General features: G+C 46.6%; 7 protein-coding genes, 10 long non-coding RNA genes, 1 other non-coding gene and 2 pseudogenes across 36 annotated transcripts; 6 read left to right on the top strand and 14 right to left on the bottom strand.

Moving 5' to 3' along the window:
- Positions 1-5,790: 5,790 nt before the first annotated feature.
- On the top strand, positions 5,791-11,620 carry LOC126545215 (uncharacterized). Its single transcript, XM_072289580.1, has 2 exons — positions 5,791-6,038; positions 7,608-11,620. The coding sequence occupies exon 2, from the start codon at positions 7,801-7,803 to the stop codon at positions 9,019-9,021; it is 1,221 nt and encodes a 406-aa protein (XP_072145681.1). The 5' UTR covers positions 5,791-6,038; positions 7,608-7,800; the 3' UTR covers positions 9,022-11,620.
- Positions 11,621-17,032: 5,412 nt separating this feature from the next.
- Positions 17,033-23,479, bottom strand: LOC129383058 (uncharacterized). Its single transcript, XR_011895930.1, has 3 exons — positions 23,192-23,479; positions 22,957-23,124; positions 17,033-17,198 (listed from the first exon to the last, which is right to left on the bottom strand). It is a non-coding gene; the product is annotated as an uncharacterized lncRNA (long non-coding RNA).
- A 2,081-nt stretch (positions 23,480-25,560) lies between these two features.
- On the top strand, positions 25,561-27,528 carry LOC140219980 (uncharacterized). 2 transcript variants are annotated; one of them, XR_011896214.1, is made up of 3 exons: positions 25,561-25,647; positions 26,419-27,337; positions 27,406-27,528. It is a non-coding gene; the product is annotated as an uncharacterized lncRNA (long non-coding RNA). The 2 variants fall into 2 exon arrangements; XR_011896213.1 differs by lacking the exon at positions 25,561-25,647 and having other exon boundaries at positions 26,342-27,337.
- A 109,017-nt stretch (positions 27,529-136,545) lies between these two features.
- Positions 136,546-217,398, top strand: Vps20 (vacuolar protein sorting 20). Its single transcript, XM_050174559.3, has 7 exons — positions 136,546-136,770; positions 141,135-141,244; positions 141,299-141,386; positions 141,451-141,537; positions 193,481-193,546; positions 194,606-194,783; positions 217,196-217,398. Exons 1-7 carry the CDS (start codon positions 136,705-136,707, stop codon positions 217,249-217,251), a joined length of 651 nt encoding a protein of 216 aa, XP_050030516.1. The 5' UTR covers positions 136,546-136,704; the 3' UTR covers positions 217,252-217,398.
- A 1,611-nt stretch (positions 217,399-219,009) lies between these two features.
- On the bottom strand, positions 219,010-221,996 carry LOC140219979 (uncharacterized). Of its 2 annotated transcripts, XR_011896212.1 has the most exons (4): positions 220,958-221,996; positions 220,696-220,896; positions 220,424-220,628; positions 219,010-220,317 (listed from the first exon to the last, which is right to left on the bottom strand). It is a non-coding gene; the product is annotated as an uncharacterized lncRNA (long non-coding RNA). The 2 variants fall into 2 exon arrangements; XR_011896211.1 differs by having other exon boundaries at positions 220,696-221,990.
- Positions 221,997-274,968: 52,972 nt separating this feature from the next.
- Positions 274,969-280,442, bottom strand: LOC129387083 (uncharacterized). The gene is made up of 9 exons (XM_072289579.1): positions 280,399-280,442; positions 279,347-279,391; positions 279,109-279,156; positions 278,506-278,699; positions 278,287-278,446; positions 277,734-277,845; positions 276,754-277,073; positions 276,225-276,288; positions 274,969-275,173 (listed from the first exon to the last, which is right to left on the bottom strand). The coding sequence occupies exons 4-7, from the start codon at positions 278,671-278,673 to the stop codon at positions 277,013-277,015; spliced, it is 501 nt and encodes a 166-aa protein (XP_072145680.1). The 5' UTR covers positions 278,674-278,699; positions 279,109-279,156; positions 279,347-279,391; positions 280,399-280,442; the 3' UTR covers positions 274,969-275,173; positions 276,225-276,288; positions 276,754-277,012.
- Positions 280,443-280,519: 77 nt separating this feature from the next.
- LOC140219965 (uncharacterized) lies at positions 280,520-283,321 on the bottom strand. The gene is made up of 14 exons (XM_072290135.1): positions 283,222-283,321; positions 282,361-282,450; positions 282,264-282,284; positions 282,108-282,146; positions 281,839-281,880; positions 281,648-281,689; positions 281,514-281,546; positions 281,384-281,422; positions 281,272-281,304; positions 281,127-281,165; positions 281,012-281,044; positions 280,867-280,911; positions 280,669-280,710; positions 280,520-280,587 (listed from the first exon to the last, which is right to left on the bottom strand). Exons 1-14 carry the CDS (start codon positions 283,319-283,321, stop codon positions 280,520-280,522), a joined length of 666 nt encoding a protein of 221 aa, XP_072146236.1.
- Positions 283,322-292,220: 8,899 nt separating this feature from the next.
- LOC140219964 (uncharacterized) lies at positions 292,221-293,469 on the bottom strand (annotated as a pseudogene).
- Positions 293,470-300,395: 6,926 nt separating this feature from the next.
- Positions 300,396-302,496, bottom strand: LOC140219978 (uncharacterized). Its single transcript, XR_011896210.1, has 2 exons — positions 301,151-302,496; positions 300,396-300,518 (listed from the first exon to the last, which is right to left on the bottom strand). It is a non-coding gene; the product is annotated as an uncharacterized lncRNA (long non-coding RNA).
- A 4,022-nt stretch (positions 302,497-306,518) lies between these two features.
- Positions 306,519-315,013, bottom strand: LOC140219762 (uncharacterized). Its single transcript, XR_011895928.1, has 3 exons — positions 314,127-315,013; positions 307,197-310,058; positions 306,519-307,138 (listed from the first exon to the last, which is right to left on the bottom strand). It is a non-coding gene; the product is annotated as an uncharacterized lncRNA (long non-coding RNA).
- A 14,318-nt stretch (positions 315,014-329,331) lies between these two features.
- Positions 329,332-331,938, top strand: LOC140219761 (uncharacterized). Of its 3 annotated transcripts, XR_011895926.1 has the most exons (4): positions 329,332-329,424; positions 329,556-329,805; positions 330,572-331,489; positions 331,558-331,938. It is a non-coding gene; the product is annotated as an uncharacterized lncRNA (long non-coding RNA). The 3 variants fall into 3 exon arrangements; XR_011895927.1 differs by lacking the exon at positions 329,556-329,805 and having other exon boundaries at positions 329,343-329,424; XR_011895925.1 differs by lacking the exons at positions 329,332-329,424; positions 329,556-329,805 and having other exon boundaries at positions 330,168-331,489.
- Positions 331,939-343,080: 11,142 nt separating this feature from the next.
- LOC126526693 (nuclear distribution protein nudE-like 1) lies at positions 343,081-806,583 on the bottom strand. Of its 5 annotated transcripts, none has more exons than XM_050174552.3 (10): positions 806,354-806,580; positions 730,653-730,822; positions 709,442-709,595; positions 654,052-654,200; positions 580,424-580,469; positions 514,247-514,337; positions 495,912-496,112; positions 481,635-481,765; positions 364,146-364,243; positions 343,081-343,790 (listed from the first exon to the last, which is right to left on the bottom strand). In XM_050174552.3, exons 2-10 carry the CDS (start codon positions 730,742-730,744, stop codon positions 343,727-343,729), a joined length of 1,026 nt encoding a protein of 341 aa, XP_050030509.1. In that variant the 5' UTR covers positions 730,745-730,822; positions 806,354-806,580; the 3' UTR covers positions 343,081-343,726. The 5 variants fall into 5 exon arrangements, with proteins under 5 accessions (XP_050030509.1, XP_050030511.1, XP_054924328.1 ...); XM_050174554.3 differs by having other exon boundaries at positions 481,635-481,762; positions 806,354-806,579; XM_055068353.2 differs by lacking the exons at positions 343,081-343,790; positions 364,146-364,243 and adding an exon at positions 373,922-374,385 and having other exon boundaries at positions 806,354-806,582.
- On the bottom strand, positions 417,036-417,110 carry TRNAS-GGA (transfer RNA serine (anticodon GGA)). The gene has a single exon. It is a non-coding gene; the product is annotated as a tRNA-Ser (tRNA).
- Positions 470,515-473,665, top strand: LOC140219926 (tigger transposable element-derived protein 6-like). The gene is made up of 2 exons (XM_072290110.1): positions 470,515-470,590; positions 472,722-473,665. The coding sequence occupies exons 1-2, from the start codon at positions 470,515-470,517 to the stop codon at positions 473,663-473,665; spliced, it is 1,020 nt and encodes a 339-aa protein (XP_072146211.1).
- Positions 636,883-639,649, top strand: LOC140219977 (uncharacterized). Its single transcript, XM_072290143.1, has 2 exons — positions 636,883-637,019; positions 637,260-639,649. Exon 2 carries the CDS (start codon positions 637,813-637,815, stop codon positions 639,085-639,087), a length of 1,275 nt encoding a protein of 424 aa, XP_072146244.1. The 5' UTR covers positions 636,883-637,019; positions 637,260-637,812; the 3' UTR covers positions 639,088-639,649.
- Positions 672,217-681,080, bottom strand: LOC140219759 (uncharacterized; annotated as a pseudogene).
- Positions 806,584-825,711: 19,128 nt separating the features above from the next.
- LOC126526750 (uncharacterized) lies at positions 825,712-831,635 on the bottom strand. Of its 11 annotated transcripts, XR_011896205.1 has the most exons (7): positions 831,589-831,635; positions 830,536-830,580; positions 830,298-830,345; positions 827,265-828,410; positions 827,138-827,196; positions 827,006-827,069; positions 825,712-825,907 (listed from the first exon to the last, which is right to left on the bottom strand). It is a non-coding gene; the product is annotated as an uncharacterized lncRNA (long non-coding RNA). The 11 variants fall into 11 exon arrangements; XR_011896202.1 differs by lacking the exons at positions 830,298-830,345; positions 830,536-830,580; positions 831,589-831,635 and having other exon boundaries at positions 827,265-827,593; positions 827,662-827,720; positions 827,789-829,657; XR_011896203.1 differs by lacking the exons at positions 830,298-830,345; positions 830,536-830,580; positions 831,589-831,635 and having other exon boundaries at positions 827,265-828,116; positions 828,185-828,250; positions 828,316-829,657.
- An 828-nt stretch (positions 831,636-832,463) lies between these two features.
- Positions 832,464-832,836, bottom strand: LOC140219976 (uncharacterized). The gene is made up of 3 exons (XR_011896198.1): positions 832,702-832,836; positions 832,572-832,610; positions 832,464-832,492 (listed from the first exon to the last, which is right to left on the bottom strand). It is a non-coding gene; the product is annotated as an uncharacterized lncRNA (long non-coding RNA).
- On the bottom strand, positions 832,835-835,070 carry LOC140219975 (uncharacterized). Its single transcript, XR_011896197.1, has 10 exons — positions 834,410-835,070; positions 834,161-834,232; positions 834,000-834,105; positions 833,911-833,942; positions 833,670-833,705; positions 833,548-833,589; positions 833,451-833,471; positions 833,295-833,333; positions 833,026-833,067; positions 832,835-832,877 (listed from the first exon to the last, which is right to left on the bottom strand). It is a non-coding gene; the product is annotated as an uncharacterized lncRNA (long non-coding RNA).
- A 46,039-nt stretch (positions 835,071-881,109) lies between these two features.
- LOC129383629 (uncharacterized) lies at positions 881,110-884,376 on the bottom strand. Its single transcript, XR_008611492.2, has 2 exons — positions 883,096-884,376; positions 881,110-881,233 (listed from the first exon to the last, which is right to left on the bottom strand). It is a non-coding gene; the product is annotated as an uncharacterized lncRNA (long non-coding RNA).
- Between the last annotated feature and the right edge of the window lie 143,024 nt (positions 884,377-1,027,400).

Genomic DNA, 1,027,400 nt, shown 5'->3' with positions numbered 1-1,027,400 from the left:
CCAGTGACAGTGGGCCCTTTTCACTTTTAGTATGCTTCACCGCAGTACATTGCTTAGGCTTCACCGCGACATAATAGTGTATTGCGAGAAAGATAATCGTAAATGGCCTAATTATGCAACGTTTCTTTTGTAGCTTGCTACACCGCAATACAGGGTTGTAAATAAGAATCGTGCAGTAAAGCATACTAAGAGTGGAAAGGGCACATAGGTTTACACTGTGCTCATTATTTTCAATTGTGACATAATTTGCAAGTGCATCTGTGCTCGTGGTAAGCTTCATTGACAATTCTTTGTATATTACAAATTCATATTGCAGGGAAGCTTACTAAAGCACATTCGCCATTACGGTACGTGTTATTCACCTTCAATGCAGGAGCACAATGCGGATTCTTGCCCCTGCTTTTGGCTGGACTGCACATGCTCTTTGAGAATTGATTCATTGTTCATAAGCGCACTGGTACTTTACTCTAAACTGGAGGGCTCAAGTTGATATGAAAGCACAATTTTTATTAAGGGGACAAGATGTTGCCAAGATGGTTGCAGCACAGCTTCTTTTTTCTACCAGGCACCTTTTCTACTTGAAGCTTCCATTGCAGTGTTTCGAACATAATTGAACCAGCACATAGTGCATATAAATATTGGACACTGATTGGGAACATCACCTAAGTTCATGCCCATATATAGTAAAAAGATGTAGCACGACCAGACAAAATAAAAGAAAGGGGTGGGCAGTAGCAATACTAAGTGTTAAATGGTGCTTTATCCTTTTCCTTGAGTTTTCTGTTTTTGTGCTTTTTATGAATCCTCCGCAGTAACCATGCGAGTGCTGAGCTTGAGCTTGTTGGTTTCAAGTCTCATGGTTGTTGCTAACAGAACAGTGTGATAAACGAACAAGGGCTTGGAGGCATCCATTCACCTTGCTTGCCTCATGGTGCTGCTTCATAAGCACTGTGAGCATCCAGGCCAACTAGGAAGGGAGGTTTGTTGCAGTTGCTTCTGAACTTTATTGCCACCAAACCAACAGTGCTCTCAATGACAGCTTTTGGACAGTAGAATGCTTGCACCAAGCAAAGTCTTAAGAAGGAGGAATTCAGGATGTGCAAAATAGGCTTTTGAAGCTGGCAGCATTACTGAAGGGGCTTTGCCCATCTGCCCTCTTTATGGATACACAAAGATGATTTCCTCTTTAAGAGGGATTGTTTCAGAGGTCGTTACATGGCAACAGTGTTGGGTGTTTAGTAGCTTGTCTTTGCCCACTGTTAATAACCTGTTCCTTCTGCAGTGCCCCTGTGAAGTGCCTACTTTTTGGACACAATGTGCTCTCCGTGCATTCATGCATTTTTAGCTTGTAAAGACGTCTATTACCCCTTGCCTCAAGCTGGTCTTTGCTGATGTCACCCAAGAAGGCATTGGGGAGTATGGCAATGTACGCTTACAAAACACTGTCGATACCAGTGAAACTAAATTAATGGAGCTGCTGTTCTTTTTTTGTCCACTCCATCCTTGTTAGTTACAATGAGCAATGTCCGAACAGAAGGCATATGTAGTTGGTCGTGCATAGCCTGCGCACTAAGACTTGTTGGCATGTTATGACCTCAGCACAGTGTTAATATGTAAAAACCTTCTGATGTGTTGATGACTTCCTTCTCTTTATCATGCTTTGCCTGGTGGAGCCAGCAAGTGGGTCAACCAGATGTTCAACAGGCTTCCCACTAGTTTTCCCAGAGTCTCCTTACCAGGGTGCTGCTCATAGATATCTGTTTTCTTGACCTTGCACTGCACTTCAACCATGGCCACACCTGCTAAACCTATAGCATGCGATCAAAAAAGTGCTATACATCATGTTGCTCCAAACTCGTAACATGTGCTACAAGGCCTTGAGGAACACCCGCATTTATTTACGCCCTCATCATACTGTATGAAGCTTCGCATGATAAGTGCGACAATTAACATCTGCTGGTTTCTCAGTGTTATTCCTGTCCAGCTTACTGAAAGCTATCCTGAGTGTTTCAAAAAGCAAACGACCGCTGCTAGACAAGAAGTGCTTAAAACAAGGGTCGCTATAACCACATATGTCACACGAAATGAAGGCCACTGAGTATACAGGCGGTTTACTTCATCTCCGACAAGCTTGGTTCTCCCTTTGCTAGTGAGTGAACTCAACTTGCCCCGAATACATGGCCTGTGACAAACTATGTGCCAGATGCTGTGTCCCCTGCAAAGCTGAAGATGTGTATGAGATCCTGACACCCTGCAGCGGCTTCTACACTGGGCAAACAGGCTACTATAAAAACGACTGCCTTTACTAATATGCTAATAACATGAAAACGGGCAGAAATTTGGCTATTCATTGGACCCAACTGCAGGTGCAAGCCACCCTTCCACCAAATGTGTGTTGTTCACAGAAACTGGAGCTATACAAATGCAGATAAAAACAATGATGTTTGAAAGTAGTAGAGCTGCACTATATTCTGCACAAGCAGTGCTATCTGCAGCGCTGGTTCTCTATAGCCACAATTCATGGCTGCACCACCATGCAAAGGCACTATTCTTGAATTATTAACTTCTATTATATTTATGGTGGCCATATATTGCAATTACATATCCACATTGTGTGCAATATGGTTAAATGTCAATTATGATAGCCATTCCTGATCTGAAATGCAACAAAAGAGCAAATATAGGCAACAAATTGCAATTCAAAGACACAAAAGACAACCAGTGCACAGGATAAGTGATAGACTTCCTTTTATTGAAAAAGAAACGTGACATGTGTCATGCCACCAGCAGTGGGTAGCAATCTTTCAAGCTTGGGTGACAGAGGCAAAACTTAGCAAAATGCTACAATCACGCTGTGAAACGGCCTTGGACACAAAAAACCTACATCATATTGTACAGGATGAAAGGGCAAGACTCCATCTAACAACAGTCTGTGGCACCACATATTTGACATGGTGTGAAAAATGTTGACATGCCCTACCCATAAAGAAAAAGCAACAAACACAAAACACGCCTTAAAATGCAATGAGCAGAGTCTGAAACCAAGAAAAAACAACCCGAAAAAGGTTTCGCTAAGTCTTTCAATGATTAAAATTGTCAAACTGTATCATCACTTCTTAATGAACCTGCACAGCTGAAAAGGAAGGAAGGAAAGCCCAATAGCAGGGCTGCAGAAAATGTCACCGAATAAATATACTTTGCTTACCAACGATACCCGTGGTTTAGTTGTGGTCTGTGTATAAACTAATTGTGTATAAACTTTTCTTGTTTAGAATGGTTTAGCGGATAGGGAAAAAATGACCATAAGAGCACCAGGTGTATGCATAGTCTACGCACAAAAAGCCACTGCTTTCTTACTTTATTTTCTCTGTACTACTATTCATGAGTATTTAAGTGCCTTAATAGCACTGCTAACATCCTACTGCAAAACACAAAATTGGGCAAGTTGTGGCATAAAGAAAATTGCAGTTTCACTCATAATGTGAAACAATGATGCAGCAGCTGGTGAAATATGCGCAGGAAGCTTACTTCATGCAGTGTTTGTTGAAGTGAACACTTGCCAATGCAAGTCGGTAATCTCCTTAAAAAAGTAAAATAAGTAAGAGTCGTATTTATTTGTTGGAGTTGTGCCTCAGTGTTGAAGTGGAAATACTTGGCTTTTCTTCCTCCTCTTTCATATACGGACTTAGCCACTGATCCACACCAAAACAACCCTTTAGCTTCTTACTGCTGAATTCGTTTTGGTTTTCTCAAATCTATATTTTGGCTACCCATTGCTAGGCCTCTCGCTTTGCTTGAGGAAAACAAGACACCAACAGCTCCATCCAGTAAATGTGAGAAGCCAAGCACTAGAAGAAGATTAATGAAGCAGATGCACTCAATCATTGTCATCACATGCAAGAAGAAAACTTAACATAGGACTGCCTTCATAAGTGGGAAGGTCATGTGTAAGAACTTGAAGGTGTGGATGCCAGCTCTATATACACTACGCAGACATTGAGCAGGTGTTAGCCAATCTAGGCACCTGTTGGCTATATCATGCTCTCCGGTATCAGTATTCACCACGATTGTACCTTCAGCAGAGTGGCTGAAATGTAGAATTGTGGACTTCCACTCTTTTGATCGTATGTTTGAATCCTCGCAGCACAATGAGAACTTTATTTGCAATATTCTAGCAAGAAATTCGGGAATTCCAGTGACAACACCAGTAGACATCGGAACAACCAGGGGAGTTAGCCCATAGCAGCTATTGCTGTAAAAAAGAAGACTGGCATAAGCACAAGAATTGAGATGGGCATACTACATGCCTTTGTTCTGGTAGTGGTCCACTACTTTGGTGCTACAGTTAATGATCTCCACTGTCACTGGACATAATAAGACTTCTTAAATTATACACTCGCGCACCCGCCGCCTCTGAGGTCGCCTAAGTGGACATACTATGCTGGCTGATAGCGGCCCCCTCCCACTTTTAGTATGCTTCGCCGCACAACTAAGCTGTACTGCGGCGAAGAGGCCGTACATTTGTATTGAGTGAATAAACAAATGGTTTTTACAACAGTACAGAAATAAACGCGCACCATGCATCATTCTACCACACGAAAGAGCGCGCATCGCAACATATGGTAGCTGATTAACACAGGCCGTGTAGCCCACTTATCAGTCGTAAAGGGCATTATGGGTATTTTCAAAATTTCAGACACACATATGTGTTTATGTTTACGTTCGCACTCCTTGCGTAATAAGACTCCCAGAACTTCCACAATAGAAAGTAATTTACAACACACAAACGCAAAGAACAGTATATGTCTCGTTTTCAACTCGGCCGTCATGCAAATGACATATAGCGCGGAAAAACGTGAACACGCTGTGTGTTAGCGTCGTAAACTTCATACTAGGCAAGGAGCTAGCACACCACAATCCCGCGACAACCACTAATGAGACCAAGACGGGAGCACGTGTCTGTGAACGCGTAAACCCTAAGCCACTCTGCTCCTGCCACCCCCGCTGCACGGCTGCATCAATCGTTTCATGCACAGCACACCAAACACACATTCAGCGCTGAACAGTGGGCGGTCGACGCAGTTGCATTTACATGACTTGCAGCGAGCAGCACATGCCTCGATGTCCGTTAAGCAAAGTCGGACACTGCGACGCCACATCGCGGTTCGCAGAACTTCGCTGCCGAGGCGCTAGGCCACTTCGATATTTCAATTGTCACCACCGCCGGGTTCTCAAGAAAGCACGGGTCACACAACGCAGATTCTGGAGTGCCAGAGCTCATCGAGGCCAAAGCCGCATTGCCGGACCGCCACTACTCACGGCTTTCCGCTAAGTAACACAGAACCTACAACCAACACACAAGCAACGCACGCACGATTACATGAGCAATGTTGAACAACGCGCGGTCCAGAGAACGATCACGCCGAGGACGAACACGCCACGGCGTCGCTCGGCGCCAGCATCGCGTCTTCTCAAAAATCCTTAAATGATGCTGTCCCTAGGCACCTAGGATCAGGTCACGTGAGGGATTTTTGTACGACAAATAGACGCACGCGACGCGCGTCCCTGTACATGCGTTTCCCCGCAGGCCGGCTGAGGCCGGTGAACAATAGAAGGCAGCATCCACGTGACCCTGCGTTCCCGGATGTTAGTTCCCTAAGTTGGTTTCCAACTGTCTCTATGGGGCCACTGAATACCTAGTGTGTCACGTGATTGGGGAGGTTTCTTCCCTGTATTGTTGCCGGATTATACAACAACCCTAGTGTCGGAATGGTGCAATGTCGGAATGGTGCACGTCTGTGATCGAGCTGGCGATGACGATCGTCGCTGCGAATTCTGCAGCAAACTATTCATACAGAGGAAGAACATGCTGCAACACATCAGGAACGTTCACAAAATGGCCGTGGATGTCAAGAAATTGATGAAATGCGACGTATGTGGCACTTCCCTGCCTACAATGGAGAAGTATTCGGTGCACCAGATCGCTGCGCACAACTTCGAGGCTGATTACGTGCACCTGGTGTTCCGGAACAATAAGGGTGAGGAACAGTTTTATTAAGTTTATTCTCAGTCATCGTGAGCAGATGACGTTTAAACGCAATATTATATCTTGGACTTTTTTATAATTTCTTGTTGCGCAGTGTGCCTCCAAAACGGCAGTTGTTTATGCTTTGCGGGCCTTTGTTTTCTTTTTCTCTATCTGTTTCGCGAAGAGCAGCTTTTGCGCAGGTGCCTAATTTATTTCCTTGGGGTATTTTGAAGTTTGTATCCTCGTTAAATATAATTTGTTTGTTTATCCATCTATAGTATAGTCATGTGTGCGCGCTCCCAGCGATGCGCTACATGACGTACGTTTGGCATTGTCTGCTTTCCTGCACAGCAAGTGGAGTGAAATTTGACGTTTGTACATCATCTTATTTTTTTAAGCGACAGGAGTAAGCTGTTCTGCGTTCTGACGTTGCTCTGTGCCACATACGTGCGTGGCCTAGTCTTCGCCTCAGTGCACGTTGCAATGCGGCAGAGACGCAGAACCGGTACCATACATGAATTTGCGGATGTCGCCGGGATGGTTTCACAGCGTATTGTGGGCAAACGCTTTAGCAGTACATTTCATAGAATAGAGCGAAATGTGACGCTCGCGCAACCCCCCCCCCCCCTTTTTTTTTTACTTAAACGAGAGGAGGGATTTGCTCTGCGTTCTGACGTTGCTCTGCGCTACTTGCGTGCGTGGTGTAGTCTTCGCCTCAGTGCAGGCCGCAATAGGTCCGAATGCAGGCCGACGTAGGTGCACGACCACACTTGCAATTGCGACTGTCAGCGGCTTGGTCTGCCGGCGTACTTTGGGAAAATTCTTTAGTAGTGCCACAGTCCCTCAATAGAAGGACTCTGGTTGTAGATTTCATAAAGTAGAGCGAAATTTGACGCACGCGCAATCCTTTTTTCTTTAAGAAGAGTGTGTTAGGAGGCTACTTGGTAAGACATCTTTTTGTGAACTTAAACTGCGCTTGAGAAAAGACACCAACGTAGAAGAAGACAGGACGAACTCAGACTAGCAACTGGTTTATTGAAATCACACATAATGCTGCCTCTTCGAACCAGGTGCATGCCCAAGCCAGATCATAACCGCGTGACGATGGAACACTCCCTCGCCAAGCCCCTATCTACAGTAAAAAATCAAGCTCTTCTTGAAAAGAAGGAGCTTTTCAAGAAGAAACTGAGAGAAGGGATTCACACTGTTCTGGGGCGTAGCTTGCACCAGTTCGTCTTTGTCTTATCGTAACAGCATTGCTATGAATGTACAGTCTGATTCAATATTGAGGAAGGAGTGAGCATAGATCATGCTTAAGTTTCATATTTGTTTCTTATTAAAACAAAACTAATATGATAAATTTTTTGAAGTTATGGCGCATTGCATTTGAAATTCAATTTTAACATAAATTTGAGCAATATCAAGGGTGACCTCATGACACAGTCGAGTTGAAGGTGAGGGAGTAAAATAAATGCTACATTAGCCCGTGTCCAAAGCCTTCAGAGTGATTATTTTTGTTTGCATCTCTCTCCCAATAGTACTTGTCACTATCTAATGCTATTTTGTGCTTTTATTACAGAATTTCATGAATGGAAAGCAGAAGAAGAGGGTAGCCAAAACTGCTGGTTCATTTTGCCCAGGGACCCCAAAAAGCTGGCCAGTGGAGAAACAAGGATCCACTATTACTGTAATAGATCAGGCGAGGCAAGGAAAAAGGAAGGCCATAGTGACCGTCGGGAGAAAAGTCAGGGGAGCTGTAGGTCTGGTAAGATATGTCTTTCATTTATTACCGTCACAATTACCGTCCGACACCTGAAGGCACCACCATAAAAGTCAGGTATCAAAGAAACCATTACGGTCATAAACCAGAAATTCAGCACTTGAGAATGAGTGACAAGGAAAAGGCCAGCGTAGCAGAGAACCTAGAAAGGGGTGTGCCCATGAAAACCATTCTAAAGCGAGTAAGAACATCTGTGGCATCCAAGCTGAGGCTCGTGCACTTGGCAGAGTGCTCAACCCTGCATAACATCAAACAGCAGTTTAACATTGCTGCTCCTGAACATTGTCACACTAATGACGCTATCAGTGTAGACATGTGGGTGCTTGTGATGAAAGAAAAAGGTGAAACACTTGTCCGCCTGTACAAGGCACAAGGTGCAGTGGACCCAAGTGGTACATTTCCTTCAGCAGACTTTGCTCTTGTTCTGATGGCAGAGTCTCAGAAGGAGCTACTAGAAAAATTGGGCCCTGCAGGTACTGTATGTCTTGACTCCACACATGGAACTACAGAGTACCAGTTTGAGCTGACCACTCTTCTGGTGCTAGATAAAATAGGATCAGGTGTAGCTATAGCTTATTTCATCTGCAACCGGATGAACGAGCAAACTTTGACAGCATTCTTCAAATATCTGGAGTCGGCCATGGCCAAAAAAGTGGCTGCTAAGACGTTGATATCTGGTGATGCGTCGCAATTCTACAAAGCATGGTCCATGGTCATGGGTGCCGCAAAACAGAAACTTCTCAGTGCCTGGCATGTGGATAACAATTGGCGTAAGAAGATACTCGAGTGTGTAGAGAAACAGCTAAGGCCACATGTTTACCATAGTGTGTGGCTACTCTTAGAGTTCCTCGCGGAAAAGGCATTTGAAGATTATTTTAAGCAATTCCTTTCTAGTGAGGAAGAAAAACTGAGGGACTTCCTGAAGTACTTCAATGACCACTATGCAGTTAGGCCGCAAAAGTGGGCCTATTGCTTTAGGACTAGAGCAGCTGTCAACACTAACATGCACCTTGAGAGCAAGCGCAGGACGTTAAAGCATACTATGCTGGAGAGAAAACAGAATAAGCATGGTGACAAACTTATTTCTGCCCTCATGGACTTGACAAATCATTTTTTAATGAAAAGGGCTATCCAGATGATGAAAGGGGCAAAGGGTAAGAAGCTGAGCAGAATTCAGAAGAACCACAGGTCTGGCAGTGAAATGGCAGCTTGAGCCAAATTAAATGAAGATGGCATATAGACTGTGCCATCTCAGTCTATTAAAGGGCTCTCATATAAAGTGTCAAAATTGGGAGATGGTGCTTGCTGTCCTTTGAGGTGTAAGGAATGTGCAGTGTGTGTGCATACTTACATGTGCACTTGCTATGACCATCTTATACACTTTACAGTGTGCAAGCACATTCACTGTGTGGTCATCGCTAATCCAACTAGCAGCAACAAGGCCCATGAGAGCTCACCCGAAGAAGCATGTGAGGCAAGTCGGGCATTGCACATTGTACAGAGTATAACAAAGCTGGAAGCAGCCAAAGCAGTGTAAAGCTCAGCACTCTTAAGAGCAAAAATGGACTCGGTCAGACAGGCAATATCAGATGGTGAAGTCTCTGAGGGTGTGGCTGAGAAGGCAAACAATTTGTTTGAGCCAGTTTTCATGCTTGTTGAAAGTGAAAGTGACCCAAAAAGAAAGATGCCAGACCATTCCAATGAACCAGCCAACAAAAAAGTTGTGCACCTGTTAAGATTTCACTCTACAAAAAACCCTAGATTGTCGCAGCCATCATCTAGCCTTTCAAGGCCCACTGAAGCTCAAAAGGAAGTCCTTAAATAACAGCTTATGGACAGCAACATAGAAACAAGAGATAACCATGTCAGCAGGGCACGATTACTGGTAACAAGCCTCCAGTGCAGTTAGGAAGAGAGAAGTAGTGCTGTGCTGTGCTGTCATGCCTTATTGAAGCAGGTTGAGGGCTCGCATGTTAACAAATCATGACATGTGGTCTCTGATGATTAGCCCGTCTGTTTTTGTCTGTGGTGTGCAGCCATATGTCACAGCTGGATGGTATGTGTGTTAGAGCACGAGAGATGCCTCCATGCTTGTTGTATGAGCTGCTGGTAAGTGTTCTGTGAAGATAGGTACAGACCCAGTGGTCATCTCTGGTATGTGGCAGCTGTTGGATGGTAGTGTGTTAGAGCACGCCTCCATGCTTGTCATATGAGCCGCTGGTAAGTATGTCTGTACATAGATGTAAGGAAGTGCATTGGATGGTGTGTAGTGTTTCAGTGTGCAAAAGCCTCCAATGTGTTTTGCTACTTATAAATTTGTGTAAACACTCAGTAGCGCAGTAGTTATGATGTTGCACTATTGAGCACGAGCTTGCGGGTTCAATCCCAGCAAAGGTGGCTGCATTTCAGTGGTGGTGAAATGAAAAAAAAAAGTGTGTAGTTGAATTTAAGTGCACATCACAAAACCTGAGGTGGTCAAAAATATTACTGAGTCCCGCACTGTGGCATGCCTCATAATTCGATCTAGATTTTGTGTTCCATGTGATGTTCTTATTGCCCATTTGAATAAACTTTTATTTTTCAGATTACCAAAATAGAGGGCATATGCAGTGGTATTGTGTGCAGTCTGGATAAGTTGCTCTGGTCATGAGCACTCAATTAAACCTTCTGCATATTTGGCTGCAGCAGACAGTGTCATAATGATTGTAGAGACTATGCAGAAAGCTTTAGGCCACTCTACATATCAGATCAGTTTTATATTGCATCCCTTATGGTGCATCTCTTACTTGAGTAGGCATAATAACAATTGGCAATGCTTCCTTACACATTTAATATTTTTCTCTTTTTCTTTTGGAAGAGTAGCCTTCGAAGAATAATCTACAACAGTGCTCCTACCTTCTCTTTCACTGTCTCCCCGTTTCTTTTCTACACTTCAACTTCATTCTACGCACTTTCTTATTCTCCTCTTCATCCTACATTGAGGGTGTGGGAAAGTGAGCTAAGCGTGCATAAAGATTGCTGTGCCGAACTTAATTGCGGCACTGACGAAAACAAATCTTTGCCAAAAGGTTCACTCCAGCTACATTCCCCCTCCAAACACTGTTTATCACTTCAAGCCTTCATATTCCTGTGAGCTTTTGTCTTGTTTAACAGTTGTAACAGTCATACTATTTATTACTATCAATAGCCAGCATACATTTAGCACTGCAAAGGGCTGTTTAGAAGATGTGCGAGTTTCTACTTCCCTTATGATAAATACTCCAGACATTCAGTCTCTATTTTATGAAAATCTTTCAAACATTGCCAGTGATGACCACCATATAGGTTAATGTCGGCATGGGATTGAGGCTTTCCCGCAAAAAGAACAGTTATGTTGTGCTCATATCATGTGACTGGCAGTTTCTGCTGTAATTTTTGCACTTGTCAACTGCACTGTGAAGAGTTCATTTCTGTGAATATGTGCTGGCCTGATTCTTCTTGTTCACGCATTTCAGATATTGTGCTATGAGATGAGGAGGTGTAAAATAAAAACACCGTGTAGATTTCACAATGCCTTTAAGAAACCACACGAAGCTTGGAGATGAAGCATTACATGCACCTTGAACCAAGTGTCTGGACACAGCGAGTGAAAGTTGTTTTGTCATGAGCGAGGGTGTCGGTGTTACTTGTAACTACCTTTAACTAAAGGTTTGTTTCAAAACAGTGGCTCAACTCTGTGTTTCCCCCAGTAAAAAACACAACCATTGGGATTTTCATGAGCGAGGGTGTCGGTGTTACTTGTAACTACCTTTAAATAAAAGTTTGTTTCAAAACAGTGGCTCAACTCTGTGTTCCCCTGGTAAAAAACAAAACCATTGGGATTTACAATTTGCTTTTTAAACATAATTGAACAACATGAATAAAAAAAACTTGATGAATCAAGATATAAGCTTGCCATAGCATGGAAACACTTGAAACTCCTTTTGAGAAGCTTACTCATACACGAACACACTATAGCAATTATTTTCAATCGTATACCCACAATTTGCCGTGTCACCATGTCAAGTTTCAAGGCAGATTTTTTTTAGACTCCAGGAAGCTTTGCATTTGATTTTCTATAACAAATAAAATTGAATTCTCCATTGATTGCGCCGACGCTCACATTATAATTATATGCTATTATTATTGACTAGTCATATATTTTCTTGGCGGGTGGGGGCTGCACTGGTGGCGTTCTACGAATTTGCGCCGCGTGTTTGTGCGGGTAAGCTTAAGTGCAGAATTTTTTTTGCGCGTTATGAAAAAAATGCACTGCAGGTATTTTAATTAATGCAACGAGCTGTATGAAATATCGGTCAAGGGGTTGGAAACGTCGTTATAGAGAATCCCGACGATTTTTCTTTTGCGTGTGTGTATTTGGAGTTGATTCACAGTTTTATTTGTTTATTTTGGCTACATTGCGCCAATTGCGCTTCCATAGAATAAAGAAACGCGCTTCCACGCGCTTGCCGACTCGATCGCAAGGGGACAGCCTGATCAACATCAATATCAGCAGCAATGGCGGATTATGCGCTTGCCATGGCGCTTGCAACGTTTTCAATAGTTTTCGACTATTAAGTGATGCTTTTGCTATTTTAACGTGTGGAGGTTCATTGTACGTCTGTTTTTTCAAGTTTGGCATGTGTTTTAACACATGTGAAGGTGTAGTCTTTTCTTCTTCAGCAGATATTTGTACAAGACCCCGTTCACCGTCTATCAGGTAAGATGTGTACGTATGCTACACGCAATCGTAGTGCTTCACTAAGCCACAGTGCACTACAAAGTTAAGCATGAGCGGTACACAAAATTCACAAGTTCTTAGTATTGCCAAGAACAACCATTGCTTGGTGAAGTTCTCACAGGCCTTGTAGAAGTTGTTGGGCGCGGCAGTGCTGAACGTAGCGTTAGCGGCTTAAGTCGTGTCTTTTACTAGTAACAACGTGTCACTATTTCATATTATTGGCGGCGTCTCCAGGACACCAAATCGGTAACGGGGACACCAGAGCTAGAACGCGGACTGGTCCATGGGTTGGGGCTCGCCGAGGCCTGCGCGTGCTAGTAGTATATCTTGATGTCTGTAGGCTGTGTGTAAGTCGTACTTTCCGAATTTTCTGACGCATTTTAAGATCAGCAGCTGTCCGCTTTCGCGGACAAGGCTGGAGTCAGGGTGGTCCGTGAGTTGGGGCAACATAACCTGCTTCCAGTTTGGGACCGCCCTGCTTCCAGTTTTGATCCCTCCGCTGCCCCTTGGGTACCCTGCCGCCTCCTTGATTATAATCTAATGCTCTCCTGAGGCCTCTGTTTGCCGGTTACATGTGCCCTCCTGGAGCCTTACTTGTAAATGAATCCGATCTATCGTCGCAACGAAAAAAGCGCCCCGCGACTTCTACAACACCAGTCAGAACCTTGCCCATTGGTTTACATATGTGTGGCTGCAAATATCTGAAACTTAATGCCAGTTCAACAGGTTTGTTGGCAAGGGTGTCAGGTCGTTGCTTTGTGTTGAATCGGCCTTTTCTCAATTCTTAAGAATTTAATTGGAATGCACCTGACCAGTGCTGCTTTGTGGTGCTTGCCACCAGTCCCTTGGACAGGGAAGACGTATGAGAATCCCTGTGCATACACTTTATACGCAGTGGTGTGACCGCTTCCTTTGGGAAACTACCACGTTAGCGATATTGTGAGCGCAATGTGAGTTTCCGTCATCTTCCTCATCCGTACGTAGTGTGTGTCGCTTCTTCCTCGCCATAGCTCTAGCTCGGCAAGAATAAAGCGGTTCCTTAGAAGTGGTGGAGGTGCTGGGGTTCTGCATACCAAGGACGTATAAGGTAACAGTGTTTGTGCCTTTAATATGTCTCATTCGATCATTTTGAGACGTGGTGGTGTTCATGCGTTAGCACAGTGCAAGGACATCCACAATGTAAGAGGTACATGATTCTCGAATTGTATACTCTCTCTGGGCTTTTCTCACGATTTCAGCACAAGTAGTGGGAGCATCAAAAAACTGACAAAGCTGGTGCATGAATGTTGCCCAGTGTTGGTGTTCCTTGGTGTTGAAATTATCCTTCCTTTCTCTAAATCCAAGGGCGAGATCTTGCATTCTGAATGTTTGCTTGCGCTCTCATTATTCGCCTTCACCATGCTTTCGTCAGCGGTCGTCTGCTTGGTGAAGTGGGAGCGCCTATTGAACACTGCCTACTCACTGATGTAGAAGGTGAAGCAAACAGTCGGAAAGCTAGAAGCTTGCCCAATCTCATCCCAGGTTTTTAATCCAGTTTGACATTGAAGCATCCTGGTAGTATTAAAGTACTTTAGAAAGAGGTTCCAGAAGCATTGCCAAGTTTGCCACTTGGTGAAATTTGTAGTTTGGAAACAATTTAGGCTCTTAGCAAGATTAGTAGTGAACAGAGGTTTTCACATGGCGATTGGTGTTGTCCAAATGCATGAAGAGGTCACAGTACGAGTACTTAAGCTGATAGTGTCGGGTAACCATAAGCACCAGCAGGGGCCCCGTAACAGTGTCCCCTTTAACTTCAGATATGCTTCACTGCATGATGCTAAATATGCTTCGCCGCAAAACACGACTCTGCTGCAGTGAAGGTGACTTAAACCGACAACAGCCGAGAAGGTGCAAACAGCACTGCGCTGCCTGGTTCTTGCTGTTGGCCTTTTCTTCTTTTCACAGTGTCCTTACTGTAAGTGCACTCCAGAGTTACAATGCAGGAATATGCATGTGTGCATAAGCTTTCATGCAAGAGTAACTCATGATCATAAGTTACGTCATCATGGTTTCGTACCATGTCACGGCATCATAAGTGAGACATAATAAAGAAGCCCTCAAAGTCTGCGGGAGAGACTAACCTTTTGTGCGAGATTGTGCTATCCTTGCTGCACGCAGTGCAATATTATATGACTCTCATGTCTATGGTGGCATTGTCGATTATGAATGTTTCCTTACTGCGTTAAAAAAATGTGAGTGCATCTTTCAGATAATAATGGCATTATAGCTTCAGAGTTGTTCAAGTTTGGGGTACTTGTTCACTAAAAGTACATTATCAGAAAAGCTTTAGAATGTCTAGGTCATAATTGCATTTGAAGAACTAAGTCTTCCTACACATAGCAATTGGTAGCTTACTGTGTAATGTTGAAGGTGGTTTTTGTTCATAGGCCCTACGCAGAGAGCAGCAACACAATGCCTGGCATGTGACCAGGGTTCATCACAGTGTTTGCATTTCCAGTGCTCGTAACTGATTCCAAGCATAAATTTGCTTTATGAATTCTTTGTAGACAGAAGGTGCTTGAATATTGGTTGCATGAAATGCTCCAATGCACACTGTCAGGGTGTCTTTTATTACCATACAGATTTTCTTGTTTTAAAGTTATGAGCGCAGCAAATGTGGCATTCTTGCAGAGGAATTCCTCTATTTTGGAACTCCACAAATTTGGAGGCAGTCACATTTTATGGCACTCTCATTTCTTACAAATCTTGAAAGTTGCACCTAATTCAAGATATTCATCATTGAATTTCACTGGTAAATCGAGGCAATATTGGAACCGAGTGTGCTGGGAGCGCAGAAAAGAATGTCCCGCTACCTCATCAGATGGAAACACCCCCGACAACAGGCTCGAGAAAGTCTGAAACAACATCTTGGCCAGTCATTGTAGCAGCTGATACGACACACTTTGCCTGGCAAGCATGTGCATCAGTGTGCCGTGTCAGGCTATCATTTAAGCTTTGTCCCACCCTTCTTGACAGGGCACTGCCGCCTGATGTGGAGCAGGATGCACCAAGTTTTGATTGTACTCAATTGAGCGCGATAATGAATATATCAAAATAAGTGCAGTTTTCGAGATTTCGAAAAAGAAAGGGTGTGCGTTCACATGTGACTGCCTCCAAATATGCCATTTAGAAGGCTGCCGCCAAGTTACTAATAAAAAAGTGACTGAATTTTTCAAAATTAATTTTCTGAAACTCGCATTAGCAGCAAAGTGTGTCCTCACCTAGAAACTCCTTTGCAAGAACGACAGGCTCTCTGTGCTCAAAATTTTTTGCTAAATATCTGCATGGTTAAAAAAAAAAACTAGATATGCATAATTGTTAATGTATGAAAATCGTACACTATCACTTTTCAAAATTTTTGTCCTATGCAACACCAGAAAAATTGGAAATAGAAGCTTCAGGTGACCTATCTGATGTGCAAGTTGCATGGCCATATTATTGTTTTAATTTTTCGCTATTACCTTTTACTGTGATGTCGCCACTGCAGCAGCTCGATGGCTGTGGCTTTTCATTCCAGGTCACAAAGCTGCACCCAGGTAGAGGCAGAATCCAAAAATGCTTGTGTACTTAAGTATATCTGCACATTACAGAATCCGAGGCCCTCAAGATTTATCCGTAGCCCTTGTGTAGCCCACAAGTTCCATATTTTTTATTGGGATTGAAGAGTAACGTTTGTGCTGTATCCTATTTCAGACTAAATAATGTGCATGCAAAATTATATCTTCATTACTTTACACCATTGCACCAATGTCTGTTGTGCGTTGATTTTCTGATGTCCTTGCATTTGCTATAACAAGGATTTCTAAAAATCAGCCACAAAAGAAAAAATAAATGGTCAAGGAACGAAGTGGTGTGTAGCAGCTCCCTTTTTTTTAATCGGCAGCAAGTTTTGCACTCGTGTGTTAGCAACACTGTTTCGCCAGTTGCGTACTTCAAAAGAAGTGTTACCTTTCTGCTTTGGAACTTTGTGGTTTTGTTCTGCCAGCTGCTTGACCAACACAAGCAAAATGTACTTTGGATATTCCACAAATTCATTCTGTATGCATTTGGTACAATAAAATTTGTTTCAAGAATGGACAAATGCAGTGATGGTTAATTGAAAACTGCAACATGCTGAGTTTCATGCTTCATTAATTTTCTCAGCCCCAAAGAAAGCATGCGAGGTTTGAAGATGTATCATGTGACATTAGTGCACTCGGTCTAGAGAACTGATTAATGCTGCACATACATTGAACATGATGGCCATGACCACCCCTCATGAATTGGCATTCCCTGCCTAAACCACCTCACCAAGACAGCTTGTTAACAGCAAGAAAGCTGACGGGGCTTCCAAGAATTTCTATGCACTATTTATTACTATCGCCCTACTGAAATTGCTCCATTGCTTTGCTGACAATTGTCTTGACAAAAGTGGAAGCCGAATCGGTTGAGGTCGATCAGTTTTATTTACATACAACCTATTATAAAGTGGACCTTTCTTCGCCTCTTCAACTGTTCCCACAGCTGCTGCTGCCATCTTGCACGCCACATCGAGGAGGAGGGCAATGTACATGGCAGGTGCATGGGAGGATTTTCCAAGGAACTCTGGAAAGCTGTAATCAGATTGTGGGCAAAGTTAAAAACTTCAATACAAAAAGGGTGTAGAGTATTGTAACCTTGTACATGTTGATCACACCACATGTTTCAGCTACAGCTATAAGTGCCTTGTCTCATCAAGCAAGCTACAGTTCTTGCAATGTTACACTTTGTGATACTCAGTATGAATTGATAAGACTAGCTGCTATTCTAGTGGTTGTGCAGGCCACAAGGGAACAGTGCCTGGCCTTTGTGCTTGTATGTGTCAATTTCTCTCTTTCAGTCTCGCCCAAGCCACACCAAAATGTTATCCGCAAGTGTCGTGCCAAAATGGCCTGGCGACATTTCGTATTAAGCCGTTTGACCCATTTATTGCACTGATGCACACAGTGCAACCAAATGAAGGAAATGACATCGCCTAGGTGATTATTAAATTACCCTTCTGAAATACCACAAGAGGAATTTTGCTGTGGCCAGAGCCTTAGCAAAACCATAAGAGAGACAAAAATGAAGGAAAACCGACACCTTCAAGTTCCCGCACCGACTCACCATGAGAAGCACGAATTTTGGCAGTGTCTGCTTGAGCTTAGTTATTTGGAGATACATGCAGTTGAATGCTTTTACAGGCATTGAGATGCCCCACTATGCTAGCTTGCCTTTTATGGCTATAGAAAGTTGTATACTGCCACAAGTCTGCCTATTCTTCCGATTGGAATCTATATTGAAGCTGCTTTGAGCAACGGGCGGTATTCTATTTCAGCGCTAATGATACATTGACAGTAGTGAGCCTGGAAGGAATAGAAAAAAGCATTGCAGAAGCTGCAGCACTTTGTGCTTGCTGAATGATCATACGAGAAGGTAAAGATGCCATCAGAAAGCATCCTTCGTATAGAGTCTCTTTAAAAGAAAAATACTACATCTAGACATGGTGACAGTTGTAGTGGCAAACTAAAAATATTATAATGATAGTTCAAGGTGTGGTATGGCATGTTTATGCTATTTCTGAAAAAATAAACACGGCAAGTGTGTCCATGCCAACAATTGAGACAGGATGTGCAGATGCAAAGCTGCAATACAGCACCACGGCATCAAAAGGACAGTATGCAAGTGGTGGTCCAGCATCAAAACTTCAATGTCCCTACACTACAACACTGGGAGGCCATGCTGCATGACAGAAGCCTGTGTGGCCAGCAGGCGCTGCTCTGTCGGGCACAGGACGTGGCAGCAACTATTTCTCCTAAGGATTCAATAAACGGATTTCTCTACCTCACCCGCCATGCGATGCGCCGTGTGAGGGAATGACAGTGCCACTACTCTCACAGGATATGGATGGTGCACAGCACCACCTTGAGCATCGGAGCGCACGTCTGCCTATGAGCTCTGTGTACTACGAACACAAGTGGTGCATGCGAGGTAACATTTAACATATCACTGCCAAATGCCATCAATGAACACAAGCAGCAAAGAAAGCTGCTTACATAATTTTCAGTGTGTCGGATCTGCATATTTTTTACATCCTGTCTGCATGCCGCATTGTTCATTTGTTCGTCACTGCTATAAAAAGTGCATAGTTGCATGGTACTTTTTTCGATTTTGTGCACTTTCTTTTGTCCTGAAAAAATAACCACAGCAGCTATTTTCATAAAAATAAAGCAGTTAGATGTTTCTCAATGAGCCGCAAGTATTAAAGTTGCTCAACAGGGTAGTCTACTGAATTGATTGTATTTGAGTACTGCAGGCCTAGTTGTTTCTTTGTGCCTCGGCACTAGTTAGCTGAAACACCCTGTATACTGGACGGCTTGCCTGGCTGCCCGCACCGCCGAGGCGGAGCATCTAACGTTTTCGTGGCGCACTTGTTGCCGTCTCGTGGCACCGGTCGTCCATCCTTATCGCGCAGCACACGCCAGCGTCGTCTGGTGTTCTGATTGGCCGCGGCAAATCGGACAGCTCTGGCGGGCGGGAAAAGTGGTCCGCAAGCGATCGGGCTTAACGCCTCGTTTAACGCCTACTTTTATCCCCTGGTCAAGAGCTTTGCCCGGTTTAGCCGCTCCGTCTTTGGTGTGAACGTGCCTTTAGAGTAAAAAATCAACAGCTTACGCTTCCACATTTTTTGCTTGGTAGCTGCATTCAATTTGCTTGCTCCTGATCTTTTAGATGTCTAGGCTCCCCACATTTTAACATGGCTGAATAGTGCACAAATAAGAAAAACGAGTTTCTGTGGCCTAGCCTTCTCACACTTGCAAGGATACCAGCCAAAGTTGACCTATTTTTCTTATGGGGTGCCCACTGATTATGAGGATGCTGACATCGAAGGATCTCAAGTGGTTCTCTAGCATTTTGGTGACAGAATACAGTAATGCCGAGCTACAACGGACTTGATATCTGTCAGCACCAATGAACGCAGTAGTTAGTAGTCTCACTAAATTGAGAGTTCAGCCCAACAGCAGATGGACACCAGTGGTTTGAATCCCCATGTTGGGATATTTAACTGGCTGAAATCAAGCATCTAAAAGACACGCACTTGTGAGCATAATGAATCTGTGAGCATAATGAAGATCAAAGGTCAGGTTATGTGGCTGCAGCACCTTCTGTTTATGCAGCATACCTTTACTTTTCTTTACCAAGACACTTAGCATGCACATACCTTGTGTGCAAGCCACATCTATTTACAACAGAAACAGCGCTTTCCAATCGTGAGCAATAGTTTGGAGGTAAAATATGGTAGAATTTTTTGTCCAGCCAACGCATGCACGCTGAAATCCAAGTGGTACAGCCAATATGTGCCTGTTCAATCACTGCAATGCATTGAGACACTTCGAACAACGCACGGCTGTACCAGAAAAAGTTTAGATGTTTTTCACTAATGCAAGCTTTCGAGTAGCTCGAACGTAAAGTGGCCTGTGTGTTATTGCTATTCAGCCGGAGTGAAATAGGAGCCAGTCAAATTGGTAAAACATGAAGTCAATGTGCACACAAAGACTACGTGTACCCTTGCACGACTTTGTGCCACAGGTAGCTAACAGCTTCCAATTCACAGTCCTTGTAATATGCTTGTGGCCGCCATCTACAGTGATCTATTTGATTTAACGGGGATGTGTATGTTGGCTGAAAACAAGAAAATATGCTAGAAAATATATTAACACCGATGGATGCAATATGTCCTTTCCGGTAGTTTCGCAAGGGGGAAACTAATTCGAACTTCATGGCAGCGTGCACCGCACAACTGCACCTCATTTTATATCCTCGCGCATGCGTCAGTGTTGCCGCAGCTGTCTGTAGTGACACCCTCGCGTGCATTTCTTGTTCAAGCTTTGTTGAAGGGTTTGAAGAAATGAAGGCAGTACGGTGTTGCTCATTTCTCCTTTTAGTATCCTGCTGCTTGCGGAGCATAGTAGCGCCTGCAACTCAGTTCTCAATGCGACCTTTGAATAGTGTGTGCATCTTAACCCTTTAATAGACGCAAGCAGAGAACAGGCCGCTTTGTGTCCGAGACATTACAAGTGCTTTTTTTTATTAAGCTTTGAGATTTTACGTTATGTAAAAAATGCTTATGTAACGAAGAAGAGTAGCCGCCTGCGCCACAGCACCATCGCCACCGGCATGAGCTCGTGGTTGCTGTCTTTCGCCGAACGCTTGTGACAGCTACCCGTTCGCGCCCGTTGCTAATAAATCTCTTAGCAAGTGGTGGACGTGCTGTGTTTCGACCACCCTGGAACTTTGGAGTCGCACTCTACCCCCGATCATGCCCGACGACGCACGCACTCCTCCAGCTCCTCCAACGGCGCCGGCCACCTTGGTTTGTGCCGGTGCCTTGCGTCAGCGAGATCCCCCTATCTTCTCCGGCACAGATGACAAAGACGTTGAAGATTGGATCTCGTCTTATGAGCGAGTGAGTGCCCATAACCAGTGGGACGACGTTACCAAGTTGAGAAACGTCGCATTTTATCTTACGGATGTTGCGAAATTATGGTTTCTAAACCATGAAGCCGACCTCACTTCGTGGTTGGTCTTCAAGACCAACTTTACCCAAGTTTTCGGTCGGCCTGCAGTAAGAAAGCTTCGTGCAGAACAACGTTTGCGCGCACGAGCCCAAGAGGCCGGAGAAAACTTCACAAGCTACATTGAGGACATTGTCGACCTTTGCAAACGGGTGAATGCGTCGATGTCAGAGGAGGAGAAGATAAAACATATAATGAAGGGTATTCAGGACGACGCATTTCAAATGTTATTATCGAAGAGTCCTCACACTGTCGCTGAAGTGATAGAATTGTGCCAGAGTTACGACGAGTTGCGCAGGCAACGGCTTCACACCCGACGTCCCACCCCACCCGCCGACTCACTATCAAGCCTTGGAGTCGACGACAACCATGCTGCTCTCTTCGTAAAAATCCAGGAATTCGTTCGCGCAGAGGTCGCCCGCCAGCTATCTTTGATATCTTCTGTCCAGGAACCACCCCCTGCTTTGCATCCTACGATCCGCGACTTCATTCAAGAACAAGTCTCTCAAGCCGTTCCTTCAGCCTTTGAGCAGACACCAGTCACGGCTCCTCTCACTTACGCTGAAGCAGTTTCCCGATCTCGTCCACAAACGCCCCTGCCGCCCTCTATGCATCGACCACCGACATTTTTGCCGCCATCTATGCCGCTTCACGACCGCCGGCATTTTCCTCCTATGCCGCTTCCCGACCGACAGCATTTTCCGAATCCTCAACCGCGACTCGGACCTTACCCCGCACCTCCACCACTTGCTAAGAGATTTATTAGCAACGGGCGCGAACGGGTAGCTGTCACAAGCGTTCGGCGAAAGACAGCAACCACAAGCTCATGCCGGTGGCGATGGTGCTGTGGCGCAGGCGGCTACTCTTCTTCGTTCCATAAGCATTTTTTACATAATGTAAAATCTCAAAGCTGACTACGATTCAGTAATAGCGAAAAGTGGGAATATTACGTCCCACTATACAGCCTCAAGGCCCGTTTCTACCTACTCGTGGTCACCTGTAATGTGATTAGAAGCAGCCAGAGTACCCAGTACATTATACATTGTTTGTGCATGTTTTCATTATACTTACTGAGCATGCTTTGTATGAGAATCCTCAATCAGGGCTTTCCAATATCGCAAGGGTTCTTAGAAAAAAGATGCTTCTTGAAAATTCTTTAGGGCTCATATGTAGGAATGCGCATATGTAGGAATGCGATTTGTTCGCGATGCTAATAATTTGATCAACTGTTTTGGTAGCTGTGGGTACGAGAAATTTAGACACCTAACCGCACCAAAATTCAGCTATTATGAAAACGCGGAATTTCGATAAAAAAAGTCCATTTGCCGCTGTGGTGGTTTGAAGGAAGGCGACAGAATAAACTAAACATTGTAGAAAGGGAAGTAAACAATCTGCGCAATCGCTCTATCGCGTTGTTTGACAAAGAAATGGACGAAAAAATGTGCTTAACGTGATTCAGAAACACATCTACACAGGAATGTTCAATGGTAGAAATTACACTTCACCGCTACATAATAGCGAAGTAACCCTGAAAAGTGGGGCCAATATTTTCCGACCGCCCAACAAAGGGTGAAATGCGCACAGTATGTACGGCAACACTTGCTTTATTCACCGCAGTAATGCCACCCTGTAATGGAGACAACTACGACAAACGGTCCGCATTTCTTCCGCAGCGAGAAGCGAGAAAAAGTGAAACATTTTTTACCGAGTCAGAAATAAGCCAAGCGTGTTCCTGACGGTATGTAACGGCATGCCGCTGGAAAAAGGGGGTCCATACCTCGGGGTTCAAATTCCGCAGACACGGCATGCGCTTCAGCGTAGCCGTCAATTTGCGGTTGAGCAAGCGACGTTTTTGCATTTTCTATCCGCATCAGCATCTTCTAGGCAGCGAGGGAGCACCTTGAAAACCAGCACGACGGGGGCCGTCTCGTTGAACAATCAAGGCCTAAAATTTAAAAGAAAACAACTATTAGCGCTTATTGTTTCAAATTTTGTGATTTCAGTAGACTTACCTTGATGTTGTCGCACATTTCTTGTGGATCCATGTTGCTTTCAAGGTCGTTAACGCCAACATAAAAAACGGCGAAATCGACACGCTCGAAGCGCATCGTGGAGACAGCTCACGCCAGCCGCACTGCATTGTAGCTAGCAAAACTGAATGTGCAGGCTTTTATAGACTCAATTAGGCGCAGGCGCGACCTATTTAAGAATTTAACCTGACTCACCGACAATCACGCCGCGCAAGGACGGCATGACTGAACACGATCCAGCTAGGCGTAATAAGACCACGCGAACGAACCTACGTGAGCCGGCAATGGCCGCATGTGGCTGGCACACGGAGGAAGGAAACTAATAGCGTCCTCGATCACCTCGCCCCGGGGTTGCCCCGAAACCAGAATGGTGCGCCTTGCACCGCCGTGGTGGCGCACTGCGGAGGGTCAACATCGAGGACAAAACTGCACCCATTGCAGGGTGCTTGCATGCAGCGCTACTTTGCCCCTGGCGCGCAAGACGTGCGCGAAAACGCGCGCGCGCACATTTTGTTGTTTGCAGGTGCTGAGCATCTGCGGCAAGCGCTCGAACCTTGACAAACTGCGTGCTCCGACATACCTGGTTGCAAGCAAACACCAATACATTTTATCATTAATCCTGACGACCCGTTCCTGACGACCCGTTCAACGAACCTGTCCACTTTCGGCCGCTCTTCACCACATTGTTTTTGGACGAGGTCGATCAGCATGTCGTCTTCGCTGTCAAACGAACTTGCAAAAAGCTCATCGATTGCGGCAACTAGCAGCGCTTCCTTTCTCATTGCCGACATCTCCATTAGCTAACTCCGTGAACTCCGTTGCAACCGCAGCTATCGGGCCAGAGCGTCCGCGCTCTGCAGTCGGCAGTGCGAGCGCGCGTCCCGCATTGCTTGCTGGGATTGCACCCCGGCGCACCGCCGATTTTCTCGGTGCGAGACGGGGCAACAGAAAACCGCTCCAGCACGGTGCGCTTCCGGTGATCGAGGATGGTCGGTGCGCACCGGTGCGGTTGATCGAGGATAAAAGTGCGCACCAAGGCGCCCCGGTGCGCACCGGTGCGGGTGATCGAGGACGCTATAAGGAGAGGCCCTGACGTCACTCTTTGTGAAGCAAAAGTGAAGCCGGAATTTGGCGTTGCTCATGGCGATGCTCCGCCTTTTGGGCCACCCTCCTCTCTTGTTTACATCTTTCGCGAAACCACGCCGCGCTGCGCGTGATGTCGCGCGCGGAGCGCGCGCGCTCGCGCAACATCTGGCAGAGCACGGTGCAGGTAACACAGCGCAACAAGACACGGTGACTAACGCAAACCCGCCCACTCAGCGCCTTTGCCACGGCCCGAAACCTACCAGAGCAACACGTGTGAGCGCTCAAAACCATAACAACGCCGCCATTGTGGCCCAAAAGGCGTGGCCATACAACAAAAAAAATAAAAAAGCAGCAAAAAAATGAGAACCAACTACGTCATTTCCGCCACACTTTTCTCCTAGCGCGCGGAGGGGGTAGGGCCTCTCCTTAGTTTCCTTCCTCCGTGGGCTGGCAGAAACCACAGGGATTTAGCAGCAGCACCTAGCAGCGTCTTTTCCTAGGCGTACAAGTACCTATCTGGGGGCAGGGAGTACGCCACTGGCACACGTCACATCCGGTTTGCCTCCAAACCGGGTACAGCCAGCCTGCGGGGATACGCATGGTACGCTTCTGTCCCTGTTGCTACTGGTCAATGTGGCCAGCGCAATTACTATTTAAAGAGCTGAAAACAAGTACAGGTCACCGTATGCTTTGTCATCTAAAAACGCATACCTGAGGTTTTATGAAAGTGGTGGGTTAATATTAAGTTTACAGAAAGCGATCACTAAGTCCGTGACTTATGTAAATCACGAACTACGCATTCATTTAATAAAGGATGACGCGAATTTCGGTTTCGAATCTGTTTTTTGGACGCGTAATGGTTTCGTACAGTTTAGGTTTGACATGCGATCGCGCGTCGACATCGGACGCTATGGCACACTCGTGCCTTCTGTGCCACCGAAGCCCCGAAGTGCCCAGGCATATACCTTCACATGTAAGTAAACGAATGTATCTCCTTGTTGAGAATATCACGCGAGTAGGCAGCTCTTGTGGGGCATCACAATCGTTTGAGAAGCGTCACAGTAGAGCATTTTTCTACATGCGGAGCGGCGTTTTTATTTGCAGGTTTCCCTTCAGTAGGAAATTGCTGGACAGGCGGACCAGCGCACCGGAATTGTACTGGCGAAGCCACAAGCAACTCAAAGAATCTGTTTAATTGTTACACTTTGAACAAACATGCTTCTACAAAGGCCACAGCAGAAAAAGCCTGATGCCGAGTATTTCTGTGCCACGAAGTAATCAAGAGGCGAGTGCCTAATGTGGACGAAACCGAGTGCATCGAGACTTTGAACGACAGAAAGCTGAGCTAGTTGGTAAGGATTCATTATGCAAAACAGAGGTGAGGCGTGCAGACAGGACACAAGAGTAGAGAAGTGGGCGGCGCTCGTGTTGTTTGCTTGTAAATACTATATATTCTTGTGTCCTGTCTGCACGCCTCACCTCCGTTTTGCATAACGAGTGTATCAACCCACATATTAATAGCGTAGGCGTTTTATTAACTGTGCAATATTTTCAACACTTCCTTGCATGCCATTTCATGTGGAATATCTTTTTTGGTCACAAATTTGTGCAGCGAATCTATTTGCATGATCGACTTCGGGCCTGTAAGTCCGTTCACTTGCACTTGATGCTGAGTCTATTACATGTATCCATAAACTGCAGATATGCACATCAGATCCCTGCGAGCATTTTCAAAATTCAGTTATTTTAGACAACAGGCACATATGCAATACTGACATAATCTCAAATACCACTAAGCAGCTGGGACACATTTTTGTTGACCATACTCGCAGGTAAAATAAGTAGATTATGTGGACAGCTCCAGCTCATTTTCCTTAAATCAGTGTGTACAAGGGGTATGCAAAAATAATTTTTTTTCTCGCGCACCGATTCTTTTGCTGTATAAGCAAGATCTAGAACCCACCACGTTAGTGTAACGTATCTTGTACATCACACTAATAAGTGCTTTAATTTACCAAGTGAGATGAGTTACTTTTATGCATCATTCAGTCATATCACACTGCAAGCTGCATTCATCAATCTTCAATTGGATTTCGCATGAAACATGTTTCCCTTTTATGCAGATATGCAATGGCAAGCCCTTCCGTGTGTTCCAAAGGTAAAATTTAAGCTCGAAATTAAAGAAGACATTTCTAGTTAGAAACAAGCAAAAATGGTGAATGCAGAGTATCAGAAGCCCAAGGTACAGAAATTATGAGAAGTGTCGAATGATTTTAAGGAAAGAATGGTATTTGAAGATGCAAGATTCTTTAGTGGAAATCAAGCAAGTCAGTATAGGTAGAATACTCTGAGAAATTATGCGAATAATGCGATAGCACACAATGGGTCAGGAAATGCGTTGTTTTTCTGAAAAACTAAAGCTGATGACTGTCATATCATGAGTCACTTTAGCATCATGAGACTGCTGTTTGATAAATTCAGAAGCAAACCAAAAAGCAAGCCATGCAAGAATAAAAAAAAACTATTTAATGATGCTCTCTCCACACTGGGATAAATAATAAGAAACGGATCACGTCTAATGTGGACATATCAGACACCTTGTGAAACACTAAAGGAAAAATTCAGTTTCGAGCTATGGCACTTGCCGCATAGATGTGGGGGCCTTGCACCAATAGTAATAGTTACCACTGCATCTAGAAATTTAAAGCATTCATGCAGACAAGGATGATTCTTTATATTTTTGGCTACCACTTCAAATGCCTCCACTAAGTGTTACAATGCTGCACGTAGCCATACTAAGGATCTCACAGCAACACTTGCAGGTAAACAGCAAAAGCAGTCAAAGTGCTGGTGTATTCTGGACACTGCCTTTGAAAACTTTTAGGCAAGAACAGTGCAAGAAACAGACATAAGAACTGCATTTATTTCTATAATTCCCCATTTGAATGGCCTTTTCTTTTTCCTTCGACAATGCCTTCGCCTAGCCACAGCAGCTCCCTCATACAGACTCCGCAAGCCAAGAGGCCGTGGAGGCAAATGCAGGTAAGAGGCAAGAAGCAATAGCACTGGTATCGACATTCATCTAATTTCTTTCTTTTTCTTTCGTTTAGACAGCCAGCACACCTCGAACAGCCACCTTAACTGCGGGTGTGTTAGTAGATTCCTGTTGTACATATGCTCATAATAAACTTCAGTAAACTTGAACTTGATAATAAACTTGAAGGCAAATGGGACATTGATGCATTGTCTTTTTGAACATTTATTGTACACATACAATATATGTTATACTTTGCAGTGCTACAGAGCGTATTTTGAAGCTTCCCCCTATATTTTGCACCTTTAATTACGTATGTGTTGTGTGCCCCTCAATTCAGTTCATGTTGTAGCAGATGTTTTGTCTGTGTATCGCACATTGGCTTAAGCTCGTGATATCCACATACTTCTCTCACATATACAAAATAAAGTTCTATGTAGTCCTCAGTGTTACAACAAAAAATGAAAGTAAACAATCCGATCGTGGAAATGTGTTTATTACAGTCATTCCTATGACAGTTACTGACAAGTTGACAACTTGAACTGGTCAATCCGTCCATAGCCTCCTCTATTTTTCAAAAATAAAGGAGGCTATGATCCATCATGGCAAGGAATTGTATGTATACATAAAAAAAAGGGGGGGGGGGGGGTATGTGTGTGTTTGTAGGGGGGGTATAACAGGATTAGGGCGGTACGAAAAAAATGTACGAACACCGTCCTCTAGACCCATTCCGTTAAGGTACCGTAACAAAGCGCATTAATATGATGAAGTTCATACAACCAACTCTGATATTACTACACACGCCAGGCGACGCGAGCTACATTTGCCATGACGCATTCGCGACTGCACCGGATGCCCTCCATATTATTCTCATTATTCGTGCTAACTGCACCGAGGCAAAAGAAAGATCATGGGCGCAGGTGCCTTTAAAGTATCTCGACCTTGCGAGGCACTGCTGCGCGTGCCAGGGGAGCTGTCCGTGCGAACACTCCCTGGCACACACCTGCCTCGGCGGCCCCAACCTACGTACCGTTCTGCTTCGAGCTTTGATCCCCCCACTGTCCCTTGGGTGCCCTGGAGTTCCTGTGCCGCCTGCTTTATTAAAATCTCAGGTGCTCTCCTGAGACTTCCGTTTGTCGGCTACATGTGCCCTACAGCTGGATCAGTACTTTTAATAATAAAGAAACCCGATCTATCGTCGCTACGATAGATCGCGAAAGCGGCTTTTGCAACAAACCGCGCCCGTGCGAAGAGAATTACGGAACGCCAACGAAGAATCTGACCACAGCTTCGAGCTCGTAACCTCGTCGAGTACGTGACACTCCTGCAACAGGCATGACCGCTGAAAACCGCATACCGCCGGAAACTTCAACAGGATCATCCCTCGGTTGCATAACTGCCACCTGTACGGCCAACATGGACCACACCCACACCGTCCCGCAACATAGAATAAAGAACCAACTTATAAAGCCCAAACACACGGCTGCACGCACACATCACGACACTACTAGCGAGGCGCCATGCTGCTACGCTGCTACGGTTGCCGGATTAAAACTGACTACTGTCACCAAGTCTAGCAAGCGTCTCAGGAGCTGGCAACCTCGGCGCGTAGCAACATGGCGGCGCTCTTGCGGTTCCCGATTTCAATGCATGGGCCCTATGGGTAGCTTGTCCTCTAGAGTCAGTATAGTAACTCTATGGGAACGTGGACGCGACGCGAATAAATGGCGCTGATGGCCCATTTTGCTACCAAGGGTAACTTTGGTAGCATATACAATAACTCTTGCAATACAATTGCAATTGGTCGCAATACAATAACCATTCACACTATCAATCAGGTGATAGAGAAATGTGCGGAATATAACCAACCCTTATATATAGCCTTCATTGATAACGAAAAAGCATTTGATTCAGTCGAAACCTCAGCAGTCATGAAGGCACTGCGGAATCAGGGTGTAGATGAGCCATATGTAAAGATACTGGAAGATATGTATAGCGGTTCCACAGCCACCGTAGTCCTCCACAAAGAAAGCAACGAAATTCCAATAATGAAAGTCGTCAGACAGGGAGACACGATCTCTTCAATGCTATTCACAGCATATTTACAGGAGATATTCAGAGACCTGGAGTGGGAAGAATTGGGGATAAAAGTTGATGGAGAATACCTTGGGAACTTGCGATTCGCTGATGATATTGCCTTGTTTAGTAACTCAGGAGACCAATTGCAATGCATGCTCACTGACCTGGAGAGGCAAAGCAGAAGGGTGGGTCTGAAAATTAATCTACACGAAACTAAAGTAATGTTTAACAGTCTCGGAAAAGAACAGGAGTTTACGATAGGTAGCGAGGCGCTGGAAGTGGTAAGGGAATACATCTACTTAGGGCAGGTAGTGACCACGGATCCGGATCATGAGACTGAAATAACCAGAACAATAAGAATGGGCTGGGGTGCGTTTGGCAGGCATTCTCAAATCATGAACAGCAGGTTGCCACTATCCCTCAAGAGGAAAGTGTATAACAGCTGTGTCTTACCAGTACTGACGTATGGGGCAGAAACCTGGAGGCTTACGAAAAGGGTTCTGCTGAAATTGAGGACGACGCAACGAGCTATGGAAAGAAGAATGATAGGTGTAACGTTAAGGGATAAGAAAAGAGCAGATTGGGTGAGGGAACAAACGCGGGTAAATGACATCTTAGTTGAAATCAAGAAAAAGAAATGGGCATGGGCAGGACACGTAATGAGGAGGGAAGGTAACCGATGGTCATTAAGAGTTACGGAATGGATTCCAAGGGAAGGAAAGCGTAGCAGAGGGCGGCAGAAAGTTAGGTGGGCGGATGAGATTAAGAAGTTTGCAGGGACAACATGGCCACAATTAGTACATGACGCGTGCGTCTATTTGTCGTACAAAAATCCCTCACGTGACATGATCCTAGGTGCCTAGGGACAGCATCGTTTAGGGATTTTTGAGAAGGCGCGATGCTGGCGCCGAGCGACGCCGTGGCGTGTTCGTCCTCGGCGTGATCGTTCTCTGCACCGCGCGAGAGTTCCGTCGTGGCAGCGGAGGAGTGCGAACGTGCGCCGCATGCGCTCCGCAGTTTTCGACCGACCCATGCCATCAAGACCCACGGGGCCAGCAAAAGCTTTTAGGACCGGATACATCTCACAAGCTGGACCACGCGGATACCAGTTTCAAGGCGGTAGGCCCAATTTTCGGCGTTTTACCGGACTTTGAACCTCCCACGTCGCCGTGGAGCTAAGCCGAACGCTAGGCTAGGAACGCACGAGCACGACGCTCGAGGGAGACCAGGCCGCGTCGACGACACCGACGCGGGCCGAAATGGACTCCCGCCGACCGAGTCTACCGAACCCCAAGCTTTTCATGAGCGGCCCTGCCCAAAAACCGCTCGAATCTCAAGATATGGAGGACGATCGCTACAGCAGCTCCTCCGGCACCGAGGCCACCGGAGACGGAGAGCTCACAGCCACCGCCATGCAGCAAGACCAGCCCAGTACCTCAGGTATGCAAAATTTCGACGACCACTGGCAGATTTACTACTCTAAACGCCAGAAGAAACTACAGAAGAGCGGATCCCGGAACGCCGCCACTTTGAATCAGAAAGAAGCCCCGAGCGTGCTGAGCAAGATGGCAAGATGCGTCGAATAGCAAGATGGCGTCGTCCACCTCGGCAGAGGGTGGCACGAACGCGAAGACAGCTGGAGCAGCAGCTGCGAGCAAAGGTCAACGGCAGCCGAGACAAAGGTTACCGCCGCTCCCCAAGGACGACGCGAAGATTATAATACGCCCGAGGAACGGCCTACCAATCAGAGAGCTAAAAGCGACCGAGGTTGCAAGAGCTATCGTAAAGGCATGCAACGGCAAGTTTAAAGAAGACGACGTCACCGTCAGACTAAGAACGGGATCCAACATCATCATCGCAAGTACCTCAAACGAGGAAGCAGCGAAGACGATGCTGGGGATGACTAATCTACAATTTAGAGGCCATACCTACGAAATCAACAAGTACGTGGCTCTACCGGAAGACGTCAAGCGAGGCGTTATACATGGCATCGACGCAGGGACCTCGTCGGAAGAGCTCAAAGCAAGAATCAAAGTACGCACTCAAGGAGTCACAGTACTCACGGCAAGAATGCTAGGAGAATCAGCAACGGCGGTTATCACTTTCGACGGCCCCACCACACCCAAGTACGTGCTTTTCGCCGGAGGGGAATTCAGATGCTACCCGTACAGACCGACGAGGCAGGTGTGTTACATTTGCTGTCAGCAAGGCCACCGGTCCGACGTCTGCCCTGCGCCCAGCACAAAGGCGTGCAGGGCGTGCGGTATGCAGAACCCGCCGGAGAACCACCAATGTCAAGCCAAGTGCCTGATCTGCGGAGGCGATCACGCCACGGGATCCAGGGACTGCAAGGACCGACTCAAGAAAGCAAAAGAGCTGCGAGGCCGGCAACAGCAGCAACTACACCAGCAACGGAATGGAACGGCACGGGAACGGAGACCAAGGTGGTTTAGCTCGGAGGGAGGACAAGACAGGTCACGGAGCCGCTCGCGGAACCAGTCGTGGGACCGCTCGCAGAGCCGCTCGCGGAGCCGCTCACGGAGCCGCTCACGCAGCTGCTCCAGATCATCCCCGCCATTGGTGCCCCCGGCCACCAAGGACAAGGGCCAGCAGCAGCAGAAGATGGCCAAGAAGAAGCCCAACGGCGGCACAAAGGTGAGCTGGGAAGCAGGCCCTCCCAAATCCCTTTTTCCGCACTCGGGCAATCAAAATCAAAACATTATAAGCAATAGGGAAAAACAACTAGAGGAGGAAAATAAGGTCCTCAAAAGAAAACTCGAAGAGCAGGACGCGAAAATTAATAGACTAATGCAAGAGATGCAGGAGCTAAGATCAGGTAGCCCCCCTAGATCGCTCACGACACCAAACCCCCCACCTAGCCAACCTGAGATAACAAACCAACCGGACTTTGCCCAATTCATGGCAGAAGTGCAAAAAGCAATGCAAGAAATGAAACAGCAAATTATGATGCAGGGTACGGAAATCCGCACCATGCGCAAACAGAAAATTACGGAGGGAGCCAAAGACAAGTTTAATCAGAGACGCCCAATGCTAGAAAACTACAGTACGAGAGACGACTCCGAAATATAATCATGGATAGTCGAGCCAAAAGAGAGAAAAAAGAAGAAAAACTAGAAATATGGCAGTGGAACTGTAGAGGTTACAAAAGAAAACAAGGACTACTACAACAATACATTAACAAGCGATTAATACCTCCGGACATAATTGCGCTACAAGAAACAAACGTAGAACCAAAATTACAAGGCTACACGTGCTACGAAAGTCCGGACGAAGAACGGAAAAGGACAGCGATCCTAGTTAGCAAAAGCCTCACGGCCATACAACGCGACAGGATAGCTGACACGGACGTAGAACATGTAATAGTCGAAATAATTCCGAAAAAGAAAAGGGCAGGAGGAAGCATATTCATAGTCAATGTATATAGTTCTCCTAAGCAAAAGAAGGCCAAATTTGAAGAGCTATTTAGAGGAGCAAACAAAATCGCAAAAGGAAATGCGCTGGTTATATTAGGCGACTTCAATGCCAGAGAGGAAAGTTGGGGGTACAAGACATCAGAAATAAAAGGTAGGGCAGTAGCCGACGCGGCAGATAACACGGGGTGCGAGCTAATCCCCGACGCCGAAAACCCGACAAGAACCGGGAACAGCGTAACCGAAGATACCTGCCCAGACCTCACCTTCGTCCTGCGAACAAAACAAGCAGAGTGGGAAAACCTAATGGAAAACCTAGGAAGCGACCACTATATAATAAGAACACAAATCACGACATCAGATAAAATCAGACGGCAAATAGGCAAAGCCAGAATCACGGATTGGAGAGCCTTCAGAGAGTCGGACAGCGATACGACAAGAGGGGAAATCCAGTCGATATCCGAATGGGGAGAAAACCTCAAAGAACAAGTAAGGAAGTTCACGAAAGAAGTCGAACGCACGCAGCAAACACCGGACGTGCACTCTAGGCTGCTCAGACTGTGGGAAGCAAGAAAAGGACTCACGAAGAGGTGGAAGAGGCAGAAATTTAACAGAAAGCTCAAAATAAAAATAGCAGAGATCACAAGGAAAGCGGAGGAGTATGCGGAGCAGCTTGCGAGACAAAACTGGCAGCAGTTCAGCAATTCACTGAACGGGACCTTGAACACAGCAAAGACGTGGAGCATACTCAAAGCCCTACTAGACCCGACCAAAACCACGTCAGAGAATAACAAAGCCATCCATCGACTGGTTCACCAGTATGAAGGGACGAATGAAGAACTGCTAGAAAAAGTACGCAAGAAATGCTTTGGCGACAGCAACCCGGCCGCTTACACAGAAGGATATAAAGGGGAAGAAAACGAAGCATTGGACAGGCCCATAAGTAAGGAAGAAGTTTATGCGGCAATAAGAAGAGCAACAAGAAACACGGCAGCGGGTGCGGACAAAATCAACAACGCACTTATCCGCAACCTCAATGACGAGTTAGTCGAAAAATTAACCGACTACCTCAACAATCACTGGGGAGCGGAAACAGTTCCAGAAGAATGGAAACACGCTGAAATCATCATGATTCCAAAGCCAGGAAAGAAACTCCAAGTAGAGAACCTCAGACCAATCTCTCTCACATCATGCTTGGGCAAGATATACGAGAGAGTGGTTACGAAGAGACTTCAAGACTACATGGACGATAACGAATTATACCCGCACAGCATGTTCGGCTTCAGAGCCAAGCTGTCGACGCAAGACGTGCTGCTGCAGATAAAAGAAGAAATACTCAGCGAAATCCCACGCTACGGAGAAAATATCATCATGGCACTCGACATCAAAGGCGCCTTTGACAATGTCAGTCACGAAGCCATACTAACGGGCCTAGACAACCTGAACTGCGGCAGAAAAACACACGGCTATGTCAAAGCATTCCTGTCGGGCAGAACAGCGACCATCGGGCTAGGAGAGCTAAGATCAGACAAGTTCAGCACTCCAAACAAAGGCACACCGCAAGGGTCAGTTATCTCGCCCATCCTTTTCAACGTGGCAATGATAGGACTGGCCAAACAATTAGAGGAAATTGGGGGTATACGTCATGCGATGTACGCCGACGATATCACCATCTGGGCGCAAAGAGCTCCGCTAGGATACCAAGAACTCAAGTTGCAAGAGGCCGCAGCATGCGTAGAAACATATGCCAGGCCAAGAGGACTCGCATGCTCAACGGAGAAATCTGAGCTCCTGAGAGTACGCCGGAGACGCAAGGCCAGCGACGCGGCCGAGCCCCTGAAAATCTACCTGGAGGGACACCAGATCCCGGAAGTGACGCAATGCAGAATACTGGGGATGTGGGTGCAAACAAACCAGCGTTGCACATACGCCCTGGCACTAACCAAGACTGCAGTCAACCAAGTGGCCAGAATGATAAACCGGGTCTCGAAAAGAAGATATGGCATGAAGGAGGCAGACACACTCAAGCTGATAAAAAGCCTAGTAGTCAGCAGAGTGGTGTACAGCCTACCGTACTACAACTGTGTCAAAAGCGAAATCCAGCAAATCGATACCATCCTAAGGAAAGCACTCAAGACGGCGCTTCAAATACCCCAAACAGCGTCGACGGAGAAGCTGCTAGCCCTAGGGCTGCACAACAGCTTTGAGGAACTGCAAGAAGCCCAAAGGATCGCACAATTCCAAAGACTACAGCAAACTGAAACCGGTAGAAGACTTCTAGTCAGGTACGGCGGCGAATCAACCCTACGAGAAGTACAAGATAACATGACGATCCCGGACGAGTACCGCAGTACCATCAGGGTAGCACCAATACCCAGAAATATGGACCCGAACCTGCACAAGGCACGCAGGGAGGCGAGGGCAGAGTACGTGCAAAGGACACTGGCCACCCGGAACGAAACGGTGTATGTTGACGCCGCAACATACGCCGGCAAAGGAGAAGGCAATAAGCATAAAGTGGCGAGGGTGATTGGCCCGGACCTCAGGGAAATCACCAGCGCGTCAATACGAAACTGCACGGTAGTTGAAGCCGAGGAAGCGGCCGTAGCTCTAGCGGCAGTGGAGGGCTATCGACTAGGCAAATCCCTAACGATTCTAACAGACTCGCAAACAGCATGCCGGAATTACATGAATGGCAGGATCAGCCGCAAAGCGCTGAACATTCTCCGCTCTAACGGCCGACCCACAGACAAGCAAAGCAAACACGCGATAGTTTGGATACCGGGACACATGAGTGTCGAGGGAAATCTGGAGGCAGATAGGATAGCTCGAGGGTACGCAACAAACCGGGCGTCCAAGAACACTGCCGCCATAGAGGACCCAGAACCGGTAGGCCAAACATACGCTGACACGCTAAACTACTTCAGGGGCGCCAGAATGAGATACCCGGCACCAGACAAACAACTCAACAGAGAAGAAGCCGTAATCTGGCGGCAACTACAAACGGGCACATACCCGAACTTATACATTCTAAATAAAATTTACCCTACCCAATATGAGAACACATGCCCCTGGTGCGGGGACAAGCCCACGCTATATCATATCACGTGGGCCTGCCAAAAAGCAAAAGAAATAACCATAATAGAAAACCCGAGTGCGGAGCAGTGGGAGAGGATGCTTTCCAGCGACATCCTGAAAGTCCAGCAAGGGCTAGTAAGGCGTGCTCGCACGGCAGCTGCCCTCAGTGGGGCCCTGGACTAGGGGCACCAACCCTGCAAATCAAGATGGAAGAAGCCATCTGAAGAACCGATAACTCCATATGTAAATAGAGCAAATAAACGTTTTTCACCACCACCATCTGCACCGCGCGTTGTTCAACATTGCTGATGTGATTGTACACGTGCGTTGCTTGTGTGTTGGTTGTAGGTTCTGTGTTACTTGGCGGAAAGCCGTGAGTAGTAGCGGTGCGGCACTGCGGCTTTGGCCTCGGTGAGTACAGAATCTGCGTTGTGTGACCCGTGCTTTCTTGAGAACCCGGCGGTGGTGACAATTGAAATATCAAAGTGGCCTAGCGCCTCGGCAGCGAAGTTCTGCGAACCGCGATGTGGCGTCGCCGTGTCCGACTTTGCTTAACGGACATCGAGGGATGTGCTGCTCGTTGCAAGTCATGTAAATGCAACAGCGTCGACCGCCCACTGTTAGCGCTGAATGTGTGTTTGGTGTACTGTGCTTGAAACTAAAGCCCCTTTACTTGAAACGAGTGGTGCAGCCGTGCAGCGGGGGTGGCGGAGGAGCAGAGTGGCTCCGTTTGCGCGTTCACAGACATGCGCTCCCGTCTTCGTCTCATTAGCGGCTGTCGCGGGATTGTGGTGTGCTAGCTCCTTGCCTAGTATGAAGTGTACGACGCTAAGACACAGCATGTTCACGTTTTTCCGCGCTATATGTCGTTTGCATGACGGCCAAGTTGAAAACAGACATATGTCTGTGTTCTTTGCGTTTGTGTGTTGTAAATTACTTTCTATTGTGGGACTTTTGGGAGTCTTATTACGCAAGGAGTGCAAACGTAAACATAAACACATATGTGTGTCTGAAATTTTGAATTACCCATAATACTCTTTACGACTAATAAGTTGGCTACAGGGCCTGTGTGAATCAGCTACCGTATGTTGCGACGTTCTTCCGTGTGGTAGACTGATGCATCGTGCGCGTTTATTTCTGTACTGTTGTAAAAACCATTTGTTTATTCATTCAATACAAATGTACGGCTTCTTCGCCGAGTACATTTTAGTTACGTGGTGAAGCATATTAAAAGGGGGAGGGGGCCGCTATCGGCCAGCATAGTATGTCCACTTAGGTGACCCGAGAGGTGAAGGGTTGCGCGAGTGTATAATTAAAGAACTGTTATTATGTCCAGTGACAGTGGCCCCTTTTCACTTTTAGTATGCTTCACCGCAGTACATTGCTTAGGCTTCACCGCGAAATATTAGTGTATTGCGAGAAAGATAATCCTAAAAAGCCTAATTATGCAAAGTTTCTTTTATAGCTTGCTACACCGCAATACAGGGGTGTAAATAAGCATCGTGCAGTAAAGCATACTAAGTGTGGAAAGGGCACATAGGTTTACACTATGCTCATTATATTCAATTGTGACAATTTACAAGTGCATCTGTGCTCATGGTAAGCTTCATTGACAATTCTTTGTACATTACAAATTCATATTGCAGGGAAGCTTACTAAAGCACATTCGCCATTATGGTACGTGTTATTCACCTTCAATGCAGCAGCACAATGCGGATTCTTGCCCCTGCTTTTGGCTGGACTGCACATGCTCTTTGAGAATTGATTCATTTCATTGATTCATTCTTTGATTAAGCGCGAGACCTAGCAATGGGTAGCCCAAATATAGATTTGAGAAAACCAAAACGAATTCAGCAGTAAGAAGCTAAAGGGCTTTGGACCAGTGGCCAAGCCTGGATATGAAAGAGGAGGAAGAAAAGATGAGTCTTTCCACTTCAACACAAGAGTCGTGCAAAGTCTGCCCGACTCTTGGCCAATCCCCGTGAGTGGGTAAGCGCCAAACTAATCAAGGACATCATCGTCAACACTGGGAGGCACAACTCCCACAAATAAATACGACTCTTATTTTACTTTTTTAAGGAGATTACCGACTTGCATTGGCAAGTGTTCACTTCAACAAACACTGCATGAAGTAATTTTCCTGTGCATATTTCACCAGCTACTGCATCATTGTTTCACATTATGAGTGAAACTGCAATTTTCTTTATGCCACAACTTGCCTAATTTTGTGTTTTGCAGTAGGACGTTAGCAGTGCTATTAAGGCATTAAATACTCGTGAATAGTAGTAGAGAGAAAAAAAAAATAAAATTAAGAAAGCAGAGGCTTTTTGTGCGTAGACTATGCATAGACCTGGTGCTCTTATGGTCATTTTTTCCCTATCCGCTAAACTATTCTAAATAGGAAAAGTTTATACACAGACCACAACTAAACCACAGGTATCGTTGGTAAGTAAAGTATATTTATTCGGTGACATTTTCTGCAGCCCTGCTATTGGGCTTTCCTTCTTTCCGTTTCAGCTGTGCAGGTTCATTAAGAGGTGATGAGACAGTTTGACAATTTTAATCATTGAAAGACTTAGCGAAACCTTTTTCGGGTTGTTTTTTTTGGTTTCAGACTCTGCTCATTGCATTTTAAGGCGTGTTTTGTGTTTGTTGCTTTTTCTTTATGGGTAGGGCATGTCAACATTTTTCACACCATGTCAAATATGTGGTGCCACAGACTGTTGTTAGATGGAGTCTTGCCCTTTCATCCTGTACAATATGATGTAGGTTTTTTGTGTCCAAGGCCGTTTCACAGCGTGATTGTAGCATTTTGCTAAGTTTTGCCTCTGTCACCCAAGCTTGAAAGATTGCTACCCACTGCTGGTGGCATGACACATGTCACGTTTCTTTTTCAATAAAAGGAAGTCTATCACTTATCCTGTGCACTGGTTGTCTTTTGTGTCTTTGAATTGCAATTTGTTGCCTATATTTGCTATTTTGTTGCATTTCAGATCAGGAATGGCTATCATAATTGACATTTAACCATATTGCACACAATGTGGATATGTAATTGCAATATATGGCCACCATAAATATAATAGAAGTTAATAATTCAAGAATAGTGCCTTTGCATGGTGGTGCAGCCATGAATTGTGGCTATAGAGAACCAGCGCTGCAGATAGCACTGCTTGTGCAGAATATAGTGCAGCTCTACTACTTTCAAACATCATTGTTTTTATCTGCATTTGTATAGCTCCAGTTTCTGTGAACAACACACATTTGGTGGAAGGGTGGCTTGCACCTGCAGTTGGGTCCAATGAATAGCCAAATTTCTGCCCGTTTTCATGTTATTAGCATATTAGTAAAGGCAGTCGTTTTTATAGTAGCCTGTTTGCCCAGTGTAGAAGCCGCTGCAGGGTGTCAGGATCTCATACACATCTTCAGCTTTGCAGGGGACACAGCATCTGGCACATAGTTTGTCACAGGCCATGTATTCGGGGCAAGTTGAGTTCACTCACTAGCAAAGGGAGAACCAAGCTTGTCGGAGATGAAGTAAACCGCCTGTATACTCAGTGGCCTTCATTTCGTGTGACATATGTGGTTATAGCGACCCTTGTTTTAAGCACTTCTTGTCTAGCAGCGGTCGTTTGCTTTTTGAAACACTCAGGATAGCTTTCAGTAAGCTGGACAGGAATAACACTGAGAAACCAGCAGATGTTAATTGTCGCACTTATCATGCGAAGCTTCATACAGTATGATGAGGGCGTAAATAAATGCGGGTGTTCCTCAAGGCCTTGTAGCACATGTTACGAGTTTGGAGCAACATGATGTATAGCACTTTTTTGATCGCATGCTATAGGTTTAGCAGGTGTGGCCATGGTTGAAGTGCAGTGCAAGGTCAAGAAAACAGATATCTATGAGCAGCACCCTGGTAAGGAGACTCTGGGAAAACTAGTGGGAAGCCTGTTGAACATCTGGTTGACCCACTTGCTGGCTCCACCAGGCAAAGCATGATAAAGAGAAGGAAGTCATCAACACATCAGAAGGTTTTTACATATTAACACTGTGCTGAGGTCATAACATGCCAACAAGTCTTAGTGCGCAGGCTATGCACGACCAACTACATATGCCTACTGTTCGGACATTGCTCATTGTAACTAACAAGGATGGAGTGGACAAAAAAAGAACAGCAGCTCCATTAATTTAGTTTCACTGGTATCGACAGTGTTCTGTAAGCGTACATTGCCATACTCCCCAATGCCTTCTTGGGTGACATCAGCAAAGACCAGCTTGAGGCAAGGGGTAATAGACGTCTTTACAAGCTAAAAATGCATGAATGCACGGAGAGCACATTGTGTCCAAAAAGTAGGCACTTCACAGGGGCACTGGAGAAGGAACAGGTTATTAACAGTGGGCAAAGACAAGCTACTAAACACCCAACACTGTTGCCATGTAACGACCTCTGAAACAATCCCTCTTAAAGAGGAAATCATCTTTGTGTATCCATAAAGAGGGAAGATGGGCAAAGCCCCTTCAGTAATGCTGCCAGCTTCAAAAGCCTATTTTGCACATCCTGAATTCCTCCTTCTTAAGACTTTGCTGGGTGCAAGCATTCTACTGTCCAAAAGCTGTCATTGAGAGCACTGTTGGTTTGGTGGCAATAAAGTTCAGAAGCAACTGCAACAAACCTCCCTTCCTAGTTGGCCTGGATGCTCACGGTGCTTATGAAGCAGCACCATGAGGCAAGCAAGGTGAATGGATGCCTCCAAGCCCTTGTTCGTTTATCACACTGTTCTGTTAGCAACAACCATGAGACTTGAAACCAACAAGCTCAAGCTCAGCACTCGCATGGTTACTGCGGAGGATTCATAAAAAGCACAAAAACAGAAAACTCAAGGAAAAGGATAAAGCACCATTTAACACTTAGTATTGCTACTGCCCACCCCTTTCTTTTATTTTGTCTGGTCGTGCTACATCTTTTTACTTTTATATCTTTTACTACATCTTTTTACTTTTTTTTTACTTTTACTTTATATTTTTTTTATTTTTTACTTTTACATCTTTTACTATATATGGGCATGAACTTAGGTGATGTTCCCAATCAGTGTCCAATATTTATATGCACTATGTGCTGGTTCAATTATGTTCGAAACACTGCAATGGAAGCTTCAAGTAGAAAAGGTGCCTGGTAGAAAAAAGAAGCTGTGCTGCAACCATCTTGGCAACATCTTGTCCCCTTAATAAAAATTGTGCTTTCATATCAACTTGAGCCCTCCAGTTTAGAGTAAAGTACCAGTGCGCTTATGAACAATGAATCAATTCTCAAAGAGCATGTGCAGTCCAGCCAAAAGCAGGGGCAAGAATCCGCATTGTGCTCCTGCATTGAAGGTGAATAACACGTACCGTAATGGCGAATGTGCTTTAGTAAGCTTCCCTGCAATATGAATTTGTAATATACAAAGAATTGTCAATGAAGCTTACCACGAGCACAGATGCACTTGCAAATTATGTCACAATTGAAAATAATGAGCACAGTGTAAACTTATGTGCCCTTTCCACACTTAGTATGCTTTACTGCACGAAGCTTATTTACACCCCTGTATTGCGGTGTAGCAAGCTATAAAAGAAACTGCATAATTAGGCTTCTTGGGCTTTTTTTTTTTTAGGCGTCCGCAGCTCGTAATAAAGTGCCTAAATTCGTCAGCACAATCAATGCCTGAACATTTATGTTTCTCTTAAGTGAAAATACGGTTAGTTTTCCCGGTGCCGTTAGTAGCGATGAGTAAACAGGTCAGTCAGGCGAGCCGCCTCGTATACAGACGATTGCCGGCGCGTCTGCGCTTACCGCGTCCGAGCAGAAATCACGCCAACGATTTACTATTTCGCACAACGTTTTATAACTCGCACTCTTTCGAGGTCACTTTATTCTAGAAGTTATTTCGTGTCAGAAACAAATTGTAGCCCATTTATGTGCCGCCGTGAGCGGCAAAAGAGGCCCGCGTTTCGACCAGGGAGAGAAAAAAAACAGACATGATCGGAGCGGCGGGAGCGGCGAGGCGCCCGCTCGCAGGCCCCGCCCCGCCGGGGTCGCGCATATTCGCTCGCCTGTGCATGGATGGATGGATGGATGGATGGATGGATGTTATGAGCGTCCCCTTTGGAACGGGGCGGTGGCTTGCGCCACCAAGCTCTTACTACTATGCTGCCTAATATCCTACCTAGGTTCACCAATGAAAAAAAAAAAAAACCACTATGAACTGCCACGTTTAAATTTTCTGATACCCTATTGCGAACTGTGCTTTTGTACGTCTCCGTCTTTTGTCATTTCCCTACTTTTCTTCCACCAATCCTCCAATCGCTTCTTACTGATGTCTATTGCGGACCTGTTTGCTTTACCACTGCTCCCGCTGAACCCAAGGTACAGTGTACTAGAACATTTTGGGTAGTGGAAAGAGCGCGCGGCGCGGCGTACGAGAGAGCTGTTGCCATTTCTGTTAACCGCCGCGCGTGGCGCTGGCGTCTAAAAACCGGCTTTGGCGGAGGCTTTACACGAGATGGCATCCACTTTAATGGAAGGCTAGGAGCCGAGATCGGCTGGCGCCTGGCAGGTCGGGCAGTAGCTTTTTTAGGGGGTCCGCGGCGCCTCAGGGCGTAGGGGTAGGTAGAAATAGTGTAGAAAGTGCAATAGAGGCTGACGCCAATAAAATGGCCACTTGGAGGTCCAGGAAGAAAACTACAAATAAATTTAACACCAGGATCAGGTACATAAACATGCAAGGCGGTAGAAGAGAGCGAGGTGGTTAGAAATAGAACAGCAGTTAAAGGACGAAGAAGTAGGTGTAACGCGCTATGCGAAACACACCTCAGGGATCTAGAAGACCCACCGCTTATTGAAGGCTACGTCTGGGAAGGGAGCAATAGGACAACAACGGAGAGGAAGGGAGGAGGAGTAGGTATGCTCATACACCAAGGAACAAATTGGCAAAGAATAAAGTTAACTTGCAAATAACATGTCTGGGTATCAGGTACAATTGCCGGTAAAAAGGCATGGCTAGGAGTAGTTTATTTAGGGACAGGGGACAAATACAGGCAAGAGAACAAAGATCTAGTGAAGTGTCTCGATGACGATATAAAGCAGTTTGGAGAAGGTGCCGATATTTGTCTGCTGGGTGACATGAATGGCCACATCGAGGATCTGGATGGATACACAGATTGTAATGGGAAGTTGATGCTAGACTTCTGTGAACGACACAACCTAGTTATAGTAAATAGAGAAACTAAGTGTGAGGGACAAATCACGTGGGAGTCCCGTAACAGACAAACGACCATTGACTACTGCTTAATGTCGCAGGGATTGTATAGTAAGCTAGCAATAATGGAAATAGACGAAGAGGGGAAGTACAGCCTCGGAAGTGATCATAAGCGTATTAGTCTACAGTTGGGAGCCCTACTCAAAAGAGAAATACAGGGAAGCCAAAAAGAGTACGCAAAATTAAATGACACGCAAATAGCGCAAATAGCGGCGGGCATAGAGGAAGCAATAATGAAACATCCCATGGAAAGGTGGGATTATAATCAGTTAGAACTACTCATTAGTACAAAAATAAAAGAGGTAAAAGGAGTAAACCGCTGGAGAGGAAAGGGGAAGCCACGAAGTTGGTGGAATAAGGAAATTAGAGAGGCCATCGAACAACGACGGTGGGCATCTCGGGAACACAGAGAAGCAAAGAGGGCGCAGTTATCTGAAGAGGAAATAGGCCAAAAATGGGAATATTATCGACAAAAGAAACAACAAGTGCAGGTCCTCGTCCAGGCTAAAATAAAGCAGACCTCTGATCGCTGGCTGGCTGAAGCTCGCGATGCAACTAAAGGGGGGTCAAGAAAATTCTGGAACCATATAAGCTGGCTGGGGAAAGCTAATCACAGAAAAGAGGAACAGATCCACGACGCCGAAGGAAATTGTTTAGAGGGAGATGACGCTGTGAACTACATTGGTTCAGTTATAGCAGAGTCATTTAGGAAAGACGATAGGGTAATCGCCCCAAGTGAGGGAGCAACACAGAATAGCATAATAGAAAACAGCTTAGAATTGACCAATCTTAACTGGAAAAAGGCGGAGGCAAATGTTCCAAAATGCACGTCCGCGGGGATAGACGAAATTCCAATCAAGTTAATTAATGAACTTGGCCCAAGAAGCAAGGAAACGCTGATAAAAGCATTGGAGGCAGTCATAAGAAATAAGCAAATTCCGCACAGCTGGAAACAGAGTAAAATGAATTTGATTTATAAAGGAAAAGGTGATAAGAAGAACATAAAATCTTTCCGACCAATTACGATAACATCAGTTATATACAGGCTGGCGATGCAGGCGGTGAAATTAAAAATGCAGTCATGGGTAGAAAGTAATAGAATACTTGGAGAACTTCAGAACGGGTTCAGAAGTGGTAGGCGCTTAGATGATAGCCTGTTCGTGCTTACCCAGTGCATAGAAATAGCTAAGACGGAAAATAGACTTCTGTATTTAGCCTTCCTGGACATAAGTGGTGCATACGACAATGTGAACAGGGAACTCCTGTGGAACATATTAAAAGCTGAAGGTATCGGTAATGAGGTAATTGATTTTCTACAGGAACTACATCGAGAAAATAATGTTGAAATAACATGGGAAGGAATCAAGAGTACGACAACTGTCGAGGTTCACAAAGGATTAAGGCAAGGTTGTCCTCTATCACCGCTGCTGTTCATGCTTTATATGATAAGCATGGAAAGAAGGTTACAACGAAGCAATGTAGGGTATAATCTGTCGTACAGATTAGGCGAAAAGGTTGTTGAGCAACGACTACCGGGTTTAATGTATGCGGACGATATTGTACTGTTCGCAGATAGCCAGGAAGATTTGCAAACTCTGGTTAATTACTGTGGGGACGAAGGAGACAGTTAAGGTTTAAGTTTTAGTGCAGCTAAGTCCGGTGGGATGTTTTTCAACGATACAACTGATCAGGAGCTTACAATACAAGGCCACGAAATACCCGGAGTGGCCGAATACAAGTATCTCGGGGTATGGATAAACAAAGGGCAGATGTACACGGAAAAGCACGAACAGTCTCTAATAGCAAAAGGGCGAAGAGATGCCGGGATAATGAAACATAAGGCATTGTGGGGTTACAACAGGTATGAGGTACTGAGAGGCATTTGGAAGGGAGTAATGGTGCCGGGGCTTACTTTCGGGAATGCGGTCCTGTGTTTAAGGGCAGAGGTTCAGTCGAGACTAGAGGTAAATCAGAGAGCTGTGGGAAGGTTAGCACTAGGTGCCCACGGGAAAACCACAAATGAAGCAGTACAGGGAGATATGGGCTGGGCGTCATTCGAAGCACGGGAAGCTCAGAGTAAAATCCTATACGAAAAACGTCTGAGGAAATTGGATGATAACAGGTGGGCAGCTAAGGTGTTTAAATACCTATACAGAAAGAGCGTTGACTCACAATGGCGGAAAAGAACTAGAAAGCTAACCAGTAAGTATACCAGACACGAGGACGAAAAAGGACAGAGCATTAAACGACAGGTTAAAAATGCGGAAGGTAAAAATTGGATAAATTCAATGGGAAAGAAGCATAGTGTAGAACTATATCGATACTGGAAACAGCAGATCAGGAAGGAAGCGTTTTATGATAACTCAAGAGGCAGTGCCCTACTCATTGAAGCTAGATCAGGATGTCTTAGAACGCGGAGCTATAAAAAGAAATTTAACGAAGAAGAAGACACATGTACTGTGTGTGGTAAATATGTAGAAACAATGGAACACCTCATACTAAAATGTGATGGTATCAACCCCGATGTCGATGCGGCCACAGTCACCCTTCCTGAGGCCCTAGGGTTCAGAGATAATGATAGTCATGTAAATAAAGGTGCGGTGGAAATTAGCAAAAGGCGATTGGAGGATTGGTGGCTCAAAAGCAGAGAGGTGACATAAGGTTAAAAGGGTAGGAAGACGTACTTAAAGAAAATCGAGAAATTCAATAACACACAACACAGATAAAAATAAAAATTAAAGGCAAAATAAAAATCTGAGCATGGTGGCAACTGCCATCGCCCCGTTTCAAAGGGGACGCTCCTACCTTCCATCCATCCATCCATCGAGGAGATCGGCCGATCGGCGCCGCAGGTGGCCGCAGTAGCACGTGTAGGTTGCAGTCAATTAGGTTGTGCACGTACGCTGTTTCTGCTTCATTTACAGCGTTTCCGATACCTTGTAATTCCTTGCATTGCGTCGTACGCTCAAACAGTGGTTCGCATGTAGTCATGGAGAAGAAAACCAAAAGACCGGACACGCACTGCTACGCGCCAGGTTGTAAGACGGGTACCCCGGATTCCGTGAGTTCAATGGACGGACGTTGTCGTTGTTTAAAGCCCCGAAAGACGAAGCCCAACGAAAGCAGTGGGAGAGGAATTTGCACCGCAGCGACAAGCCACTCTCGGAAACGTCGGCGGTGTGCGAAAGTGTAGTATAGTGTCGCCCCCTGTCAGATCTCTGTGTCATCGTATATGTATGTTTTGTAGTTGTTTAGCTAGATGGCGCACCTCCCTTCTGTCATGTGACGAGCTTGTACCAATCGGGAGGTGTCATCTGGCATGTGAAGTCTTTTTAATAATAAACGGCCGCGGGTCGGCTGAGTCTTCGTTCCGGTTTCCATCGGGAGCAGTTAGCTCCGTGTCTCCTTCACTGCGCCGGCGCTAGCCGCGCGTTCGCCCGTCGGGGCCCCCCGCTTGCCTGCCGCTGCCGACACAACATCTTTTGGCGACGAGGATGGGATTCCCGCATCGGTTCCGACCGAAGCCCCGGGAAACCAACGAGCTTCGTAAGTGAAGCGACCCTTCCTGTGTCCGCACGGCAGGCAAACGCCGCCGACGCACTTGGCGTCGCGAGGCTTCCGAGCCTAGGCCTTCTCGCCCCCTTTGTTCTTCCTTGCCCATTCCTGCTGCGAGCTCCGGCTTGCCTCCTGCACTGTCTCCTGCACGCTACCGGGCATGGCTTCTTTTACGGCGAACCTTCCAGTCTTTCTTGAAGTGCCCGGGCCACCGTTAATTCCATGGTATCGATGGAAAAAAATTTTTCAGGCCCACCTCGAAGCGGCCGGCGGTGGCGACTGGACGGACGCACGACGAGCGTCCGCGCTCGTCAGCGCTCTCGGGCGTGAGGGACAACGGAAGTACTTTGCAGACGAGGAGCAGGAAGCAGCAAGGCAGGTAACCAGCGCAGCGTCAGCTTCAAGCGAAGCAGCAAGGCAGTCGACCGGCGCAGCGTCAACGTGAAGTGATGCGGTCCCGCCAGCGTCAGAGTTTCCGAGACTCTTGCAGCGGCTTGACCGGCTGTTCGCCGCGTCAACAAATGTCCTGGCGGAACGGCACGAATTCACCAGTCGGAAGCAGTTCGAGGGAGAAGGATTCCTGGAATTCGTGACCGCATTGAAGGAGAAGGCGGTACAGTGCAACTTCGGCACAACCTATGACGAACGCGTCCGAGACCAAATCATACATGGGGTAGCGAACGTCAGCGTTCGCGAAAAGTTGCTGGCTCATGGCGAAACCCTGTCCCTGGACAAGGCAGAAGAAATTGGACGCTCATTAGAAGCCTTGCATCGAGCGAACCGCGCGTTCGGCTCCGAAAATGTACGAAGAATCGAGGCATCTCAACTTGGCGTTCCGTCGACGGGCCAAGATGGCAGACTTCTTCCGGGGAGCCGCCAAGATGGCCGACGTAGTCCGAGAGGCCATGAAAATGGCCAACTTCTTCCGAGAAGCCGCCAAGACGACCGACTTCTTCCGAGAAGCCGCCGAGACGACCAACTTCTTCCGAGAAGCCGCCGAGAGGGCAGACTTCTTCCGAGAAGCCGCCGAGAGGGCCGACATTTCGCACATGGCTCCTCCGGGAACCGTGGTGCATGCGATCGCTGTGGCAGCACGAAACATATTGCAACGTACAGGAATTGTCCAGCAAGAAACCGGCGGTGCAACGCCTGCCACACGTTAGCCCATTTTGCATCAGTATGCCGAAAAACCCGCACTGTTCAACACGTCTCTTCCGCAGAGACGCTGTCTTCAACTTCCGCAGGGCAGCCGTCCGCGTCTGTCTTGACGGTAAGCGCTTTTGAAACTAAAAAAGATTTGGAAGTTCCAGTCGTAGTGAACGGCGTCTCCATGCGACTGCCGGTGGATACGGGAGCGTCTGTCTCATTGATGACTGCCGAAGATTTTGGAAAGCACTTTGGTCGACAGCACAGACTGTCACAAACAGTGGACTTGAAAAATTTTTCCAAGCAACGCATCGACATTCAAGGCCTGTTTCAAGCCACTGTCCAGTTTTTCCAAAGGTCATGCTCCGTCACGTTCCACGTAACGACTACAGGAACATCACTGCTGGGTTTAGACGCCATCCAACGCTTGGGCATACAGATCGACGGTACGTCGCTGACATGTCGTCTACCATCGCTTCCTTCAGTACAGAGCCCCACAGGTGTGCCTCCGGATTTTGATCACCTTTCCAGTGACGAGTTGGGCATCGTCAACAACTTTCTGCACCGAATTCATCGGCAGCAAGATGCGAAACCAGTATCTTCAAAGTTGCGCCGACTACCCCTGGCCCTCCGTGACCAGGTCATACATGAATTGCGACGTCATCGAGCGCGTCGAGGCTACTGAGTGGGTGTCTCCACTCGTGGTGGTGCGCAAGAAGGATGGAACCATGCGGCTCTGTGTAGATCTACGGGAACAGGACAGTCTTGTGTCTCAAGTTCAAGAAAGGGTCTTGCAGAAACAGTGGCAGACTAAACAGTACGTAGACAAACGTAGAGGTGCTCAGGCAACTCGTATCATGGTGGGAGACACCGTCAGAATAAGATTTAACAGGAAGGGATTTTTTAAGTACAGTAAACCTCGTAAAGTCAAGGCCCAGATAGGACCATCTACTTTTCTACTCGGTGATGGGCAAACGTGGCATGTGTCTAAGTTAACCGTAGTGATGAAGGATCCAGCAGGTAGTACACTGTGTACAAGTGATAGAGACTTTTTGTACTCATATTCAAACTTGGTTAGTCATTCCGAAGACTTGTCTGTAGTGACAGCGTCTTCTCATAGTCATAAGCTTCAGTTAAGTTGTGCGTCTGACTGTATCACTTCCGAGTCTACACAGTCAGCAGTCGTCTCTGATTCCGTTGGGGAATTGGTAGCCTCCCAGGACTTGTTGGGACGTCGAGAGGGGCTTCCTGGGCAACCCTCTCCAGCTTTGAGCGACAACCACATTCAGTTTTCCAACCAGGGGGAGGTAAATAATAGTGGGACGACTGGGTCTTTAAAGTGGACCGATACGCGTCGCAACCCCGAAAGTTCTTCTGAGGTACGCACGCGTCCTCATCGTGACAGAAAACGGCCTCCGTGGCTCGATGATTTTGTTTCTGTAGTGTAGAGTGTATTTCCGTCTTCGAAATGCCACGGCTAAGGGCCTCGTTGTGACATTTAGCAGACAGTCCACATGTTTCATTAACACAGGTATAAAATGTTCTCCTTCTTGCGGTGCAGCTAGTTTTGTGCCGTGTTCCTTGTCAGACTTTGTTTGAGTGACTGCCTGTGTTTTGGTGCCCAAGACTGGTGCACGTGTATGTGAACTTGGGCAGGGACGGACTGAAATTGTTGTGGACTTAAGTGCGCGTCTTGTGTGCGCGTTTCACTGTATGCTTGCTTTGTTTCCAGAGGGGGATGATGTAGTATAGTGTCGCCCCCTGTCAGATCTCTGTGTCATCGTACATGTATGTTTTGTAGTTGTTTAGCTAGATGGCGCACCTCCCTTCTGTCATGTGACGAGCTTGTACCCATCGGGAGGTGTCATCTGGCATGTGAAGCCTTTTTAATAATAAACGACCGCGGGTCGGCTGAGTCTTCGTTCCGGTTTCCATCGGGAGCAGTTAGCTCCGTGTCTCCTTCACTGCGCCGGCGCTAGCCGCGCGTTCGCCCGTCGGGGCCCCCCGCTTGCCTGCCGCTGCCGACACAACAGAAAGACACTTCGAAGCGCCGTTCATCGTGCGGGATTATGTGCACAAAATCGACGATATAGAGGTGAGGATCCCTCGTGGCAAGCCTGCGCTGACCGCTGATGCGGTCCCAACCTTGCTGCCCGACTTGCCGGCCTACCTTTCCAAGCAAATTCAACAAAAACGACGAGAGAGAAAGCGTCCAGCTGCCTGTGCTGTGGCACCGACCAAGAAAGTGCGCTTGTCGCGGCGTGACTTACACGATTCCTGTCAACACTACACCAACGTGCAAGACGAGAGCGTGAGCCCAAATTTGAACGAGCCTAGTGAGCCTGCTTCATTGCAGAAAATCGCTGACAAACTCAGCCTTCCGAGCTCATGGACAAGACTTAATGTGCCCGATTTTGATGGAGTTGTGTGCGCTACAACTACCGTGATCAGAGATCCATTTCTTGTCGCGCACGAGAAGCTGCTGGTGTTTACTTCAGACGACAGGAAACGGGTCTTCGCTCGCCCTTGTTTTCATAGCAAAGAAGCGAAAGAAGTTGAAATCAAGTCCATGGTAGAAGCTCGAGATGTTCTTCACCAAACATACATTGCCATTGTTTGCAAAGGAGCGATGGACCGACAGCAGTACACCTGCGACTACGCTGAACACCTTACAGACCGGCTGAAGGCTTCTGTGCTCCTCGTACAAGATAGTGTGTTCAGCAAGTCTTGTACAGGGACTGTTACTGACAAAGGTAAGCAGCTAGATTTGGTGGTCGAGATAATATAGGCTGCAATGAAATTACTTTTAATCAGCAAGGAAGATCGTTGTAAAAACAATGTACATTAATGGAAGCTTATCATGCCGAAATTATATTTTTTGCTGTACTTTTATTATTACTTTTAATTATACTTTTTATGATCATATTTCTGGTTTTAAGGTTTCTTTTAGCTAATGCGCCTGTTAATTACTCCACCAAATGCCTGCATTACCACTCATTTACAGAAACTGCACTGTAGCAAAGATCACATAGTGCTAAGATTTTGTAAGTAGCATCTTTCACATCCTATGCTTTTGATTACAGGTACTGCCTGTCTGGCATGTCGCTACCTCAGGAAAGGGCTCCAGGCAAGAAGATTCCGAGTAAAAACGCAGAAACCAGTGAAAAGAAACCTTCGAAATTTGCTGAAGTTTTCCCGGCAAATACAAAGCACCTTCTCTCACGTCTGTGCACGCTGCGGCAGCATATTCTCAGAATGCAGGACCAGAACAGTCGCATTACTGAAGAAGTTTTCAAAACAAAGATAGAAAGCCTGCCACCTAAGCAAAAGCAAGCAGCCTAACACATTTTTGCAGCAGCAAAGCGTAAAAGCATAAAAGGTATGGTTTACTCGAAGGAGTGGATGCTGGAATGCATCATTATGAAAATGAAAGGGCCAAAGGTGTATGAACATATGCGCAAGCAGCAGATCCTTGTTCTACCATCAAAAGTCACCCTACGCAATTACACTAGGGAATACAGGTCAGGATTTGGATTCAGCAGAAAGGTTTTCAGTGTGCTAAAGGAGAAGACAAGCTCAATGGATGTCTTCAAGAAACATGGAGGACTCTTGGTCGACGAAATGAAACTTTCAGAGAACCTTTCTGTGATGCCTGGTGGCCACATTGATGGGTTCGTTGATTTGGGCGCTTTTACCCCAGACAGTGACAAACATGCAGTGTGTGACCACGGGATGGTAATTGTCTTTGTGCCTTTTGTTGGCAGTTGGACACAAATTGCCGTCTTTGCTACACACAGCAATGTGAAAGGAAACCTACTAGCAAAAATCATGACAGAGGCTGTAATCCTTGTTGAGCAAGCAGGCCTATTTGTTGATTTTGTTACCAGCGATGGCGCTGCATGGAATAGGAGGATGTGGGTGCTCATGGGCATTCGGCCAACTCCAACTTTCACTAGGAACAAGGTGCAGCATCCAGTGGATCCCAGCCGCTCACTCCATTTTGTATCCGACTTCCCTCATCTGGTAAAATGCCTTAGGAATGGACTCCTGAAGTCGAGCTTCAACACCCCAGCAGGCGAGGTAATAGCAGCTTTCCATTTTGTTCTTTTTGTAAGGGCTCGGAGCAAGCAGCATTGAGCCATACGTGTAGTCATGTGGATGGTATTTGTCAATAAAAATATATCTTTTATGTGTATTACAGGTGTCGCTTCGGTCTGTGCGAGAAGCCTTGAAGCTCGATGGAACTAATGTTACTGTTCAAGCTATGCCCGGGATCAGAAGCTGCCACGTCAACCCGAATAATTTTGAAAAAATGAGGGTCAGTTATGCATTTCAGCTGTTCGGTGATACGGTCCTCAATGGCCTCCGCCTCTACAAGACCGAGCTTGAAGCAAGCTGGGGAAGCCTAGAACCAGTGCTCACATTTTTTGGGTAAGTCCTTTTCTCGATGAACTTGTTTTCTAAACAAGAAAGCCATTTTTGGTCGACTGTAACCAAAGAGAATACAGTGCCTGTTTAGTATAACAACAAATTATTACCTTCAGTATTTTAAATATGTTTTTATCATACATTTGTACTGCAGAATGATTCGGGACTTGATAGAAATTATGACGTCCCGTTTCCCTGCCAAAGCCCTGCCGCCTGGATCTGTTGCTGAGGACCAGTTGCTATCTTTCCTGGCCTACCTCACAGAGTGGGAACTTCATGCTGGGGGACAAGGGGGCTTCCTGTCCACATCTACAGCAGTGGGGCTTCGAGTTACTGTGTCTAGTGTTTTATCCATACTTGATTATTTGTTAAAACATGTTGGCTACAAGTATGTAATGACATCGAAGCTGAGTCAAGACCCCGTCGAAAACTTCTTTGGGATCGTAAGACAATCATCGGGGTGCAACAGTCATCCCACACCGCAACAGTTCCTAATAACTGTTAGCTGCCTAAACTTCTACGGGCTAGCCAAGTCTGTGTCAAATGGAAATGCGGAGCCAGGTGTACTGACGTCCCTCCTAAAGCCATGCGGAGTAGGCCCTAGTAAGCAGAGCAAGCAGGACCTCATTGAACGGTTGATTGAAGATGGCAACCTAACTGGTGCAGAGCAACACATCAAAGACCTCAGTAATGTTGTTCCAGATCATGGCCCATGCGTTGTTGCAAAGAGTGATGCAAGGTTAATTTTTTACATCTGTGGATATGTAGCAAGGAAGTTTATTCTCAAAACAAACTGTGAAGAGTGACACACATTACTCCTTACAAGCAAGGAGAGTGTAGAGTTGCTGGGTGCTGCTGACTACACGAGGCTGAAGGACAAACGTGGTCTCCTGTACCCTCATGGTCGCCTGTTCCGGTTCATCTGTAAACTGGAAGACCTCTTCACTAGTTGCTTCAGCTTACATGAGCTTCATCATGACAGTGTCATGGACATTGTTAATATGATAAAGAAAAGGCAGCAAGAAAGCGTTGGATGTGTTAATCATTCCGAGTCGCTGACAGCGCAAATGGTAGCCTTCTATGTGACCACACGTCTACACTTCTTTGTAAGGGCTCTAATCACGCCAGGTGCCAGAAACGGGAAACCGCTACCTACCTAAAGCTAAGCCGCTGCACATGAGCGTGTTTGCTTGTTTATTTAGGGAACCTTATTTCGTTACTTTATGCTTTCGTGTGAACAGTTTTCAAACACCAGCTTTGAGCAAATTGTATTGTCATTATACCTGCTGCACTGGTCTTGAACAAATGATTTTAAATAAACATTTGGTGTGTAAAAGTGTTTTTTCTTCAATTCTGACTTTATCTGCTTCAGTACTAAATAAAATGATAGCTTCATCCTGTGTGTTTGAGAAAGAAGACAATAACAACACCAGAGGAGAGGTCGGCGACCCCAGGGACCGGATACTCCAGAACAAGAAAACGCGCAGAACACCTGGCATTGACCGTAGATCAGTAACATATAATAGCTGCAGTTAACATTGGCGCAATTCCGATGTTTTCACTGCATTATTGGCGATGCTGTCTGCTAGTGCCGCAGAGGCGAGCGCGTGTGATAAGAGAACTGGCGCGAGTGCGAAGTGCCCAGAACGTGCTGTTTGCCTCTCGCAGGAGCTGCTCGTACTAGTTAACCCGCGAGTAAAATTACAGACGTCACCGCTCAGCGCAAATCATGACTGTTTATTGAAGTAAACGCGAAGATTCACGCATTTCGGGCCTTGCGCTGTCTGCTCAGCTGAGGTAATCTGACGAAAACTTAGCCCTGCTGAAGTCATATTACTGGGAATAATTCGCTCATAAACAAATAAGAACATTTGCACCGGGAGTACTACGCATACATGCGGCAATAATAAAAGAAAACTTCCGTGCTTGTTGCTGCCTGGCTACTGTCGGTTTCTTGCTGGTGCTCGGTTACGCGCCGCTAGCGCCACCTGGTAGTGTTAACATAGAGTGCCTCACGCGCTGACCGCGGCTCTTTCCACTACCCAAAGTATTCTAGTACACTGTACCCAAGGGCTTCAAGGAGGCCAGTGGTGCCTAAATCGACCGCTGGGTAGACGTCTTCACATTCTAATAAAATATGCTCCGTCGTTTCCCTAGCTTTACCGCAGCAAGCACAGGTTTCTTCTTCCTTCTTATATCTCGCTTTATAGGTGCGTGTTCTAAGGCATCCCGATCTCGCTTCGAAAAGTAATGAGCTTCCCTTTGAGTTATCATAAATGGTTTCTTTCCTAATTTCGTTTTTTCCCCTTAAGTAGTTACTCATGGCAGGTTTCTTTTCCATTGCCGCCACCCATGAGATTAATTCAGCCTCTCTGACTTTCCGCTTGACCTTCTTTGTTGCTGTGTTGCCCACCCCACAGGCCGCATACTTGCTGGTAAGCTTCCTAGTTCTTTTCCTCCACTGTGAATCAATGTTTTGCCTGTACAGATACCTGAACACTCTCCCAGCCCATTTATTTTCCTCCATATTCCTCAGCCGTTCTTCATACTCAATTTTACTGCGGGCTTCCCTCACTTCAAAACTAGTCCAGCCCATATCCCCTTGCACAGCTTCATTTGTAGTCTTCCCGTGAGCGCCCAATGCGAGGCGACCCACTGACCTTTGGTTCCCGTCGAGTCCTGATTGTACCCCTGATTTAAAGCAAACAACCGAATTTCCAAAAGTAAGTCCTGGAACCATTACCCCTTTCCACATACCTCGGAGGACCTCGTACCTATTGTATCCCCATAGCGCTTTGTGCTTCATTATGGCTGCATTTCTCTTCCCCTTGACTGTTATGGTTTTTTCCTGTGTTTCCATATATCCGTTGCCTTCGTTTATCCATATACCAAGGTATTTATATTCTGTTACCCGAGGTATTTCTTGGCCCTGTATCTCCACTGTCTGTTCACTGTTTTCATTGATTTCATTGATAGCAGCCGGTCGACTGCAGCGCCGCCCCCGCGGCACCAACGGGAACTGTATATCTAGGTAACTTTTCGCCCTAGGGGAGCGTAGGTCCTCAGTCGTCGTGTAAAAAACGCGCCTAGCTCCTGAAATGCCCTAGTCCCCATGCGCGCGCAGGGTTTGTGCCAACTCGCCGGAGCAGACAATCAACAGGGTGGGAGGTTCATTGCGCGTGCACGCAAGCAGCACGACCACGAACGAAACGATACAAGGTGGAACAGCGGGTTTTACGGCAATCGACGCTGTGTGTGTGTGTGACGCGCTTGGTGTGTGCAAAGAGCAATTATGTTGCGTGTGTGACGAATGTGTATGCGCAAAATAGCACGACCACGAACGAAGGTGGAACATCGCGTTTTGGCGTTTGGTGTGCGCAGAGCAATCGAGTTGCGTGTGTGACGCGTTTGTTCGCGCAAACAGCACGACCACGAACGAAGCGATGCAAGGTGGAACAGCGCGTGTTGCACAATCGAGTTGTGTGTGTGCGTGTGTGTGACGCGTTTGTGATGCGCAAACAGCACGACGACGATCGTCTTCTAAAACTGCGCCAGAGCAAACCGATTGTTGAGTACTACATACGTATTGCGCGGGCGTTAAAACTAGAGAAACACGGGATTGCGACGCGACCAGCCGCAGTGTATAGGACTGTACGTACGTACGTACGTTTTTGTAATGTGGTCAATCTTCAAAGGACGATGGCATTCCTGCACCGGCGGAGAAGTGGGAAATCGTGATTAAATTTGGCCGATCATTGTCAAAAGCAAAGGCTTACCCTTAATTAAAGGTTATCCCCTACCTTCTACTGAAACTGCAGCCTCTAGTAGTCTTCATGCACTATTGTAATCATGACACCATACGACGATACCCTCTGACGTGGGGCCCAGACTACTGGAGAGCTGGTTGATCAAGCTTGCTCAATAAACTTGACCTTTTGTTCTTTGATTATGCTACAGTGCTAGAGCGTAGTTTCTTGCTATTAGTGAACAGGCACGACAACAAAGCATTGCTACTCTACTCCTGTTGTGGCTCTCCAGTCAATGACACTAGAGGGGAAAGGAATCGAGATCCAAGCCACGGGGCAAATTGTGTTTAGCCAGTCTTAAACACCCTTAACTCAATGTTTTAAATGCCTGTGTGGTTGATACCTTGTCTAGTGGAACTTCTTGCCATCCCCAATATGTGCATAGCACCAGAGGTATAGTTTGACTGCTGTAAGCAGTGCAATTAAGGAAGTGCAGTACCTGTATTGCAGCTTTACACCGGCTAAGATATTGAAGCTTGGGAGTATGTTCATATTTCTCATCTATAGTGTGGCAAGAACTTGTAATCTGCCCTCAAGTTCTGCTGGAGCACAAGCTACTGCGCGTTGCTCTTTTGTGCAGCTAGTGTCAGCAGACAAGCTTGCAGTATTGCTAGGTAGAAAAGCACTTCGGCTTCACGACCATCCAAGTCATAAATGAATAAGTGCATGGCTAGAAGTTGTAAATTGCAAGAAACAGTTCAAATGCCATTGAGCATAGTTGCACTATTGCAATGTATCCTTCGGAGCATTGTACGAGCCATGGTAGTTCCCACATTGTGTTGAAGTGCCACACCAGTGACATATGATAATGATGCTAGTGTGATCCAGTGTGGCTGTACTTTGTTCTATAAAAACTTTTCATGTGTTTTAGATTATATTTAGTGCAGTATCTGAAAGGTTATGCGCAGAAGATGATAGTTGACCTTACAGCCATCTTTTCTATACAGTCCTTCACTTTCCATCAAGTTCAGCAAATCATTGAAGCCCCAAAATAACACGTTTAATATTGGTACTCAGATTGAACAGTTTCAGTTCTAGTGTATGTTTCAGAGAACTGGACCAAACATCAAGAATGAAAATTTAGCTACCTATTGATGCTGTAGCTTTAGGCTCTGCAGGAACCATTTATCTGCAGCACCCAACTTATCCCGTATTTGACGGATCATGATAGATGTGTGAAGAAGCACGAGTGTTATGCAGAACAGTTTTCAAGAGGTAATGAACCTCTACCATATAATTCATAAATAACTGGAAGGCTTCTCCTAAGGAAATGTTCGTGCTCTGCACTGTAACATTGACAAGTCCCTCCCTAAGATAAGGTGATAAAGAGAGCTGGTTTTATGAATCTGTTGTATTTCCACAATTTTAACATGGTATAAGTGAGGCCCAAGGCATAAATGGGACTGCGTGCTGTTCTGTATGCGTGCTACAGATCAATAGTAGCCAATCAATAGCCATTTTATTGAAGATGCAAACTGGATCATATCCTAGGGCCAACTCACTGTCAATGAAAACTGTGATACTGGCTTCACTGTTTATCGATAATGGACTTCTATTTGAGGTGCGATTGAAGTCCCTCAATATCTTAAACTATGAATTGCAGCTGGGAGAACGTGTCCATTCATTAGGACCACACTTTTTGTATTTAGCTCTCATCATTGTAAACAGCTTCATAATGAGAGGAACCTCAGACGAAATGCTTATTTTTTCCTGGCATCCTTCTTCTGCCTTCTTTGTAAGCACTAACTATGGACATGTAAACCAGGTAATCTTGCATTTATCCTGCCTACAAGTGCCTCTTTTGACATTCATGCCTGTATTGCCTTTTCAGTGCCACTGAAAAGGCAATACTGGCCACTGAACAGTAATGAATCTGAACAGTAATGACGAAAGCATTGTGCGGAAATATGCAAGGTAATCACGAAATGTAAAATGAGTCATACACCCGACTGTAGCAAACTGTTACAAAGAAAACCCATGCAGGTTTCTCGGAAAGTCTTCACAAACCTACCACATGCTTCAGACTGCTCCTGCGATTCAGATGTCTGCCATAAGATGTAAAAGTAGGTTTTCACGGGCCCATCTATTCTCTAGTTCATGAAGTCTTCATTCCAGAGAGCCTCACCATGCCGTAACACGAACCCCCGTATTCATAAATGCATCTTAACTTGAAGCCCATGCTTGACTCGATTTAAATGACGCCTGTCGTGAACACACCAAAAGAAACGCAATGAGCATCTTGGGCGCGTTCACACCATGTGTCATTTATATCAAGTCAAGCATGAGCTTCAAGATGTATTGCTGAATACGGCGGTAAGACTTGATAAAGGTTGCTGTTAATTATTTGTCCAATGTTTCAGTTTTCACATCAAGAATATCTAGCTTTTTCTGAATGCTACCAATTTTTGCTTCATTCTCCTTTTCACCACATATGCTTCATGGCAATCTCTTTCATCTTTCCATCCCTTCTCCTTTCCCATGCTATTGGCCAACGTGCAAGTGTCATCTATGTGCTAGACAGTTACGATGTGGTCAGCAGGCTTTGGATTTCTCTGTCAACCAATTTCTCTCTTTGCTTTTGTGATCAAGTCCACCTGACCCTTAGATTACTGTATACAATGAAAACAAAGCCTTTTTTTTCATGAAATGGGCAAGCACTTGCATCTCTTGCAAAGGATCTTCCAGTAAAGTTTCTCGTTCCTGCAATCACACTGAACATGCACGTCCATCATAATTTTTATGTATCTAAAACGCACCGCCAGAAAGAGTAACGAAAAGCAGCTATATTTTCAGATAACACTTGTGGCTAAGAAAGCAAACCAAGACCAATTATGGATGGTCTCCATTTTTTTTTTTCAACATGCAAGGAGCATTGTGCACACACCCCTCAAGCATAAAGGCAGCACGTATGAGCCATGATGCCTCAATGGCTCCCGTGTCTGATCACCCAAAAGAAGGCAGGCCAAACATAAAATTTGTTTTTTGGAAATTCCGTTTATTATAGCTAAAATTTTATCTTGAAAACACAAAAAGTAGTCTTCATTTCAAGACCGTGCAACCTCTGGCTGTATTTTGCAGAGCATGAAAACATGAAAATATAATAAATTGAAATGGCAACAGCAAAGAAACACTGGCTTCCATCTTCTGGAATGCAGAAGAGAGTGACACTGTACATGGTAATCCAAAGTATGGACCCAACTTGGTCGTAGCATACATGCTCTGTGCTGATGTAACTTTAATTAGAACTGAAGTGTGGCATCCACTACTCGCCTGTGTCGTCAAAGGCCATTTGATGTTGCCACACATTCTTTATCCGCTACCTGAAAAGATTACATTACACCATGAAGATGACAAAGCTCACATGCATTAAAGGAAAATTGGTTGGCTATCTTGTCTCCCATACAACTCTGCCAAATACCTGCAATTAGTGTAAGTATGCTAGTTCCTTGCACTGTTTGCCATAACATCTTTGTTGAAGGTACTGGGTAACAATATCTCAATCACTTCACAAACTGTGGAGATTATTGTTAATTTTTAAAGCGAACAGCTTTATTTGCCTCTCGACAGCACATGGCATAATTTGTTTAATGTAGAAGGTTGAAGCAATTCATCGGCATGTGCTTCGCCATGTGCCTTGCAAAGATTCCTCATTAACAAATATACTGTTTCAAGAGTTTTCATTTCAGTTTACTGACACAATGACAAGAGACAGGAGGGAATCTATGAAGCTGCTTGTCTCTCCACACCAAAAGCCAGCACCTATAGACTCTGCTAAAGATGTACTTCTCAAAATCTGGCTACTCCTTGACCAATCTGTGCAAAAATGTTAAATACGTGAGTCAGAAGTTATGTCAATCAGGCTGCTGCCACTCAAAGGGCAAAGCTCCTTGAAACAGCAAAGCTCAAAAAAGAAGGAAAGAAGAGCACCTGTGAATGTTTCATGCTTTATAATGTAGAATAAAGATTTCACCAACGCCAGGAATGCCACGCATCAGTGCCAGCGGGAACATCGTCTTGAGAATGGCTCCTTGATTCGGATTACATATTTCGACTAACAATTCTGCTGTATTGATTTACAGGTTGTATTTATGAAATCAGCAGCAATTCTGCTCGTACAGTTTGAGAAATACGCCAAAATTGATGCATGTTTCTTTCACATAAAAATTTGAAGGATAAATTCTAGGAAGCGTTACAAAGGCAGAAACAGTGTTCGAAGGTGTCAGAATGAGGGCCATGAAATGAGGTCCTTGACTAACCGAACAGTGCCGCTGCTGCAGACATTTTAAGCATGAAATGCTTTTAGCTCCTGTTGTCAGCCACCTTCAATGAACCAAAAGCCAGAGCCATTATCCTGGCACTCAAACCAGCTCATCCGGGCAAACAGTCAAGACTGCAATACATATGCTAGTTACTTCCCAAACATGTTACAAAAAATATTGCTTCTGAGTTCTAAATATTTGCTCACAATATCACTCAAGTTGTAACTTCTAATACGCTGAAGTGTTATTTCTCACTTCTAATAGCGACGTTCAGAGGCAGATACAAGGCACTGTACACTTGATTATCATTTTTTGGCACTGAGACACAGTTGCTTGTGCTCTTTTCAATGCCAGCAGTCCGCGAGGTCCACGGCACATATGGTGGACCGAGACGAGACTTGCGATGGGGTTCTGTCTTTGACAGGAAATTTGCTTACATATGGACCAGTGTACAGTTGCGTGATGCAGTGGGGTGGGGTGTGCCGTTGCGAATGTGCGCTACACCCATTTTAAGATTGTGGCTAGTACCATCTACAATCAATCTGCTTTGTCGGCAGCCATTTCATGCTTACATCTACTCTCGATTACAGGAGAGCCAGTATTTTTTAGTGTCACCAGAACAGCCTCAAAATGCTCATACAAAATTCTCCAAAGAGTGCAAGCGCTTCCGAGCTTTTTTAGTCTGTACATTCCAGCTATCTGAAATGAATCCATGAAAGTAGTGGATGTTAAGGATATGATCATAGAGCTATGGCATATTACTTCGAGGTCGATGAAGTTCAGTTCAGTTTTTCAGTTCAGTTTTATTTCCTTAAAGACCCCTGTGCTAGGGGTATTACATAAGGGGTGGGTACAGTTGATAATGCAAATATAAACACAGGTATACAGAAAAAATTGTACATGGAAGCTACATTTTCGCAAGTGCATAAAAACAAATAATAACACGTGAAAAAAGCAGGTTATTGATTAGCCAACAAGGACACATCTTCAAGAAACGATGTCGGGCAAGTGATAGCAGCTACGTGGTGGGGAAGGGCGTTCCAATCTGATGCTGTGCGGGAAAAAAAAGACGAGGAAAAAGTAGTTGTCTGGGAGCGTGGGCGTAAGACTTGTAATGGGTGCCTAGTTCGTGGCGATATGCGTGCGGGTGGTGTGATATATGGCTCGTGAAATAAGGAACTGTAAAAAAACTTATGAAAGAGGCAAAGGCTAGCAGTAGCGCGGCGACGTGCAAGGGGCTGTAGATCAGATTTTGCTCTTAAGGATGATACGCTTACGTCGTATGAGTAGGATGAATGGATGTATCTGACGACGCGGTTTTGAAAGGACTCGAGCTCATTAACTAGATAGACTTGATATGGATTCCAGATGGGTGATGCGTATTCAACTTTCGGTCTGATAAGGGATTTGAAAGCTAGGAGTTTTACGTTCTGCGGGGCGTCACGCAAGTGTCGTCTCATGAAGCCAAAAGTTCGGTTAGCTGATGAAAGTATGTTAGAAATATGCGTACTCCAACTGAGATCACGAGAAAGTGTGACGCCCAAGTACTTAAACGATTCTACTGATTCTAAGGGAACGTTTACTATAGTATAAGAGGACAGGAAAGGGTTACGGCGACGGGTAAAAGATATATGTTTACATTTGTTGGGATTAAGAGTCATCAGCCAATTTTCACTCCAAGACTGCACGTTGTTAAGATTTTGTTGTAAGGTGTTTTCGTCAGTAGCATTAGAAACTGGATGGTAAATCACGCAGTCATCGGCGAAAATTCGTATCTTACAAGATACGTGTTGGGGTAAATCATTAATGTAAATTAAAAAAAGAAGAGGACCGAGAACTGATCCCTGAGGGACTCCAGAAGTTACAGGGAGAAGAGTGGATGATTTGTCATTTACAGAAACGAATTGGTAGCGATCAGTAAGGAATGCTTCGAGCCATTGGAGTACGTCACTGTGTAAGTTCAAAGAAGAAAGCTTTAGTAGTAAGTGGCGGTGAGAAACTTTGTCAAAAGCCTTTTCATAGTCCAGAAAAATAGCGTCAGTTTGTTGGTTAGAGTCAAGGTTTACATGTAAGTCGTGTAGAAACAGAGCTAGTTGCGTTTCGGTAGAGAAACCTTTGCGGAACCCGTGCAGTGCCGAATGAAAAAATTGATTTGCGTCCAAATGATTTATGATCAGGGAGTAGATGACGTGTTCCATGATTTTGCAAGGAAGACTAGTTAGAGAAATGGGTCGATAATTTAGCGGTGTGTTCTTATTACCAGACTTGTAGATGGGAATGACCTTCCCCACCTTCCAGTCGTGAGGCATGGAACCTGTAGAAAGTGACTGCGAGAATATAAGACACAAAAATGATGAAGAAATATATTTTGTATTTTTTAGCAGTTTAGAGTTTATACCATCTATACCTGCTGAGGATGAAAGTTTAAGGTTTTCAATTATGCGCAAAACACCATCAGGATAAAACACCACGCTCGGCATGCTAGAAACTATGTTGCAGGGGACATTAGTCAATGGAACGTTATTATCATTAGAAAATACTGACGAAAATGCGTTGTTAAATATGAGTGCGGACTCAGTTTCAGGCACGATTTCACCCATATCATCAACAAGAGTTACAGTGCGTGTGTTACTTGGGTTGATAACTTTCCAAAATTTCTTGGGGTTGTCTGTTAACATTTTAGGTAAGTCATTATTGAAAAAAGACCATTTGGCATTGCGGACAGCACGTAAGTATTCACTCTCAGCGGCGTAATATTTATCCCATGAAGTTGGGCTTGGTTTCAACTTGGCACTACGAAAAAGTCTTTTTTTCTTATTTTCCAACCTCTTTAAATTGTTATTGAACCAGGGATTCTGATGATTCGCACGGAATGTTAGGTTCGGAATATACTGGTTTGCTAGTTCATTCATTTTATTTCTAAACAGTTCCCAGTTGTCTTGAACAGACCGTTCATTGAATGAGGTTTCAAAGACTGCAAAAAAAGTGCATAATTCTTCATTTATAGCTTCAAAATTTGCTTTTTCATACAGGTTGATAGTTTTGCTGGAAAGAACACGGGGTGCTGGGGCAAAGTCAAATGTGGCATGAATTACACTGTGGTCGCTGATAGGACGAAGGTAGGTAACCGATGATAATGTCTCTGGATGGTCAGTAAGTATAAGGTCCAAAATGTTTGCGCAATCGCGCGTTACACGTGTCGGCTCTGAGATAAGCTGTGTTAAGTTGAAATTCAAACAGATGTCGATGAAATCCTTCGCCTCAGTGTTATTTATTGTGGAAGTTAGGTTATTCCAATCAATAATGGGAAAATTGAAATCACCGAACAGAAGGATATGGGCGTTAGGATGGCTTACTGTAATCTGGCATAAAGTACTGTTAAGTTCTGGTGAGAAGTTTGGATTACTGGTAGGTGGCCTGTAGCACACACCTAGAAGGACATATCGAGGGGAAGAGCGAATAAGAAGCCATAGTATTTCTAAGTTCGAAGAGATAATAATGGGTGTACAGGATAATTCACGACTACAAGCAATAAGAACGCCCCCCCCGCGTGCCTCTTGACGGTCGCAGCGATAAACATCGAAGTTTGGCAAGTCTTGGACTACTTCATCGTCCCTAATTTCACTTGTGAGCCACGTTTCTGTTATAACTAGCAAGTTGCTGTTAGATGACGTCACGAGATTTGATATTGCGTCACGTTTGGGAATGAAACTGCGGGCATTAGTGTAAACGATAGATAGGGAAAGGTTTTTCTTAGCGGCGGAAGGGCGGTTATTAACTGCATGAGTTTTGTGCAATGACTGCTACTGAATATTTTTAACTGATTTCGTCGAATCATCATATTCATAGCGCTGGGAACCTATAACGAGCGTTTTGAAACGCATGGAAAAAGGCAGAGATTGACTTTTGGCGTAGGCGATAAGATGTTTTCGGGCGTTCCGAACTGCGGGTGAAAAATCTTCGCTCACGCTATAATTTGTGCCTTTCAGTTTGCGGCCGTTAGACAGGACAGATTCTTTCGTTTTATATGACGCGAATTTGATAATGATGGGACGGTGCCGGTTAGGTGAATAGCGTCCAAGGCGATGAGCACGTTCAATATCTTTGGACTCAAGGTTTACATTCATGATATCCGTGATTTCATCAATGATCAGCTTTTCTGATTCTGCAAAGGTTTCTTTGGGGTTAGTATCAGGAAGGCCATAGAAAATTAGATTATTCCTTCGGGACCGGTTGTCTGCATCGTCTAGGCGATTTACGAGGCCGGATATCACGCTGGCAGTTTGAGCAGCGGCATATTTGACAGCTTCTAATTCATTTTGAAGTGGTATCATGGCCTGGTAATGATGTTCCAGTTCGGTCATTCGTTTGTTCAAGTCCATTAGAATCTTATCAGTATTTAAAATCTGACTTTTTAAGCCTTGAACTTCACTGATTAGTGTATTCTGACTGGCTGAAATCTTCTGCAATTCTTTCAACACAACGTTCGTGTCGGGGCCCGGGTTAGTTTCGACGTCGCCAGAGAGTATTAGTAAGCGGTGAATCCCTTCCACACATTCACCCATAAGAGCAAGGCAGCAATGGGGGCTCGGAAGCTGCACCAGACAATAGTCGCTACACCTCTTAGCAAAAAGGCTGTGCCTTGTACCAACCTGCATGGCGAAAACCAGTGGGTTAGACGACAGTGTCGTGGCGCAGCCACCGAGCCCACAGGGGGGCCGCAGTGGTAGGCTGTCTTTTATAGTAGACGAGCTGGAGAGCGTCGATGTCGATGCAGGAACCCACGATGAATCGAGCATCCATTGCTGCGCTGGCAGTACGTAGGTAACCGGAAAGGCGCAGTCATGTGCGGCGCCTCGCTGATTCAAAAACCGGTCACAAAATGGCGCATGCTCCGAGGGGGTCCGGGAACAAGCAGCCGCCAGTGCGGGCAGCAGCACGTGCGAAAGGGCAGCGGCGATCATCTGCATGGCGAAAACCAGTGGGTTAGACGACAGTGTCGTGGCGCAGCCACCGAGCCCACAGGGGGGCCGCAGTGGTAGGCTGTCTTTTATAGTAGACGAGCTGGAGAGCGTCGATGTCGATGCAGGAACCCACGATGAATCGAGCATCCATTGCTGCGCTGGCAGTACGTAGGTAACCGGAAAGGCGCAGTCATGTGCGGCGCCTCGCTGATTCAAAAACCGGTCACAAAATGGCGCATGCTCCGAGGGGGTCCGGGAACAAGCAGCCGCCAGTGCGGGCAGCAGCACGTGCGAAAGGGCAGCGGCGATCATCTGCATGGCGAAAACCAGTGGGTTAGACGACAGTGTCGTGGCGCAGCCACCGAGCCCAAGTGGTACACGAAGGTGTCCTGTGTATTCTATTTCAGTGATAACATCATAGTGAACTGTTGGATAGTGTTCAGGAGAGATGCCGCGCCAGTGCGGCCAGCATCAAGTGCAATCAAAACGTGGCTTTGCTGTTGTTCAAAGCAGATATTGCATTCGCCCTACAGTAGAAAGGAAACGAAGCAACACTTTCAAGAAGGCAGTCCCCAAACAGCGAAAAAAAAAAGGTTGGAGGACACTTAAGCTGCGCCTTTAAGAGTGGAACACGATAGCACTAAAAGAGCCCTGGCTGCTTCTCACGCTTCCGGGCAGCTGCAGCTTATGCTTCTGTAATGTTTCCCTGGAAATGCTGGTGGCAAACGAAGGCGAGCTTTATGGAGCGTGCCACTCCTAAGACAGACCTGAAATGGCAGCTGGGGAAGGGGTTTGTGTTTGAGTTTCCGCGCAACAGAATTATGTTTTCTCGCATATTCAAATTACAATCCAACGCTATCATGTCTCAAAGTTGTGTGCAAGTCACACTGTATGAATTTTTGACACATCCTACTTTGAGAATTTTAATTAGTTCAGTAACGCCTATATGCCACGTGGAAGGCCTGCATGAATCGGGATGCATGGTTCGGGATTAATTTTCTCATATGGAAAAGGTCACCAACACCACTGCTGGATTTTCAGCGACACGGGGCCCTGAACGCTATGGCTGGTAATACTATTGTGAATCAGTTCCAGGCCAACAGCACATGTGCCATGCACCAAAAAAAAAAGCAGATGCACGTGGGCACTGGCCAAAAATTTTTTTACAATAAAGGCAGAGGAAAAACCTTCGCTGCTAAGGCATCAGATGAGTAATGTGTAAAACATGCAATATAAAGCTTAATTGTACACCCGACAACGACTACATTGTAACGTAGATTGGAGACACAGTCTTGCAAAATATACGCTTCTCTTTAACGGCGGGCCAGAACAAGAGCGTGCAGCTTACGCACTTCATCGTCTTTAGTGGCACCGACCTTTGCGCGCGCCGTCCTGCGGTGCGGGAGCTCCACATCTTTGTGTCAATTGCCTCCCATCAGAAGAGCGACCGTCTCGGTTGCGTCAAAAATTTCTTTCAGCTACATAAGAAATGGAGCTCCTCAGGTGCATCTCAGCATTCAGGTATGCGCATAGTATGGTTTCATGCGCACTACACGAACAGCTTCAGCGGGAGGACGACGACGGAGTGAACTGGGTTCAGAACTACAGGGGACCACTTCGTAGGTCACGTCACTGAGGCGGCGTGTAACCTTGTAGGGACCAAAATACCGGCGGATCAACTTTTCGAAGAGTCCACAGTGGCGGACGGGCGTGCAGACCCACACGCAGCCGCCGGTATTGTAATGGATGTCGCGTCGACCCTGGTTGTATCGAAGGGTGGCGGTATGCTGTTGGCTCCGGATACGATGCCAAGCAAGCTGGCGTGCCTCTTCGGCTCTTTGTACGAACTCTTCTACGTGTTCGCTGGTCGGGCTATTATCAGCCATAGGTAGCATGGCGTCAAGTGTTGACCTGACGTGGCACCCATATACAAGTTCGAACAGCGTAAACTGTGTAGTCTCCTGTACAGCAGCGTTATACCCGAAATTCACATAGGGTAAGATCGCGTCCCACGTCTTGTGCTCTACGTCGACATGCGTGGAGAGCATATCAGCCAGTGTTCTGTTCAGACGTTCCATTAATCCATTGGTTTGAGGGTGATATGCAGTGTTCTTGCGGTGAGATCTATGCATCAGCTGGAGAACATCCTGCATAAGTTCCACTGTAAATGCTGTACCGCGGTCAATGATGAGAACAGACGGTGCACCATGTCGTAGGACGATGTGGCGTGCAAAGAACTTGGCCACTTCATATAAATTTACTTGCGAAATAGCTTCGGTTTCGGCGTACCAGGTTAAGTAGTCGGTAGCGACGACTATCCATGTGTTGCGCGAAGAGGTCACTGGGAATGGCCCAAGTAGATCCATTCCTATTTGTTGGAACGGTGCTTGAGGAAGGTCCACAGGATGGAGAAAGCCAGTCGGTTTAACTGGTGCTTTCTTGCGGCGCTGACAATCATGGCAGGTCTTCATGTACTGTTGCACAGAAGAATAAAGCCGGCGCCAGTAATACTTCTGTCGTATCCTTGCCTAAAGTCTTGGCGAATCCCAGATGTCCCACGCATGGCTCATGATGGCAGGCTCGCAAAATGTCGTGGCGTAGCGCCGATGGCACGACAAGGAAGTACGTATTGGGGCCGCTTCCGCCATTTTTCCTGTAAAGGACGTTGTTGTGCAAGTAGTATGATGATAAGCCGCGCATGAGCAAGCAGGGTAAAACACCTTCAACTCCTTGGAGGTGTTCGATCCGCAGCAGCAGCTCAGCGTCAGTGCGCTGGTGCTCAGCCATCTTTATGGCGTCGATAACTAATGCGGCGACAAATGGCAAGTCATGGTCAGCGTCCAATGAGGTCGTAGGGAGTGGTGCACAGGACAAACAGTCAGCGTCACTGTGCTTCCTGTCAGATCGGTAGACAACTGTAATATCATACTCTTGTAAGCGAAGGCTCCAATGGGCTAGTTTGCCTGAAGGATCCTTGAGGTTGGCAAGCCAGCACAGGGCGTGGTTGATCGCTGACAGCGTTAAAGGGTCTACCGTACAAGTAGGGTCGGAATTTACCAATTGCCCACACAACCGCTAAGCATTCTTTTTCATGTGGTTGAGTAGTTTTTCTCAGCCTTGGTGAGACTGCGGCTTGCATAAGCAACGGGCGTTCCGCACCAGCTTGCCACTGCACAAGCGCCGAGACTCGCATTGCTGGCATCAGTATGAATTTCAGTGTCAGCGTCTGTTGAAATGAGCAAGTATCGGGGCCTCTTGCAAATGTTTGCGCAATTCATTGAACGACTGCTGCTGCTCGTCCGCCCAAATGAAAGGCACATCATCGCATGTAAGCCCTGTCAGAGGCTCAGCAATTCTCGAGAAGCCCTTGACGAAGCGCCCATAATATGCGCACAAACTAAGGAAGCGTTGGACAGCCTTCTTGTCTGTGGGTGGTGAAAACTCAGCGACGGCAGCTAACTTGTCGGGGTCTGGTTGGACGCCTTGAGGACCAACGACATGGCCAAAAAATTTGAGCTCTTGGAAGCCGAAGTAGCATTTTTCAGGCTTGATGGTGAGGCCGGCAGTATGGATCGCAGTGAGGACACCCACGAGTAATGCGAAATGTTCGTCAAACGTGCTCGAGAACACAATGACATCGTCCAAGTATACGAGGCAGGTTTGCCATTTGAGTTCAGCAAGCACGGTATCCATCGTCCGCTGAAAGGTGGCAGGTGCGGAACAGAGACCGAAAGGGAGAACTTTGAACTTATAAAGCCCATCAGGTGTCACAAATGCTGTTTTTTCACGACCCTGTTCATCAACTTCGATTTGCCAATATCCTGATTTTAGATCCAACGAAGAAAAAAACTTGGCATGTTGTAGACGATCCAATGCGTCGTCGATGTGTGGCAATGAATAAACATCACGCTTGGTGACACGGTTCAACTTTCTGTAATCTCCACAGAAGCATAGTGTGTTGTCTTTCTTTCTAACACTACAGGGGAGGCCCACGGGCTTGTGGATGGCTGGATCACGTCGTCTTGGAGCATCTCTTTTACCTGATGCTTGATCGCTTCCCTTTCCACTGGAGACCCTCTGTAAGGATGCTGATGGACAGGACGTGCAGACTCGTCAGTAATAATGCGGTGCTTTGTGATGGACTTGCACCGCACTTTGGATGACGTTGAAAAACAGTCCACAAATTCATTCGCGAGACTCAGTAGACGGTCTTTCTGATGGTCTGGCAGAGCGGCGTTAACGTGAATCCGTTCTTTTAGGCTGGGGAACCCAGATTGCTGAGACGATGCGGTTTCCAATGTGGCAATGTCAGTAACGTTAGTGATTTCGTGAAGAAATGAGCTCAGTTCAGCCATGTCGTTCCTCGCGGTACATGCCGATACTCGTTGCTAAAGTTTGTTAGTAAAACAACTGAACATTTGTTTTGCACCTGAAGAAGCCCTCTGGCTATACAAATGTGGTGCTCAAGAAGCAGAGGCATGTTTGCCTCAGCAATTCCTTCGGCGGCGTCCTCCATGTCGCATTGGACAAGGGTAAGCACGCTACTCTTGGGTGGCAACATGATGTGATCGTCAGTTACGCGAAGCGCGATGTCACGGTCGTTGTCATTACTGTTCACTATGGCTTGCGTAGTAGTGAAGCTGACTCTAGACTCTTGCAGGTCGATAATGGCACCGTCTGCCTGAAGGAAATCCATGCCTAGTATAAGGTCCTTTGAACATTCAGGAAGATTGACGAATTCGCCGATGTACGTGAAGCCCCGAATGTTGACTCGTGCCGTGCACCGGCCCATTCGAGTTATGAGATGCCCTCCTGCAGTACGAATCTGAGTTTCAGTACATTGCGTTGAAATTTTGTTCAGTATACGCGCGAGATTCTGGCTCACAACAGACGTGTCCGCACCCGTGTCGATTACGCCGTGACTTCGTGGTCATCTATGGTAACTGGTACGTCGCAAGATACTGACACCGAACTACACTGCTTTCTTTGCGTCTCAGTTACGTCATCTTGCGGTCGTCTTAGTGGAGGATCTTCAGCGTTCGCAACGTCAGCGACCTCACCTCCGCAGGTCGCTGGACTCAGTTTTCCCGGGAGGCTGGGCTGAGTGAGCGACGTCTTGTTGCTCTCAGCTCGAATAGGGGCTGGAAGACCTGTTTCGGGCGGGTGACGGTGACCGGGGTTCACGGAATCGTGGGGCAAACGAGGTCCAGGCATCCGCGAGGTATGCTTCAATCTCCAGGGCGCATTCACCATTGCGCGAGCACGGCGCATTCAGTGAAAATTCACGGAGCCCAGCTCGTTGGTAGGGACACGCCCTGTAGAGGTGATCGGCTTCACCGCAATGAAAACACAAGGGCCTCCGGTCTGCGGAGCGCCACACGTCGCTCTTGCGAGGTGGGTGTGTTTCAGCCATGAATGGCGTGCAATGAGGCGAGTGGCTTGTTCAACGGCGCGCACACCAAGAAGGTTCAGGACGTCGCTCACATCGCGAAAAATCGGGGACAACGAACTTCGTGCAGCTTCCGTATACGACATGCGAGGTTGTGGCTTCCGTACCTTGTGCTGTGGTGTCTCACTTCGCTCTGGGACTTGGACTGCCTGCCTGATTTCCTCCCGGACGACCTCAGCCAGAGCAGGTCGCTGTACTGATGCTGGAGCCACCTGAAGCTTTTGAAGCTCTTCCCGAACGATAAGCCTAATGAGCTCCCACAAGGCACTGATATTGTCCAGGGATATAGCGAGAGAGTCACGCGATAGGGTCGACACGTCGCGGTTCTGCCTTGTTCGCTGCTGCAGTGCCTTTTCCATCGATACGGCTTCCGCGAGAAACTCTGCAACAATATTTGGTGGGTTGCGTATTAGGGCACCGAATAACTCTTGCTCGACACTGCGCATCAAATTCCTTAGCTTCTTTTCTTCCGGCATGGACGGATCCGCGCGTCGGAAAAGTCGGCACATATCTTTGAGAAATATTGCGACGCTTTCGTTCGGCCTCTGTACTCTCGCCTGAATTGCAGATTCAGCTCACTCCTTGCGATCGAGGCTGGCGTATGTGCCGATTAGCTGCCGTCGGAATTCGTCCCATGTCTAGGGCCCTGCCTCATGGTTCTCAATCTAGGTCCGTGCATAGTCCTTGAGGGCAAAGTAGGCGTTGCGTAGCTTGCGCTCTGTAGTCCAACCGTTGAATTCTGCGACACGCTCAAGGTGATCGAGCCAGTCCTCTACATCCTCAAAGGTGTCCCCATGGAAGGACGTGGGGATTCGCGGCTGGTTCAGGACGACCTCGGTCGGGGCGGTAGAGAAAGAAGATGGAACCAACGTATTCATCCATCTGACTTGATTGCGTAGAGGCTCGTGCTCAGGCGGCAGTCCTTGAAGTCGGCAGCTTTCCGTACCTGCACAGGAGTCAACTCGACCGGACTTCGTACTGGGCTTGTAGACGGTGTTCGATCTGGGAGTGGTAGCACGTACCCCACACCTCCACCAAAAAAATGTAACGTAGATTGGAGACGGAGTCTTGCAAAATGTATGCTTCTCTTTAATGACGGGGCAGAACAAGAGCGTGCAGCTTCATCATCTTTCGTGGCACCGACCTTTGCGCGCGCTGTTCTGCAATGCAGGAGCCCCACACCTTTGTGTCAATATGCACAAATTGCACGCAGAATTGACGTCGACTTGGGGTGAAGGTCGCTTTCCGAGTTCTGCTTGGTGTTGTCTACAGGCAACAAACGCATTGGTGAAGAAGCTTACACAAACATTTTTCGTTGTCCTTCACTGTCTTTAGTTTCTGTGTATTTTCTACATATCCACCAAACCTAAATGTTTTCCTTAGGGTTTTTCATGTTTCATCCCTAACAGTTAGTGCCCATTACAGTGTTGAAGATGTTTGCATGCTTTTTTCTTCTACGCATAGCACTTAAAGAAGAGCCATCCTGTCAGCCACCTAGGTCTACTCCTTTTGCTCAACTACATTTTTTAGCCCAATGATGAGAAAGACTTCTCTAGCATACCTGAAGGTCATGAAGAAGTAGAACAGGATTACCGGCTGCGTGAGATATTTGAAGACATACTAATGATTTTTTTTTCAGACAAGATTCGAAACATGAGTTCCAAATTTATTAGCTTTCTTTTACCATTTTTTATAAGGCTATTGAGTAAAACGATCTTCATCCTCAATTACTGACTGAATTCATCTTTGATAGCAGCAACATTCTTGTATCATATAGCGTGTGTTGATGTTGGGCAGTGCTTCCACAATAACAGCCTTTAGGGAGTTTTTATCTATGTGTAGCTGTTCGTTAAGTCTCCTTCCCAGTAACCCCCACTATACATAGTGGCATGCAGATTGAAGTATTTGGAATTAGGGATGCTACATCGAGGTTGATGTGGCTTCAGAAATTTACCACCGGACACTCGTGAGCCATGCAGATGTTGTGGAAGCAAATAAATTATATAGGGTGGTGCCTAATGACATTGTGCCCAAAAAGCTTTACTATGTCACCTGGGGCTGCTTGGCTAAGGCCATAATTGGCTTTTGAGGGTTCTCACTCATATCACCCCCTACCTCCTGGAGGAACTCAACCACTTGAATGGCACCTTGCCACAGGCATCAGTTATTTCTTTTTGTCACAGATGATAATTAGACACGATTTCTTGTCTCACCCTGAAAACAATGTGGTTCGTGACATTTCGAGAAGGTGGTGACCTCCAAGTTACTGTGGTCAGTGTGTAAGGCGACTAGCACAACATAATCTTCCATCTCGTGCATCAGGCAGAATGCTGCTATTTCCAAATAAATTCGCTAAATAGGTCACAGAGGTGATTGTGAAGCTGAAGTCGAGTGCTTAGACAGATTGAGAATGTTAATGGTTTTGCAGATTCAAAGCCGCATCCTCAAATACTTTGTGCAGCTTGCATGACAATGTTGAAACTGGAGCCTGTGTCCTGTGCACTAATATTTCACCGTTTTGTATGGCTACCTTTATAGAAGACGAAAGCCAAACTTCTCCAGGTTTAAGACTGATTTTACGACAGCTATGACAGAGCCAACTCCTTGGTGCACGCTTATGGTAGTGGTGACGAAGCCATCAGGAGCACTCCACACTTTTATGGATTACACAAAAACTGAACAAGCAAGCCCTATGAGCATCATATCCAATTCCTTGCAGTAGAGCATACCCTTCAGATACTACGAGTCACAGCTTGGTGTATGAAAAATTGATGCCCAAATTCAGGGTTTTGGCAAATCCCTAAGAAATTACAGAAAGTTCTTGACCACCTTTACAGCACCGTTCCGTTGGTTTCGCTTTAACTGCTCATGCGATTTGGTATCTGGTGTGCCCCAGATCAAACACAATGGTATATGAATGATATTCATCCAGAACTTATATGTGTTGCTTGCCATATGGTCGAGGTTATCAGTTGGTGCTCAACTAAACAGCAACACAACGAACTCTGCAGTACATTTGAGGGCACCCACTGTGCAAGAGCTGCCATCCACAAAGAGAAATGTAAGTTTGGCATCGCAATAATATCCTACTTGGGGCACATGAACGAAAACAAGCTCAAAGCTGTCACAGACATGCCAAGACCATCCTCCAGAACTACTGCTGCTAATGGGCATGACCACCTATCTAGGTTTATTCGCTCCTAGCATGGCAAACACTACACCCATTGTCCAGCATGCTGTTTTCAAAGCATGGTTTGTCTGGAACCCACACAGGTTCCAGAATTCTCAATATGGAAAGAAATACTTTCTTCAGATCCAGTGCTTGGCTGGTGCTCCTCAAAATGAGAGACCAGCTGCTAATCACAGCTGATGCTTTGTGCTGTGGTGTAGTTGCAGTGCTCAGCCAAAAGCAAGACGATGGGCAACATGTTACTAGATGCGCCTCAATATATTTAGCAGAGACAGAATGCCTGGCTATGCCCAGATATAGAAAGAAGTGCTTTCTTCCTTGCAAGCTTGAGATAAATTCTATAAATGGGGCAACAATCTGTTTCCCAATTTATAAAGTGTGCACATGATTGATGCATTATGAGGCATAATGTACATCTTAGGCAAAGACTTTCCCGCAGCTGATACACTGTGAAGTTCTCATGTGAAGGAGAATAACAGGGACCACAAGGGCCTACCAAGATTGAAGGCTTGGCATGCTGCCTCTCCCCACCTTCTTTACAAGAACTGAAGAAAGAACAAGTGCTAGATTAATGCTGCTGCCAACTTTGCATTTTCACTCGAAAGAGCTGGACAAGGTGTTGCAAACTCTGAAAGAATTCTGGCTTTACAAGGACAATGTAGTCCAAGACATGTTGATATTTTGGCAATAAAACCATCGCGCCCAAGAAGCTACAGGAGCTTACCCACCCAGCACTTCTCACTTGAAGGCCACTTTGGAATCAATAAATGCCTAGCAAGACGACAAAGTACTGCATCATAAATACATACAAACAGCAAATGTCTTCAAGTCATGTCGTACATGCTAGCACCACAGGGCTAAGATAAGGGTGACACTCCTGCAATTGGGATTCTGAGAAAAGCTGTTACAGAAGTTCACTATGGACATGTTTTCTATTGGATGGGTGTGGTGGCTCATCGTCACAAAATACTAGTAAGGGTATCCTGAGCTAGTACTGGCTAGTTTGACAGGACCTGTGGTTGCGACTCAATGCCTCTTTGTTTTCACAAGGCGTGCAATAGTGTAGTGGTCGTGAACCGCAACAAACTGTAGCTTGCAAAAGGGCGCAGCTCACTGTTTGCAGAATTCATAAGAATTCCAACAAATGGCGTGCAGTCCACGCTACCAACAGCTCAATGATCTCACAGAAGCCACCGTAAGCTTATCCAACAACTCCCTTGAGACGTCAGGTGATGCCTACAAGACACACGATTATAGACTGAGCCTTCTGAAAAATAGCTCCTCGCTAGTGCAAATGCTTACGAGCCAAAGGCTTAGGACTACACTTCGAGCTACTGCAGACAGCTTCTTTCCACAACTCCCGGACCAGAGGAAAATGAAAGTGCATGAGCAAAAGTGCTGGCAGAAACAGAAAACTTACTCTGATGTTGGGCATGGCATACAAGATCTACCCAATTTGTATCCAGACATTAATGTCCGAGTAGTTGACCTGGAAAATGCAGGCACACTTCAGCAGCCAGGAGATAAGCCCAGGTGATAGTGGATAGACACGGACAAAAAGACCAGTCATCTCAAACAGGACATGAGTGCCACTGCCTCTGGCTGCATAATCAAGGATTCGATGAAAGTTTGGCCTGTCAGGCATGGAAACGAAAAAAAAACGTGATCTAAGAAATAATAGTCACACGACTATTATTTGCCGAGCATGCGCAGGAACATAGTCACAAGATTGACTGGGACAATGCCACTGTTGTTGCCAAAGAAAAGAACATGTCATCCTGGCGGCTGCTAGAATCGCTAATCGTTCAATTGACGTCAGCTACGATGAACCAGACACCAGGGACTATGCCTGCCATTTACGCATGTTCATTACGTCACATGCTGGCTACATAGGTGATGACGATTTCCTGTCCAACTCAGTGAACGAGGAACCCGTGTGTAGTTCCGAGACGTCGGGTTATACATGAGACTTGGTCAGTGACCGTGAACCCCCCTTCATGCCTCTGGCTAGGGGAGAAGAACACAAGCAGCCACACGACTGTAGCAAAGAGGTTCCGTTTTGTAGAGATCCTGGGCATCAACACCATAGAAGTGGACAATGCATAACATCAGCTGAGCAGTAAGCAACATGACCCTTTTTATACAGGGAAGGATGTGCTACAAAGATGCTCGTACTACTGTAACGCTAATGTGCATGCTTGTAGAAAATGATCACCATAAAAAATTCACCTCTTGCCTTGCGCTCAATGTTGAGGCTACCATTCTGAATCACAATTACTTTATCCCACCTAGCTAACAGTTTGTCAAATCTCAACGAGGTTTTAATAAGAATCTTGTCTCGACTACCCGAAACGCCAGTCTGTGTAGTAGTGTTACACAGTGTTGGGTTCAAATCTGCCATAATCATGAATCCGAATGAACTTGCCCACATTTCAGTTATTCTGCAAAAGTATTTGGGATCACTTCGTTGCTTCTATATGCACTGAGGCAATCACACTGTGAAACACATTTAGGTCGTACTGAAGATGTCAAAGACCATGTAACATATGTGCTGAAAGGAGCAATGACAACTTACGACATTGACAGATGCCATTCAGATGAGCGTTGCTGTGTCAGTCGAAATTGCTGCTTTGACAATAGCTAAACTTGAGACAGAATACCATGAGGCAAAGTGAAAAGAGAACAAAGGTGCATTTTTCAGCTACATTATCTCATGGCTCCAATGCCCATGCATTTGATAATTCATTCATACAATGCGACGGCCTAGGCAAAGCCACGTTTGGATGAACCAATGTCTGCTTTTAAACATCACAAAATTCCACTTTTTCACGCACTAACGAACAACTGGCAGGTTTGAAGATTTACGAGTGTCAAGAAATATTGAATCTGTCATTCATGTGTTTACACTTTGTCTCATTATCTTCGTATGATCAAGTGTCTGCTTGAAAGCGCAGACACTACTGCTGGCTTGCTAGCTAAACGCACTTTCAAGTGGCAGCTGGTGATAGAAATCTTCGAGCATTTGTCTATAAAAACGCTCGCGTAGATTTCGCGGTATGCTCATGCGCTTTCAGTGCAACGCACTGCGTGACACCTGCCTGTCAGGCCGAGCAGGAGAGCGCCAAGGGACGAAACACCAAATTGTTCATTTGGCACTGTAAATACGTATGTCTCTATTATAGTCTGCCTGTATATACACTTCGACGACGGCAATGATGCCACCGCTTGCAACAGTCGGCCAATATAAAGAACGTGTCGCAGCGTTCGCTTTCCATGTGTACAATCTAACACGGCTAGTCTCTTTTTTCATGCGGAAGCAGCCTTCTGGATCTAAAAACATTGATATCGCGAGCGCAACAGAACAAACGGGCGGTAGTGCGCATGAGTTTAAAATCGTAGTCCGCAAAATATGGGCTATAAATAACGGCTCAAACACGTTACAGATGGGTGTCAATTTAAAGCGTGCAGTGCATTTAAAGCGTACTTTCAGCGAGAACTTCAGGCGGCGTGAAAAATGATGCCTAAGGATGCATAAATTACACAAAAAAATTATGTACGTCCCAGATGAGTTGAAAGTGGTCGCGAACAGCTAGCTTACCTGTCCATGTGAATGACAGGTGCAGCCTCTGAGCTTCTATACGATCCCTATTCGGTATTGTATTGGGTACAAGAAAGAGTTATTACGCGGAAATATAAAGAACAGCTGGGGATAACCAAAAAAGCTGAGATGTACCATTGAAGCTCCCATGCTACGCAGGTATATTTCTATGGCCGTGTCTGCTGTGCCCGGGGCACAGCAGACGAAAGGTGCCCGAAATGTCTACGTTCACCCATGACGTCACGTCCGCTATAACCCATGATGTCACATCCGCTCATTTTCATGGCGGCCGTCTTACGGAGCCGGCGGCGCTGCGAAACGGTCCGTATTCCGTGCCCACTTAGAGCGTGAGTAATTCATCTTTCCACGCTATATGCGTGTAATAAAGGATTGGGGCTGTGAGCAGTTTGATGCGTTACCATTAGGTACCTTGTGCGCATATTTTGCCTCCTGGCCGCGTCGAATTGCAGCTGGCATGTGGAATGGGCCGTGGCATGACGAGCTGTTCCGTCAGATCGCGTTACATCGCGCTTTCTTTTAAGACCATCTCGCTCGAGCGAGAGGATCTTAGAACAGCATTACTACTGCTTTTTCACAGCTTTGCTGCGGCTCATTTAATCATCACCTGCATTCTTGTAATAATACAAATGACATCGCTGCGCGGAAGAGCGTCTCTTGAAGTTTCCAAACAAGAGCCAATGCTGCCGTCCCTGCTGCATACACGCTTGCCTTTCCTAACGCAGTTAAGACGCGGCACTAGCTCTGCTACTGCGTGATACAGGGTCACTGTGATAAGAAAATTAAAAAGAACAAACGAAATTAAGGCAGAAAATGTCAAACGTTGCCAAGCGTGATAAACGGACCTGCCTCGCTAGATGAGTTGAAGAAGTCGGCGTCCTGAAGTCAGCTTCGCCGCAGTATACTAGTGTTACGCGCTGAAGCATGTCAGAACTGAAGAGTGACCGCTTTCACCGACATAAATAATATGTGTTCCTTAATGATGCACTCGTGCACCTGCCGTCTCCTGTTACATTACGCGCGCCGAGGCGCCTAAGTGTACTGGCCGGCCTTCAGCGCTATTTCGGACGTGGCTGTGATGCTTTGAACCGTTGGTTTGTCGACCTCGTAAGCCAGTTAATGTTTACACGGCCATTTTTTTCTGAGCTGTTGATTTCTTCCATAATAGCTACGTAATTTCGTAGTTTCCTGTTCAACTGCTTTGGTCATATGCGAGTCAAGGTTGTTCTCTTTAGCCGAGCGCAGTTTTCGAAAGCGAAACGACGCTTTTGCATCAGCATATAGTGCCGTCGCCCATTTACAACACAGTCAATCAATGTAATTTTGTATGTCACTGGGAAACCGCCGAACACAGGGAACTCACTCGCATGCGGGGAACTGCATAACTAGCCACGGGATTACCGTGCCTCTTGGGAAGTTGCTTTGCATCAAAGGCCAGGTACCCTTGCTATGATTCACCGCAACATATTTTGTATGTCTAACCGCTTAACATATTTGTATTGCGGTGAAGCTAACCTTACGGAACCGAATTTCGCAACGCTTTTTAGACTCATGCATCTCTACCAGCCACTACCAAACGCTTGTCGGTACGTCTCTTGGCAAAGGTCCAGGTAAATCTCCCCTGTTGGGAGTTGGGGGGACTCGCGTATATGAAAACTGCCAAGGAAAGCAGTTGCCCTGATGAAGGCACGCTCCCCTGTCGAAACATTTGCACCAGCCTGTTCGACCACCGTTATCATCGCAACATATTTGTGTGTTGCGGTGAAGCATGTCGATATTGGGAAAGATGTACGTGAATCTGGAATGTATGGTTTCTGTCAGCGACTAACCTAATGTTCTACTCTCATGGCAGGATGCATGATGTCTTGAGAACTTTTGTTGGCTAAAGCCATACGTGCCAGGTTAGCTCTTGTCACAATAATACGCTTTACCGCAATACACAAGAGGCCCCGCTGCAGGACACGCCCGCCGTAGTTAGCCAAAACCTTATGTGATGGTTCACTGCAAAACACCTCCTGTATTGCGGTGAATCGTAATAAAGCACATTTGTCAGTTTAGAATGTAAAGACCCTTGCCCTTCGCTTTTGTAATAATATCACTCACTTTAATGAGAACATGTATTCACTGCTAAAAACATCCACATTGAAATGGAGATATGAACACTGATGGCAGCCTGTGTGATGTTTTATCCCTTTACTTTTTTGTGTACCTGTCACGCTGCCATTATTAAATTTTCCTGTACTTCGTTAGGTGCTGACGTACATAACATTACATCACAAAGAGCCACTGTGTAATTAGTGTTCAAGGACCAGTGTGATGGCTTTACTCAAGAAAGGTTTGGGTTATGTTGTTGTGAAGGTTTTTTTTGACAGGTAGCTTTCTGAGAAGAAATCAGATGTCAGGAAATAGATCTCAATGGCACAGTAATCTTGGCTGCCTTTTGCTCAAACGTGCCCTAGACATAATTGAGTGATTTGCACTTGCAACTGGACAGCAGCCGTAGCTTGGGAGACCAGTGATATGGCATATTTTATCAAACTAGGGGACACATAGCATTACCAGTCCGAATAGAGACCTGTTTAAATGTTTGTCACCTTTACCACCTAGATTTTCGACCGTGAATTCGGAAAAATCTGTAGCACATTTAGAACCTAGATTTTAAATGCTGTATAAGTTGGCTTCTTGTTCACTGCAGCTGTGCTCGGCTTCTGTCCAAACGAGAGAGCACTTCTGCACAGCTTATTAGGGAATATTCTTATTTACATACCTTCTTTTTATTTATCTCGCCTACAATCACAATCAAATGTTTATGCACTGTGCATGAATCTAACTTACAGTGCCATGTTCAACAGCACAGTGCATGTAGCTTGTGTTGGTTCATTCAAGCTAAGCATTGCTACAGCCTTTAACTGTAGGTATCATGGTATGAGAGCAGAGAAATGGATATGCAAAGACAGTTGGGCACAATGAGACAACATCTTTGTTGTGTGTGAAAAGGTGACAGATACACAATATGGGGAGAACGCATGCACTTTCATATTTTCTCGCGCACAAAAAAAGCCGGAGGAATAAGGTTTCTTCACTGTGCCATAGAAACTATATGTTTGCTCTCAAAGGTAATTCTGATTCATTGGATATGTTCCTGTGCTGTGTTTATTTTCTTGAGTGTGCTTTAGTTTTTTCACGTTAATGTTTCAAACTCGTTTTTATTTTCACAGACTGAACATCCCACGTCTTGGCTTGACTTCCTGGTACAGGATACTTGCACTTAGCATGGAGTGATGAAGCACAGCAGTGTACTTCTATTAAATGTGCAGATTTTAGCAGTATAACAGCAGTTCACTAAAAACATGTGTGCAATGAAGTGTTCTTACCCACATTACTCGTCTATTTATTTATTTATTAATACTGTCAACTCTCATAGAGGGTCATAACAGAGAGGACAATACAATTACATAAATCAAATATGGACAATGTCAATGTACGTAAAGTTGCTTAACACTTGTCAATTCACAGTTAATAAGATGTTCACTTGAATGCTGTTCAGCACACTTCTGACATTTATCAAAATACGTACAATGAATATCAAGTCGCACATATCACTTGGCACTTCAAAACTACATCGAAAACTCCCATAAATATGCCTCAGCAGCATTTTCAAAGTCGGTGACATCTTTTAGGCTAACAATAGCGTTTGGCAATTGGTTCCACATTTCTATCGCATCCAGGAAAAATGAGTATCGATATGTATCACTGTTGGTATGGTCCGGCTTTATGACGTAGTCGTGGTTAGTTCGCGGGTATCTTTTGCCTGGAGCATGTAGATATTTGAGCTTATCAATCTTAAGTTGATCCTGCATTATTTGATAAAGCACCTTCAGCCTATATTTTTTCCTACGTACCTTAAGAAGATCGAAGTTGCAACGCTGTAACATAAGCGTGACCGATTCCTTCCTTCGGTATGTCGAACAAATAAAACGCGCCGCCAGACTCTTTCCAACTTCTTCTTAAGCGTCACTTGATGGGGACTCCAAACAACGCTGAATATTCTAGTATCATCCTAATGAAGGCGGTGTATGCAATAAGTTTTACATTACGCGATGCACGTTCCAGTTTTTTTTTTCTAAGAAAATATAACTTTTGATAGGCAGTTATGCAGACCTTATCTATATGTTGGTTCCATGTCAATTTTGCTCATATTCCTGTATTCTCTTCAGCAAAACCACTTATATGGGGAACTGATCATGATAAGTGCTCATGAGCATTTTAAAGAACAGCCTTGAACCCTACTCATGCACTGGTAAAATGTATAGATGCAGTGAAATTGAAACAGAAGGCAAAATAGCAAACATGATGCAGTATTTGTCAGACAATTATGTCGGCAATTCTTGCATAAAACGATTTACTTAGAGCATACTAGCACTACAAAGCACCCATCTTTTTTGTTAGGCACACATTACTACAAGGTCTTTAAAGGTGGCCACAAGAGAGATGCTGGCTTTAATGAGGAACTATAGAGGTTAAAGGCAGCCATGGAAATGTATTAAGAAATTATGCAATGCATAGCATTTACTCAGTTCATAGAGCTTCCAAAGTTGCCATAAGGCCTTGATAGCTGTGGATGAGGGAACAGTTGTAGCCCTATTTGGAGCATGAGAAATGAACATTAAGATCGAAACATAAGTAACAACTCGTAATGCAATTAAAAAATCTTGCTATACTTTTAAAAAGACAGTGAAATGAAATTAGTAACACAGTTTCCTTGTCTTTTTACTTCATTTAGGTTCAATATACTTATTTTAGTAACACAAAAAAGCAGAGTGGTGAAGCACATAAAAAAAATGCTAGTCTGTTTTTATATTCTGTTTTCTCTAAATTCAAAGTTCAGTAAAGTTAACTTAGAAAGCTACGGTGAAGCCATTGCTTGAGCCTGTATGGTGCATAACAGCAGCAATCGCCAGCCTAACTGCTTGGGTTTACAGTGCCTTATTTGTATTGTATACCTTTTAAGTGCTGAGCTACTGGAAGATTGATTAAGGTGACCAACATGCTGAACCAGTAGTTTACTGAGTAAAATACATGGAGAAGGGTGGAAAGATAGGTCAGAGAACAGGGGATGTATTCTGTGTCCACCTAGTGGAAATGTCCATTTCATCCGCTCCTGAAGTTCTGATTGGCTGGGCTGGCGTATGCATGAGAAGGAGACATGCTCCCCCAGCTACTTTGCACTTCAGCAGAAGAGGATATGGACATGTCCACTAGATGAATACCTACAAAGCTATTTAATAAAGTACTTCTGTAACCAACATGCCTGCTATGCCATCCTTGCTTTCAATGTCTGTCTTAGTAAAAGTGTGAAAGAGCCAGGTTTGTGCATGAAAAGTTTTCCTGAGGGTGTGTGCCTTGAAGCCCGTAGTGGTAATCACAGGAAACGGGGGTGGATCCAGAGTAGCACCAAAGGGCAAGCCTTCATCGAAACAAATATGGAGGGAAGTGACTGCATGCTCAAACTTGTCAGCTCACAAGTTTGCCAAGACCAAGTGATATCAGAAGTTGATGAAGCCTACATAGTTAATGTATAACCGCTTAGGCCAAAATTATTTAGATACTTTTTATGAGGACTACATATTTACTGGAAATCTCAAAATAATTATGTTAGTGCAGAATACCTTCCACTAGTTGTGACGTCCTTAAAAGAATGAAAATGTTTGAGTTGTACTTGTGTGGTGCATGAAGTTACTTTAAAAAACAACAACTCGGCAATGAAAACAAAATGCAAAGAGTAGTATTCGAAATAAATTGCCACCTCTTTAGGGCTAGATGAATTCAAATAATAATAATAAGCAAATGAAGATTGGGCATACAAGATAGATGTTTCGGCTCCCACTTGAAAGCATTGTTCACAAAGATTGTGAACAAAGCTCCAGTTGAACCAGTTCTTATTTTTCATTTTTATGGTTGGCATCTAATTTTAAACTATTTACCGTGCCTCTTTTGACCAAACCAGACAGGCTGCCATCAAACTCTTCGCTACTTCAATGCAAATAATTGGAGGTTGGCAAATACATTTTTTCTAATAGGAATAGTAGGTAACGAATAGTCAAACACTGATGCATACAGTTACAGCAGGCATATTTACCTTGGAATTAAGCACCATGCTTATGTTGTCTAGTAAAAAAAGGACAGCTATCAAGGAAGATTAGGATTATTTTTAAGCAAAAGTAATTATACCTCATATACTTGAAGCAGATGTAGTGCTTCTGAAGAATCAGGTCCAAACTGCACACACTAAAACATTAGGCTGGGATATTCAAAAAGACAAGTACATGTTTTGCTCGCCAAATGACTTTTAGTGTGCTCAATTATATAAAGTGTGCTATTATATGATTAATGTAATTTGCTAATGTAAAGAAAGAACAAGCCAGGATCTCTTGCTTCATATATATGCGCTGAATCAAGAAGGTAATTAAGGAAGAAGAACACCAGAAATAAACACGAATGTTTGTGTGCTTTCTGGCATAAAATAATTATCATGTAAGCCACATAACATGCTTTCCAAAGCATCCCCTACCTTAACTTACAGCTGCATCACGCGAAGGCACTTTCTAAGAACACACATGCTTCATGATCATTCACTGTGTTAGTGACTCCCACTGAAGTAGACTGAGAACATATCTGGGCATTGCATTCAATAGCTGATGTAAAGTGAAAAGACTGCTGCTTGTAGGTATGAATGAACCAAGTGAATAAGAAATATAGGTTCTCAAACTTCTAGTAGTAAGTGTGGCAGCACTTAAGAAAAACATATTGCAACTAAAAATTGCAACACATGATGAAATAACTGAAATAGCTAGGGAGAGTTTAATAGACCAATAAACAGGAAACTGCAAATTCCCAACATTTCTGAATACTTTTCTTCACATGTACTCACCTCATAAGTATGACTTCCTTTAATGCTCGAGCCTCTGCCTTAATTTCATAATTCCCCATTCTCACTGCTTCGCTCATGCTGATTGACATCTAGCACAAAGGTTGGCGAAAGTAGCTGAGCATGTGCATGTGTTGTGAGGCAAGCTGCCCACATCTGGTAGCCGCATGCCAATTTCTCAGAGTAGATGAAAGGGAAGCCTTGAGGGTAAACCATAGAGAAGACGGATACCTTGGTTCAATGATAACTGAAAACACCAACATGGAAATTTTGGACAGCCCACAGAATCAGCAGAATTGGCATAGTTTGGAAAAACTGAAAAGATGCATTATGATATTTATGTTACACAGGTTCCAGTCAAGTTGAAGATTTTCACTGTCTAATAAACTTATAAGACAATACATGACCAGCAATACTGTATGGAACCTAAACAAGTTTAATAAAGTCACCTAGAAGTCAGGATGGAGAAGTGACTGAATTGAGGATGCTAAAATGGATGAGGTGGAGGCAGATTGTGAAGACAGGTCTTAAAAAATTAACATTCAACACACACTTAAGTTGGCAAAGATTGGACTCAATGTTCAAGAAGAAATTGACTAAGATAATTTATTGAGAGTTTCAATGAATCCGAGAGTTTCAATGATTATTTAGCATCTGTGTTCACAGAAGACAACGGGATTATGCCGAGTATTGAAACTCCATCTGACAGGCCGCCTATTGCTGACGTTGAGATTTCTGAACAAGGTGTGCTCAACCTTTTGCTTCGTTTGAACATAAAGAAAAACCCTGGACCCGATGGCATCCCTAACGAGTTTCTTTATCGCTATGCCGAATGGAATTCTAAATATCTTGCATTAATTTTTCGGTCTTCACTTCATAGCGGTTTTTTACCAAAGGTGTGGAAGCAAGCTAAAGTGATTCCTGTCCTTAAAGCGGCGGTGCTGATAATTTAGCAAATTATCGCCCTATATCAATCACTAGTACCTGTTCAAAGATGCTTGAACATATCGTCTCGAACCATCTGTTAACTTATATTAATGAATATAATTTGTTATCTATCCACCAACATGGCTTTCGTCAAGGCCTATCCACAATATCTCAGCTCATCGAATTAGCCCATGATCTTTCAGAAACTATTAACTCTCGGGGACAGGCGGATATGATCTTCATGGACTTTGCGAAGGCATTTGATAAAGTGTCTCACCTTAAACTACTAAGAAAAATTGATGTTATGTTCAAAAATGCTGCTATTACTCAATGGTTCTCATCCTATTTTCTTTCTCGTGAGCAATATGTCGAAAGTCTCAGATTTCATGTGTTAAGTCGGGAGTTCCCCAAGGCAGTGTTTTGGGCCCCCTTTTATTCCTCTTATTTATAAACGACCTCCCGAATGAAATAGACGTTTCCATCAGGCTCTTTGCAGATGACTGCATTATATACAATAAAATTGATGTGGTAGGAGACCAGGCAAAATTACAAGCAAATTTACAGAAAATAAAGAAATGGTGTGATGAATGGCAAATGGTGCTAAATCCGTTAAAAACTGTAGTTATGACAGTCTCTAGAAAGTTAAATTTCTTAAACTATTCTTATTTTATTAATAATCATGAACTGATAAGAGTTGATCAGCATAAGTATCTTGGCATGATTTTCACAAGTGATCTTCGCTGGAACCACCATATAGATTATGTGTGTGCCAAGGCCAACAAGGCACTCTGGTGTCTGAGGCGAAATTTGCCATTCGCAACTCAAGAAACAACACTTCTAGCCTATAAAACATTAGTTAGACCTATAATTGAATATGCTAAGGTGGTCTGGGACCCTTACACTGCTATAAATATATCAAAAATCGAACGAATACAGCGTCTGGCAGTCAGATTTATATTCAATAAATATCGGCGGACGGACTCCCCTTCTCAACTTTGTGTACAGGCAGACCTACCGACATTCCAGGCTAGATCTAGATATGAAAGACTTAAATATCTTTACCTAATCATTCATCATCATGTTCATATAAAGCATACAGACTTTTTTGAAATTCTTTCTAGTGAAACCACTAGACATCGTCATTCAATGTTTATTCGTCCCCCTGTTATACATACCGGTTGTTTCAAGTACAGCTTTTTTCCAAGAGCTATCAAAGAATGGAACTCTCTGTCGGAAGAAGCCGTTTCATCCTCATCAATTTATTTTTTCGCAAAACGCATTGAAAATATCCTAGTTTGTAAATAATATACTTAACTTTGTGTCCTTGTTATCTTCAGCGGTTTACGCTGTTACCTCTTGGTGTTATTAATCTTAATTTATTGTCCCTTTTTGTGTTTCAATGTACAATTTTCCATGTACAAAATATGTGATTTATAATTGTTCGTATTCCTCTCCTGCTATAGCCCTGTGTAAGGGCTGGCAGTATCTGTAAATAAATAAATAATAAATAAAAAATTGGTATACGTACATGAGAGAGCAGCAACAATACAGCAGAGATAACTGTCATGCAAGAGGAAAGGACGTCAGTCTAAAAATTAACATTTGATCAGAAGAATGATTATGCATGGGCTCAGGCTCACGTACAATTCTGTATGGTACGCATGATGTCAGAGCTGCATAGCATAAGGAACTGTGGCCTTAGATGCCTCGATTATGAAATGATGTGGGCCAAGAGTGCAACAAGGGTAGCATCAAAAGGGGGCCTCCTCCAAAAGGAGAACCGTAGGTAAACGGGGTGAGAGGGGTTTCCTACGCAACAGATACAGAGTCATATGAGTCATAGTCATAGAAACCATGACCCAAGGAGCTGCACAACAAGGTATATAAATTCAAGTCTCTATACAGTTAAACCTCAATATAACGAAATTCTCGATATAACGAAGAATTTAACTTTTCATAACCTCTTCTCCATAAAACACCATGCATTTAGAGCCTCAATACAAAGAAGTGTGTTTGTGTGCAACTTCAATATAACGAAATTTCGCTTCTGCCGCAGAGGAGTGCCAATTGAGACAATTAATGGTAACTTCCGCGGACGCAGATAGTCAAATGACTGAATTACAAGCGGCTGCTTGCAAACGCACCTCTCAAACTGCGTGCAGCGCGACAAGAACAGCAGCTTGGAGCCGCATCATGTTCCGTATAAATTAAGTCCAAGTGCGATCAGATCCTATCGCGCCCCGCGCACTTGTGCTTTAGGTGCGAGTGAAAGTGTGCGAGGGTGAGACAAGAAAGATGGTGGCTTCATAAGTGCGGCCTTCCCACGCGAGCAATGGCAAAGTGGGGAAGGAAAGCGAGCTCGAGGTAACGCGATCAAGCGCGCGCGAGGGGGCGGAGTGGGGGGGGGGGGTAAGTTGGCGCGCGTCTCGGCCATGACTGGCCGAGACGCGGCTGAGCGCGGCTGTAAGCGCGGCTGAGTGCATACGCAGCCGCGCACCCTGCTCTAGAGGTAATCTGCTACGTGTGGAAAGAGCGGGCATGTCAAGACGGCGTGGCACCATGTAAGCTGTTTTCCCGCACGTTTAATATTTAAGGTTGCGCAATCTCGAGTTTTGATGACCCGTTGGAACGAGAAGCAGACGAAGAATTCGCTCCCAGCTGCCGGCGCTTTTCATGATAGCGTCGTCGCGCAGTGCGACCGGGCGACGCTTTGGGGGCGGAGTGCACGCGAAAGCATGGCGTCACTCAATTCGTACCGCTGATGTAAAGATATCAACGTGGCATGAAACCGTATCATTCATCGCTGACTCCTATATTCGTCAAAATAAGATGTTTTCTCATTCAAACTTGCCTTTTTTTATTGCCCAATAATTCGGAAAATTGCATGGCCCCTTTCCGTGCAACAAAAACGATCGGCGACTGTACTGACATTTGCATAACAGATCGAATTTCAATACAAGAAAATTTCTATATAACGAAGCGAATTGCCGATTTTACCTACTTTGTTATATCAAGGTTTAAGTGTATAAAGAAATTTCCTGTTCTCTACACGGGGGTGGCAATGTGGGCTTGTTCGTTGATCATCATGGAATGGCATGTAGTGTAGCGCAACAAAAACAAGAACACAAGAAGAAATGAAACACAGACACAAGCGCCTAATTACGTCTGTGTTTTCCTTTTTCTTGTGTCCTTGTTTTCGTTGCATTACACTACATGACATTCAATACTTTCACTGTCACATTCATGAGCTCTGAAAACCTAGAATCAACTAATATCTTGCCTGATTTGTCATAATTAAAAAGAAAAATGTGGGTATAGTAGGTCTAATTGAGTTCTGGGGATTTTAGTATCACTGACATATAGCTTTTAAGAATGTTTAATCGTTTCTTCCGTTAAGGCAGAGTACATGCTCAACTGCTACAACAAGTGTGAACGTAGGCAAAAACGACATTTTTGGCCCTTGCATCAATTTTATGGCATGTTGCGTGATCTAATCAAGTGGTTTCAATTTGACAAGGTTCTCGATTTAACATAATAAAACCTCACATCCCAATAACATTTATTAACTAGACTTACTGTACTTTATAACCAAAGTACTGTATAACCATAAGCAGCTACAGCCGCCATGAGTGGCAAGCAGAATTGAAATGAAATTGCTTTAGTCGAAACACGCCGAGCGCTGCTGCTAAAGTATGTGCCACATGCATTGGGCAACTGCGGGAACCGCGGTACCACACGCAGTTATTCAAAGCAGCACATAAAAGTGCCGTGGACTCAAATTGGTTAGTAAATGCATTCGGAACCAGTCTTTCGATTACTTAGTTAATATATCAGCCACACACTCGCATAGCACGGCCACGTGGCAAACGCGGCCATGCGGACGCTTCACTATGCGCGGATCGGCTGGTTGCAATATTGGGGCGCTCTATGGGTGCATGTTTAAAGCACAGCGTTTTTTGCCTATCGCATCATCGTTGCGGGTGCTCCATGGCTGAGTGTATTGCATGGTACAGAATTGGCCCCAGTACCAAAAGTACACAGGTAGGGCGGTCCGTGCAGATGAAGCGTGAACGCGAGCTCAACATAACCACGTCATCATTATTCTGTAGCGATTATTTATGCGAAAGCGTCAAATGGCCCATTGAGTAAAAAAGCCGGCGTCTGTCGTCTCAGCGAAACAGCGCCTCAAATCCCATTGGCTGCGACCACGTCACGAGAGCGCCTCGACGAAACAGAGCGGGTGAAAGGGTACACCTGCTGTCGCTATAGTGCACCAGGTGTTGCGTGAGGGGAGAGGGCATCGCCGCGATGCCACGTCATCCTTGCTCTCGCAAGCCGCCGCCCGGTCCGTATCTCCCCCCTCCACTGGGCTTAGCTGCTGCGCGTGCCTGCCGACCTTGGTGGCCACTGCTGTTTCCTGGTCTCTGGTCGTGCAGCACGTCGGTGGCATGCGGTGTTGGCACCGCAGGCTGCTGCTGCTTGCTATCTCGGGCCCAATGTAGCTCTAGGGTGCATCACTTGCAGCGTAAAACTCGAAGGACTGCTCAGTGGCGTTCAATTGGGCATTAATGCTTTCGCAATCACAACTCAGATAAGACATGCTTAGCTGTCCTCATATGTTTTTCTTTAGTTGCCAAGTGGACGCATCATTGTTCACCATTCACAGTCTTCAATCTGTCGTCATCATTGCATTGTCATTTCAAATTAGTTGTAATATCACGCCGTTGGATGCTGCCGCCTTCACGCTGTGTAGTAGATACGCAGTCATTGCCATGCATGCACTCATCATCCCAAAGTCGTTATGCCTCAATCGTGATGACTCTAGAATTGTCATCCCATCGTCGATCATGCAATCGTTGTCACCGCATCGGCATCATACTGTTGTCGGCATTCGACAGATGCGTTACACAGATTAGCATTACCTTTTCAGCTTCTAGAACAGAATGCACGTGGTGATCTGCCGCAGTAATATTATGAGAGACACTTGGGCGGAACAATTGCTGGCCTCAATCGCCAAGCCTCCCTAACATCATTTATTTCAATCTCCATAATAATCCTAAATTGTGTCACAAAACTTCTACAACAAATGTCAACATAGTTGCCATAAGACCTTGTCGCGCATGAAAAACATAACTATATTGTCATGTTCACTAACTTGATCTCCTCCATTGAACTTAGTTCTTGCGTTGAATGGATGCTTCTAGTGTTTTAAATTCTGCTACTTTGTGCCACTGCCTCCTTCTCCTGAATAAGCTAACTTAATATTGATCCACATGCAATTACTAAAATTCACTGAATGCTTTCTTCATGACTAAACAGAATTTGTATGTTAACAACTCCAATTCACAAATCTCTTTTGTCACTTCTGGCATGCCACAATGCTGAGTGTTTAGGCCCTTGATTTTTCTCATTTTAGATCTCGCAAAGAACTTAACGTAGAAAACTAAACTTTCTGTTGATGACTGTGTGTTTTGTCGCGAAACAACCAAACTCTGGCAGGTCCGTTTCTGTTCAAACAGACTAAACAAATGGCCCACTGAGTAAAAAAGCCAGCGTCTGTCGTCTCAGCGAAATGGAACCTCAAATCCCATTGGTTGTGACCACATTGCGAGCGTGCCTCTACGGAGCAGAGCGGGTGAAAGGGTACATCTGCCATCACTCTAGTGCGCCAGGTGTTGCGTGAGGGGAGAGGGCGCCGCCGCAATGCCACGTCATCCTTGCTCTCGCAAGCCGGCGCCCAGTCCATATCCCCCCCCCCCACTGGGCTTAGCTGCTGCACGTGCCCAGTGGGGCATGTCTCCACTAATGTCTCTTTGGAGTGCCATCACTAGTTTAAAACCTAATATCAGTACCCTAGCAAAAAAAACTGATAGAAATTTCTACAAGTCTCTTAGGAATATGTATAGGTTGTATGGGTACTTCTAAGAGTGATATATATTCCTCCCTGGCCCATAGAACTCTTCACCAGACTGGCAGCTAGGCAGCAGATAGATCTCACTGTGCTGCCTACAAGACCAAATAGCATGATGTATCAGTCTTTTAAACCCAGGTAGAGATCATCATATGACATACAGGAATCTGATTGAGGCACTGATAAAGCATGTTAGAAATAGCACACATGCCGGTGCCCACACACCTGAAGAGACGTTTTTAAAATGAACTGAATATACAACCCTGAATGCATTGCCTGCCACGTGAACAGATTAACAAACACAGTTGGGATATTAGAGTATCAAATAAAAATGAAGCGTGTAAACTGTGCAATTATCAAAACTTTTTACAGCTTGTATGCACATATATTATCCTAAACATGTTTCAACATAAATTAAAGCACACGTTTTCAAAGCACAGCAGCGTTACTTAGCCTGTGAAACTACATTGGGGAAGTTGCATGAGAAAAGTATCAGTCCATCTTTGTAGCAGGTGTGCTCCAGTTCTTTTATACAAAATTACATTTACAAATATTGCGAGACGGATGTGCAACATTTAATGCATATCCAAAACAGGATTACTGTCATCATCATCATCATCATATTTATGTCCACTGCAGGACGAAAGCCTCTCCCTTCGATCTCTAATTACCTCTGTCCTGCGCCAACCGATTCCAACTAGCACCCGCAAATTTCCTAATTTTGGTGCACCATCTAGACTTCTGCCATCCTCTACTGCACTTCCCTTCTCTTGGTACCCATTCTGTCACCCTAATGGTCCAACTGTTATCTAATCTGCGCATTACATGACCTGCCCAGCGCCATTTTTTTCTCTTAATGTCTATTAGAATATCATCTATACCCGTTTGCTCTCTTGTCCAAACTGCTCTCTTTCTGTCTCTTAAAGTTATACTTAGCATTATTCGTTCCATCACTCTTTGCATGGTCCTTAACTTGTTCTCAAGCTTCTTTGTCAGTCTCCAAATCTCTGCGCCATATGTCAGCACCCGTAAAATGCACTGATTGTATACTTTCCTTTTCAATGATAATGGTAAGCTCCCAGTCAGGAGCTCACAATGTCTGCCGTATGCGATCCAGCCCATTTTTATTCTTCTGTGAATTTCCTTCTCATGGTCAGGATTTCATGTGATTAGTTGACCTGGGTAGACGTGCACCTTCGCAGACTCTAGAGGCTGACTAGCGATCTGGAACTCTTGTTCCTTTGCCCGGTTATTTATCCTTATCTTTGTCTTCTGCATATTAATCTTCAGCCCCACTCTTATACTCTCCCTGTTAAGGTCCTCAATCATTTGTTGTAACTCGTCCGCAGTGTTGCTGAATAGAACAATGTCATCGGCAAACCGAATGTTGCTGAGGTGTTCGCCGTCGATCCCTACTCCTAAACCTTCCCAGTTTAATAGCTTGAATACTTCTTCCAAGCACGCAGTGAATAGCATTGCAGAGATTGTGTCTACTTGTCTGACTCCTTTCTTCATAGGTATCTTCCTACTGCTGTAATAAAGTTTATTTACAAAAGCAAAACAAAGCACTTTCAAGACTGTGAATACTAACTGTAGCTCTAACATGTCAGGCTGAGTTTGTGAATGCCATTAATTAGACACTACCAACGTGATTTCATTAAAGCTACTTTCTGGGCTAGTTGGTGCATACTTGATTTGAAAATTATGACAACGCTAATGCATCCATCCACAAAGGAACAAGGACAAGACACAAGCAACATGACTACAAACATGACTAGGGTTTATTTTACACTCCATTATCTAAAGAATAAGCAAGCAACTTTAGCCACATTTAAACAAGCACATAAGAGGAAGAACACCGACTGAAGTACCAACTTCACCATGCCCATTTGTGCTCACAGATGCTGGATAGAACACCAGGTCTAATTGGCACATGCTTTTATCATATTACAACTTCATATGAAGCTATTTTCTTTAGACTATGCACTTTTGCATTCATCCCAAAAGTGTTGTGATATGCGACAGAACACAAGTGAGCGTGTGCAAAAAGAACAAACTGGCATGACACACTGACAGGAAGCAAGGAAACAGGACAAGCATCGCTATTGGTACAAGATCTACAGCAATATATCAGAACATGACAATACAGCAATATTATTTAAGCAAAAGTGAGTACAGATCTGAGAATTTATTCAAGTAAGAACATGGATTTACCATTTTTAAGACCACATATTCATGAACAAAAACAGCTAAACATCAGTGCACATATTGCAAAATCAGAAGACACAATTCTTCACTGGGTGCTAGTTCAACCACCGCACGTCGAAATGTGTAAAAGTAGTTTAACCTGTGTAGCTTTCAGCACGCGACAGCAAAGAAGTCTATCAGAACAGGCTTCATATATAGTGTTTGGAGTCTTTGATTCAAACCGTAATACACTGTTAAAATAAGATTTCAGAGTTTGCTTGTTTCATTCAGAAAAAAGATAGTGTCTTAGTCATGCCGCCACAGTTAACGGATTAACTTGCACCAGCTACATTGAGTCAAAGGAGAAAAAAAGTGAGGAAGACAGATGCATGGTGTGAAAATGTTGCTGTTGTATCAAGTAGCATAACTGCTCACTTAACATTCAGCTGCTTTCTATGCCTCTGCATACAGACTGAGAAGCTTTACCTCTTCACCATCTGCTAGTGAAGCACTGTTTGTTCACTGTGATCACCCACTTAAGGCAGTCACGTGGTTAAGTAGAGCCCTTCGCTACATGTAAGGACACCGACCCGAAACTGTGCATAAGTCCTGTAAAATATTGTCATGTTTTGGCTACTGCAACTGTTCATCAGCAGCTGCATCACTACTGCCAACATGCAGACCATGCAATTCCCCAAGCACTTTTCCCCAAGCACGTTTCTTGCATTTCAGAATTATACAAGAATTCGCTCCAGTAAGAATTCTACAAATGAGAGAAAACGCACCTGAGAAGCTGACAAATGCACTGTTTTTAGTCTTTATAGTTCAAGTGTACTGGAGAGAGTGGAATGTTTGTTGGTTGATGACCATTCGGTAATATTCAGTGACACTTGTTGAGTCACCGCCACAGTTGTGGACTACAGCCTGTTTTTCACTTTCATCCATGTTCAAGAACAGCTTTCCAGTGCCTAACAAAACTGTCTGCTGACCAGCTCTCCTCTCCTGTACACCAAAAAAACTCACTGCTTCTGGTGAAAGATTTAAACTAGCTTTAGCTGCCTGTAACTTTCGAGCAAGTACATAACATTCCAATATTTGTAAAGGAACATCATTAGCTCCGCGTACCAATTTCACAAGAAGTTCATTTCCGCCTTCAAATACAAATGAAGAATGCGACCAATGAGGTCCTAGTTTAGCCGCACTTTTAAGAAGCTGCAGGATTTGGTGTACATTGTATGTCATTGCACCCAATCCATACAAAGACTGCTCTCACAACGAACTCCGAGAGAAGATCAGATGATCTCATTATGGTCATCTGAAGTGACGGTGTTCAGTAGAAGTATATAGACACCCTCCACAAGCAAACTGGAATGTCTGACATACTTATCCGGCAAAAAGCCATGAAGGCATGGTAATGAATAATGAAGAACCCACCACTTCCATTCACTAGCTTTCCAGATTGTGAAGTCTGATAATCTTCATAGTGTACGTGTGAATCAATTCGGTGGCTTGACTGCCAATAACCTCCTGTTTAAAGAGGCTAAACTTTGTTGTGAACCAATGTAAACATTTTTTCTCTTTTAAATGTGATCACATTTTTATTCTTTTTAAGCTGTTGTATGGTGTATAGTTGTTCCAACAATCCTTCCTTTCTGAATCCTGGGCTTCATATTTGATTTGTATGTATTGTCTTTTGTGATAATATAAATGCATTATTTCTGACTCATTTTTTGGGCAAATGAGGAAGCTTGCTTCTCCTTGAAGCACATTACACCTATACAACACATATAGATACTGATAGACTATAGATCTGGCAAACTAATATGAATACATTATTACACTAATAAAAAGAATACACTAATAGACTGGTACAAGCAGAATAGCACAAATACGTCCAGAATAGAACTAAAAGTAATTTTATCAGTGTATCAGTTGTATCGTTTCATAATGAAATAGAAAAAAACTGATATAATTTTTATTAGGTTGCCCTATCAGATTTTTTGCTAGTGATCTTTCAGTGTAAATGCATATCAACTTTTTGACTAATGCTAATAACTGAACACATGGCTTTTTGTGCTGCAAGTTTTCTTGGACTCCTGCTTCCCTTAAACTTATACTGTATAATATGCTTGCAAGATCAAAACTGGAGTATGCTTCATCAATCCGGGATACACCGACAAAAAACACAACTCTCATATTTAGTTGAAGCCATACAAAACCAACCTGTAAATTTTATTGTAGCTGCTTATTTCCATACCGCAAACATATCAACAATTAAAACTTGCCTTGATTGGCCAGGCTTGTCAACAAAAAAACTTACCCATTTATTTCACAAATTCTCAATTGAAACATATGTTATTACCTCCTTGTATCTCATTGAGAATGAACTACAACCTCAAGGTACAGGTGCCAACTTGCCAAACCAATCTTTACTATTCCTGTAAAAGGCAGCCTCAGAACACACACACGCACACACATGCACACACGTATATATCAATGAGCTACAAGGAGGTAATAAAACATGTTTCAATTTAGAATTTGTGAAATAAACAGGTAAGTTTTCTTGTTGCCTAGCCAATCAAGGCAACTTTTAATTGTTGATATGCTTGCGGTATGGGAATAAGCAGCTACAATAAAATGTAATCGCCTTACTGACACTACTCTCAGGACAGACCCTGTACATGCACCTTGAAAGTAAGTATGTGGAAAGCATTTCAACCTATGCTTGCTTTTCTGGCATGGAATAAAATGGCCTTTTGTCTCTAAACCACTTACTTTTAAACTATTCCATTTGGTTAATTTTTCTAACTTCTGCAGAGTTGCATTCACAACTTTCATAGTTAACCGGCTCCGTTTCCATTCTTGCTTCCTAAAATATGCCCTCCTGTCATGCATAATTTGGAAGGCCTTCTGTTAGCAATGGGTAGTGTATTTCAAGACTATCAGTGCAATGTTGCATGAAGAAACCTATTCTTGGAGTGAATTATTGTTCAGCTTGATATCATGATACTGCTGCATGGTTATTTAACTCTGCATGAGAATGGTCCTGCCATCCTACCAAGAGTGCATTTCATGGGTATTACTCTCTTTCTTTTGACATAAGTTTATGAGGCTCACAGATATGTATCTGTGTCAACAATAACACCTGACATCTAATTTTGTGCAACATGCACTACATTTAATCAGATAAAAGTTGCATGTTTTGTCTCTTGGACCAGTCTGCTCAGTGGTAGGAGGTCGAGACCACAAATGAGAATGGCTGGCCAAGATCTGTGGTGTATGTCCCGTGTTATGCATCTGACAAGATTTCATGGTGGCAAGAAGACATGTCAGACATGATGCGATCTTTCTAGTTATTGTGCACAGAGTTATCAGCATGATAATATCCTTAATGCTATAAAGAGTACCTCTAGCAAGCAGTCTATATGCTTATGCCTTTTTGTTGCTTATGGCAACAAAATCCAACATCCTTTGAAACATGCTCACTTGCTGTCTGATGCACAAAATGAAGAACGCTGCCTTCTCTAATTTATTAGCAACAAGAAAGCCACTCTGGAAGCAATTATATACATACACAGCAACACACACTAAAACCTACAAATGGGAGAAAAAACACAAACTAGGCTAACAATAAAAGAAACCTGACACCCAAGAAGTGTTACATGTTACTCAAGTATGCACATTCAACCTTAGTTAGAGAGATAGATGGTCGACTCCCGCACTCCTGTGCATGCATGTGGATATGTTAAGCCTCAGCTACTCTTTCTATATAACTATCCCCATGTTTGTGAAATCTGGTGTACAACCGCAAGAACAATGATGGCTTGACAGGTGGTTCACCTTTCAATGAGTTCTATAAGGAGGATGCATCAACTCTTCCAGCCAATGTACACATTACCACATGAAAGCAGCAGCTTATAAACAGCACAAATTATATATTTGCCACGTGTTATTAAACTTACATCATTAAAGTACATTAGAATTGGTGCTAAGGCTGGTGCACAATATATGCATATACTTTAAACAATCATAAATAATGCAGGAGCTTGGAATATGATTGACTATTCTCGGAACTGCTTTGATAATACAAAAGTCAAGGCTTTGTTTTTGGCATCACCCACTCCAATTCGTTTTCTATTTTTTTTTTCCAATTGAAGCATTGGCAAGGTTTGTGCCATGCGCTTCGACTGTGACTCTTCCTTGTTTGCGCACGGCCATGATCATAATACAAGAAAATCGCCCCAGTAACGCAGTGGTCCCTGCCTACTTTTTCATACACTTTACCGCAATACATTACGTATGCTTCACCGCATAACATGACTGTACTGCGGCAAAGCTGATTTTATGGAACTGACATTATGTAACGGATCTTTTGTCCTTCTGCTGCTCGCATGAGCATAAGCTCGAAAAACCACAAAATACAGACTTGGTTGCTGCTGGTTGATTTCTAGTTGGTAGTTTCTAGCTGGTAGTTTCTAGTTAACATTTCGAGACGTCCACGTTGTTTACAAAAAATTCGGTGAAGTTTCTCGCGCTCGGACGCGCTTCAAAAGGCAGCGTGACCACCTATAATTAAGGCAGTCATAAGCGCCAACGAAATCCACACAAGGTACATCAACTTCCACAAAGCTACTGCGCAACGCCATCAACAACTGGCACAGGGGCCACCCAGGAGCTGGCAAACGCTGCGATGACATCCACACAAACCACGTCGCTTTCCACAAAGCTATTGGGCAACACGATCAGTCACAGGCACAGGTGAAGTCCGCAAAACACTACATGAGCAGAACTACTACGGCCATACTCAATGACTTCGCCACAAGCTCTCACATTTAACGACATCAAACAGCTAAAATCACTTCTCCACAGCCACGGACACAAGGGAAGACCACACCATACCGCACGGGTAGAACGGAAGCACCGATTCAAGGCTCTCGTCGCGTTCATCGCTTTAGCGCCACCTATTTACGGCCCTTGAAGACGCGCTTGGCAAGTACCGTTCCGTCTGTCACAATAATTCATTTTCTACTAGAACAGCACGTGAAAAGCTGTTTTGGCTTTATTATTACGCGAAAACATGTTTTGTTTAACTATGAGAACTTGTTATTGTGTGTACGACTACATGTTACGTAAAAAGTATCAGCGGGCCGCTAAAGTTGGAGGACAGACGACAAGGTTCGCGCTCGCTTTGAAACAGTTGGTCGTCTGTTCTTGATTTTCTTCGCTTGCTCATGCATCGTGGCTGAGTAAAGATGTAATATGCGTGAATGGAAACATTTTATGAAGATTTTACTTTAAAAACGGCCGGCGTTGCGCGTACCCGGTGGTTCGAACGGGTGCGTAGCGTTCACCCAAATAGCCAACTAATACTGATTTGGCTTGGCTCCCGTTGGATTTTTAAAAGGCAGCGGTAGTGCGCTTTGGACATTTCTTGGGTTTCTTGTGAGCGACTGTGAAACAGCGTGTAACCTTTCTCTGTGGTGAAACCTTTACGAGATGTTTCTGCGTTGTATTTTCGATTTAAGTGGTCTTCACTGCCGTGGTTAGTTTGTTTGGCTGGTTAGTAAGTGTGCAAACGCTCGTTTGTGATGTTCTGGAGTTGTGGAAGGTCGTCGCCCCTATTGCAAGTACTTGCGTTGTCGCGACATCATTCGAACACTATACAATCAGAGCAGAAACAAGTGCTATAACCTACCCCGGTGGTCGTGTAGGCGTCAGCTCTCGAAGTATTGGGCAATGCACGGTGGGAGCCCGTTTTATCTGCGGGTGCGTGCTTGCACCAACTCTGACGAAACTCTGATCATTCGGGACCTATGAAAGCAGTGCTGTGTTGTTTTTGTTCCCTGCTTAGTTCGCCTGTTTACATACTCGCTTGAATGTGTGCTATTGTGATTTGTAAGTTTTCCCCCGTCGGTCTGTACCAGATACCTCGCATTCAGCTGCTTGTCACCTGTGGTCGTTTTATAACTTTGCTGCAAAATTTTGTCCTTAAGTCGAATAAACTTGGGAAGGAAATCGTGAAGCTTTACTCCCGGAAAGCGCTTGTACGTCCATAGAATTTACAGTTCAAATGCAGCACATATCCTCATTCAAATTTTAGAAGAATTTACGATTTCAGTAAATTGAACTTGCAGTTAAACAGAATTCAATAACTTGAAGATTTCTATATGCACACCAAATAAGTTCTGCAAAGTAAAACGGTTTGTTACATTAAAGTTCAATATATGGAGGTCTAATTGTGAAAAATTGATTGATATAGGGGTTGATTGGATACAGGGTGTGCATATTCACACGCCTTCTCCCTTAGTCAGTCGTTACGTGCCGGTCTACTTGGGCAATAAACCAAGCAAGAATGTTAATGTTTTCGAACTGTTCATATATCGGGAGCACACCAAGAAGGTGATCTAAAACCTCCAGGCATATGGTGACTTTCTGTTCCAAAAGAAAAAAAAGTAATAGTAATAATGTGTACAGTGGCATAGCAGAGTAAACAAACAAAAAAGCTGTCTTTTTAAGGCAATGCTACATTTTTTTTTCCCAATTACAGCAGCCGCGCAAGGTGTTCTAGATCAGTTACAATGTTTGAAAATTCATTGTGATTGGCCAGTCTGTTTCCCTTAGTGTTATAATGGCCTCATATTCTTGTGAAGTTAATCATATTACTCCTGTATCCTTACCACATTGAACTCCTGAAATGTTTTATTCTGGCCACGCCTCCTCATCCACCATGCTTCTTCTGCTTAATAGTTCTCAAGGCAATTATATTGCCCTCCTCTCCCTATTATTAAGGCAAAGAAACAGATCCACATGGCCATCACAAACTAATTTTCACTTGCACATGCCCTGACGTTCAAAACATTGCAGTTGAGCTAGAAGCTAGAGGGAAGCTAGAATTAGCACTAGTGAAATGTGAAGGTTGTTAGCAAAGGTGCCCACAGTGTGTGAGGCCACAGTTTATGCGAAGATAAAAGTTTTGAGAAAAATTATATAAATTTTGCAGTAGATATTGTCATTTTATTAATGCTGCTCTTGCTTTATCTTTTTTTTTTTGTCACCATATGTGTTAAATGTCACAGCATTTGATATTATGGCATTGACATATATCAGTGGGGGGGGTCCTCATCTGGATAGTTCATTTCTAATGCATACACTTTGCATGGCTTGTTCGCGTTGCCAACACCTACTGTATTACTTTGCAATTAAAACCTTCACAATTGCTTTTCACACAAAAATAAAACAAGCAGTCTAGAAATGTTCCTTTGTATCATGCAATATAGCGCTCCTCTCACCTAAAGCTGTATGTTCTCGAGACGCAAGTAAACAGCTACATGTTAGCTGCAAAACCTCTTAAATTTGCAACAATATCGAATATATTGAGACAAAAAAAATACCTTGGTGAACATATTGCTGCAGATGCTGACCAGCACATGAGTAGTGCTTCTTTTATTACAAACATTTAATCACCTTGCAGAGAGTGTCTACCACTTAAATCACAATCATTTTATTGAGATATTTTTGTGTCATTTGCATGTGGCAGAAGCGAGAAATAGTAAGCTGACTCTGCCTTAAAGCAAACATATGCATGAGAGAGCGCTTAAAGCATTACTTGTTCAAACCGAGGCTTTGGTGTCTAGACTTCACGACGAAGAGAGTAAAATGTGAGGTCACTTGCCCTGTATTCTGAAACCATCTATGACTGGAAGCTTCATTCCACTGAGCTGAGCGCAGTGCCACCCCTCGACTGAAGCCGACGCTGTGTTTCACAGTAATTGACATGAAGTTTAATTAAAGCTAAGCAACCACCTCTGTCAAGGAGCTGTGCATTTGAATCCAGGTGGAGTGGTGAGTGGAGAATACGGGAGTTAGTCATCTTTACCTATCCTCGAGCCTCTTAAGAGGTTTCCTACAACATTTAAGCTCAGCCTTTCTGTTTTCTTACAGCATGGTTATTACAGGTGGTACAAAAACATTCCATTGTACAGTTTCTATAATTCTTTGGGAAAACATCCATCACCTCACTAAACAGGAATAGGCTCAATAGGTTCACTGGTATCATCTATAGTGTCTCCATCCAAGACCTATTGCTATTACAAGGCATTGCAGACATTCAGTGACGTAGCCAGAAATTTATTTCAGGGAAGGATTCTCCACTGGCCATTAACACTCCCCCATCACCTCTCTCTCTCGCACTATATAAATGTGTGGAGAGTTTTACATCACACCAAGACAAACTCCTAGCACTCCCCGGACAGGAATGCTTTAGCAATGAGGATGCACATTTTTACGCTGCCAAAACAACTTTGCTTAACTTCTGACAAAAGTTTTTCATTGCTAAGGCATGCAGCCACTATGCTTAAAATTATGCTATCATCCTTGTGCTGATTTTAAAAATGATTATATTAAAAATAACATTTTGTTTACGAATTGATGTACTTATATAATGTATATTATGACCTAGTTGGTACATTACTTAGGAAAGCGAACTGTGCTAAAAACATGACAGCGCTCTGTCTTGTGTCTTCTTGTTTGCAGCCCAGACTTGTTGCAGCCCAAGTAACAGTGGAGGTCAGCGTTGTTTTCTTACCAGGTTTTCTAGTGAGTGGTTCAGCCATGGCTGTGTATGGAAGAGAGCGGGCACTATTTTGCAAGTCGCCTATTACTTAATTGCAGGCATTAGGGGCATGCTGCCCTGACACCTGGCTATTCTAAAGACTGCAGAGCAGCAAGCACAGCACATGCTTTGACAGGGTAGGCGAATCTCGGCTAAGGCAACTGGCCACGGCCATCTGGTGTTGAGCGATTGAGCAGTGATGAGACAATCCCCCTATGTTCCATAATTTTTCACTTAACTTCATTCTTGACTCCCTTAATACGCATCACCACCCAGCCCCCTTACTTTATCCACCTCCCACTCCCTGGAGCTCTCTGAAACTCTTTTCAGCTAATCACTGTCGCACTTTTCAACATTCACGGGGTTGTTGAATGACACAGCATTCTGTAACATTCCTATATTTATATTTCTGTGTGGACATCGAAGCCATTCACCTAGCTCCCCTAGTTTGTTGTGGCGGCTTCTTAGCTTCCCTGGTCCAGCACCCCATCCTTGATATAAATTGCCACGCGCAAATCAATATTCTGTAGGCCTTTCTTTCTTGTCCCGTTTTCTCTCCATTTTTTCATTCTTAGCAGTGTGTACAAACTAGCCTGAGAGCAAGCTCTTCTGAAGTAATTAACATACTGAAAGTCAGAGTCAATGGAAAGTAAAAGAAGAAAAAAAAGGGGGGGGGAGTATTTTTTATGAGTTTTCTAAACAAGCAAGTTGTAATATAAGTAAGTTGTATAATAGCAAGCGCAAAGTATGAAAGAATAAAAAACACATTTGCACTTCTCGTCTGACGAAATTTACTGTGCTTTTACAGAAATGAAAATCATTGAAAAGGAAGTAAGTGTTCACGTTGAGATATGAGCACGTAATCTGTAAGCCTTGTAAGCTTATGTCAAGTAAAACAACATGAAATCCTGAGAGATTGAGCTTCTTAAGTACACGTGTTATAATAGGAACACCAACCTTCTTCAGGATGATAAAAGCACTGTAGATCAAGGTTCTTCGCGTAGTGGAAACACTGTTAAATCTGTTAAGATGTGAATGTGGGCAAGTTGGTAACAATTTCTAACTTGCTAAAGCACATTACTGTCCTCATCGAACTAATAACTATAGTTTCTTGTACATGTGTCTTGATCACATTCAGCACAACATTATGCATTTTTATCTTTCTTTAATACATTCTGTAGCCCCTCAATGGATTCAAGATGCTAGAAATTTATGTTGAACCACAAAGTGCTTGCCATTAGAAAAGACAAGAAGTCAGTTCCTGTGTTAGAAATATGTATTAGTTAGAGAAAGGCTAAAATTTAGTATGAACATTAGCCATGTTTTGAAGTTTTCATCCTACTCATTTTACAGTTGAAGCTAGCTTGCTTCTCAGGTTACTTGTGCTTCGAATTAAAGCACAACAAACAGATGAATGGCTTGCCGGGGTGTTATCCACAGGAAGTGGTCACTTTTCTCACTCTCACTGTAGTGTTTGGGCTACTGCTGGTACTGTTTGCCGCATAGCAGCCAGTGCAGTGCCACTGAGTGTCGTGTGCCGATGTGCCAGTTTTTCTTAGCATGTGGACACTTCTCCCACGAGTTTCTTCGATGTTGTCTTGACGAGGGCCGAACAGTGAATCAGCCAGTTCATCTTGAAATTTTATAATTGGCGTAGAGTTTCCTTCAAGCATGCCACGAATGTTCCACGCATTTATGATGGCACTTCCAACAAGCAACTGAACAGCTACCTTTCTGTACCACTTGAGTCCTTTTCTAAGGCAGTTGTGGTATAACGTCATTTGTTCACTATAGTCGACGCCCTTTTTTGCTGCATTGCAATCGAGACCGGCCTGATGTTTCATGATTGGTGCGCCGTCCCTTGTTTTCTTCCCACTGTCCACCAAAGTTGCTTCATATTTGGCGACAGATGTGAGTATCAGAACAGACCTCTTGTCCATCCACTTCAGTGCCTTCACTCCATTTTTGGACTGAAGTCCGGTAACACTGCCATTTGCAACCTTTACTTCAGTGAGATCTTTTGGTAGCCCTTTCCTCATCGGCATTTCCTCGGCTCCCGCAATTTTCCAAAGAAAACTTGATACCATACTATCTGGGTTACCTGGCGTTCAGGCTTACTTGGATGACGTTCTAGTCGCGGAAGGGGTTGAAGACTGCGGAGCTCGATTGCAAATGGTGTTAGAACGGTTCAGAGAACACGGTGTGAAGCTCAGATACGATAAGTGTAAATTTAGCCAGCCATCTGTCGCTTATCTTGGGCATCGTATTGATCGTACCGGCCTTCACCCAACTGAGAAGAATGTAGATGCTATCATGAATGCCCCTAGTCCCCAAAACCTAAGTGAGCTACGTTCGTTCCTTGGTATGATCTCGTTCTATTCAAAGTTTTTGCCGAATATGTCAGATACATTGTTCCCATTGTACCAGTTGCTAGAAAAAAACGCACGCTGGCAGTGGAAGTTATCACAGGAATCTGCATTTCGGAAGGCAAAGCAGCATCTTAAGGACGCCGAGGTCCTTGTGCATTTTGATCCATCGAGGAAACTGAAGTTGGAATGTGACGCATCCGCTCGTGGTATAGGCGCTGTTCTTTTTCACACAATTGGAAGCACCAACAGACCAGTCGGGTTCCGTTCCCGAACCCTGACAAAAGCCGAAAGAAATTATTCTCAATTAGAACGTGAAGCACTGGCACTTGTTTTTGGGGTGACTAAGTTCCGGGATTACCTTTTAGGTCGAGAGTTCGTCCTCGTTAGCGACCACCAGCCACTTCTAGGACTGCTGAGGCCCGACCGCCAGACGCCTGCCATGGCTGCAGCTCGCATCCAACGCTGGGCCCTCTACCTGGGAGGCTACCGTTACAAGCTCGAATATGCTCCGGGAAGGCTGCTACTGAATGCGGATGCACTGAGCAGACTGCCGCTGCAGGGCTCCGATCTCGTCACGGAACCTGACCCTGAAGAGTACGTATTTTGTTTGAAAAGCCTGGATGAAGGGATAGTCACAACACGTGAGCTGAAGCAGCTGACCGCCAATGACTCAACCTTAGCTCGCGTAAAGCAAAACGTGTTACACGGGTGGCCGAAAGGCGCAGAACGACTTGACCCTTCTTTGGCCCCCTTTGCTGATCGCAAGTTGGAGCTATCTCTGGCACACGATCTCGTCTATTGGGGACACCGTGTCGTCATACCTGTCGCAGCGCGTAAGCGCTTGCTACAATTATTGCATGAAACGCATCAGGGGTCCTCGGCAATGAAAACAGTTGCGCGGTCCTTGTTTTGGTGGCCAGGACTAGACCGCGAAGTAGAGCTCACGGCAGCTCAGTGCGAGAACTGCATTGCCAATTTGCCTATGCCACCAGCGGCCCCGCCGTTAAATTGGCCTCAAACGCAGGAGAAATGGTCGCGGGTTCACGTCGACTTTGCAGGACCAATAGAAGGTAAAATGGTTCTCGTGGTAGTAGATTCCCACACTAAGTGGATAGAAGCAGTGCCGCTGAACCAGGCTACTTCGGCAACCACCATTGACTGCCTACGGGATATATTTAGCCATTTCGGGGTACCAAGAACCCTCGTATCCGACAATGGAACTCAGTTCACCAGCCAGGAATTTGCAACGTTTGCTGACAGGAACAACATTACACACCTAAGAACCGCCCCCTATCACCCGCAATCAAACGGAGCGGCGGAGAGGGCAGTACGGACAATCAAGGATGGTCTCCGGAAGATGCAACGCGGAAAGCTGGAGCATAACCTTACACGTTTTTTGCTTAATTACAGAAGGACTCCCCAGAAAACCGGAAAGTCGCCATCGGAAATGCTGCTGGGGTACCAGATACGATCGCGCCTGGACACCTGCTTCCCTGCGGCGACTGTGTCTAATTCTAAAAAGGAAAACGACGAGTGGTTGCCTCCAACGGACTGTAGTGTACATGTCCGCTACTACGGGTCAAATGGTAAATGGATACCAGGACGGGTAACAGCGACATCGGGAGGACGGATGGTCACAGTGGAGACTCCTCAAGCAATCGTGCGGCGTCACATCGACCAAGTGCGCACCCGCACTGAATCTTCTCCAGATGAACCACCAGGAACCGACCCAGGCTCGATCAGCAGAGACCGTACTCGGAGCGCACCGCCACTCGGCCAAGAGCCATCCGCGAGCCCCGACGACGCGGGAGAATCTTCACCCCAAGAAGCGTTTCGAGACCTGGACCACCAGATACCTGTTCCAACACTCGTGGCATCCGGGGCAGACCAAGTACCCATGCAACCTGTCCGACGCTCCACAAGATCCCGCAAACCAGTGCAGCGTTTTTAAGAGGGAAGAAATGTTGTAAAATGTGGTATCAAACCGCCGCGTCATGTGCGCGCTGTCAATGCGCAGGCGCCAAGTTCTTTTTCTATGTTCACTCCTCCTTTTCCCTTTCCCCTTTGCTTTATATATACGTGCATTAAACACTTGTGCGTTGTTCTCGGCTAACCACTGGGTCGTCAACGTTTCCCTTCTTACATGACGGCAGCTACGCTGCCGCTGCTATGTTACAATAGTCGACGCCCTTTTTTGCTGCATTGCAATCGAGACCGGCCTGATGTTTCATGATTGGTGCGCCGTCCCTTGTTTTCTTCCCACTGTCCACCAAAGTTGCTTCATATTTGGCGACAGATGTGAGTATCAGAACAGACCTCTTGTCCATCCACTTCAGTGCCTTCACTCCATTTTTGGACTGAAGTCCGGTAACACTGCCATTTGCAACCTTTACTTCAGTGAGATCTTTTGGTAGCCCTTTCCTCACTGAGCGAACTGTGCCACGAATGAAAGTGTCTTCCTTTAGAAGGCGAAGAGTGAGCGGCAAGCTCATGTAGAAGTTGTCTACGTACAGCGGGCACACGACTTCCTTGTAATTTTGCAGAAGTTTCAAGCATACATCTTCGGCATGTCCGATGCCAACTGTTCAGTCACACTTTCCGGCATATATATCAACCTTTAGCCTGTAACCGTCTTTGGTACATGCCTTGAACAGCCTGACTCTGTAAGAACGAAAGTCTGCCACGCCATGGCACTATTGTTTCATCTATCACAACCTCCTTTCCCGGCCCAAGCACAGTGGCAAAAATTTTGGTTCAATTTCTCTACCAGAGGATGGATCTTAAAGACATGATCCTGCAACTCTGCAACCACTTAATTGTCCGCAAATGCCGGAACCTCAAAAGTAGGGAAAAGGCGGCCACGGCTCATATTTTGACGAATGAGTTCAACACCATACAGGTTACTTTTTGCCCAGTAGTGACTCAGATAGGAAGATGGACGAGATTAATACAAATTCGTATTCCAACAAATGCTTTCGTTTGTTGGAGATTGGTTTCCATCCAATTTTTCAACTTTGATTTAGATTTGGGACTAGGAAGACAGAGGAGACCAATACAAATCAGTATTCGAATAAATGCTTTAATTTCTTGGGCATTGGTTGCCGTCCAATTTTTCAACCGTGATTTAGATTTAGGAGTAGTTGACTTCAACACTTGTGTGAACCTGTTTGTTTCATTGACCATCATTTGCCAAATGTCATCCGTAATAAACAGTGAACATAAAGATGTGGCATAACGGCTAGATGGCAACTGAATGATAGTGGGCGGCCTAGAGTGCGGTGTCACACACTAGGCGAAGTGGTTGTTGCCGGTGTCCATTTCTCTAGAGATGGGCTGAGGGAAATGAGAGCATCGTATCCTGAATCATTCACCTCAGAATCATCAGTCAGGTCTGACTCTCCATTCGACATGCTGGCTGAGGTCTGTGATGGTTCGTAAACATTATCTTTGTCACTGATTTCACTGTCTGTCCACTGCTGAACATCTGACACTGAAGCACTTGACTCATCCGCTGGTGATCGCGAAGTTGCTGGTGCATTCTTCTGGCCCAAAACTAAGTTTATTTGTTTCCTCTGCATTGTGATTTTTTTTTTCTTTTGCATCCGTAAGGGGCATGAGGATCTATCTATTAGACACGCTGAAAAGTTTGGGAGTAGTAAGAAAAATGCAGGTACTTATTCCAACGGCACGTATTTCAAAAACTGCGGCGAAAGTTTGCAAGAAACCCACCTGAGAAATGCGCCGTCACTCGACTCTCCGAAACAAACTGCCACCCCGTGTCCAATGCAATAAAAATATATGTTAGTTGCAATTTCAAACCTCAGATGGCAACACAAGAGCGAGAATTCTTGCGTGTGGGTCACTGGAGAGTCACGCCGCACACAGCATAAAAACGTTTTCATTGAGTGCATCGTGGATTGCCAGTGGGTCATAGCATTTAACATCAGACAAGTAGTCTACTGGCTACCTATAACCTCACACAACAAAAATCGTACCTCTGAGTTCAAGTGCCATAATGTTATCGCAACAGCAAGCAGATGAATGCCCATAACTTTGCTGCTGCGTAGGAGCATAGGCTGTGCTGTGATGTCATTCAGAGTGACACGTGACTTAGATTCAAGGCAGCATCAGTTATTTGTTGAATCTGTTGCTTCAGGGGACTAATTAAAGTTTAGAGAAATAATGAAAAATACAACCCGAATGTCTGGGTGCTTTTGTTTTACTTCGCACTGTAGCAATATGAATTTCCGTTTCGTCTCCTTTTTCCGACGTTTGCACGCGCGCAGAGAACGAAACTATACGTCATTGTCTACTGTGTTCCAGCATTATGATCATGCTCTTTCATCCTCTCGCGTTTGCCTCAGTGCTGGGGCACTGACTTATACCGCTAATCACGTGTTCTCGTGTAGAGCGCGCATTATCGTCCGCTACAGGAAACGAGACAAGCGCAAGAGCTCGCGCGACACCGTCACCGGATGTGTGCCGGTGACGGTGAAAAAAAGAAGACGGCAGGGTATACCCGCCGCGCGACCCCTCGGCTCCGGTATGGGAGAACGCAGTCAAGGAAATTCGCTTACACAGGCGAAACGGGGAAAGTCGAGAGAGTGCTTATATAGGCGGCGACGCTTGCCTCCTGAAATCATGTGTTCGCGGCACTTCAATAATTCTCTCTCTGCTGTTAATGAACCAATTTGAAAAATGCTTGCGGTAGAACACTTCTTAGAGGGCACGTAACAACTTTCAGCGTATAACCAAAATTTGTTATGTAGCCTGTGAGGGGCCCTTTAAAACAAACGCGGTAAAAATCGGGTGTACCGTGGGATGTTGTTACAGTTGCGTCGAGCTTCACAGCATTGCTGTGAAGCCTGTGGCAGAAATAGAGTTTTATTAAATCAAAGGACTGCATAGAGCGCGCTCTCGTGTTGTGCTACGTGAATTAAATCATTCGTTTCCTGCCTGCACAAACGTCTGCATCTCGAGTGGATTTCGAGCACACCGTATAATAATGTGCAGTTCCGTCGTGCTTCGCAGCACTATACACAAGCACTGCCGTAAAGCTAGTGGCAAAAGTACGATGTCATGAAACCAGATCAATGCATATACCACGCTCTTTTGATGCGCTGCGTGAATGGAAACATTGCTTGCCTGCCTGCACAAACGTTTGCATCTCGAGTTAATATCAAACAAACCATATAATATATGTGCAGTTTTGTCGAGCGCTTCACCGCACTGCATGCAAGCATTGCCGTAAAGCCTGTAGTATAAATAGGGTTTCATGAAGTCAAATGAATGCGCAAACCTCGCACTTGTGGTGTACAAGGTAAACAAAGAATTCGTTGCCATGTCTCCACAGTAGTTGGTCACGTTGATTTGTGTGAGCATATAGGTTCATGTGCCCCATCTACCTCTGTGATGAGAAAATAAGCAAGAATATCAGCTGCTATGTGTCGCATATGCTTTTTATATTACAAGGTGTAGGAGCAGTACATATCTTACTGCATGAGTAAACCACTCATGGAAACAGTACGTTCCTTGAACATTGTAGCTATTTAATAGCCTAGGAAGCGCGCTATATTGGAAGTTGCAATTTTTTTTCTGTTCGCAAAATTCAATAACTCAGTGCTTTTTCTAAGCAAATTTCGCAATTATACGTGTGCTGCGTCAGTAAGTTAAGTAGGCAGCACATAATTAGGCTAAACCAGAGGAATATCTGCAGGTAGGGATTTATACAAATGTACAGAGTATTCTTTTTTAAATGTTTTCTCAAATGTTTTCAGTGTTGATCCAGTTGCATATGCGCCCAGCGCTGATTTTGTTGAACCTTGATGTAACAAAGACGTAACACTCAGCACTCTACTTTGTTACATCAAACATTTTTTTTACAATGGAACACTGCATTCTACTATACGTGCCGCTCATGCGCCCCAAAATTTTGGCCCCTCTAAGGAAGTCACTGTTTTAAGTCACTGTTCTCTAAGTTTCGTCCGAAACTTGAATAACGCTACTTCCAACACTCGTGAAACCAGCAGCCACGTCGGCTTGCCGCCTTTACACCGGCCGCAAATTACTTTTTAAAAAATGTGGCACAAGCGGGCCGTGTATGCACTCTGCTGCGCGCGGACAGCCGTATGCACGGGCACGGCCGGGCGACTTCGCGCGCTCTCCTACCCTAGCGCGCGCTTGATCACGGGACGTGGACAGCGCGCATAAAGCTGCCATCCTTCTCGGCTCACCCTCGCACCCTTTCATTCGCAATTAACCCCAGCACGTGGGATGCAACGGGGCACTATAATTTTTGTCACACTTGGACTTTAAACCAAACATCAGGGCGATGGCGAAAATTCGCTTAGGGTGTCCAAAAATTGCTATCGCAATAATACACTATGGAGAAAGGTATTATGGAAATTATCTGTGGATGGGTCGAAACCCCCTAATTTCCCAAACACGCACCCATCCACTGGCACGCTGCACACCACGGATCCCGCGCGGCACGCTGCATCATTAAGGCGTATCGTTCTTCTCTAGCTCTATGATCATTTCTGCAGTTGTCACTTCGCGAGAAGCTTAATTTCCAACCTATGCGCAAGTGTCGTACCTGAATTTCGAAAGTACACAGACCATATATATATGTTGGCAAAATAATCGGAACTCACTATTTAGACTCGCAAAAATTATACTTAGCTGCTCACTTGAACTCATAAGAATATACTACTCAGCCGAGCCCACTCGGGCTCAAACTCGCCAAAATACTGCTCAGCTGGGCTCACTCTGACTCATGGGATGATCTGAGGGAGTTGACTCATCAGTGAGTTTGCCAGCGTATGATGTGTGCATGCTGAACCACAAACCTGGCTTTCTTGAATAAAAACAGTTGGTCGCTGCAGCATATGGATGCACATAAGTGTAATTCAGAGAGCATGGCATTGTAAAGGCTGCCACAGTTACCATGCCATGCTGCAGCTCATTTCAATCATGTCAAATGCAATACCCCTGCCAGCTTTTAGTCAGTCGATCAAATGTGATTGCTATTTATCTCATCACAACACCTCATTTTCCTACCTAAGGCTTTGGGTGAATTTTCCTTGGCATCCATTTTGTTACTCTAACAGGTTACCAGTTATCTGTTGCCTATACGAAATTTGAAGTTGTGCACATTTCATGTGGACTCTATGCCAAACTTGTAGTACTGCATGCGTTTTTGCAGTTAGGTCTAGAGTTACAGAATCGCATGTGGGAGTTACTTTAGTTAGCAACTGTAGCTTTGGAACAAACATGTGCATGAGAGGGTGCTTAAGTGTTACCTGTCAAGACTGGGAGCACCAAGGCAACTTGTGCAGTAAAGGCATGGGCAGTACGAGCCCACAGATTTTTTAAGTGTGGCTGAGGTGATGCGTCTAGACTTCACTATGAAGAGAGCCAAATAAAAGGTTGCCTATCCATCATACCTATTCTGGAGCCTTTTCTTGAGCTTTTCTAAAACATTAAGCTCAGCGTGTATTATTGGAGGGACTCCAATCTACATTAAGTACAGTGCAATCGGCGCCAGTACCAGTGGTCGCTCAATGTGTGGTTTGGAATTTACGCCAGTGCAATAATCAGTACCATCTTCAATCACGCACTGACTGGACAGCGTTATGTGAACGAAATCCTTGAAGGAGTGGTTGATGAGTTTCTCAGCAAAGTCCCGCTGTCACATTTTCCACTTCTGCTGTATCAGCAAGATGGGCCACCTGCATGCAGCAGCAGCCGAGCACGAAACTGGTTGGGTGCTACTTTTCAAATAGATTGGAAGGCACGAGCCTGTAAAGAGGCCGGCTAGGTCACGTGACCTCTCCGTTAAGTTTCTTTCTTTGGGGTTATGTGAAAGATTGTGCCGGACGTCACATTAGTTCAAGGTAAGGATAACGGATGTCTGCCATAGAATTCCGGCATCGGTCATCAAGAAAGCCACTAAAGGTGTGATAAAATAGACAGTACTGCGTAGCTGCAAAAGGAGACCTATTTGAACACGTCCTCTAGGCTGATGTTCAACGCAGCTTACGAATTAATAGATAGTAAGAGCACACAGTTTTTTTTTTTTTGTCTGTGTGTGTGTGTGTGCGCGCCGACATTCTGATTGCCAGTGCGGCTCATAGAAGTGGTATATTTAATTTCGTGAACGCATTGGTTTTGCCTTTTCTCTACAAGTTGGTCACGTTCCAGTGTGTTTATTTCGCTTTTATTTGTTGACACAAACCTGTTTTTGCAGCACGTGTACACTTTCATGAAAAATAAAACGCCCACTTTATATTGGCTTTGGTCCGAAGCAAGTTTCTGGTGCGAAATATAACTTCGCCCGCACTCTTTCGATGCGGTGCGAGCAAAGTGGATTTTGAAACATTCTGTGCCTATTGCATTGCTCTTCACATTTCGTGTGTGGTCAGAGCTGCACTTTGGCTGCGTTATCAAGGTGCTTTTGTTATCATTTATCAATCGGCCTTGAGAGAGGGATAATAAGTGTGACGTAGAGAGAAAGGAGAAGCTGCGAAACCTGCTGTTGGGGCTCCTTCCATACCATTATCAAGGTGGTGCGCTGTCTCTTCGGGTTTGCGATAGGCAATGCAGTTACTTTCAATCAGCTTATTTGAGGGCACTGCTTTATGATGCGGGTGAGAGTTCACTCACATGGTATTTTTCATAGTTCGTGAGGTTATTTTCCAGTCGGTAAAATTGTACGCAATTAGTATGTCGCTGAAAACACTGCAGTTAGATGTCATTTTGAGATGCCAACAAATGCCTCCTTGACACTTTGAAAATTATGAGAGTACTTCATGAGTTGGATAATTGTAATTACCAAATTAAATCTCAGTAACGAAAGAATTACTGGCTACTACTCCACTTTACTGGAAACAATATGCACTAGGTTTTCTTCGAGTAACGGAACTGTTTTTTTTTTTTTAATCTTAGTGCATGATAGCTGTGGAACACTCTCTCTCTTCATCCCTATACCCCGTTTTCCAGTGCAGGGTATAAAAACGGACATGCGTCTGGTTAACCTCTCTGCCTTTCCTCTCTTCTATTTCTCTCTCTCTATAATTCACTCGGTAACCATAATGAGGCCAAGCCAGATTCACTCGAAATCCGAATCAACAGCAGTCATGTGCGGCAGCACTTATGCTCGGACTAGCAAAAAAAAAAAAGAGGCTGCAGTTTTGCAGAAAGGCGAAGCAGTGTTAGTGATAGCCAAGTATGCGACAATTACACGAAGGAAGATTACACCAGCAAGGGGACTCAGGCTGTGAAATTGAACTGTCTCCTACTATGAGGTCTTGTATATACTTAGCGCCGTTACTTCAGTGCTCAAGTCTTCGAGGTCAAACGAAGTTTCTTGAAGTGCAAGAAATATATATATATATATATGTATCGTAAGGAACCGCTTTATTCCAGCCAAGCTCGGACTACTACCTCGAGGATTAAACTGTGCTGCTAGTGATGATATATGCAGATGAAAAAGATGTGCAGATGATGAAGTTGAAAGTCAGGCATGTGTTGTGCCCATGCTAATTCTCTCTCGCTGTGGAAGCGGCCGCCTGGCTGCGCGTAAGTACTATAAAATGCGTCAAGTATTTGGTTTTAAGTGGGAGACATGCACTATCTCTGTGCCACAGCAACGGGAATCGGGTGGCGTTCTAACAAGCGAGACATGGTAATTGACAGGTGATGTCTGCTCAACGACCGTGGAAAGTCGAATAAAACACCAGAAATTTTTTGCATAAGCCAGGAACGCACACAGGAGTGCAAAGAACTTCGTCACCAGGAGAAAAAGTCACAGCACAGTGGGTCGAGTCGTAACGAAATTGGCGAGCGTCCTGGGAGATGCCTGTGTTAAGCGGGGCGAGGCGACTGCACTCCGCGAGGCGAGACACAAACTGTTTCAAGAAAGGAACTGATGGGGGTACAGGAGTCTAAAGGAATGATACATCAAGAATGAAACTTGGTGAACAGCCATAAATGAAGAAAAAATGTTAAAAGCCAGTAGTACGTTGCGTAGCCATGTTATAGGCGAATGTCATGAACGGCAGGATTGCATCCCTGTTCGTGTGGCCAGGGCGGATGTACATCGCAATCATGTCAGAGAGGGTATGGTGAAAACACTCCGTCAAGCTGTTGGTCTGCGGATGGTAACTGGAAGTTGTCTTGCGAATTGTGTTAGAGGCGCACAGAACTTCGGTAAGGATAGAAGAGAGGAAGACTGCTGCGGTCACTGAGGAGAACGCGCGGAGCGCTGCGGTGTAAGATAATGTTGTGTAGAAAGAAATCGGCGACTTCAGCAGCAGTCCCGGATTGTAGAGATGCTGTCTCCGCATAGCGTGTTGGATGGTCTATGGCCGTTATAATCCAACGATTGCCATGTAAGGTCGTGGGAAGAGGACCGTACAAGTCTATTCCAACTACTTCAAGAGGCGAAGCGGGACAAGGCAGAGGTTGTAAAGAGCCAGAAGGAGCTGTTGGTCGTTTGCGGCTTTGACAATTAACGCAGGGTGCAACATACTTCGCAACGGCTGAAGATGGGCCAGGCCAGGAGCAGCGACTTCATATTCTGTTGTAAGTCTTGTGGTAGCCTAGATGACCAGTCGTCGCATGATCGTGAAAGGCTTCAAGCACCTCACATTGCAGAGAACATGGTATGACCGCGACCCATTTGTTGCCATCGATGTTATAAATGTTGCGATGTAAAACCTCATTGTGCAGCTTGAATTGATTAAGTTGTTGACGAAGTCAGGCGTTTGGAGGTGACGAAGAATCTTCCATGCGTTGGAGAATAGTTCAGCAGTATGGGTCGATGCGTTGGTGGGACACAAGGACAGATGGGCTGTCGTGTCTTAGCCATTCGAGGGTTACAATGGGTAAAGCCGATTAAGAGGACTCAGGACGTACACAATCACGGAGAGGTTATGGTGAATCGTCATGATTCTTCAGAGGGTAGCAAGAGAGAGCATTGGTGTCTTGATGCTTCTTTGCAGCCCTGTAGGTGACATTGAAATCGTACTCCTGTAGGTGAAGCACACAGCAACCCAGGTGACCTGATAAATTCTTTAGCAATGAAAGCCAGCACAGTGTGTTATGGTCGGTAACGACTGTGAAATGGCGGCCATGAAGATATGGGCGAAATTTTTGCACTGCCCAACAGCAAGGCACTCCTGCTTGGTTATGGTGTAGTAATTCTCTGCACAGGTTAGTGCACGACTAGCATAAGTAATTACTCGTTCGCGGAATGTGTTGTCACGTTGCAGTAGAATGGCACCGAGACTGACTGCTAGCGTCGGTGTGAAAGATGGTGGGCGCGGTCGGATCAAAGTGGCACAGTACTGGGTCTGACGTCGGGGCATGTTGCAAAAGCAGGAAAGCATGTTCACATTCGTCGGACGAAACAAAGGGCGCATTACTGGCGAGGAGTTGATGGAGCGGGGACGTAAGCGTAGCGAAGTTGCATATGAAGTGCCGGAAGAAGCAAGTCCAAGAAAACTGTGCATGTCTTTTTGACGCAGTGGACACAAAATTCGAGGATGGCAGTAAGCTTCTCGGGGTCCGGTCGAATACCTTCTTTGCTGACTATGTGCCCCAGAACTTTGATGGCCTTGCTGGCGAAACTGCATTTGTGTGTGTGTGTGTGTGTGTGTGTGTGTGTGTGTGTGTGTGTGTGGGTGTGTGGGTGTGTGTGCGTGCGTGCGTGCGTGCGTGTGTGTGTGTTGAGCTGCAAACCAGCATTTGCAAGAGAGGCAAGGACTTCATCAAGACGTTGCAAATGTTGTGAGAACATGGTTGAAAACACAATGTCGTCGAGATAGCACAGGCAGGTTTTCCATTTCAAGCCACACAAGACTTATCGATCATGCGTTCGAATGTGGCAGGCACATTGCAGAGTCCAAAAGGCATCGCACTGAACTCGTAGAGCCCATCAGGGGTAGCAAATGTCGTTTTTTCTTTGTCGGATTTGGACATCGGTATTTGCCAGTAGCCTGGTCTAAAGTCAAGGCTAGAAAATTATTCAGCACCGTGGAGTGAATCTAGTGCATCATCCATCCATGACACGGGGTAGACATCTTTGCGCACAATTTTGTTCAGCGCACGGTAATAGACGCAAGAACACACTGAGCTGTCTTCGTGACAATTGCAACGACATGAGTGTCAACAGCTCAAGTGACAGTTGATCCACGAGGCAACAGTTGGGGTTCGAGAGTTTGGTTTATTGCAGTAAGCAATGCAGACCCCTCAGAGAAGCGAATAAGGCCAGGGATAATCAGAATTGCTCGAGATAGGGTATGGTCATAGGGTAGAATGAGTACACTGCCATCCACAATGTTACAGGAGTTGACACCTATAACCTCTTCTCTAGGTGGCCAAAGAACGTAATCGGAAGAGGTGACGAGACGAATGCGTTCTTCGTGGTTAGGAAAAGAATTGCCAGTGGCATCCAGTTGTGTGAGGCGCTGACGACAAGAGATAGAAGCAGACGCCAAAGAAGTCCCACCCCAAGATGAGTTCATGGGTCACTCACGAAATATCGCAAAAACAATGTGGTGAAGAATTTAGTCTATGGACACACGAACAGTACACAGTGCGATTGGACGAATAATAACGTTGGCTGCTGCACAAAGAGAAAGGCCGGAGTAAGGCAATTCATGTGTTTTATAGAGTCCCGAACAGTCACATGGCAATAATCGCCAAGCGTCTTGTAACATGGAGCCACCTCATAGTTGCACCAAACAAAGATGATGGATGCAGCCAGTCTTGCCAGATAACTACATTTTGACTATTCTGTATTGTTTGCATTTATTGTGCAAAAGGAATTCTCGCAGAGTTTTATCTTCAGTGGCCTTCAGTTGACGTCATCTGCTACAACTAGCACATAAGTTAACTCCATAGCACCACTAGGATGGAGACATTGTGTCGTGGGATGCTTCCTTAAAAGTGGACAAGAAGATTCTAAAGGAAAAGTGTGAGATGGTCACAGTAATAACCGAGGCATTTGGCATGGGAATGACCCAGCTATGAAGGTATTATCAGATGTGGACAAGCATATAATACTAAATGGCGCCTTGCACGAGTCCCAAGTGTCAAATGTAATGAGTATTGTGCATTGAAAGGGCCAAAAATGTTTTGTACATGCAAGGGAACACTATGGGCATTTGATAGCAGTTGCTTAGATGTACTACATTAAAAGGAACCAAACGAATTCCCTTAGACATAAGCATGCAGCAAATTCAAGGACTAGATGAAGCGTCAAAGAAACTGCATTTCATGTAGGATAGGTGTGAATGACCTTTGTGCATGAGATCAGTGACAAAAACACTAAATGAATGCAGTACAGTGTCTGTATCATATCTTGTGCAGACCAAACTAGCCTGGAGTTTCAGCATTCCTTGTCAGTACATTTAAATAGGCACTACATTGTTCAAAGTGTTGTTCAAAGAACACAGTAGCAATACTGTGTACGAGAAAACTAACTTTTATTGGGCGAACTTGTGCCCACAAAACAGCCTACACTTATAGCACAACGAAAGCGGCGAACACAGTCGGCGATCGTCGAAAATCTGATCAGCGGGTCAAGCGCGTCGGCTTTTATACAGGATCGTCGAATGTTCCAGACTAATCGTTGGGACCCGCGTGCCTTCCACAAAGTTCTACACCATTCGAGTCAGGCGAATAAATCAGATAACAGAAGGTTCGTCGACAACAGACTGTGGATAGAAGCATCGATAACTTTCCAGAAACTTCGGATACATGCAAGCGCGTCCCGCGCTGTGCGATAAGATTTGTTAGGCGGCGAAACGTGGTCGCCCGATAAATATAAGTACACGTGTCAATACCCCCCTCTTAAAAAGCATCGTCCCGATGCTACAAATATAAGAGAGCGACACACAAAAGGACACTTAAACATAAGTAACAAAACAACGAAAAGAAATCAAGTCTAAAAGTCAGTTACGCGAAGTCCCAAAGTTCGTCAACGCTGGTGGTACGGCTTGAGTCGCACAACGTGGACAATTTCAGGTCGTGAGCGACGCCGCTGTGACAGCGAAATGCCGTCTGGCACGACCTCATAGTCCAGTACGCCAATACGTCGGATGATCTTGTACGGTCCGAAATAGCGACGCAAGAGCTTCTCGCTCAGTCCTCGTCGGCGTATAGGGGTCCAAACCCAAACACGGTCACCGGGCTGGTACTCGATAAAGCGTCGTCGGAGGTTGTAGCGTCGGCTGTCGGTCCTCTGCTGGCTCTTGATCCGGAGGCGGGCGAGCTGTCGGGCTTCTTCGGCGCGCTGGAGATAGCTAGCGACGTCAACATTCTCTTCGTCAATGACGTGGGGCAGCATGGCGTCGAGCGTGGTCGTCGGGTTCCTGCCGTAAACCAGCTTAAACGGCGTGATCTGTGTTGTTTCTTGCACCGCCGTGTTGTAAGCGAAGGTTACATACGGCAGGACCGCGTCCCACGTCTTGTGCTCAACGTCGACGTACATCGCTAGCATGTCGGCGAGGGTCTTATTCAGGCGCTCCGTGAGACCATTAGTTTGCGGATGGTAGGCAGTTGTCCTCCTGTGGCTTGTCTGGCTATATTGCAGAATGGCTTGGGTGAGCTCTGCTGTAAAAGCCGTTCCTCTGTCGGTGATGAGGACTTCTGGGGCGCCATGTCGCAGCAGGATGTTCTCGACGAAAAATTTCGCCACCTCGGCTGCGCTGCCTTTCGGTAGAGCTTTTGTTTCAGCGAATCGGGTGAGATAGTCCGTCGCTACGACGATCCACTTATTCCCGGATGTTGACGTCGGAAACGGCCCCAACAAATCCATCCCAATCTGCTCGAATGGTCGACGAGGAGGTTCAATCGGCTGTAGTAACCCTGCTGGCCTTGTCGGTGGTGTCTTGCGTCGTTGACAGTCTCGGCATGTCTTGACGTAACGGGCGACGTCGGCGGTAAGACGCGGCCAGTAATACCTTTCATGTATCCTCGACAGCGTCCGGGAGAATCCGAGGTGCCCAGCAGTGGGATCGTCGTGTAAGGCGTGCAGTACTTCTGGACGCAGCGCCGACGGAACAACAAGAAGGTAGTTGGCGCGGACTGGTGAAAAGTTTTTCTTCACGAGTAGGTTGTTTTGAAGCGTGAACGAAGATAATCCACGCTTAAATGCCCTAGGGACAACGTCGGTGTGCCCTTCCAAATACTCGACAAGGGCTTTTAGCTCCGGGTCCCCTCGTTGTTGATCAGCGAAGTCTTCCGCGCTTATTATTCCAAGGAAGGCGTCGTCGTCCTCGTTATCTTGCGGCGGCGGGTCAATGGGGGCGCGTGATAGGCAATCGGCATCTGAGTGTTTTCGACCGGACTTGTATGTTACAGTGATGTCGTATTCTTGTAGTCTGAGGCTCCACCGTGCCAGCCGTCCTGAAGGGTCCTTTAAGTTAGCTAGCCAACACAACGCGTGATGGTCGCTGACCACTCTGAATGGCCTGCCATATAGGTAGGGGCGAAATTTCGCTGTAGCCCAAACGATGGCTAGGCATTCCTTTTCCGTTGTGGAATAATTGCCTTCCGCTTTTGACAACGACCGGCTAGCGTAAGCTATCACGTGTTCATGTCCATCTTTTCTCTGGACTAGGACGGCACCGAGGCCTAGGCTACTGGCATCAGTGTGGATTTCGGTATCGGCGAGCTCGTCGAAGTGCGCAAGTACGGGCGGCGACTGCATGCGTCGTTTGAGTTCTTCAAATGCGTCGGCCTGCGGCGTTTCCCACTTGAACTCGATGTCACATTTAGTTAGCTGTGTCAGCGGCTCAGCGATGCGTGAAAAGTCCTTGACAAATCGCCTGTAGTAGGCACACATGCCAAGAAATCTACGCACTGCCTTTTTGTCGGTGGGCTGTGGGAACTTTGCGATGGCAGCTGTCTTCTGCGGGTCGGGGCGGACTCCAGACTTGCTGATGACGTGGCCTAGGAACAGAAGCTCATCGTAGGCGAAGCGGCACTTTTCTGGCTTCAGAGTGAGCCCTGATGACTTGATGGCCTCGAGTACTGTTGCGAGCCGCCTAAGGTGTTCGTCGAAATTTTCGGCGAAGACAACGACGTCATCCAAGTAAACGAGACAGGTCTGCCACTTCAATCCTGCTAAAACCGTGTCCATCACGCGCTGGAACGTTGCAGGCGCCGAGCACAGTCCAAATGGCATAACCTTGAACTCGTAGAGGCCGTCTGGGGTGATGAAGGCGGTCTTTTCGCGATCTCTTTCGTCGAGTTCAATTTGCCAATAGCCAGACTTGAGGTCCATCGACGAGAAGTATTTAGCGTTGCAGAGCCGATCTAATGCGTCGTCTATCCGTGGGAGGGGGTATACATCCTTCTTCGTGATCTTGTTCAGTCGACGATAATCGACACAGAAACGTAGGGTTCCGTCCTTTTTCTTTACCAGGACAACAGGGGATGCCCACGGGCTTTTCGACGGCTGGATGATGTCGTCGCGCAGCATTTCGTCGACTTGTTCTCTTATAGCTTCACGTTCCCGCGTCGAAACTCGGTAAGGGCTCTGGCGTAGTGGTCGAGCGCATTCTTCGGTTATTATGCGATGCTTTGCGACTGGTGTTTGTCGAATCCTCGATGACGTCGAAAAGCAGCCTTTGTATCGTCGAAGCAGACTTCTGAGCTGTTGCTGCTTAATCACGGGGAGACTTGGACTTATGTCGAAGTCTGGCTCGGGAACTACGGTTGTCGGGGTAGATGCGATAGAATCCGAGAGGACAAAGGCATCGCTGGTTTCCACAATTTCCTCGATGTATGCGATCGTCGTGCCCTTGTTGATGTGCTTGAACTCCTTGCTGAAGTTTGTCAGCAACACTTTCGTGTTTCCTCCGTGCAGTCGAGCGATCCCTCTTGCGACGCAAATTTCACGGTCGAGCAGTAGACGTTGCTCGCCTTCGATGACGCCTTCTACGTCAGCGGGTGTTTCGGTGCCGACCAAAATAACAATGCTGGAGCGAGGCGGGATGCTCACTTGATCTTCAAGCACACTCAAGGCGTGGTGACTACGAGGGCTCTCCGGCGGTATTGCATGATCTTCCGACAGCGTTATTGACTTCGACTTCAGGTCGATGACTGCGCCGTGTTGGTTGAGGAAGTCCATGCCGAGAATGACGTCTCGTGAACACTGTTGGAGGATAACGAAGGTGACAGGGTAAGTCCGGTCGTGAATGGTAATTCTTGCCGTGCACATTCCTGTCGGCGTAATCAGGTGTCCTCCAGCGGTCCGAATTTGAGGGCCTTCCCATGCAGTCTTAACCTTCTTCAACTGGACGGCGATGTGTCCACTCATTACGGAGTAATCGGCCCCTGTGTCGACTAAGGCAGTGACTGCGTGGCCGTCGAGAAGCACGTCGAGGTCGGTGGTTCTTTGCCTGGCGTTGCAGTTGGGTCTTGGCGTCGGATCACGGCTGCGTCGTGTTGATCTGAAGCTGGAACGTCGCGTCGTCAAGTCGTCTTTCGTCGGTGTAGTCTTGGCTTCCAGACTTCGTCGTGACGGCGGCGTGTCGTTATGTCGTCGAGATGGTCTCTTCGTCGTCTTCGTCGGCGGCGGAGGATCTTCGTCAGTTCGACGAACAGCAACCGCACCTCCATCGGTTGCTGCTTTTAGTTTTCCGGGTATGGGCTTGCAGAGCGGCCCCGGGCTGGGCCAGTGTATGGACGGCGCTGCGGCGACAGGTAGCGGCCTGGTGACGGCGAACGGGACGGTCGTCGAGAGTTCCACTGAGTGCCGGCTAGGTAATCGGCAATGTCACGTGGGCGCTCCCCAAGCTGTGGACGCGGCGCGTTGACGGCGAACCCTCTCAGTCCCATGTCGCGGTATGGGCATCGGCGGTACACATGGCCGGCTTCTCCGCAGTGATAGCAGAGCGGGCGGTGGTCGGGGGCTCGCCAAATGTCCGTCTTCCTCGCATAGGTGCGCTGGGCGACGGGTGGGCGCGCTGGCGGCGGCGGCGGCGGCGGACGACGGAATTGAGGTACTGGGATCGATACCCAGCACCTCCACCAGATGTCACGTGGTGGTGACGTAGAAGAACACAGTAGCAATACTGTGTACGAGAAAACTAACTTTTATTGGGCGAACTTGTGCCCACAAAACAGCCTACACTTATAGCACAACGAAAGCGGCGAACACAGTCGGCGATCGTCGAAAATCTGATCAGCGGGTCAAGCGCGTCGGCTTTTATACAGGATCGTCGAATGTTCCAGACTAATCGTTGGGACCCGCGTGCCTTCCACAAAGTTCTACACCATTCGAGTCAGGCGAATAAATCAGATAACAGAAGGTTCGTCGACAACAGACTGTGGATAGAAGCATCGATAACTTTCCAGAAACTTCGGATACATGCAAGCGCGTCCCGCGCTGTGCGATAAGATTTGTTAGGCGGCGAAACGTGGTCGCCCGATAAATATAAGTACACGTGTCAATATTGTTCTACAACACATAATATGCAAGATGTAGCATGCTAACCCTCGTGGCTCAACAACTACTGAACCGAAACCTCAATGAGCAGTGAAGCGTCCTTGTAATTTTCATCGTAACCATACTTTTGCTCTTGAAAGTGAACCTCTTTAGTGAATTAGCTTGTGTATTAATTTTTCTTTAGGCAAGTATTTTTTATACATGTTAATTTCTCAATCCTGATTTCTCTTTCCGGAGCTAAAACAAAATGCTTCTTATTTCAATTTGATCTTTTGACCTAGGAAGCCATCATCTGGTGCTGTGTACAGCAAGCACATGCTTCGGGCAAGGAGGGAGCCAGCACCATATCTACATCAGCAAGAACCTCGGAGCTCAAAATAAACATTTTCTGTGCAAATACCTGTCTTTTTATACTTCCAGCATGAATTAATAAGTTTTTTTTGCCTTCACATGCAGGAAGGTTTATAGGAATAAATAGTGACTGTTGAATGCCCAGGAAAAGCCTTGAAGCCATTCTACTTGTACAGTGATAAAGTACATGTGTACTTGAACTTGATAGTACAGAAACGAAAGGCAAAGTAACAGGCAAAATGCTCGGGGCAGCAGTCGTATAAATGGTAGATGAACACAGCTAATTGTGCTGTCCAGTTTCATTCAGTTTGACCAAGTGTTGCAAGAATTGCCTTCAATATGAATCATTCAGTTTAGCCAGCTAAAGTCGAACTCGTACAAACTTTGGAATGTCTGCTGAGAATTTTAGCATACATAGTATGTGTGCATCCTTCAGCAGCACTACAAGCCCAATAAGGTTATTGCGTTACTGTCCCCCCTCCCTTGGGGTTATTGCAGTGTCTACTTCAAGTGCTTGAGGGTATAATGGAGAATGACTCCAATCTGCTATAAATATGTGCAGTGTTGATGCAGAAATGAGAAGGCTATATAAATATGCAGGACAAGAGCTGGTAGGCCTGGTTATAAGCATGAATTAGAAATTTATAGATCAAAGGCAATATGAATACAATATGTTAAATGACATCCATATGTGGGAAGTGCCCACATGAAAGGAAAGAAAGTGCAATGCTTGCAACCTACCAACACAAACATCAGTCGGGAAGGATTCTGTGAGGATCCACTAAGTGGACTATTTCAGCACACACTGATTAGGAAGAGCTCTAAGCTGGTAGAGCAAGCGGCAATCGTCACCGTGAGCTCTCGTGCTCTATTCATTCAGCGTGTACTGGAATGGACAGTCCACTTAGTCAACACTTACAGACTAGCCCCCTAGGGCTGTGGAAGCATGCAGTATATTAAGCTTAAGTCTGTGTGGCATGCTACCTCCTGCTTATGTGGCAAGTCCTCCTGTTTACCTGTTCCTTTCAACTGAGAGCTGAGCACCGCCTAGGTTAAGTCAGAAAAAGCAACCTGGAATATTGGGATTTCCCATCAATTTTGCCCTTCCTACATCACATAGTGAACAACCTGAAAACTTAACACTGTTGCGCAGAGCGATGAAGGGTCAGGATTTGAGCGAGAAAACAACACGACACCTGAGCGCAAACTACAAACTGGTTTATTTTTCTGCAAGTGAAGCGTACATAAAGCCTACACGCATGCACAGGAGTCCTCTTCCCGGTCTACCTACACCCTCTATTGTCAGCGATTATGCTAATCTCTTTATTGCTGAGTGAAATAGACGGCGGGCTGACACATGAGCCCTGTGGGTCCACCTTGAGGTTGTATGCTTCCACGACTTCTCTTTTCCTTTGGTTCCTACTTTTCAGCAGAATCATTGTCTTGTGATAATCACCAGTTGATAGTTTGTGCACAGGTGTCGTGTGTTGTTCCTCACTCAAGTCCTGTCCCTTCGTCACTCCGCACAACAGTGTTAAGTATGTCGAACCAACTAGCCCACTGCACATTTTTCCTGAACTTGAAAACAATTGTAAAATAAAGTTCGTGAGAAACGAAGTGTTCTGTCACGACATACAGATTTATGCATGATCACTTTGCAATATAAAGATACAATTTTAGCCAATGTTAACGAAGAGCTTCACTTTTGGAGTTCACTTAAATAATGTCTGTGATGCATTGTGACAGTACGAGGTCCTGGAGATGCTACTGTGGAGATATGTCAACATTGAGCCTATTCCTGTTTAATGTATGGATAGATGCCTTCACGAAGAGTTGGAGAAACTGCACAATACAATGTTTCATATCACATGTAATAATTATGCTGTGATAAAGTGTACACGCTGAGCTTAATGTTTTAGAAAAGCTCAAGACAAGGCTCCAGAATAGGTATGATGGATAGGCAACCGTTTATTTGGCTCTCTTCATAGTGAAGTCTAGACGCATCACCTCAGCCACACTTAAAAAATTTGTGGGCTCGTACTGCCCATGCCTTTACTGCACAAGTTGCCTTGGTGCTCCCAGTCTTGACAGGTAACACTTAAGCACCCTCTCATGCACATGTTTGTTCCAAAGCTACAGTTGCTAACTAAAGTAACTCCCACATGCGATTCTGTAACTCTAGACCTAACTGCAAAAACGCATGCAGTACTACAAGTTTGGCATAGAGTCCACATGAAATGTGCACAACTTCAAATTTCGTATAGGCAACAGATAACTGGTAACCTGTTAGAGTAACAAAATGGATGCCAAGGAAAATTCACCCAAAGCCTTAGGCAGGAAAATGAGGTGTTGTGATGAGATAAATAGCAATCACATTTGATCGACTGACTAAAAGCTGGCAGGGGTATTGCATTTGACATGATTGAAATGAGCTGCAGCATGGCATGGTAACTGTGGCAGCCTTTACAATGCCATGCTCTCTGAATTACACTTATGTGCATCCATATGGTGCAGCAACCAACTGTTTTTATTCAAGAAAGCCAGGTTTGTGGTTCAGCACACATCATACGCTGGCAAACTCACTGATGAGTCAACTCCCTCAGATCATCCCATGAGTCTGAGTGAGCCCAGCTGAGCAGTATTTTGGCGAGTTTGAGCCCGAGTGAGCTCGGCTGAGTAGTATATTCTTATGAGTTCAAGTGAGCAGCTATATATAATTTTGGCGAGTCTAAATAGTGAGTTCCGATTATTTTGCCAACATATATATGGTCCGTGTACTTTCGAAATTCAGGTACGACACTTGTGCATAGGTTGGAAATTAAGCTTCTCGCCAAGTGACTACTGCAGAAATGATCATAGAGCTAGAGAAGAACGATACGCCTTAATGATGTAGCGTGCCACGCGGGATCCGTGGTGTGCAGCGTGCCAGTGGATGGGTGCGTGTTTGGGAAATTAGGGGGTTTCGACCCATCCACAGATAATTTCCATAATACCTTTCTCCATAGTGTATTATTGCGATAGCAATTTTTGGACACCCTAAGTGAATTTTCGCCATCGCCCTGATGTTTGGTTTAAAGTCCAAGTGTGACAAAAATTATAGTGCCCCGTTGCATCCCACGTGCTGAGGTTAATTGCGAATGAAAGGGTGCGAGGGTGAGCCGAGAAGGATGGCAGCTTTATGCGCACTGTCCACGTCCCGTGATCAAGCGCGCGCTAGGGTAGGAGAGCGCGCGACGTCTCTTGCCCGGCCGTGCCCGTGCATACGGCTGTCCGCGCGCAGCAGAGTGCATATACACGGCCCGCGCGTGCCACATTTTTTAAAAGTAATTTGCGGCCGGTGTAAAGGCGGCAAGCCGACGTGGCTGCTGGTTTAGTTTCGGACGAAACTTAGAGAACAGTGACTTAAAACAGTGACTTCCTTAAAGGGGCCACAATTTTGGGGCGCATGAGCGGCACGTATAGTAGAATGCAGTGTTCCATTGTAAAAAAAATTTTGATGTAACAAAGTAGAGTGCTGAGTGTTACGTCTTTGTTACATCAAGGTTCAACAAAAATTAAGCGCTGGAAATCAGCGCTGGACGCATATGCAACTGGATCCACACTGAAAACATTTGAGAAAACATTTTTTTTTTTAAATACTCTGTACATTTGTATAAATCCCTACCTGCAGATATTCCTCTGGTTTAGCCTAATTATGTGCTGCCTACTTAACTTACTGACGCAGCACCCCGTATCATTGCGAAATTTGCTTTTAGAAAAAGCAATATTGAATTTTGCGAACAGAAAAAAAATTGCAACTTCCAATATAGCGCGCTTCCTAGGCTATTAAATAGCTACAATGTTCAAGGAACGTACTGTTTCCATGAGTGGTTTACTCATGCAGTAAGATGTACTGCTCCTACACCTTATGTAATAAAAAGCATATGCATCGACACATAGCAGCTGATATTCTTGCTTATTTTCTCATCACAGAGGTAGATGGGGCACATGAACCTATATGCTCACACAAATCAACGTGACCAACTACTGTGGAGACATGGCAACGAATTCTTTGTTTACCTTGTACACCACAAGTGCGAGGTTTGCGCATTCATTTGACTTCATGAAACCCTATTTATGCTACAGGCTTTACGGCAATGCTTGCATGCAGTGCGGTGAAGCGCTCGACAAAACTGCACATATGGTTTGTTTGATATTAACTCGAGATGCAAACGTTTGTGTAGGCAGGCAAGCAATGTTTCCATTCACGCAGCGCACCAAAAGAGCGTGCTATATGCATTGATCTGGTTTCATGACATCCTACTTTTGCCACTAGCTTTACGGCAGTGCTTGTGTATAGTGCTGCGAAGCACGACGGAACTGCACATTATTATACGGTGTGCTCGAAATCCACTCGAGATGCAGACGTTTGTGCAGGCAGGAAACGAATGATTTAATTCACGTAGCACAACACGAGAGCGCGCTCTACGCAGTCCTTTGATTTAATAAAACTCTATTTCTGCCACACAGGCTTCACAGCAATGCTTGTGTAGGGGGCTGTGAAGCTCGACGCAGCTGTAACAACATCCCACGGTACACCCGATTTTTACCACGTTTGTTTTAAAGGGCCCCTCACAGGCTACATAACAAATTTTGGTTATACGCTGAAATTTGTTACGTGCCCTCTAAGAAGTGTTCTACCGCAAGCATTTTTCAAATTGGTTCATTAACAGCAGAGAGAGAATTATTGAAGTGCCGCGAACACATGATTTCAGGAGGCAAGCGTCGCCGCCTATATAAACACTCTCTCGACTTTCCCCGTTTCGCCTGTGTAAGCGAATTTCCTTCACTGCGTTCTCCCATACCGGAGCCGAGGGGTCGCGCGGCGGGTATACCCTGCCGTCTTCTTTTTTTCACCGTCACCGGCACACATCCGGTGACGGTGTCGCGCGAGCTCTTGCGCTTGTCTCGTTTCCTGTAGCGGACGATAATGCGCGCTCTACACGAGAACACGTGATTAGCGGTATAAGTCAGTGCCCCAGCACTGAGGCAAACGCGAGGGGATGAAGGAGCATGATCGCAATGCTGGAACACAGTAGACAATGACGTATAGTTTCGTTCTCTGCGCGCGTGCAAACGTCGGAAAAAGGAGACGAAATGGAAATTCATATTGCTACAGTGCGAAGTAAAACAAAAGCACCCAGACATTCGGGTTGTATTTTTCATTATTTCTCTAAACTTTAATTAGTCCACTGAAGCAACGTACAGATTCAACAAATAACTGATGCTGCCTTGAATCTAAGTCACGTGTCACTCTGAATGACATCACAGCACAGCCTGTGCTCCTACGCAGCAGCAAAGTTATGGGCATTCATCTGCTTGCTGCTGCGATAACGTTATGACACTTGAACTCAGAGGTACGATTTTTGTTGTGTGAGGTTATAGATAGCCAGTAGACTACTTGTCTGATGTTAAATGCTATGACCCACTGGCAATCCACGATGCATTCAATGAAAACGTTTTTATGCTGTGTGCGGCATGACTCTCCAGTGACCCACACGCAAGAATTCTCGCTCTTGTGTTGCCATCTGAGGTTTGAAATTGCAACTAACATATATTTTTATTGCATTGGACACGGGGTGGCAGTTTGTTTCGGAGAGTCGAGTGATGGCGCATTTCTCAGGTGGGTTTCTTGCAAACTTTCGCCGCAGTTTCTGAAATACGTGCCGTTGGAATAAGTACCTGCCTTTTTCTTGCTACTCCCAAACTTTTCAGCGTGTCTAATAGATAGATCCTCATGCCCCTTCCGGATGCAAAAAAAAAAAAGCACAATGCAGAGAAAACAAATAAACTTAGTTTTGGGCCAGAAGAATGCACCAGCAACTTCGCGATCACCAGCGGATGAGTCAAGTGCTTCAGTGTCAGATGTTCAGCAGTGGACAGACAGTGAAATCAGTGACAACGATAGTGTTTACGAACCATCACAGACCTCAGCCAGCATGTCGAATGGAGAGTCAGACCTGACTGATGATTCTGAGGTGAATGATTCAGGATACGATGCTCTCATTTCCCTCAGCCCATCTCTAGAGAAATGGACACCGGCAACAACCACTTCGCCTAGTGTGACACCGCACTCTAGGCCGCCCACTATCATTCAGTTGCCATCTAGCCGTTATGCCCCATCTTTATGTTCACTGTTTATTACGGATGACATTTGGCAAATGATGGTCAATGAGACAAACAGGTTCACACAACAAGTGTTGAAGTCAACTACTCCTAAATCTAAATCACGGTTGAAAAATTGGACGGAAACCAATGCCCAAGAAATTAAAGCCTTTATTCGAATACTGATTTGTATTGGTGTCCTCTGTCTTCCTACTCCCAAATCTAAATCACGGTTGAAAAATTGGACGGAAACCAATGCCCAAGAAATTAAAGCATTTATTCGAATACTGATTTGTATTGGTCTCCTCTGTCTTCCTAGTCCCAAATCTAAATCAAAGTTAACAAATTGGATGGAAACCAATCTCCAACAAATGAAAGCATTTGTTGGAATACCAATTTGTATTAATCTTGTCCATCTTCCTATCTGAGTCACTACTGGGCAAAAAGTAACCTGTATGGTGTTGAACTCATTCGTCAAAATATGAGCCGTGGCCGCCTTTTCCCTACTTTTGAGGTTCCGGCATTTTGCGGACAATTAACTGGTTGCAGAGTTGCAGGATCATGTCTTTAAGATCCATCTTCTGGTAGAGAAATTGAACCAAAATTTTTGCCACTGTGCTTGAGCCGGGATAGGAGGTTGTGATAGATGAAACAATAGTGCCATGGCGAGGCAGACTTTCGTTCTTACAGAGTCAGGCTGTTCAAGGCATGTACCAAAGACGGTTACAGGCTAAAGGTTGATGTATATGCCGGAAAGTGTGACTGAACAGTTGGCATCGGACATGCCGAAGATGTATGCTTGAAACTCCTGCAAAATTACAAGGAAGTCGTGTGCCCGCTGTACGTAGACAACTTCTACATGAGCTTGCCACTCACTGTTCGCCTTCTAAAGGAAGACACTTTCATTCGTGGCACAGTTCGCTCAGTGAGGAAAGGGCTGCCAAAAGATCTCACTGAAGTAAAGGTTGCAAATGGCAGTGCTACCGGACTTCAGTCCAAAAATGGAATGAAGGCACTGAAGTGGATGGACAAGAGGCCTGTTCTGATACTCACATCTGTCGCCAAATATGAAGCAACTTTGGTGGACAGTGGGAAGAAAACAAGGGACGGCGCACCAATCATGAAACATCAGGCCGGTCTCGATTGCAATGCAGCAAAAAAGGGCGTCGACTATAGTGAACAAATGACGTTATACCACAACTGCCTTAGAAAAGGACTCAAGTGGTACAGAAAGGTAGCTGTTGAGTTGCTCATTGGAAGTGCCATCATAAATGCGTGGAACATTCGTAGCATGCTTGAAGGAAACTCTACGCCAATTACAAAATTTCAAGATGAACTAGCTGGCTCATTCACTGTCCGGCCCTCGTCAAAACAACAACGAAGAAACTCGTGGGAGGAATGTCCACATGCTAAGAAAAACTGGCACGTCGGCACACTCAGTGGCACTGCACTGGCTGCTATGCGGCCAACAGTACCAGCAGTAGCCCAAACACTACGGTGAGAGTGAGAAAAGTGACCACTTTCTGTGGATAATCCCCTGGCAAGCCATTCATCTGTTTGTTGTGCTTTAATTATAAGCACAAGTAACCTGAGAAGCAAGCTAGCTTCAACCGTAAAATGAGTAGGATGAAAACTTCAAAACATGGTTAATGTTCCTACTAAATTTTAGCCTTTCTCTAACCAATAAATATTTCTAACACAGGAACTGACTTCTTGTCTTTTCTAGTGGCAAGCACTTTGTAGTTCAACATAGGTTTCTAGCACCTTGAATTCATTGAAGGGCTACAGCATGTATTAAAGAAAGATAAAAAGGCATAATGTTGTGCTGAACGTGATCAAGGCACATGTACAAGAAACTATAGTTATTTGTTCAATGAGGACAGTAATGTGCTTTAGCAAGTTAGAAATTTGTTACGAACTTGCCCACATTCACATCTTAACAGATTTAGCAATGTTTCCACTACGTAGAGAACCTTGATCTACAGTGCTTTTATCACCCTGAAGAAGGTTGGTGTTCCTATTATAAAATGTGTACTTAAAAAGCTCAATCTCTAAGGATTTTATGTTGTTTTACTTGACATAAGCTTACGAGGCTTACAGATTACGTGCTCATATCTCAACCTAAATACCCACTTCCTTTTCAATGATTTTCATTTCTGTAAAAGCTCAGTAAATTTCGTCAGACGAGAAGTGCAAATGCGTTTTTTATTCTTTCATACTTGGTGCTTGCTAGCCTGCTGCGATAGTGAAGTACAGCTTCAAGAGGAGAGCTGCCTGAATAGTTTGCTTTTCTGTATGCATGCAGTATTACACTTGAATGCAAGCCTTTTTGAGCTTCGAAAATTTTTTAATGGTCTTGTTCTGTTGGGTTATTAATAGAAAATGTTGAAACCTTACTGTACATAAAATTTATTCTATAGCCTGTTTATTTTTACAATAGTGATTGTTCTACAAGTTATCAACATCAGCTAAACAAGGGAGGCCTCTGCCTGCAGCCAGTGTTTCAACAAGAGGACTAGTTGACAAAGATGAGTTTGTCACGTTGGCTCCAGCCCAAAACATTCCTTATTCGACTTGTATTTACATCTTCCTGTGAATCTGTTTGTTGCTCCAACTCCAATACACAAAGATGAGTGGAATGCATAAGCTTACTTGTAGAGCTGCTCAATGAACTGCTGCATAAGTTCAACTCAACTGCAACGTTTTGAACATCAGGACATGTGTAAGTGAAAATTAGTTTGTGATGGCCATGTGGGTCTGTTTTTCTGCCTGAATAATAGGGAGAGGAGAGCAAGATAATTGCTTTGAGAACTTTTAAGCAGAAAAAGCATGGTGGATAAGGAGCAGTGGCCGGGATAAAACATTTCAGGAGTTCAATGTAGTAAGGAAACAGGAGTAATATGATTAACTTTGCAAGAATATGAGACCATTATAACACTAGGGGAAACAGACTGGCCAATCACAATGAATTTTCAAATATTGTAACTGATCTAGAACACCTTGCACGGCTGCTGTAATTAGGAAAAAAAATGTAGCACTGTCTTAAAAAGACAGCTTTTTTGTTTGTTTACTCTGCTATGCCACTGTACACATTATTACTATTACTTTTTTTTTTCTTTTGGAACAGATAGTCACCATATGCCTGGAGGTTTTAGATCAGCTTCTTGGTGTGCTCCCGATATATGAACAGTTCAAAAACATTAACATTGTTGCTTGGTTTATTGCCCAAATAGACCGGCACGTAACGACTGACTAAGGAAGCAGGCGTGTGAATATGCACATCCTGTATCCAATCAAACCCTATATCAATCAATATTGTACAATTAGACCTCCATATATTGAACTTTAATGTAACAAACCGTTTCACTTTGCAGAACTTATTTGGGGTGCATATAGAAACCTTCAATTTATTGAATTCTGTTTATCTGCAATTTAAATTTAATGAAATCATATTCTTCTAAAATTTAAATGAGGATATGTGTTGCATTTGAACTGTAAATTCTATGGACGTACAAGCGCTTTTCGGGAGTAAAGCTTCACGATTTCCTTCCCTAGTTTATTCGACTTAAGGACAAATTCTGCAGCAAAGTTATAAAACGACCACAGGCGATAAGCAGCTGAATGCGAGGTATCTGGTACAGACCGACGGCGGAAAACATACAAATCACAACAGCACACATTCGGGCGAGTATGTAAACAGGCGAACTAAGCAGGGAACAAAAACAATACAGCACTGCTTTTATAGGTCCCGAATGATCAGAGTTTTGTCAAAGTTGGTGCAAGCACACATCCGCAAATAAAACTGGCTCCCTCTGTGCATTGCCCAATACTTCAAGAGCTGACGCCTACACGACCACCAGGGGAGGTTATAGCACTTGTTTCTGCTCTGATCATATAGTCATTCTTTCTCTATGGTATGGTGTTCGAATGATGTCGCGACAACGCAAGTACATCAAATAGGGGCGACGACCTTCCACAACTCCAGAACATCACAGTCATAGGCAAAGACCGTTTGCACATGTACTAACCAGCCAAACAAACTAACCACGGCAGCGAAGACCACTTAAATCGAAGATACAACGCAGAAACACGTCGAAAAGGTTTCACCATAGAGAAAGGTTACACCCTGTTTCACAGACGCTCACAAGAAATGTCCAAAGCATGTGCAAAGCGCACTACCGCCGCCTTTTAAAAATCCAACGGGAGCCAAGTTAAATCAGCTATAGTTGGCTATTTGGGTGAACGCAGCGAGGGCGTTACAGCAACCCGGTGAACGCAACGCACCCGTTCGAACCACCGGGTACGCGCAACGCCGGCCAAAAACGCGTTATTTGCGTAGCCATATCCACGTTTTAGACGAAGCCTCTTACAACACCAGCCAACACGAGCCTCGCAGACACATATACCGTCATTCCCATGACGGCACGGTGCGGCACGGTGCCCCCTTAAGAAACTCCCATAGACGGTGGCGCCAGATTACCCTCTAGGTGTTATAGTGAGAAACTCTATGGGTGCAACCACGACCTACTGGAACTCCAGACCTGCACAGATATCCGGCTTCTATGGGAGCAGCTTGCGCCCACTTTCGTTCAACCGACGGCCGTAGGTGGCGTTTTTATAACCTGTTCGTCCGGTGGGATGTTTTTCAACGATACAACTGATCAGGAGCTTACAATACAAGGCCACGAAATACCCCGAGTGGCCGAATACAAGTATCTCGGGGTATGGATAGACAAAGGGCAGATGTACACGGAAAAGCACGAACAGTCTCTAATAGCAAAAGGGCGAAGAGATGCCGGGATAATGAAACATAAGGCATTGTGGGGTTACAACAGGTATGAGGTACTGAGAGGCATTTGGAAGGGAGTAATGGTGCCGGGGCTTACTTTCGGGAATGCGGTCCTGTGTTTCAGGGCAGAGGTTCAGTCGAGACTAGAGGTAAATCAGAGAGCTGTGGGAAGGTTAGCACTAGGTGCCCACGGGAAAACCACAAACGAAGCAGTACAGGGAGATATTGGCTGGGCGTCATTCGAAGCTCGGGAAGCTCAGAGTAAAATCCTATACGAAAAACGTCTGAGGAAATTGGATGATAACAGGTGGGCAGCTAAGGTGTTTAAATACCTATACAGAAAGAGCGTTGACTCACAATGGCGGAAAAGAACTAGAAAGCTAACCAGTAAGTATGCCAGACACGAGGACGAAAAAGGACAGAGCATTAAACGACAGGTTAAAAATGCGGAAGGTAAAAATTGGATAAATTCAATGGGAAAGAAGCATAGTGTAGAACTATATCGATACTGGAAACAGCAGATCAGGAAGGAAGCGTTTTATGATAACTCAAGAGGCAGTGCCCTACTCTTTGAAGCTAGATCAGGATGTCTTAGAACGCGGAGCTATAAAAAGAAATTTAACGAAGAAGAAGACACATGTACTGTGTGTGGTAAATATGTAGAAACAATGGAACACCTCATACTAAAATGTGATGGTATCAACATAGAATAAAGAACGTATCAACCCCGATGTCGATGCGGCCACAGTCACCCTTCCTGAGGCCCTAGGGTTCAGAGATAATGATAGTCATGTAAATAAAGGTGCGGTGGAAATTAGCAAAAGGCGATTGGAGGATTGGTGGCTCGAAAGCAGAGAGGTGACATAAGGTTAAAAGGGTAGGAAGACGTATTTAAAGAAAATCGAGAAATTCAATAACACACAACACAGATAAAAATAAAAATTAAAGGCAAAATAAAAATCTGAGCATGGTGGCAACTGCCATCGCCCCGTTTCAAAGGGGACGCTCCTACCTTCCATCCATCCATCCATCGTCTGCTACGCGGTGGGCGGCTGTGCGGCGTTGTAATTAGTACGGCAGCTGTTGCGTTGTGACGAACTGCTTGTCTAGTTGATGATTTTTGCTAACACAGTGACAGTGATGTCACAAGGCTTTGATCGGTCACTTGGCTTCAAAAGTTGACTGCCCGAACCTACAAAATGTCGGAGCGTGTAGTCCGCTGCTCTCTGAAATAGCGTTAAATAGCCGCTCCTATTGCCTTTTTCAAGCATACTATTATAAATCACATTGCTTATAGAGTTCGTAAAGTACACAACAGTTTCATTGTATACGTTGTAAAATTCGTTTCTGCGCTCTTTAGAAACTTGAAGCCACCGTAATGTTCGACGACAGAACGATTACCACTCATTTTAACTCTTAAAAGTTGTCCGTGAATGCGTCGTTAGTTCAAAAAGTGAATTACGCACACAGCTTCACTGCGTACGTATCTTAAGCACCACCATTACGCTGCCACCTTACCACGCAGGAAACCTAGCTTTACAGTTTGAAAAGAGTTCCGTGGCGCGACTTAAGGCCTGCAGTGCAGCACGTTTTAAAGCAATGGGATCATTTTTGCAAGCTTTCTACTGAGCTAGACATCTGACGACATTAAAAATAAGAAATGCTCACGTACCTTTCCTTGAAACAGAATCGATCAACCTATTGCACATATCGGGCGGAGGAAGCTTACTGAATACTTTTACTATACTTTTACCAGATCATCTTCCTTTCACTACGGCGCACAGCAGTAAATCCTAATGTCATCTACGACATTAGGCTGTCTGTAATCAACTAAAAAAGCTAGATTATCCCATGAATCTTCTTTAACAATTTTTCCAGTCTCTTAAGGAGGCTAGGAAAGGAAAATTTATGCCGTCGATCTAGCATTGCAGCGGCCACCTATGCTCGTTGTTTACATTTCTTGCACCGCTCATCCTCTTCTAGTTTCACTATTCAAACGCAAAGCATTCGGAAATATGTATTTTTTTGTATATCTGTGAATTTATTCATTTACCGCCCATACAAGCGCTTTGTGCCTGCCGAAATGGCATGACAAGCACTGAACAGATCGCAGAAGCAGACGACAGCGAACAGGTTATAACTAGCGCCACTCTGCTCGTACGTTCTTTTCCTAGCGGCAAAAGGGGCGAACTAGACCAGGCGTGCTGGAGGAGGGAGGTCTGTGCAGGTCTGTAGTTCGGTAGGTCGTGGGTGCAACCACGGCCGCTCAATGGGAACGCACTTCAAGTGCGTTTTCATTGAGCGGCCGTGGTGCAGCTAAGGGAGCAGTCACGCTGCACGTCGCAGAGGTGTTGACATGTGAGGCGCGCGCATAAACTGAACTTTCTCGTCCAGAAAAACAAATGGGTGTCCTATTTGGGAAGCACAAGAAAGTCAGCCGCGTGACGGAGCAAGACAAGGCCATCCTGGTAAGCTGCGTGGCCGGGATCTTCGAACGACATAGTGCTGTAGATAGAGCTGAGCCCATAGGTCGGCACAAGTGGATACTACACTCATTCAGCAATATTTTTTTCGCGCTCACACTCGTCGACATTCACTAGCGCCCATCCTTCAAGCTCACTCACCTTCGTACTCGTGTCCACTGAAACTCGCTGTCAGTGACTTTCATTGACAGAGCTCCATTTCAACTCACGTGCACTCACTCGCTCATCCCCCGTCTGTGATGTGGAGAGAGTATGACGACCTATGGCTGCGCTGCATAGCTTTTTCGTTATTCATGCTGTAGCATAAGGAGTGTCAAAGTAGTAAGAAGGACAAGGTTCTGACTGGTGGTGTCGCGGGGCGCAAGTTAGCGGCGGGGCGTTGATACAATGCTTCAGTCGTGTTTCTTTTCTTTTTTTTTTGCTAGTTGTGGCGCGGGTCATTATTTCGTATTATTGACGGCGTCTCAGCAGGACACCAAAGCGGCAACGGGGACACTAAATCTAGAAACCGGACTGGTCCGTGGGTTGGGGCTCACCGAGGCCTGTGCGTGCCAGGCAATATATAGTGAAAAACTCCATGGCTGAAACCACGCGCTGTAGCGAATGGCAGGGTGTAGCACCTCGTGAACTGGTTCAGATGGTGCAGGCGAATCGAACGTGCCTAGAGTTTTATATACACTCCCTGGCGAGCTACGGCCGCAGCGGCCCCAACTCACGAACCACCCTGCACCCAGCTTTGATACCCCCCGCTGCCCCTTGGCTGCCCTGGAGATCATATGCCGTCTGCTTTATTATAATCTCGGGTGCACTCCTGAGGCGTCCGTTTGCCGGTTGCATGTTCCGTTCTGGAGCTTGTACTTGTAAAAATTCATATCTCTAATCGCGACGAAAAAGCACGCAGCAACGTAAAAAAGCGCGCCGCAACTTATACAACACCAGTCAGAACCTTCCCGAAAAAAAGTGTATGGGTGTCAAGTGTGGAAAGCCAGTAATGTGGTAGAGGTTTATATGGGTCTGTTCGATTCGCCTGCACCACTGTGAACCAGTTCACGGCAGATCACGAGAAGTTCAAAAACTGTGCAGCTCGATTCCGGAGGTGCAGGCCCAGCGAAACACTCGAAACGAATGCCAAGGTGCAGACGCGGTGTAAATGTTATGCTATGTCAGACTAATGTGCACGGAGTGCGTAAGTTTGAGAGGTCCTGAACTGCAGGTATGATCGGTTTCTGGGGCGTAAATACACACTACAGTTGCGTAGACACATCACACGTGTGTAAGCGGGCTTTTTACGGTGCTCGCGCCCGTGTGCTGCGTCGTCTGCTGCTTCGCACCTGTATGCCTGCACCAAGTCGGCACCGACAGTGGAGCGGGTGCAGCAAAATCATGAACCAGCCCTGCACCTTTCCTGCACCTTTTGAAACGAACGTCGTGGTTCTGCAGCCGCCATTGCTGCACCGCTGAAACGAATGGCAGGGTGCAGCACCTCGTGAACTGGTTCAAGTGGTGCAGGCGAATCGAACGTACCCTATATATCCCAGCCTGCTCACAACCAATGTTGCGCTTTCCTCAGTCGAGTAACCGGATCTGTGGTGATGTCAGTTTTTCCCTCTCTTAAATATAGTTCAAGCTGTGACGCAGAACTTATGCGAATTCGTCCAAATAAATGTGTTCATGACATTCTTTTAACATCTGCTTGTTGAGCGCCTCATTTCCGAAAAGAATGCAAATTGCAAAAGTGACTGTGCTGTTGTGCTGTTAAAAAATGGGGATGCGAATGACATGGCTAATTATTGACCAATTTCTGTACTACCCATATTCTCTAAGGGATTAGAAAAAGTTATCCATATTTGAATGTCCAGCTTCCTTGATAAACACAATTTAATCTCACCTGCCCAGTTTGGATTCAGCAAAAAACAAATTTACGGAAATGGCATTACTTGAACAAAAGGAATTTATTTTATCACATTTTGAAAAACAAATGTTAGTACTGGGTATTTATGTGGATTTCTCTAGAGCCTTTGACTGTATTCATTACTATACACTACTTAAAGAATTTGAAATGTATGGAATCCGCAGACATTTTCTGCAACTAATTCAGTCATACCTTAGTCACCGGCAACAGTTTGTAAAAATTGAATCATATCAATCTGACCTAAAATCTATTGTTAGAGGTGTTCCCCAAGGGAGCATTCTAAGTCCACTGCTCTTTAATATTTATATCAACGACCTTACAAATATCTGTACAGAACCAAAATATATTTTATATGCGGATGACGCCAGTATTTTTATAACAGCTCCAGATTGTAATCAACTGGTAAGTGCAGCAAACTCCCTCCTTATAAACCTGAAAAAATGGTCAATAGCAAACCAGCTGAAAAAAAAATTTTCATAAAACAAAAGCTGTTATATTTAGGCCAAAATCGAAACAGTTTAATGCTCCAGTAAACTTAACGTGTGGGGGCGAACCACTGGATATAACTGATCACATTAAAATTCTTGGCATAACATTTTCCAATAATATGCTTTGGGATAACCACACAGACACTGTTTTGACAAGGTTAACTCGTGTAGTTGGCGTCTTATCTCACCTAAGAACATATCTGCCATTCAAGGTGAAACTTCTTTAATTCGCTTTTTTACTCTAATCTAAATTACTGTTTATTGGTTTGGGGCACAACTATTCAAACTAGTTTACAAAAACTTTTTGTGCTCCAGAAAAAATTTGTCAGACTGCTTTATGACTTACCATATAACAGCCATACACACATTTTTTTTTTTCAGAAAACAAACACTATACCAGTAAAAAGTCTTTATAGCTATAAGCTAACACTAGCCTTCGAACGCGAAGTACTTGAAAATAGAATGTTTCTGCATGACTTATCATCACTAAGAGAACATTTCCATACAAATTAACCATCGCAAAGAAAAATGGAATGTTCCAACCCCCGAGCTCACTACTCTAAAGAAAAACTGTCCTTCACCCTGCCCTCTCTCCTGAATAATTACAGCAAAAGTACCACTGACATTTTAAAAATAACTAATGCTGAAATACGGCAACACTATGTATAAGGTATGTAGTCTTTCTCATTGGATGATTTTTGTGTTCATTCCTTGTGCCCATTTCGGTGCCTATGTATGTCTTTGGCATTCCTTCCTGTAACCTTTTTTACTGCCGCCTTGTAGAGCGGGCTACGGGCCCCTCTCAAGCTGCCGTTTGTTTGTGCAGCTTTTACCTGCAGCCTCCTCCATCTTTCTTGATGGGAAATAAGCATTATTATTATTATTATTATTATTATTATTATTATTATTATTATTATTATTATTATATACAGGGTGTCCCAGCTAATTTTAGCCAGAGTTTCAAAATGTGCCGATGCACTCTAAGACGCCACGACCAAATGCATGTAGTTGACTATTTACGGAGTTACGGCGTAAGTCACTATTTTTGTATTCTGCTTAATTACATAATTAGTCAAGAATAATTAACCAACTTCGGAAGCAATGGAGTTAGGCAAAAAATTGTAATTAAAAAGTTGTAGAGCGCTTTGCAAAGCGTCCAATCAGTTTCTAACTTGCTATCTACTAGGCATTAGTGTTTTTTCCGCTTACTGCAGATGCCTGCAAAATAAAAAATACCACGTGACATGCCCACTAGCGCATCGGGTTTGCAGTGCTCCCAATGCTCCGCGTACGAACGAACATAGCATTTAGCCGGGTGTGCTGCCACTGTGCCTGCTTATCACTGTCATGAACCACCGTGAGGGAAGCACATCGGTCGCGTAAATCGCACAGCCAACGCCAGCATCACTACAGTGTCGCCTTTTAAGTGGCAGCGCACCCTGCTAGATGCTATGTTCGTTTGTACAAGAAACGTTTGGGAGCGCTGCAATCACGACATGCAAGCGGGCATGTCACATGGTATTTCTTTTGTATTTCGCAGGCATCTGAAGTTAGCGGAAAAGCACTAATTCCTAATAGATAGAAGGTTAGAAACTGTACAGTCGGACGTTTTGCAAAGTGCTCTACAGCTTTCCATTTGGAATTTTTGTCTAACTTCATTGCTTCTGAAGTTGGTTAATTAATCTTGACTAATTATGCAATTAAGCTAGTGCAAGTGACGGTGGTCTGTTCCGGACTACCGTCAGTTGCACTTCACTTCTCCAAGGGGCAGACCATGTATTGAGTGAGCTCCTGAGCAACACTTTGCTATGTGATGAATATGGTTTGAGTCATGGATCCAGGAGCTCAGAGGTGCAACGTAATGCTCACGCATTTCCCTCACATTTACTGCTGAAGTCCCACTGGATTTTTTTATTAACAGTGCTGAATTCTTGTGGTTTTTCTTTCAGCAACTGAAGCAGCAAAGGGATAAGATCAAACAGTACCAGAAGAAAATCTTCAGTACTTTGGAGAATGAGCGCCAACTTGCCCGAAAGCTCCTCCATGAAGGTCGGAAAGAGTGAGTCACTCGGCTTCTTTACTGCACACTGGTTAACCTTTCATTGTCCGCCAGGAAAGCAATGCTACTCCTCAAGAAGAAGCGGTTCATGGAACAAATGCTGGAGAAAACTGACGGGCAGCTGACCAACCTGGAGAGAATGGTCAGTGATGCTGGCTCTTTTGACACATGTGAGTGTGTTCTTTCCAACATATTCTTTCCAACAGGTCCATGACATTGAGTATGCCCAAATTGAAATCCAAGTTGTTGAGGGCCTCAAGGTTGGCAATGAGTCGTTGAAGAAGCTCCATGAGGCAAGTATTGATTTTGGTGATTCTAACGTTTAGGCATGGCATGCCAAGCTATGATGGAGAAGTGCTTGCTTGAAAATTGGTGAGCTCTCATTTTGGCACCACAAAACTTACAGAAAAATGTTTTGTAATGTTGCTAGCTTGGCTAGAAGAGTGTGAAGGTAGCTGTTTAACAGAAAGAGAAGTCACACTTGAGTGACGTTCTCCAACAGGCGGCTACGTATAAGCCTAGTGGTTTATTTGGCTTGTATTATTGCACTTTCTATACACCACATGGGGTTTCGCTGTATCCTTGAAAGCTGTTGAAAGTCATTGCATCCCAGCAGTACTCACCTGTTATCCAACAAAGAAGCTTGAACTGTTGAAGATTGTGTAGTGAATGCTAGAATGGGAGAAGTGTATTTCCTAAAGATGGGGGAGTTGGTTGGACATAGTGTCATTTCCAGTGCAAAGATACCTGTCATGTCTTGACCCATTTTGCACAGAAAATGACACATCTCTAGTTGTAACATTAAACAACAGCCACGTGTTGATTGATTGATTGATTGATTCTCTATTGGTTTATCACAATACATGTGATAGGAGGCGAAGGGAAAAGCTATTCTTGCTTGAGGGAGTCCTTCGCCCCCACACTGGCAAGGACAGCAGCAGAGGCACACACATTTTGTTTACATTGTCGTATACCTGGACAAAACCATCATGTGAAACACAACATTGTTATACACTTTGACGAAACCTTAAAATTAAACACATTGTTAGTTACTGCCCAGTTAATTACATAGGGTGTCATGCGTTAGCATACATCACTTCACATCAGCATAAAACGGCAGCACCACATTTCATAACTATGTACGCAGAGTAACAGTGGAATTAAACAATACAATTAAATACAAATTATAAACAGCTCTAGAAGTAAATTTTAGGCTATAAAGAATGCGTACAAGTGAGATAATTTTACTTCCTGAATATTGATTTCTTTGTTATTATAGTCATTTAGTGAATGTGGAAGTTTGTCATGAAGCATTTGCCTACCATAGCCATTGCGACAATGCGGAACATTTCATATTTGTGTTCTTGTGTTGTGTGATACTTCCTTCGGATGGAGATTTAGTGAGCCCCTAAAGATAGTATTATGACAGTCATAATTAAGGCGATATTTATGCAACAATTTATACTCATGTGTGTCTTGTGCTCTAACTATTCTAAATTTTTTAAATAGCTCCGCAGTAGAATGCTGAATTGGCACATACTCGATTATTCGCAAAACTCTTTTTTGCATTACTAGTAACCACAAAAGGTTCAATTACGTTGTAGTCCCCCAGACCAAATGACAGTAGTTTAGATACGAAGCGAAGAGGGCATTATAAATCTGCAATTTTGTTGACTTCGGAATTAAGCAGCAGTTTTGCTTCAAAATTCCCGTTATCGCACCTAATTTTTGTAATATCGCATTGTCATGCTTATCCCACTGCAGTGATTCTGAAAAAGGCACACCAAGTACCCTAATATACTAGCTAACTAGCTCTATCTCTGAGCAGCAAAAAACAAGGTTACCTATTACAGAAGCCTGCCTACCTATATTATAGAATGAAAAACCACTGCCTTAGCTTTCTTTTTTTTGTATGTATCTTTAATTGGTTATTATCTGTCTACATGCTTGATTCCTCTAAAACGGCATTACCAGTACGAAGAAGATTGGCATTTGATGAATACAAAACAAATATGCTGGCGTCGTCAGCACAAATTTCAAAATTAACTTCGGAAGATACGTGGATTATGTCATTCATGTATAAATTAACGATTAAAGGCCCGAGAATGCCACCCTGCGGTACTCCTGAGATTATTTGCTTTCTGTCAGATACTATTTCATTCATTGACACAAACTGACATTTTTCTGAAAGATAAATTTTGAGTAGCATCAGGGGAAGCCTATGGATGCCATAGTGACTTAATTTGTCAAATAAAATTTTATGATTTATATAATCAAAAGCTTGCATAAAATCAACAAAAATTCCAAGAACAATTCACTAGAGTTGAGGATTGGGCAAGTTGGTATTGCATTCTAAAGCTGGTACAGCACAACTTAGAAAGGAAGAAATAAAATTGTTGCACTGTACCAGCTTTAGAATTCAAAAACAAATTGTTAGTTTTTTTTCAAATTTCACCAATATATATTCTTTCTGGTCGAGAGGAGCTAGTTCTGTAGATTTATATTTTATAAATCCGTACTGACATTTCATTATTACGTGCTTGTTGCAGAAAGCATAGAGTTGAGTATAGGTTTTTCTCTCAGAACCTTTAGAAAACACTGGCAACATTGACACTGGTCTACAATTCGAGACGTCTTTCTTGTCTCCTTTCATATATAAAGCCATTACACGAGCTACTTGCATTTTGGATGGAAAAACACCCATTGAAATACATAGGTTAAATATGTCTGTCAGCACCAGAGCAATTTTATTATCTATTTGACTGGCCTTACTTGCAGCTCATCAGCATCGCAGCTACGGCTGTTCTTGAGAGGCCCAACAAAACAGCACAAGCTTCATGTTCTGCTGTTCTAAAAATAACATGTTTATGGGGACCAAGAGTTGTGTAGGATGCACGTGGTGTAGCTTTAAAATCTTGGACGAGTTCTCTTGTGTAACTGCTGATTACACAACATAGTCATTAAACATGTTGACCATAAGATCACCACTGACTGTTTCCCCACCATTTAAGACTTCCTTTGTGTCGCTCCGTCCCATAAGTGAATTCAGCTTGTTCCATAATACATTTGTTTTTTTAGAACAGGAACAAAATAGATGAAAGTAATCCATTTCCTTTGATTTTTTAAGTTCCTTATCTAAAGCATTTTGAAACTGCTTAAATGCAATTAGATCTACTTCTTTGCATGTACGCATAAGCTTCTGAAATAAACTATCGTTTTCATCAATCTTGTGCAAAAGCTCGCACGTCATCCATGGCTTTCGACAGCCTTTCACCCTTTCCAGACGTTTATAAATGAAGTTTTTTTTTTTTTGTACACTGCCGAGAAACAACTAGAGAATGTATCATAAGCCACATTAGCATCAGTAGAATGTAAAATATTGTCCGAACACATGTTACTTATATCAAAATAGAAAGCATCCAGAGCCGTTTGCGAGACACGCTGGAAACCAGAAGCAATGCCAGTGTACACTCTAGGACTGTTGGTCCTAATACAAGAGTAGATTGGCCTATGATCGCTGATAGGGTACGAAAGAACTCCCGTTGTAACCAAGGACTTATAATAATTTGTTATAAACAAATCAATAATAGTCTGCGAGCACATGGTAACCCTTGTAGGAATATTTACGTTTGCACAGTTATGACATGAAAGGAGATTTTCGAACTCAAATTTTTTGCATTATCTCAGTTTATATACTGCAGTCTCCGCCAATGACAACATTATATTGATTTTCATTCATAAATGTAAGCAAGTTATCTAAGAAAAACAAGAAAAGCATGCATGTTGCCATCTGGAGGATGATAACAGGAAACGGGGATTACATTGCTAAAAAAGAACACAGACCGCTTCATAATCGGCAGTTTCATAAGAGAACTTGTCAAGTATTACTGCTTTAAAGGAATTATTTACTAACAAAGAGATGCCTCTACCTCATCGGGTTAGCCTATGCACGAAGAATGTTTTCATGTCAGGAATTTCAAAAAAAAAAAAAAATCCAACTCGTTTGATTGCCAGGTTTCTGTGAATATAATAATATCAAAGCAGTAATTCATCCTCTTAAAAAGACATTCACGTTCCTTGATCGTGTTTCCAATGGACTGCACATTTAAATGAAAGCACCGAAGGAAACCACTGTGCTTGTTATCAAATTCTCAGACTAATTCAGTGAGTGTAATACGCCCTAAGGAATCCATTGCAAGTCTTATAATACGTCACGCAAGCAGATACGCTGACAAAATAGAAAGTCAGTCACACAGGGCAGTCAAGTCGTCCTCACCCCTGATGACTGCAGCTGGTTGCCCGTTCTTTCTGTGCACCAGGACTTTCTCGTTCGAGTGCTGTGCGTAATCACACCCAATCCTGTAGCCCATGCTCTTGCTGTCCCAAGGGGAATCCTTGCATGCTTAGTCATGTTCGCTGTTACTCCCTCACTAGACTGCCGGAGTGCCTTCCTTCTTCTCTAGCCAGATGGGACGTGTGTCCTGATGCACAAATTGAATTATCATGCCCTGTATCCTGCCCGACTTGGATGCCATCCTGTGAAGGGCAGAAATGTCTGCACGAACCAGTTTACGGACACCCAACTTTGTAGTGACATCATTGGCTTTAGCTAGAAGGTCCTCTTCCTCAGGTATTCTGTGGATTGCAATATTCAAGCGCCTGCTGCGATGCCCGTCAACATCAAGCTGTCGCTGGGCAAGACATTTAGCATTACAAGCTTTCTCGTCCACGAATGCATTTTATCTCATGTTCGTTTAGGTACTCCTGAATGTTATCAAATTTATCAGAGAGCAATTGAGCTAGCCTTACCACTTGGACTTTTTCGGTCAAAGGGAGGAGAGAGGTTGTCTTCTTGTTGTGTCTGCTATCACGAGTTGGACGTCTCCCAACAGATCTACAGTCGCTGTGTTGCTCGTTGTACCGCCCGGCCTGCAACCTCACAGTTCTTCTTAATATCGCGGTTGGTCGCAAATGCTTCTTCAGTCATGCCCGAACAGACCATGCCATGAAAGCTAAATTCACAAATGCTGCATGTAATAACATTCTTGTCATCATTCACTGCAGCTGGGGACTTAGGCATGCTTGCAACTCAAAGCATCAGCAGAACAACACCATCAGTGGCAGTGGCGACAGTAAAAAAATGAAAACTCAAAAAGCGTGCATATATAGTACACGAGAGTTGCCAACCTGTAATGCACAAGAAGAATGGTCAGGCATGCTGGCTGCACCTTTGCTGCTGCCAAAATGCGAGCTGCGTGCCTTATGGTACGCCCCCGATGCGAAGCGCAGATCAGTCGCAGTGTCGCTTGTTGATAAACGGCGCATCGCAAGACGATTTTCTTCTTGGTAAAGAGCAGGCGAAGCACGGGAGATTCAATGTTCGGGCAGTATATGGCCGGCACAGTTGCTGGTTAAAATCCAATGAAGCTTTGAACACAGCGCCTGTAATGTACAAGAAGAATGGTCAGACGCTGATATATTCTACTTGAGATAAGAGTGGGCACTTTGTGTACTGCACATAGCTGCTACACACCACTGTGGCAATGGCATGCCTATTCCTACTCGCGGCAGTTCCATACCCATGGAATGCAGAGGCACTTATGTAAGTAGCTAAATCAGCGCATCCCACATTTCATTTTTATTTTATTTTATTTAATAATACTGTCAGCCCATGAAGGAGTGTAAGATATAAACACATACAAGAATACAATATGACAACAAAAAGCAAGTAAATGAACAACTGCAGACGTCTCAGCAGGGATGCGAATCGGTTTAGGTTCTATGCACCTTACAAATTCTCCCCCAAAATAAGAAACAATAATGAACAGATACACCTTTGGCAAAGTTATGATATACATATTAGTTAGCGGCAAAAAGAATAACGTGTACACATGGTAAAAATTCTTCAACGCATGAGGCTGACATGACACAGTCGGGCAGCGCATTCCATTCTGTAATACCTCTCAGGATAAAGCTATACTTAAGACAGTCATTTCTGACTTGAGGGGGTGTGATTTGCTGGCTATGACGATGTCTGGACATTTCATTTATAGAGATGTTGAAGTACTTGTGTTTGTCGACAAGCAAGTGACCATTAATGATAAGGTAAATGATACATAACTGTTACATAAAAAGCCGATCAATGAGTTAGCGGTAAGAGGGAAAATAGAGGAATTCCAGATCAAGCTACAGAACCACTATTCGGCTTTTACTCAGGAAGAGGACCTTAGTGTTTAAGCAGTGAACGACAATGTTGTGGGCATCATTAAGGAGTGTGCAATAGAAGTCAATGGTAACTTCGTTAGACAGGATACCAGTAAGCTATTGCAGGAGACGAAAGATCTGATTAAGAAATGCCAATGTATGAAAGCCTCCAACTCTACAGCTAGACTAGAACTGGCAGAACTTTCCAAGTTAATCAACAAGCGTAAGGCAGCTGACATAAGGAAGTATAATATGGATCGAATTGAACATGCTCTCAGGAACGGAAAAAGCCTGAAAGAAGTGAAGAAGAAATTGGGAATAGGCAAGAATCAGATGTATGCGTTAAGAGACAAAGCCGGCAATATCATTACTTATATGGATGAGATAGTTCAAGTGGCTGAGGAGTTCTATAGAGATTTATACAGTACCAGTAGCACCCATGATGATAATGGAAGAGAGAATAGTCTAGAGGAATTTCAAATCCCACAAGTAATGCCGGAAGAAGTAAAGAAAGCCTTGGGAGCTATGCAAAGGGGGAAGGCAGCTGGGGAGGATCAGGTAACAGTAGATTTGTTGAAGGATGGTGGGCAGATTGTTCTTGAAAAACAGGCCACCCTGTATACACAATGCCTCATGACTTCGAGCGTACCGGTATCTTGGAAGAACGCTAACATAAGCCTAATCCATAAGAAAGGGGACGCCAAAGACTTCAAAAATTATAGACCAATCAGCTTACTGTCCATTGCCTAAAAAGTATTTACTACAGTAATCGCAAATAGAATCAGGAACACCTTACACTTCTGTCAACCAAAGGACCAGGCAGGATTCTGTAAAGGCTACTCAACAATTGACCATATTCACACTGTCAATCATGTGATAGAGAAATGTGTGGAATACAACCAACCCTTTCATTGATTACAAGAAAGCATTTGATTCAGTCGAAACCTCAGCAGTCATAGCGGCATTACGGAATCGGGGTGCAGCCGAGCCGTATGTAAAATTACTGAAAGATATAGTGGCTCCACAGCCACCATAGTCCTCCATAAAGAAAGCAACAAAATTCCAATAAAGAAAGGCGTCAGGCAGGGAGATACGATCTCTCCAATGCTATTCACAGCGTGTTTACAGGAGGTATTCAGAGACCTGGATTGGGATGAATTGGGGATAAGAGTTAATGGAGAATACCTTAGTAACTTTCGATTCGCTGATGATATTGCCATGCTTAGTAACTCAGGGGACCAATTGCAATGCATGCTCACTGACCTGGAGAGGCAAAGCAGAGGAGTGGGTCTGAAAATTAATTTGCAGAAAACTAAAGTAATGTTTAGCAGTCTCAGAAGAGAACAGCAGTTTATGATAGGTAACGAGACACTGGAACTGGTAACGGAATACATCTACTTGGGACAGGTAGCGGCTGTGGGATCCGGATCATGAGACTGAAATAATCAGAAGAATAAGAATTGGCTGGGGTGCATTTGGCAGGCATTCTCAGATCATGAACAGCAGGATGCCATTATCTCTCGAGAGAAAAGCGTATAATAGCTGTGTTTTACCAGTACTCACCTACGGGGCAGAAACCTGGAGGCTTACGAAAAGGGTTCTCCTTAAATTGACGACGACGCAACGAGCTATGGAAAGAAGTATGATGGGTGTAACGTTAAGGGTTAAGAAAAGAGCAGATTGGGTGAGCGAACAAACGTGAGTTATCATGAAAAAGAAATGGGCATGGGCAGAACATGTAATGGGAAGGGAAGATAACTGATGGTCAGTAAGGGTTACGGACTGGATTCCAAGGGAAGGGAAGCGTAGCAGGGAGCGGCAGAAAGTTAGGTGGGCAGATGATATTAAGAAGTTGCAGGGACGACATGGCCAAAATTAGTACATGACTGGGGTAGTTGGAGAAGTATGGGAGAGGCCTTAGCCCTGCAGTGGGCGTAGCCAGGCTGATGTTGATGTTGAAATATGTTTCAGTTGCTCATACCAGGTACGCAAATCTAGTGGAGATAATTCGGCATGCTTACAAAGTTGCACAGTTGCAACGTTGCTTACATATGAACCTTGATGCTAACCTCTGGATTCTATCAATTTTTGTTGGTTGGACTTAGTGTACGGATCCCATACAGTTTTAGCATACTCCGTGATAGGACGTGTTAAGAATTTATAGGCTGAAATTTTTACCTCAGGTGTCGACGCACTTATATTCCGCCTTAGGCTCCAGAGCGCTTAATGTGTTGATTCCATCTGAGGTCAGAAGTGAACATTATTCCTATATACTTACGTTTATCAACTCTGCTAATAGTTATACTACTTATATTGTAAAGATAATGCAATTTTTTTTCTTTCTCGCCATGGACATAAGATTTAAATGCGTTTTGTTCCATCTGCTAGTCGTCACACCATTTTTAAATTTTTTGCAGACTAGACTGTAAATTGGCCTGATCATTACTATCTCGAATTTTATTATACATCACACAATCATCAGCAAACAGTGTGACAGGGACACTAATATTACTGGGCAAGTCATTTATAAAGACCAGAAATGAAGCAGGACCTAACACACTTCCATGCGGAACACCCGACACAACACGGGAAGGGTGTGATGTGCACCACGTGAAATCAACATATTGTCTAGAACTAGAAGAAAGGTAAGATGAAAACCACTGAGTGATTGTGGGGCTTTGAGATACGGAATTAATTTTTGTGATTAACTTCGGATGGGACACTTTGTCGAATGCTTTCGCTAAGTCGAGGAAGATTGTCTGTCTGAGCATAGGAGTTTTAACGTTTCCGAGAAGTCGTGTACAATTTCAATGAGTTGGGTGATTGTCGAGAGCTTTTTTCGGAAACCATGCTGTGCAGGAAAAATCAAGTTGTATTTGTCCAAGTAAGAAACTAATCATACTGAAAAGATTTTGCGCCAAAAAACAACACACACGAGAAAGACGATGACACCACGGGCGCTACTTCAACTGTTTAATGAGGGTGAAAGCACTCGACATATATAGCCCTCCAATACACCGCGCATGCGTACAAGGCAACATGGAGTACAAGGTTTTTATCAGAGTAGGCGCGATAGAAACTTCAGCTCAGCATCGTAAAGAAAAACCGACGTATCACTAACACAGTTCGGACCCGTTTTCTTGATGTAGAAGATGTAGATGTAGATGATGTAGAACTGTGTAGGTGTTGTGGAGGGCTATATATGTCGAGTGCTTTCACCCTCATTAAACAGTTGAAGTAGCGCCCGTGGTGTCGTCGCCTTTCTCGTGTGTGTTGTTTTTTGGCGCAAAATCTTTTCAGTATGCAAGATCACCAACTAGCCCAGCACTTAACTCTTCTAAAGAAACTAATTGTTTATAAATAATGTGCTCGAGGAGCTTAGAACACGCGCTTGTAATAGAAATTGGTCTATAATTTGCCGCTTCTGCAGTACTGCCAATTTTGTGCGTAGGTATGATTTTGTGCGTTTCCATGCTATCGGGAAGCAACCACTATCAACAGAGGACTGCAAAATTTTAGTTACGTATTTAGAGTTCCATTCTGCATATCTACGTAAAAACTCGTTTGGAATGTCGTCAGGACCAGGGCTCTTCTTAACATCAATATTCAGCAAGAGATTTAAAGCACCTTGTTCATTGATTTCAATGTTTGCAATAGGTGGTCTAGCGACTGTGTTGGCTACATGAGGTGCATGACCATTATCTTTAGTAAAAACGGATGCAAAGTAAGCAATAAAATTATCAGCTTGCATTGCAGTAGCACTGCAGGATTCTGAGGATAACGGTTTTGTGGATGGGTTGACATAATGCCAGAACTTCTGCAGTGCCTCTTTAAGGAACTTCGTAAGTGTCACATTATAAAACTTGTCTTTACATTCTTTTATAAGGTATTTCAGGTCTCGGCTTGTGTGTTGAATTGAGATCTTCTTATCGGGGGTTGGATACCTGAACAGTCCCCTCGTTTTCGCCTTAATCTTCTCTTTAGATGTATAACTTCCCTTGTAATAAAAGGGTTTTTCCTTTTAATTATTTTATAGCACTTTGGAATGTAATTTTTACTACAATCTATGACTGTTACAAAATAGACCCATAAATCATCTGTACTAGTATTCGACTCTACGAGATGAACAAAATGGTCAAATGAACACTCTAAAAAGTCTAACACACCAACATCATTAGCAGAGGAAAATTTCAAAAATGTTTTATTAAGGGGACATGGATAAGGTTCAGGTCCTAAGCTTAGAAATACTTGCACCATTTTATGGTCCGAAGGACTATCCTCTGTTTTGCATATTTCTGCATATGGTATTAAAGAATTTGACACAAAAATTAAATCAAGTATTGATGACTTAGTCTCACAGATTTTTGTATAATCTGTCACTACCTGGGTTAGGCCTAAACAGAAAGCTAGCTTCAAAAGCTGGTCACAACTCGAAACCTCAGTCTGTCCTGGTGAAAGTGTCAGCGAATCAATGCCGGCCAAGTTATAATCATCTTAAAGTATAATATTATTGCCTTAATGCATGTTAGACTCCATAAATTTTTTAAAATGAAAAATAACATCGACAGGTGAGTTAGGAGCCCTGTACAGTCGCCGACTGATTTTTCGGACTCCAAAAATTCGGACATGCTCGATTATTCGGTCTGCTTCGCGGTACTGCCATTCCCCCTATAGACCATAATGTATAACAACTTCCGAAAGTTCGGATACCGTACCTTGCAACCTCTCATCCGATTTTTTGGACACTCCTTGAGCCAACTTGATCGAGAGCACCATGCACAGACTCTGACCGGTGCATGGTTCGACTTGCTGAACGCCATTTTTGTTTTGAATGGAGCCTCCTTGTTGCCCCACAAAGTGGCGCTACTGCAAATCCCCGCTGATCATCATCATTTCTGCCTGTTTCGTGGCTACAGCAGTTTCAATCTCAGCTTAGTAAGCCATGTCAAGACAATCTAGCAGCTGATTGGTTTCTTTCTTCGGGCACGACGCTGCGAGAGGCAATGTTTTTCGTTTGTGCGACTGGTGTCGGCGTGATGGCACGCTGATGTTTGCTTTGTGTGCCATGTCGAGGTTGCGGTGATCCAGCATGGCATACGGAAACATCGCGTCAAGTGTCTAAGGGTGCCGACTGCGCCCGTGCAGACTGCGCTGGGGAATCATGGTAAGGGTTGTAACAGCACACCCAAGACAAGGACAACAGAAGGAACAAAAACGACGACACAGCGCTGTGTCGTCGTTTTTATTCTTTCTGTTGCCCTTGACTTGGGTGCGCTGTTACAACGCTTACCATGAATCCCAACCAACTGGCCCAACTTGCCGTTCTGATGCGCTGGGGAATGCTGGGAAGCGGGTGCTGGGAGGCCTAGGATCGGTCACCTTCCGATGTGCTCCCTACTGACGCCGAAAATGTTCTGCCGAGACCTGTGCAGGGATTGCATTACAATTCCAGACACCATCTCATTTGACAGTTTCACAGGTGCTGACACTGCTGTGCTGACATGCGCAGAACTCGACGACGGCGAGATCATTTGTCAGGTTTCTGCTGAACCGCCGGACGATGACTCCGATTCGAAAGATCACCCACCATGTGCTACTCTGCCGTCGCATGCGGAGCGTGTACAAGCAGTGACTGTGCTTTCAGCCGCCTATAGTGACCGTACGACCCTCTCCGAGGTTCAGGTTTATCTGATTGCGCGTAAACGGAACAGCGTGCAACAGCGCATTCACAATTTCTTCACGCCTACTGCCGAGCCCAAATAAGTGCGTGGAAATAAAGGAATTTTTTTTCTTAGTCTGCTTTTTCGGACACCTGTTTATTCGGACATTTTCGCAGTCCCTGTGAGGTCCGAATAAACAGTCGGCGACTGTAAATACAACCAATAAGGACTTGACGTTCACCCAACTTGGTTTTGATCCAGACCGTTTCCATCGCTCTCTCGGTCTCGTGAATAGCATACGGTACACTGTTCTTTATGAAGAATGCTATGCCACCACCTCGACCTTCCCGATCTCTTCTGACGATTGAATACCCAGAGGGTGTGACCTCTGCATCACTTGCATCCTTACGTAGCCATGTCTCTGTTATACCCATAACATCTGGTTCATGCTCCAACACAATGCTCTCTAGGGATTCCAACTTATTTAGGATGCTTCTGGCATTCGCATTAGTAATAATATTAAACTTTGCCTTTTTTGTTCGGGGTTGTCAGGTGTTTGTTGCGCGAAGTGGTTGCACAAGCTTGACCTTTTTATTTTTATCTTCATCCCAACCGAACATTACATTAATAACTTTCAATTTATCAAAGATGAATGCCACTTTTGCTCAACCTTTCCTATCTTCAGAACAAGAATTCCACAGCTTCTTTCGTAATTCAACAATCCTTTTAGAATAATCTTCGCTAAAACTAATCTGGATGCCTTTGAGCTTGAAACAATTGTTTAGCATTCTTATCCCTGAAATCTGCAAACTTTAGTATGATCAGGCGGTTCACACCAGGAATCCTCCTTCCAAGCCTGTGAATCCTCTTAGTAGAGCCCAACTTTAGTTTGAATATACCTTCGAATATGTCCTCGTTTACTTTATTCATTAGCACTTCCTCACTTTCTTGCTCGTCTTGTTGTTTCGTCAACTTTACGGTTGAGCACAGCCAAATTAGCATCATTCCTGATAACTAAATTCTCAATTTTAGTGAGTCTGTCGCGTGTTTCATCCAGAGGCAGCAATTTATTTTCTATCATTGAGAGCCTGTTTTCAACATGTTGTAAACTAGTATCAGAGGAAGCTTGCTTTTCTTGTATTTCATTAAGCTTAAGCAGGATTGTCTTCTGCATTTCAAGTAGTTCCTTGAGCATCTCGTCAGTGAGAGGACCAGGGTTTTCTTCAACGTCTCCGAATATTAACAGCAACATCCTCACCACAGACAATCGCATAAGCAATTCCAATGGATGTGTGGACATGGCAACACGACCAAACAGAGGTAATTGCTACTGAAACCAATTTTTTTTTACTAACCTGCACGAACAACGGTATGTCAGTCTACACAGTCATGGCCGAGTTGCCGTGTCCACTGAAGGAAGAAGCCAGTAAAGTTCCTCTTATAAGAGGGGGGCACGTGCTGACGTCAGAATCCATTGACGTCTTCGTGCACCCAAATGTTTCGCGGTAGCTGATGTACGCGTGCGGCGGTACCATCCAGGTATCAGGATGCGGGCGGGATGCGCCGTCTTCGCTTTCCAAAGCAGGGAAACACGGTGCATGAGCAGACGCAAACTCCTGCAGGCAGGAGCCATGGTCCACGCGATGTAGGTGATCAGCTGCAGTGAAGAGCACGCAGGCCGAAAATGTCAGTCGACATAGTCACGGCCGAGTTGCCGTGTCCACTCAACATGGTTGAAATGAATGTGGAGCATAGCCCACATGTTGACTTGGGGCATTAGACCTCACAGTTTCCGTGGGTATGTTGAAAGGGGTTTTGATGCACAAGTCTAGAGCCTGCACTCGTAACTAAATTGATTATTTATTTATTGCGGAAAGCTGGCAGCACTTTACAGGCATATTTGCTTGGAAAAGGAGATACTGGTTAAAAATAGAAACATGGAACCATCACTGTGTCCTTAAAATAGTGTAATAATAAATAATATAATAAATATAAGTAATAAATAGTGTATGTAATGATGCTATATGTGAATTCTTAGGAATATACAAACAATAAGTAATAAAAGAAAAAAAAATATTGAAAAGAACGGTAACCGAGGGGTCTGATTTTTTTAGTCCCTACCATATGAAGCCAACAGATATTGTAGCCAAGTAAAGCATAGGGGAAATTATTTGTAGTTTTGATTGAAGTTGTAAGCTCAATGAAAGTTGACAAAAAGAACAACTCGCCACCAGTGGGAGCTGAACCCACAACCTCCACATTATGCTCGAGTTGCACTAATAATTATGCTACGATTTCGGCTGCTCCCACATCCGCATTCATTCGTATATATGTATGCGAAATTGATATAACCCGGGGAGTGTTAGCCAGCGCCACTTAACAAAAAGAAAGGCATGCATGAGTTTCACATCTGGTAAGTACATGTGTATATGAGCTAGAGAACCTACAAAGTGCACCAAAGCAAGAATTCTTAAATTTCTAGATGTATGCCATTCCTTAATGTCTTGTGGCAGCTTATTCCACATTTTAAATGTATGTATAGAAAAAGAACTTTTAAACACATTTTTGAGGCAGAAGTACTTGCTAACCTTCTATCTCAACAGTCAGGTGCAGGAGGCAGTGGTTGCAGAAAAAGGTTTTCGTCTGTTCACTTTTTTTACTGGACCTGATATTAAAGAAAAGTTGAAGCTTTGTGTGTTCAATTTAGTTTCCCAGCTCTATTTAGGACCCACTGCTACGATAGTCATACTAATTTATGACAAAATGAATGGCTGTTATTTTCTGTCGAACTGTGCATGTATCTGCGTAGAGCACCAGGTTCCTGTGCCAGAGAACCCTGGTTTGAATTCCATCATTAGACACGAAAATTTTCTGTTGAGTAACAGCTCAGGTTAAACAAATTCTGACATCTGTGTGACACATGAACCTGATGCACCAACACATAAACGTTACATCTCGTCAAGAAACCCATGTCCAATCCTTGGAAGATAAGCAAAGAAAGCTTTGCTGGTGCAGCAATTGAGAACTTTGAAAACGCATGAAAGGGGCAACAGCTGCTTCAGTTTATTAATGGTCATGCGCAGTTACTCAATTTGTGGTCGTTCCAGTCAGGAGCCATTTTGTGCATTTGACACCATGCAGAAGCGCTCGGGTAAACGAAATCATCTTAAGTGATTCTTTTCTTTAGAAAGTTCATTGGCTCCCGAGGCTTTCAGCTGTACCTTAGCACTGTGTTGTAGTGCTCAAGGCACTCTCTTGGGTGAAGCCAGGGTTTGCACTGCAGGTCTTTAGGGTTTTCATAGTTGCTGTTTTCTAAAATGCTCTTATCTGAAGATGTTTGCTGACCATCTGAAGGCAAAATGTATTTATATACACAGCACTAAAATAACTTTCTGAGTCCTGGAATTTCATCTGTAAAAAGCACTCGCAGAAAATGCTGCCATCTTGTCGGCGCTTCCCAACACTGATCGCGCGGAAATGCTTTCAAGCATGGAGAAAGGAAAAAGAATGCTGACTGGAAACAATGAGAAGTACAATTATTACTGTAAAAAGTTCCCAAAATCTGCCACCACCCGACATCTGACCGGAATGGATATTTTCGCATGTCAGTTGGGGCCCGACACACGACTGCAAAGGGTTAACATGAAAGCAATGGCTAGTTTCAGGCCTGAACAGTGCTAAGGACGAGGACCAAGTAAGGGCTTGTAAAAGGATGTCACGCTATGCTGACTGACAATTTATTTGTTTTTGTGATTGGCAAACATTTTTATACACTGAAAAGCCTTGTCAAAGGCATTAAAAAAGGAAGCAAGGGGCACAGACAACCAACTATGCATGCACACAGGAAATGTGCGTGGTCACCAGTGTGCACTTAATGGAAGAAAGATAACCTTGAGCATGGGAACAGGTTTGTGGAATGTTTGGAAGGTGCAGTTTATGGAATCTCACTTTCATGTCGCAAAGCAGACAGTGTAAATGGGGCACTGTGTCAGGGAAAGAACATAAATACTACCACACGTGTAACAGTGGCAAGTTGCGCTGAACGTAACAATCACAAGGCACCTGTTCTTTACCGCCAGTACAGACCGCGGTCGACTCGCACAGCACCAACGATCGCCTGAAGTGGTGATCGAGTTACGGGATATGCGATCTGTGCTTTCATCTGTCATGCAGATTGGCCTTGCCATAGCCAACCTGCTATAAATATGTGAAAGTCCTGTATTCTTTTAGGGAAACTGGAGAGCAAAGCATGTTATGCAATAAAATATTGCCATAAAACACAGGTCCACTTTAAACTGAGAACCTCATTGGTATTCAGTACTACTCGATGTCGCTTATTCTTTAGTTAGCTTCAGGGAGAGAAGCTTATGCGGATCCCACTAGCTCTGAGTATCGATGCAAGCGAAGCTATCCATGCTGTTTATGTTGATTGAACATAATCGGCATTGATGTTTACTTTGAATGATTAAGCTCATTGGCATTTAGTGCAATACTAGAGTGGCGAGGTGGAGGATAAATCCCAACCGGGGAGTGGTTATGTTGCATCTGCCATCGCCGCCCATTGCTAATGTCGGTGAGTAACGGGGTGCTTGACAGACAGCGGTACATTTTTTTGCTCAAAACTCAAATATGTGGCCATGAGAAACCTAGCCAAGACAGAGTGGTGGATTCATTGACTGCTGCAGCTGCTTTTGGTTAAGTAGCCTGTACCATTCCAGCATCTCCCGACATCACATGGAAGTTGACTTCTCTGCTACTTGCAGTTTGTGCAAGTTTCGCGAACCAGCAAAACCAGTGCAGCACTACGTGATAACAAAACTACTGAAATGCGAAAGTGCAGGTGGTGTGTGAGTCGAGTGAAAACGAAACCTTTCAACTGACCGCATCATTGTCAAGGGTAATGTCGACAAGTTCTTTTTTCTAAAAATGAAGTATAGTTGAAACCCACGATAATAAAATCCTACATCAATGAAATTCTTGTGACAATGATACATTTTCATGTGCCTCGTGAACACCCATAGGATTTAATACATTTCGTACCTCCCGGCAACGAAATGTTGCTGTACTGCAATCCCGCATCAACGAAATTTGCCGGAACGTAACTCCGCATTTAACCTATCCGAGGCTAGGAGGCTCCAAAATGTGCACAAATGTGATTGTTTTGCACTAAAATTGCTTAACATGCCATCACAGTGCATGGCACGGCATCTGCACGTCACATGCCACCACTTGTGGGGGCGCCGCAATTTTGTTCACAAAAACAACCAAGCGCTGGAAGTGATCAGTGCGCTGGAAACACGGCATGGCCACCATCTTGTTTGTTGATTGTCTGTTTGAAGCGGCACGCGTGTTGCTACCAGCATGTGACGACATGTTTTGCACAGCTATTAGGCGAGATCGTAGATCGAAATGCATGTTCACTTCGCATTTCCCGCACCTGACGACTCAACGAGGGCTAGGCCAATCGCATGAGGGGAAACTGAATGCAAACTGAACACGCGTTCCGAACAACAATCGCCGATTGTGGCAGTGCACTGCGTAATGTGCACCTTGGTGAGAAAAATGCAGCAAGAACAAGGAAATCCACGTCTCGCCGACATGGAGATTATGGCCTTGAGATGGCAGTTGCAGCATATGGAGTGCCACGCATCGGGCCATAATTGAGTGATCGTCCGGGAATACGCATCCCTTGCTTCAAGAACGCTGGTTTTGGTGCCACCCGACAGGCATCGCGTGCGGATTCGGCGGCGGACGTAGATTTGTGCGAAAGGGCCATTATCTTGATCGTTTGCCCTCGGGTGCACGAGATAGGATCGGCACCCGCGGGCAACAGCATGCGCTGGAGAAATGCTGCTGCATGCGCTGTTGCCGAGTTACTCAAAATCTCGCAAAAGTGATCGCATCTCTGAAAGCAATTGACCGAGCATACTGCTCCATCACAGTACTGCCACTGCTGGTCAACGCATGGGTTGCACTTCGTGCTGCCGGCAATGCGGTTCTATATCCTCGAGCAAAGCTTGCCAAAGTAGGTCAACACAATTTTGACAGCAAATTTTTGTTCCGCGATGCATTACCTATCTGTGCTGTCTCTTTTCACAACAACGAAATTCTCGCGAAAGCGAATTTTTCCCCGTTCCTCGCCGATTTCGCTATAGCAAGGTTCAACTGTATAACTGAACAAGTAGCATTTTCTTTCGTCTTATAATGCAGTACAATGATGTTTTTATAATGAGTGGTTCAGTACTATTGACAGAATTTAAATGAGGATTACCTTCGTCATCGGGCAAGCACTTGAATGTCTTGGGGTAGTTTCTAATCATGTCCTGCATTTACCTAAATTCCTTTATTAATAAGGCTCTGTTTGTGATAGTATTCCCGCCTTAGAGATTCTCGAGCCCTAATCTATCACTGTGGCAATATTTGCCTTTAGTGTCTCTTAAGGCATTGTTGTGCACCATTGTTCATAGCCTGCGAGAAAGTTAGCTCTGTCATTGCCTCATACTATGCCACTTATCATGGCAGAAGTGAACTGTAATTAAATTACGGGGCGCTTTATGTGCCAAGCCCACAATCTGATTATGAGGCAGGCAGCAGTGCAGGACTCTGAATTAATTTTCACCACCTGGGATTCTTTAATGTGCACCTACATTCTTTAACGTTCATCTAAATTTGAGTACGCAAGCGTTTTTGCATTTTGTCCTCATGAAATGCGGCTGCCACAGTCGGGATCGAATGTTACAAACAATATAGCTGCAAAGCTACCACAGCAGGTATAGATTTGATGGGCGGCCACCTCCATAGTGCCGTCTAAGTTTTGCGATGCTTTAATGAGGCTTTGTGCCTGCATGCCCAACGTCAGTTGTCCGCTTGACAAATTTGCACAGTGTTTATTTTTCAGAAATAGTAGAAACATACTGCAGCGTAGCTTGAATTTAAATTTATCCAGCTCATCTGTAACTGCTGCCGTGTCTAGTAGTAACATTTCCTTGCCTTCTCACATTGTCTTCTCCTGCACTCCCCCCATATGCGAGCAAAGAGTGGCAAGGCTGTTCACTTGTTTTGTGACTGCGTTGGTTCTACCCCATTCTCTGCCTCCTCCCCCTACTTCTTTACCATTCTATGTACTTCCTCAGTGGACTGTTGCACGTTAGTCCAAAGGCTACATGCTGGAGTTCCTGCAACGCTTTTATGGCGGTTCATGGATAGTTACAGCAGTCGAGATGATGTTGCATTGACACCCAGGGAGCTCCAGAGGGCACTGTGGTGATTGAGGGCAAGCTTCACTACTGCAAAAGCTGGCGCTGCCATCGGCGTGACGTGTTATGAGGGATCGTGTGGGCACCGCAGCCACGTCGGCTGCTTCGGAAGCACCGAAGCAAGTTGAAAACGAAAGTTTAGAGTTCCACGTTGGCTGCGGTTCTGTTTAAGCGGGGAGGTTTTCCCACCGCGGGTGTATGCCTGACAACACTTGAAAGCACTATTATTGGTAGTGAAGGCGTCCAACATGGTAGGCTACTGCTCGGTACTGCAGTGCCAGACATGCAACGGAGCCCGGTGTCAGCCTTCACACATACCTACCGGACAAGAAGCTGCGTGAAGCTTGGATCGCGAAACTTAGAACTGGCAAGCAGCCATCGGCTACAACTTGGATGTGCAGCAAGCACTTCTGCGAGAAAGATTTCTGCTACGGCATCGGGGCTGTGATGTTCAGTGAGTAGCAGAAAGCGCGCTTTGAGATGCTCGCCCACGTGCACTGCCCAGCTAATGTCGTGAAGCTCTGGTCTATGAACTTGTTGATGCTAGATACTGGCAAGTTCACTGGAATGGAAAGGAATGGTAAGAAGCACATGTTTGTGTTAGCACCACACCACCAAATAATGAACGCACTTGATTAAGAAAAAGAAAGCAGCGGGAAATTCCTCACTGAGAACATCGATAAACATACAGTGCGATGCAACTTGAGAAATGATATTGAAACGTCCAAGAATTTAAAGAAAAGAAAAAAAAAGGTTGAATCGACTCGACGGCTTATCAAAAGTCGCCGCAGGCATCGTGAAGTCCCTAGTTGTATAGAAATTATTTTTCAACAGCTCTGATCGTATCCATGCAGGAATGGTTGCTTGTGTACGGTCAAATGCTCATATGCTGCAGCCTAAAGCTCACAGCACAGTGCAAAAATGTGCTCGCATCAAAAGCAAAGCATCGTGTGCGGACATGCATGCAGACACGCAGTCAGTTGCTGCGAACCCGTGCAATGGCTGCATTGAGGCTTCATTCTGTTATGCTCCATTTCATTACACAGACAGCCACTACAAGAACATATTTCACATAGTTTCCTCTCGGTGATTGCCTACCTTTCATGCAAGAAACCAGTTCAGGGTACTCTGTCGCAGCAACCGCACGCAGTGTGCGTTAACTGTACGTATTCGGTAAAGGGATAACGTCTGAAAACCATTCTGTGCTTTCTGTTTGCCCAAGATTATTATCTTGACAGTAAAGAACTTCTGTCATTTCGAGAGTACTTGCAGAAATGTCCAGGAGGGCTCCTGTATGGTGCTTATATTAAGCGCCAACAGCTAAACTTATGAGGAGTGAGTCGCATTATCCCTCATACTACACAAGCGAGGTGCTTCCGACAGATGGTGACTCCATAAATCCTCACCGACAATATGATGGAAAGGTCCGAACAAGTTGCTCACGTTGCCTTTCCTCTGCTGCACTCCTGCCATGTATATATACATGCTCTGAGCCACCTCCTGGCACAGCTTGCAAAACGGCAGCAGCAAAGAAAGGCAAAGAAAGCTTCGCTCTAAAAAGCGCTTGGTTCTTGTAGAGGTCGCCACCTGTGTATACAAGGTGGCGCTACAATCTGATATGACCTAGTATATATAAGGGGCTTTGGGGAGTGGGAATAAAGATTGTTTTGGTTTCCGCCTTGCCGGTAGTCCGCCTCATCCCTCGGCTCCTGTGCAGAACATGGTGTCAGAAGTGGGATCCTGCTGTTAACACCGACATGCCTGACACGAACTCCACCCCCGCCGAGACCACCGAAGCGAAAGTGCACATCGTTCACGCTGGCGTATCTGGTCTGCGCCCACCGGAGAACTTCACGTTTTCAAACCCGGGAGAATGGCCAACGTGGATTTCGACGTTCAAGGATTGCGCTGTCGTGGCCGGCCTCCATAGCACCGGCGACGAGGCCCAGGTACGGACGCTTCTTTACTGTATGGGACCGCAAGCCAGGACCATTCTTTCATCCTTGGGGGTGTCAACACCGGAAGCGCTTTCTTTCACTGCCGTCAAAGAAAAGTTGGATTCGCACTTCGTGCATCCAGTAAATGAGATATACGAAAGTGGTCGTTTCCACCGCCGCACCCAGCAGCCAGGCGAATCTGTGGATGACTTTCTTTCGGCATTACGCAACCTGGTAAAGCGGTGCAGCTATAACAGCCCGCTCGTCGAGGACTGCCTTGTTCGCGACAGATTCGTCGTAGGCATATGTGACGAGAAACTGTCTGATCAATTGTGCCGGTGCACAAAACTTACCGCTGAGGAAGCACTGTGCCAAGCCCGCACACACGAGGACGCAGAAAAAGAGTGGTTATCACGCGCTAGATTGACTATGGATAACGCTCTTGCCGAAACGCTAAATATCGACTCGGCTTGGCAAAATGATACGCCCACTTCTTCGCCACATTTCCGCAACCAGTCTGAGCACCCGGCTAGGTTATCGTGTGGCTTTTGTGGACGACAGCGTCACTCTCGAAAAGACTGCCCAGCCAGAAAATCGGTTTGCCACTACTGTAGAAAGCTGGGACATTTTGCTGAAGTGTGCATGAAGAAGAATGCAAATGAGCGACTGGGTTCCATCTAACTTCACAACGTGGATTCACGCCGAGCAAGGTACATAGACATACTAGTGAACAGGCACCCGGCCGAGTTTAAGATAGACTCTGGTGCGGAAGTCTCTGTTGTCTCGCCATCTTTCCCAGGCCGACCGCGGTTGCTGGATGAAGTTGAAGGAGAAGTCTTGGGCCCTGGCGAACAGAGTCTGCACGTTCTTGGTACCTTTAGTCCACAGTGCAGACCTTGTACGTGGTCTGCACTGGTCAGCGCACTCACCTGCTTGGGCTCCCTGCAATTGAAGCCCTCTGTGTGGTTCACTTACTGGATTCTGCCGAGTGCGTTCATTCACCCCCAGCCAAGATTTTCCAAGGGTTGGGAAAATTTCGGCAAGCTGAATATCGCATTCGCGTTAAACTCGGCGCTCGTCGATTTTCCCTGAGCGCTGCAAGGTGGATTCCAATTCCTTTAAATGACGTTGTCAAGAAAGAGCTAGACGACCTAGAGTTACAGGACGTCGTAAGGAAGGTAGCGACCCCAATTGAGTGGTGCTTCGGGCTTGTAGTCGTGCCCAAATCATCAGGCGGCTACAGAATCTGCGTCGATCTGACAAAGCTGAACAAAGTCATCGAAAGGGAGTGCTTCATCTTGCCGGCGGTGGAACAGATCCTCAGCCAGTTGGGTGTAGCGCGAGTATTCTCCAAGTTGGATGCGCGGTCTAGTTTCCATCAGGTGAAGCTTAGCGCCGACAGCCAGGAGCTCATGACGTTTATAACGCCATTTGGCCGGTACTGTTACAAGAGGCTTCCTTTTGGTATAGCCACTGCACCGGAGTATTTCCAGCAGTTAATGTCGAGACTTCTTGAGCGCTTGCCTGGAGTCGTGAACCTGATTGATGACATTCTAATCTTTGGGAAAGATCGCCAACAGCACGACGACCGTCTGGCTGCAGTCCTAGCTCGCCTTGAGGAGGAGGGTATCACCCTTAACAAAAAGAAGTGTGCGTTTCGGGTCAGTTCGGTCAAGTTCCTTGGAGTAGTGATTGGGGCGGACGGGATCTCGCTAGACCTGGACAAGGTGAAGGCTGTCAGAGATCTACCGCCACCGACCGACGTCAGCGGAGCACGACGATTCCTGGGAATGACCAATCACGTCGTTCGGTTCATACCTCACTTGTCCGACGTTACGGAGCCCATTCGTTCCCTCCTGAGCAAGAACAGCACCTGGACTTGGGGATCCAGTCAAGAAAAGGCCTTCTCACGCCTCAAGTTGCTGTTGAGCTCCGACACATGCATGGCAAAATACAATTCTTCCTACCACACTGTAGTATCAAAGGATGCCAGCTCCTATGGTCTGGGCGCTGTACTGCTACAGGACCAGCCTGAAGGTACTCGACGGGCTGTAGCGTATGCTTCAAGGGCGCTTACTCCGATGGAAGCACGTTATAGTCAAACAGAAGAAGGTCTCGCGGCGACTTGGGCCATTTCACGGTACGACCAATTCCTTTGCGGCCTAAGCTTCGAGGTAGAGACAGACCACCTTCCTCTGGTCACCCTTCTGGGTAACAAGGACCTAGAACTCGTGCCGCCTCGCATACAACGAATGCAGATAAAACTGATGCGATATCAGTACCTGGTGAAATATGTGCCTGGAAAGCACTTAGCTATGGCGGACACTTTGTCACGAGCTCCCTCTGATTTGCAAGCTACTCGCATGGTAGACAACCTGGAGTTGTTTGTCAGTGAAGTGTTCAAGAAATTACCGCCTCTTGTAGCAAGACGGCTAGAAGATGTCCGCATACACCAAGCCCAAGATCGAGTCTGCTCTGCGGTCATGAAGTATTGCACGAAAGGATGGCCAGACAAAAACAAGGTGCCACTGCAAATCGCTCCATTTTGGAAGGAGAGAGACAGATTGAGCATATACGACGGCATCCTTCTGCTCGACCGACGACTTGTCATTCCTTCAGCCTTGCGTCAAGACATTCTCGCCCTATTACATGAAGGGCATCTGGGAGTGTGCTGCTGCCAAGAACGGGTTAGAGAGTCTGTTTGGTGGCCTAACTGTAACATGCATGTTGAGCATATGGTGACCCAATGTGCCATATGCGCCGAAACTCGAGTTCAGCGTTCTGAGCCTATGTTGTCCACGGTGACACCCAACAGACCATGGTAGCACCTTGGCATTGATCTGTTTCAACTTAGAGGGCGCGAGTACGTCCTTATTGTTGATTATTATTGCAGGTTTCCTGAAGTAGTCTCCGTGGGGTCCACCACGGCACCAGCAGTCATCTCGGCGATCAAGAGCTGTATTGCCCATTTTGGCATACCAGACATCGTCCGGACCCACAACGGACCACAGTTTGTGTCCAACGAGTTCGCCGAGTTTGCGCAGTCATACGGCTTCCGTCACGAGACCAGCAGCCCGAGGTACCCCCAGAGCAACGGAGAGGCAGAGCGCATGATGCGCACAGTGAAAGACTTGCTCTTGAAAGGTCCTGATCACTATCTTGCCTTACTGTTGTACCGTGACACGCCCGGTCCCAACGGCATTTCCCCGGCTCAAGCCCTCATGGGAAGGAAATTACAAACTCGTCTCCCGAAATTACCGGAACTAATGCCGTCGTTACCATGCCACACAAGTTTCAGGGAAAAGGACTCGGGGGAACAAGGCACGGCAAGCGATGACCTACAATCGCCGTCATGCTTCAAGCCAATTGGCCCCTCTGAGTCCTAGAGACTGTGTATGGGTCATTGATGCACGCTGCAATGGTGAAGTACTCTCGCAGGCCCAGCGTCCGTGGTCCTACCTTGTTCAGACCCCCAGAGGCGTCCTTCAGCGTAATCGTCGACATCTGGTATTTCATTCATCGGAAACGACCCCAGCTCAACCGGCAGCTTATTTGCCTCTCAGCTTAAAACTCAAGTGCATGCCGATAAACAACGCTACTATGATGAATCGTTGCCAAGTTTCATAACCACGGCTCCAGAGAAATTTTTGCGCTCTATTTCTCCGACATCCAAGGAATGTGATGTATTTCATGTAGATAGTAAGGCAGTTCACGAAAGCAAAGAAATAGAGAATGCGTTTAACAAACACATTAAGTCCGTCTATACAAATGATAATGATGTAAAGCCACCTTTCGAAATGTCTGTGCCGCCTATACCCAATGTTCAAATAAGTGAACCATGTATACTAAACATGCTTTTACAACTGAACACTAAAAGATCTGGCCCAGACAACATTCCAAAAAAATTTTTAAAAAGGTATGCAGAAGGGACATCAAAGTACTTGCACGTTCTGTTCACAAGGTCATTGTGCGAGGAACAAGTATTGAGTGACTAGAGGACAGCGAGAGCAAAGCCACTACGTAAAACAGGAAAAAAGCACTGCATTCAAAACTACCGTCCAATTTCTTTAACATCTACGGTATGTAAACTTTTAGAACACATAATCCACAATCATATCTCAGAATTCTTGGAAAACAATAATATACTCACAAAGCATCAACATGGATTCAGAAAAGGCTGATCTGAAGTGAAGGCGCTAAAAAGACGATGGACGAAGAAGGAACACATACACACACAAGGCGCCCTTTCCAACAATGTTTAATCAGGAAAACTCCTCTGATTTATTCTGGGAGCGCAATCACAGTTTCTCAGTGCGCATTCGCGTTCAGCTAAAGCAGTTCTTTGCGTGATAGTGATATGGATGCAACACTTACGCAGTTATCACCTGCTTCAATGATTCTTTTGGCCTCAATTATTAGTGGAACCCATTTGTCATGGCTTCTGGCAAACACAACGCAGGCGTGGAAGTCTGGCTTACATTTGCAATTTCTACAATGAATTGCCAGGTGGCCCTCCTTCCCATTGTTGACTTTGTTATTGTGTTGCCTCAGCCTGTCATTCAGGCTCTTCTCTGTTTGGCCCACATACTTTCACCCACAGTCTAAAGGAATCTCATAAAGAACTCCTGCCTGACATTCTACGTATTTATCATGTTTTGGGACACAGGCCGGTGCCTTGCGGGAAAAGGGGTTAGTCATTCTGCATAGCTTAGAGAGCTTGCACGGGGCAGAAAACACAACATTTACATTGGCTCGCTTTGCAATCTTTTTCAAAATATGCGACATGTGGTGTATGTAGGGTATGACAGCTACCTTTTCTTTTTCGCGGGGTGACCCCTGGTCTGGTTGGCGAGTTCGCGACTTCTTGAGGTTTGTTTCCGCTACGGAAACTAAAACAGGTTGCAGGTAGCCTGCCTCTTCCAGTCGGTCAATCTGCTCAAGAAAACTCGCCGCAGCTCGATGTGGACAGGACTTCTTAAAATCATTCAGCAGGCACATGTTAGCAATGCTGCGTTTAACTAGCTTAGAGTGAGAGGAACTAAAAGGTAGCAGAGGTTTATTAGTCCGAGGTTCATACTGCCGACAGACGTGGTTACTTGCTAAAAACAATCTAAGATCTAAAAACCTGATGGAAGAATCTACCGAAAGTTGGTGGGTCACTTCAATGGGGGATAAAGTCTGCCTGAAGGTTGTCAATGTTTGACTAACGACCAAGTCGGCGTCACTGCAATTTTTATCTACCAAAATTAGGAAGTCGTCAACAAATCTAAAAACTTTGACTATGCCACTACCCTCGAGACTGTCTAGCACTGAGAAACTGATCGCGCTCCTAGTATAAATCAGTGGTGTTTTTCCTGATCAAACATTGTTCGAAGTGGCGCCCTGTGTGTGTATGTGTTCCTTCTTCGTCCATCGTCTTTTTAGCGCCTTCACTTCAGGCCATGCTTAACCAACACGCCCAACTATCCATCCTAACAGAAAAGGCTACTCTACAATTACCCAATTAGTTTTAACAGTGCACGACTTTGCGAAAGCAAATAACAATGGGAAACAAATAGATGCTATTTTCATGGACTTTTCAAAGGCTTTCGACATAGTCTCTCACGAAAAACTACAAATTGAGCAAGATGCTAAAAAACTCCAGACTAATTAATTGGCTCACAGCACAACTTGATGGCAGAGAACAATTTGTTGTTTTTAATAATCATTCTTCTCAACGACTTACGGTAGACTCTGATGTTCCCCAGGACTCGGTCCTTGGACCTCTCTGGTTCCTTTTATTCATTAATGATATGCTGCATGGTATTCCAGTGTGGTTAAGCTTTATGCCGATGACTGTGTATTTTACTCAGAAATAGGCAGTATTACTGACCAGGAGTTGCTGAACGATGCTTTTCGACATGAAGATGCTTTTCGACTGGTGCGATGCCTGGCAAATGTCGATTAATTTCAGGAAAACTGTTTTTATGTCCATTTCACGTAAGAAGCATAAACTAACATTTCCGTATGGTATTAATAACATAATTATTTCCAAAGTAACACATTATAAGTATCTTGGACTCTGGATCACAAATGACCTCACTTGGACTAAGGACCTTGAATATGTAGTAGGTAATGCTAACCGCAAGCTTTTTTTTTTAAAGAGGGCTTTGAAACTTTCTACTCCCACTGTACGCCTACTCGCATAAAAAGCTGTAATTCTGCCGATGCTAGACTATGCATGTGTAATTTGGGACCCTTTTACTAAAACTGGCACTAGCAAGATAGAAATGGTGCAAAAAAAAAACCCAGCTTGTTTAACCCTTTCGCTGTCACGGACGTACCGGTACGTCATCGCGCTTCCCCCCCACGGTGTCACTGACGTACCGGTACGTTCTCTATCGTGCGTTCAAAATTTCGCGCCTGAGCGCAAAGCAGGCGCTCCTGGATTGGCCACTCGATCTGTTGACTCTTTCTACAAGTTCGTATATTCGCCCCGACCTGTGTTAGTCCATGTATTGAAGAGTACGGTGCGACTGCCACTCCCCACTTTCTCTTTGCTGAGTGGCGCGGTGGCTCCGCGTTCGCTGGATCATGCGTCGCGCGCGTGTGGTTATGGATTCAAGGGTTGTTCTGTAATCTCCGCTGGTTTGAAGGGTTTTATTTTTCTTATGTTGGTGTGCCTGCTACGGCGCGTTAAGTTCAGGTGCACGTGCCGTTGCCTCTCCAAAAAGGGTGACTCGATTGCTGCTTTCGCTCTCTCGCCGCACCCTCGCTTCCGACCTGCAGCAGTAAACGTAAAGCCCTTCGAACTTTGTTTAGCCTTTTTCCATCTCCCTCTGTCTTCTTGATCACGCAACGTACCATTTCTCTCCGTCGCGCGGGCGACTGAAAGCGCATCCTCCCTGCGCGCGGTTACTTTCGGATGGCTCGGCGCGCGGGACCTTCGTCTGCTCATGGGAGCGGTGGCTGAATTCCGATTCAGAATACGAGCCGAGCTCGGATTGACTCGGACAAAGTCGCATGAGAGGAAGAGGGTTCCGCATCGTCAGATTCGGATGTTGAACGGATTTTATAGTCAGGCTGATGATGATGATGATGTTTACTAACAGCTGCAGAACACTGAAATGTGCATATTGCATTGACTATGTTATTTGTATACCAATCATAATCAAAAATAAATTGCTATGTTCATTCCCTGTTGTGCTCGTTCCCTGAAACCAAGCCGACACTGGGGGTGCGTCACGGCCAGAAACGTCCGACAGCGAAAGGGTTAATTTATAACAGTTTCGGACGCACTTCAGTGACAGACCTCTTAACAAAAGCAAAACGGCCACCATTAATGTAAAGAAACTGTATGTCACGACTAAAATTCCTTTTTCAAATTACTAACGGTCATCATCGTCAGCAGCAGCCTGGTTACGCCCACTCCAGGGCAAAGGCCTCTCCCATACTTCTCCAACTACCCCGGCCATGTGCTAATTGTGGCCATGTTGTCCCTGCAAACTTCTTAATCTCATCTGCCCGCCTAACTTTCTGCCGCCCCCTGCTACGCTTCCCTTCCCTTGGAATCCAGTCCGTAACCATTAATGACCACCGGTTATCTTCCCTCCTCATTACATGTCTTGCGCATGGCCATTTCTTTTTCTTGATTTCAACTAAGATGTCATTAACTAGCGTTTGTTCCCTCACCGAATCTGCTCTCTTCTTATCCCTTAACATTACGCCCATCATTCTTCTTTCCAAAGCTTGGTGTGTCGTCCTCAATTTAAGTAGAACCCTTTTCGTAAGCCCCCAGGTTTCTGCCCCATAGGTGTGTACTGGTAAAACACAGCTATTATACACTTTTCTCTTGAGGGATAATGGCAACCTGCTGTTCATGATCTGAGAATGCCTGCCAAATGCACCCCAGCCCATTCTTATTGTTCTGATTATTTCAGTCTCATGATCCGGATTCGCAGTCACTACCTGCCCTAAGTAGATGTATTCCCTTACCACTTCTAGTGCCTCGCTACCTATCGTAAACTGCTGTTCTCTTCCGAGACTGTTAAACATTAGTTTTCTACAGATTAATTTTTAGACCCACCCTTCTGCTTTGCCTCTCCAGGTCAGTGAGCATGCATTGCATTTGGTCCCCTGTGTTACTAAGCAAGGCAGTATCATCAGTGAATCTCAAGTTACTAAGGTATTCTTCACAAACTCTTTCCTCAATTCTTCCCAATCCAGGTCTCTGAATACCTCCTGTAAACATGCTGTGAATAGCATTGGAGAGATCGTATCTCCTTGCCTGACGCCTTTCTTTATTGGGATTTTGTTGCTTTCTTTATGGAGGACTACGATGGCTGTGGAGCCGCTATAGATATATTTCAGTATATTTACATACGGCTCGTCTACACTCTGATTTCGTAATGCCTCCATGACTGCTGAGGTTTCGACTGAATCAAACGCTTTCTCATAATCAATGAAAGCTATATATAAGGGTTGGTTATATCCTGCACGTTTCTCTATCACCTGATTGGTAGTGTGAATATGGTCTATTGTTGAGTAGCCTTTACGGAATCCTGCCTGGTCCTTTGGTTGACAGAAGTCTAAGGTATTCCTGATTCTATTTGCGATTACCTTGGTAAATACTTTGTAGGCAACGGATAGTAAGCTGATCGGTCTATAATTTTTCAAGTCTTTGGCGTCCCCTTTCTTATGGATTAGGATTCCGGTACGCTCGAGGTCATGAGGCATTGCGTATACAGGGTGGCCAGTTTCTCTAGAGCAATCTGCCCACCATCCTTCAACAAATCTGCTGTTACCTGGTCCTCCCCAGCTGCCTTCCCCCTTTGCATAGCTCCCAAGGCTTTCTTTACTTCTTTCACCGTTACTTGTGGGATTTCAAATTCCTCAAGACTATTCTCTCTTTCATTATCGTCGTGGGTGCCACTGGTACTGTATAAATCTCTATAGAACTTCAGCCACTTGAACTATCTCATCTATATTAGTAATGATATTGCCAGCTTTGTCTCTTAACGCATACATCTTATTCTTGCCTATTCTTCACTGCTTTTAGGCTTCCTCCGTTCCTGAGAGCATGTTCAATTCTATCCGTATTATACTTCCTTATCTCAGCTGTCTTACGCTTGTTGATTAACTTGGAAAGTGCTGCCTGTTCTAGTCTAGCCGTAGGGTTAGAGGCTTCCACACATTGCCATTTCTTAATCAGATCTTTGGTCTGCTGCCATAATACTGGTATCCTGTCTAACGGAGTTACCACCGACTTCTATTGCAGACTCCTTAATGAGGCCCATAAGATTGTCGTTCATTGCTTCAACACTACGGTCCTTATCCTGTGTTAAAGCCGAATACTTGTTCTGCAGCTTGATCCGAAATTCCTCTATTTTCCCTCTTGCCATTAACTCATTGATCGGCTTCTTATGTACCAGTTTCTTCCGTTCCCTCCTCAAGTCTAGGCTAATTCGAGTTCTTACCATCCTATGGTCCCTGCAGCGCACCTTGCCGACCACGTCCACAGCTTGTATGATGCCAGGCTTAGCGCAGAGTATTAAGTCTATTTTATTTCTAGTCTCGCCATTCAGGCTCCTCCACGTCCTCTTTCGGCTGTCCAGCTTGCGGAAGAAGGTACTCATTATCCGCATATCATTCTGTATTATTAACAGTCATTATAAGACAGATCTCAGGGGAATAATTACTTTTTCATCTGGTTATGCTACTAGGCAACAACATAGCCAAACAATAAGCCCATTTAGTACGCGTAATAATTGTTTTAGGTATTCCTTCTTTCCACAGACAATGGTTGAATGGAATCATCTAACCAAGGAATCATCTAACCAATGACCAAGTTTTAAAATCATCACTTTCGGGATTTGTTTCAAGTATTGAGTAAAAATTTGTTATCTTGCTGTGCCACTGCTATGCTCAAGCTCTGTTGACCTGATTTGTATTGTGTTCGTTGCCTACCGTAAAAACTACAATATAGGTCGAACCTTTTTTCAAAAAACCATTGCGAAAAGTCGACCCTCGTCTTATAAACCGGACATTTGCAGAAAAAACTACGGAAGTCTTGCACAATGGGCGGATGAAGTAAACAGCCGCCTTCGCCATTAGCAGCAGCACGGCATGGCGACATTGTGGCACCAGCATTTTGCATTGCCATTGTCACAAAGTTATATTGGTTAAAGGTTGCTTTTTCACATTTTGTTTCAAAATGAGCGGAAGCCAACGTCACTTCACCGTCGCCTTCAATAAAAAGGCGATTGAGTAAGCAGAAGCCCACGGCAACCCGGCAGCACAACGCGAACTTAGAGTATCCGAAAAGAGCATTCGGTAATGGCGGAGGCAAAAGCAATGCATTACAACTTGCAGCAACCAAAAGAAAACTTCATTTCGTGGGCGAATTGCAGCGGACCGCAGAACTGGAGGGCAAGGTTGTGGAGTTCGGCTACGTTCACACTTGGTCTCGGAGCACGCGGAAGCAGAAAGAACTTGACAAAATCCGCCCACCTAGGCGGAGAAACAGGCGAAAAACCAGGCGGCGAAGCGGGTAACGGTTCCGCTTCACCAGAAGCTGCACTAGCATGTAAACATCCGGTCGTAAAATTTAACATTTTCCTTCGTTCATTGTCTATTTTTAGAAAAAACAACTAGCTAAAGCTATCCAAACTATGTCTTGTTTATCTTCCATGGTAGACGAAAGCTAAAGATGACACGCGCAGTTGAGCGAAATTATAGCTTTCAGTAACTGATGGGTCAATGAATGGACGGATGTCTTGAAATAGTGTGCTGAACAGCACCACCACGCGGACAAACGTATGCAAACTAGATGAATGCGGGCGAAAGCGGCAGTGGTTTCCGCTGCAGTGGCGAAACAAATGTGAACACCTTCTACATGCGCGGAAAAGATTTTCCGGCCGCTTTGGCTTTTCCGCTCGCTTGCCGTTTCCCAAGTGTGAACGTAGCTGAATCGTCTGGGAGCTGCATGTAAGATCGCTGCCTGTGACTGCCGAATGCATGCGTTTGAAAGCGGTAGAGATCGCACGCGCCTCTGGACTGGGCAGCGAGAAGCACTCATCGTCCGACTCTAGTTCGGACGACTCTGATCAAAGGCGTTGCTCTGATTCGGAGTAACGCTTGCGCACTTCATGCTCTTTTGTGTACTGTACACCCTGCCAATTTTTAACAGTATCGCACGACCATCGACTCGCGTGTTCGTCAGCACCTTATCATCACGGCATGGAGCAGTGAAATAGCGAAAGTAAGCGCATATGTACACATGCGCGTGTCTCGTTTGTTTCGCCGCTCAGTGCCATTAATAAGATGCTGACCAGCACACAAATCGATGATCGCGCGAGACTGTTAAAAACTTGGCCAGGTGCACATGTGAGCAGCGGTTAAATAAATACTGTCACCATTGTGCAAATGGCTGAGTCGCATTTGTTTCAAGGTAAGGTTGTCTTTGGGTACTTTTGCCATTGAAAAAGATTTTTTTCATTTTAGAATTCGTTAGTTGGGGGATCGACTTATATTCCAGTCCGACCTATAGTCCGGTTTTTGCGGTGTGCTATAGTGTTCTTTACATATGTATTGTTTCCCACTCTGCTAAAATCCCCAGTGAGGATTGCAGTATTATAAATAAAATAATAAAGGAAAAAAATGAGACATTCACCCAATCATAACAATCGCTACGAAGGCGGATATGCGTAGCATTGTATGGCAGTTGGCATGGTGCAGAATCTGCCGTGTGTGGTTGCTCGTCGTTCACATTTTCTGTCATCATCTTCATTGTGCATAACTTCCTGTTGCTTCTCCTTAAGGCGTCCTCATCATTCACGTTGCTGTTCCATCTTTTGTCATTGTCTTTCCTTGTTCTGTCACCATTGTTTCTCTTACTGAGTGGTGCTTTCTTGGGCTGACCCATAATGGCTGATCTTTGCCTCGGTTTAACGCATCGTTTTGGGTCCCCTTCGATTCTCACTGGTCAAGTGTCTACCAGGACGTCCGATACTGCTTGCTATTCCCCTTTTAATATAGGCTTAGGCATTTCTGGCCTTTGGGGAATAGCGAAAGTGGACGAGCTCATAATGTTTTGCGCTGACACACCTTTTGTTATTGCGGACGATGGGTTGTTTGTCACTGTACTCCAGATGGCAGCTATCAATTGCGCACGCAATATGCTTAAACTGTGCATTCTTGCCTTGTATTGGGAAAGGGGTTGTCTGGCTTCACATGGAATTTTTTCACTGACTTTCCATTTAAAGCTACGCATCAAAACATTTTTCTAGACCTTCATATACTAGAACTGAGCTGTAATTAGTGCTTCTGTGCCACTTTGGAGTTGCATTTAATAAGAATATGCTCTATTGTGCGCATATCTTGATTTCTAGGTACCTAAGTTACTGATGGCTTACTACATTCTTGGTATGCAATGCAGCCAATTCTAGGAGACTCCCAAGCATGTGCAGCACTGTGTATTTTTGCCCCAGACTCATAAGCATTTAACTTGTTGATAAATTTTCCTATGTTTGATACTCAACTTTATATTTGCCTGTTTTTTCTACTGGAAATCTATTATTCAGGATTCGCACATCCTTATTCATTTTCAAATGCAAATACCAATAGATAATGTGTAATATTCAATTTTTATTCCTAAGTTGGAGTATTCGCCCAGCCTTAGTTAAATGTTTGTTTACTTCATGTCATACACACAAGTGATCCACAGCACAGCCTCTTATCGAAGGCTACTGCTGCAATTGTAGCATTTAGAGCATGTGGTTTTCCACGCTTGCATACAAGGGCCCAGGTAAGATGTTAGTGCCACTTGAATATTGTTATAGTATTTTAATCTTACAATGATTTCACGACATATATATTATTTTCATAGCTCACCTCACTTGTCATAGTTTTGATACATATTGTGAGCAATTTTGGCACACCCCATTGTTTTCACCTGTATATAATTCTCATGATCCCAGATCTTGGTGCGTTTCTTCGATCTCAATGCTGAACCCGCTTCCCGTTCTCCCTGGAGCTGCACTCAGGCTGCTAGGAGCACCGGCCCACAACCAGTATGTTGCACTTCTGCGGCTCTGGTTCCACTAACCCTGCCACTTCTGCAAGCCCAAAATGCTGGTTAGGACTGTGAGCATTCAGCACGATCTTTAGATTTTAGGAGGACTTGGTGGTGAGGACATTGAGGACTGGCTTGACAACTGTAACAAGTGCGATGTCCATCAAAAGTTGGTCAACGTAGTATTCTACCTCACCAACATTGCGAGAACATGGTTCCTCAGCCACGAAGAGGAAATCATTGAATGGGCTGCATTTACACAGAAGATCCCACAAATCTTCGGCACTACTGCTGGCTGATCTGTAGCCACCAAAAAGAATCTGGCTGACCGGTGTAAAAACAAAGGCGAGTCGTACACATTCACATTGAAGAAGTCTTGGTGCTTTGCCGACGCACCAGTAATAGCGTGACAGAGGCAGAACGCATTTACCACATCTTGAAGCAAACCAGCCTTGTCACCCATAACATCCCGCTGGATCAAAATTTCACCTTCGTTAGTGACATCAGTACTACATGCCAGCAGCTGGATGAGCTTCATTCCTTTCGTCTACCAATCCCCTATGACATTATGCAAATTCCCGGCAAGCTCGATCTTCGGGCTCTCATGTGCACCATCATACGTGAGGAACTTCATGGTCAGGATGCAGTGTGCCCATCTGTTGCTCCTCACCAGTACTTCCGTACTTCGTGAGGTCACCAGAGAAGAAGTAGGGTCGCTGTCATGTGCGGCACCTTCCCTCTCGCCACCAACTTGTCCCATATGCTGATGTCGCCTCACAGCTGCCACTGGAGTTGTCCCTTTCAACTGCTGTGCCTGCCTTCATCCAAGCTGCTAAGATGTGATTTGAGACACCCACCACCAAATAGTGAGCTGGTGTTTCCTTGCACCCAACTCTGCAGATTGCTCCTGCTTGGGATGATGTACCCAGCTCCAATGGCAACCCACGCCACCTCAGTGTCTTATACCCCCTGGCGCTAGTCCCGACCCACATGCTACTACTGTGGCTTTCATGAGCACATTTTTTGTCTCTGGTGTCAGTGTCAGCTGGACGAAAGTCAAGGTTATGCAACGTTTGAGTGTGAACCTGTTCGTCGCCTCGGCATTCGCTAGCCTCATGTCTACTCGGCTCCCTCACATTGCTCTCCATCCCCTCTGGACTCCGGGGATACACCGCAGCATTTTCATTCATTCCACTGCTGTTCTCCTTTACCCTACCGTCGCTTCGTGCTGCCATGCCACCTCTAGACCCCAACTAGGAAAACAAAAAGCCTCAGTTTCTGGAGGGGAAACTGCTTTTCGTCGAACTACACCAATTCTGGCTTAGAACATTTTCTTTGGCGAGTTCGTTCATAATTGAGAAGGAAAAAAAAAAGCACGAAAGAAACAAGTACGAGAGAAGTAACAGGAATGGTGCTTACTTCCAGCTGAGGTTTATTGAAAAAACATGATTTTTACACGTACAGCATGAGACCAGCATGGGGTATCGCATTCATGTTAAAGCAACTTAATATCAAAGGCACCAGGATCCTCCTAAAACCACATCATAGCCATGCACCATGACATAACTGTGCAGCCCAGTATACCAGATATGAACTGTTTAGCACAGTATACCCACTACGTGGCCTGGTGAATGGCCCTTTAAGAAACATGATGTCTAGTACACCTTTGTGTAGATTAATAGGACACTAAAGAAGATCACTTGCAGGGATGCCTATCCTGTGCCGAAAGCATATTTAGCACCAGCAAAAAAGGACAGAAGGGAGACGACACCACAATGCACTAACTGCAACAACTTGATTTTCAGGAAATAGTACACCTATATAACCCATGCACAGTGGCACCACCTCATCCCAATCTTAACCATCCAACACGCCCAACAAATGGCAATGCTGAAATTTATTCTATGCCTTGCACTGATGATGCTCCTGACAATTTGCAAAGTCAAAAATATATTGCAAAAATATTTTTTTTGTTCACTTTGCAAAAATGCTGAAAGCCCTTGGTCACGTCGTCAAAAAGGACAGAATTCAGCCCAACCCAGATAAGATTGCTGTCGTTCTCAAGTTTCCTCAATTGTGCTACCAGAATGAGCATCATAGTTTTGTTGGCCTTGCGTCTTACTTCCGGCAATTTGTATACGACTTTGTGACTGTTGCACTCTCTCTTTACAACCTTCTTACTTCAGCCCCACCCTTCATGTGGTCTGACGACTTCAATGCAACCTTTGACACTTTAAAGCATGCTCTCACCTCAAGCCCAACCCTGTGTCACTTTGATGAGACGGCCTCGACCATCCTTCACTCTGACACCAGTAGACACAGCATTGGCGCAGCTCTTCTGCAATGTAATGCCGTGTTGAAGAACAAATACCATCAAACCTTGATATAACTAAGTACATAAAGTCTGGAATTTGCTTTGTTATATCGAAATTTCGTTGTATTGAAGTTCGATCTTTTATGCAACTAAGTAGTCGCCGACCGGTTCTTATTGCACAGAAAGGGATAGAAGAATTTTCCCAATTATCGGGCAATTGAAAAAAGCAAGCTTGAATGAGAAAACAATTAATTTTGATGAATATAGGAGTCGGCGACAAATGATACGGTTTCATCCCACGTCGACGATATCTTCACATAGGCAGTACGAATTAAAAGAAGCCAGCCACGCTTTTGCATGCTCTCCGCCCCCGCAACTGATAGTGTCGCCCGGACTGGGGCGATGCCATCATGAAAAGCACTGGCAGCGAGGAGTGAATGCTTCGTCTGCCTCTCGCTCCAACGGGTCACCGAAACTCAAGATTACTCAACCTTCTGTACTAAATGCGCAGGAACAGCTTACATGATGCCATGCTGTCTCGGCACGCCCACTCTTTGCACACTCGGCAGATTACCTCTAAAGCAGGGCGTGCCTGCGTGTGCGCTCAGCCGCACTTGCAGCCACAACTGAGACTTGCGCCAGGAATCGCGAGGTGTGCCAACTTACCCCCAACTCTGATCCCTCACGTGTGCTTGATCGCATTACCGCGAGCGAGCTCCCCTCCCACTCTTTCCCTTTGCTCGCACGGGGAGGCAGCACTCACGCGTGAAGCCACCAACTTTCTTTCTCACCCTCGCACACTTTCACTCCCATCTGAAGCACAAAAGGTTCTTATCGCACTTGGGCTTTATACGGAACATGGTGTGGCAGTTGCTCTTGTCGTGCCACGCGCGATTTAAGATGTGCGTTTGCAAGCAGCCACTTGTAACTCATTCATTTGACCATCTGCATCCGCGGAAATTCCCATTTATTGTCTCGGCATTCCTTTGCTGTTGAAGTGAAATTTTGTTATATTGAAATCGCATACAAGTACACTTTGTTATATTATGGTTCTAAATACATGGTGTTCCAATTGAGGTTCTAATTATATGGACAAGAGGTTATGAAAAGTTAAATACTTGTTATATCGATAATATTGTTATATTGAAGTTCGTTATATCGAGGCTTAATTGTAGTAACAAACACAAGCCACACCCTTTCTTCTGCAGAATGAAATTACACAATAACTGAACAAGAATGTCCTACCATCGTTTGGTCCATTAAAACATTCCACTTATGCCTGTACGGCTGCCATTTCACCATTGTGACTGATCACCTCGCTCTGTATTGGCTGTCGTTAAACAACTTGACCGCTGTTTTCTGTTCCAGGAGTATTTATTCACTGCTACTTACAAGTCTGGAAAGAAATATCAAAATGTAGACTAGACACTCTGTCCAACTGTCCATTGTCGTAGCCTCTGTTATCTATGTCCGCAGCTTCTCCACTACTGCCTAGACAATGTGTCGCTACTCTGTATGGTAGTTTTTTGGCACCTATGGACGCCTTCCCTTCTTGTATGCCCAATGATTTCATCTCGTATAAGCGCAATGACTCGTATTGCCGTTCTCTTACAGAGCAGCTCACTGGCTCAAACATGCAATGTTTGCTTGCGGCACCAACTTGCCCGATTCAGGCTTCACAGTGGTGCCTTGTACCAGTACATTTATGATCAGACAGGTAATCATTGCGTCTGTTATTTCCTGTTGCCTTCGCCTCTATGTCTTAGGGGCATTTCATGACAATGCAGCTGCTGGGCAGCACTTTCACAAGACTTTTGACCATGTCGAGTGGTACTGCTTTTGGCTTAGCCTCTCTCCCAACGTCTCTAAATATTTCTCGCCTTGTGAACCCTGCCAGCATCGCAAATGTCTAACCACTTTTCCTGCAGGGCTGCTATAACCTATCCTGTGCTGGTCCACTCTATTTTTGTTCGTTGACATTGACTTGTATGGTCCACTACAGCAAACTCCCTCAGGCAACTGCTGGATTGTCACTGCTATCGACTATCGGACATGCTACGCCGAGACTGCATCTCTTCGTTCGTTCCATTGTTTTGTGGCAGGACGCTCCTTGTTTTCTTTGACATAATCATGGCAAAATGTTTCTCACATTCTCAATGAAGTGCTTTGAGCATCCAGCACTGTACACAGGTCGTCTCGTGTACTACCCTCAGATTACCTTCTTACCTTGCATTACCTTGTTTTCTGCTGTCCCGTGTAGCATGGCACCTCTTCTGGAGGATAGTAGGCTGGTGGGCTAGTTTGTTTGACATGATTATTGCAAAGGGTAGTGCAGAAGTGTTGCAGCAAAAAGGGGACCTATACAGGAAAGATGCTTACTTGCAACTAAGTATATTTTCAGAGACCACCAGGAATGTCATTGCGCATGCGCTGCCGTCGAGAATTGTGAAAAAATGTTTGATTTTTTTAAAATAAAAGATTGCCTAACATTGGGGCATACATCACTACATCAAAAATGGCAGCTAGTGTGGATGGGTGATAGTAGCAATGGCACGTGCAAGTGGCCTGACAGAAATCATTTCAGAAAAACGTTTGGGGCGGGGGAGACAGAGGAAACTTCATCCAAGGGCGAGGAATGTAAATGCCTTGTCCATCAGGTGCACTGATGGGGCACTAATACAAAGGTTAGCATGAGCATGACTCTGACCAGCCTCGACGATTTCCCTTTCGAGTCTGCCTTTGGACCTGCTTATAATCTTGGTTTTATCGAAAAGGGGTTTACAGCCACATGCCCTGCAGTGCGCAGGAAGGTGCATGGAGTTGACCGGGGGAGGGGGGGGGGACAGTTTGACACTTCGACCTCAAGTATCAGAAGAGCTCCGTCGGTTGGAAGAACAGGATGTCATAGAGAGAATTAATGCCTCGGAATGGGTGTTGCCCATCGTCGTGGTAAGGAAGAAGGATGGTGGCATTCGACTCTGTGTTGACCTCCTGGAACCTAACAAAGCAGTCATCGCCAACAGCTTCCCGCTTCCTCATACTGATGCTTGGTAGTAGAAGCTAGACACATATCAACATTCAGCGACACATGCGTCAGTAAACCTTCCATTTCATTATCCTCAAAAGAGCTCAATTATCTTTGTTCGCGCTGAACATGCATATGTGTGTGAATATGTGAGTAAAGAAACTGCATACCTGTGGTTCCCAGTTTATTTTTTGTTCATTTTTACCGAAATTTTACACATGTTTGACATTTTGAGGGTGTATATATAGCAACGAGAACGGCAAATAAATCTGTTCTTGAAAGTTAGCTTGAAAGAGCGTAGGTTAGGGCGTGTTGGTATTCCATAACTGAGGTTTTTTAGCGCACGAAAAGGAACGAGAGACAGAGGCAGGACGTGGACACAGCAAGCGCTGTGTTCGTGTCTTGCCTCTGTCTCTCGTTCCTTTTCGTGCTCTAAAAAACCTCAGTTATGAAAGTTAGCGCTGTGTGTGTCAGATGTGCCTTCCTGTTGTTCTTGTTCAGCTTGCGCTACAACAAAATAAGATATGCCGTACCAACAAGCCCCTATAGCTATCCTCATCACACTGAAGAGCTCCTGAACAGCTTCGTCGGTGCCTCTACCTTCTCCAACTACTACCAAGTCCTGCTGCATCCCGAGAGCCGAGACATGACAGCATTCATAACTCATGACGGACTGTTCCATTTCAAGCGGGTATTTTTTGGGCTGGCGTCTGCCCCTGCAGCCTTCCAGCAGTTGATGTCGCAGATTATCAAAGGGTTCTCTGGCGTTCTGTTCTACATTGACCATATCACTGTGTTCGGCAAGACTGAAGAAGAGCACCCAAGACCTTGGGCGCTGTTCTCCGCCGCATCAAGGCAGTTGGACTCGAGCTCAATCACAAGTGCATCTTTTGTGTCGAAGAATTGTCTTTCTTGTGCCAGAGGGTCACTGCCCAAGGCATCTCACCGCTGCCAGAGAAAATGGATTCTATCCTGAACGCTCCTGCTCCCGCTGACGCTGCTGGTTTGCGTTCGTTTCTCAGCCTAGTCGAGTACTATGCCAAGTTGGTTCCCTGCCTTGCTGGAGCCGTGGATCTGATACACACACTGCTCTACAAGAACCAACCCTTCATCTGGAGTGATGCTATCGATGCTAGTTTTTGGAAGGTCAAGTTCCTGTTGTCATACAACAAAGTACTTCAGATGTTTGATCGCACTCTACCGGTGGTTGTCTCCACGAAGTCTTCTGACTATGGCCTTGGCGCCGTTCTCGAAACAATGGATGGGTGCCAGCTAAGCAAAGTTGCCTTCACATCTTGCACATTCTCCACAGCAGAGAGAAAGTATGCAGTTGGTGAACGAGAAGCACTTGCATGCGTCTGGGCCTGCAAGCATTGGCACACATCTCTGGGGATGGTGCTTCACACTTCCTATGGACCACGAAGCTCAAGGGCCCTGGCGAGGCAGTAGTGCTCTTAGACAATTTTAGCATCTCGCATATTTATATAATGCATCATTCTTTCTTAATGCATTTTAGTGATCATAGTACATGTCATTAATCATTGCCATAATTTTATTACGGGTAGTTTTTATGCAATTTACACCAACTCATTTAGGCCCCTTTACAGCCACGTCACATTAAATTCACAGAACCCATCAGACCACTACAAATTCATTACCACTAGCATGGCGCTCTTTGGCCATACCTGGCCCTTGCACCATTAAACCTTAAACATCATCATCGGACCATGAAACCTTGGTCTCCTTTCTGACATCTCAAGGCTCAGGAAGACGCCCCCTTTGCATTGCACGCTGGTCAGCGCGTCTTCTGTGTTACAACTATACGGTGAGATACTGAAAGGAGTTGGAGAATCAAGTTGCAGATGCACTGTGCCACCTTCCAGTGTCTATTTCGCGGGAAGAATGCTTCGTTCAACGAAGAGGTCATGTCTCTCCTTGCTCCACTCTGCCTCACCGAAGAACAGTTCCAGCAGTCCCTGCATGACGATCCTACCTTGGAGCAAGTCAAGGCTTACGTCGCATCATCTTGGTCTTCCCATGTGTCCATCCCGAGTAAACTCCAGCCATTCTTTGCCGTGTGCGAAGAACTGTCAGTGGTCAATGACTTGCTTTTGCACGGGGAACAGCTCGTTCCTCCTTTCCTTGCCCTACAGGTCATTTCCACTGGGCACGAAGCTCACCCTAAGATAGCTCACACAGGGCGTGACTATGAGAGCGGTTTTAGTGGCCTTACATGGACAAGCAAGTGGAACAGAAGAACTTCAGTTTGGCCTAGTTGGTGTTCACTGCATATTGTCACGTGGTCGTGACTTCAAAGAACTCAGTAGCAATACTGTGAACGACTTAACTAACTTTTATTGGGCGAACCTGTACCCACAAAACAGGCTACACTTGCAGAACAACGATAGCGGCGAACACGGTCGGCGATCGTCGAAAATCTGACCAGCGGGTCATACGCGTCGGCTTTTATACATCAGTCGTCGAATGTTCCAGAGTAATCGCTGGGACCCGCGTGCCTTCCACAAAGTTCTACACTATTCGCGTCGCGCATACATGCAATGAGATTGCACAACGTTCGGTGACAGACAGCGGATGGAACCATCAATAACATTCCAGAAACTTTCGATACATGCAGGCGCGTCCTGCGTTGTGCGATAACATTTGTTAGGTGGTAAAACGTGTCGCCTGATAAAGACAAACAAGTACATGTGTCAATACCCCCCTCTTAAAAAGCATCGACCCGATGCTGCAAACAAACGAAAGTAATAAAAAAGCATTCGTAACAAAGAAAACTAGAAAATAAGGAAAGTTCGTCAGCGTCCGAAAAAGGGTTTAAGACGCACCAGGTGGACCACTTCAGATCCAGCGCGGTGCCGCTGTGAATGCTAAATGCCGTCTGGCACGACCTCATAGTCCAGTGCGCCAATATGTCGGATGACCTTGTAGGGTCCGAAATAGCGTCGCAATAGTTTCTCACTCAGTCCTTGTTGGCGTATCGGGGTCCATACCCAAACACGGTCGTCGGGCTGGTACTCGATGAAGCGTCGTCGGAGGTTGTAGTGTCGGCTGTCGGGCTTCTTCGGTGCTCTGGAGATAGGTAGCGACGTCAAGATTCTCCTCGTCAGTGATGTGCGGTAGCATGGCGTCGAGCGTCGTCGTCGAGTTCCTTGCATAAACCAACTTGAACGGCGTGATCTATGTTGTTTCTTGCACCGCCGTGTTGTAAGCGAAGGTTACATACGGCAGGACCGCGTCCCACGTCTTGTGCTCGATGTCGACTTTCATTGCTAGCATGTCGGCGAGGGTCTTGTTCAGGTGCTCCGTGAGACCATTCGTTTGCGGATGGTAGGCAGTTGTCCTCCTGTGGCTTGTCTGGCTATATTGCAGAATGGCTTGGGTGAGCCCTGCTGTAAAAGCCGTTCCTCTGTCGGTGATGAGGACTTCTGGGGCACCATGTCGCAGCAGGATGTTCTTGACGAAAAATTTCGTCACTTCGGCTGCGCTGCCTTTTGGTAGAGCTTTAGTTTCAGCGACGCGGGTGAGATAGTCCGTCGCCACGACGATCCACTTATTCTCGGATGTTGACGTCGGAAACGGCCTCAACAAATCCATCCCAATCTGCTGGAATGGTCGACGAGGAGGTTCGATCGGCTGTAGTAATCCTGCTGGCCTTGTCGGTGGTGTCTTGCGTCGTTGACAGTCTCGGCATGTCTTGACGTAACGGGCGACGTCAGCGGTCAGGCGTGGCCAATAGTACCTTTCCTGTATCCTCAACAGCGTCCGGGAGAATCCGAAGTGCCCAGCAGTTGCATCGTCGTGTAGGACGTGCAGTACTTCTGGACGCAGCGCTGATGGTACAAGAAGGTAGCTGGCGCGGACTGGTGAGTTCTTCTTCACGAGCAGGTTGTTTTGTAGCGTGAACGAAGACAACCCACGCTTAAATGCCCTAGGGACAACGTCGCTGTTCCCTTCCAAATACTCGACGAGGCCTTTTAGCTCCGGGTCTGCTCGCTGCTGTTTAGTGAAGTCTTCCACGCTTATTATTCCAAGGAAGGTGTCGTTGTCCTCGTCGTCTTGTGGCGGGGGATCGATGGGGGCGCGTGATAAGCAGTCGGCTTCAGAGTGTTTTCTTCCGGACTTGTATATTACGGTGACGTCATATTCTTGCAGTCTGAGGCTCCACCGCGCCAGCCGTCCTGAAGGGTCCTTTAAGTTAGCTAGCCAACACAATGCGTGATGGTCGCTGACGACTTTGAATAACCTGCCATAGAGGTAAGGGCGGAATTTTGCTGTAGCCCAAATGATGGCGAGGCATTCCTTTTCAGTCGTAGAATAATTGCCTTCCGCTTTTGACAGCGACCGGCTAGCATAAGATATCACCCTTTCAAGTCCGTCTTTCTTCTGGATTAGGACGGCACCGAGGCCTAGGCTTACTGGCGTCAGTGTGGATTTCGGTATCGGCGTCTTCGTCGAAATGTGCAAGTACCGGCGGTGACTGCATGCATCGTTTTAGTTCTTGAAATGCGTCGGCCTGTGGTGTTTGCCATTTGAACTCGACATCAGATTTGGTTAGATGCGTTAGCGGCTCAGCGATGCGTGAAAAGTCCTTGACAAAGCGCCTGTAGTAGGCACACATGCCAAGGTATCTACGCACTGCCTTCTTGTCGATGGGCTGCGGGAACTTTGCGATGGCAGCTGTTTTCTGCGGGTCGGGGCGTACTCCGGATTTGCTGATGACGTGGCCTAGGAAGAGAAGCTCATCGTAAGCGAAGCGACACTTTTCTGGCTTCAGAGTGAGCCCTGATGATTTGATGGCCTCTAGTACTGTCGCAAGCCGCCTAAGGTGATCATCGAAATTTTCGGCGAAGACGACGTCATCCAAGTAAACAAGACAGGTCTGCCACTTCAATCCTGCTAAAACCGTGTCCATCACACACTGGAACGTTGCAGGCGCTGAGCACAGTCCAAATGGCATAACCTTGAATTCATAGAGGCCGTCTGGCGTGATGAAGGCGGTCTTTTCGCGATACCTTTCGTCGACTTCTATTTGCCAGTACCCAGACTTGAGGTCCATCGATGAGAAGTATTTAGCATTGCAGAGCCGATCCAATGCGTCGTCTATCCGTGGGAAGGGGTATACGTCTTTCTTCGTGATTTTGTTCAGTCGACGATAATCGACGCAGACACATAGGGTTCCGTCCTTTTTCTTCACTAAAACAACTGGAGACGCCCACGGGCTTTTTGACGGCTGGATGATATCGTCGCGCAGCATTTCGTCGACTTGTCTTATAGCTGCCCGTTCTCGCGGCGAAACTCGGTAAGGGCTCTGGCGGAGTGGTCTAGCGCACTCCTCGGTGATTATGCGATGCTTGGCGACTGGTTTTTGTCGAATCCTCGATGACGCCGAAAAGCAGCCTTTGTATCGGCGAAGCAGACTTCTGAGCTGTTGCTGCTTAATCACGGGGAGACTTGGATTTATGGCGAAGTCTGGCTTGGGAACTACGGTCGTCGGGGTAGATGGGACAGAATCCGAGAGGACAAACACATTGCTGGTTTCCAGAATTTCCTCGATGTATGTGATCGTCGTGCCCTTGTTGATGTGCTTGAACTCCTGGCTGAAGTTTGTCAGCAACACTTCCGTGTTTCCTCCGTGCAGTCGAGCGATCCCTCTTGCGACGCAAATCTCACGGTCGAGCGGTAGACGTTGGTCGCCTTCGATCACGTCTTCTACGTCAGCAGGTGCTTCGGTGCCGACCGAAATAACAATGCTGGAGCGAGTGGGGAGGCTCAGTTGATCTTCGAGCACACTCAAGGCGTGGTGACTAGGAAGGCTCTCCGGTGGTATTGCTTGATCTTCTGACAGCGTTGTTGACTTTGACCTCAGGTCGATGATTGCGCCGTGTTGGTTCAGGAAGTCCATGCCGAGAATGACGTCTCGTGAACACTGTTGCAGGATCACGAAGGTGGCAGGGTAAGTCTGGTCATGAATGGTAGATCTTGCCGTGCAGATTCCAGTCGGTGTGATGAGGTGTCCTCCAGCTGTCCGAATTAATGGGCCTTCCCATGCAGTCTTAACTTTCTTCAACTGGGCTGCGATGGCTCCATTCATGACAGAGTAGTCGGCTCCTGTGTCTACTAAGGCGGTGACTGCGTGGCCGTCGAGAAGCACATCGAGGTCGGTGGTTCTTTGTCTTGCATTACAGTTAGGCCTTGGCATCGGATCACGGCTGCGTCGCGTTGACCTGTGGCTGCTACATGGTGTCGTCAGGTGGTCTTTCGTCGGCGTATTCTTTGCTTTCAGTCTTCGTCGGGACGGCGGCGTGTCGTTATGTCGTCGAGGCAGTCTCTTCGTAGTCTTCATAGGCGACGGAGGATCTTCGTCAGTTCAACGAACAGCAACCGCACCTCCATCGGTTGCTGCTTTTAGTTTTCCGGATATGGGCTGACGGACCGGCCTCGGGCTGGGCCAGTGTATGGTCGGCGCTGCGGCGACAGGTAGCGGCCTGGTGACGGCGAACGGGACGGTCGTCGAGGGCTCCACTTAGTAGCGGCGAGGTAGTCAGCGATGTCACGAGGGTGTTCACCTTCCCTCGGGCGCTGTGCATTGACGGTGAAACCTCGCAATCCCAGGTCGCGGTATGGGCATTGGTGGTACACATGGCCGGCTTCGCCGCAGTGGTAGCAGAGCGGGTGGTGGTCGGGGCGCGCCAAATGTCCGTCTTCCTCGCGTATGTGCGCTGGGTGACGGGTGGTCGTGCTGGTGGCGTCGGCGGCGGACAACGAAATTGCGGCGTTACAGGGCCCTGGCGCGGTCGCGGAGGGGCACCTTGACGGCGTGCGACGGCGGCGTAGGTTATTGCTTCTGGCTGGGGCTGCGGTAATTGAGGTTGCACCTCAGGAGCTCCCAGCGATCGCTGAATCTCATCTTTCACGATGTCAGCGATTGAGGCTACTTGAGGCTGCGACGAAGGCAAGACCTTGCGCAGTTCATCGCGCACAACGGCCCTGATGGTCTCCTGGACATCAACGGAGCCCAGCACTTGGATGGCGCATTGAGGCTTGAGCACTTGGCGGTTATATTGCCTAGTGCTTATTTCTATCCTTTTCTCAATTGTCGTAGCCTCTGTCACGAATTCAGCTACGTTCTTCGGTGGGTTTCGGATTAGTCCGGTGAAAAGTTCTTGCTTTACGCCTCGCATCAAGAAATGCACTTTTTTCTCTTCGGACATTTTTGGGTCGGCATGCCGGAAAAGACGGGTCATCTCTTCTGTGAAGGTGGCGATGGTCTCATTGGGTAGTTGGCCTCTGGTTTCCAGTAGAACTTCGGCCCTTTCTTTTTGGACAATGCTCGTGAACGTCCTCAGAATGTTACTGCGGAACAGGTCCCATGTTGCAAGGGTGGACTCCCGGTTCTCGAACCAAGTCCTCGCGGCATCTTCCAAAGAGAAGTACCCGTGTCGTAGCTTATCCTGAGAGGTCCAGTTATTGAAGATCGAGATCCTTTCGAAGGTTTCGAGCCAGGTTTCAGGATCCTCTGACGTAGCTCCATGGAAGGTAGGGGGCTCCCTGGGTTCTTGAAGTACGATGGTTGACACTGGGGCAGCCATTGTGGTTGTCTTGGGCACAATCTTCTTGGTCTTCACAGGTAGAAGTTCGTGCTCCGGGGGCAGCTGTTGTAGACGACGGCTTGCTCGATGGTCCAGGACTACGTTGGTGCTCTCTTTGCGATCCGGGCTTGGATCACGGCTTGTCGGGGGCGTCCGGTACATGGACGAAAAGCACCTCTACCAGATGTCACGTGGTCATGACTTCAAAGAACACAGTAGCAATACTGTGAATGACAAAACTAACTTTTATTGGGCGAACCTGTGCCCACAAAACAGGCTACACTTATAGCACAACGATAGCGGCGAACACGGTCGGCGATCGTCGGAAATCTGACCAGCGGGTCACGCGCGTCGGCTTTTATACATCAGTCGTCGAATGTTCCAGAGTAATCGCTGGGACCTGCGTGCCTTCCACAAAGTTCTACACTATTCGCGTTGCGCATACATGCAATGAGATTGCACAAGGTTCGGTGACAGACAGCGGATGGAACCATCAATAACATTCCAGAAACTTCCGATACATGCAGGCGCGCCCTGCGCTGTGCGATAACATTTGTTAGGCGGTAAAACGTGTCGCCCGATAAAGACAAACAAGTACATGTGTCAATATCATATTGACCGCAAATAAAGACGGGGACAGCCGAAGAGAACACATAAACGATACGGGCGGTATACATAACCAACACGGTACACATAAACGACACGGTTCCTGCCATGTCGTTTATGTGTTCTCTTCCGCTGTCCCCGTCTTTATTTGCGGTCAATATGATATGAAGCAAGTGGAAATTGCCAGCCACAGCTGCAAAGTCTGCTAGGCCATAAAGTGTGCCAAGGCTGCAGTAACTCCTCTGCAATCTGTGCCCCTGCCAGAGCGCCCATGGCAGAAGGTTGCCATCGACATCATTGGTCCCATGGAAAGAGCGCCACACGATTGCAGGTTCGTCATCAGCCTCGTAGACTACTTTTCCAAGTGGCCTGAAGTACAATGCAGTGAAGTACAATTGCAGTGAGGTGCCAATGCGCACAGAATCTTTCTGCTCTCAGTGAAGTACAATGCAGTGAAGTACAATTGCAGTGAGGTGCCAATGCGCACAGAATCTTTCTGCTCTCAGTATTTTCTCGATAGGGCTACTCCGACGAGACTGTGTGCGACTCGTGTGCAACAGGCCAATGGGCTTGTAGAACAATTCAACAACTTCGTGCAGACAACTTTGCTGGAACATCAACCACTCCACCCAGTGGTCATGGAGTACCTTGGCTTCTACCGTTGCTCACCACACGCGACCACGAGAGTCGCCCTGGCTCTGTTACTGCATAGAAGGCTGCCGAGAACATGCCTGGACATCGTCGGGCACCTGTCATCTTCCTTCTTCAAAAATCCAGATACCGAGCTCTGTCAGCTACGTCGTCGTATGAAGCATAAGCTGGAGAGCCGCAAGAAGCGGACAGATTTGATCGAGCCACAAAGAAGACTAACATTGCAGTTTGTGACTGTGTCTGGCTGATTAAACCGTCCATCACCTTCAAGGGAGACTTGTTTGGCAGTCCCCGCAAAGTGCTGGAGTAGCACGGACAGTCCTCTTTCCGCGACAGTGATGGCAGGACCTGTAATGCATCCAAGCTTGCCAAAGTCCCTTCGGGTCCCCATATTCTGCATCCAGAGGAAACCTGGAATGCGCAAGAGGCTAGCACACCGAGGTTCTCGTCGCTGGGGAACCCTGGCCGACCAATTGCTCGTGAGGCATCTGAAGTGATGGCTGCGTCTCTGCCTGCTCCTGTGGCCACCCGTGCTGCTCTCGACCCAGACACACCAGAGCCGCAAGCAGGTGCGCCTCTTCTTAATGTTGTTGCTGACCGGGCTGCTCCCGACACCCCCTTGAACCACAACCAAGCCTGGCTCCTGTTCACATGCAACCGCCACGGGCAAGACAACCTTCAAAATGTTATTATGGTGACTATGTGTGACAACTCTATTAGTTTTTCTTTTTTTTTGTTCTTCTCGTATAGTCTAAATTGTTTTGAACATTTTGCAGAGATAATTTTTTTTTTTTGTAGGGAGAGAATGGAGTTTTCATGTGTTTTCTATATAGAATTGGTAGTTGCTGCTGAGTGTACATGCATTAAATGATGTTCCTTTGTTGTTGACCGGTCACCGTTTTTCATTGCCTTATGTTTGCCTTATGAGCACGAGTTGCTAATGTACAAAGCACCTTGCAGTACTAACCCACTAACAGCCTACTAAGCCACTGAAAGATGTAAGGGGGGGGGGAATACATTGTGTTGTTGGTTTTGGTTTCGATATCCCGTCTGGCATCCCTTTGAACGACTGTGGTGCTGTTTTCCCCATGTATATAATTGGGTGTCACAAAATAAAGGGAGATTATTCGTTGTGTTATGGCTGGTCGGCTCTCTTCTTCATTGGGTTGTAGGTCGCGATACCACAAAAGCACTTCCTGTCTTTTTCACTGTACGCTAACATTTTGTCATGCTCCTCCTAAAATGGCAACAGTGCAGCGTCGTTTTTGGGACATCATTTAAACTGAGCAGTTTTATTTGAAATCCTCCTTTGTTCACAATGGCAACAACAAAAATTGTGACATCTTCTATTTTGTTGTAGCACAAGCTGAATAACAGGGACAACAGAGAGGCACCTTTGACAACCACGCAGCACTCAGCTCCTTTGTGTCCCATTGTGGACGAATGACGATTGAAACTGCACCCAAGACTGCTGTATAAGACTTGGGGTTACCTTTCCCCAGATGTATTTTTGACAAAAAATGTGGCCTATATTCAGTTTTTGTGGCAACTTGGTTAATATATCTCCCAACACCAAAAGAAAGCTTCGCACTGTTACAGCATATATACACTCGGGAAAGAAACAAGAGGAGCTTTTACTTTTAATGTCTTCTTTCTTGTGTACTAATCTTTTAAAGTGTGGTGCACTTGAAGTTGTCAGGCATTAGGTATTTTAGAGCCCAATATGTGTGCCACCTTTGGATGGATCGCCTCCATGGACTATTTCTGCCACTTTCGCTGGGGACATATTTTGTAAAGCTAGTCTAACCGCATCCCTCGATGTATGCATGATTCACATTTTTACTCTGTAGGTGCATTCAGTTGTGGTTGCATGGCTGTTTTGGTTGAGTATAGAATGTGCTCTGCTTCTGGCCTCTGCTGCCCCATTGAAGTTGCCAATGAAATTGCCCCAATTACTTTTTACTGTGTACATCTTGTTCCTGCAATGTGTTGCAGGCTGATGGTGGACTGAAATTAGCATTAGAAATGCGGCTTGAAATGCTGTGATGGACGAGAAGAAAGCGGGTTAAATGAGGGGCCCGATTTTTATTAATTGTGCCATAAGAAGCGAACAAGACACCAAAGACAACAGAGGGGAAATTACTGGTGCTTACTAATTGAATTTAGAAAAATGATAAATTGATGTAAATAAAAGTGGCTGAAAAAACAACTTTCCACACGTGGGGAACAATCCCACGTCTTCGCATTATGCATGCAGTTCTCTTACTAATTGAGCTACCGCGGCTCGTTTTCCAATCCACTTTCTAGGGTATTTATGTTTTACTACTAGAACTAACCCAGGGAGTGTTAACCACTGCCACCACTTCACAAACCTTGGCAGCGGATGTGGAACATCCTTTCTGTCGCAGGCGTCACGAGTATGTGATCTTTTTGGGTGAAGGCAACAGGTCAATAAACCCACGCATTTAATCTCTGATCCACACCACTCTCTTCCTGTCTCTTAATGTTACGCCAAACAAATTTCATTCCATTGCTTCTTGCTCAGTCTAACTTGTTCTCAAGCTTCTTTGTTAACCAACAAGTTTCTGCCCCATATGTTAGTACTTCTAGAATGCAACCTGAAGGCATCAGTTTTGCCGGATTCGAGACCCTCTTTATGTAGTGATTAAGAAGAAGGGGGGTTAGCCTGTACTGGCACTTCTTGCATTTCCCACCAGACTAAAGGGTGGCTTGCCTTTGAAGGACACTTTGTCATTTCTTCTTAACCTTTGTCGTTTCTTCTTAACGCCCACATTCTTCGGTAAAAAATTTTACAAAATTTACTACTACCTTTTATTCCAGAAAATTATTGCACATTACATTCAGATTGCAGCAGTGATTGAGGAGTTTAACTGAGAAAATGTAAGATTAGGGTTGAAGATTAATATGCAGAAGACAAAGGTAATGTTCAATAGCCTGACAAAGGAACAAGAATTCATGATCACCTGTCAGCCCCTAGACTATGTGCAGGAGCATGTTTATGGAGGTCAATTACTCGCAAGGGACCCTGATCATAAACTAAGTACACAAGAATAAAAATAGGTTGGAATGCATACAGTAGGCATTACCAATTCCTGACTGGGAGCCTACCATTGTCATTGATGAGAAAAGTGTACAACCATTGCATTCTAGAAATACTAACATATGGGGCAGAAACTTGTTGGTTAACAAAGAAGCTTGAGAACAAGTTAGACTGAGCAAAAAGCAATGGAATGAAATTTGTTTGGCGTAACATTAAGAGACAGGAAGAGAGTGGTGTGGATCAGAGATTAAATGTGGATAGTCGATATCCTAATTGGCATTAGGAGAAAGAAATGGAGCTGGGCAGGCCACGTGATGCGTAGGGCAGATAACTGGCGGACTAACAGAGTTACAGAATGGGTGCCAAAGGAAGGGAAGGGAAGCACAGTCAAGGACAGCAGAAAATTAGGTAGGGAGATAAAATTTGAAAGTTTACAGGTGCAAGTTGGAATCTACAATTGCAAGACAGGGGTAATTGGAGCTCGCTGGGCGAGGCATTCGTGCTGCAGTGGGCATAAGAATAGGCTGGTGATGACGATAAGATCTAGATTAGGAAAATATATATGCAGTTAATCTGCTGTAATTGCCAGAAATTTAAATGAAATAAGTCTTGCCTGAAAAAGAGACCTTCTCTCAGCACCCATGTAATGCTTTGATTGCAACTACCTGAGCAGAGGGATAATGAAAGGAATCAAGGAATGCGTTCAAGCTCAAAGCTGCAGAAGTTGCAGCTCGGGTGTGGTAGCTAAGGGGTGAAGCACAAGCTTGCATGTCTTGTCTCTACATTTCACTGTCAAGCATCTGGAGGGAGTTCAGCATAGCTCTTGCAAGTCTGTCTGAAGCACATCTTTTCTGAATGTTTCAGGTGCTGTCAGTGGAGGCCATAGAAAAATTAATCGATGAAACACAGGAGGGTATTGAGAAACAAAAGGTAAGTCTGCTTGATGCCATCCAGTGGCATGGCCTGTTGAGTTAGGAATTTTTGAAAAAAGGCAAACAGGTTAGCACAAGGGGGAGCCTCGTTCACAATTTTATTAAAGTAAGTTTGTCTGCTCTTTTCTGTTTGGTGGTTTTATTGTGTAATTAACATACTTTAATGAGTCAGTGGTGCAATCCTTTTTCCCAGGAGAGCTACTTGGACTTTTTGATAATCCATACAAGCAGTAAACAGAGTGCATTGTGGACAAAAGAAAGTGAAGAAGTGACTGGGCACACTTAAAAACAGTTTCTTTCAAAGCTTGTGACCATGTTTGTACACTGCAGAGGGGTTCACTGTGGACATCATGAAAAACAGCAAGAAAAAAGTTTAACTTTTCAGGATATTGACAGATTAACAATAATAGTTTCAATTCTTATTCCAGTGCTAACTCTAGCAGGCGAGGGAATTGATGCAGTGCTTTGAATTTGTTTTCTGTGTCTATAACCTCCAACGTATATAAGTGTATAACAGCTGTGTCTTAGCGGTACTCACGTATGGGGCAGAAACCTGGAGGCTTACGAAAAGGGTTCCACTTAAATTGAGGACGACGCAACGAGCTATGGAAAGAAGAATGAGGTGTAGCGTTAAGGGATAAGAGCAGATTGGGTGAGGGAACAAACGCGAGTTAATGACATCTTAGTCGAAATCAAGAAAAAGAAATGGGCATGGGCAGGACATGTAATGAGAAGGGAAGATAACCGATGGTCATTAAGGGTTACGGACTGGATTCCAAGGGAAGGGAAGTGTAGCAGGGGGTGGCAGAAAGTTAGGTGGGCAGATGAGATTAAGAAGTTTGTAGGGACAACATGGCCACAATTAGTACATGACCGGGGTAGTTGGAGAAGTATGGGAGAGGCCTTTGCCCTGCAGTGGGCGTAACCAGGTTGATGGTGAGGATGATGGTGATGAACTTCCAACGCTAACTGGTTTCAGCTTGTGAGAATTTCCGTGCAGTCACGTAGTTGACAGTCACACCGTGTGTAGCAAGCCATCTTGTGATAATCTTTTCAGGAGATTGATGACCTCCTCTCAGGCCAACTCACTGCCCAAGATGACGAGGCTGTGTTGGCCGAGTTAGAAGCTCTGGTGTCCGAAGAAGAAGCCCGAGCCGTTCTCGACCTGCCCAGCGTACCAGCGGAAAGCGGGGAGCTGCTCTTGCCCAATGTTCCAAGCATGGCGGAAGCAGCAGGTAATGCGGGGTCTACACACCTGCAGCGGGCCCTGTTCCAACTGCCATTCAAATAGGAATGCAACTGCTGCTGTTGTGGCCAAAGGGACGTCGCTGGCACTCTTTTGGCATAAGTGCCTCTGCTTTCGTTTGCCATCAGTGTGGGAGAAGCGGTGATAATACCGTATTTACTCGCATAATGATCGCACTTTTTTGTCAGAAAAATTGACGTGAAATCAGGGGTGCAATCATTACGCTGGTTAAATTTCCCGCGAAAAGAAAAAAAAAAACTTTTTTTGTCCCACATTTGCTGCGGGACACCAAAACAAAAATGGCGGCCGGCAGAGCAAGCTGAATGCGCCGAACACGATTTTTTTTTTCTTCTCATAAGGACGTTACGTGCATTGAAACAGTTTCTTTTGTATCAGTAATGAATAATATCGTTAATATCGGCAAGTTTGCGGCAATAACGTAGCTATGTCCACTTTGAGGGGAGAGAAACAGATGAGCGCGCTTAGCTACCAGTGACATAGAAACACATGGTCAGCATGCTGCGGAAACTGCGGGATTTGTCTTCACTACTATCCTAATACGGCACGTTTCCGCTAAGGGTGGGCGAATGTCTTAGCTGTGTTACAAGTGTCGGTGTATGAATAGGGTGCACTTTTAACGTATCAGTGTAAATGTGGCTACTATCGTTGCCGCTCGCGATTTGTTACGTGCCCACGAGTGCAGATGAGAAGAACTGAAAGGCGCCTTTTTTGTTCTTCTTCACCACAACCATTATACAGCCTACACATAATAAAGGCAAGTTTGGTTGCAGCTTTTCTTTAGTCATGGAAATGCGGAAAGTGATGAAAGTAATGAAATGAGGCATCTACTTAATGTTTGGTGCATGCAGACCGCCTGGTTTGTCTTGAAGAATAATTCGCGTAGCGTTCGACAGATGGTAAGCGCGATCATTATTAGCTAGACTTGGCACACGACATAATTCTGCGGCAAGTTCGGGGTGCGATCATTCCACAAGAAATAAAAAAAATCGAATGTTGATGACAGAATTCAGGGGTACGATCATTACGCGAGTGTGATCATTATGCGAGTAAATGCGGTATTTACTCGGCATAATGATCGCACTCGCGTAATGATCACACCCCTGAATTCTGTCATCAAAATTTGATTTCTCGAACGCTATGTCACTAGAGTGATATCATCTGCTAACAGAAGCCTTGGTTTCCTAAGATGTCATCTACGTCTAGCGCCACCAAACCTAAAATTGCTTGCATACAAGTCACTCGTACGCTCTAAGCTGGAATATGCCTCTGCCATCTGGAGCCCTAACCAAAAATATCTTACAAACTCTAGAATTAGTACAGAACCGTGCCACAAGATTCATTCATTCATGCTATTCATATAATGTCAGTATATCATCGTTTAAAGCAGAATCCGGCTTGAAAACCCTGGCTTGCCGGCGTCGTATCGCTACTATGTACTTATTTCATAGGTTTTTTTACAGCTCACCTCATCATCCACCCTACATCAGTCCTCCTGCACGCATTTCACTCCGCATTGGTCATCCCCTTCAAGTCGCCCGTCCACGTGCGCACGCTACCACTTTTGCCACATCATTCTTCCCACTTTCAGCCTCGGACTGGAACAGCCTTCCACACGACAACGCCTTAATCACCTGCCCATCCACGTTTTTGAACTGTATAATTAACATATTTACCAGTGAGCAAACTTGTACCTAAACGTCTTTTCCTTGTGTATTTACGGTAATTTCTTTTATTAGCTACCCACCCCTTATGTAATACCCCCAATCCCCGGGGCCCTTAAGGTAATAAAGTGAGGTCCCCGCCCAGACCACGATATTGCACAACACTCAGCGTGTCACTCTGTAAGACATCAATGTAGTAAAAGAAAGGAAAAAAGAAAAGAACAACAAAAATATTGCAGTACACTCAGCCTGTAATACGCGATACGTAAATATAATACTACAAAATAATACATAATGTAACACTAATACATCATGTAATACATAAATGCAGTGGAGAAAAAGAAAGAACTAAGCCGTGGTTTTAATAAGTGAACTAGAACGTACTTGATATTAACAGCTTATCGACAAGAAATTTTCTTGGCTGAATTTTGAGGCACAATACAGTTCTGGAAGAAAGTATACAATATAAGCAAGTCTTACATGGAAGAGAAAGAAAGAAGTGTCATGTTTGAAGTGCCATTAGATAAGCATGTATCTTTCTTTTGAAGATTGCTACTGATTGGCTTTCATTCACTATGCTCATGGCCGTCATGTTAGAGTTTAAAAATGAAAGAATAAGGTGTGTCAGTTTTTACTTGCCGTAGTTGGTTCGAATCCTTTCATTGTAATAGGTGGTTTTCCTAAGATTATATGTGTGTTTTCCGGGAGTAGGTATCCCGAAATATATCTGTGTTCAATTTAATTTGATTGTAGATGACTGTCGCTAGCTTTTCATAAAATATATTTTCGAATTTTAATATGCTGTGTTTATGGAAAAGTGGAGCAGAAGGCGTTCGGCGCAGAACATTTTGGATTATACGCAAGATTCTTTTTTGCAGCCTGTGAATACTATCTTTATTTGTTTTTGTTGTTGTGCCCCAGATTAATAGACAGTAATGTATGCACGAGTAAACTAAAGTGTAGTAAAGCTGCTTTGTCACCCAGAGGGGCAGTAAACATATTATTTTGCTAATTACGCCAATGGATCGCGATATGTGGGTGCGAAGATTATCTATGTGATTGGACCAACTCAATGTTTCGTGAAAGATAGCGCCTAGAAATTTTTGAGTCTGGACGCACTCAATCAAAACTCCTTGGAATGTAACCTGCGTATTGCGGAGAATACAATGGTTTCAAGGTTTAAAAATAATGTACTTTGTTTTCTTAAAGGGAAGCTGAAAGGTTTTCCAGAAAAAATGTGTGAACATCTGTACATAATGGTTTTCAACCCTCCGAATTCGAATATCGTATCGAAATTGAGCGAAAGAAAGCGCAAATATATTTTGTTTCGACGAAAAGTGCAGCAGCGGACATGCCCAGCTCGCGCGTCTCGTTTTCGCCTGTGATTGGTCGGGCGCCTCGTGACGTCAACACTAGTAACCGACCGCTGCCGCTACACATGAAGCGCGGTGCCAGGTAGTTTGGTGCTGTTTTTCTGAGACGGTAATGGAAAATTTAGAGAGACTGCGTTTTTCTGAGGAGTTCGGCGTTACTCCCTACATGTACGAGCCGATTGCGAAGAGCCGCCCTCTCAAAGAAGCAAACGATGCTGGTGCGAGCAGTGCTTTCGACGCGAACGAAAGCGAAGTCTTGGGATCTCCTCGTGTTGGAAATGCTCTTTGGTGAGTATGTTTTTTTGCAAAGCGATCTAGTGATCTCGCTGATCTAGTGAGCTCGTTTCCGGTCAAACAACTGTAGTGTGTTCCTGCATGCCTCCTCGTGGAACGTAAGTGGGGATGCGATCGTCGGCATTTGTGAGCTGTCCAAAGCTGTCGGCAATCTACAAAGACGGTTTAAACGCATGAATAGCTTCCCGGTTCATGCAGTACGTGTAGTGATCTTCATCTGTGCGCCATACGCACACTACTCCTAACCGAAGTCGTAAAGGCGGTGAATTCCGTCGGCTACGTGAGACGGTCGGTTTCTCGCTGTGCGCGAGAGAAGGGGGGAGCGTAGCGTCCTGGCGTGCGCCGACTTTCCAGCACATGCAAACTCTACATTTGCACTGCGGTATGGTAGCTGCATGCAGGCTGTTTTACAACACACGTGCAAATAGAAAATTCGCGGCGCTTTGCGACGAAACCTGCGTCAAGGGCGGGAGATAAACATGCACCTTCCGTTCAGCGTGCTAACACGAAGGAGCTCGTAGTAAATCAAAATCCAGGTTTGGGCGAGTTCATGTATTCATAAGGCCTTCCAACACCAGTTATCATCAGTCAGTCTGCACTCGTGCCGTCTTTGTTTTCGTTGCTCCGATCTTAGACGAGCCGACTTGACTGGCAAACCCAACGCACGTTTTAATAATAAATTCTGGTGATAATCATCGTCACGGAAGTGGTTGGAGCACAGCACTGTTGTTCTTGAGGGCTTGAAATTCTTTCGCTTCACAGCAGCCTCCCACTTCGTTAAAAGCTTCTTGTCTTGTGGGAAGTAATGGAAGACAACATCGTCGCGGCCGCTGGTGTTCGTGCAACCGTAGGCTGCACAGAAAGCCGGCATGATCGGCCCACCACTTCAGTTGATGCTGCGCACGTTGACTACGACTCTACATACACGCAGACGCACCAACAAAGGAATGCAGGGTCGATCGAAGCAGATTACGATGGCACGCACGCAGAAACAAGCACGGTCAGGCACGGTCGCGGAGGCTGCGAAGGAACGAAACACTAGTGTTGACGTCACAACACCACGGTTTCCGGTCTCCGCTCGCATCGTCAGCATCAGCAGCAGCGCTCGGCATTCGACGGGGGGCGGAGCTGCAGCGCAATTTTAACCGACGATTACGTCGCTCCTAATTGGAAAAAAACCCCCAACTTTTATACCTACATGGTTTATAAGGTTCCCGCATCCGTATATGAGCGTCTTATTGAATTCGACAGACTCTTCAGCTTCCCTTTAATGTTTAATTCCAGCTCATTTCTTCTCAGCCATAGCGACAAATTGCTAAGCCAAAGGTTCGCTTCTTGTACTAGAGTAGCCATATCCCAGCCCGAAAAAATGACGTTAGTGTCATCGGCATATAATATATCTGGTGTCAGAGGTATGTTTACAATGTCATTTATATAACATAGGAATAGAAGTGGCCCAAGTATAGAACCCTGTGGGACGCCATACTTGATCTTGCCCATTTGTGACTTCGAGTGCTGCATATCTGCACATTGATACCGATTAGTAAGATAACTTCTTATTAAATTAAGGGGCGTGCCTCTTATTGCATATTCATTTAGCTTTTGCAAAAGAATTTCATGCTTGATCGAGTCAAAAGCTTTTTTAAAGTCGAGAAATATTCCAATTGTGTGATGTTTTTGCTCAAAACGTTCAATAATTTAATCTTTAATAGATAATAAGGCCTTTTCTCAGTACACTTGTCCTTCTGAAATCCATATTGATGTTTGGTTATAATTTTTTTAAACTACAAAAGTTTGCAATTCGTACATATATGACACATTCTATAATTTTTGAAAAAAATGGGCAAAACAGAAATGGGCCTGTAGTTATTCATGTCATTTTCATTGCCACCTTTGTGAACAACAGATACTCTAGCAATTTTTAATGTCTCCGGGAACGTTCCAGTGCTCAAAATAAGGTTGCAAATGGTGCGCTAATGGGCTCTGAAACTTTTAGAGGTTCTGCCTTTATATTGTGAAAACCCACAGCACATTTGTTACTTAATTTCTGTATCAGCGAGGCTACTTCCGATTCATTCGTGGGAGCTAGGAAAATAGATTCTGAGACGTGTGCTTTAATACAGTGCAGTCCACTTACAACGATACCACATATAACGATATATCGGTTATAATGATGGCTCGGCATGAGAGTGTCATTTTATGCATTAGGTCTATGGGGAAAAAAAACATTTTTAATGATAGGTTATTCACCGCGTATCGGATATAAGCGTTTTCCGTGCCAAATAGTCATTCGTTTCAGGGAACTAAGCAATGCAAATGTTACGACACATTTGCATTGCTTAGTTCCCTGAAACGAACAATGTCGAGACGAGGCGATGTTTACCTCCGTAAGTTCGTATCTGCCGCCATTACCGCGCAGCACGTCCCGCCCCGGCCGCGCACCGGAGAGCACCTGAGTAGGCGCAGCGCGCCACAAGATGGTGCTAGCTGCTTCATGCGCGACGGCCACAGTCACTCCGAAAGAGAGAGAAAGAAGAAAAAAACAAGCGACAAGCAAAGTGGCGTGGTGGCGCCCGTCCCATGCATCTTTCTCTATATCCCGTGTCTCTCTCTCTCTCACGATAGCAGGCTGACGCCACCGAAGCAGCATGCAACCAACGGTTGAACCCAGTTCGAAGATGGCGCCGACAAAGCGCAAAGCTGTGTCGCTTGACACGAAGATGGATATTTTGCAGGACTTTCGATGCGGCTTCAAGGTGAGCACTCTTGTGAAGAAATATGAGCTCACCCAGTTAACGATATCAACCATCTTGAAAACTGGGATCACCGCGATTGTGAAGGCAGGAGCTATCAGCGGCCATGCCGATCAGCGGAGACCCTTTGTACGCCGATGTTGAAGAGGCGCTTTACCAGTGGTTCATCACCAATTGCTTCAAGAAGGTGGGCTTTGTGCGTAAGGACGAACTTCCCCAACCCACTGAGACCAACATGGTGGAAGCCGCTGACGTAACTGAGCTCTGGGAGCTCGTTCCTACTGGTGACAGGTGGTGCGTCGAAAGAGGAGTTTTTGACTGCAGACAGTGCTGCCTCGTTCTGCGATGAGGTCACCAATGAGGCAATCGCCGAAGATCTGCTGTCTCGACAGACGGCAAAGTTGTACGACGGTGGCGGCAGCAGCGACAGTGACGAGATTGACAGTGGCACCTTGACCCCGACCTCAATGTCCACGCAAAGTGCACTGTCGTCGATCGACTCCTTAATTGATTTTGTGCATGCTAAAGGATTGCCACCAGTGTTCGCGCAGCCGCTGGAATCCATACACACCGCGGTTGTGAAGCTGAAGCTGCCGTAAAAGCAAGTGCAGATTTCGGACTACGGTGTGCCTAACCCTTGACACGGTCATTGGTGCTAGAAATGAAGTTTGTTTTTCACAGCCTACTTTCTACATCATCTATTCTTTAGAGCAAGTAGAGAATTCGAGTTCGGAGCTGCAAAGGTATGTTGCGTTTTTAAATATAAAAAAAAAAAATTTTTTTAGAGAACTGCAGTCCAGCGATCATTGGTTATAACGATATTTTTCGTCTTTCTCGATATCGTTATAAGTGGACTGCACTGTATATGATTTGTAAGACTGGACAGCACCATTTGAAATATCAGAAGCTCCTGAACTCAAACAATGCTCATTGAACATATCAGCAAGTAATGTACCTGAACAAGATCTGCCCTCTATTTGAAGCTGAGAGATAGCCTTTGTATTTTTCTTCTGCAAAAGATTGTTCACAGCGTTCCAAATGGCTTTCTGATCAGTGAGTATGTTTGCAAACTTTTTTTCGTAGTAGCTAATTCGCGCCTTTTTAATATCAGATCCTATCTTATTTCTGACTTGCTTAAATTCAACCACGTAGTCTAAGCACTTTGTTTTTATGAATTCAGTGAACAGCTTATCTCTTGCTTTCTTCCTTTTCAAAAGTGAAGCATCTATCCATGGTTTTCTTGCCCTCTTGTTTATTTTATGTGCCACAATCGGAAAAGCTAAATTATAAAGGTCTGTTAACTTTGTTATGAATATGTCATAGGCATTCACAGGGTCAGTATTAATGAAAGTACAGCTCCAATCAGTTTCAGTGACAACATTCTGGAAATGCTTAATTGTTTCTTGGTTAATTTTTCTACTCTGCGTATGATTTGCTGGATTTCATTGTTTTACGCACCATGGAAAAGATGCAAAAATTGGCAGGTGATCACTGACCCCAGATGTTAGAACCCCTGTGCATATCTCATTTTTGTAGTTAGTGAAACATAAATCCAGGGCAGTTTCAGTCAACTATGTAATCCTTGTAGGTATATGAATTGTGTTTTCATAACCAAAAGAGAGCATTCTGTCAAGAAAACTTTGTTTGTTGTTGCTTGGCGATAGCATATCTATGTTGAAATCACCTGTAACAATTATGCGTGCGCTATTCTGTTCACAGTACTCAAGCATTTCATCCAGATCAAGTGCCTTAACAGTTATCTCTCGCTTAGACTGGCACATGTACCCGACTGACACGTGGTGATACCATTCCAGAGCTTGCACAGATGAGTTTTGTCTTTCTTTTTTTGCCTCAGTGCTCCCTTTAGTTGATAGTCGGCGTTCGTGTTGTCCACTTCTCTCTCTTGTGTCTCATCTGCACGCCTCACCTCTTTTTTGCATAAAGAACAGCCTAGGTTGTGTAAAATCACACTGACCATTACACATTTCATAACACTTTGTTGTCACATACACAGTTCAAGACGGGTTGCCAAAACTGATGGAAAAACCGTCTAGGCAAATCATTACACACACTGCATCTCATCAGCACTTTTGAAACATGCACAGTGCAGCTTGTACCTCCACTTGCCCATCCTTGCAGTCAATGGTATTTTGGGACTCTGAAGCAGGTTTTGCTTGCCACGCTGTGTAGTCCTGGCTGACTGCCCTCTGATGCAGCCTGAGCAAAAGTTGGACAGCACAACACGACAAGCTTAGAGTACATCTCGATGAAGCACCCAACAGCAATGTAGGAACTGTGGCCGCATGGGTGGCCGTGCAGAGGTTTTAGATAAGCTTCAAGTAGGCACTTTTTATGGTATTTCGATTTATTGATATATCAAACTATATTGCGATTCCCTTTGAGTTCAATACATCCGGGTTCAACGGTTTTCTCATTGGCTCTGGATGTTGAGCCGGTGGTCTTCTTTCACTTGTTTTGAACACGTCGTGTTTTCTTGCATCTAAACTTTGGTTGGCCTACTGCAATGCTGGTTGTCTTCGATATACCTCTGCCCTTAAACAGTGCAATCCACATCCTTACTGTGCTATAGGAGTGGGCATCCTTTCCCAATACATATCTGCACCATATCATGAGGGATACTGGCCAGAGTTAGCCATTTCAAGGACTGAAATCATCGCACGTGCTTTCAAGTTCTCCATTTTGACTTGGTTGCAAGCATCACCACCTGTCCATGCCTGACACCATCAAAATCCACACATGCTTCGTTCGGCTTCGGGTGCAGACTGACTCGACCAAAATCAATCTGCATGCTTTAAGATCATTAACCTCCATGCAAGGAGCGTACATAAAACAAGATAGCCTAGAAAGCATTGTAATAGAGCACGATCCAGATGCAATGGTAATAACAGAAACATGGCTGAACCCGGATGTGACTGATGTCGAATTAATTCCCCTCGGATATTCAATAATAAGAAAGGATCGGCGCACTAGAGGGGGCAGGGTAGCTATACTTCTGAAAAGCGACATTCCTATTATGGTACTTAATGATCCAAGCAGTCTCGAAACAGTCTGGATTAAAACTACCTTGAATGACCGTAATTTGCTAATCGGTGGTGTGTACCGGCCTCCCAACTCCCCTGTAGAAGTATTAGAAAATTTGAAAACCTTTAGGAACTTGCACGTGCATCTAGATGACATGTGCCTTGCGGGCGATTTTAATTTGGCTGGAATTCATTTTGGCTGGAATTTATGGAACCAAAGTACGGAGTTGTGATCAGTTATTAAATATTGCTTTTAATTATAACCTGACGTAAATTGTGTCTGACTTCACAAGAGTGGGCGTGGAAACTTCAGCGCTTTTAGATCTTGTTTTCGTCTCAAATCCTATGGACAGGCCGCCATTGGAATCTGAACCTGGCAATGTTTAATGCTAGAACGTTATCAGGTGAGAGGAATCTAGCAGTGCTATTGGAGGAATTAGCGGGCAGTAAATGGATTTATTAGGGTTCAGTAAGGTTAATAGGACAAAAGAAGCATATGCAGTGCTAAAAAACGGGCACGTCCTGTGCTACCGGGGCTTAGTGGAGAGAGGAGAACTAGGAGTCGGATTCCTGATTAATAAGAATATAGCTGGTAACATACAGGAATTTTATAGCATTAATGAGAGGGTGGCAGGTATTGTTGTGAAACGTAATAAGAGGTACAAATTGAAGGTCGTACAGGCCTACGTCCCTACGTTCAGTCATGATGACCAGGAAGTCAAAAGCTTTGATGACGACGTGGAATTGGCGATGGGTAAAGTCGAAACAAAATACACTATTCTGAGGAGCGGCTTCAATGCCAGGGCAGGCAAGAAGCAGGCTGGAGACAAGTCAGTGGGGAAATATGGCATAGGTTCTAGGAATAGCAGGGGAGAGGTATTAGTAGAGTTTGCAGAACGGAATAATATGCAGATAATGAATACTTTCTTCTGCGCGGGATAGCCGAAAGTGGACGTGGAGGAACCCGAATGGCGAGACTAGAAATGATATAGACTTCATACTCTGCGCTAACCCTGGCATCATACAAGATGTGGACGTGCTCGGTAAGGTGCGCTGCAGTGACCATAGGATGGTAAGAACTCGAATTAGCCTAGACCACGGAGTAAGACATATAGGAGGTGAAACTCCCGTCAGCGCGAGCGAGCGCGGGCGACCAGATAAAGTCACAATTGTTGCATGCGCCGACGCTACCCTATGCAGTGGCGGCACCATGCGGCGCGTCGTAGAAGCCGCAGCGGGAAAAAAAAAGCAGCGCCCGGCAGGCGGCTCTGGCAGCTCCGGCGCTCACTCCGGCGGCGCCCGCTCAAAGCAGACGACAAGCAGACGACACGGGATTCAGCGGGCACGCCGTAACCGAACTGCGTAGGTGCGCGCACTCAAGAAAACTGTTTTGTTGTGTGCCCATCAAAAAAAGCAACACGTGTGGCAAACTTCCGCTAATCTTCCTCTTATCGCCAAGCAGCTAGGGCAACTAGTTTTCGCGAGTCTTAAAAAAAAGAAAAGGAGTGGAAACACATGCACGGCGCCATCCTTCCTATGCGCACCCCTGTGAGCACTAGAGCGAGAAACAAGCGGTCGCCCTTTGAGCGATTAGGAACGAGATAGCCATCAGTTTCGCAAGCGCAAAAAGCCGAAAACCGCCCGCCACGGAGCAAGATAGCCCTGGCTACAACCAGAAGCTACGTATCATTTTATAGCTGTCATGGAAAACGCGTTTTATTTTTTACTGTGCTCGAATGGCTGAAGCGTAGCAGCAGTTGCTCTTCGGGCTACAAGCGGTAAAGAAGCGCGCGAGAGTGCCCTCAGTAGAAGTCAGGCGCGCGCAGCCGAACGGGAGCAACACGCTCGACCGGTTGCCCTGGCAACCGAAACGGCGGTAATTTCTTCCCATGCCGCCAGGTGCCGCCAGCATGAAAATATATCCGCGGGCTTGTGACCTTTTCTGGTCGCCGCAAACAGCGGAGTTTCCACTCCTAAATATTTCTTGCTCCGTGGCCTAGACCTGAGGAGGGAACAGAAGAAACTGGTACATAAGAAGCCGATCAATGAGTTAGCGGTAAGAGGGAAAATAGAGGAATTCCAGATCAAGCTGCAGAACCGCTCTTCGGCTTTTACTCGGGAAGAGGACCTTAGTGTTGAAGGAATGCACGACAATGTTGTGGGCATCATTAAGGAGTGTGCAATAGAAGTCAATGGTAACTTCGTTAGACAGGATACCAGTAAGCTATCGCAGGAGACGAAAGATCTGATTAACAAATGGCAATGTGTGGAAGCCTCTAACTGTACAGCTAGACTAGAACTGGCAGAACTTTCCAAGTTAATCAACAAGCGTAAGACAGCTGACATAAGGAAGTATAATATGGATCGAATTGAACATGCTCTCAGGAACAAAGAAAGCCTAAAAGCAGTGAAGAATAAACTAGGAATAGGCAAGAATCAGATGTATGCGTTAAGAGACAAAGCCAGCATTATCATTACTAATATGAATGAGATAGTTGAAGTGGCTGAGGAGTTTTATAGAGATTTATAGAGTACCATTGGCATCCACGACGATAATGGAAGAGAGAATAGTCTAGAGAAATTTCAAATCCTACAAGTAACGCCGGAAGAAGTAAAGAAAGCCTTGGGAGCTATCCAATGGGGGAAGGCAACTGGGAAGAATCAAGTAACAGCAGATTTGCTGAAGGATGGTGGGCAGATTGTTCTAGAAAAACTGGCCACCCTGTATACGCAATGCCTCATGACCTTAATGAGATCAGCATTCCGGGCAAGTTGGTAATCCATTACTCAATTGATATTGCGAAAAAAAAAAAAAAAAGGAAACGACACGGAGGTAAGCCGATCTCTAGATGGTTTCAAGTGTACCAGAATCTTGGAAGAACGCCAACATAATCTTAATCCATCAGAAAGGGGATGCCAAAGACTTGAAAAATTATAGACCGATCAGCTTACTGTCCATTGCCTACAAAGTATTTACGAAGGTAATTGCAAATAGAATCAAGAACACCTTAGACTTCTGTCAACCAAACGACCAGGCAGGATTTCGTAAAGGCTACTCAACAATAGACCATATTCACACTATCAATCAGGTGATAGAAAAATGTGCGGAATATAACCAACCCTTATATATAGCTTTCATTGATTATGAGAAAGCGTTTGATTCAGTCGAAACCTCAGCAGTCATGGAGGCATTACGGAATCAGGGTGTAGACGAGCCGTATGTAAAAATACTGAAAGATATCTATAGCGGCTCCACAGCCACCGTAGTCCTCCATAAAGAAAGCAACAAAATCCCAATAAAGAAAGGCATCAGGCAGGGAGAGAAGATCTCTCCAATACTATTCACAGCGTGTTTACAGGAGGTATTCAGAGACCTGAATTTGGAAGAATTGGGGATAAGAGTTGATGGAGAATACCTTAGTAACTTGCGATTCGCTGACGATATTGCCATGCTTAGTAACTCAGGGGACCAATTGGAATCCTTGCTCACTGACCTGGAGAGGCAAAGCAGAAGGGTGGGTCTAAAAATTAATCTGCAGGAAGCTAAAGTAATGTGTAACAGTCTCAGAAGAGAACAGCAGTTTACGATAGGTAGCGAGGCACTGGAAGTGGTAAGGGAATACATCTGCTTAGGGCAGGTAGTGACTGTGGATCCAAATCATGAGACTGAAATAATCAGATAAGAAGAGGATGGGGTGCATTTGGCAGGCATTCTCAGACCATGAACAGCAGGTTGCCATTATCCCTCAAGAGAAAGGTCTATAACAGCTGTGTCTTACCAGTACTCACGTACGGGGCAGAAACCTGGAGGCTTACGAAAAGTGTTCTACTTAAATTGAGGACAACGCAACGAGCTTTGGAAAGAAGAATGATGGGTGTAATGTTAAGGGATAAGAAGAGAGCAGATTCGGTGAGGGAACAAATGCTAGTTAATGACATCTTAGTCGAAATCAAGAATAAGAAATGGGCATGGGCAGGACATGTAATGAGGAGGGAAGATAACCGGTGGTCATTAATGGTTACGGACTGGATTCCAAGGGAAGGGAAGCGTAGCAGGGGGCGGCAGAAAGTTATGTGGGCGGATGAGATTAAGAAGTTTGCAGGGACGACATGGCCACAATTAGCACATGGCCGGGGTAGTTGGAGACGTATGGGAGTGGCCTTAGCCCTGCAGTGGACGTAACCAGGCTGATAATGATGATGATGTTCTTTATTATGAGCTGTGACATTGATGATGGTATTTCGGACCATAATATGGTAGTGACATCATTAAACTTGTCTGCGCAAACTCGTCCACGCATCAAAAATGCCGTTCTTGAATTTTACATTAGCCGATGATGTACCTATTTTAGATTACTTCAAAATCTCCTTAGATAAGTTCCTAGGTCTTGTCCACTGTGGCGCAAGCGTGGACGACCTATAGAGTTTCTTTTCAAACATGGTCGAGCACTGAGTGAAAAGCTTTGTCCCAAAATGTTTAAAAACAACTAAATGAAAAAATCCCTGGATAATCAGCGAGATAATTCATGCAAAAAGAAAGCTAAAACGGAAGCGAAAGGCGCCTTCAAAGAATCGCCAGCCAATCGACAAAAGCTGCATTTCTGGTATGAGTCGCGAGTTAGAAGGGCTAATCTTAAAATCTAAATGTAGGTTCTATAATGTCACATTACAATCTTTTCTGAAAAAGGCCCCTGGAAAATTTTGGCGTTATATTAACCCCCCAGCTGCTTCTCGTTCGCATGAAACTGGAGATAGCACTCTAAAGAAGGCACAGAATTTCAACTTTTTCTTGTCACTCTTCACACGTGATAATGGCTTCCTGCCCGATTTTACAGTTGAATCTGAAAGGCCGCCTTTTCAAGATATAAAAGTTGACAAACCTCTTATTTAACCGTATTTAACCTCTTACTCAACATGAATACTAAAAAAAGTATGGGGCCTGATTGAATCCCTAATTAATTTTTACAAAGCTTCGCAGAGTGGGTTCCTCAATTTCTGACTAATTTTTCAGGCATCTATTAACCTATGTTCCTTTCCCAGTGCATGGAAGCGTGCTAAAGTTATCCCAAATCATAAAGGTGGCAGCAAATCAGACGTTAAAAATTATTGGCCGAACCCCCTCACTAGCACTTGTTCGAAAGTGCTTGAACATATAATATCTAAGCAACTATTGGTCTACCTTGACAACTACCATAGCCTAAACAAATGCCAACACTGGTTCCGTCAGGGATTCTCTACAGTGACTCAACTAATAGAGACTGTTCATGATCTCGCATATACTATAAATAACCGAGGCCAAACAGACATAATATTCTTAGATCTGGCCAAGGCTTTTAATAAGGTGTCGCACCCAAAGTTGCTATTAAAAATTAAAACTACATTCAAAAACCCTCGCCTATCCTAATGGTTTTCGTCCTACCTAAGCCATAGAGACCAATTCGCCCCATGTGAGGAATACCGGTCTTCCTTTTTACCTGTAGAGTCTGGAGTACCCCAGGGAAGTGTATTGGGCCCCCCTGTTATTTTTATTATTTATCATGACATGCTGCACGACTTGTGAATAGCTGTGCACGAGCCCATCAATGACTGCATGGTGGTGTGATAAGAAATCCCAGCCAAGTGTCACATTGTGGGATCATGCCAAAAGGATGAAAAACTCGTACAGCACACCATTGATGGACCACATGGGCTCTGCGAACACTGTTGGATTGGCTAGCTAGCACTACATATGCGGTGTCACAACTTTTGTGAGCAAACGATAAAGCTTTCTATGAATGACTTTTTAGGAATGAATAAAGCTTTACGAATGATATGGTGGTTCCAGTATCAACAAGTGTAGTGTGTAGTTGTTTGGAAACCCTCAACATGACATCAATTATGTTTACATGGTCCTGAGAGTAGAATGGTCAAGGACTTGACCAGTTCCTGTGCTTGACTTGGCTTTGATTGTCTTCCACAGACCCACATGTGGCTTTGCACAGGCATGACAGTTTGTCGGGAGCTGAAAACATAATGCAGACATTCACCTTTTCTCTGATGCTTTTAAGCCTCTGCCTGTAGTCCGGTTTGCTGTGCTTGGCTTTCATGTTTTTAATGTCTTTCCCGAGACCTTCGAAGGCGGCCTGATCATCACGTGGTTCAGAAACCCTGCCTTGCTGAGGCGAGCCGCTTGTGCCATGAAGCTATGGGACACGAGATGGTGGCATGATTTTAATATAGTTACCATTCTTCGGGAACTTCACACACTTTAAGGGGACTTTCTATCTGTTTGTCTGCCATCTTGGGTCATTGGGCATGTACCACTGGATATGTGCCGCTCTTGGGCGTGAGCCTCCCCGATGTAAATTTGTGTCCTTAGGCCACTGGGTTCTGCCACAATTTTTCTTGGGTGCATTGAGAAGGACAGCTTTTGCTATGGCTCTTTTTATTAACTTTGAGTGAGCAGATGGAAATGGCCAAAGTGGCTTGTTGACCCATGGTTCGTATTGCCAGCACTTGCGATTGACCAGGAAGTGAATCCCGATGTCTAGCAATTTGATCAAGCCATTGTCAAGAAATTTGGGGGCAATTGCTTGGGGATTTAAACCTGTCCGAAAACTTCCTGTGTGTGTTCAAGGTTTTCGGATATGGTTTTCATGATGACCGGAAAGTCATCAACATACTGGAAATTGAGTACACCATTGCATTTTTCCAGTATGCACACCACTTTTCTGTCTAAGCTAGCCAGAAACAAATCACTCGGCACAGCCACAATGGAAGATCTGACACGAACACCCTCCCTTTCGAGAAATGCTTTTCCATCCCATGCAGTGAAGTGTCAATAGAAAGAAGTTCAAAAAGGTTAGTCACAGACCCCCCCTCCCCCCCCCCCCCCCTCTTCGTTCTTTAAAAGCCACTGTGCCAAATGAGTTGAGACATTCCCACATGCACAGTAATAATTGATCATTAGGCAGGAGGTAGTACAGATTCCTTGTGCCTATGAGTATCCCCCAAAGGCATTCTTGAGAGCAATTGCTGAAATAACATGCCAAATGTATTTAATTTTTTTCAGAAAAGGGTCCTCAATTTCAAGCAAATTTAGTTTCTGGTGCTGCTGCTGCAAAAAAAAATGAGGGTACCGAGACAATGACCCTCTGTGAGATGCTTGGATGTGCAAGCGGCGAGTAGGACACTCCTCAACTGCCTATGCCAATTTTTCAAGTCCAATCTGAGTGCAAAGCCTCTGGGCTTCTGATTTCAGAGACACAGCGTGCTGCTGTGCGAGTACGCTGTTTTGTTCTTGGATGCGTCGAGGGCCATAAGGAAGCACTCCCAGTGAGCTGTCATTTAGAAAATCTTTTAGGTGCTTTACACACTGATCACTGCTGCACACACATCTGCATCATGTGGTTCATCGTGCGACTTTATTTTGCAAGAAATTTGATTTAATATCCAGCACAGCTTGGTTTCCACAAAGTACATTTCATCTTTTAGAGGAATTGAATGACTCAGTCTGCCTAGAAATCGATAACATTGTAGATGTAGCATGCATGTGTTTACTGGATGCAATTACGTAAACGCAAGTAAACACAAGTAAGCACAGATCTACAACAGGAACTTAAATTGTATCCAAAACGTTGAGAGGCAAAAAGAGGCAGCAACTTCCGACGCTACTCGATGAGTGAATGCTACTCTTCTTCCAAGGTTGAAACTTGCTGAGATGCCATTAGAGGCACTGGCTGTAGTCAAGGGCACTGCGCGTGTTCGCTGTGAATATGGGGAAATGTGGACGGTGTCAGCAGTAGCTCTGTTGCCTCATCGGTGCTGCTACAACATCATTGTTGCTTTCTTTGTTGATTTATAGAATGTGTTTGGTAATGGATATTGATTACACATCAAAGTGTTTGATATGCATTTCATAGGCCCTCATCTTTTATTCTTTTGGAACTATTTTCACGAAAGACCTCACTGCGTGCATATAGTGCATTGGGTGGATAATGATGAACCCTGGAGTGTGCTCCAAGGTACTGGGGCCCCTTTCATTTAACATTTACATTAGTCTAAGTAAGTGCAGCATCATTCTTGTCTGCCTGCTTAAACCATTTTACTAGTTTAAATGGTGGTTCATTGATCACTACGAGTTGAAAGCATTTCATGCCAGTTTTAGCACCTTTGTTGACATGAGCGTTGCTTGGCCTGCATTGCTGAGGTGGAAGTGTACCGATTGTTTTAAGGTCTCACTTTGAGGCCCAAATAGCATACTGGTGTAACAATTGAAGTCCGTCACTTGGGAAGAGAGTCACTTGGGAAGAGAGACTTGGGAAGAGAGACACAGACAGTGTACAGGGAAGAGAGACATGTAAATTAGCACTCCTTGGGCATCCAAGGAAGATGAGTTCAGTTTTATTCCTTAAAGACCCTATTTGGAGGGGGGGGGGGGAGGTATATTACATAAGGGGCGGGATTTTATTTAGATTAACAACAAGCAGGGAAAATTGTTTTAGTAATTGAAGGTGACCACTATTGCAGTCTTGAAAAGCAGATGATGAAACGATGGTGATGATGCTCTGAGGCAGGCCGTTCCAGTCTGTTGCTCCTCGAAAAAAGAATGACGCAGTAAAAGCAGCAGTGTGCTATGATGGGCAGGTAACCTGAAGTGGATGACTAGTGCGGTGAGGTATGCATGCTGCGGCCGTCATATAAGGTGGCTGATTCAGAGAATATGAAATAATTTATGATAAAGGATGAGACTTGCAATGTGGCCACGAAAAGAAAGGGGCCGTAGGCCAGATTTCACTTTCAGAGATCAAATGCTGACGTCATATGAGTAGGAAGAGTGAATTAATCTATAGTAAGGTTTGTTACAGCGCAACACAAGACAGGGACAAAAGAAGGTATAAAATGACGACACTCTGGCCTTCTTTTGTCTTTATCTTGTGTTGCACTGTAACGAACCTTACTATAAATCCTTATCAACTGGCCCAACTTGCCGTCTTGATGAATGAATCTAGTGGCACGATCTTGGACTGATTCTAATGCATTGATTAAATATGCCTGCTGCGGGCTCCATATGGCAGATACATATTGTAGTATTGATCTAATAAGGGATTTATACGTGCATAATTTTACATTGGGGGGGACAACACAGAGATGGTGCTTGAGAAAACCGAGTGTTTTATTCCATGCTGAAACGATTACAATTAATTAAATTATAGGGTTTTACGTGCCAAAACCACGATCTGCTTATGAGGCATGTCGTAGTGGAGGACTCCCGAAATTTGGACCACCTGGGGTTCTTTAACGTGCACCTAAATCTAAGTACACAGGTGTTTTCGCATTTTGCTCCCATCGAAATGCGGCCGCCGTGGCCGGGATTCGATCCCGTGACCTCGTACTTAGTAGCCCAACGCTTTAGCCATAAGCAGCCAAGGTGGGTGCTGAAATTGTTACCCATATGGATACGCCACGACAAATAGTAAGACAAGGTTATTCCTATACATTTATAAGAAAGCACTAATTCATTTGGGGTTTGAATGGTCGAATATTTAGCCACGAGAGAAGGACACAGGTTTGCATTTAGTAGGATTGAGCGACATTAGCCAGTTCTTACACCAATTCAGCATGTTGTTAAGATTTACTTGGAGATTAAGTTGATCATGAAAGTTACTGATGGTGTGGTAAATGACGCAGTCATCAGCGGACATTCGAATACAGCAGCGAACATGCTTGGGTAAATCGTTAATATATACAGTCGAACCCACTTATAACGATACCGGTTTTAACAATGTATCGGTTATAACAATGAAGAGCTGCTACACTTTTGTATATTTTCCATGGTAAAATAACCCACTTACTACAATGCCCCGATGCCGCATTATCGCTTATCACCATAAAGTCTGGCTGTTGGGTGTCTAAGCCGAAAGGTAGGGAAATGCGAAATCCTTCAAAAGAAAAAAAAAAAAAACCAAGAAATTCGAGCCGCTGCATGATGGACTGCTGCTCCAACAGCTGCTGCGCGCTCATTTTCTAGCCATCTCTGCGCAGCTCTCTCCTGTCGCCCTTCCACCCCTCCGAACGCGAATAGGCTGCGCCCATAGCTCTATGCCGCCCCACCCTCCGAAACATAAACGGACCACACCAACTGCACCACAAGCAGATTAGGCAGATTGCTCGCATGTTGCTCGCTGGCTCCTCATTCAGTGCAGTTCTGCGAACAGCTTAATTGCTCGCATTCATTTTTGTTGGTTGGGTCGAAGTCGTTCCTGGCCACGCGGTTTCTCAAATTCGCTCGGCTCTCCGCCGAAATGGAAGATGGCTGATCCGCCCACTGATCAATGCGTGACGTTGCCAGTAAAAAGAAATCGCATGTCTATAGATTTGGAAACTAAGTGCTTCTAACCGATGAGACGATCATCGCGAACGTGCTTGCATCGGATGGTGACTGCGGCAGCTACGACGCGGTGACGTTGTCCTCACAGGAGGCCCGGCATGATTCAGTCCCTCCGGGGATTCGTTATCGCGAGGAACCTTGCGCTGCACTACGTGAAGCGCTTGGATACCTTGGAGAAGCTTGGTACCAAGCTTGGAGAAGCTTGGTAAGCTTGACGTAAAGCATGCAAGGCTGAGGGATGTACGGTTTTCTCGTGCAAGCCAGTGAGAAGTATGTGGCGAGATGCTTGTGGCGATCTCTCCTGAGCATTTCTTCTGGATTTCTCAAGCTGGCAGGCTGCCGCAGCAGCATTCTCACAATTTCTAAAAGGCTCCTTTGGGCGCCACCAAAGTGATGTCTCGGCGGTGCTTGCATATCGCTTGCCACCCGTGACACCTCTTTGCAGTTGTTATAGCAGTGCCATTCTTTAACGCTGACAGCTGCGGCTTGTTACACACGATAGGAGCGCCCAGGAAACAGTTAAATGACTGAACACAATCAGCAGGCAGGCGGAGGGAGGTGGTAGGGAGGGGCACTGGCCTCCCCGCCATTTTGTCAGATCAGCTCTGCCACTCCCCATTTTGATTTTTTGATGCAACCTAGGTATAACAGTTATCGGTTATAACAAAGGAATTTTCGTGGCACTTGAATATTGTTATAAGTAGGTTCGGCTGTATTAGGAATAGAAGAGGACCAAGTACAGATCCCTGCAGAACGCTTGATGGGACTGAGAGATTGTTAGACAGGGGACCATTAATAAAGACTGACTGAGAATGTTTAGTTAGAAACTGTTCAATCCATTGAAGAATATTAGGATGTAGGTTTAGTTGTGAAAGCTTTAGTAAAAGCAAGCAGTGACAACCTGTATCAGAAGCTTTCGTAAAGTCTAGGAAGATGACATCAATCTGCATGTTATGATCAAGGTTAGTGTGAAGGTTGTGAAGGAAGAGTGCTCATTGGGTTTCCCAGGAGAGGCCTTTACGAAACCCATGTTGTGAAGGATGGAATAAATGGCTTGAGTCCAAAAAACTTATAATGTGAGAGTAGGTGACTTGTCGATGAGTTGATGAAATGGGGCGGTAATTCAGGAGTGAGTCTCTGGTACCTGATTTAAAGAGTGGAACGATCTTCCCCACTTTCCACTCATCTGGAATGATACACGAGGAGAGCGACTGTGAAACGATAAAAGACAAATATGCTGCACAAATTGATGTAACATTTTTCAGAAGTTTTGAATTAATCGAGTCCATACTGGCTGATGAATAAGGTTTCATTTTATCAATTATGGGAGCAATGCCTTCATTGAAAAAGGTGATAGCTGGCATAAATAACTGGTAACTGTGAAGGTTCATCAAGTTCTTCAGTAAAGACAGATGCGAATGCGTTCAGTATTTCCCTGTACTCATGTTCAGTGACTGCCTCATGCGAGTCATTAGTAAGTGTAATCTCATGAGTGTATCTGGGGTTTAACACTTGCCGAAATTGGCGGCGATTACTGATTAATAGCTTTGGTAAGTCATTGTGATAAAATGAGTGCTTGGCGTTCTGTATCACAAGTATAACTTTCAGCTTCGAGGTATTTTTCCCAACTGGTCTGAGTGCCATTGCGTTTGGCTGAACGAAACAACCGTTTCTATTAGTTTTATTTTAGTCCTTTTTAGATATGAAGTAAACCACGGCTTATTGTGATACTATAGAAGGTTAGCCTTGGGATAAACGTGTCAGTAAGCAGATTTAATTTATTCTTGAATAATGACCAGTTTTCATGAATAGTGCGAGTGTGAAACATGAATTCGTACTGGAAAAAGAAAAGTATTAAAATTTTCCATTATTGCATTGTAGTTGCCCTTATCCTAAAGACAAATTTTTTTCACGGATGTGAGCCTGCCAATTTGGTGCTTTAACACTTATTTGCAATGCATTCTGTCTCTGGTGCCCAATGCACCACTGCAAGAACTATTCTCTGCGTTGGTAGTAGGCAGGCGCAGGAGAAGAGCAGCTTTTATTCTCAGCTTTGAATGTCGCTTCTTTGGCATTGTCTTGTCGGAGCATTATTTGTCAAAAGGCAGTATTTCTGCAGAAACCCGTAGGTATTCGGTCTCACTGCGTAACTTGAAAAAAAAAAAAAGAAATACAATGCAGCACCAAATGCAAAATCTTTTTTCAAGGTTGTTAAAATAGAAATGTCTGTCATCGTACACAGGGAACCAGCGTGTCATGCACTAACAGATCGATCTGTAGATAGTGATGTTGCATACATTTTTTCAAACTGCTTCCCCGAAACTGAGCTTTGGAACTGCTGGCCTACCTGATCTGGTTCGGCCATGGTTGATTCTATGTACACCAGTGCCTTGAAAATCTGATAAATAAGTGGCACACTTCCTTATATGACATTATTACCTCTTTGAATATGCTAACAAATGTTTGATAGGTGTCTAAATACGTTTGAACATTGTTATTAAATGCTTGCCATCCATAAATGACATGTACAGTCACATTCAATAGTATTTATTTATACGAGCTGAAACACGGTCAAGGTCAAAGGCGCCCCAAGAGTGCACGGTAGTGGTGACTTCCAATAACAATTATTTTAATAGTGCAAGTAAATTAGAATAGTGTTTAGTTCTCCTATGTTTCTCATGTTGGTGCCACTGTGCAGTTTCGGAGCTCCCTAAAACCACATGCCTTATGCAGCTCGTATTGAACATGACTGTATCTTGGCCAAATTTTGCAGCACTCCGTTAAGATGAGATGAAAGCTTAACTTGTTCATTTTTCAATGATTCTGCCAATGTGCTGTAAGCTGAGTACAAAAAGATGAGGTGAATGGCTCTTGTTTTATCTTTCGCAGGTCCACCTAAAAAAGTACGGAAAGAACAGAAGACAGAAGCACTCGTTGCGTCCTAATCCATGTCTATACTGCTGTAATACTTTTTTTAAACAGTACTGTACAGATATTTACATAAAGAGGCACCAACTGTCTATAATAATTATGTTTCTATTTTATTGCGTATTGAATAAATGTGTCAGCTTCAGCTGAAATGAAAATGTGAAGCTGTTGTGGAGCTCTTGCTGTGGCAGCACTGAGGCTCTCTCGGCCCAATATTCCAAGTTGACTGGCCGAAATCATGTGCTCGGAACACATTCGCCTGGTTCATTAGCGTTCTTGGAGGCGCTCACACCTTTCCCATCACCGAGATAGAACGTGACTACTCTGATTACTCTGGGCGCACGTTCACGTGAGGCAGGCTTTCTTTGGCTCCAATCAAGAGAGGGCTATGCATCGACCAAGTTGGAGCACCAGTGGATCAGGTGAGCTTTTGAAAGGTGCAGACAAGTGTGCACCACTGTCCTGGTTCCTGCTGCTTGGTGACGCTCGCATCATAGTCTGCCTGAGTCATCACAACTGACGCAATGGCAGTGATTTTGCATGAATTGTTGTTGCTGCTGCCATATCCAGTGAAATGTGGCCAGTTGCCTTTGCATTGATTCATGAATCCCTGCAGAAGCGGTTGAGATTCAGAGTGACTTGTGCTCAAGTAAGGACATTTTTTCAAGCTAGACAGCGATGCTGCTGGCATGGAAGGGCAGTATGCCATTAGTCAACTCGGCACTGATCTTTCAAGTGCCTGTATTTAGTTGTGAATTTTTTTTTTTTCACTTCGAAGTTTTAACCCGAGGATCTATCTAATAGCCAAGTTCAGCAAAAATGCATCCTGTTTTTCACATTCCGACGACATCAGGTCTTTAGTACCAGTCGTTGGCAGTGATTCAATATTCACGAGTGCAAGAGCATCAAAGAAATGTGTGTAAACGGCCCCCCTCCAGGCCCCAAAGCAAATTTCGATTATACGTTGGTAGTTGTTACGTGCCCTCTAGGAAGCGTTCTGCTGCAAGAATTTTTCAAATTGGTTCATTAATAGCCGAGATAGAAATATTTCAGTGCCGTGAACCCATGATTTCAGGAGGCGAGGGCCACTGCCAAGGGAGAAACTCTCTCCATTAGTCTAGCCTCCGCAAGCCACCCCTGCCCTCTCTCTTACCAGAGCGCAAGGATCGCGTGACGCATACGTCACAGGCCCCGCCTTCATTTTTTTTCCTCACTTGGCGCACTTCTGCTGACGACGTCGCACGCAAGCTGTGGCCTTTCTCTTGCTTCGCGCAGCACACAATTTTGCGCGCTGTGCACGAGAACACCCGACTAGCGGTATAAGTCAGTGCTATGCGAATACAGTACTGAGGCAGACACAAGTGGTTCATAGAGTGTGATCGTGTGCTGGAACACAGTATAAAACAGTGCAGCAACATCAATCCGGTTTTGCAGAAAAACCGGCTATCTGGTTATTCGATTTGCGGGTTATTTGAATTTGAAAGCCAGATAGCCGAAGTGGTTGGCTATTTAGGTAATAGTATCCGGATAGCCGGATATTTGTTCTGTACTTGTATCGAAATTACCTCCCTTTCTTCTTATATTTGTAGTTATTTTGGCAACCCCCTCTTGCAAACTTCGTGCTCCGGATCCCAATCTCCCTCCGGAGTTTTTCGGAGGCAGCAGAGCCCCCATCACTGCGGTGCGGAATTTTACTACCCCCCCCCCCCCCTACACACACATGCACCTAAAATGTCATTGCTAGAGTTTGTCACCCACATCATTTGAGGTTTCTTGTGGCTTTCCCCGGCCTTTTCAGTTAAAATTTTATTGTGGCTAATAGCTTACTGCATCGTTGATACGGACATGCACGGCATTTAATTCATACTTTCACTTTATTTCTGCAAGTACTGACAATAGCAGGACAAGCGCATTAGAAGCTCTAGCAGCGACTGCTTCATATGTATTTTCTCACATCAACATTGTTTTAAATTTCCACTTTAAACACCATTCACATCCACAATATATTTAAATATACAGTCAAGGTGGCCGCTTGAGGTGTGGTAGGTGCCCAAACGCAAGAAAAATAAATAAATTTAGTGAACGTCAACACCAGTGCGTTGCTTCTTGTCTCCTACCTGCACGTGCCTCCGGGCACCTTTCTTGCATGGCGAGGTGTAGGAGTCGTTTGAGAGAAAGGGTATCATTTACATGGAGAAGTGGCTGTTTTAATTGCCTGTGGATTTCCCTCAAAATGCTTCTTTGGTGACTTGGGTAACACAACCGCAGTCAACGTGGCTGCTTTAAGTGTGCTGGCTGCCTGAATGCAAGAAAAGGAAATTGGGTGAATGTCAACACCAGTGCCATTGCTTCTTGCCTCTTGTTCGTGCCTCCGTGGCATTTTTTTGGTGGAGTCTGCACATGTAAAATGGCATGGAGAGGTGCAGGAGTCATCCGAGAGAATGAGTATCATTTACATGGAGAAGTGGCTGTTTTAATTGGCTTTGAATTTTGCTCAAATGTTTCTTTGGTGATTTGGGTAACACACCTGCAGTCAAGGTGGCTGTTTGAGGTGTGCTGGCCGCCTGCATGCAAGAAAAAGAAATTGGGTGAATGTCAACACCAGTGCCACTGCTTCTTGCCTACTACCTGCACGTGCCTTCGCGGCATCATTTTTGGTGGAGTTTGCACAGGTAAAATGGCATGGCGAGGTGCAGGAGTCGTCTGAGAAACGGTATCATTTACACGGAGTAGTGGCTGTTTTATTTGGCTTTGGATTTCGCTCAAATGTTCCTTTGGCGATTTGGGTAACACACCCGCAGTCAAGGTGGCTGTTTGAGGTGTGGTAACTGCCTAAACACAAGAAAAATAAATAAATTTGGTGAATGTCTACACCAGTGCATTGCTTCTTGCCACCTACCTGCACATGCTGTCGTGGCATCTTATTTGGCACGGCGAGGTATAGGAGTCGTCTGAGAGAAATAGTATTGTTTACATTGAGAAGTGCCTGTTAGAGTTGCCTGTGGATCTCCTTCAAAATGCTTCTTTGGCAACTTGGATAACACACCCGCAGTCAAAGTGGCTGTTTGAGCTGTGCTGGCTCCCTAAATGTAAGAAAAAGAGAAATTCGGTGAATGTCAACACCAGTGCCTATAGTGTACTAGAATAATGTAGTACACTATACCAGTGCCATTGCTTCTTGCCTCCTACCTGCATGTGACTTGGTGGCATCTTTCTTGGTGGATTCTGCACAGGTGAAATGGCGTGGCGAGGTGTAGGAGCCGTCTGAGAGAAAGAGTCATCTATATGGAGAAGAGGCTGTTTTATTTGCCTGTAGATTCCCTTCAAAATGTTTCTTTGACTACTTCGGTAGCACACCCGCAGTCAAGGTGGGTGTTTGAGGTGTCCTGGCTGCCTAAATGTATAAAAAAGAAAGAGATTGGGTGAATGTCAACACCAATACATTGCTTCTTGCCTCTTACCCGCATATGCCCCCACAGCATCTTTTTTGGTGGAGTCTGCACAGGTTAAATGTCATGGCGAAGTGTAGGAGTCGAGAAAGAGTATTGTTTGCATGGCGAAGTGGCTGTTTTAATTCCCTGTGTACTTCCCTCAAAATGCCTCTTTGGTGACTTGGGTAACATACCCGCAGTCAAGGTGGCTGTTTGAGGTGTGCTGGCTGCCTAAATGTAAGAAAATGAAATTGGGTGAATGTTACCAGTGCCATTGCTTCTTGCCTCTTACCTGCATGTGCCTCCGCGGCATCAATTTTGGTAGAGTCTGCACTGGTGAAATAGGATGGCGATGTGTTGGTTTCGTCTGAGAAAAATATTATCCTTTACATTATGAAGCAGCTGTTTTCCTTGCCTGTGACTTTCGCTCAAATGCTTCGTTGGCGATTTGGGTTACATACCCGCAGTCAAGGTGGCTGTTTGAGGTGTGGTAGCTGCCTAAACTCAAAAAAAAGAAAAGTGAATGTCAACACCAGTGCATTGCTTCTCGCCTCCCCCGCAGGGGTGCCTGCGTCAGCAGACGTTTGGTGTGTTGCGACACCACGTACCCGAGCACACGAGGGTTGGACCCTCCCGTGTGTAGCTGTGCGCGGCTTAGCCGTGTCCGGGGAAAGGGCGATCCTGGGGGCTGGGCTGATGCTCGGGTGTTCGGACCATTAAGGCCCCCCGGCGGAGGCAACACACCCCTTTGGCCTGTGCTTCACGTAGACGGCACCCCCGGGCTGACCCACCCGATGGAAATTGGCAGTCGCCTCTTCCTGTCTCTCGCTCCTCAAACCTTCGTCTTTATCTCTCACTTTTTGATCTTTCCTGTCTTCTTCACGCTTCCATTTACTTCCTTTCTCCACGGCGGCAAGGGTTAACCTTGTGTGGCTTTCCTACCTTGGGTACACCATATTTGGTTATAGTGACGGCGTACGGCTGGCGTCGTGCAGGCTTGAACACAAGCTCTGCCGCGTTCCCTCGTTAGGCTCCGTGGTGGGCGGTCGGCGCTGCTGCCGAACAAACACATTTTCTTATGGCAGCGCAAACTTCTGTCTATGATCGGCGTCTGAAAAGATGCCGCACCGAAGCACCATTCCAGTTCTCCTTTCGGAGCAACGCGCCGTCATTTCCCAAATAATATGTCGTCCACAGTGACAATAACATACCAGTAAGAAAGCTTTCTCTCTTTCTGGTGGCCAAGTGTCTCAAAGACAAAATCGGAACTACATATAAAGCTTCAAAAATGTCTAGCGGGGACCTCCTCCTAGAACTAAATGACAAAGGTCAAGCGCAAAAGCTGTCGGAGCTTACCTGTATTGGCGACGCCACAGTGACAATTTCACCACATAGAACACTGAACACAACCCGGGGCGTGGTATCAGAGGAAGACTTTATTGGCCTGAGCGATGAGGAACTCCTTGAGGGTTTCCAGGAGCAAAACGTGAAAAAAGTACAAGGAATAGTAATCCGCAGAAATGACCAAGAGGTCCCAACAAAACATGTCATACTTACATTTGGAACAAGCGTAATGCCTACCTCTCTGGATGCAGGGTGCGTAAAAGTAAACGTCAGACCACATATCCCGAACCCAAGACGGTGTTTCAAGTGCCAAAGGTTCGGACATGCTTCACATGCATGCCGAGGCCAAACAACCTGTGCTAAATGCAGCTCAAATGGTCATCAATCTGAAAACTGCACTTCCCCATTTTGTGTTAACTGCAAAGGAGACCATCCAGCCTGCTCGCGGTCTTGCCCATGTTGGAAAACGGAAGTCATTGCACTAACTGTGAAATAAAAAATTTCGTTCTTTGAAGCCAGAAAGAGACTGTCGTACCTTCCCCGAAGAAGTTATGCCGATGTGATGCAGGCGGGGGCAGCGTCACAGAGGCCTCCGGAGTCCTCCGGGCCCACGCGCAGTGGTGCCGCAGTGACTCCTCCCGCCTCCGTGGTGGAAGCAGTCAGTACTGCTCCACCCTCTTCGACGGCCCTTGGACTTGGACGGAGCTTGGACGAATGAGGAGGTGTCATCTGGCGTGTGAAGTCTTTATTAGGAATAAACGGCCGCGGGTCGGCTGAGTCCTTTGTCCGGTTTTCATCAGGAGCAGTTGGCTCCGTGTCTCCCTCTCTGCGTCGGCGCTCGCCGCGCGTTCGCTGGGCGTGGGCCCCCACTTGCCTGCCGCTGCCGACACACATCTTTTGGCGACGAGGATGGGATTCTCGCAGCGGTTCCGACCGAAGCCCCGGGAAACCAACGAGCTTCGTAAGTGAAGCATCCCTTCCTGTGTCTGCACGGCAGGCAAACGCCGCCGACGCACTTGGCGTTGTGAGGCTTCCGAGCCTAGGCCTTCTCGACCCCTTTGTTCTTCCTTGCCCCATTCCTGCTGCGAGCTCCGGCTTGTTTTCTGCACTGTCCCCCGCACGCTACCGGGCATGGCTTCTTTTACGGCGAACCTTCCCGTTTTTCTTGAATTGTCCGGGCCACCGTTAATTCCATGGTATCGATGGAAAAAAATTTTTCAGGCCCACCTCGAAGCGGCCGGTGGTGGCGACTGGACGGACGCGCGACAAGCGTCCGCGCTTGTCAGCGCTCTCGGGCGTGAGGGACAACGAAAGTACTTTGCAGACGAGGAGCAGGAAGCAGCAAGGCAGTTAACCGGCGCAGCGTCAACGTCAAGTGATGCGGTCCCGCCAGCGTCAGAGTTCCAGAAACTCTTGCAGCGGCTTGACCGGCTGTTCGCCGCGTCAACAAATGTTCTGGCGGAGAGGCATGAATTCACCAGTCGAAGGCAGTTCGAGGGAGAAGGATTCCTGGAATTCGTGACCGCATTGAAGGAAAAGGCGGTACAGTGCAGCTTCGGCACAACCTACAACGAGCGCGTCCGAGACCAAATAATACATGGGGTAGCGAACGCCAGCGTTCGCGAAAAGTTGTTGGCTCATGGCGAAACCCTGTCCCTGGACAAGGCAGAAGAAATTGGACGCTCGTTAGAAGCCTTGCATCGAGCGAACCGAGTGTTCGGCTCCGAAAATGTACCAAGAATCGAGGCATCTCAACTTGGCGTTCCGTCGACGGGCCAAGATGGCCGACTTCTTCCGGGGAGCCGCCCAGATGGCCGACGTAGTCCGGCAGGCCATGAAGATGTCCGACTTCTTCTGAGAAGCCGCCAAGATGTCCGACTTCCGGGAGGCCGCCAAGGTGGCCGAATTCTTCCGAGAAACCGCCAAGATGTTCGACATTTCGCACATGGCTCCTCCGGAAACCGTGGTGCATGCGATCGGTGTGGCAGCAGGAACCATATCGCGTCTCACAGGAATTGTCCAGCAAGAAATCGGCGATGCAACGCCTGCCACACGTTGGGCCATTTCGCTTCGGTATGTCGAAAGACCCGAACAGCGGTGCAACACGTCTCTTCAGCAGAGACGCTGTCTTCAACTTCCGCAGGGCAGCCGTCCCCGTCTGTCTTGACGGTAAGCGCTTTTGAAACTAACGAAGATTTTGAAGTTCCGGTCGTAGTTAACGGCGTGTCCATGCGACTGCTGGTTGATACGGGAGCGTCTGTGTTATTCATGACGGCCGAAGATTTTAGGAATCACTTTGGTCGACAGCACAGGCTGGCACAAACAGTGGACTTGAGAAATCTCTCCAAGCAACGCATCGACATTCAAGGCCTGTTTCAAGCCACTGTCCAGTTTCTCCAAAGGTCATGCTCCGTCACGTTCCACGTAACGACTACAGGAACATCACTGCTGGGTTTAGACGCCATCCAACGCTTGGGCATACAGATCGACGGTACGTCGCTGACATGTCTACCATCGCTTCCTTCAGTACAGAGCCCCACAGGTGTGCCTCCGGGTTTTGACCACCTCTTCAGTGACTAGTTGGATCTCGTCAACAACTTTGTGCACCGGATTCATCGGCAGCAAGATGCGAAACCAGTATCTTCAAAGTTGCACCGACTACCCCTGGCTCTCCGTGACCAGGTCACAAATGAATTGCGACGTCTCGAGGACTGCGACGTCATCGAGCGCGTCGAGCCTTCTGAGTGGGTGTCTCTCCTCGTGCTGGTGCGCAAGAAGGATGGAACCTTGCGGCTCTGTGTAGATCTACGGGAACAGGACAGTCTTGGTGCATCAAGTTCAAGAAAGGGTCTTGCAGAAACAGTGGCAGACTAAACAGTACGTAGACAAACGTAGAGGTGCTGAGGCAACTCGTGTGAAGGTGGGAGACACCGTCAGAATTAGATTTAACAGGAAAGGATTTTTTAAGTACAGCAAACCTCGTAAAGTTAAGGCCCAGATTGGACCATCTACTTTTCTACTCAGTGATGGGAATACGTGGCATGTGTCTAAGTTAACCCTAGTGATAAAGGATTCAGCAGTGGACTTGGGTGATAGAAGTGTGTACAAGTGATAGAAACTTGTACTCATATTCAAACTTGGATAGTCATTCCGATGACTCGTCTGTAGTGACATCGTCTTCTCATAGTTATAAGCATCAGCTAAGTAGTTCGTCTGGCTGTATCACTTCCGAGTCTGCACAGTCAGCAGTCGTCTGATTCCGTGGGGGAATCGGTAGCCTCCCAGGACTTGTTGGGACTTCGACAGGAACTTCCTGGGCAACCCTCTCCAGCTTTGAGCGATAACCACATTCAATTGTCCAACCAGGGGGAGGGAAATAGTAGTGGGACGACTGGGTCTTCGAAGTCGACCGATACGCGTCGCAACCCCCAAAGTTCTTCTTCTGAGGTACGCACGCATCCTCATCGTGACAAAAAATGGCCTCCGTGGCTCGATGATTATGTCTCTTGAAGCTGAGCATATTGCCGTCTTCAAAATGCCACGGCTAGGGGCCTCGCTGTGACGTTTAGGAGACAGTTCAGTTTTCGTTCACACAGGTATAAAATGTGTTCCTTGTTGCGGTGCAGTGAGTCTTGTGCCGTGTTCTTTGTCGGATTTTGTTTTGACTGACTGCCTGTTTTTTGGTGCCCAAGACTGGTGCGCGTGTATGTGAACTTGGGCGGGGACGGACTGAATTTGTTGTGGACTTAATTGCGTGCCTTGTGTGCATCTGGTGCGCGTGTGTGTGAACGTGGGGGGAACGAACTGAATTTGTCTTTGGACTTAAGTGCGCGTCATGTGTACGCATTTCACTGCATGCTTACTTTGTTTCCAGGGGGGGATGATGTAGTATAGTGTCGCCCCCTGTCAGATCTCTGTGTTATCGTACATGTATGTTTTGTAGTTGTTTAGCTAGATGGCGCACCCCCCTTCTGTCATATGACGAGCTTGGACCAATGAGGAGGTGTCATCTGGCGTGTGAAGTCTTTATTAGGAATAAACGGCCACGGGTCGGCTGAGTCTTCGTTCCGGTTTTCATCGGGAGCAGTTTGCTCCGCGTCTCCTTCACTGCGTCGGCGCTCGCCGCGCGTTCGCTGGCCGGGGGCCCCCATTTGCCTGCCGCTGCCGACACAACAATTCCGTCACCTCATCATTCTCCGGTGACAATCTCCTTCATCCAGGCCGTCGTAGTCAAGAGTTGTCCAACGTCGGCCTGCAATCCATTCGTTCCATACGCTCGGAACCTCTTTCTCCACGCACGTCCCCACCGCGTTCTTCTTACTCCTCTTATAGATAGCGCAACCCCTCCGAATGGCGAACCGTGGACGACAAGCCGATCTGTTTTAACTGCCGATGCATTGGACATGTCGCTCGCCACTGCCGCAGCCGCTGGACTTCTCCGACACGCTATTCTCCTAATTAGCACTCTCGCCCCTCCAGTGCATCCTTTTCCTTCGCCCCTTCTATGCCCGCTCCATCATCTGACCCTGCGACACCTTTGACACGACCCCGCTACTCCCGCTCGCCTTCTCCCTCCCGTCGTCAATCTCGTTCGCCCCCGTCTCGCCGTGCTCCTTCTCCGACCTACTCGCCGCACCCCCGACCGGAAAACGAGACAGTGCAGCTTCTGGAGGTGAAGCTGCAATGACGACATTAGCACGAAATCCTCGCTTCACATTACCCACGAACAAGAATCTTTTGGACGTTCTCGTCGACAATGTTCCTGTGTGCGCGTTGATTGACACCGGGGCGCATGCTCTTCGCCGTCGGCTCAAGAAAGTTCTGACGCCCGCCCCGAACCGATTTGTACAAGTCGCCGACGGAGGGACTGTCGCTATTGTTGGCATGTGCTCTGCCCGTCTCACCATTGCTGAGAGACACACCGTCGTTCTCTTCACCGTCATCGAGCATTGCCCTCACGAACTCATTCTCGGTCTGGATTTCCTTGCCAATCATTCGGCCGTCATTGACTGTTCGGCCGGCTCACTTCGCCTTGACTTGCCTCTTCTTGCCGACCCTGTGGACCCGCCTCCAAGCCGTTTGAGCTGCATTGGTTTTATTCGTCTACCGCCTCAATCTGCGACGCACGTCGACTTGTCCTCACCAGCTGTACCTGACGGTATTTACGTGGTCGCAGCAATTCCGACAGTTAGACTTACACATGGTGTTACCGTGCCGCACACTGCTGACAATTACTGGCAACCGCACCTGCCTTCCCCTTGTCAATTTCGCGCTAACCGCGCAAGTTCTGCCTCAGGGGATTTAGTTGGCTATAATCAGCACTTTACAGGATGATGAGATCGAGCCAGTCACAGTGGAAGATCGTTACAGCTCAGCCCATATCGTGACGTCATCGCACCGTACTGACGTCGACATTGAGAAGATGGTTTCCTCTGACCTTACACCTGTTCAAGCTGAAGCCCTTTGCCGCGTTCTTGACGGCTATTGCGACATTTTTTACTTTGACAATCGACCCTTAGGTCAAACGTCCGTCGTGACCCATCGCATAAACACTGGCGATGCGAACCCTATTCACCGACGTCCATATCGTGTTTCTGCGTCCGAACGAGCTGTTATCCAACAGGAAATCAAAAAGATGCTTGCAAAGGACATTATCGAGCCTTCCTGTAGTCCCTGGGCTTCTCCCGTCGTACTTGTCAAAAAGAAGGATGGAACGTGGCGTTTTTGTGTAGATTATCGCCACCTGAACAAAATCACAAAAAGGACGTCTACCCTTTGCCACGTATTGATGACGCTCTAGACTGCTTGTACGGTGCCACCTATTTTTCTTCTATCGACTTACGGTCCGGCTACTGGCAGATATCCGTCGATGACATGGACCGAGAGAAGACTGCATTTATTACCCCTGACGGTCTTTATCAGTTAAAGGTGATGCCTTTCGGTCTCTGTAACGCGCCCGCCACCTTCGAACGAATGATGGACTCTTTGCTTCAGGGGTTCAAGTGGTCCACCTGTTTGTGCTATCTGGACGACGTCATCGTTTATTCGCCCACATTTGACACTCATTTAGACCGTCTTTCAGCGATTCTTGACGTGTTCCGCCGCGCCGGTCTCCAGTTGAGTTCGTCAAAATGTCACTTCTCTCGCCGCCAAATCACCGTCCTTGGACACCTCATGGACGCCAGAGGCGTGCGACCTGATCCGGACAAAATTCGCGCCGTTACGAACTTTCCTGTTCCGAAGTCTACCAAGGACGTTCGTAGTTTCCTACTGCTGTGCTCTTATTTCAGACGCTTTGTGAAGGATTTTGCGACCATCGCACGTCCTCTTACCGACCTCTTGAAGAAAGACGCCCCATTTTCTTGGGGACCTGACCATGCCGCATCTTTTTCGCAACTCACTACTCTCCTTACCACGCCTCCAATTCTGGCCCACTTTGACCAGTCTGCCTCAACGGAAGTTCGAACTGATGCCAGTGGTCACGGCATAGGAGCAGTGTTAGCACAACGCCAGCATGGACATGATCGCGTTATAGCCTATGCCAGCCGACTTCTATCACCCGCTGAGCGCAATTATTCAATCACAGAGCGCGAGTGCCTCGCTCTTGTGTGGGCTGTTGCAAAGTTTCGTCCATACTTGTACGGACGCCCCTTCTGTGTAATCACTGATCACCACGCGCTCTGCTGGCTATCCTTGCTCAAGGACCCCACAGGACGACTCACTCGCTGTGCGTTACGCCAGCAAGAATATACCTTCTCCGTGGTATATAAGACGGGACGCTTGCACCAGGATGCCGATTGTTTTTCCCGCTACCCCGTCGACGAACCGACTGATGCGGACGCCATCGCTTGCGTTTTCTCTGTGTCCCAGTTGCTTGAAATCGGCAACGAGCAACGCCGCGATCCTTCATTAAGAGCCCTCATCGACCATCTGGAGTCAACGCCTGGCGACGCCTCTCTCCGGATGTTTCTCCTTAAGGAGGGGACATTATTCCGCCGCACTCTCGATCCACACGGCCTTGACCTTCTGCTTACCCGCCGCGGTTGCTCAGTGGCTATGGTGTTGGGCTGTTGAGCACGAGGTCGCGGGATCGAATCCCGGCCACGGCGGCCGCATTTCGATGGGGGCGAAATGCGAAAACACCCGTGTACTTAGATTTAGGTGCACGTTAAAGAACCCCAGGTGGTCGAAATTTCCGGAGTCCTCCACTACGGCGTGCCTCATAATCAGAAAGTGGTTTTGGCACGTAAAACCCCATATATTATTATTATTATTGACCTTCTGCTTGTAATTCCATCACACCTGCGTTTGACTGTCCTCCAACAACTTCACGACGTTCCCTTGGCTAGACACTTGGACATCTCGCGCACATACGACCGTGTACGCCATCGATTTTTTGGCCGGGTCTTGCCCGCTTCGTGCGGCGCTACGTTGCCGCTTGTGAGCCCTGTCAGCGCCGGAAGAAGCCCTCCACACCTCCAGCTGGATGTCTCCAGCCGATCGACATCGCACCGGAACCCTTTTTCCGTGTTGGTCTAGACCTTCTTGGACCGTTTCCTCTCTCGGGCTCCGGAAATAAATGGGTCGCCGTCGCTACTGATTATGCTACGCGGCACGCAATCACCAGAGCCCTTCCGACAAGTTGTGCTACTGACGTGGCTGACTTTCTGCTCTATGACATCATTTTAGTGCACGGTGCTCCGCGCCAATTACTCACTGACCGTGGCTACAGCTTTCTGTCGGCAGTCGTCGAGGACATCCTCTTCTCCTGCTCGACAAAGCACAAGTTCAGCACGTCCTACCACCCACAGACCAACGGCCTCACGGAGCGCCTCAACCCGACCATCACCGACATGCTTTCAAAGTACATTGCGACCGACCACCACGACTGGGATCTTCACTTACCATATGTGACGTTCGCGTATAATTCATCGCGTCACGACACTGCCGGCTATTCACCATTCTATCTCCTATATGGCCGAGAACCCGCGTTGCCCTTGGACACTTTGTTCCCTCGGCCACGCGTTCAACCACTGAATACGCCCGCGACGCGATCGCACACGCCGACTACGCGCGCCAGCTCGCCCGCACCCGTCGCGAGGCCTCACAGGAGCATCAGAGACGCCACCATCGCGACGTGCACTTTACTCCGTTTCTCTGGTGCTTCTCTGGTCACCCATTCGACGTGTGGGCCTTTCTGAAAAGCTGCTGTCGCGCTACACTGGCCCATACCGTGTGGTGCGACAAGTGACCGATGTCACGTATGAAGTCATCCCTGCCGATCTGTCAGCACCATCGTCGGCTGCAAGTGACATTGTCACGTGGCGAGACTAAAGCCATACCAGACACCTTTCACTGCGGATGTGTAGATTAAGCACCGGGACGGTGCTTCTACTGCCGGGGGTGATGCTACGGAACAGCCGCCACAGTGAGGCTGCACTGAGGTACAGTGCACTAGAAAATATTGGGTAGTGGAAGAAGCGGCGGCCCGGGCGCGAGGCATGTTGTGTAGAAGCTCACCAGATGGCGCGCGCGCTCACATCCCGAGCACCGGCTGAGGGAGCATGCGGCAGAAAGCAGCAAGCGAGTGCGGCGGCACAGAGTTTCAGAATGCTGCGTTCATTTTTCCTCAAGCCAATTATGTAAATATGGTTTTATGTAAGCAACCACAAGATCTGTAGCATGGGATGGTAGGGCACGGCACGTACCTGCAATGCCTGTTATCGCGATACACGCACTTCGTGCCGCCCCCCCTCCCCCTGCAGCGGCAGAGTGCACTTCTAGCATTAAAATTTAACTTCTTTTTTTTTTACCCAGGTGCAGCAGTAACAAGTCCCGTTCGTAACATAGAAAATCTATTTGTGCTGAATGCATGCATACTGCTGCATTCTATCATGATGATTTAAGCAAGCGATGACCATGCGCATTTCAGAAGCATGAGCCTCCTGAAGACGGTTTATTTCAGTCGCAGTATCGGTGGGTAGGGGGAGGCATTTTCAAAAAACATACTGCAACAGAAGAGTTCCACGGTAGGGAGTACACAATACCATTTCACATACTTATGTATAGCGGCTCAACTTCAGATATCTTGAGGTCTCCTGACTCTTACCTTTGGAACGGTTTAAGGACTTCATAAAAAAGTGCAGCCGTGTGGTAACATACAAAGCTACAACCTTCACCGTCAATGATTCTGCATCGTTGGCGCACCCTATCCGGTCTTGGCGGCTTCTCTTAACAATTAAGAGCAATAACATTCATAACACTCTCGTGATGCAGCTCCTGTGTGCTGAATGTGGCTGTGAAAAGGTTTTCTGATCTTCGAATAAACCTCAAAAGCCATCCGGTTGGGTACAGTACGCCACCACTGTCTCGCAGCCTGGTGTACTGAGCGGCAGCAAGACGATGAACATCCTCCTTCTTTGTGAGAAGCAATTTGTGGCATTCATCATCATCATCATCATCATCAGCCTGGTTACGCCCACTGCAGGGCAAAGGCCTCTCCCATACGTCTCCAACTACCCCGGTCATGTGCTAATTGTGGCCATGTTGACCCTCCAAACTTCCTAATCTCATCTGCCCACCTAACTTTCTGTCGCCCCCTGCTACGCTTCCCTTCCCTCGGAATCCAGTCCGTAACCCTTAATGACCATCGGTTATCTTCCCTCCTCATTACATGTCCTGCCCATGCCCATTTCTTTTTCTTGATTTCAACTAAGATGTCATTAACGCGCGTTTGTTCCCTCACCCAATCTGCTCTTTTCTTATCCCTTAATGTTACACCTATCATTCTTCTTTCCATAGCCCGTTGCGTCGTCCTCAATTTAAGTAGAACCCTTTTCGTAAGCCTCCAGGTTTCTGCCCCGTACGTGAGTACTGGTAAGACACAGCTGTTATAAACTTTTCTCTTGAGGGATAATGGCAACCTGCTGTTCATGATCTCAGAATTCCTGCCAAACGCACCCCAGCCCATTCTTATTCTTCTGATTATTTCACTCTCATGATCCGGATCAGCAGTCACTACCTGTCCTAAGTAGATGTATTCCCTTACCACTTCCAGTGCCTCGCTACCTATCGTAAACTGCTGTTCCCTTCCGAGACTGTTAAACATTACCTTAGTTTTCTGCAGATTAATGTGGCATTCATCACACTCTAATTTCAACAGAAACTTCCTGGCAACATAACCACAAATGTAAAAAATGAGCCGGTCGTCACTTTTTGCTTGAGCACATGAGACATGGTCTGGTACAGGACTCTGCTTTTGATGCTCTGCAGTGGGAATGTCATCATCATCAAGAAGGCTTTGGATTAGGTCCCTTTTGCCAGGTTTTGGGCCTTCCATCATGTCTGGCTCAAGTAGGGCTGTAAGAACACCAGGCTCAGCATTCCCATTAGCAACAGATCTGGCAAGCCCATAAAAACTTAGGCAAGACACAGTAATGAGAAACTGTTGGGATGTTGGATGGGTATTGCAACCGCTTGACTGTCGTGCGATACCGAAGAGATTTTCAACTGGGTCCTGACTCAGCTTTGAGGTCATTAAGTATTTGTAGCTAAAATTCTTTGTCAGGTAGGTCAGCAACAACAGAACACTTGCAACTGTCACTCTCAGGCCAACAGCAGTAGATGCGGACAGGAATCCACCTCGACCACCTGCATGCAGCTCCCATTCGGTTAGGTACGTCAAAAACGAAAGAAGCTTTTCCACAGAAGCAGATTCTGGCCGCACGGCTTGGCTTGGAAATTACCGCACGGCTTGGCGGTAACTGTGTTTGCGCAGTCAGTCGTAAACATCAGCACTCTTTTGTGAAAAAGAGCAAATGGATTTTTTCTCACATTTGTCGTGGCAAACAGGACTCCATCGAAGTCTACCGCATCAAGTCGTGTCCACCTCTTCGGTACGGTCACACTGTTTACGAGCGTTTGAAGATCATGCTGAGGCACTGTCACATCCAGGCTGTCGTTGCCATCCGCACCATGATCTAGGGATGATGAATCATGAACGTCGCAATGAGACAAACGCACCTTCTTCGTACGTGCAGCTCGGCACACAGCAACGCGTTTTCTCTCTGGTCTTCTCTGGCGCATTTCCTTTGAGAGGTAGGATGGCAAATCGGGCAGGAGCGTGGGCACCGCGTCGTCGGTCAGCGCCGGTTTACCTCGAGGAATCTTTACTTCCTCACCGTTGATGAAATGAGCATAGTCGCGCAAAATAAAATGCGCTTCAAAGTGCCGCTATCACACACTTGAAGTCTCGGAGAGTGGCTTATCTTTGCGGTGAAGATTCCTCGCCCATTGTCTTTAGGCACTCCACAAAGAGAGAACGTGCGCCCATTTACTTTCCGAAAACCAGGATACCCGGCCGCTCTTGCATCCGGGCGCATAACAATGCGTATCGCTTTTTTTCTTCTTCTCTTCCATTATCCAAAAAGCAACAACAGGGCTGCATCGAACTGAGCAACAGTCACGCTCGGCACTCTCAGTAGCTTCACTAGCAAAAATGCGAAAAGCACGCTGGCTCGTAGCACTAAGAATGACGCGGTAAAGCGCACGTGGGCAACGCGAGCTCCAACCGGCACGGTCTCCTCGGGAAGAGCACACCAGCGCCCCTAGCGGGAGTCTTCGCTCTTGGCTTCACGCTGCCTGTGCGCCCAGCCCTCCGCTCTTTCCACTACCCAATACTTCTAGTTCACTGTAACTGAGGAGAAAGAAGACGACGTGGGCCCCGCTAGATATAGCGTCGCCATTTTGGTCTTTCGTTAGCTTCCCTGTAAATAAATTGTATACAGTATTGGGCTCCAGCTACACGTAACAATATGCCCGGCATTATTAAATAATCATCTCCTTTCCCTACAGTACCATTAAGATCACCCCGTTGGAAACTCCATCTAGCAGACTGGCCTCTCTTCAGCGAGAAGGCTAGTCTGCATGACATCAGATAATCAAACGATAGACGGAATGAATGAAAAGATTAACTCCATACTTGCTGCAGCAGAACAGACGATCACGCAATCCTCCGGCTTCTTAAGGAAAAAACTACAACCCTGGTGGACGAATGAATGTACTCAAACTAAAAAAGCACAAAACAAAGCGTGGGGTATCTTCCAACGATACCCAACACAAGATAACCTCCTGTATTTCAAAAAAGCAAAGGCGAAAGCCAGGTACACGCGTAGGCAAGCCGAAAGACAGTCTTGGCAAACGTGTGTATCCTCCATTAATAGCTCAATAACATCCAAAAGAATGTGGGATCAGCTTCGTAAGTTTAGAAGCGAGTACGCTCATGCGATCCCCATACTCTCACCTCCAGGTACACAAACGAATTTAAAAGAACAAGCAGACATATTAGGGCAGCATTTTCATAACATCAAGTTCAATAAACTATTCCACTGAATTCCAAAAATATAAACAATCAGCAGAAAAACAAAAGCTTCCGACAACAGGAAGTTCCGAGAGATCATATAATGCCCCCTTAACACTTCTGGAAATTAACAGAGTACTCGCTACTGGCAAAAAGACAGCGCCAGGCACGGACAGAGTACATTGCACAATGCTCGCACACCTATCTCCAAAAGCAGTTAAGACATTGCTCCGCTTTTTCAACATAATCTGGGAACCGGGAAAAATGCCGAATGAGTGGAAAAAAGCAATTATAATCCCTTTCTTGAAAGCTTGAAAGCATCCTACTACAGCTACCAGCTACCGACCTATAGCACTCAGAAGCTGTCTTGCCAAGTCCTATGAATCCATTATAAACATTAGATTGGCACACGTCCTCGAAACTGAGAACTTGCTCGATAATCATCAGTGTCGGTACAAGAAAGGCAGCTCTACAACAGATCATCTAGCTCGGTTAGAACACGAGATACGTGCAGCCTTTCTACACAAGCAATATTGTCTCACAGTTTTCTTTGATCTAGAAAAGGCGTACGATACAACATGGAGGTTTGGTATTTTAAGCGACTTAGCAGATTTAGGGATCCGCGGCAGAATGCTTAAATGTCTAGCTGATTTCATGTCCGATCGAACATTCCAAGTGCATTTATGAACGGTGCTGTCCCGCATATTTATTCAAGAAAACGGAGTACCTCAGGGATGCGTATTAAGCACAACATTGTTCGTGGTGAAGATGAACTCGCTCAATAGTGTAATTCCATCCTCTGTAATGCATTCACTACATTAGGTCGGATGCTCCTATCCAAAAACATGTAGCAGGAGAATTCATTTTTCTCGGCAACCACTGCATCAAATTTGACGAGGTTTGTTGCATCTAAAAAAAAAACTAAATTCTAGTGACTGTGTTTCGAATTTTCTATTTAGGTCGTCAATATTTTATCGAAAAGTGGCAAAATTCGAAAATTTTCAGAAAACGAAGCAATTAAGTTTACAACTCTGTAAATCAGCAATGAAAATTGATATCACAATGCTGTGAATTGCACATAATAGTACATCTACAGCGGACAAAATTGATATGTTACAAATGAGACTCAAAAAATTAAGTGTTATGCAAATACGGCTTTCGCAGAATCCTTGTACATAACATAACCTATTCACGTAAGATACAAATTGACATATAGAATTTGTCTTCTTTGAATGGTGTAATGGATGCCGTTTACAGAACCGCGATATCTGTTCTTGATGCAGAGCTATTAATTTGTAAACTTCGTGCTCCTATTTTTTTTTTTGAACTTTGGAATTTTTTGAAATATTTTAAACAGAGTTCAGGCCCTAAATCGAAATTCCGCTTCCAACAGACACTAGAATTTAACTTACTCTCCCAAATGCAACAAATTTCATTAAAAGCTATTCAGGAGTTATCTCAGAAAATCGTTTCTGCGTTTTACATGTATCCGTATAGCCCGCGTCGGAGTTGGGCCCGACCTAAAGCTTCCTCTTAAACAATTTGCCTAGGGATCAAATACACGAATAATAACTGCATTGCCATTGCCAAAGATACTGCAAACGAATTGTTGAACGCTAAGCACTGTCAATACAAGTAAACTATGTATTTTTTCATAAAAGAATAAGCTCGTATGTGCCAAACATTGTGCCCAACATAACTGATGTCAATGCTTCCATGTATTTTCTCTATTTAATGAGTAAAGAATATATAACACGAACTTCAGAACTACATCAGTTCGAAGCCAGCAAAGCAGTGCATGCCGCTGATATGAAAAATGTAAAGGCGACAGGTCTGAGCTGTGTGGCGGATGTTGCAGCGTTTCCCGCTTGAACTTTGCCAGTTTTGTATTAACCACATCAGCAACGTGGGAACGGGCATTGTCGTGGAACAAGATGACCCCATTCGTCAATTTTCCACGTAGTTTGTTCTTGATTGCGACACGCAGCCGATTCGGCGTTTCACAATATCGGAATCAATTGATAGTCTCTCAAGATTTAGCAAATTCTATCAGTAATGGCCCCTGACGATCGAAAAATAAAAGTCAACAGCACCTTTCTGGCGGAAATGACTGCCTTTGCTTTCTTTGGGGGAGGTGAATTTGAATGTTTCCATTGTAAGCTTTGCCGTCGTGTTTCAGGCTCGTAGTAGTGACATGATGGTTCGTCACCGATCACAATTGCAGACAAGAAATCGTCACCTTTATTGTGATACCGGATCAGATGAGTAAAGGCAGCGCCGATCTTCTCCTTATTCTGGCGGTGGTTCAATATCTTGCGCCTCCATTGCGCACACAAGAGCCGATAACCGAGATGTTCATGAATTATGGCGTGAACCAAACCGTGACTGATGTTCACACACTCTGCCAGTTTATCGATGCTTATCCTCCGTTCTTGTCTCATCAGCTCATCAACCTTTGCAATGTTGTTAGGGGTGCACGATGGCTTTGGTCCGGTCTGGGATCGTCTTTGCAACCTTCACGAACTTCTTTGAACCATTTGTTCCAACGCTTCACAGTGGCCAATGAAATGCAATGTTCCATGTACACGGCAGCCATACGGCGACTAATTTCTTTTTGGTAAACACCTTCAGCTGTCAAAAACCTGACGGCACCACGCTGCTCAACTTCTGGAGAGTCCATTACGGCACGCAACCATGTTCAACCTAGTGTATGAGAGCACTAAATAACATTTATCCTCACACCTGCGGGTCACTGTTGTTAATGAGAGATGCCTGTGTGCTACGCGCAGGCCTTGCAGATAATGAACAGAACCATAATTGCGCGGGGTGGGCAGGCTCACTTTAATTTGACTCGCCTTCGTACATTAGAATTGCGAATATACAATGGAATATACAAATGCGAAGATACAGCTTGATAAAGGGCAAAAAAGTGCCACTGGAAACGAAGTTCACTGCACGTATACACAAAATCTCGCAACACGACACTTAAACATACGTATAAGTCTCCAATAAATCTACGTATCTAAGAAAAAGTAACGGTATATAATGCGTCAAACAAGGCAAATAAACATGTTGCGCAATCACAGATTCACAGAATCCTAGATCCTGCCCCCATTCCATCCACTCCCCCCGATGTATCGCGCGCGACGGAAGGCGGCGTGCTTGCTCCTCACTTTTCTCCCTTGCGCACACAAGACCCACCCCCCACACGCTTTCACTCGCACATACAGCATGCGGCGTCACGATGTTATCGCACTTGGACTTTATGCGGAATATGAGGGCGACGGCAGGAATGCGCATAGAGCGTCCATATAATTGCTGTCGCAATAATATAATAAGAGTATCCGGCAGCTGAAGCGTCCCATGGCCCACTACTTTCCACAATAGAAGTAACAAAATACCACTTTCACCATGCGACAATTCGCTGCACTACCACAACGCTTCTTTTTTTCTTTTGTGGAGCGGGGGCACCGCAATCAACAAAAAAAAAAAACGCAGGGTATGTTGGTCACAATCGAATGCCTACTTTGGGCAACTAATATGGCTATTAAAGGAATATTGAAGAAAACACGAGACGCTTGGTCCTCCAAGAACCATGCGCGTACTGCTCGGTATCCTATACCGGCGAGACAAGACTTTCTGGAGAGGTTGTGCTCAAGCGAACGCGCTGCAATCCGTCGAGTCCCCACAGTGATGGTGGCTAGCGACCATTGTTTCTTTTTCTCGTCGGCTAGCTAGATAGCGTCCAAAGCTCTGCCGGCGAAAATGCACTCGGCCAGAGAAAACCGAACGCCCACCGATGTGCGCCGCGCGATGGTCGGGTCAACGCGAGAAAAACGCATGCGCTCTGGCTGGCTCTGGCAGCGCGCGGGTAGGGGAGCGAGAACAAAAAAATTCAAGAGGCTGAATGTGTCCTCGTGATTAAAAGTCAAAGTAGAAAAAATAAATAAGAACGTAGTTGCCTTGGCTGGCTTTAGTGTCATCACTGGATGCTTTGGCGCAGATGAAAAAAAATGTTGATATTTTTTTTATGTGACATGACGGCACGAATGAACCACCAGAACGCTTCGTCTCATCCGGCCTCGCTGCGGGCTCTGTCAACTTGTGTGATAGCGTGTTGATTTGGCTTGTCTCGTTGCATGGCCCGATGTGCGACTTTGGAAAAGTCAATGCACCTTTGGCGTCAAATATTTATGGGAGCATTAAACTTACAAAGTTCCGCGATTGAAAATCTAAAGCACACGTTTGGAAATGTCAATGCACCTTTCACATCAAAAGTTTATGAGAACTTTATACACATAAAGTTTCGGAATTGATATCCACGCGCTCCGTAAATTCCATGACAGAGTGTAGATTCCGCGGCCTCCGCTAGATGCCGCGGCGAGCCCGTTCGCCATGAAAACATCCTTGAAGCTTTGTGCTCGGATGGGGCTGCTTGCGTTATGTGACTCCCGGTGCATGGGTGTTGCCGCGAAATTCAGCCCAAGTTCGCAATTTTCCCGGTGAAATGGCTTTTCGAGCGCGAAAAAGACGCTCTAGACAAAATCTAGAATGATTTCCGGCACCGGGGGTTACTTTTGTCGGCGATGCATGGACAGCACGAAAAAATTTCGGGGGGGGGGGGCTGAAGCCCCATAAGCCCCCCCCCCCCCCCCCTGGCTACGCCCCTGCAGAGCGCTACTAACTTTTTCCTACATACTCAGAATCCGATCCTCACCACAGCACATATGCTACAACATTATAGAAAAGACGGGGAATGAGGGAGATGGAAATTCAAGACGATGAGCAAAACGTGAACAAGGTGAACAAGTGGACTTGTCTTCTTCAAGGCGACATATGCTTTCCTCGCCACAGTATATGTGGGGTTCTTCTAAAGGGGAGGGGGGTGTGAGGTGGGAGGACGCGGAAACGAGGGAAAATGTGTGCCCCAACCACTGGCACGCGCTGGAAAGCTTCGGCGCGCGCCGAAGGGTCAAATGCGTCAAAGCGTCGGTCGGGAACTCGGTGAAGCGGAACGTTCTTTATTCTATGGCGGAACGTCGCGCAGCGATTATGTCTTCTGCCGATGCTAGAAGTTTGCCGGCGCGCGGAGAAGCTGCGCCGGCGTGCACCAATGGGAGGCTGCGACGCCTCGCAGGCGTCAACCAATCGGAGGCTGCGGAGCCTTCGGCTGCTAGGCCTGTAATGGCCGACCGTGCGGAGACGCCGGCACTAACGATCGTCCGAGTTTTTTGGACGCACGACGCGCGCGACAGTGTTCCTGAAAGACAGTGTTGTAATAGTAGGCCGACAACGACACGATCAACCGACTGACGACCGTGGGTTGTGGCAGTGCGACGTGGATCCGAAGCGACTTCGAACGACGCCGACTAATCCAACCTGCCCACTGGGTTCCGCCGGGCTCGGTAAGATCGTCTGCTAAAACAGCCAACCGAATCACGATTGCCGCAACGTCTGTGCTTGTTGTATGTGCATATGGTTGTGCTCAAAACGAATGGAAACACGTTTACGAGCTCCGAAGTCTGGATAATCAACACTCGCCTATCGCCGATGTTGTTTACGTTACGCGTAGGCCTCGTGCGTCCATCGAGTTCGTAACTGGCGAGTGAACGAATTCACCTGAGAAACTCTGTCGAAGGAAATGAATTTTCAGGTCCGTTTGGTGCTGCAGTGATTTTAAATATGGCACTCTTGACTTCGTGTGACCTGTGATGTGGTGAATGAACCGTGTGGAAGTTGGCTTGGTCAACCGCGGCGTGTTTCGTGTGGTGTCGGTTGACTCAAGTTTAACGGGCAAGCTCTGCGCTGTTTCCAGTGGTAAAGATAACTTCCGAAAGCGAAATACACTAGTAGCCGAACTATTGGAAGTACTTACATAATCAGCCGTGCCGCCTGTTTCAGCTGACACTGCGCTCTTCTATTCGGCATGTGAATCCAGTTCAGTACAAGTTCACTGTACTCATTCACTCACTTCTTTCTAGTGCGTCCGTCTTTTGGGCTAGTTGGGCATAAATCGCTCGTGAAGCAATCAAGAACACTGACGCACTGAAGCATACGTGACAATGCAGTCATGTTTGAGTCAGTGTGTCGTATAGTTGAGCACTGCAAAAAGAAATTATCTGTTTGCAACGTGTGCCCTGTGTGCAGTGCATAGCAGGACCTGCATCATGCAAGACCGATGCATGTAGCAGCGTATACCTCGATTGCTTCGATGCCCGCTTCAGAAGCAGCAAGTACTGAGTCAATGAAACTGTAATTGATTTTTTATCTCACTTTTTGCTTATGGAAAGTGTAGATGGTGTGAGTGCATTGTGGGGAAGGTGAAAAGGTGTCATCAGTGTTTTGTGCAGTCAGTATGCTTAAACTGCTGGAATCCCTTCAGCCTCTACTAAAATGTTTCTTGCTGCGATACTATAAATTGTAGTCAGGACAAAGATCTACTCAAAACCAAGTTACTAATGCATCTGCGGAGAATGTGTTTGATTAACAAGTTAACGCTTCCACAACAACAATATGCCGATGCACAGCATATGTGCTTACAATAAATACATTCCGTAAAGGTGAACGACTGGGCCTACAATATCAAACTTTGTAGTAGCACTGTAAAAAGTGCTACCATGCGTATCAGCTACAACGAAACTGCTGCACATCCAACCTTCTTCCTTGGAAGCACTTCTATAAAGACTGTTCGGGCCCTTCCCGTTCTGGGTGTAGCATTTAGCTGTTCTCTCAACTTTTCCGCATATGTCACCAGCACTGTATGTAAGCACCGGCCCTTTCTTGGGTTTGTGTCCCGTGTCTCCCTTCCCTGATGACCTAAGGTTTTCCGAGCACTCTACACTTCTATCATTCTGTCATGACTTGAGTACTGCTCATCAGTATAGTTCCCGTACCAAACTCGCGACGCTAACAAGCTTAAGCTTGTTCAGCGCCGGACAATACACACCCTTTACTCCCGTCTTTTCGGTTGTCACAAGCTCATGCCAGCCTTCGAGGATTGCCTCAAACCCCTCAAGTAGCACACCCTGCAATACCAACGCAACATTGCACTAGTCTATACTGCAGGGTGTTTGACGTCTCTCTGGACAGCACTAATCTTTCTTCAGTTCGTCTGAACAAGTGGTCAGCACAGCCTGAGCCCTCATCACGCCTCTATGGCCCGACACCACAACTCCATGATTATATCTGGCATGCAGAGCTTTCTCTCCACCCCCCTGGCGATTTGGATTCTCCTTCCTTGGAACCAGACTGAATTGGCACTCCTGTGTGTTGTGCATCTGTCAAATGTGTGCGTGTGTGCGTGTGTGCCGTGCTGTGTTATTGAGCAAGTGTGTGTGCACGTGGAGGGGAAGGAAGTGTCTTCTGCATCCTGCAAATTCCTGCGTTGGATTTCTGGTTATCAGATGCTCTAACATACAGGCATCAGCCTTCTTTTTAGTCTAGTGTGCCAAGTTAGCACTAAGATTATTATTATTATTGTTATTATTATTATTATTATTATTATTATTATTAGAATCATCACTTTGACCACATTGATTGTGTTGAAGCCAGCGTGACACATAATTCAAAATATTTCTGGAGCTTTGTGGGCTCTCGCTTCTAAAAGGAGTGCCAAAGATGTACGTCTTCTTCATGAACATAGTGGTGTTGTCTCGAACACTGCTGATGCCTTTGCAGAACATTTCTGTTTGCTATATGGTGTGAAATATGCTTCAAGTAACCTTCCTTCTCAGTCTGGCGCAGTGTATGCTAACAGTCAATGAAAACCTCATTTCCAAGTATATGAAGTGCCTTAAACTTTGCCTTAAACTTTCCCTTTCTTGTGGTGTTGATGGTATTTCCTCCACAGAGCTTAACCCTTTGAGACGCTGTCTACACAATTGGACACAGCAGGAGCGTGCATCAATAGCAAAAGCACTGATGAAAGTAATGGTATTTAAAATGTGTTTCATACATATTGAAACACTTATTATTGGAACTGTGCTGCAATTTTGCATAACGTGCAGAATGTTTTAACAAAATGAGTGGGAAGGTAGACGGCTGGGTGTTGTTACTGTGTCAGTATGTTGTATGTAGTGGGTTCACTTCTTTCATTGTTTTTTACAATGTTGTGCACCAGGCATAATTGTCAAGTGGCTGGATAAGTGCTTTTCAAGCTTTTCAAAACACGAAATAGTACATGTTCTCATATCTTGTGTTCCTGTAGTGAGTTTTCACATGGAGTCGAAATTTTGTAAACTTGACAAGACTCGCTAAACAATTGAAAATTCTTAATATTTGCTACAGCTGTACATTTTCTACGATTCTGAGGATGCAAGAGATGTGGTGAAAACAACTTTTCAATCAACGGGATAAAGTGGTGTCTGAAAGGGTTAAGACGTATGGAAGCATACTTGTTCCTCGTTCTCACAAGCATCTTCAATAGCTCCCTAAAGTCTAGTACCTTTTCTAGCACTCGGAAGGTAGCATGAACATCGCCCATGCACAAATCAGGTGCTAGATGTGCAGTTACTAACTGCCGACCTATATTTATCCTCTTCAGTGCGTCAGGTGTTTGAATCGATATGGGATTCCTCGCTTTCTGTTAGTGCTAAGAGCATTTTAATAAATGAACAGCATGACTTTGTGTGCCGACATTTCAGACATTCAGACTATTTCAGACGGTCAATGGTGTTCACCACTGCATCGACTTCCAAAAAGACATTTTTTCACTCTCAAACTGGTGCAGAAGCAATAAGTACTCTTAAATGCTTCCAACACTATGGCATTAAGTTATATGCACAAAACGCACCATGTGAAATTTTGATATACCCTACGTGATGCTCCACTCCTTAGGGTCGATGAAATGAAAGATCTTGGTGTGTACTTCGACAAAATGCTAAGCTTCTCTTCACATAGATAATTACACAAGATGCCCTTCACGCTCTTGGAATTGCATGCCGTATATTGCATGATTTCCACTCACCTGTTGTGTTTCTGAAATTCTGCTGTGTGCCTCCAACTACTAGAGTATGCCTCTGTAGGAGGGGGGTGCAATGAGCAAATCTAATTCTAACCTCATTTAACGCATCCAGAATAAATTGATGTCTATCTTCAAGCACCACTTTTGCCATTCTGGCGACCACAGTTGAGCCTTCTCAAATATACTTCAACTCGCACCTCTTCTTCCTGTATAAGGTGGTCCATGACATTATACATTCCTTAAAGCTTCTTGATCATATGCATTTGTTTGTGCCGCAACAGTATACCAGGTAGCATTCCACATTCGTTGCCTGGGCTTGTTACAAGATTGTGCTAATAAGACTCGACTCCAAAACATACTTCAGAGTTCATTTCCTGTGTTTTGTGTATCTGTAGATAATCACGTAGGATTAACTCCCTTTTACTTTTCCGCGTTTCCTTTTTTCCCTATTTGTTTCTCTATCTTCCATTTTTTTGTCTACTACATTCATGTTTTCTCTACATTTTGTCTCACATAGTGCTCGTTAAGTGCACCGGTACAAAGGCTCTCTAGCTCTTCCTGGGCACTACAACAAAAATTTGAATGATTGATTATTATCGTAGTGTAAAATTGTGCTTTTTAAGTATGTACTAGTATACTATTTTAGTGCAGTAGCTTTCGTGCAATTAAAAAAAGGGCATAAATTAAGAAGAGAGAGAGAAAATGATAAATGAAAGGTAGGGAGGTTAACCAGGACTGAGCCCGGTTGGCTACCCTACACTGGGGAAAGGGAAAGGGGAACGGAAAGATTAAAAGAGAAAGTCCACTGGGGATATCAGTCGGTCACTCAGTCTGGATCATAGACGTTGACTCAATCCGGTATCTTTCAAATATCGCAGCAGCGCTTTTGTGGCCTTTTGTAGCTGCGATATGCGAGGCCATGGTCCCAAGATCTTGTTCAAGGTGAACGGCTTTCCATCTAGCTGATTGAGAGCTCTGCAGAGGTCTTGCCTTTCATCTTCAAAAGATGGGCAGTAGCACATTAGGTGTTCTATGGTTTCCTCGACACCGCAGGCATTGCACTCGGCGCTATCAGCCATTTCAATCAAAAATGCACATGCACTGGTGAATGCGACGCCCAAACGTAAGTGGCACAGCACTGTTTCCTCATTTCGCAGAAGACCTGGTAACAGCCGCAGTTGCATAGAGGGATCGAGGGAATGCAATCGATGTTGAGTGAATTCAGGTGTGTGCCACTTTTCCAATGTCAAAAGAGTGCGCTAGCTTGCCTAAGTGTTGGGCTACGTCAGTCCGCGATAAAGGTACAGAAACAAGGGTTGCTCCTTCGTGGGCTTTCCTAGCAGCTTCGTCAGCGAGGTCGTTGCCAGAGATACCGCAATGATCAGGCAGCCACTGAAACACGACGTCGTGTCCTTTCATGATCAGGTGATGGTGCATTTCTCGTATCTCCGACACGAGTTGTTCACATGACCCGCGACGAAGAGATGATAGAAGACATTGTAAGGCCGCCTTTGAATCGCAGAATATTGCCCACCGATTAGCCGGTTGGTTATTAATATAATCAACGGCACCTCGGAGGGCAACAAGCTCCCAACCGGTCGATGTTGTCAAGTGAGAAATCTTGTATTGGATGCTTAGTGATCATGATGGTATAACCACTGCGCTGGTGGAGGTGGTCTGAGTGGAAGAACCATCCGTATATATGTGGACTCGATCAAAGTAGAAAGTGTGCAAACAATCCAGAGCTGCTTGCTTCAAGGCCAAGGTAGGCAGGATGGTCTTCTTTCTTATCCCTGGAACCGTAAGACGCACTTGAGGTTGTTTTAAACACCACAAAGCTGAGGTTGAACGTGCTGAGGGTGTGAAGCCCGATGGTAAGGAGGCACGATGGATGCTGACCTTGTTGGAGAAGGACGCCTGTGGTCGTCGTTCTGGCATGAATTAAGAAAATGCAATAATATGCTATGTGCCTGATCATATGCATTGTGCTATTAATTTCTTCTGAGTTTTAATAATGGCTGGCTACTGTATGCAGTGTTGTGCAAAAAAATAATATGCCACAGCAATTATTGCGTGCCTCGCAGAACAAATTGAATATATCTTTCTCAGTCAAAACATCATAGCAGGCTGAAAACAATAAACTGCAATTTTTCTTTTTGTGGTGACGAAGTGTATAAATTGTGAAAATAACCTGTTTATATATTTCTTATACTATGCAAATGAGCTGCTCCCATACATTCGAATAAGTGCTTCAATAGTACGACTTGGCAAAGGGCAACGAAAGACTCCTATTAAAACCCTCTAATTCTCAAGCTTGTATTATCTGACGGTATGTCATTTCATTAATGTAAAGAAAGGCAAACTTGATATGTGGAAACCAGTTACAATAGAACGTGGCCCTTACACTGTGAAAATGTTTTGTAGCAATACACTCAATGTGAAGGCCTCCGGATGCGGTGTTGATGCATCAAAACAACCTAGAATAATAGAGTTGCTCCATGGGCTAGATTTGGCAGAATCAAGAATTGGGGGGGGGGAGACAAGATACGAATTACATACATTTTAGCTATTCTATTTTTCTTTTTTTGAGTGCTACAGGTGTTTCAATTCTGTTTTGCTGATTTTCTCAGAACCCACTTTTTCACGTTTCTCTCATGCACCAACAAGCATAATTATACTGACACGGATGCTTTATCTGTATCCGGTTACCGTATTTCACCGGATAAAAAACGTTAAACGTTATCGCTCGGTGCAGGATGCGCCTGAACGTATCGGAAGTTTCGCGAATGTTATCGATGGTCCTGTCTGTTGTCGACGAACCTTGCTAATCTGATTGCATACGCGACACGAATTGTGTTGTAGTTTCTGGAAGGCGCGCGGGCACCAGCGAATAGGCTGTAACTTTCGACGACTGCCGTATGCAAACCGACGCGCTTGACCCGCAGATGAGATTTTCTACGATTGCCGACATTGCTCGCCGCTATCGTTGCGATTGAGCCGGCACTATTTATTTACCGTCACTACTACGTGGCAATATTTCCAACACAGATTTTTTTCAGTTATACATTGCACGCCTAATTCTTACATAGTTGGCTGTGCAATAAGCTACCAAAAAATGAAATGGTGCAACAGTTTTTGATGTATGGCATCGTCGTGCAGGTGTTTGCAAAGCGATCTTGCAGACAGACGACGCGCGAGCGCTGATGTCGATATTTTGTACACTATTGTTACTTCAAAAATAAAAAAACTGTTGCGGCAGGTGTATGTTCATTATTCAAACGTGTTTTTTATATCTAAAAGCACATACAGATCACTAACTTATTGTTTCAAGCTTAGTGGCATGGCGAGGTATAGGAGTCGTCTGAGAGAAATAGTATCGTTTACATTCAGAAGTGGCTGTTTTCCTTGCCTGTGGCATTCGCTCAAATGCTTCATTGGCGACTTGGGTAACACACTTGCAGTCAAGGTGGCTGCTTGATATGTGGTAGCTGCCTAAATGAAAGAAAAATAAATAAATTTGGTGAATGTCAACACGAGTGCATTGCTTCTTGCCTCCTACCTTCACGTGCCTCCAGGGCATCTTTTTTACCATGGCGAGATATAGGAGTAGTCTGAGCGACAGAGCATCATTTACATGGAGAAGTGGCTGTTTTCATTGCCTGTGGATTTCTCTCAAATTACTTCTTTGGTGACTTGGGTGACACACCCATAGTGAAGGTGGCTGTTTGAGGTGTCCTGGCTGCCTAAATGTAAGAAAAAGAAATAAATTGGGTGAATGTGAATACCAGTGCCATTGCTTCTTGCCTCTTGCACGTGCCTCCTTGGCATCTTTTTTTGGTGGAGTCTGAAAGGGGGAAATGGGAGGCGAGGTGTAGGTGTCGTCTGAGAAAAATAGTATCATTTACATTTGAGAAGTGGCTCTTTGTGTTGCCTGAGGTGAGGCTTTCGCTCAAATGCTTCACTGGTGACTTCGGTAACACACCCGCAGTCAAGCTGGCTGTTTCAGGTGTGCTGGCTGCCTAAATGCAAGAAAAAGAAATTTGGTGAATTTTGATAGGCTTACTCTGGTGAAAAAACTTACGTATGGGATGACGAAAAGAAGGTAGTTGCTCCACTAAAAAGAAAAAAATGTTGCTTGCCTGAAAAAAAAAATAATAACACGGCACAACCTGATCGCCGTTTTAATAAACTGTAGAAGTGTAAAGGTACGGACACACTAGCGTCAAAACGCGCGCGGCACGCCGCCGGCGGCGCGCCGCGTGCCGCGAAACCTGCCGCGGAACCGGTTTGGTCTGCCGCGCAGAGGATGGGTCAAGGAGCCATTTTCGGCGGCTTGCCGCGTGCCGCGAACCAATGAGAGACGTCCGGGCTTTCTCCTAAGCGCCACCTCGTGGCTACTGCCCAAGTTAACTTCCAGCGGCGGCGGCGGAACCACGATCGACGACCGAGCACTCCGAGCCAGCCGCGACAAACAGCGCTAGTGCTTCGTCTGCGTGCCTTTTGCGCGCGCCGCCGTCGCAACAGCAGAGAACACACACTGACCAAAACGCTCATCGTCGTCAGAACATCGTCGTCTGCATCTGCCATTGCAGGAATCAACGCGATCAGCGCGGTATCTGCTAACCGAGCCAGGAAAAAGCGCGCGACAACCGCGATATCGCGCCTATGCTCGCGCAGTTCGAGACAAGGCGAGATCAGCGCTGGCACGTGACTCCGCGGCTGCCGCCGCGCGCACAACCGATGTGGCCTCTCTGCCGCGCGGCGTTCTTGCCACCGGCGGCGTGCCGCGCGCGTCTTGCCGCCAGTGTGTCCGTACCTTAATGAATAAGATGGAAGAATTGGCAGGACTAATTGAGACGGTGAGAGCTGACGTAGTTATTGGCACGGAATCATGGCTGAACCGTGATATCGGCGATAGTGAAGTCTTTCCGAGCGAATTTGTCGCGTATCGAGAGATAGGTCGAGCCATGGGGGCGGTGTATTTTTACTTGTGCGAAGTTCCCTGAAATCTGCCGCCTTAGACATCCCGTGTGATGTCGAATCTGTTTGGTGCTCAGTAACCCTAGATGATAATTCTTCGTTCGCCGTAGGTGCATTTTACCGACCACCGAACTCTGATTACAATACACTTCAATCGCTGAATGAAATTATCTCTGAAGTTTCAAGCAGACCATTCATTCTTGCTGGTGATTTTAACTTGCCAGACTTAGAATGGCGTGATGGAATGTGTGTAAGCAGCACTGGGTGCCGTGTAAACATAGAAATGAAAAATATTATTGACAATTTCGGTCTTACTCAATTTGTTACTTGCCCAACTCGAAATAATAACGTTCTAGACCTCGTGTTCTCGAATAACCCCAGTTTGGTGAATAATGTCAGTGTTATTCCAGGTATCAGTGACCACATGGCAGTTGTTGCAGAGATTAAAAAAGAGAGCAGAAGAACCTTAAGTTGTGCAACTAGAAAGGTTTTTCTATTCAGCAAGGGTGACTACTCAAGCATAGCTCAAAAGCTAGAAGATTATTTGCCCGTGTTTGAGTGCCTTGCTGAAACCGATGGTGTAAACGATTTATGGCTTAAGTTTAGGGATAAGGTGTTAGCCCTTGTGGATAAGTATATACTTGCGATGCAAGCAGGCAAGATTAATAAATTCAAGAAGCCATGGATGACGTCAGGTATTTTGAGAGAAATCAGGAGAAGGCGACGAGTTTTCCGTAAATTAAAGAAAACTGGAAGCAGTGAGCACGCGAAAGAATTACAAGCATTAACGGAGCAGTATAAAGCAAGTGTCGAAAAAGCAAAAGAGAGATATTTTGAGGGGCTCAATAATAAAATGAAAACTAATCCCAAGTCGTTCTGGCATTATATCAAGGAGTGCAGATCTGATAATATTGGAGTCAGCGAACTGAATTTTAATGATACGGTTACAGTCGATGAGGAAGCTAAAGCTACATGTTTAAATACGTATTTCCAATCCGTGTTTTTACCTAAGCATGACGCTCCTTCCCAACCGCACCCAAGCACGTTTCCACTGATGCCGCCGGTGGAACTGAGTGTTCGTGGTATACGTTCTCTTCTTGAAAGCCAAGACGAATCCAAAGCAGTTGGTCCTGATGGTATCTCTCCTCGTGTACTGAAGCGATGTGCTGCGCCCATTTCGCTTTACCTTTACATAATTTACACTAAGTCCCTTTCAACAGGCACTTTACCCTATGATTGGAAAATTTCCCATGTTGTTCCGGTTCATAAGGGTGGCTCAAAAAAAGATGTAACAAATTACCGGCCCATTTCATTAACATCGATATCATGTAAACTCTTTGAACATATCCTATTTAAGCACATATTGACCCATCTTACAGATAATAATGTTCTGATAAATGAGCAGCACGGTTTTCGCAAAGGATTTTCTTGTACCACGCAACTTGTAGAGTTTTTTCATGAGTTGGCTTCCAAACTTTAACGAGGGTGGGCAAACAGATGGTGTCTTCATAGATTTTCGAAAGGCCTTCGACACCGTGTCGCACTCCCTTCTCCTCGTCAAACTGCAGATTCTAAATTTTGACCAGAATGTACTAACTTGGATAACCAATTACTTGTTCGACAGGCGTCAATGCGTGCTTTTAAATGGGAGGTGTTCATCCTATGTTGGTGTATCGTCAGGCGTGCCACAAGGCTCCGTCCTTGGACCGCTCTTATTCCTCATTTTTGTTAACGATATTTCTGTGGGTATTTCATCGCGCATGCGTTTATTTGCCGACGATTGTGTTTTATATCGGCAGATTAGGGACGCAAGTGACGGCGTTTCTTTGCAGGACGATTTGGATCGTATTACAAGGTGGTGCCGGAAGTGGCAAATGACGTTGAACCCAAAAAAGTGTGTGCACATGCGTGTTTCCAAAAAAAAAAGAAACAAATTGAAACATCTTACAGCCTGAATATGTATGTGATTGCTACTGAACCGACATGCAAATATCTTGGTGTTGTTTTATCGCATGATTGCTCATGGAATGCTAATATTGATTATGTTGTTGGTAAAGCAGCAAGGGCTCTTAACTTTATCCAACGGAACCTAAGATGGGCACCCCAGAATTTAAAGAACACAGCCTACCTCACCTGTATTAGGCCGATTTTAGAGTACGCATGCCCTGTATGGGACCCGATGCAGGCCAGGTCTATAGATAAACTTGAAAAAATTCAGAATAGAGCTGCGCGGTTTGTTTTAGGGCGGTACCGCTATGAAAACGGAATTGGGTTGGGAATCGCTTTCTTTACGCAGAAAAAAACTGCGCTTGAAGTTTTTCTTTCGTATTTTTCATGGTAACACTGGAATTGCTTATAATAACTACTTTTATCAACCCAATTACATATCCAGTAGAAATGATCACCGACACAAAGTGAAAGAGTACCGTGGAAGGACAACTATGTTTTACAATTCCTTCTTTGTGATGACCATCAGAGATTGGAACCGGCTGCAAGAGACGCAAGTGTGCTGTATAGATGAAGAAGTGTTCTATTTAAGTCTGTAACCCCCCTGCTGTTACGCCTTTCTGGCAAAGCGGGGCACTCATTGAATAAAGAATAAATAAAGAATGTTAGCACCAGTGCATTGCTTCTTGCCTCCTACCTGCGCGCGCCTCGGCGGCATCTTTTTTGGTCGATTCTGCACAGCGAAATAGCACGGCGAGGTTTAGGAGTCATTTTGGATCCCTGGAGGGGCATCTGCGTCAGCAGGCGTTTGGTGCATTGCGACACCACATACCCGAGCACACGAGGGTTGGCCACTCCCGCGTGTAGCCTTGCGCGGCTTAGCCGTGTCTGGGGAAAGGGGGATCCTGGGGGTTGAGCCGATGCTTGGTGTTTGGACCTTTAAGGCCCCCCGGCAGAGGCAACACACATCTTCGGTCTCGGCTTCACATAGACGGCACCTCCAGACTGACCCACCTGGAGGAAATCGGCAGTCGCCTTTTCCTGCCTCTCTTCGCACACCTTCGTCTTTCCCTCTCACTTTTAGTCTTTCTTGTCTTCTTTTTTCTTTTTATAACTTCCAACATTCCTGGCGGCGAGGGTTAACCTGGTGTGCTATGACCTACCTTGGTTATAAAATATGTGGTTATAGCGACGATGTGCAGTTGGCATGGTAGGACTTGCTTCACCGCATACCCTGCCTTGTCCCCTTGTTGGGCTCAGTGGGGGGTGACGGGCACCGTCGCTGAATACTCAACACATTTCATGGAAACTTCCAACCCCTTCTGTACCGATCGTCCCTCTAAAAGGGGGCGCACCGATGCTACATTTCAGTTTTTTCTAAAAGGCACTCAGACTTTGCCGAAATTTCACGTTGTCCACAGTGATAAACCTGAGAAGATAGCAAGAACAATTTCACCATTTGTTGCGGCGAAGCATCTTGCAGAGACCATTGGAGGCGGCTATAATATCACCAAGCTGGCTAGTGGGGACCTATTACTAGAACTAAAAGACAAAGCACAACACGACAAGATAACGAACCTGTTACAACTTGGAGACATCTCTGTCAGTGTGACAGTACACCGAACCCTGAATATGGCCAAAGGCATAATTTCTGACATTGACTTAATGGACTTGACTGAAGAAGAACTCCTGGAAGGATGAAAACATAATAAGTGTACAAAGAATAAAGATCAGACGGGACAACAAGGAACTGCCAGCTAAGCACCTGATTGTTACCTTTGGCTCTAGCACATTACCAGAGACATTAGAAACTGGATATACGAAAATCAGAGTACGACCGTACATCCCAAACCCTCGAAGTTGTTTTAAATGCCAGAGGTTTGGTAATGCTTCCCAGGAGTGCCGAGGGCGGCTAACATGTGCGAAATGTGGCATCAATGATCACTCTGCAGATGACTGTAAGGCTGAACCGCGTTGTAGCGATTGTAATGGTGACCACCCTGCATATTCTCAATCATGCGCAGTCTAGAAAAAAGAAAAAAATAATTGCGACAAAGGTAAAAGAAAACAAGGGCCGTTTATTGTCCGACGTAATGCCCGCGCGCGGCCACATAACTTTCAGAGAACCAAGACAACGCATCTCACCAACATTTGCACAGAGTGCATTTTTCGCCGAAGCGGTACGTCAGGGGGCAGTACCACAACGGCACTTGGCGGACGCCAGCACCAAGCGTAGCGAGTGCGGCAACGCCACACGCCCCCATGGTGGGAGCAGCGAAGGCTGCCCTACCTCTCCCGAATTTGACCACAGTGGAGGCTTCTGCTAGTGCTGGCACCAGTCAGCCCAGCTCAGAGGTCAAGACAAACCCATCAACCACCCGGACAGTAGGCTCTAAGGCCTTGTCTTTCGAGACAAGGCCTTCACGGAAAACACACCGCTCGCAGGAGCGCGTGTCCAGTGCTTCTCAAGAGGCCATGGACACAACACCCAGTCAGAAGGCGCAGTTGACGCCTAAGGAGCGGCGCGATTTTGTCGACCACTCCAGAAGAGACAAAACTCCAATTACAGTGCCCTAAAAGGGCACTGTAAGCTAAACCAAGTTCATTCTCTTTGACACATAGCACAACATTTCTTTTGATATGGATACACTGATTATTCAATGGAATATCAGAGGCCTGCTTTGCAACCTAGATGATGTCCAAGAAATCCTTAATGAACTAACTCCAAAAGTGCTGTGTGTCCAAGAGACTCATTTGAAATCTAAACATAAACACTTCCTTCGTCACTATGTTATATTTCAGAAGGGTCGCGATGATGCCCTCGCATCATCTGGCGGCGTAGCCATCATAGCTGACAAATCTATAGCCTGTCAACACTTACGGCTACAAACACCCCTTGAGGCAGTGGCCGTTCGTGCTGTACTTTTAAATAAACTGATAACCATCTGCTCTTTATACACACCGCCGCATTTTCAGCTTCACAAACAAGAATTCCAAACATTAATAGATCAGTTACCTGAACCATATCTTGTGCTTGGAGATTTAAATGCACACATCAACTTATGGGGCGACTCGCGCTGTGACGCGAGAGGTCGCTTGATTGAACAGTTCCTTTTTTCTTCAGGTACATGTCTTTTGAATGAGAAGGAGCCCACGTACTATAATCTGGCAAACAAAACATACTCCTCAATAGATCTTAGCATTGCATCTCCTACTCTTCTTCCTTACTTTAAATAGAAAGTTATTAAAAACCCTTGCGGGAATGACCATTTCCCTGTAGTTCTATGCACACCAATGTCTAATGATTGTCCACCACAATTACCTCGCTGGAAAACTGACTCAGCTGACTGGGAAAAGTTCAAAAATCTTGCTTCTTTATCCTGGGACGACACGAGTGCTTTAAGCATAGATGCTGCGGTTAAATATTTTACGGCTTTTCTCCTTGACACCTCCTCCAAATGTATCCCTGTAACAAGTGGATTGTCCACAAAACGCCGTCTTCCGTGGTGGAACCATGAGTGTCGAATAGCGCGTAAGAAGCAGAACAAGGTTTAGTTCGGAATTCTCCGACAGCAGAAAATCTAGTCAATTTGAAGCAGGTCAAATCCCAGGGTCGGAGAACGCGGCAACAAGCTAGAAGAGAGAGTTGGAGAAAGCATATATCGGGCATTAACTCTTACACTGATGAAACAAAGGTTTGGAATAGAGTGAATAGAATAAAGGGTCGACAGCCTTACTCGCTGCCTTTGGCGAATACTCAAGGCGACAGCAAGGAAGATCAGGCGAACTTTCTTGGCGCACATTTCGAACAGATATCCAGCTCGTCGCACTACTCTGAAACATTCCAAAGGTACAAAAGGGAAATAGAAGGAAAACCACTAGAACGGAAAAGCACAAAATGCGAGGCATACAATAGACCTTTTTGCATGGCAGAGCTTCAGGCAGCCCTGAACAGCTGCAACAAATCTGCCCTCAGTTCTGACTGCATCCTATATGAAATGCTAAAACATCTGCCGTCTGAAACACAAGAAACCGTTATTTGTCTCTACAATTCTATATGGTCGTCCAGCCACATTCCCTCTGCTTGGAAAGAGGCCATCATAATTCCCATTTTGAAACCGGGTAAGGACCCTTCTTTGGCAAATAGTTATAGGCCTATAGTATTGACGAGCTGCTTATGCAAAGTTTTTGAGGACAGTCGCCTGGTACATTATCTAGAAATAAACAAGAAATTAGATCCATATCAATGTGGTTTCAGAGAAGGCAGATCGACGACAGATCAGCTTGTACTCATGGAAATGTACATCAGGGATGCGTTTGTCCACAAACAGCTTGTGTTATCAGTGTTTCTTGACATGGAGAAGGCGTATGATACTAAGTGGCGCTTCGGGATCTTTCTGCAATGGGCGTTGGCGGCAACCTGTTGAGAATAATTGAAAATTATATCTCTGACAGGACATTTCGTGTTAGAGTTGGCAACGTGCAGTCTCGACCATTTGTACAGGAGACAGGAGTACCGCAGAGTGGAGTACTGAGCTGTACGCTATTTATTGTTAAAATGAACTCCCTACAAACTATATTACCTCGCACACTCTTCTACTCCGTCTATGTGGACGATGTACAGATAGAGTTACGGTCGTGCAGCCACAGAACACCTGTACAAACTTAGAGGAGGGAAACTGTACCTTTCACAGTGCAACGGAAATAAGAGTAGCGGTGGCGTTGTGAACTAAAGTATGCGACCGAGGGTGGCGCTGGCAAAATCAAAACTAATATCATCATGATTATGTAGTGAGCAATATGGCTGCTATGGTAGCGGCTGGTGGGGTACGTTGCGCTGCTCATTAGCTGGTTTTGGGCGTTTTGCTACCGCCTTCGGAGCGGTGTTCGTGTGTAGGATACCCTAAAATGACTACCGATACCTTAGGTCTCCTCGATTTGGCTGCACTTTCTGCACTAGTTCAGGGAGTGCAGCACTCTAGCACTCGATTTTCCAGTGCAGCTAGCGCCACCTGCACTTCGTCACTCGATTTGACGTCGTGCTGCACGAGTTCATGTACACTTCGGCACTAGTCTCTCCGCAAGTTCTTTTCTCGTGCACGTAGTGCAAGGCTTTTGATAGCAGACGACACACGCGGCTCCGTGGCCGTGCGGGTGTTGGTAGACGGCGTCGACGGCGCCTGTTATTAGTAACGCAGCACGGACGCCGGTTTTCTTTAGGATGTGTACGCAGCATCTTGTTAAGGGCGCTTTCCGGTTTCAACTGCTGATAAGTGCACTGGAGGCCGGGATTTTTCCCTCAGGTCACAGTCGTTTGTATTATAGCGTCCTCGATCACCTTGCCCCGGAGTTGCCCCGAAACCAGAATGGTGCGATTTGCACCGCCGTGGTGGCGCACTGCGGAGGGTCAACATCGAGGACAAAACTGCACCCCGTGCAGGGTGCTTGCCTGCAGCGCTACATTGCCCCTGGCGCGAAAAACGTGCGCGAACAGGCGCGCGCGCACATTTTATTGTTTGCAGGTGCTGAGCATCTGCGGCAAGCGCTCGAACCTTGTCAAACTGCGTGCTCCGACATACCTGGTTGCAAGCAAACACCAATGGATTTTATAATTAATCCTGACGACCCGTTCCTGACGACCTGTTCAACGAACCTGTCTACTTTCGGCCGCTCTTCACCACATTGTTTTTGGACGAGGTCGCTCAGCATGTCGTCTTCGCTGTCAGACGAACTTGAAAAAAGCTCATCTATTGCAGCAACTAGGAGCGCTGCCTTTCTCATTGCCGACATCTCCACTAGCTAACTCCGTCAACTTCGTTGCAACCGCAGCTTGCGCAGCTATCGGGCCAGAGCGTCCGCGGTTCTGCAGTCGGCAGTGCGCGCGCGCGTCGCACGTCCCGCAGTGCTTGCTGGGATTGCACCCCGGCGCACCGCCGATTTTCTCGGTGCGAGACGGGGCAACGGGAAACCGCTCCAACAGGGTGCGCTTCCGGTGATCGAGGATGGTCGGTGCGCACCAGTGCGGTTGATCGAGGATGAAAGTGCGCACCAAGGCGCCCCGGTGCGCACCGGTGCGGGTGATCGAGGACGCTATTAATGTTTACGAGCTTACAGCTACCTCGACGTTAAGTTTGCGCCAAACCACATCGGTCAGTCTTTTGAACCGTTGTGCCATGCATTATTCAGAAAGGTGTGGAAACCGCGCTTGGTCATGCTTTCTGAATAATGATGCCGAAGTTGAACTAATTTCCATGTACTAATACATGAATTCTTTCCACAGGACCAAAAAGGCTATTGCGCACACGTTTACGCTCGCGGCACACACCAACAAAAGAAAAGCCACAGCCGCCCAGTCGCAGCAGACGAAGGCCTGTACGTTTCTGCACTTTTGTCCTCGATTTGACCGCTGCACCGCAAGCGCTAGTGTCGCGCTACACTCACACTTCAAGAACTGGCGCTGCACTGGCACGACACTTTTCTGAACTAGTTCAAAAAGTGCAGCCAAATCGAGGAGACCTCTTTATTATATCGCCAGGTGATCGAGAGGCCTCAACTGGCAAGAAAACACGTCAGACAAGTAAACTTACATTGTTTATTGTCAATCGTGAATGAAGCAGTACATGCCCACAATTTTCGTACAGGTCAGGTGGAGCTAATGCTGTCAGCAACTCAGTTTACAACATACAGAAACACAGATAGCAATCTTTTTGACATAATTGAAAGCTGAAATCGAGCGAAGTTTTCTCATCGTGTCTGGCGTGCCGCTAAAGCAAGACGATATTATGCTTGGCTACACTCGTACTTGTGTTGCGTACAGTGCTGTTTGACGTGTTTCATACTATACGTATGTTGTCTGCATTCGACGATTTCAGCTAGATTAAAAAAAAGGAACTTATGAAGTCCTCGGCAAAGATGTACTGTCAGTAAGGTAAGCTCAAGCTACAATATTAGTGTTTTCATAACACATTGACGATAGGCACGAAGTGTAGAGGAAAAAAAAAACACTATGCTAAATTTTAGATCACATATTGTGTATTTTGGATATTTCTGCTGCACATTTAGTGTTCAGGCGCAGCAGTAAAGGCTTTGACACAAGTGGAGTACTCTTAGGAAGGCGAGGAACGTTGCGGAGACGACAGCGCTTACAAGGTCCTCTGAAAATATTGGGTATAAACAAGAACACTAAATAAACATATAAGTATGCCCAATTATAATGCTCACAGATCCTTGTAAAATGCAATTTACGGTTTCATGTTGAAGAAACATCTCGATTTGCATGTTCAAACAATGCAGAAAGGTTACCAAGAGTTCGACACTTCAGTTGAGTAACAGAGGTGAGCAAGGGAAGCATCAGTCTGCAGCAATCAACAATCAAACATATTTGTGAGGGCCGTGACGAAGATAAGTTCCCATGCTGAGGCTTCCCTTGCTCGTCCACTGTTGATTGGATGAATGTTAAGCCAAACTTCAAGTATATTTCATAAACTTTTTTGTGAACACACTGTCCTCAGGTATGTCATCTGCTGTTTGAAGAGAAAGAAAATTTGATTTTATTGGTTTGTCATGTTTGAGAAGTGTGGAGTAGGCCAGCTGTGTGAAGTTGCCTGTTCTAGCCATCTCTTAGGGTGTAGGGCTAGCCAAGTTACTGATTTGATTCAAACTGTACATGAACCTTTTGTAGTTAACAAATAAAAACTGCGATATCCAGATCTAATTCTAATCCTTTCACTTACCATTTGTACAATGTTCACTTAGATTTCATGTCCTATAAATATATTGGTGTACACGTTACAAATAATTTAAGTTGCACCAATATGGAGTTTCATTAACAATGCTATTCAGCTGCTCGGGTACTTACAGTGCAACTTTTCCAAAGCACTGCCTACTTTAAAACTACACCTTTACAAGATGCTAATACGCTCAAAACTTGAATATGCATCTGCAGTACGGGATCCCAGTCGGTTAGTTCACTTATAGTTCACTTGTCGTCCTTCTGTGTGCCGTGCCACTGAGCTTGAGTACAGTCCGCAAAAGTTCAGCCGTGACCGCGGTTCCCCTTTCGGTTACGATGACCGCTGGAGCATCGTGCCTTAGGACGACGTTTTCGATGAAGAACTGTGCGGCCTCGGCTGCTGTGCTGCTAGGAAGTGCCTTGGCTTCAGCATATCGCGTGAGGTAATCTGTCGCGACTATGATCCACTTATTTCCGGTATCAGATATTGGGAACGGGCCAAAAAGGTCCATCCCAATTTATACAAACGGTGTTTCCGGCACTGGAACGGGATGTAATAGTCCGGCAGGTTTCGTAGGTGGCACTTTTCGACGCTGACTGTCAAGGCACGTTCGAACGTAGTGCTTCACCTGTGCTGCGAGCCGCGGCCAGTAATACTTCTCTTTGATCCGTGCTAATGTTCTTGTGTAGCCTAAGTGACCTGAGGTAGCTTCATCGGGACAGGCCTGCAAAATTTCATAGGGGAGAGTTTTTAGGGGCGACTCCCTGTTGAAGAGAAATTCCTCCTGCAAAGAACACTGTTGCGTAGGCAGAATGATGACAGGTGCCTTGAGAACAATCTGGGCTTGTTTGTGGTGCGGCCTTCTAAGAAATCAGTTTGTGAAATGACCTCCTGGTTCTCTTGCTGTTGTTGAGAGATGGTGGCTGCATCAGCAACTCCTAAAAAGCCTGCGGATCTCCGCCTGACGACTCGATCGGCTATCTGGAAAGTGCTGCCTTCCCAATTTATAGACCACCGTCATGTCGTACTCTTGAAGCCGTAGGCTCCAGCGTGCCAAACGTGTAGATGGATCTTTCATGTTGGTCAACCAACAGAGAGAATGGTGGTCAATTATAACTTGAAATGGGCGGCCGCATATGTACGGGCGGAACTTGGTAACTGCCCATACTAGCGCCAAGCATTCCTTCTCTGTGGTGGAGTAGTTCGACTCGGCACGTCACAATGTTCTACTCGCGTAAGCGATGACTCGCTCCGCGCCGTCTTGCCGCTGAACAAGGACGGCGCCAAGACCTACGTTGCTGGCATCGGTTTGGATCATTGTCGGCACATCTACGTCAAAGTGGGCAAGAATGGGCGGTGTTTGTAGACGGTGCTGCAACTCGTTAAATGCCGCCTCCTGCTCCGCGCCCCACACAAATGTGACATCTTCTCTAGTTAAGCAGGTGAGCGGTGGCGATGCGTGCAAAATGCGCAATAAATCGCCGGTAATATGCGCATAGGCCCAGGAAGCGTCTGACTGCCTTTTTGTCTGTAGGCCTTGAAAACTTTGCGATGGCTGAGATTTTCTCAGGATCCGGTCTGACACCTGTGCGATTTACTACGTGGCCCAAAAACTGTAGTTCTTCATAGCCGAAGTGGCACTTTTCAAGTTTTAAGGTAAGCCCAGCGGACCGTATGGCTTGAAGAACCGACCGTAGCCGTCTGAGATGTTCACCAAATGTGGCAGAATAAACAATGACATCGTCTAGGTAGACTAAACAAGTCTTCCACTTAAGGTCTGAGAGAACAGTATCCATTAGTCTTTGGAACGTGGCTGGGGCGGAACACAAACCAAAAGGGAGAACTTTGAATTCACAGAGCCCATCAGGCGCTACGAAAGCAGTGTTTTCGCGATCCCGCTCATCTAACTCTATTTGCCAGCATCCACTCTTTAAGTCCATCGATGAGAAGTACCGTGCATGCCGTAACCTGTCGAGGGAATTATCGATGCCTGGTAAGGGATTCACATCCTTTTTTGCAACGTGATTGAGGTAGCGATAATCGATACAAAACTGCAGGCTACCATCCTTCTTCTTAACGAGTACCACGGGTGATGCCCAAGGGCTTTTTCACGGCTGGATGACATCGTCTTCGAGCATTTTCTTGACTTGCTGCTGTATTGCTTCACGTTTTTTCTCAGCCACACGATAGGGATGCTGTCGGATGGGTATTGCTGTTTCCTCCGTAATGATGCGGTGTTTCATCAGTGGTGTTTGATGCACTCGGGACGTTGTAGAGACGCAGTCCTTAATATCGTCAAGCAGTTCCTTGAGACTTTGTTTCTGTTGCGGCGCTAGACCTGGGTCAACGTCGACGACGGGTGCATGTGGCATCGTATCGGTGGTCGATTCCTCTTTTACAGCAAAGCAGTATAGAACGTGGTCAATTTCATCAAAGTATGCCACAGCGGTGCCTTGACTGATGTGCCGGCGTTCATTGGTGAAATTTGTCAGAAGTACCTCTGTGCGACCACTGATCAGGCTGATGATACCACGAGCGATGGCAACACCTTGATGGAACAGAAGTGCAGTTAGTTCTTCGGCTACATCGTCCTTGTTAAACTGTTCTCCGCAACTCACGGAGACAAGACTGCATGATAGTGGTGGTATGCAGACGTCGTCGTCGGCGACACGTAATGATGTAGGTTGGCGCTCTTCGTCGTTGCTGGTCTCTGTACTAGTTGACAAGGTTATCTCGCCGTCCCGTATGTTAACCACGGCGCCGTACTCCCGCAAGAAGTCCATTCCAACGATGAGTGATCTGCAGCACTCTTAAAATCATAAAAGTGGCAACAAAAGCTGTATTTCCTACCTGGAGTCGTGCAGTACATTTTTCTGTAGGTGTCATTATCTGGCCCCCGGCATTTTGAATATAAGGGCCCACCCATTGCATTTTGACTTTCTTAAGCAGGTGCGCCAACTGCTCACTCATTATCGAAAAGTATGCGCCAGTATCAACTAAAGCTGTCCCTTCGTGCCCATCAATCGTTAAGAGTAGGTTAGCACTCACAAATTCGTCGGCGTTCCGTTTCTCCGCGTTGCTCTGCTCGTTTCTCTGTAATGTTGGTGGTTCCACAACTTGCAACCTTCCCCCCGGAGGTCGCCGATTTCAGTTTCCCCGCCGTGGGCTTAGAGAGCGGCCTCTCACCGCGTCGGCGAAACTGCGACGGTTCGGCGAAGAATAACGCAATGGAGACGGCGAGCGCGACCGAAGATTAGCTGAGATGCCTTGTTCCCGAGTGACACTGTCGTCGAAGCGTCGATAGAGTGTTTTAGTTGAGCGCCTTTACGGTACGCTCCGCTCCGAGCGGCCCCGCTAAGCCACAGCGGAGCGGCGGGCGATTTTCACGTTTTAGTTGCACGTTTAGCGTAGCGGAGCGGACCTTTCGTAGTTGCAGCGCCCCCTGGCTAAATTCGGGGTAATGAAAGAAAATAAAAACACTTTATGATCACTCTTATACCGTAAAACGTATATATGTATTATATAACTTGTTTCTCCATGAAGTATCTAGACGTGCGCTTGTAATGCGTTACCGGTCCATTTTATCCAATGGAAAATAAAGCGCCGTCTTGGGGAACGCCACGTGTTAGCCAGCGCGCTTGCTTTCGGCATCCAATCCAATCCGTTCGGACGCCAACGCTAGCCAAAGTGCTGCGCGGCACGCTCCGCTCAGGCAGCTTCTAAGCGGACCGTGTTCCTCGCTCCGCTATCCCGCTTACGGTTAAGCGGACGGCGCATGCGCATTCGCGCTTCCGCTCCGCTTAACTGCTTAGCGGAGCGTAAACACGCTCAACTAAAACACTCTGATATCTCTTTAAACTCGCGGAGGGGCAGGTGACATTTCCTGGATGCCACCCTGGCGATGAGAGCAAAAACGATGAATGTGCCCTGGTTCGCCACAATGAAAACACAATGGTCGGCGATCAGCAGTGCGCCACATGTCGGTCCTGCGAAGCTGGGGTTGCTTGAAATGCTCCCTCTGCATTCAGGCAGCAATAGGTGGCCGCTGGTGGTACTGCTTTACTGGCCCGGAAGAAAGCAGGCGACGAACAGTGTCGGCGTAGCTGTATGCGCGCGGCTCGAAGCGTGGTTCAGGACAGGGTTGAGAGTGGCTCAGGTGATGCAAATGCTTGCCGGATTTCTTGGCGGACAACTTCAGCGATCGAAGCAACATGGAACTCCTTCGGTGTCGCAGTTTGCTTCGAAATCTCCTCGCGCACAATCTCCCTTATTAGTTCACGCAGCGAGGTCTCGTTTGTCACTGTCAGTACTGCGGCTCCTGCAGGCGCATCGTTAATCACGTGTTCGTATTGCCGGCAACGCTGCTGCAGCGCCCGCTCGATTGCTGTGGCTTTCTCAATGAACTCTTCCACTCTTGTAGGCGGGTTACGCACGAGACCAGCGAATAGCTGTTCTTTGACGCCGCGCATGAGGTAGCTCAGCTTCTTCGAATCAGGCATGTTGGGATAGGCGCGGCGAAACAAACGAGACATGTCCTCGGCAAACATCGAAACACTTTCGTTGTGCTTCTGAATGCGCAACTCGAGACGGCGTAGTGCATTATGTCGGCGATCAGTGCTTCCGAAGGTGTCAAGTAGCCGACGGGAAATTCGTCCCACGTTGTCAAATGTGCCTCGCGATTTCGGAACCACGTCCTTGCGCTACCTTCAAGATCGAAGTACACATTGGAAAGCTTCTGGTCCGGACGCCACTGACTGACCTTAGCTACGCGTTTGTACTGGTCCAGCCAGTCTTCGGCGTCTTTATACGTGTCAACGTGGAAGCTAGTGGGTACTAGATTGTTTTGAACAGTCACCTGTGTTGGACTTGCAAGCGCCATTTCCTGAGTCGGTGAGGTCGCTGACAAAGCTCCTTGGAAGAGGCCGAATTCCGGGCACAGACCTTGCAGGCGGCGGCTTGCGCGGTGCACAGGTGTCTCGACGCGTGGATGATGTCTTGAAGGGCTGGATGCAGGGCTACTCGCAGTCCCTATGATTAGGTGATGATGCGAAACACAGCACGTCCACCAGTGTCACGGTTCACTAGAGACAAGAGCGGAGAGCGGTATTTAATTGAGAGACTTAGGGCAAGCGCTCAGACCAGGCTTCTTCTTCTGTGGCGCCTCGCTTGCACACACGAGGTCGTCGTCTGCATCGTCAACGTGGTTGGGCACAGATGGCGCCGCGGCAATTATATATATATATATTGTGGGCATTACTTAGTTATGGCAGAGGTATGAGTTGAGTATGCAGTCATTTCCACACAATATGAAACAAAGGTTTTCTCAACAAATAGATAGGCTTGAGAAGGCTAGTTATCCTCTACATTTATTATCACTAACCTGCGAAAAGCATTTAAAATGGGTAAAAAGCCCTGCTAAGAAATAAGAAAAAAAAAAGGATTAGCTGTGGTGCCCTATGTGCAGAGATTATCCCATGGTTTACGGAATGTCGCCAGTAGATATGACGTCGATACAGTTTTCTCGGCCCCCCGCAAGTTGTCTATCATGTGCCCTATGATAAATAGGAAACTTGAACAGGGTGGCAAAAAAGAAAAGATGATTACGGCGTTAGCCATGTGTCCCCTTTTGTGCCTTGTAACACTGGTATGCGGGAAGACTTACATTGGACAGAGCGGCAGGTGCATTAATATTAGACTAAAAGAACACAAACACTCACTTAACAACCCTAATTCTTCACATCTAGCGTCACATTGTTTCAATTGCGGTTGTAAACATTTGAAGAATTAAAAATTCATTTAAGACACAAGTGCCAAACCACACGAGAAATAATCGAGGCATTCCACATAAAAAGATTAGAAGAGACTTCTGCTAGCCATGCATCATTGTCTCTGTTAGAATGCCAATTTCAGTATCTCCACAACACGTGTGCTAATCTGAGGTAGTGTCTTTTTGTTGTTTCCTTTTTGACTTCCCTACTTCCAGATATGTTTAACTGATGTCTTCATACCTTGTCATGTTCTTATGCTGCGGTTTTTTTTTTCAATCAACCATATAATATGTTCTTCGTTTCAATAAAAATTTAGTTGAGAGTTAGCGCTTGTCCTGTATGCTTCTAGTCTGTGTCCGTGACACTTCGTGCTACAATCCAAAATCATGTTACCGTAAACTCGCCCAACTTTATATCTTTTTGTTCACATAGACACACTCAGACTTGTTCTTTCTTATGTGGCCGGTCATTTTTGTACTTTAAGATAAGACGCAGTGCTTTTCGAGTGAAAACATGTGATAGTTCGCAGTGAGGTTATTTTAAAAACTTTTCTGCTTAAAATTTCATTTAACAAGCCTGTGCCATTATTCGGTGCTTATGTTTTTGTATTGGTATGGTTTTACTCATAATCTTTCTTCTTACTTTTAAAATATGCAAACATTGTTACGTAACCATTTCTCTTTAATGAAATAATAAATACTTTTTTTCTGGAATTTCGTCAGAAGTTTTACAATGATTTTATTCAATTAGGTAACCGTAGACTAACTAATTGTTATCCTTGTAGCTTAACTTACAATACCTGTGGAATAGTCAGTGCAAGCACATGGTGAAAAATAAACTAAATTATCGGGTATAAGCAGGTTACTGGCAGTAAATGAAGCATACTTAAATTTCAGGAAATAGTGCATACTTATGTCTAAACAGCATGCACAGCTACACATGCAGTTTTGTTTGTAAATGCTGAAACATTTTTCTAAGTGGAAGTGCTTTGTTGCACTTTGTTCTTTGGCTTTCACTGCTACCTTTAAGTCATTATATATGTGAAGGTACTAATAGAAGCATCCCGTGGAGATAAATGACAACTTTGATGAATAGAGGTATCAAATATGAGCTTAAAACGGCAGAAAGCTACTTGAAGGGCGAACTTATGCTTCTGTAGTATTGCACTGATTGCCGTCACCAATCCATGCGTTGCTTGTGCTCTATTGCATTCAATATGAGCTACAACGAGCTGTGGTCTTTCCCTCCTGGTCAAGCTGGTGTTGCTGCGAAATGTTTTGACCAAGTGGAGGTTTTTATTTATTTCAGAAATGCATGTAGCATCATGCTAATGGTTGGTTGCTGTTTCCATGGAGTGATTACCACTGGTGCACCAAGGTGCATCAGATCCTGTGTCCTTAGTTCAGCGTGCTTTGTTATTGCGCTCTGCATCCTGCCGGCAGTGTACTATCACTGCGGAGGATGATGACGAAAAGTATAGGGTGTTTGCATTGCTGCGATCGTGAAATTTAAAATTTTTGCCTCAAAAGGTCGCACGTTACTACCACATGACAGACCAGAAGCACAATATGACGACGCCTCACACATTCGAGCTCATACAGAACAATGCAGTACCATAGCTAAGGCTAGGCAGCATTCACAACAGCTAGTCTGTCCATTAACTACATGGCTGTACTGAACCCTAAATTCCTTGCAGGAATAACACCTTTTTTGAAGGGTGTTGTCCATGCTACACCCATGTTGAAAAGGTGGTGTCTGTGTTACACCCACATAGGAAGGGTGTTGTTGGTTTACACGCATTGGCAAGATCACGTCATATTAACGTGCTTTCTTTGTTGGGTGTTAAATTACACCCCTTTGCTTTGGGTGTAGCAATACACCCATTAAAGGTGCCACTCATGGGACAAATCTGTTACACCCTTAAGGGTGCTAAAATGTTAAGAGTGTACGCAGTCAACCGTGAAGCTGAAAAGCTATAAGGCGTCTCAGCCTCGTCCGACCACGCTTAAAACGAGAAGTGGAAAGATTATAGTTTAAACTGGTCGCTGCTCCGGAAAGGTGACGAGACATGCGGTACGTCAATCTTGTGCTGCCTTGAAGGCGGAGACGAGGAGAACTCATATGCTCCTATTTCTTATACACATACGTTTATATACGCGAAAACTTTTGCTCTCGGACGAATTCGAATACTGCGAGACCGAACTTTCTAAGGCATGGAGCACCTAACTCTAATCGCAATTAAAGATAATAATAACATCAATAAGGTGCATCATGCGCTCGCTTTAACCACAAAGGAGGCGGATGCATTTCAGGTGGCACGCTCTCTGCTGCGCGATTAGGAAGCTCTACTGCCTTTTCCTAAATGCTACATGAATAAGAACTTCCTTGATTGACCATTCATAGATGACTTTAGTTGATCGTGATGGGTTACACAATGTAGAATAATTTCTAAATGGTTCTGTCCTTGTAGTCCCGAAATATCACTTAAGCAGTTATATCACTATCACTGAGCAGGGCATCTCAACCACCTCCGACCATGGTAAAAACGAGAAGTGGCAAGGTAATGGTTTAAATTGGTCGCTTCTCCGGAAAGGTGACGAGACATGTGGTACCTATATCTTGTGCTGCCTTGAAGGCGGAGCCGAGGAGAACTGATATACTGCTCTTTGTTACACACATACGTATATATAAGCGAAAACTTTTGCTCACGGACGAATCGGAACACGGCGACGCCGCTTTTCTATGACAGAGCTCCTAACTATAGTTAGGAGCTCTGTGTCATTTAAAATAAATTTGCATTTCAAAATAATAATAATCAATAATGAGCCTCATGCGCTCGCTTTAACCACAAAGGGGGCGCATGCACACTAAACATTTGAACACCCTTAAGTGTGTAAATCAGTTTGTTGCCAGACGAACACCCTAAGGGTGCGGTTGTATACACCCTACAGTTGGGGTGCAATTATAGCACCCTAGAGGAAGGGTGTCCAGCAAAATAAATTCAGGGTGTAAGGGTGCTAGTCCAAATTAACACCCATCTACGTAGGTGTTGGAAGGGTGTACACTCTTTTATTTCTAGTGTGTATGGAAGGCAGGTTCGGCAGTACACGCCTTCAATCACTACTATTACAGCGATCCACGCGTAACTCTCACGTGTGCCAGAATGTTCAAGTTCGGCTACCAAACTCACTGTTCAAAAGCCGGCCTTGAAGCTTCGATGGGCATACACAACACCTATACGTGTGGATCACATTGCGTATTAGCAATTCATGGTGTATATTGCAAAACCTGTCTTCGCTGCACAAATACAACCAAGCAAATTTGACACTTTTCAGCATGTATATATCAACACCAACAGTTCTCACGATTTCCAGGTCCACATAACATGCAACACAGACTGGTAAGATATATGCTGCATTTTCAAGAAAAATGTTAATATATTTATTGCATGCTGCAATACAGAGTACAATATATACATAAATCACATGAAATATAAACATGTACAATTCCCACAAAGGTATCTAAATATACGTATTGATGAAATCTGTTATTAGTGAAGAAACTATGTATAGCGGCACTCCCAGTGCTTTGGACCACATAAAGGAATAAATTTTCAGTATTAGGCTCCAATGAACGAAAATTCAAGTTTTGATGCCCTGAAAAAAAAAAGGAATATTGCAAACGTGAACTAGGGGAAGTAATTGAAATGCAGAGCAAACGCACAAGAAAGACACCTGTTATTCTGTACACTAATGTAATCGCAAAGCATTATGAAACGTTTGGAAAATCTATGTAAAGCATAACTGGCCAACATTTTTCAAACTGAAACAATACTTTCCAAGCAGAGACGTGTTTTATGTAAGGTTTAAGCAAGGAGCATTATTGCTAATTTTCTCTTTCCAACAAGATTGCTTGAGCACGAAAAATATGTAAAATTTTTTAGTGCCTACATAGTTTTTCCTCTTTTGTGAAATGAGAGTTCTCTAGGTTAAAGGTGCTGTGTAGCAGATTTTCTAACTACAATTCCACTTTCTATAAAATTTTGTTTTGTAACCCGAAGGCACTGGTATGGTATACAATATGTAGTTTGAAAATGGTTTATTTTCTTACTATAATACAAAAGAATGAATATTCCACTGTTACTACTGTTTGGCTGTAAAGTGCAGTAGGAGGCCTGATAAAAACAAACCACTGTTGATTAAACGATTTCGCTGAGCACAAAAGGTGGACAGTGTTTTAAGATACATAGTAAGTTTCAAAATTATTTGCACTTAGATGCAGTAATACAAGATTAGGGCTTGCTGTAGCATGTGAGTATGCAAATTAACAAATATGGTTTATTAAATCATCCATACTCTGGTTACTAAAAGAACACAACACAGGCAGTCATGCATAAGTTCAAGTTAAATATCACACTGTTAACATTTGTCAGCAAGAAATGGTCGTATCGAACATTATAAATATACTGAACAAGAATGGTTTTTTGGGATAGTTGGCAATTCATGATAAAAAATTACGTACAGCACGGAGGACAAGGACTGCGAGAGACGACATACACTGCGCTGACAATATTTTATTGCGTTGCCACATTTTGTATATCCATATACAAGAGCGCGCATGCGCAGAAAATGAAATGGAGTCACAAGGGATATCTAGCAGCAAGTCATTGTTCTAACAATAAGAACATGGTCACTTAAAAAAGAAAACATTACGATTTTTATCTGTTGAGATACAAGACTTGACTAAGGGTCAGCGCAACAGAGGGGGCACTAACGCCCACACTATTAAGCTTTCTGGTGAAATCAGCTTCTGTAATTTCCCAGATGAGCTGTGTCTCGCTAAAACTTTCGTATCTTTAAAAAGGGACACGCAGCCGCAGTCCCGCCAATGGATGCCCAAGTTGCCTTGAACAGTGTTATGGACATTCTTATAGTGTTCTCTTGAACGATCGGTTAAGCACCTGCCTGTCTGTCCAACAAATTTACTGCCGCAAAACAGGCTAATTTGGTAAACCACATTCGTTGCGCATGTCACAAAACGTTTTCTGTGCCTGACTGAGCAACAACTCTGACGTGATTTAGGCGTGTTTACACGCTTACAGAGCCTTGCCTGCTTTTCCGTCGCTGAGAAAACGACTGTGATTCCTGCATGTTGCCCAATCTTTCTTAGTCTATGGGAGACATCATGCACATACGGTAGAACTGCAAACCTTTGTCTTTCAACCGGCTGGTTAATTGACTGAGCGGGCTCATCACGTTTTGTGCACCTCAGAAGCTGTTCCGCTATAGCTGAAATTAAGGCCGAAGGGTAGCCAGCCCAAGAAAGGCGATCAACCTGTGCAGCAAGACTATGTTGCATCTCGTGTGAGATGCAACATAGTCTTGCTGCACAGGTTGATCGTGATTTGTTGAGGCTGTTATCGAGGCAACATTTTAATACCTCATTTAACGAGCTTTGGGTGTGCGGAGTTAAAGAGCAAGAGTGACTTTTTACTTCTCGGTTTGAAGCACCAGCACACATGTTTGTTTGCAAGGCACAGCCCAATATCTAGAAAGCGCAAGTAATCATCAATAGGGACCTCATGCATTAGTTCTAGAGGCTGCAGCTCTTTCTTAAAGATCTCCAAGACTCCCGAAGTAGCAGGCTCGAAAACGTGATCAGTGCGATCAATACCAGCTATAGTCGTCCCCAAACCTGCACACTTTGACAACAGGAGACACATCTAGGTGACCTTGAATATTGCGATCATGATGAGCTGGATAAATACCACTTAGTGCCGGCTCCAGGCATGATCCTATACAAACACCATTCCTTTGTGTATTGTATAGCATCATGCCTGGCGCTATCAAGATATTTATCAAGCTCATCATGATTGCAATATTTAAGGTCACCTAGACGCATCTCCTGTTGTCAAAGTTTGCAGGTTTGTGGACGACTACCTGGTATTTATTGCACTGATCACGCTTTTGAGCCTGCTGATTCGGGAGTCTTGGAGATCTTTAAGAGATGCAGCGTCTAGAACACACGAGGTCCCCAATGATGATTCCTTGCACTTTCTAGATCTCAGGGTGTGCCTTGCAGATAAACATTTTTGCTAGTGCTTCGAACCGAGAAGTAAGAAGTCACTCTGGCCCTTTAACTCTGCACATTCAAAGCTCGTTAAACGAGGTATTGTAAAGTTTTGCCTCGTTAACAGCCTCAATAAATCTTGCCCACACGAGATGCAACACAATCTTGCTGCGCAGTTTGATCACTTTTCTTGGGTTGGCTACCCTTTGGCCTTAATTTCAGCCATAGCGGAACAGCTTCTGAAGCGCACAATATGTCATGAGCCCACTCAGTCAAGGAACCAGATGGTTGAAAGACAGGTTTGCAGTACTACCGTACGTGCATGATGTCTCCATAGGCTCAAAAAGATAGGGCAACGTGCAGGAATCAGTCCTTTGCTTAGCCCCGGAAAAGCTGGTAAGGCTCTGTAAGCACGTAAAGGCGCCTAAATTGCGTCGGAGTTGTTGCTCTGTCGGGCACGAAAACGTTTTGTGAAATGTGCTATGAATTCGGTTTAACGAATTCCCATATTGAGGCAGTAAATATCTTGCACAGACAGGCAGGTGCCTAAATGATCTTTTAAGAGAGCACTATAACAACGTCCATAACACTGTTCAAGGCCACTTGGGCATCCATTGCCAGGACTGCGGCTGCATGCCCCTCTTTTAGGATACCAAAGTTTTAGCGAGACACAGCTCACCCGGTAAATTATTGAAGCTGATTTCACCAGAAAACTGGGCAATGTGTGTGTTAGTGCCCTCTCTTCACGCTGACCCCTAGTGAAGTCTTGTATCTCAACAGATAGAAATTGTGATGTTTATTTTTTTTTAAGTGACCATGTTCTTAGTACAATGAGTTGCTGTAAGAACACCCCTTGTGACTGCCTTTCATTTTCTGCGCATGGCCCCTCTTGCAAATATACACACGATGTGGTAACGCAATAAAATATTCTTGGAAGTCAGCACAGTGTATGTCGTCTCTCGCAGTCCTTCTCCTTCGTGCTGTACATCATTTTTTATCATACTGAACAGTGTATATTTATTGATTCAAAATTAGAAAAAATATGGTACACATTTGAGCTGCAAAAATGCAATTGATGCAGCAAATGGCATTTAGCATTCGAAAAGAAAAAAAGACTACTGTTCACGGTTAACAATGAGATGCAGGAACTCCATTCTCTGAGCATCTTGACCAATAAGTGCAACGCATGGCATCGCTGGAATCTTGCATCCTGCATTAGCAAAATAAGAGAATCATGAGAGTTCAGTCTGTGCAATTACGCATATACACTGCGGAAAATTTGATAAGGCAACAAGCTCCTTAAAGTAACAAACTTATTTAATGTGACGGCGCAATGCACAGCTCAGGCAACAGGGCAAGACAAGTGAAAGGTAGGAGAAATTTCTATTTTACAAACTTAGGAATTGCGTGTTACTGTGAACACTAAACCACTATGTCATGTGAATACAACATGGCACATACTGTAGCAAAAGCAAATTAATGTACAGTAGCCTTTTTACCATAGAAAATAATAGAATACAATTTAAAGACACTAACAATGACATCTCTCAACAACAGACATTTGTCCAGGAGAGTGTGTGTGACCTTAATATAAAATTGACATTATGAAATCTGCAATATATCTCTGCATTACACTTTATAAGTACTGCGCAGCTGACAACCTTACGGGATATGGCACATTAAGACTGAGCTGCACAAGACATTAAAAAATAACTGTTTTTACACATTATTAAACTAGGAGACAAAGCGTACTGTTTTACAGAGTACACACAGAATGAAAATGAGGAAACCTCCACTGGCATTCTCATTTGCCCTGCAATACGTGCATCCAGCCCAATGAGTGCCAACTCTCCAATGCAGTTTATTAGACCCTTTCTGTATCCTAAAGTTTATTGTGCATTTATTGTTTACTAATTTAGTAAGAATTGGCATTTCGGCATACTTTCTTGGAATATTTAGCACGTGTTGTCATCTATTTCCCTTGGAGCACGCCCCCTTCTTTCAATGGGTTAGCTTCGCACTACACTCACAAGTAGTATTCCCTTATTTAAACTTATGATCCTTCCTCATGCTCCCAATTTCTACTTCATGCTCTAAACTGTGATGCCCATCCTACCAAGTTTATGTTAATCTGCGACTATTTACATGGTCCTTCTTTCTGCAGCCTCTCAAATAGAGCCTGAAATTTCTTGTCTCCTAAAACAATAATTTTTCCGTCCGAAACATATTTCACGGTTACACCTCACAGGGGGGGGGGGGATTGGATATAGGTGTTCACATATTCAATGAACCTCAGAGCCACAACCATTTCTCATCCTGTGTTGCCACTACCCACGTGAGTCGCAATGGTTGTAAATTGGCTATTGGCTACCCGCCCTCTCTCGCTTAAAAGTACATTTTGCCAGATGGAAAATGACCACAAGCATTGCATTTGATTAAATGAGTGCTCCTGTGCATGTTTTTTTTTTTGTCTTCGCAATGGCTAGGTCCAACATGGTCAAGTTGTCCGAAAACTGTCAAGCCCCAACCAATACGTAGATTCAAAATTATGAAACATTCATTTTTCAAGACTTGTCCCAAATTAAGCGTTCGACAAATTTTCATGATGCAAAGGAGGAAAGGTTGTACTTAGAGACATTGATAGGCCTGCTATATCCTGCAAAACTGTGTGAAATAAAATATACTTGCAATTTTCATGAGCAGCTAGCTCAATACAAGAAATAGGTGCATTTCATGTGGAAAAGTTCTTTTAACGCCCACGACAGGTCCTGGTTTCTTGTAATTTCTTCAAATCCCTTGCAGTCTAGATTGCAATCCGGCACAGTTTGATTTTGATATTGTATTCAAAATAAAAACAGCTCAACTTTTATGGTTTTGAGAATTACATGGGAATAAATTAAAGGTAGAAGAGTGTAATGCAATGAGCAAATAACAAGTTCATTGCAGGGAGTAAACAAATATTCCTTTCCTGCAAATAAATTGATAGCAGGAAGGTCATACGAAATTAGCACTGAATGCACGATAAAGAATATGATGCTGCAATGCCCCATTCTGTAAATATTCTTGCACAAAGAAAATCATCATTATGAAAGGCCATCAAGAAAATGCAAGTGTATACTTTGAATCAGCAGTCATACCTGCAGTATGCACTGTACCATGGGCAATATTTAAAACCGCACACAACTGCACATGATATCGAACTTAGGCCACCAAGGAGCCTCAGAGTTTTAAATTATAACTTGACTTATTATATTACACTATACACCTATATCTACTTACAATGTTGTCTTCCAAACTGCTTCCAAGAAGACATCGAACATCTGTCTGAAGGCGATTGCAAGTGATTGCTCTTGATGGAGGGCGCTAAGGCTGGGCATTGTGAAACTGCTGCTATCGTCCACATGACCTGCGAGAAACGACGCTCTAAGTTCAAGATAAGCAAATGCTATTAGAACAAAAGACTATATCACTGGCAATGAGCCTCGTTTTGGTTTGCATGAGAAAAGCCAAAAATATGGACTTTGTGCTGCTTACTTAGCAAACGTCCATCCAGATGTTGCAGTCATGCATTAATATTGTCTCACAACTGCATGTTTTTAAGCTCATATGCTGCTGTTGCTACTATGCCAGCATGCATTGCATAGCTTATTATTTCAAGTTATATTGATTATTCTGTTGCCAATTTTTGGCAAACAGCACCAGCAAAAAAGTAGCTCATTTACACACATACTCCCTAGTGAGGAGCGAATTCACACACACGCACAAGCCTCTACCACAAGCGTGGTAGAGGCTTGTGTTGTGTGTGCGCACGCACACACAACACACACACACAAGCTTCTACCACATGAGCAGCTTCCCACGCTTGACACACTGCACTTTTTATCGTTTGACACTCCTGCTGCTAAGAGATAAAAAAACCTTTGTGTGACCAACCCCAAACTCCTCAACCTAAACTTCCAGCTTAAACACTTTCCCGAGAGCCAGGACAAGCCTTCTAGCTTCCCCAGTGCTCCAAACTGTAGTTACGAATTTTAATAGGGCTACAGGCGACAGCTCTCGATGGGCATGCAAACTACCCAGAGAGACCTAAAGCTTGTATATGATACCTCTAAAGCACAACACTTCAAATTTTCAAAATTCATTAATGCTTCTGAAGACAATTGCCATATACGTAGAACGTCTAGAATAACCTGCCATTACCAATTTCAGCGGTTGTTTGCATCAACAGAAATGTGGGCTAATGGGAAATCCACGCCTCTAAGATCAGAATTAGTGTAATGGCGAAACTCACTACCAGATTTCTTAATCATTTATTTATGCTCTGGATGTAACGTTCCTTTTACAATAACAATCAAGGATATCGATTCATCAGGGCATGGGAGGGAAAAAGGACGAAGCGTATACCCGACGCCTTCCCACTAGTCCTCCGGAGAAACGGCGCCTCATACAGCAGTTGTCTGGGGTGGCTTGAAACCAAACTCGGCTTTCAGGCGGGAACACTCGCTGAACCAAATTGGAAGTTTATTGCGAGTAAAACTCTACCCGCCCTATGCAATACATACGCACGCACACAAAACCCACGAAACACGGAAGCAGCTATTTGATGTCTAAAAGATGTCTTGAACGGCTAATTCAAAAGTCTAATAGCTGTCATGGTCAAGACCTTTTCTAGCCGTGGACGTCTACAGGTACTTCAGTAAGCCCTGCTAACGTTACGCTAAAAGTTGGCTAATAAACATCTCGGCTAGAACAACTTCAAGAATTGTATTAGATGTTCCCAGGATTGTGTAGTAGTGGCTTCGAAAGCATTATATATGCAGGCTTTTATAAACATCTTGACAAGAACAAAATTAGAATTTAATTAGACGTTCCCAGAATTGCGTTATAATTCGGAAACAATACGCAGGCTTTTATAGGTGTACTTACAGGAGCATATGTAAACGGTTATCCTGAATTGGCATGGTAAAAAGCAAAATTATGACACGGCATCTTAATATATAGAACTGAAAAATAAATTGAAGCATTACATTGTTTATAATAACCTGCATAAAATTTTGTAACATATGTAATAAATGGGATTTTCGTGCAATGACTCATCCAAAGCAAATGTGCACAACATGCAGCAAAAAAATGACCACCTGGTCTCATGACAAAGCGGCTTTATTGATTAATAAAATAAAGAACATGCAGACCTTACATAATTTAATAATACTATAGAAAAGGTGACCATATAAAATGATGATGTAGCTGCAGAATCCACAGCAATGGTCCCTTCCCTCTTGGATACCACTGCCTGCCCCTGCCCACAGATGTTTGCCCTGCTGCAGGCCTCACATGAAGGTTTGCTCTGCAATACAGCAGTGAAAAAGAAAGAAGCCACAAATTATTTACAATAAAGATGTGCAATTTGTATTTCGAATAGAAAAATATGTGCCGTTGTTTTGCTTCGGTCACATTTACTTTATAATTTTAAGCAATTGCTTCTCTCAAAATCCTATGCTACATGATGTTCAGCACTATTTTTCTGATATATCATGAAAAAGCAATTGTAGAGTGTAATTACACTGGCAAATGGTTTAATCCACACACAGACTTGCAGTACGTCATTAGCAGTGGTGATGGTGGGTTGTATAAGTTGAAGCAACGGGCGTACTCCAGCCTGGCAATCAAGGAGAGCAATTGCTCCTTTCAAGTGTCTCTTACAATTATTATTACGGTATTGTACCACATGTCTATAAAACCACTCTTCCCAAAGGGGCCCGGAAACACTTTTCTAACTAAATATAGAATGGCCGTACTATGAAAAGACGTCATCACATGGCGTAAACATTTTTCGAATACTGCAACTATAAGCAGAGTAATCGCACCAATACCCAACTTACTATTTTCGTGTCTACTGGTGTACTGGAAGCTACACAGTGGAGAAGCCAAGAGAGCACAGCAAAGGTGAGTGTCGTGGCACCCTGTTCTGACCCGTGATAGACTATGCAGCACGTTGCTGCCATCTCAGAGGCCACATGCAGACGATGCAGCTACGCCCAATGCAAAGATGAAATTATTCTCTTTTTGAGGATAGAGACATTTTTCATTTATTTAACTCAAATTAGGAATTATATATTACTGAGAATACTCTTGTGATCACGAAATTAGCCAATAGCATTGGTGGGCCAGCTGCTTTCAATGTGGCAACATTGCGGAAGCGAGAGGAAGCAATTTTTCGTTGTGTTTGACATGCGATTGTAAATTCCCTGCTTCATGTAGTGCAGTAATATTCGGTTCATATGTCCACAGCAGCCTCTACGACAGATCAGCATTGTTTTCTCACTATGTTCAAGAAGTGTTCCAGGGCTGCTTTTAAGAATGCAACAAGATGTGAAGCTTGGAACCATGCGACTTACCTCGACTAGACAAAAACAACTGCAGCCAGCACGCCCCGTGGTTCCCTGAGAGTAAACGGAAGAGCTGCATAGAAATTAAAAGTAGTCAGTCCACAAAACAGTCAAGCTCTGGCTTGGAACCACGCGGCTTACCTCGACTAGACAAAAACAACTGCAGCCAGCACGCCTCGTGGTTCCGTGAGAGTAAACATAAGAGCTGCATAGAAATTAAAAGTAGTCATTCCACAAAACAGTCAAGCTCTGGCTTGGAACCATGCGGCTTACCTCAACTAGACAAAAACAACTGCAGCCAGCAATGCCTCGTGGTTCCGTGAGAGTAAACATAAGAGCTGCGTAGAAATTAAAGGTAGTCAGTCCACAAAAGAGTCAAGCTCTGGCTTGGAACCACGCGGCTTACCTCGACTAGACAAAAACAACTGCAGCCAGCACGCCTCGTGGTTCCGTGAGAGTAAACATAAGAGCTGCATAGAAATTAAAAGTAGTCATTCCACAAAACAGTCAAGCTCTGGCTTGGAACCATGCGGCTTACCTAGACAAAAACAACTGCAGCCAGCACGCCTCGTGGTTCCGTGAGAGTAAACATAAGAGCTGCATAGAAATTAAAAGTAGTCAGTCCACAAAACAGTCAAGCTCTGGCTTGGAACCACGCGGCTTACCTAGACAAAAACAACTGCAGCCAGCACGCCTCGTGGTTCAGTGAGAGTAAACATAAGAGCTGCGTAGAAATTAAAAGTAGTCAGTCCACAAAACAGTCAAGCTCTGGCTTGGAACCATGCGGCTTACCTCGACTAGACAAAAACAATGGCAACCAGCAGGCCTTGTGGTGTCGTGAATGAGTAAACGTAACAGCTGCATCAAAATTAAAAGAAGACAGTAAAAAAATAGTCATTCCTAGCATGCTTCTATATGTTTACCTTAAGTTTGATTGGTGAGCACACAATTGCTTTAAAAATGTGGCTGCTTTGCCACCATTTAACTGTTTACTCATTGGTCCGTTTCAACATGTGCCCTACAGCAAGGTAAAAAAACTAATTTATAGCAAGATACAGACCTTGATAAGGATATATGGGCGACAAGAATGAGAAAATTACAATTCATGCCCTGCTTCACACTTCAGAAATGCTCAGCAGTCTGTAAAGTTGCAGCCTAATGTTTATTTTCCGTGTAATTAGGCACATTAATTTTTAACTGCACAAATCTTCATAATGCTATTGAACATATATCTGCTCTGGATATACAAAAGATGCGTCATGAAACACATTGTAATTATTGCATAAATTTCAGAACTGAAATGAATATGAAGGCATATTTAGGAATTTAGAAACTCCACTGTAGATTATTTCGTTTATTTTTCATGTCTGTATATCAGCCTATATTTCAAGAATGTCCTCGAGGTGAATATCAGCATTAGTGCCCTCGGGCCAGCACATACAGAAATAGTCTGACATGGACAAGCCTAAATTGAGGAGTTAAGAGATGTGAATTTTTAAAAATAATGGATCAGATTACCGCTTCATGGCTGCATCAAGACGGGCTTGTGCATTCTTTAGCCATGCCATGATACCTGTACGGATCTCTGCATCTGAAGCAGATGCTGTTGCTGCATTTTTTCGTACAGACTCTGTAAAAAGCACTAAGTTATACAATGGGCATTCAACAAAACCACACAGGTCTCCAAATAACCATCTTTTGTATATTAAGTGACTGAATTAACGTCCTGAAAACTTAGCTAGTTATCTAATTGCCGATTTGTTTTACATACCACAGCTACTGCCACATTATGAAATACTGTGGTGGAGGGCTGCATACATATGGTTGGTATTCAAGCATTTGACAATGCGTTCAGTTCAATGCCATAGCCAGTAGGCCACTGCCAGAAGTGACCTACCCAATGTGTTTAAACTGAGCTTGCATATGGCAAAACAATTTTTTAATGTTCCGTTACAGCTTACAGATCGCAAAATTACACATTGTGACTCGATGTGCAATTAAAGCAAGCCAATGCTGTAAATCTAGCATGCGACTTATTACAGTAGCTTGCAGACACTTGCACACCGCTTACCCAGAATTATGCGGCACAACTCTGTCTCAGCCAAGGCTCTTTTTCCTTTTTGCCCATGGAGACTGTACATGACAGCGACGGAATCGTGAAGTAAATATTTCAAGATGTTTGCAGTTGTTGAGCGCACTGTGTTGCCGCCAATGTGACCTAGGACTTTGCACTGTTGAAGAACAGCAAAATAATTATACTTATAAAACCAAGTTGTTGAATATTATTTACCAGTTGCCTGCGGGTGCTGCTGGAGCTTTTCAAATTACTTTCCAGATGGCCAATTTCATCAACCGTCCTTAGCGGGTATGTCTGTACAGGCTGCTCATCCATCTCGCACTCGCGGTTACTACCTAAGAGGTTCAAAATGGCCTCATTTTGCGTTTTTAAGACAGCCATGTCTTTCAAAATGCTGCGAGTAGCGGCTGAAATGTGAAGATGAAATGTGAAGACAAAAATACTACCTAATGGTTTACAAATGCATTAATGTAAGCACATTTCTCAGTCAATATAAGAAATTGTATTCCACTACCACAAAGGCTTTTTTATGGATGGGATTAAACAGATTCTGGCAACATCTTAATAAATGAAGATAAATTACCTAATTGGAAAACTCAAACAGTGTATTGAACCCATGCACAGAAAAGGCTGTAAGTGGCATGCAGATATGTGCATTCACGTGAGCAGTGATGCATTTATTAGCATGTAAAAAGGTGGGAAATACTAAATTTCTCATTTACCAAATCAACTAAATTCCTTAAGTGCAATACCTGTGTAATACCCTTATTGATGAGCAAACTGTATGCAAAATAAAATTTACCAAAATGTGCTTACATGAGATCTCCTTCCTGATTGAAGCCAGCAGACTTTGGTCAGCTTGTTCTGTAGATTGGAAATAAATGTACAAGGATTTAAGATGTCTTTTGTAAAATTTATACAGCGGACAACTTTGCACTATCTTACAAACTTTTGTGGCTATGTTCTAACTGTTCTGCAATCCAGTGTGAGATTAAACATTAATTAAAATCGTACAAAGGCAGGTAGGTGCAATAATCAAGTTCATTGTACACACCTTCTTGAATGGAGAAATCACTCTGAGAATGGCTGGGTGCTTCACCTGTAAAACAATACATCATTTTGCACACTTTCTTGAACTGCACAATCACTCTGTGAATGTCTGGAAACTGCACTTGTACAAAAAAGGTCTGGAGACTAAGAGCCACGAAGAATCAATTGCATTTACAGCAAAGCTCCGAGTATAACTAACATCCTCTGAAACCTCTTAAGCACCAGCTAGTTAATCTCCATGCAACACTCCCTAATTCAATGTAGGATTTGTTGTGGTTACATCAAACAAGAACAAGAGGCAAAAGAACAGGGACACATGCTGCACTATTGTTCCCAGTCTCTACCTTTTTCATCATTTCATTATTTACTGTGCACTTCTTACACCAAACAGTGCATTACCCACTCTTTGCCCAAACAGCTACACTTGTGAAATGATTGATGAGGCAAATTTCCTATAATGCTACAAATTACCCCTGCATTTCCAACTCTCCTCACGCATTACACCCCACACTAACACTTTTGTTTCTCCAATAACAGTGTGGGCACATTGGCCCACACATGGACACTTTGCAGCTTCAAGCTAGCACTTATGTTGTTCCATGATTCTAGATGCACTAACCTTGTAGAACAAAGAAAGGTTACATTGCTGTTGAGTGGTTCTCTTAGGACAAGAATAAAAGCTGCTACTAGTAGGAAGGAATACAACACTAGCAAAGAAGAGTAGCTCCTCCAAAGAAAGCGTGGTTGTCTACAGCTGCACATAAATGAAGGAGACACATACCTGGACACGAAATTCAAAGTTGGCATCTACAGACCATAGTTCCTGCAGTAATAATGCATAATTCTAGCAACACTCATTCTACTTTACTGAGCTAACTGGATTTTTTCAAGTACACCAGCACAAAGCTGCAACAACCATCAATCCTCAGCATTGTACAAACACCTTGTGAGTAAAATGTCATGTAAAATGTAATTTTGTACATTCGCAAAATGTACAAAATGAAGCTGTGCACTCTGTGCAGCTGTTGAGGTTAGTTCTGACAAATGAAGCCTTACCTTGGTGATGCAACTGTGACACTAACGCTGGACAGTGGCTGCCTAGAAAAACAAGCAAACCAGATGATCACTCAGCAATACAGCTGTATTTTAATTGTTGACATTGTAACCAATCATGTGTTCATGTACCACGATGTGACAAATAATACAACTTGCCTTGAGAACTAGAAGCAGGCCACCGCGGCAGTTCTGCAAAAAATGTAGAGGAAACGTTTTCCACATTTATAGTAGCATTCTAAATACTAATAGACACGTCGTGTTAAATATTACCTAGGTGACAAGACTGCGTGGCGAATTCTGCAAGTCCAATTCCTGAACAAGCAAGCGCAATTCCAAAATATACAATGGCATCAGTTAGTGCACATATATAAAGAAGCAAGGAATCCATGAATATTGCAAGATTCAGAAAAATAATGAATGAAATGTTATGAATGAAATGCTACAAGCTGAAAATCCCAGGAAACTTACCAGAATATGTCTGTGCAGCTGGTGCTTGTACTCCTAGACAACTTTCTGCAAAAAAGCAAAGCAAATTTGTTTTTTTTTTATAACTGGCTGTAATGACATTTTGAATGTATATATGAGCTAGAAAAGTGTACCCCGCACAATGCACCTTGTGAATGTTGTGCAATCCATTGTGGAGAGTCTGCAGAAAAAGCAGAGTAATGTGCAATTGTGCATCATTCAACTGCTACACACATAGGTTTCAATTTTCAAATCAAATTTACCTAAATGCAACTCTGGGAATGGTATTCCTGGAAGGTTTCCTGTGAAAAACCCGCAAAATTCTCAAAACATTATCTGCTAAATTACTAGCTCTATGTAGCGGTAATCATGCATGTATGGAGAGCAAAACTCAATTCCACAACAAACCTTGGGAGCTTGGTGCCATCCAAATTGGAGAGTCTGCAGAAAGTTAAAATTTACAAATATGGTAGTGTCTTAAAAAAAAAGCAGTAAAATTGCAGTGACAGATGAATTTCACCTGAACGAGACTGTGCAGCCGGTGCTCTCCGCCAGCCTCCTATAAAAAGAAGCGCAATATCTAAGAACGGGTCTCTCCTAGCTTGATCACACTTGTTGAGTTATGGAACACAGTCAATAGCAAAACGCACCTTGGGTACTGGAGATGGACCACTGTAATGGGCCTTGAGCAAATGCAGTGGAATAAATTAGGAAAATGATATGCATATATGCCAAAACATTACTTAGCAAGCCGACTGCCGAGGGTGCCAGCAAGGAAACTTACTTTCACGACGTGGCTGCAGAAATGGTGCCCTAGGCTGGTGTGCTAAAAAGAAACGAGCAATTTCACACAAGAACATGCATAACTATGCATGCATGTAGTAATCAGGAGCTGGCAACTCCCAGTGCAAAAAAGCAGAAAATATATTAAAATATGACATCACCTGGTTTTCTACTGTTATGAATGAAGCTTACCCGACTGAAATGACTGCACAGCACATTGAGCTTGCTGGCTGCCTGTCACAAAAAAGAAAGCACAAATGACTCAGTACTACAGCTCTAAACAAGCTCTACTCGTCAAATGGTCCTAGTATATTCATGCATGACCAAATCAGTATTTCATGACATGCACTATATATTTACTAAACCAAGTGCAATGAGTAAGCAACAAAGGTAATATGAAATCAAATTATGTTACTGCACTGTTGGCTGAGTGTAAGAAGACAACTTGCAACAAAATTTACCTGGGGCTTGTGATTCGTTTAAGATGTCATTTTCACTCTCTGTAAAGGACAAGTACACTTTCACTAAACGTTTGATACAGCGGCCTTGCTTAGCCACATTAGTTTCAGCACTGTTCATACATACATAAAACCCAACAACGCATATCCACTACAAACCTCTTTGTTCTTCCACCGAGGCTAGAAAAGGGAAAAAAAATTGAGTGAGCACATGCAGCAATGGCACATAGCTGCTTACTAGAAGAGAAAATCTTACATAGATGAGCTGTCTGCACAGATAAGTCTGCCTGCTGGGTTTGTGCAAAACAGAAATTTAATAAGTACCCAGGAGCAAAATTCAGCGGTGCTACAGTGCTTACGTAAAGACAAAAATCTTACTTTCAGAAGCTGTTTCAGTAAGCCTTTGTCTGGAAGCTGCAATCCAGTGCAAAATTTAATGCAGTGATACACATTCAAGCAATACCAGGAATTCAGCTTGCTGCTTATGGTGTAGTGCCTCAGTAAGTATGAATACCAGATTAAAGCTTACATTTGTTTAGCCCTCCCCAAGGTTTAGCTCACATTTATCACTTGCAATGCAAGCTGGTTCTACTGCTGACAAAAAGTAGCCATCACTTACTTGTTCTGCCATCATTACTGGCGCTTGAAGTGCTGCAACATGTGCACGGATTAGCATATTTTGAAAGAGTGCCTGGAAACAGCTACTACCTTTGAGAGAAGGGTGGTTCTGGAAGATTGAAATTGTCTTCCTCTTCCGAATCATCCGACGAGCTCAAAATGCGTGCGTATTTGCGCCGCTTACCACGTCCTTTTTCTGTAAATGTGTACTGTATAAGGATACTGAAAATGGAATTAGGAGACGCCCTTACCTTGATCTGTTGTGTCGACATTGTCTGAATTTTCCGCTTGTGGCAACTTCTGCCGAGCTTCATCGTATGTTGCTGAAAAAGAAATCGCATAGTATATTTATTTATCTGTGTTATTCATGCTGAACAGCTTTTTTTTCTGTATGCTTCCCCCAACTCCCTTATTCAACCACTGCACAGGCTGCCAATGGCTTTAAGAGTAACATCAATCTCAATATGATAAAACCAATTTGCAAAACACTGTTTCATACCTGTAGTTTTGATCACCTTCACCTTGAAGTTAGGCGTTGTAGAAGGATTGAGATGGGCACGTCGTTTGACAGCTTTCGTCAATTCATGGGTGCCCAGCATAGTCGGCCACAAACACATCTTTTTATTCTTCAACAACCAGTTAGTTGGGACAACAGCAACACTGTTGTCATCGACAAACCTCAAGACAGCATACATAACCTAGTATTGTGAGCATGGAGATCAAAAAGAGAGCAGAAAACTTCTGACAAGTGTACAGGTCAACCCAATAGGCACAGCTTTGGTCTAGGACACCACAGATGTAAAAAACAAAGGCATAAAAAATGCAATCCCCCAAAAAGGTAAAAATATTGAGGTGTGCTGTGTTTAAGCATTAAACTTTACACAAAATTTATTTGAGGAACAATTGTGTAGTAGAGGCATAATCTAGTGTTCAGTGATTGTCAGTATTATTGCATGGTGTGCATTATTTACAGGTTTACATGCAAACATTCAAGTTTACCACATCACATAAGGTGCAAATACACAGTATTTTATATACACTATCCTTGTATGAGTAGTTTATCATTCTACTTTTCAATATATATTAAGAACAAATGTTTGCAGACCAATGGCATGTCACTTTGCTGAGCCACCCAGTGGCCAGGCCATCTGGCATGCTGGCCACACTTGGGACATCCACTTAGGCTGTCAGACATGGTGATTTTACGAGTGGTAATGTGCAGTCCATTCATTTGTCAGGTGCAGTGTAACAAGTGTAGTAGCTACGCTTAAGTTTCTGTATGCTAACAAGTACTGCCATTGCCACTATGAGGAGATGTCATGTGCAATTTAGCTACTGATAGTGGCAGTTGGACAGTTCGCTGCAGCTGTTAACAGAGCCACATCTGCCAGTTCGAAATTAATGTCCCAAGCGCGACCTAGAAGCCAGATGGCTTAGTTGTAAGGTGGCTCAGCAAAGCTATTCAGCTTCATGAGGTCTATAGTGAAATAAAAATATCTGCAATTAACAAGCATGAACTATTCCACAGTTTCAGATTTTATATGTGCAGGGGGGGCAATACAGTTGAGTGGATTAGAGGCAACAGTGCATATTCGGAGGGGGAACACGCAAGAGGCAGCAGCACACACTTGGACATAACATCACAGAGCATCCTTGATGAAAGAGGACTGTCAACCTTTTTCACGATGACTATTCCAAGATGAGATGAAGGACAAGGTGTAGTGTAAAGGTCACCACAACATTCAAGGGCTTTCCCAATTAGCACTTTATTTCCCTGACTATCATGTGCAAAGTTTGATATCATGACAACAGTGGAATCTGCCATGGTACAGACATTGTTGCCTTCAGAAGTCCTTAAGGTAAATTGTGGAAAGCTAGCTATGTGGTACTGAGGCCCAATGCAACACTCTGCAAGTGGGCCACTGCTGTGAATCTGCGAACATTCTACTCCTTCCAAAGAAAGTTGTTTGATGACAAACAACGTACCCGAGGACAGTCGTTCTGCCATTCGGTTAACCAGCTGCTCTAGTGGTTTCTTTGAGTGCCTTACCAACTTCTTGAGGTGATGCATGAAATTTTCTGCTGGAAATGCACTGAAGCTGTCGAGAGGCCCGTATCTCAAGACATCATCAGCCAGATGAACCAATGAAGGAACATTATAGGAAAGAGTGTGCTTTCCATAAATGGACTGGAATGATGAAACAAAACAAACGAGAAGCTCCTTTGCATAGCTGCAGTACTCGCGACAGAGAGAAGGGCTCGAAAGTATGGTGATTGCTGTGTGAAGAATCAGAAAGTGATTGTACAGATTTTTCGACAAAATACCTCTCAGAACACACGGACCTAAATACAAAAGGAAGCAGCGAAGCTCAGTTGCTTTCCAACGATCAATCTCTCTGAGAGATCGTGGCCTCCTGGCGAACTCCTCACAATGTGTCCGTGCTAGCGCCAACAGCCATTTTGACATCCTTTCAATAGATGTTGAAGGCAAACGATGTGGCAATGGGCCTCTCAACCAAAGAAGTATCAACTTTTTAGTGACCCCGATACATACTAGGTGCATGTAGTCTAAGGGAAACTGTGAAACAAGGCCAATTGGTAGTGCTGAAAGTGGCGTTTCAGAAACATGGTGTTCTTCCTGCACTCTTTGATCAAAGTCAGCATCTGTTCGCAATGGCGCCTGCGTTTCTGGAAAAACAACCCTTCCTTCTGCATATTCACCTTTTTGTTTGCACTTTCCACAGCCATAGTAGCCAGAATGTAACTTTGTGCCTAAAATAAATGCACGTGCAGGTGCATCACAAATGAAACCTTTCACACTAATGGTAACTGGCTTGCCGTGAACCTGCAGTCCATTATCAAGAAGATGAAGCAAATCTTTGACTAGAGGGCCAAGGAAGTCAGCCAGAGAAGATGGTTTCTGATTTCCATGATAGCATCCAACCAAAAACACACCACTTCCTGGAATGTCAGATGTGCTGGCTAGAATTGGCCAAAACTGGCTTAGTGAGCTTTTACTGAGTGGAAGCCCATCAATATAAAAAAAACAGTGCAATGTTTTGCGACACTAGCGATAAATTCGTACTGTTCGCTAACATTGAATTAATGCTGTCTGCAATGCCAAAATGACAGTACGAGCCATTAGCACAGTCCTCAATCAAAGCCACTCGTGGAGTTCGAAGCAGCGTCCGTGCGTCAGATGGCAAGTCCGAAAAACAGGAGTGTGTTTTCAATACTCTGAGTAGTGCGGACACCGCCGTATGCGTAACATTTTGCTCGCACGCCCAATTCCTCAAGTGACGAGCCATCTCTGTCGAACCACGCTGTTCGGACGGACGAAACGCTGCCGCGCACTCAATTCGCTCACACGTATCACTTGGCAGCGATGTAGTAGAGCTTGAACTGTCCTGTTCGTCACGAAAAAACACAGCACTCGCTTCTTTGTCTCGCGCACCAATAGGTACTGACACAGTCTTCTCATGCGAGTCTCGCGACACTTCACTTGTAGAGCCGGAACTGTGCTCCGAGAGACCATCGTTTGACGCGACACTAACAGATGGAAAAGAAGCTGAATCCACTGTATGCACTTTGTCCGTATCGTCAGCTGAACGTGACTCTCGTTCGACACTTCCTGGCACGTGAAGATCGCAAACCAAGGGCTCGACTACAGCACTAAGTCGACGATATTTTTGCTGTCGAGATAAAGCCTCAAATGGCTTTTTCTTTCTTTCCATTGCCGTAGCTAGAATTTCTGGAATAATTCAACGAAATTATGTGAAATTTCAGCTTTGCCTCCCAGATCACAAGAGAACGTTCTACTACATAGGTGCATGCAAATGCATAAACGAGTCTAAACTTCACACCAGCACGTACGGGCGCGCCAAAACAAAAGTCGCGTGCAAGTTGAAGAAAGTAAACGTATACGTACCGTAAGAACTGCACCGCTTCTGCAGGCGCTGGTCAAGGCTTGAACGTGAGCAAAAGAACTATGAGCGGTGCACAAGCTAAAATATAAGCCCGATAGAACTTGGCAGGGGAACCATGAGCACCGGTGAGCGAAAGCTAAAGAATGAGCACGCGCCGAAATCAAAACTTTACCGAGAGACGTAGTCCCGAGGAAAGGAAAGATTGGCACTATCCACTGCTATCCACATGAAGTTATAGAGGGAGCGCGGCTCAACGACAATTACCTAAAGCCCGAAAGTGCCTAAATTTCCTCTGGATGTTCTAAAAGTAGCGAAAGGCTTTAATCGCGCTGCCGTACCGGCCGTGCTACGCGGTTGGTGATGTTGATGCTATGTGGCTATCTACCTTTGAATCGGGCGGCAACTTCAGCGCGCCCCCTGGTGCTGTACAGGAGCAGATAGCATTTCGCCGTTCTCAAACGGAGTGCACGTTTGCGACCGCGCGCGGCAGATCTGCCGTTGACGACAGCCGATGTCGCAATTGTGGATTCCTCACCGCTTGCTCACGCTAAGGGAAAGGAAGGCATGTGCTCTAGCTGATAGGGACGCTGAACGGGCGCGCATATGTGCGCCCGGCCGTTTTTGTTTTTTTTCTCTACACTGATTGTCGTTCGATCGCAGCTTATAACTATATATATATATATATATGCAGACTCACCTTCGATCGTGCTACGCGCCTGGTGGAGTGAACGTTGGTGGCCGCTCGGAAAACACGTAGTTGTGGCGATCGAGGAATAATATCGGAATGGCATCAAAGAACCCTTTCTTTGATGCCATTCTGATCGGTTCTTTCTTTTTATTTTTATTTCATTCTTGGCGAGTGCACGTTTTTTGGCACCACCTGAGGGAGGAGCAGGAGAAGCGGGTAGCACTGCAGGCGAAAGTTGAAAATTTCGTTAAGGTGGAGGCGGCCCAGGCCGCACAGTTAGTAAGGACTGTGGCCGAGCTTGAGGAAGCGATAGAAAGGAGCGCCGAACTGATCAAAAAAGCGGCTCGACGCTCTTGAGACTCGGGCAGCGCATAATGTCGGGTCAGGACGCCAAAGCGGTGGCGAAGTGGGAGGCAGGGAGCCAAAGCAAGCGGTCGCTAGCTCGCCGCCGGTGAATCGGCGTAGCTATAGTGAAGCAGCGCAACACGCCCCGAGTGAGGCGACGCTGCAGCCAGAGGAAGCTGGAAAGAGCGGCACCTACCTTGAGGCCACCATGCGGGAAAAGCAGGAGCCCAGGAGACAATGCCCTTTGTCGAGTCCGAATCAGGCGGAAAAGGACACCGGGAAGCAGGGAGAGGTAGGAGAGAGTGAAAGGGTGATTATCGCTGGCGACTCAAACATGGCTGGGTGCTCAAAAGCAATTGTGGAGAGGGTGAAAGGTGACAAAAGAGTGGCGGTAGGGACATTTCTAGGGCGGACACTGAGTTCTGTCATGGAGCGAGCAAAAGAAAAGCTCACGGAAAATGCACACGTGCGCAACCTTGTAGTAGTAGCAGGTGGGCTAAATGACGTCCTGAACAGGAAAGGGCCAGGACTAGCCCAGCGCTTGGCGAAGGGGGTGGACGACTTGAGCGAGCTATCCCCTCAGGTGCAGATCGTGGTGTGCACGGTGCCGGAGGTGCCTGTGCGTGACAGTCACGTACAAAGAGCCGTAATGGCTGCCAATGAGGCAATATGGAAAATGAGCCGAGAGAAAGGCTTCGAGGTTGTCGAAGTAAACAGGGAAGTGAGAAGTTGTGGTGGTTTTAAACGAGATGGGATCCACTTCAATTACAGGCTAGCACGAGAAGTGGGCTGGCGACTTGGGGGTCGCGCTGTTGCTTTTTTAGGGGGCCCGCGGGCGCTCAGGAGGTCAGAGTAGGTAGTAATAAAGAAGGTCCTCAAGGGGAACATCAGAAGAGCATCGCCGTCAATAACAGAAAAAGGAGGAAAGCAAGAAGAAGAGCTCGCCATGCAATAGGCTACATAAACATGCAGGGCGGCAGAAGAAAGGAAAAGTGGGCAGAGATTGAGGAGCAGTTACATAGAGAACAAATAGGGGTGTATGCGGTTACAGAAACGCACCTTAGAGACTCAGAAGAGCCGCCAGTTATTGAGAATTATGTATGGGAAGGGTGCAACAGAACTAAGTCGGAAAGAAAGGGAGGGGGAGTCGGAATGCTCATCGATCAAGGAGCCAAATGGAAAAGAGTAAATTCACAATGTCAAGAGCATCTTTGGTTATCAGGTACAATGAGTGGGAAAGAAACTTGGCTGGGAGTTACGTATTTGTGGACCGGAAAAAATTGCACAGAGAAGAATAAAGAGTTAGTGGAATGCATAAGCGCTGATATTAAGGGTTTCGGGAATGGTGCTGAGGTTGTCCTATTAGGTGACATGAATGCCCGCATACAGGATTTAGATGGCTATACCGACAATAACGGGAAGTCAATGCTAGACCTTTGCGAACAACATAACCTCGTGATCGTGAATACAGGGCCTAAGTGTGAAGGGCAGATCACGTGGGAAGTGGGAAACCGGCAATCAACCATTGATTACTGTCTGATGACAGAAGGAATTCATGATAAGTTGAGAGAAATGGTTATTGATGAGGAAGGGCATAGCAGCATAGGGAGTGACCATAAACGCATCATTTTAAAAATGGGATATGTAGTTGGGAAAGAGAGCAAGGAGAGCAAAATGGCCAGTCCAAATTCGAATGCTGAACAAATAGCAAATACAGTCACTAGAGTCGAGGAAGAACTTGGCAAATGGCCAAGTAAAGAGTGGGAATATGGTGAGCTTCTAAGTGTAATAACGACGGAAATACGGAAAGAGAAACAACATGTTCGTTGGAAAGGAAAAAAGAAACCGAAAAGCTGGTGGAACAAGGAGATACGAGAAGCGATCGCCGAACGACAGAAAGCATCTCGAGAGCACAGGCAGGCAAAGAAGGCTCAGTTGCCACAGGATGAAGTAACCAGTAAATGGGAAATATAGCGGGCGAAAAAGTCTATGGTTCAAATACTGGTGCAAGCAAAATTAAAAGGTGAAAGTGAACGTTGGTTGTCAGAAATACGTGAGAAAAAGAAGGCCGCACCTAGAATATTCTGGAATCACATAAAATTATTAGGCAGGAAGTCTACAACAATACAACAACATATCCTAGACGAAGACGAAAACAGACTGGAAGGAGAAGCGGCAATAAATTACAGCCGAAAAATAACAGCCGAATCTTTCCAAGCCAATGACGAGGTTGTATTTGAAGAAAAAAAAGAGCTTGAAAGAGACGCAAGTGGAAAAGGAGCTGGTGCTGACAAATTTCAACTGAAAGAAAGCGGAAGAGAAAATTCCTAAGCGCACAGCCACAGGGCTAGACGAGGTTCCCGTTAGGCTGATAAATGAACTGGGACCAAAAAGTAAGGAAGCTCTGGTGAAAGCAGTGGAAAAACCTTTAAAAGATAGACGAATACCAGACAGTTGGCGACAAAGTAGAATGAATTTAATTTATAAAGGTAAGGGGGAGAAAGACAGAATTCACTCGTATAGACCGTTGACCATTACATCGGTAATATACAGGCTAGCAATGCAGGCAATCAAATTAAAGCTTCAAGCATGGGCAGAAAATAATGGCATTTCGGGAGAGCTTCAGAATGGCTTTAGAATAGGTAGGCGTTTGGATGATAACTTGTTTGTTCTTACTCAGTGTATTGAAATATCAAAAGCAGAAAGCAGACCGTTGTATGTGGCCTTTTTGGACATTACAGGAGCCTACGACAACGTAGACCGCAACATTTTGTGGGATATTCTGGAAGGGGAAGGCTTAGGTAACGATTGTCTACAGCTTTTGAGAGAGATTTACCTAGAAAATACTGTTTGCGTTGAATGGGAAGGGATGAGGAGCGCGGAGAAAGTTCATATCAACAAGGGACTGAGGCAGGGGTGCCCTTTATCCCCACTGCTGTTTATGATGTACATGGTGAGAATGGAGAGGGCGCTAGAAGGAAGTAATATCGGGTTTAATCTCTCATACAAACAGGCAGGTACAGTAATAGAGCAGCAACTCCCAGGTTTATTTTATGCGGACGACATTGTGTTGCTCGCAAACAAGCAAAGTGATTTGCAACGTCTGGCTAATATCTGTGGACAGGAAGGCAATAATTTAGGTTTGAAATTTAGTGTTAGAAAATCAGGTGTTATTGTATTCAATGAAAACAGCGAACAGACAGTGGAGATACAGGGCCAAGAAATACCTCGGGTAACCGAATATAAATACCTTGGTATATGGATAAACGAAGGCAACGGATATATGGAAACACAGGAAAAAACCATAACAGTCAAGGGGAAGAGAAATGCAGCCATAATGAAGCACAGAGCGCTATGGGGATACAATAGGTACGAGGTCCTCCGAGGTATGTGGAAATGGGTAATGGTTCCAGGACTTACTTTTGGAAATGCGGTTGTTGCTTTAAATCAGGGGTACAATCAGGACTCGACGGGAACCAAAGGTCAGTGGGTCGCCTCGCATTGGGCGCTCACGGGAAGACTACAAATGAAGCTGTGCAAGGGGATATGGGCTGGACTAGTTTTGAAGTGAGGGAAGCGCGCAGTAAAATTGAGTATGAAGAACGGCTGAGGAATATGGAGGAAAATGAATGGGCTGGGAGAGTGTTCAGGTATCTGTACAGGCAAAACATTGATTCACAGTGGAGGAAAAGAACTAGGAAGCTTACCAGCAAGTATGCGGCCTGTGGGGTGGGAACACAGCAACAAAGAAGGTCAAGCGGAAAGTCAGAGAGGCTGAATTAATCTCATGGGTGGCGGCAATGGAAAAGAAACCTGCCATGAGTAACTACTTAAGAGGAAAAAACGAAATTAGGAAAGAAACCATTTATGATAACTCAAAGGGAAGCTCATTACTTTTCGAAGAGAGATCGGGATGCCTTAGAACACGCACCTATAAAGCGAGATATAAGAAGGAAGAAGAAGCATGTGCTTGCTGCGGTAAAGCTAGGGAAACGACGGAGCATATTTTATTAGAATGTGAAGGCGTGTACCCAGCGGTCGATTTACGCACCACTGGCTTCCTTGAAGCCCTTGGGTTCAGCGGGAGCAGTGGTAAAGCAAACAGGTCCGCAATAGACATCAGTAAGAGGCGATTGGAAGATTGGTAGAAGAAAAGTAGGGAAACGACAAAAGACGGAGACGTACAAAAGCACAGTTCGCCATAGGGGATCAGAAAATTTGGACGTGGTAGTTCATAGTGTTTTTTTTTCTTCATTGGTTAACCTAGGTAGGATATTAGGCAGCATAGTAGCAAGAGCTTGGTGGCGCAAGCCACCGCCCCGTTCCAAAGGGGACGCTCATAACATCCATCCATCCATCCATCCATCCATCCAGAGCAGACGACGCGACGCCGCCGCTTGCGCGCGCGCTCGTGGAGACAAGGTTGGCGTTCGTATTTGACATGGAATTATAAAATATAATCGCACGTTAAATTGATGTTCGTACACAATGTGCATTGGAAGTAAGCAACACAACATCTTGTGGAGAGCCAGCCCTTCATCAAAAAGCGCCGAACTGCATGAGGGTCTTTCCTGACAGCGGTTTCATTTCAAACACTTTAGCCATGTCGTGTTTGTCTGTCGCCTTCATTGCAAAATTTGTGAACATTGGGCGAAAAAACTTTGTCCACAACAGTTGCAGCAGGTTCTCTTGGTGTCCTGGCGTCGAGCACATCAAGGTTTTGTGCTCGCGGAGTATTACAGCGGCATTATTCACAGCCTCCTTCAAAGGCTGATTCATGTGCCTTCTTCTTGCGAGAAGAACGTCGATAAATTTATGTAATGCGTAGAGAACCGCTAAAGGTGGTCCAGATGGGTAGATGAGTCCACCGCGGTCTTGGTGCTTTATCAGCGAGTCCGAGGGCGCCGAGGCGTTTGGCTTTTTTAACAGGCTGACGCTCTCCTCGCAATTGATATTTTCTTGTACAGCTCTTGCCAAGTAGCCGCCGACCATAGCCAATGCTGCGACATCTGGAGTAGGAAGCAGAGGCTGTCCTCGCTTGAGTCGCTCTGTGAGCTCTCTACATGCATCTGCAGAGAATTTCTCGCTGGTTCCTTCCCGTGTGTTTTTCTGTTGCGGCAGCGTTGACAAGCAATCGCTGTTTTCTGCTGCCATTACGTTGCTCGTACCAGCCGCCGACGCGATGCCAGTCTTCAGAGTCTTCTCAATACCTGACAGAACAGCTCGGTCATCCGTTTGATCATTTGAACCTGCTGATTTCCTCAGCCAGCCAAAAAACGACTCGATTGGGTCAGACGACATTTTTCTCGTTAAAACAAAGTGAAAGCGCATCTCTTCAAGAAGATATCGAATGCACTCAACATTTGAACGAGTTGTCATCACCAGGCCTTCATAAGCCTCCTTGGTTAAGAAGTTCTTCGCCACTGGCTTTTGAGATCGCCAGGTAGTCGAGGAAGCTTGTTTCAAGCCAGATTAGCCGTTCATCGCTTGTAGATTCGAACTGCTTGCAATCGGCGTTGTTCTGGTGTATGTGCTGGGTACAATCGCTCACGTCCATGAGCATGAACCAGCGGTGCACGGTGTCCATGAATTCAACCGTCGATCCGACACCTGCGAAACTTGCGTCGCATGTGTGGCCCGCTTGCTCTTGCAGGAGCTTCAGTGCCGCTGTCACCGCAGGAGACAAAACTTGGATTGCTCTTTTCACGTTCATTTGTTCGATGTTTGTGGGGAACACGTGTTTTCTCGTTAGAAATCGAACTGGCTTTACAAGGCTGCCTTGCTGCATTTTGTAGAGGCTCTTCAAGTGGTTCGCCGTTATTTCGCCGCCTTTTCCAATGTCACGCGATAAAAACTGCGAGCGCACGTTTTTGACCAAGTGGCACTGACCGAATGCTAAGAAAAGATTCGGTGTTCCTGGGTGCTCAATGCAATGCGTGAGGCTTCCGTTGCATAGAAGTTGGAACGCTAAGACATTGATTTTGTGGTTGTCGGTGACAATGCGCACGACGAAAAATCCTATGTTTTCAACTTCATTCAGGACGTGTCGCATGAGCGTGTGCAGCTCGCGGCCAGTGCGATTTCTCGTGAAAAAGTATGCCACGGGTATTTTAAACGAAACTGAAAGGCCGTTGAGGACGAAGCACAGAAGTGAGTTGGCTAGCACAGGCTCATTTGTTGTTTCCTTAGGAAAGCTCCCACCATAGTCTACTTCACCGATGAAGGCGTCCCTTTGTTTATGGTAAAGTAGCCTCTGTTTCACGCGCATTTCGTCGACAATTAAAGAGCACGCTCTGGCTTGCGATGAGGGATGAGAAGCGAGCTCGGTTGACAGCCTCTGCTTCGCGAGTTCCGTCACGCCGACTTCGCCACGCCCATAACACGCTCCAGGGTGCTTCGACTGGGCAGCCGGAGAATGCCTGTAGTCCTTATGTGCTCGTATGCGCGAGTCGAGAGGTTACGTAAAACTACAGCATGGCGCACTGTCAGATCACCCCACGTTGGTTTCGTTTTCCCGAAATTCTTAACTTGTTCTACTAATACTGACGCAGCCAAGTCTTTCTCCTTCGCTTTCTCGACAACTTGGAGGAATGCATGAACAAAGCACTCTTCCTTGAGCTTTTGTATTTCTTGTTTATAATTGTCGACGGTATTCTTGAGCCGCTCAATATGCGCGTTTAAGTCTCGTTCTTTGCGTCTCCACTTTCGTTTGTCCACTGTCGAAACCGAGAATTGTGAGGACACCTGCACTGCTCTGTCCATCTGCAAAGTCGCGGTGATGCAGCGCTCGCTAGCGCCGTTTTTCACGGGTGGCAATTCGGTTCGGTAGCGGTGCAGTCCACAAGTGACAAATCTTCAAAGACAACGTGGACAACCGGCAATTCGTCGAGCGGATGCGGACACGACTCCATTTGGTTGTCATCAATGACTGCTCGTCGCTGGGTTGGCTAGCGCAGCAGCCTCGCGCTTTTTCACTGACGCGTAGCTTCTCTCTCTTTTTTTAGGAGGCTGCAAGTACGCCGGATATTCTTCGAAAATGCTGGGAATAGCGTCTTTCTTAAGTTTCCGAATTTTGCAACCTTCCTTGAAGTCAGAGGAACTGAAGTGTCGGCTGCATACAGTCGAATAGCACGACGTCGTATTCGGTACCCAGTTTTCACGAGAAATGACTTTCAGCCATTTTGCTTACAGTTCCGGATCGCTTGGTATTTCGTGGAACGATATGCCCGGCGTCGGTTGTTTACTGGATTACTTGCAGCGTGGCACACAGCAGTACGGCATCTTGTCGGGCGCAGGACACCACAACCGATTCCACACTGCAGATAGAGAACTGATTGGGTATAAAAAAGAAAGTAACGCAAGGAAACGATAAGAACTGTGCATCGTAAATCACTGATCTTATACTAGTAAAGCAATACACGTTGCAACAACGCCAACAACTAACACGCGGTCGCGGAAAATGTAGTAAACAAACGGTCGCTTCATTTGTGTACACTGCTTACAAGTTCGGTCATGCATCCCTGATATTTCAAGCATATATATATATTTATACTGATCACCACGTCCTTCCGCGCCATACAAGAGCGTTTCGAATTCATTGAACACACCCTCAAGCCCATAGTCCGCAGCCCCATCTTTTCAGCGGAATTCGCCAAACACCCATACCTCCAAGAACAGACGCAAGCCCCACCCTCGCCACAACTATGTCCCAAAACCAATCCACAATAGCATCGCTACCGGGCCTTACGGTCTGGCAGTGGAACTGCCACAGTTACAACAACAAGAAAGCAGTGCTGCAACAACATATTACCACAGTAAACAAGAAACCCGACATTATCCTGCTGCAAGAAACGGCGACGGTGACCCCCACCCTCCCTGGGTATCGCGCTCACGTTAGCCAGCCGGAGGGACGGGGCGCCTGCACGTTCGTCCGCAAAGGGCTCACGTTCATCGAGCACCAACTCAAACACGGCCGCAGCAGGGTGGAATACGCCTTCACCGAAATCATCCCAAGCAAACAACGGAAAGGCAGCCTGTTCATCGCCAACATCTACAGTAACCCCAAGCACCAAACACAGAAATTCAAGACCCTACTACACACAGCCAGCACCCAAGCCAGAGACAACACGTTGCTGATCGGAGGGGACTTCAACGCCGCCCATCGAGCGTGGGGTTATGTGAAGGACACGGCCAAGGGACGGGACTTATTACAGGATACCCTGGACCACAAATGTGTCCTAATCACGGACCCCGCGCATCCTACCCGCATCGGCAACTCCGTAGCACGAGACACCACACCAGACCTTACCTTCATAAAAATGACCACACGGGCAAAGTAACATGGCACAACACGGGCGTCGACCTGGGCAGTGACCACTACATCCTCGAAATTACGATACCCAACCAATCACGGAGAAATACCATTATACATAAGTGGACGGACTGGGACGAATTCCGTAAGGGGCGCCTCACCGCAGCACAAGACATCACAGATATCGAAACCTGGACGGCGGAACTCCGCAATGCAGTGCGCTCAGCCACAAAGACCATAGAAACAGACGAGGACGTCATCATCATGGACAGCCGCCTGGCCCATCTGATAGAGGCCAAACGTTCGATACAGGCGCGTTGGAAGCAGCACCGGCTGAATCGCAAATTGAGGAAGAAGGTGGCTGACTTAAATAGGGCCATTGAACAACATTGCAGGCTCCTGTGCCGTCAACAGTGGAACGAGATCTGCAACCGAGCTGACAGGGAATTGCATCGCAGTTGTACATGGAATCTATTTCGGCACCTCCTCGACGAAACAAAGACCAAGTCAAACCAGCGCGACCGCCTGGCCCGCCTCATGCACACCATCACACAACAACAAGGAAAAGACGCTGTTATCAGGAGCCTGGAAGCCAAGTATCTGCTAGACACGCCAACGGAAACCCACCCGCCGTACGGGGGGCTGCCCAACGCGTGGCTCGACCGAGACATTACCATATCAGAGGTACGGGTAGCGCTGCACGAGCTCAACACCCGCTCAGCAGCCGGCCCAGATCTCGTTACAAGCAAGATGCTACGCAACCTGGACGACGCTTCGATAGAGGCCCTAACCGACCTAACCGATTACTTCAATGAATGCTGGCATTCGGGCAAGCTCCCCCGACAGTGGAAAACAGCAAGAACGATCCTGATTCCGAAACCGGGCAAACCACTGGACATCGGCAACCTGCGTCCCATCTCGCTGACGTCCTGCGTGGGCAAGGTGCTGGAGCACGTGGTCGCCAACCGGTGGCAGGAATACCTAGAGAAGGAAGGCCTCTATCCTGACACGATGATCGGCTTCCGGCGCAGACTCAGCGCACAAGATGCCATGTTACAATTCAAACAAGAAATCGTCGACAACAAGACACAAGACAGCAAAGTAATTCTGGGTCTCGATTTACAAAGTGCATTCGACAGTCAAACACTCAGCCATATTAGGACAAGTATCAAGACTCAACATGGGGGTAACGAGCTACAATTATATTCAAGACTTCTTGACCAACCGCACGGTAGAACTGCACGCCGGAGACCTCAAGCTCCCCGAACACAAGCTCGGCAGTACGGGTACTACACAGGGTTCGGTCATATCGCCGTTGCTCTTTAACCTCGTCATGATGTGGGGTAGCGAGGGCAGTAACGGCGACCGGCGTCCGGCATACGATCTACGCCGACGACATTACCCTGTGGGCGGCCGGCGGCACCGACGCCAGTATCGAGCAACAGCTGCAAGCGGCGGTTACCGCCATCGAGCAGCACCTTGATGGCACAGGCCTAATGTGCTCGCCCGCCAAATCCGAGCTGTTCGTCGTCACACCGCTTCGATCGGGACGGAAGCGCGTTCCTCTTCGGGCGTGTGATCACATCAAAATTGTGACTGCATCGGGGCAACGCATCCCCGAAGTTCCCAAGATCAGGGTCCTGGGCCTGCTGCTCAACAAGAGCGGCCGCAACGACGAGACCATCAACAAGCTTACCACCAAGGCAATGGACGCCATCCGGCTCATACATCGAGTCTCTACACGACGGGCGGGCATGCGTGAAGACAGTCTCGTGCGCCTTGTCCAGTCGTTCGTGATCAGTCACATCGCCTACGTTACGCCCTACCTTAACTGGCACGTCACTGACAGGACCAAGATCAACACGCTGATCAGACGGGCTTACAAGACAGCGCTGGGTTTAATGGAGACCACGAGTACGGCTCGGCTCTTGCAGCTCGGCGTCCATAACAACCTAGAAGAAATAGCCGAGGCGCAGCTCACCGCGCAATTCGAGCGCCTCTCTACCACCAAGACGGGCCGCAGTATACTGACGTCCCTGGGTTACAACCCCCAAGCTCCCAGCCGGCAACCGTGCGAGATTACAGATGAGGCGCGGGCCCACATTTACGTGGACCCCATCCCGAAGAACATGCACCCAGAATACAACCAAGAACGGCGGCAGGCGCGGGCCACGGCCCTCACCGAGCAACACGCCTAAGACCCGCACGCCCGCTACGTGGACGCCGCGGAATACAAGCGGGAAGGCTTCACGGCAGTGGTCGTTGCGGCGGCTACCGGCACCCAGACAACGGCAGCAAGCGTGCGGTGCACGAACGCCACAGACGCCGAGGAGGTTACTATCGCTCTGGCGATCACCGAGGCCGAGTGTCGCACCGTGCTCAGCGACTCGAGGAATGCCGTGCGCAACTTTGCCAAGGGGCGAATATGCGCGCCGGCGGCCGCCATCATCGGCAAGCTCCAACTTCAAGACCGCGGCAGCACCGTCCGTATCAAGTGGTTCCCGGCGCACGCCGGCGAGTGTGCATCCTCACCGAACCACAACGAGACGGCCCATTCGGCGGCGCGAGCGTTTACCTTCCGCGCCCCCGAGAGTGACCGTTCCGTGTGGTGGTTCGAAACCAAGGACAGATTGACTAGTTATGCCGAAGTAACCAAGTGTTACCGCTTAGCTCGACGGACAATGCCGCCTCCCCACCCGGCACTCAGTCGGGAGGAGGGCGTAATCCTAAGACAAATACAGACCGCGTCACTCCTCGCCCCCGCAATGCTGCACGTGCTTCACCCAGAGCTCTATCCGAGTGGGCTGTGCGGTGTTTGTGCAGCGGGTCCGGCGGACCAATGGCACATCATGTGGGACTGTGCCAGGTTCCCGACGGCAGCTACCTCCAGGACTTACCCGCCAGAACTTCAAAGTGCACTGCAGTCAGCAGACAAGGACTCACAACTATGGGCCGTCCAGCAGGCCCGGGGTGCGCTCGAAAAGCACAAGCCTCATGACCCACTACAAACGGGCCCAACTGGGCTAGTGCAGAGTAGGGTATAACCCCGGTTCGACGCTTGGCCAGCGTTACGACTCGTTAAATCGTCGTTTGCCGGCACTTTATTAAAGTTATTCCTATCCTATATGTATAAACATGCTGCTGTTGCAAAACGCATACGCTTACCTGCAACCAACACGACGGAAACCGCACAACTCTTGCTTGACGGATCGGTTAGGGTGCTTCGATGGGCCTCGACGCGTAGCTCGGTCTGGCATGTGAGGGCAAGCATTTTAGGAAGTATTAGTGAGCAGAGTTGCGCATAGGTCCGCCGCCGTGATCCAGCTCTGCAGCGAAGCCACTCCTCGCGCGCGCAGGAGCCGAATGCCGCGCGGTGTTCCGCCTTTTTCTCTAGTGGTCGCGAGCTACAAGCGCCAATTGTTCGCAGGCACTTAGCAAAGGGCACTTCTTAATACAGGCTACGCTCGAACGAGTCATTCGTGCAGCCGGAGGGGGTGGGCTTCCAACCAACCAAAACTTTGTATGTACCTGTGTAAACACGCATATACAAACACACACACGAACGTACAAATAGGGGGTAGGACAGCCTTCGATTCCCCAAAATAAAATACTCCCGTGGCTCGAACAGCTCCAAAGTTCGCTCGCAAACGCGCAGTACGTTGCCACAAAAAGCGGTGCAATGATTTTAAGCATGCATATGAAGTTGTGTTATCATGGTCAGAAAGCAAGAAATGTTTTAAAGAGTGTTTAGAACTTCACACACGTAAGGTGGACACTTAGCGCATTTTGGCTGCCGAAACCAGCCGATTAATGACCGTCGCCAAGAGAGCTATCGTGCCTGCAGTTATGTCAGTGACCGTTAACAGAGCGCCATTTATGACTAACCATCGTTCACAACAGCTGCGCTTTTTCGATACATGCGGTGCAGACACAGATTTAAGCGCATTTCAAATGTTGACATGCGCACATTTTAATCAAAGCTTACTTTTATTTACTATTCCCAGGTGAAAATTTCCAACTGGGAATGCAACTGGTTCCAGTTCAACTGGTTTATGGAACAATTCCCAGTTGGTCCCCATTGCAACTGGTCCCAGTTGATCCCCGTTGCAACTGGTCCCAGTTGGTCCCCATTGCAACTGGTCCCAGTTGATTCCCATTGCAACTGGTCCCAGTTGGCCCCTTTGCAACTGGTCCCAGTTGGTCCACATCGGAGCAGGTTCCAGTTCCTATTGTAACTGGCATCGATTGTGCAACAGGGATAGTGAGCCATGGCCAGCAGGAACCACTGGTAAACGTTTACATACTGGGATTCAAGCTGGCCGTAGCTTGTATGCTTTTTGTGGTTGCCATCGCGTGTCGCAAAGAACCAGCCGGTTCAGTGAACTTTACGCAGCCAAAGCAGCTTGGTGTTGAAATTTGACATTTATTAGAACACTTGAGCTTGTGTTTAGCGATGAAACGTCTTGAATGCTCCCTTGATGACCTTGCACACGTTTACACATTTCGTAACTCTTGCACATCACCACCTGAAAGAAATATTTATATGCATTCCGTAAAAAGGCAACCACTTCATACAAGCAATTCTACTTATACATCATACAGACGTGTATCAGTAGTGTATGCGCTTCTTTTACACGTTAGGCAGAGCTACAGGTGCGCGCCAGTATACGCTTAATACTTCTATGAGCTATTCAAAGCACAAGCCTTGCACGACACTGGTTCGTATTGACACGTTAACTTTTCTCGGTAACTGCACTCACCCACTGACCACTTAAGTTTATCGCTCTGCGCAAGGCGCACCTGCATGGCTGTAACTTACTCGAATGTTATCGTTCATTCTATTTGTTGTACTGTATATATGTTATCGCCTAACCTAGAGTAATCAGATTGTATGCGCGACACGAATTGTGTAGTACTTTCTGGAAGTAATGCGGGCACCATCGTTTACGCCGGAACCTTCGACAAGTTATATGAAAAAAACAAAAAACCCTATTGACTCGGGCTCAAAAACAAGCACCAAGCTCGCAAGCATTGATGTGTACATGCAAACGTCACGTAGTAGAACACTCGAGTCAACGACAATGTACTGCATTATTGACACCTTTGTGATAAAGAACCACTTGCACTAGAAACATAAATAAGTTCAATATATAATTACCTCCAAATGGCAGAATCAAGAGCAGGGAAAAGTGCGCACGTCATTCCACACACGATGGGTCCACAAAGCCGCGTAGTCGGTGTTAAAAGCAGGTGCCATCCATTGGCCTGTAATCATGCCGTCTTCCAAGGGTGAAAATGTCCAACACTAATACTACTTAAATGAGGTTACGCAGGCAATGACACCACAGGTTCCTCTAGAAAAATCTTCACAACCGCGCACGCTTCGTTCCATGCCTCGCTCGAATAGCTCGCTGTTAATATGGCTGCCGAACTACGCCGTCACGTTTCCAGTTTCGTATTTGTGAAGTTTCTCGCTATTAATAAATAATACGCTATCTATGTGAGGTAACAATTTTATTTCACTTTTATTTGACATGATTTAAATTTCTTGCTATATCATTATTATTGTTTGAGCCATAGAGGTTTCAGCCGATCATGAGCAGATACGCAACTAAATTTTTTTTTTCAACATGGCGGTTGTTGTGGTCATGGTAGAGCACGGTCGGTGTAAGCATCATAATATGATAATATTCTTTCACCGTGTGGAAGAGTGTACTAGTCTAACCGTGGGACGCGTAGTAAGCGTGCGTTGTGTAGCTCTATGCGCTGCGGAGCATTTTCTTTTTTTTTTTCTTTTGTCGTAGGGAAGTAACTGCCGTGCTGCAAACACCAGTTGTTTCCACCAAATGCCATACAGCTCACTAGCGCTTAGCTAGGCAACGACGTCAGTGGCACAAAGTTGGTGCAACACTACAATAGCACCGCGGTGTCGGTCAGGCACGCAGCGGTCATGAGACGAACCAATATGCCTCTGTGGACAACTAAAGATTAGGGCCAACATTCACAAATTTAGTGCGCTGAAACTAAAGCACGCGTACGTGTCAAGGCAATGTGCTCCACATTTACGCAACAGGATCCTGCACGATTCAGTTATCCATATATATAAATCGTGTGTCGGTTAAAATCCATCTCAAATGTACCCCTCGTTGCAGCATTATATCGCTTAACTTTTTTATGTTAACAGTTGTACGAGTACAGATCCCAACTACTAGCAGTTGCTACTATACAACTGGTCAAAGTTCCAGTTGGAATCCAAATGGAACCACTTGCTTCCAGTACAGCTGGTTCAGGTTCCAGTTGGATCCCAACTGGGACCATTTGCTTCCAGTACAACTGGTAATGGTTCCAGTTGCGTTCCAGTTGCATCCCAACTGGGACCATTTGCTTCCAGTACAACTGGAGATGATTCCAGTTGGATCCCAACTGGAACCAGTTGCATCCCAGTTGGTTTCTAACTGGGACCAGTTGACCTGTAACTGGGACCAGTTGGTTTCCTACTGGAACCAGTTGGTCCCAATCAATACCAGTTGGAACCAGTTGGATTCCAGTTGAATATTTTCACCTGGGTTACTAATACTAGTAGTGCTTCCTATTTAGTAGCAGCAAATCTGCAAGTAGAAAAAGATTCAAGATGCAAGAGCTTCTAGCCATAGAGTTACTATACTGACTCTAGAGGACAAGCTACCCATAGTGCATAGCATAGAGTTTCCTACAAAATTCCTAGAGGGAACTCTGGCGCTGCAGTCGTTGTCCTACCCACGACCTACTGGAACTGCAGACCTGCACAGGTATTCAGTTTCTATGGGAGCAGCTTGCGCCCACTTTCGTTCAACCGACGGCCGTAGGTGGCGCTTTTATAACCTGTTCGTCTGCTACGCGGTGGGCGGCTTTGCGGCGTTGTAACTAGTACGGCAGCTGTTGTGTTGTGACGAACTGCTTGTCTAGTTGATGATTTTTGCTAACACAGTGACAGTGATGTCACAAGGCTTTGATCGGTCACTCGGCTCCAAAGGTTGACTGCCCGAACGTAAAACATGTCGGAGCGTGTAGCCCGCTGCTTTCTAAAATAGCGTTAAATAGCCGCTCCTATTGCCTTTTTCAAGCAGATTATTATAAATCACATTGTGTATAGAGTTCGCAACGTACACAACAGTTTCATTGTACACGTTGTAAGATTCGCTTCTGCGCTCTTTAGAAACTTGAAACCACCGTAATGTCCGACGACAGAACGATTACCACTCATTTTAACTCTTAAAAGTTGTCCGTGAATGGGTCGTGAGTTCAAAAAGTGAATTACACACACAGCTTCACTGCGTGCACCACCGTTATGCTGCCACCGTACCACGCAGAAAAGCTAGCTTTACAGTTTTAAAAGAGTTCCGTGACACGATTTAAGGCCTGCAGTGCAGCACGTTTTAAATCACTGGGATCGCTTAATTTTTGCAAGCTTTCTACTGAGCTAGACATCCAACGACATTAAAAACAATATATGCTCACCTTCCCTTGAAACAGAATCGATCAGCCTATTGCACATATCGGGCGGAGGACTTAGTCGTGAATACTTTTACTATACTTTTATCAGGTCATCTGCCTTTCACTACGGCACACAGCGGTAAATCCTAACGTCATCTACGACATTAGGCTATCTGTAATCAACTAAAAAAAGCTAGATTATCCTATGAATCTTTTTAAACAATTTTTCCATTCTCTTACGGAGGCTAGAAAAGGGAAATTTATGCCGTCGATCTAGCATTGCAGCTGCCACCTATCCTCGTTGTTTACATTTCTTGCACAGCTCCTCCTCTTCTAGTTTCACTATTCAAACGCAAAGCATTCGCACATATGTTTTCTTTTGTTTATTTGTGAATTTATTCATTTACCGCCAATACAAGCGCTTTGTACCTGCCGAAATCGCAAGACAAGCGCTGAACAGATCGCAGAAGCAGACGACAGCGAACAGGTTATAACTAGCGCCACTCTGCTCGTACGTTCTTTTCCAGCGGCGAAAGGGGGGAACTAGACCAGGCGTGCTGGAGGAGGGAGATCTGTGCAGGTCTGGAGTTCAGTAGGTCGTGGCCCTACCATGGGAATGACGGGAAGTACATGGATTTTTCTGATCTTCGTGCTTGTGAATTCAAACGTTCTTGTGGCTTTGTATATTACGCTATATAAATATTATTGTCGTATATTTCGGCGCAATCTATATTTTTCGAAGTGCAGAAGACGCCGGGAACGCGTAGTTTCTATTAATTGCAACGATTGAGCTTGTCCAGGTGGCCAAATCGCAACGCGCCAAGCGTCTCAAGGCACTGGCATGCCCGCGATAAATTCATAAGGGCGTTTCATTCGCTTGTCGATACGTGCGTCCGTGGCTTAATGGTTTCAATATCAGGCTTCTGTGCTAGAGTCCCTGTGTTCGAATCCTGCCGTCGGGCAATTTTAATGATGTTTATTTAATTATTTATTGCGCAATATACTGTTGTGACGAGTTAACAAAGTCACAATGCCGTTTGAAGCCAAAAGAACGAAGCAAATCCATGTACTTCCCATAATTCCCATGCTGGGGCAACCGCTCCCATTGCAGCTCCCATAGACACTAGCGCCAGAGTTCCCTCTAGCAATTCTTGTAGGAAACTCTATGACCCATAAGGCCCATGCGTGGCCCATGCATTGAAATCGGGAGCCGTAAGAGCGCCGCCATGTTGCTACGCGCCGAGGTTGCCAGCTCCTGAGACGCTTGCTAGACTTGGTGACAGTAGTCAGTTTTAATTCGGCAACCGTAGCAGCGTATAGCATGACGTCTCGCTTGTAGTTTCGTGATGTGTGCATGCAGCCGTGTGTCTGGGCTTTATAAGTTGGTTCTTTATTCTATGTTGCGGGACGGTGTGGGTGTGGTCCATGTTGGCCGTACAGGTGGCAGTTATGCAACTGAGGGGTGGATGATCCTGTTGAAGTTTCCGGCGGTATGCGGTTTTCAGCGGCCACGCCTGTTGCAGGAGTGTCACTCGACGAGGTTACGAGCTCGAAGCTGTGGTCAGATTCCTCGTTGGCGTTCCGTAATTCTCTTCGCACGGGCGCGGTATGTTGCAAAAGCCGCTTTCGCGATCAATGGTCGCGACGATAGATCGGGGTTTTTTATGCGAAGCATATTACTAGAGCTAAACCCAGCTCCTCAGGCGCGGCGGTGTCGCCTTCAATACCACGTGACACCGTGACGTCACGACAGAGGAGAAACGGGGCTCCAACTCGCGCCGTCGCTCACGGCGTCGCGGCGGTATATAAGCAGCTGCGCTTGTTTCTAGGTGGCTTTGGCTCAACTCTTGCAAGATGGGATGGGTGGGAATCGAACGAGGGTCTCCGGAGTGTGAGACGGAGACGCTACCACTGAGCCACGAGTACGATGCTTCAAAGCGGTACAAAAGCGCCTCTAGTGAATGCGGTGTTGCCTTAGAAACGAGCTGTTTCTAAGGCGCACATTTCGTTGCCGCGCCGAACGCTGCGTTGCTCGACGCTCACCGCGTCCAATGCGGGGCGCGTAGTCGCTGCGCCGTAGCCCATCGTCTTACACCCCTTGGCGGGTCGACGGGAACGCTGTCGCGTTCCACTCTTGAAGGCGAAGCAGAGTAACGAATGAGTTGTTTCTTCGTCTAGCCGAACCAAATATAGCGAAGCAACAGCAGTTCACCAGGCTAAACAGTGGTTCAACAACTAAAATAAAGGCTAGTATGCTTCGCATCCTGGGCTTAACCTTAGCTAAGCCACAGCCATTTTTTTATTATTATAAGTACTGATCCAACTGTATAGGGCACATGTAACTGACAAACGGAAGTCTCAGGAGAGCACCTGAGATTATGATAAAGCAGGCGGCACAGGAACTCCAGGGCACCCAAGGGACAATGAGGGGATCAAAGCTCGAAGCAGAACGGTACGTAGGTTGGGGCCGCCGAGGCAGGTGTGTGCCAGGGAGTGTTCGCACGGACAGCTCCCCTGGCACGCGCAGCAGTGCCTCGCAACGTCGAGATGCTTTAAAAGCACCTGCGCTCATGATCTTTCTTTTGCCTCGGTGCAGTGAGCACGATTAACGAGAATAATATGGAGGGCATCCAGTGCAGTCGCGAATGCGTCATGGCAAATGTAGCTCGCGTCGCCTGGCGTGTGTAGTAATATCAGAGTTGGTTGTATCAACTTTATGCATAATACGCTTTGTTACGGTACCTTAACGGAATGGGTCTAGAGGACGGTGTTGGTACATTTTTTCGTACCGCCCTAATCCTATACTCCCACTACAAACACACACACATATCCCCTCCCCCTTGTTTTTATGTATAAATACAATTCCTTGCCATGACGGATCATAGCCTCCTTTATTTTTGAAAAATAGAGGAGGCTATGGACGGATTGACCAGTTCAAGTTGTCAACTTGTCAGTAACCGTCATAGGAATCTCTGAAATAAGCACAATTCCACGACCGGATTGTTTACTTTCATTTTTGTTGTAACACTGAGGACTACATAGAACTTTTTTTGTATATGTGAGAGAAGTATGTGGATATCACGAGCTTAAGCCAATGTGCGATACACAGACAAAGCAGCTGCTACAACATGAACTGCATTGAGGGCCACACAACATATACGTAATTAAAGGTGCAAAATATAGGGGGAAGCTTCAAAATACGCTCTGTAGCACTGCAAAGCATAAGATATATTGTATGTGTACAATAAATGTTCAAAAAAACAATGCATCAATGTCCCATTTGCCTTCAAGTTTATTATCAAGTTCAAGTTTACTGAAGTTTATTATGAGCATATGCACAACAGGAATCTACTGACACACTCGCAGTCAAGGTTGCTGTTCGAGGTGTGCTGGCTGCCTCAGTGTAAGAAAAAGAAAGAAATTGGGTGTGAATATCGACACCAGTGCCACTGCTTCTTGCCTCTGACCTGCACGTGCCTCCGCGACCTCTTTGTTGGTGGAGTCTGCACAGGTGAGCTGGCGTGGCGAGGCGTAGGAGTCATCCGAGAGAAAGAGTATCGTTTACATGGAGAAGCGGCTGTTCACACTGCCTGTCTCTTTCCCTCAAATGTTTCCTTGGCAACTAGGGTGACACACCCGCAGTCAAGGTGGCCATTCGAGGTGTGCTGGCCGCCTAAACGAAAGAAATTAGATGAATGTCGATACCAGTGCTATTGCTTCTTGCCTCTTACCTGCATTTGTTTCCACGGCCTCTTGGCTTGCGGAGTCTGTATGAGGGAGCTGCTGTGGCTAGGCATAGGCATTGTCTAAGCAAAAAGAAAAGGCCATCAAATGGGGAATTATGGAAATAAATGCAGTTGTTATGCCTGCTTCTTGCACTCTTCTTGCCTAAAGTTTTCAAACATAGTGTCCAGTACATACCAGCACTTTGACTGCTTCTGCTTTTTACCTGCAGGTGTTGCTGCGAGATCCTTAGTATGCCTGCGTGCAGCATTGTAACACTTCGTGGAGGCATTTGAAGTGGTAGCCAAAAATATAAAGAATCATCCTTGTCTGCATGAATGCTTTCAATTTCTAAATGCAGTGGTAACTATCACTATTAGTGCAAGGCCCCCCACATCTATGGGGCAAGTGCCATAGCTCGAAACTGAATTTTTCCTTTAGTGTTTCACAAGGCGTCTGATATGTCCACATTAGATGTGATGTGTTTGTTTTTATTTATCCCAGTGGTGAGAGAGCATCATTAAATTGTTTTTTATTATTGCGTGTCTTGTTTTTTGGTTTATTTCTGAATATATCAAGCAGCAGTCTCATGAAGCTAAAGTGACTTATGCAATGGCAATCAGCTTTTGTTTTGCAGAAAACCAACGCATTTCCTGACCCATTGTTTGACATCCCCTCACTCGCATAATTTTGCAGAGTATTTTACCTATATTGACTTGCTTGACCTCCACTAAAGAGTCTTGAATTTTCATATACGACTCTTTCCTTAAGATCATTCGACACTTCTCATAATTTCTGTACCTTGGGCTTCTGATACTCTGCATTAACCATTTTTGCTTGTTTCTGACTAGGAATGTCTTCTTTAATTTAGAGCTTAAATTTTACCTTTGGAACACACGGAAGGGCTTGCCATTGCATGTATGCATAAAAGGGAAACATGTTTCATTAAAAATTTGCTATATCCAATTGAAGATTGATGAATGCAGCTTACAGTGTGATATGACTGAATGAACCATAAAAGTAACTCATCTCACTTGGTAAATTAAAGCACATATTAGTGTGATGTACAAGATACGTAACACTAACGTGGGGGGCTCTCTTGCTTATACAGCAAAATAATCGGTGCGCGAGAAAAAAATTATTTTTGCATACCCCTTGTACGCACTCATTTAAGGAAAATGAGCTGGAGCTATCCATATGATCTACTTATTTTACCTGCGAGTATGGTCAACAAAAATGTGTCCCAGCTGCTTAGTGGTATTTAAGATTATGTCAGTATTGCATAATCTATGTTGTCTATAAAATATTTGAATTTTGAAAATGCTCGCAGGGATCTGATGTGCATATCTGCAGTTTATGGATACATGTAAAAGACTCAGCATCAAGTGCAAGTGAATGGTCCCACAGGCCCGGAGTCGATCATGCAAATAGATTCGCTGCACAAATTTGTGTCCAGAAAAGATATTCCACATGAAATGGCATGAAAGGAAGTGTTGAAAATATTGCACAGTTAATAAAACGCCTACGCTATTAATATGTGGGTTGATGCACTCGTTATGCAAAACGGAGATGAAGCGTGCAGACAGGACACAAGGGTAGAGAATTTACAAGCAAACAACACGAGCGCCGCCCACTTCTCTACTCTTGTGTCCTGTATGCACGCCTCACCTCTGTTTTGCATAATGAATCCTTACCAACTAGCTCAGCCTTCTGTCGTTCTAAGTCTCGATGCACTCGATTTCGTCCGCATTAGGCACAAGCCTCTTGATTACTTCGTGGCACAGAAATACTCGGCATCAGGCAGTTTTTCTGCTGTGGCCTTTGTAGAAGCATGATTGTTCAAAATGCAACAATTAAACAGATTCTTTGGGTTGCTTGTGGCTTGGCCACTACAATTCCGGTGCGCTGGTCCACCTGTCCAGCGATTTCCTACTGAAGGGAAACCTGCACATAAAAGCACCGCACCGCATGTAGAAAAATGCTCTACTGTGACGCTTCTCAAACGATTGTGATGCACCACAAGAGCTGCCTACTCGCGTGATATTCTCAACAAGGAGATACATTCGTTTACTTACATGTGAAGGTATATGCCAGAGCACTTCGGGGCTTCGGCGGCACATAAGGCACGAGTGTGCCATAGCGTCTGATGTCGAGGCGCGATCGCATGTCAAACCTAAACTGTACGAAATTGCTACGCATCCAAAAAACAGATTCGAAACCGAAATTCGCGTCATCCTTTATTGCATGAATGCGTACATCGTGATTTACATAAGTCACGGACTTAGCGATCGCTTTCTGTAAACTTAATATTAACTCACCACCTTCGTAAAGCCACCAGGTATGCGTTTTTAGATGACAAAGCATAAGGTGACCTGTACTTGTTTTCAGCTCTTTCAATAGTAATTGCGCTGGCCACATTGACCAGTAGCAACAGGGCGGCGCCCTAGACTAGAGGTTCCCACTTTTCCGGCCCAGCTTTTCCTCTGGAGTTGTTCTACTAAGTCAGTATAGTAACTCTATGGCGTCTATGGCACTTGCCTATGCGGCAAGTGCCATAGCTCGAAACTGAATTTTTCCTTTAGTGTTTCACAAGGCATCTGATATGTCCACATTAGATGTGATGTGTTTGTTTTTATTTATCCCAGTGTGGAGAGAGCATCACTAAATTGTTTTTCTACTTTTGCGTCTTATTTCTTGGTTTATTTCTGAATTTATCAAGCAGCAGTCTCATGATGCTAAAGTGACTTATGTAATGGCAATCAGCTTTTGTTTTGCAGAAAACCAATGCATTTCCTCACCCATTGTTTGACATCCCCTCACTCGCATAATTTTGCTGAGTATTCTACCTATATTGACTTGCTTGACCTCCACTAAAGAGTCTTGAGAAAAGACGGGGAATCCGGGAGATGGCAATTCAAGGCGATGAGCAAAACGTGAACAAGGTGAATGCAGGAGCCAACGTTTCGACAAGTGGACTTGTCTTCTTCAAGGCGACATATGCTTTCCTCGCCACAGTATATATAGGTGGGGTTATTCTAAAGGGGAGGGGGTGTGAGGCGGGAGGGCGCGGAAACGAGGGAAAGTGTGTTAGCGTGTCGAATTAGTAAAGGAACGCTGTGTACAAGGTCAAAGCCAGGACCCCCCTCCCCTCACCCTAGTCTGTTAACCCACGCGCGTTAGCCGGCGTGTCAAAGGCGTCTGACACGCCAGCTGACGAAAGAAAAAAAAAAGAAAGAAAGAAAGAAAAAGAAAAAGAAGGGAAGAAAAAGGAAAAGGGGGGGATACGCCAAGAAATCAAACTAAGTGTTGTTGCCTATAGACCGTTTTTTCGTAGGCGCCGCCATATTGTGAACGCAGTGGCGCCGCCTATGAGCAGCGCCATACTGGCTTGGGTGAAAGCGGTCTTTTGCATGGCAGGTATACGCTCGGCGGCAGGTTCTGGCGTTTGTTTTCGCGGTCGTGCTTTCTGTTTATTATGACGCTCGTCTTCTACATGGTAAACGGTTCTGTGAGACTTGCTGAAGTGGTTTAAGGCGTCATGGCCGGAATTTCTGCTGGCGTTGAGGCGGACGGAACACGCAGCGCGATGTGTGCGCGCATATTTGAGCCTACAATCAGCCTCGGAGATCAATTGTGTATTTCTGAATGTTCCAATCAGTAATGTGACCTTATTACAGTATTATCCTCTATTTCTAAGCTGCGGTTTAGGAGCCATGAAACATACGCGACGATCGTAACAGCGTGGGTACCGTTCTGCTACGATAGGAGCTGTGCTATTATACTTTGACAAGCGTTCGAACTATTCGCTGCAGGTTACATTGCGTGACTACTTGGTTGGATGGATGAGGTTTCCACCCATGAATAAAATAGTTTTGGCTAGTAATAGCAGCATACCTTATACAGTCTGAACTAAGCTTGTCCACCAAAGCGACCGTTTACGGACTGCGCGAGCGTCCTAAGCAGTATTAGGTGCTGGATTACAGATATCTTTGTTCTATATAGCGCATGGTCCAAGCATACGGCATCAGCGGTTTTTTATTTATAAACGTTGTGAGACGTAAGCCCGTTTTCTCTTGCTTTTTAGAGAAAGAGGATGATAACCGATTTTTTTTTTTCGGTTGTGTTCGTTCAGTTCTCTACGACGTACTCACACGTATTACGGAAATTTTGCGCTCAAAAAATAGCCATCGCATTCTTTTTATGCGAACCCTTTCATATATTATGGCTGTATACAGGCCAAAAAGGCAATGCCGAAGCACACAGCTTATATATGTATCGTACTGGCTCACCAACCGCAGTGATCGCTGTGTTGAGCAGCGCCACGGGCCTCATGCAGCAAGGCTAGCGTAGACATATGGTAATTTCAAGCATACTACACTTGAAATGCGTGAGAACGATGCCAGTGTATCACAAATATTTGATAGCGCCTGCCGCTTAGATGTTTCATGCGCTCTTATGTTTTGTGTTTTACTCCCTACGCCGATCGATCAGACAGTGAGCTGATTTACCATTTAATGCTGCTAATACAGATATGCCGGTTTTCTTTGTTGAATTAAAATCTATATAAGCAAAATAGTAAACAACACATACATGCACCGCGATTGATAATGCGCGTACACCGCGGCTGATTATGCGAGTCACATTTTTGCGCCCCCAAGACATATTTCTGCCTAAAGTTGTTACCGATGCACCGAAAGGCTTCCCTGACAACCTTATATGAACGAACATGGCGTAAATTTCACAAAGTACGATCTAAAACATCTCGAAATCGTTCCGCAGCACGCGACAGCAATACTTTCGAGCAGCGCCGCGCCGGATCGCCCAAGCCAGAGAGGAGGAAAGGCTCTCCGCGCGCCCTATCCTCCTCGCCCGATGAAACGGTCTATAGCTTGAGGTTTAGCATAGCGAATAGATTCTAAAGCTCCCTTTGAAACGTTTATGCCTATTGGTTGCAATGTCTTGAACTTATTGATAAGGTATGATTCTCTGTATTTTCTTTCTCGTTCAGAACGGAAATTTGACTGTAAGATGTAGAGTTTAAGTTCATCAAAGTTATGACCTGGTTGGTTGAAATGCTCGGCGACGGCTTTGGGAAGCTTTTTAGCTGTGTCCGCGCGATGTCCGTTTAATCTGACGTTCATTGATTGTCCTGTTTTACCGATATATTGTTTCTTACAGAAGGAACATTCAAGCATATAAATCACATCCGAACTTGTGCAAGTGAAGCTGGATTTGACTTCATGTGTATAATTATTTGCGGTGCTTTTAATTTTAATGTCACTTTGAAGGTGCCTGCAGGTTTTGCATCTAGGGCGACAACATGCTTTTATTACGGGGGAATGCTGCTGGCTGACTTTTGCGTGCACTAACATGTCTTTAAAGTTCTTGTTTCGGCGATAGGTAACCCTGGGTACATCCGGGAACGCTTTTCGCAGACGCTCGTTACTTGATAATATTGGGTGGTATTTTCTTAGGATGTTGTTTATGTTTGCGAGTGCATTAGAATATTTTGTTATAAAGGCCGGTGGTCTGTCAGATTCTAATGTGGGCTGTCTCTTCGCCAATTCCGACTGTCTCTCCAATCTTGACGCGGTATCATAAGCTCTATCGAGAGCAACTTGGGGATAGTTCCTTTCTGCTAGCGTTGATCTAAGGTCATTTAGGTGGTGGATATAATCGTGGTCTTCACTGCAGATTCTTCTTATACGTTTCGCTTGTCCGACAAAAATTCCTTGCTTGCAATGTCGTGGGTGATGACTGTTGTAGCCTAAATATTGCTGGCTGTCTGTAGGCTTCCGGTAAAGTGTCGTTCTCAGTTTTCCGTTTTCTATGTAGACCGTCGTGTCCAGGAAGTTGACCTGACTAGGAGAGTGGTGAGCAGTAAATTTAATACTCGGTTGAAAGCGATTGAAATGGCTAATTAAGTCGGTTAAGGCGCTTGTACCGTGTTCCCATATTATGAATATGTCGTCAATGTAACGAAGATAGGTGTGGGGTTTTAAAGGGTAGGATTTCAGCAGGTCTGCTTCAAGCTGTCCCATGAAAATGTTCGCATACGTGGGAGCGAATGGCGTACCCATGCTAGTGCCGAAAATTTGCAGGTAGTGTGTAGAATCGAATTCGAAGTAGTTGAGCGTGAGAACTAACCTAAGGAGCGATAAGTAAACTTCAGGAGCGTGCGCTTGGGGATTGATTGCGAGGGATCTAGAAACGGCTTCAATTCCTTCACTCATGGGAATGTTGGTGTAAAGGGCAGAAACATCCAAAGTGACTAGAACAGCGCGGTCGGAAAGGATTTGGTTGGCGTTGATGCCGTCGATAATTCGAAGGAAGTGCGGCGTGTCTTGAACGAAAGATGGGAGGGTAGTGGGTATGTTTGACAGGTGGTGATTTAAGAATTTAGATAGTGACTCAGTAGGTGTGTTGTTATTAGACACAATAGGCCGACCTGGGATTTCTGCTGTAAATATTTCTTCGATCGGAACTTTATGTATTTTAGGAAGAAGATAAAAACGGCCTGCTGTTTTGTTTTTGGTTGAACAAGGTGAATGCAGGAGCCAACGTTTCGACAAGTGGACTTGTCTTCTTCAAGGCGACATATGCTTTCCTCGCCACAGTATATATAGGTGGGGTTATTCTAAAGGGGAGGGGGTGTGAGGCGGGAGGGCGCGGAAACAAGGGAAAGTGTGTTAGCGTGTCGGGTGAGGGGAGGGGGGGTCCTGGCTTTGACCTTGTACACAGCGTTCCTTTACTAATTCGACACGCTAACACACTTTCCCTCGTTTCCGCGCCCTCCCGCCTCACACCCCCTCCCCTTTAGAATAACCCCAGCTATATATACTGTGGCGAGGAAAGCATATGTCGCCTTGAAGAAGACAAGTCCACTTGTCGAAACGTTGGCTCCTGCATTCACCTTGTTCACGTTTTGCTCATCGCACTAAAGAGTCTTGCAGTTTCAAATACGACTCTTTCCTTAAAATCATTCGACACTTCTCATAATTTCTGTACCTTGGGCTTCTGATACTCTGCATTCACCATTTTTGCTTGTCTCTGACTAGAAATGTCTTCTTTAATTTAGAGCTTAAATTTTACCTTTGGAAGACACTGTAGGGCTTGCCATTGCATATCTGCATAGAATGGAAACATGTTTCATTAAACATTTGCAAAATCCAATTGAAGATTGATGAATGCAGCTTACAGTGTGATTTGACTGAATGAGCCATAAAAGTAACTCATCTCACTTGGTAAATTAAAGCACATATTAGTGTGATGTACAAGATACGTTACACTAACGTGGGGGGTTCTCTTGCTTATACAGCAAAATAATCGGTGCGCGAGAAAAAAATTATTTTTGCATACCCCTTGTACACACTGATTTAAGGAAAATGAGCTGGAGCTGTCCACATGATCTACTTATTTTACCTGCGAGTATGGTCAACAAAAATGTGTCCCAGCTGCTTATTGGTACATGAGATTATGTCAGTATTGCATATGTGCCTGTTGTCTAAAATAATTGAATTTTGAAAATGCTCGCAGGTATCTGATGTGCATATCTGCAGTTTATGGATACATGTAAAAGACTCAGCATCAAGTGCAAGTGAACGGTCCCACTGGCCCGGAGTCGATCATGCAAATAGATTCGCTGCACAAATTTGTGACCAGAAAAGATATGCCACATGAAATGGCATGCAAGGAAGTGTTGAAAATATTGCACAGTTAATAAAACGCCTACGCTATTAATATGTGGGTTGATGCACTCGTTATGCAAAACGGAGGTGAGGCGTGCAGACAGGACACAAGAGTACAAGTGGACAACACGAGCGCCGTCCACTTCTCTACTCTTGTGTCCTGTCTGCACGCCTCACCTCTGTTTTGCATAATGAATCCTCACCAACTAGCTCAGCTTTCTGTCGTTCTAAGTCTCGATGCACTCGATTTCGTCCGCATTAGGCACTCGCCTCTTGATTACTTCGTGGCACAGAAATACTCGGCATCAGGCTGTTTTTCTGCTGTAGCCTTTGTAGAAGCATGATTGTTCAAAGTGCAACAATTAAACAGATTCTATGAGTTGCTTGTGGCTTAGCCAATACAATTCCAGTGCGCTGGTCCGCCTGTCCAGCAATTTCCTACTGAAGGGAAACCTGTAAACACCGCTCCGCATGTAGAAAAATGCTCTACTGTGACGCTTCTCAAACGATTGTGATGCACCACAAGAGCTGCCTACTCGCGTGATATTCTCAGCAAGGAGATACATTCGTTTACTTACATGTGAAGGTATATGCCAGAGCACTTCGGGGCTTCGGTGACACATAAGGCACGAGTATGCCATAGCGTCCGATGTCGACGCGCGATCGCTTTCTGTAAACTTAATATTAGAGCACCATCTTCATAAAGCCGTCAGGTATGCGTTTTTATAGATGACAAAGCGTAAGGTGACCTGTACCTGTTTTCAGCTCTTTCAATAATAATTGCGCTGGCCACATTGACCAGTAGCAACAGGGCGGCGCCCTAGAGTATGTAGTGAGAAACTCTGTGCCCTAGAGGTTCCCACTTTTCCGGCCCAGCTTTTCCTCTAGAGTGGTTCTACTAACACTATGGGTCACGGGATAAACGTAAACATGTTACCAGCATGTCAGCGGCCGGTCTGGCCGACGCGCTCTCGGCGTAGTCGGTCCATGTGTCTACGCAACTGTAGTGTGTATTTACGCCCCAGAAACCGATCATACCTGCAGTTCAGGACCTTTCAAACTTACGCACTCCGTGCACATTAGTCTGACATAGCATAACATTTACACCGCGTCTGCACCTTGGCATTCGTTTCGAGTGTTTCGCTGGGCCTGCACCTCCGGAATCGAGCTGCACAGTTTTTGAACTTCTCGTGATCCGCCGTGAACTGGTTCACAGTGGTGCAGGCGAATCGAACAGACCCATATAAACCTCTACCACATTACTGGCTTTCCACACTTGACACCCATACACTTTTTTTCGGGAAGATTCTGACTGGTGTTGTATAAGTTGCGGCGCGCTTTTTTACGTTGCTGCGTGCTTTTTCGTCGCGATTAGAGATATGAATTTTTACAAGTACAAGCTCCAGAACGGAACATGCAACCGGCAAACGGACGCCTCAGGAGTGCACCCGAGATTATAATAAAGCAGACGGCATAGGATCTCCAGGGCAGCCAAGGGGCAGCGGGGGGTATCAAAGATGGGTGCAGGGTGGTTCGTGAGTTGGGGCCGCTGCGGCCGTAGCTCGCCAGGGAGTGTATATAAAACTCTAGGCACGTTCGATTCGCCTGCACCATCTGAACCAGTTCACGAGGTGCTACACCCTGCCATTCGCTACAGCGCGTGGTTTCAGCCATGGAGTTTTTCACTATATATTGCCTGGCACGCACAGGCCTCGGTGAGCCCCAACCCACGGACCAGTCCGGTTTCTAGATTTAGTGTCCCCGTTGCCGCTTTGGTGTCCTGCTGAGACGCCGTCAATAATACGAAATAATGACCCGCGCCACAACTAGCAAAAAAAAAAAGAAAAGAAACACGACTGAAGCAATGTATCAACGCCCCGCCGCTAACTTGCGCCCCGCGACACCACCAGTCAGAACCTTGTCCTTCTTACTACTTTGACACTCCTTATGCTACAGCATGAATAACGAAAAAGCTATGCAGCGCAGCCATAGGTCGTCATACTCTCTCCACATCACAGACGGGGGATGAGCGAGTGAGTGCACGTGAGTTGAAATGGAGCTCTGTCAATGAAAGTCACTGACAGCGAGTTTCAGTGGACACGAGTACGAAGGTGAGTGAGCTTGAAGGATGGGCGCTAGTGAATGTCGACGAGTGTGAGCGCGAAAAAAAATATTGCTGAATGAGTGTAGTATCCACTTGTGCCGACCTATGGGCTCAGCTCTATCTACAGCACTATGTCGTTCGAAGATCCCGGCCACGCAGCTTACCAGGATGGCCTTGTCTTGCTCCGTCACGCGGCTGACTTTCTTGTGCTTCCCAAATAGGACACCCATTTGTTTTTCTGGACGAGAAAGTTCAGTTTATGCGCGCGCCTCACATGTCAACACCTCCGCGACGTGCAGCGTAACTGCTCCCTTAGCTGCACCACGGCCGCTCAATGAAAACGCACTTGAAGTGCGTTCCCATTGAGCGGCCGTGGTTGCACCCACGACCTACCGAACTACAGACCTGCACAGACCTCCCTCCTCCAGCACGCCTGGTCTAGTTCGCCCCTTTTGCCGCTAGGAAAAGAACGTACGAGCAGAGTGGCGCTAGTTATAACCTGTTCGCTGTCGTCTGCTTCTGCGATCTGTTCAGTGCTTGTCATGCCATTTCGGCAGGCACAAAGCGCTTGTATGGGCGGTAAATGAATAAATTCACAGATATACAAAAAAATACATATTTCCGAATGCTTTGCGTTTGAATAGTGAAACTAGAAGAGGATGAGCGGTGCAAGAAATGTAAACAACGAGCATAGGTGGCCGCTGCAATGCTAGATCGACGGCATAAATTTTCCTTTCCTAGCCTCCTTAAGAGACTGGAAAAATTGTTAAAGAAGATTCATGGGATAATCTAGCTTTTTTAGTTGATTACAGACAGCCTAATGTCGTAGATGACATTAGGATTTACTGCTGTGTGCCGTAGTGAAAGGAAGATGATCTGGTAAAAGTATAGTAAAAGTATTCACGAGTAAGCTTCCTCCGCCCGATATGTGCAATAGGTTGATCGATTCTGTTTCAAGGAAAGGTACGTGAGCATTTCTTATTTTTAATGTCGTCGGATGTCTAGCTCACTAGAAAGCTTGCAAAAATGATCCCATTGCTTTAAAACGTGCTGCACTGCAGGCCTTAAATCGCGCCACGGAACTCTTTTCAAACTGTAAAGCTAGGTTTCCTGCGTGGTAAGGTGGCAGCGTAATGGTGGTGCTTAAGATACGTACGCAGTGAAGCTGTGTGCGTAATTCACTTTTTGAACTAACGACGCATTCACGGACAACTTTTAAGAGTTAAAATGAGTGGTAATCGTTCTGTCGTCGAACATTACGGTGGCTTCAAGTTTCTAAAGAGCGCAGAAACGAATTTTACAACGTATACAATGAAACTGTTGTGTACTTTACGAACTCTATAAGCAATGTGATTTATAATAGTATGCTTGAAAAAGGCAATAGGAGCGGCTATTTAACGCTATTTCAGAGAGCAGCGGACTACACGCTCCGACATTTTGTAGGTTCGGGCAGTCAACTTTTGAAGCCAAGTGACCGATCAAAGCCTTGTGACATCACTGTCACTGTGTTAGCAAAAATCATCAACTAGACAAGCAGTTCGTCACAACGCAACAGCTGCCGTACTAATTACAACGCCGCACAGCGGCCCACCGCGTAGCAGACGATGGATGGATGGATGGAAGGTAGGAGCGTCCCCTTTGAAACGGGGCGATGGCAGTTGCCACCATGCTCAGATTTTTATTTTGCCTATAATTTTTATTTTTATCTGTGTTGTGTGTTATTGAATTTCTCGATTTTCTTTAAATACGTCTTCCTACCCTTTTAACCTTATGTCACCTCTCTGCTTTTGAGCCACCAATCCTCCAATCGCCTTTTGCTAATTTCCACCGCACCTTTATTTACATGACTATCATTACCTCTGAACCCTAGGGCCTCAGGAAGGGTGACTGTGGCCGCATCGACATCGGGGTTGACACCATCACATTTTAGTATGAGGTGTTCCATTGTTTCTACATATTTACAACACACAGTACATGTGTCTTCTTCTTCGTTAAATTTCTTTTTATAGCTCCGCGTTCTAAGACATCCTGATCTAGCTTCAAAGAGTAGGGCACTGCCTCTTGAGTTATCATAAAACGCTTCCTTCCTGATCTGCTGTTTCCAGTATCGATATAGTTCTACACTATGCTTCTTTCCCATTGAATTTATCCAATTTTTACCTTCCGCATTTTTAACCTGTCGCTTAATGCTCTGTCCTTTTTCGTCCTCGTGTCTGGCATACTTACTGGTTAGCTTCCTAGTTCTTTTCCGCCATTGTGAGTCAACGCTCTTTCTGTATAGGTATTTAAACACCTTAGCTGCCCACCTGTTATCATCCAATTTCCTCAGACGTTTTTCGTATAGGATTTTACTCTGAGCTTCCCGTGCTTCGAATGACGCCCAGCCAATATCTCCCTGTACTGCTTCGTTTGTGGTTTTCCCGTGGGCACCTAGTGCTAACCTTCCCACAGCTCTCTGATTTACCTCTAGTCTCGACTGAGCCTCTGCCCTTAAACACAGGACCGCATTCCCGAAAGTAAGCCCCGGCACCATTACTCCCTTCCAAATGCCTCTCAGTACCTCATACCTGTTGTAACCCCACAATGCCTTATGTTTCATTATCCCGGCATCTCTTCGCCCTTTTGCTATTAGAGACTGTTCGTGCTTTTCCGTGTACATCTGCCCTTTGTCTATCCATACCCCGAGATACTTGTATTCGGCCACTCGGGGTATTTCGTGGCCTTGTATTGTAAGCTCCTGATCAGTTGTATCGTTGAAAAACATCCCACCGGACGAACAGGTTATAAAAACGCCACCTACGGCCGTCGGTTGAACGAAAGTGGGCGCAAGCTGCTCCCATAGAAGCCGGATATCTGTGCAGGTCTGGAGTTCCAGTAGGTCGTGGTTGCACCCATAGAGTTTCTCACTATAACACCTAGAGGGTAATCTGGCGCCACCGTCTATGGGAGTTTCTTAAGGGGGCACCGTGCCGCATAGAGTTAGTAGAACAACTCTAGAGGAAAAGCTGGGCCGGAAAAGTGGGAACCTCTAGGGCGCCGCCATAGAGTTACTATACTGACTCTAGAGGACAAGCTACCCATAGGGCCCATGCATTGAAATCGGGAACCGCAAGAGCGCCGCCATGTTGCTACGCGCCGAGGTTGCCAGCTCCTGAGACGCTTGCTAGACTTGGTGACAGTAGTAAGTTTTAATCCGGCAACCGTAGCAGCGTAGCAGCATGGCGCCTCGCTAGTAGTGTCGTGATGTGTGCGTGCAGCCGTGTGTTTGGGCTTTATAAGTTGGTTCTTTATTCTATGTTGCAGGACGGTGTGGGTGTGGTCCATGTTGGCCGTACAGGTGGCAGTTATGCAACCGAGGGATGATCCTGTTGAAGTTTCCGGCGGTATGCGGTTTTCAGCGGTCATGCCTGTTGCAGGAGTGTCACGTACTCGACGAGGTTACGAGCTCGAAGCTGTGGTCAGATTCTTCGTTGGCGTTCCGTAATTCTCTTCGCACGGGCGCGGTTTGTTGCAAAAGCCGCTTTCGCGATCTATCGTAGCGACGATAGATCGGGTTTCTTTATTATTATAAGTACTGATCCAGCTGTAGGGCACATGTAGCCGACAAACGGAAGTCTCAGGAGAGCACCTGAGATTTTAATAAAGCAGGCGGCACAGGAACTCCAGGGCACCCAAGGGACAGTGGGGGGATCAAAGCTCGAAGCAGAACGGTACGTAGGTTGGGGCCGCCGAGGCAGGTGTGTGCCAGGGAGTGTTCGCACGGACAGCTCCCCTGGCACGCGCAGCAGTGCCTCGCAAGGTCGAGATACTTTAAAGGCACCTGCGCCCATGATCTTTCTTTTGCCTCGGTGCAGTTAGCACGATTAATGAGAATAATATGGAGGGCATCCGGTGCAGTCGCGAATGCGTCATGGCAAATGTAGCTCGCGTCGCCTGGCGTGTGTAGTAATATCAGAGTTGGTTGTATGAACTTCATCATATTAATGCGCTTTGTTACGGTACCTTAACGGAATGGGTCTAGAGGACGGTGTTCGTACATTTTTTTCGTACCGCCCTAATCCTGTTATACCCCCTGTTAAGAATGGCCATACGGGGTGGCAACGTGCCAGCTTTCAGCCCGCTGCACGTGTTTCAAGCCCACCGGTTCGGAGAACTGCGAAGAGCCGACAGCCACGAGGCGCGTGATCAACTCCGGAAATTGGTACTTGGCCGCACCACCCGGGACAAAGCAGTTCCACGAGCCCCATCTCCGTTGTGACGAAACGGGTTCGACTGACGAACTATTGTACCCGAGGCTCCCGGCGCGAACCTGATTTCGCTACGCATGAGCAAGCCGCGGCGGGACAACGAGCTACTCAGGATGTCTCCGAGCTTCCCGGAACGACTCGCCTCTGTCGTCGGCTTCACTCCTTCGCAAACGATAGTGCGGGGCGGCGACAAGTTTACAATGCTTGGACGAATCTTCCCGACCATTCCTGCTCCGACCCACCTCATCCTCCAAGCCGGCACACCTCACCCTCCATTCCTGCTCCGTCCTCGTCCGAACGATGATGTCGAACTATGACGTCAAGCGGAGAGCTTATAAGCAGCGTTTGCCGGCTGCTAGGAGTGCTCGTGTCGTGATCGTTGTCGGGAGCTGAGTGCTCTGTCATGCTCGAAATGAACTAGTGAGCTGTGTGCTCGTAAACTGTTTGCTGTATGTTAGTTTTGCGGGCTCCATATGGGAGTCGCCCAAGTCTGCCAATGTATGTCCTGTTTTAAATGTTAATCCGGCAATTAAATCCTGCTCATCTAGCCCTGTCGTCCCAAGTTCATCTCTACAGCTACGACCGCCAAATCTTACAACTGGTGGCAGCGGTGGGATCGGCCTGCGGCTCGTAGATCGGCCTACGACTCGGAGACAGCAACGGCAGCTGACGGACGTTGGCACATGGTGACCGACCGGCATCCTGATCAAGTTGGAGGCGACTTGAGATTGACCACCTCTTGCAACTGACTGGATACGGCGGGGAAGGACTGGTGATATGGTGCTGCTTCAGTGGGTGAGCGTTTGGTTTTGGTTGTAAGATTTACCAGGCTTCAAGTTCTCTGTGTTTTTGATTTGATTCGCTGGGATCTTTTACTTGTGTTTTGATTTGCGTGGGTATCGCAACAAGTATTGTGTGACAGCAGAGCCAAAGCTTAAAGTAGCGACCATGGTCCTAATGTGTTTGACGAGAGCTGACCTGTTGTGGTTGTGTGAGGAGATCGAGGTAAACGTAGAGGAGGACTTGACGGAATCAGAAATTCGTAAGACAATTCTCGAAAGTGAGAATGATTTGAAATTCATAGAGCAAATGGGCAAACGAATTCTAAGTAAGAAACGAGAACAGGAAGCAATTAGGCAAGAACAGAAAGAATTTGAGCAAGAACAGGAAAAAGCTAGGCAGGAACTGAAAAGCATTACACAGGAAGAAGGCCTAACAGAAGTAACGAGGCGGTACATTGATGCATTGAACAAAGAGATTCAAGGTATTGAGCAGTCAATCGAGCGAAGTCAACAGCGGCTGGAGAAATCTGTAAGCTGGACGCAGCGAAAGTGGCAGGAAGTAAATAGCAGATTTTGTTCAAAAGCCAAGGAAAGTAGTAGTACCTGTGAGAGTAGCAGCACGTTCACAAGTGAACTCGAAGTGCTAGCAGCTAACGAAGCCTTAGTGGCAGCAGAGGCCGTTAAAGGCCAGAGTGAGAGCGACGAGGTGCTGTGCCAACAGATGACTGTAGAGACAGCTAGGCCAGCTACGAACAAATTGGCGCAGTTACCGCGCGTGTGCGTCGCATCTCATGGTAGCGAGGTCGTTAGCGAGGTACAGAATACTACGGACTTGACAGACGCGAGCACCCATGTCGAGTCAGATCTGCGTGCAGAAGTAATGTGCCAGCTGGACGATGCAGTTGAGAGTAGTTCTCGGGGTGGCGAGCTCCGTAGCTCACGAGAGAACAACTGCATTGTTCAGGGATCGGTGCGGCTCTCCGCCAGTCTAGATAGCCTAGATAGGGATGATTCAGTTGTTAATCATTCGGACTGTGCGCGTGAGACAGCGATCGATACCGACGGGCTGTGTGCAGATGCACAGCGTGAGCTGGGCAATGTAGTAGAGGGCAGTTCGCAAGAGTGCGAGTTGTCTAACTCGAGTAAAGCCTGCTGCATTGTTCCAGAGTCGGTTGAGCTGTCCGCCAGTCGAGGCAAAGTGAGAGTAGATTTAAATGTAAATCACTCAGACTGTGCGGGTAAGAGACCGATCCGGGCCGACGAAATGCGTACCGGCCAGCACGAGGCACGAGAAGGCGACATGAAAGGGAGTGTGAAGAGAAGGCGCCGTAAAAAGAAGCGCGGTAAAGACCGAAAGACGGTAACTAATGTAGCGCCGCCAAAGATGGCGAGAGACCCAAGAGGGCAGGGCGCGAGGAAAAAGGTGCGGTCGTCACTGACGATGTTGACGCATCGAAAACGTTCGAGCCACCGGTCAAAGGGAGACCGAGAAGCTTGTTCTGCACGGACGCGGACAAAGGGCACGGGGCAGTCAAATTCCTCGTCGTTCCGTCGTTCTCTTCGAAGCTCAGCGTGCAGTACAAAGAAGCGCAAGGTGGCAAGACGAGACCAGGTTGGGAGTAGCGACGCGGTCAGTCGAGGTCATGTTGAAAGCGGGGCGCGAGGACGCAAATTGGCAGGAGACCGTAAAGTCTTGGGGGAGCTGATAGTGAGTCAGCCCTTTTGTTGTTCCTCCATAGCCAGAGTAGCTTTTATACCGCGACCATCTCGGGTTCGGCTGAAAGTATGAGTCAGTCGTAAGCAATCGGGAACGGGAGGCCAGGAGAGCTTCCGTAGCAGGAAAACGTGTTGTTTTGTTTTATTTTTTGAACATTTGCAAATTTTCGCGATTTGAGACTAGGATTTCTTTCAATATGTAAGGTATGAGCTCTGTTTATGTTTTGTTTGAGAAGCTCGAGATTTGAAAGACGCGTTTAAAGTAAACCTGTAGTCTCGCGAGGTGTTCATTAATAAGTATATAGGCTTTCTTTTTTTTGTGTATGCGTGAGTAACCTGAAGGTCAAGGTTATCGTTGAGAGGCCTATCGTAACGCGCGTGTGTGTTATTTAACCTTCTTTCTTTTTAAGTGTTTTTGAATTTTCTAAGGTTAAGCGCGTAGATTTTCAGTAAGTGCGTAACTTGCACTGAGAAGAGCTCTTAAGTCCATTAGCGCGTGTCCTGTGTGGACGGAAAGAAGCAGATTTATGTCTGGGTTGCTCGTGTGTGTTGAAGGCAGCCGTATTCTGACTTCTCTAGTACGCGTGCGAAGAGCTACTTAGTAGAAGACACATTTGTTCGAAGGTTCCTCTGTGTTGCGTAAGTTACGCAAATTTGGTCGTTTATTTAAGGAACGTGTCCTGTGTGGACTAAAGGAACAAATGTGAGTCAGCGTGATGAAAACTTTGTATGATGCAAGCACGTGTTCGGAATAGGGACCTCAAACTTAGCGCGTCTGTGATGACGTACCTGTGGAGTTGGCCAGACGGTTCAGTGGCAGCAGTACATGAGATAAGTACGCCACTGTGATAGGGTAGGAACAGGCTGTTCGCGAAGTTATGCTGCTGAAGTTATGATTGAGTATTGGTGTTTGAAAGGCTTCGGTTTAATTCTGCGTAAACCTTTACTCTTGTGCAGCGCGACGGTCGGGTTTGGTCGGACTCAGGAGGAACGTGAACGCTCGCTTTGGCAGCACGAAATTTTGGGGCAAAATTTGGGATTCCCAGTTGAGTGACTTGCATGGAAATTGTGATAGGAGGCCTGGTTGGTTAGCAGCTAATTCCGGGCGTTTGAACGCTGAGCGGTATTGTGTTGCCGGGTCGACTCTTCTGTGCCAGTTGTTGTAAGATGGTTGAAGGCATTCCAAGTACGCAGGGGTTGCAGAGAGCAAAGCCATCGTCTTGCTCGCCAGCCATTCTCTTCCTGCCCAGCGGTTGCCTGCACTGGTCAGGCGAGATTTTCCGGGCCATGGAGGAGCTGTAAAGAATGGCCATACGGGGTGGCAACGTGCCAGCTTTCAGCCCGCTGCACGTGTTTCAAGCCCACCGGTTCGGAGAACTGCGAAGAGCCGACAGCCACGAGGCGCGTGATCAACTCCGGAAATTGGTACTTGGCCGCACCACCCGGGACAAAGCAGTTCCACGAGCCCCATCTCCGTTGTGACGACACGGGTTCGACTGACGAACTATTGTACCCGAGGCTCCCGGCGCGAACCTGATTTCGCTACGCATGAGCAAGCCGCGGCGGGACAACGAGCTACTCAGGATGTCTCCGAGCTTCCCGGAACGACTCGCCTCTGTCGTCGGCTTCACTCCTTCGCACCTGTGTGTTTGCGTGTGTTTGGGCGATAAACGATAGTGCGGGGCGGCGACAAGTTTACAATGCTTGGACGAACCTTCCCGACCATTCCTGCTGCGACCCACCTCATCCTCCAAGCCGGCACACCTCACCCTCCATTCCTGCTCCGTCCTCGTCCGAACGATGATGTCGAACTATGACGTCAAGCGGAGAGCTTATAAGCAGCGTTTGCCGGCTGCTAGGAGTGCTCGTGTCGTGATCGTTGTCGGGAGCTGAGTGCTCTGTCATGCTCGAGATGAACTAGTGAGCTGTGTGCTCGTAAACTGTTTGCTGTATGTTAGTTTTGCGGGCTCCATATGGGAGTCGCCCAAGTCTGCCAATGTATGTCCTGTTTTAAATGTTAATCCTGCAATTAAATCCTGCTCATCTAGCCCTGTCGTCCCAAGTTCATCTCTACAGCTACGACCGCCAAATCTTACACCCCCACTACAAACACACACATACCCCCCCCCCCTTTTTTATGTATACATACAATTCCTTGCCATGATAGATCATAGCCTCCTTTATTTTTGAAAAATAGAGGAGGCTATGGACGGATTGACCAGTTCAAGTTGTCAACTTGTCAGTAACTGTCATAGGAATGACTGTAATAAACACAATTCCACGATTGGATTGTTTACTTTCATTTTTTGTTGTAACACTGAGGACTACATAGAACTTTATTTTGTATATGTGAGAGAAGTATGTGGATATCACGAGCTTAAGCCAATGTGCGATACACAGACAAAACATCTGCTACAACATGAACTGAATTGAGGGGCACACAACACATACGTAATTAAAGGTGCAAAATATAGGGGGAAGCTTCAAAATACGTTCTGTAGCACTGCAAAGTATAACATATATTGTATGTGTACAATAAATGTTCAAAAAGACAATGCATCAATGTCCCATTTGCCTTCAAGTTTATTATCAAGTTCAAGTTTACTGAAGTTTATTATGAGCATATGTACAACAGGAATCTACTAACACACCCGCAGTTAAGGTGGCTGTTCGAGGTGTGCTGGCTGCCTCAGTGTAAGAAAAAGAAATTGGGCGAATGTCGACACCAGTGCCACTGCTTCTTGCCTCTGACCTGCACGTGCCTCCGCGGCATCTTTGTGCACAAGTGTGCTGGCGTGGCGAACGTAGGAGTCATCCGAGAGAAAGAGTATCGTTTACATGGAGAAGTGGCTGTTCACATTGCCTGTCGCTTTCCCTCAAATGTTTCCTTGGCGACTAGGGTGACACACCCGCAGTCAAGGTGGCTGTTCGAGGTGTGCTGGCTGTCTAAACGAAAGAAAAAGAAAGAAATTAGATGAATGTCGATACCAGTGCTATTGCTTCTTGCCTCTTACCTGCATTTGCCTCCACGGCCTCTTGGCTTGCGGAGTCTGTATGAGGGAGCTGCTGTGGCTAGGCGAAGGCATTGTCGAAGGAAAAAGAAAAGGCCATTCAAATGGGGAATAATAGAAATAAATGCAGTTCTTATGTCTGTTTCTTGCACTGTTCTTGCCTAAAAGTTTTCAAAGGCAGTGTCCAGAATACACCAGCACTTTGACTGCTTTTGCTGTTTACCTGCAAGTGTTGCTGTGAGATCCTTAGTATGGCTACGTGCAGCATTGTAACACTTAGTAGAGGCATTTGAAGTGGTAGCCAAAAATATAAAGAGTCATCCTTGTCTGCATGAATGCTTTAAATTTCTAGATGCAGTGGTAACTATTACTATTGGTGCAAGGCCCCCACATCTATGCGGCAAGTGCCATAGCTCGAAACTGAATTTTTCCTTTAGTGTTTCACAAGGTGTCTGATATGTCCACATTAGACGTGATCCGTTTCTTATTATTTATCCCAGTGTGGAGAGAGCATCATTAAATAGTTTTTTTTTATTCTTGCATGGCTTGCTTTTTGGTTTGTTTCTGAATTTATCAAACAGCAGTCTCATGATGCTAAAGTGGCTCATGATATGACAGTCATCAGCTTTAGTTTTTCAGAAAAACAACGCATTTCCTGGCCCATTGTGTGCTATCGCATTATTCGCATAATTTCTCAGAGTATTCTACCTATACTGACTTGCTTGATTTCCACTAAAGAATCTTGCATCTTCAAATACCATTCTTTCCTTAAAATCATTCGACACTTCTCATAATTTCTGTACCTTGGGCTTCTGATACTCTGCATTCACCATTTTTGCTTGTTTCTGACTAGAAATGTCTTCTTTAATTTCGAGCTTAAATTTTACCTTTGGAACACACGGAAGGGCTTGCCATTGCATATCTGCATAAAAGGGAAACATGTTTCATGCGAAATCCAATTGAAGATTGATGAATGCAGCTTGCAGTGTGATATGACTGAATGATCCATAAAAGTAACTCATCTCACTTGGTAAATTAAAGCACTTATTAGTGTGATGTACAAGATACGTTACACTAACGTGGTGGGTTCTCTTGCTTATACAGCAAAAGAATCGGTGCGCGAGAAAAAAATTATTTTTGCATACCCCTTGTACACACTGATTTAAGGAAAATGAGCTGGAGCTGTCCACATAATCTACTTATTTTACCTGCGAGTATGGTCAACAAAAATGTGTCCCAGCTGCTTAGTTGTACTTGAGATTATGTCAGTATTGCATATGTGCCTGTTGTCTAAAATAACTGAATTTTGAAAATGCTCGCAGGGATGTGATGTGCATATCTGCAGTTTATGGATACATGTAAAAGACTCAGCATCAAGTGCAAGTGAACGGACTTACAGGCCCGAAGTCGATCATGCAAATAGATTCGCTGCACAAATTTGTGACCAAAAAAGATATTCCACATGAAATGGCATGCAAGGAAGTGTTGAAAATATTGCACAGTTAATAAAACGCCTACGCTATTAATATGTAGGTTGATACACTCGTTATGCAAAACGGAGGTGAGGCGTGCAGACAGGACACAAGAATATATAGTATTTACAAGCAAACAACACGAGCGCCGCCGACTTCTCTACTCTTGTGTCCTGTCTGCACACCTCACCTCTGTTTTGCATAATGAATCCTTACCAACTAGCTCAGCTTTCTGTCGTTCAAAGTCTCGATGCACTCGGTTTCGTCCACATTAGGCACTCGCCTCTTCATTACTTCGTGGCACAGAAATACTCGGCATCAGGCTGTTTTTCTGCTGTGGCCTTTGTAGAAGCATGTTTGTTCAAAGTGCAACAATTAAACAGATTCTTTGAGTTGCTTATGGCTTCGCCAGTACAATTCCGGTGCGCTGGTCCGCCTGTCCAGCAATTTCCTACTGAAGGGAAACCTGCAAATAAAAACGCCGCTCCGCATGTAGAAAAATGCTCTACTGTGACGCTTCTCAAACGATTGTGATGCCCCACAAGAGCTGCCTACTCGCGTGATATTCTCAACAAGGAGATACATTCGTTTACCTACATGTGAAGGTATATGCCTGGGCACTTCGGGGCTTCGGTGGCACAGAAGGCACGAGTGTGCCATAGCGTCCGATGTCGACGCGCGATCGCATGTCAAACCTAAACTGTACGAAACTACTACGCGTCCAAAAAACAGATTCGAAACCAAAATTGGCGTCATCCTTTATTAAATAAATGTGTAGTTCGTGATTTGCATAAGTCACGGACTTAGTGATCGCTTTCTCTAAACTTAATATTAACCCACCACTTTCATAAAACCTCAGGTATACGTTTTTAGATGACAAAGCATACGGTGACCTGTACTTGTTTTCAGCTCTTTCAATAGTGATTGCGCTGGCCACATTGACCAGTATCAACAGGGCGGCGCCCATAGAGTTAGTAGAACAACTCTAGAGGAAAAGCTGGGCCGGAAAAGTCCGTGACTTATGTAAATCACGAACTACACATTTATTTAATAAAGGATGACGCGAATTTCGGTTTCGAATCTGTTTTTTGGACGCGTAGTAGTTTCGTACAGTTTAGGTTTGACTTGCGATCGCGCGTCGACATCGGACGCTATGGCACACTCGTGCCTTCTGTGCCACCGAAGCCCCGAAGTGCCCAGGCATATACCTTCACATGTAAGTAAACGAATGTATCTCCTTGTTGAGAATATCACGCGAGTAGGCAGCTCTTGTGGGGCATCACAATCGTTTGAGAAGCGTCACAGTAGAGCATTTTTCTGCATGCGGAGCGGCGTTTTTATTTGCAGGTTTCCCTTCAGTAGGAAATTGCTGGACAGGCGGACCAGCGCACCGGAATTGTACTGGCGAAGCCATAAGCAACTCAAAGAATCTGTTTAATTGTTGCACTTTGAACAAACATGCTTCTACAAAGGCCACAGCAGAAAAACAGCCTGATGCCGAGTATTTCTGTGCCACGAAGTAATGAAGAGGCGAGTGCCTAATGTGGACGAAACCGAGTGCATCGAGACTTTGAACGACAGAAAGCTGAGCTAGTTGGTAAGGATTCATTATGCAAAACAGAGGTGAGGTGTGCAGACAGGACACAAGAGTAGAGAAGTGGGCGGCGCTCGTGTTGTTTGCTTGTAAATACTATATATTCTTTTGTCCTGTCTGCACGCCTCACCTCCGTTTTGCATAACGAGTGTATCAACCTACATATTAATAGCGTAGGCGTTTTATTAACTGTGCAATATTTTCAACACTTCCTTGCATGCCATTTCATGTGGAATATCTTTTTTGGTCACAAATTTGTGCAGCGAATCTATTTGCATGATCGACTTCGGGCCTGTAAGTCCGTTCACTTGCACTTGATGCTGAGTCTTTTACATGTATCCATAAACTGCAGATATGCACATCAGATCCCTGCGAGCATTTTCAAAATTCAGTTATTTTAGACAACAGGCACATATGCAATATTGACATAATCTCAAGTACCACTAAGCAGCTGGGACACATTTTTGTTGACCATACTCGCAGGTAAAATAAGTAGATTATGTGGACAGCTCCAGCTCATTTTCCTTAAATCAGTGTGTACAAGGGGTATGCAAAAATAATTTTTTTCTCGCGCACCGATTCTTTTGCTGTATAAGCAAGAGAACCCACCACGTTAGTGTAACGTATCTTGTACATCACACTAATAAGTGCTTTAATTTACCAAGTGAGATGAGTTACTTTTATGGATCATTCAGTCATATCACACTGCAAGCTGCATTCATCAATCTTCAATTGGATTTCGCATGAAACATGTTTCCCTTTTATGCAGATATGCAATGGCAAGCCCTTCCGTGTGTTCCAAAGGTAAAATTTAAGCTCGAAATTAAAGAAGACATTTCTAGTCAGAAACAAGCAAAAATGGTGAATGCAGAGTATCAGAAGCCCAAGGTACAGAAATTATGAGAAGTGTCGAATGATTTTAAGGAAAGAATGGTATTTGAAGATGCAAGATTCTTTAGTGGAAATCAAGCAAGTCAGTATAGGTAGAATACTCTGAGAAATTATGCGAATAATGCGATAGCACACAATGGGCCAGGAAATGCGTTGTTTTTCTGAAAAACTAAAGCTGATGACTGTCATATCATGAGCCACTTTAGCATCATGAGACTGCTGTTTGATAAATTCAGAAACAAACCAAAAAGCAAGCCATGCAAGAATAAAAAAAACTATTTAATGATGCTCTCTCCACACTGGGATAAATAATAAGAAACGGATCACGTCTAATGTGGACATATCAGACACCTTGTGAAACACTAAAGGAAAAATTCAGTTTCGAGCTATGGCACTTGCCGCATAGATGTGGGGGCCTTGCACCAATAGTAATAGTTACCACTGCATCTAGAAATTTAAAGCATTCATGCAGACAAGGATGACTCTTTATATTTTTGGCTACCACTTCAAATGCCTCCACTAAGTGTTACAATGCTGCACGTAGCCATACTAAGGATCTCACAGCAACACTTGCAGGTAAACAGCAAAAGCAGTCAAAGTGCTGGTGTATTCTGGACACTGCCTTTGAAAACTTTTAGGCAAGAACAGTGCAAGAAACAGACATAAGAACTGCATTTATTTCTATTATTCCCCATTTGAATGGCCTTTTCTTTTTCCTTCGACAATGCCTTCGCCTAGCCACAGCAGCTCCCTCATACAGACTCCGCAAGCCAAGAGGCCGTGGAGGCAAATGCAGGTAAGAGGCAAGAAGCAATAGCACTGGTATCGACATTCATCTAATTTCTTTCTTTTTCTTTCGTTTAGACAGCCAGCACACCTCGAACAGCCACCTTGACTGCGGGTGTGTCACCCTAGTCGCCAAGGAAACATTTGAGGGAAAGCGACAGGCAATGTGAACAGCCACTTCTCCATGTAAACGATACTCTTTCTCTCGGATGACTCCTACGTTCGCCACGCCAGCACACTTGTGCACAAAGATGCCGCGGAGGCACGTGCAGGTCAGAGGCAAGAAGCAGTGGCACTGGTGTCGACATTCGCCCAATTTCTTTTTCTTACACTGAGGCAGCCAGCACACCTCGAACAGCCACCTTAACTGCGGGTGTGTTAGTAGATTCCTGTTGTACATATGCTCATAATAAACTTCAGTAAACTTGAACTTGATAATAAACTTGAAGGCAAATGGGACATTGATGCATTGTCTTTTTGAACATTTATTGTACACATACAATATATGTTATACTTTGCAGTGCTACAGAACGTATTTTGAAGCTTCCCCCTATATTTTGCACCTTTAATTACGTATGTGTTGTGTGCCCCTCAATTCAGTTCATGTTGTAGCAGATGTTTTGTCTGTGTATCGCACATTGGCTTAAGCTCGTGATATCCACATACTTCTCTCACATATACAAAATAAAGTTCTATGTAGTCCTCAGTGTTACAACAAAAAATGAAAGTAAACAATCCAATCGTGGAATTGTGTTTATTACAGTCATTCCTATGACAGTTACTGACAAGTTGACAACTTGAACTGGTCAATCCGTCCATAGCCTCCTCTATTTTTCAAAAATAAAGGAGGCTATGATCTATCATGGCAAGGAATTGTATGTATACATAAAAAAGGGGGGGGGGGTATGTGTGTGTTTGTAGTGGGGGTGTAAGATTTGGCGGTCGTAGCTGTAGAGATGAACTTGGGACGACAGGGCTAGATGAGCAGGATTTAATTGCAGGATTAACATTTAAAACAGGACATACATTGGCAGACTTGGGCGACTCCCATATGGAGCCCGCAAAACTAACATACAGCAAACAGTTTACGAGCACACAGCTCACTAGTTCATCTCGAGCATGACAGAGCACTCAGCTCCCGACAACGATCACGACACGAGCACTCCTAGCAGCCGGCAAACGCTGCTTATAAGCTCTCCGCTTGACGTCATAGTTCGACATCATCGTTCGGACGAGGACGGAGCAGGAATGGAGGGTGAGGTGTGCCGGCTTGGAGGATGAGGTGGGTCGCAGCAGGAATGGTCGGGAAGGTTCGTCCAAGCATTGTAAACTTGTCGCCGCCCCGCACTATCGTTTATCGCCCAAACACACGCAAACACACAGGTGCAAAGGAGTGAAGCCGACGACAGAGGCGAGTCGTTCCGGGAAGCTCGGAGACATCCTGAGTAGCTCGTTGTCCCGCCGCGGCTTGCTCATGCGTAGCGAAATCAGGTTCGCGCCGGGAGCCTCGGGTACAATAGTTCGTCAGTCGAACCCGTGTCGTCACAACGGAGATGGGGCTCGTGGAACTGCTTTGTCCCGGGTGGTGCGGCCAAGTACCAATTTCCGGAGTTGATCACGCGCCTCGTGGCTGTCGGCTCTTCGCAGTTCTCCGAACCGGTGGGCTTGAAACACGTGCAGCGGGCTGAAAGCTGGCACGTTGCCACCCCGTATGGCCATTCTTTACAGCTCCTCCATGGCCCGGAAAATCTCGCCTGACCAGTGCAGGCAACCGCTGGGCAGGAAGAGAATGGCTGGCGAGCAAGACGATGGCTTTGCTCTCTGCAACCCCTGCGTACTTGGAATGCCTTCAACCATCTTACAACAACTGGCACAGAAGAGTCGACCCGGCAACACAATACCGCTCAGCGTTCAAACGCCCGGAATTAGCTGCTAACCAACCAGGCCTCCTATCACAATTTCCATGCAAGTCACTCAACTGGGAATCCCAAATTTTGCCCCAAAATTTCGTGCTGCCAAAGCGAGCGTTCACGTTCCTCCTGAGTCCGACCAAACCCGACCGTCGCGCTGCACAAGAGTAAAGGTTTACGCAGAATTAAACCGAAGCCTTTCAAACACCAATACTCAATCATAACTTCAGCAGCATAACTTCGCGAACAGCCTGTTCCTACCCTATCACAGTGGCGTACTTATCTCATGTACTGCTGCCACTGAACCGTCTGGCCAACTCCACAGGTACGTCATCACAGACGCGCTAAGTTTGAGGTCCCTATTCCGAACACGTGCTTGCATCATACAAAGTTTTCATCACGCTGACTCACATTTGTTCCTTTAGTCCACACAGGACACGTTCCTTAAATAAACGACCAAATTTGCGTAACTTACGCAACACAGAGGAACCTTCGAACAAATGTGTCTTCTACTAAGTAGCTCTTCGCACGCGTACTAGAGAAGTCAGAATACGGCTGCCTTCAACACACACGAGCAACCCAGACATAAATCTGCTTCTTTCCGTCCACACAGGACACGCGCTAATGGACTTAAGAGCTCTTCTCAGTGCAAGTTACGCACTTACTGAAAATCTACGCGCTTAACCTTAGAAAATTCAAAAACACTTAAAAAGAAAGAAGGTTAAATAACACACACGCGCGTTACGATAGGCCTCTCAACGATAACCTTGACCTTCAGGTTACTCACGCATACACAAAAAAAAGAAAGCCTATATACTTATTAATGAACACCTCGCGAGACTACAGGTTTACTTTAAACGCGTCTTTCAAATCTCGAGCTTCTCAAACAAAACATAAACAGAGCTCATACCTTACATATTGAAAGAAATCCTAGTCTCAAATCGCGAAAATTTGCAAATGTTCAAAAAATAAAACAAAACAACACGTTTTCCTGCTACGGAAGCTCTCCTGGCCTCCCGTTCCCGATTGCTTACGACTGACTCATACTTTCAGCCGAACCCGAGATGGTCGCGGTATAAAAGCTACTCTGGCTATGGAGGAACAACAAAAGGGCTGACTCACTATCAGCTCCCCCAAGACTTTACGGTCTCCTGCCAATTTGCGTCCTCGCGCCCCGCTTTCAACATGACCTCGACTGACCGCGTCGCTACTCCCAACCTGGTCTCGTCTTGCCACCTTGCGCTTCTTTGTACTGCACGCTGAGCTTCGAAGAGAACGACGGAACGACGAGGAATTTGACTGCCCCGTGCCCTTTGTCCGCGTCCGTGCAGAACAAGCTTCTCGGTCTCCCTTTGACCGGTGGCTCGAACGTTTTCGATGCGTCAACATCGTCAGTGACGACCGCACCTTTTTCCTCGCGCCCTGCCCTCTTGGGTCTCTCGCCATCTTTGGCGGCGCTACATTAGTTACCGTCTTTCGGTCTTTACCGCGCTTCTTTTTACGGCGCCTTCTCTTCACACTCCCTTTCATGTCGCCTTCTCGTGCCTCGTGCTGGCCGGTACGCATTTCGTCGGCCCGGATCGGTCTCTTACCCGCACAGTCTGAGTGATTTACATTTAAATCTACTCTCACTTTGCCTCGACTGGCGGACAGCTCAACCGACTCTGGAACAATGCAGCAGGCTTTACTCGAGTTAGACAACTCGCACTCTTGCGAACTGCCCTCTACTACATTGCCCAGCTCACGCTGTGCATCTGCACACAGCCCGTCGGTATCGATCGCTGTCTCACGCGCACAGTCCGAATGATTAACAACTGAATCATCCCTATCTAGGCTATCTAGACTGGCGGAGAGCCGCACCGATCCCTGAACAATGCAGTTGTTCTCTCGTGAGCTACGGAGCTCGCCACCCCGAGAACTACTCTCAACTGCATCGTCCAGCTGGCACATTACTTCTGCACGCAGATCTGACTCGACATGGGTGCTCGCGTCTGTCAAGTCCGTAGTATTCTGTACCTCGCTAACGACCTCGCTACCATGAGATGCGACGCACACGCGCGGTAACTGCGCCAATTTGTTCGTAGCTGGCCTAGCTGTCTCTACAGTCATCTGTTGGCACAGCACCTCGTCGCTCTCACTCTGGCCTTTAACGGCCTCTGCTGCCACTAAGGCTTCGTTAGCTGCTAGCACTTCGAGTTCACTTGTGAACGTGCTGCTACTCTCACAGGTACTACTACTTTCCTTGGCTTTTGAACAAAATCTGCTATTTACTTCCTGCCACTTTCGCTGCGTCCAGCTTACAGATTTCTCCAGCCGCTGTTGACTTCGCTCGATTGACTGCTCAATACCTTGAATCTCTTTGTTCAATGCATCAATGTACCGCCTCGTTACTTCTGTTAGGCCTTCTTCCTGTGTAATGCTTTTCAGTTCCTGCCTAGCTTTTTCCTGTTCTTGCTCAAATTCTTTCTGTTCTTGCCTAATTGCTTCCTGTTCTCGTTTCTTACTTAGAATTCGTTTGCCCATTTGCTCTATGAATTTCAAATCATTCTCACTTTCGAGAATTGTCTTACGAATTTCTGATTCCGTCAAGTCCTCCTCTACGTTTACCTCGATCTCCTCACACAACCACAACAGGTCAGCTCTCGTCAAACACATTAGGACCATGGTCGCTACTTTAAGCTTTGGCTCTGCTGTCACACAATACTTGTTGCGATACCCACGCAAATCAAAACACAAGTAAAAGATCCCAGCGAATCAAATCAAAAACACAGAGAACTTGAAGCCTGGTAAATCTTACAACCAAAACCAAACGCTCACCCACTGAAGCAGCACCATATCACCAGTCCTTCCCCGCCGTATCCAGTCAGTTGCAAGAGGTGGTCAATCTCAAGTCGCCTCCAACTTGATCAGGATGCCGGTCGGTCACCATGTGCCAACGTCCGTCAGCTGCCGTTGCTGTCTCCGAGTCGTAGGCCGATCTACGAGCCGCAGGCCGATCCCACCGCTGCCACCAGTTGTAAGATTTGGCGGTCGTAGCTGTAGAGATGAACTTGGGACGACAGGGCTAGATGAGCAGGATTTAATTGCCGGATTAACATTTAAAACAGGACATACATTGGCAGACTTGGGCGACTCCCATATGGAGCCCGCAAAACTAACATACAGCAAACAGTTTACGAGCACACAGCTCACTAGTTCATTTCGAGCATGACAGAGCACTCAGCTCCCGACAACGATCACGACACGAGCACTCCTAGCAGCCGGCAAACGCTGCTTATAAGCTCTCCGCTTGACGTCATAGTTCGACATCATCGTTCGGACGAGGACGGAGCAGGAATGGAGGGTGAGGTGTGCCGGCTTGGAGGATGAGGTGGGTCGGAGCAGGAATGGTCGGGAAGATTCGTCCAAGCATTGTAAACTTGTCGCCGCCCCGCACTATCGTTTGCGAAGGAGTGAAGCCGACGACAGAGGCGAGTCGTTCCGGGAAGCTCGGAGACATCCTGAGTAGCTCGTTGTCCCGCCGCGGCTTGCTCATGCGTAGCGAAATCAGGTTCGCGCCGGGAGCCTCGGGTACAATAGTTCGTCAGTCGAACCCGTTTCGTCACAACGGAGATGGGGCTCGTGGAACTGCTTTGTCCCGGGTGGTGCGGCCAAGTACCAATTTCCGGAGTTGATCACGCGCCTCGTGGCTGTCGGCTCTTCGCAGTTCTCCGAACCGGTGGGCTTGAAACACGTGCAGCGGGCTGAAAGCTGGCACGTTGCCACCCCGTATGGCCATTCTTAACAGGGGGTATAACAGGATTAGGGCGGTACGAAAAAAATGTACGAACACCGTCCTCTAGACCCATTCCGTTAAGGTACCGTAACAAAGCGCATTAATATGATGAAGTTCATACAACCAACTCTGATATTACTACACACGCCAGGCGACGCGAGCTACATTTGCCATGACGCATTCGCGACTGCACCGGATGCCCTCCATATTATTCTCATTAATCGTGCTAACTGCACCGAGGCAAAAGAAAGATCATGGGCGCAGGTGCCTTTAAAGTATCTCGACCTTGCGAGGCACTGCTGCGCGTGCCAGGGGAGCTGTCCGTGCGAACACTCCCTGGCACACACCTGCCTCGGCGGCCCCAACCTACGTACCGTTCTGCTTCGAGCTTTGATCCCCCCACTGTCCCTTGGGTGCCCTGGAGTTCCTGTGCCGCCTGCTTTATTAAAATCTCAGGTGCTCTCCTGAGACTTCCGTTTGTCGGCTACATGTGCCTTATAGCTGGATCAGTACTTATAATAATAAAGAAACCCGATCTATCGTCGCTACGATAGATCGCGAAAGCGGCTTTTGCAACAAACCGCGCCCGTGCGAAGAGAATTACGGAACGCCAACGAAGAATCTGACCACAGCTTCGAGCTCGTAACCTCGTCGAGTACGTGACACTCCTGCAACAGGCATGACCGCTGAAAACCGCATACCGCCGGAAACTTCAACAGGATCATCCCTCGGTTGCATAACTGCCACCTGTACGGCCAACATGGACCACACCCACACCGTCCCGCAACATAGAATAAAGAACCAACTTATAAAGCCCAAACACACGGCTGCACGCACACATCACGACACTACTAGCGAGGCGCCATGCTGCTACGGTTGCCGGATTAAAACTTACTACTGTCACCAAGTCTAGCAAGCGTCTCAGGAGCTGGCAACCTCGGCGCGTAGCAACATGGCGGCGCTCTTGCGGTTCCCGATTTCAATGCATGGGCCCTATGGGTAGCTTGTCCTCTAGAGTAAGTATAGTAACTCTATGGGGGGAGGTGACGCCAGCGCCGGCATATCCGCCGAGAAAGCGCGATCCTCTCGTTCATGCGCTGCCGCAAAAGCCGCGGTGGCGCTGCGGTCAGCTTCGCGATGCAGTCGCGGTTGCGCGCGTGTGCAGGTTCCCGCGGTGTCTGGCCGGCGCGACAGCGTTCCTGTTTCTTCGCGGCTGCCAAAGTGTTCTCTCGTTTATGGCAATATGTGTTTCGCTGCTGGCATGTTAATGTGAGTGCCGGAATTCGCCGAACAGATGAATTCCAACGCAAAAAACGCGAGTCCGGCTATGTGTCGTCGAGGCAGCAGGGAGGGTCCTCTAAGTTGCATATTTCTTCAAGGTCGAACGTCTTTATTATGCGAAGCATATTACTAGAGCTCAACCCAGCTCCTCAGGCGCGGCGGTGTCGCCTTCAATACCACGTGACACCGTGACGTCACGACAGAGGAGAAACGGCGCTCCAACTCGCGCCGTCGCGGCGGTATATAAGCAGCTGCGCTTTTTCTAGGTGGCTTTGGCTCAACTCTTGCAAGATGGGCTGGGTGGGAATCGAACCAGGGTCTCCGGACTGTGAGACGGAGACGCTACCACTGAGCCACGAGTACGATGCTTCGAAGCGGTGCAAAAACGCCTCTAGTGAATGCGGTGTTGCCTTTGAAACTAGCTGTTTCTAAGGCTCAGGCGTGCGTCGCTTGCTCAGGCGCACATTTCGCTGCCGCGCCGAACGCTGCGTTGCTCGACGCTCACCGCGTCCAATGCGGGGCGCGTAGTCGCTGCGCCGTAGCCCATTGTCTTACACCCCTTGGCGGGTCGACGGGAACGCTGTCGCGTTCCACTCTTGAAGGCGAAGCAGAGTAACGCATGAGTTGTTTCTTCTACTAGCCGAACCAAATATAGCCAAGCAACAGCAGTTCACCAGGCTAAACAGTGGTTCAACAACTAAAATAAAGGCTAGTATGCTTCGCATCCTGGGCTTAACCTTAGCTAGCCACAGCCATTCTTTTATTTAGTAGAAAGTGATATCCTTGCCTCCCCATTTCTTAGTGGGTGTTCAATGTTTAATGTTTTTCTTTCAAATTACACAGAAGCATGTGTAAATGTGATATCTTGTATTTTGAAGTACCCTGAATGTATGATGTGCAGTGCTTTGCTATTACTACGATGTGCAATAAATTTTTGCTATGCTTTGTATTACCTGTTCTGAACCCCATTCACATTTTGAGGAGTAAGCTGACGCTTCATATTACTGAAACTTAAGGAGTTTTGGAAGGCACCGGCCAAAGAACAGCCAACCTGTCTTTCTCTCATTTAATACCCCTTTTAATTTCCTTTTTACGTATTTCTTTATGCCCTGAGGCAATAAACGTTATTAAAAAAATGCAATCGCACGTACCCGAAATATATTTCAATCCTAATTCTTTTGGTCTGTCTCCTACTGTCGTCATGTACTATCTTGACCACACGGGACTCATTCGGGCCCTTCAATTCCTGAAACTGAAAGGATTCGCGAATAACGCTTTAGATATGCCGATGTGTTACGCAGCAGATGTATTGCAGAGGCAACCACTCGATTTTAATGGTTTTGTTTGTGGGGTTTCACGTGCCAAAGTGACTCAGGCTATGAGAGATGCCGTAGTGGAGGCATGAAGGACTCTAGAAATTTCGACCACCTGGGGTTCTTTGACGTGTACTAACATCGCACAGCAAATGGGCGCCTTGTTTTTCGCCTCGGAAAGCGGCCGCCGCGGCCGGGATGCCATCCCTCATCCTTGGGCACAACAATCGGGGCCCTAACCACTGCACCACCACGGCGTAAAATTGCATTCTGTCAGCCGTAGTCACGTTCGACTAGCGTTTAATGAGCTAAACCATTGCTTGCAACAACATCACTGAAAGGCCGACGCGTTGCGTGCACGGCAGGCCTGCGTCCTTGCGTATGCTCAAAGCCAGCGGCGCGTACATGCATCGCATTACGGCCAATAGCGCCACCTACGCCCGGCTTGAAATGGAGGAGTGGCTTCCATCCGCCGTTGGCGTCACCTCTCCCTTCTAGCCACCATAACTATAGAACGTCTAACGGAGGGTACCTCGAGCCATTCTTTGTTAACGAACCTGGGCGGATTGACACACATTACTATTACACATCTTGTCACTATACTAATTAACATACTGGTGATTTTCAGATTGTTTTCCCTATAGTATGCTGTTTTGGGCCTTCAGCTGTTGCTCTTCTTTATGTTTCACTGTTATTTCTATTCTTCTAATTTTTTGCTCTATACGAGGCTAGTCAAATGCTTTAACATATGAGAACCCTGGTTTTACTTTATTGTCTCATAACGTCTTCTGTGTTATTTTACTGGAGACAGCGCAGAATTGCTGATCACCCAAGTGAAGTTTATCTTGGTTTTTGAGATAACTGTTCCTTTTTCAGCATTGCTTTTACTGTCTCATTCTATTGATCTTTTATTGAGCGTATGCTTAGCTACTATGCTTATGCGACATTTTTGTGTTGGTTTTAGCGATATGTGCTCATTCAGTCTTTTAGAAGTAAAGGCACAGAGTTGTATCTTTAGTGTCCACTTTACAAGAGACAGAGGCAGTCTTTCGTTACAGGCTCCCATTTAATTTGCCTGAAGTGTCTGGGGGCTAGAATATTATTGAATTATTTGATTGACTTGAATTGAGTTACAGATTATTGAATATGCACTTGCCAAAAGATCCTGGCAGCAATAAAAGATTTCACATTAAAGATGCTGGTGGTAACAAGTTTGGACTTTTCTAAGCTTAGTGATAGTGCACGTAGCAAGTCTCACCATATACTGGGTGTCCCAGCTATTGTTAGGCAAGCAGTCAAAAGAATAAAAAAGAATGTTCAGCTAGATGCAATTAAAAGGCCAGAGTGTTAAGTCATGCCCCGACTAGATCATATTTTGCACCATTCTTTTTTTAACAGCATGGCTAAGGTTAGCCAAGACAGCTATACACATTACAAAGGGTGTCCAGTGGGCACCAGGGCGGATATTCATTGCACAAACGACGTCCAATTGACGTCGGTGTGGATACCTATTGAATGTTGCGGCTACAACCAGACATAGTACAAAGGGCCCATCTTTCTGATGTCATTTGAATATATGAATATCTATCTATTTAGATGTAGTAAATATTTAACAGATGTCTATTAGATGTTACATATATCCAGTCTGGTTGCCCTCATAATGTAGAACTTGCATGTTCGAGATGCATTTCCGGTGACCCAATTTGCAAGTGCACACATTTTTTGGACCAGTCTGGATATCCAGTGGACGTGCTGAATGTTTACGTGTACCATATTATGCACAACTAGTGGATGTAACTGGCTACTTGAGCTGTTCCGTCTACCTGCACATGCACTTCTTATGGGTATTTGCCTTTACTGTGCAACTTAATAGATCGCATGAGATCACTTAATTGGCATGTGAAAATAAAAAATACCGACAAATGGAGGCCTCGGGACAGATAATGAAGCGGCCATATGCGTAGGAAGCACCAGAGAGCCCAGGAAAGAAGAACGGGACTGCTTTTTCAATTTGTGTTGTTCCGATGGTGCCTAGCACTGCCGCATTCGCCAGAGGTGATGGTCACGGCATTCTTTGCGCATGCGTTTGATGGAGTGCTATTCTTATCATGTGCATGCTTAATTTTGCATAAAAGAAGTGGACAAGCAATAAAGTTGTTAGGTGGACACTTGGTTATGTCTATTTCTTGTTGCCCCCCTGTGTCCAGTCTTATTTTCTGTGCCTTTTAAGAGAGTCTCGCAGCACGGTACACAAAGGGTTGACTGCTATACCACATATGTACAAAAGTAGAGTAGCTGCAACACGTTTATAGGATACCAATTACCTATGGAAGTGAATACACAGGACAGTTGGTCAGGTGGGTGCATAAATGACAGGATGCACAAGCGTGGCAATATAGTTTCCGGAGGCACACGCACCGATCTACCGTTACATTGTATACAATTTATGCATTTGCACTCCCCTCTTCAGTAATGTTTTCATGGTAGGGAAAACTAAGATGGAATAACAAATAGAAGCTTCTGCTACCTACAAATTCTTGACCCATACAAGTATGAGTGTGCCATCTGTGTTCTCGACAAGAACTACAGTTTCTAAACATAGTCTTTAGTAAGCATGGTTACCTGGAAGCGATCTGCAGTGCTGTCAGGCACACTCCATTTGGCCTCGGAGGACACTGCTTCCACGAAGTAAAGTCGGTTGCTATAGTCCAGCAGCCTACCTGTTTTTCGGGTTTTCATCTGGTCTGCTGGCATTCCACCATTCGCCATGTACCAACTCAACCAAGAAGCCATTCTTATGAACGTCCTTGCGCTGTGTCTTCAGAGTAAGCTGCTTGAGAAATGTACGTTAAACGTCCATTGTAGTTGCCATTAGCACCTGGCTACAAAATCATAGTTAGAAAATTGTACTAGGGCGGTTTGGGCTAGTTGGTAATTTCGTGATAAAAACGATGTATGTTGTTTCTCGCAGTCCTTGTCCTTCGCGCTGTACGTCATTGAAAATTGTACTGGAGTGTTATTGAAGTACACTGGCCATTTGAGTGTAGGGGCTGTCCACTTTCTGATTAAGGTAAAGTGTCGAGAGGAAAAACATTCTAGAATATGTGGGGTTTGGATCACTGCACACTGTTTGAAGCAAGAAAAACCTTGTCATAGCAAATATATAAGTACCAATTTTTATTCATTTTTATTACTTTTCATGCGTTAATATATGTGACATGCACTAGAAAATGAACGGAGTTGAGAGTTGTTTGCTCTTGTACTTTGGTGCAGAAGTAAGCGCCAGTTAACTGCCAGTGCATGCAAAGGAGAGGGCACGCAATGTGGATTCAGTGGCCGTTTATTGTCGTCAGTACATCACAAATTCAAATGCTCAAAACACTCAGTGCTAAGACCACTTAGCACATACTATATAAATACTTCATCATAATGCACCTGTACGTAACAAGCCCCATTTACCCTAGGGCAAAAATGAACAATAAAACGTGCTGGGTATAGGGTCCATTCAGACTTTTTTCGGCCACAGATAGACACGAGCTTTCAGATTTACAAAAAAAGGAAGAGGCGCGCCTTCTGTAAAAAATACTGTGCGAGTAGTCAAACATATCCTGCAAAGACTGCAAATTGCCACTGTGTACATTATTTACTCGTTATGCACTGGTTTAATCTCCTGCTAGCATTTTTAATGATGCACCTGATCAGTAAAGCACAATGAGTTTGAAACATAAATAAAATATGCTACTTTGCAGTGATGTTGCGTTACAGGGGGCGCCACAGCCCATAAATCGAGGTGCAGTTTGGAATGAAAGCTTTCTGCAACATGAAAACAGCTGCTCTGCCGGAAAAACCAGCTAGTTCTGTGCAACCCTCAAAAGTGCTTTTTATTTCCATGCGAGGAGCAGAGCTGCACAAAATGTGTCCTCTCGCCACTCCTCTGTCCCTTGCCCTGCATGTCGGCTGCAAGCTGGCTAGAATGCAAGTGGCACAAATTCTTGTGGACTGGACAATGCCCGCTGCTTTAAGTGGGCCCTCCTGGAAGAAAGCAATGCAGAGGTGGCCATTCTCACTGGTTGCAGGAATGCTCAGCACCATTCACATTGTTAGAAAAGTATTGCAAGGATTTTAAAGGGACAATAAAGGGAAATATTAGGTCAATCTAGATTAAATTTCTTCAATAACAATTTCATCCTTCATAGCGAGAACAGAGCTTTTATAAGCTAGAAAATTATGGAAATAGAAAAATTGGAGTGGCAACACGTGTTGTGGACAATGGTGCCTCCCATGCGACGTCAGCACAGCTGACTCACAGAGAGTGGCATAAAGGTAGGCCCAACGGCCAGTGGAGATTACATCAAGTTGTCCATGTTGGTGCAGGCCGTTCAAATCGAGAAGAGGCAGCCGAATCTTTGGTGGTAACACAACAAAGTGATATATTTGTTATGCAAAAAAGAAGTGAGGCGTGCAGACAGGACACAAGAGTAGAGAAGTGGACAACACGAACGTCAACTATCAACTGAAGGGAGCACTGAGGCGACAAAAAAGAAAGCAGACACAAAACTCATCTGCGCATGCTCAGGAATGGTAACACCACGTGTCAGTCGGGTACACGTGTCGGTCTACGTGAGAGATAGCTGTTAGGCACTTAATCTCTTCCTTATGTAAAGTAATTGAAGGCTGACTCACGCACGCACTTCCACCATTATAGATATGCCATGCCTCTACCATAAGACGCGTATCTTCATTCTTATGCCTGTACAATATCGCGCATTCATCTAACTCTGGCGTGCAGTTACAACCTCGGCAATGTAGTGAAAGATCGATCCACCGGTTAACAACCTTTTATGTTCCATTAGCCTCTGATTGATACACCGTCCCATTTGCCCTACATAGAACTGGCCACAGATAAGGGGAATTTTATAAACCACACCCATACGACAGTCAGTAAAACGGTTGTTTTCATTGTGCTTCACTGGACAAATATCTGCTCGTTTCTTGCCTTTTACCCGCTCCTTTTTATTCTGTACGGCAGCGCATATCTTACCTAGCTTATTGGAAGCAGTGAAAGCAACATTAACATCATATCTACTTGCAACTTTTTTAAGCCTGCGCGACACTGAATGAATATACGGAATAGCCACTACTCTTTCTTTGCTATTTCTACTTTCTGTAATCACGTCCGTCCCTCTCGAAACCGACTTCTTTAGGCGCTCAGCCACAGTGGCCACTGCTACACTAGGATAACCTGCTTCTAATAGGCGCCGGACCTGTGAATTAAAACTGGTGCTCATTTTGTGCATGCAGGACCTGGTGAGGGAAGACTTCAGACATGACATGGCAATTCCATTTTTTACTACTTTTGAATGCTTGGATTGAAAGTTTAGCAACGGCTTCGAAGATCTTGGGGAGTACTGCCAACAAACATGATTTTGTTCGAAGATCAAGGAAATGTCAAGAAACTGAATTACGCGTCGCTGAAGAAATTCCTTGGTAAACTTTAATCCTCCCCCATAAAGTTTAAATTGCTCACTTACTGAGGTAGCAGCGGAATCGAATTCTTCCCTATTGCAGAAAATCAGGTAATCATCAACGTAACAAAATATCTTGATAACGCTATCACCTAAGGCTTTCTCTAAGCGGTTGTCAACCTTACTCAGGTAAATGTTGCTATAGGGGCAACCTTTGAGCCAATACAAATGCCTGATTTCTGCAGAAAAACGCCATCTCTCCACCCAATCAGTGTCGACTTCAAGTACATTGAAAGAATATGAAAGAAGTACATTGAAAGAATTGAAAGTAAGTGAGCAATTTAAACTTTATGGGGGAGGATTAAAGTTTACCAAGCAATTTCCTCAGCGACGCGTAATTCAGTTTCTTGACATTTCCTTGACCTTCGAACAAAATCATGTTTGTTGGCAGTACTCCCCAAGATCTTCGAAGCCGTTGCTAAACTTTCAATCCAAGCATTCCAACGTAGTAAAAAACGGAAGTGCCATGTCGTGTCTTAAGTTTTCCCTCACCAGATCCTGCATGCACAAAATGAGCGCCAGTTTTAATTCGCAGGTCCGGCGCCTATTAGAAGCAGGTTATCCTAGTGTAGCAGTGGCCACTGTGGCTGAGCGCCTAAAGAAGTCGGTTTCGCGGGGGACGGACGTGATTACAGAAAGCAGTAATAGCAAAAGAAGAGTAGTGGCTATTCCGTATATTCATTCAGTGGCGCACAGGCTTAAAAAAGTTGCAAGTAGATATGATGTTAATGTTGCTTTCACTGCTCCCAATAAGCTAGGTAAGATATGCGCTGCCGTACAGAATAAAAAGGAGCGGGTAAAAGGCAAAAAACGAACAGATATTTGTCCAGTGAAGCACAATAAGAACAACAGTTTTACTGACGTTCGTATGGGTGTGGTTTATAAAATTCCCCTTAGCTGTGGCCAGTTCTACGTAGGGCAAACGGGACGGTGTTTCAATCAGAGGCTAATGGAACATAAAAGATTAGAAGGCGGTGGATCGCCTTCTAATCTTTCGCTACATTGCAGAGATTGTAACTGCACGCCAGAGTTAGATGAATGCGCGATATTGTACAGGCATAAGAATGAAGATACGCATCTTATGGTAGAGGCATGGCATATCTATAATGGTGGAAGTGTGTGCGTGAGTCAGCCTTCGATTACTTTACATAAGGAAGAGATTAAGTGCCTTAACAGCTATCTCTCACGTAGACCAGCACGTGCACCCAACTGACACGTGGTGTTACCATTCCTGAGCATGCGCAGATGAGTTTTGTGTCTTTTTTTTTTTCGCCTCAGTGCTCCTTTCAGTTGATAGTTGGCATTCGTGTTGTCCACTTCTCTACTCTTGTGTCCTGTCTGCACGCCTCACTTCTTTTTTGCATAACGAATCCTTACCAACTAGCTCAGCTTTCTGTCGTCCTAAAAATTATATATTTGCAGGCAAAAAGAGACTTCTAGACGAATAATCTATTAATCTAACTCAACTTAATATGTTCTTTTGTTTCTTAATATTGTTGCAGGAAGAAAGCATGCTCACGAGTGTAGAATAATGTGTATTTGTTTACAAGCAATATACATGGTGCTCAGGCAACGGCCAGAGCCTTCGTCTTCCCCTAGTTCGTGCCACCTCCTTCATTCTCTTCACCATAACATCACCCTCCCGGTGGGGTTAGCTCCATCCCGGTGCAGGTTATAGAGCCGCGCTTAATGTGGGCACATAGGGTTTGAGTCTGGCAACGCGAACAACATTGCTGGTGACTTTGGGAAGCACTGAAGGCTGACCTAATGGTGCGAGCAATGGGGGTCATAACGCTAGAGAACAAGGACAAGAGCGAGACAACAGGACAGGTAATGTATCTAACCAACTAGCCCAAAGAACCATACTTCTAAACTACTGGTGCAATTTTGTTAGTCACATCATACAAGACTGCGAGTCGGCCTAGTTGGAACAAATTCATCTTAAAACTTATTGTGCGCAACAAACAGGGACGAAGAATAGAAGAAACACAAGGACGAGCGCTTTCTTGTGTTTCCTTCCTTGTGAAAGTGCTCGTCCTTGTGTTTCTTCTATTCGTCGTCCCTGGTTGTTGCGCGCAATAAGTTTTAAGATCACATCATACAACTAACGTAAGATCATGTATGGGCCAGAATCACAGGAATGTAGTTTCTCCGACAAGCCGAAGCGCCATGAAGGCGTCCAGAGAAAGACAAGGGAACCAGGTGAAAAATAGTGTTCTGTTACCCTAGTGTGTGTTGAGCCGTTCGATGAGGCCGTTCGTTTGAGGCTTGTACCCGGAAGAAATCTTGTGTTCTATAGAACAGGAGCGGAGCAGATCATCGACGACCTTCGATAGAAAATAGCTGGCCTGATCTGTAATGGCAAGGGGCGTTGTGGTGCAGGATGACGTCATAAAGTAAGAAGTCTGCGACATCTGTAGTGCAGCTGGTTGGCATTGCTCGTATGATGGCATATCTCGTGGCATAATCTGTTGCCACAGCAATCCACTTGTTTCCTATGGCTCTGTAGGCACTTCGAAGAGTTTAGCTGAAGGCTAGCACTGTGAAACATGGAGAGGATGGTCGTGAGGTACTACAGGTGGCTCTCAAATGTCAGTGAAAACACAATCGCATTGTCCAAGTAACAGAGCCATGTTGACCACTTCAAGACGCACAGGACAGAGTCTGTCATGTGCTCGAATGTAGCTGGCGCATTGCATAATCCAAAGGGCATGACCTTGAATTGGCACAGACTGTTCGGTGTGACAAAGGCTATTTTCTTGCAGTCCATCTCATCTACGCTAATCTGCCAATAGCCGGAATGGAGGTCAATTGATGAAACATATTGGGATCCGCGAAGGCAGTCAAGAGCGTCGTCTATGTGAGGCAGTGAATAAACATCCCTTTTTATTACCTTGTTGATGTGATGGTAGTCAACGCAGAAGCACCACGAGTTGTCTTTTTTCTTTACCAAGAAGACCAGTGATGCCCACAGGCTACTGAAAGGATCAATGATGTCCTTGTACATCATCTTTTCAACTTCTTCCTGTATGATGTCCCTTTCTGTTGGGAAGACATAACATGGCTGCCTACGAATGGGGCTGGCATCACAGGTACTGATGTGATGCGTCACAAAAGTTGTCTGGCCAAGAGGATGGTCATCCAAATCAAAGATATCCCTATAAGACGATAAAAGGTGATGAAGAGCTGGTGTTTGCTTGGAAGGTAACATCATCTAACAAATGTCGTCCGCAGACATCGAGGGTGAAGGAGTAGGTGACAAAGGTCCGTTCTTCCAATTCTTCCAAAGGGGTGATCTGCATTATGGCGACACCGTGTGGAAGCACGTGCGTCGAAAATCCAAAATTGAGGATGAGCGTGCGAGTGCTGTTTTCGAAGATCAGGATTATAGTGCTCAGTAGGGCAATACTGCGTGACAAAATCATGTCAGTAAGCGGCAACATGACATACTTGCCATCAGGAATGGGAGAAGAGGGCATCAGAAGGACATTACAGCAGCTTGTGGAGACAGCTTTGCAAACTCAGCAGAACATAAGTGGTGTGAAGCACAGGTTGATGGCGTCGACAGGAAACGGCACATCCAACTGTACACCTGCGGAGCAGTCCCTGTGGCCAGAGTGCTTCGAAAGGAAGCCGAGGCCGAGAATTAGGTCATGTGCACAGTGCTCAAGAACGCTAAATAAAAACATGGTATAATGGCCCCCAATGCTCGCATGTGCTGTGCACATCCCAATAACAGGTGAAGTACTACCATCGGCGACTCGCACAGTGCACGGTGTGGCAGGCGTCAGAAAATTTTTGAGCCCTCAGTGGAATGCAGTGCTCATAACTGAAAGCTGCGCTCCTGTGTCAACTAGAGATGTAACAGGAACACTATAAACTTCGATGTCCAGTAGGTTTCCACGTGTTGGCAGGGTCAAGAGAGGATTTGTGGGCCGGGTTAGAGTCGCAGCTTCACCTCGGGGAGCTTCACCGCCTAGTCTCCAGAAGTCAAGCGACCGGTTGCAGATGGGGACGAAGAGTGGTGAATGATAGGTAAACGGGACCGATGATTCTTGTGGAGATGGGGAGCAGCTAGGCCTTGGCGAAGCACTGTCGGCGTTGACGTTCCTATCAGCGTGTACAGCGAGAAAGTGATTATCTGGCACTTGGCGGGAGTGACTCGGAGACGACCACCGAGGAGGCGACGACCAGCGGCTGCAGCAATGACAGGTGATGTTCCAATACTGGAACAACTAAAGTATATGGGTTTATCATGCGCTTTGCTTCTTCGTTATCAGCTTGGTTATGCCCACTGCAGGGCAAAGGTCTCTCCCATACTTCAACTACTTCGGTCATGGGTTAATTGTGGCCATGTTGCCCCTGCAAACTTCTTAATCTCATCCGCCCCACCTAACTTTCTGCTGCCCCCTGCTACGCTTCCCTTCCCTTGGAATCCAATCGTGGGTGCCACTGGTACTGTATAAATCTCTATAGGCGTGCCTCCTCAGCCACTTGAACTATCTCATCCATATTAGTAACGTATTGCTGGCTTTGTCTCTTAACGCATACATCTGATTCTTGCCTATTCCTAGTTCCTTCTTCACTGCTTTTAGGCTTCCTCCGTTCCTGAGAGAATGTTCAATTCTATCCTTATTATACTTCCTTATGTCAGCTGTCTTACGTTTGTTGATTAACTTGGAAAGTTCTGCAAGTTCTATTCTAGCTATAGGGTTAGAGGCCTTCATACATTGGCGTTTCTTAATCAGATCTTTCATCTCCTGCGATAGCTTACTGGTATCCTGTCTAACGAAATTACCACCGACATCTATTGCACACTCCTTAAATTTGGTAGGTGTTTGTATCGCGGACCGAGCAGAAAGATGAAATACCCAAACTCACTATTTCCTCCTGAACGATTGCTTGTATAAGCAAAATAGAGGGTGCACTGTCCTGGAAGTTGGAACAAACTGGGGCTGGAGCCACACCTCAAGCTCATGGCGAGCAATGTGCGTTATATCTTCCGGTTCCGTCAGCTATACAAACAGCGGCGGGTCTCCGCACGGAGATGTCACAGCAATATTGGGCGATCTGTTGAAAGTTTGAGTGGCGTGGCGGCCCTTTGCTTGTTCAAAGTGCCGACACACCTTTATAACTGCATCAACCGTGGCATATTCCTCACACATCACGAGACTGAAGGCATCGCCTGCAATACCTTTTAGTATGTGATGAATCTTTTCTGCATCAGTCATGTTTTTATCAGCCTTGCAACAGAGGGCTAGCACATCCTGTATTTACATGACAGGATTCTGTTAAAGTCTGAGCGCAGCACGCAAGTTTGAGGATGATTGTTGGCACAGACTGCTAAGGTGTCGATTGTGTTGGTTAATCTGCCATTGTGGCGGCAGGTAGGTGATGCCCGCTGCAAAGTTCCATGATAGTACCTCACAGCTCCACCAAAACATTGCAGGAATAAATCAGGCCCACGAGCGTAAAATTATGTATATTGTCGCAGCCTAGTAGAAGACGGGAAAGCCGGCGTAGAGGACGTATGGAAGCACTTTATCAGAGCAGTCAACGCGACGTCGTTGTCGTCTCTGTTTTTCCACTCGTGCGCTACTTCAGCGTCGTTCTCATCGCCCGGCACATACCCGCGGCGACCATATAGGATGTGGCATTTGCCCCCCCCCCCCCCCCCCCCCCCTTGAAAAAAAAGAGGCATCGTCCCGATGCACCAACGTCCGAAGGCTGTGCACAAACGGCGCCAAGTTGAGGTCATGAGGAAATGTATGGCTTCATACGAAGCACATGCACAACCTCGGGCAGATGCCGCCGGCATTTGGAGCAGTTATGGCTGTCGGGGACAACTTCATAATTAACATCGCTGATGTGGCGCAGAACTGTGTACGGGCCGAAGTATCTTCGCAGGAGCTTTTCAGACAGCCCCCACCGACGAATCGGAGTCCAGACCCACACCTGGTCACCGACGTTGTACGTGACGGGTCTGTGTCGAAAATTGTAGTGTCGGGCATCGTATTCCTGTTGTTCTTTGATTCGCAAACGTGCAAGCTGCCTGGCTTCCTCTGCGCGTTGCGTAAACTCCTCGGCACCAGTCTCGGCGTCACTGCACTCGTGCGGCAGCATTGCGTCCAACATTGTTGTCACTTCGCGTCCGTAAACGAGGTTGAAAGGCGTCACGCGTGTTGTTTCTTGGCGAGCCGTGTTATACGCAAACGTAACATATGGTAAAATCTCGTCCCAGTTCTTGTGGTCGACGTTGATGTACATACTCATCATGTTGGCCAGAGTCTTATTCATACGTTCTGTCAGCCCATTGGTTTGGGGATGATAAGCCGTGGTCTTTCGGTGAGTAGTACCACCTAGTCGCAACACGGTATCCAGAAGCGCAGCCGTGAATGCAGATCCTCTGTCTGTTATAACCACTGCGGGAGTGCCATGCCTGAGGACGACGGCTTCGACAAAAAATCGCGCTGCTTCGGCTGCTGTTCCACGTTGGATAGCACCTGTTTCGGCGTATCGCGTAAGGTAATCTGTGACGACGATTATCCATCTATTTCCGGCAGTAGACAGTGGAAACGAACCTAAAAGGTCCATGCCAATTTGTTCGAACGGCGCTTGCGGTATCTGAACAGGATGCAGCAGTCCAGCTGGCTTGCCGGGTAGGGCTTTGCGGCGCTGGCAATCCAGGCATGTCTGTGTGTAACGTTTCACGATCGACGCAAGTCTCGGCCAATAGTACTTTAGCCTAATTCTTGCCAATGTCCAAGTGTAGCCCAAGTGACCAGCGGTCGGCTCGTTGTGACAGGCATGTAGGACTTCGTCGCGAAGAGATGCAGGAATGACGAGTAGGTAGCTGCTGCCACTAGGTGAAAAGTTCTTTTTATACAGAACGTCGTGGCGTAAGCAGAATGAAGGCAGCCCTCTGGCGAATAACCTCGGCACGCTGCCTGTTCTTCCCTCTAAGTAATCAAAAAGAGGAGCCAGTTCTGCGTCCTCGCGTTGGTGGCGTGAAACGGCGACAGTATCTAGCACGCCTAGAAAAGCCGTGTCATCATCGTCGTGTACTGCAGTCTGAACAGGAGACCGAGAAAGGCAGTCGGCGTCAGTGTGTCGTTTCCCTGATTTGTAGACAACCGTGAAGTCGAACTCTTGGAGATGAAGACTCCAGCGCGCTAGCCGACCAGCTGGATCTTTTAAATTAGTCAGCCAGCAAAGTGCATGATGATCACTGACAACGGTGAAACACCGACCATACAAATATGGCCGAAACTTCAGGACGGCCCACACCAGTGCGAGACATTCTTTTTCTGTAGTGGAGTAGTTTGCCTCCGTCCTTGATAGCGTCCTGCTGGCGTAAGCAATCACTCTTTCGGCGCCGTCCAGCAGCTGTACAAGCACTGCGCCGAGGCCGACATTACTAGCGTCGGTATGAAGAATCGTAGGAGCGTCATCAAAGTGTGCGAGCACGGGAGGCGTCTGCAGCCGTTGCCGTAGATTGTGAAACGCCCGTTGCTGGTCGTCACCCCATACGAAGGGGACATCTCTGGTTAGATTCGTTAATGGCCATGCGATGCGCGAAAAGTCCGCAATAAAGCGTCGGTAGTAGGCGCAAAGGCCCAGAAAATGTTGCACGGCCTTTTTATCTGATGGCGTTGGGAAAGTAGCAACGGCAGAGATTTTATCAGGGTCAGGTCGGACACCTTCACGACTGACAACGTGACCGAGAAATTGAAGTTCTTCAAAGCCAAAATGGCACTTTTCAGGTTTCAAAGTTAGACCAGCTGAGCGTATTGCTTCAAAGACCGTCTTTAGTAGTCTCCGTAAGTGTTCCTCGAACGTGACGGAGAAAACAATCACGTCGTCGAGGTACAAATGACAGGTTTGCCATTTGAGGCCTGAGAGTACCGTGTCCATTAGTCGCTGAAACGTTGCTGGCGCAGAACACAAACCGAAGGGGAGCACCTGAAATTCATAAAGCCTGTTGGGCGTCACAAAAGCGGTCTTCTCACGGTCTCCCTTATCAACTTCTATTTGCCAGTAGCCGCTTTTCAAGTCCATCGACGAAAAGTAATGTGCGTTTCGTAGCCTGTCTAGTGAATCGTCGATACGCGGCAGCGGATAAACGTCTTTCTTTGTGATCTGGTTGAGTTTTCGATAGTCGACGCAGAAGCACAGGCTACCGTCCTTTTTCACCAACACGACAGGCGATGCCCAAGGACTATTATATGGCCGAATAACCCCGTCCTCAAGCATCGTCTTCACTTGCGTTTGTATCGCCTCGCGTTCTTTCGGTGCCACACGATAAGGATTCTGCCGAATTGGTCTGGCGTCGGCTTCGGTAACAATACGGTGCTTAGTGAGCGGCGTCTGGCTGACTTGTGACGTAGATGAAAAGCAGCTCTTAAACTCATCGATGAGCTCAAGAAGGCTGTTACGTTCGACGGGTGACAAGGTGGGACTAAATATCAACCACAGGGGCAGGCATGGCCACGGTGGCCGTCGCGTGCTCCACTGAGAGGCAGTCTTGTATTGAGGTAAATTCGTCGAAGTAAGCAACAGCCGTGCCTCTAACAACGTGTCGACGTTCCCTGGTAAAATTCGTCAGCAGGAGTTCAGCACGTCCGTCGTGTATGTGAATTACGGCCCTGGCGATGGATACGCCTTGACTTAGTACCAGTGCGTCGATGTGTTCAGCGACACCAGTCCCGGTGTTCAAGTTGTCGCAGATAACAGGTACGAGGGAACAGCTTCGTGGCGGAAGCGTGACGTCGTCGTCGGCGATACGTAAGCGGGGTCGCTAGTGCTCCGCGGGGTCGACGTCGTCCGAGCTCGTAGAAAATGTGACGACGAGATCACGGACATTAATCACTGCACCGTACTCTCTCAAGAAATCCATACCCAATATAAGTTCCTTGCAGCACTCAAAGAGAACGACGAGGGTGGCGACGAAGGTTTCACCGGCGATTACTATCCTGGCTGTGCATTTTCCGATCGGCGTCATCAACTGGCCGCCAGCAGTTCTGATGTTGGGCCCGGTCCACGGCGTCTTCACTTTTCTCAACCTGTCGGCCAGCTTTTGACTTATTATCAAAAAATGCGAACCAGTATCGACGAGAGTGGCCACTTGGTGGCCGTCAATGAAAACGACAAGATCGGCGCTGACGGCATCGGTTACAGGGGGTGCGGTTGGAGACGTCGAAGTTTTAGAGTCGTTGGTCGTCGGTGATGGGGGCTCTTGGAAAGCTAGACGATTCGCAACCTCACCCCCGGAGGTCGCTGCTTCTAGTTTCCCCGGCGCGGGCTAGGGGACCTGCCTCTAGAGGCGCCAGAAAAATCGCGACGGGTCGGTGGGGTATAACGAGCCGGAGAAGGCCAACGCGATTGAGGCGTCGCTGAACCTGCCGGCTGAAAGTTTGTAGAATTTTCGTCGCAGGTATGTGCAGCATCAAACACTGGGTAATAGCAGTTGGGAAACCTTGGATACCCGGCTGCGCGGTAGTGGCACGTGCGATAAACATGTCCTGCTTCGCCGAAATGAAAGCACAGCGGCCGGCGGTCAGCGGTGCGCCACAAATCGGTCTCTCGAAGCGGGTAGCCCACAGGGGATTCACCGCCAGACCGAGGCGCAGCGATCGGCTGACGGCAATACGGCATAGCTGGCGGCGGCTGTGACTGGCGAAAATATGGCGTCGGGGGTGGCGGTGCTGGCTGCGTCGTAGTGGTCGACGGTGTCAGCAGCATCGAAGCCGCGGGAGGTGAACGACAGACAGCTTCCGCGTAGGTCAGTCGTCACGGCACAGCCTGCCGGTCGGGGGACGAAAAGGCCTGTCGAACTTCCTCCCGAACGATATCAGCGACAGAAGCCACCGCTGGTGCCATAGGAGAAATCCCGAGCTGCCGGATCTCCTCTCGCACAATCTCCCGGATGACTTCACGCAGAGACGTGCCGTAGCTCTTAGGTAGAACTGAAGCATTCACCGGCGAGTTCGCGCGATCATATTGGCGGTACCGTTGCTTTAGTGCCCGTTCTATAGCTGTAGCCTCCTTGGTGAATTCGACCACTGTCGTCAGTGGGTTCCTCACGAGTCCGGCAAACAGTTCCTCCTTCACTCTGCGCAAGAGATGGCGTAACTTCTTTTCTTCGGCCATCTCAGGGTCTGCTCTGCGGAAAAGGCGGCTCATATCTTCTGCATACATGGCTACGCTCTCCTTTGGTTTTTGAATACGGGATTCGAGTAGGCGCTGCGCAGTGTCTCTTCTGTCGGTACTAGTGAACGTGTCTAGCAGCTGGGTGCGGAAGGCATCCCATGTGGTCAAACTTCTCTCCCGTTCACAAACCACGTCCGCGCACTGTCATGAAGCGCGAAATAGACATTAGACAGCTTTTGCTGAGAGCCCCAGTCATTATAACTGGCGACACGCTCAAATTGGTCCAGCCAATCTTGGACATCTTCAAAAGCGTCGCCATGGAAACTTTCTGGTATCTTAGGATTCTGTAGCGTCACCTGCGATGGAGTTGCAGTAGCTATGGCAGAAGTAGGTAGACGCGTTCCAGCAGGGTCCTGCAAAGGGTTGAACTCGGGCATCAGGCCTAGCAGGCGGCGACCGTACCGGTGAACAGGAGTTTCGACGAACGAAGGTGATTCCGTTTTTGAGGTATGGCTCCGCGAAGGGGTGCCGAGCATAAGGCAATCCTACCCCGCACCTCCACCAGTGTCGCAGCCTAGTAGAAGACGGGAAAGCCGGGGTAGAGGACGTATGGAAGCACTTTATAAGAGCAGTCAACGCGACGTCATTGTCGTCTCTGTTTTTCCACTCGCGCGCTACTTCAGCGTCGTTCTCATCGCCCGGCACATACCCGTGGCGAGCATATAGGATCTGGCAATATTTACAAGCGATATACATGGTGCTACAGCAATGGCCAGGGTCTTCCTCTTCCTCTAGTTTGTGTCACCTTCTTTGTTCTCTTAACTACAACAATATCAGTGATGCTACTGGCCCATGCCATTTCGGAGCAGCTTTTGGAGCAACCAAAAATGCATTCTGGAGCAGCAAAATGCCCTTTAGAAGCAGGTTTATGAAAGCGACTGCAAACTATACTATATTATATGAGGCTTTTACAGTGTGCAATGCATGAGAAAGTAAATGGTCACTGGTTTATAAATTCAATCCGAACACTAAAGATGACCCCCTTTATTTCCTCGCAGTCTTTATAGTGGACTGCGATGAAGTGGTGGTGTCCCAAGATGTGCTTAAAAGGACTTCAGTGGCTTAAAGCATCGACGCACTTGGACGTGATATGTGGAATTTGGAAGTGTTTTGAAAACTATGAACATAATCTCGATCTTATAAATGTATCCTTTAAAATGGAGCACCCTTAGGAAAAAGGAGAAAGGCGCCTTCAGCAGTATAAAAGAATAACTTTTTTTTCTGTGATTCACTCATAACCATCTACTTGAAATATTGCGATGGTCGACACTGCTGGTGCGGTTCACTTTCGCTCGTCGTGTAGCTCAATGTGCATTGCGCATTGTCGCAATGTACAGATATATGCACGTGACCTTTGACTGTGCACATGTAACACTGTCAGATTAGTTGTAATCAGTGAATTCAGTTTGGAGCTTTCCGTTTCTGCCAACACGTAAGCTTTTGCCATTCCATCCAGTAAGGCAAAAACAAACTTTGTTAACCATTTGAGGGCTTTTGCCGTACATGTATGGCAGCGGTTTTCTGTCCCGCAAGGTCTTTGCCGTACGGGTACGGTTTCGACCTTCCGTTTAAAATTTCGCGCCATAATGATGATGCGGGGTCACTGGGAGGTGCTGCCATCTCTTAAGACTTACAAGAAGCATTTGAAATTTGTGATACCTTCTTGGGGAGATAAAGAGAACTGATTTCTAGCTTCAGCGCGTCACGCAGATGTGGCAACACCCCTTTTGCGGTTTCGGTTTCGCCACGTGATCGTAACGGAGGCACGCGAAACGTCATTTTTCTCTTTGTCGGCAGTCTCTTGCAGGGCGGTGGAAGTTCATTTCTATCTTGATTGGCGCTGCTCTTAGCTTATTTATCACCACCCCTCATGAAGTATTCTCGCTCCCTGCGGCAACGCGCTTACGCGAGAGGGTGCCTCAGACCTCTGCCCAAGGCAGCCGCACACAGGGAAGATGTCATGTGTGCGCGAACACAACTTGTCGCTCCAAGAGGAGAACAGACACGCGTTTTAGATGTGCAGACTGCGATAAGGCGCTGTGCGTAGACCCGTTTTTCAAGGAGTACCACACTCTGAAATACTATTGAACATTTTGCAGTTCTGAGTGATGCCGACACCAAAATACTGTTCCTAATTTTTTTTACTATTTATTCCTGACTTTATACATTTTGTACATTGAAGATCCGCAATAAAGTAATTTGACCACCTGGGAAAGTTTTTTTTCAAAATAATTCAACCCTCAAAGGGTTAAAGCATTCGCGGTAGTCGCCGGCATGTCACCTGCAGACCCAATCTTGGCTTTCGACCACCAGTCTAGCCCTTGATCTCACGCCCAAATCACCGAAGTGTTTTAGTGGTCCGAACCTGCCCTCCACTGCGCCAGCTGGCAGCGAAATTTTGTCATGGCCGTACAATACAGCAAGGCTTGACCAGCGGCACTTTGTCGGTATCCAGTGGCGAAAGTTGCTGTTTGGTGCAGAGTTGATCAAAATATTAGGAGCGGCCACATACCATTCTTACACCATGAAATCGTCATGCCAAGAAAAGGGGGGAGGTGACAAATTGAATAGCAGAAAAATTGTTCACAGCCTCCAGGTCTGTGCCAATGTGCACACTATGTTCGAAAAATCGAGCGAAACACCATGCAGTGTCGGAAACTTCGGTCACCGTTTTGCAATGGTCACATAGGAGAGAAGCGCAGGGTCTGGTTAGTCTGGCTTGGCACCAGCGCGATAGCTCCCTGCCGCCTGAAAAGCGAGGTTGCCCCATTGCCTAAGGAAACTGCACGCGTCAAGGTGGAAGGTGTTGAATATAGACAGCAACCCATGCAAGAAACAAGCAATACAATCCAGACTTAATTAGAGAGGGCTGAATTGGTCCAGCGCGGAGCTAAAGCACTTGCCATGCCACTTTAGATGGTGCAGTAAAACGGTGCTTGAAGGCTTGGTTCCATTCCTGAAAGCCCGAGAAACCCTTTAGGCTCAGTGTGAGTGCAGATTTCTCATATTTTGCTGAAATGCAGCAGGATGTAGCAGAGTTCTGCTCTCGGCGCAGTTCGGCACAACTGGCACGGCGGTAGTAGCATCACTGCAATATATGTGTTTTTCTGAGTGTGAAAGAACCCCGCAAATACACGCAAAGTGCCTCGAGAGGCTATTTTGTGTGTATTCACGGGCCTCTTTCGCTCAGAAACACACGTTTATGTAGCACGTATTAAGCAATACAAAGCTGTATCAGGAGTTTTGCATGTTACTCTACAATTTTCTCATTGACACTTTTCACCTAATTATAATATTTGAGAAGTCCATTAATTAAGATTAATTATATAATTAGGTGCAATGTAAAAAATAATCTGAGTATCTCCAGATGACGGCAAACAGCGTTACCTTGGTTCTGTCCAGCTACGTGGCATTTGCATATTCTTAAATCTTGGTGCACGATAGTTGGGACACCCTGTATACACGCACGAGTGGGGTTTGGAAAGCTAGTTGAGCCTCCCTCCCGCCCCACCAGGAAAAATGAAAACTTTTCGCCTATGCTGATCATCATTATCATCCTCCACCAGTTATCTCAAGACATGCATTTACTTTTGAAGCTTGCCCTGCACACACCTAGCTCTTGTCGGATGCATATGAACTTTATTTAGATGTAGCACACAAGCAGCAGCAAACTTCATAGAACGCAGAATGACACGTCTTTTATATCACAGTGACCTTTCTAGCGATTCTGTCATTTCGCCAGCTTCAGGAACTTGTGCATAAACTTGTTCAATGCAAGTGTACCCCTCTGTTGTCCTTTTGCGATCACAAGACTTTCAACGAAAGGTTCAGAAATCATCAAGTTAAACTTTCTTGCAAATGAAATTGGTCTTTCATAAAACATCACAACCTTCATAAAATTGTAAAGCATAAATTCGTTAGCTATGAAAAATTAAAAAGAGTTGGCAGGTATGCATGTGCAGGAAATGTGGTTTACCAAATTTCACTGCCATGGAGTAAACATTATGTTGGCCGGACTGGCTGATGTGTAAATGACACATTTGGGGATTACAATAAAGTTACATGTTTTGCAGTTGCCTTCGGTCAGCTGCAAAACATGTGGTTGCTCACCCTTTACTTTTTAAAGACAGAACATATAAATACCAACAAAAGAAATGTTTATTTTCTACCGAAATATTCAAAAGACATAGAAAATAAGCATAATCAACAAAAAGAGAAAATATTTTGCAAACATTTTTTAAGCAATAGGGGGAAAAGGTGTGAATTATGAAGGAATGTCTATAATTGTGTCCAATTTAGACAAATTCATTCTAAGGCACTCTCTACTACACTGCAAGAAAGACTGGGTGCTCGGATGGTACTTCATGCATTTTCTTATGAGTCAGCATAGTTAGAAAGTAATTAATTATCCAACTATTGTTCAGGCAGTAATATTTTTACATTAAAAACTTGAATCACTGGCTTAAAGCACATGTAGAATTTCAATACTGACTGCATGCGTTACTGATTAAAAAGAAAGCTCGTGGCACATGGAACCTCCTGTCAAACAAGGTGGCCACCTCTAGCAGTACACTGGAAGTGAAATGGCACGTTGAGTGTGCAGGGGGTCAATGCACTTGACGTTCAATGTTTGCTGCTCTTGCTTAGCCACCACTCAACAAAGACAAGTTGCATCCACAGAGGTGGACACGTCGTCTAAAGCGGTTAAGGCGCATTCACACCGAAGGCGAGGCGGGCAGAGCAAGCAGGCGGAAAGCGAAAAGCGGCGAAAGCCTCCTAGCCGAGCGGGCAAAGCAGGTGGAAAAGGCGGCGGGCAGCCCGATCGCTCTCGGACCGATCTTTTCCGCCCTGCCGGAGCTTCCTGCTTTCTCGCAGCCAACCAGAGCTCGAGGAGACAAGCCGAATCAAAATGGCATCCGCCGAGACAGCTGAATTTTGCGCTGCACTTTTGATCGACACAATTAAATGTTGCCCGATGCTATGTGACAAGAGACACAATGTATACAAGGACACTCAATACAAGAATCAAAGCACTGGCATGACCCATTCATTCTCTCTCGTTCTTGCATGGCGGGGCGAACCTACCCGCGGCGTTGGCGGGCTGTCTTCCTTCGAGCTTTCTGCTGTTCGTCTTGAAAAGCTGCTAAAGAAGCGGAGAGTAGAATGCCAACTATTTTGTCTTCGTCCGAGCTGATCATTTTTCACAAGTGGTTAGGAAGCGAGAGCGGCTGACCAGACGACAGTGGCGCGCGCTTTGAGGACGGAGGACCGGTGCCAAGAGATGGCGACACGTGTGCCACGAAAATGCTAGATGCTCCGCCTTCCCTGCGCCACGGGGAAGGCGGAAGGCAGCGGAAACCAGCAAGCCGTCCGGTCTGAACAGGCGCGCGCGCTGACCGCCTCGCCGCGTTGAAAATCCGCTTGGCTGCTTAGATGCTCTGCTTTCGGTGTGAATGTGCCTTTAAGGTTGGCAAAAAGAGAGATAGAGAGAAAAGGCATAGGCTTCGGGTGGTGCTGTTAGTGACTGCAACTTGTCAGAAAGAAACTGCACCCAAAAGCAATCAGGGAGATTTCTTCATATTCTGAAGAACACAACTTGGAGTTGCCAAATGACAGTGATATTGCTGAGTTTCTTAATTTGAGCTCCGAATCCTCTGATGAAAATGACATCTCGCTAGGTAGGCAATGGACCAGTGCTCAACCCATTTGCAGAGTTCTGTGTATGTTTTTTCGAATACTAGTATGCATTTTGTCATTTTCTTTTTTCCAGAACATATAAACAAGGTTCTGCTGTATCCTTCACACATCAATAACTTGAACATTTTATTTTTGCCCAGACTAGAATCCAAAATTTCTAAGTTTACATGCAGATGTTTCCTCTTTCTTTTTATTCCTATCTCCATGTGGCATTCGAGCCTGTTTAGCATTTCTGTGCCCTCTCGATGCAGTACATCTAGCCTTAATTGCCTCTTCTTTTTCTTTATTCCACCAACTTGGCGGCTTTTTCCTGCTTTTCAGTGGATCTTGTTCTACTTTTGAATTTCTTTTTGTATTTATGGTTACTATATTTCTGTGTTCCCTATGCTTCAATGTCTTGCTACCTCATTCTCAATGTTTACCACTACATTTTTCACTTCTTGATTGTGGATACCCTCATAGGTTTTTTATTCCAGAATTCGCATGTTAAAATCTCTCACATGCGGTAAACATGCTCTCTTTTTTCAATCTGCTAGCTCTGCATTTATATATTTCCATTAAGCTCAATTTCCTGTATATTGTTTACATTGGCCTACTATGGTTCATGTGAAACTGCCTATCTCGAGATTCCCACTTCAACTGCCCATTTATAATTACTAGATTGCATCGCTTGCTGTGGCCTTGTGCCTTTTTATTGTTGAAGCCTGTGTATCCATTTAGATCTTCTTGCAACTTAATCATTAGCCTCATAGCCCTTCACATCTTTAAGAAGCCACTTTAGTGCCTTTAGTGCCGTGTATCACTGGTAGTTAATCAGATTCCATACAAGTGCAGGAAGGCTCACATTTGACATAGCAGCAGGTGCCTCAATATCAGACTAAAAGAACATAGACAATCACTTAACAACCCTAATGCTTCACATCTAGCGTGACAGTTGTAAACCTTTGTTTGAAGACACAAAAGTCCTTTCAAGATATAAATGCCAAACCACATGCGAAATAATTGAGGCATTTCACATTAAAAGATTAGGAGAGACTAGTGTTAGCCAAGCATCAATATCGGAAGCGAATATCAATATCTTCTCAGCATGTGTGTCAATCGCAAGTAGCGCCTTTTGTTGTTTGGTTTTTATGGCTTCCCTTCCTCTTGACACGTTTCACTGATAGCCTTTAGACCTTGCTCCACACTCCTTGAAATTATAGCTTTATAAAACACTAATACGCCCGAAATTAGAATATGCTACATCAGTCTGGGACTCTTATAACCTAAACTTAACACATTAGAATTCGCTCAGAATAACGCTGCTCGTTTTATTCTTTCGAATTATAACAGAACTGCCAGCGTAACAGCCATGAAAACTAGCCTTTCTCTTCCATCTCTTGCAGCTCGACATAAAGTCTCCCATTTATCATTATTTCACAAAATTTTTCACCACACAACACTGCGTGATTCATTCATCCATACTCCACACTACGTATCTCGTTGCATCGATCATTCTTACAAGGTTCATGTCTCTTCTTGCAGCACAAATACATTTTCCCAATCATTCCTACTTCGGACATCACTAGAGTGGAAACACCTTCCCGCAAGCATTGTATCCATCAGAGATAATCTTTTGTTTTGTGATGCCTTAACCAACATTACTTGCTAGAATGCTGTTTAATGTGCTTGCACATCTTGTCCTTTTTTGTAATAGCTTTTGTAATTGCTCATTGTATTCCTACTGAATTATTTGTCAAATTGTACTTGTATGTTGTACATTTTTCTTTTGTAAGACTTACTGTTTGAATTTACTTGTAACCCACTCCCCTCTGTAAAGCGTTCACAGGCCTTGTGGGTATAATAAATGAAATGAAATGTTCATATTTGCAATCACACATACAAGTTGATAGTTTCAATGAAGATTTAGTTAAGGGTTAGCGCTCATCCCATCTTCTTCTAGTCTGCATGTGCGTCACTTCGCGCTACAAACCAAGAATAAGAAACAAAGGCTTAATTCCTAAAGCAACTGCATACTAACCAATGCTCCCTGGACATATCTCTATATTTTATACTGCAGTCATAAACTAGACCCATACATCCCCACAGGCACAATGCATTAACACTGTATTTTCCACAAACAAACATGTATCAATATTCTTTTTTTCCCCATTACACTATAACAGGATAGAATTACTTAAATGAATTCAGGTTCTAAAGTTGCAATAAAATTATTTCTGTTTTTCATTTCTGCAGAGTTTGCTTCTTACCATGGTACATATTTGTTGCGCTCCCTGCTCGGACCATGTGTTCACAGTATTCAACAAATAAATAAATGAAAAACAAACAAACAAACAAACAAACAAAAGATGCACCATGCTCACAAATATCCAAGAGAATCCAGGAATTTTTTTTGTTTTTCATTTGAGTAAGGGAAGAGTTTGCACCAAAGGTTGACACTTGGAGATCATGCCACAGTATGAAATAAAGGGTGTGTTCCAATTATGGCCAACATCGGAGACAGTCTACACAGACAGCTAAGGGGACAGCTTCGAGCATAAGAAATTGAATGAATCTGGAACTGTCTGGAAGACATCTCTCCGATGTGACATCACCTTGTGTTGACAAAAAAAAAAAGCTAAAAAAAAAAGCAAACACTATCTGTATTTTAACACTTTGTGTATTTGAACCAATGAAAAACACAACAATGCTTGCATTAAGCACGCAAGAAAATGTGACTACATTTTCTTTTGAGCAGACGAAACAGTAAAGTTTCCAAGCATTATGCTCAGCTGCTATCTTTTTTAGACAGCAAAGTAGACTGCATCATTCCCGACTTGGATACTGCCTTTGTGAAACTGCCTTTTTAGCCCCCTTCATCAATATAGCTACAAGACTTAAGATAACTACTGTCCACTTAGCTGTCTATTTAGCAGTCTATGGCGAGTATTGCAACAGCCAAAAGTGAGATGCTCACCCCATAGCAGTGACCAGGCCTGCTGTTCCTCCGTCGGCTTCCTCCTTCTGGGGGCTCTTGACAAAATTGCGGCACGATGCCAGCTTGGACTCCAGGGTCTGCACAGTGGGAGGGGGTAGGGGGGAGGCAAGGGGGCAGGACAAAAGGGACGCACCAATGGGGAGAGGGGCACCCAGGCCGCTGTTGAGGTTATTTCTCCTGTGCTCGTTGTGAGTGGGCACAGTGTGACGAAGGACACCCCCAGTTGTGCACACACCAAGCATCAAGTGTGAGAATGTCTTAGAATGAACCGGACATTCCTTCCTACAAACATTAAATAAGTCTTTCTGAAGACGCTGTTGATGAGCAAAATTAAGGACAAGTAACGCATTGCAGAAATTAGATAGAGAAGGGAGGATGAAACAATAGGACAGAGCGCAGTACTTCTGAAAATTTAAGGTGCCCTTTAATAGCACTTTTTATCCTTTAGACAAAGTGCTCTATGTACACGTCTCTTATGTTTTTGTTCAATTTTGCCTACTATTGATGTATGCATTGACGGATGAAAATAATGATTAAAATTTTACTATTTGTTGCACTCACATTGTATTTCATTGTCTGGCTTACTGTTTACCGAGTAATTACTGCTAATCATTGATTTCGTTTAATATTTGTACATATTTCTTTTATTTCTCTTTTTTCCTCCTGCCCCTTATGTAATGTCCTGTAAAAAGCCCTCAAGCGTCAAATAAATGATGATCCTAACTACATAGCAGATTACTGGTGTAGAAGCTGCTGCACCGGCTCAACTATAGCACAGCACACAGCCACTCAAGCGGCCATCGTTTAGGGTTGCTTGGAAATGCGGCTCGTCAAAAAACTGTGCGTGCACATTCTTACCTTGAACAAAAGATGTGCTTAGTGTTACTCCTTATGTGCAGCACCAAAACAGTGCAAACTGTTGCATTTCAAGCAGTTACAGAAAGGGTTTCGAGCAATGCCACATTTTTGGCGTGTTGGTACGACATGATGAGGCTTGTAGCGCACGAAAGGACAAGGACACAGAGAGAAAGAGAGGGCTCTTTATTGGAAAAACAGAGAATTTTGCCGGCGCGTATATAACTGCTGGCATGCTACTCTGTATAGGGATGGGGAATGGGATTAAAAGATTCCAGAAAAGAGTTGGAGAAAAAAAGGATAAACGTAAATATGAAATGTCCGAGCGGACCTGATACTAATATTTACAGGTGACATGGCGGGTAAATTTAAGCTTTTGTATAGGAAGGATGCAATTTTTAAAGCTTTCCTATTTGACCAATTTCTGTCAGGTAATTGAACAATAAATCCAAAACCCGTCGCTGTTTTGAAGGGCCGGGCATTGGACCTAAGATGCTCGGTAACGTTAACGGTTCGTGGCAAATCATGTCCATTTGGTGCTCAAAAAATTGTCTCTCGTCGCGGTACGCGGGGCATTCTAGTAATATGTGCTCAATTGTCTCAAAGTTGCGACAGTTATCACAGTATGGGTTAGTGGTAAGTCCTATGCGGTACAGATAATTGTACACACAGAAAGACGTGGTACACACATGTGCTGTGTGTACCTGTGTGTACCACGTCTTTCTGTGTCCTTATCTTTTCGTGCACTATAAGCCTCATCATTTTGAGCAACACTTGAGGGCTTGAGAGCTATTTCGAGAACAAAAGTTGGAAGGCAACTCAACCTCCAGTTAAGTCGATGACAGGTAATGTCTTCCTCCCAAGTGAATTTGGGCAGAGAATGAGGTGGAGTCAGTGCGCACGCCCTTTGCAAGGAGGAGTGTCGGATTAAATAAATTTGAAATAATTTCCAAGGTGCCATGCCAAAACTGCGATTCAATTGAGAGGGCCGCCATATGGGGGAGGCATCTGTGGTGTGGTTACTGTATTGGGCTTCTGTGCTAGAGGCCCTTCGTTCGAATCCGGCCATCAGACAATTTTATTTATTTACTTATAGTGACATCATGGTTACCAGTGGCCCCAGGGGCATATACCCATGTATCCCGTTGCAAATACTGCCCCACATTTTTAGACAGCACTCCTAGACAGCACTTTTAGACAGATCTCCGGGATCGGCCCACGAAAGAGGCTAGAAACATCCCCGATAGAAAAGTGGGGGTAACTTGCCAAGAATATATTTAAAGAAATGCTGAATTAACATACCAGCACTTATTTCAGGCGCACACTGTTGGTGTGTAATGAGTGTACTTGCATAGTCACGATTTACTTGCCCATGGTATCACAGAAGGTTTCGTAGGGGATCGGATGTGCCAGCAATCCCACACCAAAGCCTGCTTGATGTGTGCACAGGACTGGGATGATGGTGACATAATGATGAATAGCATGCAAATGTGACTTCTAAGTCAAATTAATAAACTGCTACTTAGGCATGCTCCAAATGCAGCTGCACATATTTAGTAACCTTTCAACTGTCTTCTACAGCATGAGGAATGTTAGCAATGATGAAATTGTAAAAAAACAGCGCACATGACATAGTTTGTGCAAAGATTTCAGCAGGACAAAGGAGTACTTGGCAAAGCAACACACAGAAGATGTGCTGTTGAAAGGAGGTCATTGACGAGTGACAGCAAGGCAAAATAATGCTTTCACTCTAAGCATTAAAATGATAATGTATGTGGAAACACCACAATTTAAACAACTAAGAGTCTGTTGGTTCAGAAGCCCTTAGGGGACATGTTTAGTTATATATATTGACACGTGTACTTATCTTTATCAGGCGACCACGTTTTGCCGCCTAACAAATGTTATTTGTTAGGCGGCAGCGCGGGACACGCCTGCATGTATCCGAAGTTTCTGGAAAGTTATCGATGCTTCTATCTGCTGTCTGTTGTCGCCGATCCTTATGTTATCTCGTTTTATCGCCTGACGTGAATGGTGTAGAACTTTGTGGAAGGCACGCGGGTCCCAATGATTAGTCTGGAACGTTCGACGATTGATGTATAAAAGCCGACGCGCTTGACCCGTTGATCAGATTTTCGATGATCGCCGACTGTGTTCGCCGCTATCATTGTGCTTTAAGTGTAGCATGTCTTTGTGGGCACAGGTTCTCCCAATAAAGGCTAGTTTTGTCTTTCCCAGTATTGCTACTGTGTTCTTTAACGTCACTACCACGTGACAATATGCAAAGCAATATAGTCGGGTACAGTGCAGTATTGGATGCACGTTCTGCAATACGCACAGTCTTAGAGAGGACCACACTTCATGTGGGTCTCTTTTCAGGGCACTGCGAGCCCACAAAAGTGCCACAACGCAGAGGGTGCAGCTTGTCCTGAACACGGCTGCACAATTAAAACATTCTTGGGGTTAAATATTAATCAAATGCATTGGTAACACATTTGCGCTGTTTACTCGAATATTGTACAAGGGAATGAATAAAATGGAAACATGCAATTAAAACCGATGCACAGTAAGTGCAGACCTTGACTTTCAACTTTAGTTACTCACCAGTGCTGCTCAAGTTCAATATAACTAAAGACTGCAGTGCAAGTTCTTAAGCTTCAATAACAAACACCCTACAAACATGTGCTCGCATCTTGCACACTGTTGTAGTAGACAATACAGGCTGCGCAAGGTATTTGAGGACACAACTTCCAATCACAATAGATATGGATATATTCTTATTGTACCCGCCTAGATGCTCAAATTTGTTTTTACCAGCTCTTCTAGAACATTTACTACTGCAGGACCCCTATTCTGAAACGTCTGCCTTCTGCGAAACTATCACCTTGGCCATGCCTCCGCCGATGGCACGTGCTGATTGGCTGTTTTGGCAAAACCGGAAAATAACTAGTGCCCTCTAAACGAGAAGAAAGGGGGTTAACCGAGGGGCCCAATTTTTATTAGTCGTATCATAAGAAGCCAACAAACACCGACACCAAGGACAACATAGGGGAAATTACTTGTGCTTAATAAACGGAGTAATGAAACGATAAATTAATGGAAATTAAAGTGGATGAAAAAACAACTTGCCGCAGGTGGGAACCGAACCCACAACCTTCGCATTTCGCGGGTCTCGAATCCGGCTACATTGATGCCTTCAGGTAGCATATGTGGGTTTATTGACCAGTTGCCTTCACTCAAAAAGATCACGTTCTCGTGACGCCTGCGGCAAGAAGGACGTTCCACGTCCGCCGCCAAGGTCTGTGAGTGGTGGCGCTGGCTAACACTCCCAGGGTTCTATTAGGACACAAATACCCAAGATAGTGGATGGGGAAACAGCGCCGCGGTAGCTCAATTGGTAGAGCATCGCACGCGAAATGCGAAGGTTGTGGGTTCGGTTCCCACCTGCGGCAAGTTGTTTTTTCATCCACTTTAATTTCCATTAATTTATTGTTTCATTACTCCGTTTAATAAGCACAAGTAATTTCCCCTATGTTGTCCTTGGTGTCAGTGTTTGTTGGCTTCTTATGATAGTGCCCTCTAGTAGTTCCTGCCTACATCATTTTAATGTCACGGTGTTGTTGGGTACTCCAGACATATATTAAGTAAATAAACATGTCTTCTGGACTTTGGTTGCTGGTGGAGTCTAGTAGAGGCGAGAGAGGTGGTAGGTTATAGTAGTCGTTTTGGTGGCGTCTCACACTCGTTGTTTCGCAACAATATTTGTTGATTATTGATGGTGTCATTCTATAATATCACCTAAATTGTGCCTTGTAACCATGCGAACTGTAGGGCAATTTATTCATTAAAATAGAACATTTCACACTTACTTGTTCAATTTATTTTACCTAAAGAGGCCGTAGCCAACCGCAGTCAGTGCGCAGAACTCGTACTGCAGCCACTGCACTCAAAAACAACTCACCCGAACCGCTCTGCACTCACACAGTGTGCTCTCTCATGCAATGCGAAGTGTTCGAGAGTGCGTGTTGGTAGTGCACGCTGGTGTCATGGGTAAGCAGTCGCTTCATTTATCTAAAGTTACTATCACAGCGGCGAAACTATCGCGGAAGGCGAATGTTTCAGAATACGGCCCCAGGGTAGCAGCTTCCGGTCTGACACAAAATATGAAGCCACATGCAGTACTAGTCAGTTTCCAAGTGACCACAGTAGCTCTTCTCAACTGTGACAAAATTCTTGGTTTCCAAGGTGAGACAGAAGCTCGTATGTCCAAGTGAGAAAAAAAATGAGAAAGGAGCAAGTGTTGCAGTCTCCAGCACGTGCAGGCCATGATGAGTGAGAACGCTGAAAAGCCAATTATGACCAAAGCAGAGCAGCAGCTTCAAGTGGCAGATTCAGCAGCCAAGTCCTTCAAGGTAACAAATTTGCTTGCTCCCACAAGGCCTGCATCGCTCAAGAGTGGCTGGCTGTACCCTTCTGCAGCCACATCACCTTCAATGTGATGTCTCAGTTACAAACCTGCTGCGCTGTCGCTATGTGCATTTAGCAGCATCACTGAGCGGGAGACCTAACTCACTCTACTCCAAAAACTCTCTGCTACTGTGGAACCACTGCCCAATATCAACACACACACGATCCGATCTGAGCATGCAAGTGTTACTGAAGGATAATTTAGTCAATACTAACTCAAGCTCGCAATAGTTTTATTCAACAATGTAAAGAAGACTGGCATAAAAAAAAACAATGTTACAAATCTGAAAAAAAAAAATATTGACCCTCACCTGAAATATTGTCGCTACAGTCCAACCCCCTTATAACAATATCCAAGTGCCACGAAAATTCCATTGTTATAAGCGGGTTGCATGAAAAAATGAAAATAAGGGGATGACATTAAAGCTTTCTGGACGAATTGTTGCATACTTGATTTGAAAATTGTTACAGCGCCAACACATGCATCCACAAAGTAACAAGGGTGAGACACAGCGCCAGTGTCTCGTCCTTGTTACTTTGTGGATGCATGTGTTAGCGCTGTAACAATTTTCAAATCAAGGGGGATGGCAGAGGTGATATGAGAAAACTATACAGGCATGAAGGCCAGTGCCCCTCCCCATCACCCTCCCCCGCCCGGCTGCTGATTGTGTTCACTCTTTTGACTGCTTCCTGGGTGCTCCGATCGCATGTAACAAGCTCCGACTGTCGGCATTAAAGAATGGCACTGCTATAACAACTGCAAACAGGTGTCACGGGTGGCAAGCGATATGCGAGCACCGCCGAAGCATCACATTCGTGGTCCCAAGAGGGGCTTTTTAAAAATTGCGAGAAGGCTGCCAGAGCAGCCTGTCAGCTTGAGAAATTCAGAAGAAACGCTGAGAAGAGATTGCCACAAGCATCTCAGCACGTACTTATCACTGACTTGCACGAGAAAAGCCTATGTCCGTCAGCTATACATGCTTTACGCTAAGCTTGCCGATATCCTTCTCCAAGGCATCCAAGCACTCCACGTAGTGCAGCGGAAGGTTCCTCACGAAAACAAAGCCCCGGAGAGACTAAATCATGCCGGGCCTCCTGCGAGGACAACGTTGAGGCAGCCTGTCCTACCGCATCATCGCTGCCGTCATCACCGTCACTATCCAATGCGAGCACGTTCGCGACGATCGTCTCATCGGTTAGAAGCACTTAGTTTCCAAATCTATGGGCTCTCTTCAAAAGTCAGGCGGCGCAGCGATTGGCTCAGCCGTCAGCACCACCATGTCAGTTCCGCGAACGAGGTGGCCACTGCTACGGAGGCATGCTTTTGCGGCGCTTGTTTGAAAGGTGTCGGTCGTTCTAAAGTGCGGTTTTAAGGCAATTGAAAACATCGAGGCCCGTTTTGGACTATTAACACTTGAGAAAGGACATCAAATTTACGACTACAACCATGTATATCGTGCCAAAGAACTAAACAGCACGGACATCGCAATAAGGCGCTTAAATAAATTATGGGGTTTTAGGTGCCAGAACCATGATCTGATTATGAGGCGCGCCATAGTTAGGGACACCAGAATAATTTATACCACTTGGGATTCTTTAACGTGAACCTAAATCTAAGTACGTGGGTGTTTTCGCATTTCGAGGCCCATCGAAATTCGGCTGCCGTGGCCGGGATTTGATCCCGGGACCTTGTGCTTAGCAGTCGAGCACCATAACCACTAAGCAACCACCGTCGCTAAGTGTTTGTCACAACAAAGCAAGCATGCTAACGACGTAGAACTTGAAGTTCATTATTTTATGCCAGTTAAGTGAGCAAGTACGGCCGTGGACATTTTTCAACTGTCATTTGTAGCTTTATTACTTGGAGCATGCCTTGCAAGTCACAATTGTAGAGGTTTTGGCGAAATGGCAGGCAAGTGCGTTTTTCTCCGTTAACAAAGTGCCTCGAGCACATGCTAGTATTGCCGTTCGGGCTCAAATGTGAGAGGGCATTAGCGCTGAAGCATAACAGAGAGCTGAGACTAAACAACGTGAAGACTGAACAAATATGCGCCAGTGTGCGCGACAGAAATTCTAATTTTCAAATAATGTGTGCTGCGGTGTACTCCAACCTTAGTACTGTTGTTCTAAGCATGAAAAAACATCGGCAGGAATGAGCCCGGTTCCAGCAGCCGTGTTTTGATCTTGGCGCAGGAAGAAGCACAGTGCGTACAAAGCTCCAGAACGGAGCGCTTATGAAGCTAGATTTGACACGTAACAACCACTGCACGTTTGTTTTGGAGCAAAACGACCTAAACACCAATATAAACTAATTTACAACAGCTGGAATCGGTTCACGCATTTTTATGCAGTTGATGCTATATTGTGTGTTCTTACGGATGTCGCTGCTGGTTGTTTTTTTTCTTCTTGTTTTTGCGTTTACATCTTCTGTAGTTCGTTTAACAGACATTCGCAAGACCGACACGAACCGCGACCATCCACTTCAGCCACCAGGTTGCGTCCCCCGGTTCTGAAGGGAAGCGGTACAACTTGATGCCGACATCCCCTTCGCTGTTGTGACAATTATTAACGCAGCAGTACTCGCGCTTGTTCTTTTTGTTCAAACTTCTTACGGAGGAGCTGCCAAGAGGCCATGGTGAATCCATTAGAAAATTGGAAAAGCAGGTTCTCAGTAAGGCCTGAACGCACCCGGATATGGTGAAATGATGGTGAGGGCCTACTCGCAGGTGCTCACCGCCACTGCTTGGTGGCGCGACATGTACAGGCAAACTTCATTGCAGGGTGCCCATAGCTGTGCGCTTTCTTTTCACCGGCAACGGCATGCATTGCCGATGATCAGCGGGTGGATCAGCCATCTTTTGTTTCGACAGCGAATCAAGCGAAGTTGAGAAACCGCATGGCCGGGAACGACTTCGACACAACCAACAAAAACGAACGCGAGTGATTAAGCTGTTTGCAGAACTGCACTGAATGAGGAGCCAGCGAGCAACATGATGATGATGATAGTGATCTAAAGAAAGGAAAGACACTTGATTCTGCAACCCATGAGGGAGAACAACATGCGAGAGAGAAGTGGTTCTTGTGGGGAGAAAGGAGGAAAGGCCGGCACTATCATCTGCAACCCTTGTGGGAGCACACAAGACGTTCATTTGAGGGATCGCCAGCCCTTTCTGCATAGGCGCGAGTAAAGGCGGGCGTGAGAGAGAAAATCTGGGGGCTTTTGCTCCTTCAATGTATGATTTTTGCCTAGGCACTATGGAGGAGGTTTCTTTAGTGAGTGTTGTAGGCATTTGTCGCTAGGCATTCAGGCATTGCGCAGTGCGAGTTTGTTTACGCTCGGACACTGGCTGCCAGCACGGTAAAATAGATGAAGCAGCGAGCACTGAGGCCCAATTTGATGACCGCTGTGTCAGACAGACTGTCTCACACCTGCGGCACTCCATTCTAAGTTTGTCGCGGTGGATCATAGCTTGCGACCGTAGTAGAGCCTGGGCCGCATACGCTGAAAATCTAGAAGGCAAGAGCGCCTTACCAAGTCAGTCCGACGTACCTTCACAGTCAAAGTTCTGACTGGTGTTGCAGAAGTCGCGGGGCGCGGTAGTGCTGAACTTAGCATCACAAGTTGGCAGCTGGATGTAAATATATTTATTCAACTGTGCTTTTTACTAACTATAACAATTCGTCATTATTTTGCATTATTGGCGGCGCCTCCAGGACACCAAAGCGGCAACAGGGACACCAAAGCTAGAACCCAGAGTGATCCACAGGTTGGAGCTCGGTGAGGCCGAAGCGTGCCAGGGGTGTATAAGATTAGCTGTCCGCTATCGCGGACAGCCAATTTTTTTTCATACGAAATGAGCACCACGAAATCAACTCTTCCTGAGATTATTATTATCAACCTTACATTTCTTGCAGCATAAATGTGCATTATACACATCTTCACCACAGTAATGGCTGTCATACAAATTTGTCTTTTTATGCCAAAAACTCTCAACATTACTTAGGTGTTATAGTTTTATCACGGGGGAACTTCCCAACATTCTTGCAGCGTAAAGTGCCTTATACGCACAGTCTTCAATCCACGACAGCCACAGAGCTGTCTCGAGTCAGGCTCAGAGCTAATGAGCCACCCATCAGTGTTGTCCAAGGGGGCACACAGATGTTTGCATTTGCTTGTATTCAGTGAATTCTTATGCATGACGTGCATGTGCAAGTGTGCACCTCATCGTTGTCCTCCCAAGACGGGTACTCTACAGAACTACAGTGCAATTGTGTTCATAAACGTGCATTCATTTCCACCGTTTTTAAGTTGTATGCTTCTTTCTTTTAAAAATCGAGAAGCCAAAGATGTCTGCTAAAAAAAAAAAAGTCTGTGATAGGTACATGTACCTAAATTTTTTATTGTATAAAGATGCCATCACCAAACACTTCTGTTATGGTGCTTACATGTAAATCTCTGGTCTCATTTCAAGTTAATAACACATAGCATGTAGTGTGCCACATTTCCACTGCATTTATTTTCCATTTGGCCAAAGCCAACAAAATGTGTAACTGATACATGGTCATAAGTCAAACCTTCATTGTTTAACTGCTTACACTTCTGTGTTATTCTGCAACTCATGACTCTTGCTTTTGTTGCGAGGAGAGTGAGTGGCGCATTTTTTCTCAAGGGAGAGGTGATGTAATACCCTGTGTCGGTTTCCAGTTTGATTTCGGGTGGGAGGGCGGGTGGGTGGATGGATGGATATTACGAGCATCCCCTACGGAACGGGGCAGTGGGTTGCGCCACCAAGCTCTTGCTATTATACGGGGTGGTGCTGGCATCGCCGTCGAGAACGGGTGTCCAGTGTCCATTAGGCAGGGTTGTCCATTGTCACCTCTGTTGCTTATGCTGTACCTACAAGGATTAGAGGCCAAAATATAGCAAAGCAGACTCGGCTTCAACCTATCATTTTTCAAACAAAGAAAACTGAACAGTCATTACCAGGACTGATGTATGCGGGTGATATTGTATTAATGGCTGACAATACAGAAGATCTGCAGGGATTGATGGACATATGTGGTACAGAAGGAGACAGATTAGGCTTGAAGTTTAGCAAAGAAAAATCAGCAGTCATGATTTTTAATGATAACATTTATGGCGAGCATAGGATACAGGAGGCCATGCTTGAGATAGTCAATAAGTACAAATATCTTGGGGTGTGGATAAATAATAGAATTGAGTATTTGACAGAGTACGAAAAATATGCAACGACTAAAGGTAATAGAAGTGCAGCGATTGTGAAGAGTAGGGCACTGTGGAACTACAATAGGTACGAGGTGGTACGAGGGATATAGAAGGGGGTAATGGTTCCGGGCCTGACTTTTGCCAATGCAGTTCTATGTATGAGAGCAGAGACCCGGGCTCAGTTGGAAACTAGGCAACATGGTGTGGGTAGGCTCGCTCTGGGAGCACATGGCAAGACACCAATTCTTGGGGTGCAGAGGGATCTGGGATGGTCTTCTTTCGAGGGCAGAGAGGCTAGTAGCAAGATAGCATTTGAGGAGCGATTGAGAAAAATGGGGGAAATGCGGTGGGCTAGGAAGGTTTTCAGTTACTTATACACGAGGAAATCCGACACCAGGTGGAGGAAGCGAACAAGAAAATTGTCAAGCAAATACTTGGGCAGCAGTGGAGGGACAGGTAAGGAATCATCTGTCAAGAAAAAGGTTAAGGAGACAGAGAGGGGTATGTGGAAAACAGAGATGCAAAGTAAATTAGCATTAGAGACATACAGGACATTTAGGCAAGAAATAGCCAAAGAAAATATTTACGATAACTCTAAGGGAAGCTCATCGTTGTACAACGGACTAAAACGTACTGAGCCAGATGTCAGGAGATAGACTTGTTGTGCTGGGAATGTGGAGAGGAGGAGGAAACGGCTGAACACTTGATACTTTCTTGCAAAGGACTTCACCCTGCAGTTGAATGTAACGGGGAACTATTCAAAGCTTGGGGTTTTAAGGACAGTGAAGGTAAAATAGACTTTGAACAGGTATAAATAACTAACCGGAGGCTATCTGATTGGTGGATAATATCAACGCAAAAGTAAAGGAGTAAATACATAGGTATGCATGCATATGGTACCATTCAAGGCTAGGTGGCGCGCGCCACCGCCGCCTGGTTCAAAGGTTTGAGCCTCATCCATCCATCCATCCATCCATCCATCCATCCATCCATCCATCCAGAGCAGTTACACCTCACGTTGGATCTGCCAATTTTCGGCCCTCGTGCCGGTTCTTTTGGCCCTATCCGGATAGCTTCTTCAAGAGTGGGTGAAGCAAGTCGTCAGGATCATTTCTATACCAATCTTATCCCGATACTCGCCCGGGGTGACCCAGGAGAGTTTTGGGAAGCCTTGACCACGCCGTGCGCCGACCTAGGTCTATCCGGACTAGCTCGAGTGCGGCCGCCCGTCGTTACCTTGACGCCCATCTCCCGGCTGCCCACCGCCATGGAGAACACTGTCAAAGGACAGGAGGTGAACCCCGAAGAACTTCCGAACGCTTCCTGGCAGACGCCAGACCTCCGCGCTCAAGAGCAATGCCACGCAGCGTTGCACCTTGCTGCTGCTGATGCAGCTAAATTGGCGAGATCGAAGCAGGCATGTGCTTCGCCTCCTCAGCCCCGCCACCACGCTCCACTCCCTCGCCTTCCGGCCACCCCAAAACCCCCGTTGACTTCACCAAGCTCCAGCCTTGGCATTTATACACTGCCTTGCTAAGCAGCGCGCCTGCAAGACCTCCCGCCCGCATCTCATGATACGGTGCGGATCTACCCGGTCAGCAACACCTTTACGGTCAGTGTTGCGGAGTCGGCTCGCGCTCAAGCCTCCTCCGCATCACCTCCCTCACGGTGTCCGGCACCACCTTCACCATCCACCTCTACGCCCCATTGCCGGACGATGCCCTACGGGGCATACTCTACCACGCCTTCGACGATTTCACGGATGAAATCATCTTTGACGATCTCCAGGCAAGCAATCCTGCACTTTCCATTGTGAGTGGCCACCATATGGGCAGCATATATCCCCGCATCTTGGTCACCCTCACAGACCCCAAACTACCCCAGTAGGTCTACCATGGAGTACACCTTCGCCTCCTTCCTTTCCACAACAAGGTGGAGGCCTGTTTCAACTGCCGCTCGACTGGCCACCGGACCGACTTGTGCCCCAAGCCACAGCAGGACCCGTGCTGTCATTGTGGCGACACTCAGCCACCACCGCTCGAGGACTCCCCCCCTTCCTCACTTGCACCCCTCGCTGCATCGTCTGCAATGGGAATCACTCCACGCATAGCTCCAACTATAAGCACCGCTACGTGCAATGCCCTCATCCCCCGAAGCAAGCGGCACGCGGTCCTTCACTGCCTCCACCCTCCAAGTCGACCACCGACTTCCTGACCCTCGCCCTGGTGGTGCCCAAACCCGCCTCTAAGCCCACCCAGTCGGTGTGGTCCTGCAGCCCCCCCCCCCCCTCCCCCCCCCCCCGTGCTCCCTCGGCGTCCTCCTCACCGCAGGTCGTCGCACTGCAACAAGAAAATGCCTCCCTATGACAGCAACTCACTCCACAAACCACTCAACTTGCAGCACAGAAGACCAAAATTGACTCCTTCCAAGCCCAACTGTGAGCTCTTGAAGGGAAGCTCAAGGCAGTCATCACACTCCCATCCTGTCTGCCCTCTACAATCACCTCCTCCTCTGACATGGATGTTCAGACCTCCGAAGGAGGTACTAGCAAGCGCCGCAGACCCAACACACCCCTTGCATCTCTCCAATTTTCCGAAGAGGTCCAGGCAACCATCAAGATGGCCCTGGTGGACCTCGAAAAACGGCTGGAGAGCCGTTTCAACTCGTTCTACCAGCTTCTCACGGCACAACAAGGATCTCTCAATGCCATGCGCACGGACGTCGCTGCCTATCCCCCTGCCACGTCCTTCCAATCTTTTCAAGCGACGGTCGATAGCCTTCTAACTTACATGCTCGCAACCCTTCGAGCCAAGCCACCCCTCCGCACCCGTACCACCTCATTGTCTGCCGCCCGACCCTCGCAAGCACCGGCCGAAGCGACACCTTTCTCTTCCGCTATTAATCATGGCTGACCACTCCGTCGTCACCGTTCGGCAGTGGAACTGCCGTGGTTTTCGTCCCAAGCGTAACCACCTCCTTCTACACCTTCAACAACTGGATCCCTCGGTCTCTCCCGACGTCATCGCACTACAGAAGACTCGCCACCATTTCCCTGTCGGGTTACGTCGACCACGACCAAGTGGCTCATCATCCTCTGCCCCATCCCGTCACGGCCATCCTCACTCGGCAGACGCTCACGGACAATCGAGCCGATCTACCCTTCCCTATGGTCCACCTCAGCGACATGAAGACCCCTTTCTTTTTATTCTCAATGTTTACGCATTTAGGCTGGTTGGTTCATGATTACGAGCAATAAAAACAGCGCTAAACGACAGGACGAGTGAAGGGACACAGACAACAGCGCTGGCTAACAACCAAAGTGTCTTTATTCTTTCAGTCAGCATATATATGATCCGCCGCTATCTCAAACCACAGAATCAACAGAATTGGGCATGCACAGGGGGATTGCAATTAATGCGATAGGAAGGCAATCTCCTTCGGAAGGAGAGAAATACATAGACAGGAGGCTTGCACATACTTCACCACTAACGTGAATGTGGAAAGCTTCGGAAATAAGGCGTGCGCGGTCATTGCGGTATTTTGACAGGTAGGTCACACCTTCGAAAAATGGCTTGCAGCCGCATTCATTGCAATGCAGTGACAACTGACTATCTTTTGCTCGCTTTTGAAATTTGTTAGAGTGCTCGCGCATGCGGTCATTGATGCACCGTCCCGTTTGGCCGATATAAAAACGCTTGCATGAAAGGGGAATCTTATACACCACACAGTCACAACAGTCACCAACAAACCTCTGTCTGTGCTGCTTTTTACAACTTTTTTTGTTGTTCTTGCTTACCCGATTGACTTGGTGGCACAGGCTACCTAACTTGTTCTTGGCAGTGAACAGCAACCTGACGCCTGCCCTTCTGACAACCTTTTTGAGATTGTGCGCAACCTGGTGCACATATGGTATAACCGCAACCATTTGTCGTGAGCGATTCTCAGATAGAGCAGCTGCCGACTGCTTTCCTTTAAAGTTCGTTGCGAGGCTTTCAGCGATGCTGGTCAAAAGCGGTACCGGGAAACCTGCGAGCTTCAGCCTGGCTACTTGCTTTTCGAAGCTTACATCCACTTGGTGGTCACAAGACTGGATGAGCGCCGCCTTCATGCAGGATCTTGCTATACCGCGCTTGACTATCTCTGAGTGCGCGGACGAAAATGGGAGAAGGCTCTTATGAGACGGCGAAGCGTAACCCCAACATACATGATTGCTTGAAAACGTTAGCTCCAAGTCTAAGAAACGAAGCTTGTTGTCTGACGGATGCTCCGTTGTCAATTCAAAAGAATCTAAAACTATGCGGAACAAGTCAAATATTACTGCAGCAGCAGGCTGCGCGTCAGTAGTGTTAGTATTGTAAAAAATTAAAAAGTCATCGACGTAACGCATCACTTTTACAGTGCTTGTCTGGCTGAGCTTAGTTACAAGATTGCGGTCATAGCTGGCTAATAAAATGTCACCAAGAACAGGGGCTATACATGAACCGATGCACACACCTTTCTTCTGTATGAAAAGCTTATCCTCCATTGAAACGAAAGTGGAAAGCATATAAAACCTTAAAAGCTTTAAAATCTTGTCGACGTTGATACCACATGCATTCTGAAACCTAAGAACACCATATTTGTCAATGCGATGGCCGACTTCAATGCATACATCTTCTTGAGGCAAGGAGTAATACAAGTCCTTGATGTCCACGGTAAAGGCTCGGACAGCCTTTGGACATTCCTCACGGAGGAATGTGGAGACAGTACCTGGCGTCTTTATGAGGAAGGGGTCATCGATGTCGAGGAGGCACAGAAACCTTTGCAGGAACACTCCCACTTGTCGTTGCCAGGTTCTGCGCTCAGAAAGAATGGCCGGAAACGGGCACAGTTACTTGTGCGTCTTGGTGCTGAAAAACACAGACTGGTTCCATTGCAGGCCTTTATGGAGGAAGCCAGCTTGGAGAGTCCGGCTTTTTCGCAAAGCTGGACAGCCTTCGTTTTGACCTTCGCAGGAGCCACTCCATGCACTTCCTTGAAGTTGCCTAGAATGGCCGAATCTGCTTTGCTCGTGTACAAGCCACCAGGCATCACGACAAAACCAGCTTGTTTGTCGGATAGGAGCAGCTTGAGCCCCGCATTCCGAAGGACGGTCACTGCTGTGCGGAGCCGAACTGTGTTGCCTTTTTTAACCTGCTGGGGCAGGCAGTCAACACCTTCTCTGATGCATCTGTCAGCTTCATCTGTTCTTGCTTTACCGGCAGCTGTCCCGACGAGGCTGAGCAGTTCCGTCTTGTCCAGAGAAGGATGCTCACAAAATTTCGGACCAAGCTTGAGTAGATCAGCAACATTGTTCGGAATTGAGGCATCCCCGAATGTCATTACCTCTTGGCCTTGCCCCGGATTCCTACGTCCTCTCCTAGGCAGTCGAACCACCAGGTTGCCCCACAGGAAGTTTGCTGTCCGAGACGTCATTCGCAAATCTTGAAGAAACTTCTTCTGAACACTGTGGAAATGCAGCTCGTCTGGTGCACAACCTGCAAGCAGTCGGTGTAGAAGCGTACCTGTCGAAATGCCTCGGAGCGCAAAATTCGGCACATTCTCTTTATGTGGCCTTCCGAAGGCATCAGTCCCCTGAACAACACGGCGACAAATATGGTGTTCTCATGTGGTATCAACGTCGACAAGCTTTTAGAGCTTTTAAGGTTTTATATGCTTTCCACTTTTGTTTCAATGGAGGATAAGCTTTTCATACAGAAGAAAGGTGTGTGCATCGGTTCATGTATAGCCCCTGTTCTTGGTGACATTTTATTAGCCAGCTATGACCGCAATCTTGTAACTAAGCTCAGCCAGACAAGCACTGTAAAAGTGATGCGTTACGTCGATGACTTTTTAATTTTTTACAATACTAACACTACTGACGCGCAGCCTGCTGCTGCAGTAATATTTGACTTGTTCCGCATAGTTTTAGATTCTTTTGAATTGACAACGGAGCATCCGTCAGACAACAAGCTTCGTTTCTTAGACTTGGAGCTAACGTTTTCAAGCAATCATGTATGTTGGGGTTACGCTCCGCTGTCTCATAAGAGCCTTCTCCCATTTTCGTCCGCGCACTCAGAGATAGTCAAGCGCGGTATAGCAATATCCTGCATGAAGGCGGCCCTCATCCAGTCTTGTGACCACCAAGTGGATGTAAGCTTCGAAAAGCAAGTAGCCAGGCTGAAGCTCGCAGGTTTCCCGGTACCGCTTTTGACCAGCATCGCTGAAAGCCTAGCAACGAACCTTAAAGGAAAGCAGTCGGCAGCTGCTCTATCTGAGAATCGCTCACGACAAATGGTTGCGGTTATACCATATGTGCACCAGGTTGCACACAATCTCAAAAAGGTTGTCAGAAGGGCAGGCGTCAGGTTGCTGTTCACTGCCAAGAACAAGTTAGGTAGCCTGTGCCACCAAGTCAATCGGGTAAGCAAGAACAACAAAAAAAGTTGTAAAAAGCAGCACAGACGGAGGTTTGTTGGTGACTGTTGTGGCTGTGTGGTGTGTAAGATCCCCCTTTCATGCAAGCGTTTTTATATCGGCCAAACGGGACGGTGCATCAATGACCGCATGCGCGAGCACTCTAACAAATTTCAAAAGCGAGCAAAAGATAGTCAGTTGTCACTACACTGCAATGAATGCGGCTGCAAGCCATTTTTCGAAGGTGTGACCTACCTGTCAAAATACCGCGATGACCGCGCACGCCTTATTTCCGAAGCTTTCCACATTCACGTTAGTGGCGAAGCATGTGCAAGCCTCCTGTCTATGTATTTCTCTCCTTCCGAAGGAGATCGCCTTCCTATCGCATTAATTGCAATCCCCCTGCGCATGCCCAATTCTGTTGATTCTGTGGTTTGAGACAGCGGCGGAGCATATATATGCTGACTGAAAGAATAAAGACACTTTGGTTGTTAGTCAGCGCTGTTGTCTGTGTCCCTTCACTCGTCCTGTCGTTTAGCGCTGTTTTTATTGCTACTACGACCTTATCGATCTACCCACCTTCTCGGACACTAAGGCTCTCCTTAGCCTTGACCTTCACAAGGCGTTCGACCACGTCTCCCATTTGGCTATTCTTACCGAATTCGCCACCATCAACCGCTGCTCTCGCACCTACTAGTACATTCGCTCCTTCCTCACAGCCCACATGGCCGAACTCATTGTAGGAGATCTCTCGTCTACCACGTATGCGCTTGGATCTCGTGGTACCCCTCAGGGCGCCGTCTTGTCGCCTTTTATTTTCAATCACGCCCTTTGCTCACTTCCCAACGAGCTCGGCCGTATCCCCGATCTCAAACACACCCTGTATGTTGACGGCTTAACTCTTTGGGTCACGTCTGGCTCCGACGGGCACATTGAGCAGACATTGCAACGCGCAACTGACATCATCACGAGTCACGTGCACGTGGCTGGTCTCGCTTGCTCAGCAGCCAAATCGGCCCTCCTCTTCACGCGGCCCCCTGACCAGCATCGCCACAAGATGCCTCACCCCACCACCACGATTCATGCCAATTCCACTCCCGTTCCCGTCATCTCACAACTCCGCATGCTCGGGCTGATACTACAGTCCAACCACAGTAATGCTCACAATCAGCTCTCGCTTTCGGTTCAGTAAACTGTGCGCATGCTCGCTCGTGTCTGAGTGTGGCGCATGGGCATGCGTGAACACAATCTCCTCCACCTAGTCGACGTTCTATTTGTTTCCCGTCTCATGTACGGCCTTCCTTATAGTCGTCTTCTCAAATCGGAATGCAACAAGGTCGACATCCTCATTCACCGGGCATACAAGACTGCCCTTGGCCTTCCCCCCAACGCGTCCACGACGCGTCTCTTCCGCCTGAGAGTCCACAACACACTCGACGAACTGATGGAAGCTCATCGCACTGCTCAGGTGCAACGCCTTCATTGTTTGCCGACCGGTCGCTACATCCTCTCTCCCATCGGTCAAAACACATCCTCTCACCCGCCAGACCTGGTCTCACTACCGCATGCTCTTCGGGCAGCCTTCTCCATCAAGCTGCTACCCAAGAATATGCTCGCGGGATACCACAACGCCCGTCCCCAAGCCCATGCGGCCATGCTTCACGCCAAGTACGCCGACCACCCGTCCGTCACCTACATGGATGCGGTCTGATAGGTCTCGCCTGGGGATGCCTTTGCAGTCGTCTCTGTCTTGCCCTCCTCGGCACCCTCGGGGTCGACAATCAAGCTGCCACCATTCGAATGCCCTACGTTGTCAAAGCTGAATTGACCGCTGGGCAGATGTCTTCACATTCTAATAAAACATGCTCCATCGTTTCCCTAGCTTTACTGCAGCAAGCATATGCTTCTTCTTCCTTCTTGTATCTCATTTTATAGGTGAATATTCTCACCTATAAAGGCGAGGTCCCATGTCCAGCCGCCCCGTCGAAGCTACTACAGAAGGCCTCTCCTTGCTGGTTAGATGCACCCTCCTGGAGCAGTGTTTGTAAAAAATCCAATCTATCGTGGCGATGAAAAAAGCGACCCGCGCCTTATACAACACCAGTCACAACCTTGCCCTTCAGACACAGCGATCACCAAATGGGGTGTCCATGCCCACTGACTCACTGCGCGGGCAGCCAGCGGCGGAGCATAAATAAACTCGGCTGCACTCCGCAATGCCGGCATGTGTAGGGGACAAACGCATACAACACGCGTTAAGAGACCTCCTTCGTAGTGCCTAGGCAGACTCATATATTCAAGGAGCAAAAGCCCTGAGATTTTCTCTCTCACACCAGCTCTTACTCGCGCATGGCGCCCTCCACGGCTGACGATCCCTCCAGTGAACGTCTCGTCATAGTCTCGTGTGGGAGCACGGCTCAGCGCAATCTGCTTGCAGCGAAGTTGGCGCGATCCATTTGTGTTTCAGAGGGTAGGGCAGCGTAGAGCTATGGGCACAGCCCGTTTGTGTTCAGAGGGGTGGAAGGGTGACGGGAGAGAGCTCCTCGGAGACGGCTGGAAAATGAGCGCGTGGCAGCTGTTTGACCAGCGGCCCATTGTGCGGCAGCTCAAATTTCTTGTTTTCTTAATTTCTTTTCAAGAATTTCGCATTTCACTACCTTTCGGCTTGGACACCGAGCAGCCAGACTTCATTGTTATAACCGACAATGCAGCATCAGGGCATTGCAGTAAGCGGGCTATTGCACGATGGAAAACATGCAGAAGTCGACGGGGGAGCAGCTCCTCATTGCTATAACTGATGTATTGTTAAAACCCGTATCATTACAAGTGGGTTCAACTTTATTTTCGTTTTCAACATGTCCTCAAATACCTTGCACACCCTGTATATGTCTTTGTGACAAACGAAATGCTGCTGCCAATCCAAAGCCCCCCCACTTTCCAAGCACTACAGCAACAGCTTTTTCTACAAGTAATTCTATGGTGCAACCATTAAAATTAGGTGGTAGAAGTTTTATAATTTTCAGAACAAAAACAAACCAAAGCAATCTTGGTCACCTTTCACCAGTGACACATGAATCTCAAATTTAGTAAAGCAAGGGCCCTACCGAGTCAATAAAGAGGAGGTCACACAAGGACACCAATAGTCAAGGGTCAATAGCTGACCAATAACATTAAAAGAAAAGAAACCAAGACATTTTGGCTACTATACAGGGGCCTTGTTCATTATATGGGTGATGAGGGAAAAGTAACAGTGAACTTTAGTCACGATAAAATCAAGAGTTCGAAGAAAACTTGTCTGGTCAGGATTGCTCATAGACAAGGGTAAAAAGGCCGCCGACCAATAACACCAAAAAAAGAAAAAAAAAGGAAAGAAACCAAGACATTTCGGCTCCCATACGAGGGCCTTGTTCATTTAATTGGTGCCCTTGTTCAAGGACACCAATGCAGAGACAAGGCTGGGACAAGGTGCACATGATGCTGCTGGATTTTTTGCTGTGCACCAAAAGGAAGTGCTTACATACATTTTATAATATTAATAATAATAATAATAATAATAACAATAATAATACTACTAGTACTACTACTACAACTACAGTCGAACCCGGTTATACCAAACTTGCAATAAAATGACTACCATATTTACTCACATAATGATTGCACTTGTTTATAAAAAAAATTTACGAAAATTCAGGGCAGGGGTGCGATCATTAGGTGGGTTAATTCATCCCACATTTGCTGCGGGATGACAAGCAGGTAGCTGCCGCTGTCAGTGCGGAACACCAAAACAAAAATGGCGGCCGGCGGAGCAAGCCGAACTCGCTGAACGCGATTATTTTTCTTCTCGCGAGTACATTATGCGCATTGAAGCAGTTCCTTCCATATCAGTAATGAATAATATCGCTGATATTGACAAGTCTGTGACAATAATGTAGCCATGTCCTCTTTGAGGGAAAAGAAACAGAGATGGGCACGCTTAGCTGCCAGTGACAAATACATGGCAGGCATGCTGCAGAAACTGCGGCATTTGTCTTCATTGCTATCCTAATATGGCATGTTTCCACTAAGGGTGGGCGAATATCTTAGGTGCGTTACAAGCGTTGGCGTATGAATAGGGTACACTTCTAACGTATCAGTGTAAACGTGGTCACTATCGTTGCTGCTCGCTATTTGTTGTGTGCCCACGAATGCAGACGAGAAGAATTGAAACGCGCCCTTTATGTTGTTGCCCAAAACCATTGTGAAGCCTACAAATAATAAAGCCGAGGCAAGTTTGGTTGCAGCTTTTTTTTTTTTTTTTTTTCATGGAAGTGCGGAATGTAATGAAATGGGGCATCTGCTTAAGAATGCTGGGTGCAAGCAGACCACTTAGTATGTCTTCAAAAGTCGTTCGCATAGCATTCGACAGATGGTAAGTGTGATCATCATTAGCTAGCCTTGGCAAACAACATATAGCTGTGACAAGTTCAGGGTGTGATCATTACACGGGAGAGAAAAAAAATCGAATTTTGATGACAAAATTTAGGGGTGTAATCATTACGCGAGTGCGATCATTATGCGAGTAAATACTGTATCAGTTCGATATAGAGCATAATTCGATGGATGTCATAAAAGCACATCATCATCATCATCATCATCATCAGCCTGGTTACGCCCACTGCAGGGCAAAGGCCTCTCCCATACTTTTCCAACTGCCCCGGTCATGTACTAATTGTGGCCACGTTGACCCTCCAAACTTCCTAATCTCATCTGCCCACCTAACTTTCTGTCGCCCCCTGCTACGCTTCCCTTCCCTCGGAATCCACTCCGTAACCCTTAATGACCATCGGTTATCTTCCCTCCTCATTATATGTCCTGCCCACGCCCATTTCTATTTCTTGATTTCAACCAAGATGTCATTAACGCGCGTTTGTTCCCTCACCCAATCTGCTCTTTTCTTATCCCTTAATGTTATACCTATCATTCTTCTTTCCATAGCTCGTTGCATCGTCCACAATTTAAGTAGAACCCTTTTCGTAAGCCTCCAGGTTTCTGCCCCGTACGTGAGTACTGGTAAGACACAGCCGTTATAAACTTTTCTCTAGACGGATAATGGCAACCTGCTGTTCATGATCTCAGAATGCCTGCCAAATGCACCCCAGCCCATTCTTATTCTTCTGATTATTTCACTCTCATGATCCGGATCAGCAGTCACTACCTGTCCTAAGTAGATGTATTCCCTTACCACTTCCAGTGCCTCGCTACCTATCGTAAACTGCTGTTCCCTTCTGAGACTGTTAAACATTACTTTAGTTTTCTGCAGATTAATTTTCAGTCCCACCCTTCTGCTCTGCCTCTCCAGGTCAGTGAGCATGCATTGCAGTTGGTCCCCTGAGTTACTAAGCAAGGCAATATCATCAGCGAAGCGCAAGTTACTAAGGTATTCTCCATTTACTCTTATCCCCAATTCTTTTCAATCCAGGTCTCTGAATACCTCCTGTAAACATGCTGTGAATAGCACTGGAGAGATCGTATCTCCCTGCCTGACACCTTTCTTTATAGGGATATTGTTGCTTTCTTTATGGAGGACTACAGTGGCTGTGGAGCCGCTATAGATATCTTTCAGTATTTTTACGTACGGCTCGTCTACACCCTGATTTTGCAATGCCTCCATGACTGCTGAGGTTTCGACTGAATCAAACGCTTTCTCATAATCAATGAAAGCTATATATAATGGTTGGTTATATTCCGCACATTTTTCTATCACCTGATTGATAGTGTGAATATGATCTATTGTTGAGTAGCCCTTACGGAATCCTGCCTGGTCCTTTGGTTGATGGAAGTCTAAGGTGTTCCTGATTCTATTTGCAATTACCTTAGTAAATACTTTGTAGGCAATGGACAGTAAGCTGATCTGTCTATAATTTTTCAAGTCTTTGGCATCCCCTTTCTTATGGATTAGGATTATGTTAGCGTTCTTCCAAGATTCCGGTACGCTCGAGGTCATGAGGCATTGTGTATACAGGGTGGCCAGTTTTTCTAGAACAATCTGCCCACCGTCCTTCAACAAATCTGCTGTTACCTGATCCTCCCCAGCTGCCTTCCCCCTTTGCATAGCTCCCAAGGCTTTCCTTACATCTTCCGGCGTTACTTGTGGGATTTCGAATTCCTCTAGACTATTCTCTCTTCCATTATCATCGTGGGTTCCACTCGTAATGTGTGAATCTCTATAGAACTCCTCAGCAACTTGAACTATCTCATCCACATTAGTAATGATATTGCCGGCTTTGTCTCTTAATGCATACATCTGATTCTTGCCAATTCCTAGTTTCTTCTTCTCTGCTTTTAGGCTTCCTCCGTTCCTGAGAGCTTGTGCAATTCTATCCATATTATACTTCCTTATGTCAGCTGTCTTACGCTTGTTGATTAACTTCGAAAGTTCTGCCAGTTCTATTCTAGCTGTAGGGTTAGAGGCTTTCATACATTGGCGTTTCTTGATGAGATCTTTCGTCTCCTGCAATAGCTTACTGGTATCCTGTCTAACAGAGTTACCGCCGACTTCTATTGCACACTCCTTAATGAAAGCCACAAGATTGTCGTTCATTGCTTCAACACTAAGGTCCTCTTCCCGAGTTAAAGCCGAATACCTGTTCTGTAGCTTGATCTGGAATTCCTATATTTTCCCTCTTACCGCTAACTCATTGATCGGCTTCTTATGTACTAGTTTCTTCCGTTCCCTCCTCAAGTCTAGGCTAATTCGAGTTCTTACCATCCTGTGGTCACTGCAGCGCACCTTACCGAGCACGTCTACATCTTGTATGATGCCAGGGTTAGCGCAGAGTATGAAGTCTATTTCATTTCTAGCCTCACCGTTCGGGCTCCTCCACGTCCACTTTCGGCTATCCCGCTTGCGGAAGAAGGTATTCATTATCCGCATATTATTCTGTTCCGCAAACTCTACTAATAACTCTCCCCTGCTATTCCTAGTGCCATACACATAAAGCACATACCATTTATGAAATCACTTTATTGATGAAACTAGCTTAGTTTCACCTGAAATAATCCTGCATTTTCTCCTGCTTGGGCAATTTCGTTGCCTGCGATGCACACATTTCTCCACGTTGTCTAAGGAGACGGAGCAGCTGAGGCCTCAACCTAACCGCATTCGTGCAGAAGCACCGGATTAGTGCGGGCGCACCAATCACTTCGGAGGATGTGGGCAAAGGACCGTCGTTGCTTTCGTCATTGTGCCCACTTTCACTTGTGCTCGGTACAATGTCGGCAATGTAGTCTTCGCTTTCGGGCTCCCCTGTGGTCGCGACACCATCATTTGCACTCACAAGCTTGTCCACCGTTGATTCCTCAACAGCTTCCAGAAATTCTGACAGCTGGCTCCAAGTTTCGACAACACCTGCAACAGCTTCGTCGCATTCATCAGAATTTACAGTAATCACCGAGCACACGGAAGCCGGCACGGCTGAAGCAATTTCTGATGAACTACTCGTACACGGCCGTGCATACGCGTCGGGCACCACAGGCACTGAGTCGCGAGTTTGGCCGATTTAACCCTAATCTCCGCCTTATTCGTCAAGATTGTGCCGAGAGTGCTCCTTGGAATCTTGCATGCTGCGGGGACATCCGACTTCTCACCACGTTCGACCTGATTTCTGATTTCGAGCTTCACGACGAAAGGCGAATTCTGATGCTTCATCACGGCTACGCTGCAGCAGTGAGACAACTCGCACTTTGGCCATCTTGCTCGATGAGGGCACAAGAGCCTCTGATTGGCTGTCTGAGCAAGCACTGCGGGCGGGCGAGGATAATTTTTTGCAGGGGAGTGCCGACGGCTCGTCTGAGGCAGCATGGCCACGGTAGGGAGAGCAGTTGAATGGAGCCGCACCACCGGGTTTATCCAGCACCGCGAGAGAAAGCCAACTTTTGGAGGCACTTTCCCACCGCTTGACGTTCGATATATTGGGAGTCGCTGCTATTTTTGTTCGATGTAAGTAATTTTCGCTATATATATATTCATTGTAACTATACCGTGTCCAGAAATTGTTCGATATATAGAATAATTCGATGTAAACGGGTTCGATATAGTCGGGTTCGACTGTACTACTACTACTACTACTACTACTACTACTACTACTACTACTACTACTAATAATAATAATAATGTGCTCTGGAAATTAGTCTTTCATTGGCAGCTTAGAAGCACTGGTACCCGACCCATGTCTCATTAAGAGGTCGGGTTTGTATGTGGCAAAGATGCTTGGACAGAATGACGGCATTTAAATGGAGAGCCAGACCACTCATCTGCAAGAAGCTGCGAGTAAATTAAAATGTAAGGCCACATTTAGCAATGCCAACGTAAGTGCAAAGTAGTACAAATGCAACAAGCGTTGCTAGGGCAACATCTGGATCACATTCCTCTTTGGTACAAGAAGAAGTTGGAAATGTTGTAGATGTAGGAAGCAGAAGCTTTCCTTACGGATTTCAATATCGACTTCGCTTGCGTTTCAGACAGATCAGTGTCTAGAAGAATGGCAAAAACACAAAGGGCATCATGACTCAATACAGCACATGCGAAAGGTCCAGACATGACTGACAGCACAACTCTGCATGCCAAATTGAGAAAGGCGTCATGGTGAATTCATGGTGCAGGCAGGCCTGGGCTGACAGTTGGCACTCGATGGCATCGCAGCCTTCTTGTCAGTGACCTTGCCATACTATGCAATCTTAAATTTCACATATGTTGGTGTGTGTTTCAGCATTAAATACACGTCAGCATTCCTGTGGCACTTTCCTCTCCCCTTACTGCTCTATGCCCATTGCTGTTGGAAAGGCGTGGCTCCTGCCTGCTTAGCGTGCAGTGTACATGCTGAACAAGCATAAAATTGTGACGAAAAAAAGAAGATTGTGTGCATGAAATAACATGAACCCACAGTGTCACATCTATCAATATCTGTTAACGCTGCAAGTGAAGTGTCAAGGTGCGCAGAGCAAAAGACAAGTGTGCGGAGCAAAAGACAAGTAGAAAAGGACAGAAGGAGTGCCAAACTAGTTTTATTTATGATACAGGTACAAAGAGCAAAGTCCTATACCCAACCTAACACACTCTCATATCTAAAACCTCAAACTCACCATTCTGTAGTGAGACAGAAGGAACGTGCATGCATATTAAAAAAAAAGCTGTGGTGTTCCTGACACTGCACAATGGGTTATGAAATGAGGGATTAATGTTCACCACCTACTGGTGTTCCTTATCATGTACGCACTTAAATCTACATACCGAGCACTGTTACATTTCATCGGCATTAATACGCAACTGAATAAGCACTGCTTACACCAGCCTCTTTTGCTTCTTGGAGAGGCCGGCTCTTCGCAGTCTGCTTGTATATGTAGAGAGTAATGCCAAACTGCTAAGAAAAATGCAAGCTCTCGAAATTTTCCATTACTGTCTTGGCAAAACAACAGCACCAAACTACCTTGCACCATGCTTCATGTGTAGCGGCAGCAGTCAGTCCGGACGAACACCACTGTTGATGTCACGAGGCACCCGACTTGCCCCGAGTCTGCTGCTGTACTTTTCGTCGAAATAAAATCTGTTTGCACTTCCTTTCGCTTAATTTTGATGCAATATTCGAAGTCAGAGGGTTGAAAGCCATTACGTACAGCACATCACTCATATCTTCTGGGGAACTAGGGTGGTTGCTTGGGCTAGAGAACCTTTCAGCTTCCCTTTAAGTTGCCAATCAGTTTGGTCAATGCGTGCCTTCCAACAAGACAGAAGTATTTCATATAGTATCATGACCCAACACACAATATAGGATGCAGCAACTTGACTTAGTGTTGGAACACGGGCAAATACTCTGCACTTAACCAATGCAGAAAATATCACTGGCACACTATTCATATTTTGCAGCTTGTGGACAATCTTGCAAGGCATCACCTGTAGCCTTTTTTTCTTTTTGCATGAAGTTGTCCTTACTCAAACCTTTCAGCTAGGGCTGAGCATCGATTACAAATGTTCACCAGGGTAATCAGATTTTTGATTTACTTGCATAAGCCAACGAAATAAAGACTGATGAACTGTGTACATAAACTAATTGTGGAAATGCGCCAGGTGATATGCTTAAATGAAAACTGATTTTTTTTAGCTTATGATTTAGCTGATGTGAGGATGCCTTCTCTACTACACTCCTTCTCAGTGTGGCGGACACTGGGTGAGCTCGTAGCAGTCGCAGTTTGTTTGCTAAATAACTAAAATGTGTTAAATTTTCAGTTGAAGTTTAAGGTTTGATGGAAACCCATCTGGTCGGGCTAAATTATTGTGAAGGGCAGAAAAAAACTGGGGTACTACGCCGGCCAAAGCACATTTCGTAGAAAATGACCATTCGGCTCCCACACGGGGGCCTTGTTCACAGGTAAAAAAGAGGAAAAATGCATTTGGACAGTTTACCTAAACAAGCCTGAACACGTGATGCAGGTAGGGCACATACACTGATGGCAGATTGCCATTGCTCCTCTTCGAAGTGTGTGGTGCAGTCTGAACCTTGAGCCACTCAAAATAAAGGTGTTCCTTTTTCTCTGGAAGGCACACGTGCCTTCCCCAGTTGATTTCGAGTGAAAACATGTCATCCTCTCCTGGATGAGCAGAAGAGGAGGACTGTCTTGCTTATCGCAGCCACTAACCCTTCAGAGGCTCCAAAGCTCACGGGTGCCTCAAAAAACTAGGCAGCATTCAGCAACGAACGTGCCCCACAACTCTTGCATGGGAGCATGCATCATTTGCATTGAACCAATCGCCAACCAGTGACCACTGCCTGCCAACCACAAAAATTGGGCAAGAAAGGCAAAGAAAGCCATTCAAAAGGATAGACAGTTGGGCGAGTTGGTACAGTCTGTTGTGAAAAACTTTGTTGCATATTGTGCGGACATGACTTAGTAATGGCAGACCTAAGAGTTGAATAAGCTATCCCCTGTTTAACAAGTTTAGAATGGCAAGAAAAAAATTCAAGCAGTGGCTTCTTAGCCCTAGGCGAATAATGCCAACAGACATGCTCATCCTGGAACATTAAGCACAGATCTAAAAACTGTGATTTGTTGCCCTGGATAAGCTCAAGCGTGAAACGTAGGCCTCCACCACATTCCCTAAAAGCTTTTAAAATATTCGTAGCTTTCTTGGTGTAGTTATCGCGAGAACAAAACACCAGGTAGTCATCTACGTATCTAATCGCATGCACCGCCAATTCCTTCTATAATTCCACCTATAAAGGACCAGCAATCACCTCACACAATCTGTGGGCTCGGCATCTGTGCTACGGCACGGTTATCGAATCTGGCTCTCTTCATCATGCAGGTTGGTGAACCGGTCAGTCTATTTACTAAAAAATCCAGCAATTATTTCCTGATACAGCTGCCGAGCCTGAAGTGTTTGACCGCTATTTGTTCCGAATGTTGTCATAATGTACGGTCCTTATTACTCCCTGCTGGTGATGTTGAAACTAACCCCGGACCTGACAAATTGGATGTCGTTCTGGCTGAATTGAAAAAGCTGTCTGATGGCCAGGCAACACTAATCCCTGACCTGCAAGATATAAAAGGATGTATGCTTTCAATCGACAAAACAATATCCGATTTCAATACCCGCCTCACTGAACTTGAAGAATGTTTCCAGAATCTGTCTACAGTTACATCAGACGTTGAAATTCAGTCAACAGTTAGCCAGACAGCTCTTTTGGTTCAAGACTTGTAGCTTCGTCTTGACGATTCTGAAAACCGCTCCTGCAACGATGCGTCAGAGAAGCACAATAACCACAACAAGACGGCACACGCAGTGGTGCGAGCGCTAACCAACCGCGCCGCTGCAAACGACCGTCCAACGTGGTGTAGTGCCAAGGACCGCATGACGACGTTCAACGAACTTACACAGTTCCACCGCCTGGCTCGAAGGACTTTCCCACCCCTGCACCCGGGGCTGAGCCAAGCGGAGGCGGTGCTGTTCAGACAATTGCAAACTGGGTCCTTATCCACCCCAGTGTTAATGACTCATCTATACCCGAAATTATATGTGAGTGATGTGTGCCGCGTGTGCCAGCGGGAGAGGGCCACCCTGATGCACATCCTATGGGATTGCACCAAGTTCCCCGACGAAGCTTCGAGAAGTACGATTCCGCCGAGACTCGTGGCTGCGGCGGAATGCTACGACCATGAAAGCCAAAGCTGGGCCGTCCAGCAGGTCTCGGCGGCTCTTGAAAGACAAAGGCCGAGCGAAACCGACGGAACGTTGCCCCTCACGGCGACCAACCGCGGGAGTAACACGCGCTGGAGTTGAGTAGAGACCACCCGCAGAGAAGACGCTGAGAAGACCCGCGTCACGGCGCCATTTAGTCATGGTGTCGTTCTGCAGGCGACTACATGAAGTTGTTTCTCTCTCTCTCTCCCGCAGGAACAATCTATTTTTCTACGGTCTGCCTGATTCATCCCCCCGTGAAACATATGCCAAGTCAGAAAAAAATTATCGCTGATCATTGCTTAGAACGCCTGGAAATTGCCTTGGATCCCAAAGTTATAGAGCGTGCCCACCGGCTTGGCCGTCATACCCCAAACCATCTACGCCCTATCATTGTCAAATTCATATCATCCAAGACAAAAGAAACCATTCTATTTAAAGGGCCCAAATTTAAAGGAACGAAATTCAGTGTAGGCGAAGATTATACCCGCCGCGTCCAAAATATTCGAAAGCGCTTGGTTGCATTTGCAAAAGAAACAACTAATAAATTCTCGCTCCGCTATAAGACGCTTCATATCGGGCCTAAGCGCTACTTCTTCGACAAAATGACAAACACAGTAAAGGAAATCGCATAGCAGATAACTTTTCGGCGCCGGTCCCCACAATGCCCTCTCTCAGCTTGTCATCCTAGAACCAACTCCCGAACCACCCTTTGCCTTTCCGTCATTTGCACAAATATACTCAGCTTCCTGCCCAAACGAGACCTTGTATCTAACCTTGTATCGTCATTTGGAGGCAACATACTTGTACTAACAGAAACATGGCTCCAGGAAAACATCAGCGATTCTGAAGTTCTGCATGATTTGCCAAATTTTCGCAACGACCGCGAAGGTTCTCGAGGGGGCGGTGCTTTAGTCGCCGTTAATCGAGAACTACCATTCTCGCTTGTCAACATCACATCTCACCTTGAAATTATGTGGCTCATTTGCCGCACTGTGCCAATAACAACAATAATTGGTGTCTGCTATCGACCGCCACATAATAGCGCCGACTTCCCCCGTGAGTTTAACAGTGTTTTGCTACAATTAACAACTAGGTATCCAAGTGCACGAATTATTTTTTTCGGTGACTTTAACTACCCTTCTATAAACTGGCACCAACCTCACGCTACCGTTTCTGAAGAGCCTTGAGAATTTGTCGACATATGTCTCAATTTTAATCTTTCACAGCTAAGAACTGAGCCAGTTTGCATCACAGAGACTTCACAAAACACTCTTGATCTTATTCTAACTAGTCATCCTGAGACCTTAGCTTCTATTACTTACCTGAGGGAAATCAGTGATCATAAAGTTATTCACGCCTCATTTAACGTTACTCCCGTTCAAAGGAAAGTATCCAAAAAAACATTTAAAGCTTTACAATAAGGCCGACTACGTAGCAATAAATAATGAATTAAACTCCCTCTTATCCACTTTTGAACTTCACTTCCATCAGCATACAGTCGACGAAAACTGGTCAATCTTCAAATGCAAAATTAGTGATCTAACAAGCAGATACATTCCAAAGTGCACTATCAACTCCGATTCCCAAAATCCTTGGTTCAACAAAACGCTCAAAAGACTAAAAAATAAAAAGCAGCGGCTGTACCGTGCAGCTAAACTTAGACCCAGCTCTTCGGCATGGGAAAAATACTACAGCGCTGAAGATGCGTACTTGGCAGCAGTGAAAAGCGCAAAACGTTTCCTTCTTCACAAAGACCTACCCAAAGTGATAGCAACTAGCCAGAGAAAATTTTGGAACGTGATAAACCCCAGCAATCGCACGACATCACCCTTACTAATGATAATGGCGACTCTGTTAGTGATGCTCAGTGCACCGATACATTTAGTATTCACGAAAGAACCTGGAGATACATTCCTTTCGCTACCCTCTATTACTGAACTAGCAATGCCAGCCATAATTTTTCAACTAAATGGCATTTCATGCGCAATCGACAAATTGAAAATTTCATCGTCAGCCGGAACTGACGAAATTAACACAAAGTTTCTCAAAAACACTAAGAAAATTTCATCCAAGTTTTTATGCTTATTGTTTTCTCAGTCACTCGCCACAGGTATCATCTCAGAAGACTGGAAGATGGGGAAGGTCGTTCCTGTTTTCAAATCGGGCAACAGAGACTCTCCACTCAACTATCGCCCCATTTCCCTAACTAGCATCCTTTGTAAACTAATGGAACACGTCATCTACTCCCAGATAATGCAGCATCTATACTCTATAAATTTTTTCACTCCATCCCAACATGGATTTAGAAAAGGCTTATCATGTGAGACACAGCTTGCCATCTTTCTTCACGATCTTCATTCCAACCTCGATACTAACTTACAAACTGACGCCATCTTTTTGGACTTTGCCAAAGCATTCGATAAGGCACCTCATCAACGTCTACTCTTAAAACTTTTCAGACTAAACTTGCATCGAGAAATTATTGCATGGTTAAAAGAATTCCTCACACATCGTTCACGGTCCGTTACTATTAATAACTACTCCTCTAACCGTCTACCAGTAACACCAAGCGTTCCTCAGGGAACTGTCCATGGCCCTCTCATATTCTTAATTTATATTAATAATCTACCTCAAAATTTATCATGTCATGTCCGTCTGTTTGCCGACGATTGCGTTATTTATGCCCCAATTACTAATACTGCTGATCAAGAATCCCTTCTGGACAATCTTAACCGCATTCAATCATGGTGCAATCACTGGTTGATGACACTTAATGCCAATAAGTGCAAACTCATGTCTTTTCATCGTCGTCACAACCCGCATTTATTTACATACAAGATTTCCGATTCCCTTGTCCAACTCGTTTCGTCCTATACTTACCTTGGTATCACTATCAGCAATGACTTATCATGGCGCGAGCACGTAACAAAGCTAATATCATCTGCGAATAAAAAACTAGGCTTTCTTAAACGTCATCTTCACGACGCGCCTCAAAATGTAAAGCTACTTGCTTATAAATCATTAATCAGGCCAAAACTTGAGTATGCATCTGATATCTGGAATCTACAGCAAGCTTACCTCATTGACTCATTAGAAGCTGTGCAAAACAGAGCCGCCCGTTTCATTCACCGCTCATACTCATCCTATATTAGTGTTTCATCTCTCAACAGTCCCAATTATGCAGTCTTTCCCTCCGTCGCCGTATTTCTAGCCTGTGCCTATTTCACAAATTTTATTATTCCCAGCTCAAACAGCAGCCATACATCTGCGCACCGCCATCACGCACGTCTCGCCGAATTGGTCATCCGCTGAAAGTCTCACGCCAACGTGCCCGTACGACTACATTTTCCAAGTCATTTTTCCTCCGAACAGCAACCGACTGGAACGATCTTTCCCATGAAATTGCAGCCATCACCTGTCCATCAACCTTCCTAGAAAAAGTTACATCCCACGTGTCATCAAGAAAAAAAAAAGTTTTACTTTCTCATGTTAACCCCACCCCTAATGTAAAACCCCCTACAAGGGGGTCTTTAAGGAAATAAAAATGAAATGAAATGAAAGGGGTAAGACGAGATTTGAACAGCAGAATTGAAAAAACAAAGGACTAAGGAAGAAGGGTAGAAAAACCGGGGTACCATACAGGCAAAAGTATAATCTCAGGACAACATTCATTTGGGCTAGATGGTGCATACTTGAATTAGGAAGGAACAGCGCGAACTAAGACGATCACAGAAGGAGAACGACACAGGACGAGTGTGATTGTCTTAGTTGGCGCTGTTACTTCCTAATTAAAAGTATAGTCCTTTGTTTTTTCAGTTCAGTTGTTCAAAACTCGTCTTGGCTATGAAACAACTAGCTCGGTTAAAAACTATTCTAATCAAAAGGGCTTTTCTATTCATGTGTGACGAACATGCCCCCTTGCTTGTGTGCTTCGACACGAATTTTTCACAAGAAACTCTAGGCCCTGTCTGCATTGAGCTATAGTCATGGTATATGAAACACCTCTGATCCATGGCAAATCATACATAATCCAAACCGGCTGGTACATACCAGCCGAACAATGATTGGGCACAAAGCTGGGTCACACCTGAGCAGTGTGGCAATTTGGAAGAAGCTGTGACGTGATGGCACGCGAGCTGATGAAACCATTGTTTATCAAGAAAAAGGGTGACCAATGCATCCAGCCTTCCTTCTGTCTTAAAGGAGATTTTCAGATTTTAGACATGGCTACACAATAATGTGCAGTGTAGCTTGTGATGCTCTCTTCTCTGGACAGGCACATCCAGACAGAAACAAGTTGTGGGCCTGGCACTCTTTCTGTGCTCTTTTCGCTTACCTTTTGTGGCACACACTTTCAGTGATGCATGCCCCCCACTAGCCCCACATCATACTTTGCTAAACTTCAAGTACACAATACATATAAATAGATAAAATGTACTCAAGCAACTGCAAATGAGGCAAGTACCAAAACACAAATGCAAATGGACACTTGTGAGCTCACAAACGAATGGGCAACTACACATTATTGTTCAATAATAGTTTTTCATGACTGACGTTACAGCTAGACCAAACCCACTTTCCACATCATATTTTTCCTTTTTTGCAATTTGACGTCACTGGGCAAGAATTTTAAGAATCTTCCTACAGCACCATAACAAACGAGTGGGCATACAATTCAGCAAGCTGTCAGCAACACTAATAACACTGCCCGAGAGGAAATGCAGTGCATAGTGCGGGTCTGTGCAGTTCACGATGACAAAGTACAGGCACAAGGCAGCATGAAAGAGTGCAAAAGTTTTTCATGGCAACAGACCCACAGTGACACACAGTAGATGCTTGTCCAGATGACAAATGTTGCTTGTGAAAAGTATTCCAATTAAGAACACCTGTAAATCAGTTACGAGAAGCACTTAAAAAAAGGGGGTGGACTTTGTTGCATAAGCACATGTATCATTTTGCAACATACAATGCAGCTGATTGAAACAGTGTTTCTCAACTCACCGGTTGTGAAATGGCAAGACTGATTAATTGGGCGTTATGTCGTGAAGCAACATTGAGGCTATGAAAGGTGCTGTGGGGGCTGGATCAATTTTGCACACTTTAGTTTATCCTGTAAACTGCACTAGCAATTTCTGCCTGGGTTAGCTTGAAACTGCTAGCTTAATGCATTTTCCTTTCGAGGCCTTCGCTATTTGCTCTTTACAACTTCCATTCGTCGTAATTAAGCTGCTGCGTCTCAATTATGTAGGTTAATTCCGATGGTGGTTGTACGACGGGGCAACACAAGACGGACAGGAGCAGACATACGCAGCACTGTGAACTCCTCTCATGCTCGACATCTAATTATGTTTGATAAAAAAGGTAACAATCCCTGGAAGATATGGCCTTTGTAGTGGCAAGTAATTGTGCAAAACTCCGCCACATTTGTTTCAACATGCAGCAACTGCACAAACCTTGGGACCAATCCGCAGCCGAGCTTATCCTTGGCCGCTACATTCCAGTGACAGTAGCATGCACTCTTGTGCTCAAATTTAGGTACACATTGGAAACCCCTGTTGGCCGAAATCAGCCCCGACTATGGCCTCTCCAAGCCAACGCGTTGCCTTGGAACCCCAATGTTTCTTAACCCTTTCAGGGTCAATGACGTAAATATACGGTGCCGCGAACAACTCCAAAATGGTTGATGCCGTACATTTACGTTGCCGTCTGTACATTTTTAAAAGCGTGCCAATTTCCTAATTTTTTTCTTTCCTGGCATGTGCTGCTACTATGTGGGAATACAGGGAATTTTTTTCTTGTGCCTCCCTCTCGCGGGTTTCGTTGCATGGTTTGTTTTAGAGCTAGTTTGCTCCGGTGCGTCTATATACTACCACTCGTGCATTGGCGCTTGCGCTGGTGGGCAGTGGTTTGGGTTTTGTTCCATGGGCAGTTTCGACATGTTTCTCTATCGTTTAGTGCTCACAGGGATGCGCATAGGAAGGATGCCACCGTGCTTGCGTTTCCTTTTCTTTTCTGGGGAGACTCACGATAACTAAATGCCTCTGGTTGGCAATAAGATGAAGATTAGTGGAAGTTTGTCACACGTTTTCTTTTTTTGACGGGCACACAACCACACAGTTTTCTTGAATGCGCTCACCTACGCAGTTCGATTATGCTATGGACGTAAGTATTGGTGTAAGAGCAGGAACATTTCAGACTTGCGAAATATTCTCGTGTGCACATATGTTAAGCCTTGAACTATAACAATGCATTAAATTTTTAATTCTTGTAAGTTTATTTCCTTTTTTTATTGTTGTTATTCATGAATAAAGAGTACATATATACCAATGCAAAATATTTTTTTCTCACTTTACAGTCACCCCACACAAATTACGGCAAATTTTTTTCGAAATAGGTCCCTCAGAAGAATTGGAATATGCAATAAAAAAATTGACCCTGGGCTGGGCACAGCAGGCTGCGAAATCAGACACTGTGGTCTTCGAGATGGCACAGATGGCGCCAGTGCGTGGTAATGCTGAGAATTATTGCCTAGTTGCCCGCAGGCATTCACTGGGCAGTGCTAAATCATTGAACTCAGTGTGCTTGACAAAACTATGTGACGCCGGTTTGAATCTGGCCAGTGTCAGATAAATTTTAAGTACTTTTAAAATTGAGTATTGTAAACAGCACAGGTAGATGGATAAATAGATAGACACAAAGTGGCAGAAGTAGGCTAATAATGCTAACCATCTTAACCCTACGAGGGTAAATTGTTTATTGCAAATTTAAAATTTTCGGAGTGACCTATCTCGAAAGACATTTACCGCAATTTCTTTTTGAGTGACCGTAAAGCGACAAAAAATATTTTCTGCAAGTAAATGTGCCCTGCTTACTCATGAATACAGATGGGCTTGCATAAATACTTACAAGAATAAAAAAGTAGATACAGTAGAATAGACATATTCTGATTCGGCAGCAGTCCGCATCGAAGGAATCGCTGCTCGACTCGCAGAGGGGCAACCCGCACGCACATCTATAGTGCCCTTGAACCGTGTATGTGAGCGCATGCAAGAAAACTTGGTGTTTGTGTGCCTTTCAGAAAAACAAGTCAGTAACTTTTAGTAATCCTTCGTACCATCGCCAATGAAGGGCAATTGGCTTTTGCGAGTCTCAAGAAAAGAAGTGCAGGCATAGGAGCATCATTCGTATATGATGGCATTGTCGGCAATAGCAGCGTTCGCCTGTGAACAGATGTAATTGCACTCCTGTGAGCAATAAACGAGCAAGCATCTATCGATGATCCTTTGAGAGATTAGAAACCAGATAGACATCAGTTTTAGTGAGTGCGACAAATGAAAACAGCCTGCGAGACAAAACCAAAACTGACAAACCGTGTGCTTGCACACGCATGAGCATTCGCCGACATGCCACCGTAAACAAGCCGTACAATTAAAACCAAAAAGATTAGGGAGTGAAAAAAATGTATCCGCACAGGGTGGCAGCACTTGCTGGGCAACAGAGAGGTGAACAATTGGTGTGTTTTTCAAACATGGCATCGTAAACATACAGCACCAACCAACTTGTTTATGGCACTGATGCTTAAAGGGTTAACGTGCATCCCAGCCCCATCCCGATGCATAGCTCATTTCATTCTAGTAGTCTGTCGCCCACACCCCTGCTACGGCAATTTTTTCAGCTGACTGAGCTGCCAAGGACAGGAACAGCCTTCCTGACCGCATTGCCACCATCACCTGTCCAACAATTCTTTAAATCTGACTGCCCTATCTCTGTGCATGACGCTGCATGTTGAAATGTAGGTACGGACCCACCCTTTTTGCGAGAGTTGTTAATGTGTCAAAATGAAATCAACCCATTCAAAACAGACGCCCAGTGCAGTGCAGCTTTCAGCAAACTACAGAAAGCCTGTGGTGGCGCCGTGGAATCACAAACCACTGACGTCTGCACCAGTGGCATGTCTCACCAAGTTGCCAAAAGGTAAGCAAAGACTTTCTGCATACTGTAAATGCTATGCTGCAATCGCATGTGCTCATATTACCGAGGGGAGGCTGGGCCTTCAATGGGTGTTGCAAAACACCTTTAGCCCAATGTTCCTCGGTTTAGTGTATACTTTAAACCGAAAGGAAAAGCCTTCATTTGTTTGTTGGTATAATCATGCTTTAGAAAAACAGCCAACCTTTATATGATAAAGCTGTTGAATCCGGCTCTCCAACCATCAACACAGCACAAGAAAAAAATGAAAGCACCAGCGGATGAAATGAGTTTTTGTCTGCATCTTCCTGGCATCCATGGACAGAAGCATCCTTGATTTCTAACTCAGCGGCACCAGTTGCAGGGTGGTGTTGCATTATTCTCTCCTCTAGAAAGATTGTTGACTCAATGCTAAGAGAAGCAAACATACCACAAGGCATACACGTAGAGGCACATGCACACAAAAACACTTACCGACGTACACTCATAGAGCGCACAGTAGAGTCGCTGAGGCACTAAGTGATGGTCGACAACAAAAACAACGGAGCCCAAAAACCATGGCGCTTATGGAGTGCAGTATGGTTTTAGCAACACAATGTGCAGAGTCTCGGATGGTGGCTGTCAACATCGAGGTGGTTGGCTTCTGCCAGGAACAACTTTGACATCACTTATTTACCGCAACACTTTGCAAGGTCCAAAGTACCAGATGAAAAGTTTCTCGGCCAGGAACCTGATCACCTGATTGGTAATCAACTCGTCGATGGCAGTGCTTGCCGTTTCGTACGTCTATGCACTGTTGTTTGTTCTTCTTTGTACGAGTCAGTTTGAGCCTCGGCTGCGAGCCGAGTGCGAGTCTTGGCTGTGTTGCACGAATAGTCGTTGCATGGGGGCGTTGCTTCCAGCATTGCCTGAACTTCACGATTGTGAACAAACTAAAAATGGCGCTAAGCACGTGGTTGCTAGTGCAGCGGTGTTCTATCCAAACGCTACATACACTATCACCTCGTCGCGAGTCTCGTGCTGTCCGTCTACATTACACAAGCAGCATGTGAGTCATCGTTTTGTTGGGCCTCTCGGTCAGGCCATTTGTCTGTGGGTTATAGGCAGCCGTCTTTCAATACATTGTGTAATTGAGTTGGAAAACGTCTTCAATGAGCCTTGCGTGCCGTTCCTTGCTTTGTAATAACCCACAAGGAGGCGCCACAAGGCAATACAATGTTCTGTAAGAAAAATTGCACAACCTCGGAAGCAGTACCTTGAGACAGAGCCTTTGCTTCAGCAGAGCACGTTAAATAATCTGTGGCAATGATTATTGACTTGTTTCCCGCGAAGACGACAGACAGAGGAAACAGGCCCAAGAGATCCATGCCGACTTGCTAACAGGTCTTCAAGGCGAGTCAATGGGTTTCAGTAATCCCACAGGTGTCACAGCTGGTGACTTGGAGCGCTTGCACTTACGACAGGCTTGGTTATACCTTTTAACACAAGTGGAAAGTTTCGGCCAATTAGTAAGATTTTCACTTTAGCAAGGGTTCAGGTGTAGCCTAAGTGGCCAGACGGTGACTCGTCATTTTGTCACGGAGGTCTCCTGGCATATCCAAATGGTAGGTTTTGTTGCTGGCAGCCGAGTTCTTTTTACACAAGATGCCTTGTCATAAACAAAAGGATCACAGTTCGTGAGCTATTTAGCGGGGCAGAGCTGCATTGCAGCCTTCCGATTACAGGTCGTTATTCCTCATCTGTGACTGCAGCATGGCCAAATCTGTCAGCAACGCTACTGTCCTTAATGTCTTAATCGGCAGGTTCAACGGGTATGCGTACAACGTGTCAGCATATTCATGTGTGCGCCTGGACTTGTACAGTGCTCACGGATTGAAATAGGACACGGAGCATTTAGTAGAGCCCTACATATGTGCAAAGTACGCGAAAGCACCATGTCATGTCGCTAGGAATTTGGTCACCAAACGTGACGAGGACTCCGGTGTAAGCGTTCGCGCCAAAATTACGTCGATGTGACACGAACTGCAGCCGGTTGAAACAAAAGTATGCGCACTACTTAGCCCTAAATTGACGCATTTCATTCCGTGAGCACTGTACATGATAGTCACGTTATATTTCTGCAGGTGTAGGCTTCACCATACAAGCAGTCCACAAGGATTCCTTAAATTTTCCAGCTAGCATGAGTCGTCATCTGTCACAACATCGAATGGGTGGCTGTAAAGGTAAGCTCGAAACTTTGCAAGTACCCATCCATCGGTAAAGAGCCCAAAGAGCAATGGAACGAAAAATGTTAGGCGTAACGTTAAGAGATGGGAAGAGAGCGGTGTGGATCAGAGACCAAATCAAGATAGCCGATATTCTAATTGACACTAAGAGAAAAAAAGGGAGCTGGCCAGGCCATGTAATACATAGGATGGATAACCGGTGGACCAGTAGAGTTACATAATGGGTGCCAAGAGAAGGGAAGCACAGTCGAGGATGGCAGAAAACTAGGTGGGGTGATGAAATTCGGAAATTTGCAGGCACAAGTTGGAATCAGTTGGCGCAGGACAGGCGTAATCGGAGATAGCAGGGAGAGTCCTTCGTCCTGCAGTGGGCATAAAATGGGCTGATGATGATGATACAACAGTAAGGCACATCGTAGTGGCGTAGTTGGACTCTAGGTGTGATGGAGTGCAACTTGCAACAAGTCTTTCAATGCTCTCCTGCCATTGTACAAGACCCATGTTACTTGCATTTCAGTCTTGGCCTCCTGGCCAAGGATGGGCACCAGGCAGGGCTTCGTGAAAGCTGCTTCTTGTTCACAGCTCCAACTGAACGACATAATGTCATGGCCTAGTAGGAGATGAGTGAGCCGGTGTAGAGGACGTATAAAAGCACTTGATAAGAGCAGTCAACTCAACGTCGTTGTCGTCTGTTTTTCCACCCGCGTGCGAGTTCAGCATCGTTTTCATGGCCTCGCACATACCGGCGGCGGCCATATAGAATGTATCAATATCTTTTGTGAGATGAGTAACTGATTCAGCAATCTTTGAAAATTATTTACACAGTGCCGGTAGAATGCGCACAAACCCAGGAGTGTCGTACACTTTTCTTATCGGCAGAAGGTGAAAAAAAAGACCACAGCAACAGTCTTCCGAGGATAGGGATGAATGCCTTCTGCACTCACGACATGGCCAAGGAACTTCAGCTCTTTGTAGCCAAGGTGGCATATTTGAGACTTTAGTGTAAGGTTAGCCAATTGGTTTGCTTTGAGTACTTGCTGTGGTTGAATAAAATGCCCAGAAAAGCTGGCTGAGAAAATTACCATGTCATCTAGGTAGATGAGGCAGCTTTGCCACTTCAGGTCAGCCTGTAGAGCATCCATCCTCCGTTAAGAAGTGGCTGAAGAAGAGTAGAGACTGAACAGAAGCATCTGGAACTCGTAAAGACTGCCCGATGATTATATTCTTAGAAACCATAATTTGTAGAGAAACGGCACCGTTTTAAGCCAAGCCACGTTAAGAGACAAGCCTCACACTAATATAACATACCGGCATTCGCATGGTGGCTGAGCACCTATTACAAAACTTGCATAGACAGTGGTGCCAGATTGTAAGAAACACTGCAGTAATCGAGGCCAAATCTAAGCCTACATAAGAGAAATTATACGCAAAGCTTTGAATGCGCCACTACACCTTAAAAAAATGTTGCTTTGTAATTTGATAGAAGATGGAATGTTCTAACCCTAAATATGTCAATGCGCTACATATATATATATATATATATATATCTCCCTGCCTGACGCCCTATAAAGAAAGGCGTCAGGCAGGGAGATACGATCTCTCCAATGCTATTCACAGCATGTTTACAGGAGGTATTCAGAGACCTGGATTGGGAAGAATTGGGGATAAGAGTAAATGGAGAATACCTTAGAAACTTGCGCTTCGCTGATGATATTGCCTTGCTTAGTAACTCAGGGGACCAACTGCAATGCATGCTCACTGACCTGGAGAGGCAGAGCAGAAGGGTGGGACTAAAAATTAATCTGCAGAAAACTAAAGTAATGTTTAACAGTCTCGGAAGGGAACAGCAGTTTACGATAGGTAGCGAGGCACTGGAAGTGGTAAGGGAATACGCCTACTTAGGACAGGTAGTGACTGCTGATCCGGATCATGACAGTGAAATAATCAGAAGAATAAGAATGGGCTGGGGTGCGTTTGGCAGGCATTCTGAGATCATGAACAGCAGGTTGCCATTATCCCTCAAGAGAAAAGTTTATAACAGCTGTGTCTTACCAGTACTCACGTACGGGGCAGAAACCTGGAGGCTTACGAAAAGGGTTCTACTTAAATTGAGGACGACGCAACGAGCTATGGAAAGAAGAATGATAGGTGTAACGTTAAGGGATAAGAAAAGAGCAGATTGGGTGAGGGAACAAACGCGAGTTAATGATATCTTAGTTGAAATCAAGAAATAGAAATGGGCGTGGGCCGGACATGTAATGAGGAGGGAAGATAACCGATGGTCATTAAGGGTTACGGAGTGGATTCCGAGGGAAGGGAAGCGTAGCAGGGGGCGACAGAAAGTTAGGTGGGCAGATGAGATTAGGAAGTTTGGAGGGTCAACATGGCCACAATTAGTACATGACAGGGGCAGTTGGAGAAGTATGGGAGAGGCCTTTGCCCTGCAGTGGGCGTAACCAGGCTGATGATGATGATGTCAATGCGACATGTTGCATGTGCAACATGTCGCAAGTTACGGCTGCAAAGGTCAAGCTCACGGCGGGGAAGTGGAATCATGATGTGTGGAATACCAATAGCAAAGTGATGCCACCACATCAGCTAGAAAGGAAAGCATCATAGTGTTAACATTATACACTGAAGCAAGGTTTGGGTACAGGCTAGTTGGTATTCCATGGTATCAATTGTCACTTACAGCACATACATAGACAAGGGACAAAAAGGACGACAAAGACAAGCGCTGACTTCCAACTGATTTTTATTTTCAGAAACAAACGTATATATCCTGAGACACCAAGACAGCGGCAACCTGACAATGAGTATGCATTCAAAATTTATGACCTAAGATGAACGAGAGCGCATGTGCGATCTCAGAAAAACCAGTTCTTTGTCTGTTAATGCGATTGATGGCTTACTAACTGAGTCACCATCGGCAATCGCTGCTGCTTCAATGATAATTCTGGTACATTCAGTAGAATGCCTAGCTAAGATAGTGGTTTCTTCGAAAATCAGGACGCAGCCGCACTGTGCGCAATGAACACGTAGAAAGCCTTCTCGCCCTTTGCGCACTTTATTGCTGTGTTCTTGTAACCTAACGTTAAGACATCTACCTGTCTGTCCTATATAAGATCTACCGCATTTCAGAGGTATCTTATACACTACACCTTTCGAACAAACTGTATACTTTTTTCTATAATTAATGCTGCAAATACTACGTTTCTTAGCAGCAGGATTGGTTCTGAACAAAGCTGGGCAAGTTTTTTTGGAGCAGAGAAAACAACGTCGATACCTGTTCTTTGTCCTATTTTTTTTTAGTTTGTGGGATATTCCATGAATGTACAGGATAACAGCAGTTTTGTTTCTTCGTTCATGTATCTGAGGCTCAAAGCTGTGAGGATCGGTGCTAAACTTATTACGTAGGTTCTCCAAGACTGAGACAAGAAGGTTGCTCGGTACCCTGCAGCCCTCAACCGAGCTATCTGCGAACTGAAACTAGGTTCTATCAAATGATAACATGATTTTGTTAGTGCATTATGCAAGCAAGCCTGAACGATACCTCTCTTAACGAGTTTTGAATGGGTAGACGCATAGGAAAACAGAGGCTTGTTAGCCCGCCGCTCGCACATCCAGCATACATGTCGCCGGGTAAAAGATAACTTCAAATCTAAAAACCTGAGTGACCCATTCACCTGAAGCTCATGTGTGAGTGTGAGCGGAGATAAGCGTTCTTCGAACAGATCTGACGCTTGAAGAACAGAGGTCGCCACACAGCTGTCCTCACAATTAAACAGAACCAAAAAATCATCGACATAACGAAAGGCTTTTTAGATTTTTGTATTGCCCATCATGACATGACGTTCCTGTCTAGGTAAGCCAAAAATAAATCGCTCAACAAGGGAGCGATACATGACCCTATACATATCCCACTTTTTTGAAGGAAAACATTTCAATTCCATTCGGCGAAAGTTGAGGAAAGGTAAAGTGGAAGCAATTTGATAAAGTCTGAAACAGACACGCCACATTCATTCTGGAACGCAACGTCACCAAAACTACTAATGGCATCTTCGATAACAACCAGGAGCGCCTGATGCGGAATAGAATAAAACAATTCTTTTATATCTATGGACATAGCCTTAAATGGGAAGTCAGAATGTTGAGAAAGGTAGTGTATCACCTCGAAAGATCCTTTAACCAGAAACGGATCATTAACATTTAGCTTCTTAAGGTGACACTGAAGCCAACAGGAAAGAGAATATTGCCACATGCCTTTTTTCCGAAATAATGACACGGAAGGGCGTTTCCGGCTTGTGGGTGTTTGCGGAGAAAAACATCTGAAGGGCCAACCCTTCCTTGCTGTCTACAGATTGTGCAAGAGTGCCCAAATTCAATTCCAATAAAGTGTGTTTTGCAGCAATTTTACCCTCCTCAGATCAACACCAGTTCGCTTAATAAAGAGGGAATCAATGGAAGCGTTCGCCTTTTCCAAGAAATGCATAATCATGTCGGGTTGCCACTTTGTAGGTGGTGCTCTTGCCTTGGTGTCTCAGAATATATACGCTTGTTTCTGAAAATAAAAATCAGCTGGAAGTCGGCGCTTGTCTTCGTCGTCCTTTTTGTCCCTCGTCTATGTATGCGCTGTAAGTGACGATTGTTAAAGTTATGCCAGCTAGGTGCATTTTTCCCCTCGGCCAAACAGCTTGCATTCTCTGAACAAGTGCAGCTGGGTCAGCACGCGAGCTTCAAATGAAGCACTCATGAACGCATACAGGATGCCTTTTTTTTTTTTCTTGAAATCTTTTTTTTCTTTAATTTTTAGAAATTGCCTGTGGCACTCGGCACAAACATACTCCTTGAGCTGGATAACTTGAGGTAGATGGACATTATGATTAATGAATTCCACTAACCAACATTTGAAATTGATTACTTTAAAGAGCATAAGTTAGGGCGTGTTGGTATTCCATAACTGAGGTTTTTTAGTGCACGAAAAGGTACGAAAGACAGTGGCAAGATGGTAGCACTGTGTCCGCGTCTTGCCACTGTCTTTCGTCCCTTTTAGTGTGCTAAAAAACCTCAGTTATGATTACTTTAGTGCATATATTGCAATGCACAAACTTAACTGTAAGAGTACTGATAGTTAGCCGAGTTGGTAGCTATTCATTGTAAAATTGCAGCGCGCGCGCCACAAGAGACCCACAGGATCATTTGCCAGCTAGCACAACGAGCCGTCACAAAATTGAGCAGGTGAATGAAAACTTTTGCTCAGTATCTTGTTTGTTGTGCGTGCTGCAGTTTCATAATGAATAACAAACACAAATTGAAGCCAGTGATCTCACAAGGCACATCCACATAGAACGAATTTTGAAGCTAGCGGAGATTTCAAAATACGTCAAACTAGTGGAAAAAATGCACTGTTCTACTTATGTTCTTAAAACCCCTTTTTATGCACTGACAGTCAAAAATTACTGGAACACCAACGCATTTTGATGCAAACTTTGGGAATGTAATTCCCAAAACTCGTGTCATCCTCAAATGGCTGTGGAGCCGCTATAGATATCTCAGTATTTTTACATATGGCTCATCTACACCCTGATTTTGTAATGCCTCCATGACTGCAGAGGTTTCGACTGAATCAAACGCTTTCTCGTAATCAATGAAAGCTATATATAAGGGTTAGTTATATTCTGCACATTTCTCTGCATTTCCGCAGTTTTCTGCAGATTAATTTTTAGTCCCACCCTTCTGCTCTGCCTCTCCAGGTCAGTAAGCATGCATTGCAGTTGGTCCCCTGAGTTACTGAGCAAGGCAATATCATCAGCGAAGCGCAAGTTACTAAGGTATTCTCCATTTACTCTTATCCCCAATTGTTTTCAATCCAGGTCTCTGAATACCTCCTGTAAACATGCTGTGAATAGCATTGGAGAGATCGTATCTCCCTGCCTGACACCTTTCTTTATAGGCATATTGTTGCTTTCTTTATGGAGGACTACAGTGGCTGTGGAGCCGCTATAGATATCTTTCAGTATTTTTACGTACGGCTCGTCTACACCCTGATTTTGCAATGCCTCCATGACTGCTGAGGTTTCGACTGAATCAAACGCTTTCTCGTAATCAATGAAAGCTATATATAATGGTTGGTTATATTCCGCACATTTTTCTATCACCTGATTGATAGTGTGAATATGATCTATTGTTGAGTAGCCCTTACGGAATCCTGCCTGGTCCTTTGGTTGACGGAAGTCTAAGGTGTTCCTGATTCTATTTGCAATTACCTTAGTAAATACTTTGTAGGCAATGGACAGTAAGCTGATCGGTCTATAATTTTTCAAGTCTTTGGCATCCCCTTTCTTATGGATTAGGATTATGTTAGCGTTCTTCCAAGATTCCGGTACGCTCGAGGTCATGAGGCATTGTGTATACAGGGTGGCCAGTTTTTCTAGAACAATCTGCCCACCGTCCTTCAACAAATCTGCTGTTACCTGATCCTCCCCAGCTGCCTTCCCCCTTTGCATAGCTCCCAAGGCTTTCCTTACATCTTCCGGCGTTACTTGTGGGATTTCGAATTCCTCTAGACTATTCTCTCTTCCATTATCATCGTGGGTTCCACTCGTAATGTGTAAATCTCTATAGAACTCCTCAGCAACTTGAACTATCTCATCCACATTAGTAATGATATTGCCGGCTTTGTCTCTTAACGCATACATCTGATTCTTGCCAATTCCTAGTTTCTTCTTCTCTGCTTTTAGGCTTCCTCCGTTCCCGAGAGCTTGTTCAATTCTATCCATATTATACTTCCTTATGTCAGCTGTCTTACGCTTGTTGATTAACTTCGAAAGTTCTGCCAGTTCTATTCTAGCTGTAGGGTTAGAGGCTTTCATACATTGGCGTTTCTTGATGAGATCTTTCGTCTCCTGCAATAGCTTACTGGTATCCTATCCTGTCTAACGGAGTTACCACTGACTTCTATTGCACACTTCTTGATGATGCCCATAAGGTTGTCGTTCATTGCTTCGACACTAAGGTCCTCTTCCTGAGTTAAAGCCGAATACCTGTTGTGTAGCTTGATACGGAATTCCTCTATTTTCCCTCTTACCGCTAACTCATTGATCGGCTTCTTATGTACCAGTTTCTTCCGTTCCCTCTTCAAGTCTAGGCTAATTGAAGTTCTTACCATCCTATGGTCACTGCAGCGCACCTTGCCGAGCACATCCACATCTTGTATGATGCCAGGGTTAGCGCAGAGTATGAGGTCTATTTCATTTCTAGTCTTGCCATTCGGGCTCCTCCACGTCCACTTTCAGCTATCCCACTTGCGAAACAAGGCATTCAGTATCCCCATATTATTCTGTTCTGCAAATCCTACTAATAACTCTCCCCTGCTATTCCTAGAGCCTATGCCATATTCCCCCACTGACTTGTCTCTAGCCTGCTTCTTGCCTACCCTGGCATTGAAGTCGCTCATCAGTATAGTGTATTTTGGTAAACACACTCCTTCACAGACTCAAGAGGCTGACTAGCGGCCCTGAACTCTTGTTTATTTGCCTGGCTATTTATCCTTATCTTTGTCTTCTCCATATTAACCCTCAACCCCACTCTTACACTCTCTCTGTTAAGGTCCTCAATCATTTGTTGCAACTAGTCTGCAGTCTTGCTGAATAGAACAATGTCATCGGCAAATCAAAGGTTGTCAAGATATTTGCCGTTGATCCTTACTCCTAAGCCTTCTCAGTTTAAAAGCTTGAATACTTCTTCCAAGCATGCAGTGAATAGCACTGGAGAGATTAGCAATGGAGATTGTGTCTCCCTGTCTGACCCCTTTCTTTATAGGTATGTTCCTACTTCTCTTGGGTAGAATTAAGGTATCTGTGGAATCGCAGTAGATATTTTCCAAGGTATTTATGTAAGCGGTCTGTACTCCTTGATTATGTAATGCCTCTACAACTGCTGGTATCTCTACTGAATTAAATGCCTTTTCGTATTCTATGAAAGCCATATCGAGAGGTTTATTGTACTCTGCGGATTTCTCGATAACCTGGTTAATGACATAGATGTGATCCATTGTAGAGTATCTCTTCCTGACGCCAGCCTGCTCCCTTGGTTGACTAAATTCCAGTGTTGTCCTTATTCTATTAGAGATTATTTTGGTAAATATTTTATATAATACTGGGACTAAGCTAATGGGCCTATAATTTTTTAGTTCTTTAACGTCGCCTTTTTGTGGATAAGTATAATGTTTGCATTCTTCCACTTTTCTGGGACCCTTGCAGTCGATAGACACTTCGTATAAAGAGCCACCAGTTTTCCAAGCATTATGTTTCCTCTATCTTTGATTAAATCAACTGTTATTCCATCTTCTCCTGCTGCTCTTCCTCATTTCATGTCTTGCCAGGCCCTTCTGACCTCATCACTAGATGTAGGAGGAGTTTCTGTATCCTGTACATTACAGTTTCTAATGGAGGTATCCAGACTCCTAGGGCTACTGTACAGGTCAGTATAGAATTCTTCCACTGCTTTTACTACACCTTCAAGATTGCCGATGATTTTACCCTGCTCATCTTTCAGTGCATATATCTTGGTTTGTCCTATGCCAAGTTCCTTTCTCACTGATTTCAGGCTGCGTCCATTTTTTACGGCTTCTTCAGTCTTTCTCACGTTATAGTTTCAAATATCCCTTATTTTTGCCTTGTTGATCAGTTTTGACAGTTCGGCGAATTCTATCTTATCTCTTGAGTTGGGCACTTTCATTCTTTGTCGTTTCTTTATTAGGTGCTTTGTTACTTGGGAGAGCTTGCCAACTGGTTGCCTTGGTGCCTTGCCTCCCACTTCAATTGCTGGCTCTGAAGCCAGCCTAGTTACGGTTTGCTTCTTTTCCTCTATGTCATCTTCATCTCTCTGTTCTAAGGCTGCATCTGTGTTTGCCAGTACCAGGCTGAATTCGTCTGCTTTTACCCTTACTGCCTCTAGGTTGACCTGTTTCTTCTTGACCAATTTTACTCTTTCTCTCTTCAAATTGAGGTGAATCCTAGCCCTTACTAACCTATGATCACTGCACTTTACCTTACCTATCACTGCTACATCCTGCACTCTGCTGGGATCGGCAGAAAGTATGATATCAATTTCATTTCTTGTTCCACCATTAGGGCTGTTCCAAGTGCACTTTCTATTAATGCGCTTCCTGAAAAAGGTGTTCATTATTTGCAGCTTATTCCTTTCAGCGAATTCTACCAGCCTCTTGCCTCTAGCGTTTCTAGAGTCGACACCGTAGTTGCCAATTGCCTGTTCACCCACCTGCTTTTTCCCCACTTTTGCATTGAAGTCGCCCATTAGTACAGTATACTGAGTTTGCACTTTTTTCATCGCTAATTCAACACCTTCATAAAACTGATCTACTTCCTCATCATAGTGACTGGATGTTGGAGTATAGGCTTGCTACCCTCTTATTGATGCTGTAGAATTCGTCAATGTTGCCCGCTATGTCTTTATGGAATAGGAATCCTAACCCGTATTGCTTCTTATCCGGGAGACCTCTATAGCAGAGGACATGGCCGTTATTCAGCAATGTGTAAGCCTCACCAGTTCTAATCTCACTAATGCCGATAATATCCCAAACAACGTCCGATAGTTCCTCAAAGAGTCCTGCTAAGCTAACCTCACTCAAAGGGTTCGAGTGTTAAAGGTTGACAGAGCCAGTTTCCATTAATGGTATGGGCTGTGTGTGACAGAGAACCCGGTGGCGGAGTCTTCCGATTCGTTCGGGAAAGAAAGTTTCCGCGTATATATATATATATATATATATATATATATATATATATATATATATATACACATGTGTGTGTCACATACACACACATGTGTATGTGACAGTGCAGCTATCCACTCTCGACGAATCGGCTTTTCGACGCAGCACAAGATGAAAATACCCCGTGTCTCGTCGCCTTTCGGGTGAGAGGAGCAACAACTTCCACCATTATTTTGCCCCTTACTCATTTTAAGTGCTGTTCGAGGCTGTCGGAACGCTGGTATAGTTTGCCTTGCCGAGTTCACGACCGCCTGCGACGAGCTGTCTTTTATCATATCACATATTTTTTTTTATTAATGTGACTACCTTTAGAATCAAGACTTTACCAGTGAATTTTGGCCTCATTGGCTTTATGGGAATGTCATTGGTTTACCACAATTACTGTCTCAATAGTTATCTGTTTAAAAGATAAGATTAAAATTTTGTGCCAGTAATCTTTTCGGTAAAGAGTAAGAAGAGTAAGTGATGGCATAAACACACACACACACAAAAAGTCTGCCAAGATGAACTTAGCTATTATATAGCCATTGCAAACAAACGCAAAAGAGCACTGCAGTTACAACAGAGATGAACGTCCAGCTACATAAATAAGTCAAGCACTTGAAAGAAAAAAAAAAAAGAAAAGAAGAGAGGAATAAAACTAACAGAAGCAACATAGTAAACAAATCTAGAAGTGGCTCGAGCAAAAGAGACTGGAAAGACAGTCTTGAAATTCAATGATGTTGTGCTGATCACACTGTTCTGAAACATGGCAAAGAACATATTCCTGTACTATTGTAACATGCACGACAGCGTATAGTGAGTGTTGCAGCTCTGCTAGGTTTATTGTATATGCGTTTTTGAAGGCTCACATGTGTAGGCATGCATGACCAGAGCCTGTGCAAAGCCTCATTCTGCTGATCAAAGTGCTGATCAAATAATTACATGCTCATTTTCCAAAACTACTGCATCATTAGCACACATTCATTGTGCAAGCCATGACAAAAGACACATACTTGGCAAGCACACCATGCTAAGTGCACCACAACAAAAAATAAACTGTTTTACCAGAAAAAGATGTGAAAATTGTTTTTAAGAATATCACCCAATGGCAGCTGAACACATAAGTAGAAGATTCTCGATAACAAATGCCGAGTCACATATTTTTAAGAACACTGCCAGCGAGACGGATAGGTTTATAGGTACGTAAAACAGCATTAAGAGTGAGAAATTTATGCAGCAAATGATATACCATTGTACTTAAATCTGGCAGGTATGCAATCTGCGACCGTAACATTGCCAAACAATACACTGATGAGAATCAGCAATACTGACAGCTTCACTGGGTTGTGACTCATTGTGTGACAGCGTGAAAAAAAAAAGTAAACTGAAATTATGTCAGAGAGGCTTGGCGCAAATGTTCCTGAGCATGGATCATTTCAATGAAATATCCAACAGATTCTGACAAGGTGCAATAACATGAAGCCATTTGTGGCCACTAGCAATGCTGGGCAACATTTTCATAAAAGACTTCTGACATTTTTTGCCTCTAATTATATGAATACTTTGCATAACTCAGGCAAGAGTTCCGGTGTCCTGTCATTACACTGAGACGAATGCTTTCCCTAATCCTTGCACACAACGTTGGTATCTCAAATCATTAGGGCTCAAGAAAAGTTTACCTGATGTATCCAATTTTTGGCATGCAATGTATTTTTTTAAAGCTGCGATGGCATTTTGCAAGTTTTACGAGTTGCCCTTTAGTTTTTCATGAACTACAATGCTGTGCTTAAATAATGCCCTTCCTGTGAGCCAGCTGCTCAGGACGTCACGTCAGCCAACTCGCCCAGCTGTCCCTACTTTTGCAATAGCTTGAAATTTATTGAAACAAGAATTGTCTACAAATAGACAAGTGGTGGAAGAAATATTAGATGCACAGTCACTGATGTAACAATGGACCAAGTACGTACGTGGCAAGGACAGTAGATAGACGGTATAGATGAACTGTGTGTGGTTAGCTAGGAAGCTACGTATCTAGACGGACTTGCTGATGCTTTGATAATCAGAAGGACTGACGTGTGTGAAACCATATTCCATTTCAGAAGGCTGCTTCAATTATCCTTCAATGCATCGAGAGAAACATTTGCACAGAATAGGGGTGGTATTTACTGCCATCACTTTTGGAAATAGTTTCACTTTTGCGAGATTTTGCAAGAATTGGCACTGGATGCGTCGAAGTATATGGCCAACAGTGCTCTTGGCCCTGTGCAAAGATAGCGAGCATGGCAAAGTACTATAAATGCTGTTGGTTATATACGTGGGCTCGTTTGGCCTCGTGAAAGTGAAACATCTGCAAAAGTGGTTGCCCGAAAAAACCATTCCTAAAGCACACCATCAGAACAGTGAAATAAGGGTAAAGACTGGAAGAATACAACAGAAGCAAGGGGGTCTCTAGTTGTTGCAAGGCCGATCGGTGCGGGGTGATGCAAACAAGTTCTTGTTGGCAGACGTGTCACCCTGGCGTCGACGCGGTGTCGTGGCAGCCACCGTTACCATCGTCTGCAAGCAGAGGCGTCCAACGTGGCAGTCTACACTTCACCTTGAGCCGTGCCAAGAATGACGCCAGCATTTGTGTCTCAAACAGTGCACGTCCTTCTAAGGCCACGTAGTTGGGCTCAGAGTTTCCTACATAATCCAACCCAGTTAGAACCAACAAGCTTATACACAATAAATGGTGCAATATACCAAGTAATTCGATATGCCCGAACTAACTTATTAAACAAGCCTTTGTGACATATTTGTTTTACAGTCCAACTCGGATATATTGATTCAAAGAGGATTGCAATATAGTTCGATATATGGATAACTTGAAATATAAAATATGCCAATCTGAAATTTACCTGCTACCTCTGCAAGTTTAGGACAGTTTCTTGAGATCATAAACAGCTGAAATTTATCACTTTCCTACTCCAAGGCCACTTCGAATGCAAGAAGTTAACTTATTTTTCTGCACACGAATGCCGTATGTCCCAAGTCGCAGCAGCACACTTGTACTGCCACTCACTCATTAACGTACCAGGCCATACGTCTGTTACAATATACCTAAAATATGCCTTTTAAATGGCCGATTGTTATATGCGGGCAATGAGCCAGGCTGTTTTGGGTTTTGGAACAGACTTCCTGTTGGAACTAGTCGTCCTTGCTTCTCTACCACCCTAAAGAGTCAATGCATCTCTTGCGTGCTGATGAGCGCTCCAACGCCTCACACACTCGTTCTAAAAGTGGCCTTCAGCTTGCAGAACATTTCAATCCATTCCCACTGGAGCACAAATAAAATGCATTCAGCATGAGCCCCCAAACTGCACCGATGCCACAATGTCTTTCTGCGAAAGTGTAGATGGGGTGAGCAGTGATAGTTAAATTCAAATGTAAAGATCCACCTAAGTTAGCTTTGGGGTAGGATTCGCTTCGGCCACTTGTGGCATCTCCAGTTTGGCATCCTGTGCCTGGCCCTGCTTACTAAAAATCATCCACGCTTTTTGTAAAATTCGTATTGAACTTTGACGTATAGTTTTGCGGAAAACCGCAAGGTGGAGAGAAGTAATTAATAAGGGGAAAATCAGACATTCACCCGTTCATAGCAACTGTTACAAAGGAAACCCAAACGGGTTCCTCGAAATAAAAGCCTCAGAGTTGAAGAAAAATTTGTCCTGGTCCGGGACTCGAACCCGGGACCACCGCCTTTCCGGGGCAGCCGCTCTACCATCTGAGCTAACCAGGCGGCTAGCAGATGGCAGGGCGAAGTCGAATTTTTCGACAAAACACGAAGTAAAGGCAAGCGTTTGACGTATAGTTCTGCGGAAACCCGCAAGGTGGAGAGAAGTAATTAATAAAGGGAAAAACAGACATCCACCCGTTCGTAGCAATTGCTACAAAGGAAACCCATACGGGTTCCTCGAAATACAAGCCTCAGAGTTGAAGAAAAATTCGTCTTTAATAAAGGGAATCCTTAATAAAGGGATTTATTAATCGTATTGAACTGGGAGGTCGTTTGTGTTCTTGAAGCAGAGTGGAAATCTGCTCTTGCTGACAACGCATGCCCGCAGTTTGCACGAGCCATGGTATGCAGCCGGCAAAACTGAGAGCACCATGCTCAGTGCCCTCCAGATTCAATCTGCTGTTTAACAGCATCGAACAAAACAGCACCGTTTCAAATTCATCAGCATTAAATATTTCTGATGACGCGAAAGTGATCGCATCTTCCTTTGGAGAAGTGCAGTTTTCCGCCACATTGGATATATCGAATGTGGCAGCACAGGAGTTCGATATGAACGTAGTACATGGCTATACTTTTGCATGGGAATTGCAGGAGATTTTACAACTGCTCAATATGTACAATAATTTGATATATCCGAGTTTGATACATTTGCGACTGACTGTATATGAATTTGTCCTCTAGTGAAGAAATGAAGAAAACAATTCATTCATTGAAGACAAAACACTGTGCTGTAATAGTAGGTACTAATTTTTGACTGTGACTCGAAATGTTTTTCTACATCAGTAAGAATGGTGTTTCTTGATTGGCGAAATTGTGCAAACATTTTGTAGCCCACTTCCCTTTAGGACTTTAATTTTGTTGGCAGCGGACACCTCCAGTTCGATATAGCCTATGTGCAGCTCATTATGTAGGAGTTATATTACGCTAGTACCAGTCAGCAAATGTTGTGAAAAGAGAATAATTAACTTTATCCTGGTTTGTATTAACTCTGGTTTGACTGCACTACACACAGAAATCCACCATCATTTAAGTTGTATTAAAGACTTCCGTTATTACAGATGGAAGGCTCAGTTTGTCTTTAATGTGGTTTGACCAAAAATGCTTTCGCAGTAGCAGAGCTTTCTCGGAATCAAATATTTGTAACAATTCTTCGTTCTCACACAAAATACTCTACAGTTATGTTCGCTCGAAAACAATATGACACATATAGTGAGAGAATATAAATAGAAAATTAAAGTAGTTAGCAGTAAGTGCATGCTTTGTTTTTGTGTGGGTTTAGTAGGGGTGTGCGAATAGTAGTTTTTGAAACCGACTCAAGTATGAATCAAATAGCGCCAGAAGCGAGTCGAATTGAATATAGAATATTTTGGGAATAATATGCAGCCTCATCACCACCAATATAAAACAATTTTCATCTCGTGATTCTAACGACACTAGAAAGTTTCCGTCACTATGCTGCATGTTAAATGGCATGTTCTATTTTAGATGTTGTGTACCGATTCTGGCTGCCGAGTTCAGTGGATGACGTATCTTCATCCCTCATGATAACGTCACAAGTGGCTGTAGGTTTTAGACACGCCCCTTTGGAAAAATGCGTCTGGCTGTGGCGTCAGAGATAATGGAAAAGGTTTATCCCGAATCCACCTCCATCTGACACTGTGTGCCTTCGATTTTTACACTCACATCTATCTTGCTCTTTGCAGGTTTAGACACTTCATTGATAGCAGTAACTACCAAGTCGTCGCAGTATGAAAGTTTGTGCGAGGAGTGGTCTTGAATTGTTGCGTCTGGGGTTGGTCTTTGGCATTTCGACGTGGGCTAAGCTGCCTCCGGGACCGGCAGACCTTAGCAATGTGCCTAGTTTTTCCACATTTCCTGCACTGGGCACCACAGCTGGCGCAGGGGCCGCCCACCAATCTCTCTGTGTCCCATCGTTGAGCGGGGCTTGCACGTAACCAAAGAACATCTTCGGCGGTGTCTTGCTCGCCATCATCGCCAGTCGTCGTCCCTTGATGCACGGGCTCGAAACGCAGCGTGTTCGTTATTTGAAACGAGGGTAGGCTGGCTTCCCGGGCAGTGGCCTCAGCGGCGACTGCTTCCTCAACAGCACTGGTGAGTAGTCGCTGCTTCACCGTGTCATTTTGCATTCCGAACACGAATTGATCCCGTAGCATGGTGTCGATGTCGTTGAAGTTGCAGTGCTGTGCCGTTGTTCGAAGAGCAGCGAGGTAGGCGGTGGCAGACTCACTTGGTGCCTGGCCGCAGTGATGGAATTCATATCGTCTGGCAAGCTCTGGTGGTTTTGGCGCTAGGTGGCTGTGCAGAACGGCAAGGATTGTTTTGAACGGTGTATCCTTCAGCTGGGCCGTTGCCACGAGCGCCCTGGTTAATTGAAAAGTGGTAGGACCGCAGTGGCTGAGGAATGTCGATCTCTTCTTGCTGACATCCGTAACGTCCTGTGCCTCGAGGAAGAACTGAAGACGTCCTGCATAGTCCTCCCACTCTTCAGGGTGAGTGATGTCAAAAGGCTCAAGCCCCTCCGTTGTGGTGGCCATCATTGTGAACGAGTACATATTGGACGGAGCTTGCTTCCTATTGCGGTGATCTCATTCAATCCCACCCTCGTTACCAGAGTTATGTTGCTGCGTGGGTCATATCACGAGGAACCATCGCTACAAGGCGTATCGGCAATAACCTTTTATTGTCGTCACGAAACAAACACTGAACAGGGGAACTTGATACCAACTGGAATATATACACTCTTGGGGCCGGAAGAGGGCGCTCTTCAACACCAGGGTTGACTGGCGAAGATACGTCATCCGCTGAACCCACCATGAACAAAGCCTTGCAGCAGCACTCGTATCCGGTACCAGCTGTCAAACACCTGCTGGCATTCCTCTCTGGTGGAACTGTCTTTGCGAAGCTAGACTTAGCAAAGGCCTACAAACAGCTCCCAGCGACTGATGAATCTGCAGAGGCACAGACCATTGTGATGCATCGGGGTGCTTTCCGTGTTCAACAATTACAATTCGGTGTCAGCGTCGCACCTGGCATCTTCCAGAATTTAATGTAAAACCTACTATGCAGACTACCAAGCGTCGTTTCCTATTTTGATGTCATTTCAGGCGCATCGCACCAGGAATTGCTTAGTCGCCTTCGAGAGGTCCTTCAATGGTTCCAAGATGCAGGGCTTAATGTCAAAAAGGAGAAATGCCAGCTAGGAGTGACTCAAGTAGAATTTTTGGGTTTCCGAGTCGATGCTGAGGGAATCCACCCCACACTGGCCAAGACGCAAGCCATCCTTAATGCACCGCGGCCGTTGAACAGAGCCGAGCTGCAGGCCCTCGGTCTTCTCAATTTCTATCATGCATTCCTTCCCCACAAGGCCACTGTCGCTGAACCCCTGCACCGTTTGTTGGACAAGAAGGTCCCCTGGCTGTGGGGAAACCTACAACAAACTGCGTTCGACAATGTGAAGAAGCTACTGGCATCCAACAAGGTGCCGACACACTCCCACGAGAAGAAGCCGGTAATCCTTGCCTGTGATGCGTCCTCATATGGAATAGGAGCGGTGTATGTATACCAGCATTCCCTCCACCACCGACCAGGAAAACAGTTAGGCCGCGCAGATGGTCTCAGCAGAGTGCGTCAAGCATAACAGTGCCAGGATGAGTCTTCGCCAGCATAGGTCGCCATGCTTCTGGACGTACTTCCAGAATCTTCAGTCCATGCAGACAATGTGGCTAAGTACTCCGCCAAGGACGCTATCCTCTCCCATGTCCTCAAATGGGTGTGAAGGGGTGGCCAAGGTGTGCTCCGAGTTCCGAATTCACACTATTCGTGTCCAGGTAACATGAGCTTTCCGCCCACAAGGGATGCTTACTGTGGGTTGACTGTGTGGTGATTCCACAGAAGTGCCGTTTCCGGGTCCTCGAAGCTCTGCATATCGGACACCCCGGCATCATTAACGAGCGCTTTAGAGAACATGAGCGATCCATACCAACAGGCACAGGTTCCCATTTGGCTCAGCACTGTAAAATATGCAAGTGCAAACCCATGTTTCGTGATACCACGATTTTGAAAAAGAGCCATGACACCACCGCCCGAGAGTTATCGGAAGCATTTTTCATTCAGTCATTGGGGTCACAGTGCATTAGTGTGCCTTCCATAACCTTGTAAAGCGCTGAATTTGGTTTTTTGGATTCTGTCGCATGAGTGTGCTCTTGGGATCGGATGTTGGTGGCTCCACCACATGGTGCTCACTGCGCATGTTCCTCTAGTTTGAGCTGTCTATAAACGTGTGACGCAATAAAATGATGTCAGTTGAGAGTAGCGCCTTGTGCTGTCATCTTTCTTGTGTCTGTTGTTTTGCACTAAACAAAGTATTTATGGACCCAGTACTTGTACCTCACTACAGTTAGGGCCCACTGTGGGTATCTGCTGTGATTTCCTGAGCAACTGGCCTGATCTCTTATGAGGTGGCCATTCCGGATGGCCGTGTGTGTCGCCGGCACGTAGACCAGCTTCGTTGTCGGAGCAGCATTCCCATGAGGTTAGCTGAAACCGTATTTGAAGGAGGACAGCTTGAGGTCCGGCCTGCGTCAAGCCTGGCGGAGTGAGCAGCAGCATGACACCAGATCCCAGTGAACTCAAGAAGCAACCAAGAGTCATGCTACCACCTGAGGAGCAACCAATAGTCATGCTACCTTCGGACGACATAGCAGAACCTCAGCCAGCACCAACGGAGCACAGTGTCGGATTGCCGGGCCCACACCGTTCGCAGCATTTCCGGAAGACACCCCAACATCTTCGGGACTTTGTGCTGGCATTGGCTGACTGTTGAGTCCAAACTAAGGGGGAACTAGTGTTGTGTACCGATTCTGGCCGCTGAGTTCAGCGGCAACGGAATATGTGTTGAAGAGCGCCCTCTTCCGGCCTCGAGAGTGTATATATTCCAGTTGTTATCAAGTTCCCCTGTTCCGTGTTTGTTTCGTGACGGCAATAAAAGGTTATTGCCGATACGCCTTGTAGCGATGGTGCCTCACAATAAGACCCACGCAGCAACATAACAAGTACAAAGGGAGCCTTAAGAATAACTAAAAAGTTTGTTCGCAAACTCAGCGCTATTGTAAGTACATGTGGTCATGCATTGTCACATTCAGAAATGTAGCCTTTCCGTCCAAACAACATCGCCCTCACACCTAAACCAAAAATGCGAGTCATCTGCAGCGATGGCAGAACGAGCCCTCCTTCTCTATTTCGAACGGTCGTGGCAGAACTATCCTATCAAATAGGGTGCAATCAAACGCCTTCATATTTAACACGATGAAAGGATACATGTGCTATATATATATATATATATATATATATATATATATATATATATATATATATAGCACAATAGTCAGTCATCGAATTCTTTCAATATGGTTATATTATCAAACGGTTTTGTCAAATTAATCAACACGCCTACTAGGGTCGCGCCTCAAGGCCAGTCAACTCTGGATTTATTTATCACTAATTCCTTACAGTCAAACATTAAATCCAGAGTCTTATCTTGTTCTATCAGTGACCATTTGTCCGTGTTTGTGTGTTCTGAAATAAGCGGATTAAGAGGAAAAACATTCCCACCACTGTCATACCAATTAATTACAGACAACTCTGAAATCTTTTTGTGATACCCTTTTGACAGTAGATTGGGATGTGGTAACTAACCTAACAGATGCCAATTAGGCTTACAATATGTTCATTGATATATTGTCCCACCTATACCACCCCAGCTTTCCTTCCAGGACACGCAGAAAAAGTAGAAAAACCCGGAAACCATGGATTACACCTGATTTACGAGATGAAATAAAAACGAGGGACGAGCTATACCAACATTTCCTCCACACGTGATCAACAGATGACCTTGCTATATTTAAAAAGTATCGAGAAAGTTAACTAAGAAGTTACGGCATGCACGCACAGCATACTACTCATCTTTCCTGGACATAGAAAGCCATAAACACAGTCTAATATGGGTGAGGCTGAACCGACTTTTGAATCGTAGTGATTGCCACAAACCTTTATTGCAGTTACAAATTAATGGCAAAGAATTATCAGGTAATGAACTAGCTGATGCATTTAACATTTTTTTTCTATATTTTATGTCTAGTACTCGCGCTACGACCTGTCATACTAGTAAATATATTTGCACTAACAATGAGAACACAATATACCTTCAGCCCGTCATACCGAATGAAATTGTGTCAGTTATAAAAACTTTAAACAATAGCTGTAGTTGTGACATCGACGGTTTTCAAGTGTGCCCAATTAAACATGTAGTTGAAATCACTGCGCCAATACTCACCCATATTTTTTACGTGTTTGGAATCGGCAATTTTTCCAGTGAAGATGCAGCGTGCGAAAGTAACTGTTCTACATAAAAAAGGAGATCGTAATGATTTGGGAAATTACAGGCCGGTGTCTATTTTGCCAATCTTTTCGAAGGTGTTCGAAAAAATTTTGCATTCGAGGATGACAAATTTTATTGAAAAACAACCTGTTAACACCACACCAGTTTGGTTTTCGTAAGAAAAAGTCAGTCGAGTTAGCATTAGTGGAGCAAAAAGAATATATATTAACAGAGCTTGAAAACAAAGCTATAGTTGTTGGTATTTTCATAGACTTTTCTAAGGCCTTTGATTTAGTTGATCATAACATTTTATTGGAGAAATTAAACTATTATGGAATACGAGGACAGGCACTATTTCTTGTCAAATCCTGCTTATCTGACAGGACACAAATTGTGAAAATCGACACCTTTACTTCTAACGCTAGAGCTATCCATTGTGGAGTGCCACAGGGAAATATTTTAGGGCCTTTGCTTTTTAATGTATATCTGAATGATATCGTCAATACTAACTCTCAGGCAAGGTTTATTATCTACGTGGACGACACGAGTATTTTCTTCACTGGTAATAATATTCAAGTTCTTATATAACAATGCAACAATGCAATGAAATCCTTAGAGGAATGGTCAAGAGTGAATTTAGTGAAGATAAATGCAAACAAAACAAAAGCAGTTATATTCAGACCGAAAAACAAGCAAATACCTCCCCATCAAGACATTGTATTAAACTCAAGGACTATTGAAATAGTCGAGACTTTCAAATGTCTGGGTGTCTTCTTTTCAGCGAACATGTCTTGGGACAATCACATCAAACACGTTCTAAGCAAAATAAGTAGAATAACTGGTGTAGTAAGCTGTATGAGATACATTCTTTCCACGCAGATTAAACTCTTGCTGTACAATTCACTTTTCCAATCACATTTAAACTATTGCCAATTAGTATGGGGTAATGCAACATCCACCAATCTAGAACATATTCACCTGTTACAAAAGAAGCACTATCTCCGCCACGCATGTAACGCTTCCCACACAGCATCGACAATAACCTTCTTTAATAATTCTGGTGTGATCCCAGCTCACAATCTCTATAGATATCGTCTGAGTCATGTATATAAACTTGAAATCCATCAAAATATCAGTAACCTGCGTACTCTAGCCCAACTTCAGAGAAAATCTACAAATTACGTTACAAGACACTTTGAGGATTGGTTAGTACCAACACCACATTCAAACTATGGGAAACAATGCCTTAAATACATAATACCAACACTGTTAAATTACTATAATTCGGTCTGATTTGATCTTTTCACGTCATCATCCAAGGAACTGAAACTGATGTATACGATTTCGATGTAATATCTGGTAGCGTTATGTATCTGTGTTATTGCATTTCTTTGTTGACATGAAGCAAAGTGTGAGTGAGTAACATGTAACTGAAGCTATGTATACAGCTACATATATGTATGATGAAGAAATTGCGGCCACTGACCAAGTCAAGGTGAAAAAACACACAGAGACGTTTCGGGACCCGTACGGGTTCCTTGGTCACACTTTCACACCCGAAACGTCTCTGTGTGTTTTGTCACCTTGACTTGGTCAGTGGCCGCAATTTCTTCATCATCATGTTACCTGACCAGACGAACTTTCGTCGAACTCTTGACTACATATATGTATGTATATGTATGTGCGCATATGTTATGCTGCCTCCCTGCAGAAAACAGGGATTGTGGACACGTCAAGCTGTTGAAAGACAGCTTTTTATCTACAGTCCCTCCACCTGTAAATGTACAGGATGGCAAATAAACAATTTCATTTCATTTCATATATATATACATATATAGGGGTTTTCTTCAAAGTTCAGCACGCAGGACCCGACGTAACATACGCAGGAAAGAGACGACGAACTTTTTGGAAGACTTCTTTTACTTAACCTTTTCGGCTGGTGGACCAGCCTTCGTACTCCCTGTACTCTGACGAAGGCTGGTCCACCAGCCGAAAACGTTAAGTAAAAGAAGTCTTCCAAAAAGTTTGTCGTCTCTTTCCTGTGTGTGTGTGTGTGTGTGTGTGTGTGTGTGTGTGTGTGTGTGTGTGTGTGTGTGTGTGTGTGTGTGTGTGTATATAGTATCTGAACAACACCCACGGCCTAATGCCATGCCTAAACAATATTTTATTACAGTGACGCTGTTAGCCTCTAGTTGGTCGAGATTTTCCCTCAGGGAAAAAAAAAAAAAAACTCCGAAAGTACCTCTAAAAAAAAAGAAACCTCCAACGATTGAAGCAAAAAGTGCGTACATTCTTTGGTACCATGCGTACAACATTCAGCACAGCATTCGTTTCAATGAAGAACAAGCACAAAACAAGCATCTAAACTACATCTTTGATCATAACGTGCTTCATATAACAATGTGAAGCACGTAGCGTTCCCTGCATATGTTTCTCAGTGAAGATTACTGTTCTGCAAGCAGCTGCGGTGATGGCGGCAGCTTGCGACGTGGAGAATGATGTCACTAGCCTTTCATATATAAAAGAACCAGCCAAGCAACTTATTTTGTTGTTGCAGCACCGCTATGGGTAGGCTCCAGAGTGGTAGGGTAGGCACATAGTTGAGACTCTAGAGAAGCGTGAATACAAGAAGTGGCGAAGGGAAAAGAATTGGCAATACAACCAGCGGCGTTGTGCTGCCAAAATTACCATTACCACATTACTGTAAAGCAATAAAGCATTGCATATCCCCCTCAGAAGTTGTATTGGTGGTTTTCAAAGCATCGCTGGACATTCACTTTTGCAGGGCCATGATGGCAAATCAATTTTTTTTTATTCGTCATGACTTTACTGATGAAGGCCGACTACCTGAGTCACAGCATGCTGTGGTACAGTATCTCTGCTGTGCAGGAAATAAAAGTTATTGTATTTTTGCTCCAATTTTATGTTTGGTCACTCGAATCTTGCCTATTCGATTCGAGGACCAAATTGAATAGGAAAGTATTCGATTCGTAATTAGAATGTTTTGAATATTTGCACAACCCTAGGATCTGGTAACTGAGCAACCCAAGTGAGAGTGCTTGTGTTTCGACAATGAATTGCAACACATTAATGTAGCCAAAACAGCTGTCCTGGTTGCAGACCAAGCAGTGGCTTTCCGGAAAAGGTACCAACTCAAAGCATCCCCTTATCAGCATGCACACAACAGCAATGCTGCACCCCTTCTAAGAAAAAAACCGAGCGATTGGGGTGCAAAAAAAAAAAAAGGACAATGAAATGAAGGGAGACAATGCTTGTTGTGGAGTGCACCTTTGCAAAGCAACTTATTTAACCAGCTAGCTCAATGTCAATCTCTCACCTTTAAACAAAAGAACTGACGAAATGCAGGAATTGGAACAAACGGATGCACACCCCATGTGAGCCCCATTCCACTATGCAGAACAAGTATTCAGCACCGTTACACGAATGGCTTCCACCCACTCGGTCAAACAAAACAAGCTGTACAGGACAAGCATGTGCGTAAAAGTGGTTGGGCCTGCCAATTACAAGCACCAGAGAGTGTCAACGAACGGTGGCAATGAACGGCGTGAATGAGATGCCCAGCAGGCTGAATGCCCACCATGCAAAGCAGTTTCGAGCTGTCCGAGTATGCTCACGTGTTTAAGTGAATGCCAACATTTTCATGTAGTTTACTGCACTTATGCTCTCTGCTTGCACACTATCCTTGAAGACATTAAGGTGCTTTGTAGTAGCACAGCGTAGACTGCTTATGACGTAAGTCACCAAAGTCTCAAATATCTGTACTATAACTAAAGAAACATTTTTCAAAGGCTGTTTATGTGCAAAACGTGCAAACTAAGCAGCCATGTGCATCTCAGTATCGAAGGATGCGACCGGAATGTTTTCATTGACTTAAATTTGTGAGCTTTGAAAGGTTATTGCATGAGAAATCGTAGTCTTTGCACGAAATAGACAAAGTAAGACAGAAAAAAAAAAATGACAGAGGAAAGTAACCTGCTGTCCAAATTTTCAGACCGGCTCAATTACTCAAAATTCCACCATCAACTCAACAAAATTAATCTAGAACGGCAACGGAAATTTTGAATTGCACACATTGTCTCATTCAATTTCTCAGACTGATCCGCCTGCGTGCAATGCCAAAAACGTGGCGAACACAAACCAACTTGCCACCTTTCAAGCATTACCCGTGCCCCGCTCTTTCATTGTCAAGGTGGTTCCTTTCCAAGTACTGTACAGCCACTGCAAAGCACTTCATCGACTTTGGTACCGCAATTTTGGTAGCTGACGAGGCATGCCACTTGGGCCTAGCCGACAGCAATGTCGGATGGCGTGTAGGTACGGGCAACTCTCCCTTGATATGTTTGTAGCTGTAGAGGGTCACATAAAGATAGGGCATGCGATCATTCGCATGGGCCGAACTGGCAGCTGCGTCTGCAAAGCGGAGTTTGATTTCACTGGTGATCGGCCACGGCAACTACTGGGAACACCAAATTTGTATGTGTGTGTACTGGTAAAAGTGGCAGAAGCTCGCACGAGAACATAAGGACTCAAAAGTGCCGAACTAAATTTGCTTAAACAGACAGCAGTCAATGTTCCACATGCGATATCTGCACTTTACCACGATGCGCATACTGCGACAGGCGCACACAAGCCAAAGAGTGACTTGCACTCAGTGTAGAGGGTGCACCACTGATAAGCAACTGAGACTTGAAGGCCTTTCCATCGCCTAGATAACTCCCACATGTCCACATCACACTGCCACCATTTTTGCTTTGTGTACCTTGTTCGTTTGCTTCACATCTCCTCCTCACCCTACATTCCCATCAGCCAGTGAATCTCATTAAGAAGCGCGCTCGCTACTGCGCTAGTGTGCAGCATTTTCCCGTGGGACCTGCATTATAAATGGTATTTTTTCTCATGCAGTTGAGCTACAAGCATGCATATAGATGGAGTATTATGGGAGGATATATAGGAGTTAGAAAATACTACTGTCTTCAGTGTGTTTCTTGCTTTATACTTATATTAAAAGCATGCCGATGATATGTCAATCGGCTTTCCAGGGACGCCCACATAGAAACTGTCAAGTGTTTTTATTTGCAGAGACATGGTTGGTGCTCCTACGCCACACTGAACTGTGCAAGAAAGCTTGGCCTAGACCTAACTCTGTGCTCGACAATGTGCTGGCCGTCCTTGTCTAGGCGCACACGCAATACCACTATATGAAACTGGCAAAGGCAAGTCCAACAAATAAGGTCAAGCAAAGTTTCAATTATTGTCATTAAAGCAATGCACATGTTGCATGCATCCAGCATTATTTCCCACAGTTTACAGTGACCATGGCAATACAACATTGTCATGTGTTTTTCAATGTTCAGTGGGTGGGTGATTGTGTGTTGCCATGGTAGTGATTAAAGATTCAACCATTTGCAACACAATAAGTCATCAGAGGTTGACACAGCAAAGAAAAAAAGAAAACATAAAGCACATAATTTTGCGAGTATGGAAAGATGCAAGTGTTTGTCAAGTTTGTGAAGATGAGCGGGTGCAAAAATGCAAATTAATTAAAGTCCCAGCCATGGCGGAACCAGACAGAGTGAGACAAAAGCGGCACACAACAACGGCACGAGCATTCAGGTGTGAACCCAAGGGATGTGCAAATGCAGGAAAGGGGCGGGAAAAACAAAAGAAAGAAGCAGCGTTATGGCTTCATCGACACAGCAGAGAGCATTCAATAATCACTACGAAACCGTACAAGAATGCACAAAATACGTTTGTACACAAAGAGGCCAAGTGTGGTCACACAGGCTCTGTGGCATACAGCACAGGACTCATGCAAATCTAAGCTACACGACATCTAGAGAAAAAAGGCCACAAATTAAGTCGAGACTTTTAAAAAACAGCATCTTTGCTAGCTGCCTGGCATGCGATGCTGCAGCTTGGAACACACACAGTTCATTGGCCAGAGAAGTTGGTCATGTAGTGGCATTGCATTCCCGCATGGCTCTAACTGCCCTCTACAACAGTCTGCAGCCAATATTCTGCACTGCCTAAGCCAAGCCATCTACTTTACACGTGTGTGCACCCATATGCAGGGGGAACCTGCATTTGAGACATTGTTCTTGCACTTGCACAGGTTTGTTTGTATGCATGCATTATTTGTATGTAGTTGTATGCATTATGTTAAGTCATTTTTACACAGATACAGTCGACTTTCGTTAATTCGACCCTGATGGAACTGCCAAATTTGGTAGAATTATCCGGTAGGTCTTCAAGGGCCCCTAACCAGGTCGGGTCATTTTTAGCTGACAAGCCCCATGCTTACAATGCGCGCTAATGATCATGTCCGTTAAGTATTACGTCGCTATGCACCACGAAGAGAGTGGAAATTTCAAACCAAATGCTGTTTGCACTTCTCATGGGAACCGCGCTCCCAGCTGGAGAGTTGGCGTATATAGCACAAGTGCACCTATGTACATCGTACTGCTGTGACGTTGCTTGTAGTGACATGCAACTGAGAATTATCCAAGGCAACATCTGTTATTTGTGTGATCTGTTGCATCAATAGATGAATTAAAGTTCATAGAAATAATGAAACACACAAACCGAGTGCCTGCATGTTCTTGTACTGCATAGCACCAACTTATACCGCTAGTCAGGCGTTCTCGTGCACAGCAGGCCAAATCGTGTGCTACACAAAACCAGACAAATGCAACGGCTCGCGCACAACGCCATCAGTGGAAGCGCACCGGGTAGCAAAAAAGCGAGGAACAAAAAAATGTAGGCAGGGCCCACGACGTACGAGTCACGCGATCCTCATGCTCTGGTATGTGCAAACACAGGGAAGAAGTTTCGTTTGCGGAGGCCAGATGGGGCATGTGGAGAGAGTGTCTCGCAGTGTTTATTGCGGTGCGGTGACCAATGTTGCCTACCGAGTCTGGCAGGCCACCGAGCCTGGCAGGTCAATGAACATTATGCCCGAGGGGCTGTCACATGCTTGTTACACCCCCTTACCCCCAGTTTGTTTGTAGACAACAAACGTCCAAGTTCAAAGTGCGAGGTTCTGCCTACACCCTAGCAGGGTCGACGGTGCCTGCTACCCAGGCGAGTAACGATCTGGTGGCGTCTGCCGTCGAGTACTCCGCCTGGGCACCGGTGTTGACAAGCCGGGCATGGCAATGCCGGGTGCTGCCCGAGACCAGCCCAATGGGCACCGCACCACTGACAACGCTTGCCACCTCCGACGTGGGTGGTGCTCCGCTGGAAGCGACTGGTGCTGCCGCTAGTCCTCCTGCAGGCTGGAACTCTGAACTGGCAGTCGAGGGTGCTGGCCAGGTCCCGAGGCAAGGCCTAATACGATAGGCGTGTCTGTACCACGTGGCCCAATCTGGCATGCAGACGAGCAGCGATGAGGCGCTGGCAGGAGACATCACCTGTCCAGCGGACCAGGATGGGCCTGGACAAAAGTTCGTGGTGAAAACTGGAGCTCCCAACTCCGGCAAAGGCCTGGGACGGCACCCTCGGTCAGCAGCCAGCTTCTGCTTCAGCTGCTTCAGGAACACTGTGGATCGGAGGTCCGGATGCAAGACGTCCAAGGGTGTCTTGACCATCCGACCCAGCAGGAGCTCGCAGGGGGCACGGCCAGTGACATCGTGGGGCGTGGTCCGGTACTGGAACAGTGTCTGGGCAATCTGAGGCCGGAAATCCCCAGTCTGGCTCTTCTTGAGCTTGCCCTTGATGGTTTGCACCACCCGCTCAGCTGCACCGTTTGAAGCAGGGTGGTACAGCGGAACCATCATCTGGCGCACTCCGTTATTCGTCAGCCAGGCCAGGTACTCGGTGCTGGCGAAAACAGGACCATCGTCAGACGTGATGACATCCGGCAACCCCTGGGCGGCGAAGACCTGTCGTAGCGCTGCAATGGTCGCGCCTGCTGATGGAGTGATGACAGGTAGAACCTCCGCCCACTTCGAAAAGGCGTCCACCACCACCAGGAAGTAATGGCCCTTGATGGGCCTCCCAAAATCCACACGCAGGCGGGACCAGCGTCTTTGGGAACGGCCAGGGGGTGATTTCCACATGGTGCGAGGCCCGCTGATGCTCCTGGCAGATTTGGCAGCTCTGCACTATGTGAGCGACGTCCTGGTCCAGGCCAGGCTACCAAACATGGGACAGGGCCACCATCTAGGTCTTTTCCATGCCAGGATGACCTGCGTGCCGCAACTGCAGGACCCTGGACCGGAGACTGTGGGATCACCACCCTGGAACCCCACAGTAGGCAGCCCTGCTGCAAGCTCAGCTCAGTGGCCTTGTGGCCATAGGCCTGCTGAACCAATTCCTCCCCACGAGACACCGCCTTGACCATCTGAGACAGGACTGGGTCCCAGCTGGTCGGTTGCAATACCGTAGATCTGCCTCTGGTTACGCGTGCTCCAGCATAAACACTTCAACAGGTTCTAGACCAACATCAGGCACCTCAGGCAGGAGCAGGTGGCTCAGAGCATAAACAGGTCCCAGGTCCCCTTTCCTGGACGGTAAACCAGCTGGTAACTGTAAGCTGCCAGCCTCAAGGTCCAGCGCACAACTTGAGGCCTGCACGAGAACCGCCATCAGGCCCCAGCAGCCCCAACAGCGGCTTGTGGTCCCTGACCACCTCAAACTTCTGGCCCCACAGATACTGGTGGAAGCGTTATACACCGAACATGTGGGCTAGGCCTTCCTTGTCCAGCTGGCTGTAGCATTGCTCTGCAACATGAAGCTGACGAGAAGCAAACGCCACAAGGTGTTCCTGGCCATCCTGGTCCCGGTGCACCAGGACGGCTCCCACGCCGTACGGCGACACATCTATGGTCAGGACGATAGGCTTGGCAGGATCGAAGCGTACTAGCACTGGAGTCCTGGTGATTAGCTTCTTGCTGCGCTGGAAGGCCCGGTCCTGCTCCTTCTTCCAGACCCATTGCTGACCATCTTGAAGCAGAAGATGGAGCGGCTGTAGATGCTCCAACATGTTTGGCAAGAACCTCCTGTAGAAGTTGACGAGGTCAAGGTAGCCCTGAAGCTCCTTGTTCTGGGGCTTGGGTGTCTTGAGCACAGCATCAACTTTGCGGGGAGCCGGGGCTAGGCCAGCCTGGGAAATGACATGTGCCAAGTACTCAACAGTGGAGGCCTGGAAAATGCACTTTTCCAGCTTGAGCTTGAGACCGGCGTCCTGCAGTCATGCAAAGACGTGCAGGTTCTTCAGATGGTCCCCGTCGTTGCTGCCAGTAACGAGGATGTCTTCCAAGTACACTGCCATGTGCCTCATGCCCCTTAAGAGATTGTCCATCTCCCTCTGGCATATAGCTGGGGCTGAGGCCACACCAAACAGTAAGCGCATGTACTGGAAGAGCCCCAAAGTTGTCGATATTATGACATACTTCCGGGAGGCATCCTGGAGCACCAGCTGCTGGTACACATCTCTGAGGTCGAGCTTGGTGAATTTCTGTCCAACGGACAATGCTGACCAGGTTCTTCAATCCAGGGCAATGGGTATACTTCTCGACAGTAGCGACGGGGTTGATGGTAACCTTGAAATCCTCGCAGATCCTGACACTGCCGTCTCGCTTGAGGACTGGTACGATGGGAGCGGTCCATTCAGATGTCTTGACGGGCACCAGGATGCTCTCTCGCTGTAACCATTGCAGCTCCTCGGTGACCCCGTCCTTCAGGGTGAACGGCAGTGGGCGAGACTTGAAAAAAAAAAATGTGGCCGGGCTCCCTCAGGTACATAGATGCCAGCCATCATGCCGGCGAATGTGCCCACGCCTGAGTGGAACAGGGACTTGAACTCGGTCAGGAGGCTGGGGACGTCTTTTATCACATGCAGGCTGGCTTCCTGGTACTTTGGCAGACGAACGCCTAGAGCATGAATCCAGTTTTGGCCCAGCAGCGTCGGTGACGATCCCTTGGTCAAGTAAATGAGAAGGATTGCCTGCCTGTTGCCAAAGCGAGCGCTGACCTGTGCCTGACCCTGGACCTGGGAGAGATGCCCGGAGTGGCTGTGCAGCATCACGCCTGAAGCCTTGATGGACACGCCGGGGAAAGTACGCTTGAACAGTTTCCCGGCTATGACTGACACGCTGGCCCCTGTGCCCAGCTCCATAGAAATGGGGTGCACGCAGATTTCGACGGTCAGCATGTATGGTGGCACAGATGACGGTACAAAGCCTGTGTGCCACATGTCTAAAATCGGCAGGTCCTCGCCCACAACGTCGAGCCTGGCCGCGGAAGAACTTGAGCCTGCTGCGCGAGGGGGTGTCACATGCTTGTTACAAAGTATTTTCGCCTATTCTAACTCAACCCCAAATTGAATGCGCACCCACGTATTGTGGGTTCAAATTAAAAAAACTAATTCAACAATGACACTAAAGCTTTTAAAATAGAAACGAAATGTGCACCCAATTTTTTTATTGAGAAAGACGTAGACTGCCTCTCATTCAGGTAAAAAGAAATACCTAGCAACAAGCTTTGGCTTCGCAGAATAGAATTTTAATTACCTAATGTCCACCTTCACCACTCTCAGACAGCACTTTATCGCTATCTGTGATGAACCACAACATGCAATGGTCTGTATGATCCATAGTGTGTTTGCTATTCTGCATTTATCTAATAAGTCTTACATAATCACAAATGCAATGGTGGCCCATGCCTAGTTCGTCCAGTGATCCATGCAGTAATAGCATGTGAGGTGACTGGTTGCTGCTAGCTTAACATGTACAATAGCTTATCGTTTGAATGTGCTTTCTTCATCAGACTGGGAGTGCAAGTCGTGGTCATTATGCTATCTGCAAACTCGTTCTGTCACTATCCATGGTCACCATTTTGTGATGGCGATGATGCTGGCTAGCCTGGCTCTGATGGTAGCCTGTTGTGAACACAGTTTTGCTTTTCTATCAGATTACACCACCCAAGAAGTGTTGTTGACGAATTTTCCTGGTAAAAAAAAAGGCGCAATTAGAATTGTGTAATGATTGTATAAATTTATTATGAGCCCCACCAACTCGCAGGGCACACAATAAAGTTCTTTCCTTCTCCTCCTCCTCCTGCCATTTTTGTTTCAAAAGCTTTCTGAGGCAGGCCAAAAATAGCCGTTTTAGACGGGAGATGACCGAGATGTGCGTGCAACAATATACTTGTGCTGGAAGATGTGCTCGATAGCTGCCACACTAAACAACAAGAAATGAACAGCAGCCCAAACGAAGGACAGATGGCAGGAAAATGATAAAAGGCGCCGCAAAGCAGATGAAAGAAAGTGTGAGGCATGCGCAGAGGCGAACAAGGGCTCAGAAGGTTGGCTGCAACAAGGCAGTGCTGGCTCTTGGAACGACGGGAGACCATACCCAGGCAGATCCTGGAGGCAGCCCTGCTGTTCAAATGAATTGGGCTGTTTGTGGGACCAGCACTGAGCGGTGCCCAGTGGGTGGAGACGATTCGTGGAGGCGTCGCAAGTTCTTTTCTGATGACCAACTATCAGTACTTCAAACAAGCCCCGACAAATTTTGGTGCATGCTTTCCCCTACATCCTCCCAACCTAATCAAATAGACCTCACAGACGCTAACGGAGACCCTATCGATGCCGCGCATTGCGCTTCTGCTTTAAACGACCATTTTTCGTCTGTGTTCTCCACTGCTAATAATACCAGCGATACCGGAACATTGCCCGATTCTGCCTCTACAGCAATGCCAGGAATTGAAATCTGCCCAGAAGGAACAGAAACTGATTAACGATCTCAAATCTTCATCCTCAGCCGGCTGTGACAATATTAACAGCAAATTACTAAAAGGTACCATATCAGTCTTAAGCCAGATTATACACTTGATCTTCATGCAATCACTACAAACAGGAACCGTCCCTGACGATTAGAAGAAAGCTCAGGTTATCTCAATTTTTAAAATAGGTAATCGTGCAAACTACGTCCTATATCCTTAACCAGCATCCCCTCGAAAATGCTCGAACACATCCTAGGTTCACACCTAATGACTTATCTGGAATCCATAAATTTTTTCTTTCATCACAAACACGGTTTCCGGAAACAGTTGTGTGAAACTTAACTGGCAGAATTCACACACGATATACTACATTACATAGACGAAAATCTTCAAGCTGACGCCATATTTTAGATTTTTCTAAGGCATTCGACTGTGTCCCTCATAACCAATTACTCTCTAAACTGTGCAACTTTGGATCCTTCCTAACATAATTTCCTGGCTAGAAAAAAAAAAATGGACGCAGTTCACAACCGCTAATAACTACGACTCACCTCTCTCTGACGCAACATCAGGCGTACTCCAGGGTGCCTGTCTCTCCCTGCTTCTTTTCCTAATATACATAAATGACTTGCCCACTAACATACTAACCAAGTTAAGACTTTTGCCAATGGCTGCATTTTATACTCTCCCATCCGTAATCCAGATGACAGCACTGCACTTCAACATAACCTAGGATTAACTGCAACTTGGTGCGACAAATCACTCATGCCATTAAACCTTACTAAATGTAAAATGATGTCTTTCACCTGCCAAATCAGCACAGCACATTACACTACAGTATCAAGTCATTTTCGGTTAGCCGTACATCGTTATACAAATATCTCGGAGTGCATATGTCACCATCGCTAACATGGTCAACCCATATTCAATCCATCTGTGCAGAAGCCTCGTGCACACTCGGATACAGCTGCTGCAATTTGAAATTAGCATTACCGGACATAAAAAAGCTAGCTTACCAAACCTTCGTGCGACCAAAACTCAAGTATGCTTGTTCAATTTGGCACGCATCACAAACTTATCTTACTAACGATTTAGAAAGGCTCCAAAACCACGCCGCCCATTTTATATGCTCCCAGTACTCACAACGATACCAGCATCACCGCACTGAAAGAATCACTGAATCAGCCATCACTTGAATCTCGTCGTATTGTTTTCCAACTATCCTTATCCATGTTTTTTTTTATCGCCCTTGATCACCACACCGTCCTCCTGCAACGGTCACATCGAACTTCATTCCGCATAAACCACAGCCACCCTATAGCACCAATCAACGGCCGAAGTTCTGCCATGAATAACTCACTCTTTATTAATGGTATAACACTATAGAACAACCTATCCGATAATACAGTCACGTGCAGTAACCTACAAACTTTCCGCAATATACTAAACAATCCCATGTGGCAATCTAACCGAATATAGTCGTCGTCTTAATGCCGTTTTATAATGCTCTTTTATGTCTCACTTTGTAACATTGTCATTGCTCTTGGATTGTTTACCTTCCGTACTGCGTTTTCTATTTTTTTTCTTTGAGTTTTTCTCTAATTGTATGGTACATCTTGTACGCCCCATCCCCTTATGTAATGCCTTCGGGCCTTTAAGGTGAAATAAATGGAAATGTAAATGTAAACAGGAATGTCGACTTGCCTGATTAGGCATTCCAGCTTGTGCCCCAGTGGCACAAGTGCTCCTTCGTGGCACAAATTAGAGCACTGCACGGGCATGATTTTTTTGGCCCAGGCCCAGGTGTAAATTTGTTTATTTATTCACAATACCTTACAGGCCCACTGAAGAGCTTTGAGGAAGGGGGGCAACAGTTACTACATTACAGAAAAATAGCAAAGTGCAACATCGTTATACAATATTAACACGCAAGAAATTCAGTTCAACATGGAATGTTTTACGAATGGAGATGGATGCAGTGTGATCCGGGAGATCGTTCCAGTGTGCAATAGCTATAGGTAGTGGTGATGAGTTAAAAGCCAGCGTTTGACCATGAATGCGCATGAAACTAAGTGCGTTGTGAATGCATCGAGATGTGCGCACAGGAGCATGAAGTGGCAAACAGTGAAAGTTATTGCTATAAATGTATCTGCGAAACAGACCTAAAGAGCAATGACGTGCCAATCTTCCAATGACTGAAATGGAAGGTCTTGTTTTATTCGGGTAATGCTTGAATGATAGTCGCAGTTGCCAGAGATGAATCTGGCTGCCCTGTTCCGAACGGCTTTCAACGTATGGATTAGATAATCTTGATATAACCAACAATAATCTTGATAACCAAACCAACGGCATCAACACATGCGTCACCCTGTGGTGTGCATATAAATAGGCCAACGATGACGACCCTTGTTAGTGGGCATGGGATAGCACCAATGGCGCAGTCTTTGCTGAGACCGTTCTTCTTTTACATCCAGATTCTTCCACTAATTGGGCTGTTTCCTGTCCGTGCCTGGAACCCCTCCGACGGAGCCTGTACTATGCCCTTCCTTGCTGAAAACTCGGCCTTTGCATCATGCGGCGATTTGCTGTTCTCTTCGTCTGCGCATGCCAGAAACGTCAGCGGAATCATCGCATCAGATCTTTTCACGAAACCAACGACATCAACGCATGCGTCACCCTGTGGTGCGCATATAAATAGGCCAACGATGATGACCCTTGTCATGGTTAAAAGGTAAACAAATACCCGGGGCACTTCGCCGACCAAATAAAGAATTAAAAGAAACGAAGACGTTTCGGCGAAGTGCCCCGGGTGCTCCGGCGTGCCCCGAAGTGCCCCGGCGTAGTGCCCCTGGCGAAGTGCCCCGGGTTTTTGTTTACCTTTTAACCATGTTTCATCCCGACCAGACGGGCTTCCGTCAAACACTGAACTTCATGACCCTTGTCAGTGGGCATGGGATAGCAGCAATGGCACAGTCTTTGCTGAGACCGTTCTTCTTTTACATCCAGGTTGGTAACTCGACTTCCCTTTACTGTAAGTGCTCTAGCAATCGCGCTTTGCTGCTCGTCCCATGCCCGGACATTTGGTGGTGTTTATTTGCCGACTGTGTACATGTTACGAAGTTGCTTGTGATGTCCGGAGACATTGAGCTTAACCCTGGGCCTGATCCCAGTTGTAGCACTAACCTGGTTCTCGAGGCCATGAACTCTCTTGCTACTAAAATGGATGCGAGTCACGCTGAGCTAATCTCAACTCTTAATGAAGTGAAAGCCAACCAAGGATTACTTGAGGAGCGTATTACAAGCATGAATGCCAGATTAGCGTACGTAGAGCAGAAAGTCGCTGCACTTGAAACTCAGCAAGAACCTGCTCATATCAGAGGCATTATTACCGAAGCCATGAAAAGTGAGAATGCATCGGTGCAATCTCATCTGGACGATTTCGAGGACAGGTCAAGAAGAGATAACTTGATTTTCTATGGTATCGCCGATGGCGACTCTGAAACTTGGGCGGAAACAGAAAAAAAGTTCGTGCACTCCTCGTAGGGTTTTTCACGTTGCAATTACCTGAAGAAGGAATTGAGCGTGTGCATCGCTTAGGTTCCTTTATAAATAACAAATGTCGACCAGTGGTAGTGAAATTAGCATCATTTAAAGCAAAGGAAAACATATTAACACAAAAGAAACTGAAAGAATCCGGGGTATCCATTCAAGACTTCTGTCAGGCAAGTAGAATGACCAGGAATAAGTTAATTGCATTTGGGAAGTCTTTTGGTCAATTGTATCATCTCAGGTACAACAAATTGTTCACCAACAAAACGTGCTACGCGTATTGCTCTCAAACCGATACTATTTATGAACTCCAGCAGAACAGTATTTCTACTGCCAGCGGTAATGTAGGCAGCAGCGGAATAAATTTCCCTGCGAATCCCCCGTCACCCGATTCGAGTTAGCATCGCGCGGCCGTACAGAATAAGCATGACGATTACTCTGTGCTGTTCACTAACATCCGCTCCATTATGAATAAGCGCGATGCTCTGTCTGCGCTGATCGACACGTGCAATGCAGATATTGTTTTTTCGCGTGCAGTAAGGCTTACAATATTTATAGAAATGACAGAATAGGACAATGTGGCAGTGGCACCTTGATCGCTGTTTTATCTGATATCACCTCTTTTGATATACACGTGCCTTTGCAAATTGAGTTCTTGTGCTGTTGTATTCACATAAATAACAAAGACGTGATATTTGCCGCTTGCTATCGACCACCCGATAGTACATCCACATTTTGCAATGAGCTATTTGACTGTCTTAACCAAATCGTTGTTAAATATCCAGCAGCACCAATATTCTTGCCCGGTGATTTCAATTTCCCTGGCATTGACTGGGCTGTTGACTTCCCATCAGTGACTTTATCCTCATCCCAATGTTCAACCTTTCTTGATACATATATGTTTGACATTTGGCCTCACCCAGTTTGTTAAAGAGCCTACCCGTGTCACTGCAATTTCTGCCAACATCCTTGACCTCGTCTTCACCCCATCCCCTGATTCAATTTCATCATTATCAATTATACCTGGTTTAAGCGATCACTGCGTGATTCATTTTGCAATACCCTTACGCTCGCCACAACGTCTAAAACACTAAGAAAATTCGTGAATACAGCCGAGCAGATTTTTCCTCAATCAATAACGAATTACAAAGTTTTGCCGATTTCTTTTTTCCTCAGTTCTGGGAAAGAACTATTGCAGAAAACTGGCTCCTTTTCAAAAACAAAGTTAAAACGCTAACTGAAATATATGTTCTGACTCGCCTATTATCTCCATGCAATCGGGCTCCTTGGTTTAACTTGAGTTTTAAAACAGCTTCTTAACAAGAAAAAACACATTTTTCGACGCTTCAAGCTATCTGGGGAAACCAAAGCAAAAGCTGCGTACCTAGCCATCGCATCTGAATATAAAATGGCCATTCGCTCAGCCAAGAATTACTTTTTTTCTGAAACACTACCTCATCCACTCACAACTAATCCTAAAAGTTTTGGAACATTATTAACGTACGCAAACCCACAAAAATCGTTCTGAAAACTGATGATGGATTTCCTGTCCCTTGTGGGCTTTGCTTAACGGTTTTTAACAACACATTCTCGCTATCTTTTTCTGACGCTCTAATAGATACTTCACCGTCCCCCCGTGCCTTTATACCCTGAGATGGAGCCGATTTCGATCGATTTAGATGGCATATACAATTTGATAAAGAAAGCTAAACTTTCTTCATCAGCAGGTGTTGATACCATAAATTACAAATTCCTTAAGAGTACTGTAGCGTATTCATCTGCTTTCTTGTCATATATTTTTAAGCAGTATTTGCAGAGTTCAACACTTCCGGACGACTGGAGGACGGCGAAGGTGATTCCAGTCCACAAATCCAGTGATACACATAACCTCTTAAACTACCGGCCGATCTCCTTAACTTCTATTCCATGCAAATTATTAGAGCACATAATCTACTGCAACCTGATTAGCTTTCTCGAGTATAATAATTTTTTTGCGTCACAGCAGCATGGATTTCGCAAAAAATTATTCTTGTGAGACTCAATTATTAACCTTTACTAATGATTTGTCTTCCGCATTAGATCGAGCTTCAGTTATTGACTGCATCTTCCTTGACTTCGCGAAAGCTTTCGATACTGTCTCACATCGACTACTATTACTGAAACTTAGCACACTCCATCTTAATTGCAACCTGCTTAAGTGGATTGAATGTTTCTTGCAGAATAGAACAGAATACGTTTCTGTTAATGATCATGACTCTAAATCATGCAATGTAACATCCGGTGTTCCCCAGGGGTCAGTCCTAGGGCCTCTTCTTTTTCTAATTTATATTATTGACCTGCCTGATTCTGTTACTTCTAACATAAGGCTCTTTGCAGACAACTGCGTTCTGTACCGCGTAGTTTCTAATGAGTCTGACTTCTTCGTTCTTCAATCTGACTTAAATAAAATTTTTTCTTGGTGTGATGCATGGCTTATGAAACTAAACATTAACAAATCTAAAGCAATGAGGGTGTCTCGAAAGATTAACCAGTCCATTTCTCAGGTCTATGATCTGAACGGTTGCCCTCTTCAGTTCGTCGACAGCTACAAGTATCTAGGCGTCCATATCACTCATAATCTGTCATGGCAGAAGCAAATCCACCATGTTATTAACAAAGCTAACAGTTCCCTTGGTTTTCTTAGGCAGAATTTCCGCCTCGCTCCCGTTCCGCTGAAACTACTATATAAAAAACTCGTGCGTTCTAAACTCGAGTACGCTTCATCAATATGGGACCCGTACACTAGCTCGTTAACACAGTCCATAGAATCGGTTCAGGACCGCTCAGTTAGGTTTATCCTCTCTAACTACTATCGCTTAGCCAACGTTTCTCGCATGAAGCAAATGCTTGAACTACCTCTCCTTTCTACTAGACGTTGAATTTCCTGCTTATGCCTGTTTCACAAAATATACTACACTAATAATGAGCTAAAAATGACACTTTTCTCACCACCGAGCCATTTGTCATTCTGTATTGATCATCGAATGAAGGTTGGGGTGCGTCAGTGTAAAAGCAATGCATACCTCGAAGCCTTCATCCCGAAAACAAGTCAAGACTGGAATCGCCTTCCCACATCCATCGTCACTATCACAGACCATGATACGTTCAAGTCTGCTATCTGTGACCATGTGCTGCCTCATTAGCTATTTTTCTTTCTTTTTCTAATGCCACTCCTCTCTGTTATGCCTGTATGGCCTTGAGAGTAAATAAATGAAATGAAATGAAATGATATGGTGACCATGTGGACGAACCGTATTCAAGTTGTGGGTGAACATAAGTAAGATATGCTAATTTTCGTACATTAGAAGGTATGTTGCGCAAGTTTCTACGCAGGTAGGCGAGAGATTAAGAAGCTTTGGATGAGACAGTTGCTATATGCATTGTCCAGGATAAGTCTGATTAAAGATGAACGCCGAGATATTTGCACAATGGGGCAGTCAAAGCTGCTGTATTATTAATCGAATAGCCAAACATTGAGTTAGTGTGCTTTTACCTAACAAGATTAACTAGCATTTGGAGGTGTTAAGAGGAAGCTTTAGATCGAGCGCAACTCTGACGCCGCCTATTCAAATACATGTAAAATGCAAAAAAGTTTTTCTGAGATAACCCCTGGACCGATTTTAATGAAATTTGTTGCATTTCAGAGAGAAAGTTAAAGCGGAATTTCGATTGAGGTCCTGAATTTCGTTAAAAGGATTTTCAAAAATTCGTAAGTTTGAAATAAATAGAAGCACGAAGTTTACAAATTCACAGCTCTGCATCAAAAGCAGATATCGCGGTTCTGTAAAGGGCATCCAATAGATCATTCAAAGTGGACAAATTCGATACATCATTTTATATCTTACGTGAATTTGTTACATTGTTTACCAGGGTTCTGCAAAAGCTGTATTTCCATATTACTAAATTTTTCGAGTTTCTGTGTAACACATAAATGTCCGTTTTAGATGTACTACCAGTTGCAACTCACAGAATTGTATTATCTTTTTTCATTGCTGAGTTAGTGTTGTAAACTTTATAGTTTTGTTTTTGAAAATTTTCAATTTGTGCCAAATTTTTTATAAAAAATTGAGGACCTAAAACGAAAATTTGTCACCAAAGTCACTAGATTTAAAATTTTTCTTTTAAATGCAACAAACCTTATGAAATTTGGTGCATTGGTTGCTGAGAAAAACGAATTCTCCTTTTACATGTATTTAGATAGGAGTACACGAGCTAAAGCTTCCTCTTAAGGAACATCTGCCAAGTTACGCAACGTCTATAGCTTAGTTTAAGGTCATTTTGGAAAGTAGAATGATCATCGAAACATTTAATATTCTGGTAGATGACGCAGTCATCAGCAAACAACCTAAGTGAGGATGAAAGGTTAGCGGGCAAGTCAATGTATATTAAAAAAAGCAATGAACCTGGCACATTGCTTTAGGGACACCAGATATGACGTCGCAAATGTTAGTGGAAATGTTGTTGACCACTGCAAATTGCTGACGCGAAGACAAGAAGTTACGTAGCCAAGAGAGAGTTAATGAATCAATACAAAGGGCAGACGATTTGGAAATCAAACGGCAATGAGGTACAGTATCAAACGCCTTAGGGAAATAAAGAAAGAGGCAACCAGTTTGATTGTTAGTGTTCATGTTGAAGTGAAGGTCAGTTGTGAATTAAAATAACTGAGTGTCACATGAGTAGCCTTTTTTGAAGCCACGCTGATTAGTGAAAAAAAAGTTATTTGACTCAAGGTGACCGTAGATATGAGAAGCTATAATATTTTCAAGTGATTTGCAGCATATGCATGTTAGTGAAATGGGTAGATAATTACAGGGTAAGTGCTTGTCACTGGATTTAAATACGGGAACTACCTTACCAATCTTCCAGTCCTTAGGCCGCTCACCTGATGACAAAGACTGGTTAAAGAGGAGACATAGAAAGAGACTGGAAATATCAGTAGTATTCTTCAATATTTTAGGGTTGATGTGATCAAAGCCAGATGAAGTAGAAACTAAGATTCGTGATGAGGTTCATGATACCTTCAGCAGTGATGGTGATTGGAGCTATGAAAGGGAAGGGTTGTTCAGGAATTATAGGCAAACAATCTTCCTATGTAAAAACAGACACAAAATATGCATTCCACACAATCATCATCAGAAAGCAGAGATTGTTTTGTATCGTGTATTGTAATACAATTAGTAGACTTATTATAGGGAGAAACTATTTGCCAGAATTTTTTAGGATTATTTCTGATAAGTGATGGCAAGTCTTGCGAATAATGTTTCTTCTTGGCGGCGTTTAATGCTTTACATAAGTGTGTAAGCAATCCTTGTATTTATTCCAGTAGGCCGCAGAATTCGTGCGTTTCAGTTTTGTAGAAACGTTTCCTTTTATTTCGTAATGTTCAAAGTTGTTTGTTAAACCAAGAGTTAGTTTTATTGTTAGATATAGAGATTAGCGGCACATACTTGTAAACTAATTATAACATTCTTTGCTAAAAATAACTCCATTCTCATTAACGGTCTGTGAGGCAAACGACGGCAGAAAAGGTTTGCTATAAAAACTTCTAATTCTGGGTTGAATCTATTGCAATTATCACGGTTATAATCTCGCATAGTTTTAGTCGCTGAACCTGTGAAAGTTAAAGGCAGATAAATTTGGAAATTAAGGAGCTTGTGGTCACTAAATCCTCCTATGTAAGAAATCAGACCAGTAGTCTCTGGTGCAGTCGTTAAAACCAGGTCTAATATGTTAGTACCGCAGGTGCATTGGTTAACAACTTGTGTTAAGTTGTAGTCAAGAGTTAAATCGAGAAAAATTTATTAGGCACAACATGTGGTAGACATGGTAGACCGATCAATAAGCAATGATTGAGCTCAGCCCGTAGTTCCAAGCACAGGCTGGCCCCGGGCCCGTGTTAATAAGCCCGGGACCGGGTGTTTATCCTTAAGCTTAGCCAGGGCCCCTGTGTGCATGACCAGGCCTGGCCTGTAAGTAAAAACGTATGTTTCTTTACTCACAGATTGTAGCGTATGTGTCAGCCTCATCTTCTCTGGATCTAATCAGCTGCAGTGCATAACTAACGAAAGACTGAAATCTTTGTTTCTCCCATGGGAACATCAGTGATCTGGCCCATTGCCTGTGCTATTATTTTCCTGCTGGTGCGCATGCATTTACCTTGATCGTATCATTTGGTCCTATGAGGTCATTCAGCATGCGAATATATGTATATACATACAAACAGGTGCATTCATGGGCACACAGCATAAAAGAAATGCGCAAGTACAAAGAGACACCCCTCGCCTAAGTGCTAAAGTAATATAATAGTATTGACACGTGTACTTGTTTGTCTTTATCGGGCGACACGTTTCACCGTCTAACAAATGTTATCACACAGCGCAGGACGCGCCTGCATGTATCGGAAGTTTCTGGAATATTATCGATGCTTCCATCCGCTGTCTGTGACCGAACCTTGTGCAATCTGATTGCATGTGTGCGCGCGACGCGAATGGTGTAGAACTTTGTGGAAGGCATGTGGGTCCCAGCGATTACTCTGGAACATTCGACGACTGATGTATAAGAGCCGACGCGCTTGACCCGCTGATCAGATTTTGACGATCGCCGACTGTGTTCACCATTGTCACTATTCTTTAAGTGTACCCTGTTTTTGAGGGCACAAGTCCACACAATAAAACGCTAGTTTAGTCTTTCCCAGTTTGGCTGCTTTCTTCACTGTCACTACCACGTGACAGTATGAAGAGTTGTAATAGCGTAATTGCAAAAGCAGTAACAGGGAAATGATTTGAAGAGCAGTTTCTGCAAGCCAAGCTAGCAATTTTACCTGTGAGTGACCCGTTTTTAATACGCAACTCCGATGAAGTAATTGAATTTTTAAAGGACAACTCTGATCGAGGCTTTCAAGTCTTCTCCGTCGATGTGAAGGACCTCTACCATTCTATTCCTCACAATGACCTGCTGTCAGCTATTTCAAAAAGAATTGATGAATTTGGCGTCACCCGTTTTCAAAATAATGCTGGGCTGTCTAGTAATAACTTTTTAGAACTTTTGAGCTTTTATTTGTCATCAACGTTCATGGAATGACACCATCTATTTGCAGAAAAATGGAGTATGCATCGGTTCGTGCATTGCCCCGCTCCTCAGTGATTTATTTTTAGCTCGCCTAGATGTCGCCATGTCAGTGAACCTTAATCAGACTAATGTTATTAAAATATTTCGTTATGTGGACAATTTTTTGTTTTGTATTCAGTGTTCTCCAGCTGACCTTGAGACTGAGGTTGCCACAGTAGTTCCAATAATCAAAGAATGCCTTGCGCCCCTTGACGTTACCTATGAGCTCCCACAGGATCACACGATCCGGTTTTTGGATCTGTGCTTAGCTTGTTTGGATATTCACACGTGTTGGCACTATGAACCTCGTGCTAACAAACCACTTCTTCCATTTCATTCCGCTTATTCTAAGTTGGTCAAGAGAGGCATTGCTAACCTTTGCCTTAACAATGCTTCGAAAAAGTCGTGCCACCATAGTGTTTCGTCTAGCTTTGCCTCTCAGTGCGAACGGCTATCGCAGGCTGGTTATCCCGTGTCCCTACAAGTGTCAGTAGCAGAATGAATTCCAAGAGGGTTTAGAAAAAACAACCAGCAAGCAGATAATCCTGCAACTACTCGGGGTAGGATAAGCATGATTCCTTATATCCACACCGTCTCACAAAATCTCAAGAAAATTGCCAAGCGAGCGAATGTTCGTGCAGTGATTTCTGCCCCTAACAAGCTTATGAAGATTTGCAAGCTCACTAATCCGAATAAGGAGGCTCCTCCTAGCTGTGATAAGAATCACAAAAATAAGTTCGTTAATTGCACACATTGTGTTGTTTATTGTTTTCCACTCAAGTGTGGAAAACGTTACGTTGGTCAAATTGGCCAATGTCTGAATGACAGGCTGCACGAACATGGTTACAATGCTAACAATTGTATTACAGCTGGGGGGTTTCTTGCGCAGCACTGCAAAACGTGTGGTTGCGAACCTGTCTTAGAGGAATGCGTCATTCTAGGTCGTAGTCGTAATCAGCTCACAAGAGAAATCATCGAAGCAAAGCCTATCATTCGTCTGGGCCATGCATGTGTAAGCTCACCTTCATTATCATTATCAAGCAATGAATTGGCATATCTCCAACTGCAGCCACAGGCTGTCTGAATATGTTGTCACATGGTTACTATCGGTTTTGTAGCTTGGTTTTTTGTAATCTCTTGATGTCACATGGTTTGCCGGGTGTACAAGTAGCCTTCTGTGTCACGAAATAAACCATCGGTTGGAAGTTAGCGCTCACTCTGTTTTCCGTTCCCTTTCATTAGCTCTACCTCCTTTCTAAAGTCATCGCCAACATACTGCAGTCCTGCTCAACCAAGCACAAGTTGACTACATCTTACCATCCACAGACTAACGGTCTCACGGAGCGTTTCAATCGCACCCTAACAGACATGCTTGCAAAGTATGTCTTGTCTGACCATACTGATTGATGATGATGATGATTGGAGTTTATTGGCGCAAGGGCATCTAAGGCCAAAGAGCGCCAGGACATGTCTTTTTGTTTAGTAAAATTGTGGGTTTGGTGCTGTGACTTAAAATAGAGGCTGTATAGAGGCCTACACATAAGACAAATCTATAAATACTAGTGAATGAATTCTAAAATTATGAGGAGAAATATAAAGTCTTAAATGCATTGGTTATAGGCACACATGGTAAATTGTTGCGGATTGACCGAGTCCCTTGCTGTACAATTTTTGCTCACGCAAGAAGTGCAAGAGAGCTCAGACATACTTTTGTGCATCAGATTGTACTTCACCTGTGCGGCACAATCTGATGGTTAGCATGGAATGAGATCATATCTAGTAAGTTAGCTTGTGCAAGATAATTAAGCACTCTTTTAAAGTTAAAAAGTGCATCTTCTGATAAGAACATCGAGGGATGGGGTGGTATATGGTGTGTGTAGAGTTCCTTAAAATGAGCTACTCGCTCTCGGTGAAGTTCGGGACATTGAATGAGGACATGTAGGACGGTTAAGTTCTCACCGCAGCGTGTGCACGTCGGTGGGTCATTTGCAGTCAATAGGTGTTTGTGTGTGCCATAAGTGTGTCCTATTCTGAGTCGTGCTAGGGTGACTTCGGTGTGCCTATCCAGCTTCAGTGGGAAAGGTTTGGTTAATCGCAGTTTAAGCAGGTGCAGCCTATTTTCCACTTGCTTGTCCCACTCAGCTTGCCAATGGTTATGAAGCACCTTTCGTACCGCAGGTTTCATATCTACACCAGGTACCCAGCTTACATCAATAATATCCTGATGAGCCGCTTGTCCAGCATTCTTGTCTGCAATTTCATTGCCTGCGATCCCGGAGTGTCCTGGCACCCAGCATACAACAAGAGCGAGGTTTTGTTTATATGCTACGTGAATGTGTTTAAGGAGCATGTTTAATACAGGGTTTCGGCTTGTTTTGCCACAGGACAGGGCTGTGACAACACTTAAGGAATCTGTGTATATTATGGACTTTTGTATCTTGTGCTGCACTATGTATTCAACAGTGATCAGGATACCGTACGCTTCGGCTGTAAAAATGCTGCTATGGTTATGTAAGGTTTTAGTGTTGGAGAAGTTTGGGCCATGGGCTGCACATGATACTGAAGTTGCCGACTTCGAAGCATCAGTGAAAAATGCCATCGATCTATACTTGCCTTCAAGGGCCAAAAAATGTTGCTGGATGTGGGCACTTGGACAACTCTTTTTGATCAGTTCTCTAAAGGACAAGTCACAGGTAACTGTACATTGCTCCCAAGGTGGGATAGGTTCAGCATTGTCGCTTTCCTGTAGATCTGTGAAAAGTACTCCGAGTTTTTCTGCAACAGATTTTACTGCCAATGGGAACGGCGGGGCGTGTGAAGGCCTGTTTAAGTACAACTGATTTGTAGACTGATCACTTATGAGTGCTTTGCAAGGATGTTGTTTTAGTGACATGATTCTTATTGCATAGGCCAGATATGTACGTTGGTAATCCAGCGGCCACTGATCCGATTCTGCGTATAGACTTTGGACGGGGCTCGTCTGAAAGGCACCAAGTGCTAGGCGGATACCTAAGTGATAGACAGGATCGAGTTGCTTAAGTGTTGTCTTTGAAGCCGACTGGTATACAACACATACGTAGTCTATGCGTGACAACACAAGGCTTTTAAAAAGAGATAGGAGGCAATACCTATCTGTTCCCCACGACTTATGAGATAAAATCTTTAAAAGGTTCATGGTTTTAAGGCATTTCAGCTTCAACTGTTTTATATGCTGCGTGAAGGTTAGCTTACTATCGAAGGTTACACCCAGAAATTTTTGTTCTTTCCTATTTACCAGGCTTCTCCCATGCATCGTAATGCAAGGGTCAGGACATAGCCCTCTACGTCTGAAAAACAGCACACAGGAAGTCTTTTCTGCATTAAATCTAAACCCGTTTTCGTCTGCCCATTTCGTGAGCCGATTAACACTCAACTGTATCTGGCGTTCACATATGGACAGGTTGCAAGATTTAAAGCTGATTTGGATGTCGTCCACATAGACAGAATAAGACACCATTGATGGTATAACAGAGCGGAGAGAGTTCATTTTGATTATAAAAAGTGTGCAACTTAGCACTCCTCCCTGTGGTACACCGTTTTCTTGAATAAAAGTGCACGATAGTACATTGCCAATTCTAACGCGGAACTTTCTTTCAGATAAGTAATTTTGCAAAATACTCAGCATACTACCACAAATTCCATAGGAAGACAGGTCTTGCAGAATACCGTGTCGCCATGCAGTATCATATGCCTTCTCAAGATCAAAGAACACTGATAGACAGTATTGGCTATGTACAAATGCATCATGTATATATGATTCAAGGAGAACTAGATTATCAGTAGTAGACCTTGCTCTTCGGAAGCCAGATTGGCGAGGGTCCAATATACCATTATGTTCCAAAAAGAAGACAAGGCGTTGGTTAATCATCTTTTCAAATACTTTAAGTAAGCAGCTAGTGAGTGCAATTGGCCTGTAACTGTTAACTAAGGAAGGGTCTTTGCCGTGTTTGAGTATTGGTAGGACTATTGCTTCTTTCCAAGATGAAGGTATATGACCAGTACCAAATATCTTATTGTAAAGGCCTAAAAGGCAGTTTAGGGTCTCATAAGGCAGATTGTTGATTATTTCATAAGTTATTGCGTCAGAACCTGGAGCCGAGCTACCACAAGAGCCTAGCACAAGCTTGAGTTCGTGGAATGTTAACGGTCAATTGTACCCTTCTGATGACTTTTTTGGATGAAGAGGAATATTTTCAGCTATTCTTTTATGCTTTAAGAAAGTTTCGGAATAGTTTTCCGAACTTGATACTCTCTCAAAGTGCTCGCCAAGAGTGTTTGCTTGGTCTTCTATTGACTCACCAGAGCCATTGACGAGAGGAAAAGGATTTGGACGTTGTCCTTTTAGTTTACGTACCCTGTTATATACTTTGCTAACATCCGTGTATGAGTTTATTGAGGATATGTAGCGCGTCCAGCTTTCTCTTTTGGATATTCGGCGGATACGGCGTCCATTTGCTTTGCACCACTTAAATTCTATTAGTTTTCTGTGGTTGGATAGCATGAAAATCTACTCCATGCTTTGTTCTGGCGTTTCTTTGCAGTTTCGCAGTCTTTGTTCCACCACGGCTTTGGATTGACTTTATCTGTGCAGGACTGAGGTATGCAGCAGAACAGAGGATATGTTCAGTGATGTAGCTGGCCAGTTCCTCTACATCTAGGTGGTCCACACCTTCCAGGCACAGTTTACATATCTTTCTGAACTTCGACCAGTCTGCACTATGAATTTTCCACTTTTTGGGGTAAGCTGGTCCATCGTGCCACTTTGTTGTTTCCAGGAGTGTAGGGAAATGATCGCTCCCATATGGATTACTGATAACTCTCCATTCCAGGTATGGAAGAAGTGACGCTGACCCTGTTGCTAAATCTATACATGAATACGTGTTGTGTGTGGAACTGTAAAAGGTTGGCTCTGCCTTGTTAAATAGGCAGGCTCTAGAAGAAAGAAGGAAGTTCTCTATTGCCCGTCCTCTCGCATCACATCTTGAGTCCCCCAGAATGTGCTGTGAGCATTGAAGTCTCCGATTATTATATAGGGTTCGGGAAGCTGGTCAATCAGCTTTTCAAATTCTGCAATGTCAAACCTTTCATCAGGCGGTAAATATATAGAGCAAATAGTTATAAGTTGGTTGAACAACATAGCCCGAACAGCCACTGCTTCAAATGAACTTTGGAGTGATACATGCTGGTATGCAACTGACTTTTGGGCTATGATTGCCACGCTACCTGAAGAAGAATTGCCATTATTTCTATCTTTACAGAAAATTATGTACTGTTTTAAGAAGTTCTGGCGTGTAGACTTTAAATGTGTTTCTTGAACACAGAACAGTCGTGGCTGATATTCCTCCAGGAGATCTTTGACGTCATCTAGATTGCGAAATAGGCCCCTGGCATTCCACTGAATTATTTGTGTAGCCATATTGAGGAAGATTTTTATTGTCTGTGTTCAAGAGCACGTGGTAAAGATAGATGGATGTGTATACAAGGGCGGTAACCGTTTAGGTTACGGGTCCCTTTCTTTGAGCAGTTACAGGTATTTTATCTCTTCTAGCGCGCTCTTGAGAGCGCTGATCTTTCGGCATCGATGACGCCGAGGATTTCTGATCGACCTCCATAACCTTCTCTGAAGCGATGGAGGATCGTCAATTAGGCGCTGAAACTCGCGTCCCAGGCCGTGGAGTTCGGATTAGCTTTGGGACCTGCGGGACCGGAGTCGGCAGGTCCACCTTCGATGTTGATAGAGCAGCACTTGCTGCAGCCACCAGGGGGGCAGGCGGAGTGATTACCGGGCCACTATCAGTGACCGCGGTAGACTCCCGAGAGATTTGTGACACTGCCCCCAGTCGCGCCACCTCGGAAAAGCTTGTGTGATCTAAATATGACAGACGCTTTCTTGCTTCGTGAAATGTTATATTTTCTCTGACCTTTAATGCAATGATTTCTTTGTCCTTCTTCCATTTAGGGCATGTTCTAGAGAAGGCTGGATAGCTTCCATCACAGTTCACGCAATGTGGAGATGAGTCGCAAGTGTCTGATGGATGATCGTTCGAGCTGCATTTTGCGCAAGTCTGCCTTCCTCGGCATGTCTGGGATCCATGCCCATACCTCTGGCACTTAAAGCACCGTCGAGGATTTGGGATTTACGGCCTAACACGTACTTTGATATAGCCTGCATCCAATGTACTAGGCAGTAGACTGGTACCAAAGGTTAATACTATGTGCTTTGTTGGAAGTTGTTCATTGTTCCTGCGGATTAGGATTCTTTCTACTTTGATCACATTTTGATCCTGGAAACCTTCAAGCAGCTCTTCGTTACTAAGGTCTAAGAAGTCGTCTTCAGAGATTACTCCACGGCTCGTGTTCATGGTTCGATGTGCCGACACAGTGACTGCTACATCGCCAATGCATTTCAAGTCATTAATTTTATTGTGTTGTGTTTTATCCTTCAATTCAAGGAGCAGGTCTCCATTCGACATCTTTGTAGCTTTGTAGCCAGATCCTATACGCGGCGTGCACGCCGATGGCCGCGCCACTGGTGGCGGCCTTGCGCAGAACGCATGGGAGAGGAGCGAGCCGCGCGCCGTAGCACGCCGTAGTTTGTTGCGTCGCTGATAGTGCTTCTCCGTCTTATTTATGTTTTCAGAGCAAAATAAGCAACACCCTTCGCATGTGTGGGATGGCCAAAGCTTCCGAAGAATGTCGAAGAAGAATTGTTGCAGGGTGGGGGGGCTCAAATACCGGCGAAAACGTGCCGGTGATACGGTTCTAATTATTCCCCGCAAAGCCTCATCAGCAGGAGCAACGGTGGCAATGGATCGTAGCTTCGGCGCGAAATTTCTTGTTCTCATCCTTTCCTTTGTCGCTTCGGTGTTTTTTATTTTTTATTATTATTTTTTTACTCAACTGTAGTTAGACGGGTAAGCGACGAAGTTCGTGTGCAGTGCAACATGCGGTTGAAAGGCATTTCGCTAAAGTTCGGAATGCCGTTTGCCGCTTATATTGTTTTCCGCTTCTTTACCGCGTTGGGCTAGCTAGGCAGCACGACTGCATGAGCGCATTGTTTTGCATGTTAAAGCTACAGAAGTTTGCAAGAACTGAAATTGTTAGTTTTATGTGGCCCGGTAAATCCTCGCACCAGCTGTCGCGCACTTCATGTTTTTACATTTATCTTATGCGTGGCTTCGCCCATGTTTAACTGTTGCTAGTTGCTTCATGCATAACTCTTGATTCTTTTTAGCTGCGAAGTTTTCACCCTGCCCCGTTTGTAAAGGGTATAAATCACGCTGTGTCTTATCGGAATGACACCAAGCAAGTGCTTCTTTAACAGCTTTATTCATTTCGCCCGAGGGCACCTTAGATATTGTGGTTTTTTGGGAAATGTGTTTAGAAAATAGGTAGCTCAGGGCGAGAATTGCTAATAGTTACTGCATATGGTATTTTTGTTCTATTTTTCGCTGATCCATTTTTCCCTGAGTAGTTCGCGTCACGTCATCATACCTTGATGCTGTCTGAGCAGACTTAACACGCCGAGTGATTTGTTTGTTTCACAACGTAGTCGCTTCTTGCAAGTGAATTTTGCACTCAGCTGAATTATTTCTTATTATGCTTACGCCGCATAGGACTAAACCCGGCCTTGCCGCCAGCGCTGTATCTAATTTGACTGGCGCTGCTCTGCCTTTAAATATATCATGTGGCCCTTCTCTCTAGTAACATTTAAAAAAAGTACTGCAATGTTAGTCACACTATAGCTTTGCACGTTTCCAAGCAGTTCCCTTAGGGAATTTAAAATTGCAAAAACTGCAGCGCGAAAGGCAGTTCATCGGCGGTACAGCGCTAACACGCGCTTTTATTAACCCGTGCGTTTGGTGGCTTCGTTGACTATAGTGTACGCGTTTCTATCAATAAATTCGCAATTATTCTACTTCAGGCGACTTTCACTACACTTATTCGGCGGCGTCACATGTATTCATCGGCAGAAAAATCACAACGGTATATGCAGACATCGCACCGTGCGGATTTGTTATCTAAGTCTGCACTAACGACGGGTGCTTATTATTGAGGTACAGAAGCAGCATTAAGGCAAGGGTAGAATTAAAGAAAAAAAAACGGTCGAGACATCGCATTAGTCAACAAAATTTGTCGGCTAGTTTACATGAGCTCCACTTCATGTAAATGGTCTTCATGGCGTTTGTCTGCGGGACGCACCTGGCGCGTATGCGGACCATGTTGCCCCAAACACCGGTAACATCTTGTTCATACCCGCTCCCACAGAGGTCTGCGTCTTCCCTACAGCTGTCACCGCAGAAGAAGCAGTCTGGCGCCCGAACCAAGGACAAATCGCAGCCGCGAACTTCAGTCACCCTTGCTGCAAAGCGTTGTCGTCTGCTACTGCTCCCACGCGTATTGTTGGAAGCGATCGCTAGGTGGCTATCAGTGGCGCCTCTATAGGCGGTGCACGCGGCCTATAGTGTTTGAGAGGCATTTTGCCACCAAGAAGGGGGAGAATTTACGCACGCTCTTGTTGCCTTCACTGTGGATTACTTGGTACTTAGGGAAGTGTTCTTGATTGTTCTTCAAAAAGAATTGAAACGGTGCATCGGTGCGCCCTCTTTTTAGAGGGCGATCAAGGGAAAGTGGTTTGCTAGAAGCCATATAGAAGTCTCGAGTTCGGCAGCAGCGCCAACCGCCCACCACCGAGCCCAACATGGGGACGGAGCAAGTCTTACGAGTAAGACAAGCCCTCGCCAGTTGTACGGTGCTACTATAACCCAATCTGGAGTACCCAAGGTTGGCCACCCACACAAGGTTAACCCTCGCTGCCAGGAAAAATTGGAAGTAAAGAGAAGTGAGGAGAAGACAGGAAAGATGGAAAGTGAGAGAAAGATGAAGGCTGGAGGGAGAGAGAGACAGGAAAAGGCAACTACCGATTTCCCCGGGTGGGTCAGTCCGGGGGTGCCGTCTACGTGAAGCAGAGGCCAAAGAGGTGTGTTGCCTCCGCCGGGGGGCCTTAAAGGTCCAAACACAAGGCATTGGCTCAACCCCCAGGATCCCCCTTTCCCCGGACACGGCTAAGCTGCGCACGGCTACACGCGGGAGGGTCCAACCCTCGTGTGCTCGGGTACGTGGTGTCGCAACACACCAAACGCCTGCTGACGCGTATCTGCTGATGCGTATTGGCGTATCTCCAACTGCAGCCACAGGCTGTCTGAATATGTTGTCACATGGTTACTATCGGTTTTGTAGCTTGGTTTTTTGTAATCTCTTGATGTCACATGGTTTGCCGAGTGTACAAGTAGCCTTCTGTGTCACGAAATAAACCATCGGTTGGAAGTTAGCGCTCACTCTGTTTTCCGTTACCTTTAATTAGCTCTACCTCCTTTCTAAAGTCATCGCCAACATACTGCAGTCCTGCTCAACCAAGCACAAGTTGACTACATCTTACCATCCACAGACTAACGGTCTCACAGAGCGTTTCAATCGCACCCTAACAGACATGCTTGCAAAGTATGTCTTGTCTGACCATACTGATTGGGACCTTGCCCTACTCTATGTCACTTTTGCATATAACTCGTTGCGTCATGACACTGCCGGTTATTCCTCGTTCTTTCTGTTGTTCGGCCGAGAGCGCACATTGTCACTGGACGCATCCCTTCCGTCTGCTGCAGCAGAGAGCAGTGAGTATGCACTTGACGCCATCACCAGGGCAGCCCAAGCATGCGAAATTGCCCGCACTTGCCTCCTGACCTCCCAAGAGAAGCAACAGCGCTTGTATGATTGCCAAAACAGAGACGTGCACTTTTCGCCTGGATCTCAGGTACTCTTCTGGTCCCCGACTCGTCTTTGTTGGCCTGTCAAAAAATCTCCTGTCTCTGTACACAGGCCCAAGTGCTGCGTGCCACGACTCCAGTTATGTACGAAATCGCCTTTGTCGGTACCAGTGCCTCATCTGCCCCAATTTCCACACCTCACTGCCCCAATTTCCAATTTCAAACCATACTACTCTCCTGTTATCACCGATATTTAGACGCACCGGGATGGTGCTTCTGCCGCCAGGGCTAATGATAGATACATAATGCGTGTTTCTTGTGGACGATGCACGCGGGTGCCCTGACGAAGACGACATACGCTCTCTGGCTCTCAAGCTGTCGGCTAAACTGGCCAGTGCTGCAGTTATCTTTTGTAAATATACTCTGTAAATAGTCTCCAGTGCTTAATCTTTCGTTCGTGTAACAATATCGTCGGGCGCATAGTCCGTCAAGATGTGCCTCAGCTGACCATTTTGCCATTGTTCTGTGCCATCCATGTCACTAGTGGCACCTTCTCCTGAAATGGTTCTCGTGTTTATGTCGTGCCTCGCCTTAAACCTCGGCAGCCAGCCATTGCTGCTTACAAAGTCGTCGTGGTTCACCTGCGAAGAGAAAACCGGGGAGGACCTTTTTCACAAGTAGGGGTCCGCTAACAGGCAAGTTTTTCGATCATGCTGCTTTTAACCACTTCACCAGTGCCTCCTCCCGATCAGGAAAAGTCGAAACTCATAGGCAACATTTTTTCAGTCTCAGCAGCACTTCCGAGCAACTCTTCCTTCGCATTCCAAATGCCAGACACCATAGTGCCACGCACCACCAAACGCCACATCGCTTTCTCATAGAGTAAAGAGCGCTCTCTGGCGTGGCGCTGAAGTGATGTTGATGTGGCTTCACCCTTCACCCAAGCGCAAACGCAGTGAGCGCTTGGAGGCCGTCCTTCCGATCTCCGAGGCTCGTTCTGCCGGCCTGCCTAACGGGGACGACGTGCCACCGTGACTGCGCTATGAAAAGTGGAAGCGCTACTTGTTAACCAATGTGTACGCAATAAGCTGGTACGGTTTATCCGAATACAAAACGAATTCTGTTCAATGGCCGATGAGTCTGGGATTTGACTTTACTACTTTTAAAACGAAACTACTGTTTAAGCAGTTACGGTGTAACGAGGCTTCACTGTTTGATAATATATTCTCGATATTGTCACGTGGTAGTGACGGTGAAGAAAGAAGCAATACGGTGGAATACAAAACTAGCTTTTATTGGGCGAACCTGTGCCCACAAAACAGGCTACACTTATAGCACAACGATAGCGGCGAACACGGTCGGCGATCGTCGGAAAAACTGATTAGCGGGTCAAGCGTGTCGGCTTTTATAGATCAGTCGTCGAATGTTCCAGATTAACTGATGGGACCCGCGTGTCTTCCACAAAGTTCTACACCATTCGTGTCACGCGATGAAATCTGATAACACAAGGTTCGGCGACAACGGACACGCGGATAGAAGCGTCGATAACTTTCCAGAAACGTCGGATACATGCAGGCGCGTCCCTGGCTGTGCGATTACAGTTGTTAAGCGGCGAAACGTGGTTGCCCGATAAAGATAAGTACACGTGTCATTACCCCCCTCTTAAAAAGCATCGACCCGATGCTGCTAACAAACGAAAGTAACAAAGAAAAGCACTCGTAGCAAAGAAAACAACAAACTAAGGAAGTTCATTAGCGTCCGTAAAATGGTTTAAGGCGCACCACGTGGACCACTTCAGATCGTGCGCGGCGCCGCTGTGAGTGCGAAATGCCGTCTGGCACGACCTCATAGTCTAGTGCGCCAATACGTCGGATGACCTTGTAGGGTCCGAAATAGCGTCGCAGCAGCTTCTCACTGAGTCCTCGCCGGCGTATCGGGGTCCATACCCAAACACGGTCGCCGGGCTGGTACTCGACGAAGCGTCGTCGGAGGTTGTAGTGTCGGCTGTCGGTACGCTGCTGGGTCTTGATCCGTAGGCGGGCGAGCTGTCGGGCTTCTTCGGCGCGCTGGAGATAGGTAGCGACGTCAAGATTCTCCTCGTCAGTGACGTGCGGCAGCATGGCGTCGAGCGTCGTCGTCGGGTTCCTGCCGTAAACCAACTTGAATGGCGTGATCTGTGTTGTTTCTTGCACCGCCGTGTTGTAGGCGAAGGTGACATACGGCAGGACCGCGTCCCACGTCTTGTGCTCGACGTCGACGTACATTGCTAGCATGTCGGCGAGGGTCTTGTTCAGGCGCTCCGTGAGACCATTCGTCTGCGGATGGTAGGCAGTTGTCCTCCTGTGGCTCGTCTGGCTGTACTGCAGAATGGCTTCGGTGAGCTCTGCTGTAAAAGCCGTGCCTCTGTCGGTGATGAGGACTTCTGGGGCACCATGTCGCAGCAGGATGTTCTCGACGAAAAATTTCGCCACTTCGGCTGCGCTGCCTTTTGGTAGAGCTTTGGTTTCAGCAAAGCGGGTGAGATAGTCCGTCGCCACGATGATCCACTTATTCCTGGATGTTGACATCGGAAACGGCCCCAACAAATCCATCCCAATCTGCTGGAATGGTCGACGAGGAGGTTCGATCGGCTGTAGTAATCCTGCTGGCCTTGTCGGTGGTGTCTTGCGTCGTTGACAGTCTCTGCATGTCTTGACGTAACGGGCGACGTCGGCGGTCAGACGCGGCCAGTAATACTTTTCCTGTATCCTCGACAGCGTCCGGGAGAATCCGAGGTGCCCAGCGGTTGGATCGTCGTGTAGGGCGTGCAGTATTTCTGGACGGAGCGCTGACGGCACCACAAGAAGGTAGCTGGCGTGGACTGGTGAGAAGTTCTTCTTCACGAGCAGGTTGTTTCGTAGCGTGAACGAAGACAACACGCGCTTAAATGCCCTAGGGACAACGTCGGTGTTCCCTTTCAAATACTCGACGAGGCCTTTTAGCTCCGGGTCTGCTCGTTGCTGTTTAGTGAAGTCTTCCACGCTTATTATCCCAAGGAAGGCGTCGTCGTCCACGTCGTCTTGCGGCGGGGGATCGATTGGGGCGCGTGATAAGCAGTCGGCGTCGGAGTGTTTTCTTCCGGACTTGTATATTACCGTTACGTCATATTCTTGTAGTCTGAGGCTCCACCGCGCCAGCCGTCCTGAAGGGTCCTTTAAGTTAGCTAGCCAACACAATGCGTGGTGGTCGCTGACGACTTTGAATGGCCTGCCATAGAGGTAAGGGCGGAATTTAGCTGTAGCCCAAATGATGGCGAGGCATTCCTTTTCAGTCGTAGAATAATTGCTTTCCGCTTTTGACAGCGACCGGCTAGCATACGATATCACCCGTTCAAGTCCTTCTTTCCTCTGGACTAGGACGGCACCGAGGCCTAGGCTACTGGCGTCAGTGTGGATTTCAGTATCGGCGTCCTCGTCGAAGTGTGCAAGTACCGGCGGCGACTGCATGCGTCGTTTGAGTTCTTGAAATGCGTCGGCCTGCGGCGTTTCCCAATTGAACTCGACATCAGATTTTGTTAGATGTGTTAGCGGCTCCGCGATGCGCGAAAAGTCCTTGACAAAGCGCCTATAGTAGGCACACATGCCAAGGAATCTGCGCACTGCCTCCTTGTCGATTGGCTGCGGGAACTTTGCGATGGCAGCTGTCTTCTGCGGGTCGGGGCGCACTCCAGATTTGCTGATGACATGGCCTAGGAATAGAAGGTCATCGTAAGCGAAGCGACACTTTTCCGGTTTCAGGGTGAGCCCTGATGACTTGATGGCCTCTAATACTGTCGCAAGGCGCTTAAGGTGATCGTCGAAATTTCCGGCGAAGACGACGACGTCATCCAAGTAAACAAGACAGGTCTGCCACTTCAATCCTGCTAAAACCGTGTCCATCACGCGCTGGAACGTTGCAGGCGCCGAGCACAGTCCAAATGGCATAACCTTGAATTCATAGAGGCCGTCTGGCGTGATGAAGGCGGTCTTCTCGCGATCCCTTTCGTCGACTTCTATTTGCCAGTAGCCAGACTTGAGGTCCATCGATGAGAAGTATTTAGCATTGCAGAGCCGATCTAATGCGTCGTCTATCCGTGGGAGGGGGTATACGTCTTTCTTCGTGATTTTGTTCAGTCGACGATAATCGACGCAGAAACGTAGGGTTCCGTCCTTTTTCTTCACTAAAACAACTGGAGACGCCCACGGGCTTTTCGACGGCTGGATGATGTCGTCGCGCAGCATTTCGTCGACTTGTTGTCTTATAGCTTCGCGTTCTCGCGTCGAAACTCGGTAAGGGCTCTGGCGTAGTGGTCGAGCGCTCTCTTCGGTGATTATGCGATGCTTTGCGACTGGTGTTTGTCGAATCCTTGATGACGTCGAAAAGCAGTCTTTGTATCGTCGAAGCAGACTTCTGAGCTGTTGCTGCTTAATCACGGGGAGACTTGGATTTATGTTGAAGTCTGGCTCGGGAACTGCGGTCGTCGGGGTAGATGCAACAGAATCCGAGAGGACAAAGGCATCGCTGGTTTCCTGTATTTCCTCGATGAATGCGATCGTCGTGCCCTTGTTGATGTGCTTGAACTCCTGGCTGAAGTTTGTCAGCAACACTCTCGTGTTTCCTCCATGCAGTCGAGCGATCCCTCTTGCGACGCAAATTTCACGGTCGAGTAGTAGACGTTGGTCGCCTTCGATGACGCCTTCTACGTCAGCGGGTGCTTCGGTGCCGACCGAAATAACGATGCTGGAGCGAGGCGGGATGCTCACTTGATCTTCGAGCACACTCAAGGCGTGGTGACTACAAGGGCTCTCCGATGGTATCGCTTGATCTTCCGACAGCGTTATTGACTGCGACTTCAGGTCGATGATTGCGCCGTGTTGGTTCAGGAAGTCCATGCCGAGAATGACGTCTCGTGAACACTGTTGCAGGATAACGAAGGTGGCAGGGTAAGTCCGGTCATGAATGGTAATTCTTGCCGTGCAGACTCCAGTCGGCGTAATGAGGTGTCCTCCAGCGGTCCGAATTTGGGGGCCCTCCCATACAGTCTTAACCTTCTTCAACTGGGCGGCGGTGTGTCCACTCATTACGGAGTAATCGGCCCCTGTGTCGACTAAGGCAGTGACTGCGTGGCCGTCGAGAAGCACGTCAAGGTCGGTGGTTCTTTGTCTGGCGTTGCAGTTAGGTCGTGGCGTCGGATCACGGCTGCGTCGTGTTGAACTGAAGCTGGAACGTCGCTTCGTCAAGTCGTCTTTCGTCGGTGTAGTCTTGGCTTCCGGACTTCGTCGGGATGGCGGCGTGTCGTCATTAGGTCGTCGAGATGGTTTCTTCGTCGTCTTCGTCGGCGGCGGAGGATCTTCGTCAGTTCGACGAACAGCAACCGCACCTCCATCGGTTGCTGCTTTTAGTTTTCCGGATATGGGCTCGCAGAGCGGCCCCGGGCTGGGCCGGTGTATGGTCGGTGCTGCGGCGACAGGTAGCGGCCTGGTGACGGCGAACGGGACGGTCGTCGAGGGCTCCACTGAGTAGCGGCGAGGTAGTCGGCGATGTCACGAGGGCGTTCACCTTCCCTCGGGCGCTGTGCGTTCACGGCGAAGCCTCGCAATCCCAGGTCGCGGTATGGGCATCGGCGGTACACGTGGCCGGCTTCGCCGCAGTGGTAGCAGAGCGGGCGGTGGTCGGGGGCGCGCCAAATGTCCGTCTTCCTCGCGTAGGTGCGCTGGGCGACGGGTGGGCGTGCTGGCGGCGGCGGCGGTGGACGACGGAATTGTGGCGTTACAGGGCCCTGGCGTTGTCGCGGAGGGGGAGCTTGACGGCGTGCGACGGCGGCGTAAGTCATCGCTTCTGGCTGGGGCTGCGGTAATTGTGGTTGCACCTCAGGAACTCCTAGCGATCGGTGCACCTCTTCTTTCACGATGTCGGCGATCGAGGCCACTTGAGGCTGCGACGATGGCAAGAGCTTGCGCAGTTCTTCGCGCACGATGGCCCTGATGGTCTCGCATAAATCGTCCGTGGCCAGTGATTGGATTCCGGAGTAGCTTGTTGGCTTGGTGCGTCGGTCAAATTGCCGGTTCCGCAATTCCAGTGTCTTCTCGATGCTCGTCGCCTCACGAAGAAACTCGTCGACGGTCTTCGGTGGGCTTCTTACCATACCGGCGAAAAGTTCCTCCTTTACACCACGCATCAGTAGACGTACTTTCTTCTCCTCGGACATTTCTGGGTCGGCGTGGCGGAACAGACGGCTCCTTTCCTCAGTGAAAATCGCGATCGTCTCATTCGGCAGCTGCGCTCTTGTCTCCAGTAGAGCTTGGGCTCGCTCTTTTCGCACGACGCTTTGAAATGTTTGCAGGAAGCCGCTTCGGAAGAGGTCCCACGTCGTCAAGGTGGCTTCTCGATTCTCGAACCACGTCTTGGCGGCGTCCTCCAATGCGAAATAGACATGTCGTAGCTTGTCGTCGCTTGCCCAGTTGTTAAACGTAGCGACCCTCTCATACGTTTCCAGCCAGGTTTCCGGGTCCTCAAATGTGGAACCGCGGAACGTTGGTGGTTCCCTGGGCTGCTGCAGCACGATGGGGGACGCCGGGGCTGCCATTGCGGTTGCCTTGGCCACAATCTTCTTGGTCTTCTCAGGTAGAAGTCCGTGCTCCGGGGGCAGCTGTTGAAGACGGCGGCTTGCTCGGTGGTCCGGGACTACGTTGGTGCTCTGTTTGTTGTCTGGGCTGGGATCACGGCTTGTCGGGGGCGTCCTGTACATGGACGAAAAGCACCTCCACCAGATGTCACGTGGTAGTGACGGTGAAGAAAGAAGCAATACGGTGGAATACAAAACTAGCTTTTATTGGGCGAACCTGTGCCCACAAAACAGGCTACACTTATAGCACAACGATAGCGGCGAACACGGTCGGCGATCGTCGGAAAAACTGATTAGCGGGTCAAGCGCGTCGGCTTTTATAGATCAGTCGTCGAATGTTCCAGATTAACTGATGGGACCCGCGTGTCTTCCACAAAGTTCTACACCATTCGTGTCACGCGATGAAATCTGATAACACAAGGTTCGGCGACAACGGACACGCGGATAGAAGCGTCGATAACTTTCCAGAAACGTCGGATACATGCAGGCGCGTCCCTGGCTGTGCGATTACAGTTGTTAAGCGGCGAAACGTGGTTGCCCGATAAAGATAAGTACACGTGTCAATATAGTGAAGTACAGTTGCCGACCGATTTTCCGGACTCCAAAAATTCGGACATGCCCGATTATTCGGTCAGCTTCGCGGCACCGCCATTCTCCCCATAGACCATAATGTATAACAACTGCCGAAAGTTCGGACACGTTGCAACCTCTCGTCCGATTTTTCGGACACTCCTTGAGCCAACCCGATCGAGAGCATCATGCAGCGACTCTGACCGGCGCATAGTTCGACTTGCTGAACGCCATTTTTGTTTTAAACAGAGCCTCCTTGCTGCCCCACGAAGTGGCGCTACTGAAAATCCCTGCTCAGCATCATCGTTTCTGCCTGGTTTGATAGAGTGGCTCTACAGCAGTTCCGGTTTCAGCTTAGTAAGCCATGTCAAGACAATCCAGTAGCTGATTTGTTTCTTCGCGCATGACGCTGCGAGCAGGCCACGTTTTTCGTTTGTGCGACTGGCGTCGGCACGGTGGTGTTTGCTTTGTGTGCTGTGTCGAGGTTTCGGTGATCCAACGCGGCGTACGGAAACATCGCGTCAAGTGTCTAATGGTGCCGACAGTGCCCGCGCAGACTGCGCTGGGGAATGCTGGCAAGCGGGTGCTGGGAGGCCTAGGATTTGTCGCCTTCCGATGTGCTCCCTACTGACGCGGAAAATGTTCTGCCGAGACCTGCGCAGTTGTTGCATTGCGATGCCGGACACCGTCTCATTTGAGTTTCACAGGTGCTGACAATGCTGTACTGACATGCGCAGAACTCGACGACGGCGAGATCATTCGTCAGGTTTCTGCTGCACCGCCGGACGATGACTCAGAGTCGGAATATGACGCACCATGTGCTACGCTGCCGTCGCATGCGGAGCGAGCACAAACAGTGACCGTGCTTTCAGCCGCCTATAGTGACCGTACGACCCTCTCCGAGATTCAGGGTTATCTGATTGCGCGTAAACGGAACAGCGTGCAATGGCGCATTCACGATTTCTTCAAGCCTACTGCCGAGCCCGAACAAGTGCGTGGAAATAAAGGATTTCATTTTTTTTTCTTAATCTGTTTCTTCGGACACCTATTTATTCGGACATTTCCGCAGCCCCTGTGAGGTCCGAATAAACGGTCGGCGACTGTATTTAACTTTTTATAACATCTTGTCCATAAAAAACCATCTATTTAGAACCTCAACCTTACGTAGTGTGTTTACACACAATTTTAATATTCCAACATTTCCCTGCCACCACAGAGCACCGCGACAATAAAGTTCCACAGACGCAGATGGCCACATTGCTTAATTCCAAGCGGCTGCTTGCGAACACATCTCTCAAACCACACACTGCACAACCAAACCAAGACCGACCGCCAAAGCTGAGCAGCTTCGTGCTCTGTATAAAACCTGATGAAATCTTATAGGGCCCCGCATGCTGTATGCTTTGGCTGTGGGCGAGAGCATGTGAGGAAGAGCCGGCTTGATGAGTGCAGTCTTCTGTCGTGAGCAAGGGGAAAGAGGAGGGCGTGGTGATGCAAATGGGAGCACGTCTCCTTTCCTAGTGCGGCCGTGGCTATGCGTGGCTATCAGAGCAGCTGGGTGAATACACAGCCTGAGATTTCCTGTTTCAGAGGTGATGCGCAAAGAGCAGGTGAGCCCAAATGGCGGAGCATCATGTGCAGCTCCTTCTCACGCTTGCATTGGGTTTTGTAGACGCAATGAAGCGGGATAAAAATGAACCATTCACTCTTCACTGCCGGCATTTCTCACGACATTGTCGCACCACTGCGGACAGTATCGGCTGCTGGGGTGGAGTGGACGTCAAAGTATGGCTGGCTTCGCTTCTTACCATTGATGGGAAGCTATCGTCAACATGGCACGAAACCGCATCTTTCATTGCCACATCTCTGTTAGAACAAAATTAATTTATTTTTCTTCCAAATTTTTTTTCCCTATTGCCTGTTAATTCAAAAAATTTCACAGCCCATTCCATGTGAAAAAAATCGATCGACTGTACTTATTTGCAGAAAGGTTAATTTCAATATAACAAAATTTCGATATAATGAAGCAAATTGCTAATTTAACTGCCTTCGTTTTATAAAGGTTTAATTGTGAACATGCAGTTGAAAAAAGAAGAAAATGAAATTATCTCTTCAATGAAATGGCCCTCAGTCCCCAGTGGCTGCGGAGCACCTGACCAAGGTGGCGGTCAGACTTGCAACGCAGCAGAGGGTGCTAAGAACATCGGGGTCTGGACAGGCCGCCAATGGAAACTGACCCTTCGAACGTTTAACACCTGAACCCTCTTGAATGAGGCAAGCTTGGCAGGACTCTTCGAAGAACTATCAGAAACTGGTTGGGATATTATCAGCCTTAGTGAGATTAGAAGACTTGGTGAGGCTTACACATTGCTGAATAATGGCCATGCCCTCTGCTATAGAGGTCTCCCGGATAAGAAGCAATACAGGGTAGGATTCCTAATCCATAAAGACATAGCGGGCAACATTGACGAATTCTACAGCATCAACAAGAGGGTAGCAGTAGTCGTAATCAAACTTAATAAGAGGTATAGATTAAAGGTAGTACAAGCCTATACTCCAACATCCAGTCACTATGATGAGGAAGTAGATCAGTTTTGTGAAGATGTTGAATTAGCGATGAGAAAAGTACAAACTCAGTAAACTGTACTAATGGGCGACTTCAATGCAAAAGTGGGGAAAAAGCAGGCGGGTGAACAGGCAATTGGCAACTACGGTGTCGACTCTAGAAACGCTAGAGGCAAGATGCTGGTAGAATTCGCTGAAAGGAATAAGCTGCAAATAATGAACACCTTTTTCAGGAAGCGCATTAATAGAAAGTGGACTTGGAACAGCCGTAATGGTGAAACAAGAAATGAAATTGATTTCGTACTTTCTGCCGATCCCAGCAGAGTGCAGGATGTAGCAGTGATAGGTAAGGTAAAGTGCAGTGATCATAGGTTAGTAAGGGCTAGGATTCACCTCAATTTGAAGAGAGAAAGAGTAAAATTGGTCAAGAAGAAACAGGTCAACTTAGAGGCAGTAAGGGTAAAAGCAGACGAATTCAGCCTGGTACTGGCAAACACAGATGCAGTCTTAGAACAGAGAGATGAAGATGACATAGAGGTAATGAAGCAAACCGTAACTAGGCTGGCTTCAGAGCCAGCAATTGAAGTGGGAGGCAAGGCACCAAAACAACCAGTAGGCAAGCTCTCCCAAGTAACAAAGGACCTAATAAAAAAACGACAAAGAATGAAAGTGCCCAACTCAAGAGATAAGATAGAATTCGCTGAACTGTCAAAACTGATCAACAAGGCGAAAGTAAGGGATATTCGAAACTATAACGTGAGAAAGACTGAAGAAGCCGTAAAAAATTGACGCAGCCTGAAATCAGTGAGAAAGGAACCTGGCATAGGACAAACCAAGATGTATGCACGGAGAGATAAGCAGGGTAATATCATCAGCAATCTTGAAGGTATAATAAAAGCAGATGAAGAATTCTATACTGACCTGTACATTACCCAGAGGACTCCATTCGAAACAATAATGAATGAATACAGAAACTCCTCCTATAGCTAGAGATGAGGTCAGAAGACCATCCCAAGACATGAAACGGGGAAAAGGGGCAGGAGAAGATGGAATAACAGTCAATTTATTAACCAAAGTTGGAGGCGACATAATGCAAGAAAAACTGGCGGCTCTCCATACGAAGTGTCTATCGACTGCAAGGGTCCCAGAAAACTGGAACAATGCAAACATTATGATAATCCACAAAAAGGGCGATGTTAAAGAAAAAATAAAATTATAGGCCCATTAGCTTACTCTCAGTATTATATAAAATATTGTCACGTGGTGGTGACGTTAAGAACACAGTAGCAATACTGTGAAAGGCAAAACTAGACTTTATTGGGCGAACCTGTGCCCACAAAACAGGCTACACTTATAGCACAACGAAAGCAGCGAACACAGTCGGCGATCGTCGGAAATCTGATCAGCGAGGAAAGCGCGTCGGCTTTTATACAGCAGTCGTCGAATGTTCCAGACTAATCGTTCGGACCCGCGCGCCTTCCACAATGTTCTACACCATTCGCGTCACACGATGAAATCAGATAACACAACGTTCGGCGACAACAGACAGCCGGGTAGAAGCATCGATAACTTTCCAGAAACTTCGGATACATGCAGGCGCGTCCCGCGCTGTGCGATTAGATTTGTTAGGTGGCGAAACGTGGTCGCCCGATAAAGATAAGTACACGTGTCAATACCCCCCTCTTAAAAAGCATCGACCCGATGCTGCAAACAAACGAAGTTAATAAACAAAAGCACTCGCAGCAAAGAAAAGAACAAAAATGACGAAGTTCGTCAGCGTCCGTAAAAGGGTTTAAGGCGCACCACGTGGACCACTTCAGATCGTGCGCGGCGCCGCTGTGAATGCGAAATGCCGTCTGGCACGACCTCATAATCCAGAGCGCCAATACGTCGGATGACCTTGTAGGGTCCGAAATAGCGTCGGAGTAGCTTCTCACTGAGTCCTCGTCGGCGTATCGGAGTCCAGACCCAAACACGGTCGCCAGGCTGGTACTCGACGAAGCGTCGTCGGAGGTTGTAGTGTCGGCTGTCGGTCCTCTGCTGGCTCTTGATTCGCAGGCGGGCGAGCTGTCGGGCTTCTTCGGCGCGCTGGAGATAGCTAGCGACGTCAAGATTTTCCTCGTCAGTGACATGCGGCAGCATGGCGTCAAGCGTCGTCGTCGGGTTCCTGCCGTAGACCAGCTTGAACGGCGTGAGCTGTGTTGTTTCTTGCACCGCCGTGTTGTACGGAAAGGTTACGTACGGCAGGACCGCGTCCCACGTCTTGTGTTCGACGTCGACGTACATTACTAGCATGTCGGCGAGGGTCTTGTTCAGGCGCTCCGTGAGACCATTCGTCTGCGGATGGTAGGCAGTTGTCCTCCTGTGGCTTGTCTGGCTGTACTGCAGAATGGCTTGGGTGAGCTCTGCTGTAAAAGCCGTTCCTCTGTCGGTGATGAGGACTTCTGGGGCACCATGTCGCAGAAGGATGTTTTCGACGAAAAATTTCGCCACTTCGGCTGCGCTGCCTTTTGGTAGAGCTCACCCAAGCCATTCTGCAGTACAGCCAGACAAGCCACAGGAGGACAACCACCACGTGACATCTGCGAGAGGTACTGGGATCGATACCCAGCACCTCCACCAGATGTCACGTGGTGGTGACGTTAAGAACACAGTAGCAATACTGTGAAAGGCAAAACTAGACTTTATTGGGCGAACCTGTGCCCACAAAACAGGCTACACTTATAGCACAACGAAAGCAGCGAACACAGTCGGCGATCGTCGGAAATCTGATCAGCGAGGCAAGCGCGTCGGCTTTTATACAGCAGTCGTCGAATGTTCCAGACTAATCGTTCGGACCCGCGCGCCTTCCACAATGTTCTACACCATTCGCGTCACACGATGAAATCAGATAACACAACGTTCGGCGACAACAGACAGCCGGGCAGAAGCATCGATAACTTTCCAGAAACTTCGGATACATGCAGGCGCGTCCCGCGCTGTGCGATTAGATTTGTTAGGTGGCGAAACGTGGTCGCCCGATAAAGATAAGTACACGTGTCAATATTTACGAAAATAATCTCGAATAGAATAAGGACAACACTGGAATTTAATCAACCAAGGGAGCAGGCTGGCTTCAGAAAGAGATACTCTACAATGGATCACACCCATGTCATTAACCAGGTTATCGAGAAATCCGCAGAGTACAATAAGCCTCTCTATATGGCTTCCATAGATTACGAAAAAGCATTTGATTCAGTAGAGATACCAGCAGACATAGAGGCATTGCATAATCAAGGAGTACAGACCGCTTACGTAAATACCCTAGAAAATATCTACACAGATTTCACAGCCACCTTAATTCTACGCAAGAAAAGCCGAAAGATACCTATAAACAAAGGGGTCAGACTAGGAGACACAATCTCTCCAATGCTATTCACTGCGTGCTTAGAAGAAGTATTCAAGCCATTAAACTGAGCAGGCTTAAGAGTAAAGATTGACGGTCAATACCTCAACAACCTTCGGTTTGCCGATGACATTGTTCTATTCAGCAACAATGGAGACGAGTTACAACAAATGATTCAGGACCTTAACAGGGAGAGTGTAAGAGTGGGACTGAAGATTAATATGCAGAAGACAAGATAATGATAAATAACCTGACAAGGGAACAAGAGTTCAAGATCGCAAGTCAGCCTCTATGTTTACCTAGGTCAACTAATCACAGGGAATCCAGACCATGAGAGGGAAATTCACAAAAGAATAAAAATGGGTTGGATCGCGTACGGCAGACATCGTGAGCTCCTGAATGGGAGCTTACTGTTATCATTGAAAAGGAAAGAATACATTCAGTGCATTTTATCGGGGCTGACATACCGCGCAGAGACTTGGCGGCTGACAAAGAAGCTTGAGAACAAATTAAGGAGCGCACATAAAGCGATGGAACGAAGAATGCTAGGCATAACTTTAAGAGACAGACAGAGAGCAGTTTGAATCAGAGAGGAAACTGGCACAGACAATATTCTAATAGACATTAAGAGAAAAAAAATGGCACTGGGCAGGCCATGTAATGCGCAGACTAGACAACCGTTGGACCATTAGAGTAACAGAATGGGTACCAAGAGAAGGGAAGTGCAGTAGAGGATGGCAGAAGACTAGATGGAGTGACGAAATTTGAAAATTTGCGGGTGCTATTTGAAATCGGTTGGCGCAGGAAAGGGGTAATTGGAGATCGCAGGAAGAGGCCTTCGTCCTGCAGTGGACATGAATAGGCTGATGGGGATGATGATGATACAGTCGAATCTCGATAATTTGAACTTGCTCTTTAAGTATTTGTGCACCACAGAACGATGTACAAATGGTGTGATGTGTGAAATATCGAGGCGCACAAGCACACAGCGAGCGAGGGAGAAAGCTAAACTTGAGGAAGCGGGCTAAGCTGGTGCTGGGCCGGCGGGGCTGGTGGCGCCAGCGCGACAATAGCCGAAGCTGAGGGAGTTATGAGAGAGGGCAAGGGGAGCATAGTTGCGAGGAAGGGTGGGAGCCAACCGGATTTGCTTTCCCACCCGCTCAATGGATGGCGCTAATGACCTCTGCCCCCTAAACTGCCACCTGAGACGGCTGCCGAAGACTGCCACCGAAGCAACGGAGTTGTCGAGGCTGGACTGGGCCTCTACCGCTGCCTTCCCTCTGTGTGCCCACGTGCTGTTTCCTTCGTCTGCTGACAGACGGGCAACTGTGTTTACATTCTTCGTCCTGTGTCCTTGATGTGTCTTATCAAGGTGATGAAGTTGTTGCCACTGATCATAACCATGTTGGTGTGCTCCCTTCCGTTGAGGCGTTGTTGCCGCATTTAAGGGGCAAGGATAATGAGGTACTCAGTGTCGCCTTCGTGTCATCCTATTAAGAGTCTGTCTTGCCGTACAGAATTGGATACGACACACAGTCTCCAACAACCTTTTCATTGGGATGCTTTGGTTTAGACTCGTGGTTGCAAAAAAACGAGCGCAAATGAGACCAAACCAAGTCAACCAAAGCAAGCACGAGCGAGAGCTGAATCAGACGCGAGTACGAAAAGAGCAGTCGGGTGGGTCCGTATGACACGTTTCCTGCATGTACGTCACTGTGGGGGCTACTCTCATTGCTCTTCTCCACTCGCGGCTTGCTTGTTGCCACCGCGAGCCACGAAAAATCGGCCCAGGACCAATCTCTCGCACGGCACGTGTTTTACCGCTAGTGTGGCTGGGGCATTACAGCGTGACACAGAAACAGCGACCTTGCCATTTCAGAGAGAATGAAATTTGCACTACATCTTTATCTTTTTTTGCACGCGGCGTTAACTGATCTCTCCTAAGCTTTTCCTCTATGATGGGGTGAGAGCAATGCTGGTCAGAGGCATTGCTGCATGATTTGCCGCGCTGCTGAGAGCATTGTCAGAGCATGGTATGTTTGAAAATGCTTGCATGTACTGGCCGTTTTCACCCATTGGTATAAGCATAACTTCTATAAATATTGAGGTCTTCATATCACATCTAATCTATGTTTGTCTTTGTATGTTGAGAAAATAATTAACAACACTAATTGCATATAAAGTTACTTACGGCATAGCTTTTCAGCAGCTCCTTCAACTTTAAAGCTCTTGTTGTATAAAACACTCATTCGATCTAAATTAGAATACAGTCGAATCCCGGCTAAATGAAGTCCACCTCAACGAAATTTTCGCCACAACAAATACTCTTTCATTCCCCATCAATGTCCCATAGAACAGAATGCATTGAAATTCTTTCCAAAACAAATTACTTCGCGGACACATTTTCACTTCAATGAAGTTTTTACTGAACAGATGTGAGCAAAATTATTTAGACTGTAGCTCATCAAAAACCCTAAAACTATTTTTTCATCATCACACGTGGCTGTGAAGCAGTGCAATGACACAGACACAGTGAAGACACACAAGAAAAGACGACACACTTTTCTTGTGTGTCTTCACATTAATACGAAAGTGTTAAGGGCCCCGCATCGCAGAAAATTAGGTGGCAGCGCCCCCCGTCCGGTGTCAGACGTCGTTTTGGCAAAAAAAAAAAAAATTAGACGCACCCATACCCAGGCTTTCCATGTGGCGCAAGGAAGCTAATGAACTAATTTAATCTTTCAAGATAAGATGCGAAGAAAAATCTAAAGTACGACTTACGACCTACAGATATGATTGCGTCAGATTGAAATTTGACTATACAAGGAAACATAATTCTCTTAGATGAAAACTCAAAGAAACGCCTTTTCCAGCATTTCACCATTTATAGACTGGCCACAGCATCCACCCTTTGCGTGCGCCAGCACCTGACGGTCTCGGGGGCCATGGAGTGATTCCTTGCAACACCTCCAGATGGCACTCGCCTCCCCCGCATCGCGGGCAATGCAAGAAGCCATGTTTCTACCAAAAAGCCTGCCTTTGCGCATAGCATTCGCGGCCAGCGTTTCCCGTTAAACATTATGGTTACATACGCTCCAGTTGCCGGGGAGCGTGCGAAGCAGTCAGGGATCTTTGAATGCCATCAAATTCCACTCTTAGCTCTACTGTTACCACGAGAAAATGGCAGTTCTTTATAGGTCTTGGTAAAAAATTATTTACCACTACAAATAATATTCCAGTACACAGTGCTACACAGCATATTGTGCATAATGAAATGCTCTTTCCGAAAACATCTGTTCTTGAACAAAAAATTTATTAGGTAAAACAAAAATTCCAGGAAGTGCCATTTTTGCTGCCAGTCGATAAAAACAAGAAAAAAAGAAACATGATTATCTACAATAATATTAATATCAAAGAAAATATAGAATACAGTCCAGCCCACTTATAACAGCCGCAGATATAACGAACGCTCGCTTAGTACGAACGAGGGCGGTGCTACCGTCAAAATATATATTGGGGCAATGGCACAGTGTCTCACATAGAACAAACTGTTGTGGCCTCAACACTCGGTTAGAGCGAACGCGAAGCTGTCGGGCCCCTGTAGTTGACCGAGCCAGCTGTGTTTGGTGCGGTTTCGCTGGACTGCGAACCCGCGGCAGGCGAATTTCGTGCACTTTGTGTTCCCCTGACACGACGCGAACACAGAGCGCACAAAGCGTCCCCCGGCGCTCCTTTGCGGGTAAAATAAAGTAAAAAAATAAAAAGCGCGCGTTGAAAAATGAAAACGAAAAAGTGCGCGCGCGAACAGCAAAGAACAGCAAGTTGCGCATAACCGTTCTTCTGTGTGTCAATATGGACGGCAGTGACCGGCGGCTGCCTTTTGTCATTGGCAAGTCACGTAAGCCGCGATGCTTTGGAAGCTACATGCCCGTACGCTACAGGAACAATACAAAAGCCTGGATGAGTCGTGACTTATTTGCCGAGTGGCTTGTCGAGTTGGCACGAAAAAACATGGCACGAAAAAACAGGAAGGTCCTGCTCGTGCTGGATAACTGTGCGGCGCACCATGTGCAGCCTTCCTTGAGTGCGGTGACAGTGCTCTTCTTGCTTCCCAATGCAACCTGCGAAATTCAGCCGCTGGATATGGGCATCGTTCATGCGTTCAAGGTGTGCTACCGGCGGCGTGTCATCCAACGCTTGTTGATCGCGATTGATGCTGCCATGCCAGTTCGCATCAGCTTGCTTGCCGCCGTGGACATGTTGAAAGCGGCGTGGATGGAACTCACCGCGGAGTGCATAGAAAATTGCTTCCGCAAGGCGGGTTTTATGGGCCCAGGCACCGAGGACGCCATAGATCACCCACCGGAAGGCCGGTCGCACGAGGACTTGTGGCAACGCGTCGTTGACACGCAGCTGGCCGGACCTGACGTTGCCTGGGACGATTTCGTTTCTGCTGATGACGACGCCGACATTGCAGAGCCATGCACTGACGAAGCTATTGTGTGTGAAGTGCGAGCCCTTCCTGACTGCCCAGAGGCCGACGAGGACGATGACGAGGATGCTGCTCTACCGCCGGTTGCTGTGAACGCTTCAACCGCGATCGGTTACATCGCGTCGCTTAAGGAACTCGTGTGCAGCAGAGGCCTTGGCGATGAACATATTACCGCGCTGGAAAAATTAGAAACGGCAGTGATGCTATCAGCTTTGAAGAAGCAGACATGCATCACGGACTTTTTTCAAAAAATAAAATAAACAAAACTTTCGTCTCGCTTGCTCTTTTTTCCCGTATTATAGGTGGTCCACTTAGTACGAACTTTGCATACAACGAACAAATGCCACGTGACGATCAAGTTCGTTATATGTGGGCTGGACTGTATATAGAATTTCAAAGATTAACCCTTTCACTGGCGGACCTTTCTGGCCGTGACGCACCCCCAGTGTCTGCTTGGTTTCAGGGAACGAGCATAACAGGGAATGAACATAGCAACTTATTTTTGATTATGATTCGTATACAAATAACATAGTCAATACAATATGCACACTTCAGTGTTCTGCTGCTGTTGTTAGTAAACATCATCATCATCATCAGCCTGACTATGACATCCGTTCAACATCTGAATCTGACGATGCGGAACCCATCTCTTCCTCGCATGAGACGCTGTCCGAGTCCAAATCCGAGCTCGGCTCATATTCTGAATCGGAAGAGCCACCGCTCCAATGAGCAGACGAAGGTCCCGCGTGCCTCAGCTATCCGAAAGTAACCGCGCGCAGGAAGGATGCGCTTTCAGTGGCCAGCACAACGGAGAGAAATGGGACATTGTGTGATCAAGACAGAGGGAGATGGAAAAAGGCTAAACAAAGTTTGAAGGGCTTTACGTTTACTGCTGCAAGTCGGAAGCGAGGGTGCGGCGAGAGAGCAAAAGCAGCAATCGAGTCACTCTTTTCGGAGAGGCAACGGCGCCGCGTGCGCCTTAACTTGACGTGCCGTAGCAGACACACCAACAGAAGAAAAATAAAAACCTTCAAACCAGCGGAGATGGCAAAACAACCCTTGAACCTATAACCACACGCGCGCGACACATGATCCAGCGAACGCGGAGCCACCGCGCCACTCAGCAAAGAGAAAGGGGGCAGTGGCAGTCGCACCGTACTCTTCAATACATGCACTAACACAGGTCGGGGTGAAAATACGAACTTGTAGAAAGAGTCAACAGATGGCGTGGCCCGTTTAGAGTGCCAGCTTTGCGTTCAGGCTCGAAATTTTGAACACACGATAGAGAACGTACCGGTACGTCAGTGACACTGTGGGCGGGAAGCGCGATGACGTACCGGTACGTCCGTGACAGCGAAAGGGTTAATAACCCAGGTATAGTGTCTGCAAAAATAAATGTTCAGTACACCGCCGATCTTCGGATATAAAAAAGTAACTAAGACCGGTTCATCGCTCATGCCATGCGGTGAAGCATTCCTGGATGTTGTGAAGCATCGGTGCACTCCACATGTTTCCGCAAAACATATGGTTTTTGTTCAACTTTGTGGGCCTCGTAACACATGTTGCAGTTCCACCTTTCAGCATCTTCTGAGGATGGTCCGATGAGAAGTCCAAGGAACGTACTTCACCTGTTTGTCCTAAGTCTTTAGACCTCTTCCAAGACCGATTGCTTTCAGCGTAGCTGGGCAACTACAAGATTATGCATCCACGAATGTCTGTTTGCATTTTTGCACATTTTCTTTATTACCTCTGCGGAGAAGAACAGTAGAACGAAATATCACGCCATTGTAATCCGTCTTGCGCTGATCCGTAGTGTTGGGGCGAGATGTGATATGGTATGCCTGCTGGGCGTGAATGGAAGTTTCTTTGCTGCCGATGGCAGCACATCCTAACTAAGCGAAGTATGCACCCTGAAGATAATCAGTAGAGCTGTGAGGTCATGAAAAAAGATCGGCAGATAAGTGCGCACAAGGAGGGAGACCACTCAAGGCCAAAAAAGAAACTCGCCAGTGAACAACTGCGGATGTCCTCATGCAAAAATTTCGTCGCCGTCAGAGCTTGAATCTGCCTTACTGTTATCTTTGGAATCATAACTAAGTCTGTCAAAAATTGCAACAACACCGGAGCGTCAAAATTTAAACCGATTCTGAAAGAGCAGTGCCTGTACTAACTACTGGATGGCCTTATATGGATAAGAAATGGCTCCAATAAGTAGAAACTGGCAGCTTTGAAGCATCGTCCACCGGTGATCAATTTGAATAGGCATGATAACGAAAGAGTTAAAGGTGAAGCTTAAGCGTCCTCCATCTTTTTGGTTAGGAAAATGGTGCACGTACAAATAACATACACACAATAATTTTATTTTTATAACATTTGCAATTACTCATTTCCTACAAAGGTTCATGAAAATGGCTTCGGTGTACAACACCAATTACTATACGAAGTAGTGGTTGCGAGGTAAAATCCCGGTTTGCTGCGACGAGGCGTTCGGGCGATGCACGCTTGACAATGAACGACTGCATGCCACTTGGTCATTGTCTCTCGAAGCTGTTGGATCGTACATCGAAGCTGATGTACATTCCAACGAGTACATCCAATCCGACTCGTGCATAGTGGTGCACAAATAATTGCCAGACCAAGAAATTCTGAAGAGCGTCCTGGAAGACCGTTTTGTCGGATAAGGATGAAACAGCCGTGCAATGTGAACCCGGACCACCGACTACATCACAGGTCATGGACAGATTCGATACAATCAACCGTTGCATCGGGCCCCAAGACGAGGCGGAGGCAATGGCTCTGCAGGCGGCATGCGAGAGTTGTGCTGTGCCATCGCTCGGCATGAAGCACAAACAAGCTACGCGGACCGATTTTTGGAATTAAAGATTGCTTTTTGTGTCAGCGAGTCACGTGCTGCCTATGTATTTGATAATATCATGACAACAAATTTCCGCGACAACGAAATTTTGCACATGCCCCATTAATTTCGTTGTAGTGGAATTCAACTGTGCGCCACTCCAGTCTGGGATCCAAGCATTAACAATTTGGTTACTTCACTAGAAATAGTACAGAATCGTTCTACTAACTTCACCTGTTCCTGTTATAACTGCAGTGCCAGTATCATCATCAGCAGCAGCCTGGTTACAACCACTGTAGGGCAAAGGCCTCTCCCATACTTCACTAACTACCCCGGTCATGTACTAATAGTGGTCATGTTGTCCCTGCAAACTTCTTAATCTCATCCAGCCACCTAACTTTCTGCCATCCCCTGCTACGCTTACCTTTTCTTGGAATCCAGTCCGTAACCGTTAATGACCATCAGTTATCTTCCCTCCTCATTACATGTCCTGCCCATGCCCATTTCTTTTTCTTGATTTCAACTAAGATGTCATTAACTCGCGTTTGTTCCCTCACCCAATCTGCCCTTTTCTTATCCCTTAACGTTACACCCATTATTCTTCTTTCCATAGCCCGTTGCGTCGTCCTCAATTTAAGTAGAGCCCTTTTTGTAAGCCTCCAGGTTTCTACCCCGTAGGTGAGTACTGGTAAGACACAGCTATTATACACTTTTCTCTTGAGGGATAATGGCAACCTGCTGTTCATGATCTCAGAATATCTGCCAAATGCACCCCAGCCCATTCTTATTCTTCTGGTTATTTCAGTCTCACGATTTGGATCCGCGGTCACTACCTGCCCTAAGTAGATGTATTCCCTTACCATTTTCAGCGCCTCGCTACCTATCATAAACTGCTGTTCTCTTCCGCGACTATTAAACATTACTTTAGTTTTCTGGAGATAATTTTTAGACCCACCCTTCTGCTTTGCCTGTCCAGGCCAGTGAGCATGCATTGCAATTGGTTCCCTGAGTTACTAAGCAAGGCAATACCAACAGCGAATCCCAAGTTACTAAGGTATTCTCCATTAACCTTTATCCCCAATTCTTCCCAATCCAGGTATCTGAATACCGCCAGTAAACATGCTGTGAATAGCATTGGAGAGATTGTATCTCCCGGCCTGAAGCCTTTCTTTATTGGGATTTTGTTGCTTTCTTTATGGAGGACTATGGTGGCTGTGGAGCCGCTATAGATATCTTTCAGTATTTTTACATAAGGCTCATCTACGCCCTGATTCCGTAATGCCTCCATTACTGCTGAGGTTTCAACTGAATCAAACGCTTCCTCGCAATCAATGAAAGCTATATATAAGGATTGGTTATATTCTGCACATTTCTCTATCACCTCATTGATAGTGTGAATATGGTCTATTGTTGAGTAGCCTTTACGGAATCCTTCCTGATCCTTTGGTTGACAGAAGTCTAAGGTGTTCCTGATTTTATTTGTGATTACCTTAGTAAATACTTTGTAGGCAAGGGACAGTAAGCTGATTGGTCTACAATTTTTCAAATCTTTGGCGTCCCCTTTCTTATGGATTAGGATTATGTTAGCGTTCTTCCAAGATTCCGGTACGCTCGAAGTCATGAGGCATTGCGTATACAGGGTGGCCAGTTTTTCTAGAACAATCTGCCCACCATCCTTCAGCAAATCTGCTGTTACCTGATCCTCCCCAGCAGCCTTCCCCCTTTGCATAGCTTCAAGGCTTTCTTTACTTTTTCCGGCATTACTTGCGGGATTTTAAATTCCTCTAGACTATTCTCTCTTCCATTATCATCGTGGGTGCCACTGGTACTGTATAAATCTCTATAGAACTCCTCAGCCACTTGAACTATCTCATCCATACTGGTAATGATATTGCCGGCTTTGTTTCTTAACGCATACATCTGATTCTTGCCAATTCCTAGTTTCTTCTTCACTGCTTTTAGGCTTCCTCCGTTCCTGAGGGCATGTTCAATTCTATCCATATTATACTTCCTTATGTCAGCTGTCTTACGCTTGTTGATTAACTTGGAAAGTTCTGCCAGTTCTATTCTAGCTGTAGGGTTAGAGGCTTTCATACATTGGCATTTCTTGATCAGATCTTTCGTCTCCTGCGAAAGCTTACTGGTATCCTGTCTAAGGGAGTTACCACTGACTTCTATTGCACACTCCTTAATGATGCCCATAAGATTGTCGTTCATTGCTTCAACACTAAGGTCCTCTTCCTGAGTTAAACCTGAATACCTATTCTGTAGCTTGATTCGGAATTCCTCTAGTTTCCCTCTTACCACTAACTCATTGATTGGCTTTTTATGTACCAGTTTCTTCCGTCCCCTCCTCAAGTCTAGGCTAATTCGAGTCCTTAACATCCTATGGTCACTGCAGCACACCTTGTCGAGCACGTCCACATCTTGTATGATGCCAGGGTTAGCGCAGGGTATGAGGTCTATTTCATTTCTAGTCTCGCCATTCGGGCCCCTCCATGTCCACTTTCGTTTATCCCGCTTGCGGAAGAAGGTATTCATTATCCGCAAATTATTCCATTCTGCAAACTCTACTAATAACTCTCTTCTACTATTCCTAGAACCTATGACATATTCCCCCACTGACTTTTCTCCAGCCCGCTTCTTTCCTACCCTGGCATTGAAGTCGCCCATCAGTATAGTGTATTTTGTTTTGACTTTACCCATCGCCGATTCCACATCTTCCTAGAAGCTTTTGACTTGCTGGTCATCATGACTGGATGTAGGGGCGTAGACATGTACGACCTTCAATTTGTACCGCTTATTAAGTTTCACAACAAGACCTGCCACCCTCTTGTTAATGCTGTAGAATTCCTGTATGTTACCAGCTATATCCTTATTAATCAGGAATCTGACTCCTAGTTCTCGTCTGTCTGCTAAGCTCCGGTGGCACAGGACGTGCTTGCCTTTTAGCACTGTATATGCTTCTGTTGTCCTCCCAACTTCACTGAGCCCTATTATATTCCATTTGCTGCCCCCTGATTCCTCGAATAGCACTGCTAGACTCGCCTCACTAAATGACGTTCTAGCGTTAAACGTTGCCAGGTTGAGATTCCAATGGCGGCCTGTTCGGATCCAGGTATTCTTAACACCCTCTGCTGCATCACAGGTCTGACTGCCACCATGGTCAATTGCTTCGCAGCTGCTGGGGACTGAGGGCTGGGGTTTGATTGTTGTACAGTAGAACCCCGCTGTTACGTTCCTCACTGCTGCATTTTCCCGGCTGCTACGTCGTTTTCATCCGGTCCCGGCGTAGCTTCCACAAGATCCAATGTATAAGGAACCCCACTGTTATGTAGAAGCTGTGAAAACGTTCCCGCGTGATATGTCGCAACTTAGCACCCCGAACCAGCCTGGGATAAAGTAAGCAACATGCTCCAACCGCCATTTTTGCTTTTGACGAGTTTTGGCTGGGCTTGGCCAGGCTTGGCTATGGAACTGGCTGCAAGAAGCCGCACGCCAGTTCGAGAGGCTGCCACTAAGTGGCCATTCGTGAAAAATGCTCTCACTATCAGCACTGTGATTACGGTCACCGCATGGTTGTTGGACGGGTCGACTCACGGAGGAAGGAAACTCAGGAGAGGCCCTGACGTCACTTTTTGTGAAGCTAAAGTGAAACTGGAAGTTGGCGTTGCTCGTGGCGTTGCTCCGCCTATCGGGCCAGCTCTCCTCTCTTGCTTAAATTTCTCCCACGCCGCGCTGCGCGCCACCGGGTTGCTCGGAGGTGCGCGCTCCGCAGCAATACTAAACAATCGTTAGCACGTTAGCATGATTCCACCAAAGAGGGCAAAATTTCCCGCGGATATTCCTTCGTCCATTGCCATTGCCATGGCGCGGTGACGACGAGGAGCACGAGCCGCATGATGCTGGGGAGTTGCCAAATCCTAGCTTTGAAGAAGCCGTCGCGGCTCTGGACCTGCTCCGCAAGTACGTCGCAACTTTTTTCCCTGGATGAGTATTTGCTTTTGCAGAACAACAAACTACCGTTGAGTGTGCCCGTATATAAGCAGCTGGCGTAATTTGTAGCGGTGAAGTGGTTGACGACGGCGGCGATCAAGTGGGTACGTGCCTTATGTTGAAGCGGCGTCCTTCTCCCGACCTGGATAGCGTGCAGCTTCTCCTTTCAAACGAATTGTGTAAGCGGAAGAAAAGAAAAATGTTCATGAAGCTCCTAAGCCGCAAAAGCTGGTGGGTACGCCCTAAACACAGCTGGAACTGACGTGCGACATTGCTCTACAGAGCTACCAATGCACGGTGAAACACACATTGCCCCTCCCACATCGTGCCGATTGCTGCGACTGAGCGACGGCGCGACCAACTTGTTGGAATCCAGTTGCGGAGAGCCCACGACGTCGCGGCGGTCGCTGAGCGACGGAATTCGCTCTGTCGCTGACTGAAAATCGCGACATGTGAAACAGCTTTAAGGCTGCACTCCAGGCCTGTTTATGCAATTTCACCCACACATGGATCTTTTTTTTTTTTTTTAATCCAGTGAAAAATTGCGCGGCACCAGGATTCAAACGATGGTCCTCTTGCATGTGAGGTGGATACTCTACCTCTACGCCACCGCTGCACTCTAGTGACTTCATCTGTTCCTGTTATAACTGCACTACCAGTATAACTTCTACAAAATTTGTAATCTTTCTTCCGTCATTAGCATCCTGCCAAAAAAACTTCAGTTCTAACTTTTTTTTTCATAGGCTTTACTGTCACCCGACCCTCCGTGACGAATTCATTCTTCAGTCACATTATATATCGGACCGTGTTGACCATCACTTTAAGGTTGGTATCGAGCCATGTTATACTAAAACCTTTCTTTACTCCTTTTTACCTCGTGCTTCGCAAGGTTGGAAATGCCTTCCTTCCGACATTGCTTTTTATTTATGATAACATCCGATTTAAATATGCTTTAACTAACCTTGTATAATTAGGAGTTACCATGCCTTACTATGCTTTGTTACATTATTGTGCACTATGCTTATTGTCTACCCACTCCCTTCTATGGTGCTTCGGTCCTGAGGGTAATAAATAAATAAATAAATAAATAAATAAATAAATAAATAAATAAATAAGCTTTGATGGGACCACAGCGTCAGTTCAAATAAACTGGGAGTTTGAATTAACGAGATTCGACTGTACATATGCATGCCTGGCCACTGAGCCAGTCGAGATATCCTGAATTAATGCGAGTATTTTACTGAATGTAAGGTGAACACTGCATTCCCCTAGGCAGTTTCTCAAGTGCACAACTGCGGGGGCCTTGCCAATCGAAATGGGAAATCCCTGCCTCCTCTGAGGCCAGAGCCAAAAGTGAAAATGCATGCTGCACCACTCACGCCAACTTTGCGCAGGAGGTCGCCGACAATGTTGAGGGCCGAGACCCGTGCCGAGGGCGTCAGTGGCGTCTGGCCAGATGAGCACACACCCGGCGGTGGCTGCTGGGGTGCCCCGTTACTGGCCGCTGCTGCTGAAAAGATGGAGAGATGGAGGTGGCTTACACCCGAGCCAAGGAGTGGGCCTCTCTTCCTACATCCCTCACCTGTTGGCAGTTTTTATTTCTATAGATGATCTGAGACACAGGCCTAATGAGCAGGAGCCCCAATGACAACATTAATTTCATTGCAGTAGGCTAGGCCCATATATACCCCCAACGCCGACAAGGCATTAAAAAAAAAATTATTAAATTATGGGGTGTTACGTGCCAAATGGGGGCTGTGGCTTTGTCAAGCTGTATTTTTACAGCTTTTCCTGCAGCTCCTCTGTCCATGTATCTTTGAGGCAGAAATAAAAATTTATTTATTATTATTATTAAAACCACTTTCTGATTATGAGGCACACCGTAGTGGAGGACTCCGGAAATTTCGACCACCTGGGGTTCTTTAATGTGCACCTAAATCTAAGTACACGGGTGTTTTTGCATTTCGCCCCCATCGAAATGCGGCCGCCGTGACCGGGATTCGGTCCCGCGACCTCGTGCTCAGCAGCCTAACACCATAGCCACTGAGCAACCACGGCGGGTGGATAAGGTATTGTACAGGGCAGTTACACACTACAAAATGGGAAATGGGAAACATACAGGTAGCACATCCACATAAAAAAAAAGCATCAATACTAGACTCCTAAAAAAAAAACCTACCACATCAAATAAAAGGTACGTATCAACTACTGAATTCAGAGCAAAAAGAAAGTGCATCATATAATGACAAACAACAAGCATCAAATACTGATTAGATGCTTGTACATATTGCTGATATTGCTCGTCAGAATTAACAAGTCGTAGTTTCCCGTGAAAGGCGAACCATCGATTGCAATAGCAAATTAGTAGACAGCTATACGAAGTAAGGATACTACTTTTATCAGCCATATAAACTTGTAGACATAAGCATACTAACTAAATTAACAAGCATGGTATCATGGAACCTCACAGCAACGCCGATGGTAGAAATGTGCCTGGAGTGTCCACATAATTGCTACTGCAATAAAATAACAAGGAACTCCACACGTAACCCTGATTTACCTCTGACGTCACGCTAACCTCATGTGTGTGCATATTGTTTAGAATGACCCTCTGACTATGTGCAATTATGTATTCTTTAATCCATGCAGTAATTGACCTGTTTATGCTGTACGACACTAATTTTTAGATTAATAAAGAGTGAGGAACAAGCTCAAATTCCTTTGTGAAATCTATAAAAAACTGAATCCACTAAGAAACTCTTACCAGTGCACTAGCTAATACATGTACAATAGAATCTTGGTGATACGAATCTGTTGGGACGGCGTAAAAATTCATATCACCCAAAATTCAAACCACCCAAAAGCATTAAAAATCGGTAGATTAAAGAGAGATGTGGAAATGAAATGGCTGACTTGCTCAAAATTTCAGATTTCTGAATTTTTTTTTTTCTACAATCCCAAGACCTTCCTTTATCTCATGGCAAATTACTTGGAAGAAACACACCATATAATTTGGGAAAATTACACTTTTTTAGTGTGTTGTCTTTGAAATTGGGAAGAAAATTTGACTTGAGGTGGTGCTATAATACTGCTGATTGCGCAAGCGCCTTTCAGTTGATGCAGCGCTGCCGTCTTGGTATTGCTATAGACATGAGAGATCAGAGATTCAGATAGACGCACTGGTATATTTTTCCATGCAGAAACAAAAGCACAGGATACGGGCATTTTTCACAACAATCGAAATTCAGCACATTGTAGCTAATAGACTTGGGCAGGACTCATGAAAAAATTCGTATCAGGCATGATCGTATCATCGAGATTCTACTGCATTAGTTCCATAAGCTGGGCGACACAAAGGTGGCAGCTACAGAAACTATGTTTACTTATTTATTTATTTACACATATTGCAGCCCCTTTATGAGGCTATTGCAGGAGTGGGTTAGACAAGAAGCCATACAAAAAACAAGTAAACAATAACATTGAAAAATTCACGAGAAATAAGGAAGATGACACAAATAAAACTCAATATAACAGCAACACAGAGTTAGTACAAAAACGAGAATGAGTAAATACACTGTAACAAGAATAAAATACATAAAATCAGGTGTAATTAACTTTTAACAGGAAATCATTTAATGGCAGCGACCTAATTCTTCTGGGAATTAAGTTCCAGAATTCAACAGTACGTGGGAAAAAAGCTGTATTTAAATTTATTACATCGAGCAAAGTAAGGCTTAATATTAAGGCTATGGTGACTCCTACTTGACCGAAAAATATCTGAAGGAATATATATAGGATGTGAGACACAATAACAAAATTGACCATGCCATGCAGAAACTTCAATGACTCAATGTGACGGCGTATGGATAAAAGGGTTAGGTTCAGAGAAGATAAGGCACGGGAGGGTGAAAAATGGTGATCATAGCGATGATATACGAATATATATGATATAAGAATCGAATAGATTTTCGTTGTCTGCTCTCAATGAAGTTAACGTTGCACTGCTTATGAGGGTTCCAGACAGGAGAAACATAATCTAGGATAGGGCGAATTAAAGTTTTATACATTAGTAACTTGGTTTCCTTTGGAGAATTGTTGAAATTGCGCCTCATATACCCGAGCTTACTGGTTGCAAATGAAATTAATGTGTTTTGACCAGGACATGTTAGTGGTAAATATGACGCCAAGATACTTGTATTCCGAGACCCTGTGCAAGAATAAGTCAAAAGTAATTGATCAATGAAGGAGAGGCACTATTAGAAGATGACATTATCACAGTTTTAGTAGAACTTATTTCATTTGCCAAGTGCAGCACCAGGTACAGAAGCTGACAAATGACGAATTTAGTTCAAGGTGATCTTCTGGTGTGTTAATCACGCGATACAAAACAGTCGTCCGCATAAAGGCGCATGTGTGAAGTGACGTTTCGAGGTAAGTCATTAATGTATAGTAGACATAGTAAAGGACCAAGAACCGACCCTTGGGGTGCACCAGATGACACGTCATCAGAAAAATTAATTGAATTATAACATACGAATTGTCACCGATGAGAAAGGAAACTGGCAATCCAGTTAACCAAGTAAGAATTTTTTAGGATCATATTAAGCTTTATTAAGACATTCGAATGCAGTACAGTATCGAAAGCCTTGGAAAAATCTAGAAATATAGTGTCGACCTGGGTGCTGATAACAAGGGCACAGAGAATGTCGTGTGAGAATTCAACTAGTTGTGTTAAAGTGCCGAAACCTTTCCTAATGTTGTGGAAACAGCAAGGAATGGAATCTAATGAATACATTGTAGCGCCAAAAAAAGGAAAAAAAGAAGACTTGGGAAGGAAGAGTTTGAAACGAGATTGAGCGCTGAACTTCAACTGATTTTGTTCTTAGAGCAGGGCAGGAAGAATGAACAAATGCGCATGCGTACATCAGTGTTGCCTAGAGCGATTACAGTGACGTTTTCAACATTTGCAGCCACACTCCCTTAAGATACACCAGGCTTTACAAAAAAGAAAGAGAACCCACTACTGATTTCCCATCCCTTTTGAGCGTCCTCCCCCCCCCCCCCCCCCCCCCACCTCTAGACACTCTAAACAAAGGAATGGACACATATACGATCGTTCTGACATGCTCAAAATCTGTGTGTTAACATTACAGCTAGGTGTTTACAGCAGAATATTGTTACGTGTGAAAAGACACAGACGAAAGAGGCTCTTTACGGGTTATTTACACTGGAGCCAGGCAGCCAGGCCAACCCTCGCTCGCGTTAAGAGGTGCAACCAACTTCATCTTCGTTCTCGTGGCGGCTGTCTCTTGAGCATCGCTCGATGATATCATAATATCAAGGGAAACGTTGGAAGCCACCATTAGCGAATTCGAGGTCTGTGCAGTCATCGGGCGTATGACCAAGAATACAGCAGCGGGAGCAGACAAAGTCACCAACGCAATGATCAGAAGTATGAGCGACTACTTGATCACGGTCTTTACAAAATTCATTAACGAGCACTGGGCACGAGGCACTAACCCACAACAGTGGAAACATGCCCAGGTAATCTTAATCTCGAAGCCCGGCAAGAAATTGGAGGTAGCAAACCTGCGGCCCATCTCCCTCACGTCATGTCTAGGCAAATTATACGAGAGGGTGGTAGACCAACAGATGCAGGACCATCCCAAAAACAATGATCTAGTGGCACACAACACCTTTGGCTTCCGGCCCCACCTCAGAGCTCAGGACGTCCCCCTCCAGGTGAAAGAGGAGGTGCTGATACAACCCACAGCCGGATGCGAGCACGTTGTCATGGCAGTCGATATGAGTCGTTTGACAACGTGAGCCATCAGGGGATCCTGGACGGCCTCACCGACACAAAGTGTGAGAAAAGAATCCACAAATCCGTTAGGGCCTTCTTTAACCATCGCACTGCTGAGATCAAGATCGCCACTCTAGAGTCACAATTATTACAAGTGCCACATCACGGAACACCACAGGGGAGCAGTAATTTCTCTGACCCTCTTCAATGTAGCCATGCTAGGCCTAGCTAGGACACTCCAGATCGAGCAGCATGTATGATCCGCCATGTATGCAGACGACATCACGGTCTGGACGACCACAGGCTCGTTGGGGAGAAAGGAGAAGAGACTGCACGAAGCCACAAGCCTCATCCGGGCATACGTACTGAAACACGGCATGCAGTGTGCCCCAGTGAAGTCAGAGCTAATCAGGACATGGAAAGGCCAGGGCAGCTGATCGGTCCCGACGGACGTGCAACACAAATTAGACATCTACATGGCTGGGAAAAAGAGGAGAGGAGCACCATCCGCATCCTGGGCATGTGACTTCAATCAAACCAAAGATGCACCTTAAACCTTAACCGTATTCAGACATCCGTAAAACAGGCGTCTAGAATGATCAGAAGGGTCAGCAGTACAAAGATTGGCATAGGAGAAAACGACACAATTCGGCTTGTCAAAAGTCTGGTCGAAAGTATAATTCTACACAGCCTTCCCTACTACAACTTGCTAAAGACAGAGAGGCTCCATTGAAGCCTGTCTGCGGGGAGCTTATAAAACAGCCTTGCAGCTCCACCAAACGACCTCAACGGAACTCCTTTTGGCCCTTGGCGTCTCGAATACATTTGATGAACTCACGGAGGCACAGCTCAATGTACAAAAGCTAAAGCTCACCCAGTCAACAGCGGGACGAGACATTTTATGCAGACTGGGTTTCCGAGACTGCACAGAATTCCAACACAGGCAGGCGGACCTTACAACTGCCCAGAGGGACAAAATCACTAATGCTCCAATCCCAAAAGGGATGAACGCCGTCCTAAACCCGGAACCCAGAGAGGCTAAGGCTAAACACTACAAGAAAACATATGAGGGCAGGAGTAGCACATACTACACTGACGCCACCGTACACAGAACATGTACACCATGGTTTACAACCACAGTGATAGATGGCATTTACAGAGAAGTAACGAGCACCACAGCGTGGACCTACAACATCTGCGAGGCCGAGGAGATAGCCATCGCTACGGCTATTGCGGCGCACGCCAACACAAGTGAGGAAGCCCGCATCCTGACAGACTCCATGCAAGCGTGAAGAAACTACCGAAATGGTAGGACCTGCATGGCAACCGCCAAGATAATAAATAAAACCAAGGACCTTGGCGCAATCAAACTCATCTGTATACCAGGTCATACTGGCATCGAGGGAAATGAACTCGCCCACGTGGTGGCCACTGCACACGCAACATACCAGTGGCGCCCCAACAGCGAGGTGAGCATCGAACCCGAACCGGTAGGCTGGAGCCTATCAGCAATCCTTGAATATTACAAAAGCGCTCAAATTAAATTCGCCCCACCCCAGAGGAAATTAAGTAAAGCAAAGCAAGTCACTTGGAGGAAGTTGCAAACCAAAACTTACCCGCACCTACATCTCCTACATAAAATAGATACAGAGCGATATCCAGATGAGTGCCCGTGGTGTGGGGCTGAGCCCACGCTGGACCACATCATGTGGGAATGCACCAAGGCTCCTCAAGACAGCACTCACGAAACCACAACGTGAGAGGGATGGGAGCCCTAGCTCTCCAGCTCGAGGAGGCAGCCCAGCGGGCTGCCACACTCCAGGCAAGCCGCAGAGCTCGAGGCAGCAGAGCCCTAGAATAGGGGCCCCAACCAGCCTGAAGACCGCTCGCCCTATATTGAAAATAAATGTTTTCTTTCTTTCGTGGTCACCGTCATTGCAACGCACCTTATGGCTATCTCATTTCCAACACATTTATAGATGCAAGTCGGTCCCCTTTTCTTGCTTCGCGCAAGCCATCACAAGAGTAGCCTTGTATCTACGTGGTGGGCACAAAAGTGTCGTGACCCAGTTGCATGCATTTGCATTGAAAGTGGATGAATGAAGGGGGGCAGCTGTGTAATGTGAACTTGCCGTGACACTCGAGATTTCAGAATCTTTGTCCGATGGTAAATCAAGCTGAACCTGACAATCCAATAGCGCAGACACCTGCTTTTTACCATTGGTGCCAGCTATGCGCAGAGTGGAGATCGAGTCATATGATGCACAGTCCTTTCTTCAGTTTGGTCTTACAATAAACCACCTGGTGTAAAGTTCGGATAGCTCTTCTGCATTTTGGTTAAAAACTGGAAAGCAAAGCTTTCTATGTAATAAATATTATACGACCCCAAAACACAGGGCTACTATTAAACTGCGAACCTTATAGGATACAGTACAACAGAGTTCCCCTAAATGATTAGTTTCAGAGGAAAAAAAGCACTCGATTTTATTCAACACAAACTTTATTGATAAATATTTTCCAGACTATCCTATACTAGATGGGAGCTGTAGACAGAGCTGGCATATTAATTTGGTGTTCCCTTTAAAGAGTTTTTTTAAAGGGCCCCTCGCCAGGTCTGGCCACTTTGAGCTGAGAAGCACCGTGCACACAATGCGCGCTAACGATCCTGTCTGCAAAGTATTAACATCGCTATGGGCCACGAAAAGAGCTGAAATGTCAAACCAAAAAATTCTGTTGGCCCTTCTCATGAGCACCGCACTCCCAGCCGGAGAGCCGACACATATCGCGCAAGTGTGCCAACGTACATGGCAGTGCTGCACTCATGTGGCACGTGATTTGGAGAAGTACTCAAGGCAACATCTGTTATTTGTCATGCGAACGGCGCGGTCCCTCACTCAGTCCATGCTAGCAGGCCCAAGTCCTGGCTGGCCACGCCCAAGAGCGCCCTGCCAAGCCCCGAACCACCGCTTGCGCTCACGAGTCACTTTGTCCCCAACTTCTTCGACTGCTGGCTCTGATGCCGGAGTTCTCATCTTGTGTAATCTGTTGCTTCAATAGACAAATTAAAGTTGAAGCAACAGATTACACAATATGGGAACTCCGGCATTTAAATAGACAAATTAAAGTTTAGAGAACTAATAAAACATACAAACCAAATGGCTGCACATTTTTGTTTTACTTCGCATCGCAGCAAGAGAGATGAACTACCACTGCATGTGCTTGCCCCCCTCATCGTGCAGTCGCATGTGCAGACAACGAAACTGTCATTTTCTACCATGTTCCAGTGCACGGTCATGCTCTGTAATCCGTTTGTGTCTACCTCAGTGTTCGTGTAGCACTGACAAACGCAGCAGCTTGCGTGCGATGCCGTCAGCGGAAGTGTGCAGTGCAGCAAAAAAGCGAGGGGAAAAAAAATTAAGGCAGGGCCCGTGACGTATGCGTCAAGCGATGCTCGAGCTCCAGTATGGACACAAGAACCATCTTGAAATACCATAAACACCTGCGCATAATACGAACTCGCATATAGTATGAGGTGAAATTTTTGGGATGCGAAATGGAAAAAAAATGTTTTATCCACGTATAATACGAGTTAGGAAAACTCGACGAAAACATTTATTTAAATTTCACTCGGCATTTTAGTCACCGTCTTCCTCAGTTGTGCTCTCTTCGGATAGTTCTTTGTTGGGCCTATCTTCTCAGAGGTACTCATCCTCTGTGCCATCGAGCGTGTTCGAGATGCCACGCTTCTTGAATGCGCAACACACAAGGTCCTCTGGTATGCTGGCCCATGCGTCCACGATCCCCTTGCATAGCGCGGCTGGCGAAGCCCGCTTCAGCCGCCCGGTCGGCGTCACTGCAGGCTCACCTAAGTGCATCCAATCTGCGCAACACTGCTTGCCTGCCTCCTTGAACGGCTCGTTCCCGCAAACGTCCAAAGGCTGCAGCTGAGACGTCATCCCACCTGGGATAACGACCTCTTCACCGAGTTGGCCAAATGGCAACAAAATGCGTCCAGCACGAGGATGGAAGGGAACGACAACAGTGCGCCGGGCCGCCTGCACCAGGCGGACTTTATCCAGTCGAGCACAAGATTCTCATTCATCCAGCCTTTCTCATGGCATCTCATGAGCACACAGCTCCTCACCTCTGTCTCACCTCCCAACGTTGTCTTGTGTTTGAACACAACATAGGGCAGAAGCTTGCGTCCGTCTGCCGTGCACAACCAACATGACGGTAACTTGCATTTTCTCGTTGCCAATGGACTGGACATAAACTTGTTTAGAGCCCTTTTCGTGCACGGTGAAGGGCGATGGCATGTCTAGATAAACCGGCGTTTAGTCAGCATTGCCGATTTGTCTTGGCTGGAAGTTCTTGGACTTGCACAGCGAAATAATGTGGCACTGGAAAGCCACAACCAGCTCTTCGAACGATTCGGGCAGTTTTTACGAAATCCAAGTTGGGTGGCGTAAGGAAAAACCAGCACGGCCCATGTAGCGATAAATCCAGTGCTTGCTCGCTTTCAAGACGGAGCTCGGTAGCCCTGTTTCTCGTGCAAGCTCCTTAGCTTTTGCCTGCATGAGCTCCACATTCACAGCTAGATGCGCGGCTCGCTCTTGGCGTACAAACTCTGTCAGGGCGAGTTCGATTTCTGGAAATGTCCCACTTTACGGGCTGCAAAAGCTTCTTCGCGTTCCGCTGCACGCGAAAAGGGCTTCCTTCTGTCAACACCATCTGCGAATGCTTCCCTCATTCACGCCAAGCTGCCTACTAGCCACACTGTTGCCGATGTCCTTTGCGGCTAAAATAACCTTTCTCTTGAAAGCAGCCGAGTACTGTTTTCGTGGTCCAGACATCTTGGTCCTTCAATGTCGAATAAAAAAGATGCACTTCGCGAAGCGTGATTCGCATATGTGCTGTCACGGTGGGCACTCAACAATAAAGAAACGATGCTGTAGTCACGCAGCAATCACGAAACCAAAACTTCTAGCCTAAATTCCTGACTGAAATTTTCGTTCGGAACTGCATATAGTACGAGGTGAAAATCTGAGATACACTAATAATAGGAAAAAAAACCTCGTATTATATGCGGGTTCTTACGGTAGCCTGCAAAGGGACGGTACAACAGAAAAGACGACGAACACAGGTGCTTTCTGTTGTGCTGTTCCATTGCGTGCTAATTCAAGATGGTTCTCATTTCAAAATACCAACTAGCCTAACATTTTTTTAAGGTATGGGAGAACACAGGGAAGGAATTTCGCTTACGAAGGCTAGACGGGGCAAGTGAAGAGACTGTCTCACTTGGCAGTGGTGCTCACCTCCTGAAATCATGGGTTCGCAGCACTCAAATATTTCTATCTCGGCCATTATTAACCAATTTGATAAATTCTTGTGGCAGAACGCTCCCTAGAGGGTATGTAACAGCTTCCAGCGTATAATTTATTTATTTATTTATTCGGTATACCTACATCGCCTGTACAGCATTATCGTAGGGGGTTAAAATACTGGTGGTCACAATGGAAACATATTCAGCAACATCAAAAGAATACATCAGTAAATACAACATAGTTTAAGCACTGAAATTCGCAAAAGCGGAAGAAAAACTAACAAAGTAAAAAACAAAGTGAGTAACAAAGTAACTAACTAACAAAAACAGTAGCGTATGTGCAGAGATGAATAACAGAACAATCAAAGAATATGGCTCTCAACAGCATTTCCAAAACTAGAAGCTGCCATCACTTCATTAGGAAGCTCATTCCAATCGTTAATCATGTTAGGAAAAAATGAATACTTAAACACATTGGTACGGCACTGATAAGCTCTAATTTTGTTAGCGTGGTCTCTCCTAGATGAAACGTAATGCGGCTCCTTGATGAACAGTGTTTTGTCGATACCAGTTTTACTTTTATATATATTATAAAGGAATTTCAATCTTAGGATTTTGCTGTGTGAAGAAAGTTTTCCAACCCAACCCTTCCAGTATTCCGGATCCTCTGATAGTAAAATTATAATTTCCTGTTGCGAAGCGTGCTGCTTGCTTTTGGACGCGTTCTATTTTTTCTGTGAGGTTTTAGTGTATGGATCCCAGATAATGCATGCATATTCTAGAATAGGCCTGACGTTTGTTAAATACAAGGTTGCCTTCAGTGATGAAGGAGAATGCTTAACATTTCGTCAGAAAAAGTGAAGAAGACGGTAAGCTTTCGCGCTAACTGAGTTAACATGATCAGTCCAGTCAAGCGTTTCGGAAAACGTAACTCCGAGGTACTTAACATCCTTAGCGGTACTGAGTGCAATATTATTTACGCAATAGAAACTGGGGAATTTTTTCTTTTTCTTTGTAAACTGCACATGGTAGCATTTACCAGTATTCAGTCATCTGCCACCGCTTGCACCAGATAGATACTTTTTCAAGGTCGTCCTGTAAGACGGACATATCGGCATAACATTTCACTGTACGATGCCGACGCAGTCGTCGGCATACAGTCTAACTGTTGATTTAAGGCCTACTAGTAAATCATTAATATAAACAAGTAACAAAAGTGGCCCAAGCACAGAGCCTTGAGGCACTCCCGATAGCACGTGCATTGGAGCCGATGTTACCCCATTAAGAACAACTTGCTGTTTGCGCAGGTGTAAATAATCCTTTATCCAGCCGAGAATATGTTCAGGAATGCCTAGGAATGATAATTTTAAGCAAAGTAGATTGTGCGGGACGACATCAAATGCTTTCCGCAGATCAAGAAAGAGTGCATCTATTTGTTCACCATGGTCCAGGCCCAGTGCAATGTTGCGAGTGAATTCGGCTAGTTGTGTCACGCATGAAAAACCAGAGTGGAACCCATGCTGAGCCGAAGTGAAAAAGTTATTTGTTTGAAAATGCTTCATCAGATTAGAGTACAAGACATGTTCGAGAGTCTTACAGCAAACGGAAGTTAAAGATATCGGCCTGTAATTGCCTACGTGTTCACCCTCTTTAAATATCGGAGTCACGTTGACTGTGTTCCAATCTTCGGGCAGCTTTTGATTATCTAGTGACTTATTGAATAATATTACTAAGAAAGGCGGTATCTGTCTCGAACAGTGTTTCAAAACATGATTAGAAATTCCATCGGGTCCATGAGCTGAATGCAGGTTTAGATTAAACAACAAAGCCTCCACTCCTTTCTTGCTCAAGGCAATGTTTTCCATTTCCGGTAATCGTGTCGGTGTGTAAGAAATAGCAATGCTACATGGCTTTGTAAAAACTGAATGAAAATACTTGTTAAATACTTCGGCTTTTCTTCTGTGTTCTTTAATTAGGTTACCATCATTTGTGACGGCCGGGATGCCAGTGTCATCCTTCTTGTTGCTCTTGATATACTGCCAGACCTCTTTCGGATTCGTTTTTAGTTTATCTGCTAAGGCTTGTAGAATTGAAGGTTGCGAAGGATGCATATCGTTTTTAAGTCTTGTGCTGATATCCTTTAGCTTTTTGTACATGCTTGGATTTTTTGTTTTGCAATATATTTTGTAAGTTTGGGATTTTTTCTGAATTGATGAATGTAAACCCTAATCCAGGGTTTATCCTTGTGGCGCTTAGTCGAAACCACTTTAGACGGAACAAAATCTGAGGTCAATGAAAGCAGTTTATCTCTGAATATGACCCACAAACTGTCGATGCTACTAAATGAACTGTAACGCACAAATACTATAGGCAGAAAATCATTTAACTCATTAGAAATAGCCTCATAATTACCCCTTTAATAAAAGAATACGTTTCTCGGCCGCATTTTGGTAAATTCTATTTTTCTGCAACGAATAGTGCCTGCAACTACTTCATGATCACTAATCCCTGGTAGAGGTGCAATGAAGTCTATGATATCTTTCTGTTTACTAAAAACCAAGTCTAACACATTTCCGTCTGTACATCCAAAACGAGTAGGAAGATCAACGAACTGGAAGAGCCCATAGGTTATTATTAGCTCGCAAAATGCAGACTGAAGCAATGACCTATTATTCTGTACAGGACATAGGTCACGCCATTCAACATCTCGCATGTTAAAATCACCACCAAGAATTATTGTTTCAGATGACAGGACTGAGAGTGACCTTGAAAGGCTGACAAATGGTTCAACAGTGTTCAAATTTGGTGGTATGTAGAAAGAACTGACAATAAGGGTGTTTCCATCTGAAAAGCAAGCTTGCACCATACAGACTCTGAGGTATCGTCAGCTGGAAGAAATGGTGCACTTTCAATTGTGTCCTGAACTAGAACAAACGCCCCCCCTCCCCGCGCATTTTGGTCCTTTCTATATGTAGCATATTCTGATGGAAATACCTCAGAATCCGCAATGTCAGAGTCTAGCCAGGATTCAGTGGCGATAACAATGTCAGGCTCTGATATTGATAGAAGGCCTGCAAAATCATTAGTTTTATTCTTCAGGCTTCGATAGTTTACGACAATAAAAGAAAGTTGTTCGGCTCTATTTCTAGTAAATCGGGAAGAAGGCTGTGTTGCTTGCTATGGCGCACATTCTCGAACAGAACCACTAGAGCCATCAAAAATGTATGTTTTCCCACCCGTGACCAGCTTGTTATACCTAAGCGTGTACTTCGTTTTCCGTTCCCGTGCATATGCGAGCAGAGAATTTCTTGCCTGACGAACATGTTTAGAATAATCTTCGCTTATTGACAAGTTAGTTCCCTTAAGCTTAGAGGCAGCGGTCAAGACCCTTTGGTTATCTTTGAAAGCAGTGAACTTCCCAATTACAGGCATTTTTTTGTTAACTGCATGTCTACCAATTCTGTGTGCTCTCCGAATAGCGGAGGGGTTAATTTCTAGTTCGAGATTGTCTGCACAAAGCGAAATCACCTTGGACTCGGACTCGTTCCATGTTTCTTTTTCGGTGTCACCCAAACCAAAGAAAACTAAATTATTTCTACGTGACCTGTTTTCAATATCATCTTGTTTTGCTAATACATTGTGCACAGTATCAGCCAGATTAGTGTTGTGTGCCCGCAAACCTTCCCTTCCATTGCCCTTGGTCAGAACTTCAACCTTTTTTGTCATCTGCTCAACTTGCTCATGCAGTGTTTTCTGCTGCGACCTCAAAACTTCAAGCTCTGCGAGTATCTTCTCTTGGCCCTCTAGTAGTTTTGGTAGGCATTCTATTGCCTTTAATAGTTCATGTTCCGCGTTTTCCGAAAAAAACTGAAATTTGCTATGTGGCCTGGTTAGAAGCCTTTTAGTAAGAGCAGACTGTACTGAACTGGATGGAATTCCAGCAGAATGTTGTTTATGCTTTGTGCCATTGCACTGCAAGAGGCACAAATGCCAACCAATTTTTTATATAGCGTACTGATTGTGGGGAGAGAGTGCAGTAAACTGGAAAGAGAAATGTGCGAAGCATTTCACATCAAAAAGTTGGGTACGCATATATGTGTGAGTGAACCTTCGGTCCATATCAATGATAAAGAACTTCAATTTTTAAATCTATCATGTTAATCCAGTTGTAGCTGGCCTTGTTAGGAAGGGATGCGACTAGGCTTTTTGTGTGTGTCTTTGTCAATCTTCGACGATAAACCTTGTTATTGTTATTGGTTTTCTACGCACGCGTGGCAGAGATTTGTGGAATATACTTGCAATAAACTTCAGTTGTAAGTCCAGTGCTGTCCTGTCCGCTTCTTTTACTTGTGCACGCGTCCGTACTTGCTGGAATCCCGTGTACATTCACCATGCCATCAACTGGCCCAACAAACCACACTACTGAGTCATTTATATGTTTGCCCACCATTGGGGAGGACTAAATGGACGTCAAGGCAGATGGTCACGTGCTCAACTCAAGAGCTCAAGAAAGCCAGCACGCTTTCTCACCTCTGGCTGCCCCATCCGTGGCAAGCCGGTTGGAGTCAGCTATCCCTGGGATGCAGCTGCTTGCTTGGGCCCTGGGTGGGATCAGAGGGGCGCATCCCATGGACTCCCGGCGCTGCACCAGTGGCGATGGAGCGTCGGGAACAAAGGATGTCGTCTGCTCCTTGTGCACGCTCTGCTGGATCATCAGCTCTTGCTTCAGGTCTGCGGCAATAGCAGCCACTTATAGCTATGAGGAACACGAGTGGACACAAAACTGCATGCAGCATGTGATAATGGCACAAAAATGCACAATGGTCACGATAGAAGACACAAAAAAACAAGTAGAAAAGAAAACACTGACAGATGGCTGCATTGCAAGGCTCCAAATTAAGGGGACTCGAAGGAGAAAATTACCCTTCCACAATATAACAAAATGCCACCTCTGCCGAGGGAGGAGGAGGCTTGGTAAGATGCACAAACAATAAATTGGTGACAACACTGCCTTGAACTTTCCGCACCAGCTCACTGTGATGTCAGGGATTGCGACGTCATCTAGTAAAAGGTTTACAATAAAGGCAAACTACATTCGATTCTAAAACGGCCAAAGAGTGAACTTAGCAAGCTTAAGGAATTGAGCCACACAGGCATAAATACGAAAAAATATTTTGAAACCAATGACATCACACTAAATACCTGTGACAGGGTTTTAGCGCAGAATTCACAAAATGAAGCTTCAAGGTTTTTCTCTTCTAATGATCAAACTGTCAATGTGAAATTAACAAAAACAGAAGGAATACTTAATCAGTTTAGGTTTCTCCTCAGTGTCCCTTCAATGAAAGCAACAGGTTAACATCAAGCAGTATTAGGATTAGTTAAACTGAGAATGATTTGGGGAAACTAATCCGATTCATTGACACATAACACTAATGGACAAAATGAAGCCCTTGGGTCATGAATGCGAAACACAGCAAGCTCTAGAGCATTGGACACCAAGTTAGAGCAGCAACTACAGTGCAGTTCCCTTGTGACGAAATGAAAACGAACGAAAATCCTATCGCTATAACCGATCAGCGCTATATCTAGATTGCCATAAAAGAAAGCTGCCAAACTTTGTAGCTCCAAGACCAAATTTGCCACTTGCAATAAAACATAGATGCTGCACAAAGTAGCCCATGAAAAATAAAATTTTACAGCACAGTTTACTTATAACATTAAGAATGAAAAAAAAAAAAGTTTTCTCAGAAGGGCTTGGGTAGTTGGTACGGATCATTCATATTTAACACAGCGGCAAAAAAACACGGACAAGGGAGGACACAGGACGAGCGCTGGACACAGGAACAGCTTTTTTGGCGCTGTTTTAAATACGAAAAAAAATGATTGTCATAACCAATCGTGACTGTATCTGGACTACCGTAAAGAAAAGCTGCTGAAGGTACCTTTGTAGCTCCGAGTCCAAATTTGCAACTTGGGCTAAAGCAGATAGTAAGCTGTGAAAAATAAAATGCTTACTTATACCTCTGAGCAACATGTCAAGTGTCAAGGTGTGACTGCATGCACGCCATTTTCAAACGATGGCGACGAGCGACGTATTTTGCCATCGCGGAGGGCGATCCATAACTGTCACTTGTCGCATCGGCAATTTTTGCTCAACCAGAAAATTTCGCTTGTCACTGGGAAGTCCATGTGGCTTATCAGGCTCATCTTATGCCGAGGACATAGTATCAATGCTGTCTTGTCGTTAATATTGAGACCGGTTGTTTGTTTTGATGTCGTTAGGCATGAGATCCCACCCAGAGCTGAAAAAGTGCTTTAAGTTTTGCTCACCGGATGGTGCCACGGCATTTCATGCTGGCGGCATGGAACAGATTTTCAGACGATGACAGCCTATTAAAGCTAGATGTATTACACCGTGGTTAAAACATTGACCTAGAGGTATGTTTGAGATTTCTTTCTAACTGCACGATAGTATCTATTCAAACAACTATGTAAATTTGTCGCTACTTTTGTCACTATATCACGTCTATGTGGTTGTTCCAGGCCGTGACACGACAGCGCAACAGGTTGTGCCTGTCGCGTGCTGAAATAGTCAGAGATCTACACTTGCTTTCATGGGAGTTTCAGGTTCACAATCATGCCGTGCATCAAGCCCAGCTGCTGCGTGAACTCTGACAGCAATAATTTAGCGTGCATGAAATCAATGAGCAACTCCATCAATGACAGTGCACTTTATGTGAACATATGAGTCGATGTCAAAGACTGTCAATCTTGTCATCACTGCCGCTGCTGTCGTTCCTCCATTGTACAATGCTGCCATCGATTGGCCCACCGAAGATCACTTTGTAGAACAAGGTACCCACTATCTGAACTCAGAAACTCCTCCACTGAAGCACCACCTGTCTCATAATCAATAGCGACATGCTCCGAGAGCTCAGTAATGTCAGCGGCTTCCACCGCGTTGTCACCCATGGGGGTTTCGCCTTAGCACACAAAGCCAACCTTTTCTGTTGATTGGCATGGCCACTGGTTCCAACCTTCATGATCGTGGCGTTACTGGTTTTCAGAACTGTCAATATCATTGACTGCATGAGCTTTCATTCCTTTGAGTCGTGCAAAATTTGCAGCTTCGTCTCGAGTGACACAGATTTGTGCTTTGTCAATACCATCATCGACTAACTGGGCTGTCCACTGCAACCGCTTCTTGGGGGCTGCTTCCGTGGCACATTTTCACTCTGAGTGAGAGAGATAGACAGAGAATGTAGAAAGAACGGACACCACTTCCACTCCTTGCCTTTCTTCTTTTTCTCTTCTCTGGATGCACGATCACGGACGACGCAAAGCAGCTGGCATCATCTTTTGGAGCGCTGCGTCAAATCACACCACCTCTGTGGCTTTCTCCATTGGTGCGCGGGTGGGATGCACTGCGTGCAATGGTGGCAGATACGAACTGGCGTAGGCAAACTTTTCACCCCCGTCTTGGCATCGTTCGTTATCAAAATAATTGACAGCTATTGTGTGCGTATGTTTCTTTTTTTAAGTAAACAGCTCCTATCATTATTTTCACAATTGTCTTGTAAACAATAAGATTGTGTTATTTTTATATATGTATTTCTTTACCATTTTCCCAAAGAAATAGCAGGTTTTATCAGGTTAGTTTTTCTCACGCTACTAACACAGTAAAATATTCATGCTTAGTATTCTTTTCAAGCTGTTGTGATATATACAGTATAGGTTGTACTTCTTTCCTTAGCAGCGAGCTAGCAGCAAGCTAGCAGCACCTCATGTCTGCCGTGACCTGCCCACAAGCAACTTGCACTTATGCAAGCACAATATGTGCAATAAGTTGTGAGCTGCTGAAATAAAGATGTATGTATGTATGTATGTAGGCATGCATGCACGCACGCATGCACGCACGTTTAGGGGGAACTTAATGCAAATGTCAAGCTCAGTCTGCATTAAAAATGCCGTCCAGAAGGCAACATTTTTATTATTGTATCCCATATGCAGTCATAACATAGCGGTATACATGTCCTTTTTCTCCTAGATCTAATGCATAATTAGATACTTTCGAGTCACCTCATCGTTAAAATATACATCATACGTCGTTATCATCAGCCTGTTTTATGTCCACTAAAGGATGAAGGCCTCTCCCTGCTATCTCCAATCACCCCTCTCCTGTGACAACCAATTCCAACTAGTGCCCACGAATTTCCTCATTTCATCGCCCCACCTAGTCTTCTGCCATCCTCGACTGCACTTCCCTTCTCTTGGCATCCATTCTGTAACCCTAATGGTGCGCCGGTTATCTAACCTGCGCATTACATGACCTGGTCAGCTCCATTTTTTCCTCTTAATGTCAATTAGAATATCTGTTATGCCCTTTCACACTCTGATCCAAACCGCTCTCTTTCTGTCTCCTAACGTTATGCCTAGCATTCTTCATTCCATTGCTCTTTGCACGGTCTTCTCAAGCTTCTCAACTTCTCAAGCTTCTGCGACATATGTAAGCACCAATAAAATGCCCCGATTGTACATCTTCCTTTTCAACAGCTTGGTTTGTCCTTTGCCAAGTTTTGTCCTCACTGTTTTCAGGCTGCGTCCATTCTTTACGGTTTCGTCAGCCTTTCTCACGTTATAATTTCAAATATCACTTACTTTCTCCTTGTTGGCCAGTCTTGACACTTCCGCAAATTATATCTTATCTCTTGAGTTGGACTCTTTCATTCTTTGTCGTTTCTTTATTAGGTCCTTGGTTCCTTGGGAGAGCTTGCCTACTGGTTGCCTTGGTGCTTTACCTCCCACTACAATTACTGCCTCCGAAGCCAGCCTAGTTAGTTTCATTCATTACCTCTATGTCATCTTCAGCTCTCTGTTCTAAGGCTGCATATGTGTTTGCAAGTAACAGCCTGAATTTGTCTGCTTTTACCCTTAATGCATTCAGGTTGGCCTGTTTCTTCTTGACCAATTTTACTCTTTCTCTTTTCAAACTGAAGAGAATCCTAGCCCTCATTAGCCTATGATCACTGCACTTTACTCTACCTATCTATGCTGGGATCGGCAGAAAGTATGAAATCAATTTCACTTGTTTTACCATTAGGGCTTTTCCAGGTCCACTTTTTGTTGCTACGCTCCCTGATGAAGGAGTTCATTGTTCCCAGCTTATTCCTTTCCGCAAATTCTACCAGCATCTCTCCTCTAGTGTTCCTAGAATCGACGCCGTAGTTGCCAATTGCTTGTTCACCAGCCAGCTTTTTCTGCACTTTCGCATTAAAATCACCCATTACTACGGTATACTGAGTTTGCAACTTTCTCATTGCTAATTCAACATCTTCATAAAACTGATCCACTTCATCATCATCGTGACTGGATGGAGCGTAGGCTTGTACTGCCTTTAATCTATACCTCCTATTAAGTTTGATTATGACTACTGCTACCCTCTCATTAATCCTGCTAGTAACAGCGCAAAATGTAGACACGAGACAAGAAGACACCACAAGCGCTGACTTTCAACAACGTTTATTACGAAAGAACCACGGCTTCTTATAACCATTGCCCACACGTGTCGCAGTCACATGATCGCACATCATGTGAAATATGCATTTTCTTTTTTGCACTCAAGATAGTGGTTGCATATGCAACAGCTCAAGTTCTTTATTTATCAGTAACAAGGACGGCGTGCTAACGCATTGGTCACGAAGTCTGGTAATCTCGGCTGCCTCAATTATCTCCCGGATCATCTGGTCATTGTGTTTTTTCAGCACTTTATAGCTTCTGAATTCTGTGGCGCAATCTTTTGAGGGGCAATCCCTGATATGGATGCCTAGATTCCTGTTAGCCTGCTCGACGCTAAGTTTGTGTTCCTTTAGTCTTTCATTTGTGCATCTCGAAGTTTGCCCTATATACCTTTTTCCACATTTCAGAGGTATTGAATACACCACGGCTTCTGTGCACTCCACAAAACGATTCTGGTGATTTATCGTGCACCCTTCCTGGTTTATCGGCTCTTCAGCATTGACGTGTTGGCAGAGGCTTTTTAGTTTTTTCGGGGCAGTAAGCACTACATTAACTCCAACTTTGCGCCCAATCTTGTTCAAGCGGTGAGATAAGTTGTGCGCGTATGGCAGGGCCACGGTCCGTCGCTTTTCTTTCATTTTTGGCTTCTCGCCACCTGGCTCGCCATGGGCACACTCGACTTTTAGGTTCTTGCTCATTTTTTCTGCAACGGACACAAGAAGGTCTTCATGTCTCGTCTCTTGTCTACATTTTGCACTGTTACTAGCAGGATGGAAAACCAACAAGCCCAAGCTGCTACTCTCATTAATGCTGTGGAATTTGTCAATGTTGCCCACTATGTCCTGTGGGTGATACGGGGGTTCTCCTCCGTACTCTTGGGACAAAGGAACGACAACACAGTAGTGCAAACAATCACAAGGGCATTTATTGCACCTTTCATAGATCAATGCCAGCTAGCCGAGTTGCTATCCACAAAACATGCCGATGGGCGCGCGACAAATCTAGAAGTCCGACTCACCGAGCGACCGGATAGCGAGCGAATATATTCGCCCCATGCTGGATCCCAACGCCTGGTCGTTCGCGTGTACGGTCACGCGAATGGTGGCACGTTCGAAGGCGGCCACGCGAGACAGTCTCGCAAAAGCATGGGACGGCGCCCGCGCGGACGTCCGCGCCCGCCGACGATCTCGAACCCAAGAGCCCGCGCCTTGTCTCTCGGCGCCCGAGTAACCCCGCCGCGGCGCGACACTCGCGCCATCTCTCGCACCGCGCTTGTACCACTCCGACCGCCGCGGACGCCAGGCCACGCGAGCCGTGCGGGAAAACAGCATATCAGGGGATGCGTGAGAGTCGCGCATCCCCACAGTCCTTATGAATTAGGAATCCTACCCCGTATTGCTTCTTGTCCGGGAGACCTCTATAGCAGAAGACATGGCCTGTATAAGTACTGAAGTATAAGTACAGAAGACAGTACTGTATAAGCCTCACGAGTTCTAATCTCACTAAGGCCAATGATATCCCAAATATCATTGCCTGATAGTTATCCCAAATATGCCTGATAGTTACTCAAAGAGTCCTGCTATGCTAGTTTCACTCGACAGAGTTCGGGTGTTAAAGGTTGCCAGGGTCAGTTTCCATTGACATAATGAGACAATACAATGATATAATATAATCATATAATATAATTATATGTGGTAACATTATTAGTGGACTGCACTGTAATGAGCTGAAAGAGCGCATGAGGAGAGATGCGAGGTGAAAGAGGCCAGGCGATTCACAGTAGTTCTGCAGGGCCTTTGCACTTGGCTCACTGATATAGGCAACAACGACACACGATGCTAGTAACACTGAATAGTTTCCCACCCATTAGCAATTTCCTGTCCGAACCTATTCCCATCGATAGCTTGTTATTGATGGTTTCAATTCCAAATTTTGTTGCGCTCGGGGCACTTTCGGACAGCTAGAGTCATCCAGCACATAAAAGAACTATTTTTCTATTTTCGCTCTTGTGTATATTTTTTTCACTGCGGGGGATTTTTAAAGCGCTTTGTAGTTGGGCATCACAAGCACTCGTAGATTCCGACACGACGTCAATGTCGCATAATGATGCCCTTCGGAAATGGCAAATTTCAATGGATTCCGATGAGTCTGCGTTACAATTTTTTGATGGTGGTAGCAACACAGACTCTGAAGATGATTTTGATTCATTGGACTTCAGCACAGATGGCGAAAGTGCATCAAATAGCCCTGGAACGTCAACAGATATCTGCTGGCACGTTTCATTTTCTACTCGGAGCGTTTTCGTCGCTGCCGTGCTCAGGTTTAAAGGTATCTGGTGTGTTTTGAAGGTCACAGTTCTTATCTGCAGGGTGTCAACGTCGTTTGAGCAGGACCACCTGCCAGTGGAGGTGCAGAGGTTGTAGTTTTGCACAAGAAGGCGGCCGGGAGTGGACCTCGGCATTGCGCAACTACTGCATTCTGCAGCGTTGCGCGGGGGTTCCTAAGAGTGGCCATGCAAGCACAACAGCCACTAGGGCTAACATTTTCCTTTGTATATAAAGAACAGAAAGTTATATTTACAAGATTGTTGTATATAGCCTTTTTGTTAAAAATGTAGATGTGAAATTTTTTTATGTTCTTTTGGTGCAAAGCAACATCAATGTTTTTACGGAGTTTTCGCTAGCGCTATTTAATAAATATTTTTTTTTTAAGGAATGGTTAATGTAGCAAGTATGTGACGCCCCCTCGGGCATAATCTTGGTTCGCCCGCCAAGCTCGGTGGCCTGCTAAAGCTCGGCAGGCAACATTGGTCACCGCACCACAAGGAACAGCGACGAGCACGGCTGCTCGCCGGTCAGTCATCGTTCAGCACCACCACGCTGCGGAGCGTCCGTCTAACGGAGGGTGCCAGAAGCCCTTCCTTGTTCACGACCCGGGGTGGATCGTGACAGTTAATAAATGTTTGCTTGAAAATAATACCATCAGAAAGTACATTCGTTTTTCTACAAATCCATATCATACATTCTAATATCAAGCATTTGCTGTAGCAGTAAAAATTTTTTTCACGACTACCCAAAACTACCTACTCTCATGCACAGAAATATGTTAATTAACCAAAAGGGAGCTGAAATCACTTCATTATATTTATTGTACTTAGTGCAACAAATGTATGCCTTCGTGATGAACACTGCCCACCTGGCCATATCGATGAGGTGTAGTGGGTTACCAGCGGTAGAAGAAAAAAGGAAATGGGTTGGAGTGCATACGACCAAGTCATGACCGGCAGCTTATCGCTATCCTTGAAAATTAAAGTGTACAATCACTACATTCTACTCGTACTTAACACAGGGAGCCGAAGTTTGTAGGTTAACAAAACAAAGAAGCTTGAGAAGAAGTTAAAAGAACTTGCAATGAGCAATGGAATGAAAAAGGTTAAAAGGTTCCCGAACAACCCCTCAAGATGGCTGAAAAAACAGATTCCATGGATAGCATACACTGGTGTGAACATCTGGGCACACAATTTTGCGCTTGTGTGCAGTGTGTGGGGCTCAGAAGTGGAATGCGAAGTCATCTTTTTCTCAAACACTCTCTTTTCAACAGAAGCCTTCTTCTCACCCTTTTCCGGGCTCCCATATTTCGTCACATAGCAGATTCCCATACATGGCCAATAGCAGACATCAATCGGTGAGCATCAGTCGACTATCGTCTGCTCACGCTGGACTGCGCCTGCCCACCATAGGAATGAAACTTTGGCCACACTGCATATCAGGGTGCCGTAGCCGTTGGCTCTTGCTAATTTCAATTACTGTGGCACACTCAACTAGCCTCGAACTATTCGAAACTTAAAGGCACACTTATGGCAAATATTAAGCAGAGCTAGATTGAAAGATCATGCTTGTGCAAAAATGAATTCTAAATTCGTAATGAAAACAGCTTTTTGTAAGCGAAAAAATGACGAGAATATAAAATCGGAGTGTCACCATCTCTTGTCGACTATGGTACCTCTTATGTGTGGCGTCAGCCCCTCCGATTCACAGAGAGTGGCTGTGACCCACCATTGCAAATGGCATTATGTTTCTCTGTTGATAACGGCCGAAGCAGCAACCTGTGGCAACCTGTGGCCCTGCCGACTCTGGCAGCAGAGGCTCAAGTGATCGTAACTGGTAACCCGAAACCAAGCAGAGTAAGAGAACGAGTCGGGCAAGCTGAACACCTGCACCAGTTCGTGTATAGGGCTAAATAATGACTCCAGAAAAGACACAGCAACGGCACAAAGGGTGATCATGTGGAAACGTCAAGTCGTCCACTTTCGTGCGGGCGGTTCAAGTTAAGAAGCAGCAGCAGGACCTTCGAGGGCCATTTCCTAGGCAAAAGAATGATATATTCGCATTCATAAAACAACGATAGAGTTCTAGACAAATACTCTGTCGATCTACCACGACTTAATGCTTTCCTTTAGACCCACGTTACACCTTGTGATGAATAGCAGCAGTTCACACCTACCAAGGATAAGTGGCAGTGGCTAGAAGTGCTTCACATTGGATGCTACAAAGTGCGCCATCTGTGTTTGCCTACCGCCTGTCCATTACACGCACACCAGGCATGCAAGCGTGCACTGTCGCCCTCTTGCACGTAGCCACAGGGTGCAGCAATGAGCTCGCTCGCTGTAATGCCATAGGCGAGGCATTGCGCCACTCTATCACCACCGACGCTCCTTCAGTGTGGAGGACATTGAGGGTGAATGGAACACTCATACTAGGGCTTTTTGAAAAATTCTTTAGGTAATATATTACTGTGAGGTACCATAGCCATCCAAAGGAGCCTCCAAAGAAATTTCAGGGCCTTTTTACGAGACAGGAAGACAGTGATGTGGATTAGAAAGCAAATGGGGGTAGCTGATAACCTAGTCAAAAAACTATTACATTACTCATTGTTTTGCTCCATTACTAACTATTGTTTTCTGGTGTGGGGCACGACTTGTTTTTCCAACACTAAAAAAGCTATATCTTCATCACCATCATCATTTATTGGACTTCTAAAGGCCCTCGTGGGGCTTTACATGAGGGGGGGGGGATGTTGCACACAAAATATAACACGTATAAGTGGGCAATCTAAACAAATAACAGCACACAGACAATTATAGTAAAAATAAAAAGGAAATGTACATAATAAAGTAGCAATTTATGCATAGAACGAAACAAAAATTAACAAGCACACAGGCAACTATAGTGAAAGTCAGAAGGAAATGTACACGAAAATGTAGCAATTTATACATCAAGATAAAGCACCAGGTTTTCTTTAAATTTTACAGGATCACGCTCAATGACAATAAAATTGGAAAGCCGATTCCAATCCTAAATCACGGCGGGCAAGAAAGATTGGTTAAACGCGTTAGTTGATCCATGTAAATGTTGGATGCTCATGGAGTTGAATAGATGGGATGAAGTGCGGACAGGTGAAACTAGAAGCGAACCATGCAGGTAAGGAGTTAGGAAATGTGTAGTATAATTTGTAGAATAGGCATAAGCAAGAGAATTTACATCTAAGGGCTAGTGAGCTGATACCAAGAGATGACTTAATATTACTAATGCTGTGGTGAAAATCGTAATCTGAACTAATAAAACGTCCATCAGTGTAGACATGTGGACTTGTTGGTGCAAGATTTTGCATTTTGCCCAAGTAAAAAATAAGGTTGTAAAAGGCATTAAGAAGAACAGTGGGAAGTGTTTAGAGGTATTTTTTTAGTGCAAAAACACGCAAGAATAACATCCCCTTCAGGGTAATTGTGTCTGAGAAAGGGACCTGGCAGAAGAAAATACCGGCCTACCTGCTAAAAGCACCAAATCTTCTTGATATTAATCCCCCCTTATTTGTGAAGAGTTCAGACCAAGTTTTAGAATTTGTTAAAGTGCACTCTGACAAGGGGCTGAACGCATTCTCTCCTGACATAAAAGACCTGTTATTACTCTATTCCTCAATCTCACCCTGTTAACCTGCGTTGAAGAAAGTATAGACAAATTTGGTGCAGTGCAGTTTTGCAATGAAGCCGCAACTTCTGTTCAGAGTCTTTAAGCATTACTCAAGCAATATCTGACCTCAGCGTTTATCCAGTGGAATAACACTCCATTTCTACAGAAGCAAGGCATATGTATTGTTACGAACGGCCTGCAAGGGTACCTACCTACAAAATTTTCCCAGCCAGCCGCAGCTGCGGGGGTGGTGATATTCGGAGAACCAGACCTTGGAACGCGCCCGGCTCGCTGCAATGACTCGCTTTGTGCAAACAAGAATGCGCCTCGTCAACAACCCGTTGGCGCTGGCATGTCTGCTGCGGCGACTCGCTATGTAAGGACGAAAATACGGCGCGTCCCCAAGCAAGAGGTGCCGGTATATCGACACACAGTCGATGGACCAAGTATTGTTGGTGGATTTGCCGTCACCGTCACGGTTTGTTTGAAGCGGTGGAACTCCTGGAAGGTGTTTTGCGGTGTGGTCTCATGGGTCCCAGAAGTGGTCAGTCAATGGACAGACGCGGCGGCCACTGTCTGTGGGGTCAACTCTGGGACCAAGAGGGCTCAGGGCAAGACCCGTGCCTGCGAAAACCCTCTCACCTTGGTGTGGTCAGTGAAATCTGTGTGGAAGTGAGTGTGTAAACCCTACCCCTCAAAGGCAGGTCGGCTACGATGACTTTGGACGTGCCGAATCGGTAGCAGGCTTAACGGCCATTTTTCCCTCACCTAGGGATCTAGGAAGGCCAGAGCGTTTATAAGCAGCCGTGGCGCGGCTGCTGAGTGTGCATTCTCTTTCAGTCATGCTAGACTGATGAACTGTAACGTTCTCATGTAGATACTGAAAATAAATCCCATATTCCTCGTGCTCGATATGAACAAGTTTCTCCCTTCGACAACGTCCCCAGCGGGGATAAGTTGGACAACCATCTATTTCATGCCCGACTCCAACCATTGCAGTATCCTGTCTAGTTTGGCGCCGGTCCTCAGCAACCTGCATCTTGCAGAAGTAGACAGTCTTGGCATAGAGGCTCAAGGGAACCTCAGTCTACAGAGCATTCCAATATGTTGATTTTCTTTTGTTTCTTGACTACACTTCTCATTGTTTTCAAAAAGAATGTGAAGGTGTTACAAGCATAATTTTAGAATGTCTTGGTCCCCTTGATGTGATCTTCAAAATGCCATTAGATAGGAGTATCCACTTTCTCGATCTACAATTTGTGCTGTCTGATTATCACATCTGCTGGAGTTACAGCCTCTTTTATCGTACAGTTCTGCTCATTCCAAGCTTTCAAAAGGGGCACAGCAAAAATGTGTTTGAACAATGCACTAAGGAAGTCGTGCACTCATTAAATTTTTTCCAGTTTTCAACAACTTGTAGTGCGGTTGAGCGAGGCTGCTTTTCCAAGCAATCATTTCAATCGCTGAAGCACTGCTCAGAGAAACGCAGTCAGGAGAGGGTGATTTCTCAACGTCAACCAATGCAGAGTCTGCTAAAAAAAAAAAAAGATCGCCATAATTCCTTACATCCACCGCTTATCGCATAATCTGAAGGAGATAGGACTATGTGGAAAGGATGACATAGTATTCATTGCTCCAAACAAGCTTATCAGCTTGTGTGCAAAAAGAAGACCATATAGTAAAACAAAGGATGCGTGCAAAAGGCAGCACAGAAAAGGGTGTGCTAACTGTAGGACCTGTGTTATTTACTTAATCTTATTGCCCTGTGGAAACATATCAGACAAACTGGCAGATGCATTAATGATAGGCTTAGGGAGCACTCCAATAAAGTTAACAAGCCTTCGCCGGATGGCTTCCTCACAATTCCCTGTCATAAGTGCGGATGCCTTCTGCGATCTGAAGATACAGTTGCTATCGGGAGAAGCAAATGCAAATTAACTTGTCTCTCCATTGCAAGTGCTCGCATTGAAGAGTTTGGCGACGCTTGTGTTAGCCAATAATCCATGTCCCTATGAAAGAAAGAGTTGGAGTTCCTGTGCATGCATTAAACATAATAGTTTTTGCCTAGTCTGCAAGTGAGTTGTACTATTCTTTGCTCTGTTCCTTTGTCAGTAGGCCCACACATTAAAAAAAAAAAAAAGCGAGAGAAAAAAAGTGAGGGTATAAAAGTGCCGTCCATCTGGGAAATAAATTGTTGGAAGTTAGTGCCAGCGTGTGTCTGTTTTCTCTTCTACGTCCTCTTGCTCTTTGCGCTACAAAAATACTGCAAAATAATAAAACATGCTGCGTGATTCTGGATGGATTCTATGCTATTCATTAAGTTTGATGAGGGGACCAAATTGCAGATGCATACTCAAGTTTGGTACGTACGAAGGTCTCATATGCTAGTTTACGAATCGATGATGGAGGCAAGGAAAGCAATCATTTAATGAAACCCATTATTTTTGATCCGTCAACGGCAAGTTGAGTGATGTGCTTATCCCATGTTAGTTTGCTGCTGATTAGGACTCCTCTAAATACTTATATGATTCAACCTTGGATATTATGGATAACTTTAGTGCACAAAGGTAGGTAATATTGGAACTCTTACGTGAGATATGCATAAACTTGCACTTTGTGATGTTAAGTTCAATCAACCAATCTGAACACCAGTTTGCGATTATTTGTAAGTAATTTTGTAGGGTTGCCTGGTTATGCAGCAGGTTACGCATTTTGTGAGTGCATTTTTAAGCACAGCCCCTGTTCCTGCGATGAGCATCGGTGGCGCTTGTCCTTTCCTACCTGTTTTTCTCCCGCTTTCCTCTCCCTACTGGCTCTGAGCCATGCTCCCTCAAGGGCTGCGGAAGGTAGCGCTAACCTTTCTTTCTCAACATGAGCCACTTTTCTCTTGGCGGTGCCTTTGCGCCACCGAGACGTCGGACTTTTCGGCATGCCTCGCTTGCAGCCAGTCACGCCTGCTGAAATGCCATCCCCTCTACACTTGGACGTGCGCACTGTCAGCTGCTCCCTCTGGAGCATGCACGGAGCGATACTCAACCCATGCACTGCTTCGAACGGCTGTCTGCGACCGTCAGCAAAGTGGCCTGGGCACCTTTTCTCTCCATGCCATGCATGGTGGGATGGCACAGTCATTGCAACGAACACATGGATGGAGCAACAGCCATCTCGATGTTAGGCACATCACACCGTGTTGGCTGCGTCTGATTACGTTGGCTGTGCCAGTGCGTCAAACTATAGACGTTGTTGTTCTCACCAACGTGACATAGCGTGTGTGCGCGCCGACGCTACATCAGGCTATATATGCATCTTAACTGAGCAATCTTTTCTTACTGATTAGTTAAATTTTGTATAATCCGAATTTCCATAGCACCCCCTAAGAATTCGAATTAACGAGCTTTTACTGTGCTACATCTTTACAAGCCCCACCTTCTGGGGAAAAACAAATGCAAAATGATATCAAACAGACTTGACAAAACCATGCAAGCAAGCAAGTGACCGATAAAAAATGTTATTCAATCAATACGGCGGCACATGCTGCACAAATTTAGCCGTCATTTGACCGAAAAGAAATATGTGCACCTGTGCACCCCATGTTGCAGGATTGAACAATATTTCCTATCAGTAAGCTGTTTGCTTACATGGTTTCAGTGAGCCTGTGTGGTAATTTTTTGTTTATTTCCATTTCACAACCAGGTGGTGCTTGTAAGAGGTGTATAAGTTACCATGCCTTTCAGTAAAAAAAGTAGTTGAGACGTCCATTGCACCCTGCTTGTGCACAATTGCAAGCCATGCTTGGCAGTACATGACCCTCAACCAAGGCACAGCACCACCAGTGGCTGGTAGGACTCGGCAGCACAGCCAGTGGGCTAGCACACTGACCGGTAGTTTTCAGCTGCTGCATCAGACGAGCAGTACAGTGGCTAGACGGGTTAGGTGTGCCACCTGCCGGGTGTGAAGCGTAGTTCAGTGCTTCTCCACTTAGTTACGACAAACACTGCGCTGCAATCAGAGGCCTGTCACAAGCGGTGCATGTCGTGCACTGCTGCAGCCGTATTACAGTGGAAATGTGGAATATTTATCACTGTATATAAACAGGAAGCAATCTTCACAGCAATACCATAAACAGTTACAGATTTCTGAATGCAGCGGAGCACAGTAACTTGCGAAGGTAATCAAGTTGCCTTGTCCATCAGTTATTTGTTTCCCAGTTTGAGAAGCAAAAATATACAGCTCTTAACACTGTTTTGTTCGGTAAACACATTAAAATTGAGTCTACAAAGAGCAGCACAAATTATGGACAAACAAAATATTCCTTCATCAGTTCTTCTAAAAGGAGAGCTAGAGTTGAAATTCATTTTACGAATCAGCAGGAGGTGTACGGGAACGTAATTCATGCAGGGTGTATTGTTATACCCCAAAATGTGTAGTGAAATTGACTTGGTCTGAAAGAAGGTAAAATACAATCGAATAAGTATTGATATTTGCACACCTAAACTCCCTGGCTTTATTTCATTGCCTGTATGGGTGCTATTATAAACAAGATGTATGGTAATTTGTGCGGAGCTGTAGACATTTGCAATATAAATGAACAACTTTTTTGCCAATAGAAATAAACTTGTTTTTCTAAAAAAAAAACAACATTTCTTACCTTTTTCAATGATCTATGATCAACTATGATCTATGATGCAAATAGCAGCTTGTAGCATGGAAAATAAGTTTGTGCTCTTGATGGTCGTACATGTATACAGTCAAACCTACTTATAACAATATTCAAGTGCTATGAAAATTCCATTGTTATAACCGATGATCATTACAACCAGGTAGCATGAAAAAAAAACCAATATAGAGGGACAGCAGAGCTGTACTGAGGAAATTATATTGGTGGGGATGCCAGTGCCCCTCCCTACCGCATTCAGAATGGCACTGCTATAAAAACCGCAAAGAGGGGTCACGGGGGGCAAGCGATGCCTTGGTGGAGCTCGCACATCGCTTTGGTGGCCCCAAAAGGAGCCTTTTTAGAAAATGCGATACGGCTGCCGCACCAGCCTGTCACCTTGAGAAATCCAGAAGAAACACTGGGGCGAGATGGCCACAGGCATCTCGCCGGGTACATCTCACTGGCTTGCAAGAGAAAACTCTATGCTCGACAGCCATGCTTGCCGGGTGCGAAACTTCTCCAAGGCATCCAGGTGTACTTTGTTTAGCGCAAACCAACAGAGACAAGAAAGACAACAGGACAAGGCATCCAGGTGCTCCACGTAGTGGAGCAGAAGATTCCTTGTGAGAACGAAGCCCCAGAGGAACTGAATCATCTGCCGGGCCTCTTGCGAGGACAACGTTGAGGCAGCCTGCTCTACCGCATAATCACTGCCATCGTCGCTGTCACTATCCAATGCAAGCATGTTTGCGATCATCACTTCATTGGTTAGAAGCACTTCATTTCCATATCTATAGCAGTGCACTTTCTTTTCACCGGCAACGTCATGCACTGCCAGTGATCAGCGGGTGGATCAGTCATCTTCCGTTTCAGCGGCAAGTCAAATGAGGCTGAGAAACCATGTGGCCAGAAACAACTTCAATGCAACGAACAAAGATGAGCACGAGTGGCTTAATCTGTTGACAGAACTCCACAGAATGAGGGGCCAGCGAGCAATCTTGGAGCAGTGTAGTTGGCGCAGTCCATCATGTTTCTAAGGGTGGCATGGGCCCAGCCCATTCGTGTTCCGAGAGGTGGAAGAGCAACGGGAGAGAGGCACACGGAGAAGGCTGGAAAATGAGCACGTGGTGGCAGTTGGGGCAGCGGGCCATTGTGCTGTGGCTCAAATTTTTCGTTTTCTTTTCAAGGATTTCGCATTTCACTACCTTTCAGCACAGGCACCCAGCAGCCAGACTTGATCGTCATAACCAATAATGCGGCATCGGGGCATTGTAGTAAGCGGGTTATTTCCCCATGGAAAAGATACAAAAGTTGACAGTGCAGCAGCTTCACATTGTTATAACTGATGTATTGTTAAAACCAGTATCGTTATAAGCAGGTATGACTGTATTTGAATTTAATTAGGGTAATATTCGGTCACACACATAAACCAGCAACTCCAAGCTTTTACAACAAACTATGGGACCCTCGTCTGTATATTATATCTAACCCATTCACTGTATTTACAGCTTAATAAACTAAATGAACTCAAAATGAAACGCAGCAATGAGTCACAGCGCTCGAATACATGTAGTGTAGCATAAGGTGCTTTCTTATTAGGAGCCAAGTTCTTGCTTGTCACAAGGAAGTGCAGGACAGTTATGTCGCTTGATAATACCTGCTTGCAAGTTCATCTTTGTGCTGCTCACAAAGAACCATTCCAGAAGGCCTCAGCTGGAAAGAGGAACAGTGCATGCAGCAGCCATGTTCTTGTGAACTGTGGCCACTACACTTGAAGATGAATTTTATTCTGCTGTGTGGCTGTTGATGTTTGTCACTGTACTTGCCAAAACGTTTTCAAGCTTCTCACACTGAATCATTTTGTTGACCGTCTTGCAACAGGTTCACTTTCTTGCTTGTGTAAAAATACTCATTATTCACTTGCTCAACACGCGTCATTTTCATTCGCATCCTCTTTGCTTGAAGTGTGTGTTCACATTTGGCTCGCTGATTCTTCAGGATTATTTTGGCAACTTGGACTGGCATCCTGTCGTAGTCTTGCTTATTCTTTCTGCAGGAGTTTTCTTCAGCTGGAGCATCACTCATCATTGGCAGCAGATGGGCCTTAGGATCTGCGCCCGATGAAATGCTCCTCGAAGTGGCTCTCTCACACAGGTAATGCAGTTGAAACATTTTCTTAGCAAAGTGATGTGCAAACTCACGTTTCTCCGAAAGTTCTGGGTCTCGTGGCATAAAAATAAGTGATATTTAGTCTGTGGCTTGCGTGTTTGTAGCCGAACTTACGATTCAACGGAAGGTAAGGTGTGGCCCTATGGCTAGTCTTCTTCTGTGTAGGAACACTGTCAGTCTGTCTCGAAGCCTAAAAAGCTTCTCATTCACAAACATCCCCCACAGTAATCACTTCGCTTCTTAATCTTCTATGCAAATTATGGGAACTCTGAGAACTATCGGAACTGTGAGCAAAGCGCACCGTGCCGTCAGCACATTAACCGACAACTTAAATGACCACCTTTAAAAATTACTCGTTGTAGCAAGAAACATGCACTCTGTCAACATAACTTAGCCTTTCTTTTTAGGTTTTAATGTGAAAACTGATTACTTAACCTCATAACCTCATAGCAGAGTGCAGGGTTGTCTGCCAAATTTCGATAACACCATCAGTAAGCCAAGCAGAAATGATACCTAGGCACCTGTCAGTCAAAATACACCACACATCTCACCTCGTGCCTCGTCTTTGAGCCGCTGCACCATGAAGCTCATAGCCTCCTTCTCGTCCAACTCACTCTCGAGGAAGGCGTTGCGCTCAATAGCCTGCATCGGAAAAACAATGCGTTCTCAAAAAGAAGCAGCATTAAAGACTTTTTTTCATTGGACTAGTATGCCACATTGTTGCACAGAACACTCAACCTTAAGAAAAATGCTGCTAAGTGACGATTTCTCAAAATTTCATCTCATTTTACATCTTAATTGTTCCTGAATGCATTAATTCTAACTTTGAGTAATCTCCTGCAGTGGCGAATCCCCCATTAGAATGTAAAAAAGGCAAAATAAGCTGTTAATCTCAAAATGGTGCTTTGCCTTGAAAAGTGGCTTTGATAGCTAACTACCGTACTTACTCGCATAATGATCGCACTTTTTTGTCAATAAAATTGACGCAAATTCAGGGGTGCAATCATTACGCGAGTTAAATTTCCCGCAAAAAGAAAAAAAACTGTTTTTTCATCCCATGTTTGCTGTGGGATGACAACAGGTCAACAAATAGGCGGCTGCCGCTTTACGTAGTGTGGGACACCAAAACAAAAACAGCGGCCGGCAGAGCAAGCCGAACGCGATTTTTTTCTTCTCGCGAGTAGATTACATGCATTGAAACAGTTGCTTCCGTATCAGCAATGAATAATATCGTTAATATCGGCAAGTATGCAGCAATAACATAGCCATGTCCACTTTGAGTGGACAGAAACAGATGGGTGCGCTTAGCTGCCAGTGACATAGAAACACATGGCGGGCATGCTGCGGAAACTGCGGCATTTGCCTTCACTACTATCCTAATATAGCGGCATGCTTCCACTAAGGGTGGGTGAATATCTTAGCTGTGTTACAAGCGTCTACGTAGAATAGGGTACACTTCTAACCAATCAGTGTAAATGTGGCTACTATTATTGCCGCTTACGATTTGTTGCATGTTCACGAGTGCAGACGAGAATCGAAAAGCATCTTTTTTGTTGTTGTTGTTGACCACAACCATTATAAAGCCTACACATAATTAGGGCAAGTTTGGTTGTAGCTTTTTTTTTTTTTTGTCATGGAAGTGCGGAAAAGTGATGAAAGGAATCAAATGAGGCATCTGCTTAAGATTGTTTGGTGCGTGCAGACCGCTTGGTTTGTCTTTAAGAGTTGTTCGCATGGCATTCGACAGATGGTAAGCGCGATCACTATTAGCTAGACTTGGCACACAACATATCACTGCAGCAAGTTCGGGGTGTGATCATTACACGGGAAATAAAAAAAAATTGAATTTTGCCGACAAAATTCAGGGATGCAATCATTACGCGAGTGCGATCATTATGCGAGTAAATACGGTAATAAGCTACTTGGTATGTCTTCTAGAGTAGTGACAAACGAGGCAATAAAATTGGAGGTGAAGTGGTGTTCAGCATAGTCAAAGTCCCATGAATTTTGGCAACACAATTTACTAGCTATTTACATTAAAAAAAAAAGACTGGAAATGTCGCTTTTAAAGGCAATGTTGTTGCTTGACAAATTTTGCAATTTTCTCACCAACACTAACACGAGAGTCATGTAGGATACAAGCTGCCGCTACTGCAGTTGAATGCAATGGAGCAAGGCAAACAAGGAAATCTGTGTGCACAAAAACCCCACCACATACATTTTTGTCATCTGCTTTTCATTCATACAAATCTCTTCTGTGGCTTGATTGGCCGCGCTTATTCAAGGAGCAGAAGAATTACCAACCAGCCAAAACAGAATGCATCTTGTAATCTTCAATGAGTCTCCCAATGTTTAATCATAACCATTATTACTACTTTGCAGCCACATATACAGACTTCACAGTCCTTGTCCTTCGCGCTGTGCATTATTTTTGATAATGAATTACCAACTAGCTCAAGCAACCACCATAGTAGAACCTTGTTGATATGGCCCCATTATGTACGATTTTCGGCAGCCAATGTTTGCGATCAAGAATGCAGAAAATGACCCAACACAGTTAAATTCTTTCATGCTAGTTAATATGTTCCCGGAAAACACTATCTTTCGGAACCAATGTTCAGTAAGTAACTACATTGTGATGATACGACACGTTTTACGGCTGCTAGATCCCACGTAAACATTGAAAGGCGCAAGGCGTGACAAGCAGTAGCTGCCTGCCATGACAGCTTCCCCGCAATACTCACCCACCCATCTGACGTGAAAACACCGCTGTGCATTCAGTTTCTCATTCCAGTACCAGCAAATATACCAGGTTGTCGCATGCTGCATTCACAGCTATAGCTGTCAACCGTGATGCGCTAAGCATTACCTAGTATCTGATTCACAACATGTGGTGCCATTGGAAGTGTACAGCATACTTTTAATAGGAGACAACCTAAACGTGCTGCTGTTTCCTGCTGTAGGTGGCGCAAAGTGAGTGTCACGTTTTGCTCTGGCGGCATTGTAGGCATTGTATTTCAGTGGTACCCACCAGCTTGATTTTGTTTTGGTTTTCCATCATTACTTTAAAACACTACGCAATATGAAAACACCAACACGCACGCACGGTTGGTCGGGCCCCATCAGGTTGACGCACGTAGGCGTATAGTACCGTAACGATTCAAGCTAAATGGGCACATCAAACCTTCCCACCAAAATGCCCCGCTCTAACCTTAACAAGCAGCTGATCCAGGCCAAATTAAAGGAGTGTAAATGTATGCTTGCCAAAGATTAAAAAAAGGAAAAGAGAAGAACACCTGGCAATCCGTGTCTCGAGCTCCATCAGTTTGGTGCTGTGCAGCAACAATTCATGCAACACTTCATATTATGCGAATGTCAATTACAGCTGGAGTCTGCCAAATTCTTTAGTGACTTCGTATTATGTTTTCCTGGTTAGTACATTTTTTTTTCAAAAAGGTATGTAGAGGTCCTACTGTAAGCTGAACTTCAAAGGCATGCACTTTTTTTTTTTCAAAAAGGTATGTAGAGGTCCTACTGTAAGCTGGACTTCAAAGGCATGTATATTGGCAACCAAAATATTTAAAACTACAAAGGGCACTGTGTTCAATTTTTGGGCCACAGCACACTTTCCACACGACAGACAACCTTTCCGTTCAGCCAAAGCCATGGCGATTTCTCCTATGTACACAATGGGCAGCGGACCTGACAGTATAGACCGAATGCAGCAAACGCCTTGTTCGCTGTCTGTAGCAGGAAGACAGCAGGCAATGCCCACAGGCGGGAGGATGCTTCGATGATGCCTTTGGTGAGCACTTCCTGTTTGACTTGGCATTCAGAATGGGACACGCAATATCACCAATGCATGACCAGTATATGTACACGGTGAGCCACAAGCAACGTTCGGCCTCAGGGACTGTCATTGACTCGAAGGTGTGTCTATAGGTTGCAAGAAGACGAGAGCTTTGTTGGATGGACCATATTAGGGGTCGTTTCATTAGAGAAGCTAGAAGTGGCATACTTTAACGGCGGGTTGCTATGACACTGGGCAATGTGACTGATACAATAGCACTTGGAATAAATCAACCAACAAGCCAAACAAATGTCAATGACAGTACTTTACACATTACATGTTGTAATGTTATTAGATTGAGCAATTACAATGCACTAATAACACTACTAGTTCGTTTGAAGTATAAATAACATCATTGCACTAAGTGAAACCTGGCTTGCAAGAGATCAGTTCTACAATGCTGCACAATTATGTACTTGAGTCTCATACAAGGGCAGGAAAGAGAGAGAGATGGTAGTGTAGTACTGTATATACCGTGGAAACTGAATTACAAAGTTCTTGACAACTTAACAAATTAAAATAAAGACTCATATGAAATATTCGCGGAGCTTGAGAATATCATTATCGGAGTAAGTTACAAGTCACCAAACTCTCACACTCAAATTTTCTGGAAGAGGCTCGAGGATATAATAACACGTGTACTTGGTTATCCTTTTTCCGAGGACTGCATTTCACCCGCTAGCAACATAAAGTTATCGCTCAGCGCGCGCCTGCATGATTTGGAACTTACTCGAATGTTATAGCTGATTCCATCTGTTGTGCATATTCTCGTCAAACTTTATGCAGTCAGATAGTATGCACAATACGAATTATGTAGTATTTTTTGAAAGGCATGCGGGCACCAGCAATTACACTCGACTTACACTGGAACGTTCCATAAGTCATGCATGAAAACCGACGCACTTGACCCGCAGATCAGATTTTGATGATCGCTGCCTGTACTCGCTGCTATCGTTGTGCTGCTTGGTGGGCACAACTTTGCCCAATCATGATTTAGTTTCGCCATTGAGTTTTTGCTACTGTGTTCTTTACTGTCACTACAATGTGACAATATATAAAATCGTCAATAGAATGACAGAAAAGGGCAGCAGTAAGCGACAGTTTTAACATAAACATAGCACATGCACATGCGACGATCAACAGAAAAGATGGCTCCCATTCGAAATATAAATTTATCTTCATAAGGCTTCAGAACTATTTCTAATCCCACAAGAGTAACAGCAACACCATCATAAACCACACTTCCAATTTGAAGCCCGAGACTGTAAAAGCAGGCGTAATTTCCGAAGCTATTTCTTACCGCTTCCAAACACACTGCTTTGTCACTGTGGAACTTTCTCAGAATATACAGAAAACAAACAACTATCAGATAGGGTGGGGCAGCAACAAGACAAAAAGATTGGCACAGCAAAAAGAATTCTTGAAAGCTGATAACAAAGACACAAATGAGATGTGTCTAAATAAATAAATAAAAATAAATGTACACAAAGTTTATTGCAACTCTGCAATCCAGCTGTGTTGAAAGATATATGAATCTTGGAGAAATGCATACCTATCCACTCCCATTTGCCCATAGATGACAAAATACACTAAATGTTATCAAACTGAAAGAGCATTGGCCAATGAAACAAAGCAACACAAAGATAATAAATACTGTAAAGAATATAGAATCACATGCAACTCATTGACTTCACTTATGCAAAAACATAAAGAGCTTTTTGCCTGTTGGCTTGCAGCAATGTTGAAGCTAATCCTGGACCTCTTACTGGGAAAGAAATGCTATCCGAGTTACTCACTGGCCAAAAACAATGAAAGCAGATATTTAGGACATGTTGCAAATAAAAAAGGCGCGCTGAGCAAGAGCAGCGGCCATGGGTGCTGCTAGCATGGCTACATGCTACATGGCCATTGCTACAATCGACGCCCTGCCGACAGATGAGGCCACCCTTACGCGGGTGCTGCACCAACACCTTGAGCTCGTTTTAGCGAAGCAGGCGGAGCTCATCGAGTTTGACTGCGCCATCCAAGATACGCTCACGGATGCTGACCTGGAAACGGGCCTGACCCAAGCTTTCAAGCATGAACAAAACGTCAGCTTTACCAACACAAGCGTGCGTCTCGTTACCAAACTGCGGCCACCTGTCCTGCCCGTCTCCGTCGAACCCACAGTGAGCCCTACAGCGCAACTTGCCTTAGCAACGCATCCAGCTTCACCTTCCATGTTGCCCGGAGTGTCCCCCGTGGCATCGTACTCTCGCACTGTATGTACTCCTAAAGCTTTCTAAAGAGCAGCGCAACTACCAAGGCTTTTGGGACTAGTACCAGGCAAGCATTCACGGCAACGACTCGCTGTCCAAGATAGACAACTTTAAATATCTGCTGACGTACCTATCCGAGTTACCTAAGATGGCAATTCAGGGTATCCACCTCGCCGACGCCAACTACGATGTCGCCATCAAGGTGCTGTCTAACCAGTTCGGCCGTCATAACATGCTGGTCGATGACCACCTGGACTACCTACTTGCAATAGCACCCATTCACAGTTCAGCAGATCTCGATAAGCTTCAACATCCCTATGATGAGATCACTTTAAGCACTAGCGCACTGGAGGGTCTTGGCGTTCCACGAAACGTGCATGCTGCTGTGTTGCGACGCGTCATCATGAAGGCCCTACCCCCTGACCTTGGTATCCTGTACCGTCAGCAGCTGAAGGAGGCTTCTTCCTTGAACCTCGCCAACATGCCAGCAGTTGCAGAAGACAAGTCCCAGCAAGTTAAACATCTTATGACCGTCCTGCAAATTCAAGTCGAAGGAAGGGAGAAGGGCTGCCTCGACCAAGCCAACTCATATGCAAGCCAGTGGCATCATCAACTTGAATTGCTAACTCTGCCGTGGCTCTATCAACTGAAGTAGGCTCGCTGTACACGCGTGCAATGCGTCAGTCCATACAGTTCAGGAATATTCCCCATCACTCACTTCAGAAGAAAAATGCAAGAAGCTTCAGGCATGCAGACGTTGCTTTCGTTGTGCCAAACACAACCGCATCACCAGTGAATGCCGAAGTGCCAGAAATTTGCAGTGCGCCCACTGTGCTGACTTACCAACGCTGTGTAACATATGTACTCAGAGTAAAAACCAATCAGAGTGTCTGAGCAATGCGTCTGCGCCGTCCGTGCAACGTGCAAGCGGGGTGTAATCCATCAACACACCACCTTGAGCAACAATCCGTGTCTACGAGTGCTACCAGGCTCATGCCTGTATTCCTACAGACGGGAAGAGCTTGTGCTGTCGCACCAACAAGGTCAATTTTGCTGCAGTTCCTGCTAGACACGGGCAGTCGGCACACTTTCATTCAGCAAGATGTTGCTTGAGCATTTAATTGTCCTGTTCAAGGCACTTAGCACCTCAAGCTATTCACCTTCGGGGAAACGCATTGCCCTGCGACGCTTCTAAGTATTGAAGTGTTCGTCACACCCTGGAGCCAGCATAGTACCAACAAGACCACTACAGATGCCCTCGAAGTGCCGAAAATCTCAGCAGTTACCAGTCCACCAGTAGATGGCACGATCATCACCATGATGACAAACCTCAGTGTTGTTCTAGCTGATACGACTCCTGAAACAGCTACTTTCCAAGAAAATGAGATCAACATTCACATTGGCTCCAATATTTACTGGGACGTTGTAACTGGCTAGATATCTTGATTACCACCTCAAGTTATTCCAGAGGAAACCCACTTTGGTTGGACAATCCAGGGAACCATTGACGACTTCTCCCAAGGTTCAACTGTACAAAGCACGTCTCTGGTCTTTGGTATTGAAGAGCCTCCCAGAGACGATGTGCCATTGAAAGTAGTCAGTTCTTTGTTGTTGCACCTCAATACAGTTGACATATCAACATTACCGAGGAAGCTAACCAATACAAGCACAAAGCTCCCCTTGTCATGGATGGGACTGGGACAGTGCCACAGTTCTTTCATCGTTTACCAAGCTTCCATGCAAGAGTGCTCCTGTCCAGGGAACAAGCCGTCACTATGCCTCAGAAGGATGGCAAGAAGGCTGCAAGGACAAGGAAAACAAGGGAAAGGCAAAGAACAAAGGAGGCTTCAAGAGACACAAGAGTGTCAAGGTTGCTGATCATGGAACGCCACCTAAATCAGCCACCACAGACACGCCTAAGGAAGCAAAGTCCAATAGCAGCATCGCAAAGTTTCCCAAAGGCAAGAAATATCCACCTCCTACAAGGCTGCCCAAGTGTCCATTGCCACCAATGGTTTCAAGTACTCCGGATGGCAATTGAACGACGAGTACAAGCGTGACAGTGTACACAACTACGACTGTAGCAAGTATGTGACGCCCCCTCGGACATGGTCTTGGTTAGCCCGCCAAGCTCGGTGGCCTGCTAAAGCTCGGCAGGCAACATTGGTCGCCGAGCCACAATAAACACCGACGAGCACGGCAGCTCGCCGGTCAGTAATCTTTGAGCACCACCACGCTGAGAAGCTCTCCCTTGTTCACGACACGGGGTGGATTGTGACACTGGCGACGAGGATGGGATCCTCGTGACTCTGGCGAAGAAGCTGGCGACGAGTACCTACGGAGCGTTCCACGCCGCCGCGAGCGGCGAAACACCGCCCCCCGTTGCTGTCGCCATGCCGCTGTACGGAAGGCTCGAGCCGTTCGAGGGAGATGGGTCCGCCTGGCAAATTTACGAGGAGCAAGTCCACGTGTTCTTCCGGGCAAACGACACACCCGAGGCCAAACAGCGGGACATTTTCCTGGCCAGCTGCGGGGCCCGCGTCTTCAGCCTCTTGCTCGACCTTCTGAAGCCAGCCACGCCGCACGTTAAGACGCTGGGTGAGCTGCTTGCCATACTGCGCTCGCATTTTAACCCAGCACCGTCCACACTCATGGAGCGTTTCCGCTTCAACAACCGGAGCCGCCGGGAAGGAGAGACCCTCGGACAATTCGTTGCTGCGCTACGAGGGTTAGCGAGTGCCTGCGCCTTCGGGGACCAACTGGACTCGCTGCTCCGGGACCGTTTCGTCTGCGGAATCAACAACCCCGCCATGCAGACGCGACTCCTGGAGCTTCCCGACCCGTCGCTGGACGACGCCGTGAAGGCAGCGCTGGCAATGGAAGCTGCCGCCAAGGACGCCGGCGAGATTTCCCGTGCGACTGGCTCACCGTCGGCGGAAGCGGCGGTCAACAAATTCGCGACAAAGGGCAGTACCTGCGGTCGCTGTGGTGGTGCCCACTCCCCTTCACAGTGCCAGTTCTCTCAAGCACAATGCTTTACGTGCGGGAAAACTGGGCACCTGGCACGTGTATGCCGAAGTGGGAGGACGAACAGCAAGCAGCAGCCGGATTCAAGCCCAGGTACAACACAAGCCCGCGGCCAGGGTAGCCGTCGCAAGGGTACGCGGCGGAGGCATGCGGCAGCAAGCTCAAGCTCTTCCGCGGCCAGGCTCCACGTCGTGGCCGAGGACCCGCCGATTTTCGACATGTGGCACACAGGCTTTGTACCGTCGTCTGTGCCGCCATACATGCTGACCGTCGAAATATGCGGGCACCCCATTTCCATGGAGCTGGACACGGGGGCCAGCGTGTCTGTAATGGCCGGGAAGCTCTTCAAGCGGACTTTTCCCGGCGTGTCCGTCGAGGCTTCGGCCGTGATGCTGCGCAGCTCATCCGGGCAACTCTCCCAGGTCCAGGGTCAGGCACAGGTCAGCGTTCGTTTTGGCGACAGGGAAGCAACCCTTCCCCTTTACTTAACGAAGGGGTCGTCGCCGACGCTGCTGGGCCGAAACTGGATTCATGTACTGGGCATTCGTCTGTCAGAGTACCCGGAAGCCAGCTTGCATGTGATGCAGAGCTGCCAAATCTGCCAGGTGCATCAGCGAGCCTCGCGTAATGTGGAAAGCACCCCCTGGCCGTTCCCACAGAGACCCTGGTCCCGCCTACATGTGGATTTTGGGGGCTGTGGCGGTGGTGGCGGAGCAGCCTCCCTGCGCTTGGAGGACCTGCAGAGCCAGCTCGAGGAACAGAGGGAGCTGGCATCGGCACGGCTGTTGGAGCTAGAGCAGCTCCAGCTTGACCACAAGGAGGCCCTGAAGACGGTGGAGCGGCTGCGGATAGAGCTGCGGTCGCTGCCCAAGAGCCTGGTGGTGAGCACGGCAGAGTACAAGGGCCTGCAGAGCCAGTTCTCCGTGCTGTACAACGAGAGCATGCAACTCAAGACTCAGCTGGACGAGTGTCGCTCCTTGCTGTCGACAGCCAAAAACTCACACCTTCGCCACATTGAGCAGATGGAAAGCGAGGAGCTCGTTGTCCAGAAGAAGCTTCGCTCGGAGGTCATTCGCCTCGAGGACAACATCGTGCAGATTCGTCGAGAGTACGAGAATCTACGCACTGAGTTTGAGGCGTCGTCGGTGTCCAGCGAGCAGGCTCAGCCAATCAACCGGGAGATGCGGCACATTATAACGAGCCTGCAGAGCCGCAACAGGCAGCTCAAGAGCGAGGTCTCCCGCAGCAAGCGCAAGCTGCACAAGGCTCAATCAGAGACGCAGAAGCTGAAGCAGAAGCTGGCCGCTGACCAAGGGTGCCGTCCCGGGCATTTGCCAGAGCCGGGAGCTCCAGTTGTCGCCAGGAACTTCCGTCCTGGCCCACCCTGGTCTGCCGGACAGGTGGTGTCTCCTGCCAGCGCCTCATCGCTGCTTGTCCGCATGCCAGATGGGGCCATGTGGCACAGACACGCCCACCATGTCAGACCTCGCCTCGGGACCTGGCCAGCACCCTCGACTGCCACTGAGTTCCAGCCCGCAGGAGGACTAGCGGCAGCACCAGTCGCTTCTAGCGGAGTACCACCTACCTCGGAGGCGGCAACCGTAGCCAGTGGTGCGGCACCCGTTGGACCGGTGTCTAGCTCGGCACCACTCACGAGGCCGACCACTACGGACCCTCCGGATGGAGCGAGGCTGGCCCAGGCAGCACCCGGCGTTGCCACACCCGACCCGTCGACACCGGTGCCCAGGCGGAGTACTCGACGGCGGAGGCCACCAGACCGTTACTCGCCTGGGTAGCAGGCACCGTCGACCCAGCTAGGGTGGAGGCAGAGCCTCGTAGTGTGAACTTGGACGTTTGTTTTTTATTTAACAAACAAACTGGGGGTGAGGGGTTGTAGCAAGTATGTGACGCCCCCTCGGACATGGTCTTGGTTAGCCCGCCAAGCTCGGTGGCCTGCTAAAGCTCGGCAGGCAACATTGGTCGCCGAGCCACAATAAACACCGACGAGCACGGCAGCTCGCCGGTCAGTAATCTTTGAGCACCACCACGCTGAGAAGCTCTCCCTTGTTCACGACACGGGGTGGATTGTGACAACGACGAGGACCTTAGTGTTGAAGCAATGAACGACAATCTTGTGGGCATCATTAAGGAGTGTGCAATAGAAGTCTGTGGTAACTCCGTTAGACAGGATACCAGTAAGCTATCGCAGGAGACGAAAGATCTGATCAAGAAACGCCAATGTATGAAAGCCTCTAACCCTACAGCTAGAATAGAACTGGTAGAACTTTCGAAGTTAATCAACAAGCGTAAGACAGCTGACATAAGGAAGTATAACATGGATAGAATTGAACAAGCTCTCAGGAACGGAGGAAGCCTAAAAGCAGTGAAGAAGAAACTAGGAATTGGCAAGAATCAGATGTATGCGTTAAGAGACAAAGCCGGCAATATCATTACTAATATGGATGAGATAGTTCAAGTGGCTGAGGAGTTCTATAGAGATTTATACAGTACGAGTGGCACCCACGATGATAATGGAAGAGAGAATAATCTAGATGAATTCGATATCCCAGAAGTATCGCCGGAAGAAGTAAAGAAAGCCTTGGGAGCTATGCAAAGGGGGAAGGCAGCTGGGGAGGATCAGGTAACAGCAGACTTGCTGAAGGATGGTGGGCAGATTGTTCTAGAAAAACTGGCCACCCTGTATACACAATGCCTCAAGACCTCGAGCGTACCGGAATCTTGGAAGAACGCTAACATAATCCTAATCCATAAGAAAGGCGACGCCAAAGACTTGAAAAATTATAGACCGATCAGCTTACTGTCCGTTGCCTACGAAGTATTTACTAAGGTAATTGCAAATAGAATCCGGAACACCTTAGACTTCCATCAACCAAAGGACCAGGCAGGATTCCGTAAAGGCTACTCAACAATAGATCATATTCACACTATCAATCACATGATAGAGAAATGTGCGGAATATAACCAACCATTATATTTAGCTTTCATTGATTACGAGAAAGCGTTTGATTCAGTCGAAACCTCAGCAGTCATGGAGGCATTGCAGAATCAGGGTGTAGACGAGCCGTATGTAAAAATACTGAAAGATATCTATAGCGGCTCCACAGCCACTGTACTCCTCCATAAAGAAAGCAACAAAATCCCAATAAAGAAAGGCGTCAGGCAGGGAGATACAATCTCTCCAATGCTATTCACAGCGTGTTTACAGGAGGTATTCAGAGACCTGGATTGGGAAGAATTGGGGATAAGAGTAAATGGAGAATACCTTAGTAACTTGCGCTTCGCTGATGATATTGCCTTGCTTAGTAACTCAGGGGACCAACTGCAATGCATGCTCACTGATCTGGAGAGGCAGAGCAGAAGGGTGGGACTAAAAATGAATCTGCAGAAAACTAAAGTAATGTTTAACAGTCTCCGAAGGGAACAGCAGTTTACGATAGGTAGCGAGGCACTGGAAGTGGTAAGAGAATACATCTACTTAGGACAGGTAGTGACTGCTGATCCAGATCATGAGAGTGAATTTAATCAGAAGAATAAGAATGGGCTGGGGTGCGTTTGGCAGGCATTTGCAGATCATGAACAGCAGGTTGCCATTATTCCTCAAGAGAAAAGTGTATAACAGCTGTGCCTTACCAGTACTCACGTACGGGGCAGAAACCTGGAGGCCTACGAAAAGGGTTCTACTTAAATTGAGGACGACGCAACGAGCTATGGAAAGAAGAATGATAAGTGTAACGTTAAGGGATAAGAAAAGAGCAGATTGGGTGAGGGAACAAACGCACGTTAATGACATCTTAGTTGAAATCAAGAAAAAGAAATGGGCATGGGCAGGAGATGTAATGAGGAGGGAAGATAACCGATGGTCATTAAGGTTTACGGACTGGATTCCGAGGGATGGGAAACGTAGCAGGGGGCGACAGAAAGTTAGGCGGGCAGATGAGATTAGGAAGTTTGGAGGGTCAACATGGCCGCAATTAGTACCTGACCGGGGTAGTTGGAGAAGTATGGGAGAGGCCTTTGCCCTGCAGTGGGCGTAATCAGGCTGATGATGATGATGATGGTGTGGAAGCTGGGCTGGGTGCCGGAACTGCTTCCTGGTTGCATGCTATCTGAAGTTGGTGCCTGGCTCCATGTAAAAAGTTTACTTTCTTGAAGCTGGTACCCTTCAGCAATTTTGTCGGCTGTGGGAGTGTACTACAAATAAAGAAGAAGAAGGTGCACCGAGCATCAGCAGTGGCCACTGCTTGTGCAGCTGCTGCCAGGTGACGAACGAGTCAGACGTCCAAGTACGAGTCTAACCCGTGTCATTGTTTGCTACACGACATACAGGCCAATCATAGAGACACTGTAGAGAAATTCGGCACACTAACTGAACGTGTTGATGTCATTGAGTGTCACATTAATCAATTCAGCCCACTGCCTAAGCAAGGAAAAGAAATAGAGGAGGTGATGACTCAAATGCAGCCCAATTTAGCGTCCCTCGAGGACATAGTATAGACGATATCAAAAATTGTAGCCATAGAAATAACTTGATCATTTACAGCATGAAAGAGCCAAACATCCTCAGATGTTCCAAGAAAGTGTCAAATAAATTCTTGAAAATAAGTTAGGTTTAACAATGACCGCTGTTGATAGATGCCACAGGCTTGGCTAGGCAATTGAAAACAAAGACAAATCCGTTATACCTAAGTTGATTGATCATCATACAAGTTAAATAGCTCTGCATAGTCCACACCTGAAGCCTTTTGATTCAGGGTTCATGAAACATGATAGAACCTTGGGAAAAGTTGTGAAAAAGAGAGAGAGAATAGTGTTAAAGTAAAACTTCTTTACAATCGACTGAGAGTGGATGGCAACTTGTTTGGTGGGAATGAAACAAAAGATGCATGTGTTAAACTAAAGAAGAATGAAGAATGACTAAACAATTGCAGCCCTCAATCACTGAACATCTTAAATGTAAACTGTAGGAGCGTAAATCCCAACTGAGGAGCTCATCTTCGTGCGTCCGAAACCAAACTCGAGGTGTGCCACCGAGGTAAAAGACTACGTTGGCGAGCATGGTAGTAGGGTCCCACAGGTTATTGCGGCTGACCTGTTCGTACAGGCTGATTCAGTCATCGATGTCTTCCCCATCTTTGCCCGAGAATACGCCAGGATCACGGGGAGCGGGGAGAGTGATGTAGGTCGTCAAAGTGGCAGCAGGTGTCGGAGCCGGCGGAGTCAAGTTGTCGTCACCGGGAGCCATGAAGGAAGGCTCGACGTACCGACCACTGCGAAGCTCCGCGATGAGGTACAGGGAACGTCCAACTCCACCAGATATGTTGCGTAGGAAGACGTAGATGAAAAGCTGTGTACAAGTATATTTACAAGCAAATACGCCGCGCTTGGCGAAGAGGCAACAGCCCGCACTAGCCTCTAATCGTCGTCGTCGTCTTCGCACTGCTCGCCTCTTCGTGATCGCAAATACTGTTCCGTAGCAATATGACTAATGAAAATCGGGCCCCTCGGTTAACCCCGTTCTTCCCGTTTATTACATAACGAGGATCTCGAATCCGGCAACATTGATTCCTTCAGGTAGCATGTGTGGGATTATTGACCAGTTGCCTTCACCCAAAAAGATAACGTTCTCATGACGCCACGTCCGCTGCCAAGGTTTGCGAGCGGTGGCGCTGGCTAACACTCCAAGGGTTCTACTAGGACACATAAATACCCAAGAAAGTGGATGGGGAAACGGCGCCACGGTAGCTCAATTGGTAGAGCATCGCACGCGAAATGCGAAGGTTGTGGGTTCGGTTCCCACCTGCGGCAAGTTCTTTTTTCATACACTTTAATTTCCATTAATTTATCGTTTATTTAATTTATTAAGCAGAAGTAATTTCCCCTATGTTGTCCTTGGTGTCAGTGTTTGTTGGCTTCTTATGGCACTGGAAGGGGGCGTCTTTTTTCAATAGCTCGGTTAGTGGTCGTGCTATGGTGGCGAAATTTTTCACGAAACGGCGGAAGTACGAACAAAGGCCAATGAAGCTGCGCACATCCTTGACACACATCGGAACAGGGAAGTGCGCAACAGCATGGATCTTGCCTGGGTATATACTACCCACCTGGTTGAAACAAACACTATACTACTCACTTTCCTATGCAAAACTCAGTTACGGCATTTTAGTATGGGGAACTATGACAGCTTCAAACTACAACAAACTAATCATTGTACAAAAGAAAATATTGAGAATGTGTGAAAACTATGTTGGTGACAAACGAGGACTCCGAACAAAATCGCTCTTCATTAAATATACCGTATTTACTCGCATAATGATCACACATTTTTGTCAGAAAATTTGACCCAAATTCATGGGTGTGATCATTAGGCGGGTTAAATTTCCCAAAAGAAAAAAAAATTTTTGCGGGTGCCGAACACGCCGAACGCACTTTTTTTTTCTTCTCGCGAGTACATTACGTGCATTGCAACAGTTTCTTCCATATCAGTAATGAATAATATCGTTAATATCAGCAAGTTTGCGGCAATAACGTACACATCTTCCCTTTGAGAGGACAGAAATGAAGATGGGCGCGCTTAGCTGCCAGTGACATAGAAACGCATGGCCGGTGTGCTGCGGAAACTGCTACATCTGTCTTCGCTACTATCCTAATACGTCACGTTTCAGCTAAGGGTGGGCGAATATCTTAGCTGTGTTATAAGCGTTGGTGTATGAATAGGGTACACGTGTAACATATCAGCGTAAACGTGGCTACTATCATTGCTGCTCGCGATTTGTTGCGTGCCCACGAGTGCAGATGAAAAGAATCGAAAGGTGCCTTTTTTGTTTTTGTTGACCACAACCATTACAAAGCCTACCCATAATAAAGGCAAATTTGGTTGTGCCTATTTTTGTCATAGAAGTGCGGAAAGTGATTAAAGTAATAAAATGAGGCATCTACTAAAGAATGCTTGGTGCACGCAGACCACTTGGCTTGTCTTGAGTTGTTCGCATAGCATTCGACAGATGGTAAGCGCGATCATTATTAGCTAGACTTGGCACACAACATACCGCTGCGGCAAGTTCGGGGTGCGATCATTACATGGGAAATAAAGAAAAATCGTATTTTGATGACAAAATTCAGGGGTGCGATCATTATGCGAGTAAATACGGTGGCATGCTTAAAGCAGATCAAGTTTATTATTTCAAACTACTCCAGTGGATTTATTAAAACAGGTTGCACACAATACCTGTCGACAGTTGCACCTCATACCCAATACGTAGACCACACCATCTAAAGCCCACCCCAAGAATTACGGAAGGGAAACATTGAATTATCAAACGATTAATACATTAAACAGTGATCCCTTTAACGTACAATACACACAATCCTTCCACAACTTCAACAATGACTGTAAGAACCTATTAGTGGGCAGTGACATTGCATTTTCATTTTGAGTAACTTGTGCTCATCTCTGATAACACATGTAACCTCAGTTATGTTAGATTTTTCTCAGCGCTTGTAAATTATATTTGCCATTGTTTTGGCATTTACGCTGTAATCAGTCTAAACCTTCATTCTTTTCTGAAATATTTCTATGTACTGATCTATTTACTGTATATGCTACTTATTTTCGTGCCAGTGATTCTATGGTTTTTCTTTTCTTTGTTGACTTCTGATGTAAGCCAATTTTATTGTTATATAATACTTATTGCTTATGTATCTTCAGCTTTTTCAAAATCTATCACGTTGAAGCAAAAGTAATGCTTTGGAGACATGCGTTCTGAATAATTGCATTTTTTGTTGCTGTGTGCTGTGTGTTAAAGATATGTTTGGCAAATATGTATGTGAATTATATGTCATGCTGCTTTGAACTGTAGGGGCGCAGAGGCTCTGTAAGGCATTTTGCCTTTACCTCTGCCCCCTACATGGAGAGAATCCGTGAAACAATAAACAAAACAAAAATTGTTCCACAGAGCTACCGCATGTACAGGAATGACCGTGGCAGTAGAGGTGGTGTAATGGCAATTATTTTTAGACAATCGCTACAAATATTAAAAACGCTGGGCGTACATAACATCCAAGGTATATTTTCCAAAGCATATTACGGAAAGGCGAGGTACGTCGTTGGGGCTATATATCGGCCATGCAGCACTTCAACTGGTGTTCTTCATGAATTAAGTAACTAACTTGTCGCACATGTAAAGCCTGAAAATCAGATTATTTTGGCAGGATATCTTAATTTGCTGCATATTAATTGGCCCTCTTTCTCTTTGAAACTGCTTATAATGACAAAATTGGTGAAAAAATTGTCGATATTGCATTTTCTTCTGACTTATTGTAAATTGTCAATGAATTCACTAGAATTCAGGGAAACCCTAGCTCAATACTTGATCTCTTTTTTACAAGTGGGGAAATTGCTGCTCAAGCTAGCTGCGAGGTTCTCCTCGGAATATTTAATCATCACGGTGTGGTACTTGCACTTTCTGATGTTTTAAACAGACTGGCAACTAGCCAGAATGTGTTGCGAGACGGTGATGGAAATGAAATTACCATGATTTATAGTGACACAAACCAGCACGCTGTTCACAGTTTACGTAGGAACAATAATTTTAAATTGGAAAAGAAAGTCTCAAAAACCAGTAAGTGGCAAGACCTGGCGATGAAATATTGGTACTTCAGATGCATTCTACGAGAAAACTGTACGTAAGTCGACTGTTGTTAAGTGCAGCATATTTATTGCTTAAAATTGCAGTTGGTATATTATTAGACACTTGCGCATTATTCTATGCTTCGGAAACCAAAACGCATGCGTGGCTAAGGCAACCCGCTGAACTGCGTATCACATGGAAACATAACTGCGAGTCGACCTAGTTGGAACAAATTCATCTTAAAATTTTTTTGCACGAACAAACATGGACGAAGAATAGGAGCAACACAAGGACGTGCGCTTTCTAACAACTGGTTTTATCGCGAGGGAAATTGTGAAGGGGAAATCGCGAGGGAAATTGTGGAAGCACACTGGATTGAAAAACAAAAGGAAAAATGCATCAGCCATCCTTCTGTTTCATTGTTGGATAAAGAAAATTCACTTCTATCATCACATCTTTAACGCATTTTTTCGTAAGTGGTTGTTTCATGCACCTTGCTGTTTTTATGTTGACCTGGTGGCTTTGGTCCACGTCTTTTTATTAGAATTGTTATATGTACTATAGACGTGCTTTCTTGACTTGATTGCGCAGATCTGTGGGTATTTAAGCAGGGGGTTCTTCAAAAATAAAACCAGTTGTTAGAAAGTGCTCGTCCTTATGTTGCTCCTATTCTTTGTCCCTGTTTGTTCGCTCACAAAAATTTTAAGATCACATGGAAAGGAGTCTGTCACGATCCACCCCGGGTCGTGAACAAGGGAGGGCTTCTGGCACCCTCCGATAGCCAGACGCTCCGCAGCGTGGTGGTGCTGAATGATTACTGACCGGCGAGCTGCCGTGCTCGTCGGTGTTTATTGTGGTGCGGTGACCAGTGTTGCCTGCCGAGCTATAGCAGGCCGCCGAGCTTGGCGGGCGAACCAAGATTATGTCCGAGGGGGCGTCACATACTTGCTACAACCCCTTACCACCAGTTTGTTAAATAAAAAACAAACGTCCAAGTTCACACTATGAGGCTCTGCCTCCACCCTAGCTAGGTCGACGGTGCCTGCAACCCAGGCGAGTAACGGTCTGGTGGCCTCCGCCGTCGAGTACTCCGCCTGGGCACCGGTGTTGACGGGTTGGGTGTGGCAACGCCGGGTGCTGCCTGGGCCAGCTTCGCTCCATCCGGAGGGTCCGTAGTGGTCGGCCTCGTGAGTGGTGCCGAGCTCGACACCGGTTCAACGGGTGCCGCACCACTGGCTACGGTTGCCGCCTTCGAGGTAGGTGGTACTCCGCTAGAAGCGACTGGTGCTGCCACTAGTCCTCCTGCGGGCTGGAACTCAGTGGCAGTCGAGGGTGCTGGCCAGGCCCTGAGGCGAGGTCTGACATGATGGGCGTGTCTGTGCCACATGGCCCCATCTGGCATGCGGACGAGCAGCGATGAGGCGCTGGCAGGAGACACCACCTGTCCGGCAGACCAGGGTGGGCCAGGACGGAAGTTCCTGGTGACAACTGGAGCTCCCGACTCTGGCAAAGGCCCGGGACGGCACCCTTGGTCAGCAGCCAGCTTCTGCTTCTCTGATTGAGCCTTGCGCAGCTTGCGCTTACTGCAGGAGACCTCGCTCTTGAGCTGCCTGTTGAGGCTCTGCAGGCTTGTTATAATGTGCCGCATCTCCCGGTTGATTGGCTGAGCCTGTTCGCTGGACACCGACGACGCCTCAAACTCAGTGCGTAGATTCTCGTACTCTCGACGAATCTGCGTGATGTTGTCCTCGAGGCGGATGACCTCCGAGCGAAGCTTCTTCTGGACAACGAGCTCCTCGCTTTCCATCTGCTGAATGTGGCGAAGGTGTGAGTTTTTGGCTGTCGACAGCAAGGAGCGACACTCGTCCAGCTGAGTCTTGAGTTGCATGCTCTCGTTGTACAGCACGGAGAACTGGCTCTGCAGGCACTTGTACTCTGCCGTGCTCACCACCAGGCTCTCGGGCAGTGACCGCAGCTTTATCCGCAGCCGCTCCACCGTCTTCAGGGCCTCCTTGTGGTCAAGCTGAAGCTGCTCCAGCAGCCGTGCCGATGCCAGCTCCCGCTGTTCCTCGAGCTGGCTCTGCAGGTCCTCCAAGCGCAGGGAGGCTGCTCCGCCACCACCGCCACAGCCCCCAAAATCCACATGTAGGCGGGACCAGGGTCTCTGTGGGAACAGCCAGGGGGTGCTTTCCACATTACGCGAGGCTCGCTGATGCTCCTGGCAGATTTGGCAGCTCTGCATCACATGCAAGCTGGCTTGCGGGTACTCTGGCAGACGAATGCCCAGTACATGAATCCAGTTTCGGCCCAGCAGCGTCGGCGACGACCCCTTCGTTAAGTAAAGGGGAAGAGTTGCCTCCCTGTCGCCAAAACGAACGCTGATCTGTGCCTGACCCTGGACCTGGGAGAGTTGCCCGGAGGAGCTGCGCAGCATCACGCCCGAAGCCTCGACGGACACGCCGGGGAAAGTCTGCTTGAAGAGCTTCCCGGCCATTACAGACACGCTGGCCCCCGTGTCCAGCTCCATGGAAATGGGGTGCCCGCAGATTTCGACGGTCAGCATGTATGGCGGCACAGACGACGGTACAAAGCCTGTGTGCCACATGTCGAAAATCGGCGGGTCCTCGGCCACGACGTGGAGCCTGGCCGAGGAAGAACTTGAGCTTGCTGCCGCATGCCTCCGCCGCGTACCTTTGCGACGGCTACCATGGCCGCGGGCTTGTGTTGTACCTGGGCTTGAATCCGGCTGCTGCTTGCTGTTCGTCCTCCCACTTCGGCATACACGTGCCAGGTGCCCAGTTTTCCCGCACGTAAAGCATTGTGCTTGAGAAAACTGGCACTGTGAAGGGGAGTGGGCACCACCACAGCGACCGGAGGTACTGCCCTTTGTCGCGAACTTGTTGACCGCCGCTTCTGCCGACGGTGAACCAGTCGCCTGGGAAATCTCGCCGGCGTCCTTGGCGGCAGCTTCCATTGCCAGCGCTGCCTTCACGGCGTCGTCCAGCGACGGGTCGGGAAGTTCCAGGAGTCGCGTCTGCATGGCGGGGTTGTTGATTCCGCAGACGAAACTGTCCCGGAGCAGCGAGTCCAGTTGGTCTTCGAAGGCGCAGGCACTCGCTAACCCTCGTAGCGCAGCAACGAATTGCCCGAGGGTCTCTCCTTACCGGCGGCTCCGGTTGTTGAAGTGGAAACGCTCCATTAGCGTGGACGGTGCTGGGTTAAAATGCGAGCGCAGTATGGCAAGCAGCTCACCCAGCGTCTTAAAGTGCGGCGTGGCTGGCTCGAGAAGGTCGAGCAGGAGGCTGAAGATGCGGGTCCCGCAGCTGGCCAGGAAAATGTCCCGCTGTTTGGCCTCGGGTGTGTCGTTTGCCCGGAAGAACACGTGGACTTGCTCCTCGTAAATTTGCCAGGCGAACCCATCTCCCTCGAACGGCTCGAGCCTTCCGTACAGCGGCATGGCGACAGCAACGGGGGGCGGTGTTTCGCCGCCCGCGGCGGCGTGGGAGGCTCCGTAGGTACTCGTCGCCAGCTTCGTCGCTAGAGTCACGAGGATCCCATCTTCGTCGCCATCTTTGTTTTCGATCCGATTGGGTTTATTTTGACTGGTTAAATACCAAAGCAGTTGGACAGGAAATCACGAAAACACGTAGCTATAATTGCAGAAATAATTTAACAATTCAGAAAACATGAATCGCAGGAACATCTACTTGATAAAACCATACTTCGTTACAGCTACGGCCACGCTTGTCGTCTGCCTCGCACTAATCCCAAAGTATAATTACTATAGTGCTCTCACTTATCACTGCTTTCAGGACGCTTCCAGTGAATGACTACATCCTCACTGCAGATAAATTCTGATAAAAAATGTTCCACAGCGTTTTCCGCCTTAGCACTTCACGATTGGACACTCTGAATGGCAAGCTTTTTAGTGCACTAAAGAAAATGGATACCATTAAATTGGTTGTCAGTTCCTTTAAGTAAAAATTGCCAGACAGTATCCTATTCCAATTTTTCACGTGCTGGTACATATGATACTTCAATACTGGACTTCTTTGCATTTGAATATGATTCTTTTTTACTGCTGATATTTATTGTTTATGGAATTGTTTGAAGGACATCACAAATGAGTGCACTGAACGATTTGTTCCACGGATTGTGAAGAAATTGAAAGGAAAGAACCCGCAGATTTCTCGGGCGGCATTGCAGTTGCAAAGACGACTAACGCGTTTAAAAAATGAAGAATACAATTCTAAAGACGTAAGTGCTCTCCAGCAGGAAATATCTGAACTTTCTTCTACAGTCAAGATATACCGTATTTACTTGAATCTAACGTACACCTTTTTACCGGTAAAACGGGTCCAAAAAGTGCATGCATGTTACAATAGAGTACGACCCTAAATCCGCGTTACCATATCGCAATCGGCATTCGAAAAATAGCCACCTCGTATGCGCTTCTAGCCTAGCTGCCGTACCTTCCTCCATTTGCATACCTCCATGTTGTCCGTGTAACCAGGCGCTGGTGTAACCTAGTCTACCACCTGTCGACCCGTTTTCTGTGTTTATTCAATCAGCATGGAAGCGTCGACTGCAAAGACACACAGAGTCCACCATGATGCCACATTTAAAAGGAAAGTTATGTGCGCGGAGACTGACGGAAATCAGGTCACATCACAGGTGCTCGGAGTTCCCGAAACTTGCGTGTGGGACTGGCGCATACAGAAGGAGAATATTTTCGCCAGCAAAGCAACAAGTAAGGGTTTCAGTGGACCAAAGCAGGGCTGCTTTGCCGATATAGAAGAGTTGCTCGCGAAATACGTGCAAGAGCAGCGAGCGGCCTGTGACAACCGATCTGCTCAAAGTAGGGGCGATGCAGTTAGCCCTACAGAAAGGGCTAATGCGGAATGACTTCAAAGCGAGCAAGAGCTGCCTATCAAATTTTATGAAAAGAAAAGGCTTTTGTCTTCGAAGGCGAAGAGGGATATGCAAAAAATTGCCCGAAGAATATGAAGAGAAATTACACAGTTTTCAGCAGTAGTTTTCAGTAGTCACAGGTGGGCTCGGTGGCTGTGCCACAACACGGTTGCATAATCCACTTGTCTTGACCATGCAGGTGTACTCGCCCTCGATCATCTGCGTCATGCTCCCTGCTGTCTTTTGCGCTACCTGGGCGACCGCGATTGAGCGTGCGCCGTTGCGCGGCGCGGCTGATGGAAGGACATTGTGCGCAGCAACTCCCAACATGCCGACTCACGTCAACTTGACACTCAGCGCAGACTGGGAGGCCCCATCGTCAGCAACTACACTCACCGTGCCAACTATAAAGGAGCAGCGACCGTCTACCGCACCCTGTGGGTGCATAATCCGGTTGCATAATCCACTTGTCTTTGCCATGCAGGTTGGTAACCATCGAACTCTATTCACAAAAAAAAAACCAGCAACTACTCTTTGGTACAGCTTCCGAGCCCCCAGTGTTGCCTTGCTACCTGTATCGAGTGCTTTCATGTTGTTCGGTCCCTATTACTGAGGTGCGGTGACATTTAGAGAAACCCCGGCCCCGACAAGCTAGACGTAATCCTTGGCGAACTAAAAAGGATGTCTACTGGCCAGACAGAATTGGTTAAGGAAGTGCAAGAGCTTAAGGGCCAACTGCTCTCAATGGACCAGAAAATGACTAATCTAACTACGAGTCTCAGCGCATTAGAAACTCACTGCGAAAGTCTATCTACACTCCGCAATGATCTGGAGGGGATTCAGGCCACTTAGGCTGCAACGTCTCATTTAGTTGGTGTGCTGGAAGCTCGTCTAGATGACGCAGAGAATCGCTCTCGGCGCAATAACCTACTTTTCTATGGTTTACCAGATACCAACCCCACTGAAACTTATTCGCTTACAGAAGACTTGATCATTCTCCACTGCTCTGACCACTTGGATACCCAGTTGAGCCTTAACGATATTGAACGCGCCCATCGCCTCGGACGACACTCTAAGGACAGGAAATGCCCAATTACCGTCAAGTTTACATCCTTTAAAACTAAAGAATCAATTCTTTCTAAAGGTTCAAAATTCAAAGGTACAGACTACAGCGTAGGTGAAGACTTTTCGCGCCGCGTTCACAACTGCCGGAAACATCTTGTCGCTTTTGCCAGGGCGAAGTCCGTGCCTTTTTCCCCGAGATTTAAAAATTTGCATATTGGCCCCAAATGTTACGTTTTTGATGAACTTTCAGAATCTGTAAAAGAAATATCTTAACAATCAACTCATCCTTGCCGGTCATCGCGCTATCCCCCACCTACGCCATGTGCCGTTTCACTATCAGTAATCTTTACTAACATTCGCAGCTTCCTGCCGAAACGCGATATCGTATTGAACATTGTAACTTCGTCAGGCAGCAATCTACTTATATTAACCAAAACGTGGCTGAACAACGATATCACTGACTCAGAAATTCTGTTTGACCTGCCCAACTTTAATCTTTTTCGCGCTGATCGCAAGTATCCTCGTGGGGGAGGAGTCCTAATTGCTGTTAGCGAACAATTGTCTTGTTCTGCCATTAATGTCGCGTCACACTTAGAAATGTTGTGGATTATGTGCCGCGCCTCACCTCTGACACTATTAATTGGTGTGTGTTATAGGCCACCTCTCAAGAGTCCCGACTTTCCCCGCAAGCTTCTCAATGCTCTAAATAAACTAGTTTCAAACCATCCTAAAGCACATATCCTACTATTTGGAGACTTCAATTACCCCAATATCGACTGGAGTAACCAACCTCAGCCCATAGTTAGTCAAGAAGAGCCGAATGACTTCATTGACGTTTGCCTTAATTTTAACTTGACCCAAGTTGTATCCGAACCGACACTCGTCGCAGGGGAAGCAGCGAACACTCTGGATCTCATACTGACCACTCATCCAGACAGTCTTAATTTCATTACAGGCCTCCGAGAAATCAGCGACCATAAAGTAATCCATGCCAACTTTAACTTCTCACCTGAATTAAAACAAACTTCCCAGAAAACTATTAGGCTCTATGATAAGGGAAACTATGAAGCAATCAACTCTGAAATAACGAACTTTCTGTCGGTCTTTGAAACGTCCTATCTTTCCAGAAGTGTAAATGAGAACTAGACCCTTTTCAAACATAAAATTATCGAACTAACAAATAAATACATTCCGTCATGCAGTTTACGAAAGAGTAATCAGAAACCCTGGTTCACAAAGACACTGAAAAGGCTCGAAAACAAGAAAAAACGCGCATTTCCTACAGCTAAACGCCACGCAAACCCCCCCGCACGGGAAAAATATTATGAAGCTGAGAATGCATACTTGGCCGACATTGGAAGTGCTAAGCACTCATTTTACGAAGTAGTACTACCAAAAATGATAGTTGATAACCCCAAGAAATTCTGGAAGGTGATAAACCCGAAGGAAGCGCCCGCTATCACCCTCACTAACAATGCTGGTGAAATCATGGCTGATGCCGACTGTGCAGACATCTTTAACACTGCATTTTCATCTGTTTTTACCGACAAATCCGAAGCACCATGTTTTACATTACCACTTATTACTATAGCCATGGACGTCATAACTTTCAGCAGTAGTAAAATTTCGTGCATAATAGATAAAATAAAGAATTCATCTGCCGCGGCATAGATGACATCAATCCAAAAGTTTTAAAGAACGCTAACCCAGCCTGTTCCAGTATTTTCTGTTTATTGTTTTCACAATCACTCTCCGAAGGAACCATTCCAGACGACTGGAAAGTGGGGAAGGTTGTTCCCGTGCACAAAACAGGTAATACTGATTCACCTCTTAATTATCGGCCCATTTCATTAACAAGTATTTCCTGCAAAATCATGGAACACGTCATTTACTCCCAAATCATGCAATTCTTAGATTCCAATAACTTCTTTCATCCGTCACAGCATGGTTTTCGTAAGGATTTTTCGTGCGAGACTCAACTAGCCATTTTTCTTCTTGACATTCACGCCAACCTTGATATTAATCTACAAACTGACGCCATCTTTTTAGACTTCGCTAAGGCGTTCGATAAAGTACCTCACCAACGCTTGCTTCTTAAACTTTTCCAGTTAAACCTACATCCAAACATCATCGCGTAGATTAACGAATTCCTCACGCATCGCTCTCAGTCTGTCTTCATTAATAACCAATCCTCCAACCCGCTCCCAGTCACCTCTGGCGTCCCGCAGGGTTCCGTCCTCGGTCCTTTGTTATTCCTCATTTACATTAACGACTTACCCCAGCGCGTATCTTGTCATATCCACTTGTTCGCTGATGATTGCGTTATTTATCGTTCGGTAACTAACCCTTCTGACCAAGAATCCCTTCAGGCAAACCTAAACCTCGGGCTAAACTGGTGTTCGCAGTGGATGATGACACTCAACCCTAACAAATGTAAGTACATGTCTTTTCACCGCCGTCGCAACCCTTTTGTTTTTGAATATACCGTTTCTAACTCCCCTGTTGACCTCATCCAGTCTTACAAACACTTAGGTATCACCATTTCTGATGACTTATCTTGGCGACTGCACGTAACTAACCTAATATCATCAGCTAATAAAACATTAGGTTTCTTAAAACGCCACCTGAGGGAAGCCCGTCAACACATCAGACTACAAGCATACATCTCACTTATCAGAACTAAACTGGAATACGCATCGCCCATCTGGAACCCTCATCAAGCATATTTAACAAATGCCATCGAAGCTGTACAAAACCGAGCTACCAGATTTATTCACTCTTCATACTCATTCGACGTTAGCATATCATCTCTAAAATTACAATCAGGTTTGTGAGATCTTTCTGCTCGCCGTCGCATTGCCAGTCTTGTTTTGTATCACAAGTTTTTTTATTCGCCCCTAAGACAAGAACCATACATCTGCACACCCCCACCACGCAGATCCCATCGCATCGGTCACCCTCTTCAAGTTTCGCGTCCACGAGCCCGTACTACTACCTTCATAAACTCATTTTTTTCACGTACAGCAACTTCCCCACCATGTCGCTGCCATAACCTGTCCATCCACATTTTTTACTTCTGTGAACGCCTGCATCTTGTAAACCCCAACCCTTATGTAACACCCGAAAAGGGGTCTTTAAGGAAAATAAAGTGATGTGATGTGATGAAGTAGCGCCATAGAAACGACTACCAGTTTGGACAGATTGGAAATGCCAATCAGACGGCGCTCTACTTTGACATGCCTGCCACCACAACCGCTGAAAAGAAGGGGGCAAAGAAAGTGTGTGTTTTGTCTTCCGGCCACGAAAAAACTAGTGTCACCGCAATGCTTTGTTGCACTGTGGATGGGCACAAGCTGCCCCCGTATCTTATCTTCAGATGGAAAACGCTCCCAAAAGGAATCGTGTTTCCGAGTGGCGTGATTGTGCGCACAAATGAAAAAGTTTGGATGACCACAGACTTGGTCGCTGACTGGATTGATGATGTTTGGCAGAAGAGACCTGGCGGCAGTTTGGGTCTACGTGGCATGCTTGTGCTTGACGCGTTCAAGTGCCACCTTGACCAGAGCATCAAGGACAAGCTGGCTGCATGCAACACTGACTTTGTCGTGATACCTGGTGGCATGACATCGCAGCACCAGCTGCTCAATGTTTGTTTGAACAAGCCAGTGAAAGATAGATGACGGTTGCTCTACACTGAATGGCTTGTTAGTGGCTGCCACAAATTCAAGCCCACCAATAAAATGAAGCGTGCCTTGCTGCAGGACTTCGCTGGATGGGTGAAAGATGCATGGTGCACGATCCCGTCTGCCATGGTCAACAAGGCCTTTAAAAAGTGCGGGATTTCGAATGCCATGGACGGCACCGAAGATGAAATGCTTTGGTTTGTTGATAGCAATAAGGAGTTGTCTGATAGCGACGAAGAGTCATATCTATTGCCCCACGCGACACGTACCGGTGCAGCGAAAATCTTGGTGGCAAGGTACGCCGCTTCCATTTGTGTTTTTGTTCATCGCAACTTTAGTGTATTGGGAATAAATCTGTTTTTTCAGAATGAGAGAAAATACTATTTCTGAATGAAAGCACGAGGTGTGCGGTATTTTTTTTGGCCATGGAAAACGTGTGCGTTACAATCGAGGTTTTTTTTGTCACGGAGAACGAGTGCGCGTTACAATCGAGGGCGCGTTAGAATCAAGTAAATACGATATGTGTCAGCTGACAAAGAACATTATTACGAAGAGCAGCTACCCAAGCAGCACACTCAAGCAGAGCCCGCCGCCCTACATGTGATGGCTATGCAAAGCGGCTGCTAACTGAACAGCATCTCTTGCCGTACATTCACAACTGCGGTGGGATAATCGTCGGTGAGGCCCATGACCCGCGCGCAACAGCCAGTGTTACACATCAGAGGGGCTGGACGGCTCACCAACGATGACTCTAATCTCTGGACAAGTGGCCTGCATGCTAAGTTGTGTGGTTGAAAGCCGTGCCAAAAACTTGCGGCGTGGGCGAGCGTGAAGATGAAGTGCACTTGGCCTAGGGTGCTCGCACGGCAAGCGCAAGAAAAGGACGATGAGGCAGAGAATACAACAGCCGGCCAAGTGAAAGGGTGTAGTCTCTTTTCTCTCTTTTACACACTACACATTATGTCATTTGCTTATGTGTTTAGTTAATTTTTTTTCCTTTTCCTGTGTGCCTTTTCTCTTTATAAGCACTTTGTAATTGTCTTTTTCTAATGGGTCTCTCATTAGCCTAGATGGCTAATGACCAACATGCTTTTTCAATCATATTATGTATCCATCGAAAGGGGAACAATAAAATTATCATTGAATTGCATGATTGCCTGCAGTCCTCTGCTAAGCTGGGCATGCACTGGTCCCAATCTTTGTCCTACAACTGCAGAGAGCTCCTGCAGTGCACACGCCACTGAACAAGAGGAAAGAGATTACCATATTTACTCGCATAATGATCGCACTCGCGAAATGATCGCTCCCCTTAATTTTGTCGTCAAAATTAGATTTCTTTAACTTTCCCGTGTATGATCGCACCCCGAACTTGCTGCAGCGTTATGTCGTGTGCCAAGTCTAGCTAATAATGATCGTGCTTACCATCTGTTGAATGCTATGCGAACGACTCTTCAAGACAAGCCCAGCGGTCTGCATGCACCAAACATTCTTTAGTAGATGCCTCATTTTATTACTTTCATCACTTTCTGCACTTCCATGACAAAAATAGGCACAACCAAATTTGCCTTTATTATGGGTAGGTCAACAATGGTTGTGGTCAAGAAAAACAAAAAAGGCACCTTTCGATTCTCATCTGCACTCGTGGGCACGCAACAAATCGCGAGCGGCAATGATAGTAGCCACGTTTACGCTGATATGTTACAAGCGTACCCTATTCATACGTTGATGCTTATAAAACAGCTAAGATATTCGCCTACCCTCAGCTGAAACGTGTCGTATTAGGATAGTAGCGAAGACAGATGCCGCAGTTTCTGCAGTACACCGGCCATGCGTTTCTATGTCACTGGCAGCTAAGCGCGCCCATCTTCATTTCTGTCTCCTCAAAGTGAAGATGTCTACGTTATTGCCGCAAACTTGCCGATATTAACTATATTATTCATTACTGATACGGAAGAAACTGTTGCAATGCACGTAATGTACTCATGAGAAGAAAAAAAAAATTGCGTTCGGCGTGTTTGGCTTGCTTCGCCGGCCGCCATTTTTGTATTGGTGTCCCGCACCCGCAGCAAATGTGGGACGAAAAGAATGTTTTTTTTCGTTTCGCGGGAAATTTAACCCGCGTAATGATCGCACCCATGAATTTGTGTCAATTTTTCTGACAAAGAAGTGCAATCATTATGCGAGTAAATACGGTACTTTATTTGACACCACTTACAGCAGTAGAACACTGCATCGTCACATTGACTATTACCTTATCACACTCGAAGTGACCATTTCAAATATTCGTTCTTTCCATGCACCATAACAGATTGGAACAACCTATGGTTTTCATAGTTATCTAATGCCGATTTTGTTTTTTTAGAACATGTAAGTCTCTGACACCACTGGCATTAATTTTCCGTGAATTTATACTTACACTTATCAGTTTTCTTGGATTTGGTTACCCTGTGCGTCGTCAGCTGTAGTAACGGCTTCTTAAAATATGTGTTTTTTTTTTTCTCCATATCTGTGAGTGCAACACACTTTTGACAATTTGGTCGAGTTTCAAGTGCGTAAACAACATTATATATCATTGTGATCATTGCTATGCTTAACTGCCCTTGCACTTGATGTTGCTATTTGCTAATAATGGTATGGTTTGTGCCTTTTTCCTTTTCCTTTTTCTGCTTTTACATCTATTACTGCTCTTTGTTGCTAGGTATGTGATCTTGTTATCTATTAAATTTGCACGTGTTGCTTGGATATACTACTTTTGCCCCTCCTGCTAGGGTACTCTTTCAGGCCTGGAGGATTCTGTAGATAAACAAAATACAGGGAATCAGCAAGACCACTTTTGAGAGCCGAAGAAGCCATCGCTTCAATTTCTTGGTGGACAATCCACGAAAGCTCTGGCGGAGGTAGAAGGCCAATTTGTCTTTGTAGCGATGTTTGGTAGCATGGCTTTCCAATATGGAGGCTCTTAGCCAGCTCAAAATACTGCCATTCCTCAATGATGTCTTTGACCGTCACACAATTTTGGCATTTTGACAGGTCAAACCCCTTGCTATGCACTTCAACATGTGCCCAACCTTGTCCGACTCTGACATGTCACTGTTGACCTTCCAACCAAGTGCCAACACGTACTGAATGTAGAATGCACAAGACTTTTTTGGACATCTAAGTGTGGATGGCCAGTTCTGTCAATGCGGCTACCTTTCGACCCACGCCCTTCCTGCACATGTTTAGTTTTTCCCTTGCAGCACCTTCTCATGGTTCTCAAACCGTACATTTGCCTTGCTATTTAGATAAAAATAGCACATTTACCATCACGAGTGTCACGTCCCATCCATTTAATAGGCCAGCTGATCTTCGACATGGACACCTACTGTACTGCAGAATGTTTCTGGGTCTCGCAGTTGTGAAAGCACCATTGCTGATGTCATTGTTGCTAGTGAGATAGCCATGGTGGAATCACCAAAGCAACAACCAGAGTGGAGCTCCACTGTCCAGCGTCTTGTACCCCACACCTCTACCAAAGTATCACGGGGATCACGTGCAAATTTAAAGAATAAGTAAGTACTGGCAAGCAGTGGCGTGTGAAACAAGACAGAAGGAGAAGTAAAAACAAACTCCTGTCTCGTTTTGTGTAACACCACTTATCACTATGGAAAACTAACTGGCCCAATGCTTCTAAATTTTATATTTACAATCTCTGTGCAGGGTTGTCAAAAGAGTATGGCTAACCAGCTCTATGTGCTGTGCTTACTTTTCAACCCCGTCTTTGTGCTTTGAGGCACCGCTGCACCATCGTCACAATGATGCACCTTGTAACAGTATGCAGTAGAAGCTTGCCGATACACTAAACAACATGCAAGACAGACTATCAAGAAAAATGTACAATCCAAAGCCGCTAAAAATAGAAATGTCAATCCAGTAAGGATGTACGAGGACCATTATTTCCTGTTGAACACATCTGTAGTAATCTTCCACAGGTGCAATATGTGACCCTTCAGAAGGTATTTTGTAGCTGGGCAGAACGCCAACAACACAGAAGGAAGAAAATGGTCGTAAAGACATGCTCTGCACCCACAACTAAAATTGCGAGTGAAGGGGAATGCTTATAGCTAACAACAGAACATAAAAGGTAGCATAGCCCACACAGGTAAACTGACAAAGCCAAGTGACAGCAATGTAATGACAGAGTAGACATGAATGCAGATTTTTGTACCCAACTCTATAAGGTTTGTAACTGCTGAAGCAGGGTTTGGGTACGGGATAGTTGGTATTCCATTGCAAACATCACTTAGAGCATGTACATAGACAAGGACGAATAGAGTGCTTGTCTTCGTCATTCTTTTGGTCCCTGTCTATGTACGAAGTGATGTTTGTAATTGTTATTGGGACTAGATAATTTTATGTTTACAACAATTCCAGTTCCCACAGTGTTCGTGGCAGGAAGTGAGGGTATGCTGCAGTATAACCGACGTCTTCTCAGTTACAAATTTTGCACACATCTTGCAATGGACCACCACCTCTGTTCTTTGCAGTGGGTATTAATGGCATATATGACCGGTCCTTTCAGAATACAGTCAGAGTACCCTGGTGTGTAAAACAGTGCAGCATGAAACACGTGTGCACACAATAACCAAGCAGCTCTATAAGAAAAGCAGGTGTGCATGCTAGCAGACAAACCGGAAGTTGTAGGTTCTCGCTGGTCAACCAATTGACAGCATTTACCCTGTCGACATCACAATGAGTGGAGAGGCATCAGAAGGGGCCCGTAGAGGAGCTCGTTATTGTATTTTTAAGTTTGTCATGTCCTCGTGGTGCACAGTGCTGCCGCGTTCGTGAAAGACGATTGTCACGGCATTCTGTACACAACAGGCGTGTTTATTCCAAATTTCTAAAATAATGTCAAAGGTGGTTTAGTGACTGTTTACCCCTTTTAGAGTAAATTTTTTTTCGCCAGGGTTAATTTTTCTTATCACAGATTTCAAATCCTTAAATTGACGTATTAAAAAATTTACCATAACTTTTTTAGAGTGAATGTTGTTGCCACTTCGTCGTCTTCACCATTGACGACCTTGTCCTCAGTTCCCACTGTAACACGACCCCCACCAGCAGCGTCCTGGTGTTTCAGACGGGGCCGTTGGTAAGGGCACAGTAAGGCTTAAGCCGAGAGACGTTTGTGACGTCAGGCGATGTGGAACTGGGTGGCATGACGGGGGTCTCTGGCATTATCTCGTAAGTGACATTGGTCACTTGACGTAGAACATGGTAAGGGCCTTTGTAGCATGGAAGAAGTTTCTTGGAGAGCCCCACTTGGTGGCAAGGGGACCAAAGTAGCATGAGAGAGCCTGGTGAAATATATGTGTCACGATGGTGGCTATTGGTAAGCATGCCGTTGAGATTCCTGCGATGCCAACAGATGAGTACGGGCAAGCTGGCACGCATAGTCAGCGTGGGTGATGTCATCGCGGGCATACTCGATCCTTGAATCCTGTACCAAGGGGAGTGAAGCGTCCAATGGTAATACAAGGTCATGACCGAAAAGTAAAAGGGGGAATTCCCAGCAGTATCGTGGCGTGATGAATTATAGGCGAACGTGACGTAGGGCAGCGCCACATCCCAGTCCTTGTGGTCGGGTAAAATGTATTCCGATAGCATGTCAGTAACGGTCTGATTAAGTCGCTCAGTAAGGCTGTTGGTTTGGGGATGATAGGAGGTAGCCAGTTTGTGCTTGATGGTGGCGAACTAGATTGGTCAGTGGGGATGGTACAGGAAGAAGTCACTGCAGTGACTGTGGAAGCCGTGTAAACTGATTGTATATATGGCGACTCTTCGCCTACTCGAAACGGCGGCATTCCTTCATGATGGCATCGACAGTCGATAAGTTTCTAAAGATCAGGAGGGTGACTGCATCGTCCGTGAAAATGTGACCCGAATTGTACACCGCGAACTCGAAGCAGCGTTTCCTGCCTCGCCTCAACAGACGTTGTGAAACAACACTGCTGAGACAATATCGCTGATCCAGTCTGTGTTTCGCCAGGAAATCGCTAATCTAGGTTTTCCCAGCGCCTGCTCCTTTAGTTGCCCTGACACCCGCCATGCTCTTGTGCTATCGCAGTCCACCTCACAGTGTCCGTTATCGCTACACTACCAAAAATCCATCGGACTGGCGTACGCCTGACGACGGGCCGATCTGTTTCTGCTGTGGCCAAATCGGTCACATTTCCCATCACTGCCAGAACTGTTGGTCGTCCCCTTTTCGAAACACCTTCCAAAATTCAAGTTCGCCCCGAAGTTCCTCACCCCGTCGCTTCTACAATGCTTCCAACACCACTACCTCGACTTGCCGCTACGCTCACTTGCCCTCGCCTCAACGTTGTCAGCTACGTCCGCCCCAGCTTCCCCGCTCGCCATCGCCAACCTACCCAGGACCATCCCAGCAGGAAAACAAGGCAATGCAGCACCTCAAGGTGGTGCTGCAATGTCGCATTCGCTGCAAAATCCTCCTTCAGCGCTGTTTACGAGACGTAACCTTCTTGACGTCCAAGTTGATGGCACACCTGTCACAGCCCTCATAGATACCAGAGCACACATATAGATTATGACCAGCTGCCTATGCCGCCATTTAAAGAAAATTGTGATGTCTGCCATTACTCGGTTTATACGAATCGCTGACGGTAGCACGGTGACCGTGGTCAGAATGTGTACTGCACGTGTGAGCATTTCCAGCCGCCATACTGTCGTCCTTTTCACTGTGCTTGACCAATGCCCCCATGACCTCATACTCGGCCTAGACTTCTCTTTGCATTCAGTGCTTATCGATTGTTCCTCAAGTACTGTGCATCTTGATCAGCCTCTACTGGATGTTCCTCCAACACCACACAAAATTCGCCTCAGACCGACCGATTTTGTTCATGTTCCATCACAGGTCTTGACATACACAATACATTGAAATGTCGCCTTCTACGTCAGTTCTCGATGGTGACTATATCTCTGCTCCCATAATTGCCATCGTTCTCATCCACAGCATTACTGTCCCGGCTTCGGCTCGCTAATTTCAGGCTCGCTAACCAAATTCTGCCTAAAGATGTGATCCTGGCTGCAATCACTGCTTTAGAACTTAGTTGCATTGAGACTTTTGCCGTCGACACTTCCTGTGAGCCTTTCCTGTCTGCCAAATGTACTGGCAACGACATTAGGAAAATGATCGCCCTGAATCTCACTCCTGCGGAGACTGAACAGCTGTGCAGTCTATTGCTTTCCTACAAGAATATGTTCGACCTGAACAACCAATGCTTAGGCCAGATGTCACTTGTCAAACATCGTATACATACAGGTGATAATCCACCCATCCATCAGAGACCCTACCAAGTTTCAGCTTCGGAGCGTCACGTCATCAAGACGGAAGTAGAAGATGCTAGCGAAAGACATCATAGAGCCATTGTCAAGTCCCTGGGCATCCCCTGTTGCGCTGGTCAAAAAGAAGGAGATCTCAAGGAGAATCTGCGTCGACAAAATATATATATATATATATATATATATATATATATATATATATATATATATATAGTGACAAGATATATCCTCCTTAGATAAACATGCATTCATGAATATTCATGAATACAGATGGGATTGCATAAATGGTAGTAATACTAATAAGAATAAAAACATTGTGCAGAACCCACGCACTGTGGAAATCAATGTTATTTGAAGCATTTTGCAGGTACCTGGCTATCTATCACTATTTTGGGTTTCTGCAAAGCGATACCAGGTGGACCAAGAAGTTAGTGTAAATTGAGTAGTTGTGTGCGGGTTGCGAGCCTACGTGCTTGTGATGACAGCAGCGTGACGACCGCATTAAACAGGATCGTATGGCACCAATGGCTTGATTTCTATGCCGGCTGTTTGATGCAAGCTTACAACATGGTAATTGTTTGTTTCTACATAGGTAGTGGACGAGCATAAATGAGAGAAACACAGATCCTGACATCATTAGTGACTACATCTTATGCAAGCATACGTATCTATTGCTATGTGATGCGGTGTATGCAAAGCAACAATGACATCTGTGCTCCCCCCAAAAATGTTTCATCATCGTCATCATCAGCCTGGTAACGCCCACTGCCGGACAAAGGCCTCTCACACACTTCTCCAACTACCCCGGTCAAGAAATGTTTAAGCACGATTAACTTGGGCATCCACAAAGTCAGTATGAAGTTTCACAATTTCTATGTAACGTGCTACGAGAAAAGTGTTGAGGAAAGTGGGCCAGCTGTGGAGATAGTGCAGTTAAATACGGCACTTCAGAGTGCGAGCTGTCACAATGAAAGAAGACGAAGAAGTGGCACACGGCGCACGCACCGAGCGTTTCAGAGAGCTCACTTGCTTTGGAAACAAATAAGCAAGCGTGCAGTCGTGGCCTAATGGTTGGAGCACCAGGATGCTGTGCTCAATGGTAGCGGTTTGATTCCACTATTGGTTCCACATTATTTTCTGTTTATTAAAACAAGGTGAGACAGGAACATGCCTATCTGCCTATCACAAAGTAGCAAGAATAAGGCAAAGGATGCTTCGCATTAAAAGTAGATACACTAGAACAAATATATTCAGATTTGGCACTAAGGCAGTAGTTTGCATTGAAGGAATTGCCGCTTGCCTCATTTGCAGAAGAGCAACCGGCACGCACGTCCATAGCGTAATCGAACTGTGTCTGTGAGTATATGCAAGAAAATTCAATGGTTGTGCACTTATTAGCAAAAACCAAATGAATCAAAAACTAGTAATTTTCGTCCCATCCAACGAGGAGGCAATCAGTTTTCATGAGTCTCAAAAAATGAAATGTAGGCATGGCAGTATTCGTATATGGTGGCATTGTTTTTACAGTAGGGCCTCGTCGATACGATCCTGTTTCGCAAGATTTCCCGGGGCCAATATTTGTGATGGAGAATGGAGAAAAAGTGATCTAATTCAGTTACGCTTCATTTTACTGAATAAGCACAATCTTTCAGTACCATCCTCCGGCACATCGCCAAAATGTGATCGCATGATATGTTTCCTGGCCGCTAGCTCCCATGCAAACAAGAAAAGGTGCGAGGCACACGCAATCAAGAGCAGAAGGTGCCTGTAACGCCAGCATCCCCACAGTACTGCCCACTCATGTCGTGAAAATGCCACCACGTGCTCAGCTTCCTATTCTCAGGGGTCGTCGCATGTCACCACTGCCAGCTATAAGTGGCAACCCACTGAGATGAGCACCCCTTCATTTCAGTGCACGTAATGCTGTTGCACGTGTACTGCACGCTTTTAGATTATATGGTTTTTACGTGCCAAAACCGTAATCTGATTATGAGGCATGCACTGTACGCTGTTATTAGACAATAATCCAAACGCACCACCGTTCCCTTCTGCAGGCTGTGCCAAGTGAGTGTCATGTTTCACTCTGGAAGCATCGTGGCATCCTATTCTAGCATTTCCTGTGAGTTCAATTACTATATTTACTCGAATCTAACGCGCACTGTTCTGCCGATAAAATAGGTCCAAATACTGTGTGTGTTAGAATCAAGAACTACCCTAAATCTGCGTAACCATATCATCATTGGCATTTCAAAATGGCTGCCTTGCATGCGCTTTGAGGCTAGCTGCTGTAGCTTCCTCCGTGTGGTGTAGTACGTGTGCTTAGGTTAGTGCACCGTGTCTTCCCAGGTTTCCCGTTTTCCACATTTGATTCTATCGGCATGGAACTGCCGGCATGGAACTGTAATGACATGCAGAGTTCATCATGATGCTGCAATCAAAAGAAAAGTGATCACGTGTGCGGAGACGGGCCAGAAATTGGGCCACATCTTGGGCGTTCCGAGTTCCCGAAACTTGCATGTGGGACTGGCACAAACAGGAAAAGCTGTCTACTCCGGTCGCTGCTACGTATGGCATGGCCGCACAGCCCGTCTTGAATGAATGAATGAAAGTTTTATGTTTAATGGCGCAAGGGCCAAGTGTGGCCAAAGAGCGCCATGCCTGTGGTAATGAGTTCGATGTGTAGTTATGAGTTCTATGAAGTTGGTGTGATGTGGGTGTAAAGGCGCCTTAAATATAGTCACTCTAAAGTGTGTAAAATCTGCATAATAAGATTATAGCGATGACATATGACGTGTACTATGAACATTAAGATGCATTTCAAAATAATGATACAATGTACAAAATATACCTGATTCTACAATTGCCTAGAGCACTACTGCCTCCTTAGAGCCCTTGAAACACAAGGGCCTGGAGGCATGTGCTATGCAAAACAATTATTGCAACGGCATCCTCTGGAACGATGATGCTCTACGAATTTAATGGACTTATAGCATGTAAGATAACATCATTTAAGAAGCCGAGGTCTGCTTTTGTGTTAAATAGCGATTCTTGGCCAAGAAACATAACCGGGTGAAGAGGGATGTAATAACGGTATGCCAGAGGAAAATATTTCTTTCTCTCAGCTTTGGCTAACCGATACTCCAGGAGGACGTGAAGGGCGGTCAGCCGCTCACCACATCTACCACAGGTTGGAGGTTCATTTCTAGTACCGTAAGTAGAAAATTATGAGTGCCAAATGTATGTCCTATTCTAAGACGACAAAAGAGGACATCTGTTCGCCGTGATTTTGCTGCGCAGGGCCAAAAACTTAACTGTGGCTTTATACAGTGCAGTTTATTTATATATTTCTGCATCCCACATGCACTGCCAGTAGTTTCTCAGTTTCTTGCATAAGAAAGGCTTCATATCTGTGGCAGGGATAAAAGCCTTAGGAGTAATAGCTAGTGATGTGAGTGATGTGGCCATTTTGTCAGCTAGTACATTACCATAAATGTCTCTATGGCCAGCTACCCAGCATATTACTACATGTTTATACGATAAATAAATGCTGCATAAGAGTGAGTAAGTTCAATGAAAACAGAATTTCTAAAGAAATCAGCACTTTTATAAGACTTAACGAGTCTGAATATTATTGCTTTATCAAGTTTTAATTTCTTTATATGTTTTACTGCAGGCAGTGCAGCATAGGCTTCTGAAGTGAAGATACTTGTTAAGAGGTTCAATAAGTCAGATTTAGAAAAAGAGGGACCAACAGCAGCACAAGATACGCCAGCATGTGATTTTGACGTGTCTGTGCAGAATTCAGAGCAGGAGTACTTCGATTGAAGTTCACGGAAATGCATAGCGATTTCGAGGTCAGGAGCATGCATTGTGACCTCTAAAAAAATACATCACAGTCTATCACCTGCCACTCACAGGGCAGTAGTAGCTTAGCTGGAGGCACTAGGCAATGTTCGGAAATTGGGACATCCATTTCTTCACTAAGCTCTCTTACACGCAATTACCATAAGCTAGATAATTATCCGACATTACCCTACACAGTGACTATTACCAACAGGCTGAAATCCCTTTTGGCTGATGAATTGATAACACCGTCATAATACCAATTTCTTAAACCAAGCAACAAAACTGCCAGACGTTCCTACCTCCTCCAAAAAAATTCATGAAGTTCCATCCACTGAACTATTATCCCAGGTCGCCCAATAGTATCAAACAACAACACCCCGACAGAGAGCATCTCCACATTTCTTAACCACTTCCTTGGTGACTTGCCAAAAGCACTTCTGTCATTTGTACAAGATACGCCCCACCTGCTGAGAATTATAGAGGACATTAATACTAAAGGCACACTACCCACAACATAATTCTCGCAACACTAGATGTCACGGCCCAGTACACTAACATTCCAATCCCTGATGGTTTATTTTCGATAAAACAAATGCTCTCTGAACACAATGCACAACACTCTATTGAAGTCTACTTGTCTCTCCTTAATTAGTTCTAACACATAACTACTTCGAACTTGAGGAGTTACTACCTACAGATATGGTACAAGCATGGGTACGCCTTTTGCACCAACCTACATGAACATATTTGTGGGGATTCTAGAAACAGGTTTCCCATCGTGCTGCACTGACACCTCATACACATGCCCCACACATGGCTACGATACATAGACAACATATTCACAATATTTTGGGGACATGGTCAAGACAGCCTAGATAAATATGTAGCATTTCTAAACTCTTTTCATCCAACAATAAAATTCACATCAGAATCCTCAACTGAGCGCATAAACTTTCTGGACACAACAATATACATTGACAATGGGGTGCTAAAGACAACGCTGTATAGGAAAGCTTTCGGTAAACAACAGTACCTAGAATATACGAGCCACCATCCCAGACATTACAAACAAGGCATCTTTAAAGGCCAAGCCACACGACTACGTCGCATTTCCGTTGAAAACCAAGATTACATAGATAGACTCTATCACCTTAAAGAAACCCCATCAAACAGAAACCACCCACACAGTGACCTTCAAAAAGCCTACACCGCTGCAACCAAACTTGATCGAGCCGACGTCCTCAAGCCCCGCCCCAGGATCACAAGAACAACAATGCCTCTTCTTACTACTGTACTAAATTCTCAAATGCACTCCCAAACGTGAATAACATCCTCAGCAAATACTACCAAATTCTCACCAGAAACCAGAAACTTAATAGGATTTTTACCGACCTGCCCAGAGTAGCGTACAGATGCAACACTAATTTTAAAGATATTCTTGTGCATGCTAAACTAAGAACAAAGACGAAGCTGGGAACCGGTCCCTGTGGCCGCCCCAGGTGCTCTACATGCAAACATATTAAATCTGCTACTAGAATAAAAATTACAGCGTCAAATCACACACAAGGTAACTTCAGCTTTCACCTGCACATCAAGCAACGTAGTCTACTGTCTAGAATGTGCCACTTGTAGCAAACAATACATAGGTGAGACTCGACAACAAATTCATACAAGATTGAATGGTTACCGCGCGGACACAAAACAATTTATAGCAGTAGCCAGCCACTTTAATGAACATGGTCATATATTTGACAAAGCAAGGCTCTATATACTACAAACAAATTTCCGTTCACCTCGCGAAAGGAAATATACGGAATCATACCTCATACATAAGTTTAACTGCCTACACCCGACGGGAATTAATTTGGCACGTGGCAACATAGAATCTTTAAAAGCGGTAATTTAAATCTGAAATTCTCATATCATCAACCAAGACACAAAACACATTATGCCACCAGCTAACCTTAATTCTTAACCTTACCTATTCCTCCATTTCAAAAATTTTTTCCTCCCTACTACTCAATTTAATATACTCATTCATGTTTTTACATTTATATCAACTGTACGACCCCCTTGTCTCATGTAAACAGGCCCCCACCCGCTTCTGCGCACGTCACCCTCTTATTGTTATCCCGGTTTCAGTTCCCCCTCCTATTTTTGTGTGTTTTATTATATGTTTTTTTTAAACACCCTTACCAACACATTCAGAAGTCCCAGACGTCATTATACCTTTTTCAGCGCCTGAGCCATACAGGGTATCGCCATTTCTGTATACTAGTACTGTCGTAATGACACCTACGTTGAGCTACTGGGGCTAACGGCCAATGAAAGACCATGCCGTTGCCTTCCAGATATGCCATACATTGCATCCCAGACGCCTTGTTGCCATCTTTACTTCAAAATTACTCGACGCATTGCTGCTATGCTACTAAAGTCATGCTTTCAAATCGGGGTTTTTTTTTGCCTGTTGTGTCACTCGCGCACTGACCACCACCAGCTCTTTTAATGCCACAAAAACATGCCGCCAACGACACCTCTGAATGCTCCCTAACCTCTCGCTTCTTCCCCAATGCTCTCCCATGTCCCCCCTTTTTCCCTCTTGGTGCCCCCTCTTTTCTCCCCGCTTTCCCACTCCCCCGCTCTTGTCCCCTTGTCTTGGGAACGCCGCTCACAGATGTCGGGCAACAGCGCTCATTACCTCTGAAGTAAAGGGAGCCTTTATAACCAGCCGCCACCGACGACGAACGCACGTGACATCACTGCATTGACCCTTTAAAACTAACATGCCGAGGCTGCCTCTGACGAAGTTAGGTCCTCCTATTGAAACATTGGCTCGCCTTTCTGAGGCACCTTATCCCTGTTTACAAACTTTATAACGCAATGACAAAGGTACCCTCATAGAGGGTTACCTTTTGTGGGGTCAATTACAAAAAAGTTTTTCACATGTAATGTCGTTAGCGGTTGTGAAACACGGATGTTCCTTATTAGAGCAAACTTAGAGAAAATAGGTGAAGCTGATGTATGTTCTCTGAAAATGGAGCGACCACTTATCTGACTCGATGTGTAGACTTTCGACAGGGCTTGTTCTAAATGTGCCAGTGGCCAGGCGGATTCCCGGATAGTGAACGGGGTCTAACATCTTTAGCGCGCTCGGGGCAGCAGGGTGATATGCAACGGCACTATATATAGTCTATTCGTGATCGAACTAGGCTCCTGTCATGATTCAACAGGCACTTCCTGTCGCTACCCCATGTTGTGTGGGATAGGATTTTAAGTAAGTTCATTGTTTTTAGACATTTTGCTTTAAGAAATCTTATGTGTGAAATGAAAGTAAGCCTGGAATCACGTATAACACCTAGAAATTTGTGCTCTTTGTTAAGAGGAATTTGTTGTCTCCCCAGTTCTACAAAAGGATGTGGGACCAGGCCTCTCTGTCTTGTGAAGAGAACACAAGAACTTTTGTGGGGGTTGATTTTAAATCCATTTTAGTCTGCCCACTTGCACACCTTGTTTAGGCCCTCATGTACCTGTCTCACACACTGTGAGGTTGCAGGATTTGAAACCTATTTATATATCGTCTAAGTAGATGGAATAAGAAATAGCTGGTGATAATGATGCACGAAGCCTGTTCATCTTTACGACAAAGAGGCTGCAGCTAAGTACGCCACTCTGTGGTACCCCAGTTTCCTGTATGAATGTACACAACAGTGCATGACCTATTTTCACCCAAAATATACGGTTCTCTAGGTATCTCTCTATAATGTTTAGCATACTGCCGTGGATGCCCAGCGCCGAAAGGTCGTGCAGGATTCCGGACTACAAGTTGTGTTGTCCGCTTTTTCCATATAAAGAAATACTGATAAGAAGGATTGTTTCTGCACAAAGGCATCGCGAATACTTGTTTTGACGTGCACAAGATGGTTGGTTGTAGATCGCCCTTCCCTAAAGCCATATTGAAATGGGTGAAGCATTTTGCTGGACTCTAGGAAATGTATGAGACGGCGATTGATCATTTTTTCAAAGAGCTTACAAAGGCTGCTCGTAAGCGCTATAGGACGGCAGCTAGTCAGCAATGAAGTATCTTTACCCTGCCTAAAAACAGGGATCACAATAGCTACTTTCCACTTAGATGGGAGATAACCAGCAGCCCAGATGGTATAGAAAAGTGTGAGTAACGTGATTTGTGTGTCGGAGTGCAGGTGCATAAGCATATTGTTTCGGTGAAGGGAAGGACGAAGTTGAATTGGACTAGAGGAAGACGCAGTCTGGCAGTTGCCTGAATGCCATATACATCAGCTGTAAATATACATTATTTTACACTCGTGGGCCTGCTTTCTTCCTGAAACATTTTGGTGGAAGGTACGAGGTACAATCATGGAACTTAGCAGCGGACGTCATCTACCTGCCGCCACAATGGCAAATCAACCGCCCCAAGCGACAACACCTCAGCAGCCCGTGCCAACAGCCATCCTCACTCATCCGCGGGACCCAGGGACATTTTGTGGCACGGACAACGCCGACGTCGAGGACTGGCTTACATTGTACGAGCGAGTATGCGACAACAACAGGTGGGATCCAACAATGATGCTAGCAAACGTGACATTTTATCTAAGAGGAACTGCGAAGCAATGGCACGACATACACAAAGCTGACCTAACGAGCTGGGTGTCTGCAAAGAAAAAATTCGAGACCTGTTTGGCAGACCTGTCAGTCGTCAGCTGGCAGCAAAAAAAAAGAACTTGCGTGCCGCGCTCAGACGTCCACAGAATCCTATGTCATGTACATACAGGATGTGATGGCCCTCTGTTGCAAGGCTGATAACATGACCGAGGCAGACAATATTGGTCACATACTGAAAGGAATTGCAGACGATGTCTTCAACCTCCTGATGTGTAAGGATTGTGTCACTATGGACGCAATTATAAAGGAGTGCTGGCGCTTCAAACAAGCGAAGGGCTGCCACGTCGCTCAATCTTTCGACCGATTGCCCAATACCGCCATGACATCTTGCGAAGACCCACCGCAGTTCGTTCAGCCTACAGGACCGGAAGATATCAGGCGCATCGTTCGCCGTGAGCTTGAGGCCATGGCCCCGGCTCCAGTTCGTTCCTACAGTTGGGAAAACGTGCCCGCTGTCTCCCTTATACAAGCGGTCGTTCAGGAAAAAAAAGCAAGTTTGGGCATTCGATCTCTCTGCTCGGTCCGACATACAAACACCTGCCAGATTTCTCCAGCCGCTCGCTCCCAGATGCAAAGCTTTCCGCCACTCCGTCGAAACCCAGCTGACTGGCGCACAGCGGATGATAAACCCATTCATTTTCATTGTTCCGGTATTGGACACATCACCTGTCATTGCCGCTACCGCTGGTCGTCACCTCCTCAGTGGTCGTCTCCGAGTCACTACCGCCAAGTACCAGACAATCGTACTTTGTCGCCCTATACGCTGACTAGGAACATCAACGCCGACAGTGCTCTACCAAGATCTAGCTGCTCCTCGTCTCCGCAAGGTCGTAGGTCCCGTTCGCCTCTCGTTCACCACTCTTCGTCCATTTCTGCAACCGGTCGCTTCGTTTCGGGAACCTAGGCGGTGCCGCTCCCGGAGGTGAAGCTGCAACTCCAACCTGGCCCACAAGTCCTCTGTTGACCCTGCCTACATGTGGAAACCTACTGGACATTGAAGTTGATGGCGTTCCTGTTAAATCTCTTGTTGATACAGGAGCACAGCTTTGTTATGAGCACTGCTCTGCGCCGAAGGCTCAAAAAGGTTCTGACACCCGCCGTACCGTGCACTGTGCGAGTCGCCGATGGGAATACTTCACCTGTCCTTGGAATGTGCACAGCACGTGTGACCATTGGGGCCATTATACCGTTGTTCTATTTATCGTCCTTGAACATTGTCCGCATGACCTAATTCTCGGCCTTGACTTCCTATTGAAACACTCTGGCTAAATTGACTGCTCTGCGGGTGTTGTACAGTTGAATCTGCCGCTTCCTGCCGACGCAACAACCTGTGCTTCACACCGCTTATGTTCTGCCGAGTTTGCAAGGCTGTTTCCACAGGCGGCTACAAATGTCCTTCTGACGCCCTTGTCCTCCCGTACCTGATGGCGAGTATGTCGTGTCGCTGCGCAATATTGCCCTACCGAACACCTTAATCCGGATCCGCGAGAACTGCGCTGGCGTGCCTATCCTCAATGTTCGATTTTCATCGCATGTGCTGCCACAGGGTATTGTCATAGCGCATATCACTCCTTTGTAAGAATTTGAGATTTCTTCTTTGACCTGTGAATCCTTCCTCAGTAGCAACGGACCTTTGTCACCCACTCCTCCATACTCGACGCCTGCAGATGATGCGTCTAAGATGATCGTTCCTGACCTTCCGAGCAAACAGCAGCTCTTCGTCACCTCCTGTCATCTTATTGGGACATCTTTGATTTGGATGACCATCCACTTGGTCAGACATCTGTTGTCACGCATCGCATCAACACCGTTGACGCCAGCCCCATTCATAGGCGGCCCTATTGTGTCTCCGCAACAGAAAGGGCCATCATACAAAAGAGGTAGACAGGATGATGGACAAGGACGTCATTGAACCTTCCAGTAGCGCGTGGGCATCACCGGTTGTCTTAGCAGAGAAAAAAGACAACTCGTGGCACTTCTGCGTTGACTACCGTCACCTCAGCAGGATAAGAAAGGATGTTTATCCCCTGCCTCGCATTGATGACGCTCTTGACTGCCTTCACGAATCCCAATACTTTTCATCAATTGACCTCCACTCCGGCTATTGGCAGATTAGCGTCGATGAGCTGGACCACGAGAAAACCGCCTTCGTCACACCGGACGGTCTTACCAATTTAATGTCATGCCCTTTGGATTATGCAATGCTCCAGCTACATTTGAGCGCATGATGGGCTTTCTCTTGCGCGGCTTGAAATGGTCTACATGCCTCTGTTACCTCGACGATGTGATTGTGTTTTCGCTGAACTTTGAGAGCCCCCTGCGGCGCCTCACAACCATACTCTCCGTGTTTCGCAAGGCTGGCTGGCCTTCAGCTAAAACTCCTCCAAGTGCCATTTCGATCGCCGTGAAATTAATCTAAAATCTCAAATTCTTCCAAAGGAGTGATGTGCGCTATGGCAATACCGTGTGGCAGCACATGCTCGGCCATCTCGTAAACGCCGCCGGAATCCAACCTGATTCACGCCGTGCGAAATTTTCCTGTACCTTGTTCAAGAAACGATGTCCGTAGTTTTCTGGGCTTATGCTCTTATTTCTGGCGATTTGTGAAAAATTTTGCCGACATCGCTCACCCTCTCACTGACCTTCTTAAGAAAGACATCTCTTTCTCTTGGGGACCACTGCAGAAGAAAGCCTTCTCTACCCTGATTGAACGGCTTACAACTTCCCCAACTCTGTCACACTTTGACCCTTCTGTGCCCACTAAGTACGAACTGACGCGAGTGGTCATGGCATCGGCGCTGTCCTCGCTCAGCGTCAACAGGGCCAAGACCGTGTCATTGCTTATGCTAGCCGCCTTCTATCCACGCCCGAGCGAAATTACTCCATTACTGAGAGAGAATGTCTTGCGCTCGGATGGACGGTCGCTAAATTTCGGCCGTACCTTTTCTGTCCGAGCTTCTGCGTCGTAACCGATCACCACGCCCTCTGTTGGCTGTCCTCTTTGAAGGACCCAACTGGAGGACTTGCACGTTGGGCATTGCATCTACAAGAACATATATCTTCTGTTATGTATAAGTCAGGGCGCCTGCATAAAGACGCTGGCTGCCTGTCCCGCAATCCCATGGATCAACGGACGATACCGATGCAGACTTGGACATCAGTGTTCTATCCCTTTCCGGCTTCCTCCATATTGGCGACGAGCAGGGCAAAGATCCTGTTCTTTGAACACTTATGAAACGCCTAAACTCCTCGCCCAATGACCCATCCCTCCGGATGTTCACCTTGCGCGATGGAACATTATACCGTCGTAGCGTTCGTCCTGACGACCCGGAGCTACTCCTAGTCATTAACAAGCACCTTCGGCTCGCAATGCTCCAGCAACTTCACGACGCTCCTACTGCTGGACATCTGGGCATCACTTGTACATACGACCGCCTGCGGTGCCGCTTCTTCTGGCCTGGCATTTATCGCTCTGTGCGCCGTTATGTCACTTCTTGCGACCTGTGTCAGTGCCGGAAGACGCCTGCTATGCCTCCAGCTGGTTTGCTTCAACCAATTGATATCCCTACAGAACCCTTCTTCCGTGTGCGCCTAGACCACCTTGGCCCCTTTCCAATTTCCATCAAAGGAAACAAATAGATTGCTGTAGCAACCGATTATGCCACGAGATATGCCATCGCCCGAGCGCTGCCAACCAGCTGTGCTGTAGTTGTCGCTAACTTACTATACGACGTCATCCTGCACCACGGCACCTGTCGCCAGTTGCTGACAGATCACGGCGCTACTTTCTATCGAAGGTCGTCGATGATCTGCTCCGCTCCTGTTCTACAGAACACCAGATTGCTACCGCGTACCACCCTCAAACGAACGGCCTCACCTAGCACCTCAACCACACGCTAACTGAAATGCTGGCCATGGACATTTCCGATGATCACCGCGACTGGGACGTCACTTTACCATACATCACTTTCGCATACAACTCGTCCCATCACGACACTGCCGGATTTTCACCATTTTACCTTTCGTATGGCCGCAACCCCACCTTGCCCTTTGACACGTTGCTACCTTCCGCAGTACAATCACCCAGCACTGGTTACGCTTGCGATGCTATTTAGTTAGGCGCCCAGGCCCGAGATGTCGCCTGTCATCGCCTCACAGTCTTGCAAGCTTCTCAAAAGTGACGCTACGACCTTCGGCACCGAGACTACCATTTTTCACCTGGTTCCCTTGTCCTTCTCTGGATGCTTTCACCTCGCGTCGGCTTGTCGGAAAAACTACTTTCCCGTTACTCTGGTCCATACCAGATCTTACGCCAACTGTCCGGCATGACATACGAGATCGCCCCAGTCGGTCAGCCTTCAGTACCTCCCAACGCCACCAGCGATTTTGTTCACGTCGTCAGGCTCAAGCCCTATGTCCCCCCATTAAGTGAGGCTCTATAACTTGCACCGGGACGGAGCTCCTCCGCCAGGAGGGTGATGTTTGCATGAAAGCCATTACATCAGTTGTAAATATACATTATTTTACACTCGTGGGCCTGCTTTGTTCCTGCAACAATATCGTACATGATTCTATCGGGGCCCGGTGCAGAGCTCTGACATTCTGATAAGGAAGCTTTAAGTTCGGCCATGGTAAAAGGACGGTTATAAGGATCGTTTGGGATACATATCCGATTCAGCTACTTAAGCTCTTCGATGCTTCAAAAAGGTCTGCGAATAGTGAATGGAGCTAGACATGCGCTCGAAGTGTTCACCAAGAGCGTTGGCCTGGTCTTCCAACTTGTTTTCATCTATATCAACAGGCAATGGACGAATTTGTTGTCCCTTAAGTCTCCTTAGCCCATTCCATACTTTTGCCTACTGCAGGTATGAGTTAATGCCAGAAAGGAACCTCTCCCAGCTTGTCTTCTTAGCTTGCCGTTGCGTTCGCCTACCATGTGATATAATATATTTAAATTCATCAAATTTTCTGCAGTTGGGGATCGGCGCAGTTGGGCCCACACTTTATTCTGTTTTTTCCATGCCTTCTTGCACTTGCATTACACCATGGAACACGTCTTTTGGATGAGCTACCGCTTGATTGTGAAATGAAGTTATTCGCTGCTTTGATGATAAAAGCCGTAAAATATGCTACCACGTCATCAAAACTAAAATCAGTGATAAAATCTCGTGATAGGTAAGTCGATTCCTTAAAATGGTTCCAGTCGGCCGAAGCTAGCTTCCACCGAGGCGCATGTGGAGGCCATTCATGCGGTAGAATTAAGTTTAAAAGTACAGGAAAATGGTCACTTCCATAAGGATCTTTAATAACGCTCCATTTTAAGTAAGTCATAAAAGCTGCCAAGCCAATAGATAGGTCTATAGAAGAATGTGAATTGTGATACATATTATAGTAAGCCGGTTCGTTTTTATTGAACAAACATGCATCCGTGTTTACTAAAAAGTTCTCTACCAATTGACCTCTCGCGTTGCATAGTGAGTCTTCCCACATCGTGTGGTGAGGATTAAAATCTCCTATGAGTATGTAAGGCTCGGGAAGCTGGATAATAAGGTTATAAAGTCTGTTTTATAAGGGGTGTATAAATAGAACATACAGTGATTAATTTATTAAAAAGAATGGCCCAAACTGACACTACCTCAAAGGGCGTCTGAAGGGCGATGTGTCGGCAAGCTATAGAATTGTCTGCCATTATTGCTACCCCGCCAGAGGCGTTAGCCTCGTCGCAGTCCTTTCGGACGATTAAGTAATTGCGAAGAAAGTTTGTGTTTGTAGGTTTCAGATGTGTCTCTTGAAAACACAGCAACTTGTAATTGTTTTGTGTAGTAGTTTTCTAATGTCGAGAAGAAGTTTTCATACATTCCACTGTAGTATTTGTGTTTCCATTATGATAAATGTGTTTGGTGCTGTGTGTTTGAGAGACAGATTGTAGCAAGCATGTGACGCCCCCACAGGCATAATGTTTGTTCGCCGCTAGGTTCGGTGGCCTGCCAAGCTGGGCAGGCAACATTGGTCACCGCACTGCAATAAACACCGACGAGCACGGCTGCTCGAGGGTCAGTCATCGTTCAGCACTCCAGTATTTCCCCCGCGTTGGTCATCCCTTTCAAGTTGCACGGCCTCGTACGTGCACTGCTACATTCGCATCTTCATTCTTTCCACGCTCAGCCCCGGACTGGAACGGCCTTCCACACGACCTCACCGCAATCACCTGTACATCTAAATTTCTGAATTGTATAGGTACTGTATTTAACAGCGAATCATTTATGTTCATTATGTGTTTTCTTTGTTTATTATATGATTTATACATGTAACCCACCCCTTATGTAACACCCCCAACCCTGGGGGCCTTTAAGGTGATAAAGTGAAGTGAAGTGAAGCCACCACGCTGCGGAGCATCCGTCTATTCGAGGGTGCCTCGAGCCCTCCCTTGTTCACGAACCCGGGTGGATCGTGACACTGGCGATGAGGATGGAATCCTCGTGACACTGGCGACGAGGATGGCCTATGTCACGATCCACCCGGGTTCGTGAACAAGGGCGACAAGTAGCCACGGATCCACCCACGGTGCCGCGAGCGGCGAAACACCACCCCCCGTTGCTGCCGCCATGCCGTGTACGGAAGGCTCAAGCCATTTGAGGGGGATGGGTCTGGGTCCTTCTGGCAAATTTACGTGAAGCAAGTCCACGTGTTCTTCCGAACACACCCGAGGCCAAACAGTGGGACATTTTCCAGGCCAGCTGTAGGACCCGCGTCTTCAGCCTATTGCTCGACCTTCTAAAGCCAGCCACACCGCACGTTAAGATGCTGGATGAGCTGCTCGCCATACTGCGCTCGCATTTCAACCCAGCACCGTCCACACTAATGGAGCGTTTCCGCTTCAAACACCGGAGCCGCCGGGAAGGAGAGACCCTCGGGCAGTTTGTTGCTGCGCTACGAGGGTTAGCGAGTGCCTGCGTTTTTGGGGACCAGCTGGACTCGCTGCTGCGGGGCTGTTTCGTCTGCGGCATCAACAACCCCGCCATGCAGACGCGACTCAGTGCTGGCAATGGAAGCTGCCGCCAAGGACGCCGGCGAGATTGCACGTGCGACTGGCTCACCGTCAGCAGAAGCGGCGGTCAACGAGTTGGCGACAGAGGGCAGTACCTGCGGTCGCTGTGGTGGTGCCCACTCCCCCTCACAGTGCCAGTTCTCTCAAGCACAATGCTTTACGTGCGGGAAAACTGGGCACCTGGCACATGTATGCTGAAGGGGAGGATGAACAGCAAGCAGCAGCCTCATTGAAGCCCAGGTACCACACAAGACCGCGGCCAGGGTAGCCGTTGCAAGGGTATGCGGCGGGGGCGTGCGGCAGCAGGCTCAAGCTCTTCTGCGGCCAGGCTCCACGTCGTGGCCGAGAACCCGCCGATTTTCGACATGTGGCACACAGGCTTTCTACCGTCGTCTGTGCCACCGTACATGCTGACAGTCGAAATCTGCGGGCACCCCATTTCCATTGAGCTAGACACAGGGGCCAGCGTGTCAGTAATGGCCGGGAAACTCTTCAAGCGTACTTTCCCCGGCGTGTCCGTCGAGGCTTCGGGAGTGATGCTGCGCAGCTCCTCCGGGCAACTCTCCCAGGTCCAGGGTCAGGCACAGTTCAGCGTTCGTTTTGGCGACAGGGAGGCAACCCTTCCCCTTTACTTAACGAAGGGGTCGTCGTCGACGCTCCTGGGCCGAAACTGGATTCATGCACTGGGCATTCATCTGCCAGAGTGCCCAGAAGCCAGCCTGCATATGGTGCAGAGCTGCCAAATCTGCCAGGAGCATCAGCGGGCCTCATGTAATGTGGAAATCACCCCCTGGCCATTCCCACGGTGACCCTGGTCCCGCCTGCATGTGGATTTTGGGGGCGCTTCACGGGCCATTACTTTCTGGTGGTTGTGGACGCCTTTTGAAAGTGGGTGGAGGTTCTACCTGTCACCACTCTATCAGCAGGCATGACCATTGCAGCGCTACGACAGGTCTTCGCCGCCCAGGGGTTGCCGGATGTCATCGTGTGAGACACAATGGTCCTGTTTTTGCCAGCACTAAGTACCTGGCCTGGCTGACGAATGGAATCCGCCGGATGATGTTTCGTCGTACCACCCTGCTTCAAATGGTGCAGCCGAGCAGGTGGTGCAAACTATCAAAGACAAGCTCAAGAAGAGCCAGACTGGGGATTTCCGGACTCAGATTGCCCGGATACTATTTCAATACCGGACCACGCTCCACGATGTCACTGGCCATGCACCCTGTGAACTCCTGCTGGGTCGGATGGTCCAGACAGCCTTGGACGTCTTGTATCTGGACCTCCGATCCACAGTGCTCTTGAAGCAGCTGAAGCAGGAGCTGGCTGCTGACCAAGGGTGCTGTCCAGGGCCTTTGCAAGAGTCCAGAGCTCCAGTTTTCGCCAGGAACTTTCGTCCTGGCCCACCCTGGTCTGCCGGACAGGTGGTGTCTCCTGCCAGCGCCTCATCACTGCTCGTCCGCATGCCAGATGAGGCCATGTGGCAGAGACATGCGAACCATGTCAGGCCTCGCCTCGAGACCTGGCCAGCACCCTCGACTGCCACTTCTGAGTTCCAGCCCGCAGGAGGGCTAGCACCGGTGCCCAGGTGGAGTGCTCAACACCGGTGCCCAGGTGGAGTGCTCGACAGCGGAGGCCATCGGAGTGTTACTCGCCTGGATAGCAGGCACCGTAGACCCAGCAGGCAGAGCCTCATATTTTGAACATGGACGTTTCTTTTTTATTTAACAAACAAACTGGGGGTAAGGGGGTGTAGCAAGCATGTGACGCCCCCCGACGCATAATGTTCGTTCGCCGCTAGGCTCGGTGGCCTGCCATGCTCGGCAGGCAACATTGGTCGCTGCACTGCAATAAACACAGACGAGCACGGCTGCTCGGGGGTCAGTCATCGTTCAACACCACTACGCCGCAGAGCGTCTGTCTATCGGAGGGTGCCTCAAGCCCTCCCTTGTTCACAAACCCAGGTGGATCTTGACAGAGATTACTTCACGAGCCCTTGGAAGGCGTCGTGATGCCAGTTTTGTCTTTCTTGGAGTGGTCGCGAGAGGCTTGCCGCTCCTTAGGGGCTGGTGGCACTGTCTGAAACGACTAGGGTAGCCGTAGCAGAGCCATGATTTAGCCCGCAACAGCTACCCTAGTCGTTTCATATGCAGGAGCGAGAAGCAGACATCATAGCCAAGCTTGGAGAACAACACGACAGTCTGTGCACGTGCAGCCATCCCTTACGTCGAAGGAATCAGCGAGGCAATGTCGCGCATATTCTCAAAATACGCCTTGCGCATTGCCCACATTCTGACCAGCCTGCTCCGGAACCATCTAATGAATAGGAAAGACAGGTAACCTGCTGAATCATTCCCAGGAGTCGTGTATAAGGTACCATGCACTGATTGCCAAAAAGTATACATTGGTGAGACAGGAAAGTTCTCCCGACACCTCAAGGACCATAAACGTGACGTAAGAAATAATACGTCACATGACGAACGCCATTGCCGAGCATGCGCAGGAACATCACAAAATTCACTGGGACAATGTCACTGTTGCTGCCAAAGAAAAGAACATGTCATCCCGACGGCTGCTATAATCGCTAATCATTCAATCGACACCAGCTACAATGAACCGGACACCAGGGACCGTCCTGCCATTTACGCACATTCGTTACGTCACGTGCTGGCTACATAAGTGACAATGATTCCCTGTCCAACTCAGTCAACAAGAAACCCATACGCGGTTCAGAAACGTCGGATTATACATACATCAGACTTGTTCAGTGACCGTGATCCCCTTTGAGAGACTTGGACACGAGGAATGGTGAGATTGTTCGCACGGGTTCGTCTGGTTGTTCAGAGTGGATTACATGGAAACGAGGGGAAGTTTCTTTTTGACGGGCAAAGAACAAAGACATCATCGGTGTGCCCCCTCTTCAGGGAGCGATCAGGTAGGGGGGGAAGGAAGTAGCCATAAAAGAGTGCCATTTAAGCATTAACGCTCACCACCCATCGTGGAGTAGGGGACGCTGCAAGACCTATGAAACACGTCCTGCAAATGCCAGCTTTACATTACCACTATAACCAAATATGAAATAACCTAGGTCGGCTTTTCAAACAAGGTTAACCCTTGCTGCCTGGAAAAATTGGAAGTAAAGGTATCATGATCCGCCCGGGTTCAGGAACGAGGGAGGGCTCGAGGCACCCTCCGTTAGATGCTCCGCAGTGTGGTGGTGACGAACGATGACTGACCACTAAGCAGCTGTGCTAGTTGCTGTTTATTGGGTGCAATGCCCAATGTTGCCTACCGAGCATGGCAGGCCACCGAGCAAGGTGGGCCAACAAAGATTATGCCCGAGGGGGCATCCCATGCTTGTTACACCCCCTTGCAAAAAAACGTCCAAGTTCAAAGTACGAGGCTCTGCCTCCGTCTAGCCGGGACTACGGTGCCTGCTACCCAGGTGTGTAACGGTCCAGTGGCTTCTGCCGTCGAGTAGTCCACCTGGGCATCACTATTGACAGGCTGGGCCTGGTAACGCCGGGTGCTGCCTGAGCCAGCCTCGCTCCGTCCGGAGGGTCCGCAGTGGTCGGCCTTGTGAGTGGTGACAGGCGCGACAGTGGCCCAATGGGTGCCACACCACTGGCAATGCTTGCCGCCTCCGAGGTGGGCAGTGCTCCTCTGGAAGCGACTGGTGTTGCCGCTAGTCCTCCTGCAGGCTGGAACTCTGAAGTGGCAGTTGAGGGTGCTGGCCAGGTCCGGAGGCGAGGCCTAACATGGTGGACATGTTAGTGGCACGTGGCCCCGTCTGGCATGTGGACGAGCAGCGACGAGGCACTGGCAGGAGACACCACCTGTCCGGCGGACTAGGGTGGGCCAGGACGGAAGTTCCTGGTGAAAACTGGAGCTCCCGACTCTGGCAAAGGCCCGGGACGGCACCCTTGGTCAGCAGCCAACTTCTGCTTCAGCTGCTTCAGGAGCACTGTGGATCGGAGGTCTAGATGCAAGACACCCAAGGGCGTCTTGACCATCCGACCCAGCAGGAGCTCACAGGGGGCACGGCCAATGACATCGTGGGGCGTGGTCCAGTACTGAAACAGTGTCTGTGCTATCTGCATCCGGAAATCCTCAGTCTGGCTCTTCTTGAGCTTGTCCCAGATGGTTTGCACCACCCATTCGGTTGCACCATTTGAAGCAGGGTGGTACGGTGGAACCATCATTCGGCGGATTCCATTCTTCATCAGCCAGGCCAGGTACACTGTGCTGGACAAAGCAGGACTATTGTCGGACACGACAATGTCTGGCAACCCTTGGGCGGCGAAGACCTGTCATAGCACTGCAATGGTTGCGCCTGTTGACTTAGTGGTGACAGGTAGAACCTCCACCCACTTCGAAAAGGCGTCCACCACCACCAGGAAGTAATGGCCCGTGAAGGGCCCTCAAAATGGGTCTCTGTGGGAACGGCCAGGGGGTGATTTCCACATGACATAAGGCCCGCTGATGCTCCTGGCAGATTTGGCAGCTCTACACCATGTGAGCGATGTCCTGGTCCAGGCCAGGCCACCAAACATGAAACTGGGTGACCTTCTTGGTCTTTTCCACGCCAGAATGACCCGCATGGTACAACTGCAAGACCCTGGACCGGAGACTGTGGGATCACCACCATGGAACGCCGCAGCAGGCAGCCCAATTGCATGCTCAGCTCGGCGGCCTTGAGGCTATAGGCCTGCTTAACCAATTCTTCCCCACGGGACACTGCCTTGCCTACCTGAGACAGGACTGGGTCCCGGCTGGTTGCTTGCGATACCGCAGATGTGGAGAACACCTCTGCGTACGCATGCTCCAGCATGAACACTTCTGCAGGTTCTGGAACGGCATCAGGCACCTCAGGCAGGGGCAGCCGGCTCAGGGCATCAGCAAATCCCAGGTCCCCTTTGCCGGATGGTAAACCAGCTGGTAACTGTAAGCTGCCAGTCTCAAGGCCCAGCGTACCACTCAAGGTGATGCCTGCACAGGAACTGCCTCGTCAGGCCCCAGCAGACCCAACATCGGCTTGTGGTCCGTGACTGCCTCCGGCCCCACAGATATTGGTGGAAACGTTTGAAACCGAACATGCGGGCCAGGCCTTCCTTGTCCAGCAGGCTGTAGCACTGCTCTGCAGCATGAAGCCGACGAGAAGCAAATGACATAGGGCAGTCCTGGCCATCGTCATCCCGGTGCACCAGGACGGCTACCAGGCTGTACGGCGACGCATCTACGGTAAGGACAACAGGCTTGGCAGGATAGAAGTGTACCAGCACTGGAGCCTTGGTGATTAGCTTCTTGCTGTGCTGGAAGGCCCAGTCCTGCTCCTTCTTCAAGACCCATTGCTGACCATCTTGAAGCAGAAGATGGAGCGGCTGTAAATGCTCCGACAGGTTTGGCAAGAAACCCCTGTAGAAGTTGATGAGGCCGAGGTAGCTCTAAAGCTCCTTCTTGTTCTGGGACTTCGGTACCTTGAGCACAGCATAAACTTTGCATAGGCCAGCCTGGGAAATGACATGGGAAATGACCTGGGAAATGACTACCACAAGAAGATGTTGGCCCTTCTCGAAGACCATCATACGTACGCTCCTCTGACTTATGACTCTACAAGCAGACTACAGACCAAACTCCAAAAATTGCTGACCAGGCTGTTCAAGTTGGTCCCTCCGCACCACTTGGGTCTCTATCACCGTTTGCTCTGCACAAACGGATCAGCCCCTGCAATCTACAGCCTGCCAAAAGTCCACAAGCCTGACGTCCCACTTGGTCCTATCGTCGACTTCACCAGATCACCGCTCTACTGACTATCGGGCTACCTTCACCAGGTGTTGAGCCCTCTTGCCGGTAAGACCTCGACGCACGTCGAAAACTCATCCGCATTTGTAGCAAAGATAAAGGACATCATGTTGGGTGAAGACGACGCCTTGGTCTCGTTTGATGTCGCATCGCTTTTCACTAGTGTCCCAGTGGATTTGGCAGTAGTGACGTGCAAAGAAGCCCTGGAAGCAGACAGTGGTCTTCCTGGTCGCACGCCCTTCGACGTCCCCTAACTTAGCAAGCTGCTGCGGTTTTGTCTAAGCAACACGTATTTTTCTTATGGTGGCAGCTTTTATCAGCAAACGCATGGCGCGGCAATGGGAGCATCAATATCGGTCACCACGGTCAATCTAGTAATGGAAGCCTTGGAAGGGAAAGTGCTGGCCACATTCAACCCGGCACCTAAACTTTTGTACCACTACGTAGATCACTGTTTCTGTATTTTGAAGAAACAAGACATCCAATGCTTCCTGGACTGCCTGAACGCCCAAAATGCGCACATACAATTCACCGTGGAACACGAGAGGGACAACTCGTAGCCTTTCTTGGACGTACTGGTTCGTCAGGATGGGGGTGCTCTCACCTTCTCGGTATACAGGAAGCCTACACACACAGGTTGTTACCTCAAGTTTAATTCTTGTCATCCTGTCGGCCACAAGACATCCGTAGTGTTGTCCCTGATAACATGCGCCGTACGCGTCTGCTCATGCGACGATGCACTGAAAAAGGAATTACGGACGATCCACCGTGAACTAACCCGCAACGGCTACCCTAGTCGTTTCATATGCAGGACCGAGAAGCGGATATTAGAGTTAAGCTCGGAGAACAACATGACAATCTGTGCACGTGCAGCCATCCTTTACGTCCAAGGAATCAGCGAGGCACTGTCGCGCATATTTTCAAAATAAGATTTGCGCATTGCCCACATCCCGACCAGCAAGCTCCGGAACCAGCTCATGAATGTGAAAGACAGGTTACCTGTTGAATCATTCCCAGGAGTTGTGTATAAGATACCATGCGCTGATTGCCAGAGAGTATATATTGGTGAAACAGGGAAGTTCTCCGGACGCCTCAAGGAACATAAACGTGATGCAAGAAATAATAGTCACACGACGAACGCCATCGCCGAGCATGCCCAGGAACATACATAATCACAAGATTGACTGGGACAATGCCACTGTTGTTGCCAAAGAAAAGAACGTGTCATCCCAACGGCTGCTAGAATCTCTAATCATTCAATCAACGCCAGCTACGATGAACCGGACACCAGGGACTATGCCTGCCGTTTATGCACGTTCATTACGTCACGTGCTGGCTATATAAGTGACGACTATTTCCTGTCCAACTCAGTGAACAAGGAACCCGTACGCGGTTCCGAAACATCAGATTATTCATCAGACTTGGTCAGTGACTGTAATTCCCTTCATTTCCATGCCTGACAAGACGAACTTTCGTAGAACCCTTAATTATCTGCTCTTCTAATATATTATCAATTTCTGCCAGCGTACTTCAAAGGAGTATACTGGGCCCATTTTTGTTTAACTTATATTTGAATGACATTGTTAACGTCGATCCGATGGTGAAATTTGACATTTATGCTGATGATGTGACGTTATTCTCTGCAGGAAGTACGGATGAGCTAATTCTCTCATGGGCGCAATTAACGCTAGTAAACGTTAGTAAAATGAAGGCTGTCATATATCGGGCAAAAAAGAAGAATAACATTACCTCAGACATTAAGCTGCAGAACTCAAATATAGAAATAGTAAGCACATTTAAAATACTTAAGGTCTACTTCAATGAAAATATGACCTGAGATATTCACGTCGACCACGTTGTGTCAAAACTGTCTCGCATCGTTGGACTGACGTACGCCAACAGATATATTCTACCGCCAAAGGTTAAGCTTCTCAGGGTGCCTACCAAGGTGACATCGCAAAATTCCCTGAGTTTTCCAGATTATCCCTGGTTGCTGTTGCAATATTCCCTGAGTGACACAGAACTTTGTTTTATGTCAAGACGGGCTGACACCATGTCTCCCAGTGCTTTCACTCTCTAGTAAGCATGTTAAAAAATAAAGAAACGACTTAACCCAGTTTGAATGTTAAGAAGTAGTGTTTATTTTATTCAAAAAGAAAACAGAAGGAAGGGGTTAGTAAAATGCACAGCAAATAAAATATCTTAGAAAAAAGAAAAGGTAAAACCCATTGCAAATAGAGTCGGACATTCTCAAATACGAATAAAATGGATAGGCACACAGAAACCAATATTTTCAAACATGAGCTATATTTAAATAACAGCAAGCTCATTGGCATAAGGCCAAACTTTGTCACAAGTGAGATTGTCTCTCAACAGCTGGTAAGTCAACCTTAACTGTCCTGACACATGCTGAAGCAAGATAGCAAGGTGGGCAAGTTGGTTAGGATTCATCATACTCTCGGTAACAGCACAAAGGGACACGGAGAAAAGGGAGAAACACAACAACACGGGCACCTGTTCTGTGTTTCTTCCTTTTGGCCGTGTCCCTTTGCACTGTTACCAGGAGAATGACGTGCCCTGGCATACTCTCAGCCTGTGCACAATGCCTCAGTGTTGCGTTTCACTGCTTTAAATAGTTTATATTAGTTTGGATAGAGGGACACCTGTGTCTTGACTTCAGCCAAAACTTTGTTTTTTGAAAACAAGCTCCTTCAAAAAAGCGCACTTCCTTTCCCACACATTCCTCAATGTGTAGCTCCTTCCTGTTCGCATCCTGCTTGCGGCGCACGTTCGCCCCACGGACCATTTGAAGCATCCACTTGGACTGCATAGGGGCCGCAAAGATGTTCGAAAAATTGGACAGTTAAAAAAAATGAATGCATGTCATTCACTGCCCTTAAGAGCTCAAGTCGCCACAGGCACATCCGAAACAGCTCTGAAGGCCTGCCAGTAGACATATTAGGCATATCGGTGCTCGTACTGTCACAGGAGATGGCGGGTGAACGCGTGTATAATTAAGGAATAATAGTGTGTGCCGTGACAATTGCCCCTTTCTACGCTTATGCTTCACCGCAATATCTTTGAGTATGCTTCACCACGTAACACTTCTGTACTGAGGCGAAGCTAACTTTTGGGAACCGGCATTATGCAACGCTACGTGCTTTCCAAGCTTCTAAGCCGATCGCGAGGACCACAAAGGCGGAGTCCATGCCATTGCTGACAGCGGTGAATTCTTTCAATAAAAAACACGGCACCCAAAAGCAAGAAGCTTCATAGCGAACGTCAAAACTGCTAGGCATAGCGTTATGTCGTTAGTGGCTGCGGCTGCCAGCGGATGTGCGTGCGATAACGGCGGTGGCAGCAAAATTGCGGCGGTGGTGGTTTTGGTTAATGCCATTTCGGACCTTTGGTCATGGCAAAAAGTACGAAAAATCGGACGGCGAAGGGTTCTTGCGTCCGAAATTTCACAAGTTCCTATATATTCACTCTATGTGGCACGTGGCACTGCCGTAAAGCCATCCGAATTATCGGCCATCCGGAAAGTCTGTCATTGACTGCACACTGGCAACTCCTCCAGCCGACGAGATGGCGTCAAACACGATTCATTACGATTTCTCTGTGTGATTCAAGCCAGCATTACTGCGACTATCGCTCCCTTTACACAAAATTCCAGCTAATTTTCCCTTACAGAAGCACAAATTCCCCGAGTTTTCCCTGAGTATATCCAGACTATTCAACATCACTGAGAATTCCCGGATTTCACGGTTGGTAGACACCCTGCTCCTATTGTACAATGCACTATTCTACTTACGTATGAAATATTGCCAATTAGTTTGGGGGAACACAACAAAAGGTAACTTGCAAAGAATCATGATATCGCAGAAAAAAAATGTTAGGAAATATTGAAACATCCCCATGAGGTAACCTTCCTACCCTCTGTTCTTGAAGTACTCTACAATGAAAATAGGCAAGCTATATCCGCATTGCCTGTCATCATCATCAGCCTGGTTATGCCCACTGCAGGGCAAAGGCCTCTTCCATACTTCAACTACCCCGGTCATGTACTAATTGTGGCAATGTTGTCCCTGCAAACTTCTTAATGTCATCCGCCCACCTAACTTTCTGCCGCCCTCTGCTACGCTTTCCTTCCCTTGGAATCCATTCCGTAACTCTTAAAGACCATCGGTTATCTTCCCTCCTCATTACGTGACCTGCCCATGCCCATTTCTTTTTCTTGATTTCAACTAAGATATCATTAACTCGCGTTTGTTCCCTCACCCAATCTGCTCTTTTCTTATCCCTTAACGTTACACCTATGATTCTTCTTTCCATTGCTCGTTGCGTCGTCCTCAATTTAAGTAGAACCCTTTTCGTAAGCCTCCAGGTTTCTGTCCAGTAGGTGAGTACTGGTAAGACACAGCTGTTATAAACTTTTCTCTTGAGGGATAATGGCAACGTGCTGTTCATGACCTGGGGATGCCTGCCAAACGCACCCCAGCCCATTCTTATTCTTCTGATTATTCCCGTCTCATGATCCGGATCCGCCGTCACTACCTGCCCTAAGTAGATGTCTTCCCTTACCACTTACAGTGCCTCACTACCTATTGTAAATTACTGTTCTCTTCCAAGACTGTTAAACATTACATTAGTTTCCTGCAGATTAATTTTTAGACCCACTCCTCTCCTTTGCCTCTCCAGGTCAGTGAGCATGCATTGCAATTGGTCCCCTGAGTTACTAAGCAAGGCAATATCATCAGCGAAGCGCAAGTTACTAAGGTATTCTCCATTTACTCTTATCCCCAATTCTTCCCAATCCAGGTCTCTGAATACCTCCTGTAAACACGTTGTGAATAGCATTGGAGAGATTGTATCTCCCTGCCTGACGCCTTTCTTTATTGGGATTTTGTTGCTTTCTTTATGGAGGAGTACAGTGGCTGTGGAGCCGCTATAGATATCTTTCAGTATTTTTACATACGGCTCGTCTACACCCTGATTCCGCAATGCCTCCATGACTGCTGAGGTTTCGACTGAATCAAACGCTTTCTCGTAATCAATGAAAGCTAAATATAATGGTTGGTTATATTCCGCACATTTCTCTATCATGTGATTGATAGTGTGAATATGATCTATTGTTGAGTAGCCTTTACGGAATCCTGCCTGGTCCTTTGGTTGATGGAAGTCTAAGGTGTTCCGGATTCTATTTGCAATTACCTTAGTAAATACTTTGTAGGCAACGGACAGTAAGCTGATCGGTCTATAATTTTTCAAGTCTTTGGCGTCCCCTTTCTTATGGATTAGGATTATGTTAGCGTTCTTCCAAGACTCCGGTGCGCTCGAAGTCATGAGGCATTACGTATACAGAGTGGCCAGTTCCTCTAGAACAATCTGCCCACCATCCTTCAACAAATCTGCTGTTACCTGATCCTCCCCAGCTGCCTTGCCCCTTTGCATAGCTCCCAAGGCTTTCTTTACTTCTTCCAGTGTTACCTGTGGGATTTCGAATTCCTCTAGACTATTGTCTCCCATTATCGTCGTGGGTGCCACTGGTACTGTATAAATCTCTATAGAACTCCTCAGCCACTTGAACTATCTCATCCATATTAGTAACGATATTGTCGGCTTTGTCTCTTAACGCATACATCTGGTTCTTGCCAATTCCTAGTTTCTTCTTCACTGCTTTTAGGCTTCCTCCGTTCCTGAGAGCATGTTCAATTCTATCCATATTATACTTCCTTATGTCAGCTGTTTTACGCTTTAACAAACAAACAAACAAAACAACATAGCGCTGCACCACGTGCAAGCGCAGGCTCTTTACCCCTGACTCGCCAGGCTATTACTAGGTCAAAATGAATCCTGATCTTTTCATTCCCCAATTTTGATAAAGCAGTTTCAACCACCTTTGTAAACTGCTTTCCATATCTCCTCGAATGCCTACGAGGCCAGAGTGATACTGTCATTGCAAAACGAAGGGGAGAAAGTTAAAGAATTAATGAAAACAACCGAACATAACTTAAGCGGCCTAACTTCACAAACAGCCTGTTCCTACCCTATCGCAGTGGCGTACTTATCGCACGTGCTAGTGCCACCGAAAAGTCTGGTCAACTCCACAGGTACGTAATCACAATTGTGCAAGCTTTGTGTTCCCTATTCAGAATGCGTACTTGCGTCGTAGGTAAACGTTTCATCATGCTTACTCATGTTTCTTCCTCTAGTCCATACATGACATGTACCTTAAACGAACAACAAAACTTGTATAGCTTACGCACTCCGCAGAACCCTTAAAAAAATTCGTCTTCTAATAACTAGTTCCACGCACGCTTACTAGAGAAGTATGAATGCGGCCGTCCTCAACACACACGGGTTACCCAGTCATAAACATTCTGCTTCCTTCCATCTGCCCAGGACATGCGCTTATGGAAATAAGAACGTTTCTCAGTGCAAATTATGCACTTACTGAAAATCTACGCGCTTAACCTTAGAAATTTCGAAAACACTTCTAAAGAAAGAAGGTTAACTAATAATACACACGCACATTACCATAGGCCTCTCACTGATAACCTGAGCGCTTCAGTTTACTCACAAAAACAAAGCCAATTTACACATTAATTAACACCTCGTGAAATAAAAGGTTTACATAAAACACCTCATTCAAATCTCCGAGCTTTTCAAACGAAAACATAGAGCGCATACATTACATATTGAAAGAAACTAGGCTTAAATTGCGAAAATTTTCAAGGGCTAAAAAATAAAACAAAACATTTCACTTCTACGGAAGTTGTTTTCGTTTCCCGTTCCACACGTTTACGACTGACTCATACTTTTGAGCCATACTCTAGGTGGTCGCGGTTCGAAAGCTATTGTGGCTACCCAAAAACAACAAAAGGACCAACACACTATGAGCTCCTTTAAGATGCTACAGCCTCCTGCCAATTTGCGTCCTGGCGCCAGGCTTTCATCATGAACTCGACTGACCGCGTCGCGACTCCCTATCACCTTGTTTCATCTTCCCACCTTGCGCTCCTTTGCACTACATGCTGCACCCTGAAAAGAATGACGGAACGACGAGGAACATAACTGCCCCGACCCTTTGTCCACGTCCGCGCAGAAAATGCTTCTCGGTCTCTTTTTGACCGGTGGCTCGAACGTTCTTGATATGCACAGGTCGTCAAAGACAACTGCACCTTTCCTTTCTTCGTGCCCAGCTGTTTTGCTTCGTTCGCCGTCTATGGCTTCACTACATTATTCACCATATTCCGATCTTTACAACACTTCTTTCTACAACACTTTTCCTTGAACTCCCTTTCATGCCGCCTTCTCGCGCCTCAAGCTGGCTCTTACACATAACGTTGGCCCGGATCGCTCTCCTACCCGCACAGTCTAAGTGATTTTCCTTTAAATCAACTCTCTCTTTGCCTCAACTGGCAGACCGCTCAACCGACTCTGGAACAATGCAGTAGTTTTTACTCGAGCTATGCAACTCGCACTCTTGCGAACTGCCCTCTACTGCACTGCCCAGCTTGTGCTGTGCATCGGCACACAACTCGTCGGTCTCAATCGCTGTTTCACGCGCACAGTCCAAATTATTCCTAACTAAATCATCCTTCTCTTGGCTACCTAGACTGGTGGACAGCTGCACCGATCCCTGAACCATGCAGTTGTCTTCCCTTGAGCTACGTAGCTCGCAATTCTGCGAATTGCCCTCAAGTGCATCGTCCAGCTGGCACTTCACTTTGGCACGCAGATCTGAATCGACATGGGTGCTCGTGTCTGTCGGATCACTAGTGCTCTCTACTTTGTTAACAACCTCATTATCATTTCCTGCGATACACACGCACAGTGACTGTGCCAATTCATTTACAGCTGGCCTAGCTGTCTCTACAATGCTCTGTTGGCACAGCACCTCGTCACTCTCACTACAGCTTTTGACAGCCTCTGTTGCCATTAAGGCGTCGTTAGCAGCTAGCCCTTTCCATTCACCTATGAATGTGCTGCTAATCTCACAGGCAATACTTCTTTCATTGGCTTTTGGCGAAAATCCGCTAGATGCTTCCTCATTCTTTTGCTCTGTACTACCTACAGAATTTTTAGACAGCCGTTCTCTTTCTGCTATCTTGTATCTGTTTTTTTCAATGCTGCCATCTCTTTCTCGTGCTTTTGCTCACGCTCACGCTCACGTTCTTGATGCTCACATTCACTCTCAGGTTCTTGACGCTCACGCTCCCGTTCATTCTCACGTTCTTGACGCTCACACTCACTCTCAAGTTCTTGACGCTCACGTGTTTCTTGTATCCCCTCCCAAGCAATCTTAATGCTTTCACAATCATTGCTCCTATCTTGAATTGCCTTTATGATAGCTGGCTTTTTCATCTGTTCATCCGCCTCAACGCCCAACTCGTCTCACAAGTCTGACCTCGTCAACCTTCTAAGATACATGGCAGCTGCCCGGACTGGTGGTTAGAGCTATTTTTCTTAAATAATTTGTACAAACACACAATATGCAACAAATTCCCGATTCTTAGAACTATCAAAATAACCACGCAACATTTGAAGTCTGGCGATTCAAAAGGAAAAAAAAACCACTTGCTCACTTATGGATGCAGCAACCCGCCATCTGGTTCATCAATCCGCTGTTCCCAGTTCCTCAGGACTTCTTTGGACGAAGGCCCTTTCTTCTTCACTGTTCCCGGTTCCTCAGGACACCCTGGGTCGAAGGCTTTCTTCTTCGCTGTTCCCAGTTCCTCAGGACTTCTTTGGACGAAGGTTACTCCTTATCGCTGCCACCAGTTATTGGATCTGGAGGACAATCCCACCGCTGTCCCCCAGTTATTGGATCTTGCCGTTGAGTGCGGGAGTTGGCTGATGTCGAGGAGCATTTTACGATGCAAACTGGAGGTTTACTTACATTATTTACAGTAATAACGTGAAGTAATTAACAGTCATAAAGTCATTGATGGCTGCAGCAAATCGGACGCTGCGGCCCATGGCAAGAAGCCCGAAAGAGATGAATGAATGAGGGAATCCTCTGCTCCCTGTCTCTGGCTTTAACCCCTTTGCCGTCTCGGGGTCATGTCATTTTTGGCCAATCGTCGAGCCTGCTCAGGTGTCGTCATTTTTCTCCAGTGGTAGGTGCTTGTGCAAGTGCCGTCACAATTCGTGGATGAGGGTTGCTCCAAGGGTAACATGATTTTGGCTTCTAGCGCGAAGTGAAACACGGATACAGAAAGGAGCGGACAGTGACCTGTGTCCGTGTTTCACTTTGCTCTAGAAGCCAAAATCATGTTACCGTACCAACTCGCCGAACTGTCAATCCTTTTGCTCCAAGGGCTCCACTGTAGGACAGGTTACTTGCCACCGGCGTTGCCTGATGGCTTGCAAGCGCCGTCACAATCGGCGGATGGGGGTTGTTTTCAAGTGACCTTTCAGAGCTGCAAAACAACTTCACTCGGGACCCAGGTTACCTGGAACCGTGCCAGGCTCCCGTTGCACTTTCGGGAAAAGTCAAGCAATGGGACAATAGCTCCACGTGCGGCGCACGAGGTGGGGGTCGCCAATTTGTCTTGACGTGCGACACCTCAGGTTGGGGTCGCCCACTTGTCTGACAGGTCCGGGAATGTGTTAGAGGCGCTTCTGCGCACCTGAATTGGGTGCAACAGTGATATGATGCGGTCTGGTGAACTCGAAGGATGCCAGGAAAAGGATACATATCTAACAACGCCTATTGGAACAAATGGAATGAGATATCTATTTATATGACAGACTTTGTATTTATTTTACTACCTTTAATATGTTTTTCTACAACGCACATGTTGCAAACTCTGTGATATTGTTTGTGTGTTTTAGGACTGACATCTTTATGTTTGTAAAAAAAAATTATGTATCTTTATACCACTTATATGATAAGTTGTGTATGCGATTTAGTTATTGTTTTCTGGTACAAATTTCATGCATGTTAACTTACTGCGTCATGCTTTGTACAAGGCTTCAGAAATTTATTGTGAATTTGTTGTGAAGTGCTCATGCCCAATGCCAGCTGTTCCACGGGTGACCAGGACCTTGTCAGGCTCTTGCCTTCTGTCTTGGCACCCTCTTTTCGTTGAAAAGAAATAAATTTTCACTTTCAAAGTGAGCCACGACAAAGCAGCGAGTCATTTTATTTGGCCCCACCAATCTCCAATGTAGAGACATCACCACTGCTGCCTACCTGGGAGTGCAAGGTGGGTGTGAGTTTGATGTCTCACTTCATGTCAGTCTAACCACGTGTGAATACAGCCAAGTGCAATAAACTCACGAAAACGATGAGCCTCATAACTGCTTGGTACAATAAAATGCATGAATGCCACTGATTCGGCAATCGCCCCATTTGTTGATGCACACTAGTGTGGTGATGCGATGAAAAAGAGTTGCATAAAATGCATTTAACCTCGCAATGAGGACGAAAGAAAAGAAAAATAACTGATACAATGTGATGCATAGCCTTGGAAACAAAACCATGATGTTTAACTAGATAAAAGGACATTCAAAGGACAAAGCTGATGACGAAAGCATCGGCTCACGGAGAGGAAGGTGCTTCACCTGGTTCAGCTTGGACTCAAATTCCTCCAAGGATGCCACAGTTGCCCTGGAAAGAAAAAAGGCAGCCACGCTTAATAAGAACTCTACAAAACATTGGCACTTTATTTTGCATGCAATTATAGCGTCAAGAGGTCCCAGAAAACTGGGGAAAATTAGAAAAATGAATAGCCACGTTAACACTTTCTCTACTGAGGACGAGACTGAATTGTTCGGCTATTGAGGACGTGGTGGGATTGTCCAAAGGAAAACCTTGTTGAAGCACAAGTTCATCTCTAACGCACACAGTTTAGCTTCGCTACACATTTATCTTTATTTTATTTTCTTGCTGCGTCGCATGAAAGGTGACCCTACAAAAATAAGTACAGTAAAACCTTTTTCATAGGTTCTGGAAAAAAATGCGAGAAGAAACACACTAACCGGGAAAACATACAATCGAAGTCACTCACAAATTTGGCAGACTCAATTACAGTCAAAATTTAGGTGATGTAAAGCACCGCAGCATGAGCTGCCAACACAAGCAAATCCGGTAGAGCCCGTGCAGCCAACACTGTTATTGTAGTTTTGGTAAGCTTGCGCTCTTCAAATTTGGCTCTTGTCAAAGATCTCTTTCGATGGAAACGTGCCCACTTCGCAAGAGACAACCTAGTGAGGCCCAAACAGCACAAGGTGCACTATGTCATTTTCCTCTTGCATAGTGGGTGATGGCAAACCAAAACGACACTAAGCTAGTGGGCAACGTCGGAATACGATACCGCCAGAGCGAAACATGACGCTCACTTTGCGCGACCTGCAGCAGAGAGCAGCAGTGCGCTTGGGCCTCCTTTACTAGATGCCTGCGGAATGGCTCGCGCTCCCAGCAGAATGGGCCTGTTTTCAGTTGTAAACGAGCATCGCGAGGTGGCGTTCATGATCAACACTCTTATCACGGGCGGCGGGCAGTGGCGACGGCTGATGACCCAGCGCATGGTGTTTACATGGTCGGCACCGCGTTGAAACTATGGTCGGCACAATCCTTTGGGTGTGCACTTTAAAGGTTGTTTGTTGGGCACAAGAATAGCTGTCGCCTGTAATTCTTGCAAACATACGCTGAGCTATCATGAAGGTTAGTGGCCTTCGAAATAAGCGCGCATGCCTGGAGAAAATTTCAAAAGCCACGTGAGGTAGTGCCCAGTGGTTCCACCAGCGACATGTGCTCGCGACTGACCCTAGTGGAGAGGAGAAAACGGAGAGGGTTTGGCAGCTGGTTTTCCGCTCATGCAGCAGGCATCTTGTAAAGCTTGGGCTACTGGTGCCACATCACATGTGTGGTCAAACAGCTAGATGAATGAAGATGCCTATTGCACTAAGGTTGGTAGCGACAGCAGAGGACTATGTGTGACAACCTGGAAGTACTGGAAGATGAAACGCCGTGTGCCACTGTGACAAGGGCAGGCTGCCGTGGGCAGACTGCCTATTGCTCTTGAGCGTAGCGTGCCTCCATCTAGCATCCAAAAAGCTTATCCCACGGTAACAGTTTCGTGATGCCATAGGTGCTGAAAGAGCAGGTTTTGGGAATGTATTAAAATGACTGATAACCGTCTGGAATGTGTCCCGAGATTACTATGCCAATCTAAACATTGTGGCTCACAATGATAGGAACAAGCATAATTTTAACCCTTAAATAAGGAATTATATTTTTCCTGTATTGTATCTGCAATACATCACTTTCAGAGGTAACCACTAACGATCTCATGGACTAAACACATTGACAGAGCCAAGCAAATGCTAATTCTAAACTATTTTTTTTTTTTCAGAGAGGGCATAAAGGGGTCCGAGCCACTTTTTGGGCTTCAGGGAAAGGCCCAGTCCACAGATAGCATACGCTGCTGTGAGCGTCTCAGCCAAATTCTGCAGTCGTGCGCGGCATATGAAGCTCACAAGTGCAGTACGAAGTCACCTTTTTCTCAAATGCTCTGTTTTCAACAGAAGCCTGCTCCTCACTTTTTTGGATGCTTTACAGCAGATTCCGATATGCGGATGCTATTGGCCAATAGATGACCTCAATCAAGAAGGGTGTTTGAATCAGTATGCTTCTTCCTACTGTTAAGTGTGTATATTTGTTGGCAGTTTAATAAACAGGCTGAAGTAAGCAAAAATGTGCTCTTGAATTTCGATACTAATTACATACTTCCGGAAAAAGCCGACTATCATCTGCTCGTGCTCGGCCATCGCCGCGCGCATAGGAATTAAGCTTTGGCCACCCTTCTTATCCGTATCATAGCCTTCAGGTCTAGCTAATTTCTGCTAGTTTTGAACACTCAACTAAAACTCACAGGAAACTTAGGTCAAACAACATGCACGCTTGCCAGTGTGTGCTCACTCCTGGCTGCTAGTGGTTAGACACCTTGGCAGACTTTGCTTCGTACTGAGCGCTTCAAAATGTGCAAGGTAGATGTGGCTACTATTCGTCGGTCAAACTGGGTGCAGGACAAAGCCGGTCCCACATCACGTAGCATGGCCATACTGGAGCATATGAGCACGAGCATGACCTCAAGCCCTGCCGTGCACAAAGCAAACGCTGTGCATATGCACTACAGTTACGTGTAGCTGCCGTCTGCCACGTAGCGTAGATACCGCGGCTGCCGTGACGAGTCTACAGAGCCCTGCGGCACAGCACTAATGTGTGGCACGTGCCAAAATCTGAAGCAGTGGCATCGACGTGAACATCCAACGTCAAATTTGATCGTTCAGCAGGAGGAGTATTGCGCGCACGCCTAACTCCACCGTAGCTTTCACAGTCATTGAAGAAGAGCGGAGGCACTGGGCTGAGGGTGTTCCAACAACTCCACTTCTGCTGAACGCATTGAAGTAACATCTGCGGCAAAGTATTTCTGAAATAGCCTAGTTTAACTTCAAATGCATTTCTTGACTTCTATAAAAGTGGTCCGGCCCCTTTAAGCATTCTACTTCCTCCAGGAGACCTCTTGCCGATAAATCTAATTCTACCTAGGACCAATACACTAAAACTAACATAGACAAACTTGAACACGTACAAAAGAAAGCTCTTAACTTTATTTATAATACTTTCGGATTTACCTCAACAACATCGTTATTAGGTCAAAACTCGAACCCTTAGCACGGAGAATTCGTAAACCCCAACAAAAATTCCTAAAGCCATCAACTAAAAGACACTATAAAACTGACATGAAAATGATCTCCTCTTCTTCTGGATACACCACAAGGCAAAGACACAAGCTCACTATAATGCCTTTTCAAACCAAGAGCAACTGTTTCAAATATTTTTGTCAGCTGTCATTGATTCGAATGGTCTAACAAACATTCAAGTCCTACAACCTACAATAACATTATTTCTGTTTCATTTAGCATAATGAATGCTTTTCCTTTTTGTACATGATCCTGAGGAGTGTTTTGTTTGTGTTAACATTTTTCAACTTGCTGTAATTTGTACTTGCATAGTAATGTGCTATATGTAACATACTGCAGCTTATGTACTTCCCACCCTGGAATTTCTTTTTTTTTTTTTTTCATTTCATTTATTTACCTTAAAGATTCCACTAGTGGGTATTACATAAGGAGTGGGTGTAGATAAAGAATAAATAAAACACTCAAATTTGCGACAACAGGTACTCAGTCACATTGGCAGAAAAAGATGATGGACAGGGAAAAGCGACGATATTGCGAGGAAGGCTGTTCCATTCTTTGGCTGCACGAGGAAAAAAAGATGCTCAAAAATTAACAGTTCTCACACGTGTACGGGAAACTTGCAGTTGGTAACCAGTGCGAAGAGATATGTATGCAGACGGTGTGATGTAAGAAGCACTGTTAAGTGATGAATAGTAAAGCTTATGGAATAGACAAAGTGTTGTTACGCGTCAGCGGAGGGATAAAGCTTGCAGCCCATATTCCACTTTGAGGGCGGTAACACTGACTTCACGAGAATAAGATGAGTGAACGAATCTGACGGTACGATTTTGTACCGCTTCAAGGTCATCTATGAGGCATACTTGATGCGGGGACCATATGGCTGACGCATACTCCAGTTTTGAAAGGATAAGTGACTTATAAGTCACTTATCCTAGTAATTTAACATGTTGGGGTGCATTACGAAGGTGACATTTCAGAAAACCGAGAACTCTATTTGCCGATATGATGTTTGTAGTATGTGCATGCCATGACAGATCACTGGACAAAGTAACATTTAAGTATTTGAACCATGTTACTGCTTGTTAGGTTTGTTAGCAATTGTGTATGGGAATGTAATCGGACGCTTTTGGCGGGTAATGAAAAGAATTTTACATTAAGTCGGGTTAAGGGTCATTAGCCACCGGTCGCACCATTCCTGGACACAGTCTAGATCACGCTGAAGTTTTGCTCCATCGCAATGTTTAGAAACTGATCAGTAAATTACAGTCGTCAGCGAACATTCGGATTTGGCAAGATAAGTGTTGAGGCAAGTCGGTAATATATATTATAAATAGGAGAGGACCGAGAACAGAACCTTGGGGTACACCAGATGTTATAGGAACAGGGTCAGAGGTACTATTATTAACAAGGATGTGTTGAGATCGGTTAGACAAGAATTCCTTGATCCAAATCAGAACGTTGTGGTCCAGGCTTAACAGGTTTAGTTTTAATAGCAATTGTTGATGTGGCACTTTATCAGTAATCTAAGAAAATGGCATAAGTTTGTATGTTGTTGTCAAGGTTAACATGCAAGTCATGAAATGAAAGTTGGGTCTTGCATGAGGAGCCCTTTCGAAAGCCATGCTGAGATGGATGAAAAAAAGTGATTTTAACGAGAAATGCCATATGAGAATAAATGACATGCTTTGTGATTTTGCACGGGACACTTGTTAATGATATGGGGCGGTAATTTAGTGGGGAATCTTTTTTACCAGATTTGTAGACAGGAACAACCTTCCCCACTCTCCAATCACTTGGCATGTGACCTACAGAGAATGAATGAGAAAAGAAAATACAAAGATACGCAGTAATAGTATGTCTGGTGTTCTTTAACGGCTTGGAATTTCATCGACGCTTGTTAATGAAGAAAGCTAAACGTTATCTAACAAAAATAAAATTCCATAATGAGTTATTGTGATAGCAGGTATAGTACACAGAGTTCTAGCCGGTGTCGTAGTCAATGTGCTCGGTTCTTTGGTGAAAACTGTGCTAAAAGCTATGTTAAAGGTGTTAGTGCATTCGAGGTCCTTGACGGTTTCTCCCAATTTGTTGGCCAGAGTGATAGCGCTGATTCGATAGGGTTGATGACCTTCCAAAATTTTCTTGGGTTATCATTTAACAATTTTGTCAAATCGTTGTTGAAAAATTTGTACTTAGCATTTTGCACAGGAATCAGGTAGGCATTCTCGGCAGTATAATACCGTTGCCACACGTTAGACAAGCCTGTCGCCTTAGCAGCACAAAAAAAGTGTTTTTCTGCCTTCTAATGTTTTTAGTGCCTTAGTGAACCATGGCTTTTGGTGGTTTTCACGGAAAGTAATTTTAGGAATGAAATTGTTGACCAAGTCCTGCATTTTGCATTCGAATACCCTCCAGCTTTCCTGGAGAGGCATGCTTTAAAGGGGAAAAATTTCTAAGCTCGTGAACTGCGTCGTAGTTGCCTTTTTCATATAGAAGGACTGTTTCCTTACATATTTTGCGGTGTTCGAGGCAAAACGAAAACACGGCATCAATAACTTTGTGATCACTAATTTCTTGAAGGTAAGTGATATGTGATAAGCTCTCAGAGTTCGTAGTTAGTATAAGATCGAAAATATTAGCACTGTTGCCAGCAACACGTGTTGGTTCCCCTACTAACTGAGTGAGATTGTCATTCAAACATACTTCTATAAAATCCTTTAATTCTCTGTGGTTCGCACCTGAGGGAGCTAGTTTCTGCAAGTCGATACCGAGAGCAATATATGTGGATTTGGATGTGCAGTACCGAGATGCCTCAGAATATTGTTCAGCTCACTTGAAAGGTTAGGTGAAGTATGGGAGCCCTGTAGCAAACACCAAGTAAAATGGATTGCGCCGATGAGTGAAAAATTCATCATAACACGTCTAGATCAGAGACAATGTCTATTGGTACGCATGATAAGTTAGGGCCCACAGCAATCAAGACACCACCCCCTCGAGTGCATCTGGGGTCATTTCTGAAAACCTGCCAAGTCAGCAAGTACTTCTGTGTCAGTGACATCACGGGTAAGCCACGTGTCGGTTAGTATCAGTATGTTGCTGTTTGACGAAATGATGTTAGAGACAAGTTCACGCTTAGGTAGGAAACTGTGAATGTTTGTGAATATTGCCGCAGAGAGCTCAACACATGCCAGTTACGAGCACACTCATGAAGTACCCTTCCAAGCGCCTCATCGCTAAAGCCCATCACTATAATTGTGATGTCACCAGCGCACCAGCCGATCTCCTGTCAGCAGGCCCAGGCAGTAACACGGCAGCACTAAGAGAACTGGTGTGATCCATCGTAAAGGAGGAGCTTCGAAAGCTGCAGCTACCAGAAGCCACGCCGACAGTTTCAACTCCCGCTGCCGTCATTCGAGATGAAGTTCGCCAAGCCACTCTGCAGCCAGGATGTGAGGAACCGCCTGTGCATCATGAACAACCACCACCAGTGCATCACGTGCCGACGTACGCTGATGTGTTATGCCAACCGACCGGGCATAGTGCTCCATTTGCGACCCCCAGCAGCTGCCAGCCAACTCTGCGCAGTGGACCCCTTCTAGCAGAGCTGAGGCCACGAAAAAGTGACGTGTGGCGTGCACCCGATAGGACGCCACTCTGTTTCCACTGCGGAGAAGCTGGACACCTTTACAGAATGTGCCCGTATCACAGAGCAGGTCTTCGCAGCTTTACAATAAATGCCCCTTGTCCCCGTAATGGCGAAAGACCCATCGAAATTCAGGACTACTTGACCAGACAACAGGACCCGGCTGCTAGATACCAACACCAGTCACGATCATCAGCGTCTACATGTTACCAATCACCAAGCCCACGGCCATCCTCGATTTCACCAAGGCGTCGTTCACTGAGCCCACATCAGGAAAATTGAAGCAAGCGACCTGTGGAGGCAAGGCCGCTGACGTTCGAAAAAGCCAAGATCCTCCGTAAAGTAGCCGCGACGAACAGATGCGGACGAATAAGATAAGTGAACAGAGGATTTCTTCAGACTTGCGCATCACGATAGACTGTCATGAATTGAGTGCATTAGTTGACAAAGGTGCTCATTATTCCGTCGTAAGATATGCACTCACCAAGGAATTGAAAAAGGTTTTGATGCCGTGGTGTGGACCCCAGATACATACAGCTGGTGGGCACCTCATTACGCCCCTGGGTAGATGTACAGCGAGAATCAGAATTCGAGGTTTTTCTTGCATCGCTGATTTAGTCGTGCTACCAGAATGTTCGAATGATGTAATACTCGGAATGGAGTTTCTTCTAACAAATGGTGTCATAATCAACCTGCAGAATTTTAGTGTGTCATTTTCTACGAAGCAGGCTATAGACATGCAAGAGTCAGAGGAGGTGGAACAAGTTGCCTTGCGAGTTACCGACGATGATATAACCGTGCCACCACAATGCAGCATGCTGGTTCACATAAGAAACGAAGCATTCAATGACTCTGAAGGTATAGCGGACGTCAACGTCGAGCTACTGTTGAAAAAGGGTATTTGCATAGCACGAGGAATTGTTCAACTGCGCGATGGGTGTGCTGATGTATTGCTGACAAACTTCGGAAGTGAATTTCAGCACGTTGCAAAGAACACAGCCATCGCCTTCCTGCACAGCGCTACTGCAGTCACAGATGTATGCAGCTTAGCGTCAAGGCCGCCTGCTGTCCAAACTATGCATGACGCCATAACATCAGTTGCGATCAACCAAAGCCTGTCGCCAGCAGAGAAAGAAATGATGGAAGACCTTATAAATGAATTCGATGTTTCTCCACCTCATCAAAGGTACGGCGCACACCAATTGTTAAAAACCATATAATAACAGATGAAGCGACCAGGACAGTATACCAACATATGAGTCATAAAGGTCATAAAGAGTCAGGTGCGAGAGATGCTTGAGGACAATGCCATTCAGCCATCAAACAGCCCGTGGGCGTCGCCCGTAGTTCTTGTGAGAAAAAAGGACAATACATTGACTACTATGTTGACTACTGGAAATGAAACAGTGTGACCAAGCGTGATGTATACCCCCTTCCCTGCATTGATGACACGGATCGCCTATGACATGCAAATTGTTTCTCTTCATTAGATCTCAAGAGCAGGTATTGGCAAATTGAAGTGGATGAAAGAGACCGTGAAAAAAACTGCTTTCGTAACCCCAGATGGCCTGTATGAGTTCAAAGTGCTTCCATTCGGCCTCTGCTGCGCGGCGGCGACATTCCAGCGCATGATGGAGTGTCCTCTCGGGCCTCAAATGGCAGTCATGCTTAGTTTACCTAGACAACATAGTGGTATTTTCCACAAAAATCGACCAGCATGTCCAGAGGCTGCATTTAGTGCTCCAAGCCATCCGCTCGGCAGGCCTAACCATTAAACCAGAAAAGTGCCAGTTTGGATTACAAGAACTTTGTTTCCTGGGTCACGTAATTAGCACGCAAGGTAATGGTCTGGATCCCGACAAGACTGCTGCCGTTGCACGATTTCCGAAGCCGACAAACAAGAAGACAATACAGCGATTTTTGGGACTAGCACATATTACAGGCGATTTGTAGAAAACTTCTCAAAAATTGCCGAACCTCTAACGAAACTTACTAAAGAAGACATACCCTTCATGTGGCATACTGAACAAGCGGTTGCATTCAATGAATTAAAGGAACAATTGCAAGCCCCACCGATCCTCGCCCACTTCGACGAGACAGCGGACACAGAAGTCTACACAGATGCAAGCGATCTCGGTCTCGGCATGGTTTTAGTTCAGTGGCAAAATGGGGAAGAGAAAGTCATAGCGTATGCTAGCCGCACTGTCTCGAAAGCTGAAACGAATTACTCTGCGACATAAAAGGAGTGTTTGGCTGTCATATGGGCCATCAGCAAGTTCCGACCATACCTCTACGGCAGGCCGTTCCATGCAGTCAGCGATCACCATTCTCTTTGTTGGTTGGCAAACTTGAAGGACCCATCTGGATGACTTGCGAGGTGGAGCCTCAGGCTCCAAGAATACAACATTACCGTTGTATACAGGTCTGGAAGAAAACATAATAATGCTGACTGCTTGTCCCGCTCACCAGTGGAGTCTACTTCAGAAGATTTCCCCTTTCTTACAGCAATCACAACTTCGGAAGTCGCCGAGCATCAACAGGCTGACACAGGATTGCTCCCACTCATCAAGCACCTCGAAGGATACGACGTACAAGTCCCATGTATGTTTACGAGAGGTTTATCGTCATTTTGCCTCCGAGATAATGCGCTCTACAAGAGAAACTTTGAACGCAACCAGGAAAAATTCTTGCTCGTCGTACCGTCAGCCATGCGACCAGAAATTTTGGAAGCTTGCCATGATGAACCATCGTCGGGTCACTTAGGTGTCAGCCAGACGTTCGCCAGAATTCGTCTCAGATACTTCTGGCCTAAATTGTTAGCGTCGGTGCAGCATTACATGAAGACATGTCACGAATGTCGAAGGCGCAAAACACCACAGATGAAACTGGCCGGCCTCCTCCAACCCATAGACCCACCGAAGACTCCATTTGAACAAGTTGGAATGGATCTTCTTGGCCTATTCAGAACATCATCGTCAGGGAAGAGATGGATTGTAGTAGCGACGGACTATTTAACACGATATGCTGAAACTGGCTGCCTTGAGCGAGGAATGGCAGTTGAAGTAGCAAATTTCTTCGTTTGTAGCATAGTACTTCGACATGGTGCACCAATGGTCATGATTACCGATCGAGGAGCGGCCTTCACAGCTGATTTGATGCAGTGTTTGATGAAGATGACTCGCACCAGTCACAGAACAACCACTGCATACCATCGCCAAACAAACGGCCTGACAGAACGTCTAAACCGTACCCTGGCCGATATGCTGTCCATGTATGTCGACCTCGAACATAAGACATGGGACGCAATCTTGCCTTACACCACCTTAGCCTATAATACGGCAGTACAGGAGACAACTCTAACAACCACACTGGATGCTATGTTGCCAGTAGATGATGACAACAACAACCAGTATGACGTCGATGACTTCCTATAACGAGCTGAAGAAGCCCGGCAGTTGGCACGGTTCCGTATACGCCAGCAACAACGTAGGGACGCAAGCTACCACAACCTGCGCCGCAGAGAAGTACCCCCCAGGCGCCAATGTGCGAGTACGGGCACCAGTGCGTCGTCGTGGACTATGTGAAAAACTCCTTCGCCGATACTTTTGACCTTACGAAGTTATTCGCCGAGCAGGTGACCTGAATTACAATGTCATCCCTCATGAACAAGAGCGATCAAAGCTACACAACCATGCGGAGGTCGTACACGTAGTCCGCATGAAGCCTTACTATGACAGGAAATGAAAATACATCTATAGATCAATTTGTTTCATATGCATCGGGACGACGCGTTTTCAGAGGGGACAAATGCCACAGAGAGCTCTCCACATGCCAGTTATGAGCACTCTCGTGAGGTACCCTTCCAAGCGACTCACCGCTAAAGCCCCTAGGCATTACTCCTTACCACGGCGTGGCTCCTGGCCTTCAGGGTGTGATGAAAAGTGCATTCAGCGTGGAAACGCTGTTGACAGTGGAATAGGCTCCTGTTAACTCTTCTTTTAAATTGTGTGAATGCTTAATATTGAGCTTCCGGGCACAAGTTCGCCCACAATAAACCAGTTTGTTTAGTGTGCTTCATTGAAGAGTGCTACAATGTGACAGATGAAAGATTATTTCTTGGCATTGTTTGGGGGCAGGTAATCACATTTTCCCAGGCGGACAATTGTTATGGGATTTCTCTTACAGTTTGAGATACACTATTAAACACATATCGCTTCGGTCCAATGTGCAGGGTTTTGTAGGACAGATTAAATTGGGCAGATTGCTTTCTGGCAAATGCAATGAGGTGGCTGCGAGCAATTCGAACTGCACGACAAAAATCTTTGCCAATACTATAATTTGTACTTTTTAGTTTCCGGGCGCTCGACAGGACAGTTTTTTTTTGTTTCGGAAAATGTTAATTTTGCTATTATTTGACAGGGTCTGTCATTCAAATGACGTCCCACACGATGGGCGCGCTCTATCTCCTCTGCGTCAATATGTATATCTAAATGCTTGCAGCAATGCCTAATGATAAGTTGTTCTGATTGTGTGTATGATTCAGATGTAGTTTCAGGGGTCTGTAGAATACCAAGTTGTTCTGCCACGTTCGGTTTTCGGCAACATCATAATGTGCCTCTAGTTTTGAAATTAAGCGAGTACTAGCTTTAATTGCGTCGGCGTGGATAGCTTCTGTATGTTTTAAGTCTTAGAAGGCTTTCGTAATAGCTCTCAAGTTCGGCCATACGCTTGCCGAGGTCAGATACATTTCTGTCTGTCGCTAATAACTGAGATTTTAGATCTTGAACTTCAGAAATAAGCTTGGACTGGACAGTAGATATTTTCAGCTCAGCGAGGATAGCTGTAGTATCCGGACTGGGGTCAGTTTCTACATCACCGGAATGTAGGAGTAGCAGAGAAAAAATGACATGAAAACAATCAGCAACAACAGAGTTAAGGCAATTGGGCAATTGCAGTATTAATAAATAAATAAATAAAAAGTAACTGAAACTCATGCAAGAATGATAGGGGGCGACGCTTGGCAGCGAAACGTGTCATTATTAAGCCCTGCAAAACCGTGTTAATCTCTCAATAAAATTTACAGGATTCAGCTCATTTGAAATGCTGTATTAATAAATGCTGAAAGGATAGAGCAGCTGTCGCTTGTCACAAGATATCCACTTTACACCTCACTTCATTCGAACTACACTTATCTTTCCATAAAAATAAAGTTCAGCAGCATGTTACACTCCTGTAATACGTGAAGGCGAAAGCCTGCTGCACACTTGGCAATGTGCAGTCTCGCATCATCGCATTGCTGCTTTTGCAGTTTGGCTTCTTCGGCTCGATTTCTACGCTTATCTGCGGATTCGCGCACACATATAGCAGGGTCACACTCGCACAGACGACGTTTCTCTTCAACTTTCTGTTGCACCGTCTCAGCAGGGGCCAGAAACGTGCTGTTCTGTGTGTTATATGGGTGATTTCAATGAACGTATGCACTGTTCGCTTCACTTTGCTGAGTGCTTGTAGCCTCAGCCTTACGGGGGTATGAGCCATTGAGAAGGTCACATGCTCTTTTGTACCACTCGACCAGACACCAGCGTTTCTTTACATTGCTTGCATGATTTTAATTAATTTCTGCACTGTACGCTTCACTTTGCCGAGTGCTTGTAGCTTCAGCCTTACGGGGGTATGAGCCATTGAGAAGGTCGCATATTCTTTTGTACTACTCGACTAGACGCCGCGTTTCTCTACATTGTATGCATGACTTCAATGAATGTATGCACTGTACACTTCACTCTGCCGAGTGCTTGTAGCCTCAGCCTTACGGGGGTATAAGCCACTGAGAGGTCACATGCTCTTTTGTACCACTCGACCAGACACCTGCGTTTCTGTAAATTGTTTGCATGATTTCAATTAATTTCTGCACTGTACGCTTCACTTTGACGAGTGCTTGTAGCCTCATACAGGGTATGAGCCATTGAGAAGGTCACCTGGTTTCTTTTGCACCATTCGACTAGACGCCGTGTTTCTGTACATTGTATGCATGATTTCAATGAATGTATGCACTGCACGCTTCACTTTGCCGAGTGCTTGTAGCCTCTACATTACAAGAGGGATGAGCCATTTATTTTTTGCTTACTTAGCGGGATATGAGCCATTGCTGATGATAGTTTTTTATCCCTGGACTGGACAACACGTTTCTTTCAAGGCCATTGGTGGTATACGCCACCTGAGGCGTAAGAAGTTTTGCCTTAAAAGTTACGAAGTTTTAAGCAATGATCATCTCATAACAGGCAACGATGCGCACTGGTCAGCCTGGCCAACATGGCTGGCTGCGCCTCTGCGCTGACGTCGCACAGTTGCGCGGTTGTTGTCCATAGATCGGGCACAAGTAGCGATGGTTCCCTCCAAGATGCCCCTCAGTAACAGAAATGGATCTCGAAGGCTATGCTTTCGCATGCAACAGAAGTGATCATGAAACTGAGAGGTGTCAAGGCTGTCTTGCTTTAATTATCACCGGCAGAAAATTTAGCAAATTTCACAAGAAAAAGCATTCACTGCATCTCTACAGTAATAAAGGCACTTCCTGTTGGGCTAGTTGGTAAAGCACGTTGGCGGGCTAGTTGGTTAGAATCCATGGTAGAGTGTATAAGCGCGACTGGACAAGGACGTTTCTGTTTCTTTCTACGTCCATGTCCAGTCACGCTTCTACACTCTACCATGGCTAGTTGGTAGAGTGTAGAAGTTCATTATAAAATATGAAGACACCAAATAAACAATCACACACAAGAGAAGAGAATGGGAGAGGGCGCCACTCACAACTGCTTTATTCACAGAACACAGGCACATATATACCGACGGTTAACACATGCACACAGAGCAAACTTTCATTCATGCATCTAATCAAACATTCATGACACACAATGCTCAAGACACTTCTTTTCGGCCTTATGTATAATGATAACGAAGTTTCGCTAACGCACAAGCTACCTTTTTTGCCTATGTGATAGGCTTCAACCAGTTCCCTTGCTCCAGTATCAGTACTTCGGGCAAGAATATGCACATCTAAAAAACATGGTTCACAAGAGCGTGAGGGACAGGTCCCGATGTGCTTAGGCAAATTTGGGCCCTCTTATTTGCTCAACATTTCTTTCATGCTCCCCGACACGCTCATTAACACAGCGCCTGGTCTGACCTATATAGGAACGACCGCACGAGAGGGGAATCTCGTAGACAACCCCTTCGACACACTTCATGAAAAGTCGCCCATGTTCGGTCCCACAGAGCTTTGCACGTACCTTTTTTTTTTTTTTTTTTTGCGATTTGACAGCAAAGGCTTCCGAGCTTCCTTGGGGCTGAAAACACAAGCGCGACGCCATGTCTGCTTGCTACCTTCTTCAGACTGTGGGCCACATTGTGCACATACTACACGGCCCCTGGTCTCACCTCTTGCTGAGGGGTCTCTGCTCTCATCGCCTTTCTCTTCATTTTTTGTAAGAGGCTTTCGACTACTCCTGTTACAAGTGAACCAGGGAACCCAGCTGAAGCCAGCCTAGCCAACTGATTGTTGAAACTCAGTGCCATCTTGTGAACACATGACTTCCTGAGTGCGGACTGAAAGGAGAGTGACGCAATTCCTCTCATCACTAATTTCAAATGCACCGAGTCAAGTGGCAGAAGCCCTTTCTTTGCATGAACAGACATGATCCTTACCGAACTCAATGCTAAGATCTAGAAACTGTAAGACATTTCCTTACGGCAGTTCATGTGTAAAATCCAAGCCTTTTCCATGTTGTCTAAAAGCGGATAAAGCATTAGCCACAACTTCTGCGGAGTAATATAATTAAAAAATCATCTACATACCTAAAAACTTTAAGAACCTTGTCAGCTGATAAAACCTCGTGAATACTTGGTCCACTTGTGAAAGAAAAATGTTACATAACACAAGGGTGACAGGATTGTATGCATATACCAGCTTTCTGCAGAAATAAAGCACTGATCAAACATTATAAAAGTAGACTCGAGGTAAAACTATAAACGGGTTAAAAAGTCATCAATGGACACACCGGCAGACTTCTGAAAAGAAGTAGCATCATTCCTTTCAATGGACTCCCTAACTGCAAAGAACACAGTATCATGGGGAAGAGAATAAAATAAATCAACAATATCCACAGGAAAAGCAAAGCCTAAACTACCTTCAGTTTTCAGGAATTCACATACTTCATCCGATCTTTTCGTTAAAAACAGATCTTGTACATCTAGTTTACGCAAATTCTTTAACAGGTAAGAGCTAAGTTCTTTCTGCCATGACCCTTTTTCCATCACTATTGTTCTGAAAGGCAGGTCTTGCTTGTGCGTTTTTACTGAGAACACCTTCAGCACGTTACTTTCGCTTTTGTTAGTTTCTTTCGCAAGGCTAGCCAACCCCAGATGCTCACACATTGCAACACCGGTGGTTTTGACTATTGTCGGTATTACTGGAAGAGGCAAAAAACCCACCTAACTTTTTTCTGCCGCCCCCTGCTACGCCTCCCTTCCCTTGGAATCCAGTCCGTAACTCTTAAATGACTATCGGTTATCTTCCCTCCTCATTACATGCGCTGCCCATGTCCATTTCTTTTTCTTGATTTCAACTAAGATGTCATTAACTCACGTTTGTTCCCTCACCCAATCTGCTCTTTTCTTATCCCTTAACGTTACACCCATCATTCTTCTTTCCATAGCTCGTTGCGTCGTCCTCAATTTAAGTAGAATTCTTCTTGTAAGCCTCCAGGTTTCTGCCCGTACGTGAGTACTGGTAAGACACAGCTGTTATACACTTTCCTTTTGATGGATAATGGCAACCTGCTGTTCATGATCTGAGAATGCTTGCCAAACGCACCCCAGGCCATTCTTATTCTTCTGATTATTTCAGTCTCATGATCCGGATCTGCGGTGACTACCTGCTCCAAGTAGATGCATTCCCTTACCACTTCCAGTGCCTTGCTACCTATCGTAAACTGCTGTTCTCTTCCGAGACTGTTAAACATTACTTATTTACCGACATAATACCGACATAAATATACTTAATTCTGAAAGCATTATGTTATTGTATTGTCAAGCAGTTTACCTAATTGGCCTCATCATCTGGCAGTTGCTGTTGGCGTGAACTAGTTTCTAAAGGTACTGTGCGTAAGCTAAACTGGCATTCAGCTTGTCAGAATATTTCTTTTTCGAAGCCTTCTTCAAAAACCAACATTTTCTGAAGTGTATTTCAGAAAAGAAATGTTTTAAAACAAGACCATAATGTATTATGGTCATTTCTTTGCATATACATTGTTTAGATTAATAAAAACAATTGGTATATTTACGTCGTTCTTGCAGAAGCTGCTGGATAGTGACAGGGTTAATTTAGCAATAAAAAGCGTTATTCTGCAAATTTTCCTTATTACAACGTAGACAAAACTTGCACGTGATATCTACCTCTCCTCTCTAATTGTACGTGAAAACAGAAATATTGCTTGGCGTCTATTACACCAATCTGGATGAGGTTTGTTGCATTTAAAAGTAAAAGTTTAACTCTACTGACTAAAGAGACTAGGTTTCTTTATTTTGGCCATAATTCTTGCTGTGTGTTTTACAAATAATCTTGAATATCACAAAATGCACCTCAGCAACAAGAAGCAGTACTCACTTATGACTGTCTTTTCCTTTACTTGTGCTGTTAATCTGTTGCCCAAACTGGCACTGTGCAGCATTGCTTTTCTATTTTCTAATTTTCACGCGCTATAAGCCTCACGAGCTTTTCTATAAACTGCATCTACTAATATATTTAACTAAAGTGGTACCTTATACACCCCTCCAAAACATATCATTATTTGTTCATAGGATTTTTGCAACACCCTCATAAGTATTGTAACAATTTCACAAGCTGTGAACTTATAACATGACTTCCAGTGACAACTGCCTCTAGTAATCTGTTGTCTCTATTAATCTCTTACCGTCTTTATTAAAAATAAACGATTCAAGACAATAACGCTCTTTGCAGGAAAAAGTCTGCAGCAAAGAAGGAAAAAGGAAAACTCCCATCAAATCATTTACAACCCAATTAACTAAGATTTGCTACCTAACTTTTTATTTAGCAATGTTAGGTCAGCAATGCCAACGGTCATTTCTTTCAAAAAGTCACGTGTCCCCAGCGGCAGCCTGCTGAAGAGCCTGGATGAAAGCTCACTGGCTATGCTACCATCTGTTACAGCCATGTATTTGCAGGAACGTTGTTGTGACGAGCGTACTGTGCCTAGAGGAGTAGGTGTGCTGATCGACCATAGTTCACCACTTATCCGCATCATGATGCAGAAGTGGTGCTGCGGACCATAGAACGGTTCTGCTGTGCATAACGTCAGCTGCGCTATGCAGACGAGTAGAGTGTCTGGTGGTATCGCTGTTGCTGATTTCAGCTTTATGTGCAAGTTACAATACTGTTCTGGGCAGCGTAGGCAAAGCCAGAATGGGGAATTTGTTATTGTTGTCTAGTCAGAGAACATGAAATGCTGAAGTAAATTTTCTAGCTTGGAGATTGGTCACATTTACTCGTATAAACCTGGTGCTCCAGCCCATTGCATTAAAGCCATAGATGCGATTTTTGCACGCATAAAACAGTATTGCAATGGTTTTATACAGTATATGGAAATGTGTTTACACAAGACTTAACGAGTTCTGATGTTTAAATTTTGAGAAATACAGCTATTGTCTTTTATTGGTGCCTCAGTTACTGCATTTAAATTGTTACAAGAATAATTGTTTTGTTAAGTGCATATGGTTCACTATTTGGTTACAATAAAATAAAACTGAAATATGAATATATTTAAAATATAACAACAGCTCTGGTAACTTGCGTCAGCAGACACACTAACATAAAGAGTCTAGTGCCAGCAAGGCTGCACAACGTTGGTCCAGCACATCACATTAATCACAGCCCACATCTCAGCTTCAGGTGCTTTCTCTTCTACCTGTTGCTTTCGTGTGCCATGCTCTTGCCCTTGACAAGAAAGTAAAGGCGTATAATTGAATAAAACATCGTTTGTTAGCTCTTTCTTGTGTCACTCACAGCAGATCAAGTTTGGAGGATTCAGTTGCAGAAAGGATTCAAAGTCTGCGATACCATTTCTTTGTAACTAATTGAAACTGAAGCAGAGTGTAAATGCGTCATCTAGTGAAGCTACCAGTTCGTTTAGTTCTTCAGAATGGAGCAACAGCCCTGACCTACTCATGTGCAGTGTAGCTGACCGCTCAGGAGGGGGAACTGATTCTGCTGAATTTAGTAATGTCCCTGAGCAATCGGAGCACCTGGTTCTATGCAGGAACTTCCTTGTTACATAGCCTGCCGCAAAGAATATCAGTCTAGAGTCACTTTTCCCTGAAGCAGCGCGGCGGTGCTCAATGTCATAGGTGCCGAGTACCTCATGTGTTGCTCGCAAATTTCCAACATGGAGGAGCTCATTGACGTAGATCTTTCGGTGAACCGCTTGCTCGTTAACATTGCCAATACTGAGCAAGCCCAGGGGAGACATTTCCACTGTCAGCAGACCTTGCCGAATACATAAATTTCAGTAGGTTGATAAATAATAGAAACTGTACAGGTGTGGAGGTAATCATTGTTGCCAGATATTTGCCTCAGAATTCTGAACAATGGTTCCAGCGTGTCTTGACTCAATCTTGAATTCAGCAGGTAGCTGAAGCAGAGTTTGAACGTCACATACTCCAGGAGATTGAGAGTGCCGTACAGAGTTACCCGAAGGCCTTCAGCCATGCTTGTGCTGATAAAGCCATTTTTCTTGGATGTGCACTCCCACTCGTCTAAGTAGTTGAGCAATTCAGATACTTGCAGTGCATTCTTCGCATTGTAGCTGCTGGAAACCTTGATATCATGATCGATATTAGCTCCTGGAACCGTTTGATGAAAACATTTGTTGCGGTGGCCGAACCATGCCTTTGCTGAATTTCTTCACAATACATGAACAGGCCATGTTGAACCTCGTGAGAAAAAAGAACAGCTGACCTGCACTTTAAGTGTGAAATGCTTTTAGCTCTTGTTGTCGGCAACCTTGAAGTGACCTTGAGCCAGCAGCCAGAGCCATTATCCGGGGACTCAAACGAGATCATCCGGGCAACCAGTCAAAACTTCAGAAAATGCAGTCTCCAGCCCGCAGCGTTTTGTACAGGACCGCATTGCATATGCAGGGGTGGGACTGCCCAAAGTCATTTTGGAGCAATTTTTGGAGCAAGTGAAACTGCGTTTTAGAACAGTCAGAAGCAGACAAAATTGCATTTCGGAGCAATTTGGAGCAGACTAAATTTCATTTTGAAGCAATTTGGAGCAGGCCAGTCTGAATTTTGGTGAAATAATGGAATTTGGCAGGGCAATTCGAGATCACGATGAAACAGAATAAACTAACATGTTGAGAATATGAAAGAGTTTGTCGAAAGGCAGCACGGTGTATGTTTTTCAACGTACAAAGGCGAGAACATCGGTGACACTGCAATCGAACTACATATTCCCACGTCGACACTCATGATGATAACTTAAATGTTCTCAAATTGTGCAGTCCAATCAACGCAGTAACGTAATTTCTGGGTCGCCATATGTCACTGCAGACTCGGAGAGCCGTGATCTACACTGGGCTGGATAACAAAGCTATTCCAATCTGTTTTTATTGCGATAGCAATTATATGCACACTCCAGGCACATTTCTGCCATCAGTGTTGCCATGATGTATAAGATGCAGGGCGACAACACTGTCGTCGCGCGCCTTATGCTGTTCAGTACGTGCGAGTGAAAGCATGCGAGGGTGAGCCAAAGACGGCGGTTCCATCCCGCAGAGGAGCAAAGCAGAGAGGAGGTGCAACATCTTCTGTGAGGCGCAAGGGGGGGAGCCGGCGTTCTTCTCCTGCGGCTACTGGGTAAGGCACAGCCGCCCCATCTTGAAAGCGATCTGCGATGGGAGCGAGTGCCGATAGCTTCGTGTGCACTGTTTACAGCGCTCACTTCGCGTTGCAGTCAAAGGCAGCACGAAGGTCAATTCACTCGCTGCTGCTGCCACGCTTCCTCACTCCAGCGTTTTGACAGCGAGTTTCCGCGGTCATCGGGTGAGACATGTTCACGTCTACTTATGCCTGCGTAACGCCATGCTTGTTAATTTAGTCATTAAGCAAATGGTTACAAGTCTACATGGCCGACAGAACTGCTATCCTTACTTCCTATAGCTGCCTACTATAATGTTCTATCGCAAAAGATGCTTCACCTTTCAGGCAACACTGCGACTTTTTATTCCAAATCTGCCATTACGTCAAAATAGCTCGGACCTCACCCATGTGGGCATAAAAACAGATTGGAATAGTTTTATATTATACTGGCCCTCGGGACAGACACGCCCGCCTGCTGAATGCGCTGCAGCACATGCTCCCCTAACATCTAGTTCGCTCACGGCGCCCTCGGCCTCCCGAATGCAGTCTTTAGAATGAAGGTTTCAATGCCTTGATGAATTAATGGCCTCAGTCTGAGAAAGCAAAAATGAAAATGAGACAATAACAGGTACTGCAGTCACTTCTGTAAAAAATTGATGCCCTCGAGAACCGCAGCCGACACTGCAATTTACTCTCATATGGTATCGACGACAAGAAGGCTCAGAAGTCTAGTGAAGAAGCCGAAGGTCATGTCCGCAATGTTTGTCAAAATAAACTGGGAATACAGTCGTCAACTGATTTTCCGGACTCCAAAAATTCGGACATGCTCGATTATTCGGTCTGCTTCGCGGCACCGCCATTCTCCCCATAGACCATAATGTATAACAACTGCTGAAAGTTCGGACACCTTGCAACCTCTCGTCTGATTTTTCGGACACTCCTTAAGCCAACTCGATCGAGAGCAGTAGCACCGACTCTGACCGGTGCATGGTTCGACTTGCTGAACGCCATTTTCGTTTTGAATGGAGCGTCCTTGCTGCCCCATGAAGTGGCACTACTGCAAATTCCCGCTCATCATCATCATTTCTGCCCGGTTCGATAGAGTGGTTCTACAGCAGTTCCGGTTTCAGCTTAGTAAGCCATGTCAAGACAATCCAGCAGCTGATTTGTTTCTTTGCGCACGACGCTACAGTGTACTAGAATAGGGGCAGTGTGTTCAGACAGCGGAGCGTGCCATGCACTGTTTTGAAGCCGGGAGCGTAGACAGGTCCCGGATGTATGCGGCGGCGCTGCAGTCGCACGGGCTGTACGGACGCATGCGGACGCGTTCACCGCGTGTTGCGACCGGTTGCAGCATGCTTGCTCTGAAGGACTCCGAAGGGATTCCTCGAGTTTCTGTCTCGTTGGGAGTCAAATGCAAAAGGATTGCCATTTGTTGGGCATGTTAGTAAACTGACTTGGAAAGTATATTTAGCGCCAGCGAATGAGGACAGAAGGGAGACGACACCACAATGCGCTAACTTCAGCAACTTGATTTTCAGGAAACACCCGCCTATTTAACTGTGTATGGGATAAATAGGTGGGTGCTTCCTGAAAATCAAGTTGTTGAAGTTAGCGCATTGTGGTGTCGTCTCTCTTCTGTCTTTGTTTGCTGGCGCTAAATATTCATTCCAATGTATAAGGACTTTGCGGCTTCTTGAGCCAGTCGATGGCAGATGGGCTCCATGTGACATTGTGCAGCACTTTGGCTCTGTTAGAATACTTGGAAAGAGAGGGTTTTCAATACCTATTGATATCTAGACTAAGCCAATATAAGTTGTAGAACTTCTTGTGAGGTAGTCGTGAGGATCCAACGGTCACCCAGCGCCGCCTCAATTTTTTATTGTTGTGAATTTCCTGTCTTTTTATAACTTGGCGAAGGCAATGCAAATAGGGAAGACAAGAGGTCAGTAAAGATTTGGTATCGTTACTTCACTCACCTCGTAATTATGACAAGGAAGGTGACGTTGCGTCACTTGAGTTGGTTGAAGCTGGAAATCTAACGCTGGTAGAGCAGAGCTAAACAGTGATCCGGCAGAGCTAGAGCACCGGGCTTATGTGGAGAAAAGGAGCGATGACCGCCTCATCCATTATATATGGCAGGGTATGTCGCGCAGACATTTTTACTCACAACAAATGTGAGGAATGCCGCTCTCTTCTTTTGCAGAACTCTAGTGTCAGTAGCAGTCTCAAAATTCACAAATTTGTTACACCTGGGGGAGGATTGCTGTATCCCTCCAGGTTGCTTTTTGATGTACTAAAGAAACTTGACGGAATATATTTACAACCTTCTCCAACAAAGAGGTGCCTTGCAGTGACAGCATAGTTGATGTCATGATTCTAGCTAGTGAAAGCTTTAAATTTAATTGGCTATGCCATATGCTGCAAAATACACGCTGATAATTTCACATCAGCAGTTGTGCGTTTTTATGTCCTAACAAGGCTGCACTTTTATGTTAAAGGGCTTAATCAGAGAAGAGAAGCACGACGAAAAAAGAAGTTGCACTTTAAAGTTGGCTGCAATTGTGCAACACGTGTATGCTGATCTTTGTTTTATCTGAATGCACAACTTTTTCTGGTGCATTCAAAAAGCTAATTGTGTGGATATAATTAAGAAATGAATTAAGGAATTCATTTGCGCATATTAATACCGCTGTAGGTCTCCACTGTTTGGGATGGAATGTACTCGCACTGTTTTTCTGTGTTTTGGCATACTGTGTGTAGTTTTGCAGAGATCCCTTTTACTTGGCGTCTTTCCTACCTGCTTTATTCCTTTCATAGAAATGTAGGATGTCGTTGTGTCTCATACTCGCACATGAGTCCGAGGTTCAGGAGCACTTCATCATGTAAATAAAAAAAAATTCACGAATAAACTGTGCAAATGTAGTTACGGGGGGTTCGCCAAACAGAATGAAAGAACGAGGGACAAATGTTTATCGCGAAAAAAGGTAAATGCCAAGCAGGTAAGCTCTCTGGCTTTGGGCTATGTACATACATATTGTTTTGCCTTCTCTTCTACAACAGCGGCTGAGGAACTAAGCGCTTGACATTGGGTCGCGGATGCTGCGGCCGCTTTTTTATGAATGCGAACCGCAAAAGAAAATGTGTGCACCTGGAATCCAGGTTGGTTATAATCAATTCGATGTCCTTTACTACGGCGTTATTTCTAGCCAAGTTTTCCGTCCGAATAATTTCTGGTTACGTGGCAGCATGGCTCAAAACAAATTTAACGGCGTTACGCCAGTACTTCGGTGTCTGCAAAACATTTACTGTCAGGTTAATAAATCCGTCTAATGGGCGTTGAGATGCGCTAGGAGTGCACATATAATTCAACTATTATACGAAGTGAGTTCATATAATAGATGAACTCACTTCCGCCGAGCATTTGCACGTCTACTTGACTGCGACAGAAAATGATTATCAAAATATCAACATGCATCGCTGACGCTGCGCCGTCCATTCCGTACAGCCTATGTTCCTACAGCGCCATCTCATGCTATCTACATGAAGCGCCTCAGCGGCGAGCACTGCCTGAACACACTGCCCCTATTTTAGTACACTGTAACGATGCTGCGAGTAGGCCATGTTTTTCGTTTGTGCGACTGGTGTCGGCATTGTAGTGTTTGCTTTGTGTGCTGTGTCGAGGTTCCGGTGATCCAACGTGGCATACGGAAACATTGCATCAAGTGTCTAATGGCGCCGACAGTGCCCGTGCAGACTGCGCTGGGGAATGCCGGCAAGCAGGTGCCGGGAGGCCTAAGATTTGTCGCCTTCCGATGTGCTCCCTACCAACACGAAAAATGGTCTGCCGAGACTTGCGCAGTGGTTGCATTGCAATTCCAGACACCGTCTCATTTGACAGTTTCACAGGAGCTGACGCTGCTGTACTGACATGCGCAGAACTCGACGACAGCAAGATCATTCGTCAGGTTTCTGCTGCACCGCCGGACGATGACTCCGAGCTGGAAGATGACGCACCATGTGCTAAGCTGCTGTCGCATGCGGAGCGTGTACAAGCAGTGACTGTGCTTTAAGCCGCCTATAGTGACCGTACGACCCTCTCCGAGATTCAGGCTTATCTGATTGCGCGTAAACGGAACAGTGTGCGACGGCGCATTCACGATTTCTTCAAGCCTACTGCCGAGCCCGAATAAGTGCGTGGAAATAAAGGATTTCATTTTTTCCCTTAATCTGCTTTTCCGGGCACCTGTTTATTCGGACATTTTCGCAGTCCCCGTGAGGTCCGAATAAACGGTCGGCGACTGTACAGTCTGTCTCTATCGAATGGGCTCATAGACTTGCAAAGTTTCAGCCAGGAAAATGCCATCCTTTGATTACTAATTTCATCCTGTTTAAAGAAATGTAACAGATTCTGAGCAACGCTAGAAAGTTAAAGGAAATAACATCAGCGTTTCAAAGGAGTTTTCCAAAACAGTAAGGATGAAACGAAAATTTTTATGGGAGTACGCCAAGTCCCGAAAGGAAGAAGGCGACAAAGTGAGCCTTCGATATGATACTCTGTTCATGAATGGGCAGAAGTATATGTATGACAATGGCGTGAAACAATTAGTACCACTGACTTGACCATCCCAAGTAAATGACGCAGGGCTTTGCTTTCTTCTGGTCAACTGCAGAGGTATTAAATATAAGGTAGATGACTTGAATTCCAAGCCAACTGTTATCTTGGGGACCGAGTCGTGGTTAGATGACGACATTGCTGACAACGAAGTATTTCCTGACGGTTTCACCACCCATAGAAAGGACAGAAATTATCACGGTGGAGGCTTGTTCATTTTGGTAGATAGCAGTCTTTCGTCAAGCACGGTCAACGTTGATGTAGGTGCTTGTGAGGCGGTGTTCTGCAGGCTGACACTACTTAATAACAAAGTGTTGCTTGTGGGCAGTTTTTACGGGCCACCGGGCTCCCTGTGAGCACACTGTTACAGCCTACGAAAGTACTTGAAACGCTGCAGGGCAGACATGTTAGTAACCAGTGGCGACTTTAACTTGCCTTCCCGCGATTGGCACCAACAACTTAATCGCCCTTTTTTGCGCTTCACCAAATGGTGTTGGCACCAACACGCATAGAAAATATTTTAGATTTAATTCTGACAAATCAACCTGAACTAGTTTTCTCCAGTGTTGTACCTAGTATAAGCGATAACAGCGCTGTGGTGTGCAAGATGCATATCAGTTAGGTAAAAATAGTAACTGGTCCTAATAGGCAGGTTTTCAACTTTGAGAAGGCTAATGTGGCTGAGATTAACAGGGCCTTAGATTCCTATCTAACAGTTTGTGAAACACAAGCTGAGATTGAAAGTGTAGCTCATCTGTGGACATTATTTAAACAAAAAATGGTGGAACTAAAGCATCAGTTTGTTCCTTCCTGGGTGTTAACCCCAAGGCGCACTAAATGTAAACCCTGGTTTACAAAACTGTTGTGCAGACTAACCCAGAAAAGGCAGAGATGCTATCGCAATTTTCGAGAGGTACCTACAGAAGAGAAAAGAACATTGCAGGATATAGCATGTGAAGTGAAAGTTGCTACTTGTAATGCAAAGGATTGCTATTCATGCTCCATGCACTTTAGATTAAAACAAAATCCCAAAGAATTTTGGAAGCATGTTAAAAGAAATGGTAAGGACAAGGTAGCTGTTCCATCACTGGTCATTGGCGGTAACATGGTACATGGCGACATTGCCAAGGCCGAAAATTTTAATCAATACTTCAGCTCTGTCTTCACCCCAGTGATCAGAACTGATGGGAAGGCTGTTTTAGGCTTGTAGTGCAGCTCAGAAAGAGCAAAAAAGAAAGGAGGTAGGGGTAATCAAAGGGAACGGAAAACAGACTGAGCGCTCACTCGCCGTTCCCTTTGATTACCCCTACCTCCTTCCTTTTTTGCTCTTTCTGAGCTGCGCTACAAGCCTAAAACAGTCATGACATACCAACTCGCCCAAACTGCCACGCTTTTGATGAGAAGGCACAGGACCCTCGAAGCAAATAGGCTAGATGGATAACATTAACTTTTCCGCACGTGGTATTAAGGTGTTGTTGCTGGGATTAAATGCGTCAAAGGCCTGTGGCCCTGACGGCTTGCCAAACAGACTTCTCCAACTCTGTGCAATATCAGTCGCACCATATTTACATATAATTTATGACAAATCTCTAGAACAGTCGTGTCTTCTGGACGAGTGGAAAGTTGGGAGTGTTGTGCCTATCTAAGTCGGGCGCATGCAGTCAAGTAGCGAATTACCAGCCAGTGTCCTCTACATGTGTTTCTTGCAAGGTTTTAGAGCATATTTTGCATACTAAAGTTGTAGCACATATTAATGAACATTATCTGTTTAATTCAGCTCAGCACGGGTTTCGGAAAGGCTTTTCCTGCGTTACACAATTAACAAAAGTTACACACGACATAGCAGAATCCCTCGATCATTGACTATCAGTAGACTGTGCTTTCTTGGACTTCCAGACATTTGACACTGTACCCCATGCTTCCTTAATTGAAGAACTTGGACCTTATAATATACATCTGCAGGTTATTTCTTGGATAAGATCATATCTCGCATCACTAAAGCAGTTTGTCACTGTTAACGGAGCTCAATCTCAGATGACGAGTGTCACGTCCGGTGTACCTCAAGGATCTGTGTTGGGTCCACTGTTACTTCTATTGTACATAAATGATATACCTGATGGTATCCAGTCTCAGATGCGTTTATTTGCCGACGATTGTGTGCTATACAGGGAAGTTAAATGCATTGATGATGTGGCTGCTCTTCAACGAGATCTAGACAGAATCAACAAGTGGTGTGTAAAGTGGCATATGAAGTCAAATTTAAAAAAAAAATGTGTGCATGACATTTACCAGAAAAAGGTATCAACACATGAACAATAATAATCCGAACAGCATAGCTTTAAAACAAGTATCAGATTACAAATACCTAAATGTTTATTTTGCATCTTTGCTAAGGTGGCAGAGACACGTTGATTATGTTGCAACCAAAGCTGGGAAAGTGTTGGACTTTTTGCGTCGGAATGCCAGAACTTTTCCTGTACCTACTAAAGAATTATTGTACAAAACCAATGTTAGACCACTTCTTGAATAAGCCTGCACAGTCTGGGACCCTCCAGCAAAGCGAGACAATGATAAATTGGAAAGGATTCAAAATTTGGCTGCCTGGTTTGTGTCAGGCCTATCACGCAGGGCTATTGTGGCGGAAAGTATAAAAGAAACACTGAATTGGGAGCATTTAGATAATCGTTGACCTAAGTTGCGATTGAAATTCTTTCGTGCTGTTTACCATGGTCCCGTCGGGATTGAAAATACAACATATTTGGTTGCACCTCCCTATGTCTCAGACCGACAAATTTTTCTTCAACTGCAAGGCTTTTCTATCGAGGAACCTGTATGGGTTTCCTTTGTAGCAATTGCTATGAATGGGTGGATGTCTGATTTTCCCTTTATTAATTACTTCTCTCCACCTTGCGGGTTTCCGCAGAACTATTACGTCAAACTCTTGCCTTTGCTTCAAGTTGTTGACACATTCGACTTCGCCCTACCATCTGCTAGCTGCCTGGTTAGCTCAGATGGTAGAGCGGCTGCCCCGGAGAGGTGGTGGTTCCCGTCCCGGACCAGGACGAATTTTTCTTCAACTGCGAGGCTTTTCTATCGAGGAACCCGTTGTAGTATAGTGTCGCCCCCTGTCAGATCTCTGTGTCATCGCACATGTATGTTTTGTAATTGCTTAGCTAGATGGCGTACCCCCCTTCTGTCATGTGACAAGCTTGGACCAATCGGGAGGTGTCATCTAGCATGTGAAGCCTTTATAAGTAATAAACGGCCGTGGGTTGGTCGAGTCTTCGTTCCGGTTTTCATCGGGAGCAGTTAGCTCCGTGTCTCCTTCACTGCGCCGGCGCTAGCTGCGCGTTCGCCCGTCGGGGCCCCCCGCTTGCCTGCCGCTGCCGACACAACATCTTTTGGCGACGAGGATGGGATTCCCGCAGCGGTTCCGACCGAAGCCCCGGGAAACCAACGAGCTTCGTAAGTGAAGCGACCCTTCCCATGTCCGCACGGCAGGCAAACGCCGCCGACGCACTTGGCGTCGCGAGGCTTCCGAGCCTAGGCCTTCTCGCCCCCTTTGTTCTTCCTTGCCCCATTCCTGCTGCGAGCTCCGGCTTGTTTTCTGCACTGTCTCCTGCACGCTACCGGGCATGGCGTCTTTCACGGCGAACCTTCCCGTTTTTCTGGAATTGCCCGGGCCACCGTTAATTCCATGGCATCGATGGAAAAAAAATTTTCATGCCCACCTCGAAGCGGCCGGCGGTGGCGACTGGACGGACGCGCGACGAGCGTCCGCGCTCGTCAGCGCTCTCGGGCGTGAGGGACAACGGAAGTACTTTGCAGACGAGGAGCAGGAAGCAGCAAGGCAGTTAACCAGCGCAGCGTCAGCTTCAAGCGAAGCAGCAAGGCAGTCAACCAGCGCAGCGTCAGCTTCAAGCGAAGCAGCAAGGCAGTCAACCGGCTTGACCGGCTGTTCGCCGCGTCAACAAATGTCCTGGCGGAACGGCACGAATTCACCAGTTGGAAGCAGTTCGACGGAGAAGGATTCCTGGAATTCGTGACCGCATTGAAGGAGAAGGCGGTACAGTGCAACTTCGGCACAACCTATGGCGAGCGCGTCCGAGACCAAATCATACATGGGGTAGCGAACGTCAGCGTTCGCGAAAAGTTGCTGGCTCATGGCGAAACCCTGACCTTGGACAAGGCAGAAGAAAGTGGACGCTCGTTAGAAGCCCTACATCGAGCGAACCGCGCGTTCGACTCGGAGAAAATACAAAGAATTGAGGCAGCTCAACTTGGCGCTCCATCGACGAGCCAAGATGGCCGACGTAGTCCGGGAGGCCAGGACGATGGCCGACTTCTTCCGGGGAACCGCCAAGATGGCCGACATAGTGCAGGAGGCCATGAAGATGGCAGACTTCTTCCGAGGAGCCGCCAAGATGGCCGACGTCTTCCAAGAGGCCGCCCAGATGATCGACATTTTCCGCGAGGCTCCTCCGGGACCCGCAATGAAGCACATGATGCGAAGGACCCTAATTTCGAGCATAGTTCATGCGACCGGTGTGGCAGCACGAAGCATATTGCAACGTACAGGAATTGCCCCGCAAGGAACCGGCGGTGCAACGCCTGCCACACGTTGGGTCATTTTGCATCAGTATGCCGAAAAACCCGTACTGTCCAGCACGTCTCTTCCGCAGAGACGCGGTCTTCGTCAACTTCCGCAGGACAGCCGTCCGCATCTGTCTTGACGGTGAGCACCTTGGAAGCTAAAAGGGATTTGCAAGTCCCGGTAGTGGTTAACGACGTCGCCATGCGGCTGCTCGTGGACACAGGAGCGTCTGTCTCATTGATGACGGCCGAGGATTTTGGAAAGCACTTTGGTCGACAGCACAGACTGTCAAAAGCAGCAGTGGACTTGAGGAATTTCTCCAAGCAACGCATCGACATTCAAGGCCTTTTCCAAGCCACTGTCCAGTTTCTTCAAAGGTCGTGCTCAGTCACGTTCCATGTAACGTCCACAGGAACATCACTGCTGGGTCTTGACGCCATCCAGCGCTTGGGGATACAAATCGACGGTACTTCGCTGACATGCTGCCTGGCTACGCTTCCTCCAGTACAGAGCCCCACAGGTGTGCCTCCGGGTTTTGATCACCTCTTCAGTGGCGAGTTGGGACTCGTCAAAAACTTCGTGCACCGAATACATCGGCGGCAAGGTATGAAACCTGTATCTTCCAAGTTGCGCAGGCTACCCCTGGCTCTCCGTGACCAGGTGACAAATGAACTGCGGCGTCTCGAGGACTGCGACGTCATCGAGCGCGTCGAGGCTTCTGAATGGGTGTCTCCACTCGTCGTGGTGCGCAAAAAGGATGGAGCCATCCGGCTCTGTGTTGACCTCCGGGAACCGAATAAGGCAATTGTCATTGATGGGTATCCTTTGCCGCACGTAGAAGAGTTATTGCAAATGTTTCATGGTGCCACATATTTTTCTAAGCTGGATCTAGCATCTGCTTACCACCAGCTGTTACTGGAAGAAGGTAGTAGAGATCTCACTACATTCATAACTCATGAAGGCTTATTCAGGTTCAAGCGTGTCTGTTTTGGCTTGGCATCCGCGCCAGCAGTGTTTCAGAAAATGATGTCACAAATCTTGCAGAATTGTAAGAATGTTGTCTGTTACCTTGATGACATTTTGGTATGGGGTCAGACGAAACCTGAGCATGATGCTAATTTAAGAGAAGTCTTGCTTTGCATTTCAAACAGTGGTATGAAACTGAATGAAAAATGTGTCTTCTCTGTGAGAGAACTGACTTTTCTGGGCCATAAAATTTCAGCTGAAGGCATTTCGCCTACAGAAAGCAAGGTAAAAGCAATCCTGAATGCGCCTGCTCCTACAGATATTAAGTCATTGCAATCCTTCTTAGGATTAGCTGGTTACTATGCCAAGTTCATTGATCATTATGCAGAACTTGTAGAACCGCTTCGCCTCATGCTCAGGCAAGGGCAAAATTTTGCTTGGTCTGATGACGCACAACGTAGCTTCAATCAGTTGAAAGCTCATCTTACATGTTCCCCTGTCATTAAGATTTTCAACCCTGAATTGCCTGTGGTAGTCACGACTGATGCATCTGATGTTGGTGTTGGTGCTGTGTTACAGCAACCGTATGGTTCCAAGCTAGAAACTGTAGCTTTTGCATCTAGAACTTTGTCTGTAGCTGAACGAAAGTATTCTGTAGGAGAGCGTGAAGCGCTAGCATGTCTGTTCGCATGTGAAAAATGGCATGTTTACCTCTGGGGTAGACGGTTCACTCTTCGAACTGACCATCAAGCAGTAGTTGCATTACTGTCCGCTGGCGACTCAGGTCGTCGACCTCTTCGCATTTCAAGATGGTCAGCCAGGCTCCTGTATTACAACTTTCAGATTGAATATTGCAAAGGATCAGAAAACCTAGTAGCTGATGCCTTGTCTAGACTTCCAGTAAAGGATTCGCAGAATGTAGTACAGGAGGAAGAAATAGTATCCTTAGTCACACCGGTTGTTGACAAGGAAACAGTGCAACTTGCAACGAGTACAGATGAGACGCTTCAGAAGGTCAGTAAATGCCTAGCAGAAGGTTGGCCTTCTAAGAAAACCATAGACAATGCTTTAATAGCTTACTTTCATGTAAATGAAGAATTGTCCTTTGTAGACGGATTACTCATGCGTGGTGATCGTGTGGTAATACCCAGTGTCCTAATACCTACATTTCTACAGCTGGCACATGAAAATCATCAGGGCATAGTACGTACTAAGCAGCTTCTTCGTGAACGCTATTGGTGGCCCCAGATGGATAGCACTGTTGAACAGTATGTAAAGCATTGTCATGTATGTAAGCTGGCAGACAAGTCTGCAAAGCCTCATGTAGCTCCACTGCAGCCAGTCGAATGGCCGAACGGGCCTTGGCAGAAATTGGGAATGGACATTATTGGCCCATTAAACATGTCCTACCCTAGGTATCTAGTCACCCTTGTTGATTACTATTCAAAGTGGCCAGAAGTACTTGGTACTAATTCCATCTCCACAGATGATGTCATTAAGCTTCTTGATTGGGCTTTCAGCCGTGAAGGATTGCCAGACTCTATAGTTACAGACAATGGTCCACAGTTTGTTTCAAAACAATTCAAAGATTACCTAAAGGAAAAAGGAATCGCTCATTTTTTCTCCTCCAACTATTATCCTCAGGGAAATGGTCAAATAGAAAGGTTCAACAGAGTCATTAAGGAACACCTGCAGGTAGCAAGGCTTGAAGGTCGAGATGCTTCGAAATGCATTTCAGAATTCTTGGGTTCTTATAGGATTACGCCACATGCTACAACGGGTCTCTCCCCAGCTTTCCTACTTCATGGTCGTCAACCCCGTTCAAAGGTAGATATTAGCAACTTCAGGTTGCCTAAGCACACAGCGGTTCAGAACAGTAAAGTTCGCGAGAGAGTCTCGCAGAAACAGCAGCAAACTAAACAGTATGTAGACAAACGGAGAGGTGCTCAGGCAACTCGTATCAAGGTGGGAGACACCGTCAAAGTAAAACTTGCCAAGAAAAGATTTTTTAAGTACAGTACGCCTCGTACAGTTAAAGCCCAGGTAGGACCATCCTCTTTTGTACTCAGTGATGGGAAGACGTGGAATGCGTCTAAGTTAACCACAGTAGTAGATGATTCAAAACATAGTACATTGTCCTCAACGGATAAAGATTTTTTGTACTCGTATTCAAACCTGGACAGTCATTCCGATGACTCGTCTGGCGTGACATCGTCCTTTCATAGGCATCACTTAAGTAGTGCATCTGACGGTATCACTTCAGAGTGTACACAGTCGGCAATCATTTCTGATTCCGTGGGGGAATCGGTAGCATCCCAGGACTTGTTGGGACTTCGAGAGGAGCTTCCTGGGCAACCCTCTCCAGCTTTGCGCGACAACCACATTCAATTTTCCAACCAGGGGGAGGGAAATAGTAGTGGGACGACTGGGTCTTTAAAGTCGACCGAAACGCGTCGCAACCCCCAAAGTTCTTCTGAGGTACGCACGCGTCCTCATCGTGTCAAAAAACGGCCTCCTTGGCTTGACGATTGTGTTTCTTGAATGTAGAGCGTTTTGCCGTCTTCGAAATGCCACGGCTAGGGGCCTCGCTGTGACATTTGGGAGGCACTTCACATTTTTTCGTTCACACAGGTAAAATGTGTTCCTTGTTGTGGTGCAGTGAGTTTTGTGCCGTGTTCCGTGTTGGACTTTGAGTGACTGCCCATTTTTTGGTGCCCAAGACTGGTGCGCATGTATGTGAACTTGGGCGGGGATGGATTGAATTTGTTGTGGACTTAAGTGCGTGCTTTGTGTGCAACTGGTGCGCGTGTGTGAACATGGGGGGGAATGAACTGAAATTGCCTTTGGACTTAAGTGCGCGTCTTGTGTGCGCGTTTCACTGTATGCTTGCTTTGTTTCCAGGGGGGGATGATGTAGTATAGTGTCGCCCCCTGTCAGATCTCTGTGTCATCGCACATGTATGTTTTGTAATTGCTTAGCTAGATGGCGTACCCCCCTTCTGTCATGTGACAAGCTTGGACCAATCGGGAGGTGTCATCTAGCATGTGAAGCCTTTATAAGTAATAAACGGCCGTGGGTCGGTCGAGTCTTCGTTCCGGTTTTCATCGGGAGCAGTTAGCTCCGTGTCTCCTTTACTGCGCCGGCGCTAGCCGCGCGTTCGCCCGTCGGGGCCCCCCGCTTGCCTGCCGCTGCCGACACAACACCCGTATAGGTTTCCTTTGTTGCAATCGCTACAAATGGGTGGATGTCTGATTTTCCCTTTATTCATATTTGCTTGCACCTCACTATATCTCAGACTGAGTTGATCATATGTTCAAGGTATGGGAAATCGCATGCAAGATTGATTTATCTCAATTGTCTTTCTTTCCTAGAACAATCCGCGAATGGAACCAGTTGCCGTCAAACATTGCCTCTTATGTCTAAAGATGTTTTCTTTTCTACGTTATCATAACCGCATTTAAGTTTGTTCCAATGACATGTGTATTTTGTGACTTATTGTGATTAGTGGTTATTTTTATTAGTTGTGTGACTGACACTGAATGTATTTCTTTATCTTTTTTGTGTATACCCTCCCCCACTATAATGCCTGTTAAGGCGCTGTGGGTAATAAAGTAAATAAAAATAAAATAAATCCCTTTGTCCTGCAGCCTTATGTGCATAGCCCAGATAGGCTATGCACATAATTCACCAGAATTCTTTAGACAAGAAATCTACAAACCTGGCAAAGCACTGTTTTGAATGCAAGTGAACCATTATTTGATGACACAAAAATCCTGTTTGTGCAAACTGACCGCATTACAAGGGAAGTGGCGGAAGCATTTTACATCATGGGAAAAGGCAGCAGGTGTGTTAGTCAGCCTTCCATAGCCTCATCTTTGAAGAAAATGGGCTTGTTGAACAAGGGTGAACAACGGTGTTGATCTCAACTGCGACCACGAGGCATTGTTTTGGGAATGGCAAGAGCCTTTACTCACATCAAGCATGCGTGCACATTCGATGTAAGGCTTCAAGAAGCCATCTTGTTTTTTCCTATAATGCAGTTGCAAGTCAGTGCTGCGTGTGTCCCATCATCTATTCTGTTGTCCGGTGCACGTCTTTAGAGCTGTTTTTAAACATTATGGAAAACCACCAGCTTGCCCAATCTGCCGTTCTACTATCTTATACATGTTCCAACTCATTGCGTCTTACTTTTCAATTTTTGCCGTTTCGAAAATGTCTCGATGAAATTTACCCCATATAATGAACGCACCCCCCAACTTTGCTTAGGTATATTGGGGAAAAAAAGTGCGTTCATTACATGGTTATATACGGTAGGTGACATATAAACTTAAAACATTCAATTAATGATAATTTCCAAGCAGCACTACTGCCTCAACCAGACCCTTATGCGAAAAGGCCTGGAGGAGTGTGCTATAGATGTCACAACATAGGCCTCTGTTAAAAGGCCATGATACGAATTGCTCCGCTGTCTAACATCTAGTACACGAACATCATTTAAAAATCTATAACTAATTTCTCGTGACAGAGCAGGTCTATGCTGAGAAAAAATTCACCAATGATTATGACACTCCCTATGCGAAATTTGAGCACAGCTCTATGTGTGTTTTCATTTTGTGATAGTACATTGGCTGGCGCAAACAATCTGTCTTGTGCGGCACGTTCCAAACGGAGTGAAGTGTGGCGCATCTGCCTCGCTAATTGGGAGGTCGCGAGAGGCAGCGCATGTGTGACTTGTGGGCACAACTCACAGCAGCTGCCACAGAGAGATCTATTGACAAATACGAGCTTATTTATTTATTTGCAATACTGCCAGTCTCAGTGAGACCAAAGCAGAGGGGCACGCTTTTACAGAAAGAAACAAACAGGTCATGTTACATGGTACATTCATAGAAAGAAAGAAAAAGGAAAAGGCTTCCTTAACTAGTGCAGAAATCACCAATGATACAATACTTTTGGTTGGTATCACAATATGGCTATAACAATATAACAATGTAGTTGGTATAACAATATAACAATATTGTATTACTAGAATTTATATAAAGAATAGCGAATGAATGACCCCTGTAAGATTAGAGAAATTATACAACTAACAGATAACCGTGCAGAAGCGGCCAGTTTGGGGGTTGAAATGCAGAAACTCCACGCAAAGAAATAAGTATTACAGTTTAAGATATGTGGGTGTGTTAAGTGGCGTCTTCTTTGTTTGATGTCTCTAGTAGGTTGAGGAACGATGAAAGTGACGAAGAGGAAACTGTGTCTGCGTGGAGGAGATTCCATTCTCTGATCGCACGTGGGAAAAGTGAAAACTTGAACATGTCATTGCAAACACTGTGCTGGTTTAGTGTAAATGGGCGATTTTTTCGTGATAGACGTGACGTAGACAAAGTAACGTACTTAGTTCGGTCTATCTTATAACTGTCGTGCATTAGTTGGTAGATAAATTTTAAGCGGGCGTGTCTGGCCCTAACAGATAGTGTTTCATGACCTGCATCAGCTAAGAGGTTTGTAGGGGAGTCATAGGGCCTGTATTTGTTAAAAATTAACCTCACAGCTTTTCTTTGCACCTTTTCTAGTTTTGATATGTTAGTTGATGTGTGTGGAAACCAGATGATGATAGCATATTCTAAGACGGGGCGAACAAAAGTTGTATAGGCTAGTAGTCTGGTGTGTTTCGGTGCAAGGCGTAAACTCGTCTAAGAAAAAAAAAGCTTGCGTAATGCTACTGAGGTAATATATCAATATGTAAGTTTCATGAAAGGCCAGAAGAGAATGTGAAACCTAGGTATTTGTGTTTATTAACTTTATTCAGGCAAGTGCCACCGAGGGCATAAGAAAATTCTGAAGGCTTCTTTTTTGTTGTAAAGGACATGCATACAGATTTAGTGGTGTTAACTGACATTTGCCATTCTTTACACCAATTGGACACCAAATCGAGTGCCCTGTTTAATAATAAGTGGTCTGCGTAACTGACAATTTCTTTATGAATAATACAATCATCCGCGAAGAGCTTGATGTCACATTCAATGTTAGCAGCAATGTCGTTAATAAAGATAAAAAATAGCAATGGGCCCAATACTGACCCTTGGGGAGCACCGGAGGTGACAGCTACAGACCTGGAAGGGGTGTTATCTACAATAACATATTGTGTTCGATGTGATAAGTCTTTTATCCATGGAGTAATCTGACCACCTCCGATTGCAGCCTCCAGTTTTGCAACTAATTTTACATGGCTTACACAATCAAATGCTTTACTGAAGTCGAGGAAGATCATGTCTGTCTGGCTTCAGTTGTTTAGGTCATGCACCACTTTGGTTAGTTGTGTGACCGTTGAGAGGCCACTTCTAAAGCCGTGTTGTTGAGGTATTAATATATGTTCTTGCTCGAGAAATATAGTGATGTGTTTGAAGATAATATGTTCCAATATTTTACAAGATGTGCTGATAAGTGAGATTGGCCTGTAGTTAGAAGGTTCGTTGCTGTCGCCGGATTTATGTATAGGAATCACCTTCGCTTTTTTCCAGTCATCTGGTAGTTATGCGGATGCAAGTGATTTGCGGTATATATTGGCAAGGTATTGGCTACACCATTCTGCATACATTTTCAAAAATTCATTCGGGATATCATCTGGCCCGTTAGCTTTTTTGATGTCGATATTAAGCAATAGCTTGTTCATTCATTATGAACAAAGCCTGTTCATTCATTATATCTCAATACTTAAAAATAATATTCTGCAAAACCCTCGAAAGTGGCATGCTCCCTAAAGATTGGAAAAAAGCCCATATAGTTCCAGTGTTTAAAAGCGGTTCCAAGTCATCTGTATCTAACTACAGGCCAATTTCACTTTGTTCCATATGTTGTAAAATCTTTGAGCACATTCTTTATAGCAATATCATAAGGCACTTAGAAGGAAACAATTTTTTCTTTCCAAATCAGCACGGTTTTCGAAAAGGCGTGAGCTGTACCACTCAGCTGATAGACCTATTTCATGAGCTTGCAGATAGTGCTGAAAGAAGAATACGTACAGATGCAGTCTTTCTCGATTATCGCAAAGCCTTTGACTCCGTATCACATGATCTGTTAATACATAAAATGAGCACTCTTAATTTGGATGCGAAAGTCATAAAGGTTATTGAAGACTACCTGAACGACAGAATACAATGCGTAGTTATAGGAGGCAAGAATTCTAGTTTTGCCCAAGTCACTTCTGGAGTGCCGCAAGGCTCGGTGCTGGCGCCGCTGCTGTTCTTAATTTACATCAATGACATCGCTTCATGCATTTCCTCACAAATTAGAATTTTCGCAGATGACTGCGTTGTTTACAGATCCATTCGCAATCAACATGATATAGACGTACTCCAGCAGGACCTCAACAGCATAGCCTCCTGGTGTCAAAACTGGGAACTTGGCCTGAATACTGATAAATGTTACCAGGTAACATTCACTAAATCTAAAATCACTAATGAACCTACTTACAAACTGGGAGATTCCATGCTCAGGAAGGTTAACGAAATTAAATACTTAGGTGTTCATCTAACTGCTGATCTGTCCTTTTCCAGCCATATTGATATGACCGTCAGGAAAGCCAGGAAAATGCTTAGCCTACTTATACGAACCCTTAGAACTGCCCCTCAGATTCTTAAAACCATAGCATATAAGTCGCTGGTAAGGCCGCAATTAGAATATGCCACCGCCTTGTGGGATCCCCACCAGTGGTACCTGATGGATAAGTTAGAAGGCATACAAAACCGCGCTGCCAGGTTTATATCAAAGAAGTACTCCAGACACGCAAGCATAACAGCAATAAAGAAACGCATCGGACTAGAGCCGCTACAGATAAGACGCCAGAAGCACCGACTGAAACTTCTGCACGCAATATACACTGACGCGACAGGCATTGACAAGCTAAAATACCTTAAAGCACTACACTATATCTCAAACAGAAGAGACCACAGTTTCAAAATACGTGAAATTTCCTGCAAAACAAACTATATGAAGTTTTCTTTCTTTCCCCGCAGTATTTCTGAATGGAATAAGTTGCCAGTCGAAGTTGTGAGTGCTCCCCGGGATGCATTTTTAAGCAATGATTTGTAATTGCAATCGTCTTCCAAACCAATGACTGCAGGCTGAATGAACTTTTTTCTTATACTGTTTTTCTTGTACTGTTTCTCATTTACTTTTTTCATGTACTTATTTTTATCTTGATGCATTGCTCCTTTGTCATCCCTCCCTTTTGTGTGATTATATTCTCGTGCTAGTCACTTTATGTTGTCCCCACTCCCCTGCTATAATGCTTCGGCGCTGCAGGGTGTACTGTAAATAAATAAATAGATTAAGAACTCCGGCATTGGTAATGCTTAATGAATCGATGGTTTTAGGTGGGCAGGGTAGGGAGGGAAGTAAGCCATTATCTGAAGTGAAAACCGAAAAGAAAAAGTTATTGAATGTGTTCGCTCAAGCCGTTTTCTCTTCTAGAGACCGTTCGGGTGACACACCTAAACACGGGCGAAAGTATTTCCAAAACCTGTGTGGATTGTTGGTAATGAAGTCGGGGTATGTTGTGCTGAAATAGTGATGTTTTGCATTTTTAACTTTCCTTTGAAGTCAGCGAGAGCGGAGGTCAGTTTGTCTGCCAAAGATTGATTCGGCCCTTTTCTTTTAATAGTATGTCCAAGTCTTTTTACTTTACGCTTCGCTTGAAGGACCTCACGCGATTTCCATGAGTTTTTCTTTTGTGGTTTGCAACCTCTCATCGGGACAACGTTTGTTGTGTAGTGTAGCACGATTGTCTTAAATTGATGCCACAAAGTGTTGACGTCACAACATGTTTCTGAAGCTGCTTGGAGAAAAGCATCAAACTCGTGTGCCAGGTGAGTGAGAATGCAGTCATGAGCTGCTCTATGAAAATCAAGTACAGCACGCTCCAGGTTTAGCTTCTTTATGTTGCCTTCAAGCGAGAGCTTACATTTAGGTATGTTGTGGTCCGATATACCACCGACTATTGCCATCTCAATTGCGTGAAGTGGGAAATGGTTACTTATGAGTATGAGATCAAGAATGCTATTCGTAGAGCCTTGTGAGCGAGTTGGCTGGTCGACTACCTGGTTGAGGTTGAAGTTTAGCATTAGATCCGTAAGTGCTGCGGATGTGGCTGAAGTGTAGTGCATGGTACTCCAGTTCAGATCTGGTAAAGTGAAGTCCCCCATGAGGATCACTCTACTGGTACGAACGTGGAATTGCATACACTCCTGCAAGGCAAGCATGCCTTCGGATCCACTAGTAGGGCTTCGATAGACGCAACCAGTAAATATACCGGTATCATTGTGCAATATTTTACAAAATACAGCCTCTGCGTTGGAGACTTCGGGGAGTGGAACGAATGGAATATCATTCTTAAGAAGCAGGGCCACGCCACCACCACGAGACGGCCTATCTTTACGAATAACAGAGTAACCTGGTGGAGATATCTCGTGACTGAAGATATCTGGGGATAGCCAGGTTTCAGTGATGGCCACCATATCCGGATTGTGTTCAAGTAACAGTCGTTCCAGGAGTTCTACCTTGTTTACTATGCTTCTCGCATTTACGTTAAGCACTGTTAGGGTCTCAAGTTTCTTTGCTAGGGTCTCACGCTTGCTTGACTTCGGGCTGATGGACGATTTCTTTGTTTTTTTGTAGTGACACCCTTTCATTTTTTTCGTGATCTCAAACAAATACGCGATCATTTATGTAGAGCTTATCATATGATAGAGACTTTTTCGTGTTTTTCCCAATTGGGTTTTGCACTATTCCAGAGTTTCTTTCTAGTCTCCCGCATTTTGCGGCTGAAATCCTCTCCGATAGACAAGTTGGAGCCTTTGAGCTTGTAGCCTTTTCGCAATATTTGAGTCTTATGTCTAGTGTCGAGAAGCCTGAATATGATTGGTCTGGTTTTATTTCTTGAATATCTACCTAAATGGTGGATGCGCTCAATACCAACGGGTTCCAGACCAAGAGTGTTCTTAATTATGTTGTCGTTCACAGCCATTTCTAGGCTTTGACTGTTTTCTCCCTCTGTTTCAGGGAGGCCATATACTAATAGGTTTGCTCGTCTGCTCCGATGTTCTAAGTCTTCGGCTCGCTCTTCAAGCCTTTGCAAGCGCACCTTCATATTTGTTATCTCACATTCAAAGAATGACACCTTTGCCTCGATTGCTGTTAACACGTCTAACTTTTGATCCATCTGAACGAGGCGTCCCTCTTTAATATCAGCGGCTATGTCCTTAAGTTGTTTGGCGATCTGGTTTATGTCAGGTCCCAGGTTAGATTCTACATCACCGCACAACAATAGCAGTTCTCTCAAATACAATGTGATGTCGATGCAAATCAAAACACAACCGACCGAATCAGCGGCAAGGCGAGTCTGTGGGCATGGCAGCAATAGCAGAAATTGGTCGTTTGATCGAAAGCATAAACCATATCGTCTCACCTGCACAACGAAGACGATAGGATTAGATGCCACCATCGCAACTGCGCTGCCGTGCCCAATGAAGCCGTAGTGTCGAGGGAGGCCTTTTATGCAGGTGCTGTGATGAGGCGCTGCTTGTTGGCCGTGCAGCTGCACAGGCGCTGTCGAGTGACGTATCCTGCTGTCCCATGGTGAATCGCGAAAACCACCTTGCATGTGCATATTTTTGACCATGATATCTCGCACGCTGGTCTGGTGGGCCTGCGCGAAGCTGGCGTGTTCAGGATGGTCCGTGCGCACCCCAGCCACGGAACACGGAGTTGCGTTGGACTTTGCAATAGGTCGGCTCCTTCTTATTAAACAGACACACACCAGAGGTCATGGGAAAACTTTCAATGAGTTGACCTCTCGTGTCACAGTGGGGTCTCGCGACAAAGTGCTGAGCGTTAAAATCACCCATGAGCACGACTGTGTTGGGTTCTGGTGGCTGATTTATGAGGTTAAAGAAATCTGTTTTTTCAAGTTGTTAGTTAGGTGGTATATATATAGAACAGACAGTAACCAACTTATTAAAAAGAACTGCCAGGACTCGGACTGCTTCAAGTGGCATCCGAAGGGTCACATGTTGACAAGCTAACGATTTCTTACACTGTATTTTTGTATATGTATTCACATATGTATTCTGATTATTGTATAATCTTTGAGTGTACTTCCCCCCATTACACAATGCCTCTAGAGGCCTGTAAGGTATCTTTAAATAAATAAATAAATAAATTTGTCGGCAGTGATCGCTACACCACCAGATGAGGCACGAGTCTTGTCATTGTCTTTTCGGAAGATGACTATATTGCCGAAGAAAGTTATTGCAAGTAGTATTCAGATGTGTTTCTTGAACACACAGCAACTTTAAATTATGTTTATGTAGGAGCTCTCTAATGTCGTCAGAGTTATGAAGAAGTCCTCTAACATTCCATTGTAGTATTTGTGTCTCCTGAGAAAAGCATTTGTGCTGTGTGTTTAAGAGACAAGGCAAGCTCACAGGGCCCTTTCCAAGTGCCATAACGCAACGTTTGTCTTTCTTGGGGTGCTCAAGAAAATCCCGCCGCTCCTTGGGTGCTGACTGCGCCATCTGGATGGGAGTTACGTCCATCACCTCATGTGGGGTACTGGACACGTGCTCTTGTGAGCAATGTGTTCACTCTGTGAGCCTTGCCTCGAGAGACGAGACCCCGGTGGACATCACCCCAGAGGTCGGCGGGCCCTCCTTCACGGACGGCGAAGCAGCGCTCGCTGCTTTTGCCAAGGGGGCTGGTGGCAGAGCCACATTCTTTGTGGGCCGTGCCAATGCCGGATTCTGCTGCGGCATTACCGCCTTCTGCGGCACGTCAGCATACCTTGCAGTATGGAAAACAGAAGCAAGTTCCTGTGGTTTTTTTGAAACGAGGTGTTTTCTACGATTTTTCAAGGTAATTATTTCTTTCTTCTTTTTCCAGTTTTCACAGGATCGGGAATGTGCCGGGTGGTCCCCTTTGCAGTTCCCGCAGTGGGGTATGCCAGAACAGTTATTGGAAATGTGGTCTTTGTCACCATATTTTGTGCAGGTGAGTTGACCTCGGCAGCGTTGCAAGCCGTAGCCATAGTTCCGACACTTGAAACACCAACGAAGGTTAGGAACGTAAGGTTTTACACGGATTTTAGTATACGCGCCGTGCACGCCGACGGACGCGCCACTGGTGGCGGCCTTGCGCAGAACACGCGGGAGAGGAGCCTGGCGCGCGCCGCAGTTTGTCGTGTCGTTGATTGTGCTTCTCTGTCTTATTCACGTTTTCAGAGCAAGATAGGCAACACCATTCGCACGTGTGGGGTGGCAAAAGCTTCAGGGAATGTCGAAGAAGAATTGTTGCATGGTGGGGGGCTCAAATCCGGTGAAAACGTGCCGGCGATACGGTTCTAATCATTCCCGGCAAAGCCTCATCAGCGGGAGCAACGGTAGCAAAAATGGATCGTCGCTTCGAAGGGAAATTTCTTGTTCTCATCCTTTCCTTTGTCTCGTCGGTGTTTTTTACCACTCGATCATAGTTAGACGCGTGAGCAACGAAGTTCGTCTGCAGTGCAGCATGAGGTTTAAAGGCATTTCGCTAAAGTTCGGAATGCTGTTTGCCGCTTATATTGTTTTCCGCTTCTTTACCGCGTTGCGCTAGCTAGGCAGCACGACTGCACGAGCGCACTGCGTTGTATGTTAAAGCTACTGAAGTTTGCAAGAACTGAAATCGTTGGTTTCATGTGGCACGGTGAATCCTCGCACCAGCTGTCACGCACTTCATGTTTTTACATCTATTTTATGCGTGGCATCGCAAATGTTTAACTGTTGCTAGTTGCTCCATGCATAACTCTTTTCGATTCTTTTGAGCTGCGAAGTTTTCACCCTGCCTTGTTTGTAAAGGGTATAAATCACGCTGTGTTTTATCGGAATGATACCAAGGAAGTGCTTCTTTAACAGCTTCATTCTTTTCACCCGAGGGCATCTTAGATATTGTTTGCGTTTTGGAAATGTGTTTAGAAAATAGGTAGTTCAGGGCGAGAATTGCTAATAGCTGCTGCATATGGTATTTTTGTTCCATTTCTCGCTGAAAAGTTCGCGACCCGTTTGGGAAGTCATCACAACTCGATGCTGCCTGAGCAAACTTAACACGCCGAGTGATTTCTTTGTTTCACAACGTAGTCCCTTTTTGCATGTGAGTTTTGTACTCAACTGCATTCTTTCTTATACTTACGCTGCAGACGACTAAACCGGCCCTTGCCACCAGCGCTCATCTACTTTGACTGGCGCTGCTCTGCCTTTAAATATATCATGTAGCACCTCTCTCTAGTAATATAAAAAAGTACTGAAAAGTTAGTCAATCTTTAGCTTTGAACGTTTCCAAGCAGCTCCCTTGGGGAATTTAAAATTGCACAAACTGCAGCGGGAACGGTAGTTCATCGGCGTATGCAGCAGACGTGGATCGGCGGTACAGCACAAACACGCGCTTTTATTAACCCGTGTGTTTGGTGACTTCGTTGGTTAGAGTACGCGTTTCCATCAATAAATTGGCAATTACTCTTCTTGAGGCAACTTCGACTGCACTTATTCGGCGATGTCACTTGTATTCATCGGCAGAAAGATCACAACGGCATATGCAGAGATTGCACCGTGCGGATTTGTTTGATATAAGTCTGCACTAACGACGGGTGCTTATTATTCAGGTACAGAAGCAACATTGCGGCCACGGTAGAATAAAAAAAGCCATCGAGAGATCGCATCACTCAACAAAATTTATCGGCTAGTGAACATGAGCTCAGCATCTTCACTACAGCTGTCACCGCAGAAGAAGCAGCCTGGAACCCGAACAAAGGAGAAAACGCAGCCACGAACTTCAGCCATCCTTGCTGCAAAGGGTTGTCGTCTGCTACTGCTCCCGCGTGTACTGTTGGAAGCGTCCGCTAGGTGGCTTTCAGTGGTGCCTCTATAGGCGGTGCACGAGGCGTATAACCTGTGTCAAAGGTTTCTGGTAGCACAGTAGAGGCAAATGTAATGATCAGATGTTTTGTTGGACTTTCACTGCTGTCTCGCCTCATTTACATTCTTTTTACTTTAATAACAGTCTGGTCTTGCCAGCCTTCCAATAGTTATACTTCGATAGTTCTAACAAGTCTGCATCTGAGACCATGCCTAAGACAGTTCAGGGAAGGATGTGGGGTTACTGTTATTGGGATGTCAGCAAAGGCTGCGAGATTTGCAAGCTTTTCACGTCGCAGATCATCACAAACCTCAAGGAGAAGGTCACTGCTTGCCATCTTGCTAGCTTTATATCCTGGTCTAATGGGGTCAGTCAGCGATTTAGATAGATCATCATCAGCAGCAAAAGCAGCAGCCTGGTTACGCCCACTGCAGGGCAAAGGCCTCTCCCATACTTCTCCAACTACCCCAGTCATGTACTCATTGTGGCCATGTTGTCCCTGCAAACTTCCTAATCTCATCAGCCCACCTAACTTTCTGCCGCCCTCTGCTACGCTTCCCTTCCCTTGGAATCCAGTCTGAAACCCTTAATGACTATCGGTTATCTTCCCTCCTCATTACATGTCCTGCCCATGCCAATTCCTTTTTCTTGATTTCAGCTACGATGTCACTAACTAGCGTTTGTTCCTGTAGCAAGTATGCGACGCCCCCTCGGGCATAATCTTGGTTCGCCCACCATCGCATTCCCTCAGCACGGGGAGAGAGGGATCCTTGGACTCTGGCTGGTCAAGGCAGCGTGCCGTGTTGACGTGCTTGAACGACTGCTCCTCCTTATTGTAGATCCAGAGCTGGTTGCCGCTCATGCCGTGGCAACGCAGGAGCTTGACAGGACCTCGGGGAGAAGAGGCGTCCAGGCAGTTGTCGTCAGACATGATCTGCTGCTGCTTGGTGTAGGCAAACACCTAGTTGCCGCCCATGCCATGGCACTTGCTCACGGCCAAATTCTCGCCGCTCTTGCGCCCAAAAGTGTCCAGGCAGTCTGAGGACTCGGCGTGCTTGATCTCACCAAGATGATAATAATCAAGGGGCATGTGTGACTCGGGATAAATATTCTCCAAGTACCACCTAAAAGTATTGCATTTAAGCTTGGTACGAAGTTGTTTTTGGTATGAAAGATCTCCTTTGTCAACAAGGTCGAGCAAGAGGCTGAAGACACGGGTCCTGCAGCTGGCCAGGAAAATGTCCCGCTGTTTGGCCTCGGGTGTGTCGTTTGCCCGGAAGAACACGTGGACTTGCTCCTCATAAATTTGCCAGGCGGACCCATCTCCCTCGAACGGCTCGAGCCTTCCGTACAGCGGCATGGCGGCAGCAACGAGGGGTGGTGTTACGCCGCTCGCGGCGGCGTGGGACGCTCCGTAGGTACTCGTCGCCAGCTTCTTCACCAGTGTCACGAGGATCCCATCCTCGTCGCCAGTGTCACAATCCACCCCGGGCTCATGAACAAGGGAGGGCTCGAGGCACTCTCCCATAGGATGTTCCCTAATGTGGTGGTGCTGACTGATGACTAACCGATGACTGATGACCGGAGCAGCCGGGACGGAGAGACCCTCGGGCAATTCGTTGCTGCGCTACGAGGGTTAGCGAGTGCCTGCGCCTTCGGGGACCAACTGAACTCGCTGCTCCGGGACCGTTTCATCTGCGGCATCAACAACCCCGCCATGCAGACGCGACTCCTGGAGCTTCCCGACCCGGCGCTGGACGACGCCGTGAAGGCAGCGCTAGTAATGGAAGCTGCCGCCAAGGACGCCGGCGAGATTTCCCGTGCGACTGGCTCACCGTCGGCGGAAGCGGCGGTCAACAAGTTCGCGACAAAGGGCAGTACCTACGGTCGCTGTGGTGGTGCCCACTCCCCTTCACAGTGCCAGTTCTCTCAAGCACAATGCCTTACGTGCGGGAAAACTGGGCACCTGGCACGTGTATGCCGAAGGGGGAGGATGAACAGCAAGCAGCAGCCTGATTCAAGCCCAGGTACAACACAAGCCCGCGGCCAGGGTAGCCATCGCAAGGGTGGAGGCATGCGGCAGCAAGCTCAAGTTCTTCCTCAGCCAGGCTCCACGTCGTGGCCGAGGACCCGCCGATTTTCGACATGTGGCACACAGGCTTTGTACCGTCGTCTGTGCCGCCATACATGCTGACCGTCGAAATCTGCTGGCACCCCATTTGCCAGCTGGACACAGGGTCCAGCGTGTCTGTAATAGCCAGGAAGCTCTTTATGCGTACCTTCCCCGGCGTGTCCGTCGAGGCTTTGGGCGTGATGCTGCGCAGCTCCTCCGGGCAACTCTCCCAGGTCCAGGGTCAGGCACAGGTCAGCGTTCGTTTTGGCGACCGGGAGGCAACCCTTCCCCTTTACCTAACGAAGGGGTCGTCGCCGACGCTGCTGGGCCGAAACTGAATTCATGTACTGGGCATTCGTCTGCCAGAGTACCCAGAAGCCAGCCTGCATGTGGTGCAGAGCTGCCAAATCTGCCAGAGGCATCAGCGAGCCTTGCGTAATGTGGAAAGCACCCCCTGGCCGTTCCCACAGAGACCCTGGTCCCGCCTACATGTGGATGTTGGGGGCTCTGGAGGTGGTGGCGGAGCAGCCTCCCTGCGCTTGGAGGACCTGCAGAGCCAGCTCGAAGAAGAGCGGGAGCTGGCATTGGCACGGCTGCTGGAGCTGGAGCAGCTTCAGCTTCACCACAAGGAGGCCCTGAAGATGGTGGAGCGGCTGCGGATAGAGCTGCGGTCGCTGCCCGAGAGCCTGGTGATGAGCACGGCCGAGTACAAGTGCCTGCAGAGCCAGTTCTCCGTGCTGTACAACGGGAGCATGCAACTCAAGACTCAGCTGGACGAGTGTCGCTCTTTGCTGTCGACAGCCAAAAACTCACACCTTCGCCACATTGAGCAGATGGAAAGCGAGGAGCTGGTTGGCCAGAAGAAGCTTCGCTCGGAGGTCATCCGCCTCGAGGACAACATCGCGTAGATTCGTCGAGAGTACGAGAATCTACGCATTGAGTTTGAGGCGTCATCGGTGTCCAGCGAGCAGGCTCAGCCAATCAACCGGGAGATGCGGCACATTATAACGAGCCTGCAGAGCCACAACAGGCCGCTCAAGAGCGAGGTCTCCCGCAGCAAGCGCAAGGCTCAATCAGAGACGCAGAAGCTGAAGCAGAAGCTGGCTGCTGACCAAGGGTGCCATCCCGGGCCTTTGCCAGAGTTGGGAGCTCCAGTTTTCGCCAGGAACTTCTGTCCTGGCCCACCCTGGTCTGCAGGACAGGTGGTGTCTCCTGCCAGCGCCTCATCGCTGCTCGTGCGCATGCCAGACGGGGCCATGTGGCACAGACACGCCGACCATGTCAGACCTCGCCTCGGGACCTGGCCAGCACCCCCGACTGCTACTTCTGAGTTCCAGCCCACAGGAGGACTAGCGGCAGCACCAGTCGCTCCCAGCAGAGCACCACCTACTCGGAGGCAGCAACCATAGCCAGTGGTGCGGCACCCGTTGGACCGGTGTTGAGCTCGGCACCACTCACGAGGCCGACCACTACAGACCCTCCGGATGGAGCAAGGCTGGCTCAGGCAGCACCCGGCGTTGCCACACTTTACCCGTCAACACCGGTGCCCAGGCGGAGTACTCGACGGAGGAGGCCACCGGACCGTTACTCGCCTGGATAGCGGGCAGCGTCGACCCAGCTAGGATGGAGGCAGAGCCTCATATTGTGAACATGGACGTTTGTTTTTCATTTAACAAACAAACTGGGGGTAAGGGGGTGTAGCAAGTATGTGACGCGCAGTATGTATATGAAGTATGTGACGCGATTATGCCCCCTCGGGCATAATCTTGGTTCGCCCACCAAGCTCGGTGGCCTGCCAAAGCTCGGCAGGCAACATTGGTCACCGCACCACAATAAACACCGACGAGCACGGCTGCTCGCCGGTCAGTCATCATTCCGCACCGCCACGCTACGGAGCGTCCGTCTATTGGAGGGTGCCTCGAGCCCTCCCTTGTTCACGAGCCTGGGGTGGATCGTGACAGTTCCCTCACCCAATGGGGTCAGTCAGCTATTTAGATACAAGGAAAGGTTATATTGTCCCGCACTTGTGCCACATGCTTGGGCCACTTGCTCCCAGAAGAAGACGAGGACGCAGTAGCTCACGAGCTCGCATTTTGGTCTTTTGTCGGTGCTGTGCTGCCCCCTTCGACGACTCGAACCTTAACGGCTTCTTTTAGAAGTCGCCTGTCAATTAAACGTGACATTTTTCCAGTGGAGGTGCAGTGTATTCTCGAGCCAAGCAACAGACTCCTCCCAGCAGCAGGAACGCTACACCAACAATGGAGATCACGCCAATGCGCTGTGCCAGCCGGAGAATCGAGGGATTGGCCTGAGTTTGAGCCTTTATCTGCGAGGACAACGCCGTCGGCAGGTGTGAATGCTACATCCGAGACTACCGCAACTAATCCTCATTACACACTGCAAAAACCGCATGTGATAAGTCCATGGTTATATTGCGCTTAGTTTTACACTGAGGATATTAAGTGAAGGACAACACGTGGACAGATGTAGCGCAAACTACCAACTGTTTAATATGTAAAGGGGGTTTATTCGGGTCGTAGAGAAGCAGCGACCAACGCGGCAACAGCAGGTAGGGCGCAGCCAGCGAGCGAACAGGGTACGAGCCACGCGATGGCAATGGGGCTTTTCAGCCTGCCGATCTTCTTCGTCACAATCACCCCCGGAATTGAAGAGTAGCCATCCTGGCGACCTAGGAAGAGGTGGGCGGATCGTAGTACTGCTTCAGCCGGTCAATGTGTACAGTCTCTCGCCCTCGTCGACGGAGATCGGGAGATGGCGATACGGGTTCGACCACGTAGTTCACTGGTGATGTTTGTGCAACCACGCGGTAGGGCCCGTGGTACTTCGGGAGGAGCTTGGACGAAAGGCCAGGAGCAGCAACAGGCGGGACCCAAAGCCACACGAGTGAGTCGACGGGGAAAGGGTGAGGGGGAGGATTGAGGTCATGGCGCTCTTTTTGGCGGCACTGTTGAGCAGACGTCAAAGAACGGGCCAGTTGTCGGCATTTCTCGGCGTGCTGAGCAATCGTAGAAACAGGTGAGCATTCAGCAGGGTCCGGCCGGTACGGGAGAACAGTATCAATGGTGCTGGAGGGATGGCGGCCGTAAAGCAGGAAGAATGGCGAGAATCCAGTAGTGGCTTGAGAGGCAGTGTTATATGCGTAAGTGACGAACGGAAGTACAAGATCCCAGTTGGAGTGGTCAGATGCAACATACATTGATAGCATGTCACCAAGAGTTCTGTTGAATCGTTCTGTTAAGCCATTGGTCTGTGGATGATAAGCAGTAGTAGTGCGGTGAATAATTTGGCATTCAGATAGGAGTGACTGCAGGACGTCTGAGAGGAATACGCGGCCCCGATCGCTCAACAGTTCGCGAGGGGCGCCATGGCGGAGAACGAAGTTGTTTAGTATGAACGAGGCGATGTCTTTTGCTGATGCAGCAGGCAAGGCGGCGGTTTCGGCATACCGTGTCAGATGATCTACGGCCACAACAATCCATCGGTTGCCAGCGCCAGTAGATGGAAGAGGCCCGTATATATCAATGCCGACGCGGTTGAATGGTTGAGCTGGGCAGGGAAGTGGTTGGAGAGGTGCGGTGGAGAGATGCGGGACACATTTGCGTCGCTGGCAGGCAATGCAGGAGCGCACGTATTTGTGGACGAAGGTGTACATCCCTCGCCAATAATATCGTAGGCGAAGCCGTGTGTAAGTTTTTGACACTCCGCCGTGACCACACTGCGGGTCAGAATGAAAAGCGGAGCATAAATCTTGTCGTAGGTGGCGAGGCACTACTAAGAGCCATTTGCGGCCGTCATTTTGGTAGTTGCGGCGGTATAAAAGTCCGTCGCGGACTGTGAAATGCTGTGCCTGTCGGCGTAACGCTCGAGGTGCCGAAGTTGCCGGAGGATTTGATAAAAAGTCGAATATCATGACGATCCATCGGTCTTTTCGTTGCTCCGATGCCATGTCCAGGATGGCAAGTGGTGAGATGTCATGTCTATAAGTAGAAGTGCTGCTGTCTGAAGTAACTGGGGAGCGCGAGAGGGCATCGGCGTCAGAGTGTTTGCGTCCAGAACGATAGACGACCCGGATATCGTATTCCTGGATTCGGAGGGCCCACCGAGCGAGGCGGCCCGACGGGTCTTTTAGGTTGGACAACCAGCAAAGAGCGTGATGATCCGTCACCACGTCAAAGCGTCGACCGTAGAGATATGGACGAAATTTTTGAAGAGCCCATACGATAGCTAGGCACTCTTTTTCTGTGACTGAGTAATTGGCCTCAGGTTTCGTGAGGGCACGACTAGCATAAGCGACGACGTATTCGGCATTAGTGTTCTTGCGTTGTGCGAGCACGGCACCAAGGCCGACACCACTGGCGTCAGTGTGAAGTTCTGTAGGTGCGCTTGGATCAAAATGGCGCAAGACTGGCGGAGACGTGAGGAGGTGACGAAGAGTCGTAAAGGCATCATCAGAGGCTTCCGACCAACCAGAAAGTTCATTGTCGCCTTGAAGAAGTTGGTTAAGTGGTGCGATCACTGTAGCGAAATTGCGAACGAAACGTCGAAAATAGGAGCATAGGCCAATGAAGCTGCGCAGTGCTTTCAAATTAGTGGGCTTCGGAAATTCGGATACGGCGCGAAGTTTATCAGGATCAGGAAGAATGCCTTCTTTGGAGACAACGTGGCCTAATATAGTCAGTTTTCGAGCTGCAAATCGGCACTTTCTTAAGTTAAGCTGGAGACCAGCATTCCGGAGACAGGTCAAAACTTGATGTAAACGCCGAAGATGGGTCGGAAAATCAGGGGAAAAGACGACAACGTCGTCGAGGTAGGAGAGGCAAGTATGCCACTTTAGGCCACGTAGGATGCCGTCCATCATGCGTTCGAAGCTGGCGGGTGCATTGCACAGACCGAACGGCATCACAGTGAATTCATACAAGCCATCTGGTGTTACAAATGCGGTTTTAGAACAGTCAGCGTCCGCCATGGGCACCTGCCAGTAGCCAGAGCGGAGATCTAAGGAGGAAAAGAACTCCGCTCCTTGCAAACAGTCAAGTGCGTCGTCAATACGTGGCAACGGGTATACATCCTTTCGGGTAATCTTGTTAAGCCTTCGATAGTCGACGCAAAATCGTATGGAGCCGTCTTTCTTTTTAACTAGGACGACTGGTGATGCCCAAGGACTACTAGAAGGCTGGATGACACCGCGATTGAGCATATCGTTCACCTGGTCATTGATAACTTGTCTTTCAGTCGCCGATACTCGGTAGGGACGCTGTCGAATTGGTGCGTGGCTCCCAGTGTCGATAGTGTGCGAAACAGTCGTTGTGCGGCCGAGTGATGTTGCTTGGCAATCAAAGGAGGAAGAGAAGCCTTGGAGCAAGCGAAGAAGTTCGTCGCGCTGCGTCGTCGTAAGGTCACTGGCAATAGCTGGCGTAAAAGAACCCGGTAGGGACTGTGGACGCGATTCCTCGAGAGCAGCAATATAAGTGGAGTCGTCCATCGTGTCAAATATTGAAGATGAAGTCAGTGGCTCTGCTCTGCCAAGGCTTTCACGGCAGCGTAAAGTAATTGGTTCAGCCGATGGGTTGGAGACGCACATGAAAGAGGCGCCAGCTTTGAACTCGAGGACGGCGAACGGCAGTGGTAGTGAACGGCGGCGAACTAAGAGTTCAGACGGAGCGAAGAGTACTGTGCCGTCATCTACATAGTCACAAGAGATACTGACAAGGGTGGAAGACCAGGCAGGTATAATGGTGTCTTCTGAAACAGATTTTGCGGCAATGGTCCTTATGGTCAGTGATAATATCAGTCGAAAACTGAAACAGCTCGATTTCGGCGCGGGCGCAGTCAATGATCGCATGATGTGTGGAGAGAAAGTCCCAACCTAATATGACGTCGTGTGAACATGATGGCAACACGACGAATTCTATGAAATAGAGGACGTCCTGAATGACGACACGAGCAGTGCAGGCGCCGGATGGCTCGACGTGCTGCGCGTTGGCAGTTCGAAGAGACAGTCCAGAAAGCGGTGTCGTCACTTTTCCGATCTTGCGGCAAATACGGGCATCTATCGCTGAAAGTGCAGCGCCGGTGTCGACAAGTGCTAGCGTCAATGTTCCTTCTATGGCGACTTCAATAACGTTCTTCGGGGAAGTGTGAGGCCTTATACATTTCGCTGGCACCGCAGTTCTCGCCTCATGAACTGCGATATTTAGTTTTCCTGGCGCAAAGGGCTCCGACGCTGGTGCATGGGTGAAAGCGAGCGGCGGCGAGGAGAAGGTGAACGGCGAGCAGCGGAGAATGCGGTGTCGACAACAGGAGGAGAGTCAAAGGTGTCCGAATAGTTGCGGCGTTGGTGGAAACGTGGCGCATATGGACGCACATTGTTGGGGACGTTGGGGGTAAGGAGGCGACAGTGACGTGCTACGTGTCCAGCACGGCCACAATAAAAACAAATCGGCCGATTATCTTCCGTGCGCCAATGATCTTGAGGTCGTGCATACGGCACCAGTGGCCGGACCGGAGCGGATACGGGCTGGCGCAAAGGCGGGCGAAGGGGACCGTAGGTCTGTGGTGCAGGCCTCGAAGCGACTTCGGCGTACGTCAGGAGAGCGGCAACCGGAGCCTGCTGGAGAGAAGGTGGAATGTGGTCGGCTACCTGCGCCTTGATGACAAATTGGAGAGCGGGCGCCAACGGAGAATTCGACTGGCCGTGTGTGAGGGGAATCAGAGAAAGCTGACGAGCCACCTCTTCACGGACGAACTCCTTGATCTGTAGCAGTAGCGACGTATTATCCGGGGAAACCGCCAAGCTCGACATTGAAGTCGCCTGAGGAGGAGATTGGCGGGTGGCTAGGCGTTGTTTGCGGAGTTCGTCGAAACTTTGGCAGAGACTGACGAGTTCAGAGACTGTCGCCGGATTTTTCGCCAACAGCATCTGGAAGGCGTCGTCTTCAATGCCTTTTAAAATATGGCGGATCTTCTCGGCATCAGCCATTGTGACGTCAACGCGGTTGCAGAGGTCGACAACATCTTCTATATAACTTGTAAATGTCTCCCCGCACTGTTGCGCACGACTGCGCAAACGTTGCTCGGCGCGAAGCTTGCGAACCGCGGGGCGCCCGAATACCTCCGTCACGTTAGTTTTGAAGGCTGGCCACGTCGTGAGATCACGTTCATGGTTGCGGTGCCATACGCTGGCGACACCGCTCAAATAAAACGATACGTAATTCAGTTTTTTGGTGTCGTCCCAGTGGTTGTGGATGCTCACCCGGTCGTAGTCAGCGAGCCAGTCTTCTACGTCATGGTCTTCGGTACCGCTGAAGATGGGTGGGTCGCGTTGACGCAGCGGGCCGGGGCAGACCACGGTAGTCACCGGGGCAGCGGGTTGTGGTTGCGGTGATCCTTCTTCCGGCATAATGAAGACAGGCTGCAGTGTCCGGTTGCGAAGTTCCAGAATTCCAGTTGTACCCAGCACCTCCACCAATTGTAAAGGGGGTTTATTCGGGTCGTAGAGAAGCAGCGACCAACGCGGCAACAGCAGGTAGGGCGCAGCCAGCGAGCGAACAGGGTACGAGCCACGCGATGGCAATGGGGCTTTTCAGCCTGCCGATCTTCTTCGTCACAAATAAAAGAATGCGCTTATATACAAGGAGATATGGCGCATGGGGGAAGATATAAAAAGATATGACAAGGTGACGACATGTGACCATAGTCTGGGCCAGGCATAAATCTTTCACTTGCACCCATTCGCCCTCGTAAACTCGACCTCAGCTTCGATAAGCGCGATGGACGGAGTGCTTACACACATCTCTTTTTCTTTAACTATCACATGCGCCTCTTATATTTCTCACTCCGTTTTTGGTTTTGAGGTGCCAATGACTGTGGTGCTTTCTAGTAGCGGAGGGCATTTGCATTGTTTGCAATGTGCAGCCAAGTTGCTAGGTGCTGTCAGAAGCTGGCACATGTATTTGTTCTCCCGTAACCTATCATTTAGACAACGTCCAGTTTGCCCAATGTATACTTTCCTGCAATCCATTTTAGGGACCTTTAAGGCTTAAGGTGGGACATTGCTTTGAGACCCAACTTTTGAATTCCTTAACGGATGTTGAAGAAAATTGGCAGATATATCTAGAATGCCTCCTCGATGCTTTCATAAAAGTTTCAGAGTGATATTCTCAGAACATTTATCCAGCAGAATTTTTTTCTTTCCACTTCCTGGAGGGCCAGGGGAGCTTAAAAAATGCAAGAGTTGAACAGTGACTGCAAAGCTAAATGTGTGCTGAAGGACGTGGCATTGTTGCTTTTCTCTTTTTGCAGCAGAGCAAGTTTGGATTGTTATTTATTACATTACCTCCACATTAGCAACACTTTTCAGGTGAATTAATAGCCACATCAAAATTTAGAAAAAGTCACGCTAAGAAAGTGAGAACGTCATGACTAGCACTATGGCCCAAGGAACGGCCACAAGCATCTCGCCACGTACCTCCCATTGGCTTGCACGAGAAAACTGCATGTCCGTCAGCCTTGCTTGCTTTACGTGAAGCTTGCCGACATCCTTCTCCAAGGCATCCGTGCTCCACGAAGTGAAGCGGAAGGTCCCTCACGAAAACAAGCCCATGAGGGACTGCATCATTTACAGGGCTTTCCGCGGGGACAATGTTGAGGCAGCCTAGTCTACAGCATCAGTGCTGCCATCATGGCCATCACTGTCACTATCCGATGCAAGCACATTTGTGACCATTGCCTGAACAGTTAGAAGCATTTCATTTCTAAATATATAGCAAAACACTTTCTTTTCACCAGCAACGTCGTGCATTGCCAATGATCAGCGGGCGGATCAGCCATCTTCAATTTCGGTGGCAAGCAGAACGAGGCCAGGAACGACTTCGATGCAATGAACAAAGACAAGCACGAATGACTTATTCCGTTAGCAGAATTGCGCAGAATGAGGGCCATAGAATAAAGAATTAACTGTGAGGGCCCAGCCATAGAGATGGCCCAACGAGCAATCTGTAAGCAGCGCAGTTCATTCGTGTTTCGGAGGGTGGTGTGGCACAGAGCTATGGGCGCAGCACATTCGCGTTCAGAGGGGTAGAAGGGCGACGGGAGAGATGTGCGCGAGGCTGGCATGCATCTCTAATGGAGAGAAGTGCACGGCAGCACTTGTGGTAGCAGGCAATCGTGCAGTGGCTCACATTTCACTTCTTTTTTTCTTCTCAAAGGTTTCGCATTCCATTACCTTTTGGCATGGACACGCAGCAGCCAGACTTGATCCTTATAACTGATAATGCGGCATGGAGACATTGTAGTAAGCTGGTTATTTCCTAATAGAAAGCATACAAATATTGACAATGCAGCAGCTTTTCATTGTTATAACCAATATACAGGGAAGTCCACTTATAACGATGCCACATATACCAATATTGACACGTGAACTCATTTATCTTTTTTGAGTGAGCACTTTTACCGTCCACGAAATGTTATCGCTCAGTGCAGGACGCACCTAAATGCATCGGAAGTTTCTAGAATGTTATCGATGCTTCTAGCCGCTGTCTGCTGTCAATGAACCTTGTGCAATCTGATTGCATGTACAGTCGAAACCCGCGGTAACGAAATATTTTCGGATCCCTGGCGAACAGCCATAGGAGTCAATGCATTTCCTATCTCGCGACAACGAAACTTTTTTCTATAGCAATCCCCCATTAACGAAATTTTCTGAAACGACAGTCCACAAATAATCTTATTTATCCAGAAACTAATTGTTCAAATTGTAATAACTAATTGTGTCCGGTGTGGGGTTCTCCTCCCATGCTCTTGGGACAAAGGAACGACAACACAGTAGTGCAAACAATCACAAGGGCATTTATTGCACCTTTCATAGATCAATGCCTGCTAGCCGAGTTGCTATCCCCAAAACATGCCGATGGGTGCGCGACAAATCTAGAAGTCCGACTCACCGCGACCGGATAGCAAGCGAATAAGTTCGCCCCATGCTGGATCCCAACGCCTGGTCGTTCGCATGTACGGTCACGCGAACCGTGGCGCGTTCCAAGGCGGCCACGCGAGACGGCCTCGCAGAAGCATGGATCGGCGCACGCGCGGCACGTCCGTACTGCTTCCTGTCCCGACCCAAAGAGGAAGCGCCTTCCGCTCCCGCACCCAAGTAACCCCGCCGGTAGCAGCTAGAGTTACTGTACATGCTACCACAGGTAGCATATACCTGTGGTAGCATATACAGTAACTCTAGTAGCAGCGCAACACTCGTGCCATCTATCGCGCTGCGCTTTGTAGTATAGTGTCGCCCCCTGTCAGATCTCTGTGTCATCGCACATGTATGTTTTGTAATTGCTTAGCTAGATGGCGTACCCCCCTTCTGTCATGTGACAAGCTTGGACCAATCGGGAGGTGTCATCTAGCATGTGAAGTCTTTATAAGTAATAAACGGCCGTGGGTCGGTCGAGTCTTCGTTCCGGTTTTCATCGGGAGCAGTTAGCTCCGTGTCTCCTTCACTGCGCCGGCGCCAGCTGCGCGTTCGCCCGTCGGGGCCCCCCGCTTGCCTGCCGCTGCCGACACAACATCTTTTGGCGACGAGGATGGGATTCCCGCAGCGGTTCCGACCGAAGCCCCGGGACACCAACGAGCTTCGTAAGTGAAGCGTCCCTTCCCGTGTCCGCATGGCAGGCAAACGCCGCCGACGCACTCGGCGTCGCGAGGCTTCCGAGCCTAGGCCTACTCGCCCCTTTGTTCTTGCCCCATTCCTGCGGCGAGCTCCGGCTTGCCTCCTGCACGCTACCCGGCATGGCTTTTACTGCGAACCTTCCCGTTTTTCTTGAAGTGCCCGGCCCACCGTTAATCCCTTGGTATCGCTGGAAAAAAATTTTTCAGGCCCACCTCGAAGCGGCCGGCGGTGGCGACTGGACGGACGCGCGACGAGCGTCCGCGCTCGTCAGCGCTCTCGGGCGTGAGGGACAACGGAAGTACTTTGCAGACGAGGAGCAGGAAGCAGCAAGGCAGTTAACCAGCGCAGCGTCAGCTTCAAGCGAAGCAGCAAGGCAGACTTCTTCCGGGGAGCCGCCAAGATGGCCGACGTAGTCCGGGAGGCCATGAAGATGGCCGACTTCTTCCGAGAAGCCGCCGAGACGACCGACATTTCGCACATGGCTCCTCCGGGAACCGTGGTGCTTGCGATCGGTGTGGCAGCACGAAGCATATTGCAACGTACAGGAATTGTCCAGCAAGGAATCGGCGGTGCAACGCCTGCCACACGTTGGGCCATTTTGCATCAGTATGCCGAAAAACCCGTACTGTTCAACACGTCTCTTCCGCAGAGACGCTGTCTTCAACTTCCGCAGGGCAGCCGTCCGCGTCTGTCTTGACGGTAAGCGCTTTTGAAACTAAAAAAGATTTGGAAGTTCCAGTCGTAGTGAACGGCGTCTCCATGCGACTGCCGGTGGATACGGGAGCGTCTGTCTCATTGATGACGGCCGAAGATTTTGGAAAGCACTTTGGTCGACAGCACAGACTGTCACAAACAGTGGACTTGAAAAATTTCTCCAAGCAACGCATCGACATTCAAGGCCTGTTTCAAGCCACTGTCCAGTTTTTCCAAAGGTCATGCTCCGTCACGTTCCACGTAACGACTACAGGAACATCACTGCTGGGTTTAGACGCCATCCAACGCTTGGGCATACAGATCGACGGTACGTCGTTGGCATGTCGTCTACCATCGCTTCCTTCAGTACAGAGCCCCACAGGTGTGCCTCCGGGTTTTGATCACCTTTCCAGTGACGAGTTGGGCCTCGTCAACAACTTTGTGCACCGAATTCATCGGCAGCAAGATGCGAAACCAGTATCTTCAAAGTTGCGCCGACTACCCCTGGCCCTCCGTGACCAGGTCACACATGAATTGCGACGTCTCGAGGACTGCGACGTCATCGAGCGCGTCGAGGCTACTGAGTGGGTGTCTCCACTCGTGGTGGTGCGCAAGAGGGATGGAACCATGCGGCTCTGTGTAGATCTGCGGGAACAGGACAGTCTTGTGTCTCAAGTTCAAGAAAAGGTCTTGCAGAAACAGTGGCAGACTAAACAGTACGTAGACAAACGTAGAGGTGCTCAGGCAACTCGTATCAAGGTGGGAGACACCGTCAGAATAAGATTTAACAGGAAGGGATTTTTTAAGTACAGTAAACCTCGTAAAGTCAAGGCCCAGATAGGACCATCTACTTTTCTACTCAGTGATGGGCAAACGTGGCATGTGTCTAAGTTAACCGTAGTGATGAAGGATCCAGCAAGTAGTACATTGTGTACAAGTGATAGAAACTTTTTGTACTCATATTCAAACTTGGATAGTCATTCCGATGACTCGTCTGTAGTGACATCGTCCTTTCATAGGCATCAGTTAAGTAGTTCGTCTGGCTGTATCACTTCCGAGTCTGCACAGTCAGCAGTCGTCTCTGATTCCGTTGGGGAATTGGTAGCCTCCCAGGACTTGTTGGGACGTCGAGAGGAGCTTTCTGGGCAACCCTCTCCAGCTTTGAGCGACAACCACATTCAGTTTTCCAACCAGGGGGAGGTAAATAATAGTGGGACGACTGGGTCTTTAAAGTCGACCGATACGCGTCGCAACCCCCTAAGTTCTTCTGAAGTACGCACGCGTCCTCATCGTGACAGAAAACTGCCTCCGTGGCTCGATGATTTTGTTTCTGTAGTGTAGAGCGTATTTAAGTCTTCGAAATGCCACGGCTAAGGGCCTCGTTGTGACATTTAGCAGACAGTCCACATGTTTCATTAACACAGGTATAAAATGTGCTCCTTGTTGCGGTGCAGTGAGTTTTGTGCCGTGTTTCTTGTTCGACTTTATTTGAGTGACTGCCCATATTTTGGTGCCCAAGACTGGTGCGCGTGTATGTGAACTTGGGCGGGGATGGATTGAATTTGTTGTGGACTTAAGTGCGTGCTTTGTGTGCAACTGGTGCGCGTGTGTGAACATGGGGGGGAATGAACTGAAATTGCCTTTGGACTTAAGTGCGCGTCTTGTGTGCGCGTTTCACTGTATGCTTGCTTTGTTTCCAGGGGGGGATGATGTAGTATAGTGTCGCCCCCTGTCAGATCTCTGTGTCATCGCACATGTATGTTTTGTAATTGCTTAGCTAGATGGCGTACCCCCCTTCTGTCATGTGACAAGCTTGGACCAATCGGGAGGTGTCATCTAGCATGTGAAGCCTTTATAAGTAATAAACGGCCGTGGGTCGGTCGAGTCTTCGTTCCGGTTTTCATCGGGAGCAGTTAGCTCCGTGTCTCCTTCACTGCGCCGGCGCCAGCTGCGCGTTCGCCCGTCGGGGCCCCCCGCTTGCCTGCCGCTGCCGACACAACACTCTTCAACCACTCCGACCGCCGCGGGCGCCAGGCCACACGAGCCGTGCGGGAAAACCAACATATCAGGGGACGCGTGAGGGTCGCGCATCCCCACACCGGAAACTGCTTAAATGCATTCGTTGTGCGCTTAAATTGCATTAAGTACCGCCACAGCACACTTGCGTGGCCACCGCCATCACTGTTTACAATAAAAAAAAAGCCTCGCACCACCTCGTGACAGGCGACAGCGATGATGATGATGGTGGTGGTCGTTCACCCGTCGCAACGGGTGACAGTGCAGTGTCCGGGCCAAAAATGTAATTATTAGTATTGTCACGCGGTGGTGACATTGAAGAACAGAGTAGAAATACTGTGAAAGACAAAACTAACTTTTATTGGGCGAACCTGTGCCCAGAAAAACAGGCTACACTTATAGCACAACGATAGCGGCGAACACGGTCGGCGATCGGCGAAAATCTGATCAACGGGTCAAGCATGTCGGCTTTTATACATCAATCGTCGAATGTTCCAGACTAATCGTTGGGACCCGCGTGCCTTCCAGAAAGTTCTACACCATTCGCATCAGGTGATAAAATCAGATAACATAAGGTTCGGCGACAACAGACAGCGGATAGAAGCATCGATAACTTTCCAGAAACTTCGGATACATGCAGGCGCGTCCCGCGCTGTGCGATAACATTTGTTAGGCGGCGAAATGTGGTCGCCCGATAAAGATAAGTACACGTGTCAGTATTTAAATGATACAAATAAAGGACAAGAACCGTAGGCAATCTCGCAGTGAGCACATTTAATTTAATCCTGTGTGCCATCACAGCATGTGCTAAATGCGAAGCGAAACGCCTGCGTGCGTGGCAGCCAAATCGACATCTAATACACGTGAAGGCTCCGATACCCCGGCTCCGATACCCCGGATGACACTTTATCAGTGGGCTTTGTGTACCGCCGCACATGGTCGTGTGCTCAGTGTGGCTGGCGCTACAGTTCGTCAACGTCTGTGTGCCAATCGGACCATTTGCTTTGACGGAATGCTAAGATGCCGCCTCCAGCCAGAAAGAGGAAATTTATTATACTGCAGGATAAAGCTGCAATTATTGCCCAAGCTGAAATGGGTAGGAAGAAAATGGATATCGCCGAAGAATTTGGAATTGCGTGCAGTTCGATATCTACGATTCTGAAAAACAAGGCCTCCATTCTCGGCGCGCTCGGAAATGGTGTGAGTGCGAAGAACAAAACGGTGAGCGCTGTGACATTTCCAGACGTAGACAAGGCGGTGTTTGCATGGTTTTGTGAAGAGCGTGCCAACAAAGTGCCGCTGTCTGGCAGAGTTCTTCAGCAGAAAGCGCTGGACTTCGCGTGCATTCTCGGGCACGCCGATATTAAGGCTAGCCCTGGCTTTTGCGCTACGTCCGTCAACGTCCTGTTCTTCCTTAATATCGTCTGTGTAAAACTGAGCGCAACATAACCATAGCCCTGGCTGGTTGAGCCGTTTCAAAGCCCGCTACGACATTGTGGCCAAAGTCATTTCCGGGGAGGCAGCAGCCGTCGGCCCTGTGACAACGTCATTGTGGCTGCTGACCAACAAAGAAGTATTGCACCAGTACAAGCCCTTGGACATATATAACGCAGACGAGACGGCCTTATTCTACGAGATGCTGCCACCGAAGACTTTGGACTTAAAAGACCAGAAATGCCGCGGGGGGAAACACAGCAAGCGGCGTGTAACAATTTTGTTGTGCACTAACATGGACGGCACAGATAAACGGCCACTGCTTGTAATCGGCAGAAGTAAGAAGCCCGGTTACTTCAAGGGAAATCTCCGGCTGCCCGTACAATATACCGCGAACCTGAAGGCATGGATGACCCGGGTCATATTTGGCAGCTGGCTCGAGGCCTTCGATACGGACATGCGGAAGGCAGGCAGATCGGTCTGCCTTTTTTGGACAATTGCAGTGCCCATCATGTCGATGACGTGTAAATGGAAAACGTGCACTTGGTTTTTTTTTTTTCACCAAACTGAACTTCCGTGCTGCAGCTGCTTGATCAAGGCGTCATTCGTAGCGTCAAGTACGACTAGAGGGAGAGGCTGATTCAGTGTCTGCTGCTGAACCTCCAATTGAAGCCTCCCACTGTAGTGGACATGTTCATAGCGCTTGAGATGGTGGCTGCCGCGTGGGTTGCGACGTCGCCAGCCGTGATAGCTAATTGTTTTAAACATGCCGGCTTCATTGCCACTCGGCAAGCATCATGCGCTGATCCAGTGGCATCGCAAGAAGATTCGCCCGAAGGTGCACTAGTTGACAGTGCTGGGGACGTATTCTGAAACGTTCGCCGCGGCGAAAGTTTCGCACTGGCCACACCTCCGCCGTTGCGGCGCGCGCTGAATGGCTGCTTTGACAAAACCGGAAATTCACTTGCGCCACCTGAATTTCCGGTTTTGTCAAAGCAGCCATTCAGAGCGCGCCGCAACGGCGGAGGCGTGGCCAGTGCGAAACTTTCGCCGCGGCGAACGTTTCAGAATACGTCCCCTGATGGCGCAGTGCCGCCATCGCTGGCCCACGCATGGGGTGAACTTTCTGCCGTGACTGATGGTGTTCCGGATGGGCTCAGCATCGATGAAGGTGCTGTGATGCATGAAGAGCTGACTGATGAGGTCATCATAAGTAGCGTTTGCCGAGGTGCCGATGACGACCACCAGACACCTAATCATGAGAGGACTGCGAACCCGCGAGATGTGTATAATGCCTTCGACATAATTCGTTCATTTTTCGGTGAGCATGATGACGACGTGGCAATGGACCACTTTTTGCTGTGCGAGTCGAGAGCAGTAAAATTGCTGCAAAGCATCGGGAAAGTAAGCTGACAGACTTTTGGCAATTGTATTTATTAATTTTTTTTGCAAGCCAATTCCCTTCCCTGTCTTCTCTGCCTCATTCTCGCGCTAACGAAATTCCCGCAAAAGCGAAATGTTTTGCTTTCCCTGCCGATTTCGTTATTGCGGGTTTCGACTGTATGCGCAACGCAAATTGCGTGGAACTTTATCGAAGGCATGCGGGTCCCAGCGATTACTTTGGAACATTCGACGACTTATCTACAACAGCCGACGCGCATGACCCGCTGATCAGATTTTCAACAAGCCGACTGTGTTCGCCGCTCTCGTTGTGCTTTAAGTGTATGTTTTGTGGGCACAGGTTATAATATAATTTCACTCATGAAGTGAGGGAGTGCGGGAAAAAAAGCTGACCAGTCAGCTGGACTAGTTCCCAGCTCCCCGGAGTACAAAATAGAAGAAACAGAAACACTTTTTCGCATGGCAACATAAAAACCACAAACAAATACTAAATACTAATGCAGCAATAACTTGTCGCTAAAAGCCCAATAAAATCTAGTTTTGTCTTTCATAGTATTGCTATTGCGTTCTTTAACGTCACTACCACATACACTATATTGGTTTTAACAATGAGTTGACTTCAGAGTATCAACTTGTGCATTACGGCTATGAGAAAAAAAATGTATACAACAAATGTTATTCACCGCATATCGGATATAACGATCGAAATTCTGCCTTTTGGGGGGTGTTTTCCATGCAGAATAGTCATGAAATTTGTGCTGCTCAGTTCCCCTTAACCGAGAGGGGGCCTACAAGAGTTCGCATCTGCCGCAATTACCGCACAGTGCGTCCTGCTAGCGAAAGCCGTGGAGAGCATCGCAAGTTGGTGCAGCGTCCCACAATATGGCGCCAGCTGCTTCGCATCCGCTTTGCCAACAAGCATCCAGAGAAAAAAAAAGAAGCGAGAAGCAGAAGCAAACCACGCCTTCGCCTCCTTTCTACTATCTCCCTCTCTTCCTCACCGAGCGTGGAAATGCGCCGCGGAAGCAGCGGTTGGTGTGCCAACACAGCGCAAGGATGTGACGCTTGGGACGAAGCTGTAAATTTTGCATGATTCGCGAAGTCGATGATATCGACAATTCTGAAAACCACGAGCGCCACGATCATGAAGGCTAGAACCATTGATCATGTCGCTGATCAACGAAAACGGCGGGATTTGCATGCCAAGGTGAAACCCCCCACGTGTGAAACCAACACAGTGGCAGCTGCTGACATTACCGAACTCTGGGAGCACGTCACTACTGGTGATAAAGTAGGCGGTGCTTCGATGGAGGAGTTTCTGTGTGGAGATGGCACTCCCTCGTTTTGCGAAGAATCTCCGAGGGGGCGATTCTCATGACACAGGCAGCAGCGTGGTGCAACAGGAGCGACGACAGCAGCAGCAATGACAATGAGATTGACAGTGCCCCACCTTTGACAGCGACCCCAACGTTCACGCAAAGTGCACTGTCGTCGACAGGGTCGCTCACTGATTTCATGCACGCTAAACTATAGTCACCAGTGTTCGCACAGCCACTGGACACGATGCACACCGCGGTTGTGAACCTGAAACTTCTACAAAAGCAAGCGCAGATTTCTGACTATTTCAGCCCGCTTAATGCTTGACACGCTGTTTAGAGGTATGAATAAAGGTTTCATTTTTCAGAGCCTTCTTTCTACGTCAATTGTTTATCGTAAGTGGCAAATTTGGTTTCGGAGGTATGCAGGTACGTTTAACAGCTTTTTTTTTTTTAACGGCAGTCCAGATATAGCTATAATAGGTTATAATGATCGGATTTTTCGTTATTCTTGATATCGCTATAAGTGGACTGCGCTGTATTGTTAAAACCGGTGTCATTATAAGTGGGTTTGACTGTATAGAGCATGTTACCTGGCTTCCAACCCACTGAGGCCTACAACTCTGAGTGGACAAGAATATAGTTCTAGTGCCGTACCTGTGCACTGCTTCACATTTCTAGTGTAACTAGAAGAATTAATAAAGTTGAAGTTGATAGCAGTCTCCAGTGCAATCAGTGAAGCATTCTTTTTCTTTTGGCAGAATGACCTTATCTGAATGAAGGCTCTCGGCAGTCTCTCGAGTTATCTTCCCTTGACAAGCTTAGGACCAGAGAGCCACAGATAGGCAGCAATGCAGCTGCTAGGTGCTTTTCGGCTAGTACTTTAGTGTGATGCCACACTTCTGCAGCCCGGTGTCTATGCTAGCTCAAGGGGCCTAAAGAAAAGAGCTCATGATGAGGTTCTCTTTATGAAGGGTTGGGATGACAGTGTAATGAAGATATGGTGACAATATAATAAGAGAGTCAGCGTGCAATGTGTTTAGTTGTGCAGTCCGAGGTGCCGACGCGCAAAATGTGTCGCCGTGGGTCCAAAGAGTCTACACATGACGTGCTTAGGAGATTCCTAGCTGTGGGTTCGAGAAATCGACGCTCAATGCGCTTAGTCAAGCACACTGAGTTGCCAATGCGTGAAATGCCTAGCCGCGGGTCCGAGAAGTCGACGCTTCATATGGCTAGTCGCGCAGTCCAAGTTGTCAAGGAGCGAAATGCCTCACGGCAGGTCCGAGGAGTGGACAGTCAATGTGCTTAGTCATGCAGCCTGAGGTGCTGATGCACATAGTAGCTATAGTAGCTATAACATATATGTGTGTGACTGGGTAGAAAAAAAGAGCAGGCGGCATGTTAACCCCTTCAGGGTCGAATTATTTCGAAAAAAAAACTTTCCCAGGTGGTCAAATTACTTTATTGCGGATCTTGAATGTACAAAATGTACATTGCGTTGCCACTGAGAGCAAGAATACCTCGCGAACGGCGCTGATAAATAAGCTAAGAGCAGCGCCAATCAAGATAGAAATCAAGTTTCACCGCCCTGCATGAGAGTGCCGACAAAGAAAATGACGTTTCGCGCACCTCCGTTGCGATCACGCGGCGAAACCAAAACCGCCAAAGGGGCGTTGCCACAGTCTGAGCGACGCGCTGAAGCTAGCAATCAGTTCTGTTTATCGCCCCAAGAAAGTAGCACAAATTTCAAACGCTTCTTGTAAGTGCTAAGAGGTGGCAGCACCTCTCGGTGAGCACGCATCATTATTATAGCATGAAATTTCAAACGGAGGGTTGGAACTGTACCCGTACGACAAAAACCTTCAAAGTGTTAATAGCAGTCAAGAAGATAGTCTCATGCTTCCCAATTGATACAACCCTAGGATAGAAATAACTTGAGCAGCAGGCGTAAAATGTTCTAATAAATTACTTCTAGGATCCATGTTATCGCCCACCAGATGCCGATTCTTCTTTGGCTAGGGAACAACATATATCTTTTTGGCAACTTCAATAATCCTCTCAATAATTGGTCTGCTATGTTTACTATGTTTCGTGCCTCAGCAGATTTTCTGGTGTAATGGCTAATAACGTTTGGCTGCAACTTATCACAAGTTGTCCAAAGCACTCGTGGTATTAACATGTCGGACTTGGTTTACCCGACTGCACCGGTCACTGCTAGACTGCTTTCTTACATAAAAACCTTTAATGACCATAAACTCATTAACTTCACAATTAACCTGTTCTTAACATTTCCTGGTGCAACAGCTAATAATACTTACCTGCAACTCATCACAAGTTTTTGTCCAAAGCACTCGTGGTACTAACATATCGGACTTGGTTTGAATAACTGGACCAGTTCTTTACATAGAATGCCTTAGTAACAATAAGCTAATTAACTTCATAATCAACATACTGTTGACATTTTCTGGTGCAATGGCTAAAACTAGCCGGGATTATAACCGAGTCAATTACAACAGAATAAACACCAAATTAGAAGTGTTTTTCAATTACCTTTTTCTACCGTTGTTTGCTTCGCGTTCCGCGACTTAGAACTGGACACATTTTAAACGCAATATATTAGAGTTAGTTGACAAGTATCTGCTATTAATCTCTATAGCAAATGATAAAAGTAGCCCATGGTTTACTAAACAACTTCAATTACTAAGAAATAAAAAGAAACGCTTGTACAATACTGCGTGACGTAATAGAGTCGAATCTTGTTAATTCAAACACGCTTAATTCAAACTTCTGCTTTATTTGAACTGAGGCTGTGGTCCCGCCAAAGTTATATGTATTCCAATGGGCAAAAACAGCCAGTAATTCGAACGCGCAAGTACTTGCAAGACGAGTTCATGAGAGTGGCTTGTTGGGCTAGTTGGTACATGGTTATACTAGGAGGATGCCAGCAAACTTGACAGTACAAAAAATCGAGAGGCAGACAGACAAAGAGACAGGGAGGTGGTTGGTTAAGGAAGATAGTTAAGTTGAACACACCGCACTCCGACAACGCTCTCAGCAGCGCACCAAATAATGTGGCAGCGCCTCCAAACAGCATTGCTCTGACCCCGCCATAGAGGAAGGCTTAGGAGAAACCCCTCAATGCCTCGCGCGAAAAAGAAAAGGCAAAATTTCACCCTCTCTCAAACGGCAAGGTCGCCATTTCTGCGTCGTGCCGTAATGCCCCAGCCACACTAACAGCAAAATGCGCACCGCAGGAGAGATCGGAGCCACTTTTTCCAGGCTTGACGCGGCGGCAAGTGGGCCGTGAGCTGAGACCTATGAGAGCGGCCCCTACAGTGACGTATGCATAGGAAACTGGTATCATGCAGAACTGCCCGACAGCTCTATTCGTACTCGCGTCTGGTTCAACCGGACCACTTGTTTCGCACTATCGTCTGCTCGCGTCAACTCTCGCTCATGCTTATTTTGGTTGGCTTGGTTGGCCTCATTCACTCTTGTTTTTTTACAGTGATGCGCCTAAACAATGGAAAGGTTGTTCAAGACAGTGCGCCATATCCGATTCTGTACGACAAGAAAGAGCCTGAATACAAGGACGCAAAGGTGACACTCAGTACCTCATTCTCTTGTATTCTGAACGCGGTGACGACACAAGGGAGCACACTAACATGTTTATGATCAGCAGCAACTACTTCATCATCTTGATAAGAAATGACTCATGTTAAGGATACTTGTATGAGCATCGGACTTTCGATCTTCCGCAGCGAGTGCCGACCGCGTAGACGCTTGCAGCGGTGAAACTGTGCTGTCGGCTGTCAGGAGGATCGTGTGTGCCAGAAAAACACTGACTCTAAAGTCTGGGAGGATGGAGGTTGAGACAGCTGTCATCCTTTTTCTCACGTTCCGTGCCAAAGCACAACCACCGTTACACAATGCTCGTGTCTGACAGAGATAGTGCCACCTTCTCTGCCCTTGTGCAAAAAAATGTTTATGGACTGGTCCCCGTTTCGAAAAAGGGATCTCTGAACCACATCCAGAAGAGGATGGGGACAGCACTGTGCAAGCTTGTGCAGAAAAGTAACAAGGCGTTAGGAGGGAATGAGTAAAGGCAAGGCGCAAAAGACAAGGACTGAAGGACACAAACGACAGGACCGGCGCCTTCAGTCCTTGTCTTTTGCGCCTTGCCTTTACTCATTCAAGCATGAACCAACCAGCCCAAGCAAGAGTTTTACTTTTAGGAGGGAAGGGCAGGCTGACAAAGGCCCTCATCGACAAGTTGACCGCTATTAGGGCTGGGCCCTATGGAACATCCAATGATGTGGCTGCAATGCAGCGTGCAGTGATGGCATCGTACTACCACGTGACATCGACGGACGAGGATCCTCGCCACACTTGTGCCCTGAGGGTGCAGACTCATGGTGTCGTCATAACGCCAGCAAGAGCGACGGTGTGCCACCTCCGAAGCATTGGTACAATCTTCCAAGCTATGTTGCAGAAGCACTGCTACCTGTTTATGAGCGCCTCTCACAGGCTCCTCTTCTGCAATGCTGCCTGGGAGCAAAGACTCAGAATGCATCAGAATCATTTCGCTTGGTGCTGTGGTACCTGATGCCCAAAGAGAGCAGCATGTGTCACTGATTGCTGTGGAGACAGTTCTAAGATATAATGCTGGCTGCCACAGGTCCACCCAAGAGCTATGTTCATCAGTGGGGCTAACACCTGGCCACCTGGCCATTCAACGGGCAGCCGAGTAGATTCTCTACGCTTGAAAAAGACCAAGCAGCGATCGCAAGAGGAAGCGGAAAGGCGGCAAAAGAAGAGAGTGCCTAAGGACATCTTCAGTTACGCTGCAGGGTCAATTTAGACCGATATATGTGCTCAAAACTTCAAAGCTCATTTTCTCAAAATAACTTTTTTTGCTGGTGAGGCTGCTTGTTCCAGCCATATCTCTGTAACCACTCATCAGATTTGCAGTTTTCTTTTTGTGGTATATCTGAATAAATTTCTGAGGGTAAGACAAGCCCATTTTTTATATATTGTGTCTGATTTGTGATTTTTAATCAAAATTTGATTGATGAAATCGTAATCACCAGCACTAAAGTCATCATCAGCAGCAGGAGCCTGGTTACGCCCACTGCAGGGCAAAGACGTCTCCCATACTTCTCCAACAACCCCGGTCAAGTACTAATTGTGGCCATGTCGTCCCTGCAAACTTCTAAATCTCATCCGCCAACCTAACTTTCTGCCGCCCCCTGCTACGCTTCCCTTCCCTGGAATCCAGTCCGTAACCCTTAATGACCATCGGTTATCTTCCCTCCTCATTACATGTCCTGCCCATGCCCATTTCTTTTTCTTGATTTCAACTAAGATGTCATTAATTCGCGTTTGTTCCCTCACCCAATCTGTTCTTTTCTTATCCCGTAACGTTACACCCATCATTCTTCTTTTCATAGCTCGTTGCGTCGTCCTCAATTTAAGTAGAACCCTTTTCGTAAGCCTCCAGGTTTCTGCCCCGTAGGTGAGTACTGGTAAGACACAGCTATTATACACTTTGGTCAATTATTATTAGTATTATACAATTCGGTCGTCTGGTAAAATTTTTCAGCGAGGAAGTTTAAAGAAAGGGCGCTGTCTTGCCCTGAGGTATCCATCTGGGAATCATCATAGTGAATTTCATAGTTGCAGCACCTTTTGAAAGTTCTCCAGGCCTGGAATGCAAAAATCATGTGCACCATTCTGACATATTGCTGTAACTAGAGAATCAGTGAACATAACTGCATTAAATTTTGTAGTTCTACTAATGCTTTTGCTATGAGTCTAAATGAAAATTTTCAATACACGTTTATTTCCAACAGATTGGTGGAGGCAGGAAAAAAAAGCTGCAAGTGAAACACCCTGCCCCCTATGAGCATAAGACATGGGCAATGCCGAGCTGCTGTGTGTTTTTGGCAATACAAAAATACACAGTTCTGCAAGAATGCATGAAAAGCACTAAGTGAAAAGTGAGTAGTTGTGCATAGAGAAATTACACGTTTCACACATCACAGAAGCAGTGTGTATGTGTGCGTGCGTGTAAACAAGAAGCTCTAAACTCAACTAATCTGCACTCCTGACATAGCTGACCATATGAACATGAATATTAGTCCTGCTGATTAACCCTTTAGGGAACAATGATGTTAACACGTTTTTGTAAATGTTGAAAATGTTTTACAATTGGTTAGAGCAATATTAGCTCTTTGTTTGGCTGGTTAAACTCTGCGCCAACGGGTGGCTGGACTGTGGAGACCGATCAGGCAGCTCAAATACGTCTATGCTAAAGTTCCTTCATCAGCTTGAGTTTATGCCTCCAACGTTCCGTCGAAACGCCCAGCTCGCCTGTGGTTACCGGAATACCTGACACGTTCGGCGCTGCTTCGATAGCTCTCGCTTGGGGTCGACTGCCAAGCAGCTGGTGGAGAGTTTGGAGAGGCTTCGCGCACTCGCATCTAGAGAACCATAAGTCGACGACACGACGTGCCATCATGACGCAGAGCCAGTGAAGGCAGAGCTTAGCCCCGATCACTCGGCGAACAAGTTGGAGAAAATGCATGACTATAGAGGAGGGTAACTTGTAATCGTCCGTAGCTCTCTTAATATGAGACGTTTCACACAAATTGTGGTGCGAATGATTAACTTTAGCTGAACCCTACGCATCTACAAAATTTGTCCAAACCGTTTCAGGGGCCCGTTAACAAGGGATAGATCGTTTTTCCTGTTCATGTGATACAACTCTGCAAAAGTCATTGCCTATAAATTAAGATATGTCAATAAACAATAAAGTTGGTATCCGAGGGTAGCCTCCCTCCTCAACGTAACCACCTGTGGTCTATTTAATTTGAAATGTGGCAGAGGGAATGCTCTGCACCCAAAGTGCTTGGTGATCTCGTTGCAGGTTAACCGCTGGTCCCTGAACTCAGGAGCGAGAGATCCAGCCCCTTCAGCGAGTACACGGCACACTAATCCTCATGCCGCCCTCCACTGTCCCCACGTGCACTGGGAACCAAGTAACTGTATGTGAAGTGATATCCCTACCCTGCAGTAGTCTGTTAGCCAGTTCCACAACAAGTCCCCTCGAGAAGGCTTTAATCGCTAATCGCGAGTCACTGAACACCAAAACTCTTCTTGAATTAATTAGTGCTAGAGCAATAGCCACCTGCTCGGCGACCCCCGGATCTTTGGTATAAATGGAAGCAGCATTTCTAACGCTCCCTTTGCCATCTACCACCACCACCGAATAAGCACCTTTCCCATTAATCCATGCGGCGTCAACAAACGCAAACTCCTCCTCCTGATCCTTTGCCTCTCGCAACAAAGCCCTAGCTCTCGCGAGGTCATTCCCCTTTTCAAATCTGGTGACAGGCACTCACCTGGTAATTAATAACCTATTTCACTAACATGCGTATGCTCCAAACTACTTGAGCATGTTATGGCCTCTCGTATCTACTCTTACGTTCAATCCAATAACTTTTTCTTCTTTAATCAGCATGGTTTCAGAAGAGGCTTGTCATGTGACACGCAGTTATCTGAATTCACAACTGACCTTCACTTTAACATGAACAGTAATGACCAAACTGACTACCTCTTTCTTGATTTCTGTAAAGCTTTCGACATTGTACCTCACTGCAGTTTGATTTCCAAGTTCTCTGCCCTTTGATAGATTCATTAACACTATCTTGGCTTCGTAATTTCCTGTCTATGCATCAGCAATTAACAATAGTGAATAACTTTTTATTTAACCTTGATGACGTCATGTCCGGTGTCCCTCAAGGCAGTGCTAACGACTGCATTGTCTACCACACTAATAATTGTTTCAATGACGAATCTATACTCTAAAATGACCTTGATCTTATTTATAATTGGTGCGAAACGTGGCAGATGTCCATTAAGCCACTAAATGCAAGATAATTTCATTTACCTGATAACGCCCTAACTCAGTGTTTCACTATTCAATTACCTAATACCATTATTTGCAATACTTCATCGTACAAATGTCTTGGCATCGACTTTGCACCTGATCTTACCTGGGCTACACTTATAGCAGCCCTAAAGTTTCTGAGGTCCTGTGTTACCTGTGTAGAAACTTGCGCAACACACCTTCTAACATACAGAAATGAGCATATCTAACATATTGTAGCACTCTTCAATGAAGCACACTAAACAAACTGGTTTAGTGAACCAAGCAGAAAGCAAAAATGGCCGCCTCAAGGAGCGGCGTGCACGCTTCGAAAGCGATTCTGCTGCATTTGCAGCTGGTCATACCGAGCAGTAGCAAGTCTGTCAGACTTGACTCTCAGAGCGACGACGAGGTAAGCCAGCCCGGAACATCGGCGGTCGCAGCTCGACACACTAAACTATAGTGCTTAAGCTTAAATTGTTGTAGTGGAATACATGTTCAAAAAAAAATTTTTGATTTCTTCGGACATAGTGCCTATGAGACAGCAATACGCTTTGTATATCTTAATTCCTTCTTTACATTTTTTTTCTTAGTACATGTATGTACAAGCATGTCTTTACAAAGTTCAATTTATCCCACAATCTTGATTCTGGCAATTTATATCTTTTTTATGATATACATCTCATTAATAAACCTATTATGCGTGAAAAGTGCATTCATTGTGCTTTTTGTTTATGTATTACACGAAATATTGAGTGCAGTAGTTCCTTAAAAAGAAAATCTGGCGTAACCTACAAAAAGCACCTATTTTCTCCATGGTAGAGAAAGAATTAATAACACTGTATAATGATGTTCCACTGTACTGTTTGTAGCCTTTGTTTTGTGACCTTTTCATTCGGTGCTACATCTTTTTGTTAATATTTTTATTGCAAGGAAGCGCACAACACGAGAAAAGGCACACAGGACACAGCACTTTGCACTAAGAATATTAACATGCAATAAGAACAAAAAGAACAGAAAATGAAGGATAACAACGATAAGTATCAGCCACGGAGATAATCCAGTTCTTTTGTTGAGAGCATGAGGGACGCAGAAACTGACGCATGCGTCACCACTTTTTAATATGCAAAATGCCTCCGATTTCCCTCGCACGCTTTACACTATATCTGCAAATTATTTCGCACTTCTTAAAGATCAGGTTTCAACCAAAGGTGTTACAGTGGGCATCGTTGCATGTGAATAGCGTCGCACTTCTCAAAGCAAGACACCTTTCCCCATACGTGGGCTGCATTTCCCATTGATTTCGATGGGCATTCATCCCTAGCTCCATAGAGAACGAATTCCACTTCGACGTAATAGTTCTGCGAATGTTTCTACATTAAGGTGGATGTCTCATTTTCCCTTTATTAATTACTTCTCTCCACCTTGCGGGTTGCCGCTGAACTATTATGTCAAACTCTTGCCTTTGCATCCGAGTTGTTGATAAATTCGACTTCGCCTGCCATCTGCTAGCTGCTTGGTTAGCTCAGATAGTAGAGCGGCTGCCCCGGGAAAGGCAGTGGTGCCGGGTTTGAGTCCCGGACCAGGACGAATTTTTTTTCAACTATGAAGCTTTCCTTTCGAGAAACCCGTATGGGTCTCCTTTGTAGCACTTAGCTACGTTTAGGTGGATGTCTCATTTTCCCTTTATTAATGAATTCCACTTTGTTGCTTGTACGCCATATACGTTTAAAGCACAGCCGTCATCTCGAACAACCGACAGCAGTGCCGCACCGTGAAGCTACCGGCAGATAAAGTCAGGCCGATCCAAGAAAAGTCCACCGCTGGGAACGGATATGTTCACTCTGCAGTTACAGATGTAATTTGGCTAAAAAAAATAGGGGCAAAGACTTTCTGCTTCCCCCTTGTAAATTTAACTTCAATGTGGTAAACAGGGGCACTATTCTGGACATTTAAAGCTTTGCCATGTCATAAAGCTCTCCATCTTGTCAAGCTCTATTTAGACCACGGGACTGCGGCTACAGCCTCTCTGACAATATGGCGGAATTTGATGGTGTCCAGAATAGAGTAATTCAGGCCTAATGAGCGTCCTAGTAGCGTTGGTAGCACGACAGTCGACCCGCCCTCAGAGCAATGCTACCATTGGAGAGCACCGCTCAGGTTTGGGGGGCTAGGCCAGTGCGGTAGTACTGAGAGAGAGATGCGTACCGCTTGGCGCGCTCCAGGTCATCATTGGACTGCTCCAGCTCGCGGATGTAGCTGTGCATCTCCTCGCGGGAGGCAGTGACCTCCTCCAGCTGAGCCTGCAAGTCGTGCACCTGCCGTGCACCCTCCTGCTTGCTCTGTTGAAGCTTCTCCTGCACACAAGACACACAAGATCAGATGACAACTCTTCTACATATCATATCCCAGCAATGACCCCGCACACAAAACCCAGAAGGGTGACCATCGTTTGCTGCCCCTTTTGAGAGCTGCTGAGGCACTGTTTAACCCAGCTCATGATGGGCAAGTGCCACTTTTTTGGCTTATGACAAGCTTACCTCGTCCATCACGGGTATTTTATCACTTCATTTTCTGAATGGCTCTTGACAAAAAGAAGCCATCAAAGGGTGCTTTGTTTTCACAATAAAGACGGCAATAGCTTTGCTACCGTATGAGCTTTTATTAATAACTTTCATGCTAGATAGCCGCTGGTGATCTCTACGCAGACACTGTTTTGTAGTGTGGCGACACACTCCGCGCATATATCTGCGCACCCTCCGTCTTCGTATCATCCGGCCCAGCATAACACAGCTGCACGCTAGACTGCGTGGCCGATAAAACATAGTGCCACCGCCGCGTCACCCGAGGTATACATCACCGACGGTGGCTATAAAAACAGGCTGCCTGGCTGAGAAGTACCGCTTCCTACCGTCCGCTACTGGGACGAACGTAGAATTGGTATGTCTGTCCGATGCCATCGTTAGTCGTATAAAGAGTCGTTACATTTTTATGTTGGGATTCGTCCTTCGGCAGACACGACATCCCACAGTAGTCTGCTACCTATACTGACATTGTATTTCTTACTCACGATTTTTTTCGTTAAATGAAGGTGTGGGACATGAAGTCCCAGAAAGAATACTGGCAAGCCTCGGAGAACCCTAAATAATTTATTATAATAGCTTTTTTCCCACAACCACTTCCTAGGAGATGAATACTGTGTCGCGACATCACGATGCAGAAAGTGGTCATGTCGGAGAAAGACACTGCAATGTTTTGGCACTTAGCAGTGTGTCCCATGGGCTCGTTGGTTCATCTTTAGAATAAATACAGGAACAGCGCAACACAGGACGAGCGAGTAAAGAGCACTGGACAAAGTGCTGACTGGCTACCAAATGCTTTATTGGCAGAAGCAGCATACAAAGACAACATTGAATGTGACAAAAAGAACAGAAAATGAAGGATAACAACGAAAAGCGTCAGCCACGAAGATAATCCAGTTCTTTTGTTGAGAGCATGAGGGACGCAGAAACTGATGCATGCGTCACCACTTTTTAATATGCAAAATGCCTCCGATTTCCCGCGCATGCTTTTCACTATATCTGCCAATTATTTCGCCCTTCTTAAAGATCAGGTTGCAACCAAAGGTGTTACAGTGGGCAGCCAGATTACTGTACGGGTTGCCTTTTAGTGAAGTGGCATGCTCGCGCAGGCGATCATTAATGCACCTCCCCGTTTGCCCGATATAGCAACGTTTACAATCAAGTGGGATCAACAAAAGAACTGGACTATCTTCTTGGCTGATGCTTATCCTCTTACGATTCTTTTCCCGTTCTTTATGTCACATTGAATGATGTCTTTATATTGTGAATACATTCCACAAATATCCTTTTGGCGTCCCGAGCTCCTTGAAAGTTGTGGACTGGTTAAAGTCAAGTGGGATTTGTGCCAATGCTGCGATGTCTGTAGATATTGAGGAACTGTTCTATTCTATCCCACACGATAACCTGTTTACAGCTGTACGTGATCTGATTGAAGAAAGTGGGGAAGTAGCTTTTATGCATTCCTGCGCTTCGTCACTTGAATCTTTTATGGAACTTCTCACGTTTTACCTGTCAACCACTGCAGTGTCCTTTAACAAGGATGTCTTTGTACAGAAAAAGGGTATTTGCATCGGATCTAAGGTTGCTCCCGCATTGTGTCACATTTCTTTATCAAAGTTTCACAGTAATGTAATTCACAAGCTGCAGGACAAACGTATTGTGCGAATTTTTAGGTATGTGGATGATTTTTTAGTGCTTTCAAAGTTGAATTGCGATGATAGCCTTGAATCAAACGCAAGAAGGATTTTAACGTGTTTCGAGGAGTCCTCCCGAGATCTCAGGTTCACATTCGAACTTTGCAAAGAAAACTTGATCAGATTTCTTGATTTGGAAATTAAATTTAAAAGTGAGAGTCATGTATGTTGGCGGTATTGTCCGAGATAGAAGAAAATCGCTCCTCCCATATGAATCGTCCCACTCCAAATTAAAACGTGGCATAGCTTCCTTGTGCTTGACAAATGGTCTTAACAAGAGTTGCACCCATTCATTGCAGGAGTTTTGAAGCCCAGAAGGCGAGATTAATGTCGGCAGAGTACTCGGTCTCACTTTTGATGGCTGTCAGAATCCTTGGTTAGAAAGTTGACAAAAAAGAAAACCGTGGACGACAATGAATCTTCAAAATGAAAAAAGGTCGTAGTGATGCTGTATTTGCATGGCTTGTCACATAATCTTAAGAGGGTGGCCACTAGGAATGGCGTCACACTAGTGTTTTCGGCGCTGAGCAATCTGGTTAGGTTATGCAAAAGCATTACAGGAGAGAAGAAAGATGCGACTAGTGGCAGTGGAAAAAAGCACACCACTTTTTGTTCACAAAAAGTGTGCATCATGGGTTGTGCATCGCATACATCTGTCATGCAGATTGCCCTATATTGGCCAGACAGGTCGTTGCGTTAATGACCGCATGCGTGAGCATCGCTATTTGCTGCTACAGGTACAGGAGGGAACTTGTCATTGCATTGTAGAAGCACGATTGCCGACCAGTTTCTGAAAGTGTATCGATAGTGGGAAGAGAGCGCAGTAAACTGGAAAGAGAAATTAGCGAAGCGTTCCACATGAAAAAGTTGGACGCGCATACATGTATGAGTGAACCTTCGGTTCATATCAATGATAAAGAACTTCAATTTCTAAATTTATGATGTTAATCCAAGTGTTGTTGCCTTTGTCAGGAAGGGGTGTGACTTGGCTTTTGTGTATGTGTATATCTTTTGACCACAAGCCTTGTTATTGTTCATGGGTGTATATGCATGCGTGGCAGAGATTTGTGGAATGTATTCACAATAAACTTCAGTTGTAAGTCCAGCGTTGTCCTGCCCATTTCTACTTCTTGTGCTCGCGTCCGTACTTGCTGGAAACTGTTATATGTTCACCATGCACCAACTGGCCCAGCAAACTACTCTACCAAATGTTTTTATATGCTGCTTCTGCAAATGAAGCATTTGGTTGCTAGTCAGCGCTCTGTCCTGTGCTCTTTACTTGCTCGTCTTGTGTTGCACTGTTCCTGTTTTTATTTTTTTGGCACTTGCTCTTGCTAGCTGGGATGCTTACTGTGCTTCTCCTTGGGCAATGGTGAAACAGCCATTTTACTTCGTGGTGCAGGTACTGGTGCACACAAAAAGCCAATTTGGCACAGGGTCCAACGCACATGTGTTTACCATATACAATGCAAATTTTAACTGATATAGTCTATACGTTGTGGAAACGAACGGATTTGTGCAAGGGTTACACTGCAGCCAGAGTCAGGAAAGTATGCAATACATCTCCATACCACGACGCACAAAGGGTGCTGTGACCAGGTATGTCGATACAGCGCAGAGAAGGCACCACGGACAGATCACCAACAAATGCTTGCTTATTAACCCAGGATACTACACAGTGCGAGAGTTGCGGCATGGGGGTGAAGGCTCACTGCAAGACTGATCGAGCATGTGTGCCTGCACTGCATGGCCTGCACTGACCATGACATCATGCAATATACTCATGCCATGCACATCAGGGAGTTTTCGAATAGGGGCCACAAAAGTTTTGTGGCTGCAAAAAGAAAAAAGAAAGAAAGGAAAGAAAAAGCGTCAGTGCCACTTCACATACGCGGGACGTAAATAAGGTTTCACCTTTGCGTCGATGACGCTAGTTCACTGAAATAGCACAGCAACCAAAGCTTGCTGAAAAAAGTTTTTCATTAACAAACACGGCAGCACCTATCGAAATGCCGGCTCTCGCGACGTACCCCATTCAACCTCATTCACTAGTACCATTCCTAACTATGCACCACGTGTGATTCTGATCGCAGCGGCTCTTTTGCAAAGCCCCGCTATCACCCATAAACATCGAAAAAGGCCTACCTTTATTCCTAAAATGTGACATCCTCCTTTGGCAAACTCTGCGATACCATGCGGGTGGGTTCGATGAACACCAAACTAAAGTGCCAGCAAGATGGTACAGTGGCACTATATTGTACGTCTGTTAGAGAAATATGTGCGAATGACGAACCGGATGACTCAGACGAGCCCAGAGAGTTTCTCACTGTATAGTGAGAAACTATGGATGGGCCTATGCTACCTCCTGTGATGACAGCGTGCTGTTGGATTTGATTTCAGCTTTGCTGGCTGTGAAGCACTGATGAAAGGAGGGTTTCGCTCTTATACATGCTTTCGCACAGACTCTGAGCAATTTCCCGCTAAAATGCCATTTTGGTGCAGGATGGCGCAAAGGACCGCTTATGATGCAGTTTGGCACAATTGGCACAGCTGTTCCACGACTGCTTGGGAGGCCCTATGTATAATATAAATGCACAAACACTTATTTTCATTTAGCAGCAGCATAGTAAACGATCGAGTTGGCCCAATATAAAGAAATACGAATACAAAATTTCTACACACCGCTTCCGCTCAAATTTTACCAGCTTGCTGTGGCGAGGGCAGGGCAAAGATACTATGCAATTGTATCACGATATGATACAAGATACTAAAGTAACAAGTATTTGAGATACATATACAAGATCCTCATGCAATTATTGTATCCGATACGATACTTTCCACTTGTATATCCAGATACTTCGATAAATTCACAAATTTCTCATTATAGATCTGTTACAATCCGCCCGGGATCGTGAATGAGGGAGGGCTTGAGGCACCATCCGTTAAACAGATACTCCACAGCGTGGTGGTGACGAATGATGACTGACCGCCGAGCAGCTGTGCTCGTCGGTGTTTATTGGGTGCGGCGACCAATGTTGCCTACCGAGCTTGGCAGGCCACAGAGTCTGGCAAGCCAACGAAGATTATGCCGAAGGGGGCATGACATGCTTGTTACACCACCTTACCCCCACTTAGTTTATCGACAACAAAAAGACATCCAAGTTCAAAGTACGAGGCTCTGCCTCCACCCTAGCCGGGTCGACGGTGGCTGCTACCCGGGCGAGTAACGGTCCGGTGGCCTCCGCTGTCAAGTACTCTGCCTGGGCACCAGTGCTGACGGGTCAGGCGTAGTGACAGCGGGTGCTGCCTGAGCCAGCCTCGCTTCATCCGGAGGGTCCGCAGTGGTCGGCCTTGTGAGTGGTGACAGGCTCGACAACGACCCAATGGGCGCCACACCAATGGCAACGCTTGCTGCCTCAGAAGTGGGCAGTGCTCCGCTGGGAGCAACTGGTGCTGCCGCTAGTCCTCCTGCGGGCTGGAACTCTGAAGTGGCAGTCCAGGGTGCTGGCCAGCTCCCAAAGCAAAGCCTAACATGGTCGGTGTGTCTGTGCCACGTGGCTCCGTCTGGCATGTGGACGAGCAGCGATGAGGCCCTGAGGAGCTGGCAGGAGACACCCCCTGTCCGGTGGACCAGGGTGAGCCAGGACAGAAGTTCCTGGCGGAAACTGGAGCTCCCAACTAAGGCAAAGATACGGATTGGCACCCTTGGTCAGCAGCCAGGTTTTACTTCAGCTGCTTCAGGAACACTGTGAATCGGAGGTCCGGATGCAAGACGTCCAAGGGTGTCTTGACCATCCGACCCAGCAGGAGCTTGCAGGGGCCATGGCCAGTGACATCGTCGGGCGTGGTCCGCTACTGGAACAGTATCCGGGCAATCTGGGCCCGGAAATCCCTAGTCTGGCTCTTGAGCTTGTCCTTGGTAGTTTTCACCAACGTTACTAGACTAGCTTCAGTTGTAAAATTCTCCGCCCGCGCGCCTACAGCCGCTGTTGCCACTTCTTTGACAGCCGCTAGATGGCAGCGCCGTTCCATCGAGCTCCACTGCAGACGCCTCGCCGCAGCCTTGGGTTCGTGCGGACGGGCAGTTTGCGCGTGTTTTACGCTTGCTGGCATTCTCCCTCGTCCGAATTAGTGATACAATGAGAAAGCGGTATCGACCTATAGCAATAAGATTTATCGGGCCAGTTGGTTCATACTGAAAGAAGGGTAAACTGCACAAAAGGAAGAAATGCATACAGCGAAGCACAGAAGCTGCGTTTCTAAATGTCGTGTGTTTCTTCCTGTTGTCTTAACGTATCGCGCAATTAGGCTCAGGAGCCTGCAGATCCGGCCAAAGTGCGTGATTGTAGGATGATCTTCATCCCCACCGAAGCTTCTCAGTACGCTAAGGAAGGGCTACAAAAAGAAAGATGAGGTCAGTGTTTGTACACACAAGCCACACACACACACAAAAAAAAAAAGAATCGTCAGCTTTTCCACTCCGTAAAGATGGTTTACCAGCGAAGGTGAAACTTGCGGCCCCTGTGTTTATCAGTGGGTTAACCCCGAGGGTTCATTAAAGTATTGCTCAATTACTGCTGGGGCCTGACAAGGTCGTTCCCGTGCAGGCATCACCTTGAGTGGTATGCTGGTCCTTGAGGCTGGCAGCTTACAGTTACCAGCTGGTTTACCGTCTGGGAAAGGACCTGGGACCTGCTGATGCCCTGAGCCGCCTGCCCCTGCCTGAGGTGCCTCATGCTGTTCATGCTGCTGAACCTGCTGCAACCTGCTGAAGTGTTCATGCTGGAGCATGTATACCCGGAGGTACTCTCCAGATGTGCGACATTGCAAGTGACTAGCCGGGACCCAGTCCTATCTCACGTGGTCAAGGCGGTGTCCCGTGGGGAGGAATTGGTTCAGCACGCCTATAGCCACAAGGCTGCCGAGCTGAGCTTGCAGCATGGATGCCTACTGTGGGGTTCTAAGATGGTGATCCCACAAAGTCTCCGGTCCAGGGTCCTGCAGTGGCTGCATACGGGCCATCCTGGCATGGAAAAGACCAAGATGCTGGCCCGATGCCATGTTTGGTGGCCTGGCCTGGACCAAGACATCACTCACATGGTGCAGAGCTGCCAAATCTGCCAGGAGCATCAGCGGGTCTCACGTCATGTGGAAATCGCCCCTGGCCGTTCCCACAGAGACACTGGTCCCGCCTGCATGTGGATTTTGGGGGGCCCTTCAGGGACCATTACTTCCTGGTGGTGGTGGACACCTTTTCGAAGTGGGTGGAGGTTCTACCTGTCACCACGCCATCAGCAGGTGCGACCATTGCAATGCTACGACAAGTCTTCGCCACCCAGTGGTTGCCAGATGTCATCGTGTCCGACAATGATCCTGCTCTCACCAGCGCAGAGTACCTGGTCTAGCTGATGAAGAACGGAATCTGCCGGATGATGGTTCCGCCATACCACCTTGCATCAAATGGTGCGGCTGTGCGGGTGGTGCAAACCATCAAGGACAAGCTCAAGAAGAGCCAGACTGGGGATTTCCGGACACAGATTGCCCGGATACTGTTCTCGTACCCGACCACACCCCACGATGTCACTGGCCGTGCCCTCTGTGAGCTCCTGCTGGGTCAGATGGTCAAGACACCTTTGGACGTCTTGCATCCGGACCTCCAATCCACAGTGCTCCTGAAACAGCTGAAGCAGAAGATGACTGCTGACCGAGGGTGCTGTCCCGAGCCTTTGCCAGAGTCGGGAGCTCCAGTTCTTGCCAGGAACTTCCGTCCTTGCCCACCCTGGTTCACCAGACAAGTGGTGTCTCCTGCCAGCGCCTCATCACTGCTTGTCCGCATGCCATACAGGACAATGTAGCACAGACACTCCAACCATGTCGGGCCTCGCCTCGGGACCTGGTGTCTCCCCTCGAGTGACACTTCAAGTACCAGCCCGCAGGAGGACTAGCCGCAACACCAGTCACTACCAGCGAAGCACCGCCCACCTCGGCGGTGGCAAGCTTTGCCAGTGGTGCGCCCATCAACACCGCGTCCCATCAACACCGGTGCCCAGGCGGAGTACTCGGCCACCGGACCATTATTTGCCTGGGTAGCAGGCACAGTCGACCTGGCTAGGACGGAGGCAGAGCCTCGTACCTTGAACATGTATGTTTTTTTTGTTGTCGACAAACAAACTGCGGGTAAGGGGGTGTAACAAGCATGTGATGCCCCCTGGGGCATGATCTTCATTGGCTTGCCAGACTGTGGCCTGCCAGGCTCAGTAGGCAACATTGGTCGCCGTACCCAATAAACACTAACGAGCACAGCTGATCGGCGGTCAGTCATCATTTGCCACCACGCTGCGGAGCACATGTCTAATGGAGGGTGCCTCGAGCCCTCCCTCGTTCAAGAACCCGGGCGGCTCGTGACACCTTTACTTCCAATTTTTCGAGGCAGCAAGGGTTAACGTTGTGTCAAAAGCCAACCTAGGTTATTTCATATTTGGTATAGTGGTAATGTAAAGCTGGCGTTTGCAGGCCATGTTTCATAGGTCCTGTAGCGTCTCCTAGTAGGATTCCACGGTGGGTGGTTGGCATGAATGCTTAAATGACTCTCTCTTATGGCTGATTCCTTGAGGATAGCAATGGGGGCTTGTTGGTACGGCATATCTTATTTTGTTATAGCTCAAGCTTGACACTGACAACAGAAGACACATCTGACACACACGGCAGTACCTTCAACAACAGATTTATTTCTCGTTCTCGTCGCTAATATACACCCCCGACCCGTCATCAGCATGTTTAAAATTTTTGGAAAAATAAAAAAAAAATATAAACTGGGAACTACACGTAGGCAGTTTCTTGACTCACATATTCACAGATATGTACACATTCAATGCGAACAAAGATAATTCAGCTCTTTTGAAGATAATGAAATGGAACGTTTACTGATGCATGCGTCGCCAAATGTTGATAAGTGTCTGGCTTTTATTATCAAGTGCGTCATTTCACACCTGCTTCTACTCGTGATGACTGTTCCTATAAATCTTGGTTTGCACTTGCATCTCTGGCAATGGATGGCAAGAAAGCCGTCAGCGGCCACGTTGTTAACTTTGTTACTGTGTTCTCGTAGCTGGTCATTTATGCATCTACTTGTTTGACCGATGTAGGATCGTCCGCACCCGAGAGGAATGCGGTACACCACACTGGCGATGCAATCAATGAATTGGTTTTTATGTTCTTTTTCGCATGCACTACGTGGGATTCTTTCTGGCCTTGTGTTTTTACAGAGGCTGACCAATTTATTGGGTGCCGAAAATACAATGTTGATGCCGCTCATTCCAGCAATCTTCTTTATTCTATGGGAGAACCCGTCTATCTAGGCGATGACGGCAACCTTTCTTTTGTTCATGTCAGTGCTCAAAACGTGCACCTGCTCCGAACTGCTTTGCTGCGCCTTCTTAAGCAGTCCTTCTGCGACTGACACAAGCACGTGGCTTGGGTAACCAGCGCAGCTTAAACACGAGGCTTGCCGTTCGAAGCTATCGAGCATTAGGTGTTGGCATGATTTTTTCAGTGCTTCGCTGAAACAAATCTTTGCGATTACCCCCTTCACAAGCTTTGTATGCCCGGAATAAAATGGTAAAAGTGGCTTACTTGCCCTAGGTTCGTAACAGCAGGTTTTGTTATCGGTGAGCACAAACTTCATGTCAAGGAATCTAATCCTCCCGTCACATGGCATTTCAAAGGTCACTTCTAGTGGATTTACACAGTCACGAATAGCGGTAAAAACAGGAGTACATTCATTAGTAAAACAAGCGGATGAACAATCAATAAGAACTAAAAAGTCGTCAACATATCTAAAAACTTGAAAGAGTGTAGGTTAGGGCGTGTTGGTATTCCATAACTGAGGTTTTTAGCGCACGAAAAGGGACGAAAGACAGTGGCGAAACGAGGACACAGCGCTAACTTCCAACAATGGTTTTATTCCACAAAGCGGTAGACACATATATATATAGGTAACACCCACAACCGTATGCATGCGCATATGTACTGATTCTTAGTCAAATGAGACAGCAACGAGACATGTGTAATGGAATGTTAAGATGATATCAAAGATGAAAGAACGACCATGCATAGCCAAAAAAAGTTTTTGTAACTGCAAGTCTAAAAGATTAAAATGTAATCTCCATCAGGCCACCCTCTGTGTCACGTTTAAAAAATCGACTTCTTTACTTGTAAGATCTATTGAAGGCGCGCTAACACACGCGCTCCCTAAACTAGCAATCTTTGCCGCTTCAATAATCTCACGTGTTGTTTGCGCTGGGCTTCTTCCTATCACCGTGCACTGTTTATAAATGGGACTGCACCCATGCTTTCTGCAGTGAAAAGCCAGATGCCCCACTCCTCCAGTTCGTGTGTGTGCTGCCAGCTGATAAAGAAGGCGGCTTCGCAGTTCTTTCGCATGAAGAATTCAATGAGAAAGCTATAAACGCTATTTCTGCAGTTTTTAATGAAAGAAATGACGTCTCTTGCAATAAGGTCAGAGCGAAAGCACAACAATTGTGTAAAAAGATGAATGTGCAAGGTGTGATGAACAGCATCAAAAAAAGCAAGAAGGATTTTCTGGAAGTATTTTTCAGCGCTAAGACTCACAAAGAAGGTGTACCGTTCAGGGTGATAGTATCTGAGAGGGGCACGTGGCAGAAATCTGTCGCCATGTACCTTCAAGAAAAACTAAACTTGCTAGACATCAGTGACCCTTTCCTGACAAAAAGTTCTGAGGAGGTTTTAAATCTTGTAAGAGCTCATGAAAATCAACCTTAAAAGGCCTTCTCTGCCGATGTTAACGACCTTTATTTTTCTGCCACAATCATAATTATCAACCTGTATTGACAGCTGCATAGATACATATGGTGTCGTTAGGTTTAGTACGGAAGCAGGTACATCCATTGACAATTTTTTAGAATTACTTAGGTTTCATTTGTCATCTACGTTTATCGAGATCAAAGGTACGCTGTATCTGCAGAAACAAGGACTGTGTTTAGGTTCTTGCCTAGCACCAGTGCTAAGTAATCTGTTTTTAGCCAAACTTGACAGAGACCTGTCACAGCGCGTCCACGAATCTAAGGTTGTAAAGGTTTATAGATATGTTTTCGACTTTTTAATTCTTATTGATTGTTAATCCGCTTGTTTTACTAATGAATGTGCTCCTGTTTTTACCACTATTCGTGACTGTCTAAATCCACTAGAAGTAAACTTTGAAATGCCATGTGACGGGAGGATTAGATTCCTTGACATCAAGTTTGTGCTCACCGATAACGAAACCTGCTGGTGTTACGAACCTAGGGCAAGTAAGCCACTTTTACCATTTCATTCAGCGCATACAAAGCTTGTGAAGAGGGGAATCGCGAAGATGTGTTTCAGCGAAGCACTGAAAAAGTCATGCCAACACCGAATGCCCGATAGCTTCGAACGGCAAGCCTCGTGTTTAAGCTGCGCTGGTTATCCGAGCCACGTGCTTGTGTCAGTCGCAGAAGGACTGCTTAAGAAGGCGCAGCAAAGCAGTTCGGAGCAGGTGCACGTTTTGAGCACTGACATGAACAAAAGAAAGGTTGCCGTCATCGCCTAGATAGACGGGTTCTCCCATAGAATAAAGATTGCTGGAATGAGCGGCATCAACATTGTATTTTCGGCACCCAATAAATTGGTCAGCCTCTGTAAAAACACAAGGCCAGAAAGAATCCCACGTAGTGCATGCGAAAAAGAACATAAAAACCAATTCATTGATTGCATCGCCAGTGTGGTGTACCGCATTCCTCTCGGGTGCGGACGATCCTACATCGGTCAAACAAGTAGATGCATAAATGACCAGCTACGAGAACACAGTAACAAAGTTAACAACGTGGCCGCTGACAGCTTTCTTGCCATCCATTGCCACAGATGCAAGTGCAAACCAAGATTTAAAGAAACAGTCATCACGAGTAGAAGCAGGTGTGAAATGACGCGCTTGATAATAAAAGCCAGATACATATCAACATTCGGCAACGCATGCATCAGTAAACCTTCCATTTCATTATCTTCAAGAGAGCTGAATTATCTTTGTTCGCGTTGAACATGTACATGTCTGTGAATATGTGAGTAAGGAAACTTCCTACGTGTGGTTCCCAGTTTATATTTTTTGTTTATTTTTCCAAAAATTTTACACGTGCCGATGACAGGTCGAGGGTGCATATTGTCACGTGGTGGTGACGTTGAATTAACACAGTAGCAATACTGTGAACGACAAAACTAACTTTTATTGGGCAAACCTGTGCCCACAAGACAGGCTACACTTATAGCACAACGATAGCGGTGAACACGGTCGGCGATCGTCGAAAATCTGATTGCGGGTCAAGCGCGTCGGCTTTTATACATCAGTCATCGAATGTTCCAGAGTAATCGCTGGGACCCGCGCGCCTTCCACAAAGTTCTACATTATTTGCGTCACCCACACATGCATGAGGTCACACAAGGTTCGGTTACAGACAGCGGATGGAAGCATCGATAACATTCCAGAAACTTCCGATAGATGCAGGCGCGTCCTGCGCTGTGCGATAACATTTGTTAGGCGGTAAAACGTGTCGCGCGATAAAGACAAACAAGTACACGTGTCAATACCCCCCTCTTAAAGAAAAGCATCGACCCAATGCTGCAAACGAAAGTAATAAAGAAGCACTCGTAGCAAAGAAAACAACATAAGAAGTTCGTCAGCGTCCGAAAAAGGGTTTAAGACGCACCACGTGGACCACTTCAGATCGTGCGCGGTGCCGCTGTGAATGCGAAATGCCGTCTGGCACGACCTCATAGTCCAGTGCGTCAATACGTCGAATGACCTTGTAGGGTCCGAAATAGTGTTGAAGTAGTTTCTCACCAAGTCCTCGTTGGCATATCGGTGTCCAAACCCAAACACGGTCACCAGGCTGGTAGTCGACGAAGCGTCGTCGGAGGTTGTAGTGTCTGCTGTCGGTATGCTGCTGGTTCTCGATCCGTAGGTGGGCGAGCTGTTGGGCTTCTTTAGCGCGCTGGAGATAGCTAGCGACGTCAACATTCTCTTCGTCAGTGACGTGCGGTAGCATGGCGTCGAGCGGCGTTGTCGGGTTCCTGCCGTAAACCAATTTGAACGGCGTGATCTGTGTTGTTTCTTGCACCGCCGTGTTGTAAGCGAAGGTTACATACGGCAGGACCGCGTCCCACGTCTTGTGCTCGACGTCGACGTACATTGCTAGCATTGTTCCCCGCTATCGTTGTGCTATAAGTGTAGGCTGTCTTGTGGGCACAGGTTCGCCGCATAAAAGTTAGTTTTGTCTTTCACAATATTGCTACTATGTTATTCATCGTCACCACCACGTGACATCTGGTGGAGGTGCTGGGTAAGTCCGGTCATGAATGGTAATTCTTGCCGTGCAGATTCCAGTCGGTCCAGGACGAATTTTCCTTCAACTATGAGGCTTTTCTTTCGAGGAACCCATATGGGTTTCCTTTGTAGCAATTGCTACAAACGAGTGGATGCCTGATTTTCCCTTTATTCATTACTTAAATGATATTGCGCGACATAAATAAACGACACGGACGTGAGAGAAGACAACACACCTTGCACTTGGTGTGTCGTCTTCTCTCACGTCCGTGTCGTTTTTTATGTCGCGCAATATCATTTAAGCAATGGATTACCAACTTGCCTGGAATGCTGCTCTCATTAAATTCATTACTTCTCTCCAACTTGCGTGTTTCCGCAGAACTACTAAGTCAGATTAAGATTTTATCAATGAAATTTTGATTAGATTATCACAAATAACAGACACAATATATATATAATATATGGGCTTGTCTCACCCTAAGAAATTTATTCAGACACACAATATAAAAATACTTCTGGAAATCTGATGAGCGGTTACAGAGATATGGCTGGAACAAGCAGCCTCTCCAGCCAAAAAAAATCATTTTGAGAAAATGAGCTTTGAAAGTTTTGAGCACATATTGTTACGAAAGATGTTTATTTACAGGGTGAAACGAGGTCCAAGAGGAAGCCACAGGCCAGGCCCAGCTGGTGCAGAGTACCCCGAGATCACGCGCGCGTACTCTGCTTCTTTCTATGCATCAGTCGCACAGTGCTGCGTCATTTTCACCGGGGGCAAACGAAGCTCGCCGAGCGAGTTAAAGGGACCTGTGATGGTAATGCTTGAGTCTGGTCACGTGAACAACTTGCGTCGCATGTGAACGCCGATTACTTGCCGTCACTTTGGCAACGACATAGTTCACATCACTCAAGCGGCTGAGTATAATGAATGGTCCCGTGTGTGTGGCGAGAAACTTGCGGTACAATCCCTTTTTGCGAAGAGGTGTCCACAACCAAACATAATTACCAGAAGTAAAGCTGACAGTCATACCGCACATCATAGTGAATCTTGCTGTTGCCTTGTGAGGACAACGTCCTAAAATGCGCCAGTCGACGTGCTTCAATAGAAGGATCTTCTTGGCACGATAAAGGTAGAATAGCGTCCAGAAAGCTGTGGGGAGCGCGTGTGTACAGCAAAAAGAGCGGTATATATCCAGTAACTTCATGCTTGGCACAGTTGTACGCGTACGTTACAAAAGGTAAGACGTCGTCCCAATTTTTGTGGTCAGCAGTGACATACATTGATATCATGTTGGTAAGGGTTCTATTTGTCCGCTCCGTGAGGCCATTGGTTTGCGGGTGGTAAGGACTGGAATGACGATATGCAGAACCACAAAGCCGTATAAGTTCTTCAACGACGTCGGCAGTGAAGGGCCGTCCACGGTCACTGATGACAACCCGGGGCGCGTCGTGACAGAGTATGACGTAATGCAATAAAAATGAAGAGACATCTGCTGCAGTGGCAAGATGGAAGGTAATCTACGCATACTATGATTCAGCGGTAGCCAGCTGACGTCTTTTGGAGCGGGCCGAGCAAGTCGATGCCGACTTTTTAAAAGGGCAACATCAGGGGCCTACCTGGGTGCAAATAGCCTGCTGGAGTCGTTGTCGTTTGCTTGTGGCACTGGCGAACCGTACAGCTGGCGACATACTGTTTCGTTGTTTTCCAGAGCTTGGGCTAGAAAAATCTCTGGCGAAGTCAGTATAGTGTGCGTGCAAAGCCAAGGTGCCCGGATGTGATATTGTCATGCATGGAACGAAGGACAGCAGGGCGCAGGTCTTCGGGCACAACTAGAAGCTATGGAGAACCATCAGCCGAGTAATCTTTTTTGTACAGCCAACCATTATGAAAAGTAAACGGTGTTGTTCCCGCTGACTCATGTGCAGCTGCCCGTAGGAATTTCAAGGTCGCAACGTTGCTCGCTCTCGAAGGTACTCAGGTCTGGAAAGTCGGAAGAGATGGAAACTAGGTAGTCATCGAAGTCATCATCGTCAGCTTTAGTGTGCGGCAAAGGGAGACAGGATAGGCAATCAGCATCTGTGTGACAGCATCCACTCTTGTAGTTAACAGAAAAGCTGTACTCTTGAAGGCGCAAAGCCCAGCGGGTCAACCGGCCAGATGGGTCACGCAGCCCAACAAGCCAACAGAGTGAATGATGGTCAGTCACTATTGTGAATGCGCAGCCGTGTAGATACGGACGGAACTTCTGAATGGCGAAGACGACTGCTAGACACTCAAGTTCAGTAACGGTGTAGTCTTTCTCCGCTTTTGTAAGTGTCTGACTAGTGTAGGCAATAACATGCTAACAGTCACCACAGAGCTGAACAAGCACAGCACCAACGCCTACACCGCTGGCGTCAGTATGCAGCTCAGTTGACGCCTCCGGATCGAAATGCCACAGAACTAGTTCAGAAGTCAACAAAAATTTCAGCTGTTGGAACGCCGATTCACAGTGAGCAGTCCACAAGTATGGGGTGTCTTTGTGAAGGAGAGACGTGAAGGAAGAGGCAAGCTGTGCGAAATTCTTGATAAAGCGCCAGAAATATGAGCAAAGGCCTAAAAATGTTCGCAGATCTTTCACCGTGTGTGGCTGTTGGAAGTCGCAAACCGCTCCTATCTTTTCAGGGTCTGGTCGTATGCCATCTCTGTCGACCAGAAAGCCTAGTATAAGGGCTTGACGCTCACCGAAATGACATTTCTTCGAGTTTAAAATAAGGTCAGCTTGTTGGATACAGCCAAGAACGACCGACAGGCCCTGATTGTGCTTGTGAAATGCCCGACCGTAGATAATGACGTCGTCTAAATAGCACATGCAAATTTCCCATTTGAGTCCGCAAAGCACGGTATCCATAAATTGCTCGAATGTCGCTGGAGCGTTGCATAAGCCAAAGGGCATAACATTGAACTCGGAGACCATCAGGTGTCACGAAGGCTGTCTTCTTCTTGTTTGAGGTGTGCTGGGAATTTGCCAATATCCTGACCGTAAATCAAAAGAAGAGAAATACGACGCGGAGTGGAGGCAGTCGATGGCATCGTCTATTCGTGGTATGGGGTACATGTCTTTTATTATGACGTTGTCTAGGCGGCAATAGTCCACACAGAATCTCCATCAGTTGTCTTTCTTCTTGACTAAGATCACAGGAGCAGCCCAGGGGCTACGCGATTCCTGGATCACTCCTTTCTGTAACATTTCTTCGTCGATGACATTTTTCTCTGAAGGTGAAACGCGATAAGGCTTATACGAATTGGCGTTACTTGCCCTGTATGGATGCGGTGTTGCATACGAGACGCCGGTGGTGTATGGGACGATCGTTGGCCTTGAGCAAAATCAAACACTGTGGCGCAGTGAGCGAGCATTTCTTGAAGCAGACACTGCTCACTAGAAGACAGCGACTTGTTAATCATGCGCTTAAAGACAGCAGAATTATCATGGCTGGAATCGAGGTTGGATTTTTTCTCGGCAGTTGACATTTCGACCGTTCCGACGCTGACAATGTCTTGTTCGTCAAAACTTGCCAGTTTAAGTCCTAGCGGCAATGTTATGGATTAGGTTGAAATGTTCACTGTCCACAAACAAGTACAACCATCAGTGACAACGAGGGAGCGAGTTGTTATAATCGGGCTCGGCTAAACCCCAACAAGAACCCGTATGAGGGCAAGAAGTATTGACAGGTACAAACACTGCAGTCTGAGGGGGCAAACACATATCTTGCGACACGGAGAGAATGTTGGTGGCATCACTGGTGTTATCTGTCATTGAAGTTTGCGCGTCGCGGCGAAGAGAAATTGCGCCACTTCTACAATCCAAAGTTGCCCCTCACTCACACAAGAAATCAATTCCTAAAATAATGTCATGCGTTGTACGTGCAAACACAGTAAATACACTTCTAAATGTCCGGTCCCCTATCATAACTGAAACAGAACAGACCCCAAGTGGGCACAACATTTCCCCGCCAACTCCCCGAAACGTACCGTTCCGATCTTAAGAAAACATAACTTCTCCAAGACGATTTTTGAAGGACAGGCTCATAACAGAAACTGTCACCCCGGTATCAACTAACACAAAAGCCCTCAGATTGTCAACTAAAACATACACTTTGTTTTCAAGCAATTTTGCACAAGGGGGTCTTGATGAGACGAAGATGACGATGATGAAGATTTTGCGGCCTCAGCCCCGGTAGTCGCACCAGCAGCGGCGGCGGCGGCGGCGGCGGCGGCGGCGACAACAAGCGACGACGAGGTGATGGAGAGCACCGTTGTCGTGTCGGTGGTGGTGTACAGCTGTGCTCGGAAACGGGGGAGTTACTGCGTATCTGCTGCAGCCGTTGGAAGGAACTGGGATATGGCCAGGGCTCGTCAGCAGGGACGCGGGGTGTACAGGAATTAAGCTGTGGAGCACGCTGCCGGCAGCGGTGCCAATACCTAGCAATGTGTCCGGGCACAACGCAGCTGTAGCAAATGCGGGAGTCGCGACTTGTCACAGGTGACACCGGTGACATGGGTGTCAGGGGTACAAACGAACTCTCAGGTTGGTTGTAGGAGGGAAGAGCCTGCGGAACAAATCGTGCATCTTGCCGGCGTCCCAGACTTGTCGGTTGTGGTGAAAAGTTGCTGCTCTCCGGACGAACAGCATAGGTCCTGCAAGGCTCTCAGTAACTCTGACGTGCCCAGGTGACTGGTGGCACACGAGAGCGATCGTCAAATGCACACTGATGGCACACATGAGCATCGTCAACAACTTTAAGGCATTAAAGCTTTTTTAACCACTTGTTGAATCACAGAGGAGATATCGTCGTGGGTTGGGACGGATACGCTTGCAATAGTAGTGACATTGTCAAGCATCGGACCTTTGGTCCAATCCTTCTCATTTTCAGCGCTTCAAACGCCCAGCAGTGTTTCTTCAGATCAGACGGAGTACTAAGATCTTCCTTCGTTATAAGACAATTATAAACATCTTCAGCAATTCCTTTAAGCAGATGTCCTACTTTGTTTTAGTCTGTCATGGTGGCGCTGACGATTCCAAATAATTTCAACACAGCCTCTATGTACGTTGCACAAATTTCGCCAGGTAATTGAGCTTATTGGGAAAGCGTCCGCTCCACCTTCTTTTTCTTAGAGATCGGGTCCCCGAAGCACTTGGTGAATTCTTCTACAAAATTATTCCAGCTTGTCAGAACGTTCTCGTAGTTTTCAAACCAGAGGAGCGCGGTTCCAGCGAGAAAAAAAAAAAAAAAAAAACGTGTTATCGAGCTGCTTCGTAGTGCTCCAGTAGTTGTGGCGACTCACTTTGTTGTAGTGTTTAAGCCAGTCATCAACGTCTTCATTCGCCTTCCCCAAAAGGTGGGTGGCTCTCACAGCGGTGTCCAGTAGCTAACCTGACCTGCGTGATTGCTGTCTGGTTCGCCGCAGATGGGGTCGTCGTTGCCGCCTCCGGAATCAGCCATGTCCGCTGCTTGTGGTCGTAAACCGGCCAAGCGTCTACTACATTGGACAGTTGGTAGAGCTGGGTCGTCCAAGATTGTCCAAGATTTGCCCCGTACGTCCACCAAAGATGTTACGAAAGATGTTTATTTAGAGGGTGAAACGAGGTTCAACAGGAAGCCACAGGCCAGGCTCAGCTGGTGCAGAATACCGCAAGCTCACTCTGCTTCACAGAGTGAGAAGCAGAGCGCGTGCACTCTGCTTCTTTCTCTGCCTCAGTCGCGCAGTGCTGCAACACTATATTGGTCTAAAATAACCCTGCAGCGTAACTGGAGATGTCCTTAGGCACTCGCTTCTTTTACTGCCTTTCCACCTTCTCTTGCGATCGCTTCTTGGACTTTTTCAAGCGCAGAGAATCTTTCTCGGCTGTCCGTTGAATGGCCAGGTGGCCAGGTGTAAGCCCCACTGATGAACATAGCTCTTGGGTGGACCTGTGGCAGCCAGCATTATATCTTAGAACTGTCTCATGCAGTGCTGTCTCCACAGCAATCAGTGACACATGCTGCTCTCTTTGGGCATCAGGTACCACAGCACCAAGCGAAATGATTCTGATGCATTCTGAGTCTTTGCTCCCAGGCAGCATTGCAGAAGAGAAGCCTGTGAGAGGCGCTCATAAACAGGTAGCAGTGCTTCTGCAACATAGCTTGGAAGATTGTACTAATGCTTTGGAGGTGGCACACCATCGCTCTTGCTGGCGTTATGACGACACCATGAGTCTGCCCCTTCAGGGCAGAAGTCGTGGCGAGGATCCTCGTCCGTCGATGTCACATGGTGGTACGGTGCCATCACTGCATGCTGTATTGCAGCCACATCATTGAAATTGTTCCGTAGGGCCCAGCCATATTAGTCAGTCAACTTGTCGATAAGGGCCTTTGTCAGCCTGCCCTTCCTTCTTAAAGACTTGTCACTTTCCTGCACAAGGTTGCGCAGTGCTGTCCCCATCCTCTTCTGGACGTGGTTCAGGCATTCCTCTTTCGAAATGGCGACCAGTCCGTAAACATTGTCTTGCACAAGAACAGAGAAGGTGGCACTATCTCCGTCAGACATGAGCGTTGTGTAATGAAGGTTGTACTTTGGCACCGAATGTGAGAAAAGGATCACAGCTGCCTCAACCTCTACCCTCCCAGACTTAGAGTCAGTGTTTTTCTGGCACACATGATCCTCCTACCAGCTTGCGTAGCCTGGGTGTCCAGGCTTTGGTCCTACTTGGCAACCAAGGCACTGGTTCGCTAAAACAATAGCATCCAAGATGAGGCCCGCATGATATTCAATTATTGCACCAACTCCAATATTGCCATGCTTGTGCCATGTTCCATCAAAGTTTACTGTAATATCCCTGCTGAAATACGGATCCATTTTCTTAAAGGTGGTTGTCTCAGCAGAAGCAGATTCTGCATAGAATTGTCTATGCACTGTGTCTGCAGTTCCTTGAATTTCTTCAAGTGCTTCTGAAAAGTCTTATGATGCAGGCCACGATGATATTCCACGATGGACATGTTCATCACTGCCCAACAGTCATTTGTTTGTCCCTTCCCTGTCTGTTTTGTTGCCATAATGGCTCTTATATTCACGTCAAAGGCCATTGAGTCATCCCGACGAGCAGAACTCCATGAGCTTGCAACTACTCCACAATGTAAACATAGCAGCTCAAGCTGTGTTGCAAGTCCAAGTTGGATGCGTACTTAAACTGTCATCCCATTCGCGAAGCACTGCTGGCATGGGGTCCCGGATAGCAGGTCGCCTAGGGCATCCATTTGCACAAGGAGAAATTTTTCGCCTTCACTTGTAGCGGTGGCAGCTTCATGATCACACTCCATTGCTTGAACTTTTCAGTCCGTCGCTGACACAGCACCAAGTGCTCATTGCACAGCAGCGTGTTTTTTAACCGCCGCCTCTTTCTTCTCACACGTCAGGAAACATGTTTTAAAGTGTAGAGTGGACGATGGGATCGCACTGTGTGAGGCAGATGAAAGAGAGGACATGGTAGCCACTGTCGATGAGCACGAGACAACCAGGTGCACTCGTCACGACAAATTCTTGTGCCGGTGGAGCAGAAGTCACATTGCTAGAAGCGTTGACGCAACCACGCTCTTGCATAGATGAAGCAGAAGCTGCCTCACAGGAACCATCGGTGCGATCATTGTCGGTGCTCAGGCGAGCGGCAAGCTTCATAGAACGCTTCCTTGCACCAAACGCGTATAGAGTCTCAAGTTTCTTCAGGCGCATCGTGGCCGACCGCACAACCATCAGCAGGCTAAACGCAACAACGGTCTCGTAAAGACTGTAGAAACATGGAGAATATGCGAACAGCTGCAAAGATAGACGATGGAAAGCGGAACACACAAAGGCCACCGACGATGGAGGAGCCGAAGCAGACGACGGCCGGACGCATTATGCAGGAGACCACTACGTCATCGCATGCAGCAGCCAATGGGAGTCACGGGCTCCCCCGCGACCTTGAGGAGCCCGCGCACTTCGCCCAATCTCAGCTTCATGTCTCAGCAGTGGGAAACTTGAAAGCTCTCGCAAGCCCTCCAATCATGAGCGATTTACGCCTCTCCCGCACTGCCGTCGCCATCTCGGGCGGCGGGGAAGGAAAAGCACAAGAATGCACTAACAAAAAGACACCAAAATGGCGGCGCTCGGGGGAGCAGTGGAGAGATTGCATTCGCGCCAAGTAGGGGTATTTTGAGCACTCACTCGCCGCTCGAGGGCTACGGTGGCTCGTTATAAACTTCCTTTGAAATAGTTTCCCGATGAATTAGACATTGATATTTACAGAAATTTCAGTTTATAAGACATACTGCCCAAATATGTGGTTTTCCAAAAATCGAATTTTTCGCAATTTCTCGGTTTTCAAAGGCTGCGTCCCCCCTTAAGAGAAAGGGCCTTCTGTTTCTGCAACATGGTAAACAGTGAACGCTTTGGTCATCCTGTGCGCACTCAACTTGCATCCGTGACGTTTGGGTAGTCCACGTTGAAGCGCTCTAGCAGTAACACGAAACGCGCAACGTGGCGACAGCAGTGAGCACTAAACACACAAATGCAGCAGCACACAGCCCAGCTTGTTATGGCCATGGCGTTTATACTTTCCCTTTCAGACTAGGTTGCCCTGCACGAAAGTGCGGCGTAGCAATAAAAAAGGTTAAAAAAAAAAAAAGGCTAGCATACGCCAATGAGCTGCCAGGAAATGGGTGACGTAGCATTGTCAACCACGCGACTCGCCCTGGCTCAGGCTTGTCAGGTTCCGTGCAGAGTGCACTATGTATGCTACACGGCACTACACAACTGGCGGCAGAGATGTGGAGGTGAAGGAAGGTGGGTGTGGAGTGGAGGGCCAGTGGCAGCTGCCGCTCGGCCAACAGAGGCTGGAAGTAAAGGGAAGCAGGTGTGAAAAGGGACAGCAGCCACACGTTAGCCACGGTGGCTACGCTCTAACTCCGAGATCAGTCGAGTCGCCCCGCTCGCATGTACCGGTCATTGGCGCATTCGTATCATCCACAAAGTCTTGAGAAACTGTTTGTGTAATCCCAAATCATAGCGTATTCTATAAAGCGTAGTCCGTCCAAAACATCTTAAAAATTTGTATCATCGCAAAATTCGAATCAACTGTAATCATAGCATCGAGATTCTACTATATCTTGTATCTTAAGACACAAGATACATTCTTTCATGTATCGGCAATACCGATACTGATACACGTCTTGCCAGACATATTATGTTACAGATACAAGATACCCAAAGAGTATCTAAGATAGTATCTAAGATACATGTATCGTCCATACTGCCCAGCACTGGCTGTGATGCACGTGTGGTTTACCACAGTCTGTAATTCAAGCTTGAAAATTTGGTGTCATGGCCCCTAAAAATTGGACAGTGATGGGAAACCGATATCTGGTGTAGGCGGCATGAGAAGGTAGAGTGTGGAGTATTGTGTTTTGAGTTCACAGTAGTTTGCACAGCATGAGTGAGGGAAAACATCCCATCCAAGCAATCTTTTGCACAAAATTCCGAGGAGTGAAGTGGGTGGTTCATAATAGTAAATAAACAATTATTTCGTGCCATACGAAGCTTCCGGCAATCTTTTATCATTTTAAACATAATTTAAACATTTCAGGTCATTTTGGTACATTTAAAAAACTTCGTCAGGCACCATCTTAGAATGACTGTCAATGTTAATGTGATTAGCACTTAAAGGGAAGCTGAAGAGTCTGTCGAATTCAATAAGACGCTCATATACGGATGCGGGAACCTTATAAACCATGTAGGTAAAATTTGGGGTTTTTTTTTCAATTAGGAGCGGCGTAATTGTCGGTTGAAATTGCGCTGTAGCTCCACCCCCCGTCGAATACCACGCGCTGCTGCTGACGCTGACGATGCGAGCGGAGACCGGAAACCGCGGTGTTGTGACGTCAACTCTAGTGTTTCATTCCTTCGCAGCGTCCGCGACCGTGACTGACCGCGCTTGTTTCCGCATGCGTGCCATCGTAATCTGCTTCGATCGACCTTACATTCCTTTGTTGGTGCGTCTGCGTGTATGTAGAGTGGTAGTCAACGTGCGTGGTAGTCCAACGTGAGTGGTAATCAACGTGAGTGGTAGTCAACGTGGTAGTCAACAGATGAAGGTCACTACACGTACTGCATGAACCGGGAAGCTTTTCACGCATTTAAACCGTCTTAGTAGATTGCCGACAGCTTTGGACAGCGCATAAATGCCGACGATCGCATCCCCGCTTACGTTCCACGAGGAGGCATGCAGGAACACAACACTACAGTTGTTTGACCGGAAACGAGCTCACTAGATCGGTGAAAGATCGGCGAGATCACTAGATCGCTTTGCAAAAAACATACTCACCAAAGAGCATTTCCAACACGAGGAGATCCCAAGACTTTGCTTTCGTTCGCGTCGAAAGCACTGCTCGCACCAGCATCGTTTGCTTCTTCGAGAGGCCGGCTCTTCGCAATAGGCTCGTACATATAGGGAGTAACGCCGAACTCCTCAGAAAAACGCAGTCTCTCTAAATTTTCCATTACCATCTCAGAAAAACAGCACCAAACTATCTGGCACCGCGCTTCATGTGTAGCGGCAGCGGTCGGTTACTAGTGTTGACGTCACGAGGCGCCCGACCAATCACAGGCGGAAACGAGACGCGTGAGCTGGGCGTGTCTGCTGCTGCACTTTTCGTCGAAATAAAATATATTTGCGCTTTCTTTCGCTCAATTTCGATACGATATTCGAATTCGGAGGGTTGAAAACCATTATGTACAGATGTTCACTCATTTTTTCTGGAAAACCTTTCAGCTTCCCTTTAAGCATTGTAGCGACACATTGCGCGTGTCACTACCACCGAGATGCGTCATGTAAGACGCACTTACTACAGCCAAGCTCCTACTTCCCTGTGGACATGCTGCACCACCCAGAGGCACCGTCGTGAAGTGGCGTGTGTATGAATATATGTTCCGTCAAGACTCTTTCAAGACATACAGTGGAACCTCACTGATACGTTCCCGTCAAGTACGTTTTCCCAGAGCCAACGTTTGCAATCGAGAACCCAAAACACGACCCAATAGAGTTACGCTCATTTTTTAGCAGTTCATACATTCCCGGAAAGCACCATTTTTCGGCACCAACGTTCAGTACGTCGCCAAACTGCGACCACATCATACGTTTTCCGGCCACTAGATCCCGTGTAAACAAGAGAATGCGCAAGGCGCGTGCGATCGAGAACAGCACATAGCCACCCGCCACAGCAGCTTCACCACAACACTTGCACGCCCGTCTCACTTGAAAACGCAGGCACGCACTCAGTTTATTATTTCGGTACCAGCAAATCTTCCTCCGGGTCGTCTAACATGGCATTCACAGCTACCACTGCCAATACTCTTGCGATAAGCATCTTCGCTTATCCATTTCTCAGCGCGTGGTGCCGTCGGAAGCATAGTGCAAGATTTTAACAGGCGACAAGCGAAATGCGCCGCTGTTCCCTGCTGCAGACTGATCGTATACGTTTTATGGCCGCTAGATGCCATGTAAACAAGAGAATGTGAGAGTCGCACGCGATCGAGAACAGTATGTAGCTGCCCGCCATGGAACAGCTTCACCGCAATATTCGCCCGCCTGTCTCACGTGAAAACGCAGGCACGCACTCTTTCTTTTTTCGATACCAGCAAACCTCTGGGGTCATCTAGGCATTCGCAGCTACTGTGGAGGTCGCCACCTGTGTGCCTGGTAGCCAGTTGCCATAAGGTAGCGCTACAATCTGAAAGGACCTTGCACCATAGTTACTCGAATCGGGGCCGACCCCAATTCTAAGCCGACCCCCTGAAGTCCGAAGCCAAAAAAAAAAAAAATATTACCTCGAATGTGGGCTGAACAAAAAAAGCGAGGACAGCGTTCAAAAAATGCAAACAGCATTTATTTAATCTGAACGTGCAGAGCTCATTCAATGCTGTCGTCGCTGCTAGACTCGTCGCTGTGTTCCTTGTCACTGTCGCCTTCAAACAGTGCACTATCTTTGGTACCGTCAAGTGCATTAGATATGCTGCACTTTTTAACCCTTTGATGGTCAATGACGTAAATACACGGCGCTGCGAACAAGTTCGGAAATGGTCGATGCCGTAATTTTACAGTGCCGTTTGTATGTTTAAAAAGTGTGCGAATTTTTTAACTTTTTGTTTTCTATCATGTGCTGCCACTATGTGGGGATACAGAGAATATTTTTCATGCGCCTCCCTCTCTCGGTTTTCGTTGCATGGTTTGTTTTAGCGCTAGTTTGCTCCCGCGCGTCTATATACTACCGCTCGCGTATTGGCGCACGTGCGGGCGGGCGGCCGTTTGGATTTTGTTTCGCGGACGGTTTCGTTTTCTTGCGCTTGCGAAACTGCTGGCTATCTCATTCCTAATCGCTCAAAGGTCGACCGCTTGTTTCTTGCTCGTTTAGTGCTCCAAGGGGTGCGCATAGGAAGGATGCCACCGTGTATGCGTTTCCGTTCCTTTTCTTTGTTTTAAGACTCACAAAAACTAATTGCCCTAGCTGATTGGTGATAAGATAAAGATTAGTGGAAGTTTTTTACACGTGTTGTTTTTTTGATGGGCACAGAACCAAACAGTTTTTTTGAGTGCGCGCAACTACGCAGTTCGATTACGCTATGGACGTACGTGTTAGTGTAAGAGGAGGAACATTTGAGGCTTGCAAAATATTCTCGTATGCGGATTTTCAAAGCCATGAACTATGTGCATAAAGATGCATCAAATTTTTAGTTCTGATAATTTTATTTTCATTTTAGTTACTGTTAGTCATGAATGAAGAGTGCATATATAACAACACAAAATATTTTTTTTTCTCACTTTACGGTCATTCTCGAAAAATTAGCGATTTTTTTTTTTCAAAATAAGTCCCTAAGAAGAATCGGAATCTGCAATAAAAAAATCGACCCAACGGCACATGGTGAAAAAAATCGACCATCAAAAGGCTAAAGGCGCGCATGATCAAAGTACCTGGGATGTCGTCCCACGCTGCAGCTACCCAGCCCGCCAGCTGCAATAACGATGCACGTTTGATGCGGCCCGTTGCCTCGGCCCGTTGCATGTGGTCTTTGTCAGTCAACCAGTCCATGTAATATTTCTGCAGATGATCTTTGAAAGGTTTGTTGATGCAGACATCGAGTGGCTGCAACTGGCCCGTCATGCTGCCCGGTATGACAGCGAGGTCCGTGTTCGCTTGGGCGAGCGCAGCCTTCCCATTGTCGGTCAAGTGCCCATGGTAAGAGTCGACCACAAGGAGTGAGTTCTTTGTCAAAAGGCTTCCTAGATGCTGTCACCACACAATCTTAACCCACTCTTCCACCATCGCACCTGTCATCCACCCATTCTCATTTGCCCGCACAGTGACACTTCTTGGGAAAGTTTCTCGAGCAGGCAGTGTCTTCCTTTTAAATATATAAGGAGGGGGTTTATGTCCATCAGCTGTGCAGCACAGCATCACAGTTGCGCGCTGCTTCTCGTAGCCCGCAGAGCACACCTTCACCTCCTTGGCACCCTTTCCATTCACAGTGTACACCACTGCCATATCAAAATGCACGGCCGTCTGGTTGGCGTTGCCGATTTGCCCAAGGTTGTAGCTTGCCGCTTCTCTCTTTCGCAGCATGTAGCGCTGAAAAGCTACCAGCTTTTCTTTGAAATCGCTTGGCAGCTTCTGGGTGACTGAAGTGCGACGTCGGAGGCTGAGGCCGAAGCGCTTCATGAATTTCTGAAGCCAGCCCCGGCTGGCTTTTGAAATTCTTTGGCGTTAGGCCTCGCCCCCTCGAAAGTTCCCTAGCTTTCGCTTGGAGCACTTCTGCTGTCACTGGAAGGGCAGCTGCTCTCTGCATCCGAACAAAGTCGGCCAAAACTGTCTCCACTTCGTGGGGACAGCCTTTCTTTGGTCCGCTAAATGCCATCCTCGTTGCGGCACACGCAAAAAGCTGCTGTCATTGTCCTCTCCAACGACTGACATTTTTCGCGTTGACGCCGAAGTCCCGTCTGGTTTGAAGGTTCGACGATGCCTCTGTGACTATCAAAACTTTTCGCTTTAAAGCGGCACTGTAGTGGCATCTCCTGTTTGGTGCCATCGCGATAACACCACGCCGTGCACCAATACGGTCGACACGACACTGGTCAAAATGGCCACCTTGCTTGTGTACGGTTGGCTACTGGCACGGCTAGTAGCGGCTGTGATACTGACTTTTGAAGATGGTGCTAGCTATGCACCATATTTAGCAGTTTTAATGAAAAACTGGCACCTTTCTTAAAATCCTCGAACCTAAGCTGACCCTAAGGTTTGGAATATGATTATTTGAAAAAAAAAAAAAAAAGGAAAAGAAATACTGTTGGCCTAGATTCGAATAAATACGGTATATAAGGGGCTCTGGGGAGAGGGAATAAAGTTCGCTTGCCGGTAGTCTGCCTCGTCTCTCGGCTCCTGTGCTTAACATGGCGTCAGAAGTGGGATCCCGCCGTTAACACTGACATGCCTGACACACAATCCACCCCCGCCGAGACTACCGAACCAAAGTGCACATCACTCACACTGGCGCATCTGGTGTGCGCCCACCGGAGAACTTCATGTTTCGGCCAACGTGGATTTCAACATTCAAGAATTACACTTTCATGGCCGGCCTCAACAGTACCAGCGATGAGGCCTGAGTACGGACACTTCCTTACTGTATGGGACCGCAAGCCTGGAGCATTCTTTTGTCCTTGGGAGTATCAACACCGGAAGCACTTTCTTTCACTGCCATCAAAGAAAAGTTGGATTAGCACTTCATGCATCCAGTAAAAGAGATATACAAAGTCGTCGTTTCCACTGCCACACTAAGCAGCCAGGCGAATCTGTGGCTGACATTTTTTCGGCATTATGCAACCTGGTAAAGCACTGTAGCTATAACAGCCCGCTCGTAGAGGACCGCCTTGTTCGCAACAGATTCATCGTAGGCATACGTGACGAGAAACTGTCTGATCAATTGTGCCCGTGCACAAAACTTACCGCTGAGGAAGCACTACGCCAAGCCCGCATACACAACGACGCAGAAAAAGAGCGGTTACCACGTGCTAGATTGACTATGGATAACTATCTTGCCGAAACGCTAAATATTGACTCGGTTCTGCAAAACCTTCGCCACATTTCTGCGACCAGTCTGAGCACCCGCCTACGTTATCGCGTCGCTTTTGTAGACAGCGTCACTCTCGAAAAGACTGCCCAGCCAGAGAATCAGTTTGCCACTACTGTAGAAAGCTAGGACATTTTGCTGAAGTATGCATGAAGAACAGAAATGAGCTACTGGGTTCCATCAAACTTCACAATGTGGATTCACAACGAGCAGGGTACATAGACATACTAGTGAATGGGCGCCCTGTCTCTGTTGTCTCGCAGTCTTTCCCAGGCCAACTGCAGTTGCTAGATGATGTTGAAGGGGAAGTCTTAGGCCCTGGCAAACAGAGTCTGCACGTTCTTGGTACCTTTAAAGCAACCTTACAGTGGGGTGATAAGTACACAGTGCAGACCTTGTACGTGGTTCAACATCAGCGCACTCACCGGCTTGGGCTCCCTGCTATTTAAGACCTTGGTGTTGTTCCCTTCCCGCATTCTGCTGAGTGCATTCATTCACCCCCAGCCAAGATTTTCCAAGGGTTGGGAAAATTTCAGCAAGCTGAATATTGCATTCACACTAAACCCGGTGCTCGTGCATTTTCCTTGAGCGCCCCAAGGCAGATTCCAATTCCTTCAAACGTTGTCAACAAAGAGCTAGACGATCTGGAGTCGTAGGACGTCATAAGGAAAGTAGAGACGCCAACTGAGTGGAGCTTCGGGCTTGTAGTCGTACCCAAATCATTGGGCGGCTACAGAATCTGCATCGATCTGACGAAGCTGTACAAAGTCATCGAAAGGGAGCGCTTCATCTTGCCAACGGTGGAACAGATCCTTGGTGGAGCGCGAGTATTCTCCAAGTTGGATGCACGATCTCGTTTCAATCAGGTGCAGCTGAGAGCCGACAGCCAGGAACTCGCAACATCTATAATGCCGTTCGGCCAGTGCTGTTACACGAGACTCTCTTTTGCTATAGCCACGGCACCAGAGTATTTTCAGCAGTTAATGTCTAGGGTTCTTGAGTGCTAGATTAGAGTCGTGAACCTGATTGACGACATTCTAATCTTTGGGAAATATCGTCAAGAGCACGACGAGCGTCTGGCTGCAGTCCTAGCTCGCCTTGAGGAGGAGGGTGTCACCCTTAATGAAAATAAGTGTGCGTTTCGGGTCAGCTCGGTCAAGTTCCTTTGAGTAGCGATTGGGGCGGACGGCCTCTCGCCAGAGCCGGACAAGGTGAAGGCTGTCCGAGATCTGCCGCCACCGACCGACGTAAGCGGAGTACGACGATTGCTGGGAATGACCAATCACGTCGCACGGTTCATACCTCGCTTATCCGACGTTATGAAGCCCATTCGTTCCCTCCTAAATGAGAACAGCACCTGAACTTGGGGTCCCAGTCAACAAAAGGCCTTCTCACGCCTCAAGCTGTTCTGTTCAGCTCCAGCTCCAACACGTGCATGGCAAAATATGATTGAGCTGCATTGTGAGCCAAGATTTTTCAAGAGTTGGGAAAGTTTCAGCAAGTCGAATATCGCATTCACGTTAAACCTGGCACCCGTCCATTTTCCTTGAGTGCCCCAAGACAGATTCCAATTCCTTTAAACGACGTTGTCAAGAAAGAGCTAGACGACCTGGAGTCACAGGACGTCACAAAGTAGAGACTCCGAGTGGTGCTTCGGACTTATCCTCATCAGCCTGTTTACGCCCACTGCAGGGCAAAGGCCTCTCCCATACTTCTCCAACTACCCCAGTCATGTACTAATTGTGGCCATGTTGTCCCTGCAAACTTCTTAATCTCATCCGCCAGCCTAACTTCCCGCCGCCCCATGCTACGCTTTCCTTCCCTTGGAATCCAGTCCGTAACCCTTAATCACCATTGGTTATCTTCCCTCCTCATTACATGTTCTAGCCAGACCCATTTCTTTTTTTGATTTCAACTAAGAAGGAGTCTCAACATACACCAAGCCCAAGATGGAGTCTGCTCTGCGGTCATGACGTATTGGACAAAAGGATGGCCAGACAAAAACAAGGTGCCGCTGCAGATCGCTCCACATTGCAAGGAGAGAGATTGAGCATATATAACGGCATCCTTCTGCTGGACCGACGCCTTGTCATTCCTTCAGCCTTGCGCCAGGACATTCTCGCCCTATTACACGAAGGGCATCAGGGAGTGCGCCGCTGCCAAGAAAGGGCCAGGGAGACTGTTTGGTGGCCTAACTGTAATATGCATGTTGAACATAAGGTGACCCAATGTGCCATATGCGCCGAGACTCGAGTTCAGCGTTCCAAGCCTATGTTGCCCACAGTGACACCCGACAGACCATAGCAGCACCTTGGCATCGATCTGTTTCAACTTAGAGGGAGCAATTACGTCCCGATTGTTGATTATAATTCCAGGTTTCCCGAAATAGTCTCCGTGGGGTCCATCAAGGCACCAGCAGTCATCTCGGCGATCAAGAGCTGTATTGCCCATTTTGGCATACCGGACATCGTCCAGACCGACAACAGACCGCAGTTTGTGTCCAATGAGTTCGCTGAGTTTGCGCAGTCGTATGATTCCGGCACGAGACCAGCAGCTCGAGGTACCCCCAGAGCAATGAAGATCCAGAGCGCATGGTGCGCACAGTGAAAGACTTGCTTTTCAACGGTCCCGATACCTACCTTGCCTTACTGTCGTACCGTGACATGCACGGTCCCAACGGCATTTCCCCGGCTCAAGCCCTGATGAGAAGGAAATTACAAACTCGTCTCCCGGTACCATCGTTACCATGCCACACGAGTTTCAGGGAAAAGGACTCGTGGAACAAAGCATGGCAAGCGATGAACTACAATCGCCATCACGCTTCAAGCCAATTGGCCCCTCTGAGTCATCATCACCATCATTGTCCCTTAAAGGCCCCTGTCGGGGCATTACATAAGGGGGGAGCGTATACAAGGTAGATAATAAAAACAAAGGTCATAAAAATATAACAACGCAACAAAGGGACATAAAAAGAAGCAAAGAATGCGGTAGTTGAAACGCTGCTTGTCAATATTGTCTTTATGCCACAAGCGCCACAAACGTCGGCGAATGGTTAGGGCAGCAGGGCAAGTACACAATGGTTACAGGGGAAGAAATAAAAAACTCAATACAGGAAAAAGGATAAAATTTCATATGAACACAAATCGGAGCAAAAAGAACACGTCAACCCAGATGATTTCACAACATCACCTTAAACCTTGTCGCGTCGTGCTCATTAGTTAGTGAATCGGGCAGCAGGTACCGTTCTTCAATAGCAATCGGGAAGAAGGACTTGTTAAAAGCCATAGTGGAGCCATGAAGTCATTGGACGCTATTTGAATTGAATAGGCGGCGCGATGTACGATTGGGAGCAGATATGAGGGAAACACGCAGATAGGGGAAATTGAAATATAAAAGCATATTTAGCGCCAGCAAACAAGGACGGAAGGGAGACGACACCACAATGCGCTAACTTCGACAACTTGATTTTCAGGAAATACACCTATATAACCCATGCACAGTGGCGCCACCTCATCCAAATCTTAACCATCAAAAAAAGCCGTCTCCTTATCTAACAAGTCGACCGAAGGGGCACAAACACACGTATCACTATTCCGCCTGACAGCCTGAGCCTCAATAATCTCTTGCACGTCCTTATCTTTGTGCTTCGCAAGAACGCGGCACCATCCATACGGTCGCTCTTTTCTTGCAAGAAAAGCTCAGAATTCTCAATATTCACGACCCATTTTTGGTTAGGAGCTCTGCAGAAATCGTAGATTTCCTAAAATAAAAAAATTTAATTATGGGGCTTTACGTGCCAAAACCACTTTCTGATTATGAGGCACGCCGTAGTGGGGGACTCCGGAAATTTCGACCACCTGGGGATCTTTAATGTGCACCTAAATCTAACTACGTGGGTGTTTTCGCATTTGGCCGCCGTGGCCGAGATTCGATCCCGCGACCTTGTGCTGAGCAGCCTAACACCATAGCCACTGAGCAACCGCGGCGGGTCGTAGATTTCCTGAAAGAAAATTCTGACAAAAACTTATCAGCTTGCTCCTTTGACATAAAGGACTTGTACTACTCCTTGCCTCAAAAGAAACTAATAACTTGCGTAGAAGAGTGCATAGACGAGTATGGTGTGGTTTCGTTCCAAAATTCAGCCGGTGTGTCCGTTCAGGGCTTTTTAGATATGCTTAGTCGCTACCTTCACTCTACATATGCAGCATGGAATGACGACATATTCATTCAAAAGCAAGGGCGTTTGCATCGCTTCATGTTTGGCGCCCATACTAAGTGACATTTTTTCTAGATCACCATAACAGAATCCTGTCCCATAGCTTGTCGGAGCACAGGGTGGTTAAAGTTGTCCGATACGTTGATGACTATCTCGTTCTTTTTGAACCAGACGTACATATTACAGTAGGCAAGCTTTACGAAGTTTTTTATGCAGGCCTTAGCCCACTTACTCTCACAATTGAAGAGCCCACCGATAAAGTACTGCGTTTCCTAGATATTCAGCTCGAGTTCATGGAACGGCACACGTGTTGGGAATATAAACCTAGAGCTAATAAGCCCCTGTTATCATATCGGTCAGCCTATTCGAAGCTCGTTAAGAGGAGCATTGCCAACTTATGCTTTGGAAATGCTTTAAAGAAGTCTTGCCACCATAAGATCCATACGAGTCTTATGGATCAGTCGGGAAGGTTATCAGCAGCAGGGTTTCCGGAATCAGTGCAAGTTTCGGTCGTAGAGGGGCTGCTAAAAAGGTGCAGGTCAGATAGCACAATTCGCAACGCGGCAAATCAATGGACGGAATGCAGAAGGAAGGTAGCGGTAGTGCCCTACCTGCATAGAACGGCACATAATCTTCAGAAAATGGCTAGTCGGGTGGACACAAAAGTGACCTTTTCAGCACCAGAAAAGCTGGCAAAAATATGTCGATTAACGGAGCCGTATCGTAAGCCAGCGGCTGGATGCTCTACGAATCATCGAAAAGCGCCAGTGGGTTGCGTAGAAGCTGTTGTATACGAGCTTCCGCAGTCCTGTGGGAAAAAGTACATCGGACAGACAGGGAGATGTCTTAATGACCGATTACGGGAACATAGCCTAAATGTGAAAACTAAGCGATATGGTCATCTGTCAACCCACTGTCAGGAATGCGGCTGTGCGCCGGTGTATGGATCCTGCCGCGTTCTTGCGAAGCACAAAGATAAGGATGTGCGAGAGATTATTGAGGCTCAGGCTATCAGGCGGAATAGTGATAAGTGTGTTATAGTCCCTTCGGTCGACTTGTTAGATAAGGAGACGGCTTTTTTGGATAATTAAGATTTGGATGAGGTGGCGCCACTGTGCATGGGTTATATAGGTGTATTTCCTGAAAATCAAGTTGTTGAAGTTAGCGCATTGTGGTGTCGTCTGCCTTCCGTCCTTGTTCGCTGGCGCTAAATATGCTTTCAGTTTACCAATACGCCCAACAAATGGCAATGCTGAAATATAAGTTATGGAATAAACACAGGCGCGCAACTTTTCGTCTGAGAGCTAACGAAGGGAGGCCAAGTGATGATTTAATGGAGCTTACGCTGGAATGAAAGTTTTATGTCGACGATATGAAGCGTGCTGCACTGTTCTGGACAGATTCAAGCATGTTAATTAGGTAGGACTGATGAGGACTCCAAATCGCGGATGCATATTCAAGCCTACTGCGGACGAAAGTTTCATATGCCAGTTTTCGTATGTTAGCGGGGGAAGTGGGAAGTGATCTTCTGATAAAACCAAGTGTACATGAAGCGTCCGCCTTGATTTTTGTAATAAAATCAACCCAAGTTAATTTGCCATTGATTGTGATGCCACGGTAACGATAAGATTCTACCTGTAATAGGTCCTCAGAAAATAAAGAGTAAGGATAAGTTAAATTAGAGCGCTTCCGAGAAATTTGCATAAAACTGCACTTCTTAGTATTTAGTCCATCATCCACAATGTGCACCAATTTTCAATAAGCTTCAGATCGTTCTGGAGGGCAGCTTGATAGTCTTTAGTATTTCATCATCACCATCATCATCATCAGCCTGGTTACGCCCACTGCTGCGCAAAGGCCTCTACCATACTTCAACAACCCCGGTCATGTACTAATTGCAGCCATGTCGTTCCTGCAAACTTCTTAATCTCATCCGCCCACCTAACTTTCTGTCGCTCCCTGCTACACTTCCCTTCCCTTGGGATCCAGTCCATAACCCTTAATGACCATCGGTTATCTTCCCTCCTCATTACATGTCCTGCCCATGCCCATTTCTTTTTCTTGATTTCAACTAAGATGTCATTAACTCGCGTTTGTTTCCTCACCCAATCTGCTCTTTTCTTATCCCTTAACGTTACACCCATCATTTTTCTTTCCATAGCTCGTTGCGTCATCCTCAATTTCAGTAGAACCCTTTTCGTAAGCCTCCAGGTTTCTGCCCCGTAGGCGAGTACTGGTAAGACACAGTTATTATACACTTTTCTCTTGAGAGATAATGGCAACCTGCTGTTCATGATCTGAGAATGCCTGCCAAACGCACCCCAACCCATTCTTATTCTTCTGATTACTTCAGTCTCATGATCCGGATCTGCCATCACTACCTGCCCTAAGTAGATGTATTCCCTTACCTCTTCCAGTGCCTCGCTACCTACTGTAAATTGCTGTTCTCTTTCGAGACTGTTAAACATTACTTTAGTTTTCTGCAGATTAATCTTTAGACCCACTCTTCTGCTTTGCCTCTCCAGGTTAGTGAGCATGCATTGCAATTGGTCCCCTGAGTTACTAAGCAAGGAAATATCATCAGCGAATCACAAGTTACTAAGGTATTCTCCATTAACTTTTATCCTCAATTCTTCCCAATCCAGGCCTCTGAATACCTCCTGTAAACACGCTGGGAATAGCATTGGAGAGATCGTATCTCCCTGCCTGACGCCTTTCTTTATTGGTATTTTGTTGCTTTCTTTATGGAGAACTACGGTGACTGTGGAGCCGCTATAGATATCTTTCAGTATTTTTACATACGGCTCGTCTACACAGATTCTGTAATGCCTCCATGACTGCTGAGGTTTCGACAGAATCAGACACTTTCTTGTAATCAATGAAAGCTATATATAAGGCATATCATATTGACTGCAAATAAACACAGGGACAGAGGGAGAGAACACAAACAGCACGGGCGGTAACTTAACTGTTTTATTCACAGCAGCCCGTGGGCATATATAGGTAAATAGAACACTCGCAGATCACAGCAAACAAGAATACACATCAGCTTAGCGTGGCAACCAATTATTAAAAAAATCTATTTCCCATTGAAACAACCTAATGGAGGTATCGCTAACACAGTATTGGCCTTTCTTTTTTATGTGATAAGCTTCCATCAGTTCACGTGCAGTCTGGTCATGGCTTCTCCCCAGAATCTTTATCTCCTCAAAAAGAGGTGCACAGTGACAGGCATTGCAGTGCGCAGGTAAGTGCGCCAATTCATCTTTCGTTAACTTTTGTTTATGTTCCCTGGCTCGATCATTCAGGCACCGTCCAGTCTGCCCTATGTAGGACTTGCCACACGCCAGGGGGATTTCCTACATTGCATTTTGCATACGGCTTGGTGTGGTTCTTGCCATAACCTTGCCTTCCTTTAGGATCACAGGAGGTACGGGGGCAGAGCCGCGCCAGCTTAAAAGGGGCTGAAAAGACAAGGAGGACTCCAAACCTGCCTGCCACCTTCCTAAGGTTGTGAGCTACCCTGTGAATATACGGCACCACTTCAGGTCTTACGGCCATAGTAGTCGTCCTCACCCTTGCTTTGCCCCTAGATCCTTTTACCTTCTCCAGGAGGGTTTCCACCACTGGCGTTACCATCAAGTCAGGGAACCCTGGCATCTTAAAGGGAAGCTGAAGCGGTTTTCAATTTCCATGAATTGCTGGGGTTGGGAAGAACAGACCTATTCATTTACGGTTCTGAAATTTTTTTCTTTGTTTTGTTAATATAAGGGGCAGAAATAGCTTTCTAAATCCCCCCCCGCGGACACGCTCCCGTCGCTTCCCGGAGCACCGGGTGAGGTGGTTGCCAGAGGAGAGAACCGGCGAGGGCGACGTCACTCGCGGGGACCGTACTGCCGGACCGGCGTGCTCGCATGTGCTGGCATGTTTCTTCCCGTCCTGCGCTTTACTGAACGACGCTACGAGAAATATGCTGCCGCTGACATTTGTTTTCTTTTGCGATTTTCCTGAACTGTGCTTCCTTTCTGTGCTGCGTGAGTGCCTACAGCCAAAGGCGCCTAACCTGCCCTCGTCCTGTGCACATTCGGCTGTGCGAACACAGGCGGCTGCGACGATGTGGTGTTTCACATGTTCCCGAAGGACAAGAAACTTGCAGCGCAGTGGGTCCGTGCGGTGAGGAGAGTTAATTTCGTGCCGACGAAATCAACTGTGCTGTGCTCGGAGCATTTCCGCGACAGTGGTTATCATCGGAGCTTGACAATGATGGGAGCAATCGGTATTCCAATTAAATCGGCGCGACTGAAGCCCAGCATTGTTCCGCCTATATTCTCCCACAAGACAAACACCTCGCCACCTCCAAGAGCGGCCTTCGCCAAGAGGAGAAAGGGTGAGGTAAGGGTTTTAATGTGCACACGGGCAATGTTTTAAACGGATGATCACCTGAGTGTCGAACAAACGGCCTTACAGCGGCGTTTGACGAAGCGAATTGGAGGCACAGCCAGGAATATGCACATGCGTGCAAACAGCTTGCCATTTTCAACCTGTTTTTCCCCTCCTCTGTGTCACGGAACACTGTACTTCGGCTGTTTGTTCGGTGCTGTTTTGATACGGTGAAATAACCGACCAGGGGTACGCTTGTGCATTACGTGATATTTGCTATTCGTCCTACCACGCGGTGCCCGCAGGTTTAGCTGTTCAGCATTCGTGTTCAAATCGCACGACATGAGGTGTTACGGTAATATTTTCATGCTCGCGATACACTAGTTGAACTCGGCGTGTAAAAACTTCGTTCCGTAGATGTCGCACTCACAGCTTGCTACCAGCAGCGAAATGCCACAAAAACAAGCGTCGGCACAGCCGCACCCGTGGCAAGGCGAACGGGCTCAAATAATGAAGTAACGTTGTGAGGTATTGAACTTGTCAGCGTTCGACGTCGTCTAGCCCAATACAGGCATCGCTGCTGCACAAAAAATGTTTTCTTGCCTTTGTACTTGGAGACCTAGCTATGTATCAGGCATGACAAAATTATTCGAAAGTAATTATATTACATTACTCATTACTTTCTTATTACAATAATCGATTCGAATAACATTACCGATTACTACTTTCAATAATGTTATTACTTTACGATTGCTTCCAAAAAGTTTTCATGCATACAAGAAGCAAAAAGCAAAGTTTAAAGGGACGCCAACCCAACTTCAAGGTAACATACACTTGCCAACATTTCATGCCTTCCCCCCCCATGTTCCTCCATGACACCTTACGACACTACGAACGTTCTGGCACTGTACACAACTTACTGGTGCATATTTAACGCAATTAATAAATTACTTCAGCCATGAAATTACAGACACCAAATAATTCACATTGCTAAATCACTAGACAACTAATCCATCACATAAATTACTGAAAAAGTATTTCAACTACTCGAAGTAATCCAACATTTGTCATGTTTGCTGATATGCATGATATGCTGAAATTCATGACATCCATGCCTTGCACTCTTTCAGGTTTTAGCAGAGCACCTATGAACCCTGATGAACCTAGAGCCCCTGATGAACCTGTTCCACTACCATCACCAATCGAAGAGTTCGAAGCAGCCAGTGTGACACAGGCAGATAATGTTGAAGAGCTTGAAGTAGCCAAACGCGGCACTTACGTTCGCGATCGTGTATAAACACGCAAAAAACCACGGGACTTTTGACAAGCAGCGGCAAGGTGCTTGACATCGCGTAATTGCACCCGTGTTTACAATCTAATGAGAAGTTAGTGCTTCGGCATTCTTCCAGCAGCAAGTTCACGGTGACACTTTAGCGCATTTTTTCTCCCGTCATTGGAACGTGCAGCTACATGAAAACAACAAAAAAAAACATACGTACCAGCTAAGATTTCCAAAGCGCGAGACGGTGCACACATCGCTCTCGCTGTTGGCACACTCAACATTGTCGTTGCCGCCATCGTTTTCTGTATCGGCTGTCGGTTCGAACATGTACGGCGAAAACACAAGCTGTCCAAGACAGCGAGAACGTTCCATAATGCTTACAACTCAGCCATAGAATAAAGAACAACTTTGACTCAGCTATGAAGCCAGAACAGAACAGCGTGCTATGCTCTGAAACGGCGGCGCCGACCGGCGACTGCCGCGAATGACGTCACAGTGGCCCCGACCAATCACGGGCAACAGCGGCGTTCGCGCGATGCCCTGAGGCGCTGGTGCGCATTTTCTTGGAAAAACAGCCGCTTGCGTTTGTTTCCGCCCTTTTTGAACCTGATATTCGTGTTCAGGGCACTCAAAACTGTAGAATGCCGTAGAGAACTCATTTTTTTCGAAAAGTGTTTCAGCTTCCCTTTAAGACGGGAAATCTGATTGTCAAAGGCAAGCTGCTTCTTGTGCACACACGATTTGCGGAGAGCCGATTCTAAGCAGAGCATCGCTACTCCTCATTTAAGGGGGGATGAGGGGATCGGAACTAACTTTTTCATTTTTTATCTTAGAGTGATGAAATTTGGCATACAGGTTCGAAATAGCATCAAACAGACAGCTGCAAAGTTTCACAATCATATCTTCAGTAGTTTTTATTTTATCATTATTTATATATTGCTCACATGTTGCTTGCTCGTGGAAAGCCTAGCGTGACAGCAAAATGGGTTATGGGTCTGTAAATGTTTTTAATAGTTACTAAGAAGTATAGTCTAAGTCAAGATTCTCTTAATTTCTTTTTAAATTTCTCTGCTCTTCTAAACGATATAGTATGCACCTTCTCTTTATGTTTAGAATGTATCATGCTCCAATTATTGTGTAATAAAAAAATGGTGAGCCTAAATGGTAAATCTGAGACTGTCTTGACATAAGGCACACTTCACCAATTGCAGCAAAACAAACAGGATTAAAATCCGTGCTCCCATTGCCGTGCTATGCTTTCCACGAGCGAGGTGATAAGCTCAAAACAAACTTTTGAGAAAACAAGCCTCAAAGTTCCATACTGGCACACACTGTCTAGAATGCTCCTGCATTGTAGAATTTGGTGTCCTTGGCAGCAGGTGACTTCTTAGCCCTCTGTCCTTTCAGGAGATGGACTTTGTGTGCCTTCTTCATTCGCTGGGAGTCTTTCTCGACAGCCCGCTGAAGAGAGAGGGCACCAGGGCGCAGGCCCAATGTTGTGCACAGGTCTGAATAAGCTTTCAGACTGCCCGAGTTGTACTTTGAAATTGCCTCGTGCACTGCTGTTTCCACAGCAAACAGTGAGGCATGCTGGTCTTTTGATACTAGTGACCATATCACTGAATGGAGACTCTCAGCCGCGTTTTGAGTTTTGCCTCCTCTGCACCGGGCCAGCAACTGAGGGTCTGAGAGGCGCTGGTACACAGGCAGGAGTGCTTCAGCAACTTTAGCTGAAAGCTTGTACTTGTGAGCTGGTGCTGGCTGCCCTTCTGCCTCAGCTGACCGGTGGTTGCACCAGCTAAGGGGGCCAGGGGGACACAGCTCATGATGGGGCTCATCATCTGTTGATGTGATGTGGTAGTACGTTGCCATTACTGCCCTTTGCATTTCCTCGACTTCCGAGTGGTTCCGCAGAGCAAGGCCATAGTAGTTTGTCAGTTTTTTGATGAGCTGCTGTGTCAGGCCCCCCTTTCCACCTAGTGGCTCTCCTTTCTTTGCCTTGGCCACCAAAGAGCGAAGTGCAGCCCCCATTCGTTTTTTAACATGATTTATGCAGTCCTCTTTAGATAGCTGCACAAAACCATAAACTTCTTCATCACATAGAGTGCGAAACATGCGGCTGTCCCCGTCACAAACTATGTTTGTGTAACGTAGATCATTTCTGCTCAAGGAGCGCCTGAAGAGCTGTAGTGCAGCCTCAACCTCCATTCTTCCAGAATTCACATCAGTGTTTTTCTGGCACTGGTGTTGCTGCTTCCATTCAGCATAGTTGGGGTCACTTTCTGCTGGCTGTCGGCTGCACCCAAGGCAGAAGTTGGACAGAACTATGCAGTCCAACACAAGCCCTGTATGGAAATCAATTATACAGCCTACGCCGGTATGGGAGCTGTGGCCGCGTGTCAACCATGTGCCATCATACACTACTGTAATGTTCTTTGAAAATGTTGTCTCCATTTCAGTGTACACCTTTTTCACTGCCTCTACAGCATCTGTGAAGATGTTGTGTGCAGCTGCCGCTGCGGCAGGCTTGAAAGTCTTTTTGAGGTGCCCATCATATGTTTTGTGGTGTAACCCACGATGCGAGACATTCATGGTGGCCCAGAAGTCATTAAGAGCAGTTGGTCCTTTCCCAATGCTCTTTATTGCTTGCATAGCTCTGATGTTGACCTCGAAAGCTCTAGAGCCGCTCTTCCTTTGTGAGGACCACTCAGACTGTAGGGTACTACCACAGGAAATGCATGAAAGTACCATCTTCACAGCTAGTCCCAGTTCAGTCTCGCGGTGCACTGCTAGGCCGGGCTGCTGACAAGTTGGGCAAAGCGGGGAACCAATCAGCGAGTTCAAAGCAGCAACTTGAACAAGCATAAACTCCTCTTCTGGAGGTGCGGGAATGGCATTTTCCTGTGAGCCAGTCAGCCCGAACTTGCGCTCCGTTGCTGAAACCGCGCGAAGCGATTCGCGAACTCTCGACGCTTGCAGTTCTGCAGTTTCCGCGGACACAAATCGTGTTTCCAGGTGAGCTTGAATAGTGCGACGTTCACTGGGCGAACAGTCAACACTGCGATGAGCGGCAAGGTCGGCCGCCGGCGCATCCGCGGCAGCGAGCGTGCGCCCGCGTTGCAGCTCCGTCGAAGCGCCGGAACTCGTCGATGGCATGGGACTGCCTTCACTGGCGGTTGTTGGCTGCGGAGACATCTCGGCGTTGAACGACACACCGCGGAAGCGCGTCTCCGATGCTCTGCAGTCGGGCGGCGATGACCGCTGCAAGCTCATTCCGTAATCTGTGCTGGACGAACTTGCGACGGGACGCTCGCGTACGGCGAGACTCACTGGCATGTCGATCGTCACCGGTGAAGTAACACTGCGCCCGCGCTTCGACGGCAAAAGATCATGGTTCGTCTCACTATCGCTGGCTGGTGCTCGACTCGGCGCAAGATCCCGCAGCACGTTGGGCGCGTACTCCGCCGATTCTGAACGGACGCTCGGCTCGGCCGAACCACCTGCTGACAATCGCCGCTTCTTCCTTGCTGTGACGGGCTTGCGTTTCCGCTTCCTGTAGGCATGCTTCGTCCGGTACTTCTTTTCGAACGTGCGCGGATCCATTGCACGTGGCCGACGTCCTCGAAACACAAGAGAAGGAAAGTCCAGAAAGGCTTCCCAGCAGCGGACAAAAGCAGACGCTCCTTGCGCTCCTTGCCTCGGCCGCCATTATGGCGCGGCGTCGACCAATGAGGAGGCGCCTTACAACGAGCCGCGGCGCAGAGCCAATCGGGGCGCGGCAGCCATTGGCTGCTCCGTGCTGCCACTCTCCTGTTTTTCTTTTTTTGTGCGCTTGCTGGCTGGCAGGGAAGGAAGGGAAGGGCTGGGACAAAGAGTCAAAGAGTCGGGCTTTCCAACGATACCAAAATGGCGGCGCTCCGTGGCGGGAAAGCCGAGCAGTCGCGCGTTGAACTTCGCGGCTTTTTCGCGATTTCGGGCGGATTTGTGGACGCCGGCACCGACAAATATATTTATTTTAAGTGCTTAGAGTTTGTTTTTCGGTGAAATATTTCAGTACAAGATAGAAATGATGCTGTAGATTCTGAAAAGCGTACTTTTCAAAAATCGATTTTTTTCGCGAAAATCGCGATCTGATCCCCGCTTCCCCCCTTAACAATCTTTGACTGGGAGGAACCATATGGCACCAAGCCCTTCTGTGCCCGAGGGAAGTACTGCCAGCACGCGTGGCCTTTAGCAAAGGAAATGCGTAGGTCTAAAAAACGCAGGGAATTGAAGAGTGGAAGTTCGTGAGTAAAAGAAAGCCCTTTACTAAGTTGTTTAAAAACGGCTAAAATGCTGTCACAAGAAGTTAAACTTCCTTGCCCGTTAAAATCAATTAAAAAGTCATCCATATACCTAAAAGCTTTTAAAATGTTGAACCCCCCCCCCCTTTGATAATTTGGTTGCTACGCTATGCTGATGTGTATTCTTGTTTGCTGCGATCTGCGCATGTTCTACAGTTGAACCCGACTATATCGAACCCGTTTACATCGAATTATTCTATACATCGAACAATTTCTGGTCACGGTATAGTTACAACGAGTATATATAGCAAAAATTACGCTTACATCGAACAAATATTGCAGTGACTCCCGATATATCGAACGTCAAGCGGCGGAAAAGTGCCCCCAGAAGTTGGCTTTCCCTCGCGGTAGCGGGGTAAGCCGGCGGCGCGGCTCCATCCAACCGCTCTCCCTACTGTGACCGCGCTGCCTCGGGTTGTTCGGGCGAGCCGTCGACACTCCCCCTGTCGCGCATAGTGGAGTCTATTAGGCCACATCCTCCCTCTTTCTCTATCATCTTTCACCTGCCACCCCCTCTCCCCTGACGAGGCTTCGCCGTGCTCCCTCACGGGTTGCAGGATCAAGCGTCCTTCCTTTCTTTAGATCACTATCTAGGACACTCCCCAGCAAAAAATGATCCTGGCCCGCCTACAGCGCTTGCTCAGACAGCCAATCAGAGGCTCTTGTGCTCTCTTCGTGTAAGATGGCGAAAGTGCGAGTTCTCTGGCTGCTTCTCTGGTTTATCGTGTTTGCGCCTTGTGGGCCTTCTCCCGCAGTGTTGCCGTGATGAAGCGGCAGAATTCGCCTTTCGTCGTGAAGCTCGAAATCATAAATCGCGTCGAACGCGATGAGAAGTTGGATGTCCCCGCAGCGTGCAAGATTCCGAGGAGCACTCTCGGCACGATTAGGGCTAAAGTGGCCAGACTCGCAACCCGGTGCCCATGGTGCCCGACGCGTACGCACGGCCGTGTACGAGGGGTTCTTAATACGTGCCGGTTTCCGTGTGTTCGGTAAGGACTGTAAATTCTGATGAATGCGACGAAGCCATTGCCGGTGTTGCCGAAGTTTTGAGCGAGCTGTCAAAATTTTCGGGACATTCGAATCAACGGTAGACGAGTTTGTGAGTGCAGATGATGGTGTCACGACCACGGTAGAGCCCGGAAATGAAGACATCGCCGACATCGTACCGAGCACAAATGAAAGTAGGCACATTGAAGAAAGCAACTACGGTCCTTTGCCCACATCCTCTGAAGTGATTGGTGCACTCGCATTAGTCCGGTGATTCTGCGCGAATGCGGAAGGTTGCGGCCTCAGCTGCTCCGACTCCTTAGACAACGTGGGGAAGTGCGTGCATCGCAGGCAGCGAAATTGTCCAAGCAGAAGAAAATGCAGGACTAATTTATGCCAAACTAAGCTAGTTTCGTTAATAAAGTGATATTATAAATGGTATGTGCTTTTATGACATCCAATTATTTAGCAGGCTTATATCGAATTATGCTCTATATCGAACTGATAGGCGTTTTCTTGCGAGTTCGATATAGCCGGGTTTGACTGTATTTGCCTATATATGCCCACGAGCTGCTGTGAATAAAACAGTTAAAAGTTACTGCCCGTGCTGTTTGTGTTCTCTCCCTCTGTCCCCATCTTTATTTGCGGTCAATATGGTATGCCTTATATATAGATTTCATTGATTATGAGAAAGCTTTTGATTCTGTTGAAATCTCAGCAGTCATGGAGGCATTACAGAATCTGTGTAGACGAGCTGTATGTAAAAATACTGAAAGATATCTATAGCGGCTCCACAGCCACCGTAGTTCTCCATAAAGAAAGCAACAAAATACCAATAAAGAAAGCCGTCAGGCGTCTCTCCCTCTGTCCCCGTCTTTATTTGCGGTCAATATGACATGCAGTAAATACCAACTAGGCCAAAGTGAAGTTCTTCTATATATAAGGGTTGGTTATATTCCGCACATTTCTCTATCACCTGATTGATAGTGTGAATACCGTCTATTGTTGAGTAGCCTTTACGGAATGCTGCCTGGTTTCTTGCTTGACAGAAGTCTAAGGTGTTCCTGATTCTATCTGATTCTTTAGTATTTATACGCCGGTAGATAATGCAATCATCTGCAAAAAGGCAGATGGTGGATGAGATGTTGAGTGGGAGGTCGTTAATAAAAATTAAGGAGAGAAGCGGACCCAACACAGACCCCTGTGGTACTCCGGAGGTGATGCAAGTAGAATTTCAAGGAAGTCTGCCTATTATGGTGAACTGAGAGCGAGCTGTGAGAAAGTTGTGAATCCAGTCTAAAACAAGTGGGTGAAGGTGAAGACCTGAAAGTTTGGACATAAGACGATGTGGGACACGGTCGAATGCTTTGGAAAAATCAAGATAGATGACATCGGTTTGGAACAAAGAATCAAGATTTAAGTGAAGGTTCATGGTAAACTCAAATAACTGATTCGCATGAATAGCCATGACGAAAGCCATGCTGATTTTTGAAGGAGTTGGAATTCAGGTGGGATGCAATATGCAAGTGCAATATGCAAGAAATTTACATGGAATGCAAGTTAATGAAATAGGACGATAATTCTTAGTCCTGGAGACTATGTATGGGTCACGGACACACGCTGCAATGGTAAGTACTCTCACAGGCTCAGGGTCCGCGGTCCTACCTTGTTGAGATCCCCGGAGGCATCCTTTAACGTAATCATCGACACCTGGTACTTCATTCATCGGAAGCGACCCCAACTCAACTGGCAGCTTCTTCGCCTGTCCCTTCCGAGGTCATGCAGCCTGCAGCACCTCAAGAAGATCCAACACAACCAGAAGTAACGCCGCAGGAAATAGTGACACAGACTCGCAGTGGTCACATAGTGACACAGACTCGCAGTGGTCACATAGTGAGACCATCGCGACGGTTGGGCTTGTAGGGCCCTGTCCCATAAGAGGTGAAAAGGAGGGACGTAGAAGTTGCCACCTGTGTGTATAAGGTGGCGCTACAATCTGAAAGGACCTTGTATATAAGGGGCTTTGGGGAGTGGGAATAAACATTGTTTTGGTTTCTGCCTTGCCGGTAGTCTGTCTCGTCCCTAGGCTACGGCAAGCGATGAACTACAATCGCTGTCCTGCAATTAATTTATAATTTCTTTATTTCAATTAGTCAGTAGAAGTAATTTCCCCTGTGTTGTCCTTGGTGTTTTTGTTTGTTGTCTTATCATATGATTAATAAAAATCGGGCCCCTTGGTTAACTCCCTTTGTTCTCGTTCAGTGCATGTGTATGTGTGTGCGTTGTTAAGAACGGCCAGCTGCAGTGCAAGTTTGCCACCCAGTTACAACTATGGCGGCAACATTCCGGGAGCGTAGCCGCCAACTTCCAGCCACAGCGTGACTAAATCAACTTTGTGTTGGGGAACAATATGGGCATCCTCCACTCTCCGTCGCTTCAGCTAGGATGCGTTCGATGAAGCAGGCTTAGTGCTGACACCGCCATCACCATCTAGCCTCATCGCCGTTGTGACTGGATGAGTTAGGCGGGCCAACTATTGTCCCCAAACTCCCCAGCGCGCTACCCGGAATGGCTCCAAGTTCTACGGGGCCCCTCTGACGTCGGCTCTGGACATTCGGACGTGTGTGCATTTGTGTGTGTAGACTGTCCTGCGGGGAAGCGGGTGGTTTGCAATGACGAAACGAACATTCGTATCACCTTGTATTGGGAGAGGACCGAGTGTTTAAAAACCGCTGTTGTGCGGCTGCTCAGGTCACTCTCTCTCAAGCAGTCGTGTTAGACTAATGTACTTTCTCAAACAGTCATGTAAGACTGATATAAATACTGTAAATAAACCCATATTCCTCGTTTTCGATGAGAAGCAGTTCTTCCCTTCATCAATGTCCTCAGCGTGGATAAGTTGGACGACGGCATGGGCCAGCTACCTTCTAATTCATGCCTGACTCCAATCTTGACAACGGATCACGAGCGATGGGATTGAGCCCCCAATCCTGACAACTGGCTGACAGCGGTGAGATGGACTTTGCGACGTGGTGCTGTGACTGCGGTGAGTGCTTGGTTCTTGCTTTGACTCTCTAGGCTTCATTTTGTGGTTGTTCTGTTTAGAACAGTAGGGAAGCTAGATTGTTGAGTGTTAGCTAGGTTGTGTTTTCCTAGCTAGATTTAGCAAGCAGGACCAAAGGAGTAAAGCAGTAATCATGGAGTTAAGAACACTGCTGAGGGACGAATTGTTGATTGTTGCTGAGGAACTTGGCCTTGATGTATGCAAGGAAATGCTAAAATCGGAATTACTGGAGCTAATTTCTGAAAAGGCAAGTGAGGAAGAAATTGAAATGATGTTTGAACTTCTTAAAAGAGAGAAACGGGACAGAGAAAGAGAAGAACGGGACAGAGAAGAACGATAAAGTGAAAGAGAAGTACGGGATAGAGAGAGGGAGGAACGCGATAAAGATCGGGAGTTAAGGAAAATGCAACTTGAACTTGAAAGCAAACGTTTGGAGTTGTCTCAAGGAAGTGAAGGCGCTCTGGGACGATCAAGTGAGGCAGAATCGTACCGCATAGACAGGCTATTAAAGCCATTTGAGGTCGGGACCGACATAGGCTCGTTCCTAAGCAATTTTGAAAAGACTTGCGAAAAGATGAACTTCGGCCCGAGTAAATGGCCACAGCGGTTGCTGTCTGTGTTGCCGTGTGAGGCGGCGGAAGTAATCGCCAGATTGAGTGCACAGGATGCATATGATTATGCAAAAGTTAAGGCTAGTCTCCTGAAGAAATACCGCCTTTCAGCCGAAGCTTTTTGGCAAAGGTTTCGGAGCACAGGCAAGAAAGATAGCGACGGATATCCGGCGTTTGCATATAGCTTAAAGGCCAACCTAGTCGAGTGGCTTAAAAGCGCGGAAGCGTACGACAGCAGAGACATGATCATTGAATGCATGTGTCTAGAGCAGTTTTCCAAAACCATCCCCCAAGCTGTGAAACTGTGGGTGCAAGACAGAGGGAATGTAAACACTGTGGAAAGGGCGGCTGAATTAGCCGAAGAGTACGCAACCCGTAGAAAGTTGAACGCCGAGGACGGAAACTTGGACGGTCGAAATGGACCGCGGAAACCATTTCTGTTCAAAAGGGGTGCGCAGACTAGACGATCGGAGCCTGTAGACATGGCGGAAAAGCCAGCAGAAAAGAGCGACGAGAAACTTAACGGAGAAACCGCCCAAAAAGAACAGAAAAGAAAATTCGAATCTTTTAGACCAATTCGCTGTTACAAATGCCACAAACTGGGACATATAGCTGTAAACTGCGGGAAGCCTAGCATAGTTTTCTCTACGTGGAGGAAAAAGACGAGAATATGGAACTTTTAAGTCCATATCTTCACGACCTGTAAGTTAATGGCGAAACATGCCGAGTGCTAAGAGACAGTGCCGCCACGATGGACATTGTCCATCTGTCTTACGTGACGGTTGATGACTTCACCGGAGAAGTAGCATGGATAAAACAGGTTGTAGAAGCACACAGCGTGTGTCTGCCCATGGCCAAAGTCAAAATCAGTGGACCATTCGGGGAGCTAGAGACTGAGGCTGCAGTTTCCAAATTTTTGTCACTGCAGTACCCTTACATTTTTCGAATCGTTCGAATCAGTTACCGCGTGACAAAGGGCTCAAACTGGGAGAGGGCATAGTACAGGCATTGACCCGAGGCCAAGCTCGTAAGATCGAGTCACTTTCGGCTGAAAATGCACAAGCTCCTCCAGCGGAAGCAGATAAGGGGATAACTTCAATACCCGAATCCGAGCTAGGCTCGAGGGACAAAAGAACAGTGGAGGAGAGCCTGCCAGCTGACCAGCTCAATGAGAGCGTAGCACTAGAGTGTCAAAGTTCTAGCCTGCAGGAAGAGCAAGCTGACGCACTCACAAGCGAGACAGGGTCGTTATCACCAGCCTCAAAGAACTTTGATCAGCTCTTACATGTGGATAGAGAGTCACTGGCAGCCGAGCAAAAGAATGATGAGAGCTTAGCTAAATTACATGACACAGCTAAAGAAGGCATTGCTAGGCGCAACATGACGATACATTAGAGAGGAGGATTGTTGTATCGGCATTACAAGGATCGAAAGGGTAGGATTTTAGATCAGTTAGTCGTACCTACTAAGTACAGGGAGGACCTTTTGAGTCTCTGTCATGGAAATGGGTGGTCCGGCCACCTAGGCATAAACAAATCAAAGGAAAGATTGCTTATGGAATACTACTGGCCTGGCTGCTTCAAAGACGTAGAAAACTTTGTAAGATCATGTGACGCCTGCCAGCGTTCTGGTAAACCAGGAGAGACATGGAAAGCTCCACTGAAGGTAGTGCCCTTAATAACAGAGCCTTTCAGACGACTTGTAATAGACGTGGTAGGGCCTCTTCCAAAAACAAAATCGGGCTACAGGTACTTGTTTACCATGCTGTGTCCGGCTACCAAGTTTCCAGAAGCAATCCCTTTGAAAGAGCTCAGTTCCACCAAGTAGTAGACGCACTTTTGACAGTGTTTGCACGAGTTGGGTTTCCAGCCAAAATTCAGGCAGATCAAGGGTCAGTATTCACCAGTGCACTGACTTCCACATTCTTGCAAAAGTGCGGGGTAAAGTTAATACACAGTTCTCTCTATCACCCTCAGTCAAACAGTGTAGAGAGGTGGCATTCGGTGCTTAAGCGAGTTTTGTGTGCGCTCTGTTACGAGCACAAGGAGGACTGGGAGAACTGTCTGGTGGCAACTTTGTTTGCTTTGCGAACGGTTCCGCATGAAGCGACAGGGTTCTCGCCAGCAGAACTAGTGTATGGGAGAACACTCCGTTCTCCACTGAGAATGTTAAGAGAGATGTGGGAGGAAAGAGGGGAGAGTCCAACAGTGGTTGAATACGTGCTAAATTTGCTGGAACGGCTAAGCGCAACCCAAGAACTAGTCGGAAAGAACATGCGAATAGCTCAAAAGAATGCCAAATTCTATTACAACAAGAATGCGAGGCTTCGCACGTTTAACGCCGGAGACCAGGTAATGATCCTCAAACCTTCAAGAAAGAACAAGCTTGAAGTTCACTGGGACAGGCCCGTTAAAGTGTTGCACTAACTTTCAGATACTAACTATGCTCTGAAAATGCCCGGTCGCAGGAAGGAAGTGGAGGTATATCACTGTAATTTGATGAAGCCGTATGTAGAGCGGAGCAGAGTCGTTAACTATACCACCAAAGAGCAGGATAGCACTAGTACCAAGTTTAAAGAGTATAGGGCGACCTCCAACTCTGAAATCGGCCTAGAAGAAGTAGTAGAACACTCGGTAAGCTCGCACGCTCTAAGACCCGAGCAGCTAGATGATCTAAAAGAAGTGTTAGGGGAATATCTCGACAGATTCAGTGATCGGCCGGGTCGAACCGAACTAGTAATGCATGAAATTGAGCTGACATCAACCGAACCAGTAAGATCAAAGCCTTACAGGGTGTCTCCAAGACAGAGAGATATTATGGAGGCAGAGATACAGCGCATGCTAAAGTTGGGAGTTATTGAGCCCGCTGAGAGTGACTACACGTCACCGCTAATACTGGTAGAAACCCCTAACAAGGACCCTTGTCCGTGTGTTGACTACAGGAAGTTAAATGCCATCACTAGGGATCAGCTGCACCCGATACCAAACATTGAGGAACGAATTGAAAGAGTTAGCGCTGCTAAATACATTTCAACTATAGATCTCGTGCGGGGGTACTGGCAAGTTCCCCTTTCAGAAAGTGCCAGCCGCTATGCCGCATTCATCTCACCTGTAGGCACTTTTCGCCCTCTCGCACTCAGCTTCGGGCTGAAGAACGCGCCGTTTAGCTTCTCTAAGTTAATGGATATTGTCCTAAAAGACTTGCAGGAGTTCGCCTTGCCCTATCTTGATGATGTAGCAATTTTTTTGGACAGCTCGGAACAACACGTATCGCAACTCAAACAGGTGTTCTCATGGTTGAGGGAAGCCGGCTTAACGATGAAAGCGGAAAAGTGTAGGTTTGGTTGTTCGCAGGTTACCTATCTGGGCCATGTTGTCGGTCTGGGCACGAGACGGACTACCGAGCTGAAAATAGCTACAATTGGAGAATTTTCTCAGCCACGCACGAAAACAGACCGTTCATTTTTGGGACTTGCGGGGTACTATCAATGGTACATTCCGAATTACTCGCAAATGGCAAGTCCAATAACGGACACCCTCCGAAAGGGAGCACCGAGTAACGTACACTGGGATAAGGACAAACAGAACGCTTTCCAAAGTTTGAAAACGCTATTGGTTTCTCGTCCTGTGCTTCGCGCGCCAGACTACAAAAAGGAATTCATAGTTCAATGCGACGCAAGCGACAGAGGTATGGGCGTGGTACTTAGTCAGGTCGGCGACGATAACGAGGAGCATCCTATCCTCTATGCCAGCTGTAAACTAAATGTAAGAGAGGAAGCCTACAGCACTTCAGAGAAGGAATGCGCTTGTTTAGTTTGGGCCGCCCAGAAGTTGTCGTGTTACTTGTACGGAGCGAAATTCATCTTCGAGACCGACCACTGTCCTCTGACGTGGCTCAATCAAATGTCACACAAAAATGGCCACTTGCTCCGATGGAGTCTCACACTCCATGAGTACAACTTCTCCGTTAGATATAAGAAGGAAAAGTTGCAAAGCAATGCGGATGGTTTGAGCAGGCTAATTTGAATTCTGCGTTTCAGGGTCCCGCCTAAATTTTAGGGTTACTAGTGTTAATTTTTCTTTAAGCCAAGAAGATCTCCTCTCATTTAGCAGGATTCCCTCCATGTTTGCTGAATTTGTCAGCACAAAATTGCTTCAGAAATTGGCATAGCGAAATGCAGCATTTTTTTTTGTTTCTGCACTTACGTTTTTTTTTGAAGCCTAGTGGGTCTAAAGTGGGAGCCAAGGTACGTCACCTCGGCGCAGAGCCGTGTTGTGGGGTTCATTTTGCAGTTGCCTGTCCTTGTTGGATGTTTTGGGGCGGTGACATCAATACACAAGTGGTCGCTGCGAGCCTAGGCATCAATTACCCCCTGGCCACCAGCCGTTGTCTTCCTGCCCAGCGGTTGTCAGCTCTAGACAGTCGAGATTTTTCGGGCCATGGAGGCGCTGTTAAGAACGGCCAGCTGCAGTGCAAGTTTGCCACCCAGTTACAACTATGGCGGCAACATTCCGGGAGCGTCGCCGCCAGCTTCTAGCCACAGCGTGACTAAATCGACTTTGTGTCTGGGAACAATATGGGCATCCTCCACTCTCCGTCGCTTCAGCTAGGATGCGTTCGATGAAGCAGGCTTTGTGCTGAAACCGCCACCAACCTTTAGCCTCATCGCCATTGTGACGGGATGAGTTAGGCGGGCCAACTATTGTCTCCAAACTCCCCAATGCGCTACCTGGAACGGCTCCGAGTTCTAGGGGGCCTCTCTGACGTCGGCTCCGGACATTCGAACGTGTGTGCATTTGTGTGTCACGTAGACCGTCCTGCGGGGAGGCGGCTAGTTTGCGATGACGAAACGAACGTTCGCATCACCTTGTATTGGGAGAGGACCGAGTGTTTAAAGGGACACTAAAGGTTACCAGAAACTCAAGCTAAAGTGGTAGAGCAATGTTCTAGAACGTCTAAAGCGTCAATATAATTGCGAACAGAGCTTTAGTAACCGAGAAATTGAGGTAAATGCATGACGCGATTTGAGACCCCCCAGCGACATTCCGGTAGTAGCCCGATGACGAAAGCACTCCTCATAATTTGTGTTACTAATACTCAACTACTCGTATTAAAAATATATTTTCATTCGATTATAAGACGGAAAAAAATGCTACTTGTCTACGTCTATTCGATTCTAAGAAAAAATAACATTTTGACGTTACCCTTCAGTAATATGGGTGTTCTCGCTCGACTCTGCGCGCTCGACTCTGCGCCGCGCACTCTTTGGAGTTTCAGTAGTTTGGTTATCGCGTCGTGCTGTGAAGGTTCTGCTGGCTCGCGAAACTTTCATTTGGAACAAGCAGCGAGAATGCCACGTCCATGTGATGTCCTGGGAAGCCCTCGTTGCTTTCCCGCTTCGAAGACCCGCTGTCGAGGCCACCGTCGTAGTATGCAACGACGCCATCAGCGCGAGCCCTCAGCAGCAGGTCGCGCTCGTCAGTGCTCAAATCGCTGAAGTTGAGCCCACCATCGCGAGCCAATCTGTCGGTGTCAGGGTCCATTGCGACGAGCATCGAAGTTTGCGTCATAGAATGAAGTACCAGCTTATGGGCGTCTTGCGCTGGAGTTTGAGGTATAGTAGCGGCGCCTGGTGGCGGTGCGAGAAAAGACATCTGGGTCGTACCAGCTTGGGTCGTATTGAGCCCTGGCTGTGGCGAAGCACGTTCCTAGGCCGAGTTTTGCGTCGATTCGCACTTTTTTATGCCCTGTTGTGAGTGCGAAAAGGCTCGTCGCTTCTCACAGACCACGCCGACCACGCTGCGAGCTCGCCGCAGCCTATAGTTTGACGAAAACGGACTCTCCGTGTGCCATGGGACGTAATGCTGGGAGCAGAAGGAATCGGTGATGCCGATCCGGAGAGACCTAGCCCAGCCTCGAAAAGGCGTCACCGTCAGTACTTCTGCGTCGTGGGCTGCCATGAACAAGAAGGCCTGAATCCCAACATCAGATTCTACCGTTTTCCTTCAAGGCCTCACGAAGTGGAGCGTCGGGTACTCTGCATAGCTGCAGTTCGTCGCGCTGAGTAAGCGAAACTTCGTGCCATGCTGGCTGCTTTGCCTATCTTGAAGCTTGCTTGATTATCTGCGTTCGAAATTTCGGTCTTTTGCACCTACAGTCCCGACAGCAGACCGACATAGCAGCAGGCATGGCTGGTGATTCACGATTCGAGACCCGGCCACAGCGACAATTAACAATTCGACCAATGTGAAGTGGTGAAGTGTGTGCAAATGAGCACAAATGGTCGGGCTCATTCGATGACAATTCACTACTCCACTACGAGCAGCACAGGTTAAGAGAGTTAAATGCGCTCATCCTTGATCTCAAGCCAGCACGTTGAGGCAGCGTAGCAAGGCAGTATTGATTGCAGCACATCGATGTTCGAGCGCTGTCATTAAAAGCTACATCAAGCGAGCAGCGCACAAGCTCGCGCTACAGCGCGATTCGCACGTATGCGCGAGCTCATATCCATTGCATCAGTTTAGCGGCATGCAGTCAACGAAAATTGCAGGAGGCCCGCCGTTTGGCGGCATGTCGAAAGACTGCTGCCGTCGCGGCGCGTACGATCGTGCGCTCGAGCAGTTCGTACATCGCGGCGCGTACCATCGTGTGCTCAAGCAGTTCCGTACACATGATGTCTGCTTATCGCTGCTGTGGATTCATTTATAGCACGCATTTCCTTGCGTTTGTGCGCGTGAATCTAGCAGCTAGCATGAAAACCTTACCTGTAGTTCCACTTCGTACGCGACTCGCTTCACTTGCGATTGACACCGGGCTAAAACTTCGCCGCCTAATTCTTGAACGGCGTACACGTATTCGGAACTGCATAATTTCTTGCCTTTACGCAGTGTGCCACCCCTGAAAAAATCTTCGGCGCCCGATATACGCAGCCGGCCGTGCTACAACACAACCGAAAGTGGCGGGTCCATATTGTAAACGTGCTTTCTGAAGGCAGACGATCGAGCTTGGTACGACCCATTTTAAGAAAGAGGGCGCTTTTTAGCACCTTTCTCGCAGCGCCCCCTGGGCAATGCAAGAGCCCCACGGTCGCGCGTTTCTCCTTCCGCTAGCCACCATACTCCCGCGTTTGCTCTGCTGTCGGCTCTGTCTTGGCTCTGTTTCTGGCCGCGCGTTTGCGTTTTGCGCAGAAAAGCCGTAGCGCCGTCTGCGGACGCCGTTCTACTCACCGATGGCGCAACGTCACTATGAGACCATGATGTCATACTCCTCGATCGGAGGGCGGGCGATTTGAACTGCGCTAGAGGTACGCAGACGCTTCAGAACGCATTTTCTCTTAAAATAAGTCTCTCCTTGGCACGAAACAAGCGTTTCGAGGTTTCTGGGATGGTATTTCAACAGTCCATGTTGACTTAATAGTAACCTTTAATGTCCCTTTAAAAACCGCTGTTGTGCGGCTGCTCAGGTCACTCTCTCTCAAGAAGTCGTGTTAGACTGATGTACTTTCTCAAACAGTCATGTTAGACTGATATAAATACTGTAAATCAACCCATATTCTTCGTTCTCGATGAGAAGCTGTCCTTCCCTTCATCAACGTCCTCAGCGTGGATAAGTCGGACGACGGTAAGGGCCAGCTACCTTCTAATTCATGCCCGACTCCAATCTTGAACACGGATCACGAGCGATGGGATTGAGCCCTCAAACCTGACAGTGTGTGTGTGCGCGTGTGAGCGCGCATGTGAATGTGCGTGCGTGTAGATATATATGTGTGTGTATGTTTTGAGCGTGTGTGAGTGCACGTGCTATACTTGCCATGCTATGAGGGTGCCCTAGACTCCAAGTAACTGAATTCTCAAAGTTTCAAAGTTATAAAGCCAGCAGAGTGATGATGCCACCCCCCACCTGCAGTCCCTCGTTGTCAACCTGCAGCCGTGTGATCATCGCCCTGAGCTCCCGGTTGGAGGCCTCGTACTGCTTCAGCTGGGTCTCGAGCTCTGCCTCCAGGTCTCGGCTGCTGGCCTGGAACTCTTCCAATTCCAGCTGGGCCTCTCGCCACCTGCACATGCACGGATTGGTCAAGGGCCACCTGACATGAGGAATGCTGCCAACACAGCTAAATGCCCTATAAGCCACAAGGCATGCAAAAAGGAAATAAAAACGAAGCCCTTTACTAGCTCCCTGCTACATCATCAATTTTGATAGCTGCTCAGGCCTAGTCAAGTGGATGAGGATAGCAATAGGGGCTTGTTGGTATGGCATATCTTATTTTGTTATAATACAAGCTTGACACAGACAACAGAAGGCACATCTGACCCACACAGCGCTACTTTCAACAACAGATTTATTTCTCGTTCTCGTCGCTATATATACACCCTCGACCCGTCATACAGCACGTGTAACATTTTTGGAAAAATAAAAAAAATACATATATAAACTGGGAACCACATGTAGGCAGTTTCTTGACTCACATATTCACAGACATGTACACGTTCAACGCGAACAAAGATAATTCAGCTCTTTTGAAAATAATGAAATGGAAGGTTTACTGATGCATGCGTCGTCAATGTTGATATGTGTCTGGCTTCTATTATCAAGCGCGTCATTTCACACCTGCTTCTACTCATGATGACTGTTTCTTTAAATCTTGGTTTGCACTTGCATCTGTGGCAATGGATGGCAAGAAAGCTGTCAGTGGCCAAGTTGTTAACTTTGTTACTGTGTTCTCGTAGCCGGTCATTTATGCATCTGCCTGTTTGACCGATGTAGGTTCGTCCGCACCCGAGGGGAATACGGTATACCACACCGGCAATGCAATCAATGAATTTGTTTTTATGTTCTTTTTCGCATGCGCTACGTGGGATTCTTTCTCGCCTTGTGTTTTTACAGAGGCTGACCAATTTATTAGGTGCCAAAAATACAACGTTGATGCCGCTCCTTCCAGCAATCTTCTTTATTCTACGGGAGAACCCGTGTATGTAGGGGATTACGGCAACCTTTCTTTTGTTCATGTCAGTGCTCAAAACGTGCACCTGCTCCGAACTGCTTTGCTGCGCCTTCTTAAGCAGTCCTTCTGCGACTGACACAAGCACGTGGCTCGGGTAACCAGCGCAGCTTAAACACGAGGCTTGCCGTTCGAAGCTATCGGGCATTCGGTGTTGGCATGACTTTTTCAGTGCTTCGCTGAAACACATCTTCGCGATTCCCCTCTTCACAAGCTTTGTATGCGCGGAATGAAATGGTAAAAGTGGCTTACTTGCCCTAGGTTCGTAACAACAGCAGGTTTCCTTATCGGTGAGCACAAACTTGATGTCAAGGAATCTAATCCTCCCATCACATGGCATTTCAAAAGCCCTTCTAGTGGATTTAGACAGTCACGAATAGCTGTAAAAACAGGAGCATATTCATTAGTAAAACAAGCGGATGAACAGTCAATAAGAACTAAACTGTCATGCAATTGCTATATGCAACTGCTACATGTTGGGTGATAACGCAACTGCAATGCAAAGTTTGTATCAATGCTACGCGGTGCGCATGTAAAATCGCGTGTCAAATGCCACGATATGATGCTGACAACGACGATTAATTAGCATTCCCTATGAAACGGGATGGTGACAGTCACCAGGGCTGCTTCAAATAATCAGCTATGCCTTCATATTTTTTATTACATCAATATCTATACATCTCCATAATCTTCTTTTTCTCTCTCAAGACATCTCTATCTAGCTGCAACTGCTACATGGCATGCCATCTGGTGTAATAATATGCAATTGCAATAGAAAGGGCACGCCTATAGATGCTATACAGCGCATATCTCACATTGCAAGGCAACTGACACGACACGATGCTAATGATGGTGATGATGACGATTTATCGGCATTCCCTTTGAAACACGGCGGTGACAGTCCCCTAGCAAGCTAGATTTAATCAGGTACACAATACATATCTTTGCTAGCATTCTTGTATACATCTCCTTAAACTTTTTTTTTCCTCAAGCCTTCTTTAACTGCCTTGTAACCTGTGCATCTGCTAAATGGTGTTCTCCCAGGTGTAATAATATTCAACTGCAATACAAAATGTGCATGTATGGACACTATGTGATGCACATGTCCCATTGCCTGTCTCCTCGCACGCTAGGATGTGTTTATATGGCATTTTTCCACTGCGTGCTAGCAAGCGCTGGCATGGCTTAGTGGTAGAGTAGCTGACTCCCAAGCAGCAGGCCCGGGTTCAATCTCGGAGAGAACTGGTTATTTTTTTTCTCATTCCCGGCAAGAGGTGCTATGGATCAAGGCAGAAAGCTGGGCTAGTTGGTGTGTCATCATTAATTAAAGGACTAGCGCAAATAACAGGGACATAGACAGAGAAGACAACAGGACGAGCGCTAAACATCAACTGAGGTTTTACTGCGAGAGAAGGTACATATACATTTCGGTGGCGCATGCACACACAGGGTTAAAAACAGTACAGGCACAATCTAATCAAAATGTGGCAAACTATTCTGTAAGTACATTTTTTTCTTTTTTGGACAAGGCAAGTGATGTCGCGCTAACACAGTTATCACCTTCCCTGTCAATGTGATACGCCTTGCAAATCTCACTCCCCCACCCTGTGCCTCCCCTACCAAGCACACAGGTGGTATCAAACGCAGGCACGCACCCGCACCGCTTACAATGCATGGCCAAATGGCCGCCCCCCCCCCCCCCCCTCCCGCTAATGAATCTACCAGCGTTCGGTGCTCTCGTAGACGTTCATTTAGGCAGCGGCCAGACTGCCCCACGAAGCATCTACCGCAAGAGAGAGGTATGCGGTATACGATCCCAACAATGCAGGGTACAAACTTGTATTCATGTTTTATGGCGCAGACCGGTTTTTTCTTTTCGTTTACGGCTTTGCACATGCGCACCAGCTTTTCGGGGGCAGTGAAGATCACGTCCACGCCGCACTTCTCTCCAACTTTTCTCAGCGGGTGCGATAGCTTGTGCACATACAGTATAGCTGTACGCTTCAGCTTCTTGCAGCCTTTTTCCGCTGCCACGCCAGGGCGTCCACCTGCCCTGATTTCTTTCAGGAGGCATTCCGCCACAGCCGTCACGATATCTTTCGGAAAACCGGCGTTTTGCAACCGGAGCACTTGCTTCTGCAAACTAACCTCAATTTTATGGTGGCAAGACTTTTCGAGAGCACCACGCAGGCAATTTTTTCCAATGCCCATCTTAACCAATGTTGAGTGAGCCGAATTATATGCTAAAATTTCCTTTTTTGTGCGTGGCTGGCATGACCAGCAGATGTGCCCTGTGCCAAAGTACAAACACAGCTCGAGGAATTGGAGACACCCATTCATTGGCACTTCATGCGTGAACCTTAGTTTGCCAGAACAATCACCGAAAACCTCTAAAACACTTTTTACACCTGTGGTTTGTCGCTCTCGTTGTCAACATTCACAAACAATAAAATCATCGACATATCTAAAACACCTCACAACACGTTTTTCTTCTTTCATGCATGCTGCCACACACTTGTCAAATTGGCCTAACAATATTTCGCTATGTATTGGAGCTATGCAGGAGCCCATGCAAATACCATCTTTTTGCACGAACAACTTGTCGTTAAAACAAATGTAGGTGGAAGAGAGGTAGCACTCAACTAATGCTACAAAGTCATTTACGGAAACCCCGCTACTATATTGGAACTGGACAGCCCCCCAGCTTTCAATGGAACTGGACAGCCCCCCAGCTTTCAATCCGCTCTTTTACTGCATCTAACAACTCTGTTTGGGGAATGGAATAAAAGAGCTCCTCAATATCAACTGAAAAAACAAAATGGGCTCATGAAGCACCATCTTGCTCACCCAAAAATTTAACCACATCCTTTGATTTGCTCACACGAAAAGGATCTTCTATGTCTATTTGGCTAAGATGCTATTGTAGGTATTTTGATACCAGACCTTGCCAGGCTTCTTTCTCGGATACAATTTCTCTGAGAGGCATGCCTTTGTGGGTTTTTGCAGAAAAAGATATACGTTCAGCCCCGGCATATTCGCAGCTTTTACAGACTTGTGTAGCCCTGTCAAATTGATCTGTTCACACAGTTTTAATGCCTCGGCTTTCACTTTCCTGCCAGATCTTTCCAAGGGAACAAAATTCTTTTCAATAGCCTGCTTAGCCTTTTCATGATACATCGTTTTGGGCAACAGGACGAAACCACCCTCCTTATCAGCAGTCAGCAAAGAGAGATTATTCTTCCTGAGGTAACGAATTGTTTTGCTCACCGCTAGCGTCGCCCCAAGTAAGCACGGCTTTCTACTTGACAGGCAGTCAACACCTTCAGAAATACATCTAGCTTTCTCTTCCGCCTCTGCACATTGCCCAACTTTCCTAACCATGATAACGAGTCCGAGCGGTGTCTCGTTAACCTCCTTAGAAAATTTAGGCCCGCAGCTCAAAACCCTTTGAACTTTAGCTGGGAGACCACATTCCGCTAAACACAACACTTTTTTCTTCTTATGAACATCTTGGGAATTCTAATTTGCTTTTTTCCAAGCACACAAAGATGGCAGGCCAAAAAACCACAGAAACTCTGTAACATTAGCTGCCTCCCTAGCCCAAGTCCTCATCAAGGCGTCACAGGTTACCTAGCAGCTTGTCCTGGTCGCTGCATGCACATGTAGGCACGAGTGGAAATACCGGATGTGTCTCCAGAGTTCGGCACGGAAGATCTTGGCGATTCTTCTAGTATGTCGCACGGACGCTTGGCAGGGATGGAACAAGGCTTGCACATCAGGCGGTACCAGTCCATTCTTCAGGGCGAAGGATAGCATTCTTGCCCGATAGGTAGTTACTGCTATTAGGTTCACATAGTAACTGAGGGATCTCGACACATAAAAGAAGGAAGCACAGGGCCGATGTACGAGAAATCAAAGCAATCAAGGCAGAAAGCTGGGCTAGTTGGTGTGTCATCATTAATCAAAAGACTAGCGCAAATAACAGGGACACAGACAGAGAAGATGACAGGACGAGCGCTAAACATCAACTGAGGTTTTACTACAAGAGAAGGTACATATTGCCGCCAGCATTGCGAGAAGAAACAGACAGTCGACACATCCCAACTGCGTTTCAATGAGCCGCCACACCACGAGCGTCAAGCAAAGCACCGCAAGGCAACGCTGGGCCGGTGCTGACAGACCGGTGGCTCGTGCGCGAGAATCGGATGATTGGCACACGACAGGAGGCGACGAAGAGAAGAACGACGTTCCAAGAAGCTAAGCTCGAGGGACGTTTTTGTTGTTGTTGAGTATTCAACCGCTTTTGTTGACGGGCACAGGTTCGCCCAGAATAAATTAAGTTTTCGTAGAAACGGTTGTCATAACTGTTGGTTACATGTCTGATGGAGGTGCGGGGTATGATTCCCACCCCCACACGCATCAGGGAACATAGCCCGGATCCCTGAAGTTTGGAGCCAACGAAACTGACACCTGTCCACCAACGCATGAGCCGCCGCATACAAGGTGAGGCCCCCGAGTTTGGTCCTCTCGCCGATTCACCAAGGGCAGCGGTGGCAGTCAGCCTAGGTACCAGTGCGATGGCTACTCAAGTAACCCCTCTGCACGTCGTCGTTGACTCACCCCGGATGCCAGAATCCTTTCACGGAGACACATTCGAGGATGCCGAGGACTGGCTCGAAAACTTCAAGCGTGTCACCAGGTGTAACGGCTGGGACGAGACAAAGAAACTCCGGTATGTGTACTTCGCGCTGGAGGAATCTGCACGCACGTGGTTTCAAAACCATGAAGCGTCATTATCATCGTGGAACGACTTCCGACGAGAGCTGCTTGCTACGTACCCGAGCACGGACCGCAGAGAGCGGGCAGAAGCCGCTCTTCAGGCGAGGAAGCAGCGGAACAACGAAAGTGTGACTATGTACATGAAGACACGACCCACCTCTTCCGCCGAGCCGACCCAAACATGGCTGAGGACAAGAAATTGCGGCACCTAATGCGCGGTGTGAAACAGGAACTCTTTGCCGGCCTGGTTCGTAATCCGCCCCGCACTGTAGCCGAATTTCGATCAGAGGCGACGACGATGGAGAAGACGCTGCAGCAGCATGCGAGGCAGTACAACAGAGATGTAAGCGTCGCATCATTTGACGTTGGGTCAGGAGCACTCCCCAACAACATGGACATCCTATGCGAAATGGTGAGGTCTGTCGTAAGGGAAGAGCTGCAGAAACTGCAGCTGGCCCAAAGCCCTCCTAGGGTGTCCTCACTTGCTGATGTCATACACGAAGAAGTGTGGCAAGTAATTTGCGAGCCAGAGCCTCAGGTACGGCCCCGCGCACAGCCAGAGTGTCAGCCGCGGATATCGTACGCCCAAGCTTTACGTCAGGACCTAGGACGCACCAATTTTGGATGAACGGCCGCATTACCCCAGGTACTTCCTCGCAATGAGCCGCCCATGCCAGAAGGAAATCCACGTAAAAGCGATGTATGGCGCACTGCAGACCGGCGTCCCCTCTGCTACCACTGTGGAGAGGCTGGTCACCTATACCGGAAATGCCAGTATCGCCGAGTAGGACTGCGTGGCTTCTCTGTGAACGCGCCTTGCCCTCGAAACGGTGAGCGGCCCTATGAAATTGAAGCTTTTTTATCTACGCGCCAAACTATTCGGAACCCCCAGCTACATGAACCTCGATCGGCAGCGCCTATGCATCATAGGTCGTGCAGTCCGCGACCCTCCTCCATTTCACCGAGGCGTCGGTCACTAAGTCCGCGACGGGAAAACTAGAGCCAGCGACCTGTGGAGGCAAGGCCGCTGACGCCCGGAACACCGAAGGCCCGCCATCGCCAATCCGACAAGACGACAGCAGTGACGAAACGACAAACAAGTGCAGCGATGACGCCGTTACTTCCGAGTTGAGCGTCATCATCGACGACTTTGAAGTGACTGCGTTGATAGACACTGGTGCGGACTATTCAGTTATTAGCAGTGTACTCGCCAGAAAATTGAAAAAGGTATTGACCCATTGGACCGGATCTCCAATACATACAGCGGGGGTACACTTAGTCAACCCTGTAGGAATGTGCACCGCAAGAATCGGAATTAGAGGCTTTACATACGTCAGCAGCTTTAATGTTCTCTCTGAGTGTTCCCGTGATCTGATACTGGGCATGGACTTTTTGCAAACGAATGGCGCAATTATCGACTTGCAAAACTCACGCGTGTTGTTTTCCACAGAAAGTGCTTTTACCATTTTTGATACAGAAGAGCCACATATTTCCTCCCTCCGTATTGTGGATGAACACATGACGGTGCCGGCACGGTGCAGTGTGACTGTCGTTGTAAGGAGCGATGTATTTCGTGACTATGAGGGACTTGCAGACGAAAATATCGGGCTTCTACTGGAAAAGCAAATATGCGTGGTGTTAGGAATGCCCGTACGGGGTGACAACGTGCCAGCTATTTCAGCCCGCTGCACGTGTTCCTATCCAACCGGACGGGGTGCACTTCAGAGAACTGTGAATAAACCAGCAGCCACGTGGCGCGGGGTCAACTCAGGAATGTGGTACCGGCCGCGCCACCCGGAAAGAAGCAGAGTTCTACGAAGCTCCTCTGACGTCGGCTCCGGACCTTTACACCTGTGTGTGTGTGCGGCACTGAAACCTGTGCAACACATGTTTGTGAGCCCTCCTCCAAAAGGGCGGGTCATCTACAACGTAGAACGGTGACGTCGAACGATGACTGGACAAACGTTTCCGTTCGCTTGGAAGCAAGGGGGGGGGGGGGGGGGGGGCAGTGCTTATAAGCAGCGTTTGTTGGCTGCCAGTGTGTGCTCGTCGTAGTGAGCTGTGTGCTCATTGTCGTGCTAGAAATGTACTAGTGAGCTGCGTGCTCGTTGTCGCGCTCGAAATGTACTAGTGAGCTGTGTGCTCGTAAGCTGTTGGCTGTATGCGTCGTCTTGCGGGCTCCATTTGGAAGTCACGCTAGACTGTCAATGTATATCTTGTTTTAAATGTAAATCCTGCAAATGAATCCTGCTCGCCTAGCCCTATCGTCCCAAGGTCCTCCCGACAACTACGACGGCTCCAATCTCGATAACTGAATGGCAGCGGTGAGATCGGCCTACGGCTCCTAGATCGGCCTACAGCTTCTAGATCGGCCTACGACTCTGAGACAGCAATGGCAGCTGACGGACGTTGACACATGGTGACCGACCGGTATCCTGATCAAGTTGGAGGCAACTTGGGATTGACCACCTCTTGCAACTGACTGGGCACGGCGGAGAAGGACTGGTGATATGGTGCTACTTCTGGCTGGTTTGGTTGGTTTTGGCTGTAAGATTTACCAGGCTTCAATTTCTCCGTGTTTTTGGATTTGATTCGCTGGAATCTTTTACTTGTATTTTGATTTGCGTGGGTATCGCAACAAGTATTGTGTGACAGCAGAGCCAAAGCTTAATGTAGCGACCATGGTCCTAATTTGTTTGACGAGAGCTGACCTGTTGTAGTTGTGTGAGGAGATCGAGGTAGACATAGAGGAGGACTTGAAGGAATCAGAGATTCGTAAAATCATTCTAGAAAGTAACAATGATTTGAAATTCATAGAACAAATGGGCAAACGAATTCCAAGTAAAAAACGGTAACAGGAAGCAATTAGGCAAGAACCGGAAAAAGCTAGGCAAGAACTAAAAAGTATTTCTGAGGAAGAAGGCCTAACAGAAGTAACGAGGCAGTACATTGATGCATTGAACGAAGAGATTCAAGGTTTAGAGAAGGCAATCGAACTAAGTCAACAGCGGCTGGAAAAATCTGTAGGCTGGACGCAGCGAAAGTGGGAGGAAGTAGACAGTAGATTTCAGTCAAAAGCCGAGAGAAGTAGTAGTACCTGTGAGAGTAGCAGCACGTTCACAGGTGAACTCGAAGTGCTAGCAGCTAACGATGCCTTAGTGGCAACAGAGGCTGTTAAAGGCCAGAGTGAGAGCGACAAGGTGCTGTGCCAACAGAGGACTGTAGAGACAGCTAAGCCAGCTGCGAACAAATTGGCACAGTTACCGAGCGTGTGCGTCGCATCTCATGGTATTGAGGTCGTTAGCGAGGTACAGAATACTGCAGACTTGACAGACGCGAGCACCCATGTCGAGTCAGATCTCCGCGCCGAAGAGAAGTGCCAGCTGGACGATGCAGTTGAGAGTAGTTCTCGGGATGGCGAGCTCCGTAGCTCACGAGAGAACAACTGCATTGTTCAGGGATCGGTGCGACTCTCCGCCAGTCTAGGTAGCCAAGAGAGGAATGACTTAGTTAAGGATCATTCAGACTGTGTGCGTAAGAGACCGATCCGGGCCAACGAGATGTGTAACGGCCAGCACGAGGCACGAGATCACGGTGAAAAGGCAGGGTGCGGAGAAAGGAAAGGTGCGGTCGTCATGGACGATACTGACGCATCCTAAATGTTCGAGCAGCAGGTCAAAAAGAGACCGAGAAACATGTTCTGCACGGACGCGGACAAAGGGCACGGGGCAGTTAAATTCCTTGTCATTCCGTCGTTCTTTTCGAAGCTCAGCGTGTAGTACAAAGAAGCGCAAGGTGGCCAGACGAGACCAGGTGGGGAGTAGCAACGCGGTTAAACGAGTTCGTGATGAAAACGGGGCGCCAGGACGCAAATTGGCAGGGGACTGCAACGTCTTGGGGCAGCTGATAGTGAGTCAGCCCTTTTGTTGTTCCCCGGTAGCCAGAGTAGCTTTCGGGCCGCGACCACCTCGGGTACGGCTCAAAGTATGAGTCAGTCGTAAGCAATCGAGAACGGGAGGCCAAGAGAGCTTCCGTGGAAGTAAAGCATGTTTTATTTTTGAGCACTCGGATAATTTTCGCGATTTAAGTTTCTTTCAATATGTAAGGTATGAGCTCTATTTATGTCTTGTTTGAGAAGCTCAAGATTTTAAAGACTCATTTTAAGTAAACACATAGAATCGCGAGGTGTTAATTGTTAAGTAGATAGGCTTTCTTGTTTTTTGTGAGTGAGTAACCTGAGTGTCAAGGTTATCGTGGAGAGGCTTATGGTAATGCACGTGTGTATTAGTTAACCTTCTTTTTTTATGTGTTTTTTTTTTTTATTTTCTAAGGTTAAGCGCGTAGATTTTCAGTAAGTGCATGATTTCCACTGAGAAGCATTCTTAGTTCCATTAGCGCGCGTCCTGTGTGGACGGAAGAAAGCAGATTGTTAATGACTGGGTTGCTCATGTGTGTTAAGGGCAGCAGTTTTCTGACTTCTTTTAGTGAGCGTGCGTAGAACTAGTCGTTAGAAGACACATTTGTTTAAAGGTTCCTCTGTGTTGCGTAAGTTACGCAAGTTTGGTTGTTCGCTTAAGGAACATGTCCTGTAGGGGCTAAAGGAACAAATGCGAGTCAGCGGGATGAAAACTTTGTATGATGCAAGCACGTGTTTGGAATAGGGACCACAAAGCAAGCGCGATTGTATTTACGTACCTATGGAGTTGGCCACACTGTTCAGTGGCAACAGTACGTGAGATAAGTACGCCACTGCGATAGGATAAGAACAGGCTGCTCGTGAAGTTAGGCTGCTTAAGATATGTTCGGGTATTGGTGGTTGAGAAGCATTCGGTTTAGTTCTACGTAAACCTTTGCTCTTATGCAGTGCGACGGTCAGGTTTGGTCAAACTCAGGGGGAACGTGAACGCTCGCTTTGGCGGCACAAAATTTTAAGGCAAAATTTGGAATTCCCAGTTGAGTGACTTGCATTGAAATTGTGATAGGAGGCCTGGTGGATTAACAGCTGATTCCGGGCGTTTGAACGCTGAGCAGCATTGTGTTGCCAAGTTGACTCTTCTGTGCCAGTTGTTGCGAGATGGTTGAAGGCATTCCAAGTACGCAGGGGGTGCAGAGAGCAAAGCCATCGTCTTGCTCGCCAGCCATTCTCTTCCTGCCCAGCGGTTGCCAGCACTGGCCAGGCGAGATTTTCCGGGCCATGGAGGAGCTGTTAGGAATGGCCGTACGGGGTGACAACGTGCCAGCTATTTCAGCCCGCTGCACGTGTTCCTATCCAACCGGACGGGGTGCACTTCAGAGAACTGCGAATAAACCGGCAGCCACGTGGCGCAGGGTCAGCTCAGGAATGTGGTACCCGGCCGCTCCACCCGGGAAGAAACAGTTCTACGAAGCCCCTCTGACGTCGGCTCCGGACCTTTACACCTGTGTGTGCGTGCGGCACTGAAACCTGTGCAACACGTGTTTGTGAGCCCTCCTCCAAAAGGGCGAGTCACCTACGGTGACGTCGAACGATGACTGGACGAACGTTTCCGTTCGCTTGGAATCAAGGGGGGGGGACAAGTGCTTATAAGCAGCGTTTGTAGGCTGCGAGTGTGTGCTTGTCGTAGTGAGCTGCGTGCTCGTTGTCGTGCTCGAAATGTACTAGTGAGCTGTGTGCTCGTAAGCTGTTGGCTGTATGCGTTGTCTTGTGGGCTCCATTTGGGAGTCACGCTAGACTGTCGACGTATGTGTTGTTTTAAATGTAAATCCTGCAAATAAATCCTGTTCACCGAGTTCCTCTCTACGACCGTCAACTCCTTCAAATGGTGGCAGCAGCGAGATCGTCCAACTCCTGCATCTGTTTGACAGCGGTGGGATCGTCCGACGACTTTAATAGTGGCAAGAGGCCTAGTTCACCTGCGTAACGGATGTGGGGACGTCCTATTGACTAACTTTGGCAATGAGGCACAGCACGTGGCGAAGGGAACAGCCATAGCATCTCTTCATGACTATGCACAACTTGCGGATGTGTCAACCCTCGATGCAGCATCACCAGCTTCTGTCACTTTAGACCGTGTCCTTACCTCTATCAACATTGACCGAGAGCTGTCAGCACAACAAAGAGATAAGATTGTGAACTTGGTCACAGAGTTTGCAGATTCCTTTTCGACTTCATCGAAAGTTCGTCGTACTCCTGTCGCAAAACACCGCATTGTGGTCAAGGAACCTGCAAGACTAGTGCACCAACACCCGTACCGAGTGGCTCCCAACGAAAAAGAAGCAATAAGAAGTCAAGTACAGGAAATGCTCAAGGACAATGTAATACAGCCATCCAATAGCCTGTGCGCATCTCCGGTAGTCCTGGTCAAAAAGAAGGATAACACTCTACGATTTTGTGTTGATTACAGGAAACAACCTCGTCACGAAGCGGGATGCTTATCCACTCCCACGCATTGACGACAGCTTGGACAAACTACGCAATGCTTACTTCTTATCCTCTTTGGATCTCAAAAGCGGATACTGGCAGATAGAAGTGGACAAGCGAGATCACGAAAAAATGACATTTGTGACACCGGATGGTCTATACGAGTTTAAGGTGCTTCCATTTGGTGTTCAGCACCTGCCACATTCCAGCGGATGATGGACACTGTTCTCTCTGGACTGAAATGGCAGTCGTGCCTCGTCTACCTTGATGATACGGTGGTCTTCTCCACTACATTCGAGCAGCACGTGCAGCAACTGAGAGCAGTTCTGGATGCTATTCACACGGCGGGATTGACCATAAAACCCGAAAAATGACACTTCGGCTTTCGCGAGCTCCGCTTTCTTGGTCACATTGTCAGTGCTGAAGGCGTCCGCCCCGATCCTGAGATCACTGCAGTAGAAATGTTTCCGAAGCCAAGAGAAAAAAGCTATTAGACGTTTCCTAGGACTGTGTGCCTACTACAGGCGTTCCGTAGAAAATTTTTCTAAAATTGCTGAACCACTCATGCAACTGACAAAAGAAGATGTCCCTTTTGTGTGGGAGAAAGAACAAGAAGACTCCTCCGAGCTACGACGGCATTTGCAGAGTCCTCCTATACTTGCCCATTTTGATGAAAATGCCGAAACGGACATCTACACCGACGTAACCAACAGTTATGAGAACCGTTTCTACGAAAACTAATTTATTCTGGGCGAACCTGTGCCCGTCAACAAAAACCGACTGAATACTCAACAACAACAAAAACGTACCTCGAGCTTCGCTTCTTGGAATGTCGTTCTTCTCTTCGTCGCCTCCTGTCGCGTGCCAATCATCCGATTCTCACGCACGAGCCGCCGGTCTGTCAGCACCGGCCCACCGTTGCCTTGCGGTGCTTTGCTTGATGCTCGTGGTGTGGCGGCTCTTTGAAACGCAGTTGGGATGTGTCGATCGTCTGTTTCTTCTCGCAATGCTGGCGGCAATATATTGACCAACGCGGTGGTGCATGCGCACACAGGGTTAAAACAGTTCACTTGGGGCAATGCTAGCAGTGAGCAAAACAATTCGTTACCTCAGGAAGAATAATCTCTCTTTGCTGACTGCTGATAAGGAGGGTGGTTTCGTCGTGTTGCCCAAAACGATGTATCATGAAAAGGCTAAGCAGGCTATTGAAAAGAATTTTATTCCCTTGGAAAAATCTGGCAGGAAAGTAAAAGCAGAGGCATTAAAACTGTGTGAACAGATCAATTTGACAGGACTACACAAGTCTGTAAAAGCTGCGAATATGCCGGGGCTGAACGTATATCTTTTTCTGCAAAAACCCACAAAGAAGGCATGCCTCTCAGAGCAATTGTATCCGAGAAAAAAGCCTGGCAAGGTCTGGTATCAAAATACCTACAAAAGCATCTTAGCCAAATAGGCATCCTTTTCGTGTAAGCAACTCAAAGGATGTGATTAAATTTTTGGGTGAGCAAGCTGGTGCTTCACGAGCCAATTTTGCTTTTTCAGTTGATATTGAGGAGCTCTTTTATTCCATTCCCCAAACAGAGTTGTTAGATGCAGTAAAAGAGCGGATTGAAAGCTGGGGGGCTGTCCAGTTCCAATATAGTAGCGGGGTTTCTGTAAATGACTTTGTAGCATTAGTTGAGTGCTACCTCTCTTCCACCTACATTTGTGTTAACGACAAGTTGTTCGTGCAAAAAGATGGTATTTGCATAAACTCCTGCATAGCTCCCATACTTAGCGAAATATTTTTAGGCCAATTTGACAAACGCGTGGCAGCGTGCATGAAAAAGGAAAAATGTGTTGTGAGGTGTTTTAGATATGTTGATTTTATTGTGTTTGTGAATGTTGACAACGAGAGCGACAAACCACAGGTGGTAAAAAGTGTTTCAGGGATTTTCAGTGATTGTTCTGGCAAACTAAGGCTCACGCATGAAGTGCCTGATGAACGGGTGTCTCCAATTCCTCGAGCTGTGCTTGTACTTTGGCACAGGGCACATCTGCTGGTTGTACCAGCCACGCACGAAAAAGGCAATTTCAGCATATAATTCGGCTCACTCAAAATTGGTTAAGAGGGGTGTGGTATAGTGTCTCCCCCTGCCAGATCTCCGTGTTATCATACATTTATGTTTCGTAGTAGTCTAGCCAGATGGCACACCTCCCTTCTGTCATGTGACGAGCTTGGACCCAATCAGGAGGTGTCATCTGGCGTGTGAAGTCCTTTTTGGTAATAAACGGCCGCGAGCTGGCCCAGTCCTTTGTCCGGTTTTCATCTGGAGCAGTTGGCTCCGCGTCTCCCTCTCTGCGTCAGGCGGTCGCCGCGCGCACGCTGGTCGCGGGCCCCCGCTTGCCTGCCGCTGCCGACACATCTTATGGCGACGAGGGTGGGACTCCCGCTGCGGTTCCGACCGAAGCCCCGGGAAACCAACGAGCTTCGTACGTGAAGCGACCCTTCCTGTGTCTGCACGGCATGCAAACATCGCCGACGCACTTGGCGTCATGAGGCTTCCGAGCCTAGGCCTTCTCGCCCCCCTTGTTCTTCCTTGCCCCATTCCTGCTGCGAGCTCCGGCTTGTCTTCTGCACTGCCTCCTGCACGCTACCCGGCATGGCTTCTTTTAAGGCGAACCTTCCCATTTTTCTTGAATTGCCCGGGCCACCATTAATTCCATGGTATCGATGGAAAAAAAATTTTCAGGCCCACCTCGAAGCGGCCGGTGGAGGCGACTGGACGGACGCGCGACGAGCGTCCGTGCTCATCAGCGCTCTCGGGCGTGAGGGACAACGAAAGTACTTTGCAGACGAGGAGCAGGAAGCAGCAAGGCAGTCGACCGGCGCGGCGTCAACGTCAAGTGATGCGGTCCCGCCAGCGTTAGAACTCCAGAAACTCTTGCAGCGGCTTGACCGGCTCTTCGCCGCGTCAACAAATGTTCTGGCAGAGAGGCACGAATTCACCAGTCGAAGGCAGTTCGAGGGAGAAGGATTCCTGGAATTTGTGACCACACTGATGGAGAAGGCGGTACAGTGCAACTTCGGCACAACCTACAATGAGCGCGTCCGAGACCAAATAATACATGGGGTAGCGAACACCAGCGTTCGCGAAAAGTTAGCTCATGGCGAAACCCTGTCCCTGGACAAGGCAGAAGAAATTGGACACTCTTCAGAAGCCTTGCATCGAGCGAACCGCGCGTTCGGCTCTAAAAATGTACGAAGAATCGAGGCATCTCAACTTGGCGTTCCGTCGACGGGCCAAGATGACAGACTTCTTCCGGGAAGCTGCCAAGATGGCCGACTTAGTCCGGCAGGCCATGAAGATGCCAGACTTCTTCCGAGAAGCCGCCCAGAGGGCCGACTTTTTCTGAGAAACCGCCAAGATGGTCGACATTTCGCACATGGCTCGTCCGGGAACCGTGGTGCATGCGATCGGTGTGGCAGCAGGAACAATATCGTGTCTTACAGGAATTGTCCAGCAAGAAATCGGCGATGCAACGCCTGCCACACGTTGGGCCATTTCGCTTCGGTATGTCGAAAGACCTGAACAGCGGTGCAACACGTCTCTTCAGCAGAGACGCTGTCTTCAACTTCTGCAGGGCAGCCGTCCGCGTCTGTCTTGACGGTAAGTGCTTTTGATACTAAATAAGATTTGGAAGTTCCGGTCGTAGTTAACAGCGTCTCTATGCGACTGCTGGTGGATACGGGAGCGTCTGTGTCATTCATGACGACCGAAGATTTTAGAAATCACTTTGGTCGACAGCACAGGCTGTCACAAACAGTGGACTTGAGAAATTTCTCCAAGCAACGCATCGACATTCAAGGCCTGTTTCAAGCCACTGTCCAGTTTTTCCAAAGGTCATGCTCCGTCACGTTCCACGTAACGACTACAGGAACGTCACTGCTGGGTTTAGACGCCATCCAACGCTTGGGCATACAGATCGACGGTACGTCGCTAACATGTCGTCTACCATCGCTTCCTTGAGTACAGAGCCCCACAGCTGTGCCTCCGGGTTTTGATCACTTCTTCAGTGACGAGTTGGGTCTCGTCAACAACTTTGTGCACCGAATTCATCAGCAGCAAGATGCGAAACCAGTATCTTCAAGGTTGCGCCAACTACCCCTGGCTCTCTGTGACCAGGTGACAAATGAATTGCGACGTCTCGAGGACTGCGACGTCATCGAGCGCGTCGAGGCTTCTGAGTGGGTGTCTCCACTCGTGGTGGTGCGCAAGAAGGATGGAACCATGCGGCTCTGTGTAGATCTATGGGAACAGGACAGTCTTGTGCCTCAAGTTCAAGAAAGGGTCTTGCAGAAACAGTGACAGACTAAACAGTACGTAGACAAACATAGAGGTGCTCAGGCAACTCGTGTCAAGGTGGGAGACACCGTCAGAATTAGATTTAATAGGAAAGGATTTTTTAAGTACAGTAAATCTCGTACAGTTAAGGCCCAAATAGGACCATCTACTTTTCTACTCAGTGATGGGAAGACGTGGCATGTGTCTAAGTTAACCCCTAGTGATAAAGGATTCAGCAGATAGTACATTGTGTACAAGTGATGGAGACTTTTGTACTCATATTCAAACTTGGATAGTCATTCTGATGACTCGTCTGTAGTGACATCGTCTTCTCATAGTTATAAGCATCAGCTAAGTAGTTTATCTGACTGTATCACTTCCGAGTTTACACAGTCACACAGTCAGCAGTCGTCTCTGATTCCGTGGGGGAACCAGTAGCCTCCCAGGACTTGTTGGGACGTCGAGGGGAGCTTCCTGGGCAACCCTCTCCAGCTTTGAGCGACACCCACATTCAATTGTCCAACCAGGGGGAGGAAAATAATAGTGGGACGACTGGGTCTTCGAAGTCGACCGATACGCGTCGCAACCCCCAAAGTTCTTCTGAAGTACGCACACGTCCTCATCGTGACAGAAAATGGCCTCCGTGGCTCAATGATTATGTTTCTTGAATGTGGAGCGTATTGCAGTCTTCAAAATGCCACGGCTAGGGGCCTCGCTGTGACATTTAGGAGACAGTTCACATGTTTCGTTAACGCAGGTATTAGATGTCTTCGTTTGATGCGGTGCAATGAGCCTTGTGCCCGTGTTCGTTGTCGGATTTTGTATTGAGTGACTGCCTGTGTTATGGTGCCCCATGATTGGTACGCGTGTGTGAACTTGGGTGGGGACGGACTGAATTTGTTGTGGACTTAAGTGCGTGCCTTGTGTGCGACTGGTGCGCGCGTGTGTGAATGTGGGAGGGAATGAACTGAGTTTGTCTTTGGACTTAATTGCGCGTCTTGTGTGCGCGTTTCACTGTATGCTTACTTTTTTTCCAGGGGGGGGGGGATGATGTGGTATAGTGTCTCCCCCTGCCAGATCTCCGTGTTATCATACATTTATGTTTCGTAGTAGTCTAGCTAGATGGCGCACCCCCCTTCTGTCATGTGACGAGCTTGGACCCAATCAGGAGGTGCCACCTGGCGTGTGAAGTCCTTTTTGGTAATAAACGGCCGCGAGCCGGCCCAGTCCTTTGTCCGGTTTTCATCAGGAGCAGTTGGCTCCGCGTCTCCCTCTCTGCGTCGGCGCTCGCCGCGCGTTCTCTGGGCGCCGGGCCCCCGCTTGCCTACCGCTGCCGACACAACAAGGGGCATTGCAAAAAATTGCATGCGTGGTGCTCTCGAAAAGTCTTGCCACCATAAAATTGAGGTTAGTTTGCAGATGCAAGTGCTCCGGTTGCAGAACACTGGTTTTCCGAAAGATATCGGGACGGCTGTGGCGGAATGCCTCCTGAAAGAAATCAGGGCAGGTGGACACCCTGGCATGGCAGCGGAAAAAGGCTGCAAGAAGCTGAAGCGTACAGCTATACTGTATGTGCACAAGCTATCGCACCCGCTGAGAAAAGTTGGAGAGAAGTGCGGCGTGGACGTGATGTTCACTGCCCCCGAAAAGCTGGTGCGCATGTGCAAAGTGGTAAACGAAAAGAAAAAACCGGTCTGCACCATAAAACATGAATGCAAGTTTGTACCCTGCATTGTTGGGGTCGTATACCGCATACCTCTCTCTTGCGGTAGATGCTACATGGGGCAGTCTGGCCACTGCCTAAATGAACGGCTACGAGAGCACCGAACGCTGGTAGATTCATCAGCGGAGGGCGGCCATTTGGCCAAGCATTGTAAGCGGTGCAGGTGCGTGCCTGCGTTTGATACCACGTGTGTGCTTGGTAGGGGAGGCACAGGGTGGGGGCGCGAGATTTGCAAGGCATATCACTTTGACAGGGAAGGTGATAACTGTGTCAGCACGACATCACTTGCCTTGTCAAAAAAAAAAAGAACGTACTTACAGAATAGTTTGCCACATTTTGATTAGATTGTGCCTGTACTGTTTTAACCCTGTGTGTGCATGCACCACCGAAATGTATATATGTACCTTCTCTCGCAGTAAAACCTCAGATGATGTTTAGCGCTCGTCCTGTCGTCTTCTCTGTCTGTGTCCCTGTTATTTGCGCTAGTCCTTTAATTAATGAAGCTGCTATGGACACTGGCAGTGGTGGACACCATTACCAATCAAATTGGCTATTGGAATGAACCCATAACAGCTTACACTGTAAAAGTGCTCTTGAAGAGATGTGTTCTGCAATTATATTCCCTCACCTTGAGCTCATGATCTGTTCATCTGTATGTGAAGGGGACCCCAAAAAATACTGAGCTGTCTCCAAAAGAAAAAAAGGCTTTCACGTAGGACAAAAACCTCTCCCTGTGATGTCTAATTACACCTGTCTCATGCTAGCTGATTCCAACTTGCACCTTAGTTCCCTTCAATATAACCTCCAACAGAGCCAATACATTTGTCCCACTGCTCGAAGCAACACTGAAGCTCCTCAAGCTTAATGCTGTCGAGTGCTCCCCTGCGAAGCTGTGTTCACTTGCTCCACTTCCTTCATTTTTGAACTTTCTTCCTTGAAAAAAAAAAAAAAAAAGAGAGAGAGCACAGGCAGCTTGGTCCATCCTGATAGGCTAATTACCCCATCATAGCGAAAGCAATTGGAGCTGCAGTGCTGCCATGATGGGGAAACCAGTTCCCCGCATTATTCCTGTCTTATTCTTCCTTAATTGCCTTAATAATTCCAAGTAAAATTGGTAATTGACCAATTGGTAATTGAAGTGAAATGTGCAGGTGGAGCAAATTCCTGCTGCACAATTCCACAAATACCAAAGAAGAAAAAAAATTAAGCAATCACCGTCTTCCCACGAGCACTCTTCTCGCATTATTTCAGTCTTGGTGAAGAAGTCGTCTTCAACTGGCTCGAAACTTGCTTCAGCTTACAAAACAGAGCAACAGCTTACCTCACCCGTGACATCTTCAAAAGGAGATTCCGGTAACTTTTGACAAGATTTTTCAAATCCTAGTACAAAATCAAGAAAATGTTCTTGCTTTTTTTGTCCTCCGTGAGCAGGCGGGTAACAAACATCATAGCAATGCATCTCGTTCTCAACCTCAAAATCTACTCGTGAGAAAACGACACTGACAACTGCAAGTGCACTCCCAATGTGGTCTTCACATCACTGTTTTCCATCTGCTTTTGTTCTGGCACACACGGTTCTGCAACAGTGCGCAAGTGGCACACCAAAAAAAAAAAAAGACATTCCATAAACATACGACGTATGGCAGAAACATGCAAAGTGGTGGCCTTGCAGTACAGTGCAACTATTTGAATGGAGAATCATTGTGGTAGCAGCCAACAAAGTCCGGCATCCACCCTCCGATCTGCGGACGTGCACTCTGCTTGGTGCAAGCACACGCACAAACGGGCATGTTCCACAATGTGCTAAATACCCAAATTGAGCAAACCCAGAGAGATGAGCAAAAATGCTTCCAGAATTATAGAACAAATGGCGCAACTACCTCAAAGTTTGCCAAATGTGTACATTACTGCACACATCTGACTGGACAGAGTGGAGAACATACTGCTGTCATTGGCAATGAAAGGATGGATGGTAATGGTAATTTTTAAACTGAAATTTAACAAGCAAAGTCCCTGAGACACTTGAGAAAGCAACTTAATAAAGATATATAAACACCCCAATCCTCCTATTCATTCTTCTTCCAGGGCTTAGGTAATAGAAAACTTGGCACTTTGGCTTTCTTTTTTTTTGTTGCCAGGCTCTATTTTACTTGTACATATAGGTTTATGCAGCAAACAGTTACTAGTTCGTGTTCTTTGCCAAATTGCTTATAGAATATGTTTAATTATGCAACATCTTGAACTACTTTTACTTTTTGGTAAAGGCATTTTCTGTTGTTCTTTGTCGAGGTATTTATGTTGATTTTTCTAGAGTGCATCAAAATTTATATTCCTCATTGAGTTTTCTTATTTTGTAATGATGCTATTGTGCTGCCCTCGCTGCTGCCCGACTATTGAGGACCAAGTCCGGTGCACACCTTCAGTCCCTGGTTATCTCTTGGTTTCTTTTGCAGCACATTTGTGTTCCAACAATTACTTGTAAAGAAAACGCCAACAATTACTTGTAAAGAAAAGGGGAAGTGAAATGAACAAACTGAACCTAAAAGAAAATTCGTTTTCGAAGAATACCCTATAAGTGTAGAATGCTTGCCTCTTATGCCTTTAATTTGAGTGTGTGAGCACAGAAGGGATGCGCCATGCAATTTTCTACCTTCTGTAATTCTAGATACACTTAAACGAGTAACTTAATGTCTGCATAATTTTTACAAACTTGCATTTGTGCCCACAAGCAGTTTATGGCCATGGGTTCTGTACTGCACTTCTGCCTCGACTTCACCACCCAAGAGAACAAAGCTAGGCTCAAGTGTGTATTCCTAAATGACGATGTGGCTCCAGCAAAAAAAAAAAAGACAGTCATGAACCACAACAACAGGCACACTCACTTGGCCTCGTACTGGACAGCTTGCTCTCGATAGAAGGCTGCCTCATCCTGCAGGCTCTTGAATGTTGGCTCTGTGTCCCCTTCCACTGCCATGGTGGTGGTGGTGGCAGCAGGACAACCCAGCAGCAGACGATGAGAGTCAGAGCCCTGCCCTAGTCTCCATGGCTTCTCCTACAAGGCGCACAGACCCTAGCTAAGTTATATCAAATTAAATTCTGTGGCTTTACGCGCCAAAACCACTGCACGGTTAGGGGCTGTGGCTGTTTTGGCTTGTTGGTTCATCATTATTAAAAATCATAGTGCGGAAAAACAGACAGAACAAAAGAGAGCACTCATCTGCCATCTTTTCTGTACCTCTGTGTTCTGCACTACGATTTGTCATTATGGTTAAGAGGCACAACCATAGTGGGAGACTTGAGATTAACCTCTATGTGCACCCAAGTGTGTAAGCACACGAGTGTTCCTGCATTCCACTGGAGTAGTGCAGCGGCCACCATGGCCACGATTGAACCCGTGACCTCAAGCTCAGCAGCAGTGCAACTTCCCAGAAAATCAACGCATCACATTGGGCGCACGTCATCATCGTTATGCTCATAGGTACTTTTTCGTCTGAGCGAGGGAAGACTGGGACTATAGGCACGAAGGCCTGACAGAGGTTCCATACCCCACGGTTACAACAGCGGATAAAATCAGTACAAATGAATACACATATAACGTACATACAAACAAATGCCATCAAAACTGTACAAAACCGAGCTACCAGGTTTATTCACTCTTCATACTCATACTACGTTAGCATATCATCTCTAAAATTGCAATCAGGTTTGTGTGATCTTCCTGCTCGCCGTCACGTTGCCAGTCTTGTTACTTAAATGATATTGTGCGACAAAAAAACGACACAGACGTGAGAGAAGACGACACACCAAGCGCCAACTTTCAACTAAGTTTATTGTGCCACTGCATCGGTTTTATACATGGCAGGCAACGTAGATCGCGCATGCGCTTACAAGGAAATGAAGTGCGAATCCATGTAACATGGTTACGAGTCATGTGAGGCCGTGTCCAAGAAACTTAATTCTTTTTCTGTGAGAGCCAGAGACGGGAAGCTAACACACGTGTCACCCAATTTCGCAATCATCTGCGCTTCAGATATTTCACGGATGAGCTGCGTGCTGCCACGGGAAACAATCGTGCATTGATCCTCAAGAGGCTTGCATCCATGATCACGACAGTGGATCGCCAAGAAACCACCAGAGCCATTTTTTACATTGTTGCTGTGTTCGCGGAGCCGATCATTGAGGCAACGCCCAGTTTGTACGATATATTTCTTCCCACATGAAAGCGGGAGGTTGTACACCACCCGGTGGACACACTCGACAAACTTTTTGCGGTGATGCTTTCTGCAGTTATCAGAAGGGATGGCATTTGGATCCTTCAGCCTGCAAAGCTTGCCGAGCTTGCTGGGGGCCGAAAAAACAACTCTTACGTTCGCCCTTTGGGCAATCTTTTTCAAGTTGTGGGATAACCCGTGCATGTAAGGTATGACACTTACTTTAAGGCGTGTGCCGGGAGGGGCATCGGCAACTGACTTCTGCGTACTGGATCGCGCTTCTCTTAAAATGCGTTCCGCGACAGACACTAGCACCACCCTAGGATATCCAGCCAAGGACAAGCGTAAAGTTTGCGTTTCAAAGCTTACGTCCACAACATGACAGCAAGACTTGCTAAGGGCATTCTTGAAGCACAAACTGATAATGGCCCGCTTAACAAGCTTAGAATGTGCGGACGCATACGGCAGAAGTGGCTTGTTGGCTCGCGGCTCATACGACCAACACGTGTGGTTGTCCTGAAAGTTCAGGCGAAGATCAAGAAAACGAAGAGACCTATCTACCGGCATCTCATGAGTGGTTTGAAGGGGGACTAAGCACTTCCGAAACGTTTCTAATGCTTTCTTAGCTTCCAGAATGAAGGCATCAGAAGAGCAGTCAATGAAAATTTAAAGTTCGCTGTGTGCAATTCCTGCCAATAAAGAAGGTGGTTTTGCTGTGTTACCTGCTGAAGACTTTAATGCCAAGGCTCTAGAAGCCATCATTGCCACGTTTAACTGTCATAGGGAAGTGTCGCTGGCCAAGGTAAAGGCAGTGGCAAAGCGCATGTGCAAAAGACTTAATCTGCAAAAATTAACCAAGGCCTTCGAAAACAGCAAGCGAGATCATCTGCAAGTTTTCTTCAGTGCCAAAACGGATAAACCCGGTGTTCCGTTACGGGTTATTGTGTCGGAAATTGATACTTGGCAAAAGCCGTTGGGGGTGTTTTTACAACAAAAGTTGGGCCTTCTGCCTGTCAGCGACCCCTTCCTCGTTAAGAGCTCAGATACTGCGATTGAGTTTTTGAAGTCACATTCTGACCATGGTCTTCAGGCATTTTCTATTGATGCAAAGGATCTTTATTACTCCTTGCCGCATAGAAGCGTACTATCCTGTGTTGAGCAATGTATTGATAAGTATGGTGCTGTTTCCTTCCAGAATGAGGCCGGCATGTCTTGCAGTCAATTTTTAGAACTTTTACAGATTTATCTTAATTCCACCTTTATCACTTGGGATAACCAATGTTATTTGCAGAAGAGCGGAGTTTGTATTGGCTCTTGCATTGCTCCCATTCTTAGTGACTTGTTTTTATCCTGGTTAGACTGACATTTCTTCACAAGTGCAAGGCGCTGCAGTTTTTAAAACATTTAGATACGTTGATGACTTTTTAATTTTTATTGACTGCTCTTCTTATGCCTTCATTCTGGAAGCTAAGAAAGTGTTAGAAACGTTTCAGAAGTGCTTAGTCCCCCTTCAAACCACTCATGAGGTGCCGGTAGATAAGTCTCTTCGTTTTCTTGATCTTCACCTGAACTTTCAGGACAACCACACGTGTCGGTCGTATGAGCCGCGAGCCAACAAGCCACTTCTTCCGTATGCGTCCGCACATTCTAAGCTTGTTAAGCGGGCCATTATCAGTTTGTGCTTCAAGAATGCCCTTAGCAAGTCTTGCTGTCATGTTGTGGACGTAAGCTTTGAAACGCAAACATTACGTTTGTCCTTGGCTGGATATCCCAGGGTGGTGCTAGTGTCTGTCGCGGAATGCATTTTAAGAGAAGCGCGATCCAGTACGCAGAAGTCAGTTGCCGATGCCCCTCCCGGCACACGCCCTAAAGTAAGTGTCATACCTTACATGCACGGGTTATCCCACAACTTGAAAAAGATTGCCCAAAGGGCGAACGTAAGAGTTGTTTTTTCGGCTCCCAACAAGCTCGGCAAGCTTTGCAGGCTGAAGGATCCAAATGCCGTCCCTTCTGATAACTGCAGAAAGCATCACCGCAAAAAGTTTGTCGAGTGTGTCCACCGGGTGGTGTACAACCTCCCGCTTTCATGTGGGAAGAAATATATCGTACAAACTGGCCGTTGCCTCAATGATCGGCTCCGCGAACACAGCAACAATGTAAAAAACGGCTCTGGTGGTTTCTTGGCAATCCACTGTCGCGATCATGGATGCAAGCCTCTTGAGGATCAATGCATGATTGTTTCCCGTGGCAGCACGCAGCTCATCCGTGAAATATCTGAAGCGCAGATGATCACGAAATTGGGTGACACGTGTGTTAGCTTCCCGTCTCTCGCTCTCACAGAAAAAGAATTAAGTTTCTTGGACGCGGCATCACATGACTCGTAACCATGTTACATGGATTCGCACTTCATTTCCTTGTAAGCGAATGCGCGATCTACGCTGCCCGACATGTATAAAACCGATGCAGTGGCACAATAAACTTAGTTGAAAGTTTGCGCTTGGTGTGTCTTCTCTCACGTCCGTGTCGTTTTTTTGTCGCGCTATATTATTTAAGTAATAGATTACCAACTTGCCCGGAATGCTGCTCTCAGCCAGTCTTGTATCACAAATCCTTTCATTCGCCCCTAAGACAAGAACCATACATTTGCGCACCCCCACCATGCAAATCCCATCGGTCACCCTCTTCAAGCTTTGCGTCCACAAGCCCGTACTACTACCTTCATGAACTCATTTTTTTTCACGTACGGCAAATGACTGGAAGGGCCTTCCCCACCACATCGCTGCCATAACCTGTCCAGCCACATTTTCTACTTCTGTAAACGCTTGCATCTTGTAAACCCCACCCCTTATGTAACACCCCAAGAGGGTTCATTAACGAAAAAAAAGTGAAGTGATACATTCCGCACAAGAGAGCATAATTTCAGTAACAAAAATGATTACAATATTTGTTCGTTAGAACCAGTAAGCCGCATAAACATTAGCACAAATGCTACTCCTTGTTAGGTCATACATGCCTACATACATATGCAATAAAATGAAAATGTTAATTAGTGAAAGCAAATGTCATCGGCAAGCAATAATGCACTAAGCTATCTTTTGTAGGAGCTTTCTGAAGCACTAAAGTTTAACAGTTCTCCTACCTTGTTTACTATTTTTGTCAACTGATATATGAATGTTTGTTTACCATAATTGGTTCTTGTTTTCAGTAAGTGTCTGGTATTCCGGTGGAGTGAATAACGAGGTATTTCATAGTTGTCTATTTTGGTGAATAATTCTTGTTTGTGTATGGTAATCAGAAGTTTCTTATAATATATTCTGTCTGCTTGAAGAAGGGAGTAGCGTTGAAATAATGGAGCTGTTTCAAGGTCTACAACACGGCCATGGTAATTGCAGTATATATGAAGGATTCATTTCTGTAAAAGAATTAGCTTGTTATAGTTTGTTATTGAAGTTGTACCCCAAACCAGGACCCCATAGCAGAGTTTAGAGTAAAGGAGAGTATTGTATAACTGCTGTTTCAGCCAAAGCGGAATCAGCTGGGTTATCCTGTTAATGATACCGACAGATTTAGAAAGGTCACTGCATAGCATCCTTATATGCGAACTCCAAGATAAATGTTTGCCAAACCAAATGCCTAGGAATGTTTGTTCTTGGACATGGTTAATTGCTGTACTATTGTAATGTTTATGTCATTAGGTATGTTCTTGTTACGAGCCCTGAATAAAATGTATGTTGTTTTTGCAGTATTTAGTTCGACTATTTGCACTCAACCAAACTGATAAGCGATTTAGATACGCATTAACACTGACAGAAAGTTCAGGAGTGTCAGTGGACGTAAGAAACATGTTCGTATCACCGGTATACATTGCCAAGTCAGGTGAGTCGGGTATTCGCACAATATCATTTACATAAATTAAGAACAATAGCGGGCTAAGTTTTGAGCCCTGAAGTACACCCTGTTTTATGGGCAAAATGTCAGAGGTAATAGAATTTATCTGAACAAATTGGCTTCGATTCGTTAGGTAACTCCTTATTAAATCATTAGCGACGCCACATATTCCGTAGATTTCTAGTTTACGGAATAATATTTTATGATCGATCGAGTCAAAAGCCTTCTGCTAATCTAGAAAAAAGGCCAAGTGTAACCTTCTGTTTTTCGGTGTTCTCAATTATTTTATCCCTGATATCTAGAAGGGCTTGCTCTGCTGACTTATTCTTTTGGAAACCTTATTGGTACTTTCAGATTACATTGTGTTCAGTCACGAAAGACCACAGCCTGTCAACCACGATGCTTTCGAAAAGCTTTGAAAATATATTTAAGACCAAAATTGGTCTGTAATTTGAGACTTGATCTTTCGCACAACGTTCATGGATTGGTGTTATGCGAGCGGTTTTTAGCACATCTGGAAAAATTCCTGAAGATATTGACAAATTAACAATATAAGCTAGAACAGTGGGCACACCTCACAACACAAAAGGCTTCACATGCTTCTCAACACAGCCTCACACTTTTCGGCGCTTCAGGGATGCATGTGCAGGGTCAAGAAAGTTTATAAGCATGTAGCCTTACTCTGTTTAAGGCCTTCTGGCCCATTTCTTCAGCTGTTTGTTTAGAGTGCAGCTCTTAGGTGCCCGTTCCTGCCTTAAGCATCGGTGGCTCGGGTAACCAGTGCCGCTTAAATGTGAGGCTTGCTGTCCGAAGCTATCATGCATTAGCTGCTGGCACGACTTCTTCAGTGCTTCGCTGAAACACAGCTCCGCAGTTCTTTTCACAAGCTTCGTATGCGCAGAATGAAATGGTAAAAGTGGCTTACTTGCCCTAGGCTCGTAACACCAGCAGGTTTTGTTATCGGCGAGCACAAACTTGATGTCAAGAAATCTAATCCTCCCGTCACATGGCATTTCAAAGATTACTTCTAGTGGGTTAAGACTGTCATGAATGGCGGTAAAAAGGGAAGCACATCGATTAGTAAAACAAGTGAATGTACAGTCAATAATAACTAAGTCATCAACATATCTAAAAACATTTACAACCTTAGATTCGTGAAGGTGATCTGACAGGTCTCTGGCCAGTTTGGCTAAAAGCAGATTACTTGGCACTGGTGCTAGACAAGAACCTATACACACTCCCTGTTTCGACAACTAGTACAGGGTACCACTGTTTTGAATACGACAGGATATGAGAACACAAGAACAAAGTAAATAACGTGGCTGCCGAGAGCTTTCTTGCGATCCATTGCCAGAGACCAACGAAAATTTAAGCAAACAGTCTTAATGAGAAGAAGCAGGTGTGAGACGATGCGCTTAATAATAGAAGCTAGACACATATTAATATTTGGTGACACATGCATTAGTAAGCCTTCCATTTCATGATCCACAAAAGAGCTCGATTATCTTTGTTCGCATAGAATGTGAAGATGTCTATCAATCTGTGTGATAAAGAGGTGCTTGTGTGTGTGTGATAGGAGTTTGGACTGTTTGAATGTCGCGGCTGAATGCGCGTGATTGCTGTGCGGCGGCGACGGACGAAGAGGAAGAGAAGAGCCGGTGTCTGGGCGGAGACGGCAGCCGTGCGATCTGCCTGAGCTGCCTGGGCTGGCCTTCCGAACGAGCCGAGCAGTCATCTACCCAAGGCCGGTGTTCCTGGGTGTGCTGGCAGAACAGGCCGGGCTGTCCTTGGTCGTCAACCGGCCTGCTCCACTGCTGGGCGAGCATCCGACGCCGGCATGTTCCGGTGCAGCTAAGCCTTCCGAACGGTCTACTCTGTGGCGGGCAGACGTCCCGACCCTGCTGTCGCGCGAGTGGCTCGTCATGTGCCGGGCATCCGCCCCGGCCTCCCGCACCTGCGCCACTCGCCGCTCAAGATTCATCTCTGCGCCTCTTCGTGCCGTGAGTGTGTGATACCGACGCGCTATCGGACGCCTTCCTACATTGACGCTGAGCGTGACGATACTTACGCGACAGACATTTATGAAAGGAACTGTGTGTGTGTTATCGTGTACGTTATCCTAGTCCCGTCCCCGTGCCATTAAAGCCTCTCTGTGTTCATTGTGCCATCCCTGTGTGCTTGAGGCCTGGGCCCACATCCTCCTATCACAAATTTTGGCGAGCCTGCCAGGATATTCAAACGCACAGGAGGAGCGATGGAGATCGAGAGGTGGTACGCCATAGGGAAAGAGCTAGGAATGACAGGAGCGGAGTTAAAGCGTTGGATTGATACAGAAATCGTGAGGGAACGCAACCAGCGCGCCCAACATCGGGAAGACGCGAAAGCGCAGGCGCTGGAGGCCGAAGCGCAGGCAGAACAAGAGCGTCTACGACTAGAAGCGGAAGAACGAGTGCTAAAGCTCAAGATCGAGCTCCAGGAAAAGACTGCTGGCGTACAAAGCGCACAGAGTGACAGCACTACGGAACAGTCGGTTACCAGGGCGGCTCCTGAGCTATTCAGTCCTCATAAGTTGATCCCGCCCTTTAACGAAGCCCGGGATGATTTAGACGCTTACTTGCAACGTTTTGAGCGAGTGGCAACAAGTCAAGAATGGCCCCGCGCAAAATGGACGCTCTCCCTCAGCCTCTGCCTGACAGGAGAAGCGTTGACGGTCATAGGACGGCTTGATTCTAATGCAGCCCTAGACTACGACCAGCTGAAGGCTACTCTCCTTCAGCGCTTTCGGTGCACTGCTGAGGGATACCGAGAAAAGTTTCGAAACGCAAGGCCCGAAGACAATGAGACTGGCATACAATATGCAGGTAGAATATCGGGCTACTTTGACCACTGGCTTGAAATGTCCCATATTGAGAGGACCTTCGACTCCCTCAGGGACACCATGATTGCTGAACAGTTTTTGAGAAGATGTTCTGCGTCGCTGCGAGTGTTCCTGAAAGAAAGGAACTGTAAGACCCTCGCTACGTTGTCAAAGAATGCCGATTGTTTTATAGAGGCGCAAAACCTGACCAATCTAGGTAGAGAAAAGTTATCCAATGAGGTCGTGTTAGACTCTGCTCGCAAGACTGAACCTCCAAGGGCGATGCCGCGCGCAACTAATCGATGCTTCCTTTGTGATAAAGCAGGACATCGAGCTTCGGAGTGCTGGTCCCGGACTAAAGAGAACTCTACAGGTCGCGGATGGTCCGGCAGAAAGAGACAAGGAGGTGAAGCCTCAAGAAGGGAAAATCAAGGACAAGCTTCGTGTATTCTGGCTCCGTCGCAAGCCGAAAAGCCGACAGATGGTGGCGGATACGTAGTGCTTCGAGGTGGCGAAACGGTCCCAATAGTCAACATGACGTTAATGCGACAAGGCCCCAGATGTGACAGTGGAAATCTTCCAGTGGGAAGAGGCTTTCTCGAATTACAACCGGTGTCTGTCTTACGAGACACTGGCTGCAATACCGTGGTCGTACGACTCTCTTTGGTACCTGAGGACAGAATGACAGGAACAAAAAGTCCCGTGTTCTTGCTGGACCGCACAATCCACTACTTACCGGAAGCGATAGTATACTTAGAGAGTCCATTCTTTACCGGCGTTGCAAGAGTTAAATGTATGCGAGATCCCCTGTATGATGTGGTATTGGGAAACATTGAAGGTGCCCGTGCACCTGATGACCCGGCCAATTCATGGTCTCCGCTGAAACATAACAGCGACAAGACAAATTATCCTGCCAACCGGATGTCATCCACCGCTCAAGTAGAGCTACCAGACGTAGAGGGCCAAACGTTGTCCACAGCTAAAAACACAGCCGCCTCCTCGAGACATACAGAAGACTACGAGTCTGATACCGAGCTCGTTGCTGTGACAAAGGAAATGAAGATACAGTCGCTGCCTACACTGCCTGTCTCGCCATTCGCAGTCACTGGAATAGAGCAAGGCAAATTAAAAGCTTTACAGAGGAACGATGGGTCTCTGAGGAGATGCTTCGAAAAGGTCGGCAAGATGATGGTCGCGGATGGCCGCGCAAGCGAATATTACTTAAAGGATGACATTTTATACAGAAAGCACACAGTGTCAGGTGGGAAAATACTAGATCAGCTAGTGGTGCCAAAAGACCTCAGGGAGATGGTGATGAAGTTCGCTCATGAAGGGATCCTCGCCGGTCACCAGGGTGTGACGAGAACGGTGGATCGAATTGTTGCTGAATTTTACTGGCCAGGGGTCCAGTCGGAGACGAAACGGTTTGTTAAATCGTGCGACGTCTGTCAACGAACGGTGCCGCGCCATTTAGTCGGACGCGCCCCACTGGGTACAGATGACGCGACAGGTCTAGAGCTTGGAGAGAACGCCACTTTACCCATCACTCGTCGGAACGCAGACATCAAAAGACATCGCCATTTCGAACCAACTGACTATGGATCAGCAACACAAAGTTGAAGCTGAGAAGTCTCGGAGCAGAACACGACGGGCGTTTGCATCCCGTGCCCTACGCTAGCCGGAGGCTTCTGCCACGTGAAGCTGCCTACTTCACAATTGAGAGGGAGTGCCTCGCTATAGTGTGGGCTGTACAGAAATTTCGTGTGTACCTTTACGGTAACCATTCACCCTGCAGTCCGACCACCAACCGCTGCGATACCTAAATTCGGCGAAGCACGTCAACAGTCGCGTACTACGTTCGAGTTTCCTCCTTATGGATTATGACTTTCATGTGGAGTATATTCGTGGATGTGATAACGTTGGTGCAGACTATCTAAGTAGAATAGCTACGGACACTGACTAATGTGTCATGAGAGTAATAATTTGAACTGTGTGACTTGTGATACTCCGTAGTGCTACCCTCCTCGACTTCTTGAACTTGGGGGGAAATGTGATAGGAGTTTGGACTGTTTGAATGTCGCGGCCGAATGCGCGTGATTGCTGTGCGGCGGCGACGGACGAAGAGGAAGAGAAGAGCCGGTGTCTGGGCGGAGACGGCAGCCGTGCGATCTGCCTGAGCTGCCTGGGCTGGCCTTCCGAACGAGCCGAGCAGTCATCTACCCAAGGCCGGTGTTCCTGGGTGTGCTGGCAGAACAGGCCGGGCTGTCCTTGGTCGTCAACCGGCCTGCTCCACTGCTGGGCGAGCATCCGACGCCGGCATGTTCCGGTGCAGCTAAGCCTTCCGAACGGTCTACTCTGTGGCGGGTAGACGTCCCGACCCTGCTGTCGCGCGAGTGGCTCGTCGTGTGCCGGGCATCCGCCCCGGCCTCCCGCACCTGCGCCGCTCGCCGCTCGAGATTCATCTCTGCGCCTCTTCGTGCCGTGAGTGTGTGATACCGACGCGCTATCGGACGCCTTCCTACATTGTCGCTGAGCGTGACGATACTTACGCGACAGACATTTATGAAAGGAACTGTGTGTGTGTTATCGTGTACGTTATCCTAGTCCCGTCCCCGTGTCATTAAAGCCTCTCTGTGTTCATTGTGCCATCCCTGTGTGCTTGAGGCCTGGGCCCACATCCTCCTATCACAGTGTGGTCCCCTGTTTTTGTTAAAGTTTACAACGTTCTTACACTTGTTGTATGATGTTTCGAGGGTATTTGGCGATTTTAATTTTCCAAGCATTGAATGGCCCACTCTCTGTGTTAATTCCAGTGATAAAGAAGCCCACACCGTTCTTCATTCCTGCTTAGATTTTTCTTTTGCTCAACTTATTACTAGTCCTACCCGTCGCTCCGCTACCTCGGCAAATCTCCTTGATCTTGTCCTAACAAATAACCCAGACGTTCTTTCTGATATACTGTATTTAAATGGTTTATCCGATCACGACGTTATCACTGGGTGCATCACGCATCCATTTACTGAAAGGAAAACTACCATTAAGCGAATTCATTGCTGCAATTGCGCGAATTTTGAGATGATTAAATCGGAACTACACACCTTCTCTGAGAACTTCCTGGCTCAGTATTCATCACGCTCAATCGAACTAAACTGGCTGTCGTTCAAAACCACCTTGTCTCACCTTGTTGATAAGTATGTGCCAATCATCACCATCCGACATGATAAAAATTCAGCTTGGTTCACACATCGTCTTCGTCGTCTTAATAAGAAAAAACGTTTGTACCGCCAAGCAATGACCACACGTCTCCTGTCATCATGGAACAAGCACAAAAATTGTGATAAAGAGTATCAGTCCCAGCTTAGAACAACCCGTCGTAATTTCTTCACTCACGACCTGTTTACTATGTTAACCAATATTTCTCATAGATTCTGGCGCATTATCAATCCGAGTTCCTATCCTGATATAGTACTAATTAACGCTGATGGACAACCAGTCACTGAAACTGAGTGTTCGCAGCTTCTGAACGATGCATTTTCATCAGTATTCACCAATGAAGATATAACTTCTTCGCCTATATTAGAGCCATTGCCTAACATTTCCATGCCAGAAACTGTCACCCGTGATTCTGGTATTCTTGCCCTGTTGAATAACCTCAAAACTACTACTAGCTCTGATCACCTTGGTTTCAATAACAAGGTACCTAAAAACGCTTCTTTAAACATTTTTCAAGTGTTATCAGCCCTGTTTTCACAATCATTATCATCTGGCATTATTCCTCATGACTGGCGAATAGCTGAAGTAATACCAATATTTAAATCAGGGGATCGCTCTGTCCCACTTAACTATCGTCCTATCTCATTAACTAGCAACATATGTAAACTTCTCGAGCACGTCATACACACACAAGTCATCAACTACCTAGAAGACCATGATATCATCTTCAAGTACCAGCACGGTTTTCGCAGGGGTTATTCATGCGACACTCAGCTCGCCGGTTTTACTAGCTATATATTTTCCGCATTTAACGAAGGATTCCAAGTTGACGCAGTGTTTCTTGACTTTTCTAAAGCTTTTGATTGCGTTCCTCATCACAGGCTTCTAATCAAATTAAGACACTTAAATATTCACCGAAACATTCTTGCATGGATTAAAGATTTTCTCTCCAACAGACAACAATTTACCAGTGCTAATGGCTGTAACTCTTCTTCTGTTCCTTTAACATCTGGAGTCCCCCAGGGCAGTGTCCTCGGTCCCCTACTTTTCTTAATTTTTATTAATGACCTACCCAAATGTGTCTCATCTCGAATTCGATTATTCGCAGATGATTGTGTTATATATCGTAATATTTGTAATGACGCTGACCGACTTTCCTTACAAACTGATCTTGATGCGGTGACCGCTTGGTGCTCTTCGTGGTTAATGTCTTTAAATACGTCTAAAACCAAGCTAATGTCATTTACCAACCATTCTACTCGACTTCCTACCACCTACTTTTTCAATAATGCTAGAGTAGAACTTGCGCCAACTTACAAGTATCTTGGCCTTCATCTTCAGTCTGACTTAACTTGGCATTACCATATTAACACCGTCTTAGCATCAGCTAACCGAGCACTCGGTCTTCTTAAGCGTAACCTCAAGCACGCACCTTCACACTTAAGAAAACTTGCTTATATCACGCTGATCCGGCCAACAACTGAATATGCTTCTGCCATATGGGATCCCGATCAAGCATACATAATCAACAACATCGAATCTCTGCAAAACCGTGCTGTTCGCTTCATCTTTTCTGATTATTCACGCTTCACCAGCGTCGCATCGTTAAAACAACGTGCCGAGTTGGTATCACTATCACGTCGACGCCAGTTTGCTCGCCTAACCTTATTTCATAAACTTTATCACCATTCCACGCTTCACGATGACTTCTTTTCACCACTCCCTGCAGTTTTCTCGCGCCGTGACCACGCTAACAAAGTAAAACGCATAATGTGCCGCTCATCGCTCTACGCAAAACCATTTATTCCTCGCACAATAATAGAATGGAATAACCTACCATGACGCATAGCTACTGAAGTTAACTTACCATCTTTCCAAACTTTGTTGCAAGAAAACGGTTAGAGGTAGCAGATTAGATATTACTTATGGTTATATGCACATATTAACATATTATGTAAAATGTTCTTGTGTTTTCATGACTAAGTGCATATACCCCTCGTTCATATCTATTTTATGTTCCTTGTGTGTATGTTTATTTGATGTAGTTTTATTTTTTGTGTATATTTCATGTTTGTGCCCCCCCCCCCCCCCTCCTTTGTAATACCCTCGTGTGAGGGCCCTTAGGGGTAATGTAAATAAAAAAAAAATATGTAGTGACGAGAAATGGAAATAAATCTACTGTTGAAAGTTAGCGCTGTGTGTGTCAGATGAGCCTTTTCTGCGGTCTTTGTTGTTCAACTTGTGCTACAACAAAATAAGACTCCTATTCCTCATTGAAACAGACCATCAGCCACTAAGAACACTTTTGGGTGATATGCAGGTGGATTTGCTACCACCCAGGATACAACGCCCGCGATTCAAGTTGATGCACTATCAGTTCAAGGTATTGTGCGTTCCGGGCAAGCTGCTAACTACTGCCGATACATTATCAAAAGGCTCCGCTTCCCTCTTTGGATGCCACAACTGATGCAATTGCTTCTCTTGAAAGCTACATGCTAGTGGTCACAGAAACCGTTGGCAAGTGCACGCACGGGGCACTCCCGGCTCAACAGGCTACAGCCCTGCTCAGCTTCTGATAGGTCAGCGCCTGCACACCCGTTTTCCAAAACTCCAATACAGCCTGACCATGGGACCTTCAAAGAGCGTGACAAAGCTGCTAGGCACAGGCAGACCACGAACTACAACTGTCACCATGATGCTCAACCACTACTGGGTCTACAACCTGGCCAGAGCATCTGGGCAACAGATGCCAGGTGTGCTGCTCGGGTGCTTTTAGTCATGGTCAGAATCTGTGATGCTATGTGGTGGAAACGCTGAATGGTGTGATTCAGCGGAACCGTCGTCTGCTTGTTCCCTTTGCTGGTTATAGCGGGTCACCAGGTTCGAGGGTGCGATCACCAGTGCCAGAGGCAGCAGAGACAACTAACAGTGCCGGAGAACTCTCGGGTGCTGAGCCTGGTGGTGTGGTTTCTCCAGAGGCTCTCGTGGAAAGTGTGCCTTCCTTACCAGGCGCAGAATGAGAACAGTGCACACCGGGACTCCACGTCGCTGTTCTCGGTACACTTGATTGGGTCGGTACATTATTACATCAAAAAGACCGCACCTGCACTTAGCCTGTGATTAGTCCACTTTTGTGACAAGGAGGAATGTAGTGTAGAGGGCACTTCTAGGCCTACTGACATCACTAACAACTGATGCTGCTGATCATTTGTCCATTCGGTTATTCCGTTGGCTGGTATAAAATACGCGGCAATAAAGCAAACAGACATTCCCGTCTGTGAGTAGGTGACACGCGGTGCTGCTTCCTTCACTACAGGTAGTAATAAGAATTCAATAACATAAATGGTTATCCAGTCGGTAAACACACAAACAACAAAAGTTCACATATAGCAGTACAATTACTACACACAATGCATCATACAACTCAATATAAATATGTCTGGATTCATTGTAAAATAAATAATCTAAGTGATGATTTAATAGATGCAGACGATGACTTCAAAGAGTTCAGTAAATTATTCAATTGTTTTATTGCTGTGTATGCTGAAACCATTTGTCCATAATTAGTGTGAGCTCTAATTGAGCCAAAACTGTTTAGAGCAAATCTCGTATGATTACTGTTTTTGAGCACATTAACATCAATAAAGCTATACTGTAGCTGATTTGTTACAAGCCTATAGAAAAGAAGAAGCAGGTTAAAAAAACAATTGCTCAGCTGACAAAACCTTGTTATCAAGGCGTAAGTAGCCTATATTCGCCAAGTTAGATGTCCTAGTGATGATGTGGATGGCTTCATTTTGAATGTGCTGATTAGGTAAAAGGTGACATTAGTAGGTGCTGCCCCAAGCAACAATCCCATAGTTGATGTGCCTATGAACCAAGGCAAAATACAATGTAAAAAGGAAGTGTTGAGAAAAAAATGACCAGGCTTTCCAGAGCGCTCCAATGCCAAATGCAAAGCCTTACATTTAAAGTGATAAATATGGCTGTGAAACTTCAGGTTACAATCAATTTGTAAACCAAGGAATTCTACACATTCAGTTATAGTGATATGAAGTGATCCAAGAATTATAAAAGTAGTGTTAGGTGTACGTTTCTGTGCAATCTGAAAACCGTAAACTTAGCCTTAAGTGGGTTGAGGACTAATTGATTACTGGAACAAAAGCGAACAATCAGTCTTGAAACCATATTTAGTTTCAGAGCTAAGGAAACAATACAAGTATCAGATGTTGAACAGTGGTGTTATCCACATATGAACTGACAGTATTTATTAGTTGTTTAGGCAGGTCACTAACATTGATTATAAAGAGTAGCGGGCTTGAATTAGAGCACCGAGGCACACCTTAGTTGAATGTTATTGTGCCAGAAGAACAGCCTCCACAGCTATTTCTTGCCTGTTCAGTAAATACGACTTTACAAATTTTAATGGGAGGACCAGAAAGACCAAAAGCTCCAAGACTGTTACAGAGGATAGTATGGTTAGAAGTATCAAAAGCATTAATAAAATTTAAAGAACAGAATCAACAAGATATCCAGAATGAATCAATCAATCATCACCACCATCATCATCAACAGCCTGTTTTATGTCCACTGCAGGACGAAGGCCTTTCCCTGCGATCTACAATTACCCCTGTCCTGCGCCAGCTGATTCTAACTAACGCCTGCGAATTTCCTAATTTCATCGCTCTACCTAGTCTTCTGTCGTTCTTGATTGCGTTTCCTTTCTCTTGGTACCCATTATTCTGTAACCCTAATGGTCCAACGGTTTCAAACCTGCGCATTACATCACCTGCCCAGCCCCATTTTTTTTCTCTTAATGTTAATTAGAATATCGGCTACACATGTTTGCTCTCTGATCCAAACCGCTCTCTCTCTGTCTCTTAACGTTATGCATAGCGTTCATTCCACCGCTCTTTGCGCAGTCCCCCCCTCATATCTCATCTGTGACGATTTTCTTCGAAAAATCTTCTGCAACATGGTAGCACTGCAGAAATGTTAAGAGGAAGCTTTAGGTCGGACCCAACTCTTTGATGCGGCCTATTCAAATACATGTAAAACGCAAAAACGTTTTATGAGAACCACTGGACCGATTTTAATGAAATTTGTTGCATTGGAGAGAGAATGTTAAATTCTAGTGACTGTTGGAAATGGAACTTCTATTTACGGCCTGAGTTCTCTAGAAAAGATTTTCACATATTCAAAAGCGTGAAAAAAATAGAAGCACGAAGTTTACAAATTAATAGCTCTGCATCAAGAACAGATATTGCAGTTCTGTAAAAGGCGTTTATTCGATAATTCAAAGCGGACAAATTCTATGTGTCAATTTAGAGCTTACATAAATTTTTTACGTTGTGTACAAGGCGCCTGCAAAAGCTGTATTTTCATATTACAAAATTTTTTGAGATTCATGCGTAACATACCAATTTTGTCCGCTTTAGACAAAATGTACTATTAGATGCAGGTCACAGAATTATATAATTTGTAATTGCTGAGTTAGAGTTGTAAGCTTGATAGTTTCGTTTTCTAAAAATTTTCGATTTTTGCCAATTTTTAATACAAAGTTGACTACCTAAATCCAAAATTCGAAACACAACAGTCACTAGATCTTAAGCTTCTTTTAAATGCGGCAAACCTCATCAAACTTGGTGCAGTGGTTGCTGAGAAAAACTCATTCTCCTTTTACATGCATTTAGATAGGAGCACCCAAGCTAAATCTCCCTCTTGAAGCTATGCCCATTCGCTGTGTTTTGTGAGGGTCGGTCAGCATCTTGGGAACCCACCTCGCACAGAGTTTGCGGTACTGGAGTCTCTCACTCACGATGGTAGACAGAGCTGACCATGAAATTTTGAGAAACAAATCACTCAACACAAGAACTGTGAACCAACCATTTTCTTAAATCGCCTGATCCACTTGCTGAACAAGATCATCAGTTGACACTCACTTCCTTCCCTGCCTGCCTGAACATCTGTGTGTCCTGCTTCAAGTTCCTGCACCATTGCCACACTTTGCTGTCCCTCGTGAAAGTTGCACTAAACACATTACTCATTCATCAATGAATTTCAGCTGATTGCACCCCTCAGTGTGCAGAAACCTAATAGCAGGACTTTCACACTTAGCAGGAGGCTCTACTGTTCGAGACATGTTTGCATGCTCACTGCATACTCAGAACTGCAACCTTACGCAATGGACGGGCCTACTAGAGAGACTGCACAACACATCTGCGCACAGAGTCATATTTTCACTGTGGTTTTAATTTCGCGACTGATCAGACTTTGAAAAGAAATATAACCCTCGTAGATATGACAATACCTGTCACCCTTAAATGCAGGAATTATTTTTGCTTTGTTTAAAAAGCTAGGAAAAACACTGCCTTCGAATATTAGGTTTATGATCTAACTTAGTGTGTCACACAAAAAATGAGCCACTAATTTAAAACGATGGGCGGACCTAATCCAGGGCCAGTGTTTCTGAGGTCACGGACTACAGCAAGCACATCATGTGGTATGAGAGGAAACAGATAAAAGGAGAAACCAACATGTTTCAATTCACAATGCGAAGCTATCAGTTAGTCAATATTCACCTCGCGAAAATAATTACAGAAAGCATTTGAAATATAAGTTTCTCCATAAGAACGAATTTTAGTGACGGGGACATTGTGAACATCCTTGTTTAAGAAGGAATTTAACAATTCCTATTGCTTCTTACTGTTTCTATATTTTTCAAATTCATGTTTGTAATAATGTTTTTTACATTGGTTCGCAGATTAGTCAAAACATTAATTTTTGTATTGTAAAGATAAAGACATGTTAAACAGCTGGCATTTCTCCTTTCTGTATGTTTTTTTTTTTTGCATGCTTCTCAGTAGTCCCTCTGTCACCCAAGGTGCTTTAGAAGATTTGACATTTTTGGCACTTACATGTTTTGTGCTAGCCAATTCAGCATTTATAATCAATGCACAAAATTTTTTAGGAGCTAGTTCAGTGTCACGCAGAGACGTTATCTTTTTGTGCATATTTTGCTGGCGTTCCGCCTACTCTGCCAAAGAAGTCGCACAACTCTATTAATACTCTATGTTTTGCAAGTCTTGCACTGGTTACGAAAAAGTTAACATAACTGTACAACTAAGTTAAATTAGCCAAATTAATGTGCACTCTACCAATTGTAGACATACATCTCCGTTTCTTTTTTTTTTAATTCACTGCAAAATGCCAACAGGTAACGAGTTCTATTAAACACTGTGAGGTACAATAAAACGTTCCCTTGTACAAGCATTCCCTCGTCGTCGTCGTGTCATTTTTTCACTGTGTGTTCATCCCTTTTAGCACTACCATCAGTTTTAAAGAACACTGTGAGGTAGGCCACTTAGTAGGATCACTAGGAAGCTTCAGACAAGGCTATTTTTACTGCAGTAACACTAAAGATGCATCATTTAAGCACAAAGCTGCCTTTGCATGGTTACATGCAAAGTTATTTTATCTAAAAAAATTCTAATTATTTGAGGTGAAAATCATTACATTGTTTTATTTCAGCTAAGAATGGCTAGTTTTCCGTCCAGCTACGTACTCTACATTGAGGAAGCAAAAAAAAAAAATATAGTAAATGCTTTTCAACTCGGCGTTGTTACCTCCTGCACCTAGAGACTTGTCAACATTGATCCTGTGAAGAAGAAGATGCGCCTCGCGGCTCGTCTCCGCTCGCGCTGTTGATTGCTGGCGTTCGTTTGGACAGTGCTTCGGGCTGCCTCGCCGTTCCCGGTCGCTGTGCCTTCGCATTAGGCGCCACCAATAGACCTTTTCACAATTGGTGGAGGTGCTGGGACTCCAACCCCGTCGCTTGAAACCCTGGAGCTAAGATCAAGAACGCTACCGCCCACCATGACCGACAGCTCATCCCAAACGGCACCGACGCCACAGTCCGTCACCTGCACCGGTGTTCCATGACAATGGGACCCCAAGATCTTCAGCGGTGCAGACGACGAAGACGTAGAAGACTGGTTTGCGTCATATGAACGGGTGAGCGCACACAACAAGTGGGATGATCCAGCCAAGTTAACGCACGTCATCTTTTATCTGGCTGGTGTTGCCCAACTGTGGTTTCACAACCACGAAAGTGACGTACCCACATGGTCACTCTTCAAGACAACCTTTACGAAAGTGTTCGGCCGACCCGCTGTTCGCAAGCTGCGCGCCGAACAACGCTTGCGCGCCCGAGCACAGCAGACGGCAGAAACGTTCACAAGCTACATAGAAGACGTTGTGGACCTTTGTAAACGAGTCAACGCCGCAATGCCCGAAGCTGAGCGAATTCGCCATATAGTGAAAGGCATCGATGACGGCGCATTCCAGATGCTCCTAGCCAGGAATCCGTGCACTGTGTCTGAAGTTGTCAGCCTATGCCAAAGTTACGATGAGTTAAGGAAGCAACGCGCTTCGACTCGGCGTCCTCTGGGAAGCGACGACTTGTTGGCGAGCCTTGACAACATGTACGACCCATCCTCATTCCTTCAGCGGGTCAAGGACTTTGTGCGTGAGGAGGTTGCCCGCCAACTTTCTTTAGTCCCCTTCACTCAGGAGCCCACCTCCCGTATTCCAAACACGCTCCGCACCCTCATTTCAGAAGAGGTCGCCCAAGTTGTCCCTTCTGCACACCATCAGCCGCCTGCAGCCGCGAATCTCAACTCTGCGCTGGCAGTGCAGCCTGTCGCCATGCCTCTCACCTATGCGCAGCCAGTCCTGCCTGTGGCCGCGCCTCTCACGTACGCACAGGCAGTACGCAGGCCTCCACAGGCGTCTTTCGCGACCCAGTCCCAACTGCTGCCCCCGGAAACCCATGCTGCATCTTGGACCGCACCGCGAGCTAATCCTTGGAGGACACCTGACAATCGACCTATCTGTTATTCTTGCTGCACTCCCGGACACGTCGCCCGATATTGCCGCCGTCGCTCTCAAGCGTTCGGCGACGCCTCGCGGCCCTTCCAGTACGGCAGCCAGCCATTTCGCCAATACGCCGCTCCTTCCCCCCAACCGTACGCTCGTGCTGACATCACAGAATTTCCTTCACGTCGCTCGCCATCCCCTCGCCGACGCTCGCTCTCCCCAATGCGTCGGCGACCCGCACCACCTCACCAGGAAAACTGAACGTCGCAGTTCAAGAGGCAAGAACTGCGCCCCATTCGAACTGTCTAAGTCCTCGCGCCTCTCCTGCTAACGTGGTCGAAATTTGTGTAGAAGGTGTTCCTGCATTCGCTCTTGTGGATACCGGCGCAGCCGTTTCTGTGATAGCCGCCAAACTGTGCCGTTCGCTGCGCAAGATGACCACGCCGCTTTCTGGACTGTCGCTTCGTACGGCAAGCGTGCAGCACGTCCCTCCGCACGCAGCCTGTACTGTACGTGTGCACGGCCTTGTTTACATCGTCGAGTGTATTGTTCTTCCCACCTGCTCACATGACGTCATCCTCGGATGGGACTTCTTATCCAGCCATAAAGCCATGATCGACTGCGCACGCGCCGAAGTTGAATTTTCCCCTTGTGACGCACCCTTGGACGAAGATTGCGACTGCCCTTCTAAACTTACCGTGCGCGAGGACACAGATATTCCACCTGGCTCCTTCGCCCTCGTACCTGTCTCTTGCGATGCCATCGCTGATGGAACGGTCATCTTCACACCGTCCGATGTCTTCATGAGCCGTAAATCTCTCCCACTACCCTTCGCGACGCTTGACATGGCTGGCGGCTGCAGCAACATATACTTTTACAATCCCCTCTGTGCGCCTATTACGTTGCTCGTTGGCGAATGCCTTGGCTTCGTGGAACTCCTCGACTCTTCGTCTTTGGTTGCCGTCCCCGGAGACTCTTTTGATGTCGACTCCAGCCAACCGTCTTCGACGTCTGCGCTTGAGGAAACGTCCAGGGATGCGTTCTCGAATGCCATCGCCGATACCCTCACACCTGCCGAACGTGCAGACCTTCTTGATCTCCTGCACAAATTTAGAAATTCATTCGACGTTTCACAACCTCGCCTGGGCCGCACGTCGGAAGTGCAGCACTACATTGACACCGGTTCACATCAGCCGTTACGTCAACGACCGTACCGCGTTTCTGCCGAAGAGCGTCGTGTCATTACCACCCAAGTCGAAGATATGCTGCGCCGTGATGTTATTCAACCTTCGCACAGTCCCTGGGCATCTCCTGTCGTTCTCGTTCGCAAGAAGGACGGGTCTATTCGCTTTTGCGTCGACTACCGTCGGTTAAATAAGGTAACGCGCAAAGACGTCTATCCTTTGCCGCGCATCGACGACGCCCTCGACAGTCTTCAGGGAGCAGAATTCTTCTCGTCCCTTGACTTGTGTTCAGGGTACTGGCAGGTCCCGATGGCTGCAGCCGATCGCCAGAAAACAGCATTCATTACAACTGACGGCTTATATGAATTTAAGGTGATGCCTTTCGGGCTTTGTAACGCCCCTGCCACCTTTGAACGACTCATGGACAACACGCTGCGTGGCCTCAAGTGGTCTATATGTCTGTGTTACCTCGACGATGTCGTGGTTTTCTCGCCTGATTTTCCTACTCACCTGCTCCGCCTCAGACAAGTTTTGACCTGTCTAACGAACGCTGACCTTCAACTCAACCTCAAGAAGTGCCGCTTCGCCGCGCGAGAGCTTACCATTTTAGGCCACGTTGTGTCCAAGCATGGCGTTCTACCCGATCCTGCAAAACTTCGAGCAGTCGCTGAATTTCCGAAGCCTCAGACCATCAAAGAACTTCGAAGCTTCGTGGGCCTATGCTCATATTTCCGGCGCTTCGTTCGAAATTTCGCATCGATCATGGTGCCATTGACTCAGCTTCTACGCGGTGACGCCGCCCTCTCCTGCTGGTCCCCTGCATGTGACTCCGCCTTTGCGACGCTGCGTCGTCTTCTTCGCCATTTCGACCCGTCAGCGGCAACTGAAGTACATACAGATGCCAGCGGGGTCGGTCTCGGCGTCGTCCTCGCCCAACGAAAGCCGGGCTACCCCGAATACGTAGTCGCCTATGCGAGTCGCACGCTGACGAAGCCTGAGGCCAATTACAGCGTGACCGAAAAAGAGTGCTTGGCTTTAGTATGGGCACTTGGCAAGTTCCGACCATATCTGTACGGGCGCCCATTCGACTTGGTCACAGATCACCATGCGCTTTGTTGGCTCGCAGACTTGAAAGATCCCACTGGCCGCCTAGCCCGTTGGGCAATACGCATCCAGGAGTACGATATTCGCGTCGTATACCGCAGCGGATGCACACACTCCGACGCAGACGCCTTGTCTCGTCCACCTTTACCTCCAGACTCGGCCTGCGGAACAACTTCCGCACATTCCGTGTCATCTCTCGACATGGACTCCTTTGTCGCCGCACAACGTCGTGACCCGTGGATCGCTTCTCTTTTCGACTATCTTTCTGGATCATCGACCATCCCTGTATCCCGAACCCTCCGACGCCAAGCAGTTCATTTTGCCATTCGTGACCAGCTGCTGCACCGACGCAATTACACTCCTGAAGGTCGTCGGTGGCTTCTGGTGGTTCCCCGCAGCTTAAGGTCTCAAATAGGTGCCGCTTTCTACAACGATCCGCAGTGTGGCCACGCCGGAGTCTTCAAGGCGTACGAATGAATTCGCCATCGCTACTACTGGCGCGGCATGTACAATTTTGTACACAAGTTTGTTCGGTGCTGTCTTGACTGTCAACGCCGCAAATCGCCGCCTTTACGCCCGTCTGGTGCCTTGCAGCCGCTCCTGTGCCCTGCCGCACCCTTCGATCGCGTCGGCATCGACCTTTACGGCCCGCTACCTATGACGCCAGACGGCAATCGGTGGATCGTAGTTACTGTTGACCATTTGACACGCTACGCCGAAACTGCTGCTTTACCAAGTGCTACAGCGCGGGATGTAGCCTCTTTCGTCCTACATCGCTTCGTGCTTCGACACGGCGCACCTCGAGAACTCCTCAGCGATCGAGGTCGCGCCTTCCTCTCCGAAGTCATCGAAAGTTTGCTTTCGGAAGGCCACATTATTCATCGGACAAGCACGGCATACCATCCACAGACTAACGGGCTCACAGAGCGATTTAACCGCACACTTGGTGATATGCTCTCTATGTACGGGTATCTGATCATGGTAACTGGGACCGCATCCTTCCATTCATCACGTTCGCGTACAACACCGCGATCCAGGCCACTACGGGATTTTCACCTTTCTTCCTCCTGTATGGCCGCGAGCCTACGCATACTATCGACACGCTCCTTCCATACCGTCCTGACGCCTCCGAGCGTCTACCTGTGTCCGACGTCGCCCGACAAGCCGCAGAATGCCGCCAGCTAGCGCGCTCCTTTACGGCAGAGCAACAGCAGCGCCAGAAAGAAAACCGCATCGACACGCGTCCACACACCACCTACGCTCCAGGCGTTCTTGTGTGGTTGTCAGTCCCTTTCCAAACGCCGGGGCTTTCCTCGAAACTCGTCCCAAAATTCGAAGGGCCTTACCGAGTCTTGGAACAAACGTCCCCGGTGAATTTTCTCATTGAGCCCGTCACCACCTGAAGACTTGCGCCGGCGTGGACGTGACATTGTCCATGTCTTGCGTCTCAAGCCCTACCACGACCCTCTACCTCCCGATTCTTAAGGCGCCAGGATGGCTCTTCTTGTCCGGGGGGAGATTGTGAAGAAGAAGACGCGCCTCGCGGCACAGCCGCATCGCCAACACGCGGCTCGTCTCCGCTCGTGCTGGTGATTGCTGGCGTCCGTTTGGACAGTGCTTCGGGCTGCCTTGCCGTTCCCGGTCGCTGTGCCTTCGCATTAGGCGCCACCAATAAACCTTTTCGCAATCCTAACATAACAAGATTTCCTTTTGTAGTGCCAAGTCAGAGCACAAAAGCCCACGATTTACTTGCAAGGCAAGATAAATTCACCCTCATGGGATCAGAACCACATAATAAAATAATACTTCAGGCCATCACTTAACCACTAAGCAAAAGTTATGTAATTAGCGCAATGATGTATCATATAATGCAGCTATCATAACATCAAGTGTATGGCGTAAAATGATGATTGCATGCTAAGAATTTTTTTTAATACGGGGTTATATTTGCAGCCCTTCATTCATGTTGCGTAGTATCATAGAGGCTATGGAGTGATAAACACATTGCGACAAATCCCTAAAGTATGGCATTCACGTATTGCTGTGCCTACTTGACGAGTTCACAAGGCAAAATTGTTTCCACAGTGTGCTTTAAACAGAATGCACCTGTAAAATTGGTACGATTGTGGCGAGCAGAGCATGCGATGGTTATACATTGTGCACTTGACATTGTACATTGTGCACCGAGCTAAATGCTTCTGTACATTGTAAAAAAAATGGTGGCCAGCATTTGCAAATGTGCTACAACCACAGAAGAAATGGTCCTTGAAGATATGCATGCCATACACTCACATGTAAACTGGTAGGGTCTAGCAGACTACATGTGATGCAATCCACACTATTTGTGGTTCAGCCAGTGGCCACAAGGTGATGACTCTGCTCAATCTTGTGGCCAGTAGTTTCTAGGTAGCTCACAATCCAACATTATTTAGGATTCTGCGAACCGTTACCAGATGGACCAATGTGCTTGTGAAAGGCAAGCAGTCATATGCATGACAAGTGCGAGTGATGATGGCAGCAAACAAGAGCAATGACAATGGTATGATGGCAACAGCACAAAAATTCATTTTTATATGCGCTATAGGCATGAATTCAAGTGCGAACCATTCCAAAATGACTTGGTTTCCAGGCTTACCTGCATTTGCAATGGTGGCATAATTCAGATTCCAAAACATACACCTGCGACTACTCCATGCTTAAAAAATGGCTACAGAGCGGCAGCCCTAGAAGACAAATCTTTGGTTGACTGTATTTCTCTTGACTTTCAAACGCACTTCCATGTAATTACGTGCAATAGGTGTTCTGATCAGTTGTTTCTAGTTCACAATTCAGTACTCCAGGTATCCAGGGCACAGTGGGAAGACACGTGCAACGGCCTCGAGAGGCAGATGGCCGGGCGAGCGCTTGGCGCCTCTTTCGACACCTACTAGATCCGGAGGAGACTAGGGCCGCTCAAGGCCACAAGACTCGCAGACTAGTAAGAGATTACAAAGGTGATCACTTCTTCGACGCAATACGTGATCGTTACTTTCAGCAGGCCGAAAGCATCCAACATGCCGAATATGACGGCGTCGCAAACGAGAAATTGGACGCAGAATTTAGCGAAGCAGAAATTCGGATAGCCCTGTTCGAACTAAACACCCGATCGGCGCCCGGCCCGGACCGGGTTACCAACAAGACTCTCCGTAACCTAGACGACGAGTCGATCTCCCGCCTCGTGACCTACGTCAACGAGTGCTGGCAAGGGGGCTCCCTTCCCGAAGCGTGGAAACGGGCCCGCGTTATGATTCCAAAACCCGGCAAGCAAGTTACGCTCGATACTCTAAGACCGATTTCGCTTACGTCTTGCGTCGGCAAAGTCATGGAACACGCAGTTCTCACCCGCGTGACCGACTTCCTCGAAGATCGTGACGCGTTCCCGCACACCGTGCTAGGATTCCGCCGCAACCTCTTCTCACAGGACGTATTGCTTCAGCTTAAACACCAGATCGTAGACGACACTACCAGCTCCACTAAGGCAATCCTCGGCCTAGATATTAAAAAGGCATTTGATAACGTTAAACACGAAGCAATCTTAAAAACAATTAGAACATTAGGACTTGGCCAAAGAACGTATAATTATGTTAGAGATTTCTTCGCGTGCAGGCGTGCCTGCATCGTCGTTGGCGACGAGGAATCGCCGGAATTTGAGACGGGTCCGTCCGCAAGGATCCGTCATATCCCCATTACTCTTTAATTTAGTTCTACTCGGTCTACCTGAGAAATTAACAGAAGTAGAAGGATTGCATCATAGTCTATACGCGGATGACATCACCCTCCGGGTCCCCGGGGGAGGATGTGACGGTCACGTCAAGCGAATGCTACAGGCAGGAGTAGATGCGGTCCAGAATTGCGTGGAACGGGCCTCGAGTGCTCGGCTACCAAGTCCGAACTGTTAATCTACAAACCCACAAGGAGAGGTCGTAAAATCCTGCGCGACGAAGAACGGGAATACTCCAAAATACGTATTATATTGGCAGATGGTACTCCCGTACCACACATAGACAAAATTAGAATCCTGGGGTTACACCTGCAGGCAAATGGCCATAACGGAGAGACGGTGCGAAGACTTCGTCGTTCGGTAGACGACACGATCCGACTCTTGCGTCGCATCACGAATAGACGCAATGGTATGCATGAAGACTGCGCGATCCGTCTCGTGCAGGCGTACGCGATAAGCCGCATAGTGTATGTTGCCCCCTACCTTAAGTGGATAGGGTGCGAAAAAAACAAGGTTGAATGCATGATACGAAAGGCTTTTAAGAGGGCGGTCGCCGTTCCACTCAACGCGAGCACCGACAAGTTTCTGGAGCTCGGGCTTCACAACTCACTTGACGAGTTAATCGAGGCGCACGACATTGCGCAGTACGAACGATTATCGAGGTCAAAGGCAGGTCGATGCATCCTCGAGTCGCTCGGCATCGCGTACCACACTCAGCATGGAGAAAATACAGCGGTTGCAGCCTCTGTTCGCGACTGCCTGATCATCCCGCCGCTTCCCAAGAACATGCACCCGATGCACCACGCCGGGAGATGCAACAAAAGAGCAAGCGACCTTCAGAAGAAGTTTGGTATGAGCAACGAGGCGATGTACGTAGACGCGACGCGATATGGAGGAGGGAGAAGCGCACACGCGATAGCGGTTGTAGACCGCACGAGTAAGTGCCTCGCGAGCGCTACAGTGACCACGGGACACACGGAGGCGGCCGAAGAAGCTGCAATAGCCCTAGCACTGGCCACGGTGCCTAGCGCTGTGATCGTGATCAGCGACTCGCAGGCGGCAATCCGCGGCTTCGCACGCAGTCGCGTCTCGCAGGAAGCGGTCCGCATACTCCAAATTTGTGACGACGGTGACTCGTCATCGCCCTCGCAACCCCAAAATTCTACAGTCTTCCTCCTCTGGACCCCGGCACACACCGATGTCCCGCTCGCAGGCAATGAGGCGGCCCACGCCACGGCTCGAGGTCTCACGCGCCGAGCCACCGCAGATTATGTGGCCGCCGCCCCCACCCCCAAGAGCGGGGCATCAGATCTGCTTGATCGGGACACTACAACAGAAATGCGGCAACAAGAATCACAATGTTCGTGGGGTGATCGCCTGACCACGTTCAGAGACCTCACCCAACACTACAGACTCCAAAGACGCACATTCCCACCACCACACGACAAGTTAAACAGGAATGAGGCCGTAACTTTACGCTTGCTCCAGACACACAGCTACCCTAGTCCCGCGGTCCTACATCACTTCTACCCAGGTTTATATCCAACAGATGCCTGTAAAGCTTGCGGACAACGAGCAACACTGCGACACATGCTCTGGGAATGTGCCAGCAACCACGGTAATGGGACCACATCCGTTCGCGACGCGTCCGTAATCGCAGTAGTTACCACAGTATGGGAAGCCTCGAGCTCGCTTCTCCCCGACATCGCCCCAGCTGCGGGGGCCGCCGGGGACCTTCTCCATCGGCATCGCCGCCGCTGGGAGGCGGCTCTCAAAAGTTCAGAGTTGGCAGACCAGCTCTGGGACGTCCGGCAAGCCAAAGGTGCCGCCCGAGTCCAAGGACTTCGAGCCGCCACCTGAGGCCACCACAACGAAACTGCCGGCCATTCATTAATAAAGTTTCTTCTCTCTCTCTCTCTCTCTCTCTCTCTCTCTCACATTTCAGTGTGTGTTGGTGGTGTACTAGCCCAAAAAACTTAGCAACCAGTTCCTTTATGATCCTGGGCTGATCATGAAAACAGTACAATGGCCACAGCATCTACATAGCGCTAGTTGCTACAAGGAAGGAACTGTGGAATGTGGGCTGACCCCAAACAGTCTAACATAGTGCCTCAGAACAGTTGCAGCCTCGTGGGATGAATGGGAAAAACTGGCCCACATTCAATTTTATAAGCAACATTTCCATATGCAAAATGATGCATGCAAAAGGCAATGGTAGGACAGGTGCACATTCCATTTCATTAGTGAAACTGGCACACATGCTCGCTCATCTAAGGAAATTGTTGCTCTGCTACTTGGTGCGGATCATCTCAAAGAGCAAGTTGGCATTGCCACAAGAAAAGCTTGCATGCGAGTATGGTATAATGAGCAGAGCATTGGGCTGTAGTGCAGATGTCAGAGTCAGGTTCAATCACACACACACCTGATCTTATTGAAGCTTAATATGAGGCCAGACATGAACCTGCCAGCATATCGCGAAGTCCCTGGTATGAGACAAATCATGTTTTTAACTAAAGAGGTAAGAAAGTTTCACAGAGCTTCTACAGCAAATTGTGCACAATGTGTGCCTTCTGCTTGAGACTCTCACATCCTATTGGCATTGCGGTTACAGCAGAACAACATTCATGAAGTAAATATTGTCACGTGGTAGCGACGGTGAAAAAAGCAGCGAAGCTGTGAGTAACGAAACTAGCATCTTATTGGGCGAACCTGTGCCCTCAAAAATAGGCTACACTCAAGGAACAACGACAGCGGCGAACACAGTCGGCGATAGTCGAAAATTTTATCAGCAGGAAGAGCGCATCAGCTTTTATACATGAGCCATCAAACCTTCCAGAGTAATCGCTGGTGCCTGCGTGTCTTTCAGAAAGTTCTACACCATTCACGTTGCGCGATGAAATCAGATTACACACGGTTCGGTGACAACAGACAGCGGATATAACCATCGATAACTTTCGAGAAACTTCCGATACATGCAGGCGCGTCCTGCACTGTGCGATAACATTTGTAAGGTGGTGAAAAGCGCTCACGCACAATGATAAAAGAGTTCATGTGTCAATATGAATGCTTAAAATTATTTGTCTTCAATTATCAAATTTAACAGAGAATAAACTTTGTACAGTGAAGACAGAATGAACAAGACACTGACAACATATACATAAAACTGGCCCAAGCAACATTATTAATAAGTCCCGTCCCGTCCCATTTCACTCACTTCTGTGTGCAGTAAAGTTCTAGAGCATGTTTTATATCCTGCAGTAGTCAAACATATAGATAGTAATTGTTTATTTAACTCAAACCAGCATGGATTTAGACGAGGATTATCATGCGTCACACAACTAATAGAGTTCACACGTCTTAGCGGCAGCCCTGGATGACAAATCTTTGGTCGACTGTATTTTTCTTGACTTTCATAAAACATTCACCACCGTTTCACCTGTTACTGCAAAAACTAACTAGTTTAAATAAATCCCCAGGTTATTGCATGGATCGCCAAATATTTACGCGAGAGGCGACAATATGTAGTCATAAATGGCAAACAATCTGCAATAACTAACGTTATGTCAGGGGTACCTCAAGGATCTGTTCTTGGGCCCCTTCTTTTCCTACTTTATATCAATGACATTAATGAAAATGTACAGTCCCATATTAGGTTATTTGCAGATGACTGTATATTATACCGTAAAGTTCCATCTGAAAGTGACTGCTGCGTAATTCAAAAGGACATATGCCATACACAAGTGGTGTGAGCGATGGGAAATGAAACTGAACCTCGAGAAATCGTGTCCATGAGGAACCTTGCGACGGCTGCAATTTTTTCCGGGTCAGGCCTAACACTGTCTTCACTGATGACATGACCTAGAAACTAAAGTTCTTCAAACCCAAAGTGGCATTTTTCTGGTCTCAGTCTAAGCTCCGCGGACCGTATGGCTTAAAGAACTAACAGCAGACATTTTAGATGTTCTTCAACATTGACAGAAAAAAAAAAAAGTTACGTCGTCGAGGTACAGCAGGCAAGTCATATATGTTAGACCAGATAGGAAAGTGTCCATGAGCCTTTGAAAAGTGGATCAGGCCAAGCAAAAGCCGAAAGGCAGAACCTCAAATTCGTACAGCCCATCAGGCGACAAAAAATCAGTCTTCTCTAGACCACGCTCATCCACCTCTATTTGCCAGTATCCACTTTTAAAATCCATAGAGAAGTAACATGTATGCCGTAGCCTTCGCATTTCGCATGCCTTCAGGTACCATGTGTGGGTTTATAGACCGGTTGCCTTCACCCAAACAGATCACATTCTCGTGACGCCTAAGGCAGAAAGGATGTTCCACGTCCACCACCAAGGTCTATGAGTGGTGGCGCTGGTTAACACTTCCGGACTTCTACTAGGAAACAAATACCCACGACAGTGAATGGGGAAACGGCACTGCGGTAGCGAATTGGTAGAGCATCACACGCAAAATGCGAAGGTTGTGGGATCATTCCCCACCTGCGGCAAGTTGTCTTTTCACCGACTTTCATTTCCGTTCACTTATCGTTTCTTCATTTCATTTATTAAGGACAAGTGTCAGTGTTTGTTGGCTCCTTATGATATTACTAATAAAAAACGGGCCCCTCGGTTAACCCCCCTTTCTTCTCGTTCATTCCTAATATGAGTGGTTTGCAGCACTCTGGTAGAATCACGGGCAAGGCAGCAAGGGCAAGGCAGCGGTGGCGTAGAGGTAGAACACCTGCCTCGCGTGGAAGAGGTCCGTGGTTCGAATCCCGGTGCCGCGCAATTTTCCACCGGATTAAAAAAAAAAAAATCCGCGTGTTGATAAAATTGCATAAACAGGCCTGGAGTGTGGCCTGATCCCGGTGACCAGAACCGGTAACGCACTCCCTCACCAGTGCAGGATTGGCCACCCTGGTGCAGTACTTGGCCACAACCTCCTATATGAAAACAACAATCAAACCCCGGCCCTCAGTCCCCAGCAGCTGCGAAGCAACTGACCACGGCGGCGGTCAGACCTGCGACGCTGCAGAGGGTGCTAAGAATCCCTGGCTCCGGACAGGCCACCATTGGAATATGAACCTGGCAACGTTTAACGCTAGAACGTTATCTAGTGAGGCGAGTCTAGCAGTCTTATTGGAGGGATTAGAGGGCAGTAAATGGGATATAACAGGGCTCAGTGAAGTTAGGAGGCCAAAAGAAGCATATACAGAGCTAAAAAGCGGGCACGTCCTCTGCTACCGGGGCTTAGCAGAGAGACGAGAACTAAGAGTTGGATTCCTGATTAATAAGAACATAGCTGGTAACATACAGGAATTCTATAGCATTAACGAGAGAGTGGCCGGCCTTGTGAAACTTAATAAGAGGTACAAAATGAAGGTTGTACAGGTCTACGCCCCTACATCCAGTCATGATGACCAGGAAGTCGAAAGCTTCTATGAAGACGTGGAATAGGCGTTGGGTAAAGTCAAAACGAAAATACAGTATACTGATGGGCGACTTCGATGCCAAGGTAGGCAAGAAGCAGGCTGGAGACAAGGCAGTGGGGGAAAATGGCGTAGGCACTAGGAATAGCAGGGGAGAGCTATTAGTAGAGTTTGCGGAACAGAATAACATGCGGATAATGAATACGTTCTTCCGCAAGCGAGATAGCCGAAAGTGCACGTGGAGGAGCCCGAACGGCGAGACTAGAAATGAAATAGACTTCATACTCTGCGCTAACCCTGGCATCATACAAGATGTGGACGTGCTCAGCAAGGTACGCTGCAGTGATCATAGGATTGTAAGAACTCGAATTAGCCTAGACCTGAGGAGGGAACGGAAGAAACTGGTACATAAGAAGTCGATCAATGAGTTAGCGGTAAGAGGGAAAATAGAGGAATTCCAGATCAAGCTACAGAACAGGTATTCGGCTTTAACTCAGGAGGAGGACCTTAGTGTTGAAGCAATGAACGGCAATCTTGTGGGCATCATTAAGGAGTGTGCAATAGAAGTCGGTGGTAACTCCGTTAGACAGGATACCAGTAAGCTATCGCAGGAGACGAAAGACCTGATCAAGAAACGCCAATGTATGAAAGCCTCTAACCCTACAGCTAGAATAGAACTGGCAGAACTTTCCAAGTTAATCAACAAGCATAAGCCAGCTGACATAAGGAAGTATAATATGGATAGAATTGAACATGCTCTCAAGAACGGAGGAAGCCTAAAAACAATGAAGATAAAACTAGGAATTGGCAAGAATCAGATGTATGCGTTAAGAGACAAAGCCGCCAATATCATTACTAATATGGATGAGATAGTTCAAGTGGCTGAGGAGTTCTATAGAGATTTATACAGTACCAGTGGCACCCACGACGATACTGGAAGAGAGAATAGTCTAGAGGAATTCGAAATCCCACAGGTAACACCGGATGAAGTAAAGAAAGCCTTGGGAGCTATGCAAAGGGGGAAGGCAGCTGGGGAGGATCAGGTAACAGCAGATTTGTTGAAGGATGGTGGGCAGATTGTTCTAGAGAAACTGGCCACCCTGTATACGCAATGCCTCATGACTTCGAGCGTACCAGAATCTTGGAAAAACTAACATAATCCTAATCCAAAGAAAGGGGACGCCAAAGACTTGAAAAGTTATAGACCGATCAGTTTACTGTCCATTGCCTACAAAGTATTTACTAAGGTAATTGCAAATAGAATCAGGAACACCTTAGACTGCCGTCAACCAAAGGACCAGGCAGGATTCCGTAAAGGCTACTCAACAATAGACCATATTCACACTATCAATCAGGTGATAGAAAAATGTGCGGAATATAACCAACCTTTATATATAGCTTTCATTGATTACGAGAAAGTGTTTGATTCAGTCGATACCTCAGCAGTCATGGAGGCATAGCGTAATCAGGGTGTAGACGAGCCGTATGTAAAAATACTGAAAGATATCTATAGCGGCTCCACAGCCACCGTAGTCCTCCATAAAGAAAGCAACAAAATCCCAATAAAGAAAGGCGTCAGGCAGGGAGATACAATCTCTCCGATGCTATTCACAGTGCGTTTACAGGAGGTATTCACAGACCTGGATTGGGAAGAATTGGGGATAAGAGTTAATGGAGAATACCTTAGTAACTTGCGATTCGCTGATGATATTGCCTCGCTTAGTAACTCAGGGGACCAACTGCAATGCATGCTCACTGACCTGGAGAGGCAAAGCCGAAGGGTGGGTCTAAAAATTAATCTACAGAAAACTAAAGTAATGTTTAACAGTCTCGGAAGGGAACAGCAGTTTACAATAGGTAGTGAGGCACTGGAAGTGGTAAAGGAATCATATACTTAGGACAGGTAGTGACTGCGGATCCGGATCATGAGACTGAAATAATCAGAATAAGAATGGGCTGGGGTGCGTTTGGCAGGCATTCTCAGATCATGAACAGCAAGTTGCCATTATCCCTCAAGAGAAAAGTTTATAACAGCTGTGTCTTACCAGTACTCACGTACGGGGCAGAAACCTGGAGGCTTACGAAAAGGGTTCTACTTAATTTGAGGACGACGCAACGAGCTATGGAAAGAAGAATGATAGGTGTAGCGTTAAGCGATAAGAAAAGAGCAGATTAGGTGAGGGAACAAACACAAGTTAATGATATCTTAATTGAAATCAAGAAAAAGAAATGGGCATGGGCAGGACACGTAATGAGGAGGGAAGATAACCGATGGTCATTAAGAGTTACGGAATGGATTCTAAGGGAAGGAAAGCGTAATAGAGGGCGGCAGAAAGTTAGGTGGGTGGATGAGATTAAGAAGTTTGCAGGGACAACATGGCCACAATTAGTACATGACCGGGGTAGTTGGAGAAGTATGGGAGAGGCCTTTGCCCTGCAGTGGGCATAACCAGGCTGATGATGATGATGGTAGAATCACTAATGTGGCAACAAAAGCTACATTCCCAATCATGAGTCTTGCAGTACACTTGCCTGTAGGTGTTATCTGGCTTCCAGCATTTCGAATGTCCCGTCCATTCCATTCCGACTTTCTTGAGTTGGTCCACCAGTGGCTCGCTCATTATAGAAAAGTTTACGCCGGTGTTGACTACGGCCATCACTTCGTGCCCGTCGATCATTATAGCGATGTCGGCAGTGATAGTTTTGTCGGCATCGTCCGGTCTCGGCAACAGTGGGGTATTTCCGGCAACTTGAGGACTTGCAACCTTCCCCCCAGAGGGCGCTGCTGATATGTCGCCAGAAGACAACAACAATGAAGTGCGCATGCGAAGGCATGGCTTTGGCACGAGCGCGCCTCATGGAATGAATGCCTTGCTAGTGCTGGCTCCTAAGCCTGAACTACCATGTACCTGTTTTCTTGACTTAATAAATCATCAGCAGCCAACCACGGCTGCAGAGACGTAACAATTGGTGACGAAGAAGACTCTGGACTCGCCGGCACTTCACCGACATCATGGATCAACATGGCGAAGCCCGACTTTCGTCGGCTACCTGAGTTCAGTGGCAGATCAGACTCCTAGATCCTAGCATCATCATCATCATCATCAGCCTGGTTACGGCCACTGCAGGGCAAAGGCCTCTCCCATACTTCTCCAACTACCCCGGTCATGTACTAATTGTGGCCATGTCGTCCCTGCAAACTTCTTACTCTCATCTGCCCACCTAACTTTCTGTCGTCCCCTGCTACGCTTCCCTTCCCTCGGAATGCAGTCCGTAACCCTTAATGACCATCGGTTATCTTCCCTCCTCATTACATGTCCTCCCATGCCCATTTCTTTTTCTTGATTTCAACCAAGATGTCATTAACTCGCGTCTGTTCCCTCACCCAATCTGCTCTTTTCTTATCCCTTAACGTTACACCTATCATTCTTCTTTCCATAGCTCGTTGCGTCGTCCTCAATTTAAGTAGAACCCTTTTCTTAAGCCTCCAGGTTTCTGCCCCGTAAGTGAGTACTGGTAAGACACAGCTATTAAACACTTTTCTCTTCCGGGATAATGGCAACCTGCAGTTCATGATCTGAGAATGTCTGCCAAACGCACCCCATCCCATTCTTATTCTTCTGATGATTTCCGTCTCATGATCCGGATCAGCGGTCACTACCTGCCCTAAGTAGATGTATTCCCTTACCACTAACAGTGCTTCGCTACCTATCGTAAATTGCTGTTCTCTTCCGAGGCTGTTAAACATTACTTTAGTTTTTTGCAGATAAATTTTTAGACCCGCTCTTCTACTTTGCCTTTCCAGGTCAGTGAGCGTGCATTGCAGTTGTTCCTCTGAGCTACTAAGCAAGGCAATATCATCAGCGAATAGCAAGTTAGTAAGGTATTCTCCATTAACTCTTATCTCTAATTCTTCCTAATGCAGGTCTCTGAATACCTCCTGTAAACACGCTGTGAATAGCATTGGAGAGATCGTACCTCCCAGCCTGACGCCTTTCTTTATTGGGATTTTGTTGCTTTCGTTATGGAGGACTACGGTGGCTGTGGAGCCGCTATAGATATCTTTCAGTATTTTTACATACGGCTCGTCTACACCCTGGTTCCGTAATGCCTCCATGACTGCTGAGGTTTCGACAGAATCAAATGCTTTTTCATAATCAATGAAAGCTATATACTATATAAGCTAGATCCTAGCATGGGCGGCTTCAAATCTTTTTCGAAGCTAACAACATTACGGACGCTTCCAAGAAACGTGCGAGGAACAGACTTATGACATGTGCGCTCTCATACAACCCAAGCAGCCCAGCCAAGTGAATTACGAGGTTACAGTCGAGATGCTCATGGCGCATTTTGATCCACAACCTTCTGAAGTCTTTAGCAGGGCACGCTTCTAACGACATGACCAACTGCATGGCGAAACAGTCAGCCATTATGCGACAGTACTCAACTAGCAGCCGATTGTAATTTTGGAACCAGCGCAGACATGGCTTGCTATCTGACAATGCTGCCCCTTGACGTAATGTTGCGTGACCGTTTCGTTTGTGGTCTTCGGAACAAGCAGGTCCAGCAACGGTTCTTCGCAGAAAAGAACTTGACGTCCGACTTTGCACTGTGAGCTGAAAACGCTGCCGAAGATCAGAAAAACGTGAAGGCGGAATTTAAGGACATTCACGAAGCCAGCACAAGCATCTACAAGACAGAAAAGCCGGGTAACTCCAGTACTACATATACCCAAAAGAAGAATCAATGCCATTAGCGTTGCAACGCGCAACATAGTCTGGACACTTGTAAGTTTCGGTCAGCTTCCTGCAACTACTGCAAGAAACGCAGACACATTGAAAAAGCATGCATAAAGAAGCGGAATGAGGCAAGAACTAAAACGAATATCAATATCAAAAATACACAAGAAGAAATTTCGACAACAATGTCAGCGTGGCGCTTTACTAACTCAACTCCTTGGGGGATGTGAACAGCACACAGGTCATGATGCAGCTAGTACGCATAAATGGCAAGTCCTTGGATTTTGAGGTGGACTCAGGTGCAGCCTGCACTCTCGTCGGTGAGGCCACGTTCAAAGCCACGTGGACACATGACCCACCGCGGCTTTAGACAAACAACATTCTCCTACACACATGGTCAGGTCAGCCCTTCCGAGTTCTCAGTTATGCAACAGTGGAAGTAACATACAAGGACAAGACATTCACATTGCCGCTTGTCATCAAGTGAGCTGGGTGTAACCTCCTCGGACAAAATTGGTTTCCTCATCTGGGTATACAGATAGCAGGCATCCATGATGTATCAGACGAACTTGTTTCCAAGCTTTTGGACAAGTGCCAGTTTGTGTTCGACGAGGACATCTCCCGAGACGTCGGTCCTGCGTATAAATCGAACTTGTGGAAGGAGCAACACGAAAGTTTCTAAAAGCACATCCGGTTCCCTACGCGCTGCGGTCAGCTGTAGAGGTTGAACTGGATCGACTGCAAGATCAAGGCATAATCGAGCCTGCGCAGCATTCATATTGGGCAACGCCTCTCATACTCATTCGACAGAACGGTTCGTTACGAATATGAGGTGTCTACCGTTGTGGAGTCAATTAGATATCGAAGAAGGCAGATTACCCTCCTCCCACAACAGGTGAGGTCCTCAGCCACTTGAGGGGCGGCAAGGTCTTCAGCACCCTGGATTTAGCACATGCTTACCAGCAACTTCACGTGACACCACAGACAGCAGAGCTATTGACCTTCAACATGCTGAAAGGGCTCTACAAGGTCAAACGGTTGCCTTTTGGAATCTCTGCAGCACCAGCCATTTTTCAATGCTTCATGGAGACTACGCTGTCTGGCATCACAGGCGTTTGTGCATACTTAGATGGTTGGATCATCAGTGGAAAGGATGCCATGGAACATGCCGTCAGATTGTAAGAAGTCCTCAAGAGGCTGCACAAGTACAATCTGTGCCTCAGAAAAGACAAGTGCCATTTCGCAGTGAGACAAGTTTCTTTTCTAGGACACCAAAACGATGAAACAGGAGTTCACACCAGCGAAGAGAAAGTTTGAGCTATCATTGAAGTTTCCTGCACCAAACTGCAAGCAAGTGCTGCAGTGATTTCTTGGAATGCTGGCTTTCTACGACAGATTCTTGAAGAAAAGGGCAACAATTGCCAACTGTCTATCAGCTCCTTCAGCAAGATGCCACGTGAAGATGGGAAACTCAGCATCAAGAAGCGTTTGACAAATTTAAGAGATTGCTTCTCGATCGGACTATACTGGCACACTACGACGAACAAAAGGAGCTTCTTGTCTCATGTGACGCTCAACGTGATGACCAGAATAGAGCATAGCAGCATCGATCGCATTTGCATCTAGGACTCTTGGGCCGACCAAACAAAACTATGCACAGGTGGACAGAGAAGGCCTTGCTGTAGTGTTTGCAGCTCATAAGTTCCACAAATATAATGCCACGATCTCGACACAGCTGACAGCCACTCGGAGCGATTCGGTGCCACATGCTAGGCATGTTGGGTGGCTCCCAGAAGAGAACGACGAAGGTGCGAGGACAGCAATATATAAACAGATCTATAGCGTCGACCGAAGTCTTTTGTGGTTTTGTCTGTGACAAACTGGTGGAGGTGCTGGGTACGCGTCAATGCACTCTGACCCCCAGTAACTGGAAGCGGACAGCCTACGCAAAAGTCGACAGCTTCAAAGACTGCCTCCGGAATACTGCCTGCAAGATCAGCCGAGGATGTCCACCACAACCGCAAGCCAAACACAGGAGACATATGGTATGGGACAGCCTACTGCGTCGCTGGTTCTCCACACCCCACGCTGGCCGCAGCAGTTTCATGGTGAGCCTTTTGAGGACGTGGAAGACTGGCTCGACGACTTCGATTGTGTAGCTGACGTCAATCATTGGGACGAGGAGAAAAAGTTAAGGAACGTGTACTTCGCCCTAGACGACTCTGCCCGAACATGGTTCGCTAACCACGAGCCATCCATCACCACCTGGCAAGAATTTCAAAGGCAGATACGCGATACGTACAGCAGCCCCGCAAGAAAAGAGCGAGCAGAGCAAGCCCTTCAGAATAGGGTTCAAAGGCCGAACGAAAGCGTAGCCATGTTCGTAGACGACATGTCGCGGCTTTTCAAGCGTGCTGATCCTGGGATGACAAAGGCGAAGAAAGTACGCCTGCTGATGCGTGCAGTGAAAGAACAGCTGTTTGCTGGACTGATGCGAAGGCCTCCAGCTGCAGTAGCTGAGTTCGTCAGTGAGGTGACAACAATGGAGCGAGCCCTTCAGCAACGCTCCTCGGTCTACGATCGCCAAATCAGCCTGGGATCAGCATCTTCTCTCTCGTTGCCCTATGACACCGATGTGCTTCGAGAGCTTGTATGTAGTGTCGTGTGTGAGGAGCTCGATCGACTACATGGAGTGCGATTTCAACCGACCGTAACATCCCTCACAGATATCGTCCGCGAAGAAGTCCGCCAGGCGGCACAGCCATTCGTGCAAACTAGACCAGAAGCCACCCCCGTACTGACTTATGCGCAAGCAGCGAGGCTACCTGCGCAACCCGGGAACCATCGTAACCCACCTTCTTCCGAAGAACCGCTGTGTCACCTCCAGGGCCAAGATTCACGTACAAATATGTACAGGTCCACAAGCCCCCGAATCAATATGCGAAAGTCAGACGTGTGGCGCACGCCTGACTATCAGCCACTCTGCTTCCACTGTGGCGAAGCGGGCCACTTGCACCGTGCCTGCTACTACCGAAGAATTGGACTCCAGGGCTATCACCCCGGCGCTCGTCGCTCACGTGAGGGAGAGCGCCCGAGAGAAATCCAGCAATATCTGGCCAGTCAACCTTCATCGCCGTACGCGCAATTCCCACCGGTTGAACAGTCCCTGCCAACGACCCGATCTCCGTCTCCACAGAGGCACCAGTCACGATCACCACCTCCTCGACGATCGGCGTCACCTAGCCGCTACACTACGCTCTCCGCTTCCATGGGCAACCAGCCCACGAGCCCAAGTCGGGGAAACTAAGAACAGCGACCTCCGAGGGTGGGGCCGCTGTCTAACGCACTTCGAAAGATCCTCCGCTGCGACACCCCGACGACGACTGCGTACCTTCGACACCTCCCTTCGAAAACCGTGAACCTGTTTCAGCCGACATACTCGTTTCTGTAGATAACCACCTGGTAACAGCTCTTGTCGATACTGGTGCCGATTATTCCGTCATGAGCGGACAACTGGTTACTGCACTTCGCAAGGTGATGACACCGTGGCCAGGACCTAAGTTCCGTACAGCCGGTGGTCATGTTCTCATGCCGATCGGCAAATGCACTGTGAGGGTACAAATTTGTGAGGTCACATTTGTCAGTTCATTTATTATACTGGCAGAGTGCTCTAGGCAGGTCATACTCGGCATGCACTTTCTTCGGGAGTATGGCGCGATCATAAACCTTCAGCGAGTTGCTTGTCACTTTTTCCAGCGAACGCGCAACTCATTCAGACGACTGCCATCCACAGTCCACGGTGTTACGCGTTTCGGGTGACTGTGCTACTTTACCACCCCGGAGTACTGCATTGATCACCGTAGAAACAGACGATCCTCCCCATCTCGGAATCGCTGAAGGCAATCTGTCAGTCTTGTTCGCTCGACAGGTTTGTGTAGCCCGCGGCATCTTGCAGTTGTCATCACAGAATGCTCAGATTTTAGCGACCAATTTCAGTCGTGAATACCAGCACGTCGCGCCACGAACTGCCGTCGCCTATTTGGAGCCAGTCAGTGACTTTCCCGCTTGTTTAACTGTAGGACACAATGATGGAGATCTTAACTGTGAGGTACCAGCCAACAGCAATATTGATGTGAATTCTAGATTATCAGGTGAACAGGCTAGCATTTGAAGCCTTTTACAGTCTTTTGCGGACTGTTTCGCTTCAACATCGAAGGTCAATCAAACACCTATTGCGAAACACAGAATTATTACAAATCCCAATGAAAGACCCGTGCGCCAACGTGCCTACCATGTTTCTCGTAAAGAGCAAGACGCCATCCGAAATCAAGTCCAACAAATGCTTACCGACGATATCATACAACCTTCCACCAGTCCATGGGCATAGCCTGTGGCTCTGGTGAAAAAAAAAAGATGGCACACTGCGGTACACTGTGGGAAGAAAGGCAACTTTCGTCACTGACCATCAGCCCCTGCTCAGCATACTGGGCCCAGAGAAACCAACGGCTGAAGTCCTTTCACCACGAATGACCAGATGGTGCATCAAGTTATCTGCGTGTGACTACAACATTATCTATAGGCACGGCAAGAGCCATCAAAATGCAGACGCATTGAGCCGATTGCCATTACCAAAACGCATCGACAAGCCATGGCCACCAGGTGACATGCGATTGTTTGAAGCATTGTCGAGACAGCTATTTACAGCCACAGAGATAGCACGTCTGACACAACAAGACAACATCCTGCAAAGGCTGTACAAGTCAGTGCAGGATGATACAGTGGAGAAACTCCCTGGAGGTGACTGATGACGAACCGCGTCTGCGTAGCTGTAGGTGGTCCGCTGGTATGACATCTCAGGGACATTGCTCAGAAGGGACAAATGCCTGTCAGAGTTCCTGGCGCACCATTTCAGCGAAGGAGGCAACCGTGAACTCCTGCGGCGGCGGCGGTGCATGTGCTGATGGTGAGTGCCTAGCGTTTTCCTTTGCAATTTCCTCGCACACAATCTTACGGATCAGTTGGCATAAGCAGGTCTCATTGGCCATGGCGAGTGCTGTGGCTCTTGTCAGTGCCTCAGCGACCAAGCGATCTTACTGTTGGCACCGTTGCTGCAATGCCTGCTCGATTGCTGTGGCCTCCTTAATAAACTCGTCCACGGTTGTCGGCGGCTTGTGCACACGGCCAGCGAACAGCTGTTCTTTGACACCCCGCATGAGATGGCTCAGCTTCTTTGCCTCGGACATGTTGGGATCTGCGCAGCGAAACAAATGCGCCACATCTTCGGCAAATATGGCGACACCTCCATTTGGCTGTTGGATACGTGACTCACAGGCGTTGCATGTTTTCACGTCAATTTCTGTTCCTGAATGTATTGAGTAATCGATGGGAAAACTTGTCCTCCATTGTCAAACTTCCCTCGTGGTTTTGAAACCACATCCTTGCACTGCCTTCAAGGGTGAAATAGACGTTGAAAAGCTTCTTGTCGGGGCGCCAGTGATTACATATAGCTACCCGTTCATGCTGCTCAAGCCAGTCTTCCCCATCTTCGTGCACGTCACTGTGAAAGGGGTAGGGAATCGGAAGGTTCTAGACCATTACCTATGTTGGGCTGCTTGAAAGTGCCATTTCAGGAGTTGGGGTGACCGTTGACAAAGCTGATCCTGTAAGAGACCAAATTCTGGGCTCAAACCTTGCAGGTGGCGGCTCATGCGCTATACGGGCGTCTCGATGCGTGGGTGCCTTGTGGGGCTGGATGCAGGGCTGCTAGAAGGAGTACCAATCACGAGGCGATGGTATCCAGCACCTCCACTAGTGTCGCAGATCACAAAGCACAGGGGCTTTATTGTGGCAAGTAGCAGTACAGCGTTGTACTCTAAAAGGATGTGCAGGATGCAGGCCAGCGCAAAAGAATGTTTGTTTTCTTTATTATGCTCGTACTCTCAAGTGGCCCGGTCGTTGCCTCTGTTGTCAGGGTGTAGTTGGCACAAATAGCAACGCGGCAATATGAAATGCCTCCAACAATTCACGTGCCATGGTGTCCCTGCTTCTTCCAAGAATCCGTATCTTGTCCAGTCATGGCTTACAAAAGTGTGAATTGCAGTGCTTAGGCAGATGTGCCGTCTTTACCTTTCAGTGACAGTTCATGTTCCCGCGCATGCTCATTTATGCATCGCCCAGTCTGGCCAACATATGTCTTACCGCAAGACAGCGGAAACTCATACACGACTCCTATAGCACATGTTGTGTACGGCTTGGCATGTGCTTTGCGACAACCACATTTCTTACTCCCATCAGAATGAATGCAAGGACATAGCTGGGCAAGCTAGCGAGGCACAGAGAATACGACTGGCACCCCGCGTCTGTCTGCAACCTTCTTTAGTTTGTGGGTTACACGGTGGATACAGTCAAACCCACTTATGACGATACCGGTTTTAACAATGTATCAGTTATAAATATGAGAAGCTGATGTACCGTTGACTTTCGTATGTTTTCCATAGTGAAATAACCCGGCTACTACAATGCCCCAATCACACTATCAGACAAGTTGACAAAGCCCGCAGCGAGGCCTGATGAGACGAAGCGTTGTGGTGGTTCATTCATGCCGTCATGTCACATAAAAAAATAGCAACATCTTTTTTCACCTGTGCCAAACCATCCAGTGAAGACTAATACCAGTCAAGGTAACTACATTCTTAGTTATTCTTTCTACTTTGACATTTAATCGCGAGGACACATTGAGCCTCTTCAATGTTTTTGTTCTCGCTCCCCTACCCGCGGGCTGCCAGAGTCAGCCAGAGCGCATGCGTATTTCTTGTGTACATTGAACATTGCATTGCAATGGCCACTGTGAAGCGTTAGAACAAACGGTTCAAAGAAGAACGTGAAAGTTGTAAAGACAATCCCAGAACAGACCAAAGGCATCGTGCAATCACCACTAACAAAATTGCAAAGGTTGATGAGATGATGACACAAAAACGGAGGATAAGCATCGATGAACTGGCAGAGCAGGTGAGCATCAGTCACGGTTCGGTTCACCGTCACCGTTCACGCCATAATTCATGAACATCTCGTTTATCGCCTCTTGTGTGCGCAATGGATGCCCAAGATTTTGAACCACCGCCAGAATACGGAGAAGTTCAGCACTGCCTTTACTCATCTGATCCGGTATCGCAATAAGGGTGACGATTTCTTCTCTGCAATTGTGATCGGAGACGAACCATCATGCCACTACTACGAGCCTGAAACACGATGGCAAAGCTTACAATGGAAACATTCAAATTCACCACCCCCAAAGAAAGCAAAGGCCATCATTTCCGCCGGAAAGGTGTTGACTTTTATTTTTCGATCGTCAGGGGATGCCATTACTGATAGAATTTGCTAAATCTTGAGAGACTATCAATTCTTTGATATTGTGAAACGCCGGATCGGCTGCATGTCGCAATCAAGAACAAACTACGTGAAAAATTGACGAATGGGGTCATCTTGTTCCACGACAATGCCCGTCCCCACGTCAATGATGTGGTTTATACAAAACTGGCAAAGTTCAAGTGGGAAATGCTGCGAAATCCACCATACAGCCCAGACCTGTCACCTTGCGACTTCCACATTTTGGGGTTACTGAAAAAACAGCTCAAGGAAACCAGATTCGTCTAGACAATGACGTGAAAGTCAGTTGCAGACGTTTTGAAGCAACAACCCAAGGAGCTTTATGAGACGAGAATTACGCGACTCGTTAGTAAATGGGACAAATGTCTAAATGCTCATGGAGGCTACTTTTAAATAAAGTACCCTGTTTATCATATATTCGCATTGGCTCACTTTCATTTGACTCGCCCTAGTATACTCTGCAGAACTCCTGCTTTTTATATGTGCACTCTGTTGCGACTATAATTTCGGTGCAATTACGATACACGACTGGTGACAGCTGCTCCTGCGTAATACATTGCAACAAATAACAGAGTCATTGAGATTGTTCACTGGCCGTAGCATATGCACAAGAATGTAAACAAGGATCTTGAATGACAAAGTTCCACTAGCATATTTGTCCTCAACTTGTTCATTTCATGGCTTTTACATTTTTCATATCAGCGGCATGCACTGCTTTGCTGGTTTCGAACTGATGTAGTTCTAATGTTCGTGTGATACTTTTACTTATTAAATAGACAAAAAACATGGAAGCATTAACATCAATTATGTTGGGCACAATTTTTCGCACATACGAGTATATTCTTTTATGAAAAAATACATATTTTACTAGTATTGACAGTGCGTAGCGTTCAAGAATTCGTTTGCAGCATCTTTGGCAATGACAATGCAGTTATTATTCGTGTATTTATTCCCTAAGCAAATTGTTTAAGAGGAAGCTTTAGCTCGGGCGCAACTCCGACGCGGCCTATTCAGATACATGCAAAATGCAGAAACGCTTTCCTGAGATAACTCCTGAACTGCTTTTAATGAATTTTGTTGCATTTGAGAGAGTAAGTTACATTCTAGTGTCTGTTGGAAGCGGAATTTCGATTTAGGGCCTGAACTTTGTTTAAGATATTTTTAAAAATTCCAAAGTTCGCAAAAAAAAATACGAGCACGAAGTTTACAAATTAATAGCTCTGCATGAAGAACAGATATCGTGGTTCTGTAATCGGCATCCATTACACCATTCAAAGCGGACAAATTCGATAGGTCAATTTGTATCTTACGTGAATTGGTTGTGTTATGTACAAGGGTTCTGCAAAAGCCGTATTTCCATAATACTTATTTTTTTTAGACTCATGTGTAACATATCAATTTTGTCCGCTGTAGATGTACTAATATGTGCAATTAACATAATTGTGATATCAATTTTCATTGCTGATTTACAGAGTCGTAAACTTAATTGTTTCGTGTCCTGAAAATTTTCTATTTTTGCCACTTTTCAAAAAATATTGACGACCTAAATCGAAGATTCGAATCAAACAATCACTAGAATTTGAGTTTTTCTTTTAAATCCAACAAACCTCATCAAATTTAGTGCAGTGGTTGCCAAGAAAAACGAATTCTTCTTCTACATGTATTTAGATAGGAGCATCCGACCTAATGTTCCCTGTTTGGAGGAGGCTGAGCTGCATTGTGAGCCAAGATTTTTCAAGAGTTGGGAAAGTTTCAGCAAGTCGAATATCGCATTCACGTTAAACCTGGCACCCGTCCATTTTCCTTGAGTGCCCCAAGACAGATTCCAATTCCTTTAAACGACGTTGTCAAGAAAGAGCTAGACGACCTGGAGTCACAGGACGTCATAAAGTAGAGACTCCGAGTGGTGCTTCGGGCTTATCATCCTCATCAGCCTGTTTACGCCCACTGCAGGGCAAAGGCCTCTCCCATACTTCTCCAACTACCCCAGTCATGTACTAATTGTGGCCATGTTGTCCCTGCAAACTTCTTAATCTCATCCGCCAGCCTAACTTCCCGCCGCCCCATGCTACGCTTCCCTTCCCTTGGAATCCAGTCCATAACCCTTAATCACCATTGGTTATCTTCCCTCCTCATTACATGTTCTAGCCAGACCCATTTCTTTTTTTGATTTCAACTAAGAAGGAGTCTCAACATACACCAAGCCCAAGATGGAGTCTGCTCTGCGGTCATGACGTATTGGACAAAAGGATGGCCAGACAAAAACAAGGTGCCGCTGCAGATCGCTCCACATTGCAAGGAGAGAGATTGAGCATATATAACGGCATCCTTCTGCTGGACCGACGCCTTGTCATTCCTTCAGCCTTGCACCAGGACATTCTCGCCCTATTACACGAAGGGCATCAGGGAGTGCGCCGCTGCCAAGAAAGGGCCAGGGAGACTGTTTGGTGGCCTAACTGTAATATGCATGTTGAACATAAGGTGACCCAATGTGCCATATGCGCCGAGACTCGAGTTCAGCGTTCCAAGCCTATGTTGCCCACAGTGACACCCGACAGACCATAGCAGCACCTTGGCATCGATCTGTTTCAACTTAGAGGGAGCAATTACGTCCCGATTGTTGATTATAATTCCAGGTTTCCCGAAATAGTCTCCGTGGGGTCCACCAAGGCACCAGCAGTCATCTCGGCGATCAAGAGCTGTATTGCCCATTTTGGCATACCGGACATCGTCCAGACCGACAACGGACCGCAGTTTGTGTCCAATGAGTTCGTTGAGTTTGCGCAGTCATACGATTCCGGCACGAGACCAGTAGCTCGAGGTACCCCCCGAGCAATGGAGATCCAGAGCGCATGGTGTACACAGTGAAAGACTTGCTATTCAACGGTCGTGATCCCTACCTTGCCTTACTGTTGTACCGTGACAAGCCCGGTCCCAACGGCATTTCCCCAGCTCAAGCCCCGATGAGAAGGAAATTACAAACTCGTCTCCCGGTACCATCGTTACCATGCCACACGAGTTTCAGGGGAAAGGACTTGTGGAACAAGGCAGGCAAGTGATGAACTACAATCAACGTCACGCTTCAAGCCAATTGGCCCCTCTGAGTCATCATCACCATCATTTATTGTCCCTTAAAGAACCCTGTCGGGGTATTACATAAGGGGGGAGCGTATATAAGGTAGATAATAAAAACAAAGGTCATAAAAGTATAACAACGCAACACAGGGACATAAAAACAAGCAAAGAATGCGATAGTTGAAACGGTGCACAGTGATAGTTGAAACAGGGGGTGCACCTCTGAGAATCGAGGGTTTAGGTGCAGCGCACCATGAGGTGCCGAGTACGTTGGCAGAATCATCATCATCATAATCATCATCATCAGCCTGGTTACGCCCACTGCACGGCAAAGCCCTCTCCCACACTTCTCCAACTACCTCAGTCATGTACTAATTGTGGCCGTGTTGTCCCTGAAAACTTCCTAATCTCATCTGCCCACCTAACTTTCTGCCGTCCCCTGCTATGCTTCCCTTCCCTTGGAACCCAGTCCGTAACCCTTAATGACCATCAGTTATCTTCCCTCCTCATTACATGTCCTGCCCATGCCCATTTCTTTTTCTTGATTTCAACTAAGATGTCATTAACAGGCGTTTGTTCCCTCACCCAATCTGGTCTTTTCTTATCCCTTAACGTTACACCTATCATTCTTTCCATAGCTCGTTGCGTCGTCCTCAATTTAAGTAGAACCCTTTTTGTAAGCCTCCAGGTTTCTGCCCCCTACGTGAGTACTGGTAAGACACAGCTGTTATACACTTTTCTCTTGAGGGATAATGGCAACCTGCTGATCATGATTTAAGAATGCCTGTCAAATGCACCCCAGCCCATTCTTATTTTGCTGATTATTTCACTCTCATGATCTGGATCAGCAGTCACTACCTCTCCTAAGTAGATGTATTCCCTTAACACTTCCAGTGCCTCGCTACCTATCGTAAACTGCTGTTCCCTTCCGAGACTGTTAAACATTACTTCAGTTTTCTGCAGATTAATTTTTCGTCCCACCCTTCTGCTTTGTCTCTCCAGGTCAGTGAGCATGCATTGCAGTTAGTCACCTGAGTTACTAAGCGAGGCAATATAATCAGCGAAGCGCAAGTTACTAAGGTATTCTCCATTAACTCTTATCCCAATTCTTCCCAATCCAGGTCTCTAAATACCTCCTGTAAACACGCGGTGAATAGCATTGGAGAGATCGTATCTCCCTGCCTGATGCCTTTCTTTATTGGGAGTCTGTTGCTTTCTTTAAGGAAGACTACGGTGGCTGTGGAGCCGCTATAGATCTCTTTCAGTATTTTTACATACGGCTCGTCTACACCCAGATTCCGTAATGCCTCCATGACTGCTGAGGTTTCGACTGAATCAAACGCTTTCTCCTAATCAATGAAAGCTATATATAAAGGTTGGTTATATTCCGCACATTTTTCTATCACCTGATTGCTAGTGTGAATATGGTCTATTGTTGAGTAGCCTTTACGGAATCCTGCCTGGTCCTTTGGTTGACGGAAGTCTAAGGTGTTCCTGATTTGCAATTACCTTAGTAAATACTTTGTAGGCAACGGACAGTAAACTGATCGGTCTATAATTTTTCAAGTCTTTGGCGTCCCCTTTCTTATGGATTAGGATTATGTTAGCGTTTTTCCAAGATTCCGGTACGCTCGAAGTCATGAGGCATTGCGTATACAGGGTGGCCAGTTTCTCTAGAACAATCTGCCCACCATCCTTCAACAAATCTGCTGTTACCTGATCCTCCCCAGCTGCCTTCCCCCTTTGCATAGCTCCCAAGGCTTTCTTTACTTCTTCCGGTGTTACCTGTGGGATTTCGAATTCCTCTAGGCTATTCTTTCTTCCATTATCGTCGTGGGTGCCACTGGTGCTGTGTAAATCTCTATAGAACTCCTCAGCCACTTGAACTATCTCATCCATATTAGTAATGATATTGCCGGCTTTGTCTCTTAACGCATACATCTGATTCTTGCCAATTCCTAGTTTCTTCTTCACTGTTTTTAGGCTTCCTCCGTTCCTGAGAGCATGTTCAATTCTATCCATATTATACTTCTTTATGTCAGCTGTCTTACGCTTGTTGATTAACTTCGAAAGTTCTGCCAGTTCTATTCTAGCTGTAGGGTTAGAAGCTTTCATACATTGGCGTTTCCTGATCAGATATTTCGTATCCTGCGATAGCTTACTGGTATCATGTCTAACGGAGTTACCACTGACTTCTATTGCACGCTCCTTAACGATGCCCATAAGATTGTCGTTCATTGTTTCAGCACTAAGGTCCTCTTCAATCAAGTAGATCTAACAAGTGTTGAGGTGTGTTGCTGCACTCATTCTTTTTTTGCCTAGCAATGAATTCAGCATCATTCTGCACATTAGACTTGCAATAAGTGACTGGCAGCACAGGCCTTTAATCTGTTCCATCAAGCCTTTACATCAAAGTCCATGTGATAAAACACTTAAGGGGGCCCTGAAACACTTTTTGAACATAATAAAAAAAATATTGCCAATCTGGTAACGAGGCTCCTGTGAAAATGTGAGTGAAATTTTATTGCACTGCATGCAGCAGAGAATTTACAATCTGGTCTCAAAGCAGTGAACAGTCGCTTGCTCTTGGATCCGCCAATGCTAGAAGAAAGTAAGAAAATACCAATAGAAGGTGCATGTGGCCTATCGAATTTACTGCTGTTTTCTTGACCGTTGGTTGCGATAAGCCGATTGTGTAATGGTCATGTGACAGAGTGCGCTTTTAAATTAGAGCCCCGTTCTGTCGAATAAACAGTTGGTAGTCCAGCCTCTTTCTTGTCTTGTATATTTCCTGTGTGTGTCTCTTTTCTTTTGTTTAGTTTTTGCTTAAATTCCAAGTAAAACATAATTCCTCATTTTGAGTTCAATAAATTAAAAATATGTATGCCTGATCTCAAAAACACATGAAATTTCTGTCATCTGCACGGTGCGTAGCTGCGTCCGCTGACGTCCGAGATGGCAGTGGCGTGCTGCGTAGCATGGCGCACTGTCACAGCAGCCAATGGTGTGGTGCTGCGACCAGCCCTCCAGCTGCCACGACACTCAACTATGGCAAGGGGCTCTGCCCTCAGGGCGTCTCCGCTATGTACAATCATAGTCAAGTGTTCAACAAAAACACGTCTGGCGAAGAAACATATTGGTGCCAAGAAAACGTGCACTCGCCAACAATAAAAGAAAAATAAATTATTTTTCTTTTATTCTTGGCGAGTGCACATTTTCTTGGCGCTGCCATGTACCTTCCTAGCGCAGATGAAAAGAGGGAGAAGAGTAGGTATCCGTGCGATAACTGCACTTATAGTTGAAAAAATTCTGCAGCATGGAATTTGTGCGACGACATACTTTAACAGTGAGGTCATTCTATGTGTAGTTAGAAAAATTTTTCAGGGCAAAATTGTGGTTTCAAGGATGCCTAAATCTAATGGAACTTGTCACCATGATATGCCCAGATTCATTAGAACAGCTGTTTACTGATGTCACGTTTAGAGTGTGTTCTGAATATGCATATATACTTTTTCTCTTGTTTTGTACATTGACCCCTTCTGCTTGAGCCCAAGTTGACCTGTAGTATCACATTCTAAAATAAAGAAAAGAAGAAGGAAGAACGAGGAACGCTAAAATATGATTTTTCTTTTCCAGACCAAGCAAGATAGAGCAGCATTATATCACACATAAGCAGCTTGTAAGCCATTTTACTGCACTGTGCAAGAAGTAAAAATGCTAAATAGAGCCTGGCGGCCACAGTCTGTGCCACCTTAAAGTTCTTAGCAATTATGAAGGAACCAGTGATCTGCCTGTCACAAGTGCACTAGACCAGATAGTGTTCTTGCTATGAAGTACGTAAAGGCAAGGCGCAGAAGACCAGGACTTAGGAAGAAACACAAACGACAAGTCCTAAGTCCTGGTCTTCTGCGCCTTGCCTTTACGTACTTCAAGCATGAACCAACTAGCCCAAGCAAGAGTTTTACTTGTTCTTGCTATATTGCTAGGTACCTGCATTAGAAGGCATTCTTACTATTAGTCTCCCTGTTAGGACAAATTAAGCAGCAACATAGCCTAAATAAAACAGAAGAAAGTGATGCTTGCAAAAAAGGATGAAAAAAAAGACCTGACAAGACAGTGCTTGTAATTAGTCCATTCATTTGTCATGTCTTTGCATTGGCAATAGCACTGTCTAACCACCGCGACTAGTGAATTCGCGGTCAGCCTGAAGCTTTCTCATTTTCTAATTTTCTTTTTTTTTTCCACACTACTTTTAAGTGCTGTTCGATACCGCCGGAAATATATAGTGTATCTAGCCACGTTTATGGTCGCTTGCATATGGAAGACTCCGAAACCAGGATGTTAGAACCATTGATAAATACTATGCCGTGCCACCTGCCGCAATCATCAAAACCCGTATAGCGCAGATAATTAAAGCATGTTTTCAGGAATTTAAGATATACTAAATGGACTTAAACTGACCCTACCGACACGCCTCGTGCTGACTTTCTAATGAGAGCCCCCTCCCCCCCCCAAAAAAAAACATTGCAGCGCTAAAGGAAAAGAAAAAGTGATAAAAAGGTTTGCAGTAGCATACAAACAATAAGAAATAAATAATGTAACGTCAACAGTCGCAAGGTTCACATACAATTTTCATCAAGTAAAAAAAAATTTTTGTTTGCGTCCTGTCATTTCTTCTACATTTGCACTTATATTCGTTTTCACGGGTTTCCGTTTGTATTCCTTTAGATCACGAGCATGTATTCGCAACTGTGACAGGTCGTCGGTATGCCTGTAGGGTTTGCCTAGCCCGAGTTCACGGCCCTCTGCGCACATGCGATTCCAGAACCACGAGGCCAGAACCGTTTAGAAATCGTTCTACTGTATTTACTTGCATAACGATCGCACTTTGTCAAAAATTTACGAAAATGCAGGGGTGTGATCACCACGCGGGTTAAATTTCCTGCGAAAAGAAAAAAATTTTTTTTTCATCCCGCATTTGCTGCGGGATGAAAACAGGTCAACAAATAGGCGACTGCCGCTGTAACAGTGCGGGACATCAAAACGAAAATGGCGGCCGGTGGAGCAAGGTAAACGCGCCAAACGCGATTTTTAGTCTTCTCGTGAGTACATTATATGCACTGAAATAATTACTTGCGTATCAGTAATGAATAATATCGTTACTATCGGCAAGTTTGCGACAATAACGTAGCCATGTCCACTTTTCAGGGACAGAAACAGAGGCACGCTTAGGTGCCAGTGATAGAAACCCATGGCGGGCACGCTGTGGAAACTGCAGCATTTGTCTTCACAACTATCTTAATACAGCACGCTTCCGCTATGGGTGGGCGAATATCCTAGCTGTGTTACAAGCGTCGGCGTATTAATAGGGTACATTTCCAATGTACCAGTGTAAACATGTCTACTATCGTTGCCGCTCACGATTTGTTGCATGCCCATGGGTACAGGGCATGGAAGACAGGAAGAATCGAAAAACACTTTTTGTTGTTGACCACAACCATTATAAAGCCTAAAAATAATAAAGCCAAGGCAAGTTTGGTTGTAGCTCTTTTTTAATGGAAGTGTGGAAAGTGATGAAAGGAATGAAATGGGGCATCTGCTTAAGAATGTTCGGTACGTGCAGACCGCTTGGTATATCTTGAAGAGTCGTTCGCGTAGCATTCGACAGATGGTAAGAGTGATCATCATTAGGTAGACTTGGCACACGACATATCGCTGTGGCAAGTTCGAGTGTGATCATTACACGGGAAAGGAAAAAAATTTAATTGTGACGACAAAATTCAGGGGTGCGATCCTTACACGAGTGCGATCATCATGCAAGTATATACAGTATATTGAGTTACCCATGGCGATCAGGAAAACACATCTACTGCAGATACATCAAGGAAGTTTTTAGGCATGTAGGGCCCTCTGGGCTTCACTTGTTGGCAATAAGGTAGCCATGCCGCCTATGGGATTATCTGACTGAGTTATGTCAATGCTCGGTTGTCATAGTCGGTAGTTCGAATCCATCTATAAGGATTTTTTTTTTTTTGACGATAGTGAGCTGGAAATTCACCTCCTCCAGTGCACAATATCTGCAGGCTTGGAGTGACGTTTGTCACCGGCAAAAGATACCGAGAGCGAGTGGGGTTATACTAATCCAGGTACAACCAAATTAGGAAGGCCCACTAAGCTTCAACGGGACACTCCCTCACCAGAACAGAAATTGGCCTCCCTGGTGCAGTATTCGGCCACTCCTTCCCAAATGACTCACTCAATTACCCAATGGCCCTCAGTCCGCAGCAGCTGCGGAGAGCCTGACCAAGGTGACGGTCAGACCTGTAACACAGCAGAGGGTGCTAAGAATTTCTGGGTACGGACAGACTGCCAATGGAAACTGACCCTTGCAACGTTTAACACCCAAACCCCCTGAGTGAGGCTAGCTTAGCAGGACTCTGAGGAACTATCAGACGTTGTTTGGGATATTATCGGCGTTAATGAGATTAAAAGAACTGGTGAGGCTTATACATTGCTAAATAACGGCCACATCCTCTGCTATAGAAGTCTTCCTGATAAGAAGCAATACCGGGTAGGATTCCTAATCCATAACGACATAGTGGCCAACATTGACGAATTCTACAGCATTAATGAGAGGGTAGCAGTAGTCGTAATCAAACTCAATAAGAGGCATAGATTCAAGGTAGTACAAGCCTACGTTCCAACATCCAGTCACGACGATCACGAAGCAGAACAGTTTTATGAAGATGTTGAATTAGCGATGAAAAAAGTGCAAACTTGGTACACAGTACTAATGGGCGACTTCAAAGCAAAAGTGGGGAAAAAGCAGGCGGGTGAACAGGCTCGATTCTAGAACTACGGCATCGATTCTAGAAACGCTAGAGGAGAGATGCTGGTAGAATTCACAGAAAGAAATAAGCTGAGAATAATGAACACCTTTTTGAGGAAGCGTGGCAACAGAAAGCGGACCTGGAAAAGCCCTAATGGTGAAACAAGAAATGAGATTGACTTCATACTTTCTGCTGATCCCAGCATAGTGCAGGATGTAAAGAGATAGGTGGGGTAAAGTGCAGTGATAATAGGTTAGTAAGGGCTAGGATTCACCTCAATTTGAAGAGAGAAATAGCAAAATTGGTCAAGAAGAAACAGGCCAACCTAGAGGCAGTAAGGGTGAATGCAGACAAATTCAGGCTGGTACTTGCAAACAAATATGCAGCCTTAGAACAGAGAGATGATGATGACATAGAGCTAATGAATGAGACTGTAACTAGGCTGGCTTCAGAGGCAGCAATTGAAGTGGGAGGCAAGGCACCAAGGCAACCAGTTGGCAAGCTCTCCCAAGTAACAAAGGACCTAATAAAGAAACGACAAAGAATGAAGGTGTCCAACTCAAGAGATAAGATACAATTTGCAGAACTGTCAGAACTGATCAACGAGGCGAAAATAAGTGATATTCGAAACTATAACGTGAGAAAGACGGAACAAGCCGTAAAAAATGGACGCAGCCTGAAATCGGTGAGAAAGGAACTTGGCATAGGACAAACCAAGATGTATGAACTGAAAGATAAGCAGGGAAATATCATAAGCAATCTCGAAGATATAGTAAAGGAAGGGTAAGAATTGTATACTGACCTGAACAATACCCAGAGAAGTCAGGATACCTCCATTAGAAACAGTAATGAACAGGATAGAGAAACTCCTCCTATAACTAGCGATGAGGTCAGAAAAGCCTTGCAAGACATGAAACGAGGAAGAGCGGCAGGAGAAGATGGAATAACAGTCAATTGAATCAAAGATGGAGGAGACGCAATGCTTGAAAAACTGGCAGCACTTTATACAAAGTGTCTATCGACACTATCCACAAAGTGGTATCTATCCACAAAAAGGGCGACGTTAAACTGAAAAATTATAGGCCCATTAGCTTACTCCCATTATTATATAAAATATTTACTAAAATAATCTCCAATAGAATAACGGCAACATTGGACTTTAGTCATACAAGGGAGCAGGCTGGCTTCAGGAAAGGTTACTCTACAATCGATCACATCCATGTCATTACTCAGGTTATCGAGAAATCCGCAGAGTACAATAAGCCTCTCTATACGGCTTTCATAGATCACGAAAAAGCATTTGATTCAGTAGAGATACCTGCAGTCATAGAGGCAGTGCGTAATCAAGGAGTACAGACCGCTTACGTAAATACCGTGGAAAACATCTACAGAGATTCCACAGCCACCTTCATTCTACACACAAAAAGTTGGAAGATAACTATAAAGAAAGCGGTCAGACAAGGAGACACAATCTCCCCAATGCTATTCACTGCATGCTTGGAAGTACTCAAGCTATTAAACTGGGAAGGTTTAGGAGTAAGCATCGACGGCGAACACCTCAGCAACCTTCGGTTTGCAGATGACATTGTTCTATTCAGCAACACTGCAAACGAGTTACAACACTTGCACTTTACTTGCACTGTAATATGTTTGCTATAAACTTGTAGAGTTCTTTTTTATTGTACTCATATACAGCATTATGTAGCTAATATGTTTCTCTAAATTTTAGGCTGTGCACTTGGCTGGTGTTGTTCTTTTTTAATCAATATTATTGTTACTAGATTGTATGTAGTTACTTGATTCCGGGCAGGCTGCCATTGGAATCTGAACCTGGCAACGTTTAATGCTAGAACGTTATCTAGTGAGGCGAGTCTAGCAGTGCTATTGGAGGAATTAGAGGGCAGTAAATAGGATATAATAGGGCTCAGTGAAGTTAGGAGGACAAATGAAGCATATACAGTGCTAAAAAGCGGGCACGTCCTGAGCTACCGGGGCTTAGCGGAAAGGCGAGAACTAGGAGTCTGATTCCTGATTAATAAGAATATAGCTGGTAACGTACAGGAATTCTATAGGATTAACGAGAAGGTGGCAGGTATTGTTGTGAACCTTAATAAGAGGTACAAATTGAAGGTAGTACAGGTGTACGCCCCTACATCAAGTCATGATGACGAACTCGAAAGCTTCAAGTTAATCAACAAGCGTAAGACAGCTGACATAACCAAGTATAATATGGATAGAATTGAACATGCTCTCAGGAACAGAGGAAGCCTAAAAGCAGTGAAGAAGAAACTAGGAATTGGCAAGAATCAGATGTATGCGTTAAGAGACAAAGCCGGCAATATCATTACTAATATGGATGAGATAGTTCAAGTGGCTGAGTAGTTCTATAGAGATTTACACAGCACCAGTGGCACCCACGGCGATAATAGAAGAAAGAATAGCCTTAGAGGAATCCGAAATCCCACAGGTAACACAGGAAGAAGTAAAGAAAGCCTTGGGAGCTATGCAAAGGGGGAAGGCAGCTGGGGAGGATCAGGTAACAGCAGATTTGTTGAAGGATGGTGGGCAGATTGTTCTAGAGAAACTGGCCACCCTGTATACGCAATGCCTCATGACTTCGAGCGTACCGGAATCTTGGAAAAACGCTAACATAATCCTAATCCATAAGAAAGGGGACGCCAAAGACTTGAAAAATTATAGACCGATCAGATTACTGTCCGTTGCCTACAAAGTATTTACTAAGGTAATTGCAAATAGAATCAGGAACACCTTAGACTTCCGTCAACCAAAGGACCAGGCAGGATTCCGTAAAGGCTACTCAACAATAGACCATATTCACACTAGCAATCAGGTGATAGAAAAATGTGCGGAATATAACCAACCTTTATATATAGCTTTCATTGATTAGGAGAAAGCGTTTGATTCAGTCGAAACCTCAGCAGTCATGGAGGCATTGCGGAATCAGGGTGTAGACGAGCCGTATGTAAAAATACTGAAAGATATCTATAGCGGCTCCACAGCCACCGCAGTCCTCCATAAAGAAAGCAACGAAATCCCAATAAAGAAAGGTGTCAGGCAGGGAGATACGATCTCTTCAATGCTATTCACCGCCTGTTTACAGGAGGTATTTAGAGACCTGGATTGGGAAGAATTGGGGATACGAGTTAATGGAGAATACCTTAGTAACTTGAGATTCGCTGATGATATTGCCTTGCTTAGTAACTGAGGGGACCAACTGCAATGCATGCTCACTGACCTGGAGAGGCAAAGCCGAAGGGTAGGTCTAAAAATTAATCTGCAGAAAACTAAAGCAATGTTTAACAGTCTCGGAAGAGAACAGCAGTTTACAATAGGTAGCGAGGCACTGGAAGTGTTAAGGGAATACATCTACTTAGGAGAGGTAGTGACTGCTGATCCGAATCATGAGACTGAAATAATCAGAAGAATAAGAATGGGCTGGGGTGCGTTTGGCAGGCATTCTCAGATCATGAACAGCAAGTTGCCATTATCCCTCAAGAGAAAAGTTTATAACAGCTGTGTCTTACCAGTACTCACGTACGGGGCAGAAACCTGGAGGCTTACGAAAAGGGTTCTACTTAAATTGAGGACGACGCAACGAGCTATGGAAAGAAGAATGATAGGTGTAACGTTAAGCGATAAGAAAAGAGCAGATTGGGTGAGGGAACAAACGCGAGTTAATGATATCTTAATTGAAATCAAGAAAAAGAAATGGGCATGGGCAGGACACATAATGAGGAGGGAAGATAACCGATGGTCATTAAGAGTTACGGAATGGATTCCAAGGGAAGGAAAGCGTAGCAGAGGGTGGCAGAAAGTTAGATGGGCGGATGAGATTAAGAAGTTTGCAGGGACAACATGGCCACAATTAGCACATGACCGGGGTAGTTGGAGAAGTATGGGAGAGGCCTTTGCCCTGCAGTGGGCATAACCAGGCTGATGATGATGATGATGTCACAGAAAAGAATATCAACATTTTTCTTTCACTTGCACCAAAGCATCCATGTCAAGGTACTAAAGCCAGCAAAGGTAACTACGTTCCGATTTATTTTTCTAGTCTGACTTTCATTTCTGAGAAAACATTGAGCCTCTTCATATTTCTTTTTTTTTGTTCTCGCTACCCGCGGGCTGCCAGAACCAGCCAGAGCGCATGCGTTTTTCTCGTGTTGCCCCGATCCCCACGCAGCACACTTCGATGCGCGTTCGTTTTTCTCTGACCGAGTGGATTCTCGTCTGGCATAGTTTTGGACGCTTCCTGGCTAGCAGACGAAAAAAAGAAATAAATGCATGGCCACTCGCTGCCATCACTGCGGGGACTCGACGGATTGCAACGCGTTCACTTGAGCGGAATTTCTCTGAAAAATTAGTATACGATACCGCGCAGCATGCCTATGGTTATGTGAGGACCAATCGTCTCACGTTTTCTTTGATATTCCTTCGGTAGCCGCATTAGGCGCCCAAAGTAGGCATTCGGTTATAGTCAACGTGCTTTCCTTGCGTTTGTTTCATTTCCATGCCCCCGCCCTACAAAAGAAAAAAATACATTGTTGCAGCGCAGCAAATTGTCGCATGGTGAAAGTTAGATTTTGTAACTCCTGTTGTGGAAAGTAATGGGCCAAGGGACGCTTCAGTTGGTAGACTGCCGAAAAATGTAGCACAAAATTTGACTGGATATAGCTGACGTGTTTATTTGGAATTATTATGGTCAATTCCGCATGATGTAGACACCTTTAGATCACGTATTAATTTTTAAATGCCTTTAACACTAATATTTATAGGGGACATGAAGCGATAATCAAGGTCGGAGATGCAGCGTACAGAGGAGCAGTCTTTATTAGTGAACACAGAGCAAAAAAAGGAATTGAAAGTTGAAGCACACTCAGATGCAGAGATAGCAACATTGTCAGCGTTATGTAATGTAACAGTACTACTATCACGATCAGGAGAGAGAGCTCACCGAAGCTTTCTAGGGTTAGTGTGTAAAAGTGAGGACAGATCTTTGGAAAAATACTCCTTTTTCGCTTCAGATATTGCAAGAAAGTAACATTTTAAACAATCCTTATATTTAGACCATGACGTCCGACATGATGGCCAGTTAGCAGAAGCGTATAACCTTTTCTTTTTATTTCGGAGTGATCTAAGTGATATATTAAACCATGGGTTACGTTTGTCATTAGATATAATGACTAGTGGCACATATTTATCTACTAGAAGTGACATATTTCTAAATTAATTCCAATTCGCTTCAACAGAATTGTTTGCGACTGATGGAAGAAATTTTTCTCAAAGAAAACCTAAAGTTCATTGTTCATTTGTTCGTAATTTGCCTAGTCATAATCCCTGATAATCTTATGTTCAGCACCAGCAAATTTCAGTGAAATATCAATTAAGAACTGCAGTAGGTTGTGGTCACTAACGCCATCAAGCTGCACGACAGGGCTTATGCTATGTGGCTCTGTTGTGAGAATAAGGTCTAATATATTAGTGCCGTGAGTAGGCTCAGAAAGAATCTGGGCAAGATAGAACTCTAAACACAGCTCAATAAAATCACCTGAATCAATGCTCGATGAAGACAAGCGAGATCAATATCAGGGAAATTAACATCCCCAAATAGGTAATTTTGTTAGTGGGAAACTGTTCAAGAGCCCTGGAAATACTTTTATGAATATCAGACACGAACAAACGGTCAGTGGCAGGTGGGCGATAACAAACACCCTTCAATAACTTCATGTATAATGTAGGACAAGCCACCCAAATTATCTCAAGAGCAGTGCCAGTGTCAACAAGGAAAGAAGGTATAGCTTTATTGATGGCCACCAACAGGCCACTACCCTTCTTATGTGAACGATCATGGTGATCTTCATGATGAAGAGAGAGAAAGAGCGGTTTGGGATTAGAGAGCAAACGGGTATAGACGATATTCTGATTGACATCAAGAGAAAAAAAATGGAGCTGGGCAGGTCATGTAAAGCGAGGGTTAGATAACCGTTGTACAATTAGGGTTACAGAATGGGTACCAAGAGAATGGAAACGCAATCGAGGACGGCAGAAGACTAGGTGGAGCGATGAAATTAGGAAATTCGTCGGCGCTAGTTAGAATCAGTTGGCACAGGACAGGGGTAATTGGAGATCGCAGGGAGAGGCCTTCATCCTGCAGTAGACATAAAACAGACTGAGGCTGATGGTGATGAACCAACTCCTAAAAGGAGACAGTGGCTTATTTCTGTAGATTGTTTAAGCCACAAAAACATTTTGGTTTACACCATACAGTTTCATATCACCATAGCTAGAGGGAAATCTGGCGCTGCGATGGCTGAACGATCATGGGGATGGGAAGTACAGGCTATGGATTGGTACTCTGTTGACTGGTGAACTAGTCTACAGGTATTTTTTGGCAGTTTTGGTTTCACTCCATGCGCAATTGCTGTAACCCGCAATCGGACAGTGCGCTGCAAAGCTCTCTGCATGATTCTGTGAAGTGGCGATAGTGCACTGTGCCAGCGGCTGGGACGATGATTGTGTCGCAGTGTGGTGTTGAAGCCCTGACGAGAAAGCGACAGCATCGTAAACGTTGAAAGAACACGTTTTGACCGTTTTGACCTTGGTTTGTTAAATGTGTTGGGTTGGCACTGTAGCGTTACGTGCTTTACGAAACTTCATAAGAGCAAAAAAACTGATACAAGACATACACAGTTGTACTTCTAGTGGCTCGACAATCAAATTTGATCTAGGGCTTCATTGCGCATTGCTCGTTTATATGCTCATTGGAACGTCTGTTTCGGACATTTGGGAATACAAACTTACTGGTTGCTGCTTCCTGGCTGTAGTCTGCAGTGGCAAAATGAGAAAGTGTAAAGCAGTGCCATAACAGCTGCTGGCTCACACTTCAGAAACGGTACGTCAATACAAAATATAACGAAGCATGCTCACAGGAGGCCACAGGCGCCCTAGCTAGCACGGCAGCAGGTGTACTTAAAGTACTTGAAGACATTCAGCAATCTTAACAGCCAATGCAACCTTTCGAAAGAGCGAGAGTTCATAAGTGCTTGTCGTCTGCGAGAAAAGTCTCGCATTCACTGAGAACAAGCGTCATAGCAGACGACACTTGTAGCATTCCTTTCAAAGGCGCAACACTTTACCACTACAAAATTTTCATTTCCACAAATACTTCATGAGTATTTTATTATAAGTACATGCGTCGTTGTTAGTGCTGTTGTAAAAATAAAGAATTATTATCTGGCATTAAATCAGGAACAGAATTGCAGAACAATGCATACACTGGTGTGCCCTGGCATAGAGTTTCTCACTATAACACCTAGAGGGAAATCTGCCACCACCGTCTATGGGAGTTTCTTAAGAGGCACCGTGCCATCATGGAAATGACGGTATATGTGTCTGCGAGGCTCATGTTGGCTGGTGTTGTACGAGGCTTCGTCTAAAACGTGGATATGGCTACACAAATAACGCATTCTCAAAGTAAAATCTTCATAAAATGTTTTCATTCACGTATATTACATCTTTACTCACCTACAATGCATGACCAAGTGAAGAAAAGCAAGAACAGACGACACGTTTCAAGGCGAGCGCGAATATTGTTGTCTGTCCTCCAACTTTAGCGGCCCGCTGATACTTTTTACGTTTCATATAATGGTACATGCAATAACAAGTTCTCATAGTTAAACAAAACATGTCTTTGCGTAATAATAAAGCTGAAACAGCTTTTTACGTGCTGTTTTAGTAGAAAATGAATGATTGTGACAGATGGAACGGCACTTGCCAGGCGCGTCTTCAAGGTGTCCTGGCTCTGCGAGAATGCTGCCAATCCGAAGTCACAATACACGGCATTCCCATGTATGGATGGATGGATGGAAGGTAGGAGCGTCCCCTTCGAAACGGGGCGATGGCAGTTGCCACCATGCTCAGGTTTTTATTTTGCCCTTAATTTCTATTTTTATCTGTGTTCTGCGTTATTGAATTTCTCGATTTTCTTTAAATAAGTCTTCCTACCCTTTTAACCTTATGTCACCTTACTGCTTTTGAGCCACGAATCCTCCAATCGCCTTTTGCTAATTTCCACCGCATATTTATTTACATGACTATTATCATCTCTGAACCCTAGGGCCTCAGGAAGGGTTACTGTGGCCGCATCGACATCCGGCTTGATACCATCACATCTTTGTATGAGGTGTTCCATTGTTTCTACATATTTACCATACACAGTACATGTGTCTTCTTCATTAAATTTCTTTTTACAGCTCCGCGTTCTAAGACAACCTGATCTAGCTTCAAAGAGTAGGGCACTGCCTCTTTAGTTATCATAAAACGCTTCCTTCCTGATCTGCTGTTTCCAGTATCGATATAGTTCCACACTATGCTTCTTTTCCATTGAATTTATCCAATTTTTACCTTCCGCATTTTTAACCTGTCGTTTAATGCTCTGTCTTCCTTCATCCTCGTGTCTGGCATACTTACTGGTTAGCTTCCTAGTTCTTTTCCGCCATTGTGAGTCAACGCTCCTTCTGTATAGGTATTTAAACACCTTAGCTGCCCACCTGTTATCGTCCAATTTCCTCAGACGTTTCTCGTATAGGATTTTACTCTGAGCTTCCCGTGCTTCGAACGATGCCCAGCCCATATCTCCCTGTACTGCTTCGTTTGTGGTTTTCCCGTGGGCACCTAGTGCTAACCTTCCCACAGCTCTGATTTACTTCTAGTCTCGACTGAACCTTTGCCCTTAAACACAGGACCGCATTACCGAAAGTAAGCCCCGGCACCATTACACCCTTCCAAATACCTCTCAGTACCTCATACCTGTTGTACCCCCACAAGGCCTTATGTTTCATTATCCCGGCATCTCTTCGGCCTTTTGCTATTAGAGACTGTTCGTGCTTTTCCGTGTACATCTGCCCTTTGTTTATCCATACCCCAAGATATTTGTATTCGGCCACTCGGAGTATTTCATGGCCTTGTATTGTAAGCTCCTGATCAGTTGTACCGTTGAAAAACATCCCACCGGACTTAGCTGCACTAAAACTGAAACCTAAACTGTCTCCTTCGTCCCCACAGTAATTAACCAGAGTTTGCAAATCTTCCTGGCTATCTGCTAACAGTACAATATCGTCCGCATATATTAAACCCGGTAGTCGTTGCTCAACAACCTTTTCGCCTAATCTGTACGACAGATTATACCCTAGATTGCTGCGTAATAACCTACTTTCCATGTTTATCATATAAAGCAAGAACAGCAGTGGTGATAGAGGACAACCTTGCCTTAATCTTTTGTGAACCTCGACAGATGTCGTACTCTTTAATTCCTTCCCATGTTATTTCAGCATTATTTTCTCGATGTAGTTCCTGTAGAAAATCAATTACCTCATGACTAATACCTTCAGCTTTTAATATGTTCCACAGGAGTTCTCTGTTCATGTTGTCGTATGCACCACTTATGTCCAGGAAGGCTAAATATTGGGTAAGCACGAACAGGCTACCATCTAAGCGCCTACCACTTCTGAACCCGTTCTGAAGTTCTCCGAGTATTCTATTACTTTCTACCCATGACTGCATTAATTTCACCGCCTGCATCGCCAGCCTATATTTAACTGATGTTATCGTAATTGGTCGGAAGGATTTTATGTTCTTATCACCTTTCCCTTTATAAATCAAATTCATTTTACTCTGCTTCCAGCTGTGCAGAATTTGCTTATTTGTTATGACTGCCTCCAATGCTTTTATCAGCGTTTCCTTGCCTCTTGGGCCAGGTTCATTAATTAACTTGATTGGAATTTTGTCTATCCCCGTGGACGTGCATTTTGGAACATTTGCTTCCGCCTTTTTCCAGTTAAGATTGGTCAGTTCAAAGCTGTTTGAGATGGATCAGATAGTTCAAGTGGCCGAGGAGTTCTATAGAGATTTATACAGTACGAGTGGCACCCACGATGATAATGGAAGAGAGAATAGTCTAGAGGAATTTGAAATCCCACAAGTAACGCCGGAAGAAGTAAGGAAAGCCTTGGGAGCTATGCAAAGGGGGAAGGCAGCTGGGGAGGATCAGGTAACAGCAGATTTGTTGAAGGATGGTGGGCAGATCGTTCTAGAAAAACTGGCCACCCTGTATACACAATGCCTCATGACCTCTAGCGTACCGGAATCTTGGAAGAACGCTAACATAATCCTAATCCATAAGAAAGGGGATGCCAAAGACTTGAAAAATTATAGACCGATCAGCTTACTGTCAGTTGCCTCCAAAGTATTTACTAAGGCAATTGCAAATAGAATCAGGAACACCTTAGACTTCCGTCAACCAAAGGACCAGGCAAGATTCCGTAAAGGCTACTCAACAATAGATCATATTCACACTATCAATCAGGTGATAGAGAAATGTGCGGAATATAACCAACCATTATATATAGCTTTCATTGATTACAAGAAAGCGTTTGATTCAGTCGAAACCTCAGCAGTCATAGAGGCATTGCGGACTCAGGGTGTAGACGAGCCGTATGTAAACATACTGAAAGATATCTATAGCGGCTCCACAGCCACTGTAGTCCTCCATAAAGAAAGCAACAAAATTCCAATAAAGAAAGGCGTCAGGCAGAGAGATACGATCTCTCCACCACGTGTTAACAGGAGGTATTCAGAGACCTGGATTGGGAAGAATTGGGGATAAGAGTAAATGGAGAATACCTTAGTAAATTGCGCTTCGCTTCAATTACCGTGACGTCATATTCTTGTAGTCTGAGGCTCCACCGCGCCAGCCGTCCTGAAGGGTCCTTTAAGTTAGCTAGCCAACACAATGCATGATTGTCACTGACGACTTTGAATGGCCTGCCATAGAGGTAAGGGCGGAATTTAGCTATAGCCCAAATGATGGCGAGGCATTCCTTTTCAGTCGTAGAATAGTTGCTTTCCGCTTTTGACAGCGACCGGCTAGCATACGATGTCACGTGGTAGTGACGGTGAAGAAAAGCAGCAATACGGTGGAATACAAAACTAGCTTTTATTGGGCGAACCTGTGCCCACAAAAACAGGCTACACTTGTAGCACAACGATAGCAGCGAACACGGTCGGCGATCGTCGGAAATCTGATCAGCGGGTCAAGCGCGTGGGCTTTTATAGAGCAGTCGTCGAATGTTCCAGACTAATCGTTTGGACCCGCGTGCCTTCCACAAAGTTCTACACCATTCGCGTTACGCGATGAAATCAGATAACACAAGGTTCGGCGACACCAGACAGCCGGGTAGAAGCATCGATAACTTTCTAGAAACGTCGGATACATGCAGGCGCGTCCCTCGCTATGCGATTACAGTTGTTAAGCGGCGAAACGTGGTCGCCCGATAAAGATAAGTACACGTGTCAATACCCCGCTCTTAAACAGCATCGACCCGATGCTGCAAACGAACGAAGGTAATAAACAAAAGCACACGTAGCAAAGAAAAGAAAAAAAATTACGAAGTTCTTCAGCGTCCGTAAAAGGGTTTAAGGCGCACCACGTGGACCACCTCAGATCGTGCGCGGCGCCGCTGTGAATGCAAAATGCCGCCTGGCACGACCTCATAGTCCAGAGCGCCAATACGTCGGATGACCTTGTAGGGTCCAAAATAGCGTCGGAGTAGTTTCTCACTGAGTCCTCGTCGGCGTATCGGGGTCCAGACCCAAACACGGTCGCCAGGCTGGTACTCGACGAAGCGTCGTCGGAGGTTGTACAGTGTCGGCTGTCGGTCCTCTGCTGGCTCTTGATTCGCAGGCGGGCGAGCTGTCGGGCTTCTTCGGCGCGCTGGAGATAGCTAGCGACGTCAACATTCTCTTCGTCAGTTACGTGCGGCAGCATGGCGTCAAGCGTCGTCATCGGGTTCCTGCCGTAAACCAGCTTAAACGGCGTGATCTGTGTTTCTTGCACCGCCGTGTTGTACGCAAAGGTTACGTACGGCAGGACCGCGTCCCACGTCTTGTGTTCGACGTCGACGTACATTGCTAGCATGTCGGCGAGGGTCTTGTTCAGGCGCTACGCGAAACCATTCGTCTGCGGATGGTAGGCAGTTGTCCTCCTGTGGCTTGTCTGGCTGTACTGCAGAATGGATTGGGGGAACTCTGCTGTAAAAGCCATTCCTCTGTCGGTGATGAGGACTTCTGGGGCAGCATGTCGCAGCAGGATATTCTCGACGAAAAATTTCGCCACTTCGGCTGCGCTGCCTTTTGGTAGAGCTTTAGTTTCAGCAAAATGGGTGAGATAGTCCGTTGCCACGACGATCCACTTATTCCCGGATGTTGATATCGGAAACGGCCCCAACAAATCCATCCCAATCTGCTGCAATGGTCGGCGAGGAGGTTCGATCGGCTGTAGTAATCCTGCTGGCCTTGTCGGTGGTGTCTTGCGTCGTTGACAGTCTCGGCATGTCTTGACGTAACGGGCGACGTCGGCGGTCAGACGCGGCCAGTAATACCTTTCCTGTATTCTCGACAGCGCCCGGGAGAATCCGAGGTGCCCAGCGGTTGGATCGTCGTGTAGGGCGTGCAGTATTTCTGGACGCAGCGCTGATGGTACAACAAGAAGGTAGCTGGCGCGGACTGCTGAGAAGTTCTTCTTCACGAGCAGGTTGTTTTGTAGCGTGAACGACGACAACCCGCGCTTAAATGCCCTAGGGACAACGTCGGTGTTTCCTTCCAAATACTCGACGAGGCCTTTTAGCTCCGGGTCTGCTCGTTGCTGTTTAGTGAAGTCTTCCGCGCTTATTATCCCAAGGAAGGCGTCATCGTCCTCGTCGTCTTGCGGTGGGGGATCGATGGGGGCGCGCGATAAGCAGTCGGCGTCGGAGTGTTTTCTTCCGGACTTGTATATTACTGTGACGTCATATTCTTGTAGTCTGAGGCTCCACCGCGCCAGCCGTCCTGAAGGGTCCTTTTAAGTTAGCTAGCCAACACAATGCATGATGGTCACTGACGACTTTGAATGGCCTGCCATAGAGGTAAGGGCGGAATTTAGCTATAGCCCAAATGATGGCGAGGCATTCCTTTTCAGTCGTAGAATAGTTGCTTTCCGCTTTTGACAGCGACCGGCTAGCATACGATATCACCCTTTCAAGTCCTTCTTTCCTCTGGACTAGGACGGCACCGAGGCCTAGGCTACTGGCGTCAGTGTGGATTTCGGTATCGGCGTCCTCGTCGAAGTGTGCAAGTACCGGCGGCGACTGCATGCGTCGTTTGAGTTCTTGAAATGCCTTGGCCTGCGGCGTTTCCCACTTGAACGTGACATCACATTTGGTTAGATGTGTTAGCGGCTCCGCGATGCGTGAGAAGTCCTTGACAAAGCGCCTATAAAAGGCACACATGCCAAGGAATCTGCGCACTGCCTTCTTGTCGGTTGGCTGCGGGAACTTTGCGATGGCAGCTGTCTTCTGTGGGTCGGGGCGTACTCCTGATTTGCTGATCACGTGGCCTAGGAACAAAAGCTCATCGTAAGTGAAGCGGCACTTTTCCGGCTTCAGAGTGAGCCCTGATGACTTGATTGCTTCTAACACTGTCGCAAGCCGCCTAAGGTGATCGTCGAAATTTCCGGCGAAGACGACGTCATCCAGGTAAACAAGGCACGTCTGCCACTTCAGTCCGGCTAACACAGTGTCCATGACCCGCTGAAACGTTGCAGGCACCGAGCACAGTCCGAATGGCATGACCTTGAACTCGTAGAGGCCATCTGGCGTGATGAAGGCAGTCTTTTCGCGATCTCTCTCGTCAACTTCTGTTTGCCAGTAGCCAGACTTGAGGTCCATCGACAAGAAGTATTTAGCGTTGCAGAGCCGATCCAATGCATCGTCTATCCGTGGAAGGGGGTACACATCCTTCTTCGTGATCTTCTTCAGTCGACAATAATCGACGCAGAAGCGTAGGGTTCCGTCCTTTTTCTTTACCAGGACTACAGGAGAGGCCCACGGGCTTTTCGACGGCTGGATGATGTCGTCGCGCAGCATTTCGTCGGCTTGTTGCCTAATAGCTTCACGTTCTCGCGTCGCAACTCGGTAAGGGCTCTGGCGGAGTGGTCGAGCGCTCTCTTCGGTTATTATGCGATGCTTTGCAACTGGTATTTGTCGAATCCTCGATGACATCGAAAAGCAGTCTTTGTATCCCCGGAGAAGACTTCTGATCTGTTGCTGCTTACTCATAGGAAGACTTGGATTCACGTCGAAGTCTGGTTCGGGGACAATGCTCATCGGGGTAGATGCGGCTGAATCCGAGAGGACAAAGGCATTGCTGGTTTCCACAATTTCCTCGATGTATGCGATTGTCGTGCCCTTGTTGATGTGCTTGAACTCTTGGTTGAAGTTGGTTAGCATAACTTCCACTTGCCCTCCGTGGAGTCGAGCGATCCCTCTTGCGACGCAAATTTCACGGTCGAGCAGTAGATGTTGGTCGCCCTCGATGACGCCTTCTACGTCAGTGGGTGTTTCAGTGCCGACGGAAATAATAATGCTGGCGCGCGGCGGGATGCTTACTTCATCTTCGAGCACACTCAAGGCGTGGTGACTACGACAGCTCTCCGGCGGTATCGCTTGATCTTGTGACAGCGTTATCGATATCGACTTCAGGTTGATGACTGCGCCATGTTGATTCAGGAAGTCCATGCCGAGAATGACGTCTCGTGAACACTGTTGGAGGACAACGAAGCTGGCAGGGTAAGTCCGGTCATGAACGGTAATTCTTGCCGTGCAGATCCCAGTCGGCGTAATCAGGTGTCCTCCAGCGGTGCGAATTTGAGGGCCATCCCATGCAGTCTTAACTTTCCTCAACTGGGCGGCGATGGGTCCACTCATGACGAAGTAATCGGCTCCTGTGTCTACTAAGGCGGTGACTGCGTGGCCGTCGAGAAGCACGTCGAGGTCGGTGGTTCTTTGTCTTGCGTTAGTTAGGTCTCGGCGTCGGATCGCGGCTGCGTCGTGTTGAACTGAAGCTGGAACGTCGCGTCGTCAAGTCGTCTTTGGTCGGTGTAGTCTTGGCTTCCTGACTTCGTCGGGACGGCGGCGTGTCGTCATTAGGTCGTCAAGATGGTTTTTTCATCGTATTCGTCGGCGGCGGAGGATCTTCGTCAGTTCGACGAACAGCAACCGCACCTCCATCGGTTGCTGCTTTTAGTTTTTCGGATACGGGCTCGCTGACCGGCCCCGGGCTGGGCCAGTGTATGGTCGGCGCTGCGGCGACAGGTAGCGGTCTGGTGATGGCGAACACGACGATCGTCGAGAGCTCCACTGAGTAGCGGTGAGGTAGTCGGCGATATCGCGAGGGCGTTCACCTCGCTCCGGGCGCGGAGCATTGACGGCGAAACCTCGCAGACCCATCTCCCGGTACGGGCATCGGCGATACACATGGCCGGCTTCTCCGCAGTGATAGCAGAGCGGACGGTGGTCGGGGGCTCGCCAAATGTCCGTCTTCCTCGCGTAGGTGCGCTGGGCGACGGGTGGGCGTGCTGGCGGTGGCGGCGGCGGACGACGGAACTGCGTCGTTGCAGGGCCCTGGCGTGGTCGCGGAGGGGGACCTTGACGGCGTGCGACGGCGGCGTATGTCATCGCTTCTGGCTGGGGCTGCGGTAATTGTGGTTGCAGCTCGAAAACTCCAAGCGATCGGTGCACCTCTTCTTTCACGATGCCGGCGATCGAAGTCACTTGGGGCTGCGACGAAGGCAGGACCTTGCGCAGTTCTTCACGCACAATGGCCCTGATTGTCTCCTGAAGGTCGCCGGAATCCAGTCCTTGGATGGCGTACTGCAGCGTGAGCCCCTGGCGGTTATATTGCCAGGTGCGCATCTCCAGAGTTTTCTCGATTGTCGATGCTTCTGCAGAAAACTCAGCTACGGTCTTCGGCGGGTTACGAATAAGTCCTGCGAAAAGTTCTTGTTTGACGCCCCGCATCAGGAAGCGGACTTTTTTCTCCTCTGACATTTCCGGGTCGGCGTGCCGGAAAAGGCGGGCCATCTCCTCCGTGAAGATCGCGCTCGTCTCGTTTGGCAGCTGCACTCTGGTTTCTAGTAGTGCTTGGGCTCGCTCTTTTCGCACGATGCTTGTAAACGTTTGCAAGAAGCCGCTTCGGAACAGGTCCCACGTCGTTAAGGTGGCTTCTCGATTCTCGAACCAGGTCCTGGCGGCGTCTTCCAGTGCGAAATAGACATGCCGCAGCTTGTCGTCGCTGTCCCAACAGTTAAACGTAGCGACCCTCTCATACGTCTCGAGCCAGGTTTCCGGGTCCTCGAATGTTGATCCGCGGAACGTCGGAGGTTCCCTGGGCTGCTGCAGCACGATGGGGGACGCTGGGGCTGCCATTGGGGTTGCCTTGTCCACAATCTTCTTGGTCTTCTCAGGTAGAAGTCCGTGCTCCGGGGGCAGCTGTTGAAGACGGCGGCTTGCTCGATGCTCCGGGACTACGTTGGTGTTCTCTTTGCGGTCCGGGCTTGGATCACGGCTTGTCGGGGGCGTCCGGTACATGAAAGAAAAGCACCTCCAGCAGATGTCACGTGGTAGTGACGGTGAAGAAAAGCAGCAATACGGTGGAATACAAAACTACCTTTTATTGGGCGAACCTGTGCCCACAAAAACAGGCTACACTTGTAGCACAACGATAGCGGCGAACACGGTCGGCGATCGTCTGAAATCTGATCAGCGGGTCAAGTGCACGGGCTTTTACAGAGCAGTCGTCGAATGTTCCAGACTAATCGTTTGGACCCGCGTGCCTTCCACAAAGTTCTACACCATTCGCGTTACGCGATGAAATCAGATAACACAAGGTTCGGCGACAACAGACAGCCGGGTAGAAGCATCGATAACTTTCTAGAAACGTCGGATACATGCAGGCGCGTCCCTCGCTGTGCGATTACAGTTGTTAAGCGGCGAAACGTGGTCGCCCGATAAAGATAAGTACACGTGTCAATATTGCCTTGCTTAGTAACTCAGGGGACCAACTGCAATGCATGCTCACTGACCTGGAGAGGCAGAGCAGAAGGGTGGGACTAAATATTAATCTGCAGAAAACTAAAGTAATGTTTAACAGTCTCGGAAGGGAACAGCAGTTTACGATAGGTAGCGAGGCACTGGAAGTGGTAAAGGAATACATCTACTTAGGACAGGTAGCAACTGCTGATCCGGATCATGAGAGTGAAATAATCAGAAGAATAAGAATGGGCTGGGGTGCGTTTGGCCGGCATTCGCAGATCACGAACAGCAGGTTGCCATTATCCCTCAAGAGAAAAGTGTATAACAGCTGTGTCTTACCAGTACTCGCGTATGGGGCAGAAACCTGGAGGCTTACGAAAAGGGTTCTACTTAAATTGAGGACGACGCAACGAGCTATGGAAAGAAGAATGATAGGCGTAACGTTAATGGATAAGAAAAGAGCAGATTGGGTGAGGGAACAAACGCGCGTTAATGACATCTTAGTTGAAATCAAGAAAAGGAAATGGGCATGGGCAGGACATGTAATGAGGAGGGAAGATAACCGATGGTCGTTAAGGGTTACGGACTGGATTCCGAGGGAAGGGAAGCATAGCAGGGGGCGACAGAAAGTTAGGTGGGCAGATGAGATTAGGAAGTTTGGAGGGTCAACATGGCCACAATTAGTACATGACCGGGGTAGTTGTAGAAGTATGGCAGATGCCTTTGCCCTGCAGTGGGCGTAACCAGGCTGATGATGATGATGATGCTGTTTTCTATTATGCTATTCTGTGCTGTTCCCTCACTTGGGGCGATTACCCTATCGTCTTTCCTAAATGACTCTGCTATAACTGAACCAATGTAGTTCACAGCGTCATCTCCCTCTAAACAATTTCCTTCGGTATCGTAAATCTGTTCCTGCTTTCTGTGATTAGCTTTACCCAGCCAGCTTATGCGGCTCCACAATTTTCTTGACCACCCTTTAGTTGCATGGCGAACTTCAGCCAGCCAGCGATCAGAGGACTGCTTTATTTTAGCCTGGACAAGGACCTGCACTTGTTGTTTCTTTCGTCGATAATATTCCCATTTTTGGCCTATTTCCTCTTCAGATAACTGCCCCCTCTTTGCTTCTCTGTGTTCCCGAGATGCCCACCGTCGTTGTTCGATGGCCTCTCTAATTTCCTTATTCCACCAACTTCGTGGCTTACTCTGTCCTCTCCAGCGGTTTGCTCCTTTTACTTCTTTTATTTTTGTACTAATGAGTAGTTCTAACTGATTATAATCCCACCTTTCCATGGGATGTTTCTCTATTGCTTCCTCAATGTCAGCCGCTATTTGTGCTATTTGAGCGTCATTTAATTTTGCGTACTCTTTTTGACTTCCCTGCATTTCTCTTTTGAGTAGGGCTCCCAACTGTAGACTAATACGCTTATGATCACTTTTGAGGCTGTACTTCCCCTCTTCGTCTATTTCCATTATTGCGAGCTTGCTATACAACCCCTGCGACATTAAGCAGTAGTCAATGGTCGTTTGTCTGTTACGGGACTCCCACGTGATTTGTTCCTCACACTTAGTTTCTCTATTTACTATAACTAGGTTGTGTCGCTCACAGAAGTCTAGCATCAACTTCCCATTACAATCTGTGTATCCATCCAGATCCTCGATGTGGCCATTCATGTCACCCAGCAGACAAATATCAGCACCTTCTCTAAAGTGCTTTATATTGTCATCAAGACACTTTCACTAGATCTTTGTTCTCTTGCATGCATTTGTCCCCTGTCCCTAAATAAACTACTCCTAGCCATGCCTTTTTACCGGCAATTGTACCTGATACCCAGACATGTTCTTTGCAAGTTAACTTTATTCCTTGCCAATTTGTTCCTTGGTGTATGAGCATATCTACTCCTCCCTACCTCTCCGTTGTTGTTCTATTGCTCCCTTCCCAGGGCCTTCAATAAACGGTGGATCTTCTAGATCCCTGAGATGTGTTTTGCATAGCGCGTATACACCTACTTCTTCGTCCTTTAACTGCTGTTCTATTTCTAACCATCTCGCTCTCTTTCTACCGCCTTGCATGTTTATGTACCTGATCCTGGTGTTAAATTTCGTTGTAGTTTTCTTCCTGGACCTCCTAGTGGCCATTTTATTGGCATCAGCCTCTATTGTTGCGCTTTCTACACTGTTTCTACCTACCCCTATGCCCTGAGGCGCAGTGGACCCCCCAAAAAAGCTACTGCCCGACCTGCCAGGTGCCAGCCGATCTCGGCTCCTAGCCTTCCATTAAAATGGATGCCATCTCGTGTAAAGCCTCCGCCAAAGCCTGCTCTATGCACTTCTCTGTTTATGTCTGCCACTTATAATCCTTTCTCCTGGCTTAGCTTTCTTATCTCACGGTTAACAGCCACAACGTCCTAGGAGATTGCTCCGTTCCTCCCTTGCACCTCCGGCACTGTGCATACCATAATCTGGACTTGCTGTGCTATCGCCCTTAAATCGTCAACTCCCTCCGCTAATCTTTCCACTACTTTTGCAGCTTCACCATTCAAGACATCATTTAGCCCCGCCGCTACCACTACCAATTGCGCTCTGCAACATTCTCAGAAAGCTCACTTTTTGTTTCTCTCAGTACTGCGTCCATTGTCCTGCCTGGGAACGTCCCGAGTGCTACCCCCTTATCACCCTTTTCACGCTCCATTATAGCTCTTTTGCACCTCCTCATATTTGAATCACCACCGATAAGTACTAGGGCATTCTTTCCCTCCCTCCTAACTTCCAGGTTATGCTTATCATCGGCTATGAGCTCATTCATTGGGGTTAGCTTGTTCCCCTCCTCTCCTCGCGCTCGCTGGCACCCCTGTGGCTGCAGTGTCGCCTCACTCGGGGTGTGTTGCGCTGCTTCACTATAACTACGCCGATTCACCGGCGGCGAGCCGACTCCCGCTTGCTCTGGCTTCCTGCCTCCCACTTCGGCTGTAGGGTCTACCCTACTTTCTGTGCTTTTGCCACCGGCTTGGTGCCCGACCCATCATTCTCCGCTGCCCGCGTCTCAAGCGCATCGAGCCGCCTAAGCAGTTCTGCTCTCCTTTCCCTCTCTTCTCCAAGCTCGGCCACGGTTCTTACTAATTGCGCGGCCTGGACCGCTTCCACCTTGACCAACTCGGCGACTTTCGCCTGCAAAGCTACCCGCTTCTCCCGCTCCTCCCTCAGGTCTGCTTTCAGCTCTTCGAACTTGGCTGTCCAATTTCCTTCCAGTTTTTGGACTGCTTCCCTGACCCCTTCGCACAGCCTGCACGTAAAGCTAGACTCCTCTGCGTCTGCTAAGCTCTCGAAACTGGTCTCGTCGAGGGAGCACCAGCGCAGGCACTCGTCGCACTGCACTTGCTCCGCGTCCCCCGCGGCCTTCCCTTTCTTTGGTTTCATCGCTAGGCCTACGTCCTTAGGCTCAACGAGCAAGTCCGCCAAATCACTTCGAAGAGCTAGCTGAGATAGTTAAATAAGTCTATCAAATAGGTCCCGCCTAGCACCTAGGCGTAACGAGGGAAACCGCCAGACCTAGACAAAGCCGGTACGTTTACCACGCTTACCACGAATTCAAAATTTGCGCTCCTGCTCCATGCAAACGAAAACACTTCAAAAACATCAGCTAATATAAAGAAAAAAAGTGCTTAGCTACGAACGAAGTCGCTGAAGCCTCGACACAGGAGCGTCCGTGGCATCCACCCAACATCACTGTATCGCAGTATACCACAGAGCAGCAGCGCCAGATTTCCCTCTAGGTAATATAGTGAGAATCTCTATGTGCCCTGGTGGTAAACGGTGCTTCAATCTCAAAGTCGTACAAAGTTTATGTAATGGGTTGTGGATTATACAAGATGCTGCAGAAATGAAATTTAATTTCAAGAGATAATTTTTTAGTATAGCTTCACCTACTGTGTCGCAAGCCAACGCCACTAGTCTTAAGATCGAAGTCAATCCGAAGCCTGTACTTCCCATCATTCCCATGTAGGTTGAGGTAACGCTCAGGAGAGGCCCCGCAGACTCTAGTGCCACATTACCCTCTAGGGTAATTTAGAAACTATGGTTTACGCTAATACCCCGCTCACACAGGGCATTTTCTATCGCGGTCAAGCCCGATCCAGACCGAATTTTTAGATCGCGATTGAAAGTGCCGCGTGTGACACCGGTATAAACATGGGACGCCAGGGGTCGGCAAAGGTTCGTTGCACTATGCAGGGAAAGTGATATCTTCCCTGCAGGCTAGAACGAATTCGTTCACGCTTACTGAGACTTAGCGTTAAGCGGCACATTTTTTCTTTCTTTTTTTTTTACCTCTCTGGAGATTGATGCCTACATCGACTTTTACGCGGCCACCGGCACAATGATTCTCGGCAGGCTGATGAGAGGTATTTGTTACGATAGAAGAGCTGAGAGGTCGGCCTGAATCAATGTTCTGACCTGCTACAGTCAGAACTACGGCAGGCAGATGACTTATAGCTTTTAGCACCGATAGCGTGCGCCGATTCGCGATGCGTGTCTCTCGCCGTTCAGCCCCGACACGGCGAATCATGCCGTCAGCGTGGAGCGGCGACCAGCCTCGAGCATATGTCAAGGCAGTCAACAGTACGCGCAAGCTAGGCTGGTGCGTGTTGTTTGAAACAAACTGAAGCAACGGGATGCTAACTGCGCACCAATTTAACAGTCAACCTAGAACAATATTCGGTTCTGCATATAGTCGGACAATAAACTCCCTCAAACACCAGTGTTTGTCCACTGCAAATGAAATTAATTCTGACTCCTGTCGTCGGCCACTCGGATGACAGGAGTGGGCAGGCGAAAGTTGTCGGCTAGCTAGGAAACAGGTGACGCCAGGCACCGCAGTGCATTTGCGAAAAAATAAGCTGCCTGGGCGAGGAGCGACGACGAACAGCAAACAAAACAAAACGCCAGCCGACTGTGACGAAAGGGTGCTCGGCCAGCAGGCTCATTCAAAGTTGGTGTAAGGCACGGCGATTCGAAGGTGTATTGTCCGCAACAAAGTATGAATCCAGTAGTGCCGAACAGGGGCGTGGCGAACTGCGTGAGGGGAGTAATACAGAAAATGCAGGCGGCCGTATTTCCTACCTGCGTCAAGCAGAGGCTCCTCTCGCGAGATCACCGACAGGCGCTTTGCTCCTTCTAGTAGCAGTCGGGCATCCGACGATGGCACGACAAAGTACCTCGGCCGCACAAAGGCCGGATCACAATCCCAAATAGCTTGAAACCTCACAGCCCTCACAAAAGAAACCGACGACTGCAGACAGACATTGTTGGAGCGTGCGTACTTTTCACCAGATCCAGGTATGAACGGCCACCGTGTTTCTTACTTCTGCGTAATTGTTTAAAGATGGCGCTACTAAAAAGACCGCAGATGCATGATGTTGACGTGTGCACGTTTGCGGCACTCCTGACCTTTAAAATATTGCTGTCCACAAACTACTCGTCTAATCGAGAGCAAACATCGTTCACATGGTAGCATATTGTAGCCTAAGTTGTTTGAGGTGTATGTAAACATCGGTAATTGCCTGCATTTTGTAGAATGAACCAGAAACTGCTTTTGCAAACGGGAGTTAAGCAGCTGATTTGACATGTTGCGTTATCTGGCGGGTGGCTAGGGAAACAACTTCTCGCATCGGAGCACGCATAGAGTTTCATATCAGTATACCTAGAGGGAAATCTGGCGCTGCGATCGTTCAACCAACATGGGAACCTGACGAGACGGTCATTTGAGGAAGGCCGGCGCTGGGCCGCGCGTCTATTTGTCGTACAAAAATCCCTCACGTGACCTGATCCTAGGTGCCTAAGGACAGCATCATTTAGGGATTTTTGAGAAGGCGCGATGCTGGCGCCGAGCTACGCCGTGGCGTGTTCGCCCTCGGCGTGATCGTTCTCCGGACCGCGCGTTGTTCAACATTGCTCATGTAATCGTGCGTGTTTTGCTTGTATGTTGGTTGTAGGTTCTGTGTTACTTGGCGGAAAGCCGTGAGTAGTGGCGGTGCGGCAATGCGGCTTTGGCCTCGATTAGCTCTGGCACTACAGTATCTGCGTTGTGTGACCCGTGCTTTCTTGAGAACCCGGCCGTAGTGAGAATTGAAATATCGAAGTTATCTAACCACCATATCGAAGTGGCCTAGCACCTCGGCAGCGAAGTTCTGCGAGCCGCGATGTGGCGTCGCCGTGTCCGCCTTTGTTTAACGGACATCGAGGCATGTGCTGCTCGCTGCAAGTCATGTAAATGCAACTGCTTCGACCGCCCACTGTTCAGCGCTGAATGTGTGTTTGGTGTGCTGTGCATGAAACGATTGATGCAGCCGTGCAGCGGGGGTGGCGGAGGAGCAGAGTGGCTTAGGGTTTGCGCGTTCACAGACATGTGCTCCCGTCTTGGTCTCATTAGCAACTGTCGCGGGATTGTGGTGTGCTAGCTCCTTGCCTAGTATGAAGTTTACGACGCTAACACACAGCATGTCCACGTTTTTCCGCGCTATATGTCATTTGCATGACGGCCGAGTTGAAAACGAGACATATAGTGTTCTTTGCGTTTGTGTGTTGTAAATTACTTTCTATTGTGGAAGTTCTGGGAGTCTTATTACGCAAGAAGGGCGAACGTAAACATAAACACATATGTGTGTCTGAAATTTTGAATTACCCATAATACCCTTTACGACTGGTAAGTTGGCTACGCGGCCTGTGTGAGTCAGCTACCGTATGGTGCGACGCTCTTTCGTGTGGTAGAATGATGCATGGTGCGCGTTTATTTCTGTACTGTTGTAAAAACCATTTGTTTATTCACTCAATACAAATGTACGGCTTCTTCGCCGCAGTACAGCTTAGTTACGCGGTGAAGCATACTAGAAGTGGGAGGGGGCCGCTATCAGCCAGCATAGTATGTCCACTTAGGTGACCTGAGAGGCGGCGGGTGCGCGAGTGTATAATTTAAGAACTCTTATGTCCATTGACAGTGGAGATCATTAACTGTAGCACCAAAGTAGTGGACCACTACCAGAACAAAGGCATGTAGTATGCCCATCTCAATTCTTGTGCTTATGCCAGTCTTATTTTTTACAGCAGTAGCTGCTATGGGCTAACTCTCCTGGTTGTTCTGATGTCTACTGGTGTTGTCCCTGGAATTCCCGAATTTCTTGCTAGAATATTGCAAATAAAGTTCTCATTGTGCTGCGAGGATTCAAACATACGATCAAAAGAGTGGCAGTCCACAATTCTACGTTTCAGCCACTCTGCTGAAGGTACAGTCGTGGTGAATACTCATACCGGAGAGCGTAATCTAGCCAACAGGTGCCTAGATTGGCTAACACCTGCTCAATGTCTGCATACTGTATATAGAGCTGGCATCCACACCTTCAAGTTCTTACACATCACCTTCCCACTTGTGAAGGCAGTCCTATGTTAAGTTTTCTTCTTGCATGTGATGACAATGATTGGGTGCATCTGCTTCATTAATCTTCTTCTAGTGCTTGGCTTCTCAGATTTACTGGATGGAGCTGTTGGTGTCTTGTTTTCCTCAAGCAAAGCACGAGACATAGCAATGCGTAGCCCAAATATAGATTTGAGAAAACCAAAACGAATTCAGCAGTAAGAAGCTAAAGGGTAGTTTTGGTGTAGATCAGTGACTAAGTCCGGATATGAAAGAGGAGGAGGAAAAGCTGAGTCTGTCCACTTCAACACTGAGGCACAACTCCCACAAATAAATAGGACTCTTACTTATTTTACTATTTTAAGGAGATTACCGACTTGCATTGGCAAGTGTTCACTTCAGCAAACACTGCATGAAGTAAGCTTCCTGTGCATATTTCACCAGCTACTGCATCATTGTTTCACATTATGAGTGAAACTGCAATTTTCTTTATGCCACAAGTGGCCCAATTTTGTGTTTTGCAGTGGGATGTTAGCAGTGCTAATAAGGCACCGAAATACTCATGAATAGTAATACAGAGAAAAAATTAAGAAAGCAGTGGCTTTTTGTGCGTAGACTGCATACACCTGGTGCTCTTATGGTCATTTTTTCCCTATCCGCTCAGCCATTCTAAACAAGAAAAGTTTATACACAGACCACAACTAAACCACAGGTATCGTTGGTAAGCAAAGTACATTTATTCGGTGACATTTTCTGCAGCCCTGCTATTGAGCTTTCCTTCCTTCCTTTTCAGCTGTGCAGGTTCATTAAGAAGTGATGATACAGTTTGACAATTTTAATCATTGAAAGACTTAGCGAAACCTTTTTCGGGTTATTTTTTCTTGGTTTCAGACTCTGCACATTGCATTTTAAGGCATGTTTTCTGTGTTTGTTGCTTTTCCTTTATGGGTAGGGCTTGTCAACATTTTTTACACCATTTCAAGTATGTGGTGCCATAGACTGTTCTTAGATGAAGTCTTGCCCTTTCATTCTGTACAATATGATGTCGGTTTTTTGTGTCCAAGGCCGTTTTACAGCGTGATTGTAGCATTTTGCTAAGTTTTGCCTCTGTCACCCAAGCTTGAAAGATTGCTACCCACTGGTGGTGGCATGACACATGTCACGTTTCTTTTTCAATAAAAGGAAGTCTGTCACTTATCCTGTGCACTGGTTGCCTTTTGTCTCTTTGAATTGGAATTTGTTGCCTATATTTGCTCTTTTGTTGCATTTCAGATTAGGAATGGCTATCATAATTGACATTTAACCATATTGCACACAATGTGGATGATATGTAATTGCAATATATGGCCACCATAAATATAATAGAAGTTAATAATTCAAGAATAGTGCCTTTGCATGGTGGTGCAGTCATGAATTGTTGCTATAAGGCACCAGCGCTGCAGATAGCACTGCTTGTGCAGAATATAGTGCAGCTCTACTACTTTCAAACATCATTGTTTTTATCTGCATTTGTATAGCTCCAGTTTCTGTGAACAACACACATCTGGTGGAAGGGTGGCTTGCACCTGCAGTTGGGTCCAATGAATAGCCAAATTTCAGCCCGTTTTCATGTTATTAGCATATTAGTAAAGGCAGTCGTTTTTATAGTAGCCTGTTTGCCCAGTGTAGAAGCCGCTGGAGGGTGTCAGGATCTCATACACATCTTCAGCTTTGCAGGGGACACAGCATCTGGCACATAGTTTGTCACAGGCCATGTATTCGGGGCAAGTTGAGTTCACTCACTAGCAAAGGGAGAACCAAGCTTGTCGGATATGAAGTAAACCGCCTGTATACTCAGTGGCCCTTATTTCGTGTGACATATGTGGTTATAGCGACCCTTATTTTAAGCACTTCTTGTCTAGCAGCGGTCATTTGCTTTTTGAAACACTCAGGAAAGCTTTCAGCAAGCTAGACAGGAATAACACTAAAAAACCAGCAGATGTTAATTGTCGCAATTATCATGCGAAACTTCATACAGTATCATGAGGGTGTAATTAAATGAGGTTGTTCCTCAAGGCCTTGTAGCACATGTTACGAGTTGGGAGCAACATGATGTATAGCACTTTTTTGATCGCATGCTATAGGTTCAGCAGGTGTGGCCATGGTTGAAGTGCAGTGCAAGGTCAAGAAAACAGCTATCTATGAGCAGCACCCTGATAAGGAGACTCTGGGAAAACTAGTGGGAAGCCTGCTGAACATCTGGTTGACCCACTTGCTGGCTCCACCAGGCAAAGTATGATAAAGAGAAGGAAGTCATCAACACATCAGAAGGTTTTTACATATAAACACTGTGCTAAGGTCATAACATGCCAACAAGTCTTAGTGCGCAGGCTATGCATGACCAACTACATATGCCTTCTGTTCGGACATTGCTCATTGTAACTAACAAGGATGGAGTGGGCAAAAAAAGAACAGCAGCTCCATTAATTTGGTTTCACTGGTATCAACAGTGTTTTGTAAGTGTACATTGCTACACTCCCCAAGGCCTTTTTGGGTGACATCAGCAAGGATCAGCTTGAGGCAAGGGGTAATAGATGTCTTTACAAGCTAAACATGCATGGAGAGCACATTGTGTCCAAAAAGTAGGCACTTCACAGGGGCACTGGAGAAGGAACATGTTATTAACAGTGGGCAAAGACAAGCTACTAAACACCCAACACTGTTGCCATGTAACGACCTCTGAAACTATCCCTCTTATAGAGGAAATCATCTTTGTGTATCTATAAAGAGGGCAGATGGGCAAAGCCCCTTCAGTAATGCTGCCAGCTTCAAAAGCCTATTTTGCACATCCTGAATGCTTCCTTCTTAAGACTTTGCTGGGTGCAAGCATTCTACTGTCCAAAAGCTGTCATTGAGAGCACTGTTGGTTTGGTGGCAATAAAGTTCAGAAGCAATTGCAACAAACCTCCCTTCCTAGTTGGCCTGGATGCTCACGGTGCTTATGAAGCAGCACCATGAGGCAAGCAAGGTGAATGGATGCCTCCAAGCCCTTGTTCGTTTATCACACTGTTCTGTTAGTAACAACCATGAGACTTGAAACCAACAAGCTCAAGCTCAGCATTCGCATGGTTACTGCGGAGGATTCATAAAAAGCACAAAAACAGAAAGCTCAAGGGAAAGGATAAAGCACCATTTAACACTTAGTATTGCTACAGCCCACCCCCTCCTTTTATATTGTCTGGTCATGCTACGTCTTTTTACTATTTATAGGCATGAACTTAGGTGATGTTCCCAATCAGTGTCCGATATTTATATACACTATGTGCTGGTTCAATGATGTTCGAAACACTGCAATGGAAGCTTCAAGTAGAAAAGGTACCTGGAAGAAAAAAAAAGCTCGGCTGCAACCATCTTGGCAACATCTTGTCCCCTTAATAAAAGTTGTGCTTTCATATCAACTTGAGCCCTCCAGTTTAGAGTAAAGTACCAGTGCGCTTATGAACAATGAATTCTCAAAGAGCATGTGCAGTCCAGCCAAAAGCAGGGGCAAGGATCCGCATTGTGCTCCTGCATTGAAGGTGAATAACACATACCATAATGGCGAATGTGCTTTAGTAAGCTTCATTGCAATATTAATTTGTAATGCACAAAGAATTGTCAATGAAGCTTACCACGAGCACAGATGCACTCGCAAATTATGTCACAATTGAAAGTAATGAGCACAGTGTAAACGTATGTTTCGACTCTTAGTATGCTTTACTGCACGACGCTTAATCACACCCCTGTATTGCGGTGTAGCAAGCTACAATAGAGACGTTTCATAATCAGGCTTTTTACGATTATCTTTCTCGCAAAACACTAATATTTCGCGGTGAAGCCTAAGCAATGTACTACAGTGAAGCATATTAAAAGTGAAAAGGGGCCACTGTCACTGGACATAATAAGACTTCTTTAATTATACACTCGCGCACCCGCCGCCTCTCAGGTCACCTAAATGGACATACTATGCTGGCTGATAGCGGCCCCCTGCCACTTTTAGTATGCTTCACCGCGTAACTAAAATGTACTGCGGCGAAGAAGCCATACATTCGTATTGAGTGAATAAACAAGTGTTTTTTACAACAGTAAGAAATAAACGCGCACCATGCATCAGTCTACCACACGGAAGAACATCGCAATATACGGCAGCTGATTCACACAGGCCGTGTAGCCCACTTATCAGTTGTAAAGGGTATTATGGGTAATTCAAAATTTCAGACACACATATGTGTTTATGTTTGCGTTCGCACTCCTTGCGTAATAAGACTCCCAGAACTTCCACAATAGAAAGTAATTTACAACACACAAACGCAAAGAACACTATATGTCTCGTTTTCAACTCGGCCGTCATGCAAATGACATATAGCGTGGAAAAACGTGAACATGCTGTGTGTTAGCGTCGCAAACTTCGTACTAGGCAAGGAGCTAGCACACCACAATCCCGCGACAGCCGCTAATGAGACCAAGACGGGGGCACATGTCTGTGAACGCGCAAACCCTAAGCCACTCTGCTCCTCCGCCACCCCCGCTGCACGGCTGCATCAATCATTTCATGCACAGCACACCAAACAGACATTCAGAGCTGAACAGTGGGCGGTTGACGCAGTTGCATTTACATGACTTGCAGCGAGCAGCACATGCCTCTATGTCCGTTAAGCAAAGTCGGACACGGCGACGCCACATCGCGGTTCGCAGAACTTCGCTGCCGAGGCGCTAGGCCACTTCGATATGGTGGCTAGATAACTTCGATATTTCAATTGTCACCACCGCCGGGTTCTCAAGAAAGCACGGGTCACACAACCCAGATTCTGTAGTGCCAGAGCTCATCGAGGCCAAAGCCGCATTGCCGCACCGCCACTACTCACGGCTTTCCGCCAAGTAACACAGAACCTACAAACAACACGCAAGCAACGCACGCACGATTACATGAGCAATGTTGAAGAACGCGCGGTCCAGAGAACGATCACGCTGAGGACGAACACGCCACGGCGTCGCTCGGCGCCAGCATCGCGCCTTCTCAAAAATCCCTAAATGATGCTGTCCCTAGGCACCTAGGATAAGGTCACGTGAGGGATTTTTGTACGACAAATAGACGAACGCGCCACATGCGGCCACTGCCGGCTCACGTAGGTTCGTTCGCGTGGTACGCCTCGCTGGATCGTGTTCAGTCATGCCGTCCATGCACGGTGTTGTGCCATTACCATCAGCCCGGATTTCGAATCTGCAAGATGGAGAATTTATCCTGCGAGCGCCCTTTGGACAAACCCGGGGCTGCGCCGAAAGGCACAGCGCCCTAATTCTCCCTTGACAAGTCAAGATGCTGAGCCGTCAGGCAGTGGTGTCCTCCGGAGAAGCATCGGTGGGCAACATGTTCAAACGTGTCGCCTAGTGCCGGACAGCACGGCGCCGTACCTCCCCTTGTCTGGAGGTCACCGCGCCCGCCAACTTTGAACGGGGTGGCCAGCGCGGTCGCTGGTTGGACCTCTCGGACGACCGTCGAGTGCTGGCTTTGAATTGGGCCGTTTGAGTGACAATGGTGCTCGGGGATTATAAAGCCGTTACGCGGTCGCCTAAAAAAACCGGATCCGCCGACCCACCGGGAGCCAGTGCCGCTCTCGACTGGAGTGAGATGTGTCACGCGTTTTCGCCGGACGTCGCCGTGCGGAAACAGTCGCGTTTGCTGTGAGCTCTCGGCCCCAGTGCCGATCCCTTCATGTCCTGTATAATGACTCCCTTTTGTTATTCTCACCGACGCCTGACTCGGAGTCTTCGCTACCAACGCTCTGTCACGAAACGGGTGACGAGCGCTACGGGACCACCTCAATGTCGTAATAGTGGTGGCACCGGTGCAAAGTCGTAACAGTGGTGGCAGCGGTGGGATGTCGTAACAGTGGATGGCAGCTACGGGATTGACCGGCATCGGCTACCTCGGCGCGGTGAGTGCCTGAAGTTTACCTCAAACACCAGACTTTCTCTGACACAGGTTATAGTAGCTTAGGGAAGGATTTGGTGTTGCATTGTGTTAACCTTGTGTGTTTCAAGCCTAGTGAGAGTGTTTTGAAAACCAGGGGATGCTGAGGGGGTAAACAGGGCAGTGTGTGAAATACTTGCATATGTCTTACTAGTAGCATTATAGTAGCGTACGGCAGGTATATTCAAAAAGGGTAAACAGCAGGAGGACAGTGTGAACGATGGAGAAGTACAAGGTCAAGGAACTTCTCCATATTTGTGAGGAGTTGGGCATTGAGTTGGGCTCAACGAAAAGAAAGAATGCGATCCTTGAGGTCATGAGGACTGGGGACGTAACGGCTGAGGAAGCCGAAGAGGCCTGGGCGAATATCAATGAACGTCGGGAAAGGGAGAAGGAACGTCGCGAGGAGGAAAAGGAGGAAAGGAGAGAGAGTCGTGAGCACGAGCTTAAAATGAAAGAGTTGGAGACCCGAAATAGCGCGCCGGCGCCTACTCTCACTTCTAACGTTCCAAGAATACGCGATGAACTTCCACCCTTTTTCGTCGGAGAGGATATGGCCAAATAGCTCGTGAAATTTGAGCACGTGTGCTAACGGAATAGCATTGAGCGATCCCTCTGGGCACAGAATCTGTTAGCCTTGCTTCCTGGGGAGGCATCAGACGTAATAACTTGCTTATCGAAAGAGGCGTTTGAGAGCTACAGTGATGTGACGGAAGCGCTACTGCGGAAGTACAAATTGTCGCCCGAAGCTTTCCGGCAGAGGTTCCGGTATGCAAAAAAGGGGAAGGAGTCGAATGTTGACTTCGCGTTTCGTCTAAAAGCCGACCTGGTGGAATGGCTGCAGGGCGAAGAGGTTTACGACGACCGCGACAAAATCGTCGAATGCATCGCGTTGGAGCAGTTCTACCGTTGCATTGATGAGGATGTCAGGCTCTGGCTGCAAGATAGGCTAAAGGAGGTTAAGCTAAACAAGGCAGCAGAGTTAGCGGAAGAGTATTACACCCGCCGCAGCTTGCACAGCAAGGCAGTGCGCGTAGAAAAAGCAGATAGGAGAGGTGGGTTTTCCGGGAAGCCCGCAAAACGGAAGCCATTAACTTGTTACAATTGCAAAAAGCAAGGGCACATCGCTGCGAGCTGCCCAGAGAAAATTGGTTTTGCAACAAAACAGAGAAACGATACGACGCGTTCTTTTGAAAAACGGAAACCGTTAACCTGCTACAATTGCAAAGGGCAAGGGCACATCGCTGCGAACTGCGAAGAGAAAATTGCTTTTGCAACAATACAGGAAACTCACAAAAACATACGACTATTGGAGCCATATGTGCAGGAAATCAAGGTAAACGGTAAGAAGTGCCGAGCACTTCGGGACTCTGCAGCAACTATGGACGTTGTCCACCCGTCTTTCGTCTGCTCGAGTGATTTTACGGGAGAGTGCGCTAGGATACGGCAAGTGGCCGAGGAGGAGAGTGTCTGTTTACCGATCGCAACGGTTATCGTTGAAGGAGAGTGTGGGAAACTTAACACAGAAGCCGCTGTGTCTGCCGCCCTCCCGGAGCACTTTCCCTACCTCTTCTCAAATAGCTCGGAGCAGCTGCTGAAGGATCAGGGCAAATCATTCTTTGCCGACGTAGCGTACATGCCCCTCACGCGATCCAAAGCGCGCCCGCTGTCGAGGGAACTTGACTTTGCGTCGGTGAGCGAACAGCGGTGCGGCACACGGACCGATCAAGGTAACTTGAGTGGCGAGCAGGCACGGGAGAGGCAGAACTCGGAGGCTGGCCTGGGCGAGTGTGTCCTGGAAGTGAGTGGGAGCCGCGATATGGACGCGACGCCGCAGTTAGGCGACGCGGGCTCCACACTCGCTCCGGTTTCCGCCAGCCGGCAGGAGCTGGCTGCAGTTGAAGGGGAAACTCTGGTTCGCGAGCAACAGGAAGACTGTTCAATAGCCGATCTGAGGAAGAGCGTCAAACGGGGAGTGAAAAAAAAGAGGGTTTCATTTTACAAGGAATCTGGGTTATTGTACCGCCGCTACACGGATAAGCAGGGTCGCAAATATAAGCAGCTTCTGATTCCGCGAAAATATCACCGGGAAGAATGAATGACCTCATTTGCTTCCTCAGTAGTATGTTTTCGGTCCAAGTGATTTCAAGGGAACCATTCTATTTGTCATTATTATTGCTGATTATTAATTGTTCCTGATTTTTTGGTGTGTTGTTCATTTGAAAAATGGTTGTTTGAGCCTTGTGTACTAGATCGTACACCTGCCTCTTGTTGCAGCAGGAGCAAAAAGGGGGATAGCAATTCAGTTAGGTTGATTTGGAATATAGCCTTGTCTGGTGTTTGACGGGAGACAGAGGGCAGTTGTTCGTGTTGGGTGTTGCCTTTTGCCGGTCGGTTTTGCAAGCTGCAGAACGACCAACCGGGACCAGTGGCGAGAAGCAAGGGCTTAGGAACGACCCGAGCGGAGCTCGTTGAGGTGCCTTGGCGACAACGCGGTGAGCAGAGCTCCTGTCCTGGCGAGTCGGACCTGGGCACGTGAAGTTACCTGGCGTCCCGACACTGGACGTGAACTTGGACGAGCCTGACGAACGTGCGCGCCTGGCATCCGAGCCACGTGGAGGCAGCTCGTCTTCCCGGCGCCTTATCTGAGGGCGGGGATGCTGTTGTGCCATTACCACCAGCCCGGATTCCGAATCTGCAAGATGGAGAATTTATCCTGCGAGCGCACTTTGGACAAACCCGGGGCTGCGCCGAAAGGCACAGCGCCCTAATTCTCCCTTGAGAAGTCAAGATGCTGAGCCGTCAGGCAGTGGTGTCCTCCGGAGAAGCATCGGCGGGCAACATGTTCAAACGTGTCGCCTAGTGCCAGACAGCCCTGCGCCGTACCTCCCCTTGCCTGGAGGTCACCGCGCCCGCCAACTTTGAACGGGGTGGCCAGTGCGGTCGCTGGTTAGACCTCTTGGACGACCGTCGAGTGCTGGCTTTGAATTGGGCCGTTTGAGTGACAATGGTGCTCGAGGATTATAAAGCCGCGACGCGGCCGCCTAAAAAAACCGGATCCGCCGACCCACCGGGAGCCAGTGCCGCTCTCGACTGGAGTGAGATGTGTCACGCGTTTTCGCCGGACGTCGCCGTGCGGGAACAGTCGCGTTTGCTGTGAGCTCTCGGCCCCAGTGCCGATCCCTTCATGTCCTGTATAATGACCTGTATATAGTGTATAAAGTCCCTTTTGTTATTCTCACCGACGCCTGACTCGGAGTCTTCGCTACCAACGCTCTGTCACGAAACGGGTGACGAGCGCTACGGGACCACCTCAAAGTCGTAATAGTGGTGGCACCGGTGCAAAGTCGTAACAGCGGCGTCATTGTCGGCGAGTCAGGTTAAATTCTTAAATAGGTCGCGCCTGCGCCTAATTGATTCTATGAAAGCCTGCACATTCAGTTTTGCTGGCTACAATGCAGTGCGGCTGCGCTTCGAGTGTGTCGATTTCGCCGTTCTTTATGTTGGCGGAAACGACCTTGAAAGCAACATGGATCGACAAGAAATATGCGACAACATCAAGGTAAGTCTACTGAAATCACAAAATTTGAAACAATAAGCGCTAATAGTTGTGTTTTCTTTTAAATTTTAGGCCTTGATTGTTCAACGAGAAGGCCCCCGTCGTGCTGGTTTTCAAGGTGCTCCCTCGCTGCCTAGAAGATGCTGATGCGGAACAGAAAATGCAAAAACGTCGCTTGCTCAACCGCAAATTGACGGCTACGCTGAAGCGCATGCCGTGTCTGCGGAATTTGAACCCCGAGGTATGGACCCCCTTTTTCCGGCGGCATGCCGTTACATACCGTCAGGAACACGCTTGGCTTATTTCCGACTCGGTAAAAAATGTTTCACTTTTTCTCGCTGCTCGCTGCGGAAGAAATGCGGACCGTTTGTCGTAGTTGTCTCCATTACAGGGTGGCATTACTGCGGTGAACAAAGCAAGTGTTGCCGTACATACTGTGCGCACTTCACCTTTGTTGGGCGGTCGGAAAATATTGGTCCCACTTTTCAGGGCAACTTCGCTACTCTGTAGCGGTAAATGTAATTTCTACCATTGAACATTCCTGTGTAGATATGTTTCTGAATCACGTTAAGCACATTTTTTGTCCATTTCTTTGTCAAACAACGCGATAGAGCGATTGCGCAGATTGTTTACTTCCCTTTCTACAATGTTTAGTTTATTCTATCGCCTTCCTTCAAACCACCACAGCGGCAAATGGAATCTTTTTATCGAAATTCCGCGTTTTCATAATAGCTGAATTTTGGTGCGGTTAGGTGTCTAAATTTCTCGTGCCCACAGCTACCAAAACAGGTGATCAAATTATTAGCATCGCGAACAAATCGCATTCCTACATATGCGAGCTGCTACATATGAGCCCTCGAGAATTTTCAAGAAGCATCTTTTTTCTAAGAACCCTTGGAAAGCCCTCATTCAGGATTCTCTTCCCATCATTCCCATGGTAGGACAACTATAAATTCAAACAGCGCTAAACGACAAGACCAGAATGAGGAGTTGAGGAGAATGAGGTCTTGTCGTTTAGCGCTGTTTGAATTTATAGTTACCATGCAACACCAACTCGCCCAATCCGCTGCCCTTCGGTAGGACAACGACTGCAGCGCCAGAGTTCCCTCTAGTAACTTTTGTAGGAAACTCTATGGGCTAGAACATAGAGTTTCCTACAAAAATTACTAGAGGGAACTCTGGCACTGCAGTCGTTGTCCTACCATGGGAATGATGGGAAGTACATGGATTTGTCTGATCTTCGTGCTTGTGGATTCAGACGTTCTTGTGGCTTTGTATATTACGCTGTATAAGTCTTATTGTCGTATATTTCGGCGCAATTTGTATTCTTCGAAGTGCAAAAGACGCTGGGAACGCGTACAATTGCTATTAATTGCAATGATTGAGCTTGTCCAGGTGGCCAAATCGAAACGCGCCAAGCGTCTCAAGGCACTGGCATGCCCGCGATTAATTCATAAGGGCGCTTCATTCGCTTGCCGATACATGCGTCCGTGGCCTAATGGTTTCAATATCAGGCTTCTGGGCTAAAGTGCCTGTGTTCGAATCCTGCCGTCGGGCAATTTTAATGATGTTTATTTAATTACTTATTACGCAATACACTGTTGAAAATGACGAGTTTACAAAGTCACAAACCCGTTTGAAGCGAAAAAAAGACGAAGTTTAGGCAAATCGATGTACTTCCCATAATTCCCATGCTGAGACAACCGCTCCCATTGCAGCTCCCGTAGACACTAGCGCCATAATTCCCTGTAGTAATTTTTGTAGGAAACTCCATGGGCTAGAACATAGAGTGAGTTTCCTAGGGCTAGAAGGAGTGCGTCTATTTGTCGTACGAAAATCCCTCACGTGACCTGATCCTAGGTTCCTAGGGACAGCATCGTTTAGGGATTTTTGAGAAGGCGCGATGCTGGCGCCGAGCGACGCCGTGGCGTGTTCGTCCTCGGCGTGATCGTTCTCTGGACCGCGCGTTGTTCAACATTGCTCATGTGATTGTACGTGCGTTGCTTGTGTGTTGGTTGTAGGTTCTGTGTTACTTGGCCGAAAGCCGTAAGTAGTGGCGGTGCGGCTTTGGCCAGTTGTTCTTTATTCTATGCTTTGGCCTCGGTGAGCTCTGGCAGGACAGAATCTGCTCGTGTGATCGTACGTGCGTTGCTTGTGTGTTGGTTGTAGGTTCTGTGTTACTTGGCGTAAAGCCGTGAGTAGTGGCGGTGCGGCAGTGTGGCTTTGGCCTCGGTGAGCTCTGGCAGTACAGAATCTGCGTTGTGTGACCCGTGCTTTCTTGAAAACCCGGCGGTGGTGATAATTGAAATATCGAAATGGCCTAGCGCTTCGGCAGCGAAGTTCTGCGAACCGCGATGTGGCGTCGCCGTGTCCGACTTTGCTTAACGGACATCGAGGGATGTGCTGCTCGCTGCAGGTCATGTAAATGCAACTGCGTCGACCGCCCACTGTTCAGTGCTGAATGTGTGTTTGGTGTGCTGTGCTTGAAACGAGCGGTGCAGCCGTGCAGGGGGGTGGCGGAGGAGCAGAGTGGCTTAGGGTTTGCGCGTTCACAGACATGTGCTCCCGTCTTGGTCTCATTAGCGGCTGTCGCGGGATTCTGGTGTGCTAGCACCTTGTCTAGTATCAAGTTTACGACGCTAACACACAGCATGTTCACGTTTTTCCGCGCTATATGTCATTTGCATGACGGTCGAGTTGAAAACTAGACGTATGTCTGTGTTCTTTGCGTTTGTGTGTTGTAAATAACTTTCTATTGTGGAAGTTCTGGGAGTCTTATTACGCAAGGAGTGCGAACGTAAACATAAACACATATGTGTGTCTGAAATTTTGAATTAACCATAATACCCCTTACGACTGACAAGTGGGCTACACGGCCTGTGTGAGTCAGCTACCGTATATATCGACGCTCTTCTGTGTGGTAGACTGATGCATGGTACGCGTTTATTTCTGTACTGTTGTAAAAACCACTTGTTTATTCACTCAATACAAATGTACGGCTTCTTCGCCGCAGTACATTTTAGTTACGCGGTGAAGCATACTAAAAATAGGAGGGGGCCGCTATCAGCCAGCATAGTATGTCCACTTAGGCGACCTGAGAGGCGGCGGCTGCGCGAGTGTCTTATTATGCCCAGTGACAATGGCCCCTTATCACTTTTTGTATGCTTCACCGCAGTACATTGCTTAGGCTTCAACGTGAAATATTAGTGTATTGCGAGAAAGATAATCGTAAAAAGCCTACTTATGGAACGTTTTTTTTGTAGCTTGCTACACCGCACTACAGGGGTGTAAATAAGCATCATACAGTAAAGCATACAAAGAGTGGAAAGGGCACATAGGTTTACACTGTGCTCATTACATTTAATTGTGACATAATTTGCAAGTGCATCTCTTCTCATGGTAAGCTTTATTGACAATTCTTTGTACATTACAAATACATATTGCCGGGAAGCTTACTAAAGCACATTAGCCATGATGGTACGTGTTATTCACCTTCAATGCAAGAGCACAATGCGGATTCTTGCCCCTGCTTTTGGCTGGACTGCACATGCTCTTTGAGAATTGATTCATTGTTCATAAGTGCACTGGTACATTACTCTAAACTGGAGGGCTCAAGTTGATATGAAAGCACCATTTTTCTTAACGGGAAAGGATGTTGCCGAGATAGTTGCAGCACAGCTTTTTTTTTCTTCCAGGCCCGTGCTTTCTTCCCGTGCGCGCTCTGGCAAAAGCAGCATGTGCATGCTTAACTTGTGGTTTGGCAGAAAACAGCGTGCGCGTCTACCAAAAGATGCATGTGCATGCTTAACAAGTGGCTTGGCACAAATCCATGCGCGTGTGCTGAAAAGAGCAGCATGGGCGTGCTTAGCACGTCGTTTTGCAGATAATCCCTTTGCGCGCTCTGGCAAAAGGAGCATGTGCATGCCTAACTTGGGGTTTGCCAGAAAAAACGTGCGCGTCTACGAAAAGATGTATGTGCATGCTTAACAAGTGGTTTGCCACAAATGCTTGCGCGTGTGCTTAAAAGAGCAGTATTGGCGTGCTTAGCACGTGGTATTGCAGAAATCCACGTGCGCGCTCTAGCAAAAGCAGCATGACCGTGCTTAACATGTGGTTTGGCAGAAAACAACGTGCGCGTCTACCAAAAGATGCATGTGCATGCTTAATAGGTTTGGCACAAATCCATGCGCGTCTGCTACAAAGAGCAGCATGGGCGTGCTTAGCACGTCGTTTTGCAGAAATCCACGTGCACGCTCTGGCAAAAGCAGCATGTGCATGCTTAACTAGTGGTTTGGCAGAAAACAACGTGCGCGTCTACCCAAAGATGCATGTGCATGCTTAACAAGTGGCTTGGCACAAACGCATGCGCGTGCGCTGAAAAGCGCTGCATGGGCGTGCTTGGCACGTCGTTTGGCAGAAATCCACGTGCACGCTCTGGCAAAAGCAGCATGTGCATGCTTAACTTGTGGTTTGGCAGAAAACAACGTGCGCGTCTACGAAAAGATGCATGTGCATGCTCAACAAGTGGTTTGACACAAATGCATGCGCGCGCGCTGAAAAGCGCAGCATGGGCGTGCTTAGCACGTGGTTTGACAGAAATCCACGTGCGCGCTCTGGCAAAAGCAGCATGTGCATGCTTGTGGTTTGGCAGAAAACAACGTGCGCGTCTACCAAAAGATGCATGTGCATGCTTAATAGGTTTGGCACAAATCCATGCGCGTCTGCTACAAAGAGCAGCATGGGCGTGCTTAGCACGTCTTTTTGCAGAAATCCACGTGCACGCTCTGGCAAAAGCAGCATGTGCATGCTTAACTTGTCGTTTGGCAGAAAACAACGTGCGCGTCTACCAAAAGATGCATGTGCATAATTAACAAGTGGTTTGGTACAAATGCATGCGTGTGCGCTGTAAAGCGCTGCATGGGCGTGCGTGGGACGTCGTTTGGAAGAAATCCACGTGCACGCTCTGGCAAAAGCAGCATGTGCATGCTTAACTTGTGGTTTGGTAGAAAACAACGTGCGCGTCTACCAAAAGATGCATGTGCATGCTCAACAAGTGGTTTGGCACAAATGCATGCACGTGCGCTGTAAAGCGCAGCATGGGTGTGCTCAGCACGTCGTTTGGCAGAAATCCACGTGCACGCTGTGGCAAAAGCAGCATGTGCATACTTATCTTGTGGTTTCGCAGAAAACAACGTGCGCGTCTACCAAAAAGATGCATGTGCATGCTCAACAAGTGATTTGACACAAATGCATGCGCGCGCTCTGAAAAGAGCAGCATGGGCGTGCTTAGCATGTGGTTTGATAGAAATCCACGTGCGCGCTCTGGCAAAAGCAGCATGTGCATGCTTGTGGTTTGCAGAAAACAACGTGCGCTTCTACCAAAAGATGCATGTGCATGCTTGAAAAGCGGTTTGGCACAAAACCATGCGCGTGTGCTGAAAAAAGCAGCATGGGCGTGCTTGGCACGTCGTTTGGCAGAAATCCACGTGCGCGCTCTGCCAAGAGCTGCATGTTCATGCATAGCTTGTGGTTTGGCAGAAAACAACGTGCGCGTCTACCAAAAAATGCATGTACATGCTTAACAAGTGGTTTGGCACACATCTATGCGCGTTAGCTGAAAAGAGCAGCATGGGCGTGCTTAGCACGTGGATGGGCAGAAATCCACGTGCACGCTCTGGCAAAAGCAGCATGTGCATGCTTAACTTGTGGTTTGGCACAAAATAAAGTGCGCGTCTACCAAAAGACGCATGTGCATGCTCAACAAGTGGTTTGACACAAATGCATGCGCGTGCGCTGAAAAGCTCAGTATGGGCGTGTTTGGCACGTCGTTTGGCAGAAATCCACGTGCGCGCTCTGGCAAAAGCAGCATGTGCATGCTTAAGTTGTGGTTTAGCAGAAAAAAACGTGCGCGTCTACCAAAAGATGAATGTGCATGCTTAACGAGTGGTTTGACACAAATGCATGCGCGTGCGCTGAAAAGCGCAGCATGGGCTTGCTTAGCACGTGGTTTGGCAGAAATCCACGTGCACGCTGAGGCAAAAGAAGCGTGTGCATGCTTAGCTTGTGGTTTGGCAGAAAATAACGTGCGCGTCTACCAAAAGATGCATGTGTATGCTCAACATGTGGTTTGACACAAATGCATGCGCGTGCGCTCAAAAGGGCAGCATGGGCGTGCTTGGCACGTCGTTTGGCAGAAATCCATGTGTACGCTCTGGCAAAAGCAGCATGTGCATGCTTAACTATTGGTTTGGCAAAGAAGGTGCGCGTCTACCAAAAGATGCATGTGCATGTTCAACAAGTGGTTTGACACAAATGCATTCGCGTGCGCTGAATAGCGCAGCATGGGCGTGCTTAATACGTGGTTTGGCAGAAATCCATGTGCACGCTCTGGCAAATGCAGCATGTGCATGCTTAACTTGTGGTTTTGCAGAAAACAACGTGCACGCTCTGGCAAAAGCATCATGTGCATGCTTAACTTGTGGTTTGGCAGAAAACAACGTGCGCGTCTACCAAAAGATGCATGTGCATGCTCAACAAGTGGTTTGACACAAATGCATGCGCGTGCGCTGAAAAGCGCAGCATGGGCGTGCTTGGCACGTCGTTTGGCAGAAATCCACGTGCGCGCTCTGGCAAAAGCAGCTTGTGCATGCTTAACTTGTGGTTTGGCAGAAAACAACGTGCGCGTCTACCAAAAGATGCATGTGCATGCTCAACAAGTGGTTTGACACAAATGCATGCGCGTGCGCTGAAAAGCGCAGCATGGGCGTGCTTAGCACGTGGTTTGGCAGAAATCCACGTGCACGCTGTGGCAAAAGCAGCATGTGCATGCTTAACTTGTGGTTTGGCAGAAAACAACTTGCGTGTCTACCAAAAGATGCATGTGTATGCTCAACAAGTGGTTTGACACAAATGCTTGCGCGTGCGCTGAAAAGCGCAGCATGGGCGTGCTTAGCACGTGCCCACGAAACACGGAAGCAGCTATTTGATGCCTAAAAGACGTCTTGAACGGCTAATTCAAAAGTCTAATAGCTGTCATGGTCAAAACCTTTTCTAGCCGTGGACGTCTACAGGTACTTCAGTAAGCCCTGCTAACGTTATGCTAAAAGTTGGCTAATAAACATCTCGACTAGAACAACTTCAAGAATTGTATTAGACGTTCCCAGGATTGTGTAGTAGTGGCTTCGAAAGCATTATATAAGCAGGCTTTTATAAACATCTTGACAAGAACAAAATTAGAATTTAATTAGACGTTCCCAGAATCGCGTTATATTTCGGAAACAATACGCAGGCTTTTATAGGTGTACTTACAGGAGCATATGTAAACGGTTATCCTGAATTGGCATGGTAAAAAGCAAAATTATGACACGGCATCTTAATATATAGAACTGAAAAATAAATTGAAGCATTACATTGTTTATAATAACCTGCATAAAATTTTGTAACATATGTAATAAATGGGATTTTCGTGCAATGACTCATCCAAAGCTAATGTGCACAACATGCAGCAAAAAATGACCACCTGGTCTCATGACAAAGCGGCTTTATTGATTAATAAAATAAAGGACATGCAGACCTTACATAATTTAATAATACTATAGAAAAGGTGACCATATAAAATGATGTAGCTGCAGAGTCCACAGCAATGGTCCTTTCCCTCTTGGATACCACTGCCCGCCCCCAGATGTTTGCCCTGCTGCAGGTCTCACATGAAGGTTTGCTCTGCAATACAGCAGTGAAAAAGAAAGAAGCCACAAATTATTTACAATAAAGTTGTGCAATTCGTATTTCGAATAGAAAAATATGTGCCGTTGTTTTGCTTCGGTCACATTTACTTTATAATTTTAAGCAATTGCTTCTCTCAAAATCCTATGCTACATGATGTTCAGCACTATTTTTCTGATATATCATGAAAAAGCAATTGTAGAGTGCAATTACACTGGCAAATGGTTTAATCCACACACAGACTTGCAGTACGTCATTAGCCGTGGTGATGGTTTGCAAACGTATCTGTTAGAACAGTTACTTTCATTTCAGTGGTTATGGTGGGTTGTATAAGTTGAAGCAACAGGCGTACGCCAGCCTGGCAATCAAGGAGAGCAATTGCTCCTTTCAAGTGTCTCTTACAATTATTATTACGGTATTGTACCACATGTCTATAAAACCACTCTTCCCAAAGGGGCCCGGAAACACTTTTCTAACTAAATATAGAATGGCCGTACTATGAAAAGACGTCATCACATGGCGTAAACATTTTTCGAATACTGCAACTATAAGCAGAGTAATCGCACCAATACCCAACTTACTATTTTCGTGTCTACTAGTGTACTGGAAGCTACACAGTCGAGAAGCCAAGAGAGCACAGCAAAGGTCAACAGTTGAGTGTCGTGGCACCCTGTTCTGACCCGTGATAGACTATGCAGCACGTTGCTCCCATCTCAGAGGCCACATGCAGACGATGCAGCTACGCCCAGTGCAAAGATGAAATTATTCTCTTTTTGAGGTTAGAGACATTTTTCATTTATTTAACTCAAATTAGGAATTATATATTACTGAGAATACTCTTGTGATCACGAAATTAGCCAATAGCATTGGTGGGCCAGCTGCTTTCAATGTGGCAACATTGCAGAAGCAATTTTTCGTTGTGTTTGACATGCGATTGTAAATTCCCTGCTTCATGTAGTGCAGTATTATTCGGTTCATATGTCCACAGCAGCCTCTACGACAGATCAGCATTGTTTTCTCACTATGTTCAAGAAGTGTTTCAGGGCTGCTTTTAAGAATGCAACAAGATGTGAAGCTTGGAACCATGCGACTTACCTCGACTAGACAAAAACAACTGCAGCCAGCACACCCCGTGGTTCCCTGAGAGTAAACGGAAGAGCTGCATAGAAATTAAAAGTAGTCAGTCCACAAAACAGTCAAGCTCTGGCTTGGAACCACGCGGCTTACCTAGACAAAAACAACTGCGGCCAGCACGCCTCGTGGTTCCGTGAGAGTAAACATAAGAGCTGCGTAGAAATTAAAAGTAGTCAGTCCACAAAACAGTCAAACTCTGGCTTGGAACCATGCGGCTTACCTCAACTAGACAAAAACAACTGCAGCCAGCAATGCCTCGTGGTTCCGTGAGAGTAAACATAAGAGCTGCGTAGAAATTAAAAGTAGTCAGTCCACAAAAGAGTCAAGCTCTGGCTTGGAACCACGCGGCTTACCTCGACTAGACAAAAACAACTACAGCCAGCACGCCTCGTGGTTCCGTGAGAGTAAACATAAGAGCTGCGTAGAAATTAAAAGTAGTCAGTCCACAAAACAGTCAAGCTCTGGTTTGGAACCACGCGGCTTACCTCGACTAGACAAAAACAACTACAGCCAGCACGCCTCGTGGTTCCGTGAGAGTAAACATAAGAGCTGCATAGAAATTAAAAGTAGTCAGTCCACAAAACAGTCAAGCTCTGGCTTGGAACCACGCGGCTTACCTAGACAAAAACAACTGCAGCCAGCACGCCTCGTGGTTCAGTGAGAGTAAACATAAGAGCTGCGTAGAAATTAAAACTAGTCAGTCCACAAAACAGTCAAGCTCTGGCTTGGAACCACGCGGCTTACCTCGACTAGACAAAAACAACTACAGCCAGCACGCCTCGTGGTTCCGTGAGAGTAAACATAAGAGCTGCGTAGAAATTAAAAGTAGTCAGCCCACAAAACAGTCAAGCTCTGGCTTGGAACCATGCGGCTTACCTCAAATAGACAAAAACAACTGCAGCCAGCACGCCTCGTGGTTCCGTGAGAGTAAACATAAGAGCTGCGTAGAAATTAAAAGTAGTCAGTCCACAAAAGAGTCAAGCTCTGGCTTGGAACCACGCGGCTTAGCTCGACGAGACAAAAACAACTGCAGCCAGCACGCCTCGTGGTTCCGTGAGAGTAAACATAAGAGCTGCGTAGAAATTAAAAGTATTCAGTCCACAAAACAGTCAAGCTCTGGCTTGGAACCATGCGGCTTACCTCGACTAGACAAAAACAATGGCAACCAGCAGGCCTTGTGGTGTCGTGAATGAGTAAACGTAACAGCTGCATCAAAATTAAAAGAAGACAGTAAAAAAAAAGTCAATCCTAGCATGCTTCTATATGTTTACCTTAAGTTTGATTGGTGAGCACACAACTGCTTGAAAAATGTGGCTGCTTTGCCACCATTTAACTGTTTACTCATTGGTCCGTTTCAACATGTGCCCTACAGCAAGGTAAAAAAACTAATTTATAGCAAGATACAGACCTTGATAAGGATATATGGGCGACAAGAATGAGAAAATTACAATTCATGCCCTGCTTCACACTTCAGAAATGCTCAGCAGTCTGTAAAGTTGCAGCCTGATGTTTATTTTCCGTGTAATTAGGCACATTAATTTTTAACTGCACAAATCTTCATAATGCTATTGAACATATATCTGCTCTGGATATACAAAAGATGCGTCATGAAACACATTGTAATTATTGCATAAATTTCAGAACTGAAATGAATGTGAAGGCATATTTAGGAATTTAGAAACTGCACTGTAGATTATTTCGTTTATTTTTCATGTCTGTATATCAGCCTATATTTCAAGAATGTCCTCGAGGTGAATATCAGCATGAGTGCCCTCGGGCCAGCACATATAGAAATAGTCTGACATGGACAAGCCTAAATTGAGGAGTTAAGACATGTGAATTTTTAAAAATAATGGATCAGATTACCGCTTCATGGCTGCATCAAGACGGGCTTGTGCATTCTTTAGCCATGCCATGATACCTGTATGGATCTCTGCATCTGAAGCAGATGCTGTTGCTGCATTTTTTCGTACAGACTCTGTAAAAAGCACTAAGTTATACAATGGGCATTCAACAAAACCACACAGGTCTCCAAATAACCATCTTTTGTATATTAAGTGACTGAATTAACGTTCTGAAAACTTAGCTAGTTATCTAATTGCCGATTTGTTTTACATACCACAGCTACTGCCACATTATGAAATACTGTGGTGGAGGGCTGCATACATATGGTTGGTATTCAAGCATTTGACAATGCGTTCAGTTCAATGCCATAGCCAGTAGGCCACTGCCAGAAGTGACCTACCTAATGTGTTTAAACTGAGCTTGCATATGGCAAAACAATTTTTTAATGTTTCGTTACAGCTTACAGATCGCAAAATTACACATTGTGACTCGATGTGCAATTAAAGCAAGCCAATGCTGTAAATCTAGCATGCGACTTATTACAGTAGCTTGCAGACACTTGCACACCGCTTACCCAGAATTATGCGGCACAACTCTGTCTCAGCCAAGGCTCTTTTTCCTTTTTGCCCATGGAGACTGTACATGACAGCGACGGAATCGTGAAGTAAATATTTCAAGATGTTTGCAGTTGTTGAGCGCACTGTGTTGCCGCCAATGTGGCCTAGGACTTTGCACTGTTGAAGAACAGCAAAATAATTATACTTATAAAACCAAGTTGTTGAATATTATTTACCAATTGCCTGCGGGTGCTGCTGGAGCTTTTCAAATTACTTTCCAGATGGTCAATTTCATCAACCGTCCTTAGCGGGTATGTCTGTACAGGCTGCTCATCCATCTCGCACTCGCGGGTACTACCTAAGAGGTTCAAAATTGCCTCATTTTGCGTTTTTAAGACAGCCATGTCCTTCAAAATGCTGCGAGTAGCGGCTGAAATGTGAAGATGAAATGTGAAGATGAAATGTGAAGACAAAAATACTACCTAATGGTTTACAAATGCATTAATGTAAGCACATTTCTCAGTCAATATAAGAAATTGTATTCCACTACCACAAAGGCTTTTTTATGGATGAGATTAAACAGATTCTGGCAACATCTTAATAAATGAAGATAAATTACCTAATTGGAAACTCAAACAGTGTATTGAACCCATGCACAGAAAAGGCTGTAAGTGGCATGCAGATATGGGCATTCATGTGAGCAGTGATGCATTTGTTAGCATGTAAAAAGGTGGGAAATACTAAATTTCTCATTTACCAAATCAACTAAATTCCTTAAGTGCAATACCTGTGTAATACCCTTATTGATGAGCAAACTGTATGTAAAATAAAATTTACCAAAATGTGCTTACATGAGATCTCCTTCCTGATTGAAGCCAGCAGACTTAGGTCAGCTTGTTCTGTAGATTGGAAACAAATGTACAAGGATTTAAGATGTCTTTTGTAAAATTTATACAGCAGACAACTTTGCACTATCTTACAAACTTTTGTGGCTATGTTCTAACTGTTCTGCAATCCAGTGTGAGATTAAACATTAATTGAAATCGTACAAAGGCAGGTAGGTGCAATAATCAAGTTCTTTGTACACACCTTCTTGAATGGAGAAATCACTCTGAGAATGGCTGGGTGCTTCACCTGTAAAACAATACATCATTTTACACACTTTCTTGAACTGCAAAATCACTCTGTGAATGTCTGGAAACTGCACTTGTACAAAAAAAGGTCTGGAGACTAAGAGCCATGAAGAATCAATTGCATTTACAGCAAAGCTCCGAGTATAACTAACATCCTCTGAAACCTCTTGAGCACCAGCTAATTAATCTCCATGCAACACTCCCTAATTCAATGTAGGATTTGTTGTGGTTACATCAAACAAGAACAAGAGGCAAAAGAACAGGGACACATGCTGCACTATTGGTCCCAGTCTCTACCTTTTTCATCATTTCATTATTTACTGTGCACTTCTTACACCAAACAGTGCATTACCCACTCTTTGCCCAAACAGCTACACTTGTGAAATGATTGATGAGGCAAATTTCCTATAATGCTACAAATTACCCCTGCATTTCCAACTCTCCTCACGCATTACACCCCACACTAACACTTTTGTTTCTCCAATAACACTGTGGGCACATTGGCCCACACATGGACACTTTGCAGCTTCAAGCTAGCACTTATGTTGTTCCATGATTCTAGATGCACTAACCTTGTAGAACAAAGAAAGGTTACATTGCTGTTGAGTGGTTCTCTTAGGACAAGAATAAAAGCTGCTACTAGTAGGAAGGAATACAACACTAGCAAAGAAGAGTAGCTCCTCCAAAGAAAGCGTGGTTGTCTACAGCTGCACATAAATGAAGGAGACACATACCTGGACACGAAATTCAAAGTTGGCATCTACAGACCATAGTTTCTGCAGTAATAATGCATAATTCTAGCAACACTCATTCTACTTTACTGAGCTAACTGGATTTTTTCAAGTACACCAGCACAAAGCTGCAACAACCATTAATCCTCAGCATTGTACAAACACCTTGTGAGTGAAATGTCTTGTAAAATGTAATTTTGTACATTCGCAAAATGTACAAAATGAGGCTGTGCACTCTGTGCAGCTGTTGAGGTTAGTTTTGACAAATGAAGCCTTACCTTGGTGATGCAACTGTGACACTAACACTGGACAGTGGCTGCCTAGAAAAACAAGCAAACCAGATGATCACGAAGCAACACAGCTGTATTTTAATTGTTGACATTGTAACCAATCATGTGTTCATGTACCACGATGTGACAAATAATGCAACTTGCCTTGAGAACTAGAAGCAGGCCACTGTGGCAGTTCTGCAAAAAATGTAGAGGAAACGTTTTCCACATTTATAGTTGCATTCTAAATACTAATAGACACGTCGTGTTAAATATTACCTAGCTGACAAGACTGCGTGGCGAATTCTGCATGTCCAATTCCTGAACAAGCAAGCGCAATTCCAAAATATACAATGGCATCAGTTAGTGCACATATATAAAGAAGCAAGGAATCCATGAATATTGCAAGATTCAGAAAAATAATGAATGAAATGTTATGAATGAAATGCTACAAGCTGAAAATCTCAGGAAACTTACCAGAATATGTCTGTGCAGCTGGTGCTTGTACTCCTAGACAACTTTTTGCAAAAAAGCAAAGCAAGATTGTTTTTTTTATAACTGGCTGTAATGACATTTTGAATGTATATATGAGCTAGAAAAGTGTACCCCGCACAATGCACCTTGTGAATGTTGTGCAATCCATCGTGGAGAGTCTGCAGAAAAAGCAGAGTAATGTGCAATTGTGCATCATTCAACTGCTACACACATAGGTTTCAATTTTCAAATCAAATTTACCTAAATGCAACTCTGGGAATGGTATTCCTGGAAGGTTTCCTGTGAAAAACCCGCAGAATTCTCAAAACATTATCTGCTAAATTACTAGCTCTATGTAGCGGTAATCATGCATGTATGGAGAGCAAAACTCAATTCCACAACAAACCTTGGGACCTTGGTGCCATCCAAATTGGAGAGTCTGCAGAAAGTTAAAATTTACAAATATGGTGGTGTCTTAAAAAAAAAGCAGTAAAATTGCAGTGACAGATGAATTTCACCTGAACGAGACTGTGCAGCCGGTGCTCTCCGCCAGCCTCCTATAAAAAGAAGCGCAATATCTAAGAACGGGTCTCTCCTAGCTTGATCACACTTGTTGAGTTATGGAACACAGTCAATAGCAAAGCGCACCTTGGGTACTGGAGATGGACCACTGTAATGGGCCTTGAGCAAATGCAGTGGAATAAATTAGGAAAATGATATGCATATATGCCAAAACATTACTTAGCAAGCCGACTGCCGAGGGTGCCAGCAAGGAAACTTACTTTCACGACGTGGTTGCAGAAATGGTGCCCTAGGCTGGTGTGCTAAAAAGAAACGAGCAATTTCACACAAGAACATGCATAACTTGCATGCATGTAGTAATCAGGAGCTGGCAACTCCCAGTGCAAAAAAGCAGAAAATATATTAAAATATGACATCACCTGGTTTTCTACTGTTATGAATGAAGCTTACCCGACTGAAATGACTGCACAGCACATTGAGCTTGCTGGCTGCCTGTCACAAAAAAGAAAGCACAAATGACTCAGTACTACAGCCCTGAACAAGCGCTACTCGTCAAATGGTCCTAGTATGGTCATGCATGACCAAATCAGTATTTCATGACATGCACTATATATTTACTAAACCAAGTGCAATGAGTAAGCAACAAAGGTAATATGAAATCAAATTATGTTACTGCACTGTTGGCTGAGTGTAAGAAGACAACTTGCAACAAAATTTACCTGGGGCTTGTGATTCGTTTAAGATGTCATTTTCACTCTCTGTAAAGGACAAGTACACTTTCACTAAACGTTTGATACAGCAGCCTTGCTTAGCCACATTAGTTTCAGCACTGTTCATACATACATAAAACCCAACAACGCATATCCACTACAAACCTCTTTGTTCTTCCACCGAGGCTAGAAAAGGGAAAAAAAATTGAGTGAGCACATGCAGCAATGGCACATAGCTGCTTACTAGAAGAGAAAATCTTACATAGATGAGCTGTCTGCACAGATAAGTCTGCCTGCTGGGTTTCTGCAAAACAGAAATTTAATAAGTACCCAGGAGCAAAATTCAGCGGTGCTACAGTGCTTATGTAAAGACAAAAATCTTACTTTCAGAAGCTGTTTCAGTAAGCCTTTGTCTGGAAGCTGCAATCCAGTGCAAAATTTAATGCAGTGATACACATTCAAGCAATACCAGGAATTCAGCTTGCTGCTTATGGTGTAGTGCCTCAGTAAGTATGAATACCAGATTAAAGCTTACATTTGTTTAGCCCTCCCCAAGGTTTAGCTCACATTTATCACTTGCAATGCAAGCTGGTTCTACTGCTGACAAAAAGTAGCCATCACTTACTTGTTCTGCCATCATTACTGGCGCTTGAAGTGCTGCAACATGTGCACGGATTAGCATATTTTGAAAGAGTGCCTGAAAACAGCTACTACCTTTGAGAGAAGGGTGGTTCTGGAAGATTGAAATTGTCTTCCTCTTCCTAATCATCCGACGAGCTCAAAATGCGTGCGCATTTGCGCCGCTTACCACGTCCTTTTTCTGTAAATGTGAACTGTATAAGGATACTGAAAATGGAATTAGGAGAAGCCCTTACCTTGATCTGTTGTGTCGACATTGTCTGAATTTTCCGCTTGTGGCAACTTCTGCCGAGCTTCATCGTATGTTGCTGAAAAAGAAATCGCATAGTATATTTATTTATCTGTGTTATTCATGCTGAACAGCTTTTTTTTTCTGTATGCTTCCCCCAACTCCCTTATTCAACCACTGCACAGGCTGCCAATGGCTTTAAGAGTAACAGCAATCTCAAAATGATAAAACCAATTTGCAAAAAACTGTTTCATACCTGTAGTTTTGATCACCTTCACCTTGAAGTTAGGCGTTGTAGAAGGATTGAGATGGGCACGTCGTTTGACAGCTTTCGTCAATTCATGGGTGCCCAGCATAGTCGGCCACAAACACATCTTTTTATTCTTCAACAACCAGTTAGTTGGGACAACAGCAACACTGTTGTCGTCGACAAACCTCAAGACAGCATACATAACCTAGTATTGTGAGCATGGAGAACAAAAAGAGAGCAGAAAACTTCTGACAAGTGTACAGGTCAACCCAATAGGCACAGCTTTGGTCTAGGACACCACAGATGTAAAAAACAAAGGCATAAAAAAAGCAATCCCCCAAAAAGGTAAAAATATTGAGGTGTGCTGTGTTTAAGCATTAAACTTTACACAAAATTTATTTGAGGAACAATTATGTAGTAGAGGCATAATCTAGTGTTCAGTGATTGTCAGTATTATTGCATGGTGTGCATTATTTACAGGTTTACATGCAAACATTCAAGTTTACCACATCACATAAGGTGCAAATACACAGTATTTTATATACACTATCCTTGTATGAGTAGTTTATCATTCTACTTTTCAATATATATTGGGAACAAATGTTTGCAGACCAATGGCATGTCACTTTGCTGAGTCACCCAGTGGCCAGGCCATCTGGCATGCTGGCCACACTTGGGACATCCGCTTAGGCTGTCAGACATGGTGATTTTACGAGTGGTAATGCGCAGTCCATTCATTTGTCAGGTGCAGTGTAACAAGTGTAGTAGCTACGCTTAAGTTTCCGTATGCTAACAAGTACTGCCATTGCCACTATGAGGAGATGTCATGTGCAATTTAGCTACTGATAGTGGCAGTTGGACAGTTCGCTGCAGCTGTTAACAGAGCCACATCTGCCAGTTCGAAATTAATGTCCCAAGTGCGACCCAGAAGCCAGATGGCTTAGTTGTAAGGTGGCTCAGCAAAGCTATTCAGCTTCATGAGGTCTATAGTGAAATAAAAGTATCTGCAATTACCAAGCATGAACTATTCCACAGTTTCAGATTTTATGTGTGCAGGGGGGGCAATACAGTTGAGTGGATTAGAGGCAACAGTGCATATTCGGAGGGGGAACACGCAAGAGGCAGCAGCACACACTTGGACATAACATCACAGAGCATCCTTGATGAAAGAGGACTGTCAACCTTTTTCACGATGACTATTCCAAGATGAGATGAAGGACAAGGTGTAGTGTAAAGGTCACCACAACATTCAAGGGCTTTCCCAATTAGCACTTTATTTCCCTGACTATCATGTGCAAAGTTTGATATCATGACAACAGTGGAATCTTCCATTGTACAGACATTGTTGCCTTCAGAAGTCCTTAAGGTAAATTGTGGAAAGCTAGCTATGTGGTACTGAGGCCCAATGCAACACTCTGCAAGTGGGCCACTGCTGTGAATCTGCGAACATTCTACTCCTTCCAAAGAAAGTTGTTTGATGACAAACAACGTACCTGAGGACAGTCGTTCTGCCATTCGGTTAACCAGCTGCTCTAGTGGTTTCTTTGAGTGCCTTACCAACTTCTTGAGGTGATGCATGAAATTTTCTGCTGGAAATGCACTGAAGCTGTCGAGAGGCCCGTATCTCAAGACATCATCAGCCAGATGAACCAATGAATGAACATTATAGGAAAGAGTGTGCTTTCCATAAATGGACTGGAATGATGAAACAAAACAAACGAGAAGCTCCTTTGCATAGCTGCAGTACTCGCGACAGAGAGAAGGGCTCGAAAGTATGGTGATTGATGTGTGAAGAATCAGAAAGTGATTGTACAGATTTTTCGACAAAATACCTCTCAGAACACACGGACCTAAATACAAAAGGAAGCAGCGAAGCTCAGTTGCTTTCCAACGATCAATCTCTCTGAGAGATCGTGCCCTCCTGGCGAACTCCTCACAATGTGTCCGTGCTAGCGCCAACAGCCATTTTGACATCCTTTCAATAGATGTTGAAGGCAAACGATGTGGCAATGGGCCTCTCAACCAAAGAAGTATCAACTTTTTAGTGACCCCGATACATACTAGGTGCATGTAGTCTAAGGGAAACTGTGAAACAAGGCCAATTGGTAGTGCTGAAAGTGGCGTTTCAGAAACATGGTGTTCTTCCTGCACTCTTTGATCCAAGTCAGCATCTGTTCGCAATGGCGCCTGCGTTTCTGGAAAAACAACCCTTCCTTCTGCATATTCACCTTTTTGTTTGCACTTTCCACAGCCATAGTAGCCAGAATGTAACTTTGTGCCTAAAATAAATCCACGTGCAGGTGCATCACAAATGAAACCTTTCACACTAATAGTAACTCGCTTGCCGTGAACCTGCAGTCCATTATCAAGAAGATGAAGCAAATCTTTGACTAGAGGGCCAAGGAAGTCAGCCAGAGAAGATGGTTTCTGATTTCCATGATAGCATCCAACCAAAAACACACCACTTCCTGGAATGTCAGATGTGCTGGCTAGAATTTGCCAAAACTGGCTTAGTGAGCTTTTACTGAGTGGAAGCCCATCAATATAAAAAAACAGTGCAATGTTTTGCGACACTAGCGATAAATTCGTACTGTTCGCTAACATTGAATTAATGCTGTCTGCAATGCCAAAATGACAGTACGAGCCATTAGCACAGTCCTCAATCAAAGCCACTCGTGGAGTTCGAAGCAGCGTCCGTGCGTCAGATGGCAAGTCCGAAAGACAGGAGTGTGTTTTCAATACTCTGAGTAGTGCGGACACCGCCGTATGCGTAACATTTTGCTCGCACGCCCAATTCCTCAAGTGGCGAGCCATCTCTGTCGAACCACGCTGTTCGGACGGGCGAAACGCTCCCGCGCACTCAATTCGCTCACACGTATCACTTGGCAGCGATGTAGTAGAGCTTGAACTGTCCTGTTCGTCACGAAAAAACACAGCACTCGCTTCTTTGTCTCGCGCACCAATAAGTCTCGCGACACTTCACTTGTAGAGCCGGAACTGTGCTCCGAGAGACCATCGTTTGACGCGACACTAACAGATGGAAAAGAAGCTGAATCCACTGTATGCACTTTGTCCGTATCGTCAGCTGAACGTGACTCTCGTTCGACACTTCCTGGCACGTGAAGATCGCAAACCAAGGGCTCGACTACAGCACTAAGTCGACGATATTTTTGCTGTCGAGATAAAGCCTCAAATGGCTTTTTCTTTCTTTCCATTGCCGTAGCTAGAATTTCTGGAATAATTCAACGAAATTATGTGAAATTTCAGCTTTGCCTCCCAGATCACAAGAGAACGTTCTACTACATAGGTGCATGCAAATGCATAAACGAGTCTAAACTTCACACCAGCACGTACGGGCGCGCCAAAACAAAAGTCGCGTGCAAGTTGAAGAAAGTAAACGTATACGTGCCGTAAGAACTGCACCGCTTCTGCAGGCGCTGGTCAAGGCTTGAACGTGAGCAAAAGAACTGTGAGCGGTGCACAAGCTAAAATATAAGCCCGATAGAACTTGGCAGGGGAACCATGAGCACCGGTGAGCGAAAGCTAAAGAATGAGCACGCGCCGAAATCAAAACTTTACCGAGAGACGTAGTCCCGAGGAAAGGAAAGATTGGCACTATCCAGTGCTATCCACATGAAGTTGTAGAGGGAGCGCGGCTCAACGACAATTACCTAAAGCCCGAAAGTGCCTAAATTTCCTCTGGATGTTCTAAAAGTAGCGAAAGGCTTTAATCGCGCCGCCGTACCGGCCGTGCTATGCGGTTGGTGATGCTGATGCTATGTGGCTATCTACCTTTGAATCGGGCGGCAACTTCAGCGCGCCCCCTGGTGCTGTACAGGAGCAGATAGCATTTCGACGTTCTCAAACGGAGTGCACGTTTGCGACCGCGCGCGGCAGATCTGCCGTTGACGACAGCCGATATCGCAATTGTGGATTCCTCACCGCTTGCTCACGCTAAGGGAAAGGAAGGCATGTGCTCTAGCTGATAGGGACGCTGAACGGGCGCGCATATGTGCGCCCGGCCGTTTTTGTTTTTTTTCTCTACACTGATTGTCGTTCGATCGCAGCTTATAACTATATATATATATGCAGACTCACCTTCGATCGTGCTACGCGCCTGGTGGAGTGAACGTTGGTGGCCGCTCGGAAAACACGTAGTTGTGGCGATCGAGGAATAATATCGGAATGGCATCAAAGAACCCTGCAGGCTTTTTCTGGTTGTTCACCCAAAGGGGGAAATTTAAGGATCGAAATTCTATGACGCGACATTAACTAACTGACCGGCCTGTTAAGTGTCACGGAATAAAACGCTGCGCGTCGGGCACGCGCATTTGAAATCTTTTTCGCGCGCGCACCTAAGCCTATCGCGTCTTAATTTTCTGAAAAAAACATCTAAAAAAGTTCTTGAGTTAGACGCTCTGAAGATGTTCACCAAAATATACTTCGTTGACGTCAGGCGTGGGCTGATACCACAGCTGAGACACAATAGTCTGCTTTATTCACTGTACTTGCGGCTACATAATGTTTCGAAGAACGCCTGTTTAACGTCTTCGTGTAGACCAAGACGTCTATAGCCGTTTGTAGCCGTTCCGAGAAGTTTTCAAGACGTTTTGTGTTTCGTGGGTGGTTTGGCAGAAATCCAAGTGCACGTCTACCAAAAGATGCATGTTCATGCTCAACAAGTGGTTTGACACAAATGCACGCGCGTGCGCTGAAAAGCGCAGCATGGGCGTGCTTTGCACGTAGTTTTGCAGAAATCCACGTGCACGCTCTGAGAAAAGCAGCATGTGCATGCATAACTTGTGGTTTGGGAGAAACCAACGTGCGTGTCTACCAAAAGATGCATGTGCATGCTAAACAAGTGGTTTGGCACAAATGCATGCGCGTGCGCTGTAAAGAGCGGCATGGGTGTGCTTAGCACGTCGTTTGGCAGAAATCCACGTGCACGGTCTGGCAAAAGCAGCATGTGCATGCTTAACTTGATGTTTGGCAGAAAACAACGTGCACGTCTACCAAAAGATGCATGTGCATGCTTAACAAGAGGTTTGGCAGAAATGCATGCGCGTGCGCTGTAAATCGCAGCATGGGCGTGCTTAGCACGTCGTTTGGCAGAAATCCACGTGCGTGCTCTGGCATAAGCAGCATGTGCAAGCTTATGGTTCGGCAGAAAACAACGTGCGTGTTTACCAAAAGATGCATGTGCATGCTCAACAAGTGGTTTGACAGAAATGCATGCACGTGCGCTGAAAAGCGCAGCATGGGCGTGCTTGGCACATCGTTTGGCAGGAATCCACGTGCGCGCTCTGGCAAAAGGAGCATGTGCATGCTTAACTTGTGGTTTGGCTGAAAACAACGTGCGCGTCTACCAAAAGATGCCTGTGCATGCTTAACAAGAGGTTTGGCACAAATGCATGCGCGTGCGCTGCAAAGTGCAACATGGGCGTGCTTGGCACGTCGTTTGGCAGAAATGCACGTGCGCGCTCAGGCAAAAGCAGCATGTGCATGCTTCACTTGTGGTTTGGCAGAAAACAACGTGCACGTCTACCCAATGATACATGTGCATGCTTAACAAGTGGTTTGGCACAAATGCCTGCGCGCGCGCTCAAAAGCGCAGCATGGGCGTGCTTGGCACGTCGTTTGGCAGAAATCCACGTGCACACCCTGGCAAAGGCAGCATGTGCATGCTTAACTTGTGGGTTGGGGAGAAAACAACGTGCGCGTCTACCCGAAGATGCATGTGCATTCTTAACAAGTGGTTTGGACCAAATGCATGCGCGTGCGCTGAAAAGCGCAGCATGGGGGTGCTTGGCACGTCGTTTTGCAGAAATCCATGTGCGCGCTCTGGCAAAAGCAGCATGTGCATGCTTAAGTTGTGGTTTGGCAGAAAACAACGTGCGCGTCTACCCGAAGATGCATGTGCATGCTCAACAGCTGGTTTGAGACAAATGCATGCGCGTGCGCTGAAAAGCGCAGAATGGGCATGCTTAGCACGTGGTTTGGCAGAAATCCACGTGCACGCTCTGGCAAAAGCAGCATGTGCATGCATAACTTGTGGTTGGGGAGAAACCAACGTGCGCGTCTACCAAAAGTTGCATGTGCATGCTTAAGAAGTGGTTTGGCACAAATGCGTGCGCGTGCGCTGAAAAGAGCAGCATGGGCGTGCTTGGCACGTCGTTTGGCAGAAATCCACGTGCGCGCTGTGGCAAAAGCAGCATGTGCATGCTTAACTTGTGGTTTGGCAGAAAACAATGTGCACGTCTAACCAATGATACATGTGCATGCTTAACAAGTGGTTTGGCACAAATGCATGCGCGTGCGCTGAAAAGCGCAGCATTGGGGTACTTGGCACGTCGTGTTGCAGAAGTCCACGTGCACACCCTGGCAAAAGCAGCATGTGCATGCTTAACTTGTGGGTTGGCAGAAAACAACGTGCGCGTCTACCCGAAGATGCATGTGCATTCTTAACAAGTGGTTCGGACCAAATGCATGCGCGTGCACTGAAAAGCGCAGCATGGGCGTGCTTGGCACGTCGTTTGGCAGAAATCCACTTGCGCGCTCTGGCAAAAGCAGCATGTGCATGCTTAACTTGTGGTTTGGGACTAAACAACGTGCGCATCTACCAAAAGATGCATGTGAATGCTCAACAACTGGTTTGAGACAAATGCATGCGCGTGCGCTGGAAAGCGCAGCATGGGCGTGCTTAGCACATAGTTTGTCAGAAATCCACGTGCGCGCTCTGGCAAAAGCAGCATGTGCATGCTTAACTTGTGGGTTGGCAGAAAACAACGTGCGCGTCTACCCGAAGATGCATGTGCATTCTTAACAAGTGGTTTGGACCAAATGCATGCGCGTGCCCTGAAAAGCGCAGCATGGGCGTGCTTGGCACGTCGTTTGGCAGAAATCCACGTGCGCGCTCTGGCAAAAGCAGCATGTGCATGCTTAACTTGTGGTTTGGCAGAAAACAACGTGCACGTCTACCCAATGATACATGTGCATTCTTAACAAGTGGTTTGGACCAAATGCATGCGCGTGCGCTGAAAAACGCAGCATGGGCGTGCTTGGCACGTCGTTTGGCAGAAATCTACGTGCGCGCTCTGGCAAAAGCAGCATGTGCATGCTTAACTACTGGTTTGGGAGAAAACAACGTGCGCGTCTACCAAAAGATTCCTGTGCATGCTTAACAAGAGGTGTGGCACAAATGCATACGTGCGCACAAAAGCGCAGCATGGCCGTGCTTGGCACGTCGTTTGGCAGAAATGCACGTGCGCGCTCTGGCAAAAGCAGCATGTGCATGCTTAACTTGTGGTTTGGCAGAAAACAACGTGCGCGTCTACCAAAAGATACCTGTGCATGCTTAACAAGAGGTTTGGCACAACTGCATGCGTGCGCACAAAAGCGCAGCATGGCCGTGCTTGGCATGTCGTTTGGCAGAAATGCACGTGCACGCTCTGGCAAAAGCAGCATGTGCATGCTTCACTTGTGGTTTGGCAGAAAACAACGTGCACGTCTACCCAATGATACATGTGCATGCTTAACAAGTGGTTTGGCACAAATGCATGCGCGTGCGCTGAAAAGCGCGTCATGGGGGTGCTTGGCACGTTGTTTTGCAGAAATCCACGTGCGCGCTCTGGCAAAAGCAGCCTGTGCATGCTTAAGTTGTGGTTTGGGAGAAAACAACGTGCGCGTATACCCGAAGATGCATGTGCATGCTCAACAAATGGTTCGGCACAAATGCCTGCGCGCGCGCTCAAAAGCGCGGCATGGGCGTGCTTGGCACGTCGTTTGGCAAAAATCCACGTGCACACCCTGGCAAAAGCAGCATGTGCATGCTTAACTTGTGGGTTGGCAGAAAACAACATGCGCGTCTACCCGAAGATGCATGTGCATTCTTAACAAGTGGTTTGGACCAAATGCATGCGCGTGCGCTGAAAAGCGCAGCATGCGCCTGCTTGGCACGTCGTTTGGCAGAAATCCACGCGCTCGCTCTGGCAAAAGCAGCGTGTGCATGCTTAACTTCTGGTTTGGGAGAAAACAACGTGCGCGTCTACAAAAAGATACATGTGCATGCTCAACAACTTGTTTCAGACAAATGCATGCGCGTGCGCTGAAAAGCGCAGCATAAGCGTGCTTAGCACGTGGTTTGGCAGAAATCCACGTGCACGCTCTGGCAAGAGCAGCATGTGCATGCTTAACTTGTGGTTGGGGAGAAACCAACGCGCGCGTCTACCAAAAGATGCATGTGCATGCTTAAGAAGTGGTTTGGCACAAATGCGTGCGCGTGCGCTGAAAAGCGCAGGATGGGCGTGCTTGGCACGTCGTTTGGCAGAAATCCACGTGCGCGCTCTGGCAAAAGCAGCATGTGCATGCTTAACTTCTGGTTTGGGAGAAAACAACGTGCGCGTCTACCCGAAGATGCATGTGCATGCTCAACAGCTGGTTTGAGACAAATGCATGCGCGTGCGCTGAAAAGCGCAGAATGGGCGTGCTTAGCACGTGGTTTGGCAGAAATCCACGTGCACGCTCTGGCAAAAGCAGCATGTGCATGCATAACTTGTGGTTGGGGAGAAACCAACGTGCGCGTCTACCAAAAGTTGCATGTGCATGCTTAAGAAGTGGTTTGGCACAAATGCGTGCGCGTGCGCTGAAAAGCGCAGCATGGGCGTGCTTGGCACGTCGTTTGGCAGAAATCCACGCGCTCGCTCTGGCAAAAGCAGCGTGTGCATGCTTAACTTCTGGTTTGGGAGAAAACAACGTGCGCGTCTACAAAAAGATGCATGTGCATGCTCAACAACTTGTTTCAGACAAATGCATGCGCGTGCGCTGAAAAGCGCAGCATAAGCGTGCTTAGCACGTGGTTTGGCAGAAATCCACGTGCACGCTCTGGCAAGAGCAGCATGTGCATGCTTAACTTGTGGTTGGGGAGAAACCAACGCGCGCGTCTACCAAAAGATGCATGTGCATGCTTAAGAAGTGGTTTGGCACAAATGCGTGCGCGTGCGCTGAAAAGCGCAGCATGGGCGTGCTTGGCACGTCGTTTGGCAGAAATCCACGTGCGCGCTCTGGCAAAAGCAGCATGTGCATGCTTAACTTCTGGTTTGGGAGAAAACAACGTGCGCGTCTACCCGAAGATGCATGTGCATGCTCAACAGCTGGTTTGAGACAAATGCATGCGCGTGCGCTGAAAAGCGCAGAATGGGCGTGCTTAGCACGTGGTTTGGCAGAAATCCACGTGCACGCTCTGGCAAAAGCAGCATGTGCATGCATAACTTGTGGTTGGGGAGAAACCAACGTGCGCGTCTACCAAAAGTTGCATGTGCATGCTTAAGAAGTGGTTTGGCACAAATGCGTGCGCGTGCGCCGAAAAGCGCAGCATGGGCGTGCTTGGCACGTCGTTTGGCAGAAATCCACGTGCGCGCTGTGGCAAAAGCAGCATGTGCATGCTTAACTTGTGGTTTGGCAGAAAACAATGTGCACGTCTAACCAATGATACATGTGCATGCTTAACAAGTGGTTTGGCACAAATGCATGCGCGTGCGCTGAAAAGCGCAGCATTGGGGTACTTGGCACGTCGTGTTGCAGAAGTCCACGTGCACACCCTGGCAAAAGCAGCATGTGCATGCTTAACTTGTGGGTTGGCAGAAAACAACGTGCGCGTCTACCCGAAGATGCATGTGCATTCTTAACAAGTGGTTCGGACCAAATGCATGCTCGTGCACTGAAAAGCGCAGCATGGGCGTGCTTGGCACGTCGTTTGGCAGAAATCCACTTGCGCGCTCTGGCAAAAGCAGCATGTGCATGCTTAACTTGTGGTTTGGGACTAAACAACGTGCGCATCTACCAAAAGATGCATGTGAATGCTCAACAACTGGTTTGAGACAAATGCATGCGCGTGCGCTGGAAAGCGCAGCATGGGCGTGCTTAGCACATAGTTTGTCAGAAATCCACGTGCGCGCTCTGGCAAAAGCAGCATGTGCATGCTTAACTTGTGGGTTGGCAGAAAACAACGTGCGCGTCTACCCGAAGATGCATGTGCATTCTTAACAAGTGGTTTGGACCAAATGCATGCGCGTGCGCTGAAAAACGCAGCATGGGCGTGCTTGGCACGTCGTTTGGCAGAAATCTACGTGCGCGCTATGGCAAAAGCAGCATGTGCATGCTTAACTACTGGTTTGGGAGAAAACAACGTGCGCGTCTACCAAAAGATGCCTGTGCATGCTTAACAAGAGGTGTGGCACAAATGCATACGTGCGCACAAAAGCGCAGCATGGCCGTGCTTGGCACGTCGTTTGGCAGAAATGCACGTGCGCGCTCTGGCAAAAGCAGCATGTGCATGCTTAACTTGTGGTTTGGCAGAAAACAACGTGCGCGTCTACCAAAAGATACCTGTGCATGCTTAACAAGAGGTTTGGCACAACTGCATGCGTGCGCACAAAAGCGCAGCATGGCCGTGCTTGGCATGTCGTTTGGCAGAAATGCACGTGCACGCTCTGGCAAAAGCAGCATGTGCATGCTTCACTTGTGGTTTGGCAGAAAACAACGTGCACGTCTACCCAATGATACATGTGCATGCTTAACAAGTGGTTTGGCACAAATGCATGCGCGTGCGCTGAAAAGCCCGTCATGGGGGTGCTTGGCACGTTGTTTTGCAGAAATCCACGTGCGCGCTCTGGCAAAAGCAGCCTGTGCATGCTTAAGTTGTGGTTTGGGAGAAAACAACGTGCGCGTATACCCGAAGATGCATGTGCATGCTCAACAAATGGTTCGGCACAAATGCCTGCGCGCGCGCTCAAAAGCGCGGCATGGGCGTGCTTGGCACGTCGTTTGGCAAAAATCCACGTGCACACCCTGGCAAAAGCAGCATGTGCATGCTTAACTTGTGGGTTGGCAGAAAACAACATGCGCGTCTACCCGAAGATGCATGTGCATTCTTAACAAGTGGTTTGGACCAAATGCATGCGCGTGCGCTGAAAAGCGCAGCATGCGCCTGCTTGGCACGTCGTTTGGCAGAAATCCACGCGCTCGCTCTGGCAAAAGCAGCGTGTGCATGCTTAACTTCTGGTTTGGGAGAAAACAACGTGCGCGTCTACAAAAAGATGCATGTGCATGCTCAACAACTTGTTTCAGACAAATGCATGCGCGTGCGCTGAAAAGCGCAGCATGGGCGTGCTTAGCACGTGGTTTGGCAGAAATCAACGTGCACGCTCTGGCAAGAGCAGCATGTGCATGCTTAACTTGTGGTTGGGGAGAAACCAACGCGCGCGTCTACCAAAAGATGCATGTGCATGCTTAAGAAGTGGTTTGGCACAAATGCGTGCGCGTGCGCTGAAAAGCGCAGCATGGGCGTGCTTGGCACGTCGTTTGGCAGAAATCCACGTGCGCGCTCTGGCAAAAGCAGCATGTGCATGCTTAACTTCTGGTTTGGGAGAAAACAACGTGCGCGTCTACCAAAAGATGCATGTGCATGCTCAACAACTGGTTTGAGACAAATGCATGCGCGTGCGCTGAAAAGCGCAGCATGGGCGTGCTTGGAACGTCGTTTAGCAGAAATCCACGCGCTCGCTCTGGCAAAAGCAGCGTGTGCATGCTTAACTTGTGGGTTGGCAGAAAACAACGTGGGCGTCTACAAAGAGATGCATGTGCATGCTCAACAACTGGTTTCAGACAAATGCATGCGCGTGCGCTGAAAAGCGCAGCATGGGCGTGCTTAGCACGTGGTTTGGCAGAAATCCACGTGCACGCTCTGGCAAGAGCAGCATGTGCATGCTTAACTTGTGGTTGGGGAGAAACCAACGTGCGCGTCTACCAAAAGATGCATGTGCATGCTTAAGAAGTGGTTTGGCACAAATGCGTGCGCGTGCGCTGAAAAGCGCAGCATGGGCGTGCTTTGCACGTCGTTTGGCAGAAATCCACGTGCGCGCTCTGGCAAAAGCAGCATGTGCATGCTTCACTTGTGGTTTGGCAGAAAACAACGTGCACGTCTACCCAATGATACATGTGCATGCTTAACAAGTGGTTTGGCACAAATGCATGCGCGTACGCTGAAATGCGCAGCATGGGGGTGCTTGGCACGTCGTTTTGCAGAAATCCACGTGCGCGCTCTGGCAAAAGCAGCATGTGCATGCTTAAGTTGTGGTTTGGCAGAAAACAACGTGCGCGTCTACCCGAAGATGCATGTGCATGCTTAACAAGTGGTTTGGCACAAGTGCCTGCGCGCGCGCTCAAAAGCGCAGCATGGGCGTGCTTGGCACGTCGTTTGGCAGAAATCCACGCGCACACCATGGCAAAAGCAGCATGTGCGTGCTTAACTTGTGGGTTGGCAGAAAACAACGTGCGCGTCTACCCGAAGATGCATGTGCATGCTTAACAAGTGGTTTAGCACAAATGCCTGCGCGTGCGCTGAAAAGCGCAGCATGGGCGTGCTTGGCACGTCGTTTGGCAGAAATCCACGCGCTCGCTCTGGCAAAAGCAGCGTGTGCATGTTTAAATTATGGTTTGGGAGAAAGCAACGTGCGCGTCTACCAAAAGATGCATGTGCATGCTCAACAACAGGTTTGAGACAAATGCATGCGCATGCGCTGAAAACTGCAGCATGGGCGTGCTTAGCACGTGGTTTGGCAGAAATCCACGTGCACGCTCTGGCAAAAGCAGCATGTGCATGCTTAACTTGTGGTTTGGCAGAAAAGAGCGTGCGCGTCTACCAAAAGATGCATGTGCATGCTTAAGTAGTAGTTTGGCACAAATGCGTGCGCGTGCGCTGAAAAGCGCAGCATGGGCGTGCTTGGCACGTCGTTTGGCAGAAATCCACGTGCGCGCTCTGGCAAAAGCAGCATGTGCATGCTTAACTTCTGGTTTGGGAGAAAACAACGTGCGCGTCTACAAAAAGATGCATGTGCATGCTCAACAACTTGTTTCAGACAAATGCATGCGCGTGCGCTGAAAAGCGCAGCATGGGCGTGCTTAGCACGTGGTTTGGCAGAAATCCACGTGCACGCGCTGGCAAGAGCAGCATGTGCATGCTTAACTTGTGGTTGGGGAGAAACCAACGTGCGTGTCTACCAAAAGATGCATGTGCATGCTTAAGAAGTGGCTTGGCACAAATGCGTGCGCGTGCGCTGAAAAGCGCAGCATGGGCGTGCTTGGCACGTGGTTTGGCAGAAATCCACGTGCGCGCTCTGGCAAAAGTAGCATGTGCATGCTTCACTTGTGGTTTGGCAGAAAACAACGTGCACGTCTACCCAATGATACATGTGCATGCTTAACAAGTGGTTTGGCACAAATGCATGCGCGTGCGCTGAAAAGCGCAGCATGGGGGTGCTTGGCACGTCGTTTTGCAGAAATCCACGTGCGCGCTCTGGCAAAAGCAGCATGTGCATGCTTAACTTGTGGTTTGGCAGAAAACAACGTGCGCGTCTACCAAAAGATACCTGTGCATGCTTAACAAGAGGTTTGGCACAACTGCATGCGTTTGCACAAAAGCGCAGCATGGCCGTGCTTGGCATGTCGTTTGGCAGAAATGCACGTGCACGCTCTGGCAAAAGCAGCATGTGCATGCTTCACTTGTGGTTTGGCAGAAAACAACGTGCACGTCTACCCAATGATACATGTGCATGCTTAACAAGTGGTTTGGCACAAATGCATGCGCGTGCGCTGAAAAGCGCGTCATGGGGGTGCTTGGCACGTTGTTTTGCAGAAATCCACGTGCGCGCTCTGGCAAAAGCAGCATGTGCATGCTTAACTTGTGGGTTGGCAGAAAACAACATACGCGTCTACCCGAAGATGCATGTGCATTCTTAACAAGTGGTTTGGACCAAATGCATGCGCGTGCGCTGAAAAGCGCAGCATGCGCCTGCTTGGCACGTCGTTTGGCATAAATCCACGCGCTCGCTCTGGCAAAAGCAGCGTGTGCATGCTTAACTTCTGGTTTGGGAGAAAACAACGTGCGCGTCTACAAAAGATGCATGTGCATGCTCAAATACTTGTTTCAGACAAATGCATGCGCGTGCGCTGAAAAGCGCAGCATGGGCGTGCTTAGCACGTGGTTTGGCAGAAATCCACGTGCACGCTCTGGCAAGAGCAGCATGTGCATGCTTAACTTGTGGTTGGGGAGAAACCAACGCGCGCGTCTACCAAAAGATGCATGTGCATGCTTAAGAAGTGGTTTGGCACAAATGCGTGCGCGTGCGCTGAAAACCGCAGCATGGGCGTGCTTGGCACGTCGTTTGGCAGAAATCCACGTGCGCGCTCTGGCAAAAGCAGCATGTGCATGCTTAACTTCTGGTTTGGGAGAAAACAACGTGCGCGTCTACCAAAAGATGCATGTGCATGCTCAACAACTGGTTTGAGACAAATGCATGCGCGTGCGCTGAAAAGCGCAGCATGGGCGTGCTTGGAACGTCGTTTAGCAGAAATCCACGCGCTCGCTCTGGCAAAAGCAGCGTGTGCATGCTTAATTTCTGGTTTGGGAGAAAACAACGTGGGCGTCTACAAAAAGATGCATGTGCATGCTCAACAACTGGTTTCAGACAAATGCATGCGCGTGCGCTGAAAAGCGCAGCATGGGCGTGCTTAGCACGTGGTTTGGCAGAAATCCACGTGTACGCTCTGGCAAAAGCAGCGTGTGCATGCTTAACTTGTGGTTGGGGAGAAACCAACGTGCGCGTCTACCAAAAGATGCATGTGCATGCTTAAGAAGTGGTTTGGCACAAATGCGTGCGCGTGCGCTGAAAAGCGCAGCATGGGCGTGCTTGGCACGTCGTTTGGCAGAAATCCACGTGCGCGCTCTGGCAAAAGCAGCATGTGCATGCTTAACTTCTGGTTTGGGAGAAAACAACGTGCGCGTCTACAAAAAGATGCATGTGCATGCTCAACAACTTGTTTCAGACAAATGCATGCGCGTGCGCTGAAAAGCGCAGCATGGGCGTGCTTAGCACGTGGTTTGGCAGAAATCCACGTGCACGCTCTGGCAAGAGCAGCATGTGCATGCTTAACTTGTGGTTGGGGAGAAACCAACGTGCGCGTCTACCAAAAGATGCATGTGCATGCTTAAGAAGTGGTTTGGCACAAATGCGTGCGCGTGCGCTGAAAAGCGCAGCATGGGCGTGCTTGGCACTTCGTTTGGCAGAAATCCACGTGCGCGCTCTGGCAAAAGCAGCATGTGCATGCTTCACTTGTGGTTTGGCAGAAAACAACGTGCACGTCTACCCAATGATACATGTGCATGCTTAACAAGTGGTTTGGCACAAATGCATGCGCGTACGCTGAAAAGCGCAGCATGGGGGTGCTTGGCACGTCGTGTTGCAGAAATCCACCTGCGCGCTCTGGCAAAAGCAGCATGTGCATGCTTAAGTTGTGTTTTGGCAGAAAACAACGTGCGCGTCTACCTGAAGATGCATGTGCATGCTTAACAAGTGGTTTGGCACAAATGCCTGCGCGCGCGCTCAAAAGCGCAGCATGGGCGTGCTTGGCACGTCGTTTGGCAGAAGTCCACGTGCACACCCTGGCAAAAGCAGCATGTGCATGCTTAACTTGTGGGTTGGCAGAAAACAACGTGCGCGTCTACCCGAAGATGCATGTGCATTCTTAACAAGTGGTTTGGACCAAATGCATGCGCGTGCACTGAAAAGCGCAGCATGAGCGTGCTTGGCACGTCGTTTGGCAGAAATCCACTTGCGCGCTCTGGCAAAAACAGCATGTGCATGCTTCTGGTTTGGGACTAAACAACGTGCGCGTCTACCAAATGATGCATGTGAATGCTCAACAACTGGTTTGAGACAAATGCATGCGCGTGCGCTGGAAAGCGCAGCACGGGCGTGCTTAGCACAGAGTTTGTCAGAAATCCACGTGCGCGCTCTGGGAAAAGCAGCATGTGCATGCCTAACTTGTGGGTTGGCAGAAAACAACGTGCGCGTCTACCCGAAGATGCATGTGCATTCTTAACAAGTGGTTTGGACCAAATGCATGCGCGTGCGCTGAAAAACGCAGCATGGGCGTGCTTGGCACGTCGTTTGGCATAAATCTACGTGCGCGCTCTGGCAAAAGCAGCCTGTGCATGCTTAACTACTGGTTTGGGAGAAAACAACGTGCGCGTCTACCAAAAGATGCCTGTGCATGCTTAACAAGAGGTGTGGCACAAATGCATACGTGCGCACAAAAGCGCAGCATGGCCGTGCTTGGCACGTCGTTTGGCAGAAATGCACGTGCGCGCTCTGGCAAAAGCAGCATGTGCATGCTTAACTTGTGGTTTGGCAGAAAACAACGTGCGCGTCTACCAAAAGATGCCTGTGCATGCTTAACAAGAGGTTTGACACAACTGCATGCGTGCGCACAAAAGCGCAGCATGGCCGTGCTTGGCATGTCGTTTGGCAGAAATGCACGTGCACACCCTGGCAAAAGCAGCATGTGCATGCTTAACTTGTGGCTTGGCAGAAAATAACGTGCGCGTCTACCCGAAGATATATGTGCATTCTTAACAAGTGGTTTGGACCAAATGCATGCGCGCGCGCTCAAAAGCGCAGCATGGGCGTGCTTGGCACGTTGTTTGGCAGAAATCCACGTGGACACCCTGGCAAAGGCAGCATGTGCATGCTTAACTTGTGGGTTGGCGGAAAACAACGTGCGCGTCTACCCGAAGATGCATGTGCATGCTTAACAAGTGGTTTGGCAGAAATGCCTGCGCGCGCGCTCAAAAGCGCAGCATGGGCGTGCTTGGCACGTCGTTTGGCAGAAATCCACGTGCACACCCTGGCAAAAGCAGCATGTGCATGCTTAACTTGTGGGTTGGCAGAAAACAACGTGCGCGTCTACCCAAAGATGCATGTGCATTCTTAACAAGTGGTTTGGACCAAATGCATGCGCGTGCGCTGAAAAGCACAGCATGGGCGTGCTTGGCACGTCGTTCGGCAGAAATCTACGCGCTCGCTCTGGCAAAAGCAGCGTGTACATGCTTAACTTCTGGTTTGGGACTAAACAAAGTGCGCGTCTACCAAAAGATGCATGTGAATGCTCAACAACTGCTTTGAGGCAAATGCATGCGCGTGCGCTGGAATGCGCAGCATGGGCGTGCTTAGCACATAGTTTGTCAGATATCCACGTGCGCGCTCTGGCAAAAGCAGCATGTGCATGCTTAACTTGTGGGTTGGCAGAAAACAACGTGCGCGTCTACCCGAAGATGCATGTGCATTCTTAACAAGTAGTTTGGACCAAATGCATGCGCGTGCGCTGAAAAACGCAGCATGGGCGTGCTTGGCACGTCGTTTGGCAGAAATCTACGTGCGCGCTCTGGCAAAAGCAGCATGTGCATGCTTAACTACTGGTTTGGGAGAAAACAACGTACGCGTCTACCAAAAGATGCCTGTGCATGCTTAACAAGTGCTGTGGCACAAATGCATACGTGCGCACAAAAGCGCAGCATGGCCGTGCTTGGCATGTCGTTTGGCAGAAATGCACTTGCACGCTCTGGCAAAAGCAGCATGTGCATGCTTCACTTGTGGTTTGGCAGAAAACAACGTGCGCGTCTACCCGAAGATGCATGTGCATTCTTAGCAAGTGGTTTGGACCAAATGCATGCGCGCGCGCTCAAAAGCGCAGCATGGGCGTGCTTGGCACGTCGTTTGGCAGAAATCCACGTGCACACCCTGGCAAAGGCAGCATGTGCATGCTTAACTTCTGGTTTGAGAGAAAACAACGTGCGCGTCTACCAAAAGATGCATGTGCATGCTCAACAACTGGTTTGAGACAAATGCATGCGCGTGCGCTGAAAAGCGCAGCATGGGCGTGCTTGGCACGTCGTTTGGCAGAAATCCACGCGCTCGCTCTGGCAAAAGCAGCATGTGCATGCTTAACTTCTGGTTTGGGAGAAAACAACGTGCGCGTCTACAAAAAGATGCATGTGCATGCTCAACAACTTGTTTCAGACAAATGCATGCGCGTGCGCTGAAAAGCGAAGCATGGGCGTGCTTAGCACGTGGTTTGGCAGAAATCCACGTGCACGCTCTGGCAAGAGCAGCATGTGCATGCTTAACTTGTGGTTGGGGAGAAACCAACGTGCGCGTCTACCAAAAGATGCATGTGCATGCTTAAGAAGTGGTTTGGCACAAATGCGTGCGCGTGCGCTGAAAAGCGCAGCATGGGCGTGCTTGGCACGTCGTTTGGCAGAAATCCACGTCGCGCTCTGGGAAAAGCAGCATGTGCATGCTTAACTTCTGGTTTGGGAGAAAACAACGTGCGCGTCTACCAAAAGATGCATGTGCATGCTCAACTACTGGTTTGACACAAATGCATGTGCGTGCACTGAAAAGGGCAGCATGGGCGTGCTTGGCACGTCGTTTGGCAGAAATGCACGTGCGACCAAAAGATGAATGTGCATGCTCAACAAGTGGTTTGACACAAATGCATGCGCGTGCGCTGAAAAGCGCAGCATCGGCGTGCTTAATACGCGGTTTGGCAGAAATCCATGTGCAAGGTCTGGCAAAAGCAGCATGGGCATGCTTAACTTGTGGTTTGGCAGAAAACACGTGCGCGTCTGCCAAAAGATGCATGTGCATGCTTAACAAGTGGTTTGACACAAATGCCTGCGCGTGCGCTGAAAAGCGCAGCATGGGCTTGCTTAGCACGTGGTTTGGCAGAAATCCACGTGCACGCTAAGGCAAAAGAAGCATGTGCATGCTTAACTTGCGGTTTGGCAGAAAATAACGTGCGCGTCTACCAAAAGATGCCCGTGTATGCTCAACATTTGGTTTGACACAAATGCATGTGCGTGCACTGAAAAGGGCAGCATGGGCGTGCTTGGCACGTCGTTTGGCAGAAATCCACGTGCGACCAAAAGATGAATGTGCATGCTCAACAAGTGGTTTGACACGAATGCATGCGCGTGCGCTGAAAAGCGCAGCATGGGCGTGCTTAGCACGTAGTTTGGCAGAAATCCACGCGCTCGCTCTGGCAAAAGCAGCGTGTGCATGCTTAACTTCTGGTTTGGGAGAAAACAACGTGCGCGTCTAGAAAAAGATCCATCTGCATGCTCAACAACTTGTTTCAGACAAATGCATGCGCGTGCGCTGAAAAGCGCAGCATGGGCGTGCTTAGCACGTGGTTTGGCAGAAATCCACGTGCACGCTCTGGCAAGAGCAGCATGTGCATGCTTAACTTGTGGTTGGGGAGAAACCAACGTGCGCGTCTACCAAAAGATGCATGTGCATGCTTAAGAAGTGGTTTGGCACAAATGCGTGCGCGTGCGCTGAAAAACGCAGCATGGGCGTGCTTGGCACGTCGTTTGGCAGAAATCCACGTGCGCACTCTGGCAAAAGCAGCATGTGCATGCTTAACTTCTGGTTTGGGAGAAAACAACGTGCGCGTCTACCAAAAGATGCATGTGCATGCTCAACAACTGGTTTGAGACAAATGCATGCGCGTGCGCTGAAAAGCGCAGCATGGGCGTGCTTGGAACGTCGTTTGGCAGAAATCCACGCGCTCGCTCTGGCAAAAGCAGCGCGTGTATGCTTAATTTCTCGTTTGGGAGAAAACAACGTGGGCGTCTACAAAAAGATGCATGTGCATGTTCAACAACTGGTTTCAGACAAATGCATGCGCGTGCGCTGAAAAGCGCAGCATGGGCGTGCTTAGCACGTGGTTTGGCAGAAATCCACGTGTACACTCTGGCAAAAGCTGCGTGTGCATGCTTAACTTGTGGTTGGGGAGAAACCAACGTGCCCGTCTACAAAAAGATGCATGTGCATGAGTAAGAAGTGGTTTGGCACAAATGCGTGCGCGTGCGCTGAAAAGCGCAGCATGGGCGTGCTTGGCACGTCGTTTGGCAGAAATCCACGTGCGCGCTCTGGCAAAAGCAGCATGTGCATGCTTAACTTCTGGTTTGGGAGAAAACAACGTGCGCGTCTACCAAAAGATGCATGTTTATGCTCAACAACTGGTTTGAGACAAATGCATGCGCGTGCGCTGCAAAGCGCAGCATGGGCTTGCTTAGCACGTGGTTTGACAGAAATCCACGTGCACGCTCAGGCAAAAGAAGCATGTGCATGCTTAACTTGTGGTTTGGCAGAAAATAACGTGCGCGTCTACCAAAAGATGCCCGTGTATGCTCAACATGTGGTTTGACACAAATGCATGTGCGTGCACTGAAAAGGGCAGCATGGGCGTGCTTGGCACGTCGTTTGGCAGAAATCCACGTGCGACCAAAAGATGAAAGTGCATGCTCAACAAGTGGTTTGACACAAATGCATGCGCGTGCGCTGAAAAGCGCAGCATGGGCGTGCTTAGCACGTAGTTTGGCAGAAATCCACGCACTCGCTCTGGCAAAAGCAGCGTGTGCATGCTTAACTTCTGGTTTGGGAGAAAACAACGTGCGCGTCTACAAAAAGATCCATCTGCATGCTCAACAACTTGTTTCAGACAAATGCATGCGCGTGCGCTGAAAAGCGCAGCATGGGCGTGCTTAGCACGTGGTTTGGCAGAAATCCATGTGCACGCTCTGGCAAGGGCAGCATGTGCATGCTTAACTTGTGGTTGCGGAGAAACCAACGTGCGCGTCTACCAAAAGATGCATGTGCATGCTTAAGAAGTGGTTTGGCACAAATGCGTGCGCGTGCGCTGAAAAGCGCAGCATGGGCGTGCTTGGCACGTCGTTTGGCAGAAATCCACGCGCTCGCTCTGGCAAAAGCAGCGCGTGCATGCTTAATTTCTCGTTTGGGAGAAAACAACGTGGGCGTCTACAAAAAGATGCATGTGCATGCTCAACAACTGGTTTCAGACAAATGCATGCGCGTGCGCTGAAAAGTGCAGCATGGGCGTGCTTAGCACGTGGTTTGGAAGAAATCCACGTGTACGCTCTGGCAAAAGCAGCGTGTGCATGCTTAACTTGTGGTTGTGGAGAAACCAACGTGCGCGTCTACCAAAAGATGCATGTGCATGCGTAAAAAGTGGTTTGGCACAAATGCGTGCGCGTGCGCTGAAAAGCGCAGCATGGGCGTGCTTGGCACGTCGTTTGGCAGAAATGCACGTGCACACCCTGGCAAAAGCAGCATGTGCATGCTTAACTTGTGGGTTGGCAGAAAACAACGTGCGCGTCTACCCGAAGATGTATGTGCATTCTTAACAAGTGGTTTGGACCAAATGGATGCGCGCGCGCTCAAAAGCGCAGCATGGGCGTGCTTGGCACGTCGTTTGGCAGAAATCCACGTGGACACCCTGGCAAAGGCAGCATGTGCATGCTTAACTTGTGTATTGGCGGAAAACAACGTGCGCGTCTACCCGAAGATGCATGTGCATGCTTAACAAGTGGTTTGGCAGAAATGCCTGCGTGCGCGCTCAAAAGCGCAGTCATGGGCGTGCTTGGCACGTCGTTTGGCAGAAATCCACGTGCACACCCTGGCAAAAGCAGCATGTGCATGCTTATCTTGTGGGTTGGCAGAAAACAACGTGCGCGTCTACCCGAAGATGCATGTGCATTCTTAAGAAGTGGTTTGGACCAAATGCATGCGCGTGCGGTGAAAAGCGCAGCATGGGCGTGCTTGGCACGTCGTTTGGCAGAAATCTACGCGCTCGCTCTGGCAAAAGCAGCGTGTGCATGCTTAACTTCTGGTTTGGGACTAAACAACGTGCGCGTCTACCAAAAGATGCATGTGAATGCTCAACAACTGCTTTGAGGCAAATGCATGCGCGTGCGCTGGAAAGCGCAGCATGGGCGTGCTTAGCACATAGTTTGTCAGAAATCCACGTGCGCGCTCTGGCAAAAGCAGCATGTGCATTCTTAACTTGTGGGTTGGCAGAAAACAACGTGCGCGTCTACCCGAAGATGCATGTGCATTCTTAACAAGTAGTTTGGACCAAATGCATGCGCGTGCGTTGAAAAACGCAGCATGGGCGTGCTTGGCACGTCGTTTGGCAGAAATCTACGTGCGCGCTCTGGCAAAAGCAGCATGTGCATGCTTAACTACTGGTTTGGGAGAAAACAACGTGCGCGTCTACCAAAAGATGCCTGTGCATGCTTAACAAGAGGTGTGGCACAAATGCATACGTGCGCACAAAAGCGCAGCATGGCCGTGCTTGGCACGTCGTTTGGCAGAAATGCACGTGCACGCTCAGGCAAAAGCATCATGTGCATGCTTAACTTTTGGTTTGGCAGAAAACAACGTGCGCGTCTACCAAAAGATGCCTGTGCATGCCTAACAAGAGGTTTGGCACAACTGCATGCGTGCGCACAAAAGCGCAGCATGGCCGTGCTTCGCATGTCGTTTGGCAGAAATGCACGTGCACGCTCTGGCAAAAGCAGCATGTGCATGCTTCACTTGTGGTTTGGCAGAAAACAACGTGCGCGTCTACCCGAAGATGCATGTGCATTCTTAACAAGTGGTTTGGACCAAATGCATGCGCGCGCGCTCAAAAGCGCAGCATGGGCGTGCTTGGCACGTCGTTTGGCAGAAATCCACGTGCACACCCTGGCAAAGGCAGCATGTGCATGCTTAACTTCTGGTTTGAGAGAAAACAACGTGCGCGTCTACCAAAAGATGCATGTGCATGCTCAACAACTGGTTTGAGACAAATGCATGCGCGTGCGCTGAAAAGCGCACCATGGGCGTGCTTGGCACGTCGTTTGGCAGAAATCCACGCGCTCGCTCTGGCAAAAGCAGCATGTGCATGCTTAACTTCTGGTTTGGGAGAAAACAACGTGCGCGTCTACAAAAAGATGCATGTGCATGCTCAACAACTTGTTTCAGACAAATGCATGCGCGTGCGCTGAAAAGCGCAGCATGGGCGTGCTTAGCACGTGGTTTGGCAGAAATCCACGTGCACGCTCTGGCAAGAGCAGCATGTGCATGCTTAACTTGTGGTTGGGGAGAAACCAACGTGCGCGTCTACCAAAAGATGCATGTGCATGCTTAAGAAGTGGTTTGGCACAAATGCGTGCGCGTGCGCTGAAAAGCGCAGCATGGGCGTGCTTGGCACGTCGTTTGGCAGAAATCCACGTCGCGCTCTGCCAAAAGCAGCATGTGCATGCTTAACTTCTGGTTTGGGAGAAAACAACGTGCGCGTCTACCAAAAGATGCATGTGCATGCTCAACAACTGGTTTGAGACAAATGCATGCGCGTGCGCTGAAAAGCGCAGCATGGGCGTGCTTGGAACGTCGTTTGGCAGAAATCCACGCGCTCGCTCTGGCAAAAGCAGCGCGTGTATGCTTAATTTCTCGTTTGGGAGAAAACAACGTGGGCGTCTACAAAAAGATGCATGTGCATGTTCAACAACTGGTTTCAGACAAATGCATGCGCGTGCGCTGAAAAGCGCAGCATGGGCGTGCTTAGCACGTGGTTTGGCAGAAATCCACGTGTACACTCTGGCAAAAGCTGCGTGTGCATGCTTAACTTGTGGTTGGGGAGAAACCAACGTGCCCGTCTACCAAAAGATGCATGTGCATGAGTAAGAAGTGGTTTGGCACAAATGCGTGCGCGTGCGCTGAAAAGCGCACATGGGCGTGCTTGGCACGTCGTTTGGCAGAAATCCACGTGCGCGCTCTGGCAAAAGCAGCATGTGCATGCTTAACTTCTGGTTTGGGAGAAAACAACGTGCGCGTCTACCAAAAGATGCATGTGCATGCTCAACAACTGGTTTGAGACAAATGCATGCGCGTGCGCTGGAAAGCGCAGCATGGGCTTGCTTAGCACGTGGTTTGGCAGAAATCCACGTGCACGCTCAGGCAAAAGAAGCATGTGCATGCTTAACTTGTGGTTTGGCAGAAAATAACGTGCGCGTCTACCAAAAGATGCCCGTGTATGCTCAACATGTGGTTTGACACAAATGCATGTGCGTGCACTGAAAAGGGCAGCATGGGCGTGCTTGGCACGTCGTTTGGCAGAAATCCACGTGCGACCAAAAGATGAATGTGCATGCTCAACAAGTGGTTTGACACAAATGCATGCGCGTGCGCTGAAAAGCGCAGCTTCGGCGTGCTTAATACGCGGTTTGGCAGAAATCCATGTGCAAGGTCTGGCAAAAGCAGCATGGGCATGCTTAACTTGTGGTTTGGCAGAAAACACGTGCGCGTCTGCCAAAAGATGCATGTGCATGCTTAACAAGTGGTTTGGCACAAATGCCTGCGCGTGCGCTGAAAAGCGCAGCATGGGCTTGCTTAGCACGTGGTTTGGCAGAAATCCACGTGCACGTTCAGGCAAAAGAAGCATGTGCATGCTTAACTTGTGGTTTGGCAGAAAATAACGTGCGCGTCTACCAAAAGATGCCCGTGTATGCTCAACATGTGGTTTGACACAAATGCATGTGCGTGCACTGAAAAGGGCAGCATGGGCGTGCTTGGCACGTCGTTTGGCAGAAATCCACGTGCGACCAAAAGATGAATGTGCATGCTCAACAAGTGGTTTGACACAAATGCATGCGCGTGCGCTGAAAAGCGCAGCATGGGCGTGCTTAGCACGTAGTTTGGCAGAAATCCACGCGCTCGCTCTGGCAAAAGCAGCGTGTGCATTCTTAACTTCTGGTTTGGGAGAAAACAACGTGCGCGTCTACAAAAAGATCCATCTGCATGCTCAACAACTTGTTTCAGACAAATGCATGCGCGTGCGCTGAAAAGCGCAGCATGGGCGTGCTTAGCACGTGGTTTGGCAGAAATCCACGTGCACGCTCTGGCAAGAGCAGCATGTGCATGCTTTACTTGTGGTTGGGGAGAAACCAACGTGCGCGTCTACCAAAAGATGCATGTGCATGCTTAAGAAGTGGTTTGGCACAAATGCGTGCGCGTGCGCTGAAAAGCGCAGCATGGGCGAGCTTGGCACGTCGTTTGGCAGAAATCCACGTGCGCACTCTGGCAAAAGCAGCATGTGCATGCTTAACTTCTGGTTTGGGAGAAAACAACGTGCGCGTCTACCAAAAGATGCATGTGCATGCTCAACAACTGGTTTGAGACAAATGCATGCGCGTGCGCTGAAAAGCGCAGCATGGGCGTGCTTGGAACGTCGTTTGGCAGAAATCCACGCGCTCGCTCTGGCAAAAGCAGCGCGTGCATGCTTAATTTCTCGTTTGGGAGAAAACAACGTGGGCGTCTACAAAAAGATGCATGTGCATGCTCAACGACTGGTTTCAGACAAATGCATGACTGTGCGCTGAAAAGCGCAGCATGGCCGTGCTTGGCACGTCGTTTGGCAGAAATGCACGTGCGCGCTCTGGCAAAAGCAGCATGTGCATGCTTAACTAGTGGTTTGACAGAAAACAACGTGCACGTCACCCCCATGATACATGTGCATGCTTAACAAGTGGTTTGGCACAAATGCATGCACGTGCGCTGAAAAGCGCAGCATGGGGGTGCTTGGCACGTCGTTTTGCAGAAATCCACGTGCGCGCTCTGGCAAAAGCAGCATGTGCATGCTTAACTTATGGGTTGGCAGAAAACAACGTGCGCGTCTACCCGAAGATGCATGTGCATTCTTAACAAGTGGTTTGGACCAAATGCATGCGCGTGCGCTGAAAAGCGCAGCATGGGCGCTCTTGGCACGTCGTTTGGCAGAAATCCACGTGCGCGCTCTGGCAAAAGCAGCATGTGCATGCTTAACTTCTGGTTTGGGAGAAAACAACGTGCGCGTCTACCAAAAGGTGCCTGTGCATGCTTAACAAGAGGTTTGGCACAAATGCATGCGTGCGCACAAAAGCGCAGCATGGCCGTGCTTGGTACGTCGTTTGGCAGAAATGCACGTGCGCGCTCTGGCAAAAGCAGCATGGGCATGCTTAACTTGTGGTTTGGCAGAAATCAACGTGCGCGTCTACCAAAAGATGCCTGTGCATGCTTAACAAGAGGTTTGGCACAAATGCATGCGTGCGCACAAAAGCGCAGCATGGCCGTGCTTGGCACGTCGTTTGGCAGAAATGCACGTGCGCGCTCTGGCAAAAGCAGCTTGTGCATGCTTAACTTGTGGTTTGGCAGAAAACAACGTGCGCGTCTACCAAAAGATGCATGTGCATGCTGAACAAGTGGTTTGGCACAAATGCATGCGCGTGCGCTGTAAAGCGCAGCATGGGCGTGCGTGGCATGTCGTTTGGCAGAAATCCACGTGCACGGTCTGGCAAAAGCAGCATGTGCATGCTTAACTTGATGTTTGGCAGAAAACAACGTGCACGTCTACCAAAAGATGCATGTGCATGCTCAACAAGTGGTTTGACACAAATGCATGCGCGTGCGCTGTAAAGCGCTGCATGGGCGTGGTTGGCACATCGTTTCGCAGAAATCCACGTGCACGCTCTGGCAAAAGCAGCATGTGCATGCTTAACTTGTGGGTTGACAGAAAACGACGTACGCCTCTACCCGAAGATGCATGTGCATTCTTAGGAAGTGGTTTGGCACAAATGCATGCGCGTGCGCTGCAAAGCGTAGCATGGGCGTGCTTGGCACGTCGTTTGGCAGAAATCCATGTGCACGCACTGGCAAAAACAGCATGTGCATGCTATACTTGTGGTTCTGCAGAAAAGAACGTGCGCGTCTACCCGAAGATGCATGTCCATTCTTAACAAGTGGTTTGGCACAAATGCATCCGCGTTCGCTGAAAAGCGCAGCATGGGCGTGCTTGGCACGTCGTTTGGCAGAAATCGGCGTGCGCGCTCTGGCAAAAGCAGCATGCGCATTCTTAACTTGTGCTTTGGCAGAAAACAGCGTGCGCGTCTAAAAAAAGATGCATGTGCATGCTCAACAAGTGGTTTGACACAAATGCATGCGCGTGCGCTGAAAAGCGCAGCATGGGCGTGCTTAGCACGCGGTTTGGCAGAAATCCACGTGCATGCTTAACTTGTGGTTTGGGAGAAACCAACGTGCGCGTCTACCAAAATATGCATGTGCATGCTGAACAAGTGGTTTGGCACAAATGCATGCGCGTCCGCTGTAAAGGGCAGCATGGGCGTGCGTGGCACGTCGTTTGGCAGAAATCCACGTGCACGGTCTGGCAAAAGCAGCATGTGCATGCTTAACTTGATGTTGGGCAGAAAACAACGTGCACGTCTACCAAAAGATGCATGTGCATGCTCAACAAGTGGTTTGACACAAATGCATGCGCGTGCGCTGTAGAGCGCTGCATGGGCGTGCTTGGCACGTCGTTTGGCAGAAATCCACGTGCATGGTTTGGCAAAAGCAGCATGTGCATGCTTAACTTGTGGTTTGGCAGAAAACAACGTGCGCGTCTGCCAAAAGATGCATGTACATGCTTAACAAGTGGTTTGGCACAAATGCATGCGCGTGCGCTGAAAAGCGCAGCATGGGCTTGCTTAGCACGTGGTTTTCCAGAACTCCACATGCACGCTCAGGCAAAAGCAGCATGTGTATGCTTAACTTGTGGTTTTGCACAAATACAACGTGCACCCTCTGGCAAAAGCAGCATGTGCATGCTTAACTTGTGGTTTGGCAGAAAACAACGTGCGCGTCTACCAAAAGACGCATGTGCATGCTCAACAAGTGGTTTGACACAAATGCATGCACGTGCGCTCAAAAGCGCAGCATGGGCGTGCTTGGCACATCGTTTGGCAGGAATCCACGTGCGCGCTCTGGCAAAAGCAGCATGTGCATGCTTAACTTGTGGTTTGGCAGAAAACAACGTGCGCGTCTACCAAAAGATGCATGTGCATTCTTAACAAGTGGTTTGGCACAAATGCATCCACCTGCGCTCAAATGCGCAGCATGGGCGTGGTTGGAACATCGTTTCGCAGAAATCCACGTGCACGCTCTGGCAAAAGCAGCATGTGCATACTTAACTTGTGGGTTGGCAGAAAACAACGTACGCTTCTACCCGAAGATGCATGTGCATTCTTAACAAGTGGTTTGGCACAAATGCATGCGCGTGCGCTGCAAAGCGTAGCATGGGCGTGCTTGGCACGTCGTTTGGCAGAAATCCATGTGCACGCTCTGGCAAAAACAGCATGTGCATGCTATACTTGTGGTTCTGCGGAAAAGAACGTGCGCGTCTACCCGAAGATGCATGTCCATTCTTAACAAGTGGTTTGGCACAAATGCATCCGCGTTCGCTGAAAAGCGCAGCATGGGCGTGCTTGGCACGTCGTTTGGCAGAAATCGGCGTGCGCGCTCTGGCAAAAGCAGCATGCGCATTCTTAACTTGTGGTTTGGCAGAAAACAACGTGCGCGTCTAAAAAAAGATGCATGTGCATGCTCAACAATTGGTTTGACACAAATGCATGCGCGTGCGGTGAAAAGGGCAGCATGGGCGTGCTTAGCACGCGGTTTGGCAGAAATCCACGTGCAAGCTCTGGCAAAAGCAGCATGTGCATGCTTAACTTGTGGTTGGGGAGAAACCAACGTGCGCGTCTACCAAAAAATGCATGTGCATGCTTAACAAGTGGTTTGGCACAAATGCGTGCGCGTGCGCTGAAAAGTGCAGCATGGGCGTGCTTTGCTTAGCCCGTCGTTGGGCAGAAATCCACGTGCGCGCTCTTGCAAAAGCAGCATGTGCATGCTTAACTTGTGGTTTGGCAGAAAACAACCTAACGTAACCTAACGTAACCTAACCTAACCTAACGTAACCTAACCTAACCTAACCCAACCTAACCTAACCCAACCTAACCTAACCTAACCAAACCTAACCTAACCTAACACAACCTAACCTAACCTAACCTAACCTAACCTAAAGCAGCATGTGCATGCTTAACTTGTGGTTTGGCAGAAAACAACGTGCGCGTCTACCAAAATATGCATGTATATTCTTAACAAGCGGTTTGGCACAAATGCATGCGCGTGCGCTGAAAAGCGCAGCATGGGCGTGCTTTGCACATCGTTTCACAGAAACCACGTGCACACCCTGGCAAAAGCAGCATGTGCATGCTTAACATGTTGGTTGGCAGAAAACAACGTGCGTGTCTACCCGAAGACGCATGTGCATTCTTAACAAGTGGTTTGGACGAAATGCATGCGCGTGCGCTGAAAAGCGCAGCATGGGCGTGCTTGGCACATCGTTTGGCAGAAATCCACGTGCGCGCTCTGGAAAAAGCAGCATGTGCTTGCTTAACTACTGGTTTGGGAGAAAACAACGTGCGCGTCTACCAAAAGATGCATGTGCATGCTCAACAACAGGTTTGAGACAAATGCATGCGCGTGCGCTGGAAAGCGCAGCATGGGCGTGCTTAGCACATGGTTTGTCAGAAATGCACGTGCGCGCTCTGGCAAAAGCAGCATGTGCATGCTTAACTTGTGGTTTGGCGGAAAATAACGTGCACGTCTACCCAATGATACATGTGCATGCTTAACAAGTGGTTTGGCACAAATGCATGCGCGTGCGCTGAAAAGCGCAGCATGGGGGTGCTTGGCACGTCGTTTTGCAGAAATCCACGTGCGCGCTGTGGCAAAAGCAGCATGTGCATGCTTAAGTCGTGGTTTGGCAGAAAACAACGTGCGCGTCTACCCGAAGATGCATGTGCATGCTTAACAAGTGGTTTGGCACAAATGCCTGCGCGCGCGTTCAAAAGCGCAGCATGGGCGTCCTTGGCACGTCGTTTGGCAGAAATCCACGTGCACACCCTGGCAAAGGCAGCATGTGCATCCTTAACTTGTGGGTTGGCAGAAAACAATGTGCGCGTCTACCCGAAGATGCATGTGCATTCTTAACAAGTGGTTTGGACCAAATGCATGCGCATGCGCTGAAAAGCGCAGCATGGGAGTGCTTGGCACGTCGTTTGGCAGAAATCCACGCGCTCGCTCTGGCAAAAGCAGCGTGTACATGCTTAACTTTTGGTTTGGGAGAAAACATCGTGCGTGTCTACCATAAGATGCATGTGCATGCTCAACAACTGACTTGAGACGAATGCATGCGCGTGCGCTGAAAAGCGCAGCATGGGCGTGCTTGGCACGTCGTTTCGCAGAAATCCACGTGCGCGCTCTGGCAAAAGCAGCATATGCATGCTTAACTTGTGGTTTGGCAGAAAACAACCTAACCTAACCTAACGTAACCTAACCTAACCTAACCTAACCCAACCTAACCTAACCTAACCCAACCTAACCTAACCTAACCTAACCCAGCCTAACCTAACCTAACACAACCTAACCTAACCTAACCTAACCTAACCTAAAGCAGCATGTGCATGCTTAACTTGTGGTTTGGCAGAAAACAACGTGCGCGTCTAGCAAAAGATGCATGTACATTCTTAACAAGTGGTTTGGACCAAATCCATGCGCGTGCACTGAAAAATGCAGCATGGGCGTGCTTGGCACATCGTTTGGCAGAAATCCACGTGCGCGCTCTGGCAAAAGCAGCATGTGCATGCTTAACTTCTGGTTTGGGAGAAAACAAAGTGCGCGTCTGCCAAAAGATGCATGTGCATGCTCAACAACTGGTTTGAGACAAATGCATGCGCGTGCGCTGGAAAGCGCAGCATGGGCGTGTTTAGCACGTGGTTTGTCAGAAATCCACGTGCACGCTCTGGCAAAAGCAGCATGGGCATGCTTAACTTGTGGTTTTGCAGAAAACAGCGTATGCGTCTACCAAAAGATGCCTGTGCATGCTTAACAAGAGGTTTGGCACAAATGCATGCGCATGCGCTGAAAAGCGCAGCATGGGCGTGCTTGGCACGTCTTTTGGCAGAAATCCACGTGCGCGCTCTGGCAAGAGCAGCATGTGCATGCTTAACTTGTGGTTTGGCAGAAAACAACGTGCACGTCTACCCAATGATACATGTGCATGCTTAACAAGTGGTTTGGCACAAATGCATGCGCGTGCGCTGAAAAGTGCAGTATTGGGGTGCTTGGCACGTCGTTTTGCAGGAATCCACGTGCGCGCTCTGGCAAAAGCAGCATGTGAATGCTTAAGTTGTGGTTTGGCAGAAAACAACGTGCGCGTCTACCCGAAGATGCATGTGCATTCTTAACAAGTGGTTTGGCACAAATGCATCCGCGTTCGCTGAAAAGCGCAGCATGGGCGTGCTTGGCACGTCGTTTGGCAGAAATCGGCGTGCGCGCTCTGGTAAAAGCAGCATGCGCATTCTTAACTTGTGGTTTGGCAGAAAACAACGTGCGCGTCTAAAAAAAGATGCATGTGGATGCTCAACAATTGGTTTGACACAAATGCATGCGCGTGCGGTGAAAAGGGCAGCATGGGCGTGCTTAGCACGCGGTTTGGCAGAAATCCACGTGCAAGCTCTGGCAAAAGCAGCATGTGCATGCTTAACTTGTGGTTGGGGAGAAACCAACGTGCGCGTCTACCAAAAGATGCATGTGCATGCTTAAAAAGTGGTTTGGCACAAATGCGTGCGCGTGCGCTGAAAAGTGCAGCATGGGCGTGCTTTGCTTAGCCCGTCGTTGGGCAGAAATCCACGTGCGCGGTCTTGCAAAAGCAGCATGTGCATGCTTAACTTGTGGTTTGGCAGAAAACAACCTAACGTAACCTAACGTAACCTAACCTAACCTAACGTAACCTAACCTAACCTAACCCAACCTAACCTAACCCAACCTAACCTAACCTAACCTAACCAAACCTAACCTAACCTAACACAACCTAACCTAACCTAACCTAACCTAAAGCAGCATGTGCATGCTTAACTTGTGGTTTGGCAGAAAACAACGTGCGCGTCTACCAAAATATGCATGTATATTCTTAACAAGCGGTTTGGCACAAATGCATGCGCGTGCGCTGAAAAGCGCAGCATGGGCGTGCTTTGCACATCGTTTCACAGAAACCACGTGCACACCCTGGCAAAAGCAGCATGTGCATGCTTAACATGTTGGTTGGCAGAAAACAACGTGCGTGTCTACCCGAAGATGCATGTGCATTCTTAACAAGTGGTTTGGACGAAATGCATGCGCGTGCGCTGAAAAGCGCAGCATGGGCGTGCTTGGCACATCGTTTGGCAGAAATCCACGTGCGCGCTCTGGAAAAAGCAGCATGTGCTTGCTTAACTACTGGTTTGGGAGAAAACAACGTGCGCGTCTACCAAAAGATGCATGTGCATGCTCAACAACAGGTTTGAGACAAATGCATGCGCGTGCGCTGAAAAGCGCAGCATGGGCGTGCTTAGCACATGGTTTGTCAGAAATGCACGTGCGCGCTCTGGCAAAAGCAGCATGTGCATGCTTAACTTGTGGTTTGGCGGAAAACAACGTGCACGTCTACCCAATGATACATGTGCATGCTTAACAAGTGGTTTGGCACAAATGCATGCGCGTGCGCTGAAAAGCGCAGCATGGGGGTGCTTGGCACGTCGTTTTGCAGAAATCCACGTGCGCGCTGTGGCAAAAGCAGCATGTGCATGCTTAAGTTGTGGTTTGGCAGAAAACAACGTGCGCGTCTACCCGAAGATGCATGTGCATGCTTAACAAGTGGTTTGGCACAAATGCCTGCGCGCGCGTTCAAAAGCGCAGCATGGGCGTCCTTGGCACGTCGTTTGGCAGAAATCCACGTGCACACCCTGGCAAAGGCAGCATGTGCATCCTTAACTTGTGGGTTGGCAGAAAACAATGTGCGCGTCTACCCGAAGATGCATGTGCATTCTTAACAAGTGGTTTGGACCAAATGCATGCGCATGCGCTGAAAAGCGCAGCATGGGAGTGCTTGGCACGTCGTTTGGCAGAAATTCACGCGCTCGCTCTGACAAAAGCAGCGTGTACATGCTTAACTTTTGGTTTGGGAGAAAACAATGTGCGTGTCTACCATAAGATGCATGTGCATGCTCAACAACTGACTTGAGACGAATGCATGCGCGTGCGCTGAAAAGCGCAGCATGGGCGTGCTTGGCACGTCGTTTCGCAGAAATCCACGTGCGCGCTCTGGCAAAAGCAGCATGTGCATGCTTAACTTGTGGTTTGGCAGAAAACAACCCAACCTAACCTAACCTAACGTAACCTAACCTAACCTAACCTAACCCAACCTAACCTAACCTAACCCAACCTAACCTAACCTAACCTAACCCAGCCTAACCTAACCTAACACAACCTAACCTAACCTAACCTAACCTAAAGCAGCATGTGCATGCTTAACTTGTGGTTTGGCAGAAAACAACGTGCGCGTCTAGCAAAAGATGCATGTACATTCTTAACAAGTGGTTTGGACCAAATCCATGCGCGTGCACTGAAAAATGCAGCATGGGCGTGCTTGGCACATCGTTTGGCAGAAATCCACGTGCGCGCTCTGGCAAAAGCAGCATGTGCATGCTTAACTTCTGGTTTGGGAGAAAACAAAGTGCGCGTCTACCAAAAGATGCATGTGCATGCTCAACAACTGGTTTGAGACAAATGCATGCGCGTGCGCTGGAAAGCGCAGCATGGGCGTGCTTAGCACGTGGTTTGTCAGAAATCCACGTGCACGCTCTGGCAAAAGCAGCATGGGCATGCTTAACTTGTGGTTTTGCAGAAAACAGCGTACGCGTCTACCAAAAGATGCCTGTGCATGCTTAACAAGAGGTTTGGCACAAATGCATGCGCGTGCGCTGAAAAGCGCAGCATGGGCGTGCTTGGCACGTCTTTTGGCAGAAATCCACGTGCGCGCTCTGGCAAGAGCAGCATGTGCATGCTTAACTTGTGGTTTGGCAGAAAACAACGTGCACGTCTACCCAATGATACATGTGCATGCTTAACAAGTGGTTTGGCACAAATGCATGCGCGTGCGCTGAAAAGTGCAGTATTGAGGTGCTTGGCACGTCGTTTTGCAGGAATCCACGTGCGCGCTCTGGCAAAAGCAGCATGTGAATGCTTAAGTTGTGGTTTGGCAGAAAACAACGTGCGCATCTACCCGAAGATGCATATGCATGCTTAAGAAGTGATTTGGCACAAATGCCTGCGTGCGCGTTCAAAAGCGCAGCATGGCCGTGCGTGGCACGTCGTTTGGCAGAAATGCACGTGCGCGCTCTGGCAAAAGAAGCATGTGCATGCTTCGCTTGTGGTTTGGCAGAAAACAACGTGCACGTCTACCCAATGATAGATGTGCATGCTTAACAAGTGGTTTAGCACAAATGCATGCGCGTGCGCTGAAAAGCGCAGCATGGGGGTGCTTGGCACATCGTTTGGCAGAAATCCACGTGGACACCTTGGCAAAAGCAGCATGTGCATGCATAACTTGTGGGTTGGCAGAAAACAACGTGCGCGTCTACCCGAAGATGCATGTGCATTCTTAACAAGAGGTTTGGACCAAATGCATGCGCGTGCGGTGAAAAGCGCAGCATGGGCGTGCTTGGCACGTCGTTTGGCAGAAATCCACGCGCTCGCTCTGGCAAAAGCAGCGTGTGCATGCTTAACTTCTGGTTTGGGAGAAAACAACGTGCGCGTCTACAAAAAGATGCATGTGCATGCTCAACAACTGGTTTGAGACAAATGCATGCGCGTGCGCTGAAAAGCGCAGCATGGGCGTGCTTAGCATGTGGTTTGGCAGAAATCCACGTGCACGCTCTGGCAAAAGCAGCATGTGCATGCTTAACTTGTGGTTGGGGAGAAACCAACGTGCGCGTCTACCGAAAGATGCATGTGCATGCTTAAGAAGTGGTTTGGCACAAATGCGTACGCGTGCGCTGAAAAGCGCAGCATGGCCGTGCTTGGCACGTCGTTTGGCAGAAATGCACGTGCGCGCTCTGGCAAAAGCAGCATGTGCATGCTTCGCTTGTGGTTTGGCAGAAAACAACGTGCACGTCTACCCAATGATACATGTGCATGCTTAACAAGTGGTTTGGCACAAATGCATGCGCGTGCGCTGAAAAGCGCAGCATGGGGGTGCTTGGCACGTCGTTTGGCAGAAATCCACGTGCACACCCTGGCAAAAGCAGCATGTGCATGCATAACTTGTGGGTTGGCAGAAAACAAGGTGCGCGTCTACCCGAAGATGCATGTGCATTCTTAGCAAGTGGTCTGGACCAAATGCATGCGCGTGCGCTGAAAAGCGCAGCATGGGCGTGCTTGGCACGTCGTTTGGCAGAAATCCACGCGCTCGCTCTGGCAAAAGCAGCGTGTGCATGCTTAACTTCTGGTTTGGGAGAAAACAACGTGCGCGTCTACAAAAAGATGCATGTGCATGCTCAAAAACTGGTTTGAGACAAATGCATGCGCGTGCGCTGAAAAGCGCAGCATGGGCGTGCTTAGCACGTGGTTTGGCAGAAATCCACGTGCACACTCGGGTAAAAGCAGCATGTGCATGCTTAACTTGTGGTTGGGGAGAAACCGACGTGCGCGTCTACCAAAAGATGCGTGTGCATGCTTAAGAAGTGGTTTGGCACAAATGCGTGCGCGTGCTCTGAAAAGCGCAGCATGGGCGTGCTTGGCACGTCGTTTGGCAGAAATCCACGTTAGCGCTCTGGCAAAAGCAGCATGTGCATGCTTAACTTGTGGTTTGGCAGAAAACAACGTGCACGTCTACCCAATGATACATGTGCATGCTTAACAAGTGGTTTGGCAGAAATGCATGCGCGTGCGCTGAAAAGCGCAGCATTGGGGTGCTTGGCACGTCGTTTTGCAGAAATCCACGTGCGCGCTCTGGCAAAAGCAGCATGTGCATGCTTAAGTTGTGGTTTGGCAGAAAACAACGTGCGCGTCTACCCGAAGATGCATGTGCATGCTTAACAAGTGGTTTGGCACAAATGCCTGCGCGCGCGCTCAGAAGCGCAGCATGGGCGTTCATGGCACGTCGTTTGGCAGACGTCTACGTGCACACCCTGGCAAAAGCAGCATGTGCATGCTTAACTTGTGGGTGTGCAGAAAACAACGTGCGCGTCTACCCGAAGATGCATGTGCATTCTTAACAAGTGGTTTGGACCAAATGCATGCGCGTGCAGTGAAAAGCGCAGCATGGGCGTGTTTGGCACGTCGTTTGGCAGAAATCCACTTGCACGCTCTGGCAAAAGCAGCATGTGCATGCTTAACTTCTGGTTTGGGACTAAACAACGTGCGCGTCTACCAAAAGATGCATGTGCATGCTCATCAAGTGGTTTGAGACAAATGCATGCGCGTGCGCTGGAAAGCTCAGCATGGGCGTGCTTAGCATATAGTTTGTCAGAAATCCACGTGCGCGCTTTGGCAAAAGCAGCATGTGCATGCTTAACTTGTGGGTTGGCAGAAAACAACGTGCGCGTCTACCCGAAGATGCATGTGCATTCTTAACAAGTGGTTTGGACCAAATGCATGCGCGTGCCCTGAAAAGCGCAGCATGGGCGTGCTTGGCACGTCGTTTGGCAGAAATCCACGTGCGCGCTCTGGCAAAAGCAGCATGTGCATGCTTAACTTGTGGTTTGGCAGAAAACAACGTGCACGTCTACCCAATGATACATGTGCATGCTTAACAAGTGGTTTGACAGAAATGCATGCGCGTGCGCTGAAAAGCACAGCATTGGGGTGCTTGGCACGTCGTTGTGCAGAAATCCATGTGCGCGCTCTGGCAAAAGCAGCATGTGCATGCTTAAGTTGTGGTTTGGCAGAAAACAACTTGCCCGTCTACCCGAAGATGCATGTGCATGCTTAACAAGTAGTTTGGCACAAATGCCTGCGCGCGCGCTGAAAAGCGCAGCATGGGCGTGCTTGGCACGTCGTTTGGCAGAAGTCCACGTGCACACCCTGGCAAAAGCAGCATGTGCATGATTAACTTGTGGTTTGGCAGAAAACAACGTGCACGTCTACCCAATGATACATGTGCAGGCTTAACAAGTGGTTTGGCAGAAATGCATAGCGTGCGCTGAAAAGAGCAGTATTGGGGTGCTTGGCACGTCGTTTTGCAGAAATTCACGTGCGCGCTCTGGCAAAAGCAGCATGTGCATGCTTAAGTTGTGGTTTGGCAGAAAACAACGTGCGCGTCTACCCGAAGATGCATGTGCATGCTTAACAAGTGGTTTGGCACAAATGCCTGCGTGCGCCCTCAAAAGCGCAGCATGGGCGTGCTTGGCACGTCGTTTGGCAGAAATCCACTTGCACGCTCTGGCAAAAGCAGCATGTGCATGCTTAAGTTCTGGTTTGGGACTAAACAACGTGCGCGTCTACCAAAAGATGCATGTGCATGCTCAACAACTGGTTTGAGACAAATGCATGCGCGTGCGCTGGAAAGCGCACCATGGGCGTGCTTAGCACATAGTTTGTCAGAAATCCACGTGCGCGCTCTGGCAAAAGCGGCATGTGCATGCTTAACTTGTGGGTTGGCAGAAAACAACGTGCGCGTCTACCCGAAGATGCATGTGCATTCTTAACAAGTGGTTTGGACCAAATGCATGCGCGTGCGCTGAAAAGCGCCACATGGGCGTGCTTGGCACGTCGTTTGGCAGAAATCCACGTGCGCGCTCTGGCAAAAGCAGCATGTGCATGCTTAACTTCTGGTTTGGGAGAAAACAACGTGCGCGTCTACCAAAAGATGCCTGTGCATGCTTAACAAGAGGTTTGACACAAACGCATGCGTGCGCACAAAAGCGCAGCATGGCCGTGCTTGGGACGTCGTATGGCAGAAATCGGCGTGCGCGCTCTGGCAAAAGCAGCATGCGCATTCTTAACTTGTGGTTTGGCCGAAAGCAACGTGCGCGTCTAAAAAAAAGTTGCATGTGCATGCTCAACAAGTGGTTTGACACAAATGCATGCGCGTGAGCTGAAAAGCGCAGCATGGGCGTGCTTGGCACATCGTTTGGCAGGAATCCACGTGCGCGCTCTGGCAAAAGCAGCATGTGCATGCTTAACTTGTGGTTTGGCAGAAAACAACGTGCGCGTCTACCAAAAGATGCATGTGCATTCTTAACAAGTGGTTTGGCACGAATGCATCCACCTGCGCAGAAATGCGCAGCAAGGGCGTGCTTGGCACATCAATTCGCAGAAATCCACGTGCACGCTCTGGCAAAAGCAGCATGTGCGTGCTTAACTTGTGGGTTGGCAGAAAACAACGTACGCCTCTACCCGAAGATGCATGTCCATTCTTAACAAGTGGTTTGGCACAAATGCATCCGTGCTCGCTGAAAAGCGCAGCATGGGCGTGCTTGGCACGTCGTTTGGCAGAAATTGGCGTGCGCGCTCTAGCAAAAGCAGCATGTGCATTCTTAACTTGTGGTTTGGCAGAAAACAACGTGCGCGTCTAAAAAAAGGATGCATGTGCATGCTCAACAAGTGGTTTGACACAAATGCATGCGCGTGCGGTGAAAAGCGCAGCATGGGCGTGCTTAGCACGCGGTTGGCAGAAATCCACGTGCATGCTCTGGCAAAAGCAGCATGTGCATGCTTAACTTGTGGTTGGGGAGAAACCAACGTGCGCGTCTACCAAAAGATGCATGTGCATGCTTAACAAGTGGTTTGGCACAAATGCGTGCGCGTGCGCTGAAAAACGCAGCATGGGCGTGCTTGGCACGTCGTTGGGCAGAAATCCACGTGCGCGCTCTTGCAAAAGCAGCATGTGCATGCTTAACTTGTGGTTTGGCAGAAAACAACCTAACGTAACCTAACGTAACCTAACCTAACATAACGTAACCTAACCTAACCTAACCTAACCCAACCTAACCTAACCTAACCTAACCCAACCTGACCTAACCTAACGTATGACAACCTAACCTAACCTAACCTAATCTAAAGCAGCATGTGCATGCTTAACTTGTGGTTTGGCAGAAAACAACGTGCGCGTCTACCAAAATATGCATGTAAATTCTTAACAAGCGGTTTGGCACAAATGCATCCGCGTGGGCTGAAAAGCGCAGCATGGGCGTGCTTTGCACATCGTTTCACAGAAACCACGTGCACACCCTGGCAAAAGCAGCATGTGCATGCTTAACATGTTGGTTGGAAGAAAACAACGTGCGCGTCTACCCATAGATGCATGTGCATTCTTAACAAGTGGTTTGGACGAAATGCAGTCGCGTGCGCTGAAAAGCGCAGCATGGGCATGCTTGGCACATCGTTTGGCAGAAATCCACGTGCGCGCTCTGGGAAAAGCAGCATGTGTATGCTTATCTACTGGTTTGGGAGAAAACAACGTGCGCGTCTACCAAAAGATGCATGTGCATGCTCAACAACAGGTTTGAGACAAATGCATGCGCGTGCGCTGGAAAGCGCAGCATGGGCGTGCTTAGCACATGGTTTGTCAGAAATGCGCGTGCGTGCTCTGGCAAAAGCAGCATGTGCATGCTTAACTTGTGGTTTGGCAGAAAACAACGTGCACGTCTACCCAAGGATACATGTGCATGCTTAACAAGTGGTTTGGCACAAATGCATGCGCGTGCGCTGAAAAGCGCAGCATGGGGGTGCTTGGCACGTCGTTTTGCTGAAATCCACGTGCGCGCTCTGGCAAAAGCAGCATGTGTATGCTTATCTACTGGTTTGGGAGAAAACAACGTGCGCGTCTACCAAAAGATGCATGTGCATGCTCAACAACAGGTTTGAGACAAATGCATGCGCGTGCGCTGGAAAGCGCAGCATGGGCGTGCTTAGCACATGGTTTGTCAGAAATGCGCGTGCGTGCTCTGGCAAAAGCAGCATGTGCATGCTTAACTTGTGGTTTGGCAGAAAACAACGTGCACGTCTACCCAAGGATACATGTGCATGCTTAACAAGTGGTTTGGCACAAATGCATGCGCGTGCGCTGAAAAGCGCAGCATGGGGGTGCTTGGCACGTCGTTTTGCTGAAATCCACGTGCGCGCTCTGGCAAAAGCAGCATGTGTATGCTTATCTACTGGTTTGGGAGAAAACAACGTGCGCGTCTACCAAAAGATGCATGTGCATGCTCAACAACAGGTTTGAGACAAATGCATGCGCGTGCGCTGGAAAGCGCAGCATGGGCGTGCTTAGCACATGGTTTGTCAGAAATGCGCGTGCGTGCTCTGGCAAAAGCAGCATGTGCATGCTTAACTTGTGGTTTGGCAGAAAACAACGTGCACGTCTACCCAAGGATACATGTGCATGCTTAACAAGTGGTTTGGCACAAATGCATGCGCGTGCGCTGAAAAGCGCAGCATGGGGGTGCTTGGCACGTCGTTTTGCTGAAATCCACGTGCGCGCTCTGGCAAAAGCAGCATGTGCATGCTTAAGTTGTGGTTTGGCAGAAAACAACGTGCGCGTCTACCCGAAGATGCATGTGCATGCTTATCAAGTGGTTTGGCACAAATGCCTGCGCGCGCGCTCAAAAGCGCAGCATGGGCGTGCTTGGCACGTCGTTTGGCAGAAATCCACGTGCACACCCTGGCAAAGGCAGCATGTGCATGCTTAACTTGTGGTTTGGCAGAAAACAACGTGCATGTCTACCCAATGATACATGTGCATGCTTAACAAGTGGTTTGGCACAAATGCATGCGCGTGCGCTGAAAAGTGCAGCATGGGCGTGCTTGGCACGTCGTTTGGCAGAAATCCACTTGCACGCTCTGGCAAAAGCAGCATGTGCATGCTTAACTTCTGGTTTGGGACTAAACAACGTGCGCGTCTACCAAAAGATGCATGTGCATGCTCAACAACTGGTTTGAGACAAATGCATGCGCGCGCGCTGGAAAGCGCAGCATGGGCGTGCTTGGCACGTGGTTTGGCAGAAATCCACGTGCGCGCTCTGGCAAAAGCAGCATGTGCATGCTTACCTTCTGGTTTGGGAGAAAACAACGTGCGCGTCTACCAAAAGATGCCTGTGCATGCTTAATAAGAGGTTTGGCACAAACGCATCCTTGCGCACAAAAGCGCAGCATGGCCGTGCTTGGCACGTCGTTTGGCAGAAATCGGCGTGCACGCTCTGGCAAAAGCAGCATGCGCATTCTTAACTTGTGGTTTGGCAGAAAAAAACGTGCGCGTCTAAAAAAAGATGCATGTGCATGCTCAACAAGTGGTTTGACACAAATACATGCGCGTGCGCTGAAAAGCGCTGCATGGGCGTGCTTGGCACATCGTTTGGCAGGAATCCACGTGCGCGCTCTGGCAAAAGCAGCATGTGCATGCTTAACTTTTGGTTTGGCAGAAAACAACGTGCGCGTCTACCAAAAGATGCATGTGCATTCTTAACAAGTGGTTTGGCACAAATCCATCCACCTGCGCTGAAATGCGCAGCATGGGCGTGCTTGGCACATCGTTTCGCAGAAATCCACGTGCGCGCTCTGGCAAAAGCAGCATGTGAGTGCTTAACTTGTGGGTTGGCAGAAAACAACGTACGCCTCTACCCGAAGATGCATGTCCATTCTTAACAAGTGGTTTGGCACAAATGCATCCGTGTTCGCTGAAAAGCGCAGCATGGGCGTGCTTGGCACGTCGTTTGGCAGAAATTGGCGTGCGTGCTCTAGCAAAAGCAGCATGTGCATTCTTAACTTGTGGTTTGGCAGAAAACAACGTGCGCGTCTAAAAAAAGATGCATGTGCATGCTCAACAAGTGGTTTGACACAAATGCGTGCGCGTGCGGTGAAAAGCGCAGCATGGGCGTGCTTAGCACGCGGTTTGGCAGAAATCCACGTGCATGCTCTGGCAAAAGCAGCATGTGCATGCTTAACTTGTGGTTGGGGAGAAACCAACGTGCGCGTCCACCAAAAGATGCATGTGCATGCTTAAAAAGTGGTTCGGCGCAAATGCGTGCGCGTGCGCTGAAAAGCGCAGCATGGGCGTGCTTGGCACGTCGTTGGGCAGAAATCCACGTGCGCGCTCTTGCAAAAGCAGCATGTGCATGCTTAACTTGTGGTTTGGCAGAAAACAACCTAACGTAACCTAAGGTAACCTAACCTAACCTAACGTAACGTAACCTAACCTAACCTAACCCAACCTAACCAAACCTAACCCAACCTAACCTAACCTAACCTAACCCAACCTAAGCTAACCTAACCTAAAGCAGCATGTGCATGCTTAACTTGTGGTTTGGCAGAAAACAACGTGCGCGTCTACCAAAATACGCATGTATATTCTTAACAAGCGGTTTGGCACAAATGTATCCGCGTGGGCTGAAAAGCGCAGCATGGGCGTGCTTTGCACATCGTTTCACAGAAACCACGTGCACACCCTGGCAAAAGCAGCATGTGCATGCTTAACATGTTGGTTGGAAGAAAACAACGTGCGCGTCTACCCGTAGATGCATGTGCATTCTTAACAAGTGGTTTGGACGAAATGCAGTCGCGTGCGCTGAAAAGCGCAGCATGGGCGTGCTTGGCACATCGTTTGGCAGAAATCCACGTGCGCGCTCTGGGAAAAGCAGCATGTGTATGCTTATCTACTGGTTTGGGAGAAAACAACGTGCGCGTCTACCAAAACATGCATGTGCATGCTCAACAACAGGTTTGAGACAAATGCATGCGCGTGCGCTGGAAAGCGCAGCATGGGCGTGCTTAGCACATGGTTTGTCAGAAATGCGCGTGCGTGCTCTGGCAAAAGCAGCATGTGCATGCTTAACTTGTGGTTTGGCAGAAAACAACGTGCACGTCTACCCAAGGATACATGTGCATGCTTAACAAGTGGTTTGGCACAAATGCATGCGCGTGCGCTGAAAAGCGCAGCATGGGGGTGCTTGGCACGTCGTTTTGCAGAAATCCACGTGCGCGCTCTGGCAAAAGCAGCATGTGCATGCTTAAGTTGTGGTTTGGCAGAAAACAACGTGCGCGTCTACCCGAAGATGCATGTGCATGCTTATCAAGTGGTTTGGCACAAATGCCTGCGCGCGCGCTCAAAAGCGCAGCATGGGCGTGCTTGGCACGTCGTTTGGCAGAAATCCACGTGCACACCCTGGCAAAGGCAGCATGTGCATGCTTAACTTGTGGTTTGGCAGAAAACAACGTGCATGTCTACCCAATGATACATGTGCATGCTTAACAAGTGGTTTGGCACAAATGCATGCGCGTGCGCTGAAAAGTGCAGCATGGGCGTGCTTGGCACGTCGTTTGGCAGAAATCCACTTGCACGCTCTGGCAAAAGCAGCATGTGCATGCTTAACTTCTGGTTTGGGACTAAACAACGTGCGCGTCTACCAAAAGATGCATGTGCATGCTCAACAACTGGTTTGAGACAAATGCATGCGCGCGCGCTGGAAAGCGCAGCATGGGCGTGCTTAGCACATAGTTTGTCAGAAATCCACGTGCGCGCTCTGGCAAAAGCAGCATGTGCATACTTAACTTGTGGGTTGGCAGAAAACAACGTGCGCGTCTACCCGTAGATGCATGTGCATTCTTAACAAGTGGTTTGGACCAAATGCATGCGCGTGCGCTGAAAAGCGCAGCATGGGCGTGCTTGGCAAGTGGTTTGGCAGAAATCCACGTGCGCGCTCTGGCAAAAGCAGCATGTGCATGCTTACCTTCTGGTTTGGGAGAAAACAACGTGCGCGTCTACCAAAAGATGCCTGTGCATGCTTAATAAGAGGTTTGGCACAAACGCATCCGTGCGCACAAAAGCGCAGCATGGCCGTGCTTGGCACGTCGTTTGGCAGAAATCGGCGTGCCCGCTCTGGCAAAAGCAGCATGCGCATTCTTAACTTGTGGTTTGGCAGAAAAAAACGTGCGCGTCTAAAAAAAGATGCATGTGCATGCTCAACAAGTGGTTTGACACAAATGCATGCGCGTGCGCTGAAAAGCGCTGCATGGGCGTGCTTGGCACATCGTTTGGCAGGAATCCACGTGCGCGCTCTGGCAAAAGCAGCATGTGCATGCTTAACTTTTGGTTTGGCAGAAAACAACGTGCGCGTCTACCAAAAGACGCATGTGCATTCTTAACAAGTGGTTTGGCACAAATCCATCCACCTGCGCTGAAATGCGCAGCATGGGCGTGCTTGGCACATCGTTTCGCAGAAATCCACGTGCGCGCTCTGGCAAAAGCAGCATGTGAGTGCTTAACTTGTGGGTTGGCAGAAAACAACGTACGCCTCTACCCGAAGATGCATGTCCATTCTTAACAAGTGGTTTGGCACAAATGCATCCGTGTTCGCTGAAAAGCGCAGCATGGGCGTGCTTGGCACGTCGTTTGGCAGAAATTGGCGTGCGTGCTCTAGCAAAAGCAGCATGTGCATTCTTAACTTGTGGTTTGGCAGAAAACAACGTGCGCGTCTAAAAAAAGATGCATGTGCATGCTCAACAAGTGGTTTGACACAAATGCGTGCGCGTGTGGTGAAAAGCGCAGCATGGGCGTGCTTAGCACGCGGTTTGGCAGAAATCCACGTGCATGCTCTGGCAAAAGCAGCATGTGCATGCTTAACTTGTGGTTGGGGAGAAACCAACGTGCGCGTCCACCAAAAGATGCATGTGCATGCTTAAAAAGTGGTTCGGCGCAAATGCGTGCGCGTGCGCTGAAAAGCGCAGCATGGGCGTGCTTGGCACGTCGTTTGGCAGAAATCCACTTGCGCGCTCTGGCAAAAGCAGTATGTGCATGCTAAACTTCTGCTTTGGGACAAAACAACGTGCGCGTCTACCAAAAGATGCATGTGCATGCTCAACAACTGGTTTGAGACAAATGCATGCGCGTGCGCCGGAAAGCGCAGCATGGGCGTGCTTAGCACATGGTTTGTCAGAAATCCACCTGCGCGCTCTGGCAAAAGCAATATGTGCATACTTACCTTGTGGTTTGGCAGAAAACAACGTGCGCGTCTACCAAAAGATGCCTGTGCATGCTTAACAAGAGGTTTGGCACAAATGCATGCGTGCGCACAAAAGCGCAGCATGGCCGTGCTTGGCACGTCGTTTGGCAGAAATGCACGTGCGCGCTCTGGCAAAAGCAGCATGTGCATGCTTAACTAGTGGTTTGGCAGAAAACAACGGGCACGTCTACCCAATGATACATGTGCATGCTTAACAAGTGGTTTGGCACAAATGCATGCGCGTGCGCTGAAAAGCGCAGCATGGGGGTGCTTGGCACGTCGTTTTGCAGAAATCTACGTGCGCGCTCTGGCAAAAGCAGCATGTGCATGCTTAAGTTGTGGTTTGGCAGAAAACAACGTGCGCGTCTACCAAAAGATGCATGTGCATGCTCAACAAGTGGTTTGAGACAAATGCATGCGCGTGCGCTGGAAAGCGCAGCATGGGCGTGCTTAGCACATCGTTTGTCAGAAATCCACGTGCGCGCTCTGGCAAAAGCAGTATGTGCATGCTTAACTTGTGGGTTTGCAGAAAACAACGTGCGCGTCTACCCGAAGATGCATGTGCATTCTTTACAAGTTGTTTGGACCAAATGCATGCGCGTGCGCTGAAAAGCGCAGCATGGGCGTGCTTGGCACGTCGTTTGGCAGAAATCCACGTGCGCGCTCTGGCAAAAGCAGCATGTGCATGCTTAACTTCTGGTTTGGGAAAAAAAAAACGTGCGCGTCTACCAAAAGATGCCTGTGCATGCTTAACAAGAGGTTTGGCACAAATGCATGCGCGCTAACAAAAGCGCAGCATGGCTGTGCTTGGCACGTCGTTTGGCAGAAATGCACGTGCGCGCTCTGGAAAAGCAGCATGTGCATGCTTAACTTGTGGTTTGGCAGAAAACAACGTGCGCGTCTACCAAAAGATGCATGTGCATTCTTAACAAGTGGTTTGGTCCAAATGCATGCGCGTGCGCTGAAAAGCGCAGCATGGGCGTGCTTGGCACGTCGTTTGGCAGAAATCCACTTGCGCGCTCTGGCAAAAGCAGCATGTGCATGCTTAACTTCTGGTTTGGGACTAAACAACGTGCGCGCCTACCCGAAGATGGATGTGCATGCTTAACAAGTGGTTTGGCACAAATGTCTGCGCGCGCGCTCAGAAGCGCAGCATGGGCGTGCTTGGCACGTCGTTTCGCAGAAATCCACGCGCTCGCTCTGGCAAAAGCAGTGTGTGCGTGCTTAACTTCTGGTTTGGGAGAAAACAACGTGCGCGTCTACCAAAAGATGCATGTGCATGCTCAACAACTGGTTTGAGACAAATGCATGCGCGTGCGCTGAAAAGCGCAGCCTGGGCTTGCTTAGCACGTGGTTTGGCAGAAATTCACGTGCGCGCTCTGGGAAAAGCAGCATGTGCATGCTTAACTTGTGGTTTGGCAGAAAACAACCTAACCTAACCTAACCTACCGTAACCTACACTGTAAAAAAAAATCGGTCAAAATGACGGGAAATACCTTGGCAGCTCTATTTCCAAGCATTTGGCCGTTAAAATGATGCCACACCGTCATTTTCAAATGACGGTGTCTTTTCGTCATTTTGATGTTTTTCTCGTCAATCTGGAATACAACTGCACCGTCAATTTGATGACATTTGACCATCAAAATGACGGCAGAACATTATTTCTAAATGACAGTTTTCCATCATTTTGACGTCTTTCTTGTCAATCTGAAATACAACCGAACCGTCAATTTGATGACATTTGACCATCAAAGTGACAGCAGAACATCATTTCTGAATGACGGTTTTTGCATCATTTCGATGTTTTTCTTGTCAATGTGAAATACAACCAAACCGTCAATTGGACAGCACTTGACCGTAGCAGTTACAGCAAGCCGTCATTTCTAAAAGACAATGTTTTTTCCTGACTTCTATGTCTTTTTTATAAATTTCAAAATACAACCAAACCGTAATTATACCATTTGATTGTCTGTGATGGCAAGCTGTCAATTAACTGTTTTTATTACTTGGACTTTTGCAAATTTGAAATTTATATAACTGTCAGTACAGCGTTGGCCGTCAAGGTAATAGCAGGCTGTCATTTAAAAATGACGATGCCTTTAACCATTCGAAAATTTGGCTTGGCAACATGAAATGCAACTGTACTGTTAGTATGATGGCCCAACAACACAAGTGTCAACATAATTCTGTGTCAATATATTGTGTGGTCAACATGACCACATGACAGTCACTTGCAGTGGGCAGTACCTCATAAAACATGCAACAAAAGACAAAAACGTACATCTCTACTTGCACATTTATTCATAAATTAAAGTGCTTTCAGCAGGCTGAGTAACCTTGGCGCGATTCCGCCGGCCCTGCCTTTGCCGCGCCCTTTCGTTGGGTTGATCTGCCCAAGGTACCTGGAAACAAAATGAGGATAGAATAAATCCATGCTCCATAAACTGTGCCAATCACATACTCTGGCTACACACGTGAAATGCCATGAATGTGCGAACTGCACTGCCTTCTGCAACACACAGTATTATGAAATGAAAAGACAATTAAAATCATGTAGCAGCAAATGTGAGCACACTAATAGTGCGCTTAAATAGCTACATATACAGGCACTAATGATGGATGATGTACCTACATGTAACCATTATTATAACTCGTAAAAACAACCCACAATTGCACATATACCCGTAAAGGATTAATAGTAACAATAGGTGCTCATCATATACAGGGAACATGCACAGACTCTAGAAACCGTAACTATACAAGAGCATTTTGCTGCATTTCAGGGTTTCTTCTGTCAGCCGCATACATAGGTCAGTACTGATGTAACACCCCGATGTCCAGGTATAGGCTGCAATTGCAACATGGCAGTCGTGCGTAGATTTACGAACCTCAGTATCATGCTTCATCTTACCATTAAGAGAATGCTCATTCTAGTTTCTGTGCCCTTGGCTGCAAATAAGCGGAATTTCTTACTGAAATCTTCTGAGCAATCAACAAACCTGCCACGATGATGAATGTCTAATTTTTTTTTTTTACACTGCAACTGTTGACACACAGGGTGGCCAACTTCTCAGGTGCCGCCATAGCAACCTTTATGATGGCTCTTTCACCTGTACATTTCAAGTACTCAGCAGTTCTGGGCAAATATGGGACCACAGTATAATGTTTTTTAAAGGCACTAATCACCCTGCCAGCCCCTAAAAGATCACCAGGTGAAAGGCGAAAGTGCCATGTAATGGTTGTGACAGTACCTGTGAAGCTGTCCTGCCTATGTGTCATGTCGCCAGTTTCAATGCAAAACGAAAAGAAACTGACATTCATCATTGCAAAAGGTTTGTTGAGCGCCCAGAAGTTGAGGTAGTGAGCTCTATTTTCTTGGGGCTGATTGTACACAGGCTAGAGAGAGCACTGCATCAATGGTAACAAGGGAACCTGAGGTCTGTAAAAGTGCAGACAGGCATTAGGCAACTTAGTGCCACATGTGTGGACGCAACCCATAGTCAGGCACACTGTAATGTTGCACTAGGACATTAGCCAATGGACACGATACATAGCAGAGTGACTTAAAAGAACTGCATTTTCACTTCATTCTCGCTCCCATTTTTCCCGACGTCGGTAACAATAAAAGTACTGCACACATTACATTTAGCAATCATTGACAGTAGCACCTGAGCTATATGGTTCTTCGTCCTTGCGCCTTTCTTGCGGTAGCCAACCAACAAAACTATGCATAAAACTGAAAAGCGCTATCTAGATGCGCTCACAGGACACGTGACCAAGTTTAGGCATTGTAAACTGCCAAGCTGGTGCATTAGAAATGCGACAATGATCAAATCTGCAGTTTTGCAAGTCTTAGAATACCAGAACTGGGTGCAAATTAAAATCAAAACTTCAACCTTCACCTCGCAACCCTCTGACTCATTGCCAGAGCTAGCAAATGTGCAAGGCTTGTCAGCATGTACCACTGGCAAGCAGCACTATGTCAATAACCTTGCCATTCTACTTTCTAAAGACGGCCGTGATGGGCGAAACACCATACAGCTGTGCCACAAAACAACATGATGCCGTGCCAGTGAAGGAAGAAATGCACGAGAGGAATGTATGTGACATCTGAATTCCAGGGGAATAGGGCAGGACTGGTCACTTGCAGGCACTGGCTAAGGATGGCGAGTGCCATTCCTCAGGAAAAAGAAGCCTACTGCTCACGTTATTGTCTCGGTTTCCGATTACTTATCAAAAGCATCATCCACATTCACTCATTTACCTCTGCAAAAACTCCATGGTGAGGGGGCAGTCGGGAGGGTACGCCACGTCCGCAACAGGATCGAGCTGTCCTATCGCCACCGGACACCGACGTATGCTCCCCATAACTCGGTGTGCCAGGAAGCGAGGAGAGAAAAAAGAAAAGAAATAAAGAGCGTAAGAAATAACGCAGAAAAGGCCGATCTAAACAACAGTGCACGAAAAGTAGTCTGGTTTTATTGACGCATAATTTTACGAATCTGGTAGTCATAGCACATGTCTTAGCCTGAATAACAAATGAAAATGTAAAGAATGGTAATTACAACTACTTTTACTGCCTATTAAGCACATTCATCAGGTGTTCTGCATTTAAACAGCGACGCATAGCGCGCCAGAGCTCGACCAACTCGTTTTAGATCCTTGGCCCGCGTAGCAGTGATCGAAAGTCAGACTCGATCGGGATATATGTGCCTGCATGATAGGGGCACTAAAAACGACTTTCTTCTACTCTCTTCAATTAACGTGCGCCAATTCTCTTCGTACGCTTCAGTGTCCCTCACATGAAGATTTTTTTTTTTTTTTTTTTACACGTGGGTGCAGGCAGCCCCTGAAAATCGCTGCACGTGGCTGAACCATGAGGCCGCGAGTCACGCGCGAAAGATCGCGGTTGTGTGGTTTCCGCTTTTCCGCTTTACGCAGAAGCACGTCTCTAAACGGCAGTCTCGCGCCCACGGCCGTCGGAGCGTGTAGTACATTACGCTTGAGAACTAGCGTGCTTCTCGTGAGCTATGTGCCTCACAGAACACGTGCTGCACGAACGAAGCATGTAAACAGACGAAGAAGCATATAAGCAGAACACACTACACTTACCTTAACACGCTGCAGTTGATTTTCGGCTGCAGCTCGATGCCCACACGTTCCTTGACTGCGTCTTCGCGGCCTTCCAACGCGCCACACACAAAAAGGCAAAAATGGCGAAAAAAGCCGACCGCACGCCCAGGCAGTAGCAGCGCGCACAAAGAAAAACGAGGGGACGGAACCAGCTTCCCCTGCGCAGGCAACAACCGGACGAGGAGGACTCCTTCCTTGAAGCAGCCGCGGGGGCCCGAAGCGCACGTGGAACGACGTCACAGATGACGTCCCCTACGCGCCAGCCAATAGAGTTTCTCGTTTTGTGTTGCGCTCTCCGTCTCTTTCTCCTCGCTCGCACGTTCACGGAGAAGTCGCCGTCTTTCGCGTTTGACAACGACGGCTCGTCAAAATAGATAAAAAGATGGCCGTCAAAATGACGGTTGCTTTTTACAGTGTAACCTAACGTAACCTAACCTAACCTAACCTAACCCAACCTAACCTAACCTAACCTAACCTAACCACACCTAACCTAACCTAACCTAACCTAAAGCAGCACGTGCATGCTTAACGTGTGGTTTGGCAGAAAACAACGTGCGCGTCTACCAAAGGATGCATGTGCATTCTTAACAAGTGGTTTGGACCAAATGCATGCACGTGCGCTGAAAAGCGCAGCATGGGCGTGCTTTGCACATCGTTTCGCAGAAACCACGTGTACACACTGGCAAAAGCAGCATGTGCATGCTTAACTTGGTGGTTGGCTGAAAACAACGTGCCGTCTACCCGAAGATGCATGTGCATTCTTAACAAGTGGTTTTGACCAAATGCATGCGCGTGCGCTGAAAAGCGCAGCATGGGCGTACTTGGCACATCCTTCGGCAGAAATCCACGTGCGCGTTTTGGCAAAAGCAGCATGTGCATGCTTAACTTCTGGTTTGGGAGAAAACAACGTGCGCGTCTACCAAAAGATGCATGTGCATGCTCAACAACTGGTTTGAGACAAATGCATGCGCGTGCGCTGGATAGCGCAGCATGGGCGTGCTTAGCACATGGTTTGTCAAAAATCCACGTGCGCGCTCTGGCAAAAGCAGTATGTGCATGCTTAACTTGTGGTTTGGCAGGAAACAACGTGCGCGTCTACCAAAAGATGCCTGTGCATGCTTAACAAGAGGTTTGGCAGAAATGCATGCGTGCGCACAACAGCACAGCATGGCCGTGCTTGGCACGTCGTTTGGCAGAAATGCACGTGCGCGCTCTGGCAAAAGTAGCATGTGCATGCTTAACTAGTGGTTTGGCAGAAAACAACATGCACGTCTACCCAATGATACATGTGCATGCTTAACAAGTGGTTTGGCACAAATGCATGCGCGTGCGCTGAAAAGCGCAGCATGGGGGTGCTTGGCACGTCGTTTTGCAGAAATCCTAGTGCGCGCTCTCGCAAAAGCAGCATGTGCATGCTTAAGTTGTGGTTTGGCAGAAAACAACGTGCGCGTCTACCAAAAGATGCATGTGCATGCTCAACAACTGGCTTGAGACAAATGCATGGGCGTGCGCTGCAAAGCGCAGCATGGGCGTGCTTAGCACATAGTTTGCCAGAAATCAACGTGCGCGCTCTGGCAAAAGCAGCATGTCCATGCTTAACTTGTGGGTTGGCAGAAAACAACGCGCGCGTCTACCCGAAGATGCATGTGCATTCATAACAAGTGGTTTGGACCAAATGCATGCGCGCGCGCTGAAAAGCGCAGCATGGGCGTGCTTGGCATGTCGTTTGGCAGAAATCCACGTGCGCGCTCTGGCAAAAGCAGCATGTGCATGCTTAACTTCTGGTTTGGGAGAAAAAAACGTGCGCGTCTACCAAAAGATGCCTGTGCATGCTTAACAAGAGGTTTGGCACAAATGCATGCGTGCGCACAAAAGCGCAGCATGGCCGTGCTTGGCACGTCGTTTGGCAGAAATGCACGTGCGCGCTCTGGCAAAAGGAGCATCTGCATGCTTAACTTGTGGTTTGGCAGAAAACAACGTGCGCGTCTACCAAAAGATGCATGTGCATTCTTAACAAGTGGTTTGGACCAAATGCATGCGCGTGCGCTGAAAAGCGCAGCATGGGCGTGCTTGGCACGCCGTTTGGCAGAAATCCACTTGTGCGCTCTGGCAAAAGCAGCATGTGCATGCTTAACTTCTGGTTTGGGACTAAACAACGTGCGTGTCTACCCGAAGATGCATGTGCATGCTTAACAAGTGGTTTGGCACAAATGCCTGCGCGCGCGCTCAAAAGCGCAGCATGGGCGTGCTTGGCACGTCGTTTGGCAGAAATCCACGCGCTCACTCTGGCAAAAGCAGCGTGTGCATGCCTAACTTCAGTTTGGGAGCAAACAACGTGCGCGTCTACCAAAAGACGCATGTGCATGCTCAACAATTGGTTTGAGACAAATGCATGCGCGTGCGCTGAACAGCGCAGCATGGGCGTGCTTAGCACGTGGTTTGGCAGAAATCCACGTGCGCGCTCTGGGAAAAGCAGCATGTGCATGCTTAACTTGTGGTTTGGCAGAAAACAACCTAACCTAACCTAACATAACGTAACCTAACCTAACGTATCCTAACCTAACCTAACCTAACCTAACATAACCTAACCTAACCTAACCCAACCTAACCTAACCTAACCTTACCTAACCCAACCTAACCTAACCTAACCTAACACAACCTAACCTAACCTAACCTAAAGCAGCATGTGCATGCTTAACGTGTGGTTTGGCAGAAAACAACGTGCGCGTCTACCAAAAGACGCATGTGCGTTCTTAACAAGTGGTTTGGACCAAATGCATGCGCGTGCGCTGAAAAGCCCAGCATGGGCGTGCTTGGCACATCCTTTGGCAGAAATCCACGTGCGCGCTCTGGCAAAAGCAGCATGTGCATGCTTAACTTGTGGTTGGGGAGAAACCAACGTGCGCGTCTACCAAAAGATGCATGTGCATGCTTAACAAGTGGTTTGGCACAAATGCGTGCGCGTGCGCTGAAAAGCGCAGCATGGGCGTGCTTGGCACGTCGTTGGGCAGAAATCCACGTGTGCGCTCTGGCAAAAGCAGCATGTGCATGCTTAACTTGTGGTTTGGCAGAAAACAACCTAACGTAACCTAACCTAACCTAACGTAACCTAACCTAACCTAACCTAACCCAACCTAACCTAACCTAACCCAACCTAACCTAGCCTAACCTAACCCAACCTAACCTAACCTAACCTAACACAACCTAACCTAACCCAACCTAACCAAAAGCAGCATGTGCATGCTTAACTTGTGGTTTGGCAGAAAACAACGTGCGCGTCTACCAAAATATGCATGTATATTCTTAACTAGCGGTTTGACACAAATGCATCCGCGTGCGCTGAAAAGCGCAGCATGGGCGTGCTTTGCACATCGTTTCACAGAAACCATGTGCACACCCTGGCAAAAGCAGCATGTGCATGCTCAACATGTTGGTTGGCAGAAAACAACGCGCGCGTCTACTCGAAGATGCATGTGCATTCTTAACAAGTGGTTTGGACGAAATGCATGCACGTGCGCTGAAAAGCGTAGCATGGGCGTGCTTGGCACATCCTTTGGCAGAAATTCACGTGCGCGCTCTGGCAAAAGGAGCATGTGCATGCTTAACTACTGATTTGGGAGAAAAAAACGTGCGCGTCTACCAAAAGATGCATGTGCATGCTCAACAACAGGTTTGAGACAAATGCATGCGCTTGCGCTGTAAAGCGCAGCATGGGCGTGCTTAGCACCTGGTTTGTCAGAAATGCACGTGCACACCCTGGCAAAAGCAGCATGTGCATGCTTAACTTGTGGTTTGGCAGAAAACAACGTGCACGTCTACCCAATGATAGATGTGCATGCTTAACAAGTGGTTTGGCACAAATGCATGCGCGTGCGCTGAAAAGCGCAGCATGGGGGTGCTTGGCACGTCGTTTTGCAGAAATCCACGTGCGTGCTCTCGCAAAAGCAGCATGTGCATGCTTAAGTTGTGGTTTGGCAGAAAACAACGTGCGCGTCTACCCGAAGATGCATGTGCATGCTTAACAAGTGGTTTGGCACAAATGCCTGCGCGCGCACTCAAAAGCGCAGCATGGGCGTGCTTGGCACGTCGTTTGGCAGAAGTCCACGTGCACACCCTGGCAAAAGCAGCATGTGCATGCTTAACTTGTGGTTTGGCAGAAAACAACGTGCGCGTCTACCAAAATATGCATGTATATTCTTAACTAGCGGTTTGACACAAATGCATCCGCGTGCGCTGAAAAGCGCAGCATGGGCGTGCTTTGCACATCGTTTCACAGAAACCACGTGCACACCCTGGCAAAAGCAGCATGTGCATGCTCAACATGTTGGTTGGCAGAAAACAACGCGCGCGTCTACTCGAAGATGCATGTGCATTCTTAACAAGTGGTTTGGACGAAATGCATGCACGTGCGCTGAAAAGCGCAGCATGGGCGTGCTTGGCACGTCGTTGGGCAGAAATCCACTTGTGCGCTCTGGCAAAAGCAGCATGTGCATGCTTAACTTCTGGTTTGGGACTAAACAACGTGCGCGTCTACCAAAAGATGCATGTGCATGCTCAACAACTGGATTGAGACAAATGCATGCGCGTGCGCTGCAAAGCGCAGCATGGGCGTGCTTAGCACATAGTTTGTCAGAAATCCACGTGCGCGCTCTGGCAAAAGCAGCATGTCCATGCTTAACTTCTGGTTTGGGAGAAAACAACGTGCGCGTCTACCAAAAGATGTATGTGCATGCTCAACAACTGGTTTGAGACAAATGCATGCGCGTGCGCTGGATAGCGCAGCATGGGCGTGCTTGGCACATGGTTTGTCAGAAATCCACGTGCGCGCTCTGGAAAAAGCAGCATGTGCATGCTTAACTTCTGGTTTGGGAGAAAAAAACGTGCGCGTCTACCAAAAGATGCCTGTGCATGTTTAACAAGAGGTTTGGCACAAATGCATGCGTGCGCACAAAAGCGCAGCATGGCCGTGCTTGGCACGTCGTTTGGCAGAAATGCACGTGCGCGCTCTGGCAAAAGCAGCATCGCCATGCTTAACTTGTGGTTTGGCAGAAAACAACGTGCGCGTCTACCAAAAGATGCATGTGCATTCTTAACAAGTGGTTTGGACCAAATGCATGCGCGTGCGCTGAAAAGCGCAGCATGGGCGTGCTTGGCACGTCGTTTGGCAGAAATCCACTTGTGCGCTCTGGCAAAAGCAGCATGTGCATGCTTAACTTCTGGTTTGGGACTAAACAACGTGCGCGTCTACCCGAAGATGCATGTGCATGCTTAACAAGTGGTTTGGCACAAATGCCTGCGCGCGCGCTCACAAGCACAGCATGGGCGTGCTTGGCACGTCGTTTCGCAGAAATCCACGCGCTCACTCTGGCAAAAGCAGCGTGTGTATGCTTAACTTCTGGTTTGGGAGCAAACAACGTGCGCGTCTACCAAAAGACGCATGTGCATGCTCAACAACTGGTTTGAGACAAATGCATGCGCATGCGCTGAACAGCGCAGTAGGGCGTGCTTAGCACGTGGTTTGGCAGAAATCCACGTGCGCGCTCTGGGAAAAGCAGCATGTGCATGCTTAACTTGTGGTTTGGCAGAAAACAACCTAACCTAACCTAACATAACGTAACCTAACCTAACGTATCCTAAACTAACCTAACCTAACCCAACATAACCTAACCTAACCTAACCTAACCCAACCTAACCTAACCTAACCTAACCTTACCTAACCCAACCTAACCTAACCTAACCTAACCTAACACAACCTAACCTAACCTAACCTAAAGCAGCATGTGCATGCTTAACGTGTGGTTTGGCAGAAAACAACGTGCGCGTCTACCAAAAGACGCATGTGCGTTCTTAACAAGTGGTTTGGACCAAATGCATGCGCGTGCGCTGAAAAGCGCAGCATGGGCGTGCTTGGCACATCCTTTGGCAGAAATCCACGTGCGCGCTCTGGCAAAAGCAGCATGTGCATGCTTAACTTCTGGTTTGGGAGAAAACAACGTGCGCGTCTACCAAAAGATGTATGTGCATGCTCAACAACTGGTTTGAGACAAATGCATGCGCGTGCGCTGGATAGCGCAGCATGGGCGTGCTTGGCACATGGTTTGTCAGAAATCCACGTGCGCGCTCTGGAAAAAGCAGTATGTGCATGCTTAACTTGTGGTTTGGCAGAAAACAACGTGCGCGTCTACCAAAAGATGCCTGTGCATGCTTAACAAGAGGTTTGGCACAAATGCATGCGTGCGCACAAAAGCACAGCATGGCCGTGCTTGGCACGTCGTTTGGCAGAAATCCACGTGCACGCTCTGGCAAAAGCAGCATGTGCATGCTTAACTTGTGGTTGGGGAGAAACCAACGTGCGCGTCTACCAAAAGATGCATGTGCATGCTTAACAAGTGGTTTGGCACAAATGCGTGCGCGTGCGCTGAAAAGCGCAGCATGGGCGTGCTTGGCACGTCGTTGGGCAGAAATCCACGTGTGCGCTCTGGCAAAAGCAGCATGTGCATGCTTAACTTGTGGTTTGGCAGAAAACAACCTAACGTAACCTAACGTAACCTAACCTAACCTAACGTAACCTAACCTAACCTAACCTAACCCAACCTAACCTAACCTAACCCAACCTAACCTAACCTAACCTAACCCAACCTAACCTAACCTAACCTAACACAACCTAACCTAACCCAACCTAACCAAAAGCAGCATGTGCATGCTTAACTTGTGGTTTGGCAGAAAACAACGTGCGCGTCTACCAAAATATGCATGTATATTCTTAACTAGCGGTTTGACACAAATGCATCCGCGTGCGCTGAAAAGCGCAGCATGGGCGTGCTTTGCACATCGTTTCACAGAAACCACGTGCACACCCTGGCAAAAGCAGCATGTGCATGCTCAACATGTTGGTTGGCAGAAAACAACGTGCGCGTCTACTCGAAGATGCATGTGCATTCTTAACAAGTGGTTTGGACGAAATGCATGCACGTGCGCTGAAAAGCGTAGCATGGGCGGGATTGGCACATCCTTTGGCAGAAATTCACGTGCGCGCTCTGGCAAAAGGAGCATGTGCATGCTTAACTACTGATTTGGGAGAAAACAACGTGCGCGCCTACCAAAAGATGCATGTGCATGCTCAACAACAGGTTTGAGACAAATGCATGCGCTTGCGCTGTAAAGCGCAGCATGGGCGTGCTTAGCACCTGGTTTGTCAGAAATGCACGTGCACACCCTGGCAAAAGCAGCATGTGCATGCTTAACTTGTGGTTTGGCAGAAAACAACGTGCACGTCTACCCGAAGATGCATTTGCATTCTTAACAAGTGGTTTGGACCAAATGTATGCGCTTGCGCTGAAAAGCGCAGCATGGGCGTGCTTGGCACGTCGTTTGGCAGAAATCCACGCGCTCGCTCTGGCAAAAGCAGCATGCTCATGCTTAACTTGTGGGTTGGCCGAAAACAACATGCCTGTCTACCCGAAGATGCATGTGCATTCTTAACAAGTGGTTTGGACCAAATGTATGCGCGTGCGCTGAAAAGCGCAGCATGGGCGTGCTTGGCACGTCGTTTGGCAGAAATCCACGCGCTCGCTCTGGCAAAAGCAGCATGTGCATGCTTAACTTGTGGGTTGGCGGAAAACAACGTGCGCGTCTACCCGAAGATGCATGTGCATTCTTAACAAGTGGTTTGGACCAAATGCATGCGCGTGCGCTGAAAAGCGCAGCATGGGCGTGCTTGGCACGTCGTTTGGCAGAAATCCATGTGCGCGCTCTGGCAAAAGCAGCATGTGCATGCTTAACTTCTGGTTTGGGAGAAAACAACGTGCGCATCTACCAAAAGATGCATGTGCATGCTTAACAAGTGGTTTGGCACAAATGCGTGCGCGTGCGCTGAAAAGCGCAGGATGGGCGTGCTTGGCACGTCGTTGGGCAGAAATCCACGTGTGCGCTCTGGCAAAAGCAGCATGTGCATGCTTAACTTGTGGTTTGGCAGAAAACAACCTAACGTAACCTAACGTAACCTAACCTAACCTACCGTAACCTAACCTAACCTAACCTAACCCAACCTAACCTAACCTAACCCAACCTAACCTAACCTAACCTAACCCAACCTAACCCAACCTAACCTAACACAACCTAACCTAACCCAACCTAACCTAAAGCAGGATGTGCATGCTTAACTTGTGGTTTGGCAGAAAACAACGTGCGCGTCTACCAAAATATGCATGTATATTCTTAACTAGCGGTTTGGCGCAAATGCATCCGCGTGCGCTGAAAAGCGCAGCATGGGCGTGCTTCGCACATCGTTTCACAGAAACCACGTGCACACCCTGGCAAAAGCAGCATGTGCATGTTCAACATGTTGGTTGGCAGAAAACAACGTGCGCGTCTACTCGAAGATGCATGTGCATTCTTAACAAGTGGTTTGAACGAAATGCATGCGCGTGCGCTGAAAAGCGTAGCATGGGCGGGCTTGGCAAATCGTTTGGCAGAAATGCACGTGCGCGCTCTGGCAAAAGCAGCATGTGCATGCCTAACTACTGGTTTGGGAGAAAACAACGTGCGCGTCTACCAAAAGATGCATGTGCATGCTCAACAACAGGTTTGAGACAAATGCATGCGCTTGCGCTGGAAAGCGCAGCATGGGTGTGCTTAGCACATGGTTTGTCAGAAATGCACGTGCGCGCTCTGACAAAAGCAGCATGTGCATGCTTAACTTGTGGTTTGGCAGAAAACAACCTAACGTAACCTAACCTAACCTAACGTAACCTAACCTAACCTAACCTAACCCAACCTAACCTAACCTAACCCAACCTAACCTAGCCTAACCTAACCCAACCTAACCTAACCTAACCTAACACAACCTAACCTAACCCAACCTAACCAAAAGCAGCATGTGCATGCTTAACTTGTGGTTTGGCAGAAAACAACGTGCGCGTCTACCAAAATATGCATGTATATTCTTAACTAGCGGTTTGACACAAATGCATCCGCGTGCGCTGAAAAGCGCAGCATGGGCGTGCTTTGCACATCGTTTCACAGAAACCACGTGCACACCCTGGCAAAAGCAGCATGTGCATGCTCAGCATGTTGGTTGGCAGAAAACAACGCGCGCGTCTACTCGAAGATGCATGTGCATTCTTAACAAGTGGTTTGGACGAAATGCATGCACGTGCGCTGAAAAGCGTAGCATGGGCGTGCTTGGCACATCCTTTGGCAGAAATTCACGTGCGCGCTCTGGCAAAAGGAGCATGTGCATGCTTAACTACTGATTTGGGAGAAAAAAACGTGCGCGTCTACCAAAAGATGCATGTGCATGCTCAACAACAGGTTTGAGACAAATGCATGCGCTTGCGCTGTAAAGCGCAGCATGGGCGTGCTTAGCACCTGGTTTGTCAGAAATGCACGTGCACACCCTGGCAAAAGCAGCATGTGCATGCTTAACTTGTGGTTTGGCAGAAAACAACGTGCACGTCTACCCAATGATAGATGTGCATGCTTAACAAGTGGTTTGGCACAAATGCATGCGCGTGCGCTGAAAAGCGCAGCATGGGGGTGCTTGGCACGTCGTTTTGCAGAAATCCACGTGCGTGCTCTCGCAAAAGCAGCATGTGCATGCTTAAGTTGTGGTTTGGCAGAAAACAACGTGCGCGTCTACCCGAAGATGCATGTGCATGCTTAACAAGTGGTTTGGCACAAATGCCTGCGCGCGCACTCAAAAGCGCAGCATGGGCGTGCTTGGCACGTCGTTTGGCAGAAGTCCACGTGCACACCCTGGCAAAAGCAGCATGTGCATGCTTAACTTGTGGTTTGGCAGAAAACAACGTGCGCGTCTACCAAAATATGCATGTATATTCTTAACTAGCGGTTTGACACAAATGCATCCGCGTGCGCTGAAAAGCGCAGCATGGGCGTGCTTTGCACATCGTTTCACAGAAACCACGTGCACACCCTGGCAAAAGCAGCATGTGCATGCTCAACATGTTGGTTGGCAGAAAACAACGCGCGCGTCTACTCGAAGATGCATGTGCATTCTTAACAAGTGGTTTGGACGAAATGCATGCACGTGCGCTGAAAAGCGCAGCATGGGCGTGCTTGGCACGTCGTTGGGCAGAAATCCACTTGTGCGCTCTGGCAAAAGCAGCATGTGCATGCTTAACTTCTGGTTTGGGACTAAACAACGTGCGCGTCTACCAAAAGATGCATGTGCATGCTCAACAACTGGATTGAGACAAATGCATGCGCGTGCGCTGCAAAGCGCAGCATGGGCGTGCTTAGCACATAGTTTGTCAGAAATCCACGTGCGCGCTCTGGCAAAAGCAGCATGTCCATGCTTAACTTGTGGGTTGGCAGAAAACAACGTGCGCGTCTACCCGAAGATGCATGTGCATTCATAACAAGTGGTTTGGACCAAATGCATGCGCGTGCGCTGAAAAGCGCAGAATGGGCGTGCTTGGCACGTCGTTTGGCAGAAATCCACGTGCGCGCTCTGGCAAAAGCAGCATGTGCATGCTTAACTTCTGGTTTGGGAGAAAAAAACGTGCGCGTCTACCAAAAGATGCCTGTGCATGCTTAACAAGAGGTTTGGCACAAATGCATGCGTGCGCACAAAAGCGCAGCATGGCCGTGCTTGGCACGTCGTTTGGCAGAAATGCACGTGCGCGCTCTGGCAAAAGCAGCATCGCCATGCTTAACTTGTGGTTTGGCAGAAAACAACGTGCGCGTCTACCAAAAGATGCATGTGCATTCTTAACAAGTGGTTTGGACCAAATGCATGCGCGTGCGCTGAAAAGCGCAGCATGGGCGTGCTTGGCACGTCGTTTGGCAGAAATCCACTTGTGCGCTCTGGCAAAAGCAGCATGTGCATGCTTAACTTCTGGTTTGGGACTAAACAACGTGCGCGTCTACCCGAAGATGCATGTGCATGCTTAACAAGTGGTTTGGCACAAATGCCTGGACGCGCGCTCACAAGCACAGCATGGGCGTGCTTGGCACGTCGTTTCGCAGAAATCCACGCGCTCACTCTGGCAAAAGCAGCGTGTGTATGCTTAACTTCTGGTTTGGGAGCAAACAACGTGCGCGTCTACCAAAAGACGCATGTGCATGCTCAACAACTGGTTTGAGACAAATGCATGCGCATGCGCTGAACAGCGCAGTAGGGCGTGCTTAGCACGTGGTTTGGCAGAAATCCACGTGCGCGCTCTGGGAAAAGCAGCATGTGCATGCTTAACTTGTGGTTTGGCAGAAAACAACCTAACCTAACCTAACATAACGTAACCTAACCTAACGTATCCTAAACTAACCTAACCTAACCCAACATAACCTAACCTAACCTAACCTAACCCAACCTAACCTAACCTAACCTAACCTTACCTAACCCAACCTAACCTAACCTAACCTAACCTAACACAACCTAACCTAACCTAACCTAAAGCAGCATGTGCATGCTTAACGTGTGGTTTGGCAGAAAACAACGTGCGCGTCTACCAAAAGACGCATGTGCGTTCTTAACAAGTGGTTTGGACCAAATGCATGCGCGTGCGCTGAAAAGCGCAGCATGGGCGTGCTTGGCACATCCTTTGGCAGAAATCCACGTGCGCGCTCTGGCAAAAGCAGCATGTGCATGCTTAACTTCTGGTTTGGGAGAAAACAACGTGCGCGTCTACCAAAAGATGTATGTGCATGCTCAACAACTGGTTTGAGACAAATGCATGCGCGTGTGCTGGATAGCGCAGCATGGGCGTGCTTGGCACATGGTTTGTCAGAAATCCACGTGCGCGCTCTGGAAAAAGCAGTATGTGCATGCTTAACTTGTGGTTTGGCAGAAAACAACGTGCGCGTCTACCAAAAGATGCCTGTGCATGCTTAACAAGAGGTTTGGCACAAATGCATGCGTGCGCACAAAAGCACAGCATGGCCGTGCTTGGCACGTCGTTTGGCAGAAATCCACGTGCACGCTCTGGCAAAAGCAGCATGTGCATGCTTAACTTGTGGTTGGGGAGAAACCAACGTGCGCGTCTACCAAAAGATGCATGTGCATGCTTAACAAGTGGTTTGGCACAAATGCGTGCGCGTGCGCTGAAAAGCGCAGCATGGGCGTGCTTGGCACGTCGTTGGGCAGAAATCCACGTGTGCGCTCTGGCAAAAGCAGCATGTGCATGCTTAACTTGTGGTTTGGCAGAAAACAACCTAACGTAACCTAACGTAACCTAACCTAACCTAACGTAACCTAACCTAACCTAACCTAACCCAACCTAACCTAACCTAACCCAACCTAACCTAACCTAACCTAACCCAACCTAACCTAACCTAACCTAACACAACCTAACCTAACCCAACCTAACCAAAAGCAGCATGTGCATGCTTAACTTGTGGTTTGGCAGAAAACAACGTGCGCGTCTACCAAAATATGCATGTATATTCTTAACTAGCGGTTTGACACAAATGCATCCGCGTGCGCTGAAAAGCGCAGCATGGGCGTGCTTTGCACATCGTTTCACAGAAACCACGTGCACACCCTGGCAAAAGCAGCATGTGCATGCTCAACATGTTGGTTGGCAGAAAACAACGTGCGCGTCTACTCGAAGATGCATCTGCATTCTTAACAAGTGGTTTGGACGAAATGCATGCACGTGCGCTGAAAAGCGTAGCATGGGCGGGATTGGCACATCCTTTGGCAGAAATTCACGTGCGCGCTCTGGCAAAAGGAGCATGTGCATGCTTAACTACTGATTTGGGAGAAAACAACGTGCGCGCCTACCAAAAGATGCATGTGCATGCTCAACAACAGGTTTGAGACAAATGCATGCGCTTGCGCTGTAAAGCGCAGCATGGGCGTGCTTAGCACCTGGTTTGTCAGAAATGCACGTGCACACCCTGGCAAAAGCAGCATGTGCATGCTTAACTTGTGGTTTGGCAGAAAACAACGTGCACGTCTACCCGAAGATGCATTTGCATTCTTAACAAGTGGTTTGGACCAAATGTATGCGCTTGCGCTGAAAAGCGCAGCATGGGCGTGCTTGGCACGTCGTTTGGCAGAAATCCACGCGCTCGCTCTGGCAAAAGCAGCATGCTCATGCTTAACTTGTGGGTTGGCCGAAAACAACATGCCTGTCTATCCGAAGATGCATGTGCATTCTTAACAAGTGGTTTGGACCAAATGTATGCGCGTGCGCTGAAAAGCGCAGCATGGGCGTGCTTGGCACGTCGTTTGGCAGAAATCCACGCGCTCGCTCTGGCAAAAGCAGCATGTGCATGCTTAACTTGTGGGTTGGCGGAAAACAACGTGCGCGTCTACCCGAAGATGCATGTGCATTCTTAACAAGTGGTTTGGACCAAATGCATGCGCGTGCGCTGAAAAGCGCAGCATGGGCGTGCTTGGCACGTCGTTTGGCAGAAATCCATGTGCGCGCTCTGGCAAAAGCAGCATGTGCATGCTTAACTTCTGGTTTGGGAGAAAACAACGTGCGCGTCTACCAAAAGATGCATGTGCATGCTTAACAAGTGGTTTGGCACAAATGCGTGCGCGTGCGCTGAAAAGCGCAGGATGGGCGTGCTTGGCACGTCGTTGGGCAGAAATCCACGTGTGCGCTCTGGCAAAAGCAGCATGTGCATGCTTAACTTGTGGTTTGGCAGAAAACAACCTAACGTAACCTAACGTAACCTAACCTAACCTACCGTAACCTAACCTAACCTAACCTAACCCAACCTAACCTAACCTAACCCAACCTAACCTAACCTAACCTAACCCAACCTAACCCAACCTAACCTAACACAACCTAACCTAACCCAACCTAACCTAAAGCAGGATGTGCATGCTTAACTTGTGGTTTGGCAGAAAACAACGTGCGCGTCTACCAAAATATGCATGTATATTCTTAACTAGCGGTTTGGCGCAAATGCATCCGCGTGCGCTGAAAAGCGCAGCATGGGCGTGCTTCGCACATCGTTTCACAGAAACCACGTGCACACCCTGGCAAAAGCAGCATGTGCATGTTCAACATGTTGGTTGGCAGAAAACAACGTGCGCGTCTACTCGAAGATGCATGTGCATTCTTAACAAGTGGTTTGAACGAAATGCATGCGCGTGCGCTGAAAAGCGTAGCATGGGCGGGCTTGGCAAATCGTTTGGCAGAAATGCACGTGCGCGCTCTGGCAAAAGCAGCATGTGCATGCCTAACTACTGGTTTGGGAGAAAACAACGTGCGCGTCTACCAAAAGATGCATGTGCATGCTCAACAACAGGTTTGAGACAAATGCATGCGCTTGCGCTGGAAAGTGCAGCATGGGTGTGCTTAGCACATGGTTTGTCAGAAATGCACGTGCGCGCTCTGACAAAAGCAGCATGTGCATGCTTAAGTTGTGGTTTGGCAGAAAACAACGTGCGCGTCTACCCGAAGATCCATGTGCATGCTTAACAAGTGGTTTCGCACAAATGCCTGCGCGCACGCTCAAAAGCGCAGCATGGGCGTGCTTGGCACGTCGTTTGGCAGAAATCCACGTGCGCGCTCTGGCAAAAGCAGCATGTGCATGCTTAACTTCTGGTTTGGGAGAAAACAACGTGCGCGTCTACCAAAAGATACCTGTGCATGCTTAACAAGAGGTTTGGCACAAATGCATGCGTCCGCAAGAAAGCGCAGCATGGCCGTGCTTGGCACGTCGTTTGGCAGAAATGCACGTGCGCGCTCTGGCAAAAGCAGCATGTGCATGCTTAAGTTGTGGTTTGGCAGAAAACAACGTGCGCGTCTACCAAAAGATGCATGTGCATGCTTAAGAAGTGGTTTGGCAGAAATGCGTGCGCGTGCGCTGAAAAGCGCAGCATTGGCGTGCTTGGCACGTCGTTTGGCAGAAATCCACATGCGCGCTCTGGCAAAAGCAGCGTGTGCATGCTTAACTTCTGGTTTGGGAGAAAACACCGTGCGCGTCTACCAAAAGATGCATGTGCATGCTCAACAACAGGTTTGAGACAAATGCATGCGCGTGCGCTGGAAAGCGCAGCATGGGCGTGCTTAGCACGTGGTTTGTCAGAAATCCACGTGCGCGAAATGGCAAAAACAGCATGTGCATGCTTAACTTTTGGTTTGGCAGAAAACAACGTTTGCGTCTATCAAAAGGTGCATGTGCATGCTTAACAAGTGGTTTGGCCCAAATGCGTGCACGTGCGCTGCAAATCGCAGCATGGGCGTGCTTGGCACGTCGTTTTGCGGAAATCCACGTGCATGGTCTGGCAAAAGCTGCATGTGCATGTTTAACTTGTGGTTTGGCAGAAACCAACGTGCGCGTCTACCTGAAGATGTATGTGCATTCTTAACAAGTGGTTTGGCACAAATGCATTGGCATGCGCTGAAAAGCGCAGCATGGGCGTGCTTGGCACGTCGTTTTGCGGAAATCCACGTGCATGGTCTGGCAAAAGCAGCATGTGCATGTTTAACTTGTGGTTTGGCAGAAACCAACGTGCACGTCTACCCGAAGATGCATGTGCATTCTTAACAAGTGGTTTGACACAAATCCATGCACGTGCGCTGAAAAGCGCAGCATGGGCGTGCTTGGCACATCGTTTGGCCGGAATCCACGTGCGCTCGCTGGCAAAAGCAGCATGTGCATGCTTAACTTGTGTTTGGCAGAAAACAACGTGCGCGTCTACCAAAAGATGCATGTGCATTCTTAACAAGTGGTTTGGCACAAATGCATCCGCCTGCGCTGAAATGCGCAGCATGGGCGTGCATGACCGATGCTGCTCTTTTTAGCACCCGCGCACGGATTTGTGCGAAAACGCGTTTTAAGCATGCACATGCATCTTTTGGTAGACGAGATTGAAGTTTTCTGCAAAACCACAAGATGTGCATGCAAATGGTGCTTTTCGCAGAACGCGCACGTGGATTTCTACCAAACAACGTGCTAAGCATGCCGATGCTGCTCTTTTTAGCACCCGCGCACGGATTCGTGCGAAAACGCGTTTTAAGCATGCACATGCATCTTTTGGTAGACGAGATTGAAGTTTTCTGCAAAACCACAAGATGTGCATGCAAATGGTGCTTTTCGCACAACGCGCACGTGGATTTCTACCAAACAACGTGCTAAGCATGCCGATGCTGCTCTTTTTAGCACCCGCGCACGGATTCGTGCGAAAACGCGTTTTAAGCATGCACATGCATCTTTTGGTAGACACGGATGAAGTTTTCTGCAAAACCACAAGATGTGCATGCAAATGGTGCTCTTGGCAGAACGCGCACGTGGATTTCTACCAAACGACGTGCTAAGCATGCCGATGCTGCTCTTTTTAGCACCCGCGCACGGATTTGTGCGAAAACGCGTTTTAAGCATGCACATGCATCTTTTGGTAGACGCGGATGAAGTTTTCTGCAAAACCACAAGATGCGCATGCAAATGGTGCTTTTGGCAGAACGCGCACGTGGATTTCTACCAAACGACGTGCTAAGCATGCCGATGCTGCTCTTTTTAGCACCCGCGCACGGATTTGTGCGAAAACGCGTTTTAAGCATGCACATGCATCTTTTGGTAGACGAGATTGAAGTTTTCTGCAAAACCACAAGATGTGCATGCAAATGGTGCTTTTCGCAGAACGCGCACGTGGATTTCTACCAAACAACGTGCTAAGCATGCCGATGCTGCTCTTTTTAGCACCCGCGCACGGATTCGTGCGAAAACGCGTTTTAAGCATGCACATGCATCTTTTGGTAGACGCGGATGAAGTTTTCTGCAAAACCACAAGATGTGCATGCAAATGGTGCTTTTGGCAGAACGCGCACGTGGATTTCTACCAAACGACGTGCTAAGCATGCCAATGCTGCTCTTTTTAGCACCCGCGCACGGATTCGTGCGAAAACGCGTTTTAAGCATGCACATGCATCTTTTGGTAGACAAGATTGAAGTTTTCTGCAAAACCACAAGATGTGCATGCAAATGGTGCTTTTCGCAGAACGCGCACGTGGATTTCTACCAAACAACGTGCTAAGCATGCCGATGCTGCTCTTTCTAGCACCCGCGCACGGATTCGTGCGAAAACGCGTTTTAAGCATGCACATGCATCTTTTGGTAGACGAGATTGAAGTTTTCTGCAAAACCACAAGATGTGCATGCAAATGGTGCTTTTCGCAGAACGCGCACGTGGATTTCTACCAAACAACGTGCTAAGCATGCCGATGCTGCTCTTTTTAGCACCCGCGCACGGATTCGTGCGAAAACGCGTTTTAAGCATGCACATGCATCTTTTGGTAGACGAGATTGAAGTTTTCTGCAAAACCACAAGACGTGCATGCAAATGGTGCTTGTGGCAGAACGCGCACGTGGATTTCTACCAAACAACTTGCGAAGCATGCCGATGCTGCTCTTTTTAGCACCCGCGCACGGATTTGTGCGAAAACGCGTTTTAAGCATGCACATGCATCTTTTGGTAGACGAGATTGAAGTTTTCTGCAAAACCACAAGATGTGCATGCAAATGGTGCTTTTCGCAGAACGCGCACGTGGATTTCTAACAAACAACGTGCTAAGCATGCCGATGCTGCTCTTTTTAGCACCCGCGCACGGATTCGTGCGAAAACGCGTTTTAAGCATGCACATGCATCTTTTGGTAGACGCAGATGAAGTTTTCTGCAAAACCACAAGATGTGCATGCAAATGGTGCTTTTGGCAGAACGCGCATGTGGATTTCTACCAAACGACGTGCTTAGCATGCCGATGCTGCTCTTTTTAGCACCCGCGCACGGATTCGTGCGAAAACGCGTTTTAAGCATGCACATGCATCTTTTGGTAGACAAGATTGAAGTTTTCTGCAAAACCACAAGATGTGCATGCAAATGGTGCTTTTCGCAGAACGCGCACGTGGATTTCTACCAAACAACGTGCTAAGCATGCCGATGCTGCTCTTTTTAGCACCCGCGCACGGATTCGTGCGAAAACGCGTTTTAAGCATGCACATGCATCTTTTGGTAGACGAGATTGAAGTTTTCTGCAAAACCACAATATGTGCATGCAAATGGTGCTCTTGGCAGAACGCGCACGTGGATTTCTACCAAACGACGTGCTAAGCATGCCGATGCTGCTCTTTTTAGCACCCGCGCACGGATTTGTGCGAAAACGCGTTTTAAGCATGCACATGCATATTTTGGTAGACGCGGATGAAGTTTTCTGCAAAACCACAAGATGTGCATGCAAATGGTGCTTTTGGCAGAACGCGCACGTGGATTTCTACCAAACGACGTGCTAAGCATGCCGATGCTGCTCTTTTTAGCACCCGCGCAAAGATTTGTGCGAAAACGCGTTTTAAGCATGCACATGCATCTTTTGGTAGACGAGATTGAAGTTATCTGCAAAACCACAAGATGTGCATGCAAATGGTGCTTTTCGCAGAACGCGCACAAGGATTTCTACCAAACAACGTGCTAAGCATGCCGATGCTGCTCTTTTTAGCACCCGCGCACGGATTCGTGCGAAAACGCGTTTTAAGCATGCACATGCATCTTTTGGCAGACGCGGATGAAGTTTTCTGCAAAACCACAAGATGTGCATGCAAATGGTCCTTTTGGCAGAACGCGCACGTGGATTTCTACCAAACGACGTGCTAAGCATGCCGATGCTGCTCTTTTTAGCACCCGCGCACGGATTCGTGCGAAAACGCGTTTTAAGCATGCACATGCATCTTTTGGTAGACGCGGATGAAGTTTTCTGCAAAACCACAAGATGTGCATGCAAATGGTGCTTTTCGCAGAACGCGCACGTGGATTTCTACCAAACAACGTGCTAAGCATGCCGATGCTGCTCTTTTTAGCACCCGCGCACGGATTCGTGCGAAAACGCGTTTTAAGCATGCACATGCATCTTTTGGTAGACGAGATTGAAGTTTTCTGCAAAACCACAAGATGTGCATGCAAATGGTGCTCTTGGCAGAACGCGCACGTGGATTTCTACCAAACGACGTGCTAAGCATGCCGATGCTGCTCTTTTTAGCACCCGCGCACGGATTTGTGCGAAAACGCGTTTTAAGCATGCACATGCATATTTTGGTAGACGCGGATGAAGTTTTCTGCAAAACCACAAGATGTGCATGCAAATGGTGCTTTTGGCAGAACGCGCACGTGGATTTCTACCAAACGACGTGCTAAGCATGCCGATGCTGCTCTTTTTAGCACCCGCGCACGGATTTGTGCGAAAACGCGTTTTAAGCATGCACATGCATCTTTTGGTAGACGAGATTGAAGTTTTCTGCAAAACCACAAGATGTGCATGCAAATGGTGCTTTTCGCAGAACGCGCACGTGGATTTCTACCAAACAACGTGCTAAGCACGCCGATGCTGCTCTTTTTAGCACCCGCGCACGGATTCGTGCGAAAACGCGTTTTAAGCATGCACATGCATCTTTTGGTAGACGAGATTGAAGTTTTCTGCAAAGCCACAAGATGTGCATGCAAATGGTGCTTTTGGCAGAACGCGCACGTGGATTTCTACCAAACGACGTGCTAAGCATGCCGATGCTGCTCTTTTTAGCACCCGCGCACGGATTTGTGCGAAAACGCGTTTTAAGCATGCACATGCATCTTTTGGTAGACGAGATTGAAGTTTTCTGCAAAACCACAAGATGTGCATGCAAATGGTGCTTTTCGCAGAACGCGCACGTGGATTTCTACCAAACAACGTGCTAAGCACGCCGATGCTGCTCTTTTTAGCACCCGCGCACGGATTCGAGCGAAAACGCGTTTTAAGCATGCACATGCATCTTTTGGTAGACGAGATTGAAGTTTTCTGCAAAGCCACAAGATGTGCATGCAAATGGTGCTTTTGGCAGAACGCGCACGTGGATTTCTACCAAACGACGTGCTAAGCATGCCGATGCTGCTCTTTTTAGCACCCGCGCACGTTTTCGTGCGAAAACGCGTTTTAAGCATGCACATGCATCTTTTGGTAGACGAGATTGAAGTTTTCTGCAAAACCACAAGATGTGCATGCAAATGGTGCTTTTCGCAGAACGCGCACGTGGATTTCTACCAAACAACGTGCTAAGCATGCCGATGCTGCTCTTTTTAGCACCCGCGCACGGATTCGTGCGAAAACGCGTTTTAAGCATGCACATGCATCTTTTGGTAGACGAGAATCAAGTTTTCTGCAAAACCACAAGATGTGCATGCAAATGGTGCTTTTCGCAGAACGCGCACGTGGATTTCTACCAAACAACGTGCTAAGCATGCCGATGCTGCTCTTTTTAGCACCCGCGCACGGATTCGTGCGAAAACGCGTTTTAAGCATGCACATGCATCTTTTGGTAGACGCGGATGAAGTTTTCTGCAAAACCACAATATGTGCATGCAAATGGTGCTCTTGGCAGAACGCGCACGTGGATTTCTACCAAACGACGTGCTAAGCATGCCGATGCTGCTCTTTTTAGCACCCGCGCACGGATTTGTGCGAAAACGCGTTTTAAGCATGCACATGCATATTATGGTAGACGCGGATGAAGTTTTCTGCAAAACCACAAGATATGCATGCAAATGGTGCTTTTGGCAGAACGCGCACGTGGATTTCTACCAAACGACGTGCTAAGCATGCCGATGCTGCTCTTTTTAGCACCCGCGCACGGATTTGTGCGAAAACGCGTTTTAAGCATGCACATGCATCTTTTGGTAGACGAGATTGAAGTTTTCTGCAAAACCACAAGATGTGCATGCAAATGGTGCTTTTCGCAGAACGCGCACGTGGATTTCTACCAAACAACGTGCTAAGCATGCCGATGCTGCTCTTTTTAGCACCCGCGCACGGATTCGTGCGAAAACGCGTTTTAAGCATGCACATGCATCTTTTGGTAGACGCGGATGAAGTTTTCTGCAAAACCACAAGATGTGCATGCAAATGGTCCTTTTGGCAGAACGCGCACGTGGATTTCTACCAAACGACGTGCTAAGCATGCCGATGCTGCTCTTTTTAGCACCCGCGCACGGATTCGTGCGAAAACGCGTTTTAAGCATGCACATGCATCTTTTGGTAGACGTGGATGAAGTTTTCTGCAAAACCACAAGATGTGCATGCAAATGGTGCTTTTCGCAGAACGCGCACGTGGATTTCTACCAAACAACGTGCTAAGCATGCCGATGCTGCTCTTTTTAGCACCCGCGCACGGATTCGTGCGAAAACGCGTTTTCAGCATACACATGCATCTTTTGGTAGACGAGATTGAAGTTTTCTGCAAAAGCACAAGATGTGTATGCAAATGGTGCTTTCCGCAGAACGCGCACGTGGATTTCTACCAAACAACGTGCTAAGCATGCCGATGCTGCTCTTTTTAGCACCCGCGCACGGATTCGTGCGAAAACGCGTTTTAAGCATGCACATGCATCTTTTGGTAGACGAGATTGAAGTTTTCTGCAAAACCACAAGATGTGTATGCAAATGGTGCTTTTCGCAGAACGCGCACGTGGATTTCTACCAAAGAACGTGCTAAGCATGCCGATGCTGCTCTTTTTAGCACCCGCGCACGGATTTGTGCGAAAACGCGTTTTAAGCATGCACATGCATCTTTTGGTAGACGCGGATGAAGTTTTCTGCAAAACCACAAGATGTGCATGCAAATGGTGCTTTTGGCAGAACGCGCACGTGGATTTCTACCAAACGACGTGCTAAGCATGCCGATTCTGCTCTTTTTAGCACCCGCGCACGGATTCGTGCGAAAACGCGTTTTAAGCATGCACATGCATCTTTTGGTAGACGAGATTGAAGTTTTCTGCAAAACCACAAGATGTGCATGCAAATGGTGCTTGTGGTAGAACGCGCACGTGGATTTCTACCAAACAACGTGCTAAGCATGCCGATGCTGCTCTTTTTAGCACCCGCGCACGGATTTGTGCGAAAACGCGTTTTAAGCATGCACATGCATCTTTTGGTAGACGAGATTGAAGTTTTCTCCAAACCACAAGATGTGCATGCAAATGGTGCGTTTCGCAGAACGCGCACGTGGATTTCTACCAAACGACGTGCTAAGCATGCCGATGCTGCTCTTTTAAGCACCCGCGCACGGATTCGTGCGAAAACGCGTTTTAAGCATGCACATGCATCTTTTGGTAGACGCGCATGAAGTTTTCTGCAAAACCACAAGATGTGCATGCAAATGGTGCTTTTCGCAGAACGCGCACGTGGATTTCTAGCAAACAACGTGCTAAGCATGCCGATGCTGCTCTTTTTAGCACCCGCGCACGGATTCGTGCGAAAACGCGTTTTAAGCATGCACATGCATCTTTTGGTAGACGAGATTGAAGTTTTCTGCAAAACCACAAGATGTGCATGCAAATGGTGCTTTTCGCAGAACGCGCACGTGGATTTCTACCAAACAACGTGCTAAGCATGCCGATGCTGCTCTTTTTAGCACCCGCGCACGGATTCGTGCGAAAACGCGTTCTAAGCATGCACATGCATCTTTTGGTAGACGAGATTGAAGTTTTCTGCAAAACCACAAGATGTGCATGCAAATGGTGCTTTTGGCAGAACGCGCACGTGGATTTCTACCAAACGACGTGCTAAGCATGCCGATGCTGCTCTTTTTAGCACCCGCGCACGGATTCGTGCGAAAACGCGTTTTAAGCATGCACATGCATCTTTTGGTAGACGAGATTGAAGTTTTCTGCAGAACCACGAGATGTGCATGCAAATGGTGCTTTTCGCAGAACGCGCACGTGGATTTCTCCCAAACAACGTGCTAAGCATGCCGATGCTGCTCTTTTTAGCACCCGCGCACGGATTCGTGCGAAAACGCGTTTTAAGCATGCACATGCATCTTTTGGTAGACGAGATTGAAGTTTTCTGGAAAACCACAAGATGTGCATGCAAATGGTGCTTTTCGAAGAACGCGCACGTGGATTTCTACCAAACAACGTGCTAAGCATGCCGATGCTGCTCTTTTTAGCACCCGCGCACGGATTCGTGCGAAAACGCGTTTTAAGCATGCACATGCCTCTTTTGGTAGACGAGATTGAAGTTTTCTGCAAAACCACAAGATGTGCATGCAAATGGTGCTTTTCGCAGAACGCGCACGTGGATTTCTACCAAACAACGTGCTAAGCATGCCGATGCTGCTCTTTTTAGCACCCGCGCACGGATTCGTGCGAAAACGCGTTTTAAGCATGCACATGCATCTTTTGGTAGACGAGATTGAAGTTTTCTGCAAAACCACAAGATGTGCATGCAAATGGTGCTTTTCGCAGAACGCGCACGTGGATTTCTACCAAACAACGTGCTAAGCATGCCGATGCTGCTCTTTTTAGCACCCGCGCACGGATTCGTGCGAAAACGCGTTTTAAGCATGCACATGCATCTTTTGGTAGACGAGATTGAAGTTTTCTGCAAAACCACAAGATGTGCATGCAAATGGTGCTTTTCGCAGAACGCGCACGTGGATTTCTACCAAACAACGTGCTAAGCATGCCGATGCTGCTCTTTTTAGCACCCGCGCACGGATTCGTGCGAAAACGCGTTTTAAGCATGCAAATGCATCTTTTGGTAGACGAGATTGAAGTTTTCTGCAAAAGCACAAGATGTGCATGCAAATGGTGCTTTTCGCAGAACGCGCACGTGGATTTCTACCAAACAACGTGCTAAGCATGCCGATGCTGCTCCTTTTAGCACCCGCGCACGGATTCGTGCGAAAACGCGTTTTAAGCATGCACATGCATCTTTTGGTAGACGAGATTGAAGTTTTCTGCAAAACCACAAGATGTGCATGCAAATGGTGCTTTTGGCAGAACGCGCACGTGGATTTCTATCAAACGACGTGCTAAGCATGCCGATGCTGCTCTTTTTAGCACCCGCGCACGGATTCGTGCGAAAACGCGTTTTAAGCATGCACATGCATCTTTTGGTAGACGAGATTGAAGTTTTCTGCAAAACCACGAGATGTGCATGCAAATGGTGCTTTTCGCAGAACGCGCACGTGGATTTCTCCCAAACAACGTGCTAAGCATGCCGATGCTGCTCTTTTTAGCACCCGCGCACGGATTCGTGCGAAAACGCGTTTTAAGCGTGCACATGCATCTTTTGGTAGACGAGATTGAAGTTTTCTGGAAAACCACAAGATGTGCATGCAAATGGTGCTTTTCGCAGAACGCGCACGTGGATTTCTACCAAACAACGTGCTAAGCATGCCGATGCTGCTCTTTTTAGCACCCGCGCACGGATTCGTGCGAAAACGCGTTTTAAGCATGCACATGCATCTTTTGGTAGACGAGATTGAAGTTTTCTGCAAAACCACAAGATGTGCATGCAAATGGTGCTTTTCGCAGAACGCGCACGTGGATTTCTACCAAACAACGTGCTAAGCATGCCGATGCTGCTCTTTTTAGCACCCGCGCACGGATTCGTGCGAAAACGCGTTTTAAGCATGCACATGCATCTTTTGGTAGACGAGATTGAAGTTTTCTGCAAAACTACAAGATGTGCATGCAAATGGTGCTTTTCGCAGAACGCGCACGTGGATTTCTACCAAACAACGTGCTAAGCATGCCGATGCTGCTCTTTTTAGCACCCGCGCACGGATTCGTGCGAAAACGCGTTTTAAGCATGCACATGCATCTTTTGGTAGACGAGATTGAAGTTTTCTGCAAAACCACAAGATGTGCATGCAAATGGTGCTTTTGGCAGAACGCGCACGTGGATTTCTACCAAACGACGTGCTAAGCATGCCGATGCTGCTCTTTTTAGCACCCGCGCACGGATTCGTGCGAAAACGCGTTTTAAGCATGCACATGCATCTTTTGGTAGACGAGATTGAAGTTTTCTGCAAAACCACAAGATGTGCATGCAAATGGTGCTTTTCGCAGAACGCGCACGTGGATTTCTACCAAACAACGTGCTAAGCATGCCGATGCTGCTCTTTTTAGCACCCGCGCACGGATTCGTGCGAAAACGCGTTTTAAGCATGCACATGCATCTTTTGGTAGACGAGATTGAAGTTTTCTGCAAAACCACAAGATGTGCATGCAAATGGTGCTTTTCGCAGAACGCGCACGTGGATTTCTACCAAACAACGTGCTAAGCATGCCGATGCTGCTCTTTTTAGCACCCGCGCACGGATTCGTGCGAAAACGCGTTTTAAGCATGCACATGCATCTTTTGGTAGACGCGGATGAAGTTTTCTGCAAAACCACAATATGTGCATGCAAATGGTGCTCTTGGCAGAACGCGCACGTGGATTTCTACCAAACGACGTGCTAAGCATGCCGATGCTGCTCTTTTTAGCACCCGCGCACGGATTTGTGCGAAAACGCGTTTTAAGCATGCACATGCATATTATGGTAGACGCGGATGAAGTTTTCTGCAAAACCACAAGATATGCATGCAAATGGTGCTTTTGGCAGAACGCGCACGTGGATTTCTACCAAACGACGTGCTAAGCATGCCGATGCTGCTCTTTTTAGCACCCGCGCACGGATTTGTGCGAAAACGCGTTTTAAGCATGCACATGCATCTTTTGGTAGACGAGATTGAAGTTTTCTGCAAAACCACAAGATGTGCATGCAAATGGTGCTTTTCGCAGAACGCGCACGTGGATTTCTACCAAACAACGTGCTAAGCATGCCGATGCTGCTCTTTTTAGCACCCGCGCACGGATTCGTGCGAAAACGCGTTTTAAGCATGCACATGCATCTTTTGGTAGACGCGGATGAAGTTTTCTGCAAAACCACAAGATGTGCATGCAAATGGTCCTTTTGGCAGAACGCGCACGTGGATTTCTACCAAACGACGTGCTAAGCATGCCGATGCTGCTCTTTTTAGCACCCGCGCACGGATTCGTGCGAAAACGCGTTTTAAGCATGCACATGCATCTTTTGGTAGACGCGGATGAAGTTTTCTGCAAAACCACAAGATGTGCATGCAAATGGTGCTTTTCGCAGAACGCGCACGTGGATTTCTACCAAACAACGTGCTAAGCATGCCGATGCTGCTCTTTTTAGCACCCGCGCACGGATTCGTGCGAAAACGCGTTTTCAGCATACACATGCATCTTTTGGTAGACGAGATTGAAGTTTTCTGCAAAAGCACAAGATGTGCATGCAAATGGTGCTTTCCGCAGAACGCGCACGTGGATTTCTACCAAACAACGTGCTAAGCATGCCGATGCTGCTCTTTTTAGCACCCGCGCACGGATTCGTGCGAAAACGCGTTTTAAGCATGCACATGCATCTTTTGGTAGACGAGATTGAAGTTTTCTGCAAAACCACAAGATGTGCATGCAAATGGTGCTTTTCGCAGAACGCGCACGTGGATTTCTACCAAACAACGTGCTAAGCATGCCGATGCTGCTCTTTTTAGCACCCGCGCACGGATTTGTGCGAAAACGCGTTTTAAGCATGCACATGCATCTTTTGGTAGACGCGGATGAAGTTTTCTGCAAAACCACAAGATGTGCATGCAAATGGTGCTTTTGGCAGAACGCGCACGTGGATTTCTACCAAACGACGTGCTAAGCATGCCGATTCTGCTCTTTTTAGCACCCGCGCACGGATTCGTGCGAAAACGCGTTTTAAGCATGCACATGCATCTTTTGGTAGACGAGATTGAAGTTTTCTGCAAAACCACAAGATGTGCATGCAAATGGTGCTTGTGGTAGAACGCGCACGTGGATTTCTACCAAACAACGTGCTAAGCATGCCGATGCTGCTCTTTTTAGCACCCGCGCACGGATTTGTGCGAAAACGCGTTTTAAGCATGCACATGCATCTTTTGGTAGACGAGATTGAAGTTTTCTCCAAACCACAATATGTGCATGCAAATGGTGCTTTTCGCAGAACGCGCACGTGGATTTCTAACAAACAACGTGCTAAGCATGCCGATGCTGCTCTTTTTAGCACCCGCGCACGGATCCGTGCGAAAACGCGTTTTAAGCATGCACATGCATCTTTTGGTAGACGAGATTGAAGTTTTCTGCAAAACCACAAGATGTGCATGCAAACGCACGTGGATTTCTACCAAACAACGTGCTAAGCATGCCGATGCTGCTCTTTTTAGCACCCGCGCACGGATTTGTGCGAAAACGCGTTTTAAGCATGCACATGCATCTTTTGGTAGACGAGATTGAAGTTTTCTGCAAAACCACAAGATGTGCATGCAAATGGTGCTTTTCGCAGAACGCGCACGTGGATTTCTACCAAACAACGTGCTAAGCATGCCGATGCTGCTCTTTTTAGCACCCGCGCACGGATTCGTGCGAAAACGCGTTTTAAGCATGCACATGCATCTTTTCGTAGACGAGATTGAAGTTTTCTGCAAAACCACAAGATGTGCATGCAAATGGTGCTTTTCGCAGAACGCGCACGTGGATTTCTACCAAACAACGTGCTAAGCATGCCGATGCTGCTCGTTTTAGCACCCGCGCACGGATTCGTGCGAAAACGCGTTTTAAGCATGCACATGCATCTTTTGGTAGACGCGGATGAAGTTTTCTGCAAAAGCACAAGATGTGCATGCAAATGGTGCTTTTGGCAGAACGCGCACGTGGATTTCTACCAAACGACGTGCTAAGCATGCCGATGCTGCTCTTTTTAGCACCCGCGCACGGATTCGTGCGAAAACGCGTTTTAAGCATGCACATGCATCTTTTGGTAGACGAGATTGAAGTTTTCTGCAAAACCACAAGATGTGCATGCAAATGGTGCTTTTCGCAGAACGCGCACGTTGATTTCTACCAAACAACGTGCTAAGCATGCCGATGCTGCTCTTTTTAGCACCCGCGCACGGATTCGTGCGAAAACGCGTTTTAAGCATGCACATGCATCTTTTGGTAGACGAGATTGAAGTTTTCTGCAAAACCACAAGATGTGCATGCAAATGGTGCTTTTCGCAGAACGCGCACGTGGATTTCTACCAAACGACGTGCTAAGCATGCCGATGCTGCTCTTTTTAGCACCCGCGCACGGATTCGTGCGAAAACGCGTTTTAAGCATGCACATGCATCTTTTGGTAGACGAGATTAAAGTTTTCTGCAAAACCACAAGATGTGCATGCAAATGGTGCTTTTCGCAGAACGCGCACGTGGATTTCTACCAAACAACGTGCTAAGCATGCCGATGCTGCTCTTTTTAGCACCCGCGCACGGATTCGTGCGAAAACGCGTTTTAAGCATGCACATGCATCTTTTGGTAGACGAGATTGAAGTTTTCTGCAAAACCACAAGATGTGCATGCAAATGGTGCTTTTCGCAGAACGCGCACGTGGATTTCTACCAAACAACGTGCTAAGCATGCCGATGCTGCTCTTTTTAGCACCCGCGCACGGATTCGTGCGAAAACGCGTTTTAAGCATGCACATGCATCTTTTGGTAGACGAGATTGAAGTTTTCTGCAAAACCACAAGATGTGCATGCAAATGGTGCTTTTCGCAGAACGCGCATGTGGATTTCTACCAAACGACCTGCTAAGCATGCCGATGCTGCTTTTTTTAGCACCCGCGCACGGATTCGTGCGAAAACGCGTTTTAAGCATGCACATGCATCTTTTGGTAGACAAGATTGAAGTTTTCTGCAAAACCACAAGATGTGCATGCAAATGGTGCTTTTTGCAGAACGCGCACGTGGATTTCTACCAAACAACGTGCTAAGCATGCCGATGCTGCTCTTTTTAGCACCCGCGCACGGATTCGTGCGAAAACGCGTTTTAAGCATGCACATGCATCTTTTGGTAGACGAGATTGAAGTTTTCTGCAAAACCACAAGATGTGCATGCAAATGGTGCTCTTGGCAGAACGCGCACGTGGATTTCTACCAAACGACGTGCTAAGCATGCCGATGCTGCTCTTTTTAGCACCCGCGCACGGATTTGTGCGAAAACGCGTTTTAAGCATGCACATGCATATTTTGGTAGACGCGGATGAAGTTTTCTGCAAAACCACAAGATGTGCATGCAAATGGTGCTTTTGGCAGAACGCGCACGTGGATTTCTACCAAACGACGTGCTAAGCATGCCGATGCTGCTCTTTTTAGCACCCGCGCACGGATTTGTGCGAAAACGCGTTTTAAGCATGCACATGCATCTTTTGGTAGACGAGATTGAAGTTTTCTGCAAAACCACAAGATGTGCATGCAAATGGTGCTTTTCGCAGAACGCGCACAAGGATTTCTACCAAACAACGTGCTAAGCATGCCGATGCTGCTCTTTTTAGCACCCGCGCACGGATTCGTGCGAAAACGCGTTTTAAGCATGCACATGCATCTTTTGGTAGACGCGGATGAAGTTTTCTGCAAAACCACAAGATGTGCATGCAAATGGTCCTTTTGGCAGAACGCGCACGTGGATTTCTACCAAACGACGTGCTAAGCATGCCGATGCTGCTCTTTTTAGCACCCGCGCACGGATTCGTGCGAAAACGCGTTTTAAGCATGCACATGCATCTTTTGGTAGACGCGGATGAAGTTTTCTGCAAAACCACAAGATGTGCATGCAAATGGTGCTTTTCGCAGAACGCGCACGTGGATTTCTAACAAACAACGTGCTAAGCATGCCGATGCTGCTCTTTTTAGCACCCGCGCACGGATTCGTGCGAAAACGCGTTTTAAGCATGCACATGCATCTTTTGGTAGACGCGGATGAAGTTTTCTGCAAAACCACAAGATGTGCATGCAAATGGTGCTTTTGGCAGAACGCGCATGTGGATTTCTACCAAACGACGTGCTAAGCATGCCGATGCTGCTCTTTTTAGCACCCGCGCACGGATTCGTGCGAAAACGCGTTTTAAGCATGCACATGAATCTTTTGGTAGACGAGATTGAAGTTTTCTGCAAAACCACAAGATGTGCATGCAAATGGTGCTTTTCGCAGAACGCGCACGTGGATTTCTACCAAACAACGTGCTAAGCATGCCGATGCTGCTCTTTTTAGCACCCGCGCACGGATTCTTTCGAAAACGCGTTTTAAGCATGCACATGCATGTTTTGGTAGACGAGATTGAAGTTTTCTGCAAAACCACAAGATGTGCATGCAAATGGTGCTCTTGGCAGAACGCGCACGTGGATTTCTACCAAACGACGTGCTAAGCATGCCGATGCTGCTCTTTTTAGCACCCGCGCACGGATTTGTGCGAAAACGCGTTTTAAGCATGCACATGCATATTTTGGTAGACGCGGATGAAGTTTTCTGCAAAACCACAAGATGTGCATGCAAATGGTGCTTTTGGCAGAACGCGCACGTGGATTTCTACCAAACGACGTGCTAAGCATGCCGATGCTGCTCTTTTTAGCACCCGCGCACGGATTTGTGCGAAAACGCGTTTTAAGCATGCACATGCATCTTTTGGTAGACGAGATTGAAGTTTTCTGCAAAACCACAAGATGTGCATGCAAATGGTGCTTTTCGCAGAACGCGCACGTGGATTTCTACCAAACAACGTGCTAAGCACGCCGATGCTGCTCTTTTTAGCACCCGCGCACGGATTCGTGCGAAAACGCGTTTTAAGCATGCACATGCATCTTTTGGTAGACGCGGATGAAGTTTTCTGCAAAACCACAAGATGTGCATGCAAATGGTCCTTTTGGCAGAACGCGCACGTGGATTTCTACCAAACGACGTGCTAAGCATGCCGATGCTGCTCTTTTTAGCACCCGCGCACGGATTCGTGCGAAAACGCGTTTTAAGCATGCACATGCATCTTTTGGTAGACGCGGATGAAGTTTTCTGCAAAACCACAAGATGTGCATGCAAATGGTGCTTTTCGCAGAACGCGCATGTGGATTTCTACCAAACAACGTGCTAAGCATGCCGATGCTGCTCTTTTTAGCACCCGCGCACGGATTCGTGCGAAAACGCGTTTTAAGCATGCACATGCATCTTTTGGTAGACGAGATTGAAGTTTTCTGCAAAACCACAAGATGTGCATGCAAATGGTGCTTTTCGCAGAACGCGCAGGTGGATTTCTACCAAACAACGTGCTAAGCATGCCGATGCTGCTATTTTTAGCACCCGCGCACGGATTCGTGCGAAAACGCGTTTTAAGCATGCACATGCATCTTTTGGTAGACGAGATTGAAGTTTTCTGCAAAACCACAAGATGTGCATGCAAATGGTGCTTTTCGCAGAACGCGCACGTGGATTTCTACCAAACAACGTGCTAAGCATGCCGATGCTGCTCTTTTTAGCACCCGCGCACGGATTCGTGCGAAAACGCGTTTTAAGCATGCACATGCATCTTTTGCTAGACGAGATTGAAGTTTTCTGCAAAACCACAAGATGTGCATGCAAATGGTGCTTTTCGCAGAACGCGCACGTGGATTTCTACCAAACAACGTGCTAAGCATGCCGATGCTGCTCTTTTTAGCACCCGCGCACGGATTCGTGCGAAAACGCGTTTTAAGCATGCAAATGCATCGTTTGGTAGACGAGATTGAAGTTTTCTGCAAAAGCACAAGATGTGCATGCAAATGGTGCTTTTCGCAGAACGCGCACGTGGATTTCTACCAAACAACGTGCTAAGCATGCCGATGCTGCTCCTTTAAGCACCCGCGCACGGATCCGTGCGAAAACGCGTTTTAAGCATGCACATGCATCTTTTGGTAGACGAGATTGAAGTTTTCTGCAAAACCACAAGATGTGCATGCAAATGGTGCTTTTGGCAGAACGCGCACGTGGATTTCTAGCAAACAACGTGCTAAGCATGCCGATGCTGCTCTTTTTAGCACCCGCGCACGGATTCGTGCGAAAACGCGTTTTAAGCATGCACATGCATCTTTTGGTAGACGAGATTGAAGTTTTCTGCAAAACCACAAGATGTGCATGCAAATGGTGCTTTTCGCAGAACGCGCACGTGGATTTCTCCCAAACAACGTGCTAAGCATGCCGATGCTGCTCCTTTTAGCACCCGCGCACGGATTCGTGCGAAAACGCGTTTTAAGCATGCACATGCATCTTTTGGTAGACGAGATTGAAGTTTTCTGCAAAACCACAAGATGTGCATGCAAATGGTGCTTTTGGCAGAACGCGCACGTGGATTTCTACCAAACGACGTGCTAAGCATGCCGATGCTGCTCTTTTTAGCACCCGCGCACGGATTCGTGCGAAAACGCGTTTTAAGCATGCACATGCATCATTTGGTAGACGAGATTGAAGTTTTCTGCAGAACCACGAGATGTGCATGCAAATGGTGCTTTTCGCAGAACGCGCACGTGGATTTCTCCCAAACAACGTGCTAAGCATGCCGATGCTGCTCTTTTTAGCACCCGCGCACGGATTCGTGCGAAAACGCGTTTTAAGCATGCACATGCATCTTTTGGTAGACGAGATTGAAGTTTTCTGGAAAACCACAAGATGTGCATGCAAATGGTGCTTTTCGCAGAACGCGCACGTGGATTTCTACCAAACAACGTGCTAAGCATGCCGATGCTGCTCTTTTTAGCACCCGCGCACGGATTCGTGCGAAAACGCGTTTTAAGCATGCACATGCATCTTTTGGTAGACGAGATTGAAGTTTTCTGCAAAACCACAAGATGTGCATGCAAATGGTGCTTTTCGCAGAACGCGCACGTGGATTTCTACCAAACAACGTGCTAAGCATGCCGATGCTGCTCTTTTTAGCACCCGCGCACGGATTCGTGCGAAAACGCGTTTTAAGCATGCACATGCATCTTTTGGTAGACGAGATTGAAGTTTTCTGCAGAACCGCGAGATGTGCATGCAAATGGTGCTTTTCGCAGAACGCGCACGTGGATTTCTCCCAAACAACGTGCTAAGCATGCCGATGCTGCTCTTTTTAGCACCCGCGCACGGATTCGTGCGAAAACGCGTTTTAAGCATGCACATGCATCTTTTGGTAGACGAGATTGAAGTTTTCTGCAAAACCACAAGATGTGCATGCAAATGGTGCTCTTGGCAGAACGCGCACGTGGATTTCTACCAAACGACGTGCTAAGCATGCCGATGCTGCTCTTTTTAGCACCCGCGCACGGATTCGTGCGAAAACGCGTTTTAAGCATGCACATGCATCTTTTGGTAGACGAGATTGAAGTTTTCTGCAAAACCACAAGATGTGCATGCAAATGGTGCTTTTCGCAGAACGCGCACGTGGATTTCTACCAAACAACGTGCTAAGCATGCCGATGCTGCTCTTTTTAGCACCCGCGCACGGATTCGTGCGAAAACGCGTTTTAAGCATGCACATGCATCTTTTGGTAGACGCGGATGAAGTTTTCTGCAAAACCACAATATGTGCATGCAAATGGTGCTCTTGGCAGAACGCGCACGTGGATTTCTACCAAACGACGTGCTAAGCATGCCGATGCTGCTCTTTTTAGCACCCGCGCACGGATTTGTGCGAAAACGCGTTTTAAGCATGCACATGCATATTATGGTAGACGCGGATGAAGTTTTCTGCAAAACCACAAGATATGCATGCAAATGGTGCTTTTGGAAGAACGCGCACGTGGATTTCTACCAAACGACGTGCTAAGCATGCCGATGCTGCTCTTTTTAGCACCCGCGCACGGATTTGTGCGAAAACGCGTTTTAAGCATGCACATGCATCTTTTGGTAGACGAGATTGAAGTTTTCTGCAAAACCACAAGATGTGCATGCAAATGGTGCTTTTCGCAGAACGCGCACGTGGATTTCTACCAAACAACGTGCTAAGCATGCCGATGCTGCTCTTTTTAGCACCCGCGCACGGATTCGTGCGAAAACGCGTTTTAAGCATGCACATGCATCTTTTGGTAGACGCGGATGAAGTTTTCTGCAAAACCACAAGATGTGCATGCAAATGGTCCTTTTGGCAGAACGCGCACGTGGATTTCTACCAAACGACGTGTTAAGCATGCCGATGCTGCTCTTTTTAGCACCCGCGCACGGATTCGTGCGAAAACGCGTTTTAAGCATGCACATGCATCTTTTGGTAGGCGCGGATGAAGTTTTCTGCAAAACCACAAGATGTGCATGCAAATGGTGCTTTTCGCAGAACGCGCACGTGGATTTCTACCAAACAACGTGCTAAGCATGCCGATGCTGCTCTTTTTAGCACCCGCGCACGGATTCGTGCGAAAACGCGTTTTCAGCATACACATGCATCTTTTGGTAGACGAGATTGAAGTTTTCTGCAAAAGCACAAGATGTGCATGCAAATGGTGCTTTCCGCAGAACGCGCACGTGGATTTCTACCAAACAACGTGCTAAGCATGCCGATGCTGCTCTTTTTAGCACCCGCGCACGGATTCGTGCGAAAACGCGTTTTAAGCATGCACATGCATCTTTTGGTAGACGAGATTGAAGTTTTCTGCAAAACCACAAGATGTGCATGCAAATGGTGCTTTTCGCAGAACGCGCACGTGGATTTCTACCAAACAACGTGCTAAGCATGCCGATGCTGCTCTTTTTAGCACCCGCGCACGGATTTGTGCGAAAACGCGTTTTAAGCATGCACATGCATCTTTTGGTAGACGCGGATGAAGTTTTCTGCAAAACCACAAGATGTGCATGCAAATGGTGCTTTTGGCAGAACGCGCACGTGAATTTCTACCAAACGACGTGCTAAGCATGCCGATTCTGCTCTTTTTAGCACCCGCGCACGAATTCGTGCGAAAACGCGTTTTAAGCATGCACATGCATCTTTTGGTAGACGAGATTGAAGTTTTCTGCAAAACCACAAGATGTGCATGCAAATGGTGCTTGTGGTAGAACGCGCACGTGGATTTCTACCAAACAACGTGCTAAGCATGCCGATGCTGCTCTTTTTAGCACCCGCGCACGGATTTGTGCGAAAACGCGTTTTAAGCATGCACATGCATCTTTTGGTAGACGAGATTGAAGTTTTCTCCAAACCACAAGATGTGCATGCAAATGGTGCTTTTCGCAGAACGCGCACGTGGATTTCTAACAAACAACGTGCTAAGCATGCCGATGCTGCTCTTTTTAGCACCCGCGCACGGATTCGTGCGAAAACGCGTTTTAAGCATGCACATGCATCTTTTGGTAGACGAGATTGAAGTTTTCTGCAAAACCACAAGATGTGCATGCAAATGGTGCTTTTGGCAGAACGCGCACGTGGATTTCTACCAAACGACGTGCTAAGCATGCCGATGCTGCTCTTTTTAGCACCCGCGCACGGATTCGTGCGAAAACGCGTTTTAAGCATGCACATGCATCTTTTGGTAGACGAGATTGAAGTTTTCTGCAGAACCACGAGATGTGCATGCAAATGGTGCTTTTCGCAGAACGCGCACGTGGATTTCTCCCAAACAACGTGCTAAGCATGCCGATGCTGCTCTTTTTAGCACCCGCGCACGGATTCGTGCGAAAACGCGTTTTAAGCATGCACATGCATCTTTTGGTAGACGAGATTGAAGTTTTCTGGAAAACCACAAGATGTGCATGCAAATGGTGCTTTTCGCAGAACGCGCACGTGGATTTCTACCAAACAACGTGCTAAGCATGCCGATGCTGCTCTTTTTAGCACCCGCGCACGGATTCGTGCGAAAACGCGTTTTAAGCATGCACATGCATCTTTTGGTCGACGAGATTGAAGTTTTCTGCAAAACCACAAGATGTGCATGCAAATGGTGCTTTTCGCAGAACGCGCACGTGGATTTCTACCAAACAACGTGCTAAGCATGCCGATGCTGCTCTTTTTAGCACCCGCGCACGGATTCGTGCGAAAACGCGTTTTAAGCATGCACATGCATCTTTTGGTAGACGAGATTGAAGTTTTCTGCAGAACCGCGAGATGTGCATGCAAATGGTGCTTTTCGCAGAACGCGCACGTGGATTTCTACCAAACAACGTGCTAAGCATGCCGATGCTGCTCTTTTTAGCACCCGCGCACGGATTTGTGCGAAAACGCGTTTTAAGCATGCACATGCATCTTTTGGTAGACGCGGATGAAGTTTTCTGCAAAACCACAAGATGTGCATGCAAATGGTGCTTTTGGCAGAACGCGCACGTGAATTTCTACCAAACGACGTGCTAAGCATGCCGATTCTGCTCTTTTTAGCACCCGCGCACGAATTCGTGCGAAAACGCGTTTTAAGCATGCACATGCATCTTTTGGTAGACGAGATTGAAGTTTTCTGCAAAACCACAAGATGTGCATGCAAATGGTGCTTGTGGTAGAACGCGCACGTGGATTTCTACCAAACAACGTGCTAAGCATGCCGATGCTGCTCTTTTTAGCACCCGCGCACGGATTTGTGCGAAAACGCGTTTTAAGCATGCACATGCATCTTTTGGTAGACGCGGATGAAGTTTTCTGCAAAACCACAATATGTGCATGCAAATGGTGCTCTTGGCAGAACGCGCACGTGGATTTCTACCAAACGACGTGCTAAGCATGCCGATGCTGCTCTTTTTAGCACCCGCGCACGGATTTGTGCGAAAACGCGTTTTAAGCATGCACATGCATATTATGGTAGACGCGGATGAAGTTTTCTGCAAAACCACAAGATATGCATGCAAATGGTGCTTTTGGAAGAACGCGCACGTGGATTTCTACCAAACGACGTGCTAAGCATGCCGATGCTGCTCTTTTTAGCACCCGCGCACGGATTTGTGCGAAAACGCGTTTTAAGCATGCACATGCATCTTTTGGTAGACGAGATTGAAGTTTTCTGCAAAACCACAAGATGTGCATGCAAATGGTGCTTTTCGCAGAACGCGCACGTGGATTTCTACCAAACAACGTGCTAAGCATGCCGATGCTGCTCTTTTTAGCACCCGCGCACGGATTCGTGCGAAAACGCGTTTTAAGCATGCACATGCATCTTTTGGTAGACGCGGATGAAGTTTTCTGCAAAACCACAAGATGTGCATGCAAATGGTCCTTTTGGCAGAACGCGCACGTGGATTTCTACCAAACGACGTGTTAAGCATGCCGATGCTGCTCTTTTTAGCACCCGCGCACGGATTCGTGCGAAAACGCGTTTTAAGCATGCACATGCATCTTTTGGTAGACGAGATTGAAGTTTTCTGCAAAACCACAAGATGTGCATGCAAATGGTGCTTGTGGTAGAACGCGCACGTGGATTTCTACCAAACAACGTGCTAAGCATGCCGATGCTGCTCTTTTTAGCACCCGCGCACGGATTTGTGCGAAAACGCGTTTTAAGCATGCACATGCATCTTTTGGTAGACGAGATTGAAGTTTTCTCCAAACCACAAGATGTGCATGCAAATGGTGCTTTTCGCAGAACGCGCACGTGGATTTCTAACAAACAACGTGCTAAGCATGCCGATGCTGCTCTTTTTAGCACCCGCGCACGGATTCGTGCGAAAACGCGTTTTAAGCATGCACATGCATCTTTTGGTAGACGAGATTGAAGTTTTCTGCAAAACCACAAGATGTGCATGCAAATGGTGCTTTTCGCAGAACGCGCACGTGGATTTCTACCAAACAACGTGCTAAGCATGCCGATGCTGCTCTTTTTAGCACCCGCGCACGGATTCGTGCGAAAACGCGTTTTAAGCATGCACATGCATCTTTTGGTAGACGAGATTGAAGTTTTCTGCAAAACCACAAGATGTGCATGCAAATGGTGCTTTTCGCAGAACGCGCACGTGAATTTCTACCAAACAACGTGCTAAGCATGCCGATGCTGCTCTTTTTAGCACCCGCGCACGGATTCGTGCGAAAACGCGTTTTAAGCATGCACATGCATCTTTTGGTAGACGAGATTGAAGTTTTCTGCAAAACCACAAGATGTGCATGCAAATGGTGCTTTTCGCAGAACGCGCACGTGGATTTCTACCAAACAACGTGCTAAGCATGCCGATGCTGCTCTTTTTAGCACCCGCGCACGGATTCGTGCGAAAACGCGTTTTAAGCATGCACATGCATCTTTTGGTAGACGAGATTGAAGTTTTCTGCAAAACCACAAGATGTGCATGCAAATGGTGCTTTTCGCAGAACGCGCACGTGAATTTCTACCAAACAACGTGCTAAGCATGCCGATGCTGCTCTTTTTAGCACCCGCGCACGGATTCGTGCGAAAACGCGTTTTAAGCATGCACATGCATCTTTTGGTAGACGAGATTGAAGTTTTCTGCAAAACCACAAGATGTGCATGCAAATGGTGCTTTTCGCAGAACGCGCACGTGGATTTCTACCAAACAACGTGCTAAGCATGCCGATGCTGCTCTTTTTAGCACCCGCGCACGGATTCGTGCGAAAACGCGTTTTAAGCATGCACATGCATCTTTTGGTAGACGAGATTGAAGTTTTCTGCAAAACCACAAGATGTGCATGCAAATGGTGCTTGTGGCAGAACGCGCACGTGGATTTCTACCAAACAACGTGCTAAGCATGCCGATGCTGCTCTTTTTACCGCCCGCGCACGGATTTGTGCGAAAACGCGTTTTAAGCATGCACATGCATCTTTTGGTAGACGAGATTGAAGTTTTCTGCAAAACCACAAGATGTGCATGCAAATGGTGCTTTTCGCAGAACGCGCACGTGGATTTCTAACAAACAACGTGCTAAGCATGCCGATGCTGCTCTTTTTAGCACCCGCGCACGGATTCGTGCGAAAACGCGTTTTAAGCATGCACATGCATCTTTTGGTAGACGCGGATGAAGTTTTCTGCAAAACCACAAGATGTGCATGCAAATGGTGCTTTTGGCAGAACGCGCATGTGGATTTCTACGAAACGACGTGCTAAGCATGCCGATGCTGCTCTTTTTAGCACCCGCGCACGGATTCGTGCGAAAACGCGTTTTAAGCATGCACATGCATCTTTTGGTAGACGAGATTGAAGTTTTCTGCAAACCACAAGATGTGCATGCAAATGGTGCTTTTCGCAGAACGCGCACGTGGATTTCTACCAAACAACGCGCTAAGCATGCCGATGCTGCTCTTTTTAGCACCCGCGCACGGATTCGTGCGAAAACGCGTTTTAAGCATGCACATGCATCTTTGGGTAGACGAGATTGAAGTTTTCTGCAAAACCACAAGATGTGCATGCAAATGGTGCTTTTCGCAGAACGCGCACGTGGATTTCTACCAAACAACGTGCTAAGCATGCCGATGCTGCTCTTTTTAGCACCCGCGCACGGATTCGTGCGAAAACGCGTTTTAAGCATGCACATGCATCTTTTGGTAGACGCGGATGAAGTTTTCTGCAAAACCACAAGATGTGCATGCAAATGGTGCTCTTGGCAGAACGCGCACGTGGATTTCTACCAAACGACGTGCTAAGCATGCCGATGCTGCTCTTTTTAGCACCCGCGCACGGATTCGTGCGAAAACGCGTTTTAAGCATGCACATGCATCTTTTGGTAGACGAGATTGAAGTTTTCTGCAAAACCACAAGATGTGCATGCAAATGGTGCTTTTCGCAGAACGCGCACGTGGATTTCTACCAAACAACGTGCTAAGCATGCCGATGCTGCTCTTTTTAGCACCCGCGCACGGATTCGTGCGAAAACGCGTTTTTAAGCATGCACATGCATCTTTTGGTAGACGCGGATGAAGTTTTCTGCAAAACCACAATATGTGCATGCAAATGGTGCTCTTGGCAGAACGCGCACGTGGATTTCTACCAAACGACGTGCTAAGCATGCCGATGCTGCTCTTTTTAGCACCCGCGCACGGATTTGTGCGAAAACGCGTTTTAAGCATGCACATGCATATTATGGTAGACGCGGATGAAGTTTTCTGCAAAACCACAAGATATGCATGCAAATGGTGCTTTTGGAAGAACGCGCACGTGGATTTCTACCAAACGACGTGCTAAGCATGCCGATGCTGCTCTTTTTAGCACCCGCGCACGGATTTGTGCGAAAACGCGTTTTAAGCATGCACATGCATCTTTTGGTAGACGAGATTGAAGTTTTCTGCAAAACCACAAGATGTGCATGCAAATGGTGCTTTTCGCAGAACGCGCACGTGGATTTCTACCAAACAACGTGCTAAGCATGCCGATGCTGCTCTTTTTAGCACCCGCGCACGGATTCGTGCGAAAACGCGTTTTAAGCATGCACATGCATCTTTTGGTAGACGCGGATGAAGTTTTCTGCAAAACCACAAGATGTGCATGCAAATGGTCCTTTTGGCAGAACGCGCACGTGGATTTCTACCAAACGACGTGTTTAAGCATGCCGATGCTGCTCTTTTTAGCACCCGCGCACGGATTCGTGCGAAAACGCGTTTTAAGCATGCACATGCATCTTTTGGTAGGCGCGGATGAAGTTTTCTGCAAAACCACAAGATGTGCATGCAAATGGTGCTTTTCGCAGAACGCGCACGTGGATTTCTACCAAACAACGTGCTAAGCATGCCGATGCTGCTCTTTTTAGCACCCGCGCACGGATTCGTGCGAAAACGCGTTTTCAGCATACACATGCATCTTTTGGTAGACGAGATTGAAGTTTTCTGCAAAAGCACAAGATGTGCATGCAAATGGTGCTTTCCGCAGAACGCGCACGTGGATTTCTACCAAACAACGTGCTAAGCATGCCGATGCTGCTCTTTTTAGCACCCGCGCACGGATTCGTGCGAAAACGCGTTTTAAGCATGCACATGCATCTTTTGGTAGACGAGATTGAAGTTTTCTGCAAAACCACAAGATGTGCATGCAAATGGTGCTTTTCGCAGAACGCGCACGTGGATTTCTACCAAACAACGTGTTAAGCATGCCGATGCTGCTCTTTTTAGCACCCGCGCACGGATTTGTGCGAAAACGCGTTTAAGGCATGCACATGCATCTTTTGGTAGACGCGGATGAAGTTTTCTGCAAAACCACAAGATGTGCATGCAAATGGTGCTTTTGGCAGAACGCGCACGTGAATTTCTACCAAACGACGTGCTAAGCATGCCGATTCTGCTCTTTTTAGCACCCGCGCACGAATTCGTGCGAAAACGCGTTTTAAGCATGCACATGCATCTTTTGGTAGACGAGATTGAAGTTTTCTGCAAAACCACAAGATGTGCATGCAAATGGTGCTTGTGGTAGAACGCGCACGTGGATTTCTACCAAACAACGTGCTAAGCATGCCGATGCTGCTCTTTTTAGCACCCGCGCACGGATTTGTGCGAAAACGCGTTTTAAGCATGCACATGCATCTTTTGGTAGACGAGATTGAAGTTTTCTCCCAAACCACAAGATGTGCATGCAAATGGTGCTTTTCGCAGAACGCGCACGTGGATTTCTAACAAACAACGTGCTAAGCATGCCGATGCTGCTCTTTTTAGCACCCGCTCACGGATTCGTGCGAAAACGCGTTTTAAGCATGCACATGCATCTTTTGGTAGACGAGATTGAAGTTTTCTGCAAAACCACAAGATGTGCATGCAAATGGTGCTTTTGGCAGAACGCGCACGTGGATTTCTACCAAACGACGTGCTAAGCATGCCGATGCTGCTCTTTTTAGCACCCGCGCACGGATTCGTGCGAAAACGCGTTTTAAGCATGCACATGCATCTTTTGGTAGACGAGATTGAAGTTTTCTGCAGAACCACGAGATGTGCATGCAAATGGTGCTTTTCGCAGAACGCGCACGTGGATTTCTCCCAAACAACGTGCTAAGCATGCCGATGCTGCTCTTTTTAGCACCCGCGCACGGATTCGTGCGGAAAACGCGTTTTAAGCATGCACATGCATCTTTTGGTAGACGAGATTGAAGTTTTCTGGAAAACCACAAGATGTGCATGCAAATGGTGCTTTTCGCAGAACGCGCACGTGGATTTCTACCAAACAACGTGCTAAGCATGCCGATGCTGCTCTTTTTAGCACCCGCGCACGGATTCGTGCGAAAACGCGTTTTAAGCATGCACATGCATCTTTTGGTAGACGAGATTGAAGTTTTCTGCAAAACCACAAGATGTGCATGCAAATGGTGCTTTTCGCTGAACGCGCACGTGGATTTCTACCAAACAACGTGCTAAGCATGCCGATGCTGCTCTTTTTAGCACCCGCGCACGGATTCGTGCGAAAACGCGTTTTTAAGCATGCACATGCATCTTTTGGTAGACGAGATTGAAGTTTTCTGCAGAACCGCGAGATGTGCATGCAAATGGTGCTTTTCGCAGAACGCGCACGTGGATTTCTACCAAACAACGTGCTAAGCATGCCGATGCTGCTCTTTTTAGCACCCGCGCACGGATTTGTGCGAAAACGCGTTTTAAGCATGCACATGCATCTTTTGGTAGACGCGGATGAAGTTTTCTGCAAAACCACAAGATGTGCATTGCAAATGGTGCTTTTGGCAGAACGCGCACGTGAATTTCTACCAAACGACGTGCTAAGCATGCCGATTCTGCTCTTTTTAGCACCCGCGCACGAATTCGTGCGAAAACGCGTTTTAAGCATGCACATGCATCTTTTGGTAGACGAGATTGAAGTTTTCTGCAAAACCACAAGATGTGCATGCAAATGGTGCTTGTGGTAGAACGCGCACGTGGATTTCTACCAAACAACGTGCTAAGCATGCCGATGCTGCTCTTTTTAGCACCCGCGCACGGATTTGTGCGAAAACGCGTTTTAAGCATGCACATGCATCTTTTGGTAGACGCGGATGAAGTTTTCTGCAAAACCACAATATGTGCATGCAAATGGTGCTCTTGGCAGAACGCGCACGTGGATTTCTACCAAACGACGTGCTAAGCATGCCGATGCTGCTCTTTTTAGCACCCGCGCACGGATTTGTGCGAAAACGCGTTTTAAGCATGCACATGCATATTATGGTAGACGCGGATGAAGTTTTCTGCAAAACCACAAGATATGCATGCAAATGGTGCTTTTGGAAGAACGCGCACGTGGATTTCTACCAAACGACGTGCTAAGCATGCCGATGCTGCTCTGTTTAGCACCCGCGCACGGATTTGTGCGAAAACGCGTTTTAAGCATGCACATGCATCTTTTGGTAGACGAGATTGAAGTTTTCTGCAAAACCACAAGATGTGCATGCAAATGGTGCTTTTCGCAGAACGCGCACGTGGATTTCTACCAAACAACGTGCTAAGCATGCCGATGCTGCTCTTTTTAGCACCCGCGCACGGATTCGTGCGAAAACGCGTTTTAAGCATGCACATGCATCTTTTGGTAGACGCGGATGAAGTTTTCTGCAAAACCACAAGATGTGCATGCAAATGGTCCTTTTGGCAGAACGCGCACGTGGATTTCTACCAAACGACGTGTTAAGCATGCCGATGCTGCTCTTTTTAGCACCCGCGCACGGATTCGTGCGAAAACGCGTTTTAAGCATGCACATGCATCTTTTGGTAGACGAGATTGAAGTTTTCTGCAAAACCACAAGATGTGCATGCAAATGGTGCTTGTGGTAGAACGCGCACGTGGATTTCTACCAAACAACGTGCTAAGCATGCCGATGCTGCTCTTTTTAGCACCCGCGCACGGATTTGTGCGAAAACGCGTTTTAAGCATGCACATGCATCTTTGGTAGACGAGATTTGAAGTTTTCTCCAAACCACAAGATGTGCATGCAAATGGTGCTTTTCGCAGAACGCGCACGTGGATTTCTAACAAACAACGTGCTAAGCATGCCGATGCTGCTCTTTTTAGCACCCGCGCACGGATTCGTGCGGAAAACGCGTTTTAAGCATGCACATGCATCTTTTGGTAGACGAGATTGAAGTTTTCTGCAAAACCACAAGATGTGCATGCAAATGGTGCTTTTCGCAGAACGCGCACGTGGATTTCTATCAAACAACGTGCTAAGCATGCCGATGCTGCTCTTTTAGCACCCGCGCACGGATTCGTGCGAAACGCGTTTTAAGCATGCACATGCATCTTTTGGTAGACGAGATTGAAGTTTTCTGCAAAACCACAAGATGTGCATGGCAAATGGTGCTTTTCGCAGAACGCGCACGTGAATTTCTACCAAACAACGTGCTAAGCATGCCGATGCTGCTCTTTTTAGCACCCGCGCACGGATTCGTGCGAAAACGCGTTTTAAGCATGCACATGCATCTTTTGGTAGACGAGATTGAAGTTTTCTGCAAAACCACAAGATGTGCATGCAAATGGTGCTTTTCGCAGAACGCGCACGTGGATTTCTACCAAACAACGTGCTAAGCATGCCGATGCTGCTCTTTTTAGCACCCGCGCACGGATTCGTGCGAAAACGCGTTTTAAGCATGCACATGCATCTTTTGGTAGACGAGATTGAAGTTTTCTGCAAAACCACAAGATGTGCATGCAAATGGTGCTTGTGGCAGAACGCGCACGTGGATTTCTACCAAACAACGTGCTAAGCATGCCGATGCTGCTCTTTTTACCGCCGCGCACGGATTTGTGCGAAAACGCGTTTTAAGCATGCACATGCATCTTTTGGTAGACGAGATTGAAGTTTTCTGCAAAACCACAAGATGTGCATGCAAATGGTGCTTTTCGCAGAACGCGCACGTGGATTTCTAACAAACAACGTGCTAAGCATGCCGATGCTGCTCTTTTTAGCACCCGCGCACGGATTCGTGCGAAAACGCGTTTTAAGCATGCACATGCATCTTTTGGTAGACGCGGATTGAAGTTTTCTGCAAAGCCACAAGATGTGCATGCAAATGGTGCTTTTGGCAGAACGCGCATGTGGATTTCTACGAAACGACGTGCTAAGCATGCCGATGCTGCTCTTTTTAGCACCCGCGCACGGATTCGTGCGAAAACGCGTTTTAAGCATGCACATGCATCTTTTGGTAGACGAGATTGAAGTTTTCTGCAAAACCACAAGATGTGCATGCAAATGGTGCTTTTCGCAGAACGCGCACGTGGATTTCTACCAAACAACGCGCTAAGCATGCCGATGCTGCTCTTTTTAGCACCCGCGCACGGATTCGTGCGAAAACGCGTTTTAAGCATGCACATGCATCTTTGGGTAGACGAGATTGAAGTTTTCTGCAAAACCACAAGATGTGCATGCAAATGGTGCTTTTCGCAGAACGCGCACGGGGATTTCTACCAAACAACGTGCTAAGCATGCCGATGCTGCTCTTTTTAGCACCCGCGCACGGATTCGTGCGAAAACGCGTTTTAAGCATGCACATGCATCTTTTGGTAGACGCGGATGAAGTTTTCTGCAAAACCACAAGATGTGCATGCAAATGGTGCTCTTGGCAGAACGCGCACGTGGATTTCTACCAAACGACGTGCTAAGCATGCCGATGCTGCTCTTTTTAGCACCCGCGCACGGATTCGTGCGAAAACGCGTTTTAAGCATGCACATGCATCTTTTGGTAGACGAGATTGAAGTTTTCTGCAAAACCACAAGATGTGCATGCAAATGGTGCTTGTGGTAGAACGCGCACGTGGATTTCTACCAAACAACGTGCTAAGCATGCCGATGCTGCTCTTTTTAGCACCCGCGCACGGATTTGTGCGAAAACGCGTTTTAAGCATGCACATGCATCTTTTGGTAGACGAGATTGAAGTTTTCTCCAAACCACAAGATGTGCATGCAAATGGTGCTTTTCGCAGAACGCGCACGTGGATTTCTAACAAACAACGTGCTAAGCATGCCGATGCTGCTCTTTTTAGCACCCGCGCACGGATTCGTGCGAAAACGCGTTTTAAGCATGCACATGCATCTTTTGGTAGACGAGATTGAAGTTTTCTGCAAAACCACAAGATGTGCATGCAAATGGTGCTTTTCGCAGAACGCGCACGTGGATTTCTACCAAACAACGTGCTAAGCATGCCGATGCTGCTCTTTTTAGCACCCGCGCACGGATTCGTGCGAAAACGCGTTTTAAGCATGCACATGCATCTTTTGGTAGACGAGATTGAAGTTTTCTGCAAAACCACAAGATGTGCATGCAAATGGTGCTTTTCGCAGAACGCGCACGTGGATTTCTACCAAACAACGTGCTAAGCATGCCGATGCTGCTCTTTTTAGCACCCGCGCACGGATTCGTGCGAAAACGCGTTTTAAGCATGCACATGCATCTTTTGGTAGACGAGATTGAAGTTTTCTGCAAAACCACAAGATGTGCATGCAAATGGTGCTTTTCGCAGAACGCGCACGTGGATTTCTACCAAACAACGTGCTAAGCATGCCGATGCTGCTCTTTTTAGCACCCGCGCACGGATTCGTGCGAAAACGCGTTTTAAGCATGCACATGCATCTTTTGGTAGACGAGATTGAAGTTTTCTGCAAAACCACAAGATGTGCATGCAAATGGTGCTTGTGGCAGAACGCGCACGTGGATTTCTACCAAACAACGTGCTAAGCATGCCGATGCTGCTCTGTTTACCGCCCGCGCACGGATTTGTGCGAAAACGCGTTTTAAGCATGCACATGCATCTTTTGGTAGACGAGATTGAAGTTTTCTGCAAAACCACAAGATGTGCATGCAAATGGTGCTTTTCGCAGAACGCGCACGTGGATTTCTAACAAACAACGTGCTAAGCATGCCGATGCTGCTCTTTTTAGCACCCGCGCACGGATTCGTGCGAAAACGCGTTTTAAGCATGCACATGCATCTTTTGGTAGACGCGGATGAAGTTTTCTGCAAAACCACAAGATGTGCATGCAAATGGTGCTTTTGGCAGAACGCGCATGTGGATTTCTACGAAACGACGTGCTAAGCATGCCGATGCTGCTCTTTTTAGCACCCGCGCACGGATTCGTGCGAAAACGCGTTTTAAGCATGCACATGCATCTTTTGGTAGACGAGATTGAAGTTTTCTGCAAAACCACAAGATGTGCATGCAAATGGTGCTTTTCGCAGAACGCGCACGTGGATTTCTACCAAACAACGCGCTAAGCATGCCGATGCTGCTCTTTTTAGCACCCGCGCACGGATTCGTGCGAAAACGCGTTTTAAGCATGCACATGCATCTTTGGGTAGACGAGATTGAAGTTTTCTGCAAAACCACAAGATGTGCATGCAAATGGTGCTTTTCGCAGAACGCGCACGTGGATTTCTACCAAACAACGTGCTAAGCATGCCGATGCTGCTCTTTTTAGCACCCGCGCACGGATTCGTGCGAAAACGCGTTTTAAGCATGCACATGCATCTTTTGGTAGACGCGGATGAAGTTTTCTGCAAAACCACAAGATGTGCATGCAAATGGTGCTTGTGGTAGAACGCGCACGTGGATTTCTACCAAACGACGTGCTAAGCATGCCGATGCTGCTCTTTTTAGCGCCCGCGCACGGATTTGTGCGAAAACGCGTTTTAAGCATGCACATGCATCTTTTGGTAGACGCGAATGAAGTTTTCTGCAAAACCACAAGATGTGCATGCAAATGGTGCTTTTGGCAGAACGCGCACGTGGATTTCTACCAAACGACGTGCTAAGCATGCCGATGCTGCTCTTTTTAGCACCCGCGCACGGATTTGTGCGAAAACGCGTTTTAAGCATGCACATGCATCTTTTGGTAGACGAGATTGAAGTTTTCTGCAAAACCACAAGATGTGCATGCAAATGGTGCTTTTCGCAGAACGCGCACGTGGATTTCTACCAACGTGCTAAGCATGCCGATGCTGCTCTTTTTAGCACCCGCGCACGGATTCGTGCGAAAACGCGTTTTAAGCATGCACATGCATCTTTTGGTAGACGCGGATGAAGTTTTCTGCAAAACCACAAGATGTGCATGCAAATGGTCCTTTTGGCAGAACGCGCACGTGGATTTCTACCAAACGACGTGCTAAGCATGCCGATGCTGCTCTTTTTAGCACCCGCGCACGGATTCGTGCGAAAACGCGTTTTAAGCATGCACATGCATCTTTTGGTAGACGCGGATGAAGTTTTCTGCAAAACCACAAGATGTGCATGCAAATGGTGCTTTTCGCAGAACGCGCACATGGATTTCTACCAAACAACGTGCTAAGCATGCCGATGCTGCTCTTTTTAGCACCCGCGCACGGATTCGTGCGAAAACGCGTTTTAAGCATGCACATGCATCTTTTGGTAGACGAGATTGAAGTTTTCTGCAAAAGCACAAGATGTGCATGCAAATGGTGCTTTTGGCAGAACGCGCACGTGGGTTTCTACCAAACAACGTGCTAAGCATGCCGATGCTGCTCTTTTTAGCACCCGCGCACGGATTCGTGCGAAAACGCGTTTTAAGCATGCACATGCATCTTTTGGTAGACGAGATTGAAGTTTTCTGCAAAACCACAAGATGTGCATGCAAATGGTGCTTTTCCCAGAACGCGCACGTGGATTTCTACCAAACAACGTGCTAAGCATGCCGATGCTGCTCTTTTTAGCACCCGCGCACGGATTTGTGCGAAAACGCGTTTTAAGCATGCACATGCATCTTTTGGTAGACGCGGATGAAGTTTTCTGCAAAACCACAAGATGTGCATGCAAATGGTGCTTTTGGCAGAACGCGCACGTGGATTTCTACCAAACGACGTGCTAAGCATGCCGATGCTGCTCTTTTTAGCACCCGCGCACGGATTCGTGCGAAAACGCGTTTTAAGCATGCACATGCATCTTTTGGTAGACGCGGATGAAGTTTTCTGCAAAACCACAAGATGTGCATGCAAATGGTGCTTTTGGCAGAAAGCGCGCGTGGATTTCTACCAAACAACGTGCTAAGCATGCCGATGCTGCTCTTTTTAGCACCCGCGCACGGATTTGTGCGAAAACGCGTTTTAAGCATGCACATGCATCTTTTGGTGAACGAGACTGAAGTTTTCTGCAAAACCACAAGATGTGCATGCAAATGGTGCTTTTCGCAGAACGCGCACTTGGATTTCTACCAAACAACATGCTAAGAATGCCGATGCTGCTCTTTTTAGCACCCGCGCACGGATTCGTGCGAAAACGCGTTTTAAGCATGCACATGCATCTTTTGGTAGACGAGATTGAAGTTTTCTGCAAAAGCACAAGATGTGCATGCAAATGGTGCTTTTCGCAGAACGCGCACGTGGATTTCTACCAAACAACGTGCTAAGCATGCCGATGCTGCTCTTTTTAGCACCCGCGCACGGATTCGTGCGAAAACGCGTTTTAAGCATGCACATGCATCTTTTGGTAGACGAGATTGAAGTTTTCTGCAAAACCACAAGATGTGCATGCAAATGGTGCTTTTCGCAGAACGCGCACGTGGATTTCTACCAAACAACGTGCTAAGCATGCCGATGCTGCTCTTTTTAGCACCCGCGCACGGATTTGTGCGAAAACGCGTTTTAAGCATGCACATGCATCTTTTGGTAGACGAGATTGAAGTTTTCTGCAAAACCACAAGATGTGCATGCAAATGGTGCTTTTCGCAGAACGCGCACGTGGATTTCTACCAAACAACGTTCTAAGCATGCCGATGCTGCTCTTTTTAGCACCCGCGCAAGGATTCGTGCGAAAACGCGTTTTAAGCATGCACATGCATCTTTTGGTAGACGAGATTGAAGTTTTCTGCAGAACCACGAGATGTGCATGCAAATGGTGCTTTTCGCAGAACGCGCACGTGGATTTCTCCCAAACAACGTGCTAAGCATGCCGATGCTGCTCTTTTTAGCACCCGCGCACGGATTCGTGCGAAAACGCGTTTTAAGCATGCACATGCATCTTTTGGTAGACGAGATTGAAGTTTTCTGGAAAACCACAAGATGTGCATGCAAATGGTGCTTTTCGCAGAACGCGCACGTGGATTTCTACCAAACAACGTGCTAAGCATGCCGATGCTGCTCTTTTTAGCACCCGCGCACGGATTCGTGCGAAAACGCTTTTTAAGCATGCACATGCATCTTTTGGTAGACGAGATTGAAGTTTTCTGCAAAACCACAAGATGTGCATGCAAATGGTGCTTTTCGCAGAACGCGCACGTGGATTTCTACCAAACAACGTGCTAAGCATGCCGATGCTGCTCTTTTTAGCACCCGCGCACGGATTCGTGCGAAAACGCGTTTTAAGCATGCACATGCATCTTTTGGTAGACGAGATTGAAGTTTTCTGGAAAACCACAAGATGTGCATGCAAATGGTGCTTTTCGCAGAACGCGCACGTGGATTTCTACCAAACAACGTGCTAAGCATGCCGATGCTGCTCTTTTTAGCACCCGCGCACGGATTCGTGCGAAAACGCTTTTTAAGCATGCACATGCATCTTTTGGTAGACGAGATTGAAGTTTTCTGCAAAACCACAAGATGTGCATGCAAATGGTGCTTTTCGCAGAACGCGCACGTGGATTTCTACCAAACAACGTGCTAAGCATGCCGATGCTGCTCTTTTTAGCACCCGCGCACGGATTCGTGCGAAAACGCGTTTTAAGCATGCACATGCATCTTTTGGTAGACGAGATTGAAGTTTTCTGCAGAACCGCGAGATGTGCATGCAAATGGTGCTTTTCGCAGAACGCGCACGTGGATTTCTCCCAAACAACGTGCTAAGCATGCCGATGCTGCTCTTTTTAGCACCCGCGCACGGATTCGTGCGAAAACGCGTTTTAAGCATGCACATGCATCTTTTGGTAGACGAGATTGAAGTTTTCTGCAAAACCACAAGATGTGCATGCAAATGGTGCTCTTGGCAGAACGCGCACGTGGATTTCTACCAAACGACGTGCTAAGCATGCCGATGCTGCTCTTTTTAGCACCCGCGCACGGATTCGTGCGAAAACGCGTTTTAAGCATGCACATGCATCTTTTGGTAGACGAGATTGAAGTTTTCTGCAAAACCACAAGATGTGCATGCAAATGGTGCTTTTCGCAGAACGCGCACGTGGATTTCTACCAAACAACGTGCTAAGCATGCCGATGCTGCTCTTTTTAGCACCCGCGCACGGATTCGTGCGAAAACGCGTTTTAAGCATGCACATGCATCTTTTGGTAGACGCGGATGAAGTTTTCTGCAAAACCACAATATGTGCATGCAAATGGTGCTCTTGGCAGAACGCGCACGTGGATTTCTACCAAACGACGTGCTAAGCATGCCGATGCTGCTCTTTTTAGCACCCGCGCACGGATTTGTGCGAAAACGCGTTTTAAGCATGCACATGCATATTATGGTAGACGCGGATGAAGTTTTCTGCAAAACCACAAGATATGCATGCAAATGGTGCTTTTGGAAGAACGCGCACGTGGATTTCTACCAAACGACGTGCTAAGCATGCCGATGCTGCTCTTTTTAGCACCCGCGCACGGATTTGTGCGAAAACGCGTTTTAAGCATGCACATGCATCTTTTGGTAGACGAGATTGAAGTTTTCTGCAAAACCACAAGATGTGCATGCAAATGGTCCTTTTGGCAGAACGCGCACGTGGATTTCTACCAAACGACGTGTTAAGCATGCCGATGCTGCTCTTTTTAGCACCCGCGCACGGATTCGTGCGAAAACGCGTTTTAAGCATGCACATGCATCTTTTGGTAGACGCGGATGAAGTTTTCTGCAAAACCACAAGATGTGCATGCAAATGGTGCTTTTCGCAGAACGCGCACGTGGATTTCTACCAAACAACGTGCTAAGCATGCCGATGCTGCTCTTTTTAGCACCCGCGCACGGATTCGTGCGAAAACGCGTTTTCAGCATACACATGCATCTTTTGGTAGACGAGATTGAAGTTTTCTGCAAAAGCACAAGATGTGCATGCAAATGGTGTTTTCCGCAGAACGCGCACGTGGATTTCTACCAAACAACGTGCTAAGCATGCCGATGCTGCTCTTTTTAGCACCCGCGCACGGATTCGTGCGAAAACGCGTTTTAAGCATGCACATGCATCTTTTGGTAGACGAGATTGAAGTTTTCTGCAAAACCACAAGATGTGCATGCAAATGGTGCTTTTCGCAGAACGCGCACGTGGATTTCTACCAAACAACGTTCTAAGCATGCCGATGCTGCTCTTTTTAGCACCCGCGCACGGATTTGTGCGAAAACGCGTTTTAAGCATGCACATGCATCTTTTGGTAGACGCGGATGAAGTTTTCTGCAAAACCACAAGATGTGCATGCAAATGGTGCTTTTGGCAGAACGCGCACGTGGATTTCTACCAAACGACGTGCTAAGCATGCCGATTCTGCTCTTTTTAGCACCCGCGCACGGATTCGTGCGAAAACTCGTTTTAAGCATGCACATGCATCTTTTGGTAGACGAGATTGAAGTTTTCTGCAAAACCACAAGATGTGCATGCAAATGGTGCTTGTGGTAGAACGCGCACGTGGATTTCTACCAAACAACGTGCTAAGCATGCCGATGCTGCTCTTTTTAGCACCCGCGCACGGATTTGTGCGAAAACGCGTTTTAAGCATGCACATGCATCTTTTGGTAGACGAGATTGAAGTTTTCTCCAAACCACAAGATGTGCATGCAAATGGTGCTTTTCGCAGAACGCGCACGTGGATTTCTAACAAACAACGTGCTAAGCATGCCGATGCTGCTCTTTTTAGCACCCGCGCACGGATTCGTGCGAAAACGCGTTTTAAGCATGCACATGCATCTTTTGGTAGACGAGATTGAAGTTTTCTGCAAAACCACAAGATGTGCATGCAAATGGTGCTTTTCGCAGAACGCGCACGTGGATTTCTACCAAACAACGTGCTAAGCATGCCGATGCTGCTCTTTTTAGCACCCGCGCACGGATTCGTGCGAAAACGCGTTTTAAGCATGCACATGCATCTTTTGGTAGACGAGATTGAAGTTTTCTGCAAAACCACAAGATGTGCATGCAAATGGTGCTTTTCGCAGAACGCGCACGTGGATTTCTACCAAACAACGTGCTAAGCATGCCGATGCTGCTCTTTTTAGCACCCGCGCAAGGATTCGTGCGAAAACGCGTTTTAAGCATGCACATGCATCTTTTGGTAGACGAGATTGAAGTTTTCTGCAAAACCACAAGATGTGCATGCAAATGGTGCTTTTCGCAGAACGCGCACGTGGATTTCTACCAAACAACGTGCTAAGCATGCCGATGCTGCTCTTTTTAGCACCCGCGCACGGATTCGTGCGAAAACGCGTTTTAAGCATGCACATGCATCTTTTGGTAGACGAGATTGAAGTTTTCTGCAAAACCACAAGATGTGCATGCAAATGGTGCTTGTGGCAGAACGCGCACGTGGATTTCTACCAAACAACGTGCTAAGCATGCCGATGCTGCTCTTTTTACCGCCCGCGCACGGATTTGTGCGAAAACGCGTTTTAAGCATGCACATGCATCTTTTGGTAGACGAGATTGAAGTTTTCTGCAAAACCATAAGATGTGCATGCAAATGGTGCTTTTCGCAGAACGCGCACGTGGATTTCTAACAAACAACGTGCTAAGCATGCCGATGCTGCTCTTTTTAGCACCCGCGCACGGATTCGTGCGAAAACGCGTTTTAAGCATGCACATGCATCTTTTGGTAGACGCGGATGAAGTTTTCTGCAAAACCACAAGATGTGCATGCAAATGGTGCTTTTGGCAGAACGCGCATGTGGATTTCTACGAAACGACGTGCTAAGCATGCCGATGCTGCTCTTTTTAGCACCCGCGCACGGATTCGTGCGAAAACGCGTTTTAAGCATGCACATGCATCTTTTGGTAGACGAGATTGAAGTTTTCTGCAAAACCACAAGATGTGCATGCAAATGGTGCTTTTCGCAGAACGCGCACGTGGATTTCTACCAAACAACGCGCTAAGCATGCCGATGCTGCTCTTTTTAGCACCCGCGCACGGATTCGTGCGAAAACGCGTTTTAAGCATGCACATGCATCTTTGGGTAGACGAGATTGAAGTTTTCTGCAAAACCACAAGATGTGCATGCAAATGGTGCTTTTCGCAGAACGCGCACGTGGATTTCTACCAAACAACGTGCTAAGCATGCCGATGCTGCTCTTTTTAGCACCCGCGCACGGATTCGTGCGAAAACGCGTTTTAAGCATGCACATGCATCTTTTGGTAGACGCGGATGAAGTTTTCTGCAAAACCACAAGATGTGCATGCAAATGGTGCTCTTGGCAGAACGCGCACGTGGATTTCTACCAAACGACGTGCTAAGCATGCCGATGCTGCTCTTTTTAGCACCCGCGCACGGATTCGTGCGAAAACGCGTTTTAAGCATGCACATGCATCTTTTGGTAGACGAGATTGAAGTTTTCTGCAAAACCACAAGATGTGCATGCAAATGGTGCTTGTGGTAGAACGCGCACGTGGATTTCTACCAAACAACGTGCTAAGCATGCCGATGCTGCTCTTTTTAGCACCCGCGCACGGATTTGTGCGAAAACGCGTTTTAAGCATGCACATGCATCTTTTGGTAGACGAGATTGAAGTTTTCTCCAAACCACAAGATGTGCATGCAAATGGTGCTTTTCGCAGAACGCGCACGTGGATTTCTAACAAACAACGTGCTAAGCATGCCGATGCTGCTCTTTTTAGCACCCGCGCACGGATTCGTGCGAAAACGCGTTTTAAGCATGCACATGCATCTTTTGGTAGACGAGATTGAAGTTTTCTGCAAAACCACAAGATGTGCATGCAAATGGTGCTTTTCGCAGAACGCGCACGTGGATTTCTACCAAACAACGTGCTAAGCATGCCGATGCTGCTCTTTTTAGCACCCGCGCACGGATTCGTGCGAAAACGCGTTTTAAGCATGCACATGCATCTTTTGGTAGACGAGATTGAAGTTTTCTGCAAAACCACAAGATGTGCATGCAAATGGTGCTTTTCGCAGATCGCGCACGTGGATTTCTACCAAACAACGTGCTAAGCATGCCGATGCTGCTCTTTTTAGCACCCGCGCACGGATTCGTGCGAAAACGCGTTTTAAGCATGCACATGCATCTTTTGGTAGACGAGATTGAAGTTTTCTGCAAAACCACAAGATGTGCATGCAAATGGTGCTTTTCGCAGAACGCGCACGTGGATTTCTACCAAACAACGTGCTAAGCATGCCGATGCTGCTCTTTTTAGCACCCGCGCACGGATTCGTGCGAAAACGCGTTTTAAGCATGCACATGCATCTTTTGGTAGACGAGATTGAAGTTTTCTGCAAAACCACAAGATGTGCATGCAAATGGTGCTTGTGGCAGAACGCGCACGTGGATTTCTACCAAACAACGTGCTAAGCATGCCGATGCTGCTCTTTTTACCGCCCGCGCACGGATTTGTGCGAAAACGCGTTTTAAGCATGCACATGCATCTTTTGGTAGACGAGATTGAAGTTTTCTGCAAAACCACAAGATGTGCATGCAAATGGTGCTTTTCGCAGAACGCGCACGTGGATTTCTAACAAACAACGTGCTAAGCATGCCGATGCTGCTCTTTTTAGCACCCGCGCACGGATTCGTGCGAAAACGCGTTTTAAGCATGCACATGCATCTTTTGGTAGACGCGGATGAAGTTTTCTGCAAAACCACAAGATGTGCATGCAAATGGTGCTTTTGGCAGAACGCGCGTGTGGATTTCTACGAAACGACGTGCTAAGCATGCCGATGCTGCTCTTTTTAGCACCCGCGCACGCATTCGTGCGAAAACGCGTTTTAAGCATGCACATGCATCTTTTGGTAGACGAGATTGAAGTTTTCTGCAAAACCACAAGATGTGCATGCAAATGGTGCTTTTCGCAGAACGCGCACGTGGATTTCTACCAAACAACGCGCTAAGCATGCCGATGCTGCTCTTTTTAGCACCCGCGCACGGATTCGTGCGAAAACGCGTTTTAAGCATGCACATGCATCTTTGGGTAGACGAGATTGAAGTTTTCTGCAAAACCACAAGATGTGCATGCAAATGGTGCTTTTCGCAGAACGCGCACGTGGATTTCTACCAAACAACGTGCTAAGCATGCCGATGCTGCTCTTTTTAGCACCCGCGCACGGATTCGTGCGAAAACGCGTTTTAAGCATGCACATGCATCTTTTGGTAGACGCGGATGAAGTTTTCTGCAAAACCACAAGATGTGCATGCAAATGGTGCTCTTGGCAGAACGCGCACGTGGATTTCTACCAAACGACGTGCTAAGCATGCCGATGCTGCTCTTTTTAGCGCCCGCGCACGGATTTGTGCGAAAACGCGTTTTAAGCATGCACATGCATCTTTTGGTAGACGCGAATGAAGTTTTCTGCAAAACCACAAGATGTGCATGCAAATGGTGCTTTTGGCAGAACGCGCACGTGGATTTCTACCAAACGACGTGCTAAGCATGCCGATGCTGCTCTTTTTAGCACCCGCGCACGGATTTGTGCGAAAACGCGTTTTAAGCATGCACATGCATCTTTTGGTAGACGAGATTGAAGTTTTCTGCAAAACCACAAGATGTGCATGCAAATGGTGCTTTTCGCAGAACGCGCACGTGGATTTCTACCAACGTGCTAAGCATGCCGATGCTGCTCTTTTTAGCACCCGCGCACGGATTCGTGCGAAAACGCGTTTTAAGCATGCACATGCATCTTTTGGTAGACGCGGATGAAGTTTTCTGCAAAACCACAAGATGTGCATGCAAATGGTCCTTTTGGCAGAACGCGCACGTGGATTTCTACCAAACGACGTGCTAAGCATGCCGATGCTGCTCTTTTTAGCACCCGCGCACGGATTCGTGCGAAAACGCGTTTTAAGCATGCACATGCATCTTTTGGTAGACGCGGATGAAGTTTTCTGCAAAACCACAAGATGTGCATGCAAATGGTGCTTTTCGCAGAACGCGCACGTGGATTTCTACCAAACAACGTGCTAAGCATGCTGATGCTGCTCTTTTTAGCACCCGCGCACGGATTCGTGCGAAAACGCGTTTTAAGCATGCACATGCATCTTTTGGTAGACGAGATTGAAGTTTTCTGCAAAAGCACAAGATGTGCATGCAAATGGTGCTTTTGGCAGAACGCGCACGTGGGTTTCTACCAAACAACGTGCTAAGCATGCCGATGCTGCTCTTTTTAGCACCCGCGCACGGATTCGTGTGAAAACGCGTTTTAAGCATGCACATGCATCTTTTGGTAGACGAGATTGAAGTTTTCTGCAAAACCACAAGATGTGCATGCAAATGGTGCTTTTCCCAGAACGCGCACGTGGATTTCTACCAAACAACGTGCTAAGCATGCCGATGCTGCTCTTTTTAGCACCCGCGCATGGATTTGTGCGAAAACGCGTTTTAAGCATGCACATGCATCTTTTGGTAGACGCGGATGAAGTTTTCTGCAAAACCACAAGATGTGCATGCAAATGGTGCTTTTGGCAGAACGCGCACGTGGATTTCTACCAAACGACGTGCTAAGCATGCCGATGCTGCTCTTTTTAGCACCCGCGCACGGATTCGTGCGAAAACGCGTTTTAAGCATGCACATGCATCTTTTGGTAGACGCGGATGAAGTTTTCTGCAAAACCACAAGATGTGCATGCAAATGGTGCTTTTGGCAGAAAGCGCGCGTGGATTTCTACCAAACAACGTGCTAAGCATGCCGATGCTGCTCTTTTTAGCACCCGCGCACGGATTTGTGCGAAAACGCGTTTTAAGCATGCACATGCATCTTTTGGTAGACGAGACTGAAGTTTTCTGCAAAACCACAAGATGTGCATGCAAATGGTGCTTTTCGCAGAACGCGCACTTGGATTTCTACCAAACAACATGCTAAGAATGCCGATGCTGCTCTTTTTAGCACCCGCGCACGGATTCGTGCGAAAACGCGTTTTAAGCATGCACATGCATCTTTTGGTAGACGAGATTGAAGTTTTCTGCAAAAGCACAAGATGTGCATGCAAATGGTGCTTTTCGCAGAACGCGCGCGTGGATTTCTACCAAACAACGTGCTAAGCATGCCGATGCTGCTCTTTTTAGCACCCGCGCACGGATTCGTGCGAAAACGCGTTTTAAGCATGCACATGCATCTTTTGGTAGACGAGATTGAAGTTTTCTGCAAAACCACAAGATGTGCATGCAAATGGTGCTTTTCGCAGAACGCGCACGTGGATTTCTACCAAACAACGTGCTAAGCATGCCGATGCTGCTCTTTTTAGCACCCGCGCACGGATTTGTGCGAAAACGCGTTTTAAGCATGCACATGCATCTTTTGGTAGACGAGATTGAAGTTTTCTGCAAAACCACAAGATGTGCATGCAAATGGTGCTTTTCGCAGAACGCGCACGTGGATTTCTACCAAACAACGTGCTAAGCATGCCGATGCTGCTCTTTTTAGCACCCGCGCAAGGATTCGTGCGAAAACGCGTTTTAAGCATGCACATGCATCTTTTGGTATACGAGATTGAAGTTTTCTGCAAAACCACAAGATGTGCATGCAAATGGTGCTTTTCGCAGAACGCGCACGTGGATTTCTACCAAACAACGTGCTAAGCATGCCGATGCTGCTCTTTTTAGCACCCGCGCACGGATTCGTGCGAAAACGCGTTTTAAGCATGCACATGCATCTTTTGGTAGACGCGGATGAAGTTTTCTGCAAAACCACAAGATGTGCATGCAAATGGTGCTTTTGGCAGAACGCGCACGTGGATTTCTACCAAACGACGTGCTAAGCATGCCGATGCTGCTCTTTTTAGCACCCGCGCACGGATTCGTGCGAAAACGCGTTTTAAGCATGCACATGCATCTTTTGGTAGACGCGGATGAAGTTTTCTGCAAAACCACAAGATGTGCATGCAAATGGTGCTCTTGGCAGAACGCGCACGTGGATTTCTACCAAACGACGTGCTAAGCATGCCGATGCTGCTCTTTTTAGCACCCGCGCACGGATTTGTGCGAAAACGCGTTTTAAGCATGCACATGCATCTTTTGGTAGACGCGGATGAAGTTTTCTGCAAAACCACAAGATGTGCATGCAAATGGTGCTTTTGGCAGAACGCGCACGTGGATTTCTACCAAACGACGTGCTAAGCATGCCGATGCTGCTCTTTTTAGCACCCGCGCACGGATTTGTGCGAAAACGCGATTTAAGCATGCACAAGCATCTTTTGGTAGACGAGATTGAAGTTTTCTGCAAAACCACAAGATGTGCATGCAAATGGTGCTTTTCGCAGAACGCGCACGTGGATTTCTACCAAACAACGTGCTAAGCATGCCGATGCTGCTCTTTTTAGCACCCGCGCACGGATTCGTGCGAAAACGCGTTTTAAGCATGCACATGCATCTTTTGGTAGACGAGATTGAAGTTTTCTGCAAAACCACAAGATGTGCATGCAAATGGTGCTTTTCGCAGAACGCGCACGTGGATTTCTACCAAACAACGTGCTAAGCATGCCGATGCTGCTCTTTTTAGCACCCGAGCACGGATTCGTGCGAAAACGCGTTTTAAGCATGCACATGCATCTTTTGGTAGACGAGATTGAAGTTTTCTGCAAAACCACAAGATGTGCATGCAAATGGTGCTTTTCGCCGAACGCGCACGTGGATTTCTACCAAACAACGTGCTAAGCATTGCCGATGCTGCTCTTTTTAGCAACCGCGCACGGATTCGGCGAAAACGCGTTTTAAGCATGCACATGCATCTTTTGGTAGACGAGATTGAAGTTTTCTGCAAAACCACAAAATGTGCATGCAAATGGTGCTTTTCGCTGAACGCCCACGTGGATTTCTACCAAACAACGTGCTAAGCATGCCGATGCTGCTCTTTTTAGCACCCGCGCACGGATTTGTGCGAAAACGCGTTTTAAGCATGCACATGCATCTTTTGGTAGACGAGATTGAAGTTTTCTGCAAAACCACAAGATGTGCATGCAAATGGTGCTTTTCGCAGAACGCGCACGTGGATTTCTACCAAACAACGTGCTAAGCATGCCGATGCTGCTCTTTTAAGCACCCGCGCACGGATTCGTGCGAAAACGCGTTTTAAGCATGCACATGCATCTTTTGGTAGACGAGATTGAAATTTTCTGCAAAACCACAAGATGTGCATGCAAATGGTGCTTTTCGCTGAACGCCCACGTGGATTTCTACCAAACAACGTGCTAAGCATGCCGATGCTGCTCTTTTTAGCACCCGCGCATGGATTTGTGCGAAAACGCGTTTTAAGCATGCACATGCATCTTTTGGTAGACGAGATTGAAGTTTTCTGCAAAACCACAACATGTGCATGCAAATGGTGCTTTTCGCAGAACGCGCACGTGGATTTCTACCAAACAACGTGCTAAGCATGCCGATGCTGCTCTTTTAAGCACCCGCGCACGGATTCGTGCGAAAACGCGTTTTAAGCATGCACATGCATCTTTTGGTAGACGAGATTGAAGTTTTCTGCAAAACCAAAAGATGTGCATGCAAATGGTGCTTTTCGCAGAACGCGCACGTGGATTTCTACCAAACAACGTGCTAAGCATGCCGATGCTGCTCTTTTTAGCACCCGCGCACGGATTCGTGCGAAAACGCGTTTTAAGCATGCACATGCATCTCTTGGTAGACGAGATTGAAGTTTTCTGCAAAACCATAAGATGTGCATGCAAATGGTGCTTTTCGCAGAACGCGCACGTGGATTTCTACCAAACAACGTGCTAAGCATGCCGATGCTGCTCTTTTTAGCACCCGCGCATGGATTTGTGCGAAAACGCGTTTTAAGCATGCACATGCATCTTTTGGTAGACGAGATTGAAGTTTTCTGCAAAACCACAAGATGTGCATGCAAATGGTGCTTTTCGCAGAACGCGCACGTGGATTTCTACCAAACGACGTGCTAAGCATGCCGATGCTGCTCTCTTTAGCACCCGCGCACGGATTCGTGCGAAAACGCGTTTTAAGCATGCACATGCATCTTTTGGTAGACGAGATTGAAGTTTTCTGCAAAACCACAAGATTTGCATGCAAATGGTGCTTTTCGCAGAACGCGCACGTGGATTTCTACCAACCAACGTGCTAAGCATGCCGATGCTGCTCTTTTTAGCACCCGCGCACGGATTCGTGCGAAAACGCGTTTTAAGCATGCGCATGCATCTTTTGGTAGACGAGATTGAAGTTTTCTGCAAAACCACAAGATGTGCATGCAAATGGTGCTTTTCGCAGAACGCGCACGTGGATTTCTACCAAACAACGTGCTAAGCATGCCGATGCTGCTCTTTTTAGCAACCGCGCACGGATTCGGCGAAAACGCGTTTTAAGCATGCACATGCATCTTTTGGTAGACGAGATTGAAGTTTTCTGCAAAACCACAAGATGTGCATGCAAATGGTGCTTTTCGCAGAACGCCCACGTGGATTTCTACCAAACAACGTGCTAAGCATGCCGATGCTGCTCTTTTTAGCACCCGCGCACGGATTTGTGCGAAAACGCGTTTTAAGCATGCACATGCATCTTTTGGTAGACGAGATTGAAGTTTTCTGCAAAACCACAAGATGTGCATGCAAATGGTGCTTTTCGCAGAACGCGCACGTGGATTTCTTCCAAACAACGTGCTAAGCATGCCGATGCTGCTCTTTTTAGCACCCGCGCACGGATTCGTGCGAAAACGCGTTTTAAGCATGCACATGCATCTTTTGGTAGACGAGATTGAAGTTTTCTGCAAAACCACAAGATGTGCATGCAAATGGTGCTTTTCGCAGAACGCGCACGTGGATTTCTTCCACACAACGTGCTAAGCATGCCGATGCTGCTCTTTTTAGCACCCGCGCACGGATTCGTGCGAAAACGCGTTTTAAGCATGCACATGCATCTTTTGGTAGACGAGATTGAAGTTTTCTGCAAAACCACAAGATTTGCATGCAAATGGTGCTTTTCGCAGAACGCGCACGTGGATTTCTACCAACCAACGTGCTAAGCATGCCGATGCTGCTCTTTTTAGCACCCGCGCACGGATTCGTGCGAAAACGCGTTTTAAGCATGCACATGCATCTTTTGGTAGACGAGATTGAAGTTTTCTAAAACCACAAGATGTGCATGTAAATGGTGCTTTTCGCAGAACGCGCACGTGGATTTCTACCAAACAACGTGCTAAGCATGCCGATGCTGCTCTTTTTAGCAACCGCGCACGGATTCGGCGAAAACGCGTTTTAAGCATGCACATGCATCTTTTGGTAGACGAGATTGAAGTTTTCTGCAAAACCACAAAATGTGCATGCAAATGGTGCTTTTCGCTGAACGCCCACGTGGATTTCTACCAAACAACGTGCTAAGCATGCCGATGCTGCTCTTTTTAGCACCCGCGCACGGATTTGTGCGAAAACGCGTTTTAAGCATGCACATGCATCTTTTGGTAGACGAGATTGAAGTTTTCTGCAAAACCACAAGATGTGCATGCAAATGGTGCTTTTCGCAGAACGCGCACGTGGATTTCTACCAAACAACGTGCTAAGCATGCCGATGCTGCTCTTTTAAGCACCCGCGCACGGATTCGTGCGAAAACGCGTTTTAAGCATGCACATGCATCTTTTGGTAGACGAGATTGAAATTTTCTGCAAAACCACAAGATGTGCATGCAAATGGTGCTTTTCGCTGAACGCCCACGTGGATTTCTACCAAACAACGTGCTAAGCATGCCGATGCTGCTCTTTTTAGCACCCGCGCATGGATTTGTGCGAAAACGCGTTTTAAGCATGCACATGCATCTTTTGGTAGACGAGATTGAAGTTTTCTGCAAAACCACAACATGTGCATGCAAATGGTGCTTTTCGCAGAACGCGCACGTGGATTTCTACCAAACAACGTGCTAAGCATGCCGATGCTGCTCTTTTAAGCACCCGCGCACGGATTCGTGCGAAAACGCGTTTTAAGCATGCACATGCATCTTTTGGTAGACGAGATTGAAGTTTTCTGCAAAACCAAAAGATGTGCATGCAAATGGTGCTTTTCGCAGAACGCGCACGTGGATTTCTACCAAACAACGTGCTAAGCATGCCGATGCTGCTCTTTTTAGCACCCGCGCACGGATTCGTGCGAAAACGCGTTTTAAGCATGCACATGCATCTCTTGGTAGACGAGATTGAAGTTTTCTGCAAAACCATAAGATGTGCATGCAAATGGTGCTTTTCGCAGAACGCGCACGTGGATTTCTACCAAACAACGTGCTAAGCATGCCGATGCTGCTCTTTTTAGCACCCGCGCATGGATTTGTGCGAAAACGCGTTTTAAGCATGCACATGCATCTTTTGGTAGACGAGATTGAAGTTTTCTGCAAAACCACAAGATGTGCATGCAAATGGTGCTTTTCGCAGAACGCGCACGTGGATTTCTACCAAACGACGTGCTAAGCATGCCGATGCTGCTCTCTTTAGCACCCGCGCACGGATTCGTGCGAAAACGCGTTTTAAGCATGCACATGCATCTTTTGGTAGACGAGATTGAAGTTTTCTGCAAAACCACAAGATTTGCATGCAAATGGTGCTTTTCGCAGAACGCGCACGTGGATTTCTACCAACCAACGTGCTAAGCATGCCGATGCTGCTCTTTTTAGCACCCGCGCACGGATTCGTGCGAAAACGCGTTTTAAGCATGCGCATGCATCTTTTGGTAGACGAGATTGAAGTTTTCTGCAAAACCACAAGATGTGCATGCAAATGGTGCTTTTCGCAGAACGCGCACGTGGATTTCTACCAAACAACGTGCTAAGCATGCCGATGCTGCTCTTTTTAGCAACCGCGCACGGATTCGGCGAAAACGCGTTTTAAGCATGCACATGCATCTTTTGGTAGACGAGATTGAAGTTTTCTGCAAAACCACAAGATGTGCATGCAAATGGTGCTTTTCGCAGAACGCCCACGTGGATTTCTACCAAACAACGTGCTAAGCATGCCGATGCTGCTCTTTTTAGCACCCGCGCACGGATTTGTGCGAAAACGCGTTTTAAGCATGCACATGCATCTTTTGGTAGACGAGATTGAAGTTTTCTGCAAAACCACAAGATGTGCATGCAAATGGTGCTTTTCGCAGAACGCGCACGTGGATTTCTTCCAAACAACGTGCTAAGCATGCCGATGCTGCTCTTTTTAGCACCCGCGCACGGATTCGTGCGAAAACGCGTTTTAAGCATGCACATGCATCTTTTGGTAGACGAGATTGAAGTTTTCTGGAAACCCACAAGATGTGCATGCAAATGGTGCTTTTCGCAGAACGCGCACGTGGATTTCTACCAAACAATGTGCTAAGCATGCTGATGCTGCTCTTTTTAGCACCCGCGCACGGATTCGTGCGAAAACGCGTTTTAAGCCTGCACATGCATCTTTTGGTAGACGAGATTGAAGTTTTCTGCAAAACCACAAGATGTGCATGCAAATGGTGCTTTTCGCAGAACGCGCACGTGGATTTCTACCAAACAACGTGCTAAGCATGCCGATGCTGCTCTTTTTAGCACCCGCGCACGGATTCGTGCGAAAACGCGTTTTAAGCATGCACATGCATCTTTTGGTACACGTGGATGAAGTTTTCTGCAAAACCACAAGATGTGCATGCAAATGGTGCTTTTCGCAGAACGTGCACGTGGATTTCTACCAAACAACGTGCTAAGCATGCTGATGCTGCTCTTTTTAGCACCCGCGCACGGATTCGTGCGAAAACGCGTTTTAAGCATGCACATGCATCTTTTGGTAGACGAGATTGAAGTTTTCTGCAAAACCACAAGATGTGCATGCAAATGGTGCTTTTCGCAGAACGCGCACGTGGATTTCTACCAAACAACGTGCTAACCATGCCGATGCTGCTCTTTTTAGCACCCGCGCACGGATTCGTGCGAAAACGCGTTTTAAGCATGCACATGCATCTTTTGGTAGACGAGATTGAAGTTTTCTGCAAAACCACAAGATGTGCATGCAAATGGTGCTTTTCGCTGAACGCCCACGTGGATTTCTACCAAACAACGTGCTAAGCATGCCGATGCTGCTCTTTTTAGCACCCGCGCATGGATTTGTGCGAAAACGCGTTTTAAGCATGCACATGCATCTTTTGGTAGACGAGATTGAAGTTTTCTGCAAAACCACAAGATGTGCATGCAAATGGTGCTTTTCGCAGAACGCGCACATGGATTTCTACCAAACAACGTGCTAAGCATGCCGATGCTGCTCTTTTTAGCACCCGCGCACGGATTCGTGCGAAAACGCGTTTTAAGCATGCACATGCATCTTTTGGTAGACGAGATTGAAGTTTTCTGCAAAACCACAAGATGTGCATGCAAATGGTGCTTTTCGCAGAACGCGCACGTGGATTTCTACCAAACAACGTGCTAAGCATGCCGATGCTGCTCTTTTGAGCACCCGCGCACGGATTCGTGCGAAAACGCGTTTTAAGCATGCACATGCATCTTTTGTTAGACGAGATTGAAGTTTTCTGCAAAACCACAAGATGTGCATGCAAATGGTGCTTTTCGCTGAACGCGCACGTGGATTTCTACCAAACAACGTGCTAAGCATGCCGATGCTGCTCTTTTTAGCACCCGCGCATGGATTCGTGCGAAAACGCGTTTTAAGCATGCACATGCATCTTTTGGTATACGAGATTGAAGTTTTCTGCAAAACCACAAGATGTGCATGCAAATGGTGCTTTTCGCAGAACGCCCACGTGGATTTCTACCAAACAACGTGCTAAGCATGCCGATGCTGCTCTTTTTAGCACCCGCGCACGGATTTGTGCGAAAACGCGTTTTAAGCATGCACATGCATCTTTTGGTAGACGAGATTGAAGTTTTCTGCAAAACCACAAGATGTGCATGCAAATGGTGCTTTTCGCAGAACGCGCACGTGGATTTCTTCCAAACAACGTGCTAAGCATGCCGATGCTGCTCTTTTTAGCACCCGCGCACGGATTCGTGCGAAAACGCGTTTTAAGCATGCACATGCATCTTTTGGTAGACGAGATTGAAGTTTTCTGCAAAACCACAAGATTTGCATGCAAATGGTGCTTTTCGCAGAACGCGCACGTGGATTTCTACCAACCAACGTGCTAAGCATGCCGATGCTGCTCTTTTTAGCACCCGCGCACGGATTCGTGCGAAAACGCGTTTTAAGCATGCGCATGCATCTTTTGGTAGACGAGATTGAAGTTTTCTGCAAAACCACAAGATGTGCATGCAAATGGTGCTTTTCGCAGAACGCGCACGTGGATTTCTACCAAACAACGTGCTAAGCATGCCGATGCTGCTCTTTTTAGCAACCGCGCACGGATTCGGCGAAAACGCGTTTTAAGCATGCACATGCATCTTTTGGTAGACGAGATTGAAGTTTTCTGCAAAACCACAAGATGTGCATGCAAATGGTGCTTTTCGCAGAACGCCCACGTGGATTTCTACCAAACAACGTGCTAAGCATGCCGATGCTGCTCTTTTTAGCACCCGCGCACGGATTTGTGCGAAAACGCGTTTTAAGCATGCACATGCATCTTTTGGTAGACGAGATTGAAGTTTTCTGCAAAACCACAAGATGTGCATGCAAATGGTGCTTTTCGCAGAACGCGCACGTGGATTTCTTCCAAACAACGTGCTAAGCATGCCGATGCTGCTCTTTTTAGCACCCGCGCACGGATTCGTGCGAAAACGCGTTTTAAGCATGCACATGCATCTTTTGGTAGACGAGATTGAAGTTTTCTGGAAACCCACAAGATGTGCATGCAAATGGTGCTTTTCGCAGAACGCGCACGTGGATTTCTACCAAACAATGTGCTAAGCATGCTGATGCTGCTCTTTTTAGCACCCGCGCACGGATTCGTGCGAAAACGCGTTTTAAGCCTGCACATGCATCTTTTGGTAGACGAGATTGAAGTTTTCTGCAAAACCACAAGATGTGCATGCAAATGGTGCTTTTCGCAGAACGCGCACGTGGATTTCTACCAAACAACGTGCTAAGCATGCCGATGCTGCTCTTTTTAGCACCCGCGCACGGATTCGTGCGAAAACGCGTTTTAAGCATGCACATGCATCTTTTGGTAGACGTGGATGAAGTTTTCTGCAAAACCACAAGATGTGCATGCAAATGGTGCTTTTCGCAGAACGTGCACGTGGATTTCTACCAAACAACGTGCTAAGCATGCTGATGCTGCTCTTTTTAGCACCCGCGCACGGATTCGTGCGAAAACGCGTTTTAAGCATGCACATGCATCTTTTGGTAGACGAGATTGAAGTTTTCTGCAAAACCACAAGATGTGCATGCAAATGGTGCTTTTCGCAGAACGCGCACGTGGATTTCTACCAAACAACGTGCTAACCATGCCGATGCTGCTCTTTTTAGCACCCGCGCACGGATTCGTGCGAAAACGCGTTTTAAGCATGCACATGCATCTTTTGGTAGACGAGATTGAAGTTTTCTGCAAAACCACAAGATGTGCATGCAAATGGTGCTTTTCGCTGAACGCCCACGTGGATTTCTACCAAACAACGTGCTAAGCATGCCGATGCTGCTCTTTTTAGCACCCGCGCATGGATTTGTGCGAAAACGCGTTTTAAGCATGCACATGCATCTTTTGGTAGACGAGATTGAAGTTTTCTGCAAAACCACAAGATGTGCATGCAAATGGTGCTTTTCGCAGAACGCGCACGTGGATTTCTACCAAACAACGTGCTAAGCATGCCGATGCTGCTCTTTTGAGCACCCGCGCACGGATTCGTGCGAAAACGCGTTTTAAGCATGCACATGCATCTTTTGTTAGACGAGATTGAAGTTTTCTGCAAAACCACAAGATGTGCATGCAAATGGTGCTTTTCGCTGAACGCGCACGTGGATTTCTACCAAACAACGTGCTAAGCATGCCGATGCTGCTCTTTTTAGCACCCGCGCATGGATTCGTGCGAAAACGCGTTTTAAGCATGCACATGCATCTTTTGGTATACGAGATTGAAGTTTTCTGCAAAACCACAAGATGTGCATGCAAATGGTGCTTTTCGCAGAACGCCCACGTGGATTTCTACCAAACAACGTGCTAAGCATGCCGATGCTGCTCTTTTTAGCACCCGCGCACGGATTTGTGCGAAAACGCGTTTTAAGCATGCACATGCATCTTTTGGTAGACGAGATTGAAGTTTTCTGCAAAACCACAAGATGTGCATGCAAATGGTGCTTTTCGCAGAACGCGCACGTGGATTTCTTCCAAACAACGTGCTAAGCATGCCGATGCTGCTCTTTTTAGCACCCGCGCACGGATTCGTGCGAAAACGCGTTTTAAGCATGCACATGCATCTTTTGGTAGACGAGATTGAAGTTTTCTGCAAAACCACAAGATTTGCATGCAAATGGTGCTTTTCGCAGAACGCGCACGTGGATTTCTACCAACCAACGTGCTAAGCATGCCGATGCTGCTCTTTTTAGCACCCGCGCACGGATTCGTGCGAAAACGCGTTTTAAGCATGCACATGCATCTTTTGGTAGACGAGATTGAAGTTTTCTGCAAAACCACAAGATGTGCATGCAAATGGTGCTTTTCGCAGAACGCGCACGTGGATTTCTACCAAACAACGTGCTAAGCATACCGATGCTGCTCTTTTTAGCAACCGCGCACGGATTCGGCGAAAACGCGTTTTAAGCATGCACATGCATCTTTTGGTAGACGAGATTGAAGTTTTCTGCAAAACCACAAGATGTGCATGCAAATGGTGCTTTTCGCTGAACGCCCGCGTGGATTTCTACCAAACAACGTGCTAAGCATGCCGATGCTGCTCTTTTTAGCACCCGCGCATGGATTTGTGCGAAAACGCGTTTTAAGCATGCACATGCATCTTTTGGTAGACGAGATTGAAGTTTTCTGCAAAACCACAAGATGTGCATGCAAGTGGTGCTTTTCGCAGAACGCGCACGTGGATTTCTACCAAACGACGTGCTAAGCATGCCGATGCTGCTCTCTTTAGCACCCGCGCACGGATTCGTGCGAAAACGCGTTTTAAGCATGCACATGCATCTTTTGGTATACGAGATTGAAGTTTTCTGCAAAACCACAAGATGTGCATGCAAATGGTGCTTTTCGCAGAACGCCCACGTGGATTTCTACCAAACAACGTGCTAAGCATGCCGATGCTGCTCTTTTTAGCACCCGCGCACGGATTTGTGCGAAAACGCGTTTTAAGCATGCACATGCATCTTTTGGTAGACGAGATTGAAGTTTTCTGCAAAACCACAAGATGTGCATGCAAATGGTGCTTTTCGCAGAACGCGCACGTGGATTTCTTCCAAACAACGTGCTAAGCATGCCGATGCTGCTCTTTTTAGCACCCGCGCACGGATTCGTGCGAAAACGCGTTTTAAGCATGCACATGCATCTTTTGGTAGACGAGATTGAAGTTTTCTCCAAAACCACAAGATTTGCATGCAAATGGTGCTTTTCGCAGAACGCGCACGTGGATTTCTACCAACCAACGTGCTAAGCATGCCGATGCTGCTCTTTTTAGCACCCGCGCACGGATTCGTGCGAAAACGCGTTTTAAGCATGCACATGCATCTTTTGGTAGACGAGATTGAAGTTTTCTAAAACCACAAGATGTGCATGCAAATGGTGCTTTTCGCAGAAAGCGCACGTGGATTTCTACCAAACAACGTGCTAAGCATGCCGATGCTGCTCTTTTTAGCAACCGCGCACGGATTCGGCGAAAACGCGTTTTAAGCATGCACATGCATCTTTTGGTAGACGAGATTGAAGTTTTCTGCAAAACCACAAGATGTGCATGCAAATGGTGCTTTTCGCTGAACGCCCACGTGGATTTCTACCAAACAACGTGCTAAGCATGCCGATGCTGCTCTTTTTAGCACCCGCGCATGGATTTGTGCGAAAACGCGTTATAAGCATGCACATGCATCTTTTGGTAGACGAGATTGAAGTTTTCTGCAAAACCACAAGATGGGCATGCAAATGGTGCTTTCCGCAGAACGCGCACGTGGATTTCTACCAAACAACGTGCTAAGCATGCCGATGCTGCTCTTTTAAGCACCCGCGCACGGATTCGTGCGAAAACGCGTTTTAAGCATGCACATGCATCTTTTGGTAGACGAGATTGAAATTTTCTGCAAAACCACAAGATGTGCATGCAAATGGTGCTTTTCGCTGAACGCCCACGTGGATTTCTACCAAACAACGTGCTAAGCATGCCGATGCTGCTCTTTTTAGCACCCGCGCATGGATTTGTGCGAAAACGCGTCTTAAGCATGCACATGCATCTTTTGGTAGACGAGATTGAAGTTTTCTGCAAAACCACAAGATGTGCATGCAAATGGTGCTTTTCGCAGAACGCGCACGTGGATTTCTACCAAACAACGTGCTAAGCATGCCGATGCTGCTCTTTTAAGCACCCGCGCACGGATTCGTGCGAAAACGCGTTTTAAGCATGCACATGCATCTTTTGGTAGACGAGATTGAAGTTTTCTGGAAACCCACAAGATGTGCATGCAAATGGTGCTTTTCGCAGAACGCGCACGTGGATTTCTACCAAACAATGTGCTAAGCATGCTGATGCTGCTCTTTTTAGCACCCGCGCACGGATTCGTGCGAAAACGCGTTTTAAGCCTGCACATGCATCTTTTGGTAGACGAGATTGAAGTTTTCTGCAAAACCACAAGATGTGCATGCAAATGGTGCTTTTCGCAGAACGCGCACGTGGATTTCTACCAAACAACGTGCTAAGCATGCCGATGCTGCTCTTTTTAGCACCCGCGCACGGATTCGTGCGAAAACGCGTTTTAAGCATGCACATGCATCTTTTGGTAGACGTGGATGAAGTTTTCTGCAAAACCACAAGATGTGCATGCAAATGGTGCTTTTCGCAGAACGTGCACGTGGATTTCTACCAAACAACGTGCTAAGCATGCTGATGCTGCTCTTTTTAGCACCCGCGCACGGATTCGTGCGAAAACGCGTTTTAAGCATGCACATGCATCTTTTGGTAGACGAGATTGAAGTTTTCTGCAAAACCACAAGATGTGCATGCAAATGGTGCTTTTCGCAGAACGCGCACGTGGATTTCTACCAAACAACGTGCTAACCATGCCGATGCTGCTCTTTTTAGCACCCGCGCACGGATTCGTGCGAAAACGCGTTTTAAGCATGCACATGCATCTTTTGGTAGACGAGATTGAAGTTTTCTGCAAAACCACAAGATGTGCATGCAAATGGTGCTTTTCGCTGAACGCCCACGTGGATTTCTACCAAACAACGTGCTAAGCATGCCGATGCTGCTCTTTTTAGCACCCGCGCATGGATTTGTGCGAAAACGCGTTTTAAGCATGCACATGCATCTTTTGGTAGACGAGATTGAAGTTTTCTGCAAAACCACAAGATGTGCATGCAAATGGTGCTTTTCGCAGAACGCGCACATGGATTTCTACCAAACAACGTGCTAAGCATGCCGATGCTGCTCTTTTTAGCACCCGCGCACGGATTCGTGCGAAAACGCGTTTTAAGCATGCACATGCATCTTTTGGTAGACGAGATTGAAGTTTTCTGCAAAACCACAAGATGTGCATGCAAATGGTGCTTTTCGCAGAACGCGCACGTGGATTTCTACCAAACAACGTGCTAAGCATGCCGATGCTGCTCTTTTGAGCACCCGCGCACGGATTCGCGCGAAAACGCGTTTTAAGCATGCACATGCATCTTTTGTTAGACGAGATTGAAGTTTTCTGCAAAACCACAAGATGTGCATGCAAATGGTGCTTTTCGCTGAACGCGCACGTGGATTTCTACCAAACAACGTGCTAAGCATGCCGATGCTGCTCTTTTTAGCACCCGCGCATGGATTCGTGCGAAAACGCGTTTTAAGCATGCACATGCATCTTTTGGTATACGAGATTGAAGTTTTCTGCAAAACCACAAGATGTGCATGCAAATGGTGCTTTTCGCAGAACGCCCACGTGGATTTCTACCAAACAACGTGCTAAGCATGCCGATGCTGCTCTTTTTAGCACCCGCGCACGGATTTGTGCGAAAACGCGTTTTAAGCATGCACATGCATCTTTTGGTAGACGAGATTGAAGTTTTCTGCAAAACCACAAGATGTGCATGCAAATGGTGCTTTTCGCAGAACGCGCACGTGGATTTCTTCCAAACAACGTGCTAAGCATGCCGATGCTGCTCTTTTTAGCACCCGCGCACGGATTCGTGCGAAAACGCGTTTTAAGCATGCACATGCATCTTTTGGTAGACGAGATTGAAGTTTTCTGCAAAACCACAAGATTTGCATGCAAATGGTGCTTTTCGCAGAACGCGCACGTGGATTTCTACCAACCAACGTGCTAAGCATGCCGATGCTGCTCTTTTTAGCACCCGCGCACGGATTCGTGCGAAAACGCGTTTTAAGCATGCACATGCATCTTTTGGTAGACGAGATTGAAGTTTTCTGCAAAACCACAAGATGTGCATGCAAATGGTGCTTTTCGCAGAACGCGCACGTGGATTTCTACCAAACAACGTGCTAAGCATACCGATGCTGCTCTTTTTAGCAACCGCGCACGGATTCGGCGAAAACGCGTTTTAAGCATGCACATGCATCTTTTGGTAGACGAGATTGAAGTTTTCTGCAAAACCACAAGATGTGCATGCAAATGGTGCTTTTCGCTGAACGCCCGCGTGGATTTCTACCAAACAACGTGCTAAGCATGCCGATGCTGCTCTTTTTAGCACCCGCGCATGGATTTGTGCGAAAACGCGTTTTAAGCATGCACATGCATCTTTTGGTAGACGAGATTGAAGTTTTCTGCAAAACCACAAGATGTGCATGCAAATGGTGCTTTTCGCAGAACGCGCACGTGGATTTCTACCAAACGACGTGCTAAGCATGCCGATGCTGCTCTCTTTAGCACCCGCGCACGGATTCGTGCGAAAACGCGTTTTAAGCATGCACATGCATCTTTTGGTATACGAGATTGAAGTTTTCTGCAAAACCACAAGATGTGCATGCAAATGGTGCTTTTCGCAGAACGCCCACGTGGATTTCTACCAAACAACGTGCTAAGCATGCCGATGCTGCTCTTTTTAGCACCCGCGCACGGATTTGTGCGAAAACGCGTTTTAAGCATGCACATGCATCTTTTGGTAGACGAGATTGAAGTTTTCTGCAAAACCACAAGATGTGCATGCAAATGGTGCTTTTCGCAGAACGCGCACGTGGATTTCTTCCAAACAACGTGCTAAGCATGCCGATGCTGCTCTTTTTAGCACCCGCGCACGGATTCGTGCGAAAACGCGTTTTAAGCATGCACATGCATCTTTTGGTAGACGAGATTGAAGTTTTCTCCAAAACCACAAGATTTGCATGCAAATGGTGCTTTTCGCAGAACGCGCACGTGGATTTCTACCAACCAACGTGCTAAGCATGCCGATGCTGCTCTTTTTAGCACCCGCGCACGGATTCGTGCGAAAACGCGTTTTAAGCATGCACATGCATCTTTTGGTAGACGAGATTGAAGTTTTCTAAAACCACAAGATGTGCATGCAAATGGTGCTTTTCGCAGAAAGCGCACGTGGATTTCTACCAAACAACGTGCTAAGCATGCCGATGCTGCTCTTTTTAGCAACCGCGCACGGATTCGGCGAAAACGCGTTTTAAGCATGCACATGCATCTTTTGGTAGACGAGATTGAAGTTTTCTGCAAAACCACAAGATGTGCATGCAAATGGTGCTTTTCGCTGAACGCCCACGTGGATTTCTACCAAACAACGTGCTAAGCATGCCGATGCTGCTCTTTTTAGCACCCGCGCATGGATTTGTGCGAAAACGCGTTATAAGCATGCACATGCATCTTTTGGTAGACGAGATTGAAGTTTTCTGCAAAACCACAAGATGGGCATGCAAATGGTGCTTTCCGCAGAACGCGCACGTGGATTTCTACCAAACAACGTGCTAAGCATGCCGATGCTGCTCTTTTAAGCACCCGCGCACGGATTCGTGCGAAAACGCGTTTTAAGCATGCACATGCATCTTTTGGTAGACGAGATTGAAATTTTCTGCAAAACCACAAGATGTGCATGCAAATGGTGCTTTTCGCTGAACGCCCACGTGGATTTCTACCAAACAACGTGCTAAGCATGCCGATGCTGCTCTTTTTAGCACCCGCGCATGGATTTGTGCGAAAACGCGTCTTAAGCATGCACATGCATCTTTTGGTAGACGAGATTGAAGTTTTCTGCAAAACCACAAGATGTGCATGCAAATGGTGCTTTTCGCAGAACGCGCACGTGGATTTCTACCAAACAACGTGCTAAGCATGCCGATGCTGCTCTTTTAAGCACCCGCGCACGGATTCGTGCGAAAACGCGTTTTAAGCATGCACATGCATCTTTTGGTAGACGAGATTGAAGTTTTCTGCAAAACCACAAGATGTGCATGCAAATGGTGCTTTTCGCTGAACGCCCGCGTGGATTTCTACCAAACAACGTGCTAAGCATGCCGATGCTGCTCTTTTTAGCACCCGCGCATGGATTTGTGCGAAAACGCGTTTTAAGCATGCACATGCATCTTTTGGTAGACGAGATTGAAGTTTTCTGCAAAACCACAAGATGTGCATGCAAATGGTGCTTTTCGCAGAACGCGCACGTGGATTTCTACCAAACGACGTGCTAAGCATGCCGATGCTGCTCTCTTTAGCACCCGCGCACGGATTCGTGCGAAAACGCGTTTTAAGCATGCACATGCATCTTTTGGTATACGAGATTGAAGTTTTCTGCAAAACCACAAGATGTGCATGCAAATGGTGCTTTTCGCAGAACGCCCACGTGGATTTCTACCAAACAACGTGCTAAGCATGCCGATGCTGCTCTTTTTAGCACCCGCGCACGGATTTGTGCGAAAACGCGTTTTAAGCATGCACATGCATCTTTTGGTAGACGAGATTGAAGTTTTCTGCAAAACCACAAGATGTGCATGCAAATGGTGCTTTTCGCAGAACGCGCGCGTGGATTTCTTCCAAACAACGTGCTAACATGCCGATGCTGCTCTTTTTAGCACCCGCGCACGGATTCGTGTGAAAACGCGTTTTAAGCATGCACATGCATCTTTTGGTAGACGAGATAGAAGTTTTCTGCAAAACCACAAGATTTGCATGCAAATGGTGCTTTTCGCAGAACGCGCACGTGGATTTCTACCAACCAACGTGCTAAGCATGCCGATGCTGCTCTTTTTAGCACCCGCGCATGGATTCGTGCGAAAACGCGTTTTAAGCATGCACATGCATCTTTTGGTAGACGAGATTGAAGTTTTCTAAAACCACAAGATGTGCATGTAAATGGTGCTTTTCGCAGAACGCGCACGTGGATTTCTACCAAACAACGTGCTAAGCATGCCGATGCTGCTCTTTTTAGCAACCGCGCACGGATTCGGCGAAAACGCGTTTTAAGCATGCACATGCATCTTTTGGTAGACGAGATTGAAGTTTTCTGCAAAACCACAAGATGTGCATGCAAATGGTGCTTTTCGCTGAACGCCCACGTGGATTTCTACCAAACAACGTGCTAAGCATGCCGATGCTGCTCTTTTTAGCACCCGCGCATGGATTTGTGCGAAAACGCGTTTTAAGCATGCACATGCATCTTTTGGTAGACGAGATTGAAGTTTTCTGCAAAACCACAAGATGTGCATGCAAATGGTGCTTTTCGCAGAACGCGCACGTGGATTTCTACCAAACAACGTGCTAAGCATGCCGATGCTGCTCTTTTAAGCACCCGCGCACGGATTCGTGCGAAAACGCGTTTTAAGCATGCACATGCATCTTTTGGTAGACGAGATTGAAATTTTCTGCAAAACCACAAGATGTGCATGCAAATGGTGCTTTTCGCTGAACGCCCACGTGGATTTCTACCAAACAACGTGCTAAGCATGCCGATGCTGCTCTTTTTAGCACCCGCGCATGGATTTGTGCGAAAACGCGTTTTAAGCATGCACATGCATCTTTTGGTAGACGAGATTGAAGTTTTCTGCAAAACCACAAGATGTGCATGCAAATGGTGCTTTTCGCAGAACGCGCACGTGGATTTCTACCAAACAACGTGCTAAGCATGCCGATGCTGCTCTTTTAGGCACCCGCGCACGGATTCGTGCGAAAACGCGTTTTAAGCATGCACATGCATCTTTTGGTAGACGAGATTGAAGTTTTCTGCAAAACCAAAAGATGTGCATGCAAATGGTGCTTTTCGCAGAACGCGCACGTGGATTTCTACCAAACAACGTGCTAAGCATGCCGATGCTGCTCTTTTTAGCACCCGCGCACGGATTCGTGCGAAAACGCGTTTTAAGCATGCACATGCATCTCTTGGTAGACGAGATTGAAGTTTTCTGCAAAACCATAAGATGTGCATGCAAATGGTGCTTTTCGCAGAACGCGCACGTGGATTTCTACCAAACAACGTGCTAAGCATGCCGATGCTGCTCTTTTTAGCACCCGCGCATGGATTTGTGCGAAAACGCGTTTTAAGCATGCACATGCATCTTTTGGTAGACGAGATTGAAGTTTTCTGCAAAACCACAAGATGTGCATGCAAATGGTGCTTTTCGCAGAACGCGCACGTGGATTTCTACCAAACGACGTGCTAAGCATGCCGATGCTGCTCTCTTTAGCACCCGCGCACGGATTCGTGCGAAAACGCGTTTTAAGCATGCACATGCATCTTTTGGTATACGAGATTGAAGTTTTCTGCAAAACCACAAGATGTGCATGCAAATGGTGCTTTTCGCAGAACGCCCACGTGGATTTCTACCAAACAACGTGCTAAGCATGCCGATGCTGCTCTTTTTAGCACCCGCGCACGGATTTGTGCGAAAACGCGTTTTAAGCATGCACATGCATCTTTTGGTAGACGAGATTGAAGTTTTCTGCAAAACCACAAGATGTGCATGCAAATGGTGCTTTTCGCAGAACGCGCACGTGGATTTCTTCCAAACAACGTGCTAAGCATGCCGATGCTGCTCTTTTTAGCACCCGCGCACGGATTCGTGCGAAAACGCGTTTTAAGCATGCACATGCATCTTTTGGTAGACGAGATTGAAGTTTTCTGCAAAACCACAAGATTTGCATGCAAATGGTGCTTTTCGCAGAACGCGCACGTGGATTTCTACCAACCAACGTGCTAAGCATGCCGATGCTGCTCTTTTTAGCACCCGCGCACGGATTCGTGCGAAAACGCGTTTTAAGCATGCACATGCATCTTTTGGTAGACGAGATTAAAGTTTTCTGCAAAACCACAAGATGTGCATGCAAATGGTGCTTTTCGCAGAACGCGCACGTGGATTTCTACCAAACAACGTGCTAAGCATGCCGATGCTGCTCTTTTTAGCAACCGCGCACGGATTCGGCGAAAACGCGTTTTAAGCATGCACATGCATCTTTTGGTAGACGAGATTGAAGTTTTCTGCAAAACCACAAGATGTGCATGCAAATTGTGCTTTTCGCTGAACGCCCACGTGGATTTCTACCAAACAACGTGCTAAGCATGCCGATGCTGCTCTTTTTAGCACCCGCGCATGGATTTGTGCGAAAACGCGTTTTAAGCATGCACATGCATCTTTTGGTAGACGAGATTGAAGTTTTCTGCAAAACCACAAGATGTGCATGCAAATGGTGCTTTTCGCAGAACGCGCACGTGGATTTCTACCAAACGACGTGCTAAGCATGCCGATGCTGCTCTCTTTAGCACCCGCGCACGGATTCGTGCGAAAACGCGTTTTAAGCATGCACATGCATCTTTTGGTATACGAGATTGAAGTTTTCTGCAAAACCACAAGATGTGCATGCAAATGGTGCTTTTCGCAGAACGCCCACGTGGATTTCTACCAAACAACGTGTTAAGCATGCCGATGCTGCTCTTTTTAGCACCCGCGCACGGATTTGTGCGAAAACGCGTTTTAAGCATGCACATGCATCTTTTGGTAGACGAGATTGAAGTTTTCTGCAAAACCACAAGATGTGCATGCAAATGGTGCTTTTCGCAGAACGCGCACGTGGATTTCTTCCAAACAACGTGCTAAGCATGCCGATGCTGCTCTTTTTAGCACCCGCGCATGGATTCGTGCGAAAACGCGTTTTAAGCATGCACATGCATCTTTTGGTAGACGAGATTGAAGTTTTCTGCAAAACCACAAGATGTGCATGCAAATGGTGCTGTTCGCAGAACGCGCACGTGGATGTCTACCAAACAACGTGCTAAGCATGCCGATGCTGCTCTTTTTAGCACCCGCGCACGGATTCGTGCGAAAACGCGTTTTAAGCATGCACATGCATCTTTTGGTTGACGAGAATGAAGTTTTCTGCAAAACCACAAGATCTGCATGCAAATGGTGCTTTTCGCAGAACGCGCACGTGGATTTCTACCAACCAACGTGCTAAGCATGCCGATGCTCCTCTTTTTAGCACCCGCGCACGGATTCGTGCGAAAACGCGTTTTAAGCATGCACATGCATCTTTTGGTAGACGAGATTGAAGTTTTCTGCAAAACCACAAGATGTGCATGCAAATGGTGCTTTTCGCAGAACGCGCACGTGGATTTCTACCAAACAACCTGCTAAGCATGCCGATGCTGCTCTTTTTAGCACCCGCGCACGGATTCGTGCGAAAACGCGTTTTAAACATGCACATGCATCTTTTGGTAGACGAGATTGAAGTTTTCTGCAAAACCACAAGATGTGCATGCAAATGGTGCTTTTCGCTGAACGCCCACGTGGATTTCTACCAAACAACGTGCTAAGCATGCCGATGCTGTTTTTTTTGGCACCCGCGCATGGATTTGTGCGAAAACGCGTTTTAAGCATGCACATGCATCTTTTGGTAGACGAGATTGAAGTTTTCTGCAAAACCACAAGATGTGCATGCAAATGGTGCTTTTCGCAGAACGCGCACGTGGATTTCTACCAAACAACGTGCTAAGCATGCCGATGCTGCTCTTTTTAGCACCCGCGAACGGATTCGTGCGAAAACGCGTTTTAAGCATGCACATGCATCTTTTGGTAGACGAGATTGAAGTTTTCTGCAAAACCACAAGATGTGCATGCAAATGGTGCTTTTCGCAGAACGCGCACGTGGATTTCTACCAAACAACGTGCTAAGCATGCCGATGCTGCTCTTTTTAGCACCCGCGCACGGATTCGTGCGAAAACGCGTTTTAAGCATGCACATGCATCTTTTGGTAGACGAGATTGAAGTTTTCTGCAAAACCACAAGATGTGCATGCAAATGGTGCTGTTCGCAGAACGCTCACGTGGATGTCTACCAAACAACGTGCTAAGCATGCCGATGCTGCTCTTTTTAGCACCCGCGCACGGATTCGTGCGAAAACGCGTTTTAAGCATGCACATGCATCTTTTGGTAGACGAGATTGAAGTTTTCTGCAAAACCACAAGATGTGCATGCAAATGGTGCTTTTCGCAGAACGCGCACGTGGATTTCTACCAAACAACGTGCTAAGCATGCCGATGCTGCTCTTTTTAGCACCCGCGCACGGATTCGTGCGAAAACGCGTTTTAAACATGCACATGCATCTTTTGGTAGACGAGATTGAAGTTTTCTGCAAAACCACAAGATGTGCATGCAAATGGTGCTTTTCGCTGAACGCCCACGTGGATTTCTACCAAACAACGTGCTAAGCATGCCGATGCTGTTTTTTTTTGGCACCCGCTCATGGATTTGTGCGAAAACGCGTTTTAAGCATGCACATGCATCTTTTGGTAGACGAGATTGAAGTTTTCTGCAAAACCACAGGATGTGCATGCAAATGGTGCGTTTCGCAGAACGCGCACGTGGATTTCTACCAAACAACGTGCTAAGCATGCGGATGCTCCTCTTTTTAGCACCCGCGCACGGATTCGTGCGAAAACGCGTTTTAAGCATGCACATGCATCTTTTGGTAGACGAGATTGAAGTTTTCTGCAAAACCACAAGATGTGCATGCAAATGGTGCTTTTCGCAGAACGCGCACGTGGATTTCTACCAAACAACGTGCTAAGCATGCCGATGCTGCTCTTTTTAGCACCCGCGCACGGATTCGTGCGAAAACGCGTTTTAAACATGCACATGCATCTTTTGGTAGACGAGATTGAAGTTTTCTGCAAAACCACAAGATGTGCATGCAAATGGTGCTTTTCGCTGAACGCCCACGTGGATTTCTACCAAACAACGTGCTAAGCATGCCGATGCTGTTTTTTTTGGCACCCGCGCATGGATTTGTGCGAAAACGCGTTTTAAGCATGCACATGCATCTTTTGGTAGACGAGATTGAAGTTTTCTGCAAAACCACAAGATGTGCATGCAAATGGTGCTTTTCGCAGAACGCGCACGTGGATTTCTACCAAACAACGTGCTAAGCATGCCGATGCTGCTCTTTTTAGCACCCGCGAACGGATTCGTGCGAAAACGCGTTTTAAGCAGGCACATGCATCTTTTGGTAGACGAGATTGAAGTTTTCTGCAAAACCACAAGATGTGCATGCAAATGGTGCTTTTCGCAGAACGCGCACGTGGATTTCTACCAAACAACGTGCTAAGCATGCCGATGCTGCTCTTTTTAGCACCCGCGCACGGATTCGTGCGAAAACGCGTTTTAAGCATGCACATGCATCTTTTGGTAGACGAGATGGAAGTTTTCTGCAAAACCACAAGATGTGCATGCAAATGGTGCTGTTCGCAGAACGCGCACGTGGATGTCTACCAAACAACGTGCTAAGCATGCCGATGCTGCTCTTTTTAGCACCCGCGCACGGATTCGTGCGAAAACGCGTTTTAAGCATGCACATGCATCTTTTGGTAGACGAGATTGAAGTTTTCTGCAAAACCACAAGATGTGCATGCAAATGGTGCTTTTCGCAGAACGCGCACGTGGATTTCTACCAAACAACGTGCTAAGCATGCCGATGCTGCTCTTTTTAGCACCCGCGCACGGATTCGTCCGAAAACGCGTTTTAAACATGCACATGCATCTTTTGGTAGACGAGATTGAAGTTTTCTGCAAAACCACAAGATGTGCATGCAAATGGTGCTTTTCGCTGAACGCCCACGTGGATTTCTACCAAACAACGTGCTAAGCATGCCGATGCTGTTTTTTTTGGCACCCGCTCATGGATTTGTGCGAAAACGCGTTTTAAGCATGCACATGCATCTTTTGGTAGACGAGATTGAAGTTTTCTGCAAAACCACAAATGTGCATGCAAATGGTGCTTTTCGCAGAACGCGCACGTGGAGTTCTACCAAACAACGTGCTAAGCATGCCGATGCTGCTCTTTTTAGCACCCGCGCACGGATTCGTGCGAAAACGCGTTTTAAGCATGCACATGCATCTTTTGGTAGACGAGATTGAAGTTTTCTGCAAAACCACAAGATGTGCATGCAAATGGTGCTTTTCGCAGAACGCGCACGTGGATTTCTACCAAACGACGTGCTAAGCATGCCGATGCTGCTCTCTTTAGCACCCGCGCACGGATTCGTGCGAAAACGCGTTTTAAGCATGCACATGCATCTTTTGGTATACGAGATTGAAGTTTTCTGCAAAACCACAAGATGTGCATGCAAATGGTGCTTTTCGCAGAACGCCCACGTGGATTTCTACCAAACAACGTGCTAAGCATGCCGATGCTGCTCTTTTTAGCACCCGCGCACGGATTTGTGCGAAAACGCGTTTTAAGGATGCACATGCATCTTTTGGTAGGCGAGATTGAAGTTTTCTGCAAAACCACAAGATGTGCATGCAAATGGTGCTTTTCGCAGAACGCGCACGTGGATTTCTACCAAACAACGTGCTAAGCATGCCGATGCTGCTCGTTTTAGCACCCGCGCACGGATTCGTGCGAAAACGCGTTTTAAGCATGCACATGCATCTTTTGGTAGACGAGATTGAAGTTTTCTGCAAAACCACAAGATGTGCATGCAAATGGTGCTTTTCGCAGAACGCGCACGTGGATTTCTACCAAACAACGTGCTAAGCATGCCGATGCTGCTCTTTTTAGCACCCGCGCACGGATTCGTGCGAAAACGCGTTTTAAGCATGCACATGCATCTTTTGATAGACGAGATTGAAGTTTTCTGCAAAACCACAAGATGTGCATGCAAATGGTGCTTTTCGCAGAACGCGCACGTGGATTTCTACCAAACAACGTGCTAAGCATGCCGATGCTGCTCTTTTTAGCACCCGCGCACGGATTCGTGCGAGAACGCGTTTTAAGCATGCACATGCATCTTTTGGTAGACGAGATTGAAGTTTTCTGCAAAACCACAAGATGTGCATGCAAATGGTGCTTTTCGCAGAACGCGCACGTGGATTTCTACCAAACAACGTGCTAAGCATGCCGATGCTGCTCTTTTTAGCACCCGCGCACGGATTCGTGCGAAAACGCGTTTTAAGCATGCACATGCATCTTTTGGTAGACGAGATTGAAGTTTTCTGCAAACCACAAGATGTGCATGCAAATGGTGCTTTTTGCAGAACGCGCACGTGGATTTCTACCAAACAACGTGCTAAGCATGCCGATGCTGCTCTTTTTAGCACCCGCGCACGGATTCGTGCGAAAACGCGTTTGAAGCATGCACATGCATCTTTTGGTAGACGTGGATGAAGTTTTCTGCAAAACCACAAGATGTGCATGCAAATGGTGCTTTTCGCAGAACGCGCACGTGGATTTCTACCAAACAACGTGCTAAGCATGCCGATGCTGCTCTTTTTAGCACCCGCGCACGGATTCGTGCGAAAACGCGTTTTGAGCATGCACATGCATCTTTTGGTAGACGAGATTGAAGTTTTCTGCAAAACCATAAGATGTGCATGCAAATGGTGCTTTTCGCAGAACGCGCACGTGGATTTCTACCAAACAACGTGCTAAGCATGCCGATGCTGCTCTTTTTAGCACCCGCGCACGGATTCGAGCGAAAACGCGTTTTAAGCATGCACATGCATCTTTTGGTAGACGAGAATGAAGTTTTCTGCAAAACCACAAGATGTGCATGCAAATGGTGCTTTTCGCAGAACGCGCACGTGGATGTCTACCAAACAACGTGCTAAGCATGCCGATGCTGCTCTTTTTAGCACCCGCGCACGGATTCGTGCGAAAACGCGTTTTAAGCATGCACATGCATCTTTTGGTAGACGAGATTGAAGTTTTCTGCAAAACCATAAGATGTGCATGCAAATGGTGCTTTTCGCAGAACGCGCACGTGGATTTCTACCAAACAACGTGCTAAGCATGCCGATGCTGCTCTTTTTAGCACCCGCGCACGGATTCGTGCGAAAACGCGTTTTAAGCATGCACATGCATCTTTTGGTAGACGAGATTGAAGTTTTCTGCAAAACCACAAGATGTGCATGCAAATGGTGCTTTTCGCAGAACGCGCACGTGGATTTCTACCAAACAACGTGCTAAGCATGCCGATGCTGCTCTTTTTAGCACCCGCGCACGGATTCGTGCGAAAACGCGTTTTAAGCATGCACATGCATCTTTTGATAGACGAGATTGAAGTTTTCTGCAAAACCACAAGATGTGCATGCAAATGGTGCTTTTCGCAGAACGCGCACGTGGATTTCTACCAAACAACGTGCTAAGCATGCCGATGCTGCTCTTTTTAGCACCCGCGCACGGATTCGTGCGAGAACGCGTTTTAAGCATGCACATGGATCTTTTGGTAGACGAGATTGAAGTTTTCTGCAAAACCACAAGATGTGCATGCAAATGGTGCTTTTCGCAGAACGTGCACGTGGATTTCTACCAAACAACGTGCTAAGCATGCCGATGCTGCTCTTTTTAGCACCCGCGCACGGATTCGTGCGAAAACGCGTTTTAAGCATGCACATGCATCTTTTGGTAGACGAGATTGAAGTTTTCTGCAAACCACAAGATGTGCATGCAAATGGTGCTTTTTGCAGAACGCGCACGTGGATTTCTACCAAACAACGTGCTAAGCATGCCGATGCTGCTCTTTTTAGCACCCGCGCACGGATTCGTGCGAAAACGCGTTTGAAGCATGCACATGCATCTTTTGGTAGACGTGGATGAAGTTTTCTGCAAAACCACAAGATGTGCATGCAAATGGTGCTTTTCGCAGAACGCGCACGTGGATTTCTACCAAACAACGTGCTAAGCATGCCGATGCTGCTCTTTTTAGCACCCGCGCACGGATTCGTGCGAAAACGCGTTTTGAGCATGCACATGCATCTTTTGGTAGACGAGATTGAAGTTTTCTGCAAAACCATAAGATGTGCATGCAAATGGTGCTTTTCGCAGAACGCGCACGTGGATTTCTACCAAACAACGTGCTAAGCATGCCGATGCTGCTCTTTTTAGCACCCGCGCACGGATTCGTGCGAAAACGCGTTTTAAGCATGCACATGCATCTTTTGGTAGACGAGAATGAAGTTTTCTGCAAAACCACAAGATGTGCATGCAAATGGTGCTTTTCGCAGAACGCGCACGTGGATTTCTACCAAACGACGTGCTAAGCATGCCGATGCTGCTCTCTTTAGCACCCGCGCACGGATTCGTGCGAAAACGCGTTTTAAGCATGCACATGCATCTTTTGGTAGACGAGATTGAAGTTTTCTGGAAACCCACAAGATGTGCATGCAAATGGTGCTTTTCGCAGAACGCGCACGTGGATTTCTACCAAACAATGTGCTAAGCATGCTGATGCTGCTCTTTTTAGCACCCGCGCACGGATTCGTGCGAAAACGCGTTTTAAGCCTGCACATGCATCTTTTGGTAGACAAGATTGAAGTTTTCTGCAAAACCACAAGATGTGCATGCAAATGGTGCTTTTCGCAGAACGCGCACGTGGATTTCTACCAAACAACGTGCTAAGCATGCCGATGCTGCTCTTTTTAGCACCCGCGCACGGATTCGTGCGAAAACGCGTTTTAAGCATGCACATGCATCTTTTGGTAGACGTGGATGAAGTTTTCTGCAAAACCACAAGATGTGCATGCAAATGGTGCTTTTCGCAGAACGCGCACGTGGATTTCTACCAAACAACGTGCTAAGCATGCCGATGCTGCTCTTTTGAGCACCCGCGCACGGATTCGTGCGAAAACGCGTTTTAAGCATGCACATGCATCTTTTGGTAGACGAGATTGAAGTTTTCTGCAAAACCACAAGATGTGCATGCAAATGGTGCTTTTCGCTGAACGCGCACGTGGATTTCTACCAAACAACGTGCTAAGCATGCCGATGCTGCTCTTTTTAGCACCCGCGCATGGATTCGTGCGAAAACGCGTTTTAAGCATGCACATGCATCTTTTGGTATACGAGATTGAAGTTTTCTGCAAAACCACAAGATGTGCATGCAAATGGTGCTTTTCGCAGAACGCGCACGTGGATTTCTTCCACACAACGTGCTAAGCATGCCGATGCTGCTCTTTTTAGCACCCGCGCACGGATTCGTGCGAAAACGCGTTTTAAGCATGCACATGCATCTTTTGGTAGACGAGATTGAAGTTTTCTGCAAAACCACAAGATTTGCATGCAAATGGTGCTTTTCGCAGAACGCGCACGTGGATTTCTACCAACCAACGTGCTAAGCATGCCGATGCTGCTCTTTTTAGCACCCGCGCACGGATTCGTGCGAAAACGCGTTTTAAGCATGCACATGCATCTTTTGGTAGACGAGATTGAAGTTTTCTAAAACCACAAGATGTGCATGTAAATGGTGCTTTTCGCAGAACGCGCACGTGGATTTCTACCAAACAACGTGCTAAGCATGCCGATGCTGCTCTTTTTAGCAACCGCGCACGGATTCGGCGAAAACGCGTTTTAAGCATGCACATGCATCTTTTGGTAGACGAGATTGAAGTTTTCTGCAAAACCACAAAATGTGCATGCAAATGGTGCTTTTCGCTGAACGCCCACGTGGATTTCTACCAAACAACGTGCTAAGCATGCCGATGCTGCTCTTTTTAGCACCCGCGCACGGATTTGTGCGAAAACGCGTTTTAAGCATGCACATGCATCTTTTGGTAGACGAGATTGAAGTTTTCTGCAAAACCACAAGATGTGCATGCAAATGGTGCTTTTCGCAGAACGCGCACGTGGATTTCTACCAAACAACGTGCTAAGCATGCCGATGCTGCTCTTTTAAGCACCCGCGCACGGATTCGTGCGAAAACGCGTTTTAAGCATGCACATGCATCTCTTGGTAGACGAGATTGAAGTTTTCTGCAAAACCATAAGATGTGCATGCAAATGGTGCTTTTCGCAGAACGCGCACGTGGATTTCTACCAAACAACGTGCTAAGCATGCCGATGCTGCTCTTTTTAGCACCCGCGCATGGATTTGTGCGAAAACGCGTTTTAAGCATGCACATGCATCTTTTGGTAGACGAGATTGAAGTTTTCTGCAAAACCAAAAGATGTGCATGCAAATGGTGCTTTTCGCAGAACGCGCACGTGGATTTCTACCAAACAACGTGCTAAGCATGCCGATGCTGCTCTTTTTAGCACCCGCGCACGGATTCGTGCGAAAACGCGTTTTAAGCATGCACATGCATCTCTTGGTAGACGAGATTGAAGTTTTCTGCAAAACCATAAGATGTGCATGCAAATGGTGCTTTTCGCAGAACGCGCACGTGGATTTCTACCAAACAACGTGCTAAGCATGCCGATGCTGCTCTTTTTAGCACCCGCGCATGGATTTGTGCGAAAACGCGTTTTAAGCATGCACATGCATCTTTTGGTAGACGAGATTGAAGTTTTCTGCAAAACCACAAGATGTGCATGCAAATGGTGCTTTTCGCTGAACGCCCACGTGGATTTCTACCAAACAACGTGCTAAGCATGCCGATGCTGTTTTTTTTGGCACCCGCTCATGGATTTGTGCGAAAACGCGTTTTAAGCATGCACATGCATCTTTTGGTAGACGAGATTGAAGTTTTCTGCAAAACCACAAGATGTGCATGCAAATGGTGCGTTTCGCAGAACGCGCACGTGGATTTCTACCAAACAACGTGCTAAGCATGCGGATGCTCCTCTTTTTAGCACCCGCGCACGGATTCGTGCGAAAACGCGTTTTAAGCATGCACATGCATCTTTTGGTAGACGAGATTGAAGTTTTCTGCAAAACCACAAGATGTGCATGCAAATGGTGCTTTTCGCAGAACGCGCACGTGGATTTCTACCAAACAACGTGCTAAGCATGCCGATGCTGCTCTTTTTAGCACCCGCGCACGGATTCGTGCGAAAACGCGTTTTAAACATGCACATGCATCTTTTGGTAGACGAGATTGAAGTTTTCTGCAAAACCACAAGATGTGCATGCAAATGGTGCTTTTCGCTGAACGCCCACGTGGATTTCTACCAAACAACGTGCTAAGCATGCCGATGCTGTTTTTTTTGGCACCCGCGCATGGATTTGTGCGAAAACGCGTTTTAAGCATGCACATGCATCTTTTGGTAGACGAGATTGAAGTTTTCTGCAAAACCACAAGATGTGCATGCAAATGGTGCTTTTCGCAGAACGCGCACGTGGATTTCTACCAAACAACGTGCTAAGCATGCCGATGCTGCTCTTTTTAGCACCCGCGAACGGATTCGTGCGAAAACGCGTTTTAAGCAGGCACATGCATCTTTTGGTAGACGAGATTGAAGTTTTCTGCAAAACCACAAGATGTGCATGCAAATGGTGCTTTTCGCAGAACGCGCACGTGGATTTCTACCAAACAACGTGCTAAGCATGCCGATGCTGCTCTTTTTAGCACCCGCGCACGGATTCGTGCGAAAACGCGTTTTAAGCATGCACATGCATCTTTTGGTAGACGAGATGGAAGTTTTCTGCAAAACCACAAGATGTGCATGCAAATGGTGCTGTTCGCAGAACGCGCACGTGGATGTCTACCAAACAACGTGCTAAGCATGCCGATGCTGCTCTTTTTAGCACCCGCGCACGGATTCGTGCGAAAACGCGTTTTAAGCATGCACATGCATCTTTTGGTAGACGAGATTGAAGTTTTCTGCAAAACCACAAGATGTGCATGCAAATGGTGCTTTTCGCAGAACGCGCACGTGGATTTCTACCAAACAACGTGCTAAGCATGCCGATGCTGCTCTTTTTAGCACCCGCGCACGGATTCGTCCGAAAACGCGTTTTAAACATGCACATGCATCTTTTGGTAGACGAGATTGAAGTTTTCTGCAAAACCACAAGATGTGCATGCAAATGGTGCTTTTCGCTGAACGCCCACGTGGATTTCTACCAAACAACGTGCTAAGCATGCCGATGCTGTTTTTTTGGCACCCGCTCATGGATTTGTGCGAAAACGCGTTTTAAGCATGCACATGCATCTTTTGGTAGACGAGATTGAAGTTTTCTGCAAAACCACAAATGTGCATGCAAATGGTGCTTTTCGCAGAACGCGCACGTGGAGTTCTACCAAACAACGTGCTAAGCATGCCGATGCTGCTCTTTTTAGCACCCGCGCACGGATTCGTGCGAAAACGCGTTTTAAGCATGCACATGCATCTTTTGGTAGACGAGATTGAAGTTTTCTGCAAAACCACAAGATGTGCATGCAAATGGTGCTTTTCGCAGAACGCGCACGTGGATTTCTACCAAACGACGTGCTAAGCATGCCGATGCTGCTCTCTTTAGCACCCGCGCACGGATTCGTGCGAAAACGCGTTTTAAGCATGCACATGCATCTTTTGGTATACGAGATTGAAGTTTTCTGCAAAACCACAAGATGTGCATGCAAATGGTGCTTTTCGCAGAACGCCCACGTGGATTTCTACCAAACAACGTGCTAAGCATGCCGATGCTGCTCTTTTTAGCACCCGCGCACGGATTTGTGCGAAAACGCGTTTTAAGGATGCACATGCATCTTTTGGTAGACGAGATTGAAGTTTTCTGCAAAACCACAAGATGTGCATGCAAATGGTGCTTTTCGCAGAACGCGCACGTGGATTTCTACCAAACAACGTGCTAAGCATGCCGATGCTGCTCGTTTTAGCACCCGCGCACGGATTCGTGCGAAAACGCGTTTTAAGCATGCACATGCATCTATTGGTAGACGAGATTGAAGTTTTCTGCAAAACCACAAGATGTGCATGCAAATGGTGCTTTTCGCAGAACGCGCACGTGGATGTCTACCAAACAACGTGCTAAGCATGCCGATGCTGCTCTTTTTAGCACCCGCGCACGGATTCGTGCGAAAACGCGTTTTAAGCATGCACATGCATCTTTTGGTAGACGAGATTGAAGTTTTCTGCAAAACCATAAGATGTGCATGCAAATGGTGCTTTTCGCAGAACGCGCACGTGGATTTCTACCAAACAACGTGCTAAGCATGCCGATGCTGCTCTTTTTAGCACCCGCGCACGGATTCGTGCGAAAACGCGTTTTAAGCATGCACATGCATCTTTTGGTAGACGAGATTGAAGTTTTCTGCAAAACCACAAGATGTGCATGCAAATGGTGCTTTTCGCAGAACGCGCACGTGGATTTCTACCAAACAACGTGCTAAGCATGCCGATGCTGCTCTTTTTAGCACCCGCGCACGGATTCGTGCGAAAACGCGTTTTAAGCATGCACATGCATCTTTTGATAGACGAGATTGAAGTTTTCTGCAAAACCACAAGATGTGCATGCAAATGGTGCTTTTCGCAGAACGCGCACGTGGATTTCTACCAAACAACGTGCTAAGCATGCCGATGCTGCTCTTTTTAGCACCCGCGCACGGATTCGTGCGAGAACGCGTTTTAAGCATGCACATGCATCTTTTGGTAGACGAGATTGAAGTTTTCTGCAAAACCACAAGATGTGCATGCAAATGGTGCTTTTCGCAGAACGCGCACGTGGATTTCTACCAAACAACGTGCTAAGCATGCCGATGCTGCTCTTTTTAGCACCCGCGCACGGATTCGTGCGAAAACGCGTTTTAAGCATGCACATGCATCTTTTGGTAGACGAGATTGAAGTTTTCTGCAAACCACAAGATGTGCATGCAAATGGTGCTTTTTGCAGAACGCGCACGTGGATTTCTACCAAACAACGTGCTAAGCATGCCGATGCTGCTCTTTTTAGCACCCGCGCACGGATTCGTGCGAAAACGCGTTTGAAGCATGCACATGCATCTTTTGGTAGACGTGGATGAAGTTTTCTGCAAAACCACAAGATGTGCATGCAAATGGTGCTTTTCGCAGAACGCGCACGTGGATTTCTACCAAACAACGTGCTAAGCATGCCGATGCTGCTCTTTTTAGCACCCGCGCACGGATTCGTGCGAAAACGCGTTTTGAGCATGCACATGCATCTTTTGGTAGACGAGATTGAAGTTTTCTGCAAAACCATAAGATGTGCATGCAAATGGTGCTTTTCGCAGAACGCGCACGTGGATTTCTACCAAACAACGTGCTAAGCATGCCGATGCTGCTCTTTTTAGCACCCGCGCACGGATTCGAGCGAAAACGCGTTTTAAGCATGCACATGCATCTTTTGGTAGACGAGAATGAAGTTTTCTGCAAAACCACAAGATGTGCATGCAAATGGTGCTTTTCGCAGAACGCGCACGTGGATGTCTACCAAACAACGTGCTAAGCATGCCGATGCTGCTCTTTTTAGCACCCGCGCACGGATTCGTGCGAAAACGCGTTTTAAGCATGCACATGCATCTTTTGGTAGACGAGATTGAAGTTTTCTGCAAAACCATAAGATGTGCATGCAAATGGTGCTTTTCGCAGAACGCGCACGTGGATTTCTACCAAACAACGTGCTAAGCATGCCGATGCTGCTCTTTTTAGCACCCGCGCACGGATTCGTGCGAAAACGCGTTTTAAGCATGCACATGCATCTTTTGGTAGACGAGATTGAAGTTTTCTGCAAAACCACAAGATGTGCATGCAAATGGTGCTTTTCGCAGAACCGCGCACGTGGATTTCTACCAAACAACGTGCTAAGCATGCCGATGCTGCTCTTTTTAGCACCCGCGCACGGATTCGTGCGAAAACGCGTTTTAAGCATGCACATGCATCTTTTGATAGACGAGATTGAAGTTTTCTGCAAAACCACAAGATGTGCATGCAAATGGTGCTTTTCGCAGAACGCGCACGTGGATTTCTACCAAACAACGTGCTAAGCATGCCGATGCTGCTCTTTTTAGCACCCGCGCACGGATTCGTGCGAGAACGCGTTTTAAGCATGCACATGCATCTTTTGGTAGACGAGATTGAAGTTTTCTGCAAAACCACAAGATGTGCATGCAAATGGTGCTTTTCGCAGAACGTGCACGTGGATTTCTACCAAACAACGTGCTAAGCATGCCGATGCTGCTCTTTTTAGCACCCGCGCACGGATTCGTGCGAAAACGCGTTTTAAGCATGCACATGCATCTTTTGGTAGACGAGATTGAAGTTTTCTGCAAACCACAAGATGTGCATGCAAATGGTGCTTTTTGCAGAACGCGCACGTGGATTTCTACCAAACAACGTGCTAAGCATGCCGATGCTGCTCTTTTTAGCACCCGCGCACGGATTCGTGCGAAAACGCGTTTGAAGCATGCACATGCATCTTTTGGTAGACGTGGATGAAGTTTTCTGCAAAACCACAAGATGTGCATGCAAATGGTGCTTTTCGCAGAACGCGCACGTGGATTTCTACCAAACAACGTGCTAAGCATGCCGATGCTGCTCTTTTTAGCACCCGCGCACGGATTCGTGCGAAAACGCGTTTTGAGCATGCACATGCATCTTTTGGTAGACGAGATTGAAGTTTTCTGCAAAACCATAAGATGTGCATGCAAATGGTGCTTTTCGCAGAACGCGCACGTGGATTTCTACCAAACAACGTGCTAAGCATGCCGATGCTGCTCTTTTTAGCACCCGCGCACGGATTCGTGCGAAAACGCGTTTTAAGCATGCACATGCATCTTTTGGTAGACGAGAATGAAGTTTTCTGCAAAACCACAAGATGTGCATGCAAATGGTGCTTTTCGCAGAACGCGCACGTGGATTTCTACCAAACGACGTGCTAAGCATGCCGATGCTGCTCTCTTTAGCACCCGCGCACGGATTCGTGCGAAAACGCGTTTTAAGCATGCACATGCATCTTTTGGTAGACGAGATTGAAGTTTTCTGGAAACCCACAAGATGTGCATGCAAATGGTGCTTTTCGCAGAACGCGCACGTGGATTTCTACCAAACAATGTGCTAAGCATGCTGATGCTGCTCTTTTTAGCACCCGCGCACGGATTCGTGCGAAAACGCGTTTTAAGCCTGCACATGCATCTTTTGGTAGACGAGATTGAAGTTTTCTGCAAAACCACAAGATGTGCATGCAAATGGTGCTTTTCGCAGAACGCGCACGTGGATTTCTACCAAACAACGTGCTAAGCATGCCGATGCTGCTCTTTTTAGCACCCGCGCACGGATTCGTGCGAAAACGCGTTTTAAGCATGCACATGCATCTTTTGGTAGACGTGGATGAAGTTTTCTGCAAAACCACAAGATGTGCATGCAAATGGTGCTTTTCGCAGAACGCGCACGTGGATTTCTACCAAACAACGTGCTAAGCATGCCGATGCTGCTCTTTTGAGCACCCGCGCACGGATTCGTGCGAAAACGCGTTTTAAGCATGCACATGCATCTTTTGGTAGACGAGATTGAAGTTTTCTGCAAAACCACAAGATGTGCATGCAAATGGTGCTTTTCGCTGAACGCGCACGTGGATTTCTACCAAACAACGTGCTAAGCATGCCGATGCTGCTCTTTTTAGCACCCGCGCATGGATTCCTGCGAAAACGCGTTTTAAGCATGCACATGCATCTTTTGGTATACGAGATTGAAGTTTTCTGCAAAACCACAAGATGTGCATGCAAATGGTGCTTTTCGCAGAACGCCCACGTGGATTTCTACCAAACAACGTGCTAAGCATGCCGATGCTGCTCTTTTTAGCACCCGCGCACGGATTTGTGCGAAAACGCGTTTTAAGCATGCACATGCATCTTTTGGTAGACGAGATTGAAGTTTTCTGCAAAACCACAAGATGTGCATGCAAATGGTGCTTTTCGCAGAACGCGCACGTGGATTTCTTCCACACAACGTGCTAAGCATGCCGATGCTGCTCTTTTTAGCACCCGCGCACGGATTCGTGCGAAAACGCGTTTTAAGCATGCACATGCATCTTTTGGTAGACGAGATTGAAGTTTTCTGCAAAACCACAAGATTTGCATGCAAATGGTGCTTTTCGCAGAACGCGCACGTGGATTTCTACCAACCAACGTGCTAAGCATGCCGATGCTGCTCTTTTTAGCACCCGCGCACGGATTCGTGCGAAAACGCGTTTTAAGCATGCACATGCATCTTTTGGTAGACGAGATTGAAGTTTTCTAAAACCACAAGATGTGCATGTAAATGGTGCTTTTCGCAGAACGCGCACGTGGATTTCTACCAAACAACGTGCTAAGCATGCCGATGCTGCTCTTTTTAGCAACCGCGCACGGATTCGGCGAAAACGCGTTTTAAGCATGCACATGCATCTTTTGGTAGACGAGATTGAAGTTTTCTGCAAAACCACAAAATGTGCATGCAAATGGTGCTTTTCGCTGAACGCCCACGTGGATTTCTACCAAACAACGTGCTAAGCATGCCGATGCTGCTCTTTTTAGCACCCGCGCACGGATTTGTGCGAAAACGCGTTTTAAGCATGCACATGCATCTTTTGGTAGACGAGATTGAAGTTTTCTGCAAAACCACAAGATGTGCATGCAAATGGTGCTTTTCGCAGAACGCGCACGTGGATTTCTACCAAACAACGTGCTAAGCATGCCGATGCTGCTCTTTTAAGCACCCGCGCACGGATTCGTGCGAAAACGCGTTTTAAGCATGCACATGCATCTTTTGGTAGACGAGATTGAAATTTTCTGCAAAACCACAAGATGTGCATGCAAATGGTGCTTTTCGCTGAACGCCCACGTGGATTTCTACCAAACAACGTGCTAAGCATGCCGATGCTGCTCTTTTTAGCACCCGCGCATGGATTTGTGCGAAAACGCGTTTTAAGCATGCACATGCATCTTTTGGTAGACGAGATTGAAGTTTTCTGCAAAACCACAACATGTGCATGCAAATGGTGCTTTTCGCAGAACGCGCACGTGGATTTCTACCAAACAACGTGCTAAGCATGCCGATGCTGCTCTTTTAAGCACCCGCGCACGGATTCGTGCGAAAACGCGTTTTAAGCATGCACATGCATCTTTTGGTAGACGAGATTGAAGTTTTCTGCAAAACCAAAAGATGTGCATGCAAATGGTGCTTTTCGCAGAACGCGCACGTGGATTTCTACCAAACAACGTGCTAAGCATGCCGATGCTGCTCTTTTTAGCACCCGCGCACGGATTCGTGCGAAAACGCGTTTTAAGCATGCACATGCATCTCTTGGTAGACGAGATTGAAGTTTTCTGCAAAACCATAAGATGTGCATGCAAATGGTGCTTTTCGCAGAACGCGCACGTGGATTTCTACCAAACAACGTGCTAAGCATGCCGATGCTGCTCTTTTTAGCACCCGCGCATGGATTTGTGCGAAAACGCGTTTTAAGCATGCACATGCATCTTTTGGTAGACGAGATTGAAGTTTTCTGCAAAACCACAAGATGTGCATGCAAATGGTGCTTTTCGCAGAACGCGCACGTGGATTTCTACCAAACGACGTGCTAAGCATGCCGATGCTGCTCTCTTTAGCACCCGCGCACGGATTCGTGCGAAAACGCGTTTTAAGCATGCACATGCATCTTTTGGTAGACGAGATTGAAGTTTTCTGCAAAACCACAAGATTTGCATGCAAATGGTGCTTTTCGCAGAACGCGCACGTGGATTTCTACCAACCAACGTGCTAAGCATGCCGATGCTGCTCTTTTTAGCACCCGCGCACGGATTCGTGCGAAAACGCGTTTTAAGCATGCGCATGCATCTTTTGGTAGACGAGATTGAAGTTTTCTGCAAAACCACAAGATGTGCATGCAAATGGTGCTTTTCGCAGAACGCGCACGTGGATTTCTACCAAACAACGTGCTAAGCATGCCGATGCTGCTCTTTTTAGCAACCGCGCACGGATTCGGCGAAAACGCGTTTTAAGCATGCACATGCATCTTTTGGTAGACGAGATTGAAGTTTTCTGCAAAACCACAAGATGTGCATGCAAATGGTGCTTTTCGCAGAACGCCCACGTGGATTTCTACCAAACAACGTGCTAAGCATGCCGATGCTGCTCTTTTTAGCACCCGCGCACGGATTTGTGCGAAAACGCGTTTTAAGCATGCACATGCATCTTTTGGTAGACGAGATTGAAGTTTTCTGCAAAACCACAAGATGTGCATGCAAATGGTGCTTTTCGCAGAACGCGCACGTGGATTTCTTCCAAACAACGTGCTAAGCATGCCGATGCTGCTCTTTTTAGCACCCGCGCACGGATTCGTGCGAAAACGCGTTTTAAGCATGCACATGCATCTTTTGGTAGACGAGATTGAAGTTTTCTGCAAAACCACAAGATGTGCATGCAAATGGTGCTTTTCGCAGAACGCGCACGTGGATTTCTTCCACACAACGTGCTAAGCATGCCGATGCTGCTCTTTTTAGCACCCGCGCACGGATTCGTGCGAAAACGCGTTTTAAGCATGCACATGCATCTTTTGGTAGACGAGATTGAAGTTTTCTGCAAAACCACAAGATTTGCATGCAAATGGTGCTTTTCGCAGAACGCGCACGTGGATTTCTACCAACCAACGTGCTAAGCATGCCGATGCTGCTCTTTTTAGCACCCGCGCACGGATTCGTGCGAAAACGCGTTTTAAGCATGCACATGCATCTTTTGGTAGACGAGATTGAAGTTTTCTAAAACCACAAGATGTGCATGTAAATGGTGCTTTTCGCAGAACGCGCACGTGGATTTCTACCAAACAACGTGCTAAGCATGCCGATGCTGCTCTTTTTAGCAACCGCGCACGGATTCGGCGAAAACGCGTTTTAAGCATGCACATGCATCTTTTGGTAGACGAGATTGAAGTTTTCTGCAAAACCACAAAATGTGCATGCAAATGGTGCTTTTCGCTGAACGCCCACGTGGATTTCTACCAAACAACGTGCTAAGCATGCCGATGCTGCTCTTTTTAGCACCCGCGCACGGATTTGTGCGAAAACGCGTTTTAAGCATGCACATGCATCTTTTGGTAGACGAGATTGAAGTTTTCTGCAAAACCACAAGATGTGCATGCAAATGGTGCTTTTCGCAGAACGCGCACGTGGATTTCTACCAAACAACGTGCTAAGCATGCCGATGCTGCTCTTTTAAGCACCCGCGCACGGATTCGTGCGAAAACGCGTTTTAAGCATGCACATGCATCTTTTGGTAGACGAGATTGAAATTTTCTGCAAAACCACAAGATGTGCATGCAAATGGTGCTTTTCGCTGAACGCCCACGTGGATTTCTACCAAACAACGTGCTAAGCATGCCGATGCTGCTCTTTTTAGCACCCGCGCATGGATTTGTGCGAAAACGCGTTTTAAGCATGCACATGCATCTTTTGGTAGACGAGATTGAAGTTTTCTGCAAAACCACAACATGTGCATGCAAATGGTGCTTTTCGCAGAACGCGCACGTGGATTTCTACCAAACAACGTGCTAAGCATGCCGATGCTGCTCTTTTAAGCACCCGCGCACGGATTCGTGCGAAAACGCGTTTTAAGCATGCACATGCATCTTTTGGTAGACGAGATTGAAGTTTTCTGCAAAACCAAAAGATGTGCATGCAAATGGTGCTTTTCGCAGAACGCGCACGTGGATTTCTACCAAACAACGTGCTAAGCATGCCGATGCTGCTCTTTTTAGCACCCGCGCACGGATTCGTGCGAAAACGCGTTTTAAGCATGCACATGCATCTCTTGGTAGACGAGATTGAAGTTTTCTGCAAAACCATAAGATGTGCATGCAAATGGTGCTTTTCGCAGAACGCGCACGTGGATTTCTACCAAACAACGTGCTAAGCATGCCGATGCTGCTCTTTTTAGCACCCGCGCATGGATTTGTGCGAAAACGCGTTTTAAGCATGCACATGCATCTTTTGGTAGACGAGATTGAAGTTTTCTGCAAAACCACAAGATGTGCATGCAAATGGTGCTTTTCGCAGAACGCGCACGTGGATTTCTACCAAACGACGTGCTAAGCATGCCGATGCTGCTCTCTTTAGCACCCGCGCACGGATTCGTGCGAAAACGCGTTTTAAGCATGCACATGCATCTTTTGGTAGACGAGATTGAAGTTTTCTGCAAAACCACAAGATTTGCATGCAAATGGTGCTTTTCGCAGAACGCGCACGTGGATTTCTACCAACCAACGTGCTAAGCATGCCGATGCTGCTCTTTTTAGCACCCGCGCACGGATTCGTGCGAAAACGCGTTTTAAGCATGCGCATGCATCTTTTGGTAGACGAGATTGAAGTTTTCTGCAAAACCACAAGATGTGCATGCAAATGGTGCTTTTCGCAGAACGCGCACGTGGATTTCTACCAAACAACGTGCTAAGCATGCCGATGCTGCTCTTTTTAGCAACCGCGCACGGATTCGGCGAAAACGCGTTTTAAGCATGCACATGCATCTTTTGGTAGACGAGATTGAAGTTTTCTGCAAAACCACAAGATGTGCATGCAAATGGTGCTTTTCGCAGAACGCCCACGTGGATTTCTACCAAACAACGTGCTAAGCATGCCGATGCTGCTCTTTTTAGCACCCGCGCACGGATTTGTGCGAAAACGCGTTTTAAGCATGCACATGCATCTTTTGGTAGACGAGATTGAAGTTTTCTGCAAAACCACAAGATGTGCATGCAAATGGTGCTTTTCGCAGAACGCGCACGTGGATTTCTTCCAAACAACGTGCTAAGCATGCCGATGCTGCTCTTTTTAGCACCCGCGCACGGATTCGTGCGAAAACGCGTTTTAAGCATGCACATGCATCTTTTGGTAGACGAGATTGAAGTTTTCTGGAAACCCACAAGATGTGCATGCAAATGGTGCTTTTCGCAGAACGCGCACGTGGATTTCTACCAAACAATGTGCTAAGCATGCTGATGCTGCTCTTTTTAGCACCCGCGCACGGATTCGTGCGAAAACGCGTTTTAAGCCTGCACATGCATCTTTTGGTAGACGAGATTGAAGTTTTCTGCAAAACCACAAGATGTGCATGCAAATGGTGCTTTTCGCAGAACGCGCACGTGGATTTCTACCAAACAACGTGCTAAGCATGCCGATGCTGCTCTTTTTAGCACCCGCGCACGGATTCGTGCGAAAACGCGTTTTAAGCATGCACATGCATCTTTTGGTACACGTGGATGAAGTTTTCTGCAAAACCACAAGATGTGCATGCAAATGGTGCTTTTCGCAGAACGTGCACGTGGATTTCTACCAAACAACGTGCTAAGCATGCTGATGCTGCTCTTTTTAGCACCCGCGCACGGATTCGTGCGAAAACGCGTTTTAAGCATGCACATGCATCTTTTGGTAGACGAGATTGAAGTTTTCTGCAAAACCACAAGATGTGCATGCAAATGGTGCTTTTCGCAGAACGCGCACGTGGATTTCTACCAAACAACGTGCTAACCATGCCGATGCTGCTCTTTTTAGCACCCGCGCACGGATTCGTGCGAAAACGCGTTTTAAGCATGCACATGCATCTTTTGGTAGACGAGATTGAAGTTTTCTGCAAAACCACAAGATGTGCATGCAAATGGTGCTTTTCGCTGAACGCCCACGTGGATTTCTACCAAACAACGTGCTAAGCATGCCGATGCTGCTCTTTTTAGCACCCGCGCATGGATTTGTGCGAAAACGCGTTTTAAGCATACACATGCATCTTTTGGTAGACGAGATTGAAGTTTTCTGCAAAACCACAAGATGTGCATGCAAATGGTGCTTTTCGCAGAACGCGCACATGGATTTCTACCAAACAACGTGCTAAGCATGCCGATGCTGCTCTTTTTAGCACCCGCGCACGGATTCGTGCGAAAACGCGTTTTAAGCATGCACATGCATCTTTTGGTAGACGAGATTGAAGTTTTCTGCAAAACCACAAGATGTGCATGCAAATGGTGCTTTTCGCAGAACGCGCACGTGGATTTCTACCAAACAACGTGCTAAGCATGCCGATGCTGCTCTTTTGAGCACCCGCGCACGGATTCGTGCGAAAACGCGTTTTAAGCATGCACATGCATCTTTTGTTAGACGAGATTGAAGTTTTCTGCAAAACCACAAGATGTGCATGCAAATGGTGCTTTTCGCTGAACGCGCACGTGGATTTCTACCAAACAACGTGCTAAGCATGCCGATGCTGCTCTTTTTAGCACCCGCGCATGGATTCGTGCGAAAACGCGTTTTAAGCATGCACATGCATCTTTTGGTATACGAGATTGAAGTTTTCTGCAAAACCACAAGATGTGCATGCAAATGGTGCTTTTCGCAGAACGCCCACGTGGATTTCTACCAAACAACGTGCTAAGCATGCCGATGCTGCTCTTTTTAGCACCCGCGCACGGATTTGTGCGAAAACGCGTTTTAAGCATGCACATGCATCTTTTGGTAGACGAGATTGAAGTTTTCTGCAAAACCACAAGATGTGCATGCAAATGGTGCTTTTCGCAGAACGCGCACGTGGATTTCTTCCAAACAACGTGCTAAGCATGCCGATGCTGCTCTTTTTAGCACCCGCGCACGGATTCGTGCGAAAACGCGTTTTAAGCATGCACATGCATCTTTTGGTAGACGAGATTGAAGTTTTCTGCAAAACCACAAGATTTGCATGCAAATGGTGCTTTTCGCAGAACGCGCACGTGGATTTCTACCAACCAACGTGCTAAGCATGCCGATGCTGCTCTTTTTAGCACCCGCGCACGGATTCGTGCGAAAACGCGTTTTAAGCATGCGCATGCATCTTTTGGTAGACGAGATTGAAGTTTTCTGCAAAACCACAAGATGTGCATGCAAATGGTGCTTTTCGCAGAACGCGCACGTGGATTTCTACCAAACAACGTGCTAAGCATGCCGATGCTGCTCTTTTTAGCAACCGCGCACGGATTCGGCGAAAACGCGTTTTAAGCATGCACATGCATCTTTTGGTAGACGAGATTGAAGTTTTCTGCAAAACCACAAGATGTGCATGCAAATGGTGCTTTTCGCAGAACGCCCACGTGGATTTCTACCAAACAACGTGCTAAGCATGCCGATGCTGCTCTTTTTAGCACCCGCGCACGGATTTGTGCGAAAACGCGTTTTAAGCATGCACATGCATCTTTTGGTAGACGAGATTGAAGTTTTCTGCAAAACCACAAGATGTGCATGCAAATGGTGCTTTTCGCAGAACGCGCACGTGGATTTCTTCCAAACAACGTGCTAAGCATGCCGATGCTGCTCTTTTTAGCACCCGCGCACGGATTCGTGCGAAAACGCGTTTTAAGCATGCACATGCATCTTTTGGTAGACGAGATTGAAGTTTTCTGGAAACCCACAAGATGTGCATGCAAATGGTGCTTTTCGCAGAACGCGCACGTGGATTTCTACCAAACAATGTGCTAAGCATGCTGATGCTGCTCTTTTTAGCACCCGCGCACGGATTCGTGCGAAAACGCGTTTTAAGCCTGCACATGCATCTTTTGGTAGACGAGATTGAAGTTTTCTGCAAAACCACAAGATGTGCATGCAAATGGTGCTTTTCGCAGAACGCGCCACGTGGATTTCTACCAAACAACGTGCTAAGCATGCCGATGCTGCTCTTTTTAGCACCCGCGCACGGATTCGTGCGAAAACGCGTTTTAAGCATGCACATGCATCTTTTGGTAGACGTGGATGAAGTTTTCTGCAAAACCACAAGATGTGCATGCAAATGGTGCTTTTCGCAGAACGTGCACGTGGATTTCTACCAAACAACGTGCTAAGCATGCTGATGCTGCTCTTTTTAGCACCCGCGCACGGATTCGTGCGAAAACGCGTTTTAAGCATGCACATGCATCTTTTGGTAGACGAGATTGAAGTTTTCTGCAAAACCACAAGATGTGCATGCAAATGGTGCTTTTCGCAGAACGCGCACGTGGATTTCTACCAAACAACGTGCTAACCATGCCGATGCTGCTCTTTTTAGCACCCGCGCACGGATTCGTGCGAAAACGCGTTTTAAGCATGCACATGCATCTTTTGGTAGACGAGATTGAAGTTTTCTGCAAAACCACAAGATGTGCATGCAAATGGTGCTTTTCGCTGAACGCCCACGTGGATTTCTACCAAACAACGTGCTAAGCATGCCGATGCTGCTCTTTTTAGCACCCGCGCATGGATTTGTGCGAAAACGCGTTTTAAGCATGCACATGCATCTTTTGGTAGACGAGATTGAAGTTTTCTGCAAAACCACAAGATGTGCATGCAAATGGTGCTTTTCGCAGAACGCGCACGTGGATTTCTACCAAACAACGTGCTAAGCATGCCGATGCTGCTCTTTTGAGCACCCGCGCACGGATTCGTGCGAAAACGCGTTTTAAGCATGCACATGCATCTTTTGTTAGACGAGATTGAAGTTTTCTGCAAAACCACAAGATGTGCATGCAAATGGTGCTTTTCGCTGAACGCGCACGTGGATTTCTACCAAACAACGTGCTAAGCATGCCGATGCTGCTCTTTTTAGCACCCGCGCATGGATTCGTGCGAAAACGCGTTTTAAGCATGCACATGCATCTTTTGGTATACGAGATTGAAGTTTTCTGCAAAACCACAAGATGTGCATGCAAATGGTGCTTTTCGCAGAACGCCCACGTGGATTTCTACCAAACAACGTGCTAAGCATGCCGATGCTGCTCTTTTTAGCACCCGCGCACGGATTTGTGCGAAAACGCGTTTTAAGCATGCACATGCATCTTTTGGTAGACGAGATTGAAGTTTTCTGCAAAACCACAAGATGTGCATGCAAATGGTGCTTTTCGCAGAACGCGCACGTGGATTTCTTCCAAACAACGTGCTAAGCATGCCGATGCTGCTCTTTTTAGCACCCGCGCACGGATTCGTGCGAAAACGCGTTTTAAGCATGCACATGCATCTTTTGGTAGACGAGATTGAAGTTTTCTGCAAAACCACAAGATTTGCATGCAAATGGTGCTTTTCGCAGAACGCGCACGTGGATTTCTACCAACCAACGTGCTAAGCATGCCGATGCTGCTCTTTTTAGCACCCGCGCACGGATTCGTGCGAAAACGCGTTTTAAGCATGCACATGCATCTTTTGGTAGACGAGATTGAAGTTTTCTGCAAAACCACAAGATGTGCATGCAAATGGTGCTTTTCGCAGAACGCGCACGTGGATTTCTACCAAACAACGTGCTAAGCATACCGATGCTGCTCTTTTTAGCAACCGCGCACGGATTCGGCGAAAACGCGTTTTAAGCATGCACATGCATCTTTTGGTAGACGAGATTGAAGTTTTCTGCAAAACCACAAGATGTGCATGCAAATGGTGCTTTTCGCTGAACGCCCGCGTGGATTTCTACCAAACAACGTGCTAAGCATGCCGATGCTGCTCTTTTTAGCACCCGCGCATGGATTTGTGCGAAAACGCGTTTTAAGCATGCACATGCATCTTTTGGTAGACGAGATTGAAGTTTTCTGCAAAACCACAAGATGTGCATGCAAGTGGTGCTTTTCGCAGAACGCGCACGTGGATTTCTACCAAACGACGTGCTAAGCATGCCGATGCTGCTCTCTTTAGCACCCGCGCACGGATTCGTGCGAAAACGCGTTTTAAGCATGCACATGCATCTTTTGGTATACGAGATTGAAGTTTTCTGCAAAACCACAAGATGTGCATGCAAATGGTGCTTTTCGCAGAACGCCCACGTGGATTTCTACCAAACAACGTGCTAAGCATGCCGATGCTGCTCTTTTTAGCACCCGCGCACGGATTTGTGCGAAAACGCGTTTTAAGCATGCACATGCATCTTTTGGTAGACGAGATTGAAGTTTTCTGCAAAACCACAAGATGTGCATGCAAATGGTGCTTTTCGCAGAACGCGCACGTGGATTTCTTCCAAACAACGTGCTAAGCATGCCGATGCTGCTCTTTTTAGCACCCGCGCACGGATTCGTGCGAAAACGCGTTTTAAGCATGCACATGCATCTTTTGGTAGACGAGATTGAAGTTTTCTCCAAAACCACAAGATTTGCATGCAAATGGTGCTTTTCGCAGAACGCGCACGTGGATTTCTACCAACCAACGTGCTAAGCATGCCGATGCTGCTCTTTTTAGCACCCGCGCACGGATTCGTGCGAAAACGCGTTTTAAGCATGCACATGCATCTTTTGGTAGACGAGATTGAAGTTTTCTAAAACCACAAGATGTGCATGCAAATGGTGCTTTTCGCAGAAAGCGCACGTGGATTTCTACCAAACAACGTGCTAAGCATGCCGATGCTGCTCTTTTTAGCAACCGCGCACGGATTCGGCGAAAACGCGTTTTAAGCATGCACATGCATCTTTTGGTAGACGAGATTGAAGTTTTCTGCAAAACCACAAGATGTGCATGCAAATGGTGCTTTTCGCTGAACGCCCACGTGGATTTCTACCAAACAACGTGCTAAGCATGCCGATGCTGCTCTTTTTAGCACCCGCGCATGGATTTGTGCGAAAACGCGTTATAAGCATGCACATGCATCTTTTGGTAGACGAGATTGAAGTTTTCTGCAAAACCACAAGATGGGCATGCAAATGGTGCTTTCCGCAGAACGCGCACGTGGATTTCTACCAAACAACGTGCTAAGCATGCCGATGCTGCTCTTTTAAGCACCCGCGCACGGATTCGTGCGAAAACGCGTTTTAAGCATGCACATGCATCTTTTGGTAGACGAGATTGAAATTTTCTGCAAAACCACAAGATGTGCATGCAAATGGTGCTTTTCGCTGAACGCCCACGTGGATTTCTACCAAACAACGTGCTAAGCATGCCGATGCTGCTCTTTTTAGCACCCGCGCATGGATTTGTGCGAAAACGCGTCTTAAGCATGCACATGCATCTTTTGGTAGACGAGATTGAAGTTTTCTGCAAAACCACAAGATGTGCATGCAAATGGTGCTTTTCGCAGAACGCGCACGTGGATTTCTACCAAACAACGTGCTAAGCATGCCGATGCTGCTCTTTTAAGCACCCGCGCACGGATTCGTGCGAAAACGCGTTTTAAGCATGCACATGCATCTTTTGGTAGACGAGATTGAAGTTTTCTGGAAACCCACAAGATGTGCATGCAAATGGTGCTTTTCGCAGAACGCGCACGTGGATTTCTACCAAACAATGTGCTAAGCATGCTGATGCTGCTCTTTTTAGCACCCGCGCACGGATTCGTGCGAAAACGCGTTTTAAGCCTGCACATGCATCTTTTGGTAGACGAGATTGAAGTTTTCTGCAAAACCACAAGATGTGCATGCAAATGGTGCTTTTCGCAGAACGCGCACGTGGATTTCTACCAAACAACGTGCTAAGCATGCCGATGCTGCTCTTTTTAGCACCCGCGCACGGATTCGTGCGAAAACGCGTTTTAAGCATGCACATGCATCTTTTGGTAGACGTGGATGAAGTTTTCTGCAAAACCACAAGATGTGCATGCAAATGGTGCTTTTCGCAGAACGTGCACGTGGATTTCTACCAAACAACGTGCTAAGCATGCTGATGCTGCTCTTTTTAGCACCCGCGCACGGATTCGTGCGAAAACGCGTTTTAAGCATGCACATGCATCTTTTGGTAGACGAGATTGAAGTTTTCTGCAAAACCACAAGATGTGCATGCAAATGGTGCTTTTCGCAGAACGCGCACGTGGATTTCTACCAAACAACGTGCTAACCATGCCGATGCTGCTCTTTTTAGCACCCGCGCACGGATTCGTGCGAAAACGCGTTTTAAGCATGCACATGCATCTTTTGGTAGACGAGATTGAAGTTTTCTGCAAAACCACAAGATGTGCATGCAAATGGTGCTTTTCGCTGAACGCCCACGTGGATTTCTACCAAACAACGTGCTAAGCATGCCGATGCTGCTCTTTTTAGCACCCGCGCATGGATTTGTGCGAAAACGCGTTTTAAGCATGCACATGCATCTTTTGGTAGACGAGATTGAAGTTTTCTGCAAAACCACAAGATGTGCATGCAAATGGTGCTTTTCGCAGAACGCGCACATGGATTTCTACCAAACAACGTGCTAAGCATGCCGATGCTGCTCTTTTTAGCACCCGCGCACGGATTCGTGCGAAAACGCGTTTTAAGCATGCACATGCATCTTTTGGTAGACGAGATTGAAGTTTTCTGCAAAACCACAAGATGTGCATGCAAATGGTGCTTTTCGCAGAACGCGCACGTGGATTTCTACCAAACAACGTGCTAAGCATGCCGATGCTGCTCTTTTGAGCACCCGCGCACGGATTCGCGCGAAAACGCGTTTTAAGCATGCACATGCATCTTTTGTTAGACGAGATTGAAGTTTTCTGCAAAACCACAAGATGTGCATGCAAATGGTGCTTTTCGCTGAACGCGCACGTGGATTTCTACCAAACAACGTGCTAAGCATGCCGATGCTGCTCTTTTTAGCACCCGCGCATGGATTCGTGCGAAAACGCGTTTTAAGCATGCACATGCATCTTTTGGTATACGAGATTGAAGTTTTCTGCAAAACCACAAGATGTGCATGCAAATGGTGCTTTTCGCAGAACGCCCACGTGGATTTCTACCAAACAACGTGCTAAGCATGCCGATGCTGCTCTTTTTAGCACCCGCGCACGGATTTGTGCGAAAACGCGTTTTAAGCATGCACATGCATCTTTTGGTAGACGAGATTGAAGTTTTCTGCAAAACCACAAGATGTGCATGCAAATGGTGCTTTTCGCAGAACGCGCACGTGGATTTCTTCCAAACAACGTGCTAAGCATGCCGATGCTGCTCTTTTTAGCACCCGCGCACGGATTCGTGCGAAAACGCGTTTTAAGCATGCACATGCATCTTTTGGTAGACGAGATTGAAGTTTTCTGCAAAACCACAAGATTTGCATGCAAATGGTGCTTTTCGCAGAACGCGCACGTGGATTTCTACCAACCAACGTGCTAAGCATGCCGATGCTGCTCTTTTTAGCACCCGCGCACGGATTCGTGCGAAAACGCGTTTTAAGCATGCACATGCATCTTTTGGTAGACGAGATTGAAGTTTTCTGCAAAACCACAAGATGTGCATGCAAATGGTGCTTTTCGCAGAACGCGCACGTGGATTTCTACCAAACAACGTGCTAAGCATACCGATGCTGCTCTTTTTAGCAACCGCGCACGGATTCGGCGAAAACGCGTTTTAAGCATGCACATGCATCTTTTGGTAGACGAGATTGAAGTTTTCTGCAAAACCACAAGATGTGCATGCAAATGGTGCTTTTCGCTGAACGCCCGCGTGGATTTCTACCAAACAACGTGCTAAGCATGCCGATGCTGCTCTTTTTAGCACCCGCGCATGGATTTGTGCGAAAACGCGTTTTAAGCATGCACATGCATCTTTTGGTAGACGAGATTGAAGTTTTCTGCAAAACCACAAGATGTGCATGCAAATGGTGCTTTTCGCAGAACGCGCACGTGGATTTCTACCAAACGACGTGCTAAGCATGCCGATGCTGCTCTCTTTAGCACCCGCGCACGGATTCGTGCGAAAACGCGTTTTAAGCATGCACATGCATCTTTTGGTATACGAGATTGAAGTTTTCTGCAAAACCACAAGATGTGCATGCAAATGGTGCTTTTCGCAGAACGCCCACGTGGATTTCTACCAAACAACGTGCTAAGCATGCCGATGCTGCTCTTTTTAGCACCCGCGCACGGATTTGTGCGAAAACGCGTTTTAAGCATGCACATGCATCTTTTGGTAGACGAGATTGAAGTTTTCTGCAAAACCACAAGATGTGCATGCAAATGGTGCTTTTCGCAGAACGCGCACGTGGATTTCTTCCAAACAACGTGCTAAGCATGCCGATGCTGCTCTTTTTAGCACCCGCGCACGGATTCGTGCGAAAACGCGTTTTAAGCATGCACATGCATCTTTTGGTAGACGAGATTGAAGTTTTCTCCAAAACCACAAGATTTGCATGCAAATGGTGCTTTTCGCAGAACGCGCACGTGGATTTCTACCAACCAACGTGCTAAGCATGCCGATGCTGCTCTTTTTAGCACCCGCGCACGGATTCGTGCGAAAACGCGTTTTAAGCATGCACATGCATCTTTTGGTAGACGAGATTGAAGTTTTCTAAAACCACAAGATGTGCATGCAAATGGTGCTTTTCGCAGAAAGCGCACGTGGATTTCTACCAAACAACGTGCTAAGCATGCCGATGCTGCTCTTTTTAGCAACCGCGCACGGATTCGGCGAAAACGCGTTTTAAGCATGCACATGCATCTTTTGGTAGACGAGATTGAAGTTTTCTGCAAAACCACAAGATGTGCATGCAAATGGTGCTTTTCGCTGAACGCCCACGTGGATTTCTACCAAACAACGTGCTAAGCATGCCGATGCTGCTCTTTTTAGCACCCGCGCATGGATTTGTGCGAAAACGCGTTATAAGCATGCACATGCATCTTTTGGTAGACGAGATTGAAGTTTTCTGCAAAACCACAAGATGGGCATGCAAATGGTGCTTTCCGCAGAACGCGCACGTGGATTTCTACCAAACAACGTGCTAAGCATGCCGATGCTGCTCTTTTAAGCACCCGCGCACGGATTCGTGCGAAAACGCGTTTTAAGCATGCACATGCATCTTTTGGTAGACGAGATTGAAATTTTCTGCAAAACCACAAGATGTGCATGCAAATGGTGCTTTTCGCTGAACGCCCACGTGGATTTCTACCAAACAACGTGCTAAGCATGCCGATGCTGCTCTTTTTAGCACCCGCGCATGGATTTGTGCGAAAACGCGTCTTAAGCATGCACATGCATCTTTTGGTAGACGAGATTGAAGTTTTCTGCAAAACCACAAGATGTGCATGCAAATGGTGCTTTTCGCAGAACGCGCACGTGGATTTCTACCAAACAACGTGCTAAGCATGCCGATGCTGCTCTTTTAAGCACCCGCGCACGGATTCGTGCGAAAACGCGTTTTAAGCATGCACATGCATCTTTTGGTAGACGAGATTGAAGTTTTCTGCAAAACCACAAGATGTGCATGCAAATGGTGCTTTTCGCTGAACGCCCGCGTGGATTTCTACCAAACAACGTGCTAAGCATGCCGATGCTGCTCTTTTTAGCACCCGCGCATGGATTTGTGCGAAAACGCGTTTTAAGCATGCACATGCATCTTTTGGTAGACGAGATTGAAGTTTTCTGCAAAACCACAAGATGTGCATGCAAATGGTGCTTTTCGCAGAACGCGCACGTGGATTTCTACCAAACGACGTGCTAAGCATGCCGATGCTGCTCTCTTTAGCACCCGCGCACGGATTCGTGCGAAAACGCGTTTTAAGCATGCACATGCATCTTTTGGTATACGAGATTGAAGTTTTCTGCAAAACCACAAGATGTGCATGCAAATGGTGCTTTTCGCAGAACGCCCACGTGGATTTCTACCAAACAACGTGCTAAGCATGCCGATGCTGCTCTTTTTAGCACCCGCGCACGGATTTGTGCGAAAACGCGTTTTAAGCATGCACATGCATCTTTTGGTAGACGAGATTGAAGTTTTCTGCAAAACCACAAGATGTGCATGCAAATGGTGCTTTTCGCAGAACGCGCGCGTGGATTTCTTCCAAACAACGTGCTAACATGCCGATGCTGCTCTTTTTAGCACCCGCGCACGGATTCGTGTGAAAACGCGTTTTAAGCATGCACATGCATCTTTTGGTAGACGAGATAGAAGTTTTCTGCAAAACCACAAGATTTGCATGCAAATGGTGCTTTTCGCAGAACGCGCACGTGGATTTCTACCAACCAACGTGCTAAGCATGCCGATGCTGCTCTTTTTAGCACCCGCGCATGGATTCGTGCGAAAACGCGTTTTAAGCATGCACATGCATCTTTTGGTAGACGAGATTGAAGTTTTCTAAAACCACAAGATGTGCATGTAAATGGTGCTTTTCGCAGAACGCGCACGTGGATTTCTACCAAACAACGTGCTAAGCATGCCGATGCTGCTCTTTTTAGCAACCGCGCACGGATTCGGCGAAAACGCGTTTTAAGCATGCACATGCATCTTTTGGTAGACGAGATTGAAGTTTTCTGCAAAACCACAAGATGTGCATGCAAATGGTGCTTTTCGCTGAACGCCCACGTGGATTTCTACCAAACAACGTGCTAAGCATGCCGATGCTGCTCTTTTTAGCACCCGCGCATGGATTTGTGCGAAAACGCGTTTTAAGCATGCACATGCATCTTTTGGTAGACGAGATTGAAGTTTTCTGCAAAACCACAAGATGTGCATGCAAATGGTGCTTTTCGCAGAACGCGCACGTGGATTTCTACCAAACAACGTGCTAAGCATGCCGATGCTGCTCTTTTAAGCACCCGCGCACGGATTCGTGCGAAAACGCGTTTTAAGCATGCACATGCATCTTTTGGTAGACGAGATTGAAATTTTCTGCAAAACCACAAGATGTGCATGCAAATGGTGCTTTTCGCTGAACGCCCACGTGGATTTCTACCAAACAACGTGCTAAGCATGCCGATGCTGCTCTTTTTAGCACCCGCGCATGGATTTGTGCGAAAACGCGTTTTAAGCATGCACATGCATCTTTTGGTAGACGAGATTGAAGTTTTCTGCAAAACCACAAGATGTGCATGCAAATGGTGCTTTTCGCAGAACGCGCACGTGGATTTCTACCAAACAACGTGCTAAGCATGCCGATGCTGCTCTTTTAGGCACCCGCGCACGGATTCGTGCGAAAACGCGTTTTAAGCATGCACATGCATCTTTTGGTAGACGAGATTGAAGTTTTCTGCAAAACCAAAAGATGTGCATGCAAATGGTGCTTTTCGCAGAACGCGCACGTGGATTTCTACCAAACAACGTGCTAAGCATGCCGATGCTGCTCTTTTTAGCACCCGCGCACGGATTCGTGCGAAAACGCGTTTTAAGCATGCACATGCATCTCTTGGTAGACGAGATTGAAGTTTTCTGCAAAACCATAAGATGTGCATGCAAATGGTGCTTTTCGCAGAACGCGCACGTGGATTTCTACCAAACAACGTGCTAAGCATGCCGATGCTGCTCTTTTTAGCACCCGCGCATGGATTTGTGCGAAAACGCGTTTTAAGCATGCACATGCATCTTTTGGTAGACGAGATTGAAGTTTTCTGCAAAACCACAAGATGTGCATGCAAATGGTGCTTTTCGCAGAACGCGCACGTGGATTTCTACCAAACGACGTGCTAAGCATGCCGATGCTGCTCTCTTTAGCACCCGCGCACGGATTCGTGCGAAAACGCGTTTTAAGCATGCACATGCATCTTTTGGTATACGAGATTGAAGTTTTCTGCAAAACCACAAGATGTGCATGCAAATGGTGCTTTTCGCAGAACGCCCACGTGGATTTCTACCAAACAACGTGCTAAGCATGCCGATGCTGCTCTTTTTAGCACCCGCGCACGGATTTGTGCGAAAACGCGTTTTAAGCATGCACATGCATCTTTTGGTAGACGAGATTGAAGTTTTCTGCAAAACCACAAGATGTGCATGCAAATGGTGCTTTTCGCAGAACGCGCACGTGGATTTCTTCCAAACAACGTGCTAAGCATGCCGATGCTGCTCTTTTTAGCACCCGCGCACGGATTCGTGCGAAAACGCGTTTTAAGCATGCACATGCATCTTTTGGTAGACGAGATTGAAGTTTTCTGCAAAACCACAAGATTTGCATGCAAATGGTGCTTTTCGCAGAACGCGCACGTGGATTTCTACCAACCAACGTGCTAAGCATGCCGATGCTGCTCTTTTTAGCACCCGCGCACGGATTCGTGCGAAAACGCGTTTTAAGCATGCACATGCATCTTTTGGTAGACGAGATTAAAGTTTTCTGCAAAACCACAAGATGTGCATGCAAATGGTGCTTTTCGCAGAACGCGCACGTGGATTTCTACCAAACAACGTGCTAAGCATGCCGATGCTGCTCTTTTTAGCAACCGCGCACGGATTCGGCGAAAACGCGTTTTAAGCATGCACATGCATCTTTTGGTAGACGAGATTGAAGTTTTCTGCAAAACCACAAGATGTGCATGCAAATTGTGCTTTTCGCTGAACGCCCACGTGGATTTCTACCAAACAACGTGCTAAGCATGCCGATGCTGCTCTTTTTAGCACCCGCGCATGGATTTGTGCGAAAACGCGTTTTAAGCATGCACATGCATCTTTTGGTAGACGAGATTGAAGTTTTCTGCAAAACCACAAGATGTGCATGCAAATGGTGCTTTTCGCAGAACGCGCACGTGGATTTCTACCAAACGACGTGCTAAGCATGCCGATGCTGCTCTCTTTAGCACCCGCGCACGGATTCGTGCGAAAACGCGTTTTAAGCATGCACATGCATCTTTTGGTATACGAGATTGAAGTTTTCTGCAAAACCACAAGATGTGCATGCAAATGGTGCTTTTCGCAGAACGCCCACGTGGATTTCTACCAAACAACGTGTTAAGCATGCCGATGCTGCTCTTTTTAGCACCCGCGCACGGATTTGTGCGAAAACGCGTTTTAAGCATGCACATGCATCTTTTGGTAGACGAGATTGAAGTTTTCTGCAAAACCACAAGATGTGCATGCAAATGGTGCTTTTCGCAGAACGCGCACGTGGATTTCTTCCAAACAACGTGCTAAGCATGCCGATGCTGCTCTTTTTAGCACCCGCGCATGGATTCGTGCGAAAACGCGTTTTAAGCATGCACATGCATCTTTTGGTAGACGAGATTGAAGTTTTCTGCAAAACCACAAGATTTGCATGCAAATGGTGCTTTTCGCAGAACGCGCACGTGGATTTCTACCAACCAACGTGCTAAGCATGCCGATGCTGCTCTTTTTAGCACCCGCGCACGGATTCGTGCGAAAACGCGTTTTAAGCATGCACATGCATCTTTTGGTAGACGAGATTGAAGTTTTCTGCAAAACCACAAGATTTGCATGCAAATGGTGCTTTTCGCAGAACGCGCACGTGGATTTCTACCAAACGTGCTAAGCATGCCGATGCTGCTCTTTTTAGCAACCGCGCACGGATTCGGCGAAAACGCGTTTTAAGCATGCACATGCATCTTTTGGTAGACGAGATTGAAGTTTTCTGCAAAACCACAAGATGTGCATGCAAATTGTGCTTTTCGCTGAACGCCCACGTGGATTTCTACCAAACAACGTGCTAAGCATGCCGATGCTGCTCTTTTTAGCACCCGCGCATGGATTTGTGCGAAAACGCGTTTTAAGCATGCACATGCATCTTTTGGTAGACGAGATTGAAGTTTTCTGCAAAACCACAAGATGTGCATGCAAATGGTGCTTTTCGCAGAACGCGCACGTGGATTTCTACCAAACGACGTGCTAAGCATGCCGATGCTGCTCTCTTTAGCACCCGCGCACGGATTCGTGCGAAAAACGCGTTTTAAGCATGCACATGCATCTTTTGGTATACGAGATTGAAGTTTTCTGCAAAACCACAAGATGTGCATGCAAATGGTGCTTTTCGCAGAACGCCCACGTGGATTTCTACCAAACAACGTGCTAAGCATGCCGATGCTGCTCTTTTTAGCACCCGCGCACGGATTTGTGCGAAAACGCGTTTTAAGCATGCACATGCATCTTTTGGTAGACGAGATTGAAGTTTTCTGCAAAACCACAAGATGTGCATGCAAATGGTGCTTTTCGCAGAACGCGCACGTGGATTTCTTCCAAACAACGTGCTAAGCATGCCGATGCTGCTCTTTTTAGCACCCGTGCACGGATTCGTGCGAAAACGCGTTTTAAGCATGCACATGCATCTTTTGGTAGACGAGATTGAAGTTTTCTGCAAAACCACAAGATTTGCATGCAAATGGTGCTTTTCGCAGAACGCGCACGTGGATTTCTACCAACCAACGTGCTAAGCATGCCGATGCTGCTCTTTTTAGCACCCGCGCACGGATTCGTGCGAAAACGCGTTTTAAGCATGCACATGCATCTTTTGGTAGACGAGATTGAAGTTTTCTGCAAAACCACAAGATGTGCATGCAAATGGTGCTTTTCGCAGAACGCGCACGTGGATTTCTACCAAACGTGCTAAGCATGCCGATGCTGCTCTTTTTAGCAACCGCGCACGGATTCGGCGAAAACGCGTTTTAAGCATGCACATGCATCTTTTGGTAGACGAGATTGAAGTTTTCTGCAAAACCACAAGATGTGCATGCAAATGGTGCTTTTCGCTGAACGCCCACGTGATTTCTACCAAACAACGTGCTAAGCAATGCCGATGCTGCTCTTTTTAAGCACCCGCGCATGGATTTGTGCGAAAACGCGTTTTACGCATGCACATGCATCTTTTGGTAGACGAGATTGAAGTTTTCTGCAAAACCACAAGATGTGCATGCCATATGGTGCTTTTCGCAGGAACGAGCACGTGGATTTCTACCAAACGACGTGCTAAGCATGCCGATGCTGCTCTCTTTAGCACCCGCGCACGGATTCGTGCGAAAACGCGTTTTAAGCATGCACATGCATCTTTTGGTATACGAGATTGAAGTTTTCTGCAAAACCACAAGATGTGCATGCAAATGGTGCTTTTCGCAGAACGCCCACGTGGATTTCTACCAAACAACGTGATGCTTGCTCTTTTTAGCACCCGCGCACGGATTTGTGCGAAAACGCGTTTTAAGCATGCACATGCATCTTTTGGTAGACGAGATTGAAGTTTTCTGCAAAACCACAAGATGTGCATGCAAATGGTGCTTTTCGCAGAACGCGCACGTGGATTTCTACCAAACAACGTGCTAAGCATGCCGATGCTGCTCTTTTTAGCAACCGCGCACGGATTCGGCGAAAACGCGTTTTAAGCATGCACATGCATCTTTTGGTAGACGAGATTGAAGTTTTCTGCAAAACCACAAGATGTGCATGCAAATGGTGCTTTCGCTGAACGCCCACGTGGATTTCTACCAAACAACGTGCTAAGCATGCCGATGCTGCTCTTTTTAGCACCCGCGCATGGATTTGCTGCGGAAAACGCGTTTTAAGCATGCACATGCATCTTTTGGTAGACGAGATTGAAGTTTTCTGCAAAACCACAAGATGTGCATGCAAATGGTGCTTTCGCAGAACGCGCACGTGGATTTCTACCAAACGACGTGCTAAGCATGCCGATGCTGCTCTTTTTAGCAAACCGCGCACGGATTCGGCGAAAACGCGTTTTAAGCATGCACATGCATCTTTTGGTAGACGAGATTGAAGTTTTCTGCAAAACCACAAGATGTGCATGCAAATGGTGCTTTTCGCTGAACGCCCACGTGGATTTCTACCAAACAACGTGCTAAGCATGCCGATGCTGCTCTTTTTAGCACCCGCGCATGGATTTGTGCGAAAACGCGTTTTAAGCATGCACATGCATCTTTGGTAGACGAGATTGAAGTTTTCTGCAAAACCACAATTTGCATGCAAATGGTGCTTTTCGCAGAACGCGCACGTGGATTTCTACCAACCAACGTGCTAAGCATGCCGATGCTGCTCTTTTTAGCACCCGCGCACGGATTCGTGCGAAAACGCGTTTTAAGCATGCACATGCATCTTTTGGTAGACGAGATTGAAGTTTTCTGCAAAACCACAAGATGTGCATGCAAATGGTGCTTTTCGCAGAACGCGCACGTGGATTTCTACCAAACGTGCTAAGCATGCCGATGCTGCTCTTTTTAGCAACCGCGCACGGATTCGGCGAAAACGCGTTTTAAGCATGCACATGCATCTTTTGGTAGACGAGATTGAAGTTTTCTGCAAAACCACAAGATGTGCATGCAAATGGTGCTTTTCGCAGAACGCCCACGTGGATTTCTACCAAACAACGTGCTAAGCATGCCGATGCTGCTCTTTTTAGCACCCCGCGCACGGATTTGTGCGAAAACGCGTTTTAAGCATGCACATGCATCTTTTGGTAGACGAGATTGAAGTTTTCTGCAAAACCACAAGATGTGCATGCAAATGGTGCTTTTCGCAGAACGCGCACGTGGATTTCTTCCAAACAACGTGCTAAGCATGCCGATGCTGCTCTTTTTAGCACCCGTGCACGGATTCGTGCGAAAACGCGTTTTAAGCATGCACATGCATCTTTTGGTAGACGAGATTGAAGTTTTCTGCAAAACCACAAGATTTGCATGCAAATGGTGCTTTTCGCAGAACGCGCACGTGGATTTCTACCAACCAACGTGCTAAGCATGCCGATGCTGCTCTTTTTAGCACCCGCGCACGGATTCGTGCGAAAACGCGTTTTAAGCATGCACATGCATCTTTTGGTAGACGAGATTGAAGTTTTCTGCAAAACCACAAGATGTGCATGCAAATGGTGCTTTTCGCAGAACGCGCACGTGGATTTCTACCAAACGTGCTAAGCATGCCGATGCTGCTCTTTTTAGCAACCGCGCACGGATTCGGCGAAAAACGCGTTTTAAGCATGCACATGCATCTTTTGGTAGACGAGATTGAAGTTTTCTGCAAAACCACAAGATGTGCATGCAAATGGTGCTTTTCGCTGAACGCCCACGTGGATTTCTACCAAACAACGTGCTAAGCATGCCGATGCTGCTCTTTTTAGCACCCGCGCATGGATTTGTGCGAAAACGCGTTTTACGCATGCACATGCATCTTTTGGTAGACGAGATTGAAGTTTTCTGCAAAACCACAAGATGTGCATGCAAATGGTGCTTTTCGCAGAACGAGCACGTGGATTTCTACCAAACGACGTGCTAAGCATGCCGATGCTGCTCTCTTTAGCACCCGCGCACGGATTCGTGCGAAAACGCGTTTTTAAGCATGCACATGCATCTTTTGGTATACGAGATTGAAGTTTTCTGCAAAACCACAAGATGTGCATGCAAATGGTGCTTTTCGCAGAACGCCCACGTGGATTTCTACCAAACAACGTGATGCTGCTCTTTTTAGCACCCGCGCACGGATTTGTGCGAAAACGCGTTTTAAGCATGCACATGCATCTTTTGGTAGACGAGATTGAAGTTTTCTGCAAAACCACAAGATGTGCATGCAAATGGTGCTTTTCGCAGAACGCGCACGTGGATTTCTACCAAACAACGTGCTAAGCATGCCGATGCTGCTCTTTTTAGCAACCGCGCACGGATTCGGCGAAAACGCGTTTTAAGCATGCACATGCATCTTTTGGTAGACGAGATTGAAGTTTTCTGCAAAACCACAAGATGTGCATGCAAATGGTGCTTTTCGCTGAACGCCCACGTGGATTTCTACCAAACAACGTGCTAAGCATGCCGATGCTGCTCTTTTTAGCACCCGCGCATGGATTTGTGCGAAAACGCGTTTTAAGCATGCACATGCATCTTTTGGTAGACGAGATTGAAGTTTTCTGCAAAACCACAAGATGTGCATGCAAATGGTGCTTTTCGCAGAACGCGCACGTGGATTTCTACCAAACGACGTGCTAAGCATGCCGATGCTGCTCTTTTTAGCAACCGCGCACGGATTCGGCGAAAACGCGTTTAAGCATGCACATGCATCTTTTGGTAGACGAGATTGAAGTTTTCTGCAAAACCACAAGATGTGCATGCAAATGGTGCTTTTCGCTGAACGCCCACGTGGATTTCTACCAAACAACGTGCTAAGCATGCCGATGCTGCTCTTTTTAGCACCCGCGCATGGATTTGTGCGAAAACGCGTTTTAAGCATGCACATGCATCTTTTGGTAGACGAGATTGAAGTTTTCTGCAAAACCACAAGATTTGCATGCAAATGGTGCTTTTCGCAGAACGCGCACGTGGATTTCTACCAACCAACGTGCTAAGCATGCCGATGCTGCTCTTTTTAGCACCCGCGCACGGATTCGTGCGAAACGCGTTTTAAGCATGCACATGCATCTTTTGGTAGACGAGATTGAAGTTTCTCTGCAAAACCACAAGATGTGCATGCAAATGGTGCTTTTCGCAGAACGCGCACGTGGATTTCTACCAAACGTGCTAAGCATGCCGATGCTGCTCTTTTTAGCAACCGCGCACGGATTCGGCGAAAACGCGTTTTAAAGCATGCACATGCATCTTTTGGTAGACGAGATTGAAGTTTTCTGCAAAACCACAAGATGTGCATGCAAATGGTGCTTTTCGCTGAACGCCCACGTGGATTTCTACCAAACAACGTGCTAAGCATGCCGATGCTGCTCTTTTTAGCACCCGCGCATGGATTTGTGCGAAAACGCGTTTTACGCATGCACATGCATCTTTTGGTAGACGAGATTGAAGTTTTCTGCAAAACCACAAGATGTGCATGCAAATGGTGCTTTTCGCAGAACGAGCACGTGGATTTCTACCAAACGACGTGCTAAGCATGCCGATGCTGCTCTCTTTAGCACCCGCGCACGGATTCGTGCGAAAACGCGTTTTAAGCATGCACATGCATCTTTTGGTATACGAGATTGAAGTTTTCTGCAAAACCACAAGATGTGCATGCAAATGGTGCTTTTCGCAGAACGCCCACGTGGATTTCTACCAAACAACGTGATGCTGCTCTTTTTAGCACCCGCGCACGGATTTGTGCGAAAACGCGTTTTAAGCATGCACATGCATCTTTTGGTAGACGAGATTGAAGTTTTCTGCAAAACCACAAGATGTGCATGCAAATGGTGCTTTTCGCAGAACGCGCACGTGGATTTCTACCAAACAACGTGCTAAGCATGCCGATGCTGCTCTTTTTAGCAACCGCGCACGGATTCGGCGAAAACGCGTTTTAAGCATGCACATGCATCTTTTGGTAGACGAGATTGAAGTTTTCTGCAAAACCACAAGATGTGCATGCAAATGGTGCTTTTCGCTGAACGCCCACGTGGATTTCTACCAAACAACGTGCTAAGCATGCCGATGCTGCTCTTTTTAGCACCCGCGCATGGATTTGTGCGAAAACGCGTTTTAAGCATGCACATGCATCTTTTGGTAGACGAGATTGAAGTTTTCTGCAAAACCACAAGATGTGCATGCAAATGGTGCTTTTCGCAGAACGCGCACGTGGATTTCTACCAAACGACGTGCTAAGCATGCCGATGCTGCTCTTTTTAGCAACCGCGCACGGATTCGGCGAAAACGCGTTTTAAGCATGCACATGCATCTTTTGGTAGACGAGATTGAAGTTTTCTGCAAAACCACAAGATGTGCATGCAAATGGTGCTTTTCGCTGAACGCCCACGTGGATTTCTACCAAACAACGTGCTAAGCATGCCGATGCTGCTCTTTTTAGCACCCGCGCATGGATTTGTGCGAAAACGCGTTTTAAGCATGCACATGCATCTTTTGGTAGACGAGATTGAAGTTTTCTGCAAATCCACAAGATGTGCATGCAAATGGTGCTTTTCGCAGAACGCGCACGTGGATTTCTACCAAACGACGTGCTAAGCATGCCGATGCTGCTCTCTTTAGCACCCGCGCACGGATTCGTGCGAAAACGCGTTTTAAGCATGCACATGCATCTTTTGGTATACGAGATTGAAGTTTTCTGCAAAACCACAAGATGTGCATGCAAATGGTGCTTTTCGCAGAACGCGCACGTGGATTTCTACCAAACGTGCTAAGCATGCCGATGCTGCTCTTTTTAGCAACCGCGCACGGATTCGGCGAAAACGCGTTTTAAGCATGCACATGCATCTTTTGGTAGACGAGATTGAAGTTTTCTGCAAAACCACAAGATGTGCATGCAAATGGTGCTTTTCGCAGAACGCGCACGTGGATTTCTACCAAACAACGTGCTAAGCATGCCGATGCTGCTCTTTTAGGCACCCCGCGCACGGATTCGTGCGAAAACGCGTTTTAAGCATGCACATGCATCTTTTGGTAGACGAGATTGAAGTTTTCTGCAAAACCAAAAGATGTGCATGCAAATGGTGCTTTTCGCAGAACGCGCACGTGGATTTCTACCAAACAACGTGCTAAGCATGCCGATGCTGCTCTTTTTAGCACCCGCGCACGGATTCGTGCGAAAACGCGTTTTAAGCATGCACATGCATCTCTTGGTAGACGAGATTGAAGTTTTCTGCAAAACCATAAGATGTGCATGCAAATGGTGCTTTTCGCAGAACGCGCACGTGGATTTCTACCAAACAACGTGCTAAGCATGCCGATGCTCTGCTCTTTTTAGCACCCGCGCATGGATTTGTGCGAAAACGCGTTTTAAGCATGCACATGCATCTTTTGGTAGACGAGATTGAAGTTTTCTGCAAAACCACAAGATGTGCATGCAAATGGTGCTTTTCGCAGAACGCGCACGTGGATTTCTACCAAACGACGTGCTAAGCATGCCGATGCTGCTCTCTTTAGCACCCGCGCACGGATTCGTGCGAAAACGCGTTTTAAGCATGCACATGCATCTTTTGGTATACGAGATTGAAGTTTTCTGCAAAACCACAAGATGTGCATGCAAATGGTGCTTTTCGCAGAACGCCCACGTGGATTTCTACCAAACAACGTGCTAAGCATGCCGATGCTGCTCTTTTTAGCACCCGCGCACGGATTTGTGCGAAAACGCGTTTTAAGCATGCACATGCATCTTTTGGTAGACGAGATTGAAGTTTTCTGCAAAACCACAAGATGTGCATGCAAATGGTGCTTTTCGCAGAACGCGCACGTGGATTTCTTCCAAACAACGTGCTAAGCATGCCGATGCTGCTCTTTTTAGCACCCGCGCACGGATTCGTGCGAAAACGCGTTTTAAGCATGCACATGCATCTTTTGGTAGACGAGATTAAAGTTTTCTGCAAAACCACAAGATGTGCATGCAAATGGTGCTTTTCGCAGAACGCGCACGTGGATTTCTACCAAACAACGTGCTAAGCATGCCGATGCTGCTCTTTTTAGCAACCGCGCACGGATTCGGCGAAAACGCGTTTTAAGCATGCACATGCATCTTTTGGTAGACGAGATTGAAGTTTTCTGCAAAACCACAAGATGTGCATGCAAATTGTGCTTTTCGCTGAACGCCCACGTGGATTTCTACCAAACAACGTGCTAAGCATGCCGATGCTGCTCTTTTTAGGACCCGCGCATGGATTTGTGCGAAAACGCGTTTTAAGCATGCACATGCATCTTTTGGTAGACGAGATTGAAGTTTTCTGCAAAACCACAAGATGTGCATGCAAATGGTGCTTTTCGCAGAACGCGCACGTGGATTTCTACCAAACGACGTGCTAAGCATGCCGATGCTGCTCTCTTTAGCACCCGCGCACGGATTCGTGCGAAAACGCGTTTTAAGCATGCACATGCATCTTTTGGTATACGAGATTGAAGTTTTCTGCAAAACCACAAGATGTGCATGCAAATGGTGCTTTTCGCAGAACGCCCACGTGGATTTCTACCAAACAACGTGCTAAGCATGCCGATGCTGCTCTTTTTAGCACCCGCGCACGGATTTGTGCGAAAACGCGTTTTAAGCATGCACATGCATCTTTTGGTAGACGAGATTGAAGTTTTCTGCAAAACCACAAGATGTGCATGCAAATGGTGCTTTTCGCAGAACGCGCACGTGGATTTCTTCCAAACAACGTGCTAAGCATGCCGATGCTGCTCTTTTTAGCACCCGCGCATGGATTCGTGCGAAAACGCGTTTTAAGCATGCACATGCATCTTTTGGTAGACGAGATTGAAGTTTTCTGCAAAACCACAAGATTTGCATGCAAATGGTGCTTTTCGCAGAACGCGCACGTGGATTTCTACCAACCAACGTGCTAAGCATGCCGATGCTGCTCTTTTTAGCACCCGCGCACGGATTCGTGCGAAAACGCGTTTTAAGCATGCACATGCATCTTTTGGTAGACGAGATTGAAGTTTTCTGCAAAACCACAAGATGTGCATGCAAATGGTGCTTTTCGCAGAACGCGCACGTGGATTTCTACCAAACGTGCTAAGCATGCCGATGCTGCTCTTTTTAGCAACCGCGCACGGATTCGGCGAAAACGCGTTTTAAGCATGCACATGCATCTTTTGGTAGACGAGATTGAAGTTTTCTGCAAAACCACAAGATGTGCATGCAAATGGTGCTTTTCGCAGAACGCGCACGTGGATTTCTACCAAACAACGTGCTAAGCATGCCGATGCTGCTCTTTTTAGCAACCGCGCACGGATTCGGCGAAAACGCGTTTTAAGCATGCACATGCATCTTTTGGTAGACGAGATTGAAGTTTTCTGCAAAACCACAAGATGTGCATGCAAATTGTGCTTTTCGCTGAACGCCCACGTGGATTTCTACCAAACAACGTGCTAAGCATGCCGATGCTGCTCTTTTTAGCACCCGCGCATGGATTTGTGCGAAAACGCGTTTTAAGCATGCACATGCATCTTTTGGTAGACGAGATTGAAGTTTTCTGCAAAACCACAAGATGTGCATGCAAATGGTGCTTTTCGCAGAACGCGCACGTGGATTTCTACCAAACGACGTGCTAAGCATGCCGATGCTGCTCTCTTTAGCACCCGCGCACGGATTCGTGCGAAAACGCGTTTTAAGCATGCACATGCATCTTTTGGTATACGAGATTGAAGTTTTCTGCAAAACCACAAGATGTGCATGCAAATGGTGCTTTTCGCAGAACGCCCACGTGGATTTCTACCAAACAACGTGCTAAGCATGCCGATGCTGCTCTTTTTAGCACCCGCGCACGGATTTGTGCGAAAACGCGTTTTAAGCATGCACATGCATCTTTTGGTAGACGAGATTGAAGTTTTCTGCAAAACCACAAGATGTGCATGCAAATGGTGCTTTTCGCAGAACGCGCACGTGGATTTCTTCCAAACAACGTGCTAAGCATGCCGATGCTGCTCTTTTTAGCACCCGTGCACGGATTCGTGCGAAAACGCGTTTTAAGCATGCACATGCATCTTTTGGTAGACGAGATTGAAGTTTTCTGCAAAACCACAAGATTTGCATGCAAATGGTGCTTTTCGCAGAACGCGCACGTGGATTTCTACCAACCAACGTGCTAAGCATGCCGATGCTGCTCTTTTTAGCACCCGCGCACGGATTCGTGCGAAAACGCGTTTTAAGCATGCACATGCATCTTTTGGTAGACGAGATTGAAGTTTTCTGCAAAACCACAAGATGTGCATGCAAATGGTGCTTTTCGCAGAACGCGCACGTGGATTTCTACCAAACGTGCTAAGCATGCCGATGCTGCTCTTTTTAGCAACCGCGCACGGATTCGGCGAAAACGCGTTTTAAGCATGCACATGCATCTTTTGGTAGACGAGATTGAAGTTTTCTGCAAAACCACAAGATGTGCATGCAAATGGTGCTTTTCGCTGAACGCCCACGTGGATTTCTACCAAACAACGTGCTAAGCATGCCGATGCTGCTCTTTTTAGCACCCGCGCATGGATTTGTGCGAAAACGCGTTTCACGCATGCACATGCATCTTTTGGTAGACGAGATTGAAGTTTTCTGCAAAACCACAAGATGTGCATGCAAATGGTGCTTTTCGCAGAACGCGCACGTGGATTTCTACCAAACGACGTGCTAAGCATGCCGATGCTGCTCTCTTTAGCACCCGCGCACGGATTCGTGCGAAAACGCGTTTTAAGCATGCACATGCATCTTTTGGTATACGAGATTGAAGTTTTCTGCAAAACCACAAGATGTGCATGCAAATGGTGCTTTTCGCAGAACGCCCACGTGGATTTCTACCAAACAACGTGATGCTGCTCTTTTTAGCACCCGCGCACGGATTTGTGCGAAAACGCGTTTTAAGCATGCACATGCATCTTTTGGTAGACGAGATTGAAGTTTTCTGCAAAACCACAAGATGTGCATGCAAATGGTGCTTTTCGCAGAACGCGCACGTGGATTTCTACCAAACAACGTGCTAAGCATGCCGATGCTGCTCTTTTTAGCAACCGCGCACGGATTCGGCGAAAACGCGTTTTAAGCATGCACATGCATCTTTTGGTAGACGAGATTGAAGTTTTCTGCAAAACCACAAGATGTGCATGCAAATGGTGCTTTTCGCTGAACGCCCACGTGGATTTCTACCAAACAACGTGCTAAGCATGCCGATGCTGCTCTTTTTAGCACCCGCGCATGGATTTGTGCGAAAACGCGTTTTAAGCATGCACATGCATCTTTTGGTAGACGAGATTGAAGTTTTCTGCAAAACCACAAGATGTGCATGCAAATGGTGCTTTTCGCAGAACGCGCACGTGGATTTCTACCAAACGACGTGCTAAGCATGCCGATGCTGCTCTTTTTAGCAACCGCGCACGGATTCGGCGAAAACGCGTTTTAAGCATGCACATGCATCTTTTGGTAGACGAGATTGAAGTTTTCTGCAAAACCACAAGATGTGCATGCAAATGGTGCTTTTCGCTGAACGCCCACGTGGATTTCTACCAAACAACGTGCTAAGCATGCCGATGCTGCTCTTTTTAGCACCCGCGCATGGATTTGTGCGAAAACGCGTTTTAAGCATGCACATGCATCTTTTGGTAGACGAGATTGAAGTTTTCTGCAAAACCACAAGATGTGCATGCAAATGGTGCTTTTCGCAGAACGCGCACGTGGATTTCTACCAAACGACGTGCTAAGCATGCCGATGCTGCTCTCTTTAGCACCCGCGCACGGATTCGTGCGAAAACGCGTTTTAAGCATGCACATGCATCTTTTGGTAGACGAGATTGAAGTTTTCTGGAAACCCACAAGATGTGCATGCAAATGGTGCTTTTCGCAGAACGCGCACGTGGATTTCTACCAAACAACGTGCTAAGCATGCTGATGCTGCTCTTTTTAGCACCCGCGCACGGATTCGTGCGAAAACGCGTTTTAAGCCTGCACATGCATCTTTTGGTAGACGAGATTGAAGTTTTCTGCAAAACCACAAGATGTGCATGCAAATGGTGCTTTTCGCAGAACGCGCACGTGGATTTCTACCAAACAACGTGCTAAGCATGCCGATGCTGCTCTTTTAAGCACCCGCGCACGGATTCGTGCGAAAACGCGTTTTAAGCATGCACATGCATCTTTTGGTAGACGTGGATGAAGTTTTCTGCAAAACCACAAGATGTGCATGCAAATGGTGCTTTTCGCAGAACGTGCACGTGGATTTCTACCAAACACCGTGCTAAGCATGCTGATGCTGCTCTTTTTAGCACCCGCGCACGGATTCGTGCGAAAACGCGTTTTAAGCATGCACATGCATCTTTTGGTAGACGAGATTGAAGTTTTCTGCAAAACCACAAGATGTGCATGCAAATGGTGCTTTTCGCAGAACGCGCACGTGGATTTCTACCAAACAACGTGCTAACCATGCCGATGCTGCTCTTTTTAGCACCCGCGCACGGATTCGTTCGAAAACGCGTTTTAAGCATGCACATGCATCTTTTGGTAGACGAGATTGAAGTTTTCTGCAAAACCACAAGATGTGCATGCAAATGGTGCTTTTCGCTGAACGCCCACGTGGATTTCTACCAAACAACGTGCTAAGCATGCCGATGCTGCTCTTTTTAGCACCCGCGCATGGATTTGTGCGAAAACGCGTTTTAAGCATGCACATGCATCTTTTGGTAGACGAGATTGAAGTTTTCTGCAAAACCACAAGATGTGCATGCAAATGGTGCTTTTCGCAGAACGCGCACGTGGATTTCTACCAAACAACGTGCTAAGCATGCCGATGCTGCTCTTTTTAGCACCCGCGCACGGATTCGTGCGAAAACGCGTTTTAAGCATGCACATGCATCTTTTGGTAGACGAGATTGAAGTTTTCTGCAAAACCACAAGATGTGCATGCAAATGGTGCTTTTCGCAGAACGCGCACGTGGATTTCTACCAAACAACGTGCTAAGCATGCCGATGCTGCTCTTTTTAGCACCCGCGCACGGATTGGTGCGAAAACGCGTTTTAAGCATGCACATGCATCTTTTGGTAGACGAGATTGAAGTTTTCTGCAAAACCACAAGATGTGCATGCAAATGGTGCTTTTCGCAGAACGCGCACGTGGATTTCTACCAAACAACGTGCTAAGCATGCCGATGCTGCTCTTTTTAGCACCCGCGCACGGATTCGTGACAACACACGCGAGACAGATAAGCATGGACATGCATCTTTTGGTAGACGAGATTGAAGTTTCTGCAAAACCACAAGATGTGCATGCAAATGGTGCTTTTCGCAGAACGCGCACGTGGATTTCTACCAAACGACGTGCTAAGCATGCCGATGCTGCTCTCTTTAGCACCCGCGCACGGATTCGTGCGAAAACGCGTTTTAAGCATGCACATGCATCTTTTGGTATACGAGTTGAAGTTTTCTGCAAAACCACAAGATGTGCATGCAAATGATGCTTTTCGCAGAACGCCCACGTGGATTTCTACCAAACAACGTGCTAAGCTGCCGATGCTGCTCTTTTTAGCACCCGCGCACGGATTTCTGCGAAAACGCGTTTTAAGCATGCACATGCATCTTTTGGTAGACGAGATTGAAGTTTTCTGCAAAACCACAAGATGTGCATGCAAATGGTGCTTTTCGCAGAACCGCGCACGTGGATTTCTTCAAACAACGTGCTAAGCATGCCGATGCTGCTCTTTTTAGCACCCGCGCACGGATTCGTGCGAAAACGCGTTTTAAGCATGCACATGCATCTTTTGGTAGACGAGATTGAAGTTTTCTGCAAAACCACAAGATTTGCATGCAAATGGTGCTTTTCGCAGAACGCGCACGTGGATTTCTACCCAACCAACGTGCTAAGCATGCCGATGCTGCTCTTTTTAGCACCCGGCGCACGGATTCGTGCGAAAACGCGTTTTAAGCATGCACATGCATCTTTTGGTAGACGAGATTGAAGTTTTCTGCAAAACCACAAGATGTGCATGCAAATGGTGCTTTTCGCAGAACGCGCACGTGGATTTCTACCAAACAACGTGCTAAGCATGCCGATGCTGCTCTTTTAGCACCCGCGCACGGATTCGTGCGAAAACGCGTTTTAAGCATGCACATGCATCTTTTGGTAGACGAGATTGAAGTTTTCTGCAAAACCACAAGATGTGCATGCAAATGGTGCTTTTCGCAGACGCGCACGTGGATTTCTACCAAACAACGTGCTAAGCATGCCGATGCTGCTCTTTTTAGCACCCGCGCACGGATTGGTGCGAAAACGCGTTTTAAGCATGCACATGCATCTTTGGTAGACGAGATTGAGTTTTCTGCAAAACCACAAGATGTGCATGCAAATGGTGCTTTTCGCAGAACGCGCACGTGGATTTCTACCAAACAACGTGCTAAGCATGCCGATGCTGCTCTTTTAGCACCCGCGCACGGATTCGTGCGAAAACGCGTTTTAAGCATGCACATGCATCTTTTGGTAGACGAGATTGAAGTTTTCTGCAAAACCACAAGATGTGCATGCAAATGGTGCTTTTCGCAGAACGCGCACGTGGATTTCTACCAAACGACGTGCTAAGCATGCCGATGCTGCTCTCTTTAGCACCCGCGCACGGATTCGTGCGAAAACGCGTTTTAAGCATGCACATGCATCTTTTGGTATACGAGATTGAAGTTTTCTGCAAAACCACAAGATGTGCATGCAAATGATGCTTTTCGCAGAACGCCCACGTGGATTTCTACCAAACAACGTGCTAAGCATGCCGATGCTGCTCTTTTTAGCACCCGCGCACGGATTTCTGCGAAAACGCGTTTTAAGCATGCACATGCATCTTTTGGTAGACGAGATTGAAGTTTTCTGCAAAACCACAAGATGTGCATGCAAATGGTGCTTTTCGCAGAACGCGCACGTGGATTTCTTCCAAACAACGTGCTAAGCATGCCGATGCTGCTCTTTTTAGCACCCGCGCACGGATTCGTGCGAAAACGCGTTTTAAGCATGCACATGCATCTTTTGGTAGACGAGATTGAAGTTTTCTGCAAAACCACAAGATGTGCATGCAAATGGTGCTTTTCGCAGAACGCGCACGTGGATTTCTACCAAACAACGTGCTAAGCATGCCGATGCTGCTCTTTTTAGCAACCGCGCACGGATTCGGCGAAAACGCGTTTTAAGCATGCACATGCATCTTTTGGTAGACGAGATTGAAGTTTTCTGCAAAACCACAAGATGTGCATGCAAATGGTGCTTTTCGCTGAACGCCCACGTGGATTTCTACCAAACAACGTGCTAAGCATGCCGATGCTGCTCTTTTTAGCACCCGCGCATGGATTTGTGCGAAAACGCGTTTTAAGCATGCACATGCATCTTTTGGTAGACGAGATTGAAGTTTTCTGCAAAACCACAAGATGTGCATGCAAATGGTGCTTTTCGCAGAACGCGCACGTGGATTTCTACCAAACAACGTGCTAAGCATGCCGATGCTGCTCTTTTAAGCACCCGCGCACGGATTCGTGCGAAAACGCGTTTTAAGCATGCACATGCATCTTTTGGTAGACGAGATTGAAGTTTTCTGCAAAACCACAAGATGTGCATGCAAATGGTGCTTTTCCCAGAACGCGCACGTGGATTTCTACCAAACAACGTGCTAAGCATGCCGATGCTGCTCGTTTTAGCACCCGCGCACGGATTCGTGCGAAAACGCGTTTTAAGCATGCACATGCATCTTTTGGTAGACGAGATTGAAGTTTTCTGCAAAACCACAAGATGTGCATGCAAATGGTGCTTTTCGCAGAACGCGCACGTGGATTTCTACCAAACAACGTGCTAAGCATGCCGATGCTGCTCTTTTTAGCACCCGCGCACGGATTCGTACGAAAACGCGTTTTAAGCATGCACATGCATCTTTTGGTAGACGAGATTGAAGTTTTCTGCAAAACCACAAGATGTGCATGCAAATGGTGCTTTTCGCAGAACGCGCACGTGGATTTCTACCAAACGACGTGCTAAGCATGCCGATGCTGCTCTCTTTAGCACCCGCGCACGGATTCGTGCGAAAACGCGTTTTAAGCATGCACATGCATCTTTTGGTATACGAGATTGAAGTTTTCTGCAAAACCACAAGATGTGCATGCAAATGGTGCTTTTCGCAGAACGCCCACGTGGATTTCTACCAAACAACGTGCTAAGCATGCCGATGCTGCTCTTTTTAGCACCCGCGCACGGATTTGTGCGAAAACGCGTTTTAAGCATGCACATGCATCTTTTGGTAGACGAGATTGAAGTTTTCTGCAAAACCACAAGATGTGCATGCAAATGGTGCTTTTCGCAGAACGCGCACGTGGATTTCTACCAAACAACGTGCTAAGCATGCCGATGCTGCTCTTTTTAGCACCCGCGCACGGATTCGTGCGAAAACGCGTTTTAAGCATGCACATGCAACTTTTGGTAGACGAGATTGAAGTTTTCTGCAAAACCACAAGATGTGCATGCAAATGGTGCTTTTCGCAGAACGCGCACGTGGATTTCTACCAAACGACGTGCTAAGCATGCCGATGCTGCTCTCTTTAGCACCCGCGCACGGATTCGTGCGAAAACGCGTTTTAAGCATGCACATGCATCTTTTGGTATACGAGATTGAAGTTTTCTGCAAAACCACAAGATGTGCATGCAAATGGTGCTTTTCGCAGAACGCCCACGTGGATTTCTACCAAACAACGTGCTAAGCATGCCGATGCTGCTCTTTTTAGCACCCGCGCACGGATTTGGGCGAAAACGCGTTTTAAGCATGCACATGCATCTTTTGGTAGACGAGATTGAAGTTTTCTGCAAAACCACAAGATTTGCATGCAAATGGTGCTTTTCGCAGAACGCGCACGTGGATTTCTACCAACCAACGTGCTAAGCATGCCGATGCTGCTCTTTTTAGCACCCGCGCACGGATTCGTGCGAAAACGCGTTTTAAGCATGCACATGCATCTTTTGGTAGACGAGATTGAAGTTTTCTGCAAAACCACAAGATGTGCATGCAAATGGTGCTTTTCGCAGAACGCGCACGTGGATTTCTACCAAACAACGTGCTAAGCATGCCGATGCTGTTCTTTTTAGCAACCGCGCACGGATTCGGCGAAAACGCGTTTTAAGCATGCACATGCATCTTTTGGTAGACGAGATTGAAGTTTTCTGCAAAACCACAAGATGTGCATGCAAATGGTGCTTTTCGCTGAACGCCCACGTGGATTTCTACCAAACAACGTGCTAAGCATGCTGATGCTGCTCTTTTTAGCACCCGCGCACGGATTTGTGCGAAAACGCGTTTTAAGCATGCACATGCATCTTTTGGTAGACGAGATTGAAGTTTTCTGCAAAACCACAAGATGTGCATGCAAATGGTGCTTTTCGCAGAACGCGCACGTGGATTTCTTCCAAACAACGTGCTAAGCATGCCGATGCTGCTCTTTTTAGCACCCGCGCACGGATTCGTGCGAAAACGCGTTTTAAGCATGCACATGCATCTTTTGGTAGACGAGATTGAAGTTTTCTGCAAAACCACAAGATGTGCATGCAAATGGTGCTTTTCGCAGAACGCGCACGTGGATTTCTACCAAACAACGCGCTAAGCATGCCGATGCTGTTCTTTTTAGCAACCGCGCACGGATTCGGCGAAAACGCGTTTTAAGCATGCACATGCATCTTTTGGTAGACGAGATTGAAGTTTTCTGCAAAACCAGAAGATGTGCATGCAAATGGTGCTTTTCGCTGAACGCCCACGTGGATTTCTACCAAACAACGTGCTAAGCATGCCGATGCTGCTCTTTTTAGCACCCGCGCATGGATTTGTGCGAAAACGCGTTTTAAGCATGCACATGCATTTTTTGGTAGACGAGATTGAAGTTTTCTGCAAAACCACAAGATGTGCATGCAAATGGTGCTTTTCGCAGAACGCGCACGTGGATTTCTACCAAACGACGTGCTAAGCATGCCGATGCTGCTCTCTTTAGCACCCGCGCACGGATTCGTGCGAAAACGCGTTTTAAGCATGCACATGCATCTTTTGGTATACGAGATTGAAGTTTTCTGCAAAACCACAAGATGTGCATGCAAATGGTGCTTTTCGCAGAACGCCCACGTGGATTTCTACCAAACAACGTGCTAAGCATGCCGATGCTGCTCTTTTTAGCACCCGCGCACGGATTTGTGCGAAAACGCGTTTTAAGCATGCACATGCATCTTTTGGTAGACGAGATTGAAGTTTTCTGCAAAACCACAAGATGTGCATGCAAATGGTGCTTTTCGCAGAACGCGCACGTGGATTTCTTCCAAACAACTTGCTAAGCATGCCGATGCTGCTCTTTTTAGCACCCGCGCACGGATTCGTGCGAAAACGCGTTTTAAGCATGCACATGCATCTTTTGGTAGACGAGATTGAAGTTTTCTGCAAAACCACAAGATGTGCATGCAAATGGTGCTTTTCGCAGAACGCGCACGTGGATTTCTACCAAACAACGTGCTAAGCATGCCGATGCTGCTCTTTTTAGCAACCGCGCACGGATTCGGCGAAAACGCGTTTTAAGCATGCACATGCATCTTTTGGTAGACGAGATTGAAGTTTTCTGCAAAACCACAAGATGTGCATGCAAATGGTGGTTTTCGCTGAACGCCCACGTGGATTTCTACCAAACAACGTGCTAAGCATGCCGATGCTGCTCTTTTTAGCACCCGCGCATGGATTTGTGCGAAAACGCGTTTTAAGCATGCACATGCATCTTTTGGTAGACGAGATTGAAGTTTTCTGCAAAACCACAAGATGTGCATGCAAATGGTGCTTTTCGCAGAACGCGCACGTGGATTTCTACCAAACGACGTGCTAAGCATGCCGATGCTGCCCTCTTTAGCACCCGCGCACGGATTCGTGCGAAAACGCGTTTTAAGCATGCACATGCATCTTTTGGTATACGAGATTGAAGTTTTCTGCAAAACCACAAGATGTGCATGCAAATGGTGCTTTTCGCAGAACGCCCACGTGGATTTCTACCAAACAACGTGCTAAGCATGCCGATGCTGCTCTTTTTAGCACCCGCGCACGGATTTGTGCGAAAACGCGTTTTAAGCATGCACATGCATCTTTTGGTAGACGAGATTGAAGTTTTCTGCAAAACCACAAGATGTGCATGCAAATGGTGCTTTTCGCAGAACGCGCACGTGGATTTCTTCCAAACAACGTGCTAAGCATGCCGATGCTGCTCTTTTTAGCACCCGCGCACGGATTCGTGCGAAAACGCGTTTTAAGCATGCACATGCATCTTTTGGTAGACGAGATTGAAGTTTTCTGCAAAACCACAAGATTTGCATGCAAATGGTGCTTTTCGCAGAACGCGCACGTGGATTTCTACCAACCAACGTGCTAAGCATGCCGATGCTGCTCTTTTTAGCACCCGCGCACGGATTCGTGCGAAAACGCGTTTTAAGCATGCACATGCATCTTTTGGTAGACGAGATTGAAGTTTTCTGCAAAACCACAAGATGTGCATGCAAATGGTGCTTTTCGCAGAACGCGCACGTGGATTTCTACCAAACAACGTGCTAAGCATGCCGATGCTGCTCTTTTTAGCAACCGCGCGCGGATTCGGCGAAAACGCGTTTTAAGCATGCACATGCATCTTTTGGTAGACGAGATTGAAGTTTTCTGCAAAACCACAAGATGTGCATGCAAATGGTGCTTTTCCCAGAACGCGCACGTGGATTTCTACCAAACAACGTGCTAAGCATGCCGATGCTGCTCGTTTTAGCACCCGCGCACGGATTCGTGCGAAAACGCGTTTTAAGCATGCACATGCATCTTTTGGTAGACGAGATTGAAGTTTTCTGCAAAACCACAAGATGTGCATGCAAATGGTGCTTTTCGCAGAACGCGCACGTGGATTTCTACCAAACAACGTGCTAAGCATGCCGATGCTGCTCTTTTTAGCACCCGCGCACGGATTCGTACGAAAACGCGTTTTAAGCATGCACATGCATCTTTTGGTAGACGAGATTGAAGTTTTCTGCAAAACCACAAGATGTGCATGCAAATGGTGCTTTTCGCAGAACGCGCACGTGGATTTCTACCAAACGACGTGCTAAGCATGCCGATGCTGCTCTCTTTAGCACCCGCGCACGGATTCGTGCGAAAACGCGTTTTAAGCATGCACATGCATCTTTTGGTATACGAGATTGAAGTTTTCTGCAAAACCACAAGATGTGCATGCAAATGGTGCTTTTCGCAGAACGCCCACGTGGATTTCTACCAAACAACGTGCTAAGCATGCCGATGCTGCTCTTTTTAGCACCCGCGCACGGATTTGTGCGAAAACGCGTTTTAAGCATGCACATGCATCTTTTGGTAGACGAGATTGAAGTTTTCTGCAAAACCACAAGATGTGTATGCAAATGGTGCTTTTCGCAGAACGCGCACGTGGATTTCTACCAAACAACGTGCTAAGCATGCCGATGCTGCTCTTTTTAGCACCCGCGCACGGATTCGTGCGAAAACGCGTTTTAAGCATGCACATGCATCTTTTGGTAGACGAGATTGAAGTTTTCTGCAAAACCACAAGATGTGCATGCAAATGGTGCTTTTCGCAGAACGCGCACGTGGATTTCTACCAAACAACGTGCTAAGCATGCCGATGCTGCTCTTTTTAGCACCCGCGCACGGATTCGTGCGAAAACGCGTTTTAAGCATGCACATGCAACTTTTGGTAGACGAGATTGAAGTTTTCTGCAAAACCACAAGATGTGCATGCAAATGGTGCTTTTCGCAGAACGCGCACGTGGATTTCTACCAAACGACGTGCTAAGCATGCCGATGCTGCTCTCTTTAGCACCCGCGCACGGATTCGTGCGAAAACGCGTTTTAAGCATGCACATGCATCTTTTGGTATACGAGATTGAAGTTTTCTGCAAAACCACAAGATGTGCATGCAAATGGTGCTTTTCGCAGAACGCCCACGTGGATTTCTACCAAACAACGTGCTAAGCATGCCGATGCTGCTCTTTTTAGCACCCGCGCACGGATTTGTGCGAAAACGCGTTTTAAGCATGCACATGCATCTTTTGGTAGACGAGATTGAAGTTTTCTGCAAAACCACAAGATTTGCATGCAAATGGTGCTTTTCGCAGAACGCGCACGTGGATTTCTACCAACCAACGTGCTAAGCATGCCGATGCTGCTCTTTTTAGCACCCGCGCACGGATTCGTGCGAAAACGCGTTCTAAGCATGCACATGCATCTTTTGGTAGACGAGATTGAAGTTTTCTGCAAAACCACAAGATGTGCATGCAAATGGTGCTTTTCGCAGAACGCGCACGTGGATTTCTACCAAATAACGTGCTAAGCATGCCGATGCTGTTCTTTTTAGCAACCGCGCACGGATTCGGCGAAAACGCGTTTTAAGCATGCACATGCATCTTTTGGTAGACGAGATTGAAGTTTTCTGCAAAACCACAAGATGTGCATGCAAATGGTGCTTTTCGCTGAACGCCCACGTGGATTTCTACCAAACAACGTGCTAAGCATGCTGATGCTGCTCTTTTTAGCACCCGCGCACGGATTTGTGCGAAAACGCGTTTTAAGCATGCACATGCATCTTTTGGTAGACGAGATTGAAGTTTTCTGCAAAACCACAAGATGTGCATGCAAATGGTGCTTTTCGCAGAACGCGCACGTGGATTTCTTCCAAACAACGTGCTAAGCATGCCGATGCTGCTCTTTTTAGCACCCGCGCACCGATTCGTGCGAAAACGCGTTTTAAGCATGCACATGCATCTTTTCGTAGACGAGATTGAAGTTTTCTGCAAAACCACAAGATTTGCATGCAAATGGTGCTTTTCGCAGAACGCGCACGTGGATTTCTACCAACCAACGTGCTAAGCATGCCGATGGTGCTCTTTTTAGCACCCGCGCACGGATTCGTGCGAAAACGCGTTTTAAGCATGCACATGCATCTTTTGGTAGACGAGATTGAAGTTTTCTGCAAAACCACAAGATGTGCATGCAAATGGTGCTTTTCGCCGAACGCGCACGTGGATTTCTACCAAACAACGTGCTAAGCATGCCGATGCTGTTCTTTTTAGCAACCGCGCACGGATTCGGCGAAAACGCGTTTTAAGCATGCACATGCATCTTTTGGTAGACGAGATTGAAGTTTTCTGCAAAACCAGAAGATGTGCATGCAAATGGTGCTTTTCGCTGAACGCCCACGTGGATTTCTACCAAACAACGTGCTAAGCATGCCGATGCTGCTCTTTTTAGCACCCGCGCATGGATTTGTGCGAAAACGCGTTTTAAGCATGCACATGCATTTTTTGGTAGACGAGATTGAAGTTTTCTGCAAAACCACAAGATGTGCATGCAAATGGTGCTTTTCGCAGAACGCGCACGTGGATTTCTACCAAACGACGTGCTAAGCATGCCGATGCTGCTCTCTTTAGCACCCGCGCACGGATTCGTGCGAAAACGCGTTTTAAGCATGCACATGCATCTTTTGGTATACGAGATTGAAGTTTTCTGCAAAACCACAAGATGTGCATGCAAATGGTGCTTTTCGCAGAACGCCCACGTGGATTTCTACCAAACAACGTGCTAAGCATGCCGATGCTGCTGTTTTTAGCACCCGCGCACGGATTTGTGCGAAAACGCGTTTTAAGCATGCACATGCATCTTTTGGTAGACGAGATTGAAGTTTTCTGCAAAACCACAAGATGTGCATGCAAATGGTGCTTTTCGCAGAACGCGCACGTGGATTTCTTCCAAACAACTTGCTAAGCATGCCGATGCTGCTCTTTTTAGCACCCGCGCACGGATTCGTGCGAAAACGCGTTTTAAGCATGCACATGCATCTTTTGGTAGACGAGATTGAAGTTTTCTGCAAAACCACAAGATCTGCATGCAAATGGTGCTTTTCGCAGAACGCGCACGTGGATTTCTACCAAACAACGTGCTAAGCATGCCGATGCTGCTCTTTTTAGCAACCGCGCACGGATTCGGCGAAAACGCGTTTTAAGCATGCACATGCATCTTTTGGTAGACGAGATTGAAGTTTTCTGCAAAACCACAAGATGTGCATGCAAATGGTGCTTTTCGCTGAACGCCCACGTGGATTTCTACCAAACAACGTGCTAAGCATGCCGATGCTGCTCTTTTTAGCACCCGCGCATGGATTTGTGCGAAAACGCGTTTTAAGCATGCACATGCATCTTTTGGTAGACGAGATTTAAGTTTTCTGCAAAACCACAAGATGTGCATGCAAATGGTGCTTTTCGCAGAACGCGCACGTGGATTTCTACCAAACGACGTGCTAAGCATGCCGATGCTGCTCTCTTTAGCACCCGCGCACGGATTCGTGCGAAAACGCGTTTTAAGCATGCACATGCATCTTTTGGTATACGAGATTGAAGTTTTCTGCAAAACCACAAGATGTGCATGCAAATGGTGCTTTTCGCAGAACGCCCACGTGGATTTCTACCAAACAACGTGCTAAGCATGCCGATGCTGCTCTTTTTAGCACCCGCGCACGGATTTGTGCGAAAACGCGTTTTAAGCATGCACATGCATCTTTTGGTAGACGAGATTGAAGTTTTCTGCAAAACCACAAGATGTGCATGCAAATGGTGCTTTTCGCAGAACGCGCACGTGGATTTCTTCCAAACAACGTGCTAAGCATGCCGATGCTGCTCTTTTTAGCACCCGCGCACGGATTCGTGCGAAAACGCGTTTTAAGCATGCACATGCATCTTTTGGTAGACGAGATTGAAGTTTTCTGCAAAACCACAAGATTTGCATGCAAATGGTGCTTTTCGCAGAACGCGCACGTGGATTTCTTCCAACCAACGTGCTAAGCATGCCGATGCTGCTCTTTTTAGCACCCGCGCACGGATTCGTGCGAAAACGCGTTTTAAGCATGCACATGCATCTTTTGGTAGACGAGATTGAAGTTTTCTGCAAAACCACAAGATGTGCATGCAAATGGTGCTTTTCGCAGAACGCGCACGTGGATTTCTACCAAACAACGTGCTAAGCATGCCGATGCTGCTCTTTTTAGCAACCGCGCACGGATTCGGCGAAAACGCGTTTTAAGCATGCACATGCATCTTTTGGTAGACGAGATTGAAGTTTTCTGCAAAACCACAAGATGTGCATGCAAATGGTGCTTTTCGCTGAACGCCCACGTGGATTTCTACCAAACAACGTGCTAAGCATGCCGATGCTGCTCTTTTTAGCACCCGCGCATGGATTTGTGCGAAAACGCGCTTTAAGCATGCACATGCATCTTTTGGTAGACGAGATTGAAGTTTTCTGCAAAACCACAAGATGTGCATGCAAATGGTGCTTTTCGCAGAACGCGCACGTGGATTTCTACCAAACGACGTGCTAAGCATGCCGATGCTGTTCTTTTTAGCAACCGCGCACGGATTCGGCGAAAACGCGTTTTAAGCATGCACATGCATCTTTTGGTAGACGAGATTGAAGTTTTCTGCAAAACCACAAGATGTGCATGCAAATGGTGCTTTTCGCTGAACGCCCACGTGGATTTCTACCAAACAACGTGCTAAGCATGCTGATGCTGCTCTTTTTAGCACCCGCGCACGGATTTGTGCGAAAACGCGTTTTAAGCATGCACATGCATCTTTTGCTAGACGAGATTGAAGTTTTCTGCAAAACCACAAGATGTGCATGCAAATGGTGCTTCTCGCAGAACGCGCACGTGGATTTCTTCCAAACAACGTGCTAAGCATGCCGATGCTGCTCTTTTTAGCACCCGCGCACGGATTCGTGCGGAAACGCGTTTTAAGCATGCACATGCATCTTTTGGTAGACGAGATTGAAGTTTTCTGCAAAACCACAAGATTTGCATGCAAATGGTGCTTTTCGCAGAACGCGCACGTGGATTTCTACCAACCAACGTGCTAAGCATGCCGATGCTGCTCTTTTTAGCACCCGCGCACGGATTCGTGCGAAAACGCGTTTTAAGCATACACATGCATCTTTTGGTAGACGAGATTGAAGTTTTCTGCAAAACCACAAGATTTGCATGCAAATGGTGCTTTTCGCTGAACGCCCACGTGGATTTCTACCAAACAACGTGCTAAGCATGGCGATGCTGCTCTTTTTAGCACCCGCGCATGGATTTGTGCGAAAACGCGTTTTAAGCATGCACATGCATTTTTTGGTAGACGACATTGAAGTTTTCTGCAAAACCACAAGATGTGCATGCAAATGGTGCTTTTCGCAGAACGCGCACGTGGATTTCTACCAAACGACGTGCTAAGCATGCCGATGCTGCTCTCTTTAGCACCCGCGCACGGATTCGTGCGAAAACGCGTTTTAAGCATGCACATGCATCTTTTGGTATACGAGATTGAAATTTTCTGCAAAACCACAAGATGTGCATGCAAATGGTGCTTTTCGCAGAACGCCCACGTGGATTTCTACCAAACAACGTGCTAAGCATGCCGATGCTGCTCTTTTTAGCACCCGCGCACGGATTTGTGCGAAAACGCGTTTTAAGCATGCACATGCATCTTTTGGTAGACGAGATTGAAGTTTTCTGCAAAACCACAAGATGTGCATGCAAATGGTGCTTTTCGCAGAACGCGCACGTGGATTTCTTCCAAACAACTTGCTAAGCATGCCGATGCTGCTCTTTTTAGCACCCGCGCACGGATTCGTGCGAAAACGCGTTTTAAGCATGCACATGCATCTTTTGGTAGACGAGATTGAAGTTTTCTGCAAAACCACAAGATGTGCATGCAAATGGTGCTTTTCGCAGAACGCGCACGTGGATTTCTACCAAACAACGTGCTAAGCATGCCGATGCTGCTCTTTTTAGCAACCGCGCACGGATTCGGCGAAAACGCGTTTTAAGCATGCACATGCATCTTTTGGTAGACGAGATTGAAGTTTTCTGCAAAACCACAAGATGTGCATGCAAATGGTGCTTTTCGCTGAACGCCCACGTGGATTTCTACCAAACAACGTGCTAAGCATGCCGATGCTGCTCTTTTTAGCACCCGCGCATGGATTTGTGCGAAAACGCGTTTTAAGCATGCACATGCATCTTTTGGTAGACGAGATTGAAGTTTTCTGCAAAACCACAAGATGTGCATGCAAATGGTGCTTTTCGCAGAACGCGCACGTGGATTTCTACCAAACGACGTGCTAAGCATGCCGATGCTGCTCTCTTTAGCACCCGCGCACGGATTCGTGCGAAAACGCGTTTTAAGCATGCACATGCATCTTTTGGTATACGAGATTGAAGTTTTCTGCAAAACCACAAGATGTGCATGCAAATGGTGCTTTTCGCAGAACGCCCACGTGGATTTCTACCAAACAACGTGCAAAGCATGCCGATGCTGCTCTTTTTAGCACCCGCGCACGGATTTGTGCGAAAACGCGTTTTAAGCATGCACATGCATCTTTTGGTAGACGAGATTGAAGTTTTCTGCAAAACCACAAGATGTGCATGCAAATGGTGCTTTTCGCAGAACGCGCACGTGGATTTCTTCCAAACAACGTGCTAAGCATGCCGATGCTGCTCTTTTTAGCACCCGCGCACGGATTCGTGCGAAAACGCGTTTTAAGCATGCACATGCATCTTTTGGTAGACGAGATTGAAGTTTTCTGCAAAACCACAAGATTTGCATGCAAATGGTGCTTTTCGCAGAACGCGCACGTGGATTTCTACCAACCAACGTGCTAAGCATGCCGATGGTGCTCTTTTTAGCACCCGCGCACGGATTCGTGCGAAAACGCGTTTTAAGCATGCACATGCATCTTTTGGTAGACGAGATTGAAGTTTTCTGCAAAACCACAAGATGTGCATGCAAATGGTGCTTTTCGCAGAACGCGCACGTGGATTTCTACCAAACAACGTGCTAAGCATGCCGATGCTGTTCTTTTTAGCAACCGCGCACGGATTCGGCGAAAACGCGTTTTAAGCATGCACATGCATCTTTTGGTAGACGAGATTGAAGTTTTCTGCAAAACCAGAAGATGTGCATGCAAATGGTGCTTTTCGCTGAACGCCCACGTGGATTTCTACCAAACAACGTGCTAAGCATGCCGATGCTGCTCTTTTTAGCACCCGCGCATGGATTTGTGCGAAAACGCGTTTTAAGCATGCACATGCATTTTTTGGTAGACGAGATTGAAGTTTTCTGCAAAACCACAAGATGTGCATGCAAATGGTGCTTTTCGCAGAACGCGCACGTGGATTTCTACCAAACGACGTGCTAAGCATGCCGATGCTGCTCTCTTTAGCACCCGCGCACGGATTCGTGCGAAAACGCGTTTTAAGCATGCACATGCATCTTTTGGTATACGAGATTGAAGTTTTCTGCAAAACCACAAGATGTGCATGCAAATGGTGCTTTTCGCAGAACGCCCACGTGGATTTCTACCAAACAACGTGCTAAGCATGCCGATGCTGCTCTTTTTAGCACCCGCGCACGGATTTGTGCGAAAACGCGTTTTAAGCATGCACATGCATCTTTTGGTAGACGAGATTGAAGTTTTCTGCAAAACCACAAGATGTGCATGCAAATGGTGCTTTTCGCAGAACGCGCACGTGGATTTCTTCCAAACAACTTGCTAAGCATGCCGATGCTGCTCTTTTTAGCACCCGCGCACGGATTCGTGCGAAAACGCGTTTTAAGCATGCACATGCATCTTTTGGTAGACGAGATTGAAGTTTTCTGCAAAACCACAAGATGTGCATGCAAATGGTGCTTTTCGCAGAACGCGCACGTGGATTTCTACCAAACAACGTGCTAAGCATGCCGATGCTGCTCTTTTTAGCAACCGCGCACGGATTCGGCGAAAACGCGTTTTAAGCATGCACATGCATCTTTTGGTAGACGAGATTGAAGTTTTCTGCAAAACCACAAGATGTGCATGCAAATGGTGCTTTTCGCTGAACGCCCACGTGGATTTCTACCAAACAACGTGCTAAGCATGCCGATGCTGCTCTTTTTAGCACCCCGCGCATGGATTTTGTGCGAAAAACGCGTTTTAAGCATGCACATGCATCTTTTGGTAGACGAGATTTAAGTTTTCTGCAAAACCACAAGATGTGCATGCAAATCGGTGCTTTTCGCAGAACGCGCACGTGGATTTCTACCAAACGACGTGCTAAGCATGCCGATGCTGCTCTCTTTAGCACCCGCGCACGGATTCGTGCGAAAACGCGTTTTAAAGCATGCACATGCATCTTTTGGTATACCGAGGTTGAAGTTTTCTGCAAAACCACAAGATGTGCATGCAAATGGTGCTTTTCGCAGAACGCCCACGTGGATTTCTACCAAACAACGTGCTAAGCATGCCGATGCTGCTCTTTTTAGCACCCGCGCACGGATTTGTGCGAAAACGCGTTTTAAGCATGCACATGCATCTTTTGGTAGACGAGATTGAAGTTTTCTGCAAAACCACAAGATGTGCATGCAAAATGGTGCTTTTCGCAGAACGCGCACGTGGATTTCTTCCAAACAACGTGCTAAGCATGCCGATGCTGCTCTTTTTAGCACCCGCGCACGGATTCGTGCGAAAACGCGTTTTAAGCATGCACATGCATCTTTTGGTAGACGAGATTGAAGTTTTCTGCAAAACCACAAGATTTGCATGCAAATGGTGCTTTTCGCAGAACGCGCACGTGGATTTCTACCAACCAACGTGCTAAGCATGCCGATGCTGCTCTTTTTAGCACCCGCGCACGGATTCGTGCGAAAACGCGTTTTAAGCATGCACATGCATCTTTTGGTAGACGAGATTGAAGTTTTCTGCAAAACCACAAGATGTGCATGCAAATGGTGCTTTTCGCAGAACGCGCACGTGGATTTCTACCAAACAACGTGCTAAGCATGCCGATGCTGCTCTTTTTAGCAACCGCGCACGGATTCGGCGAAAACGCGTTTTAAGCATGCACATGCATCTTTTGGTAGACGAGATTGAAGTTTTCTGCAAAACCACAAGATGTGCATGCAAATGGTGCTTTTCGCTGAACGCCCACGTGGGTTTCTACCAAACAACGTGCTAAGCATGCCGATGCTGCTCTTTTTAGCACCCGCGCATGGATTTGTGCGAAAACGCGTTTTAAGCATGCACATGCATCTTTTGGTAGACGAGATTGAAGTTTTCTGCAAAACCACAAGATGTGCATGCAAATGGTGCTTTTCGCAGAACGCGCACGTGGATTTCTACCAAACGACGTGCTAAGCATGCCGATGCTGTTCTTTTTAGCAACCGCGCACGGATTCGGCGAAAACGCGTTTTAAGCATGCACATGCATCTTTTGGTAGACGAGATTGAAGTTTTCTGCAAAACCACAAGATGTGCATGCAAATGGTGCTTTTCGCTGAACGCCCACGTGGATTTCTACCAAACAACGTGCTAAGCATGCTGATGCTGCTCTTTTTAGCACCCGCGCACGGATTTGTGCGAAAACGCGTTTTAAGCATGCACATGCATCTTTTGCTAGACGAGATTGAAGTTTTCTGCAAAACCACAAGATGTGCATGCAAATGGTGCTTTTCGCAGAACGCGCACGTGGATTTCTTCCAAACAACGTGCTAAGCATGCCGATGCTGCTCTTTTTAGCACCCGCGCACGGATTCGTGCGGAAACGCGTTTTAAGCATGCACATGCATCTTTTGGTAGACGAGATTGAAGTTTTCTGCAAAACCACAAGATTTGCATGCAAATGGTGCTTTTCGCAGAACGCGCACGTGGATTTCTACCAACCAACGTGCTAAGCATGCCGATGCTGCTCTTTTTAGCACCCGCGCACGGATTCGTGCGAAAACGCGTTTTAAGCATGCACATGCATCTTTTGGTAGACGAGATTGAAGTTTTCTGCAAAACCACAAGATTTGCATGCAAATGGTGCTTTTCGCAGAACGCGCACGTGGATTTCTACCAACCAACGTGCTAAGCATGCCGATGCTGCTCTTTTTAGCACCCGCGCACGGATTCGTGCGAAAACGCGTTTTAAGCATGCACATGCATCTTTTGGTAGACGAGATTGAAGTTTTCTGCAAAACCACAAGATGTGCATGCAAATGGTGCTTTTCGCAGAACGCGCACGTGGATTTCTACCAAACAACGTGCTAAGCATGCCGATGCTGTTCTTTTTAGCAACCGCGCATGGATTTGTGCGAAAACGCGTTTTAAGCATGCACATGCATTTTTTGGTAGACGAGATTGAAGTTTTCTGCAAAACCACAAGATGTGCATGCAAATGGTGCTTTTCGCAGAACGCGCACGTGGATTTCTACCAAACGACGTGCTAAGCATGCCGATGCTGCTCTCTTTAGCACCCGCGCACGGATTCGTGCGAAAACGCGTTTTAAGCATGCACATGCATCTTTTGGTATACGAGATTGAAGTTTTCTGCAAAACCACAAGATGTGCATGCAAATGGTGCTTTTCGCAGAACGCCCACGTGGATTTCTACCAAACAACGTGCTAAGCATGCCGATGCTGCTCTTTTTAGCACCCGCGCACGGATTTGTGCGAAAACGCGTTTTAAGCATGCACATGCATCTTTTGGTAGACGAGATTGAAGTTTTCTGCAAAACCACAAGATGTGCATGCAAATGGTGCTTTTCGCAGAACGCGCACGTGGATTTCTTCCAAACAACTTGCTAAGCATGCCGATGCTGCTCTTTTTAGCACCCGCGCACGGATTCGTGCGAAAACGCGTTTTAAGCATGCACATGCATCTTTTGGTAGACGAGATTGAAGTTTTCTGCAAAACCACAAGATGTGCATGCAAATGGTGCTTTTCGCAGAACGCGCACGTGGATTTCTACCAAACAACGTGCTAAGCATGCCGATGCTGCTCTTTTTAGCAACCGCGCACGGATTCGGCGAAAACGCGTTTTAAGCATGCACATGCATCTTTTGGTAGACGAGATTGAAGTTTTCTGCAAAACCACAAGATGTGCATGCAAATGGTGCTTTTCGCTGAACGCCCACGTGGATTTCTACCAAACAACGTGCTAAGCATGCCGATGCTGCTCTTTTTAGCACCCGCGCATGGATTTATGCGAAAACGCGTTTTAAGCATGCACATGCATCTTTTGGTAGACGAGATTGAAGTTTTCTGCAAAACCACAAGATGTGCATGCAAATGGTGCTTTTCGCAGAACGCGCACGTGGATTTCTACCAAACGACGTGCTAAGCATGCCGATGCTGCTCTCTTTAGCACCCGCGCACGGATTCGTGCGAAAACGCGTTTTAAGCATGCACATGCATCTTTTGGTATACGAGATTGAAGTTTTCTGCAAAACCACAAGATGTGCATGCAAATGGTGCTTTTCGCAGAACGCCCACGTGGATTTCTACCAAACAACGTGCAAAGCATGCCGATGCTGCTCTTTTTAGCACCCGCGCACGGATTTGTGCGAAAACGCGTTTTAAGCATGCACATGCATCTTTTGGTAGACGAGATTGAAGTTTTCTGCAAAACCACAAGATGTGCATGCAAATGGTGCTTTTCGCAGAACGCGCACGTGGATTTCTTCCAAACAACGTGCTAAGCATGCCGATGCTGCTCTTTTTAGCACCCGCGCACGGATTCGTGCGAAAACGCGTTTTAAGCATGCACATGCATCTTTTGGTAGACGAGATTGAAGTTTTCTGCAAAACCACAAGATTTGCATGCAAATGGTGCTTTTCGCAGAACGCGCACGTGGATTTCTACCAACCAACGTGCTAAGCATGCCGATGCTGCTCTTTTTAGCACCCGCGCACGGATTCGTGCGAAAACGCGTTATAAGCATGCACATGCATCTTTTGGTAGACGAGATTGAA

This window comes from Dermacentor andersoni, chromosome 8, assembly GCF_023375885.2.
Source record: "Dermacentor andersoni chromosome 8, qqDerAnde1_hic_scaffold, whole genome shotgun sequence".
In the NCBI taxonomy this organism is placed as follows: Eukaryota; Metazoa; Arthropoda; class Arachnida; order Ixodida; family Ixodidae; genus Dermacentor; species Dermacentor andersoni.
Note: the sequence above shows the minus strand (reverse complement) of the source record. Positions and strands in the feature narration are given on the sequence as shown.

Bases quoted from the DNA above. Each gene is read 5' to 3' on its own strand.
- Vps20 (XM_050174559.3), top strand. From the start codon at position 136,705: ATGGGTGTCCTATTTGGGAAGCACAAGAAAGTCAGCCGCGTGACGGAG. The intron at 193,547-194,605 runs GTAAGTCTGCTT...TAATCTTTTCAG, and splicing joins AGGGTATTGAGAAACAAAAG to GAGATTGATGACCTCCTCTC. The intron at 194,784-217,195 runs GTAATGCGGGGT...TATCTTTCGCAG, and splicing joins AAGCATGGCGGAAGCAGCAG to GTCCACCTAAAAAAGTACGG.
- LOC140219977 (XM_072290143.1), top strand. From the start codon at position 637,813: ATGCGACTGCCGGTGGATACGGGAGCGTCTGTCTCATTGATGACGGCC.
- LOC126545215 (XM_072289580.1), top strand. From the start codon at position 7,801: ATGTCTTTCATTTATTACCGTCACAATTACCGTCCGACACCTGAAGGC.
- LOC129387083 (XM_072289579.1), bottom strand. From the start codon at position 278,673: ATGGCTGTCTTAAAAACGCAAAATGAGGCCATTTTGAACCTCTTAGGT. The intron at 277,846-278,286 runs GTAAGCGGTGTG...TGCTTTTTACAG, and splicing joins GTTGTGCCGCATAATTCTGG to AGTCTGTACGAAAAAATGCA. The intron at 277,074-277,733 runs GTAATCTGATCC...ATTTTGATGCAG, and splicing joins CTTGATGCAGCCATGAAGCG to CTGTTACGTTTACTCATTCA.
- LOC140219965 (XM_072290135.1), bottom strand. From the start codon at position 283,321: ATGCTGGGCACCCATGAATTGACGAAAGCTGTCAAACGACGTGCCCAT. The intron at 281,881-282,107 runs GTAAATTTTGTT...TTTTTGTGACAG, and splicing joins AAACGAATCACAAGCCCCAG to GCAGCCAGCAAGCTCAATGT. The intron at 280,588-280,668 runs GTAATATTTAAC...CATTTTTTGCAG, and splicing joins CACGCAGTCTTGTCACCTAG to AACTGCCGCGGTGGCCTGCT.
- LOC126526693 (XM_050174552.3), bottom strand. From the start codon at position 730,744: ATGGCAGTGGAAGGGGACACAGAGCCAACATTCAAGAGCCTGCAGGAT. The intron at 709,596-730,652 runs GTGAGTGTGCCT...GTGCATGTGCAG, and splicing joins GCTGTCCAGTACGAGGCCAA to GTGGCGAGAGGCCCAGCTGG. The intron at 496,113-514,246 runs GTGAGATGTGTG...CTATTGCCGCAG, and splicing joins GCTCAAAGACGAGGCACGAG to ACCTGAAGCAAGAGCTGATG.
- LOC140219926 (XM_072290110.1), top strand. From the start codon at position 470,515: ATGAGACCAAACCAAGTCAACCAAAGCAAGCACGAGCGAGAGCTGAAT. The intron at 470,591-472,721 runs GTGGGTCCGTAT...GCGCGCGAACAG, and splicing joins AGTACGAAAAGAGCAGTCGG to CAAAGAACAGCAAGTTGCGC.